The 1,153,433-nt window shown below is 43.4% G+C and overlaps 5 protein-coding genes and 5 long non-coding RNA genes across 42 annotated transcripts in view; 4 read left to right on the top strand and 6 right to left on the bottom strand.

The window, feature by feature from the left end:
* The window catches only part of FHIT (fragile histidine triad diadenosine triphosphatase), a 1,063,956-nt gene extending 680,328 nt beyond the window's left edge, over positions 1 to 383,628 (bottom strand). The window contains exons 1-5 of one of the 11 annotated variants that reach the window (XR_014216128.1): positions 363,829 to 365,571; positions 362,519 to 362,597; positions 331,983 to 332,030; positions 199,899 to 199,932; positions 152,361 to 152,431 (exon numbers count right to left, since the gene is read on the bottom strand). Coding sequence is in view for 3 of the 11 variants with exons in the window: in XM_082210823.1 (XP_082066949.1) it covers positions 332,025 to 332,030; positions 362,519 to 362,597; positions 363,829 to 364,262 (519 nt within the window). In the remaining 8 variants the exon portion in view is untranslated. Of the gene's footprint in view, positions 1 to 32,456; positions 32,530 to 152,358; positions 152,432 to 196,702; positions 197,567 to 199,898; positions 199,933 to 254,278; positions 254,313 to 272,991; positions 273,062 to 306,392; positions 306,625 to 331,982; positions 332,031 to 362,518; positions 362,598 to 363,828; positions 365,572 to 383,508 lie in introns of those variants that run through there. The other 10 variants (XM_082210827.1, XR_014216129.1, XR_014216130.1 and 7 more) reach the window with 10 other exon arrangements.
* Positions 94,964 to 97,265, top strand: LOC309525559. The gene is made up of 2 exons (XR_014216418.1): positions 94,964 to 95,204; positions 96,969 to 97,265. It is a non-coding gene; the product is annotated as an uncharacterized lncRNA (long non-coding RNA).
* Positions 284,587 to 286,293, bottom strand: LOC309525141 (uncharacterized protein). The gene is made up of 2 exons (XM_082210586.1): positions 285,866 to 286,293; positions 284,587 to 285,739 (listed from the first exon to the last, which is right to left on the bottom strand). Exons 1-2 carry the CDS (start codon positions 286,182 to 286,184, stop codon positions 285,138 to 285,140), a joined length of 921 nt encoding a protein of 306 aa, XP_082066712.1. The 5' UTR covers positions 286,185 to 286,293; the 3' UTR covers positions 284,587 to 285,137.
* Positions 357,129 to 358,841, bottom strand: LOC309525578. The gene is made up of 2 exons (XR_014216437.1): positions 358,739 to 358,841; positions 357,129 to 358,338 (listed from the first exon to the last, which is right to left on the bottom strand). It is a non-coding gene; the product is annotated as an uncharacterized lncRNA (long non-coding RNA).
* Positions 383,629 to 489,597: 105,969 nt separating the features above from the next.
* PTPRG (protein tyrosine phosphatase receptor type G) lies at positions 489,598 to 1,049,755 on the top strand. 5 transcript variants are annotated; one of them, XM_082209226.1, is made up of 29 exons: positions 489,598 to 490,637; positions 607,270 to 607,374; positions 773,227 to 773,406; positions 788,449 to 788,597; positions 850,650 to 850,745; positions 898,530 to 898,596; positions 929,614 to 929,771; positions 933,587 to 933,779; positions 955,403 to 955,587; positions 959,771 to 959,879; positions 961,321 to 961,370; positions 962,886 to 963,651; positions 973,240 to 973,372; positions 996,020 to 996,111; positions 1,008,680 to 1,008,771; positions 1,021,072 to 1,021,168; positions 1,021,935 to 1,022,017; positions 1,022,250 to 1,022,384; positions 1,024,958 to 1,025,092; positions 1,026,471 to 1,026,634; positions 1,027,955 to 1,028,090; positions 1,029,087 to 1,029,233; positions 1,031,605 to 1,031,698; positions 1,033,804 to 1,033,880; positions 1,034,872 to 1,035,000; positions 1,036,801 to 1,036,947; positions 1,039,198 to 1,039,340; positions 1,041,787 to 1,041,922; positions 1,043,127 to 1,049,755. In XM_082209226.1, the coding sequence occupies exons 1-29, from the start codon at positions 490,553 to 490,555 to the stop codon at positions 1,043,271 to 1,043,273; spliced, it is 4,230 nt and encodes a 1,409-aa protein (XP_082065352.1). In that variant the 5' UTR covers positions 489,598 to 490,552; the 3' UTR covers positions 1,043,274 to 1,049,755. The 5 variants fall into 5 exon arrangements, with proteins under 5 accessions (XP_082065352.1, XP_082065349.1, XP_082065348.1 ...); XM_082209223.1 differs by having other exon boundaries at positions 962,748 to 963,651; positions 973,243 to 973,372; XM_082209222.1 differs by having other exon boundaries at positions 962,748 to 963,651.
* Positions 989,535 to 1,006,308, bottom strand: LOC309525518. The gene is made up of 3 exons (XR_014216373.1): positions 1,005,660 to 1,006,308; positions 996,141 to 996,274; positions 989,535 to 993,908 (listed from the first exon to the last, which is right to left on the bottom strand). It is a non-coding gene; the product is annotated as an uncharacterized lncRNA (long non-coding RNA).
* Positions 1,027,887 to 1,066,311, bottom strand: LOC309525367. Of its 2 annotated transcripts, none has more exons than XR_014216186.1 (4): positions 1,066,168 to 1,066,311; positions 1,061,323 to 1,061,441; positions 1,029,042 to 1,029,192; positions 1,027,887 to 1,028,000 (listed from the first exon to the last, which is right to left on the bottom strand). It is a non-coding gene; the product is annotated as an uncharacterized lncRNA (long non-coding RNA). The 2 variants fall into 2 exon arrangements; XR_014216187.1 differs by having other exon boundaries at positions 1,061,346 to 1,061,441; positions 1,066,168 to 1,066,297.
* A 138-nt stretch (positions 1,066,312 to 1,066,449) lies between these two features.
* Positions 1,066,450 to 1,088,574, top strand: CEP15 (centrosomal protein 15). 17 transcript variants are annotated; one of them, XM_082210882.1, is made up of 7 exons: positions 1,066,468 to 1,066,609; positions 1,067,920 to 1,068,028; positions 1,069,536 to 1,069,574; positions 1,071,190 to 1,071,278; positions 1,075,278 to 1,075,401; positions 1,086,918 to 1,086,992; positions 1,088,145 to 1,088,574. In XM_082210882.1, exons 4-7 carry the CDS (start codon positions 1,071,226 to 1,071,228, stop codon positions 1,088,274 to 1,088,276), a joined length of 384 nt encoding a protein of 127 aa, XP_082067008.1. In that variant the 5' UTR covers positions 1,066,468 to 1,066,609; positions 1,067,920 to 1,068,028; positions 1,069,536 to 1,069,574; positions 1,071,190 to 1,071,225; the 3' UTR covers positions 1,088,277 to 1,088,574. The 17 variants fall into 17 exon arrangements, with proteins under 17 accessions (XP_082066996.1, XP_082067008.1, XP_082067010.1 ...); XM_082210884.1 differs by lacking the exon at positions 1,069,536 to 1,069,574 and adding an exon at positions 1,069,380 to 1,069,483; XM_082210877.1 differs by lacking the exon at positions 1,069,536 to 1,069,574 and having other exon boundaries at positions 1,066,521 to 1,066,668; positions 1,088,145 to 1,088,321; positions 1,088,421 to 1,088,574.
* A 15,981-nt stretch (positions 1,088,575 to 1,104,555) lies between these two features.
* On the top strand, positions 1,104,556 to 1,107,954 carry LOC309527197. Its single transcript, XR_014217131.1, has 2 exons — positions 1,104,556 to 1,105,132; positions 1,107,581 to 1,107,954. It is a non-coding gene; the product is annotated as an uncharacterized lncRNA (long non-coding RNA).
* A 15,998-nt stretch (positions 1,107,955 to 1,123,952) lies between these two features.
* Positions 1,123,953 to 1,129,974, bottom strand: FEZF2 (FEZ family zinc finger 2). Of its 2 annotated transcripts, none has more exons than XM_082210145.1 (5): positions 1,129,884 to 1,129,974; positions 1,126,902 to 1,127,946; positions 1,125,927 to 1,126,061; positions 1,125,650 to 1,125,782; positions 1,123,953 to 1,124,392 (listed from the first exon to the last, which is right to left on the bottom strand). In XM_082210145.1, exons 2-5 carry the CDS (start codon positions 1,127,877 to 1,127,879, stop codon positions 1,124,112 to 1,124,114), a joined length of 1,527 nt encoding a protein of 508 aa, XP_082066271.1. In that variant the 5' UTR covers positions 1,127,880 to 1,127,946; positions 1,129,884 to 1,129,974; the 3' UTR covers positions 1,123,953 to 1,124,111. The 2 variants fall into 2 exon arrangements, with proteins under 2 accessions (XP_082066271.1, XP_082066270.1); XM_082210144.1 differs by lacking the exon at positions 1,129,884 to 1,129,974 and adding an exon at positions 1,128,498 to 1,128,793.
* Between the last annotated feature and the right edge of the window lie 23,459 nt (positions 1,129,975 to 1,153,433).

Here is a 1,153,433-nt window from a genome sequence, read left to right as displayed (position 1 = left end):
AGGTAACTTGTTAATTTAACGTTTATTTCTATGAGGAGGAGTAATTCTGAGGGCTCAAACAAAGAAATAATAAAAAGTGACAAAAAGTTATTTTTATAATGACGAGTTTTGCGGCTCCCAGTTTTTTTCCCCTTTGGAAACGGGTCCAAGTGGCTCTTTTTGTCTTAAAGGTTGCAGACCGCTGGCGTAGCTCTTCCTGGGCTGTACCACTCCAGAATACAGGTGGTAGTGGTGAAATCTATGATGCATGCAGCAATTTGAATGCTTTACCATACAAAAAAGACTCCCTTCCTACAACACTATTTTAGCTCTGTGCTTCCTTCAAGGAGCTCTGGAGATAGTCGGTGATAGAAACGTATAAAGAGCCTGCTAGATCTGGCCAGTGGCCCATCGGGTCAAGTATTCTGTTTTCATAGTGCCTGCCCAGATGCCTATGTGCCACCAGCCTAAGGTCACCCATTGAGATTGGTGGCTGTGAGGTGATCTGACTAGCATGCTTGGAACAAAGGGCAGCCAAATAATATTGGTTGGCCAACTCTACATTCAGATTTGTGACCCCGTGAGGCACGTTTTGGCAAAAAATAGCATCGCCACAGAAAATTGGGTTAAGGAGATGAAGGAAGGAACTTGAGGCAGATAACAGGTCGACTAAAGTCCCCACAGAAGATGGACTAGCATAAAAAACAGCAAATTCTGGGATTACAAAACTCTCGGTCAAAGAACTCCAGGATGATCTTCTCAGGATCTGGCCCCAAGTGATGGCATTCTCTTTCCTAAGAGGCCTGCCTCTTTTCCTCTCCTTTGGCCTTCCAGCAGATGGCTAAAAACCTCACTAATTTCAAAAGGCATTGGAGAGTACAGTTATGGGCCCAATTGTGGCTACCATCAGCAATAAGGGACGCGGGTGGCGCTGTGATCTGAACCACTGAGCCTCTTGGGCTTGCTGATCGGAAGATCAGCGGTTCGAATCCCCACAATGGAGTTAGCTCCCGTTGCTCTGTCCCAGCTCCTGCCAACCTAGCAGTTCAAAAGTATGCCACTGCAAGTAGATAAATAGGTACCACTATGGTGGGAAGCTAAACGGCGTTTCCATGCACTCTGGTTTCCATCACGGTGTTCCGTTGTGCCAGAAGCAGTTTAGTCATGCTGGCCACATGACCCGGAAAGCTGTCTGTGGACAAATGCTGGCTCCCTTGGCCTGAAAGCGAGATGAGCACCACAACCCCATAGTTGCCTTTGACTGGACCTAAAAGTCCAGGGGTCCTTTACCGTTATCTTTACCATCAGCAAACCTAAATTGGGAAGGGTTGCAGCTCAGACAGCCCCCAAGCCTGTGAATGCCTTCCCACCTGAAACCCTGGGAAGTCACTGCTAATCCATGTGGGCAATATAGACCTGTTTATTGGCTGTCTTATGTGCTTTTAGTATTATCTTGCATTATTGTCAATTCCCACCCCAATTTGATTACAGTGGAACCTCGGGTTAAGTACTTATTCGTTCCGGAGGTCCGTACTTAACCTGAAACTGTTCTTAACCTGAAGCACCACGTTAGCTAATGGGGCCTCCTGCTGCCGCTGCACCGCCGGAGCACGATTTCTGTTCTCATCCTGAAGCAAAGTTCTTAACCTGAAGCACTATTTCTGGGTTAGCGGAGTCTGTAACCTGAAGTGTATGTAACCTGAAGCGTATGTAACCCGAGGTACCACTGTATTCCTTATTGTTACATTCCATAGTTTCAATCCATAAACCACCTTGAATCTCATGATAAGAAGTGGGAGGGGGGCAGATTTAAACAGATAACTGGCAGCACCATCTGATTTTGCAAGTGTTTCCCGCATTCTGATCCACTTTTCCCCCCTTTCGCTCACAGATGTTACGCGCCATGCTGCTCTTCCTTTTCGAAGGGGACGAGCAAAGTGGGTTGTTTTATGTCAGAGCGTAACTGAACAAAACAAGAGCAGATGTTTCATCGGCACCTTTGAATGCTGTTGCAAGCTTGCTTATACTCAGGCTTAAACACTCTCAGAGTGCTACCTCCTGAGGAGAAACAAAACAAAAAGACAAAACATGTTCAAGCTTTACTTCACAGTTCTAAACATTCAAAATCCTCCAAGGAGGCCAACATTTATAGCCAAGATATTGGATGAGACACTATAAAGTAGGCCAGCGACTACCTATGTGCAAGAATATCGAAGGCTGCTATTAGTTTCCTCTGTGTTTCACATATGTATGCCAGGGGGAAGGGAGGAGAGGAGGCAGTGATTTCACAAGACAATGTTATAAAATATCTGGGATTTGTCATTTCAAACTGGTAAATGTCAGCCTCTTGGCTAATTACTTAGTTCCATACACTCCCACTGGTTTTATTTTTTTAAAAAAAAGAACCCAAAGTTTTAATTGGGGGTGGAATTAAACACATAATATAAGTGCATTCATTTGTTTAATAGGCTTTATTATGTTGTTTTTCAAAAGATCACCTTTAAAATGGCAAATCGAATGTTCCGGATTTTGGCAGGTAAACATATACAGAAATGCAGATGATCTGACACAGGCTGCACCTACAGGAGTAAAATGTGTCTTCAGCAAAACGCTGTTTATTGCTAAATTCGTTTTGCTCTTGACATTTTCTAAGATGCACTATTTTGCCCTTTGGTCTAACAAAATTGTTGCTTAAAAACGTACCGCTAGCCATTTTTACCTCTCCTAAAAGGGTTTGATTATGTCAAAAAGTGACATTTCCAATCAGTACCTCTATGCTCACAGGCACTTTTGGTGTAATAATGTGTAATGAAGGAGAAGCACTCAGGAGCAAGCTCTTATTCTTTCCTCTGTGATGTTTTTAATGCCTTTTTCTTTGCTGCTGCTGTTGCGGCTGAGGTACATAATAAAGGCAAAATCCATGCAATTCAATAGACAGCTGTTTAACTTTCATCACATCATAATGGTCCAATCAGCAGGAGCCTCAGCCCAATCAGTAGATAATATTGTGTGACATTCCCTTTTATCACTAAAGGGTGGTGCGGCAGGCCAAGGATGGCATGAAACTTTTAATTATTACTAAACCCCAATTCTTTGTATCAGTTTTGTTCAACCATGTCCTCAAATGAGACATGTCCTCAAAATGGCATTATCTGGGCTTGACCTATGCAAGGGAGCACCCGTGCAGTCAATAAATCCTGGAGTTTTGGAAACCCAGTGTGTGTGTGTGTGTGTGTGTGTGTGTGTGTAAGATAAAGGAGGGCGAGGCAAACACTCATCAGATCCGCTCTCGGTTCCACAATCACAACACGCTCCAAGCCGCTCAGGGCTTATCCCCAATGCTCAAAACAAAGAGCAAAATTATTATACATTTATGTGTTTGGGCATCCATAAAACAACAACGGTCACTTTGTTTCTCTGTTTATTTGCACAATGCTCAATTAATAATGTCCTCTGGGTGGCTCGCAATAAAAGTTAAGAACCATAAAAACCCTGAAAACCAGACTATTGGCAACTGCAGTACAAATCTAAATACATAACAGCACTGACAGCAAGACATACATCAAACAGCAGAACTAAAAAAAATGCCAGAGTTATTTACAGAAGAGAATATATTTATGTATCTCGTCAACCATTTGGCTAAAGACAGGTTTACTCACACACAAACACACCAGTGAATGGAAACTGCAGGTTAGGACGACCACTTTAATGTACCCACCATGTAAATAATGAACATGTTCTGCAGTTGTGCATACTGCGCTCAGTTACAACATAGGCTCCAATCCTAAACCCACTTACCCCATTCAATTCACTGGGTCTTACCTCTGAGTAGACATGGGTAGGATTGCACAGTGATTAAGAAAGAAGTTCATTGTTGTTAAGCTTAGAGGGAGAGGCAACCCTAACATGTGTCCCACCCCTGATATCATAGAAGAAGTTATAGAACAGAGAGGTGTGAACTTTACCAAAGACTCCGGGTCAAATGAAGTCTTGGCTGTTCCTTGCCCAATCTCTCTCACACAAAACCACGAAGAAGTGCACAAACATACACAGATACAACCCCTCCAGTTCCCTCCAACAAATACACACTGCCTGCAGCTGCTCCCTCTAAGGACAATCTTTCTGTTGTGTATCTCCTAAACGGACGTGAGTTGCACTCCATGCTATTAGTTAGGGGTAGTCCAGATATTGTTGGACTCCAACAGTTATCAGCCCCGGCCAGCATGGTGAATAGACAGGGATAAAGGGAACTGAAGTCCATCCGCAATCCATGAACTTTTGGCAAGCCCTGTCCAGGAGTAGTTAAAGGGGAGTGCTTTTATGTAACTTAGCTAGTGTGATGTAGGTGTTTAACTTTCCATTGTAAATGACTGGTTTCAAATGGGAAGTTCAAAGCTCCGTAAGTCTATGGATACAGAACACCAGCTAAACCACCTAAAGGCGCTCCCTGGAAATATTCATCAATTTGATATAATCTCAGGATTTAGCTCCCAGGAAACTTTACCTTAAAAAATGTAGCTTTCTGACTCTCCCACAATGCCCCAAGTGCCCTAATGCTAAGGGTATGTATAGAGTGCAACACAAAAAAGCATGTTAGAGATGCCTTCTTGATCTATTACCCTCACGCCAGATAAGGGCAATTTTACCAAAGGTCAAGTGTGGAATGTATGGAAAGCATGATCATTTGAATTGGTTTTAATTTATTTGGTCTTTTTAATTTTACTTATTCGTTTTTTAAAAATGTATATTCTGCTGCAACACAGAAATATGTTGCAACACTCTACAACAATATGCTGTGAGCCACCTTGGGTCCTGCACTAAGAGAAGTCAAATAAATAAATCAAGTAGCTTTCTGTCTCCCTATGAATGGCTGCACAACTTGCCTTCCACACCCTCCAACATCATGCTGATGAAAATCGGGATGCAGGTCTTTTGGTGCCACACTCTCTGCAAGTGCCAACTGTGGGATGTGATCCATGAGAGGCAATCAAGTACAACATTCCTTGTAATGCTAGAGAAGACATGCGAGGGAATGTTTGGTCCAGCCAGTCGAAACTTCCTGTTCCTCCTGGCTGGAGCATCCTTCCTTTTGCATGTGATAGAAGGTGGGTGTGATTTAACCTGTCCAGGTAACAAAAGGACAAGTCACACAGCACCCTTCTCTCTTTTTGACTTCCTTCTTCGTTTGACCAGCTTTTAGCTAGGACTGCTCTTCTAGCTCTCAGCCAGCAGAAGCACTGGGGTTATTCCCCCATATGGGGTAGATCCACATGTACATATTTGTAACTAAGTCTGTCTTCAGGAATCCAACTGTGAACTGATGTAAGTAAACTTTTTTATTGACTTTAAATAAGATTGTGGCGTCATTATTCTTTTAAGAGGGATTCAAGGGAACTTACCAGGAACATACAATTCAATCTGAGACAGACTGAATTGTATGATAATGAAAGACTCACACGAGCCTGCAACCAGCTATCTGCTGTGCAAGTAAAAGGGGGAATGTAACTCTGCTAAGTAAAGAAACTTGCTAGCGCAAGTTAGGAATGATAATAAACAATATATCCTCTCCTGGCACCCTGAACATTCCCACACCGACGCCAGATAATCCCTGGGATATCCTGGGATCTGTAATTCCAGAAATGTCCTGGGCAAATAGGGACGGTTGGAGGGTATGGCCTTCATGAGGTTGTTATAAATTTGCTAATTGCCCTGGATGGCTTGGATAGTCTTGAAAATGATGGAATAGCTAACCAGGCTTCCATTTATGCATATTTCAATAGGCTTGTCTTTAGACAAGGCACCTGACATGCTATTGTTTGCTTTACGCTGTCACAGAGTGGCATGCTTGCTTCAAGCACCTTACATTCGTGCCAAAATGGCAGCTGCTTCCCACATAACCCAGAACGACAGCCCTGATGCATGGGGGGAATCAGACAAGCATTACACTCTGCCTGTGGAAGTCAAATGCTGATGAATTGGGCCTTTAGCGTTGTAATAACTGTAGTGACTAATGGAACAACCCAAAGCTGTTATTAAAGAAAGGCTGAATAATATATTACCAGTATGGAATTCAGGGGGAAATAATTTTTTATAAAAGATTAATATCAATCATGCTTTTCACCCCCCAAAAAAGAGGGAGGCAGGGAGAGAGGCAGAACCTGAGAAATAGCTGGAGTCTGCAGCGGTTGGCTGAAATGAAATGGCATCCCACCCCACCTACAGGGAAAAAAGTCATCTCTGCTTATTCTGGGATTACCAGTGAGGTCTATCTTATAGGGATAAATAAAATGTTGTGGCATTTCTCTGGCATCACGGGGAGGCTAAAGGAAGAAAATAATTTTGCAAGAAGAAATGTCTATGGAAAACAACACTCTATGGGCTGAAATAACCAAGTCTGAATGTATTTCCTCCAAAATACAGTGGTACCTCAGGTTACATACGTTTCAGGTTACAGACGTTTCAGACTCCGCTAACTCCGCTAGTGCTTCAGGTTACGAACTTTACCTCAGGATGAGAACAGAAATCGCGCGGTGGCAGCAGGAGGCCCCATTAGCTAAAGTGGTGCTTCAGGTTAAGAACAGTTTTAGGTTAAGAACGGACCTCTGGAACGAATTGAATTCTTAATCCGAGGCACCACTGTATACAAAAACAATAACAACAACAACAACAAATCCTCCACTCTGCTTTTCAGTTAAAAAACAAACCAAAAAAAGGAAACTAAAAATGATATGAGAATCGTTTCTTCCTCTTTGCATGCCACACAATCTGGGTTGGGAAATTCAGAGGCAGGCCTAACAGTCAAGCATATGCTACCAGCATCCTTGGCCAAGTGCTATTGTGTCCAAAGTCAGTGCACCATTAAACAACGCCTGTCTTCAATGGCCAGCATCGCTTTTATTCATTCTGTTTAATAATAATATTAATCCAGTGGCCCTACCTGTGCCTAGTCCTCAGTAGGCACATGAACTACAAGACATAAAAAATGTGGAAACAAGAGGGTGCAGCAGGTAGATTTAGCGGAATAAACATCCAATGGTCTGGCTCATTATAAGGCAGCCTCCTATGGTAAGCCACACACCAAAAGTGCATACAGTTCACACTGTGTGTGTGTGGGACAGATTCAGGCCAGATCTAGGATGGCAATGAGTTAAGGACCTTCTCAGAAATAGTGCTCTCCCTAGACAGGTTCGTCTTTTGCCTATTCGGATGTATTTCTGGCACCAGCAGATGACTTTCTGGGCATTTTTACTGTGCTCATTTTCTCTGCTGCCCTGTTCTCCTGAAGCACAATTCCACTGTTTCGCTTGGAAGCCACCCTGGAGATTCTTATATTGAAAGGCAGTACTGTGGACTCTCGAGTTACGTACTACTCTGGATATGTAACTTTCAGGTTGCGAATGGGGCAACCCCAGAAGTTCATACTTCCAGGTTTCGCCGTACGCATGCACAGAAGCGCTCTGCGCACCGTACACGTGTGCAGAAGTGCTCTGTGGTGCCGCGCACATGTGCAGAAGTGGCACCTCCAGTTACGGACTTTTCAGGTTAAGTACGGACCTCTGGAATGAATTTAATTCATATCCGGAAGGTCCACTGTATATTAATTATTTATGCAAATAAATAAATAAATAAATAAATCAAGCACCAGTGTACCAATGCCCTTTAAAGTTCAAGGTCACTTAGAAAAAGGAAAAAGGAAACCTTCACGAATACAAATTGTATAACAGGGAGAAATCTTTGGGTGGGGATGAAATAGAAAACCTTGCAATGTATACTAGTCATGCAACAAAAAAAGTACCAGTCAGATGCATTGGAAACAAAAATGTTATCTGCTAAAGAGGATCTATCAGGACAAAGACTTTAAAATTATTGGTAAAAGGCAACAGTGACCAAGGTTGTGGGAAGTGATATAAGGACAGCAATCTAAAGATGGTAGAAAAACAACAGATGTGTGCCGCAACAAAATGCTACAGCATGGAGTGTCGCTGTTCAGAATTTCAGATCCTCCATTCCATTCCTCCTCCTTGCTTCCCGTTTTCAGTCTAAGCAGTCAGCATTTCATGGATACATGCTTGCTCCTCATTCTTTGGGGGAGGGGGTGTTCCTGCAAAGTCTTTTTCCTAACCTTCATTTGCACTTCTGCAAACCTTGGAGCTCCTTGAGTCTGCTAACATACAGTTGTACCTTGGTTCTCAAACAGAAACCGTTCCGGAAGTCCATTCAATTTCCGAAAACGTTCGAAAACCAAGGTGTGGCTTCCGATTGGCTGCAGGAATCACTTTGGTTTTTGGACATCTTCGGAAGTTGAATGGACTTCCGGAATGGATTCCTGCAGCCAATCGGAAGTCATGGAAGCCGCGTCAGACGTTTGGGTTACAAAGAACGTTCACAAACTGGAACACTCACTTCCGGGTTTGCGGCGTTCGGGAGCCAAAACGTTAGACTCGCAAGGCATTAGGGATCAAGGTATGACTGTACCGCTTCCTGTGTGCGTGGCCGGTGGCATTCTGACTACTTGTGGATTGGGACTCACATAACTAAGACCGCCTTTAGTGCAGAGGGAATACTGTCATACAAAGACTGCTGGAAGGGAAGAAACTCCGGCACAAATAGAAAGAGGAGCAACAGCACCGCTGGAATACAGCATAAGAACGGGAATTGAGATGAAAAGTCTAAAGGTAAAGATTTATCATACCTAATTTCATTTGCAATACAATATATTTAAACTTTCTGACATTAGTGTGGCCCTTGTGTGCTCAGCGCAGAGAACCTGTCACATTCTTAGCATTTCCGACAATGCCCAACTGTCCTCAAGAGCATTTTTATCTCGCTCCATTAATAAAAATGCAAAACGTGAATATTTGGGAAATGCGTCAGCTACTAGTCTCCAAAGGACAATACAGAAGCTTGCATAGATTAAAGTGGTCGGCAAGTGGTATTTTTATTTCATTTTTAAAACGCCACTTACATGCCTAACAGCACAATCCTATGTGAGCTCAATGGGGCTTGCTCCAAGATAAGTGTGTAGACTGTAGGGTAACATTTGTAGCAGCCTCCTCCACACTGGTGCCCTCTGGGTGGTTTGGGCCACTGATCCCATCAGCCTCATAGCCTGCTGGGAACTGTTTCCTAACACACCCGGGAAGGTTGCTATGTAGGGCCCAATTCTGGCAGAAACATAGAATCACAGAATTGTAGAGTTGGCCCTGGGGTTCATCTAGTCCAACTGACTGCAATGCATCGATGACAGATGGCCACCCAACCTCTGCTGAAAGACCTCCAATGAAGAAGAGTCCACAGCCTCCCAGGGAAGTCCACTCCACCATCAAACAGCTCTGACCAGGAGAAAGCTCTTCCTGGTGCTTAGGCAGAATCTCCTTTCTTGTACCTTGAATCCATTGGTTTGAGTTCTACCCTCCAGAGCAGGAGAGAATAAGCCTGCTCCATTTTCCCATGTGACAGCCCATTTGAAGATAGCTAGAATATCTCCTCTCAGCCTCCTCCTCTTTTTCCAGGCTAAACACACCCAGCTCTTTCACCCGTTCCTCACAAGGCTTGGTTTCCAGACCCTTGATCATCTTGGTAACTAAAAAACACGTTGAAAAGTCCTCTTTTCCTTGACCATTTCCACATCTCTCTTTTTAACAAAGTTGCCCATTAACATGTTGTTCACCAAATAAGCAACTCTTGATTCTGATGAGATTCATTAAGTATTAATTGCATTAAATCTGTTTTCCAATTACGTATTACATTACCAACTATCAACATACATATAAACAAATGCATTATTTATGGCATGATTAACATGGGATGTAGTGTTATTTTAATCTAATTTTACCAAGTGGGTGTATATATAAAGAGCTGCAATGAGCATTTCTGTGTACGAAGCTCAACTGTGAGGCCTTGCTCGCTTTGAGCTGCAGATGTAGGAACATGAAGTTTGCAGAAGGAAAGCTGAGGGAAGAAAGGGGGAACCTGCAGAAGTCACTTCAGTGCTGCTAATTTGACTTAACTCCCAGAGCCACACTCCCATTGCCTCTCAAGACAGACAGATGCCAAGAACAATTTCTGCCATATATCTTGCATCTTATGACCAGAGAAGGAGAGATGAGAATATCTATTGCTTTGAAATGAAAAACACCTGCTTCCTGTGCAAAATGATTGCCTTTCTTTCCTTTTATTGTCTAGTGCACAGGTTGGGAAGATTAGTAACAGCAAGTGTATCCAGCTCTGTCTTAAGACTCAGCTATACAGTTGCAAAAAAAACGTTTAAAATGTGTTGTAAAGCGCAATACACAAATGTGACACTAGATGGCAAAAGTGAGCTAAGCCAAATTCAATGTATTTTTCAAATAATAATAATAATAATAATAATAATAATTATTATTATTATTATTATTATTATTTTAAAAAGTGTTTTCACAGCATTTTTTACATGTGTGTAGATTCCACCCCTGTCTATTTTCACTGATAAGGCTTTAAAGCCCCACATTTCGCCAGTTTCAATGGTCAGGAATGATGGAAGTCCTGGTCCAAGAAAATCATGTCACCAGGTTCAAGAAGGCTAGCACACCTCTGCCTTGGGATATGGAACTCTCTCCACCAAGATACATGATCAGTCCCCTCCTTGGTAGTGTTCAGGGGAAACTCTAAAAGCCTCTTTTGTTCAGTTTCGCTTTTAGCAACAGGATTCAGTAGGAACTAGCCTCAGATTTGGGTGTTATACTGACATGAGTGGAAGTGTCAGATTGACAAGAATCAAATATACAAAAGGATTTGCTTGTTGCTGCTGCTTTATTGCCATCATTATGTGATTAAGTAGCCTGTATATTATATGGATTTAAACGTTGTTAGCTGTCATGGGAAGCTGCTGTGTTTTCAATGGGAGCCCATGGATTTATTAAATATTAACTTAAATTAGCACATTTCTCAACCACATCTCCACCAGGAGATTCCAGGGTAACGTGCAAAAGTGAGATAATTCACACAACATAGAAGCACAACGTATTTAAACAAACGCAGCAAACAAAACGTACAGCAAGGTAAAAACCAAAGCGCAAAATCCATTAGGGCTGAAATTCTTTCTGAAATGCCTGAGAAAACGAGAGTGTCTTCTTAACCTGATGCTGAAGAGAAGATTGCAATGCCAGGGTCTGCTTGCGGTAGGCATTCCAAAGTTGTGGTGCCAAAACAGAAAAGTTTTATCTGCTTTCTAACCACCTAAATGCACCTATGTTAAAATAGATTAGGAAAGGGAATGAACTGGGACTGGAAAAAAATACTCTGGAAAGGGTTCGGTGACACTTTCAACCTTTGTCGCTTCAATCAATTTATGCTGTGAATATAAAATCAATAATCATCCACATAAGCACGAGGGGACCTCCAAGGCAATTTGAGCTACTCATATGAAAATGCAATAAGCCTTATAAAAAGCCACTGCTGCACAGTCCGAAGTAATATATTTCGTGGTGTGTTTAAAAGCTAAGAACTTTAAATCAAATCACTTACTTAGTTATTTAAATATTTATAAACTGAGGCACTGTACACAGCACCAGAACACAGTATTGCAATTATAACTTCAATAAAAATATCAACAGCATGTTAATAAACTGGTGTGTGTATTTATGTTCCAAAGTCCTGTCTGAGCACTACAGTTTTTTTAAAGGCATATAAAAGAAAGCAGGGATCAAGTAACCAGAGCAGGGGAGTCATAGTCAGAATAGACTCACTGAAATCAATGGCAAATCAACCCTGACAAATTAAATCCACTGACTTCAATTGGTCTGTTCTGAGCATGACATAGCTGGATTCCCCCAAATAAAGCACAGATGTGTAGAATAATTAAACTTCAGTTTGGAAGTCATATTGCCTGTGGTATAAATGGCAAGAGTGTTAGGGTAAGAGAGCATTCCTGTTTTATTCCAGATTTCTGATATAAGATCTCTTTGCAATCAGAAGCGCGTCTTTCGGCAGGGGCAATAATATTTAGTTCATTCTCAGCTGCATTTCTTTCCTGACTTTTCTGTACAGCTCAAGGGTATTTTTTAAAGGCACAAGGTATTGAAAGGTATCCTTTTAAAGGCATCAGGTATAGCCAACAGGCAGACTGGAATCTGGATGCCCAGTCCATATTTCATAGACGGTCCAAACAAGTTAAAATGTTAATGACAGTGCTTCCAGTGCATGGCTGGGAAGCCAGGCTGGAGTCACAATTTGCTGGATCTTCTGAAAATGGCTCACCCATCACACACAAAACCATATCTCAGGCGATGTGCAAAGTTCCAGCTGCACTGAGCTTCTCACTAACTCTACACACCCAACTGTTGTGCTCCTTCTAGCCCCATTTTCTTTCTCTCTCTCTTTTTTACATTTTAGATCACATTTGATCAATAGGGATTTCATTTTGAGGGAGATGTAAACAATAAGCACCACTCTATTGCAACTGAACTACTAACTAAGTTTACATTTTAAGTTGCAAGACCAATCCATAAATTCATTACCTCGTTGGCTAAATTGCTCTATTTCCGACCACTTTCTCCACTTTCAGGCACACCATGTCAGATAAATTTGGGCATTTGCGTCTGGAAATCACTAAACACTAATCACCTGACTGAAGTATTGATCAGCTGCTTTCACACACCCAACATTTATAATTACAGACAAGACCACTGTAGCTGCAAAGACCGCACAAGGCAAGCTTCTCAGCTAGAAACCATATTGCCAAACACTCGTAATAACCTCCATTCACCGTCTTCCAGACTTGGAAAGGCTAAAGGTACAGGACACATGCAGCATATCCGTTCTAAAGCAGTCATATTAAAAAGAGTGCAATCTTTTCTGCAAGGCAATAGATTGTGCCCAGAGTCTCAACTTCTTCCCACAAATTATCAACTGCACTCCATATGTCCCGTCCCACTTTGGAAATCCACTAGAATCGATTTCACCAATAATTTCTGCTCTCCCAAGGCATTCTGAATACCTGCTCTCTCTTTTCCCACTCAGGACCTGTGCACTTTTTGGTGCAATCCTATCCTGATCACCTGGATGGACTTATCACCTGCCTATCATGCTGGATGTGAACCCGTTCACTCCAATGGTGATTCTGCATATGGTCATGAGGTTCCACTGTCTTTGTAACCAGGCATGATATTGTAGACAACTCAGTAGAGAGGATTGACTGAAACTGTGAGGGGCAAGTATTAGAATAACAGAACAATGCTTTTCTGAAAAACAACAACTAAAAATATCAAAACAAAAACCATACACTGAAAAATTAGTTGGTTTTCTTCCTGAGATGCTGCATATCTGATTTTTTTTATAGGGTATTTCCTGTTAGATTAAAGAGTATCATGTAGTGACTACATGGGACGCCATAGCTGAGTGGCAAAACACATGACTTGTCTGCAAAAGCTTCCATGTTCAATTCCCAGTTAAAACAAGCAGCTGATGCAGAGGAGATCAGCATTTGCCAAGCCAGTGCCCTCCATATTTCTTTAGACTACAACTCCCATCAAACCCAGGCAGGACACTGCTGGCTGAAACTGATGGGTGTTATGGTCCAAAACATCCCGAGGGCACCAGGCTAGCAAAGACAGGAGTTGGCAGTTGTGATCTAGAAGGACAGACTGTCAACATAGATATAAAGGAGGTTCCTATGGCTAGAATCCTAATCCCACTAACCTGGGAGTAAGCACCATTGAACTGAACAGGACTTACTTCTCTGAGTTGACATGATATGGGGCTGGAGCTGTATGTTTGTATATCCATGTAAAGCAGGGGTCAGCAAACTTTTTCAGCAGGGGGCCGGTCCACTGTCCCTCAGACCTTGTGGGGGGCCAGACTATATTTTGGGTAAAAATAATGAACGAATTCCTATGCCCCACAAATAACCCAGAGATGCATTTTAAATAAAAGCACACATTCTACTCATGCGAAAACATGCTGATTCCCAGACAATCCACTGGCCAGATTTAGAAGGTGATTGGGCCGGATCCGGCCCCCAGGCCTTAGTTTGCTTACCCATGATTTAAAGGAATGCAGCACGTCTGCGGAAGCACTGCACTCGCAATTTCCATCATGCATTAGCAGTGTACTAAATGCAGCCTGCAGCCTCCGTTAACGCTTCTCTCATTTCCCATGCACCGGACTGACTTCGGTACAATTAACCCCACGTTAAGAAAGATGTGCCATATAATCTAAGCTCTTTAAGATTCCACTGTTGGAGAAAGCTCAAAATGACTGGTGGAAATATAAACGGAAAGGAGAGCTCCAGTCAGTTTCGCTTCGAAACGACAGCGTCAAAAATCTGTTGGACTGTCTTATCTAGGGCAGCGATCGGGAAACACACTCAAAAGCTTCTGTTCCGACAAACTGTGCCAGCTACACAGAACTTCGTCAGAAATTATGTGACCTGTGCCCCTGTGGGGATATACAAAGGCATGCAGATTAGCTACGATGCTTCCTTCCTCCTCCTCCTCCTCCTCCTCCTCCTCCTCCCAGCCCATGCAAAGAATTCCCTAAGACACGACTAGGCTATTTCTAAATGCCCTGAAGGCATGAGAAAAAAATTGGGGCGGAGGAGGGGGTGGAACTGTTCTCACCAGAGGCAAGAATTCTGCACATCAAAACACCAAAGGATTTTTCTTTACAGAAAATCAGTTCACTGCTTATGAAAACATATGCATCCTCAACAACTCTTCATTAGGTAAGCAACGCTGTCTCTAACACGCTGAGCATCAGTTCAGTTAACAAATTCCCAGGCTGATAGCATAGGTGTGGAGGAAGTACACAGTTTCCCAACCTTTGTGGTTAACTCTCCCCAGCTCAGGGAATAAGTTCCCTTGATTTTAGTGTGAGTCAGTTGCAAGATCTCGCCTGCCTCAATCTCCCCTATCCCCTGCCCAAGACACAGTAACTTGGGGAGGAGGCAGGTGCTTCCAGGTTGAGGCAGGTGCTCCCATGACCCCTGGAGAGCAGCTTTTTCCCATGGTTTGTAGCACTTTGTCACTGAGGATTCTTGAACTGGTAGTCGCACCCCTAGAGGGAAACAAAGATCTACTTGGACACTGCTGCTGCTGCCTTCCCATCTCTATCCACCACCACCACCCCACCCTGCAAAGGAAAGCTTTTAGGCCAGGCAGAGGCAAACTTGGCCCTTCAGATGTTTTGGGACTACAGCTCCCATCATCCCTGACCACCGGTCCTGTTAGCTAGGGATGGTGGCTTTAGGGTCAGGGAAGAGAGGGGGGCAGAGGAAAGGCACTTTCTGAGTACCTCCAAGCCTTTGGTAACCACTTGAATCAGAGAGTGCATATTCCTGGAACACTTAGCAACAGGACTTGATGCGGTGCTCAAGCCAAGACTGCTGACACTGCCATGACAAACTATGCTACAGCGGACCTACGCTGTTTCCTCATTCACATCAGTGGCAGCTAATGATATTGTCGATGTGAGGCCACAGATAGGAGTCTGAGTTGAGACAGGTGCCACGGGAGCAGCCAGAAGTCAGGATGAAAGAGCTGGATTAGAGATGGAGGAATGAGTCAGCAGGGTCAAGAAAGAAAAGCAGGACCAAAGAGTAATTAAGGATGCAAAGCTCAAGAAGATCTTGTTGCTTGGGAGACCCTCAGCCAAAAGAGGGAAGCTGTTTCATCTCAAGACAGACCATTTGTCCATCTAGCTCAGTACTCACAGCACTGATTGGCAGTGGCACTCCAGGGTTTCAGAGAAGGATCTCTGCTAGCGCTATCTGGAGATGTTAGACACTGAAGCCGGAACCTTCTGCATGCCTTGCAGATCATTCTTCCACTGAGCTCTGGCTCCTCTCTGCCCAGAAGGATCCAATCGCCAGCCTGGATGAGGGGAGTCAGATCAAGGCTGGAAGGTTATTCACTGAGGAGGCTGCCATCTGGAGTTCAGTGGCTCACCACACAAATGCAGATCAAGCAGGTTCTAACAGTTGTGCAGCAAGAGCAAGGTAACACATAACATGTTAGGGGGTGAACATAAAAGGGAAGTTATTAATATGTAACGCTGTACTGTTTTTAACACTTGACTGGGAGCCGCCCAGAGTGGCTGGGGAAACTCAGCCAGATGGGCGAGGTATAAATAATAAATTATTATTATTATTATTATTATTATTATTATTATTATTATTATTAACTCAGTGTTGAAGCAGTGATTCTTCAACATCAACTTCGTTGCACTGGTCATGTTGTATGGATGCCTGATGATCGTCTTCCAAAGCAACTACTCTATTCCAAACTTAAAAATGGAAAGCGTAATGCTGGTGGTCAACAAAAGAGGTTCAAACACTCTCTCAAGGCAAATCTAAAAAATGTAGAATAAGCACCGATAACTGGGAAACATTGGCCTGTGAGTGCTCCAATTGGAGAACAGCCTTTACCAAAGGTGTCATGGGCTTTGAAGACACTTGAACTCAGGACGCAAGGGAGAAACATGCTAAGAGGAAGGCATGCTTGGCAAATCCATATTGTGATCAACTCCTGCCCGGAAACCAATGTCCCCACTGTGGAAGGACATGTGGATCCAGAATTGGCCTCCACAGTCATTTACGGACTCATTGTTAAAAACGTGTTTATGGAAGACAAACTTACTTGGCTACAAGTGATCACCAAGGAAGAAGAAGAAGAAGAAGAAGAAGAAGAAGAAGAAGAAGAAGAAGAAGAAGAAGAAGAAGAAGAAGAGGAGGAGTAGTTCTATCCTTTAGGTATATATCCAAAACAATATTCAAAGAGCTCCTTAGAAAGAGAACTATACCCAACCCTAAAAAAATGTTTTCGGGTGAAAGGAATTACCCTCAAACGCACAGATTTTCAAACCAGATCAAACAAGGGCAATTCAGTATAAACAAAGTAAACTGCAAGTGAAATGCGTAATGTGACTTTAAGGTGAAACAAGGGAATAAAATCCCAAGGGCCCTGAACTTTGCATTTCACACCTTGCAGCTGCCAAATATTAAGACAATGGTTTTGAACACAATAATATCTGTAACTAACCCAGTGTCTCCAGCCTGCAGGCTCAAGTCTTACCGATTACCCTTGCTCCTTCTCCTCGCTGCACAGAATTGCTCCGTTGAACTTGATGTTGCTAACTTCGGCCTAACTCGCAAAGAACATTAGCTTTAACAAAATATATTCAGCCAGCAGAAATTCCAAGCTTAAGCCTTTATCCGGAAATGCAAACGATCTTGTGAAAAAGTGTTACTATTTAAACTACTAGCATGAAGTAGGAACTCCATCAAAGAAAAGGAAAGAAGCATCCAGCCACTACTTGTTTTTCCTCTTTCTCCAACGTCCTCTATGCTAATCTATCGCAAACAAACTTGGAAGTCTCATCACCACCTCATCAGCTTGTCAGAACAAGGAAGGTCCATCAGTTACCCAAACACTGTGGCAGTGACATTATTGCTCCTACTCTGAAAAAAAAAATGTATCGTAGCTGCATTCCCCTGTGTACCTCCTCCTCCAAACTATGGGTTTCAGGAGCTTAAAACAATGAGATTTTCAGATCATAGAACAGATGAGTGGGTTCCCAAATGAATGCACCTACAGAAGCTCTGTCTGTCTGTCTGTCTGTCTGTCTGTCTGTCTGTCTGTCTGTCTGTCTCTTTGACACACCCTTGTTGGAGGACTGTAAAACAGATATGGCAGGAATTGAATTATTGAAGGTTCTGTAAAAGCACAGTTATAAAGCCTTGAATAGTGAGGACCTAAAGATAAGAACAGAAATTGTACACCTGTGTCTTTATTTTCTGCCAGTTTAGTCTTTTATATTTGCATCTCCAATTTTAAAGCAGCATTGTCTATGGTTTTGAAGTGACTTCCTGAAGTAGCGATCATAAACCCAAAGTTAATTTTACAGTATCTGTCTCAAAAGGTACTTGGCATTGTGTTTTCTCTTCTTGTGATGATTTCAGAGTTTGAGAGCGCTAAGAGATTGAACTAGAATAGGATGGAATATCCAGGAAAAGCTGTTTTTAGAAGAATAATCTGCTCGTGAGACTCGCTTTTCACATCTGATAATGGCCCTGCCAATACAATTGATTCATTTCAGCAGGCTATGGAAAATGGTAAGCCCCTTATGGCAGCCATTAATTGCCCTGAAAAAGAGCAAGATCCTAGACCCGGAATGCAAAAATTCTTGAAGATTTGGACTAAAAAGGCAGGATGAGGAACCTGCGAAAACCAAGGACTGTTGACTGCTTAAGAGTATATGGAACAACATGGAATACGTAGCCGCTCTTCTGGAAGTTACGTATTGAAGTCTATCTGTTGGCTCTAAATGTTTCCAAAAGCTGTTTTGACAAGGCCTTTAGTGCTGTTTTTGAAAGCCAGGTTATTGGTGATGGTCTCAGTTTTGTTGTTCCTTAACCACCTAAGAAGCTAGGGAAGTCTGTCCCTTTCCAGTGAAAGGTTTCAAAAGCTTGTGTAATAATCAGCATGGGCGCCACCACACAAGAGGCAGGAAGGTGAAACAATGCCTGCTAAAAAGTTCTATGACAAGCAAGTGCCACAATCTGTTTGTTGTTGTTATTGTGATTATTATCATCATCATCCTACTTTTTCTCCAAAGCGCTCAAGATGGTGTGCATGGTTATTCTCCACCTCCTCATTCAAACGACAACAGCCCTGGAGGTAGGCTAGGCTGAGAGGCAGTGACTGGCTCAAGGTCACCCAGTGAGTTTAATGGACAAGTTGGGATTTGAACCTTGGGCTCCCAGCTCCTAGCCCGACGCTCGAACTCCTCCACCACTCCGGTGAGATTTCTTAGGAAGAACAAAAAGGCAATTTATTGTTGTTTAGTCATTTAGTCCGACTCTTCGTGACACCATGGACCAGAGCACGCCAGGCACTCCTGTCTTCCACTGCCTCCTGCAGTTTGGTCAAACTCATGCTGGTAGCTTCGAGAACACTGTCCAACCATCTCGTCCTCTGTTGTCCCCTTCTCCTTGTGCCCTCCATCTTTCCCAACATCAGGGTCTTTTCCAGGAAGTCTTCTCTTCTCATGAGGTGGCCAAAGTATTGGAGCCTCAGCTTCACAATCTGTCCTTCCAGTGAGCACTCAGGGCTGATTTCCTTCAGAATGGATAGGTTTGATCTTCTTGCAGTCCATGGGACTCTCAAGAGTCTTCTCCAGCACCATAATTCAGAAGCATCAATTCTTCAGCGATCAGCCTTCTTTATGGTCCAGCTCTCACTTCCATACATCACTACTGGGAAAACCATAGCTTTAACTATACGGACCTTAAAGGCAATACAGGAGTTTTAATGCTGATAGCCCACTTTATGGGCAAATTGACAAACTCTCCCCCCCCTTTCACACACACATCCTCAAATAATTGCAAAAACTACTAACACATTTCAGTCATACTACATTTCAAAAAAGGGGTGCCCCATAATGCAGCAGGGCCATGTGTGTGTGTTTAAACATAGCTTTTCCCTTCTCCCTGCCATTTATCACAAAAGAAGTTGATGCAGAAGCTATGAACAATTTGGAGCAACTCTCCCCAACCCCAGGAGGCTTTCTGGGGGCGCAGGTGGCTGGGGGAAAAAAACTTTCCTTTTGTCAACTTGAGTTTAATTTAACTAGGATCCAAGCCAACGTGTTTAGAATCAGGGTACTGAAACTAAATATGAATGATAACATAAAAATAAATGGCTCGCCCGGAGTCATCAGTTAAAAAAGAGACAATAATAGAGATCAGAAGTTCTGGGCCTCTGTGTCCTGTAAGGCCAAATCAGAAAGCAATAACTTCAACAGGCTTTGGCTCTGGCCCAAACTGCCAATATTAAAGGGAAATGAAGATGAACTAGGATATATTTCTTAATATACTACCGCTGCTATTATTCTGACAGCCAACAAGCCTAAAAACAAGACCTGGCATACGAGTAAAACTCCCAGCAGAGCATCTAGAAGCAAAACCAAGCACTGAACCATGTAAATCTACTTGCAACAAAATGTCTTCACATATAACATGCCCATCAAAATAAACTCTTAGAGGGGAAATATTCCACCTTTGGGAAACCAGGGTTTGGTGTAAATATGGTTATTGCAAAGCTGGCTCCATGTATCACAAAGGGCTGCTCTCATTAAAGTGCGAGAACATCCCAGGCCGGCATAGAATCTCTCAGATCCAAAGAGCTGGAAGAAAGTTTGTCTGAAATCACAGGGGTTAGGGCTACCCTTCTGGCAGGAGTCTGTTCCCTTTAAGTGACATGCAAATGCAGGTAGTGAATCACTTTCCCACCTGGTGAAAATTATCATCAGAAACCTATAACAATATGCATTTCTGTACTCATAAAAGGTAAAGGTAAAGGACCCCTGGCAGTTAAGTCCAGTCGCAGACAACCCTGGGGTTGCCGAACTCATTTTGCTTTACAGGCCGAGGGAGCCGGCATTTGTCCACAGACAGCTTTCCGGGTGGCCAGTATGACTAATTTGCTTCTGGCACAATGGAACACCGTGATGTAAACCAGAGCACATGGAAATGCCATTTAGCTTCCCACCATAGTGGTACCTATTTATCTACTAGCACTTTTTGGCGTGCTTTTGAACTGCTAGGTTGGCAGGAGCCGGGACCGAGCAATGGGAGCTCACCCATAGCAGAGATTCGAACCGCTGACCTTCTGATTGGCAAGCCCAAGAGGCTCAGTGGTTTAGACCACAGCGCCACCCTTTTGTACCCATTACTACACTGGAAAACTAGTGCAATGGGGCCTTTACCTCTTCCTTGCACTTACTCAAAACCCACTGTGGGGTTCAGCAGAACCCCAGAACAGCACTGGGGAAGAAGGAGGGATAGTTTGGCCTGAGAAGCAGAAATATTTGCATTGATGGAACAGTTGTAACAGGAGGATGCAGAATTCCTTCCCTAGTAGCATTGTTATTGCAGCCTCCTGGTTATTTTGCTTGCTCTTTTCTGTATTTCCACCCCCACCACCAGTTCTACACTATCTTTTTTTGTGACGAGGAGTCTAGAAACATTCCGAGTTTGGACCACTCTGCAAAGGAATTATACCCCCAGTGTGAATACCATCTGATTATTTCTGAAACTGATAATGAGCACAACTAAGTGAAAGAATTCATTAGGAAGGAATATATCAAACTTGTCTGAACTTGACGGATTCAGCAAGACTATTACTTCTGCTTCAATTTCTGTGGCACCCGGAAGGGCTTGAATGCTGGCTTCATTAACACATTGACTTGAGGAAAGCGGCGATGTTTCACTGCTGGGGGACCCGAGTTCAGGTGCCGCACGGAAATAAAGATCAAATACAAAATACAGATATTCTAATGATAGAGAGCAGACAGAAGGTTGCTCTCACGCTCAAGTTTCTTAAGAACGTAAGAAGAACCTGCTTCATCAGGCCAGTGGCTCATCGAATCCAGCATACTCTTCTGCAGCCAACAGGGAAGGGAGAACATAGCCATTGCGCCTAGTAGCCATCAATAGCCTTGCCCTCCATGGATTTGCCTAACGCCCTTTTAAAACCATCCAAGTTGGCACCATCACTACTTCTTGAAGGAATATTTTAACTACGGGCTGCTTGAAGAAGCACAGTGGTATCTCGGGTTACATATGCTTCAGGTTACATACGCTTCAGGTTACAGACTCCACTAACCCAGAAATATTACCTCGGGTTAAGAACTTTGCTTCAGGATGGGAACAGAAATCGCGTGGCGGCAGCGGAAAGCCCCATTAGCTAAAGTGGTGCTTCAGGTTAAGAACAGTTTCAGGTTAAGAATGGACCTCCGGAATGAATTAAGTACGTAACCAGAGGTACCACTGTACTTTCTTTTGTCTGTCCTGAATAGTCCAACTGCTCTATGTGACAGTTCCTTGTCATTTTAATCAGTCCTTTACAAACCATGTGTTGTTTGTGAAGTTGTTTATTCTATCATAGGCACCATCTATGTGGAGCCGTGGGGGCCTGGGCACCCACAAATTTCCAGTGAAGGGGCCGTCCCCCTCCAAAAAAAATTCTACTCTGCAGCACACACATGTTGTGGGGTGTGCACACATCAGCATGCTTCCGAGACATGCGCAAGTGATGTCAGCACGCCAGGGATGTGCCAACATCACATGCATGCACGCCACGGTGACGTCGGCACACCCCGGGCACCCACTGTCACAGGGGCAAGGTGGTGTGCATGATCTATATCATACCTTTTCTCCAAAGATTCTCTCCCCTCCCTGTTTGGTCCTCACATCAAACCTTTGTTGGTGTGTGTGTGACGGGTGCAAGGGTACCCCGTGAGCATCTTGGCTACATGGGGGTCTGAACCTGCCTTTCCTAGAGTCCCAGTCCAACACTTTGTTGCGCCACACTGACTGCCATGTGTTAGCATGCAGAATGAGGACAAATGCTATGTTTAAGGATAGACGTTTTCCTCTGACAAACACACAAGTCTTTGTACGATCATCTAGAGTTGTGCCAAGGCCATATGGCACTTTATCAATAGATGTTTCCTTTCGATAATTATTTTTGCACATGCATCACTCTGTGAGACACTGCGTACACACAAATGTTTCATCTTCCGAAAGGACAAGCCTAACTACTTTTTGAAAGTTTAATTAGGAGTAAAAGCAAATTTATGTAGTAATAATAAGACATTGTCAGCAAGTAATAAAGACATAAACCTACCATGCATTATCAGCACTTAGGAAAGATAATCTTTCCAATATCACTTACAAAATGCCTAAAGAAACTCTCACACTGTAATGTACGTCATCTCGGAAGATTCTATTTGCTACACCAAGATTGTATTTAACTACTCATTTGGTGGGTAATTCAGAAAATGTCACTTTCATGTTCTTTTTCTTCCTTTCTGGCACATAAGCAAAGTTTGCAGTATATCCTAAAATAATTGTATTTGCCCTTAGCAAACATGCTATTTGAGCTTTCAAAGAAAACATAGATATAGGCTGATAAAAAATTACTCCCGCTCAAAATGCATTGACAGATTTCTACAGAAGCTTCTTCAAGTTAAGAAAAGGTTTATTTAAATCTATTTAAATGTTCTAATGTGCAGTGCAGTGCTGTATTATGAAACTTCTACAATAGTAAGATGATATAAAATTATGAAAATGGCAGTCAACTCACAGGAGAACTGCATCTCCCATAGTTTTTTGGGAGCCTTTTGCCCTAACACAGAACAACCAGGAGACAAAGAGGGAGGAATATGACAGGCCTCTCTCATTCTTCTCCCTCTGTGCATGCAGTTTCTGTTCTGCCTCCACCATGTGCAAGGCAAGGGAAAGGGGCAGTGAGGGCTTGGCTTGGTGAGAACAGGCAAGTTCTTCTCTGGCTCAGATTTTAACCTGAGGGGGAGAATAATTTGGGGGGCTTGTAAACCCTACCTCTTTATGAGTCCCTGAAACTTGTATCTAAGCCTAAACTCTGAGTACTTTGCCAGCCATCTCAGTTCCCTGCCTCAGTGTAACTGCTTTGTCTAAACTGATCCCTACGCCTTCCAGTAATCTGTTTAGCAGCTTTAGATTTTTAATGCTAATTACACTCTGATGTGTTATGATGGGATCTCTTGACTGCCTATAAGGACAGCATGAAGTCTGTTTAAAATATTGTTATTAGGGCTTATTAGTCACTTTTGTTTATGAAATATAAAGTCTCAAAGTGACTTGCAATATAAAATTATTCAGGTGACTCACCTTCGCGTTGCCTTCCTACAAAATTTCTCTCTCCCTCCTTCTCCCAAGTTTCACTTTACTTTGCAAGGAAAACCTCTTCATTGCTGTGTCTCTCAGCCTGGCTTGCCTGCTGGCTTTCAAAAACATCAACAGCTTCCAGTCCTGTAAGACTCTGGACTGCAGCCACTTTCTGTTCATCTCTGAATCAAAGACTATTGTGAAGAAGTTAGCAAGCCGCAGAGATGAAGCACTTAAAGATTCCACAGAAATCTAAAGCTCTCGTGTACTGTGATGCTTCAGAATCTTGAGAGGACAAATAAAGCTGAGAAATATAAGAAGTTAGCAGATTGATGACGAGAAGGGAGATAAGCAGACGGTTTGATTTGAAGCCGTACTTGGTACTTTAATCCTGGCACCATGTCATGTTCTGCTTAATTCATATTCCTTAAACCGAGGGGCAATCTTCAAATAAAACTAGGTTTATTCTAAGAAGACGCATCTGTTGTGAACCACCTTAACCTCTCCCTGTCTCTACCTGCTAGGACCAACTAGAACGAGCTCTGAGTGTCAGCAGAAAGTGTGCTTCATAAATGGGATGCTTACATTCTCAACAACAACAAAGCGTATCCCTTTTTGTGAAGAATGCAAGAAAGCGAAGGCATGCCCCGTTTCACCTCTTGAAGCAAAATGGGAAGTGTAGCCCTGCCCTGCTGCCATCATATCTGTCGCCACACACTCTGCCGCTGCTGCATGCCCTGCCACATCTGCAGCTGGCAAAGAAGCGTCACTGCCATCAGAACCAATTTCGAGTCAGAACACGCCATTTGGGGGCAAAATCCAGGGCTTTGTTTTTCAGCTGGAACTCACAGGAACTCAGTTCCGGCACCCCTCCAGTGGGATAAGAGAACAAGGGAAGCATTCATGGTGAGTTCCGGCACCCCTTTTTCTAGAAAAATAGCACTGGAGAAATCCCACCCCAAATGGACATGATCTCACCCCAAAATGGTGGGAAAGGAAGTGTTGCTTCTTCACTGCTGGCGGCAGAGGCGGGACACCCACGGGAGTGCTAACCTGGGGGCTTCTGCCACCTGAGGCAGTGCTCTCACCTTGCGTAATGGCTGGGCCGGCCCTGCTACAAGGAATTCTAAAAACAGCCACAGAAAAGGTCACGTCAGCCCCTGGTGTTAAAGGCAGAAGCTCTCTGTCATTCAGTTGACATGTTGAATGACATGTGAGGAGAGCCAAGCTAGCTAGCCTCAGTGTCATGTGTACATCACTAACGCCCTTCCCTACACTAATCAAGTCAAGGGGAAGCCTTCAGACATGGAACTATGAACATGCAGTTGGTGGGGATGAGGGTGGACAGGTGTTGTGAGATGGAGGGGGTAGTTAGTGTGGCCTCACTTTCCTCTTACGTGTTACGAACATAGGAAGCCGCCTTATACTGAGTGACACCATTGGTGCATCTTGCTCAGTATCATCTGCACTGATTGGCTATGGCTCTCCAGGACTTCAGAAAAGGCTTCTCTCCCAACACTACCTGGAGATGCCTGGATTCAAAACTGCAACCTTCTGCATGCAAATTAGCTGCTCTGCCACAAAGCTATGACCCTCCAATCAACACAACCCAAAACAGATGACGTCCTTTCCCAAAAGTACACTTGAGGGTGCAGGAGAAGAGTTTAGAAGGCTTTGCAATGACTTCAAACAATGGCCTTAGAATTTATCTTTTTCCCCACCACCCTATAATATTATCACAAATCTAAATATCACCTTCAGCCTAAGGGTTCAAGGAGCCAATGAAAACCAACGATATTTTTACATCGGGGTGACACATGAAACTTATCCACAGAGGCCAAATAATTTTTTATGTTCTCCATGGGGTGCCTTAGCAACAAAACTACGGAAGGAGTCAATAACTTCCACTTCACTTGAATAAAACATAGTTCAGGATGGAAAGCAAGAGAAAGAAGATCAAGGCACATCAAAGGCAATCACGAAGCTCCACACCAGAGTTAACATGACACTCACAAGGTAGACAGAAAGACTCTTTAATGTTACAAGCCGTTACTTCAGAGGCATACGTAAACGAAACGTATGTTCGCTCTCCATGCAGCGAGCCCAGAAATCTTGGGGGGAATGGAGAAAAGTGGCCAGACACCACTGAATCTTTCCCCCTCCCCTGCACCCCCCCCCATTCATTAAAAGGAATGGAAACGAAAGACGAGGTTATCGTCTTGGAGTGCATTCACATGACCGCCATAGAGCTCAGTGAAGTTGTTCCCAAAACCCAACATGTTTCCCAGTTCTACCCCTCCCCAGCTGTTCACATCAGTGCAGCTTTATTCATGTCAGATTCATTTCTGATTGTGTATACACTAGTGGGGCATTGATAGGGGTGGCAATGCCTTTACCCTACGCAAAGGTGTTTGCAGCTTGGCTAGAGATTAGGAATGGCCCAAGGACTCCAATTGCCACGAAGCTAGTTTGAATGACCCTTTAATTCCAAAAACCAAGTTACTTTCTCTGTACAACTTTATTGTACATTGCCGTTTTCTATCTATATTTGGGGCGCAGGGGGGCAGGTCCCTTATTATTCCTTCTGTTTTGTCTGCTTTTCTGGAAAAAAAAACCCTATCTATTTTAGCTTATTAAGCCAGGAACAATAAACCCAAAAAGGCCCATAATGTCATTCACAAGGCCTTACATTTATTCATAAAGAGAAGATGAGCTGTGGTGCTTTAATTCCTTGCATTTTCACCATTCTTTTCCTCCGGAGTTCTTCCGGTGCCTTGTATACAGCCACAAATGCAATAATGCTTGCATGCGAAACTCCACGTAATGCATGCTTGCATGTACACATTTTGTCAACATCGCTGTAAATGATGCCGTTCCCCCATCTTACATAATAGGTAACCATTTTGCTCTTAATTTCACTGATGAGCGCTCCTTCTCGTGCTCTCTGTTTCAGTTGCATTAACAAACGAGTTTAAATTAGTCCACGTTGCCTAGTATCAATCTTGATTAATTGGTTCTTATCTTAACAGATGTTAAGGCTAACTCCAGACTGCCTTGCACGAAGTGCATCCGTAGTCCTCTGGCTATCCGGCAAGTTCCCTGCATAAAGGCTTGTCTAAAATGATCAGACATCAGAAAAGGCCAATGGCCCTTCAATGGAGGAAATGACAGGGGAGTTTGCTTCTAGGGTTCTTCTGCTGCGTGTTCAAAGCACAGAACTCTCATTCATGAGACTGAGCGCTTCCCGAATTAAACAAAGGAAAGGGAAATGCCTCTCTCTCAAGATGCCTTGAGATTTTGTGTTTCTGTGGTTCTAAAAGTGCATCTATCCAGCATTGCTCTGGTAACCACTTTGCTAAGGAGCAGAAGAATCAAGAGCTCGCCTCTTAACACAGGTATTTCAGAAATGGCTCTTTGTGGACATTATTATGTCTAAAAAAAGAAAAAGGGGGGGAATGACAGGTATTCTTTATGGGAGATGAGAGGCCTGATGGCTTTGGCAAGGTTTTATTAACATGCTAAATTAAACTCCCCTGTTAACATGGGCTGTTTGAAACTGAACAGACGCGAGATTATTGAGGCTTTACAATGAGGGAGCAGCACTTTTAATTCTGTGCATTATCCACAGACAACACCAACATCACCATGGCAACTGCACAGCCATACCATGCGAAGCGTGAATGCGCCGATCGCCAAACGTGAACTTTGCGGAAAGCACTGAGCCTGTCAAAAAGGCACCGCACGCTCCTGTGGCTGCAGACTTTCCCCCAAACTTGGTGCAAAAGGAGGCCAGTGCTTTTGCAGGCTGCTTGAGATCTGGTAGGAAGGCATCTGCCAGTGAGAAACAGCGGGTGAAGCTGACCAAGCCCCCTAAGTGGGTAGAAGGCTGTGGCAGCGCAGGAGAGAGGACTGAGGCTGTAGCTGGGGGTTCCTGTGGTTCTGGAGCCACAAACTGGCAAGAGGCTGGGACACCTCAAGAGATAAACATATCTGAGAGCCAAATTAGACATTATATCAAAGGTCTCGTCCATTTACTTACACATTTAAAAAAAAAAATGCAGCTGGTATCAGATGGGATGTGTGTGTGTGTGCTGATTATCTGGATCAAAACAGATTTGGAAGGAATTTTATTTATTTATTTATTTATTTTTGCCCCGCCCATCTGGCTGCGTTTCCCCAGCCACTCTGGGCGGCTTACAACATATCTGAAAACGTAATAAAAAAAAAATCAATCCTTAAAGACTTCCCTAAACAGGGCTGCCTTCAGATGTCAGATAGTTGTCTATTTCCTTGACATCTGACAGGAGGGCGTTCCACAGGGAGGGCGCCACTACCAAGAAAGCCCTCTGCCTGGTTCCCTGTAACTTTGCTTCTCACAGGGAGGGAACCAGCAGAAGACCCTCGGAGCTGGATCTCAGTGTCCGGGCTGAGCAATGGCGGTGGAGACGCTCCTTCAGGTATACTGGGCCAAGGCCATATTGGGCTTTAAAGGTCATATTTTCTTCCCCTGCTTTGATCAAGAGGAAAATTCCTCTTATGGAGCTAGTATTTGCCTTATGGCCATTGACTGTGCTGGCTCGGGCTGAGGTGACTTGTTGGAGTGCAACACCACCACAATTTAGCTGCCCCTGCTTTAGAGGGAATATATTTGGACTGAACAGGCAGATGATCTATTTGTTTTCTCAGCAAATCCCTTTCCCTCTCACACAGCTCCTTGGCTCTCATAATAATTTGTCTTGGAGGTACTAATTATGCACATGCACATAACCACGGCACATAATTTATTCTGACCACAGATTGTGAATTTCTCTTAGCACAATATCAAAGACGCTGCTTTCAGCAAGAAGTGTGCTTCCTTGATAATCTCTGCCAAACCACCAGGCTGTCAATGGCAACAGGTCCGCCTATCACCTGAAAACAGCACCATTCATTGTAGGCAAGTCACATCAAAGCCACCTTTGGGAAGTATACCCTTAGCTGATTTTGTGCCCCGGTTCTCAGTGAAGTCTGAATGTTTACAAGGGCAATTTGAGTCTTCTCGGAATACAGCAAACTGCCTCATGCCAGGTCAAGCATTTTGTTAATCCAGTCCAGTATTGCTTACTCCGACTGGCAGAAATTATCACGGTCTTAGGCAGAGGCTTTTCTTGGCACCTGCTACCCCATCCTTCCTCCAGAAACCTCAAGGCAGTTAACTGCAAAGATAAAGCTCTAAATGAACCATTTAAAATACCCCTTGCAGCCTTACTCTAAAACAGCAGCAGGAAATGTCAGGGTGTAACAAAAACTGCTATGATGATGACGCACTATTGAAAGCACCGCACCTATTTTCACTAAGAAATACTTTTCTTAATAAGGTAAACTCAAAGCAACTCCCCGCCCCAAAAGTTCAAAAGACACAGTAAAACAGCCTAAATCACCTATTTATGGCCCACCAAGCTGAACACTGGGGGATGCGGGTGGCGCTGTGGGTTAAACCACAGAGCCTAGGACTTGCTGATCAGAAGGTCGGAGGTTCGAATCCCCGCGACGGGGTGAGTTCCCGTTGCTCGGTCCCTGCTCCTGCCCACCTAGCAGTTCGAAAGCACGTCAAAGTGCAAGTAGATAAATAGGTACTGCTTTGGCGGGAAGGTAAACGGTGTTTCCATGTGCTGCTCTGGTTCGTCAGAAGCGGCTTAGTCATGCTGGCCACATGACCTGGAAGCTGTCTGCAGACAAACGCCGGCTCCCTCGGCCAATAAAGCGAGATGAGCACCGCAACCCCAGAGTCGGTCACGACTGGACCTTATGGTCAGGGGTCCCTTTACCTTTTAAGCTGAACACAGGATATATATATATAGTGCCCTCTGTGAGCCTGAAACATCCTGTTTTTACTGCAGTGCCCGCAAAAAAAGAGGAACCCCAATAAACCATGGCTGATGGGACTGTGTTTGGCTTGGGGGCAAGAAGTTGTGCTTAGGTTTGGCTTAGGCCCTGCTCCGACTCCTCTTCAGCCTATGCTCCTGAAGAGGAGAGCTGATCTGTACCATGCTTGTGGAACAAGACTCAGCCCACAAGCAAATTTGCTGCTGGGAATCTGTGCCTGGCAAGCAGCTTAAGACACTGTTGGTGCCAGTCTCTCGAGCTGCCAAAGCCATTGACAAGAAGCCCTCAGGATAGCACACCTATTTTAGCACAATAAGCATTGCATCCTCCTGGGCTGCGTTCCAGCTCTTTAGCTAAGATAAATTTCTGCTGCTTCCTCTGTGAGCCATTCTAAAGCCAGCTTCTCCCCCTCCCTTGCAGATAAGCGGCAAATTTGCTTCTAAGCCCCCCGCCAAAGGAAAACCCCATCCTAACTCCTTCCCCTTGCAAGATTTATATGAAATATGCTGAGCCACAATTCCACGGGCCGTTTAATGCTTCTACCTTCAAACAAAAATTACACTCTGTCACAGGAATGTTCGTTACTTCTGAAGTGGGAGAACAGCTTCGGTAAAAGCTACTTCAGCTTAGAGTCCCCAGCAGTCCTGAGCGTTTCCTGCACTTTGTCATTTGGTGTTATTCCAAGTGAACATACAAGGTCACTTCCTGGCTATGTAAAAAAAGGGGGGGCTGAGAAACCAAGAGTTTTGACTGTCCTCAGGGATGCCCCTGTTTATCCAGTCCAGTTATCGGATACCTAGAGAACAGGTAGAAAAGACCTGGAGGAGGAGACTATCCATTTTTCCACAGATGGGATGACTGGATTTGCCCCAAAGACAAGACTGCTGTCCATTAGCAGATGAAGGTGAGAACGAGAGGAATTCTTCACCAATCACAAAAAAGAAAATTGCTGCACTCTTAATATATATATAGTGTTCATATAAGGGACGCGGGTGGCGCTGTGGGTAAAAGCCTCAGCGCCTAGGGCTTGCCGATCGAAAGGTCGGCGGTTCGAATCCCCGCGGCGGGGTGCGCTCCCGCTGCTCGGTCCCAGCGCCTGCCAACCTAGCAGTTCGAAAGCACCCGCGGGTGCAAGTAGATAAATAGGTACCGCTTACTAGCGGGAAGGTAAACGGCGTTTCCGTGTGCGGCTCTGGCTCGCCAGAGCAGCGATGTCACGCTGGCCACGTGACCCGGAAGTGTCTCCGGACAGCGCTGGCCCCCGGCCTCTTGAGTGAGATGGGCGCACAACCCTAGAGTCTGTCAAGACTGGCCCGTTTGGGCAGGGGTACCTTTAGTGTTCATATATTCAGGCTTTTAGCTTCCTGGTGTATAACATTCTTCCCCACTTATTCCTGATGCAGCTCTTCATTCACTCCTTTTCCCATAGTGAAGAGGGAGGCACCTTTTGTGGGTTCACCTCAGGTGCAAAAATGACTTGGGTTGGTCCTGGGGTAACAGGAAGCAGTGGCTTCAGATAGGAGAGTCCCAAAGAGGGCATCATTTTATCACCAACAACCTCTGTGTGTGATGGAGGAGGAGGAGGAGCAGCTCTGGTGCTGAACAGAGTCACAATGGTAAGTTTTTCCTTAATATCTAAAGCCAGCATGGTTAGCTGCTATCCACACCAGGATTTGCAGAATTCACTTGGAATTTGTGGGTGTCAAGGAAACCTCCCATCTGAAAAGACCCTAACTTGTCGCATGTCTAGAACTTATCCATTTGATTGTTAAATCTTGCTTCCCTGGTAGGAAATTTGAGGAACTAGATTCTTTTGAGGGAGCAGCAAAAACCTGCAGAGGAACCAAGCTGTTTGCTTGGCTTTGATCTAGCAACTGAGCTCTTGGATGCTTAATTACTAGTAGCAATGTGCAAAACAAAAAAACAAAACTGCTGAGGTTAAACTAACCAGAAACAAATGACAAACTAGATTTATCAGCTAGATGAGGTGCAATTTAAAACCTGTACACAAGGCAGGTCTGAATCATGCATAAGTTCTCTGTGTGCTCGCATGTATTTGTTTTTTTAATAACAGGATTAGTGTGTTGTGTTCCAGTCTTCCATTTTATTTAAGTTCTCCCTGACTTCAGTACTTTCTTCTCCTTTTCAGTCATCAGCAAGTACCAATCACTTCTCTGGGCATCTATACAAAGAAGCTGTCCTGAAATGACTAAGGTTTGAGAATTTGCCCTAACCGACAACAAAGTGGTCTGCCCTTGAGTAGATCACTCTTCAATCATAGAGCCTATCTAAAAATCCAGAGTAGTTTCTATTTTCTTTTACTTTTTTGCTCTCAGAAGCACAAGAAGTACAATAAAAGCTATATAAACACACCGAAGCAGGCCTGTTTCACTCCCGTTCCTGGGTAAGCATCTCTATCATGTTCCACTTGTGACATAAAACTACATCCACTACTAATCCCCTTGTAATTTGCTCAAATTAATTCATTGTCTATTTCCTGCCTAATCAACTCCTACTTAGTGCCAAGTGTTAAGTACTGCAGTAAAACATCACCGTCATTCCGTCGCTGTACATTTACGACAGATATCATGTGACTTCCCAACACACTGTCACAACTCTTCCAGTTGCAGAGACTGAAAAGCCCCACTGCAAGCAGCCACAACGACGTCTTGGCCCTGTCAGCGGCAAAGGTCAAGCTTTCGAGATTTGGAGCTCCTTATGCAGAGTGCGTACCTTGGCAGCAATCGCCTTCTGTAGCTGTTCACGTAATAATAGAGAGAACCAAGCAAAAATACTAAGGAATGAGAAAGTACTGTTCTGTGGATGGTAGAATATCACACACCCCTTGCCCTATGCAGTGAAAGCTAATATGTCACAGTAATATTATTATTATTAATAGAATTCTCCTGAGTTTTCCAAAGCTTACATTTCAGAGGGCTGGGGTGGCGTGGAATGCTTCCCCAAATCCCACAGTGTGTGTTTCTTCCCTCTTTTTGCTGCTATTGCTGCATGTGCAGTCACTCTCCCCACTGCTTAGTATTATTAGTAGTGCTTCCTGTTTCTGTTTTCACTCTGAGTTGGCTTCCGGAGAGGCACCAGAGTGAGTTTCCTGCCTGGAAAGAGCAGCAGGGGGATGGGGCTGCCAAGCAGCAGTGGGGAAAGGATGCTAGCACTGTAGGTAGGCTGTAATCCATCCTTGTTTGCAGTAGGGTTGGGGGGGGGAGAAATTTGGTTCAGTTCATTTTAATGAGAACCAAGCTAATAGGCACTTCCCAGAACAGTGCAGAATTCCAAAATGCAGCCATTCTTTGAAATTCACCCTTCTCTGAATTTTGCAAGTGTGTGTGTGTGTGTGTGTGTGTGTGTGTAGTGAATTTTGCAACTGTGTGTGTGTGTGTGTGTGTGTGTGTGTGTGTGTAGTGCATGTGTTGGCAAAAATAACATTAAAAATGTTTTCTTGCAAAAGGTGTATACTAACAAAGATGTCTATATTAGGAGCAATGTGCACTAAAAAGCTGTCAAAAATGTATGTTTAATTTTAACGAGGGCTCTTTTTAAAAAAATAAAAATAAAATAATCACCAGCTGATGCAGAAATGTGGATTGGAAAAAGGGGAAATTGAGGGAAACCGAAACTGATGCATTTGCTGATTCCTAGTTTGCACCACCCCAATTACTGAACCTGTCCCCAATTTGTCTGTGAATTGGATGGGGAAAAATTGGGGGTGGGGGTGGATGAGCCAACCCTAACATTCATTAATTCCTTGGTCATCAAGGTGAGCCGTGTTTTTCAAACAGAATGTAATGAGGCTTAAATCCCCAAACAACTATTTGCTTCTCAGCAGGATCTAACATGAATAGGGATTTCCTTTGCTGGCAAAATCTGGCTTTGGTACAAGGGTGGAGAGAGCAGACCATTCATCTTAAAGCGTGTGCAGGGCACCCACCTGCAGGTTCGTCTCTAGGACTCCTCGTGTAACCTCTTGTTGCTAAACTAGGATAGAGGAGAGAAGCCTTCAGCAATCACAGCGGGTCCATTGAGCAGACATTGTTTTAGTGATGACGGAGCGGCTCCTTTTCCTATCCATCAATAGAAACTTCCTTCAGCTACCGAATCTCGCTCAAACAGGTAGTTCTCTCTTGGAAGCTTCTCTGTACGCTTTCATTCTCAGAGGGTGCAAGGGGAGATAACAAAAGCAGTACCCTGAAGCAAAACTGCCTGGCTATAGTCAGAAAAATGGCCTCAGGTTACTCTGCAGCTCTTCTTCCTTCTCCCAGGAACAGCACATCTTGCTTTCATTGTTGCGGGGGGGGGGGGGGAGCTGAACTTCTGTTGAATAAACGGGGCTGTTTGTTCACCACGGTAATTAGACATCTCTTACAACTAGGACAACTGCAACTTCCCCCCATAATCCATACACAGCATGCCGGAAAGAATATTTTCTCTCCAGTTAGGTGGCTATTTTGAGTGCGATATTTATCAGCACCGGGAAGCGAAAGGAACATGTAACAAAACACTCTTAAAACATGCATCGAACAAAACTGTGGGTGTTCCTAATCGCCCTGGTGTGAAATATTCTAAACTTTAAGGTCAGCCATAGATGAATGTTGCACAATGGAGGCCTCTTTATGCAGGGCTGCCATGAGCTTATGCATCGCTTGGGAATGAATCCTCAGGACCACAGAATGCACATCGCATGCAGTTTTAAATGTATCAGTGTCAGAACAGCACTTTCAGGTAAACACCCTCACTTACATGAACTCATACATGGACTTTCTAACAGCAACCCCTTCATAATATCTGAATATTGATGAAAAGTGAGATAATGGCTTGCATAATGCCACCTAAGTAATTCTGTGGCTGAAGTGATATCTTTCCACTATGCTACAGGTGTTGCCAACTTATTTAAGGCCCATGGATGTATTTTAAGTGAGGGTCACAGGCTCTGTCATCAACCAGGCCAGCCCCACCCCTACAGAGAGGCAGAACAAGAAAAAGTATGTTGTTTTTGTTGTTTTCCACATTTGGTAGTCGCTTTATTTTTAAGAGGCCTCTAACAGACATAACCAGGTAGAATATAAACAGGTTAGGTGAATTTTCCATTCCAAAGAAACAATAACCCACGTACAATTTGTTGTTGTTTAGTCGTTTAGTCGTGTCCAACTCTTCATGACCCCATGGACCAGAGCACGCCACGTACAATACAAAATGCCTAAATTGCTTGCCCAATGTTACAATAAAAGGACAAGTCTTACCCCACCCCGCTAAGAGATGAGCACCACAGTATTTGCCAATTTAACCATCACAAATGGAATAAAAATATGTTATCCTTGTACCTAAAAACTGACAATGATGGTGTTTGATGTGGTTCCCAGGGGAGCAAATTCCACAAATGGGGGAACATGTCACTGAAAAAGCCCGTTTTAATGAAACCATACAAACACACACACACAATCACAGAGAGAGGGAGAGAGACCCCACTTTTACAAGGGATCTGAGTAAACACTGCATCCAGTAGAATTAATGATAAGCCTTGAAAAACACAGAGTTGAAAGAAAAGGAGCATATTCCAACTTCCTCCCTTCAGGTCTAGGTAATTATTAGGGTAGGAAAAAAGGACGCCATGCTCAGTTCAGTGCCTTGTGACCAAATGGGTGGGTGGGAATCAGAGGCTTAATGTGTGCCAGAAGAAAACCACGTGGTTGCCACACTGGAGACGGAAGCTGCATGTAGTATCACAGCCCCCAAACAAGTGTCAGGCTCCACTACTGGAGATCTACAGGGATCTCAAGGGATCTTTCCCTATCTGTCTATAGAGTGGTACCTCGGTTTTCAAATGTAATCCGTTCTGGAAGACCATTTCGAGTTCCGAAATGTTCAAAAACTGAGGCGCAAAGGGCAGCCAGCAAATTTAATAGAGAAAACTGGGGGAAATAACATATACACTCAGCGGAAGCCGTTCAACTTCCGAGGCATGTTCAAAAACAGAAGCATTTACTCCCAGGTTTACGGCGTTCAAGTTCCGAAACATTTGTCAACAGAGACATTCGAAAACCGAGGTACCACTGTAACACTATACTAAGAAATTCACCAGCTCACATGGAAGATAACCCATCTGAGTGTTACCATATCAAGAGAGCAGGCAATGCTGTTTTGTTAATCTAGCAGCTCGTATTTTTCACCTGTCACTGTTTGCTATCCGTGTTTCTCACCCACTTACTTACTATTTTTATGCTCCATGCCATGAGGATACAATATTTTTTTTTAATAATTTTTTTAGAAGAGAGAGAAATACCTGTTTCAAAAGTAACGGCCGCTGACAAATATAATGGGCCTGAGAAATCACTCTCACACCAATTCAAGACAAACCGGTTGCTCCATGCAGGATGGGGGGGACACAAACAACAGTGTAGCGGATGTTTGCAGAAAGGCATTCATGTGAGAAGGCATGATGTAACGTAACATAGCGGGCAGGGATGCACAAATCTACCAATTTCAGTTTCTCTCAGCTTCTCATTCTTGCAATCTTCAGTTCAGCTGTCAACACTTTCACCTCAGTTTGCAATATTTTTTTTAAAGAAAAAGTCTGCATGAAAATTCATATTCCCCTTTAATGCAAATTTATCCTAATATACAGACCCTTGCATGCAAATTTACCTCATATGCACATTTGTGCAAAGTGAATTTGCCTCATAAAATGCACTTTTGTTTGCTATTTTCATGAATATGTGACTTTATATGCACACTTTACTCTAGCATATGCATTTTTGTATGCATTTCTTGGCTGGGGAACTGCATTGAAAAATTCAGACACATGCAGATTTTGAAGAATGGCTGTGTTCCAGTTTGTGCATTGCTTCAGAAAGTGTGAATTAGGTAGGTTCGCCTTCTGAAGAGGAACAGTAAGACTAAAGGGGAACCTGCAGTTCCATGGAGAAAAACCCTGTGCAGCAGACCTATGAAAGCTTAACTGGACCCATTTAAATTTCATATAACAGCATTTTTTCTCACTTGTTCCTCGCACCCTACCTTCAGAATTATTGTCTTTCTTAACTAAATACATCCAGCATTTCTGCTGATACTGCTCTAGGAGATGCTGTGAAAAAAGGACTTTGGTCTCTGCACCTGGTTGGTTCTTACAGTCACCCAGACCCTGAAATATATGCAAATTGTTTGGTTTAATTCTGGGGGAGTCAGATCAACGTGGACTTGGCTGGCTGGCTGGGCTGGCTACAACACGCCTGAAAAGCCAATATCATTCTGTCAGATCCCAGACTCCTCTTCTCCCTGGATTTAGTCTGAACATAGTGACACAAAAACATCTGTCTCTCACACAACTTTGTGTGGGAATCTTCAAAGGCTCACAAAAGTTGTGCGAGAGACAGGGATATCTCTGTGTCACTCTCTATGTTCAGACTGAATCCAGGGAGGAGGGGAGTGGGATTTGACAGAAAGATATAGTGGAACCTAAGTTTTCAAGTGTCTCAGAAGCCAAACATTTCAGAAGCCGAACGCTGAAAACCCGGAAGTAAACGCTCTCGTTTTCAAACGCACCTCGGAAGTTGAATGGCTTCCGCTGTGTGTTTTTCTTTTTTCTCAGTGGATTTTGCTGACTGCCCATTGTTCCTTGGTTTTTGAATGTTTTGGAAGTCGAAGGGTCTTCCGGAATGGATAACATTCGAAAACCGAGGTTCCACTGTTCCGACTTTTCCAGCTTGTAGTTAGCCAGCCATGGTAGTTGTAGTCGGCCAACTTGTTGTAAACTGACAGCTAAGAAAGTACTGTACACAAAGGGTGCTTGGAATTGAAACCCAGGAGGATGCAAATAGGCGGTGGACTGCAACCGATCCCACTGGCCTTAAAATGTGCAGGCCTTAAAATGTCAGGAGTCCTTTAGAAAGACATTGTGGAGATTGTTGGACGCTGAGGAGAAATGTGGGGGTGATTGGGGAGCTGGATGACCCAGGAAAGAGTGCTAGTGGGCTGGAGGATGAGAAGCAGGGTCCCCAAGAGGAGTTTGACCCACAGGAGGGGCCCTGTGGGCTGGGAGGCATATATCTAGATCCTTGGGGAGGAGCTTAATGGGCTATCAAAAAGCACTCAGATCCACTGGATGTCTGAAGTCCAATATACTGCCATATCAGGTACCTTCCGATTTGACGCACCACACCTATACAGGCTAATACCATGGATGGAATTCAAAGTAGTGCTAAGGAGACTGCAAGCATTTTTCTCCCACAAGCTGCTCTGGGGTTATCTCGAACCCCTAGAACTAATTTCGGGGTGCATGGGAGGAGCAAAGGCAGGAAAAGCATTGTTGCTGTAGCAGGACTCATTGTGCTGGCTCCCACTAGTGCAACTTTTCAGTTGAATCAGGTCCTGTTTTGGATACTATATGCTGGCTGAGTTACTACATGGGCCACCTGTGTCCTGAAAGTGTCACTGCCTTCAACATTAATGAGCAGTGACCAAACAGGCAAGGTGGAGGACTGGGTTTCTGTAGGGTAATTTGCATTTCAATATTAGTTTAAATTTCCACACTATACATGAATCTGTGATTAATGCTAATCCATTACTTACATAGCAATCTGCATTCATCATCATTATCACTGGTTATAATACCGCCTTCTTTTAAAGCAACTGTGCTCGCTCTCTCTCTCTCCCACCCCTTTTTTCCAAATATAAGAACAGGCATAGGCAAACTTGGCCCTCCAGATGTTTTGGGACTACAACTCCCATCATCCCTAGCTAACAGGACCAGTGGCCAGGGATGGTGGGAGTTGTAGTCCCAAAACATCTAGAGGGCCGAGTTTGCCCATGCCTGGATAAGAATAAGCACCACTGAACTCAAGCCAGAAGTTAGTTAGTTGGACAAAATTTCCCACTAAAAATCAATAAAAAGACTAACTTGCCCAGTTGATCATAATGGGGCCTAATTCTGATGAGTCCGAAAACAACTCGCTGGATCTGTGTGTTGTATCCAGAGGTTGCACAAGTGGAAACAGCTTGTGCAACTGACCCCATCTTCCTTTAACCCCCTTCACCCTGACCATGCTTTTCAGAAGTCACCATTCAAATGGTGTGGGAAAGGGTGCTGTGTCACACAGAGCTGCAGTAAGAGGTGAGAAGTTACCTGAAACTGGGCAGAGGCAGGACCACTTCACACAGCCCAGTGTGCAACATAGCACATAATGTCCATGGGAATGGTGATCTGGGGAGGGTTTTGGTACAGAAGAAAGCAGTGAGGAGGATGAGAAGAAAAAGATCTTCAAGTTGCTAGAACTCATTGTGTAGGGCTCTCCTGTCACGCCCTGTCCTATCTCCCTCCCCAAATATAAAAGCCTGACGTGATCAGATACAGGATAGTGGAGGAACTGCCGGATAATCTCCTTGTATCACATATTCTGTCTGCTATGCACTGTGTTACTCTTCTGAGACAGCTTCCCAACTGGAAAGTGTGGTAGCTCAGTGGTAGAGCATCTACTTTGGATGTAGAAGGTTCAATCACCAGTATCTCCAGGTAGGGATGAAATCCTGTCTGAAATCCCAGAGACTGGCTGCCAATCAGATCGAGATAAACCAATGGTCTGGCTCAGTATAAGGAAGCTTCCTCCATTCCTATGACAAGGGGAGGCCCTCATGGCTATCACAGCTAACAAAACTGAAGAGTTTTCTCCCACTTCCCTTTATTTTCTCAGTAAAACCTCGGTTGACGAACGAAATCCATTCCGGAAGACCGTTCGACTTCTGAAACATTCAACAACCGAGGCACAGCTTCCAATTGGTTGCAAGAGCTTCTTGCACCCAAGCGGAAGCCGTGTTGGATGTCCGGGTTCTGAAAAAAATTCAAAAACCGGAGATTTACTTCTGGTTTTTTGGCGTTTGGGAGCTGAAAGGTTCAAAAATGGAGCCGTTCGAGAACAGAGGTTTGACTGTAATATGGCAATTCAAGCAAAACTGGGCAGATAAAAACCACGAATAAAGCAACACAGGTTTGGTTGTTCTGTAATAAGAATAAAAGTTTACGGAGCACGTGTGCCTTTAAAACAATTAAGCAAAGGAATAGCATTTTACAAGCTCATGAGCAAAGGCGGAAAAGAAAATCGGGAGGGAACAACCCACTGTTTGATGAAGCGGTCTGAAACACTCAAACATGTGAGCTCACTGACATAAATTGATTCGCTTTAACCTTCAGTATGTCTCTAGAAACCAAACGGTATTTCATAATTTATTATATAATCTATTAAAACAGTGAAAGGGGAAAAATCTCTGTCTCTCACTCGCTCCCTGGCCCAGAGGCTATTTCTAACTTTCAGTTCATTCTCAAGTGGACAAAATTGAGAATTGAAAATAAACAAGACTGAAGGCAATGTGTCTACATTTCCTGGCCATCTATCAGTTTCCTATCATCCACCCAAATTACTTTTAGGCATGACGGCTCTTCCACAGAAATAGAAAAAACCTAATTAATCCCCAGAGAGAAGTACTAATAAGCACTTGGCCTTTCATCTCCAGTGGCCTTGATCGCAGCGTGTCCCTTGGTGAAATCCATCCAATCAGTGGGCATCATGCCACCCATCACCACATCTCCAAGTCTTAGTTCTCAGTGGAGTGAAGGTGCAAGTTAATTGGCATTCACTCAAACGTCAGACCCCTTTGCTGGAATTGTGGACCATAAGTTAATGAAATTATGCACCAATTCAAAACCTGGCAGGTTTTCAAAATTAAATCTTGGAGATGCAAACTTTCACACGCTGTCAGACACAACTCGGCACGCTCTCTATTTTCTCCATTTCGGAAAAAAGCAGAGAATGGTTGGGCTCTATGCAAAACTAACTGACCCAACTCTTGATGGTAAAAAAAAAAAATTAAGAAGGTTGAGCCATCCTGCTCTAAAGTCCGCCGAACCTTTTGACATACAAGAGTAGTCACGGATGATCAATCTATTTTTCATCATTCATGTAATGCCAAAGATGTAAAATACTGTGTCATCGAGCATCTCTTTCATTTAAGAGAGAGAGAAGTCTTTACAAAGCTAAAATAAGGTAAACAACCCTCCATGAAAGAAGGAATTCACCATGACAGAAACTGACTAAAGGGCAAAGTGGCAAACTGAGCTAGAGGGGCTATTTGCTTCCCACAATTTATTCTTTAATAACTTCTACTGTAATATTTCTGGGGCACATCAAAGGACAATAACAGGCTGATGCTGGTAATCCCTCTCACTTATAAAAATTTTCATTACCGAGTGTTAAAGGCATCATTCTGTCTGAGAAATGGGAATTGATAGGGGGCTGCTTTTCTCCCCCCTATCCCGGGGAAACATCTAAGCCTTTTTCTCATGGTGACACTGAGTGCTCTCGCCAGAATTTGTTCTGAAAGCTGCAGATGTGCAATATGATGAAAAATCTCTTTGATAAATGGGGGGGAGATAGGGGGAAGGGGGGAGGTTCAGTAGATCACTTTTCTGTATCAGGCACAGGAACTGCTTTCCATTCTAATTAACTTTAAATGCTTTTTTTGGTAAACACTTTTCTTTTCTTTTTACGAAGTTGTCAGGAACAATTTTGGCAAATAAGCCTTTTAAGACTTGATGCACTTTCCCTGTGTGTAACTAGAACATTGGGGGGGGGAGAAGAGGAAAGGATGATTTCAAGAAACATAACTAATAGTAAGAGTGACAACAACAACAACAACAACAACAACAACAAGTAGGTAAAAGACATTTAGAAACTGGCTAAGCAAGTACAGTGGTACCTCTGATTACGAACTTAATTCGTTCCGGAGTTCCGTTCTTAACCTGAAACCATTCTTAACCTGAGATACCACTTTAGCTAACGATTTCTGTTCTCATCCTCAGGTAAAGTTCTTAACCTACTTCCGCGTTAGAGGAGTCTGTAACCCAAAGTGTTTGTAACCCGAGGTCCCACTGTATAAGTTTTAATTTGAAATACTTCCCTGTTCTACTTCCACCCTTAGTCTAACAAATACCTAAAACTTATGCTAGAAAATTGTGTATTTCAGATTCTATGCTGGGTTGACTGTATACGGTAAGCTTAAGAATGGCATTGGTTTTGTCACACAAAAGGCAGATATACTATTAACAACATTCTATATTGAACATTCATTTGCCATACAGAATACATCTTATTGCTAGCCTATGCCCTTATAGACTAGGTGTGAGGAACCTCTGGCCCTCCAGATGTTTCTGAACCACAGCTCCCACCAAGCCATAAAACATGGCCAATGGCCTGGCAAGATGGGAGTTGTAGTTCTGCAAAATCTATCCTGAAATTACACTCCAGTTCCATGTCAAGCAAGAAACCAGCTCCTGAAAGCTGATAATGTCTGCCCCAACCCCACTTACAAAAAACCTATTAGATTGTACCCAGTCTTTAACACTTGCGAAGACAGGGAATAAATCCAAGGGCTTTATTTATTTTGGAGTAGTACGCAAACTCTGGCTCCAGAGACAAGCAGATCATATCATCACGCATACCACGAGTGACTGGCATCTCCTGTGCAGAAATACAGATAACCCATTTGAATCTTCCCAATGATACAGAGCGCCATTTAAATTCCAAATCCTTCTTAGTCGCAATTTGTGAAGCAACCACCATCACTGGGGGCTCGTCCTGTCAACATATAGCATAGGCCGAGCCCCACTGTGCAAAACAACTAGCGTCCATGAGAGCAGAATACAACATCTCCCTATGTTTTATGAAGCAGATTAAAAACTGAGGCAAGACGTAATGTGACCTGGCAGTTTGAGAAACATACACAAATTTCCTCTTTCACTTTATGTCTAATTTCCATTTTAAAATGTCATTTGTAACATCACCAGCCAGGTTCCCTCCTCACTCCCTGAACCTTTTCAAAGCACAGGCATCATGTCCATTTACAAAAAATAATAATATTTTCAATGGTTCTTCTCTTCCTCCCTCTTTCCTGATAATAATGTCACAGTCATCATTCACTTATAATTGCTGCAACGGAAGTATAATGACAGGGGACACATTTGTCTCTCTTCAGCCCCAGTTTAGACAACTGACATTCCCAATGATCTCAGCTGAATCTGTCCTGAGTGATGAAACACTTTGGGCACGATGCAGGCAAGCAAATGCAAGCACTTTTGAACCCCTTTGGCTTAACGGAAAGAGTAATGCACATGTTTTAGGCTGCAAACCCCACTGAACTCCATGGGACTTACTTCCAAGTAGACAGATATATGATTACAAGGCAGCACTGCGTCATCAGTACTGGTGTACTTTGACTGGGTTGTGCCCTAGGTATTCCAGAAATTCGTTCCTAATAAAACTGTGTATGGGAAGAAACAGAGGGGTTGGGGGTTGGTATGCATCTTTAACATGTCAGAATATGATTTTCTGCACGCAAGATCTTAGATGTGACATTTGGCTCTGCCTCACTCCAAAAAGGCAGGGCAGGGTGAAAGGGGTAGCTGCTGCTCTATATCATTCACAAGTAAGCTGCTCTCTCAGCCCCTCCAAAATAAAAAAGGAACATAATAAACTCTTTAAGAATAAAACACACATCTTCCCTCCCAAGCTGCTAGATAAATAAACAAATGCCTTTCCTTCCAGCCCGTCTTTGTAAGGTCACGGCCTCAAGATCTGTTCTTCTGTCTACCTCTGATGTAATCATCAATAATATCTCACTATTTCCTGTCTGTCAACCACCGTGCTGTCTGTCAAAACTATTGTTAGCTTCCTGTGCGGTTCGGTGTCAAAGGCCTCGAAGCTACTCAGACATATTATGTGCACGATATTATGTCTGCCTTCTCCGCCCACTCAGTGACTATATTGGAAAAGGCTTTCAGGTTTCTTTGACGTGATCTGTATTTTGTAAATCCGTGTTGACTGTAACTCAATAAAGCCCCTCTACTACATATATCTACGGATCAATTCTCTCATTATAGTTCCTAGCATTTCAGCTCCTGTTTCAAGCAGGATCTGAGACTGGCAAGGAATATCCCTAAAACAGTTGCGCAGAACCTCTGGACCTCCAGATGTTGCCGAACTACAACTCCCATCATCCCTAACCATTGCCGGTGGTTTCCTGAGCTGATGTAGTTCAGCGGCACCTAGAACACCAAAATGTTCCCCCACCCCTGCCTTCACACCATCCTTCCTGCCCTACGGAAAAGGCAGGATGATCACCACTGCTGTCTTGATGCCAAGCCAAAATTAAATCTCAGGCAAGGAGATCAGATGGCAATGGAAGGCTCCTGTATTTTTGACAGTGGTGTAGAACAGGGAATTTTGGTGGCCTCAGGTTGTCATGCATTGGTGAGGAAAGCTGCATCCATTGAAATTCTCTCTTCAACGCAGCTATTAAAGGTATAGGAAAGAATCCCATCTGCCTTTGCATCTCCAGCTCCAAGAAGGACTCTGGCCTTGCTGTAGCATATTTATCTTACAGTTCCCAGAGCAGAACATGTCCCACCAAGTATCCTTTAATGTAGGAAACAGAAGCATGGGGAGAAGCATAGCACAGCCTTGACCATTGTGCCCTCGGCCTCATTCAATTCTCTGCCAAGGAACACCTGTCCGAGACAGAGACCTGCTGGTTTCTGAGGGAACCTCAATCGATTTCATGATTAATATCACCATTATTAATGATATTAACATATCAAAGTGATTTCGCAATACAATAACTATATATACAAAACAATTGCATCTGAAAAAACAAGTGAAAGCAAATGCATATGTACAAATAAATTCAGATACTGAGAGAGACAGAAATCCCCATTTGGATGGTTTGTTGAAAGAGGGGCATCTTAAAAGACAATGGAGATGCCACCTGTCTGGGATGTAATGAGAGGTGCCACCGCACAAAAGGCAATGTGGCATTTGCAGAGCACAGTGAATGTTTAGGTATGTATAGATATCCTGGTCCAAACCTATACAGGTCTTTGTATAAGCTACTACAACCTCGAACTTGGCTCAGACACTAAGTGGCAACCAGTGCAATTCTTTCAGCAGTGGTGTAATATGAGGGTGATATTCTGCCCCAGTGAGCACTTGAACTGCCACATTCTGCCCTAGCTGCAGCTTGTGGGTCAGCCTCAAGGGCAGCCCCACACAGAGCGCATTGCAGTAAGCCAGCCAGGAGCTTACCAGCACATGCACAGCAATGTGCTTTCACCAGTGGCGTAGCGTGGGTTGTCAGCACCCGGGGCAAGGCAAGTAATTTTTGCCCCCTAACCCGTGGATTTGCGCCCCCTAACCCCCAGATGTTGCACCCAGTGCGGCCGGGCCCCCCCTGCACCCCCCACGCTACGCCACTGGCTTTCACTGTGCTTTTAGCGATATTTTAGCAGCATAAAGAATGACTTTAACTGCTTTACTCCATTAATTAATTGTGGTGATTTTATTGTCTCTATTTTTGCTTTAGCAACTGCTATAAAATTTATATTGTGATATATTTCTATTTCGTGAGCTGCCTGGAGCTTTTATAAATAGACACAGTGGATTGTTTTTCCCCTACAACAATGTAACCTTAACTGCAAGGGGCCAGCTGGCAGGTGAAACACTCTTTTATTTTTATTTTAGGGGGAGGGGACTATATATAATCACCAGATATAAGATCATAGCCTCGTCTGTTATCATTTCCAAGAGCTAGCAATATAAATAAGCCTCTTATATATCTGTCTTCTTAAAGGGGTAATGAAGATGCTGCAAAACAAGGCACACCTATTCCTGGATCCTACCTATTAAAAACCTAACAAAGTTAAAAGACTGGTAGGAGATCACAGAAGTTCTTCTAGTGACTTCCTGGATTTGTTTCCTTATTCTCATTCAAAGCCCATAAGGAGTACATTAAATTCATCTCCTCCCTTTTCCCAACAATACGGGGGAGTTCAGCTGAACTTGACTTCTGGCTTTGCTGCCCGGGGAATTAATGGAAGCAAATGTTATTAAGCCCTCTGTCCTGCGACAAGTTGGAGCCAGCTTCCTATTTTCATTTTTCAATGGGTAGAGATTATTGGACAAAACCCAACGCTAATCATGAATGGCAGAATGTCTACGTTCTCTTTCTAAAAAGCAGTGCCTCAGATGTCACTGATGACGGTGGTTGCTTTCTTAAGGTTTTTTTAAAAGCCCTTCCCAGCACAAGATACAGTTGGGCAATGAGAAGGTAACAGATCTGATCTATCGTGACCAGTCTGTGGGAGGTAGATCCTTTCTGGAGGCTGACCCAATGTCCACTGCACTGCACAGGTTTTTCCCTTGCTCTGCCTTGACTCCTACTGCTCTTTCATGTTGTTATACCAGCTTTTCTTTCCATCTCTGTACAATGTACATTTACGATATATGACCAACAGACCTGCTTTTGTCCTTACTGTTCCTGCTTGTCCCCATTCCCCTTCTTAATCCCACGAACCATCTCCGCAGACTTCATTTTTATTGACGTAAATCAAACAAATCAACCCAACGAAACAATAGAAGTACAAGCACACACACAAAAGCAGTGTATCTGCAAGAGATTTAAATCAGATATACAGAGTACTTAAAACCATTAGGAAAGCCGAATTTCACATTGTACCACGGAGAGAGAGCCCTGTGTGTCTATATTGATTGTATACAAGATAAAATCCCAACCAACAGCATAGGCTTTTTCAGGATCCTCTGTGCCTTTATGAGTTGTTTTCTTTTTCAGCTAAGGGTAAGCTCCACATATTTTTATACCAAAGCCAAAGTCGCAAGTCCTGTGAGCCTTTCCATGCAGATTTATTAGTCTTATCAGCCCTGCTGCTGAATTCCCTTCACACCCAGGCACTCCATCCTGCCGGCCTTCCCTGCCTCTCACCCTGCAGTCCTCTTGTGAATAACGTGTTGGCCTACTTCCCTTAGCTGACAGACATATTGTGAGATCGTCCTGGGGGAGCAGCACATTGAATGCCCTGTATTCCATGGGAGAATGTGCTCAAACATGAGCCCCAGTTGAAGAAAAGACAGGAAAAATACAGTGACTTCAGATTTACTGTGGCCCTTAGCACAGGCAACACAGTTCCATGAGTTATCAGAGTGGCCGCACCTTGTTTTTCTCCATGCCTCAGTACTTTCCAGTGGCATCTGTCATAAGCACCAGACATTTGGTTGAGTCCCAAGAGCAGAGCAACACCCACCAACCCCATAACAGCCATAAGGAAGTTTTAGCAGCATACCAATAACAAACAATAACATCTTAGCCTATCAAAAGTCTGGAGGAAAGCTAAGTCCTTACCTGGCACCGAGAAAGCTGTCAACAAAGGCACCAGGCAAACTTTGTTGAGGAGACCATTCCACAGACAGAAAACCACAACAGAAAAGGCCGTCTTGCTTCTGACCACCCTCTAGGCCTCAAGTGGGAACCCAGAGAAGGGCCTCAGACAAAGATCTAAGAGGCTAGGTAGATTCGTATTGGGAGAGGCATTCTGGAAGATATGGAAGCTCCAAGCCACTAAGAGCTTTAAGGGCCAAAACCAGCATGTTGATTTGGGCTTGGAAGCATTCAGGCAGCCAGTGTAGTTGGGACAGAGTTAACATTATATGGTCTGTTTGCCTCAGACCTGTCAACAGTCAAGGCAGCCACATTCTGCACTAATTGAAGCTTCCAAACCAGTCGCTCATGTAAAGCGTATTGCAATAATCCAACCCTGAGGCTACCAGAGCATAGATTACTGTAGCCAATTTACCCCTGTGGTCTTAGTTGGTCCACTAACTAAGGGAGGGAGATGGCTACCCCAAGCCTAGGCTCCCCTCTTTCCTTCTCAAGCAGGCCAGTCTCCCTTCTCCCTCTGGGCTATTTCAGCTCCAGGTGTCTTTCATTATGCATTAGGGGTAGCAGCTGCTCCCTTCCCCATCAGCATTTGCACTGGTGGATTGGGGCCCCTCTTTAAAGAGCCAGTCCTGGTAGAAGCTATTTGGCCTGAGGTGATTCCCTGCTGATCCAACACAGAGACAATGTGACGGTATGTTTGAAATCCATTCAGCCCTATGATAAGTAGATAGACAATGTTATCCTCTGGATCCTAAACTTGACACTGCATACTTACATATTTCAGTCAGGTAAAACAGTTTTCCTATATTCAACGTTGGAACAGGCATTATCGATCTGAACAAAGGGACCATACATCTTCCTCTTTCTGCAGCAGACAATGGAAACTCGTGCAGTTCAGGATCGTGACCACAACAAGTTCCGTTTTAATTTCATTTGAAGAGAGGGGTGCCACACTCCCAATTTTAGTCTCTTTGGGTTTGCATTCCTCTGTTTTCTTTTCCTCTTGATTACTACTAAAGGGCGTGTTCGGTATACTCATTAAAAATATGCTGTCTTCTTTTCAAGACAGGATAACCTCATTTGGGGGTCACTTGCACATCCCATGATGAATTTACTTACTGGCAATGGCTAAAACAGGATGCTGGCTGAAGCGAGAGGCTGAACCCCACAGGAATTATCTATCATGACCGCACCAAGAGTTGCTGGCATTTCAGCTCTTCCAGTGTGCAGAATGTTCTCATGCCATTCATTCACTTTTCACTATTTCAGCTGAGAGCAATTCCACCACCAACCAGACGTTCCCTTCAGCACTTAACTCAAAGCTACTGCACTTGTTCCTTTTCCCAGAAACAGTGATTGATTTCTGAGTAATTTAAAAACCAACATTTTAAATGGGCCTGTCTTTTCTTCCCCATATTTTGAGCCATTCTGCCTTGTCAGACGGTGTACCAGCAGCCAAATTTTGAAACCAAGTGCACAGTACAAAATGCTTTCCACCCCACCCCAGTAAATACTAATATAGGTTTCCCTAACTGGTGCACTCTACACACGGTTATGTTCCAGAGCCCACCAGCAAGGCCAGATTAAGGTGGTTGTGAGTCCTGGTGCAGTTTCCAAAACAGCATCCCCTTTTCCTAGAAAAGGCCACAGGAAGCAAGGTACCCCCAAAATAAGTTTTGTGCTGTCTTAAATGCTAACAAATGTATTATGGATAGAGAGAAGTTCTTTTCCGTCTATTGTAATACTGGAATTTAGGCACAGCCAATGAAGGTGGATGTTGGAAGATTCAGGAAAGACAAAAGGAAGTACTTCTTCATAGCTAAACTGTGAGATTTGCCTCAAGTAGGTAGCCGTGTTGGTCTGACGCAGTCAAAATATATTTAAAAAATAAAAAAGTCCAGTAGCACCTTAGAGACCAACTAAGTTTGTTCTTGGTATACTTGTGAGTATGCACAAGGTTTGCCCTGGTCTAGCATAACTCTTTTAACGTCCTTATGATGCTGAAATGGATCTCTGACGTACAGAACCATCTTCAGTCCCTCTGAAACTTAACTGTGGCAGTCAATACCAGCTACCAGCTTGGCGCAAGTGAGTACAGAAAAGTGTGTTTTGCAGGGGAGAGGAAATGCTGCGCAAATGCATCATTTAACTGCATGAATGAGAAAATGTTCAGCTGAACAAACAAGGGGTTAAAGTATGAAGAGGCAGGATGTGGTTGCAAACCATGCCCCCAAATGGGCTCTTCTCAGGTATTTGTGGACCAAGGGCTTATTAACACTTCTGCTTTGTCCCATGGCTAGAAAACATGGGTCCAAGCAGTTCTAAATCGGAACAAATGGCAACACCAGGAAAACCCAACTGACGTTTGCTCCGATTGAGCGCTGAAGAACAGTTTCCCCCAGAAGAAGCCAGTGCATGAGGCCTGGGTAGCTCAGTTTGCTACAGTGTGGTGCTGATGACACCAAGGTTGCAGGTTCAATCCCCATATGGGACAGCTGCATATTCCTCCACTGAAAGGCGTTGGACTAAGATGATCCTCAGGGTCTCTTCCAACTCTATGATTCTATGAAGATCTGACAAGACGTTCCAGCAGGATTGGGAGGAGGCATTGGAATGGGTCTTATGCCACCAACCCCTGTCCCTCTACACACTTTCACCTCTCATGTGTTCTGGCAAACATAAAAGGGGCTAAAGTTCAGCATTCATTGTGTGTGTGTTTTTCTGAATGAACATCTAGCTAAGGACAGCTTCCAGCATTTCTCCCATAAACATACATGCGTACACATACACCCACTCCTCCAGGAACTCTCTCAAGTTATTGGATAAATCAGCAAAGGATCAGAGTGTCTCTTTGACTCAACTGCGTGTGCTCCGTCTTAACTATCTCTGCATGAATTTGCATCAGAACAGGGTCAGGCTACACATTATTTCTTTCCTTTTTTTATCCCCTCTCCACTAAATTGCAGCATTTAATTTCACCTGTCAACATGCCGAGACCTCACAGACAAGGAAAATTGGAAGCATAATTTAAATTAGGCAGAGTGGCAAAGCATCCAGCTCCTCCTTGAGCAAGCCAACTGTGCTAGCTGAAAAGACTTACTGGCAGCACCGGAAAGGGCAGCCAGCAGCACAACCCCTCCTGCCAAAGGGAGAAAAGGGGGGGGGAGAGAGAGAGAGAGAGCGAAATGAAGGCAGGAGTGAGCGATCAGCTTGAAGGGAGAACGAAGAGCAAGTGACCCGTCTCATCTTAAAACAAATCCATTTCTTCACCTTGGTGATTTTAAATATACATACACACACTCCAATATATTGATCTTCTGAGTGTATGCCAAGCATGGAGATAAAAGCACCAGTTCTTTGAATATTCTGCTGGTAGAAGTCCAGCTCCTTACAATGAGGCTTGCAGAGATAGAAAGTCTTTGAAGGAAGCAGGTTGCAGGTGACTGGGGGGTGGGGAGCAGTGGGGGGGGGAGAGAGAGAAGGGACTGGGAGTCACAGTCGGGTCAGGCTTAAGCTACGAAGCACCAGGATTCTCTATGCCGAAGCAGTGATCAAGGTATTCTGGTGTCCTGGGCGAAATATTACTTTAGATTTATATAGGTCATGCTATGCAAAAAGGGCTCCGGGGTGGCGCAACAGCTACACGTTAAGAGATGAGGCACACAGTCTAGAAGAGAGCACCGTAATGCATTGGAACAGGCAGGCATCCTAGAGCTCAGGGATATAATCTTAAGGCAGATGAAGCAGCCAGTTTGCTGAACCTAAGCAGGTCTAGGTCTGGTCAGTACCTGGGTGGGTGACAACCCAGAACACTGCCTTGGGTTTTGTTTTATCTGTTGACTTATCTAATTTATATACTACCCTCATCCGAGTAAGGGATGAGGGTGGTGCTGTGGGCTAAACCACTGAGCCACTTGGGCTTGCCGATCGGAAGGTTGGCGGTTCGAATCCCCGAGCTCCCGTTGCTCGGTCCCAGCTCCTGCCCACCTAGCAGTTCAAAAGCACATCAAGTGCAAGTTGATGGTATTTCCTGCTTGGCAGGGGGTTGGACTCGATGGCCCTTGTGGTCTATTCCAACTCTATGATTCTATGATAAATAGGTACCGCTTCAGCGGGAAGGTAAACGGCATTTCTGTGCGCTGCTCTGGTTCTCCAGAGCTTACCCAGAAGCTGTACGCCGGCTCCCTCGGCCAGTAAAGCAAGATGAGCGCCGCAACCCCAGAGTCGTCCGCGACTGGACTTAACAGTCAGGGGTATCTTTACCTTTTTACCCTTATCCAAAGTGCACAATAATGTAAGACAATGAATAAAATCATAGAATCACAGAGTTGGAAGGGACCCTGAGGGTCATCTAGTCCAACCCCCTGCAACGCAGGAATCTCAGCTAAAGCATCCATGACAGATGGCCATCTAACCTCTGTTTAAAAACTTCCAAGGAAGGAGAGTCTCCTTCCTCCATGTGCTCCCTAAATCTGTTCTGGGGCTCACCTCTGGGGAAGATCACAGGATGCATATGGGGGAAGACAGGGCAGGAGACCGCACTGCACAAACATAAATCCTCGTACTACTGGAACCAGAGCATAGGATACCACCCAGTGTTTACATGAAGGGATGTGTTTTTACAGGTACAGCATTCATATACAGCATCTCCAGCCTGCATCCTGGTAGAAGGGCAGTCTCAGGTGGGTTGCCGTACCTCTGGGTTGCAGTTGTTGCTTTTTCCTGAATGTAAAAATACACTGTTCGTCATGCCTTTCCCTTGGGGTATTCAGAGTGATGTAAGCTGGAGAGGTTCAATTAGGATTTGGGATGGACTTTTCCTAGTTGCATGGCCCTGAGTGGCACAGATAAGAAATAACTTTTTTGCTGGGGGCAGATAGAAAATCCTGCAGTAGAATTTGTCAAGAGCCGGAAGGATTGAGGGAAGCAGAAACGGGCATATTAGGAGAGGGGAGGGGAAGAAATCAAACGCTCAGAGAATATTGTTTTCTTCAATGTAAACACCAGGTATAAAAAGAGTGCATAAACCCCAACGAAGAGGCTAATTCTCTTTGAGGTAAAGAGGCAAGTTCAAAGGCAAGGCTGTCGGTGCTGTTTGAATTTCAGATGAGATAAAAAGCAGCAGCCTCTTTGGCATCACAGTGCAAAAGCTTACATGGCTTCTTGTGAAAAGCAATTTATTTTAGATTATGGCACAGCAACTATCATTTAAACTGCTAGGGATTGTAATTGAACTCTGAAGATCCACCCTTTCTCCAAACACCAGCTGAAGTAATAGGTTTCCTCGGGCTTGTTCAAAGCAACAACCACAGAGAGCCCACTTTACGGAGGTGAAGGGAGCTGAGGAATGGCTGGCTGGTGGCATATAGTATTTCCAGGTCCAGCTTGCAGGTTACGCTTAGCATGTTCTCAATTTGGAACCTGGTGAATGTGCGATAAGTTGCCACGCATGCCATCAGTGGTGTTGCAAGGTTAAGAAACAGGGAGAGCATAGGTGCTGGCTCCTAGGGGCCAAAGCACTTTCGGGGGGGCATTGGTTTTTTTGAGAGGGCTGGGGCCCCTCAATGTTCAGAGGACATTCAGCTCCACCCCTTGGATCCTCACAACATCACACCCGTGATTTCAGGACGTCACGTCGGACCCCCGCAATCTTCTTTAGAAGTTGGCGTCTAATACACCACATACAATATACCAAATAATTTTTGAACTGCTCTCTCTTCGACACTCTTTAGAGAGACCTAGTGGTGACTCCTTTGAAGCTTAAAGCATCTATTTGTAAAAAAATATATATCTGTAATCCAATATCTGCTGAGGGGTGATATTCTCGAAACTACCGAGATTGTTTCAGGATATTTAGTTGAGATTTTAAAAGTCAAATTTAAAACCACTTAATTTTACTTAATGGTGGCTACTGAGTCTTTTCTATGTTTTAAGTGTTTAATATGTCTGGATTATCAACGTTTTATGGATGGGTCTTTTTCTCTCTTTTATGATTTTTATTCTCTAAATTATGCCAATAAAGCCCAAATGAAGGATACAACAGGTGACCAGTATCAGCACTTTCTGGAAACGATTGAGAATATTATTGTTCTGAGAGGCTTGCCCAGCCTGATAAATGGGTCTATACCAAGAGTGTCTTGCTTGTCAACGTTTCGGTCTGCTTTTAAATGTATTTGCTGTTTTTTTGCGCTTTTAACTACTTGAAACTATTTTATATTTAAATTGCCTTGAGGTGGTGGTTTAGAAGGTGATTAATATATCAAAGTTAGTGGTAGTACCGTAATAATAATAAATGGGGTTCATAGAATTTGAGGGCTGTAGCCCAGTGGTACAACACTCATTTCAATGGATCCAGGGATCCATCCCTAGAAATCACAGGATATCACAGACCCAGATGAAATCGCTGGACAAAGGGAAGTGTGGCTGATCCCTAAATTAGATGGATAGTCTAATCTTTGTTTTTTAAAAATATATATTTATATCTTGCTTGCTTGCTGGATTTATTTATTTCATGAAATTTATACACCGCTTTGATTATAAATAACAACAACCCTCCAAGTGGTTAGCAAAAGATAAAAACAGTAGCATCAAGAAAAATATTACAAATCTATAACATTCGAATGTTTGCATGCTAAAACAGATTAAGATTACCTCAACATTGTAAGCATCTGGGAAGGCGTGTATGAAGGAAATCTCCTAGGTAAACTGGTCCCAAGTTGTTAAGGGCTTTATATACCGTATTTTTCCGTGTATAAGACAAGTTTTTTTCACCCTAGAATAATGCTCAAAAACGTGCCTTGTCTTATACATGGATAGTGAATGGGGTGGACCGTTCACTGTGGCAAGTGGGTGTTCGATTGTCAGCTGCTGACGACTGCCATCGTCAGTGCTGCAGGTGAGAAATTTTTGGCAATTCTCGCCCCCCCCCCCAAAAAAAGCTGTAAAACTCAAGTCAATCCCCCGCAAAACTCTGGGCAATCCTCCGCAAAAAAGCTCAACAACTCTGAGCCATTTCCTGAAATGTGAGTCCCCAGAAATAGGGGTCAACTTATACATGGGGGCATCTTATAGACAGAAAAGCACGGTACTCATAGTAACACCTTGGACAGTTGGAAATCAGCAACGGGTGCAGAACTCTGCGCACAGGTATTATATGTTGACAAGGCTTCACTCCTGTTGGCGCTAACCGCAGCTTTCGGATCAATCGTGAAGGAAGCCCTTGATCGTGACAGAACTTCAAAGCGTTTTACCATTCAGATGGGTGGCATATAGTTAATAAAATATTATAATTATGATTATTACCAAAATAATAAAATTATCAGCTACAAACAAATATTTAAAACGTTCAAAAAAATGAACTAAAATCAATGATAAACTAAAAACCCAGATAAAACAGATTAGCCCTGGCATAAAGCAGCTTCCTGTTTTCCTAAGGGAAATATGGCAGTTTTGTAGACTCAGCTGATGCTGCCCATCCCAAACTCCTGCAGAAGTGTCTGTTTCGTAAACTTTTATGGGTGGGTGTGTTTTAATATCAATACCAGGGAAGATTCTGGAGCAGATCATTAAGCAAACAGTCTGTGAGCACCTAGAAAGGAATGCTGTGATCACCAATAGTCAGCATGGATTTCTGAAAAATAAGTCATGTCAGACTAACCTGATCTCGTTTTTTGACAGAATTACAAGCCTGGTAGATGAAGGGAACGCAGTGGATATAGCCTACCTTGATTTCAGCAAGGCATTTGACAAGGTGCCCCATGATATTCTTGTAAAGAAGCTGGTAAAATGCGGTCTTGACTATGCTACCACTCAGTGGATTTGTAACTGGCTGACTGACCGAACCCAAAGGGTGCTCATCAATGGTTCCTCTTCATCCTGGAGAAGAGTGACTAGTGGGGTGCCACAGGGTTCTGTCTTGGGCCCGGTCTTATTCAACATATTTATCAACAACTTGGATGATGGACTCAAGGGCATCCTGATCAAATTTGCAGATGACACCAAACTGGGAGGGGTGGCTAACACCCCAGAGGACAGGATCACACTTCAAAACGACCTTGACAGATTAGAGAACTGGGCAAAAACAAACAAGATGAACTTTAACAGGGAGAAATGTAAAGTATTGCACTTGGGCAAAAAAAATGAGAGGCACAAATACAAGATGGGGGACACCTGGCTTGAGAGCAGTACATGTGAAAAGGATCTAGGAGTCTTGGTTGACCACAAACTTGACATGAGCCAACAGTGTGACGCGGCAGCTAAAAAAGCCAATGCAATTCTGGGCTGCATCAATAGGAGTATAGCATCTAGATCAAGGGAAGTAATAGTGCCACTGTATTCTGCTCTGGTCAGACCTCACCTGGAGTACTGTGTCCAGTTCTGGGCACCACAGTTCAAGAAGGACACTGACAAACTGGAACGTGTCCAGAGGAGGGCAACCAAAATGGTCAAAGGCCTGGAAACGATGCCTTATGAGGAACGGCTAAGGGAGCTGGGCATGTTTAGCCTGGAGAAGAGGAGGTTAAGGGGTGATATGATAGCCATGTTCTAATATATAAAAGGATGTCACATAGAGGAGGGAGAAAGGTTGTTTTCTGCTGCTCCAGAGAAGCGGACACGGAGCAATGGATCAAAACTACAAGAAAGAAGATTCCACCTAAACATTAGGAAGAACTTCCTGACAGTAAGAGCTGTTCGACAGTGGAATTTGCTGCCAAGGAGTGTGGTGGAGTCTCCTACTTTGGAGGTCTTTAAGCAAAGGCTTGACAACCATATGTCAGGAGTGCTCTGATGGTGTTTCCTGCTTGGCAGGGGGTTGGACTCGATAGCCCTTGTGGTCTATTCCAACTCTATGATTCTATGATTCTAATATGAGAATTTGTATAAACCCAGTCATTTAAGTGTGAATTCGTATGGTCCTTTCTCTTCATTCTCTGTGAGATGACCTTCACAAACAAGTCTCTGCACTGACTAATTCTGACTTGCACAAACTGATGTATCACTTAAAAAAATAAAGAAAGAAAAAAGTACAGGGAGGGCGAAACAACATCCCCTTAATTCCTTCCTTTTCATGCCAAATCCCATTTGTCGCTTTTAATTTGCATTCTGCTGAATTTGATTTCTGTCTTTTCTTATTATTCAAAAGACACACACACAAAAAGGCCACCCAACAAACAACAAAAACTTCACCAGATGCTTTCAGAATGAATATGCAAACAAAGTAAGAATATAAATTAGCAGAGAGAAATAGCAGGTTACAAGAATGGGGCATTCACATCTCTTCCCATTACGTTCAAGAGTTAATTGCTGGAATCAGACTCTGCATCTATATGCCATGACGGAGCCAGGAAAAGGGGGGGGGCACTCTTTGAAACCTGAACTGGCATCCATTAGATATGAAGGGGCACATCTTTTTCCATGTCACCTTACAAGATAATTTTAGAAGAAAGGCTCTGGAAAAGAACGATGTGTCAAAGCGGGGAAAGCTCGTGACAAAAGATGTTCCTTTGGCATTTCAAAGAGTACGCGTGAGAGTGAATTATATAAAGTGCACTAGAATCTCTTGTCCTAAACACCTCTGGGATAAACGCACACCCCTGTGTGCCAGAGGGATTGGCCTTTGTTCTCCCCAGGTAACCATTCTGTCCTTTCTGGAGTGGGTGATTGGCTCCAAGTCGCGGCGCGGAGGGAGAATAGCCTTTCTGCCATTAGACAAAGAGCCCTAGCTGGGCTGAGTACTGTCATCTGATAAGTAACTGGCTCAAATCTCTCTCACTCCCTTTATAAGGAAATACCTCCACAGGGAACACTTTGTTACGAGTGAGAACTAAACTAATGTCACTATAGCTAGAAGTCTGGATCTGAGAGTAGGGGTGGAAGGAGCTGTCCGTTTTGATTACCTGCTTCTCGTTTTCTCAATCTTAAATTTGGTTCTGCATTTCTGCAGCAATTGGAGTAAATATATATATACAGTGGTACCTCGGGTTAAGAACTTAATTCGTTCTGGAGGTCCGTTCTTAACTTGAAACTGTTCTTAACCTGAAGCACCACTTTAGCTAATGGGGCCTCCCGCTGCCGCTGTGCCGCTGGTGCACAATTTCTGTTCTTATCCTGGAGCAAAGTACTTAACCAAAGGTACTATTTCTGGGTTAGCAGAGTCAGTAACCTGAAGCTTCTGTAACCCAAGGTAACACTGTATATATTTATGAAAATGTTAGCATTTAAGTGCAAATTTCTCCTCAGAAACACATTCTTGTATGCTGTCTTGATTGAGGTGTGAATTTTGGCAAGCAATATTCTCATATCTAAAGCATGTCTGTATGGTATTTCACCAATATATTCATTTCAGGGAAGTTTTTAATGTGTGACATTATAATGTATTTTTAATCTTTGTTGGAAGCTGCCCAGAGTGGCTGGGGAAAGTACAAATAATAAATTGTTGTTATTGTTGTTATTATTAATGTTGTTGTTGTTGTTGCTGTTGTTGTTGTTGTTGTTGTTGTTGTTATTATTATTATTTTATTTTCATGTTAGTCCAATGCCTGCCAGATTCCTTCTCCCTCGTTTCAGTGCCACCTGATTCTCAGTGTTGCTGAGCAGGGATGAGGATGGAGAGGAAACCAGAATTACTTAACTGCCTGTCCTTGGGTTTGGCTCCACCTGCCATTAACACGGGCTGTGGCTACTGCAGGGCTCCCTGCCTTCTGCCATGTCAGACCATGTGTTCAACTAGCCCGATACTGTGTCCTCTGAGTGGGTAGTTGCTCTGCAGTTCCTTGAGATCCCCTTAACTGGAGATGGCAATCGCAGAACCAGGGGCCTTCTGTGTGCACAGATGGCTTCTCCCTCGAGCATGATGAAGCTGTATAGACTCTACATCCATAGATAGCCATTTTCTCTGGTGAACAAACGCAACACCCACAGCCTGGCTGCAGGTAATGCATTTGCAGTTCCCTTGTTTCGTTTCCAAAATGATCATTGAAATATATTGTGATGAAAACAAAATCTGCTCCTTTTCCCTTATGGGGTATCCAAGAGCCCTATCGGTAGGAGAAAATAACAGAGGCCAACTAGAGAATATTGAGAAGCAAACCAGCTAGTAAGCCTGATCTTTATTAAACTGTTGCATCAGGGTCCTCACTCACCATAGAATCATAGAATCATAGAATCATAGAGTTGGAAGAGACCACAAGGGCCATCGAGTCCAACCCCCTGCCAAGCAGGAAACACCATCAGAGCACTCCTGACATATGGTTGTCAAGCCTTGACCACATGCAGGAGGGAGGAGGAACCCAGAACAATGGTGTGCAAGCCCTTATATAGACTTTTGAAATTGCCACCCTGTAGCTCAAGACCACTTCCCAATACATCATACATACATCACAGAAGAAGAAGAAGAAGAAGAGTTTGGATTTGATATCCCGCCTTTCACTCCCCTTCAGGAGTCTCAAAGCGGCTAACATTCTCCTTTCCCTTCCTCCCCCACAACAAACACTCTGTGAGGTGAGTGGGGCTGAGAGACTTCACAGAAGTGTGACTGGCCCAAGATCACCCAGCAGCTGCATGTGGAGGAGCGGAGACACGAACCCGGTTTCCCAGATTACGTGACTACCGCTCTTAACCACTACACCACACTGGCTCTCAAGTCACTGGCTCTCAGAAGGAGGCAGGCTACAGCAGAAATCCTGTCTGCCAGGATACCTGACAATGGCCAGTGACTGCTTACTTGGGCAGCCTGGCCATTCTTTTGTGATGGTAAATATAGTGGTACCTCGGGTTACAGATGCTTCAGGTTACAGACACTTCAGGTTACAGACTCCGCTAACCTGGTAGTACCTCAGGTTAAGAACTTTATCTCAGGATGAGAACAGAAATCATGAGGTGGCAGGGCGGCAGCAGCAGGAGGCCCCATTAGCTAAAGTGGTACCTCAGGTTGAGAACAGTTTCAGGACCTCCAGAACGAATTACGTTCTTAACCCGAGGTTCCACTGTACTTTAACTCCTGAATCCAGGCACAGGTTCACCCTATTCATACACAAAGATGCCCTAAAGACAGGTAAGCAAAAGACAATGGAGAGGCTTTCCCATTTCCTTCCTCCTTGCAGAGAAACATTTGAGGTCAATTTGGGAGAGTCAAAATGGTTTCAGGATTGCTCTCCTGTACTATTTCAGACATGTGGTTTATATACTTATGTATGTGTTTGCCTTGTAAATTTATGAACATTTAATTTATATACTTGAGACCTTAAATTATTATAACAATTACATGGCAAGGATTGGCCTACACTGGCTGGGGCGGATGTAGTCCTGAACACCAGGTTGGAGAAGATGGGTTTAGACTGCAACAGGCTGGGACAGACAGGGCACCTGGAAGATAACGTGGGAGAAGATAATGTGATTTGGAAGGCACACAAGCCCAGTGCCCTGTGTACTGAACATTTGGATACTTTATCCATTTGATTTGCCTCAGTCTGGCCCCCAAGATACAAGACTTCCATTGCAAACAGGACAGCATCTCCTGTCACAACAAATCAGGTTGCTGCATGGCTTGCTATTTCAATTAACACCAAGGAAGAAAATGCCCTTATGAAATGATCATATTCATTTGAAAGTAAGTCCCATCAAAACCCTACTTGCCCCCCAGTAAATGTGCTTAGGGTTGGATCACTAGCATGCCTTTTCTGGCTCCACTTTTAAAACAGAAGACCCATATGCACACCCCCTCACATATTTATATTTATATCTATATTTATCATGAAGAGTCAGACACGACTAAGCATCTAAACCACAACATTTATATTTATATTTATATTTAATGTATAATGACAAGGCACAGAAACGATGCACCAATTCTTACATCAACCAAGAGCAGCTTTTACTGTGAATGAAGCAAATGAAAAAAGGAAGCACATGTTTAGACTTTAAAAAAAATACAAAAAACCCTGCAAGCAAAACAATTAATTCATCTATTCGTGAATCTATACTCTGTTGTCCTACTTCATCTTCCTATCGCTATTTATTAAAGTGCTCACATAGTCAGGGATCCGCAAAACTGATCATTAACAAAAGAGACAGATGCTTCAGTTCTGTTCACTGTTTTAAGAAGGCTTTGAAGCCTAAGGTGAAGACAAGTTATCAAGTTTCTTTAATTTAAAAGACAGGAGGAGACAGAACAAAATGGGTGAAAAATACCTCACCATCAGGAAGGCTATCCTTAAATGTCTGTCACCCTTCACCTTCCTCCCTCATTGCATAAACTTAACACAGGAAGTTGTCTTAAAATGAATCAGAGCCAGTGACAGATTTACGTATAGGGCCCCACTCTCTTGAGAGCCCCCCAAAAAATTAAAGGGGAAAAAACTGGATGTACATTTCCAAAATATAAGATAAAAAACAAATAAAATAAAACCTACATACAGCAACAGTGTTTGTGTTGTGTAGGCTCCTATGTTATAAGTAATGGGCCCTGCCTGCTAGCCTGCTCCCTAAAATATAATAATAATAATAATAATAATAATAATAATAATAATAATAATAATAATAATAATAATAATATATTATTATTATTTATACCCCGCCCATCTGGCTGGGTTTCCCCAGCCACTCTGGGCGGCTTCCAAAAAAAATATTAAAATACTGCAATACATCAAATATCATGGTTTGCTCATTTCTATATCAATTACTTTGATAAAATACATATTTTGTTATGTGCAAATGGCTCTAGATACCTATTAGGTCCATAAATTACCATACAGCATATATTCAACACACAAAAACAGCGACAATTTGTTGTTGACAAAGGACAGCTGGACATGTAAAGGGCCAATTACCTTCAGTAGCTTAGGGCCTCATCAAACCTAAATCCGGCCCTGATCAGAGGAAAAGTAGCTTTTCAGAGTTTCAGTCAAGTGACATTCCTATCTTTACCTGGAGATGCCAGGGATTGAACCTGGAGCGTTCTGCATGCAAGGCAGATGTTCTACCAGGGAACCTCAACCCTGCTTTACACAATATGGAAAGAGAGGAGGGACCATGAGCACAAATAAGGTACTCACCTCTTCACAAACGTATGTGATGGCACGAGAACCGCTTCAACAAGATTGCAGTCCCATACCGCTGAGGTGTATGTGCAAATACAGTCGTACCTTGGAAGTCAAACAGAATCCATCCCGGAAGTCCGTTTGACTTCCAAAGCATTCAAAAACCAATTTGTGGCTTCTGATTGGCTGCAGGAAGCTCCTGCAGTGAACCGGAAGCCGCAGAAGCCCTGTCGGACGTCCAGCTTCTAAAAGAACGCTCAGAAACTGGAACAGTCACTTCCGGGTTTTGATTTGTCGGGAGCCAAAATGTCTGAGAACTAGGCTGTTCGGAAACCAAGGCACGACTGTACCACAAACCTCATGGGCAGAATAATCATGTGAGACTACATGTGTCAATGTCACACTTTCCACAGTTGTAAGATGGCACCAAACAGTGGTGCAACTTTAGACTCTCTGGACTCTTTAGAAGCTGACGTGCATTGCTTTGCTGTCTTCAAAATACGACAAGCTATCTCTGCTGCATTGGGAAACCCTGCTGCTCATTCCACTGAGTGAGACCCTGGACATCTGTCCCCCAAACCCAGCATTGGTGGCGCAACTTGACAAACATCTCCAATGCCATCCTTCCCTCACACACTGCTCTTTATATTGCAGCCAGGCAAGCAAGTATGGTGTGTGTGTGTGTGTGTGTGTGTGTGTGTGTAAACGGGGGCCACAACAGAGGGCTGGAGTGAAACAATTTCAAGCCACTTACTTATGTTGTTACTGGGCTAAGGACTGGAACAAAGGCGTCCCAGCGAGAGCCTATTACTAGCACAGTAGCGAGCAGAATTATAAACAGGAAAGGACTGCCATTTAAAAGCTGGCACAAGGAGAAATAAATCACACTGTTGCGAAATATGATGCCTTGTTCTTAAGCCTTTCGCCCCCGCCTGACAATGGAGCTCATTTAACTTCCTTTGAAATCAAGGAAATATTGCAGCCGTACAAAAGCCATACAAGAATGTGCCAGCATTTGGGGTGCTTTGCAGGGAGCAGCCAGGCTTCTGACGTGTAGAACCTCAAGAAACTTTCGTCAAGGCACAGTGAATCTGTAATCACAAGCGCACAATGGCTATGACATTGTGTTTTCCCCACCGAAGAAAAACAATATGGAATAACGAGCTGTAATCTGATCTGTATTTTCTGTGCCTGTCGCAGGGCAGATGGGAAAGTCAGGCCACACGATCCTTTCCTTCCCGCCCCCCAGCCAACCATCCCATTGTGACTGAAGGATGGAAATTGGTCCGGAAGTGCTGAGTCTATAGAACTACCAAAAGCCTTCAGCACAATCCTTTAACTTCTGCAGAGAACAAACAAAGCCTTCATCAAACTTTCCCCCCAAAATGCTTTCAATGAAAGCATGAAAACCTAAAATTTTGTTAACTCACTACAGTGGTGCCCCGCAAGACGAATGCCTCGCAAGACGGAAAACCCGCTAGACGAAAGGGTTTTCTGTTTTGGAGGTGCTTCGCAAAACGAATTTCCTATGGGCTTGCTTCACAAGATGAAAATGTCTTGCGAGTTCCTGCTGGTTTTTTTCCTCCCCCCCCCCTTTTTCCCAAGCCGCTAAGACGCTTATCAGCTGATCCTAAGCCGCTAAGCCGCTTAACAGCTGATCCGCTAAGCTGCTTATCAGCTGATCCCCTAAGCCGCTTAACAGCTGATCCGCTAAGCCGCTAAACCGCTTAACAGCTGATCCGCTAAGCCGCTAAGCCGCTTATCAGCTGATCCGCTAAGCCGCTAAACCGCTTATCAGCTGATCCGCTAAGCCTGCTAAGCCGCTAATAGTGCTAATCCGCTAATGGGCTTGCTTCGCAAGATGAAAAAACCGCAAGACGAAGAGACTCGCGGAACAGATTATTTTCGTCTTGTGAGGCACCACTGTACTACATTTTCACGTATCATTATTATACTGTTGTGAGTTGGGGGGGCAGTAGGCTGAGCACCCCCTTCTGACTGTTAGATACAGCAGGGATTCGATTGTTGGGATAGCCAGACCAGCCTGTTAATGGCCCTCTACAAGCATGGATCCTTAAGGGAACAAAAGGAGTGGCGAGTGGGTAGACCTCTCTCCCTCAGCAGTCTGTTAGTCAGAAAGACAAAAGGCCAGGGCAGAGAGTTGAGTTATGTGAACTAGAAGCTGGAGGCAAAAAAAGCTGCGGACTTGAAAGTCAGACCAGATGTCTGTTTAAATAACAAAGAGGAATGCAGAGAGAAGCAACAGTGCAGCAGCAGCAGCAGCAGCAGAACCAGACGCCTTCACCTGCCCCAGGTGCAGCAAAACACGTCTCTCCCACATCGGTTCTTTATAGCCACAACAAGCGCATGCAACCTTCCAACAATTGGGACTTCACCCTCAAAAGGACACTCCTCCATTGTCTCTCGAGACAGACGGATGCCAACTGGTTAACGACTATATTTATATACTGCCACATCGTAACGAGAGATCGAAGCCATTTGCAATGTAGAAAAATTAAAACCAGCTCAATTGAGCTTGGCTGACAGGCCAGCCCTGTCAGATTTCATCTCCCTCAACTGTCACCCCAGAGCAGGCATTCCACCAGACTGCCGCAGTGGGAGAGTTGGGAAGCAGGGCTCCATCCATCAGTCCGGCCCAGAGTATCTGCTTTGTTAATCTCCCATTATGTTCTGTTTGTTCTCTGTGATAGCTCTTCTCCTGTTAATGGAAAAATCCGAGGGCTCCCTTGGACAAAAACAAAGACACCAACCAGGATAACTTGGAGCAATACAGCAGCCTGTAGGCTTGGCCTTTATTGATCTGTTGCAACAGGGTGCTCCCCTCACTTGCAGGAGAGAGGAAGGACCCAAAAAAATGGTGTGCCAGGTCTTATAAAGACTTTTGAAATTGCCACCCTGTAGATCAAGACCACCCCCTGAAACATCATACATACATCACAGAAGGGGTGTAACCTAAGACCACCCCTCAGATACATCACACCTTCATCACAGAAAGGAGGGGTTGAGGGAGGAGTTGTAGTGGTACCCTGAGTGTCCTGTCACCTGGCTGGTTCCCCCTTTCCCCCTCCCCATGAGTACTTTTCAGGTGACAGAGGGGAGTTTGCAGTTTCCTGCCCCCAGAGGGAAGAGCTGATTATTGTCCTTTGTTCCAGTCCATGCTGAATCCACTCCCATATGCAAGTTCTTTGTGACCTTGATGGTCTTCTGTCTAGGACCATCAGGGTTGGCATAGCAACTGGGCAGGGCTCCTGTGTATGTGCTGGTATGCTCAAGGGATTATGGCTGCCCTGTATCAAACCTTCCCCATTTTGTAGTCCTTTCTTCATGGAGTACAATAAAAGTGGAACAGTGCAAATCCGATGTATGGTTGATTTTCTATGAATTTATAACAGAAGTGTAGCGTATGTAGTGTGTGAGTGCGAGTGTGTGTGAAGTTTGTACAAACTGAATGATGGGGGGGGGGTTTCCTGCGACACTCCCAAGTGATTATCTGAGCATGCAAAAACTGGTTTGGCCTGTTTTTTTACATGCAGGCTAACTTCAGCGTGTGGTAGGCCATCCTAATATTCCAAGCGTTGATTCTAACACTTACTAAATCCAGGAATTAGGGGTGTTTTGCCTTCACAAACTCTGGCACCCACAAACTCATAATGTAATAACAGGCTGGCACTATGCCACAATGGGTCTCAATATGATTTGTTCTAGACTCGAGGGTCACTTCAGCCTAGAGCAAGACACTTGACATTGCCAGTTTTGTGGCATGTGTTTGGGGCGGGCGGGCAAGGTCTCTTCAACATGAGGCTGCTTGATGAGTCGACTCTCATACACAAGTTTCTTAGCATCCCTGCCATAACTCTCTCTTCACAAGCAAGTCTTCAGCATAGATAATACCATTCATTAGGAGAGTAAGGCAGACACAGTGGAGCCCCATCCTTAATCAATTTTCGTTGTTGATGCTTGAGGTTCTTGTTGCAAGGCTTCAAAAAAAAAAAAGGCATCTGGATGAGCTCATCAGTGGCTCATTATTAGCATTACTTTGTAGGTTGCTATTTGAGAAGCTATTAAAGTGGGTGGTTGAGGCAATGATTACTTGTGCTGCTATGTCTCCATCCTTCTGTTTGTTCAAGCGTCAAATCAAAGACACACAACCCAATGCACATTTGCTCTCCCTTATGTTCAACAGGCCTTACTCTCAGGAAAGCATGCACAGGACTACAGCCTGTTGCTGCTTGGCCTAGCTGCGCATTCCCAAATGTTGTTCATTCATCCAATCAATGTTTGTCCTGGCACATATTTTTAAAAGCCTCAGAGTGGCCTAATGCCTCAGGGCAGCTTGTCCTTATGACAATGAATAAAAACAACATATAGGAAGGTTCTGTTACAACATCAGCCCCAGGGAGTCTTTGACCTGTAAAAGGCACTGTAAACACCTTCAAGGATGGAGTTCAATGGGCCTTGCCCCCAGGCAAGTGGGTACAGGATCACAACCTCACAACCTTTTGGAAAGCAATTCCATCCTACTAGACACAGGGCATTGCTCCAAGAAAATAAGTATACTTGTTCATATGAGAGCAGTGAAGCCACCCCTTTTTACTTATTAACCCTGATAGCAAAGACTGATCAAAGCTTAGAGTCCCTGGGCTTAAAGCATATTTACCAAATTCAATAAATCATTACCATAATAACAATGACAACCAGGAACACCCATTCTAATGGGGCTCAGGCCTCTACAGCCCCCCATGTCTTCTGGGATGAGGTTCAGCCCCCCCCCCCAATCTTGAGGGGCAGAAGAGGCCTGGAAGGAAGTCGTCCCAGACTGCACAGCATTGGGAAGATGCCACAAAAAACCAAAGCAAATGTGGTGTCCCGGTGCAACAGTCATGCACGCAGCACATGACAACAGCAACAACAATGCCTTTAACAATGTGAAAGTATTGAACCTAGTGAATTGTAAAAGGATGTTATCCTGTTCTGTGTTTTACTGCTATGCCTGTAGATTGAGCTCATGTCTCTTTTGTCTGGATTTGCTCTTCCAGGCTCAAAAGAGAACACCATAGCCTGTTCTTTTCTTGAAATAGTTGAATAGAAAGGACTTATCTATTCTTAGTTATATGGGGAAATATATCCATCATTCTCCTTTCCTTCCAGCAGAAGTATTGTCCAAGTTACTTTTATTATCTGGAATCTGAAATTGTTGATTCTTGCACCGATAGATGAATAAAGGCGGTTCCAGAGTGACAGAAAATAGAGAAGAATGATTCTGTCTGCAGGGCAATTTCAAGTTTTATGCTGACTAGTGATTATGTGAAAAGGCTGTCATCAAAAGCAGCAAAAGACCTACTACCCAAAGCAATAATCTAAAATGGAATATATTGTTTCCTTTCATTACTCCGGGGTTTGGGCTCTCTCTCTCTTTTAATTTAAAAGGCCTAAGCGGTATAAATGTACAATCCCTTTGTTCACTCTGGACTCTGGCTTGTTACATGTTGAAGAGATCAATCAGAAGCTGGAGATAAGAAATTCAACAATCTGCCTCAAAATCAATGGTGCCCATCGTACACACGAAGAGAGCTGTGAAATGTCACAAATGGAGCTTTTAATTTTAATTAAGAATACCTCTCAATCATCATTTTCTCCTCCCCAACGCCACATAATAGCCACTTGCCCATTACAAACTTGTCTTGTAAACATCAGGCTGCCTTGAGACTTACGACAAACATAAATAAGCAAAGACACGTTGCTTACTTTTTTTGCCAGCCTTCCAGAACCTTCCAGCTCTCTTAATTATGAACTTCTACACCACAAGTGTGGGAACCTGGTCACTCAGTAGGCATTTTAATGACGTGCATATGAAATATAAACTGTTAGCTCCAATTCTAAACACATTTACCTGGAAATGCAAAAAACAACAACAACAAAACAAAACAAAGAACAAAGCCACATAAAACCTGAGGCAAGAATTAGGAGTGGGGAATCCTTGCTAGTCACAGATTGCTTCAGACTCACAAACAGGGCATCCTTTGTTAGGGCAAAGTTGAATAAAGAGGCAGGATGGGGTTGTTTCCATGCAGTCTGCCACATTGCTGGATCATTTCTTAGAATTGTAGATTTGGAAGGGACCACAAGGGCCATCTAGTCCAACTCCTGAAATGCAGGATTTTTTTTGCCCCAATGTGGGGCTCAAACCCATGACCCAAGAGTCTCATGCTCTACTGTCTAAGTTATCCCTTGTCACATTGCCACATAACAGACGACAACACACATCAAGGCTGGAGTTTGGTACAGTGCTGTGCTATGTCAAAAAACATGTAGCATCGTCTCCTGGTTGATATTCTACTGGCTCGCCTTATTTTTCAGTGGGTCAACAGCTGATGCTGACCCTAGATTTGGACCACGTGCAGAAGTTCTCAAGTTAAATTCCTGGCAGCTGCAACAGAAGCATCTCAGGCATCGATCACTGTATGAGGCCTTGGGGAATCATTGCTCCTCAGAATAAACAATGCTAGAGGGACCAAAGGTCGACCTCATTGTGGTGCCGTGTTATATTACAGCAGTAACAGGTGCCATAGCATCAAGGTTACAAGAAGGAAGGCACCTGAACCAAGTCCCTCCCAGTGCTATCATCCTCCCTGACAGATTGACAAAAGCTCATATATTGCAGCTCCTATGGACAGCACTGTTCTGTTAAGGTTGTGAGGAAAGATGCCTCGACTAAGTCCATCTCTTTGTTCTCCACAACACCAACTCAGCATTGCAGTGCTGGTCTCTTCAAAGGTCAAGGGGGTGAACCTATACGGAGTGAGCCTATGTCAGGGGTAGGCAACCTAAGGCCCGGGGGCCAGATGCGGCCTAAATGCCTTCTAAATCTGGCCCCCGGATGGTCCAGGAATCAGCATGTTTTTACATGAGTAGAATGTGTCCTTTTATTTAAAATGCATCTCTGGGTTATTTGTGGGGCCTGCCTGGTGTTTTTACATGAGTAGAATGTGTGCTTTTATTTAAAATGCACCTCTGGGTTATTTGTGGGGAATAGGAATTGGTTCATTCCACCCCCCCAAAAAAAAAAAAATATATAGTCCAGCCCACCACATGGCCTGAGGGACGGTGGACCTGCCCACAGCTGAAAAAGGTTGCTGACCCCTGGCCAATGTGGTCCATCCAGTGGATCCACATCTTCCTAAGAATTCCAGCACCACAACAGTGATCCGTTTTAGGGGAAGAGAAAGAGATGGGAATAGAGAATTAAAAAGGAAAATGATGGTAACTACAAACCATACTATATAACGCATTAAGCTTGCAGGGATAAAAAAAACTCCCAACTAATGCACACAAGTACACACACTTCATCTCAATGGTCATATATGCCACTCATAAAAGAAAGGGACTTCAATCTTTTGAAGGCTGGCTTAAGGTATCTTTATTCTCTTTTCAAAACAAAGTTGGCATTAGGGAGTAGAAAAACGCTTTGAGGTCCTAGCCATGTGGCTATATTAAAATAATCCACCTAGCTTCTCTTTAATAAATGTGCCAACTGGATAATCAAGTCTCTCACTTTGTTTGCCAGATGCTCAGAATTAATACTTTTTCTTCCCCATTTTTTCACAAGAAGGATGCAGGAGGGTGGGGGAAGAAAGCCATGCGACCAAACTGCTGAGCTGTGAGATATGCTGAGCTTTCAGAACAAGGACATCTGTCTGAAGAAAATGCAGAAAGAACCATCGTTTATGAACCACAAGAGTTTGGGTCCAAGCATTTATGGTAGCAGGCCAAATATAGGAAATTAGTTCTGACATGTGGCATCCTCAAACAAAGCAAATGTAAAGGCCAAAGCATTAAGCAGCCTCACCCATGGATGTCTAATAGTTTCTGACGGAAGGAAGAATAAGGATATTATTTCTACCTCCAGATACTCAGCAGTGGAAAAACAATGGGAAGCCCTTTTTTAAAAACAGGAAAGAGTTTTGTGGCACCTTAGAGACTAACAAATTCACAATGGCATAAGCTTTTGGGGACTACAGTCCACTTCTCCAGATGCATGAAGCATTACATATATGACATACATGTATATGAACATGGTTTGGAGGGGGGATTATAAAGGAGAGATGGAAATGAAATGCAGAATAATACAGTCAAGTACAGTGGAAGCTGAACAGCTTAGTTCCCAAACGTTATGGCTCCCAAACATCGCAAACCCGGAAGTGACTATTCCAGTTTTCGAACGTTCCTTTGGAAGCCGAACGTCCAACAGGGCTTCCGCAGCTTCCAATTGGCTCCAGGAGTTTCCTGCAGCCAATCAGAAACCACGCTTTGAATTTCAAACATTTTGGAAGTGGAATGGACTTCTAGAACGGATTCCATTCGACTTCCAAGGTACGACTGCACAGATAGTAAGTACCTTACTAACATTTGAGGGGATGCAAAGAAATGATCCTGTGGAAAACATCAAGCAAGCACTGACTGTGGGGTGTTTCTGACCGCAACTGAAGATATATTTGTTCACTCAGAAGTTCGCTGATCATTAATGCCAATTTTTGGGTATTCTTGTGGGACAAAGTTTCCCCGTGTGAAGATGTTTCGCTCCATAAGACGCACTTTTTTCCTCCTAAAAAGTAAGAGGAAATGTGAGTGCGTCTTATGGAGCAAATGACGCTGCGCAGAGAGGGAGAGCTGCGCAGCGCCCCTTCAGCGAAGCACCTCTCCTGTGAAGCGGCGCTGCGCAGCTCTCCCTCTCTGCGCAGTGCCTCTCCTGTGAAGGAGGCATCCAGAGGCATGCTGCCTCTAATCCTGAACATACCATATAGTGATAATGACTGGTAGCCATTGATAGCCTTATCCTCCAGGAATCCTCCCCTTTTGAAGTCACCCAAGCTAGTAGCTGTCGCTCAGTCTTGTAGCAAGTTCTGTCTTTTAACCATACATTGTGCAAAGTTCTTCCTCTTGTCTGGCCTGATCTCCTACCTAGCAGCTACCTTGGATGTGTGTGGGGTGGGGTGGGGGTGTGATATAAGTATCTTCAAGGTTCAGGGTATCCTGATGAAACCCTTCAGTTGTTTATTAAATAGTTTAGTGCAACATTTGATTCAGAATTTTTTTTTCTTGTTTTCCTCTAAAAACTAGGTGCGTCTTGTGGTCGGGTGCGCCTTATAGAGCGAAAAATACGGTGATTTCTTTCGTCTGTCCAGAGACTTTCAACATCCAGTTTCCTTGGGTGCCCATGAGCTCTCGTGTTAAAAGAGAGGGACAAAACCTTTTCTCTATCCACTTTCATAATTTTATGTCGCCTGTTATATCACCTCTTAACACTTCTTATATCGCCACACAAGGCTTGTGAGTGGGAAGAGTCATTCTGTCATCGATGAAACATTTAATTTTAGCTGGGAACTATAAGCAGCAACAAATTGTGTTCCATCATGGTTTTCTCTTCTAGATTGCTCCTGTATTTGGCTGATCCTGGGTGCCAGTTCGGATTTGTACATCTTTTTCACTTCCTTGCATGAGTCTTGTAGTTTGACAAATAATGTAAATTCTTAAGCTGTGGATCTTTGTCCAATGAATCTCAACATTCATAGGGCTTGGCTGTAGAGGATGGATTTTGTGGTGGAAGCTGGAAGCATGTAAGTGTATAAAGCGGTCAGTTGTATTCCATCACACAATTGCTCAGTAGTTGTCCAGAAAGTGAATCTCTTGCACGGACAAGTCTAAGCTTTTGGTGGTGGTATGGAAATTATTCAAGTCCTTGTGTAGCTGCTCAAGTATTTCTCCTCCATGAATCCAGACAATAAAAGATTTGTGTGGAATTTATCCACAGGTACTCAGAATAGACAGGAAACTGACATAGCTTAATTGAAGAGACATTTCCTTCCTGTTTAATTAAATACATCAGATTAAGATTTCAGAATACTTTCATGGCAAGTATTGTTACCACTATCTTGTTTCATGAATTCATTAATATCACATTAAAAACAAAGAGATTATCCTTGTTAACAAGATGTACTTCAGCCTGCAAGCAGCTCAAAAGCACCAACACACACACACACACACACACACACACACACACATAAGCGTTAGGGTGTCCCAGAAAAGTAGTGAATGGAATTAGTATTCCACTTTGCATGGATGATTGCTGACATTCTCCAATAAAAGCCTTAATTGATAAACAAGAGCTGGGAACGTGACCATTTGCCCCCCTCTCAGTTATTATGGTCGGTAATGAAAAGGCATTGCTCGATTCAGTTTCCAAAATCTAAACAGAGGATAATGAATGTGATGACAATCTGAAAAGAAGACCACGGGATGCCATGCTGGTAATGGCTTTTATTTGAATGCCAAGAAGAACAAGCCATTAATGTCTGGGACACAAAAGATGCTCACGGCATGATTATGAGAATATTGTGATTTAGCTGAATTATGCCAAGCCGCTGTTCAGGTACTGTTTGCATTTAATGGACGGAGAACCAGCAGGGCTCAATTCTTTTGTATAAAACAGGTATTTGGGAAAAATATCCCTAAGCTGCACTAAGACAATAAACTCCAGCCGTCTTAAGTCGCTGAAGAAAAAGCTTCCGTTGCACTGAAAATGAGAAAGCCCCTTCTGTGCTGAATTAAAAAACAGCAACCCAACAAATTTGGATTTTATTTTTATTAGGGCAGGTATGACCAACCCCTTAATTCCCCCCCCCCTCTCTCTCTCTCTGTGTGTGTGTGTAGCGTACATTTTAGCACTGAATAAAGTTGAGAAGAAGGAATTTATTAAAAGTGGCAATGGACCGCTCCATTGAATGCCACCACCCCTTTGTCTTGAACTCCACAAGGGATGATTGCTTGACATCCTCTACACACCCTTGTTCTCCCTTCCTTACTGGTCTGGGAAGCCTAGGATATCATGCTCAGGCATCATCAACCAATGATCCATGTGGCTCAGTATATGCTACCCTGGCTGGCAATCGCTCCCCAGGGTTTCAGACAGGGATTGCAGATGGTCCTGAGGTTCCATCCCCACCAGGTAGGGCTGGGAAAGATTCCCTGCCTGATACCCTGCAGAGCTGCTGCCAATAGACAGTACGGAACTAGATGGGCCATGGTTTTGACTCAGCTTCTTATGCATACGTTCTCTCAGCCCAACCTGAGATATGGGAATAAAACAATGGACAGTGCTATGAGGTTGTTGTGGCTGCTGCTGCTGCTGCTGCTGCTGCTGCTGCTGTATTTCAGCCCCAAAGAGGAAGCTGCCTTGCACTGGGTCAGACCACAGGTCCATATTGCACAGTATTGTCTGCACTGACAGGCAGAAGCTCTCCAGGGTTTGAAGCAGGAGTCTCTCCCAGCCCTATCTTGGAGATACCAAATGGTGGGCAGTCCCACAACACCTATTTGGAAGCCCTTGATTCCCTCCTGGACAACATTACCGAAAAATATTTATATATATCTTCCTTTTTCTCATTCAGGATGTGCCCTCTGAATACCCATTGATTAGAATTACAGTGGCAAATATATTTTATCTCATTTGTTGTTACTATATAGGGGGGAAGAAAGACGAAAGAATCCTCGATGCGACTCGCTGATAATGACAACTGATTTAGATTTCTTTTTTATCAAAACAAGCCTTTCGGCAGCACTGCATTGCTACTAAGTACAAGGTGGTGTCTGATTAAAACGGGCTACCTACGCTTGGAGAAGTTCTTTCAACACGTTCCATTCTGACAGCAAAAGGAAAACAAGAGAGGAGCACAAGGTAGAAAGGACAGCTGTGGAGGTGGCTTTGGTCCCACACACCTGGTCCAATTAGATCATCTGGCTCAAATACAGTTTATAATTACAACGCTGGTGCCAGCAGCAACATGCAATCTTAAAAAAAAAAAGGGATGGAAAAATGAATTTTGAAATCTAACAAAAATGCCCAAGCCGGAATATAAATATTTTTCGGTGATGTTGTCCAGGAGGGAATCAAGGGCTTCCAAATAGGTGTTGTGGGACTGCCCACCATTTGGTAAACATTTGGTTCTACATCAACACCACGCTGTTGCCTTCCTCCTGAATCACACAACCCAACATAGGTAGTCTACCTAGAACATGTCTCAATGCCTCGTGTATCTCCAAAGCTGCCAAACAAAGCTGGCCTAATACGAATTATCCCCAAAGCCATCCTGCAATATAATCTTCTGTACAATAATTCTATTTTATTTTTATTGCAGTGATTGGTGTGTCAACATATCATCGTTGAGTGCCAACTCTGCAGAAACATTATAGGATTGAAGCACGTTGGATAATGTGTCAATAATGGCATTAGTCTCGTCGCATCTTTGGGTTACTCCACTGTTTCCTTAGCTGTGGGATGAGTTTGCCTTGTGTGGTGTCCAACCCCTGAAGAGGACGGTGCAAAAGAAGAAGGGTTAAGATTCAGACAGATAGAGGTTCCCTTACATACAAGAATGCCCCCTAGTAGAGAGTTGTCATTCATTCATACTGGATTTAGGGAATATTACTAGAATATGGATAATCATAACCAAGCTATCTCTGTTAGGACATCATGAGCCTAAAGCTGTACCTGAAAAGACAAGGACTGATGTGGCATCATCTACAAACTATGAAGTTAATCCTTTAGGGAGAGTGTAAACCTATTCAGAAGGGCTGAACACCACTTGCCTAACCAGATGAGCTACTTGCCAACAGTGTCTCCATCTTAGAGTGCCATGCCAAAGCACACCTGCTCCATATCTTGGAAGTATTCATTGCTAAACTGCGCCAACTATACTAGGGAGACAATTATTCATAAGAGGGTCAGTTTGTGTGGCCAAAGACATTTCTGGTATCTTGACTGCTGCCTGGAGAATAGGGATAGTGGGCGATTTTACGATAATCAAATGTGAATATGAGTTCTGCAGCTGTTCACTCATTCACCACCCTGCAAGCCATTGCTTTTCCTTGCCAACACTAGCTGTCTTTAAAGATACCAACATTACTCTGTTTGTTGTCATTGTTTTGGACTTACCCAACTTAAATGTATATCCCATTGAACTCTCTTTTATTGAGGTGATGGTGGTAGCCATTAACATTCATTGCTACATTTCTTATCTTGTCTCCCTAGTAGTTTTATAAATGCTTTTAACTGCTTGATTTAAGTTAACTCTACTAATGCACTTAGTTGCATACCACGATTTTTAAATATTCCACAAATGTTCCCTACTCCTTAATAAAAGAAATTTTCTCTTGGTTTCTTACCACACCCATTAATTTTGCTATTTTTCATAATCCATCAACTTAATCAGCCATTCTTCCTTAGTTGGAACAAAATCCTCTTTCCACCTCTGGGCAAATACCATTCATTCTGTGGTTGTAGCATGCATAAACAAATTTCTTAGGTCCCTCAGAATTCTTCTCTATTCACTATCCCTAAAAGAAAAGCTTCTGGTTTTTTACTAAAAGTTATTTAAAACATTTTCTTCAATTCATTATAAATCATTTCCCAGAAAGCTTTTGTTCCCTTACAGAACCACCACATATGGTAGAAGGTACCTGACTATTCTTTACATTTCCAACACAGATTTGATTTTGATTGATAAGTTTTTGCAAGTCTGCTGGGAGATAAATACTATGCATATATCATTTTCATATCATTTTTTTTCCAATGTATAACATGCTGTCAAATTTAAATCTACATTCCATAGCTTCTCCCACGCAGCCATTTCAATATTGTGAGCAATATCTCTTGCGCAACAATACAAGCACTCTTTTCTGTGGAGTAGAACAGAGACCATTACAATCCAACCCCATCCACCCACCCACCCACCCAATCAATCAATCAATCAATCAGTGATGTTCTGTAATGCAGAGATGCTTTGCATTAGCTTGAATGTTTAAAATGTGTATCTTACTAAAATAATAATTATAAAGTTGCATATTTATATTAATAAGTAAGCTTACGCTAAATACAATTTTTTAAAAAAATATTAAATGATTTTTACAGTTTGCAAAAAGTGGAAGGGAGGTGAGGAGGTGAGGGAGTGATTGGATCTATTGTTTTGTTAAAGGATTTTATGCCACAGGGGGTGTCTTGCTGATGATATGTGTCATTAACACAAAACAATGATTTAAATTTTTCATTTTTTTTGTTTCCTACCCCCTAGAGGGCAGCTGGCTACTTAATGATGGTCAATCAATAGCAAAATAAGAATAAGAATGTAAGAATATAATGGTATCTTCTATGTAAGAAGCAATCACACCATTGTCAGGAGAATAAAAAACAATAACCTGCTTTTTGCAAATCACCATACTAGGCTCAGAAAAAGCAAACCTCCAAGGACAAAGTTTGAGGCAGCACAATGCAATAAAAAGATGAAGAGGTATAGAAGAGAGAACCCCCATCCCTACTGGAGAATAAAGTTGGCCATTCCTGTACTAGTTACTAAGACCAGCATCTTCTAGAGATTGATTAAATGCCTTCGTTGACATAGTAGGGTTACCAAAGTATCCTGCTACTGCTCTGTCCCAAACCAGCCCAGCTTCCCTGATTGCCTCCTCTGAAGATGTCACTGAGGTACCAATCAATGACAAATGCAATGCAAAGTCAGTTCTGTGTTTTTCCCATTCGCTGTCCTCGCTGCTTCCAATTCAGCTCACTTCAGACTGAAGGCCTGCTGTAGTGTGCCAAAGCGAGTGACTAAGCAGATGTCTATCATCACTTTTCCCTCTCTGCTTTTATTACATTCGGTTCCTGCTTAAACCAAGACAAAACTCTCCTTATCGTTCTGTATATACAAATTTTGAACAGTAGAAAGGGAGGCATTCCAGGGAGCAAAGCAATAGATTCCACCCCCTCCCCTTCCCTCCAGTTTCACATTAACATTTATCTCCTTCCATTTCCTCTCCCTGATTAGACAGACTTCCCTGCTGCTGAAACCATTACAAAGCTACTTATGAGTCCATCAGATGAAGGAGGAGGGGTGCAGTGTGACAAAGCACTTTAAAAGAACTGTGCTTTGTTCTTTCAAAGAACAACAGAGGTATTATACACCGCAAGCAAAATGCTTTCAGGATCAATAAACACTGGACTATGCATGAACTATGTTAGACAATCAAATCATTATGCATGTGGGATTGAGTTGTTTCACCCAGTTTAAGAGAGACTTCAAACAATTCTGTTATCTCACTGACATTCTACAGACCAGGATGAGTTTCGCATGTCACAAGTGGCGTGTCCAGTAAAACAGCCATCAAACCACACCATCTGTTCCATTGACAATTTGGGGAGCCCAGTGACCAATGGTGGTTGTTTTCAAATCAACCGTCATTGACTGCTTAAATGTCTCTATTATTTGGAAGCTGAAGAGCTTGGGATGGATTGGCTATTCCAAAAGGTATCACTTCCTAGTAAACATGATCAAACCCTAGGCTGAGTCGCAGCCACCTTGCCTGGGACATAAAGAGAGACAGTCTCAGAACTTGAACAATCTGCTGCTGCTGACCCAAAGAAAGGGGCAGTTATCCTCTCTGTGGTCAACAATGACACAACACCACAGTGCCATCTTCTCACCTGTGTTACTCATGTAGTTGTGAAATGTGGTGACTGGGCAAAAGCTCCTCAAGGAGCATATGGTGTAACTATTTGCTATTGTTACTGGTCATTCACAGCTCTTCATTATCCCACTATTATACTCGCACTTACCGTATTTTGGTGGTCAGGGATGATGGGAATTGTAGTCCCAAAACATCTGGAGGGCCAAGTTTGCCTATGCCTGGAATAATCCTATGGTGAGAGTAACTGAACTGTGGGGAGTGTGTGTGTCAGCAGGCCCTGGTTCCCTGATAGAATTTCCTGTCCGTCCTCTACTTGGGGTTAAGGCAAGCACAGCTTTGGACTGGCCTCTGCAAAACCCAACTGGTTCAGCATGAGGGTACAAGTCAAGCCAAAACTAGGATCCTTCCGCCTCTGACTCATTGATCCATATTGCATGCCTCCCCCCCCCCGGGGGGTGGGACATGAGATCCTTTGTGCATTTACTAGGAAGTTAGTTCTGTTGAAACTAATGGGATTTGTTTCCCAATAAATATGTACAGAATTGAGCTGTGAGGCGGCAAGAAGAGCCAGGTGGATTCCATGGCCCTTTTGTGGCTGAACAACTGCATCTGCCTTATATGGTGCCAGTTAAATTGGTACGATTTGCAAGTGCAGTTTGTTCTAGTCATTTAAATTACTTGACAAATGGAAGGCTCAGAATGACCTATTTTACATTCAGTCTTGAACAAATCTTGTATAGCAGGTGAGTCTTGAATATGCATCAGTCCCCATTGTGGAAGCTCACAGTATCTTCCCTTTAAGCAGAGAAAGGAGAATGCCTCACCAGATAATTTCCCGGTGAAAGGGAATATAGGATTTCGGGGGAAGGGGGGAAGAGTGAGGGCTTTGCTTTTAAAGGCAATATAGGATGACTAATCCTTGGTTATAACGTTCTGGTCTATTTAGAAGAGATTTGGCCCACCAGGTATGTCAAGAGTGACAACCATTATAACGTTTTGTTAATTAAAAATTCAGACCTATCCACCTATTTGAAGCAAACTACTTAGAAATGGAAGTCCCCGTGGCTGTTAATTTTTACATGCCTACAGCCAGCTCCCTCTCAGTACACAAGAGAGTAAACTATAAAAGATAAATGCTTTTCTTTATGCAAGGGGAGCTAACAATGAGTAATAAAGGGATATCAATTATTCACAGGGCTTCCCAACAGCTTAGAATTTCAAGTGAAAAGCCCTTGATAAATAGGTTGTTAGATGAGCTTCAAGTAAAGAATGAGAATTTTCTGGCGTAGGCCGTGCAATGCAAAGAGGTTGCATTGCATATAACAGCATGAAGGAGGAACCAGAGGCAGGTTTGCACACCCCGCTCACACCTTGCCCCTTCCTACTTGACATCTGCCAGTGCTGCATAAAACCTGAAAATAGGAAACTGCTTTGAAATGAGCCAGACTGATGGTGAGAATTTTCAACTGTAAGTGGCAGAAGGGTCTTATGCAGAGGTCTTTCCTGATCTTTTCTGAACCAGAGGTACCTTAGAGCACATATGGTTTCCCATGGATGCCCAGCCCCAGCGGCGTGAAATTGCACGGTTTCTTTCCAACAGCAAACATGGTGCAGCAGGAAACTGGAGAAAACCATGCAACTCCACTCCACTTGCCTTCCTGCCAAAGGGCAGCACCAACCAATAAGCCCAGGGGCCATTCTGACAGGGGTTGAGAAGTGAAACATCTGCTTATGGTTGCCACTGTCACCGCCCTCTCTCTTGGACTCCACCAATGCCACGCAAGCGTGTGGTAGGTATTAGAGGTGTGAAGGACCGGCCGCCCTGGCAAGTTACTGTTATGCTGGCAATAGTTCCTGGGTTCAACAAAATAGTCGCATTCAGTTTTAGCTAGAGTTGGAACCCAATCCTGGGAGCTGCTGCGCTCACACTGTGGTTCATAGGACCAGGTTGTAAGACTTCAGCTTATTTTATTTGGTTCTTGAAATTGTGTGAAAATTTAAATAAGGAAAAGGTGTGCTGCTTTGAAACGCATCAAAAGTGTACATAGTACATTGTTGTCACTACAGAATTATGCTTCTGGGGACTTTTCACTGAAACCCCCATCTTCTGATCCTTGCTTAGGCCCCGTCTCCTGGCTTTTGATGCTGCCGCTGTCCAAATCCCATCACTAGCTCTGACCTTCCTGGATTAGAGAATTGTTTCCCACTCTGACACCCTAACTTTTTGCAAATTTTGGTTTTCTATTTACTGGCTGGACAGTCCTTGGCTGTTGAACATTGCTCCGTTTTGTGTTGTTGGAATTTGCTAAGCAGGCTGGGTATTGCTCATTTATTATTTTGAATCTATACTGCATTTTGTTTGTAGGGGCTATATCTGATCCCCCACCCCCAGTCTTGTTAGCAGTCTTGAGTCTCCTTGGAGAAACAGGCAGGGTAGACATTTTATTATTATTATTTTTTACAAAAAGGTATAAATAAACCTTGCATGTAATGCGAAGGCAAGTCTCACCAGACCTCTCTCATTGTGATGAGACTACTAGAAATTCCTCACGTATGCGAGGAAGCGTGCCTACATAAGTCCTTGCCATCTGCCAGAATGGTACCTCAATGCCATCAACTGAAAAGTTCCATTACATTCAATGGGAAAACTTCCTAGTTGAGTCCCAGGGCCAATGCAAGCTTTCGGAGAGTCCCACAGTCCTGAGTGGGATCCCTTTCTGAGTAGGCTTAGCTCCACACCACTGCTATCATGGCTGCTCATTCACTTGCTGTCTTCCTCCAAATCTGGGACCAATGGACAGCCTCCCAGAGGCAGAGCAGAAGGTATTCAGCTCCATACTCCATACTCAGAAGGTATACTGCTCCATCTCCTCACTTTTCTCACTCTTTGAGCCAGTGTGGTTAAGAGCGGCAGACTCGTAATCTGGTGAACCAGGTTCGCGTCCCTGCTCCTCCACATATAGCTGCTGGGTGACCTTAGGCTAGTCATGCTTCTCTGCGGCCTCTCAGCCTCACTCACCTCAGAGTGTTTGTTGTGGGGGAGGAAGGGAAAAGGAGATTGTTAGCCGCTTTGAGACTCCTTCGGGTAGTGATAAAGCGGGATATCAAATCCAAACTCCTCCTCCTCCTCCTCTTCTTCTTCTTATGTTCAGATAAGACAGGTAGCAGCACTGGCAGCCCCTCCTCCCTGCTACCACCCCTTCCTCCTTCCTCTTAATATTGAAATGTTTTGCTGCAGCAATAGTGCTACCAACCTGTCCCCACTGCTCTGGCCGAGGCAGCCCAGGAGCTGGTCTGCAAAGCTCCCACTTAATCTCAGAGACACATCGCAAGAAAAGTATCTTCAGGACTGCAGCTTTAACTTCTTTCTCCCTGATGAATGAGGTGGAAAACATAGCACGCTTAGTTACTTTTGATCACATTAAACTGAAAACATATTTCCCTTCCTTACTTGCCTTCCTAGCTTAGGAAGTGAAAATATAAAGAAATATGACAAAGAGAAACCAAGGCAAACATATTTCAAAATATTTAATACATCTCCTGAGACAGTAAATATATTCTGACAAATGAAGTAAACCTTTTACAGGAATGCAAGTTAACACATTTTATCCAAAAAGATAAATTTCATCCTTGACACACACAGAAAGCGATCGCACACACACACCTTTTTCTTTCACAAAATTAACCCATTCTGGTTGCAGATGGTGGTTAGGCAAACACTTTACTAACACGATCTGCTCACATAAGTATCTTATGGTACCCTCCCTCCCAGAACTAACAGTCCCCAGATATTATGCCTCTGACAGACAGAGATCAAGCAGTAAACAATTCCCCGTTTAATGAAACTGGACAGAGAAGGAAACTTTCAATGCCTTAGTCCATGTTTTAATCCACAGAAAAACTGAGGGGAAAACTGGAAATCTGGAGGAAGAAAAACACATTTGAATACTGTTCTATGAAAAACTGTTCTACACAATGAAGACCACACTTGCTTCTATTCCAATGTGATGACTGTCCCTTTTAACTGTCTGATAAATATGAGAAAAATCTGTTTTCAGGGGTGTATGAAGTGGGGGCGGAGGGGGTGGGGCAACCCAGGTGCCACTCGGGGGTGTGTGACAAGACAGCCCCTGCCTCCCCTCAGCTGTAGAGTGGCTGAGGTCACGCGCAGTCAGTATGGGCGCCGCTCGTGAGATGTCCATATGGGCTGCAGCTCTCACGCGTCATCCGTATGGGTGTCCGTACAGGCTGCCTGTCACACGGCAACCATACGGGCTGCCACGTATGCACACTCTGTACAGGATGCCACACATGCACAGTCCATACAGGATGCCGCTCACATGGCAGCCTGTACGGTAGCCGTGCAAGCAGCGGCCCATACAGGTACCCCTATGGACGTCACATGCGAGTGGCAGCCCATACAGTGTGCACGTGCGACATCCCGTATAGAGTGTGAATGCACAGCAGCCCATGTGGTTGCCAGGCGAGTGGCAGGGTGCTGTGCATGCGCACTCCGTATGGGATGCCGCACATGCACAGTCCGTGTGGGATGCCACTCGTGTGCAGTCCATACAGACGTCACACGTGAACCACCGAGCGGTTCGCCTCGCCCCTCGGTGTCCTGCCCCGGGTGCCGGAGAGTGTTCCCCTGCCACTGTCTGTTCTACATTATTCTGAGCTCAAAGTTTGTCAACACCCCCTTCCTGCATCCCCACCAGCAGCCCCCATCTCCCTGCTTTGCTACTGCTACCCCAGAAAGGCGAGGGGAAGATGCCACACTATCCCCGAATGACCCTGGACCCACCCACTGCTGATTTGCAGAAGCTAGCCTGATGCCAGACTTCTGGGTGGGGAGGTTAAGGGTGAGGAATTCTTGGGTCGATGTGAATGATTTTTGGACAGGCAGTTGAGTTTTTATTTACCTGCTGATTCGTGGGTGGGAGCATTGCTTTGCTTATTGTTTGAGTATTGCCAACAATTTTTTATCACTGTTTAGGGGCCTGGTGTCTTTTTGTTTATCCATATGTTGTTTGGAAGATTATCATAGCTTATGACCCTCCTTTGTGTATTTGTGTATACTTTTCTTTAATAGAAGCTACTTGGAGACCTTTGTGTGGCAAGTGACCATGAAGAAATAAAACAAAAAACAATGACATATACTGAGAGCCAACATGGCGGCAGTCAATTCTTCATTCAAACATCTCTGGATGATATTGGGTAAGTAATTGCCTTTCAGCCTAATGTACCTCACAGGGTTGTTTTGAGGATAAAACTGGGAGAGGGACACTACCACCCAGAACTATTTTGAATAAGGGTAGGATATAACTGTAATGAGAGGGACGCAGGTGGCGCTGTGGGTTAAACCACAGAGCCTAGGACTTGCTGCTCAGAAGGTTGACGGTTCAAATCCCCGCGAAGGGGTGAGCTCCCATTGCTCGGTCCCTGCTCCCGCCAACCTAGCAGTTCGAAAGCATGTCAAAGTGCAAGTAGATAAATAGGTACTGCTCCGGCGGGAAGGTAAACGGCATTTCCGTGCGCTGCTCTGGTTCGCCAGAAGCGGCTTAGTCATGCTGGCCACATGACCCGGAAGCTGTACGCCGGCTCCCTCGGCCAGTAAAGCGAGATGAGCGCCGCAACCCCAGAGTCGGTCACGACTAGACCTAATGGTCAGGGGTCCCTTTACCTTTTATAACTGTAATGGATAAATACACTTGTAATAGGTATAGCTAGGCAAATGACTATGAATATATTTATATTCAAGAATATTTTGAAAATATTATGCAGCCTGTTTCACATGTAACGCTAAGCCAAACCATGGCTTAACGTGAATGAGCAAACCAGAACTGTAGCCACAGTGCCCCTCCTCCTGTTCTACTGATGTCATGCTAAGCGACGGCTTGATTCTAAATCTGAATAGAACTAGCTTGTCAGGGAACTGACATCGGAGCGAGAGGCGAAGGGGAGGCTCCCAGATGATGCTGGCGAAGGACCCAGCAGCAGGGGGAAAAACAGCTCAGTAGAGGGGGAAGCCAATCAGCGCAACACCGGGGATAAAGGGAGGCAGACGGGGGAAGTGGAGAGAGGGCTCCAGGACTCTTCAGTGGACATCAGTGAGGAGAGCCCAGGTCCTCCGCTACCCACGCCTTCCCTGCGCAGAAGACTCCCGTGCAGTGAGAGGAGGAGGAGACTGGGTGTCAAACAACTTTTATGTTGGAAGAGGTTCAAGAAACGCCCACTGACGGATTCTGCCAGTGACTGAGGCAGCCACCATGAGAAGGGGCTGTGCAGTCAGAAAGTTTTAACAAGGCAAATTAGCCGAGAAAGGCACCAGTTTACGCACGAGTAACTCATACCCATTACATAGCTGATTTATTAGTACCTTAAGGGTATTGGTATGAGACATAACAGGCTAGACATCCAAGAGACAAAAACAGCAGTGTAGCAATAAAAAGAGGTTTATGGTTTGGTGGTTTGAGAATAAAAGTAAAAAGGTTATGGATACATGGGCATAATGGTTATCCTTGCCCTAGTTTAAGTCAGCAACGACCACTTTTTTTCCTGCGTGTTGCTCACTGTCAAAAGTGTATGAAACTTGAGTTACCAAAGCCCATTTCTGAAGAGTCCCTTATGTCAGGAATATTTGAATTCCAAAGACTAAAGAACACAATGACCTTCCATTTGGGTTCCAGTGGTCCTTATCTCATTTCAAACATTTTGATTTGGCATCCTGATGTAACACGCAATAGCCACCACGGAAGAATTAATGCTTCATAAAGGCATATGAAGATAGAGAGATGTAGATAATACTTCAAGCTACAGAGGTCTTCTCAAAGAGGTTTGCTGTGTGCTTTGACTTCAGGATGATAACTTGCATGTGTCAGAGCTAATTTACATCAGAATCTGCAATTTAATCATCTCACCTATCACATATGAAGAATATTAGAAATAAAGGCCTATGCTTTATAACTAAATTAACTCTGAAATTCTGCTATACAAAGTAATATTATTATCTCTAGTCTAATACTTATGTGGCTTGGAAGGAAATTAATTGCTTATTCCCCCCTTCATTGACATTACTGTTATACTTTCACATATCTCTGCATATGCTGAATTAAGCAATATGCAATAAATCCTGTTAGTGATGGGAAAGCCTCATACACCTTAGCTGCTCAGTTCAGAGAGTGACCACCCCAAAAAGAAATTACTTCGGACCCAATTCAAGTCAGGTTCAAACAATGTGTTTAAAGCTCAATCTCATTCCGAGCCAAAGCCCTGTCCCAGTCCCAGTGATATCACCAAGGTACAGGGTGGAGCCTACATCTCTCCACCCCAGACACAATCCTTCTATCCCCTTCTCTTACCTGCTGGCCACAGTGGAGAAGACTTGCCATTAGGTAGCCCCTAACAGAGGGCTCTGCTTTGAGCCTGTTCTACCCCTTCCAGATGAAGGAAAAGAAGGCAAATAGGGGGGTCAAGTCCATTGCAAATTGAGCCCAAATCTCAAAAGGGTCTAGGATCAAATCATAATGGGCTTTTTTTTAAAAAAAATAAAAATTATTAACCAACCAATCAAATCAAATCACATCACATAAATTCCGAATTACAAAGCCGAATTTTAAATTTTTGTTGAGGGGACCCATATTTCAAGTTCTGAAGGGGGATTCCAATCATCTTCTTTCTGCTGCGTTAATAACCAAATCAGTCCAAATAAAGTTCATAATTCTGTCCAGTCTTATCTTACTGTTTCCATATCACATCTTGTTCGTATATATTTTTATTTTTTTCTTTATGATCTCTTCTGATAATCTCCTTAAGCCGATAAACCCCAATTGTAATCCTGTGTGAATTGTAATCCTGTGGTTTCCATATATCATTGCTTTCATAAATAACATCGCTCTTTCCATCATTTCTCTCACAAACTGTCATTCTTAAGTCCCTCTGAGGAGTCTCACACACAATACAAAAGCAGCTCTATTTCTCCTCCCAGACTCAAGTCCTCCGACAAAGCTTGCCAAGATGGCGACGGTGTTTTTAACTGCATCATTCCAAAGCTCTTATACATTCCACAGTCTTCTTAAAACATGCTTTGATTAGAAAATTTATCTCCACACAGTCATAAATCCACAGCTTAAGTCATTAAAACGACATTTCTGACTTGTGGGGGGGGGGATTCTTGTTTAATCACATAGAGAAAAGAAAGGAAAGTTTTTTCCCCCTCCCCCATCAGTCCCTTTGCCATACCGAGTCTTGGCGTATCTTCTCATGATTTATTCTTGTTCCTCCGACTCGTCTTGTTTTATCAGAGATCTCTTCTGTTAGCAGACTTTACTCCGCCTCCTTCCTTGAAATATGTGCATTCGCTTCATCCGAATTGTTTCTTTTGAAGTTCTTGCAGCTAGCGGCGCGGATCAGAGACGACGTCCAGGAGTGCCGAAATCCCACAGAAGGGCATTGTGCCTAGTGCCCCCATTCCCACAAATTCGGGGGTGGTATAGGGCACAGCAGGCAAGGGCAGCCCCCCCACAACCCTGGGGGTAGGGAGGCTATTTTACTTGCATCACAGCCTCCTAATTACCTCGTGTGGGTCGGAGAGATGTTATTGTCAGCCATCTTCCGATGCGCCCCTAGTGGCCCCCCAAATCATAATGGGCTTGGAGGCACAAACCCCTATGTTCACCTTCCTGACCAATGCCAAGATTTCAGAGCCACCATTAACTCCCATTGTTAGACTAATCCACAAAATTCACTACTAGCACATTCAGGAACTGTAGAAAGAACTCTGATGTCCCTTAAAATAAACTTACTCCACTCTCCCCATTTACCTGTGCATATAGGATTTCCACATGGTGATAATGTATACATACCATTGTTGAAGGAACATGAATGGTAGAGGGGGGGGGGCGACAAACCACAGTTTCCACTTGCTTCTCTGTGGACATTTCCATTTGTAACCAAAGCAACTGATACATTTCACTAAATTATGTGTTCTGAAGAACAATCAAAGCAAGAATGTGCAAGCATAGCTAAGTTCAATGAATGCCTTACACATTGTTATTCTGCTTGCGCCATTTGCATAAGAGCTATTCAAATCATTTCCATCTATAAAGATGGGAATAATGTGCAATTTCCCCCTCTCTTTCAAAGAACTTTAAAAACAAATTCAAAAACCTTCATTTTAGTTTGTGGGGGGAGGTGTTGCATTGCTCAGAAGATGGCAATTAAGCCCATACAATGTGATCCCGTGATGTTGTGACGCTCATCAGATGAACCAGATCATCACAAGTGATCCAGAAAATAAACGAAAAGCATGGCCTATGTTGTTGTGATGTTAACAAGAAGAAGGTGGCTTTCATGATCAACATGGATATTAAAGATTAAAAGCTAAACAGGCTAGTAGACAAAGGCAGTCTAGGAGGGGCCTTCCTATGGGTTGAATGCAAATGCTGAATGACAAAATTTGAGGTCATGCCCTCAGACCCTCCAAGTGTCCCTATTTTCCAGGGACAGTCCAGGATTTACAGAAGCCTTCCCAGTTTCTGATTTGATCCCAGAATGTCCCACTTTTCCTTAGGACGTCCCTATTTTCAATGGTGACATGTAGAGGGGTATGGTAGGATGTCCATATTTTTATCCAAGAAATGTTGGAGGGTATTAAGTTATGCGACCCTCAAGGCAAGGAAATATCTAACTATACAATCTTTAGAAGACATCCAAAGACAGCCCTGTATAGGGAAGTGGCCCATAAAAATGCCTTCTGGGTTCAGCATTCTGAAACAGCCACATGAGACAGTCTCACAGCCCCTTGGTAATGTAGCATTCAATGTGGGCAAACTTACACTTTATCGAGGAGAATCAGCCGCAGATCATGTGCTGGAGAAAAACGTTCAGGTCAGTCTGAGAATTTTGAAGAACATGGCAGGTATAGATGAGGACTGAGTTGAATTATGTGTTAATGTCTTGGACCCTAATAGTGACATGGATTCTTCATGGTGATTCTAGGCCGTTTCCTCCTTGGACTGACCTTGGCAGTTTACATTTGGATAAACTGTCAAATGCCAAATTAGATACTTATAATACTTCATAGGCTCCAGCTCCTAGGTGCCACCCCAATGTTAAATTTATTAAATGTGTTTCACCGTTACAAAGCTGCTGTGAGGGACTCTATAACATAAAGCCTCAGGTCACACAGTGCGCGCAAACAGTGAGCGTGCGCAACGCCACAAAATAGCATTATCTCCGGAAACCTCCTGAGAAAGAAATCTTGTCACCCAGATGTTCATGCGTAGAAATGCTTGAAAACGCCAACACAACTCACATCACACATTGTGCTATCAACAGGGGTGCCAACAAGTTAGTTTTTTTTATGTTCCCAGTTTAATGAATATAGATTGGGTCCTCTGCTGCACTCACTAAAGAAGTTGAAAATTTGCATAAAATCAGCATATACGTTGTCACATGCAAATATGTGCCTTTTTTGCAAGTGGGTGGTATGCTGAAAATGAAGCTGAGGCCACACACAAATAATAAGATATGGAACAGATGTAAGTCCAACAGGTAAAACTTCCCTCATAACTATACAGTCGTACCTTGGATCCCGAACGCCTTGGTACTAGGTTTTGGCTCCCGAACGCCGCAAACCTAGAAGTGGTTTGCGAACGTTATTTGGAACCCGAACATCCAACATGGCTTCCGTGGCTTCCGATTGGCTGCAGGAGCTTTCTGCAGCCAATCAGAAGCCGCACTTTGGATTCCAAACATTTTGGAAGTCGAACAGATAGTACACTATAGTTAAAGGCATGAGAGCCACACTCAGCCCTAGTGCCATGCAAAAAACTCAAGTTTTGTGAGTTGTTAAATGAGTTGCATTACTGTAGGCCTTTCGCCAGCTGGTCTTAGGCTGACAGTTGCCTTGCAGGATATCTGAAGAAAAGATTAAGGAGTAAAGTCTACACAAAAGCAGAGTAGCGTCCCTAAGATGGTTGGATGGTGCTTTGTACGCCTCCTTCCAGAAACTCCTGCAGCCAAGCTGATGCCAAATGTTTTGCTCTGCTTTCCTTTGGACCACATCAGTGAGGACGAGAGGAGGGTCTTGCTTTCTGGTCAGCCCAGGATGCCCACACACACTGCCCAGGCTTGTGCCCCAAACAGGTCACTTTGGTGCAGCTAACACAGTTATTTGACTTCACCCTTGGAGGCACACACACTCCATTTCTCTCTGTTCCTTTTCTTCTTCTCTTTCCCTTTTATCTGTTCTTGCTCTCCCCCCCCCCCGCCTTTTATTGTCTTTTTGATTCTATTTGTTCTAGATACTATTGTATTGTGGAAACTTCAATAAAAATCTTTGGAAGGGGAGAGTGAGAGGAAGATGCCAACAACAAAAAATACTGCATTCAGTCCGAGATAAAATTCAGATGGAGAGGTTCAAAGGTGATTTAAGATTTACAGTAGTGCCTCAGGTTACATACGTTTCAGGTTACAGACACTTCAAGTTACAGACTCCGCTAACCCAGAAATAGTACCTCGGGTTAAGAACTTTGCTTCAGGATGAGAACAGAAATCGTGCTCCAGCAGCACGGCAGCAGCAGGAGGCCCCATTAGCTAAAGTGGTGCTTCAGGTTAAGAACAGTTTCAGGTTAAGAACGGACGTCTGGAACGAATTAAGTACTTAACCCGAGATACCACTGTACAGCAATTACGTTCAGATGCTCGTACTCTGTTTAGTATTTAAGGAGTTAAAAAACAGAATCTGCAGAAAATAACTTATAAGGAGTACCTGATCACACAAAAAAGCACAGGGGAGTGAGAAACAGCGGCTTTTTAAAACCCCAGGAATGCCCAGTGTCTGAACAATTGACTCATCCATCACAGCTCTGACTTCACTCATTGGCTAAAAACGTCAAAAGGTCACAGCAGCCAGGCTGGTTCATCTCACAGATATTGCAGCAGAGGTGAGGGATGGGGCGCTCCTATTTTACTCCGTAACTTCCTTTCTAGGAGGCCTGGAGACTTGCCTTTTTAGAAAAATGAAAGCTGACAATTTTGTAGCCCTTGTGGGCTATGAGGCCCAACACATCTGTACCCCATAGCTGTCTCTCAGCGGCCCTGACTGTATGCGCCAGCCGCTGAAAGCCAAGCCAAATGTTAGACTGCAGCTGTGTATACTGTCAGCCCAACTGCTGCTTCCACTAGAGGATTTCATTGGTTAAGAGAGGTTGCTAAAGTCAGCTCCTACTCCTTAGTAAGAGAGGAGCTGCAGCTCAGGGACAGAGCATCTGCTTTGCATGCAGAAGAATCCCAGGTTAAATCCCCAGCATCTCTAGGTAGAGCTGTGAATATCTCTTGCCTGAAAACCCTGCCAGTTAGTGTGGCTATAAAGGGGCTTTCAAACCAACATGACTTGAACTGGATTGCAATAGTCCACAAATCAGTGTCCGCCAGCCTCAAAAGCTGCTGTTTTGAAGCCAACCAGAAGTTGGCCATGACACATCCAAGGAGATAATTCCTAAAATGTGTCCTGCACCAATTGTTGAGAAATCCATTCGAAAATGAGGGGGAGGAAAGATATTATCGCTAATAAAAATACAATGAATAATACTTTGAATTAACGTTGCTCTTTCATCCGTTAATTAATTAACATATAATTTAGCTGGAAAACAAACACATATCTATCTGGAAAAGGATGGGGAAATAGCTATCTAATGCAAAACAAGCTTGTGCAAATTTGTTTTAGATATTCAGACGCTTTAAAGCAATTCCCCTGGAGACTTATGTGTTAATAAAAACACAGAGTTTTTTATTTTAAAAAAAACACCCTTGTTTGTAGAAACCTCAAGTTTAAAAACGAAAGGGAAGCAAATTTAAAAAGTGTTAATTTCAACATCAACACTTGGAGACAGATACTATGGATAACAGCTGCCAAAATTATAATATATGTAAATTATTTTGACTTGGGATTCTTTTTAATTTTCTGGGTTTATTTTTTTTGCAACTTGAAGAAAGTGAAAAATGAATCTCAAACAGCATTTTCAAAATGTATTCCTCTCCCATATTCTCCCCTCTGTGTAGGAATTGTACTTCTTAGGTATAACAACAAAAAAATGATTAATGACCCCTGACATTAGAATTTAAAATGTCCTTCGTGCAAATATCCTAGTCCTTCAATTCTTTTGTAATACAATAGGCAGGCAGGAATTAGAATTGCAAAAAAAGAGCTACATGGAAATTACACAGTGAAGTAGTTCCATTGTGATACTGGGGAGCAAAATGAAATGGATATAATGCAGATAACACAGATACAAGAGTGTTGCAGGCCTTTTCCCGAAAACTACCCACTCATTTACAATTGGGCTCTTTGCAAAAGGGAGAGAGAGAGAGAGAGATCAGTTAAAAAGAAAGAGATCAGACGACAGATTTGATCTTCCCACAAGGGCTTCAAAATAGTCAGAAAATGTGATTAATTTTTAATCAAGGGGAAAAAGTGCATCCTTAAAGAGGCAATACCAATTCGATGTGTGGGACCTAATTTACAAGGTATAGAAATACAGCGTTTCCCAGCCAAGAAAGGGGTCTTCTAGGCATTTACTAGGAACATAGGAAACTGCCTTCTACTGAGTGAAACCATTGGTCCACCTAGCTGAGTACTCAGGTTTCAGGCAGGAGTATTTTCCTAGCCAGAGGTGCCAACTTGTGAGGGAGATGGGGGGGTAAACCTTGTGTCAGGATCATAGCTGTCAGCATCCTCACCTGTACCGGAGACAGTCTACGGGATATCTAACAATCCGGGATAACAGCGGGAAGCAGTGGGAAACGGTGCTGAAATAAGGGAATTCCCCGCAAAAAAAGGGAAGGTTGACAGCTCTGGTCAGGATGCTGGAGTTGCTAGAAATGGCTTCATTGCACTGCTTCAGTGGCTGGCGGCGTTTCCTTCACCTCCTCCTGCCACCACCACCAGCAGGGGGCAGCTTTCCCCCTCCTCCCCCTCTGTGGCAGGAAGAGGATGAGCCAGCCACTGAAGCCATGCTGCACTCAGCTCTGTGCTTGGCCCTGAATTATTTTGGGGGGGGAAGACTGGGGAGCCCCCAAAAGGGTTGGGCCCCCAGGAAATAGCACCCCTGCACCCAGCTACACTTGTGGATTGAACTTGAGAGCTTCTGTATGCAAGGCAGATTCTCTGCCACCGAGCTGAAATTAACTACCGTATTTTTCCATCGATAAGACTCCCCCCATATATAAGCTGCCTCCTATTTTTGTGGCAACAACCAATCGCCGGTCTTCCCTCGGCACTATCCATGTATAAGACGCCCCCTAATTTTTGACATTATTTTTTTGGGGGGGAAACCTCGTCTTATACACGGAAAAACACGGTAAATCCACTGTTTATCCAAATCAGTGCCTTATCCCAACATTTGACATTCATTTGCACTCATTTGCTAGAGTTACAGCCAACCCTACTTAGAAGGGGTCGCAGCAACGCCCTTCACGGAATCAGAGATTTTCTCCATACCAGCACAGAAAAAGAAGATCTACATTGTTATGGGGAATCCATCAGATCCACGTAAGAAAGACCCATTGCATGGAGAAACCAGCCTCTACAAGACAACTGTAATTTTTGTCTTGGCCCCTGGTAGGCAGGTTTTCACAATAAGACCATAGCCAATTTTTCTCTTTCTAAAGCCTCAAGAGAACTGCCATTACAATTTATCTCCAGATGAAAGTCTTTTTCCTTCGCCAAAGCAGTAAAATAAAAAAGGGGGGGAGAGACTCTGTATAAAAGTAAACCCAGTCTGTCTAATTAATTGCTAGGCTTCAGAGAGTGACAAAATATTTATTTTCTTGTATCTGAAGAATAATGAAAAGGATGAATCGTTTTGAAGAAAGTAAGAGCTGGAAAAGGCACCTCCAGGCTGAGATCACATGCATGCCATGTTTTAGCCCAAAGCTAAGTTAACTGCTGAGATATAAAATCCTCATAAAAGAGACGTGCGCTTTCACCTCTAATCATTTCGGTGTTGCACAAAAAGAAACCGTGTCTCGCAACTTGACACCCAAAACCCTTGGTAGGCAACCCCCAGGGGTGGCCAATGTGGTAGTCCAACAACGTTTGGAAGTGTGTCTTTCATCATCCCTGAAGACAAGCCATGCTAGCTGTGGATGGTGGGAGTTTTATTTTACTGAACCAACTTCATATACTGTTTGTAAACAGAACCTCTAAGTGGTTTACACACAAAAAAAAACAACAACAACAAAGCATTAAAATTGTCAATATCAAAATAAGTTCAAGAAAAACACTAGGTATATAAAAAATTCAAAATCAACAGGTAAGTTAAAAACTAGACGCGTCAACTTGTGTGTGTCTGAATAGGCTTACCTAAACAAAACTGTTCTTAGCAGGCGCTGAAAAGTCACCTGCCTGATGCCAGGGAACTTTAAAGCATAGGTGCTGCTCATTGTTCTATGCTAAAAATGTCTATGCTACAGACAGATGTCAAAGAGAACAACAACTACCAGACTTTTAGAAGACATCTGAAGGCAGCCCTGTTTAGGGAAGCTTTTAATGCTTGATGGACTACTGTATTTTAATATTTTGTTGGAAGCCGCCCAGAGTGGTTGGGGAAACCCAGCCAGATGGGTGCGGTATAAATAATATTTTTTTATTATTATTATTACTACTACAACAACATGCCCATTCTCCCTTGGGTAATCTCCTTCCTACCCACCTTGAACACCAAGGTGTTAGCAGAAGAACCACGACATCTCCCACCCCCATGGTAGCAATGGGTGAAGACTTAATCAAGGAATGGACACCCAGGCAGGGTGACGGAGGCACGTCTCCCAGTGCTGCCCCAGTGAAAAACTGTAGGGGAGGCAGGGCAGGAAGTGAGAGGATGCAAAGCTTGTTTGCTGATATTTAAACATAGGCAGGCCAAGGCCAAGGTGGACTCTTCTGTGGCTCCTGACACATTAAGAATGTTAGAACACAGAAAAGGAGGAGGTAGTGAAAACGGGTGAATCCATCACCTTCCCGGTAAGATTCGAAGATCCGAGTGAAAGGCCAGATTCTGTACCAAGGCCGCAATACCCACGTTTTAAAGCTTCTGAAATAGAAGCCTGTCCTAGAATCCAAGAAAGAGATTCTACCGGGGGGGCAGGGCACCAAAAATAATGCATTTGGAATTATGATGTGCAAATGCTTTTTAAAAAAAATGTTTTGAAAAATACATCGAAATCGTCTTAGCTCACTCTCGCCATCTAGTGCCACATTTGTATATTGGAGTTCACAACACAAAATGTTTTATTTGCAGCTGTATAGCTGAGTCCCAGGAGAGTTTCCACGGTATTTAAAATTATTTGGCTATCTTCTTCTTTATACCCATTGCTTATACCATTTACCCTCCAAGGGACAAGGTAAATCACCTGAAGTTGTGTCTTGTGCAGCTGGTCCCTTTTGCTCCATGCATGGCCTCAATGTATGCGAAGTAAAACAACTGGTCTTTCTGTTCCATATCATTAGTACCCAGTTAGAAATGTCACACCCACACCGCCACCCATTCTCCTTCTCTTGATGCATGTTTTCTATCAAGACACTTTTTTCTGATGTAATGTAATACTAAAGGCAGTCTGTATGTTCATTAGGCTTCCCATCAATTACTTTTAAACACACAGAATTTCCAGAACTGACAGTTTTCCACTGGACGATATGCACTGATGTTCTTGGCTTTGGTACAAACAACATTATCTTGTCAGTTAAATTATTTGGCTGACTTTTCCCACATCTATTCCTTTAATTAGCTTATTATCTCTAATTTACTGGGCAAATTACTATCATCATAGCAAAATTATAACATACGGCAATGGACAGTCTTGTCTGGATCTCCTACACACACACACACACACACACACACACAGAGAGAGAGAGAGAGAGAGAGAGAGAGAGAGAGAGAGTGTCTACAAAAAGTCCATCACAAACCCTTCTAGCACTTGCTAACCACTCTACAAGGTCTTATATTACAAACCCTACTACCACTTGCTAACCACTCTACAAGGTCTCACATACTTCCCAGTCTTTCTAACACAACTCCACATTTTGGACCTCTTAAACGACAGCACACCCATTCAACTCAGTCAAACTCCTTTGTGTTGTTTGAAGGTATGGAGGACAAATCCACAGCTTACATTTAAAGCCCATCCAATTGACATTAAAGCATGTGACATCCTTCCAAAGTACCCTGGGAACTGTAGTTTGTTAAAGATGCTGGGAATTGTAGCACTGTGAGGGGGAAACCGCAGTCCCCAGGATTTTATGAAGCAAGTCATGTGCTTTAAGTGTCCATTGGGTGCACTGTAAATGTATGGTGTGGCTCTGTCTGCAATTCCCCCTAAGAAAGCCTATCCTTCGTCTGGCACTAGGCTCCCTGCCATAGCAGAACCAAGCACAGACAGAGGGATGCCTCCCTTCCTTCCTCCTGTCCACCAATAGAACATCAGAAGTAAGGTAAATGCCCCAAATAAATTCATACAACCACATAAAGTGATACAACCACCTTATCCTTTAATAATTCTTTTCTGATAATGGGACAAGCCCTCTTTGCTTGTGATTATCAATAGCAAGGTTAAATACTTTTTCTGAATAACTGGTTGCAATTCCTATCTTTTAATGTTTTTGTTCTGGAGAATTTTTTTAGCTGGTACAATCTTGCCATTTTGCAATGCGTTCTCCCCTCCACGTTTCCACAGAGAAATAAATAAAAATCCATTACTTTCTGGAGAATGAATGATATCACATTTTAAATCCTGTCAATACATTTCACCGTTCATGACAAAATGAAGTCTTGTTATAGGCCCTATCTCTGCTAGCCAGCATCTTGACACGTTTCTCCTCCTTATTGTGGCAAGCTTTTAACATGCTGTTTTGTTTTCTGCGTGTGACTGCACATAACTCTGCAAACTGTCATTTCTCTCGGTGCAAACTGTTTTATGACATTTCATAGGAATGAAGCTACACACAAATAAATTGTATTTATTGTATAATCACCGGGAAATACATGGCCAACATACTTCATTGCCTAAATAGAAGTTTATGTTTGCATTTTAAAGGCAGAGCTTACTCCTGTTTTCTTCTGGATTAATATTCCTTTATTCCTGCAGTGAATTTGCATAGGTACTAAAGTGCTTGTTTTAGAAATATAGTTTGGTCTCTTGCCAAATAGTTTTGCAAGTTTTGCAAAACTCTTGCATGGAGTTTCTTGCATAGAGTATTAAAAATATGTTAACAGATTCCTCTGAGGAAGGAGAAAACAAATAATTATTATTTTGAGGTTTTAAATTTTAACTAACAGTCACAACAGTTCAATCGAATTATCATCCCAAATGCTGTTAAAAGCTGCCAGAGAGATCCAATAATACATAAGGCTGCTTGCCAATTGGTCAGGTGATTCTTCATTCCTGGCAGTGACAAATACATGCTAGGAGTTGTTGCTGTAGAAATCTGTGCATTATAGTAGACACGACTTTGCAAAAGGAAAGCAGTTCTCGTTAATTCTTCAGAACCATAATCTGATTATATTTAAATCTTTCTGGGCGATCCATGTTCTGATAGCAACATGATTTTCTAAGGCAGCTGTTAAGCTAGTGACAGTCACCTAGACTGAGGAGACAGGGGGCTAGAGCATGAAAACTAGGCTCTGTGTGAATCTCCCCCGTGTGATGAGCCAAAGTGTGGGATATAAAGCTGTCAGTCAAGTCCAACATTCCAAGAGGACTAACTGCCTCTATGTGGCAGGCAGTTTTGTCATTTGGTCGGTTGCTGCAAGGAGTGTTAATTGGTAACTGCTCGGATGCAGTCTTCTCATGACTCACTACTATCTAGTGCATGGGTAGGGCAGCCTAAGGCCCGGGGGCCGGATCCAGCCCAATCGCCTTCTCAATCCGGCCCGTGGATGATCCAGGAATCAGAATGTTTTTACATGAGTAGAATGTGTCCTTTTTTAAAAAAAAATGCATCTCTGGGTTATTTGTGGGGCCTGCCTTGTGTTTTTACATGAATAGAATGTGTATTTTTATTTAAAATGCATCTCTGGGTTATTTGTGGGGCATAGGAATTCATTCATTATTATTCTTTTTCAAAATATAGTCCAGCTCCCCACAAGGTCTGAGGGACAGTGGATTGGCCCCCTGCTGAAAAAGTTTGCTGACCCCTGATCTAGAATATAGTTTATCTGTTATGTAACCTAAGCCTGCTTTCAGGAACAACTCTGTAAACCTGAATGAATCTAATAGTAAAGTAGTTTATGTTAATATGATTCAGATTCATGTGTGTTTTCTTAAAGAGGACAGAAAGGGATTATCAACCAGGAAGGTATAATTATTGAAAGGACTCAAACGAGTTAGCAACCCACTTGTCACTGCATAAACTCAAACAGGGGATCATTGAAACTCTGCTAAATTATATAAACGTTCCCACACAAAGAACTCAAGTTTGGAGCATCTCTCCAGACCGTGAACTATGACCAGGCTTTAGATTGTTGAGTTGCGTACATTTAATATTTGCATTACACTTTTCCAACAATGGATGTTGAGCTCAAAGTGGCTCTCAATAGCGCTAAAAGACAGCAAACATTGAAATCGCCGAAATATCAAGCACAACAGCATAAAAAGGAAATAACACAATTCTGTGATTCTGTAAACAGAGAACATCTTCATCAAAATGGTTAATACAATTCAGTAAAGTCATAGTAACTCATAGTATAGCTAGGATACTTCCTAATCACACGGAAGCTTACAAAAAAAAATATGGATTAGCAGTTGGTTGGCGTTCCCCACCCGAGGCAGCTATTGTGTTTGTGTTTGGGGTGCACCTTTGCCAGAGCAACAACAATAATGCACCCGGCTCTGGCATAGTTTAGAGTGTTCTTCAGGGGCAGGAACAGGGGTGCATGGCTCCCACTCAATGAAGAACTCAGATTGAGGTGAGCATCTCTACTGAAAGTTTTAATGCTCAGATCAGTGTGATATATAAGCAAAATTGTGATAATGACTATATCCTAAGATTCAAATAATTAATCCCTTGAATCGCATATTTACCTACAAATCCCCGTTTGTTTCAACGTCAACTGAAAAGCCTGCTCAGGGTTTCACGATGCGCATCATGTAAAAAATGAAAGCTGTTCTAAACTCCAGCAGCAACTCAAGGCTGCAGTGCAATAATTCAGTGTTATGGGAAGAATCCTGCTATTATGACCGATTTATGCAGACTCGAGGAGGCATGTTATGCTACACATGGACGTGAGGTCACATGCAACCACTTTACATTTTCCTCAGTAGTACAGAGTCAAAGAGGTCACCAGTGGTAAAGGATCTTTTGGATTAGTCTGTTAAATCAATGCATGAATTAAAGGCAATTTACATATAAATGGCCTAATACACCAGCTTTTAAATTAAATGAATTTTTAAAAGATTAAAGTAACAGCAGAAAAGGTCAGGTAGGCATTAAGTACACATAATATGATTTTTTAAGAATTGCTGGATGGCTGTCTTGAAAGCTGTAGTCATATTGCTGGCTTGTTAATATTTTTGTATTTTTAATTCAGAAACAGCCAGACGTAAGGAGGAGGAGAAAGGGGAAATGATCCGATAACAAGAGGATATCAAAGCAACATGATGTGTCAAAGCAAGGATGGGAGCGCCTACTCTTAATAGGAACTTTATCTGCATGAACCCCTGCATCTTAATTAATTTTGCCAACATCTGGCCATAATCAAAAGTTGAAACATATATGCCTGTGCATCCTGCTACAGGAAATGTAAGAGCAAAACAAGTAAACAACAGACAGTGTCCCACAAAGATACAATCCATAACATACACGAAAACAAACTGTTCTCAAAAACAATATTGTTGTTGTTTAGTCGTGTCCGGCTCTTCGTGTCCCATGGACCAGAGCACGCCAGGCACTCCTGTCTTCCACTGCCTCCCACAGTTTGGTCAAACTTATGTTGGTAGCTTCGAGAACACTGTCCAACCATCTCGTCCTCTGTCATCCCCTTCTCCTTGTGCCCTCAGTCTTTCTCAACATCAGGGTCTTTTCCAGGGAGTCTTCTCTTCTTATGAGGTGGCCAAAGTATTAGAGCCTCAGCTTCAGGATCTGTCCTTCCACTGAGCATTCAGGGCTGATTTCCTTCAGAATTGATAAGTTTGATCTTCTTGCAGTCCATGGGACTCTCAAGAGTCTCCTCCAGCACCAGAATTCAAAAGCATCAATTCTTCAGCAATCAGCTTTCTTTATGGTCCAGCTCTCACTTCCATACATCACTACTGGGAAAACCATAGCTTTAACTATACGGACCTTTGTTGGCAAGGTGATGTCTCTGATTTTAAGATGCTGTCTAAGTTTGTCATCGCTCTTCTCCCAAGAAGCAGGCGTCTTTTAATTTTGTGACTGCTGTCACCATCTGCAGTGATCATGGAGCCCAAGAAAGTAAAATCTTTTACTGCCTCCATTTCTTCTTCTGTTTGCCAGGAGGTGATGGGCCCAGTGGCCATGATCTTAGGTATTTTTATATACATCACCCTAAAAGTGCTACACCTGGAAGCTCCCCTAGTAATGGTGGAACGTGTGTTACAGATGGTGTGGATACACATATTTCTGATTAGTCAGTCAAATTATGCATGAGCCCCATGCCCACCCTCTCGGTCCCTTTACAAAGGCTCTTCATTCCTCAGCGCCCGACAACTCAATACATCCTGCATTGCAGTGGGTTGGAACTAAAGCATAGTTAGAAGCGGGGTTCAGATCCTGGTCTGTTCCAATCATGGCAATTCCAAAACCACAAACAAATAACCTGGCTTGTTATACAGTATGGTGTACAATTTCAAGTCCTTCTGCGTTGCTCTAGTCCTCCTTTCACTGCCCCCTCTTCATCATAACTTATGCAGGAGGAAAGATTGTAAAATACTTGGCACACTAAATGTGAGGAGAGGAAAGAGAAAGCATACTCTGTGATTCTTGACCAGATAATGGGCAACAGCAATGGCCCAGACCTATAGGTACCAGGGCAGATAACAAGAGCTTTGAATAAGGCATGTGATAAAATGGGAACACAGAAATGTGGAAAATGAGGAACTGTTATTTTTAAAAAAGAGCCCATATGTATTAAACAAGTCCCAAACATAACCCAGAACATTTAAGGCTAAATTTAAGTGCATAAAACAGCCTTTGCAGAAATACTTGGAAGTGTTTCTTTATTTTTATAATGGTGACAGCAGAAAAGTCATTTTAGCAAGCTCTTTCTACCAGGCAGAAATACTTAAATCCTTTTTGTCTTATTACCTTGCTGAATTAGTATTAATACATCCTTTAAAAATTAATCAGTTAAAAAGCTCCCAAGGCACTATAACCCACTTTCCTGAAATCTGATGGTAGAAGTTACGTTTTTCCATTTGACTTCTTCACAACTCAGCCACCCTCATCTATAAGAAATATCAAGAAAATAATTATTTTATTAAAAGATACTCAAGGTTATCACAATGGAAAATTCTCAAGTAATAATCTGATAGTAATCTAGCGTCGAGCATATTAGAGGGGCAGAGAGAGCTGCACTCAAACACTTGGACCTTTATAATAAAGATCTGCTGACTATTGCTATTAAGACTTATCTAAACTTTTACCACTTGTAAGCCTGATCTCCTTGCTGCATTTATCCTGGCTCCTTTCTACTAAACTCTTTTAAAATGTTTCACTGAGGTTTCCCATTCAGTGTTCTGAGCACCTTACTAAAACACTATACGAAGGTTATCCTTGATGTTTACATACTTGAACTTGCAAGGTCAAGGAAAATCAACTTTGGGCACCTCTGCAACATCATTCTAATAATGAACCTGAGTTGCAAGTGCAAAGTTGTGCCCACACAACCACATTGCCCTTGCAGCTGAATTCAAGAAAGCTACATTGCTAAATTCAAAATAAATAAATAAATATCACGGCCTCAAAACCTAAAGCAAAGATCCAGAGCACAGCATGGCCACTTACACATTGCCATGAGAGTAGAAATTCATTGCCAAGTGGACAAAATATGGCACTGGTCTGAACAAAAGTTGCATATGCTAATTTATATGAATAGATGCAAATCTAGAAATAATTGGCATAGTTTTAAAAAGCAACACTCTCACAGTGGGGAGTACTGTGACCAAGTGATCCTGCTCAGTCTGCTAATCTAGGCATTAACTGTTCATGGGCAACTTCAAAACCACCGCTCTCCGTCACCCTAACAGTGGTCTATCTATAGACGGGACTTGGATCAGACTGTGCTTCAAACTAAGGATTATCCTCTGTAATGCAGCCCTGGATGGCTTCAATATCCAAAATTTGGTCTCACTATGGAATGGCAAGATGAAACAGGTGGTTGATGCAAAAAGCCTCATTTTGCAGCTTGCTGACAGATTGTGGATGGTGCAGAGGTTACTGACTCCCACTGCTCATTCCAATGGACCCTAAACTGGGATTACGCCCTGTGACAATTCCAAGCCTTGAATATGCCATGGGCTTATTGCAGCTAGGTCTCCCTTCTAAAAGACTAGAAATTAACTGGTTGCTATTCCAAAGCACTGGTTACTATTCCAAGCGAAACAAAACAAACAAACGAAAAAAGCAATATAAAGTTATAGGCAATCGCGTCAGAGAAAAGAAAAAAGAGGGCATGAACTTAAACGAAGAAAAGGTCATCCATTAAAAGGATTTAGGAGGAAATGCTTTACACAGAGAAGAGTTGTAACAGAAAATAAACCGCCTCAGGCAGCCTTTCCAACTACTGATATAAACTTTAAAAAGGAAACAAGTACTTGAAGGACAGAACTATTGTGCAGAGAGAGGTGACTGGCCTTTGGAAAATAGGATTTTCTAGTCGCACTCCATCTTGAGAAGAGAGAGAGAGAAATCTTGCACATTTTACTCCTGTGTACAGCCCAGAGTGCCAGACAATATGCAGCTAGTGTAATGCCAATAAAAAGGACCTCTGACACGAAACTGAAATGAAGAGAAGTAATGGGGGGAAACCAGTCAGAGAGCTTGCATATATGCCAGTGGTTGCCGACACTTGCTGCTCTCCAAAGGGTTGACAACACCACGCCTACCAGTGCTGTTCGTGTTACTTCGGGATATGTACTGTTTTGCTGGATTTATACAGCCTTGAGGCTTCAGAACACTCCCTTGACAGACAGAATGAGCAGAGGAATCTGTTTTGGGAATGGGATCTGGAGGTGCACACTGGATACACTTCCACTTGAGCCAGACCCACATGAGAACAAGCCTTTGAAATAGTTTCAAAGCAACTACAGCACAAACCTAGACAGCATCTTAAAAAGCAGAGACATCACCTTGCCAACAAAGGTCCGTATAGTTAAAGCTATGGTTTTCCCAGTAGTGATGTATGGAAGTGAGAGCTGGACCATAAAGAAGGCTGATTGCCTAAGAATTGATGCTTTTGAATTATGGTGCCGGAGGAGACTCTTGAGAGTCCCATGGACTGCAAGAAGATCAAACCTATCCATTTTTAAGGAAATCAGCCCCGAGTGCTCACTGGAAGGACAGATCCTGAAGCTGAGGCTCCAATACTTTGGCCACCTCATGAGAAGAGAAGACTCCCTGGAAAAGACCCTGATGTTGGGAAAGATGGAGGGCACAAGGAGAAGGGGACGACAGAGGACGAGATGGTTGGATAGTGTTTTCGAAGCTACCAGCATGAGTTTGACCAAACTGCGGGAGGCAGTGTAAGACAGGAGTGCCTGGCGTGCTCTGGTCCATGGGGTCACGAAGAGTCAGACACGACTAAACGACTAAACAACAACACAGCACCTTTTTTTTTTTTTTTTTTTTGCTAGCCTAGATACCACCCAGTTGCCAGAGACCTGCCACATTCTAACTCACTCATCCCAGAAGATCTATGGTTGGGACTGCACCCATCATCAATTCAAATGCAAACAATTGGGTAAAACAGGAGGAGGGGCCTGTGGTCTTTTAGATGTTGCTGAACTACAGCTCCCATCAGGCTCAGCAAGCATAGCCAATGGCTAGGGGTGATGGGAGTTGTGGTTCAGCAACATCTGGAGAGCCAAAGGTTCCCCACTTCTGGGCTAAAATTAATCTAATCCGGTGTGAGCCCTGTTTAAAATGCCAAACATTTTATCAGGGAAAGGGATAAAAAGGAATATCCCACTTACTGATCCCTGAGTTAAATGCTCTACCATTTTAAATAATGTGTCCACCATTAGCTGGCAAAAAGAATAAGGCTGTTACTCTTTCCAAGACACACAGCCTTTTATTTTATCATTCTAAAGTGAATAGACAATGCTGTAGCATGATGCCACTCATTACTAAGCTCACTCACTGCCTGGTGCAGCTCAGTCGTTGATTTATAGCCTTCTGGCTGACTTCCCTGCTTTCAGGAATGTAAAGACCCAGGATCTGTGAATAATCAGCTCCCAGGTCTCCCTCTCACAGACTCCTCCATTTGGTAAAAGGAACTGTGGAGTAGATTATGCTTGTGTTTACAGTCTCAGCTGCAGACCTAGAGCTTGAGATAGCTTTTCGCTCTGGACTGCAAAAGCATTTTATGGATCTGGTGCCAGCCTGAGTTATATGAGGGTCCATTACCAGGCATCAATTGCAATCAAAATCTACCTCACAGTCCTATTTTAAAATGAGTGGTTCTGCGTAGCTACTTCACATTGCAAACCAGTGAGAGGTATTCCTTATTCCGTTCCAGTGCCACCCTCCACGACACCTTTTTGCAATCTCATCAATTAACAGCTGCAAAGTAAACACTTCCCACGTTATGGTCATTTAGCTGCAACTTCCAGAAGGGGTCGCAGGGCATAGCTTGTTGCTGAAGGTCCACAGTTCAATCCCTGGCATACACCAATTGAGAATCGATCAGGAAAGACCTCCATTTGGGCCCTAGACAGCTGTTCATCCAAGTGAATTATAAGACAGTTCCATATATTCATGGCTCCCAGTTAGCAAGGCTGCTGAAAGTTCATTACTACATGGTGGAAAACACAGATTTATCCAGCTCGTAATTGTCAACTGTATAGCAAGGCTGCTGAAAGTTCATTACTACATGGTGGAAAACACAGATTTATCCAGCTCGTAATTGTCAACTGTATGGTGGAAACCAAACACCATTTTCCTGAGCCAGTTGAGAATGTCAAACAAACCACTGAACATACACAACTCAGTAAGCAGTGGGGTAGAATGCTGGAGGGGGGGGACTCACATCTGGCAACCAATGCACCACTTGGGTTTCAGAAAAGGCTGGGACACAAATTTACATGACTCTCTAGCATTTACCAGAAGTAATGTATTTAGCATTAACTCTGGAAGTGTGTACTCAATTTTGACCAAAGAAGCCTCCTAAACTATACACCCCTGTCGGAGCCAGCCGTTGCAAAATGGTGCTGTTTAGCATAAAATAAAGACACAGAGAGCCAGCAATATTTTCAGGATGGTATGAGCAGCTCCTTTCGAACTTCTCTCCCCCTCCGGTAACTTTTTTATTATCCTTTGTTCTCCCTCCAGCCACATGGCCGTTTGCCAGTGTCTCACATTACCTACACCCGGTCATGGCTTTAACCCACCCACAAACCATATAAGGTTACACTGCCCAGAGGGGGAACATAACTCCATATAAGGTCAATGCATTCCAATACATTGTAAAGCTCAGAGTGCTGGTCAGCCGAGGTCAGGGGGCACCCTGCAATATTACAAGCCTTTACCGTGGCTTTATGACTCCCACACAGCCCTATACCCACAGGTCTCAGGGTGGTTCACAACATAAAAATCACAATATAAAAATACATAATAAAAGCAACCCAATAACCCACCCTCCCCAACACATTTTAAAAGGACATTGGATGTCAATCAACAAAAGGCCTGGTTAAAGAGGAATGCTTTTGCCTGGCCCCTAAAGGTGTATAATGAAGGTGCCTGCCAAACCGCCCACTGGGGAGAGCATTCCACAAGCAGGGAATCACTGCAGAAAAGGCCCGTTCTTGTGTTGCCACCCTCCTGACCTCCTCCACAAGAGGAGGAAGCACACAAAGAAGAGCCTCAGAAGATGATCTCAGGGTCTGGGAAGGTTCATATGGAAAGGGATGGTCTTTGAGGTATTTTGGTCCTGAGCCATTTAAGGCTTTATAGGTGAAAACCATCACTTTGAAGTGGTCCAAAAACTAATTGGTAGCCAGGGCAGTCAGACCAGGATTGGTGTAATATGCTCCACCCATCTTGCCCAGGTGAGCAACCTGGCTGCTGAATGCTGCACTTCAGCTGAAGTTTCCAAACTGTCTTCAGAGGCAGCCCTACATATAACACATTGCAGTAATCTAACCTCGCGGTTACCAGACTAAGCATCTGAAATAACTTTCTGATGGTAAGAGCTATTTGACAGTGGAACAGACTCCCTCAGGAGATTGTGAACTGGAGGTTTTTAAGGAGAGGTTGGATGGATATCTGTCTTGGATGCTTTAGTTGAGATTCCTGCATTGTGGGGAGTTAGACTAGATGATCCTCGGGGTCTCTTCCAACTCCACGATTCTATTATTCTGTTTTATGATCACCAGCCCATCCTGTTGCCTTCCTGTCTCTTGCAAAAGCCAGCCATGGATACCATCAGTGGAAGCATCCAAGAAATAGTTTTGTGCTTGTTACCTTGGGTGCTGATGCAAAGTACCAATATAAATAATCAACTCTAACCATCCTTCCTGATTAAAAGGGAATAACAAGTGCTGGAGTGAGCAGTTCATTACTGTCTCTACAACAAGAGTTTGTGCTAACAAGTTACTCTCCGGTTGCTATCATTCAATCATGCTGCTAATAGGAACACTTTTACAGTAATTGGTGTGTTTCAGACAACATAAGAAGTTGAATGGTTGCTGCATTCATTAATGATTTGTGGCGACTTTCATGGTAAAGATGACAACGTATTAGTTTACCAGATGCCAGATCATGCTATGGGCCATTAACGAGAGGGTGTTCTCTGTATGCTCACAGAACAAATAGCAGCTGGTTTATTCTTCAGCATGCCGACATAATCACATGCATCTCATACCCAATTCACTACAATGCTGTCAGATGCATCATAAATTAACGGCTCCAAATGCTCATTAGCATTGCTTCATGTTAAAGCTGCATACTGGCCTGCAGAGATCAAGAGCACAAAGGCTCTGCTTTTAAAAAAGCAAACAAGGGATAATACACTATTTCTTTTCAAATCTATGATATATATATTTTTTCCTCCACAGCCATCTCTATTTACGTAACTTTTCTAACAAGTATACTCAGTCCAGAATTGAGTGCATTCCACGGTTTAGAACAGAATCTCCCCCCACCCACCTGAGAGTCAAGTGCGGTTTGAAAGCAAAGTTTTCTGCAGTGGGCTTAACAGTTTGCATCAAAACTCAACACATTCTTTATTTAAAAAAAAGTTTTCAACATTACTAGTAAATGACGGAACATCAGAAGTAGTTGCAAAATGCACTACTTCAATGTATCAATCAGTTTCGTTTCCTAGTTTCTGAATTTCTGCTTCAGATTCTGTCTTTGGTTGATTCGTTTTTCAAAACTGTATCCTAATTAAATGAAAAGTTGCATTATGTACTCTGAACTCCATGTATAATTCTTCACCTCTCCTTGCGTGTGACTCCCAGAAAGTGGTATTCAAGAGCTCACTGCCTCTGAAAGTAAAACACAGCCATATTTGCAAAATTCACTTTTGTGAATTTTAGGGTGACATTTGCAGACTAAACCCCTTTCAAGCTAGTTGTTTGCATTTTGAAGTGCAACTCCAACGATTCCTGAAAATATCTCCTTCAAGGCGATAGGAGAGGGGGAGAGCTTTTTTCAAGTCCTAAATGCAGGCATCCCAATTTCCAAGTAGCTGTTATTAGCTTCTCTCCTCACTAAGTTTAGTGACTTTTTTGCTCCCAGCAGCAAAGGGTGGGGGGACCCAGCAACACCTCTCCAGGACAGAAGGATTTCCTTGCTGATTTTGTCAAGGTATTTGACAAAGAGCCACTTAAAATGGTTCCCGAAGAGCAAGCACCCCAAATGTATCATCTTATTGGCAGTTTTGCTCAAGGGTATTTATAACTGATCTCATACCTTAGCTGCTCATACTAAATCTTTATTATATGCATGCTCTGCCTTCTTCCATCATACAACTTGAGGCAGTGTGCCTAGGGTTCTCAGACTGGTCTCCCTCCCGGCCAATCAGATCCTTCTTTGGTTACCCCAATAAATGGCTTGCGTAATACCAAATGCTCTCAATCTCAAAGGCTGTTAACAAAGACACATTCATCCCACATTCCCCTTCTTGGGTTTCATGTATGCAATATACACCAATTTGATAGTTTATACCAATTTGATGAGGGACGCGGGTGGCGCTGTGGGTTAAACCACAGAGCCTAGGATTTGCCGATCAGAAGGTTGGCGGTTCGACTCCCCGCTACGGGGTGAGCTTCCATTGCTCGGTCCGAGCTCCTGCCAACCTAGCAGTTCGAAAGCACATCAAAGTGCAAGTAAATAAATAGGTACCACTCCGGTGGGAAGCTAAACAGCGTTTCTGTACGCTGCTCTGGTTCACCAGAAGCGGCTTAGTCATGCTGGCCACATGACCCAGAAACTCTCTGCGGACAAACACCGGCTCCCTCGGCCTATAGAGCGAGATGAGTGCGCGAACCCAGAGTCGGTCACGACTGGACCTAATGGTCAGGGGTCCCTTTACCTTTACCAATTTGATAGTGGAAGAAAGAGGGGATGGGGAATATCCAGGTCTGAAATTCTGAAGAGCTGTTCAAATGAGAAGTGTCGGTGACTACCATGACCTTAGGGGAGCAGCCCTCTTCAAAACAGTTTTTTTTTAAAAAAAGTGCTCCCAGGATACAGGCATCCCTATGCTGAGACGATTTTTTGCCTTAGCAGTGCAAAAGCTCTTTGTCTCCACTTCGGAAGTGGAACACACACTGAAGCTGCCAGGAGTATTGGCTTTATTATGTCATCTATTTTAGGTGATACCATGAAGCAGCTAGTTTGCTGGCCCGGCCACTTCAGGATCCATTATCGCTGAATGCATGTGAATGGGAAAGGACTGTTAGGGTGCAGGTGCCTGAGGATAATCTGACTTTGTCTCCATATCAACTTTAGAATCCATATAGTCATCTCAGCTGCATAATTCAGCTCGCCAGAGGATAATATTAAGCTGACGGAGGGTGAGACTTTGCAGGGAGTGGGCCAGAGGCAGAAAAGCATAAGAAGAGACACAACTCTTTGAGGTATGAGGATTCCTATCACCTACCCAAGCATGTGAAATACAATCACAAACAACACATTAATACAGAGGCCATAAACCTAAACATTCCACTTAGCAACTGAATGAATTGAACAAGAGAAAACTCACAGTTTAGTTTAGTTGTACAAAGTTTACACATGTCATTTCTGGCTCAGATCAATTTCATTCTTATTTGTTTGCACAGGGAGATAATATGTTCAGGGAATGGTGTAAAAGGTAAAGGACCCCTGACAGTTAAGTCCAGTCACGAACGACTCTGGGGTTGTGGCGGTCATCTCGCTTTACTGGCTGAGAGGAGCGACGTTTGTCCACAGACAGTTTTTCCGGGTCATGTGGCCAGCATGACTAAGCTGCTTCTGGAGAAACCAGAGCAGCACACAGAAACGCCGTTTACCTTCCTGCCAGAGTGGTACCTATTTATCTACTTACACTTTGACGTGCTTTCAAACTGCTAGGTTGGCAGGAGCTGGGACCAAGCAACGGGAGCTCACCCCATTGCAGGGATTTGAACCGCCAACCTTCTGATTGGCAAGCCCAAGAGGCTCAGTGGTTTAGACCACAGCGCCACCCACGTTCCCTCAGGGAAAGGTGTAAGGGGAGTTATATGATGGGACTTATTACATGCTTATATTGGGCCCATCCTACCCCTGTACAGACCTGTAAGATGACTCAGATCATCTGGGGAAAATTTCCTCAAGGAACCAGGGTGGTGACCCAAAAATGGGCATTTCCTGTCATTGCCCCTGCACTCCGAAATGCCCTTCCTTCTGCCAAACATGAGGCGCCATCCATCAGTTCCTTCGGACAACTTGTAAAGGCTCTCTACTCACCCCCACTTTTCCAAGGCTTTCCCTGATTGGACACTGTTATGACTAAATTCCTGCTTTTATCCATTTTTATAATATGGTTTTGCTAAGTTTTTTTCTGATTTTTTATCTCTGTTTTTATGATGCTGCTTTAATGTGTTCATGTTGTATTTTCATACGCAACTGAGAGGGATGTATGTATGTATGTACATTTAGAACCGTTTTAAAACAAATAATAATATACGTCCTGAAGAAAATGAGGCAACTGTCATCTCCCTCCTATTGCAATTAAACAGATGGTGATGGTGGTGATGATGATGATGATTTATTATTTATACCCCGCCCATCTGGCTGGGTTACCCCAGCTACTCTGGGTGGCTTCCAACAATAGTCCATCAAACATTAAAAGCTTCCCTAAACAGGGCTACCTTCAGATGTCTTCTAAAATTCTAGTAGTTTTTCTCTTTGACATCTGGTGGGAGGGGATTCCACAGGGCGGGTGCCACTACCGAGAAGGCCCTCTGCCTGGTTCCCTTTAACTTGACTTCTCGCAGCAAAGGAACTGCCAGGAGGCCCTTGGCGCTGGACCTCAGTGTCCGGGCAGAACGATGGGGGTGGAGACGCTCCTTCAGGTACACTGGGCCAAGGCTGTTTAGGGCTTTAAAGGTCAGCACCAACACTTTGAATTGTGCTCTGTCTCTGTTTCCCCTTTTGGGAAGAGAGGAAACTACGAAAGGAGACACCTGTGCACATTGCCTGTCTTGTAGGTGTTTAAGGAGCGATGTGGATCTCAGGTCTTGATTAAGGCAGGAATTTTGGCAAAAGTTCCAGCTAAAAGGCCTCCCACCCCCCCCCACCCCACTTTGGCAGGAGCCTGATGTGGAAAATGTGGCCTGTGCAAAACAGCACTCCCATACATCTATATTTCTGATTACACGGTTGTCATGCCTGCTATTCAGGGCACATGGATGCGCGCTGGACGGATTAGTTTTTCATTGCATCAAATCGTTTCGGCTCTAGAGAGGTTAGGGAGCTGAGCAGATAGGTAGACGAGGCCTCTAAAAGACACCTCACATGTTGTGCCAAGAATTAAGCAGCAGGGGAGCAAGCCCACGTCTTACATGTGGCATTTAGGATTCACCAGTACAAAGAAAGAAAGGGGAGGATGCCGTCTGCTGAGCCTCTCATGCTTGATAGAGAGAGGGCATCTAATAAGTCACTCAAACAAAAGGGAACCGATAGGAAGGGATGGCAGTTCTCAGAAGGGATTACTTGCTGCACAGCTTTGCTCTCTGAAGTGACGGTAAGCCTACACTTATTATAAAAGGTAAAAGCTGTTGCAGGGGTAATGCAGGAGATGGAACAGAATGCCACAAACATTCAAGCCAACCTGTCTGGCCTACACAAAATATCTGACGGCGCCACATTTAAGCAATGTCTGAGCAGGGAATACAATCGGGACACTTTGCTCTCCTGGTGGAAATTCAGGGGAGCAGAAAGGGAACATGCTTTTAAACAATGTCCTCCTCAACCGTCTAAAAGGAATTGGACCAAAAAACGACAACAACCAGAAAATCCTACCATTTGCCCTACAATAAACATCGCCACCTTGAACTTTTCTTTAAGCTTTATAATTTAAAAACGTGGGTTAAGAAACAGACTGAAGGTCTACTACATATGATTGTCTTTGCTTTCCTCCGTTTTAAAAAAAGCCTGTTGTTTTACTCTTTTGCTGTTGCTTTTTAAAAGGGGATTTATTCTCAACTTTAAAAAAAATATCTCCTTGCAAATTCTTCATTAAAAAGTACTGAAGTCTCCCTGCCCAAGTTGTGGAGGGCATTGGGTAAAAAGCATTTTATCCCTTCTGCCACCCACACCCAGGAAGTAAAGGTAAAGGTAAAGGTACCCCTGCCCGAACGGGCCAGTCTTGACAGACTCTGGGGTTTGTGCGCCCATCTCACATCTATAGGCCGGGGGCCAGCGCTGTCCGGAGACACTTCCGGGTCACGTGGCCAGTGTGACGAAGCTGCTCTGGCGAGCCAGCGCAGCACACGGAAACGCCGTTTACCTTCCCGCTGGTAAGCGGTACCTATTTATCTACTTGCACCCGGGGGTGCTTTCAAACTGCTAGGTTGGCAGGCGCTGGGACCGAGCAGCGGGAGCGCACCCCGCCGCGGGGATTCGAACCGCCGACCTTTCGATCGGCAAGCCCTAGGCGCTGAGGCTTTAGCCCACAGCGCCACCCGCGTCCCTACGGTTTTCTCAGATTCAGTTCCTACTGTAAATGGGGCTCCATGTTTCTGGTTGTTGTTTTTTTTTAAACTACTATATATTCCAGCTAAGCAGGAGTCAAGAGCTACCAGACTGTATATACAAGTCATTATATATCATGGGATAAATTTGTGGTGACCATATCCCCACCCTACAGGTGAAGTTGCACAAGACTGGCCTGAAGCCTTTCCCTGGCAGAGTACACCTGCATTGGCTGCTGCGTCCTACAGTTGGTTCCTCTGAGGAAGCAAACTATTAAGTCACTTAAATAATGCAAATGGGAGTCCTAACCTAGTGACACTTAACTGAGCAAAACTGAAGAAAACACAGCGTATAATTTGAGGGGAAAGGAACAGAGATGTTTTATCTTTTTTTTTTACCTCAAGAAACTTCAGGTGTTTCTTCAGGAGTTTCTTGAAGTATCTTGAAGTAAATAACATCAGACGGTAGGGAGACATTCAGCCAAACATACAGAGGAGAAAACTCCCTCAGAATTGCACAGCCAACCAGGGCATCTGTTACCTCAGCAAACATCATGCTTCTCTGCCTGGATGCTAAGCAACATCTCCACCCACCCCCCTCTTGGCTAGTTGATTTTAACACTATCACTAGCTGAGTTGCAAACTGAATGATGCCTGCTGTGTACAAGGCCTGAAGGAAGAAAGACAAACTCTCACCATTTCTTTGTCTCAGATTATATACTGTGGCTTGTTCAGTTTCCTCAGTTAAGTGTTATACATGGTGTAACAGTGTATATACATATATACATACATATATACATATATATATACATACATACATATTTGCTTTCGTAGATTTTCACGGGTACAGGAATGCAGGTTTTGGTGTCTTCGGGTGTCTTCCCATGTAAGAGTCGGGGTGTCTGGGCGACGTTTCGACGAGGTCTCACTCGTCATCTTCAGGCTGGTGCTTTCGGCTTCTTGTTACTCCCGGTCCGGGCGGAGTTGAAGAAGCTCCACAATCGGGCGGCCCCCCCCGAGAAGATGGCGGCGCCCGCAATGCTCGGGGGGGCCGCCCGATTGTGGAGCTTCTTCAACTCCGCCCGGACCGGGAGTAACAAGAAGCCGAAAGCACCAGCCTGAAGATGACGAGTGAGACCTCGTCGAAACGTCGCCCAGACACCCCGACTCTTACACGGGAAGACACCCGAAGACACCAAAACATACATACATATATATACATATATATATACATACAGTATATATATATACTGTATAACAAGTGTTATACAGGTAATGGCCCTTCTTCTACATATAGGACTTGGGGAAAAGATTTGTCTCCACACACAAAAAGGGGAACTGCAACAAATTTCAAAGCTTTAAGGCATATAATCTGAGAAGAGATACTTAAACAATAGTAACCTACCAATGCCTGACATCCACACCCACCCCACCGCCATAACTTAATGAGATACACACACACACAAACACACACACACACATATATATACAAAATAAAAATAAAAATCCTTCCAGTAGCACCTTAAAGACCAACTAAGTTAGTTCTTGGTATGAGCTTTCGTGTGCATGCAAAACTACTAACTTAGTTGGTCTTTAAGGTGCTACTGGAAGGATTTTTTTAAAAATTTTGACTATGGCAGACCAACACGGCTACCTATCTGTATATATATATATATATATATACATATACACATATACACTGCAACTCATTTCAGATGGGTGGCTGGATTTATTCCAAATTATATTTTGTTTAAGGCTCATTTTGGCTACAAATTACTGTTAATTATTCCGTCTATGTGGGAAGCAGCTTCTTATCTTATTTCAAATACAATATGCTTTGTTCCAGATTCAAACACAAAGGCTCAGAATCAGAAAATGTTGGTCTGTGTGTTCTCTCTTTCTTCCCTTCTCCCCCCCCCTTTTTTTTTTTTTACTAAGTGACTTAATCATTACACATTTGTATTGTAAACCAATGCCTGCAGCTGCCAATCACATATTTGGTCTCCACTGTGTTAATAGCACATTCAAATCCATAACCAAAATGGGGGAGAGAAAAAGACCTTTGTCTGCCTGAGAGGACTTTTAGGATTTGGACAAAGAACAGCAACAAAGGAACTGGAAAGATGAAATAGGGGGTGAGCTTCATGCATGCCTGTAGCCAGATTATTTTGTGATAAAGGGGCCTAAGAGGATGGGCAATAATTGCAGCATAGCTGGAACGTTAAGTACAGCAGCCTAATATGTTGTTTTATTGAATTAAATATTAATAAAAATAAAATTTAATGGGAAATCATTCTCAAACGCGGTGGTGATTTTGTTCCCTGGACTATTTTGTTGGACTCTGGGTCTTCTGGCATTTTAACGGTGGGCCTCTTGGCATTTTAATGATAAACAGAACAATAAATATCATTATTACTTTGTTAGCGGACTAGAAAACCCACTCTGTAGAATGCTGCAAAAAGCCGCATGCAAATCTCTGCGAAAGAAATAACATCTCATAAAGATTTGCAGACATCTGTCAGGGATGCCAGCTGTTACACATGCGCAAGATACATATAGCAAGGCAACACCTGACACTGCACATGGCCAGAAGGACCAGCCTTGCTCAGAAGAACGACTCACGCAATCTATCCACATGTGTCAGACTCTGGGGAATCAGCTTCCTCCCCGCCCCCCACGCAGTAGATAAGAAGATCGAAGAAAGGAACGTCTTACCAGTTAGAAACTTTAATAATCACAGCAAGAGAACAAAGAATATATTTCCTAGAAATGGCGGTGCTCCCAATTAAGGATCACACCCCCTTCTGTCCCTATTAATCTACGTCACTCCTGCACCTTGTTAATCTGAGCTTGTACCCTCTGTGGTTTCTGTTTCAACACTTTATGAGCTCTTCTTGACCTTGGGTTGAGCAGAGGGATGCTGTCCAGAGACTGTGAATCTGTTAACCCTCTCTCTTCCGGTGTTTCTTCTCCTAGCTGTTCCCCATCCAGTATTTCCCAGCTTCTGCCTTCTGAACTATGTCCCTCTGCAAACCACTGTTCCAAATCTATACTGTCCTCCTGCTCCTGGGAAGATTCAGGAGTAGGAGCAGGGGGAGGGGGAGGCTCCCACCATTCCTCATCTGTGCAGCCCTCCTCAGCACGGTCTCTGACAACATGTGACTAGTGAGCAGGGCTGCATGGACTAGTCCTGCTCCCAACATCACATGGTCCAACTGGCTCCACCCACTGCCCTCTGTGCATGTTGCATCATCAACTGCAGGGAAGAAGCAGCTCCCTCTCTGCAGACCTTCATGCTGTACATGTGGGTGCCAGGAGATGGAATAGTCCGCCCGGCTTTTCTTACACGTTGATACAATAGGTGAGTCAGTCTTCATAATCAGTGATGGATTACCAAACGAGCAGAGGAGGCACCAGCCTATGGGCTGCACCGGCCTTTTAGGGGCCCCCGCAACAATGAATCAAAATAGTACTGTGTGATAAAATTGGTCTATTAAAATTTGGTTGGTAAAATCAAAAACTTATTAGGAGATTATTTCCCATCTCCCTGAGATGTCAACTGCCTATGGGCCTCCATACGGTTTAATCTGGCACTGTTCCTAATGAGCTCCTGCAATGCTTTCTACCATGAGGCAAGGTAAGGCGGTTGCCTCAGGGCGGCAGGCTCTGGAAAGCTGGGAAGGGTGGCAGATCTAGCCTCCATGAGGCATTCCCTGTGCTTGTCGGCTGCCTCCGCCACCTCCTCCTCCATGTGTCTGCCTGCCCACCACCACACATGCACCTCACAGAAAGGGGAGGCACAGCGGAGCAGGAGGAGGGATCATAGAGGATGCACAGAGGTGGGGCTTTTCTTTGTTGCCTCTAGCAGCAAGACGTCCAAGTTGCATTCCCTCACAGGCAAACCTCTGAGTTGGGGCAAATAGTGGGTGAGGCCAGAAGCAACACCAGGTGCCGCAACAGATGTGACACTTACCTTTTCATACAAAACACTGCTGAACCTTTTGTTACGAAAATACAGTACTGGTAATGGCACACACGACGTAACAGGCAGTATGTAACAGTATAACTTCTATTTCAAAAAACAATTCAACATATCATATCACAATATGTAATTCCATTGACCAATTTAGAATATGAGCGGAACATATTCTGAGAGATTAAAGTCCAACAGATTGATTGGAATATATTCTGAGAGACTTACCTTTCATAGCAGACTGCATTTAGGCCTTGCAGCAGTCAGGTTTCCACACAGACACAAACCACACAGGCAACAAAGAGGCATTATCGCCATTCAAGGATACATGCCAGTGAGGCAAAAGCATTTGAGGTAGGTGTGGAGTGAGGTGAGGCTCATGGCCCAGGGGCCAAGGGCCAGACAGAGAGCCCCCCCCCCCAGACCTGAGGTTCCCCACTCCTGGCTTAACATGGTGTATTATATATTACAGTGCCCACTTAACCTTCCCTACGGCTCCCAAGCACGTTTACGCAATAGTGCTGAAATCGAATGGGACTCTAACCCTCCACCATTTTACAGATGAAAACAAGGACTTGCAACACTGCTGTTCTCACACCAAGAATCGCTGCCCACCCCACACCTCTCTCGCACGCACATTGGTGAATGCCTTCCATACACTAAATTTTAATGTATGAATATGCAGTCATTGAGGGGAGGGGTGTAAGGATCCGGGTGCACCCTCCCTGAAGGAACAGGTGTGTAGTCTGGGAGCACTCTTTGATTCCAACTTGCCACCGGAGTCTCAAGTTGCTTCCATGGCCAAATAGTGCTTATGCCTGGCTTTAGGCTGCTTCATCTAAAAGAGCCAGTGTGGTGTAGTGCTTAAGAGCGATAGACTCGTAATCTGGGGAACCGGGTTCATGTCTCCGCTCCTCCACATGCAGCTGCTGGGTGACCTTGGGCCAGTAACACTTCTCTGAAGTCTCTCAGCCCCACTCACCTCACAGAGTGTTTGTTGTGGAGGAGGAAGGGAAAGGAGAATGTTAGCCGCTTTGAGACTCCTTCGGGTAGTGATAAAGCGGGATATCAAAACCAAACTCTTCTTCTTCACCTGCTACAACTTCTTTCTGGACCACGTCTCCATTTAACAGCTGCAATCCAGAGGTGGCAGGCAGGCAGATGTTTTCATTTTCACTGCCACTTCACCACACTCTTCTCTCAAACCGCAAGCTGCACTTTCATACACAGGAGACTGAAATATTCCTGGAGTGGAATGGTTGGGAGTCCCTGCAGAAGCACCAGCATAAGTAAAGGCACCCAGCTGCACAGGGCTCAGTTTAATTGCAGTTTTAATATTACAAACAGGAAAGTCAAGGGAAGCCAGTGTATGATAAAAGGACTAACTGATGGCAGATTAAAGGCTAATGACTAATACCGGAGCATAAATGTCATTATAAGGACAGGCGCTAACTTCATAAAAGTACCACAGCCATCCAGTTAACGGCAGGATTCACAGTGCTTATCCTTATCTTTGCCAAGCATTGTCAACCTAGTCAGTTTTAGAATATTAAAGATCAGGGTTAGGTGTACAGATCAAATAATGTGGGCTTGTTAAAAGGAATTAGCTAAGATGCACCAGGCAATTTTTAACCTTCCTTAGTTCCTCTCCCCCAAACTGAAGTTCTGTTTTAACAGCAGAGAAATCATTTTTAGTTCCTTTGAGGCAGCCCCCCTCAATCTCTCTCCCTTTGGTTTTGCATTTTTTAATGTCAAGAAATGAAAGCAAAACTGGGTTTGTCTTTTAGATCACTAAAAAAAAATAATGCCAACCAAAACCTACCAGTTAATATATTTGCAGTTCATCCACCTGTGATAGGACAGCATCACAATAAGCAATGTTTGTCATATGGGTCTCTTTTTACTTCTCTTCTTCTTTGGTATCTGGAAGATGAGGGCTGTAGGGAAATCAACTCAGCTGTGTTGAGAGGGCCATTGCATGTTCTTCAGATGCAGCCTGGGGGACAGGCAGCTTATAGCACTGCACTAAAAACGAGTACGGAAACTACACTCCATGAACTCTAGCACATGTCAATATACTGTTGACATAGCCATCATCTTGTCATGATTATCAGTCTTGCCATAATCCTGTTTTCGTTTGGAAGGAGCTGGTCCATAGCTTCGTGGTGTTTCTGGATCCAACGCAGTCACTGGAAGCTAAAGGCTAGAAAATGCCCATTTCCGGCTACTGCTAGTTCACTAGGTAAGACCGCTTTTGGACAGAAGTGACTTGGTGGTGGTACTCCATGCTCTGGTAATTTCCAGATTGGGTTATTGCAATCCACTCTGCACTGGGCTGTCCTTGAAATCTGATCGGAAACTGCAAATGGTCCAAAATGCAACAGCCAGGTTACTGACCAGGGTTCCTTTCAGAAATCATATCACTCTTGTTTTAAAACAGCAGCACTGGTTGCCAGTTCATTTCTAGGCCCCATTCAAGTTGCTGGTGTTAGTTGTGTTCCTAAAGGACTTCTTAGGCTTATTATCAGACCTTCCAAGTGTCCCTATTTTCCAGGGACGTCCCTGATTTAGAGAAGCTGTCCTGGTTTCTGATTTGATCCCAGAATGTCCCGCTTTTCCTTAGGACGTCCCTATTTTCATTGGAGAAATGTTGGAGGGTATGGTAGGCTGTCCCTATTTTTATTGGAGAAATGTTGGAGGGCATGGTAGGCTGTCCCTATTTTTATTGGAGAAATGTTGGAGGGTATGGTAGGCTGTCCCTATTTTTATTGGAGAAATGTTGGAGGGTATGGTAGGCTGTCCCTATTTTCATTGGAGAAATGTTGGAGGGTATGGTAGGCTGTCCCTATTTTTATTGGAGAAATGTTGGAGGGTATGGAGTTATCTGACCCCCAAGCTTTCTGAAGGCAATCCTGTATTGGGAAGGTTTTTTTTAATGTTTAATGTTTTCTTATGCTTTTCTATATGTTGGAAGCTGCCCAGAGTGGTTCGGGCAACCCAGTAAGACGTGTGGGGTACAAATAGTAAAAATATCATTATGGAATGGGACGTCCCTATTTTCATTGGAGAAACATTGGAGGGCAGGAAATATCTGAAAGGCTGCCTCCTTCCCTACACACTCTCTCTGGTGTGAAGTTCGACATAGGGGTACTCTTGGTAGTTCCACCACCCTCAGATGTTCAGTGGGTGGCAGTCCAGGGAAGGGCATTCTCTGTGGCTGCCCCAAAGTTGTAGCACTGCCTGATCACAGAGGTTCATCTGGCACCTTCACTATACCATTTTTGACAGATGCTAAATACATACCTCTTTAACCTTGGTAAAGAGTTGCTTGTTTTGCAGTCCCAGGCAATTCGCAAACACATGGAACTTATGAAGTGTTCAGCGTTGCTCTAGGATGTACTTTAACAAACACAAACCCTTGAACTGCCATTGGCAGAAAGGTGGGAGGTTTATTTGTTTCCTCAAATGACTGCTGAGTCTTCATCGGTGGTAGCAACAATATGGGATTCTTGCCCCTAAGCCACCCACTTTTCTTACAAATTGTAATGCCTTGCTTACTGAAAGACTGAATCCATATCCTTAGGCTTGCTCTGAACCTGAGATGGAGGTGAGCAAGAAAGTAGCTGAGAATAATAGCAAGCTGACATTAGTAGAAATTGGCCCAAATGAATTTTACAGTGAAGCTTCCCCGACACCAATGTAGTGATTTTCTTCTTCCCCCCAAAGCAAATGGGAGACGTAAAACTTGCTCTGAAGATTTGGATGGCTGATGGTAATTCACAAATAACTATCTGAGTAATGTAGCATCTGCCTGGAATTTGTAAATGAAGAAGGTGGTCGAAATAGCCATAGATTTCCTCTCCAAGTGCATTTGTAAGACTTTACGCCCTTGCTGATTTCAAAAGTATGGTAGGTCTACTCACTTGGAGAAAACATAATATAATTAATGCAGTCTTTCTTAGATCAATCTGCCAATTATATGAATGCATTCAAACAAGCCCCTAAACAAACCATGATTTTGGACAATCAGGAACAAGTGCTGTGCGCCGAAATGTTTCCTCTCCCTATGACTTTTCTTTGTGTGTAAGGCTTTCGTTCTTAGTTGATGTTTGCATTAAACCACAGTTTGCCATGATACCTGAAACCAGCAAACTGTGGTTTGGAGCAATCCCTCCAGCCCATGGAGAAATTGCTCAAACGAGATTACTGATCTAGACACAGCAGCTAACGTGGCTTAATTCAAACAAGACACAAACAGTAACAAAACTCAGAACCTAAGAAAGGTAACTGCATTGTACTCATTGCATATAGAATAAACTACATCAGCGAAGATACAATGAAACGAAATGAAACAGTGTTTTGAACTAAGCCCCAGGCATTAAAGGAAGGAAGGGGAGTGAGGAGAAGGAATGGTTGTGAGCATAGCAGCCCCCCGTGGTTCTCCAGTGCCACGTCTTGAGCATTCAATCGATCGGATGCTCAAACACAAGTCTTTTGTGCTGTCTGCTACGGTACCAAGGCCATCTCTGCCTCTTCTTTCTCCTGCCAGAAGGCGAGGAAACTTACCTCCAGGCAAGCAAACAGAAAGGCAGGCAAAGTGGCAGCTGTGGATTTACCAGCGATGGAAGCCCCTTTGAGGTCTTTATTCATATTCACTTGGAATGAGAACAAAGCCTTGCCCCAATTCAGGCATCCCTAGATCTTCCACCATGAGTCTTCCAACCCTTGCCGCACACCGCTGGCTTCCATTAGCTGAGCAGGAAAATAAACAGTGCAAATGACAGAACATGGAGAAAATTGTACTAGATGGGGAATTCTGCATATTTTTTGGGAATATGAGAAGTCCCAGGTTACTTAACATTTTGTTGATGCCCTAAGTGTCAGGGGTGTGGGAGCCATATAGATGGTGCATCATCAGTCTCCTGCGCCTATCAGTTTGCCTCCAGATCTTTTCATCAACTGCTTGCAGGCATTTTTACATGCAATTGCACTACAGACACATAGATAACTTTAACACTGTCAGCAGCATTGCTAATATAAAATTAGTTATTCACGAGATCATGTGCTTGCAGAATTCGACACTCCATAGCAATCGCAAATAGCTGTGCTCACAATTTAGCATGGCCATGATCATGTTCATAATGCATTTTTTAAAGAAGCTTAATGTTTTATTTAATACCAAGGAAAATAATTGTCCCCCACCCCATCCCCAAACAGTTATAAGGCTCAAAAAACATAGCAGGGTTTAAAGGAAAAACTCAATTACATTCACTGAATACCCAAAGGAGCCTTTCCAGATTACTAGGTCCATCATATGTATTTTTTAGAATGTCCTAATTGCATATTTGCATGAAAAGACTATAATGATTCCAACAGAGCTGTTATAAGAGGAATGCACTAAAATATCTTGGAAATCTAAAAATTCAGATTGTGTCGGCTCCAAAGAACTCTGCAGCAATCCACATTAAAAGAAGTTAAAGACAGATAATGTAGTTTAATACTGTGGTATTGAAACCTTAATGTTATTTAAACATTTGTGTATGCGAGGCATTATTAGCTTACAGATGGGCTCCGGATAGGCTGCTGACATTTAAACCAACAGGGTGGAACATAAATGTTATGAATAACAATGTAAATTTACTTTTTTTCGGCTCTCTGCGCATAATTATGAAAATTATTCAATGCATAGGAATTAGACTTTTCAAAGCTACTGCATGGAATCATTTAATTTGTCTAAGTAACTACTTCTAATGCTCTTGCACATTGCAATAAACATTTCTGATTTAGACTGAACAAATGAAGTGTGAGATATTTTCCCATAAATACCACTGGAGGATCACACACACTGCAAAATTGTTCACTGTACAAAGGCTGAAAGTGCTCTGGGGCAGTTCAATTGATCTATAAGAGACAGCAGTATATCTATTATCATTGCCATTATAATTTAAATTGTTATTTCCCATCTTTAGTTTACAGCAGGGGGCTCAACCCCCACCCTCAACTTAAGATAAAAGCTAGATAAGTGCCTCCGATCTTCCTTCAGTATTGCTAACACTGGCCAATGTTGGAGGCACTTTTATACTTTCATACACAAGCTATGCATGGAAGGAAGGGTAGCGCAAACAAGACTCTGGAGTCAGAACGGAAAGGTTTACATACCATAAATGTTCTTATGGCCAGCAAGGAATGGAGCAGACAACAAAAGGTTAACTCCTCTTCAGGAAAAAGGCAGAGAAAAACTTTATGTCCTTCCTGAAGAGGAGGAATTTTCAGGACTTGACCTCAGTTTCAGGACTTGACCTCAGCAAATAAATTGCTTATAAACAAAAAGCCATTAGCAGATTACATTGATCACCAACAGAACAGTAGTAAAGAAGAGAGAGAAAGAGAGAGGAAGGAGGAGTCCAACAGTATCCCTATCAGAAATGCTGCTAAATAATACAAAAGAGATGCATAAACCACCCTACGTAATCTGGTTGTTAATATTGCACATGCAGGCCTGTCTGCTCCACTTCCTGCTGACCAGAAGAACGCTTCATGGCATGCCCAAATTTCTGTTCTTGGACAGCAGGGGGAGTGGAGCAGGCAGCAAAGGGATGTCCAAGAACACTAGGGTCAGAACAAGGTGGGAGGGCATCTCTTTGTCATACTTGCAGCTGGAAAAATAACTTTGCAAAGCAAACCTGGTAATCTTTGGGTACCACATGAAGAGGCTGACCCACTAACCACCTTATGGAAAGCTTTCAGTGGTCCGCTGAGCCTATGGATGAAAGAGGGCTGTCATACCCTTTATGGGGAGATGGTGAGCCTGGGCATAATATGCTTGGCAACATGTTCCCTAGCTCCTCTAATGATTACTGACTACAACTTTCCCCCCCCTATCAATGTGCCTCCACCCCTGCTTCACTCAAACTTTTGCCATTGTTTTAAATCTCCACTGTCCCCCCTCTCTGCCTTCTGTTCCCATTCTTGCTCCCACACCATGGATATTGCTGCAGCGCAACCTGCCTTCTCTTCCTCCCCCCACCCCACCCTGACTTCATACAAACACAGGATAGTGATGCAGCACTACTAATCCTCCAATGGGGGTGTGATGGCCTGGGAATCAGATTCAGAGGCTGAACCTGAGGAATCCCAGCCTGCACAGGAGTCCCTGCCTCCAGGACTGGCTGAGCCGGGGCTGGGGCTTGAACTTGAAGGGCCCTCACCTGTGTTGGATCCTCAGGTGCAGGCACCAGCTGAGTCTGCTCTGGCTCCTGAGGGGATGGAGGACCCATTGCCTGCAGGTGCTCCTCTCCCAGCCCCGTCAGGGGAAGCTGAGGTTGCCTCTGGGTCCAGTAACCCTCCAGCCTCTCCTGAGCTGCAGAGGCTCAGGGCAGAGAGGCAGAGGGAACTAAGTTTTCGCAGGAGGAGTGCTCGCCTCCAGGCCAGGAGAGGCAAGTCACCTGTGGACCGGGACCGCCCTATGCCTCAGAGGAGATAAAAGCCAGCCAGCCCAGTCCCAAGTTGCAGGAGCAACATTGTTAGTAACCTGTTCCTGCCGGCACCCTGTACTGCTCTTCTGCCAGAGTTTCTGACCACACCCAACTCCTTGCCTTGGACCCTGCTTCAGCCTTGACGGACAGCCTCCGTACCACACCCTTGACCTCGGACTGGATTCGGACCACACCACACGGTAATCCCCCAGGACCAGCACAGGGGGCTGCGTGATGACATTCCTACAATTTTGTTATACGGAAGACACATATATATTCAGGCACTAAGGATATTACCAGAATGTCTTTGCCGCAGGTCATAATCAGTCCTGTTCCTATCCAGCTTCACTCAAAGACAGGGAAGTGAAAGACCAGGTATGCAAAGTGAGCTTTGCATGCCTTCCTAATGTAACTGCAGATGGTACTGTTCTCAACTCATAATCCATAATGTGCTTAATGGTGTTAATCTGCTGCCATGCTAATTTAATTGCTTTTGCCAGCAGTGGTTTTGTAACTTACTGTTTTCCTCATCGGTATTTCAGGAAAAGTGGTCATCCTTTGTAAAAAGAAGTATTAGCACAGCTCTATAGTTTCCTGAAAACTGGCTCTTTTTTTTTTTTTTTTAAATGCCAGCTCCAAATAATCAATGGATTATATCCAACTTCTTTGCAAGAGGAAGGAGAGTTGTACTCACAGAAGGGGCCTTTGAATAAGTGGAAGGAGTCCTTCTGTGAGCAAAACTCTCCTTCTGTCAAAGGAAGCGCCTTCTGTTCAAAGATGCTCAGTATCACCCCTTGTGTCTTCACATGCTATGGGTAAGAAATAAAGCGTGCTATTGGGGGGAAGCTCACCAAGGAAATCATTAAAGAGGGAGACACAAAAAAACACCCTGGGCTGGTAGAATTCAAAACGAGCACAATTCCTGAAATCACATATACTTATTACAGCAGCATTAAATCACTTGGTATCACGGAGACAGTGTTAGGAACCAAGAAAGAGATTAGCGTAAACTTACGATCATAGAATAAAATGTTTCCCACTTTGAAAATAAATGTTTCCGCAATGCCTTGGCATTTGCTTAGTGGCAAGAGACCTGTGACAAGATTCCATTCCGGTGGCGACATGAAAAATGGATTAAGATAGATGTCCCAGTGGGGATGTTGAAACCCATTACATCCATCAAGTTACAAAGACACTTAATACTATTCCTACATTTACATGATCAAATCCTAATGATTGTGAGGGATTTCCCCCCTCTTGAGAACCATTAAGTTTAAACTTATGAAAGCTTGCAGCGCTATATGAATAATATGTGCCTCCTTCTGACAACAATGTCATTATCTGCTAATCGGGCAAATGGATCCTACTGTTTCTCTCTGAAAACATACACGCAAAAATATTCAGTAACGGTTCTGGATATCATTAATGGGGTGCTGTATTTTTTATTTTTTAAAAAGATTCTGCCCCAGAATCTTTAACCCCCTGCAAGAAACGGTATTTGTGTCACATTATCCGCAAAGCTTTGATGGAAGCATCCCATAGGAAGTGTGCGTGCTAGCAAAGCAAGGCAAACTATGAAGATGAAAGAATAACCATAATATTCATTTCCACACTTCCTCTTCCTAATGCTCTTGGTTGTTACTGTTGAAGACACCCACACCCACACACAGACACCCACAATCACACACATCCAATACTCAGCTCATTGGGCTTGTAGTCCAACAACATTTAGAGAATATCATGTTGGCTACCCCAACATAACAGCTGCCTGGAGGCTGAACCCACTCTAGGTATGTACGTTTGGCCTCTCTCTCTCTCTGACACACACACACACACACACACACACGAACAAACATAAAGATTCCTGGGTTCTTGCACACATTTTTTCTTATTAAAACCCACCTAAGTACCTTTTCCTAAATGGAAACCTCGACGTTCCAGATTCACATCACCATTTTGTGGTGCCATGAGCAACTGCATGATGTCAGAATCTAGGTATAAAATGCTACACCAAGTGTAAAGGTAAAAGGTAAAGGACCCCTGGATGGTTAAGTCCAGTCAAAGGCTACTATGGGGTTGCGGTGCTCATCTCGCTTTCAGGCCGAGGGAGCCGGCGTTTGTCCACAGACAGCTTTCCAGGTCATGTGGCCAGCATTTTTGTGGTTAAGTCGTTTAGTCATGTCCGACTCTCTGTGACCCCATGGACCAGAGCACGCCAGGCACTCCCGTCTTCCACTGCCTCCTGCAGTTTGGTCAGACTCATGTTTGTAGCTTCGAGAACACTGTCCAACCATCTCGTCCTCTGTCTTCCCCTTCTCCTTGTGCCCTCCATCTTTCCCAACATCAGGGTCTTTTCCAGTGGCCAGCATTACTGAACTGCTTCTGACACAACGGGACACCATGACGGAAACCAGAGCGCACAGAAATGCTGTTTACCTTCCCGCCGGAGCGGTACCTATTTCTCTACTTGCACTTTGACATGCCGATTGGCAAGCCCAAGAGGCTCAGTGGTTTAGACCACAGCGCCACCCACGTCTCCTTACACCAAATATATATAAACCTGCTATACATGTATTGCAAGTGAACACATTCACATGTCCAGGAGAACAGTAGCTGCAATGTTTCTTTTTCTCTGAGTTCAGCTTTCCTCCTAGGAGCTCAAGATGGCTTTTCCTAAATAAAATGCATTTTTGGAGATTATTTTCACTAATATATGCAAACTTTGCCCCAGTATATGCAATTTTGCACACATTACTTCTCTGGAGAGCTGCATTGCAAAATTCAGAGAAGTGCAAATTGCAAAGGGTGTTTTGGCTCATGCATTGTTACAGAAAGTGTGAATTAGGTAAGTTTGCTTTAAAAATGCATTGCAGGGGGGTGGACGAGATGACCCTCGGGTCCCTTCCAACTCTATGATTTTATGATTCTATGAAATGTGAACTGAATCAAATCTCTCCCCCATCCATACTTAGGATAAATCAAAAGGGCAGCGAACAATGAATAAGACTACATTATATAAATTGTTATCAGTTTGGGGGGTTTAGGGGCCAACAATTTAAAGTAAAAAAAAGAGAAGCCTTTTTCATTTCCAATTTTGCCATACTTGAACCTGCCCGCTCTGGGAGGAATAATGAAAGCATGTACAAAAAGTGGGCTGCCTCAAGTACTAGAATCCATTTCCAGTGACTCTGTGAAACACATTATTTCTCTGGGTTTTCTAAGCAGTCCAGTTTTATCAGAAGAAGCAGTGTGTCTCAGTATAAAGTGACTAGATTCTTCCATTATGGAGATAGGAAGGGAAAGAATAATAATTTCATGCCACTGTGTGAACTTGTCTCCCACTTGCCTTAAGTTTGGTCTGCAGGAGGTAGCAGAAAAAACACCAAACCACTTCCGTCTGCAAGTGGTGTTCCCCTATGCAATATGCGCATTTTGAGTGTTCCTCTACACAAAACCTACTCCCTGCAAGTAGAAAACCATGCTGGGCTGGAATTTATCTACCTGTAATACCAGGGTTTTTAATGGCTTTTTAAAAAAACTCTCTCTCTCTCTCTCTATATATATATATATAATTTTTAATTAGGTTTTTTTACATCATTTTCAACAGTAATTAAACATACTTTTACATCTTATTCAAATTTTTGACTTCCATCAATCCTGTCTGGAAATTTTCCAATCTAATCTCTCAATATGCATTTCTTATCTTCCCTATTACATTTCAAACTCATAACCAATATCTCTATCTTTTTCTGCTTTGTAACACTTTGTATATTTCTCCTTACAAAACTTCTTGTAGCCCTACTAGCGTAATTTGTTGATTACAGTTGCTCTTCAAATAATTCATATACTTCTTCCAATCTTCTGTAAATCTCTGGTCCCGCAGGTTTCGAATCCTTCCTGTCATTTTGTCCAATTCTGCATAGTCCATTAATTTCGTCTGCAATTCTTCTTTCATCGGAATTTCTTCTTGTTTCCATTTCTGGGCTAACAATATTCTTGCCGTAGTTGTTGCATATAAAAACAATTTAACATTTGCCTATTAATGTCCTGACCTATAATACCAAGTAAAAATGCTTCTGGTTGGTTTTTTTGAATCTCTTGACAGGAACGGGACGTCCCCCTCCCCTGAGTCAAAAGGGCCAGGTTAAAACATATTTACAAGGAAGTGCTCTAAAGGTGTGGTCACACCAAAAATAATTGCATGCAATTCTAGGCACCCCTTTCTCAACATGAAGTTATAAAAAGAGGTTAAAAAAAAGTAACCAAGGCATTTATATTTATTTAACAAAATGATATACTTCTTGTCTACAATAAAACCTCTACAGCTCTTTAGGAGGGGAGGTGAAACAGCATGCATGAACACAATGGCTAGAAACATGGTTCAGAAGGGCCAGGAATAATTCAACCACAGCCTGGTCCTCGTCCTTTTTTATTCAGAAGCCAGCCATTTCCATTAGGATTGCCTCCAAAGGAAGGGCGCTTGGGTATTGCAGCTTTTAACCATTTAAGAAGTTTTGATAATTCACAAGGTGTGAATGGTGCGGAGAGAAAGATGGAGAGACATTCACTTGTTCCGTCTTGATTATTACCAGTATGTTCAAATGCAGAGGAGAGGATTTCAGTAACAGAAACAATCGTTGATATCAGCTGGGTAAGTTCAACCTTTACGGCAACAAACAGAGGGGTGAAGAGGGAGCCTGCAAGCGGAAGGTCATGGTCCAAAATCACGAGTGCTTCGTTAGAAGACTGGCATTCCCAGTAATTAGGGAAATGTAAAATACTGTTCCAAACTGATTGTATTTATACCCTGGCAGATGGCGTTTACTCAATTAGCATTACAGCTTTGTTCTTTGAAAGAGATATAGGCCAGAAAGAGACATGGCCTTAAGCAGTGCTTTTTTTCCTGGGGGGACGCAGGGGGACGCATACCCCTAAACATTTTGTGAATCTAACAGGAGAAGAAACTAAAAAATGTAAAATAATATAAATAGTTTCTTCTCAAGCTCAGTGAATCGTCAGTTCCATTGCTACCTCTGATGGTGGCTTCATTTCCTGTCATGCTGTTTCCTGAGTCTCAGACGGAAGCGAGCATTTAATGTGTGAAGTAGGAGTTGGGCTCTAGCAGGGTGATTGGTCAGTTTCATTGTTACCACCTCCGATGGCAGCTTCATTTCCTTTCCCATTGTTTCCTGAATCTCAGATGAAAGCATGTTCTTTGTACTTTTGGCCATTCACTGTATTTATTTCTCCCAATTTGAACTATAAAATGGTGATTTTCTTGAGTCAAAATGAGAGTACCCATAAACATATTTTTTTTTGGGGGGGGACGACACTGGTCTTAAGGATTCCTTTCTTTCATCCAAGATGATCTAGCTTTTCTCCAAAAGTCCTGTGCCACAGTGAAGCATGTGCTCACACCATTGCTCAGTGGCTGCATTCAGACTATGGTTTACCATTATGAGACTAAACCTCGGTGAGCCTCATATAAAGAGCCCCGAGGGAGCAGAACCCTTCCCTGTTCTAAAACTCCTTGCCAAACATCAGATCTGAAGCAGCAGCTTACCATTGGGGGTAGATGAACTATTCACAAAAAGTGTAAAAAGCCTTAATAAGGTGCATCAAGTTAATGACCGACTTTTGCCTTTGTTATATTTTGAGAACATGAGTGCCCCAAAATCTTCTACAAAGAAAACAAAACCCTGCATTACTTTAGCTTTGCTGCTATTTTCAAATGCAGAAGACACAACCTTTCCCTCTGTCCAGCACCAGTCCCAATTGCCATATACTGATTTCTGCAGAGCAAAAATACTGCATTTTTTCGTGTATAATACACACCCATGTATAAGACACCCCCTATTTTGGGGGACTCCAAATTAAGAAAATGTGGGGAGATTGCCAAGAGTTGTTGGGCTTTTTTTGCAGGGGATTGCCCAGTTTTTGAGTTTTTTTTTTGGGGGGGGGTTGCCTAAAATCGCTCACCCACCAGACCAATGCTGACAATAGCGCATGCACCCATGTTCAGCCCACGTCTTCAATGCCTTCATGGGCTGGGCGATAGGAGCACCTTCACCAACCTTCCAAACGCAGGAATGCAGGAACGGCAAAACAGCATTCCCGATGAATAGGTCCTGGTGCTGTGGACTCACATCTGCTCATGTGAGCACCCAAACACAGCAGAGTAAATGGAAACAAAGCTGTGGAGGTTTTGTAGCATACCTAATTTATTTCTCCTAATTAAACAAATAAAAGAACATAACAAACATGTATGAGAGAAACAGCTCCCATACAGCCATCCTGTCTCTAGACAGATCAAAGGAAAAGTCCTGCAGTACTAGAGACGGAAGTCTCGAAGTGTAGCTTCCACCCCCTCCTTTCTCACAGACTGAAAGTAAAACAACATGATCAGGTGATCCTTGCAATGGGAGGGATGAAAATACTGACAAAAGTCACCAATCGACTGCCCACTCACTGCCAGCAGCCACCAATCGCCCGCCCAATTGCCGCACCGCCAGCCTACCAACAGCAGCCCTTGATGCGACCACCAATCACCCGCCCTATCACCGCTGACAATCTCCTTCACGCAGCAGCAACCAATCGCCAGTCCGCTCTCTGCACTCTCCGTATATAAGATGACTCCCAATTTTTTACATAATTTTTAAATTAAAAAACCTTGTCTGATACACAGAAAAATTCAGTAGATCCAACAGGGGTGGGGGGAGCCTCATAGGCTGCTTTAAAAAATTAATCTTTCTGCATTAATGCAATCACAGCAGCATCACAAACTGGCACCCAAGAGCAACAATAAAATTTTAAGAGAGTCATAGAATCAAAGACAAAATAAACACAGAGCATTCTTCCAACTAGATTTATTCCATAAGATACTTACATTTCCGGTGTGTTTCCTTGGTCTGAGGGAATTGACAGTGTTTTGCTAGCAATAGAGAGACAAGATATCACGCTGCTAACTGATCTCTTACTAAAACCTAACAGCATAAAGCTTTAGCATAATTTATTAGAACAATTAGAATGCATCCTTGTCTTCTAATTAGATTATACTTTGTAGTGGTAATTACACTAGACAAGAGAGAAGAATAGTTTCAGATTTCCAAAATCATCTGTAGACTACTTGAGGAGTAAATGATCAATAACACTAATCTAGTGGAACACACATTCCCAGAAAGAGATATTTTATCATGATGGATCCACTAAATAATCACCATTGTTTCTCTAAGTCCGTGTAAGTCTCATCCTCTGTAAGAGATGCACAAACACAGAGGATTACCTCTGAAGCAACTGTCATACATCAAGAACGGCAACATCTGCACTCAGTTTCAACTTAACTGCATTAGTATTATTGTTTCAGCTCAGCTGAAAAGTGTGAGGTCAGTCTGTGTCTATTTCACCACTGAGAATCAACAGCAGAGCTGTAATTCCACTAAAAGTCCTGCATGCTATCACTACCTAAACAAGACTGGGGTCCCTAAACACAGATTCCTAAGACAGTTCCTGTATCTGTTCCAAGAGTTGCAGAAGTGGGGCTTATGCTTGATAAACTATTGTTAGCAGCTCTGGACCAAGCAAATATCTTCAGCCCCAGTTTGAAGTTGCCCTTCAAACTACAGTGGTACCTTGGTTTAAGAACAGCTTGGTTTATGAACAACTTGGATTAAGAACGCTGCAAACCTGGAAGCAGGTGTTTTGCTTTGTGAACTTTGCCTTGGAATAAGAACATGCTTCGCTTCCTGTTGAGTGTGTTCCATTTGTAAATTGAGTCCCCCGCTGCTATGGGGAAGCAGGCCTTGGTTTAAGAATGCTTTGGTTTAAGAACGGACTTCAGATTAAGTTGGTAAACCAAGGTATACCACTGTACCCAGTTTAAGATCACTGTTTGTTCTGAAGCCAATAACCATAGTTTCCCAGTTCAGAAAGAATGGGAAACTATGATTAACAGGAGACTTCTGAATTTCATTCAGGCAACTATTATCATCTTAATGCAGACCTTGAGTGGCAAACAAATGTTGGCCAACTCAGGATGCGGTGCAATCCTCTACAGCACTTTACTCAATCCACTAAGCTTTTATGGACCCCAGTGGAAAGTCAGTTGGAGAGAATCAAATGGAAAGTGGACTCAGGGTATCCAAACCAGAATAGCTACAATGTCCATGTCAGATATTGGAGCTGCTGGTTTTCTGTAGCATCCTTACCATGGAGACATTGTGTCATTTAAGTTAGTATTTAAGATAGTAGGAAAATAACAAAGGATGTTATAGTGAATCATCACCAGCCAAGCCCGTCCATTTAGGAAAATAATGGATTCATCAGAACAAAATGGGATGAGCACATGTAGGGGAATTAGGAATACACCAAGAGCTCTCTTAAACATTTATGACCTCATCTATTACAGCGGCACGCAGATTTGTGAGAGTCATACTTGGTGCTGGTTCAGTCACTTAGCATTCTGATAATCCTGCGCACATCATACAACACTGAATATTAACAGTTAGCATGCAAAGCAGCATTAAGCCACCCAGTACAGATATCTAAAAGCCAAGTTTTTAACCCAGGTTTTCCAAATCCTTGTCCAATGAGTTGAGCAATTAATTCTCTTTCATTTTGCAATTATTACCATGACCCGTTGAATGATCAGGGCACAAATGAATGTACACTAATATTAATGCCTCTGAAATGAATGAGTGCTAGGTGCACACAGCCAAAGATGAGGCTAGTGAATTCAAATCAGTATGTGAAACTGATCCTCCCAACTGCATTTTATTTTATTTTATTTTTCTTGGTGGCCTCACTCTACCCCTTGGCATTCTTCCCACATCCTCCAATGTTCTCTTCTCGCCCATTGCCTAAGAGCTCAATGGTCCACTACCTCATTCTTGGTCTCTGAACCTTCAGCCCCCTTAACTCTGCCTCTGATCTATAGCTCCCTTTTGTCGACAGGATATGTTCACTTTTTATATGGGGAGCCAGGTTAACAACCCACCCGAGGGCCTACCTTTCTTATGGCTTTTGGTTGCTGGAACAGAAAAGGCATTAAAACCTGGAAATTCAATGTGACGTGATGACCAGGTATCTTGTAAACAGACTATATCATGCGCCCTTATTAACTTTGTGAAATCAGGGAGACATAGCTTAGAAAACCACCCTGCCACATTCCATGATAACAACTGCAGAGAGGAATTCTGCACCAGTTTCCCAGCGGTGGCATAAAGTCAAGCTAGGTGCATATCAGAAGGTAGGCTATCACTTGAAGCCCCGGACAGATCCTGCTGTATTTCCTCCGCTACCTCCAGGGCGTCAATTATTAATCCATGGACCCTGGTGACATTTGCTAAGGCACTTGGGGGGTCTTCGTCTCTGTTTGTCTGTGTGTTGCATTTCCCTTGGGAGGAGCGTCACTTGGCGATGGCTGATCGGGTTTCAGCCGGGGTAATGGATGGTGAATTTCAAGATCAACCAAGGGGCTACTGGAGTGTCCTGTCTTTGACTTATCTAGGTTGGGCTGGCGTTCTTTATGTAACTTGGCCTTTTTGCTCTAAAGTTTTCCTCTTGAGAGCCAGTGTGGTGCAGTGGTTAAGAGCGGTAGTCTCGTAATCTGGGGAACTGGGTTCGCGCCTCTGCTCCTCCACATGCAGCTGCTGGGTGACCTTGAGCTAGTCACACTTCTCTGAAGTCTCTCAGCCCCACTCACCTCACAGAGTGTTTGTTGTGGGGGAGGAAGGGAAAGGAGAATGTTAGCCGCTTTGAGACTCCTTAAAGGGAGTGAAAGGCGGGATATCAAATCCAAACTCCTCCTCCTCCTCCTCCTCCTCTTCTTCTTCTTCTTCTTCTTCTTCTTCTTCTCCGAGGGAGTGTTACAGCTGGGTGCATCACACGTATCTCCCTTTTGTCCTTGCTTCTCCTCCCACTCAGCTTCCCAGCCTTCACTGGCCTGGTCAGCCCGTGATGCTAAGCCCAAACATGTGTGTGTGTGTGTGTGTGCGCGCGCGCGCTTGGAGGAAAAATCACTGCCACTTTGCTGCTTTCCACTCCTGCTGCCTCAGTGCTACCCAGAACTAACCCATGGTTTGGATTAGTGTTTATGACAAATCTTGAGCTCTTGGTTTGTCTCATTCCAAACAATGAGCTGCAACCAAGATTTGTTCTTCACTTAGCACTGCATTGCAGAGACTCCTGCACTGCAGAGAGTTGGACTAGATGACTCTTGGGGTCCCTTCCAACTTTACAATTCTATTATTCTATTATCCCTTTCTTCAGTGTGCTTTTTGGCAACATCCCACTACTGACAGCTCCCCCCTGTGCGACTAGAACGCTCACAAGATCAAAGATGCTCAGCCAAGGGGATGGGGGACTCAGCAGATTTTAAGATTCCTTTTTTAAAAAATTACATCAAATGCCAGTCTAAAAGGAATGCCTCTACAACAGTCTAATCTCTGCATCTATTCAATTTTTAAACGTATGAACATTTGCCTCTACAGGATAAAACATGACACCCAATTTGTGTTTTGTTTTGCATACAAGGTTGAATGAAAAGGGTGGAAATTTTAATCCTTTCTAATAAAATCAATTGAAGTCTTTCTGCCATACCCAAAGGGATATGGCTTGCAGAAGTATAGAGGATTGTAAGCAGGGGGAGTGGGGGAGGTTCAGAAAGAATACTAGGATAGACATATTAGGGGGGGAAATCCTGAAATGGTCTCTGACATTGCCAGTTGAAACAAAAAGAAAACACTCTCTCGCATCATGGTTTTTATAATTCATTGCCAGGAGGATGAACTCTTATTCTGGAAGAATTTTTCCTCCGACTTCAAATCTTTCAGTCCTGATTTGCAATTGATGTGCTGGGAAATGCAAGCAAGTGGCTTTCAAGTCTCTCCATTGAACTGCACTATACCCACACCTTGATGCTGTGGGATGTGAGCGTTCATAAATGCCAAAACTTCACCTAGGCATTTAGTCTCCTTAGATCTGAAACGTAAAAGACCCACCGATTCTTTTAGTGCAGAGGAAACATCGCAAACAGATGCCTCAAGCATCTCTAACTACTGTCTGTTCTGGTTCTTTCATTAGAACGATCATTCTTGTTAGAAAACTCTTGAAGATACACACACACAATGCTTTGAATGCAAATGGCATCTTTTGGTGCGGCAGAGGACTCCGTGGAATGTAGGGCCATGGAATAAAGCTCCTCTGTTGGAATTTTAGCATATCAGGGCATATTGGAGAAAGGGGAGAATAAAGCCAAGCTGTTGTTCAACTAAACTGGTCTATGGGCTGCTCAACAGTATTCAAGACCTGAAATCTAACATCACACTATAGTTTTGTCCTCCAAATCAACACAACCCTAAAATTACTTTTTTAAAAAATCCAGATACCTGAATGGCAGTACGATTAAGAAGCACATTGCAAGTCTTCATTCTGCAACTATGGCAGCTGTTTAATTCAAGTTGAAAAGAGATGCTCGCAGCCCCCAAGGATTAAAATCAAGGACACCTAGAGTGAGGGGAAGAGTGAAAACCTGCCTGAGCTATTGATAGCACAACCCGTTTCCCCAGATGGGCTGCATACAGTTCTTTGAAAGCTTAGTGAAATTCTACATTTGTTTTCAATGGAGCGAAAAGAAAGGCATTCCTGAATTTCCCACGAGGCTAATGCAAAATCTAAAGTCTTCTGCGATAAGCAAATAGAACATGTCACAGACAGTGCAGAGTCAGAGGCAATCATTTAGCCAAAGAAGGTACAGAGAAGAACGGTGTCAATTTATTTATTTATTAAATGAGGTTGTAGAAGCCATGGCGTATTGTACATCGGTGTGATATGCCCGTAGACCTGTAAAACAAACACCCACATAAATTGTACTAATTGCACAGATATTAATAATAAATTCCTATATCTTTTCTCCGCTCTTTAAGGTCTGCTGTTCAACCTATGCAGCAAGAAATAGTGTACGTAGCAAAAAAATAGATCGGCTGGTGAAATTGGAAGCATTATGGTCCATGAGCGAGTGAAGTCATATTGTACGAAATGCAGAGGACAGAGGAGTGATAATGCCAGAGGCAGGCTGCAGGGCAGAGATTCAATCTCACTTCAAGGCTTGATTTGGAGCTTAGCAAAAATGGACTGACACTATGAGGCATCAGTTGGCTAAGCAAAGGACAACTTGCATTGTAACCTGTTGTGTATAGTCTTGAACAAGTTAGCAATTATGGTATATTGAGCAATTGGCATCGTGACCTTACTAGTGACTGACAATTATTAGATGCTAAATTTGCACTGGGTGCACTTCGAGCTACTGTATTGCTTTGCAGCAGTAGACCAATATAGAACCAGCGAGTTTTATGTCCCACTGTGCTCGATGAATGCGGCTTGAGAGCATAGGAAATGGAACATGTACAGCAACATTTTAAGTCACAGACGTATAAGACAACAATGATGAATTGCTATTCTTGTAGAACTATAAACTGGAAGAGTCTGACAAGACACCAGGATGTAAAAATAGGATGTGGCATCATTAGAACATAACAGCCCTGCTGGATCAGACCAGTGACTCACCTGATCCAACAACCTGTTCTTACAGTGGCTAACCCACAAGCAGCCCACAGCGTGGTATAGTGGTTAAGAGCGGTGGACTCGTAATCTGGTGAACCGGGTTCGCTTCCCTGCTGCTCCACATGCAGCTGCTGGGTGACCTTGGGCCAGTCACACTTCTCTGAAGTCTCTCAGCCCCGCTCACCTCACAGAGTGTTTGTTGTGGGGGAGGAAGGGAAAGGAGATTGTTAGCCGCTTTGAGACCCATGAAGGGGAGAGATAAAGCGGGATATCAAATCCAAACTCAAATCCAAGCAGGACCTGCATTCAACAGCCACTCTCGCTAAGTAGAACGAGCAATTCTGAAAATTTAAAGGCAATCCTTATGGTTTGTTGGTGCAGTACACCTGAGAGCAGAGAAGTTTCATTTCATTTCATGTGTTTATTTTTGGTAATGCCCGATAAAAACAAAATGAAAACGAAAACCCCTAATGGCTAGGTGTTGTCACACGGACTAGGTTTATGACACTGGGAGTGGGACACAGGATCACACATTTCCTCCCCCTCTTGTCCTTTTCTTCTTGGGAGCAATTCTAGGCTTCACTGTGAACCGCAATTAAGCATTGTGCTGAAGTCAGTGGGCTGGATCCAGAGAAATGCTAGTGGAGTTCCACTCACGTAGAAGGCTTTCACCCCCACCTATTTCCACAATCTGTGCTTCAGTCTGCATCACCCACCCCACCCCCCCAAAAAAGACCACTCATGAGTGTCTGGGGATCCTCAAGATCAAAACAAGATGTGGACTGGAGGCAGAACTGGTGAGATCCTGGCTCCTATCAGGAGTTAGCTTTAAACATGGTACTCACCCAGTGAGTACCTCTTTTTTGGGGGGGGGGGAGAAAAAGAGGTGTCAGAACTCACCATGAACGCTTCCCTCATTCTCTTAGAATGGCAATGGCGCCCACCCTTGAGGGGCCGGAACTGATTTCTGGCAAGTTCCCACTGGGGCAAAAAAATCCCTGTACTCACCTAACATTTGATGGTTGTTAAAACTGGAAATCAGCCCTGAGTGCTCACTGGAAGGACAGATTGTGAAGCTGAGGCTCCAATACTTTGGCCACCACAGGAGAAGAGAAGACTCCCTGGAAAAGACCCTGATGTTGGGAAAGATTGAGGGCACAAGGAGAAGGGGACGACAGAGGACGAGGTGGTTGGACAGTGTTCTTGAAGCTACCAGCATGAGTTTGACCAAACTGCGGGAGGCAGTGGAAGACAGGAGTGCCTGGTGTGCTCTGGTCCAGGGGGTCAAGACAAGTCGGGCATGACTAAACGACCAAACAACAACAACCCTTCATCCTGCAACCGACCTTGCTGAGGAGTGTGTCCACACCAGGCCAAAGAGGTAGAGTTGCTTGCTTTGCCCCTGCTTTCTTCTTTATTCCTTGCTTTGCTCTTTTCTTTTTCAAGTATTAAAAAAACCAAAACACCCCTCATTGGAACCGTGGCATATTGATTCTCAATAATAACCATCTTAAAAGTGCAAGCAAAAGCCTCTGTCTCCATTGAAATTACACTTATACATTCCCGATGATCTACACAACAAAGCAATAAAGCCATAAAACGCCTGTCAGTTTCTTTATGACCTTATGTATAATCCACATAATGTAAACAGCAGGCTTATGTGCTCTCTTCTTCTGTACATCTTTATTTCAGATTACTTCACTGAAGCATTAAAAATGGGTTAGCTCTTATGTATTTTAATGTATCAATTGCCTCCTTTATGGCTGCTAAATTATTTAAGTGTTTGTATGTACGGCGAAGTTTTTTCTGCTCATTCATCTTTGGGGGAATATAATGGCTAACAATACATGATACATGATCTTATCTAAATGTAACAATCCAAATTCTCATTCTATTTCTTCATGGTTTTCATAATATTTTTTTCCAAGTACACAGAACAAGGCGTAACGGGCACTATGAGAACATGGAACAACATTGTTTCATTCGCCTCGACAAAAACACATCAAAATACATTCTCCTGTCATATAAGGTCAACTATTCAAGTCTGGTTGCTTCTCATCTTCAAGGAAGGGGCCAAGCAGCTCTCATTTCCCTTCCATCCATGGCTATAGCTAGGAAGGGGGAGCCATCAAAATATTGCTTCCAGTCACAGCAACTGAAGCGGACCCACAGAACTAGGCCTCATCCTTCTGAAACACATTAAGTTCCAAGTAACCATGACTGGGGTATGATTGTTTCATGCTGGGAACGAAACTGCTTCAGTCCTCATGACGCAAACACAATTTTATTTTATTTTTTAATGCACCCTGCCTACAGTGGCTTCTGCATCACACAATAAATAGAAGCCCAACTCTTTCGAGCATCCGACACCAGACCTTTTCCATCCCTGAAAACATTTTTCTCAGAGCCTTTTTAGCAAATGCACCCAGTGAAAACTTTTATATATCAACTGTGAGATGCAGTCAGACCTCAGGGGCTTCTACAAAAGCCTTTCAATCTTTTTTACAGATGTTTTCCTTCACTGCTTTAACATTTATTTAGATTTACAGTCCATGCTATCTCAAAGGACTACGGATGGGTAGCAGAATTTTTACTTGGGGGGGAAAAAAGAGACAGGCTTCTTGTTCAGTCTCCTGTCATAGACATGTTTTAGCTCGATTTTTAAAAGGCTGCAGAACCTGATCTAGTTAGAAGAACAAGCCATCTCAAGACTGTTGTCCTTGTGAGAGACTTTTAGAAGTCTGATTGATCAGGAAGTGAAACTGATCATCTTGAAAGACTTTGGGTACAATCCAGCCAAAGCATCTTCAAGTCCCATTGATTTCTGCAGGAGAGTTAAGCACACAATTAAATTCTCCTATTTCAATCAATGGGACTTCAAAGTGCTAAACCATGGCTGGATTGCTGCTATTATGTTCCTGAGCACAGTATGACATGCAACAAGCTTGGAACACTCGTACAGTTCTTCCCATTTAGGCAACCAATCATTCCTATTGCCCAAGCAATATTATTATCTATTATTCTGTTTATTTTGCTCTCTTCCTCTCTGAATACTAGACCCACATATGGCATACCAAAATCAACCTGTTTGTGTCTGTTGTACAAATGCATTTCTGGAAGCTGTAACTGACTTGGTAGCCCTAATCTCAGTGGTGATCTTCCTGGGACATTGCACATTTTGTGCATTAAATATTATGTTCCCTTGCCCCATATGCTATTGATTTTCTTTTATTGTTGTTCTGCCGTTTACCCGGCTTTCAGTAACACATCGAATCCCTGATGCAACTGTGTACAATGCTGCCATATCCCTCACATTGAAGATATAAATGACTGCATACAATTGATGCCATTCATTCCAATTACAAGCCTTTAAGGTTACTAAAGTCTGAAGTATTCACAGGAGAAAATTTACTAAGGTATCCAAATGAAGGGTGTCTGTTGCTGTTTTCTTATAATGAAAGTAGTTTCTTACCGAACAGAAATAAATCATCTGTTTCTCATTACATGCCACGACTTAGTTTGTTGCAGCTGTTCTTGTTGCTCCAATTTTCCTTCCTGCGGATTCCACTTCATAATTGGAATGCTATTTAAGTTTAAAGAAGGGGATTGCAGGCCCACGAGTAATAGATATAAACAATCCATGCATTTGCCAGACCGGAAAGACTTAACCAGCTACACTGTACAGGGGTCAGTGCAACATCTAGAATGTTCCACATTTTCCATTAATGACGCGGGTGAAGGAGCAGACGATACACTTTTCAATGCTGACGATATCATAAAACCAAAAGGGTCTGCAGACTCTAAGGGATGAGGCTTTTTGTTTCGTTGTTCAGGTACTAACATGGATAGCAGCGTGGACAGCAGCAAAATGAAATTCATCGAGAAAACGTAAAGCTTTTCACTGGTGTAAAACCGACACAAAAAGAACTGATATAAAACTTAGAATAACTAAGTGGTACAATGAGTCCGTAAGTGACTGTGGAGGCCAGTTCTGGATCCACACGTCCTTCCACAGTGGGGACATTGGTTTCCAGGTGGGAGTTGAACACGGTGTGGATTTGCAAAGCGTGCCTTCCTCTTAGCATGTTTCTCCCTTGCATCCTGAGTTTGAGTGTTTTCAAAGCCCATGACACCTTTGGTAAAGGCTGTTCTCCAATTGGAGCGCTCGCAGGCCAGTGTTTCCCAGTTGTCAGTGTTTATACTACATTTTTTTAGATGGGCGGAATTGAACTTACACAACAACTTCACAAGCTCATCGAAAAAATCTGGGAAAGAGAAGAGATCTCAGCAGACTTTAGGAATGCCAAAATTATCAATCTCTTTAAAAAAAACGTGACAGAACTGATTGCGGAAATTATCGAGGCATCTCTCTATTAGCTGCGGCTGGCCAAATTCATGCAAGAATCACAACAACAGTAAGTGTTGGTCTCCACTGTCTATCCTCCTGTTTATGCCACAGGAGTCCGTGATGGCATTGTTAAAAACAGCCAATCCATATCTACTTGTAGAGATGCAACTCTGAGTTTTGCCACATCCCTCAGAAAATACACAATCACATTGACACCATGCTTGAAACTACAAAGAACAAGGCTTAGGCATAAGGGCCATCTTGTTTCACCTGTGTTCCCCCACTACTGGATGCAGTCTCTGTCCCCATCATCTAGTGGCAGACCTACATTTGGGGGAGGGGCTGAAGCTTGAATGGTCAAGGGAGCCCCATTGCAACCAGCAATGATGTATGCGTGACCACAGTTATCTTCTTCAACGAGATTGCTCCACAGCAGATCACCATACCTTTACAACATCTGTGCTACTGCCTGTCAAACTTTGGAATTGTTGAAATCTATACGAAAAATTACCGGTAATCGGTTTGAGTCTTGCCACTCAGATTGGGTCTACTAGATACAAACATTTTAAGCAATGTGAAATCAATTTGCCTCTGGGGCCCCTCCGGGATTAGGGGCCCTGTGTTGAATGGTTTCTTTAAATGTAAAGGTTCATCATTGTTCCACTCCATGTGTATGTCTTTAAGGGGCCGGAGCAAGGGCCAGAGCAAGATAACGAGACCCAGCTTTACAGCTGTGAAACATAGCAGGTGCTGCTGAGTTGTATTTGATTAAGGTGTGTCAGCATTTGGGTAGAGTATATAAGGAGCAGCACCTAGCTCTCCCATTACCCTGGGGGATGGGTTGGTGGTTGGGTCATGTTGGTTTGTTGATGTATTTAGTGTAAATGGAGTTTTTGTTTTTCTTATTAAAACCTTTAAGTACTTTTTGAGTCCTTTCTTTTTAATGCATGATCTCCCCAGCAAGCTCTCTGCAGCGTCACTATACTGCAAAAAGCCAACATCTTTGGTTATGGGCCCAGCTGCTGAGTGGATGACTGCATATTTTTGGACTCTGAGAAAGGTTTGGAAACTCCTTCTCCTGTTAGCGTAGTTTTTGTGGGTCTGGAAGAGTTCCAGAATGGTTGACCGGGTTCCTGAAGCTGAGAAGGCTCTGGTCTTCCCACAGCTGACAGATGAGAACTATAGTTTATGGTCTTTTCGGGTGGAGGCACTTTTGACCTCTAGAGAAGTATGGACCTATGTAACTGATGACCCTCCTGACCCTGTAACTAATGCTTGGTCGAAAGGAGATGCAAAAGCCAGGGCGATAATTAATTTGGCAGTCAGCGACCAGCAAGTAGTCTATATAAGAAATAAGAAAACTGCCAAAGAGATGTGGGACAGTCTTGCAGCAGTGCATGTTAGAAAAGAGTCAGGGTCTGCATTGACGTTTTTCAAGCAGTTGTACCAGACGAAGTTGCAGCCTGGTGGTGATTTGGCAGCACACTTGAGACGTCTGGAGGCAATACGCGGCGAGTTAATTCGAAGGGACATGGAGGTACCTGATATTCAGTATGTTTTTATCATCCTTTGTTCCCTTAATGAGGACTTTGATGGTATAGCTAGCCAGATATCTGCCGTTCCACCAGCACAATTAACTGTGGAAGGGGTAACGGCAAGATTAATGGGCGAGTTGGATAGAAGGGAGGCTTGTGCCATAAGCACTCCTGTTTCCAGAAAGAATGAGGAACGCCATATGCCAACCTGTGGTGATACAACTGCATTTAAAGCTGCAAAGCGTTGTTGGTTCTGCAATAAGCAAGGACATTTTGCAAGGGACTGCAGATCCAAAAGAAAGCAAAGTACTCCCAAGCCTGTTTCTGTTCATCAGTCACGGTCGTCAGCCCAGCAGCCGACATCGTATAGTAAAGACAGAAACGAGCCGCGAGCTTTTCACGCTCGGACTAAAGATCGTAAAAGAATTAAAGATGCCAAGTGGAAGTCTTTTGTTATTGACTCAGGAGCATCGCAGCACGTTTGCAACGATCGAAGCTTGTTTATTTCTTTCGAAGAGGAAATTGGTAATGTACATTTAGCCAATTCACAAGTCCTGCAGTCGCTTGGCAGGGGTACTGTTAAACTTGACTCTTTAAACATTACAATAGCAAACTGCATTTACTGCCCGTCAGTGGACAATTTATTATCAGTAAGGTGTTTTGCTCGTCAAGGCATAACTGTGCGTTTCTTAAATTCAATGTGTGAGTTTTTCGAGGGGAACAAACGTCTATTGTATGCCCGGGAATCTGATGGTTTATATAGACTGTATTTTCGCACCTACTCCCAATCGCCTATAAATTGCAGAGCAGCACAGTCAAGCCAGGGGTTGAGGAATGTAAGGCCACATTCTGGGTGTGTCCACGAGGCACACAGAATTCTGGGACACCTGAATTTTGCTGATGTAATTAAGACAAAGAATATTGTCAATGGCCTCAACTTAAAACCATGCAAATTCTTTATGCAATGTCTATCCTGTTGCAAGAATAAGATTAAGGTTGCACGCAAGGGTAGGTGCTCAGATAGGAAAGTAACTGAGCCATTTGAGCGTGTACATTGTGATTTAGTTGGGCCACTCCCACCATTAGGAGGTTCGAAGTACTGGCTTACCCTGATAGACCAGTATAGTAGATATTGTTGGACTTATGCAATAGCTGAGAAGTCCCAAGCATTTGAGAAGTACAAGGTTTTTTGCAACTGGGTAAAAACACACTTTAACAAACCAATTAAGAATCTGTTTTCTGATCAGGGCGGGGAATTTGTTTCTGAGGATTTTGAGAAATTCCTGGAAGCGCAGGGGACTACTCATGAGTTATCTTGCCCCCGAAGTCCCTGGCAAAATGGGCTTGTTGAAGTTGTGCAGCGTGACCTGCAGGCAGGGGTTAAAACTTATCTGCACGATGCTAATCTGCCCAAAGCATTTTGGGCTGAAGCACTCAATGCCTTTTGTTATGTTAGAAATCGCAGTTATCATTCTGGTTTAGATGTCACCCCCTATGAGAAGTTGTTTAAAAAACGCCCTAATCTGAAATACCTACGTATTTGGGGTTCAGATGTAATTATGCATTATCCCGCTAAGCAGAAATTGGGTGAACGTAGTGTACAGGGGAAATTTATGGGCTACCAGCAGGGGGCGTACAGAATTTACATACCAGCAACTGGCAAATTTCATATTACCAGAAGCTTGATACAAACTGTAAATTGGAATGGAGTTGCTGTTTTCCAAGATACTGATGGTATAAATGATACTGAGGAAGAAGAGGTAGAAGAAGCAGCAGCAGGAGGAAATGGTGATTCTGAATTAATAGAAAAAGACAAAAAGCCTGTTGAATCTGATAATTTGTTTGATTTAAAGTCACAGGCACCTGAGGGGAGGTTAGATTCTCTTGAGTTTTCTGACCGTGAGCTTAGCCTACAGGCACCTCTTCAGTCTGACAATGATGATTTACAACCTGAAACTAGTAGTTCACTTAGTCCCATTAAGTCTGAGGAGTCTGACTCTCCTTCCGGACTGAGACGTTCAGATAGAAAGAGGCAGAAGCCACAACGTTTCACAGATGAACATTTTAATACTGTGTATGCCAATAAGGCGGTTTTTGAGCCAAAAAGCTACACTGATGTTCAGAATTTACCTAAGCACCAAGCTGTAAATTGGTATAAAGCTATGAACTCTGAGATAGCTTCTTTAAAAGAGCATAACACTTGGTCTCTTGTACCACAAACCCCAGATATGAGACTTATTGATTCAAAATGGGTTTATAGAGTTAAAATGAATGACAAAAATGAAGTTGTAAGGTACAAGGCAAGACTAGTTGCTAGGGGCTTTCAACAAATTCCAGGCGAAGATTATGTTTTGTGTTATTCACTAAGTGTAAAATATGAAACAGTTAAGCTTTTGTTAAAAGATGCAACACAATGTGGAAAAGCCCACTATGCAATGTTTCTCTGCTCTTAAGAGAGAGTGGTAATGTACCTTAAACATACCAAACATTATAGGTTGCAGTTTACATTACACATGAAAAACATGTACAAAGTATGCTTTATGTTTTTGTTCCACAATGATGAACCGCAGGGGATATGTTGAATGGTTTCTTTAAATGTAAAGGTTCATCATTGTTCCACTCCATGTGTATGTCTTTAAGGGGCCGGAGCAAGGGCCAGAGCAAGATAACGAGACCCAGCTTTACAGCTGTGAAACATAGCAGGTGCTGCTGAGTTGTATTTGATTAAGGCGTGTCAGCATTTGGGTAGAGTATATAAGGAGCAGCACCTAGCTCTCCCATTACCCTGGGGGATGGGTTGGTGGTTGGGTCATGTTGGTTTGTTGATGTATTTAGTGTAAATGGAGTTTTTGTTTTTCTTATTAAAACCTTTAAGTACTTTTTGAGTCCTTTCTTTTTAATGCATGATCTCCCCAGCAAGCTCTCTGCAGCGTCACTATACTGCAAAAAGCCAACACCCTGAAGCTTAAACTTCATTAGTTTCACAGTAGATCAGCCCCTGTCCCCACCCATGAATATCGGCTTATAATGCATGCCCCTGCCACAGGTGAGCCGTGCATGGATTCTTGTGACTCAGTGAGGCTAACCAAACAGAAGAGAAGGGATAGTACATAAGATGGCGGTGGCGTTTTTTCTGTAGAATACCACGTATGATTAATCTATGGCCATTGTTTAACATGGCAAGCTCACCTGTCGAGAAAGTCTGAAATGGGGTAAGTGGGAACAAACAGCAAAGTAATTAAGCACTGAAAACAAAAATATATTCTGGCACCTGCTAAGATTTGAAAATGGCTCTGCTAATTCAGAGGGAAATTCCCAGGTTTAAAAAATACTATTTATGTACGCCACTACCGCGGCCCATGTCTTGTTAGCTCAAAAACGGAAAACGAGCGAGGTCCCAACCAAAGAAGAATGGGAACTTAAACTAATATGGAATATGCACAGCTTGCAGACTTAACATATAGAATAAGAGAAGAGGAAGAATGCACGTTTAAAGAAGACTGGAAAATGTTTACTGAATATATGGGTAAAAATTATGTTCCTTTAAAAATGCTGGTAGCATTAGGATAAATTAGGTTTTGATGGATGTAACAATGGATTATTGAATGGTTTAGTTCATGTAAAATATGCAGGGATAGATGGTATGCAAAATCAACCACCAAAAGAGAAGAAGGGAAGTCATTGATTTAAGGTTGTTTAAATGAAATGTAATTTAGAAAATTTAATAAAAATTATATATGTCCACTGCATCTACCTCTTCCAGTCCAAATAACTTTATTGCACTAGCCATTGGCCACAACAAATCTGAATCAAAAATAAACATCTACCACTTAGTTTTCATTTTGGCTCCAAAAGTTAGAAAGCAATTGGTTTTATTCTCAAATCCAATAAAATAAGGATTATTCAATGCATTTCCACACAAACTCATTTTCCTATGGGGATAATGATTCTCAGTGCTTTACTTTTATGGTGAATCTGTTATCAAAAGCTGTATTGTCACATAATAGAAAGGGTCGGGGTAATATTGTTTGCTACTAGAAAAGGCTATTTGAGAGACATTGGGTTAAAAAAAATATCCATGTTTTAGTATCGGGGGGAACGGGAATCATACCTTTAAAAGGAGGGCATTGAAAATGATGCATGTAGATGGGACATTCAGTTTGCAATGTGATTCACAGTGATGTCACAGGCACTGTCCAAAAGGTACCTGCAATTGTAGTGCACATGCCATTTCCATAGCAATACACTACAGGTGGACATTTGGCAAGCATCACAGTTTTTCCAACACCTGCCCGTAGCTGTTAAAAGGCTGTCCAACAGCAATCTTCTGACAACAGAAGTGCTTCCTAGGAAGTCATCTGGGTCAATTACTTTTCCCTCTGGGAAAGTTCCGGTGCCTACAAAGGTGATAACTGTGTACCCTCTCTGACATAAGGCACATTTCTTATTTCCCCAGTCCCTTCTGTTCGGAGTACCCTGAGGTACATTTCATTCGCATTTAGTCTGGAAGGCCTCAGTATGCACTGCCAGAGCTCTAAACACTGTTATTAATTTTAATTCCCACAATTATGCAAAAAAGTCAGCATAGAAGTCAGCATTCTGAATTAACAAAATATTATAAAATTCTGAAAACACCCATTCTCAATGTATTCTTTAGAACACCTGCCCAGAATATCAAACATATGTGGCATCTTGAGATTGCATTATTAGAATTATTAACACCAGACACTCAATTCTACATATTACCTTCCTTAATTTGTTTTCATAGTTGTGTCTTGCTGTAAACTGGAGACTACCAAAACAAAATAGCTTCTCACCTTATTGCTTAGAACTGCTGAAAGTCTAACGTTAGAGTAATTTACATTTAACACCTACATTGATCAGCTAAATAAGACATATTGGTTGGGCGGCGGAAGGTGGGGGAGGGGGAATTCAATACACCTCTGCAGTACTTTTAGAGAAGGCTGCATACAGAAGTTTAATATGTACATTGCTACCTCTGGTTACGAACTTAATTCGTTCCGGAGGTCCATTATTAACCTGAAGCACCACTTTAGCTAATGGGGCCTCCCGCTGCCACCGCGCCGCCATCACACAATTTCTGTTCTCCCCCTGAGGTAAAGTTCTTAACCCGAGGTACTACTTCTGGGTTAGCAGAGTCTGTAACCCAAAGTGTCTGTACCCGAGGTGTTTGCAAGCTGAGGTACCACTGTATAACATAATTTAGGGTGGCTAGTTATGTCACTATACTGTGCAAAGCCAGTGAAGTTATTCTATATTTATACTATGTCTGATACCATTGATTGAGAAATAGTCAGATAGATACAGAAATTCAGCTGTATCAAAACCATACTCTGAGTAATGGCATTTTGTACTGATACCAGTATAAAATCGTGTTTTGTAAACATTAGTATATTGTGATTCATTTACAAATGTCTGTAATCCTCACAAACGACCAATGTCATACTGCAAAAGGGATATAAAGTAGATTTTAACAAGGTGATATGTGGCTTGAAATGTGAATCTGTAGCTGATTGTTAGAATGCAAAATTCACCCTTTTCATATCTATTCTGTCATTGGATACCTGTGCACATGAACAAAATACAAATACCAGATTTATGCACAGATTATCCAACTCAGGGACAGTAGCCATAGGTCTTTCCAATGTCCATAGGCATTTTTTGGGGGGAGGGGGGGTCGGAAAATGAATGCTCAATGTTTGGTTTTATACCAAACAATAATTAGGAAATGGTAGAAAACTAATAAACTCGAGGGCCAGTTTCAGTAGTAATTCCTGTAATTCAAATAATACCAAGTTCAAGCAATGTATATGCTCCCTGACATATTAATTTTTTAAAAAAAAATTCTTAAAGACCTTGAAAAAAGTTGTCATGTGTGTCAGTTTGTCCTGGGCCCATTGTGGTTCAACGTCTTTATAAATGACTTGGATTAAGGAATCGAGGGGATGCTCACCAAATTTGCAGATGGCATCAAACTGGGAGGGATAGCTCTCCAGGATGCAAGCCTGGGCAGTGTGTGTGGAGGTCCTGGGCTGCCCAGACAACAAGACCCTCCCCCCCTCCCCGTTCAGCCTCACTGATGTGGTTCAAAGGAAAGCAGAACAATATGTTTGGTGCTAGAAGGAGGTAAACAAGGCGCCATCCAACCATTTTAGGGACTAAAATGTGGGGTTTACTCCTTAGCCCTTTCTTCTCCCGAAGGTAACCCCCAAGGCAATGGAGGTCTAGGATCAGTTTTTCCTTCTCCTAGGTGGGCTACCTTTCCAGGTTTAGGAGTCCCATCTACCCCTCACTTCCCTCTACAGCAGTGGTTCTCAACCTGTGGGTCCCCAGATGTTGTTGGACTCCAACTCCCATCATCCCTGACCACTGGTCATGCTGGCTAGGAACGATGGGAGCTGTAGTCCAACATCATCTGGGGACCCACAGGTTGAGAACCACTGCTCTGCAGCAAAACCACCTTCCTGACCACTGGACCCACTGTTGGTCTCGTCCGCTCCATCTGCCAGAACCTGCAGGGGAAATCCCTAACTCACCGAAGGTTTGAGACCCAGTGGCTACCCTCACCTGGTTTAGCCAGCCAGTTGAAGCTGTTCCCAGAGTGTGGCCACTGTTGCATGCTGACAGCTTCTAGAAGCCAACAGGTGAGGGCTAAGTGAAAGGTGGAGGCCCAAAGTGGACAAACGACTGCAGAAGAAGAACAATGTGTCCCCCGCCAGAGATACTACCCCTCCCCTAAGACCCTACACACCCTGAACTATTACTACCCATACATTTAATATGGTGATCAGATAGGTTCTGATTCGGAATATTATTTTCCCTAACACATTGTGACGTTTGACTTCATATCTGATAGCATCCTTGCAGAATGGATATATCAGGGTGGTCATTAGCCCCAGCCAGAATGGCTAATGGTCAAGCAGGAGTAGTCCAGCAACATCTGAAGGGCACCCCTGGATGAAGGTGGTCAATCATGCAGTTGACTCCAGCATCACCACACTCCTGGCTTGATGAAACATATGGCAGCCCTGGAACAAATTAAAAGTATTGGCCCCAATCACGTTCTGCTGCAAACCCAGTTGGCTGTGATTACAGTAGCTGGCAAGAAAAGCAGATGAATCAAACCTCAGCTTTCATATTTTCAGCTGTATGACTTTATTGGCTAACACAATAGAGATTCAAGATAATTTTGTCCTCAGGTGAAAAGCTTTTTACACCATCACAAAATAGCACCTTAAAAAACAAAAACAAAAAAACTGAACACTTCAGAGGAGCTTCCTTGCAACACTGACTATTTCCCCCCACAGGGAAATCTCAATCTTGACAACAGAGTATTTTATTGCAGAACAGAACTGGCTCTTAATCTTTCATTCTTATAGGCAACAGGCTTTGTGGCTTGTTTGCGAGTGGGAGTGTTTCCCTTAAACATTCACAAGGTGAACAGCATCACACAGCAATTAATGTTTACTTTGCAGAAGACAAATGAAGAAGTTTGGGAATAAATCATAGATATGTGCGATTTAATATTTAGTTGTTTTCATAAGAGAAGGTAGTAGGTTCAGAAAAGAATAATAGTTTCCCCCCCCCAATCCTGTCTAGCAGTGTACTTCAGCCAGATCCTTCATATGAAATCTAACACACACACACACACACACACTTCTTCACCCAAAGCAAATTGCTCAGGAATCAATTTGGCAAATAGGATTCTAAAGCATCTGTGCCCAAAGGCACAATCAAAAAAAGTTATTTCTGCCTCTTATAAAGGAAAGGAAAGCTCCCAGGCAATAATTTCATGATATGCATAAACCCATTGCATCAAAAGTGCTCCTTTCTATCAGAAAAAAAACCTTTCAATATTTCTGCTTTCTTGACTTAGGAATATTGCGCCACTGTGTACTTCAAACAATTTCAATATAGACTATCACGTACAGGTGTTATATAAATAACGACAGCTACTTTCAATATATTATCCTAATTCTGAAACTTCAGTGCTGACCCCACCTTATTTGTTGAAGCCCCTTACCTTAGTTTCACCTTTCAGGAAAGGTCAGTGATTAGCACCCTGAGACTTCAATCCCATGCACACTTATTTCAAAGCTCTGCTGAGATCAGTGAAACTTAATACATGCACTGCACATTTGTTCTCTTTACATTGGTCAAACCCTCCATTAATAAGTACTGGAAACCTTATAGCAAGAATGGGGAACATGTGGTCCTCCAAAAGTCAGTTCCCATCATCCCTAGCCAATATGCTCAGTGGTCAAGGATGAATGGAACTTCAGCCTGACAACAAATGCTCCATTTATGTTGTGGCCAATGGAGGTTGGAGACAATGCTGCACACTAGCTAAAGGCTTGAGGTTCTTTACACAGCGGGAAAAAATGCTCAGAGGATAACCATGGTGAAATATCACCACAAAGGGATGGCCATTGGATTAGATCCAGTCCCAGTTAGGTCCTATTGAAATCAACTTTGTTGAGAAGTTTGTTATGACTAACCAAGCCCTATTAATTTCAGGGAGAATTAAGAGTGACCAGGTTGGTCTCGATCTAGCCCAATTTCTTTAGTGCTGTGCCAAAAATGCAAAAAAAAAAAAAAAAAGGAATTCCATCATAAATCAGCTTCATGTTTCATATATATCAACATGGCATCTCCTCAGCTTAGGTTGCTGGACATATTGCCTGAAATTGCTCCCTTAATTGCAAAATACTAGTCAGCTTCTGGGTGACTGGAATGTTTAAACAAAAACTTCTGCTTTCTCCTCCTAGTTTTATCTCATTTTTATGACATGTTGAGTATGAATGTGTCATCCTCCTCCTAAGATATTTTTGTGGCAGCTAATTTCTTCTTGTAGGATGATTGGTATTCTATAGCATACTGATTAGGGTGTATATATATGTGTGTGTGTGTGTGTGTGTGTGTGTGTGTATATATATATGGAGTGTCTTCGGGTGTCTGCATTCCTGCATTCCTGTACCCGTGAAAATCTACGAAAGCAAATATATATATATATATATAAGAGTCATGTATATGTCATTCTCCTTTATTACTAACTTTCATTTAATTTCCATTTTATGTAAGATTGTTAAGCAAAATCAATAAAAACCTAAGATCACTCAGCTTTGGGGGGAAATATTGATGTACAAACCTAAACATCGTGAGAGTGAAAAGTTATAATGAGTTCGGATTGGGGTTTTTGCTTATTACCCTATTTCCCTGCAACAGTTCCTCCATGATGTTTTAAAACACATCTTTGCAGCTACGAGGATGAGACACTTAATGGGGGTGGGGCGGGGATGCAAGGTTGAATCTTAGTATGGAGCTTTATCAGGCAGTTAGTTCAGTGTAGTAACAAGCAAAGCCAATCACCAGAGCAGAAATCTACTGCACAAACCCTCAAATCCAGACCTAAGAATGGTTCTGTCCAAAGATCTGCTGAGTCACAGTCAGGTGACTCACAACCAACTGTCCAACTTGACTCTTCCTGCATAAAAACTTGAGTCCTTTTCGAATCTGAGCCTGGCAAGCCAAGAGCTATGTACAGCAAGATACTGTTGCCCAATATTTGACAGATCCAGAATCATTCTGCTCTGCTCTTAGAGATTGTCACATTCCTCTGCCAGCTGCTGGAGTGCCCAGCATGACATGAGACAACAGAGCTGTCAGATGCAATAGCTAACACTACAGAGTCAAATTAGACAATGCTTTCTGTTACTGCTCCCTGTTGAGGAGCAAACATATGTCTTACTCTCTCTCACCACCAGCCTGCCCAACTTCCAACGCCATTGGCAGTTCAGGCATAAGAGGGACTTAAGATGGGGCGTGCATGACCCAACTTTAGTAGGCTTAATATAAAATGTATTATTGGAGAAATCAACCATGTTAAATGGGCCTACAGTGCATTGGACTGCCTGTGTGTGGGCACCATTAAAATGTTACATTCCTGCATGGTGGGATCAGAAATGGGGCAGGTGTGCTGGCTTGTGAGGAAGCGTAAGGTGTGCTCTTGCTTTCATTCCTGACTACATTATTTGTCCAAGCTGGCCCATAGTACAGACCCAACGCACAGACAAATCTGTATTCAGGCTGTGTTCAAAAACATAGCATCACACTCTCAGAAGACAGTCCTCTTGTAAGGACTACAGCAACATGGCTTCCTGGCACCAAGTTGCTCTCAGTATTATTATATAATTATTATATAATTGTTCTATATGATTTGTGCTGTATTTGTGATGTTCTGTTATGTCATTGTTATTTACTGTTTATAAGCGGCTTTGAGATTCTTCAGAATGAAAAGTGGCACAGAAATATAATAAATCAAATCAAATTACTACTGCTCAGTCACCGGTTAGGTCAAGTACCTAAATGTGCCCATTAGAAAGCCTATTAAATCCTGTGTTTGCAAGGGTTAAATGAAGAGGGCACAGTCCATTTGAGACCTAAAATGTGTCCTTGCCTTTGTCCTTCAGGTGCATGTGAAAACTGTGCCACAAAGCATTTGCCTGCTTAGGAATGTGCAGCCTTGGTGCAGTTTGTTGGTACAAAACATTAAGTCTATTACAAGGGTTTTTATAATGTCTTCAGTCCTCTTGAAGTATCACCCAGCCGTTCTTCCGTCAGGCCTCAAATGATGCAATTCATCAGCCAGTTACTGATGGGGCTTCGAGGAAAGTCCAATTCTGAAATATATATGGGACTGTGAATCTTTCGTTAGGTAATATAAATAAATCTAGTCTCAGAAGTGCTGCCTTCTTAATCATCTTTAAAACACAATAGGGCTGTCACTGCAGCCCATGACTCTGATTTTCTCTGCTGGAAATATGGCAAGGAGAAGCAGCCATTTCCTTGAAAAGAATGTGAGATGTGGAGGAGAAGGAAGAGCAGACTTATTTTGGGAGCAGAAGCAATGTTTACATGCACACTGGCAGATACCTCTTCCATTTACTAGTCTGGAGCAAATCGCCCACCCAAACAAAACACAAAAAAGTCTAATCAGTGGGGAACAAAATGAGGTAGTTATTTAACCTATATTCATTTAAAAAAAATATTTTCAGGTTGATTTACAAAAACTAAATACACACAGACACAATCTATAAATTAATCAATGCCCAAGCGAATAAAAAGTCAGAAACTCTGTGCATCCATTCAGTTGGATGCACATACAGCTGGGGACAAGCCGCCATGATCCTGCTCTTACACATTCACTTCACATGGTTTTACTATGTGAGTACAGTTCAAGTTTACAGAATCAAGTATCAAACACAGAAGCCCTGATGTAGAAGTATCTCAGAATGCAACCAGCTCTCTTTTCACCTTAGCACCTCTCACATATTAACACAACATGGATTTGATGCAACGTCAAAGGCTTCATCTGGCACACCATAGTACATGGTTCCAGTTACAGATAGGTAGCCGTGTTGGTCTGCCATAGTCAAAAAAAATAAAAAAAAATCCTTCCAGTAGCACCTTAAAGACCAACTAAGTTAGTTCTTGGTATGAGCTTTCGTGTGCATGCACACTTCTTCAGATACACCTTTCGTGCATGCACATGAAAGCTCATACCAAGAACTAACTTAGTTGGTCTTTAAGGTGCTACTGGAAGGAATTTTTTAAAATTTTTTTTACTATGGCAGACCAACACGGCTACCTATCTGTAACTGGAACCATGGAAGGCACCACATTGAGCCGCATGAAATGGAAGTCCATCAACCTCACCAAGAGGTGTATCTGAAAAAGTGTGCATGCACACGAAAGCTCATACCAAGAACTAACTTAGTTGGTCTTTAAGGTGCTACTGGAAGGAATTTTTTTATTTTTTTTTTACCATGGTACATGGACAGACATAGGCAAGATCAGGGGTCAGCAACCTTTTCAGCTGTGGGCCAGTCCACTGTCCTTCAGATCATGTGATAGGCTGAACTATATTGGGGTGGGGGGGTGGGGAATGAACAAATTCCTATACCCCACAAATAACCCAGAGATGCATTTTAAATAAAAGCACACATTCTACTCATGTAAAAACACCAGGCAGGCCCCACAAATAACCCAGAGATGCATTTTAAAATGATAATTTATTATAAATGATAATAAAAGGACACATTCTACTCATGTAAAAACATGCTGATTCCCGGACTGTCTGTGGACCAGATTGAGAAGGCGATTGGGCCGCATCTGGCCCACGGGTCTTAGGTTGCCTACTCCTGGGCTAGATTATCTGGCTGGACAAATCTTTAATGAGGAATAGGAATGCAAGTTCACCCAACATACATATACAGACTCCTAATAAAAAAATAGGGCATGAGTCCTCCAGCCATTCACCTCATTCCCTCGAAAGAGAGGGTCAAAGAATGCAATGTCTTGGCCAGCTGCCGCATGCATGAACTTTTACATCGATAATCCACTGCACTGTGTGTTTGAGGCAAGGGAAGCAAACACGTTCCTCCACCATTTAAATTGTAATAGTGACCCAATAAATGTGTGAATGGTGCCCAAGAGATGACACATGAATTAGAAGAAAAGATGTGATTCCAAGTTATTTGCGTTTTACTTTTTGCCTTTGTTGGCAAAGCCAAAGATCTTTTGAAGCTTCACTTTGGCCTGGTAAATATCTGTTGTGAACTATTTGCGTCTCCCATGAGGTATCACACATTTTTTACGCAAAGGTCTGTATTCCCTACCGTTTTTTGCTTGTCCTGCCTCAGGGCCTCTTCTAGCACTAGAAAGTCTTGAGAGAGAAAATTTTCTGCTCCTGTTGAGAGAGAAAAAAGAGAGGTAGTGTTGACCCTCAGCTTGTAGTTTTACAAAGAAAACTTTAAAAGAGAGTTGGGGGAGGAGGAAAAGCAGAAGAGAAAAGCCAGTGAAATGGGGGGGGGGGTTGGAACATCATTTTTTGCAGAAGAGAGAGTTTGTAGTTTTAAAGGGGGGAAACGTCAATACACTTGGAAGACTTTCATATGATAATACACTGTGAGCCAGAGATAACTTTTTAATTTGTGAATAGTGTTGCCTAGTGCTGTTTTTCTAGAAAAAGAGGTTCTGGAACTCAACAGGAATGCTTCCCTGTTCTCTTAGAATGGCAATGGCCCCCACCTGAGAGGTGCCGGAACTGAGTTCCGCCCAGTTCCGGCTGACCTGGTATTGCCATGGGACACAAGTGGCTCAAAATGACATCTCCCCCCCCCCACCCCCTACTCAAAGAAACATGCCACCTTTTCATTCCCCTTCACACCTTAAGTAACTTGAGAAGGGGAGCTGTCAATTATCTCTGCTGCTACCAAACCCTTCCTTGACTGTTCCACCTGCCAACATCACCAGCAAAAGCACTATTAATTTTGTGAATGAGACGGCAGTCTGGCATATGTTGCTGAACTACAACTCCCACCATCCATGACCACTGATCATGCTGCCTGGGATCTGGAGTACAGCAACATCTGGAGATCTGCAGCCTCCCCACTACCCCAAATAAATGAATGCATATTCTCCCCCTGTTGCTCTTATCTCCATTTTCCTCTGCGCTCCTCTGTTGTCTCCCATATTTTGCACCTCAGACAGTTACTCTGTAAAGGTCCACATACATCTATGGAACTACATTAACAACATGAGCAATTCATGAAGTCTGAAGGGACCCAGATGCAAACTACCTTTAACCTACAACAAAGTCCGTGTTTCTTCCTACTGTTCCTTCCTATTAAATTGACCAGGGAGGGGGTGGTAAGAATGGCAAAGGTTAGAAAGAGAGGAGGACAAAACTACAGTCAGCCTTCCTGTATCCTTCTTAGTGATCTTGGGGAGCCTGTCAAAAAATTTCCCTCTCTCATAGACTGACCTAGATACTGAAGTCAGGAAATGTAATGAAAATGAAAATAAAAAAATAATATCCCCAATGCAGAATGCAAGACATAAGCTTTTTCTTTGTAAACATCCAGTGAGCACCATCACAAAGCGCGAGAGCCCTCATTATATTTAATAACTCCACGAACTCCAACTTAGCTGCTAGCAATTTCAGGGTGGTGGGATGTTAATGTTCACACACTGGATCAAATGAAATATTCTGCTTTTTACCTGCCTAATTAGCATTAACACAAAGACCTTGGGCGCAGCCAATTTTGTATGCAAAAATCCCCCCTAAACCCAATGCCAGTTCTCAGCAATATACCTTCTGGCTCTAACCGAGGAGAAAACTCATAACCTAGATCCAAACAAATAAGGGTGAAAATCCTCTTGGCCACACAACAAGGCATCCGTATTTGCCTGCAGTGCTGCCTAAAAGGGTTGGTGGCAGTAATGTTCAGTGGTTATGCAACTTTCATAGGTTGACAGTCAACCAAACTTTTACTTAAAGAGTAGGCCCACTGTAATTAATGGACATAACTTAGTCGTGTTCATGAATTTCCACGGGTCTCCTGAGTTGAATGCCACCCACAGCAGAATAAGCATTTTATTTTCCATACACTTTTTTGAATCTTAAAATACTATGGATGAAGACTACATTTGGTAAGAAAACCAGCGTATATAATTCCACAATTTAGCTAGGGCTGTCATCAGAGCTCTGTTCAAATCAAGGCTGGGTCAGCTCAAAAGCATATGTCATAATATACATTTTGATTTCAAAATCATTACCCATACTTGCACCCAAAGACAACTTGGAACTATTCTAGAAAATTCCAAACCCCAAAATGTACCATTCCAGTTCATAAAACTGCACGTCTCTTTATTCCTACTGAGGCTGAAGCAAAACAACCACCGTGTGTTTGAAATCATTTTCATGTTCAACAACGAATATCATAAAATCAGCATAATAATTACACTGGAAGCTGCAAAATAAACAGAAGTCTGATGGAAACACTTCAGTTAATCACCAAATATATTATCTGGACAAATATTAGAAACAGCAGCAATTGTTATTTTAGGGAAGCTACACTAGATCCAACTATGGTTTTCCAAGTGGTAGTCTACACAAAGTGGGCTCAGATAACGGCTAGCGAAATCAAAAGCTCCCCTCTTGACTTCCTTGCAAGCCCATCTGGGGATAACCTCTGTTTACATGAAACAAACAATATTTTGAGGACTGTGTAGGGAGAGAATCAGAAGAGAAAGCAGAATGAAAGCCAACAAACGGCTATGGCAAGATTCAGTAGCAGAAATTGGGCTCTGTGTTGAGGGAAGTTCCATTTTTTAAAAAATGCTGTTAACTGAAATAAAGACTTTCTTTGGGGTCCTATGTCTGGGGCCTTTATTAGGGTCCAGAAATTACATACTTGTGGGGGAGGGGATATAGGGTTGATGGAGGACCCTGGGTAGGAGACAGAGAAATGTTGGTCTCCCAGGGTGAGAGGCTGTGAGTGGCAAGGTCCAAGAATTACTTTTAAGAGAGGACTCCGTATTTTAAGTACACTTCAGGTTACATACGCTTCAGGTTAGAGACTCCGCTAACCCATAAATATTACCTCAGGTTAAGAACTTTGCTTCAGGATAAGAACAGAAATCACGCAGCAGCGGCGCGGTGGCAGCAGGAGTCCCCATTAGCTAAAGTGGTGCTTCAGGTTAAGAACAGTTTCAGGTTAAGAACAGACCTCCAGAACGAATTAAGTTCTTAACCCGAGGTACCACTGTATTCGATTTGTATCTTCTGTAGCTGCAATTTTACTGTATTATGGGGAAATCTTAATAATAAAGCTTAAAAACAAAAGGTGCTATTAACCAAAACAACCAGCAAAGACTAGTGGCTGAGATGCCCTCAGCTTCCCTTGCCCAGATAAAGAAGACTTGTTGTCTCAGCCCTGTTTCATCTCTCAAGATAGCAACAGTCCCAAGGGCCTCCACCCCAAACCACAGACCTAGCAATATGGCCTGATGTCTGTCAACACAGGGACCCGTGGGCAGCTGCAGCCCACAAACACTAGCATGTGCCCTGCCTACCCCTCCATGAAAGGTAGCTGAGTGTGGGAAGCCACCATTTTAAAAAATCCCCACGTTACCCTGGAGTTCCAGACATGTAGCCTCTTTCATAGGGGAAGAAAAGCTTTGAAAAACGTGGAGGACAAATTTCAGCGCAGCACTACTTTGTCAACATGAAGGAACATTCAAAAGCAGCATTCACCCACTTGTAATTTGAAGTGGTACAACCCACTCCACCAACCTCTGCATTCTACAACCTCGTTCTGTGTAGACCCACTCTCTGACCAGTGGAGGGTGGTCCATTTGGGCTGCCTTCTTACTTACAACCAATCATGGGGTGTCTCTGATTCCACCTACTGTTGGTCTCCCTTCCTTCTGTCCAGAGACAGCGCATCCCGTTTTGCCACCTGAGGCAAAACAGGAACATGCCGCCATGCCACCCCACACCACTGAAGCCTTCTTTACTTCCCTTATGTGCAGAAGTGGCAGCAGTTTCCGGCGAGATCTCACCAACAACTGACAGTGCGGCTTCTCCAAGGTGGTTGCTTCACCTCATGAGCAGGCCGGTCCTGCGTCTTTCCTACGAGTCCCATGGGCAACAGGCACCAGTGCCTAGGGACCTACCTTCTCACTACTCTATGGTGAAGGAATTAAACCATTAGTTTTTCCATTGACTTCAGACAGCTTGATGCTTGTCTTGATGCAGTGGTACCTCTGGTTGCGAACGGGATCCATTCCGGAGGCCCGTTTGCAACCTGAGCAGAACGCAACCCGCGTCTGCGCGGGTCACGATTCACCGCTTCTGCGCATGCGTGTGATGTCATTTTGAGCGTCTGCGCATGCGCGAGCGGCGAAACCCAGAAGTAACCCTTTCCGGCACTTCTGGGTTGCCGTGGGATGCAACCTGAAAACGCGCAACCTGAAGCAAACGTAACATGAGGTATGACTGTATTCCTACACATCTGAAATCTTTTTGTTACACTGCCTCATGGAGCCTTTGATTTTAATTCAGCCCTTATTTTCCTTGGAGCTTTCATCAAGGTTTCCTTAACACACAATTTTATCCCTTTCAAGACCTTTACTGTATAGCGCAGAATGTACATGGAGGATTATTTCTGTTTGTAAAGAAAGTTTAATTATTCTATCAAGAAGCTTAGCGGGGCCACCCCACAGAATGAATCTCACAGATTATCAGCTTCCACGATTAAAGCTAAATGTGCTGCTCTCTCTGAGTTCTTTTCCCTCTCTTGTTTGGTGTGATAAGCATCCCCTTAGAGAATTTTACTGGAATTTGGAGCAACACAATGTGACTAAAGGTACAAGTCAGAATGAGCCACACAACAAGCTGTCTATATATGGTGTGCAAAGTCATTCTGAATATTATTAAAGAATCTTAAAACTTAAGCGTCCTTCAGTTCCACTGCAAATCTGTAACTTGATTTGAATGCCTTCCATAGGGTTTGAATCAAATCACATGGCCACAACCACACAGCACAAAGCACTGCTTGCCTTCCAGTGTGGTATCTGGTGTATCAGTGTCATATTGTGAAGCTACAGAAAACCAGGAACAGGGCTTTCTTGGCAGTGGCACCCTCCCTGTGGAACACCCTTCCTTCAGATGTCAAGGAGATAAAGAACTATACTTTTAGAAGACATCTGAAGGCAAACCTGCATTGGGAAGTTTATAATGTTTAATGTTTTATTATGTTTCTATATATGCTGTAAGCTGCCCAGAGTGGCTGGGGAAACCCAGCCAGATGGGTGGGTTATAAGAAATAAAAATTATTATTACTATTATTATTATTATTACATTGTCATTACATTATTTCACACCAGTCAGCTCAGTGCAAAGAAAACACAATGCAAATGGTTGTGGAGGAATATAATCCATTACTTACTGCTTGCACACTGAAAGCAGCAGCAGCAGCAGCAGTAGTAAATTCTGTTCCAGAATTGGGATGAATAAGCAAACATCAGCAATTTCCTCACCTGCTTCTGTTTTCATTGGGATTCTCTGACATCCCTACCCCCAATGCTACTTTGCAAGTCTATTCCACACTTTCCCATCCACTGTCTACGAAGACCCCCTAATCCCTGCTTCCTTCTCTTCCCAACCTTTGCTACATGTCACAACAGAAGCAATGTACAGTGGTGCCTCGCAAGACGAAAAGAATCGTTCTGTGATTCTCTTCGTCTAGCGGTTTTTTGTCTTGCGAAGCAAGCCCATTGAAGGATTAGCGGATTAGCGCTATTAGCAGCTTTTAGCGGCTTTTAGCAGCTTATCTGCTGATCGGATCAGCTGATAAGCGGCTTAGCGGCTTAGAAAAAGGGGGGAGGGGAAAAACCAGCAGGAACTCGCAAGACATTGTCGTCTTGCGAAGCAAGCCCATAGGAAATTCGTTTTGCGAAGCACCTCCAAAACGGAAAACTCTTTCGTCTAGTACCCAAAACTACCAGAAGTGGCCAAAATCACAACCACCTCTGCCAATGCCCAGTGGGGACTGTACCTCATAAATCAACTTTGATTGAGTTACTAGATTCAGCAGTCAATTGCTATTTGTCTAAATCAGCGTAATTCCCATGATTTCTTTTGGTCCTGTGACAATGTTGCAGAATTGGGATTTTTGATTTCCATGAAACCAAGAAGCTTGCTTATAAATGCCTTTATGTAGTCCTCTATTTATATACTAGCCAGAAACATTATTGGTTTCTCTTACAGGAGACCTTGAGTCTAAAGATTTAAGTGCCACCGCGTAAGTTTCCCAAGTGTGCAGTCCCTCCCAAAAGTAAATTACCTTCTCCTTCCTTGGCTGTGGCTAAGAGAAGCACCGGCACCAATATTAATCAACCAGGGTTCTTAACTATATTTTGAAGACATGCTGCCAGCATGCCTCATAGTTAAATCAAAAGCTGGAAATTCATTTCATGCAGGAAAAGTAGAGAGCTATCCCCCACTCCCAACCTATTCTCCCTATGGCTTGTCCATTGGTCCTTAAGATGTTTCTACTTGAAGTAAAGACAACAGTCCTATTCACACAATATAGGTGTAGACATGAATGCAAGGAGCAAGGAGGCCGTTCCCATTCATGCATGTGCTACATCAATGGATTTCGATAGGAGTGAAGGAAACTGAATCTGGTCATTGGTCCATCTGGCTTAGAGTTGTTGACAACGGCAGAAGCTCTCTAAGGACTCACCCATACTTCTGCTTGTTCCGTGTCCAGGTCCAAATGGTTTCCCCCTTGTCCTGGGCTTTCTCCGCATGGGTCTGAGCAGTTTTACCTTTGCCCTGCTGTTTCCCCCAGGAAAATCTGCTCCTTAGCGCTAAATCAAAACAAACAGCAATTCACAGAAAACCCGACTGCCTTCTGTTCTGATTCAGGACTATTCCCAGGGGGGAAGCAGTGGGTCAAACCAAGGTGTGGAATGGATAAGCCCTAAGTTTTCAGTCAGGAGTTCTTTCCCAGCCCTACCTGGAGATTCCAGGGAGAGAATCTAGGATTCAAAGGACTGCATGCAAAGAATGTTCTCTGCCACAGACCCCAAAGCCCCTTCCTCTAAAATGTCAAGGTTGGCAATCCGTCCCTCACCCCCATCTGCCACGCACATTGAGAGTCACATCAAACATGATGAGAACAAGGTAGTAATGACCGCTCCCCGCTTAAAACGGGGGGCGGCCTTTGCGTGGACGCGTGCAGCCCCTAGATCTGGAGCGGCCCCATCAGCATAGGCTTGGCTTTGCCTTCCCTCAGGTGGGATACCTGGAGGTCTCCGCCTACCTCAGTCAATTGTCCAATCCCACCTGGGGGAAGCGTTGCCAAGGAGACCAGGCCAGGTAGGGGAGGGATTACCTGCCCACACAATAGAGGGAGGATCTTACCTAGGAATCCTCACTTGGCTCCAGAGCTTCTCCCACCCTACCCACCCTCAGTTAATGTCTTATTTTGCAGGTTAACTTTTCTTCACAGGTTTTGCAGGTTAACTTTTCTTCACAGGTATGCGGGCGCTGCTACGTTAAGGTCGCTGTTAAAGGGCCAGAAAGGAATTTCCCTGCATTGGCAGGTTTCGCCTTTCCCGTAGCAAAACGTCACAACTTTGGCGGTATCAGGCCTTGGGCGGAATCCTATTGTCCATCTTCCTCTTGCGGCGGTGATACCAGGGTTCCCCGTTAAAGGGGTTTTCTGAAGGGAGGCTTTGGCCGTACACCAAAAGGTCGTCATTGCTCTCTCCTGCGGCGGCGGCATTACGGGGGCGGGCTCTCTCTGCTTCAACATATGTTCTCCAGAGCCGGCCCATCCCCCCCACACACACACACTGGATAACCCTGATGCTCCCTAGGTCCCCGGCTGGGGACCGGGGAGGGAGAACGCCCAATGCCTGAGCCAAGGTCTACCCACATTTGAAATTTAATAAAGTTGTGGCCAATTTAATCCCATAGCACGTTGTCTTGAGTCGTTATTCCACATGACGGAGGGACCGTGCAGAATCTGGGGACTCTGCCTGTCCACGCAATAAGATTCAGGAACATGGATATTTACATATATCTGTGCTCTTGTGTATTTTCCCCCACTGGTTTAATCCCACCTTTCTATAAAACTTGGCTTTCTAGAACACCTAGGGCAAAAGCAAGAAAGCTGCAGTTAGAGTGCAACATACACAAATCTGCTCAAGCCTACGTTCCACTGAATTCAATTAAGTGGGTATAGGATTGCAGCCGCAGATTTTATTCATTATGAAAGCAAGGTGTGTATTTCATCTAAAAATCATACCCCTCTGCCTTTCTGCCTAAACTGAGTAACAAGCAGGTAGTGAAGGGTTGGAACTCAGTTCTAGGTTCAAATCCCAACTTAGCCTAGCCTACCTCACAGCGTTGATGTGAGAATAAAGCGAGGACGAAGATGTAGACTACCTTGAGCTCTTGGGTGGAAGGGTAAAATTCAAGCTGAGCAAGACAGCCCTCCCCCCCAAAGCACTGTGCATGATAAAGAAGAAAAAACTGCCTTTCAGTCACCCATTATCTGAATTTAGGCAGGAAATGCTTTTTTAAAAAGATTTTAAAATCCAGAACCACTCAAAATATGACTTGATATCATAACGACTTCTTTGCCATTGAAATGTGTGACTTGTTTTAAGACTGCGTTAATTGTCAAAAGCAAATGACAGATGTCAGTCCCTAGAGAACTGGTACTTCATGCATTTTAAAATTTAGCATGAGTTAGGCAAAGCAATAGTATTTTCCATGTATTATTTTTTTATTTAAAAAATTTATCAGAATAATCATCAGTTTGTTTTCCACCGACGTGCTATATCACCCGCAGTTCTTTCCTGAGATTGTTACTGGTTTTAGCTCTGAAAATCCACAGATTCCACATTTTGATGGTGATTTGTGATGGGCAGCTGAGGATGTCATAGCACATACACTCTCCAAGAAGTCGTACTGAAAAGTACAGGGGAAAGATTGACAGAGAGTAATAGGGAGCCAGTGTGGTGTAGTCGTTAAGAGTCTCGTAATCTGGTGAACCGGGTTCGATTCCCCACTCCTCCACATGCAGCTGCTGGGAGACCTTGGGCTAGTCACACTTCTCTGAAGTTTCTCAGCCTCACTCACCTCACAGAGTGTTTGTTGTGGGGTGGAAGGGAAATGAGAATGTTAGCCGTTTTGAGACTCCTTAAGGGGAGTGAAAGGCGGGATATCAAATCCAAATTTTTCTAGATATTGTACTGTGAATTAGGAAGAGCAGGAAACTGCCTATAGGAGCAGTGGGGGAATCTCAAGCCCATGGATCTAATTAGGCCCACCCAGCCATTTCAGCCATGTAATGTCCACCATCATATATCCATCAATAAACTGAAGTGGTCGCCCCATGCCCTTTCAAAATAGCCCTCAGTGTTGGCCAGGTGCGACATATAGGTTTGCCTGCATCTGACTTAGATATTTGTATTCCCTTGAAGGATACATGGTAAAGAATAGGGTAATCAGGCTTGCCTCCAGAAAGGTCCACTCTGCCCAATGTTCAATGGACATGCCCCTCTTCCTTGACCGGGGTTCCTTCCTGCCAGCCTATGTTGTTGATGGTGGCAGCTCCCAGCAGAGCTCCAAAACAGATGCCGGGGGTGGGGTTTGCATCTTTAACATGGCAGTGCTGGTAAATTTGAGGATACGACCTGAAGCTCTTCTCAGTGCCACTGCCGGGCCACCCCACCAGTCCCTGTGTGACCAAGGGCCTGGCAGCAACACTGCACACTCCAGGCACACACAAAACTCGTCAGCAACTCTGTCTTAATAGTCATTCCAGCCTTGATGTGCCCATGTGGCTGGCTGGCTGTTGTAGCAGCAGCCGCGGCAGTTGCGGCAGGAATGGTGGTGGACCTAACCATAGTGACGCTTACTGAGCCCCAGCACCTGCCCCCAATATCTCATGTGATGGCGTCAGATTATATTTAGATCATGACTGGAAGTGCATGCAGAAAATCACAGCATGGCTGTTACTTGGTCTCAGCAAATGAATACTAATTCTAAAATAGTAGTACTATGGTACCAACAAACTTAGTTGGTCTCTAAGATGGTACTGGACAATTTTTTAAATTTTTTTTGTATATGGTAGTTGTGTTACACAGACAGAACCTTCAACTCCTTTACTACCTATCACATAAATTGAAGGTTGCTAGGGGGGGTAGGCTACTTCCATACTGATTGCTGGGATAACCTCTTCTATTATATCAGAGATCTGGCAAAGGCAATAAAATCCAGCAATTGTCATTCTCAGTAATTCCAGTAAGTGAGGGACCATTGTTGTTGTCGCCCTTAACATTGAAAGCTAAACATTAATATACAGCTCAGTCTGAGAAGATGTACTAAGAGTCCTTTTGCATTGCAAAAAGTCACAGACGGTTGCATATCTTGGTTCTACAGTAAACCCACCTGGAGAGAAAGAGGTCAGCTTGCTGCAATGTGTGATGTGATGAGACAGGGGAAAACTCATGAATTAATATTGTTGCTTACAAATAACTGCTCTGCAAGGTCACAGCTCCCTCTTCTAGGCTCACTCCAGCAAGAGGAGGAAACCTGCAGTTACAGGATGAGAGCAAAGTTCCCAGAAGCCGGGGGGGGGGGATTGGAATATGATTATATGGGCAAGCATAAACAGTCCAGCATTAGAAACAAAGGTGAAAACTGTGACACCGAGCAAGACAACCTGGTGTTTTCAAAGTAACCTTGAACAGAACAATAGATTAAAGTCAAAAGGGACAAAAAGGCCAAAACCTTCGATACTGAAGGGGACAAGTATTGCTTCTCTCATGCAGCGAGTGTGGAAGCCTCATACAAACAGAAAGGATGAATTGAGAGAAGTGAAGGATAAAGATCACATTTTAATTAATAACTTCTTCATTAACACCCCCAGAAAGGTCATTAGATCATTCCAGCAAGCAGCAGAAGAGATAGGGAATTAAAGGCACATGTTTTGAATATATCTGTTATTGATCACTGTAGTCACTCTATTAATTCCAAACTAAACACTAGCAACTACAATTTAGATGTCTGGAATTAAATCTTCTCGCTTATCGGTACAGAAGATACTATTAACCTTGATATTTCAAGGGCCATTCTACTATGAACGGCTGGATTGGAAGAAACCTAACCTCTTGCTCAAGATCCCAGATCTATATATATATTTGCAGTCTTATCAGTTTGCTTCCAAGAGATAGCCTCTGCTTCCTTTTTCATGACTGCTAAAATTGCAAGAGCAAACACACAGAAGCAAACAGCATATTCAGTGTTGCAGCCCAAACCTAATTATCCATTAAAATCCTCTCTAGCAGCCATCAGTAAACCCGCCTACAAGGATTACCTAGTGAGTAAGGACGGAGGGAAAATTTGATTCACCCATAAACCTAATTTGGATCAAATCTTGTGGCTCTTATCAATTGGTTATACTCTTCAATAGTATAGTATCAGCCTTAAAGAAATCTGCAATGCTTTTGTTGTTGTTGTTGTTGCTGCTGCTGCTGCTGCTATTCCAGGGAGCTTTTAAGGGCAACAACAGCCATAAAAATTATTTCATTTACATTGTACCTTGGTGTTTTATTTAATTGCTGTAAACTATTCTGGGATCCAATCTGAGCTCAAACATGGAGTATAATTATAGTAATAAGCAATAAATATAGTTACACACACACACACACACACACACACACACAAAATCAATACTTTCAAATACCAAACTATTTAATATTATAAATTACATTTCCGTCCTACGCTTCCACCTAACATCTCAGGGTAACATACATGGTCCCATCATTTTATCCTCATAACATCCCTATGAGGTACAGCAGATTAAGTTGAGAGGTAGTGAGCAACATGTCTCAGTGAAGCTATGAGCCAGTATCTCTCCAGGAGCAATCCACCATTTTAATCACTATCAGGCATTGGTTCCCTAACACCCATTGTGTTAATTATTGATAACTTTGGACATATACACCCCAATTCATTTCTGTTCTATTTCAAGGTGTGTGTTTTTAGGTGTTACTGTTTATGCAAGAGGACTACACAACCATGATCATCTCCACCCCATCTAACCAACCCAGGATATTTTGGCACCTGAGAGGGACTCCAAAATGGCACCTTCCTCCCTGCCAGGGAAGAAGGGATAAGAGATGAGGGCAGAAGGAATGAGAAGATCTACGTCAGGAACAATGGGGGAAGAAAGGTTGACATCGAGATCTGCTGCCCCTATGGATCCTGCCGCCCGAGGCAGTCACCTCACCTTGTCTCATGGGTGTGCTGGAGCATCGTGGGGAGGGGAGGTTGTGTTCTGTCAGAAAGCGCCCTCCCCTTTCTTGGGCAAACCCAGTGCCTGGACATCTAAACACTCTTCGCGCAAGATGTTAGAAGTAGTTAACAGTCTTGACCAAAAAACGAGTAAGAAACTTAGCAGAATGCATGTGCTGCTTTTCATGACAAGTGCTTATTAAATTGTATTATTCCAATGGATACAATATTGTGTTGCTGTTTTCCCTGAAGTTATTCCCATTTGCATAACTTATGCATGCCGCGAAATGAATACAGCCTTTTGTGCCTTGAACTCAGCTAATACGGCTTGCCATTTTTACCTTTCTAAGATATGAGTAATGCGGTCTGAATGCCCAGAGGCTTCCCATAATGCATACATATGATTTATTATTTCTGTGTTTGTTTCCCACCCACCCCCTCTCTCATACACATGGACGCATTAAATAAAGATTAATAAGACCTTCCCGGGCACCATCATCAGTACTGCAAATGACAGACGTCATGCTGATGGGGCTCGCATCCCATCAAATGACCCGGCTTGTGCAACAAAACCCCCCGCGTGCACGCACACACACACACAAAATGGACTGAGTGCATTTCAAATCAAACAATGCCTTGGAGCACATCACATTTAAGAAGGAAAGTTTTAAGAATCTTTTAAGAATGATGGCTGGAAAATAGATCTTCCGCCCCAGCTCCTTATTATAGTGCCAGCACAAGTCATTTTACACGATATGCAACATGGAGGACTTCCAAAGGTTTTGCACCATCCAGGGACTCTTTAAATTCAGAACGACTGGAGAGTATAGAATACAATGCCTTATGAACCGTTCAGCTCTCCCCTTGGCTCACGGCTCCATTCTAATGCTCCATTCAGGCCCTCTGCTACCAGGTGGAGTCCTCTGCATCAGGAGATGGGGAACCTGCGATCCTCCAGATGTTACCAGATGTCAACATCCATCTGTCCCAAGCAGTGTAGCCAATGGTGAGGGATGGTGTCTATTGGGGTCCACCAACATCTGGAGTACCAAAATATCCCCATCCCTGTTCTACCTAACGGGGAAAGGCCCCAGTCCACAGAAATGTGTTCCTTGGGGAGAGAAGGCATTCAAAGGAGAAGAAGAAGAAGAGTTTGGATTTGATATCCCGCTTTATCACTACCCTAAGGAGTCTCAAAGCGGCAATCTCCTTTCCCTTCCTCCCCCACAACAAACACTCTGTGAGGTGAGTGGGGCTGAGAGACTTCAAAGAAGTATGACTAGCCCAAGGTCACCCAGCAGCTGCATGTGGAAGAGCGGGGAAGCAAACCCGGTTCACCAGATTATGAGTCCACCGCTCTTAACCACTCCGCCACTGCTAGAGGATACATTTGTTTATATAGGTCTCTTTTGATATCAACACCTATCCCTAGAACCTACCATCCAATTCCCCACAATATTTCGCAAGACCATTAATCGCCATTACATTTACAAAGGGGGCAACTGAGGTTGAAATACACAAACTTGGTGAGTTCATGGATGATCTTTTTATTATTATTATGTATTACATTTATACCTCTCCTTTTTTAGCAGCTCAGAAGAGTGCACATCACTGTCTCCACCAGCTATGTTATCTTAACAACAGTTCTGAAAGGTAGACTAGGCTGAGAGCAGGTGTCTGGTACAAAATCACCCGGTAAGCTTCATGGCATAAGTGGGAATTTGAACCTGGGTTATATCTCCCCCTGCCCACCGCAAGCCTGTTCAAAATTTTTAAGTGAGTAATGGCCATACATATAATGCTCTTTTTAGAAACGACAAGCAGCCTCCACCCATCTTGGATGGTGGCAAAGGCCTTTTAGGTGAGCTCCTCTCATATCAAAGCGTAAGTCATTTTAGGATTATCTTTAGGTACAAGAGATGCCAGCATGAAAAAGAAGCACGGGAAATATGAATATATAACAATAAGGGAATGTTTGCTTGCATCAATTTTATGGCTGTGAAAGCCATTAAAATTTGAAAGGGAGAAGTCAATGTATGATGATAGCAGGCAGCTTACAAACAAATGGGTTTTCTGAATGCACCGCTGAATAATTATGTTTATTAAGTTAATCTGGTTTTTTGCTATTGTTTAAATTATTCTAATTAACAATAACAATGAAAATGAGGACGCTCTTTTAATATAATTCAGGGCATGCTTTAGAATTGTGATTTCCACCCACCCACCCTGTTAGATTTTCAAGGAAAAAGTATGAAGTGGCAACATGCTTGAAAGCAGACTCAGTAGGGCAACATATTTCTGAAACCATGTACGGGGGTGGGGTTAGGCCTGTCTTTTGCACTGTGGCTGAAAAAAGTGCACACATATGAACACATATGGCGCATATGAACTCCCAGATACCATGATTACTAGAAAGTTCTGAATACTTTTGGTCTTCTTCTTCTTCTTTGGCGATCACTCGTAGCCGAGTAAGATTGTCTTCCATGACACGGTCTTAACAGTAAGTCGGTAAGTGACTGTGGAGGCCAATTCTGGATCCACACGTCCTTCTTCAGTGGGGACATAGGTTTCCGGGCAGGAATTGATCACGGTGAGGGTTTGCCAAGCGTGCCTCCTCTTAACATGTTTCTCCCTTTCGTCCTGAGTTTGAGGGTCTTCAAAGACCATGACACCTTTGGTAAAGGCTATTCTCCAACTGAAGCGCTCGCAGGCCAGTGTTTCCTAGTTGTCGGTGCTACAAAAAAATGCTACATTTTTTAAGATTTGCCTTGAGAGAGTCTTTGAAACTCTTTTTTTTTAAATAAATGATATTTATTAGAAGTTTAAGAATTACAGAAAAAAGAAAAAAGAAAACAACAAAATTTTTGACAAAACATACATTACAATACATAAAAGGAAAAGCATAAAAAACAATAACATTAAAACACACATCTAATGTTCCATATCTTTATCTTTCATTTACTTGTTTCATCGACCTCCTCACACCTCCCTTTTTGTATTCTAATTTAATTAATTGTTTCAGCAAATTCTTTCCATCTTTCTCAATTTTTGTTATATAATTTATCTTAACGTTCTAACCTATTAATTACCGTATTTTTCGCACCATAGGACGCACTTTTTCCCTCCTAAAAAGCAAGGGAAAATGTGTGTGCGTCCTATGGAACGAATGCAGGGGGGAGGCAGGCGGGAAAAGCCCCCAAGAGCCGCACACAAGCTCCGTGCGCTCTTGCGGGCTTTTCAACAGGAGGGAGAAGGGACTGACTGGCGGCATAAGTCCCTTCTCCCACCTCCCAGGAAAGCCAGGAGAAGCCGTGCAGCCCTTTTAAAAGGCGCGCGGCTTCTGCCGGTTTTGCGGGAGGTGGGGGAATCCCCCCGCCTCCCAGGAGAAGCCGTGCAGCCCTTTTAAAAGGCGCGCGGCTTCTGCCAGTTTTGCGGGAGGTGGGGGAATCCCCCCGCCTCCCAGGAGAAGCCGTGCAGCCCTTTTAAAAGGCGCGCGGCTGCTGCCAGTTTTGCGGGAGGTGGGGGAATCCCCCCGCCTCCCAGGAGAAGCCGTGCAGCCCTTTTAAAAGGCGCGCGGCTGCTGCCAGTTTTGCGGGAGGTGGGGGAATCCCCCCGCCTCCCAGGAGAAGCCGTGCAGCCCTTTTAAAAGGCGCGCGGCTTCTGCCAGTTTTGCGGGAGGTGGGGGAATCCCCCCGCCTCCCAGGAGAAGCCGTGCAGCCCTTTTAAAAGGCGCGCGGCTGCTGCCAGTTTTGCGGGAGGTGGGGGAATCCCCCCGCCTCCCAGGAGAAGCCGTGCAGCCCTTTTAAAAGGCGCGCGGCTGCTGCCAGTTTTGCGGGAGGTGGGGGAATCCCCCCGCCTCCCAGGAGAAGCCATGCAGCCCTTTTAAAAGGCGCGCGGCTGCTGCCAGTTTTGCGGGAGGTGGGGGAATCCCCCCGCCTCCCAGGAGAAGCCGTGCAGCCCTTTTAAAAGGCGCGCGGCTGCTGCCAGTTTTGCGGGAGGTGGGGGAATCCCCCCGCCTCCCAGGAGAAGCCGTGCAGCCCTTTTAAAAGGGGCGCGGCTTCTGCCGGTTTTGCGGGGGGTGGGGGAATCCCCCCGCCTCCCAGGAGAAGCCGTGCAGCCCTTTTAAAAGGCGCGCGGCTTCTGCCGGTTTTGCAGGAGGTGGGGGAATCCCCCCGCCTCCCAGGAGAAGCCGTGCAGCCCTTTTAAAAGGCGCGCGGCTTCTGCCGGTTTTGCGGGAGGTGGGGGAATTTCCTCACCTCTCACAAAAGCCAGGAGAAGCCGCGATACCTTTAAAGGGTTTGCACGGCTTCTGCGGGCTTTTGGGAGAGGTGAGGGAATCCCCCCACCTCCCAGTAAAGCCAGGAAAGCCCTGTGCAGCCCCTCCGCCAAGGAGAGGCTGCACGGGGCTAAAGGGGAAGCCAAAACAGCGAGCGGGATCCATCCCGTTCGCTGCCTTGGCTTCCTCCATAGCTGCGCGCAGCCCCTCTGCCAAGGAGAGGCTGCACGGGGCTATGGATTCTTTAGCCCCACGCAGCCTCTCCCGGGAGGGAGAGACTGCACGGGGCTAGGGGAAGCCAAAACAGCGAGCGGGATCCATCCTGCTCACTGCCTTAGCTTCCTCCATAGCTGCGCGCAACCCTTCCGGCAGGGAGAGGTTGTGTGCAGCCTGTACGCTGCTCTTTGGGGCTGCGGGGGGGGGGATATTTTTTTTCTTGAATTCCCCCCCTAAAAACTGGGTGCGCCCTATGGTCCGGTGCGCCCTATGGTGCGAAAAATACGGTAACTCAACAAATCCTTTCCATCTTTCACTATATTCTGTCATTCAATTTACCTTAATTTATTTAACCTTATCTTACCATAAAAAACCTTAAAACTTAATACTTATTTGTACATAACTCCTTATATCATTTCTACTAAAGCCAAATAGTTTCATTCCAACATTTTTCCTAATACTCGTTAATTTTACACTAATTCTCAAAATAATTTTTTTAAAACTTTCTTCCAATCTTCATCCAACGTCTCTTCTTCCTGGTCTCGGGTTTTGTCAGTCCTTCTTGTCCATTCCATCTAGTCCATCAACCTGGTGATCTTATGTCCGAGGCTCTTAAGTCTTTTCCATGTCCCTTCTGCAGATCTTCTTCTTGTTTATACCTGCACTTTACTTTGTCTTTTGTTGATCTTTTTCTTAATTTCTTTCCTTTCTCCTGAGGGGTAGGTCTCGGGAGGTCTCCAATCCAAAAATATCTCCATCTCCCCTCAGCAGATCAGCCCATTCCCCACAGTCCCATTCCCCACAGTCAACATTGTAATCCAGAAAGTATTTAAAAGCATGTTTCAAAGTCCTTCCAAAATTAAGAGCCCTCACAACTCCAGACCCCCCCTGGTCCACTCCAGATTCAAACTTCAAGAACAGCGGTTTATGCTCCTGCAAGGCCTCGGGTCTCTCCATTTGTGTTACTTGAGGTTCAACAGCGACCTCCTCCATTATCTTCTGCACTTGCCCTGTCAAAACAGGTTCCTGGGTTGGTTCCTGAATGGTTTCTATATGGGTATTCGCTGTTTGTCCAAAGTTTTTAACTGCAACAGTCATCAAATCCATCTTCTCATGCATCTGCTCCAGCAAAGCGCTTGTCTTGCAAAAAGCAAGCACCAAAACTTCTTCTAAACACATTTTTATTCAAGGTCAGAGTCTGGTCTCACGATCCTAATCTTCACAGCTGTGAAATCCCCAGATCGACTCCAGCAACAATTTAACAAGCTCCCTCTAGAGGAGACAATTTCTATTTGTATCCATCTTTTGAAAGCAGGACCAACAAAAGAAAATTACTTTCATTTTTCAAATATTTTGTTTCTTTTGAATGCAAGAGGCAACATTGGAATCAATTTGTTTCTCTTTTTTAACTATCTGTCAAAAGATGTTCCATTCAAACTTATATATGCTTAATTCCTTATAATATTTCCACTAAAGCCATATAATTTCATTCCAACAATTTTTCTAACACTCATTAATTTAACAATATTTCTCTAAATAAATTTTGAAACTTTTTTCCAATCTTCTTCCACCGTCTCTTATCCCTGGATTTGGATTCTGTCAGTCCTTTCTATCAATTCCATATTGTCCATCAACCTGGTGATCTTCTATCCGAGGCTCTTAACTCTTTTCCATGTCCCTTCTGCACGTCTTCTTCATATCTATACATGTGCTTCACTTTGTCTTCTGCTGATCTTGTTCTTAGTTTCCTTCCTTTGGCTCTGAGGAGTAGGTCTCGGGGAAACTCCAACCTAACAATGTCATTATTCCTTCTCGACAGGTCAGCCCATTTTCCATATTCAGAACTACAGTCCAAACGATATTTTGGAGCGGTTTCAAAGTCCCTCCAAAGCTAAAAGCCCCCACAACTCCAATCTCCCCCTGACCCAAATCCAGATCCCAAACCTGTATAAGGGGATCTATCCAACTTTCCTTCTCCAGTCCAAGCGGGAGTCCATCCCTCCAGATCTGGCTTTCTCTGGATTCGATCGTAAAAGGCAACAGCTTATGTTCATCAAATTGCCTCTGTAAGGCCGGGGCTCTATCCACTTGAATTACTTGAGGTTCAACCACAACTTTCTCCTTTTTCTTCTCCACAGCTTGTAATGTCAAAACAGATTCCTGAATCAAATCCTAAGTTATTTCTGTATAAGTATTCACCTCTAGGCCCAACTCAGTCATTTTTTGTCCCATATTGTCAATTTTAATAATCATCACATCCGTCTTCTTATGAAGCTGTTCCAATAAAGCACTTGTCTTGCAAAATGCAATCACTAGGGCTTCCTCTGTCAACATTCTTGTCCAAAGTCAATCTCTGTTTCTCACGGTCTTTAATCTCTACAGCTGGAAAATTCCCCAGCTCCACTCCTGCAACAGTTTCAAAAACTCCCTCTAGAGGAAACAATTTCTATTTGTATCCGTCCTTTTAAACAAATATTCAGCAACAAAGTTAGTTCAATTTCAGTTACATTTGTTCCTTTTCAAGTGCAAAAGGAAACAATGGAAACAATATATTTCTCTTATTTAGCTATCTGTCAGCATACGTTATTCACAGTCAATGAACTTTCCCAAAAAGTCGATCTTACTGACAGCCCTTTCCCAGGTTCAAGACGGTGGTAATTTATCTTCCTTCACTCTCTCTCCTGCAGGCTTAGGCAGTCTAAAATTTCCCCCCTCTTCTCCTGCTTCCAAGGGGAGTTTAGTAGTTTTAATCGATGGAGATTTAATCCTTTACAAAAGGCTTACCAGACTTTAGTTTGCAACGTCTTTGCTTCAATCTATTTACAAAAGGGGAAGGCGGACTTCCTGTTTGGAACCTTCCCGTTTCGATGCCAAATTACGATGTTTAAAGATCCAATTTTTTGTTCTACTCACGGGTAGTTGTTTAAAATCCAATTGTCCACAGGAAAAAGTCAGCGCTCTCTGGCAACAGTAATGCAGCTTCACTCCGTGAAAAAAGCAGTCGATTCAAAGAACCGTGCCACTCACCCCACGTCGCTCCGGAACCCCGAAACCGGGTTTCCCCGCGAGTAGGGGAGGCGCAAAAGGTGCCAGCCGAATCCCACGTCCACAGGCTTCTCCCGCCTGTGGTTTTTAATGGGTCTCCGCCTCGCCGTGGCGGTCCAGACCCTGATTCCCATGGAGCGGATTCCTCCCGATCAGAGGAAATCTGCCATTGCCGGAGGCGCTAACCCGAAAGTCCTGTTATCTGCAATTGTTGCTGTCATATTATCATGGAGGAGCCGAAGGATGTTCACAAATTTATCTGGGCAGCCAATTTTCAGAAGGACAGTCCATAGGGCATTATGATTTACAGTGTCGAAGGCCTTAGTAGGTCAATAACGCCATATACAGTGGTACCTCGGGTTAAGAACTTAATTCGTTCTGGAGGTCCGTTCTTAACCTGAAACTGTTCTTAACCTGAAGCACCACTTTAGCTAATGGGGCCTCCCGCTGCTGCCGCACCGCCAGAGCATGATTTCTGTTCTCATCCTGAAGCAAAGTTCTTAACCCGAGGTAAAATTTCTGAGTTAGCAGAGTCTGTAACCTGAAGCGTATGTGTCAGAGCTGCTCTCAGGTCCCAGCTCACAGAGGACCATGCTAGCCGGCAATGCTGTATAAAAGTCTTTATTGAGTTACAGTTTCCATTTTCAAGCCGCAGCGTGCATCTCTACGTCTTAGAAGCTAGACCGGCGAAGCTCCGTCTGATTCTCCGCCCCCTGTACACCAACTTAATACCCTAGCCTTACTCCACCTCTTCCGCCTTTCCCTTCTTCGCTGGGTCCCTCTGCCCCCCGGGTCTCTTCCTTTCTGGACTCTTCTGACGCAGACCCCCCGGACCCTTCTCCCTCCTTGCGGCGGGCTTTGGGACCCGGCTCCCTTTCCGGGCTGCTTACTGTGCCGCCTTCCTGTGTATTTGAACTTGGCGCGCGCGCCCAACCTTCCACCTTCCTCTTGACCGTTTCCTCGCTTCCCGACGGAGGTGTGGCCAATCCTGACTCATGCTCTCCCTCCTGCGGTGGGCTGCCGGATCCCGATACCTGGCACCCTTCCTCCCTACTGCTCTCTATTGGGGAAGCTGGTCCCGATTTCCAACTGCTACTCTCTGAGTCTCCTCGGGTCCCTCCTCCCTGGGGTGTCCCCCTGGGTCCCCCCCTTGCTCTGGCCACTGGCGCCCCTTTCTGCGAGTCTTCCGATTCACTGGAAAGACTCGGAGATCTCGGGCTGCCGTCCTCGCTCATATTTCCTTTTGATTCCTCCCCTTCGCTCTCTATTTATTCTCTTTCCTGTGCCTCTGCTCCTGAACCCCTGACAGTATGTAACCCAAGGTACCACTGTACAGGGATTGGTTTTGCTCTGAATACTTTAGCATCTGTCAGCATTAGTGTATGAAATTTCATTCATAAAAGAGGCAGCATGGGTCAAGCATAGATCTAGCTAAGCTAGAATTATCCTGCAGGGCTTCCCTCAACTCCTTCTATTTGACTTTCAGGGAGCACACACTTATAGTGGTAGAAACATCTGTCCATGCTTGCTGCTGAATGCAAGCTCCGTTTCCTATTATATATTATGTATTCCTGCCACTGATTCAATGCTTTAATTTTTAAAAGTTCTCCTCTCCATACCTTCTCTACGGAGATAAATTTACCTTCATAATGTAAGGTGTAACCCCCAGTGTCGCAATGGCTCAGTGTGTCTGGGTGTGGTGGTTCAAGACCTCTCTAGAACTTCTGGACATCTAATGCAGCTGAATGTTGGAGAATCCAGGAAAACAGAAAGTACCTCTTCACGCACTATACTACCCAAATCACTCCCACAGGGGGCAGTGATGGCCAGCAGTTTGGATGGCTTCAAAAGAGGGTTGGACAAACGCATGGAGGACAAGGCGATCAGTGGCTACTAGCTATGTTCTGTCTGCAGATCAGAGGCTTCTGGATGCAAGTTCCTTGAAATATACTCGGACTCGAGTGTGGATTTCATGCTCTTTATTCAGCTCATAGTGGTGAGGAGGAATGGAAGTTCCCCCCAGAATGTTTGCTTTATATACATTATTTACACAATGGGCCCCACGTGATTGGCTAATTCTGGGATTCTCCTGTAGGCCAATCAGGTTGCGGATTCACTTCCACCTGGAGCTGGATTGGGTGGGTCCTGTGGACCAATCAGACTGCTGCATTCTGGATCCTATTGTTCTAGGACCAATCAGGCTGCTGCATTCTGAATTCTATTGTTCTAGGACCAATCAGCCTGCTGCATTCTGAATTCTATTGTTCTAGGACCAATCAGCCTGCTGCATTCTGGATCCTATTCAACTCAGTACATAACATTCTTGGAAGCCACAGGAGGGGAGTGTGCTTGAACCCTGCTTGCAAGTTTCCATAGGCATGTGGCTGGGCCACTATGACAACAGGATGCTGGACATAGATGCCAACTCCCTGGGGCCCTGGGTGCCCAAGAGCACACAAAATTCCCCATGAAGGGACCAGGCACCCACAAATTTCGGTGCCAGGGCCATGCACGCCAAATGGCACCCACAGCCCTGGGCACCCACAGTCGCGGGGCCAAGTTGGCACTCCTGATGATGGAATGGATACAGAACTAGCCCAAGATATTTTGCTGCCATCCTCCTATGGTTCAGAAGGTGACTGCACTGAGAGCTGACTCTAACGTCGACGCTGGCAACAGGTTCACCACACCCTCCATCACACCTGAGGGTTGCTGGTTAGTTTAGGGGGTGTCGTGCAGGTCCCCCAGCATACCCACTTCTGCTCCCCAATGAAGGAGAGCAGCCTCTGACACCTGAGGGGGCTTCCTCCCTCTGCTGAATGTAACCAGATGAGCCATGGGCCTGATCCTGCAGGCTCGTCTTATCTTCTTCTGGTGTTATATTATTAAATGGCTTCCAGATGTGAGCGACTATGACAAAGCCAAGCTCCTCCAGCTGCTTCTGTCACTTCCACTGGCAAAGCATGAGATTCCAGCCTTCTGTGTGGAGCAGCATTTTGAATTAATGTAGCAAAAAGGAGGATTCAAATAAGTGGGGAAGGAAATCATATGAATTGGTATTGCGGATGTCATCGAAAAACACCCTTCTGTACAGCTCCTACCCAGCAACCTTCCGGATATTAACAGGGAGAAATGTAAAGTAATTTTAACAGGGAGAAATGTAAAGTATTGCACTTGGGCAAAAAAAATGAGAGGCACAAATACAAGATGGGTGACACCTGGCTTGAGAGCAGTACATGTGAAAAGGATCTAGGAGTCTTGGTTGACCACAAACTTGACATGAGCCAACAGTGTGACGCGGCAGCTAAAAAAGCCAATGCAATTCTGGGCTGCATCAATAGGAGTATAGCATCTAGATCAAGGGAAGCAATAGTGCCACTGTATTCTGCTCTGGTCAGACCTCACCTGGAGTACTGTGTCCAGTTCTGGGCACCACAGTTCAAGAAGGACACTGACAAACTGGAACGTGTCCAGAGGAGGGCAACCAAAATGGTCAAAGGCCTGGAAACGATGCCTTATGAGGAACGGCTAAGGGAGCTGGGCATGTTTAGCCTGAAGAAGAGGAGGTTAAGGGGTGATATGATAGCCATGTTCAAATATATAAAAGGATGTCACATAGAGGAGGGAGAAAGGTTGTTTTCTGCTGCTCCAGAGAAGCGGACACGGAGCAATGGATCCAAACTACAAGAAAGAAGATTCCACCTAAACATCAGGAAGAACTTCCTGACAGTAAGAGCTGTTCGACAGTGGAATTTGATGCCAAGGAGTGTGGTGGAGTCTCCTACTTTGGAGGTCTTTAAGCAGAGGCTTGACAACCATATGTCAGGAGTGCTCTGATGGTGTTTCCTGCTTGGCAGGGGGTTGGACTCGATGGCCCTTGTGGTCTCTTCCAACTCTATGATTCTATGATATAAAATAGGAAAATAGCAGAAGCAAAAGACCTTTGGAATTAGACCCAAACCCTTAAGATTTTTTAAAGCAGAGTAAAAGAAATTCTCCACTTCACATTACATCTATCCTTGTTTAACCACTTTTTTATGCTGCACTATGTTAACCATAATAGGGAGCACTTAGAATATAAAGCTAAAAACCAAAGCGTTGCAGGACTGCTAAACATTACAACAGTGGCCTAATGGCTAAACTAGGCAGAGATTTCCAACAGAGGACAGGAATAAAGATTGGGATTCATTGTACATTTTGACAATGGCTGGCCCACACTTTTTTCCTTTCTTTTTTTTACTTCTTCTTATCATCTCCAGATAAAGCAATGGTCAGATCTATTTTAAAATGACATCAGGAAGCAGGGGAAGGAAACATATAGCTTGTATGGGCTCTTTCCAACAACAAAAGCCCAGCACTGTGATGTTCCCATACAGGAAGCAAGGACTGGCAAAGACCAGCTTTCTCCATCATCAGAGACCCAAGTCATGTGTCCTTTCACCTCCACCACAATGGCCTTTGTGGCGCTTCACTGGGGCCTCCTGCTCGGCACAGATGCAACCTTGAACTCAAGCCAAAAACCTGAATATCTGAAATGAGCCTCAGCGTTAAAAGACCTGATGCCTTCTGCTCTCTGGTTTTGGGAGAGCAGGATGGGAGCCAACAACCCACATTTCATAGCGAGGTTCACTTCATGCATGCAAAAGAGAGTTTTCTCAGATTAAGACTTGGCAGGAAACTCTGAGATTTTATCCTTAGGCAGGAAATTCATCCTTACTCAAGAAACATTCAAAGGCCTGTAACACACATTACATCTGGGTGGTGTTCGTACTCATGTGAATGTGTGGTAAACCTGCAGTAGTTGCAATATATCCCACATCTCCTAGCTTTATATTACTTACACTGAGTGGCAGTGGACCTCCGGGGTTTCAGACAAAGAATACTCACAGTCTAAGGTTACCAGACTTACCAGACGTCCCCGTTTCCTGGGGACAGTCCCTGGATTTACAAATCAGTCCCCTGACAAAATCCATCTATTTAGTAGGAAATTGAAACGTGTCCTCGGATTTATTGAAAAAAAATCTGGTAACCTTATCCTAGTCCTATCCAGAGACACCACAGACTGAACCTTTCGTTACATTTCTCCTAATAATAATTATTAATTTTCCTTACAGACCACCGGTTGCTTTTTACAGGCAACTCCCCATTTATGCTTGTTCAAGGCATGTGAGACCATGCACATGTGTATCACCACAAATCCAGAAGTGGCACAAAAGGGGTAAAAATGGCCCTTAAAAGCATGTGAAAATGGCAAAAAAATGGCACAAAAGCAGTGTCTATCAGTCACGTGAGCCTTTGCAAGTGCAATCCTAAGAGCCCTTGCATCGACCTTTGAGGCCTGTGGAGAGTTGGTGTTTGAGAAAGGATGTTTGGAGGGAGCAATGGTGGTGTCTGCAGGCTTCTTCAATTGTGATCCCAATATAGGCGATCTCATTTAAACATCTGATGCCTCTAAATGTAACCCCTGTGTAAATGGGGAATTGCCTGTACATATCGTTCCAAGGCAATTGTTCCTCATCAATTTCACACATACACAAAAATTATATAGTCCTGTGAGTTTTCATGTATGTGGTAAATATCAGCTGCCATCATATGGGAGCCCAAGCACAACGCATACCTCCACATGAAACTACAGTGGTACCTTGGGTTAAGTACTTAATTCGTTCCGGAGGTCTGTTCTTAACCTGAAACTGTTCTTAACCCGAAGCACCACTTCAGCTAATTTGGCCTCCTGCTGCGACTGCGCCGCCGGAGCACAATTTCTGTTCTCATCCTGAAGCAAAGTTCTTAACCCGAGGTACTATTTCTGGGTTAGCGGAGTCTGTAACCTGAAGCGTATGTAACCTGAAGCGTATGTAACGCAAGGTACCCCTGTAATATGGTCGCATCTTACCTTGACGTGGCAAATCAAATTCAAATATCCTCCCCACATAAGGCAATGAGATTTAGCCTAGGAACTACCCCCTGCTATCTAGCTGAAATAAATAGAGCAGAAGCACCATGGATTATAAACTACAAGTTCAAGCAACTGAGCAGGCTACAGACAAGGGAGGTTTAAGGCTGAGGTAGTCAGGAGCTTGGACAAAGAAGGCAGGTCACAAGAGGCAAAAAGCTAAACACTGCACCAGAAGCACCAACTGGTTTTCTAAATAACAGTGAATCGGGAAGAACCTGTTTTGATCTCCAGTCTTCTCTGATCTCTTCTAAAGGTCTGAGCAGCTCTTTTGGAATCTGTGCAAGACTGTGCTCTAGACTTCCTTGGTAAATGTACGTTTGGTGGTTCTGCTGAAGGGGAAGTGCACTTTTTCTCTGGGTGGCATGCACCTGGGATGTTGAATGGGTTTGATAAGGCGCCCTTTCTCCATAGACTCATTGAGTTGGAAAGGGCTGCAAAGGTCATCTACCCCCAACCCCCTGCAATGCAGGAATCTTTCACCCAATGTGGGGCTCGAACCCACAAACCTGGGATGAAGAGCCTCATGGTCTACATGAAACATTTTCCTCCTCTATCGATGGGAACTGTGGGTTTCTTTGAATCACTACATACCTAGGTTGAAGATGTTGTTGCAAACTTCTAGGGCACCACTGCAATTTCCTTCTAGACAGTCCCCCTGGATCTGCCATGCCTGACAAGGAACCTCTGGTATATGCAATCTGGGGAGAAATGGCTTGTAACAGTTGTCGCCCAAGCAGACTTTTGCTTACCAAGTCAAGCACACTAATAAAAAAGCAATATTACCATTTTACTTAGATGGAAAGGTTTGCCAAAGTGGTTTCCTACTTGAAGTTAGTCAACTGGCCATTAACCAAAACAGCGAAGGACCTGGAAGCCCCAAAGTAAATATTATTTGGGTGTCTTGAAAACTGTGACTCCAATCCACAGTGCTTTCCCTGACACTAAGTACATACAGATATGGGTGTCTAAACAACCCCTGAAACTAGGAGTTCTTCCTAGAAGGCACAGGTCCAAGAGGTCTTGTCTTTGCCCTGCTGCTTTCTCCCGGAAAACCCACTCTTTAGTGATAAATCAGAACAAATGCCAATCCATGGAAAACCCAATCGCTCCTAATAAATATATTGTTGAAATTCAGCACTAAACTGCAGATTTTCCCTGGGGAGAGTAATGGGGCAAACAGAGATGTAGATGAGCCCTAGCAGTGAAGGAAGTATTCCATCCTGACTGGATTTTCAAAGGAGGGGGTGTTATTCTTGGTAGGTAGTCAACACAAGATCAGTATTCCGAACCTTAGCATTGTATCTCAGTTCAGCATCCCATAAGTAAGATGTGGGCCTAGCTACCTGTATCAGAGGAAAGGATTATGAGAATTTTGTTGCGCCTATTCTCTTTTGTGATAATAAACTTGCCTAAACTGTCAAGGGAGTTGGGGAACAAATGAGTTAAATCAATAAAGAAAAGTGTGTGCTTGCAATTATTTCATTTCACTGGTCAATGTACAGTGGAAACAAGAAAACGGAGACCTTTTTAAGGAAAACATAATCTGTGTTTGATCTAATTGAGAAGTCGTGGTGTCAGCAGTTTAAATATCACAACAAAATGCTGATAGTCATTATGTTAATGTGGAGGTGAGGGATGGGAGAACAAGAAGTCACACTAAAGAGGCCTAATTTGTTTTGTGTTTTCATGGTGGCAAAGACTTGGCAACAGAACCTTCAAACAGGGAAAATAATATCATGTTACTGGGTCATACAATCACTGCAATAAGAACCAGATAAGGAACTGATCTTCAGAAGTATTTGCAAAACAAAAAATACCTGTAATACATCGGTGGGGAGCATATAAAGGAACTAAATCCTGGGACTGTGTCTTATGGAGAGATTTTAGGACCAGGAATATAATGAGCAAAATATAATCAAATTAAAATAAATTGCTTAAGGTATCAGTCTGTCTTTCCTGGTTTACCTGGCCAGGAAAAGTCTTTAGGGCTGTCTGCACTTAACATGAGACAAATGCTGAGAAAGTGAATAATTAGAGGTGACTTGTACCACCAATGATAGAAACTTTTGCAAATGATTTCTAGGGCTGAGCCTAAAAAGATTCCTCCCCCCACTTTTGCAGCCTTGTTCACAGCTGACAGACAGAGGCCTCCGGTTTTGTAGGTTTTAGATCTTAACCGTAATAACTCACAAGTCATGCTCATTTCAGTGAGGTTAGTGGGCAGTGTTATGGGTCTGGGAAAGCAGGACCCACCCCCAATTTTCTCTACATTCAGTGAAGGGTTAGAATTTGAGCAAACTCATAAATTCATGAATGAAGCAAGGGCTGGAAATAATTCTTGGCTAGCTTCCTCATGAGGTCAGGCTGGCAACGGCTTGTGTGGGGGCAGGTCATTGAAGAAATAAAAGGATGACAATGGCCTGGCTTGTTTGAAAATGGCAAGCCATTGGCAAAACTAAGACCCTGTGCTCAGTAGCTTTTGGGGTAGGGTAGCAGTGGCTTGATGTAAGCAACCGGGGGAGGGGGCAGGGGCAGGGGCGGAGCAAGGTGGGGGTGGACCCCCGGGTGTCATTACCGAGGGGGATGACATTTGGCATGCCACCCACCCGCAACTCCCGCCTACCCCAAGCCGTCGGGGGAAAGGGGGACAGTTGCGCCACTTTTCGCCGCTTCGTTTTGACAGCTCCGCACTCCCGGGCTGCTGGAGGAGGCAGGCAAGGAGAGGACAGGAAGTAGGCAGGTGAGCAAACAAGCGGAGGGTGGAGGGAAGGAGAGAAGCAGAAGCTCTCTCAACTCAGGACCCAAACCCAAACCCTGCAACCCTAAAAAAAGCTCAACAACTGGTAATGACAATGGGTAAATCACAGCCAGTCTTTTTATACTGTGAGTAGATCTCTTGGGTCCCTGCAACGGGGTGAGCTCCCATTCCTCGGTCCCTGCCCCTGCCAACCTAGCAGTTCGAAAGCACATCAAAGTACAAGTAGATAAATAGACACCACTCCGGCGGGAATGTAAACGGCGTTTTCGTGCGCTGCTCTGGTTCGCCAGAAGTGGCTTTGTCATGCTGGCCACATGACCCAGAAGCTGTATGCCGGCTCCCTCAGCCAGTAAAGCGAGATGAGCACCGCAACCCCAAAGTCGGCCACGACTGGACCTAACGGTCAGGGGTCCCTTTACCTTTACTAGATCTCTTGGGAGTCCAACAAGATTTCAATGGGGGGGATGACAATAACTTTTCTGCACCGGGTACCACCTGACCTTGCTACGCCACTGGGACGGGGATGTGTTTTGCAATGAGCTTGAGAAACAGAGGTTACTGGCGGAGGGAGTGTAGGATGCAGAAGGGAAGGAGTTGCTTCCTGCAAGTTCTGCTAGGAATGAGAATGAGGAAATGGGCAGAACACCATGGAGGGACTGAAGAGAAGAAGCCTGGCTGGCTGGCTGGAGCAGGCTGTTAAAGAGAGACGAGATGGTGCTTAGGGTGTCTTAGAATCCAATGCTGTGCTGCTGGGAAGGACAAGCCCCTCTTGAAATGTGAACACTGCAAACTCTCTCTCCATAAAACTCAGGTGCCAACATGCGTGAATAAATCGTATTTCTTAAAGACTCTGCCGTGCCTCATTCCAAAGGAACAAAAGCCCTGGTTAAGTGCCAAGACCTCTGGAATCTCACACCGCTCGGCAGAGATTGGGGTGGCCGGTAAAAGGCAAGTCAGCATGCTTAGGATTTCAGACTGCATCTCTCATGTTCTCCATTCCTCTGCAGCTACACAGACCACACTGACCGAGAGAGGGGCGAAAAGCCACTGCTTTATAAATGGGATATATCTGGGCAGCTGTTAGAAAGGAGGAATTCAGACACAAAGTCTGCAGTGAGCGTTGCAGGGTGGGCTCTCGGCTGCCCTGGCACTTGACAGCATCAGGAAATCAGTGATGGGGATGAGGGGGAAGAGTCCTAACCTCAGTTGCGTGTCAGCACATTTATGCACAAAAAAAGATTATATCTGATACACTTCTGTCATCAGGCACATAAAAATATATTATCTGGCTTACAGTTGGCAGGACTATATATTCACAACAAAAAGGTTTGCGCTAACAAACTTTACTCTGCGTGTGTGCGTGCGTGTGTGTGTGTGTGTGAGAGAGAGAGAGAGAGAGAGAGAGAACTCTGTAAGCCACTACGAAAAGGTAAGTGAATCTATTTCCCCCCTTCTATTCATTATGAGGAAACTTGCAAGTATTCTTAAGCTAAAGCCTGTAAATTCCACCTCCCTTAGAAAGCTTCTTTTAAAAAAAAAAGTCACAGAGAGGCACTGCTAGCAGGCAACTTGTAAATTTTACTCAGCTCTGCAGGAAATTGGCTCCTATTATGTTGGCGTCCCTGAATGTGTCAAACACTTGTTTATTACAGCAGTGCTGTATTCATTGAGTTTTCCTCCAAAAGGCTGAAATCGGTAAGCTGTGGCTTACCGGTGCTTCTTAGTGCTGACTTCCCCACTTTTTCCTATTAAAAAGTATGCAATGAATATTTCTCAATAACCCCTACTGCTTTCATCTATAATAAGAGACAGAAATAATTCAAAAATGCTGCCTGGAGGCCTTAAAGTATCGTCGGAGCTACCCCTCGGTTTATTTTTCCCACTGTAAAGAATTATACAAGAAGTCCAGAATATGTCAGACTCTGTTCCCATGCAAATCAATGGTAGTGTGAGTCTTCAGAGACCAACAGCAGAACACTCCATTGCTCATACTGATAAAAGCTCAACCTTGAAGATCTTACAGCAGGTGATGGGGAAGCTGTGGTGTACCAGATGTTGTTGGACACCAGTTCCCTTTAGCCCTCAGCCAGCACTGCCCATTATCAGGAATGATGGGAGTTAAGGTGCTATAAAAGTGCAAGTAGATAAATAGGTACCGCTCTGGTGGGAAGGTAAACAGCGTTTCCGTGTGCTGCTCTGGTTCGCCAGAAGTGGCTTAGTCATGCTGGCCACATGACCCGGAAGCTGTACGCCGGCTCCCTTGGCCAATAAAGCAAGATGAGCGCCACAACCCCAGAGTCGTCCACGACTGGACCTAAAGGTCAGGGGTCCCTTTACCTTTACCTAACATATGGAGGTCCTTAGGATCACCTTCTCTGCAGCAGCAGCATTATTATTATTATTATTATTATTATTATTATTATTATTATTATGTCAGCAAATCTCAAGGCAGATTCAAAACAGATCACAGTATCTGGAATAGGGTGGGTCCTAAAACACACATCTCAAGTTTCAGATGCCAGGGTAAATGGTTTGTTTATCTTCAGCATTCACCGAAAGTTATATAGTGAAGAAGCCAGACACACTTCTGCGGGGAGGGAATTACACAATTTGTCCCACAGTATGCCCTCTCCCAGGCCACCTACCCCCAAGCTTCTGAGGATAGTGGAACTACACTCTTAACACCTGGGAGATTTTGTAGGGCAGAAGGCAGTCTTTCAGATATTTGGGGCTTTAAACACCAGTGTGAGTACCTTAAATTACTCCCAGAAACCAACCGGCAGCTGTTTCTGAACAAGGGTTATATGAGTTAGTAATCTGTGAGTAATCTTCCAGGGCAACCCCACAGGACTAGTTACAACCATCTAAAAGACAGCAGCAGCAGCAGTAGCAACAACAACAAACCAGTTTTAAAACTTACGTTTAAAAATTATGGGAAGTTTAATGCTTGTGAATGCATTAGAAGGGTGGAGCAGAAATTCTCAAATAAATAAAATAATAAACATGGTACTTGTATGTTTTGCCTCATGGGGCAAAGCTCAAAACCTGCAGGACTGCTTCAAGAAATCTTTCATTTCTCTGTGTCCAGCTTGGATGCTGCCAGCCCAGAATACTAGTTCCTACTCTCTTTCTTCAATTATTCCTGCAAAGGTTCCCTGATCCAGGTCCTAGCACTCTTTGTGCAAATTATCAAGCATTTTCTTTCTTTCTTTCTTTCTTTCTTTCTTTCTTTCTTTCTTTCTTTCTACCTGGCTGATAACTTATGGCTTGGGCATTCTAGTGAGTAATTTGAAGCCTTGGTATTTTCCACCAGCTCCCCTTTATCAAATCTTCAGGCTGAAGGGGATGTTGAATATCCAGCAATATTTAGGTAGGTAATGCAAGTTATACACTTTCGAAATATGAAGGCCGGCTAACTGCAGTGAGGCAAAATTTCAAACCGTGGAATAGATAAGGAGGTGCAAACATAACCTTAAAAAATGCAATAATGTTTCTGAACTGCAAAAAAAGGTGCTATTTGAAGGATAAAAATCAACAGTAAGAAAAGTTCTGCAGCGTAGCAGATTAAGGTTTCACACACAGCAGAAAAGACAAATGGTGTGAGAAGGCACAATGCAGCTGCGAAGCATCTTTCATCTTAATATATAGAGCAAAGAGCCAAAACAAGGGAGAAGGCTCCACGTTGGTTTCCTTTGTTAAAGCTCATGAGAAGCAGTGGCGTAGCGTGGGTTGTCAGCACCCGGGGCAAGGCAAGTAATTTGCGCCCCCTAACCCGTGGATTTGTGCCCCCTAACCTGTGGATTTGCGCCCCCTAACCCTAACCCCCAGATGTTGCGCCCGGTGCGGCCGGCTCCCCCTGCACCCCCCACGCTACGCCACTGATGAGAAGCACTTCACGAGAACATAAGACTCACCTTTCTCGTTTCCATCAGATGGAGGAGGAAGAGAGGGACAGGGCCTGGGGTGCGTGCTGTTCTCCACTATTCTGTGAGCCCCAACTAAATCCGTTATTTCTGTAAGCAACCCCAGTGAGTCGTCCTCTTCTATGCAGAGAACACAGACAGGCCAATGCCCTCTGCAGAAGCTTGCAACTTATGGACAAAACTAAGCATGAAATGCGGGGGCGGGGGGCGGGGAACAGATGAGAGGAAGCAATCCCAGCCACCTGGCAAAATCACAGTATATTTCTAAGAGTAAGCAAGATTGGGGGTGGGGAGCAAGTAAGGGAAACAATTACCTTTGAAAGAAACAATGAATGGATGCACTGCAGAACTTTACTCATCTTCATCTCAGGCGCCAGTGTTTATTAAATTATAAGCTACTAAAAAGCCCCCTTTGAAAATGTCATTTCCCCCCCCCTCCTTGACAGAGAAATAAGAAAAGTAATAAAGACGCATTGGCGATGCACAGCTGTGTAAAAACACAGAATAAATTAAAAGATCCTGTTTACAAGAACTGATGGATGGCCCAGAAGTAAAGGCAATGCCTGAAAATGTCAGAAACCTGATTAAAACACAGCAGCATATTCTTCAGGCTGAACACAGAACTCATATCTTTCATACTCTCCTTTACTGCACAGGAGTGAAATCCTGCTAATCCAATTGTTTTGCAGATGAAACAGCATTGGTGCAGTTACCCGGTGTTGCCTTTGGTTCCTAACAAAGCGTGATTATGCAACGATGGCTATATGTCTATAATTCTGTTCCATTCAGCATTGTGGTAACAGAGCTGCCCCTAATCCAAGCTACTTTCCCATGGCCAAATCCAGCCATTCAGAAGACAGGGCCTCCAAGCTCATTTGGGGCAGATGGCCCTTAAAGTATTCTGGATCCAGGTTGTTTCAGGGTTTGAAGACCACACACCATAACAAAAGGGTGTGCGGCCATGTTCCTATAGGCTGTAGGAAAAATTAACGTAGCAGCAAAATCCTAGTACAGTTATGTGCCCAGAACACTGTTTACCTTTGTTTTGGGGTTATAAAAAGGAACAAGCATCATTTATAGATTTAAAAAAATACGGAGAGCTCTCAGCATATGGCTCAGCGTGTATGCCCCTTTTTTCTGGTCCTTAACTCTGATTCCAATAGATGCTACACAACAAAATATATACCAAGTTGAGGCAGGTTGCTGAATGAAAAAGGTCTTTAATTCCTTGGTACATGTTGCCTAAAAGTATGAGGAGAGAGGGCTCAATAACAGCGCACCCATTGTTTGGTCACTAAAAAAGAGCTACCAGTCCATGGCAGCCTCAGCATAGAAAATACATTTCATATTCAGTATCTCTACTCGCCGAGCACTTTAATCATGCCAAAACACAGTGCAATAATTGTAATTTAATAATACAAACTGCAGAACCCAGTAACAGTTGAAAACTAGAGAAAACAAATGAGCTTTCCACTCCAAGCCAGATGTCAAGTTCCTCTGAATCAGGCTGTCTCTAGGCACGCACTGATAATAAATAGAAATGAATGGATATTTTTATTAAGGTATAGTGGGTCAGCCTCAAATGCTGAGGCCCTGAAAATGAGAAACTAGAGAGCATTCAAAAAGTGGACATGGCACATTAATTCACAACAGAGACTGCAGACAACAGAGAAACATCTGCATTTTCAACATATGCAGAATAAGGCAAGCTCCACAGTTTTCAGTGAATCAGCTTGCAAGCTTTCACAGGCGCTGGAAAGGGGTGACCTGACTGCAAAAAGGACTGACTACCTTGTCAACAATGGCTGAGGTCTACAAAATTACTAACTGCGTAGCATTAGCAGCAGGGGACTGTAAACTTAAGATGGAGTGCATTATGCCTGCTCAGATGCTTGGATAGCCTTACTTATTGATGTATTGAAAAGAATTATATCCTGTCTTTCAGCTTTAGAGATTTCAAATTCAGTTTGCATTCAACTATACAGCGCCTTCACATTTAAGGAAGCTGTTTATTTTTACAAGTTTTCTACTTGTATGATTTTTAAACCACCCATCATCAAGGACAGGGGTCAGCAAACTTTTTCTGCAGGGGGGCGGTTCACTGTCCCTCAGAACTTGTGGCGGGCTGGACACACACACCTTCCCTCCCTCCTTCCCTCAGAGATACCTCCACTCACCACGTTCAGATGGAGCAGACTGGGCTGGGCTGGGCTGGGGAGGGGCACCCTGCCGGCATTGGGTCTCGGCTTGCACTGAGGGGCCGCAGCCACCCCGCCGGGAAGGGCCCCTACCCCGGGGTGTCCATGATCATGCTGCTAATGTGCCACCGCTGAGCAGCACAGAGGACTCCTCTGCCTCTTTCTCCTCCTCCTTCTTCCTCACAGGCTCTCTGCTCCTGCTTCTTCCCACCCCTTTGTTTCTCCTCCCTTCTTGGAGCTAGACGTCAACAAGGCGCCCTGCCCTGTGCCTCGCCCCAGTTGGAGCAGCGAGTCTCAGGAAGGGTCCCCATTGACTGCCAGCTCGCATCAAGCCGGCCAATGGAAGGGAGGCCTGGGGTTGCTAAGGCTTCGGATTGGCCAGCGTCGTGGAAGTCTGAGCAACCTCGGAGCATGTCCAGGGGGGAAATCGCAAAAAAATGGCCCCTGAAGAAAAAAAAGGTGATCGAGCCGATCCAAGCGGTGATTGCAGAACCATTCATGGGCCAGATCCAGAGGGCAATTGGGCTGGATCCGGCCTGAGGGCCGTAGTTTGCCGACCCCTGATCAAGGAGATCCCACAGAAGTTTGTACTTGTATACAATTAAAACATCAAAATGCAGAATTAAAACATTGGAATATAAAATGTAAAACCAAACAGAAGTTCAGACTACCAATTTTGGGATGAAGACTCTAACTAGGGAACTCTGCTAGTCCCCAACTCTGCATAGTCTCCAACCTTGATTGCTGCCCACCTAAGAACCTGCTCCCAAGGCCCATGGATACATTCAGATCTGGAAACAACTTGCCCTGTCCTACAGAACAGGGGTGGGAAACTGTGGTCCTTCTGATGTTCTTGGATGATAATTCCCATTGGCCATGCTAGCTGGCTCTGATGGGAGCAGGAGGACCCATTCACACAGATATTTTTGGCAGAGTGAGATTTCTCTAATAATGGTGCATGAGAATGATGCTTTCATGGGAACCTTAGGCAAACATTCTCAGGAATGGGGTGAAAAAAACAGTAATCTGAAATTAAGTTTGCTTTCCAATGAATATTAGCACCTGTTTGTTATGCCTGATCAATTTTCCCAGGACAGTTCTGAGGTCATCCCATAACAGGGATAACGTCTGAATGGTCAGTAGGTGGGATCCTGTAGCATTTCCCAAGGCTAGGCAGAGATGCATAGGAGTTCTGGATGAGAAGGCTGAACACCTCCCAATCCATGCTTTTCAAATGTTAAAGTATTATTTGTCTCCAAGAAAGGGGGGGGGGGGAGAATCCCACCTAGAATTAAAAGTAACCCTGTGAATTCAATCACTCTTCCCTTTCGAGAAAAACGCCAAGGAGGCCATTTTCCCTGACCTTTGTATGTTTATGCATCGTCATCCATTATGTAAAAATAGAACCTCATAAATTAAAAATGCAGCGTGTCAGAGAAATATTAGTTTTTGAATATTATGCTGTAGACTTGCTATGTGTCTAATTACACTGTAGACACGCTCTGTTTTTCTGAGAAATCATTTCTTCTTTTGTCAAGTTAAGCTATTATCCATTCCAAATCTGATGCCTGACTGCCAAAGAGTTGGTAGCTTGTATTAAACAATTTCCATTTACTTCACATTAAGTCAGTCACATAAAAAGCTTTGGCTTCCCTCTTTCTGAATACCTTCGTGAAAAGCTAAACGTGTCTTCCCCTCTTCCCTCTCTCCCTCCCCCTGTTGAAAACCGATTTAAGGAGAATCTTGACAGATAACACAATGCCAAGTTTTATCACTTTTGAAACTAGTAATGAAATGTCATTGGAAACGCCTCATTAAAAATGTGAAATATACTTTGCATCTTCCCAGTTGGGAGTCAATAACCACGCTGTGAAAGGCACTTTTGAAGATGTATAATATATCCAGTTTAAGTCACATTTCTGAATAAAACACAGGTGCTGAACAAGCTTGTGGATGGCAACCGTATTTTATCTTTACACCATAGTCAAGAACTGATTTAACTACTCAAGAATTCAGCTAATGGCATTAATTTGCTAACTGGATACATTATTTGTGTGAGTAGGGAAAATATTTTTCCTGCACACCCCACTCTTCCAAACACACTTTAAGGTGCATTATTAAAACAGTTCCAAGTCTAGCTTAGAGGCCATTATCGTTCCAGCTACATATTTAAACAAATAAATAGAAGAGTACACAGAAATACAACAGACAACCACAAACTGCTCCCATCTGTTTTTCTAAGAGTTGCTATGTTAGTCCCTTCTGACCTGGGTTACCCTGAAAATATCTTGATGAGTTTTAATACAATGTAATCCCAATAACATGGGCATAGTCAGGGTTTATGTTAGTGGGAGGCAGAACCGAGCCATCTACGATGGGACTGGTCAGTTAGTTGTTGTTTTTTAATTATTTAGGGGGCAGCTGCCCCCCTGTCCACACCTAATCATATTGCTACAAGGCCGACCATGGTATTGTATGGATCCTGCACAGAATTAAGAGGTTTGCTCTCAGCTCCTGAGCAGCAAAGTATGGTAGACATCGGAAGCAGCAGAATGGACTGATCCACTTCAGTTTGCAGGGGGAGTGTTATATATGGGTTAAATAAATAAATAAATAAATAAATAAATAAAGGCCTACATGAAAGCTCCCTGCAAACAGTAAGGTAGCACAACAAGAAATGAGCTGTACTAAAAACAGTTCTCCTTAGCGTGCAATTTTCACTTGCTGATAGTTTGGGGGGGGGGAGTTAACATGGGAAAGCATTCTAAAAGCTGGTGTCCCTACCGGCAGTTTGAAATGGTACTGTCCACTTTAACCCCTTCAGGATTCTTGCCAACTCATTTTGCTGCACCTTTAGACCACATTACCATTGTGGGATGGAAACTGGTTCTTCCAGGGTGAGATAGCAGGATGTGGTGGAAAGTATCTGTTTACTGGGACTACGTGGGTAAATGCAAACGCCTGGGGCTTTTGTACTCCACCGCTGCCCAGGCAAGGAAAAGAATGACAGACTTTTTCCAATCTGCAATTCAACTTATTTGAAGCTTGACAACCATATGTCAGGAGTGCTCTGATGGTGTTTCCTGCTTGGCAGGGGGTTGGACTCGATGGCCCTTGTGGTCTATTCCAACTCTATGATTCTATGATTTATTTCTGTATCAGTTTGCATTCAGAGAGAGAGAGCTAGAGAGAACACACAAAAATCTGTATTCATTCTCATGCGCATTTCAGCTAATATACACATTTTTGAAAACAGTTGTGCCTAAGGTACTTTTTCTTTTTTTACAGCCCCCCCCCATATAATGCATTTTGTGTGTTATTTTCATTGGCATCCACTGTTTGTATGCACGCTTCCTCCTAATGTCTGAACACATTTTTTGGTTGGCATTGAAAAATTCAGAGGTGCGTGAATTTTGAAAAGCAGTTGTGTTTCAGCCTCATCCCTGTTGGCTGACTGCTGTTATGGGTTGCTTCGCCAAGAACTGCAGGATAACATTTTAAGAAAAACAACATCACATTATTCACAATACCTCCAAGGGCACAGAGATTTTGGTACATTTCCTCCATGCTAGGGATTTGACCTCTCACCTCCCTAGCATTTGCAAGGATGAGTTCAACGGTCACCCACATCAGCTGGAGAGAAAGCTTTTCATCAGCAGTTGCATTAACTAATTAATTTGACATTAACTAATTAATCTGCAGACCAGAGAGGGGGAAATGGTACCAGGAAATTATTCGTTTGGAGGTTGAATTAATTAAAACTACTACAATAGTGACAGGGTTTAAGCTCACATTTCTCACAAGAGCATGGAACAGCTCACAGCTGTAGCAAGGCAAGAGAGACTGTTTCTTCACAGGGAGCAGAATTAATCTGTGTCACTCCTATAAGGACATGAACTTATTCAACGGCGCTGACATTAAAACATGGTCGCAGCTGCAGCAAATCTATACAAGCAAGCAAAATCTGCCATTTGATTTAGTGCGTTTGTACGTGTCCTCCATTTACAGGACACTGACTTAACTTACAAATTTGTATTGGAAATACAGAATAGGTTGGTAAATATTCCTGAGGTGGGTAAGTATCATTTCCAACCATATATAGCCATACCTTGGGTTACAGACGCTACAGGTTGCGTTTTTTCGGGTTACGGACCCGCCGAAACCTGGAAGTACTGGAATGGGTTACTTCTGGGTTTTGGCAGTCACGCATGCGCAGAAACGCTAAATTGCACTTTGCACATGTGCAGAAACGCAGAAACGCAACCCGCGTATGCACAGACGCGCTGCTGCGGGTTGCGAACGTGCATCCCGCACAGATCACATTCACAACCTGAACGTCCACTGTAGTCATAAAAACCTTTACATGTTGGAATATAGTCCAGCGGCGCCATGTTTATGGGGTGAAGGGGGTTTCAGCTCCCCCAATGTTTTTGGCAGGGGGCACTTCCCTCCCCCCAATATTGATACAGCTGCCACCCCCTTCCGCCACCGGGCACCCTCCACGTGTCCCATACTTTGCCCAGCAGCCCAGGAGCCAGGCAGCGGCTGAGACAAACACAGGCAATCATTGCTTCACTTGTCCCAGTTGCAGCCTGGCTCCTGGGCTAAGGCTGGGATGAACAAATGCAGATGTCAGGGACTGGGCAGAAGAGGAATGGTGGAGATCGCCTCCCCATCCTGACACTTCCAGGGAGGAGGAAGAGGAAGACAATAAAAATTTGCAACAGGGGTTTGAGGGAGGTCACAGCTCAGAGGCAGGTGAGGTCAAAAGTTGGGAAATCGTGGGAGAGCCAGAACAGCTGGCTGACATGTTGTCATCAGAAAGTATTCCAGACCCACCATCTGCCAGAACCCGGCAAGCCTTAAAAGTAGGAGAGCAAAGAGCTCCAAGACAGAGGGCATGTGGCAGCACCCGTAGAGGACATGATAATGACGAACGAGGAAGTAGGAAAGACGGGGGGGTGGAGATTCACTCGGGACAACGCCATTATCCAAGAGGCTGGTTTCTATAGCCTCTCTCTGTAAAGATTGAAATAAAAAAGGACAGTAAGAAACTTTTCCTTGTCTTTATGCGTCTTTGTTTAGGGAAATTTTTAATGATTGATGTTTTATTGTGTTTTTAATATTCTGTTGGGAGCCGCCCAGAGTAGCTGGGGAAACCCAGCCAGATGGGCGGGGTATAAATAATAAATTTCTTCTTCTTCTTCTTCTTCTTCTTCCTCCTCCTCCTCCTCCTCCTCCTGCTGGGCAACCAGCCAGGAGCTGCTGACAGCAGAGATCGTCCTCCATGTGGCATCACATGACGCGTCACATGACTGTGCCCCCTCAACATAGGGGGCAAGTCTGTGTCCCTAATATAGTCAGAGTGCTGTTTAAAGACATAAAAGCACCACCTAGGCATGCACACACCAAGATGGCAATGAGGGGGGGATGTTGTGGGTATCTGGAAACAATAAGCATGATGGTCCTCTCACTGTGTTCCCTTCAGGATTTTTAAAACCTTTCCCCCCTTCAAATCTCTGGATCCCCCTGAGAATGTTGATACTGCTGTCATATTGCTCAGTGGCTATATGGTCATGGGCACTGACCTCCTGTCTTCGCTATTACACAAGGAATGATGATGTTGTCACGAATTCAGCCTACACTTGAGTAGGACCCTGGCAGAGGCACATGCCCGACTGGCATGTTCCCTCCTCCTAGTCGATCGCTCGGGAGCTTCATAAGATTTCTTCAGCCCGAACATCACAGCGACTGATGCTAACCGGCACCGGCACACTTAGGGATCCACAGAGTTTGCGCACCTTGTGTGACAGACCTCAGCAACTCAGCCTTTTGGCTAATCTACTTTATTTACACACACACGGAGCACTACAACATGGTTCCCTCTCTCAGACAGCAAAGAGAAAGAACAAAGGACAATAGTCCCACTTCACGGAACACAGTAACACAAACATCCTGTCTTTGTCACTTCCCACTCTGTGGAGTCAAAACATATACCGTCATGAGATAGACAACAATCCCATGACTGCAATCATGGAGCAGGAATTCTAACAGATGTATCCACATGTACTGTTGTACAGTAGCTGGTCTCCTGGAACCACAAAAACCAAACCAGCTACACATCACAGAGGCCTATAGCTGAATTAGAATGGGAAATGCCATGGGGATTCAGGTCAAAGCTATGCCTTACCATCATACTATGAGCACTCAGGTCAAAGCTATGTCTTACCGTCATACTATGAGCAAAAGGGAAGGAGACCCCCAAGGTGAGGAATGGATGTTTTAGTTCCATCTGTGTGCACTGAGAACAAATTAGAATGGATCCCAAACGTAACCTAGCTATAAAGTAACAACTCAATACAGGGAAACCTCTGGGGAGAAGGGAATAAACTACTAGAATGCTGAGGAACAGAACTCTAATCATTAGAAAATTATGAACTGGCATATAACTATATTCAGGGTCACAGCTAAATTAAAGTATTGATTTAGATCAAGATTTCCCCTCCCCCTCTCCTTGCTAATGCTTCTAGATTTTTTTTAAAAAAAACATCTGTATGTTATAATTTACGGTGAAGATCAATTCTGTTATCAATTGACCCTGCTTAGAAATCTGCACAATCTTAAATTAACTAACTTGAGATGTTTGAAATGGAGAGAAAGTATTCATCCCTCCCCCCTAATATAATCTCATTTTAAATCACACACACACACACACACACACACACATATATATATATATATATATATATATATATATATATATATATATATATATGCAGGTTTTGGTGTCTTCGAGTGTCTTCCCGTGTAAGAGTAGGGGTGTCTGGGCGACGTTTCGACGAGGTCTCACTCGTCATCTTCAGGCTGGTGCTTTCGGCTTCTTGTTACTGGAACAGAGCAGAATCTGGTGTTTGAGTTCCTATAAATACTGTTGAGGGGTGTGGTGTATAGCCTCCAACGTTCTGGGCAGAGAGGAAGTTCCTAGATTAGTGTGCCTTTTCTTCTTTTGTTCCTTAATTACTTGAGGGATATCTTGAGTGATTTCATGAGTGATATTCTGAATACCCCTGGGTGGGTCATTAAGTGTAGATTAGTTGCTAAAGCCAAGCCAGAGCACAACTAAATGCAGCACAGCCATCTTCTCAGAAAAACTCTTCACAAGCTCAAGAGGTCAAGACACGAAAGCTTTAGCAACTAATCTACACTTAATGACCCACCCAGGGGTATTCAGAATATCACTCATGAAATCACTCAAGATATCCCTCAAGTAATTAAGGAACAAAAGAAGAAAAGGCACACTAATCTAGGAACTTCCTCTCTGCCCAGAACGTTGGAGGCTATACACCACACCCCTCAACAGTATTTATAGGAACTCAAACACCAGATTCTGCTCTGTTCCAGTAACAAGAAGCCGAAAGCACCAGCCTGAAGATGACGAGTGAGACCTCGTCGAAACGTCGCCCAGACACCCCTACTCTTACACGGGAAGACACCCGAAGACACCAAAACCTGCATTCCTGTACCCGTGAAAATCTACGAAAGCATATATATATATATATATATATATATATATATATATATATATATATATACATATATATATATATATATATATATATATATATATATATATATATATAATGGGTACTACGTATGCCCCCCTTAAAAATAACACAGCAAGGAAAGTCCCATGTTATGCCAAATGAGTAATGTCAGAGCCGGGTCTGCTTACCTACTAAAATTTATTGAGATCTCTAAAGAAATCAATGACTTAACCAAAAACCAGTAAATAAAGTGTAGTATAATCAAAGCCTGGGGGATTAAGGTAATGAATCTTCAATTATTAAATCTATACCCTTTAATTACAGGTAGCATCTCTCCCTTTTCTCAAGCCATCTCTAAATCTGTCTTAGCACCCTATTTTTAACATTCCTGGAAGCCTTAGGAACGTAAGATCAAAGGAACATCTCAGATTCTAAGATTTTCTGTTTGCAGTTGCAGCGAGATTGATGCCTTTGTAATTTTACAAGCAGGGCACAAAAGAATCAGCACCAGACCTATATAGATACTGGGGAAGCCTATTAGTAACCTTTATTGCACAGGGTATCTATTCATTTCTACCCTCTTCCCCTCCCCTGCTTGGTTAAACCACTGACTTTTTTTCTGCAAATCATCTTTACAGTATTGGTTTCTTTTAATTTACATTCATAGAATCACATTATAACATCTCAATGGCTAAACATGCCTTTCAAAATAATAATAAAGAAAACAAAAACAATTTTTTTGCTTAATTGCTTGATTCATTCGTACTCCTTTTATACTTGACTTCCCTCCCCTTCTTACTTGGGTCCTCAGTTTTACTTATTTGAATGCCTCTCTTAACACGTTAAAACTTTTCCTGTTTTTCCACTATATTTCAGTATTTTTTTCTTACAGAAGCTATTCCAAACCAGTCAAAATTTCAATTTCCCCATAACAGTCTTTCAAATATTGTTTGAATATGTTCCAATCTTTTTAAAATTTTTGTTTTGTTTGATCGCCCAGTCAACTTGTCCATCTCCGCGTACTCCATTAATTTGGTCAACCAATCTTTTTTGGTTGGTAAACATTCCCTTTTCTAGTTCTGTGCAATCACAACTCTTGCTGCGGTGGTGGCGTACATGAATACTTTCTTTAAATCTTTTGGAATCTCATTTCCCACAATCCCCAATAGGAATGCTTCTGGTTTGGGGGGGGGAATTAAACCACTGACTAATCCTAAAGGGGACGCGGGTGGCGCTGTGGGCTAAAGCCTCAGCGCCTAGGGCTTGCCGATCGAAAGGTCGGCGGTTCGAATCCCCGCGGCGGGGTGCGCTCCCGCTGCTCGGTCCCAGCGCCTGCCAACCTAGCAGTTTGAAAGCACCCCCGGGGGCAAGTAGATAAATAGGTACCGCTTACCAGCGGGAAGGTAAACGGCGTTCCGTGTGCGGCTCTGGCTCGCCAGAGCAGCGTTGTCACGCTGGCCACGTGACCCGGAAGTGTCTCCGGACAGCGCTGGCCCCCGGCCAATAGATGTGAGATGGGCGCACAAACCCCAGAGTCTGTCAAGACTGGCCCGTTCGGGCAGGGGTACCTTTACCTTTACCTTTAATCCTAAAGAGGACCTGTTCTCTTATCATATGGCTGCTAAATTTATTCCAGAGACTTAGGTGATTTAATTTGCATGCAGCATTCTGAAAATCCAAAATCTTAACCATTGTTTGCTTTTTAATTTTGATGCACACCGCTGAGAAACTTCAGTCATTAAGCAGCATATAAATAGATTAAATAAATAAATATGCAATAGCTGTGTTCCTATTAAACAAGTAGCCTTGATTTATTCAGCTCAAATGCTCCCTCCTATCTCCTCTCACATTGCTAGGTCAATGTTGGAAGTTATCTCTTTCAGTTTCCTGCTTTGTCTGAACCTCGCATTGTGGTTTAACACTAACTAAGGCCAATTTCAAAGCCAGCCAACTTCAAACAATAGCCATAGTTAGCATAGTTAAACCACATTACCTAATTCAGACAAAATAAGAAGCCACAGTTTGCTAAAAACTGAAAGCAAACCTTCTGAATTCTTTTTGAGATGAAGAGAAGGAAAGGGGAGCCCACAATCTTGTGGCTCACTGTGGTTCTTGTAGACCATAGTTTGTTGTTGCATGCACATATAACCATTGTCTACTGAATCATCTTTGTTTGTTTGTTCAAACTCTCAAAGAATTCTTAAAAGTTAGTGAAGCAGGACTTCCATTACTTTTATTATTTAATTTGTTATTTATATAATTCCCATTAAAAAAAATGAAACATGTAAAACAGTTCTGGAGGCAGCACAGACCCTGCAAACAAATTCTCCTAACAGACTAAGTCTGCTAAAATTGTACGCACATTTGAATAAATGCAATTAACCTTTTATTTTGTTGCCATAAACAGGATGGATGGCTTTCCACCAAGCAGCCAGCCCTCAAGGAACACAATGATTTTGAATAATTGTTTTTTAAAATCCGTACAGCTTCATTCTGCTATATAGAGAATCCCTGGGAGATCATCTCATCACCTCCATGTTCTAAGATGACCTTTAAGATAGACACAGGATAAATACGCCACCTTCACACCAAATCAAGTGCGAGGGTGCGCAGACACTAGGACTGTGCAAACGTGCCTCAATCCATTTTGAGATAAATTCACACTTTCATCCAGTATTTTCTGTTCAGCTGCAGTTGGTTTATTTTGCTGCTGCAGATATAAACTTCTTTTTTTACGTATATCATAGCAAACTGACTTCCAATGTTGACGGATACGGTAGATTAATTAGTTTACCATTACCCATCTTCAGGAGGTAGAGGTTGTAAGTCCAATATAGAAATAAATAAAACCCAGGGCATAGTCATGTCGTCAGGCACTATGACAACAGGATGCCGGACTAAATTAAGTTTTGGCTTTATCCAGCAAAGCTCTCCTTATGTTCCTATGGTGATCATTTGCACTTGGTACATAGTTCCCACAACTATTTTCCAGTTATTGTTTCAAAGGTTGTTGTTTTTTGCTTTGATTTTTTAAGTCCGACTAGCGTGGTTAACATATAATTTCACTCTGTCCTATTGAGCCCAAATACTGTATTTTCCCATTAGACCACAATCAATCCAGGCTGCAATTATCTCCATACACAACAGTTGAAGCGTATGGGGTTTCTTTTCCAAGAATTCATTGTTTTGTTATGTTGACACATAGTTGCAATTTCCAGTAAGGCCTGCACTATATCAAAATGGCTTCACTAGCCTGTCCAGCTGTGGTTGATGAAAATTACTGCAGGGCAACAGTGGTATCTGAGAAAAAGCAACAGGAACATCATTATAGTGGCCCATTTAGCAGGGTCAGGGATGCAATATCAGTATAAGTCTCTGAATGTGAAGACTGTCAGTGAATTGGATATCCTAAGGGGAAGTCTGGAAGACCTATGATATGAGCCATTTTGGCAAAGCTCTGCAGATCAGAAAATATCAGAGATCAATATTTGATGCTAAATCATCTCTTAGGTGAAGTGATCTACATGCTCACTGACATTTTCTACATACTAATATACCCTCATATCAACTAGATTATTAGTTGAGCATCTAAGCCCTTTCCAACAAGGAGTACAGTGGTACCTTGGGTTACATACGCTTCAACTTACATACGCTTCAGGTTACAGACTCCGCTAACCCAGAAATAGTGATTCAGGTTAAGAACTTTGCTTCAGGATGAGAACAGAAATCGTGCTCCAGCGGCGCGGCAGCAGCAGGAGGCCCCATTAGCTAAAGTGGTGCTTCAGGTTAAGAACAGTTTCAGGTTAAGTATGGACCTCAGGAATGAATTAAGTACTTAACCCGAGGTACCACTGTATAGCATACTAGGCATTTTGCCCCCCTCATATCTCTGCCTGCAGCCATTACATTCACTCTTTTAACATATTTATTTCTTATTTATAAAATGTGTTTGTAAGCCTTCTGCAGAGCCATGCCCTCACAAAACAACATGCATAGAAAGGAAGCTATAAGTTACATTAGGTAGATTGGAAAGTGTACAATTGTCAAGAGAAAACTGCTGTGAATCACATAAGGCATTAACACTCTTTAGGAAAGGCAAGAGTAAAGGCTTTCAAGGTGCTCTTAAAAGCCAATATATAAGGCATTTGGAAAGGAGTTCCATAGCCATGGGGCCACTAGCAAGAAGGCCCTGTATCTCATGCACACCAACCTTATCAATGAACATGCAAATTAGCTGTCCAGAGCAGGCACCTCACCTTGGACTTCTAATCTGTTGTGAGGCAGTAGGTCTGCAATCTGGTAAGAGTGTACCTATTTATCAATAAGCCAAATATTTAAAAATGCCCTAAGTCTCCAGCGATTTCTCTTTCAAAGGAAAGCAAAACCCAGTCGGTGCAGTCCCTGAAATTTTCCCAACATGGAACAATATTAATACACAGACCCACCCCACCACCCCACGCTCACCAATGACATCCCCTCTAGGCAGGAGGTGGTGGGGGGAGACCTGCCTACTTAAGCCCATCTTCTGGAAACATCTCCAGTTAGTATCTTCTGTGATAACCAGTCACCTGTACTTGTTACTCAATCAAAGAAATACAGTGGTACCTCAGGTTAAGTACTTAATTCGTTCCGGAGGTCCGTTCTTAACCTGAAACTGTTCTTAACCTGAAGCACCACTTTAGCTTATGGGGCCTCCTGCTGCCGCTGCGCCACTGCTGCACGATTTCTGTTCTCATCCTGAAGCTAAGTTCTTAACCTGAGGTAATATTTCTGGGTAAGCAGAGTCTGTAACCTGAAGTGTATGTAACCCGAGGTACCATTGTACTTTGATTGAATCATTGGTTGGCATGGCTTGACATAAGAAGTCTCTACAGAATCCCATCTTACAAACGCAAACTAATAATAATTATTATTATTATTTGTTATTTATACCCTGCCCCAGCCACTCTGGGTGATTCCCAATAGAATATAAAAACACAATAAAACATCAAACATTAAAAACTTCCCTAAACAGGGCTGCATTCAAATGTCTTCTAAAAGTCAGATAGTTGTTTATTTCCTTGACATCTGATGGGAGGGCATTCCACAGGGCAGGCGCCACTACCGAGAAGGCCCTCTGCCTGGTTCCCTGCAACCTCACTTCTTGCAGTGAGGGAACCTGCCAGAAGGTCCTCGGCGCTTGGACCTCAGTGTCCAGGCTGAACAATTGGGGTGGAGACACTCCTTCAGGTATACTGGGCCAAGGCAGTTTAGGGCTTTGACTTGTGCTCAGAAACGTACTGGGAGCCAATGATAAGCTTAGAGAGGCCCCAAAGATATCCTCTAGGCTACCCACTCCAACCTACCTAATCCTGTAACAATATTTTTATGTTGGCATCCAAATGTGACCACACTATAGCTGGGATCCAAAGGACCACTTTTCAGCCACCTTCTTCCTCTTTCCCCATAAAGCTGCTCCTGCGGCTTGCAGACCTTTGGGTACAGCATCCCAGTAAGGGCTTAGAAAAGGGGATCGGAAAACTCCCATGCCCAAAAGCACTCGGTGTGCACAAACAAAAGGGTCTTGGCTAGCGTGTCCTAAGAATCAGTTCCGAATGTCTGCTGCTACAATCCAAGTAAAATGATTGCTCACCTTATTCATTCCAAGGAGTTAACAGTCCAGGACACTGAAAAGAGAAGAGGGAATCACTAACTCACTCATTCTGCTCAAGAATTAATGCAAGTTAAAATGCTTTTGTAAGCTTAAAACGAAACCAATTTTATTTTCTTTAAGATCATGCATTTGCCAAACGAAAACATAAATCTGATGTAATAACCTACCACAGAAACTTGACACATTTCCCTGTTACCAGATGCAAAACTGAGGAGATCTAAGAATAAAATGCATGTCTTCAAAGTCTTATAATTTTAAACACTGTTATTTGTCTAGTTCCCATTGAACATACGCCTGCTTAACAGAAGAGGTTTAACTGAAAGCTAAGTTAAACTGTATTGGATACAATAGTGGCAATCATATGTAAAACTCATTCCTTGTTAATCAAACAATTAAGTAATTCGGAATCCAAACATCAAGAACACACACCTTAGGTTTCTACAGGATTGTGTATTGTAAGTAGCCTACACATTTTTTACACTCACCACTTCTACCAATTATAATGTTCAAACACAGCATCACATTTTGAGATGGTATCTATTTTAAAATAAGTGCAATGAAGCCAGGGGAGTTTAAGAAGCTTACTGAACACCCTGGACAAGACAACTCCATTCCATATTAGTTATATTCTCACAAGGAAGGGACATGAGTGGCGCTGTGGTCTAAACCACTGAGCTTCTTGGCCTTGCCAATCGGAAGGTTGGTGGCTCGAATCCGCACAACGGAGTGAGCTCCCGTTGCTCAGTCCCAGCTTCTGCCAACTTAGCAGTTCGAAAGCACATAAAAGTGCAAGTAGATAAATAGGGACCGCTGTGGTGGGAAGGTAAACGGCATTTCCGTGCACTATGGCACGATGTCCCATTGCGCCAGAAGTGGTTTAGTCCTGCTGGCCACATGACCTGGAAAGCTGTCTGTGGACAAATGCCAGCTCCCTCGGCCTGAAAAGTGAGATGAGCGCCTCACCCCATAGTCGCCTTTGACTGGACTTAACTGTCCAGGGATCCTTTACCTTTACCTTACTTTCACAAGTGTCAAAGAATTGAAAAGTCAACTGCTCTTTGTCTCCACTACGTTACCCATACTAAGGCAGGGTATTCACCTAATAAGTCCTACTGTGAAATAACAGTCAACTGGGAGAGGAAAGAGGAGACCATTCTGTATAGCAAGCTGGAATGTTTTTGCAGGCACAAGAGCATGACATTGAGTCCTTCCCCATCCATTTAAAGCACATTCCCCAAGCACTAATGAATCTTGGGATCTGGGAGCTAGGAATTGTAGCTCTGTGAGGGATGAACTACAGTTCCCAGGATTCTTGCAGAGGGAATGGGTTTTAAAGCTATGTTGCGTACACAACGTAAGAAGAATTAAAACAAAAGAACTAGACTTTAAGGCTCTACAGCAGACAGGATTTACAAGCAGTACAAAATAACAGTTTTAACTTAGGTTAGTTTAATGGCAAAGAATCTAATCAACTGTTAAGAAACTTAGCTGACCCTCCTATGGAGAAAAAAATATTAATTCAGGAGCAGGTAGCTAAAATGGTGGAATCAGTATATTGTTGCTCTATGCAAGGTTTCCCAGACTTGGCTCACCAGCTGTTTTTGAACTACCACAACTCCCATCATTCCAGTTGTCAGGGATGATAGGAACTGTAGTCCAAAAACAGCAGTCAACCTAAATTTGGGAAACTTTCCTCTATTGTATTGCCCTATTAGTCTAGCTCTGAATAAGCCAACCCTAAAAGAGAGGCAAAAGACAGAAAAACATGACTTGAAACTGGATGCAGAATTCTGCTCAAGTTATTACTGGCTGCAAACTAGAAAAGCAGTCAATTTGAATTATTAGCAATGGGAAAGATGGTACAGTAAGTTCTATTCATGTCAAACTTTTTTTTTATAAAAATGACAATTTAATATGGTGACATTTACCCGAGACACAGCTGTTCACTTAGCTTTGGCTACTTAATACATAGGTGTCAATGCTAGAGGCAAGCTCAAAGCTTCCACGGAAATGGGGGAGGACCCTTTTGATATAGATTCATTTCTTTCCTGCAATGCAGTGCTTAATTTTGCCAATTAGAAAGCCTGGGGTTAAAGCATGGTTTAAATCACACATGCTCCCAATTGTTGGCTACATGAAGACAGGTTGTACTACTCGGCAGTGGGGGGGAAATGCAACCTGCAAAAGAAGACTCAAAAAAGTTGGCACAGGTGAGTTAGGAGCAAGCGAATCCCCACTTAAAATCTAACTTCAGTCTGGAACTCACCAGATCAGGGGTCATCAAACCAGCACCCATAAAAGCTTTGTGACTTTGACCCAGTATACCTGAAGGAGCGTCTCCACCCCCATCTTTCAGACACTGAGGTCCAGCTCCGAGGGCCTTCTGGCAGTTCCCTCAATGCAAGAAGAGGGCCTTCTCAGTAGTGGCGCCCGCCCTGTGGAACGCCCTCCCATCAGATGTCAAGGAAATAAACAACTATCTGACTTTTAGAAAGACATCTGAAAGCAGCAATGTTAGGGAAGTTTTTAATGTTTGATGTTTTATCGTATTTTTAATACTGTGGTACCTCGGGTTACAGGTGCTTCAGGTTACAGACGCTTCAGGTTACAGACTCCACTAACCCGGAAGTAGTACTTCGGGTTAAGAACTTTGCTTCAGGAGGAGAACAGAAATTGTGTGGCGGCGGCGCAGCGGCAGCAGGAGGTCCCATTAGCTAAAGTGGTACCTCAGGTTAAGAACAGTTTCAGGTTAAGAACAAATTAAGTTCTTAATCCAAGGTACCACTGTATTCTGTTGGGAACAGCCCAGAGTGGCTGGGGAAACCCAGCCAGATGGTGGGGTATAAATATTATTATTATTATTATTATTATTATTATTATTATTATTAGCTTATCAGCTACAGGTGGAGCCACTTGGCCTTCTCCCCCTTCAGGCTGCTGTTCAGCAGGTGAAGCTGACCCTAGGCCCATGACAATTATACCTTGGATGCCATATATCACAATATGACTATCCTCGATTAATAAAGTTGGGTACACATCATATATCTGAAGCACCCCCCGCAAAAGAATCCTCGGAATGCTAGCTTCTTAAGGGTGCCAAGATCTACATCTGTGGGGGGTAAACTAAAACCTCCAGATTATTTGGGTGCAATAGTGCACTTTCAGTGTATAGTGGCAACACAGAGACTGAATTAATCTCCATGCCAGCCAACACTCCCAGGGTAGGGAGGGGGCCGGGGAGAGCTCCCTTCTTTCTAGCCGATTCCAAATATAGTTAGATGACATTCATATGGCAGTATACCAATAACCTATGTTTGTACTATAGAAGGTAATTATTTCCTTCTAACGATACAATTACCGTAGAATAAAAATACTAGTGACCTTGATTTAAGCAACACAGCCCTTGAATATTTCAAGATAAGCTTCCCACATCGGTAAAAGCTGAAAGGAGGGTCACAAGGGAGAAGCATTTAGCCTAAGTCCCAGCATGATTTTACAGCCCCCTTCTAAGATCCACAAGCCTTTTTAAAGAGCTTTTGTTATTTGGAATATTTCCAGTAAGCACCAAGCATTAAAACAGCACCTGTGCAGCTGCTAAGTTGAATCACCTGTTCATTGCCCTAGAGAATTAAAGAAACATTTAATACAATATTATAGAAAGTTGACACAGAGAGAGAGAGACCAGAAGGAAAAAGAGAGGAAGCGAGGTGGGGAAGAACCTGTTTCGCACTTCTAAAAAGAATGTGTTTAATTTGCCACTGGAGGTAAAGCCCACTAACGTGGCAACTGAAAGCTGTATTCTGAACGTGAGGGAAGAGACTTTCCACACGCACCCGGGTTCAGCACCTTTCTGGCTTGTATCACCTTTCTGGCTTCCATCAGTTATGTCCTGCCTTTCTAAATGTGACTAAGGCTACGATCCAAGCTTACTGACTAGGAATAAGACCACTACATATATTAAACTCCTCTGATTAAATATTAACTCTGTTTCTCCCTTCCCTCCCTGCCTCCCACCACTTCTCTCTCTCTCTCTCTCTCTCTCTCTCTCTCTCTCACACACACACACACACACACACCCTTGACATGGCTTGTTAAGTGCCAAAAGTGGAAGGAACACAATTTGTTGCCTCCAGTTCCCCGTGTTATTTATTGCAATCCAGAGGATGCAGAGTAATTGGAAAGCTGATAAGCTCCTCCACACATACGTTAAAATGAGATTTAAGTTAGCGCTTCGAAAGAGTCCTGGGGGATTCTAAATGAAAGTTTTATAAGCCCTGATATATGCACATATTATTAACTCCAGTCGTAATACCTTATTTAAACAATTAGCCTCCACTTCAAAGAATCGGCCCCACTGAAATTTTGCAGGACGGCTCCTCGGCGCCATGTCTCATTCTCACAGCCAACCACAGCAAAACCGGAGCCGGTTATTATTATTATTATTAGAATTTATATGCCGCTCTATACCCGGAGGTCTCAGTTACGAGAAGAAAGCCACTTACATTCTGCTTGGTAATCCACTTCCCCAGTATTCAAGGCTGCCCCTTCCTCACTTTTTTTTTTGGGGGGGGGAGGGGGCAGGGAAAGGAAACAGCACTCCGCAGCCATAATCAAGGAGTCTTGTCTGGTGGGAATATAATTAGAATTCCCTGCCAGAGCTTCCCCTTCTGATAAAGGTGTACTCAGCATGTGTGTATACTAAAAAATTCCACATTGCTGTTCTTGGCATTTAATTAGGGGGTAAAGTAAAACGTGCAGGACTGGAATTTTAAGTGTTGGTTTAATAACCTTTATCCAGCTCATTTCTCAATGATTTTCTTCCTCTCTGGAGAGGCTTCTAATGTCAAACTGTGGTATTAAGGTGAGTCATGGTTACTGAAGAGGCACAAGGAAAGTACATGACAGAATTTCTTAATTTTAAGATTGCTGGCGGGGTGGGGAGGGGCGTTGTGTGGAAGAAGCTGAAGTCTTCCCTTCGTTTCAGAAATAACACAGAGAAAGCTTATACCTCATGAGCAGTAGGGGAAATGGGAGGTGGCACTCAAGACTTGAAAACATAAGAATAGCCTACCTAGTCCAGCAGTGGCCTAACAAATGCCCTTGGAAAGCTTGCAAACAGCACAACTCTCCCCTTTTGCGGCTTCAACAACTTGTCTTCAGAAGCGTATTGTCTCCCATTGTGGAGGCAGAGTATAGCCATCATGGCCAGTTAGTTATTGTTAACAGAATTATAATCTTGCCCGCCTCAAGGACAAAATGTCGTCCACACCTGCTTTATCCTTTTATTTGTTGAAATTTATAGCTCATCCGAACGCAGAATGTTTGCTGCAGTATCAGAAGATTTGTACAACAGAATGATTATTGATATTGCTTTTTAAAGCTTTCGTTTGAAGATAATGTAAAGCAGTCGGCCGAGAAGGCAGCTAAAGTATCCTGTGCTTCTTATTCTCAGCCTCTGAGGGCTGTATCCACGGTTGGTGAAACTAAGAGAAAACTCGATTGGTAGCTCCATTAATTGAGTGGAACTTAGTTGAAATTAACAGAAAATGTTTGCTTAAACAAAAAGCCACTTTCACAATGTACTCTGGTCCAGAATTTGATGGCACGCTGGAGGAACAGAAGGAGTCCCCAAACTGAGGGACAGTCAAATGTAGTACTTCTTTATACATTTTTCAGTGCTCTTGATAAGCAGAGAGTATGCCCAGGATCAGAGTTAGTTACATAGAGCAGATTTCCATGCCAACCAACAGAAAGACCACATTATCCACACATCAACTGACATCCCACACTGGAATGCCAAATAATCCCAAGTGCAGGGATATAGCGATATCCACTCTTTCCTGGGATTTTGTGGAGGGGGGTGGGCTTTCCCCGCATGAGTGTTTGCAGCAGTTCGATGGTGCAGGAGCATGGGATAGACAGAGAGGGAGGGAAGAAGAGCAGCAACACTTTCCCGGTCTTTCTCTTCCCTGGAAGCTGCAGCCATTAGGACAGCAAGCAAGTCAGCCCCGCAAGCGTCCCCTGCAACGTCTGGCGGTTCCATGCGGTGGTAGTTGTTAGGAACCTTAATTACGAATAATTTGTCATGTGTAGGCTCCAAACACAAGAGCAGAGGAGGCAGTTCTCCTGATGCCATGGAGAAGGTGGAGGGTAGAATTAAATCCCAGAACTTCTTTGTGAAACATGTCCACAGTCCAACACTCTCTCACTTTCTGTTTCCCAATCACCTTCTCCATGAAGGCCTTTGTTCTCACTTCTGAGGAAACAAAGCATAAGCAACCACATTCATTCATTCCCCTCCCCCATTACTGTTACCTTTGTTTTCTTTCTACCCATTGTCTCCCTTTCTTATGTAATCTAATTTTGTGTTCATCTGGGTCGGGAGCTTTAAAAAAAAAGCTTATGCAACTCTGCAAAGTGCCAAGTACACCAATGGCCCTGTTTAAGCAAACAAGTGAGAGCTGGACCATAAAGAAGGCTGGTCACCGAAGAATTGATGCTTTTGAATTATGGTGCTGGAGGAGACTCTTGAGAGTCCCATGGACTGCAAGAAGATCAAACCTATCCATTCTGAAGTAAATCAGCCCTGAGTGCTCACTGGAAGGACAGATCGTGAAGCTGAGGCTCCAATACTTTGGCCACTTGATGAGAAGAGAAGACTCCCTGGAAAAGACCCTGATGTTGGGAAAGATGGAGGGCACAAGGAGAAGGGGATGACAGAGGACGAGATGGTTGGACAGTGTTCTCGAAGCTACCAGCATGAGTCTGACCAAACTGCCGGAGGCAGTGGAAGACAGGAGTGCCTGGCGTGCTCTGGTCCATGGGGTCACGAAGAGTCGGACACGACTAAATGACTAAACAACAACAAACAAACAAATCTGAGCATAATAGTTTTGCACAAAATCCAACAATGAGATAGGGGAACCAGCTTTCTACCTTCCATACTTGATCTCATATGTGAAAAAAGACCAGGAAGAGAAACTTCAATGGCAGGCCATGACTTTCATTTCTTTCCTGGCTGCTGCCCCACAGTCGTTGCTTTTCAAATCAAGGTCATCGCGGATACCTGCTTGCCAGCCGCATTTCCATCTGCAAACGTCCCATCGGTTAGTCCCATCTTGTTATTCGGAATCCAAGCTCTGCACATCAGGGTAACAAACTGGTAATCACAATGGAGCGATTGTTTTGAGCAACAAACAACAAAAGCTGCTGTTCTTTCTTTGTCACAGTGACAGCTTGAAGAAGGCTCACTCAGCCTTACTCTTCCCTGAGATTTTAACTAAGTCGGGGGATGTCACGGAAGTTCGTCTTACAAAGTTTTCTTTGTATTCTATCTGCTGCCGACATCATCTACAAGCAGCGCACAAAAGAATCGCAGCCCTACAAATCCATTATTGAAGTTGATGAAAGCACAAAGCCAACAGCCTAATCTTTGTAGTCACAAACTGACCCTGCAAAAGGTAAGGGCAGCGAAGAGCATAGCATGCGATACGGCGACAATGCCGTTATGCTTACGATGCCACTCTCCGCCGCAACCCTTGACTTGTTCTTTAAAGCTTCCCTTTTATACCTTTTATTTGTGCGTTGCAACACACCATGCTTATTTTAAGCTTCAAGATGAAACGTACACAAAGCTTGGTTTTAAAAGCCACCGGCTCAGTTGTTGATTATTATTGGACAGAAATACAATTCACAATCTTCTTTTCTGGGAGGTGGAACAAACAAGGTGCATCAAATGCAGACTGGATGGCTCAGCCAGTAGAGCATGAGTCTCTTAATCTCAGGACCGTAGAGTGGAGTCCCCACATTTGGGCAAAAATATTCCTGCATTGCAGGGGCTTGGACTAAATCAGTGTTTCCCAACCTTTCTCTGACCATTGCCCCCTTTCGACCTTGCTTCCTTCCAGTGACCCCCCCCACGGGCATAGCCAAGAGGGGCAGAGAAGCAGCTGCCCTCCCAAAAAGTAAAAATCAATACAAATCTGAGGTTCTTTCCCCACTAACAAAAGCCTGCCCCCCTAACAAAAAGCCTGGTTACACCAATCCCTCCTCCCCTCTGGTCCTCCTGGTAGAAAGGTAGCTATTTAAATGTTTTGTTCGTAAATATAACATGTTTATAATTTATAGAAAATACAATTACATAAAATGATAGGAACATCATCATCATCAATTTTATTTATACCCCACCCTCCCCAGCCAAGACCGGGCTCAGGGCGGCTAACACCAGGTATAAAAACAACTGATTAAAATACAACTTAAAAACAACTGATTAAAATACAACATTAAAATGCAGCCTCATTTCAGTAGAAACTCAAATAAAATACTTTCGGGGGATGAAAATGTCAAATCTTCACCAAGGCCAACTATCCAGACTGGTCCTACATGGGCCAGAAAAAAGCCAGGGAAGTCCCCAAATAGGAGTTTCATCACAGAAGGAAAAGGAAAGAGAGGGAGGGGATCAGGCTGATTCCAAGCCAAAGGCCAGGCGGAACAACTCTGTCTTATAGGCCCTGTGGAAAGAAATCAGATCCCGCAGGGCCCTGGTCTCATGAGACAGAGTGTTCCACCAGGCCGGAGCCAGTGTTGAAAAGGCCCTGGCTCTGGTTGAGGCTAATCTGACTTCCTTAGGGCCCAAGGCCTCTAGAGTGTTGCTATTGATGGAGCTTAAGATCCTCCGCGGGGCACACCTATGAAATATTGTTGAAGCAGAAAAACACATAGAATCATGGAGCTGGAACAGACCCCATGGGTCATCTTTCTAGTGCAACCCCCTGCACTGTAGGAAACTCAGCTAAAGCATCCATGACAGATGGCCAGCTAACCTCTGCTTAGAAACCTCCAAGGAAGGAGAGTCCAGAACCTCCCAAGGAAGATCCATCTTCCATGTGTTATAAAAATTAAACAACACTTATTTGACCCCACTTATTTGACACAGAGGGGGAAACCTACAGATACAGTCCAAAAGGCGCACAGGGAGTTCTGCATATATGGGAGGGTTTTAAAAAGCAAGTGGTCCTCACTGACCTGCTGCAAAAAGATCTTGTCATCTGGAGGAGCCCTGGCTGCCTAGGTAAAACATTATAGCCCCCCCACACACCCTTCCCTGGGAATAAGGCCCATTGAACTTAGTGTGGCTTTCTTCTAAGTAGACATTTAGTTATTCACTAGATGCAAGTCAGCAGCACCAGACGACTCTGCTTGGCTAGGCGCTGGGGTGGATTGCACCCTGCGCCTTGCAGTCAGACCCAGGCAGCCACCAGGCCCAGCACTGGCAGCAGCAATAAGCAGCTCCGGCTCACCCAGCCCTACCCACTGCCACCCCACCACCCTACTTACCTGACCTGGGGGTTCTGGATCATGGGCTCTACTGGTCAAAATGGGAGCCTCAGCGATCGCCCTATCCCGCCGTAAACAAACCAGGACTGCTCCAAGAAAACGCACATGGCAAAAAGGAGCACTAGGTCCTGGCGGGCCGCCCCCTTACCCGCTTGTGACTGGCCAAGTGGATAGTCAGCCAATCAGGATTTTGTTTTTCTTCACTTCTCAATTCCCTCTGTGGCCCCTAGTCTCTTGCTGTGGCCCCCCATTTATGCATTTTTCACCTGGTCCCCCCTTAGAATCTCCTGGGGGGCCCAGCTGCGAAACACTGGACTAGATTACCTTTGTGGTACCTTTCAGCTCTATGATGCTATAAAACATTTTAAATCAGCGTAAGAGACAAGTCCAATCCTAGCTAAGCAGAAGCAGTTCCTAGGGTAACTAAGATGGCAATCTATGCCATGGATTTTGATGCAGAGCACAGCTTGTTCACATCCTTAAACATTTCTAGATCAATTAATATATTAAAATATAAGGACTTGAGCACAGAAAAGGGTGCCATCCGTATACATTCAATTAGGATTTCAGTCCAAGACATCTATAGTAGCGAGCAATGAAGACGTTTCCAACAAAGCACATACAAATTTACAGGAATAGGCCATTTTCTATTTAACACAAAAAAAATTCAAGTTAAGAAACATAGAAAGCTATGTTTTAAAATGCTACAATTGGGTTGTTTGTTTTTAATTCACCTACCTTAGCCAGTCTCGTTTACAGTAGAAAGAGAAACTGAAATACCACCAGTCCCAAAACACCTTCATAAAGAGTTAAGTAAGCTCCACTGATTTCAGTGACACCTACTTCCAAGTAATTGTGTTTTCTACTGAGCTGAAGACAGTGCTGAGGAAATAAGAGTTCACAGTGACATCCACTGAAGAACTATCTCATTATCTAAAGAGGGGTTTCGGGAGATGACCCTTAGCCCCAAACAAGTTTAAACACTTACAATTAGGGTTAATTTGGTGGCGGTGAAAACCTATTTCTCCCTCTAATGAAAAAGATGACAAAACACACCGTGTGCTAGGTTATTCACACAGAATAGAGGTCACAAGTTTTGTCAAAACACGCCATATGCTTTTTTTTTTTAAGGAGGAAGAGTCGGTTAACAAATATTGTGTGGTTTATGGCAGCATGTAATCCACCTTAGGTACCAACAAGACAATTATAATATTATTTCCAAATGTGGAAGAGACACTGCATACATATGGAACATCTATTCTGCATGTGCTGCAGCATGTGGAATCCCACTGTTTGGGTACAAAAAGTGGGGAGAACAAGAGTGGGATCCCTGCTCTACACAGGCAATGAATGAAGGATGTACCCTGGACAGAAATCTTTTTCAGAATATTGCACCTACAGAAAGTGGTCAGGCAGTGTGATTAACCAGTAGGGATATAAGAAGATCTGGTTTTCCGTCCCACCCTGTATTCATCACACACGGTTCTGTTTCTGTTCTGCTGCAGTTTGTTTTCTGCTAAAAACTATGTTGCCCAGAGGTAAAACTACACAGCTTGTGTAATTAGGTTCTCGTTATGTTATTCCATCCCAACCATTTCAATGCAAGTGAACTGTAATCAGTGAGGCCGAAAGCAACAGCAATAGTGAATATCAAACGGACACGGGCCATTTCCACTCCTGTTTCCGTCAGAATTCTGTGACATCCCTAATAACAAAATCTGTCCTCTGCTCCCGAGACAGGACACTTTTGGTGTTTGGGTGTTTTTGAATTGTGAATAGATTTATCTTATCAATGGATTTTTTCATTTAAAAAAATACTATTGTTACAGTTACCACCAGTGAAAATGCATCACAGTACTGTTACTCTTACCTTTGAATTAAGGTGGGGTGAATGAATCTATTTCACAAATGACACATTTGCATGTGTTCACCCATGAATCTGTCCCACCCCATTTCTTTGTGAATCTGTAGGTTTTTTAATCTACGTGAAAATTCACATTTAAATGTATATCACAATATAATGCATTTTAAACATCTGTTTTTTTTTATTTAAAAAATCAAGAACTGTGCTGGAGCAATGGAGAAGTTCCAACTAATTTCTGATCCACACATTAATCCAGGTGGTGTAGATCAGCTCAGGTTGCACCTGACTTTGCAAAGATCAAATCCCCTAAATAGCCCTGCTCATAGCTGTCAACTTTCAGATTTGAAAATAAGGGATCAGCAGCCTCAACTGTCCCAGAGACAGTCTACGGGATATCTAACAATCCGGGATAGCAGTGGGAAGCAGCGGGAAACGGTGCTGGAATAAGGGAATTTCCCACAAAAAAGGGAAAGGTTGACAGCTATGGCCCTGCTTTGCATCAAGCGCAAAGCAAGGTAAAAATTAAAGCATCTGTCAATTTATCTTCCTTACAAAAAATGATGCAACCTTTATCTAATCTTGTATTTTCTCTCGGTAGACATTTGCATTCCACCCTAGACCGCTCAAGTGCTAACAACAACAACAACAACAACAACAAAATAATAATAATAATAATAATAATAATAATAATAATAATAATAATAATTTATTATTTGTACCCCGCCCATGTGGCTGGGTTTCCCCAGCCACTCTGGGCAGCTTCCACAGAGACCAAAAATACACTAAAATGTCACACATTAAAAACTTCCCTGAACAGGGCTGCCTTATGATGTCTTCTGAATGTCAGGTAGTTGTTTATCTTTTTGACATCTGACATTGTTTAGTCATCAGCCAAAAAGCAAACATCATTAGATTGCAACTTTGCACACAATCTAGTACTGTTTGTGTTCCTAGCAAAAGGGGCTCGGGTGCATTTGGGCAATACTTGAAAACCACTTATGGGATTTTAGAACCTCATGGTAAAAAGTTCCTAGTTTATATTACAAAGCAAAGAGCCCCCTGAATTTTGTCCATGTACCATTTCACAACATGGGACATTTTTCCGTTGCCACAGTGTCCCTACTTAGACCAACAGAGGAGGACCAACTGATATCAACAAAGTTGCCACGCTTTTCTTTACACCATTTTGAGTATTCCTTGGTCAGAATTTTTTTTTTAAAAAAAAAATGGCAACACAACTTTGACCTCAGAATTTATGGCAAATACCTAGGACATTCACTGAATACTGTCTGGAATAAAGAAAGATGGAAGCCATGCATTTCTGAATTTTGTAAAATTACACAACTTTGTTTTTAATGAACTATCCAACCAGCAAAAAAATGGAATTGTTTTTGTGTGTTTTTGAAATTTGGCATTATATTGTTCCCTGTACTTCCTCTAAGCATTCATTTCTATTGAGAATTTATTTGGATTTAACTCAGCCGCATCTGGTTTCTGCCAAGCTTAAAACATTAATCCACACATTAACAATCCTCGGCTGGCTTAAAACTAAGCCAGATATTGCCTTTGTTAAAGCTACATAGGCTACCATAAATCTCCCTCCCCAAGGGCGAGTGGCCTCCCGTTCCCCTTACATTTATTTATACCATGCTGAAGTCACTCAATAAGTTGAACAGAAGGAATATTAATCCATTGCGATGAAGGCTAGGCATGCACGTGATCACATAGACACAAATATAAGGTACGTTCTACAATTGAAGCCAATGGCAAAATTCCTATTGACTAAAGAGATGAGCCCCTTTCAGATGGTTCTCTTCAATATGTTGGCATATGTGTGGAGAAGGGAATAGGAACATGCCAGCAGATTCTTCTCCCAATATCACGTTCAGTGCAGCATCTTCAAAGGGCAGTCTATGTACGTTGAATGCCAATAGGCGTCTCGACAAGTGGGGAGCTCCATCATGCTGAGCTCCCAGCTACATGGAAGCAGACATACATTGGCTCCCATTTTCAGACATCACACGGACTTCAATTCCCTTTCTCGTAACACTAGTGGTCACCCAATACAGCTGGAGGCGGGAAGGTTCAGGACAGATAAAAGAAAGTACTTCTTCACACATTGCATAGCTAAACTATGGCATTTGCTCCCACAGGAGGCAGCAATGGCCACCAACTTGAATGGTTTTATAAGAGGACCAGGCAAATTCACAGAAACGAGGGCTATTGTAGAGACATCACCTTGCCAACAAAGGTCCGTATAGTAAAAGCTATGGTTTTCCCAATAGTGATGTATGGAAGTGAGAGCTGGACCATAAAGAAGGCTGATCGCCAAAGAATTGATGCTTTTGAATTCTGGTGCTGGAGGAGACTCTTGAGAGTCCCATGGACTGCAAGAAGATCAAACCTATCCATTCTGAAGGAAATCAGCCCTGAGTGCTCACTGGAAGGACAGATCGTGAAGCTGAGGCTCCAATACTTTGGCTACCTCATGAGAAGAGAAGACTCCCTGGAAAAGACGCTGATGTTGGGAAAGATTGAGGGCACAAGGAGAAGGGGACGACAGAGGACGAGATGGTTGGATAGTGTTCTCGAAGCTACTAACATGAGTTTGACCAAACTTCCGGAGGCAGTGGAAGACAGGAGTGCCTGGCGTGCTCTGGTCCATGGGGTCACGAAGAGTCGGACACGACTAAACGACTAAACAACAACAACAGCCAATTTGGCTATGCTTTGCCTCCACAGTTGGAGACAGTAATGCTTCTGAATACCAGTTACTGGAAACCACAACACGGGAAACTGTTCTTGTGCTCTGATCTCGCTTGCTGGTTTCCCACAGGCATCTAGTTGGCCACTGTGGGAACAGGATGCTGGACCAGATGGGCTACTGGCCTGATCCCTTCTTATGATCTTAATGGGTAGATACTGGGAGAGGGGCTACCAGAGTGCACAGTGTCCAGAGTGGCTCCAGTTCAACAGCTTTGGCCCCACTTGCTCATACACTAAAGTGTAGAAGACACCACCGGAAGAGTTCTTTCAACACTCTGAAAGCAGAATCTCCATATCAGGGACGGGCAGAAGACAATTTACCATTTCTGCAAGATAACTTTGCTACCCTTGAAAACCACTTCAGCCTCTCTGGGCCAATAAAAGTTAACCGTCCAACTATCTCCACACATTTATGGATTCATAAAAAGAACAAATAAAAGATGAAGACAGAGATAAGATCAGGATGCAATTGCTATTCATCGGCATGTAGTTTCTGCCTGGTTCCCCTGAACCATAGTTCTGTTTTTTCCATGAGGAATATCCATTTTCCCAGGGTTATGAAATGTAATCCACACCTACTCATCTAAGTCATTTTGGCACGCGACTAGCATTTAATTCACTACTGCTAAAATCAGCACCACCAGGATTACATGGAACTGCTGAATCAGGAGTCAAGTCACAGGTATGCAACCAATCACTCAAAGATAGTTGACATCTTGCTTTCAGGCTCACTGTTGAACTACAGATCTAGGACAAGGACACAGAACATCCCGGTGTTGTCGGAGTGCAACTCCCATCGTCCCTATCCACTGGCCGTCCAACCATATCTGGAAAGTCATTTGTTCATCAACCCTGACTTAGGGCTTTTGTCTTTAGCTGGTTGGCTGGGACCTAAGGTAGAGCTCAACAACAGTGCTACCACCAAACATATACATAATAAAGAAGTCGGCGGAATTAGGATGCAACCGTGAGTACTAGCTCTGAAAAGTGTGAAGACTGCTGGTCTAGGAGACCTATCATGCATGGGCCTGTGGCATCAAGGACACCACTGGTTAGTTCACTGACTGACTTGTCAGCCAGGCCAATCAATTGAATTTCAGAGCAAAATATGGAAGAGCCTTTCTCTTACTTCAGTTTGTGGACACAAACAGTTCTCATGTTGCAAATGGCAAGGATTTTTTAAAATGAAATTTCACAGCAAACAGTTTTGTTTGTTTTGTAAAGTGAGGATTGTGTGGTTGGCAACTGAGGTGTGGGGCGGGTTAAAAAACCCACAATCATCATCACCTCGCTTCACTGTCTACATACACATTTGTTCTGAAGCCCTGCTAACCAACAAAGGTCCGTATAGTTAAAGCTATGGTTTTCCCAGTAGTGATGTATGGAAGTGAGAGCTGGACCATAAAGAAGGCTGATTGCTGAAGAATTTATGCTTTTGAATTCTGGTGCTAGAGGAGACTCTTGAGAGTCTCATGGACTGCAAGAAGATCAAACCTTTCCATTCTGAAGGAAATCAGCCCTGAGTGCTCACTGGAAGGACAGATCGTGAAGCTGAGGCTCCAATACTTTGGCCACCTCATGAGAAGAGAAGACTCCCTGGAAAAGACCCTGATGTTGGGAAAGATGGAGGGCACAAGGAGAAGGGGACGACAGAGGACGAGATGGTTGGATAGTGTTCTCGAAGCTACCAGCATGAGTTTGACCAAACTGAGGGAGGCAGTGGAAGACAGGAGTGCCTGGCGTGCTCTGGTCCATGGGGTCACGAAGAGTCGGACACGACTAAATGACTAAACAACAACAACAGAGTCAGATTTTTGACCAAAGTTCAGCCACTGTGAGAACAGGAGACTGGACTAGATGAGTCACTGGCATTGTCCAGCAGGCTCAAACTTTAAATTACCACAGTGCTATAAGCTGTAACTTTTAATACTTTTATTTTTATTAACAATACTTTGATGAAGCAATCATGTTGCCATGGTTAACTACTCAAGTTCTGAGAAGAAAACATGACTGTGTCCCCAGCATATGGGAAAGGCCAATGGTCTTGACTGGGGGGCGAATGGCCACGGGTACCACACTCTTACCAGCCACAGCACTCTCCAGGGGTAAACTTCAAATTCCATCTTGGAGCCTCTCGGTTTGCTCACATTGCTCAGAATGTAATTATAGACAGCTTGATTAACAAATATCAGAGATGCCATATGGCCTGATAGCTAGCTGAATCCATAGTTATAGATCACAATCTGTTGCTGAAAGGCATATTCATAACACCCGTGATGTCACAACTATATACTACAGTAAATTCGCTGGTGCTAATTACCATGGAAGCATCCAGATCAATAGGGAGTGCTTTTTAGCTGCAATGGGAAATAAACACTGGGATATTAATAAATGCTGGAGCTTTGTTAGAAGCCTACTCCTGAATCAATATAATATTAAATAGTCATTTTGTTGTAAATGCCTATAAAGCTTAGGTGTTTTGTTTTGTTTTAAGCACTTGATATTAACTGCATGAAGAAGTTTCACTTTGCCGCAGTTGCTGAAACACGTATGGCACATTTTTGTTCCCAATCATTCTATTGCAAACAGAGACGCACTCTTAAAACCAAATCCATCCTTGGTCAAGGGCCACAAGGTGGGAAATCAGCAGGCAATAGCATTAACAATGGCCCATTCAGACACACTGTTGTGCAAATCTGTTCTAAATCTAAATTTGCTGTTTCAAAGTACCCACCATCTATTGTATTGTCCAGCTGTCCCCACAATATCTTGACTTGGTCTACAGAGGTTGCCCTTTCTGTTCCAGACACACTTTTCCCATCCCAGCAAAGCCAAATTCAAAAGGCCTTTCTTCTGCCATCCTCTGCCCTTGGCCATGTTGAAATGGGAACAATTTCATTCTGAAGTCCTAACCATGCCCTTCCCCTAATAAAATGGGAGCATGAGCGTCTGTATTTGCATCGGGATTGTATTCCAAGCTAGGGAACATTAGCTGCAATCCCCTGTCCTGCCCAACTTGTATGTCCAACTACGAGACTGACGGCCTCAGAGCTACAGCTCAAGTGAAAGGCCATCGGTCAGTGGTGGGAAACAGGTCTTGTGTACAGAATGTCCCAGGCCTTTTGGGTTGCCAATCAGAAGGTCGGCGATTTGAATATGCACAACAGGGTGAGCTCCCAGCTCCTGCCAACCAAGCAGTTCGAAAGCACACCAGTGCAAGTAGATAAATAAGTACCATTGTGGCAGGAAGGTAAACAGTGTTTCTGTCACCGTGTCATGCTGGTCACATGACCCAGAAAACTGTCTGTGGACAAACGCCGGCTCCCTCGACCTGAAAGTGAGATGAACGCCGCAACCCCATAGTCGCCTTTGACTCGACTTTAACGTCCAGGGGTCCTTTACCTTTACCTTTTACCTTACTCCCAGTAAGTGGAGAAAATACTGAACTAGATGAACCAATGGTATAAACTTGATTAATAAATAATAAATGAAAATAAAGAAAGAAATAAAATTGCAATATACTTTTTAGTCAATCTTTTTTTTTTTACAAAGGACCTTCCAATTTACAAACTTCCCCAGTATTTTAAGCTTACCCACAAATTTATATTGTTTAACTAATTTAATTGGAAACCATTTTATTTCCCATCATGTATATGCCACTACAAAATTAGCATTTAATTGGAAGGCTTATTTTGCTTGTCATTTGTTTTAAAATAAATTACAACAGCAGGAGGAAATAGAGCCCGTTGAAAAATAAACAAATCAATAAAATGGCAGATACTCAGCTGTGCTGGCTGAAATAAGCTTCTGGAGATGATAGATAGAGAGATAGATAGATAGATGATAGATAGATAGATAGATAGATAGATAGATAGATAGATAGATAGGCAGATAGATGGATATGCAATAAGCAGGTTGCCTGGAAGCACCCTGTGATGCCAGACATTTAGTATTAATAGACATTACAGTGGACTCATGGAGTTGCTGGTCTTGGTAGCAGCCACACATTCTGCATAATTTCTAGTCATGGCCTCAGATTCCATGTTCAGTGGTACCTCAAGTTAAGAACTTAATTCATTCTGGAGGTCCATTCTTAACCTGAAACTGTTCTTAACCTGAGGTACCACTTTAGCTAATGGGATCTCCCGCGGCCGCCGCTGTGCGATTTCTGTTCTCATCTTGAAGCAAAGTTCTTAACCCAAGATACTATTTCTGGGTTAGCGGAGTCTGTAACCTGAAGCGTCTGTAACCCGAGGTACCACTGTACATTGTGTGCCGGGGGATCAGGGGCAGAGAAGAAGCTTCTAAGAGGGGAGTCCCAAATTTCAGAACTTTGATTCATGTTAGCAACTGCAGCCACTTGCTTCACACATCTGTTAAGCATCATTAGCTGCCTAGTGAGGCTGCACAAAATAGAACAAGTGCAAGTAGTGCACTCCAATAGAATAAATACAGTTGAAATTGGGGAATGTGTGAAACAGAACACACACAAAGATTGCGTGCGCACTATACCTTTAAAGCACATTCAAAGAACATTTCCACCTCAAAGAATTCTGGGCACTGTAGTTAGTTAAAGGTGGCTGGGAATTGGAGCTCTGTGAAGGGTGAACTACAATGCCCAGAATTCTTTGAAGGGGAAAATGTGCTTTAAAGGTATAGCGTGTTGGTTTCCTTTTTGTTTCAAAAGAATGGAAAAGGGCTCCCTAGCACGCCAGATGTTTCTGCGTTTGTCTTTAATGTGGATCGACCTTCCAGTGTCAACACAAACATACCAGACATCATGAACACGAAGATGCCAACCTTTATCCAAGTCTTTCTTCTTCTTACCCACTGATGGGAAATGCTCTCATCACTCCTGGCTCAAAGACTTTCTCCCTTGGAGTTGCCTTGGATTCCTCCTTCACCTTCTCCCCACATTCAGATGATCACCAGTTCTGCCATTGCCCCTGCTTTTCAACATGCCAACCCACCTCCCCACTGCAAGGACTGATTTGTGGCCTGGGAAAGAGAAGGAGGGAAACGCCACGGCGGACACAGGAGTCCAAACCTAGCTGGTGCAGCAGCACAGCACTGATCTCCAGGATCAGGGTGGCTGGCAGCAGGTACAAAAACTTCCTGACGATGACGAAAGGGCAAAGGAAACTCCTGCAAAAACATTTCCCTGAGCAAAGTGGAATACACAATGAACGCATCCCCGAACAATTCAGTAGCTGTGTTGGGTTGTGTTTTGGTTTTTTTGGTTTTTTTTAGGAAGTGGTAATAGCCCATCCATAATTAATTTGCTTTATTCTATAAGTACATTTCTCTCTCTCTCTTTCTCTCTCTCTGTAATAGAGCATTACAAATAGCTGTCGCTGCAGCTTAAACCAAACAAACTCTCTTTGTTATTCTGCTTGTGCACCAAGGAGAGCCATTTTGCCTCTGCTACTATTAAAATCCACAAGCTTCATTGCAAAAAAAACCCAAAAAACCACATTGTGCAGCTGTGAGACGGTACCCATGGATCAGTGTTAAGTAAGAAGCATACAGAATTATACAGCCAAAAAAAAAAAAAAAAGGTAATGAAACAAAGCCAGATTTTGGAAGTTAGGCATCCCTGTTCAAGGAAACCTAATAAGCGATGCTCTTCATTTGCATTATGGAAATCATCTGGCATGCTGTTCACCTTTCATTGCCCCAGTAGGTCTATCTTTATGTCATCCTGCTGCTTATTACAGAGCCACTGTGACACATTAGCTAACAGCACAGGTTGCTCATTGCTGTGAACGGAAGACCAGAAGAAAAACAATAGAGGCTTTAGAAAGCACCATCCATTCCACAGAGGGCAGCATTAACTTTGGCGGCTGGTAGTTAATTTTATTGTAGTCACTCCAGTTGAAGCCATGCTGGGAAAATTCAACCTACAGTTTGGGTCAAGAGGACCATGTGAATCTTCATTAAGAGATTTAGATCCTCAAAGCCAAAGTGAGAGCATTTGGGTCAAAATTAAGGGAGAGAAGAATAACAGAGACCTCATTGTGGGAGTTTACTATAGATCCCCAAGCCAAACGGAGGACATAGATGATGCCTTCCTGGAACAGATGGCCAAGCATGCAAAAGGAAGGGAGATAGTAGTAATGGGGGACTTCAATTACCCGGATATTTGTTGGACGTCAAACTCAGCCAAGAGCTTAAGGTCAAACAGATTCCTCACTGGCCTTGCAGACAACTTCATTGTCCAGAAAGTGGGAGAAGCAACAAGAGGAACAGCCATTTTAGATCTGGTCCTAACCAATGTTGATGACCTGGTTAGTGGAGTAGAAGTGGAAGGATCATTAGGCGCGAGTGATCATGCTCTTCTGAAGTTTACTATACAGCGGAAAGGAGCAGCCAAGCATACTAGGACTCAATTTCTTGACTTTAAGAAAGCCGACTTCATAAAACTTAGGGAAGTGCTGGGTGAGATCCCATGGACAACAATACTAAAAGGAAAGGGAGTTCATGATGGCTGGGAGTTTGTTAAGAGGGAGATACTAAAAGCACAACGTCAGGCAATACCAATGAGACGGAAACATGGAAGGTGCCTAAAGAAGCCAGGGTGGCTATCTAAAGAACTTTTAACTGAATTAAGATTAAAAAAGGATGTGTACAAAAAATGGAAAAGGGGGGAAACCACCAAAGAGGAATTCAAACAAATAGCCAGCACGTGTAGACACAAAGTCAGAAAAGCTAAAGCACAGAATGAACTCAGGCTTGCTAGAGAGGTTAAAAGCAACAAAAAAGGCTTTTATGGGTATGTTCGTAGCAAAAGGAAGAACAAAGAAACAATGGGGTCACTCAGAGGAGAAGATGGTGAAATGCAAACAGGGGACACAGAAAGGGCTGAACTCCTCAATGCCTTCTTTGCCTCAGTCTTCTCCGATAAAGAAAACAATGCCCGACCTGAAGAATTTGGAGCAAATGATTCAGCAAAGGAAACACAGCCCAGAATAACTAAGGAGATAGTACAAGAATATTTGGCTAGTTTAGATGTATTCAAGTCTCCAGGGCCAGATGAACTGCATCCAAGAGTATTAAAAGAACTGGCAGATGTGATCTCAGAACCACTGGCAGTCATCTTTGAGAATTCCTGGAGAACAGGCGAAGTCCCGGCAGACTGGAGGAGGGCAAATGTGGTCCCTATTTTCAAAAAGGGGAAAAGAGAGGACCCAAATAATTACCGCCCAGTCAGTCTGACATCAATAGCAGGGAAGATTCTGGAGCAGATCATTAAGCAAACAGTCTGTGAGCACCTAGAAAGGAATGCTGTGATCAGCAATAGTCAGCATGGATTTCTGAAAAATAAGTCATGTCAGACTAACCTGATCTCGTTTTTTGACAGAATTACAAGCCTGGTAGATGAAGGGAACGCAGTGGATGTAGCCTACCTTGATTTCAGCAAGGCATTCGACAAGGTGCCCCATGATATTCTTGTAAAGAAGCTGGTAAAATGCGGTCTTGACTATGCTACCACTCAGTGGATTTGTAACTGGCTGACTGACCGAACCCAAAGGGTGCTCATCAATGGTTCCTCTTCATCCTGGAGAAGAGTGACTAGTGGGGTGCCACAGGGTTCTGTCTTGGGCCCGGTCTTATTCAACATCTTTATCAACGACTTGGATGATGGACTCAAGGGCATCCTGATCAAATTTGCAGATGACACCAAACTGGGAGGGGTGGCTAACACCCCAGAGGACAGGATCACACTTCAAAACGACCTTGACAGATTAGAGAACTGGGCAAAAATAAACAAGATGAATTTTAACAGGGAGAAATGTAAAGTATTGCACTTGGGCAAAAAAAATGAGAGGCACAAATACAAGATGGGTGACACCTGGCTTGAGAGCAGTACATGTGAAAAGGATCTAGGAGTCTTGGTTGACCACAAACTTGACATGAGCCAACAGTGTGACGCGGCAGCTAAAAAAGCCAATGCAATTCTGGGCTGCATCAATAGGAGTATAGCATCTAGATCAAGGGAAGTAATAGTGCCACTGTATTCTGCTCTGGTCAGACCACACCTGGAGTACTGTGTCCAGTTCTGGGCACCACAATTCAAGAAGGACACTGACAAACTGGAACGTGTCCAGAGGAGGGCAACCAAAATGGTCAAAGGCCTGGAAACGATGCCTTATGAGGAACGGCTAAGGGAGCTGGGCATGTTTAGCCTGGAGAAGAGGAGGTTGAGGGGTGATATGATAGCCATGTTCAAATATATAAAAGGATGTCACATGGAGGAGGGAGAAAGGTTGTTTTCTGCTGCTCCGGAGAAGCGGACACGGAGCAATGGATCCAAACTACAAGAAAGAAGATTCCACCTAAACATTAGGAAGAACTTCCTGACAGTGAGAGCTGTTCGACAGTGGAATTTGCTGCCAAGGAGTGTGGTGGAGTCTCCTACTTTGGAGGTCTTTAAGCAGAGGCTTGACAACCATATGTCAGGAGTGCTCTGATGGTGTTTCCTGCTTGGCAGGGGGTTGGACTCGATGGCCCTTGTGGTCTCTTCCAACTCTATGATTCTATGATTCTATGATTCTAAGTATGGAAATAAAATCTTGTGAAGGCAGCAGTCAAAGCTTTGTGCACCAGCGCTGCTCGGAAGCGAACAACGCTAAATATTTCGCAAATGGAAGACAAAATTGCATCCTTTCATGTCGTTTCCCTTGTTTTCAGATGTTTATAGCCACTGTTTTATCATTTAAGGGCTGATTTACACATACAAGCACATCAGGATTATTAAGTGCCAAAAGTGGAACACAGGAAAACTGACGGCACATAAGAGGATGGCGTTTGAGGAGATGTCCGCTGTTAGGCAAAGCCTATATGACGTGTTAGTTCTGGGGTAGCTCATAAAAATAAGCCATAAATGGTGCCTGGACATGCATGAGCTAGCCTTTTCTCTGATAATATAACTTCCTCGAAAAAGATTTGCTTCACTAAATATTCCCCCCCCCCAAGTTTATTTGCATGGGTCTCCAGAAAACCCTCATTAAAAAAAAAATTGGAAAACCTTATTCAAGACAAATAAGGGTTCTACATCAGAAGGTGAGAAACTAGATGTGTCTGAGATCCTTATCTCCTTCACTCTCCATGGGACAACTTTGGCAGGTGACATCATTGGGTGTCATAATGATGTCAGGTGACTGACACCTCTCAAAGTTGAAAGAAGGCTGGTGAAACAGCCAATCTGCTGATCATTGGTCACAGGGAAACCCCTTTGACATTTCTGCAGAGGGGGGGAAATGCTCTCAAAAGGAAGCGGATTCCCTGACGCCATATGTGCCATGCAGAACTGTAATGAAAGAAACCTTTCATTATTCAAAGGGTTGGGGTTTGTTGAAAACACATTTCAACCCTCTCTGTCTTTCAATTATCCTCTTTAAAAAGATAAACAAATCAGAAAATGAAGCTGGCTAATGAGCTTCTATTTAATATAATCAGATACAAGCTCATAACATATGGTTCTATGTTCAAGGAAACATGAACATTCAGTTGGCATTGCTTGTTGGCCTTAGCGCACAGCCACACATAACGAAGCACCATGGATGCTCTGTGGTGTTGTTTGTGGTACTGCGTTTCATGAGAAGATGCAAGTCTCTTATCCCACAAGAGAAACACTCCAGGAAACTAGAATCATAGAATCACAGAGTTGGAAGAGACCACAAGGGCCATCGAGTCCAACCCCCTGCCAATCCAAAGAAGAGTTTGGATTTGATATCCCGCCTTTCACTCCCTTTAAGGAGTCTCAAAGCGGCTAATATTCTCCTTTTCCCTTCCTCCCCCACAACAAACACTCTGTGAGGTGAGTGGGGCTGAGAGACTTCAGAGAAGTGTGACTGGCTCAAGGTCACCCAGCAGCTGTATGTGGAGGAGCGGAGACGCGAACCCGGTTCCCCAGATTACGAGACTACTGCTCTTAACCACTACACCACACTGGCTCTCACCACACTACAGCCAATAAGCAGCATGAAATTCACCGCGCATCCTCTTTACCCTTCACATTCAGCACAGCCGTCACTGGGACACCAGTGAGCGTCATAAGTTTAAAGAATATCCGGATCAAATATCAAAACTTTGGGAGCTCTATTTATCCTGTGCTTAAACTGAAAACATTCACTGGGGTGAATAGGAAAGAAGGAATTGGAGGCCACCCTAACCCAAAGAGCATCATGGCATGGGTTATCTCTGAAATATTCAAGAGGATTCAGAGTAGCTGAAAGTACCAATCTGGAACTTGAATGCAATACTTAGCACACCAATTGGAAAACCCAAGCGCAATAGTGAGCTGAAGTCTCAACAAGGCCAGCCCACCCTTGAGGCAAGGTGAGGTAACCACCTTAGTTGGCAGGGTCTACCCAGGGCAGCAGATTCCAGTGTTGACCTTTCTCCCCGCCTCTTTCTCCCTGGTGTAGATGTTCCCTGACCCCTTCTTCCCTGGCGGGGGAAAGGAGGGCGCCATTTTGGGGTCTGCCTCAGGTGCCAAAATGTATTGGGCCGGCCCTGAGTCCCAACAATAGAAGCACTGTACACATTAAGAGGCGAAGAGAAGTTGGAGGGAGAAGGGAGTCTAAACTCTTTTGTTCTTTATGTGAGAGGAACAACAGCTTCAAAGAGCCTGACCAGTAGTGCATTTCTGGCCTGACATTTTGTCTGCCCATTAGGCAGACAAATAGATCTGAAAGGATGTGACACAAATCAGGGTTCCGTATTTAGACTCTTACTTTACTTAATTGACTGTAAATTCTGAGAACAACCACCATCCAATAAAATCTATCATCTTGCTGTGTAGGAGCATTTTTGCCTATCCTTTAAAAAAAAAGAAGTCTGTGTTATTAGTACCTATTATTGAAGGAGTGTAAAGGAGGGGTAGGACTTTAAACCCTCAAGCAGCAAGCAACCAGTGTGGTTGTTTAACCAAAGTGAGCTATGAGGTATGAACCACCCAGACTGCTTATTTCCCTATTTTTCCTTTAAACAACTTTATCAGGATACAAGAAGTGCATCATTCTCAACTAACGCTCTTGATGTTCCTGCTGTCAACATAGGACCAGCGCTACTTTTCTACAGAAAGAGGCACCAGAGCTCACCACAAACACCTCCCTTGTTCTCTTATAATGGAAATGGCACCCACCTCAGAGGTGCCGGTACTGAAAAAAGCCCTATGTAGAACCCTGCCCACCCAGAAACTAGCTGTTTAAGAAATAATAATAATAATAATAATAATAATAATAATAATAATAATAATAATAATAATTTATACCCCGCCTATCTGGCTGGGTTTCCCCAGCCACTCTGGGTGGCTCCCAACACAATATAAAAAATACAATAAAATATTCAACATTAAAAACTTCCCTCAACAAGGCTGCCTTCAGATGTCTTCTCAAGTCAGGTAGTTGTTTATTTCCTTGACATCTGATGGGAGAGCATTCCACAGGGTGGGCACCACTACCAAGAAGGCCCTCTGCCTGGTTCCTCGTAACCTCACTTCTCTCAGGGAAGGAACCGCCAGAAGGCCCTTGGAGCTGGACCTCCGTGTTCGGGCTGAACAATGGGGGTGGAGACGCACCTTCAGGTATAAAGTCTGCATAATGAGACACACCTCTGCACACATTAATCATTTTCTCTGCACATGTGGAGCTTGTGGAGATGAACAAGGAAACCATAATTTTTGGGAGATGTCATCTTTGGATGCAGTTCCAACCAAACTCAAAGGAAAGGCCGTAAGAGGAAAGTGGAGTTATCATATGGTTCTGGACCTTGGTTTGATGGCGCCATGATGCAGCAACCTTGCTGAAGCTAATCAGGTCTGGATCTGGTTGGTGCCTTCATGGAAGCTGACCTGTGGACCTCACGTGTGCTACCTTGAGTTCCAGAATGGAAGAAAGGCAGGGCAAAAATGTTGTAAAACTGTAATATAGTGCCTTAAAAGGGAAGGACAGAAAGAACGACCTTGGTGCACAAAGCACAAAGGAAAAGGGAGAAAAAGAACCATTGAAGTGATTTGAGAGAAGCGATACACTCAGACGCTACCGGAGAATTTTCCCTAGGAGCATTCGGATGGATTGCATGCCTAGCATTCCATCATACAGATACTCAGCTAACCATACACTCGGCACATAGGAATTGGCTGCATACTGTCAACATCATACTCAAGGGTCACTGTATGAGATTACATCCACTCAAACAACAGTAAAACTTAAGAATGAAAAATGGCACTGTCATCCAATTTAAATACGCTAGCAGTGTTTCCCTTGCATTGCACTCATGTCTGGTACCACTTGAAAGCGCTCACTGAACTGAGAAGAGGAACACAAATTCAAAGTGACAGAACAAAATACCGTGCATGGCTTACTTAGGAATGTTAACCTTTGAAAGTCTGAATGGCAGAAAACCCAGAAAACAGAAAATCTAAGCCTTTAGATGAAGACGCGCCTAGAATCTGCATTTCAAGAATCTGTTGTCGCCTTGGTTCTTTTCTAAACTCTTCTGATCTCTTTCCAGATCCTATCCATGTGGCGTCTATCCCTAAATTGTTAGATAAATCCTTGATTCAAAACTAGCGAGTCTGAATATTGGACTGCTGCATAAAACTAGGAGTCAGACCTAGTCACTGCTCCAAAATCCATAACGATTTTCTTCCCTCTGCTGCAAAATCGAGTGAACAGATGTTGTATGTGCCCAGAGGGCTGACTAGACAAACAAGACTTGCAAATGACTCATCCTTTGTTAGAAGACCATGGCGCGTGGATCCTTGTGGGGCTGAGTACAAAGCATCAAGGTTTTCCTTGGAATTCTTCTTCTTGAATGACAAGAAACTCTTCCCCACTTGCAGACTTCCTTCTGTCCACACAAATGAGAAGTGCCAAATGAAGGTCACATCCACACCATACATTATGGCTTCCACCAAAGAATTCTGGGAACTGTAGCTTTGTTAAGGGGCAAGCTAGGATTCTTTGGGGGGAAGCATGACTGTGCTATAAATGTACAGGTTGGATGTGACCCTAGATAGAAAAACTAGAAGAGCATCCATCCAAAGAGAGAGAGAGGGAGAGGGGGGAGAGAGAGAGAGAGACAGTGAGAGAGAGAGACAGAGACAGAGAGAGAGAGAGATGGCCAGGAGCCCAAGGATAAAAATATTGTTTAGGAGGTCTCCCAAATCCTCTGTAGAGGCTTTTAGGGGGTTTAGGTGGCTGAAGGTTGGAGGATGTAATGAGAAACCTTATCTTCATTGGCATCCTTCTGTTCCTTTACCTTAGGATCTAAGCATCTGGGGTTTGCACCTGAGCATTCTTGGTGATGAAGCAGATTTACAAAGAATGCATTTAAATCAAGTTAGTAGTAAGGTGAGTTCTGTACGTAAACATATCCCCATACAACATCTTTTCCCTCTAGTAATGGAGCATCCCTACAGAGCAGAGGTGGAAATATACTATTGTCTGATTAGGTGGCCTGAGTCATTACAGATGGGAGCTGCAGTTATTCAGAGTGTCTGTGTGAAACATTACAAGCCGTCTGATCTGATTTCCTCGAGAATAATCAGCTCACGTAGAAATTGCCCTTGGGGAATCTCTCCTCAATGACCTCCTGTTTAAGGATTTAGTCTCCAAAATGTATGGATTTCTAAAGATGACTGTGCCTATAAAATTCCACTCCCGAAGAGTTTATTCTACACTTAAAAATCATCATAACTGAATAGAGCAGGGGTGGGGAACCTGTGGTTCTCCAGATGTTGTTAGATCCAACTTGTAGCAGCCAGCATGGCTAATGGTCAAAGATTTTTCCTGGTCTCTTCTGACCAGCATCTCCATGGTCCCAGGGACAGGAGCCTTCTCCAGATATGCTACAGCCCCCTTCTTCCTACTCATATGGGTTTGTTCCTAGACCACATCAGTCAACAAGAGCAGGATGCTGTCCTGAAAGTGGGCATCCCTTAAGCAAAACCACTGAATAATGTTATTGCGATAGGAGCATTGGTTGTACTTCCCCACCCCAAAAACTAGAAGCCCAGGTGTGGCAGGAAAGACATTAACAGCATCACGATAGGAAGCAAAATTGGTTGGAGAACAGCAGAGAGCTCTGGTTGCAATCATTGTTTATGCTTTTGGGTACCAAGATTAATTCTGAAGCACGGAACGTTCACAAAATGTAGCTGTTTGGCAAAAACAAATAGATAAAATGCGGTATCAGCTCACATTTTCATATTCGCTTTCTGCCTTGTACCTCAAAAACAGCAAAATCATCCTGTTCTCATTATATATATTTAGAAAAGCTAACAGCTTTTCTCCAAAATTCAATTACTGACCTCCCCATCTAAATAAACAGTTTCTCAATGGTCGTGCATGCCAACTGCACCTCACATGAAAATGTAGCAATATATTTTATTTATCTTTTTCATTTTATGAACAGACTATTCTACTCGCATATTTGCAATCAGGGCTACAGGAAGCAATGCATCAACACATCCATAATTGAGAATATCATCGAGTACACCCTGTGTGAGCACAGGATGCAGAAATGATGCAAAATCCTCTGCATTGTGCCAAAAGACAGAGGGGACATTGTGGAATAAAGAGAAGCTACAGGTCCCCATGCCTTCAAAGCATTTGCCCAATTTTGCTGCTGTAACAGGTGCTGAATAAAAAAGAGAGAGAGAGATACTTTCAATAAATCCAGCCTTTGTCATCTGTCGATAGGCTTTGCGTATTAGGAATGTGCTGCTTAACACTCGGAGTTGTATGAACAATCACACAGAGAGACACACACACAGATGAATCTCATTCAAATCTCAATGCGCAAAGTTTTCTCTACCCTTTGTTCCCTTTTTGTGTGTCACTAGGCAGAGAGGCAAGCCACACAGCTCACTTTCTCCAAAGACAAAAAAAGAACTGATGAGATATGGGGTCCTTCAGAACCCTCACTTGAAATGTCATTCTCCCTGCAGGGGTGGAATAACAGAACATTCTGCTCTCTTCAACGTTCAGCACTGCCACACAAGAGCAAAATAACGTTGCTCTTTTATAGCTTTAAAGGGGGGGGGGGGAATGTTCTGTAAGAAATGGCCTTCCGAGAACAGGTTTGCTTGTTTTTTTGTATATATAACAAATTTCTTAGTTTAATACACCCTTACAAATCAAGAATGCTGAAGAAATCCAAACCTACTGATTTAGAAGCGCCACTGTGCTATGAAATTGAAGGAATTCAAAAATGTGTGCTTAGGGTTGAGCTGTATTAAAAACACAAAGTAAAAAAAAACGAGAGTTTCAGAAGACATATGTGTCTTTAATCAAATTGTCCAAGAGAGTGATTTGCTGCCAAATTCACAATTATGCCACACACACACACATTTCTTTCTCCATTTCGTAAGAACACGAGAGCAACCCTGATGGACCAGACAAATGGTTAATCTAGTTCATCTTCTTGCAACCCCACAGTCGTCAACTTGCAAAACATGAAGGCAACAGCCCACTCCTGATGTCGGACCTCAGCAACTGCTGTCAGAAACATACTGCCTCTGAGTGTGAGAGGAACTTATAAGCACCATGCATGGCTAGCAGTCACTGATAGACCACTCCTCTGTGTGTTTTCCATTTACCTTTCAAAGTAATTAAACCCCTGGGTCAAACACATGTTGGAAATGCAAAGAAAAAGAAGGAACTTTTTATCATATGTGGTGGGAAAGTAGAGAAGTTTAAAAAATTGGGAAATGATATATAATGAATTGAAAAAAATGTTTAAAATGACATTTGTATTAAAAAAACAACCCAGAAGCATTTTTGTTAGGGATTGTAGGACAAGACCTGCTGAGAAAAACAAAGAACTTATTTATGTATGCTAGAACAGTGGCAAGAGTCTTGATAGTACAAGGATGGAAGAATGAGGAAATCCCAATGAAAGAACAGTGGCAAGAAAAATTGATGAGCTACGCAGAGTTGGCTAAAGTGACATACAAATTGCAGGACACGGACAACTGTGACTTTAAGAAAGAATGGGAGCTTTTTACAAGGTTATCTAAAAAGACAACAAAATGAATTGGGCTCCTTGGCAGGTTTTGAATAAACATACACAAATTTATTAGTAGATAACATGATAGATAGGTAATGTAAGGACATGTATAATTTTATAACATGCAGAGAATAATATGGGCTGAGAAATCAGAGAGAGGAGCTGAGGGAATTCTCAGGGGGGTGTTGGGGTGGGGGAAAGGGGGGAATAATGAATATGATATGTTTTGATGATTTGTTATGTGGAATTTGTTAATAAAAACTTTTTTAAAACAACAACAACAACAAAGTAATTAAACCCACCAGCATCAAAACATACAATGAATTCCTCAAGCACTTTGTGTAAATAAGATTACTCTTTCGTCTATCCTGACTGTACTGACAATCAATTTCACTGGAGGACCCGAAATTATAGAGTTATGGGGGGGGGTGTCTCCACACACTTTCCCCACACCATGAATAATTTTATAAACCTCTCATCCCTCCCATCTCCCAGTCATCTTTTTATCTGCATATGGAAAAGCTGCAGATCTTTGAACCTTTTCTCACAGGGGAAGTGCCGCAAAGCGTGTTCTCTTTCATAGAGAGCACGTGTTGCGGTGGGGTCTGACAGGCCACCCCTCTGTTGCTGGGAGGGTTAGTATGGATGACCATCCACAGTGATTGGGCAGTTGGGTTACTGGGCAAATTTTGGTGTTGCCATTTAGGGGGACGGACCAAAGGTTATAAAATCAAGTCACACAACACTGACTGGGATCACCCGCCCACCCTCCCTAACCTAGGGCTAATGCATTGACCTTGCTATGCCTGTCATGGGGTCGTCTGCTTTTGGGGCAGGGGCCTGGCAGGAATTTTGTCCATTTGGCTGATTGGCTGGTGCCATTTGGTTTTTTCCTACTGCGTAGCAAATTGTCACAACTTGTAAGGTTGAGGTTAGGCATTGGTTAAAAAATTGGTTGGTGGAGGGGTAAGGATTGGCAGTGCCTGCCCCTCCAATGCTGCTGCAGAAAGGGAATTCCGTTAAAGGAATCCAGGGGCTTGCCATTCTTTCGTTCGTACCCCTGAATGGGGCTTAGGGCCGCACAAGCCCCCAGGAGCATTTGGGGGGGGGGTGAGGGTCTGGTGCCCAGCTCCATGCTCTCCTCAATATTGTTTTCCCTTACTGGCTTTTGCTGGAATCCGGAAGTCAGTTCTGTCCCTGGGCGTGGGGACAGAAAGTCATAACCAATGCCTAAGCAACCACTCACATTTATGTATTTTAATAAAGTTGTGGCCAAAATTATGCCAAAAACCTTAAGCAAAAATTATGTGTGAATTGTGAATTATTTAGGGGTGGCTTGGGGGACCTCGACACGCAAACCCATTTTGACTGCCCCCCTTTCCTTTTCCATTTTTGTGTCTTTTGCAGCTCTAGAATACAGTGGAACCTCAGTCGTCAAACATAATCCGTTCCGGAAGACCATTCGACTTCTGAAATGGTTGACAACCGAGGCGCAAGGGGTGGTCAGCAATTTCAATGGAGAAACATGCCTTGGAAGCCGTTCGACTTCCGAGGCGCGTTTGAAAATGGAAGCAATTACTTCCAGGTTTCCGGCATTCGAAAACGAAAACATTAGGCTTCCATGACACTGGAAAACCAAGGTTCCAATGTACCCTTTTTGAGAAAGAATGGCCAGGTATCTACATAGTATTACAAATGTGGATGTAATTTATTTTCTTCCTCTCTTCAGTTTATGCATGGAGTAACTGTAGTCATCATACTGGCATTATATATTTATTATTTATTATTTATATTATATATTATTATATTTATTAACGTGGAACTCAGTGGGCATAAGGGTGCCCCAAAGTTCTCCCCCACTGAGGCACTCACTCCCAGATGCAGATCGACTTAACTTCAGCAAGGTTGCTGTGTTGTGTGCCCTCATCAGCCCACACAACGTGGCAAGAACAGTATTGATTTCATCAACAGGGGAACCTCCGTGCGTTAAAAGGAACAGATTGGCGTTTCAACAGTTGTTGCCATAGTTGCATTACAAATTAGGCAGGGACCACTTCAGAAGTTCATGTTCCTCTTAATCTTGAATTTTAATTGCTTTGGTTTGCTAATCCCCCGTGCGACTGGTAAGCAAGATGCACTTGTTTTGACCAGCTTCTGTAAATTTAGCTACATGTTGTAGTAGCCAAGCTACTTGACCTCTGGTAAATAGGGGCAGGATGTATAAATATCCAAAGCTCCCTTCTCCCCCCTGGAATACTTGCTGAAGAATCACCTGTCGCATTAAATGTGAGTCCTATGTGAAGCGGATATAGCAACAACCATAACATCGTCAAATTATAACAAAACAATGCAAGATTATTGCTCTGCATTTTATTGCTTTTGATATTTCTTTAGCAATCATCTTTGCAGCCTGTCTAAACAATTCCCAGTGCACTGACATTCACAATAATGTGTTTTCATCACAAAGTTAGGCACTGTCACTAGATTTAGCAAAAGGCTATATTTTTCCGTTCCCAAATATTTCTCACACTTCACTGGGATGGGAAATGCAAGTTTTTACATCTGTCATCTTTAGTTACACTGCCTTGAATGCAAGGATTAATAACAGATTATTAGAATAAAGAGCTGATGAGGTACAATGCAAAACAATATATGCAAACCAAAGCTCAGAATTTTATCCCTGATGAATTCAATGGGTCTTACTCCCAGGTGAGTATACGACTGCAACCTCAATTTATGCAATCCCAGATTGGGAATGGGGGTGGGGGAGAGTTAGCCACACTTTCCTGTTATAGGAAAAGGTTTTATTGTTAGTCACAAATTTAGCTTCCACAGAATGTAAACTCAATATTCATACAGTTTTGGTTAATTCATTTCCACTGATTAAATATATATAAAAATAAATAAAAATTGTCCAGTAGCACCTTAGAGACCAACTAAGTTTGTTCTGGGTATAAGCTTTCGTGTACATGCACACTTCTTCAGATACACACACGAAAGTTTATACCCAGAACAAACTTAGTTGGTCTCTAAGGTGCTACTGGATAATTTTTTATATATTTTGACTGCGTCAGACCAACACGGCTACCTACCTGAATCTAGATCCACTGATTAAATCATTCTGCCCCACCCCATTTTTTGCACCCAATTATTGGGCCAGGAAAAAAACTAGTTTATAACAATGTTCCTTGTTTCATCATAGCCAGAACACATCAAACAGAATTTCTGGTTTCTGATATTTGAAACTGGATTTATAATTATTACCCAAACCCTATTTTGACATTGTTATTTATAAAATAAATTTATATATTGCTTTTAAACCAGAAATTACTATAGAAGTTAGAATGCAATATTTTGCAACAACCACTACAGCCCCTCTGGACTGCAAGAATGAAGTAGCATTGCAGAAGCACCACAGCTGAGTTTTCTGCATTGCACAATTCTGCATTGCATACGAACTCTGAGGACTGTGTGTTGCCCTAATGAAGTCTGTTAGCAAACAACAGCAATTAAAGTGGCCCTGCTCCCCCAGCTGGTTTTCTCTAGAAGAGCTCGAATCAGTATCCACAAGGGCATCTTCCAAAACCACGGGCAACAAGAGATGTTCACAGGGTGACATCAAAATAATAGGCCTTTCCTATGGTGTCCCCAATCGGCAACTGGGGAATGCTCTCCCCAAGGAGGCTTTCCTGATTCCAGCTTTGTCCCCTTTCTGACAAACACATTTTTATTCTCCTGGGCATTTGGAAGACACCAACTGTCTGTTTTTAAATTATTTTTATTCATGGGGGAGGTTAGTTTATCTTGCTGGGCAACATTTGTGGAGGAACGCTTTCAGTAAATTCGTTTTCTTTCATTGGATTTTTATCGTACACTGTGTTAGGTATGTTATTGCACATTATATTTTTTGTGTTATCATCCCCGTAAATCACTTCGGGGCTCCAGTGTGAAGCGATTCATAAATCAAGCCAAACATTGACTGGAATGGGTCCAGATCAGTGGCCCCAGCAGCCTTGAATTCTGACAATCTCCTCACGCCAGCAACCCTAGAGGTTTGGTGAGTATTTCCCCAGCCCCAACGACCCTGAAATCCCAATTCCTGACTTTAAAACGCAACGGACCAATGAATAGAGCAGCTTAGTTGTCGCATGGCCTTTACTGACAATGATTCACAAGCGTTATTTAAATGATCACTTGAAGCTGCCTGTCTGACTTTATTCTTTTGTGTGCTGGTACTGTGCATGTCCCCCTATGCTCATACACTGTCAGGAAGAAATTAAAATAAAATAATAATGAACTCTTGAAAGAGGGAGTGAGAAAGAAACTCACCACTATTTAAAATGTGTCTTAAGGCTTTTTTATTTTAATAATAATATTTTAAAAATCCCCACCGATTAGGTCCCATTGTCTGGCATAAAAGGGCATTGTGCAGTTCCACAAGATATGAAAAGCCCGATGGTTTCTCAGAGTCATTGCTGAGTTCTGCTTCAGGTAAGAGCCGCAGTTGGGAGCTGGTGCCCTCATCAGTGGGTGTCATTGGCATCTCCTGTAATTCCCAAAGTGTTCAAAAGAACAAAAGAAGATTTTGACCCGCTGAGAAAAAGGGCCTTGGCAAGCTGAACATCAAACTAAGAAACAGGCCTTTGATGTCTACCTGATAGCTGTAGTGGTGTTTGCTCTTGCCGCCACACTGCAAAATTCTAATCATGAAAGGAAAGAGTCTCACTTAGTCTACATAGTTGGTAATAAGGCCGTCAAGTCAAGCCTGAACTGACTTGGTTGAAAAAACAGGCTCAGCAATATGAATCTCAAGCATTCAAGGGATCAGGTGTACTATTAACCTGTGCACACACCTGAAAATGAGCAGTGGCAGTTTCAGCCACTTACCCACCCAAAGCACACCTACCGATATGTACAAAGAGAAGATAGCCCATGGCCAGCCGCCATGTTGCCTCCAACACCCATCAGCTGCAGGCAGCATGTCAGGAATGATGGGGTTTGTACTCCAAAACACCAAAGGTGGCTATAGCCCACCTTGCACAGAGCACTCTCCAGAGGGTTGGACAGATCTACAATCGAAGATTCAGTACTTCCTTAACATATGAGAAACTGTGGGGGCCTCATTCATAATGCTGTGTGCTCCTGCTGCCCTTGTAGGCAACTTAGGCAACTTTGTTGAGTTTGTAACTTTGAGCCAAAAAGAAAGCAATACAGAAAACTTGCTGTTCAGTAAAGGTAAAGGTACCCCTGCCCATACGGGCCAGTCGTGTCCGACTCTGGGGTTGCGCGCTCATCTCGCTTAAGAGGCCGGGGGCCAGCGCTGTCCGGAGACACCTCCGGGTCAAGTGGCCAGCGTGACGAAGCTGCTCTGGTGAGGCTGCACCAGCGCAGCACACGGAAACGCCGTTTACCTTCCCGCTATAAAGCGGTACCTATTTATCTACTTGCACTTAGGGGTGCTTTCGAACTGCTAGGTGGGCAGGAGCTGGGACTGAATGACGGGAGCTCACCCCGCCGCGGGGATTTGAACCGCCGACCATACGATCAGCAAGTCCTAGGCACTGAGGTTTTACCCACAGCGCCACCCACGTCCCACTTGCTGTTCAGTAGTTTGACCTAGATAGCACAATGCTTTCTGGCATAATGCAACTGCAGGAGGGGGAAGAGTCCTTTCATGGACTCTGGGACTTGAACTAGGAACCCATTGGTCTGAAGCTCATGGCCTGAAGGGCCTAGCTTGGTGAGCTACCCAAACATGTGCACTCAAACCTCAGAGAGCTCGTCAAATACAGAATAAATAGAACAAATCCTTAGGATTGACCAGGCCTGGTAAAAACACTAGGGGAATCATATAAATATGAGGAACCTATTTACCTGCACCTGCCTGGTTACTGGAATAGTTACAACAGGCTTGCTAAACGTCCAATTGCAGCCCTTTAGCCTCTTTACAGGTTCAGCCCCCAAACGCTGCTTCAAGAACAGCCAGCCTGGGCCCCCATTCAAGTCTACTCCTGACAGTCTCTTTGGGTGATAGGACTGTACTCACAGTCAAGCAACACTGGACTGAGTTTATTTGACAGCACTGAAGAGTGGGCAATCTTCTTGCAAAGTATCACTTATATCAATCATTATGGATAAAGGTTACAGACGTCCCACAAATTCAGCTGCCTTTCCTAAGAATAAAACTTGTCAGTCCTTGGCCCTCAGGTTCCTAGGCGCAGTAATGCAAAATGCAGAGAATGTAGATGCTGTTGATTCTCTTGGACAACTCGGTGGCTTTCAACACCATGAGCCATGGTATCCTTCTGAGATGCTGTCCAAGGTGGGTGTTGCTTTTCAGCAATTCCACTCATACCTGGATGGCCAATTCCAGAAGGTGGTACTGGAGGACTTCTGCTTCACTCCTTGGCATTTATGCTTTGAGGTCTTGCAGGGTTCTATTTTATCCCCCATGCTTAAACATTGATGGGCAACTGCTGAGTGAAGTCATCTGTGGATTTGGAGTGAGGTATGGTTCACCAGAAGCTGCTTAGTCATGCTGGCCACATGACCCAGAAGCTGTCTGCAGACAAACGCCGGCTCCCTCGGCCTACAGAGCGAGATGAGCACCGCAACCCCAGAGCCGTCTGCGACTGGACATAACAGTCAGGAGTACCTTTACCTTTTACCTTTTTCCTCCATATGTGGAGTGATGGGAGTACTGAGACAGTCCCAGGAAGTGGCAGTGGATGAGAAAATGAATGGAGACTCAGCCCAGACAACATGCAGGCACTGCCAGTGGCTCATTCACCTGCTCAACTGTGATGTTCAACCTGTTCTAGAGGGGAATGAATTTCCCCTAAAGCTCTAGCCTGTCACCTTGAGGTGCTCATTGAAAGGAAGGAAAAGATAGCTAAACATTCCAGAAACACTAGTCTTCCCTATATTTTTATTATATAAGTAAGGTTTTTTAAAAAACAAAACAAAAAACAAACCCTGCATTTTGAATTTATGGACTGCATTGGAATGGGGTTCCCTTCGAGAAAAGTGACATGTTTTAAAGTCGAAATAAATTAAAAAATTAAAGAAATATCCAGTAGCACCTTAGAGACCGACTAAGCTTTCGTGTGCATGCACACTTCTTCAAGAAGAAGTGTGCTTGTACACGAAAAAAAAACTTAGTTGGTCTCTAAGGTCTCTTACTTCGACTGTGTCAGACCAACATGGCTACCTACCTGAATGTTTTAAAGTGTGTGTATGTGTGTCTGTCTGTCTGTCCTGAACTATCAATATTATCTCCATTGGAAAAACAAAAGTGCAGGAAAATCCTTTCTGCTTTCTCATATACAAACATTCACAGTCCATAAAGTGCATATATATACTCTTCACAAATGATGAAATCATGCCATGAGAAGCATGTCAAAAGAAGTTATATACAAAGCTACCTCAAAAACTTTATCTAGATCTCTTTAACAACTTGAAAAAGACTTAATTATTTGGTATACAGAAGCTGTTCTCTGACCTCCCTAACGCAGCAATAAAATATTGAAGCTACTCAGAGGGAACTATGCCAAACCAACGTAGCAACCACTCTTACCACAAGAAAGAGAAAACCCCAATAAAAGAATGATGGCCCTTTAAACACAGGGCAATTTCTAAGTCACTGAGGTAAGAGGGAGAAACCTGTTAAAATCAGAGGCCTACACTTACTGGACTGCAGTACTGTCAATCAGCTCACAAGCAAGAATTTCACATGTCTTCACATTGCACTAATTATGGATGGGCTCGATTCACCCCCTCACCTCCGTCTCTCTCCAGTCATGTCTGTGCCTCCTTTACCCTGCCTCCTATTGCAAGAACCACAGGCGTGTATGGTTCCCAAAATTAGGGGAGATACTACAAGAATATCTGGTATTTTGTTACTTAAGGTATTGGGAATTGCTCAGGATGGTGCTGATGGGTGCCTACCCATTTTTCCCCCTGACAACCACTCAGTAAGCCAGTGGCTGACCCAATGCCATCCATTAATCTCTGTGGGTTAGGGAGGATTTTAGTTCAGGTTTCCCTGCCCCAACACTCTATATGCCACATCATCACTATTGGCATACTCTCCTCTTATAGTGCAAGAAACACAGTTTGAAGCACACTGACTTTGCATTCCGCATACTCCATCCCAACTATTGAGAGCTACTGGCTGTGTTCAGTTATCCACTGGCAGAGGCATTATACCATCAAATGCCAGCTGTTGGGAATCGCAGCTTGCTTGCAGGTTTCCCAAAGCCATCTGGTCAGCCACTGGCTGGACCATTGACCTGGGACTCAGCTAAGGTATAAGGTAAAGGGTAAAGGGACCCCCTGACCATTAGGTCCAGTTGTGACTGACTCTGGGGTTGCGGCGCTCATCTTGCTTTATTGGCCGAGGGAGCCAGTGTACAGCTTCTTTGACACGCTTTCAAACTGCTAGGTTGGCAGGAGCAGGGACTGAGCAACAGGAGCTCACCCCGTCACGGGGATTCGAACAGCCAACCTTCTAATTGGCAAGTCCTAGGCTCTGCGGCTTAACCCGGGACTCAGCTATACAACTGCAAATAAAACATTTTAAACGTGTTACAAAGTGCAATATACAAATGTGACATTAGATGGCGACAGTGAGCTATGCCAAATTCAGCATATTTTTCAAAACTTTTTCCCCCCAAAAAAGCATTTTCACATCATTTTTTAATATGTGCGTAGATTCCACCCTAATCTAGGAAGCTCGTTTTATTATGTAAACTGTTTATTTGGAGGTGGGGCAGACAACCCCGTACAAGCATTTGCATTGTGAAATAAGTAGCGGACAAGAAATATGTTGATTAAAAGGCTTATTCTCAGCTGGGCACAAAGCATGTATTCCAAAACCTTGCGTAAGCCAGTTCAGTAAGTGGTATCAACATGCCTAGTTTGAATTGGGAGCTGATTGCAATTGGAAGATGGCTCTGATGTCAAACACTTGAGGCTGACCCATCCCACCAACACCCCTCCCCTGATGAGCATGATACCCCTTCAAAAATAAGAAATGTAATCGTTTTCACCATTGATGACACTTGACATTACAAGCTATTGTGGTTAAGTGGAGAGAAAGGCTTCCTTTCCCACAACAATGATAAAAAATATAGACCTTAGCAACCACCTGCTGAATGCATCAGGAAGCAAGGCAGTTTAGTTTGGTATAAAAAAAATAATACGCTAACCTGTTCAAAGGGAATATTTGAGCGCTTTATCGTACACAGACAAAAAGGTGAGAGGAAGCTCCGAACATAGATCAGGTACATAAATGGCACCTCTATAATTTAGGGTGGAAAACACAAGGTGCTGGAATTTATTAGCTAATTAAATTCAGCACACTGTGCCATTAAATTCTTACTCACGTTTACTAGTCGTCACAGTGGCAGTACAACAGAAAAAACATCTGCTCCAGTACCCATACAGGCATGATATACGATCCTTCATGCTCTGAATTAATTCCTCAGCTATATGTAAGAAACATTTCCATTAATAATTCACTAAAGGGATTCGACAAAAATATTTCCAAAGAGTTCCATAAAGTAACAGCCACATGTATGCACACTATATCACCAACAGCTTGAGACAAGGATGACATCCTGAAAAATAAATACGTTATTAAAGAGATAGATACATCGTGTCCTTATTAACCATGTGGATGCAAAGCAGATTATCACTGGCATGGGCGAAGAAGAAGAAGGTGACAAGACTGGCTATGAGATTTGTTTATTTGTATGTATGCTTTTTTATCTTAAAACTTAAACCACAATGTAGTTAATAAAAACAGTCGAAAAAAGAAACAGTTTGACACATATGTACCTCTCTTTTCTTTAAGATCCAAGTTAGATAACCTTTTGATGGTGCCATATTTATTATTTATTTATTTATTTATTTATTTATTTATTTATACCCCGCCCATCTGGCTGGGCTTCCCCAGCCACTCTGGGCGGCTTCCAAAATAAATATTAAAATACTGTAATACATCAAAAATTAAAAGCTTCCCTAAAGAGGGCTGCCTTCAGATGTTTTTATTATTATTGAATTTCTACACCACCCTTCATCCGAGGGACACAGAGTGGTTTATGATATAAAAGTAGCAAAATGCGTAGTTAATAGACAAAAACAGTAACTCCTCCACACAGTTTTAAAGGCCACAGATTGCTTAAATAGGCAAAGGCCTGGGAGAAGAGGAATGTTTTTGTTCATTGCCCAAAAGTATGTAACAAAGGCGCCAGGTGGGCCTCCCAGGAGAGAGCATTCCACAAACGGGGAGCCACCACAGAAAAGGTCCCGTGTTGCCACCCTCTGGATCTCTCGCAAATGAGGCACACAAAGAAGGGCCGCAGATGATGACTGCAGGAACCAGGTTGGTTCATATGGAGTGAGGCAGTTCTTGAGGTACTGCGGTCCTGAGCCATTTTAAGCTTTATAGGTCAAAACCAGCAGTTTGAATTGGGTACGAAAACTAATTGGCAGCCAGTGCAGTCGGGCCCAGATTGGTGTAATGTCCTCAAACCGGATTGCCCCAGTGAGCAACTTGGCCACTGAATTCTGAACCAGATGAAGTTTCCAAACCATCTTCAGAGGCAGCCCCATGTGCAATGCATAGCAGTAATCTAACCTCTTCTTCGATCAGGCTGGTGGTTACTGCCTTGGAAACATTCTCAGTGATGTGTGCCCCCTGCCATTATGGGACCCTGTGCCTCCTGACATCGTAGGTATGCATCTAAGTACTATTTATCAAGCTTCAATAGCTGGCCTATTTGGACAGGACTTTAATAAGCCCAGTTGATTTTCATTTGGTTGTTTTAGCTGCGGATTAGTATTCCTTGTGCTTTTATTGTACTAGATTCTGTTTTCTTCTACTTATATCTTATATCAAAAGATGAGCAGTACATTGTCTACATATCCGGTAAAGGAAATAAAGAAACCTAAAATTGTGACCAGTATTACATGACTGGTTTTTTTTAATAATAAGAAAAAGTTGTTGGTTCTGTTTTTAAAAAAATGAAAACCAATCATGTAATACTGGTCACAATTTTTGGTTTCTTTCTTTTGAACAACATTTGAGCAACTTCAAATGTAACAAGGGCAGCCCTCACACACTCTCCCGGCTTTTCCTTCAATCACAAGTGTCAAGAAGAGCATGATCTTCAGAGGTTCAGCTTGACCTTTCTGACTGATCATTTCGCTACCTCAGTCTCACCTGTGGCTTCATCAGGTGCAACCTGGCTGCCTGTTAGATATTATTTTAGCAAATCTCACACAGCTCAATGCAAGTTTTGCATGAGGAGCTCATGCTCAGCCTCGACAGCTCAGTTGGTTACAGCGTGGTGCTGATAACACAGAGGTTGATGGTTCAATTCCCTGATGGGACAGCTGCATAGTCCTGCATTGAAGGGGGTTGGCCTAGATCAGTGTTTCTCAACATTGGGTCTTCAGCTGTTTTTGGACTACAGCTCCCATATTCCCTAGCTAGCAAGACCAGTGGTCAGGGATGAGGGGAATTGTAGTCCGAAAACAGCTGGAGACCCAAGGTTGGAAAACACTGGCCTAGATGGTCCTCAGGGTCCCTTCCAACTCTACAATTCTATGATTCTGTGTTGCTGGTTTTAGGCCTCTTCCAGACTGGCGCTATATTCTGGGTGGAATTCAACTACGTTGTGGAAAATTCAGGTTGCACAATGAAAGGGGACTGAATGCTCTTATGCAACAAACCTGCTTCCTCTCTCCAAAATGAGACATTTTATAGTTATGGGGTAACAATTGTTTGATATGATGCCATATGACCTCCCCCAAAGCAAACAGATGCTGTGCAACCTGCATGCAAATTCTGCATGAACAAATAAGGATAAATTGGTAATCTGGAATAAGGATAAACCGGTATAAACCGAATAAGGATAAACCGGTAATCTGGAAGCAACCACAGGTCATGCCAGCACCACATATTTAAAGTGACATGATGCCATTTTAAATGTTATGGCTCCCCTCCATTGAATCCTGGGAACTGTAGCTTACTGAGGGTGCTGGGAGCTGTAGCTTTGTGAGAGGCCTCCTATCAACTCTTTCCTAAAAATTTTGCAGGAGCTGCTTACATATTCTGTTCATATTACAGTTTGCTACTGCACATGCATATGTTGCTGTTTTGTGGTTGTTTTTTTAAACCTAATTATGTGTCTAGGGCTTGCTGATCAGAAGGTCGGCGGTTCAAATCCCCACGATGGGGTGAGCTCCCGTTGCTCAGTCCTTGCTTCTGCCAACCTAGCAGTTCGAAAGCACGTCAAAGTGCTAGTAAATAAATAGGCAGAAAGGTAAACAGTGTTTCCACACACTGCTCTGGTTCACCAATAGCAGCTTAGTCCTGCTGGCCACATGACCCGGAAGCTGTCTGCAGACAAACGCCGGCTCCTTCGGCCAGTAAAGCGAGTTGAGTGCCGCAACCCCAGAGTCATCCATGACTGGACTTAATGGTCAGGGGTCCTTTTACCTTTATGTGTCCTCTGAGCAAGACCATTGGGAGACTTAAAGAGAGGGCGGAGGAGGGAAGGCTATGCTATGCTGTTAAAGCATACGAACAAATTGTGCTCAGATTCCTTTTTTTTCCCTGCCTGTTTTGTTGAAAGTACATACCTGCTTACTCCTCCATACCTTCAAAGGGGGGAGGGAACCTATCTTAAGGGACATGTTGCCAAGAATCTCTCAAAGTCTCCATTAATCAAGAAAGAAAGGAGCTTTCAGCACTTCACGACTTTCACAGCGGCAAAAAAAAAAGTCAAGAGATTTTTTTTTAAAAAAAATCCACTCCTCTCCAGAATCTTGAAGCCTATTCAAAGATCTACAAAAGATGATGTTCACAGATAAAAATCACTTTTCCCAAGTCACAGTAGCTCAAAGAACAAAATGGTCCTCAGAAGGCTGACTTGGTGCTCAGATGTCAAAGAGAAATTTAATTTAGTGGTCACAATAGACAAGGCTTGTCAGTGTAAGAACTGGATTCTTTTTTAAAAAAAAAATCTCAAGAACTCCTGAAATGAAATGGTCTTTTAAAAAAAATCAATCAGACTAATAAAATAAATCAAGTTTTGATATCCCCACTGTAAAAAAAATACTGCCCTTCAAAGCAATTATGAAAGCCACCCTAGAATTGTGCCCCTTTCTCTTTCCCTTCGTACATCATTGCTGAAGTATTCTGTCTTTGCAAAAACACCCGAACAGTCTAGCTTATTGGATGTGTTTGTCAGCTTCCCTTCAAACAACAGCTGCCTTGTCACACGCTCTGTGATGCTCCTCTTGTCTGAACCAAACAGGAGCCTGCTGGATGGGCATCCTGTCAGAGATGTTTTCCCTATCACTTGCTGAATTCCAGTTGCTTTAAAAAAAAAAAATGCAGTCAAATACACTTCAGTAACTACAATATAAATACAGTATTGGAAGTAGCCCAGATGTTGCTCCAGGCAAGAGAAGCGTTTCAATTAACAATTTCAGAACAGGACGATTGGGGAGACTGACCACGAATGTACACATTCAAATCCCACCCCTGGGCTCATGAAGCGCACTGGGGGTGACCTTGGGGGCCAGTAGCTGCCAGTAGCTGCCTTCTTTCTGCCTAGCCTAGGCACAACAACAGGGTTGTTGTGGAGTGGGGGGGACCACCTTAAGTCCCTTGGAGGGAAACATGGGATAAAAACATGGCAAACAGAAAATATGTAAAATAAATAAAAGAGATTCCGGGACGGGGGATATGTGGGGACTGTCAGAATGCGGGCCTGGCTTCCCGCCTCCTGCTGCTGCCTCTTCACCTCAGCCATGTGGAGCCCTTCCGGCATTTTCCGACTCTCCAGAGTGGGGGGGGGGCAGGGAGAGAAGGCCAGCTGCCTCTGCTGCCTTAGATTACACCTTTTTTTCAATAGTGTGTGTGTTCAATTCTGACCAATTCTAAACTTGTTCTGAGCCTCCGTGTTGAACTCCCGAAGGGCATTTCTCCCCACACCACCAACAACTGGAGAGCCACAGGTTTTCCAAACCTGTCGTACAAAATGTCCACAAAGAAACTGCTTTCCCAACCTCTCTTTTTGAAAAGCTTTTAGGAATGTCCTCCCGTGGCAACTTACATACCAACTTGCAGCTTTGACTGGAGATTAAAAGCAGAACACTAATTAATGGAATAAGCCATCTGGGCCATTACAAAGGCCCAATGCAGCATCCCTGTTTCCCTTTCCCTTCTCTTGGAACGTGCATTCATTCTTCCCCGACTGCCGCAGAGATCCACTGGAGCAAAAATAGCTGCCTGCCTGGACCCGTTTCTCCAAGGCAGCCCGACACAAGGTGACGTGCGAGCTAGCAGAAACAGCTGATGTTGAGAAAATGAAAAAAGTTCCAGCAAAATGATTTCCCTCAAATTTTAAGTGGTAGTTTTTAAAGCTTCAAGTGTCTAATTTCAGACAGCGATGCAGGATAGGGGAAAGAAATTGCTTGACAATTTGTACCTCCAAGTGTTGGTTTGCATTTTCACAATTTTCGTTAGCTGTGTTATTGTCAAGGGAATGGAAAGCAGCAGCAATATTCCCACTGATATATCATTTCAGAATTACCTACACATCCTGCCACATCTCCCCTTTATCTTTGTGGTTTCTTCTCTTCAAAAGGTAGAAGTTGTTACCAGCTCTAAGGCTGCAGGATGGAGTGGAATAAAAATAGAAGGACAGAACTAGATGTGAGTTAGATGTGAGCATCTAACATGAGCGAGTTTGAGGCTGCTCCCACTGGGGTTACTGGGGCACAGCCTGCCCAGTCAAAATGCATAAAATGCATTTTAAAATCCTTCAAAATATCAAAGGCCACACACATTTTATACTTCTGTTTGAACTCAGGTAAGCTCTGCAAACATTTCTGTCAGTCTCCTGTTCTCTAGCCAATCAGGTTCTTGCACCACTCACTTAGCCATGCCAAAGAGGTCCCTCCCATGTGTTCGGGGGGGGGGGAATCATGTGACTGATCAGACTGCTTGAAATCCAGCACCACGTGGAAGGCTCCTGCAGCATCTCTTGCTATGATGTCCGTTTATGAGCACTGCATAAATTTTCATGCATTGCCCGTAATGATGCAACTTATGAAGTGGGATGCATCCAGGGCCAGATTTAGGTTTGGGGAGGCCCTAAGCTACTGAAGGTAATGGGGCCCTTTATGTCCAGCTGTCCTTTGTGAACAACAAATTGTCGCTGTTTTTTGTGTTGAATATATAAAGGTAAAAGGTAAAGGTAAAGGTACCCCTGCCCGTACGGACCAGTCGTGTCCGACTCTAGGGTTGTGCGCCCATCTCACTTAAGAGGCCGGGGGCCAGCGCAGTCCGGAGACATGCTATATGCTATATACCATATATGCTATTTGGTAATTTATGAACCTAATAGGTATCTAAAGCCATTTGCACATATTGCCCTGCAACCAGTCCATGCAGAATATAGGCACCCTGTATATAGAAATGAGCGAACTAGTGATATTTCAGGGAGCAGGCTAGCAGGCGGGGCCCATTACTTACATCATAGGAGCCTACACAACACAAAACACTGTTGCTGAATGCAGGTTTTATTTTATTTGGGGGTTTTTATCTTCTATTTTGGAAATGTACATCCAGGTTTTTTTCCTTTAATTTTTTTTTGGGGGGGCAAGAGAGTGGGGCCCTAAGCTATAGCTTGTTTAGCTTATATGTAAATCTGGCACTCACTGGCTGTATCCGAAAAATGCGTATGCCATGATAGACCAATGGAGAGACAGAGAGATAGATAGCATTTAGGGTGCTAGTACTGTTCTTCCTTCTGGTTGTTGTTGTTTTTTGCTAACATTGTACCACAGTCTACATTACAGGGTTGCTGTAAGGCTGTAAGGATGTGTTTGCAAATTTAAAATGCTTTTACGAAAAGTAAGGTAGCACAAATGAGAGCACAGTGGGCACAGCCTCTGTGTAGTATGGGAGCGTGGGTTGCACCCAGCCTGCACACCCCACCGAGATAAGTCTGTCCCTAGTTGTTCAGTCTTTGTTTGTCAGAGGTAGTATGCCTGTCTCTCAGGAAATCACAAGTGCAGCTGCACTCTTGGGGAAAGGACCCAAAAATTCATTTATTTGCAGTAAATAATTTCATTTATCTGCAGTAAATGAAATCTGATCAACAAAGAGTACAAACAAACAAAAGTTCAGGGAGCATGTCCAAAAGGGGGTAAGCTAAGCAAGCCCCCTGCAACTAAATCAAATGTAATTATTTCTTTGACTCCTTGTCCTTTATGCTGGATTGACCTCTCCCATGGCAGTTGCTGCTCCCATGTAAAGGAAGATAAAGCCATACGTTGTACTGATACAACTTTTCAAATCCAGGCAGGAAAAGAAAATTATGAAAGTGTGAAAAAGCTAATTCGTCTGAGGTGAAAGCATCGTGCTGGCAGAAGCTTTCAGAATTATGTACATATGTTAACAGATTTCTGTGGCTTGGAGGCTGGAAGGTACTAAAAAAAATGTTTCTTTAAAAAAAGCACAGATCAGAGCTTTCAGTCAACCAAGGGGGCAGAAGGAAGTATGTTTAGCGATGCCAGCTAAAATGAAAATGTACACTTCTACCAAGGCAACGGGTAACTATATTTGTTGGCACTAAACATTCCTTGAATTACCAAGTCTTAAAAAGCCTTGCATTACATTATGTCTTATGACATTAAAGAATTAGCTTTTCATGATCTTCTTAAACCATATATTGTTGACAGTGCGGGAATGATGAAGGATGGTTGTTGTGAAGTCCAATATGGATTGCTGAATTTTTACATGAAATGTAAGTGATAGTTTAAGTGATGTGTTCACCCCTCAGCTGGCTACCTGGTTCACAGTGAGGGCTGCAAAAGACGGAAGCTGTAGTCCAAAGCATTTGCAGGGCAGCAGATTAGTAAAGACTGACTTAGGAAACAAGCCAGCATCATAAACTGTGGACTGAGGGCATGATTCATGGTTAAAACTAACCACAGTTTGCCAGGTTCTGGACGTAATAAACTGCAGTTACTGAAAAGCAAAGGCTTCCAACTTATTCCATGCAGCTGTGCCAGAGGAGCTGAGAGGTGGGGAAAGCAGACAAAGTCAAAATGTGTTCACGTAGGCCATATAGTGCTTCCAATTGTTTTGGAGTACAACACCCATCAGACAAGCCAGTGTTTCCACTGCTCAAAGTAGTCCATGTTGGCTACTCCTGTACTAAACCATAATTTTGCATAACATCCAGATGAGAGCGTTATATTATTCTAAAACAATAAACAGAATTTATTTGAACTACCAGTGCTTCATTTCAGTTTCATATTTCAGGTACTTTATATACCTGAGTCTGTCTTTCTTTCTTTCTTTCTTTCTTTCTTTCTTTCTTTCTTTCTTTCTTTCTTTAGTATACCACCGTTTATCCGTAAATCTCAGGGCAGTTCACAACATAAAAATACAAGATAGAAAACACAAAATGCATAATAAAAACAAGAACAAAAACAAACCAATAACCCACTTTACTTATTGGGACCATTTGCTCTAATTCTATAAATATAATTTGCTTTATTGTTATGCCCATAATATTTTTGAATTCCCTTTTATTTCTCAACACTGATTCACTTTTTGACTTTTGTTCTTTTGGGACGCCTTTCTTTCTGCTTTTCTTTGGCAGCTAAAAATAGCCAGAGAAAACCAAAGCTGACCCCTTCAAAATAGCACATATGTAACAAAGAAAACCTCCGGATTTGGACTGGCATTTAGAATAGCCTTTCACGCGAAGTTTACTGGTTAAGCACTGAGGCTGCAGCCCAACAAAACTAAATGTTTGGGGAGAAGACATCTACCTGCAGAACTGGAGGATTCCTTGGAATGCGGAAGAGGCAAGCCACTTTTCTCTTCAAATTTATGCTTTTCTTTTCAGCAGTGAGAATAAAGTGCAAATTTCCAAAGAACTCTTCCCCAACAAGGGTAACATATCTTTGTTAGATCGCAAACTAAATCAAAGTGAACAGTAGCAGCGATTATCCAGTGAGAGGGTGGGCATGTTCTGAACATGTGAACCCTGTATCCTTGGGCGGGGTGTGGGCAGGGGTCCTGATGCAATCAGTCTCCATCCTTGTCCATGTTGAATAGGGAAAGTATGCTGGGGACCACTCATTGACACTCACTTGAATGAGAGTAGAACTCTCTATGTCAGGCATGTGCAACCTGTTGATCGCGATCGCGGGGTGTCTGTGGTCAATTGTGGGATCCTGATTAATCGTGTGTCCCCCCCCCAAAAAAAAAGCTCAACTCTAACTGAATGGGGCTTGCCTGCAGGCCCTTGTCCACAACTTTGGCTTCACATGGTCAGATGAATGTGTGTACCTGCCTAGCATGTTTAGTTAGGATGTCAATAAAATGTATGTTATCAGCCTGGTAAAATAATTATTGAAGTGTCACAACATAGGAAATGTATAAAAGTACACGACCTATGAAATTTAATATAAAAAATAACAGAAGTACTTTATGGTTTTCTCATCTTACTACACTGCCTGAATCAAGTGATTTAGAAACCATTTGTAGTGGCTACTTCACATTAGAGCCCAATAAAAATGAACATTTAAAAAGTTGTTTATTCACTTATTCACACCATCTAAGTAATGTATTCAGCCCTGTCTAAAACTCTTTCACTAATGATGTTGGATACAACAATAATTTAGGTTCAATGGAACACAATTTGCTTTTCCCGTTTAAAAGAATACTTATTTGCATGGTCTTTGTTTCCAATTAATATATATTCGGTGGGAGGGTGTGAATTTCTTCTTCTTTTTAACTAGCAGAGATTGCAGAGTTTTCTGAAGCATAATTTTTTTTTGTTTAGCCTTCAGTCATTCATAAGATTTTCATCCCCACCCGGACAGTAAAAAATAATGAATGTGAAAATGAGAGAACATTTCAATCAATAGTTCTGAATGATGCACATTCGAGGGAAAAGGATTTCTGAGTAGAGGTGGCTGAAATGCAGCGATGGGCACACACTTGATTAATAGCAAAACAATCTTGAAGGTGGCAGCATCAAGAAAAGTATCGCCCTTTGAATATTACAAGCAGAGTGGGGAGGGTATGAGGTCAATCACTGATACACTTCTAATCCAACACCCAGAAGGGAACCACTGGGCTAGAGAAGCTTCAATGAAAGGTCATAAACATTTTTATGAGAGCATCATAAGGTCACTCAGGAGATAGTAAATGGTCCAAAGGATGATCCCATTTCCAAATCAGGAGCAGAGATTTAGGGGGAGTCCCTGCATGTTTGGAGGAGTAGAAATTATTGTGCTATGATTCACCTCCATGCCTTCATGAGCTGTAATCAGGCTCAAGGTTATTCCTTAAGGGGTGAATGACAAATCTTTTTGATTGTGGGTTAAGTCCCACTGCAATAAAAGACAAGGAAGTAGCAAGAAGCACTGCTCAGTGTGACGCTTCATGCATATTGTCCTTTGCCCACTCTTATCAATGGTGAGCCCATTCTTTGTAGAAATAAATCAGAGAGGAGAAAAGCCGCAGAGAAAACACAACAATTTAAGGCACCCAAATGCCATAATGAAATGAGGGTTTATGGAATACATTAAACTAAGCACATCAATCCAATAATGTTTTTCAATTTAGTGTTCCTGGTTTTGCCATTTCAAGGATTTAAAACAAAAAACAAAAAAACACTGGTGCAAGAGGAATCTAATTAAATCTATGAAAGTTTCCAAACTACGAAATTATGCTTGACTAAGGTTGCTACAACACTAAGGGTCTTTATGGCTGCTGAGGTGTTACGTTTCTGCAAGCGGCTGTAAGCTGATCTTTTTTTAAAAAATAATAATGCTGGCTCCACAATGCTTTCTTGAGAACCATTTTATCAGTTAATAATGTCTTCTTCTCTAATGCTTACTCAGAAGAAAATCCCATTTTTGTAACATTAATTAAAAGCTTCCTGCTTGCAGCTTCTTACCTTTTTATCACTTCCTGGTTTAAAACAGTAGTGAGGTTACATATGAACAGGCTGTTAATCTCCTCTCTTTATTATGTGAAACAGGAATGGGGAACATTTTTTGGGCCACTGAGAATCTCATGCAACAGTTGGTAGGCATTTGGTAGATGGATTCAGCGCACTGGGCTTAGAGGCATCAGCAAGCATGATCAGAGCTTGAAGGATGGAGCTGTACACACACGTGAGGAGGGTGTGTACCCTTGCAAATTGTGCTCCTCCAGCTCACCAAACATCACCCTTGCTATCCCAATTGCACTCCCCCCACAATTTATATGTGAGCTTTGGAAAATGGCATTCTCTGGATTATCTGTAAAAAGTATGTGAAAAATGGCAATTCTGGACCAGTGTTAAAAGTGTGGTAGCAAGCAAAAATGAATGCAAGGCCATTAGTTTTTGTTTTTTTGTTTGTTTTTTTTGTGTGTGTGTATGTGTGTGTGTGTGTGTATCTATCTATCTATATCTATCGATCGATCGATCGATCGATCGATAGATCTATATATATACTGTATAGATATATATAGATATAACAATTTAGTTATAATTGAGTAACATAGCAACTGGCTTTGGGCAAACACTTGGTACTTAATTTTATTTCTTGAGTTTCACTGCTCAGAATTACTGAGTTTTTAAATAACCTCTCAGATACCTGAAACAGGAAGAAATCGGACTGATTTATTACCTATGTGACACAACTGTCATACATACCAGTCTCAAGGAAAAAAAGAGCCTATCAAATCATTTAACCATAAATAAAAAGGTGGCACACTTCGCCGATTATGATCAAGAGTCATTTTTGATGCAGTACATTAATGACACCTCCTCTGGCACTGGCACTTATACCAGTTATAACATCTAAAGCAGCTGCGTACTTTTATCAGGAATCCAGTGATGAATGGCCCTGTCCCAATTTAACATGAAAACAACAGTCACCTTCACCTTTTAAAAGAGACCCGGTGAGAGAAGGCAAAGTTTCATTCTTCTGTCCCATGAGAAGGAAGGCACCAAGTAACAGGAAACAGAAAGAGGACTTAGCAAACATCCATCCATGCCAGAGGCAAGTGCTTTCATTACAATTTGTGAGCATGATGGTATTGGGGCAATGATATGCAATCCTGCTTTTAATACTGTATGTGTCTGCAAAAGTTGTGGGGTGGACACACTGCTTCATTTCCAACTGATGCATGTCCCATAACTTTCTGGCAAAATCCTGTAACTTTTTGTATCACAAACTCCTGGGGCACCGGGGCATCGGCGCAGTCGTGCTTTCGATGCATTATATTGCAATAGCGCCCCTTTGGATGGCAATGATGCAGAAACATCAGAAGCCTTGTAGAATGGCGCATGGACAGCCCTGTATAAACCCACCACTAAAGCACTATTATTGTGTCAATGACATGTTGCAAAATACATCCAGCACAAACACAAACTCCACCAACCTTGACAGTCATCCTCCTCCTCTGTCATGAGTGCTTTAAAACTTAACAAAGTTCCCTGTTCCCTGCTTTAAAACTTAACAAAGTTCCCTGTTATTTCCGAACTTGGTGAAACTCTGACTAGTTTAAACTGTGGTTGGTTCAAACAAGCCAAGCTCCAACCATGGTTTACGATCCTGACTGGTTGACTAACCTTGGTTAGGGATCTCTTGCTTGTGGACACACTAGAGAAGGAGAGGGGAGGGAGGAGGTCATAAGCCTGAGCCTTGTCACAGATGTGAAAGGCACACTATCGGGCTGTGTGTTGTCCTCATGCAGAGCATATTCACTGCACACTGTACATCCCAACCCAAAGACTCTCCACTCCCACTCTCTTTTCTTGGAACGAGGAGAAAAAGATGCATGCCTCTTTAGAGTCCCATGAGAGAGCTGTATAAAATGTGATTTAGTATACAGTGGTACCTCGGGTTACATATACTTCAGGTTACATACGCTTCAGGTTACAGACTCCGCTAACCCAGAAATAGTGCTTCAGGTTAAGAACTTTGCTTCAGGATGAGAAAAGAAATCGTGCTCCGGCGGCGCGGCAGCAGCAGGAGGCCCCATTAGCTAAAGTAGTGCTTCAGGTTAAGAACAGTTTCAGGTTAAGAACGGACCTCCAGAACGAATTAAGTTAATTTAACCCGAGGTACCACTGTACCCGTTACACTCCCCAAACTAGTGAGGAGCCTGAATTACTAGGCAAGACAATATAGGCTGTGTACGTGGAAAAACTCCACGAAAAAACAGAGCTACTGTGTCATTCTGCAAGTGCAACCCTTCTTAATGCCAAAGTGGACATACAGAGCAGTTGCTGCCAGTGTCCTGACATCACCCTCTTCCTACAGGAATCAAGGTATTGAAGAAAGGGACTCGCTACATCCACTCTTACACCTGAGCAACCTTGTTTTTGCTCATTTACACAACAAACAACGTGACACTCCACATTGGCTGTGTACTGCGCAGTGCAGGCATTGTGAGCAAGCAGTGAGGAAGCAGTAATCACACTGTATTGCTCAGGTATTCACCGCTATCTTAATTGTTAAATATTAAGAACGCTTTTAGCCAATCTGCACTGAGATTAACAGCAGTGACAAAAGCTCACACAAAAAGGGCAGGGAATAATTAAAAACTACAGTGGCAACACTAGGGATGTGAGGAAGATTTAAACTCCACCCTCGGGGAATAATTGGCTGCTGTTTATTCTACAGATGGATGGTGTGCGTACAACAAAAAGCAGAGCAGATTTACGAGCTTTCCTCCCCTTTCCCCCAATTTTGTTTTTCGGTCCTTGACACAGTTGCTGAAGCCTACAGCAGGAGCAAAGAGTTGAGAGGCAACTCAGAAACAAACTGTTGGTACTGCCAGGACTTAATTTGTGCCAGGCCTCCATCTCACAATTCCCAAGCCTGGCACATGAGGAAGAGATTTTTGTCCGATTCAGATGCACAGTGAATTTCTCTTAACAACTACAGAAATTGAGGGAGGGGCACCCCAACATACATCAAGGTTTTCAGCTTAATTTATTTGTGGAGCTTTGTACTCTCCAATAGTTCTGTGGAGCATAAAATCTGGCAGCTATTTTGTCCTCACAATAACCGTGTGAGGTAAATTAGGCTGAAAGATACGGGACTGGCTCAAGGCTTCCCAGTGAGCTTCAATGGAGTTCAGGGAATTCAACATAGGACTCCCATGTCTCAGCAAAAACACTCCCCCCATCACCTGTGGGAACCCCCAAGCAATACATGTTGAACCAGCGCAGTCTGTTTGGGGCAGGAGGGGTTTGCAGGCACTAGTGCGAGGCGGTGGGCTGGGGAGTTATGAGATCCACTTGCTCTCTCACCTTCCACTGGTGGATTTAACTAGAAGGCTTTCCCCTTCTGCAACAGAGACCAGAAAAGTGTCCAGAGCCCAGTGGCAGCAGACTGTATTTAGCTCTAAACTGTGTTTTGTAGTAACTCTGTAACCAGGCCTTTGGGTGATTAAACAATCTAGGGGATTATTTTTGTTTGTTTGTTATATGTATTTTGAGTTTTCATTTTGTGTTTTTATGCTGTAACGCATCCTGCGGTCTTTGGGTGAAAGGCAGTATATAAATTTAACAACAACCGTACTCTAACCACTGCAAAATAGTGATGGCTCTCAGATCAGACTTGGAGATCTAGTCCCTGTCTCTCAATCTGTGTAAATAAACAGATGCTGCATAATGCACGTAGCTAAGGAACACATGCTCTCGATTACAAGGGGCCATATTCAAGCAAATTGTGCTACTAGCAGAAACCAGTGCAACGATTCACGCGTCCCCTAACCCTTCCCCTACTTTCCTCCCACCACCTTCCCAGTTCTGCTCTATGGAGTTGGGACACACACACACACACCCCAAAACAACACACAGGGGGAATAGAGATTGTTCCATCGAGCAAGCCCAAATGCTTGCACTGACTACGGTTTCCTTAATGTTATGTTGAACACAGCCCAATATTTTTCTCCCACCTTTCGGTGGAATGGGTCTCCAAGGTGGCATACCAACTTAGAAAAAGATAAGACATTAATTAGGGATGCTCTGATCTTAGGCCAGTCAATCACATTTTGTGTGGGTTTGTGGAGGGTGGGTTTTTAGGGTTTTTTTTGCGTTTTTGTAAAAAAAAATATGTCAAAAACTTTGGTGTTTGTCTATAAAAAAGCTCATCCACTTTCGGGATGTCCTGGCTTTCACTTTTTGAAATATAGCAACCAAACAATAATAAAATTCCATACGGTCCACCAGTAAAACCCTAGCAAACTGGTTTCTAACACACAATAGTTAATTCGGTATAGCACAAGATTCTTCATCTCCATGACAGGGAAAACCCCGTCTCTCTGAAAAAGCAGTGCCTTAGCCAACCACCTAAAAAAGGAAGGGAAAGACACAAGGAGGTTAAAAGGGCTTTCCTAAGAGTTTGCAGAAGTGCCACATTAATCTGATATTTCTACAATGAGAAAATAGGTTTTAGGTACAAGCCAGAGTAACCTCCTATCCAAAGCAACTGCTAAGGGGGCTTCCAAAGAACAGTTTAGAGTTATAATGAACAAAAACCTCAATTCAATAATGCAAGGTATATTATGCTGTGAGGAAAGTGAGATCAAGCTCCGATTTATGAAATCTGCCAACAAATACTGTTTGCGTAATGTCACTGTAAACAAAAAAGGCCCCTTCTCCTCCCAAGCAAGCTGACTTTGCCAGTGTCTAGCTTCAGTCATGCCAGATGTTTGCTAATGATGTACAAACAGTAGTCACTTAAAAAATTATTGTTCCAAAAGCTGTACACCTTTTCAGAAGTCTTCATTAATGTGCAGAAGCAGAAGATGTGACCTGTATCCATTCAGCAGCTGGAGACAAATGTCAAGTAAATAATTCCAATTAAAGACAGCTATGCTAATTATAAATGAGACCTGGACTCCAGCCAAAACCACTGCTGCATCCCAATGTCGTTTGATTAAGCGGCGGAAATCAATCTTCAATGACACATCTCTCGATTAACAATAAAGAGCGAGGAATGGGGATCTCTTCCAAAGTTTCTCTCAGATGGGAAATAACGTAGAGAATCAGACCTGCGGTGGCTGGCTGCTCCAGGGTCCATCGCAGCTAACAATGCCAAGAGAAAGGCAAAATAAGAAACTAGGGCCAAAGGCTGTCACAGCATGGCTAATGAACTTTCCATCACCTGTTAACCCTTTTTTACAAGCCTGTGGACAGGGGTGTACGAAGGGGGACCGGGCGGTCCGCCCTGGGCATCACTCAGGGGGGTGACAAGATGACCTGCTGCCCCCCCAGCTGTAGAGCGGCCGAGGGCGCACACACAGTTAGTACGGGCGCCGCTCGCATGGCATCTGTACGGGCTGCTGCTCTTGCGCGCCATCCATGCAAGCATCCGTATGGGCTGCCTCTCGCACAGCAACCATACAGGCTGCCACATGTGTGCAGTCTGTATGGGATGCCGCGCATGCGTCCCGCCCCAGATGCCATAGAGGGTTCCTCTGCCACTGCCTGTGGAGAACAAGAAAGGGTAATTGTGGCTAAACTGATGTGCTATGAGTGTTCTACTGAAACCCAAATTCAAGTTCTCAGAGTGTTCAAGTGGACAGCTTGCAATAGCTGGCTTTTAATTTTCAGACCAGACAGGAGAAGTCATCACCTCCTGACTGCTTTCTGAACTATGCCTTGATTGCATCTTCAGCCTGACAGCATTTTGTAACACCTGATATCAGAGGATTTGAAGAGATTACGGGACATGGTTACCGCTTGGTGCCACAACGAAGGTTACACCTCAGTTAGTGAAATAAGAAGGAGACATAAACTGATGTTTCATTGCACAACAGAAAGAAACACAGACTACAAGGGATTTGCTTACAAGGCTAGCACAGGAGAGGAATGGTTTGAGGCAACGGAAGCAGGAGATTCCTTTGAATTCTGGCCTGATGCTTCAGGCTAAAAAGCATTGCAGAGTTATTGTTCTTTTATAAAAAGGTTTTAGAAGAGTGTCGCACTGATGCACAACAGAGACCAAACGTGTGAACAAGCAAATCGAGGCAAGCAGCACAGGTATTGGTAATTTATTCAAAATATGCATTATAACATCATCTTGTAGAGACATCATCTTGCCAACAAAGGTCCGTATAGTAAAAGCTATGGTTTTCCCAGTAGTAATGTATGGAAGTGAAAGCTGGACTATAAAGAAGGCTGATCACCGAAGAATTGATGCTTTTGAATTATGGTGCTGGAGGAGACTCTTGAGAGTCTCATGGACTACAAGAAGATCAAACCTCTCCATTCTTAAGGAAATCAGCGCTGAGTGCTCACTAGAAGGACAGATCGTGAAACTGAGGCTCCACTACTATGGCCACCTCATGAGAAGAGAAGACTCCCTGGAAAAGACCCTGATGTTGGGAAAGATGGAGGGCACAAGGAGAAGGGGACGACAGAGGACGAGATGGTTGGATAGTGTTCTCGAAGCTACCAGCATGAGTTTGACCAAACTGCAGGAGGCAGTGGAAGACAGGAGTGCCTGGCGTGCTCTGGTCCATGGGGTCACGAAGAGTCGGACACGACTAAATGACTAAACAACAACAACATGCATTATAACCTCGGGAGGACAATGTCATTAGAAAACCAAAGTATCCTTCGCTCAGAATCAACGCATGGGGTTTATTCAATGAAGTCATTGCATGAGTGAAATGACTTCCACTTGTGCGATGAAATGGCCATTTCCTCTCTCTCCCCCACCAAAGCAAATCTGTTCCTGGGTTTCTCCCAACACTTGGCAGAAGATGTGGGGAATGCACAGTTGAGAAAAGAGGGAGAACAAGCTCCATTTGCAATGAGAGGAAGTCATTCCACCCACGGAATGACTTTGCTGGCTCCAACCCTGACTACCTAAAGCCTTCCCACACCCTCCTACCATGGGTATGTTAGTTATTATTCTAAGTTGTCAAAAAAAATTATGCCCTATCAGTAAAAGCAGTGTCAGATGCTTATGGGTAGAAAATGGAGTTAAAGCATTGTGCAAAGGATTAACTGTGGGGGGTTTTGGGTGGGGGACAAAAACGTATGATGAAGGGCAAGTGATAAACTGAAATAATAGCAATCCAAACATGGGGTTACATTATCAAAGTAACAAGAGCTTTAAAGGGGGCATCACAAAGGGGAAAAAACCAAACAATGTCAAGTTGAAGCTCTGCCCCCAGCTCAGTTCATACTCCCCCATTTGCCAGCCACATACAGTGGTGCCCGGCAAGACGAATGCCTCGCAAGACGGAAAACTCGCTAGACGAAAGAGTTTTCCGTTTTGGAGGTGCTTCGCAAAACAAGTCTCCTATGGGCTTGCTTTGCAAGACCAAAAGGATAAGGGGCCCTTGAGAGCAAAGCGTATCAACATGTGAATGTAGATTTGCTCCACATGAGGAGGAATCTAGAAAATCTGGGGAGAAAAGAGATAGAAAGAAGGAGAAAGTAAATCTACATCTACAAATGTTAGCTACTACACCAGCGATACCGTTTCTGGAAGATGACAGACCTACTGTCATTTTTACCCAGGTATGGTGTCATTTGTACTATTCTCAATACTGGGAGAAATCCAATGGAGTGCTACAGCAATCGTTCTGTCAGTGTGCAAGCTTTTTAGCTTGCCCTGTCCTCTCTCCCGTGTGGTGTTGTAGCAGGAACCCCCCCACCCCAATCATTCTGTTTCCACAAACTTCACACACACTCACACTCACACACTACATACGCCACATTTCTGTTATAAATTCATAGAAAATCAACCATACATCGGATTTGCACTGTTCCATTTTTTACTCCATGTGACAAGGACTATCAAAGGGGGGTGCTTGGTTTCTGGTCAGCCATAATCCCTTCACCATCCCAGCACATCCACAGGAGCCCTGCCCAGTTGCTATGTCAACCCTGATAATCCCAGACAGAAGACAATCAAAATCACAAAGAACAGTGGATTCACCACAGGCTGAAACAAAGGACAATGATCAGATCTTCCCTCTGGGGGCAGGAAACTGCAAACTCCCCATTGTCACCTGGAAAGTACTCATGGGGAGGGGGAAAGGAGGAACCAGCTGGGTGACTGGACACTCAGGTTACCACCACAACTCCTCCCTCAACCCCTCCTTTCTGTAATGTATGCATGATGTCAACCCCTTCTGTAATGTATGCATGATGTCAACCCCTCCTTTCTGTAATGTATGCATGATGTTTCTGGGGGTGGGCTTGACCTAGAGGAGGGGAATTTCAAAAGTTTTTATAAGGTCTTGCAGCCCATTGTTCTGGGTCTTTCCTCTCTCTTGCAAGGGAAGGGAACCCTGTTGCAACAGTTCAATAAAGGCCAAGCCTACAGGCTGCTGTTTTGCTCCAAGTTATCCTGGTTGGTGTCTTTGTTTTTGTCCAAGAGAGCCCTCAGATTTTTCCGTTAACAGTTGGCGACCACGAAGGGACACTTGGTTCTCCTGCAGAGGTGAGGAGGGAGATAGAGGGGATCAGGCGCCACTGGGCAACCTTAGCCCAGAGATCCTTCTTCCTCTCCCTGCCTCCTCTTTGTGGGCGGTAATCAATCGTCACCAAAAGCTCAACCAGGGGAGCAAAGGCGAGGTCAAGCCGGCTAAAAAGAAAAGGATCCTGAGATCTGCGGGGGGACATCTTCGAACGTGAGTATGGTTTGAAGTAAATACATTGGGAGGGGGGTGGAAAAGTAACGTCCCCACGACAGCCAGACTTTCCTTCTTTCATTTCTGACGTTACCCTTCGGAGTCGGCCGGGTACGTTCTCTCTCTCTCCTTTTCTCCCCCGATTCTCCCCCTCGGAGGGTGGCCAGGGAAATCGCGGAACTTTTCTGTCTGACGTTATCTCTCGGGGTCGTCTAGGAACGTCAAAACCTTTCCCTTTCTCTCCCCACAAATTCTTACGCGGTGCTGGGCCGGGGAAATTGTGGTACCTTTTGCTGTTTTCCGACGTTCCCCCCGGGGTCGTCCAGGAACGTCTTAATCTCTCTATCTCTTTTCTCCCCCGTTTTCCATCTTGGAATTGAGTCCGGGAAAGCGTGGCTCTTTTACTGTTTCTCTGACATCCCTCTCTCGGAGTCGTCCAGAGGAGTCTTTCAAGTATTCTCTTACTCTCCACCTACCCTAACTCTGCAAATGAAGCTGCCCCTCCTGCCTGGTGACCTTTGTTAGGGATGACCCGGGTATGTGAGAACGCAAGGTCGTTTGCTCCCCTTTCAAAACTTTGTTTTCTCGGACCCCCAATCTGGCACTGCACAGCGCAGGCGTCCAGTAGGGAGCCCAAACTTAGTCTCAAAGGCTAGGCAGGAGGCTGTTGTGGAGGGTAGAAGGGGCGGTTCACGAAGTGGGGCCCCACACTAGGATTAGTCTTGTGAAGCAGCGCTGAGGAAAAGGAATTCCGGGCAGAGGGACCCGTGGTTTGAGTTTCCGGGCTGAGAGACCCGTGGTTTGAGTTTCCGGGCTGAGAGACCCGTGGTTTTGTTTCAGGTTCAGGTTTGAGATTTTCAGAAATTAATTCGTGGTTTATAGATAAGTAGGAATTGTGTTAGTCAAGGGTACTTTGAGTACTGAAAGGATTTTTTTTCTGTTCACCCTTTCTTTCCCATTGCCTTTCCTCCCTTGTGTGTGTGTTTCCACTCTTTCTGTCTTTAGCGTACTTTGTTAACAAAAAAAAAAAAAAAGCCCAATAATAACATATGAGAGAATGGGAGCTCACTAAACACCCTAGCTGGACTCCTCCTGGCAACAAAGCTTCCATGAAGCCTTTTTGCCCCAGAGAGGATTCTAATATGCCCCTCCACCTTGCCATCTCCAATTAGAGAAAAAATAGAAATAAAATAAAGGGGGAAAAATGGTCAAGTTTGTGTTGTTAAACTATAACCTAAAGCTAGAACATGAAACTGTAAACTTAATGGTGCTCAGAGGCAAAAAAAAAAAAAAAAAAATGAATAAGAGATGTACTCAAAGATTTAGAAATATTTCAAGGGTTTGTATTTACATTGGCCTCGGCATCCACAGACTGTTCTTAAAATGCACATAGTTTTAAATTGCAAGCTTGCTTCAAAAATCTCAAATCTAAGGAAGCCATGTTGCGCCTTATCAATCTTAAAACAAAACAAAATGGAGAATGGAGTGTGCAAATGTTTGTTATTTGAGAGAGGCTCTAAAAGAGAGTTTCCCTCCCAAGTGGTGAAATCCTGTATACGTGCTACTTGTGTTCTGAAAGGGGGATTACCCCACTCCTTCCTCTAGTTTAAGTGAGGAGGGCGATTTTAAGTGTAATGGTAAATGATGTTGTGTTGTAACTTTTGAGTTTGCTCCAGTCTATTTTGGAAGGAGAAGTTAACCTAATGTTTCTGCTGCAAAAGCCTAGTTGAGCACAACTGCTCTCTCAAGCTAAAATGCAGTGTATGTATTTCATTAAGCGTATGCCTATAAAAGTATGGTGTTCATTCTAAGAAAAAACATTTGAGTCCAGTTTTAACTTTGATTTGGTTGGACAGAAGAGTTATTGTAAGGCTCCTGATATCAGTCTCTATAAGACTTCATGGCCTCTTTTGTTAGAAAATGCCCCCCCTCCCCCTTGTTTCACTCTGCCTCTTTCAGTTGTTTTCTCCCTTCTTACTTCTGTGCCAGGTAAATTTACTCCCGAGTAAGCTTCCTTTAAAGGAAACTGCAAAGAGGGGAGGGGGCAACACTTGTGTATTCCCTAAAAAAAAAAATCAAATCTAGGGCTGCTTTAACTGTGCTTTATAAGAGATCCTCTCCCTATCTTAGGAAAAATGTTCACTTCAGTCTTTAAAGATAATTTATCTAGGAACTTTCACTCTTTAGTCTAAGGAAGTAAAAAACTCTCACTCAAACTAGCTTCAAGATCTGCTAAAAGGGTTGGGTACTTTTATTTTCCTCTTCCTTAGTACATGATAGGCGCTTGGTTTGTGATAGGCGCATGGCTTGTGATCTCTTCCCCAGTTGTGTCTGTGTACATAAGTATGTGTGTGTTTCTGGTAGTACAAATCTTGCTATGAACCCTGTATTTTAGGGTTGGACTAGATGACCCCAGGTCCCTTTCAACTTTCCCAATTTGTGGCTGATGAGTTGAAATCCAGCCCAGATTTGCTCTTTGTTTTTAAAGGTGAGAGGTGAATGTGTGTGTTTCTGGTAGTACAAATCTTGCTATGAACCCTGTATTTTAGGGTTGGACTAGATGACCCCAGGTCCCTTTCAACTTTCCCAATTTGTAGCTGATGTGTTGAAATTTAGCCCAGATTTGCTCGTGATGTTTGAAGCAGAACTGGTGATATCAGGCATTTAAGTGATTACAGTGTTTATCATTTTGTCTATTTAAAAAATAAAACTTAAAAGTCTACTAAAAGTTTAAGCACATAAAAATTCATATAGTCAAGTAGAATGCGCCTTGACCAATCCTGTAAATAAAGGGCAGGATAATTTGTCTGCAAATGGTAAGGCTGAAATGACTGAGAATGTTAAAAAAATCCTATGAATTCTGACTGGCCATTTTTACTCATAAATAAGAGAGCGGTTGATTGTTCCGCGAATGACCAGATAAAATGACCAATAATGATAGCCCTTTCCTGTACATAAAGGAAGCAGTCTCAGTTTGCTTGGGCTGAAATTGCTAGCTTTGGTGAATACTTAAATTGCTGAGTTTCTCTTTTTTGTTTAAAATCAAACCCTGTTTTCAAAATCTACTCCTTACCCTTCCTTTCCCTTATTCAAATGGTAATTTAGCCAAAGGATGCAACATTTTCAATAGTATAAAAGGTTTGCTGAGACATGAACTCTGCACATGCACAGAGGCTAGATCAGCTAAAGAAGAGAGAGAGAGGAAGGGGGGAACTGTAAGGGGGGAGAGGAGGTTTCTTCCAAATGTAAAAGAAAACTTGGAACCATTGAGGAACCATTGAGGGAAATCACCCTTAATCTGTCTTTGCTCCAGGGGCTACTTAAGACAAAAGGCTAAAACAAAACAAAACAAAACAAAACAAAGCAACAACTAGCCCATCAAAAGTCAAGAGCTTTCCAAGTTCCAAATCTTAACATGCCTTTTCACAGGTAAATATCAAAGCATTCCCCCCTCAATGGGAATTTTAGGAACAGCATTTCCTGACAGGCTTCTCACATGAAATAATTTTCCCTTTTAACAGGATATGTGAACCCCGATAACAAAGTGTTTGTCCCTTTTTCCTCCCACAGCAACTTTCTTTCTGTTCTGTGAAACAAGTCTGAATCCCTGCTATATTAGTAACTTCCATCTCTTTATGGCTTTGACACTTTTTTTAAAGTTACAAATAATCTGTTTTCATTTATTTAATCTGTTTCCCCATGATGTCTATGAAGTTAATCGAAGCACAACCAAACATTGTTTGGTGAATGGTATTTGTTTACCTTTTTGCCTGAGCATTTCTTATTAATTCTGTCATTTTGGCTAGTGCAAGGTACCTGCACAACTTTAAATTGCCATTCATTTTTCTTGGTATTAACTCATTTCCCGTATTAACATTACAGTTGATGTTGTCACATCAAGAAACACTATTTTATTTTCATTTGGGATGTTAGAATGCCAAAACAGATTACTTCAGGTTACTTATTAATTGTGTGTTTTAGCATTTATTTATTTGGTTCCTCATAGGTCATTTTGTGTGTGTGTGTTTTACTTTGGGGACATGTTCATCACATGTTGAAAGTCAGTTTCATGAAGTTCTTTTATCAAATAGCACATGGTGAATTTAAAGTTTTTTCCCCATGGTTTTCCCATTTTTTTCAGTCTAGTAGTAATCTGCGTGGTTTTGATAATATATATAATAATAATTCTTTTCTAAATCTGATGTCTTTGTGTCAAGTTTGTTTTCATCTGACTGGTAATCTAATTTTTTTGCTTTCTTTTGTATTTCTTAACCTTTGTATTTTTTACAGTTCTCTTTCTCTCCAAAGTGAAGGAAAGCAAACGAACTTGGCAGATAATAACAGTAGTTATAGGAAAATGTGATAATAATATTGGAATGAATGAAACGCTTAATTCGCTAAGATTTTTATTATTTGCAGCTTCCAACAGAAACCGAAGGACATCCTTTTTGCCTTTTGCCCCCTCCCTTTTCTAACTGTCTTTAAGCCCCAAAACCCTGCCCCTTACAGGATATCACCTATACAGATGTGCAATGATGAAAAGCAGCAACAACCCCTCAACTCAGTTCTTCCGTCATCACAAGACACCAGAGTTTTCAAGTGCCCACAGCTATCTCTTTCAAAGGATATAGACTGCCAGGGGAGTGGGCCTGACAAAGGGGGGTGGAGTTGACTTGCAAGGACATCTTTTCACTTGAACCTCAAGCCTCTGTGCTCCAGGATTCAAAAGATACATGCGTAAAAGATCACAATTGTGTCAAGATATGCAACTGATATTTAATTAGTTTGTTTTGTATTAAGTGTTATTATGTAGGAATGTTGAAATGTGTCTGACAGTGTGTTATTTCCACAAGGGGGGTATTTTTGTGTGTAATTTTTATGTTTAATGTCTTATTGCTTGCACACCAATTCTCATGCATTTTATACTTTCTGATAGCTCACACTATTGTGTAGTCCAATGTTTAGATAACCACATTTCATTGTCCCACCTGGCACTCTGCCAACTTTCCCTATCCATTTTAAAATGTGCTAAAACTTGCTTTACCAAGGAGAAGCTTATAAGATACATAAAGGTGCACATGCTTTGGTTTAGCAGGAATGATCCCTTATAGAGTTAAATTGACTTATTTGGACAAAATGCCCTTTTAAGAACGGTTTTCCTTTAACAGACTGGTTTGAAAGGTTGAGAACCATGGGCACATAAATTCAAATTGGACTCAGTTTGAATTGGGCAAGTGTATCCAGGCTGCAATTAGCTTTTTGGTCCTTAAAGTGCAAGTGATCAACTTCCCAGGACTACAAGACCAGAGCCTGTAATAATAATAATAAATCCCATGGATTTTGGCCAAGGCGAAGACATATCTCTCAGGACGTGTCCGAAACCTGTGCCAGCTGTGGTGGGTGCCAGGCTACATGAAAGCCCTAAGTGGATTCACCAGGGATTGCCACTACTGCGACACCGTGCCGATGTGAGACCACAGAAGAGCTACCTTGACACCTGAGAACACACAAATGGCGGGGGGGGGGAAGCAAACTGCACTTTTCAGTCATTAGTGGACCTTCCTGCCTAAATGCAAAGCATAGATCACTATTGAGAAAATATTTCTTGCAAGGTGCTAGAATACCACAAGTAACTGAGCAGTGCACTGTTACACCATTATATTTCCATGCAAATATCCTTAAAGTAGCATGATATCCAAGTCCCTTTCAGGTTCACATGGACACACATCTGGGACGGAGAATACCAGGTTATTATTTACCACCTTAAATTGTGCGGAGAAAAGGATTGCAAAGTAGCCACCTTTGCAATCTTATCTCCGAAGGGGGGAACTGTAGCAGGAACCCCCCCACCCCAATCATTCTGTTTCCACAAACTTCACACACACTCACACTCACACACTACATACGCCACATTTCTGTTATAAATTCATAGAAAATCAACCATACATCAGATTTGCACTGTTCCATTTTTTACTCCATGTGACAAGGACTATCAAAGGGGGGTGCTTGGTTTCTGGTCAGCCATAATCCCTTCACCATCCCAGCACATCCACAGGAGCCCTGCCCAGTTGCTATGTCAACCCTGATAATCCCAGACAGAAGACAATCAAAATCACAAAGAACAGTGGATTCACCACAGGCTGAAACAAAGGACAATGATCAGATCTTCCCTCTGGGGGCAGGAAACTGCAAACTCCCCATTGTCACCTGGAAAGTACTCATGGGGAGGGGGAAAGGAGGAACCAGCTGGGTGACTGGACACTCAGGTTACCACCACAACTCCTCCCTCAACCCCTCCTTTCTGTAATGTATGCATGATGTCAACCCCTTCTGTAATGTATGCATGATGTCAACCCCTCCTTTCTGTAATGTATGCATGATGTTTCTGGGGGTGGGCTTGACCTAGAGGAGGGGAATTTCAAAAGTTTTTATAAGGTCTTGCAGCCCATTGTTCTGGGTCTTTCCTCTCTCTTGCAAGGGAAGGGAACCCTGTTGCAACAGTTCAATAAAGGCCAAGCCTACAGGCTGCTGTTTTGCTCCAAGTTATCCTGGTTGGTGTCTTTGTTTTTGTCCAAGAGAGCCCTCAGATTTTTCCGTTAACAGTGTTTATCAACCATTATAAGATAGCACTTTGCTTTGCCTCTATAAGATAGTGTTCTGGAGGTTAACCTGACACACAAACCCCCTAGCCATTTTTAGGGGAGGAAAGCCCCATTGAGCTGGTGGGCCTTGTTAGTTGAAACTCTTGAAGATGGTTTGGAAATCTCTTCTGGTGGCCTTTGACACTAGGAAAAGAATTCACTCTCTTTCTCTATAGGACCCGTCTTGTACTTCTCATTGTAAACTGTGTTCACTTTTGAGCTCTTCCAGCTGAAAGAGACCCAAGTGCAACAGCAACATCCGATGCCCTGACAAATGCAGCAGTAATATGAATGCCAAGGCCATAAATTAAAAGGCATTCAGTGTTGTTCCGCCGAAGAAAATACATATTAAATCAGAAGATCCTCCCAAGCTAGAGGCAGGCAAGAATTTAATTACGTGTAACAATAGAGTGAGTCTAATCAAGCTTTATATCTAGCCCAAGATGCAGAGTTATTAAAACCTGGAGAGATTTTTTAAATATTTTTCCAAGCTTCTTTATTCAAAGCAAGACAATCTCGGGCACGGAAATTGTACGGAATCTACTTTAGAAGAAAAGGAAGAGCAGTGATTTTCAAAGGACAAGCTAAAAGTTAATTCAAGGTAATCAAAAGAAAGTAGCAGCAACTTCCTGATACAAGAGTTTGTTTACCAAGGTGGTGGTGGTGGTTTTTTAGCCTACCTCCACCCCAGGGGCACAAGATGGGAAACAATGGCAAATATTTTAGGATTACAGTGGTACCTCTGGTTACATACTGATTTGTTCCAGAGGTCCATTCTTAACCTGAAACTATTCTTAACCTGAAGCACCAGAGCAAAGTTCTTAACCCGAGGTACTATTTCTGGGTTAGCTGAGTCAATAACCTGAAGCGTCTGTAACCTGAACCGTATGCAACCCGAGGTACCACTGTAATGGCAAAATGTTTCCCTAAGCAGCAATAGTGATGGTCGCATGTGAGACCTTGCCAAGGCGGGCCACAGCAGCAGAAACAGTAGATTGGGTCCTCCCTTAAAGAGGGCATGTATTGTAGTGAGACCTGGAAACCGACACCCTGTGTTCTGGGTGGGTTTGATTGGTCAGCCACAACACCTGATTGGTAAGTCCCTCGATGCTGGGTTCAATCGGGCCAATGGGGCAGAGTCCAAAGGAATCGAGGGACCTATTTATGCCCATGCACGTGACCCAGAGCTTCCTCTTTCGGCGCGTGCATTCGGAACACCCGCCCACCTCTCCCTACTTTTAGAGCTTCTGCGCTTGACCTTGCTATGCTGTCATGTGTCATCTGTCATTGGGACAGGGGCACGGCAGGAATTCTCGCACTTGGCCGATTGGCTGTTGCCATTTGGTTTTCGCCTGCCGCGTAGCAAATCGTCACAACTTGTAAGGTTGCAGATAGGCTCTGGTTCAGGTGATAGGGATGGGAGAACGCTCTCACCATCCCTATGTGAAGGGTATTCCGTTAAAAGAATCCAGGGACTCGGTGGTTTGGTCAACCCCTGAAAGTGGGTTGTGCCTGTGCCTGAGTCCAGGGGGACATTTGGGTGGTGGAGATAGCCTGTTTGAGCCTTTTTGTTTTTTACTTGTGATGACAGGAGCTGAAATGGGTCCTTATATTTTATCAGTCCAACATTTTAAATGCATGTATGACATGTTATTTGACGCAGTGCCTGCTGACGCCTCCTAGGGCACTCATAAAGGTCTCAGTAAATATCACCTTGAATACTGCTAGAATAGTCTGCCACAAGTTAAATATCCTATTGTGCATGAAGAAAGTACAAGGCACACAACACGTCACACACCTTAGGCTTCTCAATTTCCTTTGCACAACCACACATGCGTATTTTGACACTGCTCTTGCAGAGCACTGGAAGGTACCGTAGTTTTAGCGAGCTTAGCATTGGGACATACCTTTTCCTGGGGAGACACAAATCTGAATTCAACGGCTTGAGTTCAGCCACCCTAAAGCCCTTGCAGGAGGAAAAGCCAATGTTCCTTTAAAAGTCAACCTTGAACTTTTGACAAAAAAAGTTTATGGCCGACTGAAGCACCGAACAGTCTGTGTGATGTGACACAAATTGGACAGAGAATTCCCATTACCATTAATGGAAGCTAGAAGGGTTCGTTGAATGCCCCGGCACAGCGCTGGACGACTGCAATTTGCTAATGTACTTATAATTGAGTAACGTCAACTCAATGCAAAAGCACAAATCTTTGAGAATTCATTTTTCTCTGTGTCGATATAATCTGTAATCCAATGTGATAGGTTGCTCAGAAGATTGCTATAGAGTGCTAATTGAGACTAAATTCAAAAGCATCAGCAACAGCTGTGAATAAAAGGGTTCCATGCACGACATGCATTTTTAGAAATACCATCCTATATCATTCTACTTAAATGCCGCCAAACCCAACATTTATATCTAACATAATCAACCATCCATGTACCACTTCCCAGGCCACTTTCTCCCCTGCCCCCAAGCATTTAAGGTGGTGCTTATGTGCACTGGCTTATAGGATCCTATGAATCCACCAGATGCAGCACAACAGTCGGAAAATGATTATCCTTAATAAACGCTGCATATGATGTGCTAAACTCTGCACAAAACAAGCCCCTTACAATGTACGGATCTGTAACTTTTTTATTTATTTTCAAAGCTCCTCACCCCTCTCCTCAAGAAGCAAGTTCCCAGATCGGCTAACAGAATTAAAAGTATGGGGGAGGAGGGGAGGGGAAACGTCAAGAATACAGAATAATAAAAGAACACGATAAAACAGCAGGAAAGATAATCCCAGCACTAAAACTCATTAGAGCTGACAGCTCTAAAAGGGCTGCGCAAATAAAAAGCTCTTCACTTTGGGGTGTGTTTTAAAAAATTGAAAAATGAAATGAATGTACCCACATTTGTTCAGAAGTAAAATGAATGTAGAAAAATAAAAAAATGAAGATGGAAAACCAACAAGAGTACATTCAGTTTTGTTTTCTACATTTTGCTTGTTTGTTTATCACATTTGTTTTGTTCCATCTGCCCCAAAACAGATAAGATGCCTGCAAATTGCATGCCATTTAGGCAAAAAATGCCAAAGATGAAGGGAACAAAAGACCTATGTGTGGGTGGGTGTGAGAGAGAGACTCCACAAAGCATCAATCAAAAAACAAGAATGGAAGGTAGACAGTGAAGGTAATCAAAATGAAGGTAAAACAAAAAGAGTGTGGCTTTAACATGAAAACAAAAATGAAATGAAGTTGAATCATCATGTGACAGAGAAGCCTATAGATCAGGTATAGGCAAACTCGGCCCTCCAGATGTTTTTGGGACTACAATTCCCATCACCCCTGACCACTGGTCCTGTTGGCTAGGGATGATGGGAGTTGTAGCCCCAAAACATCTGGAGGGCCCAGATTGCCTGTGCCTGCTATTCATACTCATACGTTGTCTTCCCTGGTTCCCTAGGCCCAAGTCAAACCAACATAAACTTCCAAAGGGGCCCTTTTGCCTTGCCTATGGGGAGAGAAAAGGGATTTGGGGGAAAGCAGGGCTTCAACTTCTATGTTTTTTGTCAGGTCAAAGCTTTCTCTTCGCAAGGTCTAGTCAATATTGTTCAATGTGTGGGTGGGGAAGGAGAAAGTCCCTTCATGGTCCTAGAGCAGGGGAGACAATATGGCCAAGTCCATGGCAGGAGCATCAGCTCCCTGGAATCTCATTCGAATAACTACAGCAGCAAAAGAAGACCTCTGGGTTTGGTTCACTTTCCTGCCTACCTATCATATTGGCCCGAATATAAGCAGCACTCCCCCCCCCCAATTCTGACTGTGAAAAGTTAAAGTACTGCTTATATTCAGAGCCGAGCGCCGGCACCGGCCACCCCTTGTCCCCTGTTCAGGGCGGTAGTGGCGGGAGGTGCGCCGCACCCGCAAATGAGCCTTGAATTTTGAAGGTGCAGCTTATTTGCGGGTGCGGCTTATAGTCGGGCCAATACGGTATAATGGGATTTCGTTTTGGCTGAGCCAGTTCCACGCTGGTTCTGACCTGTAAAGAGGACCTCGTATAAAGACATCCAAAGCCAGGATGGACAGTAAGCAGCAAAGAGGAAAAAAGAAAAGGTTGAAAAACAACATTTTCCCCTTCTCCAGAGCTGAATGCAATAACTCAAGGAAAAAGATAGTGGTTTTGTACCTGCGAGAGGAATCTAGGTACAGCCGGACACAAACTTCCATTACCTAGCCAAACAATAGCGTGAAAAGTGGCAGTGTTGTTTTTCTCCCTTAAGATATATCTTCCTGGTCAAAGAAACAGCCTGTTGTCTGTTGAAGATAAAGGAACAGAGTTGGCAAAGTGACTCAGGGGAGGGTCTGATTGATTGAAGGTTTATGAAACTTTTAAGACAACAGCCCACTGAGCTGCCGCCTTGATTCCCCCACCATTTGCTTTGAATTACTGGCGCAGCCAGTATCTGATGGTTTGGCTTAAAACTGACTCAGCAATACATTCGTTACCGCCAAGATACAGGCTGCATCAGTGATCCTTCACTCTCTTTCAAGCACTGTTTACCAGGTGGTAGGTTTAGACATTGGGTTATGAGCTACTCTTGCATTCTGATTCCCAAAGTATACATTATTTAGCAAGCACATTTATTTCCATTTCCTTCTCCAGCAAACAAATGAGAATTTCTCCTGCAGTAACTGAAGTTGCAGCTGGACAAGCATAACAGCATTTTAATATGACCCTTTTTTAATTGGTGCATCACCCATGAATCACCTACATCAATTTCAAAAAAGTTTAAATGTGTGTAATACAAGTTTTGCAAAAGACGCAAGAGAGACGGAGGTCCACTCTGTTATATACCTTACACGAAATTATTATTTTCTGGTAGAATTAATAGTTCAGATAAAAATTCAGTAACCAGCAATGAATTTTGTTACAAGCTGGGAAGGAGAAAATGAATAGACAAGTGGATACCTGCAGGAATTCACGAGGGCTAGAAGAGACTGAGTGAAGGAAAGAGATTATCCATTCTTCTCAGTGTTCTTGGCCCTGCTATGAACACATCTGACTTAGCAAGCCAACTACGTCCAGACCATATGTCTATGCAGCTTGGGAGCTACCCATGAGTAATGTCACATCATCTCAGCTCATGACGCAGTGGCTCAAGTTTCAGGGGAAATCAGAGATCAAATCCCCTCTCAGCCATGAATCTCACTGGGTGATGTTTGGGCAGTCACTATCTCTCAGCGTTGTTGTGAAGATAAAATGGACAGGGCCAAACGACACACACTGCCACAGTCTCCTGGGAGAAAGAGCAGAATAAAACGTTAACAAGCCTTTGTGCAAAGATGCTTTTCTTATCAGCGTCAGCTTTAAAGCTACCATCACTGAAGTCCCTGAGATTTTGCCAAGATTCCCCCGGACTGGCGAAATTAGAACAAAAGGGATTTACTGGTAGGAACTGGAAGTAGTCCTGCTGAGCCAAATGTTAAAGTATCTGTTTCAATTTCTCTCCACATTTGCATTTTGATTAAAAATTCTCTGTAGGGACCAAAGTTCACAATAATCTATCCTTTTTAAGTTTTGGCTTCTTCTGGTGAGACTGCCCATAAAGCAGACCTAACTCTGCCCTTGATATTTCTGCTGTGTCCAATGGCAGCACATGCCCCAGATGCTGGGTTATGCAATCAGCGACTTCGGAAACATATATAAGCTTTCCTACTCTATCCTAGGAGGGACACGAGTGGTGCTGTGGGTTAAACCACAGAGCCTGGGACTTGCCAATAAGAAGGTTGGCGGTTTGAATCCCCGCGACGGGGTGAGCTCCTGTTGCTCAGTCCCAGCTCCTGCCAACCTAGCAGTTTGAAAGCATGGAGTGCAAGTAGATAAATAGGTACCGCTCCGGCGGGAAGGTAAACGGCGTTTCCGTGCTCTGCTCTGGTTCGCCAGAAGCGGCTTAGTCATGCTGGCCACATGAGCTGTATGCCGGCTCCCTCGGCCAATAAAGCGAGATGAGCGCCACAATCCCAGAGTCGTCTGTGACTGGACCTAATGGTCAGGGGTCCCTTTACCTTTACCTTCACCCTATGCTAAGGTGAATATTTGCTTATATTTCCCATGGGATGCGGGAAGAGAGAGTTGCTTACTGAGGAAGCCTCCTCCTCTTCCTGCTACTGCTGTTGCTTCCAGCCCTTTCTGCTCACCTAGCTCCCTCCCTCGGACCAGGCACAAGATTCTTCCTTCTCTCTGGACTCCCAGGAGCAACAGCAAAGGAGGACAAGGAGGCCTCAGTAAGCAACTCTCTCTCCTCGGATCCCACTCCCCCCCCCAAATGAAGCCATTTCCAGTTAGCGTGCCTCAGCAAAGATGGGGAATTCAGGACTCTGCACGAATAAGTGAGAAGCCGTGATGGCCTACAAGTTTTCACAAAGGTCCTGGCATCTTCAGGGCAGTTGCAGACCATGAGCTTCTGTACATCTGCCCAATAGTGAAAGACCACATGGCCTTCTAAGAATTCACTCTTCTGCCGGGGGAGTTTTGGAAGGGCATATTAAATTATTTTAAAATATGTATATGTTTGTTACATTTGTTTTTTATAAAAATAGTCTCAATCTGGATTAAGGGAGGGTGAAAGGTATGGGCTGGTGTTTTGATGAGGGCAGCATTGTGAGGACACTGAGAAAACCTTCTGAGCATCAGCCCCACAAACTCCACAATAAACTGCTAGGTGGAAAGTAGTGCGTGCCATGGCAAGTCCTCGCCAATGTATCAGCTGGGTCCTTCAATCAGAGCTCGGATTTACTAGTACTGGTGATTAACACTGGTAGACATGAGGCAAATAGTAGAAGCTCTTGGTACCACCAGGCGGTCCTTTACTTTCAGATGCAGGGGCATAAGGGGAGCAATGGTCTCTCAAGTAGCATTGTTCCATGTTTTTAGGGCTTTTGAAACGATTAGCAACACTTTGAACCTGGCCCAGTAACCTAAAATTAGTCAACACAACTGCTTCAACCAAGGTACAACATTTTGACAACATTTAGCTCCAGCAGCAGCCTCATAGCACTAACTGCAGCTTTAAGGGCAGCAATCAAGTCTTGAGATTACCAGTGCATGGACCACAATGGTGAGGTTATCCTGGCCCATGAATGAATGCTGCTAATGTACCAGCCAAAGTGAGCTACTTGAGTCACCACTGACAAAGATGAATCAGTGAGTACCACCATAACCTTTTCTGCATATGGTATTGAACCATAAGATGGTATATCCAGCCACAGCAGGAGATTGTTTAATGCAGGCTTCCTCAACCTTGGCCCTTCAGATGTTTTGAGACTACAATTCCCATCATCCCTGACCACTGGTCCTGCTAGCTTGGGATCATGGGAGTTGCAGGCCAAAAACATCTGGAGGGCCAAGGTTGAGGAAACCTGGTTTAATGCCTCCATTTTCAGTTCCTCCTATTCCCCAGACTCGCATTTAAAGGATTTGCATCACACATTCTAAAAAGGATAATACTCACTCAATGAAATTAAGAAACAAATCAATATATACTACTCTGCAGAAGAAGTAAATGGACATAAACCTAATATAAATAGATGGAAGTATTCAGAAATCAGTGGGAGAACATTTCCATTCCCCTCCCCTACACACACTACAGCTGTTAAGCACACACCCACACCCCGAATTTTGAAAGAAACCTGTTGCCACCTATTACTACCATTGTAAATGGATGCTGTTGTTACCTTGCATATGTTTGAGCTTTGCTTACCACATTCTTGCATTTCATGGACTTCAAGTCCCAGTGTTTGCACTTTCTTTCCTCCATACCTATGTTTGTATTTAGAAATTATATACCTGGGGATAATGTCATGCATCTGATATATGCACCAATCCACAAATGTTTGTGCAAGAAGACACCATACGCTCTGCTGTTTTTATTTCAGTAAAATAACATGGTCAACCATCTGGAATCAAGTATACCTCATATTTGTTGTCTGGTCACAAAACACACACACACACATATGAATGATGTATGTAGCCTGTAATAAGATACTGCTTTATTCCAGTCAGCTAATTAATTGGTTAAAAGAAAAAGACACAATAATCTATGACGTTTTGGCAGTCCTCTATAATAAGTAAATACTATTGTTCTTTCCTCCCTCCCTAAAACAATGCACTTCTGCAATAAAATCCACTAATCTTTTTAAAGCGTTTCCAGTGATATATTCCCTAGTCGCGAGCTAGTTTATTATGCTAACATTAAAATCTGCAGTTTACTTAGGACGCTTCCTTTTTAGCTCCAAATTTATCCATGCATCACACACACACACACACACACACACACACAATCAAATCAAATATGCTGAGGCAGCCAAATAAACCAAGAAAATTATGTATCTGTAATCTGCATCTGATTTAGCTACAAATGAGGCCATTCAGTGTGAATATCCGGCACACAGGCAACTGAATTTTCAAGGTCATTTGAGTCTGAAATTAAAGGCAGAGTTCCACTTGGAGAACAATGAATTCACAAGCTATGTGCCTAGAAGCCTCCCCACAGCCAAGTCCCCAAGCCTTCAGTTTCAAAGAGTGCTTTACAGATTCCCTTTTGAACATTCGAAAAAATGTAATTTGAGCCTATTCCAACGCAGCTCCATTTACATGCTATGAACTACCTTCTTTTAACAAGTTAGATTTGCTTTCATGATATATGTACTCATGAGTGTATTCTTTCTATGTCAAGTACTGTAACACACTCATTTGTTTTCTCACTTTAAATGCCTCCAGTCAAGTTTCAAACCACGAGCTCAATGTAAAATCTGCATCTTCCCTTTACAGCCTGGTTTTGCATGCCTGCAATAGTGTACCTTTCGTTTCTGCACAATATATTAGTTCTAGTGCACCCCACTAAGTGACCTTATCTGGGCAGCCCCACCAAGAGCTACTAGAGTCTAGACCAGGGGTAGGCCACCTAAGGCCCGGGGGCCGGATGTGGCCCAATCGCCTTCTGAATCCGGCCCGCGGATGGTCCAGGAATCAGCGTGTTTTTACATGAGTAGAATGTGTCCTTTTATTTAAAATACATCTCTAGGTTATTTGTGGGGCATAGGAATTCATTCTTTCCCCCCCAAATATATATATATATATATATATGCAGGTTTTGGTGTCTTCGGGTGTCTTCCCGTGTAAGAGTCGGGGTGTCTGTGCGACGTTTCGACGAGGTCTCACTCGTCATCTTCAGGCTGGTGCTTTCGGCTTCTTGTTACTGGAACAGAGCAGAGTCTGGTGTTTGAGTTCCTATAAATACTGTTGAGGGGTGTGGTGTATAGCCTCCAACGTTCTGGGCAGAGAGGAAGTTCCTAGATTCCTCTCTGCCCAGAACGTTGGAGGCTATACACCACACCCCTCAACAGTATTTATAGGAACTCAAACACCAGACTCTGCTCTGTTCCAGTAACAAGAAGCCGAAAGCACCAGCCTGAAGATGACGAGTGAGACCTCGTCGAAACGTCGCACAGACACCCCGACTCTTACACGGGAAGACACCCGAAGACACCAAAACCTGCATTCCTGTACCCGTGAAAATCTACGAAAGCATATATATATATATATATATATATATATATATATATATATATATATATAGTCGGGCCCACCACATGGTCTGAGGGACGGTGGACCAGCCTATGGCTGAAAAAGGTTGCTGACTCCTGGTCTAGACCAAAGACCCAAAATATGGGTAAGCCTGGCCAGTGTATGGAACCACCGGTATACCACTTTGAGAGAGGTCTCCCGTATATTGACTGAAACTGAAAATGGCTTGGCATACCAGATTTCCACCACCACCACCCCAATAAAACTGGGTCTGGAGTTTCCACCAGCTTTCCCTTCCACATTGCCTTCAGACTTTCAAAAGAGGGTAGTCAGTGTCTCAAAAGTGATTGGTATAAAGCGGAATGGATTCTGAATCCATCACAAACGCACTCATTCCTTGCAATGAGGCTCTACAGGACTCACCTTTTGATTAAAAAACATTAGCAGCAATAAAAATGGCATCTACAGAAACATGTATAACGTCTAAGTGAAAGTGAAGATTAGAACTGGGTTTTCATTTATGTTAATGAACAATGATTATTCCAAAGTCCATAGAAACACTTTAACCAAAGTCAATTTATGTCATACTGGGCTCAAAGACTAAATTCCATAACACTGTGTAGAGTTTGTAATTTAATTAAGAAATCCCCTTTAACATTTTAATAGGATGTGAGTGTTTAGTTCTCACATATTAGAAAACATTTCCTTTCTCTCCATGCTTCTTGCTATTCTGTGCAGTTCTCTTTGCCCACAGCTGAGATCAGCAATAATGCCCTAATAATGTTGTATAGTTTATAATTTTTATATAAAAGGATTTATAAATTGCTTAATATTTTAAAAAATTTCTAAGCGGTGCACAATATAAAAGCAAACAATATCATTACAACAAAAGTACAAGCCTAAAAGCTAATAAAACAGCAATATAAAAGCATATGTATTTTTTTTTTAAAAAAAAAAAGGTACTGGGGGTTTCAAAACACATAAAAACCAGGGTTACATCTTATGGGTCAGGGAAAGCCTAGCCCAAACCTATAAATGCCTTGGGGGGGGGGACACACAAAAATGCAGAAATAACACAGTGGACCAAAATACTTTCAGGGACTTGGAACCAGAAGGAATCTGTAAATGCAGGTGGGATGATAGAAGTCTTAAGAGAGGGTGAATAACACAAGCAATTCAAATTGCAATCCTATGTACACTTTGTCGAAACACCTTCCTCATCTCTTCTTCTTCCACAGAGACTACTACATTCCTTTGTACTGATGATGATGGTGATGGTGGTGATGGTGGTGATGGTGGTGATGGTGGCAAGGCCTTCACAGGGAGTGGTGGTGGTGGTGGTAAAGCCTCAGCAGGTGTTGCTGCAGATGTTACTTCAAAACGGGCAAAAAAGGCATTCAAATCCTCTGCGAGGGATGCCCCTCCCTCGTCTGCCAGGGAATCCTTGGATTTATACCCTGTTAATTCTTGTACACCTTGCCACACCTGCCTGGTGTTGTTACTTTGTAGATGATTCTCCAGCCGCTGTCTATACGCCTCCTTTGCTACACGGATACCTCTCTTTAAATCCGCTCTAGCTAAGCTGTACAACGACTTATTTCCACTTCTGAAAGCAGTATTTCTTGCCTTTAGCAACCCCTGAACCTCCCTTGTCATCCAGGGCTTCCTGTTTGGGTAGATCTTTATCCGGCGCCTCCGTGTTACATTGTCAGTGCAGAACCTAATATAGTCCAACACTTGCTCAGTATGAGTCTCTACATCCTATTGGGCGAATACCTCCCAATCGGTGTCATGAAAACAGTCTTGTAGTTGTTGGGATGCTTCAGCTGGCCATATTGTAATATCCCTCTTTATAGCTGGAGTCCGTTTCCTCAATGGAATATATTCAGGAGTCAGGAGCAGGGACACATGATCAGATTGGCCTAGATGTGCCAGTGGTTCGGCCTTATAGGCCTGTTTGACATTTGTATACAGCCTGTCCAGAGTCCTTTCTCCCCTGGTTGCACACTTTATGTGTTGATAGAATTTAGGAATTTAGAATTTATTTAAGTATGCAACGACAGCCACACGAATACTATTAGCACAACATTGGAAAGAAGAAGGTGTCCCAGCTAAATAAGATTGGCAAGTGAAATTAATGGAATATGCTGAAATGGCAAAGTTGACTTTGAAATTAAGAGGAAGAGATGACAATGAATTTAAAGAAGAATGGACTTTACTGCATATATACAGAAGCAGTGTACACAAGTTAATACATAAGCAGGATTTTAAAAATACAGTGGTACCTCGGATTACAAACACCTCGGGTTACAGACTCCGCTAACCCAGAAGTAGTACCTCAGGTTAAGAACTTTACCTCAGGATGAGAACAGAAATCATGTGGTGGCAGTGGGAGGCCCCATTAGCTAAAGTGATACCTCAGGTAAAGAACAGTTTCAGGTTAAGAACAGACCTCCAGAACGAATTAAGTTCATAACCAGAGGTACCACTGTACTTGTAAAGACATTATGGCTGGACAATAAGTAATTTTAATGATTTTATAATTTAAAATTGACATGCAGTATGATGATAAACAATGGAACCAGGGAAGGGAATAGAGGGAACTCAACTCTATTTCATCTATGTTTGAATAGGTCTTGCTGTTTTTGTTTTTTGTTTTTGGAAAATTAATAAAACAATATGTTATTAATTTATTAAAAGATAAATAAATAAATATTATATTATTTATTATATAAATATTATTTATTAAAGGAAAGGAATTGCTTAACATATTATTTCAAGTCATTCTGAGGCAAAACATGGATTTGATACCTTCTCTAATCCCTATCCCCTGCCTCAGATATAAACCCATTTCCTTGACCAGTCCATCCATGTGCTCCCCTTGAGCCGCTGTTTCACCAGTGGTGGTGTTGGGATTTGAGTGTTTGAGGGAGAGGGATCTTCTTCTCCTCCATTGTCTGGCACTGCCAGAGGAACATACCAGGGGTGGTTGGAAATATCATTGTAGACTCCTGGCAGGGAAGTGAGCTGTTGAGACAGATGTCAGAGATGCAGAATTCTGCAGGTGGAATAGGAGATACAGACACCTTATTTGAACCAGAAGGCTATGGTTACCATCTTTGGAACAAGCCAGGATCCTAAACCAATCTCAAACTGTGGTTTTTTAATCTCCCTTGTTCCAAAGCTGAGCTATGATTGTTCAAACCTAATATCACATGCAATCTAGCCGGTGCATAAACAGAAAATATGCATAGTTACAGTGGCGTAGCGTGGGGGGTGCAGGGGGGGCCGGCCGCACCGAGCGCAACATCTGGGGGTTAGGGGGCGCAAATTCGCGGGTTAGGGGGCGCAAATTACTTGCCTTGCCCCGGGTGCTGACAACCCACGCTACGCCACTGCATAGTTATAACTCAGAAACTAAGGTGTGGGTTAAATGAATGCATAGATGGCAATTTGCCTTATTTTACCTGGTGCCTTGATTGCGTATCTTTAGGCAAGGTGAAAACATCTCTCTATAACTAGACCTTTGTATGATCAACATTCTGTGGTCTTTTAAATGTGTGTGTGTGTGAGGGGAATTATTGGTTTGTTTCTGTTTTATTGTGTGTTTTATGTTCTAATTTTTTTATTTTCATGTTGTGAACTGTGCTGGTATCTTTGAATGAAGGGCATCATCATCATCATCATCATACATGTATTTTGTGCAATACCAAATTTCAGCTTTCTGAAGTTTCAGTAAGCCAACTTTTTAATATTCCATATTTTTGTTTAAAAAATGGTTCTAGAGAAGAGTGGGTTTATAAGTCTGCTCCAAAACATGGGGGGGGGGGAGTAAAATATTTCAGTTTTTTGGAATAGACTCAACTCTCAGGGCAACTACATGGCATGGTGGTCAACCTTGAGGCCATATTAAACAAACTTGCTTGCAGGTAATTTCCACTGACACCAATGGGGCTTGGAATCAATACGCATATAAGCTCAGTCCTCTATTTAACAGAGTCCTCTGTTGGAAGGGATGTGCAAGCCAAGTACAGTTTAAAAACAAATAACTGTAAGAAGGGAGAGCAGGGACTCTGAAGTTACCCACTGACAGTACCTGGGCAGCAGATGGAGCAGGCACACAGGCCACCTGGCCAGTGTCTTCCCTGCTATGATGACATATTATATTTTTATTTGAAGTATAGGAATTATTTCTGAATTTGCATTTAGACATCTAATTGGTACATGGACATTTTGTGCAAATAAAAAACAAACAAACAGTGATGCATTTTCTCTTTTTTGGCAAAAGCACTCTAGCTGGAATGAACTTTTCAACTTTTTGAATGGTGCAAAGTTTTGTCTATGGGTTTTTGCAATTCTCCATTCATACTTAAAGCCAGCTGGCACATGTTTAAAATGCTGCTGTATGACATGGAAATATCATCAAAAAAAAAGTTCAGAGTTTGTGTGGGAGGTGTCATAACCGACATTTACAAATTCTAATAAAAATAACTGGATTCTCTCTGTTATTCTCCCTGTAAAAAAAAGTCAGTGGACATAAAACATGACAAGACATTTAAAGAAGCAGAAGGAATGTGTATTAAGTGTGAATGTGAACAATGTGAATTGATAATAATGACCCTTTATTTCATATTTTTGTGTTCAAGAGCTGTTTTCTAGAGACAACAGTTCATTTTATAAACCTGGAACTGAGATTAACAGACCCAACCAGTCAAGAAACCCAAAGCTGAGATTTGAACTCAAGCTTCCCAGATCTACACTCAGTTCTCTCACCAATGAACTGCACTGGTATTTATATCAGCTATGGAAAAACAGAATTATTGCAAGGAGGTTACTTTCTTTTCAGCTTCCTGGAGTACAAGATAAAATGATAGGATGGAAATTAATAATGCTAGCTTAAAAACGGAAAAAAACCAATTACTTTTTTTAATAATTAGTAATGGTCTTGTATGCTTTGAAAAGATTAATTATCCCAGGGCCAAATGAATGTTCCACAGTACTGTTCTCTAATGAGCAAATTTACATACAATTTTGTAAAATGTGTACAATATCATCTGCAACATAGTTTTATTACCGAAAGGGTTCAACAAAATCCCATTAATTCTCCTTTTGATCAAAGTGAATATTTAGTGTGCTTCATCATGTGCTTACTACTTGCTTACTTGGAAAATAAAAGCACTGAGAACCACTTTCAAAAGACACGGTTTCGGCGATGGATTATTAGGGGCAGCATCCTGAAGATGAGAAGATACAGCTGGTTGGGTATCAGAAAGTTAGGGAGTGTTGTATCTTTGCTTCAGAATGACAACTTCACTGATCAGGGAGTGTGTCTGATACACACGCGCACGCGCGCGCGCACACACACACACACATATATATATATCACTTGGAGAAGAAACAAACATAGCAACAGTAACATTTCACTGTCTACAGGCTCCACAGAGTCAGTTTCTCATTTAAAATCAGCCGTAGACAGCATCCTCGAAAGAAGAGCTGTCCTTCCACCCCTGCTGTCAGGTAAAATGCTATCTATTTTATTTCCATACTTTATTCCTTAGCATAACAACACATACAAATTAAAAGACAATCCTCCTGGTTTTTTTGCACCTGGGGTCTAAGGAGAGTTCCATTACTTCCATTTCCTTCATTGATCTCAAGCTCAGAGTTAAGGGCAGTCTAACTGACGCTCCGTTTTAGTGTTAGTGCTGTTCAGTGTATTTACTCTATTTTTTTTGAACGATCAATCAGGATCACACTATAGACCAGGATCCACCAGGGATGCCCCGAGATCAACCAGTAGATTGTGATCGACCGGTTGGACATGCCTGCTCTATTCCATTCTGGGCAGGCACACAATTAAGTGGTGGATGCGGTCAATGAACCTACAAGCTTTTCTAAGGGTCCCTTCCATTCCCTTGCTTCCTTCTATTCTCCTAGCTGAGCCTCATCACCTAGGGAAGGCTGACTGAGTAAAAACTTTATTTATTCATTCATTCATTCATTCATTCATTCATTACATTTGCTAGCTGTCCAGTCAACAAAGTCCGTTGGGTTGTTATTCAAACAGGTAGGAGTTTTTGTTTTTTTAAAATCAAACATTCAATTTCCTGCCTAAAAAACAATAATAAAACAGGAATAAAAATCATAATTAATGAGTGATTCCTTCAGATCCTGATTGGTTATGAGCAAACACATGATATAGGCTAAATATACACCATACAGTGGTACCTTGGGTTAAGAACTTAATTTGTTCCGGAGATCCGTTCTTAACCCGAAACTGTTCTTAACCTGTGGTATCACTTTAGCTAATGGGACCTCCCGCTGCCGCCACATGATTTCTGTTCTCATCCTGAGATAAAGTTCTTAACCCGAGGTACTACTTCCGGGTTAGCGGAGTCTGTAACCTGAAGCATATTTAAACCAAATCCTCCCTCCCAAATAATCCAGGGAGCATTAGATTACAATTCACAGAGCTACAATTCCCAATACCCCTAACAAACTACAGTTCTCAGGATTCTTGGTGGTGTGCGAAATAAGCATTAAACATATGATGTGTATGCATTCTGCACCATGTGTCTACTCATTCAAGACCTGCAGAAAGCCATATTCTCTGCATAATAAAGCCCCCTCAAGAAGCATTCATTTCTAACGAAAGTAACTCTGGATAGTCAGCCGGGTTTATCAATTCCCTAAGATGTGACACACAGTATCCTGACAGACATTAAAGTCTTTGCCCTGCTCTGACACAGCACACCATTTTCCAGCTAAGCTGAGAGACCAAGACTGATGATTCTGACCAGCCTCTTCAAGGAACTGGAGCAGGTGTTGTGGTCTGCAAGATGGCGGACTTCACCTATCTGTCTTCCAGTGGAAACTGGTTATCAAACTTTGTTATGCAGTGAAATCTCATCAGTCTGTTTATAGCTAGTTCCATTTGAACTTTATTTTATTTTCCAGGATAGGCAATATGCATCACAGAAAGCTGTAATGTTTTGTGTATCATTTGCATTGCAACAGGTAAAGGTAAAGGACCCCTGGACGGTTAAGTCCAGTCAAAGGTGACTATGGGGTTCGTCGCTCATCTAGCTTTCAGGCCGAGGAGCCAGCATTTGTCCACAGACAATGTTCCGGGTCATGTGGCCAGCATGACTAAACTGCTTCTTGCACAATGGAACACGATGACGGAAGCCAGAGCTCACAGAAATGCCATTTACCTTCCCACTGCAGTGGTACCTATTTATCTACTTGCAGTGGTGTCCTTTTGAACTGCCAGGTTGGCAGGAGCTGGGACAGAGCAACGGGAGCTCACGCCTTCGCAGGGATGCCAACCTTCTGAATAGCAAGCCCAAGAGGCTCAATGGTTAAGACCACAGTGCCACCCGCTCCTTACATTTGTATTGTAGATATATATAAACCTGCAAAATATTTGCCTATGGATATTATTTTTCAGACAAAGGTCACAAGATCATTAATGGTCAAATAAGCCCTGTTCAATTTTAATTTCTGCCTTCTTTGCTAACATTTCTCTTTGAATCCTGTTGAAAATACTTCTGTCCCTCATGTTGTCATTCCACTTATATATTTCTCGATTTTAACAGAATGGAGATGTTCATCTTTGTTGCCAACAATTAAAACTAACCCACTTCATAAGAAAACACTAAGCAAAATTCTTGTTTTAATTTACTGCAAAACAAGGCAGAACACCTGGCACATCATGTTATTTCATTTTACTGTGTGTGGAATACATGCAAGTGCCATAAATAGGTTTTATTTCCAAACTGTTCTACTGTCATGAAAACTCAAAACCCACACTGCTTAATATTTTTAATTACTTTATTTTCTTTTGAAACAAACACAAAACAAACAGGCACTGGGGCTTAAATTACTCCTGCCAGCCACCCCTTATGCTACTGAAAGTCCTGGCACAAATTAAGTCCTAATGTGGCTCTAAGTTGACCTCGTCATTAGGCAAGAGAGATTAGAGTGTGCTTTTCCTAAAGCATATGGTCTTTGAACAGTTGTCATCAACAGGAGACGTGACTAGATTTTACCAGTCAAGCACGCATGGGCCATTTCTGGACTGTGTACTAGATGATGTGATTACACATTACTACCACTAAGCATCTTCACCTTTGGCATATGTTGCAATGTCGGAGCCTGCCGTTACAAATGGTGCTTTTTAAGCATAAAATAACGACCCAGAGGCTAGCAATCTTTCCCATGGACGGAGGGCAGCTGAATCAGACTTCTTCCCCTTCCTCCAGTCCGTTTATTACTCTTTGTTCCTCTCCAGCCGCATGGCTGCATTCCAATGTCTCACGTTACCTCATCCGGTCAAGCTTTTACCCACCCACAAACCATATAGGGTTACATAGCCCAGAGGGGGGGGGGACATAACTCCATATGAGGTCATGCATTCCAATACATTGTAAAGCTCAGAGTGCTGGTCAGCCGAGGTCAGGGGGCACCCTGCAATATTACAAGCCTTTACCATGGCTATGACTCCCACATGCCCTCTTTCTTTATTTAATTAATCAGTACCAATACGGTTATATCGAGTGCGATAGACGACTCATGTGAGACCGGAAGCGGGCCGCGGACTGGAGAACCATGCAGTACATACAGAAATTATAGAAGGAATACATTGTATACAGCAACACAAAATAATGCAAATAACTACTATAATGATCACTAAAATCAATAAATGTCGAAGCCAACTTCCATCCGGAAGCCAAGAATATAAGAATTCTGATTCCAAGCTGCATGGTAGCTTCTTTTCTAGTTTATTAGCCATGCACTGGTGTCACTTAGATAGCACTGAGATTGGTCATTGTATGTTCCTGTAAGAGAACAAGAGCTATTAAAAGTGAATTTCAATGTATATTGACAGTTTGGATATATGCCCCATGATTCTTTCCCCTCCTTATTTTGAAAACAAATGGGGGCAGGCTCATGGAGGGTCAATTGTACTGGAGGCCAAAAAGTTTGCTTAGGGGATATAATATTAGTAAATTGAAAAGATCCATTGACAGGCACGCCATGAAGCATTATGCCTGAATGACTGGCAAAGGGCGGCATGTGCATACATAACCAACATTTAGAAGCATGCAATAAACTGGTAAACTTAATCATATCTTGTACAAAAATATTATTCCTCCATATCTTATGATAATTTTCTCCCCTAAAAGTCTTATTCAACAATGCTGTTCTTATAGTTCGAGAGTGGCTGAGCCGTGGATACTGCCAGCCAGAGTAGGATTCAGGTGACAGCTGCTTGCCAGCCGATAAGGTGAAATATGGTGGTTTCAACTGGACTGGGTCGTCTGCTTCTCTTCCTTGTATAATGGTGCAGCAAAGGATGGCAAGGCAAATGGTTAGGAAGGCGCATTCGCGGTTAAAGTGGCTCGGCATGGCCGCACGCATTGAGCTGGAACCCACAAAGGCTTGTCCTCGACGCCCACTGCCACGTACCCTCGTCCCCACGTGATCAGCGGGACAGGTCCATGCCACGGGGGATCAGGCAAACGTCGGTACACCACCAAGGGGCGGGGGAGTGCCTCCTCCTTCCTAAAATGCAATTAAGCGGGGGGTATGGGTCCTATTATGTGGATATAAAGGGATGGTTAGGTACAAAAAGAACTTGGTGAACAGCCGAAGGGATATCTGCTGTTGGTATGCTTCGGCCGCCAAGCTGTTTAAGCAATAGTGTTTTGAACGTCAGGTGTGCTCTTTCCACTATAGCTTGACCTGTGCCAGAAATGTCAAACGGTCATCCTTTGGAGGGTTAAAAATGATGACACCTATAAAATCAGCTAAAGCAATTTGCACGGCAGCATTTGTGATCAAAAAATGCTGCTGTTCAGTCTGTGAAAAAGGTAAATAAATTGAGGTAACATCATAACTGCTTAAAGTTATCCTTTGACAACAATGTCTGATGTGGATTCAATTTTGGAATAATGTTTTTTGATGGGGTATGAGGTAAATGTAGCCATTCTATAATGCAGATAGTCTTCTTCTTGTTCCGCCTGAGCATATAAAATTCTTGTTGGCAACGATGGTGTAGCAACACTGCAGATGCAGTTTGTGTGCAGCACCTCTAGGTGGCGCATGCGGAAAGGTTTCAATGCTTCACTCACAAAATGTTGACAAAGTGTAGGGGAGTTCCGCATGCCTTGAGGACAATCCACTGATATCGTTGTGAATTGTGATATACTGGCAATGTAAAAGCAAACTGTTCCCTGTCTGCTGGAGCCAGTGGGATGAACATGGTTCAATGTGGCCGAAAGTCAATTGTTCAGAAATAAGCTGTTCAGAAACAGGATGGTGCCATTGCTGCGGATTTTTCTCTTGGTGGAGGCCACCGTTCTACCCACACTGAGGTATCGGTGATCCTGGTTTGCCATGCTGGAAACATTGTATCGGTGGCTACAGGCTGGTTTTCATTGAGCGCTGTTGCCAGCAGATGAGCCTTGTGGGTGGCTGTATCTACAGACTGAAAAATGCGAAGCATGGCTGCTGTGTCTGTGGCAGGATTGTGTATTTTCGGTCTCAATGCAACTTTATAATCCTCACTGGCATATTCAAAGGCAAATTGTTTGATAATTATTTGTTTGGCTTCAGGATTTTCAATTTGTCTACTCACTGCTGTAAGCGGCCTGTCCATGAAGGAAGAATATGATTCTCTTGCCTCTTGCCTGATTGAACTCCACCTTGATTGAATACTAGTGGGTTCTGGGATTTTTCTCATTGCTTGTTTAGCAGCAAGAGCAGTATCCCTCAATAAGATCTGCAGCAGTGTGGCTTGTACTGAAGCCTGAGCGAAAGGATCACGCCCTATCATGGCATCTGTGACATCTGCGAGGGTAATATTTGGATTATTTCCCCTGATTTGTTGTAACAAGGCTGGAGCATCTGCATAGCAAGCAGTTTCCCATTCGTGGTCAAACAAAACGCCAACTGATGTGGGTAAAACTGTACGTGCCAAAAGCTTGATGTCATCTGGAACCAAAGGCTGGGCTTGAGTTCCTGCTGGAGCACCAGCAGGGGGCACAATAGCAGGGAATGCCATAGTATCCTGAATTAAGGAACAGGCAAGGACTGCACGTTGAAAAGAGGTAGCTGGGTCTGCCTCTGAAAGATTAGGACTATTGCCAGCCAGACCACGGTATTTTTGCAGGATTGGGTCCTCTGGTGAGGAACTGTAATCCGGAGGCTTGGGATCTGGACCTGCTGGCAGGGCAAGGATTGGAACAAACTCTAACACAGCAGACTCTAACACAGCAGGCTGGATTAAAGAAGCTGGAGGTTGGGTTGGCAGTGCAGCCAGGGAGATATTTTTTGGTGATAAAGAGCCCATAGCGTAATGAACCTTGCACCATGCATTTAAAATCCGAGTACTGATGCTGGGGAGCTCATGAAAATGTTCACCAATCTTGTCCCAAAGTTTTAATTCACATGTTCCATTCAAAGGGAGCCAGGGATAATGTTCATCAATGCACAGAATGAGCTGTATCAAATCACCCTCTGGAACTTCCAATTTGTTGGAGGAGAGGAGAAATTTTAAGTCTGTTAAAAATTTCTGTTGGGGAGTAGTCAAAGAGCTGCCCATTTTTCAAAAATCAATATAATAGAAGAGAAGAGAAGGGATCGGACTCACCGGGATCTTTTTAAGATGATTAGCGCTTGCAATCCTTGCCGGACGTAGTGAGTCGATGATAACCACTGCTTGGATCGAAAATCCTCTCACAGTTTCTTTTAAAATCCTCTTAGTCTGCCTCAGACTGTTTGCTTCAATTTTTGCCTCTTTTCTTTAAGTTGCCTCACACTTTTAAGTTTGCCTCACACTTTTAAGTTGGCCTCACACGGGGCACCACTTGTCGGAGCCTGCCGTTACAAATGGTGCTTTTTAAGCATAAAATAACGACCCAGAGGCTAGCAATCTTTCCCATGGACGGAGGGCAGCTGAATCAGACTTCTTCCCCTTCCTCCAGTCCGTTTATTACTCTTTGTTCCTCTCCAGCCGCATGGCTGCATTCCAATGTCTCACGTTACCTCATCCGGTCAAGCTTTTACCCACCCACAAACCATATAGGGTTACATAGCCCAGAGGGGGGGGACATAACTCCATATGAGGTCATGCATTCCAATACATTGTAAAGCTCAGAGTGCTGGTCAGCCGAGGTCAGGGGGCACCCTGCAATATTACAAGCCTTTACCATGGCTATGACTCCCACATTGCAAGAAACTGCCTAGTAGTTGGTTCTGCCTAGCTGGCTAGTACAAATATCCATCTATCATGTCTGGTAAAATTATGCCATAGTTCAGAAGAATCAGATAGAGAGCTCTCTGCAAAATATGCTAAACATGAAGGTTTCTTTTAAGTCAAATTATGGTGATGGTCCGTATAGTAAAAGGTCTGTATAGTAAAAACTATGGTTTTCCCAGTAGTGATGTATGGAAGTGAGAGCTGGACTATAAAGAAGGCTGATCGCTGAAGAATTGATGCTTTTGAATTATGGTGCTGGAGGAGACTCTTGAGAGTCTCATGGACTGCAAGAAGATCAAACCTCTCCATTCTGAAGGAAATCAGCCCTGAGTGCTCACTGGAAGGACAGATCGTGAAACTGAGGCTCCACTACTATGGCCACCTCATGAGAAGAGAAGACTCGCTGGAAAAGACCCTGATGTTGGGAAAGATGGAGGGCCCAAGGAGAAGGGGACGACAGAGGACGAGATGGTTGGATAGTGTCTTCGAAGCTACCAGCATGAGTTTGACAAAACTGCGGGAGGCAGTGGAGGACAGAGGTACCTGGCGTGCTCTGGTCCATGGAGTCACGAAGAGTGGGACACAACTAAACGACTAAACAACAACAACATGGTGATGGTGATGATGATGATCCTATCATACTTTACCTTACTTTACCAGCTCCAAAGACGCACAATGCAGCTGGTTCCCTGGGATGGACACGGTTGACCTAGTATACTTTCTTCACTTTTCTCTGAAGGCCAATACATATACTTTATCCAATAATAAATAACAAAAGTAGCATATTGGGAGAATACACTGAGTGGACACACGCAGAATCTGGTGTGCATGGGAGAAGCAATGAGCTTGTTACCCAACTCTGCACATCAATCTGCACCAGCCACACCGTCCCTAAACTGCTGGAAGTTAGGTAAAAGGGACTAAAGTAAAGAGATGGTCAGATTTTGAAGCATTACCGTTGTGCAGCAAATGACTGGAGACTGCAACATATTGCCAACTCAAATTACTGAAGGTTGGACTGGTTTATGTTTTGCCTTTTTTGGCAGTTTACTATTTTTGTGTTAATATTGTATCTCCATGGAAGCGGTTGCAATACCGTAGCTCAGTTAAGTGCATTAATACATAATATTATGTAAAAGCAGAATTGGCGTGCAACTGGAACTTTGCTGATTTATGGGTTAGGAAAGGAGGAATGCTAACTGGAGAATAGATACACATGGGGAAACAAAACATACCTCGAGTCTCTTTCATCACCCATTTGCTTGGCACTGGGAGCTGGGATTTCCAAAATCTAAATGCTCAACTAAAATACTTTAGTGCCTCCCAGGATTTGTTTTTTGTTGCCAAGGGGTTAATATAGGGAAGATGCACTGACTAGCTTGAGTGCAGTTGAACACCCTGAGGGTTATTTTGGCAGCTGTAATGGAAGGCCTCAAACTATACCTGCAAGGAGGCTCTCCTGTTGCAGGAAGGATGAAGCAACATGTCAAAACCTGCTCATAATAATCATGTTTTCCAGCCTCACAATTATTTCTAGGATGACTCTGCCACAGACAGAATAGTCGCACAGTGACAGTACAGCCAAAGGCTATTCATATTCACCACAGAGGCAGAACTGTATAGGGAATATCAGCATTTTTTAAAATAGATTACCAGATTACAAATGTTAACACATTATCTGTCATGGGCTTCGATTGCTTGAAACCAGCAGCCCTTCAGCAATTGAATTGCAGACCTTTTTCTAACCAGTGCATGTACAGAAGCAAGGATTGACACCCAAAACATACATGTCTATGCAGCAATGACACAATGACAGCTTGTAAACTATATATGGAGCACCAACTCTACTCTGAAACAGCACGATTCACCTCAGTAGCATTGACTGGGCAGTGACTGAAAAGAGACAATCGAGATGCAGGAAAGCTTTAATAGAACTGAAAACGCAGTAAGTATTTTAGCAGAGGGCTTCCTATTAAAAATGCTTGGAAATTTCTAATTAGTACAAAATACAACTGCTAATCAGAATTTAAGCAGCTATACTTTGTTGTCAGTCCATTTCCAGGGCCAACTGAAAGAATGGGCGATTAAATATAAAAGGGCTTTGATTGCTTGAGCCAGGCAGCCACTCAGCAATTGAATTTCAGACCTTTCCCCCTCAAATCATATATACAGAAGGACTGTCTCCCAAAACATACAAGTTGATGCAGCAGCAACACTATTATCATTATTATAACCAGCTCCTCTTCCCAGGGGAGCAGTTTGTCAACTATATAAACCCTCCATTGCACACAGAAACTGCACATTGTAGCAAAAAAACAACCCACAGGGCTGCCCCAATAGGTAAATGGGGCAGTCGTCCCCCCCCCCCCCCGTACAATTCTCATTACTGTATACAGTCCCTTCCAGGAAGTATTTTGAAAGGCTTTTTATTGTTGTTGCACAGCCAATAAATACAAAGCCGCTTAAAACATTTAAAGGAAGAAGGAGGCAACTGTTGGACCAACTCATACGTACGATACAGGCCCACACCTATGCCAATATCTCCAATGAACTAATTGTGATGGGGCAGGAGAACTGGTTGGGGCACTAGACACTGGTCAAATTCTGAGGTGCTTAACTGAAGGATCACAGATGATTCAAACAGGGAATGCCTCAAACCAGGACATGGCCAGCTGGCAGCTTTCCCATTGGTGTGAGTGTAATTTCCATCACCCCCAATTGCTGACCATGCGTTGGCCATGTTAACAAGAATGGGGAGTTCAGTAACATCTGAAGGGCCGCGGATTACCTCAAATTATAATGTAACTTGAGTAGAAGGGGGGGTTCCTTTTTGCTTTGACCACCCTAGTTTTAATATCCAGCTGATCATCTTGTGCTTAGCACATTGAGCCCCAAAATACCAACAGGCCATAGAAACTCATTCAGTACCACGTGCATTGAATGTGTTTGGCCCATGCTGTGTCCTTTCAGGAAGGAGTCAAAAGTCTCCATTTTAAAAGGCTTCAAGCAGTACAGGAAACCTACCACACTGCCAAGATAGGCTGCTCAAGTGATGAATTGCCCTCACACTTGCCATCTGATTATGTTAGGTTGTTTACTGAAACCTCCATCTCACCAAGATTACTTTGGGTTGGCAATGAGATTTTCTTCTTCTTCCCAGTTTCCAGCCACACTCTTATTGTAAAGCAAGTTATGAAACTGGAGCTCTAACAGGCCTCAGTCACAACACTAAACAATTACAAGACGTATTACCTCAAGCCTTTTTACTGAACTGTGCAATTCCTAAAAGTCAAGAAAATTGACTTCGGTACGACAATAGTACCCTTGTACGTGTGGTTTAATTTTTTCCACCTACCAGCTAGTTCTTAGGCACTAGAACCAATTATTGACGAAGTCACCTTGCCTAAAAATTAAGTTTCAGTACTCTCCTGTAGCACTCAAAGCACTTGGAAAACATATTAGCATGATAAAGGACTCGAAATCTGCTAAGCAGCAACTCTGCACAAGGTTTTCTCACTCTTGGTTATTTCATTCTGTTCTCCACTGTCTAAAATTAGGAAAGCGTTGTCAAGAAGCCCGTTCTTTCAATAGTCGTTGCAAGTTTGCCAGCAAACCAACCAAATATAATATTTCTTTTTTCCTAAGGAAATGTAAACAGTCTGAACTGATTGCATTGCACGACACTGTGCTCAGAAACAGCTTATTTATATTAGATGTAACAGCGTATCTAGACTTCTTGTCAGAGGAGAAAATACACCTGAGGACGCTGAGCTTTCCCCAATCTCTTTCTCCCAAATCAGCAGGATAGGCCATTTGCAACTCTCGGTCATAGCTGAAGGTCTTTGTTCATGCCAGCACCGACACTTCACCTTCCATATCCACCCACCCTCTCCTTAGTACATAAACTGACTTTCTCCCTTATTTTTGTGGTACGGTATCCCCTCACTCTCACTGCAGAAATGCAAGATATTCCTCTCATAAGAATCACTGTGTATCAGAAACGTAACTAGGGTTTGTTTATTCATGACGGCAGCAGCCCCAGGCTCTCTTGAAACTGCTAATTTAACCAAACTGCAAATTACTCCACTTTTCTTTCTGTTTTTTTCTACGTTGGCTTCCTTATACCGTTCTTTTAAAAACGCAAGACTTATACCATGACTGCAGATAGCGGAGGAGCTATTACTTTATCACATTTGTATGGTGCCAGTAGCAACAAATGCGGCGAGGCAGACCTGCTGAGCCACCGACATGACAAAGGCGCCTCTGGAAGGTATGCAAAAGTGCAAGAAAAAGCGGGTGTCCGAGGTTGGGGGGGGACGGACCCAAAACACCCAAATGAGAACAAAACATGCTCAGTGGTGCTGACTGCTGGGGAAGGGTCAAGGGAAAGGAAAACCAGTGGGGAGGTGGAATAGACTGGTCCTCTTAACATCATGGTTCCAGAGACAACAAAAGACACAGAGCACATGAGGAAACTGAGGAACTGACAAGAAGCAGAATGGTGGAATAGGAACATATGACTGCCACAATGCAGAACTAAATTTAGTTAGAATAACAGTACCAAGAATTGCCCCTGTTAAAGTGAATACTTACAAAAGAGGGCCACAGGTTTCTCCATTTATGTTGCATGGGAAACACAGGTTTGAGGCACCCTGCATGTCCCTCACAGCATCCATTTCCACCCTCAGATGCCCTTAAATGTGAAGATGGAGGATCCTTTTTCTGCCTGGAACGTTAGGAGTTTATTATGTGCTTGTAAAGAGCTCTCGCCACAATAACAGCGCTCTTGGAAGAACAGCAGGCTGTGTCACAGTCGTGTGCCTTACACACTGTTGCTGCATTACTGTTAATGGCCAGCCAGAAAGGGAAAGCCAAATGGAATTTTCCTTTAATGCAATAACTTCGGGCCTTGAAACATCATTTAATATAACTGCCAAAAAAAGCAGGGCGGCGGGGTGGAGGAGAGGATCTGTTTTCAAATCAGCCATTTTGGCGTAAAAGTCAAGTGCCGCTAATTAGGAAAATGAGTGATGAATCATAATCCCAGCATCACTCATTAAACAAAACTGCATTTATCTTGGATTTACCAGACTGAGTTTTAATAGTAAAGAATATAAATTAATTCTGTCGCTAAAAATCTCCCAAAGTTTTCCACCATGAAATAACAAGGCTCCACATTACATACTCCTCTTCATCCAGGAACCCACAAACGTTTTATGAATATTAGCCCCATCCTGCAAATGAGGGAAGCATCGCAATTAAGAGGATAATGTCACTCATTCAAATGCGTGCAATAAACCCAAGGCAACACACTCTGGTGCTTCTTGTTCCCAAAACCACTGTTCTGAATACAAAGAAGGAAGGAAGTGCCATGGCAAATCCAAAAGGCAGGACAGCAAGCTAAAAATTGTACAAGCCCCCTTCAAGCATTCAAGCCTTCTGCCATGTTGGAGGAGAGTGAGGGCAAGCCCTGTTTCCTCCATCACAACCCCACTGCTAGCTCCAATGTTTTCTACCTGTTCAGAAGGAGACTTCTATAGCAGGAAACCTTTCCTCCTCATGTATGTTTCCATGAAATTCAAGGTTCTAGATCGCCCAGGCTGCTCACCTGAAGAATGCTATGGAAGTTTCCTTCCCAACAGGTGGAAAGCAATGAGCTGGTGGACTTGTCTCTCCTCACGTTGCAAGAAGAATGACTTGGAAGGCTTTAGTCTCATCCTAGCCTGCCATGCAACATCCATTTAGTGCAATAAGACGAGAACAACATGGTGGTGGGTGGAAGAATAACAACAGAAGGTTTCTCGAGCTTTGAAATAGGTTTCCTCTTCACAAAAAACGCCCTCCCCAGACTCCAACAACACCTAATACCTCATTTAACTCATGAGCACACAGGTGGTTTTTAAGAGTAACTAGAGACTAAGTCACAAGATTGAACTGCACAAATTTAAGGTACTTTCTTGGCTTTACTGGCTCTGGGGATGCTTGCATTGTGCGCCCCAGACGACAACATCCTATATCACAGATTTCTGAGTCGGCAACACAGCAGTTACCCTTATTAAAGCCATTACACGTACCCTGGTCTGCATTCCGGCACTTATGTGATTAAAATGGATGTCACTGGCTACAAGTAAGGATGTCACCCTGGGTTTCTGTTTCTAGTTCTGTCACAGCCTTCCTATGGGACCTTGGGAAGACAATTAACCTACATGTACTCTGCAAAAACAGAGGCAATGGCCCCTTCACAGCAGACTTTAATTCATTCATATCTGTGAAGTGCTTTGTGAAAAACAGATGGAACACAGGAGCCAAGGTATTTTTACAATGTTAAGTAAGTACTGTGGATGCTCCCTTTCCTTTTTTATTTTAGTAAACCTAACATTTTCCTCAGCTACCAGGTGCATATCAAAACCACATAAACACAGAACTATAGAGTTGAAAGGGACCACGAGGGTCGTCTAGTCAAACCCCCGGAAAAGCAGGAATCTTTTGCTCAACATGGCGCTCAAACCCACCACCCTGTGATTCAGTTTCATGCTCTACCAACTGAGCTATCCAAATTCTGTGGCTTGTATTTAGCCTCTTTACCTTTGTTTGTTTTAGCTGTTCTTATTTTTATCTGTAAACCACCATGAGCCCAACAGGAGAAATGGTGGGAAATAGATAGATAGATGATAGATAGATAGATAGATAGATAGATAGATAGATAGATAGATGATAGATAGATAGATAGATAGATAGATAGATAGATAGATAGATAGATGATAGATAGATAGATAGATGATAGATAGATCCATTCCTGGCACCACCGGGTAGGGTGATCGTCCCTTGCTTAAAACGCTAGAGGGCCACCCCCAGTCATTATAAACAATACCAAGCAACATGGGCCAATGCTTTGACTCAGTAGGAGCAGTCAGTGGGGTGGTGCAGACAGGGAGGGGTTGCCCACCTGCCTTCATAATCCCAAGCACAGCTGCCAGTTCCTCAGAGGAAGAAGTGTGAGGCTCGCAGTGTGAGCACAATGGCAACAGTGTCAGATTCAGGGCCGTCTTACCCATAGGCACTAGTGGTGTGGCGTGCCAAGTTCTGGAGGGCACCAGGCGAGAGTCCGGGGAACACCGAATGAGCACACTGAGTGAGCAAGGGTGCGTGTGCCACTCCCGCCGAGCGTCAGCTTGATTTTTTTCCCTTTTAGCCTGCAGGTGCCGAATTCTGTGGGTCGCCAGAAGGCTAAAAGGGAGAAAAACAAGCCGATGCTAAGCTGAAGCAGCACTGCGCCCGGAACCTCCGCCTGCCGTGGCCACCGCGGCACAAAGCAGTCAGCTGAGCCGGGAGGCGCCACGTCTAGCCTCCGCCTCTTCCCCATCGGAGGAGCCACCCTCCAGCTGCTGCCCGCCTCCTCCAGCCCCGCAAAGCTGGACAAGTCACTGGCAGCGCTGTCCCGTCCCAAGATGCTTCCTCCACTGCTGCTGATGTTCCCTCCCTTAAAAAAGGGGTCGACAACTCTGGGAAATTGGGGGGGGGCAGATGCCAGAGGGATCTTTGCACCACGGCACCGGATATGCTTAAGATGGCCCTGGTCAGATTGGCTCTGCCACCTTACCTGCACTGCGCTACTCTTACTGCCCATTACACCTCACACCCTCAGGAACCAGCCATCAGCACTTGGTGTTGGCAAGGCAACTCCACCCTGCCTACGCCATGCCACCACCTGAACTGAAAGTAGTAATAAAATCACCGAATGCGATAGACATTTGACTCCCAAGTTCATTAAACAATGAATTCAGCTGCGCTGTTCTACTATGCCAACCCTCCATTCCATCCTTTCCCCCCGCCTTTCCTGCTTCTCATAATCTGATACCTCTACCTTGCTATTTGCAGAATTACACATAAAAAGACCACTGTGCTGCATGCAGTCTTCCCGGCCCGTGATACAATTGCAAGGCCACCCTCATGCCCAAAATACATTAAGCCGTTTCATATAAAATACTTCTGGCATTCCTGCAGCACATTTTAAAAGGCGACGCTTGACAACAGAATGGAAAGTAATTTAATGGGGAATGATTCACAATAAAAGGAAAGAACCTTTGGGTAAGAGCGGTTATTTCAATAGAAACAGATTTGGTTTTAAAGCTGGGGGGGGAACAAGGAAGAATTTGGGGGCAAAAGCTGTGGGAGCAGGTAACGGCCCCCTCCCACCCCGTTTTATCCTAATAATAAAGATTAAAATACAAGCAGCAATTTCTGTGACAATATTTCAACCACTCTATTGAAAAGTATACATTATTCCAGTTTTAAAACATATATATATCTATCTATAATGGAAGATGAAAAACATTACTAAGCTAACTTTCATTTTGTCTTAATGGCAACAACTCCAACGAAGACCAACTGGGTTAAACCTTAACTGCAAGCAGTTGGGCTCAAACTACATTATTATTATTTCTCCGCATTTGTCAACCCAAAGCTGGCTGGGTATGCTTGTCTTGCATTCCAAGCTCCTTAGGGGGTTTCAGAGCCAAAGGGAAGAATGGAGAAAAAACAAGGAGTTCCATAGGCTCAGGTTTGAAATGAAAACAAAGCGGGTGTGTGTGTCAATTTTTCATGTGTGCTTCTTATTGTGTATGTGCTTTTAGCAGGCGGAGGGGTGACTTACGACATGCTTCGAAACCATGTTATACTTTTCTTCCTAAAAGGTTAGTGATAGTGAATGCTACCTTCCTGAAGGAAGCTGGATTAGATACTCTCCAGTGAACTTTGTGCCCTCTGGTGCTTTAACAATCTCAATACTCACTGCTTAAATCATAAGCAATCCTATTTCTAGTACAGTTCACCTAGGCAGGGCTCCCTTTTGTATCCCATCAAGCTCACATAATACTGCAGTTATATACAGTATTTCCGGGGAGTAGCAGTTCAACTGGAAAGGCAGCTGTGGAAGACATTGATCAGCTGACCACGTGCAAGGACTGAGGAAAAACACAAAGGGAGAGGCTAAGGGCCTCCAAGGAACCCCCAGCTTAATGGTACAAGGACAGCTGGATGAAAGGTAGACCAGGGCCTGTTCATACAATCCATTTACGGGGTAGTACAGCAGGACACATATGATGGCTGGATTGCTCCCAGATACTTGAACAGATTCAGCATCATTTATTTGTTTCTATTCATCAGACCATTGCAAAACAAAGTTTAACACAGGCACACAGAAAGTAATTCAGACAGATAGATAAAACACGAAAAAATGTAGGATGCTGAATTTCCTTGGCAAATCACACCCTCACATTTAAAAATGGAAAGATCATTACTCTTAACAAATGAATGACATGAAATAAAACGTAAGTTATGCATATCTGAATACAATTATGTAAAGTAAGAATAACCTTAGTATTCAGAATCTCCACAAAACACAGTATACTCTCTTTAAAAAATTCTTCTCTCGTCAATTACCACCGATAGAAAATGAGCAGTTTTCAACAGTTGTATATATATTCATCTTGTCTACTCAGTATGAAAATTACAGACTCTTGGTCACCCCCATCTCTCCCTAAAATCTGCCCCAAATATTGGTCTCACAAAGCATTGTGTAAAGGGAAGCAAATAACAACAACCTTCAATCTCAACTAAAATGAAAAACAAAACTTGTGACTAGCAAGTAAGATGCCAGAGAAAACATGTTCCACACTGGTCTTTCATTTAACACAATAGGTTTTTAGATTCAGTGACTCTTTACTTATGAACAGGGCTTTTTTATTCAAGGGAAGAAAGGTGCTGGAACTTGATGAGCTTTTTTTAGGAGAGGAGCACCCAGCCCAAGTTGTTGAGCCCCTAAAAAAGCTTCTCTTCTTATGTCGCCACCCTCCACAGTGCCACACTGATCACCATGCTGTTCTTCAATCCCTTTCCCGTGTAGCACCATTGGCCTTTCAGTTTTCCAGCCAGGCCTCTATCATTTCACACATCGTTTCAGCTGCCCTAACCAACCACCTGAATCTAAGAGAACAAGGGAGACAGGGGCACATTTATTTGACCTGCACGAGAGCCAGGGGCAGCTCCTAAACCAGCGCAAGTGGTGGCCAAACTTGGCCCTCCAGCTGTTTGGGGACTACAACTCCCATAATCCCTAGCTGACAGGACCAGTGGTCAGGGATGGTGGGAAAACAGCTGGAGGACTGAGTTTGGCCACCACTGAGAAGACAGCTTGCCGTAGTTTTTAGCACCTCCGCAGCTGGTGTTGTCAAACCAGCATCTGAATCACCCGGCGACTTTACTGTAAGAACTTCACAGTGAGTTCCGGCACCTATTTTTCTTGGCAAAAAGCACTGGTGACATCCAATTACTTCTTTGCCAATTCCACCTCCTCACGTCTGCCCCCAAAGCATCTCAAAAATCTGGACAGATTTCCAGGGGTGTGTACTGGGGGCTGCTGGACAGATGAGGAGCATGCAAATATCATCTCTCCTCTCCTGTGAGTGGAGCCCTTCAAGTGGATTGGGCATCACCCTATGGCCAGGATTCAACTAACCCGACGTGCTAGCAGAAAGCTGTGCAAGGGCTCACACGAGCCCTACAGGGCTCTCTCCCCTCTCCTTCTGCCACACACACACCCTGTGCTTCTCCCACATCGCTCTGTCTGGCAATGCTGATGAAACGATCCAAATGTTGAATTCCTCCCTCTGTGTTTTAACATTAGATGTAAGTTGAATTTTTGTTTTTGCTGTAATTATGTAGCTTTTGATTCACGATTTTATATATTATGCTGAATTACAACTGTTTATTTACTGTAAACCACCCAGGAGACTTTACACAGTGGAGCAGCTTACCTATGACATAGAATAAACATACTTTTTCTAAGACTAACAGGACAATTATAGGGCAACAGTTCTCCACGTTCATGTATAATGCTGAAATTGGCACCATTACAACTGCTTTTAAGTTTGCTGCTTTCTGGTATTATTTGAGTGTTGCCCAATGTAATATTAGAAGCAAAGTTCCTAAGGCTGGAACAGTGTGAATTGTCAAAGCAGAATGTGGGGAGGGGAGTACTAATTTATGTCTTAGGCAGAGGGGAATATTTCGCTCCAAACAAATGTGCTGCTTTATATATTGCTACATACAAATAATTTACTCTAGACTCTTTGCTCTTTACTCCTTGCTAATAAATAAAAAGACATTGGCAAGGTTTATTCCGGCCGAACTGCATCATTTCGCAAAGTGTTTGTTTATGAAGTCGTCCTTTGTCTAAATAGAAACAATGCTTTAAAACTGCAGCAGAAAGCGAACATTTTGTGGACCTAAAACAGAGGGGTCAGCCGAGATGCTACTATACTATATCAAAAGCATCATTCTGAAGTTCACTAATCTATGGTTCCTTCCAAACATCACATCCCTTCATGACTTTGAATAAACAACATCCTTGATGTCTCAAAGACATATTTAGATAAAAGTATTGATTTTAAAAGCAAAAGAGGGAAAATGCACACCTACCTATGCTTTAATTTCTGGAAGTCTTGGGTTTGGATGGCTGCTACATGGTCACACGGCATCACAACACTAAAGAAAATTAGATTTTGTAGCTAAGATGCCCTAATGCCTCCCTTAAAGGAATTAGCTGCTCAGTTTGATCACACATTTTTAGGGTGTTTTCCCCCTCAAGACAGTTTGGAAGCCAGCAAATGATGATCTGTGAAGCACATGCTTAGCATTAGAAGGATTAAGAAGGAATCTGATTTGGTCCCTAGATACCTAGCAGCAATCCCTAGGGGAGATCAAATGTACCACTGAACCCTAGAGCATGACAGTGTCTTGGGACTAAACAGAACGTTACACAGAAGACACCAACACCTACCTACCTATCTTCCTTCCTTCCTTCCTTCCTTCCTTCCTTCCTTCCTTCCTTCCTCCCCCTCCTTCTTTTTTTCTTCTCCCCTCCCCCTCCTCCTCCTTTTAATTGAATGCAACTGTGTGAATGGCGCAAAGAGGGACTGGTTAGCTATTGCCAATCTAGTCATGCAACTGCTTAAATTCCTGTTCACACCTCGAAAAAGACGTAGTTTTCTACTTGCAGGGGCAATATCTGCTACTGTGCTACTGTGTACAGTATCTATTGTGTTAACATTTAGTTTGGGTCTTTATGTTTTATACTGCGGCTAGAAATACAATCTGATTTAATGCAAAATACAAATATAAACCATGATTTTCTGGACTTCATTTGCAGCTGCAATAGTGCAGACATGATCAATGACTGTTTACTTAAGGACTAGGTGAAATAATCCAAAAGTTGTATCCAACTAAATTAGATTCTGAGTGCACCCACAGAAATTAATGAAGCTACTTTTAGTAGGACTAACATTGAATTCAACTCCAAGGGCTGGATTCAACTGGTCTCACTGGTGCCATGGGGCTCCCTCGCTCCTCCTATCCCTACCCACCCAAATGGCCAAGGGTTGGGAGAACTTATTCCAGGATGCTGGACTAAGATTTGCCACTGGTCTGATCCAGCAGCCTCTTCTTATGTTCTTAACTAACAAAAAGAAAATAAAAGAATGAACAACCAAATACAGTGGTACCTCGGGTTAAATACGCTTCATGTTACATACACTTTAGGTTATAGACTCCAGTAACCCAGAAATATTACCTCGGGTTAAGAACTTTGCTTCAGGATGAGAACAGAAATCGTGCTGTGGCAGAAGGAGGCCCCATAAGCTAAAGTGGTACCTCAGGTTAAGAACAGTTTCAGGTTAAGAACGGACCTCCAGAACGAATTAAGTTCTTAACCTGAGGTACCACTGTAAGTATTCCTGGTTCTGTCTTCATTCACATTAACAAGGTCTGTGTTCTATCTCTTTTTTAATATTATTTTAAAAGCCATGTATGATGGGATGATTAGCTGCTTGTGCTTAAAATCGTGCTCCCTCAGAGTTTGTGCGGCTCCACAAACCTCTGTGTGTGACAGAGCTCCGCTAACATGTCTGCTCTAGTCACTCGTAGAGTCTGACAGTGGCTGTCTGCGGAAGCGCTTCCAGCAAAGAAGCTCCTTAACGGAAACGCGTCTCCTGGACTCACGACGTGGCAGCTTCCGGCGAAGCATGGGTCTCCCTATGGTAGCTTCTGACACCTCCCCGCTGTTCTCGCTGGACGTGTCTCTCACCCCTCCCTCTTCCCTGCTAGTTCCTGCCTTGGCTGCTGCGTCTCTCTCAGCATTCATGAGATCCTCCTCCAGAGTACACTCTCTCCCCCTGCTGGTCCCTGCTTTAGCTGCTGACTCCCTCCCAGCCTCTGGGAGCCCTACCACCTCCCTTTCCTCTGATGTCAGTTCCCTGACATCCACCTCCCCTCCAGGGCCCCCTTCCCCCCCCCCCCCGCCCATACTCTCTCCTCTGGGCGGTGAGGAGATAAAACCCCGAAAAGAATCCTCTTCATCTTCAGACGTCTCGAACATTTCCCTCCATCGGTCTTCATTCCGGCTCACTGAATCCTCCTCCTCCTCGGAATCAGAGAACCCCTCCAACTCTTCTTCTTCGTCGGTGGTGGCAAAGTATTCCCTCCGGAACCTCGCCACTGGCTGAGGTTTACGAGGGAATCTCTGATGAAAAGTTTCTATTAAAACCTCGTCATCTACATCCTCTGCCATGACCCAGGTGTTTTCCGATTCCGGCTCCCCTTCCCACATTACCAAATACTCTACTTGATCTCCCGTCCACCTGGAATCGAGAATCTCCGCTACATGGTAGCTGTGTTCCTTTTCCTCCATTGCTGGTCCCCTATTGACCCTCCCTTCTCTGTCCCCTTTATACGGTGACAGCAACGACCTGTGGAAAACTGGGTGCAGCTTCATGTGGTTCGGTAACCGGAGTCTGAAAGCCACTGGGTTGACCTGCTGCGTGACTTCAAATGGGCCCAGCCTTTTGGGTCTTAACTTCTTACAACCCCCTTTGAATGGTAACCCTTGGGTAGACAGCCACACCTGGTCCCCCACCCTAATGCTTTCACCTTCCCTTCTGTTTTTGTCTGCCTGCCTCTTATATTCCTCCTTAGCCCTGTTTAAGTTAAGTTGGAGCTGGCGATGGATCGCTTCCATTTCTTCAACGAACTGTTCTGCAGCTGGAACGCTCCAATTCTCCCCTTCCCCCCCTGGGAAGGCTCGGGGATGGCACCCGTGATTAGCCAAAAAGGGGCTCATCCCCGTGGACACGTTCTCTGCATTGTTGTAGGCAAATTCTGCCAACGCCAGCTTCTCCACCCAATCATTCTCTCTGTCATTCACATAACACCTCAAATATTGCTGGAGGACACCATTAGCTCTTTCCGCCTGCCCGTTGGTTTCTGGATGACGGGCAGTTGAGAAATTAACCTCTACATGCAGTAAGCTCATGAGCTTCCTCCAGAACCTGGAAGTAAATTGTTTCCCTCGGTCTGAAACCACCCTCAAGGGGGCGCCATGCAACCTAAACACATTTTCTACAAACAATTTAGCGGTTTCTTCTGCTGTGACCGCATGTGAGCAGGCTATAAAGTGGGCCATCTTGGTTAACAGGTCTACCACAACCATGATGGCTGTTTTCCCTCTAGACCTTGGCAGATCAGTCATGAAATCTATTGCCACTGTTTCCCATGGTCTTTCAGGTGTGGGTAGTGGTTCTAATAAACCTGCCGGTGCCCGCCTCTCCCCCTTGGCTCGTTGGCATTGGTCACACCCTCTCACATACTCCCGCACATCTTCCCTGACCTTGGGCCACCAGAATTCCCTGGTAACCAACCACATGGTTTTGTGTTGCCCAAAATGCCCTGCTGTGGGGCTATCGTGCAGTTGCTTGAGTACCTTTTCCCTCAATTCCCCTTCAGGTATATATAACGCTCCCTTGTAGTACAACGCCCCGTTTCTCTCCTCAAAACCCCCGGGTTTGTCTCCCTCCCTCCTGAGACCCCTGAGTTTGTCCTGGGCGTATTCATCATGCACCGTTCCCTCTACCAGTTCCCTTTGCCCCACCAATGCCGCCCCACACACCCAGCGGTCCTCTGGAATGACATGGGTCTCTTCGGGTGCTCCCTCCCCCTCCAAATATTCAGGTTTGCGTGAGAGAGCGTCCGCCCTAACGTTCTCTGGGCCTGGCACGTAACAAATTTCAAAGTTAAATTTGGAGAACTCCTGGGCCCATCTCAACTGCCGTTGGTTGAGCACTCGCGCAGTTCTCCAATACTCTAGATTCTTATGGTCCGTGCACACTTGCACCTTATGTTGTGCACCAATTAGCAGGTGCCTCCATCTCCGGAAAGCCTCATGAATAGCAAGAAGTTCCCGGTCGTACACCGTGTAGTTCCTCTCGGATTTGTTCAGCTTTCGCGAAAAGAAGGCACACGGTCGCCACTCTGACTCCTCCTTCCCCGGCTGCAGAAGAAGAAGCACCGCCCCTATGGCTCTGTCAGATGCGTCTGTTTCAACCCTCAGCTTTTTTTGTAAATCCACATGCAGAAGTTGTTCTTCAGAGGCGAAGGCCCTTTTCAGTTCCTCAAACGCTCGCTCCGCCTCCGCCGTCCAAACAAACTTCTTTTTACTGCTGAGACAGTCCGTAATGGGCGCCGTCAGGTGGGCGAAGTTTCGGATGAACTTACGATAAAAGTTTCCAAACCCTAGGAACCTCTGCACATCCTTCTTGGTTTTGGGTGTTTTCCATTCCAGCACTGCTTGAACCTTGTCGGGATCCATGGCCAATCCCTTGTCTGACAGGCGGTACCCCAGGAATTCCACCTCCTTGGTATGAAACTGACACTTCTCCAGTTTCACCCACAGCCTGTTGGCTTGCAGCCTGCTCAACACTTCTCTGACGTCTCTCACATGTTGCTCCTCATTCTCCGAATACACCAACACATCATCTAGGAAGGCCACGCAATTCTTGTAGAGCAAAGGCCCCAGTACGTGGTTCATAAACGATTGAAAGCACGCGGAGCCTGCTTGTAATCCAAAAGGCATCACGAGATATTCAAATGCCCCCAAAGGGGTGAACATGGTGGTTTTCCATTCATCCCCTTTCCTTATACGTATTAGGTTGTACGCCCCCCCTTAGGTCCAGCTTTGTAAAAATCTTTCCCTTCCGCACCCTGGTCAAAATATCATCAATCCTGGGCATAGGGAAAGCCACCGGTTCTGTCACTGCATTTAACCGCCTGAAATCACATACAAGTCTCGGCTTGTTCGTGTGCTTTTTATCCACAAAAAACACTGGGCTACCCCCCGCTGCTTTGGACTCTCTGATGAAGCCTCTCTTCAGGTTCTTGTCAATGAACTCTCGCAACTCCTGCATTTCCCTGTCTGACATGGCATACAACTTGCCTACAGGAAGCTGTGCTCCAGGGAGTAAATTGATCTGGCAATCAAAGGGCCTATGCGGGGGTAGTTGGTCAGCTTCCTTCTCGCTGAACACGTCGCTGAGATCTGCATACTGTGGTGGTACCTTCACCCTCTCCATTACTTCAGTCCCTGCTAGGGTGGCTTGGGCCCCTGCTGAACCCTTTTCCCCCTTGCAGTGTTCTAAGCAATGTGCTGAACCGAAGGAAACCACTCTTTGATGCCAGCCTACCAGCGGATCATGTAGCGCTAGCCAGCTCATTCCCAAAATAATGGGAGCGCCTCCCAAGGTGGCCACATTAAACGCTATCAGTTTTGTGTGCCTTGCCACCCTCATTATCATTGGGACGGTCTGCAAGCTGACTCCTCCTCCCAACAGCTCCCTGCCATCGATCGTGGTCACCTGCAGGGGGTTGCTTAAAGGGATCGTCTGTATCTGGTGTTCAGCAGCAAACTCCTTGCTCATAAAATTGCAGGAGCTGCCTGAGTCCAACAGCGCCTTTACTTTTAGGGGGTGTCCATTTTGCAGCTCTAGCGACACTTCAATCACTAGAGCAGGTTGAGGAGCTTCTGGCACGGGCACTTTCACTGCTCTTTGGCCTGGCTGCAGTGCCCCGACTGTGGCAACCAGGCGTTGGCTTTTACCTGCTCCGTTTCTCCCTGCTCTCCTCCCTCAACAGCTCCCACCATCCCTTGCCATTCCTTCCTCTGGGGGCAGACTCTGGCAAAGTGGCCTGGCTGTTGGCAGAGATAGCATTTCCGGGCGCCCTTTCCCTCCTTCTTAGCCCCCTCACTGGGCTTTGAAACCGCGCGCGCGCGCGCGCTGTTCCGATTTCCATCGGCTCTGCCGGCGGGAAAGCTGGCTCAGGAATGTCTGGAATGCGGAACTCCTTCCAACGTTCCCCTCTCCCTTCCCGCCTCTCCAAGGCTCTTGCCTCCTGGCGCGCTCCTATGGTCAGCGCAGATTTGGTCAGCTGATCCATAGACACCGCCCTGGGGCTCCGGGACAGTTCGTCTTTCACAGCCGAAGAAAGACCTTCTTCAAATAGCATCTGAATGGGGGCCACCGATAAATCCCACCCCAATCTGTGAACCAGCATGGTAAATTCAGTCCAGTACTCACGGACAGATCGGCTTCCCTGCTTGCAAGCCATTAGCTGTCTGCGCACCACCCCTTCCTCAATATCGCTGGAAAACATGATATCCATTGCACGAAAGAACTTCATAGTGTCCTTTAGGATGTCATTGTGCGTTGCCATCAGGGGTCGAACCCAGTCCCGCGCCCCCTTCTCAAGATGCCCAATTACGAAAGCAACTCGCGATTCCTCATCAGGGAACTCATCAAACTGCACATTAAGGGCATATTGCATCTCTGTCCTAAAGGCATGGTAATCCTTGGGGTCCCCCCCCAAAACTTCTGCACCAATCCTGGTACCTTTCTGGGGAACTGAGTGGTTCTCCCCTTCTTGTCTGCATCCTGAGCCCTTCTCTCCTCAAGCCTCGCCGTCTGCAGCGCAAGTTGGACTTCCAACGCTCGGTACCTTTCTTCCAAGCTTGGACCAGCTCCAACCCCTGCTCCTCCGGTTCCGGCTGGGTCGCTCATGATGCTTTCTCCTGCACAGGCAGCGTACAGAGACTGTCAGACTGCTATGATGGGATGATTAGCTGCTTGTGCGTAAAATCGTGCTCCCTCAGAGTTTGTGCGGCTCCACAAACCTCTGTGTGTGACAGAGCTCCGCTAACATGTCTGCTCTAGTCACTCGTAGAGTCTGACAGTGGCTGTCTGCGGAAGCGCTTCCAGCAAAGAAGCTCCTTAACGGAAACGCGTCTCCTGGACTCACGACGTGGCAGCTTCCGGCGAAGCATGGGTCTCCCTATGGTAGCTTCTGACACCTCCCCGCTGTTCTCGCTGGACGTGTCTCTCACCCCTCCCTCTTCCCTGCTAGTTCCTGCCTTGGCTGCTGCGTCTCTCTCAGCATTCATGAGATCCTCCTCCAGAGTACACTCTCTCCCCCTGCTGGTCCCTGCTTTAGCTGCTGACTCCCTCCCAGCCTCTGGGAGCCCTACCACCTCCCTTTCCTCTGATGTCAGTTCCCTGACACCATGGAACTAAGTTAATACTAGCATAACCTTAATATAGGACAATTGTTCAGTCATAAAGCAAGAACGTGGCCCTGGCAGGGAGAGAAGACAGAGAGGCTTTTTTTGTAAATGTTAGCTGAAAAGAACAAAGCAAAAAAAGAACCCCACCTCCTAAGTGTAAGCAATGCATGGGCAAGACACCACATTTTGGTTCATTAAAACAAAAATAAACCAGGTAGCATTTCATTAAAACACCAGGGAACAATGTTACTTTGAAATGTCACTTTCGCCTTTAATTAGCACACTCTAATGATACGTGTGTGTCACTCTTGCCTAATGAAAGTTAGGAGTGCATGTGGAATCTGGGTCACATTTCACAACTGGGAGCCACGTAGGTAAACACAGAATAAATTATGTTCACTATCAAAAGAGGGAACAATTAAGGCAACACCTTGGTTGCCAGCATTCTGTACAGTATGAGGAACCACCTCACCTGCCCATCGTCACATTGTTCGAGCAACATTTAGAACTACAGAGACATTGAAGTGGTCAAGATCACACCGTCGCTGCAGCTATTTTAGCCCCTCTGCGCAAGAGTGGCTTCTGAGGTCTGGCTAAGAAGTTCCGCGTGAACACAAAGCCCCAAACGAATTTTTCCAGCTATATCTCTGAGGTGTGGCTTTGAGCAGGGCCACCTTCTCAGAGACATATATTTAATAAAAAGTCACAACATGGCCACCTGCTTCCAAAGGGGGGGGGAGGTCCTATATATCACCAGGTTGCAATCGGAGGAAAGAAGCCCTTGCAGAATAAATCAAACTCTTACAAAATGGACATAGATTCTTTTTTAAAAAGAAAGAAAGCATACACACAAACACGGAGTTGTCATCCTTCAAATAAAAAGTTGTAAATAAATTCTCTTTATTTGAAATACAAGGAAGCTGACAGGAGAAGGGCACAGACACAAAAGATTTAAAAGCTCTTTGTAGCAATGGCAGGAGATAGAAATCCCAGCGCCAAATGGGATGTTCAGGGTGTTTATTTGAATGTCAGAACCCAGGATGCTCTTGCTAACATTTCATGGCAGTTCCGGTGCTTAGGCTTTGAGAAAGACTGGAAGAAAGAAAGAGAGCAGAAACTGAAAATGGTTTTAGAGTGAGCTTTTAATGTACAAGCCATTCCTTTATGAGCACTTTGCATGAAGGATTTTGGGAAGCCTCTCACGGCATTTAGCCTCCTCACCTTTCATGAATGGGGATTACTTACAGACTTCCACATCTGGACAACCCCCCCTCCCCCGTAATAAGTCTTGAAGAAATGCCAGTAGGGAATTAAACTAAGCCAAAATAAGGCTTTCTCTCTCACATACATACACAGAGAAAGCTGTTGGTTTCTTTTTACCTCATGATTACAACAGAAGCAAAATATCTAGAGTGGGAACTGAGCTAGGTATACAGCTTTTCATTTTTTAAAAAAATAGTGTCTAGTCCATCAACAAATATACCCTTTTCTGTGCATACATTTCTATCAAAGCCTACTTCCAATATTACACAGATCTGATCCTATTTCCTAGTCAAGTACAAATTATGTTGTTTTAAAAACTCCCCCCAAGTCCTTGTCCTTTCACAATCCAACTTTGATGAGTCTTCCTCATAATGTCAGCTCGTCTTGGATTATTTTGATGGAAATAAATAAATGACACTTATATATCAGTAAGGTTTGAAGGGCATTTAGTAGTATGGTCCATATTATTCTTCCCTAATTCCTGCATAATTCTATGGCTTTGATTATGGCTTTTGATTATGGCCAGTTACTCATATAACAGATAACCCTGCAAGCATGACCAATATTTCATGAACGCTCATGGACTTCCGAATTCAGATCTTTAAGAGCATGTCTCTATAATCATAGTTCACTGTTTTAAGTTACTTTTATTCACTGTGTTTTATCTTTTCGTGTCACTTTGTGACTTTTTTCTTTTGTTTAAAGCAGCTGACAAAAGCAATAGGTAAATTTTCTCTTTCTCTCTATAAGCACCCACCCACAAAGGCCAATGCAAGGCCAGCCTTTGTCTTACATGATGTCAGGGCAGGTAAACCAATGATAGCCAGTGGGACATGAACTCTTTTGCCAAAACAGGCCCATTATGAGCTCTCAGGTGATCAGATTAAGAATTACAGGACAAGCATAGTGAATTTAGAAGCAGTATACAGTGGTACCTCGGGTTAAGTACTTAATTTGTTCCGGAGGTCCGTACTTAACCTGAAACTGTTCTTAACCTGAAGCACCACTTTAGCTAAGTAGGCATCCTGCTGCTGTTGCGCCGCCGGAGCACGATTTCTGTTCTCATCCTGAAGCAAAGTTCTTAACCTGAAGCACTATTTCTGGGTTAGCGGAGTCTGTAACCTGAAGCGTATGTAACCCGAGGTACCACTGTATAAAGGAGACAAAACACACAAACAGAACAGAAAACCAAAACTGGGCAGGAGTGGAAAAGATCAGTGGCATGGCTTACTTTATGAAATGGCCCCTTGCTAATTATCACATGTATACAGGTAAATTACGAAATGAATAGAAACACTAACAACAAACAATGCTACTGTTGTTGATGTCCTTTAGCACAGGCTGTCAGTTCAAGAGCTTGCCATCATAGCCCTAGGGATATACCAGTACCAATAAGCCTTTGCCCTTTCAACTTCAATTGCATTTTCCCTTAAAAGTTGTCCTAGAGGCCAACAAACGTCATTGTTATAATGCATCTCCAGTCTCTCACTAGTTGCATCAATATGCAGCTAATGTTTGTTCACAACAATTTGCTTGCCTTTTTAATGGCACTCCAAGATCAACAAAGGATCATTAGATAGGCAGAAATGTAAAACTCTTCCCCATCCATAAATTCCCTCAGGTCTTGATAGGTTAAAAAAAGAGAGATCAGTCTAGTAGTATAAAACATATGCTTACCAACTGGGCAGCGGGGGACATACTTCTCCCACAATTACCTTGCTAAAATAAACCACACAAGAATGTTGCAAAAAAAGTGGATTTTGACATTTCATATTTTGTTGAATGCGATTACTGCACTGGCAATCACTGTCTCTTACATACAAATTAACAGCCTACCATCTGTCAAGTGTTTAGATAATCACAGGGTTTAATGCACAATATGGTTATTAGAATGTGACCTGAGAAAAAGAAAAAGAACACAAACCTAATTTGGACTACAAAATCTATGATCTCACTTGCAAAAGACACTTTGACAAGCCATTATTCTACATTTTGGCTCCAACAGTAAGAAAGATCTTATGCATACGTAATTCTATTAGTCATGCAGCCAAATGCCTGTGACGATTACTTTAAACTATAACATTTGCTTGGTCATACAGTATTTTGAACGTATTTTTACGCAAACATTTGTGCCTTGACTAAGTAATTGAACGTCCCTGTGCTCACAAGATTGAGAAACAGAAACCAAACCACTGGGTCATATATAAAAAACCAGAAAGCTTATTTTGCAATTTGGTATGCACTATTCTCCAGTACAGATTTTAAGGACCAGCTGTATTAAAGTTGTTAAAAATAATCCACAACGTGGAACCAAAATAAAAAGCTAGCAGATTTTCTGAAAAGTTGACATATGAAAGAGCATTTCTGTTTCAGGTCTATTCCATACCAAGCTGTGTTGTATGCTAATGAGCATCATTAATATTGGTCATTTTTTAAGCGTAATGACACTTGTTTGGCACATCCCATATGGAGCACTAGCAATACTCGTTTTTACCAGCTTTTGAGAGGGTGTGTGTGGAGTACTGATAGCCATTTTTAAAGATTATTAAAACACATATACACAACTCTCTTTTGGTAGTATGCAGAAAATCTATTCAGTTTCACACCTCTTTAATGCTTCCTTTTTCTATGCCTCTCAGAAACATTTGTTGATATTCAAGGTTAATAACACTCAGAGCAGACCCACGTGAGATCCACGGACATAACATGACTCCGGTGGGCCTCAGGTGCCAATTTCTGAGGGCTAGCTCTGCTACAACCATCAGAAAAGCTGGGATATGAATGTTTTAAGAACAATGAGATGGGTTTTCAAAGCTTTACTTACACTACCGAAGAACTCTTTCTATAATAGAGATTGTGAATGTTCCCAAGGGACCGCAGAGAAAAGGTAAACAAGAGGGTTTACGCAAGGCCCGCAGGCGCTGTAAATGGGAAACGCTATTTACAACTGTATTGAACAGCACATATTGGAGTACTACAATATATCCAAAACAATGGGAGAAATTGGAAGGATCTCAAAAAGAGAAGGCAGACAGGGACTGGAAGGTGTTTAAAAGATACTTGCAAAACTATATCGAAAAATCAGAACTCCTATTAGAATAAACAAGTTTCGTTTCAAATATTGGAATACTAAATAAGATGGATAACAATGTGTAATAGAAAAAGAAGTATGAAATTAGGTTAAAGGTGTGTGAAAGAAAGTAATAGAAGTGGAAAGAAATTGCAATTGAGTAGACTGGAAGTCTAACACAAAGGGTGAGGGGTGGTGGATGGTGATGGGAATTATCTGTGGGATTGAGTGTAGGTATGTTGTATATATGTTTGTATGTGTATTAATGTTGAATTATTTTAACAATAAAAAAAGAAAAGAAGGAAAAGAAGGGAAAAAAGAACAGCACATATCCAATAGAGCGAAGCCTCCAACTCTGTATGGCAGCTGCAAGGAGGACAACAGAGTAGGATTAAATGTACAGACCATGCATTTTGCCGCCATTGTGGCAAGGAAAGGTTTTTCCCTCTCAAAGGAAGCACGCGTCACTTTAATTATACAGCAGCAACTTTATTGCAGCACCAGAATGTCTATGACCGCTGAATGTTTCATTGACCACACGGAAAATACATCCAGATTCCACCTAGAAAGGAACAGTGATCTCAGAGAGAGAAGGAAAAGGAGAGAATGTCTATGTACAAAAGAGTAAATTTGTCATTGGGCCTCTTTGAAGAGAATTTGTTACAAATCAACTGATAAGTCTGCAACACGAGAAGGCGATGACTACCGTAGAAATACTCTAGGCCAGCCACAATGACCCCGCTTGATTATTAGTAGAAAACAAAAAGTATTGAGATATTTTTAAAAGGAAGAAAGAAATGGAAAACGGCCATGTTCTGCAAAAAAACAGAATGTTCAAAATTTAGAGAATCATAAATTGCAATTAAAATAAACTTATTCAAAGCAGAGAGACGATAAAAACAGGGTTGGCCTTTTGCTACATCTCTCATAATGCTACAACCTATAGGCTTCCCACATGTTGGGAAAGGGAAAGCAGGACTAGATGGGCCTTTGTTCTGATCCCAAAGGACTCTTCTTATGTTCATATGTTATATTCTTGCATTTCTGAAAGAATGTTGCCATAGATCAGAAGCCTGGTTCCCACCCCCCACCTCAAGTTCCCTTCCTCATTTCCTTGAGGGTATGTAACTCATAAGCTGAAAGCAGCCTTTAAAGTCTCAAGCTCCTATAAAAGCGTGGGCGAAATTATTATTTCACTTATCATTTGGCTAAAGAAAAAGAATTCAAACTTTGGTGGGGGAAGGATTAGTGGGAAACTTGCATCCCATACTTCAGAGGGAGGGGTCCATTTACATAAAGCAAAGATTAACACAGAAAGACAAAGCCCACTATATGAGGATATTATACACACACACACACACACACACACACACACACACACACGAGTGATTCCTGCTTCCCTCTTCTATCCGCCCAAACTATGCCAGTATTATTGCCATCTGTACATTTGCTTCCCTGTGATATTCTCATCCCTAACGAGATCAGAGATGATGATTTATTCCACCCCCATCCTTCCTACATTTGAACACCATCCTATGGGACACTAGATTTCTGAATTGCTTTTGGCCATCTGATATTACATTACTGCAGCCTTCCTTAGAATAAACCGAAGGAGGGGGGAGATAGAGAATCCAAAATAATTGCATTCATGCAGGGAATCAAAGTTTATTGACTTTCCCTTGAGCAGTGATACCAAAAAAGCTGGTTACAAAGGTTGCCAACTTATTTAATGATACTGCCTCCTTCTCCCTGTACTTGTCAAAATACCTTTAGAAAACATTTTCAAAAAGAGACGCTTTTTTTAATGCACAGCAATATCGTATCAGTTCGTTTTTTATTTTTTATTTTTATAATCATATTTATTAAAATTTCCAATAATAACAGAATAGAAAAATAAGAAAGATAAAGAAAAGAAAGAAAAAAAGAAACTAATTTAGACCCTTCTTTTCATAACCTTCTTTCTGGGACTTCCTCCTTCCCCTCCCGATTGTATTCCCCTTTCTCTAAGTTGGTTCCACAAGTTCTCATTAAACCTAATATATTTTACTCATAAACCAATTTAAATTTACACAATCTTAACGTCACTCCTCGTCTTATAATAGAACAAAATTTTCCCCCTAAGATCAGCTCTCATTCCTTCCACAAGTTCCCCCTTTCTAAAAAAAAAAGAAAAAACAAAAACATATAATATCAAAGTTATAGAAAATATAAGATAGAAAGTATAGAGAATTTCAAAAAGTTGGTTACAAAGCCTTTGGATTCCAAGGTTCCCCCTCCCTTCCCCGGTTTTGATTCCCCATGTCCATTTGTCTATATGTTGTCGGCCTGGAGATCTTAAGTCCACAGCCAAATTTGTCTCAGTCCATCTTGCTGGTTTCTTCGGATTTGGTTGTTTTAATGATGTTTAACTTCAAAAATCCAATCTAATAGAGGCCTTTAATTTTCTTTAATCTTTTGTTGCTCCTCCCATTGTTCGTTCCGTGTCGTATTCAGTCATTTACTCTTTTATTTCTTGGTTTCTCAGGTTTCTGTCTTGTTCAGCTGTCAAAACATTTCTTGTTCCAAAATTTAAAGTCTCTACAGAGGTTTGTTATTCAGGGACACAGACTTACGTCCAGTTCCTTTCTTGCTTCAATAGAAGATTCTATTGTATTATGGTCACCTCTGTAGACAAAATAATATTTCAGTTCTGCAGCTTTCCCAGGAGATAAGACCTTTGCACATCCCAGAGTAGTTTTCCACATACGACACTTGTAATGTCCCAAATCCCCTCTAGAGGGATTACAGTAACTTTGTATCCTCCAATCCAAAAGTCAATTTGTTGTTTCTTTTCCCCGACAGTTTATATCCATATTTATATCAAATTGTAACAAAATTAACCAGCAAAGAACTTGTAGCAAAGTCCTCTTTATATTTTCCAGTTTTGACAGCTCCTTTGACAGCTGTCAAAATCTCCATCTCTCTTCGCCAGGCTATCCGAATCGCCCCGGTTCCCAGGGGGGGGTTGCTTTTTTCTCCTCACCCTCGACTCCTCTCCTCCAGCACAGTTCTTATAATTCACATCGTGGAGTTGGTAATTTTTGTCATCAATAAGCTTCTGAATCGATCTTGGTTTCTCAGTCCTTGTTTTAGCATGTTTACAATCAGGGAGGGGACTGACTTCCTTTTTTGGATCCCCTCCCGCTCGTGCCAAATCCGGAAAAAAATTTCTTTTTTCCTCCTTTTATACCCGGTTGCCCAATTACTCACGGGTTGTTGATCAATTGTCCGAATTTCCTTTGGAAGAAGCCAGCGCTCTCCGCCGGATGGCATGCGGCTGCGCCCGGCAGGGGAAGCGGAGGACTCAAAGCACCACGCTGCTCCCCGGCGCCCGATCCGTAGCCTTTAAAAAGGCTCCTTCACGAGCCGGGAGGGCGATAACGGTGCCAGCCGAGTCACCATGTCCACGGGATCCGTTCCCGTGGTTTCTAAGGGTCCCCGCGTCGCCGGCGCGGTAGGACCCAGCCCCTGCCGAGCAGGAGCTCGGAGGGAGTCCGCCATTCGGCGATGGCGCTAACCCGGAAGTCCTTGTATCAGTTCGTTTTTTAAAGGCAGCTAGTTTTCTTCATCTCTCTTTCTCCCCCCCCCCCTCGCGCTCTCCTACATCTGAATATTGAGCCCTTTTTTATCTCCCTTCTCCCATTCCCAGTTGTCAGAGTTTAAGGAAGCAGATTCTGGTACTGGAAGATACTGTCATCATTTCAAAATCCTCTCTTTAACTAGAGCTTTGGACTGTCACACACTGTGTCACGCAAGCTGATATGCCATTTCCGTGGCTCCAGTGCACTCGTCTATTTTATTTATTTTATTTTATTTTTTGCAACACCTACACACAAGGGCTAGATTTCAGCACCACTATTAGCACCACCTGAAATTATAAGCATCCTTCACTCCCAGAACCGTATTCTGGTGGTAATATGGTGTGAAACTTCGTCTTTGCAGGCATGATGAAGTTTTCAGTAGATTAGCAGAAAAGGAACGTCACAAAATTTCCTCTGGCCATACAGTGGCCATACCTCGGGTTAAGTACTTAATTTGTTCCGGAGGTCCGTTCTTAACCTGAAACTGTTCTTAACCTGAAGAACCACTTTAGCTAATGGGGCCTCCTGCTGCCGCCGCACCGCCGGAGCCCGATTTCTGTTCTCATCCTGAAGCAAAGTTCTTAACCTGAAGCACTATTTTTGGGTTAGCGGAGTGTATAACCAGAAGCGTATGTAACCCGAGGTACCACTGTATCTACTTATTTTGTATTGGAATAGGACCTTTTCACACCAAGGAAAAAGAACCAGTAATCTGTTTTACCTGATTTCCCAAAGTTCTGTTGAAACATAGCAAACCATTTCCGCATTGTCACTAAAGAAGCAAGAAGGCAGTGGTTTCCGTTTTGAGCTGTTCCCCCCCCCCCCGCAATCAGGGCTGTTGCCATTCTTCAGCAGTTCAGCAGTTCGGTTTCTGCCTTACGCTATGTTATTCATCTCACTGTCCACTTATTTAAGTTATGTAAGCTAATATTTACATACCTTGCATTCATTTCAGCGTACAGGAAGTGTTAAAACAATGTGGAAAAGTCATTAACTACAGATGGCTTGAGGACTTCAAAACAACAGCATGAACGAATACTGAATATCAAATTCCTCCAGGCTCCATTTGATTGATTTCCATTCCTGACCACAGACGACTAAGTGAACGGCAGCCACATCCATTTAGTTTCATCTGAACTCTCTGACAAAGGCGAACTTGTCAGCTAACCTAGAGAAGCATCATGTTATAAGGAGAAGGAGAGATGGGACCCTCCATCAGCTCAGCCGAGAAATGAGCAGATTTAGCTGTTTCCTTTTAATTGCTTCCACTCCAGCTGGTCATTACTTAGAACCCTCTAAGCAAGAACCAGTGTCTAAGTTTGCCTCCTCCCTCCCAATTCACTTTCCCTTTTGTGTCATGCCTTTTACAGTGTAAACCTGGAAACAAGGACTGTCACAGTACTGGTATTCACAAGGCAATCTGGAAGCCTTTTTGTGGTCCAGCTGAAGGTCCGGGTAAAAATCTGTCAAATAAAACAGACAAGTTTTATTCTCCCTCCTTGGAGAAAATGTAAAGGGCAGTTTGGGAATTCCATGCAAGCAACTTCCTGCATGGCACACTCATGTTTCCAGATGGTAGAACAGCAGATGCACACTTCTTCAATCTATCGTACATCTAATGGGCTCTCGCATAAAGGACCCTCTTTTGCAAGCAGATGGTCCCAGGTTCAATCCCAGGCAACTCTAGGTAGGACTTGGAATATTTTCATCCTGAAACCCTAGGGGGAACTCCGAGAGACAATGCTGAACTAGACGAAACGGTGTTCTGAATTGGCATAATGTTGCTTGCTATGTGAGGAGGAGATGACATCCCTTACATGTTTGCCCCTATTTAATCCACAGGAGCTGTTTTTCAAAAGCTCTTACTATAGCAACAAAACATCTAACATAGGTTCATTCTGGGGTGAATATCACTATGAATTGAATTTCAAGTTCATTTAATAGCATTTGAAATAGGCTGGAGTCTTGAGCAGCCCATTCAGGTAAAGAGCACACCACTGCTTTAGGTTAATGTTGTAGGTATTGATTTGCAGCTTAACTTTGAAGGGTATAAACAAATCCAAACTGGACATAAGCAAAGCTAGATGCATATGATGCAATATTTCTAAGTATTTCTGAGGACATTTCTAAAGACACACACACTGTCGAGTAATGCGAACGTATTGAAATTTATTGGGGGTTTTCTAACCGATTACTCACTTGACAGAAAAACAAATGTAAAATTATTTCTTGCTCAGTGAACGTAAGCAAAGGATTGCGAAAGATTTTTGATGTTATCACTGTAACTGCAGCCACACTAAGTGTTATAAAATCTAATTAGACAACTGACCACCTGCCTCCTCCAAGAACTGGCAATAGGATATATTCAGGCAAAATACATCATCTACTGCAGCTAATGGATTTGCAGACTTTCTCTGCAATTCTGAGAACTATTCCAACACAAGTTCCATTCGGATGAATGGAAATTGCACAGTAGAACACAATAATTTAAGAATGGCTATTCTAAGTCTTTCCAGACATTGTCCTAACACAGAACTCTTTATCACCAACAGCAGGCAACAGATGATCCATCAAAGGTCACAAACAGAATATGATGTTGAGCAATCCTTGTTTGTTCTGCTATTAGAAGACCTCTCTTCAATGAATTTAACCCAGTGAAATGTGATCTGTAGTAATGGGAACCACAACTCACTTGTGACAGTGACCTTCTGGTAAATTCTGTATTGCCTGTATTTCTTTTTGTTTGTTCTCCACCTGTTGTCATCCATTTCACTGGATGTCCTCAAGATGTAGAATTTAAGGGGAGGCGTAGAATAGTGGTATAGCCAACAGTTCCTTCCAATCTCATGTTAGAACCACATCAGAATGCAGCAGCTAAACTGGTGACAGGGAACCGCCACCAGGGCCATATAACACCAGTCCTAAAGGATCTTCACTGGCTCCCAATACGCTTCCAAGCACAATGCAAAGTAAAGTCCTTTAAAGCCCTAACTTCATAACAGGAGCAAGAAAAACACATATGATAAATATTATTTGTGTGAACAGCTTAGAGAATGAGTGAATCAATTAATAAAAAACCAAAATTCTTAAAATAGATACTGAATATTCAGAATGGGCTAGGACTTTCAGTATCCTGTTAAAACCTGGTGCAAATTGAAGTAGCTTTAAACACTTCATTTCAAATTTAGGGCTATTCTAGGATGCATTATATAAACCAGATTAATTTTTTTAAAAACACCTTTCCATGACTACACAATGAGATTCTCAATTAAAGGGAACCAGCTTTTTATAACACTAGCACTCTTATGTCAATAGTATAATGTATGAAGAGAACAGACTTGAAAAAGAACTCTTTATTTGATCTGAACAGAAAGGTTAAAACTGCAATTTCTGAAAAGTTTGTTGAAGGCTTTTTTTAACTGATTGGCATATTAGCCTGTTGAGAAACTGTCCATTTGAATTAATTGCATGGTGTCTAGACACAGCAGAAATGAATAGTGTTCCTGGTCCTACTTCTGCCCAAAAGCCCATCAACACGATCCATGTTGATAGTTACTATTTCTATACAATTTTTTAAAAATACATGTACGTCAGGATAAAGGAATATGAAACTGGCAACTTGGCTCTTTTCTAACACAGCTCTTAGAGGGAATAAGAAGTTTAACTACAAATGTTAGAATTGTAATAGATATCGCGACAGAAGGAGCATCTCCACCTCCATCGTTCTGCCCGGACACTGAGGTCCAGCGCTGAGGGCCTTCTGGCGGTTCCCTCGCTGCGAGAAGCCAAGTTACAGGGAACCAGGCAGAGGGCCTTCTCAGTAGTGGCACCCGCCCTGTGGAATGTCCTCCCATCAGATGTCAAAGAGAAAAATAACTACCAAACTTTTAGAAGACATCTAAAGGCAGCCCTGTTTAGGGAAGCTTTTAATAGGTTATTGTATTTTAGTGTTTTGTTGGAAGCCGCCCAGAGTGGCTGGGGAAACCCAGCCAGATGGGCGGGGTATAAACAATAAAGTATTATTATTATTATTATTACTACTACTACTACTACTACTACTACTCATGGAGCTTGGATAAATAAAACTGGTTGTCCCAGCTACAGCAGTATTTTGCATAAGAGCAACCACTTTCTAACAATGTTCCTGGGTGAACCTAGGTTCCTCAGAGGCTTAGCAGGAGTTCCTCAGTGAGAAGACAATAATGGTCAAGGAACTACCACAAAAGAGAATTTGCCCAGAACTAAAATATGCAGCTGTGCTAGAGTCTGCTGTGTTCTCTTACACGTTCTCCTAAACTGCACAAGGAAACAGTGAGGTGCCAAATACTCCTCCCTCCATGAAGGGTTTCTTAGAATCCTCCACAACAACTGGTGTATGGAAGGAAAACTACTAGGAAGCGAAGAGGCTGTAGTTTCCCTTAGAGGTGGTGATGGGAAACTTTTATGTTCCCCCTACCTTGTGGGCTAGCTTTGGCAGATAGGCAGGGCCATCTACCTGTCAATCATAAGACATCAGGTGACTGCAATGTGGGCTGTCCCAAAGCAGCACCAAGCAGCTTGAGAAAAGGATGGCCGAGCCATCCAAAACTCACACACCCCTGCAGATCCATGCTTTGAATAGTTTTTGACTGAAGCAGATTAAAGCAATCTGCATGCCCAACAATACACAAATACAATGCATACATTGCCTTGATGGCTGTGGTACAGTGGTACCTCAGGTTAAGTACTTAATTCATTCCGGAGGTCCGTTCTTAACCTGAAACTGTTCTTAACCTGAAGCACCACTTTAGCTAATGGGGCCTCCTGCTGCTGCTGCGCCGCCGGAGCCCGATTTCTGTTCTCATCCTGAAGCAAAGTTCTTAACCTGAAGCACTATTTCTGGGTTAGCGGACTCTTTAACCTGAAGCGTATGTAACCTGAAGCGTATGTAACCTGAGGTACCACTGTATATGTTTGCAAGAAGATCTGAGGCACAAATCTACTAGGACTTACCTAAGGTAACAGTCCCAAATTAAAGCCACTGGAGGGTTGTGCAAGAGGCAAAATATGTTTTCCTGGGCGATGGTGCCCTGAAAAGAAAACCGCCTGTGGAATACTCACCTAGTAGCTGCATCTTTCAGATATACGAATGCCCTGGCTTTGAGCACATTTTGTTGTATATATATTATGCTTTCACCAAGATCGCAAGGCCCTTAAGAGAATATAAAAAGCTTGTTATTTCTGGATATGACTGATATGTTTGTGCCCTTAACGAAAACATCCCAGGCCAAAAATTATTAGAAAAATATCAGCATCCCCAATGGGCTTTGGCGCAATCTAATTAGGCACCCCAACATTCAATTTTGTCAGAAAAGGCTCTGACAACCTAATAACCAGATTGTCACTGCATGACATTGAAAAATGATATTGTGTTTTCTGGCGCTGTGTTTTCTAGCATTGTTCTCTGCCAGCCTCCCATAAATCCCATCAAGTTTGCAGCAATATTTAAATCTCCTTTTTTCCCGGCTAACAAAGTTACCCTGGCACTATTCCTGCTTAATTTTCGTCAACATTCCAACTGAAACTTGGAAACACCATGCATCTAATTTCAAGCATAAAATCCTGACACCTCAATGGGCTTTAAAGGCAAAGTGTGAATTTCGTTTTTTAAAAAAGCTAACAAGCAACATCTCCAATGGAGATGAAAAGAATGGACATTCATTGTAGAACTTCACTGGTTTACAGCCAGGTGATCCCTGTTAAATAGGCGATAATGAAAGAACTGCATGAATATGGTGTGATTATAGCAGTGCCAAAGTTCTGAAATAATAATGTGTTGATACCATAGGATTTTTTTAAAAAAGTCACTGGTAGATTAAGAACTGAAACATGCGCAGCACAAACCTATGTATGTCTACTAAAAAGTAAACAACACTTATCCCAACATTTGATTTAAATCTTGATCATTTATAAGTGCGCAGTTCACTCACTAGCTCAGAAGCCACTTATTTCAGAGTCACTGGGAGATTGCTAGTGAGTCTTGGAAGTCCATGATAATTTTATGAGTTATTTTATACTACATGGTTCATTAAAATAATTTTATATATTGTATATTTGACACACCTTTGAGATTACCAATGTTCCAGTTGCCTCCTTCAACCCGCCAGTGAAAATGTGGTGGAAACTGGTCTTCTGACTGCCCACCTGCCATGAATGTATCACCAAGCCAAGGTGGGAGGATATATGAGCAGAGAAGGATGACCCAGATGATCAGGAGTCTTGAAACTAGGGAGTTGGGTATGTTTAGCCTGGAGAAGAGGAGACCGAGAGGAGATTTGATAGCGGTCTTCAAATGTCTTAAGGGCTGTCACACGGAAGATGGACAAAGCTTGTTTTCTCCCGCTCCAAAGGCTTGGACAGAAACCAATGGGTTCAAGTTACAAGCAAGGAGATTCTGACTAAACATCAGCAAGAACTTTCTGACAGTAAGAGCTGTTTGACAGTGAAACGGACTCCCTCGTAAGGTGGTGGACTCTCCTTCATTGGAAGTTTTAAGTAGAGGTTAGGTGGCCATCTGTCAAGGATACATTAGTTGGGATTCCTGCATTGCAAGGGGTTGAGCTAGGTGACCCTCAGGCTGCTTTCCAAGTCTAGAATTCTATGATTCTACGAGAGGAAACCCAGAGTAACTGCAGAGATAAGCCACACACCCTTCTCTGAACTTGGGAGGTGAGCAAGAAAGCTGGGAATAAGCCCCTGGCTTTTCACGGAGATGCAATGTAAGATAAGATGAGGAGCAGGACCCTGGCAACCACAATTTTGACTTGGCTACTAACACCAGCCACAGTTTGCAGAATCCCAATCACTCTTACATGAGTTTAACTGTTATAAAAAGGTAAAGGGACCCCTGAACATTAGGTCCAGTTGTGGCCAATTCTGGGGTTGCGGCGCTCAACTCACTTTATTGGCTGAGGGAGCTGGCGTACAGCTTCCGGGTCATTTGGCCAGCATGACTAAGCCGCTTCCGGCGAACCAGAGCAGCACACGGAAACGCCGTTTACCTTCCCGCCGGGGCGGTACCTATTTATCTACTTGCACTTTGACGTGCTTTCGAACTGCTAGGTTGCCAGGAGCAGGGACTGAGCAACAGGAGCTGACCCCGTCACGGGGATTCAAACCACCAACCTTCTGATCGGCAAGTCCTAGGCTCTGTGGTTTAAACCACAGCGCCACCCATGTCCCACTTAACTGTTATGGCTTCCTCCAAATAATCCTAGGATTTAGCAAAGTTTGGATGCTGATAGTTCTCTGGTGGAGAACCCTAGGTATCCCTACCACACAGAGAACTACAATCCCATAGATTCCGTGGGGAATTTAACCAGTTACAGTCTGTATTGTTGATATGCCCAAAATGTGAGCAGGGTTTCCTCTTCTGATTTCCTCTTTCCCTCTTCCCTCCCCTTGCAATGCGTGTTTGGATCCCGTCAGGTCAAGTGCCAATCCTCATGCAATTTAAAAGATGAGAGTCTATGTGCCAGTTGTTGGTGCTGTCAAATCGATAAAACAATTCTTTGTTTTTTCACAAGTCTTTTCTTGCCCAGGAGGCCTTACAGTAAACAAAGTGGACTTATTTGTACTCAGTTCTCGCTTCTTTCTGGAAATCTGCTTGAATTAAGGGCAACAAACAGAAGTACGAAGATTGACAGACACACTATCCGTCTCGTTTTGAACTGAAGAAGCTTTGAGTGCAGTGGTACCTCAGGTTACATATGCTTCAAGTTACAGACACTTCAGGTTACAGACTCTGCGAACCCAGAAATAGTACGTCGAGTTAAGAACTTTGCTTTAGGATGAGAACAGAAATCGTGCTCCGGCGGTGCAGTGGCAGCAGGAGGCCCCATTAACTAAAGTGGTCTTCAGGTTAAGAACAGTTTCAGGTTAAGAACGGACCTCCGGAACGAATTAAGTACTTAACCCGAGGTACCACTGTACTGTTTAAAATAACCTAAGGAGCCTTACTAGGGAATAGTTTGGGAACTCTGGTTTTAGGGCAATCGTCATTTGGGAATCATTATTGTGGTTTTCAGGAATTAACAAACGCTTTTCTTCCCTCATCTGCTATCTTGGTACAGTTCAAAAAGTAACAATAAGAAAAAGAGTGTACTAAGTGCGCTGCTATACTTTCTCTCCCATCCCCACACTATCACAAACTCTAAGACTAGCCTAATAGCTGCAGCCTCAAGACCTCCCTGCTAATGGGAGCTAGAAACCAATATGGCATACAGCTTGAAAATTGCAAACTTCGCTTTCACATAGTATAAAGCATTAATCCCTAACCTTACCAATATGAAACGGGCTCCTGAAATCATGTGATAATTACGCTTTCGATGAAGTGGTTACTCTAAAAACCAATACAGGCTTCTAATCATTGAATGTGTAGCAGGGTCAAATGGGGGTGGTGGAGAGAAAGCCTGATTTTCCTACCTGGTGGTGACAAATGTCCTGAATTTCACCTGGCCACATGCCCGCTGTTCTACAACGAGCAATGCCAATTGAGCAAAAAGGCTAGAACCCATTTGCCGCACTGTTGTTATTCTGTCTCTCACAGCTACAATAAACCTACCATTAAAATTATGGGCTGGTCATTTCTTCGTCAGAGGGGAAACGGACAAATTTAGCAAGGGATCAAATACTCCCCCCCCCCTCACTGTACATGTAGGATATGGAATCACACACCTCTCCCATATCTTGAAAAGGCTGGATATTACAAGGCACTGAGCAGCCCATGAACTGATGATTTAATGGAATTGAAAAGCCAACAGCAGCCCATATCAGAATACAAAATCCAAGCATAATTCTTGATGCAGAGGAATGCCCATGTTGCCCCATTATCAGTCTGTTTGCCAGAAAGCCTAAATGTGAGTATCCCCCCCCCAGACCTGGCCCTGCTTCACCTGTCCCCACCAATCCATCAGCATATGCTGTCACCCACTTGTTGACGTACTAGAAGATTTTATGAGCCTGCACACTTCTCACAATGACTGTCATTCATAACCAGTGGCATAGCATAGGTTGCCAGTGCCCAGGGCCAAGCAGAGGGAGGAAAAGAAACAGAGTATACCTATGCATTCAACTTCCTAATGGCGTCCACGACACCCAAGAGATTGCAGCCACAGAGATAAGAAAAGAAGAGTCATCCCATTGTCTGGAGAGGTCACTTCCTGGTTCACATGGAGAAGCTGTTTTCAATGGATCCCAGCAACGGAAGCGCACAACTGTATTGAAGCAGCCCTGGGTGTTGAAATTTTGCAACCAGCCTTGTAGCCCCCACCACGCTACGCCACTGTTCATAACCAACACATGATAGTGCCACCATGCTTTTTTACATCAACAGCAGCCATTTTGAAACCTACATGCTTTCACTCAGAAGTCGTAAGGCATTTGTATACTGCCCCTCACTGACATTTATCCCATGGCAGCTTACAATACAACTTCAAAAACCATAAAATATTTTTAACCGTAAAGCAATTAAGTAGCAAGGTGGGAACGCAACAATGGCAGGAGATAACTACCACTGCAGTAGATAGCAGGGGATGGCGGTGAAGAAAGCCGGTTAGCTGGCTCAGATCAGAGACCAACAGCAGGCTACACAACCTTCCCCAACCTGGTGCCCTCTAGATGTTGTTGAACCACAACTCCCACCATCCCCGACTTGATGGGAAGTTGGGAGTCCAAAATCATCTGGAGGGGTGTGGGAGGCTGATCTAAACTGACCCAAGAAGCCAGGTACAAAACAACACCCATTTCGTCCATGTGCAATTGTGGTGAGCAGTGATGAAAGGAAATTGCATGCTTTTCTGAACTCCTAGAACATCTTGTTGGTACTCTAAGCACAGCAATAAATGTGAAATGGATGAAAATTGTTCTGTATCCAGGTGAACCTGCCCACTTTAATCGCCGGCTACAAGCCATCCCAAGCACAGAATATAAAAACAAGTTCCAGAAAATGTTGCCGGTGCTATTACTACATGTGCAGGCAACAAAATGTGGAAGCCAGGAACACGGGAGGTAGGGGAATATTTGCCTATTTATACTACTTAAAATGCACTGCAGATGAAGTACAGGATGTCTTTTCCATCACATCAACAAACTGAATTTCAATGTGTTCCGCACTTCCTTCCATTTTTTAATCACAGGAAGGTGCTTCCTGGGTTGGAGCATCTGAAGAAAAAACCAAGTGGCTGTGGCTGGTTTTCTTAAGGTGATGTAATGGATATAAGCCATTGTATCAGGGAGTCTGGCTAAGCCAACCACTTCTAATATTGTTTAATTTCCTTTCTTCGCCCCCCCCCCAGTCCCCAATGTAATGAGGAAAAACCTCTGGGCTGGAAGGAAAAGCATGAAATATTGCTTTCAAGATTTCCGAAGGAACATTTATGGTGGTGAAAATGTGTTTTCCTCCAAGTAATCTGATGTTTGAACTATTTCAGATTCCACATACACACAAGCACATAGGATTTCTGTTCAAGTAATTTAGACATATATATTGCCTTTGCTCTTACAGACGGCAGACAAGGCATCATTGACAGCTATTGGTAACTACGTTGAAGAATTGTTGCATATAACTCTTCAATAGCATTCTTCACTACTTGTCAACACTGTCGACAGATCTCAGAGTTGTGGACTCAAGTCCCACATTGGGCAAAAAGATTCCAGCATTGCAGAGGGTTGGACTAGATGATACTCATGGTCCCTTCGGCCCGGTATACCTGAAGGAGCATCTCCACCCCCATCATTCAGCCCAGACACTGAGGTCCAGCTCCGAGGGCCTTCTGGCGGTTCCTTTACTGTGAGAAGAGAGGTTATAGGGTACCAGGCAGAGAGCCTTCTTGGTAGTGGCACCCATCCTGTGGAACACCCTCCCATCAGATGTCAAGGAAATAAACAACTATCTGACTTTAGAAGACACCTGAAGGCAGCCCTGTTTAGGGAGGTTTTAATGTTTGATGTTTTATCACTTTATTATTAATATTAATATTAACATTCTCTTGGGAGCCGCCCAGAGTGGTTGGGGAGACCCAGCCAGATGGGCGGGGTATAAATAATAAATTAATTATTACTACGACTACTATACAATTCTGTGATCTCTATGAATCTATCAATGCTCTCTCTCACACACACAAACACAGCAGTCCACCTCACACATGTAAAGCCTGATTTTTTAAAAAACAGCTATGTGTCTGCAAATATAAACAGCCTATATTCTGTTCAATATGATTTTAAAATGCACCCTGATAAAGTTAGATTCCCACATTTAAACCTGGCTTTACACCAGATAGCCAGCGTGCTGTTGGACCATGTATTTCTACATCATAGATCAAGGGGCAGGTTAGAGAAACATAGGAAACTTACAAAAACGTGCACCAGGGAAAAGAGGAGATCATTGGGTAAAAGGAGAGGTTATATAAAGGGGCTTCCTTCTCCATCACAATTATTTACAGGGCATTCATGTGACAGTAAATCTACCAGGGCAGCAAAAAGAAAAATATAAAATATTAAAAATGTTTAAAAGGAATTAAAAATGAGCACAAAAGAAGGACAAGCATAAAATTCAAAAGAGGAGATCAACTCTATTTCAAAATTAGACAATTAATTTTCAGGGATTAAATGCCTAAACAAACAAACATACATACATACATTAGCTTGATGCCAAAAAAAACCCCCACAATGCACTTGGCACTAGGTAACCCAGACTCCCTATTTAGCATGATCATTATTAGGTACAGACTAGTCATCGGTCTTTCAAAAACTTATTTCTGTTCCCAGAAGAAGCTGTATAAAAAGAAGCCTACTGCACGCTACAGGGGTTTCAAACTGGGAATTGTGGTGTCCAGACCTTTGGGACCACTGGACTTCTTTCTAGCACCGCTAAAGCAGCAGGCTTTAGCTTGTAGGGGTGGATTAATACTTCCATTTTGGTTTCTCTAAGATTCACATTTTTTCCCATTCTCAAGCTGAGTTTCCCACAATTCCTTGCGACTTTACAGAAAACTCACCAGCATTGTAACACAGAGAGGTGTTCTTGATGGGATGGGAGCCCTAAGCAGAACAATTTCTCTTGCAAGGCTGAAGGATGTAAGCGAACCTTATTGCCTGCCCATCACCTCCCATGTTTCGCCTTCCCCAACCTGCCAGCACCTACCCAACGCCACCTGGCCTTCCAAGCCCCCAATTACAAAGAGTAAACAGGATGTACAACTCACTTTCCTAGATTTTTGTGGTTGGTACAGCTCATGTTTGTGAATACAAAAAGAGAGCGAAAGAGAAAAAACAAAATCCCTGAAAGTTTTTAATGCACTGCAGCAGTCTGGATGTTTAACCCTACAAGCATAGTATATTAGTAAGAAAGCAAGCTTTGTATAAACCAAAAGGATATGCTTAGAGCAGTATTCTTCTTTTTTAAATAACTTTTTATTGGGTTGTATAAGCAAGGATCAAAGGAATAACATATGGTACAAAGACAGCGGTACCTCGGTTCTCGAATGCCTCTGTTGATGAAAGTAGTAGATAGGTAGCCGTGTTGGTCTGCCATAGTCAAAATAAATAAAAAAAAAGGAATTTTTTTTATTCTGTTGATGAAAGTTTCGGAACCCGAACGCTGAAAACCTGGAAGTAAATGCTTCTGTTTTCAAACGCGCCTCGGAAGTCAAATGGCTTCCGCTGCGTATTTCTCAATTTTCTCAATTGAATTTGCAGAAAGGCCTTTACGCCTCGGTTTTCGAACGTTTCGGAACTCAAACAGTCTTCCAGAACAGATTATGTTTGAGAACCGAGGTACCACTGCAAATAGACCAAAGTCTTCTAATGTCATTGGTATACCACAAAAATAGCATAATAAATTTGCAGTAGTATCTACAACATATGGTTCATTATTAGTGGTCAGTGTGTAAGTTCTTTGTTCGTGAATTGGTTTCAACAAAAACAAAGGGGAAACAGGATAGAACAGAGTTAACAGATAACATTCAACAACAGGAGCCCTTGTAGTTGGACTTAGATTAAGTATAAGCAATAGTCATCTTTCCTCCTACGTTAACCAATGAAGCAATATAAAATGATGGACATGAAGATAACAATGTATGTTTAAATGCAAATTCAGATCAACCAGACTGAGTCAAATGCCGATGGGGTGTGCGTGTTCATTTTCTGAAATACTGGCATATGTTATGACAATGCTTTTTTTCTTGAAGAATGTTTAGGGGTACTCTCATTTTGACTCAAGAAAATCACCATTTTATACTGCAAATCGGGGGAAATAAATACAGTAAATGGACAACAGTAAAAAGATTCACAAAATGTTTAGGGGTATGCGTACTCCTGCGTCCCGTCCCGTCCCCCCCATCTTTCCTGATCTGACCACATGTCTTTGGAGCAGTATTCCGAATGAATTCGGTAGACACTTGCAATCAGCACACATACTGAGAAAATAAGTGCTGCTTCCTTAAATAGATCTTGGTGCATACATATTTTATTGCTCAAGTCTCTAAACATAGAAAACTGGTTGTTATATAGTTTGATTTCTGAATACAAATAAAAGATTAAGTATGGTTCCGCAGCCGCCGCGCCCCCCCGCCCACATTTGTGTGTGTGTGTGTGTGTAGATGTGTACATAAGCTTGCCTTTTGTAGCATTTTAAAAGATTCTTATGGAGTGAGGGTTAAGCTGGGGCAAAGCAATTTGGCACGCTTGCCTTGGATTTTAACAGGGAAAGCAAAGCAGACCTGAGCTGACCTTAACAAAACTGAGGCGGAGATGCAACTTGTGGCTTGCTGAAAGCAAGCAAAAATTATTCAACAAACAGTTATCTTGTGTGAAATCATTAAGTCCTGTGATTACTGCATTTACAGACCGCCAGCCACATGCCTTTTATGAATACGGCGTGATCAAAAATCAAGCAAAAAATAGGATCCCTAGAGCTACGGACGCTGTACCAGCCCACTGGAATCCTGATTATTGCCTTTGCCTCCTTAAAGCACCTGACCTCAATGTATTCTCATAAATTGCTTTTGCTCTCAGGTTTCCAAAGCAGTTTGCCATGCAGCATGGATCTCTCAGCTCAAAAAAGAAGCATAGATGAGGGACGACTTTCTTCCCTATACCTAATTGGGAGTGTACTCTTAGTAACACTACATAGGATTGCTCCTGGTAGGTGCCCTGCAACTATGAAATTTTCCTTCCTCTGAAAGGATTGCCCAAGTCTGGATATTATCCAGAAGCAGCACGAGATATGTATATTCTTGTTTCTCAATTTGGGAACTAACAGAAGACTTGTTCTGAATGTCTTCACCAACTCAGTGTCCTCCAGATTCTTGAATTGTAGTCCCAAACGCCAGGAGTGCAAAGGCTGGGTTTATTAATCAGGCTTAATCCAGAGAAAAAACTCTGCTACCACAATGGGGATCGTCTGTTTCTTCCCTCCCCACTGAGTCTCTTGTGCCCCCCATCACCACCCACCCAAGTTGACTCTCCCAATGTTGGGAATATGGTGCAGATGGCAGCAACAAGGGGGCACAAACAGATGTGCTACCCACATAAGGGACCCTCTGGGTCACAGCCTCTCTTTCCGCCGCAGTTCCAGGTTTAGCAACTGCAATACCAATAGCACTTGCTTTCTGGATATACAGTGGTGTCCCGCAAGACGAATGCCTCGCAAGACGAAAAACTCGCTAGACGAAAGGGTTTTGCGGTTTTTGAGCTGCTTCGCAAGACGAATTTCCCTATGGGCTTGCTTTGCAAGACGAAAACGTCTTGCGTTTTTTGCAAGTTTGTTTCCTTTTTCTTAACACCGTTAATACAGTTGCGACTTGACTTCGAGGAGCAACTCATAGAACGCGGTGTGGTAGCCTTTTTTGAGGTTTTTGGCTATTTTTGAAGCTTTTCCAAAACTTTTCCGACACCGTGCTTCGCAAGACGAAAAATTCGCTAACCCAGAAAAAGCTCACGGAACGAATTAATTTCGTCTTGCGAGGCACCACTGTAAGGAGCAGAAAAGAGTAAGGGGAGGGGGGAAGGCACTCAGAAAATGGTTACAAGACAATCTAATTTGGAGATAATGAACGAAAGTGCATGTACTCACTCAGGCACAAGCCAGGAGATGCGAGTGACAAGCTATTATTTGTCTAAATGCAATTCCAATGCAAAAGATCATCAGCTTCTAAAGATTTTTTCCCCACCCCCCTCTCTCTCTCTTAACTAATCAACACATAACTATATATTGGTGATAGATCACTATGAAAGGATTCTGGAAAAACAATACATTACAACAATAACAAAAGTCGGGGGGGGGAGGATGCTACGAATCAGTCAAAGAAAATGTACTCAGGATGAAGTACAACTTTAAGAAGAGATAGTTTTCCCAAGCAGTGGGCGGGGGACAACAACAGCAACAACAACAACAAACCAGATACAATATTTGTAATGCTCTATTTATATACAAGTTACAGGTTAAACAGGTATCACGGGGTTGCTAATTCAAGCCCACGTAGGATGTACCAGATTAAGGCAGCAGTCCCATGGCAAGATCTGCTGGGATGAACAGTTTAGGATGCCAGCGGGCCTCTGGTTCAGCCAGCTGGTTCCTGGCTCTGCTAAATTCTCAATTCCAGCTCAGTTGAAGAAATGCCAGAGTAACTTGCTCATCCTGGGGCTCCACCAGCTGAGCTGAAGCTGGTTGAAGCGAGTCCGGTGTAAATCCTCCCCAAAGGGTTATTTCAGCAGCATGGTGGGGGCTGAATCCGAAGCCCATTCTGCTCAGTCATGTGACCTGGCCTCTTGTTTTTTTCCTGCCAGGCTTAGGTAAAGCAGCAGCAGCAGCAGCCGCCTCACCACTGAAAGAGGTTTGGATCTGGTGTGAATTTACTCCCTATTAACTTACACCAGCTTGCTTCACGCCAGCTTCTTGTGAAAAGGGTTGCTCCCTTACTGTGGTATATTTTTATATCTTTGGCTATTTTGATCTGCTGCATACCACCTTAAGTGTCTCACACTGAGCCGGGAAGGAACATATAGAAATGTTTTAATAAAATAAACAGAAAGGAAGAAATTCAAAATCCAATTTCAAAGCTGACGAACTCATGTGTTCCGACTACACTCCACAGACTGTGTCCAAATACCGTTTCACTTCCTCGCATATTTTGCCCCATCAATAAGTGCTCGAGGATCTGAGATTAACTCTGGTGTCCTTCATCTCTATCTGCAGCCTTGTTATTCGATCAATCAGTCTCACTTTGCTGCATTACTATTATTGTATTATTAAACATGTCTGGGAAATGTAATTGGCGATCAATTCATAGATTGGTAAGAGTTTTCCAGCCAAGTCAAGAGTACAATCATACATCTTTGGGCAGACGTGCTAAGATGACACTTCTTTAATTGTCACGTGTTGAGACACACAGAGAAGTCCTAAGACATGTTGGCTGTTCAGAGCTAGTTGCACATCTCTCTGGATTGGGCCCAAGCACATAAGCAGCTGTTGCTATACAGATGTGCTAGTTTCTTCCTCCAAAGGTTTCCTTTCTAGATACATTTCCAACATACTACAACCTGTTCTTTTTTTGCTTCCGCCCATAGAACAGTCTGACTCTACATATAAACTGTTTAAAAAATCAATTTAGTGAACCATAAAATGCAAATATGCTTGGGGGGGGGATAAATACTGTTCACAGAACAAACCATAGCATGGATTTGCTTCCTGTCTATTACATAAATCTGTTGTTTAACCAATGTTTTCAGTCGTTGATCACACTAGTTTACAATTGATGGCATTCCAAGACTAATAACTCACATATCACTGCATAATGTAACAATCTTCAGTTTCTAAATCTGCAATTTATGTTTTAGGCTGCTTTAATTATTTCGGTTCCCAATTCTAACATTTACCTCTTTGGAGACCGAAAAGAAATAAGCTCACCACAGAAACAAAGAACTGTTGCTCGAGCTGAATACGAAATTACAGGATATTTTAGACCACTCTTAGGACTTTTCCCATGAAGAGGAGGTGTCTTGCACATTACATAACAGTTTTAAGGACTCTGATAGCTTTGCATTTCCCCCATTTCCCAAAATATACAACTTAGTGCTGCATTTCTGACAGGGCCGGCCCTATTGTTAGACGAAGTGAGGAGGCTGCCTCAAATAACTAATTTTTGATGTCATGGATGGGAAGCAAACTGTTAGTTGCTTTAAAATACTTGAATACATTCTATCAGAGAAGAGAAGTCTATGTGGGGTGGTTGGGATATTTTTTCGGGTGGGGGGTTTGCCTCCGATGCCAAAGTAATTTGTCTAGCCTTTGGAACTACGCCCATTGATTGGGAAGGGGCTGCCATTTGCTGCACTGCCTCAGGCAACAAAGTATCTTCAGCTGGCCCTGTTCTCCAGTATTTGTTTATTTGTCCTTTGGTGGCTTACTCCTTCCCATTTTAGAAAATTTATCCAGCAGAGACGTATAGCAGCAGGACAGCCACCCATAGCTCACCTCCAGCGAAAGTTACTCCTCATGCTTGTAATGAGTGGGCTGTTGTGCAGTAACTCTAAGAATCTCCCCGATTCGGAGCGCACAGGTTAGCTTGAACGAGTGGTCCGGTTTATTCCGATGCAAAGATAATAAAATTGCAGTCAAAAAACTAAAATGCAAATGCTTGCTCCAGGCAACGTAACAGGCAGCTGCACAATCAGAAAGCCAAGACCAAGCCTTGGCTTTCAGATCGTGGATTGTCTAGGGTGAAACAAAGCCACAGTTCAAACATGAGCCAAGTATTATGGTTTGCTGCTCCCACTCCCTGGTAGGGAGGCATGAAGTGGGTGAAATCGGCCCACTCCGATTAAGCCATTAACCATGGGTTACCATGGCGTGAGAACGAGACCACGGGGTGTGGTATAAGATAAGGGGAAGGAGCTTTTGCTCCATCATCTATCCACAAATCAGTTTTATGTACTTAATGACCAGCTACAAAGCCAGGAGGACTTTGCAAGCAATAATCTCCCCCCCCCTTCCTTTCTGCAGAGCTGTTCGCTATCCGATATTGCCTATCACAATAAATTAAACACAATCAGATTAAAACGCCACTCAGCAGCCCACTTTAAATGCATTATTTTGCCAGCTAGCTTTATTCCACTATTGACCAAGAGCAATACCAGTTCATGCAGGCCCTTTTGTTCTCTATTCTGTAGCATTAATCTTAGCGCGCGCACGGCTACACGGTAATATCTCAGCCACAGAGAACAAAGCGCATGTCAGCTAACAACCCGAAATTTGGCCATCCTCAGCACATCAGCACGTTTTGTTACGCTTTTCCCTCTAACTGCGGCATGGCGTTTTGTGCAAAGAGGGGACAGCCGTGTGGGTAAAAGAAGTTGTCCTGTCTACTCTGTCATTAATCCGAGTACTTAAATCCCCGAATAAAAGAAAAATCAATGCGGCACGGCAATGTTTGCTAATGCAATGTAATAAACACACTTACCTTAGAGAGTATTCTCAATGGATTTCACTTCTTTGCTATGTTTCAAGGCTGCAAAAGGATGAGAGAGGAAAAGAGGAAGCATTGAGCCGCCTGCCAATTAAACGGGAACATTTGCTCTATAAATTAGTAGCCACGTTTTAACCTAAGTCCAAGCTGAAGGAGTTTTCGGGGAAACAGAGCTCAGTCTTTCTACTGGTGCTTTTGGGGAAAAATAAAACCCAAAGCCTATAAGTGCTAAACAAGGGAACTTGAAACATTCACTGCCACTTTCCAACTCTTTCATCCCATCATCAGAGTAACAGACAATACTGAAGATGAGAGATAGGCAGGTGGAAGTTTGGAGAAAAGGCCCATGCCTATATAAATTTGTGCCAATATTCCACATACAGTGGTACCTCGGGTTAAGTACTTAATTCGTTCCGGAGGTCTGTTCTTAACCTGAAACTGTTCTTAACCTGAAACACCACTTTAGCTAATGGGGCCTCCTCCTGCTGCCACCACACGATTTCTGTTCTCATCCTGAAGCAAAGTTCTTAACCCGAGGTACTATTTCTGGGTTAGCAGAGTCTGTAACCTGAAGCGTATGTAACCTGAAGCGTATGTAACCCAAGGTACCACTGTATGTATAAGACATGCACAGCCGCTGCCCATGCAACAGCTTCACTGCCAGATGTTAACCACAGCATGTGTCACCATGGCCAGATCCAACTTTTCAAGGAACAGCCAAAGCTGGAGTGTTACCCCTGCCTCTCCTTCTTCCTATCTCAAGGCAGAGACAGGTTTCTTTTATTTCTATATAGTACAGTGTGTATTGTAATCAAATCCTCTCTCACTCTTACCATTGCATCAAAATCAGCCTTTTAGCTTTGTTTGCAAAATGAAGCCACTGTTCTAAGGTAACAAAAGTAGGAGCTGTAAAGTGTTTGAGTGATAGTACTCTGAGTAGACCCACTGAAATCAAAGGACTTTACTGATTTCACCGCTCCAAGTACTAGCGACAGGCACAAGGGAGAAACATTCTTAGCACTCTGCATAGTAGCCATGAATTACTTATGCATCTGAACATCTGAAGGCCAGAGGAGCAAGCAAACAATTACAGTGGTGCCTCGCAAGACGAAATTAATTCGTTCCGCAAGTCTCTTCGTCTTGCGGTTTTTTCGTCTTGCGATGCACGGTTTCCCATAGGAATGCATTGAAAATCAATTAATGCGTTCCTAGGGAAACCGCCTTCAGACCAGGTCCGGGGACAGTCTGTCCCCGGACCTCTTCTGAAGGCTGGGGGGGGGGACAAGGGCTTTTCTTCCCACCCCCAGCATTTTAAAAAACCCTGGGACAGCGGAGGACTTCTCCGCTGTCCGGGCGATCTTAAAATGCTGGCGGGCGGCATTTTAAAATCGCCCCCGGACAGCGGAGGACTTCTCCACTGTCCAGGGCGATTTAAAAGCCCCTGGGAAGGCAGGCAGGGGGGACAAAGACTTTCGCCCCCCCGCCCGCCTTCAGAAGGTGTTCCTGCCCCCCCCCCCCGCCCAGCAGCGCTACGAAGCCCGGCGGCTGGGGCAGGTGTTCCCGCCCCCCCACCCCGCTTTGGAGCAGCGTTCCGAAGCGGGGTGGCTGGGGCAGGTGTTCCCGCCCCCCCCCACTTCGGAGCAGCGTTCCGAAGCGGGGTGGCTGGGGCAGGTGTTCCCGCCCCCCCCCCCCGCCCGGCTTCGCAGCAGCGCTACGAAGCCCGGCGGCTGGGGCAGGTCTCACATTCTATTCCCACAACAATGTTGTGGCAGTGCAGCAGCCAGTGAGGATGAACCAGCTGTGCTACCTTAAAACACTCTTTGCATCTATTCCAGCATCCTGCCAACCAGACAGCCCCATCGGAAACCCACAACCAGGACTTGAAGCTCAATGATGAACAGATAGAAAATAGAGACCACAAGCAATGAAGCATTGTTTGGTTGCTCTACATTTGAAAGCTCAAGTCAACAATGTGGGCCATGGGTAGGCAAACTAAGGCCCGGGGGCCGGATCCGGCACAATCACCTTCTAAATCTGGCCCATGGACGGTCCGGGAATCAGCGTGTTTTTACATGAGTAGAATGTGTGTTTTTATTTAAAATGCATCTCTGGGTTATTTGTGGGGCATAGGAATTTGTTCATTCCATATATATATATATATATATATATATATATATATAATCCGGCCCCCCACAAGGTCTGAGGGACAGTGGACCGGACCCCTGCTGAAAAAGTTTGCTGACCCCTGATGTGGGCCCTTAACTATGGTTTGGGCAAATCCTGGTTTGGTCTCCTATCTATACTGAGTCAGTGACAGGAAGAAGGGAAGAACAAAAGGTGTGGGATAATATTTGTAGCATATTACATCTAGAGAAAAACAAGAGGAGTAAGTGACTTGGTGACTTTTTATGCCTGTTTCCAGTTAAAGATTTTCTAAAGTGGAAAGAGGTAGCATCACCGACATGTGAAGTAAGGGAAATAATGTAGATTTCACTATTTTTCTAAAGCCAAGAGATGGTACGAAGAACACTGAAAATCCTCAAGCACAGCCTTAGTTCATGACCTGCAGGAGCCTAAAGCACTCAAAATATGCCCCCTAAACTCTGTGTTAAACCCTGGAACTTCAATATACACGCAAAAGATTTAAACTCTGGAGTACTGTAGAGTTGCACACCAGCAAGTTCTCATAACAAATAACTCTGCTACAGCCGTATTTGCGGGCTCCAGAGCAATACGGAATTAATGTGTGTTTTGAAGACAGCTGGTGGCAGTGCTGTATACAAGTTTAGTAGGGGTGGCATATTCAATTTGAGCCGTGTCTCATCTGGTTCCCGTTAAGATAAAAATTTGAATGCCTTTCACTGGAGCATCCTCTGATGTGCTGGCCGAGTCTCAAATCAAAATATCTATGAGCATTTACCTGCATTCTGTAGCGTATTCACTCTCCTTCACACAGACTTATTGTTCTATTTGATTATGGAAGCATGCACAAAGCCCTTCAGATTCGAAGATGAATGCAGCTAGATAAAAACAAATTTACTCTGAATATTAAGCAGCTAGAGCATCTCAGCCAAGTCTGGGTTAAAGTAATTTAACTTCATTTTCTTCCCTTTTTTATAATATAATTTTTATTCAGAATAACGTGAAACAATGCAAACAACAAATAATGGGTTTTGGCCACCGGATACAGTCATGCAAAACACAGCCGTGACGTGTGTAAGGCAGAAAATAATAGAAGCATGTTAAGTTAAATTACTAAGCCAAAAAGACATATGAGTTACAGGGGGTCTAGGTTCCTCCAGGCGACAGTTAATGAAAGAAAAGGAATCACAGAATTGTAGAATTGGAAGGGTCCCTGAGGTGTCATCTAGTCTACACACCTGTGATGTGGGAATCTCAACTAAATCATCTGTGAGAGATGGCCGCCCAACCTCATCCAAATAAACATAAACCAATCAGTATCTTCTTTTGTTTCTCCACGAATCCCTCTACACTACAGCATTGTGCAATTTTGGCAGTCAAAGCCAAAGCACCAGACCCGTTCATACTCGTGAGAGCACTTGCGGTTGTCTGAAACCAGCTTGGTCTCAGTTCCTCTCACCAAGTATCAAGCTGTAACTTCATTTTCAAAGACAACGAGTTGTTTCTGTTTTAATTTAGGGTATAACAACATTGCACTGAAAAATAAGCATGGTGGCTGCATACAAACAATAGGTTTAAAGCACACAGAGAGAGACCAGAACCCTGGGCACTGTGGTTTGTTAAAGGTGCTGGGAATTGTAGCTCTGTTACAGGTAAACTACAGTTTCCAGGATTCTTTCAGGGAGTGCCTAAAATGTATGGTCTGTATGCAGGCATTGTTGGTGCCGCAACCACAGCCCTATGTCGGATTTTTTTATTTCCACGCCATTCCGCAGCATTTAAAGGGCTCGGCTTGGACTAGCTGCCATTCAGTACCTTCCCTCCCAGAACTCTCTAACAAAGCTTATTTTTCTCTTTCCTTATCACCCCCTTTTCCATTTGTATTGTCTGTTGCACTATCTGTATCACTATATTAAATGATGAACTGCCTGGAGTGCCTTGTGTGAGATCAGGGATGGAGAGCTTCCAGCAGCTCTTGTCACCTTTGACTTTTGGCCACGGTCGCTGGGGCTAATGGGGACTTGGGAGTCCAACTGCATCTGGGAGCGCCAGGTTCCCCACCTCTGAACTAGATAGAAGAAAAGATGCAAATCAACAGCAGGCTGAAAATTTGGGTGGCACCTATTGTGCAGTTCTCATGGGCAAGAAGCCTCCTTAGTGGTAAACAACGCAGGCATAAATCTCTGCAGAATCAGACCCCCCTAATTGAACTGATTGCACAAACTTAAGGGCCAATGAGGTAGGCAAATATTGATGTTGCCATATTTAATTTAGGAGGGAAATCAGAGTTAACCAGTTTATTGTTGTAAACAAAGGCATTTGGTTAAATGAAAGTTCCATCAAAGCTTAATAGCCAAATTCAAGTGAACATAAAGTAAAGGCTTATGTACTTTCTGTGGTTTCTATAACGGCTAATCTAATAACTCTAAATGGAGTGTTATTGTTTATTCCTTTGCCTCCATTCCATAAATTAGATAAAGCAATCTGACAGTTACAGTACTTGGGAGTTTTATTCTACTAAGTGATTTTAAAGGCTTCTCATACTCTAACAAAGTCATGACTTGAATGACTACTAGAGCTCCCCCCCCCTTTTTTTTTTTCTTAAAACACACACACCACACGACAAGAAACGAACCTGCGCACACTCCGCCCAGAACTGTCAGAGGATTCTAAAGCGCCTCCTCCTCTGTGTAGGCACAACTATTAATTGTGTTTATAGAAATTTAATTTTCAAAGTACCTCTAAGCATTTCCTGTGCTTTCTTACAAAGTTTTTGTTGTGTACATTTCTTCCTGCTTTAAAAATGATTGCACATTTTTTATTATGATCTTTAAAGCACTTGTGAGCTTTCCGCGTACAACCTTCCCAAGCCAAAGGAGCTTACAAAAGACAATTGGCTTCGTAGGGATATCAGGAGCATAGTGTTTCCATGTATCTTACAGTACAATCCACCTGCAATGCTTCGAGTCTAAGCCACAATGATTGCTTTTTACCCATCCACCTGCAATCTCGTTCACAATCGTGCTTGTTCAGCAGAATGTGACCTTGGTACCATTTCATAATCTACAGTGGTACTCGGGTTACATACGCTTCAAGTTACAGGCTCCGCTAACCCAGAAATATTACCTCGGGTTAAGAACTTTGCTTCAGGATGAGAACAGAAATCGTGCTCCAGCAGCGCGGCAGCAGCGGGAGGCCCCATTAGCTAAAGTGGTGCTTCAGGTTAAGAACAGTTTCAGGTTAAGTATGGACCTCCGGAACGAATTAAGTACTTAACCCGAGGTACCAGTGTATGTCCCTTTAAAAAATGCACGAGAACAAAACCAAAGAAAAAAGAAACCTAAAGCGTGGGGAGGGGCAGCTTCATAATTCAGTAGCATGAAATTCGGAAAGCAGAGGGAGGAAACTGAGTGAAAAGGGAAAGAACAGAGCAGCCGGATGAGGAGGAGGGCAGAGGAACAAAGACCCCACCCACACTATACATTTACAGCAGCTCCAACACAGCTTCCTATGCAAGAGGACCGTGTTCAGGCCTAGCCCTAGCTATTCCACCCCCTGAAGGGATCCCTCTATACTGCTTCACAATTTCTTCGGAGGCTAAGCGTAGGGCCTTTACCTGTGCCCGTCTCAACTGTTTTCCTACAGCAGTTCTGTCGGGTCGTTATTCCAGAGTTCCCATTGCAAATAGAACATGCTCCTGTAATGACACGGCCCTGGAGACTATGGAACATGTAATGCTCTTCTGTCCCAACTGGACAGATGAAAGATCTCGGTTTTTAACTCCCCTCGTGAATAAGCTTCATCTCCCAATCCAGCCTTGTATAGTGTCCCTCTTTCTGCAGGATTCTGATTGTTGGATTACCGAGATGACAGCAAACTTCCTGCTTAGTGTGATGAAGAGGAAAGCGGCACCAACTTCTTCCTTAACACCACAGCTGCAGTCGATACGCCGCACAACCGAACGAAGTTCCAAGTAGCCTTATTGTATAAGGACAATCGAGTTAGGGCATGTCTGAGGAGCTGAAGGACCCTTTAATGGTCCTCCTCCAGCCCCAGCAATATTTTTTTTTCTTTCTTTAAGTAATCGCCCAGGACGATATCTACCTTTACCTCCCCACCCCCATCTTATGTTGTTATTTCAATGTATATCATGCTATGGCCACACGGCTAATGCAATAAAATAAACAAAACCTAAACCATTTACAGCAGTATCATACCACTTTTTTAAAAAATCCTGGGAACTGCAGTTTGCTAAGGATGCTGAGGGTTCTTAGGAGATCCCTAACAACTGTGTTTGCCATTATCAGGACCTAGCCTACAATGGATAAACATAGACTGGTCTTTGCAATCCAAGTCAGTGCATTTCAGGGCTCTCCAAAATGTGGCTTGCAATCTTAAGTGGTTTTCCCATTCAAGGATGGAATCCTTCAAGGGCTCTAGTTACAAGTCTCAAGAATCTCAGCCTTCACACCTGTAAATTCTACCGGAATTTGCAGTTCAAGATAAATAACAGGAAACAAAATGTTTCTACAGTCTGTAGGTGGCACTCATCCAAGTTTTTACTCAGAGTAGGCCCGTTGAAAATAATGGCACTAATTTAGACCTGAATACTTAAGTTGTACACCACCTTCTGTTCCCCATCCCTTTTCTCTGTCTGCACTTATTCTGCCTTAGCCTCTTGGGTTCCCTCTTACTGTGTAGGTTGGCTAAGAGCTTGCAGACAGAACCGCACAGGGCATGTATGCCAGCTTGGCCTCTAGCAGAAGAACACAACCTGCACTCCAACAAAGACAAGCCAGCACTGTGCCCCTAACCTCTCTGGATTTTATCCACCACTTTGTGGTTTGATTTTGCTTGGGTTGTTTTGTTTGTTTTTTAAATATTACTAAGTTGTTTTTTATTTCTTCACTGAGCTTTCATCGCTGTTCCTTAAAAAAAAATATTCTTTTTAAAAATCAATAATGCTTCCAAATAATGCAATCTGGATGAATTCAAATTTTGGAACAATGGGTGCTAATTTTGCTTCATTCCATAATTGGCATTTGATCCTGCCACTTTTAAAAAAAATGCCTACTTTAAATACACTTCTAATGTAACAGAACGTTTAGATAACTTAGGAAGATGAAAAATTGGAGAAGTACTGATATGCAGTTGAAAATAGAATCTAAAGGACCCATGGGAGGGACGGGGGAAAGTCAGGAGATTCAGAGTAATCTCGATATTTGGATTTTGTACTGTTTTATGTTGTATGTTTATATTTTTGAAAATCAATAAAAAAGATTATAGATCTAGATAACTGCCTAGTTATTTTGTTCCTATCTATTTATGAATTAGTGTCATGGTGTGTGGGAATCTCTGCTGTCCTCGTTTCAAGTATGTGGCAATCATTCAATAAATATGAGAAGTCAGCATCCTTGGCCTCTGTTCAACTGTGTGAGACGCTAACAAGAGCAAGACAAAAGGTGACAGCGTCTCATCTGTCTGCTCAGACAGTGTAAAAATAATCAAGGTCCTTCTCCCCAAATGAGCTTCCTGGGTAGCTCCAAGCCTTCTTTATTAAACCTCACAAAATGTTGAGCTTACTGGAGAAAGGCACACACTTGCATCCCTGAAGCCAAAACAAAATTTCTCAAATGAACTTCTTCTTCCTCTTCCTCTTCCTCCTGCCTATTTTGTCTTCTACGCACATACAGTTTCACTGGTAGCTTAGAAAGTGAGCACCAGGGAGACAGAGAGAGAGAAAGAGAGAGAGAGAAAGGGAGGAAGGAACTCCCTGCACATTTCATTCACGTAAGGATCTGCAAGCTGTTCTGTATGACAGCTGAGCACTGCGAGCTAAAGCAACTTGTTCCGCCTGTCAGCATCCGAGAACCTACAGCAATGATATACAATTGTGATGACACCACTGCAGTAGAACTGGGTCAAACCTACGGTCACTTTAAAGCAGAATGTCAACCGTTCCTTTCTACTTCAGTAATTTGATTCAGTGGCACTTGAAAAACCGTTAGAAACTATTAGCTTCATATCTAGGTTCAAAATCAAACTGTGACAAGTGTTAGAAGAATCCTCCCGTGAGCCCAAGGATTGCAGGAATGGTTATGCCAACATGAGTGGCAGATTCCATAGGTTTTCTCCAGCGATATCAAGTGCTTTTCACTCCAAACAGTTCCCTAGTGGGTCATGACGTCGGGCATCTTCCTTGCATCTGCTATCGGAGTTCTTTTCCACCCCCCCACCCCCAGCTGCACAGGGCAATTAAACCTTCCACATTCTCCTAGCAAGTAAAGATAAACATTATCATCAATAAAATCCAAACCTTATTCCCCCCAATTAGAAATTTGTGTCTTTCACCACAAACAAACTCTTGCAACAATAGGAGAGATTTCCAAGAAAAGCCATTTCAAACAAGCAAATCTCCCATCTCGGAATTATTATTCTTTCCTAACAACGTACAAATGCAATGTAAGGATATCTGAAACATACTCTGTAAAATAAACAGGCAAGTAATGCCGATAAGATTTACTTGGAAAAACACATTTGCTCCAACTGTGCCAGTTAATCTCACAGGTTTTGTTTCCATTATGTTTTGATAGAAGCAAACTCTTGTACCGAATACAACATTCGTACCATGCATCTGTTCACAGCAAGGGTAATTTGATGTAAACAGCTGATCAGTACAATTTATTAAATACTACACCATAGGTCTACATTATAACCTTCAGCCACGAACACTTAAGAGGATAACTCTTTCCTAACCGCCCTTAGAGGTGCAGAATACAGAACAGATTCAGTCACCTATTGCTTTGTTTTCAACAATTCTCCCTATCCAAAAATACACACTGGAATTTTCACTCAGAAGAATGCGTGATATACATTTGGAAGGTGCTATATGCCTTCTTCCATTGCTCGGCATGCTTGTATATTAAATAAACAATATATCCGCGACGTGTGTAGCAAATTGCAGCCTGTTGGCATGCCCTGGCAAACATGTTTTGAGCTATTTCTCTACAAGTCCAAAAGCACATTGTCAAATTGATGCAGCATACATTTGCTGTTGGGCATCCTCAATGCGGTCACAGATCTGGAATTTCACTTTTCAAAAACAGAAGATCCAGAGAAAAGGAGAGAAGAAGAAAAACGTGGCTTCAATGGGAAATTTATTTAAAATACTTATACAGTCATACCTCGGGTTATGAAGGTATGCGGGTTGCAGATTTTCGGGTTGTGGACGGTGTTGAACCCAGAAGTACTGGAATGGGTTACTTCCGAGTTTCGGAGCTCGCGCATGCACAGAAGCACAAAATTACATCACGCGCATGCGCAGAAGTGCCAAATTGTGTCGCGCACATGCGCAGACACAGCACTTAAGGCTACGAACGCTGCGGGTTGCGAACATGCCTCCCACACAGATCACGTTCGCAACCCGAGGTATGACTGTAATCTCCAAGTCTCCAAGATGGCCTGTGGCCAAACTAGCTTAAACGGGTCTTCTCACATGTGGGGTGTGGGTACGTGCTCTTCAATCCAGAAGAGCAGCATGGCATTGGGGAGGGGGGGAGCAACACTAACCCACCATGCCAAGAAAGATCAGTACCCCGATCTGGCAGCTATTTGCTTGATGAGAGAAGCTGCTATCATCAGTAGCACTTTCAGCTGGGAGGGATTTTCATCAGGGCTATGACACAGGTGTAAAAGGTTAACACCACCACCTCTACCTGTGTCATAGTTCCAGGCTACATAAAGGCCATTTAGAAAGAAATCATGCATACATGTAAATCATAGAATTGTAGCGTTGGAAGGGACCACGAGTCTCACTGAAAGTAACCTCTACAAGACTTTTATTTAAAAACAAACAAAAAGAACTAACATACAGATGAAACTGAAAGCACAATGGAGATTTACAGGGGGCATATAAGAGCATGGGGCGTATAAGAGCAATTCCCTCCAGGCAAGCGTGAGTGCTGCCAAAAGGAGACACAGAACAATGGGTCTCTCCTTTATCAACCCACTCAGTTTCCATCCTAGCCACAGAGGAAGGGTCTTCCCTCCCTATACAGCCAGGAGGGAAGCCAATGTTGGGAAACTGTGTACGTGCAGCTACTCACACAGAGTCAATTAAGGTTTGGCAGACAGTCAGAAGGCAATCGGAAGGAGTAAGTCTGCCTGGTGATAACAGAGGCATGGAGACAGCTCCCTGATTGGTCAAGCTCTCTCAAGGGAGTGATAATTAATGGCCTACTAACTGGAATGTGTTAGTTCGTGAGTTGGTAGTTCAGGAGTTCAGGGTTCAGAGTTCTGTGTGTCAGTGTAGGAGCTGTGAGTCGTGTATGAGAGAGCAAGCTAAAGATCTGTATTCTGTTCCTGTAAATAGTCCACTGTATATAATAAACACCTAACTACAAGTTCCTGGTTCCTGCTTCATCTAACCTGTCTGCAGCCAAGTCGCCAATTGCTTCCATGGATTCTGTGTTTACTCTGCTAGGTCTGGCTAAAGTCCTGCAACTAGTCAGAAAGTTGCGAAACACCAATAGGTTTTGCCAATAGCCAAGCAGGCGCGTGAACATGAAGCAAAGTACAGTGGTACCTCAGAAGTCGAACGACATCCATTCCAGAAGTCCGTTCAACTTCCCAAATGTTTGGAAACCAAGGTCCGGCTTCCAATTGGCTGCAGGAAGCTCCTGCAGCCAATCGGTAGCCACAGAAGCCATGTCAGACGTTCAGGTTCCAAAGAACATTCACAAACCACAACACTCACTTCAAGGTTTGCAGCACTCGGGAACCAAAATGTTCAAGTCGCAAGGCGTTCGACTACCGAGGTACGACTGTACTTTGTTCCTCTTTTGCCAACCTGTTTGGCTTCCATCCTGGCTAGAAAAGAAGGGAAGTCCCTACCCCCCAGCTTGACTGCAGAGGAATGGAGCAATCTGTGACTCTGGAGCCAGACCACTGCGTTTCTGGGTGTGACGTCCTGTCCTGCACATTTGGCATAGAAATTAAGCAAACAATCAGAGGTTTCAGACAGTGTTTCATGCCTCAGGCCGCCAACCTATCATGTTTCTAGCCTATCTGCAACATCTTTTTAGTAGTCTGCTTTAGTAAGGCCCCTTCTTATGGGTAAAAAGTGGGCGAATTAAAAAAATAATAATTGCGAGTTAGGTAACTTTGAGGAACCTGTAACAGGGCTATTTTGTCGATCTGTATTCTTAGACAGCGAAGATGGAGCTGATGAAGCTCGGCTAACAGAGGCTTGCTCATCCACACATGGGTGGTTTTGTAGGTAGGAGGATGCAAACAATGACTGAGTGCCATAAGAGTTTCCCTCTTCACATATGCCAGATTCCTCCTCCACAGGAACTGCTTTTCCATGGCAAAACTGGTAGATGATCAAGATCAAGCAGAGTCAAACAAAGACAGAAGACAGCTTGGAGCGTGCAAGGATGTAAGCAAACTCAACACTAGGAAAGCAAAATTTGTTTTGCAGTGTTAGTCATGTGAAAGACCTGCAAGTGACTGTCTGGTTGGACACTAGCAAACAGCAAATACCTAGACATGTGTTTCCCCTGGAGATGAATGACTGGACAATTGAGATGACGCAGGCAGGTGCCTCTCTTTCCACTTCCCCCAGTAGTATTGTTTTGTTTATCAGTGAGGCTTACACGGTGCAAAGTGCTGCACAAAATTGTAAGAAAACTAACAAAGCTATTTTATGGTGATGTTTCTACAATGCTGATTCTGTGGCTGGCTTTTTAGTTTTTTGTTGTTGTTGTTCGGAACGCTCTTTTAATTTCAGTTGCGGTTCATATTTTGATTTGTAAGCCATCTTGTCTTTGATTTTTTTTATCATAGAAATATGATAAATAAATATGCCAACACACAAGGAAAGAGGGGGTCAAGCTGTTTTAACATTTTACTTGAATGTAAAAACAGAGGTAGGTCAGGCTGAAGGGCATTCTAGTCATATGGTGGGAGCAGGAGGAAGGCAATCTTAAATTTAGTGCCTGTAGAATGAAGGGTATAGGGAGGAGCACACAGCAAAAACAACATAAATATACATAGAGGTGCAAGACCATGCAGATAAATAAAGGAAGAGAGGGGAAGTCCACCGACAGCGTGGTACAAAAGACCGATGTTTGCCATCTATTTTTTCTCTGCTATGTTGCTCATATATTGCATTGTATTTTTAATGTATGTAAGCCACCCTGGTAATTTTTATTTGAAAGGCAGAGTGGAAACCTATTAAACTGCAAGCTTGAACAATGAGCAGAAACCTTTAAACAAGCAGAAGCACCTAAGATGGAGGGAATTAAGAGTAGAAAGAGGAAGAGTAACAAGAAGAAAATGGCAATAATCAAGTGTAGGAAGTGAGAGAACACACCAGATGGCTTCCTGCAGATAGCATCTCCTTGGGAGGACCATTCTGTACGATGCAAGATTTGGGCCTTGGCATGGTGACACATCCTTTTCCCAATTCCATCCCTTTTCGTATCACACAGAAACTGCCTCTACTGCCTTTTCAGTGCCTAATTTCTGAACAAGCCTTTTACACAGAGGTTTTATTCAAGCCTGCATCTGTATTGTTAGATTTGAAATTGTTTTTATATATGAAATTGTGCCCCCCTAAAAAAAAAATCATAGAATTGTACACTTGGAAGGGCCTCTGAGGGTCATCCAGTCCAACCCCCTGCAATGTAGGAATCTCAACTGGCTCATGCATTGCAGATGGCCAGCCAACCGCTGCTTTAAAACCTCAAAGGAAGGAGGTGCCAAGTGTTGGGATACTGCCAGGGAGATAAAGTCCATTATGGCCCCCAAGCCATCTGCCGGACGATCCATCGATCTCCCGTAGACATGCAGTATCAGCAATTAGCGACATGAGTTTCTAGAAAAAAGCTTGCCACATTCTAGAGCTCATGCACACTCTATCAGCAGATAATTCACAGCCAAAAGTTGCACACAGGAGAGCATTATTTACAAGTTTTATTCAGCGTTGATCAGAACAAAGAAAGACATGACTGCCTGCGTCAGTGTCTCCAGACAGAGAGAAAACGAAAGCAAAGACACAACAGAAACATCCTGTGAAAACAGGAAATACGCAGACTCTGTGACTCACAGCCTGCTCCCTTTTAAGGTGGAACGGAAATATCCTAACTCTTGTGGGTCTGTTCCACTGTTGAACAGCTCTTACTGTTCTTCCTGATGCTCAGTTGAAATCTCCTTTTTCATAACTTGAATCTATTGGAGCAAGAGAAAACAAGCTTACTCCATCTGTAAGCTCCTTATGCAGCCACACTGGTTTCTTTAGGTGCCTCCCACTTTTCTTTCTTATTATAATTGTCTGCCTTTGTGCCTTCAATATTTCACCTTTAAGAAACTCCCATCCATCTTGGGCTCCCTTCCCTTTGAGTATTTCTGACCATGGAACTTCACTCATTCTTAAATAACCTTCTAATGTCTTATAGAAAGCAATTCATAAACTGAATGAGATAAATGAATAAATTAAATAACCACAACACTGGTAGCATCTGTACGAAGGCAAGAGTGAATTCCAGATGTGTCAATCAACTGAATATGTCAAGACTTGAGAAGTCCCCGGACCTAGGGAAAAGAGGAACTGAAGTTATCAAAATGTTCCTCAAGCCTTTGAAGTTGAGGAAACAAATGACAAACAAATATGAATCAAGAACAAGAGAAAGTGATGCTGGAAAACAGCTGAGAAGCAGGAGGCAAACCCAGAAAGTCAGTTGACAAGAGTTACACCAATCTTTCTATACCTGGAATGGCAAATAGGCACCTTTCCATAAACATTGTATAGAAAGGTATATGCAATAGCTCTGACCTCAGCATGTCAAAAGTTATTAATGGCCAAGTCCTATTGAAACTTCTGGAAGAAAGTGTGTCAGATACTTATGAATATATGCAACACAAACAACAGATGACTCATTTCAACGCAATTACATCCCCCATAAATGATATTGCCAGTGATCTAAGAAAGTCTGTGTTAGAAATTTCCTGGACTCGAATGATTTCTGTGCTGGAAATGAATATATTGCTTTGGTTGATGTTTATGTTTGTGAATTTAACTACCCCAATCATGTTAGAGTCGTTGGAGAAATTGTGATTTGATCCTTGCATTTTTCTGGGACAATAAACCACGCAGAATTGTGGCTTCTCTTTTACAGAAATGATACAGTAAAGGTTTTAAAACTTTCTAAAACTCATGCTTCATTATACTGCCACATGTTTGGAAGTAATAACACAGAAGCTTAATGTGAAGGAAAATGCCCGTGGTATGTTCTTGAGCCTGACTTCCAAAATACTTTTGGCTTTTTTATTTATTTTTACTTTGTTATATTGTCTCGAAGTTAAAACAAAACCCATCTCTTCTAATCCTACAAACTTTAGGGAAATGCTTCCCAAAATTTTCCCTCACTGCCCTCATTTATTTTGGAATCACACTTTTCACTTGCCCGGCGGCTTTAATGTTTATTATTTTAAAAAACCTAAACATCAGACTTAGTTCATCACTAAAAAGAAAAGAAAAGAAAGGCACCGCTTTGTTTCACTGCCAACACTTATAACATGGAGTTCTAGACCAGGAAAGCTGGACTTCTTTTGAATAATATCTAAAAGGTGGGAGAATGACTATTAAGAAATTCTGTGTTGCAGGACCTTCGTCTTTTAGTTGATATTGTTCTTCTTTGCTTTTAAAACAGCATCTGTTTTATTTGTGGGGGGGTTTATAACCGGATATTGTGTTGTAATCCACCCTGGGACCTTGTGGTGAAAGGTAGGTAAGAAATCACGGGAAAGGCTGCCTACTGAAGTTCCACAATCTCTTTGGCACAATGCACATTTAGTGGAAGTTTGATGGTAATATAATTGACGCACTTCAACTGAACCTGCTTTGTGTCTTGTTGGGGTTCTTGCAGAGTTCAGTTCCTACATTCTGAGTTGGTGTGAAATCTAACAACAGCTGCAAAAAAGAAAGCAAAAAAACCCCTTAATGACTATACAATGATGAGAGTCTGAACAGCTAACGATTCATGAAAGGCTTCAAAAGACTTGGCATTTGGCTCCAGTGGCTAAACTCCGAATTCGTTCATTTGTGAGATGGCAAATGAAAACATGAATTATTTGAAAGGATTTGCGCTTCCTTTGTTTTTACCAGCAACCACCGCAAGATTTTAAAGGCATTTTCACTCTTGTCTTCAGTTTATTTCTATGTATCATATATAAATAATGGCGATCTTTTGTGACTATTTCAACTATTATTTTTTTTAAAAAAATAAATCAATGGAACAAATTAAGCCACAACTCTGGTAAACTCCAGTTACCCTTGGATCATACAGATCTATTTCAATCAGATTTCAGGTTATATGTTGGAAACTGCCTTGCTCACTCTGTGGGATAACCTTTGTCAGGAGAGAGGAGAAGTGTGACCCTGGTGATTCTGCTAGACTTTTATGGTGGTTTTCAATACCATTGGCAGCAGTGTGCTGGACAGGCTCTCTGAAATGGGGTGTTGAAGGTATGCAGTCGCAATGGCTCCCCTCCTAATTGAGGGCTGATTTTAGAAAGTAGAACTGGGAGATTACTGCTTGATCCCTAGACAGCTGTGCTTCAGGGCCCCACAGGGATCTACTCTTTCTCCGATCAGATTTAGCATCTACATGAAATTGCTGGTAGGGAGAGGTCATTCAGAGATTTAGGATGAGGGGTCACTAGTAGCCAAAGGACAAACAGATGTGAGGCTGTGCACAACCTGCTTGAGCACAACTATGGAACTGATAAGCATGAACAAACTTGAGACTTGATACAACCTCTGTACTGTTGGTGGGTAATTTCCAGCCTGATAAGGTAAAGATAAAGGGACCCCTGACCATTAGGTCCAGTCGTGACCGACTCTGGGGTTGCAGCGCTCATCTCACATTATTGGCCGAGGGAGCCGGCGTACAGCTTCTGGGTCATGTGGCCAGCATGACTAAGCCACTTCTGGCGAACCAGAGCAGCGCACAGAAACGCCCTTTACCTTCCCACCAGAGCGGTACCTATTTATCTACTTGCACTTGACGTGCTTTTGAACTGCTAGGTTGGCAGGAGCAGGGACCGAGCAACGGGAGCTCACCCCATCACGGGGATTCGAACCGCTGACCTTCTGATTGGCAAGTCCTAGGCTCTGTGGTTTAACCCACAGCGCCACCTGTGTCCTAGCCTGATACACTCCCCCTAAAACAGGAGTCTTAAGATCTTCTGCACAGATCTTCTCCAAGTACCATCTTTAACAGAGGTATGCTATGTGGATTTAAAGACGGAAGGGGAGAACTATGTACACCACCTTGAGCTCCTTGTCAAAAAGGTGGGAGATAAATGAAATAAATGGAATTATGCTATTGCGGAGGCACTTCTCTGTGGTGTTGTCCCAACTTTAGAACTCTTCCCTAAAGAGCTACATCCAGTCCCAACATGACTATCTTTCCAGCACCAGGCTGAGATTTCCCTGCTTGCATTTTTTATTTAGTTTTGGTGGTAACTGCTTTTCTTACTTAGCTGTGTTGTGTTTTAGCTTCTTCTATAATTTATTTCACCATTTGACTTTTTTTAAAATAAAAAACCATGTATTTGTGTTTTTTGAATTATTTTCAATTTTGTATGCAGAACAGAAAACCTGATGACGTGCAGCCAATAAATACTTTAAATAAAAATCAATAAAATGAATATTGTTTTATTTTAAACGGTTGGGTCACCTTGCTCCACAGCACCCTCAGGAGATTCCTGCCCAGCAAGCAGGCAGAAGGAAACTAGAATTCTGCTGTTTCCCTACTTCAAGCAATCTACATGGTGCAGCCCCAGATGGCTCCATATACTACAGTTGCTCAGCAATGAAACTTTACTGGTACAACAGCATCTGGTGAAGCCTCGGCAGTAAGGCGAAGGCATTCAGGATTATTTCTTGCCATGGTGAGTTCGGAATGAATCAGTGAAATTATGTGCTAGCAAAATCTTCATTGTAGTGGTAATAACTAGTCAGTGCGCACAGCCTGATGGAGAGGGAATGCAACTGTTGACGCAATAAGGCCATATGTGAGAAGTCATAAATGGATTCTCGGTGCTCTTAAGAAACGAACAACCTGATCTTAATTACATTTCTTTTTTTTAACTTGGAAGTCAGTCCCATTTTTTTTCTGCCAAAGTGTGCTTTGGGATTGTAGCCCAAGAGAGTCACTGGCTTGCCAAAGTGTTAATGATTTTGGTGAATGGATGCGGGGGGGGGGGGGGTTGACTCTATACTCCTAACAACTCTCTCGTACCATCCTCTGCAATGCAACTTTATTCTCTGTCTTCTCCTCTTTATGTTGCCTATTTCCCCCCAGATTATCCCCTGCGCAGGTCCAGCGCTCTGTGTTTCTCCACACAGAGACACTGAGCATTCAGACTCGAGAAAACCAAGCACTCCAACGGCCGAATGGAGAACAGCTACAGCACAAAGCCAGATTCAAACCATGTTTTAAAGTGTCATTTTCTCTAGGCAATCCTCATATGAAATTCTAATCATTTTTCCATTGTACACATGGCAGGAAAAAAGAAAGGCTTTGCCCTATTGGACCTGTGGTTTCCCTTTTTCTAACTTCCGAAAATATTTAATTCAATTTCTAATTTTTTTTGGGGGGGGGGGATAAAGACTAATAGGAAGTAGTTTATGGGGCAGTTTCACTGGCATCACAAAGATCAGCTGAACAATATGGATTATATGAATGCATACCAGCAAAGGAGGAAGAATGTGGACAATTGATTTTTTAATCCCTCCCCCCCCCCCCCCACAGCTAGAAAAAATACCTCAGGAGAGAGGAACATCTAAGGGGTTCTGAACAAAAGTTTGGAAGAGCCAGACAGAAGGAAAGACAGCTTCAAAATGCCAGTCACAGAATATATTTCCGAATGTAACCCATCTGACGGTATTCATTCTAATGAGAGAAAGTGTCATTCCAGCCCAGCTTCCCTTAGCAACATTCTGTTGAAATCTCTGTTTGACGAGAGAAATACCATATCACCAATCGCCACAGTACAACTGCTCTGTCTCATGGTGTTTACAACAGTGACAGCTCCTGATGCTACCTTAAGGAGCACTAACCAGCCACACACATTTCCATAGGACGTTAAATTATTTTTAAGAAATAAAAAATGCACTGCATCTGGCTGGATTCCACTTTGGGTGGGGGGGGGGCTTTAAAAAAGGTATTGGTCAGGATTCAACAGAATAGTCATAGGTTTCCAGAAGGAGCCTCCTAAAAATAAATAAATCCCTGAACATCAGGGAGTTTCTGTTGCCACAATCTGTGAGAGCCTATTTCCAGAAAGAAAAAAACGGCGAAGCACTGGGTATACACACATCTCTTTGGATACAAGCCATTATATATTGTTGCGCATCATCCCAATCTCTGAATGGAGCAAGAATCCAGGCGCTCCAGACGCACTTACCCAGGGTTCGTGTTTCCTTTTCGAAATGAGGCACAGCACAGATTGTGGTGTCTTTATGATATACGCTTTATTTACACATATATACAACCTGAGCCTACGATGGAGGGGATCACACCACTGACATCCCAAGAGGGACTTCTTTCTCCCATAGCTGCAGCCGTGGATTCAAATAGATATCAGCCATGGCTCTGATCCTCTCTCTAGCTTTCTGTCTTCAACAGCCTGCTATCTTTTCCCCCTAGGTCACATCATGGACAACTCAACTCTAAGACTCTACTTTAAACTCTCCTTTTTTGTCTTGAGTTGAGGGAGGGGCCCCTCCATTTGCCATCTGGCACAGAGCTCCGTCTCTTTCCTAATGGTTCATCACCTTCCTTTTGTCCTCCTAATGGCCCATCACCTCAGTTGACTTCCTGGTCAGGAAACTGGCTTATATTTTAACATTTGAATTGACTAAATTCTAACCCCTACTGGACCCAGGAATTTTGGAGAGTCTGGTACAAACTCTTAACAATATATAACTTTTAATAGTGTAAGAACATACTGCAAAACTATGGTTTAGCCATGAAACCCAAGGCCTGTTGCTTCCATTTTTTACATTAAACCACAGTTCATTGTGTCCAGACAACCTATAGCAAATCTTTTTTTTTAATGATATTTATTGAGAATTTAAAATTACAGAGAGAAAAAGGGAAAGGAAAAAAGAGAGACAAAAAAAAAGAAATTAAACAATACAAGTTAATAGAAAGAAAAAAGAAAACAAAACAAAACACACAATACATCAAAACCAAAAACAAAAGCAAACAAAAAATTTAAAAACAAATCCAATATTCCCAAATCTTTATCTTTCGTTAACTTGTTTCATCGACCTCCTCACACCTCCGTTTTGTATTCTAGTTATTGATTATCTCAGCAAATCCTTTCCATCTTTCACTATATTCTGTCATTAAATTGCCTTAATTTATTTTAACCTTATCTTACCATAAAAAGCCCTAAAACTTAAAACTTATTTATACATAACTCCTTATAGCATTTCTACTAAAGCCAAATAGTTTTGTTCCAACATTTTTTCTAACACTCCTTAATTTTACAATAATTCTCTAAATGAATTTTTAAACTTTCTTCCAATCTTCATCCATCGTCTCTTCTTCCTGGTCTCGGGTTCTGTCAGTCTTTTCTATCCATTCCATCTAGTCCATCAACCTGGTGATCTTCTATCCGAGGCTCTTAAGTCTTTTCCATGTTCCTTCTGCAGATCTTCTTCATATTTATACCTGCACTTTACTTTGTCTTCTGCTGATCTTATTCTTAATTTCCTTCCTTTATCACTGAGGAGTAGATCTCGGGGAGACTCCAAACTAACAATGTCTTTATCCCTTCTCGACAGGTCAGCCCATTCTCCATAGTCAGCACTGAAATCCAAAAGGTATTTGAAGGCATGTTTCAAAGTCCCTCCAAAGTTAAGGGTCCCCACAACTCCAGACTCCCCCTGGCCCAAAACCAGATCCCAGAAGCCAAAACATCCCTGCATAGGGGGATCAATCCAACTTCCCATCTCCAAACCAAACGGTACTCCATCTCTCCAAATCTGTCTTTCTCCAGGTTCAGTCATCAAAAACAACAGCTTATGCTCCTGCAAGGCCGCGGCTCTCTCCATTTGTATTACTTGAGGTTCAACAACAACCTCCTCCTTTGTCTTCTGCACAACTTGCCCTGTCAAAGCAGATTCCTGGGTCGGTTCCTGAGTGGTTTCTATATAGGTATTCACTGTTTGTCCAAAATTATTAACTGCAACAGTCATCAAATCCATCTTCTCATGTAGCTGTTCCAGTAAAGCGCTTGTCTTGCAAAGAGCAAGCACTAAGGCTTCTTCAGGGCACATTCTTGTTCAAGGTCAATGTCTGGTTCTCACGATCTTTAATCTCTACAGCTGTAGAATTCCCCAGATCGACTCCAGCAACAGTTTCACAAGCTCCCTCTAGAGGAAACAATTTCTGTTTGTATCCGTCTTTTTGAAAGCAGATCCAGCAACAAAATTACTTTCGTTTTTCAAATATTTTGTTCCTTTTAAATGCAAAAGGAAACATTGGAATCAATATGTTTCTCTTTTTTAATTATCTGTCAAGAAACGTTTTATTTACAGTCAATGAACTTCCTCAAAACGTCTGTCTCTGGCACCCCGTTCCCAGGTTCAAGACGGTGGAAATTTATCTTTCTTTACTCTCTCTCCTGCAGGCTTAAACAATCTAAGATTTCCCCCCTGTTCTCCTGCTTCCAAGGGGGGTTTAGTAGTTTTAGCCGATGGAGATTTAGTCCTTTACAAACGACTTTCCAGACTTTAGCTTGCAATGTCTTTGCTTCAATCTATTTACAAAAGCGGAAGGCGGACTTCCTGTTTAGAACCTTCCCGCTTCGGTGCCAAATTAAGATGTTTCATAGTCCGATTTTCCGTTCTACTCATGGGTAGTTGTTTAAAGTCCAACTTTCCACAGGAAAAAGTCAGCGCTCTCCGGCAACAGCAATGCGGCTTCACTCCGTGAAAAGAAACTATAGCAAATCTTAATGAAAATGAGCTAGTTCTAAAAGTATTATTTGAAGTTGTTTCATTTCCACTAACCATAATTAAGATTAATCATAGTTTGTCTGGGTTCAAATACCAAAGTCAGTCAGAGCAGGTGGAAGCCTGGATAGGAGAAAGCTCATTTTTACCATGCAACGCCAATGATTATTCTTGCATCCAAGCCAGCCCAAACTAACCATGATCAACTGCTTCCCCTTAACATTTATAAATATTGAATGTGTATCAACATAAAGAGACCTACCTAAAGGCTGCGACAATCAGATACATCTGCTTTGGAGGCTGTATTGATATAATCTGCTTATCTGAATGCTGTTTTATCAGAATAGCACATGAGCGGGCCATTTTAAGCAGTAGATTGAGGGATTACCGAATCCCTCAAAGTATTTAAAATATTAAAAGTAATCTACCTTGGGGTCAGTGTGCGTGTGTGTGTGTGTATTTGAGTTACATGTTGCCAGGCTATATACCCAACACATCCCTGCTGCCCACTCCTTTCAGTTTTCATTTGTGTCATTATTTCAGAGTTTAGAGTAACAAGAAGTCTAACACTGAGTAGCCTTCACAGATTAAAGATGCCAACCCAATTACAGCCTTGCCCCTTATGTTTTGCAGCATTATATAATTGGTGTTTATTTGCTTTGATTTTTAGATGTTTTCTTTGATGTCAAACATTAATATTCATTGGTCCTCTAATGTTGAACTAATGAGAACCTTAAGTGTTTATAAGGATCCATTTAAATATTATGCTTTGAATGCTCGAGGTTTTTGTGTGTGGAATTGGAGGCGATTTTGATCTGAACCTAGAAGCTGACACGCTACCAGGTTCAACTAGATCGTAGGAGCCAATAACTGTTTGAGTTTGAGGGGGTGTCTTCTGGGCTAACAGAGAATCACTATCCATTGTATTGCGATTAAATCTAAAACTTCACACTGACACATTTGCACGGATGCCACAACAATAGCTCTGAAAGACTCAGTATTATGAGCCAAGGATCTGGCAGCAACTTTCTATGGCAGCACAGCAAAGGACCAGCAGCCAACACAATATGATCCAGTTACCACCCATAGAAGGTCAACGCTGCTAATATTAGCAGGTACACTATGTGTATCACACAGCTAGCCTCACTGTTATTATCCCTGGGACTGGGGTTACGAGTCTCTAACGTTGGTGTAAAATTTTATGACCTACATGCAGTGGCAGAGCTTCATGCTCCAGCACTGGGGGGGCAGAGAGCAGGCGTGCAGCCCGCAGGGGTGTGACGTGTGTCCTGGGGGCGTGGCGCACCGCCTGTGGGGGTGTGGCGCGCAGCGCAGGTGGGAGGCAGCCGCAATACCACTCCACCAGGATCGCTCCCCCACCCCCCTCTTCCTCCGCCAGTGCCTACATGGAAATTGCTAATTAATGCATGTCTCTTTGGGGTTTGGGGTTTTATCTTATTTTCTTTACAGTTATATTACTTACGTTGTTGTAACCCAGCCTGGGAACGTATTATGGCGAAGGGCAGGTAAGAGATCCAAATTAAACAATTTCTAGACTTAATATTAATTATATTTTCATCTGGCACATCCCCAAGGAGCACATCTGTTGTTTTTCAAAATCAGCTTATATAATTTATCTATTTTTTAAAAACCCACACACAGTAAAAAGCAGAAGACAGCAGCACATAATTAAAACTGCTGTATTTTTTCCGTGTATAAGACTATGGTTTTTTCCAAATTTCTAAAGTTTGAAATTGGGGGTCGTCTTATACATAGAAAGTTGCGATTATTTATTTCTTAATTTGGGGCTCAAAAAATAGGGGACGTCTTATACATGGGGGCATCTTATACATGGGAAAATATGGCATTTAGAACACAGAGTCTTCTACTGAAGGGTTGGCCGTATTTCAGAAAGTGAAAATCTGGACACAAAAGTCGTTCAGCTTTTTTCTTTTCTTTTCTTTTCTTTTTGTAAGAGGTTCTTTAGGTATTTTTTTCGGAATTCACCACTTCTGACATGGGCTCCTGACAGCCAAATCCCGGGAAATCTTAATGGAAAACACAGGCATTTGTTGTTGTTGCCATTATGTAAAGAACTTACTAAGTAGTCTGAAGGCTGCAGTGCTGCCTCTGTTTCTCTAAAAGATATTCAGGTTCTTTTTAAAAATGGGCAATCCAGCTGTAGTTGCTGTAGTGGATTAGTGCATGAGGTTGCCTTGACCCCACATGCTTTGAAAACAGATACAGGAATTCCCACTGGAAGCAATGGGGCTGGTTGGTGCTCCATTGCTCTAAGGGGGAATAGTACAGAAAACACAGTGGTACCTCGGGTTAAGTACTTAATTCGTTCCGGACGTCCGTTCTTAACCTGAAACTATTCTTAACCTGAAGCACCACTTTAGCTACTGGGGCCTCCCACTGCTGCCGCGCCACCGGAGCACAATTTCTGTTCTCATCCTGAAGCAAAGTACTTAACCCGAGGTACTATTTCTGGGTTAGCAGAGTCTGTAACCTGAAGCATCTGTATATAACCCGAGGTACCACTGTTTTTTGCCCATTCTGTTAATGCTGCAGTACCAAACAGATTTACCTGTGAGTTCAGTACGCTTGAACCCAGTGGCACTTGTTCCTGAGCTTACATAGGGCTTACAGCAAGCGGAGGTAGAAAGCACAGTGCTCTCTGTAAATTGTGGACTGCAACTTCCATCATCCCTGACCATTGGCCATGCTGGTTGAGACTGATGAGAGCTGAGACTCCATCAACGTTTGGAGCGAGTTACCCCAGGATTACACTAAGTACATGATTTTGTTCCTGGAAGTTCTCTTTCCCGCAGACAAATCTCGGAGGGAGGTGGAGATTTATGTCAATTCTGATCTTGGGCAGAAAAAAACAAACGTAATCCACTCATTAGGCTTAACAACAGAAACATCTTTGGAGACCTAACAGAAACATTGCAGAATACATCTGAAGAGCCATTACAGTTTGTCTTTAAGACTCTTCACTCACTTCTGTACCTTGCTTTTAAAACCAAAATCGATGCAAACAGCATCACGGGGGCAAAGGAATGATAACAAAATGCCAATGCAGAATGCAACGCTTATGTAACAGACTCACTGTTTTTATGGCCAAAAAAATAAAATAAAAAATGCTAAGAGCCTTTCCGATCACAGCCTCTCCCTCCACACAAAATATCGCCAGAAGTATGTATTTAAAAGAAACCTAGTTTTGTGCCAATTGTTGGTTGCATGATTGAAAACTGCTGTAATTAGCCATGCTTCACTGACTCATACTTGTATCCTTTTGTGGCTTTATTATTAGACCTCCTGAATTTTAATGAGCATGAATATTACAGTTCTAAGGGAATCTTTGTAATACACACACACACACACACACACACACACACACACAACCAAGTTAATCCCAATATCTTCCAAATGAATTATTTTAACTGACTAATATTTTATATGCAATACAGGGCAAGTTACCATAGCTAAGTAATTACCGCAACTTTTGCAAATCCTTTGAAATAACCACTTCGGGCCATCTTTGGAAATAAACCCATCTGGTTCCTTTCACAATCGAACACGTTCTCCAAGAATGGAGTCCTCAACGTGGTGCCAATGGGCACCATAGCACCCTCAGATGGAACCTGCTGGTGCCCATAAAGCCCTTCCATTTTTTGGTAGTGTTGTATTATTATTAAGGGTGGCTTTGGGGTGACAGAAAATCAAAATGCAAGCTTCTAAGCACCCCACCCTCATACTTCACTTTCACCAGAATACCTTTGAGTATATGGGGTGCTGTGACACTCCCTGTCAGAAACAACTATGAATTCAGAGGTGCTATGTGCATGTTGACGTCTAGAAACAAGGACTCTTGTTGTTGTATTGCGGGGATGATGTAGGTTATCACTGTGACCACTTGTTTCTTGAACTGGAAATAAATTAAGAATGAGGCACAATGGAAACAAAACTGGAATTTTATTAACAAGCACTCTCTGAAGGATAAGGCTTAGAGGTTTCGCTACTAAAGGCACAGAACTTGGTTTCAGTCACAGTTCCTTTTACAGATGTAATTAAGAACTTTGCTCATAACTTTCCTCTCTGTTTCTAATAAATCCAATTGCTCCTAGAATGGCTATCTGTTTTATTCTGGCTGTAAAATGCTTCTGGCTGATTCCTGCAATCTATTGCTTTCCCTAAGGAAATTCAAGACATGGTTTGTCCTGCCTAGCAAACCCATAACCGCCCAGCTGCTTCCTTAGCCAGGCCCTATCTGCTAGTTAAACGGTCACATTCCACCTTTTTTTTTTTTTTGCTTGCCGCTCACTCCTGATTGGTTGCTTCATCTGTCCGTCACACAAGCTACATCAGAAGGGAGACTGAAGCACACACAAACAACATGTATCATTGTGCTTTGAGCAGCACTTAAAAACAGGCAGGACTCTTGCACCCCACCCAGTTCAAAACTGGTAACCAATGCTGATTGTTAGACCTTTAAAAAACCTGGTAAACTTTCCAATGCCGCAAGCAACTACAATTCTATCACCGCCACACTTTAAGTAACAACGTGGCACACATAAATAAAGAGAACTGGTTCAACTTAAGCGTTCTACCATCAAAGTCCACCATTGAATCAGATAGCTAGTTTTGACTATTGTTTCAGCTCAATAAAGGTTATTAAGGTATTAAACTGCCTTTCTTTGAATTCTACAAACCAGCTCTCCCCATGACCTTTGCAGAGTTTTAAGATGTATACATATGCAGAATAAACAATATAATCTCTAAGAATATCCACAGAGCGCACCTGACCTTTGAAAACAGCGCAGCTAATTTTAATCAGATTTGTATAGCGTTAACCTCTGTGTCGACCTTTGTCGAGCTTTGTATAAATTCATAAACATCGTAGGAAATAACGAGGAACTAAAAGGAGGGGAGAGATCCATAATCCTTAAGCAAAATCATTTCAAGCAAGCTACCCAAGGAGTCACTTGGCACTTATGGAACAAGTTGCACAAAGGGTGTGATGTGGCCACATTGCTGCCAGGTTGACTGTCCTTGTTTGTTTGCCTACTAGAAAACCCAATATTACATGGCAAACACATTTGTTAAAAAGTGATGTTGCACCACAGCTGCCTAATCCATTTACAGAATTCTGCCATGATAGCAGGCCTCTTAAATTCAGCGGCGTAGCGTGGGTTGTCAGCACCCGGGGCAAGGCAAGTAATTTGCGCCCCCTAACCCCTAACCTGCCGCCGCTGCCAGCTTCTTCTTGCTGCTGCCTGGTCTGGTCTGGTGTGGTTCTCTCCCGCGCTCAGCGCTGCGCTGGGCAGCCGCTGCACTGTCCCTCCCCCAGATAGTCCCTCACTCTCTCTCCGCACCGCACGCCTGGCACCCACCCCCTCCACAGTGGGCGGCGACCCAGCGGCTTGGATCGGATTCGCACAGCCAGCACTGCAGTGAGAGAGAGTGAGTGAGCCAGGTAGGGGCAGAGAGCTGCGAGTGCGAGCGCCCCCCCCAGATGTTGCGCCCGGTGCGGCCGGGCCCCCCTGCACCCCCCACGCTACGCCACTGCTTAAATTGCAGTGTTACAAATCTAAATATGAGTATTCAATCAGCACAACTGAATTGGCCTGCTAAGTGCCTTTTGGCTCCTAGGAATGCATCTCACTAGCTGAGGCATAGGCAAACTCAGCCCTCCAGATGTTTTGGGACTACAACTCCCATCATCCCTAGCTAACAGGACCAGTGGTCGGGGATGATGGGAATTGTAGTCTCAAAACATCTGGAGGGCCGAGTTTGCCTCTGCCTGCACTAGTTGGTCTCATAGCCCTGCCCCTAGGTAGTGGTTTGTACAAGTGTACAACAACAATTGGGGTTATTGGTTTGTTTTGTTCTGGTTCCTGTTCTGTATTTTATTTTGTATTTTGTGTTTTTATTTTGTGTATTTTTATGCTGTGAACCTCCCTGAGATCTACGGATGAAGGGCAGCATACAAATTTAACAACAACAACAATTTATATTCTTCTTGCGCAAATCTCAGCTAACTGTATGTACAAATTCATTTTAAGGCGGTTAGTTACCCCTTAGCATTTCATATTCATGAGAGGGAAAAGATGGAACTGAAAAGTTGTCACCCTGGGGTGAATGTGTCTCAAATTAATTTGCGGCGGGGAAAACTGCTACACTCAAGCAACTTCCACATCACAAAGGGTAACACAGGTCAAACAAAGCAGGCTTTAGGCTTAAGCCAGTGGTTCTCAAAGTGTGCCGTGTGCCACACTGGTGCGGCAGGAAAGAATGGCAAGTGTGGTGGGAAGATTCAAGATAAATCAAAGAAACATTTAAATATTTCAGTGTAGTATAATATAGCATGGTATGGCAGCAAAACATATATATATATTTAGTTGTGTTCTGTTATAAATATTTTGGGAGAAAATATGTTTCTAGAAAATAAGCATCTAACTGCCTATTTCCATGTGGACTTTGTTTTAAACAAACAACAACAGATTGATTCAGAAATGGTACAGAATAGACTTATGGATGAACACATGTGAAAGTGATACAGGCCAGAAATAGTTAAGTCTTCCATATGGTATTAGCAATGATCACAAAATACATGCATGTAGCATTACCCCTTGCATAATTCACAGGAAGATGTAGGTACAATCTACCCAGCCACAAGACCAAGAGTACAGTAAGCAACCCTTCTCCAAGATCTACCACAGTTTATTATAATTTTGTTTGTTTGTTTGTTTGTGCCCCGCTCATCTAGCTGGGTTTCCCCAGCCACTCTGGGTGGCTCCCAACAGAATATTAAAAACTTGATAAAACATCAAACATTAAAAACTTCCCTAAACAGGGTTGCCTTCAGATGTCTTCTAAAAGTCAAGAAAGTTGTTTGTTTCCTTGACATCTGACAGGAGGGCGTTCCACAGGACAGGTGCCACTACCGAGAAGGCCCTCTGTCTGGTTCCCTGTAACCTTGCAGTGAGGGAACCGCCAGAAGGCCCTCAGAGCTGGACCTTAGTGCCTAGGATGAATTATGGGAGTGGAGACGCTCCTTCAGCTATACTGCCTTCCTTCAGACCAAGGCAGCAGACCCTTTCCTCCTTCCACTGAAACACGACTCTGAAATCTCACACAAGTGTTTCGTCGAAAGCAGAACAATGTCAATTTCAAAAAAAATATTAGCTGTGGATTTTGAGGACTGAATTCCTAGAGCCAAGCCAATTCATGTTTCCATTATTCAGCATTTCAGAGCGCTGCACCAATGCACAAACACAAAAGCCCACAGAAAAAGCCTTCATTATCAGTTATTAGTATTAGTAAGGAGATCCACCAGCAAGATGAAAAGCGCAAATGATGAGAAGCAACAAGCTCCCCTCTGTCTCTCTCTCTCTCTCTGGCGCGCACACTTTTCCTTTTGTTACTATGGCAATTCGGAGTTCAGAACATCTGCCTTCATTATCCAAGGCTTTCCAAAAAAAGGTGAGAGTGTGTACTTGAAAATTGGCCTCCTGGCCTATCTTGTTCGAATTCAATTACTGAACAAGGTCGTTCTTAAAGCATTAAGTGAGTATCCTGAACCTGATGCAGGAGCAAGAAATGCAACTGGAACAGAGATCAAGTATGAATTATTAGTGCGCAGGTGAAGCTATGTTTTGGGGAAGCTATTATTGCCCCAAATTGCTTGTGCTTTCTCATCAGAGGACATGAGCTCAAATTAGCTCCAGATTATGTGATGGTAAGACTGTAACTTATTTGCCTCCACGACACAAAGGATGTTGGCAACAGAGAACTGCCAACACCTCCAGAGGAGCCCTGAGAGAAGTGTAAAAGTAATCATTTAAACCACATTTTAAAAAAAGTTGTAGCTGTCTCCTTCTCACAAAATTCAATTTTTATATATTGTACGTTTCTTCATTCCAGCAATTTTCACCAGCTTGTAATTTTTATTTTTTATTTTTTTAAGAGAATGGCAGTAGTTTTTGGCCCACTTTAAATTGTGGAGCAAGCGAAATAAGCCATTTTATGAAATGTTCAACCTATTACCAAGTAACACGAAGTTGGATGAAAGCCTTTATTTTCAGAGCTATACCTGCACCTGTCCTATATTTGAACTTTAAATACCGACCCTTCTTCTTTCATTCGTACTCGCCTCCACGGCAGTGCCAACGAAAACAGAAATGGGGTTATCCATAAGAGTCTTGGGCACAAAGGGAACAGCTACACCTGGCATCCCATCAGTAGCTCTTAAAGATGTTAACAGGAGTTAAAATCACGTATTTTTAGGACACAATTGGGAGTCATTTCGCGAAAGCCTGGACCCAGGACTCTTAACATTTTTATTATTATTATCGTAATACAGCACAGTATTATGAAGCCTCTGAAAAACAAGCTTCGGAGCTGAGGGAACATCCATTATCAAGGTGCATTGCTCATTACAGCTGTTACTGAACATTTTCCTATATTACAAACAATAACCAGTACAGTCATACCTCGGGTTACAGATGCGTCAGGTTGCATTTTTTCGGGTTGTGGACCACTGAAACCCGGATGTACCGGAACGGGTTATTTCCAGGTTTTGGTGGTCGTGCATGCTCAGAAGCACTAAATTGCGCTTGGCGCATGCACAGAAGCGCCGAATCGCAACCCGCATGTGCACAGAAGTGATGCTGTGGGTTGCGTACGTGCATCCCACACAGATCACGTTCGCAACCCGAGCGTCCACTGTATTAGAACAAAATGCACCCACCCTTTCCAAAGATGTAAAGTCAGATAACATCAGAATTTGCATCCCTTAAATTGTCATATTCTGGTTGTGTGGCAGTTGCCACAGGCTAACACAGCAACCAAGATTTTTATAATGTAGTGTAGGTGCCCCAATCTTCTATTTTGCACTGCACCACAGGATCCAACTCCTAGGGGACAAGGTTCCTTCAGCTCCCCCCCTAAAATATTTGAGTGGGGTGCCCCCCTCCAAGTTGGTGGGCATTGCCATTCAAATGGTGTGTGTGCACCAGGTCATGTGATCAATGTTGAGGGCTGGAGCTTACCTACTTTTATTCAAGTTGGCACCTCTGCACTATACAGAATAAGGCAGGCATCCCCAAACTCGGCCCTCCAGGTGTTTTGGGACTACAATTCCCATCATCCCTGACCACTGGTCCTGTTAGCTAGGGATAATGGGAGTTGTAGTCCCAAAACATCTGGAGGGATGAGTTTGGGGGTGCCTGGAATAAGGTATGCCAATCCATCAGAAATGTGTCTTTTCGCTTCATCCCCCCATGCTATTTTTAGTTTAGAAGTTACTTTTTCTATCAGCACTAAATGCCAGATTTTTTTATACCGTGTGGTCAATCTCACAGTCTCCAAGAAGGTCCCGTATGTATCGACTGGTCAGCTTGACGTCGATATCAGGAAAGGTTCTAGAATAGATAATTAAATGGTCAGTCTGTGAGCACATAGGATACAATGCTGTGATTACTAAGACCCAGTATGGGTTTCTCAAAAACAAGCCATGCCAGAAGAATCTCATTCTGTAGAAGTGTATCTCAATTTCAGTAAGGCTTTGGACAAAGTCCCCCATGATATTCTTGCAGGGAAGCTGGTAAAATGTAGGCTAGATAAGGCGTCTTAGTAGACCACAAGCTTAAATGAATCCACAGTGTGATGCAGAAGTAGAAAATAAGCTAACGCTGTTCTAGGCTGCATCAACAGTAGTGTTCAGATCAAGGGAGGTAACAGTCCCACTCTATTCTGCCATGATCAGACCCCACCTGGAGTACTGTGTCCAGTTACGGGTGGCACAATTTAAGAAGTATATTGACAAGCTGGAACGTGTGGAGAGGTGGGCAAACAAGATGATCAAGAATATGGAAAACAACTTTATGAGAAAGAGTTGAGGGAACTGGATATGTTTAGCCTGGAAAAGAGAAGAGATATGATAGGAAGAACCTTTTGATGGTAAGAGCTGTTCAACAGTGGAAGGTGTCAACACCTTGGAAGGTGGTGGACTCTCCTTCCTTGGAGGCTTATAAGCAGAGATTGGATGGCCATCTGTCATGTTTGTTTTAGTTTAGATTTCTGCATAGTTAGGGGTTAGACTAGATTACCCTCATGGTCCTTACCAAGTCTATAATTATGGCTTTAGGCACGATCCCTTTGAATGTAACCACTCATAAATTGTGGGCTTACTGTATATCAAAATATTGGAAACTAGAACAAACTTGATCAAATCATAGTTTCCCGTTACAAATAAAGCAAGCCTAAAAATCTTAGGATGTACTCTTAAATTCTCAGCAACTGTCTACCACTACCTGAGTAATATTCTTGCTTTACCAAGTACCTAACTTTAAATTATCAGTGGTTTTAGGGGTAGAGGGGAAGAATGATTTGATTAATAAAAGAAAACAGCCTAAGAATATACATCCTAACATGTTAGTAATAATTATTCATTATTAAGTAGCTAGGAATCATTAAAAAATATTTTAGAGGTAACGAACAATAAAGCAAGCCAGTTCTTCTGTGGCTTACAACTCTTTAGCTAGACAAGTGACAAAGCTATTGATTTTGATGAGTTAGGTAACGAAGCAAAGATAAGAATCAAGTAAGTGAATCCAGGATACTAGGAAGGAATACACACCTTTGGATATTTACCTTAAGATTTCATCTGGCCAGATGGAACGATTCCCTCCCCGCATCCTCCTCCCACCATGTGCTGCTTCAGGAGCTCTCCCAATTTCCAAGAGCCAATTCAGGACAAGGGGAGAAAAGCCCATTTGCGCAAGCGTAAGTCCTTGTGCAGGCCTTTCATGGACGGGGCTCATTAGGTGAATCCCACCCAAAAATATTTCCATCCCATATATAAACAAGTGGTCAGGGGATAACTTTTTGTTTTGCTTTTTATCCACCAGTTGAACACAAAGCCGGATTTCTGTCTTTGATCCGGAAGGCACATAACCGTTCCGAGCTGTTTCATAAACACAGAGACGACCTTTCTGCTCCTTAGTCCTGCAGTTGTCAAAGCATAAATTGTTCCTGATTAGGCACAGGAAGTTGCTCAGGACCACTTCCTCCAGTGTCCCTCCCATCCAACTTATCCTTGTGTTCTGAAAGGGCCAGAAGATGATGCCCAACTCCTCGAATCAGTTCAACATCTCTCTGTATGTCCTCACCTGCTCTCCCTGGTACTTTGTTTACTGAGGTTGTTGTTTCAAAAGCCTGAAGAAACATCACAGCCCTCAGCCCTCTATAGCCCCCTTTTCCTCTTCTTTCAAGCTATAAACAAAACGAAAGCATCACTAGCGAGGAAGCTTCTTTTTAGATACAGTCATACCTTGGAAGTTGAATGGAATCCGTTCCAGAAGTCAGTTTGACTTCCAAAATGTTCAAAAACCAAAGTGCAGCTTCTGATTGGCCGCAGGAAGCTCCTGCAGCCAATCAGAAGCTGCAGAAGCCCCGTCGGGACGTTCAGCTTCCAAAAGAACGTTTGCAAACCAGAACAATCACTTCCGGGTTTGCAGCATTCGGGAGCCAAAATGTACAAGTTTCCGGGTATTCGACAACCAAGGTAAGACTGTACTGCTACAAAAGTGGCATTCCCTTTAAATAAACCAAAACTCAGTGGCCCATGTTTTCATTTGACTTCTTTATCTTGGCCCCATACAAATATATTTCAAAACAGAATGCTTTCCAATGGTACTGGCCATTCGGCCTGTTAATTGGTAATTGCTTTAAAACAGCACAAGCAATGTGCAGCTATTAAAACCTCTTCATAAAATCACCTGACAACCTGCAAACAAGAATCAATACTGACTGTTTGGTCTAGCCATGCATGACAATGCATCATTAATTTTTACAGGGAGGCTGCTAACGGTGCTGCAATGCCAACATTACTTTGCAAAATATATGTGTGCAGAGCCAGATACGAACATTAAGGTGATCATGATCTACTTAGTCACAGCGCTGGGAGCAAAGTTTGCACATAACCCTGATAACAGAGAAACGATAGAGCACGTTCACCTGGGGGGGGGGGGGTAAAGTTAGGGGGTGGGAGAAGAAAGTCAAGTATTTCAATGAGAAATGTCTTCGGGAGTGTAAGCTAGGTTAGAAGAAAGCCAAAGAAATGTCCTCTAGTCTGTTACTTCTCAAAGTGCTCTGCTCTCAGATGATGCTTGTGACCCACATATCTGCTTTGATGCTGCAGTTTTTCATTTGCTTTCCAAAAGCGATGCAAATTCTTGAGACCGAGCGAGGAAATGGTGAGGGCGTAAGAAAAAGAGCAGCCAGTGCTGTAGGCCTGTATTACCTCTGTCACCACATGTTCCAAAGGCATGTAGCTCCATAAACTATGAACCCACAAATCTGGCTCCCCACACACCAACACCTCTGCCAGAGTTTGGTGCTAGTTTGGTGCTGATGTTATGAAACAGGATGGTCAAACAATTATGCCTGGAGTTCCTTTGGAGTTGTGATGGCCTGGGAATCTGATTCAGAGGCTGAACCTGAGGATTTGCAGCCTGCACAGGAGTCCCTGCCTCCAGAACCAGCTGAGCCGGGGCTGGGGCCTGAGCCTGAAAGGCCCTCACCAATGCCGGATCCTCAGGAGCAGACACCAGCTGAATCCGCTCTGGCTCCGGAGGTGATCGAGGACCCATTGCCTGCAGGTGCTCCTCTCCTCAGCCCTGTCAGGGGAAGGTGAGGTTGCCTCTGAGTCCGGTAACCCTCCAGCCTCTCCGGAGCTGCAGAGGCTCAGGGCAGAGAGGCGGAGGGAACTAAGTTCTCGCAGGAGGAGTGCTCACCTCCAGGCCAGGAGAGGTGAGTCACCTGTGGACCGGGACTGCCCTATGCCTCAGAGGAGATAAAGGCCAGCCCGCCCAGTCCCAGGTTGCGGGAGCAACATCATTGGTTACCTGTTCCTGCCGGCACCCTGTCCTGCTTTCTGCCAGAGTTCCTGACCACGCCCGACTCCCTGCCTTGGACCCCGCTTCAGCCTCGGACCGGACACGGACCACGCCGCACAGTAACCGCCCCCCCCCCCCAGGACCAGCACAGGAGTCCCTAGTGCAGCCCACTACACCTCTCTACACAAATTTAATAAATATAAATTCAATTAATTATTATTATTACTAAATCATCAACCAAGCCAGAACCTGACGCCCTTACTTGGGACAGTGAGGCTGCAGCATCACATACACTAACAGTTTCCTTGCCCCTCGTTCCCGTCCTATGACATTTAAATTAGCAATGAGGGTGTTCAAGGAGTGTAGTGAGAATGAAATTTGCAACCTGCCAGCATTTGTAGCCAAAGGGGAAGGGCGTAGAGTGGGTGGTGGCGGCCTTTGATCAGGCAGAAGGCAGGCTTGGATTTCAGGGGTGGTTAGGGTGACAGCATGGGCTGCTGCTTTCTTTCAAAGCTATTTTGGAAGGGCAAGAAGTGGAATGTGGGGAAAAGGCCTAGGTCAGAGCTTTCCAAACTTTTCGTGTTGGTGGCATACTTTTTAGACACGCATCCTTTCGCAACACAGTAATTCCGTTTTACTAGCAAACCAGAGGTTAAACTAACCCCTTTACAGCCCCTGGAAGAGCACGGGGAGCGGTCATCATGACACACAGTTTGGAAAGCTCTGGTGGAGAATTGAAAGCTACAGTGGCGCACGAAGAACCAGAGGGAACAGGCGATTGAGGGTCAGAAGTAGCATTGGTGAAGGGAATTGGGGCAAGTAATGCACACTTTGATGATAGTTTACTGCGTATCCCAAGTATAACTCACCCATGAATTTCCTGTACCAACTCAAGAGCCTGATCTTCATGGGCCTGCTTTGAAGGTCTGCTACAAGGTTTTGACCCTGAAACCACTTCTGCTTCAGTCTAACACGGTTTGTAAACAAGCTTTTCTGAGACTAATCCCTAACTCTGCAAAAATCAGCTCTTTACCCCAGGAATTGGAGCATCTCAGTAGCCAAAGATCATTAGTCATATTTCAGGAGCTTGTTACTTTTGGTACCTTTTTTCAACACTTCATGGTTACAAATGAAGACAGCAGAAATGATTACGGGAAATAAGAGAAGACTCACATGTCTGCATGATCACTGAAGTCCCATATAACAGAACCACCACTGCACAAACTCAAGTTTCACATATATCCCATTGTTCTTCCAAAGAACACAAAGCACTCGTGCAGCATTGAATACAATTCCTAGAGTCTAAAGTGTGATTTCAATTTTTATAAACCTGATCTAACTGAAGGGGCTCCTCCAGATGACCTGTTTACTGCACATTCAACATTATATCCATGCACGAAGCTTATGTGAGGTTACACAATGTCTCATCTATACTGAACACTTACAGGTAGTCCTATTTGTGGGGTGGCTATACAACAATGAGCTTCCATTCCGATTTGTTTGCATGGCTATATGTTTTCATGATAATCAATGGTTTATTCCTCATTTTTGGTGTATTTCCCTGTCACTTCCCTAACTACAAAAAGTTTTGGGTTTGTTTGTTTTTTAGGTGGAAGTGTTGTGCCAGAGCAACAGACTACTTTAATCCATTTTAATTGCGCAAACCTAAATTTCTGATATGCAACTGAATCTTTCCCACAAAATACTGAGTTGACCAAAGGATAACCCACCCATCTCTTGCACAATTGGCCACTTCCTACATGGTGGCTCTACATACATACATGCATAAATAAATATATACATAATTTTATATGTATGTCCCCTTTCCACAGTTCAAACCATGCTCAAGGCAGCTTACAACATAAAAAATACATCACTACAACATAACGAAAGTAATTATAAATAAATAAAACATTAAAAAATACACAACCAAACAGTTTCCACATAAATCACAACAAGATCTAAAATAGATACAAAAAAACAAGAGCAACAACCCCTGTCCCAACAAAACCCCCTAAACAATGCACCATCCCAAGAGCCTGTTCAGTAGCCTTGGCTTTTGTAGCTGGAGTCAGTCAGGGCCCTGCCCACCCAGGCCAGGTGGAAAAGGCAAGCAAGGCAGGGAGCAAGTCTTCCAGGACTCATAGCCAAGATGGTATTTCAGCTGCGAAAAAGAAATATGAGGCTACCGCGAGAAGGCTGATTGGGAAACTTAAGCTTTCCTTAAAAATGACTAAATACTGGAAGCAACCCATTTTATTTATCTTACTGTATGGTATATCTACAGCATTTAGCAGAAAAATTCCCAAGTGCCTGGCAGAATACAAAAAAAAAAAACCCAAACAAACCCAGACTATGTAATGAATATGCAGAAGAGGATTTGGAAGACAGCAGATGACAAATGGAACACGAGTTTACAGCAACATAAAACAGCAAATCCTTTCATGTATATACAAGGTTATCACTTGCAAAGCGGCAGGGTAATCCTGCTTGAAGAGAAAGGTTGCAATAGATGACCCAGGTCATCCTCTACCCCGCCAACACCCCAATCCTATCTGCTGTGGGCCTTCTAGCAAGATATGTCAGTAATTCCAGGTAAGAGCTTTCTTAGTAAACTCTGAAAGCTAAACAGCACATGAAGCAATTAACAGCACAATCCTATCCATTCAGAAGCTTGTGTTCAGTAGCGCTTACAACCAGGTAACTGTATATCGGATTTTAGTCAGCATTAACAAAAGCTGCAGTCCTCGGCTCTATTCACACTTCACCATGCACTCACTCAGTTTCCAGGGCTGGGTTCTTAATCTGTGCTTAAACAACATTATCTAAAATGTATATGCATCCTGTATTTTGTTGTGATGCATTGTTTCATATCGATTGGGAGTCCTTAAGCCATTCCCAGTTTGTCTCTGGCCGAGGCCTGAACCCCTTTACAGAGGGTGAGGACATCCCTGCCCATGAACACCCACTGGTGTGTACACAAACAGAAACGAACCCGACACTAATGAAGTTGTGTTGATGTGGACAGCTAGAGGGGAAGGAGCTGTGAAATGCACCCAAAACCAACAACCCTTCACTGTGCTCTAAGGCGGTAATGTGAACACATTCCGACACACACTTTTATGCTTAAGGCCCACTGAACTTTAGCTGGACTCAGCGTTTGAAGTGAACGTGCCTAGGTTCAGGCTGACAAAGAAGTTTGCTTTCACACTACAGCAAAGCAGGTTCCATTTGCAGAGGTATATAGTTCCTTGGATTTGCCCGCAGCTCTTTGGAATGGAAATCATTCTAGAACTAATGTGAAGCTTTGCTGTAAGTGGAAAATGACACACTTTAAACAATGGAACAGTTCACAAAGGACGCCTGGGTGTACGTTCTGTAATAGTACAGCCTCATGCAACTGTCTGGTACCTCATCCCACATTGCAGCTGATGTTACTAAGCACAGACTCCAGGGCTTCAACATCCAACTTTTCTTCCCATCTCCACCCCCTTGCTGTTTACAATCTTCCTGACAAGAAGTTACAGAGAATACCAAACGCTGCATACTACTTTGTAACATTTGGCTTGGCCTAATAAAGGTACAGTGGTACCTCGGGTTACATACGCTTCAGGTTACATGCACTTCAGGTTACAGACTCTGCTAACCCAGAAATAGTGCTTCAAGTTAAGAACTTTGCCTCAGGATGAGAACAGAAATCGTGCTCCGACGGCACAGTAGCAGCAGGAGGCCCCATTAGCTAAGTGGTGCTTCAGGTTAAGAACAGTTTCAGGTTAAGTACGGACCTCTGGAACGAATTAAGTACTTAACCCGAGGTCCCACTGTACTGCCCTAGTATGCATTGTATATTTTTCCCCATGGGCCAACGTACCTACCTTTGTGTTTTAAAACACATAGCGGCGGAGGAAGCCGCTCAGGCGCCTGGGGCAGCGCGCCCTGGGGCGAGGGCAGGGTGAGCCACCCATAGGGGTGGGGCGAGGGCAGGGCGCACCATGGAGCCTCCGGAGTCTGCCTGCCTCCTCCCACTCACCTGCCCTACAGCTGGGGGGGAGGCAGTGGGTGGCCCGTTTGGGCAGCATGGAGCCTGTGCATGCCCAAGCCACTGTGTCTCTTCCAGGAGAGACATGTGGCTTGGGTGTGCTGCAGGCCTTCCGTTGAGTGCCGCCCGGCATTTTGTCACCCCCCCCCTCAGTGGTGACACCCAGGGCAGCCCACCCCCACCACACCTTCCTCCACCCCTACACACACACACACACACACACACACACACACACCGTCTTACTTCCCACAGGCAACCAGACAAGTGGATAGCCACAAGCCTCTTCTACAACACAGAGTATATTTGTATTTAAAGCAGACATATTAAACCACATTCGCTGAAACTAAGCTGGTTTTCTGCAAATGCTGTAATCTGTTTTCAGGGCTTTGTAGCTTGCATAGCGTATTTATGATTTCCAGAAGGTGAATGGAGGTTGCTCAGGTTTGCAAGGTAAGGCAGATTTCCTCAGCGTTTCCCAAGATAAACATTGTGAGAAGTGATCACTGCATCTCATCACCACTTCTTAATTTGCCTAGGGCTGCAACCATGCATACATACACTTACTAGGTAGTAAGTCTCAATGAACTCTGTGGGTCTTACTTCTGAGTAAATATCCTCCAGATATCGTCATGCATATTTTACAACAGTAAAAACAAGGTAATAAATGATACAAAGTGCAGATCAACTTTCGCTGAGAGAACAAGATATTTGTATCCTTTTGTGATGACACACCAGAATCGGCACCACTTTTATATAAATTGATACAAATGGGCGATGGAAAAAAAGTGATGCTTTTGTATGAAAAGTGCCTCATAATGTGCTTTAAAAGAAACTGTGAAAATATTTATCCAGATTTATTACTGACAGTCTCTGTAGCTTTTTCTATAATAGACTGCACTTCTAGGGGATATTTGTAGATTGATAGCAGAAAGTGGCAATAGATTGACAACTTCTCTCCCTATGTTAAGCCTAAGATTGCATATGAGAACAAATGCAGATCACAACTAATTCAAGCAAGTTACAAACTCATAACTGGCTGATTCTTAAAGCAGAAACAACCCAGATTCAACAAGCCATTTTCCAGCTGTTTCCCCCATTTTTCATGCTTCATCCATCTTAGGTCCTTCATAAACCACAAGGGGATGTGCAGAAGGGAGAGGAAGGAGAACAGACCTGGAGGCATCTATATCGATTCCCCTACCAACTTGCTGTTCCATGGGTTAACAGAGCAGTCAAAGTCAGTGTGAACAACCTCCAGAGAATACTCCACCTAGCTTCAGTAATCTCCAAAACCACATGTGAGTGTGTGTGTATACTCAGTGCAAATAGCTCCTGCCTTTGAAGATTGCTCTCTGGAGGCCACAGTGGAATACCTGAGTGAAACAGAAAAGTCTGCAGTTGAGAGTCAACTGCTAACAGATTCTTATTATCTCATGAAGTTTTGTAAGGCAGAGATATCCAGGAAAGACGTCCCAGTGTTTCTAATTCTGTATAATGAAATGTTAGCAACATTGATTCACAATGAAGCTAGGAATATAAAGTACAAGAGCAGGGTAAAAAATGGTAAAAATAGCATCGTATGCAAATGACACATCACTGCCATACATATGCAATGCTATAAATAAACTGGACCTCTGAATGATAAAAGCATAGCCAGGATTTCAGATAACACAATAAATAGATCTAGAAGAGAACTTTATACAGATTAGTGTAGTGAGAATTCAACAAGCATAAGAAAGAGTTCTTGCTTTCATTAACAAGTTATCTGTAAGACATTCGGAATTATACTTGAGGCTTCCTTCTGGTATATCCTGTTCCACTTTCTCAACATTATACAAAACTCTGCTGTCATAATCATTCACCTCTTGCACACAGCAAGGAACACAATCCTTCAATTCCTTACATTGCCATTGTCCCAGTCTTTCCCAATCAAGCACCAGCTTGCCTCCGTAGCCTTGTCCTATCCTATTTCTTTGCCCTTTGCCCAAGGCCTTCCCTCCTCCATGGTGAATTGACGCCTCCATCTTCACCACCTTCAGCCACCAAAATGTCTCCTGTTCCCGTTAAAGGCTCCACCCATATATTCTGTTACAAATTCCAAACTCCTTCTTAGAACATCTGTGGGACAGTATTGCCCCTCTCCTACTGCAAAGCACTCCCCAAACAATTTTTCCACGAAGCAGTTGGCTCCATCCCATTAATCCTCATTTGTAAGGATGATGAAATTTGTCTTACTGCATTCATAGTACTTGCATTTGTGCCTTTACTCACCTCTTCTATTCCACTCCTTGCTGCTTTTGCCGCTTGTTCCTGGTGTCCATCTTTTTGAGCAACTTAAGAAAGCTCTTGGACTTCAGACATGACATGTCACTTTCTTCAATATCAAAAACAATATTGTAGAAAAAACCAACACACCCAAAAGCCTCATTTATCATTACTGAAAGAATAATTCAGAGTAGACCTATTGACGTTACTAGGCATGCCTAACTTAGATTCACCAATTTCAATGCATCTGCTCTAAGTAGAACTTAGTTGGATACAACCCACAGTACAGTGGTACCTCGGGTTAAGTACTTAATTCGTTCCAGAGGTCCGTACTTAACCTGAAACTGTTCTTAACCTGAAGCACCACTTTAGCTAATGGGGCCTCCCACTGCTGCCACGTCACCAGAGCACGATTTCTGTTCTCATCCTGAAGTAAAGTTCTTAACCTGAAGCAATATTTCTGGGTTAGCGGAGTATGTAACCTGAATCGTATGTGGCCTGAAGTGTATGTAACCTGAGGTACTACTGTATGAACAAGGCCGGCCCAGGACATTTTGCCACATGAAGTGAAACAGAAAATGCCGGGGGGGGGTCCTCTGCTCCCACCGTCACTGCCTAAGGTGACTAGAGGTGGCCTAGGGAAGCCCCAGAGAACTGAACGTGGTAGGGGGGGGGGAGAAAGAGGCAGGAGAAGAACAGGGGGCAGCAGCATGGTTGAGGCGGCAGCGGGCAACAAACACAGAAGGCGAGGAGTGGTGAACTCCTGGGCCCCCCATATCTACAGTCCCTCACTGAGCCACATGGTTGGGACAGCCCTGGGCATGAGGTGTGAACTACATCACAGAAAAAACCTAAAGGATTCCCATTTGTTATTAAATTTACATGTTTTTAGATACCTTTAAATGTTTTGAATTATGGCAGGTTATAAATTTAATAAATACGTATCAATAACTGATCAGTTGTGTATACCATATAGAAAAAAAATGTGGGGGAAGGATAAAAGTAGACCAGCAGAGGATTGGACACACTGAGGAATTACGTAACAACTGAATGGTAAATCATTATCTCCAGATATACATTTCTTCAACAGTCAATATAAACTAATAATGCACTGGTATCTAACTCCCTAGGAGTTAAAAAAAATGATGTATGGATCACAACAGCGGAAGTGTTGAAGATATAATGGAATACAAAGGGGTTTTCATCCATATCTGATGAACTTGTCTTGCAGTAAAATATATTTTGCTTGGAAGAATGAAGTAAAACTATAGCAGTGATGCTGTACAAATTTCATATGAGAATAACCCCGCCCCCCAGCCCATCAAGTACTGGTGGCCCACTGGAGAAAGTCTTCAGGAGGGATTGCTCTAACTGCCACAGCAGTTCAAAAATTCAAAATTCACTTCCTAGATAGATCCTCAGGAGCTGCACCTGTAAATTTCAACTTAAGGTGTAAATTCCACCTTAGTCCAAACATCTGTTTCCTCAAGTTATTTTCCTAATGGCGACCCCCAATTTTAAGTGTTCAGTTTCACTGCATTGTCATGAACATACCGGTACTTGCCTGAAGTGTGCTGTGGCAGTGAAAGGGGATAATAGTAATTATTAAGCAACAGAAGGTTGCTTGATCAGTCTCTGAGGCATCCACAGTTCAGATCACTTCACCTCCAGAAAAATGTGGCGGACAAAAGATCAATGAAAATGGTGAGGTAGATACATTATCTTCCTTATAAAGAAAAGCTGAACCAGCTTAAATAAAAACCAGCTTTCTTGGGAGATAGGGAAGAAGTGTCAGGATAGCAAAAAGTAATATTACCAAACCCCCCCCCCCAAAAAAAAAGTGTAATTGGGGTGGGAGGAGACAATTTAAGAAAGAATTTTTTCATTTCCTTTCAAAATATAAAAACCCTGTTGGTTGATTGACTGATTGACTACTAAGGTCCCAAGATGGGTGACAACATTAAAAACAATTTAGAACAACTTGTCGTCCCTTGACAATTGTGCGTAAATGGATTTGAGCCCAAGGAATTTCTCAGAACACACAATTAATCTATGGAACGAATAGCCACATGAACTTTGTGGTGGGTACTAGTTTAAAATGCTTGCTTAAAATAATCAGATGAAACACAGAGAACACATCTGTTAGGGGCTGCTAGCTGGGGCAGCCAGAGTCGCATTAACTATGTTTTAGAGACAGCAAGCCTCTGATTACCAGATGTTAAGTACTAACAACAGGGATGGCCATCAATATCAAGCCCAGCTTGTGACTCTCCTTGTGACATATGGCGGCCAACTCTTAGGAAACGGGAATGCTCAGCTAGATAAACTCTTGGGCAATCCCTGTGCTCTTAAGCTGCAGCTCCACGCAGAAACATGAAATCAAGAGAGGCAGGGTTGAAAGCTATCATAAACGTGCAAATACATATAATCAGTAACTATCTAAAATGCTTTCAAAGCATACTTTTCATTTCCACAGTAATATAAATGAAACACTAGCTATGTGACAACATAATTAGCTGTGTCAATAAAGTCAGTGAAACTGGCAAGATTACTTTCCAAATTCTGGAAAATAAGAGCTCTTGAGATTTATGCATGTTAATTCTTACACACTGCCACAAGAATACAACCCATTTGTCTCTGAATGTCTACATTCAATTAGATGCACTTGACAGATGTTTGCTCCTTAACCAGTGATTCATTTAGAAATTTGTAACCATTTCTAGGGTCTACAGTTCTCCAGAACTGCTGTCTATTCATTTAGGACTTGCATAAGATTTAAACAGATTAAAATTACCATTACCATTTTTTAAGAGAGTTGATTAAGTAATTTAATTAAATCTAATTACTTTTGAATCTCCATTCAACACAATATCAAAGTTTAATGTGGAGTAAAAATCATAATATTCCACAGGGTATTCCCCTGGGCAACTGTAATTTCTTATCTGCTGGAGAAAAATATACTGGTCAAACTGGGCCAAGTCAAACCAACTACAACTCAGTACTTCATATTGAAGGGCCACTTAAAACTTATGTACAGTATTTCCCATACAGAAGGGTTTTTTTGTATAGGAAAAACATCAAAACCCTGAACAAATTTTGATGTGCAGTGATCACTCTTATGTCTATTTTGCTGCATGTACATGCATTGAAGGGGCGAACTGACAAGTTAATTACATTTAGCTTTCATGAGCACTCCGTATCTCCCATTCAGTGTTTGTTTGTTTTTTTAAAGGAAAAAAGGTAATTTAGATGTTCTGTCTCTTTACAGTGCACAGAATGTAACTTTAAAATTAGGAGTACCATTCAGCTGTCATTCAAAGAAGATTTAAAGGTGCTCTGAATATATTAAAATGCATTGGAGAGGAATATGAAAAGCAGGTTATGCAATCAAGGAAACTAGTATCTGCTGGACATTGCAGACATCTTGCCCTGGGGGAGGAAAAAGGTGAAATGCGTAATGCAATTTTTCCATTAAACATTTCAGTGATTCAATTGAAACTTAAGTGGCCAACATCCTACCACATATTTCAGAATGTCTTATTTAAATCACCAACATCAAATATTTGAAAATGACTTACTAGGAGATCTGCCTGGAGGTAGGACATATTGTTAGCAATTATTCTTCCACCTGAACTTTATAAATGTGTGCTTCGGAATGTTATGTTTCAAATTAATTGTACTGCTCTCTTTGTAACTAATTGCAATACATCCTAACTGTATCCCCAGAATGAGTGTTGCATACATCTAGTAATTTAATGTGTTATTTAAAACAAGTCACACCAAGGTCAGAATCATATATATATATATATAACATTTGCCTAATGATACTGTTAATTTACCGAGGAAGGAGAATCGACACTGTACACAGAACGAGGGAAAACTATTGCAAAATATGACCTAGCACTGCCAAAATGTGTCAGCATTGTCATTCAGTTTTTGGCACTTACTCCCTCCAGATTTCTGGCTATTTGTCCCTGTGCAATTCTCATTTAAGAAGTGTATGTAAGAAGTGTATTTAAGAAGTGTATGTAAGCATGGGAAATAAACAAGATGAGCTTGAGCTCTTGGTACAGCAAACTAAATATGACATAATAGGCATCACTGAAACCTGGTGGGATAAGTCCCACGATTGGAATGTAATAATGGGGGGATACAATCTATTTCAGAGAAACAGACCAGACAAGAAAGGAGGAGGAGTGGCGTTATATGTCAGGGATGTGTATACCTGTGAAGAGATCCAAGATTTAGAACCTCAAAGCCAAAGTGAGAGCATTTGGGTCAAAATTAAGGGAGAGAAGAATAACAGAGACCTCATTGTGGGAGTTTACTATAGATCCCCAAGCCAAACGGAGGACATAGATGATGCCTTCCTGGAACAGATGGCCAAGCATGCAAAAGGAAGGGAGATAGTAGTAATGGGGGACTTCAATTACCCGGATATTTGTTGGACGTCAAACTCAGCCAAGAGCATAAGGTCAAACAGATTCCTCACTGGCCTTGCAGACAACTTCATTGTCCAGAAAGTGGGAGAAGCAACAAGAGGAACAGCCATTTTAGATCTGGTCCTAACCAATGTTGATGACCTGGTTAGTGGGGTAGATGTGGAAGGATCATTAGGCGCGAGTGATCATGCTCTTCTGAAGTTTACTATACAGCGGAAAGGAGCAGCCAAGCATACTAGGACTCAATTTCTTGACTTTAAGAAAGCCGACTTCATAAAACTTAGGGAAGTGCTGGGTGAGATCCCATGGACAGCAATACTAAAAGGAAAGGGAGTTCATGATGGCTGGGAGTTTGTTAAGAGGGAGATAGTAAAAGCACAACGACAGGCAATACCAATGAGACGGAAACGTGGAAGGTGCCTAAAGAAGCCAGGGTGGCTATCTAAAGAACTTTTAACTGAATTAAGATTAAAAAAGGATGTGTACAAAAAATGGAAAAGGGGGGAAACCACCAAAGAGGAATTCAAACAAATAGCCAGCACGTGTAGACACAAAGTCAGAAAAGCTAAAGCACAGAATGAACTCAGGCTTGCTAGAGAGGTTAAAAGCAACAAAAAAGGCTTTTATGGGTATGTTCGTAGCAAAAGGAAGAACAAAGAAACAGTGGGGTCACTCAGAGGAGAAGATGGTGAAATGCAAACAGGGGACACAGAAAGGGCTGAACTCCTCAATGCCTTCTTTGCCTCAGTCTTCTCCGATAAAGAAGACAATGCCCGACCTGAAGAATTTGGAGCAAATGATTCAGCAAAGGAAACACAGCCCAGAATAACTAAGGAGATAGTACAAGAATATTTGGCTAGTTTAGATGTATTCAAGTCTCCAGGGCCAGATGAACTGCATCCAAGAGTATTAAAAGAACTGGCAGATGTGATCTCAGAACCACTGGCAGTCATCTTTGAGAATTCCTGGAGAACAGGCGAAGTCCCGGCAGACTGGAGGAGGGCAAATGTTGTCCCTATTTTCAAAAAGGGGAAAAGAGAGGACCCAAATAATTACCGCCCAGTCAGTCTGACATCAATACCAGGGAAGATTCTGGAACAGATCATTAAGCAAACAGTCTGTGAGCACCTAGAAAGGAATGCTGTGATCACCAATAGTCAGCATGGATTTCTGAAAAATAAGTCATGTCAGACTAACCTGATCTCGTTTTTTGACAGAATTACAAGCCTGGTAGATGAAGGGAACACAGTGGATGTAGCCTACCTTGATTTCAGCAAGGCATTTGACAAGGTGCCCCATGATATTCTTGTAAAGAAGCTGGTAAAATGCGGTCTTGACTATGCTACCACTCAGTGGATTTGTAACTGGCTGACTGCCCGAACCCAAAGGGTGCTCATCAATGGTTCCTCTTCATCCTGGAGAAGAGTGACTAGTGGGGTGCCACAGGGTTCTGTCTTGGGCCCGGTCTTATTCAACATCTTTATCAACGACTTGGATGATGGACTCAAGGGCATCCTGATCAAATTTGCAGATGACACCAAACTGGGAGGGGTGGCTAACACCCCAGAGGACAGGATCACACTTCAAAACGACCTTGACAGATTAGAGAACTGGGCCAAAACAAACAAGATGAATTTTAACAGGGAGAAATGTAAAGTATTGCACTTGGGCAAAAAAAATGAGAGGCACAAATACAAGATGGGTGACACCTGGCTTGAGAGCAGTACATGTGAAAAGGATCTAGGAGTCTTGGTTGACCACAAACTTGACATGAGCCAACAGTGTGACGCGGCAGCTAAAAAAGCCAATTCAATTCTGGGCTGCATCAATAGGAGTATAGCATCTAGATCAAGGGAAGTAATAGTGCCACTGTATTCTGCTCTGGTCAGACCACACCTGGAGTACTGTGTCCAGTTCTGGGCACCACAATTCAAGAAGGACACTGACAAACTGGAACGTGTCCAGAGGAGGGCAACCAAAATGGTCAAAGGCCTGGAAACGATGCCTTATGAGGAACGGCTAAGGGAGCTGGGCATGTTTAGCCTGGAGAAGAGGAGGTTAAGGGGTGATATGATAGCCATGTTCAAATATATAAAAGGATGTCACATAGAGGAGGGAGAAAGGTTGTTTTCTGCTGCTCCAGAGAAGCGGACACGGAGCAATGGATCCAAACTACAAGAAAGAAGATTCCACCTAAACATTCGGAAGAACTTCCTGACAGTAAGAGCTGTTCGACAGTGGAATTTGCTGCCAAGGAGTGTGGTGGAGTCTCCTACTTTGGAGGTCTTTAAGCAGAGGCTTGACAACCATATGTCAGGAGTGCTCTGATGGTGTTTCCTGCTTGGCAGGGGGTTGGACTCGATGGCCCTTGTGGTCTCTTCCAACTCTATGATTCTATGATTCTATGAAATAAAACAGTAGGTAGCAAAGCTACTCTATAGATTTTTTAATGTTATAATCTGAACATCTTATTCTAGAATATACATCTGGGCCACTTTTGCACATTACACTACAATAAACCATAGCTTAGAACAAACACAGTGGCTCTGGAGTATGTTCTCAGCTACAGATCTTGGTTAAGAAGGAGAGATCTTAAACATGATCCAGGCTTCAGACAACACACTAAGCCAAACCTTGGCTTAACTACCATCCCACACTGAGATGAAATGCCCAGGAAAAAGCAAAGAAGGCACATGCTCTTCTATGGGAGCCGGCACACTTTTGCAGTTGCAAAATTTTGGCTTACCATGATGTGTGAACCAGGCCATAACGTCAGTGAATCTGAGTGGAAGGTTTAAAATGATCTAACTCAGTGATTCTTAACTACTGTAAGGCCATAAGCTCCCCTATAAATTTGAGGGGAGCATTCAAGGGAGAACAAATGGAAGACATCAAGACTTTGAGGCAGTCCCTTGAAATGGCTTCTGGCAGCTAGCAGAAGAGAATTAAACCTCCTTTAGGATGAAATCTCATATCCTAGTTGCACATGGTGAAGAGGAATTAAACAAGATTGCTCCCTTCCTGCTAGGGGCTAAAGACCAAAACAAACAAAAAGAATCCATCAATGTACAATGAAACTAAGTATGGAAAAAGGAGAAACAAGTTATCAGAAAAATGCCAATCAAGCTCAAATAAGGACTGGCTCCTTTTTAAGAATGGAAGAGCCTGCTGGATCAGACCAAAAGCTTATCGAGACACGCATCCTGTTCTCACAGTGGTCAACTAAATGCCTGTGGAAAACCCACAAACAGGACCTGACACTCTCCCATCCTGTGATTTCCAGCAACTGGTTTTTCCCTTCTCTGCGTACAGGGTGCAAGAAAATGGATCCAAACTACAAGAAAGAAGATTCCACCTAAACATTAGGAAGAACTTCCTGACAGTGAGAGCTGTTCGACAGTGGAATTTGCTGCCAAGGAGTGTGGTGGAGTCTCCTTCTTTGGAGGTCTTTAAGCAGAGGCTTGACAACCATATGTCAGGAGTGCTCTGATGGTGTTTCCTGCTTGGCAGGGGGTTGGACTCGATGGCCCTTGTGGTCTCTTCCAACTCTATGATTCTATGAAAATACCACCTCATTATTTCCTATTTCCTTACCTCTACCATCTCTGCATTCCATTGGCCAAGATGAATTACAGGACCATCTATTTAGGCTTACTTGGGGCAGCGGGGGCAGAGAGGGGATTCAGTGATGATGTCATGTATTTTTGGTGGGTGGCAGTAGATTAAAGGCTAAGAACCACTGCTCCAACTTAACCCCTCATGTTGCCACCAATTACAAATTAACCCTATCAAGAAGACTATACAGTTCAACAACCGTTGCGCAGCAACAACAAAGTGACTCAACTTTGGAGGTGTACGCACAGTCCAAAGCATATAATAGTGGTTTGACTGCTTAAGACAGAGATGGGGAACTTGGTAAAAATCAATATAGAACCATTTTGTGCGCACACACACAAAAGTATGCACACACACAAACATAATTAGCTACTATGTTATATGATTCCATTTATATTATTTCTATACTGTATCCCATTATACATTTATACCCCACCTGCTAACACAGGCACAGGCAAACTCCAGCTCTCCAGATGTTTGGGACTACAATTCCCATTATCCCTGACCACTGGTCCTGTTATCTAGGGATGATGGGAACTGTAGTCCCAAACATCTGGAGGGCCGGAGTTTGCCTATGCCTGTGCTAACTCAAGGCAATTACAATGGCTTGGATCCTAATTTCTAACGAGCAGAAGTCAGCTCATGGAATATATCTGCAAGTGGCAATGGGGATGGGAATTTTTGCCACTTCCTTATTTCCCATACAGTCCTTGTGCCCTCTGGAAATCTGATCCAGAGGATTGGGGGACCCTCACCAGCAACATGGCTGCTAGAAGCTGTCGGAGCAGGGGACAGGAATATGTGGAAACTGTCTCCTTTTAAGCATGCAAGGAAAGAATGACCCATAGTCTTGAGTATTTCTCAAAAAACCGGTATCTGCACTGTGTGGATCAATACATATCTACAAAAGCTGCCTCTGCCCCCTCCATGAAAATTACCTCCTCCTCCCATTCCAAGCCAATTTTGGTTTGGAGAAGCCAACGCATCTTTGATGCACTCCTGGGCATCTGTCTCTTTGTCTAATTTGCAGCATGACAGCTAAGAAAGTGACAAAGATAGAACAATCAGATCTGAGCACAACAGCGCAGGATGTGACAAATAAGAAAAATAGGAAGGTAGAAAATGCAACTGTCTCTATACTAATAATGCGAGACCCAAATGGAAGGAAGAATGGGGAATGAAAATAACTTCCGAGCAATGGGTCACAATGAACCTCCACCTCCCCTCCTCATGTCAAGCACCGGAGGGGACAAACACACCCTCATGCCAATATAAGGAATATTCCTTGCAACTGAGAACAGCACGCAGGCACTGGCCCTCAGCCAGTCACAGCAGGGACCTTATAGCTGAAGGGAGGCAGGAAAACTGCTGTGAAAGCTGAGGAACATGTGCTCTGAACTCAATTGCAAACCCCCCCCCCCAAAAAAAAAAATAATTTTGAAGGCAAGGGAGTAATAGTTGGCACCAGAGGAGCAGAGAGAGGCAAGTGCCCTCCAAGACAAGTAGCTCAATCTGCCTCACCCCCCATTGTTGGACCCTTCTCATTACTTAGAAGGAAAGGCACATTTCATATACAAAGTATAAGCATTAGCATACACTAGAAATTCAAAATATCTGAAGCATGATTACTTGAAAGTCAATAGGGATTACTGACAAGAAAATATATTCAGGATGGGAGAGTTAAAGTAATGTATGCCATTATTTCTGTTTCAGAAATCCACCATGTGGGACACAACTCACCTCACTCCCTGAAATGCATTTTGCCCGTTCTATGCACACCTCAAAAAAAAATTAAAAAAAATTTCAGGTGTGGATCACAGTTGCCCTTCATCACCAAAAGGTGGGAAGCAAATTAATTTATCTAAGAGGATGGTTTCCTTTTGGTAGCAAGCACTAAATTCAGGGACTTAGTTTTTGTATATATTTTACGTTCAGTATTGTTGCACAGTTGTAGCATCAAAATCCATTTCCAAAGCAAGTGCAATCTAAAGACGTGAGGATTCGGAATCAAATCATGTTTTTATGAGCAGCTGAGTGCACCTGCAGTCATCTGATTAGAGACCTAGCAGCTACCAGCAAGCAGGTGAGGCATGGACTTCCTTCATATAGATTAACTGTACTTAACATATACATATAGATTAACTATATACTGTATTTGCAAATCACACTACTGTACTAAACACCTGCATGACCAGAACTTGGTGATCTCTAATTGAGCAAAAACCCGGAAGGTGCAACCATGTGTGTTTTAAACCAGGACAACTGAAAAACAGGAGGCGCTGCTGTTGTTTCAGGGAAGAATTGGGGCAGTCTGTAGAATAAGTAAAATGAGCAGGCTTTTAAAGAGCCACACTCCCAAGGGAAGGGAAGGGGGCCCAAAACTTTAAAAGTGGCAGGTGTCATTTACCATGTCGGGAAGAGGGGGGGCAAGTATAGCCTCGAGACCACATTCTTCATCATTATTGTTTTTGTTGTTATTTTAGACAACCAGTCTTTAGACACAGAATGATCAAACCGCGGTAGGCAACCTTTGCAAAGGAAAAAGGGAGAGCTCGGTACTGGAGAGGGGGCGTTATTTATTGCTGGTAAATTAATCCAGAGTGGAAAAATATAAAGCTATTTGTGCAGATTTTCACAGATCCCAGTTCAAGATCATTATGCACCACTCCCCTCCCAGGGAATAACAAATTGCTAAACTAAGGATGCCATCGCACTTGGGGGGCAAGTGCCGCCGAACCCAGCAAGGCTTACTTCCGAGTAACCCTGCAAGGGCGGTGAGGAAAGCATCCGTTCTGTTAACCCTGCTGGTGCATATACTATACAGTATTGGAAGCGAGTATTGGAAGCTCGCTCGCTCGCTCGCTCGCTTGCAATGGCCAGCTGCCCCTCCACCAGCCCTCCCATCTCTCCCGAATATCCCCGCCGACCCAGAGGGCGAGCTCCTGCGGCGCGACATATAGGACCCACCCCCTTCTCTCTCCGCCCCGGTTCTCCACAAGGCGCGATTGATGGGAGGGGGGCGGCTAGAGAGGAGAGAGAGAGAGAGAGGACGGCAAACAAAATGGAGACTTACGCTCACGCTCTGGCAGCTTATTGCGCGTGCGCCATGGAAACGTCAGGCGGGGGCTGGCAAAGAGACAGCGGCGGTTCGCGTTTTGGGCAGCGCAGGCGCACTCACGCTAGAAGAGGACCAGGAAAAAAACCAAAAAAACCGACCGTCGACCCTTTCTTGCGGCTTCGGCAATGCGCGTGCGCGAAAGCTTGCGCGCGTTTTTACCTGCTGCCTCCTTGGTCCGTCCCCAAGTGAGAACCGTGATTGATTGATTGTATCTGAAGAAGTGTGCATGCTCACGAAAGCTTATACCAAGAACAAACTTAGTTGGTCTCTAAGGTGTTACTGGACACTCCCTCTCTCTCTCTCTCTCTATATATATATATATATATATATAGATTGAAGAGTGATTTCCCCTCCTTTCTGTTGGTGGTGGACATGATATCATTATAAATAACATTTTTTTTATTATTACATTTATATCCCACCTTTCCCCAAGGATGGTATACATAGTTCTCCTTCCTCCGTTTTATTCTCACAACAACACTGTGAGGTTGGTTAGGTGAAGAGACTGACTAGCCCAAGGTCAGCCAGGGAGCTTCATGGTCAAGTTAGGAAAAGGAGCCCGATTCCCCAAGTCTTAGTATAGCACTCAATAACTGCTATGCAACACTGCCTCTCCAGTGGATGTATTACAAATGGAGATTGATGACTCCATTGTTTGCAGAAGATACTTCCTGGTTATTGTTCACATGCACAGACACACACATATCACACATATATAAATGCGTGAACCATACACACACAAACACTTCACGGGGTGGAAGTGACAGCAGTCTATGAAGATAATACAACTGAAATGTCCATCACTGTAGCTGTGATTGGACAGCAGCCTGTACCTTCCCCTTACCTAGAAAATGCAAATCCAAAGACAGAAGTTTGTATAAATGATATATGTTATTACATAGTACATTTTTAAACATTGTTCTGTCATTCAAAGGCACATACAGTCCCTTGGCATTATCCACAAGGGAGGGCATGGTTGGGAGACTTTTACAATGGTCCCTGCAATGTAGTCCAGTGCTATTTTCCATGGGGAAGAAGGTGGTGTGGAGAAGCGAATAGAGAGCAAAGCTGTTGGAGAGCAGTGTTAACAACACTAGTGTATTCCAATAGGGAAGGTAGAATAGGAGTGATTATTTGTGTGAGAGAGAGGCCTGTGAGGTCTCTTCAGTTATGGTACTCAAAAAAACAAAAACAAAACATTGGCTCAAAATACTTTAATTCTAAGCATTTATTTTTATTTTTGCACCTTGCTTCTGTTGGTAAATCTCAGGCTTTGGGTAAAAACAAAGTGGATTCCACAAGCCTGAAGCCTTTCTTCCCTGGTCTGTAGCTTACTTCGGAGTAGACCTGTTAGTCTTTCATCATGGCATGCACACACAAGAGAACAAGAACTAAAATCATTCAGACTAACCGGGATCCACACAGTTCTCTCAATTTTCTTAATCATTTAGCCACCCTTGTTATAGAGCAATCATAATCCTATTTAGCTAGATGTAGGAAGATGTGTATTTAGGATTCTAACCAGTCCTTTTTTCTATTAAAAAAATGTTTAGGGGTACTCTCATTTTGACTCAAGAAAATCACCATTTTATAGTTCAAATCAGGAAAAATAAATGCAGTAAAGGGACAAAAGTACAAAGATTCACAAAATGTTTAGGGGTATGCGTACCCCTGCATCCCCCCCCCCGAAAAAAGCACTGATTCTAACCTTAGAGGCCAGGTGGAACCACTGCAGTGACAGGAATTTTGGGGTGCAGATCCATGCAGGTCCCTGCTCACTGCAGTTTGCTGGATGGAACAATAATGTCTCTGTCCCTCTGCTTAACCTACCAAGCAACACTGGGTTTTATTTTTGTTATCATATTATATTTTTGCAATAATGTTCTTCAGAATGTTCACTTTGTAAAACTTTTTTTTTCCATCCCACTCCCCAGAGGTTACATATTGCATAATTTATAACAGCTAGATTTGCAAGAAAGGCAGATTAAGGGATGGGATGCTGCTAGAATGGAAGAGTGTGTTTACCGGAGACAAATTTAGTACTCCGCTGTTAAGCAAGGAAAACAAATGCAAACACACGTAGCAAAATATGATGCATATTTACAGAGAATCTGTTCCCAACATTCAACAGACCACGACAGGATTCTCTGGAACAGAAGCAGAGCTGGGATTTTGGAAGGAACGTACTGTTGCACTCCACTCCTATCTCCGAACGGTGTGAGATTCCAGGGGTTCCAGGCAGCTTGCCCACGGTCCGGGCTTCCTTTTGGAAATGAGGCAAAGTGGAGACTGTGGCGTCTTTAGGATATATGGTTTATTTACACAAATATACAAACTGAGCCTATTGGTGGAGGGGTTTGCAGCATTAACACCCCAAGAGGGTCTTGCTTCTCCCAGAGGCACAGCTCTGGATTCAACGAGATGTCAGCGAATTCAATTCTTGACTACTTTAAACTCTCCCTTTATCTAACTCATTCTGAGTTAAGGGAGGGGCCCCTCCCATTTGCCATCTGGCACTGAGCCCTCCTCTCTTCGACTTTCCTCATGGCTCATTACCTTCCCTTTGTTCTCTAAATGGCTCATCTCCCAGGCCATTACCCCATCGGGAAAATGACCAGGCTTATATTTCAACATTTGCCTCGATTAAATTCTGATCCCCCTGCTGGACCCAGAAATGTACCCACAAACTGGTACCCACAAACTCCTAACAACACTTTCTTGGCTATTAACTGCTGCCATTTTTAGTGGGGTCTATATACTCCATCCCCTTCAAAAATATAAAGGCTTACAGTGTAATCCTAGGGGTGCCTACTCTGAAATAGGTCCCACTGTGTTTGGAGGGGATGGCAGCCTGGGCTTCCCTTGCTTCTGCCTTCCCTCAAGTCACACAGATCTTTCTTAAACAGGGAAGGTGGGAAAGGGGCCTGCCCCCAACAATTTCTGCAGACTGTTGGTGGTTCTTGTAAGGGAGTTGATGGTTTGGCTTTCTCCTTGTCTGGGCAACCCGGCTTCTACCGTCCCTTAGGTCACACAGATATTTCTTAGGTAGTCCCAGGGTAGTCCCTGTGTGGTTCTTTCAGGTGCCACCAATGACTTGCTATTATTTCATTATTGCTACTGTTCACTCATATGTACCCTTTTGACCAACGAAAGGAAAAGTGGCTCAGAAAGGAATAACAAACACTTTCAAGTACAAAAAAGGCAACTTAACAAAAATTTAAAGACAAGGTTGGCAGTTTGAATCCGCACAACGGGGTGAGCTCCCGTTGCTCTGTCCCAGCTTCTGCCAACCTAGCAGTTTAAAAACACACCAGCACAAGTAGATAAATAGGTACCGCTGCAGCAGGAAGGTAAATGGTGTTTCCGTGCGCTCTGCCTTCAGTCACGGGGTTTTGTTGCACCAGAAGCTGTTTTGTCATGCTGGCCACATGACCTGGAAAGCCGGCTCTCTCGACCTGAAAAGCATGATGACCGCCGCACCCCATGGTCATCTTTGACTGGACTTAACTGTCCAGGGGTCCTTTACCTTTACCAATATTTCAATAAATCTATGTCCAATGCATTCATGTTCCTGAAAAAAGGCAAAGGGCCAGTCCCCACAAAGATGTCAGAGAGAACAAAACGTAAATCTTTAGGCAGCAGCTCCCAGGTGCAGTGAAGGGTGGGGCAAGGCAGGTGGAAAACTTTACCCCTTGATAGTTGCAGCAATATGTGTGCTCTCTGGTCTGGGCATCCCGTCTTTTAACACATTGCCATTCCCCCTGTCCTTGACCTTTCCTTTCCACTGCTTTCTGAAAGTGGGTGGTTTGGGCCCCTTGCCCAGTCCAAACCACTTCATCAGTAGTAGCCCCAGTTCCCCATCACCACTCCTTTATGCAGTCATCATTACCAGAGACGCTATACCCCACTCATTTCCCACGAATGTACCCTGAGCGCATCCACAAATGGCTCTGTGTGTGTTCATTAAGAGCACCACTTCCTTTCCTCTCCCCACAAGCTTTCCTCTTCATTTGTTCCGCGGCTGCTGACCACAAAACTGTGGTCTCTCGCTGTAGTCATTCTTCTGTACGCATGGAAATGAATGGTCTCTAAACAACATAGAAAGCAAAAGCAGCAGTGTTGGTCTAAAAGAAGAAGAATTTCACAACCCACAGTTCTGCAATATCTTTATAAGATAAAGATAGAATCTTAATTGAATGTTCGTGCTAGAAGGTACCGTATTTTTTTATTAGAACCAACGAAAATATCACAAAATTGGAAGTGAGTCGACAAGCTGACTTCATGGCTACAGCATCCAATGGTGTTTTTTTTTAGGTATTTCTTCTATCTATCTGTCTGTCTGTCTATCTCTCTATTCATTTTTCTATCTATCTGTCTATATCTCCCAACCCCTCCCCTGTATTGAGTAGCATCTTACCTGATGGAAAAGTTCCGGAGAACTTGAAAGCTGGCAACAATTTTGTGGTCTTTGATCATAATGTAACAGGGTCCCACATAATAAAACATTCCCAAGCTGATTTAGATCATTGTAGGTATTATATACACATATACAGGACACCAAACTGGCAATAAAATTTCAATTCTCTCATTGCAGATGCATATCTGAATAAGGGTTTTTGATGAGCTCTAAGTGGAAGAAGCCGTATACATGCATGCATTTTTATTTTTAAAATGTGCTTAAATACAACTCCCAGAAGGGGAATCCAGTTCGCTATATCTGGTTTACATTCTTGAATTTTCATAACATGCTTAATAAAATGAATATATGCAAAGAGACTTTGAGAACGCAGTGATATTGGCAAAGCTCCTCGGTTGTACAGAATCTCATAATGTACACACACAGTGTATAATAATAGCACAGTACAAGGGATATATAAAATAAGGTTTGTTACAGCAATACTCGGGTTGCAAGAAAGAAAAAGGAATTTAAAAAACTAGTCCTGTTCAATGACATTTTCCACAGCATTTAACAACATCCTTTATATATATCATTAGACATTTTGGTTTGGACTATGAAATTCCATTATGTGTGTAGATTGATCTTCAACAGCTCTCCAGAGATGTGATATGACAAGGGGCTGTGATGTTGCTCCCATCGCTCACCAACCCTACCTACCCCCACCAATCTCCAAATTCAGTCAATTCACCTACTCCAACCCACTAGGCCTCCCCAACTTCCTAGTATTCACCACCCCTACCCCTTAAAGTTTGCCAAACCCCTCACCACCTTAAATCTCACAGAATCCACTTAGACATCACCAACCACCCCCCCCTTAGACCTTTGTGTTGCCACCCCATGCCACTACAGCCATGCAGGATGAACAGTTGGCCTGGCAGGAGGAGAACCACAGGAAGGCGGTCAGAAGCAGCAGCCAGCCAACCTGATTATCTGCTGCTGCTATTTTACCTGTGTTGACTCTTCATCTTAATTGACTGTGGCAGCCACAGATTAGAAGTTGGCTGGTCACTGCTTCCTACTTCCTCAGTTCCCCCTCCTCCTTCTTGTTTGGCTATGGCCGTGGCAGTAGGAATAGCGGATCCCCAAGCTCACCAGGGAGGAGGAATTTGGCCAGCAGTGCCACCTACCATCTAAGTCAGGGGTCTGCAACCCGCGGCTCCGGAGCCGCATGTGGCTCTTTTACACCTTTGCCGAGGCTCCAGGGCGGATACTAGTGAGGGGAGGAGGCGCATTGTGCGCCCCGACGCTCCCCACTGTGGCGGGCGCTGTACTGGCTGTGACGTCGCATGGGGGTGGTGCGTGTGTTGGTCACACACCGTCCCGACGTCACGTTCCCGCCCGCCCGCCTGTTACATTGTAAGGGCCATGTACGCTGGTCACTGCATTGAAAGGGGGCATGTACGCTGGTCACTGTTTTGAAGGGGAGTGAAGAACACACACACACAAAAAGGTAACTTGTTAATTTAACATTTATTTCTATGAGGAGGAGTAATTCTGAGGGGTCAAAGAAATAATAAAAAGTGACAAAAAAGTTATTTTTATAATGACGAGTTTTGTGGCTCCCAGTTTTTTTTTCTTCGGAAATGGGTCCAAGTGGCTCTTTTTATCTTAAAGGTTGCAGGCCCCTGATCTAAGTAATCTGGAGCAAGGGGACAGGGGCTGCAGACTGTTCTGTCTGTCCACCCACAGCTCACCTGGGCCACCTCTTGTCATGTTGTAGCTCACAGCACCACCGGTCTGTGGCCAAGTGAACTACAGTGCGACAACACACTTACATTTTTATTATATGTACTAGAGGAAGTATTTTCAACCTTTTCAGACCCATGACCCACTTATAACCCAAACATGCATTTAGGGATACATTTCTTAATATTTTACCATATATTTGTGTGGTGGTAGTGCTCCTTGGATCAGGCCATGAACCACCCGCGTCCCCTTACTTGTTGCCAAAGGCACCCTTTATGCCTCGCCAAAGCTACCCTCTCTGTCACAACCACACTTCCCCCTTAGAACTTGCCAAATCTCTGTTCGCTGGCCGGGGCTGCCCTCCTCACAGGTCTGGAATGCTCACTTGCTCCATTGCCAGCTTTGGCTGCCCATTCACTCTCTCACTGATCTCAGTTGGCTACTTGCCTGCCAGCCTTTATCTCTAGTTCCCTTCTCGGCTTCCAATGATGCTGAGATGACCAAGGAGCTCTCAGAGCCCAGTTTATCATTAGGCTACAGTTTGCAGCAGCATCTGCAGCAGCCACACATACTGCAGTGTGACGCCATCTTTAGGAATGTATTTATTAGGAAAGATAGAAATGTATACCAGAAAATCTACTGGGTACATTATATGATAACAAAGGGGAAAACACCTACAGTCTATCTTTAAATAGAGAAACAATGGGCCATCTACAAGAAAACAGATTCTATCCTCTGAAGATTTTAGAACAGCACTTGAAATAGACTTAACATGAAAATATATCTCAGCACAGTCATTTTACTGAATCTGCAGCTAATGGGTGGTATTCAACTCAGAGTAGGCTCACTGAAATTAATAGACCTAAACTCAGTCATGTTCATTAATTTCAATTGTCTACTCAGAGTAAAACTTGGTTGAATACCACCCTTTGTAATATTTAATCATAATTAGTTAATTTATTATTGTATTAATTTAATTTATTTTATCCTATTCCTCATTAGGAGCAAGATATTCTTTGGACTCAACAACTGTGAGAGAATCTGACATGCCAAGAAAGTTTCCATGTAAATTATATTTACATTGTCATAAAGTACAGTGTAGACATGGAATTCTATTGAGAAATATGTCCCCCACCCACCCATCCCCTTTCAGCCCATAACAGGTGAAAAGGTAAAGGACCCCTGGACAGTTAAGTCCAGTCTAAGGCGCCTGTGGGGTGCAGTGCTCATATCGCTTCAGGCCAAGGGAGCCAGCGTTTGTCCACAGACAGCTTTCCAGGTCATGTGGCCAGCATGACTAAATCTCTTCTGGCACAATGGACACTGTGACGAGTGGCCATAATAGGGGCGGGGGGGGGCAAGATAAGACCTTGTTGTGCTATTTAATTGGTCCTTGAGAAATGCATATTTGTTATCTAGATGGGTATGGATGAGGGTGGTCAGTGAAAAGGAGGTGAAGGTTCCTATATCCTTCATCATCATTCAGAAGAGGGAATTCAGCAGGTATAGATTGTCCTTGAAAAATGCATATTTGTTATCTAGATGGGTATGGATGAGGGTGGTCAGGTGAAAAGGAGGAGAGGGTTCCTATATCCTTCATCATCATTCAGAAGAGGGAATTCAGCAGGTATAGATTGTCATGCAAGCTACGCCTTCTATGTATCTGCCTCTTGCTATCTCCTTCAAATAGCTTGTTATCAAACAAAAATAGTGTGTTTGTCCCAGCTCCATAATAGTCAAAGTGGTTGTAAGATGTTGTCAAATATCCCAAGCCAATGGCCCCAACCCATGCTGTGCAGCAATGTTCCAGGTTTGTTTACAATACTAGTGCAATATAATGAATATAATGAAATACGCTTTTCTCAGAGCAGTCTGTCCAGATCAGAGTTCAGGATGAATACTGTTAAGTATGTAATCCTATGCACACTTACCTGGCAGTGACTATTTCTGAGTGAGCAGGCCTAGGATCAAGCTATAGGAGTGCTATATATGTGATAAATGTACACATGCACATGACAAATGCACAGCCTACTTCTCCTTTAGATGTGCTGTGGTATTTGCTGTAGCTAAAAATATTCTAAAAAGTCGTTTGCTGCATCCTTACTGGTCTGCAGTTTTCATTCCAGGTGATAAAATGTTCAAACACTGCCGGGAAGCCAATCAGAGGCAAACTTCATGGAGTTCGACAGTGCCTGATAAACAGTTCTAAGGTTTAACAGCCTACTGGGAGAAAGTTCTAATATTGGTACCCAACCCTACCTTTTGAAAAATAGACAAGCTCACAAGGCATCAGTTAAGAATAAATCAAACCAGAAACTTTCAGTCCAAGCTGTTTCTCTCTATATTGGTTTTAAAAATAACTCATAGGAGATTTATTTCTCCTTTAAAAGAGAGAGCAAGAGAAAGCAATGCTGCTCTTTTGCAAATTTGGATCTCTCCCCCCCAAAAAACCTAATTACCTTTACATTTGGGGAAATAGTCCCATTTTGCTTGCTACTATACCAAAATGTTGCATCAAACATCATGGGTTTATACAGTATAAGTCACACCTACAAAGCAATTTTCACAACTCCATAATCAAGATTGGAAAACAAAACGAATTGAGACAATAGAGAATTGTTATCGTGGTGGAATAGCCTGCTCCCTTAATTCACCAGGAAAAAAACACGATATTGAAAACAATTATTTTTGCACCTGGAGTGATTGTTTCTCCCCAACATGAATTGTTTCTACATTTAGTGTTTTCATCATTTAGTTTCAGAGAAAATACAAATCTCTTTGAGATTATAACAATTATCCTACATCAAGGGCTCACCCTATTTACATAGTAATGCACGATTCCTCTTCTAATTCAAATGATAAAAAATAAAATGTGCAGGCCAGAGATTTTCAGACGGTCCACTTGCCTTACCCTTCAAACTTTCCCGTTTTTATTATCAAATGCTATCAGAATCCCAGTCAAATTTCCAGTTTCATATCTGCAATTGATTTAACATAAACATGTGTTTTACTTTCAAGCCAATGAATTTTGCAGTGTAAATCAAGACAGCTCTTCCTCCTCCCAACCCCACCCTGCAGAAAACCAAATATATAAAGCAAACTCTAATTACAAAAAATACAGAGACAGTTTCCATTACATATAATTAGCTGAACAGCAGTGGGATACATTCCGAGGGTTACAACTAACCCACAAAAACAGTCATTAAAAGCTGGGAAGCAGAAAACTGATGTCATCTTGGTCCAGTCTTCTTAAATGAAAAGCCTGCAGATTATATGACATATTCTCACACCTCAACTTTCCAAACATACTTGTAAATATCACCATCAATTGCATGACCTTCTCTGGAACCGGCAATGCATTCTGGGACTACATTTAGACATCTATCTTACAGAACAGGGGAGGGTGATTTTACCTCCCCAAACCATGATGTGTGGATTTGTGTCTCTCTCTTTTTGGACTGAATGGGTTTTGTTTTTTGTTTTTTTATCAACTGTATACATTACCCAAAATCTGTAAACCTCAAAACGCAATTGAGATAAATAAAATGTGCGACTGCCTTCATAAATGCCTTGAAAATGCCTCCTAGGAATATGATAATTCAATTTTTAACAACCCCTTTTTTATATTACTCCTCCTGCCTGCATGAAAAAAATAACAATAATGAAGATGCATTTTAATAGAAAGATTTTATTAGGAGAAAAATGAGTCATCTGGTGTAAGGAGTTCTGAACCTTTGGATCCAGACACAGATTGTTTAGGGCTACTTCTCATATTGCATAGCTAGAACTTTGGTTTGTCATTCTTTATACTCAATACACAGCCAGATGTACTCAAGCAATTTTTCCATTGTCCAGATGCGAATCATACCATCATAGAATGACTGAGCTGTGGGGAGGACCTTTGAGAGATCATTGAGACTAAAGCTGCATACACACCATGTGTTTAAAGCACACAGACACACAACACCCCACACAAAGAATTATGCAAATCGTTTGCTAACGGTACTGGGAATTTTGTGAGAAGTAAACTGCAGGGCCCAGGATTTTTTTGCAGGGAGAAGCTTGTGCTTTGAATGTATGCTTTGTACTCCTGACAGTACAGTCATACCTCGGGTTACAGATGCTTCAGGTTGCGCACTGTGCTGAACCTAGAAGTACCGGAATGGGTGACTTCCGGGTTTCAGCGTTCGCGCATGCGCAGAAGCACTAAATCGCGCTTTGCGCATGCGCAGAAGCGCCGAATCACAACCCCGCATGCTCAAACGTGGCACTGCAGGTTGTGAACGCTACGGGTTGCGAACGTGCCTCCCTCACGGATCATGTTCGCAACCCAAGCGTCCACTGTATTTTTATACTAACAGAAAATGCAGGTGCTATCACTAGGGTCAAGGGTGACACTCAATTATGCTCCATGACTTCGAGCATGGAAAGCAGATTGAGAGTATATGGGTAACATCTGTAGGAGAGGGGAACAAGAGTGACCTTACTGTAGGTGTCTGCTTTAGACCTCCAAGACAGACTGAGGACTTGGTTGATGCCTTCCTAGAGCAGATTACCAAACATTCAAAAAGGAGAGATGTAGTCATGGGAGACTTCAACCACCCCAATATCTGTTGGAACTCAAACTCTGCCAAGAATGGAAGGTCCAACAAATTCTTCAGTTGCCTCACTATGTATCCAAAATGGTGCCACCGATGAAAAAGAGGGAGGTATCAACATGCCCTGGGCGGGGTTTCTGCAGAAGTAGACAAATTCTTTAAGAGGTGGCATAGTAGGGCCACCAAAACAGACCAACAAGGATTAAGCATGCTGACTGTCTGTTGGAGAGGCGGAAGGACAAAAAAAAACTTGTGGATGGGGATGGAATAATAATTATTTATTATTTATACCCCGCCCATCTGGCTGGGTTTCCCCAGCCACTCTGGGCGGCTTCCAATAAAAGATTAAAAATACATTAAAACATCAATCGTTAAAAAATTCCCTAAACAGGATTGCCTTCAGATGTCTTTTAAAAGTCAGTTAGTTGTTTATTTCCTTGACATCTGATGGGAGAGCATTCCACAGGGCAGGCGCCACTACCAATAAGGCCCTCTGCCTGGTTCTCTATAACCTCACTTCTCTCAATGAGGTAACCACCAGAAGGCCCTCAGAGCTGGACCTCAGTTTCCGGGCTGAACGATGGGGGTACCCTGGAAGAGATAATGGCCAACTGGCTTGAATACCTGATCTCACTCCTCACTTGTCATTCACAAACAGCAGGCCTGTCCTGCAGGCTACCCTCTCTCTATGCACAAGCATAGTCTGGTTGTGGGAAGGGCTGTGATGGTGCTACTCATGCTGCAAAATATGAGTAGTCTGTACGGGAAGGGCAGGAGATGTTCTGGTGTTGATGGATGACTGATTGACACACAGACGTCTCCCACCATGTCGTAGAAACTGAAGTCCCATTCATTATTCACCCAGCAACAAACACCTCAGAGGCATTACTGCTGAACAAGTAAGCTCTGCTCACTTAATACCCAGAGTTCTGGCATGCCTTTGTTTTTAACTGTTTTAAAACATTTTAAGTATGTTTTCATGTTAATTGTATTTTTATTTACTTGAGTGTTTGTTGACCTGGGCTGCGTTGGGAGGAATTTAATAAGTAAAGCAAAATAAATGCATGGCATTCATTCTGAATATCCCATTGAGTTATATCATCCCATGAATGAAATAATTCATTATCTTTAAGATCCCAATTTAAGCATCATTTCTGACACAACATTTTGTATCTCTGGCTATCTGCACAGGATGAGATCAGTCCTGGATTCCTGTTAGCTCAGTGGGGCTCAACCTTGATGTACCATGAATTACATACTGTGAGGGAACATGTTCATACTGTTATAAGAATGTAACCTCTTATAAGAGCAGACATTCTAAGATTTTCCAGATTACCTGTTTCTTCAGCATTCATTCTCATTTGCTTGCACAAAATTAATGTGGTGGTTAGACTAGGTCCAGTCTTTATTAGGCATTCATTTTTATTTGCTTTCTGGGCAGTTTTCGACTATGACCTACATTCGACTATGATCCTACATTCATTCTGATCTACTTGTAAGTGTTTATTTATTTTCCTGTTAATCATTTGTTCATATCACACTTTTTGGTACATTTCCCTGTCACTTTCCTAGCAGCAGCAAGTCCAAGTATTTATTTATTTATTTATTTACTTATTATTACACTAGGGTGTCAGAGTGCTTTAATCTACTTTAATTGCTCAAACCCCAAGTTGTGGGTGTGCTTCACTGTTTCCTATCTTTAATATTTTGATTTTATATAAAACAATACAACTTTATCAGGGCGGGGGTTGTTCTGGTAAGCACTTGAATCACTCCTGCAAAATAGTCTGGCGGCACCCTTTGTGTATAAATTGATACTTTTTGTAATCAGCATGTTAAAATATCAGCATGTTCCCAAATATGTTTTTGTTGGGGGGGTGGATCTTTCCATTTTGCTCATGGCATAAAAGAAAACAACATAGTCAATCTTAATTTTAATTTCAACTTTGTCTGACCATAATTTCCCATTGAGAGAAAAACAATTAAATCACAATGTTACGCGAAACAGTAACCGTGCTGACGTCAAAGCAAGCTCACTTAACGTGTTTGAAATAAACTCTGCGTGCTATAGGCTTTGTGTATGAGCCACTCGCAACCCCCCAGCCTTCATAAACAGATTGATGACAAAAGCGCCATGCTTTTTGGAAAAGCATCAGACACATTAAACTACTCAAGTTTTGCATCAAATCTTGCCTTAACAATAAACACTGCAGAAGAAAAGCCCATTTTAAGGAGCTAAGGTGGTAAAGAAAAATATTATGTAGAATGGAAGACAGGGAAGCTATAACACAATAGAGCTGTATGAAGGAATAAAAGAGACATGCCAGCAAATGAAACACATACTAAGAGAACCGAAAAAGGATGAAGAGAGAGTGTATAAATACATTTTTGGAAGGGAGGGGTGGGAGGAGCCAAAAGGAGTCCAATGCTCCTTCTAAAATCATGGGGAAGATTGAAATGTTGGCTCTAGAGAAGGTGGTAATACCGAACACCTACTCTTCTTGATATGGAGTACGAAGGCAGCACAAAGCTGAGATAAATATTAATGAGGCTCTGGGAATATCAAGCAGCAGCATTAATAAGGGACAGGTGAAAGAATATTTAGATGATTTAAATATTTATGATTCTGAAGAGCCAGCTCACATCCTCTGAAAGACTTCTTTTTTTTTTTTAAGAACTAGTTGAGGAATGTCTGCAACTTGGCTACTCGGCTTTCAAAGCCCTGGTGGGATCAGGCAAAACGTCGGAAGAATTAAGATAGTTTAGCAATACAAAAAAAAAAAAACACGGTTGGAAAAAGAAATTAAAGATGGGTAGTAATATTTGAACTAAGTCTTTTAGACCATTACACCTACGCACAAAGGCTGCACCATGGATCAGCATTACCCCACACAATTCATGTCTGTTTTCCTTAGAAGTACAGTGGTACCTCGAGTTACATACACTTCAGGTTACATATGCTTCAGGTTACAGACCCAGAAATAGTGCTTCAGGTTAAGAACTTTGCTTCATGATGAGAACAGAAATCGTGCTCCGGCGGTGCGGCAGCAGCAGGAGGCCCCATTAGCTAAAGTGGTGCTTCAGGTTAAGAACAGTTTCAGGTTAAGAACAGACCTCCGGAACAAATTAAGTACTTAACCCGAGGTACCATCGTAAGTCCCATGGTGTTTAATTCAGATTACTCCCACGCAACTGTACAGTCATTTTTGTGTCTTAAAGTGATGTATCTCCTGCTTCCAAGCCAGTTTGCAGTGGTGTGATGGGCCATCCCTTTCCTTTCCACTTGGACATCCATCTCTCACTGCGTTCAGTGCAGTTTACTCCCGAGCAAGAGTCCATAGGGTTCTTTCATCCTTTATCTGAAACTGTGTGGCAATGCAAGACTGTGGTCCAAGCTTCACTTTATACATAATACACTTCCCCCTCACTGACAATTGCAATTGAAGAATGAGTGACAGCAGGAGAGTGTGGTGAAATGATGGGCAGAGGCAGAGTGAGTGACAGTGGAGAAAGTTAGTTGAGAAAGAGGGTGGGAGAGGGAGGACTGAATGAAACTGAACAAGACCAGAAGGAGTTAGGGCACAGAGGAAACTCTGGGAGTCAGGGTAACTCAGTGTTCCCTAAGCTGGGGCCATCCAGATGTATTGGATTCAGAACCAGCTTACGCATGGGGCAAGATAAGGCAACCGCCTCAGGAGGCAGTAAGTTTGGCCCACGGACGGTCTAGAAATCAGTATGTTCTTACATGAGTAGAATGTGTCCCTTTTCTTTAAAATGCATCTCTGAGTTATTTGTGGGGCCTGCCTGGTGTTGTTTTTACATGAGTAGAATGTGTGCTTTTATTTAAAATACATCTCTGGGTTATTTGTGCTGCATAGGAATTTCTTCTTCTTCTTTTCAAAATATAGTCCAGCCCACCACATGGTCTAAGGGACAGTGGACCAGCCCATGGCTGAAAAAGGTTGCTGACCCCGGCCTTAGGGCCATGGGTTCACAGAGAACACAGGATCTGAACCTGAAGGTAACAGAAAACAAAGAATGTAGTGTGTGGATTTTGGGGGTTTGTAGAGATGAATAAAGACAGACAACGAGATGTTTTCTTTCTGAGAGCTTGCGTGTGTGCCAGATGAAAGTGAGAGAGAGAGAGATTCTTTCTCCTCTAGCCTCACAGCATCTCCTTTTATTCAAAGTTACAAAAAGCATGGCCACGAATGTGCCAGTGGCTGATTGGCTCAATACAAGACAAAGAAACTGAAATCCTATTGGCTCATTTGTATGTAAGGCGGGCTTACATAGCTCCATAGATCTTTGGCACATGAAAGACAGAATGTTAGAGCTGTATTTAGACAGGCATATAAGCTCTTAATCCACCTATGACTAAGATTGATAATGTTATGACTAAGGTGTTTACTAATGTTTAGATTGTTATATAAACTCACACAATTAATTATACATTGAGGATTAACACATCATTGTGATTTACACATCATTGTGAACTAAAGGTGAACTAAAGAAGACAAGTGTGGTATGTAAGGAATGCTATACAGAAAGATCTGTGCCAGGCACAGACCTTTAGCCTTGTGCGTGAAAGAGAGGGAGAGAAGCGTGATTGATTATAAACAGGCCTTATAGTCTGTTTTAGAAGCAAAGAGAAGATAGAAATAATTCCCAGAATGCAGGAGGAAAAGAACCAATGTTTTACTATACTAGGCACATAGAAATAACATGTCTACATCTCCTCCTTTTTTTTTTCTTTGCGAGGTAAGGCAACTAGGTGAATAAAGCAACAATACTTCCGGATTAGTGGTTTGCCATCAAATGCCGGAAATAATACTGCTAGGGTGGATGGGGCAAAAGTACTTCAAGATTAGTGGTGTGCCAACGAATCTCAAAATAATCCTACCCACATCTCCCCTTTTATTTTTGTTTTTTCTTACTGGTGGCGTTGCCATTTCACATAATAGGCTGCAAGGAGCGCGCTAGGTGGTGGTGGAGGAGAGAGAAGGCGAGAAAAAAGATTTGTAAGGCTAGGAATGCATTGGAGAAAGCAACAAAACAAAATTAATATACATACAATAATAATTACATAAAAAAAGGCATTGCGTAGCCAATCGAGATTAGGGAGCCACGCCGTAGACCACAAGGAAAAGGAATCCCAGAGTCCGGAAAATCCGATATCCTTTTTAATGTGATGAGTGAGATTTTGCAAATGAGAAATTTGCCTTTGAACGGCCTTAGAATTGTCAGTGATGTTAAAACAGCACATTTCCTTGAATTGTTCGCAACCATAATGATGTACCATGAGTAGGTAGTCCAAAGTAGATTTCGACCTTAATAAACCGTTGCGAAGTTCGGCTTGCTCTGTGTTGAGAAGATGAAGCGCCTTAGACGTAATATTCAGGGATTTTGCTGCAGAGCAAGCTAAAGAATTAATATTTGCGCTATTACGTACAGCCAAACCTGGAACACCTAAGAGAGAGACAGCTAAAGAGATGTATTCAGACCTGCTAGGGAGAGAGACAAGATCATCGCAGTCATCAGACAATTCAACACTACGCTGATGTCTAGAGTAAGAGAAATGATGTTTTTCAGGCAATATGATAGACAGACGGCTTAAACAACAAGGTGTGCCGTGACTAATGTTTGCCGGAATGTAATTGAAAGTGTAACCTGGGCAGGACCAAAACCAGCCTGCTGGCAGTTCTGTGTACTTATATATATAAGAAATGTTTACATAATCAGAGCAATTGAAGTTATTTTTGCCCATTTTCACGCAGTTCTGTTTCGTACAGTTGACCATACGTGCACAAATAGCATTATAAGAGGCCACATATGGTGTTGTCAAATCAATAGCTAAAGGTGGGCGTTCACGCATTTGAGTGCCCCAATTGTGATAGCCTTTATATCCAAGGGTACGAAGTGAATCATTTTGAGGTAGGAAAGAGAAAAACCAAGTATCATTCTGTATGTCATGAGGATCATGGCAAACTGGAATGAGACAAGAGCCAAGGATATCACCAATGGCTACTTGCTGAGTAAGGCAAAATGCTGAGACATTGAGCGTCCTTGCAAACGATTCCCATACATTTAACGATGTGGAATCACCAGTAGGAAGAGCTGAAGTAGAGAGAGGCAAAATTAAAATACTGAAAATGAGAATTATCATGGAATTCATATTAAGACAAGCAATGAGGGATAGAAGCTGGTTAGTAGGGCTTGCTTCCAGTTGCTGTTCTCTCCTATACTGTTCAGCTTGTAGAGAGAGCGATTTTATTTGGCCCCACGTCACTGGGGGATTGCGATGTCCCCGCTTACGAGTCCTGGGGGGGCTGGACGTCACATCGCGGGTGATCTGGAGTTGGTGGTTGAATTGAGGCAATGGATCCGGAAGAACCTGTCGCCACGCCATGGTGCAGCCGAATACAACGTGCAGGAACCCACCGAGCACCCTGTGGAGTAGAAACTGCAGCGTAACCCTTACCCCATGTAATCAATTTCACTGGTTCACTCCACTCATTGGAGGGTAGAATTTTATAGCGCACCAGTGGAGCTGGAAGAATTTCCTTTTGCTGGAAATGCTTTTGAAGACGTGTGTAAGATTGGTGATCCTGTATGGAGATATTCAAATGATTAAGAGTAAAGAGTACACTTGACAACCAACTTTCCTTTTCTGAAAGTGAGTTTGGAATGCCTGCTTTCTTTTCCTGCCTGTTCAGTGCAGTTTTCAGGGTACGATGAGAGCGCTCAACTATAGCTTGACCTTGAGAATTATAAGGGATGCCAAACAGATGACGAATATCCCAAGTTTCACAAAATTTAGCAAAGCCTTTTGCACAATACGCTGGGGCATTGTCAGTTTTTATAGAATGAGGCTTGCCCATAACTGACATTGCACGAACAAGATGATTGCAAACATGTTTTACTTGCTCTCCTCTTTGAGGCGTAACCCAAAGGAAGCCTGAGAATGTGTCAATACAGACATGCAAAAACTTCCAGGGTGAGAAAGGGGCAAAATGGGTTACATCCATTTGCCACAATTGATTTGCTTCCAGTCCACGGGGATTAACCCCAGGGCTGGGATGGCCAATCTGATTGCTGCACTGAGGACACTGCTGAATAATTGCACGCGCCTCTTCCAATGAAATTTGAAATTGGCGGCTAAGGGCTTTTGCATTTTGATGATGAAAAGCATGACTTTCTATAGGAGAGACAGGCAAAATCTTTAGCAAAGAATCTGCTTTTGCATTTCCATCTGAAATGAAACCTGGAAAAGGTTGGTGAGAGCGAATGTGCACTACAAAGAGTGGGTGAGAACGATTAGAAAGAAGCAGTTGCAAAGACAGGAAGAGACTCAACAAGTTATCATCTAATAAAGGACTTACATAACTGCCTTGCATTCTACATATGACGTTTGAAACATATAAGCTGTCAACAATCAAGTTAATTGGTTGTGAGGAAAAATAATGCAGAGCTTTTACAGCAGCTGCAAGTTCAGAACGCTGAGCAGACTTTTGTGGGAGAGTGTACAGGCTATGCCACTCCTCATTCTGTTGCCAAGCAACAACTCCTCTAGAAGGAGCCCCATCAGTGAAAACAGTCAGGGCATTCAAAGGAACAGGGGAAATGATAGAAGAGAAAGACATAGGGAATTGCTTGCTCATTTGCAGGCGCGTATCGGGTGGAATATGACAATCCACCTGACCCACAAAATCAGCGAACGCACACTGTAAATCCATGCTCGTGGAGAGAGCTGTTTCCCATTGTTCTAAAGGCATAGGGACAATAATTTGATTACAATCAACACCAAAAAGATGCTTACAACGTCGTCGTCCCTTGCTAATGAGCTGAGCAAGGAGATCCACTAAAGGGTTTACTGTGTTTCTTGGTGCATGATGTAAATAAAGCCATTCTAGTATATGAACTTTTGATGGACCTTTCTGAATAATTGCAGCAAAAGGTTGTACAGAATCCGTCATTATGACCAAATCAGGCATAACATTAGGAATCGCTCGATCCACCCAATGAATACGCATGAGTGCTTTCAACTGTGCAACAGTTTTGAGTTGATCAGAGTTCAAGGTGATTTGCTCACCTGGAGATTGATGGCCTTTTAAGGCTGAAAACAGTGGCCTTAGCACTTCAAGAGGGATTTTAAAATAAGGCCTTATCCAATTAATGTTTCCCAGCAATTGTTGCAGTTGTACATATTTCATTGTTTTTGAAACATGAAGTTCTGGGATTATTGGAATAGAGTAACTAGCTATCATTTTATGTCCTAGATACTGAAAGGGGGGAGATTCCTGAACCTTCTCTGGAGCTATTTTTAAACCATACAAAGACAAACTGGTTATTAAATCATGTTTCCAATTAGGGGGAAGGACTGGAGAATAGAAAAGTATATCGTCCGTATAATGCTGAATCTTAAGATGTGGGTACTTAAGACGAAAGGATTGAAGTGCCTTATCCACAAAATATTGGCACATAGTGGGGGAATTTATCATTCCTTGTGGCAGAACCTTCCAGTGATATCTCTCAGATGGTCTACAATTATTTAATTCTGGAATTGTAAATGCAAAAAATTTGCGATCCTTTTCATGCAGGGGAATAGAGAAGAAGCAATCCTGCAGATCTATTATAGCCAATTGATATGAATGTGGAATCATATTTGGATTAGGCATACCACATTGCAAAGGCCCCATGGGTTCAATGATGCTATTTATGGACCTTAGATCGTGCAAAAATCTATATTTCCCATTTTTCTTCTTAATTACGAAGACTGGGCTATTGAAAGGGCTGACAGAAGGTTCTATATGGTCAGCTAATAATTGCTGATCGACCAATTGTCTCAAAGCAATCAATTTCTCTGTAGTAAGAGGCCATTGCGGAATCCATATAGGATCAGTGGACTTCCAAATAAGTGGAAGCACAAACTTACTCATTTATTTGAATCGTTGCTTGTAATTGTTGCAACAAATCTCTTCCCCACAAATTAAGATGAATTTTGAGCACACAGGGCTGAATATATGCAATAACTTCAGAGCTATCAGGCAAAGAGACAGGCAGCCACTGTGCGCTTTTGCAAGAAGCCTGATTACCTCCCACGCCCCACACTTCAGGAGAAGTTTCAAGCGGCCAAGTTTGTTCCCAAAAATTACTCGAAATAACCGAAACATCCGCACCAGTGTCTATCAGACCCTCTAATATTTTTCCATTGATTTTATACTTACGAAGGAGTTTCTCTCTTCCAATACGTTGGGTCACAGCTAGAAGCTGAGGGGAAAAAGATAAAGAGAGCTTGTGCAGATTAGTGTCAATTGCATAAACAACATCAGGTGGTGAAGGCAGCATCACCAAATGAGCAAAGGATTCACCCTTTGTTAACTGCATGGGCATATGGCTCCAAAATTGAACCATGATTGTGCCCACATAGTCAGGAGGCAAGGCACCTGGGATGACATGAATGCCTTGTTTTGCAGCAGAAAATTTAGGTAAAATTAAACCTGTGATATTAGGAGGAAGTGGACCTGCCATTTGGCTGGCCATGATTATGATTTCACCAGGCAATGCAGTGTTTTTGGTCTCTTGATTAATCAAATCAATGGCAAATTCAGAAGGCATATTTTTAGTAACTTTTGCAGCAGCAGAAACCAAAGGCTGACATCTCTCTATTCTTTGGGGCCCGAGAGACTGGGCCCAGTGAAGTTTCCCTGAGACCTACATTGATTTGCCCAATGATAGCCTTTCCCACACTTTGGACATTTTTTGGAAGGTCTGGTCGTGGTATTTGCATTATTATTCTTCTGTGCAGTCCCACCTTGGGCCTTGCACTGCTTTGCAAAATGACCAGGACGGTGACAATTATAACAGTTTCCTGTTTGTCTCACGGAAGCCTGAAGTGCATTGGCAAACAAAGACATTGTATGAGATTGACTCCCTACTTCCGAACACGCTTTTATCAAATCTGCAAGGGAATATGTTGAACGGCTTATGATTGATTGCAGCATTTTTTTACAGTCCGTGTTAGAGTTCTCATAAGCCAATTTTTTTAGCAACTCATTCTGAGCCGTTTCATTATCTATCTGTCTACAGATAGATTCCTTCAGTCTATCCACAAATTGATGGTATGGCTCTGTATTCTGCTGTTTAACATTTACAAAAGAACTCAGTGGCTGTCCTGAGACAGGAATTTTACGAAATGCACGCTGCACGCAAGTTGCAGTGCGCTGAAAGTGTGAAGGTGACAACACGGCTTGGGCAGCCAGGGTCTCAAATGGAGGAGCGCCGAAAAGCTGGCTTGCTGTATGCGTTTGATCAGCCAGAGCTATGGCGGCATGTTTAAATTCATTTTCAAAAACTAAAAATTGCGCTGGAGATAACATCATCCTCATCAAATCTTTCCAGTCACTCGGAATCATTGTATAAGAGGTAGAAATTCCCTCTATAATTCCCATTACATAAGAAGATTTAAGACCTGAATCACTAATGGCTTTCCTGAGATCTTTCATGACAGCATAAGGCAATTTTTCATGATAAACTTGTAATTGCTGACCTCCAGGAGCATTTTGATAAGTGAGAGGAAAAATTAATGGCATTTCACCAGCCCATGCAGCTGTTTCTTCCAATGAAAAAAGCCCATCTTGCTTAGCCTGTAAAAGCCCAGCACGGACGGCTCCATATTGTTTTGGCAAAGCAGCATGGTCTAGAGACAAAGAGGAAGGGACAAAGGCATGCTGATTTGCTTGTTTAGGCAGAGAAGGGGGGCCGAGGGGGATGGGGGGGGAATTTGTAAACTGAGACGACGCAGGAGCAAGGGAAGGAGAAAAGGGAGGGGGATTTTGGCTAGGTGATGAAGGAGACAAAGGGGGCAAAATCAGAGGGTATGGCGGGGGGGAGGTTTCTGCAGTTGCCAGCAATGGAGAAATTGAAAGAGAAGATTGTTCTAATTTTGCTATGGCGTTAGCACACTTTTGCCATGTGAGTAGGCAGCTGATTTGAGCACGTGGCTCAGAAAATAAAATTTTGCCGATTTTCTCCCATGTGCTAATTTGCAATGAGCCTTCTGCTTGATAAAAAGGACATTGATGATTTATTTCCTGCAGCAGCTGTTCAATCTCTTTTAGAGAAATTTGAACTTTGTCTATTGTCTGTCTTACTAACGAAAGAAGCTCTTTCGCGTGAGCCTTTTGCACCTTACTTAAATCCCCTCCCATACTAACGAATTAAGCGCTTTAGACTTTTTCCCAGTCGGATTAGTATGAGGAATGCTTTTGGCTCTAAAGGGATCTCTATTGGGATCTGATTACTTACCCTTCTTCAGGATCACGTCGGGGTCACCAGATGTGGATTTTGGGGGTTTGTAGAGATGAATAAAGACAGACAACGAGATGTTTTCTTTCTGAGAGCTTGCGTGTGTGCCAGATGAAAGTGAGAGAGAGAGAGATTCTTTCTCCTCTAGCCTCACAGCATCTCCTTTTATTCAAAGTTACAAAAAGCATGGCCACGAATGTGCCAGTGGCTGATTGGCTCAATACAAGACAAAGAAACTGAAATCCTATTGGCTCATTTGTATGTAAGGCGGGCTTACATAGCTCCATAGATCTTTGGCACATGAAAGACAGAATGTTAGAGCTGTATTTAGACAGGCATATAAGCTCTTAATCCACCTATGACTAAGATTGATAATGTTATGACTAAGGTGTTTACTAATGTTTAGATTGTTATATAAACTCACACAATTAATTATACATTGAGGATTAACACATCATTGTGATTTACACATCATTGTGAACTAAAGGTGAACTAAAGAAGACAAGTGTGGTATGTAAGGAATGCTATACAGAAAGATCTGTGCCAGGCACAGACCTTTAGCCTTGTGCGTGAAAGAGAGGGAGAGAAGCGTGATTGATTATAAACAGGCCTTATAGTCTGTTTTAGAAGCAAAGAGAAGATAGAAATAATTCCCAGAATGCAGGAGGAAAAGAACCAATGTTTTACTATACTAGGCACATAGAAATAACATGTCTACAGTAGTGTTAGCGCTGCTGGAGTAGACCAAAGGTGTAGCTTACCTGGCATTCCTGTTACACACAAAGACCAACCAAATGCCTATGAAAATACCACAGGCAGGACATAAGGGCAATAGTCCTCTCTCACTGTTTTTCTGCACCACTTGGTACAGAGAAGTTGTTTTTTAAGCTATAGGAACATGGAGAATGACGACAGTCCTGCTGAGGCCTAGTGAGCCACATAGCCATGCATGAATTGTTGTTGTTTAGTCATTTAGTCGTGTCCGACTCTTCGTGACCCCATGGACCAGAGCACGCCAGGCACTCCTGTCTTCCACTGCCTCCTGCAGTTTGGTCAAACTCATGCTGGTAGCTTTGAGAACACTGTCCAACCATCTCGTCTTCTGTCGTCCCCTTCTCCTTGTGCCCTCCATCTTGCCCAACATCAGGATCTTTTCCAGGGAGTCTTCTCTTCTCATGAGGTGGCCAAAGTATTGGAGCCTCAGCTTCACGATCTGTCCTTCCAGTGAGCACTCAGGACTGATTTCCTTCAGAATGGGTAGGTTTGATCATCTTGCAGTCCATGGGACTCTTGAGTCTCCTCCAGCACCATAATTCAAAAGCATCAATTCTTAGGCGATCAGCCTTCTTTATGGTCCAGCTCTCACTTCCATATATCACTACTGGGGAAACCATAGCTTTAACTATACAGACCTTGCATGAATAGTGAGAACCATTCCCATGTTCATCTAGGGCCTCAAAATCTAAAAGTATAACTTCTAAGATTCATGGATGGGAGGTTTTCGGATCTCCTGCATGCAGACGTGGTGTACTCACTGAAAACACAGCCTTACACCTCCAGCCTTACAATATAAAACAAATAGGGGTGGAAGGGACAGGGGGGGTGCAAATGAAGCGCTAGTTTTTATAGTGAAATATTAATTATTCTAATGACCAGCCAAAATGGAAATAGTTTGGGCAGGGGGTGACTGATGGATCTGGGCTTTCTGCAGAACTGGTTGAACGAACCCTGTTTCTCATCCAGACTCAGCTAGATATCACAGGCTGCTGATGGGATGATTGTCATCTCTGCCTATTAAATCTCATAGTTTATCTCAGTTATGTACATGTAACACTTACTTGAATAATTATGGCATAGTTCTTCCATGGTCACCTTGAAAACTACTGTTATGACTTTTTGGAGCGTCCCAATGAAAGCACGCTTAACAACTTTTTTTTTTTAATTGCTTTGTCTCAAAGGCTGTTATAAATTGGAGCCATCCTGCTTAGCTGCTGTTCCTGGGGTGATGATAGCAACATTCTTTCTATGAAAAATGTAATCAGAGCTGACTGCAGTACTACAGATGGGTCCAGATTTTAAACATTAACAATGGAACATCTTTTGATTAGTATTCTCTGCTTCTGCATTTTCATCCTTTCATTGATGCATTTCAACAGTCTTTTCCCCCCTCCTGATATGCTAGGCTGACAATTTCAAGGTCTTTTTGACAATAGCCCTTAAATTTTTTTCTCCTGGTCAGTGTTCTGCAAGGCTGATCTTCCGTTTAATAACTACTTTCTAGCATGAGGGGCCTAGTGCAAACAAAAAGAATTTAATTTTAAATTCAGAGTTCCTTTCCTGGTCAGCAGATTAGGACTATTCCCAAAAGGAAGCAGCTGCGTACAAGATCTGGCTATTTCTCCAACCAGATCAGGGATAGCCAATGTGGTGCCCTTCCGAAGTTGTCCAGTGATACAGAGAACACTATGATGACTACCTTAGGCCAGTGTTGTTTACTCTGACTGGAAGCACTCTTCAGGGTCACAGGAAGAGGTCTTCCCAACACCTGCTGCCTGATTCCCTTTTAACTGGAGGTACTAAGGATAGAACCCGGGACGTTGTGTATTTATTATTAGGTAAAGGTAAAGGACCCCTGGACAGTTAAGTCGAGTCAAAGGCAACTATGGGGTGAGGCCGAGGGAGCCAGCATTTTTCGGCAGACAGCTTTCCAGGTCATGTGGCCAGCATGACTAAACCACTTCTGGCGCAACAGAACATCATGACGGAAGCCAGAGATCACAGAAATGCCATTTACCTTCCCATCACAGAGGTACCTATTCATCTACTTGCACTGGCATGCTTTTGAACTGCTAGGTTGGCAGGAACTGGAACAGAGCAACAGGAGCTCATTCCATCATGGGGATTCGAACCACCGACCTTCTGATTGGCAAGCCCAAGAGGCTCAGCGCCACCCGCGTCCCTACTAATTTATTATTTTATTATTAAGAACATTTTAAACCCAACCTTCATCAAATGAGCCCAGGGTAGGTTGCAATATTATTTTAAAACAACAAAACTCCAGCAAAACTCTTATGTGCCTCCTCTGCGAGTGGTTCAGAGGGTGGCAACATGAGAATGGGCCTTTTCTGCAGTGCCTCCCCATTTGTGGAATACTCTCCCCAGCAAGGCTCACCTGGCACCTTCTTTAGGCGCCAGGCAAAAACATTCCTCTTCAACTGGGCCTTGAGCTGATTAAAAAAAAATCTATGACCTTTTAACTGTGGTTTTGTGTGTGTGTGTGTAGCTATTAGGTTAAGTATTTATATATTGTTTTTATTTTGTGTTTTTATGTGATCTTCAAATGAAGGGCAGTATATAAATAATATAATAATAATAAACGTGATCAGATACAAGTAAAATAACCAATTGCAGTAGCAGGCTAGCATCCCACAAATGTCTGAGCAAGTAGATTTTAGCCACAAAACAAAGTACCAGCAATGTCAGTGCCAGTTGTACTTCCGGTGGGAGGGTATTCTATAATCAGGGCACTACCACTAAGAAGCCTCTATCCTATGTCTACACCAAATGTACTTCACTGGTGGTGGGACAATGAGAAGGGACCCCTCCACAGCCAAGAACCTGGGCAGGAGGCACGTATAGTAAGAGATGTCCCTTCGGATTCCTGGTCCCCAAGTCATTCAGGGCTTTATAAGCCACTTCTAGCTTCTGCCTACGAAACATGAGCTCTACCATTGAGCTACAATTTCTGAAGGCTGTGTGTTGCAGCATGTATCCTAACATCAGAAACCACATGGTGCCTCCCTCGTGCTCTTGTGGTTGTCCAACAGGTGGGAAAGTCTGGGCACCTGCAATCAGGAAAGGGTAAGAGTTTGTTCCCATGGTTAATTAATAAAGTGAATATTAAAAATAGCATCTCTCTCTTTAAAAAAATTAATACAAAACCTTTTAATTGGCCAGTTTCTTGAATCCTGAACATGTTAACCTTAAGCAGTCAATTTCCCCCAAAAGTTTCCAGGTCTCTAGTTACTGTGCGACTACATTAACACTAGCCTTCATGGCCAGTGGTATGATGGGAATTGTAGTCCAAAACACCTGTATGGTATCTTGTCAGTGAAATAGGATGCTAGACTGAATAAAATGATGGTGCCATTCAGAATGACAATTTCTTTTTGAGACTCTGGGGGTGGGACTGACTGCTTAAGGTTGCAGTCTTACAGCCACTTGTCTAGGAGTAAGAGCTCCATTGAATTCAGTGGGACTTACTTTTGAGTGCAACTGCAGGGGATTCTGCTTCAGGGTTACTGAAGAGGACTGTGGTACCCACTGAGCCAGGGGCGTGGAAGCTTTTTCACCTGAGAGCTGCATTTCCTTATGAGGAGCCTTTCGCAGAGGGGCACAGGCCAGTGGCAGACAGGAGGACCCAAGTCAAAAGTGTGATGTGCAATGGATATGACTATTCCCTTTTTATAGTAGGCTACACTGATGCACTTAAAGGACGTGGGTGGCTCAGTAAACCACTGAGCCTCTTGGGCTTGCCGATCAGAAGGTCGGCGGTTCGAATCCCCGTGAGAGGGCAAGCTACCGTTGCTCGTTCCCTGCTCCTGCCAACCTAGCAGTTCGAAAGCACGCCAAAAAGTGCAAGTAGATAAATAGGTACCACTCCAGCGGGAAGGTAAACGGCATTTCCATGCGCTGCTCTGGTTTCAGTGTTCCAATGCACCAGAAGTGGCTTAGTCATGCTGGCCACATGACCTGGAAAAACTGTCTGCGGTCAAACGCTGACTCCCTCGGCCTGTAAAGCAAGATGAGCGCTGCAACCCTTGAGTTGTCTGCGACTGGAGTTAACTGTCAGGGGTCCTTTACATTTTTACATTGACACACTATGACTACAATTAGGTTGGTGAGTTAGGGTAGCCTTCCGTTTGTTAGTTTCTTGGCTGCTTTTCATTAGCTGAAAGAGGGCTCGGAGTCTCTGGAGAAGGAAGGAATGCAAAGAAGAAGAAGCCCTTCCTTTGTTTGCAAGTGCATCAGACCCTATAAAAGTACATAATCCATGGATCATTGGCACGATCAACCATAATGGCTCCAAAAGAGCCATTGTGCTAATGTGGCTGATGAGCATGTATACGGCTCCTGCATACTAAAAAACCTCATGAAACTTTTAATACGATGTGCCGCTAATGCAACAAATGGCTATTTTCCCCTCTCTCCCTGTGTTTTTGCAACAGGGAATGCTTAAGGTTTGACTAGGCTGACAAAAAGATTACTTAATACTACGCGAGGTGTAATTGTAAGCAGAGGCTGCTAACTCTGGAAAAACAAGCACAGGGCCAAACCTCCTGTTAAGTAATGCCTATTGTTTTCCTGTTGTCCGCGCAGATCTCTGCAGCCATCTGACTGTCATTCTTCCCTCTACGCCTTGCAGATCACAAGCTGCTGTCCCTGCAATTATCTGGGGACAGCGCCCAGGCATGCATGACAGTTTTTGTGTACATCACAAATTAATTTCCTGCGGGAAATGAACTGAATTACATGTACAGATGGCTCACTTCCGGTGCATCCATAATGCGTCCAGATCAATACTGCATTCAAATTAATTTCATCCTCCAGAAATATGCCCGGTCCTGCTTCTTGTAGGCGGAAGCCCATTTGTAGTTTGTTATTTTTATTCTTTCTCTCTCTCTCTGTTACAAGGAAAGGTTTCTGTTGGTTTGTGTTTTTTTAATGGATTTTTGTGGTTTTAATTGCTGCACTTTTAAACGTTGTGCAATGCTTGTTTCTGCTTTGTAAACCGCCTAGAGAATGTTCTTGCTGGGCAGCCATGGACGCTTAATTAATTAATTAATTAATTAATTTATAATGAGGCAGACATTGGTTATAGTGGGATCACTCTTCACTATCTATTTCTCTACGCTGTCAAGGATGTGTCTTGAATGTGAAGGGGTGAACAAGCTTTATTTGCTTACCTTATGGTGTTCTATTTTTAGCTAGGCCTCCAGGCTATTTAAATACTAGCCAAGCATGCCAATCTCATATTACTGAAATCTGCATAATTTAAAGTAATCATAGTGTTTAAATGGGGAGGGGAAGCAGATTCCAGCTCCTACCTAGCCAGACAGCTAGTCTAATCCTCTGACACACAAAACAGCTTACAAGTATGGGACAAAGGGATGTGTGTTGTGTACAGTGGTACCTCTGGTTATGAATGCTTCTGGTTACACATGCTTCGAGTTATGAGCTCCGCTAACCCAGAAGTAGTTGCTCCTGGTTTGAACTTTGCCCCAGGATGCAAGCCGAAGTCGCACACCAGAGGCGCGCGCGCATGGGAGGCGCCATTAGCGAAAGCGCGCCTCAGGATAAGAACGGTTTCAGCTTAAGAATGGACCTCTGGAATGAATTAAGTTTGTAACCAGAGGTATCACTGTAATGTACTCATAATAATAATGATGATGATGATTATATATATATATATATATATATATATATATATATATATATATATACATATACATACACATGTGAGAATAGGGCCTGCCTCGAACATCACAAAGAGAATGGATGTGCCACGTAAAAGCTGGCAGTGGAAAATTTCAGAACCTGAAATTGGTTGTGAAACAGGCACATGTTCCTCCGGTAGAAAAGAGGAAGGAAACAAGTTTAAGACCTTGCGATTCCTAAAAAGGCAATGAGTTAAAATGGACAGTACATTGTATTAGAAATATGTTATTTTGTAACAGGAAGATTGTAAGCCAAGCCTCCGAAGGAGGGGCGGCAGTTAGGGCTTAAAACCTTCAGGCGCTGCTTGAACGGGGCTCTTCGGTCACACGGGGATGTGATGGGAGCCCACCTTTGCAAATGCGATCCAATAAATATACTTGGTTAACCAAGCTAAAGGTCTCAGTCCGTTTTTCCACGTTTAAGATATTCTCACAATTGTGGCGCCCAACGTGGGGCCCCTTACCGTCCAGCAGGGGAGTCGGTGGAGACGAAGGGCTTGAGGCGCCTTTCCTTGATTTCAGGGAAGTCCGTCCTCTCCACCTGACCCGCCGTGGGCGAAAGGGGCTAGACGAGACCCACAGGAAAGTAGTGATCGGTAGGATCTCCGCCGTTTGAAAAAAACGGGCAGGAGAACTTGCAGGGACGCCTGCCTGTCCACTACCTGACGGAGGACTGGACTGACCGACGGGGTGAGTAGAAGGGAAGAAGCAAAAGGGGGATTGGAAAACTGGGAGGGGGACAGAACTCCCTGGTGAAAGAGAAGTCCAAACGGACGCGTGAGAGTGGACCGGATTCCTGGTAGTCCGGCGGGAGGATTAGCTTGCGGTTCCGTCCTCCCGCGAGGGAAACGGCCAGGCGATTCCGCGTGTTTGTGTGTGTGATTGGGGAGTATTTTTGTGACGATGGGGAAGGGACAGAGTAAGTCCGCCTGCAAAGGACGGGAATCTGAAAGAGAGGCGGCAAATGACGCCGGAAAAAGAAAACGTATAGACCCCAATTCACCCCTGGGACAACTTCTACAACAGTGGTCCGAGGAAAAATTACAAAAATATATTCGGAACCTGGTTAAAATCACCATGATAAGGTTCTGCCGGGATCTGTGGCCTGGTTATCCGATTGGCCCAGATGGGGGCTATCGTTGGAACCCGGAGGGGGAAGTGGATAAATATTGGATGAACCAGTTAAGAGTCTATTTACAGAACAAAAGCAAGAAGGTGGAGAATGACTATTTGGAGGTTTTTTATCATGTACAGTTCATAGGATCTGACCCCCCCCCCTCTGGGTTCCGGCAGTATCCCCTCTCGGTCGACTCGGACTTGGAGGACTTGGTCCCTCCGGGGCGACGCCCGGGTCCGACCCCAACACCGGAACCAGGACCACAGTTGGGGTCGGGCACGGAAGCCTCCGGAACCCAACCCAGTGCTCCGGAGATTGAGAAGGGGTCGGAATCCGAAAAGGAGTCCCCTCCCCCTTATTCTCTGGACCACGGACGTCTGAAAAAGGAACTAGAAAACCTGAATAAGGATCTACAAAACTTGCCCATGGATCGTACCCATGGGTCAGGTGGACGGAAGCGTCCGCCGGCAACGCAGGGAGGGACACCCATAGCTGCAGTTTGGCCATCTCCCGCCAGTTCTCCCGGAGTGAATAATTACCCTTTGAGGGAGGTCCCGGGAGGGGTAAATGATGGAGGAGCAGCCGTAATGGTTCACGTAATAAGCCCCTTGAAGCCTAGTGAACTGCGGGAGCTGAAGAAAACCCTACCCAAATTACATGAGAACAGCCAGGAGGTGGCGGAACAATTAGAGTTATGGATGGGACCACACACCCACACGTATACGGAATTAATGTATATATTGGGGTACCTGTTCACTCCGGAAGAAAGACAAATGATCCGCACAGCGGCCATTAGGGCATGGGATGCAAGACACCAAGGGGCGGCGGGGGCCGTAGCGGGAGACGCAAAATTTCCTCTGGCAGAACCTGCATGGGACATAAACGTTCAGGCTGATCGAACTAGGATGAATGATTTAAAAGACATGATATTGGAGGGCATACGTAAGGCGGTCCCTCAGACAAGAAACCTTACAAAAGCCTTTGAGGTCTGTCAGACGAAAGATGAATCGCCCGGGGATTTCGCGGGTCGTATACGGGAACACCTGATCAAATATTCAGGAATCCAACCGGATACTGAAGCTTTTACCAATCTCCTGCGCATGCAATTTGTAACAAAGTCCTGGCCGGACATCCAGAAGAAACTACAAAAATTGGAATGGCAGGACGCCACCATGACCGAACTGGTCAGGGCGGCACAGCAAGTGTTTGTTAATAGAGAAACGGCGAAAAACAAACAGAAATGTCAGATGATGGTGTCAGCCTTTCAGGCAGCGGCAAATAAACAAACGCCGCAAGGGAACCAGGGAAGGGGGGTTCTCCCCTTTTCAGGAAGAAGGGGACAAAGGGGAGGGAGGCTGGGTCAGAGGACAGGAGACCGTCTGACTTGTTTTCGGTGTGGAAAGATGGGACATTTTGCCAGGGAATGCAGAGCCCCTCAGCCGATGGGACTGAACACAGGGAAGGAAGAACGGGACCGGATGGTCTCGGGCGACCCAGATCCCACCGAAGGACTCTACACATTGTTTGACTAGGGGTCCTCCGACTCTCCTTTAGGGGCCCGAGGAGAGCCACTGGTGAACATATTGGTGGGCCCCCACAAGCAACCCTTGACGTTCTTGGTAGACTCAGGAGCCACTCGGTCGTCAGTCTATCAGGAAATCAAGGGAATAAGAAAAACGGGGAGAACTCTACGAGTGGTGGGGGTGAGCGGGTCTCCAAACGAGGTAGACATACTAGAAACCACCACCCTGAGTAGGGGAAATCAGACGATACAGGGAAATCTCCTGTACGCCCCCATGTCAGGAGTCAACTTGTTAGGAAGAGACCTGATGGTACGTTTGGGGTTCCAATTATTTGATCTCCAAGGAGAGATCCCAATGTACACCCTACGTAGGGAGGATGAGGAACAAATATTACCTGAGGTATGGGCGGATGGGGAAACAGTGGGAAAAATGGACATCAGCCCGATAAAAATCCAGGTTCAACCCGGAATAGTCAAATTATGGACCCCTCAATACCCCATGAATAAAAAGGGGCGGGAGGGACTGAACCCTGTGGTGCAGAAATTAAGAGACCAGGGACTGTTGGAACCCACGATGTCACCATTTAACTCACCCATCCTTGCGGTACCCAAGAAGGATGGGACTTATAGGATGGTACAGGATTTACGAAACATAAATAACATCGTGGTTCCCCGCTTTCCCGTGGTCCCGGACCCCTACACGATTTTGAGCCAGGTCTCGCCAAGTTCAAAATGGTATACAGTAATAGACCTGAAAGATGCATTTTGGGCTTGCCCTTTGGCGGAGGAGAGTAGGGCCTTGTTTGCCTTTGAATGGGAGGACCCTAGAACCGGACGAAAACAGCAATTTCGGTGGACGGTCCTCCCCCAGGGATATACCGAGTCCCCCTTGTTGTTCGGGCAAGCCCTAGGTGAAAAGTTGGTAGGATTCCTCCCGGCCCAAGGGAATTCCCTGACCCAGTATGTGGATGACCTCTTGCTGTCGGGAGAAAAGAGGGATAAGGTCAGGATGGACTCAATTAAGCTGTTGAACGCCCTCGGGAGCTGGGGACTGAAAGTGTCAAAGGAAAAATTGCAATTTGTAGAAGAAAAAGTGAAATATTTGGGACACTGGTTGGAAAAAGGAACTCGGAGGCTGGACCCTGATCGTGTGAAAGGGATCCTAGAATTAAAAGCCCCGACCACAAAAACGGATGTAAGGCGAATGATTGGACTATTAGGATATTGTAGGCTGTGGATAGATCAATACGCCAAGGTGGTGCGGTTTCTGCATGAAAAGACACTTGGGGAAGGGGAAAAGGTGACCTGGGAAGAAAATGATGAGAGAAAATGGGAAAAAATAAAAGAACTGCTGACACAAGCCCCGGTGTTAGCACTGCCAAACCTAAAACTGGTGTTCCACCTTTATGTGACAATAGCTCCACAAGTAGCAATTGGGGTCTTGGCCCAGAAAAGAGGGGGGCGGTTTCAGCCGGTGGCATTCCTAAGTAAAACACTGGAACCTGTGATTAGGTCCTGGCCGACCTGCATTCAGGCTGTGGCGGCCGCTGCTTTATTAGTGGTGGAAAGCAGGAAACTAACATTTGGGGCCCCAATAATAGTGCACAGTCCCCACCAAATTTCCTCCATTCTCACAAACGTGGCAGCCACCTGGATGACGGAGGGACGTTTGGTGACCTACGAAACAATTCTTAGGACTAGCCAAGACATTGTGATAGGGACGGATAGAAATTTAAACCCTGCCGAATTCCTTGCGGGCGCCCGGAAAGAGTGGGAGGGGGACGAACACGATTGCAGAGAATCTATAGAAATAGTCTCAAAAGTAAGGGAGGACTTGGAGGAGACGCCGCTGGAAAGAGGAGAAAGATGGTATACAGATGGGTCAAGTTATGTGAGAGAAGGTAAAAGGAGATCTGGGTATGCGGTTGTGACTGAGGAGGGCGAACTCATAGTTGCGGCAGCATTGCCAGGGACGTGGTCAGCTCAAAAGTGTGAAATCATGGCTCTCATGCGGGCTCTTGAAGAAGCACAGGGATTAGAGGTAACAATTTGGACGGACTCCCAGTATGCTTGGGGGGTGGTTCACACGTTTGGAAGAATGTGGAGAGATCGGGGATATATAAAAGCAAACGGAAAGGAAATAGATCATTGGAAACTAGTGGACCGCCTTCTTAAAGCCTTAATGGTCCCCTTGCGGATCGCTGTAGTACACATCCCGGGACACGGTAAGGGAAGGAGTCCCGAGGAGGAGGGAAACCGGTGGGCGGACAAACGGGCGAAAGAGGCCGCAGAGGAAGGGGAATTGGAAGCAGGAGTTAAGGAACTGGCTCTAAGGATCCCCGTGGTCGAAGAACCAGTAAAAGGAGGTGTTTTTACGAAAGAAGAAGAGGAACGCCTGCAAAAATTGGGATGTACGCGCGGGGGGACTGGAGAATGGAGAACAGTCGAAGGGCAACTGGTGGTGAATAAAAACACAATGAGAGGAATATTGGAGAAAATCCATGAAAGTAGCCATGGAGGAACTGAGGCCATGATTAACACCGCCAAGGCCCTATATTGGAGTCCAGACATATGGGCGATGGCGCATGGGGTGGCTTGGAAATGTCTGATATGTCAAAAGGTGAATAAAACAAGGGCAAAGCAACGGGAAAAAGGGGGTCGCCCCCTAGCTGTTTGGCCCTTTCAGCGGGTCCAAATAGATTTCACAGAGTTGCCAGAGAAGGGAGGGATGAAATATCTGCTGGTACTGAAAGATCACCTTACGGGCTGGGTGGAGGCGTTCCCCAGTCGAAGGGCAACTGCCCAAGTAGTCACTAAGATCATCTTGGAACACATCATTCCCAGATATGGAATGATGGAGGCAATAGATTCTGACAGGGGAACCCATTTCACCCAACAGGTGCTTCAGGAAGTAATGCGGGCTTTGGGGGTAAGATGGGACCTACACACCCCTTGGCACCCCGAGAGTAGTGGAAAAGTGGAGAGGGCAAACGGGGAAATTAAGAAACATTTGACAAAGCTGTATTTGGAAAATGGGCTACCTTGGACTAAAAACCTCCCTCTGGCCCTTATGAGAATTCGAACAACCCCGAGAAAAGACACAGGGGTCTCCCCATTCGAGATGTTAATGGGAAAGCCCTATTTAGCCTGCTTGGGAAATCCCATTCCAGAGTTCCGAGACATGTTTTTGAGGAAATACTTGAAGACACTGTCCCAGTCTTTATTGTCTCTTCACAGACGAGGTCTTCTGGCGCAGAGACCACCTCTCCTTGGAAGCCAACATCCCCACCAGCCTGGAGACTGGGTGCTCATAAAAACCTGGCGGACTGAGAAGCTAACCCCGGCTTGGGAGGGACCGTATCAAGTTCTGCTGACAACTGAATCGGCAGTGCGGACCCGAGAGCACGGGTGGACACATTATCACCGGGTTAAGAAGGCGCCACAGGATTGGACCGCTCGGGTCGACCCTAGCAACCCGCTAAAAATCATGATCCGACGAACCTAGGTAAGGGGGGATGAGCTCGAGGAGGAGAAGGATGGACTGGCCAAAAATGACCTGGACACTTTTGCTGTGGGCCACGGCTGCAATCGCGGACGAACAGGCCTGCACGGACTGCATCCAAACTACCAAAACTGGGACTGTTGTCACACGGACATTGATGTATTATAATGTTGCTCCGGAATGTGAAAAAAAACTAGGACCCTGTGTCCATAACCAAACCCAATATTTCAGGTGCAGAACTAAGAAAAACAAGACCGAGTGTTATGAGCCCCTAGCGGTAGGGCCCATTACATCCAGTATATATGTGTATGAGTATAAGGGAGGGACGGCAAACAAGGCTGGAGAAAGAGCACACATGTTTACCCTGGCACAACAAAGGCGAGGGTATATAGCCCACAACGTCACTAGGGGTGCAGATAAGGTACATGTTTGTTTTGATGCATGCACTGCCATCACAAAGGGACAGGGGCCTGACGATCAAGCCGGAGTTACCTGCGGGTCACTGAGCTGGGAGAGAGCTTACCTCCAGGAAAATAAGTATTTATTCCAGCAATTTGCCGGCTCTAACGTAGGGGCCACCGGGATGATCAATTATTGGTATACTAAAGGGGTTGATGAGACACCTTCGTATCAGGGTCCGGAAGGTGTCAATATTACCCGGGCAGGAATTTCTACGACCTGTAGCTCGGGGAAATGCAACCCTGTGTGCCTATGGGCCAAGGAATTGCCCTCCACCAACCCCAAATATATCCATGTGGGGTTGGGGATAGATGGAACTGGGAAGGATCCCTATGGGTATTTAATCATAATGATTCATACTACCAAGGTAAGCAAAAAACCTATATCAGTATATGAAAGTTTTGAAGAAGAAATACAGCAACTAAACAATTTACCTTTACCCCCAAAAGCATATAACATGTTTCTAAGCCTGGCTGAAACCATAGCCAAAGAACTAACAGTAAGGAATTGTTTTGTGTGTGGGGGAACAAACATGGGGAACCAATGGCCCTGGGTGGCGCATGAGGTAAATTATACTGAAATCTTGAGGAATGAGAAAAATTACACGTACCATCATCCAGGTAATGAAGTTTGGCAAATATCAAATAGCCTGGTGGGAATAGAATGCTTTGTCCGGAACAGTTCAGAAAAGAAGGGTATAAGGGTAGGAGATACCCCTTGTTTGGGACAGTGGAATGGAAAGGAATGGTGGAGCTCCAATAATGCTTCCAAGGCTTGGCCATCAGCCTTAGCCAACATGACTTTTCTCCAGGACCCCCAGAACACCTTAAGGGAATGGACGACCCCGGATGGGTTTTATTGGGCCTGTGGGGGATATGCTTATAATCGCCTGCCTTTAAACTGGGTAGGGTCGTGTGTACTGGCCACTCTTCGACCAAGCTTTTTCTTGCTCCCCTTGACAGTAAAAGCTAGGTTGGGTATGCCCGTGTATGATGAAATTGGACCCCGGAAAAAGAGGACAATCAGCATAGGAAAATGGGAGGACAGTGATTGGCCCCCCGAAAGGATAATCCAATATTATGGCCCCGCTACCTGGGCTAATGATGGAACCGCTGGATCCTTTGGACGGGACCCCAGTTATTTGCTGAATCGTATAATCCGCTTGCAAGCTATTGTAGAGATAATAACCAATGAAACTGCTTCAGCATTAACAAAACTCGCTAAAGAGAGTGCAAAGAGTCGCACTTATATTATGCAAAACAGGTTAGCACTCGATTATTTATTGGCAAAAGAGGGCGGGGTTTCTGGAAAATTCAATTTAACTAATTGCTGCATTGAAATAGATGACAGTGGAAAGGTAGTGAAGGACATAGCCGATCGAATGATAAAGTTAGCTCATGTTCCTGTTCAAACATGGGAGGGGCTGAATTTTAAGGAATTGTTCAGCTCATGGTTCCCAAAATTACCAGGGTTGCAAGCCATCGTAGCCCTAATTGGATTAATAGCCGCAGGATGTGTATTGATCCCTTGTGTGTTACCTATCTTTGTTAGAACAATCAACAACTCCCTCTCCCTGTTAGCGCAGCGGAATGTAGCAACCCCGATGATGGAAATGAGGTATGAACCTGTGCCTACAGACGAGGAGGAAGGGAACCATCTGGAATTATTGTGTGAGTTCGAGGCAAGCATAGAAAAGAGGGGGGATTGTGAGAATAGGGCCTGCCTCGAACATCACAAAGAGAATGGATGTGCCACGTAAAAGCTGGCAGTGGAAAATTTCAGAACCTGAAATTGGTTGTGAAACAGGCACATGTTCCTCCGGTAGAAAAGAGGAAGGAAACAAGTTTAAGACCTTGCGATTCCTAAAAAGGCAATGAGTTAAAATGGACAGTACATTGTATTAGAAATATGTTATTTTGTAACAGGAAGATTGTAAGCCAAGCCTCCGAAGGAGGGGCGGCAGTTAGGGCTTAAAACCTTCAGGCGCTGCTTGAACGGGGCTCTTCGGTCACACGGGGATGTGATGGGAGCCCGCCTTTGCAAACGCGATCCAATAAATATACTTGGTTAACCAAGCTAAAGGTCTCAGTCCGTTTTTCCACGTTTAAGATATTCTCTCTCTCTCACACACACACACACACACATACCCCACCCTTCCCGGCCAGAGCCAGGCTCAGGGCAGCTAACACCAATAAAATCGCAGTAAAAACATAATAGGGGGGAAAGGAAAAGGAGAAAAAAAACAATTTAAAATACAGGTTAAAATGCAGCCTCATTTTAAAAGTGGTCGATAAATCAAGACCATAAGGGGAGGGAAACATAAGGGTCAGACTGAGTCCAAACCAAAGGCCAGACGGAACAGCTCTGTCTTGCAGGCCCTGCGAAACGATGTCAAGTCCCGCAGTCCCGGGACTTAAGTGAGAAGGTTTTTAATATGAGTAAGACTGCAAAGCAATGCCCACTCACTTAGCATTGGGCCCCTTGATTTCAGTAGGACATCACAGAATCCTAACCATGCCTACTCAGAAGTAAGTCATTGGAAAGCTAAAGGGTACTATTACCTAGAGAGCCAGTATGGTGTAGTGGTTAAGAGCGGTAGTCTCGTTATCTGGGTAACCGGGTTGGCTTCCCGCTCCTTCACATGCAGCTGCTGGGTGACCTTGGGCCAGTCACACTTCTCTGAAGTCTCTCAGCCCCACTCACCTCACAGAGTGTTTGTTGTGGGGGATGAAGGGAAAGGAGAATGTTAGCCACTTTGAGACTCTTTAAAGGGAGTGAAAGGCGGGATATCAAATCCAAACTCTTCTTCTTCTTCTTCTAGTGCCAGAAACCTGCAAAAACTCAAAATCCATGCACAGTCCATATTCCTGGCTTGGTATACTATGTACATAAGAACATAAGAAGAGGCTGCTGGGTTACGCCCATCTAGTCCACCATCTTGTTTTCCCATGCTTGTGGGAGACCACAAGAACCCTCTACCTTCTTGTGTTTTCCAGCAACTGGTATTCAGGTGCATTGCTACCTCAAACTGTGGAGGCAGAGCACAGCCTGGCTAGTAGCCATTGGTCATATCCTCCATGAATTTGTCTAATCCTCTTTCAAAGCCATCCAAGTTGGTGGCCATCACTGGCTCCTGTGGCAGTGACTTCCATAGTTTAACTATGTGTTTCATGAAAGACAATGGGGAGGCTTTCCCATTTCCTTTCCCCTTGCAGAGAAATATTTGAGGTCAATTTGGGAGAGTCAAAATGACTTCAGGATTGCTCTCCTGTGCTATTTTAGACACGTGGTTTATATACCTATGTATGTGTTTGCCGTGTACATTTATGAACATTTAATTTACCGTATTTTTCGCTCTATAAGATGCACCAGACCATAAGACGCACCTAGTTTTTGGAGGAGGAAAACAAGAAAAAAATATATTCTGAATCTCAGAAGCCAGAACAGCAAGAGGGATCGCTGCGCAGTGAAAGCAGCAACCCCTCTTGCTGTTCTGGCTTCTGGGATAGCTGTGCAGCCTGCATTCGCTCCATAAGACGCACACACATTTCCCCTTACTTTTTAGGAGGAAAAAGTGAGTCTTATAGAGCAAAAAATACGGTATATTTGAGACCTAAGAATTCTTATAAGAGGGGGAAGTTGGTTCCCTGCAGGTTCTCCATGGGGAGTGGCTTTTTAGCTCTCATTGTAAATGTGTGTGGTTCTGTCTATAAATATAATAATAATAATAATAATAATAATAATAATAATAATAATTTATTTATACCCCGCCCATCTGGCTGGGTTTCCCCAGCCACTCTGGGCGGCTTCCAAAAGAATATTAAAATACTGTGATACATCAAACATTAAAAGCTTCCCTAAACAGGGCTGCCTTCAGATGTCTTCTAAAAGTCTGGTAGTTGTTGTTCTCTTTGACATCTGTTGGGAGGGCGTTCCACAGGGAGGGCGCCACTACCGAGAAGGCCCTCTGCCTGGTTTTGACTATGATAAAAACAACAACTCTTTTTGACGTGAGCTCGGAATAAAATTAATGGAACTAAAAAAAAACCCACTATGTGTTGCATGACAATGTACTTTCTTTTATCTGCCCTGAATCTTCCAACACTTAGCTGAGAGCGGGAGAAAAACTTTTCCCCATGCTGCACAAAATTTCATAAGCTTCTATCGTGTCGCCTCCTGCTCTTCTTTTTCTCTAAACTGAAATGCAAGCGATAGGGTGCCTTACTCAAGTCTTCTCTGCCTTTATAATCTCCCTCCCCACCCATTTTCTTTTAATAAAATAAAATAAAAATAGACTTCATATTAGTCTACTGTGCTGCCCCCATTGTTTTCAAGTGAACCATATCAAAGTCAAAACATTTTTGTCATTACTTTTCCCAAAAAGCCCTCTTGACTTAATTATAAAACTGATGAGTCTGAAGATTTGCCAATAGGTTTTGCAAAGTTAAGACAAGTAGAAGCAACAGTGACATCTTATGAGAAGTGGCACTGCCAGAACTGGTTAGTACAGAGGAGTAGCGTAAGTGCTCTGGAGTTCATTGGCTATGGAATAGTGGCCCGCAGGCCAAACAAGCCCAGCCAGAGCTCCACGTGGCAAATGCCACATGCACACAGTTGCTGCAGTGCACCAGTCCCCGACAAAGCGTCACAGATGGACTCTCTGGGTTCAAAAATGCACTCCTCTAGTACAAACGTCTGCCCAAATCAGCAGATGTATATCATGCCTAAAACAGCATATTATGTTCAGGTAGCTGGGAAACTTCTCTGGCTAAGACCCTGGAGAGTGATTGTCAATCAAAGTAGACAGTACAGGGCTAAAAGACTCAATACAGTGGTACCTCCGGTTACGAACGGGATCCGTTCTGGAGACCCGGCCGCATCCTGAAAACTTTGTAACTGGAGGCGCCCTTCTGCTCACGTGCATGGTGATTGAGCACTTCTGTGCACATGCGTGACACGCAGAGCGCTTCTGCGCATGCACGCATGGCGAAACCCAGAAGTATACACTTCTGGGTTTGCTGCGTTCGCAACCCAAAGTTTACATATCCAGAGGGATACGTAAGCAGAGGTACGGCTGTATTAGGTAGGGCTGCCATACGTCTGGAATTTTCCAGACATAGCCAGGATTTGTCCGTTGAAAATGACGTCCGGGCAGAATGATTGAAAATCAGTTAAAATATCTGAGGGAACCTGGGCATATGGCAGCCTTCAAAACTTCAACAACTTTGCCAAATAGTTTGCCTAAATAAATAAATAAATAAACAAATAAACAAACTAACCTAACCGATGGCACTCTGGTGCCTAAAGCTGATGGCAGCTAGAAGGTGTTTTCCTCTTTCTTTCTTTTTGCCAAATGAACTGGAGCTCTGCTGATAACGTTTCACAAGATGCTACAAAAACTGCTGGGAAATCTATAAGGGAAAGGCAAGAAGCCAACTGGAAAAGAAGGAGCTTAAGGCAGTTCTAGTCTACAGTAACTTTTTTTAAAACCTCCTGAACATGGGTAGGCAAACTAAGGCCCGGGGGCCGGATCTGGCCCAATCACCTTCTAAATCTGGCCGCAGATGGTCTGGGAATCAGCGTGTTTTTACATGAGTAAAATGTGTGCTTTTATTTAAAATGCATCTCTGGGTGATTTGTGGGGCATAGGAATTCGTTCTTTTTTCAAAATATAGTCCAGCCCTCCACAAGGTCTAAGGGACAGTGGACCGGCCCCCTGCTGAAAAAGTTTGCTGACCCTTGCTCCTGAATTAATGGCAGGATACCAAAGACTGATTCCACTGCACCATTCATATGATTGAAAGCCCGAGGCTGGTGTGGTGTTTGGTGACACACCCATGTAACAAGCATGCTTCCAGGTCATGCCATCTGAGCATGCTTCCAGCATGCAGAGTTAATAATGCTTTTGTCTCTTTTCATCACATTTCAATTTCAGCTAGATTTCCGCTCCCATCCCACCCCCAGCTGGGCTCCTGGTTGCTTACCCTCTGCTGTGCCCACCAGCCTTCATTGTGCTGCTTAATGCCAGATCAGAACATAGCAAGACCTCGCTCATCCACAATTTGATCATGAAGTGAAGTGCTGATCCGGCATGTATCACTGAATAGCTGTACTGAATAATGTCACAGGGGGAGCCCTGGCAATTCTTTTTCAACACTCCTCTCCCCCATCACTGAGCCCTGGAGACGGAGGTTAATTAGGAGAAGGGAGAAGGGAGCACAGAAGGGCAGACGACGCATGAGAATCTATGCCGTAATTTACAGTTGGCTGCTGCCAGCCTGAAGCTTGCAAGCTGCACAAGTTGTTGTTGTTGTTGTTGTTGGCACTCTAGCCCACCTGGAGATTCCATCTCTTCCACCTGCTACCTGAAGGAGAGTAGACAAACCTGAAGACTTCAGGTCACCCCCCGAGGTCTGGCAACCCTATTACAGAGACTCGGTGGGTGAGCTGAGAGTCATTGATATGACCCAGCTAGGCTTGCCTCAATATTCACTTGTAGGATCAGCACAGGCTGCAACAACAAGGGAGGGGAGATCCTACTACGGTCCACAGGGCTCCCATCTCCATCACCAGGAAACCCCTGAATCTGGGATCTGGCTAGGAGGGCCTGCCGCTGATGTCAGGCCAAGGAAGCAATAAGCTAGGGTTGATGCTACCATGTTTCCTCTTGCCCAGCAGATTTTCTGACTGAACCAGGTGAAGCAGTCTTGGGTCTGTTTGTTTTTACAGGCCTCTAGATTCTACCTCATAACATTGGGGTTGGTTTTTTTACATGTTGTATGCCGCCTTGTACATTTAGAAAGCAGCCTACATTGCAGTGTAAGGCCTAGTTGTTCTTACAGGCCTCTGTAAATTACCATATTTTTTGCACCATAACACTCACTTTTTTCCTCCTAAAAAGTAAGGGGAAATGTCTGTGCGTGTTATGGAGGGAATGCCTACGGGTGGCATGCCTACGGATTTTCCTCCTCTAAAAACTACGTGCGTGTTATGGTCGGGTGCATGTTATAGAGCGAAAAATACGGTAAATCAAGGGGGGGTTGTCTCTGAGCCATCTGTTGATATTGACTGAGTTTGAGATGTTATTGTTTCCTGCTTTATATTGATGTTGGGAGCATTATCGTTTTTAGTGTTTTACTGTGTCTATAAACCACCTTGAGGGAGAGGAGAGGAACGCTTTAAATCCTTGCATGCTGTCTGTTTCATGTCAGCACTGTGCTACTCACACTGCAAAACACAGGAGGTTCTGTCCAAAGGACTGACAACTTAGCCACAACAGCTGTGTGACCCTTTAAGACCGGATACACTATCACAGAGCATCTGAATCATAGAATTGTAGAGTTGGAAGAGACCTCGAGTGTCATCTAGTCCAACCCCCTATAATGCAAGAATCTCAACAAAAGCATACATCGTAACCTCCAACATTTCTCTGATGAAAATAGGGACTTCCTATTCCATACCCTCCAACATTTCTCCGGTGAAAATAGGGACGTCCTAAGGAAAAATGGGACATTCCAGGATCAAATCAGAAACCGGAGTGGCTTCTGTAAATCCGGGACTGACCCTGGAAAAAAGGTACACTTGGAGGGTCTTGTCTCTGCCTAGCACTGAAAAGCTGAAAGCTTAAAGGCTTAACTAACCTTGGGCTGAGTAACACCAGGGTTTGGATTTAGTCTGTATTACCTTGAGCGTAAATTAAATAACAGGGTGCCTGCAGAATAACTTTGCCTACTTCTTTCAGGTTTTACATTTGCACATTCCTCATCCCCCCTATGATGTATTGCTTTCTTTCTGTTCCTTCTCTACTGCTACTTTATCTTTCCCCCTCTGTAAAACGTTCCATCTTTCCCTTTTTTTGAAGCAAGCAGTGACTGTCCAGATGGCAGCTTCCCCCACAGCTGCTTTAGTGGTGATTTCTTCTATTCTTTTGTCTTTGTGCATGGTTATTTGGGACTTTTAGAGTGCATAATCCAATAAAACGCTGACTGAGGGGGTTTAGGATTTAGTCGAGCCCTGTTCTACTGGAGGAACACCAGATACGCTGCGGCTGCGGCAGGTATGCCAACAGAACTTCCCCCAATATCCCTCACTCTGCCAGCAGAGCTATTCCGCTGGCAAATATGCCCTTGTGGAGTGGCCAAAACAGGATGGAGACTCAGTACAATTGCCCGGTGCCCTATATTTCAGGGATGAGGATCCTGTAGTCCTTCAGATGTTGCTGGACTCCAACAGCCCTGACCATTGGGCGTGCCAGCTGGGGCTGATGGGCACTGCAGTCTAACAATATATGGAGGGCCACAGCTTCTCCATCTGTGCTGTGTTCCTACAATCAATGGACACAACCCTGTCAACGGTAAAGGTAAAGGGACCCCTGACCGTTAGGTCCAGTCGCGGACGACTCTGGGGTTGCGGTGCTCATCTCGCTTTACTGGCCGAGGGAGCCGGCGTACAGGTTCCGGTTCATGTGGCCAGCATGACTAAGCCGCTTCTGACAAACCAGAGCAGCGCACAGAAACACCGTTTACATTCCCGCCGGAGCGGTACCTATTTATCTACTTGTACTTTGACCTGCTTTCGAACTGCTAGGTGGGCAGGAGCAGGGACCGAGCAACAGGAGCTCACCTCATCGCGGGGATTCGAACCGCCGACCTTCTGATCAGCAAGCCCTAGGCTCTGTGGTTTAGACCACAGCGCCGCCTGCGTCCCCTGTCAACAGTAGGACTGATTTAAAAAGAAGAAGCTACCTTCACATCAACGACTGCCGGTCTATGTTGTCACCCCACCGAGGGATAGGATATGGCGGAATTCAGCATACAATCACAACAACACTGTTGAAAGGTTGAAAGACTGTGGCAGGCACTAAACTGGAAAGTGAGGGTGGGGTAGTGGGGGGCAAAGCAAAAGAAAAGTACCAATCAGCATGGAGGTTTGGGGCTACAGTCACAGCCTGTGGTGGTTCTGTGGATTCCTGCTTTGCCATTTGGACTAGGGGCGATCAGTACAAGGCCTGTTCAAGCTCCCAGCTGCCCATGTGACATACAGATGTCAGGCGTGCTGCATCAGCGAAGCTGACACTTGAATACAGTCTCTGGTCAGAAGAAACTTCCAATTTGCAGAGAGGGCCAAAGAGTAATAGTGTAAAAACCAGGAGATAAAAACAACGCTTTTTGTCAAAATGCCTGGTTTTTCCTCTCCCCCCTCCCCTCTTTCCTGTGATTATTTAGTGCCTTTCTAACACAATCCAGAGCTGAGTGATAGGATGTTAATTACGTACAAATTCATTATCACTATGAAATGAATTTTTGAACATATCATATATAAATATAATGTGTAAATGTAGGATTCAGTGATACACATTTTAATAGCCAATTTTTCCCCCAGCCCTATCAACTAGTAGCATCTCATTATTCATGGTTTCCTGTTTCTTATTTTATTTGTATAAGAGATTTGAACGTATTATTATTCATTATGTGAAAATTGCTTTTTAATTTCACACTATTGTTGTTTGACTACTTTGGTTGCTTACAGTGCAGCAGATTTTTTTTTTAACAATAAAAAGAAATCAGTCCTCATTTAGTGAGGTTTGGTGCCTGTTATCTTGCTTCTTACTATGGAGGAGCTACAGAGGTGGGGGTGGGGAGAGACAGAGAGTGATGCTGCTTTATACCAGATCAGATCATTGGTTAATCTTAGCCCAGTATTCCTGGTACTGATTTGCAATGGCTTCCCAGGGTTTCAAACCTACCCACAAGCAGTGGAGGCTGGCCAATCTGAGCAAGCGGGGTGTTGCCCCTCCAATTTCAGTCTGTCCTAAGCCAGCCCCCAACAACAACAACAATAATAATATTTATATCCCGCCCATCTGGCTGAGTTCCCCCAGCCACTCTGGGTGGCTTCCAATCGAGTGTTAAGAACAATACAGCATTAAATATTAAAAACTACCCTAAACATTCCCTAAACAGGGCTGCCTTCAGATGAGGTGTCTTTTAAAGAGAAGATAGCTGCTTATTTCCTTCACATCTGAAAGGAGGGCATTCCACAGGGCGGGCGCCACTACCAAGAAGGCCCTCTGTCTGCTTTCTTCTTTATAACCAGTCCAAGGGTACCACAGCCTGCCAGCTTCCTCCCCCGTAGTCCCGGTGTTGTCCTTGTAGACCACATTGAAGAAGAGGATGGGGACAAAACTAGAACTAGTTGGCTCTGGCTGTCACTGGATCCGGCACCATCTACTGTTGCATACCCCACACACAACATTTCTCTGATGAAAATAGGGACGTCCCGTTCCATAATGATAACTTTACTATTTATACCCCACACATCTTACTGGGTTGCTCCAGTCACTCTGGGCAACTTCCAACACCTATAAAAACATAATAAAACATTAAACTTTTTTTTAAAAAAAAAACTTCACTATACAGTACAAGATTGCCTTCAGGTGGCTCGGGGGTTGGATAACTCTATACCCTCCTTCATTTCTACAATGAAAATAGGGACGTCCTAAGGAAAAGTGGGACTTTCCAGGATCAAATCAGAAACTGGGACAGCTTCTCTAAATCAGGGACGCCCCTGGAAAACAGGGACACTTGGAGGTTCTGCTGTCGGGCTCCATGCCTTCCACCCTACCGGTTCCAGTTGGGCACCAGTTGCCACTGCCCACATTATGCTTCTGTAGGCCAACTAACTGGGTCACATGGGGCCTCCTGTAGACCAAGGTGATCAAGGACCTAGAAACCAAGCCTTATGAGGAACAGTTGAGGGAGCTGAGCATGTTTAGGCTGGTAAAGAGGAGGCTGAGAGGAGATAAAATAGCCATCTCCATATATCTAAAGAGCTGTCACGTGGAAGATGGAGCAAGCTTGTTTTCTCCTGCTCTGGAAGGTAGGCCCCGAGCCAATGGATTCATCTTACAGGAAAGAGATTCCAACTAAACATCAGGAAGAACTTTCAGACCGTAAGAGCTGTTTGACAGTGGGACAGGCTCCCAGAAGAGGTGGTGGACCCTCCTTCCTTGGAGTTTTATAAGCAGGGGTTGTATAGGCATCAGTCATGTATGAACTAGTTGAGATTCCTGCATTGCAGGAGACTGGACTGGATGACTCTTGGGGTCCCTTCCAACTCTTACAATTCCATGATTCTTTTATTCTAATTACTCATCTGACCACATCTTATCAATTGGAATGGGAGAAAAATCTAACTCTAAAAGGGAACAAACAAACAGACAATTAGGCTATCTGGAACTACCAATAATTCAGTCATTAAATACACATGGCCCAGGAATAGGCAGGGCTGGATTTGGGCCTCACTGCTTTCTGCTAGCCAGCAGTGCGTAGATGTGTCTGTTCTTATGATGGGGGAGACGAAGCATGCTTAGAACATTCTGCCAGCAACAGTGATGCTAAGGTTTGCTTAGATGCGTAACCCTTGAATTGAAACAGCCTGAGAGTTTGGCAGGCTGGTTCAGAATCTGAAACACATCCAGCTACACTGTGCATTTGGTTCCAATACTGATACTGGCCAAACCAAAAATCTAGATCCAAGGCACACACAAACACCTTTTTCAATGCCTAGAGGACCAAAAACTTGCCAAGTTCCATGGCTTTGGAACCTATAAGCCATTAATAGTAGCAATAGTGTTGCTACCATTTGCATTGTTTCATCAGACAATGGGGCAAGTAACATGAGCTATGCTGTTCTATGGTCTGGTTTCCTGAGTTGCCCCTTCAAGGACATCAGGGGCTTTGAACCACCAGAGGCTGCTGCTGGCAAAACCTGATGGTTTTCACTTTGGGGGGGGGTTGGCTCTAGAAGGTCCTGAACTTCTAGAACAAATTTTCAGAGGGAACTGGTAGTTGCAGTGGGATTGGGTGAAAATCACCTCCACTCACCTTCTGCTAGAGGCAAGTGACTGGTCCATAATATTTTGCTAGTAGCCAATCTGGTGGGATTGAATTATCTGCTGTGGAAAGGACCACTCAAAAGTGGAAAGTGGTTTGAGGGAAAACAGACCCACTATGTCCTTCTGTGGCACTCACATCCCTTCCCTTTTAATTCTATTACTGTTTGAGATTTGGACTCATAGACATGGAACCAGTAGCTCTCCGGATGTTGCTGTGATGCAGCTTCCTGGCCATTAGCCATGCTGGCTTGGGCTGATGGGAGTTGTAGTCCAGCAACACCTGGAGCACCACGTTTCCAATCCCTGAGATAGGAGAAAGCCAGACCATTCCGCTCTCACAACCCCTGCAACTTACCTATTATGAAAGTGGACCTCCTTAGCAAATTTGATGCTGACTATTTGATGCACACATGGAAAATTAGACACCCCCACACACACACACATGGATACAGACATTTATTAACAAATAATTCTGTGAAATTACTTCTTCCTCAGTAACTTGTTTTGTAAGCTGGAAAAAGCTAACCATCCACCCCTGAGTATGTAGTCAACAAATATCCACAAGCATTGGGGCAGCAGATCAGGTTTCCAAATAAGCTGGTCTTGTGGATTACGTCTCCTCATTAGGTTTTACCTCATCTAGTTCCTCTACTGTATTTACACACTGAAGCACTTTGCAGTACATAACTGCCCCAGGCTGCGTGTAACAATGTAATGATTATCGTGATTAATATGAAGTTGACAAGTATCCAAGAAACTTTCTGTAAAATAAATCCAGCTGCCAATTTGTGTGTGTGTGTGTGTGTGTGTGTGTGTGTGTGTGTGTGCTATGAAGAATAGATGCTGCTACTCAAACTAATGTGGCTGGCAATAAATAAATATAAATGAAAACAGGGTTAAAGCCCTTTCAACCTTTCGTACAGCTATCCGTGCTCAATATTCTACTGAGTAGCTTAAATGTTGATGCTGCCAGCAGACCTGCATGCATTTCTAATGTGTTTCGAGCCTTTTTGCCAGAAGATTACATTTTAATGTTCCATTTTAGAGTGACTATTAAGAGGGGGACTTGACACAGATTTGACAATGCAAGTATTTTACAGTTATTCTTGCTCGCAATTGATTGCACCAAGGGAACCCTTGGTTTTACTCAATGTACTTGCTCACAGACTGATATTTGCTTCAGATTGGTTCAATGCGTGGGGGTTGGGGATGAAGGGACTAAATGTCGATACATGTAAAAGCCGTAAATAGTCATGCCAGCCAATATATTGACTAGGTAATGGGTAGAGAAGTAACAGCGTGTCCCCATTTGTTTCCAGAAAATTGGAGCGGACCTGGAAAATTGGAGCAGGGGAACCCCCCCTCCCAATTTACCATGGCTTTCCAGGCTTTCACATCTCCAACAACGAATGGGATTTCTCCTCAGTGTGGTGTGGAGGTTAGAGTGTTAAACTAGGACCTGGGAGTCCAAGGTTCAAACTCCCACTCAGTCATAAGGCTCATTGGGAGACCTTGGGCTAGTCATGCATATTGTGTAGGTCTGTTTGCAGTGGTATAGAGCTCATCAAGACAGTAAAAGCAAAAAAAGCATGATTTGGCAATGGTTACTGTCATGTTGACCTACAGTAGCATGTCGGACTTGTGGGAGATTGTAATAAAACAAAACTAACAGGTATAGGGCTAAGTAGTGCATGAAGGGGTTAAGACAATAGAGCTGTGTTTTCTAGACTCAGATAGGTCCTGCCCTCTCTTCTCCCTCTGTGAAGGAGGAAGTGAAGCATTTTCTTCCTGTTCCCTCTCCCTCCCCCCCCCCCGCACCATGTAATTGACCAAGGAAGACATGTCTAAGCAAGCCGCAGGCTTAGACCATGTGTTTGAAGTTCTCTTTCTGTATTTTCTACCCAAGACTATTATGCCTGTGTTCTCCTTGCTGCTGCTTGGATAAATGCATGAATCTGACCTTTGGAACATTTTGTGCATAAAGTATTTAGAACTTATTTAACAGTGTGCGGTCTGTTCATTGCAAGAGGGGTAGAAAGAGAGGAGCACGGTTCACATGTGGACTAAACGGGATAAAAGGGTCTAAGAACTATATAATTAACACTATACTGCTGCTTGGCTTTTGTGTGTTTAAATTCTGGGGGCTCGTGTATGCTGGAGAGTTGAGTTTAGCCCCATGTTTTGAATCCAGGCACCCAGCCAATTCTCTTATTATTTACCCCACACATGTAGGTCACGAGGATTAATATTTTCCTCCCACAGAACTTTGGCTGGGGAGACTTAGGTTTGAATCCCTGATCAGCCAAGAAGTTCACTGAGTGGCTTTGGGCCAGATGTGGTCTGAGCCTGGCCTACCTAAAAATGGAATCATGTTCCAGTGAGGACCCTTCTCCAACCCACCCAGGCTTACAACACTGGTGAACTGGGGTGGGGGTTTCAACAATAGCCTCCTAGCAGGAGTGGTACTGGGAGGGTGAGGCAGCGAGGTCAGGGCTGTACAGACCAATGTGACACTCCTGCTGGTGTGTCTATGTAGGTAGGCCCAACCGCAGTTCACTATCCAGTCCCCACCCTTGACGTAGACAATAACTGCAAACTTTCTGCCTGTCCTTCAGCAGGTCACACCAGTTATGTTTAATTCAGAGCGCCAGCCACAAAATGGGACATGATAGTCTCCTTTTTATCACTTGATTTCCCTTTTGTTCTATCCCTCGTATGCCCTGTTTATATTGTAAGCAAGGAAAAGCCTTTTCCTTGCCTATGTCTTAGTACAAAGGAGCACTTTAATCTCATTCTGGGCTTCTAGACATGACTGCAGTTCAAAGGATGATAAGAATAAAGTTATGCCACCTAGTCGAATGTGCTGCTAAGCCTGAATCTGAATCTAGCAGCTTGTGCCCCCTGGAAATTAGCAATTGTCATACCTTGATAACATTCTTAGAGTGTTTTCCCCCTGTAATCTTATTAACATGATAAGCCTCTCCTTTCAATGACTGAGGCCTGTGTTGCCTCCAAATGAAGATATGATAGCATAGCTACTTCCCTGCATTTCAGCCTTATGGCAGTAGAAAAGAAACAATGAAGCTTCTAGAAGTTCTTGACTGACAGCCTCTGCTGCAAGGTCAGCAGGAATCCTGCACCGATCAGACTCCTGCAACAGAACCCCACATGGAGGGTGTTCACACTGCCCGTTTCCCACAGATTCTCCTGCTGTTTCTGTCAGAATTAGCTCAATTCGCATGCCATCATATGTTCTGTCTCATCTAAGCCTTTTCTTCTGGGTTTTGTTTTTTCCCCTTAAACAGGAATTCCTCACAAAACAATTATAGCGACGGCATTCTACTTCCTTGCCACAGGTATGGGGTCAAGTGCAAACCCTCCAACTGTCCCTATTTTCCAGAGACAGTCCTGGATTTACAGAAGCTGTCCTGGTTTCTGATTTGATCCTGAAATGTCCCGCTTTTCCTTATGACATCTCTATTTTCATCGGAGAAATTTTGGAGGGTGTATGGAGCTATCCGTTTTATTATGTTTTTATATCTGTTGGAAGCCCCCCAGAGTGGCTGGGGCAACCCAGTCAGATAGGCAGGGTATAAATAGTAAAGTTGTTGTTGTGGAATAGGACATGACTAATTCATCGGAGAAATGTTGGAGGGTATGCAAGGTATGTGAGCCAGTGTGGTGTAGTGGTTAAGAGTGGTAGTCTCGTAATCTGGTGAACCGGGTTCGCATCCCCGCTCCTCCACATGCAGCTGCTGAGTGACCTTGGGCTAGTCACACTTCTCTGAAGTCTCTTAGCCTCACTCACCTCACAGAGTGTTTGTTGTGGGGGAGGAAGGGAAAGGAGATTGTTAGCTGTTTTGAGACTCCTTAGGAGTGGGGTATCAAGTAGATAAAGTGGGGTATCAAATCGAAACTCCTCCTCCTCCTCCTCCTCCTCCTCCTCCTCCTCCTCTTCTTCTTCTTCTTCTTCTTCATCTTCTTCTTCTTCAAGTCTTGCACTCTTGGGTAGTCAAAGGGGTTATTTTTCCACTTGCTTCCTCCTTTCCCCTCAGCTTTCTCCTGGAACCCAGACCAATTTTCTACACATCCACATCCCCCCCAGCTCCATGTGCCTCATAAGGACATCATCTGTTTCTTCCTCCATTTTTCTACTGGCACACATGAAGTATTACCATGAACCTGCACTGATCGTAATAGTTAAACGACAAAGCTGAATAAGACTTGAGAAGCAGTAGCCGACTGTCTTCTCAAGTTCAGAATATATGTTTAAAAAGATAGGCATGTTTCTTCATTTCTTCGCATATTGCTTAGTGATAATAATATATATGTATTTTTCAAAAAACAAACCTCTCCATCTGCCTGCTCCACAGTCCAAAGGGGAGAGAGTAATAAAAGCAGAGCAATGCATAGTAGCTAAAGGGGCAATAGTAATTTGCCACCTACACAACAACTTGCTTTCTCCGGCCTTCTTTGCCATGGTGCAATTTCCTGGGAAAGACCATTTTATGGGGAAGGAATCATTAAATGCATTTAGAGAAAGGTTGGTCACTAACGAACAATGGGTTGCAGCTCAGCCGCGTGTAACTGAAAATGAATTTCATCAGGGACGGATGCATGTGGGGGTTTGGGGAGCTGGAAAAGGACATAATCAGCCATAAGTGCCACCTCCATCACTAGGCCTTTGTTGGTTTGGTTAATTTAGAAATCAGGAGCTTGGGGGGAAAGGAAACAAGGAGAAATCAGCCAGCATGAAGCCATGGTAGGACGCAGGATTTCAATACAGAGCATTCCAGGTCCAATTTTCAGCATCTCCAGGTTTTGTTTTGTTTTAATGGATCTTAGATAGCAGGGCTGGGAAGACCTCTGTCCATCCAGAACCTTGGTTACTTATTAATTGGTGGTTTGGGCTTTAGGGATATATTTTCTTTGCAGCTTCATGGATTCCTAGAAGACCTCCTGGAAAGGGCTCAGTGGTAGAGCATTTGCCTTGCATTCAGAAGCATCTCCAGGTAGGTCTGGGATTTGTCCAAAAACCTGGAGAGCTGCTTCCAGTTAATGTAGACAGTGTGCACCAATGATCCGACTCAGTAGAAGGCAGTTTTCTATGTTCCTGCGAGATCTCAGAGAACTTGTGCCAGGCAAACTACACAACCCTAGGCTAGATGGTCTGATTCCGTATGCGGCAGCTTCCTGGGCTTTTAGTCTCAGGCTTTGCATGAAGGCTCTTGGTTAATTTCTTGGAAAGAACAGCACAGTCGTCCAAGCTGGAAGCCATCCCCTCTGGCATAGGAGCTCTGCCTCTTAATCCAAGCAAAGTGATCTGGAATGGAAGGTTGCCGTTTCAGAATATTAAAGAGTAAGTTCAGTGTGTTCAGTGGCTGAACTCTGGCATAGTCATAAAAAAATATTCAAATTATATGCATTCGTGGGAGTATTAAATATGGTCTTCTAGGTCGAACCTGTGGTGTGCAATTTGAGTACCTGCTATGGACAGGGATGGGAAAATATGTCAATTTAGGTGACTCGCAATTTTTCTCTCTTTTTTCAATCTTAAGATCAGCTCTCCACATTTCTATATCAGCTTGCAATTTTTTCAAAAGTCCTCATCCAGGGCTGCCATATTCAAACAGTGAAAATCTGGACAGAAAAGTTGCTAAGCTGTTTTTGGGGGGCCAACGCTGTTGAGCAAATTTGCAAAAAAATAAATAAATAACGTTTTTGAGCTATTTTAAAGGGAAATCACCAAAAATGACACTGCTGACATGAGTTGCCATATGTCCAGATTTCCCCATACATTTTTAGCGATTTCCACCCAGACACTGCTTTGGGCTCTGGTATTCCAGTCGTATGACAACCCTACCTCCTCAGCATTTTAGAGTGAATTTCTCCCAGCATATACAGTACATTGTTTGTATGTACACTTCTGCAAAATATTCATATGTTTGGAAACTAAAATTCACTGATATAATGAATTTTTGTTCGTTATGTTCACTAATATATGCACTTTTATGTGCACAAGTACAGTGGTGCCTCGCAAGATGAAAAGAATCCGTTCTGTAATTCTCTTCGTCTAGTGGTTTTTTCGTCTTGCGAAGCAAGCCCATTGAAGGATTAGCGGATTAGCGCTATTAGCGGCTTTTAGCGGCTTATCTGCTGATCGGATCAGCTGATAAGCGGCTTAGCGGCTTAGAAAAAGGGGGGGGAACCAGCAGGAACTCGCAAGACATTGTCGTCTTGCGAAGCAAGCCCATAGGAAATTCGTTTTGCAAAGCACCTCCAAAACAGAAAACTCTTTCGTCTAGCGAGTTTTCCGTCTTGCGAGGCATTCGTCTTGCGGGGCACCACTGTATATGCAATTTAGTACATCCCCCCCCCCCATACAATGATGCTTGCTCTGAGGCTACAGCATGTCATCCTCTCTAAATTAATTAATTAATAAATAAAGATCTGCATCTTTTATTCAGTCATACAGCATATTCCAAAAGTCTTGGACTGTCAGACTAGCCTCATAACTAATTTACACTTAGTGGGAACACTAATTGGTATTGGTCTCCCAGGAATCCATGAAGCTGCAGAGAAAATATATCCCCAAAGCCCAGACCACCAATTAATAAGTAACCAAGGTACTGGATGGACATTTTCTCAAAAGAAATTTCATCTGATTTCTGTTTCCTAAAAAATAGATGCCTCAAATGCCTTCTCCCCCACCTTTATCTGAATGATACTCTGAAATTATCAAATCATAAATTTGTGAATTTTTTATAGACCCCATGAGGACATGCTGCATGAACTTACAAAACGTCAGCACATCAGCAGAATTTGACACAATGCAGTATTCCTGCAATTAAAAGTGGGTGAAAAAACCTTACAAACTTTTTTCTTTTATATTACATGGCGAATCTAGCTTGTTCCCATTTAAGGTTAATGGAGATTACGTTGGTAGGAATTGTTTATTTTCTTCTATACACTCTTGTTATTTATCACTCTCCTCGTCACCTCTTTGTGTACTGAGAAGCGGGGATGGTGTTGTGTTGTGCGTGCTGTTCCACATCAATATATTGTTGGCCTTGATTGATCAATGTACTCAGGGGAAGGATAGTACCTCTGGTGGGGGACACACCTTGCTCCCTTCTGGGGTAGTTTGGTCCCCACCCTGCACTCAGCTCTCACCTGTGGCTCCTAGAAGCTGTCAGCGTGCGGCGGCAGCCACACTGCAAGAACGGCTTTGACAGGCAGCTAAACCAGATGAGGGTAGTTGATGGGTCTCAACCCCTCAGTAAGTTAGGAACTTTCACTGCATGTGAAGACAGGCTCCGGCAGATTGAGCAGACGAGGCCAACAGTTGCTCCAACAGTCAAGAAGGCAGTTTCTGCCTGTGCTGTGAAAGGGCAGATGGGGCTCATCAACCTACTAGTCCACCTAGGAGAGGGAAAACTCTGATCCTAAACCTCTGCTGCTTTGTGGGATATCTTCAGTAGAAGAAAAGGTTAACACAAATCTGGAGGAGTGGAGTCCCTAAGACAGTTGGATGGCACATTGTATGCCTCCTTCCGGCAACTCCTGCAGCCAAGTGGGCACCAAATGTATTACTCTACTTTTCTTTGGTCCACTTTAACAATGCTGAGAAGGCAGTCCTGTCATCTTGGCTGCCCAGGACCTCCATACACACTGCCCAGGTTCATGCCCTGGTGAAGCTACTTCAGTGCTGCTAATGCAGCAGTTTGACTTGAGCCCCAGAGGCTCACTCCGTTGTCTCTTGAGACAGATGGGTGCCAACATTGGCTGAAATGAAAATGGTCAACAGACTGTAAGCAATCTCTGACAAACAGAAATGCCTACTAGCTCTGGCTATTATACCAACCTCTTAAGGGCTTCTTTAACACAAAGAGCAATCAGAGTTTGCCATCATAGGATCATAGTTATTCTGGGTTTCTAGTGAGATTTCAAACCCCAATTACATATGTCTCAGTGATTTTCAGACTGTGTGCAATAAGAGAGAATGAAGTTTAGTTGGGTGCTTTAGTTGAGATTCCTGCACTGCGGGAGATTAAACTGGATGATCTGCAGGGTCGCTTCCAGCTCTACAATTTACAATGATTCTATGATTCTAAAAAAGCAGAGACATCACCTTGCCAACAAAGGTGCATATAGTTAAAGCTATGGTTTTCCCAGTAGTGATGTATGGAAGTGAGAGCTGGACCATAAAGAAGGCTGATTGCCTAAGAATTGATGCTTTTGAATTATGGTGCTGGAGGAGACTCTTGAGAGTCCCATGGACTGCAGGAAGATCAAATGTATCCATTCTGAAGGAAATCAGCCCTGAGTGCTCACTGGAAGGACAGATCCTGAAGCTGAGGCTCCAATACTTTGGCCACCTCATGAGAAGAGAAGACTCCCTGGAAAAGACCCTGATGTTGGGAAAGATGGAGGGCACAAGGAGAAGGGGACGACAGAGGATGAGATGGTTGGATGGTGTTCTCAAAGCTACCAGCATGAGTTTGACCAAACTGCGGGAGGCAGTGGAAGACAGAAGTGCCTGGCGTGCTCTGGTCCATGGGGTCACGAAGAGTCGGACACGACTAAACGACTAAACAACAACAACAATGATTCTAAGTACGTCTCAAAAAAGCTAAAGACACTAGACCCCTACATCATCGGTCCTCCCCACGCTTTCTGCCAATAGTGTAGGTGCACCTTGTTGTTTCTTCTCTCTGTGCTCCTCCCAGCAGTCATTCCTCCTCTGGTTATTGTTGTGGACACATGACGTGAGTGTCTGCGGGCACCACAGTCATCTGCAAAGGATTCCCACATGGTGGGGCTGGTATTGCCAGTCTTCATGTCTCCTTTCCAGACATCTTTACAAGGCAGAGTTGGTCTGCCAAGAGGTCTGATGCCTGAAGCCAGCTCCTTGTAGAGCACGCTGTGGCGATCACACAGGGTCCCCGGATGTTTGACTGTCTATTGATCCCTGTACCACCACTGTGATCGCTTCCCCGCTGCCACCAACCCGGTACTCTCGGGTACACACTGAGTCCAGACAGTTGTTAAAATTAAACCGAATAAACAAGTTTATTTTATAAGCATTAACAAGTTTGTGATTTCTCAGATAATTTTCTTGTCAGTTTCTTAACCTTAATTTCTTTGCCGGCCTATACCTTCCTAATACCTTCTGACTGATTATATCAACGGTTTGACTGACTCCTCTTAACGGATTCTCTCACTCTCTCACATCAGACTAGCCCAACCCACAGACTTATCCTCCCTCTCTCTTCTCTAACTCCAGACTGACTACTTAACAACTCTAACTCTAACTCCTCCCCTTGGGTTCCTATAGGTTAGTCATTTTACAATTAGTTAACCCTTTCCTTATGGACCCAGTATGATGTCACACACCTAGGAGGGCAAACGCCACACACGCCCTTGGGGATCCTGCCATTTTCCATTCTGTGGATATTACCAAGCCAGTGTTGTTTTTTGCTGAGACAGGAGTGCAGACATGCTGGGAATGTGGGCTTAGGACAGCACTTCTTTGTTTGAGACTCTGTCCTGCCATGTGATGCCCAAAATCTTCCTGTTGGAAGGCGCTGAGACCTTGCTCCTGGTGGTTGTAAGTTGCCCATGACTCACTTCCATAAAATAGCATGCTCAACACACAAGCCTGGTAGACCTTCATCTTGGTATTCGCCATTAGCATCACATTCTCCCATACCCTTTCGGAGAGGCGACCCATTGCCATAGCTGCCTTGCCAATACGCTTGTCCAGCTCAGTATTGCTGGAGAGGTTGCTGGTTATGGTGGAACCCAGGTAGTTCTGCCACCTCAAGCATGTGGTCACCAGTGCTGGTGCATGGAGTGCTGGTGATGTCCTGACCCAGATGTTGGTCTTCATCAGGCTAATGGTGAGGCTGAACTCCTTGCAGGCTTGAGCAAGTCATTTGATGCGTCTCTGTAGCGCTTCCTCAGAGTATGCCAAATACAGACGCACTAAAGATGCCACCAAAGTCTTATTGTCTTTTGTGGGATTATGTTTGGAAATATTGCTAAGCAAGTATTTTATTTTGGTACCTAACGGCAGCTGCGACCCATATATTATGAGAATTTTTCAAAAAGGCACTATTGCGATTCTAGGATTATCAGCATTAATACAAAAAAAACCGAAACAAAAAAACCAGCAGCCTCCATATGGACAGAGTTTTGTGGACCTCCTTTCATGAGAGGATAAAAGGGATTGAAATCATATTGCTAGGAGGCAGTTTAAAAGGCTTACAATGGGGAGTGAGGGGAATCTTATGCAGAAAGGGAAAATTCTCCATCCTTAAGAAGATGTGGTGGGATTGCTGCTTATTTTATTTTTTATTTTTAAAAAAGGATGCCAGGACTGGAGCCTTCCTCCCTGCCAGTTTTGTGGCTCCTCCAGGGGACCTGTTTATTGAGCATTCAACCCAACTTGCTTGCATGAAGATTTTGCAGAGGTTAGATTGTGCCCAGCATTTATTGAGCAGTCCTGATTGATTTGCAGAGAGGTTATAAGACAATGAGCATTCATCCTCCGCTAATCCTGATTTGCTTACAGGGTTTTCCTGCGAGTCATTTGTTCATCCCACACTTTTCAGCGCATTTCTCTGCCATGCTCCAAACTGTAAAAAGAATAAGTCTTTTTTTTTTACAAAAAAATGGATTTGTCGTGCTACAGAATGACAGAGCACTTTTATCCACTTCAGTTGCAGAAACTTAAATTTCCCAATATGCACTTGAATCCCTCCTGCAAAATGCTGACCGTCTCAAGGTGCCCTAATAACCATACCTTTAAGAACAGGGAAATGTGTAGGACAGAGACAGTTTTAGGGTAGCACAAGCAGTGCAGCCACACTGGGTGCCATGCTACAATGCTGTAGAACGGAGCGAGAGAGGCAAGGGGCACCAGATTTTAGGGTTGCACAGAGTCAGAGTGAGCAGCTTCCAGTGTGATGCAGTTGCGTCATCCACCTTCATCCCTCCCGAGATTCTGCAAGGCTTCAAGCATTTGTCATCCTTACATCTCATAGGCAGGCTGGATCACAAAGCCATGAAACAGTGCAGCATTGTTCATTAGCAGGTAGACCAGGGGGCGGCAACCTAAGGCCCATGGGCCACAAGTGGCCCATGGGGGTCGTTTAACCAGCCTATGAGCCGACCCCAAACTGAGCCGCCCACTCAGCGAGTCCCCACGTGCTGTACTAAACTGGCACAGGGACTCGCTTTCGCGGCGCTGGAAATCACATCTGTGCAGACGCAGACACTGGAAATCATGGGCACGCACGCGATCTGGCCCACAAAGGGATCTCCCCTAGAGTGAACTGGCTCAAGCAAGGTAAACCTTGCCGATCCCTGAGGTAGACACTACTGGTAACCATACAGTGTAAACGCTACAATCTTTTCTGCAGCAGGTTAAAACTGATTACACACACATACACACCTCTGAAGCTCCTACACACACCCCAAATATGATCCAGAGGGCTGGGAGACCCTCTGCAGCAGATTTTGGAGTGGGGGGACAGGGCTGCAGGGAGGTATGAGTGGAGGGGAAAGTCCTGTCACATGAGTGGAAGTCTGGACACATCATCACCCACAGTTTTCATTGTTTTAGTATTTTGCTTTTATTGTACATTGTTGTTGATGTCTGTTATGATGGTACACTACACCAGGATCTATTTGGATTAGGGGCAGTTTAGAAATAAATAAATAAATAAACTGATATATAATTTCTAAGATGAAATCTCCCACACTAAATATTCTAGGCCCACACTGTAAACCTCTGTAGCATCTGCACTCTTGTTCTGAAACCAGGCATTTAGACAAAAGGAGAAGGAGTGAAGCCTTCAGCCAATTTGGGATTAGATCCGTTGAAATTTTTATTGTTCTGTCCTCTCAATCATAGTAGTGAATTCTCTTGCTGGCTTAAGCTGAATGGTCCTGTTTCGACCGCATTAGCAGACAACCACTTTGCAGACATATGCCACCAATAATGACATGCTAATGCAAGCTCCCTCTATGAAATTAAGGGGAATGTAATTGCCCTAGAATGCCTTGTAAAATACCAACTCTCAGCCACTTATTATGGGCATTTACTTTTGATTACCAGATCAATGTCTCTTTCATTATCTTACAAACATCTTCGTAGCAGAATTTCTTTGGAAGTGAGCAAGTACGCTGCCTTCCAGATTTTAAGGAAAAGTCTTCAGAAAGTTAGTTAAGTTGCCTTCATAGGTGAATAAAATTTTGCTAATAGTTTAACATGTTAGCAGTGCAAAGGAAGACACGTATATTATTTATTAAAAAATAAGGGATACAGGTACATTCTGAGAACCACTCTAAACTCTTTTTTTCCCCCAGTGTAAGGGCAAAACCTAAATATTGGGGTTTTTTAAGCAGAGGTTGGATGGTCATCTGTCATGGATGCTTTAGTTGATATCCCTGCATTTTAGGGGGTTGGACTAGATGACCCTTGGGGTCCCTCCAGCTCTACGGTTCTATGATTCTATAACTGATGTGATCATTTGGACTATCTCAGCGATCTTCATTCAGTTTGCTAAGAAAAATACATTCACTTGAATCCTCACTTTCCTTTTGCGAATGGAACAAAGTTCCTGTAAAAACCCACCCACCCCCGTCCCCTCTGGCAATCCACTCCTGGGGATTGGGGGACCCTTGGGAATATGTGGGAAATGGTGGAGTGGGGCTCAGGGTGGCAGAAATGTCCCCAGGGGACAACTAAGCAGCCCAAGGGTTGTATCTCAATGACTTCCTAAAAATGTTGTCCAAGTGCCTTTGCATCAAGTCGCTTGCTTCTTGGAGCACGTCACTGTCTCCCTTTATAATATAGCTGTCCTTCAATTTCATGTGGAAGGATGGATATCGAGGGAGGAAGAGAAACTGCCAAAAGGCAGGCATTTGAATTGTAGCCTGCACAAATCCCGAATTAGCGCATTTCAAATTCACACTGCAAGTATGAACTGCAAAGTGGATAAATTACAGCTTTGAGGCATAAAATAGGAATTCTGGGTAGCCTTGGGAAACCTCCAATAGATATTAGGAGGCTACTACATTTCAATATTTACATGCAACAGATTTATCACTCCAGGTGTCACTAATAGCCAGCCCTCAAGTATGTCTTAAGGTAAAGGTAAAGGGGCCCCTGACTGTTAGGTCCAGTCGTGACCGACTCTGGGGTTGCAGCGCTCATCTCACTTTATTGGCTGAGGGAGCCTGTTTTGATGTAAACTAGGACAAGTATGTCCTAGTTTACATCAAAACAGGGTGCATAATGGTTAGAGTGTTGGTATATAAATGCAATTTTTTAATAATACTGATGGTGACGATGGTAATGTTTTGAAATTCGTTATGTTAGTATTTGTCTGTTTACTCCCACCTCCACGCATTGACACCAGGCTCCACGGCAGATTTACTTCATTCAGATTATTCTGAGGGTCACTTTGTTGTTTTTATTAACTCAAGAGCCTAGGGACTGGTGGTGGGACAATGATGAGAGGTCAGAGGGGAAAACACTGGGAAGATGAGGTGTCAGAAGCTGAAGAGGTAAGAAGTCGTAGTGTGCTGGGGGAGCCTGTGGCAGAGAGAAGTCCAGAATCAGAGGAAGATGCTGAAGCAGAAGGGTGGGAGGAGGGAGGCCAAGAGCCAGAGATGAGTCCAGCTGGTGAAGAATCACATGTGTCTCTCCCTCCTGTTGCAACAAGCTCCCCTCTTCCTTGGTCGCTGAGAACCAGGAGAGGCATGAAAAGAGCAGAGTTGAGGTTGGCTGCACACAGGCGCAGTCTCCGATTGCTTGGGGAAAACCCTGGAGAGAAGCGACTGAGGCAGCTGTGGTGAGGTGGGACCTTCAGTCTCAGCATGGGGGAGGACCTACCAGGGACGAGTTGCTGTGCTAAGTCTGCGCAGTTCGTGCTTTTGCTAATAAAGAGTTAACTGCAGTTTGCACAGTTTGATTTACTTCCAGATCACTCCTAACTCACTGCCTCTAACTGCTCATACTCTTCCCCTTCCTCCAGCCCTGGGTCCTGCCTCACAAGTGGCACGAAACTCCATAAAAATCACTGGCCCTCTCTCCTGGGTCCCCTGCCTCCACCACCCACTTGACAGAGCTCTGCTAGTCCCTGACATCTGCCCAGACAGCCCTTCAAGTGGAGGATAGTCCTCTGTAAAATGGAATACCCTAGAATATACTCCTGTTCACCTATGCCACATGGGTAAAGGTAAAGGGACCCCTGACCATTAGGTCCAGTCGTGGCCAACTCTGGGGTTGCGGCGCTCATCTCGCTTTATTGGCCAAGGGAGCCAGCGTACAGCTTCCGGGTCATGTGGCCAGCATGACTAAGCTGCTTCTGGTGAACCAGAGCAGCACACAGAAACGCCATTTACCTTCCCGCTGGAGCGGTACCTATTTATCTACTTGCACTTTGACATGCTTTCAAACTGCTAGGTGGGCAGGAGCTGGGGGTGAGCAATGGGAGCTCACCCCGTCGCGGGGATTCAAACCGCTGACCTTTTAATCGGCAAGTCCTAGGCTCTGTGGTTTAACCCACAGCGCCACCCCTCGTCCCTATTCATACATACATACTATAACTTTAAAGCACAAAGGATTCTGGGCACTGTAGTTTACCACTCACAGAGACATGATTCTCAACAACCCTTCACAGACTACAGTGCCCAGAATTCTTTGAGGGAAAGAATGTGCTTTGAATGGGTTTTAAAGGTATAGTGTGTCTGCAACCTTAATTTCTAGATGGGGCCAAGACATCCCAGAAAGCACCTATTCAGGACTTGTGGTCCTGGCACCCATAAAACATGGGTGTGGGGGGAGAGGGAGAGGTTACATGTACATATCATAATTCTGTAGTTTTTTACTGAGGATGCTGGTTCTGCACAAAGGGCACGGGCTGTTTTTATTGCAGGAACCCCCGCCCCCGTGAGAACAAATTGGCTATGTTGAGTGATAAAATAGAAAGCTATTCCGGTTGCTCTCAGTGCATTTTAAGAAAGTATTTAATTCAGTAGATGTTCTATTAGTGGCTGGTGGGTGTAGGGAGGGGAGAATACACTCTCACACCCTGAAAAACATGGAGGCCTTAACTAAAAGGAATCCCATTTTTCCATTCACTGAGCCAGATCTTTTCTGTGTGTGGGAGGGGGCAGAAGCTTTCTGTTGTTGTAATATTCATCAAGTGCCTTTGTACATTACAGTGGGTGGGTGAGTGGGTGCTAGGGATAGAAAACTGTCTGGATTGATCTTTACCAGGTTTTCAGTCATTGCCTTTAGGCATGCAACTGAAATTCTCTCTGTTGCTCATTCCACAAAGGCTAGGTGGTTCCTTAGAGATTTGACTCGCCCGAACTGAACTGCATGACAATGACAGAATTACCGCAGCAAGTTCCAGCAGCATTTCATACTGGCAGGCTTTCAATCCGGCAGACCCATTGCTTCAGCCGGCCCTGGTGACAGATTCTGGTGGGCAGGGAACAGTGGCAGGTACTGTTCCGCCAGGAAGGTAAAAGCTGTTTCTGTGCACTGCTCTGGTTTGTCAGAAGCAGCTTAGTCATGCTGGCCACATGACCCGGAAGCTGTACACCGGCTCCCTCGGCCAGTAAAGCGAGATGAGCACCGCAACCCCAGAGTTGTCCGTGACTGGACCTAACGGACAGGGGTCCCTTTACCTTTACCTTAGGTAGCTTTGTATGTAGTTCTCTGTGTTTTAATTTAAGAATCTGTTTGTAAAATATTAGTCTAACAATGAATGATTTACTGTTATCACATACACACATTCTTTTTTTCTTTTTTTATCCTTTTCTTCTCTTTCATACTTCTTTCTTTTTTCTTCTTCTATATTATAATTTTACTTTTCCTTATTAATTTTTGATTCTTCTTTTATTTACTTAATCTGTTTGACGGCTGTAAGTTTTGTTCTTATTGTTTGTGTATGCGACATAATTCAATAATAATAAAAGAAAAAGAAATAGTTCCTCTCCCTCTTCTGGGATCTCCACCAGTTCCTCCTCTGTTGTTGTGCTTCATCAGGGCTTGCCCTAATTATTAATGCAGAACGCACTTGCAGCATCTCTCAACCAAGGACCTAGAACTGCTTATAAGCATTAATGAAGTGAAGCTAACAACACCCCAGAGAGGAAGGAAGGCCCTCTACTATTAAATTCAACAGTGACATGAAGTTAGCAAAGAGTGGAGTTTCATTAAGGATGAACTTAGGGCAGAAAGGACAGAAGGGCAAATGCAAGGACACCCACCTGCCCACCACGAAAGCCCTAGCACTAGGGCCCAAGAGGCTAGATTCCCTTCTTGCCTTGAGTATTTATGTTTATTATAAACGTATAAACGAATCACAGGAGAACGTAAGAGTACCAGCTGAATTAGGTCCTGTGCTATGTTTTCATTCCACACAACTAGCTATACATATAGCCTCTACTCCAAACACAGAAGTCAAGCTGTATGTGGGATACACAAGGAAAAAAATAAAAGAAAGCAATCTGTGCCATCTACAGCAGCCAGTAAATGCCTCTCCCATTCCCTTCCCTGTTGTTCAGTCCCCCTGCTTATTAAATGCTCCTCAAATCTACTTTCCTCTTTCTGCTCTCTAGTTGTACTTGGTGGAATGAAAGAGAGATTATCCTTCATGGAGATCCTCTTCTTCCATCTCTGCCTCTGAGCTTCCTTAGCAGAGGACTCAATACCTAACCACATACAAGGCACTGGGAGGATTGCGAGCCAAGGCCTAGCTAGCTCCTGCACCAGCTGTGCCCTGCTCCCTCAGCAAACCATGCAGGCAAACCATCTTTGGATCAAGGGTGTCCTCCAGCGGATGGTCCCTTCAGGAGATGATGGACATGAGCTCCCTGGCTTCATTGGCCTGGGCATTGTCCCTTCAGCCTCTCCCTCAGGGCACAGAGGCCATAAGTACCTCAGGGAAGGTGGGTGAGGGGCTGTCACAACTATTCTCTCAGTTCACTGGGTCATGTTTCAACAGCTGGTGGCATCTGACAGACGCTCCAAGTGTCCCTATTTTTCAGGGACAGTCCCGGATTTACAGAAGCCATCCCGGTTTCTGATATGACCCCAGAATGTCCCGCTTTTCCTTAGGACGTCCCTATTTTCATCGGAGAAATGTTGGAAGGTATGGAGTTATCCAACCCCCAAGCCATCCGAAGGCAGCCCTGTATAGCTTCCACATTAATGTCTAATGTTTTATTATGTTTTTATATGTGTTGGAAGCTTCCCAGAATGGCTGCGACAACCCAATCAGACAGGTGGGGAAGAAGAAGGAAGGAGGAGGAGAAAGAAGAAGGAGGAGGAGGAAGAGGAGGAAGGAAGAGGAAGAAGGGAGAGGAGGAAGGAGGAATGGAAAGGAAGAGGAATGGAATAGGATGTCCCTATTTTTATCGGAGAAATGTTGGAGGGTATGAATTATGCTTGTGGATCTTAAGATACTTAGAACAGACCCACCACCTGCTCTTGTTGGTCCTGGAACTCGCTCATCTAATCATTCATTTATTACATTTCTATCTCAGCTTTCTTCCAAGGAAATCGGGGTGAAATACATGGCTTCCCCACCCATAATAACCCTGTGGGATAAGTCAGTCAGTCAGAGAGAGAGAGAGACCCAAGATCACCCAACAGAGGCTAAGCAGATGGTTGAACCTTATTTTACTTCCTTTTTTATTGGATGATAGATTCTGTCAGATACACGGTCCTGTTCCATTATTACAGTGCTTTTTTTCTGGGGGGACGCAGGGGTACACATTCCCCTAAACATTTTGTGAATCTAAGTTTGGCCTCATTGAGGGGCAGTATTTCAATATGAGCAGGAAAATGAGAGTACCCCTAACATATTTTTTTTACAGCCGTGTTGGTCTGCCATAGTCAAAATAAAAAAATTCCTTCCAGTAGCACCTTAAAGACCAACTAAGTTAGTTCTTGGTATGAGCTTTCGTGTGCATGCACATTTCTTCAGATATCTTCTTATCTGAAGAAGTGTGCATGCAAACGAAAGCTCATACCAAGAACTAACTTAGTTGGTCTTTAAGGTGCTACTGGAAGGAATTTTTATATTTTTTTTTTAGAAAAGAAGCACTGCATTATTCGATGGAGTGCATGGTCCGGTCACCCAGAGCAGAAAAGTACATTTCTTTCAAGATCACAGGGCTGGGCTGACCTTTAGACAGTGAGCATCTGTGCCACTCTTTATAACTGCTAAGTTTTTATTACTCATTTCCAGGTTGTAAATGTTGTTACGTGCAGAAATTCTCCCCTGCTTTATTCCTGCTGAATCATTCCACCGGTTAAATAATATCAAACTGCAGCAGCTTTGATTAGTTAAGTATGCAGATTTCTGCATGGGATGGTGGTTGAGTTCTCCGCAGCCCACGTCTTGTTGCCTCGGACGCCAGGATCAGAACCAATTGCCATATTCAGAGTAGACCTATTGAAATCAATAGACATGTTCTAGTCAAGGCCATTCATTTTGATGGGTCTGCCCTGAAAATATTGGATACGATATCACAGGCATAGCAACTCCACCCCTCCAGATGTTTTGGAGCTACAATTCCCATCATCCCTAGCTAACAGGACCAGTGGTCAGGGATGGTGTGAATTGTAGTCTCAAAACATCTGGAGGGCCGGAGTTTGCCTATGCCTGCAGTATTGGATCCAACCCAATATTCTTCAGTTAGGTGAAGGAAGCAAAACTTTAGTGGACATGCTCCCCAAAAATATTGAAATGATTGTCTTTTATTCATTGAAAGAGCATTTCAGTTATAGATGCACATTTCTTTAGTACCGGTAGGGTCAGGGAATAAATTTGATTCCATTTGCACTTGTTAGGGGAACCTACCCAACTCTCCAAAACACTACAAGAATTGAAACAGCCATATTTAAAAACTCCCACTTCTCCAAGTTTTTCATTACAGTTTTCCAACTAAGCAATGTGTGGAAGACGAATATACTAGGGTAAAGCGTGCATATTAATTCATGCCATAGTGAAGATATACTGTACTAAAATGCGTTACCATTTGGGGAAATGCTTTGCAAAAAAATGTGTAAATTTGCACTAGAATGCTAATGAATTTATATGGGGATTTTTGTATATTGCAAAATTGCAAACTGATGGGGAGAACTGAAGATTGGTAAAATGAGCAGCTGAAGGAAACTGAAATTGACAGATTCAACCATCCCTTGGTAAAATGAATGTTTTCATCATATACCATGTGCATTAAGGAAAGTTCCGTGTAGTGGTCAGTTTTGGGGGGTTGTAACCTGGGAAAGGGTTTTAATTTAGTGGTAGAACACATGTTTGCATGCACTGAACCTTAGGTTCTATCTCCAGTTAAAGGATCCTGTGGTACAGGCATGGTGAACCCGTAGCCCTCTAGAAGTTGCTGAACTACAACTCCCATCGTCCCTAGCAAACAAGGCCCAGGATTACAACAGTTGCAGATCAGCAACATCTGGAGGGCCACAGCTGCTGTAGCAGGTGCTGGGAAAGACTCTGCCTTAGGTTGTAGAGAGTTTCTGATAGTCATTCTGATGGACCAGTAGTCTGACTCAGAATAAGGCAACTTCACATGCAAGGTTAGGGTTAATCTCTCAGTTCAGGTGTAAACTCACTTAGGAAGTTACCGTACATTCCTCCCTCAGACTCAGTCCTCTTTCTGTAGTAATTGGGAACATTAGCAGACTGCTTTATGAGTCATTGTGAGAATGATTAGGAACTATTACAAAGAGAACAGCCATTACACTGGCCTTTAGAGTCTCTTTCACTGCAACATTTTGTACTCAGGGGGACCCCTCTTTAAACATGGCACATGTGCACACAAATGGAGATGTTACGTGATAATCGGTTGCCCACATAAATTTTCCAGAGCCAAAGCTGTGAGCAGGAGTTGTAAGAATCTCGGATCCTGCCAGAAGTTCCCCACCTGGGGAAAATCGCATAGATAATCAACTCCCCTCCAGACTCCTTACTCTTCCAGAGAATATGCTAAAGAGGTTTAGGGTTGTTATTGTTAGGTCTGGGATTTCATTTTTTTCAGCCAACCATCTTCATATTTTTTTTCTCCCAACTTCTTACATCTGATATATTCCCCTGCCAAATAGTCGTGAGTCTTCCCTATTTGAAACTGTCCACTGTGTTTCCCTTCTGCCCTTTTCCTAATTTTCTCCTCATTTCCGTTTTCAGCTCTCATTTTGCCTTTTTTTAGAACTTCGGTTGTTTCCAAATTTTATCTTAGACTCTGCGTATTTGCATACTTATTGTCCTATAATCGCCACCATTCCCTGTTCTTCTATTTCTCATTTATTGTTAGGATCACAAGGCTGTAATCATATGCATGCTTACTTGGAAGTAAATCCCACTGATATCAGTGGGAGACTTTCTTCAGAGCAAAAATGGACAGAATTGGGGAGAACATAACCTGGGCTGCATACGTACCATACATTTAAAGCACACCCTCACCAGGAGCTGTAGTTTACCTCTGGATAGAGCTACAGTTCCCAACACCCTTAAACTAGAGTTCCCAGCAGGGATGATCTGTCCCATTTCACTGCCTGAGGTGCTACTGCCCTCCCCCCACTCCGCCCCGTTGAGGCCTTACTTACTGGGGTTTTGTGGTGGCAGCTTCAGGCTACATCTTATGAGATGTTGCAGAGCTCTCTCAAGATCTTATCGGAAGCTGCTGCCACAGCTGTGCAACCCCATTAGTGGGGGGCAGGGTGCCCCCAAGTCAGTTGCTTCAGGCTACCTCATGGGCAGGTTGACCTGGTTCCCAGATTCTTTTTGGGGGTGTCCATTAAATGTTATTTAAATGTATTACATGTATATAACCTTTGAGCAAAACACCTGGGGATGTATCCAACTGAACAATTTCACTAGTGCAAGGGCTTTTAGTTACCCAATGAAACTTCCCCACCTTCTGCTCTCCCTCTGTGACCCCCAGTGCTTTCATACCCCCAAACATTTTGTGAATCTAACGGGAGAAGAAACTATTTTTTTAAAAAAATAAATAGTTCCTTCTCTTGCACGGTGAATCGTCAGTTCCGTTGGATAGCATGATGAATCGTCAGTTCCGTTGCTACCCCCAATGGCGGCCTCATTTCCTGTCACGTTGTTTCCTGCGTCTCAGACAGAAGTGAGTGTTTAATGTGTGAAGCAGTGTGGAATGTGGGTGTGTGGTGTTTATAAATTCATGGTTTTTGAAAGGACGACATCTGAGGTAATGCATGTTCTTTGTACTTTTGTCCATTTACTGTATTTATTTTTCCTGATAAAATGGTGATTCTCTTGAGTCAAAATGAGAGTACCCCAAACATTTTTAGAGGGGAAAAAGCACTGGTGACCCCTAAATCTGTTCCAAGGGTTCCCCCAACCCTCGGGAGTGCATCTGGTTTAGCGGGATCAGGTACCAAAAAACAGGGAAACAGATTGGATTGTATGGAAGGGTTGTTTCAGAATCTGCATTTATGGATAGTGATGTTCACATAGAATAGGTTATTCAAATAGAAAACAGCACTCTGCAAAGGAATGAGTATTGCAAAGCGTTTGGGATGGTCAGCACTGTGGGTTCTGGAAGAACGGGGTTTTTTCTTTTTCTCTGCAATGCTCAATTTCTAAAAATAAGAACACCACAGCTGTTAAGCTGTATCCATGTCATGGGAGTTCTGCCAAGGATAGTTGTCAACCCTCACCTGTCCAGATCACTCAGGCTTGCACAGTTTGAATGAGTTCATTAGACTTGTGATGAGAAGTGAACCTAAACCAAACTGCTAACAGGACTGTGCCTCTTGGCTAAAACCGACAGTTTCAGGCACTCAGCACCTCAGAGGAGAGATGTAAAGAGAAAGCCATGTCATTTGGATTCCAGTGATTAATTTTTCATCTTCATTCTGAAATACAGGAAGCCCAGGAATTTTGCACAAGAGATTGGGCATATGTTCAAGTCTTGAGGAGAATGGTCTTTACAAAATACAAATAAAAATTTAGCAAAGTCCTTGTTTTCTCTCTTGTGGCAGAAAATGCCTGTGTTGACACCTAACTGTATGTACTTTGTCTTTACATACATTGCAGTCTTGATGTCACAGATTTAATTTCAGAGCCCTTAAGCTAGTGGATGGTACAATGTAAAGTTTTTGAAACGAAGGAATCCACTGCAACAGTTGTGCTAGTGGAAGCTGATTGCACGGCTGATTCTTGTGCAATCTTGTTGCGCAACAGTCTTTGGTAATGCACTTGAGTTTTCTGTTGCATGAAAACTAGTGCAACAAGGATACCACTAAGTGACTTTAACTTACATTGGAAACAACCCTACTTTCCCCCCTCTTACAAACAAAAGTCACTAAGAATCTGCTCTGCTTTATCAATATCTCATCCAGCTTTCATTTCCCAGCAACAGCTAGCCAGATGTTTTCACGAAGCTTACAAGCATGGCATGGAAATCAACACTCTCCTGTTTTTCATCCTCTGAATATGGAGTTTTGATTTAGCAGTCATGTAAATTCTAACATCTCAAATGAATTCCAATCCCATCTCCAAATATTACCATTTTTTCTGAGCCCCCAGCTTCCCACCTCACCAGTGAGTCATAGCATCTTCCCTTCCATTGTTGATACTATATTATCTACCCAGGTAGATCTATGCAGAATTGGCCTCCACAGTCACTGGTAAAACCACATCCGTGGAAGACAATTTTATTCAACTACGAGTGATCACCAAATAAGACGAAGATCTACCTAGGTGGTGTAGTGGGGTAGGAGAGCTGAAAAAAATCTCACATGTGGCAACCAATGCACCCCTTTGGTTTCAGAGAGTACATGGGTAGACAAGTCTAAAAATCCTGGGACACAAATTTTCACAGCCCTCTAGTGTCTATGGTGGCTCATTTACCAGAAGTAATGTATTTAGTATTAACTCTGGAAGTGTATACTCAATTCTTACTAAACAAGCCTCCTGGTGAACGGCCTTTAGAATGACAGCATCTGCCCTTTATACGCTTATGTGGCAGTGGACAGTGTAAATTCAACAATAATATTACACTGATAAAATGAGAACAGAACACATCACAAACTGATTGATCAGATTAATATATCAACATAGCTGGCCTACCCCACACAAAAATCCTGTGTGAAAAGATGAGTGTGTGGTCTTAGTGGGCATATGGCAAATCTTGAGAGCACTACAATGAGTGTATTTTTGGAGGATTAAAGTGTATCTGGTTGTACAATAGGAGGTGCAACCCGGTCCCAAGTTGCTCACGGCTTTATATGTCAACAGCAAGACTTTCAACCTGGTCTAGTAGTACAGTGGCTCATTGCTTTATAGGCTACTTGCTTCTTAAGCTACTGGGTCTCATATTAGGAGCCTCACTTTGGTATGTTTCTGACCTCATCTCCTCATCTCTTCTGGCACCTGGCGTTGGTTGCTTGTTTTAACTTACTCACAGTAGAGCCTATCACGAACTCCGGTGGGCAGAGGGGGACATAGGTTTCCAAATTCATCATGTCACTATGACTATACATACCTGACAACCTTTGACCATTCAGAATTGTTCAGTGTAAACACTTTCTAGCAGCTTTGATCCCTACATCCCAATTACAACACCTTGGCCTACGCTGAAAACTAGTTTATTTTTAACATGTACAGTGGTACCTCGGGTTAAGTACTTAATTCGTTCTGGAGGTCTGTTCTTAACCTGAAACTGTTCTTAACCTGAAGTACCACTTTAGCTAATGGGGCGTCCCGCTGCCGCCGCGCCACCGGAGCACAATTTCTGTTCTCATCCTGAAGCAAAGTTCTTAACCCGAGGTACTACTTCTGGGTTAGCAGAGTCTGTAACCTGAAGCGTATGTAACCTGAAGCGTATGTAACCCAAGGCACCACTGTATTCAGAACAGATGTATAACCAGATTATACTATAACTACATCCTCCCCTTTCTTGGAATGTTTACTATATTTTTCAAAAGGTGGAATTATTTCCAAAACTGCCTTTTCTCCCCCTTTTAACCCTTTCTCTGCATTTAATGCATTTAAAACATTGACGCCTCTTATTCAGAGAGCGCACCCACTGACCGACATTCATAAATATCACTCATATACTGTAGTAATAAATACTTACTACTTCCTAGGTTCTCACCTTTCCTTTGCCCTTTGCTGAGACCATCAATTTTTTAATCCATTTTATTTTCACCATTTTCATTGATTTCCATCACTGGCCTGTTTTATGAACGAGCCAAGCACGGGGTGTGTGGGTGAGGAGAGTAAGGATCATTCCATGTCGTGAAATATTACCTAGTAACTTAAAAGCCAGGTGTTTTGTTTGCTGAGCAACCCAAAGATTATCCTTAAACCACAGAATAAGCGTCATTGATCGAGGCATGGAGAGATATCCATTCAGTAAGAAGTGTTTAGCAAAGTTTCCCATTTGCAGAGACTTCCTGTAAATTAAGGCTCAGCGAGTGCGTGCTGTAAACATGTCATGTCAAATTGGGTGGCACTTGTGGAAGAAGCTGCTTAATTCCCAAGAGGGAAGAGCCACGGTACTCAAAGGAAGTGTGTTAAGCAAAGATACAACAAGGTTTATGGAGTTGCTGAACTCCATAAACATAAGAAGCATAGGAGAGAAAGGGGAGGCTGCCGCAGAGCTGACAGAAGGCTCCAAATCAGTTGATCCACATCCTTTGCAGAGCTACAACATAGGTCAGATGGAGCAGAAACATTCCAAATAGAAGAAACGCAGGTGGCACGCAGAGACCCCGCTGCCCATGGTGCCAGGCTCTCAGCCCCTGCCTGGGCTTATGGACAGATGTACCTAACCAAGGAATCCTTTAATGGGATGCCCTGACTTCTTGGAGGTGGAAGGCAGAGGCTTACAACTCTCCTCCTCCTTCCATGACTACGGATCCTACCCAATGCCTTATCCGCCACCTGAGCCACACCTCTTCTGCTGGCTCACCGCCAAACCACTCACATATGCAACCAACTCAGGCCATAGCTGTCAACTTTTCCCTTTTCTTGCGAGGAATCCTATTCGGAATAAGGGAATATCCCTTACAAAAAGGGAAACGGTGACAGCTATGACTCAGGCCCTTGCAAATGTCCATTAACCATACAGTGGTACCTCGGGTTAAGTACTTAATTCGTTCCGGAGGTATGTACTTAACCTGAAACTGTTCTTTACCTGAAGCACCACTTTAGCTAATGGGGCATCCTCCTGCTGCCGCTGCGCCGCCGGAGCATGATTTCTGTTCTCATCCTGAAGCAAAGTTCTTAACCTGAAGCACTATTTCTGGGTTAGCGAAGTCTGTAACCTGAAGCGTATGCAACCTGAAGCGTATGTAACCCAAGGTACCACTGTACTTCATTTTCCAAAGGTGGCAAGTGAACACCAACTGGCCTGTATTGGAAGGAGATGCCAGAATGCTGTATCACCCAACCGCCTAGCCTTGCAACCTTGCGTCGCAATTCCATCATTCATATTCTAAGGGTGAATCGATGGTGCAGATGATGTCAGTAAAGCACTCTTTCCATTTTATGAGCACATAGCTACCTGCAAGATGTATCTGCTTGGCCTGTTATTTCAAGACACATTTTAAATGGTCATAATCATATGAATTGGATCTTACACATCCCATACTTTGAAATTTGCTTCCCACCCACTACTTTGCAATGTGTGTGTCAGACGAGCACAAGACCGAATTGCAGAAAGAGGATGAGCACGATGGCATGCACATTCACAATCTGGAGCTGTGGAGGAGGCAACATACTGTTATGAATTTGGGGGCAGGGAGCAAGACCCCCTAAACCCAAGAAATTAACGAATGTCAGAATCTAGCTAATATTTGGAGTATTGGAGGGGAAATTACAGGGCAGTGGAAAAATACTGGCCAAACTTCCTTCCCAAGCCAGGGCCTCACCTGGGATAGAGATATAAGAAGAAGAAGAAGAAGAAGAAGAGTTTGGATTTGATATCCCGCTTTATTACTCCCCTTCAGAAGTCTCAAAGCGTCTAACATTCTCCTTTCCCTTCCTCCCCCACAACAAACACTCTGTGAGGTGAGTGGGGCTGAGAGACTTCACAGAAGTGTGACTGGTCCAAGGTCACCCAGCAGCTGCATGTGGAGGAGCAGGGAAGCGAACTCGGTTCCCCAGATTAGGAGACTACCACTCTTAACCACTACACCACATGACAAAAGGTGTTGATGGTCCATCAAAGAGGAATCCTTGGGCCTGGGCAGGCAGAGGTTGCCAAGGAAGGTCTGCTGGGAACAAGAAGGCAGGACAATCTTGGCTAGCTAGCTGAAGGCAGGCAGGGAGAGATGCTTCAGACTCCAGTGGTGCACTGCTGTGGGGAACAACCCCCCTCCTGAGATAACCATTCTGTAAGATATGGACTCCCTCCATCCAAACTCAGGTGTAAATATATGACTAAATCATATTTCTTAAAGTTATGACAGCCTCTGCCACATCTTGATTCTCAGAGGAACACAGATCCTAGTTGCCTGGATTGCCCTTGGGATATTGCTACTGCTTGGCAGAGATTGGCGGTGACACCCAACTTTTGTAAGAATACTATATGCAAAAAGCAATCAAGCCTGGAAAACAAAAGAGGTGAGCATTGTGCTCAGGGGTTATTAAATTAGCCCTCAGGCATACATAGTAACCACGGAACATCCCACTTGAAAGTGACCCAGGTAGTTCTAGGGTGATATTGAAAACCAGAGGCATTGTCTAGGCAACATTTCATCCTACTGCAGGGGTCAGCAAACTTTTTCACCAGGGTCCAGTCCACTGTCCCTCAGACCTTGTGGGGGGCCGGACTATATTTTGAGGGGGGAAATGAATGAATTTCTATGCTCCACAAATAACCCAGAGATGCATTTTAAATAAAAGCACACATTCTACTCATGTAAAAACACGCTGATTCCCAGACCGTCCACGGACAGGATTTAGAAGGCGATTGGGCTGGATCCGGCCCCTGGGCCTTAGTTTGCCTACCCATGTCCTAGTGCTCCAGATTATTTCTCTCTGTGGCTGTGTCTTACAGGGTGGTAAAACATCAGTGATGAAATTGCATTTATGTACTTAACTTCATTCATGTAAACTAGGGAAGCAGGAAGAACAACACAAGTTCTGCTGGCTGCCTGTACCTCCTGAGGGGCTTATTCGAAGACTGGGGATACAATTCTATGTACACGAATTTGGAAGAAAGTACCATTCAAGTGGGATTTACTGCTAAGTCCACATGTATAGGATTAAACTGGAAGGATGTGGATCTGAATGCATTTACTTAGAACTTGAACTCGGTGGAACTTACTTCTGAGTAGATGTGCTTAGGCTTGCACTGTAAGGCTCCCAACTTTCATAGGGCATAGAAGTCATTTTTAGTTCTGGCGATTGTTGGAAAAAGCCTTGAGAAAAGGATGCCAGTGTATGCTGAAGGTTTTAAGAACTGCATGAATTCTTAAAGAAAATGCACCTTTGGGCAGGATTCAGCTAATGAGTCAGGCCAGTAGAAGCCTGTGCAAAGACTTCCACTAGTACCACCTGGTGGGAGGAGAGGACAAATTGTTCCATCAAGCAAGCAAAACTAGCCTGGTGGCGCAGTCTGCTTAGTGCTACATTGAATTCCTTCCTATTTGTGCTTTTCCCATTTCCTAGCAAAGCCCATTTTGTAATATTGGCGGGCCCCCTTTAGCTTGTCTTCAAAATGGTGTCCCTGGGAAGAATTCAGGTTTGGAACATTTATTTGTTTCTTGTGAGCCTAATAGTTATGTCTTTAATTGTATGATAAAATATTGGCTGTTTTCGCTTGACCTTCTTGTTCAGCATAAATCATTCTGGAATTTTTGAAATTATATATCGTGTTCATATTTCAGTTGACTAGAACTGGTAAATATTCCTAACCCATGATTGCATCAATGTCATCCATATTGTGCCAAGCAGTCGGATAGGCAGATATGCTTCTGCCATCTGGGTTCTGATACATTCATAATCTCACCTTTCACGTGGAATAAGTTCTCTGCTGTACTTACTTATTTAAACACTGAGTTTCATTAGAAATACAGGTCAGCAAGAACAATTAACACAAAGGAAGAAGCCATGAACCAGAGGACAAAAAATGACCTTAAGCAAAACAGCTCAGGTGCCCTGACAACCCAGGGTGTAGATATGGCGTTACATGGAACAGAGGTAGATGCCATTGGAGAAACTTCTCTAATCTGCAAAATACATTGTATAACTGATATACAGCGCTCTCCCAGGAATCACATTTAATGTTCCAAGATGCTGGCAAATGAGAAAGAAATCGGGTTGGTGAAGTGTCCTGATCACATGGGAGAAGCTAATACAAAACTACCTCGATGCAGGTGTCTTTCAGGAGGGACACAATCTACAGAGCCTCAGAGAAGATTTGTAGCGGCAAAATAGTCCCTATCTTCCATTTTCTAGAAGCCCTTTTCAGGGTTCCCTTGTGGGCAAACTACTTGGGGCTTTGTGCCAAGAGTGGGTGAGGCAAGAGGCAAAAGTAGCCTGGGGAATTGAGGTAGGCTACATTCCAGCCACAAATAAACCAAAGGTTCACACACACACACACACACACACACACACACACACACACCTTTATCCTCCAAGGAAGCAACGTTCAAGGAAACCTTTCAGCCAGGCCAAAATAGAGAGGGCATGGAGGCAGGGGTGATAAGGGGCCTGGGATGTCTGAGGAAGAGTTCCGAGGGCCAGAGAAAGAGGCTTGGAGGGCCACATTTGGTCCCTGCGCCTAAGGATCTGCACTTTTTTCCCAAAACCAAAAAGAAAGAAAAACAAATGCTTGCAAATGCTTCAGTCACACTGCTGTTCTATTCTGCATGTGATGCTAAGCACCTCACCAAAAGTGCATATCGCAAAAGATTACAATTTGGAGCCAGTTCTAATAATTAATATAGCATCTCCCAATACATAATGGACTGGAGGACTTCAGACCATCATAATAAGTTGAGCTCAAGGGGAACATATTTTGAGTCCCATGTCGGTTCTCTTTGCTTTGCTACAGCCTGGAGGGGTTTTCTTGCTTAGCAGTAGAAATTCCATGAGGCAGCACCTGTGACTTGAAGTACTCTAGGCCTGCAAATCTAAGACTGGAGATAGAGAAACAGAATGCAGTTCATCTGCCTCATCCAATGCCCTGCTTGCCAGCAGGGTGAAAACAAAGGTGGAGGAACGCTCTCCAAGCTTCCCCTGACTTTTCCACCCCTGAAGGTGCCCTCTTCCATTGTCTCCTGAGACAGACAGATGCTTGTCTCACTTGTACTCTGCCACTGAGTATGGCCGCTACCAGCACAATGGACAGGGAAGGTGTAGTACTGCAGGATGAGAGCCAAATACACTTCAGCACATTGTTTAACTATAACTTGAACAGAACATGCTTATAAATCAAATGATAGAGAAGCTTCAATTCAATTAAACCTGCTTGCTGCTTCTTTAGCAATGATGTCTGGGAGAGGCTTAACAGGTCTATCTGTCAACTGTCAAGACAAGCTTTCCTCCTTGTTAACAAAGAAGGTGGGTGGGGGAGGGGGGTAAAGCTGCCTTCCCATACATAGTTATTATGGGTTGTTATTTGTTCCACCATTGTCAAACCTGCATCTTTCACCACCTCAGAATACAAATAGAATGTTTTGTGGGATCAGGATAACGTAATGCAAGAAGAAATAATCTGTGGTGTGAAAATACTCTGGGTAGACATCTGGTCCGTCAAGTAAAGTATGAGTCCTTGGGAAAGTTGATAAAATATTTTTTCTAAGTTTGGCTCGCTGGATTGCTCGTGAGAGACTCGACAAGAAAAATATTAACACTCTTAATCGCAAAGTTGTATCCGAAAAAGTCATCGGTGCAAGGACTTCCACCTGCGCATGAAACTTCCTCTCCCTCTCCAAATCCACATGCCCCTGCGTTTCCACCAAATCTGTTCCAGAGGACTGGGAAAACCCCATAACAGATTTGGGGAGGGGGGAGAGAGAAGAAGGAAAGGAAATATTTTTGTGTAGGTAAAGTCCTTGCACTAACTTTGTTTCCCACTGTGTTGGAAGACACCTTGGAGGTAATCTAATCCAGTGTTTCCCAAACTTGGGTCTCCAGCTGTTTTGGGGCTACAACTCCCATCATCCCTAGTTAGCAACCCCAGTGGCCAGGGATTATGGGAACAGTAGTCCGAAAACAGCTGGAGACCCAAGTGCTGGATTTGCAATGTAGGCTGCAACTTTAGCATCCCTGAGAGATGGCCATCAAGCCTCTGTTTAAATAGATCCAGAGAAGAAGAGCTCACCAGTTCCCATGACCATCTGTTTCACGGTCAAACAAGCAGGTACCATCAAGAAGTGTTGCCTACTGTTTAGCTGAAAACTGCTTCCATGCGATTTCCATCTATTGGCTGTAGCCCTGCACCCTGGAGCATCAAAAAAAACAGGTCTGTTCCATCTTCCGGATAACAGCCCTTCAGCTGTTTGAAGACCACTATGATGTCTACCTTTAATCTTCTCTTCTCCAGGCTAAACATACCTGGGATAATGACTGAGGATGTTTTCCCTTAATAGCCTGCAATCTTCTCTCTAGCATTCACAGGGTGACACCCTGGAGCACTCTCCTTGTATATTTATAAATATCTCTCTTTTCAGGAGAGCCTCAAAACACACACACACACACACACACACACACACACACACACGTAAGGGTGGATGGATCCAGTCTTTTCCCAGGCCATGTCACTCTCAAATGTGTTTCATTTTGAAGTCCACTCCATCCTGTTTACACATTAATCTGCATTTTTAAAAAAATCTGCACAAAGCAACATATTTAAATACATGCTTCTAAACCTATTTTAATGCTTTCTTGAACTGAGAACAGCATTGCAAATTGCACCAAGGAAGCACTTCCTAAAAGTTACTTTCTTTTAAAACTTGTTTCCCAGAGATTCATATTATAAATAGATCGGGAATATCTGCTGCTTCCTGGATGTGTAAAATTAGATCTCCATTTAGATGGTGTGCAATCAAATGCATAAAGAGTAACAGGCATTACTCTCCACCTGCTTGCCTGCAACATAAACCTGGTGCCTCTGTTTAGTTTTCTTTTTTGTTGTGTGTCCCCCCCCCCCGCCCCATTCATGGTAGCTATTGTGAAAGGATCCTTCTCCCTCTTCTTCCTAATGTTCCTTCCTGCCATGTACCACAAAGATGGTGCTCTTTCTGCCTCTGTGCCTCAGATGGCAGGAGATTAAATTGGGTGAAATTTAAGGTTCCTTTTCCTGAAATAAACCGTATGTGGGCAGATGGCTGGACTCACTGATTGTTTATTACAGGATGAGGGACCTAAATGGGCTTGTGCTGTTCAATATGTCAGACAAAGTCTGCCTTCCTAACATAAAATCAATTTGTCTATGAATCATTTCCCATAGCACTGGTCCACCCAAATGCTGGATACATTTGGGTCAATAGGGTTACTGAGCCAAGATCATGGTCTGCAAAAACATATTTAGCTTAGGGGATCAAATTAAGCACAAGGGACATTTTAGGGGCACCATAGTTTGAGGGTTTTACCCCTGTGTTTCATCCCATGTGTGATTATTCCTCATGAGTGCCTAGCTCATACTAGGTTACTATTGTTACAAACATGTAAGTGGGTCAGTGTCTTACGTAACGTAAAGGTAATGGGACCCCTGACCATTAGGTCCAGTCGTGACTGACTCTGACTCTGGGGTTGCGGTGCTCATCTTGCTCTATTGGCCGAGGGAGCCGGCGTACAGCTTCCGGGTCATGTGGCCAGCATGACTAAGCCGCTTCTGGCGAACCAGAGCAGCGCACGGAAACGCCGTTTACCTTCCCACCGGAGCGGTACCTATTTATCTACTTGCACTTTGACGTGCTTTCAAACTGCTAGGTTGGCAGGAGCAGGAACCGAGCAACGGGAGCTCACCCCGTTGCGGGGATTCGAATCACCGACCTTCTGATCTGCAAGTCCTAGGCTCTGTGGTTTAATCCACAGCGCCACCCACATCCCTAGTGTCCTAGGTAAAGTGTCCCAATTTTCGAGGGACAGTCCCAGATTTACAGAACCCATCCCAGTTTCTGATTTGAACCCAGAATGCCCAGATTTTCCTTAAGACAGCCCTATTTTCTTCGGAGAAATGTTAGAGGGCGTGGAGTCATCCAACCCCCGAGCCAAGGAGATAAGTAACCTTTAGAAGACATCTGAAGGCAGCCCTGTATAATGTGTAATGTTTTATTGTGTTTTTATATATGTTGGAAGTTACCCAGAGGAGCTGGGGCAACCCAGTCAGATGGGTGGGGCATTATTATTATTATTATTATTATTATTATTATTATGGAATAGGACATCCCGGTTTGCATTGGAGAAATGTGCTATGAGAGCAGGAAGCTAGACCAGTGTTTCCCAAACGTTTTTGGGCAACGGCACACCTGTTTACCGGAAAAAAATCTCGCGGCACACCACCATTAAAGCCCCGCCCCGTGACGTCAGCGCGCAGCGTCACGCCGGGAGGGACGCACAAAAGTGAACGTTTTTCCCCTTCCCCTTGCCGGGGTGGGAGGAGGCAGCAGAGCGAGGGACTGAGGGACGGCGGCAGCTGAGGCGGCAGCGGCTGTTGTGGTGGTGGCGGCGATAGCGGGCGGAGGAGGAGCCGTCGTCGGGAGTTGCTGCTGCTGCTGTTGCTGCTGCTGCCCGGACATGCCGGCCTCCTCCTCCTCCGCTGTCTCGCGCTCCTCCCTTTTGCGCGCGCTGCCCCGCCGCTCGGCACCACCACCGCGGAGCCGCCCCCGGCTCGACGCGGATCCTCGCCGCCGCCGCCTCTCGCCGCCCGACTCGCCCGCCTCCCTCCCACGGCACACCAGCCGGTGTCTCACGGCACACTAGTGTGCCGCGGAACACCGGTTGGGAAACACTGAGCTAGACTAACAAGCCTTTGACTAGCTCCAGCAGGGCTCTTCTTATCTTCTTCCAAAATCTTTGTCGAAAAACAGGAAGAGGAGGTGAAATGAAAAGATAGTCTTTGTTTAAGTGGTGTCTCTTTTCTAATGCTTTAGGTGAAAGCATCCACCTCCAGATGTTTTGCTTGACAGATCCTATCATCCCAGCCAGCACAGCTGGATCACTTCTTTTATTCCTGATGGCCAAAACTGGCTTATATCTTTTTCCTCCTGATAGGTTTAAAATGAACTAGGTTGGCGAGAGTCGGGGTCTCTCTGTTGCTATGTGTGTTATGCGTGGGTTTTAATGAAGCAGAACCATGCAGTGTAGCCTGTTTTCTCACAGCCCATTACTCAGTAAATACAGAAAAGAGGAGGCCATCATTAGAAGCAAGCAGTAGCTTCAGGTCTTAAGCAGGAGGAGGAACAAAACAGGACTTGTGCAAAAAAAGGGGGGGTGAGAAGAAGCCACAAAAGGAACTTGAAAAAGAGCTGTGCCACTGTTTCATAGAGAAACTCGCTGGCGGCAGGGTGTACATACAGCTGCCAGAGCAACTGGCTCCTTGCAAAGTGGTGGTGCTTACAGCTCAAGGCATCTATCACGAACTCAGATGTGAGAGCATTTGTTAGGAGAGTGAAAATCCACAGGTAGGTGCACTGATACAGTGGCAAACAAACAGAAAAGGCTGAGAGGATCCCCATGGAGAAATAAACATGTAGAAGTTGATACAGTTTGCACAAAGGGTCGGGAAAACCAGGGAGTGCCTCAGTCTCTTCTGCCTCCATGGTTGAGGACAGCAGTGCTTCTGCCTACCAGTTGCTGGAAGCCTCAGGAGATGAGAGCATACCCTCCAACATTTCTCCAGTGAAAATAGGGACGCCCCATTCCATAACGACAATTTTACTATTTATACCCCCGATTGTGACAAGAACTCAACTCCCACCTAAATTTTGTACTCTGCCATTGCCATTTCACCAAAGCCCCCATGTGGTAGAGTGCATGTACCCTGTTTTATCTATTAGGGAATTACAGGCAAGTTGGGATCTCATGTTGCTAAATCTCAACAAGCAGGATTTTCCTCTCATTCACTGCCGCCAGTGCTTTTCTTCTAGAAAAAAATGGTGCTGCTACTGCATACCCATGAGCACCCCCAGAAAAAGAAACTAAAGTGGTACCTCAGGTTACATACACTTCAGGTTACATACGCTTCAGGTTACAGACACCGCTAACCCAGAAATAGTACCCAGAAACTTTGCTTCAGGATGAGAACAGAAATCGTGCAGCAGCAGCAGGAGGCCCCATTAGCTAAAGTGGTGCTTCGGGTTAAGAACAGTTTCAGGTTAAGAATGGACCTCCAGAACGAATTCAGTACTTAACCCGAGGTACCACTGTACATTTAAAGAAGATTGGAAAATGTTTATTGAAACTGTGTACACTTGAAAACGTTGGCAACTTAATAGAAATTCAGCAGCGTAAATATGTTTTGAGGGATGTAATAATGGAATAATGAATGCTTTAGTTTATGGAAGTATGTAACCAGAGATATCACTGTATAGCTTAGTGGTGAGTTCTGTTTTGTTGTATTTCTATAGTTTTTCCTCCCTTTTTAATGGTTTTCTGTTTTATTTTGCATTTCAATTAGTTTCTTATTTTTAGTTTAAGGGGCACGGTATAGACATAATGAAGAGGCAAATAAATAAACATAAATGCTGGCGATGCGTTTCGGCTGAGCTTTTGCCAAACAGAGGGTCACATTTGAGTTACACCTGAAGCCCAAATACAGAAGTTCCCTAGAAAAACAACGGCAAAAGTTTATAGTAGACTAAATTGAAGGCACATCAAGAGTAATTGGCAAAAGAGCATAGGGCTATGGATTATTATAAGCTTAAGTGTTGAGAAGCCAGCATCATGCAAATAACCTCGGGGTAATTTATTTCCTGGAAACGGCTAACTTCCAGGCAGGAGGCACAGCAGTTGCATAGATAAATGCAGCCCTGAACATTCAAAAACCAACAGTAGCACCCTCCGACATGCAAGCTGCTCCTTCATTTATTTATTTGGATATTTATGTGCCATCTTTCTGCGATAAAAAATCAAAGTCAAATAAAAATATAGACTGAGTAAAAACATACAGATTGAGAGCACATTTGTGCTTTCGCTCTTTGTTACGGTATTGGACATTATTATTAGAGCTCCAGTAGTTTACTGATTTGAATGCTATTAATAAAAACGCACTTTGTAATCTTTCCTTATTCATTCTCACAACAACTTGACAGCCTAGCTATAATTATTATAGCTCCCGTTTTGCAAAAGGGAAACGTAGATGAGAAATACAGTGGAAGGCTCCAAGGCCTGCCTTTGGGCTCAAAGTGCTTGAGTAGAGATTATTATTCTGATTATTTATTAAAGATGTGGACTGCGAGGCCCCGTTTCCGATGTCCTGGGCCGTACTATCTAAAAACAAATATATATCAAAATGAATATTTACTAAAGGCTGGGTAATGCCACAACTCTGTGGAAGAAAACATGGATGAAGTACTGCCATGACCATAGGATTAGAAGAAGAGTCGTTTGGATCTGATATCCCGCTTTATCACTACCCTAAGGAGTCTCAAAGTGGCTAACATTCTCCTTTCCCTTCCTCCCCCACAACAAACACTCTGTGAGGTGAGTGAGGCTGAGAGACCTCAAAGAAGTGTGACTGGCCCAAGGTCACCCAGCAGCTGCATGTGGAGGAGCGGGGAATCGAACCTGGTTCACCAGATTACGAATCCACCACTCTTAACCACTACACCATGCTGGCCAAAATTAAACTTATCGACTTTGGGGAATCAGACCACAAATGAATGAAGAATGTGAGACCTTGCAGCCAGACACAATGTTCCTACTGCCCTGGAAGCTCAGGTACAGAATGAGCCTGTTCTTCCAGCACCTTCATGGAGTCAACAGCTGCTGAAACAGACAAGGCCCATTTAACCAGAGGAGCTTCTCCCAGAGGAGACAGGGGCTGAGGTGATCATTGTTGAAGCAACATTCTTCGCTTTCGCTGTCTTGGGTTTCAGATGGAACTATCCAGCCATGACTTGACCAGGTTCTTCCATCTTCCAGGGTCATCTCCTGGAACACAGCAATCTACCGTGGCTCCTACTTGCTTTCCACATTTATCTCCGCTGCCATCTTCATCACTTTCACCATGTCCACTTCCTGTTGGATTTTGATGACGTATCCACTTTCTGAGAGTCTTGTTGATCGACAACAGCTTTCCCTGACCACCTAGAGCCTTTCAGATGTTACTGGACTCCCAACTCTTGTCAGCCCTTAGCCAGAATGGTCAATAGCCCAGGACGATGGGAGTTGCAGTCCACCGGCATGTGAAGGCCCTGAGCTTTGTGAAGGCTGATCTGCAATGTTTTCTTCTTAGAGCAAGTATGAATGAAGGGGAAGCTATCAAAGTTAGATCAAAGCAGATGGAAATAAATGGCGGGTCTTAGGGCCGCTTTTGCATTTATTTATTTTATTTCTTCAGATTGCGTAGGAGAGCTCATTTCTTTGTTCTAATTAATTAGCAAACGACTGCCAGCTTCATTCATTCCTCAAAAGTTATTTATTTTGTTTCACAACATTTATTTGCACAGTACTACTGTTGTGTACACAGATTACAATTTAATGAAGTTCTGAATACCCTCACTCAGCAGGCATTTCTGTTCAGGCCAGAAAACACAACGTGCCATATATAAGCTTCTGACTAAAATTAATCTCTCCCAGTTTTCCCTCTTTCTTTCTTTCTCTCCCCCCGCCCTCGCCCCGCTTGATTACTTCTGATGTGTTCTTTCCTTCACTCCCCCATCTTCTTTGGCACATTATTTTTAGGCATTATTCTGACAATTCGTAATGATTAATAGTCATAATCTATTTACAATCCTTTTCACAGCTGTGTTCAAAGCAGTTTGGCCTACCTAATTAAAAATGAGTTTATTCTTCCAAAAAAAATATATAATAATCGAAGTTCTCCAAAATATTTATGTCCTGAGAGCCTCCATTAAGGAAAAACAAGACCTAAAAGCTGGATAATCATGTGAATTCTCAAGGTTCCAAGTAACATAAATCGGTTTACATTATCTTGCACTTTATTATTCCAGGGATATTAATTTCTTACGTTTGATTCTGGTATGGGCATTTGTTCCTATATGATTAGTTCTAGATATGCCCTTCAACTTTTGCTTTATTTTATTTCACATATGTGATTATACTTTTGCTATGTTTTATTATAAATAAATATGTGGGGAAAGCGGGTGGGAGAAATGAAGAATAAACTTTCAGCAATTACACTGCAGGGGGGGAGATCATGAGAATTATCCTTTATTTGCATTAGTCACTAAGATTTCAGTTTTGAAAGCAAATGTACTGGAGAGGATCCTAACATTTTAAAATAGGACATCTATTTATTTATTCTTAAGTAAAAGAGCTGCAATGAGACAAGTACAGTGGTAATAATTAAAAACCACAGCAAAAAAAAGTACTGTTATAGATTTAGGGGGACTCCCCCCTCTAAACTTTAGAAATTAATAAATGGTGGATTTTGCTTATTTGGTGTGTGAAGGGAGAAATACAAGCTGTAGAGGAATTCCTGAGCTAGCCTATTCAAAATGACCTGGCCAAGCTAGGGCCATTAACAGACCCTCCAAGTGTCCCTTTTGGATAAATGTTGGAGGGTATGCATTAAGAAACAATATAGGGTCATTGAGGGCAATTGGCATTGCAAGAGAACTTTGCCCTAAGGTGTGAACAGATACTGGGAGTTTGGAAGATTGCCAGGGCAACTGGGTGTCACTGGTGCCAACTATAGAGGGCTCTGGGTGCTTGGCACCTACACCACAAGGCCTCCAATGTGACTTCCGGTGCTTCACGAGACCCTAAAAGTCGCAGGGACTCTGAGGTCTCCTCTTGCGAGGTCTCCTCTTGCGAGGCCTCCAACGCAACTTGCAGGAGAAACCAGAAGTCACGTCTAAGTCAAGCAAGAGTCATTGTCAGAGTTCAAGGTCACATTCCAGCCCGGTGAAAACATTCAAGGAGGACATGGAGCGGTCCAATGGGGAGTGTGGCCTATAGGAAAAGGTTGTGGCTGGGGAGGGGGTGTGGCCTGAGAAAAATCCCAAGGGCTAAGGAACGAGAGGCATGAAGGACTGCATTTGGGCCCTGGGTCAAACATTATTGATTAACTGATTGACTGATTGATTGATTGATTGATTGAATTTATATACTGCCTTATACCTGGAGGTCTCAGGGCAGTTCACAGGAGAAATTCAGAATATCAAACCACAAAGTACATAATCAAAATAAAACAACAACAATTGGATAACCGCCCCCCCCAAACACATTTCTAAAAGGCTTAGGACGTTCCCAATCCTTGCAATAAGGGAAGTAGGAGATTCTTTTGCCCATTTATTTCATTCATATACAGTGGTACCTCAGGTTAAGTACTTAATTTGTTCCGGAGGTCCATTCTTAACCTGAAACTGTTCTCAACCTGAAGCACCACTTTAGCTAATGGGGCCTCCTGCTGCCGACATGCCGCTGGAGCACGATTTCTGTTCTCATCCTGAAGCAAAGTTCTTAATCCGAGGTACTATTTTTGGGTTAGCAGAGTCTGTAACCTGAAGCGTATGTAACCTGAAGCGTATGTAACCTGAAGCGTATGTAGCCCGACGTACCACTGTATTCCTGAGTTCACCCACCTCTCAAGTCTCTCTCTCCTATTAACACAACCGATGCCTGCCCCTTTCTGTGGTAGCCAGCATCCCAAACATACAGATGTGGGCAGCTGCCCTGCTGACAAATGTCAATAATGCCAGCCGTTCCTTGGTTTAAGTGTCTAGGGAGTGGCGGCAGCAGCTGCTGTTGCTGGACGCATTAAAAGCAGCAGCCGCCACCAAAGAAACAAAAAAAAAAATGTGGTATTTATCTTATTTTATTTACAGTAATAAGGTGCCTCTTGAACAGCCTCTAAGTGCAGTACAGTAAAATCAATAGAGAACATTAAAATCAGAAATAAAAACCAGCCAACCCGAATAGGTTCTCAACCAGAACCCAAATGCACTTAGCACAGGGGCATTTTTTCCAGCTCGGATCTTGACCAGTTAGCTCCCTCCTGCCTCTCCGAGATCATAACGGGGCAGCTCCCACTTCACATGGGGCAGATTCTTGAACTCAATACTCAGAATATTCTCAGCACAGACTGCTGCACTAAGAGAAGCTGGCACACAAAACCGGGACAAGACAATCTCTGTCACCTCACCCAAGGGATGGGGTCATAGCTTAGTAGTAGAGCATCTACTTTGCTTGAAGAAGGTCCCAACTTCAGTCGTAAGGCTGGGAAAACACTCGTGTGGTCTGGCTCAGTAGAAGGCTGTTGCCTATGTACATGTTAGGATCATCCTACTCTCATGTAGGACCCTGGTAGAGACACATGCCCGACTGGCATGTTCTCTCCCTCCTGGTCAGTCATTTGGGAGCTTCAAAAGCTTTCTCCAGCCTGAACATCACAGCGACTGATACCAAGAGGCATCAGCACACTTATGCTCCTGCAGAATATTAGCAGTTTGCATAATATAACTCAGTAGCATAGCATTTTGGCTAATCTACTTTTATTTACATATAACATACTCGGGGCATTCTGCCTTAGCTCCTTCCTCTTTCTCATCAGCCAGCAAAGACAGAAAGAACAAAGGACAATAGTCCCGCTTCACAGAACACAGTAATACCAAAACATCCTTTCTCCGTCACTTCCCACACTGTGGAATGGAAACATACACCATCATGTGATAGACAACAATCTCATGACTGCAAACACGGAGCAAGAATCCTAACAATATTTACATGTTCGTCCGGAATCAAATCAATAACTAACTGATTTCTTCTTTCTCAAATGCGAATATCTGTTAGGGATATTATAGGTATGGTAGATCTTGAATCAAGGGGGGTGAACTTGGTAAGCTTTGGAAGCTCTGGGGCTTCCAAGAACTAAGCCCAAACTTTGGTGTGAGCCCATAGAACTGAATGGGACTTGCCTCTGATCAGAGATGAGGGCAGATGCACTAGGAGTCTGGGATACCGAGCAGGTAGTAGTTCTTTGCGGAGCAGCCCTGCCAAGCGTAAACATGCTGAGATGCAGAACTAACTCTATGGCTCCCTAATGCTGCGTTTGCTTTTTTGCCATTTGTTTAAAGATTTCATTCCGTCGTATAAAATGGTCTGAAACATTGTTAAAGCTGGCCGTCGCGATTCCTGTTTTTGTTCCAAATGACCCGCTGTCACTCCTCCCCCTTTCTCTCTCTCCCCCTACACCTCCTCTTTCTCTTTTTCTGTAAAACGGAGTGGTTGATTGCTTTGGCTGCGGTTCAGCTGGCTCCGGCCCTCTAATTCTCAGGACCTTCAGACACAACGCTTGTAAACTCTTTTCGTTCCGTTTCAGCTTGTCTAGTCACAGTTCATTCAGAGGAAGGGGGTGGCAGTCCTTTGACGACTTTTCAGCAGCGACGCCGGCCAACATTCGCCAACAGAACATGCTGTTTCATTGGATCACGTCCCAGCAAAATAGCTGTGGACCACGCTAATATCATACAACAGTGAGCTGGGAGAAGTGAGTCACGCACAAGACGGGAGCAAAGACATCAAAATGGTTGCTGGGGTGCAGAAGCAAAGGCACAGCGGGATATTCAGAGGGGTTTTGTTTCCTTTCCCCCCACTAAAACAGATATTTTATGTCTGTCTGTCTGTCATTCTGTCTGTCTGTCTCAGTATATCTATACCCTGTTTCATTGCCCTAAAAAGCTCAAAGATACAAGCCCATATTTCTCTAAAGTGTGAGGAAATTCAGTGCACAAAACTTTTTCTCATCATAATTGCACCCCATCCGTCCATAGGCGTGTCTCCTTTTCCTCTCCCTTTTGCCTCCCTCCTTCCCATTCTTTCTCTTATTTCTGTCATACCATTTCCTCTTTCCTTCTTTTCCTGTCTTTTCCTTCCCTCCCCTCCAAATTTGCATACTACAGGGTGCCAGCTGTAATAAAATATTGGGGCAATGGCCCAGGTAAGCCCTGCCCCACATCACCAATCACATGAACATGGCACATGCACACCATTTGCCCGGCCCGCTCAAATATTTTATGGGGGGGACGACAAAGGGACCTTGGCCTCGAGGAGTTGACTCCTATCGCATGCTACAACCTCCTTTTCTGAGCAACTCCAGACCCTCCAAATGTCCCTATTTTCCAGGGACAGTCCTGGATTTACAGAAGCTATCCCAGTTTCTGATTTGATCCTGCAATGTCCCGCTTTTCCTTAGGATGTCCCTATTTGCATCAGAGAAATATTGGTGGGTATGGAGTTATCTGACCCACGAGCCATCCAAAGGCAGTTTTTTAATGTTTAATTATGTTTTTATATCTATTGGAAGTCACCCAGAGTGCCTTGGGCAACCCAGTCAGATGGGTGAGGTATAATAATAATAATAATAATAATAATGGAATAGGATGTCCCTATTTTCATCTGAGAAATGTTGGAGGGCATGCAACTCCTGATCCCACACATGCACTGTGGCCTTCCAGGTATTGCTGGACCCCAACTTCCATAATCCCCAGCTAGCACGGTCCATGGTCAGGGATGATGGGAGTTGTAGTCCAGCAACTTCTGGGAGGCCACAGGCGCCTCAGGTGATTTCTCAGCAGTTCTTGATGTGAAGGGTTCATGGCACTAAAAGCGCATGTCTTTCACACTAAAAAGTTGGCAATAAACAAATTATAAAACTCTGATTGATATCCCTTCCTCCTGAGACTACTTGCTAGTGTGGTGTAGTGGTTGAGCCAGTGTGGTGTAGTGGTTGAGAGTGGTAGACTCGTAATCTGGGGAACCGGGTTTGCGTCTCCGCTCCTCCACATGCAGCTGCTGGGTGACCTTGGGCCAGTCACACTTCTTTGAAGTCTCTCAGCCTCACTCACCTCACAGAGTGTTTGTTGTGCGGGAGGAAGGGAAAGGAGATTGTTAGCCACTTTGAGACTCCTTAAAAGGGAGTGAAAGGCGGGATATCAAATCCAAACTCTACAGGGCAAGTAAAGTTAACAAACAGCTTAGTATACAGACTTCCTAATTTTTACTTTTTTTAAGCTCTAGCATCTCTCTCTCTCTCTCTCTCTCTCTTTCTCTCTAATTCAAGCAATAGTATGAATATATATTGTGTCGTTTAATTTTTCTTTGTTTCGCTTGACAGCTGCTGGCAGAGACGTGCTAAAACAGCCGAGAAGAACCAAAGTTGCAAAAAAGAGTGGGGAGGGGTGTTGTTGTTTTAATGTGAAAAGGAGAAAATTCTTCACTCAAGCAGGAACTCCCCCTTGTGGTAGAATCAACGAGGGCTGATGAAGGCTGGTCCTAGCTATAGAGGCATAATAGTCACCCACAGTCCCTTAGCCAATTAGAAAACAACAACAGCAAGAGCCACTGGGTTCAGAAGCATCTACACTCCCGGCTTAAAGTTCTGCCACCTTAAGGATACACACCACGTTTTGTTTGCACAAGAAGTAACCTTTCACTGTTCATGCGCCTCCAGGAACGGTTATGGCATCTCAATATTTCATTGGTGTGAATTAATCTTTTACAACACCATGTTCAATCTCCCTCTTCCCAAATTCTCTTTAATTTGAGAGTTGACACCTTTGACGGATGGAGACACAATTATATTTTCACATTTATCAGCACTTTTTAAAAAAAAACACAAAGAAACTATGTCTACATATAATTTCACTTTATGTTGTTTTGGTTTTTTATAAGTGGTGCCTACATTTAAGGCCCCTCTTCAGCAGAAATTAATTGGGTTTCTCTTTGAGTTGCTTAGTAGCTATGTAAAAAAAGATCTTGACAGTTATGATCAGGTAGGCTGATTGTAAGCCTCAAAGGGACATTTTTCTGTATATCTTTAGGAGAGGACTGGGAACTTGGAACATTCTATAAATAATGGTCTATCGGTGATCAGCCCGGCCAGATGGGCGGAGTATAAATAAAATCATCATCATCAGGGCCAGATTTAGGTTTCATGAAGCCCTATGCTACTGAAGGTAATAGGGCGCTTTATATGTCCAACTATCCTTTGTCAACAACAAATTGTTGCTGTTTTTTGTGTTGAATATATGCTATATGGTAATTTATGGACCTAATAGGTATCTAAAATCATTTGCACATAACAAATAGGAGCCTACACAACACAAAACACTGTTGCTGTGTGTGGGTTTTATTTGTTTTTTATCTTATATTTTGGAAATGTACATCCAGTTTTGTTTTTCTTTAATTTTTTTTGGGGGGGCCTCAAGAGAGTGGTGCCCTAAAGTATAGCTCGCTTAGCTTATACAGTGGTGCCCCGCAAGACGAATGCCTCGCAAGACGAAAAACTCGCTAGACGAAAGAGTTTTCCGTTTTTTGAGTCGTTCCGCAAGACAAATTTCCCTATGGGCTTGCTTCGCAAGACGAAACGTCTTGCAAGTTCTTGCGAGTTTGTTTCCTTTTTCTTAAAGACACTAAGCCGTTAATAGCCGCTAAGCCGTTAATAGCCGCTAATAGCCGCTAATACCCGCTAAGCCACTAATAGCCGTGCTTCGCAAGATGAAAAAACCGCAAGACAAAGAGACTCGCGGAACGGATTAATTTCGTCTTGCGAGGCACCACTGTATGTAAATCCGGCACTGATCATCACCATCATCATCATCCAAGTGACCTGCAGCAAAATGTTGCTGTATATTCTCCCACCTGAAGGGTTCCAGGAAAGCAGCAATTGAAGCAGAGTGGTTGTTGTTTTTCTGGCGTGGAAGCGGGAAGAGCCTTAGCTCAGGGTTTGAGTTTTTTGCTTTGCGCCCAGAATGTCCAGTCCACATTTACCAGCTTCCCTGCAAGAATATCATGGGGGACTTTGTCCAAAGCCTTACTGAAATCAAGATATACTATGTCCACAGCATTGGCAAGCTTGTAACTCTGTAAAAAAGAGAGAAGAAGACAAAGAAATGAGATTTGTCAGGCATGACTTGTTTTTGAGAAACCCATGCCGGGTCCCAGTAATCACAGCATCCTTTTCCAAGCACTCACAGACTGTTGAATTATCCGTTCTAGGATAGGACCTTTCCTGGTATTGCTGTCAAGCTGACCAGTCAGTAGTTACCTGGGTCTTCTTTTCACCCCATTTTGAAGATGGGGGCATTTGCCCATCCTCGGTCTATAGGGACTTCATTTGTTCTCCAAGAATTCTCAAAGATTGTAGACAGAGGCTCTGAGATTACATCCACATACCCTCCAACATTTCTCCGATGGAAATAGGGACGTCCTATTCCACAACAACTTTACTATTTATACCCTGCCCATCTGACAGGGTTGCCCCAGCTCCTCTGGGCAGCTTCCAACATATATAAAAACATAATAAAACATTAAACCTTTTAAAATTTCCCTATACGGGGCTGCCTTCAGATGGCTCCGGGGTTGGATAACCCTCCAACATGTTCCGCCAGGCCTTTGGTTGGGGTTCAGTCTGATTCTTTTCTTTCTGTGTAAGAACAAGCATTGAAGAGGCCTCCTAACCCGCTCACATATCCTTTATAAGACCAGTGGTAACAGTTGGCCCTGGAGAATATTAACCACTATCAATTTTACCCGTGGACTGCCATCTGTCCAGATTTTAATTTGCTCTGAACTACGTAATTTTAAGTTGTATTTTAATTAACTGATTGCCTGTTTTTATGTTTTTATGTTCATTGTATACTGTGTTAGTTTTGTGATGTTAGCCGCCCTGAGCCCGACTCTGGCCGGGGAGGGCTGGGTACAAATAAAAAATTATTATTATTATTCTCCAGTGAAAATAAGGACATCCTAAGGAAAAGTGAGACACTTTGGGATCAGTTCAGAAGCTGGGATGGCTTCTGTAAATCCAGGACTGTTCCTGGAAAATAGGGACACTTGCAAGGTCTGCATCCACAAGCTCTTTGGATGCAGCTCATCAGGTCCTGGAGATTTGATTTCATTTGAAGTATCTAGGTATTCCCTTGCCAGCTTTTTCCCTGTCTTGAGCTGGGCAAGGGAAGGGTGTGGCTTGAGGAGAAAGTTCTGGGAGAGTTCTGAAGGCCAGATTACAGGGCCTAGACCTGGACTTGGGCTTCCTCACCTCCGACTTAGATGCAGCTTCTATGAGGTGACATTCCAAGTGTGGCGAGGACATTCAGTATAAGCACGTTTAGGCTAAACGTTCATTTCTACCCTGCCCTTTTTAAAAGGGTCATTTTGGTATAGCAACTGCATATACCAGATCCTGCTGGGGTTCACTGCCCTCTTTAGAAGATTTGTTGTAATGTGAGCTCTAGGGATGGAATTATATCATTTCTAAAAACCCTTGTCATTTTTAAGAGGATTTCGCAAGCTAAAGCAGTGCATGTCAACAACGAAAAGGGGATAATGCACTAACTGGGAGAAATTCGCAGGAGCCACAATTCTTCTTACAGCAGAGGTGTAAAATCCTAACCACGCACACGGCACGCTCCACAATAAATGGAGAAATATATATGGCAGGCTCTGACTGTGAGGTAGGGAGTGAAACAGCGAAAAGCCTTGGCTCAAAGGTAAGAGAATGTGGTGTGCATGCAAAAGTTCCCAGGTGCAGCCCGCAGAACCCCTTCCCCACAAACACTCCCGGGTGTTAGGATCAGCAGAGGGGCCTCTCTTAATATTTCCACTGCCCTCAGAAGTTCAGGGTGGCAGTGGCCCGGGAGAGGGCATTCCCTGTATAGGGTTGCCATATTTCAAACAGTGAAAATCCGGACAGAGCTTTTGGGAAAATATAATAAAATAGTGATGCTTTTGAACTATTTTAAAGGAATAGCTTTCCAACATGGGTTGACATGCATCCAGATTTTCCTGGACATTTTGCCCATTTCTGCCTGGACACTGCTTCTGACTGAGGTATTCCGGATATGTCCAGGAAATTTCAGACATATGGCAACCCTACTGTAGCAGCCCTTAAGTTGTGAAATTTCTTCCCCGCAGATGTGCGTTGGGCTTTTTTGCTATACAGCTTTCAGAGAATGCAGAAGACACACCAGTTTGCACTGGCCTTTGACACTGAGATGTGTGTTTTCAGGGCTCACCCTATTCCTGTGACTGTTGTATGCTATAAATTACTTTAATTGTGCATTTAAAATTGTTGTTACTATTATTATTAATACCTGCAACCAGCACATGGCAGTCTTGGGAAAACGTTGGAGCTTCAGAAGGACTAATACTGGACCTCTACATCACTTATTAACTGAGAGTTGCAAGAAGACAAAGCAAGACTGACAAATCATTTGTGATTTGGCATGATTTTATTAAACATTTTAATGAATATTTTCACAATTTGAACCCATACCCACTATTTAAATTGGTTAAAAAACCAATTAAATAATGTCTCCCCCCGCCTCCTTTATCTCCCTTTCTCTCTCTTCTGTATACCACTGTCTTTACCTCACTGTTTATAACACTCTATTTGTTACTGCATAAATACACGCAGTATTATCAAACACAACGCGTCCCTTGGAAACCTTTTGTTAGACAAGTGTTTGCATAACGAGTCCACTGTTTCCATTATTTCCTATGGAAATTGTTCTAATACAGCATTTGTCCACACCCTTCCCCTCCCCCATGGTTTCTTCCTGAAATGGCTGTAGCCAATAAACAAAAGAGAGACTAAGGAAAAAGACTGTTTTGTCCAATCTCTTCTGCCCCCTGATTCGTCCACTCTTACTTCTGTGGTTTCTGCCTGAAAATGGCTGCCACCAACCAACAAAGTGTAAAACCCTCCCCAAGAAAATAAGGGAGTTGGCTGTTCAGATAAGTGAACCTGTGTATAGCAAGGTTTGGGTATACTTCTTTATCAGATTGCGATTGTGCAGATAGCAGGACCTGTGAGTATGCTCTCCATACCCACTAGTTTTTCTCATTTTTTTACATTGTATAAATTTCTAAGAACGTTGTTTCCTGTACATGCAAATCAACATGTTTTGTAACAGTATTTTATCTTTAAAAAATTAATTTTAAAAGTTATTTTCTCTCCCTCCCTTTCTCTCTCTCTTTGGCCTCTGTGTCCTTTGTTTGTTTTGCCCAGTGCTGACAAGAAAAGCATTAGACACAAGTACTGGATTTGTTGGTGCAGCTGCCTTATAAATTTCCCCATAATGCAATGCTGATGATGCACATACATTGCAGACAACACATATTGTGGATAATTTAAATGGCATCCAGAACAGTGAATACTGGTGCACTACACCAAAAAGAGGGGTGGATACAAGTGAGAGAGATTATTTCAAATCACCCACCAAGGTCTCAGTGACGCAAGCCCATTCACTCAAAGAGTTACAATTCTCAGTACTCTTTAACAGACAACATTTCCCAGTAGCCTTGGTGTGGGTGGGAGACATAGCTGTCAACTTTTCCCTTTTCTTGCGAGGAATCATATTCAGAATAAGGGAATTTCCCTTAAAAAAAGGGAAACGTTGACAGCTATGGTGGGAGAGCCTTAAATGTACTTTAAATGCATACAGTATTGTATACACAGCCTAGAACTCTAGGACTGTGAATTTTCGAAGTTGAAGGACACACAAAAGAAAGAAATATAGCTGGACATATAAAGGGCCCTATTACCTTCAGTAGCTAAGGACCTCATCAAACCTAAATCGGGCCCTGTCTGTTAAAGTTTAGTTTGTTATAGTTTGTTAAAGGTACTGGGAATCGTGACTCTGCAAGAGGTAATCTACAGTTCCCAGAATTCTTTGGGGGGGAACCATATGCTTTAAATGTTTGGTGTGGATGTGACCATAGCTTCCTCTCGGGTGTGTCCCAGATTGCAGCCTATTTACAGTATCTTAGCAGCACAAAAGGCCCACTGAACCAGAGCCAGGGCCTACACAGGGACTTTCCCCTGGGCCTGAGAAACTCATGGTGGGCGAGGAGGAAAGTTTAGTCTCAGTTGTGATGATCCTTTTTAGATGTGGATTTATTTATTTATTTCCTTTTTCGGGTAGCATTTCATATGTGTGCACAAGACTGGTGTAAAAGGCTGTCAAATTAAAGCAGCATCCCTTTAGGTACAATTTATATAGGCTTAAATATGCATGCAATGGGAACATTCAGCAATGTTAACTTCCAACAAGGATCTACTAACTAGACAAATAAAAGGAGCTGTTTAATGACTCCTCAGACCTTAACAAAAAAATACTCCATTAATTTCAGTGGGGATTATTTGGGTGGATACAGTGGCGTAGCGTTGGGGGGTGCAGGGGGGGCCGGCCGCACCGGGCGCAACACCTGGGGGTTAGGGTTAGGGGGCGCAAATCCACGGGTTAGGGGGCGCAAATTACTTGCCTTGCCCCGGGTGCTGACAACCCACGCTACGCCACTGGGTGGATATCTGCATTGCCACCACAGAAATAGTGGAAATGTGAAAATAACATATATAGCTAAAATCTATTGAGTTAACTTTGAGGTGGGGAAACTGAAATGGAATGGCATACTTTTAAAGCATGGGCTTGTTTAATTACTTCTGAAGCTTAAACTTCATTTCCTTTAACGATGTCATTTTGCAAAGCAAAATTTCTCCTGCCCACTGACAGGAGGGAATTGCTCGGTTTCACAATTTGGAGTTTAAATTGTCCTAACTTTATGCCTCAACTCTGCACTTAATAACGTTTTTTGGTCATTGAATTCTTGTCTAAAGTGCACTCTCCTTCTCATTTTTCAATCCTTTCATCAACTACCTCTTCCACAAAGCCTTGCTCCAAATCTTCCATTTGCCTGTCATGCGGCTAAACTAGTTAATTTGCCCCAAACCCTGATGTGCCTCCATTTTCTCTTCATTCCATCCATTCCCTCACTGCGCTTTGTCGATTCTTGCACTTCAGAACAGGGGCCTCTTGGCTTAAACGTTAAAGTGCAGGTGGCTTCTGGATCAAGTAATGGGAGTTACAGATTTGTCCCCAAGAAAGGCAGGGTTTAAAAAATGAAAACAAAAGGTTTGTTTCACACATCGCACCATCCTTCCTTTGCAAAGTAGTAAATGCAGGTTTGCCACTGGATATGTGCTCAAATAGGGAGCTGCAGCCAAACCAGACTCCCCGATGAATGATTTATACGTGATATGTGTGTTAGAAAAACTCTGTGCATTCACTAAATATAGACCTAAGCATGTAACAGGGGTCCTTCCTGGACTACTGTAATGCACTCTACATGGGGATGTCCTTGAAGACAGTCCAGAGGCAGCAGCTAGTGCAGAATTCGGCTGTTAGCAGAGGGGCAGCCAATATTCTGCCAGGCTTGAAAGCACTGGCTGCCAGTGAGCTACTGGGTCCAATTCAAGGTGTTGGTATAGGAGCAAAAAACCGCACCCAACTACTAAAGCTTAGATATCGGTAATGCCCACTTTCTGGACGTAACACTGTACTGGGAAACTGATCACAATTTATTTGCATGGTTGTGCTGAACTTTGGAAATCTAAACCACTTAGCATTTTGGATTGAAGATTATGTTTGGGAAATAATCTGCCCCAGTGGATAACGTGCCCAATATGCCTTCTGAACTGCAGGAAGAGGCAGGGCTTCTTTTCAGCCAGGACTCACCAGAACTCAGTTCTGGCACGGTTCAGGTGGGCGCCATTGCCATCATGAGAGAACAAGGGAGGCGCTCATAGTGAGTTCCAGCACATCTCTTTCTAGAAAAATAGCACTGGGAAGATGTCTCTCTCCAAAAATCTTTGGCAAGTACAGTGGATGCTCGGGTTGTGAATGTGATCCGTGCAGGAGGCACGTTCGCAACCCGCAGCGTTCGCAACCCGCAGTGCCACATCTGCGCACTCGCGGGTCGCAATTCAGCACGTCTGTGCATGTGCAAAGCATGCTTTAGTGTTTCTGTGCATGCGCGAGCGCCGAAACCCGGAAGTAAACCATTCCAGTACTTCCGGGTTTGGCGCGGTGCGCAACCCGAAAACGGACAACCTGAAGTGTCTGTAACCCAAGGTATGACTGTAGTAGTATCAGAACCCATGGAAGATGCTTGCTCATCCATTATTTCCTCATTCACTTGTATCAAAGATAACAAATTTGGTAAAGCTTTGCATGCAGACCATCCCAGGTTCAATCCTGGACATGTCCAGGTAAAACTGGGAGACACTCCCTATCTGAAACTCTGGGGATCACTGCTTGTCAGTGTAGACTGGCCTTCCTCAATCTTGGTTCCCCAGATGTTGTTGGACCACAGTTCCTATCATGTCTGACCATTGGTCCTGCTAGCTAGGAACATCTGGGGACCCAAGGTGGGGAAATGCTGGTGTAGCCAACACTGAGCTAAGTGGACCCATGGTCTGCCTCTGTACAAGGCAACTTCATGTGTTCCTGAATCATACCCAGCAAAACAGAGCTGCATTAATATAAACCAGCCAAAGACATGATGCAGCGTAGCAAAGTATAATTGTAACAAGTTGTCCCTTTCCTCTTTATTCTCCCTCCATCCCCATCCAATTCTTCATATACATTAACAGGCCTGCTTTAGAAATGATTAATGCCATTAATATCTGTCTACTTCAATAAACCTTCTCATCTTTGAACTCCCTGCAATATTTGCTGCTCTCTTTCCCAGTTTTTAGACTAATTCATACATATGACAAATGTGAATCTGAGTTTCAGTTTCCTATTATTTCCCTTGTCGGATCAGATAAATTAACAGACTTCCATTCCATTCCCAAGAGTGATGTCCATATGCTGATGGAGGCAGCAGTAAAAGAAACAAAACACTCCCTCAGAGTCGCTTCTACAACTGGGAGGTGGGCCCTGCTGCCTCAGATGCCCGAGGAAGACACACCAGTGGTATTTACCCAAAGCCTGCTCAAACAGGGAAAATAAAATATAAGTTACCACATGTTCTCTTCACCCTTGCTTGGAAGCCATACAGAAAGAGATCCTGGGTTTATTCTGTCCACCTTGATGTTGCCACTGTGCTTCACGGTCAATAATATATCGCAACCTTTGCAACTTTCTCAATCAAGCTTGACTTTATTTTGTAATATTTTAGTTTCCTCTATCCCACCTTGATCAGGAGTTGGAAACTCTTTATTTTAATCTTTGGGAAGACAATTGGCTCACCCCAGCAAGAGACACTCTTCCCAGCTGCACAGCATCAAAGCTGTAAATGGAACATGGCCTTTATACGGCTTTCTCTATTTGAACAGTTAAAGGAACAATTTGTACCTACCTCTTGTTGATAGACAATGTGCCATAGGCAAGGAGATACTGGAAAGGAAATAGCTAACTGCTTAATCTTGTTTGCTTCCATTTGCCAGACCTCTGTCATATATCTTTATGGCTCCTCAACCCAACAAAATTGCTAATGCAAAAAGAAAAATGACTCCCATCATTCCTGATCTCAATCTGATATATGCCAATGATGTAATAATGATTGACCTATGGCTGCAGGGGAAATTGGGTTGTGCATGCTCTGCTCTGAGCCTCTGCACCAAAAGTACGTCTTTCTTAACTATTATGCCTTTCGAAATATTTCATAGATGTTAAAGCCAGAAGGAAAGATTTGATGCAGGTATAACACTTAATCACAGTTAATGCAAGCCTTGGTCTGCAAACATTTTTTCAAACCCTGGTTTTATATCCTGCTTTGTAGTCAATGCTTAAGCATAATTTAGGTTTTGTGGAGGTTTTATTTTTGAATTGTCTGCAATAGGGCTGCTAGGAGAGGCTGGTGCATTCCAAAGAACTCTGATGGCTGCAGCGCCACAAAAGTGGAGCATGAAGTTTCAAAATGTGAACCCAGACCCACAAAGCATTGTCGTGTCTCTCGCAGCGGGTGTGAAATCAAGTGGAAGGATGTGTCGTATGAAAGCCCCCTACATGGATCTGTGGGATCAAAAGGACTCTTCACACTGCTCAACAAGATAGGATGACCACCTAAGCTTCACAAGATGATTGTGTCCTTCCACAAGAACATGCATGGCACTGTCCAATATGATAGTTCATCCTCAGATGCCTTCCTTCCCTATGAAGAGTGGTGTGAAACAGGGTTATGTTCTCACTCCTACTCTCTCTGGCATATTCTTCCCCCGGTTTCTCTCCTATGTCTTCAGCTCGACTGAAGACAGTGTGTACAGTACTTCCATTCAAGAAGCGACGGGGGTCTGTTCAACCTGACATGTCTCCACACCAAAACAAAAGTGTGGCAGGTTCTTATCCAAGAAATGTTGTTTGCAGATGATGCAACCTTGGCTGTGCACTTCAAGGAAGCTCTACAGAGACTCGGCAACCATTTTGCCCAAGCCTGCAGGGAGTTCAGCCTTATGAAGACCAACATCTGGGTCAAGATGTCACTAGCACTTGGTCTACCTGGGCTCTACCCTAACCAACAACCTTTCCATTGATGCTGAACTGGACAGACATATTGGCAAAGCAGCCACGGCAATGGCTCACCTCTCCAAAAGGGTTTGGGAGAATGCAATGCTAATATCAAGATGAAGGTCTACCAGGCTTGTGTGTTCAGCAGCCTGCTTTATGGAAGTGAGTTGTGGGCAACTTACAACCATCAGGAGCAATGCCTCTACATCTTCCAGATGTACTGTGCCAGGAAGATTTGGGGCATTACATGGCAGGACAGAGCCTCGAAAAAAGATGTGCTCTTCCAAGCCCACATTCCCACCACATTCGTACATCTTTCTCAGAGACGGCTTGGTCATGTCCACAGACTGGAAGATGGCAGATCCCCAAGAACATGCTCTAAAGGGAGCTGGCTTTAGGCACTAAGCCTGTTGGCAGACTGACTCTGCATTACAAAGATGTCTGCAAAGGTGACATAAAGGCTTGCATCATTAACCCTACTATATGGGAATCCCTTGCAGATGACCGCAGCGCTTGGAGACAATAAGTCAGATCATATATTAACAGCAGTGACCAGAGAAGAAATGACCACTGGGAGCTCAGAAAGAAGAAACGCCATGTTGCATCTGCAGCAGCACAAGAGGATGCCCTCATCTGCCCCAGCTGCAACAAAACATGTCTCTCCCGCATCGGTCTCTACAGCCACAGCAGGCGCTGTAACTCCAGTGGTTTGACTACACCTCTAAAGGTGCCCTCCTCCATTGTCTCATGAGACAGACAGATGCCAACAACATATTGGCTTACTTCATGAATAAAAACCCAGGTAGCTTTTTGTCAATGGGACAGCAGTGGAAGAAGTAAGACTTTACCAAACTCCTACCTCAGGAACATAGGAACCATGAGGACGTAAGAGCTTGCTGGATCAGACCAATGGCCCATCTAATCTAGCATCCTTTTCTCATAGTGGCCAACCACATACCAAAGGGGACCCTCTGACAAAACATTTCATTGTTCTTTATTTGGGGGCTTAACATATCAAAATATTGGGGGCTAACATCAAAATATTGTGGACTACAGCTCACAGTTGGTTGGGACCCTCCCAAATAAAGGACATGGATACACCATCATTTCCTATCCTCTGGGCTTCCAGAAAATAGCACAAATAGGGAGGGGGATGACCTCTAGCCTTCAAAATAAACTTTAAGGTAGTTTAGCCGCTTTGCTTATTTTCCCCCTCTCTAATTGGAGCCATAACAGGAATATCCTCATTTGGAGCATCAGGTCACCAACATGCCATTTCATTTCCCCCTGCCTGCAGCCAATTTGTTTGGGGTTTTTTTACACATCAAGGCAGAATTTTTGGACAAGAGAAAAGCACACAGGAAGCTGCTTTGATGGTAGCTTTGTCTGCTTGTCTGGCCTTGAAAATACGATTTTGTGGGAGAAAACACATACAAAGTACAGGTTACAGATGCTTCAGGTTACAGACTCTGCTAACCCAGAAATATTACCTCGGGTTAAGAATTTTGCTTCAGGATGAGAACAGAAATTGTACGGTGGCGGTGCAGCAGCAGTGGGAGGCCCCATTAGCTAAAGTGGTGCTTCAGGTTAAGAACAGTTTCAGGTTAAGAACGGACCTCCAGAACGAATTAAGTTCTCCTGAGGTACCACTGTATAGATTGGGTATGTGAAGGAAGCACATTTTGAGGACGTGGATCACTGCTAATCCAGAACAATTACTTTTATTACCTTTTGGAGAAGTTTCTACATTGAATCAGGCCACAATCACACCATACATTTAACGCATTAGGGTTTCACTTTAAACAGTCATGGCTTTCCCCCCAAAGTATTCTGGGAGCTGTAGTTTGTTAAGGGTGCTGTTAGGAGACATTCTATTCCCTACCCAGAGCTAGAGTTCCCAGAGCGCCTTAACAGTCAATCCAGAACAACAAACTGTTTCTCTTCACAGGGAACTTTGTGAGGAAAGTGACGAAAATAGGGGCCTCCTAACAGCTCTCAGCTCCCTCAGAAAACTACAGCCCTCAGAATTATTTGTGGAGAAGACACAACTGTTTAAGGTGGCATCATAAGGCATGGTGTGAACATGACCTTAGAAGTATTATTTGTGCTAGTCAGCCGCCTGAAATGGTGTGTGTGGTAGACAGAGGTCCATGTCTCTTCTCCTTCCATCACCAGTGTGATTTTATAGCTACCGCATTTTGCACTCTATAGGATGCACTTTTCCCCCTCCAAAAATTAAGGGGAAATGTGTGGGCATCCTATAGAGTGAATGCAGGCTCCTTGGCTTCAGCGATAGCAACGCGAAGCCTCCGAAGCACAGAGGGAGCGCTCCCTCCGTACTCCAGAGGATTCGCGTTGCTTTCGCTGAAGCCTGGAGAGCGAGAGGGGTCAGTGCGCACCGACCCCTCTCGCTCTTCAGGCTTCAGGGATAGCCGCCTGACGCCTGCAGAGCGTAGCACGAGTTCCCACTGCACTCCCACAGCAAGACTCTCCTGGCTTCAGCAGAGAGGGAGAGCTGCGCAGCGCCCCTTCAGCCAAGAGGGAGGAGAAATGGAAGGGGCTCCGTTTCTCCTGCCACTTCGCTGAAGGGGCGCTGAGCAGAGAGGGGGAGAATTTTTTTTCCTTGTTCTCCCCCTCTAAAACAAGGTGCGTCCTATGGTCTGGTGCATCCTATAGAGTGAAAAATACAATATTCAGTGAAGCTGGAATGGTTTGCATCAAGGGAGCAACAGTTGCAGCCCATGTAGTAGGGCAGACCTGCTCTCTTGGCAGTATCACTGCAGCTTACCTGGGTGGGGGGCAGGCCAGTGGTGAGGTCTGGGCTGCACAAGTGCACTGTCAGACCCAACCTAGTGTGCCCACACAGCTCTGACCTTGCTACCATGCTGTTCCTCCTCTTCCAGGTAATGTCAGCTTATTGGTCAAATAGTCGTACCTCGGTTTTGGAACAGCTTAGTTCCCGAACATTTTGGCTCCTGAACACCACAAACCCAGAAGTGACTGTTCTGGTTTGCAAACTATTTTTGCAAGCCGAATGTCCAATGGGGCTTCCTGCAGCCAATCAGAAGCCATGCTTTGGTTTCCGAACGCTTTGGACTTCCAAACGCTTTGGACTTCCAGAACGGACTTCCAAGGTGTGACTGTACTAGGTAAAATGAACACATATTTGGCTGACAAAAGCTGGTTGCAGTGTTGCCTTGTCTCTGAGCTCCTCAAGTTATCTTTGTGCATACACAAAATTACCCCTCCTTTCTCTGCCTCTCACAAGCAGTACCATACCACTTCACATAGCCACAGCTCCCTGCCAAAAGATCCTTGGAGCTGTTAAGTGTGTTGAGAGTTGTTAGGAGACCCCTATTCACCTCATAGAGGAACATTTCTCAGAGTGGTTTCGCAGTCAATCCCTCTTTCCAGGGATCTCTGAGAATTTCATAGAATCTTAGGATTGTAGAGTTGTAAGGGGCACAAGGGTCATGTAGCAGGAATCTTTTGCCCAACATGGGGCTTGAACCCATAAGCCCGAGATTAAGAGTCTGACGTTCTACCAAATGACCTATCTGTAACTCTCTGTTGGAGTTATGGGTGAACCCAGAATTAAAAGGCACCAGAATATTAATAGAAAAGTCCTTTCCCATTTTTTTTTGCCGGGGGGGGGGAGGGGGGAGAAATAATTTCTTTTCAGAATGGCATGCCTTTTTATTTTCAAAGCAACATTTCAATCGTAGACCTGTTTACTCACAAGGCAAGCGCCATTCAGTTCAGATGGCTTTTAAGTGGATATAAGTTGGGTGTAAGTGAATGGGAGCAGTACATTCCACAGAGTATGAGAGGCTGTTTCTGAGTGAAGAAGCATATTGTTTTCAATTGTTCTGATTGTAATGCCGCCTTTTGCATTGTTGTAACTTGCTCTGGGGCATCATGGTGAAGGGCAGGCAAGAATAATAATAAACCTGAACAATAATAGTGATGATATTCATATGATTGCAAGGCAGCCCTGCATCAAAACACCTTATCCGTATTCTACAATTGACAAATTACCCAGATTGCGGGTTAGGAGCCTTAGACTGAGTGAGACCCGGCAGGAGACATTCTCAGCCCTACCTGGAGTTGCCAGGGATTGAACCTGTGACCTTCTGCATGCAAAGCACGTGTCCTATCACCGAGCTATGGTTCCTACCCACCCTTGAATAATTTGCTTTACCAAAAATGCATGGGGGGTTGGGGTGAGAGACACATTGGCCAGCCATATGCATAATGTTCTGTATGAAGTTATAGAAATGCTCAGAATACATTTGGAACTCTCAAAACTCCAGGTTTTCAGATTTTTATTTTATTTTTTGCACACTTGCTGCAGCTGCATTGCATATAATAATTTTGCATTTAAAATAAATAAATAATAATAATAATAAAAACAACAATACACCAGCGTGTATCGAAGGTGGTATAATAGTACAAGTAACTTCAAAGAGATACAATTTAGATAAGTGTGGGATGTGGGTTTTTTTTTTCTTTTAAAGAAAAATTACAAATGCCAAATTATCTTGACTCAATTATACATTTTATCCGGCAGGGGTGGGAGGGAGTCTCAGCTCCCAGGCACTAGTTAGGAGCAGCATAAAGGCAAAATACTGCGCTGCTTATAACTAAAACTCGATAAAATCTCCCAGTCTAAAGGAAGGGACAAAACTCATTACAGATAAGGCATTTCCTCCAGAACGCCTCTCCCGGATTGCTTTTTATTTAAACGCATGGGCTAAAAAGGAAATCGCTCCCTCCTATCTTTCCAGAGATCAGCCTAGCCTCTGGGCTCTGCTTCGTTCTGATCACAGCTATAAGGTTCCTTTTAACCTCTCCGCCACTGCTCGTATCGCAATGCTGGGATCTTCCAAAAATGTTGTGGGTCTGGCTTTTTTAAAAAACCACACAACCCAACCACCCCCACACAGACGCATATGTCTGCATTATTTTATGATGCTCAATCGGATTAGAACTGTTTAGTAAAAACACATCCAGGTGCTAACTATTGTATTGCACTTGTTAGAAAAGACCCCGGTGCTAAATGGATCGATATTGCTTTAAGTCCCCCTGCTGTCAGGAAATTGAAAAAATATGCAGCCGGCCTGATTTTGCAAAAGGGGCTGGGGGATGAATCCGCAGGCTTTTGCCATGCAGAAATACTCTCTCTCTCTCTGTGTGTGTGTGTCATGTGTAAGAGGGAACGCGTTCAATATTTGCTTGATATTTGCTACCCCGTCCATTACAGCAAATGTGTATGAGAGAGCGCGTGCGATGGAATATGGTTCTATGCATCCAGCAGGGATGTGTACATGAAAATAGTTTGTGTGTCTGCATGAGTGCAGGGAGTGTGTGTGTGTGTGTGGAAGAGAATAGGGGGGAACATTTCTGTGTGTGAAAGAGTGTGTGCCTGGAAGTGCGTGGGAGGGTGTATGTGTGTAAGTAAGTAATGCGTGGAGCGTTCAGCACAAAGAGGCGGCCGCGTGTGCACGCGTGAGAGTGGGAATACAGTACTCGTATGTGTCCGTGAGGCAGAAAGATTGTGTGTATTTGGACGGGGGCGGGGAGAGAGAGATTTCCCTTTTTCTGTCTGGTGGGTGGTTGCACGAGAAACAAAATGAATGTACATAAGGAAGTAATAGTGAAAGAGTATCACAGAATTGTAGAGTTGGGAGGGATCCCCGAGGGTCATCTAGTCCATCCCCTTGAAATTTAGGAATCTCCCGCTAGATCATACGTGACGGGTGGTACATCCAACCTCTGGTTAAAAACCTCCAAGGAAGTAGAGTCCATCGCCTCTCGTGGGAGTCCGTTCCACTGTCGAACAGTGACGTCTTCGTGGTGCACGGAATATTGTGCAATATATTCGCTCGTCTTGGCTTGATCTCTCGAAATACCGCGAATGAGAATATACCCTTTGTGTCTCCAGCGCGGGATGCGAGTGTGCAAAGCCGTCCAGCGTGTGGCAACTGAGCGAACGCGAAAGCGTTGTGTGCGCACGTGCGTGCAAGGACACGTGTAGGAATCCACCGAAGAGGAGTACGAGAGAAGTTCTTGCAGGCGTGTGCCGCTGCCTGCCTCGTCCCCGGACACTGCCTGCACGTCTGGCAAGGACGAGAGAGGCGTCAACGACGGCGGCTGCAAGAAACGTCCCTCGCTCGCAGAGAGGCGTGCTGGAGAGCTTTGAGAAACGCGTGCGCGAACGTGGAAACAAAATCCCTCAAGGATTTCCCTTCCCACAAGAGGATCGCTTGCTGGGTGTGTGTGTGTGTGTGTGAATGTGCACAGTGGAGACGTGCGCGTGCAAGGAAACGGCGGGTCTCCATACAAGCATATAAAGGTCTCTCCCCAAAATGCACCCGTTCATTCACACACGCGCGCGCTCTGCCTTTAGTTTCCCTCCTCCGGCTCGCCGACAGAACTGGAGACGAGAGCGAGGCGAGCGGGCGCTGCCGCTTTAAGAGCCTCGAGTGCGCGCCAAGCCGAGACCCCCCCTTTCCCCCCTCCTCCCCTGCGCGCCCCCGCCTCTCCTCTCCTCTCTCTCTCCCTTCCGCTCCCTCTCCCTCTCCGCTTTAAAGTCTCAGCCAGGATCTAGGCTCACATGTTACTTCCTGTATGGAAGAATGGAAAGCTTCCAGCAGCTCCTGCCTGACTGTTCCTCGCCAGCTTGCTCCGGAGCCCCAACTTCTAGCAGCGGGATGGACTGAGAGCTGCTCCGGGCAGCCCGACTCTTCGCCGCCGCCGCCGCTGCTGCAAGCCCTCGATCGCTGGGGCTGGGGAGTGGATTTTGCTACTATCGCCGCCGCCGCTGCTCCGACTGCTGTTTGCAAGAATGCCTCCTTCCCTTTGGCCTTGCACGGTGCTGCCCGCATGAAGGCGAGAGGAGAGAGTCCGAGCCCAGCCGAGGCGCTCGCTAGCCACCGATCCCCGGCGCCGGCGCTGCTGCTGCTGTTTTTGCGGGCTGGAGGGAAGTTGTGAGCTCTCGGCTCCCGAGTCCCGTCCCTCCGCCTCCTCACCCTGCTGCCAGCATTTGCTCCCGAGGCCTGGAGCGGCGGGTCTGCTGAACTCCGGGACTCTTTTATCTTTGCACACATCCAGAGGCACAAATTCAGGGCAGAGAAGACGGAAAGGAAGAGGCTGCGCGCGCGCGCCAATTTGCTATTATTATTTTTAATAGTGAGGGGCGGGGGGGTTGGTCCATCACTCCGGCTTCGCTCTTTTTCTTTTTCGGGTTAACCCCCACCCTCCCCCGCTCTTTTTTTTGTTCCAGAGACGGGGCAGGAAAGTGTGCAACTTTTTCAAAAAATACTATTTTCAACAAGTTTCCCACCCCCGCACCTTCTCTCTATCTCTCTCTCTCACACACATTATTATTATTTTTTGGTGTATGTGGAATCCTCATCCTTCTGAATTTTTAAAAATATACTTAAAGAGAGAACCCCCTTCTGTTTGTTTCGATGTGCGGCTTTGGAGATGCGGAGGCTACTGCAACCGTGTTGCTGGATCTTTTTCTTGAAAATCACCGTCTCCGTGCTCCATTACGTGGTGTGTTTCCCCGGTGAGTGGAAATCTTAATATGGGATGGATTTTTTTTTAAGCGGTTTTTTTTGTGGGGGGGAGAGGGGGGGCAATATATTTTCTCTCTTTCTACCTAACGATCCGTGTGTCTCGTCTTTCCGTTGCGCTTACACGTCCCCTCCAGTCGCCCCCATTTGTGGTGTGTGTGTGCTGTCACTATGGACCAAAAGGGGGGGGAGGGCGTGCTTCCCCCCCCCTCAAACCGACCCAGTACATCTATAGATCTACCCGATCCCCCCTCCTTTCTCCTAGGAAGGCGTGTTTGGCTGCTGCTGGTTGGAAAATACGTGTGCGCGTGTGAAACTCGGGATCCGAGGAGAACGAAAAGGAATCTCGCTTCTTGGGGAAGCAATAGGGTACCCCTATTTGGATGGGGAGATTCTGGGCAATGGATGACAAAACCTCAAGCCCATTAGCACCACTCTTCGCAACTTCTCCTGCCACCACCACCTCTCTCTCTCTTTCTCTCCTTCCTCCCTTCTTCCTCCCCCAACTAACAACCAACCTCCGGTTTCTTCCCTCCTTACTCCAGCCCATCACCCGCTCTATACTTGTGGCAAATCAATGAAGGAGAGAGCGAGCGAGCGAGCCCGGCGCTCCTCCCGCAGTGCTCAGCGTGTAGCGGCGTAGTGTGATCCCATCCAGCCTTGCCTCGGTGATGAGTGGCTGTGTGTGATTGTGCCCGCCAGCGCTGTTCTCCCTTCCTCGACCGGGTGTGTGTGTGTGTTTGTGTGTCTAATAGGACTGCCACTATAATAGTACTGCCGCCAATCCGCTCGCCTTATCTCTACCCTTTTAGCAGCCACATAGAATCTCTCCAACCCCACCACCCGAAAAAACAAAAACCCACTCCTGCTTGGTGAATTTCCAGGAGGAGCAGGCAGCCAAACCCCAAAATTCGGGGGTTGCACCCCCTCCCGTTAAACTCCATCGTGATCTTTTTTTTGGGAGGGGGATTAAGAGAGTGGACATCCCCTCCCCTCCTTTTTACACACACACCTTTCCCCTTTTGTAGTCTTTCCTTCGCCCTGCTGAGATCTCAGATTTGGTGCAGTGCTTCCCTAGGCATCGCAGGGTAGGAATGCTAGCTGTGTGTGTGTGTGTGTGTCTTTTTTTGGGGGGTGCGTTTTCCCTCCTCTGTGCTAAAGGCTGTGTGTGTGCACAGGCAGTGGGTTCCAGCCATGCCACCTGGGTGAGGAGAGATAACAGCTGGGCGTCAGCCTCTGCCACCGATGCTGGTCCTGATGATAAACCCTTTTCCTTTCCACTTTCCTGACCTCTTCCACCTTTACCTGCAGCGGTTCAGCACACCTTTCAGCCTGATAAGCTGGGCTGGTGTCACATCATTTGACCTTGATGGGGGGTGAGTGAGGAGGGCGGTGTTAATGAGTTAGAACTGGAGGAAGGTCAGATCCTGGATAAGGAGGTGCAGGAGAATTGGGGGTTCTGAAAAGCACAGGAGATGGCTGGCCTAGAAATCTCTCTCCCCAGCCTTCCTCCTTTCTGGAGAACTGGGCATGGCCAAAAATCATTCCCAGGCTGCTGGGCGTTTACTTGAGTCTTTTGCCTCCGTGGTGTGTTGTGTTAAATGTGGGCGGGTGGAGGTGGGAAAAAAAGATGATTGCATTTGCTGTTTCCCCCACTTCTTAGGCACAGTGGTTTAAGGCAAGATTCTCCAACAGTTGCAGAGCGCAGCAAACTTGCTCCCCCTTTCCCTTTTGCAGGCTTGAGCCTGGAGCTGAGAAAAGTTAAAAATGTCAGGGAAGCTTGGAGGAGAGAGAGAGAGAGTTGTTCTCTGCCCCCTCCCCTTTCCCACCATATACAGTAACATAGACGGACCAATAGAGGCACTGCGGAGCTTCAGTCTTTTCTTGGATTTCGTTCAACACATATCCCCAAAGTCCCCCAACATATGCACACAGATCTCCGGAGAAAGAGCTGTTCTTAAATTTAGCATTAACCCTTCCAAGTGCTGTAAAGGTATGATTTTTTTTATCACACACCATATCCTTCTGCATTTCATTTCAGCACAGTGTTGATTGCCACAGCTGGAAATAGGAATACCTGAAACCTGCCTATGTATTACTAACAAAGTGTAAAAAAAAACAACTGCCAATGAATTCATTTCCATGATCAACTTCTTTCATTCATTCTTTTTTTTCTTTCTGGTAGGGGCGAGTAGCTAGCAAATTTGCCTGAAGGATGATGCCCCTGTTATACAAGGCATCTCATCACCATACACACACACACACACACACACACACACACACACACACAAATGCATATATACAATGCTTAAAAGGTTACCTGGTTGACTTGTTCACTTAAAAGAACAATCCTATACATGTCCAAGAGAAACCCAATTCAGATCAATGGAGCAGGCTGCAAACCTGCTTAAGTGGGAGAAAGCCCCATTGAACTCCATTGCACTTACTTTATGTGCAGGATTGCTTTGCAGACATGCTTCAGGTAGGTGGGGACCTTCAAACTGGGTAGTAAGGGAACCATGTGAAGCGTGAAAAAAGCATCTCTGTTAGGAATTGAAACCCCATTGAATACAATGGGACATACTCTTAAGTGGGTATGGAATGGGATTGCAGCCTAACTTTAGGAAACCCTACAGTCACTTGATGTGATTCACATCTACACCCCCTCTCCCACAGCAACTTCCACTATGCTGTGGCTTCTTTTTATTAGGCTTTTAATACTTTTTTTTTATTAGACCTCTTTATAGCTAAGATTAAAAGCAGAAAGTTTTGTGACATTGACCTTTTTGATGCCATCTTTTTATCTTGGATCATTTTATGGGTTGAAATAAAAGTGTAACGGGGTGGGGAAAAGAAAGATGTTTCAAAAAAACTGCAATTTTATACACGTGCATGCACACACACAAGCTGAGAGTAATCGCTATTCAGTACAGTGTGGTTAACTTCAAGTAAACATGCGTAGGATTGTGCTGTAAATGACTAAAACCGGACATCTATAGAAATAGTTCAACTGCATCTGAAATTATCTCTTGAAGTGGGAGTGGGGACTCTTAATCAGCCTTGGCAAGCGTGGAGAGCTGGTCATGGATGAAGGGCGTCATGCATGGCCATTCAGATCTTGTTGGGCTACAGGTTCCTCATCCTGTTATAGTAGCTCCTTCAATTTGATTCGAAAAAGGTTGTAGAAAGTAGAGAAAGGGGGCTTAAAACTTCTCACTGTTTGAAATTCTGCAGCTCCCGAGAAGAAGCATTTATCTTCTTTATATTGATTTCTTCTCAATCTCGCCTGTACAAGTGAAGCCTTTCTTTCTGATTCTGATATATATTGTGCAGTAATTACATCTGGAAGGCAGGCTTACGGGATTGCTTTAAGAAAACACACATTGATGTAAGTTTCATACAACACCGTTGTAAGGGCTGCAGAATTATAAATGGAATTCGGACTATGTGACACTTCTTTCATCGCAGACTCATGCAGATCTGTTCTGCTTGCACTCGTGTGTGGGAGATGTGGCTTCTGAGATGTACGGCATATTAACAACATTAATGGATAAAAGAAGGTTCAGTTTTAGGTTTGAGGAATCTTTGTTCAAAGGCAAGCTGTATCTTACGAAGAATGCTTGTGGTTATGAATTAGAGAGGTTATTGCACATGTTTAGCACACAGATTTGATCCTTGGTTTCTCCAGTTAAGAGGACTTCCACGTGCAGGTCTGAGAAAGATATTTGCTTGAGACCTTGTCCTGGAGAATTGTCTCCAGAACAGGTATACAGCACTAGCTTAGATAGGACTGTTGGCCTGATTCCTTGTGTGAATCAATTTAATAGGCCTGGTCCTCATATCTCATCAAACCATAGTTAATGTTTAACTACGGTTTAATGTGAATGAAGAGTTTGCTGGTGCACACTGCTCAAAAGTCACCTGCTTCGCTGCTCCCCTGTTCCTAGCTGTGCTGGGAGTAGCAGCCCTGGCTTGTCATGCCATTTGAACCTCGGCATGTAGAGGAAACAAACCACGACTGCAGGTTCTGACAGCACAACAAACCAAGGTTTGTTGCGCCTGGAGGATCAGAACAGGAACATTTGAGCAGCTTGCACCACCAACAGGCAACTTGTTTGCATTAAATCGTACTTAAACAACCAGAGTGGTTTAACGTGATGTGCAGGCTGCCATGAAAGTTAGTGTTTTGCTATTTCTTCAAATACAGTTGTCACACACGGCGGGTCAGGTGTGTTAGAATGGTAGGACAGTTTTCTGCATACCAGGGGCTTACAGATTTACTTGCCACACTTGCCATGGTGAATGTCCTTCCAGCCTCCTGGCAGGTCCTTCTCCGGAGCTCTCTGTGGCCACGTTACGCTTTGGAAGTACTGGAAGTTCAATGTGGTGTTGAGGAAGAGACTTCTCCACATTGGTGGAACAACAGTGTCATGAGAGCTACACATTTGGGTGGGTTACCAAGACCAGCCAAAAACTCTGGATTCTGGATGCCACCTTTGTTGAGATGTGGTGCAAGAGGGTTGCTAGAGGCGGTAGCACCTGTGGAATCAAGATGTAGGAGAATGGATGCTGCTGACAGCCCTCAGCCTTAACATGCAAAGAGAGAGGAAGTTGAGGGGTGCATTTGCAAGCATCACTCCAAGGTACCTACATGCTTCATTACCAAGTCCACCAAACACGTACCTTCATTGAATGGGAAGATCTGAAGGTCTAAGCGTGCTGGCTTAATGTGCTTAGAAGCTCTTCCCTTTCAATGCAGGAAGGTTGAGGTTGGACTGAGATGAGCCCCTCCCTAGGGGAAAGGTTTAATTAATGACAATACAAACTTAAGGAATGCGTAATTTAAAATTGACTATGGATGATTTACGGAGAAGCTGAAGGAAGTCCAGAAAAGAGACAATTTGTGAAAAGTTGGATGTGGAATTTTTGCATGTTTTTGTTGTAAATTAATGAAAAAAAAAATTTTTAAAAAAGAGATGAGCCCCTCCCTAGTTTTAGCCATTGGTGTGTTTGGGCTGAACACCAGAGGAGGGCTGATGTCAGGCTTTGAAGTAGCTATTAGTAGGGAATCTCTGGCCAACACATAGCCCTTCAAGTCTCTTTCAGTGTCAGCATATCACAAAAGCAGGTATGTTATAATGTGCTTAGCAGCCCAAATTACAGAGAGAAGGGGTGATTGTTTCTCCTCTTAGCCAAGTTCTTGCGAGATCTAAAATAGCATAACAATGCCTTGTCCTGAAATGAGCACAGCTTTGGTTACTGGGAGGAAGGGAACTACGTGCTCACTTTACCTGATGGATGCTGTACATCGCCTGCAAAACATTTGCATTGGCTCACCTGGTGAAATGTGCTAATGTACCGCAGGAATTGGCAGGTTTTACAAGTGCATGGTAAGGTACGGGGCAGGAAAGGCAATGCAATGTAGAGACACACACACACTGGTGGGAGATCCCAGAAGTATTTATAGGGCAGGAAATAGGGCAAGCCTGTAAATAAGCAATAGCTTGGTTGCTTGTGATGAGTATGAACTGTATCCGATGATCGCATAGGGAAACAATGTTCAAAACATCCCTCCCCCTATGTCCCTTAGCCTAAAAGCTAAAGGGGGCATACATGAGCCTGTAGGTTGTTTTATTTTATTTTGTTTTATTAGTAGGCTGGTAACTTATTTGCAAGGCTGCATCATGGCAAAAGACTTGTCACCATTTCTACATTCAAGGCTTCAGTTCAGCACACACCTACCAGGGCTTAAGTCTAGTTGAACTTGGAACGGGGTGGGGGCCTTGTTTCTGAGGATTTATTGTTTAGGACTGTGCCGTAAATCTGTTGTTTAGAAGTTGAACAAATAAATAAACAAACGCAAATACTGACAGGCTATTTGTTCTGGCACGCATAACATCCTGGAAGTATATTCCTACCTAAACTATGAATAATAGTTAGGCATTTTAGGCTGTTTTGCAAATAATTTTGCTTTTGAAATTAGACACATACACCCCCCCCCCGCTAGTTTAAAAAAGAAGAAGAAGAAGCCATATTTAATGAAAGCCGGTGACGCCTTGATGATGTGCATTTCAGCAGACCCCTATGCATGCTTGCACAGAAGTAAGCCTAACTTCGTGTTGGGCTGAAGCACAAGTGTTGTCTATCATGGATCAAATGTGTCAGTCAGTGGCGTTCCTTTTCTCTCCCAGAAAGAAGCTACTTGGAGCAATAGTGTTTACTAGCAAGAGGCAAACACTGTTGGAAGTTCATTTTCCCTCTCCCACATTGCATTCTTTATATAGGGCACTTTGTAGTAGGTACACGAATACCTGCAAAAAATAACTAGCATCGTACAGTGCATGGTGGAGAATGACTAAATTCTCCTGGCATTGGTGGAACATATGTAGTGTCCCGAAGAGAATGGCATATGCTAAGAGTTAAGAATTTTTAAAAAGATGCCTGATTTGGACCTCAACCTTGTATATGAAGAAAGGACCTGTTTTTTCAGCAGGCATTCTGTAGCCGTCTGACAATGTTGTATATTCCATAATCCACTGTCATAATCCCATTGAAATCAATAGGCTTAAGGGCTCCTAAGATTGTGATAGATTATAGCCTGTGTGTGCATTTGTAAAATAATATTGATTGGCATGTGTGTGACAAGCAAACCACTTATCATAGTTGTTGTTTTTCTGCCCTGGGCTTTCTGATTTGGGTGCACACAAAATATACTTTGCGGAGCAGATTTATAATCATTTGATAAATCCTGCTTGGTCGGGACATTGTATGGTTTTCATGTCCTCACTGTATCCGTAAGCTTTTGAAAGGCATGATTTTATATCTTGGTTTTCATGTTTCTGAATGAAAACTTATTTTGAGTTTTATATTCTCCTGCTGAGTATTATTTGGAGCCATAGAAGTGTCTCTCTGTAAATATGTTTGGAAAACTGGGCTTATTTGCGTTTGTCTACAGCAAGTGTGTGTGTGTGTTGTCTTAGAAAGTATGGAATGTACAGGAGAGGGCCCTCCAAGACTTGTGTTAACTCCTATCGCCTTATGGAGATGAAACATCTTACATTTTAATGGTGGCTTTCCTTTCGATTGTCTCCCCCGCACCCCTGGCTCCTCGTCATACTTTATATTTCCGGTAGTGCCTAATGAAGTCCTTGCAGATTAAGAATGTCAAATGTCTCTCTTCTTTTTCCCAGGCAGTGGCAGATGAGCTGGCTAGCAGGCTTCAGAGGAAAAGCTGAGAGGAGAGTTTGATATCCACCAGCAGGCTTACAGAAGCTGGTTTTTCAGTTAATGATGCCAGGGTGTAGCTTTTGAAACCTTCAAGCAGTCTTGGAAACTGTGCACCCTTAGGAAATGCAGCGAGGGGGTTTGGAGGGAGGGGAAAATAGAAATTCGGCACATCCAGTGGTGGAATGGAAATAGTACGCTGTCAGTTTCTGGGGGAAATGGAGCATAAGATGTGTAACTGAATACCAGTGTCAGGGCTTTCATTTACATGTCCACGTTTTGTGCACATTTATTGGGCCAATTAATGTGTGGAACAAAAGTTACGTTTGCATGTATGTATACGGCTGAAGTGGACTCTGGCCCACAAAATCTTACACCTCAATAACTTAAGTCTTCAGCTTGCCTCTTAGGTGTTTTTGCTGTGCAACCAATTGATTACAGCTGGTCCTCTAGAAACAGAGGTTGCATCCAGCAGTGATGCTCAGCAGATGGAGCAACAGGGAGGGAAGCAGTTTCCAGCTGTTCCACCTCCCCTTTGCAGCCCTCCATGCTCCCCAGTCTGTTCTGGAGTGTCCCTAAACCCTGCAGAGCAGATTGAGAGAGGTGTGTGTAGGGAGGGGGCTGCTGGGGAGAGGGTAGCCAAAAGCTGCTTCCTTCCTGTGATTCTGATTTTTTAAAAAAGCATTGCTTTCAGCTGAGCAACACTATCAAATGCAACCCTTAAATGTAGGGACCCCGCATGTGGAAATAATAATAAAATGTAAATCAGCTGGGCTGATATAGGATGAGAGTATTAGCAGAATCAGTTCTTTGGGGATGTTTTGGTTAAGTGGTTTTCCTTCTGTGTTTTTGGTAGTTTGTTTTACTGCAGTGAGGTGGGCTAAATCGCTTTCTGCTGCAGATTGGGGTACACGAGCGCTTTAAATGTGACATGTGTACATTAAGTAATCTTGCATAAAGTCTTTATGTCGAATGACCATTCTCCTTTGACTCCTGATGTGATGTTTTGACTGGCGCAGATGAAATACCGAGGAAGCTGTGAAGCTCCTCAGAAAGGAAGACATTAGCATCAGGGAGCTTGTTGTGGCATTGTCAACTTCAGAAATGCTTACAAGTCCTTAGATGTTTGGAGTGCCCAAGTTCTATTGCCAGGATTTTATTTTTTAAAAAAATATTTCCTTGTACGTTTTTAATCAGAGCTTTTGGCTTTTCTTTGTAACTTGCACAACTTCTAGTCTTGGACTTTGCCTTCAATTATGAAAAAGAATTTTAAGGCTCCGCACATTGTGATTAGATGGCAGTTTGGAAACTGTTCAGTTTTGATTTTAAGTGGCCTGCTACATTGAAAAGGGTTGCAAATGGCTATTCGGAAGCATTTTGTTCAGAGACACACATATACACACATATTTCAAAACATCTGGCTACCCATATGCCCATATCAATGGCCATGTGAATTTTGCGGACTGAGTTCAGTTGGCTAAATCAGCCTCTCAACCTTGGGTTCCCCAGATGTTGTTGGACTACAACTCCCATCATCCCTGAGCTCTGGCCTTGCTAGCTAGGGATGATGGGAGTTGTAGTTCAACAACATCTGGGGACCCAAGGTTGAGAAAGGCTTCTAGTGGGAGACTAGATTGGGCCTTTAGCACCAGCTTGCCAGAGCTTTTCGCGAAAGGGCTATGGAAGGTCTTATTGCTCCTCCTTTCTGGGGTTTGCGCCTAACTTAGAAGAATTAAATTGGTGACTTAATTGAAACAAATGTGCTACTTACCTTCTTTCTTTGGTTCTTGAAACTTGTAGCTTTGCTTGAGGTAAACTAAATAATAAGAGCTTGAGGATTTTTCATGGGTTGGATTGTATTTTTGGGTTGGATTGTATTAATTCTGTAAACGAGATAAACTAAACTAACTAATGCCTGGTATTCTGGCATTCATGCTATTATTGGGGTGTGTTGCTTTGTAGCAGCTCCAAAAGCACAAGCTATGAAATCGCCAGAACCACCTGCTTTTGGAGTTCCCATAGGCTTCTGGTTGTCCATTGTGATAACAAGATGTTGGAACACACCAGCCATTTTCCTGACCCAGCAGGGCTCAGCTTATGTTGTTGTGTTAAGCTTTAATATCAATATTCAACATTTATATAGCTCTTTCAAACGATTCACATGCATTTTCTCAGTGTAATCTTACAACAGTCCTGGGAAGTACCGGTAATTCTGATTTATTATCCCACATATTGCAGACCTCTGGACTAAGACAGAATGGCTCGATTATTAAATATTGCATTTTTAAAAGTTTGTTTTATTTGTAAGTTACCAATGGATACCTACTGATAGCCAGCTATATAATCGCAATAAACAAAGAAGGTGAGATTTTCATCTTCCCAATTGGAAGCTCAGTCTCTTAGTCACTATGGCACACAAGCTCCCTGAGGGTAGATTTCTTGAGTTCTGCACTCGGATATGGAATTCTGCAATTAAAATTAACCATGCGAGTCAAGAAGATCAGTATAGATGTGTTAAATGTCTTTGCTATATAGCTTGGTGTGTCCTCCCCCTTAATTTTAGTTTTGTAGCTGGGACTTGGCATATATGGGAAGCAGTAAGCCTTTAAGAAAGGGACGCGGGTGGCGCTGTGGTCTAAACCACAGAGCCTAGGGCTTGCCGATCAGAAGGTTGGTGGTTTGAATCCCCGTGAAGGGGTGAGCTCCGGTTACTCGGTCCCAGCTCCTGCCCACCTAGCAGTTCGAAAGCACATCAAAGTGCAAGTAGTTAAATAGGTACTGCTCTGGCGGGAAGGTAAACAGCGTTTCCATGCGCTGCTCTGGTTCACCAGAAGCAGTTTAGTTATGCTGGCCCATGACCCGGAAGCTGTCTGCAGACAAACGCCGGCTCCCTCGGCCTATGGAGTGAGATGAGTGCCGCAACCCCAGAGTTGTCCGCAACTGGACCTAACAGTCAGGGGTACCTTTACCTTTTAAGCCTTTAAGAAGAGAGATAGAAATATGCTTTGTAGATGCTTTCGCTTATTAATTGGATGCGCCCCACCGTGACATTCCCAATCCTGTAAGGCACCAATGAGCTGAAAATGTAATTTGGACAAATTGGAGAAAGAACTACTCGTGTGTGTGTGTGTGTGTGTGTGTGAGAGAGAGAGAGAGAGAGAGAGAGAGGGAGAGAGAGATATGCAGGTTCTCTGTCTTAGAGCTACTTCACAAGATTCCTTTTCCCTATAGGTGTGTGCATGTACAGCCCGTGTGTGTGAATTTGACAAACAGGTGTATGCGAATATATGTATTGTACAGACATAGGCATGCCAGGGGTGTCACGATTGACTGTAACGACCTGTTGGTTGTGTATACTCAGTTGCAAGGATCAGCCTAGGATCACCTCTGAGTAATGTGTAAAATGGCCCTTATTTCCTCCACTGGACTGTGCACATCTGTTTAGAATAAACCACGAACAAACCATGGTTTAACAGGAGAAGCAAACCACGATCTTGGGTTCATGGCGTATTGTTCCCTTTGCTCGAGGGCAAGAGCAAAGTGGGAGTACTGGAGCAGTGCATGCTGGTGCTCTGCTCAATCCCAGTAAAATGTAAATGTAAAGGTACCCCTGCCCGTCTTGCCAGACTCTAGGGTTGTGCGCTCATCTCACTCTATAGGCCGGGAGCCAGCGCTGTCTGCAGACACTGCCGGGTCAGGTGGCCAGCGTGACGAAGCTACTCTGGCAAGCCAGAGCTGCACACGGAGACGCCGTTTACCTTCCTGCTAGTAAGCGGTCCCTATTTATCCACTTGCACCTGGGGGTGCTTTCGGACTGCTAGGTTGGCAGGCGCTGGGACCCAGCAACGGGAGCGCACCCCGCCGCGGGGATTCGAACCGCCGACCATGCGATCGGCAAGTCCTAGGTGCTGAGGTTTTACCCACAGTGCCACCCGCGTCAATCCCAGTACTAATCTGTTAACCATCATTTATTGTTGCATACAAAGGTGGCCTTTTGGGTGTATGTTTTCTTAATAAGTGCAAAGCCACAATCTGCTTGAGTTGGTCAGGATTATGATCCAGATTTTGGATTCCGTCTTAGATGCACACATCCTGAGATCTGGCATGCAGTTGTTGTTGTTTGGCTGTGCAGACTTCTGAGCCTGGGGTGTAAGTAATAAAGACTTGTCTCTAATATGCTGAAGCCTATAATGGGCGGAATTACGAGGGAGTCTAATTTCTGTTTGCTTTTAAGTTACTACAGTTTTCACTTTATTACTGAGAAATATATTATTAATTGCTGCTATGTTCACACCAAGCTGTGATTCTTTTATGATTATGTATTTCTGCTTGCAAGCTTTTTGTGTGCATGGTTGGGTTTTTTTTTCTTTTCTTTTTTCCAAGACTTAATTATATAGAGCTTTTAAACTGCAAGCCATGATTTTTTTTTTTAAAAAAACTTGCCGCCGCTGTTATAAATCTCAGAATAATACAACATACAACACGGTATATAATAAAAAGCTTTGCATCTCTTATGTTTTCACTTCAAAGCTTTTCTAAGCAGCAGGAATATGCAAGATACCAATAACACACATTTCTCAAAACATTGTGCTCTCAGATGTTATCTTGATGAAATCTTGCCTTCTGATAGCTCATGAATATAGGGCACTCATTTTGAAAAGGCAGACCAGGGTTTAGCTTCTCCATCCTCACATAAATCAGTGCTGTAAAATCTAGTTCGGCTGATACCAGCTCTGACTTTTCGGCACTATTCCGCTATAAACTGAGTTTTTTGTTAGTTGTTATTATTTATTAAATTTGCATACCCGTTGATCTCAGGGTTGGTTCACAACATAAAATCAAAATATATATAAAAAATACATAATAAAAATAAAAGCAACGTTAAAAATACAAAATGAGAGCATAAGATACATAATAAAAACAAAAAACAAAGCAATAACCCCCCCTCCTACAAGCATATTTAAAAGGCTGTAGAATGTTAATCAGCCAAAGGCCTAGTTGAAGATGAAGGTTTTCACCTGGCAACTAAAGATATGTAATGAAGGCGCTAGGCAGACGTCTCTGGGGAGAGCATTCCACAAATGGGGACCCACTGCAGAAAAGGCCCATTCTCCATCCCTGGTTTTTCATTCCTGTTCCTTCAACCGACACTCAGCTGACCATCATTCTGACCACTGAGCATGCTCAGTCATCACTTGAGTTTTTCCCTACTTTTTTTTTTTTGGTACTTCTGTAAATCTTCGGTTTCCCCTCAAGCCTACTGATAACGTACCATTTTTTGTGTCGATTGTGCTGTTTTGGCTTGTATTAATTCCAAAGCTGAAAGTAACCTGCTGGGATTTTGTTTTTCTTGTTGCTTTCCTGTCCCTTTCTGACATCTTTCTAATGCAGGTTACTTGTTATTGATTGTAGCATTTAGCTGGCTGGTTATTTTTGATGACGGAAGTATATACTGAGGACTCATAGAATATTGGTGTGGGGCAAAACAACATGTACAGAAAAGCATGAACCACCACTAAGGAGTCAACTTAGTTATAATCTAGTTCAGGGGTCAGCAACCTTTTTCAGCCGTGGGCCGGTCCACCGCCCCTCAGACCATGTGGTAGGTTGGACTATATTTTGGAAAAAAAGAACGAATTCCTATGCCCCACAAATCACCCAGAGATGCATTTTAAATAAAAGCACACATTCTACTCGTGTAAAAACACCAGGCAGGCCCCACAAATAACCCCGAGATGCATTTTAAAGAAAAGGACACATTCTACTCGTGTAAAAACACGCTGATTCCTGGACCGTCTGTGAGCCGGATTGAGAAGGCGATTGGGCCGCATCCAGCCCCCGGGCCTTAGGTTACCTACCCCTGATCCAGTTGTCAGCTTAGAAGATAAATTGATTTGTGTAGGGAGGGAAAAACCACCTTTGATTTTCAGGAAGGTGCTCCCAAGTAATTGGACATCATGGTTTTTTTAAAAGCTATTTTTAATTCAAGTAATTACAGAAACAGCAGGTGGTAATCATCTTGAGAAACATTAGCATGCACACAGAAGATGGAATGTCTCTCTTAAGATGGTGCCTGCTTCAGCAAATGCATACATCTAAAAACAAGGTCTGTGTTATGTGTGTGTTTTCCCCTTAGTCAGAACTGTTGTTTCACTTGTATGCAAATTTAAAGAAAGCTCATACAATTTATTTAACCCAGTTGCTGATCCTCTTAAAACCAAGGTGGCTCAATGATAAAATGGCAGACATTCAGTTCCATTTCTCTGTATGCTTCTGGGATCGTGGAGCTGAGGATATCAAATCCGATAGATCTGAGCCAACCTCTGTGTGTAGTGTTTTGTATAAACCCTGGAGGACTGATCTGTCCTTTCTCTGATGGGCTTACCACTTTATAAAATGATGTGCCACAGAGAGATGTAATATTTCTGCTTAAAGGTGGAAAGGAGCCTAAGATATAGAAGAACAAATGAGGGGAAAGAGACAAATGGTTGGTTGGCACCCAAGTAACTGTAAAACCCATAGAATAATTCTCTGCTTGTATTGAATGGAATAGCCTTGCAGCTATGTAAGTTAGCTGGCTTTCCAATAAAGCAGTAGTCTCCAGGCAAAACCTGGAATATTGTATGATGTTTTGCATGCGTTGCCCGCAACCGGAGAATACATAACCGCTTGGCGCACTTAGCAACCGGATTGTCTGAGTTCTTGAGCATCACGTAATTGGAATGATGGGCCATTTGATAGAATTAGGAAGTTGGCTGCACCTGCCGTCAACCGTGACGTCTCAGTTGTGGCACATTGTCCTTTTTTGCATGCGTGTGGCAGTAAATGATGAAGAGGTAGCAGTGTGTGTGTGTGTTTGTATACAATCTGCAAATTGCTTCTGAAATTAAGGTTGCTTTTCATCCGTAGTGTAGGGAACTTGTACAAAGGAACTGCACAATGTTCAGAGGCTTTTGTGTTTAACCTACCTTTTTTATTTTAAAAAAATCATTCTCTGTGCTTGCAGATACTAAATGAAAGAGAGCACAAGCCAAGATGATCTACACTAGTATTTAACAGCAAAATGCTGCGCATTATGTAGTCATGTGGTAGCTGTGTGTATGTGTGTTTTTAGGCCTTTTTTGTTTCCGCCTTTCTCATGAAGAGCATGCCTGTCTTCTTGATATAATGCTTTTCAAAGCCCGTCTTCTGACAGCTTTCCTCTTGGAAACCAGAATCAACTGGCTATCTCATCTTGTTCTTGCAGGCAAAATGAGACATTTGTACAAACCCTCCCTCTCCCCTCTGCACATGCTTTTGGGAAGGAAGAGATGCTGATACAATGCCTTTCACCTCTGATCGGGAGTCCATCGTGTGGCCGCACCTGATCGCACTTCGGCCACATCTGCACCACACATTTAAAGCACTGTGATACCACTTTAAACCATCATGGCTTCCCCCAAAGAATTAGGGGAAGTGTGGTTTGTTAAAGGTGCTAAGAGTTGCTAAGAGACCCCTAGCGCCTCCCCTTACAGTTGCCAGAGTGATTTAACAATCATTCCCTCTTCCCAGGGAATTCATCAACATAAATATTAACTGTTGGGTTCTTGGCTGCTCTGAAGTCCTAATCTTACAGGAAAAGGACTGGCTTTATCTGATGAGGAAGCTTAACCTCCTTAAGCAACATGGATTTTTGAGAAAATTTTGTTTGGGGCGTGGATGGTTTGGAAAGAGTTTGAGCAAAGCATTCTGTCTTGCCTCCAAAGATCTGTTTGCCTAACCCCCACTGCCTATAGCTCCTTGTACCGCTGAAAAACCCATTTCTTAGGTTTAGGAGACCCTCCGAAGTGGCACATTATTGTAATCCCACAGGCAGTGCTTCAACATGGCTTCTTCCCATGCTGTCAGGACAATGTTGTGGAAGCCTAGAGCAGCGTAGACAGGGCCGGTGGGATGGGCCTGTCTGTCTGATTGGCCTCCTTCCTCTTGACGAGTCAGTGCTTGGATGGGCAGTTGCAGTGCGATGGACCCCACATCTGGTTCCAGATGTTAACATTTCCATGTGGGGAGAAGCTACAGCATAGTGACTGCCACACTAGCCCAAATTAACTTGTTCCTATACCCAGGCACATATGTTCCTATACCTGTTGGCCCTCCCCTTCTCACATATCCCTATATTTGCAGCCCTCCTCACTTTGTTGGAAGATGAAGATTTACAGTAGGGAGTCTGTTACACTGGAGTCCTTACACAGTTAGAGTTGCCAGGTTGGTAGCATCCCAAACCCTGAGATTTCAGGGCCCAAACCTGAGAACCATGGGTGACCCTGGGGCAGTTCCTGGATTCTGAGGTTAATTGGGAGGGGGGGGAAAGAGGTTTTTCAAGCCCTCTACATGCCACCTGGAAGGAGCCAGGTAAACCCAGAGACTGCAAGTTGTACCTGGAGGTCTGTCAACCCTATACACAGCGCAGAACCCTGATCTTCTTTGTTATGTGAGGAGACTTCTCAGATAGGTCTCCTCACTGTTCCTCTTAAAGACTGAGGGTTGTGTCCAACACTAGCTGAAATGAATGGACCTAAGTTAGTCATGCCTGTTAATTTCAGTAGTCTACGTGTGACTGATATTGGATGCAGTGCAGCCCCGAAAGTTGGGATAGAAATACTATTTGTTAACATCTACAATGGGGCTATCAAGCTGTACTTTTTCAGATCCTCTGAAAGTTTGCAGAGCAAAGCAAAGCAAACAAGACCTGTAGCGGGAGTCTTGTGAAGATTCACAAACTCCTGAAGACTGCCTCTGTTCGTATGGTGAAAGGGCATATTCTGTGTGTTCTCGATTAAAAATGAAAATGATAGAAAGAGCCCCTAGCTTGGTTCTTAAAAATTCCAACTGCAGCTTTTGAAACTATAACCTGAACATACCTGTTGATAGGCATTGCATCATATTCTATGGAGTCCTTGGGATTCTAAAATTAGTTGTTTATTTTTCTTCAGTGCCCAAGGGTCTTACATCAGATTATATGGGTTATGTATGTCTGTTTGTATTCCACTGCAACACCTTTTGTGATTCTTTAACTATTTAACTAAGTGTTAAGTGCGCGAGCTCAGTGACAGCGCTTTCAGAAACTGTGATTTGTCTTGGAATTGTTTCTTACTACATTGTTTATGCAGGGAAGAAGTGTTCCTCTTTTGTTTACTGTGAATAAATGCGCTGTTACCTTTGTGAAAACCTGGTTGCAAGATGTGTAATCCTGTTTGTTCTTTGGTGCTTTTGTCATCTGGGGCATGTGGTTGGGGGGAAATTGTTTTGTGTTGAAATGCAGGACCAAAAAAAATCCATAACTTTCCACGTGTTAAAAATGACTAAGTATTTTGAGCCTTTTAAATTTTAAATTTTAGAAGCCCCAAATAAGTCTGCCATCCTTACAGAAGTGAATTTTCATAGCTTTGCCTTTGACATGTTCTCTATTTAATAACATGATCCTATGCACACTTACCTGGGAGTAAAGCCCTATTTTTCTCAGTGAAGCTTATTTGCACAGGATTGCACCGCAGGTTGGATTCGTTGGAAACAGAAATCCAAGATAGTATTGACAAAAGCACCTGGCCTCTACAAACAGCGATGTGGGTTTTTCTGGATAATTTTTGGGAAAATTTGCATAGAGTAGTTTGCATCAGGAAATTTCCTGGTGCACTAGGCAGCAAGTGATTTAATTGAGCAGGTTTACTTTACTTGTATTTAGTAAACAAAAGCAGAAAACAATGAAGCCTGTCTTAATTTTATTTGCAGTTGGCAACCACCCATTCTTACTATTCATCCTACGAAATGCAAAAAAACCTCACAGAAAGTAAAGCCCCATATCATTGCCTACAATTCCACATACAGTAATACCTCGGTTTGAATGTGCTTCAGGTTGAGCGCTTTCGGGTTGTGCTCCGCGGCAACCCGCAAGTAACGGAGTGCATTACTTCTGGGTTTCGCCGCTCATGCATGTGCAGATGCTCAAAATGACATCACACGCATGCGCGGAAGCGGCAACGTGCACGCGCAGACGCACTGTCACGTCTTACGTTCCATTCAGGATGAGAATGGGGCTCCGGAACAGATCCCATTCGCATCCCGAGGTACCACTGTAGTTACGTGAAGGAGGGGAGGGTTTCATATGATTCCCACACATGCTGAAAGATGTTGCACTGCTGTGATCCCATCCCAAAACACAATGATAGCAGCGGCTCTTACTTTTAAGCAAGGAAGATAACTTTTCCCAGGCTAATAGCAATACAGACTCAGCAGCAAGCACAATGCTTAACCATGCTTCAGTGTTACAGCAATGAGCTGCAATAAGCTTTGGGCTCTCAGGCTCCCACTTCTTCTGGAGTTGCGAGGGCAGTCAGAAGCTTTTGCTTCTGTTTTAAAATAGCAGCAGTTTAGTGTGTTGCCCAAACTCTACATTGTGACTTAATCTTAAGTACGGTTAGTGAAAACAAACCAGCATCATAACCTGTAGTTTCAAGTTTGCTTGTTTCCATTCAGCATAGTTAATACCAACCATAATTTGCCTGGATGTCACAACAAGCTACAGCTACAGCTTCTCCAGATGACATATTTATTCAGCACCAATCTTGATTTGCTTGCGCAAAGCTTATACACTGGTTAAACTATGCCTGGCCTTTATTGAGAATCTGCACTGATTAATTTACAGGGTTGTTATATTACGATGAGAATTGCAGGGCTTTCCTGTTACTTGTTTCACGGGTTCCCCACAATTTCCAGGACCTTTCACCATTACTTCCGAAACCTCAAACCCCAAATGGATCCGCTGCCCAGAATTTTGCCTTAACCCACTTAAATCATGCAAACTTTATATTCTGGTGTGTGCTGCTTGAATCCTTCCTGTGAAACAGTGACAGCTCGGAGCACCCTCAGTCTGCTGTTCTGAAGTCTCCTAATGGTTGTGGGCAGCAGAAGAGTAAGTTGTATGTAAGCCTGAGGCTCACTGCAACAAACCCTCATAACACTAAACCGCGGGTTGTCGTTGTGTGTTTGTGTGCAGCCCCTCTGGGTCTTTTTGCTCTGCGTAGTGCCACACATATCCCGCATTTTGGGTGGCTGCTTGTCAATTTGAAAGGTTGCCTCTGATGTGGTAGCATACTGTGTCTGTCTGACACCTCATGTTTTCCTTGTTGACAGTTGTTTATACAGCTGGGCTTTGTGTTAGGGGTTCCCCCTCCCTTTTAGTAGCGGTTTTTTTGAAAGGATGTCTATTTTACCCAGTGGAAAGCAAGGTTCTAGCTGTTTTTCTTTCTTTAGAAGAAAGAGGCCTCTCTGAGGCAAAAAGTAGATTGTGAAATCGAATATATTGTTGTTCTTTGGTTTAACTGTGAAGGGGGCGGCATGTCTGCAGGTATGTTGAGGAGTGTGGTCTTCAATTAAGAAGCCTTCATCTTTTGATTTCAGGAACAAAATACTTGAAAGTACAAAGGCAATTTAATATGATTAATAATCCGGCACAACTCTACCTTCGTCTCAAGGGTGTTTCTATAGGTCTGCAACTGATTCAGTCCCTGCCCGCCCCACGTCCCCACGTAGTGTTGCCTACAAGGCACCTATAACGCCGTCTGTTACGACTTTCTGCAACACAAAGCCTAAGAGTAATGGTAATGAAATGGCAATTCAATTTGTAAGCCAGTCGCCTGTGTCAAGATTGGACTCCTTCAGTTCCTGTCGTGTGCATGCATGCGTAGCGGTGTTGGTGCCACTCGAGGAGAACATGCTGATAGCACTTTAACATTTAATTGCTTCTCTTGATTCTGTTTGTAAATTAGAGCCTAAAATAATCCCGAAGAACTACTACCGCAGCTTCTCAGTTGTGTGGATTGAAATATATGAACAGAGACCCAAAAGCTTGCGCCGGCGGGAGCATGCAAAGCTTCATGTTAGCCCAGGCATGTGAAATGGCTTATCGCTTAAAAGCCCACCTGTTTTTGAGAGCCATCTCCATTTCTAGCGCTGCTGACCCCCACACCCCTGCAACCAAAGTTAAAACCAGTGAGAAGATCAATGTGAAGAAAATTCACTGTCATTTTATTGCAAATTTATCCTAATGTACAATTCTTCTTTTTACAACTTTGGCTACTATATATGTATTTTTCCAAACTGGTTCTGCCCAAAATAATACAATTCCCCCCCTATGTTATTTTCACTAATATAGTCATTTTTTGCACATTATATGGCCGCAGAAATGCACTGCAAAATTTGGAGAAGTGTGAATTTCAAAGGATGGCTGGCTGTGTTTTGGTTTACATATTGTGTAATTTGAATTTAAAGGCAACCTTACCCAAACTGAATTAAATTTCTCCCCCATCCCTACAATCCACCCCCCCTCCCAGTGCAAACAGTCTCATACCAGAGGTTTGAGAAAACAATCTATAAATAACATAACTGCTCTCGTCTCCCAGATTTCCTGCCTTGGAGGGGGTTGGACTAGATAACTCTTGGGGTCCCTTCCAACTCTATGATTCTATGATTCTGCCCAAAGTGTTCTGAAAGGGGCAAGGGAACACTGGTGTGAGGAGATCCCATGTTATAGAAGCTGATCAGAGGAGGAAAAGAGTAAACAGAGCTTAAATGAGCCTACTAGCTGCAGTCCCAATGGGGAAGGATCCTGGGGGAGTGAAGAAGCTTGTGGAAAAATAAATTGTAGCTTGAGTAGTCTGGTAAACTCAAGGCTTGTAGCACCTATTTGAAAGAGGACGATGGAGGGTTTGTATGCTGACCCCTGTCAGAAAGCATTGTGAAGCTCCTCACAGTTTCTTGAGAAGGCTCTCTTCACATCTTAAAGGCCGTCTGGACAAATTATAATTATTCAAGAGTGTTGTTATGTGTAACTTAATAATTGTTACAGTACTCTTCTAAATTCTGGTTCCCATTTTTTAGATAAACAACTAAGGATGAAGGAAACAGACTTGCCGACAGACACCGTATAATGAGCGCAAGGCTAGGCTAGAATTTGAACATGTGTGCAAGTCTGCAGTTTTGTTCTGTGCATCATAACAGCTGATTCAAGAGCATTAGCCCCTTGCCATCAGCTGCAAACGTATTATAATTTTAGGTGCGGCTGTTTCACTGCCAAGGCCAGCTATTGGCCAGCAAAGATTCTGAGCCTTTTTAAAAATGGCATCCTAGACCCACTGAGCAACAAAGGTCCATTCCGCATTGTGTGGTGAAGTAAACTTCCTATATCTAACCTCCCCACTAATATCACACAGGTCTCCATTTGTGAAGCATATCCTCTTGGAACTAAAGTTTGATAGAACCCTGGGATTAACAAGGAGAAGGGTTTTTGTGTGTGTGTTTTAAAATAAGTCCTTGTGAAAATATTCCCAGGCCTACCGGCAGAGCTGTAAGCATATCTGTGAAAGCTTAATGTTGTATCACCTCTGCGGATCAGCAGAGCCGTGTCTCTTGGGTTGCAGAGCCAACACTTTTAATGAGCTTCTTGTCTCACACTTAAAACACAAACTTGTTTTTGTTGTCCTTTTAGGGCTGCCACAGTTTAGGACTGTCTATGATCCACACTTCCTTTTTTTTTAAAAAAGGAAGGAAAGACCGTGTGTGTGTGTGTTGTTTTGAACTAAAAAATAGTAATAGAAAAAGACAAAGCTTTGAATCCCAGAGTAAAGGTAAAGGGACCCCTGACCGTTAGGTCCAGGTGCGGACGACTCTGGGGTTGCGGCGCTCATCTTGCTTTATTGGCCGCGGGAGCCAGCGTACAGCTTCTGGGTCATTTGGCCAGCAGGACTAAGCCGCTTCTGGCGAACCAGAGCAGCGCATGGAAACGCCGTTGACCTTCCCGCCGGAGCCGTGCCTATTTATCTACTTGCACTTTGACATGCTTTTGAACTGCTAGGTTGGCAGGAGCAGGGACCGAGCAACGGGAGCTCACCCCATCGCGGGGACTTGGAACTGCTGACCTTCCAGTCAGCAAGTCCTAGGCTCAGTGGTTTAACCCACAGCGCCACCTGCATCCCAGGTGTAGATCTATTTAAATTAATAGGCATGACCAACACTGGCCCATTAATTTCACTGGGTCTACTTTGAATTTTACTTAATTGGATACAACTCCCAAGTTCAGCTGCTTTGGTTTAATAGCTGTTAGGGTTTCATTTCCTTGTTGCACTTGATTGGCTCCCAGTAATATTTCAGGAATGCTAATTGGAAGAGGGAGAGCAAGGAAGGGTCAAAGTGCAATATAAGATATTTTTCCACCCAAGTAATCAAAGTGGGTGTGCCTGTTTTCACCTACACATAAACTGAAAGCTGATTTCACCTTTCTTGCTAAAAGCAAGTGGTTTATAATGGGTTTGTAGTAGTACTAGTAATAATAATAATAATAATAATAATTTATTTATTCATTCATACATACATACATACATACATACCCTGCCCATCTGGCTGGGTTTCCCCAGCCACTCTGGGCAGCTCCCTACAGAATATTAAAAACATAATAAAACATTAAAAACTTCCCTAAACAGGGCTGTCTTTAGATGTCTTCTATAAGTCAGATACAGTGGTACCCCTGGTTATGAACGCTTCTGGTTATGAACGCGTCAGGTTATGAGCTCTGCTAACCCGGAAGTAGCTGCTCCTGGTTGTGAACTTTGCCCCAGGTTTCGAACGGAAGTTGTGTGCCGGAGGCCCTGTTAGCAAAAGTGTGCCTCAGGATAAGAACAGTTTCAGCTTAGGAATAGACTTTTGGAATGAATTAAGTTCGTAACCAGAGGTACCACTGTAGTTGTTTATTTCCTTGACATCTGATGGGAGGGCGTTCCACAGGGCGGGGGCCACTACCGAGAAGGCATTCTGCCTGGTTCCCTTTAACCTCACTTCTCGCAGTGAAGGAATCACCAGAAGGCCTTCGGACCTGGACTTCAGTGTCCAGGCTGAACGATGGGGGTGGAGACACTCCTTCAGGTATCCTTTAGAAATTCTTTAAGAATGTAAGAAATACCTGCTAGGTCAGGCCAATGGCCCATGTATTCCAGCATCCTCATCTCACAACATCCTCTCCCACCAGATGCCTGTGAGGAAAACCTTCATCTGAGCAAGTGAGCGCTTGGGTTTCCCACAACTGGTAGTCTGCCTTAAGCTGCTTTCCTTTCCTCTTGTTAAATCAGAAATGGCAAGCCAGTGGACCACCAGATTTTTCTGCTCTCCCAACTCCCCCCGGCCGGTATAGCAACAACATTAGGACATTATCCCATATGCCTCAAAAAGCCCCTGTTAATCTGGTTCTTAAAATGGAATGCCAGCCTCCTTCAGGAGCTGTGAGTAGTTTGCTGAGGGGCGGAGACGTTTAAGAATTCCACCTGGTTCTTGGTCCCTTATGTTGCTACTTTTAAATATGCACATTTTAACTTCACACCAGGGAGATATCAATGCAGTTTGCAACATGGGAACAATGCCCTGGGTAACTCCCTCTTATCCTGTGTAGAGCTGAGGTTGTTTTCTTGTTGTTTTGCCTCCTTTCTTAAGGGTGCTTCTCTTAGGGATACTAAAGGGCTGCATGCATTTTAAGCAAAGATGTGCAGCTTCTTGGAGCTGAAGTGACCAAAAGATTCCTGCATGATCTCTCCCTTCCCGCAAAAGAAGGCTCTGGGTTTTTTTTTTTTTGGGGGGGGGACTTTTCACTAAAGGAAAGTGTGTTCTCCTGTTGTGCGCATACATAATAACTCACTGCTCCAGCTTATCTCGTTTGGGCTCTATTAGTGTCAAGTTCACTTGCTAAAACAACCCTACAGTGCTAATCTTTAATTTTTTTAATTTGTCTGTCAATTGGGCCTCCTACAGAATTGATAACCACTTGGAAGTGCTCAGCCATGTTAAAAAGGTGTTTGCTCTCTTTCCTTCCCAAAGACAAGTGTGTGCAACAGCCTCCGCTGAGCCGGAGAGCAATTTTCTCTGTTTATGTGTGTGGCAGATGCCGAACGTAAGGCCGCGTTTGAATTTTGCCACTTGCCACTCTGCACCCAGAAGACGTGTTCTTGGGATCTTTCCGTAGAGAGTTGTCTCATCTTTCCGATAAGCTAGAAATGAATTATGCTGCTTTTGCCAGCAGCCTCGATCCTCTTCTTCGCAGTATGGACCTCTTGATCCAGTGTACCATATAATGTATAGCAAAGCAGAGAATCAATAAAGCCATTAGCCAGCTCTCTGTCTTGCTAGAAACATTGACGAATCAGTCCATATTTCCCCCTGGGTCTATTTAGTGACTTATGTCAGTGGAGAAATAAGTAGTATAAACAAAGCCTGACCCATTTCAATTGGCTGTCTTCCAGACTGTGATACACAAAACAGATCAACGAGCAACGTTAGTTTTCACACCCTTGGTTCTCTCTGCAAAGTGCAGAACTGCACGACTCTGTTCCTCTCTTCTTTGTGGTCCCTGGGTTACCTTTACCATAGTACTCCCCACCCCCCAAAAAACCCCAACAGTTACTGACTAAAGAAGTACAGTGGTACCTAAGGTTACAGACTCCGCTAACCCAGAAATAGTACCTCAGGTTAAGAACTTTGCTTCAGGATGAGAACAGAAATCATGCAGTGGTGGCGCAGCAGCAGCAGGAGGCCCCATTAGCTAAAGTGGTGCTTCAGGTTAAGAATAGTTTCAGTTTAAGAACGGACCTCCAGAACAAATTAAGTACTTAACCCGAGGTACCACTGTAGGTGGTGTGTGAGTGTGTTTATATATGTATAAAACAAGTCAATATCTGAAACCGCAGACTAATCTTGGCTAGTTCTAACTAATGAATCAGTGACATCATGGGGAACTGTGCCTAGTTGAAAACCGAAGCTTTTAATCTTCTCTACTGGCATTGAGTTTGGGTGGGGGAGAATGTGAAACTGAAGCTCATTCACATAATGGGAAACCATGGTTTCCTGTTATGTCTGAACCAGACCAGTGCCTCTCAGCTCTCTTTCAAGTGTGCAGGTGGGGCGGGGGGCAAGAACGAAGCTTAACTTCATATTATGAAGATGCAATGTAGACTCCCGGAGGAGTCCTGGGACATTAGTTTTTAGTTAGTTTTTAGGGTCATTGTGCCAACGCTTGTCATTCTGCTTCTATAGCACTAAAGCATAGTGAGCTACTTAATTAAACCCTTCAGAAGCCTTTGCTTTAGGGTAGCTATTTGTTGTCGTCGTCATGTTAGGCTGTATGTTTTGTTTTTATGAAAAAGAATCTGAATCAATGTCATCTGAGCTCAGATCTGGGAATTACTTTTCTGTGTATACTGGCATCCCATTGATTTCAGTGTTCCTTCTTTCTCTGAATAATTTTTAAGTGTCTATTCAGCAGGTCTGGTTGGATGTATTACCACTTCACCACTGCTTCAGTAGTTACTGTATTTTTTGCTCTATAAGACTCACTTTTTCCCTCCTAAAAATTAAGGGGAAATGTGTGTGCGTCTTATGGAGCGAATGCAGGCTGTGCAGCTATCCCAGAAGCCAGAACAGCAAGAGGGATTGCTGCTTTTACTGCGCAGCGATCCCTTTTGCTGTTCTGGCTTCTGAGATTCAGAATATTTTTTTTCTTGTTTTCCTCCTCCAAAAACTAGGTGCATCTTGTGGTCTGGTGCGTCTTATAGAGTGAAAAATACAGTAACTTGTTGTGAAGCCTTTTTAGGTTGGGGCAGTAATCTTTAAATACACCAGGGAGTAAGTAAGCCCTATTGTACACAGTGATCCTTGCTTCTGTGTAAATATGCATAGGGTTGCATTGTGAATAATCCTTTTTTTAGGCTGTAAAAATTAAAGTTGTTAAATAAAATGCATTTTTAGCGCCATCAGCAGTACGCTTGCTGAGTAGATTTATATCTTTTCAAAGCAAATATTGGATTAAATTTCCATTCTCCATGTTAAAACTATGCTAATGGGTGAAGTTGCTTAGAATAGGCTAGAATTTTATTCTCTTGAAAACAAAAACACACACACACACACACACACACACACAAGCTCTTAGGCCACGTGAACTCCCTATTGTATGGAGTCTGTAAGTAATGCTGACGCAAGAATATGTGGGTTTGTTTGTTTTTTAAAATAAACCTCTATGTATGAAAGAGCCAGTGGTTACAAGCGAAAGACAGCAAAATATCGAGCAAAATAATACTGTGAAATCAATGGTGCTCAGCAGAAGTGAGTGACACCTGGAAAGTTGGAAGGAGAGGCAGGAGTGGGGTGTGTTGAACTCATCACAAAGGGAGAGAAAGTACTGGATACAGTTGGAGAAACTTTGGGGTGCTTTTTATAGCATGGGCTAAAGCTATTTCGTCTCAGCTGTGTGACCGTTACTTTACCCCTGTTTCTTGCTTATAGCACAAGCACAGCTGATAAATCTTTCTGAACAGAGCAAGGGACAGGCATGCAAAAACAGGCTTTAATTTCTCAGAGTTGGTGAACAGCCATTGTTTATTTAACCCAGGTGTGTAACTTGATACCTGTAGCACCTGAGAGACAGGGATTTATGCAGCCTGCAGTCTCCCTTTGTGACCTGAGACTGCAAGCTGACCTCCATGGCTACACCATCAGCCCAAGTTTCGTTTTTTCTTTGCTCGCTTCTCTCTTGCTCTGCCTTGTGTAACATCTTCCCAGATGAAGAATGCTGGAGTAACCCTAAAGCTTGCCATACTTTTGTGACGTTTTGATTGATGCTAGTAAAGGTATTGTCCAACTCTGGATTTTAAAGGAGAGAGAGAGAGAGTGTGTGTATTTGCACACCATTCGAATCTCTGAGCAGTGTGACATTCCAAGGGTTCCAGGTGGCTTATCCCCAGTGTGTGTTCCTTTCGGTTTACGTACCCATATATACAACCTGAGCCTATAATGGAGGGGTTCACAGCATTTACACCCCAAGAGGATTTTGCTTCTCCCATAGCCGCAGCCTTGGATGGAAGCAGAAATCAGCCATGGCTTTTTCTCGTGCCTTTCCAGTCTGCAACTTTTTCTTCTAGACCAGAGATGTCCAACTGGTCTATTGGGATCCACTGGTTGATCCCTGGGAGATTTTGGTAGACCACGGTAGACAGCTGGCTAGAACAGAAGATGGAGTTTTCGCAGCGAGGATAAATTCCTTAGCAATTTATCACTTAGCGCCTTTTTTCATTTATTAGAGCCCCCAAAACGGGATGTTCCTCCCTAAAAAACAGCTCAACAACTTTGACCTGAACCCCCCCCCAAGGGGTAGATCACTGCCAGATTTTAATCGTGTGAGTAGATCGCAGTCTCTTGGAAGTTGGACGTCGCTGCTCTAGACTTTGAACTCTGGCTTTTGTTCTTCTCACTATCTCAGAGCTAAAAAAGCCAATGCAATTCTGGGCTGCATCAATAGGAGTATAGCATCTAGATCAAGGGAAGTAATAGTGCCACTGTATTCTGCTCTGGTCAGACCACACCTGGAGTACTGTGTCCAGTTCTGGGCACCACAACTCAAGAAGGACACTGACAAACTGGAACGTGTCCAGAGGAGGGCAACCAAAATGGTCAAAGGCCTGGAAACGATGCCTTATGAGGAACGGCTAAGGGAGCTGGGCATGTTTAGCCTGGAGAAGAGGAGGTTAAGGGGTGATATGATAGCCATGTTCAAATATATAAAAGGATGTCACATAGAGGAGGGAGAAAGGTTGTTTTCTGCTGCTCCGGAGAAGCGGACACGGAGCAATGGATCCAAACTACAAGAAAGAAGATTCCACCTAAACATTAGGAAGAACTTCCTGACAGTAAGAGCTGTTCGACAGTGGAATTTGCTGCCAAGGAGTGTGGTGGAGTCTCCTACTTTGGAGGTCTTTAAGCAGAGGCTTGACAACCATATGTCAGGAGTGCTCTGATGGTGTTTCCTGCTTGGCAGGGGGTTGGACTCAATGGCCCTTGTGGTCTCTCCCAACTCTATGATTCTATGATTCAGAGCTGGAGAAGGGGCCTCATCCAATTGGCATCTGGTACAGAGCCCCTTCTCCTTGGCTTCCTTAATGGCCCATTACCTTTCCTTTGTTTTCTTAATGGCTCATCTCCCAGGTGATTTACCTCATGAGGAAGCTGGCCCAGCTAGATCCAGGGCTTGATTAAATTCTAGCACTTACTGGGTCCAGGAATTTAGGAATGTCTAGCACCCACAAACTCATGTTATAGACATACACTCGTATAGAACACAGAGCAGAATAGATTCAAACAATAAATGATTGAAGTTAGTGAAAATGTTAAAAGTGCATTGGATTTTAAAGTTTTCACAAGCTGTCTACCCACCACTGCCAGTGTTAGGGAGCCTGTTCCTTAGTGGCCAGAACGACCCCGAGAAGGGCAGACTATGCTCTCACTGCAGCTTGGAATTGACAGAAGTGGAAATGGAGATCATTAAGCCTACGCTTTTCCTTGGCACCTAGTTTTCTAGGCTCAAGGAATTTGTTTTTACTGGGAAAGGCTTAAGTTATATGAGCCCCCCACTGCAGTCTTACATGAAACAGGTCAGCAGAGACATACCACCTCAGGCCTAAATCTTAGTTGTGAGGCCCTTGATCCAGTCATGCTCTGCTAGCAACATTATTACCGTGACAACCACTTGCTCATTATAAAGGCATCTTTCTGGATTTCAGGTGATATAATTAGTGCTGGGGGATTCTGGAACCCCACCATATAGCGCTGGAATTATTTGTCCTCAGAAGGCTGCATTGAGTCCTTTTGGCAATGTGGCATGCAAAATATTTCTCTCCCTTAGTTCAAATCTCGATTGGCTCGCTAAATAAGGAAGGAGGAGAAGCTGTGACGGCTCTAGGCCAACTCTAGGCCCAGCCCTGGGAGCGAGGCCATTTTGTTGCTCAGGCTCCTAGCAATTGCATGGTGGTGCCTAGGAATGTGGGAAATTTATGGAGCCCCGTATAGAGCTGGAGTCTAAAAAGAAAACTAATCTTGATTTCCTCCCAGAAGCTAAGTGGAAATCAGCATAGAGGGATTTGAAAGACTTCCCAAACAGGCCTGGAGAATTGTTGAGTAAAAAAATAAATAAAATGGTTTAACTTTCTGATGTAACCAGAGATGCAAGAGAGGAAAGGGCACAATTGCCCACAATTGGGTGGGAATGTCTTTGAGTAAAAAGAAATGAGATATGCTTATGTTGGGGATAACTCAGTCAATAGGGTCGTGGGTTCGAGCCCCATGTTGGGCAAAAGATTCCTGCACTGCAGGGGGTTGGACTGGATGACCCTCGTGGTCCCTTCCAACTCTACAATTCTATTGATTCTCAATGGCATTAAGGACAAATGTTTTAGATAGTTATTTCTGCAAGCCTATCCAGTCATACAATTCAGTTATGTGTAGCTGTTTTTAAATTTTGTCGATCTTTATCTGTACATTATGGATAATTATTTCATTGTTTTTATGTACACTGCTTAGATATTTTCTTTGGATTAAGCAGTTCACCAAATAAATAAATAAATAAATAAATAAATAAATAAATAAATAAGAGATTTATATGAATCCCCAAATTCTATTATTGTACTGGGAGAAGCCAGGAGTACTTGCTATTAATCATAAATATGTGGATTATAGCATGCATTTTGCATGCTCTTTCCCCATCTGTTGGTCAGTGCACAATACCGTATTTATAAGCCATGATCTTCTAAACATGTTCAGGAAGGAAGAAATAACTGGGAAAAGATCTTTCTGGAAAACTAGCCTCCATATTTGCACTTTCAAATAGATATGGACAACTTTCTTTAGGGCCATTTTAACAATCTGATGTAGGGTAAGTTTTTTCCCCTTTCTTCTTTTGTAAAATGTGATACGAAGCCAAGAAATGTGAACTTGAGTGTAAATTCTTTTCGTTTCTCATGAAAATGATTTGAATTTGGTTGTGCTTTGAAAATAACAGTCTTTTAAAAAGCTTTTTGGTGTAACCTACATTTAAAGCATGTTCGTCTAAACTGATGGCTCTGAGGCAACTTAGAAGAAGCAGAAGCGTATTACGGCTTTGCTGAGGATGTGGGGGTGATGGATTTTCTTTCTAGTCATGGTGTTCCTTTCACGTTAATTGGATATCGCATAGAGAAAATAAAAGATAATCTGTGAGTGTTTCAGGCATAATGGCAAGGAGTGAAATGCAAATATTGGTATGCCCACGCAGTAACAAATCCCTCTAATTCATTATTTAGTGATATAAAAAGAACCCCACAGTCCCTCCGGGGGCCCTTTGCTTTGTGCAAAGCAAAATATTCGCAGGCAAAAGGAAAGTATTAATACCCTGCCAAGCAGGAAGAGCCAGTCCCCTGTATACTAAGTTTTCATTTTTAAATAGGCACCATGAGGTGTTAAATATTTAGGTATTAATATTCCCCCAAGTCCTGATCAGCAATTTGAAATGAATTATCTGGCTCCTCCTTTGCCACAATTAAGAGCAAGGCATGCTGAGGCTGAAAAGGGATTGCCCAAGTTTCATGGCTAGCAAGAAGAGGTGCTTTGTGCATTAAAATTCTTATTGAAAACCATTCCAGCTACCACACCAGGTAGATTTTGGGAGAGGAGGGTAACAAAATTTAGCAGAGAAAAACAGGAGTAGATATGGGAGAGGGGGAAAGTAGGTCTTGAAGCGTACCGTATTTTTCCGCGTATAAGACTAGGTATTTTTTAAACCAAAAGATTAGGTTTAAAATTGGGGCTTTTTCTTATACACGGGTGTTTTCTTAATTTGGAGTCCCCCAAAATAGGGGGCAGGTTATACATGGAAAAATTTGTTGTTTAGTCATTTAGTTGTGTCCGACTCTTCGTGACCCCATGAACCAGAGCACACCAGGCACTTCTGTCTTCCACTGCCTCCCGCAGTTTGGTCAAACTCATGCTGGTAGCTTCGAGAACACTATCCAACCATCTTGTCCTCTGTCGTCCCCTTCTCCTTGTGCCCTCCATCTTTCCCAACATCAGGGTCTTTTCCAGGGAGTCTTCTCTTCTCATGAGGTGGCCAAAGTATTGGAGCCTCAGCTTCACGATCTGTCCTTCCAATGAGCACTCAGGGCTGATTTCCTTCAGAATGGATAGGTTTGATCTTCTTGCAGTCCATGGGACTCTCAAGAGTCTCCTCCAGCACCATAATTCAAAAGCATCAATTCTTCGGTGATCAGCCTTCTTTATGGTCCAGCTCTCACTTCCATACATCACTACACGGAAAAATACGGTAAGTCAAATGAGGATTTAGGTAGCATAGGTTCTTTTTCCAGCATACATGTCTACTCTTCATTTATGATCTCTGGTTATATCCTCTTACCTTCATCACCCTGCAAATGCTTATATCTCCCCACCTTGGTGCCTTGCTGGAGAATTTCAGCTTTCTTGGTTCTCTGACTTTGAGGGAGAGACCATTCTCAGCTGGTACAGCATCATGGTTAAGAGACTGTGCTATGGATCAGAAACACACACCCCCATTCACATGTCACCTGTGCTATGCACTCTCCAGGTGGCCTTAGGCAAGCCACTCCCTCTCAGCCTTATTCGTCCCCAGCCCTCCGCAATGTAGGCGATAATGCTATTAAGTTGCCTTGCATCTTTCCTTTCCAACATGGCACCCTCATTGTGTTGCTGGCCTACAACTCCCATCACCACCAGCCAGCAAGGATGATGGAGCTGTAGTCCAAGGACATCTGGAGGGCAAAAAATTTGGCTATCTCTTCCCTACAGGGTTGTTGTGAGGATTATAACTAGATAGTGACTGTGAAGTTCTTTGAATACCTGATAGAACTATAGCATGCTATATTAAATTATTTACATCCCTAGTTTAAAGGATCAGGTAGCAGATAACATTAAATACCTCTGCCAGAGATTGTGGAGAGCTGCTATCAGTCAGAGTGAACTAGATTGAGGGTTCACATGTGTATATTCTTCTTTCTTCTGTACATCCAGTAAATTTATTTTTTCCCCTTTTATGTGAAAGAGGAAGAGAGCTCTGTTTTGCAAAGCACACTGGTTGTGGATCCAGTATCTTCTGCTAAAAGGCTAGCGTATTCCAGAGCTTAGTTGTCGGCAGGCTAGACAATTCAAATGTTTATCTCTAGAATCTAACGGACTATGTTCACACATGTAGAGGAACTAGTGTTTTTAATCAAAGTTGCTGGTGTATATCAAGAGCAGACACTTTGCTAAAATTAGATAAGCAGAATATGACAGTATAAAAAGAGACTCACTGAATAAAAGGCCATTAAACTACCCAGTAAAGTCAATACACATCTCTAAAAATTGAGTGCTGTTAGGGTATTTAATCTAAGCCATTTCCCCACTTTATTACTATTACGAAGAAGCCTTTCTTTGGCTTTGAAGATAAATAGTCTTTGTGTAATTTGACTTCAAGGTATGCACATGGTAATGCTGGAGATCTCATCCTGATACATTATCTGCTTTTCCAGTGCCCAATATTGACACAGTTTAATGTGCTTTTATGAGTATTATGGGTTCAGATTGCAGCCTTGTGCTGTCCTCCTAATCTTGAGGAATTCACCTTCTGGTCCATAATGATGATCGCTCTATAGATCTTGTCAGTGAGACAGGATGGCCTCTTTTCACTCGCTGCTTGTCAAGATGTACACAGTTAATTGCTCAGCAAAGGCTTCTCTCTTTCTCCTTTTTCGCAAGCTTACTTGTCTGCTGCAAAGACTGCTTGTCCGCTGTCATTTTTAAAAAAGATATAAGCTTGCCATAGACCTTGATATAACGGAGAATCCAGAATATGGCTAGTTTAGCCTCATCTGAGAGAGGTTTTCTGGATTCTCTGAAGAACCATATTTTTGCATAAACAGCATTTTACTGCTTTGGTAGCGTGAAACCATGATTCTAGAATTCTGTAAATGCTAAATGTTGGGAATAATGCTACAGTATTTCATAACTGCTGTTGTATTAAGGGTGAAGAATTTGAGGCTCTGCTTCTGCAGAGTTGATGTTCAATTCACTGGGTAGCTTTCCTACTTTATTTATTTGCCAGAGTTGAACAGTTGCCCCCACCCCCCTTTTACCACCATGATAAAACCAGGGTGAATTTATATTGTACAGGAAGAGTGTGGTAGTTTGCAGTACATGAAGAGAGCAGCAGCAGAAGAAACAACTGCTGGAGGCTTAAATTGCTCCTGCAAAGCTGACATCAATTAAAATGATATTGCTTGAAAATTGACATAGAACTTAAAATGGGAGCCATATTTCGAAACCTGAATCTGAAGGATGCACTGAGAAAAGTCCATGTGAATGTTATGATCATGGCTGTGTGTACTTGTCACAGAATCCAGTGTTTTGTGTTTTGTTTTTTTAAAAAGTATACGCAAAGTAACACAGATTACAGTGGTGCCCCGCAAGACAAATGCCTCGCAAGACGGAAAACTCGCTAGACGAAAGAGTTTTCCGTTTTGGAGGTGCTTTGCAAAACGAATTTCCTATGGGCTTGCTTCGCAAGACGACAATGTCTTGCGAGTTCCTGCTGGTTTTTTTTTCCTTCCCCCCCTTTTTCTAAGCCGCTAAGCCGCTTATCAGCTGATCCGATCAGCAGATAAGCCGCTAAAAGCCGCTAGTAGCGCTAATCCTCTAATCCGTCAATGGGCTTGCTTCGCAAGACGAAAAAACCGCTAGACGAAGAGAATCACAGAACGGATTCTTTTTGTCTTGCGAGGCACCACTGTACCTACAAAGAAAAACAGGATTCTGTTACTTGTGTTAAGACAAATTAAGCAAAACCTTGTCCTCCATACAAAGATTATACCATGAAGTGCAGAACGAGACCTGTACCACTCAGTGCAGGAAAATGTGAGTTTACTATTACATCCTCTTCCTTAAGAGTGCATAAAAAGTGCCAACTTTAATCTGCTAATGTTCTTTCAGCTTATTTTATGGTTCCCATACTGCCCTTCAGTAAACATTTCCACAGTGGTTCAGAACAAGGTATGGTTCAGGGGGTGAGTTATTGTTTGGGGTTGCTGTTTTGTATCTTTATTTTAGAATTTGTTGTGATTTATGTGGAAATGGTTCAGTTTGGTTTTGTGTTTTTAATGTTTAATTTATTGTTTATGACTCCTGTACTTTTGTTATGTTGTTATACATTTTTTTTGTGTTGCAAGCAGCCTTGAACATGGTTTGAACTGTGGAAAGGCAGCATACAAATGAAATGATGTGTGTATGTATGTATGTAAGAAAGAAAACTGAAAAATAAAATCTTGACACACACACCCCATACACAAAGTTCACTAAAACAGCTGGTAAAAATAACAGCCTTAAAAAATTCTGTGGATAATTAAAAGATTGAAAGATGTTTAAAAGTATCCATCTGTAGGTCTGTTTCAGGTCTCCTGTGTAATGTGTAGCTGTGCCCTTTGTGAAGTCTCAACTATTCAGCTACTGTGTTAGATCAATGTATTCATTTGGGTTTGTCAAATAAATGAAATTGCAAATATCCGTAAGTGTTCAATTATATAACTATTGCATTGTAAAAATGTTACTGTTAGCTTTATTTTCAGCGTAACTTTAGCTAACAGCCAGGGCTTTTTCGGCTGTGGCTCCAATCTGGTGGAACGCTCTGTCACAAGAGACTAGGGCCCTGTGGGACTTGACACCTTTCTGCAGGGCCTGCAAGACGGAGCTGTTCTGCCAGGCCTTTGGTCGGGGTTCAGCCTGACTCCCTCTCCCCTTTCATAAGAACTTGCATGGAAGTGGCCTCCCAATTTTTCTCACAGGCAAGTTCAGCACAAACAGTTGGGCCTGGTGAGCATTTAAGGTCCCCAACCCTAATCTGTGGGTTGCCATCTGATTGGATTTTATTCTGATCCTGATCTGATTTGAGGATGTATTTTAATTGATTGTCTGATTTTATGTTAATGTATTATACATTTGAAGTTAGCCACTCTGAGCCCGGCTGTGGCTGGGGAGGGCGGGATATAAATTATTATTATTATTATTATTATTATTATTATTATTATTATTATTATTATTTTATCGTCGTCATCATCATCAAAATATGTATTACCTTTTTCTGAGAAGAGAGTGCAGTATTTTTTGCCCCTTATGGATTTTGGTCTTCCGGGCTTTTTGGCGGTGAAAGAGATGCATGCCACACTCTTAAAAACACATCCTCCATGCAAATGGGCTTTTCACTTGAGGGAAGCTGTTTAATTATTATTCATAGGATTATAAGGTAGGGAAAACAGAGTTTTAAAAGCTTTGTTACAAACAGTCTCTCACTTAGCCATTTGGGGAGGCAGCAAACTTGGGGAAGCCTGAGCTTCTGCTAAATGTTTTTGAAAAGAGTGAATTGCAAGGGAGGCTTTGCTGTGTGGAAAATAGTTTTTTCACAGACACTCAGTGGCATTAATGAAAGGTTTCTAATTAGCCCTGCTAAGAATTATCTGTGTACGCCTCTGAGAACGGACCCTCTGAATGATTGGCAGGCTCTGCCCCTGGAGGCCTCTCTCTGCCTTGGAGAACCATAATCCAGAAATCATCTCTTTTGATCTTTTTATTATTTATCCTACCTGTTTTGCTGCAGATTGTTCTGTTACATTTTGTCACTGGACATAACGTTTGACAGGCCGACTTAATCGGCATAAGGCAGCTTATGCCTGGAAAATTGCATAAGGGTCTGAGTGCATAATGCTTTTAAAAATATACTCTGGTTTTGCAGGGTAATCTTTCGCTAAGCCTTGCTGACAAACATTATCCCACTACGGAAGTCTCTCTTATTTTCCCAACCCAACTCCAGCCGCTGATAATATGAAATGGCTCACCACTGATACTTTCCACACCAGAGGTTGCATTATGTGGAGAAAGCGAGAAGCGACTTGTGGAAGATTCAGGGCTGTGAAGAACTATGGCCGCTTCACACATGGGTGATTAAACTGTGGCATTTGCTACCACAAGAGCGGTGTCATGATCATATGTTTAAAATGGGACTGGACAAATTCATGGAGGACCAAATTATAGATTGTGTTACAACTGTCTCAGGCTCACTTTCTATGCGTAGGTATTGGGCCTTTTCTGTAGTGGCTCCCTGTCGATGGAATGAATGCTCTCCGCAGGGAGGTTTGGCCGGCGCCTTCATTATACACTTTTAGGTGCCAGGTGAAAAACGTTCCTCTTTGACCAGGCCTTGGGCTGATTGTCACACAAATGCCCTTTTAAGATGTGTTGTGGGAGAGGGGACTATCGGGTTGCCTTTGTTTTTGTTTTTTATTATTATGTACTGTATTTTTTGCACCATAACACTCACTTTTTTCCTCCTAGAAAGTAAGGGGAAATGTCTGTGCGTGTTATGGAGGGAATGCCTACGGGTGGCATGCCTACGGATTTTCCTCCTCTAAAAACTACGTGCGTGTTATGGTTGGGAGCGTGTTATAGAGCGAAAAATACGGTATTCTTTTTATTATTATTATTGTGATTTTATGTTGTGAACCGCCCTAAGATCTACGGGTAAAAGGTGGTATACAAATTTAAAACAACGTATTCCAGAAATACGTTTGTCACAATCTCCCTCTCCCCTGTTTCCATTGCTTTGTTGACCCCTTTAAGAAGTATCTTGCAATTTCACATGCTCAACTGCAGCTTACCTTGGTGAATTTCTTGCTAATGAAGACTAATGGAATATCACAGCTTAGTTTTTAACTTGTGGTCGGAAAATGGCTCAGAAAGCTTCAGGAACAGTGAAATGATGTTTAGCAGGGCTGCGAAAGGATTTGCTTGAGTGATGGCTTGCTTGCTTGATTTTTCTACACATCCTTTTCCCAGGTCCGTGAGTTCTGATAGACAGCACTGCAATGTCACTGGGGTAATATATAGTTGATAGCGGTACCTTCATTTGCATTTCCTCCTCGCCCGTCCGCCTGAACCCTGTGTTGGGAATTGAAAATGCAGTTTGACTATTATACGTTGGCAGTAATCTTTCACATTTCTTTCTTTCCTTTTTTTTTTAACCCTCATAAAAAATGAGGCAGCAAACGTGAGCAGCCAGTGATGTATTGGGCTATAGATGGGAATTGAATTTGCAAAGGGAAAATGGGATTTGGTTGCAGTCTGAACTGATAATGATGGGAACCAAATGGATTTGTGATGGTCATTCATTCAGTCGTTGTTTTCTCCTACTGGGTGGCTTGGCAAAAGGCAAAGAAAAAAAATAAGAATATATGGATGCAGGTGACTGTGGAAGCAGAATAGCCTAGCTTGGTGAGTGCAAGTTAATGGCTAATAGCAAGTAATAGGTATGCAAACAACAGGCTTCAGCCTAGTCTCACTGACTTATATTAGACTCAGCGCAGGATTAAATGACTCACTCACACAGGGGGCATTTCAGAGGAGGCGGCTGCAGTTGAGGTGAGAGCAGACTGCTGTTTGCTAAGCCACACACCATCTTCCCGACAGAATGCAAATACATCTTTGCAGGCATTTCAAGAAACCACAGATCTGTTGTGTATGTCTTTATTTCTATTTTAATTTTATTTATTACGTTTTATGCCGCTCCTTTCCACCAACTTCAGGTGGTGTACACGGTCCTTCTCCCCATTTTACCCTCACAACAATCCTGGGAGATGGGTTAGACTAAGAGACTGTAACTGGCCCAAGGCTACCCGTGGGGCTGGGTAATAATCTGGTTTTCAATATCAAGATACATCACTGACCATCCATATCCTCGGTGGCGGAGAAGAGGCTCCCCATGCCTCCCCACAGAAGCAGAGCTTTGCTGGGCATCCCTGCAATGGAGGGCCTCCCTTTCAACTAATTTAATAATAGTTCAAGTGATTTCCTAGTCAAGTTGCAGCTGCTTCCCCACTCAGAGCTCTGAGTGGAATCTGTGCATGCATAAGCCCCACTGAGTTCAACTAAACTTACTTCTGCTTTCCTGGGAGTAAGGCCCATTGAATTAAGTAGGGGCAGCCTCTACGTTCTGCCACAACGATTCAGCCGAACAAGTCTCAATCAAGGCAAGTGAGTGTTGACCCAGTTGCCATGCGAACAGGAATGTGTTGTTCTGACACCTGGCTCCTTTCTGAACAGTTTTGTACCGATTCACAAAGAGATGTGAGAGATCTCTGAAAGGAAAGGAAGCATGTTGGAGGCAGGCAAAAGTGTTGAGAAGGCTCTCTGCTTGGGTTCAGCGCTTGAATAAATGTATACTTAACTATTTGCAGTTAAGGTAACATCCATTTCTGCTTTTATCCTGGGTAGCTAGAGAACTTTCCTCCAGCCTTTCAAAGACTCTAAAAGTTGCATTACCCAGGGAATGTATAAAGTTCGTTATTGAGAAGGATATTGGCCCAAGCTTGCACATAGGTATTGGTGGTGAGGGAAGCATTGCAGTTTTCCTGCTGCTCACTTTGGTATGTTTTTCATCGGATAACATTGCTGGAGATAACATAATTTTAAAAATATTTATCACCAACGTTGTATTTCATCTACAGTGGTACCTCGGGTTACATACGCTTCAGGTTACATACGCTTCAGGTTACAGACTCCGCTAACCCAGAAATAGTGCTTCAGGTTAAGAACTTTGCTTCAGGATGAGAACAGAAATTGCAGGGTGGCGGCAGTGGGAGGCCTCATTACCTAAAGTGGTACCTCAGGTTAAGAACAGTTTCAGGTTAAGAATGGACCTCCAGAACGAATTAAGTTCTTAACCCGAGGTACCACTGTAGTGACCTAAAGAAAAGATATAATGAGGTTGCAAATTAATTTTTACTGGCAACATTTGTATATCTCAGAACTCTGCCCAACAGTGGTGTAGTGGGTCTATGTTTCTGCCTGTTAAGCAGAAAGTTGGTGGTTTGAGCCCATCCAGGGATGGCTATGGGCAGGATTCTTGCATTGTAGCGGGTTGGACTAAATGACCCTTGTGAGTCCCTTCCAACTCTACAATTCTCTGTTTCTGTGATTCTACTGGTCATCTGAGAAGATGGATGGGACTGCATTTATCTTCTGTGGGGGCAGGCTTGTACTTCTGTGTGCATTCAGAAATGCTGCAGAAATACTTCATTTTTTGTCTGACCCAGGAAACTAACCTCCAGTTTCAGAACAAAGCAGGATATTAAGTCTGTTCCAAAATTGCTAATCATAGTCTCCCAGTTCAGATGAAATTGAAAACTATAGTTAGAGGTTCCCTGACGTAATTGCAGGTCGATTAAATGAGATAATGATTGGCCAGACCAGCTCTGTATGTCGGAAAACATCAGGTTTTTCAAACTGGCTGACCCTCATCATTCACTGACATGCATCAAAGGGTGTTTTGTAAGAAGAAACAAAATCTTGCATACAGGAGACTCCAGACCATGGTGAGAAGGCTTAGCCTTTCCTGGAAGCCCATTTTGATGTGCAGAAACCTGCTTTGCCACCACTTGATTGAAACTCTGCTTCTCCCAAAATGCTTAAGCCATGTGTTTGAAGTGCGTGTGCATCGAAGTGCAAGTTCCGTTTCCCCTTTCTCCGTCCCTTCACTGAACTCAACCCCTGCCCCCCAGGTAAGTGATCTGCACTTTCAAAGCTGAAAGTACTGACCATCTGTTCAGCGACCGAGGTCCGTATGCCAGCAGTGAGTCCAAGAAGTCCAGGGTCCAAGAAGTCATAAAATTCTCTCTCCATGTCATATAAAAGATCAGAATTGTTAGTATAAATAAAACAAAAATTGATTCTCACTCCACCCTGTCCCAATCATTTATTTGTCTCGGTCCACTTCTATCTCTTCCTTCCCCAGAACATTGCTTACAAACTGGTATCGGGTCATTCCAGTACATTCATTAAGACCAGCGAACTGCTCCAGTACTAACTTGAGTAGGATTGTACTACTTGGCTAGAGCCATTTTAGCAAAATGTGCATCTGCTACTTCACTAATTTCCTGCACAAGGCACCCCATATGTTCATGAGCATACTGTGAGGGGAAGATGTTAGCTCTCATCTAAACAAATTTTGCTTGCAAAGATCACTCTCTCTGTTGCACCCCCCTCTCTCACCACTCCCTGAAGCTATTCGGTTGCTCCATTGAGGAAAAAGTTAACAAGGCAGTATGTATATACACAAAATCATAACCATTTTATTTTGTGCTGATATTTTTACACTTTTTAAGGGGGTGAAGCCTATCTTTTTGTGCCTGTTCCTTTAGCACCTGCATTAAACATGGGAGTTAATTAAACATTTATGGGGGCAATCCATTATGGGGAATACAAAAGCTTTGGGACAAAAGGGAGCCACCACAGTGTTTTGTTCAAATTAACCCCATTCTCCAGCTGTTCTGTATGCTCTGCTGCCATTTGTGATTGGAAAGTCGAAAAGGTCCCCGCGATGCCGCGCCTGATACCTTTTGTGTGCGGAGCAGCTTGGAAGCAATCTTGAGTCAACAGGAAAGCAATATTTTCTTAAAGCTTGTGACTTATATTACTTTTGTGATCTCAGGTAGGAAGGAGATAAAAAGGGTAAGGGGTTTAGTGTAGATTCTCTGGAAGGCATGTAGAGTTCTTGAAGTAGTAATAACCGGCAGATTAAAATTGATCTTGGTGAGACTTCTGATGTTAACTGATGATAGGAAAGTAAATAATTTTAGCTTTTTGGCTGCTTGGTCAAACAGGTCAGGTTGCATTTTGCTGTCAAGAAAACCTGAAGTCTAGCAATGTTTTGAAAAACCCATTCTGGGGGATTCCCAGGCTGATTTGCCCCTTGTTAGGGCATCTCCCTTTAATTTTGTTGGTTTGTTTAGGCTCTCATTGGGCATGGATGCAGATTGCGGCAGAGGGGGCTTTTCTCTTGGAAATTATGCAATCTTGGTATGTGAATAAACCTCGCCCACCTCCTTTGCACATGCACAAGTTCTCCTTTAGATGTTGGAACAGAAGCAGAAGCCATTTGAACACTTCCTTGGCGTCTTTAGATTCAGACACACTGTCACTCGTCCAGTACTGCTTCCCCCACACATGCAGAATGCCAGATAGCAAATATGAGTGTTGTGCGTGCTGAATCATGCATGTTCATTGCTTTTTAAATAGAACATGAAGCGAGAGTCCTTTGATGTCTGAGGTAGCCACCACATATCAAACAGATCTTTCATATCACCTAATACAGGGATGGAGGAACCATTTTCAGCCAGAGGGTGGAACCAACCAGAGCAAAACTGAATGGGGGTAACCATTGTAAATTTTACTGTTGTACAGTAGACCGGTATCTCCACACACCCATGGCGTCCCTCTCCCTCTCTCCTATCCAGGCAAGCAAGAGGCAATATTGGCGTTTAAGGACACAGGGTGTGAAGGACGGCCAATGAGGGGGGTGTATCCTGTGATTAGTTTTCACTATGGTTTGCCTGATCATGTCAACTTCCAGTTGTGGTTTACTGTGCTGGCTTGTTCAGATAAACCATAGTGGAAACTAACAACAATTCTCACCTTGGACATAATGACAAAATGTGGTTAGTTAAAAATGAATACATCTACAGTGGTACCTCGGGTTAAGTACTTAATTCGTTCTGGAGGTCCGTTCTTAACCTGAAACTGTTCTTAACCTGAAGCACCACTTTAGCTAATGGGGCCTCCTGCTGCCGCCCCGCTGCTGGAGCACGATTTCTGTTCTCATCCTGAAGCAAAGTTCTTAACCTGAGGTACTATTTCTGGGTTAGCGGAGTCTGTAACCTGAAGTGTATGTAACCCGAAGTACCACTGTACCTCTGATCTTCTCCTCTTGGCCGTGCCAGCGAAGAAGGGGCAAGGATAAGGCTTATGAATGTAACACTGAATTATGGTATTGTTTTATAGGAGCTAAACCAGGCCAGTGAGTAAGAAAACAATGACTTTTAAAAGATGCAGCCAATGCTCACAGTACAGGTTGTGACCTTTCACATTTTTATGTGTTCTGTAGCATGAAAACTGATTGTGTCTAAAACTAAACTCAGTGGCTTTTTTTTTACTGACCGTGTTGAGTTTGGTTGTGACCATATGGCTATCTGCTTTCAATGTACCAACTGGTGTGAATTTGTCCTAGGGCTATGATTTACAGGGAGAAATTCAAAACAAAGTTTCTCAAACACTTGTGACAAGAAAAAAGATTAAGTTTTTGTTGTCATTAAAACTGGAAGCTTTTACCACTATTCACATCACCGTGGCAAACAATGAAATTCATCTGGAAGTGTGGCAAAAGCAAAATAAAATATATTTGGACACTGGAAAGATTATAGTACATGAATTTAAAATGGAAACAAGAAATATGTGTGTAAAGCCAAAGCTTTCTAGTGCTCTATGAATGTACAGATTGCTCTTACAAATCCTATTTGCCAGTGTTAGAAGCAGCAGCAGACGTTACCGCATCACCAGAAAGAGTTAGCAAGAAGTCACATCTCCCTCCTCCTCTCTCTTATTTATTTCAGAAGCATCAGACTATTTCATCCCGAGGGCCCCATCATCTATTTGAGTACTGTCAGTCCTTCAGAGTTGGGTCAGAGAAGTTCGTTATTTTGGCCTCAGAAACCCATCTTTTGTTTTATTTATTTGTCTGCTGCCATTTCTAAGATTTCAGGTTTTGATGTTATAGACATTCCTTCATACTTAAAGCACGACTCAGCTTATTTTATTTATTTGTTTGCTTTTGCGGCAAAGCCCGCACAAGGTGGTTCACAATATAATAAAAATACAAAGAGTACAAAACCGAGTTCTTAACAAAGGCTTGTTAAAACAATAAGCAGAGTCTAATAGAACAACTTGACAAAAATATATGTTCTGTGATATAACGTGACCATCCAAGGCTCTGCAGGACTTATGGGTTCTTGATAAACCTGAAAAAAGGTTTCTGACATTTTTGCCTTCTTCTGAGAGGAAGTGCAAGCAGGGCAGGACTCTGGATTCCCCGAGTGAAGGGGTTTGTGTGTAGGAATTTTTGAGTAACTTCAGTGGTACTTTTTCATATATCTTCAGGTTGTGAGTTGAGAATGTGCACCTCTGAAAGGAGCACTTCCTAGCCTCCTATTCTTCTAGAATTTCACTTAGCTAAGTATAGATCTAGCACAAGAACATAGGTGCCCTGCTGAATCAAGCCAAAAGCCCAGATATCTAGCCCAGTGTTCTGCCCTCACATTGCCCAATCAGATGTCCGTAAGCAGGGCCTGGGTGCAAGAGCAGCGCTTCCCACCTGTGATTACCAGCAGATTACAGTGGTGCCTCGCAAGACGAAATTAATTCGTTCTGCGAATTTTTTCGTCTAGCGAATTTTTCGTCTTGCGAAGCACGGTTTCCCATAGGAATGCATTGAAAATCAATTAATGCGTTCCTATGGTCAAAAAAAGTCGAAACAAAGCCAAATTTGGTACAACAAGAGTTTATTAAGTGCTCTTTAAAGTCACACATACTGTAAAGAGCATTTCAAAATTCAAACCCAGAATTTTTTTAAAAAAACAGCAGAGTTGCCCAATGGTCACAGAAAATTATAAAAATGCAGGAAAAAAACCACAAGCTTCCAGATTCTTGCAAACCCCTCTCCAACTGTTCCCCCAGCCACCCAGCACACAGAAATTCAAATCCAGATTTTTTTTAAAAAAAAAGCAGAGTGGCCCAATGGTCACAGAAAATCATAAAAATGCAGAAAAAAACACACAAGCTTCCAGATTCTTGCAAACCCCTTCCCAACACCAAGTCCTTGAATTCCAAACACCCCAACCCAAAATCCAACCCCCCCCCAAAAAAAAAGTTTTAAAAGCTTAGCTTACCAAATGGCTGCAAAAGAAGTTTTGGAAAAGCTTGAAAAATCACCAAAGTCTTTAAAAACCTCAAAAAAGGCTACTATGTACACTGCGTTCTATGAGTTGCTCCTCGAAGTCAAGTCGCAACTGTATTAACTGTGTTAAGAAAAAGGAAACAAACTTGCAAGACGTTTTCGTCTTGCGAAGCAAGCCCATAGGGAGATTCGTCTTGCGAAGCAGCTCAAAAACCGCAAAACCCTTTCGTCTAGCGAGTTTTCCATCTTGCGAGGCATTCGTCTTGCGGGGCACCACTGTATTCAGAGGCATTCTTCTGCCTTTGACAGTGAAGATGGAACACAACCATTGTGGCTAGAAGTTACAATGGGCCAGTCTGGTACGGTTCCTATTTTCCTTAACAAACTAGGACATAGTCTCCATGCTTCCAAGTGGTCTGCCAGGTCTGAAAGGAAGGATGAGCACACCACCGCTTGCCTTGGCGTATTACAAGATCAAAGGCTGCAGCATAGTTTCTTTGTAAGAATGTTGATCTTGGATGCTTGAACCTGTGACTGCCCCTCAACCTCATAACTGAGAGCCTCCTGATATTCTCTGCAAGTGTGTGAGAGCCATCTCCAATTTGATGTAAAAGCTTCTTAATCTTAGAATCGTAGAATTAGAAGGGACCACGGGGGTCATCTAGTCCAACCCCCTGCCATGTAGGAATCTTTTGCTCAATGTAGGGCTCATACCCACAACCTTGAGTCTACCGACTGAGCTACAGTGGTACCTCTGGTTACATACTTAATTTGTTCCGGAGGTCCGTTCTTAACCTGAAACTGTTCTTAACCTGAAGCACCACTTTAGCTAATGGGGCCTCCTGCTGCTGCCGTGCCACCGGAGCACGATTTCTGTTCTCATCCTGAAGCAAAGTTCTTAACCTGAGGTACTATTTCTGGGTGAGCGGAGTCTGTAACCTGAAGTGTATGTAACCCGAAGTACCACTGTATCTCCGTTAACCAAGTATTGTACCCTCACAAAATACTTCTCAACTGAGGCATTTCACAAATTTGCCACGAGTCAGCAAGGGATGCTAGACCACGTGATCAAAATGCACGTGTCAGCCAGCTTTCAGATGTACATACAACTTTCTGAATGCCAGTCCTTGCCTGCTGAGCTCAAAGCTTCCCATTTTGTTCTGTGGTCACTGAATGTTTTGGCAGCTTTTGTGGAAACCAGCAAACAAATGTGGCAGTGCAAAGTGGCAGTATTCAAAGCTAAATGAAACATAGTAAAGGTAAAGGGACCCCTGACCATTAGGTCCAGTCGTGGCCGACTGGGGTTGCAGCGCTCATCTTGCTTTATTGGCCGATGGAGCTGGCGTACAGCTTCCGGGTCATGTGGCCAGCATGACTAAGCCGCTTCTGGCGAACCAGAGCAGCACACGGAAACACCGTTTACCTTCCCGCCGGAGCGGTACCTATTTATCTACTTGCACTTTGATGGTCTTTTGAACTGCTTGGTTGGCAGGAGCAGGGACCGAGCAGCGGGAGCTCACCCCCTCACGGGGATTCAAACCACTGACCTTCTGATCGGCAAGTCCTAGGCTCTGTGGTTTAACACACAGCGCCACCCGCGTCCCATAAACGAAACTTCACCCTCCCCAAACTCAGCTACTTTAATATCACATACACATGCTTTTATATTTAGCCTTTTGACTGTCAGGTCTCCATAGCTGCACGGTGCATGGCCTGTACCTTTTTGCCACTGAGTTGATAACATTTCATCAGTTTCCCACAACATTAGATTATCTCTGTGTGTGCTGACAGCTAAGCTGTAATAGCATGCATCTGTGTATGCTTATCTTAACATGATATCCACCTGGCTGTTTAGTAACCATAGAGAATAATAGGACTTCGACGGTTCATGTTGATACTAGCACAAATAGGGTAGCAAATAGATCAGTTCATCCTTTTCTTGAAGTAACAAAGAATTCATCTGTTTCCTGCATGCAAAGTTGATGCTTTCTTGAGCAGTACAAAGGGCTTTGTTTTTGTTTGTTATTTCCCTAGGATTTTGTTTTTTTAAAATGTACTGGCCTCCATGGACTTTAATCAGAATGTCAACGATACACGATCCGTAAAGGAAACTTTTTCTAGCCCTCCTGTTTGCTGTAGAAAACATGATGGGTTGGTAAATTGATTTGAGGGGTGTGTTGATTTTTTTTTTTACAATCAAGTGGTATATAAACTATATGAAATAAATAATAAATAAATAGAGAGGTGGCCTCGCCAGGAAGTTGGCTTATTTCTAGTAATGTGCTCATTGGACCCTGCCAAAAAGTCCAACCGTGCAGCTCCCAAACCCTTTGATTTCAAAGTGAGCCAGTGAACTTTTCACTCCTGAGTCTAGCTTACTTAGAGGCAGCATCCATTGAGAACAAATAAATATAAAGAGAGAAGCCAAACAGCTAATTCCGCTTGCAGTAGATTGCTGTTTATTCTGCCGCCTTTGTCAACTCAGTAAATCCACCAAGACCATATACATACAAATGTTATCTAGTATGCACAAGCAAAAGAGATTATTAGGAGGAAATGGAATTGGAATTCCTAATATCAGGCATTCAGCCTTGGGAAACGAAAGGAATAAATTCATATTTTCAGGACTTGAAGATGCGGGAGCCATAGTATTTTGTGTCAGTACTTTTTAATATTTTGTTCTTATACCTCTTTATATGTTCTGAAGGTCTTTGCAGTTATGTGTGAGTGGCAGTTCGGCAGGGACACACCTGTCACTGTGAATCTATGGGGCACCCTGGAACTGTTTTTCATTATCTCAATTCAGATACCTCACCAAAATATGGAGTCAGAATCGTGGAGTTATTTAGTTCAATCCTCTGCCATGCAGGAATTGCAGCAAAGCAGTTTGGCCGTGATTTGCCATGGTGCTGAATTGACAAACCATGGTTGCAAACAACCCACAAACCAGAACGTGTGCCACAGTTTTCAGACATTGCTAACTAACTTCCTACCGGAAATCAAACTCTGCACTTGACAGAAAACAATTGCCACTTTCAAAGAAGTCAGTTGTGTGAAAGTAAGTAAATTACCCACATTCCCTAATAGAATCCAGACTTCCCATTCTACCATAATAAAGCACTCAAATTTAAACCCAAATTATCTGAGGCAGATTAGAAGGAACACTTCCACTCTCAGCTAGCAGTTAAATGCCTTTAGATAGGTGGCACATGGAAACCTAATTAAAAAATTTTTAAAATTGTCCAGTAGCACCTTAGAGACCAACTAACTTTGTTTTGTGTGCATGCACACTTCTTCAGATACACTGAAACATAAAAACCGGTTTCTGTGGTTCCAGTATTTACCAGCAGCTTTCGTTCATAACTTGTAATGACAGAATCTAACCCTGGTCGAGTCAAATTTGCATTTAATCACCAAAGAAAGTGAGGTTGGGGTGATAAAAATCATCCAGTCAACCTTTCCAAGCGTGCTCCTTACAGAACAGTCTGCTTTTGGGTGGCATTCAAGAGCACTGTGTAAATTAATCATCCCTTAAGAGGCATTCATTATCTTGTCATTCACCCCTTTTTATCATTCTTCAACAACCTTGACCTTTCCCCCCAACCCTATGTTATATAGCACTGAGCAACCTGTGGACTGAGTGTAGCTCTTTGCAACCCCTTAAATTTTGCCACAACCAGCTTTTAAACCTTGCTGTTTGGTCCCCAGTGTGGAGCCCACTCCCCAACCAGTTATACTCCTCCAGAAGGTAGATGGCTGCTTTTTATTGGTTAAACCTCCCCACCCTACCCGACCGCTACCGGGATCCTGTACATAACAATTATGACTGGTAGATATGCTTTCTTCTGCTCCGGAAAGTAGGACTCGAACCAACATCTTCAGGTTACAAGAAAGGAGAATCCAGCTAAACATCAGGAAGAACTTTCTGATGGTAAGAGCTGTTTTGAGAGTGGAACGGACTCTCATGAAAGGAAGTAGATTCTCCTTCCTCGGAGGTTTTGAAGCAGAGGTTGGATGGCCATCTGTCATGGATGCCTTTGCTGATGCATTGTGGGGAGTTGGACTGGATGACAGTTGACGTCCCTTCCAGCTCTAGAATTCTGTGGTTCTGTGATTTTATGAAAATTGTATGGAAAAGTAGGGCACTGAATATACAAGGAGGAGGTAGGGATGCATGTCTGAGTGCCTGTTCAACAAAAACGCATATGGGAATGGAATCTATAAAGTGGCAAGCATGGAGGTCATGACTTCTAGACTTGGACTATCCATGATGAAGGAGGAATCTCTTGTGGATAAATATTTTGGAGACAATCTAAACTATGATTGCAGAATTCCCTTTTGCTCCCCCCCCCCCTTTCTGATCTGTTCTTTACTCAGTGATCATTGTTAGCTGAAATAGGGCTTCTTTACTATTAAGCGTCGGGCTTTCTGACCTTTCTGGCCTGGCCCTTGAGCATCCTGTTCACGTGGAAGAAGAAAAGTTGCCCAAATTGCTCGTAATTGCCGAAGTGCATGTTTGTTTTCTCCCTCCTTTCTGCCACATGGGAGAATGAACTGTTTGTCTTGTGACCTCTATGAAATTCCTGCCACTGGAGAGGGCAAATAAGCTAAATTAGAACTCTAGGGAAGCTCCTAACCACTTGAAAATAATTATTTGAATTAAAGCTGCCTGCGCCACGTCGCTCTGTAAGAGTTCACTCTGTGTTTTACCTTGCAGTAGGATTTGTTCTTGTTAAAAGGGGCAATTGGCAATGCACTGCCTATATTCTCCACAAAAAAGCAGTTCATTTATCTTGCCCCATCTATAGAATTTCCAAGAGCTTGGTAAATCACAATGAAATACGCTTAAACATTGTTGTCAAACCCGTATGCTTAAACATTATCAAACCCTTCCTCTGACACTTAGGAAGGTGTGCCTGCGTTTCAGTGATGCCTGATTTTGTAAGAATGGTTCCTGTGCCTTTAATAAATGCATGGATGTAGCGGGAAGAATTTTTTCTGTACAGCACATCAATGGGTGAAACCTTTTCCAAACCAAACAGCTCTTCAAAGGTGTTGCTGGTCAGGAGGTAGGAGCCTTAATGCGAGTGCCGCGGGTCTCGGTGATATAGGATAGCCTGTAGTCTTGCACAGTGATGAAACACCAGATCAGTGCCTAGGGATTCCTTAAAGCTTTTCAGAGTTGTGGAGGCTTAAATAGGAGAGTTCTGGTGTGTGTGTTTGTGTGCTTTTAGTGCATGCTTCAAGGAAAGAAAAATAGGGTCTGTGTTTTACAAGGGTTCTGCGTGGCTGTGAACCTCATCTATTATAAACACTGGCTTTTAGATATATTCTCACTTTGAGATAGCGTGTGCAGTTGACTATTTGCAGGGCAAACAAATGCAATCAAATGCTGAAGCTTCAAGGAGATTAGAGAGCTGCCAAGGTCTGAACTATATCAACAGCTTGGAATTGGCTCACTCAACAAAGCTTTGACAGTATTACACTGGCAAAACAAACACACCACTGCTACGCTCACCACATATGGCACCATGTATTCCAGTAAACTCTTTTTGCAAGTTTCTGGGGCTTCGCGTGCATGTGCATTATGAAGGCATTTCAGAAGGCGCAGCTTATGTAAAAAGCAAATGCTTTCAAATGCTGCATAACTTGGGCTGGGACTGCTGAACGTTTTTTCAGGAATTGTAAACCACAGGAACCTCTTATATACAGGACTAAATTTTAGAAAATCCAGTAAGGGCAAATAATAATAATAATAATAATAATAATAATAATAATAATAATAATAATAATGTTACCCTCTCCTCCATTATGGTATCTCAACAACCCATTTGCAAACGAAGCTCCCCACTCCCACTGTACAATCCTGTGCATATCTACTTGGAATCAAGACATACTGTGTTCAGTAGGGCTTACTCCCAGGTAAGTGTGGTTTGAGTTACAGTCTAAGAAGACATGCCTTGAACTCATCTCCATCCACACTTTCCTTTTGCCCTGTACAGTGGTACCTAGGGTTAAGAACTTAATTCGTTCCAGAGGTCCATTCTTAACCTGAAACTGTTCTTAACCTGAAGCACCACTTTAGCTAATGGGGCCTCCTGCTGCTGCCGCGCCACCGGAGCCCGTTTTCTGTTCTCATCCTGAAGCAAAGTTCTTAACCTGAAGCACTATTTCTGGGTTAGCGGAGTCTGCAACCTGAAGCGTATGTAACCTGAAACGTATGTAACCCGAGGTACCACTGTACTTTCTTGGTACGTGTCCAAACACTTTCCCACCCCAACTTCCATTTCCCCCAGAAAATTGTGCCTAGAAAATGCAGAAAACAGGTAAGTGTAGATGAGCCCTGCTTAGTACATTAGCTTTTCAGGCATTTTCCCTGTCATCAGAAGGCAATCAGTGATGTGAAGCATTAATCCAGAAAACACATTTAAATAAAACCTACTTATTTCTTCCAAGGTGCAAGATCATTTCTTGACAGTTCAGCATTGACTATGAACCACTTTTCTTTCAAACCTAATAACTGAAAAGTGTCGAATTATTCCAAAATCCATATTAGGGCAACACCATTCTGTTAGGCTAAGCAAAATGTCACAAAACAGTGTGCAAGTTTTTTGAGTTCTCTAGAGCAGTGTTTCCCAGCCTTGTTTTTGGACTACAATTCCCACCACCCCTGACCACTGGTCTTACTAGCTAGGGATGATGGGAGTTGTAGTCCAAAAAAACTACTGGAGACCTAAGGTTGGGAAACACTGCTCTAGAATGCTTCATCAGTCTAGGGCAGTGTTTCCCAACCTTTTTTGGGCAAAGGCACACTTGTTTCATGGAAAAAATCTCGAGGCACACCACCATGCCAGATGGGGAAAGGTCACTTTTTACTTATGTAAAAAAAAAATAAAAAAATAGTAACAGCATAGAAGGTAGAGAAGGTAGGACTCGAACCAGTGGATTCACGTTACAATAAAGATTTTGACTAAACATGGGAAAGAACTTTCTGCTGGTAAGGGCTGTTCAACAGGGGAATGGTCTCCCTCGGGAGGTTTTTCCCTTCTTGGAGGTTTTTAAGCAGAGGTGGGATGTCTGTCTGCCATGGATGCTATGGCTGAGATTCCTGCACTGCAGGGGTTGTACAGTACTGGATAGCCCTGGGGATCCCTTCCAACTCTACGATTCTATTAGGATCCCTTTTATAAAAGAGAGAACTTTAATGGCACGGCCATTATTTATTTCGGCTTCTCCCAACGGGGCCACGAAGGATCAGAAAAGCTGAAGAAGAGACCCTTCCTCAGAGGAGGCGGGAGACCACCGGACCCGCCGAGGAGGGGAATCCGGCCGCCTTTCCCTCCAGAGCTTCGCCTTTTGCCCCGGCCAAGTTGCGCCGAGGGCGCCTTGCGGGCTCTGCGTGGCTTCAGGCGGAGCCTAGGAGCCACTTCCCAGCCTGGAGGGCAGGCTGTGCGCGGACCCCGCCACTCTCGGGGCGCGATCCAGACCTGGCTGCCTTCCACGGCCAGCAGAGGTAGGCCGCCGGCTTCTAACCCGGCGGAACTGGGGCGTCCCGGGCGCAGCGCCGCGCTCCCCGCTCCTCCCGCCCCGCCCCCTTCTCCCGGGTGCCCCCTCCCTCCTTTGTTCTCCGGAGCCCCGCCTCCCCCTCTGCCCCAGCTCGCCTATTGGCTCACGCAGCCGCCACTCAGGTGGGGGCCCGCTTTGGCCCCGCTCCCCGGCCGCCGAGAGAGAGTGGGAGCGTGCGGGGCTGGGCTGGGCGGCCGGGCGTCTCCTTCCCTGCGCTGCTTCGGCCGCGTCTGCAGCCGCCGCGGGACCAGGCGGGAGGCCAGTCATGCCCAGACACTGCCAGCCGCTCGGAAGGAGCCGTCGCTCCGCCGGGCAGCGCCTGCCTGCGCGCCCCTCGCTCCCTGCGCCGAGGATGGCGGGGGCGCAGGGCGCAAGGCAGCGCCGGGGCTGCTGGGCAAGCGGCAGATGCTGATGCAGTTTGGGGAATTCCTGTCACAGGGAGCAAGGCAGAAGCGGATGACGGGGCACGTTCCCCGGGGGAGCGGGGCCGGAGGATTAGCCCGACTCGCCCGCCTCCCTCCCACGGCACACTAGGCAACGTCCGGCGGCACACTAGTGTGCCGCGGAACACCGGTTGGGAAACACTGGTCTAGGGGGTGGCAAATAAAGCAGTGAGAAGGGCCAGAGGGGCGTAGAGAGGGAAGACTGGCTGGTGGCAAAACCCTGAGCCTGCATCTTGTACATGGGAAGAGGAAGCAGACATGCAAATGAAGCTCTGTAGGTGCTATGCAGATATTAGGTTGCACCAATATGCTTTAAAATGAGGGAAGGTACCAAATCCCCATCACTGGAAATAGAAAATTTGGCTGTAACCCCTGGTTTGTGTCCATTCCAAATGGATGGAAAATAGGTGGTAGGTGGAAAACTGGAATCAAGAGAAATTAGGTGTATAGTTAAAGCTATGGTTTTCCCAGTAGTGATGTATGGAAGTGAGAGCTGGACCATAAAGAAGGCTGATCGCCGAAGAATTGATGCTTTTGAATTCTGGTGCTAGAGGAGACTCTTGAGAGTCCCATGGCCTGCAAGAAGATCAAACCTATCCATTCTTAAGGAAATCAGCCCTGAGTGCTCACTGGAAGGACAGATTGTGAAGCTGAGGCTCCAATACTTTGGCCACCTCATGGGAGGAGAAGACTCCCTGGAAAAGACCCTGATGTTGGGAAAGATGGAGGGCACAAGGAGAAGGGGACGACAGAGGACGAGATGGTTGGACGGTGTTCTTGAAGCGACCAACATGAGTTTGACCAAACTGCGGGAGGCAGTGGAAGTCAGGAGTGCCTGGCATGCTCTGGTCCACGGGGTCACGAAGAGTCGGACATGACTAAACGACTAAACAACAACAAAGACAGCTCTATGGCTTTCTCTTTACCTTCTTGTATGTAAAGTGAACCTCAGCACTTCCTGACAATTGGTTGGGGGTGGGTCGCTTTCTGTATCGGCTTGTTCACATGTTATATTGAGCAGTTAAATTACCTGCACGTATACTATTATTTGTGTGAAAGAGGCTATCTGTGTTGATGTGTACTATCGTGTACACAGGCTGTGCATCCATTGAAAGTAGCATGTGAATAACTGTGCATCTCAGCTATTTTGTACAGTGTACAGGAACACAGATTTTACTCTTGTTGAAGGTAATTTGTGAATAGCCCTGCTGCTTTGGGTTTGCTTCCTTCCAATCAGGAAGTAAATCTTTGGATGAGCTCGGCTGAGTGTGCATAATTCTTACTCTAAAAGCGAACTGTTTTGTGGGGGTCCAAGGCTGATGCTTCGTGGTTTAATTTGCATCAATAGGAGTATAGCATCTAGATCAAGGGAAGTAATAGTGCCACTGTATTCTGCTCTGGTCAGACCTCACCTGGAGTACTGTGTCCAGTTCTGGGCACCAAAGTTCAAGAAGGACACTGACAAACTGGAACGTGTCCAGAGGAGGGCAACCAAAATGGTCAAAGGCCTGGAAACGATGCCTTATGAGGAACGGCTAAGGGAGCTGGGCTTGTTTAGCCTGGAGAAGAGGAGGTTAAGGGGTGATATGATAGCCATGTTCAAATATATAAAAGGATGTCACATAGAGGAGGGAGAAAGGTTGTTTTCTGCTGCTCCAGAGAAGCGGACACGGAGCAATGGATCCAAACTACAAGAAAGAAGATTCCACCTAAACATTAGGAAGAACTTCCTGACAGTAAGAGCTGTTCGACAGTGGAATTTGCTGCCAAGGAGTGTGGTGGAGTCTCCTACTTTGGAGGTCTTTAAGCAGAGGCTTGACAACCATATGTCAGGAGTGCTCTGATGGTGTTTCCTGCTTGGCAGGGGGTTGGACTCGATGGCCCTTGTGGTCTATTCCAACACTATGATTCTATGATTCTATGATTCTAATTTGGGAGAGGGTGAAAATGTGGTTCTGCTGTTAGATTTTTAGGGAAAAACCTCTCTTGGAGCAATCATTTGGATAAACTTTTCAAGCCTATTGCTGCATGATCGCACTGGTACATTTACATGTGTGTGTAGTCTAATGAACTGTTGCTGGTAAACAAGGGCAATTGCCAATCAGCAAGATCGAGTTTGAGTCCTGAGGTTGTATGCTTGCTGGAGTGCCTGGGCAGTGCATTTCTGAAGGCCTTGGTAACCTGTCAGGAAAGTTTAAGATTAAAGAACCAGTTTCCCAGTGACACACTTTCAGGAGCAGGAGTCTATCTCACTTGAATGCTTAGGTTTAGTTGCACCCTGCTGTGACGAGGTCAGAAAGAGAGGGTGACATAGATGTAAAGCGTTCAGGCCCTAGGGGATTTCGATCCGCAAACACAACACACGTCTGTGCCTAGGTTTACATGGCTGATTTCAAGCAAATCACTTCTCTCTCTGGGAGTGAATGTAGTAAAACACTTTCAACCCCAGTCAGGTAAACATCAACTTAGGCAGCAATCTATATACTGTTACTTGCGAGTAATCCGAATTGAACTCAGTGGGACTTAACTCTGAGTTGATATGCATAGGACCACAGATGGAGTATCACTGGGTTGCTAAGTCCCTTACAAAGCACTCATATTCCCAAATGATCACACAAGGAAATGGCAGGACTTTAATCTTTAGAATACAAAAAGTATCTACCATTTTGTAGTTTACAAAAAAAGAAAGGTCTCAGTTTCTTGAAGTCCTTTAACAATCTAGTTCCTGAATAATCTTCTTCATTGGAATCTTTGCCAAGTAAGATTGTCTTCCATGTCTTCTCATGGCCAAGTAAGATTGTCTTCCATGGACACGGTCTGAACAAATAAAAAAAATTGTCCAGTACCACCTTGGAGACCAACTAAGTTTGTTCTGGGTATAAGCTTCCGTGTGTATGCAGACTTCTTCAGATATCTTGGAGCGGTCTGAACAGTGTAAGTGACTGCATTTTTTGGAGACAACAGTTGATGGAATCTTTCAAAGAGTTGGAGATGGCGTTTGTGAGTTGTCCATGTTTCACAAGCGTATAGTAAAGTTGGTAGTACAAAAGCTTTCTAAACAAGCATTTTGGTTTCCCTGCTAATGTCCCAGCCCGCAAACACCCTGCACTTCATTTGGGAGAAAGCTGCACTTACAGAGCTCAGGCGATGCCGGATTTTGGCATCAATGTCGGGCCTTGTGGAAAGATTGCTGCCCAGGTAGGAAAAGTGATTGACACTTTCCAACTGGTTCTGCCCCCTGGATAATAGGTTTCACATTAGTCCTAGTTTTATTTCCTAGTAGCCAACAATGGATGTGACACTAACGGTTCAATCCTATACTTATATACCCAGTGGACTACTGCGTCCAATGGATCTTACTTCTAGGTAAGCAGGCATGCACAGGCTTGCAGCCCCTCCAAATCTACATACCCTAATAAAATAAAACTTTCCATTCCACAGTATGAAGGCACTAAAAATAAACCCAGTCACTGTCTGAGGCGGAGAAGGAAGCTATCACATACTAACTCAGCTATCAAACACTTCCAAGTAGTTAAAACACAAAAACAACCTATTATCACATTATGTAAGATGCTTATAAGAGGGAGCATACTTTGTACATAGAAGGTCATTCCTCAGCATCTCCACTTAAAATACGGGTTACCAACCTCTTTAGGTGTGATGGATTTTTGAGCAAATTCCGTGGGCACCACCCTGTTTGCACGCTTTCTCTCTTCCTGATGTGTGAGAGAGAAAGTGTACAGACATTTTACTTTTCCAAGGGATCTGGGTAAAAGTCTGATTCAGTAGAATGAACCTGGGCCTTGAAAAACAGAGCTAAAAGAGGAAGTGGGAAGAGCGTCACTCTTCCAACTTCCTCCTTCAGCTCTGTGCTTTTCAAGGGGTGGGGAAGGTATCTTATGACTAAGGGGGCAATGACTGGTAGGGTAGGGTAGCAACCATCCCACTCCTCCCCCCCATATTTTTTTTTGCAAGCAGCCATGAGAGAAGACAGCTGCATGACATTATATGTTTATGTTGGGAAGCTGGAATCTTATCAGGAAGCCTGGATTGTAGTGCAGATTTCAGTCTTCACATTTATCCTTCTAGTCATCAATACTGGTACAGTGGTGCCCCGCAAGACGAATGCCTCGCAAGACGGAAAACTCGCTAGACGAAAGAGTTTTCCGTTTTGGAGGTGCTTCGCAAAATGAATTTCCTATGGGCTTGCTTCGCAAGACAAAAATGTCTTGCGAGTTCCTGCGGATTTTTCCCCCTTTCCCCCCTTTTTCTAAGCCGCTTATCAGCTGATCCGATAAGCCGCTAAAAGCCGCTAATAGCGCTAATCCGCTAATCCATCAATGGGCTTGCTTCGCAAGACGAAAAAACCGCTAGACGAAGAGAATCACAGAACGGATTCTTTTCGTCTTGCGAGGCACCACTGTATGTTGAATTCCACAGGCAATCGCCCACCTGGTTACACATGCAGTTGAAAGGTATGTGGAGACCAGCGGCTGCAGACGAGAGAAAGCTCTTTGTAATTGCCAAGCACTGATCTACAAATGCTACAAAATATTTTATGTCTCTTCTGTTTTAGACTATGCACATTTTCATAACAGGATTAGGGATGTTTGCAGATGGGATAGAGGTCGCATCAGAGCAGTGGAGTGGTTCCATCGCTTGCCTGAAGGCGTTGCTGGCTATAGCTGCCTCTGAGATTTGGCAGTCTGAGAGTGGTGTGTGCGCATGCTTTTCCATGAGCCGTAATCCAGCGATAATTCGCCAGAGCAAGAGAGAAGCCCACCAACTGTTAATAAATTTAATTATCTCCTCCGCACATAAACCTGTCTAGACTCTGTAAGAGATTAAGGAAGATCTCCCTCCCCTTCTCTTCTTGATATATTTGCACGAGAAGTGAATTTGCTGTCAGTGTGGGATCAGGAAGATGGAATCAGCAGCTGGTTGCTCATGTCATCACCAGAATCCTAGTTGTGGAAAACACTGTGGATCCCACTGTTGCTGCACTTGGCTGAATAATACCCTTCTTTCGTATAGTGCCCTTTCAGGGGTGAGGAATCTTTTTAACCCTAAGGGCCACATTCATGTGGGAGAGACCTCCTAGGGGCCACATGAAAGTACAGTTGGGGCAGTGGTGAAAAGTGGGAAAAGAAATGTGATTCTTTCCATTGTACAGTAGTCATGTAAATATAGGAAGGTTATTATTTGTATTTTTGTTGTTGTCATGTTTTACTGATTTTGTTAGCTGCTGGGGGGGAGGGGGGCTTTTAAAGGACAAAACGGTGTGATATACACACACACACACACACACACACACACACACACACACTAATAGTCATAATAATAATGCTTCTGAACATGAGAGTTCCATTTAGTAATCTTTCATGAATTTGTCTCAGGCCTGGCCCTTCGCTCCCCCAGCACATGCTGCCATTAATGAAATTCTGCATCCCCATTTTACTTCAATTATCTAATATTTCATGGCCAAACCAGCTCCAGCAGCTACTAGCCTGGGAGCTATAGACTAGGAATTTCACACAGGCATGGAATTGTTTGTCAAGTGAGTTGGTTGGCAGAGGGAGGATGGAGTACTCTGTCTTTTTTCTGCACCTAACACAGAACTCAAACTCCCCTTCCTCCTGGCCCTGTTTGGAAATGCAGCTCTTCATCCCTGTGCCTTCCCTTTACAAAGTTAGATTCAATATTGGTTCATCTACTTCAATCTAGTCTACTTCAGAGATAGAGCTAACAGGCTAACCTCCAGGTGTTGATGCACCCCAGCTCCCATCATCCCTGACAGTGTGGACTGGGATTGGGACTTGATGCAAAGTCCCTGTTACTGATGACTGAACAGGTGACTTCATGTAAGTAAAAAAAATATGTTCTCCCACTAGGTTGTGGGCCCTCTCCTTTATGCAAGGTGGGTGGAGCTAGATCCCCAAGTGATCCTTTCCATTTTGCATTCCAAATTTCTTGTTTCCTCTTAAGTGGCTCGTGCTTCTTGGCAGGGAGAATGGAGAATACATTTTTCATGGACTGGGCACAATTCTTTAACTTGCTAACTTGGCCCACATTGTTTTTGAGATTCTGTCACTTCATTATACAGTGGTGCCCCGCAAGACGAATGCCTCGCAAGACGGAAAACTCGCTAGACGAAAGGGTTTTCCGTTTTGGAGGTGCTTCGCAAAACGAATCTCCTATGGGCTTGCTTCGCAAGACGAAAATGTCTTGCGAGTTCCTGCGGGGGTTTTTTCCTTCCCCCCCTTTTTCTAAGCCGCTAGGCCGCTTATCAGCTGATCCGATAAGCCGCTAAAAGCCGCTAATAGCGCTAATCCTCTAATCCGTCAATGGGCTTGCTTCGCAAGACGAAAAAACCGCTAGACGAAGAGAATCACAGAACGGCACCACTGTAGTTCTTTCTTAGTCGGCATTGAAATGTAGAAGTATTAAGCTGTGTGCTATTTCCCCTTTTCGCTTCAGAATGTTGTTTTGAATAGCTGGTTAGTATATTCTTGCTTTACAGTGCCAGGCCGCCACAATGAAATGCATGGTCAACTTCCCATCTGTGATGGGAAAGAGTCTCGTTTATATTCCTGCACATATGGCCTGAAATAATACCAATTGTCGCTTTCAGCATGACAAAGATGTTCTATTCTTTCCAGAGTGTGTAGCTTGAAATGCATATTAATGTTGATGGAGTTGTGCTAGTATGTGAGATCACATATATTTAAGATGCTGCTGAAATCTTAATCAAGTGAGGCCTGGTTGCTCATGTTTGGTGAGGTAGAGTTGAGGTTCAGGATACAAAGAGAAGACATGGAATTTCCCTGACCGTCACTTTGTAGCTGGACCCACTGCTGAAATGGTAAGCTATCTCTGGAAAGGGAAGATGCTGTTTGCGTCTTTAGCAAAAGGAACTGTTTGGGCCGGGGGTGGGGAGCCAAAAAAGTAAACATTAACTCTGTGCCCAAGCAAGAAATGTGTCCCTTTTAGGGGGATCCTGAGCTCTCTATATAAGGGTTGAGGGTCAGCGACTGGGAGTTTGGGGTTCAAAACTGCCCTGCCTCCTATTGACAACCTCAACACAAATAGGTGGTGTTTGCGGCAACAGAACTTGCCGGCGGGCAGTTTTGCAGAATGGGAAGCCTGTTGCTGACCTGTGGGCTGATAGGTGAAAACGGCAGCATTAAAGAAGCATTCACTTGTTCTTTCTGCAATACTAATGAAAAATAATGTAGCTTCCAACACTTCCTCGGTTTTATTGGCTTGCAGAATTAAAAAGAGTTGAGAGGAGAAAGCTAAATATCAAACAGATGTTGCAGTGTGTTTGGCCACCAAACGATGGGCAAACAAAGAGATGGATGCAGCAACCTTATCATCATTAAGAAGGATTTTCTGTACTGGGTGCCAAAAATTAAGTAATTTTTTTATTATATTTTAAAATCCTATTTGTTTGGGATTATGCTGAATAATTATGCATATGTTCAAATATTATAAGTAATACATCCTTCTGGAAGTCTGTAGACATATGTTCAAATATTGCACCATTTACTCTGTTTCCTTCATTCGTTTTTCGAAAACGTTTTGGAAAAGGAATGGAAGAATAAAAGGACGGAAAGGTTGTTAACATTTGAGTAGGTAGGTGAGCTTCCTAGGTAGGGGCACAGGCTTGCCCATACAGTGGTACCTCGGGTTAAGTACTTAATTCGTTCCGGAGGTCTGTTCTTAACCTGAAACTGTTCTTAACCTGAAGCACCACGTTAGCTAATGGGGCCTCCTGCTGCTGCCGTGCCGCCGGAGCACGATTTCTGTTCTCATCCTGAAGCAAAGTTCTTAACCTGAAGCACTATTTCTGGGTTAGCGGAATCTGTAACCTGAAGTGTATGTAACCTGAAGCGTATGTAACCTGAAGCGTATGTAAGCCGAGGTACCACTGTATTAGTAGTGATGGAAGGGACAGAAAGTTGCTGTAGATAACTCCATTGAAATCCCAATGAAATCTTTCCTTCTCTGGAATGCAGGACAGTGTCAGTCTGTTTACCTCCAGCAAGGTAGCTGCATTACATGCATTGGACAATGGAACCTGACCATGGTTAGTTCTGCCCAGCTCCTTCACCAGCCTCCCCATTTCCCCCTACTGTAAGTTTCTAATGTTAAGTTAAAGTTCTAGTGGTATTAAATACAATGCACTGGTTCATCAGTCCCACATAGCCATGTATTTTGAATTCTGGTCTGGAGATCTTAAATAAGGTTCGCTGCAGTCTGGTGTTTCCAAGGTGTTAATATTGGTGCATAATACCCGTCTAAGGTTTAGAAAACATTAAAGTGTGTTCTACCACCTAATTTTAAAAAGGAAAATGTGCATGTTTAGAAGGCAGAGATAGCATACCGGTAAGTTGTTCGATGACATTTAATAGATGAATTCGTTTCCAACAGAGAAGCATTGCATGAAGATGCCTTGCACAGAAATTTTATATATTTGTAACTAGATATACAAAAATTACCATGTTTAGAGCATTAAATGGATATTTATGTTATATTTATATAATTTTTAACTTCTGTCAGATGTCAATGCTGCTATGTTGCAGAAGGCATTGAAAGCTGTGGATAAAAGGCTGGATACCAGGGTGAACAGTGTTTTAGAGCAGCACAGTGCCGCGGACCCTCACATGGAATTAAGTCCCGCTGAATTTAATGCAGCTTATTTCATGGTGTTCAAAGGACTGCAACCTAGGCTAAATTAGTGCTGGAGGGAGGACATAGCTAAAGTTTAGCATGGCTTCAGTGTTTTATGATTAGTGCAATGTTTAAGCAGTGTAAGATTGTGATTACACAGAACACTTGCTTAAGAGCAAGTTCTGCTGAGTTCCTTGAGACTTACTTCCGAGTAAGTGTATTGGGATTGAGCTAGACTATGCCCTTCCGCTTTCCTGCATTTTGCAAAATGCATGTTTTAGGTCCCGACCACAAGCAAGGCGCAAAAATTGCACTTGGCCAAGAACAGTGAATCAGCAAACTTCATTTGTAAGTTGTAAGGATTTCTGGAAAATGCTGATTTCTTCCCGGATGTGCATAATTTGTGATTGTGTGTGTGTGTGTAGAGGATGTTCTAAAATTAACCTGGAGCCTCACTAGATACATTAACTAGATTTTCAAGCAGTATAATGCCCCTTCTAAGTGTGTTTAAAAACCACAATGATTGCTAATATTATTATGGGATGTAGTACGCAGTACTATACAAATACAGTCGTACCTCGGGTAAAGTACTTAATTCGTTCCGGAGGTCCGTTCTTAACCTGAAACTGTTCTTAACCTGAAGCACCACTTTAGCTAATGGGGCTTCCTGCTGCTGCTGTGCCACCGGAGCATGATTTCTGTTCTCATCCTGAAGCAAAGTTCTTAACCTGAAGCACTATTTCTGGGTTAGCGGAGTCTGTAACCTGAAGTGTATGTAACCTGAGGTACCACTGTATTATGGCTTCCAGATTTGCTGGCTGCGGTGCAGCAAGATCATACCTTTTAAGTGGAGAGTTTGCCTTCAGAGTCAAGTTCTGTCTTCCCTCCTTGTTGACACCTGAGGTAAAAGATTTCAGGACCTACCCTATTCCTGTGACTATGATTTCTTTCCATTGTTGTTAATACTGAATTTTAAATCATTGTAACCTGCCCTGGAACCTGCTAGTGAAGGAAGGGTAATAAACTGAAGAAGAGTAATCATCATAATAATTGAAAGTAAACAAAGATGCCTGCATATTGGAGGAAAATGATCTGGCCTTAGGACAGGCAAACATATTTGAAGTTTTATGATGAAGGAAGCAAACACATTAGAGAGTAGAATGCTGTTCTTCTGTCTTTGGGACAGCTGGGCTTTGTATGGCTTTGCCTATTGAGTCTTCTGATTCCCTCTATTACCTTAACAGACCAGTCAGGGTAGGATTTGGAGAAGTAATTCCATACACAGAAATGGGGGAAGCCCATAGCCCCACCCTTATTTAAGGTGAACAAAGGCAGGCACTTAAGATTTACCTCCCTTTCCGTTCTAACATTGGAACTGGGACTATAGAAGTCATCACTGATTATCCAAAACAATCACACACTCCATGGCAGCCTTCCTTGTGTTGCATACTACTTCTGCTAGAGGTGTTGATCATCAGCTGTCTCTCACTAGAAGTTAAAATAAATACTGTTTCGTGCTGTGTTAGTCTATGCAACTGCAGCTCGTATGTGTGGGTTGCCACTTCACTATTTTTTTTTTTTGGCGCATGTTGCCGTTTCTTGACTAAGTGTGACAGCAATTTGGCTCTCAAATCCTGCATTAGCGTCTCTCTCTCTCTCTCTCTCCCCTCCCCCTCCCCCTATGCTAGATTTGCAGAGCTCTCTGTTGTCTTTGTGTAACGGGGAGTGACCATTTCTATGCCTATCATGTGGCTCTCATGCCCGCAGGAAACAGCAGAATCTGGGGTGCTGCTAGAAATTCTACACCATCCATAATGCATGAAGCGGATAAAGCACTGTTTGCTCGGAAACGTTATCTACCTTCCTGTGGTTGCCTCTCCCCCCCCCCTTCATTTTGATCAATTCAAGCCTTCTGCAAAAAACGTTTCCCTGGAAATGCGTGTTGTAGACTTTCAGTGGTACGTAAACGTGGGCATCAACCTACAATCAATGGTAAATGTAACTGTGTGCCCTAAGTGCGCAGAGCAGCAAACACTTAACAGGCTAAAAGCCCTCTCAAATCCTATGCTATTGTGTGTGAGGGATATTTATGGCTTTTCTGGGTGTGAGAACAATATGCGGCACATTAGTGCCAGGCGGCATGGAATCCCTTAGGGTCACCTAATGTGGTATATGAAGGTTGAAGCAGCTGCATTGTATGGGACTCTCAGCAGTGTGCAGAGCTTCTGTACTTAAACCCTGTGGAAAGTCAGATGAGGCCATAATTATAATTATATTTTGATCTCGTACCTGCAGAATGAAGGGCACTTTAGTTTCACCCAGTAATGTCTTCCATTGTTCATTCAGGCTGATTCAGATACTTGCCATTTATCATTACGGATTCACAGGGGCTCTTCAGATAATGTTTTCTCTCTTAGGCATCCCTGTCTTTCCCCTCTATCTCTAGTTGTTCTCTTAGTGCAGGGAAGGGGAATCTGTGGTCCTCCATGTCTTGTTAAATTCCATCTCCCATGAACCCCAGCCAGAATGATCAGGAGTGATGGGAGATGGTGTCTGGATTCCCCAACTGTTGAGAGAGGCCCCACCCATTTTAATGGATTGATTAATTTCAGATCAATTAATTGATTACTCTTAGATTCCCCACCCATTTCAGTGGCTCCCTCTGCTGCCTAAGATTCCATGAGACCAGCTTATATTTGTACTCACCAAAAAAATATTAGCTGATTCTAGAAACTACCTATGATTGGTCCACTGCCGCCATTCCTTCCCTGCCACTGCTCACATTGTCCTAATACTACTCGTGTGTTATAGTGGTGATGATGAGTGAAGGCAAATACAGTTTATGACATGGCAGACTCTCTTTCCACTGGGTGGGGGAAGAAAGAGAGGATGGTTTTCAACTTAAGTTTTACTCTGAGTAGGCACACTGAAATTATTAAACGTAACTAAGTTAGTTGCAGGTAGGTAGCCATGTTGGGTTGCTGTAGTCAAAACAACAACAACAAAATTATAACTAATTTTTTTATAACTAAGTTAGGTCCATTAATTTCAACGGAGTAAAACTTCATTGAATACTATGCAGTGTGTTTGTGTGTTATACACAGTACTGTTGTGTGATCTCACCCTCAGTTGCCAGTTGGTTTCTGGGTTTCATTTGAGGAGCTCACATTGGTGTTTAAAGTCCTAAATGATGTAGGACATTCCAAATATTGGAGAGAACACCTCCTTTGCTAAGGACCTTCCTGGGTAATACGGTTGGCAGAGGGGCGTCCTCTGGTTGTTCTCCTCTCTCAAAAGTTTGAGGGGCGGCAGGACTAATCACATTTTTCTCTACATCATAAGGTTTTTAAAAACAGGTGTCCACCCATTTCAAAGTACATTTGAAGCACTGAGCAGTGAACTTAATCTATCCAAGTATTTGTAGTTAATTAGTTTAACTGCTCTAGGTTAATTGATCTGGAGGAGTAAAGCTTTGGATTAACACAGGATTGGGAGAAAGTTTACAAAGACACATGGGGGGGGAGAGAGTGGGGTATTTTATTGTGCTTTTACCTTCACTTTCATTAAAACAAAGAGGTGCATTAAGTGCCTGCAAACTAGTTAACCTTTCTCCTTCGAATGCAGTTGGATGATGATAATGTTGTGCTTTGAAGATGGAGTTCTGAACTGAACGAGTACAGAACTGAACTGCAACTGACATACAAGCTGTGAGTTGCATCCAAGAAACTTTGTGCAAGAGGAACAACTTCTGCTTGCACAATGGAACCTCCTCCTCCCTTATCCCTGAATCTAGTCTGAAGGTTTCCCTACCCAGCCAGTGCATGGGGGGGGGGGGCGCAATTGGAGGGCATTCAGAGGGAGGGAGGAATTCCGTTTCATGAGGGGATGTTCTGCTCATGCAATGATTTTGTTGAGTCCATACCTTGTCTTCTGCTCATGGTGGATTTGATTTAAATCAAATCGATTTAAATCACAATTTAAATCATTAGTAAGTCTTGATTTAAATCACTAGTCAGTAAGACTTGATATAAATCACATTTTTTTTACAGAAAGACTCATTCTTGCTAGTAGAATCTTAATATTTACAACCAGAAGAAGGTTTAATTTTTGAAATATTGAATTTTCAGAGTAGTTTTTACAGTTATATCAGAAATTACTGATTTGGTTATATCCTTTAGAAATATATTGACAGATAATTATAAATTTATTGTGAAGTTTAATAAGTTAACTGTTTATATTTGGACAACTTTTCTGCTGTACTTTATTGGAAGGAGAAAAATAATCATTTTCTTAATAACAATTTAAACAATTTATTTAGCTAAAACAATAACATTATAGCATATGTATCCATGTTTGTTAACTGATGTGGTTAAAACGCTTTAAAAAAACAACAACCTTAAACTGAGTTTTAGCACGCATGAAAAACTTAAAACAAATCCTTATTTCCTGATGAATAGCCTTTGGACTATAATGTAACTTAAACAGAAAACAATCTTTAAAAAGATTTTTCCTCCAAAAGCATTTTATTTTAAAAATCCAATTTTAAAAAAATAAATCTGATTTAAATTCTTTTAAAAATCTGATTTTTTTATTTGTTTTTTATCATTGATTTTTTATCCACCCTACTTCTGCTGCATGACATATACTAATCGTAACTTGTTCTGGGGTGACGCATGAAATGTACATAGTGAAGTAAGGCTGATCTCTTGTGTTGATACCTTATTCTACAGCATTTTGATAGTATTTCCCCTGGGTCACAGCCAATAGAAGGAAAACCCAATATGAGAGGGTTTGCTAAATGCATAAATATTGGTCCATTTAAAAAAAAAAGACGACAAAACCATGACAGAATACATGGACAGAACAGAGTGTGGGGGTTTAATCTAGGTGAACCGGTAAAAAAAAAGTGATCTGTATCTGAGGGCAAAGAGGAGTAATGCTAAAGCCAGGTTTGGACAAAAGGTGGAGTAGCATTTGAAAGGGAAGCATTAACAGGTAGACAGAAAGAGAAGCATTAACAAGACACAGTTCCTGCTTTTCACAGAGCTCAGAAACATTTGAAATTTATGTGTACAATCTGGAAGACCTTTTACCTATAGCCCACCTGTGTGATTTCCTGCCATTTAGTGTCATGGAAAAGATCCTCTGTATGTGCTCAGAAGCACTACTTATTCGTACTCTCACATTACTTCGTTGAATTTCAGCATTTAAAATAGATTCTGGGGCTAAGCTGGTGTGGTGGTCTACACGAAGGAAAGTGGTTTTCATCTTGGGGGGGAAAAGGGGTTATCTAGGAAGCCGAAGTAGCAGCAATCACACTTGTTAGTCTTTTGGCACGACAGCTGATCAGTCCTGAATTGTTATATTGACCTATTTGTAATTAGGCAGCTAAGCCATTAGACAAAGACTGGGTAAAAATGAAAATGTAAAAATGATTAGTTCAGGCTGCATTGGTCGTGGTGGTACCATTTTTGCCTGCCACACAAAAATCCAGGGTTTGGTTCCTGACCAGTGCAGCTCAGATTTTGGAGAAGGGGTGTAGCCCAGTGGTTAGAGCAACTGCTTTGCATGCAGAAGCAATCACCAGCATCTCCAGGTAGGGCTGTGCAAGTCTGCCTCTGCAGCCCTGGAGAGCTGCTGTCAGTCAGAACTGAGCTCGATGGACCAAGGTTTTGAGTTGGTACAAGGCATCTTCCTGCGTTCTTGTCATGTGCGGTCCATCTCATTCAGCATCATTCTTCCTGTTATAGCCAACCGGTTGCTCCCAGGAAGTCCTCAGGCAAGATGAAAGGTAATCGCTTGCTCCTGCTATCCTTCCCTGCAACAGATAGATACTCAATAGCACACCGCTACTAATCTTGGGAGGTGGCACTGAACCATCATAATTTATAGCCATTGATGGACAGAGTCTCCATAAATTTGTCTTAATCCCCCCTTAAAGATATCTAGAGCCTTATTTGGGTGTTGTTATAAGGCAGCTTCCTATGTACAGTGCAAATGTCTGAAATGGAAGAGTATTTGTGTTCCTTTTCCAACAAGCCTTTTGAGTGGATATTTTTACCCTGGTCCAGATCGGACTCGGAATTGTTTTTTTCATTGTTGTTGTTCTATTGTTAAGTCTCTTCAGGATGTTTTGTGGGAAGCCCTTCATGAGTGAAATAAACGCGCAATAAAATATAATGTGCACATAGATCTTGGCTTCCATTCAGAAAAGGCATAAGAGAGCTTTTTCTGTCCAGGGACCACATTCACATCTGGGCAATCTTCTGAGATTCTCATACCCGGTGATTGGTGGGTGGGGCAGAGGCAGAATTGGGCAACGCAATGGAAGTAAATGTTACTTTGTACAGAAATCTAGTTGTTGTACTTGCACACTCCTTTCCAGACAAGCAGGAGGCATTCTCAAAGTACATGGACACATTTCAGCCAGGCAGGAACACTCAGGATATGAAGATGGTGTGTGGCTTGATGGACAGTTCTCAGGACCAGAAAGCATTCAAGGGCCACATTCAGGCCCTAGGTTCCCCACCCCTGGTTTGAAGTATCATCAAATCTAGTAGCAGGGGATCTCACAAATTAACGATGAGCTGTACAAAGAGAGAGAAGAGGGAATGCATCTCGAATATCCCGCCAATGCGTTTTTATCAGATGACCCCCAGTACTAGTATTACAGGATGGGGGGGGGTACTTTCTCTACAATGTGCATTTTATAAACCGCTGTCCCGTCCCGTCCCCTCCCCACTCATCAGATCTTGATTTAGATAATTATTTTTTTTGCAGAAAAACTTGTTCTTGCTGGTAGAATCTTAATATTTACAACCAGATGAAGGTTTCATTTTTGGAATAATAGATTTCCAGAGTAGTTTTTACAGTTATAGCAAAAATTACTGATTTGGTTATACTATGAGAAATACAAAAACAGGTAATTATGAAATTATTGTTTATATTTGGACTTTTCTGCTTTACTTTATTGGAAGGAGAAAAATAATCATTTCCTTAATAACAATTTAAACAATTTATTTAACTATAACAATAATAGTATAGCATATGTATACTTGATGTGGGTAAACGATTTTTTTACTACAAAAAAAAAAACACCTTAGACTGAGTTTTAGCACAAATGAAAAACTTAAAACAAATCCTTTTTTCCTGATGAATAGCCTTTGGACTATAAATGTAACTTAAATAGAAAACTATCTTTAGAAAGATTTTTCCTCCAAAAGCATTTTATTTTAAAAATCTGATTTAAATTTTAAAAAGACTCGATTTTTTTTTTTAAAAAAAATCATTGGTTTTTATCCACCCTGATTTCAAACATCTGGGCTCGGTGACTGAATCACTGTCTTCTAAACAACAGCACTGTGAATGGACAGGTAAGAACATGCACCAAACTGAAAAGATTGAGCAGGCCTATGGTTAAAAATTGTGCGTCAGATGGTTGAATCGCAGCAGCAGAATTACTCCGTGATGAAGAGGAATTCAAAATCTTAAAAACAAAACAAACAAAAAACAATATTGCAATCGCCTCTACGTAGTTCCACCCTTCTTTCAGACATCGCGATATAGCGCGACGTTTGGCTGGTGATGTCATGATGTTGAAAGCCAGGTATCTCCCAGCCCTAGCGTTCAGAACCAGGCAGAGGGCCTTCTTGGTAGTGGTGCCTGCCCTGTGGAACGCCCTCCCAGCAGATGTCAAGGCAATAAGCAACTATCTGACTGTTTACGGAAGTTTTTAACGTTTGATGCTGTATTGTGTTTTTAATATTTGGTTGGAAGCCACCCAGAGTGGCTGGGGAAACCCAGCCAGATGGGCAGGGTATAAATAATAAATTGTTGTTGTTGTTGTTGTTGTTATGGAGGGGCTAAAGAGGCTAATATCAGAATTTACTGTGTAAGGATCTTAAACGTATTATGGTGAATCCTTTTTTCTTTTTTTTTAAAGCAATTTAGTAAAGGTTTAGTACACTCTGACCAAGGGATAATCCGTTCTGGGGATGTAACCTTGGGTGGACTATAGAAAGCGGTGAGTTTCGAATAATGGCTGCACAATCTCATAACATTTGTGTACCCCGTATTCAGTAGTGGGCTGTGCTGTTGACTTGACCTGCCCTCCCTGCCAACGTTGTGGTCCACAGTACTGGGAGTGGCCTAGCCAGGCCTCCATGTGCTCCTGCCATTGTCACTGCCTCCGCCACCAATGTTGGGCTTTAGATGAAGGGAAGCAGGAGGGTGGAGGGTTGGCAATGTTTGTTTGTTTGTTTGTTTGTTTGTTTGTTTGTTTGCGGATAGACGGGTTGGGAGAAAAACAGGAGCAGAGGCAGCAACCCCCAGTATCCTTATATGTGATGGGGGAACACTCTCATGAAAATAAAACTTTCGTCATTCTCCAGTTTGCTTCGTTTATTTTTGAGGAGAACATTATTTATTTTTATTTTATCTGTTTCCGAAAAAAACACCCCAAACCCAAACATAAGCCTCTTCACTGCTTTTTTAATTAGTTAAGCCACATAGTTCCAGACTTTCTAGGTTTATACACAAACGAGAAAATAACTTGAATAGAATGATGGCGCCCATTTTCTGCAACGCTACCGCCAGATTAGATTATTTGCCGTATCAGAGTTCTTATTCCCTTCGGAACAGTAGCTAGAAGAGAGTTTGGAGGAAGTGGCAGAATGGTCTCTTCATCTGAAGTTTTATCACTATGCAACAGGTTGCTTTCATTTTTATCATTTCCTGGGTTGACAGCACCCCATGATAGCAAAGAATATTGCTTTGCTTTCTTTAATTATTTTTGTTTAATGTAGAAAGGGGAACGACTTCATTTTTCCTTTTCCTTTTTCATAAAAATCAAATGATGAAATTTAAAAAATAAATAAATAAGAGGAACCTTAATTGGTTTTATCACCGTTCCCCAAAGGTTACTCTGTGAATATTGCTCAGTACTGCTTGTCATACTTTCTTGCTTGACACTTAATGAGATCTCAGAAGAAAATCACAGAAAAAATGTGCCTCTGAAGTATTTTCAAGATGTTTGCTATCTTGAAGTAAAAATATGTTGCACTACTCCAATCATTTATTAGCTGGATTCACTCCACCACACAAGCTTTTTATCTGAAATTGCTATAAGCTGTAATGTAAAGCATGTTACTTGCACATCTCTAATTGGCAGAATATTTATTTGGTGCATATTAAACTCAAGACGGGCCTGGTTTTGAAGGAATATTTATTGCTTTGAATCTTGGTACTTTCAAAATGTAAGGGTTGCTGTTTTATATATATATATACACAGACACACACACCCCACCCCTACCTTTCATTCCCTTGCTGAGGCTAATCAAAAATGCACCTGTTTGTTGCTTTATTATTAAAACTCCTTCCAAGTGTTGCTAATCAAAGTGCATACGGCAGTGAGGTATTATAAATCAGGAATGTTAGCAAAGCTGAGCCTTCAGTATAAATTATAGTTTGGTACAGAAAATGAAAATGGAATTTTCATTAGTCAGGCTTAACATTTTACTGTTTCAATGTCGCTGGAAGTCTTGTTGTACTATGTAGATGCAGGAACTTTTCCACAATGAGAACGAGCTAGACTGAGTCTTTTTCTTTCTTTTCTTTAAGAGATGTCATTGTTTTGCCATGTCCGGGGATGCAGCTACTCACAAGCTTTTGTTTTAGAGTGTAAGACCTACCACAGTTTAGTTTAATGTTCTCCTTGTGCCACGTCTGAACAGTGGGAATACGTATAGAGGTGTTCGTGGTAGGTGCTCTCAGCTTTACTCCTCAATTCCTCTTCCACAGGGCCCAAACCACAGTATATTTGGCAGAGACTTGGATGTAATGCTATGTATACTTATTTGTGAGTTGCCAGAAACCACAGGAGGGGAGAATTCTGTTGTGCTTCAGCCATACTTGTGGACTTGGCCACTGTGAGAACAAGATGCTCTCATGATTGCTTGCTTATTGGTGTAAGCCCCATTGATCTGAATGAGATTTAGTTCCAAGTTAGCAATGCACAGACAGTGAGGTTTCACAGAAAACAATTCTGGCTAAACACGCAGATACACACACTGATGCCACACACTTCTCTTAAATATCTGTAAAGATGAAAATATATTGATTGCTGCAGCTGTTCTTTAAATTGCCGCTGTATTAAGGAAGTTAGTCTTAATTCCCAAGCTGAATGTGCTGTTTGCTTTCTTCATTTACATTAAATGTAAATTGGAAATGAATCCTGTGAATGCCTTGGACTTGCGTTGCATAATAAGCATGAGTAATACCACTCTAGAACCCCCAAGGATGCCTGCAGGGTCCTGTTGCTCAGCCAATGTACATACGCATGCTCAGTCCACAAGTGTTGCCTGTGTCTTGTTTGTTTCTGCACAAAATTTCACCACATGACGCATTGTGTGTCGCAGTGACAGCAGAAAGTGTGTATTTGAGTTGTCCTGGATGCCTGTCCTTGTTTGCTCTTAGTGCCATTGATGGTTATGCTTCGATGTCACCATGACCTTGGGCTGCCCATCAGCAATGTCACAATCGCTCTGTTTTCTGTTGGCTTAGTTCTTTCGATCTTACAGGGAAGCTTGGGACATATGCAATTCCGTATCTTTCAAGTCCAGGCCTCTGTGTATCAAATGGGGATGATAGCGATATCACTAAGACATTGAAGTTTGACCTGGTTTAGTTTCAGTGCTAATGGGCATGCAAGAATTTGTTCAATATGCAGTTACACACAAACATTTGTGCAGGTGTCAGTTTTGGTCTGGAATTCAGAATTCAGCTTGCTGGGCCTCACCCCATAATCATGTACAGTACAACTTTATAACTCGCACTGCTGTGGAGATAGGCTTGGAAAGTGTGTGGGCTCTTTCTAATTACAGTGGTACCTCGGGTTAAGTACTTAATTCGTTCCGGAGGTCAGTTCTTAACATGAAACTGTTCTTAACCTGAAGCACCATTTTAGCTAATGGGGCCTTCTGCTGCTGCCATGCTGCCGTAGCACGATTTCTGTTCTTATCCTGAAGCAAAGTTCTTAACCCGAGGTACTATTTCTGGGTTAGCGGAGTCTGTAACCTGAAGCATCTGTAACCCAAGGAACCACTGTAATGCCTATCATAGGCTCTTACTATTCCTGAGGAAATGTGCCTTTTGACAGAAAGGCAGAGGCGGGTTACTAACCACTAGCTGAAGACCACTGGAAATCTCAAACAATTGCTTTTGGTATAAATTATGTAGTAGGCAATGCCTTGCATTTTTCAAAGCATTACCTTAAAGTGTGTTCAACTATCTAACCTTTCCTTTACTTCAAAAGTGTAACGTTTTTCTAAAAAAAAGTCTGGTGCCAATTGTTCTTCTGAAAAACCTTCTTCTCCCCCGTGAATATTCTCTAGCATTCGTTTAAAGTGAATCACAGCAGCATTAGTGTTGCCACAAGAGCTGGGGTGCACATTGTCAACTTAATGCAAGTGAAACATTCTTTTTTTTCTTCCTTCTGACAAATAAATGAAGTAATAATCATCGCTTCCTTTCCCTCGAAGTTTCTGTGCTCTCTGTTAAAACTTCGTTTTTAGCCCAGGCTGCCAAAACAGGAGGCGAGTCTTGCCTATTTTTAGTCGACTTTGGGCGGACGCTAGACAGGAAGGAAAGACAGGAACAGTAGAGCCACTTTAAAAAGCCTTGAAATAACATCTGGTCATCCAAGCCGGAAACTTAGAATGACTGGCCCTGAGCAATCAGAAAATCCTGACTGTGTGCTCAGGATGGCTGGTCTTGGGCTATGGATCTCTTCTGTGCAGTTTCATGCAGTTTCCCGTGGCTGGCTATCCTTACGGTTTGTTTTTTAAAAGTTACAGACAGTGGTTATTTACAGTGGTACCTCAGGTTACATACGCTTCAGGTTACAGACTCTGCTAACCCAGAAATAGTACCTCAGGTTAAGAACTTTGCTTCAGGATTAGAACAGAAATCACGCAGCAGCGGCGCGGCAGCAGTGGGAGGCCCCATTAGCTAAAGTGGTGCTTCAGGTTAAGAACAGTTTCCGGTTAAGAACAGACCTCCAGAACGAATTAAGTTCTTAACCCGAGGTACCACTGTATATGAATGTGCTGTATTAAGATGTCGGACCTCTGGTATTGCCCATATTGTTACTGCTGATTGGAAGGAGCCTCTTAAACTTGAGTGGCCATGGATTGAACATGGGACATAAGAACATAACATGAGCTCTGCTTACTCAGGCCAGTTACTACCTAGTCCAGCATCCTGTTCTCACAGTGGCCAACCAAATGCACATAATAATAATAATAATAATAATAATAATAATAATAATAATAATTTATTTATACCCAGCCCATCTGGCTGGGTTTCCCCAGCCACTCTGGGGGGCTTCCAACAGAACACTAAAATACAATAACGTATTAAACTCCAAAAGCTTCCCTAAACATAGGAAACCAGCAAGCCAGGCATCACAGAATCCGAGTCCTAGAGCTGGAAGGGACCACAAGTGCCATCTAGTCAACCCCCCCTGCAATGCTGGAATCTTTTTGCCCAACATGGGGCTTGAACCCATTGCCCCGAGATTAAGAGTCACATGCTCTACCAACTGACCTGCGGTGGTCAATGCCGGTGCAGAAAACATTTTGTTCCTTGTGGTGATATCAGGGTTAAACTACAGGAGGGGAATGGGGAGCAGGGAAATCTGAGATGTTGTGTGGTATGCCCTCACCCACACATACTGGCTTGTAGTGCCTGTACTCCATGCAGTGCAGAGAAGACTTGCTGCAGATGATTGCTGTTGATCCGAGGTAGACAAATGTTGCACCCTCCAGATGTTGCTGGACACTTAACTCCCATCTGCCCCAGCCAATATGGCAAAACGTCAGGGATGATGGGAGTTGTGGCCCAAGAACAGCTGGAGGGCGCCATATTGACTGCAGGTGCCTGTTACCACCACGAAATCATAGAGTTGGAAGGGACCGTGAAACCCCCTGCAATATGAGAAGAGGCTCCTTCATCCCAGAATTATCTCCTGTTAAGCTTTTCCACTTGGGTGCTTGACAGGGAGAGATGAGACAGAGAGGCCCCCTTCATTGGCCTGGCTGCTTCCTGCCCTCCCAGAACTTTGTCATACTGAGGCTCTATCATCTCAGATTACTTATATGAAGAAGAAGAAGAAGAGTTTGGATTTGATATCCCGCCTTTCACTCCCCTTCAGGAGTCTCAAAGCGGCTAACATTCTCCTTTCCCTTCCTCCCCCACAACAAACACTCTGTGAGGTGAGTGGGGCTGAGAGACTTCACAGAAGTGTGACTGGCCCAAGGTCAGCCAGCAGCTGCATGTGGAGGAGCGGAGACACGAACCCGGTTTCCCAGATTACGTGACTACCGCTCTTAACCACTACACCACACTGGCTCTCATCCACCACCTCCTTTCCCCCCCTTTCCATTTCCCCCTTTTTGTTACATGCCCATTGAACCGCAAGCCAGTTATTTGAAACTGTGAACCACCTTGGAGTGTGTTGGCAGAAAGGATGTACGTAAATGTAGCAAGTGAAAAGATAAATAAGATAAAATAAGACCTATCACAACCTGAAGATATATCCAGTGAATATATAGCCTGTGGACTGTTTTCCATTTGGCTGGGTTAGCAGCTGACTTAGGCACATGTACAAATCCTGTTGTACAGCATGTGATGGGCAGGGGAGTGACCCAGACTATTGTCTTCCATTGGGTCCTTGTCTGATGGAGGCCATGTCATGCTACCCAACAGAAGGGCAGATACGTAAAAGAGATTTGCAGACACAGGGACAACTGTGCAGGTGGCTTTACTGGTGAAAAAGAGGAAAGGGTGTGCATTGAGTGGCACCATCAAGGCAGGAATTTGGGGCAGAAGGCAAACTCCTCACTTGCAGAAAATGAGCAGAAGGGCCATCCCAACACAGCAGGGCTGGCTGAGGACATTTTGAACTGCATCACAATGTGAATTGGTGCTTTCAATTCAACTGCCTCCACGTTGCAGTTCTGCTGAGGTTGGTACTTAGGTGAGTTATGGAGCTTTTATAGACCCACAGATGTCCTAGGCAAGCAAAGCCGTTGGACATGGATTTCTTTTTATAACCACCTTTCCTTTCCTGTAGGCAGTTATGCTCTGCATTAGGGATCTGTTGCCGCTTAGCAATTCATCTGCTCCTCCTATTACATATTCCTCGCACACTTGCAATCATTTCATTTGCAGTGACATAATCTTATTTATTTATATTTATTTACTTTATGAGCTTTTATAGCATCTGCTTCGCTTGCCATCCAAGCGCGACTGTAAACAGGATGTTGCAAATGCAAGCCAGACAGACGCTGCCGACCAAATTCATTGAGATCTGCTAGCGGTTGTTTTTGTTTTTGAAAACCTTTCCAGGGCCAAAATCTCACAGCCTGGTACTGCAGAGGAATAGGATTTCCCAGGGAAAAAAAGCAACCGGAGCATCTGAACTGTGGAGCAGCAAGCTTCCAGTTTATATGCAAATATTTGAGAAAAACAGATATGTATTAATAGCCTTGCCTCTGCAGCAAAACCATCTCATAATCCCACCCCCAGTGTTCCCTGGGGCTTCAGCGGCATTTTTATGCAACTTGAGTTGAACTTCTAAATACCATGGTCCTGGGGTTGTTTTTTCTAAAGGGGCTGATTGGCAACCATGATGCTGAGTGGGCTTTTGTGAATTTTCTGGATATATATTTTCTGTTGCCCAGATCTGATAAACATGTTCAAAACTGAGCCCAGAGACAAAAGTACATCAGAGCTGCATAGAAACTAATTGGCCCTTTCCCCATAGTTACCATTTCAGCAGAGAGTTACTGTTTGTCACAGTGTTTTGAGTCCTTTGCATGAATTGTCTGTAATAAATCCAGGGTTGCCTTTTTGTGCAATTTTCAAGGTGCAATTAGAAATCAGAGGCTGTTAGAAATCAACATGCATTGCTGTTTTAAATGTGTGTTTCGTTGAATCGATGTATTATACATTTATTACTGTTTAATTGAAAGGATGTATTGTACTTTTATGTTTTGCTTTATGTATCTGCCCTGGGGTACCTATTTGGATGACGTGTATGTTTAAAATACTTTAAACAAACAAACAAACAAACAAACAAACAAACAAACAATAATGTATCCCAACATGGGAGGGAGACTAGAAATATTTCAAATAAGTTTTTTTTAGAAAAGAAATTATTTCATTACTGTTTTCAAGATGGTTTACTTAGCTAATTGGAAACCACTGGTGTAGAAAGAGGCTACAGCATTCCTACAGAATCTATTCCACTAGGGGTGGGAACCCCATGGCCTCCCAAGAAGTTGTTGGACCCCAACTCCCATCAGTAGTCAGGGATGCTGGGAGTTGGAACTGGGAACTGAGTACTTTGGGAGTTTCCACAGTAGTGGAAAATAGCTACTAGCTTAATTCTAAAGACATAGGGGGATAGGCTATGGAACATATTTCTCCTATGGAAGGAGAAAGTAACAAAGCATCTTAGAGCACCAAGGAACACAAAGACCAAGTGTGATGTTGAAACTAACACAAAGACCAAGTGTGATGTTGAAACTCTGTGGTATGTGTTTATTCAGTACACTGGAAAGGACAGTGCGGTCCCCTTTCCACCACAGCTGTCCATGGCAATCTGTTAAGATGGAAAGTAGAAGATACTTAACTGATATAATCTAAACTATAGTACAAACCTGCTTAATGTTTCACTATATTATTTGTTTAGTAATGTAATGTTTCTTGGAAGAGTATATGGGAATTGCTTGCAATAAAAATTTTGAGAAGCTAAAAAATAAAGTTTAAAAAATCCACCACTCTCCAGCAAAAAAGAAAACAAACCCAAATTATTATTATTATTATTATTATTATTATTATCCATAAGATAAAATATATGCTACAGACAAATATTAAGATTGTATTTTCATATTTTCTGCTCATAGGCCAAATGCCAATGAAAAGTGTGTGCTCCTCAATATTTGTCTATTTTATCTTCTAGTATATATATATATATATATATATATATATATATATATATATATATGAGTGTGTGTGTGTGTGTGTGTGTGTGTAAATCACAGTTGAATATTTCACCTTAATACTGCCCACCCCTACAGTACAGCAACCATGGGTGTGCATGAGCCAGTAGCATGAAATCGCAAGAGTGATGCAAGAAAGTCCGGATGAAATTCATACTGGACCAAGTTCATTGGCTGGGCTTGGCCGTGTCTCCCCCTCCCAGCCTAGCCTATGTAGCTGTGTTTTTGTAAGGGTCAAGCGTCATTCTGATCTGAGCTCCCTTGAGGAAGGGTGTGATACAAGTATAATAAATCTCCTTCTCCGATTATTGTTCAGATAGAAATTACCTGCTTCCTTTCCGTGTGTTCGCTGATCGCCCCACTCTGCCAGCGTGGAAGCAGGGAGTTTCCGTTAGTCAGGAACCAGATGGGACGAAAGGCTGCATTTGTAGAGTTGTGGTTGCCGTGTCTGTGAATAGCTCCATTGTGGCGAGATGGTTAAGGCTATTTCCCCAGGAATGCACTCCTGGCCAGGTTTATAGTTCGCAACCTGCTATTTTTAGTGTGAAGAATCTTAGTGGAGCAACTGCAGTGCTAGTGACCATCTGTGGAAAAGAGCAATGAGTTTTGTGTTGTTTTTGGTGGTGGTGGTGAAGTCGGATGGAGGATTTGCTTTTGTTGTGAGAAGAATAAGAACCTACAGTTTAGTATTGGGAGAGATGATTCTTGCTCCCAAATGTTTGCGAGCAATGCCGGACTAGGAGGACAAAAAGCAGGTTTCTTTTAGTTTCTGACTCCCTGAAACTCAGGAAAAAATTATTTCCTCTCTATTGTCCTCGGTTTTGCCATTCTGAAAATACCGATCTTGTTCCTTCCTTGCATACTGTGTCCTGAAATTTATTTACTGACTTAATTATTTCATTTGCATCCTGCCTCTACACCGAAAGGTTCAAAGCAGAGTGCCCCCATTTATCCTCCCAGAACCCCCTGCTGTAGGCTGGGATCACATACAGTGATTGGTCCAAGGCCACCCAGTTAACTTTACAGCTGAATGGATAAATTAAAGATGGATTTCCCTGGTCCTAATCTGAGGTCCTCTAACCTCTACACCACACTAACTCTCAAATGTCTCGATAAAGTGCAATATATGCACCTTGGCAAAAAATATTTTTGATTTATATGTGTTCACTGGTTGGCGTTTTTTTAAATCTATAAATCTGTTTAGGAACTTTTGACAGAAGGCATTAGCTTGCTGGAATTCAAATGAACAGCTTCTCTCTCTAATATGTTTATAAGAACCTTTCTGTGAGACTAAAGCTGGATGCGCTTAGCTCTCTATTACACGACAAATGAGAGCATTAGGAAAACATTTTCAAGGTATTTTATATTAATATGCAGCCATATGTACTGCTATCTGGCAAATCAATTTGTAAAGTGTCTTTGCAAAATGAGACAGCTTAACTTTCCCATCTCTGATTAAATAAAATAAAAAAAAATACTGCTCTCACCAAAACCTTGAAGCTGTCAGCTTCGGTGCATATTGGGAAGGGATTTGACAGAAGTAGATAATGGAGACCAATAATATCTACAAGACTCTGTGTTCTTTGTACTTGAAATGGCCCCAGCAAAGGACACGGTGGTGCCATGAGAGCTATAACCCTGCCCCTTTGCATCAGTCTTAGATATTTGTTTTTCTACACGCCTGGTGCAAGTTTGTCTTGTGTGCTTAAGATAGGGAAGAGAAATAAAAGATGATGGAAAGAAGACATGGCCTTGTAAGAGACATAGGCCTGTTTGAGACATACTTGATACAGTAGTACCTCAGGTTACATACACTTCAGGTTACAGACTCTGCTAACCCAGAAATAGTGCTTCAGGTTAAGAACTTTGCTTCAGGATGAGAACAGAAATTGTGCTCCGGCGGCGCAGCGGCAGCAGGAGGCCCCATTAGCTAAAGTGGTGCTTCAGGTTAAGAACAGTTTCAGGTTAAGAACGGACTTCCGGAACAAATTAAGTACTTAACTCGAGGTACCACTGTATCTGACTAACGCTAAGAATGAGCATTGTGCCTGTGTGTTCCTTCCTCCCCTGTCTCATATTGCATGTCACAGTTTAAGAGATTGGGGACTTGTTAAACCACAGTTTCCTGGATTGGATGTAACTGGAAACTGTAATTCCATAGTTTTCAGTTGTGGAACAAAAGAAGGAGTGGGAGAAGAGAAGTGCACAGGAACAACACATATTCTTATCTAATAAACCATGGTTTAGACCAGGGGACAGCAAACTTTTTCAGCAGGGGGGCCAGTCCACTGTCCCTCAGACCTTGTGGGGGGCCAGACTATATTTTGAAAAAAGAAGAAGAACGAATTCCTATGCCCCACAAAAACCCAGAGATGCATTTTAAATAAAAGCACACCAGCTACTCATGTGAAAACACCAGGCAGGCCCCACAAATAACCCAGAAATGCATTTTAAATAAAAGGACACATTCTACTCATGTAAAAACACGCTGATTCCCGGACTGTCCGTGGGTCTGATCCAGCCCCTGGGCCTTAGTTTGCCTACCCATGGCTTAGACTGATAATTGTTTTTATTATTTATATCCCACCTTTCTTCTAATGCAGTGTTTCCCAACCGGTGTTCCGCGGCACACTAGTGTGCCGTGAGACACCGGCTGGTGTGCCGTGGGAGGGAGGCGGGCGAGTCGGGCGGCGAGAGGCGGCGGCGGCGAGGATCCGCGTCGAGTCGGGGGCGGCTCCGCGGTGGTGGTGCCGAGCGGCGGGGCAGCGCGCGCAAAAGGGAGGAGCGCAAGACAGCGGAGGAGGAGGAGGCCGGCATGTCCGGGCAGCAGCAGCAACAGCAGCAGCAGCAACTCCCGGCGACGGCTCCTCCTCCGCCCGCTATCGCCGCCACCACCACAACAGCCGCCGCCGCCTCAGCTGCCGCCGTCCCTCAGTCCCTCGCTCTGCTGCCTCCTCCCACCCCGGCAAGGGGAAGGGAAAAAACGTTCACTTTTGTGCGTCCCTCCCGGCGTGACGCTGCGCGCTGACGTCACGGGGCGGGGCTTTAATGGTGGTGTGCCGCGAGATTTTTTTCCGGTAAACAGGTGTGCCGTTGCCCAAAAACGTTTGGGAAACACTGTTCTAATGAGCTGAAGGTGGCATATATGTTTCTCCTTTATCCTCCTCCCTCCTGCCCCCAACAAGAACCCTATGAGCAAAGCTAGGTTTAGAGATAGTCACTGGCCCAAAAAGTACTAAGTGAGCTAAATGGGGATTTTTAGTCCCAACACAAGAATCACAACACCATATTGTTTAAATCCGCAGCAGACATGAGAGAAGGGAGTCAGTTTGGGCTGGCTAGACTTTTATTTTTACTAGCTGAAAGTCAACATGGTCATAGCAGGAGCCAGTTCCAGTCTGTTGGGTGCACCACCCACCACAAGTCCCCCTCGTTGTGTGTGGAAAGCAGTGTTTGAGTCAGGCTGCATCACATTTATATGTGTGGGGTTGTTTTCCAGCTAACAAAATCCTTATTTTCTGATGGGGAAGGAGAAAGGGCCCTGGGGTCCTGTTTACAGATCAAAATGGCACAGCTTGGAGGGGAGCACTTAGAACATCGGCTTTGCTTGCAGGATGCCCCAGGTGTCTTCAGGGAATGCCCCCAAACTGAAACCCTGGAGAGCCACTGCCAGTCCGTGTTCCCAGCACTGATCTAGATTAGACAGACCAACAGGTTGACTCAGTAGAAGGCAACCTTTAATGTCCATTATTGAACTGGAAATCTTTTGACTATTGTGGAAGAAATTGCTTTCTCAGTCAATGGGGGTGGGGGAGAGATTCAAAGTTTTAAGACACTAATATAGTATACAGGGGGGACTGGCAGTGATCTACCCCCTTTTTAGGGGCTTCAGGCAAAAGTTGTTAAGCTTTTTCTTTTTAGGGATGAAAATGTCAGGCTAAAGGGGAGAGGGGATTAGTCACCGAAAGATCACTATGAAAACAGTCTGCCTCACAGCTAAAACTTCATCTTCTGTTCCAGCGATCATACGGAAATGGAGGGTGGGGAGAGGGGCCAGGGCGGAGCCTGTGTTCGACAACGATCGACCAGAACCTCCCGGGGATTGACCAGTCGATCCCGATCGGCCTGTTGGACATCCCTGTTCTATACCACATATAAACAGAATATTCTGTATTTTTGTGTTCTTTGTTATGTTTCTGCTTTTGTATAAGCAAACTAGCAGGAGGAGGTTGAGAGTCGTATACTGTCAACTGTTTCTCTGCCTGGCCTGCTGCTGTCTCATGGCTTGGGGGTGAGTCTTCTCCCTCCTCCCAAGTAGACCATTGCTGCTGAGTAGGCCTCTGACAAGAGAGACGTCTAGCAGCCAAACAAGTGCTCCCCCTGCAGCTGGGCTTCCCAGTTTCCCTTGAGGCACTTGGTTGGGGGGGGGGAATCAGGGATCAAGTCAGGGCTCAGGATGAGCTCAGCCGCTACACGGAGAACTCGGAAGCCTGTACAGTGGTACCTTGGGTTACATATGCTTCAGGTTACAGACTCCGCTAACCCAGAAATAGTACCTTGGGTTAAGAACTTTGCTTCAGGATGAGAATGGAAATCGTGCGGCGGCAGCAGGAGGCCCCATTAGCTAAAGTGATACCTCAGGTTAAGAACAGTTTCAGGTTAAGAACAGACCAAATTAAGTACGTAACCAGAGGTACCACTGTATGCTGTTTTGTGACATTGGCCTGCTAATCATATTGTTCTAATACAGATTTTGGAATTTTCCTTATGGGAAGACACAGCTACCTTTTGTTTTTTGTGGCCCCCCTATTTAATGTCATTAATTAACGCGCTTCTTATGCATGTTGCACTCGACCCATTTTTTTATTGGAAGCAGAAGAAGGACAGGGGTGGGGATTATTTGTTTATTTATTTCACTCTTCTTTAATTTAGATCCTGTGGATTGTGGGTGCTTGTCCTTGTGTTTAGAACCAGCATATTTAGTCAAGTAGAAAGGTGCTTTTGTGTGTGTGTGGAAACAGACTTTCATTTCCAAGATGATAGTTGCAGTGCTTTAAATTGTCTGCCAAGCATCATAATAGAGTTTTACTACTGTAGGGAAATAAAAAGCACAAAGATAAGCCCAAGTCATTGGAATCTGAACAACAACTGAAAGAGAGGGAGAGAGAGTACAAAGGCAGAAATCATCAGCGCAGCCAAGAAACCTAGCAGAAGGCAGCCCAGGGATGGGGAGCAAATTCTATAGGAGTTAACTGCTTGAAAAGGGTTATAAAAATAAGGCTAAAGCAAAACAGCAACAACAAAAATGCTTAAGTTGTAGGTGGTAGTTGTTCTTGTTTTTTCTTTGTTTCTCTCTTTTAATTTCTTTCTTTTTTTAAAAAAAAAACCTTTCTCTTTCATCATACATTTCTCATTCCGATAGATATTATTTTCTATAACAACAACCAGAGGCAACATGTGTGAACTCTGCAGAGCTGTGCCTGAATCACATTGGAAGAGAATAGTTCAAAGCTTCAGAATGGTCTAAGGATTGCTTTATTCATGTCCCTCTATAATATTGATTATTAATTATTAATTTATATATTGCTTAACGCCAAAATAGGCTTCTACGTGGTTTCGAAAGTACGAAACACAGTAGCACAAACACTAGAATATAAACACCCATAATTAAAACACAGTAAACCAGTCTTCAGAAAAGCCCCCAGAATTCTAGTATAGGTGGGCTAATAACATTTGTTACTGTTTTACAACTTTCCTGATTATTTCGTGAGGCAGCCAAGCTAAGAAGAGCTATGTAGCCACTGTCTTTTGCAGACATCTTTAACTTCGCTATAAGTTACCTGGGATTCGTTTTTCTGTTCGGCATTTAGGCATGTCTTTCCATTTCTCGCTCTTCTTTTCTTATTCTTATTTCTCTTCATTCCCCTCTCTCCAATCTTCCTTCTTAATTCATTAATGAGCGTACATTTATATCCTGTCTTTCTTATGTCACCGGACCCAAGTGCTTCCCAGGAGATCTCTCAGGCATTGACCAGACCTGCTAAGCTTCAGCAAGGTGATGACGTCATATGCCTTCTCTTTCCATTTCCACCTCCCCCTTGGAATCAATCAGTTCTATGAGGTCATCAGATGAAGCCCTTCTGGGTGTCCAGAAGTGGACACCAGTAGAGATGCACAAGAGAGTGTTTCCTGTTGTGGCCTCCAGTATATGAAACTTCCTGTCCTGGGAGGTCAAGATATCTCCCACTTTGCAAAAATTTTGCTGCTACTTCCAGGTGTTTATTTTCCAGCAGGCCTTTAATTTATTAACTTCCTAGCTTTTTGTTTTTGCTGGTGTTCTGGCTTTTTCTTAACTTTTAAGGCTTGAGATTTACTGCTGCTTCTGTTTTCATTCATTTGTTTATTATTATTATTTATTGGATTTATATACTGTCCTATACCCAGAGGTATAGAAAAGACCCTGATGCTGGGAAAGATTGAGGGCACAAGGAAAAGGACAGAGGACGAGATGGTTGGACAGTGTTCTCAAAGCTACTAACATGAGTTTGACCAAACTGCGGGAGGCAGTGGAAGACAGGAGTGCCTGGCGTGCTCTGGTCCATGGGGTCACGAAGAGTTGGACACAACTAAATGACTAAACAACAACATATCTGGATGTCTCAGGGCGGTTCACAGAAAAAAAATTATTCTGTTTATTTATTTGATAGTAGGGTTTTTATGTTTTGGCTGTGGTCTTTTCAATGTATGCTGCTTTGGGGGCCTCCATGTTGGAAGAGAAAGTGGGTTGCCCATTTCCGTATGAATGAGTGGCATATAGTGATTTGTGAATTTGGGGGTTAGTAACATAGAGCTCTTCCTTAGGGCCAAACTCGTTAGCCCCAGGGTTCAAGATTTTGTTTTATCTCGTTTTTAAATAGTTAGTGTGTGGCAGGGGCTGAACTAGACAAGGATTATGGTATGGAGCCCTATCGTGGTCCTGATCAGATTCTGCTCTCCCACATGTGCCTACACTTTGCAATGAGGGGAAAGCTCCATTAGATGGGTGACTAAGACTCCATTCTCAACTGCATCCACTCAAAAGTTAAGTCCTATTTCATTGTCAGGCAATCCTATGGCAAAATCCAGTAGGCTAAGCAGCTTAGGATACAGCCGCTCAGCTGAAATTACGTATGTCCCTCAACATTGGTGTAAACTTCCTCAGCCAAAGCCGGCTGAGCCAAAAGGGGCATTCTAGGGCTGTGGTGTGGATGGCACCACAGAGAGGGGGAGGGTCTTAGGTTGGCTCCCAAGCCTGTCAAGCTTGGTTCTGTGACCCCACATAGAGGAGGGAGAAAGGTTGTTTTCTGCTGCTCCAGAGAGCGGACACGGAGCAATGGATCCAAACTACAAGAAAGAAGATCCCACCTAAACATTAGGAAGAACTTCCTGACAGTAAGAGCTGTTCGACAGTGGAATTTGCTGCCAAGGAGTGTGGTGGAGTCTCCTACTTTGGAGGTCTTTAAGCAGAGGCTTGACAACCATATGTCAGGAGTGCTCTGATGGTGTTTCCTGCTTGGCAGGGGGTTGGACTCGATGGCCCTTGTGGTCTCTTCCAACTCTATGATTCTATGATTCTATGACCCAGCAACCTGGGGGAAATACTATTTGAAAGGCTTGCTTACTGTCCACTGGGTCTAGGCAGAGCAGCAGTAGCAGCAGCCCTGCTGCTGAATGGCATTTGGATCTGGTGTAACTTTATGCCAGATTAATTTACACCAGTTTGCATTACACCAGTTTCTTGTGCAGAGGATTGTTCCCTAAATGGGGCTTGGATTTCAACCTAATATTGTATTTGTATGTGGAGTTTCCCATGTGTACAAAATGAGTATCAACGCCCGCCCGCCCCCCTCCTCCCGACTTCACATTGTTTGGGAAGCTTTCCTGTGAAATAAAAAAAAAGTGGAAGATAATCAACTCGGTAAGAAAAACTAAAACCCACAAACAGAAGTCTGCTAATGAAACAGCTTTTTTCGTGCATGTAATCCCCACTGAAGGCAATGCGATTTTTCTTTCTTTCTCCCCTGTGCAAGCAGATTAGCTGATTGGAGCTCTTGTTTGGAATATGTTGTACATTAATATAATCCTGGTTATATGGATGTTTTTGTAAATTCATGGGATGGGATCTTAACAGTGCAGTTCATTAAAGTGGCAAGTCAGAATCTGCAGGCCTATTAAGTCTGCTAACACAGTGTGTTGCAGTGAATTTATGGAGGGAATGCAAACACTTCCTGTTTCACAGAATAAACTGTTTTCATTTGTCTGGAAGGCAGCTCAAAGAGCAATCCTAACTCTGCCCCCTAACTATGCTCTGCTTTGCCGCACCAATTGTAATCCCACCCCGCCCAAAGGTACCTGTGTTCTTCTACCTGCCCCCAGAGGCAGGTAGTTTCTGGTAGTACCAGTTTCTGGAAACAGCAGGAGGGGAAAGTGCTCTTGTGTTTGGGTCCTGCTCCCGGGTTTCCCATCAGCATGTGGTTGGCCACTGGCCTGATCCAGCAGGCAACTCTTGTGTTCTTACCTTGCTTTATTTCTTCCAGCATCATTTGTGTCCATGTATTTGAAGTCAGTTCTCCCCCCCCACCCCCACCCCCAGTTTATTTTAAGACTACTCTGTGTTTTTTATTACTACAGTTGTACCTTGGAAGCTGAACGCCTTTGCTCCTGAACGATTGAAACACGGAAGTGAGTGTTCTAGTTTTCGAATGATTTTTGGAAGCTGAACGTTCGGCGCAGCTTCCGCAGCTTCTGATTGGCTTCAGGACGCTCCTGCAGCCAATCAGAAGCCACGCTTTTGTTTACAAATGGTTCTGGGAGTCGAACGGACTTCCGGAATGCATTCTGTTCGAAAACCAAGGTACCACTGTATTATTGGATGACCTATGAAATGTTATGTATGTGGTTTGCAGGCATGAAAATTGCATGCTGTTTATATCCCAGAAGAAGGATATTTAAAGGCAACTTAGACTTTAACGGAGACAAGATTTCAGTCATTCTTGTGATGATAAGGATGAAAGCTTTCCAGTTTAGTGACAAAGAGTCCTAGCGTCTAATGACCTTCGGTAATTAGAAATGTGCCAGTTTAAGCTCAGGCACCTAATGAATAATCTATAGGCATACACGCTGTACCGTTTAGGAGCTGCTGTTCTCTCCATCGCACCCTTTGCTCTGTTCACAGCCAGCTACATATTTTCCTACTGTGTGCCCCTAGCAAGCTCTATCCTCACACCATATGGTTGCCTTCCTCTAGCGATTAATAAGATTTCAGACAAAGCCCTTAGATCTGTTGGGGGGATGATACTTATTTATTTGGAGGGCTCATGAGAGCATGCAGAACTCCAACATGAGATTTTGCACTTAAGTCATCCAAACAGTTGCAAATAATGATGGATTTGTCCTAGAATCTCTTTTTTTAAAAAAAAAAAATCACACGTGGCTAACTTGGACCAAAAATAAAAATGCTGTTTTCCTAAGCTGTTGATTTTTTTTTTTTTAAATGCACATTGTTTGATTTCATGGCTGGGTGCAAGTTTCATGGATGCATAAAATCAGCTTCTTGGCAAACATATCTGCAAGCCAATTGTTATTAGTGCGTTTTATCTTTGCAGGGAAGCAAAGATATACGGTCCAAGGGACTGGGGGGCATGAGTGTCCACTGATCACATTTCAAGAATTTTATTTATTTATACGTTTTATAGGCTGGTCTATTAACAGAGTTCCCTGGGTAGCTTGCAGATATTAAGCTAAGTAAAATTACAGTTTTACAACAAACAGACCCCTGTACACCACCACTATAAAAATCGCAAATCACTTTTAATCAGAGAATAGTGGACAACTTTGCAACAACAAATTAATTTTGAAAATTGAGGGCAGATGAGCAGAACCCACAGAGCTAGGACAGTATAAAACCATAATTTTAAATGTCTGGGGAAATAAAAAGTTATCTACTTAGTGTCAAAAACTTTCTGGTTGTTTGTTATATTTCTAAACCAACCCCCCTCCCAGAGTGGTGAAGGATATGTAATGGATACAACAATGTGCGATATGTATTAGAATCACAGACAATAAAACCATAAATAGTACAGTTAAAAGTCATGACTGACAAACAATTGCTCAGTTAAGAAGTATGCCCAGACTCCCACTGCTCTGACTAATGGATGTGAAAGAGCTGATATGATCTTGTCTGAATGTGCTGAGAATTTTTTAAAAATACAAAAAACACCCCAAAATCCATTATAATTTTATAGCCCAAAGTAGTTCAAAGTTAAGATAGAATTACATGCTTACATTTTGGTGATGTTGCATTGACTTAGAAGGCTCCCTTTGAAATTATCCGTAATGCCTCCACCCATTAATGGTTTGATGGGACTCATTTGATTTCATGCAACTCTTTTCCACAGTAAAACCAGCCGTGCAGCTGTATCTCACATAAATGTTCCTTCCTTGCTTAGGTGGCAGCAGCAGGAGATTATACTAAATGCTGTAGTTTGTAGGTAGGGGTTGAGGGCGGAATAGGAAAAGCAAAGTCCTAATATAATGCATGATAATGAAAGGGTGGGACACGGGTGGCGCTGTGGTGTAAACAGCCTAGGGCTTGCCGAACAGAAGGTCGGCGGTTCGAATCCCCGCGACGGGGTGAGCTCCAGTTGTTCAGTCCCAGCTCCTGCCAACCTAGGAGTTCAAAAGCAAGTCAAAGTGCCAGTAGATAAATAGGTACCGCTCCAGGAAGAAAGTAAACGGCATTTCCGTTAGCTGCTCTGGTTTCGCCAGAAGTGACTTAGTCATGCTGGCCACATGACCCGGAAAAAACTGTCTGCAGAGAAACGTTGGCTCCCTCGGCCAGTAAAGCAAGATGAGTGCCACAACTCCAGAGTCGTTCACGACTGGACTTAATTGTAAGGTCTCCTTTACCTTTTTAATGAAAGGGTATCTGTGGCTTTTTGCAAAACCATTAGAAGCAAGCGTGTGATGGTGCATTATTTTTAACGGTGTACTGAGCTATGCAGAGCACTGAATCTCCCCTCCCTCCCCACATACTTTGAATCATAAGAGCTAGAAATGTTGTTATTTATTTATTTATTTAATGAAAGCTATAATTCTTAGTAGGCCAAATTCTGCACTAGTGCCAGAATTACTAAAAAAATTTTTTGTGCATATGCATGGGCAGAGCTATGGAAGCTGCGCTGCTCCCAGTTCGAAATGTTGAGCTCTACTGGTGGTGTAAATGGGCAGGTGGAATCTGATATTTCTTTCAGCTGAGCTTAGTCACATGTGGCAGCCTCTATCCATGATACATCTAGATTTTCATCTCAGTGATGCCTGTGGCAGTTACCCCTGGAGCAGTACCTATCAGGTTGCTTTCCAAAGATGCAAAAAAAGTGCCACAGGTGTCTTTCATGGCAAACACCTGTCTTATTCTCTCCCTCCCGCCCCATTTTACCTTATGCCTTTTCTGCAAGGCTCAGAGATTTGTGTGTACTCACAGCCGTCTTTGAATATTGTTTTAAAAGGGTGACATTTGCGCCGCTCACCTTTCTAGGTGACTCCTCAATTTGTTGTAGCGCATCTGTTCCAGTCTCCATGTGGCTCATACTCTTCACTTTGTTAACAGAGGCTGGAATCTAGGCACTTAAAGTATACCACAGCTTGGCTAATAAAAGCCCTTTCCTTGCTGTCATTAGCTAGGGTGCTTGAAGAACAGCTGGATTCAATAGCCTTTGCACAAAATTCTCCTAGTAGCATCTTGCAAAGTTGTTCGGTACAAAATGGAAATGATTGGAAACCCAAGCTGAACTGAAACATCTCTCTTTACATTTTCTTCAAGGCATTTGCAGCCTTCCTTGGAAGGCAACTTCTTAAGTCCTGAGTATCTTAGAAGTAGATTTGCTTGTAAGTGTCTTTAAGCCCCATAAGGCTTTGGCCACTGCCATCTGGTCATTTCTGAATTTGTGATATGTGACAACATTAAACTAGCTAGAAATTCTGTGTACTTAACACCAGTGTCACAGCATTAACATCTGTTTGCCACCTGGTTTAAATAAATTTGCAGCTGTGAACCAACACCACCACTTTAATTGAAAGTAGGCAGTAATATGTGCCTCTGTATTCTGATGAAGTGTAGTGAATGTTCCTTCTGGGAAACAAATCCAGTATATTAGCAAGTTGGTATGTCTGTGTGTGTACATCCAGTATGCCTAATAGGGCTGGGTGAGGAGGAAGTGGATAGGATGCAAAGAGTGTTTCTTCCATGATGGAGATACTCTACCCTTGAATTTCTAAAACAAATGTGTGCCAGCAGCTACATGCAGAATGCTGCCGAGGAGATCTGCAATAGGAAATTGTGAACCTCTGATCACATGGGACTGGGATTTAAACAGGCTGAAGACAACCAAATGGCTTGCCACTTACTTCCCCTCATCACAACTCATGGATAGGGGAAAATTCAGGCCTGGGGGCCTTATACTTGGCCTCACTTGTGGCCCTTGGAACTTTCCCTAGGCCACACCTCCTCTTCCCAGGCCACACCCCTAACTAGCCTTCTTTTCACTCCAAGCATTTTTGCTTGGGCAGGATGTGCCTTTGGAACTCTGATAATACCTTCTGCTTCCCTGAATGCAAGTTCGAGGGGCCGTGTGCCATTGTGTGTAGAAACTAGTCCGCTGCACAAAGGTATGCTTTATATTCATTGCTCCCACTTTTGCCCCTAGCCCTGTCCATCCCTGGCATCTAGCCCTTGCAAGGTTGCCTGGAAGGGAATGTGGCCCCTGTTTTAGTTCAATCATTCCCTCTTATCAGTTTATGGGAATGGGTGGTTGGCCTCTGAGGATGCCTGTTGTTGTTTAGTTGTTTAGTTGTGTCTGACTCTTCGTGACCTCATGGACCAGAGCACGCCAGGCACTTCTGTCTTCCACTGCCTCCCGCAGTTTGGTCAAACTCATGCTGGTAGCTTCGAGAACACTGTCCAACCATCTCGTCCTCTGTCGTCCCCTTCTCCTTGTGCCCTCCATCTTTCCCAACATCAGGGTCTTTTCCAGGGAGTCTTCTCTTCTCATGAGGTGGCCAAAGTATTGGAGCCTCAGCTTCAGGATCTGTCCTTCTAGGGAGCACTCAGGGCTGAGGATGCCTAATACCCCTTTATTCACCTGTGAAATTTTCACAGGTCCACCCCCCCGACTGTTAAACACGAGTGTATAGCAAAGTATGTATTACTCACCTTGATTAAGAATAATTAAACATAATTAAATATAGAAAACCACTAGCTCGTGTCGGTGATAAACAGAGGAAATGTTGCTGGGGGCAATTTGAAAGGAGCCCATCTGTTTAGGTACCATTTTCTCGCAACGCAGCAAATGCTGTCCAATCTTAACATTGGGACATGGAATGCTTGTCAGGGGAGCTGTTTGCATTGTCACAGATGGATTATTAGTATTTATTCCCTGCTGTCCCAATAGAAGACCTCACGTGGATTATGGAAAGCTGGCCAGAGACAACTCTGTGTTTGCCATCTCTGTTGTGGCTCCAGTTTTGCTCTTCGGTGTCCAATAAATGTCCAAACAATCTGGGAGCTGTAATGCAGTAGCCCGAGGCAAAGGATGCCATTTCAGGATACGCAGATGGCTAAAAAATGTTCAGTTCCATGCTGTTGAATTAGTGGGTGGCTATTCCACTGCTCCCCCATAGGCTCCAAAATTGTTCACATATTAGCTGTTACTTAATGTAAGAGTTTTGCTGCTTTTTTTTTTTAATCTGCTCTACCGAAACAGGTCTAGATTCTTAGCTTTGAGGGCCAATAAGGAAGCTTCTTGTAAATATGTAGGCTTAATGTTTCTTTCACAATTTCCAGAGAGGAAATTTAGTCTTCTGCAGCTAAAAGAACTAAGCATTTTTTGGCGTTTTGAAGAGAAACAAAGTTATTAACAGCATAAGCTTTTGTGGACTACAGTCTACTATATCAGATGCATGAACTGTTATCGTGAGTTACAAATATATGAACACACAATTGGGGTGTATGTGTTTGTAAATAGTGATGTCGGAAGGAAAGGAACTGCAAAAAGCATGGTGGTTTGCATTTGCTTAGAAATTTTATTTTATTTTCTGTATCTGGGCGACTTTCTTCATGAGATTGATAGATGTCCACTCCATATAGCTATATTTTGTGGCTTACATAACATCAGTTTCCAGTGCCGTAGCTACATTTTGCCACAAAAATGATTGTGTCTTAGGCCACCCATTAACAGTAAAAAATTTATAGCACATTGGCTTTATCATAAATTTGTTAGCCTCTTAGGTGCAATAAGACTCTTGTTGTTTCTTTCACAGTTAACCTGTTGCTAGACTGTCTGATACAAAAGCACTGGAAAAAAACGATTTTGTAAATGTGTCGCTCAGCCCAGTACAGTATAGGAAAAAACAGTAAAATGAGGGTCTCTGAAAATGGATCTTTTTGTTTCCTTTTGGATGGTTTCTTAAGAGGTTCAAAGACATCTCTTGCCCTCCTTTTTTTTTTAATCTTAAGGAGATTGTATTGATTTTATGCTTTTGTTGTGCTTCTGTGAACTTAAGCCATGGTTTGGTTTAGCATTGTGTCCAAACTTGGGCTTGTACTGCAGCCAAGGTTTGTTCTATGGCTTATTGCTTGTGGTTTGTCTGAGAAAGTTTAAACATTAAAAACTCACTTTATTGATCCAGAACAAACCCTTAGCATCCCAGCAAATCTGTTTGTGATACAAGTGCCCCCCCCCACCTTGCATTCCCTGAGTCGCTGTGCTAGTGCAGGTTTCACTGCAACTGCACCCAGATTTAATTCCAGAGAAAAGCATGACTTCAGATCAGTCTGCAAATGTAAAAGCTGATGAAACAAAGAAAATAACTCAATTATGTGTATCTGAAGAAGTGTGCAGCTTATACCCAGAACAAACTTAGTTGGTCTCTAAGGAGCTACTGGACAATTTTTTTATTTATTCCTTTTAAATGGAGTTATTTTCTTTGTTTCAGTTTGTTCTGGGTACAGTATAAGCTATGGTTATTCAGCACCTGGCTTACAGTTTGGGCCTCTGGTTCAATCTGAAAACGTTGCCCCATCTGCATTCTGCATTTAAAGCACTATGATATCACTTTAAACAGCAATACAGCATCCTCAGAAAAATGCTGGGTACTGTGGTTTATGGGAGCTGAAAGTTGGAAGGAGTTGCTGTATTCCTCTCACAGAACTACAGTTCCCAGAGTTCCTTGTTGTAGTGGAATGATAGTTAAACCATTCTAGGAATTGGCTAGTGACCTGGGGAGGGGCTGGAATGTGGACAGAGTCCCAAGGGCCATGTTGAGAGACCTGGAGGGGCCAATTTCAGGCCTTGGGAGCTCGGGTTTCCTATTCCTACTCTATAGCGCTAGGCCTTGTGCATGTTCTTGCTGCTTACAGTTTGCTTTGGAAAATTCTGTGCATTGGGCATGTAGAAATGGGAAGGCCATAGTTTGAAGTCCTTGTTCTGTTTTGAGCAAGACAAAGTCTTAGTTATGTGCCTGAAGTTCACCTGGGAGGATTAATCTTTGGAGGGAGTTCCACAGACTTGGGTGCCGTGCACTGAATTTATGGCCTTCTTGTCATTACGAGACATGCATCTGAACCTTGGATCTGAACCCCCAACAGAGATGCCTCCCCAATATCTCAGTGATTGGGCCGAGATATAAGGGACCAGGCAGTCCTTAATATGTGGGCACCTTGCAAACTGCTGTTCCAGAAGAATGGCTCAAGTCATCTGCTGCTAAAGTTGGTTCTGCCTGTTGTAATTCATACGCATTTCTGGTATGATTATTTTTATAAGACCGCTCAGTGCTTCACATTGGACTGAGTTAAATTATGGCCCATATAAATCTTGCTCAATGTGTTAAACTTTAAAAAGATTTCTTACGTGGACATTTATGCCTTCACTCGGGAGGAGGGACGATGGGTGGCGGGGGGAAGGCGACACGCAGGAGAGGGAATATGAGAGTTGTTTTCAGGCAATGGTTATTTGGTACAATAGATATAATTAAATGTATATTGATTTAGAAGCCTTTGTCTGGAGCAGAATAGTTTGCTGATGACATGGTTTATCTTCACTTGTTTAAAGCCAGGCTTGCAGGAAATAACGCTAACCAAAAGTTATGAGCAGGTCAAAAACGGGCAGCTAAAAGGTTTTAATTAAAAAGTCTACGGACATTTCTTTTGATAAAATGCAGCTCCACAACATAGATACCAACAGTGATCTCAATCCAGGAACTAGAACAGTGTTTCTCAAACTTAGGGACCCAACTGCTGTTGGACTACAAATCCCATCATCCCTGACCACTGGTCCTGCTAGCTAGGGTTGATGGGAGTTGTAGTCCAACAACAGCTGTGGTCCTAAGTTTGAGAAACGCTACACTAGAGGATAGGGCACAAAAAGCATTTTGGTTGCAGATCCCACTTGTGTTTATCTGATGTTCATTTTGAAAAAAAAGGAGGAAAGGGGAGAGGCCACAGCACAGTCGTAGCAAACATACTTTTCACAGAGAAGTCCCCAGGTTCAGTCACTGGAACCAACAATTTAAAAGGGTCTTGGGAAGCAAGGCTCATAAAGACCTCGAAAACCATTGGCACTCAAAGTAGACAGTATTAGAATAGATGGACCAGTGGCCTGATGCAGCTGCCCATGTGTATGTTATATATTCCAGGCCTATTCTATGCACACTTCTTGTGGGTGCACTAAAGATTATGCAAACCATTTACTTCATGTGCCAGGAAAAGCATGTTTCTGAATAAACCAGGGTTGTATGTTATTGATGTCTGTAAGGTGTTTATGGGGGAAGCAGTTGTTCTAAGGTGACTAGGGATGTGGAATAAATGTGTATGTGTCTCATTATTGATGGATTGTCTCCTGTGAAGCTACAGTTGTTAGCATTCTAAGCAGAATTATTTGTAACCAGGAATTGTCATCTAGGACGTATGCAGGAGGATCCTGCACCGTCTTAATGGCACAAACAAGCTTGAAATGGAACTCTACAGGAAAATTACAGGGACAGTAGACTGCATTCTTCAGTTTATCTAAAGTAGTATGTGTGGAGGGTTTTTTGTGTTTGTGTTCTTAAATTGCTAAGAGAAGTTAATTTTATTTGCTAGGCAAAACATTTTTTTTTTTTTAAAATGTAATAAAATTTGGAAGCATTATTGTACAGACTAGTAAAATGCGCATGGTTTGATGCTGCAGGCTAAACAGTCGCAGATGTTTCTAAGGCAGGCCAAATTCCATTATCAGTCCTTGCGCTTCCCAGAAACCCATGAAGGACTGTGCTCAATTAGGGCATCCACCACTCTAGCTTTCGCAGAGTTCAATTTCCCAACAGTCGGTCGTTAGCCATTGGCTGATCGCTGACCTGTGCGAACATCTTTGGTGACATTGGAAGGTCAACGCGACGTGAGTTTGCCAGCACTGGTGAAAGAACGGAGTGTTTAACCCTATGCTGACTCTCTTCCCACCCAAATCAGGAGGAGCTGCGTTATTTGTGTTAGCAGACGTAAATTAAAAAACAAAATCAAGCAACTGGTGCAATAGACCTTTATTTTCCGACTTTCAGCAACAAGTTCATAGTATGTTGGGTGTTCTTCTACTCAGGGCTGACTGTGTGCCTTTAAGGTGGAGCTCTTAAAGCTGCCCCAGGACGATAGATCCTTTCCTTCTCCTCTAATTAAGCTAGCGAAAATAACTGCAGACAAAAATATATATGTGCTGAACTGTGAACAGATAGTGAGTAGAAAAAGTGCAAGTGAGATTCTCATAAGGCAGCTGCAATTGGGGCCAAGCCTTTCCCACAATCTCTGGTGATTCCAGTTTTGTGGGGAAGGAGGGAAAGGGCTGGTCTTTCTCTCTCCCAACATGTCCTGCTGCTGACTGTTCACTTGGAGCCATAAAACTCAATAGAAAAAATATTGACAATAGAGACTACAGTGGTACCTTGGTTCTTGAACTTAATCTGTTCCAGGAGTCCATTTGACTCCCAAAACCGTTTGAAAACCAAGGCATGGCTAATAATAATAATAATAATAATAATAATAATAATAATAATAAATTTTATTTGTACCCCGCCCTCCCCGGCCGGAGCCGGGCTCAAGGCAGCTAACATCATGAAACTAGGACAGTATTCAAAGAATACATAAAAACAGGCAATCAATTAATTAAAATACATCTTAAAATTAGTTCAGAGCAAATTAAAATCTGGACAGATGGCAGTCCACGGGTAAAATTGAGAGTGGTTAATATTTTCCAGGGCCAACTGTTAACACTTGTCTTATAAAGGATCTGTGAGCGGGTTAGGATGCCTCTTTAATGCTTGTTCTTATACAGAAAGAAAAGAATCAGACTGAACCCCGACCAAAGGCCTGGTGGAACAGCTCCGTCTTGCAGGCCCTACAGAAAGATGTCAAATCCCACAGGATCCTAGTCTCTTGTGACAGAGCGTTCCACCAGGCTGGTGCCACAGCCAAAAAGGCCCTGGCTCTGGTTGAGGCCAGTCTAATCTCCCTGGGGCTGTGTTCGGCTTCCGAGAAATGTTCGCAAAGTGGAACGCTTACTTCCGGGTTTGCGGGAGCCAATTTGTTCAGGATCCAAGCCGTTCCAGAACCAAGGTACCACTCTATCTATCTATCTATCTATCTATCATCTATCTATCTGGCATTGTCTTGTCACTTTACTCCATAGTTCCATCTTGGGCTTCTTTCTTTGTTATGCCAGACTGTTGCAAAGAAAAAGAAAATATTTGGAACTTGCTATTTTATACAGAAATGTTGTGTGATTATGTTAACGGATTGGTGCCTTCCTGTGCATGGCCAAATATACAAATGCTAAATAAAAGTCATTGTGCGAGTTTTGTGCAACAACCCCATGGTTCTCACTCAGATAGCATTTCAAAAGTTTGATGTCTTTAATTTTGGGCCAGGCACTGCTATGTTCATGGGAGGGGGCAGAATGTGGTGGGGCGTTTTTTAACCAACAAACTAACTAGGACCTATCTGGGCAGCTGTATTGGGGTGGGAAGTATGCGTAATATTTGTGGGGGAATGAGCGCTTGGGGGGGGAGAGCTTTTACCATTTGAATGCAATGGAGCTATTGGATAAGTTTAATCTGCCACTTTATTTTTGGGGTTTTTTGTGGACAGATGGTTCATCACTGTATTAATCCTACTTTCTTTTCAGCATAATAGGATATTGTTGTTACTAAATAATGGGCTAATTGTTTTGGCCTAGTAGTAAAATGAATATCCTGCAATTGCAGTATGCTAATTAAATTGAGATTATTATTGAAATAATGGCATATTATTATTTTACTATAGGCATTTTATTGCCTTTTGAATATTAAACTGTATTCCATTTGCTGCTGTGGCTTTGCAGCAGCAATGGAGTAACCTCTACTGTTAAATTATCGACATTCTAAGGCTTAATTGGGTGGACGTGGGAGATAATTTCCCCGTACAAGATCTTTGCTTTGTGATTTATTAGAAATAGCCTTTAGGTGTAGAATTTGTATTTAGTAAGTTCCCCTCACTCCTCCCCTATCTTCTCAAGAGAGTTCCAAGAAGATCACCAGAAGCTTACTTTGGCTTAATTAGGAGGGAATTTCTTTTAGTTACGAAATTTATATTGGTGCCCTCCAGCATCCTGTCTTTCTCACTCTTGCTTGCTTCATCTAGGTTCTGAAAGGCCAGTATTCATTCCCTTCTCTTCAAATGAGCTGAAAACACTCTGTAGGGTATGATTGCTCAATATCATTAGCAAACTATTTTGGTATTGATTTCTTTTGCTTTAGTATTTTATCCGTTTGCAATCATTAGAAATTCCCTTAGAAACAGAACAGCAAAACAGAACCTGAAATAACCTCGCAACAGTGGCAGCATAGGAAACTGCCTTGCGCTGGGTCAAAGCATGGGTCTACCTATTGCTTACAGTGAATGGTAGAAGCTCTCCAGAGTTTGAGACAGGAGCTCTCTCCAGCTCTTAACAGGAGACTTGAGGGATTGGACCAAGACTCAGGATTCTACCACTGAGCCTTCCCCAAACAATGCTCTGGTTCACAAAAGGGAAGTGTTCAAGATGGCTTCCTGTTCCCACTCAAAATGGGCTATCTGTGTGACATCACATAGCCAATCAGATTATGCAGCATTACAGAGCCAGGTCAGAATGAGGGAAATGCTTTGCCCTCACTCTGCATGGGCGACAGGATGCCTGCCCATACTTCCACCCTGTTTAAAGCTGTCCTGAAAAAATCACTGCTTTTTTCCTCTCTGGTGTATGTGTGAAAGTGTTGCAAAAAGCACCTATCTCTGCTTTGGCTCAGCCCTAATACTGTAGTGTCAGTTGTTTTTGTACTAATTCATTGATCATGTTTTCCTGAAAAATCCATTTATATTGTCAGGCATGCTAGATATTAGAATCTTGAAATCTGGTCACATTCCTACAGCCATTTAGGAATGGGGAGTGCTAGACATGGTAATGTTGGGCTTTCTGTATGGCAATGATCTACTACAGGCAACTATTTCTTTAGAAGGCTTGATCTGTCATGCTAGATATTTAAGCACTCAGTGCAATTAGTTCAGATCTCGTTTTCCTTATAGCAGGAGTGCCATCTGTGGACCAGTGTCCAGGACCAGTCCTCTCTTTGTGATGGACACCCACCCCGAATTGATGGTGTTTCTTGAAATTTGTTGCAGTAGATCTAGAATAGTATCTTGACAATTTATGGGTGGCACATGTGTGCCAATATTCAGCACCATTTGCAGCAAGGACTGAACCCATCCCTTTGCTATCCCTTGTCCTGTGAGACCCAAGGGATTCGACCCCAGCCAGCATGGCCAATGGTCCAGATGATGGGAGATGTTGTCTGACAACATCTAGTTAGGAACGGCTGATGAGCTAGATGAACCAGTCGTCTGAAGGTTGCTTCCCATGTTTCTGCACCTCACCATCTGAAAGGGTCTTTCTTAGCTTTAATGCTAATTTCGGAGGAGGTGCACTGTCTACAGGTAGGCTCACAACATGACCAGGAGCAAACTGTGAAGAGCATGAGGGCTGGCATAACGTGAAACAGAAAATATTTTTCATCACCTTCCCCATTTGTGGGGCAGAATGCAGATTAAAATAGAAAAGATGGAGGAAGGAATCCACAAAAGGTTTTTTATGTTGCTTTTGGGTATAAGGCTCAGTCAAAGCCCCTGCAAAATATTGTGCTGGGAATTGCCAGTGTTCTAATGTTTTCACCATATGATCTCCTTTTTACCCTGACACTTCCCCTCCCCAACTCCCCTCTCCTCGAGCAGCAAGCTGTTATCTGTCCCTGGAGAGTGATGAACCCTCTGGTTCCAGCAAACATAGAGTAATTTCACACCTGGTCACTTAAGCCTTATCTCCTCTGGTTGTGCTGTGTATGATAGATACTCTCTCAAGGGAACAAACTGTTCTTTTGCATACCTTGTATATACAGTACTGGTTGCATAACACTTCACTTGGCACAATGTTATTTAAGGGAAGTACAGAGCAGTGGCTGTTATTGACTTGACCACAGGGTTGAGAATTAACCTTGCTTAGGTCAAGTGCCATTTTGCTTCCCTGGTGCATTTCAACTATTTTAAAAATCAGTTTCTAATCAAACCGCTCTTGTCCAATGCAAACCAGGCTGGTGCTAGGTAAACAGTCGGAGTGAGCCACAGGTGTTACCTTGGTCGCCTTTGGAGAAGATTGAACTGTCAGGAGCTTTCACTGCATCTCGTCGCAGGAAAGCAGGGTTTCTTTTACTGAGGACGGAAAGAGAAGCTGAATTCAAGGTTGCAGCGTCGAAGTGGAATTGGCTTCATTCAGCTTATTTGCAAAATATAGACGGCAAGGTTAAAAATAACATGCACAGATAATTGAGCTACTACTTCCCATTCCAGTCTGAGGCTGAGACATAGCTCTGTGTGCAGAATGCTAGGGCAACAGAAAGTATAAAAATCTGCTCAATAGCTAGAAAGCTAAAAACAAGTAGAGGGAGAAGGAAGGAAGCAGTGCTTGGCATTGCATGCTTCTGCTGAGAAGTCTCCTCCTGCAATTATGCCTGAAAAATGAAATAAAAGAAATGGTGAACATGTCTGTTTTTACTTGTGTTTATATAATTCAGTCGCTGCGTGATCCTATGCCTGTCTTGTCAGAAGTAAGAATCTCTCAGTTCAGCGGGGCTTACTCCCTCGAAAATGGATATAGGATTGCAGCCTTCTACTCCTCCCTTTATCGTTGAAACCCCTCCAAAGGCAGCGAGTGAGTTAGGAGACAACAACACTGATTTATTTCAAGAAATCCTGCTTTTTGAAACAGAATGGTGTTTTACAAGAACCATGCTGATGGCTTTGACGTTTAAAGCTGCTTTCTTTTTGCCATATTGGGGGGGGGGGGGACGTGAGTAGGTTTCCTGTAGGATCTTTTTATTATTATTAGAAAAATATAGTGCTGTAGGGAGTGAATAGAACCTATTTATAGTAGGCATGCTAGATGCAGAGTGGTAAAGGAATAGTGTTACATCGCACAATGAAACGGGAAGAACAACTGCAGAAGCAGAAATCGTAATGCCTGAAAAGAAAGGGGGTGGGGAAGGAAAATTTGGGGGTTCTGCTAAGCTTTGCCCAGCTTTTAAAAAGCCTGGTATACATGATGCACATTGCAATGGCCACCCATTCCTGAAGTTCCAGAAACTGCCTGTTTGGAACAGCCAGGTCCCTTTTGCCAGCTGAGTAGGCCATGCCAGTCTTCAGGGCAAGTTACCATATTTTTTGCTCTATAAGACTCACTGTTTTCCTCCTAAAAAGTAAGGGGAAATGTGTGTGCATCTTATGGAGCGAATGCAGGCTGCACAGCTATCCCAGAAGCCAGAACAGCAAGAGGGATTGCTGCTTTCATTGCGTAGTGATCCCTCTTGCTGTTCTGGCGTCTGAGATTCAGAATATTTTTTTTCTTGTTTTCCTCCTCCAAAAACTAGGTGCGTCTTGTGGTCTGGTGCATCTTATAGAGTGAAAAATACAGTATATCATGGAGACTTTCCGAGGGTAACAGAGTACATTTGGGATGCTTTTTTCACTCAGGTGTGGGTGTGGGCGGGTATTGTGCAAAGTCCTGCTATAATTAAAACTCCAGCCCCAATTGCTTTTCGAAAGGAGAAGCCCACTATTGTTGACAGACTTGCTTGGCAGTGTTCCTGGCCGAGGGCTTTGGTGTGTGCAAAACCCCCGTTTATGTACAGCTATTTAACTGAACAGCAGCTCTGTGTTGGGCAAGAGTGAATGAGGCCTGAGGAGAGCCTGGCTCCTTCATTTAGGAAAGATGTGACTTGCACATCAAGCACGGAGGTTGTTGTGCAGGGGGCACGCAGTTCGTTAGCGCTATTTTTCAAAGTGAATTAAATGTTTGTAGCAACAACCAGATTATTAGCATTGGGGGGGCGGAACCCTTCTCTTTCGCTTTCCTGCAGAATAAAAGCTGCAAAAGGCTGGAGGAATGTTGCATCCTGCCAAGGAAATGAGCCAGCCTTCCCCAAACTACTGCCCTCAGGGTGATATTGAGCTCTGAGATGTTGTTGGACTTCTTCCACTCCCAGTTAGCACTGCCATTGGCTAGGGATGACCGGAGTTGTGGCCAGAAACATCTGGAGGTTGCCTGACCTAAACTTTGTGTCTCCCTCTTTCTTTCCCTCCTGCCCTGCCTCCTGACACTTTAGGAAAGGAGGAGGGGAGTGTTGTGTGTGTTTGTGGAAATTATGCAGGAAGCCACTGGAGGGCCACAGGTTCCCCAGCCCAGCACTAGATCCCCTTATACCTTTACCTGTCTGGCTGAAAATGTACATGAATGAAGCAAGATGTGGTTTACTTGGTAGAATTAAAGAGAATGCAGGATTTGAATTTTCTCCCCCTGATTTAAAGTGGTAGATTTACAAGATCAGAGCATATAAATGAGAAAGTGCCTAGAACATACCCTCCAACATTTCTCCAATGAAAATAGGGATGTCCCATTCCATAATGATATTTTTATTATTTACACCCCACACATCTTACTGGGTTGCCCCAGCCACATTTGTCCTGTGCTTCTAACTTCTAACAACTCTTACAGTTCCCAGGATTCTTGTGCGGGCAGGAGGACCATGTGCTTGAAATATGTGATGTGTATTCAGCCTGGTTTCATTGATTTCTTTGCATTTCTCAGAATTCATAAAAAGCATCATAATAGAATTCATGACGATCTTTACCTCTCTCTCTTCCCTGACCCCAGAGGTTCCAAAGTTGTTGTTCCGTTCAAACTCTTTCTGCACACCATTCTGACACTCGCTGTAATTTCTTTTTTCCTAGCGTTAAAAGCTTCCTAAGTAGCAATTTTCCATTTTATATCTACGCTGATGATTATTCCTCCCCAGACACGTAGCCTTGCATTTCTCTGTATTATACAAACTCACTCACATTTGCCCGATTCTCTGAGTGTGCCAAATGGTTATACATTTCTGATGCCTTCTATGCCTCCCCAGAGCCCACTATACCTCTTGATTTTGGCATCTTCCGCAGTTTTTAACGAACACGAAACAAATACTGGCCCCCATACCATGGTTGAACGTATAGAAAGAAACAGCCCACGTCTTCCCGACAGATGGCAGCGAGCATCCAATAATGGTCACCTTTCCACAAATTCTGTTGCTGACTGTCACACAGTGTATATATCTAACGTCAAAGCAGTTACTGTTGTTGCCTTTGCTCAGTGAGTTCTTCCAAGGCCGTTTTTTGTTTTGTCCTTTATGTCCCTACTGCCAGAGGCAACATATCAAGCAGAATTAGCTTCAAGCCAGTTTCCATTGTCTGCCACAAAGACTGTTGTTGAGTAAGGACACTCCCAACTGTGTGTGACTTTCTGGTGGAGAGTTCCTTGAGTTACCTTGGTTCTTGCCAAGGATTTTACATAATGGAGCATCAGCTAGATAGTGATGCTACGGGCTTGTTTCATTAGGAGTGTAGGAACCTGCCTTATACCAAGTTAGACTAAAAAAAAAAGTTGAGACATCACCTTGCCAACAAAGGTCCGTATAGTAAAAGCTATGGTTTTCCCAGTAGTGATGTATGGAAGCGAAAGTTGGACCATAAAGAAGGCTGATCACCGAAGAATTGATGCTTTTGAATTATGGTGCTGGAGGAGACTCTTGAGAGTCCCATGGACTGCAAGAAGATCAAACCTCTCCATTCTGAAGGAAATCAGCCCTGAGTGCTCACTGGAAGGACAGATTGTGAAGCTGAGGCTCCAATACTTTGGCCACCTCATGAGAAGATAAGACTCCCTGGAAAAGACCCTGATGTTGGGAAAGATGGAGGGCACAAGGAGAAGGGGACGACAGAGGACGAGATGGTTGGGCAGTGTTCTCGAAGCTACCAGCATGAGTTTGACCAAACTGCGGGAGGCAGTGGAAGACAGGAGGGCCTGGCGTGCTCTGGTCCATGGGGTCACGAAGAGTCAGACACGACTAAGCAACAAGAAGTGTTAGACTGTGTTGGTCTACCTGGCTCAGTATTGTCTCTACATTGCACGGCAGTTCTGAGGGTAAGTTGCAGTCATTTTGCTACCAAAGAGTAGACCGCGACACATACCTGGCTGCATACTGATTGAAATGCCTTTAGGATAGATTTGAGGTGAGTCGTGACTGGTCCTGCTCTTATCTTGCACTCTTGCTTGACAACACAGTTAACATCTGTCAAAGATGGCTTTTCTGCAGTACCAAATTCGTCCTGCTGCTGCTACTACTCATATTAACACGGGGTGTTTTGTTGACGCATACACTGGTTGTTTCTGTGTTGGATTTAAAATCGTCTTTTCTGTATGTAGCTAGGTTTAATAGTTGCTCTTGTTGGTGTTTTTACTGTCATATAGATTCAAGATAATATGATGGAATCAAATAAATGCATAAATCAAATACAATGCGTCAAGTCCAGTACTATGCCTGTGATTGTCGCTTGTCATGGCACTAGCACAGGGATTGGCAAGGTTTACCGGACATGGGCCAGATCACTCCTGTGGGCCAGACCGGCGCAGCGAGATGCAATAAATCACGTCTGCACATGCCCAGATGTGATTTCCGGCATCTGGGCATGCGCAGAAGCGATTTCAGGAGCTGTGGAAGAGAGTCCCCGCCTCGTGCTGCGCTGGTTTAGCTCAGCATGCAGGGACTCGCTGAGCAGGAAGCTCGGTTCAGGGACGGCTCATGGGTCGGTTAAACGGCTGTTGTGGGCCGCAGGTTGGGGACCCCTGCACTGGCGCATAGCCTCTGGGCTTTCATTCACCGGCTGGTATCTGCTGTCTGGGGCCTCAGACTGGATTCTCTCCCAGTCTCAGGAATGCCTTGTCCGGAGGAGTGGAGCTGTAGCAGTAGCCTCTGGGCAGTGGTATCGCTGCCACTTACTTGGAGGGGGAGGAACAGTGGCAAATCAATGGCAAATTTGGGGTTGTGTGGTGGGTGGGCTGTGCTGGTGCACCTGTAAATCCCCACCTGCCACTCTGTCTCCTGCTAAGTGGCAGTGAGCTGCTGCTGCCCAGTCTTTTCCAGATAAGCCAGGATTTGAACCTGGGACCTTTTGCATGCATAGTATGCAACTGTTACTGAGCTTCAGCCAATCAAACAAACCTCATGAAATTGAATTTGTATGTATCTAAATGCACTCATGCAGCGAATCGGTGGCAGCTTTATTTTTTACACGGGTGGTGGTAACCCCAAAATACTCCAATAAGATAGTGTTGGGAAAACTAAAGTGAATTCCCTAGGTCTTATTTACTCTTAATGGTGCAAAGGAAAGGGCAAAGAAAGTATGTTAAGGGTTAATTAGCAGGCAGTAAGCGATTTTGCAAATTGCAAGTCTGCAGAGTGTCTAAAAAAACCGAAGCAAGCATAAAATAGTTGTTTGTTTAAGGAATCTGGAGTAAACAAGGGGCATTTTGTGAATCTCCTAATAGTGAAAGAATGGGCCCATTCTGGAGCCTGTAGTATTTATCACTCCATTGGTATCTCTGGAGCTAGTCCCAATTTATATTGTATAAGCAACTTCCCTCTTGACATTTACGATTGCAAAATATATAAGCTCTATTTTGCTTGCTTGTCGAATAGTTCGGCTACAGTCTTAGCACCACAGATAAGAGGAAGGCTTTTGGCTAAGCACGATAATGTGATGTCAGGTTAATTTCTCATATCTCTTGTACTGGATGAAACTAATGATGTGTCCTTCCAAGAAGACATACGCGCAGAGTCTCTGGAGCCATTTCTTTTTATAATGTCCTTTTTATAATGGTTCAGGTCATAACTTTTAAGTATTAATGTAAGTTTTAGTGATGTCTTCTATTCTATGAGAGGGAAGAGGGGTATCTCTATCCAGGGAGCTCTGAACATCTGGAGACGAGTGGGAGGGAGAAAGAACCGCTGGATCTCTCCCCAAAGACCCATGATCTCCTTGCAGTCTGGCTCTAGGAGGGGAGAGAGACCCTGTGCTTGTCTTGGGGTGGGGGGGCCTCACTACCCTCAACCTTTGTAAGAAAGCGGCTCTTGGAGGAACCGGAAGAGGGATTGTTGAGTGCAGCTTTGAAATTTGAGGATGCTGAATGTGACCTTTAGAGCCTTTCCCATCCTAGTGCCCCCCCAGAAGTTTCGAATTACATATCCTCTTATTCCTGTGGGCTGTGCTTGCTGAGGCTCATGGGAGTTGGAGTCCCATAACACCTGGAGTGCATCAGTTTGGGGAAGACTTGCCTATGATATGTGTTATGCTCACTTCTTTTTTTACGTGGGAGGGGTGTTAATGTTTTCTTTTTGTTTTAACTATTTACCGTATTTTTTGCTCTATAAGACTCACTTTTTCCCTCCTAAAAAGTAAGAGGAAATGTGTGTGCGTCTTATGGAGCGAATGCAGGCTGCACAGCTATCCCAGAAGCTAGAACAGCAAGAGGGATTGCTGCTTTCTCTGCGCAGCGATCCCTCTTGCTGTTCTGGCTTCTGGGATTCAGATTTTTCCCCCCTCTTGTTTTCCTCCTCCAAAAACTAGGTGTGTCTTGTGGTCTGGTGCGTCTTATAGAGTGAAAAATATGGTATTTTGTGCTTTTATCCTGTATTTTTAACTTGTGAGCTGTCCTGAGATTTTCGGATGAACGGTGGTGTATACATTTTAATAATAATAATAATAATAATAATAATAATAATAATAATAATAATAATTTATTATTAGAAGAACTTCCTGACAGTAAGAGCTGTTCGACAGTGGAATTTGCTGCCAAGGAGTGTGGTGGAGTCTCCTTCTTTGGAGGTCTTTAAGCAGAGGCTTGACAACCATATGTCAGAAGTGCTCTGATGGTGTTTCCTGCTTGGCAGGGGGTTGGACTCGATGGCCCTTGTGGTCTATTCCAACTCTATGATTCTATGATTCTAATTTAAATGAATTGTTAATTTGTCAAACTGTTCATGTTTTGCTGCAGTGATGTGATAGATTTTGTTACATAATGTGATTACGTACTATTTTTGTAGACTTACTCTCTGTGGACTTCTTTGAGCGCAATTGCATTTGTAGAAAGTGCAACGCATAAATATACTGACAGTGACTGAAGTTCCTGCCAGCATCACCACCATTACTGCTGCTGACGTAGCTCAGTTGGTAGAGCATGAGATTCCTAATCCCAGGGTTGTGGGTTCAAGCCCCACGTTGGGTGAATGATTCCTGCATTATAGGGACTTGGACTGGATTAGCCTTGGGGTCTCTTCCAATTCTGTGGTTCTATGTTTCTATGATTGCTTACTATTTGGCACATGAAGGGCCCAGCCCTTTCTAATCCTACAAAAGTTTAGTTAAATAATTTAAGGCTGGTTTCAGTAGTGCTCATGGCTCCCAACCAAGCCTGTGATGCAGTATCTGTGAAATGGAAGTTTGTAGTAGAAGGTCGGTGGTTCGAATCCCTGCAACGGAGTGAGCTCCCGTTGCTCTGTCCGAGCTCCTGCCAACTTAGCAGTTTGAAAGCACACTAGTGCAAGTAGATAAATAGGTACTGCTGTGGCAGGAAGGTAAACTGTGTTTCCATGCACTCTGGTTTCCGTCATGGTGTTTCGTTCTGCCAGAAGCGGTTTAGTCATGCTGGCCACATGACCCGGAAAGCTGTCTGTGGACAAATGCCGTCTCCCTTGGCCTAAAGGGAGATGAGCGCTGCAACCCCAGAGTACCCTTGGACTGGACTTAACTGTCCAGTGGTCCTTTACCTTTACCTTTTGTAGTAGAGGGAGCCTGCTGAATTGGACAAACTATTCTCTACATAAGACAATGGCTTTAGCTCCCCAGCTAAGTACCCCCAATGGATGTTCCTCTTACATTTGTACAGCAGGCTGCATTCCAGCCCTGCAAACAGAAGGCATCATCAGTTTGATTCCAGACAGACAGAGGAACTCTGGGAAGGGCGCAGAGCAGAGCTGGTAAGGGGGTGGGGTCCGGGGCGTGTCTCAAGGGCCAGACAGGAAGGTTCCTTACACCTGCTTTCCTGTGGCAGCATCCACACTTCCACCTTCCCTGGGTATGGAGCCTTAATATCCGTAGAGCATAATGCGATGTTCCTTCATTTCAGAACATTGCCTTGATCGTAAGCGTCCCTGGGACCTCCTTTGTGAAATATTTATCTGGTATTCTAATTTGGGCACTTGCGTGGCTGAGAGGTACGCTGTGATCGCTGAAAACATCCCCAGCCACCTCTCTTTCTCTGTCCACCCCCTTAGACGCAGAATCTCTTCATTACATGTGGAGAACTGTACAAGAAGAAGTGATGCTGTATTCCGGGGTTTTCTGTGTTTGTGTGTGTTTGTGTGCGTTATTAGCTTTGTAGATTAAGTGAAGTGAGAAGAAGCTCCATTTTTGCAGTGCACAGAAAAGCGTAAATTGAAGCCACAGCAAACCCCATTAAGGTCACATTATTTTCTCTTCAGAGGTTGACTAGCAGTACCATATGCCGCACCACCTAATTACAGCAGGGTGAACTGAGGACAGAGGCCATGCTACCAGTTGGAGCTTGAGAATTCCTTTGCTTGGGCGCATTTGTGAAACTTCTAAGGTTGTGTGTGTGGGAAGGTAGAGGGGGCAGGGGGCTGACCCTTTCAATACAGCCACTAATTTACTTACTTTGTCTGTTAGCTTCCACCCCCCAACTGCTGCCCCCCCAACTCTGCTTGGAATTGGAGGAGACAGAAAGCTCCCTGCGCTTTACCTGCTGTGAAATAATTCTATAGTGGCATTAGGCGTTTGCCAGGAAAAATAAATAATGGGTAAGAGAAGATTCTCTTGCAGATGGCAATGTGAGATAACATATCACAGCAAGGTCATTAAGAAGTGATTTGATGCTTTTCTCCTTCGAAAAGCCATATAAAGGAAGGCTTTTCCTTAACGCTTAGGATTTTATGTTGCAGTTTTGACTTTATTTCCAAAGGGGTGGAGGTGGTCAAAAGGCGATGGAGCTTCTTTAAAAATGTTCATGCAGAATGTTCAACTAAGCATGCAGAATGACTAATTTGGGGTATTTTAAATTGTGTTGAATTACGAGGAATACATATTTGGGCCTGTTTGATAAATATAATAGTAGTAGTAATAATAGTAATAATATGAAAAGATGTCAGATGGGTATAAATACTTTCTGTACAGGATTCATATCAGTTTTCTTCAAGGTGAGTTATATTTAGAGGGCTGACTTTTTGGTCCAAGAGTTTAGATACCAACCTCTTCTCATTGTTGTTAGGCAAAAGGGATGATGAAACATGGTGGTGGAAGGTCAGAAACACGAAAGCCATAGTCACATTTGTAAATGCAATATTTTAGCACTGTAATAAAGCAGGTGTGATCTCCCTTGTGGGGACTGTAGCTTCCCTGGAACATGTTAATATTGTTGTTTTACTAAATGGTTGTTATTAGTTACTGAATTTGCATCCTGTCCTCCTTCCTCAAGGAGCGCAAATCTACCTTCTGTCTTACCCAGGGGTGCCATCTTGAATAAAATATTGGGTGGGAGGAGGTAAGCCCCGCCCCACATAATTGATCATAAGACACGGCACATGTGCACCATTTGAATGACAACGCCCATCAACTTTAGGGGGATCCAGACACCTCAAATATTTTATTGGGGGGGGGCAGAGGACCTTGGCCCCTAAGGTCTTGCTCTATCCAGTGTCCTTTCCGCTGCAATGGGTGATTATGGGTGACAAGATACGTAAATTATTGCACAGCCCAGGAGACCATTCACAAATGAACATGGGCAGGTTTTATTTTATTTTTGAATCAGAACAGTCAGGCTGGGGCATTCTTACATAGTTCAAATTTATGTGGTTACTTAATTGTTCTAAGTTTCCTACCATCACATTTCCTACCATCACTTTTTTAGTCCTCTGTAAACAGTAATTCCTTTATTATTATTAAAAAAAAAACAAAGGTTGGGGCCTCTGTTATGTAAAGATCCAGACAGAGTGGTTTATACAGAGCTCATCTGCAAGTGTCTGTTTTTATGGCTGCTCAGCATCTAATTTCAAAAATAGTAAACATTGTATGAATTTCAGAATTCAGTTCAAACTCACAGGTAAAATAGGGAATATTGACCTAGGCAAATAGGTGTTAGCTAGTAAGCGCCTTCCCTCTGAACAAATCAACTGTATACTTAATAAGATAGTAACTTATTACAGCTGTTGAGGTGGTACTGGGGATACTTTGTTCCTTTGGACAAACACTTGTATTATTGGGCTGCCATGGCTGAGAATCTGTTTTATAAACAGCAGCAAGTTTCAGATAACCACAAGGTGGAGGTGTAAAAGACCTTGTTAATGGTTTGATAAATCTGGGAAATCTTGATAATGATTAGAATTTATTCACAAAATGACTCTCGGTCCCCCACATTCTGGGGGGAAAGGGGGTGTTTTCCAACTAAACAGTTTCTACTAGCGCAAGCACTTTTGGAGCGTTCTTCCCTTCACACTCCCTAAATATGTTCTGTGGGTTCCTTCAACGCTCTGGAGCAGATTTAGCAGGGATGAGAGGAGAGGGAGAGAAAGTTCCTTTGCACAGCCGAAAGTGGAACTGTTTCGTTGGAATTTTTCGCCTGCAACGAAAAATTATAAAATGCAGTTAAGGGGAGCAATGTGCAATGAATTACAACAGAAAGCATGTAAATTCCATCTCTCTCTCCCTCTCTCTAGAATAATTGAGGTTTTGAATGTGTGTTTTAAACTGGGCTGACTTATGTGTTTGACCTTGGAAAACGGTACTCACTCAAACACCTCACAGCCCCTTCAATTTCTCTGTCAGAAACCTGCCAAAGGCTGTATTTTCCTTACATTGAAGGACATTTGAGAGAAATGCTTTCTAGGGAAGGCACTATTATGTAACTTACCAAGGTCCACTTCCAGCCTTCTTGTTCTGCCCCTTGTTAACATGACAGCACAGTGCAGAGGGGAAAGCGAAGACCTGCTAATGGGCTCCTGTCTATTCAGCAGGCAGTGGTTTGCCACACAACTTTGTACCTGTTTAGGTTTGTATAAGAATAGGGAGAGAAGCCTGCACATACCGTACTTTTCTGTCTATAAGACTCCCCCATGTATAAGACGCCCCCTATTTTTGGGGACTCAAATTTAAGAAAATGGGGGGAGATGGCACAGAGTTGTTTAGCTTTTTTGCGGAGGATTACCCAGGGTTGTTGAGATTTTGGGGGGGGGGATTGCTGAAAATCGCTCACCCACACACGTTGCTAAATCCACCTCCCATCTGTCCCATCGCCAGCAGAAGATGCCAATTCCCCGCACAACTGCCGGAGCATCAGCCAATCAACTCCACCCATTGACACAGCAACCAATAACATGCACAATAGCCGCTGACAGCCTCAGCAGCAACCAATCAAACGTCCACCCTAGGCACTACTCATGTATAAGACAACCCCCACTTTTTAGGAAAAGTACAGCTTGAACATGTGCTGGAAAAGGATGGTTCCCTTGTAATGGTGTGCGAAGATTTTATAGGTTTTTTAAAAAAACAGAAGACAGGAAACCCCAACAAACCCTAGGTTTTCTCAGTTTTATGCTTAGGGAGTAGCAGATTTAGGCTCTTTGTTAATTGCAATATGTAGACTGTCAGGCCTCTGCCTGCCTGCCTTGGGAAGTAGGAGCACTGAGAGGTGCCTCTTTTACACATGCTCTTGACCTTAATGTGTACTAACTGATTTGAATGTCGCGTTCTTAAATTCTTCTAACAAGCTCTAGATGATGGTCATTTAATATGATTGTTGGAGATTCAAGAGCAAAGTTGCATTGAAAGAAAACAAACAGTGTTTTCTAACAAGCCCTTATGCTGGATTGAGATCCAGAAATCAGTTCCAGCGACTTACAAGGACCTGTATTTCTTAGCATGCCAACAGCGTGGGCTCAGTTTGGGCAGGAATTGACAGAGCTTTTGTTCAAAACTAGTTGTTTTTATGTTCTGGGATGTCCTGGGGTGGGGGGTGAGGGGGCTAGCATGGGGGAAAGCCAGTCCGTATCCATTCAAACAAGAGCCTGAATTTCTCAGGTTTAGCATATTCACAGAATAGTGATACTTGCAAAGTGCTTATCTTAGGGAAGAAACTTGAGAGATTTATTTGATTATTATCTTGTCATTTCGATACAGAATATGGAATTATTCTGTATCGAAATGGCAAGAAAGTAATCAAATGAATTACTCTTGAATTGTTAGGATTCTTTTAAAACCCTTCCAATATTATTAGTTTTACAGTTAAAACTTTATTGTGAAATTCAGTTGAATGTAGTAGAGCAGCCTTGGAAAAAATCCTTAGCGCTGATGTAGCTTACACTGACTATTTCTTAAACATTCAGTTTTGGCTTCAAAATTCAGGAGGGAGAATCGCTCATACAGAGAAATGCGTGTCTTACCAAAGCATCTCCAGACTTTGTTGAGTGCTGGCTTTCAATGCTTTCTCAAGCTCCTGGCTTTGACCCCAATTCTTGGTTTCTTACTTCTTCCAAAGTTAGAAAGTGGGCAAAATAGGCAGCTACGTTGAGGAAGTATATTGGTTATATTGAGCAGGGCCTTTCTGACATCTGGTTTTGAAGCTTCTCTTTTGAAATTGTTGGCTTTCGATTTTTGCCTTGAACTTGGACTTCTGGTTTCCATGGATGTGAAATACTGGATGAGTTTTCTCTGCTTTTTTACAGCAGCTTGTAACATATGATTCACAAATGCATCCTCTACATAGTACCCCACATGTAGAGAACTAGGTTGTGGCTGGATAAGCCCTCCATAATCTCGCCAGCCATGCCCCTTTCCAAGCTCATTGGCTTGTCGTGAAGAAGGCTGTATCTGCTGGCAGTGCCAGTGTTTTGGCCAACTGCAGACGTCTGCATTATTGGACTGCTTAGCTGGATAAGACTGGCCTTGATGTTCTTGAAATGGAGTCTTGACATCAGTCCAAGACTCCAAAGACAGTTCTGCCAGCTTTGAAGCCTCCTTTGGCACTTTTTGGTTCTCTAGACCATCATCTGTCACATCCTTTTGCTCAGTCTCTACTTCAAACACTATTTGGAACAAACTGAACCAATTCCCAGGAGGGCCAGAAGAAACCTCAGTTGATCTGCCAAAATTAGATTTTCTTATGGCGGACCAGTTACATCATTGTTCAGTTATAGTTCTAAGGATGACATCACAAAAGGCACAGTGTGCAGGCAGGTTGGTTGGCCAGTGAAATTGTCTTGATCTAGGGCAGCGAAGTCACAGGGAGCATTTCCTCAGCCTGAACAAAATTTAGACAAGTGCACCCTTCATATAAGGAGCTCAAAGGGTAGACGATGAGAACAAATTCAGTTTTTAGACACTACTTCTTCCTTTCCATTTATGTGAACAGGGTCTCTTGCCTCAAATGCTGGACTACTATCCTAAGTACAAATCAAAACAGGATTCCAACCTCCCCATCATTTTGAAGCATTCTAATCACCCTCAATCTAGCCCTTGTGATTTTTCTGTTCATGTCAGTGAGAGTCAAAACATTTCAATATAAAAATTGGGTGATGCCACCACGACGGATAAAACACATTTTTTTTAAAGCAAAAATGATTTTTATTAAAATGAGGTTTTAACATTTTCCTATTTCATGCATGCTCTTTAAAAATAGCCTAATTTAAAGTGATACCTAAGTTTAAGTCTCTGCTCTCTTAAGCTGAATCCTTCACCCCCAAACTCTGTGTCTAAAATAAAAAAAATGAGCCATGGAACAAAATGCCTTGTTTTTTGTGGTCCAGTATTTATGAATACAGTGGTGCCTCGCAAGACGAAATTAATCCGTTCCGCGAGTCTCTTCGTCTAGCGGTTTTTTCGTCTTGCGAAGCAACCCTATTAGCGGCTTAGTGGATTAGCGGTTTAGCAGCTATTAAAGGCTTAGCGGCTATTAAAGGATTAGTGGATTAGCGGCTAAAAGGCTATTAGCGGCTTAGCGGCTTAGAAAAAGGGGGGGAAAGCGGAAAAAAATCGGAACACTTGCAAGACGTTTTCGTCTTGCGAAGCAAGCCCATAGGGAAATTCGTCTTCCGAAGCAGCTGAAAAACGGAAAACCCTTTCGTCTAGTGGGTTTTCCGTCTTGCGAGGCATTCGTCTTGCGGGGCACCACTGTATATATTATGTACGTGTATGTTACAAAAAGCATTTATTATGATGAACGTCAAAATGGAACTAGGCACTGGAACTTCCTCTCCTCTTCCTGGACCCTGCTGTGCTCCTTCAATGAGCTGGGTGAGGGGCCCTTATCCTGAACCATATTCTGGGACTTCATACCTTTCACTGACCCTTTTGCCATTACTCATGCACACCCTTTGATAAAGACAAACGCATGGGGTCTGTTTAGACCCCATGCCTGCAAGATTCTGGCCATGGTGAGATCAGAAGCAGCCTTCTGCTTTTCACACTCTGTCTCCTATCATATCCCCTTTTCCCTTTCCTCTAACGGTGAGTAGATGGTAGCAAACAAAGCGCGGCAATCCTACTTTAATGTGGATCAGGGAGAGGCCCAGCTCCTGATAGCCTCCTGAGTAAAATATTGGGGGTAATGAACAAGCCTGCACAATGTTTAAACTGCATTCTCTTGCTTCTCCTTGAACGTTGTTCTGTTATTTTTTAAAAAATGTTATATAAACACCATGCTGTATTTTCTATTTTCCTGCCTCTTCAGAGGTGGCACTGTCTTTTTAACGTAAGGATGGCTCTCTTACGTTAATGTTAACTGTAGGGTTTAAAAAATAGTTCAGAGCAGAGAACAAGACTGGCACACATTTCACAGTGGGACATGCCAGATATTTCAACTGCATAAGGGGGTCCCAATTTGGCCAAATCCTGATTTTGCAGCTAATCTCACCCTTTGCCTGGACTCAGGATTTAAAAGAAGATGGGTTGTTGTTTCCCTGTTCCAGGAGATACGATTTGATCTCTCTTTGAAGCAGTTTTCAGAATCACATACACAAATAAGTGATTTCTGTGAGCCAAGCTAAAGTAAGGGTGTTAAAACCACTTACATGCCCAGATACTATTGGTGATAAAATATGCCTCTAGCAAAAGCACACATCTTGTGTTTGTTTATTTAAAGAGTAGCTGCAAGGGTGGTAAGTCTGAAATTATATGCTGTGCCATAAATATGGGTGTGGGGCAGAAATTAAATACTTTATGCAATTATGCTGATGCTACTCTGATCTAAGTGCCAACCACAATTGGTGTTTATGCTGGTAAATTCAGTTACGTTATGCAGGTTTAATTCATAATGACATGTAAGGTTACTGGTGCTAGAGGTGTGTGCAGAGACCAGTGATTTAACTGGTGCAAAATGCCTGTGTTACGTTTCTAAATTGGCTTAAGAATCTATTTAATTCTATCAGTGCAATTATTCTAAGTAAGGTATCATTTCAAGTACAGTTTGGCAGGAATTGTAGGTGGGAGTGAATCTAACATCAGGAATGAATTGTGAAATCATTTAACAGTAAAGGTTGAGTGATCAGCTTGAGGTTTTATTTTGCCTTTACACTAATGAGTAATTGATAGTGTTTGAATAACAACATGTAAAATATCAGACATGCAGATTTTTTGTTGTTTATATGCAGAATAGATGTGCGTGGAGAAACCAATTTCTGAATATGGTTTTTTTCAGCAGGAACTCCAAATGTCAGCAAAGATATTCAGGGAGGAATTGCCTTATTGTACCTTTGAGGGCCACTTATCAAATGCATTTGATTGAAAATGTTAATATGAGATGAAGCAAATGGGAAGCCAATTAGAATGTTAAATAAACAGTGCAAAATTCCACCGCTTCTGCTGACTATAGACGTGTGACATGAGACAGAGTCATTTTAGACGGTGTGTTGGATCTGACATTTAATGTTGATTAGAATAAGGGGAGATTGGGCATGAGAAAAATACTTCAGCCTTTGAAATGTGAGGGGATCTATTGTTCCACATAAGCTTCAGTACAATATTTCCAGTATTCCAGTGCAGCTGCGTGTCCCCTTCTGTAAGCGCTTGGAAAAGAGAAGTGATTGGCCCGTGCAGTTCCTCAGCGGTGCTCTTGGACGTGGGAGGTGTGTCGCTATAATTGCGAGGGTTGTGCATACCAACACAGTCACAGCACTCGTCCCACACTGTGCCCAGACACAACATGCGCTCCTTGCAACAGGAACAGTTCCCTTCAACAGGCCGGCATTGACACAGCTTCTGTATTAAGCACTTGCTGACATCACTTGCACAGAGAGCGTTGTTGCAGCACATTGAGGATGGGATCCAGAAGAACAGCAGACTAATAAGTGCAGTACCACAACCTCATCTCCCTGCCATTCACATACACGCAAGGCGCCTGAGGAGAATTCTCCTCAGGATCGGGCCCAGAGGGAAAGGCCTCGCCCTTTCTCACGGGCGGCACCAGCAGGGCGAAGGAACTGCCCTCGGCGTCGCTGTGGATGTTTGTGTGTGATGCCAAGAAAAGGTTTGATGATGACGATGAATATTTCCAGTAGAGAGTTTTCGGAAAGGATGGTAATTGATAAATGTGGGTGTATTTGATGGAAGTGGAAGTATCTGACAGAAGAGACAGTGGCCTGGTTCGCACAAAACTCAGCAGTGAGCTGCTTGGCTACATAATATATACATTTTGTTGAACACTTATAGAAAATGCATTAGAAGAAAATTCCAGCCTGCCCCACCAGTCCGGTAGTGGTGTGTGTGTGTGTGTGTGTGTGTGTGTGTGTGAGAGAGAGAGAGAGAGAGAGAGAGCGCACCCTTTGGCAGTATAGCATCCTTGTGTATTACAGCTGCTTACCTGTTATAAACTTAGATTTATTGTTACAGGAGTCTATGGAGAGGAGAGTGAAACTGCACATTTTCAGAAGAGCGTCAAATTTTTAATTGCATAAATAAGATGCTGACTTAAGCAAGTGCTCAATTTCACACCACTAAAGTAAAGGATTCATAAAGGCCTGGATTTGCATAATTTAATTTTCTGCACAGAAGATACTGGAAATCAATAGCATGATTCATAGCCATACCATAGAATTGCCATGCTGCCATTCTTTGACTACTCAGGCTCCTGAGTACAAAGGATTTTACAATTGATTAAATTTTGAGTGCTGACTGGAGTGTTTTCTCCTCAGAATCTATAAACTGTTTAAACCTGTTCTCTTTACCCTTGTGCCACTGAAATGTCTTTTGGAGGGCCTGTGACTAAGGAATTATTAGCAGCTGCATTTCCCCTTTCTCCAAAAAGTGGCAGCCATTTTACATGCCAGGTTGCGTCGTTTTCCTTTTGTTGGTGTGACAGGAGCATGTTCACGTCACATTCCTTGGTAGTTTGCTTGAATTTGATGTGGAGATGACGAGGAAGAGGGAAGATAAAGCTTGCCTACCTGTAAACCATTGCCCTGGCTTTGCCTCATATCTCCAGTTTATAGGAATATGAGAAGCAGACCATATGGAGGTAAAATGTCCTACCCAGGCAGGCAGCTGCACCAGGAGGCAAGCAGGGAGTCAAGCTGCTGGCCCATCAAGGAACTTAGAGGGTGTATTTAAAAAACTTATACTGGGGGTGAGGAGAGCTCCTAGCCATAGGAATCTACTTCTGCTTCCCCTTTCTTCAGTCCCCCCCCTCCCAGCACCTCTACACAACACATACCTACTTAGCTAACAGAGGTAGTGATTGATTCTGAGTAGGACTTTGTCCACCCTGGTCCTTCTTTAATGCATTGATAATTCTCTGTTCCTGTTCATTAAAACAACAACACACATTTCGGTTCATTTTGTTTGCACAATTCAGCCTTGGATGTGTGTTTCTGTGTGTGTGTGTGTGTGCGCGCGTGCTTATTGTGAGAGGGAGCTGCGTTCTGTTTTCAAGTCGGGATTCTGCCTTTTCAGAAGCCCTACACCTCTAGCTTTGTTCAGCCAAGTGTATAGAAGCAATAAACAAAGATTTGCATGCCTAAAGCAGCTCCACAAATGTGGGGTTCTAATTTAAAAGAAAAGGAAACATGCTAAGTTTTAAACAAAAAGCCCAAGGAAACTGCAGTGAAGCACAGAAGGAACAATGCACCAAGTTTTCCCCACCCCTTAGTTTATTTTTTGTTACCGATGAATCCAGTTTATTTAATTATTGAAGGCAAACTTGCCCTTTGTTTTTTTAAGGAGGTCTCAAAAATCTTGTCAACGAACAGAAGCAAATCAGCAACAGAATGCCTCATTTTTTAAAAAAACACCCCACTAAAAGTGGGAAAATATCCACTTTTCTATAATGGCTAGCACTTGGGGCTTGCTGTTCCATCCTCCTTGATAGATTATATTTTATAAACTATTTCTCACTTTTAAACCGCAAGCAGTTCTAAATGTGTGTTCATGTAAATGAATGAGTATATAAAAATTCACCATAGCTTCCCTTTAATAGGGGAGGCTTATAGGATTTTAGCTGTGGAGGACACACTGCAAGACTATTTATTGGGTTTGCCCTTCTGATCAGTCGCTGTAGGGAATGCTACCATCCTTATGCTCTTGTCTGTTTCTTTCCCTAAACCTAACACAGTGCAGGCCTCTTCTCCCTTTAATCCTATGGGGTTGGCAGTAGCAGACAATCCCTCAGTGCCCCATTAACCCTGCTGGTGATGTCCTTCGAAAAACTGGACCCTGCAGACTGATTTGGAGAGGAGGAGTGGGAAGAAAACCGATTATGCTTTTGCAGTGGTGGTGGTGTGACTTTGCAGCAGACTGTCCTGTAGATAGTTCAGGGTCTGTGCAAGGTTCCACATGTCTCCAAAGTGCAGATCAAGTTGGCATTGGGTCAGAGGACACAGAAATGCTCTTCCTAAAGTTATAGGAGTTTGCTATCCAGAGAGGTCAGCTTCCTAAAGTTCTAGGAGGTTGCTGTCCAGCTGCCACAACCACGTCGTGTCCCCACATATACTTGGGGTCTACTGCCTGTGTGAGATGGAGTGGCATTCATGTTGACTCACACAAAGTCACTTTGCTTAAGAGTAGCTTTTCCTTCTCTTCTTTTTCCTTTTTGGTATTCGTCAGGAGAGTGGCTTTATTGCTAGTGGGTTATTCATCCTGCTGTGTCAAGGCGATTTGCGGAAGGTATCATGTCTGCCAGTAAGTTTTGTCTGGCGAGGGGCAGGCAGGGAAAGGAGCTCTGTCACATGATGATTAATTCATCATCGTAATAACTGTGCCTTGAGTTCTGTTATTTTCAGCTGTACGGAGGCTGTTGATCTGATCATCTAATGATTCAAATAATGCCTAAATGATTTAATTTTCAGTCAGTGGCTGTCACTTGGCTAATAGCTTGTGCTTCTTCCTTTTCCCCCTCAGCTTTGACTGAAGGTTATGACGGTTCCCTGCATGAAAGCAGACATGGCAGCTCAGTGCAAATTCGGCGGCGGAAGGCATCCGGGGATCTTTATTGGGCATATTCAGGTGAGTAGGGCCGGATAAGACAAAAAGAACATTGCCTACCCCATGCAAGGTAACGTGCCGAACCGTAAAATTTGCCAGCGTCTAAGCAGGAACAGGCTCTTTCGGGAGGAGACCCATGCATGCAGACTCGTTTTCTGTTGCATCCATTTTCCAATGCCACAGAGACATGCTGGTTGCTTAAAAAGCAGCAAACGGCTCTGGCAGCGTGTGAAGATTGGTGGCATGTGAGCCTTTGGAGGAAATCAGCTGATGCTATTTAATGCTTCAGGGTTTTGTTTGTCTGCCCTGCTGTATTTTATTAATGGTTGGTTTTAAGTATTCTGTTTTATTATGGCTTTATGTTCAATGGAATGTATTATGTCGGGAACCAACCCTGTGATAAACGATAGCTTGGCAAATTTGGCATGACACAGGCATAACCTTTCATGTTTCTTCTTTTGATTCTGGCCATTGTGCCTCAATGAGTAATATTTCTGCAAACTAGGCCTTGCCTTGGATGCAACCCATTGGAAGGAATTCAGTGCAGTGATAAGGAGATTGCTCCATCAGCACATGAATTTCTGCTTGCCTGATGAAGCGATCTCGCCTCCCCCCTGCAACTTGTTCTGGGGGTTCTTCCAGCCCCTCCCCCAGACATTTTGGAGATGGTGGGGGAGGTATTGTGAGAGGGAGAGCCCTCTGTGGAAGCTTCTGCTAGCAGGACTGCTTAGTTGAATCCCACCCTTTGTCTCACCAGTGATCATACGCTTCCATCAGGCCCAGTCATCCTTCCTCTTGCCAGTTCCACCCATTAAAGGGATTCCTGGTACCCCAAGTTTTTCTCTGTCTGTCTTATAAGCCTAATCATCAAAACAAAGTAGGCTTCAGTACAATTTGTCAACCAATTAGCTTCCACTTGAATCTGAAGCTAGTTTTAGTAAATGATTGCAGACAATTCAACTCACACTTGTTATACTTTGATTCTATGAAAACCAACGTGATTTAAATTAACTCCACTGTTTTCTGGAATTGTGCCCATTGTCATGATAAATCTACTTCACATCTTAAATGTATTTTGCTTTTCTAATATAATACTGTGCAGCAATGGTTGAGATTTAAGTTCATAAACAGATGAAATGGATAGTATTTTTCTACCTTTTTTTGTCTTACTAGAATTAAAATGGAATCTTAAGTGATGAATGGGATAGTTATTTAGTTTTTATTACTGAAAATGTGTTGGAAGATTCACTTCATCCTTTTATAGGAAAAAAAGGGCTTAAAGAAAGCATTTAGCCACATATTTCAAAAGTCTTTTAAGTAGTATTTCACTTCTGGATGTTTTATTGCTAACTGGCAATGCATATTATGCAGCTTTGTGTGTGGCAGTTCTCTAGCAGACGCTCAACTCTTTTTTGTTTTGATGAAGCTACTCCTGCCCGCCACCAAACACATTCATACAGAGAAAGGAGATCAGTTTTGGTTGATCATCATGTGAGACAGGGCCTTTCAGTTGTGGCCTCACAGTTTTGGAACGTCATCTCTTGGCAAATACGATTGACAGATTGAACCCCTCCTTACTGTCATTTAGGTGGGCCTTGAAACATTTTTCTTCCATATTTCTTTTGTTGGCATCTGTCTCGAGAGACAGTGGGAGTGCGCACCCAGAGGTGAAGTCAAACCACTGCATCAGCAGCACTGAAGTAACCTCCTGGGGCGCAAGCCTGGGCAGTGTGTATGGAGGTTCTGGGCTCCCCAGATGACAAGACCTGCCGCTGATGGGATCCAAAAGAAAACAGAGTAATATGTTTGGCACCAGCTTGGCTGCAGGATTTGCCAGAAGGAGGCACCATCCAACTGTCTTAGAGACTCCACTCTGGATTTATGTACGGTTTACTCCTCAGCCTTTTCTTCTCCCAAAGATATCTCACAATGCTAGATGGGCGATCTTTCCAGGTTGATGAGCCCCATCTGCTCCTACGTTTCTTTTAGATTATGTATTATTTTCTACTGAGTGGCCTGCTTTAGCCTCTAGGTTGAGTGACTTGCTGAAATTGATGGTGTGCATTCACTCCTGCTTATTATCGCATGCTGCATTATTGAGATATTGTATATGTTTCTAGCTGATTTCATCAGATCTTGCAAGCTGCCTTTGCGTAGGACGGCATTTTGAAAGGCATCTAACAGATTTATTGAGTAAATAATAAATACACAAGTCCAACAAAATAATAATAGCCTCTTGTCGGTTATGCCTTTCCTGTACATTCCTAATCAGTAATTACAGTTTATTTGTTGGGCTTGGTAGATACACCCCCATTCTCTGATGATTTTTTTTGTCCATTGACTTAATCTCTAGATTCTACTGAGCAGAAAAACAAAGAGGGGGAAGGCCAATCTTTCTTTGTTTCGTATAGAACTGGTAGCAATTTCTCCGTTTTCAATCAAATGCAATTCCACCTGATTAGTGCAATCTATCTGAAATTCCTTTATGTCACAATTGTTGGTTAAAATAAGGAGTGAACAGGGGGTTGGAAGCAGGCGAGAGACACCGACTGGCTCTTGCCAAGGAACTGAGAGGATTTATTGCCAAGTTGTCCTCGTTGTGTCAGGTAAGAGCGGCAGCTTGGAATGGCCTTCTGTTATTTGGTTGATGGCTTTGCAATAATAATAGCATTAGAACAGCACGGCCTGTAACTTAATTCCAATGGAAACGCTTTCAACAATTGTCGGAAGACATGCTGGATGCTGTCCAGGTAGCACAGTGGACAGCTACTTCAGAGCCACTTAAAAGGTAAAGGTAAAGGTACCCCTGCCCGAACGGGCCAGTCTTGACAGACTGTGGGGTTTGTGCGCCCATCTCACATTTATTGGCCGGGGGCCAGCGCTGTCCGGGGACACTTCCGGGTCACGTGGCCAGCGTGACATCGCTGCTCTGGCGAGCCAGAGCCGCACACGGAACGCCGTTTACCTTCCCGCTGGTAAGCGGTACCTATTTATCTACTTGCACCCGGAGGTGCTTTCGAACTGCTAGGTGGGCAGGCGCTGGGACCGAACAGCGGGAGCGCGCCCCGCCGCGGGGATTCGAACCGCCGACCTTTCGATCGGCAAGCCCTAGGCGTTGAGGCTTTAGCCCACAGCGCCACCCGCGTCCCAGCGCCACCCGCGTCCCACCCGCGTCAGAGCCACTTAGTGGTGGCATATGAGGTAGGGCTGGATGAAGGCAAAGTGTGAACTGTGATTCCCAGCAGGAGTTGTTGTTTCCAGTTCAGCTGTTGAGCAGCTGCTGGCATCTGCATCTGCGAGCGAGACTGCATATTTATTTGTTAATGTACGTTGATATTTGTATCCTAGCCTTCACTACCCCCACCCCCACAGGACCTTAGTGTGGAGTGCTCAGGGTTCCCTAGCAATTTTCCATCTTAATGTTGGCTATGCAGTGAACATAGGAAAATAAAAAAGTTGTCTTATGCTGAGTTAGGCCATTGCTTGCACTGACTGGCAGCATTTCTCCAGGGCTCCAGACACACGTCTAGTAATTTCAGTGGGTCTACTCTGAGTAGGACCAGCAATGGTTACAGCCCAATGTGTCATTGGTGGCAAATTAGAAAGAAGGCATATTGTTCCTAAACATTCTTTAGAAAAACACTGTTTAGAAAATTTAATGCTATAATATCTGCTGCCTGGGCCCTTTACATGCAGAAGGTCCAAGATTCAGCCACACCCATAGACACACTAGGTAAAGTAAAGGGTAAAGGGACCCCTGACCATTAGGTCCAGTCATGACCGACTCTGGGGTTGCGGCGCTCATTTCACATTATTGGCCAAGGGAGCCAGCATACAGCTTCCGGGTCATGTGGCCAGCAACCAGAGCAGCACACAGAAACACCGTTTACCTTCCCGCTGGAGCGGTACCTATTTATCTACTTGCATTTTGACATGCTTTCGAACTGCTAGGTTGGCAGGAGCAGGGACCGAGCAACGGGAGATCAACCCTTCGCAGAGATTTGAACCACCGACCTTCTGATCAGCAAGTCCTAGGCTCTGTGGTTTAACCCACAGCGCCACCCGCATCCCTCCATAGACACACTACCCTTCCCCAAACACCCTCATACAGATTCACAATTTCCTTTTGTCCACAGGCAAAATCGTTATCTGTGAGAACAAAGAGGTATCTGAAGGGGTCATTAATTCATGCCAGTCTTTTTTTTTTTACCATGCCCTCTAAGCTAATATATGGCTTGATTCCATGAAGGAAGGAAAAAACATTATAAAGACAAAGGTTAGGCGAAAGATACTCTTTTGGCATTAAAACAGATTCTTTCCCCCTGTCTATCCCTCTCCTTGCTCCCAGTTTACATGAGAAATCTTTGATAAGAAATGTCTGTCATCTTTTGCCCACGCAGCAACTAGGACTAGATTTCCCATTAAGTTTCTCCCCCCCCCATGTTGTGATGAAGAGCGCAGATGCTGGATGTATCTTTATTTGGAGCACAGGACAATGAGATGAAGTTGGCAGTTCTCTCTCTTCTGTCTTCTCAGTGATATTTTTGGGTACGTCCTCAGGCGGGACCTTCCTCGTCTTTTCTTAGCTTGTGTACTTATGAAGACTATCTTTAGAAAGTTTCATGGAACATAGTGGTGACATTATTAGTATTTTTTTTTTTTTGTGTGTGTGTGTGTGTGGACTGGATTTAGGTTTGATGAGGCCCTAAGCTACTGAAGGTAATATGTCCAGCTGTCCTTTGTTAACAACAAATGGTTGCTGTTTTTTGTGTTGAATATATGCTATATGGTAATTTATGGACCTAATAGGTATCTAAAGCCATTTGCACATGTTGCCCTGCAACCAGCCCATGCAGAATGTAGGCACCCTATATATAGAAATGAGCAAACCAGTGATATTTTCGGGAACAGGCTAGTGTTCGGGGCCCATTACCTACATCATAGGAGCCTACACAACACAAAACACTGTTGCTGCATTATCTTATATTTTGGAAATGTACATCCAGTTTTTTTTCTGTTTTTTTTGAGGGGGGGCAAGAGAGTGGGGCCCTAAGCTACAGCTTGTTCAGTTTATATGTAAATCCGGCACTGGCAATGGGGGCTGTTTTCAGATATCACATATGTGAGGGATTCACCAACGTTTTCTATGAGAGTGAGTGTCACAAGATGCTCTCCCTTCAACTTGTGGCCACAGAATACACCCGAGGCCATGACCGCAGATTGCTGACATGGAGGAATGATGGTGTAATGCAGATATCTCCTCTTAATACAGTATAGCAGCTGGAGGCAAGAGAGAGCAATCAAATATCTCTAATCACTTGTACACCAGTCACTAAGCATCTGTGCATTATTGGGAGCAGCCAAGAAGACATACATCCTGGGCAAATGGGGAACTGCTAGTCAAGAAAGTTTTCTGCTTCCACTGAGGACAGTAATCTGTAGCACTCTGCCCTTGCTGGAGTACTAAGCCAAACAAGGCATGGGTGGAGACTGAACACTTCAAACGACTCTCCTGGATTGATTGATTGATTGATTATTTTATTTTTATTTTTTATATCCCACCTTTTTCTCCAAGGAGTTCAAGGTGGCATGCATGACTTTCCCCGCTCTCCATATCATCTCCGGGACAACTCACTGAAAGATGGTGGCTGGCTCAAGGTCACCCGGAGAGCTTGATGGCTGATATGAACCCTGGTCTCCCAAGTCCTAGTTCAACTCCCTAATCATTACACCACATTGGCTCTCTTGGTTGCTAGAGAAAGGGACTGTGGAGGCATAGACAGATTTGATTATTATTAATTTCATTTCTATATCAATTATATGTGATTTCTTGTCAAGTGTAGTGTGTGAAAGGAGAACCCATGGGCCAAAATGTTGTTTGAATCAGTAGCTGTATGAATACTAGATTGTAAAATATGATTTCAATATTAATTCAACATAATGTCAGTAATAAAGATCTCTCACTCCCCAAAATAGGTCTTTCAGCAAATTATCAAAGCCTGCTTTTAAGACCGCATCAACCCAGAGCCATTTGGGGAAAAAGAATCCTCCATTTTATTTTAATGAGCTGTAATACTTTTATGGTGTTAGTGTTAGTTGATTTGGTGTGTTGCTTGGACAGGAAATGGCAGCTAAATTATATAAACATATAAGAGGAATAAGAGGTGGTGCTTTTGCTTAAGGAACATGTGGCATACCACATGACTAAAGAATAAAGAATCAGTGAACAAACCAACCAAGAATAATTGGCCTGAGACTTGGGATGCCGTGAAACATAGCTGGATATTGTAGAGACCAGCGGCAGTTGGGGCATGGAGGTTTGAACTGTGTTATTGTAAAAATGTGAAAACTGTAGTCGTAGTAGTGGGGGTTGCATTTAGAATTCAAAAACTCCCTTTGGGATGATGTGCAATTGCAGAAAATCAGGTTATATTTGTTGGTCTGGAAGAAAAACAGATGAAATCAGGGGAACTTGTGTACCTGCCTGGCATATTTTAAAAAAACAATAATTTAACAAAGCTCATATTTTAAAAAACAAATAATATTCCAAAACAACATATACAACACAAACACATCCAAACAATGTAACCACACATCACAGTGCATGAGAACATCAAATCGCAGGTGCAAGTGAGGAGAAAGGTTGTTGTTGTTATATTTTTGCATTTCTCTTAACATTCAGTCATCCTGGGAACTATGAGCAGGATTCAGCTAATGATCTCCACTACCAGAAGCCTGCACAATAATTTCTGCTAGCGCAGTTGGGTTCCCCTGCTCACCCCTGCTGTTCCCCCAACTGGCGCAGGGAGGGGGTGTCAGGAGAGTAGCACACAGTGGAAGGAGAGGAGAGATTGTTCCATCGGGCAAGCAGAGTTCTTCCCTATCCTTACAAGTTTCACCTCCCGACTCTGACATACTGTTTACAAATCCAAATGAACGTTTCATGAGTTCCATATCTGTGTATACACCTGGCTGGAATGTAAGTTTCACCATCTTCCCAATTAACAAAAGAAATAAAACCACTCCAAGTTGAAAGGAATGAATCTGTTGCCTTTGGGGTTTGTGCTGCCTTGTGGTAGCGTGCTAGCTTCTCTCCCAAGGCATCTTTAATGATCTGAAGGGACAACCAGAGGACCCACATTATTCACATATCTGTAGGAAAATGTATGCTTGCACCTATAGTGCATGGTGGGTAAAGGGCAGCAATATACATATAGGTGGTAAATCAGTGGCTTTCTTTTGAAGGCTCCAGTCACAGAGGAAGTGTGTCAGGCTATCCTTCAAAACAATTGATTTCTTCCAAGATGCTCTTCTCAAAACAAACATTGGATGGGAATTGAAGGCTTAGTAATTTTTTAAGAATGCATACATAATGGCAACAGCAGTCGTAGTTTTGTTAATATAACTCACATTTAAGCCCTGTGTGGAAAGACAAGGCTTATCTCAGGGCTTGACTACTGTATTTGACTGCTTTGATTGTTTTATAACAAGAGATAAGAGACTTCTTGGTCTTAATTCAATAGCAAGGAGGAGGAATTGTTAGCAGCACTACTAACATGACCTTGTGCACATTTCAAACCTTTGAAACATCTTTCTATTATAAATGGGCCTATTGGAATGGATGGGAGTTAACCATAGAAATAGATGTTAACTTCAACCCTGAAGGTCAGCTATTTGTCTGCTTGTATAAAACTGCTGAACTGGGGCTTAAGATAGATAGATAGATAGATAGATAGATAGATAGATAGATAGATAGATTCTTTATTGTCATTACACAAGTGCAACATTGCACAAAGTGCAACGAAATTGGATGCCATCCCTTAAAACAACAAAAGCAAGACAACAACAACAACCAAACAAACCACATTCCAGCCACACCCACACCACACCCATCAAACTCCCAGGTCACACTAACGAGTTACAGCATTCAAAAGGGCCACAGCTCTTGGATAGAAACTGTTTTTCAGTCTATTTGTCTTTGACTTGATGTTTCTATATCTTCTGCCAGAAGGCAGTAGTGCAAACAGACAGTGTCCCGGGTGAGATGAATCCTGCAGGATGTTATTTGCTTTCCTAAGACAACGGGAACCGTACAGTTCTTCCAAAGATGGGAGAGGATGACCAATAATCCTTTGGGCTGTGGTTATGACCTTCTGGAGCACCTTCCTCTCCCTAGCTGTACAACTGGAGAACCAAGCACAAATACAGTATGTAAGAATGCTCTCTATGGAGCCTCGGTAGAAGGACACCAGCAGTCTCTCACTCAGATTGTTCTTCTTTAAAAGTCTGAGGAAATAAATTCTCTGCTGGGCCTTCTTCACCAGAGCAGTGGTATGTGCGCTCCAAGTCATGCCCTGATCGATAGCTACTCCCAAAAACCTGAATTCCGCCACCCTCTCCACCCGTTCCCCGTTGATATACAAGGGCTGAATGTCCGCCTTTATTTTTCCTGTAATCCACCACCAATTCCTTGGTCTTAGCCGTATTAAGAGCCAGATTGTTCTCTCCACACCAAACACAGAGCCGCTCCACCTCGTCCCGATAGGCGGACTCATCCCCTCCTGAAATGAGCCCCACCACCGTAGTGTCATCAGCAAACTTGATGATTTTGTTGCTGGAGTAGATGGCTGTACAGTCATACGTATAGATAGTGTAGAATATGTATGTATGTGTATGAATAGGAGAATACATGTTCAGGTTTTTGCCACAAGTGACTGCACTTGCTGGGGAGAGTGATGCTGTTAGATAAGGAATAGCCAACATGCTGCACTTCGGGTGTTGTTGCGCGACAGCGCGACACTAGCATGGCTAGTGGTTAGGGATGATTGGAATTGTAGTCCAGCAATATCTGGAGAGCATCCTGTTGGCTGTGCCTGTGTTGAACATTTAGCTCCAGAGCTTTCCTGACATGGATCCATCTGCCATGCAGAATCAGTTTTGATCAGCTATGGTGTCTGACTTCTTTCTTTGGCGATCACTCGTAGCCGAGTAAGATTGTCTTCCATAAACATGGTTTTAACAGTGAGTCCATAAGTGACTGTGGAGGCCAATTCTGGATCCACACGTCCTTCCAAAGTGGGGACATTGGTGTATGAGCAGGAGTTGATCACGGTGTGGATTTGCCAAGCGTGCCTTCCTCTTAGCACGTTTCTCCCTTGCATCCTGAGTTTGAGTGTCTTCAAAGCCCATGACACCTTTGGGTAAAGGCTGTTCTCCAAGTGGAGCGCTCACAGGCAAGTGTTTCCCAATTGTTGGTGTTTATACTACATTTTAAAAGATTTACCTTGAGACAGTCTTTGAACCTCTTTTTGTTGCCCACCAGCGTTACGCTTTCCATTTTAAAATTCGGAATAGAGTAGTTGCTTTGGAAGACGATCATCAGGCATCCGCACAACATGACCAGTCCAACAAAGTTAATCATTGCTTCAACACTGGTGATCTTTGCATCTTCCAGTACACTGGTGTCTGTATGGGGCGAGTGAATGGTGTTCTTGGGAGGACTGAGGCGAATAGATTTTCCTCAATGTTTCTAGGACCTGTTTCATGCCCCTTCCCCTCTCTTCCCTTTATTCTTATTAGCTCTCTGCAGTAAAATATACCCACTTGCCCAGTAAGATGTAAAGTGGTAATAAAGGTGGAGGTACCTTTGAGAAGGGATACTTGAGAGGGTGTTCATTGCTCAGAGAGAGGCCTGGCTGGGTGGAGCTTAAAGGTTGTTTGTTGGAGAAAGGTCAGCAAGGAACTTGTAAATGTTCAGTGATTCGTTCAAATAGACCTGTTAGCTTTCTCTGTCTGTGAGGAGGATGAGGCCACATGCACTGATGGAGCACATCTCTAAAGCCAGCCGCATCTCCAGAGCACAGGCTCAACCTCAGCTACAAATACATAGATGCTGACACAAATACAAAGGTAAGGCTGCAAGTTCAAGTAAACATTTTCAGAATCATAGATTTGGAAAGGGACCCCAACGGTCATCTAGTCCAACCCCCCTGCAAATACAAGTTATAGTTAAGGGTGTCATACTTTAATTTTTTTATTTATTGAATCCTGCCAAATAGCCCAGGGTGGCAGATAAAGAATCTGAAACAATTAGGTAAAGAAATCTTGGATTCCTGAGCCAGTGTGGTGTAGTGGTTAAGAGCGGTAGTGGTTAAGAGCGGTAGTCACGTAATCAGGGTAACCGGGTTCGTGTCTCCGCTCCTCCACATGCAGCTGCTGGGTGACCCTTGGGATCCCTTCCAACTATGCGATTCTATGATTCCGTCTTCAGGTTATGGGGCTGTTATCCATGCAACCACATAGATGTCAAATTGGGAGCTGAAAAGTGGAGGCTAGGGATTCAAAGATGTAATCCTGACTTCAGTGCATGAGATGCTAGCAGAACATGTCAAATAATCTATTGCACCTGGAGGAAAAAGGAGGAGTTACTGGTATTCATTGAGGAATGATTAAGGGCCACACTTGAATGAATCAAGCACTTCGCCCAGTCTGTAATATAAAAATAGCAATGAAGTTAATACTTAGCTCTGTCAGCTGAATAACGTTTTTAAAGTCTATGAACATACTTGCATTTAATGGATTAATTAACCAATTAAATATTATATGATCTCAACAAAGATTAATTCTGGGATATGAATTGTGCTTTTACCTTGGCTGTACAACTAGGGGAAAGCGCTTATTATTTGGTAATCTTAGAAGTCACTTTTACCAATGTTGAGAAGCACTAGGGAACAACCATTTGTACAACTTGAAAGGTGTTATTTGGAGAAAGGAGACACACACTTCATTCCGTAAGACAAATGTAACAGCATGTGCTGTGCCCAGTGTCTGAATCCAAAGGGCTCATATCATTTAGACTGACCTTCTGTATTTTTATATTTCCAATAAATATATTAATTGCAACAATTAAGCAGTGCGTTCAGCCTTCACAGCGATAACCTTCATTCCTTTTTTTGTCAAGGTAACTACTTTATTCTGTCGGCCTATCTGCTTGATCTACCTAATTAGTCAACGACACGTATGTGGCTGTTATTAACTAAAGTGTCTAAATGCCTTAAATCTTTAATGCTGTTCTCATCAAAGATTCTTTTGAGGTAGGAGGGTATTGCCTTCTGCATTCTAACTAACTGAACTCAGAAGAATTTATTTAGTCGCCTAAGGTCACATATGAAGGGTGTGACCAATTTTCCTCGGGAGCATTTTGGTCTTAGAGCGTATACCAAATCTTTGGACTTCCAGGTGCCGCAGGCCTACAAATACCACCATCCCTTATCCTTGGCTAGGCTGGTGAGGGCTGATGGAAACCAGCAACACCCAAAGGGTTACAGGTTCCTTAGCCCTGGCCTATAGAGACTACAAAGCTTCCACCCTCAGCATCTTGGTAGCCTCTGCCAAGCTAAGAACATAAGAAAAGCCAATGGCCCTTCGAGTTCAGCATCAAGTTCTCAAGGTGGTTGAGCAGATGGCTGTGGGCAGTGCTAAAAAAATATATGTTTAGAGGTACTGTCTTTTTGACTCAAGAAAGTCACCATTTTATAGTTCAAATCGGGGGGAAATAAATACAGTAAATGGACAGAAGTACAAAGAACATGCATTACGTCATGTTATACAGCTACTTCACACATTAAACGCTCACTTCTGTCTGAGACTCCAGAAACACTGTGAAAGGAAATGAGGCCGCCATTGGGGGTAGCAACGGAACTGGAGATTCACAGTGATAGAGAAGAAACTTGTTTTTTAATTTTTTAAAATAGTTTCTTCTTCTGTTAGATTCACAAAATGTTTAAGGGTTTGTGTACCCCTGTGGCCCCCCAGAAAAAAAAGCACTGGCTATGGGAAGCCTGAAGAAAGACAGGATCTGAGCACAACAGCCTCTTTCCACTTGTGATTCCCAGAAATTGGGAATCCTACCAATTGGATGGAGGAGTTTTACTACATATTAGAAGTAGATGGATGGACCATGCTTGGTAAAATGACCACTTGCGCTCAGCCTTTTTGTTGCTGTTTCCTTTTTGTTTGTTGGTTTAATCTTTAGCAGACTGTAATCCTTTAGGATTACCAACCCCCTCTGGACTGGCCCTGCTCTCAAGCTTTTAAATGCAGCCTGGTGCACATAATTTTTTTAAGGCAAAGGGGAAAGTCCAGTAAGAAGTTAGTATCCATCATTTCCTCTAAGTATGTGTAAACTGTGAGATGTTCAGGATTTGGTTTGACACCGTCATACTTCTTGTCAGTTCTAAATGATGGATTATAGAAACTTTTAGCAACCAGGATTTCTCAGTATGGCCAAAATAATTTGGGTTTTGCTTAGTGGTGGGGAAATGGAGTTGAGTGTTCTGTTCTAAAATACAGTATACTTATTTAGAAGTGCATTCTGTCTAGAGTTGCTGTTCCACTCCTTCAGTGGCTTTTGAGCCAGTCAAAGTCTTCATGAATGCAAGAGTAAGAAAGACATTTTTTGTTGATTCCCCTTTCCTGCTGCAAGCATCCTCCAGAGCAGTGTGGAAACAGAATAAGAATAAATGGCTCTGTCCCTGTTGGCTGTCCCTGTTAATAGAGGTGTCTGCTGTGGGCAGGTGGGGAACCATTCACAAACAGAATGGCAGCATTGAGCCCCCCTCACTGATTTAAATGGAAGTTGTTAAATCATGTAGGTTTCTAGCTGCACATTCCAATCTTAAATATATGGACTCATATCTGTTCTGCTGTTGCTGCAACTGTCCATGTCATAGCAGTAGAAAGGTTGAAGGTGCTTCCGGACTGCAGCTGGTTTCAGTGCTTGGCTTATTCGTCTTTCAAAAAATGGACAACCCAATCTCTAAATCCTGCAAATGGTTTCATTCTAGTTTAGTTCCAATACGTTTAGTGGGAACATGCCGGCTTAATGATTCTGGCTTTCCTGTCCCGATGATAAAAATCCAAATGTTAGAAAGATTTAACATCTTTTGTAAGTCTGGGGAAATGAAACCAAACCATAGGCAGCTGGATCTTCTCTTCCGTGACTATTTCACATATTTTTGATACTATAGAATCCCTTGTGTCCTTTCAGTTTAAGCCTCGGTAAAAGTGTTCCTTTTTAACCAAACTTCTCCCTTAAACCTTTTAGTGTTTTCTCATCCTATGGGCAAAAATGTCATACTGGTTTTTAAATCTGTGGCCTTATTAGAAAAATAAGTATGCATGCCTTGCAGTGTAGTCCTGTAATGTTTACTCTGATGTAAGTCCCATGTAGCAGGCATACTCCCAGGTAAGCATGTTTTGGATTGGAGCCTTAACAAATTATAGTGAGAGGAGCAACTATTTAAGCTCATTGCCCCCTTGATAAGTTTGGTAAGTAAGCATAGATTTACAATTTCTGCTGTAACTTAATACAGATGAAACATAGCATAAGCCTTTACATGTCTATTCAGACATAAGTCCCACTAAATTCAGAGGTGCTTACACCCAGGCATAGGATTGCTGCCTCAATATGTGGGCACAGGATTGCAGCCCTAATAATTGAGCCGTGAGTGTCAAGTGCCACAAAAGAAAAGAAAAAACCAACAGAGATTTCACTTGCCTATGTAGTGACCGTAAAGGTAGCAAGCGAGCTTGGTAGCAGCACTATTACAATAGCCAAAATGTTAAATAATAAAAAAAACTTAATAGAATCTTATTTGCACCAGAACTCTTGGGCCATATAAATACACTGAAAGAAGACAGCTCTGAAGTAATTGAAGGTGTAAAATAATTGTCCTCATTTTGGGGACTAAAGCCTATCACTGTGTTACATCTCTGATGCACATTGAAACCTGCTAGATACTAATCTTATAAAGATGTGACTGGAATTGATTTTTCAATGCAGTGCTTTTCCTTCAACAGCAGAATCCCTATGGAAAAATACCCGCCAGAGTGGAAAATGCCCAGTAGGACTGGGCGATGTATCACTTCATCGTCCAAAATCAGTTTGAAGTCTACATTTTGATAACAGTTTCATAATGTTTGACATTATCGATACATCTTGAATCACATTGTGTGTGTGTGTGTGTGTGATGTAAAAAACAGTGATATGGGAAAAACTGTGAAGCCGGTCATGACTTCTCTCATGATACCTGCTGCCTTTGTTGATCTAGACCCCTAAGTAGTAGCAGTTGCTAGGTAGGACATTACCCCATTCGCCTCTACGTAGTTACATCCTTATTTCAGACATCATGATATATCAGTATATCGTGATATTTAGCTGATTATATATCATGATGTTGAAAACCAGATATTGCCCGGCCCTAATGCCCAGTTAGCATTTAAAACCATATCAATATCTTTTGCATTCTGCTTTTCCACAACAATGCTCAAAGCGGCTCTTGAAAATTTCCTTCTCTTGTGTAGGAATTTAACATATAAGTGAGCATTACATGTGAAAGAAAGCCGTGTGGATTTAGAAGGCAAGAGCTATAACTAGATAGATTTAGAAGGAAAGAGAGTCTTCTCCTCTCGGGTTTTGCCTGCAAATGTACCTGAATTTTGGATTCACGTTTTAATGGGTATTCCTACATAGGTGATTATGACCCAGTTGGTCATTCCTGTTCTGTAAAATTAGACAGATTCACTATTACTATTGCTATGAGCTTTGACTCTTCTTGGCCAGGTTAGTGGCTTGGAAAAGGGAACTGTTTCAAGAGCAGTTCTTAAGATAAGCAGGGTGGGGGGAATCAGTCATGCTGTTCTACTTTCAAGACTAATAAAGCCATCTTCTTGTCAGGTGACAATATTTTTAGATGTTTGATGTAGTTCTCAAAAGGTGGGTGGAATTGTCAGGCTGCTTTTAAAAGTGAACGGTGCATGCCTTTCAGATACAGAGAGACAGAATTTACAAATGTTGCATGATAATGTCGTGCGCATTAGTCCTGGTTACCTTGGTGATTGCCACTTAAATGATGAGAGACTCGACTTAACAGTCTCTGTGACTAGGATGGGGAGCAGGGAGAATCCTTCAAATAATTTGAAGAAAAATGCATTTGTTGTGTTAGGGTGGATAAGTGAGATTGCTACTTCAATGCATTTCAGGGGGGCAGACTAGATGTCCCTTTGGTGTCCCTTTCAAGTCTACAATTCTGTGATTCCCCTAGGTTGTGGCCTTTCTCCTAAAGATTGAAGTTGCAAACCAGCCCTTATAATCTCAGTGTCAGAATGCTCAGCTTTGGAGTGTTCCTTTTTTAAACTGGTAAGTGCAGGTCACGTCCACACCGTACATTTAAAGCACGACGATACCACTTTAAGCAGTTATGGCTTCCACCTAAGGATTTGGGGGGGGAGAGAGAACTGTAGCTCAGTGGTAGAGTTTCTGCCTTGCATGCAGAAGACCCCAGGTTCTGCACCCAGGGCAGCTATCTACCAGCTCCATCTGGTACGCAGGCTGAGACCCTACCTGCCTGTGGACTGTCTCACCAGAGTGATGCATGCTCTAGTTATCTCCCGCTTGGACTACTGCAACGTACTCTTGTGTGGGGCTACCTTTGAAGGTGACCTGGAAACTGCAACTAATCCAGAATGCGGCAGCTAGACTGGTGACTGGGAGCGGGCGCCAAGACCATACAACACCGTCCTGAAAGACCTACATTGGCTCCCAGTATGCCTCCAGGCACAAAGTGTTAGTGCTGATCTTTAAAGACCTGAAGGCAGCCCTGTTTAGGGAAGCTTTTAATATTTGATGAATTATTGTATTTTAATATTTTGCTGGAAGCCACCCAGAGTGGCTGGGGAAATAAAATAAATTGTTGTTGTTGTTGTTGTTGTTGTTGTTGTTGTTGTTAAATCCCCATCATCTCCAGGTAAGTCTAAGACAGCTCCTGCTGTATAAGTATAAGGCAGTTTCTTAGGTTCCTGTGTCCTCAAAGCTGTAGTCCATTAATGGTGCTGAAAGTTGTTAGGAAGCTCCTATTCCCCTCCCAGAGTTACAATTCCCAGAATTCCCTTTGAGGAGGGATTGATTGTTAAGCCACCATGAAAAGTGCAGTTCTGTGACACATGCACACCTAAGATACATTTATCAGTTAGAGCAGACTGAACCATTGCCATAATTTTGACATCTAAACTGTTTTTCTTCATTGGAGGGCTACCCCTGCCATGACCATTTCCTGTATTTTCCCTCCTTCCACCGACAGGTGAAGACTTTCTTGTTCCAACCGGCATTTGGGAAGTGGCTGCTTTTACTGAAAGGGCTGGTTCTATGCTGTTATTTATTATTGTAATTATTTGTGTGGTTTTAACGGAGGATAGATAGATAGTTTTATTAGTTTTTATTGTATCAACATTTAATTGGTTTTTTAAATAATTGTTTCCCACCTGTTTTTAGTTGTTCTTACTCTTATCTGTAAGATGCCTTGAGTCCTTGTCCGGGAAAAATGTGAGGTATAAATAAATACATAATAATAATGATGATAATATGGTTTGAAGGCACATGAGGTTACCACCTTGCTGAAGTGAAGCAGGTCTGGATCTGGTCTCTGGCTTGATGTATGACTGTCTAGTACAGTGTTTCCCAAACGTTTTTGGGCAACGGCACACCTGTTTACCGGAAAAAAATCTCGCGGCACACCACCATTAAAGCCCCGCCCCGTGACGTCAGCGCGCAGCGTCACGCCGGGAGGGACGCACAAAAGTGAACGTTTTTTCCCTTCCCCTTGCCGGGGTGGGAGGAGGCAGCAGAGCGAGGGACTGAGGGACGGCGGCAGCTGAGGCGGCGGCGGCTGTTGTGGTGGCGGCGGCGATAGCGGGCGGAGGAGGAGCCGTCGCCGGGAGTTGCTGCTGCTGCTGTTGCTGCTGCTGCCCGGACATGCCAGCCTCCTCCTCCTCCGCTGTCTCGCGCTCCTCCCTTTTGCGCGCGCTGCCCCGCCGCTCGGCACCACCACCGCGGAGCCGCCCCCGACTCGACGCGGATCCTCGCCGCCGCCGCCTCTCGCCACCCGACTCGCCCGCCTCCCTCCCACGGCACACCAGCCGGTGTCTCACGGCACACTAGTGTGCCGCGGAACACCGGTTGGGAAACACTGGTCTAGTAAATATATGAACACCATATTTGGGTTCCATGATGGAAGAATGGGAGGATATATATATGTTAGAAAATAAGTAACCCCCCCAGGCCTGTTTAAAACTTTAAAATCTTTTAAACTTTAAAATATGTTTCATCATTGTTTTTTAAATATGTGCCTTGAGATTCTTGTTATACCTCTTTCATACTCCGCTGCTTATATCGTATCATATCCTTCATTTTATGGGTTACAGCTGTATTGTAATGTCCTTTTCGTTGCTGTAAGCTGCCCGTGGAACTCTGTCATCGGGAGGCATCTAAATATTGCAAATAAATAAAAAAAATGCCCCTTCTGACCATGTACACAGAGTTGATATCCACACCGTATATTTGTCTGTTGCCAGAGGAACAAATGGCACATGGGAAAGGTCGGCCCTTTGGAGAGGGCAGAGTGTGGCTCGTGCTGATGGTGAGCATATTAGCCTCAAATACAAAAAAGTAGGTTACAGCCGCTCAGAAGTTCTCATATCACATCACATTTTGTGTGAGCATCTTTGCGTTTTTGGCGTCTTGCTTTTCTTTTCTGCTGCTGAGCTCGGGTTGCAGCTGGGTTCTTTCACGCCCTTGGGATGTGAAAAGTGACTCTGCTGTCCAGAAAATAATCTGTTGTTAAACAGAGGTGACATTATTTCCCCAAATGCTACCTTGTTGCAGGTTTTCACAACTCATAAGACTTTTCACGCTCTCTTTCTCTCTCTATTGATATTGATTTTTTCTCTCTCTTCCCGTAGGAAGACTTGAAATCAAGACACTTATCAGGGAGAATGTTACATTATGCTTTTCTTCCATAATAACGGTTTCCAAGGAGAATAGGTTTGTTCTCCTGTAAGATGAACCTCCTACTTGCGGTGTCAGTCTCTGAAATTTGAGGCACTATTGAAGACTTGAGAGTGTGAGGCCGGTATTTCGGTTGTATCTTGTGATGCCTCACGGTAGGCCCAGGCAACTGATGGTTGTAACAATGGCATTAGGAGGAGACCCTAATCCAGGCATAGGCAAACTCGGCCCTCCAGATGTTTTGGGACTACAACACCCATCATCCCTAGCTAACAGGACCAGTGGTCAGGGATGATGGGAATTGTAGCCTCAAAACATCTGGAGGGCAGAGTTTGCCTATGCCTGCCCTAATCCTTCAAAATAAATATATTCCATAAACTCCATATATGCTCCCTCTTTTCATGTTTTTGGATTTCTTGTTTCTCTTATTCCAGTTTACAGAACTGTAGTTTGTTGTGATGGCCAAATCAGACAAACCATTATCACCACTAACTAGGATTATCACCGCTGACCGTGGCTTGCAGACTCTCTTCAAACATATGAATTATCTGAAATCAAGGATATCTTTCCCTAGAGAAAGGGTACTTGCCTCTCATTAGAGCTTTCCCTGTAAGAGAGGTACATATTTGAACATTTCTTGCTTTTAAATAACTTGATTTTTTTAAAAAATCAGTAAGTACTTGAAACTTTTCATGTAATAGCAGGAGGGAGGGGGTTTTTTTACATTCAAATGCACTTTGCTAGATTATTCAGTGGGGTTTTTTAAAATAAAAAAAATGTAAGTATGCATTAAAGTTTAAAATCAAATACTGTATTTTGAAACTTTCTCAAGGAAGAGGTTTTTAATAGGGTATGGATCTATGAATTGGGGCATGAAATGCTATGATTAGAAATGTAGCAAGTGATGGATGATAGCTTGTGTCTGCCATTGTGTGAAATATGGGTGTGTAAATACTTCATGCTTATCATCCCAGAAAGGTAATCAAGGGGTGGACAGTTTCTTAATGCATTGTCAGTCTGGGTAGAGAATCCAACATTGCAAAGTTTAATTTTGCTAAATCATAACTCACGCATGTGGGTATGCCACAGTGCATAGTCTGTAAGAAATGCTCTAGGTTTTTGAGCCACAATTTCCAAATGTATTTCCTATGTGCCCACCTCATTTCAGTATCTCATTGTGCTTTGCACATATACCTACAAACACCTGAGGATATACAGCTGGGATATATTTAGTACTAAAAATCACTGGGCTGGTTTTGACAATCCTATCTCTAGCCCTAAAGTAGTAAACTAATATGAATTCTCCCCTTAGTAATCTTTAATGTTACAGTAGTCCCAAAGCCTTTTATATAACCCTCATAAGCACCCATGCTCATGTAAGATGCTGGTAAGTAGAATCTGGGCGTGCCATGGGATTCTTTCATTTGTCCAATTTTTTTAAAAAAACAACATAGAGATGTGTATGCACATGATCCAGATTTATACCTGCTACTGGTTGTACTTTGAAGATGTATGTACAATATATTGTTTCCTCTATCTAAAACAACTTGAGTCAACTATTACTATTTAATAGTACAGGCAAGGGGAAGTGAGTCTACAGATAGCGTACTGTGAAACGTTTATTGCCATTCTCACTCAAATTATTCCCACACTGGAAATTGTTGAGTTTATGCACAATTTTGAATCTGTAGTAGTTTCGTCCTTGGCCCTGGCCTGGTGGAACACTCTGCCACATGAGATCAGGACCCTGTGGGATTTGACATCTTTCTGCAGGGCCTGCACGATGGAGTTGTTCCGCCAGGCCTTTGGTCAGGGCTCAGCCTGACTCCCCTTTTCTTTTTGTATAAGAACTAACATGAAAGAGGCCTCCCAGCATTCTCACAGGCCCATATAAGATCAGCATAAACAGTTGGGCTGATGAGCACTTACTGTTCCCAACCCTAACCCTGCGGAAAGCCATCTAATTAGACTTTAATTTGATTTTGACCTGCTTTTAGGAGGTAATTTAATTATTGTTTGATTTTATACTAATGTTATATATTTGATGTTAGCCACCCTAAGCCCGACTTCGGCTGGGGAGTGCGGGATATAAATAAAAGTTTAATAATAATAATAATAATAATAATAATAATAATAATAATAATGGGATTTTTCTGTGGTGTGTGGCAGAAGCTACCAAAGTGTGACCTTCCTTATATTTATTGGAGGCAACATGAATGACAAGCATGCTATAGCAGGATGTAATATTTTGGGTTAAAACAATGGAGTATGCGTTGCCTCAAATGGTGTCTGAACTCTTATTAATGAAAATTTAACAATCTCTGTGTTTAGCTTAAGAGAGGTTTTGTAATAAAGTTGTGACTGTGTGCAGTTTAGCAAACATTAGGTTCTCCATCAAAAGGAAAATTATTCAGTCAATAAGAGTTAATGCTTTGTTTTAACACCAATCTTTATCTGTTTTAGCATCAAATACACCTTCTGGGAACAGGAAAGATGAGCAAATAAAGCTAATTGTAATGGAGATTTGATACATTACCCAAATACAATTCTTAGTTAACTATCAATGAAAACACTCCATAACACCTGCACATAACCCCATTGTGATTATAAGGGAGTAAAGATCACTTGAATGGATGACTTTATTTATGCTTTGCCTGGGTATTTCAAACATGGCAAAGCCCTTGTCTAGATAAAGTATTGCATCTTGACACATTGCTTCCATTTGGACAATTTCATTCATTGGCTGTGGCTTGGAGACCACAAAATCTTGTCAGTATGCTTTATCATGCCTTTTAAAAGAGAGATAACCTTCAAGTTGGATGAAACAGGAGGGCAAAGGGATATGGGTCCGGGAGCAAATATGAACCAGGTGGAGAGTTCCTTGATAGTACTTCTGCATAGGTATTGGGACTGAAGTAATTTGTACAGGTGACCTATTCCTAAGTTTCTTGAGGTATAAACCTCCACAGTTTTAAATTACTATCAAAAAGTTGGGACACTCTGCAAAATTTGCAAAAAGTGAGAGGAGCCACACAATCCATTAATAATAATAATAACATTATAATTTATTATTCATACCCCACCTATCTGGCCGGGCCTCCTCAGCCACTCTGGGCAGCTCCCAACAGAATATTAAAAACACGATGAAACATCAAACACTAAAAACTTCCCTAAAGATGTCTTCTAAAAGTCATATAGTTGTTTATTTCCTTGACATCTGATGGGAGGGCTTTCCACAGGGCAGGCACCACTACCGAGAAGGCCCCCTGCCTGGTTCCTTGTAACCTCACTTCTCGCAGGGAGGGGACCACTAGAAGGCCTTTGAAGGTGGAGACGCTCCTTCAGGTATACTGGGCTGAGGCCATTTAGGGCTTTAAAGATCAGTGCCAACACTTTGAATTGTGCTCAGAAACATACTGGGAGCCAATGTAGGTCTTTCAGGGCCAGTGGTATATGTTCTTGGTGGCCACTCTCTGTCACTAATCTAGCTGCCACATTCTGGATTAGTTGTAGTTTTTGGGTCACCTTCAAAGGTAGCCCCATTGTGTTCCTCAGAAAGAAAAGAGTTGGGAGGATTGAAAGGGGAGATATATTGTTATACATCTTCCGGTACTGTACATGGGTTGTCTTGCTTGTGTTGTTGAAACTCACAACTGTGGTTTTGATCAGCTGTAATTGGTGCAAGATTAAGTATTGCACCGGGCAATTACTCTAGAGCAGCCTTTCCCAACTCTGGGTCTCCAGATGTTGTTGGACTATATATCCCATTGTCTTTGACCACTGGCCCTGCTGGCCAGGGATAATGGGAGTTGTAGTCTCAACAACCTCTGAGAACCCAAGGATGGGAAATGCTGCAGACGGTTGTGAAAAGGATGAACCATCTTGAAGTCCAGGTATGTCTAAAGTCTTGGTAGGCACATTAGTTCAGCCCCAGTTGGTCTGATTTGACACAATTTCTTTTGTTGTGGAAGTTCGTTATGGTGTCTATAGATACCTTACAAAAAAAACCAGGTCATTGGAACATGGAGTCTTGAGAAACAATGTAATTTTTCACATTGAGTTGTATTTCTTTAAGAGAAGATGTTGACTGAAGTTGATGTTTACTTAAACTGAAGTTTGGATGTTCTTCCAAAACTCTCTTGTCCCTTACCCTTCTCTCCCCTATTTCAAGAGGTAATGGAAATCCTTACTAGATAAAAAACAGTGGCATGGTGTTATTGATTCAGCGCTAAGACAACAGATAACTTGATTAGAATCCTGCCAATAAAGCTTGCCTCTAGTTAGATTAAGAAAAAAAAAAGAGTAAAACATCCTGCAAAATCCACAGTTAAGGGAGTATGTTTATTTGGGCCAGCCAAAATATCACGAAATAGTGCCAACCTTCAAGTTCTGTAGAACTTTACATTGGGCAAAGTGTTAAACAAAACAGGGGGGGGGGAGGGAAAAATTAAAAGCATAAAAGTACAAAACAAATCTGGGAAACAGCTGCCCAACTTGTTTTTTCAAAATAGGGAGTAGTCATTGCTTCTTAGTTGCAGACTTCTAGGTTTGTAACCTGATACATGTAGTAGGGTTGCCATATGTCCGTAATCTGGCCTCCCACGTCTGAAGTGTAGATTTTGGTGAATTTTCTGAACAACTTCAAAACTTTTGTGTCTGAATTTTCACTTTTTGAAATATGGCAACCCTAACATGTAGCATCTATCAGAGACCTATCAAGTCTGAAAACTCTTATCTTGGAACTGAAGCTAAAAGCTGACCTCATGGCTATAACACCCACCCTAATTTTTAACTTTTTTTGCTTTTTATTTTTCCGTGTTTCTTCTCACCATCTGCTTTTTCTCATCTCTTTGCCTGATGAAGAACTCTGAAGAACTAGAACTACTTTCTACTATTATTGTGACACTTTGGTAATAAAATTATTGTCCAGGTGTGGATTTTGCAGTTGCTTTGTTTCTTATGAACCAGCTCACACTTTTAAAGAAAGTAAAAGTAGAATATTTTCAAGCAAAAGCCACTTCCGCATTACACTGAATGGCTTTAAAAGAGGGTTGGAAGATAAGGATATTAGCTCTGTCTCCATAGAGGCAGGTAGGTAGCCATGTTGGTCTGACGCAGTCGGAAAAAAATAAAAAAATTGTCCAGTAGCACCTTAGAGACCAACTAAGTTTGTTCTGGGTATAAGCTTGTATCTGAAGAAGTGTGCATGCACACAAAAGTTTATACCCAGAACAAAACTGGTTGGTCTCTAAGGGACGCGAGTGGCGCTGTGGTCTAAACCACTGAGCCTCTTGGGCTTGCCAGTCAGAAGGTCGGTGGTTCGAATCCCCACGATGGGGTGAGCTCCCATTGCTCAGTCCCAGCTCCTGCCAACCTAGCAGTTTGAAAGCACGCCAAAAAGTGCAAGTAGATAAATAGGTACCACTCCAGTGGGAAGGTAAATGGCGTTTCCGTGCAATGCTCTGGTTTTGGTGTTCCGTTGTCCCAGACACGCCATAGTCATGCTGGCCACATGGCCCGGAAAAACTATCTGTGGACAAACGCTGGCTCCCTCGGCCTGTAAAGCGAGATGAGTGCCGCAACCTCAGAGTCATCTGTGACTGGACTTAACTGTCAGGGGTCCTTTACCTTTTTAAGGTGCCACTGGACAGTTTTTTAATTTATTTATTTATTTCCACAGGAGGGGACAGGGCTCTTGTGCTTGGGCCCTGCTTGCAGGTTTCCCATAAGCATCTGATGAGAAAAAGAGGCTGGAATGGATGGGCCATTGTCCTGTTCCAGAAGACTCTTCTTACAGTCTTACAAATCTACCACTTGTATGAAATGTCATTTCCTGTACGCATGCAAGCCAAGTATGTGTGGACATGATCAAGCCCAATTTTGTTATGTCTATGGGGCAGCGACAAAAGTGTTGACAGAGGACTGAGTGGAAGAAGGAATGGAGGAATGCAGAGATGGTGTGAAAGCCATTCTTCACAGTGCCGTGACAAAATAATCAGCTCGTTTTAGTTTTGTAACAGTTGAAAGATAGCATTTTATATACTGCAAAAGTGACACTGGATCCTCCCAGGACAAGGGTCCTGGGACTTGTTTAGTCAAAGAACATAGTTCCCCACTGAAGAGGAAACTGACAAAAGAATATTGAGTTTAGAATTTAATTTTCATTTCATTGTTAGCTGCTCATGGTGAGCAAACGTTCTTGAATATAAAACTGTCTGGCTTATGCCCTACATGTTAATGTTTCAAGAAAAAAATCCAATATTTGTTTTAAGGTGCTTATTCCACAATATCAATAAGGAAAGTTAATTGAGAATTCTAATGTGATTCTCACTTTCTCTCCTCCTTGGTTTCTTCTGAATATGAATATTGTAGCAAAGCCAATTGCATGCACCCTTTTCCCTTTAAAGAAAAGATTAAGTGGGTTTCATGCCGTGGATAACTTAAGAAGGGTCTTTCAAGATCTTACACTTTAAACGAATTGGCCAGACTTGAAGATTCTTTTTATTGCTCGCTTAATCCAAAGCGGTGCCAATATCTCTTGTGGAAAACGATAATGTGGAAAGGATGTATGGGACTTCACTAGCAGGAACATGAATTTGAATGAATAAATGCAAGTGAAAGGGGAAGTTAGAGAAATCTTAATAGAAATCTTCAATTAGATAAATGGAGTGGGTGCATGTGACAAGACACAATGTCACTTGCTAGCTGTTGAATGTTGCATGAGTTGTTAAAAATACCGAATGCAAAATGTAGCATATAGCAAAACAGGCAGTAGTAAAAACAGACCAAAATTTGGGACTTCAGAAAGGTTCTGGGGGTAATTGAATGCGGTTGCTCAGATGATGGCTGATTCGGAATATATAAAGTGTACTAGTCTGATTTAAATTATCTTCTTAGATAAAAGGTTCAAGGAAGACCCCAGTTTGTGGTGCATGGGTACACTTTTGGAGATATGTGCCAACATGATTCAAACCATATCAGAATATGTTCGTGAAAATATTCGTTTGCAATGCTCTGCTCAAATGTTGTCTCTTATTCTGTCTAATTTTGTGGGGTTGGCCCTCAAATAGTGTACAGTCTCTTGGTACTTCAGCTGTGTTTAACTGCTTTTACTCAGTTTTATTCCTTTCTGGGCTTGCAATTTATTTTGTTTAAATTAACTTTGCTTCAGTTCAGTCAGGTGATACGTTGACCCCTTTTGTAACCTAAAGATGGAAGCTAAGTACCAGAATAGCTCAAGTTAAGCTCAAATATGCATCCCAGCAAGGCCATTGTTAAAAAACGAAAACAAAAATCTAAGCAAGGCTTTTGTCCAGCATGCAGACCATGGACCAATTACCATAGGACTAAGTGTGCAGGGTTTTGTTTTGTTTTGTTTTTTTGAAATGTAATGCTCTCTCCTTCCGTTCAGACTAAAGATTCTAACCCAGGCATCCCCAACTTGCGGCCCTCCAGACGTTTTGGCCTACAATTCCCATGATCCCTAGCTAACAGGGCCAGTGGTCAGGGATGATGGGGATTGTAGTCCAAAACATCTGGAGGGCCAAAGATTGGGGATGCCTGTTGTAACCTGCCACTTGGTGGTCCCATTCCTAACTGAATCAAACGGCTCTGCTCTCTAGGAATCTATTAATTGTATGTTGGTATAAGGGTGTACAAGGAAGGATGAGAGAGATTTAGGGAGCTGCCAATTTCGAGAGGCGACAATTTCCCTCAATAGTTTTTGAGAGGGAGGCTCACTCCCCCCTTTTTTTGGTTAGACACTTCCCATTTAGAACATCATCTTAAAGGACAGCACTCTGTCAATGGGGAGACTGACACTCAGCTGTTCCAAAATTGCTTTTAAGTCACATTTGGGAGATTTAAAGTTGTTGTGTGTTGCTTACTCAGAAGGGGAGTATATCAGTGTACCTCTATTTTTCAAGTGTGTGAGGGTTTTTTTGCACCCACTTTGATGAAATATCCTTGTAGGAATGCTCCACAGAGGAAGCTTCACTAGTTTACAGACTAGTTTACAGAACACAAAGAATACAGAGGGTCCATAGGATATCTAGCAAGTAAATCTTACAGGCCCTCAGCCAAGTTTTCTCACAATTCAACTGCTTTTTAGAGTGAGGTGGGGAGAATGCGATGAGATCATTAATTTTGTTTTGCATTGAAATATTAAAACTGCAAACAAACAAAGCCAACCACCCTTTTCTGATTTCTTTTAAAGGAGTACATGGAAATTATACCTTTCCTCGCTATAGTTAAAAAACCCCATTGCCTTTATTTAATAATTAGAAGATCTAGTATATGAGATGTACCTTTATAGCAAGGAGATTTGCTACGGCATTTCATATTTAAGGCGGGATGAAAAATATGTGTGGAAGTAATTTGAAGAAAATTGAAAATTCTCCAATTTGCCAGCAGCTTAAATATTGGATGATTAGTCATAGGAATAGGGATGGCACTAAAGTGAAACTAGTTCATTCATTGCTACACAGAGAATTTTATAACTCCTGTACCTAATTTTAATGCATTAAAATGCCTCCCCCCCTTATTACTGTTTCCCCCTCCCCTTGTAAGATGTCAGCTACAGGATGCACTAATTCTCCAGCTGTGCTCTGTGAACCGTGTTCTAAGTTGGTTGAAGAACCACTTCTATAACAATTGAGCCATGACTATTAGTGGTGACCCATACTGCTCTTTGTGTTCCCCATGGATGGCCAGTGCTGGATTTCAGTGGTCTGTTTCAAAGTCCAGCTGAGCACAAAGCAGAGCACTGCGAACATTTCCTAAACCTTTATTTAACTGAAGCAAATGTAGTGATACAAACTTCATGGCTGATATGGGGCAAGTCGGAAAATCTGAATCCAAAGAAAGGATGCATGGTTTCTAATTTCTTTCCAGGGCTGGATCTAGACACATCAAATAAGCGATTCGGTTAAACACGTAAAAGTTAAACCTCATACGGGGAATTCCCGTTGAGGAAAAACAGGACTCCCCTGTGCCATCTGGTGTCATGGTGTTATAAGGCATATAAAGCATTTTTCATCTTTACGAATGTAGCTGAGTCCCAGGCCCAATGCCAAGTGCTAGTTTTGACATGTGGAGCTAAACTTTATTTATATAAATGCCAAAATAGGCATTGATGCCATTTTTAACTATAGAAACCAATTGCACATGGGTTAAGGTATAAGCATTCATAGTTAAAATGCACAGGTGCCAAAGAGGCCACTCCCTGCAAGGCTCTTTCCACCTGGCCTAGGGGCCGAGGCCCACACTCAACCAGCCCTACTGAAGAGGCTCCTCATGAGGCCGGAGAAACATTGCCCAGCTGTGAGGCATGAAGGCCGTTCCCTGCAAGGCCCTTTCCACCTGGTGAAACTCACCAGCCCTAAAAAGAGGGTCCTCATGAGGTCGGAGGAACATAGCCCGGCTACTGTTTGATTGATTTATTGATTTAATATGCTGTAAACTGCTTTGAGATTTTTTATTAAAAATATAAAGCGGTATATAAATTTAATAAATAAATAAATATCCCATTTTAAATTTGAGAAATAGTCTCTATAGCACAATAGCATCTAATGGCTGTCTCATTTTAGAACACCTTAGATCCACAGTACTCTGTACAAGAGGCTGGATGTATCACATCCACCCTCACTGAAAAATTTGATCAGGTTACCTATGTGGTATTTCTCATGTTTTCCCTGCAATGCATTTACCTGTTGCTGTTTAATCACTGTGGTCAACTTTTTAAAGTAGAGGCATCTGTTTTTAAAAAATGCAGCTGAAAATGATGCAACCATTTCTTGGACGTTACAGAGTCAGCTCCTTTTTTATCGTTGGTGCTTGGCTTAGAAGCCAAAGCATTTTAAAAAATTGATTAAAAAAAAGGAGCATCGTATAGTATGGTTTCTTTCTTACATGAATGCTGCTACAGATTTACTGTCACTCTTGGATTCTTCCTCACTTGAAACATAGTCTGATAATTTATATGGAAGCAAGTACTTCCACTTGATAACTCAGAACCATTTCGGTGAACAGAAAAAGTGTTCAAACCTTTGGGGCCAATTAGCACTCCTCTTAACAGTGCTGCGAAGTCTCTGAAGCACTTAGAACTGTAGCTTGTGGAGGGTGGGCAGATCTTGATAGAGAGCAACACGTTCCTTTGGATGTATGATCTTGAAGCATTGCACCAGCTCAAGAAACTGTTTGGCAGTTGCATTTTTTCCATGTGATATATGCTTGGCAGAAGAACCCCAATTGCATGTTATTTGTATGCTGATCCTTGTTTCGGACCCCCCACACACACACACACACATTGGCGGAGAGCACTTAAGCCTGTTCCACCACTTTTCATGATGTCTTTATGAGGTTTTGGAGCTACTTCCAGGTTTGGCGCCATGTGTGCATGCGCGATCATGCGTCATTTGGACACGCCTAAACTGGGAGTTGCTTGTATTAGCGTAGCATAGCCTTCTGGTGTTTTGGAGAGTGCTGTTGTGCTTCGGTTTTTGCCCGCGGACTTACCATAGACCTCTGTTGGCCATTGTGAGAATAGAATGCTAGACTAGATGGGTCTTTGGCCTAACCCAGCAAGGCTCTTCCTATGGAGTATTGCTTCCATCAGAGTGCTGCTTCCATTAGCCATGCTGGCTGGGGCTGCTGCAAGTTGTAGTCCAAAATACCTTGAGGTGGGGAAAGGCCAGTATACTCTATATACAAAGAACCTTTGTTGGAGGGGAGTGATTGTCAAGACCTACTTCAGACTGGCCTGGGCCCCTGGTCTTGTACTCAATGGCCTTGGTCCCCATGACAAATGACCTCCTCTAGGAGAGAGGCAGGTAGGGTGAGGTTGTGTTGGTTATCCTATTGTCTTAGCAGCATTTAATACCATTGACTTTGGTACCTTACTAGACAGCTCTGCAGGTTGGGAGTCAGAGGTATGGTGGTTCTGCTCCTGCTTGCAGAGATGATTCCAGAGAATGGCATCGAGGAGTTGGCTAAATCTAGTTCCCAAATGATGTGTTCGGGGTTACAGCAAGGTACAGAACCCATCTGCTAAATTCATTTATTTCCTTTTCTAATGCGCACAGCCACCCCTTTTAGAATTTTCAGCTGTGCTGGAATATAGAATTTATAGGTCGAACCTTTAAAAAGAAGAGCAATATTCTAAAATAACGTAGAGAAACTCATCTATAAAAGTTGTGTTTTAATATCAAAAAAACTTTAATGGAAAAATATTTTAAAAAATCTAATAGAACTGGGTTTCCTTCAAATAATATTTAAACAGAAAACATTATTGTTTTTTCTCTTGTTTGGAGTGCTTTTAAGTTAGCACTGTTGTCTGTTTTCCCCATCCTGCTCTTTGACAGGTGTTTGGAGAAGTCATCAAATGCCTGTCATTTCTAATTGTTCAACAGCAGCAGAGGGGAAATTGTTGTTATGCCTCTGTGTCAAAGCTAACTCTAGTATGAAGTTTACTGTGCTTATATTAATCTAATGTGTAAAAATGCTGCATATATTTTGTATTCAATTATGAGATCATTGAAAGAAAGGTCTTTAAAGCTTAGGCTTGGTTTGCACATGACATGAAGCCATACTTTGGCTTTGTGTGAATGTCCAAGCATGTCTGCGAGCATGCGGGCTCTCAGAAAGGAGGTTTGGCTTAGCATGCCGTCCAAACCTGGGACAAGCAATGAGTGGGAATTTATTAGTTCAGATTCATAAGTTTCCTGTTCTAACCAAAGGCCATGTCAAACTTGCATTAGTCAATAGCATTAATAAAATAATACAGAACAAACATCCTTAATATAAAAACCTGTATTATAAAAAAGACTTTACCAGGATCCTGAGCATTAAAAAACACAGTTTCCCTTGTGCATCTCTGACAACTCCAATTCTAATATTATTTTACCTTTTTAAAATCCAATTTGCCAACATCCATGGTGTAAGAGAGAGAGGTTACCAGAGACACCAACAGAGACTCAGGTGCAGGAAGTTGTAGAACAAACCTTGGTTATAGCTCTTAACCAGCCAGATGGGTGGGATATAAATAATAAATTATTATTATTATTATTAGTCTGGAGCAAGATTTTGGCAAGACCCATTTAGGCTTTGGGCTATGATCATGCAAAAGCGTCTGCTGTGTTGATTGATCTTTCTTGTTTAGTGCATATTTTTTATTTATTTAATCTTTTTATGTGCTGCTTTGGAACCCTGTGGTCAAAAAAGTGACATGAAGAAACAAGTTTGAGGCTGCAATCCTAGGCATTCTTACCTGGGAGTGAGTCCCATTGAATTCAAGGAAGCTTACTTCTCAGTAGACACATGTAGAGTGGTCTGCCACTTAGTAGGCAGTAGGCAGAACTCTGTAGCCATCCCTTTGCGAAACGGGCAGTGTGCTGAAATAGTAGCCTCTGGACTTAAAAACAATTTGGCAATATATGCCGAAATACAACACTCCAGATAAGAGGATGCCACAACAGACCACTTTCTTTCATGTAATTTCTCCCACCCACTTTCCCCCCGGAGTAAATAACACCTTATTGAGCCGTGTTGAAGTATGTCGACTTATCCTTGCTAAGGTGGTTGTGAAGTTGTTAATTACTGTGAAGAAGCTAGATATTAATGGAATTTTACGTGCTTATCATTAGCTGGTGATGAGGATTTTAAGAGAGGGGAGAAGAGTTAATTTAATACGTTATTATTCATTCTCTCCTCTCTCTCTTTTTCTGGAGTTTGTGAAGAACTTCCATTCTTCCTTTCACTCTTTATTAGAAAGTGGGGGGGGGGGGATATGAAGGAAGGGTAGGGCATCTGCAGTGCAGTCCCAGATTCAGCCCTCAGATGCTACCAGGCAGAGCTGGGAACACGCTCTGCGTGAAACCCTGGAAAACCCTGCCAGCCAGTGAGAGCCATACTGAGCTATGTGAGCCGGTGTTCTGATTTGGTGTAATATATTCCATTATATTTTTAGAAAGAGCCCTTGAGAGAGACCATAGCTCAGTAGCAGAGCATATGCTTTGCGCACAAATATTTACACGCTCTATATCCCTGGCCTGCCCCGTTTAAGCACCCCCTTTGCTATTGCTGAGAAAACAACCTCTGCCTCAAGAGAGGGATCTCCAGATCCACATGGCCTTCAGATGCCTGCCCAGGAACCGTAGGATCACACCCTCCACTGAGCCATTATTGTACCTTCCTTTCATTTTATCTGTTAAATGCCTTGAGCAATGTAGTGGAAAATCAGTTATATAAATCTTTTTTCAAAAAAATAATAATCAAAAATAAATAAGCGTCTACTGGGAGGCCTAGAGCAGTGTATAATTGCATTCAAGGGTATTCCTAAATAAAAACCATTAACAGTGCATTCCCATTACGTTTAACTCACAATGTACCCACCATGCTTTAAAGTGTTCCATATGGTGCATCTGTTTACAAAGGGAGCCATTCACTTGCAGCAACTCACCATGCAGATTGGGCAGGGGTTTTTTTTGCAGAGCTCTGCATATGGGTGAAAAAGTAAAAGAAGGCATCTGTAGCATATACACTAGCTCTTAGACATAAGAGTTTTAGGAAACACTGTGGAATTAAAGTATTTTTCAGTGGATTTTGGATGCTGACTTCTATTTTTAGAATATATCTGCTATCTTGACTGTGTGCCTTGATAATGCTCACGGCAACTATTTTTTTATTTTTTTATCACGGCGGCTGTGCCAGGTGAACAATAAAACCGTAGCTTCTATCACTCAGGATCATCTTTCGAAATGGCTTTTATTGACTTATAAGCCATGTAAATAGACACCACTGCCCACTATAGAATCTTCTTGACAGTCAGAATAAAGAGCACCTGAGAACATCTCATAAGATTATCTTGTTCTTCACTGTCACCTTTATTTTTGTATTGATTGAATTATCTGGTCAGCAGATAAGTCTGAATAAGCTATTATTTATTGACTCAGGCAGAAAGGTGAGAGATTTGCTGAAACATCTCTCTCTCCTCTCCCCACTTCCCTCTGCCAGTTCAGATAATTTAAGTTAAAATCCCTTTTTCATCCCAGCACAATGATGTACAGCTTTATTAAGAATGTGAATACCATTTTTTTGTTGTTGCACAAATTAGTTTTAGATTTCCCTGTCCTATCACAGTGGCTGCGATGAAAGGCACTGCAGGTAATATTTTAAGTCTTCTATTTTATGTCTGTGGGTACAGCTTCGTGAGTTCAATTATAGATATGAGCAATTTAGGATGTATTTGAATGGAATCCATCTGCTCTTGCTTTCTCATAAGACTTCAGGATTCTGCACTAAAATTACATTTCCGATATAGCAAAAGGAAACCAAGAGAAACATTCAATGTGCTATTTATGTCTCATGAGTAGCATATGTTTGGAATGTTCTTTCGAGTGATGTTTCATTGAATTTACATGTATTTTTAATTTTATTTTTTTAAACACTTTCTGCTCTAAAAGTGGTTCAAAGCCAGCACAAAAACTGATAGTTCATTTCTTTTCCCATTTTTCTCTTGGGACAGTTTCTTGAGGGTGTTTCTGTTTGTTTGTGATATTCACGCCGAGCAGCATTGTCTAGCCGTATACCTAACCTTCCCAGCTATTTCTTTATATTGTCATGTTAATCTCTTCTGCTGTGGGTTTTCAAAAAGCTGCGTCCCCATCTTTTGATAGCTTTAAGTCCACAGTGTTCCGTTTACTGAAAGCTTTTTTACAAGGACACACGTTTGTGTTGCTCCAGAAGGTTTGTGCAGAAAGTGCTCTAAAATGGATTCAGAGCTATAAAGGCTAGTTTACTTCTGAAATTTGTGCTGGAACGAAAGCTGTAAAAAATTCTGTTGAATCCAGAGTTTGCTACCCCATGAGCAGAGCCGGGAGTCAGGGGAGAGATTTTTGCTGACTTCCCTTTTCCCTTGCAGCTGTCAGTATACCCTGCTGTGCTTTTCTGGGGCAGATGTTTTTTGGAGCATAGCGGACTGCAGAGGTAGGGTGGAGAAATGCCGGTAGAATTCCTCCACCGCATCAGGAGCCTTCCATGGATGCATAATCTGGATCTAACCCAGTGTTTTTATAGTAAGGTAAAGATAGCTCCCTTGGCCAATAAAGCGAGATGAGCGCAGCAACCCCAGAGTTGGTCACGACTGGACCTAAAGGTCAGGGGTCCCTTTACCTTGACCCCTGGACGGTTAAGTTCAGTCAAAGGTGACTATGGGGTTGCGGCGCTCATCTCGCTTTCAGGCCAAGGGAGCTGGCGTTTGTCTACATACAGCTTTCCGGGTCATGTGGCCAGCATGACTAACCGCTTCTGGCACAACTGTGACGGAAACCAGAGCGCACAGAAACTCAGATTACCTTCCCGCCAGAGCGGTACCTATTTATCTACTTGCACTTTTGGTGTGCTTTTGAACTGCTAGGTTGACAGGAGCTGGGACAGAGCAACGGGAACTCACCCCATTGCGAGGATTCAAACTGCTGACCTTCTGATTGGCAAGCCCAAGAGGCTCAGTGGTTTAGACCACAGCGCCACCCGCGTCCCTGTTTTTATAGTACTGATACATATAGGTAAGGTTACTGCAGTGGTCAATCCAGTAACTCATATGAAGTGTGGGCTGCCTATTTTCTATTTTTTTCAAATAACAAATTCTTCTTATGTTCTCTGCATTTGGACTGCAGTTTAAAAGTTAGAAATGAGAAATATATTGTATGAAAAGTTTGTATACACACAGATGTTGCATATCATGGTGGCATATGCCACAATGGGACCATTTAGTGGAAAACTAAAACTTTCAGAACTTCTCAGAAACTTTCAGAACTTTCCAGAAGTACTTTGAGTAGGGCTGCCATATGAGGATTTCAAAGGCGAGATTTCAGAAGCTCAACAATTTGGGGCTCTAAAGAAAAGCTCAACAGGAAGTGTGCAGGAAGTGCACATAGGTGACTCAGAGCATGTGGCTCACAATCCCAACACCAATAATGCCACAAGCAGAAACGAGCTGTATGCAGGGTAGGCAGTTCCAGATGAAAAATTCCAGATACATTACATATTTCACTGAAGTTGTAGTTGTTCCCGTAGGAAGATCCTGATGCCATCTTGTCAAGTTGGATAAACACACTTAGCACTTGCTCAGATAAAACGGAATTAAACCAGCATTTTGTCAAGGTTACATTTGAATCTTCACTTAAGCCCTAACAGACCGTACAGCTATTGCAAGAGCCACTTCAACTTGCATTACGAATATTGCATTTAGCCACTTTATCAAGGTGCTATTGGCAGTTATGCTTGGGCACTTTAACAGAACATTGCAGGTATTGCATTTAGCCACTTTGTGCATTTAATGATATCCCCAGAAAGTGTTGTACTTAGCCACTTCGTCACGATCTCTCTCTCTCTCTCTTTTAAATAATTGCAGTTTGTCATTTTAGCTGACTGCTGGTGTTTCAGAGCCACTTTATGTGGCTGCTGTGAAGGCGACCATTTCATTCCACGTTGCAAGTGTTGTGCTTAACCAGTTTATCAGCAGAATATGGAGATATTGCACATACCGGTTGTATCTAGCTACTGTTTTGGAGCCAGAGTGGTGTAGTGGTTAAGAGCGTTGGACTAGGACTTGGGAGATCCGGGTTCAAATCCCTATATAGCTAGGAACCTCACTTGGATGGCTTATTGTAACCCACATCACAGGGTTGTCATGAGGATGAAATGGATGAAAGGATGAAAGACGGAGAGCTATTTATGCCTCCTTGAACTCCTTGGAGGGAAGGTGGGATATAAATGTAATAGTATATATAAAAATAAATAAATAATAAATGGTGAGTGCAGCTCATTTGGCTACTTGATCCTGCAACCTTACACACTTTGCGCTAAACGCTTAACCCATAAACAAGGCACCAGCTTCTGTTAAAAAAAAAAAAGCACCCTGATTTTTCTTTTTAGTCATTTTAAGAAACCCAAGTACAAATTGCGCTGAGGTGCTTTGACAGGGTGCTGTAAGTGATTTCAGCTGATTACTTTATCGGAGAGTGAAGACTTTGGGTTGCGACATGAGGTTAAGTTAACACAGCTTATAAACCTCTTCATATCCATATTAGTTGTGTCCAGCGCTATTTTTCTAGAAAAAGAGGTGCTGGAACTCGCCATGAATGTCACTCTCTTAGAATGGCAATGGCGCCCACCTGAGAGGGGCCGGAAGTTTCAATGAGTTCCAGCTGGGGGGGGGGGAGCCCTGGTAGTGTCCATAGAGTATTCTACATGGATGATACTGCTTTATACCAAGTCACTTGTACGTCCAGCTTGGTATTGCCTACACTGAGTGGCAATGACTGTCCAGGATTTCCGACAGGCTTCCTTCCCACCTCTACTTGGTCTCTGGGACCTTCTGCATTCAAAGCTGTTGCTCTGCTGCTCAAAACCTCTTTGCTGCGTGTCTTTTTCTCATAAACAAAAACACATTTAAACAGGCTAAACCAAATCTGAGCATGTCTGACTGACAGGTGGTTAAGCCACACCAAAAATACTCTGTATCCCTTCTTGAAGAGGGTCCAGCTGTGAATAAGAGAGTTGAAAATAAGACTGGACTGGCTCCCTCGTGTGGGCTTCAGAAGGAAAACAAGTGGAACTTTGCCTAGCTAGTGATGCCCAAACGTTGGAGTTAGGGTAATACAGCAAGCATATCACAGTACTTAATTTGCACACACACAGTGGTGACACAGCAGTTATATCCTGCGAAAAACACACGTTCTAAAATTAAAAAATTCTGTTTTGCAGCGTTAGGTGCTTTCAAAATTGAGGCACGCAAGGGCTCTGCTGTTCAGTAAAGCGCAGTAGTGTTGCTGTTTGTAAACTGAGCCTTTTCTCTCAGACTGGAATTGTCCATAAGCCCCACCGAGACTTCACTTGATGTGGCACTTAATGAGGGAAGTCTGTTTCTCCAGGGTAAAGCAGAAGAAGAGTGGCCCTTTCCTGTGCTGCTTAAGGGGATGGCTTTGTAAGATGATACACTCTGCTAACCCAATTAAAGGTTTCTGCGCTATTCCTGAGTAGGCTGCAACATGTTGATGCCATATTCTTCCTTTTAGAGTGCATTTGTGTTGACTTGGCTAGTGAGGGATATATATGCTTTGTTTAATATTTGTGTTTTCATCCCACCCCTTCACCCCCATTCACCATCACATTCACGTTCCCCCATGTATTGTTTGTTGTAAATATTCCAAACACATTAATTGTTGTTACAGTCATTAGGTGTTGTCTATACATAGGTTGAAAATATACCATTATTTAGAGCTTGTTCACATACATAGGAAGCTGCCTTACACTGGTTCAGACCATGTGGTCCATCTAGCTCAATGCTGTCCACACTGACTGGCTACAGCTTCTGTGTTTCAAACAGAGGCCTTTTCCAGCCTTACCTGTCAATGCTAAGGGTTGAACCTGAGACCTTTCTCATGCAAAGCAGATGTTGTACTGCTTAGCTATGGCCTCACAGTGTGCTTCACCTTAAACAGCCAGCAGGAATATTTTGGAAACAAGTTGGGGTAGGTGCCACACCGCGGGACAGACGTCAGCACCCTTGCTGTGTGGACTCAGATTTCAAGCAACCTTTATGTGGTAGCTGTTTATGCATAGTAGACCTAGATTAGTTGAATGGTACAAAGGTGAAAGGAGAAGATACATCTTGAGAAGGAACAAAGGGTTGGTGGTCACTTGACCATCATGTAGTGCTGTGGTATGGAAAAGTTTTTCAGAAGTCTTTTAGGTGAGACTTGAAGGGATGCAGAGATGGGAAAGTATGTGACTTGATGGATAAAAATGAGAACGTGTTCTATGCACTGATGTTGTGGTGGTGGAAGGTATATAGCTAGGAGTGAATGGCGGGAACATGGGGTTAGTGAATGGCAGACTTCATCAGCCAGGTGGCACAACTTTCTTAACGGGCTGATGGGCATTGTAGTCCAAAAAATATATTTATGTAATTTAGCAATATTTATATACCATATATCTCACCTCTAAGCGGTTTTCATAAATGGTATGCATTTTTCATTTGAAAATAGACTTTAAAACAGACTTTAAAAACTGTAAACATAAGAGAAGCATCAAAATGTAGATAACTCAATAGATGTTGAAAAGCAAATGCACAAGATGAAACTACATTTCCGGGTAACCAAAAATGTTCAGAGTGTGTGTTGAAAACAGTACAATGAAGGCACCTGTGTAACAGAGGGCATGTGGTTGTCAAAGGCTGGTTCAGTAAATGGATTTAAAAAAAATATGTTTGAAAGTTGTTGTCCCAGAAAAAGAAAATTAGCAATTTGGAGGCAACACAGTATAATCATTCTGACTCCCTGGATTTGTATCTGAGAGAGAAAGCAGCATTACAAGCCCCTTCTACTGAGAATGAGAAATCTTCCCTACTTTTCAGCTTGGTGTCTCTAGAGAGTAATGAGACAATGCAATTATATTGTGCATACTTGATTGAATGATATTAGAATGGAAGGTAGGGTGGTGGCTCATGGAAAAGTCAGCTTACACAAGCTAAACACTCTCTTATATTTGGGGCAACATTTCACATCAGACTCCTGTCAGCACAATCACCCACTGAGTCAAATTGATACTGAATGCTAAAAAAAGGAGACTTGTTCTTGCAGTTTAGAATTCAGCTACCTCTGTGAGCGGGTGAGATCGTCTAATTCCGCATAACAAACATGTGGTTGATGGACAGCTCTTAATCACTGCGCCTGTAATTGTTTTCCTTCCAAGGTGCAATTAGGGAATCACATGATGCGACCTTGTGAAAATGAAAATAAGCCATGTTGAATAACAGCAGGGGAAGTACTGCGCTTTTTTTGGGGGGTGGTTGTTGTTAAGGGGCTGCAGAAGAAGCTAAGATCTCAGCAGGACTGATAGAGGGATGCCTCAGAAGTCATGAAAAGGTCTCTGTGTTGCCTGAAGACGCAGGCAACCAGAACCAGTGTTGTGATGTTTAGACCGAATACCTATGGAAAAGATGATGAATTAAATATATCCACCATTCCATCACTCAACTGCTACCTTGTTCGCTGAAGTAATGTGTTGGAAAAATAGCCCAAGGAGGCTCCATTGTGTAATGCATGGTGCATGTAAACAGAGTGTGTGTCAAGGGTTTGGGCAGGAAAGCCTGGCTCAATAAAATGTAGTGATCTCATTTAATTCTACATAGCAGCATACACGTTCTCTTTCTTCAGGCATCACAATAAGGGGAGCATGAAGACAAGGTGAGGGTCAATGTGGGATGAGTGCCCCTGCTTCTGAGTCTCTGCCCTTGTTGCCTGGAAGAGATATCAGTGGCAGATCCCTGGGCATTTTAGAGCCCTGGAAAATCAAGATTCTCAAATGAAGAGTGAGCCTCCATCGGTAGAAAAAGATCCCCATGGCAGAGTTGGAAGGCAGTGGGAACAGTGAGTAAGGAGAGCATTAGGGATGCATGTTCACTGTCAGTGCCCTCCGTACATGTTTAGGTTTAGCTCAGTGATAGAGCATCAGCTTTCCATACAGAAAGTCCCAGGTCCAGTCTCCATCATCTTCAGATAGGACTGAGAGAGACTCCAGTCTCAAAGCCTGTAGACAATATAGTGGTGCCCCGCAAGACGAATGCCTCGCAAGACGAAAAACTCGCTAGACGAAAGGGTTTTTCGGTTTTGCGTTGCTTCGCCAAACGAATTTCCCTATGGGCTTGCTTCGCAAGACGAAAACATCTTGCACTTTTTTCTTAAAGCTGCTTGAAGAGGCGCAGTTGCGACGGACCGTGCTTCGCAAGACGAAAAACATTGCAAGACGAAAAGACTCGCGGAACGAATTATTTTCGTCTTGCGAGGCACCACTGTACTGAGCTAGATGGACCAGTGGTATGACTCAGCATGAGACTGCTTCCTATGCTTCTCTTGTATTGTAATACACTAAAGCAGCCCATAGGCTCTTTCATAGAATCATAGAATTGTAGAGTTTGAAGAGACCCTGACCTAGCCCAACCCTCTACAAAGCAGCTGCCCCATACAGGGGTCAAACCTGCAACCTTGCACCACCATCAGCACCACCTTCTAACCAACTGAGCTAAAGTCTTGGTTGCCAGTAGCAGCCTGTGAAGTGGTGGGGTGGGGGTAGTAATCGGCTTCCACCTCTGAACGAGGGCTGGGGGTTATTTTTCAGCCCAAGGGCCACATCACCTTGCTGAAAACCTTCCAGGGGCCACATACCCACATTTGGCAGGGCAGAGGCAAAAATGCATGCAGCAATACATGAGAGTCTTTCCTTTTTACGATAAGCTGCATTGCATCCATGCAAAAGTTAGAGGTGTATACACACGGACTCCTCCACTCCACACACACCTTTCCACCCTCTTTCCAGGCAAGCAGGAGGTGTTAACCAGCACAATTCATGGATGCATTCTAGCCAAGCCAAAGCACTTGAGGAGGGCACAGAGCAGGGACAGTTAGGGGGTATGACCTGGAGAGGGGAAGGTCCAAGCTAAAGGGCTAGACAGAGTCTCCTGGAGGGTTATATTTGGCCCCTAGATCTGAGGTTCCACATCTTTAGTCTAAGACCTATTCCAGTGGAAGGGGCCTCTCAGTCCTCCGCAGTAGAAGCTGGGTACAGCTCTGTCAGCCTGTATGGCGTTTAACTTAGCTGCTACCCCACAATCCACACCATTAAGGAACACTTATCCAGCTTGATCTGTGACGGCGCTCCCACCACCACCACATACTTCCTTCTGCCGCCACCTGCTCTGCAAGATCTCACCCTAAATGGATGCAATCTTGCCCAAAATTGGTGGTGATGGCCATGACCCTTCTCCCCTACTGGCAGAGGCGACAGGGCATGAGAGGCACTCACAGGCATGCTGCCTGGGGGGCTTCTGTCACATGAGGCCATAGCCTCACCCTGCCTAATGCCTGGCCGGATCTGAACTTGGAAGTTGCAGAACGCCCCAAAACGTCCCTTTTCTACAAAAGAGGCACAACTTTTAAATTACTTCTTCATTTAAAAAAGAGTGTTTTGATGTTTTTAAGTGTGTTCCTTTGGGATGTGGAACCTGAAAACATGAAGCTTTCTAGATTTAAAAAAGGTCTTCAAGGAAAAGCAAAGAGCAAGAGCCCCAACATATTAAGCTTTTAGAATATTACTTCTGAGCCTATATCCCATTTTTTAAAGGCACAGTTTTGAATATTAAAGGGGCCAGCGTTATTCTTGGAAGGCTTAGCTAGTGAGTCAAAATGTGTCTGAAACTAGGGGTTTGATGTCTGTGTTGTGCATCTTGGAGTGAGCTGGAGAGAGGGAGGGGGAGTTGTGAAGTGCAAAGACATCTTCATTTCATGCATGGAAATGATGTTGTTTTATGTGCAGGCTAAATCGTTGAAGCTCACAGGTCAGTCAGCATTTCCAGTATGACCCCAAGTGCTGAGCATTAGTGTACCCTTTTCTGAACAGTTCCATATTTAATTGAGCAGACTCGGACCAATTAATTTCAATGCTTGATTAAATGTTTGTATAGGTTGTTTGCCTCATGCGTAAAATGCATGGGGAAAGTGTTCTGTATTCCGTAAAAAAAACCCCCACCAAACTGCAAAGTGCTGTGTAATTGTCAGCAACCCCAGAGCTTATTTGTAGAGCATGGAAAACATACCACAGTCGGCCAACACAAATACACAGGAAATTTAATGGTTTGCTGGAGAATAATAATAAAAAAAATGATCACACCGTTGAGAACATAGTGAGGGCTCTACAAATGTAATCAAGATCATAAATTGAGAATGCCTATTTAAAATAGGTTTGTCTTACTGAATTGCTCTCAGTATATTTTAGAATGGCATACACTGTTAATAGAATATTGTGTTCAGGGTAGAAGACCTGGATTTCCCAGGTGCACTTTAGTAATCTGATTCCCAGTGACCTATGTTTGCATTGGCTCTGTTTGTGTGCATGATAGTGGCTCTTTCAAGCAGCTTTTCATTCTTTGATATAGAAGAAATTATTAAAATGATTAAATTAATTGCTTTACTCATGGAAATGACTCAGTGCAACTTATAAACACAATAGAAAACCTAAAACCAATTACAATAAACACAATCAATAAAAAACCTAAAACAAAATACCCAGCTCTACAAATAAAAGAAAGGTCTAGCAGATCTGCCCTACCAAAACAGGCCACAAATACTTTAAAACACATCAAAAAGTAAGGGGAAAGTTTGCCTGGCCCCTAAACTAGACAAAGATAGAGCTGGGTGAGTCCTTGGGAAGAGCATCCCACAAGTGGGGAGCCACTACTGAAAAGTCCTATTCTTAGCCCTCCCAAAATCACCCTCTTCTTTAGCCCCCAACTGTCCAAGCAACCCCATCTTCAAAAAGGAGAAGAAAGAAGACCGGTGACATTGATACAAGGAAAGGCCCTAGAACAGATAATTCCACAGTCGGTCTGTAAGCATTTAGAAAAGGATGCTGTGGTTACTAAAAACCCAGCCTAGGTTGGTTCCTCAAAAATAAGTCATGCCAGACCAATCTGATTTCTTTTTTTGATGGAATTACAAATTTGTTGAATCAGGGAGATGCTGTGGACATAGTGTATCTTGATTTCAGTAAGGCTTTTGACAAAGTCCCCCATGATATTATCACAAGGAAGCTGGTAAAATGTGAGTTGAACAAGGTAACTGTTAAAATAAAAAATTCCTTCCAGTAGCACCTTAAAGACCAACTAAGTTAGTTCTTGGTATGAGCTTTCGTGTGCATGCACACTTCTTCAGATACACTGAAACAGAAGTTGCCAGATCCTTCTATATAGTGAGAAGGTGGGGAGGGGTATTACTCAGAAGGGTGGTGCGAATAGGAGATTGGCAGATAGCTGAGATGAGCCTGTTGACGACTCTTAACGACTGTAATAGGTCTTACAGGAAAAGGCAAGGGGTGAGAAGGTGAGAAATGGCTTAGTCATGTATAATGAGATAAGAATCCAATGTCTTTGTTCAGACCAGGTCTCTCCATGGTTTTAAGTTTGGTAATGAGTTGCAATTCAGCAGCTTCTCTTTCCAGTCTATTTCTGAAATTCCTTTGTAGTAAAACAGCTACTTTGAGATCTTGTATAGAATGTCCTGGGAGATTGAAGTGTTCTCCTACTGGTTTCTCTGTTTTGTGATTCTTGATGTCAGATTTATGTCCGTTTATTCTTTGGTGTAAGGTTTGGCCTGTAAGACCTATTACAGTCGTTAAGAGTCGTCAACAGGCTCATCTCAGCTATCTGCCAATCTCCCATTCCCACCACCCTTCTGAGTAATACCCCTCCCCACCTTCTCAGGGTCTGGCAACTTCTGTTTCAGTGTATCTGAAGAAGTGTGCATGCACACGAAAGCTCATACCAAGAACTAACTTAGTTGGTCTTTAAGGTGCTACTTGAAGGAATTTTTTATTTTGACTATGGCAGACCAACACGGCTACCTATCTGTAAAAGGTAACTGTTAGGTAGATTTGTAGCTGGGTTGAGTGACCGAACCTAAAGAGTACTCATTTATGGTTCCTTGTCATTCTGGAAAAGGCTGCATCAACAAAAGTATGGTGTCCGGATCAAGGGAAGTAATAGTACCACTCTATTCTGACTTAGTCAGACCACACTTGGAAGACTGTGTCCAATTCTGGGCACCACAATTTAAGAAGGATGTTGACAAACTGGAACGTGTGCAGAGGTGTGCAACCAAGATGATCAAGGGTCTGGAAACAGACTTACGAGGAGTGCTTGAAGGAGTTGGGTATGTTTAGCCTGGAAAAGAGGAGACAGAGGAGATATGATAGCCATCTTAAAATATCTTAAGGGTTGTCACATGGAGGAGGGAGCATGCTTATTTTCTCCTGCTCTGGAGCATGAACCAATGGCTTCAAATCGCAAGAAAGGAGATTCTGACTAAACATTCGGAAAAACTTTCTGACAGTAAGAGCTGTTCAGCAGTAGACCAGACTCCCATGAGACGTGGTAGACTCTCCTTCCTTGGAGGTTTTTAAACAGATGTTGGATGGCTATCTGTCATGGATGCTTTAGTTGAGATTCCTGCATTGCAGGGGGTGGACTGGATAACCCTTGGCGTCCCTCCCAACTCTAAGATTCTATGATTCTATTATTTATTAAGTAGAACTTTGCACATAAGATCTTCTGTTTGATGTACTACATGGGAATGTTTGTCAAATAGTTCTCAGATTTATTTATTTTTAAGAACCACATTGCTGCGAAAATTCATTACGCCCCCAGGGAACCTACTTTTCAAGGTGATAACTTCTGTTTTTCTGTCATGCCATTTCAAACACTAGCTTCTCTCTAAAAAAAGATATTTGCTTCTGACAGATCTCCCCCCCCCCCCGTAATTGTACTCTGGGCAAAGTCGTCCTCCCCCCCTACCCCCCCCCCCGTATCAGAAATCTGTGCTACAGTAGCTCCTGCTATCTGTGCCCCACCGGAGCAAACTCCGGCTGTGCAGCTTTCGCTGTGGCGCTGCCGTTAATTTCCCCTTGTGGCCATTTGGCTAATCCTCTGATAGAGAACAGGGAGAGGTTCATGTGAACAACAAGAACAGTGCAGAAGAAATGCTTTGACTCAGACATTTTGACTTGCAGCTCCCCACAAACTTGAAAAATATGCCTTTTGGAAAAGGTTGGCTTTTTTTTTTTTTTGTCTCCCCACCCACAGTCTGTACAGCCCAGAATGTGAAATACAGGCCGTTTTAGATGGCTGGGAGACAAGCCTTGCGGGAAATGCATTAAGGAGCTCTAATATTACAGCAACATGGTGACTGCATGCTTTATTTTGAAAATACCATGAATGTAATGCCAGCTTCCTTCTTATGTCTATTGAAATGGAGACAAGTGATGGCAGACATAGTTGTGTGCCTTTTCGAGGGGAGAAGCATATTGTATGAGATACACTCACATATTTCAGTATATTCATGTATCCTGTTTACTCTCACCAGACGTCAACAACTCACACAGCACATACATAGAGCAAGGAGTGGGGCGGTATCCAAAGTTGTGTTGCCAGGTTAGCCCTGCCGCTAATGTTTAGACATGGTCCTTTTTCAGCATGGACCTTTTTCCGTGATGAATCCCATTAGCACACAGTCACAACTCGTGAGCACCGTATGTGGCCTCACATAGATGGGCTGTGTAAACCCCAAGGGAGAATGATTCTAGGTTAGTTTTCTCCTCAATTTGCTATTTTTTAAGGCTAGAAATTCCCTTTTTTATTGGAGAGCATTCCATCATGTGAACCCCTTAGCTTTTAGCCTGAAGGTTCAGTCACATATTCAATGATCTCAGACAATTGTTTGTGAGAATGAGACTCTCTCTTGGAGGAGGAGATATTGCTTTGGTGATGCGAGGGAAAACAGCAGCTACAAGAATACTATCACAAGCATTATAAGTTTGCGAATGTACGTCATGCTGTGATTTACTTTTTTTTTAAGTGCATAGGAGATGTGCTTTATTTTTAAGACCTGTAATGAGGTTTCAGCATGTTTTAAATGAATAGCACAGGAAACACAGAATAATTGTTGCTGCCTCCTAGCAGTTCGAAAGCACGTCAAAGTGCAAGTAGATAAATAGGTACCATTCCAGCGGGAAGGTAAACGGCATTTCCGTGTGCTGCTCTGGTTTCGCCAGAAGCGGCTTAGTCATGCTGGCCACATGACCCGGAAAAACTGTCTGTGGACAAACGTCGGCTCCCTCAGCCAGTAAAGCGAGATGAGCGCCACAACCCCAGAGTTGTTCGCGACTGGACTTAACTGTCAGGGATCCTTTACCTTTACCTATGCTACAAGGACTTGCAGAAGGTGCTTTAGCATTTCCTTGTTTTTTCAACCACAATTTCTGCTTAATAAAATGACCTTTTAGAACAACATAATGACAAAGGAATTGAAGATAATCTGTACTGTTTATTGTGGTCCAAATTCTATTGTTCTGCAATCAAGAGGGACATAGATACCTGAATTTTGTGAAACTAGGGTGGCCAACTGTCCTACTTTAGAGAGGACAACCTTCTGTTGTGATGGGTTATCAGAGAACAGCCTTCTATTAGAAAGCATCCTTTGTTTGAAGTCCAAGTTTCCCTACCCACTCTGGGTGACTTAACAACATATATTAAAACATTAAAAAACTCAAACATTATAAACTTCCCGAAACAGGGCTGCCTTCAGGTATCTTCTAAAAGTTGTATCGTTATTTATCTCCTTGACATCTGAAGGGAGGGTGTTCCACAGGGAGGGTGCCACTACCGAGAAGGCCCTCTGCCTGGTTCCCTGTAACCTCGCTTCTCGCAGTGAGGGAACCGCCAGAAGGCCCTCGGAGCTGGACCTCATTGTCTGGGCTGAACGATGGGGGCGGAGTATATCCTTCAGGTAGACTGGGCCGAGGCCATTTACGGCTTTAAAGGTCAGCACCTACACTTTGAATTGTGCTCGGAAACGCACTGGGAACCAGTAAAGATCCTTTAGGACCGGTGTTATATGGTCTTGGCAGCCACTCCTGGTCACCAGTCTAGCTTTGAGTGTCATAAATTCATAAATTATATTTTAATAACTCCTTACACTTCCATTTTAATAGGAAAGCTTGTGTTTATGGGACCTAAAAGAGTTTCTAAAAAATCACGTTTGTATCGGATGTAATTTGCATCCCATTTCTTTTAAACAGGCAGTGGTGGAATAAGTATAAAGGAAGGAAGAATTAAACTTTACCTATGGCTATACATTTTAGTTTTTTGTGTTTCTTTTTAAAGGGGGAAAATCTGTGCCTTGTAATGAAAAATAGCAGCTTTGAAAAAAGAGGAAAGATTCTGTGTATCCTCCAAGGAAAGCTTCGCATCTTTTCAAAGACAAACCAGACAAGAAATATAAATCATATATTTAAGGGAAAGGAGATAGTTCAGGAGCAGTGTCCTTCAAGGTATTCTGTATTTCACTTATGCTGTTAGGTCTAATGGAGCAGAGACTTTGATCTTAATTTTAGACAAAGAGTACGTTTCCAACTACTATAACTTCCCCTTTCTTTATAACCCCTCATGTGGCAAAATATTTGATGGCCTTTCCATACTGACCCTTTTCTGGTAAGAAAAACACTTCACTGGTGTTCAACATGCAACACTATTTTCTCTCGATTTCTGTCTCAGATTTTTATAAGATGGTTAAAAAAAGAATTCTTGGCAAATATAAATTTCATGTTTCACAGTGACAACTTGCCCAGGTTAGTAGCATATTTTTGGCACAAGATGTATTCACATTTGAAAGAGCGAATTGCTTTCTAAAGAAAATACTCTGGTAGATGGATAACTCCCTAGGTGGTATTCAGTAGCATGATACTGATGCAAATTCTGGGCTGTTTTCTCTCAGTGTAGCAGAGACTAACAGCACAATTCTGAACAAGTTATGCAGGAGTAAAACCCACTGACTTCTGTGACTGTTACTCCATAGTAAATGTGTATAGGATTACAGCCTCAATCAAATTTTGCAACCACACCTATTTCCCAATATGCAGTGAATTTTAAAATGTGGAACCATATTGCTTTATGCACTTCTTTCTGTGAATAGTGGGTATTTATGGGAAAAAAATCACAAGGTCCATTTCTTTTTAATCAGTGTGGGAGTTATTCTAGAGAACATCAGCATCCCAAAATACTCAAATCTGTCCCTACAAAGTACAGTACTTATTTCTTTTTTTTATGTCTGTAGCTCAAAATTAAAAACTAGATTCAACACACCCCAAAGCAAACACATCCACACAAACTAACATGTGAGAAACATTCCAAGGCTTAGAATACCAAAAAAGTCTCTAAAGGACTATTAATTAGGCACCTTTTAAGTACCAAGTTACACAAAAACCTAGAAGGAATGCTTTCTGTTTATATAACACAATGAAATAGTATCTCTGTAAGAAATGGAATGTGAAACCTGCTTTCTAGGTAGAGGCAAAATGCACATACCAATGTCTCCAGAATTCTTTAGTGGCTAAGATTGCAATCCTGTCCCCATTTACCTGGGAATAAGCCTGATTGAACTCATAGGATTTACTTCTGAGTGCACATGGAAGTGGCTTGTTCACATCATTTGTTCTCTATCCCCCACTACTTTTCCAGATAATGGAAGTAAGTGCCCCTATTTTTAATCTGACAATTCTTGAAGGATATGATACACAGTATGTGAGAGTCTTAAAATAGCACTGAAGATACTTGCAGGCGAGGAAATCCATCTTTTGATGGAATCTTCTGCATGAATTGTTTGGTATCTGTGGAGACTTTTTTTAAGGTGGCAAAATATGTCTTATAACTTTGAGGATGTTAATTCAGTTGGGTAGAACCGGTTCTAAATTATGAATTATTAGGAGATATCTGTGTGGCTCCTTTGTCTCGGGATGGATTTGTGTTATAATCCAGATAAGACCAGTGTTTAGGTTGCTGGCAAATATAAAATGAAGCAACAATCTTATAGAGCATAATGGGCCTTCTTCCTGTCATATGCCTCTGCTTTATGACCCTGCTCCCCTTCCAGTTGGTCTAAGCTGAATTTGAGACGGGGAGCCAAATCGCATTGCTGCCTCTCCTGCACAAGTCCCCCCACCCCCAATTTCACCTTGGAATGATGACAATGTGATTCTTTGAATACATCAACCTTCAAGTTGTTGTTGTATTGTATTGGGATACAACAACAACAGCAACAATTATTTATACCCCACCCATCTGGCTGCGTTTCCCAAGCCACTCTGGGTGGCTTCCAACAAAATATTAAAATACAATAGTCCATCAAACATTAAAAGCTTCCCTAAACAGGGCTGCTTTCAGATGTCTTCTAAAAGTCTGGTAGTTGTTGTTCTCTTTGACATCTGGTGGGAGGACGTTCCACAAGGCAGGTGCCACTACCGAGAAGGCCCTCTGCCTGGTTCCCTGTAACTCGCAGTGAGGGAATACATATTAGTAGTATTGCATTCAACCTTAAAACCTAAGGGAAAGAAATAAAACCCTATGCCCCATCCCAGCCCAAAAAAGTCGACATAGAATTGTAGAGTTGGAAGGGACCCTGAGGATCACCTGGTCCAACCCCCGGCAACTCAGGAATATGCAACATATGGGGAAGTAATTCAAGACACAAAGGAGTAAATGTACAGTGGAGACAAAATGTGAATGACAAGAACAGTGACGATGTAATACCACAGATAAGATTGCCTCAGTAAAAAAGTCAGAAGGATAATATGGGAATTTGGCAATGCATATATGTAAAAAGTATACAGAGAGTAAAATAAAAGTCATATATTCCAACTTCTAGTGAAATGAGAGGCGGGTTGTTGATTGTGTTCCTCTTTGTTGACATATGTCATAAATGAATAAAGGTAAAGGTAAAGGGACCCCTGACCATTAGGTCCAGTCGTGACCGACTCTGGGGTTGCGGCGCTCATCTCGCTTTATTGGCCGAGGGAGCCGGCGTACAGCTTCCGGGTCATATGGCCAGCATGACTAAGCCGCTTCTGGCGAACCAGAGCAGCGCACGGAAACGCCGTTTACCTTCCCACCAGAGCGGTACCTATTTATCTACTTGCACTTTGATGTGCTTTCAAACTGCTAGGTGGGCAGGAGCTGGGATCGAGCAATGGGAGCTCACCCCGTTGCGGGGATTCGAACCGCCAACCTTCCGATCTGCAAGTCCTAGGCTCTGTGGTTTAACGCACAGCGCCACCCACGTCCCACCATAAATGCATACCACGTGATAAATAAACACATTTGTTTCTAAAATCCCCCGGAGGACGTTCAATTTGTGTATCATTTCATTTCATCAAAGCTAGATACCATACTTTATGAACGCAAGCAAGTGCCATTCTGTGGTTGATTCTCCTGGTTTTTTAAGCAGCTAGAATGTTAATCCCTCACAGGCCAGGGCATCCTTACTGGGTGGCTGCTGCTGTCTTTCACAGCCCCATGCATTCTGTGAGGTAGTTGGGCAACCTTGAAATTCTTGATATTAGAATGTCTAAACGTCATTTGCTAGTCAAGGAAAACGTCCTTCTCCCAAGCGACAAGCTGCTGACGCTCTACTTATAAACAGTGGAGCCAGCAACAATCTTTGGCCCATTAGATGGAACATGACCAAATGATCAATCTTCATACTGAGGCTCAATTACAGTGTTGTCATCTTTTGCAAATGGTGGCCCTACACAGTTCATCAAGTGTTGAGTTGCAGATAGTCACATTATTGTGAGATAATCCCATCCCATGTAGTTTAGCTTCATAAAGTTTTTAAAGTGCTTGTGCGTGTTCTCGTTTCCATTAGGCCATAATGCCTTAAACCGTTTTGAAAGAAATCCAAATAACATCTAGTTAAAGAAGACCCTAAAACAGATTTATAGGGCCTGTTCAGAACTTCCTTCTATACAACAGTGGCTCTATTGTTATTAAAATGAGCTAGCTGATAGTGACACTAGGTTTCTAAAGGTTGTTGGTTGACAGTATCTTTCTGTTAAAGAAATCTGCTCAGCAAACTTTGCCCTTAAAAATGGAATTTGCAAAAGGACAGGGTGCTGTTTTTCATCAGTGTTTGAACCTTCACAGACCCCTTCAAAGTTAATGTGGCTGCTATATCTGTCACTTTATGGTTTGTGTTCAGAGGGGTGGTTGTGTTAAATTTGTTGCAGCAAAAACAATAGCCCTTCGGCATTTTAAAGACCAACAAATTTATTATGGCACACGTTTTCATGGATTACGTTACAATCTCTGTTATTGGATGCATACAGTCCCCCCGCCCCCTGAATACATACACTTGAATGAAACACAACTTTTATTTAAAAATCATACTATGTGTGTCAGTTCAGTGTCAGGACAGCTACAACTGCTTATAAATAGCTACTATTACGGTAATTACATAATTATCTCTATCTGTATACTTTGTGCACTTCATTTCCCTCTGACCTCACTGTTTACAATCCCCCCTGCCCCACAACTATGCCTTGATACCTTGAAGTCTGCATAATCTGATCAAGTGTATTGTAGTCCAGTAAAGCAATCATATTATTTTCCATAATAAATTTGTTAGTCATCAAGGTGTCGCAACAAACTTCATTGTTTTTTATTGCTCATCTAACTACTTTGCATTATCACAGCACTTGTCCTTACTTAGGCATGATGTAGGATATGCAGAGCTGAATATCTCTGACCTCCAGCAAGTCTAGTTGACAGTTGCTGTTGTGTATTTCACAAAGCCAGATAGCAGTATAATATAAGCAGTTTGCTTCCAGTTGTCCTGACTTGCCACCTTAAAGCAGAAGAATCCATTAGAAAGGGTGTTGGAATGGTACTGAAAATAGCCCAGTGTCCAGCTCCCCCCTTCCTCCTCGTAACATGTATTTCAACCTATCTGGTATCCTGGTGGCCTTTTAAGGTGTGCTGCTCAGCTCCCGACACTCAGTTTTGTGGCATTCCTCCCAAGTATTTTTCTTGCTTACCCTGTGGGTGGGTAGGTTGGGTAACACATATACATGCAGTGGTGCCTTGGTTTAAGAACATCTTAGATTATGAACAACTTGGATTAAGAACGCTGCAAACCCGGAAGCAGGTGTTTTGCTTTGTGAACTTTGCCTTGGAATCAGAACATGTTTCACTTCCTGTTGAGTGTGTTCCATTTGTAAATTGAGTCCCCCACTGCTATGGGGAAGCATGCCTTGGTTTAAGAACACTTTGGTTTAAGAACGGACTTCTGGAACGGATTAAGTTCGTAAACCAAGGTACCACTGTATTGGGGGAAGAAGGGCAATCTTGATAAAGCACACTCCTTGCTTTTCCCAGTAAGAATTGAATATGAATGTACGTGTGTGTGTGTGTGTGTGTGTGTGTGTGTGTGTGTGTGTGCTCATACACCCATACCCAAGTCTTGATAGCATATAAACTGAAACAGATCCCACAAGGTGTCTGGTTGGCCATTGTCGTAACTAGATTGTGAGAACTAGATGTGCCTGTGATGAAACAGGGCTCTTCCGTTTTGTTCTTAAAAGGCAGGCTGCATAAATGAGATGTTTTTCCAAGCTCTGCTAAAGGTGGAATACAGCTAATATCACGCTCACATTCATGGAGCAGGAATGCCCCGTGTGCATTGTAATTCTGTAATGACTGTTATTTATCACAAATCTGCCACATGTTTGTTCACCCTGACTAATGAATGACCTTTGCATTCCTACAAGCAAACCTGCACAGGCCCTTGGTTGCTGAAGTTGTAGAGTGATGGCTATTTGTCATGCTTCACTTATATTAATCACTGACTCAAGCCACCCCGGCAGGGAAAATATCTTGACCTTGCGTTATGATGCTCATGTGCTCGCAGCGCACACAAAGTCAAGCTTTTTCATGGGTTACCGTATCAGAAAAGCTGCTTTTTCTGTCCTTAGTTCCAGTGATTCGGAGCTGACTTTGTTACTGTTTGAATCAAATTGCTGCCAATATTGTCATAGCAAATTTATCAGCCGAGGAATTGTTTACAATGTCTTAGCAATGCCTGGACTGATTTGTTGACTGTTTCGGTGATTCCTTTGTAAAGCTTCAATTTCTTAAATTGATAAATGAGATGGAATGCACAAATGAATAACAGCAGCAAAAAGATAAGTTTTCTTATAAAAAAAGAAGCTCACCTAGCATTCAAACAAAGAAAAGGCAGAAAAGCACAAGGTTCTTTGATGCACTTTAACTTTTTTTAAGAAAAGAAAGAGGCTGACATTGAATGGCACCAAGTTCAGCTTAATTCAGTGACATGGGCAGGATTGGGCTACAAATGCCATGATGCAGTTTCTAGGCTCTTGAAAGGCACTCAATTCTCCTTATTCAGTGGTAGTTCTAGACTTGGTCAGTGCTGTAGTGGTAAGTTTTAAAGTGCAGGATCTTTTCATGTAAGCTACACCTTCTAAAGCAGCCTTTCTCAAACTTGGGTCCCCAGATGATGTCAGACTGCAATTTCCATCATCCCTAACTAGCAGCACCAGTGGCCAGGGATGGTGAGAGTTGTTGACCATCATCCCTAACTAGCAGCACCAGTGGCCAGGGATGGTGAGAGTTGTTGACCAACAATATATTGGGAGCTGAAGTTGAGAAAGGCTGCCCTAGAGAATCCTTAGCAAAAATGTAAAAAAGACAAGCAGCTGACTATATACACATTTCCTAGCAGGGTAGAGGGAAGGGTGGTAGCTCAGTGGTAGACCACATGCTTTGGATGCCAAATGGTTCAGTCTCCAGCATCTCCTGATAGAGCTGGGAAAGACTCCCTTTTCTGGAACCCTGAAGATCCACTGCCAGTCATTGTTGATGATACTTAGCTATGGACCGTTGGTCTGACTCAGTATAAGGCACCTCCCTGTATTCCTATGTTCTCATTTTATTAGAATCAGCTGACAGGCACAACCACTAGTGATTAGGATGACTGACTAGTTCACCTTGAGCCAGTCAATGTCTAATCATAGACTATCTAACAAAGGTCAAACCGTCCTCCAACAACCTTACTCCACCCCCCACAAGCTTAATAGGTCCAATCGTTGATGCCATTGCTCCTGCTGTAGAAAAAGTACCAGAGCTGGGCTCCCCTGTTTTCCTTCTCTACTACAATAATAGATGAAGTCCTCCAAATCATCTTACCATAATATGTCCATCCTTTTGATGCTCAGTCTGAAATCGACAACATCTCACACACCATCTTTCTAGAATTCCAGAACTGTGTCCATCAGTACCAAATAAATTGCTCACCTCTAGCCTTCTGCCCCCTTTCTTCTTCACCCCTGCAGTGAGGTAAGTGAGAATGCAAAATGCATCCTTAACGCTCGTGGGGGGACATGCGACTGTTGTGAATAATGCTGAATGCCATTAATTTATTATAACAATGCTGTCATCCTGCTGTTTTACAAGCCAATAACTTAGTCCTTTGCTCATCCTAGCTGTTTATTTCCATGAGGGAAGTGGATTATTACCTTGTAAACGGCACAATGGGATTAGGCTATGCTACTGGTGTGGCAAACATTATCACATTATCATCATCATCATCATCTCTACTAGTGTGTTTCCTAGTGCTTCATTTGAAAAGTATAAGTTGCTGGGCTGGGAGGCTCAACTCTCTCTACAAGCCATGTCCTCTAACCCAGGATTCCTTACCCCAGAGACAGAACATTGACCATGGTGGTTAAGTGGTCCAGGAAAGTTGCACTGCTTATATTTGGAGACAATCTCATTTATCCTATAAAGCGGCCTTATCTTGAATCAGGTCACTGGTCCATCCATGCCAAGATTGCTATTCAAATACAAGTTGCTCTCTGAGACCTCAAACACATAAACACCGTTCCTGACCCTGCTGCCTGAGATGGTGGGAATAGAATCTGGGATCTTTGATAGGTAAAAACCATGGACTTTGCTACCGAGTTATGGATGTCCCCCTAATATTGCTTTATGTTTATCCAGCACTGAAAATGAATTCTGGGACTGAAATCTGGTCCTTCCACTATGTTAGGGCAGTAGCTCCAAGGAGAGACATCATCCCAAGTGCTTTACATTTCTCTGGAGGCCACACTTGATTCAACAATATGGCTCATCCAAAAGGTCAGACTGTAGGCATAAGGAGAGCTGTGTTTATTTTCCCATTTTCATTTCTATTGGAAGAGAAAGGCATCTGTTCTAGCATAGACCCCAGTATCCATGTATTATTTTGTTTCTTTCTGTTCTTCCTAGGATGATGCAATATATATCCTGGTGTCATTCCAGTCAATTAATTAACCATTTTAACAAAATTTGTATATCACTTGATTGTAATAAAACCTCTAAGTGGTTTATAAGTTATGGAGCATTTATTCTCTAATTATTCTATTTATTACCAATGCTTGGGCTACCATAGCTAACTTAGGCCAGTCCAGGAATGACCATAGTTGGTTGTACCAACCAAAGCTGGAAGAAGATGCTCCTAGCCACTAAAGGCATTTGGACCACCCAATGTTTGTACCTATTGATGTGAACAGAGATGCATGCAATCATTCTGACAATGCAGTTTCACTGGTGACTCATAAAAAGTACAGCGAAAAAATATACCCATACTTCCTGTTAGGTGCATCAGTTTCTTGAGTGATCATGGTGAATACAGTCGTACCTCCATTTATGTATCCCTCTGGATACGTAAGCTTCGGGATGTGAACGTGGCAAACCCGGAAGTACCCGGAAGTATTTTTCCAGGTTTTGCCACATGCGCAGAAGCGCTAAACTGTGCTGCGTGCATACGCAGAAGAGCTAGACCGCATCACGCACATGCGCAGAAGCGGTCCTCTGGTTGCGAATTCCTCGGGATATGGCTGGTCGTCCGGAACAGATCCTGTTCACAACTGGAGGTACAATGCACACCACACAATTGAGTGAATTCTGATTTTTCTATAGTGATGATTTGTAAAATGACACTGACTGATTGCAGAAAATAGTGACTTTGAAATGTTACTGACTGCTTGAAAAGTTATTTGCTTCAATAAATCTGGGGTACATGGCAAATTCGGGAATGGGGTGTTGACAGGACTGGCACACACTGCATCTACACACATTCTTCGAATACATCAATAGGATTTTAGGCCCACTAGTTTTGCTATTATAGGATTTCATAACCTCTGAACTACAGCATTCATTCATGTGAGGAAATTCATAAAATAAACAAGAAAGGAACAGAACTTTTTGGGATGGACCTTTGGCTCCATCAGTTTCCTTTCCACTGTTTTCTCTTTTTTCAACAGTAAGTAATCATGTGGAGTTCAAGAAAACGGCCAGCAACCTGCCATGTTGCGTCTCCCGGGAAAACTTCCTTGTCCAACCCAATTGGCAAAGCTCTTTCTGTATACCAGGTGCTCATTGATTAGGGTAGGCCAATTACGGAAGTCTAATTGAGCTGAAGCTGCTGTAGTCAGTCAATACTGGATCAAACCTATCAAATTCCTCTTGCTTCAGATACAAGTGCCATTTAATCTAAATCTGAGCTCCCAGTTGAGACAATTTAGCACGATCTACCTAGATTCTTTCTTAAGAACCTCACATTGTCTGCTTGTTTGTTTGTTTGTTTGTTTCTTCCACCACAACAAGAAGCATTTGAGGTTTGAGCAAATCTAAGTAGTGTTTTTGCAGCTTTGTTTAGAATCCTTTTAATTGTTCGTTTCACAATTTGAAATAGATGACATCTACCTTCTTTTGATCTTGTGAATGTCTCTGTGGTAAGAGCTTTTCATAAGCACCCTTTACTGTATTCTGGAAGGTGAAGTGGTGAGGCAGTGCCATTCGATTTCTCCAACCTCAATTATTCAAACACCCCTGTTATCTGAAACAGGGTCATATTCTTTGACATCAGCTAATTGCATTGAAAATTGTGTTGATTGTCCACAATTCCTATTATCTTAACTAATTTGATGCTATGTGACATTTGGATAATCAAGGTCATTTTCTGAAATTCTGAGAGGCTGAGATCAATCTTTAGAAATTGAAGGGGCAAAACCCAGTGCTCATTTTCACCCATTTCATGTGTTCCATGACTCTCATCTCCTATCTTTCCCCTCTTTTTTTATTTGGACTGTAAAAAACAACAACACAACATCATGATAATAAAACATAGTGTCACTTATGCACGTGTGGTAATGTATGGCATAAAACATCAAGTTAAGCTGAATCAGCTTCTGTCCTGAAGTAGTGGAAAACATGAAGCGTTGCCATAATTTTGCAAATGTGTAACAGCAATGCGGAGTTCGTACCTGCCAACAGAACCCTTCGCTAGCAATATGTGAACCCAGTTCTACCATGTATAAATATAAACCCGACAGCTTCCATTATTACTAACTATTTCAGTGAGATCGTGTCCCATTAATTGCCTCGGAGCAGTTGAATACTAATTGTGTGTGAACGAACTCGAACCATTACAGTACTACTGTTCTTAGGTCATTCTGATTAATAGGCCTCCTGGCTACAGCTGCATTATTCATTCGTGTTTAGAAGCATATTTCTGTGATCTGGTATTTGGTAATGAGAAGGGGACAGTTTCAACAGAGTGTATAGGTGCCAGATTACAGGGCACCAGGGGAGGAACTGAGAGACCTGAGGCACTGAGAATAAACAGCATGTCCTAAGAGTTCGGAAACGAAAATAAAAAAGGGAGGTTGACCAGTTTCAGACAGATGGCGTTCCATGATAAAAGTGGGTGGCCTGATCTGACTATCTGAACTGCGTATCTTACCATTGCCAAATTTAAAAGCATTGTAGGTATCTGTGGCATGGATTCAGCTTACGCACACACATACCCCTACACTCTAGCTCTCTTTTGTACTCAATATTTCAGCCCGCCTGGTTCGAGTGAGCTTCAGGGAAAGTCTTTGTCATGGCCTGACCAATTGGGTTGTGGGCTATTCTGTGGTGCTGCAGAATATGGAACAGGTGATGCCTTGCAATCAAGTCCAATCAAAAGGCGTATTTGCTTGGTGCATGGCAAAGAGCTCTTTATCTGCAGCTGGCCCATGTACACCTAGGTCTGCTTATAAATAATTAGCACTGTACAGCGGTACCTTGGGTTACATACGCTTCAGGTTACCTATGCTTCAGGTTACAGACTCTGCTAACCCAGAAATAGTACCTCAGGTTAAGAACTTTGTTTCAGGATGAGAACAGAAATCGTGCTCCTGCGGAGCGGCAGCAGCAGGAGGAGGCCCCATTAGCTAAAGTGGTGCTTCAGGTTAAGAACAGTTTCAGGTTAAGAACGGACCTCCAGAACGAATTAAGTACTTAACCTGAGGTACCACTGTAGTTTTTTTAGTCTTTATATTGCTAGTTTAACGAAATGTCCTCAACAAGTGCCCTGCATGTGTATCTTAGATTACTATTTTAAAGCTACAAACAAGTAAATACTGTAGAAGTAATTTCAGAAACCTCTTGTGCTGTATTCAAACATGGTTATTTCTGTCCCTAAAATCATATGCAAAGTGTTCACTAATCAAAAGTGTTTTATCTGTTCTCATTTTGCCATTAAACGGGCAAGGAACATTGTGTTTCTTTTTATCCAAAATAGTATATATACGGTGGTACCTCTGGTTACATACTTAATTCGTTCCAGAGGTCTGTTCTTAACCTGAAACTGTTCTTAACCTGAAGAACTTTAGCTAATGGGGTCTCCTGCTGCTACACTGCCGCCGTGCAATTTCTGTTCTCATCTTGAAGCAAAGTTCTTAACCCGAGGTACTATTTCTGGGTTAGGGGAGTCTGTAATCTGAAGCGTCTGTAACCCGAGGTACCACTGTATTTCAATTATTGCTTTTGGAGTATGGGCAGAAAGAAATATTGGTGGGTAATAAATCTGTAGGTGTAATGACAATCTAATCAGTCCTTAATTTGGGCCAGCTTTTGAAGTGCACACATCCCTAAATATTTTAATTTGGAATGCTTGTTCCTGAGGAAACAGCCTCTTTTGCAAGGAAATTGATTTTTTGAGAGCAAGTTCTAAAGCGTGATCTGTAAACAAGTTTGCTTATACAGTATAGCAGGTGGTACTGCAGTTCTCAGTGGGCATAAATTAGGAGCATCAATTCACTGATCCACTAAAAAAAATCTAGTTGTATATATCGTTGGGAAATGGCAATATCATATTGGTAGCACATCTGCTTTGCATATGGAACATTATAGGTTCAAATTACTGGCATCTTCGCTTTCTGTCTCAGTAGAAGGCTGGTTCCTCTATTCCTATCTTCTGCTGATCCAGGAACATTCAGAAGTTACTATGATGGCAAACGTTCCTGTTCTCCCCCTTCCCCATTTCCCATTATTACTTTTTAGCAGGGGCTTAAAAAAACAAGACAGCCAAGGAAGGAAAAGGTTGGAACCCACAGATGGGCTGTTTGAGTAAAGTGGAGATTATTAATTAATCTGCTTGTGAATTCATACTGGGGGCATCTGTTGACCTAGGATAAGATCCAAAAGACCCAAGGGTGACACGATAACCAAATGTAGGAGCTACTGGTACTGTGCCTTCATGTGGTGTGGAGGGAGGGAGGGAAGAATATTTTGCAGGCATTAACACAGGTTTTCTTAGGTTTGAAATCATCTCTTCCCATCCCCGCTTTGATGTTCAGAAACAATTTTCCAAGCAAGTCAATTAAGGACAGAAGCATGAGAAGCTCTCTGCTAGTGAAACCTTGAGTGAAGTGCACACAAGAGTTTAGAGTGCAATTAAAACCAACAAGATTTTTTTTTTTTTTACTGTGAATATCAAGGAAAAGAAAAAATTAATTGCTGCTTGCATGCATAATAAGGGAAGCCTGGAACTGGGTTAAGACAGTGTGAAATCTTAAAGCTTTAAACAAAGTTAATTCATATCCTTCTAATAAAAATGTCTTGCAAACTGCTGTATATATCTAGCTCTTGCTTCAATATTTATTGGGGCTGTTTTGAGCAACTAATAAAATATTGGTTTTTGTTACGGTGATCGTAATTAGCATAAATCGTGTTTTACACAGACTTGGCATTTTGGAAGGTATACAGATTAATGGGTTAAATCCAGAGGGGTGCTAATAACATTTTGGCTTCCATCCATTATTCCCCCTGATTTCTGCACACACAGAAAAACTTGCAGACAAGAAGCTATTAAATGGCCTAATGGGGCATCGAACTAACCTAAGGCATTTTTTGTAGGGAACAGCTTCCTCCTTAACTTCTTATTAGAACTCCCTCAAGTATAACGCAAGGATGGAGGAAACCAAACTGAAAATGCAAACAAAATGTGCTGCACTTGGTTCTTGTATTGAATGGAAGGAGCAAAATAAACATCCATATTGTTAAATAGTGTTGCTATGATTTCAGAATTTAAAACAGCAGGAAAATAATTGGTGATTGTACAGATTTGAGTCTTTCGATTGTTATACCGGCATGAAAAAGTGAAATTTGCCAGCATTATAATGATCTCAGAGTGTTATTCCAATATACAATCATACTTGTTTTTATACTTGTAAACCACTTAGATACCTATTTTGGCACTAAGCGGTATGTAAATTAATAAATAATGATGACAGTTATAGCTGTAGAAGCCATTATGACAGTAATTTTGATCAGGGCTCTAGCATGAGGGCAATGGGAAAAGGTTTAGCTTTCCATTCACATCTGTTGCAGTTCTGTTGTGGTTTTGATGAGAGGATATCTATCTATCATCTATCATCTATCTATCTATCTATCTATCTATCTATCTATCTATCTATCTATCTGATATAGATCTAGATAGATACAGATACAGATACAGATACAGATATAAATATACAGTGGTGCCCCGCAAGACGAATGCCTCACAAGACGGAAAACCCGCTAGACGAAAGGGTTTTCCGTTTTTGAGCTGCTTCGCAAGACGATTTCCCCTATGGGCTTGCATTGCAAGACGAAAACATCTTGCAAGTGTTCCGATTTTTTTTCGCTTTCCCTCCCTTTTTCTAAGCCGCTAAGCCGCTAATAGCCTTTTAGCCGCTAATCCGCTAAGCCTTTAATAGCCGCTAATAGCCTTTTAGCCGCTAATCCGCTAAGCCTTTAATAGCTGCTAATAGCCTTTTAGCCGCTAATCCGCTAAGCCTTTAATAGCCGCTAAACCGCTAATAGCCGCTAAACCGCTAATAGCGCTAAGCCGCTAATAGGGTTGTTTCGCAAGACGAAAAAACCGCTAGACGAAGAGGCTCGCGGAACGGATTAATTTCGTCTTGCGAGGCACCACTGTAGATACAGATGCAGTGGTACCTCAGGCTAAGTACTTAATTCGTTCCGGAGGTCCGTACTTGACCTGAAACTGTTCTTAACCTGAAGCACCACTTTAGTTAATGGGGCCTCCCGCTGCTGCTGCACTGCTGGAGCATGATCTCTGTTCTCATCCTGAAGCAAAGTTGTTAACCTGAAGCACTATTTCTGGGTTAGCGTAGTTTGTAACCTGAAGCGTATGTAACCTGAGGTACCACTGTATAGATATAGATATAGCTTTTATTCTTTTAAAAAATGTTTAGGGGTACTCTCATTTTCCTACTCATATTGAAATACTGTCCCTCAATGAGACCAAACTTAGATTCACAAAATGTTTAGTGGTATGCGTACGCCTGCGTTCACCCGGAAAAAAGCACTGGGGGGGGGAGAGCGAGAGAGAGAATAGGTAGGTAGGTAGGTGGATGATGATAGATAGATAGATAGATGATAGATAGATAGATAGATAGATAGATAGATTTATTGATATAATACAGTGCATTTTCTACCTCTGAGCATTAATTTTACACCTAGCGTCTTCCAATATAATCAAAACAATCCAATATGTTCCTGTGTTCAACTCAGGTTTTTTTTTAAAAAAGTGAACACCTAAAAATGTAAAATGCAATGCAACAGATAATTTGCAAATGCATGTTTTACAGAGGTACACTAGTCAGAGAGCCGTGAGCCATTTCTGCAGCTTTCTGCCAGCACAGTTCTGCTGGTGTGCTATAGGTAAAATGGCTCTTTAGAATGATGCTAGTCTGCTCAGTGACAATGTTTGCAGGAAGGATTACAGCGAAAGCACTTAAGCTTGCTTAGGACTGGGAGGTTCACTGCCCAAATACACACAATGGCATATGAATGTCAAATCAGAAACCTGGAACACAGGGACAGAAAAATAATTACCATGACAAATGCATTTGATAAAAGGCCTAACAGAAGTACTGGTTGTGTGCTGCTACCCTGGAATTCCTGTTGTTTCCTCTCATTAGCTTAGAGAGCATTTGCTTCTTGTAGTTAGAGCCTTGCTTCCCACTTCTTTAACCTCTTTTTGAGCTTTCAGGTCAACAGCCATTCAAAACATTTGGCAGTAATGCCCACCAAAGTTCTTCCCATCATTTAGTCACTTGGCAGATACTGTCGAAAGCTCCAGAACTAACCCTGTTGTTGGTGTTAAATCAACCAAGAAACAGATACTTCCTCAGATGTCAAAAGGGCTGCATTCGGTTGTTGCCTGGTATACGAAGTGAGAGACATCACACTTCATTAATTGAAGGTGGGCGGAGGGAGTTGTTGTTGTTGTTTAGTCGTTTAGTCATGTCCGACTCATCGTGACCCCATGGACCAGAGCACTCCAGGCACTCCTGTCTTCCACTGCCTCTTACAGTTTGGTCAAACTCATGCTGGTAGCTTTGAGAACACTGACCAACCATCTCGTCCTCTGTTGTCCCCTTCTCCTTGTGCCCTCCATCTTTCTCAACATCTTTTCCAAGGAGTCTCATGAGGTGGCCAAAGTATTGGAGCCTCAGCTTCAGGATCTGTCCTTCCAGTGAGCACTCAGCGCTGATTTCCTTCAGAATGGATAGGTTTGATCTTCTTGCAGTCCATGGGACTCTCAAGAGGGAGAGGCATGGCTAATTTGGAAAAAGAGACACAAAACTGAATGCGCCTCCAAAGTATTTCCAGGGAACAAGGGGGAGTTGGTGTTCTTATGATACCAGTGTAATTCAGAGCATCTGCCTGAAGGTCTGGAGTTCAAATTAATTCCTTTAAATATTTTAATATTAATTTAAACCTTTTGGGAATAGTGTTTTGCCATCTTCTTTGGATTGCCTTATGGAATTTGATTTAATATTGAAAGCATGATTACTACATGGTTAAAGCAAATAAATGGGGAGGGGAGAGAAATAAAATCCAAAAATTCCCAACACTATCTCTTCCCTCCAGGGCCTTCTGCAAGCCTTTTTAGCTTGTCTTGTCCCTTAGCAGTGGATTTTGAGTTGACTACAATCAAATTTGTGGGTGTTTTGTGTGTTCATAGTGTTTAGGAAAGGGAAAAAACAACAACCTTATCACGGCTTTTCAGTAGATTTAGCATATAATTGTAGAGTTAACTAATTTTCTTAAGATCTTAACGTACTTAAAATTATGCCCTTGGGAACAATCTTGCCATAGCAGGGAATGCAGAAGATGAATGAACAGGTTCCTGCTGTCTCTTTGATTTCCACAGTCCCTTTTATAATGGCCTCTCTCCCCATGAGATTGCCCAAAATTCTGAAATATTAGTCACTTGGTTTTGTTTACTTATATTCTTCTCATACAGTTGGAAAAAATAAGAGTTGAAAATTGCTTAGGTTATTGTGTGTGTGTGTGTGTGTGTGTGTGTGTGAGAGAGAGAGAGAGAGAGAGAGAGAGAGAGAGAGAGAGAGAGAGAGAATGAATATCCAGGAAGGGGGTTGTAGGGCGGCCAGGATGTAAACATAGTCAACATTCTTGTGTGCCTCTTAGAGCATGGGTTGATGTAAAAATCCAGGTTGATTGTGGTTGGAGTGTTGAATTGGACCAGGAAATCTAGATTCAAAACCTTATTGGCCATTAAGCTCACTTCACTGAGTGACCTTGGCCCAGTCACATCCCATGGCTTAACAAGTCCCTATCATGATTGGGTTCTACACCTGTAGCATCTTCCCCACTTGTGAAGTCCTTCTGCCTATCAAGCCATGGGGAGGTGTGCAGATTATGGGTCCTGCTTTTCTTTCCTGCTGTTGCTTGCATAAACTCAGATAGTCTGAAAGGATACTTTGGGAACTAGTGGCACTCCTGTTAGTGATGGACTCCAACTCCCACCAGTCCCAGTCAGCACTATGAATTCTCAGGGATGATTGGAGCTGTAGTCCAACAACTTTTGAAAGGACTCAGGGTTTCCCATCCATGATGGAGTCCAATTCCCTGCTCAGTGCAGCATGAGACTTAAGGTTCCCTGTCTTGCTTAAATATCTCCCGTGAAGGAGAGCCCACCAACTCCTCAGACAGCTTCTTACTGCCAATACTTACTTACTTACAGTCTCTTACTGCCAAGCAGCTCTTACTATTAGGACGTTTCTGTTCCTTACTTGGTCCTGCAGGCCTTTCCTTGGTTTATACTTCTACCCAGTGCTATTTTTCTAGAAAAAGGTTCTAGAACTCAGCATGAACGCCTCCCTTGTTCTCTTATAATGGCAGTGGCAGCTACCTGAGAGGTGCCGTAACTGAGTTCCAGTGAGTTCTGGCTGAAAAAAGCCCTGAAACTCAAGGCCGTGTCTGTAGAATCATAGAATCATAGAATCATAGAATCATAGAATCATAGAATCATAGAGTTGGAAGAGACCACAAGGGCCATCGAGTCCAACCCCCTGCCAAGCAGGAAACACCATCAGAGCACTCCTGACATATGGTTGTCAAGCCTCTGCTTTAAGACCTCCAAAGTAGGAGACTCCACCACACTCCTTGGCAGCAAATTCCACTGTCGAACAGCTCTTACTGTCAGGAAGTTCTTCCTAATGTTTAGGTGGAATCTTCTTTCTTGTAGTTTGGATCCATTGCTCCGTGTCCGCTTCTCCGGAGCAGCAGAAAACAACCTTTCTCCCTCCTCTATGTGACATCCTTTTATATATTTGAACATGGCTATCATATCACCCCTTAACCTCCTCTTCTCCAGGCTAAACATGCCCAGCTCCCTTAGCCGTTCCTGTAGAGGCCCCAGGTAATTTCCCAGGTGCTTACCAGCCCTATACTTGCTGATGTTTAAAAGGCAAAGGTACCCCTGACCTTTATAGGTCCAGTCGCGGACGACTCTGGGGTTGCGGTGCTCATCTCGCTTTATAGGCCGAGGGAGCTGGCATACAGCTTCTGGGTCATGTGGCCAGCATGACTAAGCCGCTTCTGGAGAACCAGAGCAGCGCACGGAAACGCCATTTACCTTCCCGCCGGAGCAGTGCCTAATTTATCTACTTGCACTTTGACGTGCTTTCGAACTGCTAGGTGGGCAAGAGCTGGGACTGAACAACGGGAGCTGACCCCATCGCGGGGATTCGAACTGCCGACCTTCTGATCAGCAAGCCCTAGGCTCAGTGGTTTAGACCACAGCGCCAGCACACCCTTATCGATATTTGCCTGCCCTCCATGGATTCTGCCCTTGGTCCCACCAATGCTCCTCATTTTGCCCTGTTCGTTCAGGTAGCCTCACTAGAAGGGACTTTGTTGGTATGGCTGGCTGCTTAACCTCTCAAGCTACTCTTGGTGCGAAAAGGGACTGCTCAGCCTGTACACTCATTTACAACAGGCTTCCCCAACCTTGTGCCCTCTCATCAGCCACAGCGGCATGGTCTAGGTTGGAGAAGGCCGCACTGCAAAATTAGCTGTCAGCCATACGTGATGAAACAGACAACCCTAATATCCAGAGCTTTAGATGCCTCCTGTCATTCATTTGCTACGTACCCAGTTCTTCTGCAGTTCACTTTGGTAACATATGTTTGTCAAACCAGGCAGAGGAAACGGTTTGAAAACACTCCAATAATATATCACAGTTAGCGGTGGGGGAGACTGAGCTGCGGCAAACATGAAACAATTCTCCCGTCTAGCAGACTTCTTTCGTGTGTTGTGCTTGCCTTCAAACCATGGGAAAAGCATTTGTATTCTGTGCATATAAAACAAAAGTGTGATTTTATCGCTAAAGATTTAGTTGTTATTCTGGAAATATTCATTGTTTTATTTAAAACAGGACTTTCCTTTCTTTACAACTATATAATAAACTAATTGCTTCATTTCAGCTCTGATTTAAACAAGTTTTATTCAATGCAGGCAGTACACTTAAAGCTAATTTATTGCATCTAGATTAAAAAAACCCCTGTCATTTAGTTTTATGGCACTTCCTAAAAGAAAACAAATTTTAAGTTGTTTTGGTTGTTTAGATCCTTTGAGGAATAAAGAGGGCTACAGTTCAGACAAGTCCATTTCCTTCTGTAATGGGAAATATTCCAAGCATTTCTCTTCAAACAAAACCCAAAAGATTATCTTTACAGACTTCTGTTTAGGAGATTTTTGGACAACACCCTAGAACAGGAAGCCACAGTTTTTCCCAAATTTATACAGGATGGAAATAGATAATATTTCCATTATGAAAACACCCAGCTGCGACTAATGATTTCAGATTTTATAATGGAAGTTTTTGGCACACACTCTTTGGCTGTACCTGAAAGTTTAAATTTAGTCAACAATTCAACATAATGGGTGGAATCCAATTTGTAATTCTAAGCACTGTACCTCCAAAGATTAGTCAATAATTTAACAGTGGGTGAAATCCAGTTGGTTAGAGGAGGCAGGGAGATGACTTTGGCTGATTACCATTTCCACCATGCAACTCCCAATGCATTTGGAGAAGTGCGAATTTCAAGGTTTCCGGACACATCTTGTTTCAGAAAGTGTGAATTAGGTTTGCCTTGTAATGTGGACAGAATCAAATTCTCCCCCCCCCCCGTTCCTATGCAAAGCAGAAGGGTGTGTGTGTGTGTGTGTGTGTGTGTGTGTGAGAGAGAGAGAGAGAGAGAGAGAGTTTTGAGTCGAAAACCAGCAGAGTAGTGGTTGCTTAATCCTTACCCAATACAGTGGTACCTCACGTTAAGTATTTACCTAATTCGTTCTGGAGGTCCGTTCTTAACCTGAAACTGTTCTTAACCTGAAGCACCACTTTAGCTAATGGGACCTCCTGCTGCTGCCGTGCCACCAGAGCACAATTTCTGTTCTCATCCTGAAGCAAAGTTCTTAACCCGAGGTACTATTTCTGGGTTAGCGGAGTCTGTAACCTGAAGCGTATGTAACCTGAAGCTTATGTAACCCGAGGTACCACTGTATGTCACTAAATTTGCATAGCTTTGCCTAATACGTTGCCACATAGATTAGTCTGATTAGTTTATTGCATTAGCCGTGTGGCCATAGCATGATATACATTGAGATAACAACATAAAATAGGGGTGGGGAGGTAAAGGTAGATATCGTCCTGGGCGATTACTTAAACAAAGAAAGAAAAAAAACTGCTGAGGCTGGAGGAGGACCGTTAAAGGGTCCTTCAGCTCCTCAGATATGTCCTAGCTCGATTGTCCTTGTACAATAAGGCTACTTGGAACTTCGTTCGGTTGTGCGGCGTATCGACTGCAGCTGTGGTGTTAAAGAAGAAGTTGGTGCGATTAGTCAATTATGTCAGCCAGTTTGGGGAAAGTTGAACCCCACGTGGGGCAGGCATTCACCAAAGTCCAAGCGAGGAGGCAGAGGAGAATTTTGACAAAGAAATGTTGCCTCTGTGTTAGTTCCTTCTTCTGCCTATGGAATTAGTTTGGCCAACGTACATATAAAGGTTTTTTGAGCAGAAATGGTTGGCGGGGGGAGGGGGGAGAGCAAGCAAGTAAAATCCACTGACATTAATGGAACTTAACCTTTTAACACCTAACATTTTCTCCATGTGCGTCTTCAAATGGCATTCTAGGAAAGTAAACGATCTTGTTTAATATCTGAGGCCTTCTGTGAATGTGAAACAGTTAGACTAAAAATGTCCTTATTGTTATAATAAATATCTGGTTTACGCTGATAAGAATTGAGAGGGTTCATGTAGTGCCAGGCGAAAAAGCCAAAAGAATCAGTTTAATTGAATCTTCTTACTTAGAATGTCACAGTTCTACAGAATAGAGGTCTGGGGAATTGTGGCAAAACGCTGCCTTGGCACCTTCTTATTGGCTGCGTGGTTCAGTTGTATTATTGCTTCTGGTCCCACTGAAACCAATTGTAGGCAAGTTGTTTTTTTATAGCAGACAAAATGTGTCTTTTGAGCTAACCTTGACTGTATAAATATATGGTTCAGGTTATATATCACTGAATTTATTGGGTCAAATAAGGGGAAATGCATATAAAAAAGTTTGAAGCAATGGGAGATTTATTTCTTAATGCCTCTGTTTTCTTTTTTTATTACGTTCTCAGAACTTGCATGCTTTGCATGGATGCGCCACTTATTTTATCTCTGACCTTGCGCGGTGCTTGGGAACACCATTTAAAAACAAAACAAAACGTTCTAAAAATAGTGCCATTCCATTTTTCACCAGACGCTCTTTAAAATGGTGTTTGTCTGAGAGTCATGTCTACAATCATGGGAACCACAAGCACTGGGGTCATCACAACTGTTATAGTACAGGGGCCTTGGCCCTAAAACAATTCTCCCATTTACCCACAATATCTGCCTCTGAACCCATAAGTTGAGCATCTGTTTTTAGTTTGTCTGGTTTGCTTCCTTGCCACGTCTGGAACTATTGGATCTGTTCTCTGATTACAGGGCATTTGCGTTATCTGGATTATGCGGGCTAATTTGTGAGACATTGGTGGATGTATGGGCATCCCATTTCATTATGTATTCTTTACTTTTATATCCCGACTTTCTCCCAAGGAGCCCAAGATGGTGTACATAGTTCTCTCTTCCCTGTTTTATTTTCCCAGCTGATGAGCTTAGATTGAGACACAGTGAGTGGCTCAAGGTCACCCAGTGAACTGCAAGGCTAACTGGGGATTTGAACTCTAAGTCTCCCAGGTAGCAGCCCAGCACTCTAACCATTGTGCCACACTGCTTCTCAGTGGCATGGGCTAGGATATGCTTACACCTTCCTTTTCTGTGGTTCCATGACTTTTCTGCTATCCCATTTTAGACTTTATTTTTGCCATTTACATGATAGCTTTGTTCACTGTAGCCACTGAGAAAATTAGAAATATGCTGATTTGACTGATGTCCTATGACTCGGTGATAATTTGATATAAATTTACATTGAGCTTCCTCTTCTAGATCAATGCTCCTTATTTCTCTCCCCCCATAATAATAATAGCAATATTAATAGTTACTTTATTTTGATTAAATTTTTATACATCGCTGTGCTGTGGATATCTCAGACTGACTGATTTCAAGAAAGGTTAGGATAGTGTCTAATTTTGTGATCACTGACTCACTGGAGAATATCCACTACCTGCTCCATCCTGACCTTTCCTTGGCCTTAATTCCTCAGTATCGGCAAATTAGGATTCTAAGGTCTCTGTTGCTTTAAGGCACACATGGGCAACCCGTGTTGCCTCTTCAGTGGCACAACAACCCCTGGGGATCCCCGCCTGATCAGCTGGCAGCTGGGGAGAAGTGACACTGCCTGCACTGATACTCCTAGAACAGGAACCCTGATCTTGACTGTATTGGGTGTCTTGCGCTGCAACAGGTCAAAGCTTTGCCTTGTATTATCTCAATAGTGCCAAACTCCATAGTTCCTGCGCTGCTCATTACTGTGCAGAGACAGCAATCACAGCAACTTCAGGTCACTAGGAGGCGTGGGAATAAAGGCCCCCTCCCCTCCCCAGCAATTTTAAAAGGTTTTAAACAGTTCTAATTTTGGTTCCTCTGTTTTGTTTTTGTGGGGTTGGTGTTGGTTAAATGTTTAGTTGGGGTCGGGGGTTATTTTAGTTTGGATATAACTACAAGCTTGTTGTTGTTGTTGTTGTTGTTGTTCTTATTGGTTTCTATTGATTTATTGGTTTATTTGTTGCTTGTATAGGATATTTTGTTTTTTAAATGTTTTGCTGTGTTTTTATATATGTTGTAAGCCACCCAGAGTGCCTGGGGAAACCCAGAATGTTGGAAGGGGTATAAATTGAAAATAATAATAATAATAATAATAATAATAATAATAATAATTACAGATGCAACCTCATGCGAGTATGTGTGTCCATGGGGGTATGAATAAGAACATAAGTGCCTAAGCTCAGTGGTAGAACACATCCTTTGCATGGAAAAGATCCCAGATTCAAATGCTGGTATCTTCAATAAGGCTGGGAAAGACTCCTGCCTGAAACCGTAGAGAGCTGCTGGCAGTCTGCATATATTCTGCAGATAAACCTTGCTGAATTCAACCAAACTCTGTAGTAGTGTTTTTTGTTCTCACACTGGCCAGATCGAAGCCCCTGGGAAGCCCACAACCAATAGCATGTTCTCCAGCCGCTAGCATTAAAAGGCATACAGATACTGGAGGCAACTTAGCCATCTTGATTAAAATCCATTTGTTGCCTTATCTTACATAAATGGTCTAATCTTCTTTTAAAGCCATCCAAAGTGCTGGCCATTGCCACATCTTGTAATAGATTCCATATTTTGACTAGGAGTGTGTGTAATGAATGTATGTTAATGGACTCATCAAGTGCTGGGATAGACCACCAGATATATTCACTGCATGCAAACACCCAGCGCCAAATTTAACCCTGGAAGTAATTATTATTTTTATTTGTTTTGCCAATGGCCCCGCTTTAAGGAATATCCCTCGGAGTGCATCCATTGCTATGAACTTAAGATAAGAGCGTAAGAACATAACATAAGAAGAGCTTGCTGGATCAGGCCAATGGCCCATCTAGTCCAGTGTGGGAAACTAGCAAGCAGGATTTGAGCACTAGAGCAACCTTTTGAGGACTCGTATTCTGAACTGGTATTGAGAAGAGTTGCCCTCAATAGCCCTCTCTTTCATGAATTTGTCTAATGTATTAAAGCCATCCAAGTTAGTGAATGGCTCTTCTTTCTTTTCTTTCTTTTCTTTTTTCTTTTATTTTAACAATATTCTTTATTACATAAAATTTTTTTACATCAAACATATACAAGCACAGTGAACAACATAAACAAACAATAGACACTAACTAACAACATGTGTTTTTTTTGACATTACACACACTCTAACTTCCGACTCACCTCATTGTACTTTTTACACTCTGTTATTCTATAGGCACTTCATTATGATTATTCTTTTCCGTTACTTATCAAAATAATTTTTTGCTATTAAGGTTTCCTTACCCTTCAAGATTCAATCTGAGTCTGTCAGGAGCATTGCATTATCTCAGTATTTTTAAAAGATATTTTTTGAATATCCAGTCTTTAATAACTTTCTGATTTGATTTTCCTCTTATTCTCCCAGTCATTTTCATAAGCTCAAGGTATTCTATCATTTTCACTTGCCAATCAGTTTTTGTGGGGATCAGATCACTTTTCCAATTTTTAGCTATTAAAATCCTAGCCACTGTGGTTGCATACATAAACAGGGTTCTGAGGTTTTTCTGTATTTCCATGGACATAATTCCTAACAGAAAGGCTTCAGTTGTTTTTTTAAGGACAGTTTGAAGATCTTTTTGAGTTCATTAAATATTGTATCCCAAAATTCTCTTATCTTCAGGCTTTCCAACACATGTGCATGAAGGTACCTACCCCATTTTTACATCTCCAACATACATCTGAGCTATTCTTATACACCTTGGCCAATTTGGTTGGTTTCAGGTACCATTGGTACAACATTTTCATTGCATTTTCTCTCAAATTGTAGCATGCGGTGAACTTTATGTCTTCTCTCCAAAGCCTTTCCCATTCATTCATATATATTTTGTGTTCAGTGTCCTGAGCCCTGGACATTGAATGGCTCTTCTTTCACATACAGTGGTACCCCGCAAGACGAATGCCTCGCAAGACGGAAAACCCGCAAGACGAAAGGGTTTTCTGTTTTGGAGGCGCTTCGCAAGACGAATTTCCCTATGGGCTTGCATCGCAAGACGAAAGCCCATAGGGAAATGCTGGCGGTCGGGAGCAAAGACTTTCGCCCACAGCCGGCCTTCAGAAGAGGACCTCTTCTGAAGGCCGGCGGGGGGCAAAAGTCTTTGCTTCCCCCGCCTGCCTTCCCCCCGCCTGCCCCGGGCGATATTAAAATGCTGGCGGGCGGGAGCGAAGCGCTGCCGACCCCCAGCATTTTAAAATCTCCCCGTGTCCCGGGAAGGTTTTAAAATGCTGGGGGTCGGCAGCGCCTCGCTCCCGACCCCCAGCATTTTAAAACGCTGTTCCGAAGGGGGGGGCGGGGACACCTGCCCCAGCCGCCCCACTTCGGAAAGCTGTTCCGAAGTGGGGAGGGGGGCGGGGACGCCTGCCCCAGCCGCCCCACTTCGTAAAGCTGTTCCGAAGTGGGGCGGGGGGGCGGGGACACCTTCTGAAGGCGGGCGGGGGGCGAAAGTCTTTGTCCCCCCTGCCTGCCTTCCCAGGGGCTTTTAAATCGCCCTGGACAGCGGAGAAGTCCTCCGCTGTCCGGGGCGATCTTAAAATGCTGGGGGTGGGAAGAAAAGCCCTTGTTCCCCCCCCCCCCCAGCCTTCAGAAGAGGTCCGGGGACAGACTGTCCCCGGACCTGGTCTGAAGGCGGTTTCCCTAGGAACGCATTAATTGATTTTCAATGCATTCCTATGGGAAACCGTGCATCGCAAGACGAAAAAACCGCAAGACGAAGAGACTTGCGGAACGAATTAATTTCGTCTTGCGAGGCACCACTGTATTTCCTTACTGTAGCCCAGTCTGGGTATTCAAAACACACACAATGCTAATCTACAACAGCCCTACTTGTTTGGGGTGGGGCTAGTGCAAGGTTCAACTGTGTGCCTCCCCCCATGTGATTCTATTTGCTTGTATTTGAATGTCTGAACAACCCTCTGCATTTTTCTCATGTATATATGTGTTGTGTTCCCCCTTGGAAATGCAGACTTGTATTTGTGATTCTTTTTCTCATATGCATAAAATCCTCTTTCTCATAAAAAAAACTTTGTAAAAGAAATATTATCATCTTCTATCTCTATCTAATTTTCAAGTTTGGCTGATAATATTGAAAAATATGGAAGGTATTAAATACAAACTGGATCTTTGACATGCAAACTTGTTTTCCTTGTTTGTTTGAAAACATTCAGTTAAGGAGCTTAGTAAAAGTTTTGTGTAAAACTTGTAAATGAATTCCAAGAAAAGCAATATGGTCTGTGAAAACTGGAATGATTACTTGGTAGGAAATTGAAATGTGTAAAATAATAGGAACGGAAGCATGCTGTGTACAAAGTAGAGAGGCATAATACTGCCTCAGGGTATGCTGGGAGTTAAAATATACATGTTGAAAGCAGGCTAGAGCAGTAAGGAAGGCTTGCCTTTAAAAATAATAATAATAACCATTCAGACATGCCATATTTCACCTTTATTTTCCCTACATTTTTGGCTCTGTCGGATTTGACTTTTCTGTATTTTAAAAAATAAAAAGTATGAGAAACAAGTCCATAGCTTATGAAATGTGTTGTTTTATAAGCCCTCAACATGGCCACTGAGTCTTAGGGATTGTGTGATAGTGGAGTGTATCTTTATCTGATACCTTAAGAATGAAAAAAAGCTTTAAAAACTCTTCTAAAAAGCAAAGAGCTGAGCATGTTGTAGTAGTGAGATGTGCTGTGTCAAACGGTTGGAGCGGATGTTAAGTTTTACCCTGTGACAGCTTTGCCCTCAAGTGTCGTTTCTAGACTGGGCTTTGAGTCTCGGGACTGCCAATAAAAACGGAGAGAAGCGATTTCTCAGTATGATGCTTGCCACAAGAGTGGGTTGATGCTGGATGGAAGAGGGACAAAAGAAGCAAAAACTTGCCTTGAGGCGCATACAGGCCTGCTTGTCTTAGCTTTGCAGTTTTTGCATTTGGCTGTTGTTTGTGAAGTCCGGTCCTTTTGCATCCCTCAAATATTGGTCAGCTGTGCGCCATAAAAAAGAAAAGTGGAGGTTTGGCTTCCCCCTTCCTCCCCTGTTTTTCTCTTGTAATAAAGTGGTGTGCCATTGGCTGAGTAATTTTCAGCTCCAAATGAGACGAGATCAGTCACAGTGGTTTTCACAGGATGGATGTGAAGGATGGATGGTGGTGCCACTTAATCAGAGATAGAGAGAATATGTGTCTGCAAACTCATTGAGTGTAACATTTCCTAAATCAGAGAACAGTGCTGCTGCCCAGACTTGCTATTGTGTGTGTGTGTTTAAATAAAAAACAAAAACAAAAAACCAGATATTTAGTTTAAATCATGGGTAGGCAAACTAAGGCCCCGGAGTCAGATGCAGCCCAATTGCCTTCTAAATCAGAGTGTTTTTACATGAGTATAATGTGTCCTTTTATTTAAAATGCATCTCTGGGTTATTTGTGGGGCCTGCCTGGTGTTTGTACATGAGTAGAATGTGTGCTTTTATTTAAAATGCATCTCTGGGTTATTGTGGGGCATGGGTATTTGTTCATCCCCCCCCCCATATAGTCCAGCCCATCACATGGTCTGAGGGACAGTGGACTGGCCCACGGCTGAAAAAAGTTGCTGACGCCTGCTCTATCCGGTATAGCTCCTTGGGATTCCCCTCTACTAGCCCATCTCCACAAATTCCATATTTGTCTAGTTCTTTTGCTCCCAGCCTTCTTTTTCTGCAGTGACACCGCTCAAAGCACTTTCGCAATTTGAAATGTATTTCCCTGATTCACGCTGCTTGTTTCACTCTGGACTTTATATCTTTTGAGATTGATCCACATGAATTTTAACCCTTAGATGGGATTATCCACAATTTAAACATATGTGAACTTTTTGGTAAAACTGTTGCCCTACAGCAGTAATGAATGGTATGCAATGGTGTCTTGTCTTTTGAAGGAAGTAATCTGCCAGATGATATTTGGGTGGTGGTGGTGGGGAAATAGAGGCAATTTTTAGTTGGAATCATAGAGTGGGAATAGACCCTAAGGATCATCTAGTCTACCCCTTGCAATCCAGGAAAATACAGTTGGCCCTTATGGGGCTCAAACCCATGACCTTGGTATTACCAGCACCACGCTCTTCCCAACTGAGCTAAGTGATATTTCCTCCCCCTCCAGCTCCCTTTCAGTCTGTACTGTGGGGCTCCCTAACTCTCCAGAGCATTTAGGGAAGGCAGGAAGATTTATTTGAGGGAGGGCAAATCATACTCCAAAATCTCCCCCTGTTCTTCTGTCAGATTCCATCCTTCAACACACAGACACACCACTGGGTACTACCCAGTGGATGTTATTCTAAAATGTGAGGCTTATGCGGGTTTATTCCCATTTTTTTGGGTAAGAAATCTCTTCTCATGTTTCAATTACTTACTTCAAATAAAATTATTACCCTTAAGCCATCAGTGCTGAAAAACAAAAGTTGCTCTGCATATTGAAGTCTTTGAAAATAAACTGATTTTAGTGGCTTTCATTTTATCCATAATTGCAGTTTGCTTTGGCACAGCTGTTTGAGTAAACCTGCAAAATGAATTAGAAATGGATTGATGAAGCTGTAAGACAAAATACAGAGGGATATGGTTAAGCGGTTTTCAAGAAAAAGCACACTTCATTCGATTGTCAGTATGTAATGGCTTTATTTTGAAAGCAAAACGAAATGAAACAATAGGTCCAATTTCTGTATTAACAACAAAGGCATAATTTTCTTACAAGCTTCTGAAGTATTTTAAATCCATATAATTATCTTTCAGTCTGCAGATTTTGCTCTTGTCATTTATAGGATAAGTACATCCATTGGCCTTTTTACGACGCTGCAATCTAAAAGCATAAAGAACATGAGGGTAAGCTCAACATACTCACATAACTCCAAACATTGATACGGCATGGCAGATCCTATTATTTACAGTGCTCTGGCAATCGCTGCTGAAAGCTAATTGGGTTTCATTTATTTATTTACTGTTAATACTTTTATTGATTTTTTTTTAAAATCAAATTTAACAAATAAGGAAATAGAAGCAAAAAAATAGAGAGGGAAAGAAAAGGGGGGGGTGACAGAAAAAAACCCTTGTCAGCTCACAATAAGAGTACTACAGTCATAAATACATCCAGCTCAATTGGGTTCTATTTATAATGGCATATTGAGCTGGTGCTCCTCTTACCAAGGCAGCACTACATGTGGAAAAGTTTCCCACAGCCACTATTGGGAGTTCTAGCTGGTGAACCATTTTCCTGCTTGCACTCATCAGATAATTACGGGCTGCAGCTCTCATCATCTCTGGCCATTGACCCTGCTGGTTTTGTTGTCCCAAACATCAGGAGGGCACCATATTGTCTACCCCTGCCTTATGCGATGGTCTTGGCAATTATAGAAAGCCACTCCTGTGAAGTTGCTTTTTGGGATGAGGGGATAAAGGAGATAAGGAAATCACTGCCATAGTTAGGACCGCTTTCATGCAAGCAACCTGAGACCAGTTTGCCTATGAAATCGCCTTATCCCACATGTTCCCAATCCATTGCTTCAATCGGCGGAATTGGCACTGCTACATAATACTCATTCCACATTTGTAAGAACTCAGTTATTTAGTGTGGCAGCACCTGCACTTTGGAATTCCTTCCTACTGAGATCAAGCAGGCACCTTCATTGTACTTTTTTCAGTGCCTGCTCAAAATATTATTGTTTAGACAAGGTTACCCAGATGCTTATGGCGTTTCCAAGATGCTTACGGTGTTTCTATGCGCTGCTCTGGCTCGCCAGAAGCGGCTTAGTCATGCTGGCCACATGACCCGGAAGCCCTACGCCGGCTCCCTCGGCTAGTAAAGCAAGATGAGTGCCGCAACCCCAGAGTCGGTCATGACTGGACCTAATGGTCAGGGGTCCCTTTACCTTTACCCAGATGCTTAGAAAGTTGAAGAAATTTTAATCTGTTTTAGTATGTTAACTTTGTATGTTTTGAAATATAGTGGTACCTTGGTTGTCGAACTTAACCCGTTCCGGGAATCCATTCGACTCCCATAATGGTTTGAAATCCAAGGTGCAGCTTCCGGTTGGCTGCAGGAGCTTCCTGCATTCAATCGGAAGCCACAGAAGCTGCGTCAGATGTTTGGCTTCCAAAAAACGTTCGCAAACCGGAACACTCACTTCCGGGTTTGTAACATTCGGGAGCCGATTTGTTCGGGAGCATGCCATTCGACAACCAAGGTACCACTGTATGTGATTTCTTTCTCTGTTATATTGTTTTATCTTTTTGTAAAATGCTTTGTGGTTGTTGTTGTTTTGACAAACAAGTGGTTTATAAATTTTATAAAATAGTATAAATAAAATAGGATCTGTCACTGAGATAGGGTCCCTTCCCTTGTTGCCTGAGGCCATACAGGTTAACAATATTAAGTTTAGATGTAGCCTCCAACACCTTTGCCTGTTGTGTTGGTCTGAGTGTTATTTATCCACTTGAGCAAAAAATAGAAGTATTGCTCTCTCTTGCATTAAAATCATGACTCAGAAATCATTTTGTTACCTTCTTTATGCGTTTTGTGATTTATGAATCATATAAAACTGGTCAGAGACACACATATCTTAGATTTGGTGCACATATTCCGTGTGTGTGTGTGTGTGTGTGTGTGTGTGTGTGTGTGTATATATATATATATATATATATATATATATATATATATATATATATCACATAGTCTTCCTTTCCTTCATGGAACTCAAGACAGAAAGGATAGCCTTCCCAATTAGTTTCCCATAGAGACACTGACCGGACACCAGACCTTCTCAGTTTCAGCACAGTTTGGGGGACAGGCCCTGATGGCAACACAAAATCAAATTGTATGTTCATCTTAACTGGAATCTGAAGGATTTTTGTAAGCTTAAATGTGAACAGGATTCTGGACAAAAGATTTGTAATTGTGTGACTCAAGTCATTGCTAAGCAATGGCATACTTTCCTTTTTCTGATATGCCTGTTCTCTTTCACACCTCATCTTGCCTCCTGTTTGTTTTTGCTCCTTTTCTGTTTGAGAAATGTAATCTATACCAATTAACTGTGTATCTGATTTCAAGGGATGGCATCACTCCTTTCCTAAAACCACTGGGGTTACCAATTAAGCAACATCCTGGCTACTTGGTTAGCATTTAATCAACCTTCACTTGGATTTTTCCTATTTCTTTACTTGGAATCACCCTCCCCTTCTATTTGGCTAAGGCTATCTGAATCATTAGCTCACTGAGCAGGGAGACAAATCAAATTGTTAAAGGTAGATGACTGAAAATTCATTTAACTCTTTTAATTACCTAGCCCGAAACAAGTGTAATGGTTTGGGGGGAGGCAGAGTTTCTTGTCCCTGCCCTCTGATTAAGAGCAATTTGTTACAGAGGAAGCCCTTCATTTGCATGAAATAGGTTGACCTCTATCTGAGTTGTTGAATAATTATGTTTAACTATAAAAACTCCATATTGGCATATACGTTTGGGACTTGGACTGCACTGGGATTGCAGTGGTTAAGCTGGTGATTGATGCTGGGTGTGTGCAATTGGACCCTGTTTTATCACTGATTCATACCCACTATTTATTATCTATCCAAATTGTACCAACTGCTAATATGACTGGAATTTTCTCTACTCGTCCCCCTTCCAACTTCTCCATCCCAGTACTTGGGGTGCAGCTTTGCTATCTGTTTCTCTTGCAGCTAATCATAATATTTACAGATTAAAACCTCGGGAATCCCTATCACTGATATATAGGTCAAACCTAGAAGGCAATAAGGGACTAAATTGTAGAAAGCTTATGTCCATTAAATATTTCTGTCAAATGTGTCTGCCCCGTTGTTAGAGCAACTGATAAACTTACAGCTCAGTCTGTCAACATCACCCTTGCAAAATTAAGAAAACACATTTTATTCCTGTAAAGAAGTCCCACTTAATCACATGTCCTCCAGAATGCTAGATAGATGGAATAGTGTGGTTCCAACAGTCTCAGCAGATGAGATACCACTCTGGAGAGGTAGCACAGCTAACACTTTATCTAGGGTCACACACTTCTTTGACCAATCAGGGCTCTGGAGAACTCACTGTCCTTAAAAATGTGTGTGTGTATGTATGTATGTATGTATGCATGCATGTATGTATGTATGTATGTATGTATGTTGTGTTAGAAAGACAAGGTTTTAGTGAAAAGGCAAGATGTATCTTAGTATGTGATCTGTTTCTGTTCTAATTTCCATTTCATAGAAATGTGTGGTTGTGTTTGCAAAGGTAAGCTAGGCTTGTTGGTTTATCATAGTTCTTTGTGCATGAGCACTGTGCTGGTGGAATGGAAGAAACAAAACAGAAACCTGCAATTCATTTTGGCTTCCCCCGACATCCAAACCCAGGATTCTGCTCCTGGACTATCTTGAATTGCTAGCCAGCTGTAAACCATGGTTTGCCATTGGCTTACGAAGCCTGGCTTGTTAGGGAGCACCAAACCACAATTCCAGATTCAGATGGAAGAGAAAATCAAGCTAAATTGTGGCTTCCTGGTTTGTTCCTCCCACTTGCGCCCAGGGAGGAGTGAAGGAAGAGCAACTGGGAACAATAAACTGCAGTGAGAGGGCAACTTTAGCTTATTGTGACGTGCAGATGTGCCCAATTATTCCAATAGGGATGCCCCTTGGACTTTTCTGATTTGTTGTCAGCAAACATCTGTGGGACGTTTCAGAGCTACTGCTCATATTTATTATTATCATTAACTTCGCTCCACGATGTAATTTAGAATTATAATACGGGGCATTTATTTTAAAGTTCTAGTTTGGATGTCGGCAAAGTGATTTGGGATCAACATATCTTAAAATTAACCTTCCTGCTTGAAAAGAACAGCTAAATACATGACTACAGAGAGGATATGCACTCTTTTGTATAATGACAAAAGACTCAGAAAAAATTAAAGAAGACATATGTTAATATAGCAGGCTAGGGAGCTACTAAATTAGCCTTCAGGGGTCACAGATTGAAATAATCATATGTAAAATACAAGAGGAGGAAGCCAAACCATTAGAGTATATATTACACAGCCAGTGAACAAAAAATGAAATACCAATCATATAAGAGATCTCATTGTTATAATACTCAACAAGGAGGTCGGAATCTATTCTGCGAAATGTCAGGGAATAAAGGGCTAGCTTTTACTGAAGTGTGAGCATAATGAATAGAGGTGCAGATAAAACATGAAAGATTCTTTTGTCAGATTAAGGAATAAAAGGCTCAAGATGCACTTAGTGAGCTTTTGAAGGGATTGGAAAAGGCTACTAACACTCATCAAAAGTTAATAGAAATTAATATGCTTTAACTTATGTGTATCGTCAGCCTTTTTTCCAAGCTGAGAGTAGAAAATCATTTACCAATAGTATTATCTATACTGAAAGAAGAAATCAGAAAGTTAGAAGTTAGCTGATTCCTTTCAAAGAATTCCTGTTGCTGAAGGCAAAGTGTGATATTTGATGGCGTTGCACTTGGTTTTTTTGGGGCTTTTCCTCAAAAGAAAAATAGCATGGTTTATATTGGCATTCAGCTGCATATGTGACTGAAAAAGTTCATCCTTGGTCATTCCAATTTCTTCATGATTTCTTTGGCTGTGTACGTGTATATATACATACCCACCCCCCAAAAATACCACTGGAACATCCGTTGCATCCTCTTTCTTTATTGACTGAACTTTGAGGATCTTCTGAGTGACTTTATTCATAGGAATCAAGCAGCTTTGGTTGCCAGTAAGGTTGATTAATGAAATAGAGTGCCTTTGGTAGCCATTAAATAATGTTCTCTGCTGTGCTCACTCTATAGCTAGAGCTGTCAGTGTGACTTTATTCTGGAAGTGTAAGGTGAGCTTCTTACAGGATGTGTTGATAGCAGAGTATAGGCTGGCTCCATACTATGCAGCTAGCTACTATCCACGATGGGATGCGGGTGGTGCTGTGGGTTAAACCACAGAGCCTAGGGCTTGCCGATCAGAAGGTCGGCGGTTCGAATCCCCGTGACAGGGTAAGCTCCCATTGCTCGGTCCCTGCTCCTGCCAACCTAGGAGTTCAAAAGCACGTCAAAGTGCAAGTAGATAAATAGGTACCGCTCCGGCAGGAAGGTAAACAGCGTTTCTGTGCGCTGCTCTCGTTCGCCAGAAGTGGCTTAGTCATGCTGGCCACCTGACCCAGAAGCTGTACGCCGTCTCCCTTGGCCAATAAAGCGAGATGAGCGCCTCAACCCCAGAGTTGGCCATGACTGGACCTAATGGTCAGGGGTACCTTTACCTTTACCTCACCTTCCACGATAAGAACTGCATAAATAGTGTGGTGTGCCCCCCCCAACCTTCCTTCAGAAGTAATTCACATGGTTCCTGATAAACCAGGGTAGCCTGTAACTTCACGTGACACACATTTGATGATGGTGACTCCACCAGTGATAGTTATATGCCATGGTTCAGAAACATGGACTGCTATATAAGGCAACCCTTCATTCCAGCTCTGTTTATGTTGATATACACTAGATCTGCAACTTACACCTGATTCACCTATGTGATTGCAGCTTTGTGCAGGTGGTGGGGAAATGAATGAATGAATGAATGAATGGGGAGCAGGGGAAAACAGCTGGAAGGGGCCGTCTGAGATTTTGTGAGATCTCACAAAGGCCCTGTGAGATCTCACGCAACCTTCCCAGAATCTGGTAAGCAAGATGGATGACTTAAAAAGCTCTTTCTGCACTGGGTTTTTATGCTGTGGGAATTCTTGAATTATTTCATCAGTTTTAAGGTTTTAATCACTACTGTTGAAGTACAGAAATCAATCATTGGCCACAGATAATATCACGCGCCAGATTGATTGTTGTGGTAGCAGTGTTGCGTTATGAATTCATGTTGGAGGTAGCATTAAACAATATTATTCCTTTTTGAATTGTGGTAAACATACAGGACATGTAATATCCCTTCCGATAGTTTACATCAGCATCCATAACTAAGAGGTCTTGTTCAGTGAAATGGTGGTTTGGCCTGTGTGAATGGTCTTCAGGGTTGCACACTTACTTTCTTCGCCCTAATATGCTTTGAGGCTTGTTCTGACTTCGTAGTTTGAATAAACCATAGTTTTATGCATTACATTGGAATTGGTAAACTGTAGTCTGCATTTCCCTCCAAACCAGAACTACTCTTTCCCCAAATTATAGGGCTTTCTCAGGAAATCAGGGAGAGAATCCAATTGTGTGATGGGAGTGGGGAGTGTGTGAGCCCATGACTTGCTGGCCAAATCTTGATTTGTTGATTACCGTATTTTTCGCTCTATAACACGCACCTGACCATAACACGCACATCGTTTTTAGAGGAGGAAAACAAGGGAAAAAATATTCTGAACGAAACAGTGGATGTATCATTTTTGTGCTTCATGCTGTGGCCACAGACATGTGATCTGATGGTGAATTTGGGCTGACCCAATGCAAAGATCCTGAGGATCCATGTGGATCCATGCTTTGTAACCACGTTTTTGCACCATTGCAGCCCCAGACAACAGTGGGTGCGTGATTTGGGGGGGGGGCAGGCTGTAGCCATGGACATGCTATGTTCTCTGGTGGTGAATTTGGGGGTGACCCAATGCAAAGATCCTGAGGATCCATGCTTTTTAACCACATTTTTGCACCGTTGCAGCCCCAGGCAACAGTGGGTGCATGATTTGGGGGGGCAGGCTGCAGCCATGGACATGCTATGTTCTCTGGTGGTGAATTTGGGGGTGACCCAATGCAAAGATCCATGTGGATCCATGCTTTTTAACCACATTTTTGCACCATTGCAGCCCCAGGCAACAGTGGGTGCATGATTTTTGGGGGGCAGGCTGTAGCCATGGACATGCTATGTGCTCTGATGGTGAATTTGGGGTGACCCAGTGCAAAAATCCTTAGGATCCATGTGGATCCATGCTTTTTAACCACATTTTAAGTGGGGAGGGAAGGAAAAACACAGAAGGGCTAAGAATGCAGGAGTGGGGTATAACGGGAGGGAGGAAAGGAAGGCAAAAGTTTCCCCCACGCACCCACCCAAGCCAGCCAGCTCTCTCTCTCTCTCTCTCTCTCTCTCTCTCTCTCTCTCCCACCTGCATGTTTTCAGCAGCACCGGAGCACAGAGAGGAAGGAGCGGAGCACAGAGAGGAAGGAGCGACAGTCTGCTTTTCCCCTCTGCTTGCCTGGAGGGGAGGGGCTTTCCCTGCTCTTTGTTCCGTTTGAGCAAACACAGTAACGAAACAGAGGAGGGTGGGCAGTAAGACCCTGAGGCAGAATGCAGGAAAGCAGCAACTTCCTGTCTCACGGAGCTCCCTTCTCCCTGAAGCGCGGTTTGATTTTTGCCTTATTTTTCGGCTCCAGGGACCACACATTCGCTGCATAACACGCACAGACATTTCCCCTTCCTTTTTAGGAGAAAAAATCTGCGTGTTATAGAGCGAAAAATACGGTATATCTGAAACTGTCTACAGTATGTAAGGAAAATAAGATCACTAGGATCAAGTTGCATTGGTTATATAGTGTGCATTAGCAGTCCACACATGAAAGGGAAGGGTATTCAGGAATGGAAAAGGATACTGGTGAAAAAAAATACCAGAGTTGTTAATTACTACATCAAGTGAACAAGGTCATTCCTTCCATAGTGAAAAGAAACGAGGATTTACTATTTAATTGCCTCTCAGGAAGGGGGAAAATGCTAGGAAGTCCATGTTGAGTTCCAGCCTTGAACATTTTTATTTAGTGGGAACTGTGACAAAAAAGACCACATGTAACAGTAATAATTAGATATTGTGAATGCAAAGCTAACTGATGAATTTGCACAGTATTCCAGAAAGGAAGTCCATGTTGTACACACACACACACACACACACACACACACACACACACACACTTTTAAAAATTGGATTAGCTGTGGCATCTTTCAATATTATGAAATACAAGTTGTATTTTTCAGGACTGAGAGCTGTTCTAATTGCTAGAAATACAGTAAATGTCCCCATCACTCTCTGGGTTTAATCTTAGCATAATTAGCTCCTTGCACAATAGAGTGCTTAATTTGAATGGCTGACAGGGCTCATTAACTTACAGAAGTGATTCCTGAGATTTTTTTTGGTGGATAAAATTGGGATTTCTGCCTGGGAGAATTTCAGGAAGTATCACATAGTTCGTTCCAATATTTCAGAATTAAGTTTTGAACATAAAGCTAGACATTTAAAAGTTAAAGATACAGTGATGAAGCCTTCTCCTCAGTGGTAGGAGACGAGCACTACAACTTAATCAGAAATTTACACATGGCTTCTACAAAGCCATAAGGAATTCAGACAATAAGTGATTATTTGCTTTTGCAGCCAAATAAGTCTATCTCCCAGGGATGGTGGATGCACATATTTGTGTATTGTTTATCTCTTTTCTGCAGTACATACAGGGATAGCAGAAAATTGCTTGCATCCACATGATTAATTGCATGGAACACATCTATCTGTAAGGATGACATTTTTCTGCACTTCATTCTTCACTCCTAGTGCTACTAATTTCCTTGAATCTGATTAGCTATGTTGCAAAGTTTATAGGTGTGTTCTTTTGGTGGTGTTCTTTTGTGTGTGTGTGCTTTCTTTTTTGGAAAACATTATTGAAGCATTGCCATTTTGCTTCATAGTGCTATTCATCCAAGGAGTGCCCCAGCTTGAAAATAGGTCTTGACACATTGTTTTTAGAAGTCTCTTTCACAGTTATGAATACCAGTTTAGCTTACGGCATTTTAACCTCTTTTTCAGTTAATATATAAATTCAGATGACACAATTATTTATAAATGCAGCTTGGTCCACGTAGTGGCTATGTAAGTACCTAACAGATAAAGAGTTTGCTTCCAACTTCATATAAGATGCAAGGGTTTAAATGATTATTGACTGGCCAGTAGTTTTAATGATTGTTTTGTATTTTTCTAATGGTGTTTTATTGTATGCACATTGTAGTGCACTGACCTGGTATTTTATGATAAATATATACTTTAATAGACAAACAAATGCCCCTGAACTCAGTATGTTCAGTAAAGGCCTATTGTCCCCTCTCTCCCATCCTTCGTATGCCTATTTTTCTGCTAAGTGCTGAATGTTAAAATGAGCTTTGTGTTGTTGTTGTTTTAAAAAATCAACCCCACTTTCTGCGTGTTGAATTTTTTCATTTAGGAATCCATTGGCCATGGACTTTCTATTTGTGCTGTAAGGTCTGTGCATAAAAGGTTTAGAGAAATAGTGTGCCCATTTGTTCATTGCTAGACTGACATTTCAAAGTACGACACGAAATGACTGCACATATATACCTTGTCATTTATTTGTACTGAATTTCCCATCTTCTGAGATTTCACACTGCCAGCCTGAGACGAATGGTAACAGTTTCCATTTAAATAGCCTGACACATCTTGGAGCAACTTGCCTGTTTATTTCAATTTTACATTATATATAGGCAGGTAAGGCGATGGATATTTTAGATAGTTTAAATAGTATTAGACTCCTTCAAAGAGAGAGTGCCTTTCGCATCACGGGTGTCGCAGATTGAAGCGTTTGCTTTTAGATCAGTTCACTTCCCCCCACCCCCATAAATAAGCTGATGGAGGGAAATGCAGAGATAGGGATTCAGAATTCTGGTCTTCATTGGGTGGGTCAGGACCCATTGGCGGGGCATAGACTGCCTTAAGGTGTGCGTTGCAACAACTGCACTCTCACCAAATGCTTATCCAAATGCATGCTTGGGCAAAATATGGGTCCAGTGTTTGAAAACATTGGAAACAACTGTCCATCTAGGACCTGTATTTACTTGCATCAGCAGCCCAGTTGGTGGTAGAGCTTGCAAGTTCAATTTCTGGTTTCTGAGTGTAGGGCTGGGAATGTCTCATTGGGAAATCCTGGAGAACCTCTGGCAGTCAGTGTGTAGAGAATGCTGAAAAGGCAGCTTCCTTGCCACCTGCAGTCTGAATGGGTACACACTCCACTCTACTGCCTCATTAGGGTTCATTATGTAGTACAGTGTGGGAAGCGGGTGGCACTTTGGTCTAAACCACTGAGCCTTGGGCTTGCCGATCAGAAGGTTGGCAGTTCGAATCCCTGCGACAGGTGAGCTCCTGTTGTTTGGTCCCTGCTCCTGCCAACCTAGCAGTTCGAAAGCACATCAAAGTGCAAGTAGATAAATTGGTACTGCTCCGGTGGAAAGGTAAATGGTGTTTCGCCAGAAGTGGCTTAGTCATGCTGGTCACATGACCCAGAAAAACTGTCTGCAAACAAACGTCGGCTCCCTCGGCCAGTAAAGCAAGATGAGCCTCACAACCCCAGAGTCATTCACGACTGGACGTAACTGTCAGGGGTCCTTTAACTTTACCTTTGTTTAGTTCAGTTCCAAACTGAAGTTCGTAAGGCACCATTCTTAAAATGTGCATAACCACAGGCAATTTTATCAGTAAGGTGAAGCTTGTACATAGGGAACCTGCCTTCTATAGAGTCATTCAACATAAAAAATAAAATAAAATAGGTCATTCAACTCAGCAGCTCAGTTTGAATGTCCAAGCAAACTAAGCGTTGCTAGAACCCAAAATTCAGTTTCACGTTCCACACATATTTTAGCGCGTTCTTGGAGGACTGTGGATCTAAAAAAGGGTATGCTTAAGAGTAGCTTGTGTGCTTTTCAGTCCTTGCATTTTGATAGGGCAGTGGCTCAAGTGAAGGCTGTAAGTACGATTTGCCAAGCTGGAGGTTGCTAAACTGTACTTAAGCTTTACAATCATGGTCTGGTTGTCATCCGAATTGAGCCGATGTTTCGCTTAACCATAGACGTGGAACTAATTACAAATCTTCTAATCTATCCACATCATTATAAGATGTTGGAGTAATTGAGGTTGACATACTGTAATGTCTTTTCACATCATTTCACACATTACTTGTGCAGCAACTGATATTAACTGGTGGGCTGAAGTTATGTTTGTATTTTGTGTCTAGGGGTGGAGACTTCTCAACTTTTGCTCTTTTTGTTTATTTGTAGTTGTGGAACCTTTGCCAAATTTTGACTAGCTAACACTGTCTCTTTAAAGGTCCCCTTGGTGGATTCATACATATCATCTTGGATTAGCTCCATACTTTGGGGGGATGTGCATTAGTTGCTGAATACTGATTCAACTGGCTCAGTACTGTCTACACAGACTAGCAGCACCTTTCTCGGGTTTCATATTTTGGTAGCTCAGTCAGTAGAACATGAGACTATCTCAGGGTGGTGGGTTCAAGCCCCATAGAATCATAGAGTTGTAAGGGACCACAAGGATCTTCTAGTCCAATCCCCTCCAATGCAGGAATCTTTTCCCCAAACCCACGACCACGGCTCAAATCCATGATCCAGGAGATTAAGAGTCTCATGTTCTACCAACTGAGCTAGTTTGGGGGAAAGATTCCTGCATTGCAGGGGGTTGAACTAGATGATCCACCAGGTCCCTTCCAACTCAACAAGTATATGATTCTTTATAGGAGTCTTTCCAAGTACAGTGGTACCTTGGTTCTCAAACTTAATCCGTTCTGGAAGTCCGTTCCAAAACCAAAGTGTTCCAAAACCAAGGCACGCTTTCCCATAGAAAGTAATGCAAAATGGATTAATCCGTTCCAGACTTTTAAAAACAACCCCTAAAACAGCAATTTAACTATCTTAACGAGACCATTGATCCACCAAATGAAAGCAATAATTGATGTACTGTACTATAAAATAAATAAGACAGTATTGTAGATGATAAAAATAAAAATTATTATTTTTTCTTACCTACACTGATGATAGTCATTACTAGGATGGGGGGCTTTTATCCATTTCTGCAGTCACACAATCAACCCATCAATCAATCAATCAATCAATCAATCCATCAGAAGCTGAACTGGGTTCCACACAGTCACAAAAACAAATTAACCAAAAGAGCCTCAAAAACAAAAACGCAAAATAAATAACAAAAACAAAAGCGCCAAACTTAATCCGTTCCGGAAGTCTGTTCTATGTCCGAAATGTTTGAAAACTAAGGTGCCGCTTCTGATTGGTGCAGGTGCACCGGAAACCATAGCCAACAGCTGCATCAGATTTTGGCTTCCAAAAAATGTTTGAAAACGGGAACACTCACTTTCCGGCGTTTGATTACCAAGGTGTTTGAGAACCAAGGTACCACTATAATATGCTGACATGAGACCGTCTGCATTCAGAGCATGCAGTAATGCTTCCTTGATTGACATTTATTTGTGTTTTCATAACCGTCCAGGCCTTTGTTTTGTTTTTTCAGTATTTGTGAACACATCTCTCTTATGCAGAGACCTTGTCCCTGATTTGTTCCGTTTGATGTTGGGAAACCAGCTAGACCACCTAGTAGTACCTGCCCTTTCAAAAATTGCTTTGCATGAGCATGCTGCTGAGCAGTTCCTTGCTATGCCCCAGTGTATTTCTTCCAGTTTCATCTGCATCCTTTCATTTCAGCAATTCGCGCTAATCTGCAATATGAAAAAGCAAAGCCTCAGAAGCAACACAGGGATGCCTTGCTTTCAGCAGAGGCACATTAAAGTGATAGGGAAGCATATGTACTTTTAGAAAATGATTAGAGATGAGGAAATAAGGAGTCTGTATTTAGCAGCATACTCACTACAGTGAAGTGCCATAGAAACGCCTCAGAGCATCAGTGCTGCCCAGTTTTAGCACGGATTTCAACCACCACAGTTCCCAATAAAGGCGGTTGGGGGAGGGGGAGATAGTGGAGTAAAATTATTCACCGTGGAATAGGTTTCAGTGTGAGGAGGTGGGATAGTGTAAACTAGCTCTTGCTTCACTTCCTCCGCCTCCTCCATGCTAAAAGACTGAATGTTCCCGTACTGTTGTGATTCACACCTACTTCCGCTTTGCAATTGCCGTTCTCTGCTGGAGGCAGCCTGCATTCGCACTATCGTTCTCTGTGGTGTGAAGACGGAGGATAACTTAACATGCTTGCCTCCTCCTTGAGTCATGGCGAACGAAACTGCAGGTTTAACATCCTGCTGGCTTTGGTAGGAAGCTGAGGAGGCACGGCTGGTTTTTCTCTGAAGATTACTTTCCCTCCTTTTGGCTGGCAGAACCAAAGGGGACAAGAGCAAAATATAGGTTAGCTTACATGCTATGTTAGCATATATGTCAGGTTAGTTTGAGGCCAGTTCCATAATCACGTTCCTCCACTGTGGAGTAATACTCATGGATAGCACTGTGTCTCGTGAGTTGATTTCTGCTTGCTTCTTCTAATTGTGAATCAAGGCCCATAGTGGGAAGTGCAGATGCACAACTCTCCTAATTTCCTGCAGGGATGCACTTTATCTAGCAGCCAGAAAGAGCTGCACATTAACTTTGCTCTCCACTTGGTTTCCCTGAAGTGATGGCAGGAATCTAGCTATGCAGTTTAATTATGGTGTCAACCTTGCCATGTAAAAGCGAAGATATGATCCCATCCTTCTGCTAGAACACGGCAGTCCTGAGTGAATAAGGTCCTGCTGTTTCAGGCGCTAAGGACTAGATTCAGACCTCATCACATTTGAATCTAATGAAGTTGGCACATTTCAACCTTACTGTGTTGCTAGCACTATATGCCCTTTAGATCAGGGGTGGAGAACCTGTGGCCCTCCAGAAATTGCTGGACTACAACTCCCATCCTTCCTGACCATTGGCTTTTCTGGCTGGAGCTCATAGGAGTTAGAGAAATCAAACAACGTTGGGAGGGCCACAGGTTCTCCATCCCTTCTTGGGATAGATGTAAGTAACAAACTAAGCTAAGGGACCATCAGTACAAGGGGTCATGTATGCCAACACAGTTGAACACAGCTCCATTGACTTGTGTGGGAAGGGAGAAGGATATGAATTCATGGAAATGAATGAGTAGAGGAAGGGTCTCCTTGCTTCTGCCTTGCCATCCATGATTCATCTGCTGCTTCTCTCTCCTACAGCATCCAACCTCCATTGTTCCTGCTGGTTCACCAGTTTCCACCACTTTGTTCTAACTTTGTTCTTCCCTTCTTCCTCCTGGCTCTGCGTCTCCTGCATCAAATGACCCAGGAGCCCTTCAGATGACATTGGGCTACAATCCCCACCACCCCGATCCTTGGCTATTCACCCTTGGACTGAGGAGAACTGTAGTACAACATTATCTGGATGTTGGCTACCTCTGCTCTGAATATTTCAAATATTATGAGTTCAATTTTTTCTCTGCAGGGATGTGATTTTTTGATTTTTTAAAAATGAAATGTTATCACAGCTGTATTGATACTACTAACAGTGCAGTTCATGTGATGTCAATTCAGGAGTTCCCAGAAAATTTCAAGTGCTCTCTGAATCATAAGAGCTAATTAATAGTTCCAATTTTCTGTTTAATCACCTAGAAACATGCTGTTTACATTTTTATTTTTTATTATTCATTGTTTTTTGTTTTTAAATTGAGTTGTCAATTCCAAGTTGATGTGAAGTTATTTGAGAAACTGGGTAAATCCAAGATTTACTGTGGCCTAATTACCAGGGGTCTGTGTAGAAAAGATTACGCATGCATTATGAGGCGTACATCTCTGGATACTGTGGTATTGCCTTGGCTATGTGCCACAATTGTCCAAAAGGGATTACATTTACTTGCCATTCATTCAGGCCTTGCAACAAGATTTATGTAAGGGTTGGAGCTTATTTGCGGTGTGAGGGAAAGAAGCTAATTGAGAAAAATACTGATCTTGTTGATGATACAAAATCTTAAATTATTTAGATTTCAACAGCTGAAGGAAGGAAGGAAGAGTGTTGTGTACCATCCAGTGAGTAGCAGAGGAAGTTTGCTTCTTCACCATAATCATTTAGAGGAGCATTGAGCATTTACTTAGCACACATTTAGATATTTTGAGAGGTCCTGTGCACCTCAGCCCAGGATAGAGGCCCAATGTATGCCTTTACACATGCCCCTCCTTCCAATAAGCATTCCTTTGAAGTTGGCATTACCTACCACAATGGTGGACCAGGTTGAAGAAAGAGGAAGCACCCAGCTTCCTATTTGCTGTCTCTTCAGATTGCTTCCAGAAGCAACTAGATGGTGTAGCATTGGTTTATTTATTGCATTTCTATCCCACCTGTTTTCCTGCTCCTCATTTTATTCCCACAGCCACCCTTGAAGTAGGTTAGGCGAGAGGCAGGTCACTTTCCAGTGAACTTCATAGCTGAGCGGGGATTTGAACCAGGATCTCCCCAGCCCTAGACGGATGACTAGTTAAAAGTTACAGAAGAGCATTAGTTCAGGTTTTGTAAATTGCAAGGGTGCTTTTCTTTATAACAAAGTATTGAATTAAGTGAAGCCATGCTCAGAAGACCTGCTTCCCCTTCCTGCTCTTGGGGAAAGACCGAAGAGTTGAAATACAAGATACTTAAATTCCAAAGCCGCTGGAAATCGCGTTTACGTTCACCGAGAATCTTATCTTTACCACCTTTAGGGCCAGAAATGTTTGAAAATGAAAGCCACATTCCCCAGGAGGAGAAGGGGAGAAGGGTTCACTTAAGAGAGAGGCAACATTTTCCTGTTGAAAATAGGTTCCTTTAACATAATATTCGCTATCTCACTTCTTATTAATGCTGGTCCTGCTTGTTCTTTTTGTTAGCAGCAGGTTTCTTTCCTGATTGATTAAAAAAAGCACACATACACACATTTTTCGGCAACCTGTTTATCAAGCATTGAACCTGACATGGTTGCATCGTGTTCATATACCTTCCCATTAATCAATCATCCACCCCAAATTTTCCAGTGCATTTCCCCAGCACTTCCTAATCACAAGAACTCCATCCCGTCTCCCTCAAGTGGATTTGTTGTATCCGGGTCAGAGCATTGGCAGCTGTCAGGGACTGGACAGAGGAGGAATGGTGGAGACCACCTCCCCAGCCTGAATCGTCCAGAGAAGTGGAAGACAGCATAGATTTACAACAGTGGTTTGCGGGAGGTCATAGCTCAGAGGTAGGTGAGGGGCAAAGTTGGGAAGTAATGGGAGAGGAAGAGCAGGCAGAACTGGAGCAGCTGGCTGACACGTTGTCACTAGAAAGCATTCCAAACACCCCTCTACTGGAAAGTAGGAGAGCAAAGGGCTCGGAGACAAATGTCCCTAAGTGGCCACCGTAAGGTGGGTGGTGCTGGTGATGATTGAGGAGAGAAGGGGGTGGAGGTTACTTGAAGCAATGCCATTACTCCAAGCGGCTGCATTTCTATGCCTCTCTCTGTGAAGATTGAATAAAAGACATTGGTAAGAACTTCCCTTGTTGATCTATTCCTGGCAGCCTACCATGGGGAGGGGGGTCGGATTCCCTGACACCTGACAACAGCTGCCTTATACTATATTTTCCTGGTCATTTCAGTGATTTCTGTCTGGACACTATTTCCAATGGCCGGACATATGGCAACCCATGTCGTCAGTGTTTTTGGTGATTTTCCAAATCTGTCCGGATTTTCACTTTTTGAAATATGGCATCCCTACCTTATACTAAGACACAGACATTAGTCTATCTTGCTCAGCGGCTGGCAGAAGCTCTCCAGGATTTCAGACAGGAGTCTCTGCCAACTCTACCTGAAGATGCCAGTGGGGACTGAACCTCTGCTTGCAAGGCAGAGATGCTCTGCACTGAGCTATGGCCCTTCCCATTGAATTCACTTTAACTGAACAACCGATATCTGTTTGAATCCCTCCAGCTGAATACCCAGAAATTCCAGTGGCAATCTTGGCGTTTTACAGCCTATTTCTCTTTACATTGAAGAAGTGGTAGGGCTCAGCAATACAGCCCTGTGTTTCGTTGCGTTGCTGCACTACTCATCTTGGAGACTGCTGTTTGCGCTTTCTGAAACTTCATAATAGTGAAGGGGTAGGCGCAGGGTCAATAAATCCGGGGCTGCTGAAGTTGCATCACTTGGGGACAGTTTAAAACAAGGTTGAACTTCAAATATACCAAAGGGAATGGTCCCCTGACGGAAATGCACAAAAGCAAGTGACCTGTCAGAGCTATTCTGCCTCTGGCTAATGCAAAAAACCGTGGGATGGCTGAGGCTATCCATCTCTAGCTTCCATCTCTAGGCTCATCTCCATTTAAATAAGACATTATGTTTCTCTGTGATGATAGCAAAGTGGTGGGGAAGTGAGAAAAATGTTTTGCTAGGTAGGCAGTAGATTGTTTTAAATTGGAACAGGCTCATAAGAGCCGCAAATAGAAAGCACAGACCAGGCACAGAACATCCGGCAAATGGATTTATATAATCGTGGTACCTGATACTAATACCCAAAATTCAATTAGGAGCTTTGAAAATTAAAATGATCACATTGCCGCATTGAAGAATGTTCTCCAGAAATGTAATCCACCACGTATAAAATATTGGGCTGTGCCGCTATATTTACATTATAAAGGTGAGCCTGAAACACACTCTTAGTCCAATTATTTGCAGCTCTTTGACCTGAGACTGTGCATTTGGTTTCGCAAACCTTCAGTGGGAGAATTCATTAGAGCTGCACTTTAGAATTACACGAGAGAGAATGTTATTAATTCTCTGTGAAATACGACTTTACATGGAGAAAAAAATTCTTTTCTCTGCTTTGTGCCCACATGGAAACACTTAACTTCATAGGAGCAATTTTTATATCATCCCAAGTGCTTGGAAATGACCTTATGGGTTAATGTTGGCTAATAGCGGAACAGAAGGTGTAACAGGGTAATTAAAAGTAAAATTTGATGTGTTCAAAAACTATGCTCCCAGTTTCCTAACACAGGAATGTAACAGATGTTATTACAGCATCCAGACTGTTATCTTGATAGGTGACACGTCATTATCAACAACTGTTGATGAAGTTGCTTACTCAGTGCCCTGGGGACATGCTGTGGTAGAGGTGAAGAAGCTCTAATTGGAACACACTTGCATCTCTCTGTGTTAAAATCTGTTTTTAAAAAAGAGCCCTTATCTGGGTTATTGGAACTAGTATATTTTGGGAAAGTGAATAGTTTTCCACTCACCGAAATCTTCAGTGTTAGAAAATATTATGTAGTGATAGCTGCTCGAGGCAAACTTGGCAAAGAATCAAATCCCGCAACCCCCCCCCCCCGTGAGACATTGTGTTTGTTCACAAGTTGAACTAAACGTGAGAAATATTCACATGGTTTCCTTCCTCATGTGTTTATTCCTCTTTCAGCCACTAAATTTATGACCCGATCCTAAACATCTGTACTATGTTTGTGCTATCAAAATATTATCCCTGCTAGGTTGATGATTAACATCATGGTTTGTGAGGCTCCACTGATGGAGAGGAACAGCCAATATTTTAAGGAAATATTTTCCAGTAAAAATAATCAAATTGGGCATTTATTCACTTAGTAAAACTGTTTATTGCCCTTCAACATAAGCTACAATGCTGGCATATATTCAAGGGCATACCTAGGGGTTGGCCAATGCCAAGAGCATAGGCTCAAGAGGGTGCAAAAATAATGCCTCTTCACTCTGCCTTGGAGCAGCCAGGAGCTCACCGATAAATTCTCTGGGCCATTCCTCCACTGCTCTGGGCACCTTGGCAAAGGAATCCAATCCCTGGCGTCGACTGTTGCTACAGTCTTGCTGTGGGCCAGCAGCGCTATTACAAGTGTGAGCTGAGGGATGATAGATGGAGAGAGCTGGGAGAGCTGCAGGGCCAGGGGAGGGAGAGAGGCAGAAAGGCAGACAGATGATGGAGATGGTGATGGAGGAGGAGGAGGAGAGGCGGAGCAGAAGAGACCCGACCCCAATGGCCGTGAAGGAAGTCACTGGCAGAGTGTGAAAGGCAATGAAGAGCTTGTGTGTGTGTGTGTGTGTGTGTGTGTGTGTTTTTCTGGTCCATGGTTTCTCCTGGCTTTGCAGGTGTCAATACATCTCCTTGCCAAGGCACAATGGACTGGGTTGGGGGCGGGGGCGGCGCTGATACAGCTTGCGAATGGCACAAGAGTGCCTAGGTATGCATCTGCATAGATCTGAAAGGCAAGGAGGAATACAAAAACCGCAGAGAAACAGCAATGTCAATGAGAAAACTGGGCCAAACTCTAAGAACTATTAAAACTAGTTATAAGAGAAGCTGGGATGTCTGGGCAAATAAACAGTTTTTAAGAAAGATGTTTTCCTTGAGCCTGAGAAGCATCAAAGTGGCCTCAGATGAAGATTGAAAGGTATGGGAAGATTCATCTGGTAGAAGGCTGCCCTACCATATGTGGTGGGTGGTAGAATGGGGCAGGGGAGGACACCTGTCTACACACACACACTTTTGCCAGTCCAGATTAATTCCCTTTGAATAATAATAATAATAATAATAATAATAATAATAATTTATTATTTATACCCCACCCATCTGGCTGGGTTTCCCCAGCCACTCTGGGCGGCTTCCAACAAACACTTAAATACAATAACCTATTAAACATTAAAATCTTCCCTAAACAGGGCTGCCTTCAGATGTCTTCTAAAAGTTTGGTAGTTATTTTTCTCTTTGACATCTGATGGGAGGGTGTTCCACAGAGCCACTACCGAGAAGGCCCTCTGCCTGGTTCCCTGTAACTTGGCTTCTCGCAGCGAGGGAACCGCCAGAAGGCCCTCAGTGCTGGACCTCCGTGTCCAGGCAGAACGATGGAGGTGGAGACGCTCCTTCAGGTATACTGGACTGAGGCCGTTTAGGGCTTTAAAGGTCAGCACCAACACTTTGAATTGTGCTCGGAAACGTACTGGGAGCCAATGTAGGTCTTTCATGACCGGTGTTATATGGTCTCGGTGGCTGCTCCCAGTCACCAGTCTAGCTGCTGCATTCTGGATTAGTTGTAGTTTCCGGGTCACCTTCAAAGGTGGCCCCACGTGGACAGTAGGACTTGGGTAACTCACAGCTAAGCCTCATTCCATTACTTTCATCTCATTACTTGCGACTAACAATTGCTGGACTCTGGCTATAATATATATATTATTTCCTCTCACAGGTATAGCCTGTGATATAGCATGACCATTTGTGTGCCTGCAAAACAAGTATCCCCTCCCCCATTTTGACAACAGTGCACTGCTCTTGCACACATGACTGATCTACCTACGCAGAACTGACCTATGTGCTTCACTGGACAGTGGTGGACCTTGGCGTCTCAAATTTCAGTGGCACCCTGTGTGACACCAAACTCCGGTGCCCCCTGCCCCTCGCCTTCCATTGGATGTCACAGTTGAGGTGCCCCAGAAGCCACACCGGTCGTGTTCCCTTAGATCCGTCTTTGAACTGGATTATGGCTCATAGCAGATCATGCTGCGGTGCATCACTGCAGCCTCCCCGAGGTTTTCTATATTCTATATAGTATTTCACCTCAATTATAACTTAATCCAAGGCAAAACTACTTCAGTCTACTGAGCGTGTTGAATATACTTTATTTAAGCAGCTGAATTCGCTTTGATGGAAATTCTACATAGCCTGCTTCTGGCAGAAAAAATAATGGTTAGTAATTTTTCTTTTCGTTTTAAATGTTACATTTCTTGTCAAGTTCAATTTGTGCCTCGTGGCAAGTCCTTGGCGGAGCAGCTGAGATAGTTGGATGCAGAGGCCATCCAGGGAAGTCCTTAGGAGAAAAATGATATACTCTTGTGATTAATGAAACGGGTCTTGTTCCTCCTGCTTTTAATCACATAAAATGCAGTGTGTGTCGTCAGCGGTTCACATTTTGTAGAGTGTATCATGATGTTGAACTTTCCTTATGTCGATTGTGGATTTTTGCTTGGTTAGGACATTTAGGAAAGTAATATACTGCATGGCTCTTCACTATAAATTCAAATAAACCTTCATTCGAGCAATTTGGGGATAGAGATAAAGACATATTGAAGAGTAGAGCTATGTTACACACTTAAGAATTGTGCCCAGATGCCTTCAAAGTAAGGTTTCATTTAAAGTAAGAAAATCACAGGAAACCCTAATGTTTAAAGTTGCAATTAGGGTGAAGGGGCAATAAATCTAAATCCTCATGGATGCGCCATAATCCTGTTCTAGGGTCCTATGCTTAGAGATAAAATTCAGCCACACCTTTTATGAATCTAGTGTGGAAGACAGAAGGTTAGCCTTTTTTAAAAAACAAATAAACACGTGTTCTTATTTTTATTCAGACAAACAAAGTCCAAGCAGTAACAATATCAATTGTGTAGGAGAGTATGCCCTTGATAGTCCTGCCTCATGCTCTTTTGGAATAAATCCTCCTCTGGGGGCACTGCAAAATATTCATATGCACAAAGGAAATGGGATAGTGACGTATATTCCTCAATAAATTTGAAAACTTAGTTTCAAATTACTTACGATAAAAAACTGCTTATGAAAACAAATGTACAAAAGTTTTTATTTATTTATTAAATTTGTCTCGCGTCGATCCATAGATCTCAGGGTGGTTCACAACACAAACAAAAGTTGTTTGCAACAAATGAAACTAAAAGCAGAGCAAACGTCTGAAAACCCGGCAACACCTAACACTTGACTAATAAGGCCCAAAGGAGTTCAAAACTCCTTTCAAATATATAATGTGGTGTCTAAATGGTAGTCATTTAACCAGATATCTGTATATGCAGTTGTGCATGAACATGAGCAAATAATACAGATTGTTTTGTATTGCAATTTCTATCAAGTGCATAAACCACATGCCACCCCAAATGCTGGCAGGCTTTAATGACCCCTACCCGGTCTATGATTCTGTAGCGCTTCTTGCCCCTGAATTTCAAGGGCCTTGTTAAAAGCAGCTCCTCTTCTGATCATCAGTGGAGTAATGATCCCATAATTCAGAACTCTATTACCTGTATTTCACAACAAGAGACCCTCCCTTGACCTCCCTATATCCTGTGTGCATCTTCAAAGGCAGGGATGCTGTTGAAACATAGCTAGCAGGATGGAACACAAGTGCCCTGATTATGCTATTGAAAATGGGACAAATGTTGTGGGTGAGGAGAGATGGGGATGCATCTGTCTTCATAGGATAGTAATTTTGTTCAGGCTACGCAGCCCTTCAGAGAGAATAGGAATCCCATTTTTGTACAAAGGGAGTTCTTTCCCTCACCATCCGCTCCAGTAATCTTGAAAGATCTCAAGATGGAACTTAGCGCTTCGTATTTCCACCTAACCAAAAGTGTGACCAGCAAACAGTTTTCTCTTGTCCTAGTTCTCTGATGCTCAGAACAGGCTGTTAAAACTCACTAACAGGAAATCATTGAATTCCAGTTTTTCCTTTATAGTTTTCCATATCCGTCACTCTGAACGATGCCAATTCCTGGCAGAATACCTTTAAACTTGTCAGGTTAGAGTGATGAATCTTGCTCGTGTCTTTTGGCAGTGAGGCCGGCTTCTGTAAATAGCTGTTCTGACATCTGCTTGAGGTTCTCTTTGCCTGCAGTTCAGGAGTATCCAGCAAACATAGGAGCAGTTGCAGCTGGAGAGCTTTCCATCTGCTTTGTCACCGCTTCTGTGATCGCTCTTGCCCTTCAGCTAGCTGAAACCTCTGGGCCACTGGTGCTTTCCTGACTTGAATACAGGTTGCCAAAACCCTCTCCTTCAACTAAGCTCATGGTAGTATAACTTGTAAGATTTATCTATACAAGGGGTAGCCAATGTGGTGACTTCCAGATGTTGCTGGTGTTCAGCTCCCATCCTCCTTGACTATCAGCTATGCTGGCTGGGGCTGATGGGAGTTAGAGTCAAACATCCAGTGGCATCACAACGGGGGTGCTGGGGGTGCGGTGCACCCCGGGTGCTGTGTCTGGGGGGATGACAAGAAGGAACCCCATGGGGGCTCACCCCGCCATGGCAGCGCGAGACGCCATCATGCCACTGCAGCCGCATGTGGAAGATCCTCCATTTGCGGCTGCAGCCACAAGCAGAGGATCCCGGCGCCGGCGGCAAACCACTATGTACAGCGTATGTGCGGCATCACACACATGCACTGTATGTAACAAGACCGCACATGCGCTGTATATAGCGGTTTGCCACCGGTGCTGCTCAAGCGCCGTTGAGACGGCGGTGGGATCCCTCCCATCGCCACTACTGCCACATGTAGAGGATCCTCCATTCGCGGCTTCAGCAGAGGATCCCGGCGCCACCGGCAAACTGCTATGTACAGCACATGTGCGGTGTCATTATGTACGTCGCATGCGTCGTATGTAGCGACGTCACACATGCGCCCTACATAGCAATGCCCTGCCCCGGGTGTCACAACGCCTTCATTCAGCCCTGCCAACATCATCTGGGTTGCATTACATTGACTACCTCCGATTTAATGGATGTAAGCGATCGCTGAGATCTAACTGTTTTAAGATGTTTGTGTTTTGCTTTTGCTAAGAAGCCATTGGCTGGGACTGGGAAAAGGAGGATGGTCTCTTTTTGCTTCCTTGGGGACAGAATGTAAACCTATTGGCCAACTCACATCCCCCCCCCCCTTTTGTTGTTCATATTTACCATCTATTCTTTTATGGGCCTGTGGGTGAAAGCAAATTAGTTTCAGAGTTGTTTTAATAGGGGGTGGTGTTCTGTTTTTGAAAACATGGCCACACTAATGAGCTTTCATCATGTATTACAAACAGCTGCCTGGTATTAGACCCTGATGCTAGGTTTAAGATGAAGGGGAAATGATAAAAGTGAAGGAAAGTACCGTATTTTTTGCACCATAACACTCACTTTTTTCCTCCTAGAAAGTAAGGGGAAATGTCTGTGCGTGTTATGGAGGGAATGCCTACGGGTGGCATGCCTACGGATTTTCCTCCTCTAAAAACTACGTGCGTGTTATTGTCGGGTGCGTGTTATAGAGCGAAAAATACGGTAGTTTACCTCACTGGAAGAGTAAATTGGGACTGTCCCAGAGAAGATGGCTCAATAGGAACTGGTGTGTAGCACTATCTGAAATATTCCCTTACTGTAGCTCCATGGCACTTCAAAGCCGGATCACTTTGAATATGTTTGAGTCCCATTCATATCTTATTTCAACAGTAAGTCAAGTCCTCCGTCCCATGAGACATATAGTGCTTCTTTAGTTAGTCTTCCTTTTCATGACACAGTTCAGAAATTAGCCCTAAGCACAAATCAGATATAGAGCAAATAGGAATCAATTATGTTTTATGAGGTTAAATGGACCATAATGGAAAGTCTGTTGATAATGGCACGTATTTATTCTCATTAATCTACATAAAAATGAACGATGCTGATGTAAAAATAATGTTAGCTATATCGATGTGACTTGAATCCTCAAATCCCAGTTGTAGACCAGGGCATGAAATTCTGTCTGCTTATCCTTTTTTTGGTGGGATGAAGAACTGAACTGGTGTAAGCAAGGAAATGTAAAAGCATGTTTCAGAAATTCCCTTTTGTCATGAGTTCTAGCAAGCACGTTGATATTTACAAAGCAGGAAGACTAAAAGAAACCACAGATTAACAAGCTACAGTTGATAGAAATATCTACTTCAAAGCAGATTGCTTTGTACACCAGCATGCCTTAGATATTGTTTGTAATTTGCTATGAAAGTCCTTGGAACAGCAATAAATTGTAATAAAGAAAATTTAATAAATGTTAGAATGCCCACTCCACAGCAGTAAGGATTAGGGCTTTTCGTGTGGCTCCCTCTGTTCTGCGGAATAGCATTCTTGTTGAGATATGACAAGAACCTCACTATCTGCACTCTCCAAAAGCAATCAAATGCATTTTTATTTGGACAGGCTTTCCCCACTGGAGAAGTAGGTCTTTGCTGTGTATGTTTTGTATGATTTTTGCATGGTTTTTAATGTACTTTCTGTTTCTGTGTTTAACTGGGTTTTTTAAATTGTTGATCACCTTGAGATAATTGTATGTTGGTTGTTGATATCTGTCTACCCCTCCCTTAACACCATATACACCTTGATAATTATATAGAAGGTGATTAATAAGAATAAGAATACCTGATCCTTTTAACTGGTGATTCCAGTGAATGAAGCTACCACCTTCCTGTACTCTGACACTGAGCTATGCATATTCCTTCTTTGCTAGATGAAGACATTTTCAAGGATGGTTATTTTTATAATATAACAAGGGGCAGAAAAAGGCAGAATTTTCAAACCAGCAGTGCGCTAACTGCTTTCTTGGTAATGATTTTATTTAAGCATAATTGTGGCTACAGTAGAAGCAATTATAAATATTTAATTTTCTTTGTTTAAAACAATATTCATCTGAGAGGCAATTGACGTGCTGTACACAGTTTTTGCTAGCTTTTGGTTTTTAAATTAAAATTTAATTATGAATTAATGTACCGCAGTGGATGGCATATTTTAGAATTAGGTTTTGCTTACTGGTCTGAAGTTACATAGCTTGCTTACAGTACAGTCCTGCACATGTCTGTTCAGAAGTAAAGTCCCATTGAGTTCAGGTCGGCTTCTTGCCAGGTAAGTGAGCATAGGAGAGCATCTTTAAGCTCACAGATCGTGTATCCACTTAATGTTAAACTAGTTAAGGTCTTGTAAGTATAAGGGGTCATGATGAGAGTAATCTTACATCTCTCCATGGTGCTGCACTCCTGTATACATAGGTTGAAATAAATGTAATTCTTCAATCCTAATACTAGAAAGGAATCACGCTGTGCTGTTTCAGCTGTCTTTTCTGATGCAGTTTTCTTATACCACCTGGACAGACTTAAAGTGGAACAGTGGCAAACTCTTGTTCTGTAGGGCCTCTCCTATCCCTCTCCACAACCTCGCAACCAAGGTTTGTCTTCAAGTTTACAGCTTGTTTGTTTTTTATGACATGCTAAGACAAACTGGCAACAGCAAAATGACCGGGGAGGAGTGAAGGTTGCTGCAATCTCCTCTTCCGAAGCCTGAACGCAGTTATAAAAAGAGTTTAAACACACACACACACACACACACACACAGCCATTTAATACATTTGGGTCTTTTGGTGCAAATGAAAAAGCAGACTTCAACCCCACTGAAAAGAATGAGGAGTGATGCTGCAGTGTTGTCCCACTCTGGATGTCTGTCACTCAGCCAGTAGGCTACCCCTGCTCCCGATGTTCTCACATTGAACATTGATATCTGAAGAGGAACCCTGGCACATGATCGAGGGCTTAGAGGAACTCTGTTATATGGGAAAGTTACAGCATTTGGGGCTTTTTAGTTTGGCGAAAAGTCAAGTAAGAAGGAGACATGACTTCATAGGCATCCATCTGTCTCGAGAGACAATAAAATGTGCCTCTGGGGGAGAAGGCAGACTGCGGTGTTAGCATCACCAAAGTGACCTCCCTGGGGCACAAGCCTGGGCAGTGTGTATGGAGGTCCTGGGCTTGCCAAATGACAAGACACCCCTCTTGACCTCGCTGATATGGTCCAAAGGAAAGCAGAGCAATACATTTGGCACCAACTTGGCTGCAGGAGTTGCTGGAATGAGGCGTACAAGGTGCCATCCATCCGTCATAGGGACTCCACCCTGGATTTCTATATAAAATTACACATGGTGTGGAGAAAGTGGATAGAGAGCAATCCCCACCCCACCCACCCCGTCTCGTAATACTTGAACCCAGATTCCCACAGTGAAGTTGAATGGCACAAGGAAGTTGTTCTTCACCCAGAACCTAGTTAAACTATGGGCTTTGCCGTCACAAAAGGTAGTGATGTCCCCCAATATGGAAAGCTTGACAGATTTCTGGGAGATAAGGCTAACCACAATGGCCTCCAGTAGTCGCTGGAAATAACAAGTGAGGAGGGGGCTTTCCATAGGCATTAAGTTGACTGCTGTAGGAACAGAATGCTGAATGAGATGGGACTTTGTTCTGATCTAGCAGGGCTCTTATTCCATTATTGGGCTTAACTAGGTGTGGCATTTGCCTCCTAGGTGGGTCATAAGGAAAGGGTTAAATGAGTGAGAATGTGATTGGCCAGTGGGAATGCAAGGGGGGAGTAAAAGTTAGAGTGGGAGGTTTTGAAAGCCAGTTGAGGTTTGGGAGTTGAAGAAGGAAGAGGGGGGATTAGGTGTGGGTTGGTAGAGTTGTATTGTGAGAGAGTGAGAGGAATTGTCAGGTGGAGTCAGATAGATAGTTGGGAATAATCAGTTTGGAGTTGTTAGGAACCAAGATTAAGAAACTGCCAAGAAAAAATTAACTGTAACCATAAGCTTGTTCCTGCGTTTAAAGAATAAACTTGATTATTTGTTAATGTTAACAACTGACTGGACTCCGTGTGTCCCCGTGAGATACGGGGTGGTGGCAGCGGAAAAAGCCATCACAGTGGTGGCACAGGGTCAATAGACCGTCAAACGGCCAGGGACCCTGTGTGATCGCCACACTAGGCATTAACAATTGCAGGCTCTGTGTCTTAGAACGTGAGTCTGCAGTGTACATCCTACGCCTAAGGCATGTGCATCTTTACCTGAGAATAGGGCTTGCCCTTTGAACAACTGTAGCCAGTGGGCCTCAGAGTCTAGCTAAAAAGAAAGCAGGTTGCGAGGATAAAGCAAAGGGCAGGGAAAGAGTCCAGCACACCCACTTGCCCCTGGTTTGATAACTGCTCACACAGAGGCACAAGTCTTCTGATGAACCCGTACTTTGAAGCTATAAAGCTCAGCTGGCTGCAAAGTTTGCAAGTCAGGAGGAATTTTTGTGGCCGTACTTCTCAGCAAAGCAGTTGTTCCCTTTCAGTCCCTGTTGTTTCAAGTAGGTTTGCATCTGCATGGCCTGTTGCTGAGGGACCACGGTGCTGAATGCTTTTGGGTTCCTTGCTGTGATGGAAGGAGCGATGCACTCGCGCTTCTCTCTCAGTAGCATAGGGGTAGCTTCTGGGCAATTCAGGGCTTGGGGATTTTGCCATTCCGGAAAGCTATTATTTATTTCCAGCCTTCTTGTTTGTTTTGGTGCCAGAGCGCTCTTCCTGCTGTTGGATAACTGATGCAGCAGGAACCAGAGAGTTGCAGAAGAGGGATTTATTGTGCCTGTTTTGGAGCTCCAATCTGGCTCGGCTACGAGAATTCCTTCAGGGCGCATCATACCCTCCAAATGCCTGCCCTTTTCTCCCCCTGCAGCTTTACAGTATATTGCTCAGTTTGGATTTAAGACTGGGTTGAGTCAAAGAGACCAAAGCATCTGTACAGAAAGATATTGTTTATATTCCAGATATAAGATGCCGCCGCTTCTTAGAACGCCCAGCCTGCCTGCTGCATGGCTCTGCCTCCTCAACATGCTCATTTCATTTCATCTCCGTCTTCCCTGGTCCTTTGCATCTCGCTGGAGAAATGGGCTGCACAATATTGCTTTGGGAGCTCAGGCATGGAGGGGAAAGGCTGTTATTTGGGGCATCACTTCACAGGTTCCAGCTTTCCTCGTTCTAATCAGCAGCAGCCCTTTTCCTGTTTGATTTTTAAACAAAGCAACAGTGAGTTAAAAGCAAGTTGTAGAAGCAGTGAAAGCTTTATGGGAAGCGTTAGATTCCATTGGCATAATGATAAGAGCAGAAAATCACCGTACGGAAGGGAATAAGAAGCGGCCATCCAGGCATGGAACACTGACTTGCATTTTATCTGCTATTAAAAAACCTAGACTGGCCCATTAAACAGTAAGCTTTCATTTGTGTAAAACCACCCAGTTATAATTTTTACTCCAGGAGTGAAGATTCAGCTTGTGGTGGCTGACACCTCAAACCATTTTTACATCCTTGATAAGTGTAGACCATTAAACTAGAACTATTTAGAATGAAGATTGTAAGTAGTATTTGTCTCTTGGGCATCCTGGATTTGTCCCTGCGCAGGACACGGCGCACAATAAGCTGTGATACCTTGGTGATATTACTGATCAACTGTGTGCTATGTTAGCTATGTCGCTGTGTCTTTAGGTCTTAGTTCGCTTACACAAATTGCCAGTGTTGACAGGCCAGATTTGGACTTGGGACCCTTGCAGGTGGAGGGGGGGGCTATAACCACTTTCTCATTTCCATATTCCCCATCCAGGTTGACCTCACACTTCTGCAGTTTGAATGGGGGGGGGGGAATCTTGTTGGGAGTGCAAATTGCAGCTGTGTGACTCTTGATCCAGATTGGTACCACAGTGTGTGCATGTGCTAAAGGATGAAAGACCCTTATCCTCCCTGCTAGGATAGCCCAGGACCTCCATGCTTACTGTCCAGGCTTGCACTCCGGGGAGGTCACTTTTGTGCTGCTAATGCAGTGGTTTGATTTCACCCCCAACTCTGACTAGAACTTACTTGGTTCCAGCCTATAGGGTGTGATTCACCTAACCTCTCTGGTCAAGAGGGCTTTCACCCCTCTTCTCTTACCATGCGCCCCATGAGATTGTGGATATCAGGAGAATCTTCAGAACAGCAATGCAGGGGGAGAGCTATCTTTCCCTCTGGCAAGTCGATATGCTAGTGCAGACGGAATGCTTGTAATAACAGGATATTTAATTCCGCACACAGTAAGTGTGGAGCCGCTGTTTTATAGATGGGTGTCTTGTACGTTGTTTGAATTTCACCCAAAAAGGGGGGCAAAGGGGAAGCCCCTGTGTAGTTGGTATGATGGTTTGAGTGAATTTTCCCCACTTCTGAATATTTCACCTCAGCCTTAGATTTACAATGGTCCCTTGTTTGGAGTCCAGGATCCGTTCCGGAGCCCCGGACGCTCGACGAAAGGGGCGCTTCACAAAGTGCCGCTCTACGCACACAGAGCAGATTGGTTTGCACTTCTGCGCATGCGCGAAGAGCAAAACCGGAAGTAACCCATTCCAGTACTTCTGGGTTTGCCGTGGACGTTCGCTGAAATGGACATTGCTGCCTTTTCACCCATAGCTCCTGGCATCCTTGATTACCCTTTTATGACAATTGAAAACCTGGATTTGCCAGTTATGGGGAAATAGCCTTTATTCTCCATTGCTGCTTATTCATAAAAAGAAAAACGTACACAGTGTTTCATTAAAAAAAATAATTTGATGAAGCATGCTGCACTTCTATTCAGGCAAGCTGACAAATAATTAATTATTCTAATCCCATTGTTTAGTGCCCCAATTCTTCTTTGCATTGAAAAAGAGATGGATACCTGATTATGTGGGCATTATAGCTTCATAGCTCTTTTGCAGAGTTCCTTGTAGATTGTGATTGTGTAAGACAAAAATGGATGATTTACCTTGTGGTTACATTTGTCCTGAGCAGAACTCACAAGCAATAACTATTGTGTTCTAACTTTGGCTCTGACTCATCTTTCTCCTGGGAAGATCAGCCTTTGTCTGACAAACAGCTTTAATATTGATCCTGCAAATAATCCATTTAAAGGAAGACACGCATCTGCATTACTTATATAAGAATAAACAGAAACCCATTACTTTTATACTCAGGAGGGCAGAGTTCACCTTAATTTAGGCTTTCCTGCCTTCTGAGTTCTCAAGTAATTCTAAGCAATAAAGAGGGCTCATGCTTACAAATGTTTTCAAGCCTGAAAGCTGCGGGATTTGGGGAGAGCAGAGCAGGAGATGTTTACTAAATAGAACAAAGGTTTTGGGGTTTTTTTTAATTATATAGATTTTGCAGCTCTTGTGCTAGAGGTGAACATATTAAAACCTTGCTAATCTTGCTTTAGAAATTGTGTACTGAGCTTCAGAGGAAAGATGTGCAATAGTGGCATCCTTTGTTTATAGTTATAATGAATGGAGTAAATATATTTATTATTTGTTGTCTGACTATTTTAAGCTCTGTCATGTCAAAATAATCTAATTTTCAGACTTAATGCTGAAATAATACACATAATGCTAAGACAGACAGTTTGTTGTTGTTTAGTCATGTCTGACTCTTTGTGACCCCATGGACCAGAGCACGCCAAGCACTCCTGTCTTCCACTGCCTCCCGCAGTTTGGTGACCAAGACAGACCATGGTTTAGTGCAGATATATGGGTTCCTGGGGAGATCACAGTTGCTGTGGTCCTCAGTTATCCTGCTCCCAGGGGTTTGGCTTAGCTGAGTATATCATCTGTACCTTGGTTCATTGTTTGTCATGTTCCAAACAAACCATGAGTTGTAACTAAGGTTTGTTCTTGTTTTACAATTCGTGGTTTGGTTGGAGTGAGACAAACCGTGAACCCTGGTTCAAATGGTATGCTAAGCTAAGCCAAGCTGTGGTTCCATCCCAGGTAGCGCAGCAGCAGGACAACCAGGGAAGAAGAATGTCACCTTTCCAGCAGTCTGCACACTTTCACATTCACTCTAAGCCATGTTTGACTTCACATTATGTGCAAATTGAGCGACTGGCTGCAGTCTTCCTCGCTCCGCAGAAGATTGCAGGGTGGCTCCCCCAGACTTCTAGTATCACTCAGTCCTCCCAGACCAGGTGCTTGCACACACGACACACATCATTATTCCCTCCAATGTGATGCAACCTTGGGAGGCTTCTCAAGGGCAGCTCAGGCTCTCCTCCACTTTACCTAAAAGAATCCCATTGTTTCCTTTTCCCAAGACCCCTTCTCTTGGGAGTAAAAAGGTAAAGGACCCCTGACAGTTAAGTCCAGTCGCGAACGACTCTGGGGTTGCGGCGCTCATCTCACTTTACTGGCCGAGGGACCCGATGTTTATCCGCAGTCAGTTTTTTCTAGGTCATTGGCCAGCATGACTAAGCCGCTTCTGGCGAAACCAGAGCAGCGCAAGGAAACACCGTTTACCTTCCCGCCAGAGCGGTACCTATTTATCTACTTGCACTTTGATGTGCTTTTGAACTGCTAGGTTGGCTGGAGCTGGGACCGAGCAACGGGAGGTCACCCCATCACGGGGATTCAAACCGCCGACCTTCCGATTGGCAAGCCCTAGGTTCAGTGGTTTAGACCACAGCGCCACCCGCATCTCACACTCTCTTGGGAGTAGCAGGGTTCCACTGTGTGCTCTTCATTTAACGTACACCAGGTACATTGGTAACTACAAAGGACCTTTAACAAAATCCCTCGGTAAGCTCTGCATAACCAGTGCTTCTATTTATTGCTATGTTTTGAATGTCCTGGGTGCCATTTTAAAAAGTGTTGCACAATGTATGAAATTAACTTGTTTTCAAATATGCAGATATCAAACAAAATAATTGTTTCACAGGAACATGGAAGTAAGAAAAAAGCTTGTGTGTTCTTTCAGCTCATAAACGGGCTTAAGAACAACAACACAACCCCTTGTTTATTAAACCAGTGAACTATACTGATGTTCATAGCGCCTACTGTACAGATTGGCCAACAAGCTACATGACCTTGGTGTATAACTAATAATAGTAATATTTTACCAGGTTTGTCCCCCACACCCATTTCATGTCAGCAGAGTTGTGGCAAACACAGTGCAGTTGGTCCTCTTGCAAGAAGTTGTTTCCATACGTGGATTGTATTCCCTGGATAGATTTGGTGGACTTTCAGAAATGCTATATTTGCACATTTTAAAGCAGAGATTTCCCAACTTTTAGTGTTGGTTGCACACTCTTTAGACATGCATCATTTTGCGACACAGTAATTCAGTTTTAGGGACGCGGGTGGCGCTGTGGGCTAAAGCCTCAGCGCCTAGGGCTTGCCGATCGAAAGGTCGGCGGTTCGAATCCCCGCGGCGGGGTGCGCTCCCGCTGCTCGGTCCCAGCGCCTGCCAACCTAGCAGTTCGAAAGCACCTAGCAGGGGGCAAGTAGATAAATAGGTACCGCTTACCAGCGGGAAGGTAAACGGCGTTCCGTGTGCGGCTCTGGCTCGCCAGAGCAGCGTTGTCACGCTGGCCACGTGACCCGGAAGTGTCTCCGGACAGCGCTGGCCCCCGGCCAATAAATGTGAGATGGGCGCACAAACCCCAGAGTCTGTCAAGACTGGCCCGTTCGGGCAGGGGTACCTTTACCTTTTTAATTCAGTTTTACTAGCAAACCGGAGGTTAAACTAATCCCTTTCCATCCCTGGGAGGAATGCTGGGACCATTCGCTTGACATACCTACACACTGCAGCTGACAACCAGTCGTGACAACCACTTTGGAAAGCTCTGTTTTAAAGCAACTGTGAACCATGTAGAGATGGAGGACTCCCTGACAAGCCTTGCCTTGTAACTTAGTTGAGTGCTTTTGCCTGGCCGGAGTGTATCCTTTAACTGTGCTAATGACTCTTGTTTGTATAGTTCAAGGAAGGGTGTGTGTGTGTGTGTAGAAACTAGCTTATTGTACAAAGCAAAAGTTTGCATGTATTGCTTTGCCCTGGCACCAGCAATATGGCTTCAGCCCAGAAGACTGTGCGACCCTTGTGCTGAAAAAGATTTTGGTGGTTCATGCTTGCAGATGACAAAAGCATAAAAAAACCACTTCCCTATAAACTTAAGAGTATCCTTATCAGATGTGCCCTGAATCCGTAAAGTAATTACATTCTAGCCCCTTTAAGCCAATAAAGGCAGCAACATGGAGCTGAAAGGTGGTGTGTTTATCCTTTAATCAGGTGTGTTGGCCGCTAGTACTTGCATTCCAGAATATTACCTAATGCTTTGTGGGCATATTGCAGCTGTTACTTCAAAAATGAATTTGGGTTAGTGGACTCGTGCCAAAGGAAGATGTGCATTGCCTTATTATGTTTCAAGCTTTCAACAAGCCTTCTGCCCTGCAGTGGTTCAGATCATTGCATTGCTATGTCATGCTGAATAATTCGCAGCATTTAGCACTTAAATTGGCTCATTGCAGACAATCCAATTAGAATAAAGTCTATTATCATTTTGGTACCTAGGAATAAAACCGAGTGTTTAAGTGATGAGCATACCGTGTGGACGCTGATATTGGGCAAGTTGTGGGGTGTGTGGGTAGCAGAACGTCTTGGGGTCTTGTTGGTTTCGTATCTTGAGTAGCAGCTGGACTTCGTATTAACAGAGTCTTTTCAGCGTGCAGAAGGAAGGAATGCAGTATCGGCACAGCAAGATGCTGTTGGTTTCCAATACAAGCTGTCTTTTCATCTTCACATATGTGGAAAGGCTATGAGAGATAAGAACTTTATTTTCTTCTTTCCCCCCCTTCTCCCCCCCCCACCCGACATTGATATTGACACGTACACTTTTGCTAAAGCATTAATCAAGGTCAGGAGTGTGCCAGTGCCTTAGAGTCTGAATCAAGGTGATTTATGTGGCTTAAACAGACTACTGGCAGCCTTTAAACATGGCTTCTGCTCTTACTTGAGTGTATGACTCGGACAATTCGACTCTGAAAGGAAAGGTGTTGAGTTATCTGTTGGTCAGGGTTGATCCTTGGAGAAAGGCTCTGCAAGGCATTAGATACTGAAACACCCTGTAAGACGAAAGCAACATTTTCACTTGCGTTTACCTACTTGTGCAGCAAATTCTAGCATTTTACAGCCTCACACTCTTCCTTATAATTTTTGATCAAATTCCATGTGCTCTGTAAATTGCTTGCATGTTGTTATACCTGTATGAGTGCTTTGAGCCCGGAACACTTCAAATGGCCAGCTGTTCTTATTTTCTTTAGCTCACTTAAGTTTAGATCTTTTGAACAGGTTTTTGCGTGTTAGTAACATGACAACATGACAACATGAGCTCCAGCTGATATGGTTACTCCCATTTTTATTTCCGCCCACCTAAATTCAATGGGTAGGCACCTTTTTCTTCTTCTTTTTTGGTTGGAGGGCATATTCCTGTGGTAGTATTCTGTTGGGAGACATATGCTGGACAGAGCCAGAGATCAGTTCTGTGGATTAAGTAGTCCTAAATACAGTCTTCCTTGCTTCATTTTTTACCACGGCTGCCTCAGATTAACATTCCCAATTCTATGGAAGTCTCCTCAGAAGTCAGCCCCACTGAGTGTGATGGGGTACTCTCAAGCACACAGAGGATTTTTAATTTATATTTAGTACCACAAACCAATGCAGCTATTGTTCTGGAAAGTAAGTGAAAGTAATTCCTTTCAAGCTTTAGTGTACTACGCACACATATATGCATGGACATGAAAGATGCCAATCAAGTTTTCTTAGATGGCTAACTGAAAAGGCTTATTTTCCTCAAGCTATACAACCAGCAAAACACACACACACACAATTTTTTAAAAATAAATAAATTACTGACATTTCCTGTTGTTCCGAAACTACATAGAAAGAGGAGTAAAGTACTTTTGAAAGCACCAAGAATAAAGAGGTTGTGATAATTTATTTTATACGGAGTTAAAATTATCTGAGGGACGCAGGTGGCGCTGTGGGTTAAAGCCTCAGCGCCTAGGGCTTGCCGATCGAAAGGTCGGCAGTTCGAATCCCCGCGGCGGGGTGCGCTCCCACTGCTCGGTCCCAGCGCCTGCCAACCTAGCAGTTCGAAAGCACCCCCGGGGGCAAGTAGATAAATAGGTACCGCTTACCAGCGGGAAGGTAAACGGCGTTCCGTGTGCTGCGCTGGCTCGCCAGATGCAGCTTTGTCACGCTGGCCACGTGACCCGGAAGTGTCTCCGGACAGCGCTGGCCCCCGGCCTATAGATGTGAGATGGGCGCACAAACCCCAGAGTCTGTTAAGACTGGCCCGTTCGGGCAGGGGTACCTTTACCTTTTACTAAAATTATCTGAATGAGAGGGTAGAATTATGATTGGGCTGAGTTGCATTGCTCTTAGCAGGGGACATTCAAAGCCCTTCAGCAGAGACACTTAAAAACTTTAATTTATCAACAGAAACAGATCCTTGATATATTATGAATGATTTTTAAAAAAAAAATGAAAGCATTTTTGCAATGCCTGTCTGCAATGCCCCCGATAGCTTTCCTTTAATTATAATATTTTTATGACTATGCATTGGGTGCGAGGCAATAGAAACTGAAGCAAATAATGGTTAATATAATCCTGGATACCCAGCGGAAAAATATGCTGAGTAAATAAGCTCTATTAAAATGCTGCTGCTGTGTAGTTACTTTGTACTATGACAGGTTGTGGCTGGTCCTGTTCACATACAGATACATTACTCGTGTCTTTGGGCTGATTTATATGTTGGCTGAGCAACCTTTAAGAATTGGGATGGCTGTTCTTTTTTCGTTCTGTTCATTTTTCATTGATAACCTGATCATCTCCTATGAGGGAAATGCTGTTTATTATCATCTGGTTGCCCATGTGTTAGAGCAAAATAGACAAGAGAATGTTTCCAACACTGTGAGAGAGGGAGGAAAAGTTGTGCAAAGGGCCTTTCAGGGTCTCCTCCACCCCCTGCACAGTACCCCCCCCCCAGAAAGACTATTTTGGAGGCCCAGGGAATCCACTATACATTGTGGGCTGTGCCATTTGGCACAGGAGGGCGGTGGAATTATCCAACATTGGTTAGCGATACCATGTAATCCATTGGTGCAAGACTGATCTGCCTCGTTCTGAATAAACCCTTCCCTGCCACTGTAGATCTGGGCCCTCTGAATAAACTTTTTTTTTGCAGGGGAAGAGAGGGGGTACAGTGGGCTTCCATTCATGCGGCCTTGGATGCAACTCATTATTTTCTTCTTCCACTCTCCCATTTCCTCCTCTCGTACGGAATAAGACCATTAAAGGCATATGCGTTAAGAACTCTTTGGATCAAACCAAAAAAGAGAGCGAGAAAAGGCTTAGCATTCAAGTGTGAGCTCAACTCTTAACTTCACACAGCTACCGCAAAGCCATAATGATGTCTCGGTAGCCGGCGCCGATGCAGTAGGTAATGAATCTTCAGTTGGGTATGAACTTTATTATCGAGCATGGGGTTTTCACTTTGAGCTTGCTTCTGCTTGTCACAAGAGCAGCATTTGCATAATTAAATAAATGATCTTAAAACTGTCTTTTCCAGTGGGGCTGTGAAATACAACACTTCTTCCTGTCAGAACTCAAGCTCACAGCCATGGATTATTGGAAAATACATCACAGAAAATTAGCATCAAACCTCTGCTTTCAGCAGTGCACGCAGGAAGCAGATGACTGTTCTGAACAACTGGGTTCTGAGTTCTATTTCTCTTGTCTCGTGTAAATTGATCTTTTGCCCCATCATTCCACTGGAGAGACAGAAGCACAAAGGGTATCTTGTTTGCTCCCTCACTGGCTGAATAAATGTTTAAGTTGTAAATAAGACTATTGATAATAGTTTGCAGCATGTGATGATAAGATGAGACAGTCCTGAATTTTTGTCACGTCCAGGTCTTCCATCCAGCAGATCGTTTTGATGTTTATTGAAAATGTAAACATGAAAAGCCTTCTTGGGGAATACATTGCCTCTGTTCCATTCCTGAATATATATATATATATATATATATATACACACACACACTTTTGGTCATACTTTTGCATTGCCAAATGAAATAACTTTTTTGATGAAAGCGCTTAGCAACAGAGGACTAACAGGAGATGTCACAGTTCAGGCATATTGCAAAGGGATTAGCAAAAATAACATACTTGTGCTCTCTTCTTCCCATGCATAAAGAGCTGTGCATATTGGCTACAGAGATCATTTTAAGGTGGGAGCAAATATTATACAGTGTTATGTGAAAACAACCTTAAATTTTCATCACCTGCTTTGTTGGTAGTGATTAATTTTAATTATTTATTTTATTACACATACTTACTTGACACCTATTGAAAATAATTCTCTAGGCATCTCTCAATGAATTTAAAAACATAACAATGTAAAGTAAAAATGCACAATAGGACGTAAAATCCCAAGGCAGCACAAATCCCTCCACCCCTTTGCAAAGCCACAACTAAAATGCAATATAAATCAGAGGAGCTGAAACTGAGAATGAGAAACAACTAGCAAAGATATACTTGTTTATTATTCCATTCCATTTATGAATTGCTTCCTGTGAAACGTCTCAACGTGAATTAGCCATACAAATACCAACAACAAAATCTTTGTTAAACATTTTCACACAAACACACACACAAAATAAAATAATAATTCTATGTATCAATACACTCATTTGCTCCTCCGATACTGGGGGGAAGAAAAAGCAGAGGGAGAATCACAAAATGTTAAAAGGATCAGGGCAGACCAGGCTTTGCAACCTTTCCTGTGCTCCCCTCTGATGTTAGGATGTGGACAAGTGGGCGTCGCAACCCACTTGACAATCAAGTGAGATCACAGTTATGCCATGTGAGTAACATGGGTTGCCTTGCCCCCACCTGTCAATGTTGGCCCACATGGTGGGAGCCCAAAATGTTTCCCATCTCAGTCCAATAGGTGGGGGTTGCAGTAGGGGCAGAGTTGTGGGTATGGTTGCCAAGTAGGGTTGTGGCCCCTTCTGCCTATATATGTTGACCATCTCATTCATATGAGTTTGTCAGCATTCCCTGGGTTGGGGGGACATTCAGAAGAAAATGTAGTCCTTTGGTTGCCACAGGAATATTGATTCTCTTGACTTTCTTGCAAACAGACCCATTTTTAGGAATGGGTGGATGTATAGGCAGGTCTTCATGGAATTCTCTGACATGATAGTGTAATGAAGTACAAAGTAATAACAATCATTTAATGAAGCAGTATGCCCCCAAATAGCAGCCTAATGAATCATTTGTGTGTACAGTGGTACCTTGGATTACAGGCGCTTCAGGTTACGGACTCCACTAACCCAGAAATAGTACCTCAGGTTAAAAACTTTGCTTCAGGATGAGAACAGAAATTGTTCAGCGGCGGCAGCGGGAAGCCCCATTAGCTAAAGTGGTACCTCAGGTTAAGAACAGTTTAAGAACGGACCTCCAGAACAAATTAAGTTCTAAACCCGAGGTACCACTGTAAAAAGAAAAGGGAGCCCATAGCAATATACTTTAACAGTATGCTTACAATTTGAGAATGTCCTGAAAGTGGCTTCACTGTATTTTCAGTCGTCTTGATATGCTGGGAGTTTTTTGTCCCCTTGCTTTAGATTAAAATGCACTTTAACCTATCCGTTCACTATTTCACTTCTTGTTGTAGAAGGGATTAGTCAGTTAAGTAGATGATTTTCATGGGCTTGCCAGCTGGCTGGCCCAGAACCAGCCTAACCCTGGGATATTGGCAGGGCTAACCTTCCATTTTTTTAAAAAAAATCTCTATGGTAAAGTTGCATGAATGTGAGTTTGTAAATAGTCCTCCTCTTCCATCACTTCTACACCTCTGGAGAAGGGCTGCAGCTCAGTGGTAGATCACCTGCATTGCATGCAGAAATTTCATGTTCAATCCTTGGCATTTCAGGTAGGGCTGGAATAGACCCCTGCCTGAAAACCTGGAGAGCAGTCTGAAACAGTACAGTGGTACCTTGGTTTATAAACTTAATCCATTCTGGAAGTCTGTTTTTAAACCACAGTGTTCTTAAACCAAGGTGTGCTTTCCCATAGCAGCGGGGGACTCAATTTACAAATAGACACTCAACAGGAAGCGGAACATGTTCTTATTCCAAGGCAAAGTTCACAAATCAAAACACCTACTTCCAGGTTTGCAGCATTCATAAACTGAGCTGTTCTTAAACCAAGGTCCAACTGTAATGTATAAGATATCTTCCCAAAGAGATGTTGAATTGTTGCTGGCTACATTCACATGCAACGTTAAGCTGGAAAAATTTACTGCGAATTACCAGCTTGCTGGTTCATACTTCCTGAGTGCTCCCACTTTGCTGTTTCCCTACAGAGCAGAATAAACAAAGCAGGAGGCCTTAGCCTCCTGTTACATTTGAACAAGGCATCATGGTTGCTCCATAAGAAGCCTGGATAGCTCAGCTGGTTAGAGCATGGTGCTGATGATGCCAAGGTTGCAGGTTCAATCCCCGTATGAGACAGCTGCATATTCCTGCATTGCAGGCGGTTGGACTAGATAAGGGGTCAGAAAACTTTTTCACCAGGGGGACGGTCCACTGTCCCTCAGACCTTGTGGGGGGCCAGAATATATATATTTTTTTGGGGGGGAATGAATAAATTCCTATGCCCCACAAATAACCCAGAGATGCATTTTAAATAAAAGCACACATTATACTCCTGTAAAAACATGCTGATTCCCAGATCATCCGCGGGCCGGATTTAGAAGGCGATTGGGCTGGATCCGGCCCCCAGGCCTTAGTTTGCCTACCCATGGACTAGATGATTCTCAGGATCCCTTCCTATCTCTACAGTTCTATGAACCTGCAGTTCATAAGCCAGCCTTAAGACATGATTTGCTGTTCATTTGCTGACGGTGCCTTCCTAGAGACCAACAAACTGTTAACCCTTATTTGTACAGAATGGACTTCCCGTTTTGTTTTTCCAGCTCACATGAAAGGAAGAGCAAGGCTTGTATCGGCATTCTGCTTTCTTGAAAACCTTGAAGCCAGAAAGTCTCGCCCGCTATTACATGTAAACACAGCCACAGGCTTCTCTTCAGTTTTCAACAGTCATGCAAGACCTTGATTTCTAGGGAAACTCTACTTCTAAGGCATGTTATGCAACCAAATACATTATTAGAATGAAAGAGTGGCACGGCTAGGGCAGCGCACAGTTGTGAAATCTGATTGCAGCGCTGGTTTCCAGTCTTCCCGTAGATGAAGTGAGACAACAAAGTTCAACAAAACTGTGGTTAACCTTCTTGATTACTGGAGCATTCATCCTGTTTTTGTGCAGGAAGCTGCTGCTGACCAGCTAATTAAGTTTGCTGTTGTAAAGCAGTTCTATAAAAAGCAAAGTTTAAATACTCGTTTTGTTTGTTTAAAGTCTCTCAGGAGGTGATGGTGCCTTGGAACAGGTGCACATTGGATTTAAAATACACTGGTCTCCCCACCATGACCTGTTTATCACTTCTTGCATTTTGTGGGGAGAGTGTGGCTATACCAGCATTGCAGGGACATGAGTGATTGCCCTGGCACAAATGTTTAGGATTAATGTGCAGGCTATTCAAGTGTACGATGAGTCTAATTTTAATAGTGGTGCTTTAGACTTTGGACTTAATTTTCTTATGCCCCCAACCCTTTAGATAGTAATGTGTATTTGTTCATTTATTTCATAATATAGCTGCATTTGGGGGCCATTGCACTCAGGAGTCGTACCATTGAGTCTGAAGTATGCAGAAACATGTGACTTTCCTTGAGAAGCAACATCTCTCACAGGGGAGTTGGCAGTAAAAAGGCCTTCTCACTGGTGTGTGGGGAGGTGAGCTTGAGATTTCAGAGAAGCTAACACACACCATAAACGGCATTCTCCTCCCTTGAAATACTGTGTAAGAATTTGAAGGCATCTGTCTCAGGAGACAATGGAGGAGTGTGCCTTTGGGGTGAAGTCAAACTGTTGGAAGGTTACAGCAGCTGCTGTGGCTGTAGAGACTGATATGAGAGAGACATGTTTTGTTGCAGCTGGGGCAGATGAAGGCATCTGGTTGTGCTGCTTCAGATGCACCATGGCACTTCTTCTTTCTTCTCTCCTTCCCAGCAGTCATTCCTCCTCTGGTTGTTCTCACTGGTGACGGGGGGGGGTGTGTGGAGGGACAAGCTTGAGCTTTCAGAGAAGATCAGGTGAATTCACATTATAAACAGCATGAAACTCCCTTGAGTAAGGATTTGGAGACAGTATCCTATTTTTATTTGTATTTTATTAGCTGTGCCCTACTGAAATTTGAGGGGCTGATAAATGCTTCACATTGGCTGCATTATGTCCTGTTTTAAAATATCTGGTAAGAAATACACATTTGAAAGTTAAGTTTTCAAAAAAATTCTTTTAGTAGGACAGGCAAGTTGCCAAGAACCATTACATCTGTTGTTTTTGTTTGAAACTCTGGTTTGGTGCACGTGCCTGTGGAACTACCTTCTCACTCGAGGCATAATGTAAAGCAGTATGTCACGTTAAAGTATATTGTAAAAGAACGTGAAATGGAGATGGAATGTAGGTTTGAGTCCTGTGCAAGCGTTTGATTTTGATGGAATGCGTGTGGACCTATTACATCCAGTTAGGCAGAATTGTTCTTTAGCTCGGTCGAAAGAGAGACACATATCTTTTGTTCGACAGGCCTCTAGCGTGACTGCCAAGATGAAGAGTGGTGTTTAATAAACCAAGATTCATTTAGAAATGGCAACGCTACCATGTGTTTCAGTTGCTCACGGAGATTCCCCCCCTCACCCTGCCTCGTCTTTGCAGGGAAATAAGTCACCAGCCTATGGGGAACCTGGCTGAAATGGTCTCACGCCTGCTTTTGTGAGAGGGAATATAGATGAGGTCACAAAAGCCACACCGCCTAGGGCTTTGTTTTGTTTTGTTTTGTTTTTGTTTTTGTTGTTAGCTTTGAGAGTCTCTGCACTTGGTAGAAGCCTTTTTCCTCCCCAGCTAGTGTGCATAGCTAACCCTATTTCCTTCACTTTATAGCCCCCACCCCCCTGAATCATGTAACAATCCCAGTGTGGGTTACGACATAAAACACACAATAAAGGACCCCTGGACGGTTAAGTCCAGTCAAAGGCGACTATGGGGTTGCGGTGCTCATCTTGCCTTCAGGCCAAGGGAGCCGCATTTGCCCACAGACAGCTTTCCAGGTCATGCAGCCATCATGGCTAAATAATAATAATAATAATTTATTATTTATACCCCGCCCATCTGGCTGGGTCCCCCCAGCCACTCTGGGCGGCTTCCAACAAAACACTAAAATACAATAACCTATTAAACATTAAAAGCTTCCCTAAACAGGGCTGTCTTTAGATGTCTTCTAAAAGTTTGGTAGTTATTTTTCTCTTTGACATCTGGTGGGAGGGCGTTCCACAGGGAGGGCGCCACTACCGAGAAGGCCCTTTGCCTGGTTCCCTGTAACTTGGCTTCTCGCAGCGAGCGAACCGCCAGAAGGCCCTCGGCGCTAGACCTCAGTGTCCAGGCAGAACGATGGAAGTGGAGATGCTCCTTCAGGTATACTGGACTGAGGCCGTTTATACTGAACCGCACAACGGGACACTGTGACAGAAGCCAGAGCACACGGAAACAGTGTTTACCTTCCTGCTGCAACAGTACCTATTTACCTACATGCACTGGTGTGCTTTCGAACTGCTAGGTTGGTAGAAGCTGGGACAGAGCAATGGGAGCTCACCCTGTTGTGTGGATTTGAACCGCCAACCTTCCAGCAGGCATGACTTCATTAGGCCTCACTAAATCAACAGATTCCAAAAGCCTGGATGGAGAGGTACATCTCCAGCTTGTGCCTCAAGGTACACAGTGTCAATGCCAGCCGTATTTCAAGGATCTCAACACATACTGGGCATTGCTTAGGTGCTCTGTTGTCACAACATGCCTTGCATAAGTCCTAAAGAGTTCATTTTAGGCCTTATAATGCTCAGGTCCTTAGATGTACCATCGGAAATTAAGCCCCTTTGTCTATGGCAGCATGCTATGGGTTTTTGAACACCACTTTGTGTGGGGGACGCGGGTGGCGCTGTGGTCTAAACCACAGCTTGCCGATTGGAAGGTCAACGGTTTGAATCCCCGCAACGGGGTGAGCTCCCATTGCTCAGTCACAGCTCCTGCCAACCTAGCAGTTCGAAAGAACGTCAAAGTGCAAGTAGATAAATAGGTACTGCTCCAGTGGGAAAGTAAACGGTGCTTCCGTGCGCTGCTCTGGTTTCACCAGAAGCAGCTTAGTCATGCTGGCCACATGACCTGGAAAAACTGTCTGTGGACAAACGTCGGCTCCCTCGGTCAGTAAAGCGAGATGAGCACCGTAACCCCAGAATCGTTCGCAACTGGACGTAACTGTCAGGGGTCCTTTACCTTTACCTGTGTAGGCAAATTGCTTGAGCAGTTTAATGCTTTTAATCAGAAAGAGGCAGACATCATTTTCCGAGCTGAGACAAGGGAAATAGAGGGGTATGGTTCTATGACAAGACCTCGAACTAACGTGGGCATGTAAGAAGGACTTCTGGTTAGCATCAGGTGAGGTGCTGAGTCATAAGTCTTTTCTCTCAGGAGTACTGTCACTTCCCATAATAAAGAAGAAGAAGAAATGTTGAAATGCCATATATGTTTTCAAGCTTTATAAGTTTCTGTAAAGATATCAGCTGTACCATGACATTTTCCAGATATAATAAAATGTCACAGTTCTGCCCAAAACCCTATGATTGATTGCCAGCATAATCAAAGTCAATGTATACTCCTGTACACCTTCGCTCTTAAACTATTTTTGCCTTCACGCTCTCGCTTGTTTAACCTGACATTTCCTATTACCATATCTAGACACCTAAATATGTCAAATGTTTATAGTGTGTAAAGAGCGCTATTCTCTGGAAATAACACAAATCAAATGTGAATCTTGCATAAAAGGAATATCTGCCAGGTGATTCACCACTGTTGGGCATAATCCCCTATTTGGGGGGGACGACAATTTTATGGGAAATATATTGCCTCTGAAAGAGAAAGAGACCTGATTTATAATAGCAATCCAATCCCCTTTTAATCCTCTCTTTTTTATATTCAGCACCAATTTGATTCTAAAGTTATTTCCCTGGATAGAGGAACACACACTTATTTGCAAAGTGAGCAGATTACCCTATTTCTGTATGTTTTTTAATTGTTTGTAGTCCTTTGAGGGAAGATCTTTAATTGAGAGAAATCGCCCTTTGCACAGTTTATTTATTTAGTCCTTTGTGTGAATTAGCTGCCTGAAAGGTGATGATTTCAATGTTGAAAGCTCCTGTTTTGATGGCTGGCAAAGAAGCTTGTTTTCAAAACAGAGGATGAGTCAGCCAGAGTCTCAGGCGCAAACCTTCACTCCATACCTGTCTCATTTGAAATTGTTAGCAACAAGCATCTCTCTGGAATGCTTTCCCTTTTCCTTAGCCTTAAATGGGTGCAGCAATAATCAGTGCATCAAAAGTCATTTAGTGCACCTGTTACGTTTTGCTGATCATTCCCCCCCACCCCATTTTTAATTATTATTATTATTTTTAATTCCTATTAACGCGGCAGGGAGTGTGCCAGCAACAAACGGGAGCATCCACTAGGCATTCTGACTGCCAGCAAGGCTCTGGCTTTGAGTTGCAATAAAGCAATAATGAAATACAAGGGAATAATTAAATTTAAAGCCCTTAGTGAGTCTTGCTTCTTTGTTCTCATTTTATGCATCAACAGAACTTTATTGAAGAGACCAGGCGCAGTGTTTGCGTTCACTCGGTTTTAAGACTGTCAGTGGATGAAATGAGAAGAATTGGAGCATGCTGTGTGGGAGTATTTAATGGGTTATGCTTACAAATGTTCAGGCTGGGCTGACCAGACCAGAAGTGTTGCAGACATGCCTGAAATAATAAGCATTTTGATGCTCTGATGCAAATGTTTCATTCAGTTTCAGGTCCATTTGTAAAATATGTGGTGGTGTCCTTTTATTTACGTGTTCCAGTAATCTCACATTATGGGCCATCTTGGCAATAGGCTCCCTTAAAGAACTGAGCATTTTACTGCAAACATCAATGGCTTTGCTGCTCATTTTACAGCTCTATAGTGACCTAAGAAGCGGCAGAAGCAGCAGATCTGGGGGCTGCAGTTACTGTTAAAATGAAAATCAAGATCTCCTTATCTCATTTGAAAGAATGGCAGGTGGAATGGGAGACACTTTCTGGAGGAAGTTTAGTTTGTTCTGTTTTATGGACACTTTTCCAGTTGTTACCTCTTTCTTGGTCCTCTGCCATTGTAAGATAGTGTAGAAATATGGTGTTAGTTAAATTATTTTCAGGATTTTGTATCCCACTTCCCTGCATGAAATAACAAAGATCCATACAAATTAAAGCTTGAAAGCCTGACCTCACTTACTTGAGAGTAAGTCCCAATGAATTCAGTAGACACGGCTCAGATTGCCTTGTAAATTAAAAAGCGAGAAAAATCAAGGTCAGAATAAAAACAGCAGCAAGGAAGCCGCTGGGGGAAAACCACATTGGGGTCAAGGGCAAGGGGAACCCATTGAAAAAGGTACGTCTTCACTGCTCATTGAAAGGATGGTTAACAACGGGACCAGACATGCTTCCCTTAGTGACTGATTCCGCTCTCTGGGTGCCACCGCCACAGAAAAGCCCTGTCTCTTGTCCCCACCTGCCATTCTTCAGATGAAGAAGAAGAAGAAGAAGAGTTTGGATTTGATATCCCGCCTTTCACTCCCCTTCAGGAGTCTCAAAGCGGCTAACATTCTCCTTTCCCTTCCTCCCCCACAACAAACACTCTGTGAGGTGAGTGGGGCTGAGAGACTTCACAGAAGTGTGACTGGCCCAAGGTCACCCAGCAGCTGCATGTGGAGGAGCGGAGACACGAACCCGGTTTCCCAGATTACGTGACTACCGCTCTTAACCACTACACCACACTGGCTCAGATGACTGCACAGATGACTGCAATATGGGCAAATATGTTGAATGGCGTATGAGAGGCTCTCTTAGCTTTTGCTGTTGTTTTTATCCCAACCAGGAGTGCTTTGCTGCGGAATGCCCAATTCTAGTTTTGCATCCCACTGCCTCAGCAGCTCTGGGAGTAGGGTAGGTTGCCTACATACAAGCTGCCAAAAGTGGGAAATGCACATAGAGGACACAGGTTTGCATAAAAACTGGTGTGGGTGTGTGTTGCAGCTCACCACAATGGGGAATGGGAAGACTATGACCTGGAGAACTGTGTGCCTGCTCACCCTGCTGTCCAAGTGCTTACGGTTGTTGGACAACTTTGGGGCTCCTGCTTAGTTTTCCTATGGTTCTTTCCAGGGTGGATAAAAATCAATGATTTAAAAAGGTATGTCTTCACAGGCTCATCTCAGCTATCTGCCAATCTCCCATTCCCACCACCCTTCTGAGTAATACCCCTCCCCACCTTCTCACTATATAGAAGGATCTGGCAACTTCTGTTTCAGTGTATCTGAAGAAGTGTGCATGCACACGAAAGCTCATACCAAGAACTAACTTAGTTGGTCTTTAAGGTGCTACTGGAAGGAATTTTTTTATTTTAAAAAATCAGATTTTTTGATTTACCAGTAAATCAGATTTTTTTTTATTTAAATTGGATTTTAAAAATAAAATGCTTTTGGAGGAAAAATCTTTCTAAAGATAGTTTTCTATTTAAGTTACATTATAGTCCAGAGGCGATTCATCAGGAAATAAGGATTTGTTTTAGGTTTTTCATGTGTACAAAAACCCAGTTTAAGGTTTTTTGTTTTGTTTTATAAATCGTTAAACCACATCTGTTAACAAACATGGATACATATGCTATAATGTTATTGTTTTAGTTAAATAAATTGTTTAAATTGTTATTAAGGAAATGATTATTTTTCTCCTTCCAATAAAGTACATCAGAAAAGTTGTCCAAATATAAACAGTTACCTTATTAAACCTCACAATAATTTCATAATTATCTGTCAATGTATTTCTAATAGTATAACCAAATCAGTAATTTTTTATATAACTGTAAAAACTACTCAGAAAATTTATTATTCCAAAAATGAAACCTTTATCTGGTTGTAAATATTAAGATTATACCAGCAAGAATGAGTCTTTATGTAAAAAGGAAGAAGAAGAAAATTTAATTCAAGTCTTACTGACTAGTGCATGGGTAGGCAAAGTAAGGCCTGGGGGCCGGATCCAGCCCAACCGCTTTCTAAATCCAGCCCGTGGACAGTCTGGGAATCAGCATGTTTTTACATGAGTAGAATGTGTGCTTTTATTTAAAATGCATCTGTGGGTTATTTGTGGGGCATAGGAATTCGTTCATTTCCCCCTCCCCCAAAAATATATAGTCCGGCCCTCCACAAGGTCTGAGGGACAGTGGACCGGCCCCCTGCTGAAAAAGTTTGCTGACCCCTGGACTAGTGATTTAAATCAAATCTTACTGACTAGTAATTTAAATCGATTTGATTTAAATCAAATCAACCCTGCTTCTTTCTCTTTAAACGAGACTTGAAGTTGATAGCCCTTCCAACAGAAGACTGTTCCCTGACAGGAGAAGAAGTCTGCGTGCACACGAAAACTCGTACCAATAACAAACTTAGTTGGTCTCTAAGGTGCTTCTGGAAGGATTTTTTTTTTTTTTTTTTTTTGCCCTGACAGTCTGTCAAAATACAGGACTGTCCCTGTCCACTGTCAAAGCAGGACACATGGCTACCCTACTACCCATTTGAAAAATCCTCTTCTCAGCATATCTAGATGGATCGTGGGCTACTTCCCTCTCCCGATGCTTCTGAGTAAATTCAGTGGAGTAAAAGATAGGAGATATATATATATATATATATATATATATATATATATATATATCCTAAGAGCAGATGGTAGGGTCAGCTGAGGAATGACCCAAGAATCAGAGAGCCCTACTCCTCTAAACTAGGCAATGTGTGAGGAGCCAGCTGATATGCCAGGCATCATTACTGCTGAAGTGAGAAGGAGAAAGAGACTGGCAGCTATGCTGCTCCCAGCCACTTTCTTGAATTGGGTTGTGGGAGGGAAAGTGTTTTTTTTTTGGGGGGGGGGTTGCCAATGTCTAAGGTCTAAGAGGGGAATTTCTCTTTCTCCCTTCCCCATAAGACCTCTCCCCAAGACACCTTAGGAATTTGAGGCTGTGTGATAAGGAGTTCATTCTCCTGGGTGATCTTGCTGCTTTGAGTGAATCTGAGGGAAGGCTGGCCATGGCTGAGCTAAAAAGCTGAACATTGCAGGGGCAGGGAGAGGAAGCAAAAGCCTGGAAACCCAAGGCGAGAAATAATCAGGGTCTGTGAGAGAGAGTTTCTAACGGTGAGAAGGAAGATGAACAGATGGATGCTGGCGATAACCCAGCAGGATTTGGTGACCCTGTCGGTGCTCCGGATTGGGGAGAGGATGCAGTTTTCTGACATGCCGTGATGGCTTTTATGTAGGGCAACCTCCGGACCCAGTGATAATGCTAGTGCCATTTGATATTGAGCTTGTGTAAATAGATTAGAAGGTCTTTGCTAGGTCGCAGGAACCGAAACAAATCTGAAAGAGAGAGGCCCTTCGTCTCTCGCCATGGTAATCTGCTTTTTCGAATGGGGTGGCGTTGAGGGGGAAGGAACCTCTTGCCTGCAGGTGAAATTTAACTGCCACCTATCTTTTTATGCTCCATCTGGGCCATTGTGGCTCTCCCTGGCTTCCTTTCGGTAGGACCTAGCCCATATTTTAACCACCAAATGTATCTTTACACGTTTATTGAAATGCAAATAGCAGCTGCTCTGCATGTGGATCGGTGAGATAGATACATAGATGATAGATCAATCAATCGATCAATCAATCATTCATTAGATAGATAGATAGATGATAAATAGATGTACACACACTGCTTTTCAGGTAAAAATTATAAATTTAAAAACAATAAACATCAGTTAATATACTAAAACAGCAAAGGCAGGTTTCAAGACATATTTTTATTTTACAGTATTTTTTAAAAAGAGCTTGTCTCTCTCCTGGGCAAGATCATCCTTAGACATCACTATGGTGGCAGTTGTGGAAGGGAGAGGCTACTTCTTCTGAAACGCCAGGAGCTGGATCAGCCAAATTGCTGCCCTCCGGATGTCATTTACGGATTACAACACCTATCATCCTTGACCATTTGCCATTCAACATCTGGAGGGCACTGTGTTGTAGCCAAGCCCTGGGTTAGGTGGTGGGCCACTCTCCAGGGTGTTCCCTCATCTTTCTCTTCCCCAGAAGGCAACATGGTCCTTGAATAGCCCTGTGATGGCAGTTGGAGTGGGGAGAGGCCGCCAAAGCTAGATGGCAGACAGCTCTCATTGTGATCCTCACTGAAGCTGCTATTTGCAGTGGGAATAAATAAATCAGTGGCAATGGGTGCTATTTAGTCTTTTTTAAAATTAAGGTGTGCACTTAAATTGCCAAACACATTTAACAACATATCCCTTTACTTTTATCCTTTACAAGCCATTCAACCAGGTTTGGGATTTCAACAAGACATAGGAGCTAGCTGAAGGTAATTTTTGAGGAGGTGGTCCCAAAGTTCATTTTTCTTCTCTTTAGTCAGTATCTTCTGAAAGAGTATGTGTGTCCACACATGCTTTTCTGATATTTGCTCTCACATTTTGAAATATAAGATGGTGTCTGGCTAACATGTCCTGCCAGCACAAGGATTTCGACTTGTGCAATGGAAATCCCCGCCCCCTACTCTCCGAGTGCGCCCTCCAAATTTGTTCTAGGAGTTCCCCCAACCCTCTGAAACAGATCTGATGCATGTGGAGGAGGGAAGGAGAAGGGAAATGTTCTGTTGTACATGTGGAAATCCTTGGGCTGATGGGACATGTAACTTGAATACCACCCATACTTTTTGCAACTATTTTTCTCCTGCAGTGGGAAAATCAAAGCTAGGATTTTGGCAAATGAGAAATGTATTTAAAGTGTGTAGAAGGTTTCGAGTAGCTTGTAGGCCATGTATTGCCTATTACACTGAATTTTATTCACTACAGTACTGTGCCACTTCTTTTACTTAACTTAGCTACCTTGGTGAAGGTTTTTTTTTTTTTTTTAAATGAAGGGTAGATTCCTTGTGTTGCAGATAGTAAAAAATAATAATCTCATTCCAGGACACAGGAGCTGTGTCTACATCATTTTTTACTATCTCATCTTCATAACTCTAAAAAATAAAAATAAATGATGTTTGCACAGTATATATGAAATCAAACAGGTGCCTTGACTGCACTATTTTCAGTGCCTGCTAAAAGCATTCCTGTTTAGACAAGCCTACACAGATGCTTAGAAAGTTGGGGTAATTTTAAATGAGGGTTCTAGGGTTGCCATATGTCCTCTTTTTCCAGGATATGTCCTCATTTTCATGGGTGTGTAAAACGAGAGTCATTATCCATTGTGAAAAGGAGAATTCTGCAAATGTGTTCTCTTTTTGGCTCTTCAAAACATAGAATCATAGAATCGTAGAGTTGGAATAGACCACAAGGGCCATCGAGTCCAACCCCCTGCCAAGCAGGAAACACCATCAGAGCACTCCTGACGTGTGGTTGTTAAGCCTCTGCTTAAAGACCTCCAAAGAAGGAGACTCCACCACACTCCTTGGCAGCAAATTCCACTGTCGAACAGCTCTTACTGTCAGGAAGTTCTTCCTAATGTTTAGGTGGAATCTTCTTTCTTGTAGTTTGGATCCATTGCTCCGTGTCCACTTCTCTGGAGCAGCAGAAAACAACCTTTCTCCCTCCTCTATATGACATCCTTTTATACATTTGAACATGGCTATCATATCATCCCCTTAACCTCCTCTTCTCCAGGCTAAACATGCCCAGCTCCCTTAGCCGTTCCTCATAAGGCATCGTTTCCAGGCCTTTGCCCTCCTCTGGACACGTTCCAGTTTGTCAGTGTCTTTCTTGAACTGTGGTGCCCAGAACTGGACACAGTACTCCAGGTAAGGTCTGACCAGAGCAGAATACAGTGGCACTATTACTTCCCTTGATCTAGATGCTATACTCCTATTGATGCAGCCCAGAATTGCATTGGTTTTTTTAGCTGCCGCGTCACACTGTTGGCTCATGTCAAGTTTGTGGTCAACCAAGACTCCTAGATCCTTTTCACATGTACTGCTCTCAAGCCAGGTGTCACCCATCTTGTATTTGTGCCTCTCATTTTTTTTGCCCAAGTGCAATACTTTACATTTCTCCCTCTTAAAGTTCATCTTGTTTGTTTTGGCCCAGTTCTCTAATCTGCCAAGGTTGTTTTGAAGTGTGATCCTGTCCTCTGGGGTGTTAGCCACCCCTCCCAGTTTGGTGTCATCTGCAAATTTGATCAGGATGCCCTTGAGTCCATCATCCAAGTTGTTGATAAAGATGTTGAATAAGACCGGGCCCAAGACAGAACCCTGTGGCACCCCACTAGTCACTCTTCTCCAGGATGAAGAGGAACCATTGATGAGCACCCTTTGGGTTCGGTCAGTCAGCCAGTTACAAATCCACTGAGTGGTAGCATACTCAAGTCATTCTGTGCTTTAGCTTTTCTGACTTTGTGTCTACACGTGCTGGCTATTTGTTTGAATTCCTCTCTGGTGGTTTCCCCCCTTTTCCATTTTTTTTGTACACATCCTTTTTAAATCTTAACTCAGTTAAAAGTTCTTTAGATAGCCACCCTGGCTTCTTTAGGCACCTTCCATGTTTCCGTCTCATTGGTATTGCCTGACGTTGTGCTTTTACTATCTCCCTCTTAACAAACTCCCAGCCATCATGAACTCCCTTTCCTTTTAGTATTACTGTCCATGGGATCTCACCCAGCACTTCCCTAAGTTTTATGAAGTCGGCTTTCTTAAAGTCAAGAAATTGAGTCCTAGTATGCTTGGCTGCTCCTTTCCGCTGTATAGTAAACTTCAGAAGAGCATGATCACTCGCGCCTAATGATCCTTCCACTTCTACCCCACTAACCAGGTCATCAACATTGGTTAGGACCAGATCTAAAATGGCTGTTCCTCTTGTTGCTTCTCCCACTTTCTGGACAATGAAGTTGTCTGCAAGGCCAGTGAGGAATCTGATTGACCTTATGCTCTTGGCTGAGTTTGACATCCAACAAATATCCGGGTAATTGAAGTCCCCCATTACTACTATCTCCCTTCCTTTTGCATGCTTGGCCATCTGTTCCAGGAAGGCATCATCTATGTCCTCCGTTTGGCTTGGGGATCTATAGTAAACTCCCACAATGAGGTCACTGTTATTCTTCTCTCTCTTAATTTTGACCCAAATGCTCTCACTTTGGCTTTGAGGTTCTAAATCTTGGATCTCTTCACAGGTATACACATCCCTGACATATAACGCCACTCCTCCTCCTTTCTTGTCTGGTCTGTTTCTCTGAAATAGATTGTATCCCTCCATTATTACATTCCAATCGTGGGACTTATCCCACCAGGTTTCGGTGATGCCTATTAGGTCATATTTAGTTTGCTGTATCAAGAGCTCAAGCTCATCTTGTTTATTTCCCATGCTTTGCGCATTAGTGTACAGACATTGAAGTCCATTAATCATTCCCCCGTGTCTCTTATTTAAGGATTTTTTCCTCCCACCACTAGGTCTGTGTGCTGTTTGCTCCATTTGGTCTATGACATTTGGATGATCATCTTCATCAATTGATAGATTCCTACCTTCAGGAGCACTGTCTCCCTCCCCCACATGTCAAACCTAGTTGTACCTTTTTCTTGATTTTAGTGTTTTATCTCTCGTAAACTGCTTTGAGGGCTTTTTCTTTTACAACCAAACCGTGTTTAAATTTTATTAAATAAGTAAGTAAGTTTCAGTTTAGGCTTTTCTGAATGTAGCTAGCACCAATGGTTTGATGTGGTTAACTGTAGCCCACTTCATCGTCTTTCCCTTGTTTGTAGGGAAACCATTTGTGCGTCATATTTTAAATGTGTAAGATTAATTCAAAAAAGATATTGTCTTTGCCTCCCATAGCTGACTGTTGCGCAGATATATAATATTCTCATGCACCCAGCATGTTAGTAATTGATTAAAATAAGGTGTATTAGCTTCAGCATAAGAGCCCCTTAAATCGATACCAAGAAGCCAGATTATTTCTGGCACTACTATGAGGTGGCTGAATATCAAGATGGATTGCTCAGGGAACTTTTCTAAAGCTATGATAGCTCTACTTTAATGCTACTGAAATTCTCAGAAGCAAAATAACTTTGGGGATCTGAAGCAATGTGTTTACTGCTTCTTGCATTCCTTACCATCTTCACTTTTTGCTTGGTCTGATAGCTGGTAGAGCTTCTGAGAGTTCATTCTATTTTATCAGAATTTAGTTGTTGTTTTTCAAAGAATCATAGAGTTGGAAGGGACCCAGAGGATCATCTAGTCCAACCCCTTGCAATGAAGAAATATGTAGCTGGATCAAACCTGCAACCTTGGCATTATCAGCACTACACTCTAACAAACTGAGCTATCCTGGTGAATGGTTGCTTCTTATGACAGAGTTGTATCTAACTAAGAGCCGCTGTGGTGTGGTGGATAGAATGAGGGTGACTAACCTATGGCCCTCCATATACTGTTAACCTATGATTCTCAAAATCCCTGACTGCTGAAGTTTGGAAGGCTGAAAGTTAGCCTTTCCTGAGGAAGAGTGTTGGAGTTTGGCCAGGGAGATATGGATTCAATTCCCTATGGAGCCATAAAACCAATCACCACATCTTAGTCTCATTTAAGGTGAAATGGACGGACCATATATGTAATGAGTGGAGAAATTTTGGCCCTCCGGTAGTTGCTGAACTACAGCTCTGGTCAGCTGTAGCAAGCATAGCCAGTGATCAGGAATGATGGGAGTTGTAGTTCAGGAATACGGTACTTGGAGGGCCAAAGCTTATGTCCACATGGGGTCCCTGGGGAAAGGGTGGGTTAAGAATGTCACACATACATTAAATGTTGTGTCTAAAATGTTTGGGGTAGCCCCACACCCCATGCTTCATCCCCTCCCTCCTCTTAAAGCTTCGGATAACTGGGATTCAGTTCTATTAATTCATGTTCCTGACAATGCCTGAACATCTGCATTTCCTTTTCACTAACCAAAGACGTACAGCCATTCAACTCCCCGTGCCCCCACCAGGCATAGCCCATTGGAGCATTAAAACCACTTTGCTTTTGGAAGCAGCGTGCTGTGAGTCTAGAGTGCAGCATTTGAACTTCAGTGTGTAATGGACTTCATCTTTGTTTAATGTCTCCCACTGGCTCGTCTTCCACTGCTACTGTTAGGTGAGCATTCAGATCATGCACAGCTGCATGTGCACCCAAGACCATCTGCTGAGATCTGCTCCATTTAATGTAGCAGCTTACAAATCCTTTTTGTTTATGTTTGTTTGGGCCCAGAATTTCTTTCTTGCAGAGTTAACAGTCCTATCCATCAGTCATGCCTGCATGCAGGTGTATATACCTCAAGGCCCCCTGTTGCTGCCTGTTATGCTGATTTGGCAGCAGAATTAAATGGGGTGGGGGTCTTTAACTCTACAAGCTACAGTCTTTTAATTATAAATTCAAAGATCCTTTTTCTAGGAGTCAGCTCACTGCAGGTGGATCTGGAGCATTTATTCAAAAAGCTTCTGAAATCCCCTCCTTCTCTGCCACTGTTGATCTGTTTATACCACGCACATTGATATACCGGTATGTTTTTTGTACTTTTCACAGTTCTAAGTGCACCTATCCTGTGTTGCTTTGTGCCATTTATGACCTATGCAAAGCTTTCTGCTTAAGTGTTTGCATACATTTCCACGTTCTACTTTTGCGAGAAGCTCATCTGATAACTGATACAATTCCTGAAGGCTGTGAATTAAACCTTTTCTCAGGACCATGGCAGGGTTCAGTGCCAAACCTATTTGTCAGCTTTATTCTCGCAGTAGAATTTGTTAAATTATGCATTCAGCTCCCTAACGTGGAAGAGATAAAATTGCTGTTTATATCTGATTCAGAACTTCAGGTCCCATTCAATCACTAGACAATCGTGCCTTGTAAGTTTCAATTGTAAAGCCAGTGTGAAAAATTTCCACACACAAGAATCTTCTGTATAGCAATTGCAGCAGGAAGAGTCAATTCGATACAAATAACAGTAGACAGCTGATCACATTCTTGCTTGTTTGTGGCCGTGCTGCCTTGGAAAGAATTTTCCTCTTCTTAGCTTGCCAGTATCCATGTTAGAAGTCTCTAATGCCATTCCAATTACCCATTAAGGACATGTTTTCATCTTTACAAATGTTAAGAAGCTTTTAGGCAATGCAATAAAATCACAAAAGAAAACACTCTTGATCTTAATTTTGGTCAAGGACTGAGGATTCTTTGCAACAAGTGATTTAGGATATGATTAATATGTAAGATTGCTGCTTGCCTTCCCTTATTACTTTCCTACTTAAATAAGGATATTGTATACTGCAATTATTTATCAGATGGTGTTTTACATAATGAATTCTAATGCTTCAGTTCTTTGTTTCACTGTGTACTTGATTCACGGTACACTTTGCCCGCAGTGAATCTTGGACTGTTTTCCAGGGCAGATTTGAGAGTTAGAGCCAAATTGTGTAATAATCTTCTGTGTAGACAGAAAAGCTGTACGCAACACATGCAGAGGGTGGCATTTGCAAATCCCTAACAATGGGCAACCAGCAACTGAAAGTTGGCACCCCATTTCCTGAAGTGTTGCAAAGAATGGGAAGCGTCCAAAGTTTTCGGTGCTGTCATACCAATGAAATTTGGTGTTGAAAATCTTATGAGAAGGTTCAATTCCATCAGTAGAAGCCAGTGGGGATGCACTGCTCCCTTGCCTTCCAAACACACTGGCTTCCTGTCACTTACCTGAGACAGAGAGGGGCAAGGCAGTGGAAGCTTAGTGCAGTGCAGGGACAGTATCAGATTGCAGATTTTTTTTTTATCTTCTTGGTATTATGCAGGGGTCAGCAAGCTTTTTCAGCTGTGGGCTGGTCCACCGTCCCTCAGACCATGTGGTGGGCTGGACTATATTTTTTGCGGGGGGAAATGAACGAATCCGGCCCACGGGCCTTAGGTTGCCTACCACTGGTATTATGTATTTTGTGTTTTTATCTTGTATACCTATGTCATGAACTGCCCTGAGATCTACAGATGAAGGGTGGCATATAAAAGTAAGTACTGTATTTTTTTGCTCTATAAGATTCACTTTTTCCCTCCTAAAAAGTATGGGGAAATGTGTGTGCATCTTATGGAGTGAATGCAGGCTGCACAGCTATCCCAGAAGCCAAAACAGCAAGAGGGATCGCTGCTTTCGCTGTGTAGCGATCCCTCTTGTTGTTCTGGCTTCTGAGATTCTGAATATTTTTTTTCTTCTTTTCCTCCTCCAAAAACTAGGTGCGTCTTGTGGTCTGGTGCGTCTTATAGAGCGAAAAATACATAAGTAAGTAAGGCCATAGAATCTAGGCTGATTCTTATGGGGAGAGGCAGTCCTTGAGGTATTGCAGTCCTCAACCATTTAAGACTATTATAGGTTAAAAACAGCACTTAGGGCCAGAAATTAACTGGTAGCCAGTGTGGTCGGGCTAGGATAGGCATAATATGTTCAAACCTAGTGAGCAACCTGGTCACTGAATTCTGCATTAAAGTGTGGAATGTGTCTTCTTTTATCATTTTCTCTTATGACTGAAACATTGGGCAACTGTTTTACAACACTTTGATTGAAAATTTATAATGCTGCCAAGAGCTAGATAAAAATTTCCTTGGTGGTCACATTCAATGCCAGTTGGCCATTCTTGGAGCAGACCAATTTGTATTGCTTCTGAGTCATTTTGATAATAATGGTTTTGGAAGTAATTCCTCCCACAGCAGAACTGATCTCATCAGTGGCTGGTTGACCAATAAGAGTGGTGAACTCTCTTAGGAGTGGTGGACTCTGTTGTTTTGACTCTTTGGTATTCTTAAATGTTTTGCGATATGATCACCATCCAGAAAGTCAGCCAGTTCATCCATGAATATACAGCGGCCTCACCTACCTTTGCTCACTATCTTCTAGTGTACTGTATTATATAACAGATAGCTCTTTACATAATCTAATATGTCTTTCAGAAACATCATTTTGTAGAAAAGAGAAGAGCTGGTATAGAAGAGGGTTGGCAGTTTGCTTAGGGACTAGTCCCATAGTGATAAATACACATTCAGTAGCAGGCAATAGTTTCAAGGTTCTTGTATTCATCTACCTTGTCCTTTGTGGCTTGACTCATGGATAAGTGAGGCTCATCTCACTGTCATTGCTGAATTGATGAGTGAGGATGGGTCTGCAGTGTGGCAGTTTTTGTGTGTGTGTCAGTGGTGCTCTATGTCAGAGGGAGTGGACTATTTACTGAAGAGCCTTTGGCTCATAATTACTTTCCCTTGTTGGTTTGGCGGTGGCTGAATCCTTTGACATCAGGACAGAGTGCCAGGATCATATATCACTCCGGCTGGTACTCTCCAAGGTGATTGAAGAGATTGTGATCAACTGTAATCTGAGTTAGAAGTCTGTTTGATTTTAATGGGGTAGGAAAGCTGAAAATAATGCCAATCTATTTCACATCTGGCAAGCCCTTTGGCTTCAGATAGTACATCGGTAGACAAGTCTAAAAAGCCCAGGACACAAAATTTCATGGCCCTCTAGCAGCTATTGTGTCTCATTTACCAGAAATCGTGTATTTAACGTTAACTCTGGAAGTGTATACTCTATTCTGACCAAACCAAGCCTCGTGATGTATATTTTGCGCTGTTCAGGGAAGTTTTTAATATTTAATGCTGTATTGTTTTTAACACTCGATTGGGAGCTGCCCAGAGTGGCTGGGGAAACTCAGCCAGATGGTTGGGGTATGTATAAATGAATGAATGAATGAATGAATGAATATTATTATGAGACTTATGGCCAATGGTCATGGGTGATGGGAACTGAAGTCCAACAACATCTGGAGGGTCACAGGTTTTCCCTACACCAAACTATGGTTTAGTGTTAAATAATTGGATGCACCAGGGAGATGACATAACACAGACTGCATGGAAAGATTGCTGTGTTGTTTGCAGCTTGGATGCACCTACTTTTTCACTACCCTATCTTTAGTTGCATTTTAATTTCTCTAGGCAGCAAAGACAAATGAAACTTAGACATTTCCTTTAAATGAAAGTCATTAAACTGCCTTGGACCGATGTGGGATGGGTTTTTGTTGTTGTTGTCCTTTTTGTATTTGGCATTCTTTAAAAAATGGATATATTCTATAAAATTATTATGTTTGTGGTTTCTTTTTATTTTGAAAATAAGGACTAAGTGGCTTACGTTTCTTGTCAAAGGGTAGTCTGCTCTTTATGGATAAAGAAACAGATACATTACATCAGGAAAGGAAGCAGCCTGCTGTAACCTACAACACATGTTGTTATGAAGTCACAGTAGGCTTTTAGGTAACTGGAGTTATTCACACAAATTAGGCAGTGGGACATTCTTTGGGGAGCAATTCACCAGGCATTACTACTGTTCTGCCACAGTTATTTCATTGCGGTTTGCATAGGGGGCCTTGTGGAAAGCTTGCAGAAGTGAAAGGTAGCTGGACAGCAGCTGCAGAATCCCCTCAGTTAAGAAAATTCTCCTCCTTACATATATATTAACATAAAAAATAAACCAGTGTATAAAACAGAGAGAAATAACATCCACCATTGTAAACAATGATAACTTACAAAAGCATAATTATGTACTTGAAACCCCTTTGTTTTTGTTGTTTTACTATGTCTTGGAGCAAAACGTTTACAGGAGGAAATAATTTTTTAATTGCCAGTTATTTCTGCCTGCATATTGTTACAGGTGCCTGCTGGCCAGCAGGCAGGCAAGTAACTGGACTTCTTCACAGTGGACTCCACCCCCAAGGCACCCCCTTTTATGTTATTCCAGGAACATAGGAAGCTGCAACATTCCAAGTCAAGCCATTGGCCACTGAGTTCAAATATTGCCTACAATGACTGGCAATGGCTTCCCAGGATTCTTGGCAATGGCTTTCCCAGGCCTACCTAGAGAGGTTAGATATTGAACCTGAGACCCTCTGCATGCAAAACAGGTGCTCTCCCCTTGAACTAGGGCTATACCTGGAGGGCAAGCAGTAATGAGCAGACATGCTCAGCTGACTTCCACCCCCAGCTGCCAGCATCCAGATCATCTATTTAGAGCAAGGATATATAGCAGTGCAATGTTTGAGAAACGATAATGTATAGGGAGGAAGCTGCTATTAAGATGCTAATGACAAAGTGCATCAAGATCAGTTAAAACAGACTGTACCCTAGAGAGAAATATTCAAGAACTAAAAAAGAGAGGATATAATTAAATTTATGGAAGGCTTTAACATGTTTTTGGTTCTGCAGCAGACGCTATAAACACTTTTATGGGGTTAATAAACACAATCAGTATTCAGTTTCTTCATACCTTGAAGGAACACATTGAATTATGGACATGGTAATAATCTACTGCAGTTTTCCCCAACCCGATGCCCTCCAGATATTTGTTCCCCTCAGACTCAGCCAGCGTGGCCAATGGTCAGGTATTATACTAGGGCTGGAGATACATTGATGCTTCACCAGTGAAACAGCCACCACGTCCCATATGTGCTCAGGAGAGGACAGGAGAAGGAAACACAGCAGGAAGGGAATATTTTTTAATGTCAGCCATGCTTACAATATCCTTGATAAGATGTTCACTGCCCAGCAATTTTAGGATGTGGTGGAGTATAATATATATTATATACAAAATATAATACATATTTAATATAACACATAATAAAATTCAGAGCAGAGATTAAAACACTGAAAGCTAAGTAAGGTCCATGACTCTACCCAGTTCTAGCTGTTTTGCTAACGGAGGGTTCTATTTGTGCAGTGATGTATTGTCATCACAGCATCGTATCTGTCATATGCCCTCAAAGCGAGGCTTCTATAAAATCCTAAAACCCCTCAGTCAGTGTAACATTTATAGTGTTACGCCTTAAAAAACCACACACACATACTATGACACCGCCTTGATTAACAGGACAGAAATAGGACAAGCAAAGATTCAACAGATGCGTTGGGCTATAAAGAGGTGCCTGTCATGCATCAGACCAACAGCCCACCTAGCACAGTAACGTCAGTCCTGTCTACATCAGAAATCCATTTCTCCAAGGTCTCTGGCCCCAAATCTGACATGCTGTAATGAACGATTTCTTGATCATCAAGCCAGGGGCCTTGTACATGGGAAGCATGCCGTTTATCACTAGGCTATGGTCCCAAGACAGGTAGAGCAATGTGTTTTTCATGTCCAGGATGTGAAGCAGGTGGCCTGGTGAGCAAAATGTGTTATATACTACCTTCAATGGGGCATTGGGTGTTAGGACTACTATGCACCAGATCATCAGCTTTTAGGAGAAGTTATTCTAGAAATTGTTACTCACTAGTATAATACAATTATAGAGTTGGAAGGGATCCCAAGGGTCTCCTAGTCCAATTCCCTGCAATGCAGGAAACTCAACTAAAGCATCCATGACAGATGGCCATCCAACCTCTGCTTTAAAATCTCCCAAGAAAGGAGAATCCACAACCTCCCAAGGGAGACCATTCCACTGTCGAACAGCTCTTAGTGTCAGAAAGTTTTCCCTGATGTCCAGTCAGAGTCTCCTTTCTTAGAGCGTGAAGCCATTGCTTTGAGTCCTACCTTGCAGAGCAGGAGAAAACAAGCTTTGGGTTACATTTTAGAAAAGAACCTTCAGGCTATGTTTTGGAAATCCACTTTTTAAGGACTAACGGATGTGGAGTGATGTCAGTATTGTAGTCCTGTGAGATTGCTCTTGTTGTGATCAGTTGGCATGACTATACTTCTATTATGCTGGGACCCGTTTGCTAAATTTCTATTTCTATTAGATGGCATTTCATGACTTGGTCTATATATAAGAGAAGGGACTCTTGATAGGACAGGACATGTGCCCTGCATTATAGAGGACAGTCCTCAGTGAACAGACCTCCCTTGGAAAGTGTTCTCTACTGGAAGAGCTGTCTACTTCAAGTCTTGTTTAAAGAGAGAGAACCATAAGAAGGGTGGACAGTCAGGTCTAATTGGTGTCAGACAAGGAGCAAGTGAATTCCAACTCTGAACCCCAAGTTGGCAAGAAGTCTTCCACCACCACCCCTCAATTCAGAGCTTTTCAGGCTTCCTCCAAAGCAAACCGTGTTCAAGGACAAAGATTTAAAAAGTCCTTCCTACTGCATAGAGGAAGAAATGAAGACATCTCTCGGCTCTTGTGGTCTCTAGCTCGAATAAAAAAACATGTCAGGAGGGAGACTGTGAAGTGAATCCTGATGCCTGTTGACAAGGTGGAGAATCTGGCATCAAGCAACATTACAGTAGCACATCTCTGTGTTCTGAAATGACAGTATCCTCCCCTAGGGGATATCTAAAGTTCTTTCACAACTATAAACCATACTGGCTCAAGGTCTTCTCAGTTCAGTTCTGCTCTCAGGGTGACTCCCCCTTCTTCCCCATCCCTTTGGCAGGAGGGCAATCAAGTTCAGGGTAGGCCGATGTTAGGGTTATGGGATCTACTTTGTCTTTAATACAGCCTCCATCAGATGCAACAACTCAGGAGTAGATGAGTGGGTGGGTGAAGAGACCTACTCTTTACCATTAAAAAACGAGAGTGCCTCTGAGCATATGCTTAACCCAGGAATTTGTTCTCAGTACCAGAACTGAATTCACTAATTTTATAACACACAAGAAAACTAGATAATGACATGTTTCAATTATCTATCCTGAATGTTTCTGTCGGAATGAAAGAAAGGTATCTGAACGGGCCGGATGAGAGAAAATCCTTTTTCCTGGCATGCTGGCTAAGCGGGAAGTGTTTTTGCATATATGCAGCTTAATGAGAGCCTGTAGGTTGTATTTGTTTTATTCAACTGTAATTTTAAATTTCTGACAGTCGCAGCTGTCAGAGAGCAACTGGGGTATGGATTTTTCAGTGCTTTCCAGAGCATTATGTCTCTGCATGTGCAGAACTAAATAGCCACTGTAAAAGCAGACTCCAGCGGAATAATTAAAAGCGATTCATTCAATACTCTCTTAAGCACTAAAATAAGCTCTAACAATTGCCCAATGAATAACCTGCAGTGAAATCTGATAGCCCTGAGGGGGAAAGCGAAGAAGGATTGAAAGCACAGGAGAGCAGCAGTCAGCAAGATGTGGGCTCCGCAGGTACTTAACAAATCAGGTGGGAAAGGGAAGCTTTGAAAAGAAATCAATTGGAGTGAAAAGAATGCATTTATCAATGGTTTGATTAAACAATGCAAACATGTCATGGGGAGGATTGGAAACTTTCCTAATAGCTCAGTGAATCAGCCTGCTATAACCTGTGGTCACCACAACATGCTTCCTACTAAAAGGATGAAGGGAACAAAGATGGAGAGCCCTGCCCCCTCCTGAACCTTGCTTGAGGAAGATAAGGCATAGCGTTTGAAGTTGAGGGTTGATTCCTTTCATTTTTGTGCTCAGGTGTGTAAACTTTCACTTGTAGCAGCCCATGTGGTGGGGCTGCGGAGCCCATGCTGCTGGCACACCTGGCCAGACCAGACCTTGCCGCCAACCTGTCCCAGACCCAGGCAGGCAAGCCTCAGCCCTGGATACCTGAAGGAACCCCTCCACCTCCGTCATTCAGCCCAGACACTGAGATCTAGTTCTGAGGGCCTTCTGGCGGTTCCCTCACTGCGAGGCTACAGGGAACCTGGCAGAGAGCCTTCTCGGTAGTGGTGCCCACCCTGTGGAACACCCTCCCATGTCAAGGAGATAAGTAACTATGCAACCTTTAGAAGACATCTGAAAGCAGCCCTGCATAGGGATGTTCTTAATGTTTGAAGTTTTACAGTGGTACCTCAGGTTACATACGCTTCAAGTTACAGACTCCGTTAACCCAGAAATAGTGCTTCAGGTTAAGAACTTTGCTTCAGGATAAGAACAGAAATCGTGCTCCGGCGGCGCGGCAGCAGCAGGAAGGCCCCATTAGCTAAAGTGGTGCTTCAAGTTAAGAACAGTTTCAGGTTAAGAACGAATTAAGAACTTAACCTGAGGTACCACTGTACTATGTTTCTGTATATGCTGGAACCTGTCCAGAGTGGCTGGGGAAACCTAGCCAGATGGGTGGGGTATAAATAATAAACTTATTTACACACTCTTTTAGATTTGAGTATTTGGAATCAGACAGGTGACTTTGTTCATAATTTGGAAGGTGTAGTCCAGAAAGGATCAGGACAGGTGTGCATTTTCTATCTATTTGTCAGAGGTGGGACCTTGCTTCTAGGTTCAGTTGAAGATAGACAAGGAAGGTGATGATGGGAAAGATCTCTCCCTGAGACCCCAGAGAGCCGTTTTTCTATCAGAGTAGACAACACTGGATTTGATTACAAGAGATACGGATGGCTTCATATGAGGACCTGGTATGTGTTGTTCTGTGTTAAAAGTATGGTGAGAATTGGCTCTGAGAATATAAAGTACTATCCCTCTGTCATTGTTTCCTGAAACATTCTATTCATTTCTGTCTTCTTCTTCCTCTTCTTCTGATTTTTTTTTTTAAATATAGCATTAGTATCTGAGAGAATATTCTAGATTGGATTTTCATTTGTTTTGTGACCTTGGGTGTGCATTACTCTTGCCTTTTCTCACTTTTATGTGCAGCAAATGTTAAATAAATTGAATTTTAATGTTTATCATTGCCTATTAGGAAGATCAGGCCATTAGCTAATGACTACCGTGATGAACGTATTTGGAATAGTAAGCACCTTTTAAAATAAATAGAAAAATAGAAGCATGACTTAGGAATGCCTGATGAGTATGCTGCAAATCCTAAGACAGCTGATTTTGCCTAGATGAGAGTTTAGATTCTGATAGTAACACAGACCTAGCTAGAGAAGAAGAGAATCTGGTTAATTTAATTGGGAATGTCAGTTGTTGTAGGGCTGTGTTTTGCTGCCACACCCCCTTTTAAGAATTTCAGCAACAGAATGATTGATTATTCAGATCTATACTCTGGGAACCAACTTTCTTACAGCTTACCCCATTCAATCTTTTCCCACATAAAAGGAGAAGGCTATGGGTGTCGTGTTCTACAGTGAACAGTAGTTATGCATTTTTAATATGTTGTTATAACAATGAGGCTTCGTGTTTCTGTTTTTAAAAATTAATTCTACATATGCTGCCTTAGACGTACACCACTATGGATTTGTGCGTGTTTTTTAAAGGAAATGAAACAGCCCAGTGATACTGCAGCATCTGCTATTAAGCCAGCTTTTAGGGAAATGCACCCTCGCCAGACTGCTGAAATCTGTAGTCAACCTTTCTTCCTGCATACAGGAATACAGAGTTAGAACTTGGAATTTCAGAAAAGTACTGGAGACCCCTGTCCGGAGCCCTTGCAATGATAACGTCCGGCCTCTTGCACCTTCAAGTGTGAAATGAGAAGCAGTTAGTAGTTAGCCACTAAACTCATCTGCTCGCATGATGTGAGATCCGACCCCTCGCAGAGCAGTCACCACAGGCCCTCTTTGGCTCTACTCAAATTGCATTTAAATCCTTAATAGGCAACATAATTGGAACATAAGGCCTAGATCAGGCCAATGCCCTACTGTCGGCTTCACCCAGCACACAGAGAGGAGACACTGCCAGGACAGACTTATATAGGTCATAGTAATAATAATAGTAATAATTTATTATTCCGGTCAAAGACCACTTCAGAAGCACAACTGAGACTGCTTTCACAAGAGTGAAATAAACGTTTAAAACAATATACAATAACAGCTTATAGATTAAAATTAAAATAGTCGCATGAACACGAAAAGACCTAAGGTTAAACTAACATATAGGTCATAGTCACCATCTTATCAAGCCCCCTGTATGGGGGCTTTTGTTTGTTTTTTAAAGGTGTCCTTTCTCACATGGACAAATTTTAAGCTTTTGTAATTTGCAAGCTTCTGTCGTATAGAAAGTGCTTGTAGTTCATCACAAGTGAAGAAATGTGGCTCATTTCTACCTGCAAAGGTCACAGGTTGAATTAGTTACTGCTGACAGAGGTTGTCTTGTCCCATACATTTGAGTTTACTGTTTAGCAGAGACAGATTCATAGTCAGACACTGGGGACTCTTGAGTTAATTTGTTCCAGGAAGATCAACAATATCTGCACCTTAAACTTCTCAATAAAGTCACAACGATGGCAAATCACTCATTAGCTGCGGTTGCATCCTAACGTCTTCATTCAGGCAAGCATACACGTATGCACATTGCAAATGTCACAACTTACTACAGACCTTCGAGCAGAATGATGATGGTTAGGAGCAGATAAACCCAGTTAGAAAACTTGGCAAGGTTTACATAGGGAGACATTCAGCCACAGGTTGAATGGGGTTGTGGATCTGTAAGCAATGGCTGCAGGGCCCAGCAGCATGGAAGTCCAGAATTGCTTCTGTCACATGGACTGCCTTCCCTGCTGTAAGCAACGCAGGCATTTCAGGGGTGCCTACAAAATAACGTTTTGTTGAAGAACCACGTCTCATCATGCTCTGTGGTCATGCAAAGGATCCTTCAGTACAACTGCTTAAGGTAACATGACTGATTTTCTTTATAGTTTTGCAGCTCCTGTTGCTATATCAGCAACCCCATCCCTCTTTATTCTCATAACTGTTAGGCAATAGGAGGTACTGTAGTCCTCCGGCAAGGCAAACCCTTGGGGTGGTTTGTTCCCTAAGTTTTCATTAGATTTCTATTTCTTTATTATTGCCAGGTTCCTAGGCCAAACCCTTTGACCCTTCTGTGCAGTGCTTCCTGCAGTGAACTTTGGCCCTCCTGTGCAGAACTGCCCCATGTGTACTTTTTGTCACCATATGAACTTTTGCCTTTCCTGTGCGGAAGAGCCACTAAAAATCAAAAGCAACCATTTTACAATCCCAAGTTTTACAATCCAGAACTGAGCACAAAATGGCTGAAAGTCATATTTCTTCACAGTTGGCATGCCTACCACATTAAAGAATATTTATTACTCCCTCTTATATCGCCTTTGCCGTCTTTGCAAAGGAGAAACTGGTCAGTGTCAGACTGCACTCCTCATGGCTTTGATGAATAACGCAAAAAGCTTCAGTCAAAAACACAAAAGCAGGCAATGGAAAGAAATCAAGGCCAGGGATTGCAGGGTAGTCCACATCCTGAAGTGTTTTCTCAAAGCAGCAAGTGCCTAAAGAAAATGGTGACAGTCTATTTGCTCAAGCGTTTAAAGAGTTACTCTGGTGCCTAAGCTACAAAGAAAAGCTCTTCCCTCTTAGCACTTCTGTGCGGGATTTATTCATAAGGTGAATCACACTGGTCCCTTCTGGTTCAAAAATCTGTGAATTATTGATTCCTACATTGTAGGGGTTTGTGTTCAAACGTGTCTGCAACCATTAACATGTGCTTCAATATCACTAAAATATGCAGAAATGTTAGCTGTCATCCAGGAATTGATGAACTGCCGTTTAAGTTAGATCACATCATCTCTTAAGCTGCGAGAAAGCAGCCTGCATGGGGATATTGCTGTTCTGTAAACGTTTGAAAAATCTGGCAAGTCAAGCTCTGGCTGTTCAACTGTAAGGAGTTTAAAGTTAATTCTAAATTAAAATATTGCCATACAGATTAGAACGGGAAAATGCACCGCTGCCAGCTTCTAATACCTTTCCTATGAATGTTGAATAATAATTATTTTATGACGATTGTGTGTTGCAAGTACTTACAAGCAAGGGAAATTAAAACCCATGCATCCACTTTGATGGATTTGGCTATTCATTCCAAGACTAGTTTCCAGAATCTCTGCACTGAGTATTTTCCTTTACTGTAATCAATATTTCACTTCCCTTTCTTATTCTCGTATCTTAAGTTAAATATTACATTCTGGGAGCTTTGTTTGCAAAAGGGCTGATATTTATTGTGCTTGTGAAAGTCACATTTCCATGATGCACACAAAACAAACTATACAATATTTCAGTATAGATTTTTCTTGTCAAAACAGTTACTGCCTCATTGCCAATTGCAAGAGCAATTAGGCATCAACTAATAGTTTTGTGTGTTAGATTTTATTCTGACCTGTTTTAAAAGTGCTTATCACATTAAATAGCTTCCTTCAATCAGAAATGTCTAAATTCATTCCACAATTTATAAGTCCGGGCAAGAAATTTCTAATCCTTTCATCTTGGAGTGGGTTTCTTCATTTTTAGGTATATGTGTTTGTGAAAAGTCAAACCTGTAGTCAACCACAGTGTACAGCATTGGTATACCTGAAGACCAGAGATTCATCTGAAACTGGTACTTTTATTGCTTGGCCAGGGTGTCTTAAGAACATGAGGATAGGCTGCTGAATCAGGCCAGTGGCCCAACTAGTCCATCATCCTGTTCTCACAGTGGCCAACCAGATGCCTGTTGGAAACCAGTGAGCAGAACATGAGCATTCCCATCAACTGGTATTTGGAAGCATAACCTTGTGGGGAACTTGTGCACTCCAGATGTTATTGAACTACAACTCCCACCATCCATTGGCCACCCTTGGTGGGGCTGATGGGAGTTGGGGTTCCTCAACATCTGGAGGTTCCCTGCCCCAAGTTTTTTGTTTTTTTAAAAAATAAGGTTAAGTGTGCATTCAATTCCCGGTTTCTTAATCATCTAAACAGAAAACCAGCTGAGCTTCCCTGAGAGCAATCCCTGTTTTGGAAGGCATTCTTTGGTATTTTCTTCTTACCTCTTTGTTCCTTGATCAGATGACAAGTTTGCTAACAATGCAGAAGTGCAGACATGGTTGGAAACCAATATAACATGGGTGCTTGCAAATATATACTTTTAAAGCCTCCCAAAGCTGTTTTTTATTCTATCAAACCTTGGGTTGTTTCCAACTAAATCTTTTTCTGCTCACTGAATGCCTCCTGCAGAACTTCCCTTTATTCCTCTCCCTGCAACCCCATGCAGCACACCAAAATCTGTTCCTGGAGGTTGGGGAAACAGCAATCGTTTTCAGTTTAAATGTATCCTACATAAAGAAGGCTGATCGTCGAAGAATTGATGCTTTTGAATTATGGTGTTGGAGGAGACTCTTGAGAGTCCCATGGACTGCAAGAAGATCAAACCTATCCATCCTGAAGGAAATCAGCCCTGAGTGCTCACTGGAAGGACAGATTGTGAAGCTGAGGCTCCAGTACTTTGGCCACCTCATGAGAAGAGAAGACTCCCTGGAAAAGACCCTGATGTTGGGAAAGATTGAGGGTACAAGGAGAAGGGGATGACAGAGGAGGACGAGATGGTTGGACAGTGTTCTCGAAGCTACAAAAATGAGTCTGACCAAACTGCGGGAGGCAGTGGAAGACAGGAGTGCCTGGCGTGCTCTGGTCCATAGGGTCACGAAGAGTCGGACACGACTAAACAACTGAATAACAACACAGGAAGGGGAAATTTCTTTTTAGCTTGCTGACGCACATGCGTGCACACACACAAACACACTATATCTACAGTATAGCTATATCTATATGTAGAATTAAAAGATTTTGATTCTTGACATTAGCCTGGAAGTGCTCCTGGCAATGAAGCTGTCTTGCAGGCTCTGCTCCTTCCTGGCCTTGCGCTTAACAAAGCACTTGCTTCTTGCCAGCATTGTGCCAACAGGCACTGCTATTGCTGCCAGGGTCTAGCAGCCTTTTTTTGAAGCAGGTGAGAGCTAAAGGAATATCGGCACCTGTACATTTAGGGGCGTCCTGGGCATGGTCAGATACTAATTCATTTCTACCCTGTTCCCTTCCTTCAGGGTGCATGATAAACAGGGACAGTTGCGGCATGCACCATTTCCTAAATTCTGTCTCTCCAACATAGTCTGAGCATGACATGCTTTGAGCGTGACAAAGAGAATGAATGAATATCAAATTTGTTTTTGTTTACGTGCACCTCCAAGTGCCCTGTATGTTATCAGCACAGACTGGAAAAAATAACAACAGCAAACTCCTGGAAGCAGGATAATCATAGGCACACTATTCCACTCTCTGCACGAAGTTGCACACAGATAATCCAACTACAAAAGGCCTTTCATTTGACCAGGATCTACTCTTAAGCACTTTCACCTAGTAGTTCATTGTATGGCTCCATAGACTCCTGTTGTTATAGGCTGCATGCATGCATGCAGTAGTGTACAACATGTACAACACTTCCATTATGTGCACATATTTTCAATTTCAAGATTGCAACAAGATCAAGGAGCGGGAGCGGGGCAGTGAGATGCATGTTTAAGGTGTTCACTTTGATAACTCTGGGGGCAAGGAGATGTCGATATATTTCTTAGCAGCAAGCAATCTAATAAGCTTTGATTACTGATTTTCAAACTTGCCTGATATACCATTATATTAAAAGAATACAAGTCTGAAGCTGTAGACCCATTCCCTTTATAATGAAACTTCTTTTTTTTAAAAAAAACCATCATTTCTTATTTAACTGCTGTGGAAAAACAAATAAGCAATGAGCACTTACATTATCTTGCCTTATCTATCATGTTTCCTTTTGTACAGTGAGCTTTATTTCAAAATAATCTGTGTTGAATCAGGGTGGTGTTAAGAAAACTATACAGTAAGTATTATTCTGGGAAGCTGGGGCAGATTATACCAAAGCTACAGCCATGGGGTATGGGATGGGTCAGTGTTTCATCTATCCATGGGAATGTCTGAGAGTAACCAGTGGAGATTGCTGTGGCTGAAGAACTCACCTTGAAAATAATAGCAACTTGCCAACTATCTGGCAAGGGGACGAGAACCTCAGTTTATGCAATGCACTTCTCTGTGTTACACCAGAAACATTCCACAACTTCTCTGTTTGAAATCCTTCTGTTAAGAAGAATATTTGCTCAGGCTCTGTAAAAACCACATTTTACAAAAATGCCCCTCTGCTATTTTACACGGTATAGTATATTTGAGGTGTCACTTGGGATAATGGCACAGAGCAGGTTGAAATTTAATGAACTGGAGTGCCTCAGTTACTGAGACCCTTGGAACAGAGGGTCTGATCCAGCAGAAAATACCTAAAGTGGTTTGAACAGCAGATAGTAGTTGACATTCAGGGCATGGTATAAATTTCTTCTATTTGTTCAGGCTTTAGTCTGTGGTCTGCGTACCAAGCCTTTTATTTTATTTTTTAAGGGTACAGGCTTATACTCGGCCTTTGTAAATAAAGTTATGTTTGATTTCTCTTCCCCCGGCTGCCCTCAGTACATGTGCTTTGTGGCTGATGTGCTTTGTAAAACTTTGAGTGAATTAATCTTGGCACATATGTCTGGAGAAGAAAACCAACCACCAAACCTGGAAAGCACCACTGGCAGAAGAAAAAAAGGAAGAAACTCCACATGTGTGTAGGAAGGTGTGGTTTTTTTCGTGCCTAACACGTTTCAGGAAAATAATAATAATAATAATAATAATAAGTTTTATTTATATCCCGCCCTCCCCAGCCGAAGCCGGGCTCAGGGCGGCTAACAACAGTAAAACAGTACAAAAGTACAACATAAACAACATTCTAAAATCATTCATTATAAAAATTAATTAATTCAAGCCACTAGCAACCATTGGGCCAGAGCTCTGCGAAGATTGCCGAGGGAGGGAGTCAGGCTGTGCCCTGGCCAAAGGCCTGGTGGAACAGCTCTGTCTTGCAGGCCCTGCGGAAGGATGTCAAGTCCCGCAGGGCCCTGGTCTCTTGTGACAGAGTGTTCCACCAGATCGGAGCCACAGCCGAAAAAGCCCTGGCTCTAGTTGAGGCCAGCCTAACTTCTCTGTGGCCTGGGACCTTCAAGATGTTTTTATTTGAAGACCGTAGGTTTCTCTGTGGGGCATACCAGGAGAGGCGGTCCCGTAGGTACGAGGGTCCTAGGCCATATAGGGCTTTAAAGGTTAAAACCAGCACCTTAAACCTGATCCTGTACTCCACCGGGAGCCAGTGCAGCTGGTATAGCACCGGGTGAATGTGATCTCGCAGCGAAGACCTCGTAAGGAGTCTCGCTGCAGCATTCTGCACCCGCTGGAGTTTCTGGGTCAGTCTCAAGGGCAGCCCCACGTAGAGCGAGTTACAATAATCCAGTCTGGAGGTGACCGTCGCGTGGATCACAGTGGCTAGGTCAGGGCGAGAGAGGTAAGGAGCCAACTGCTTAGCTTGGCGGAGATGGAAAAATGCCGCCTTTGTTATAGCTGCAATCTGCGCCTCCATGGAAAGGGAGGTGTCGAAGATTACACCCAAACTCTTAACGGACGGTGCTGGCACTAATTGCGCCCCCGCAAGAGATGGGAGTTGCCCCCCCAATCCCATATCGCCCCGTCCCAGCCACAGGACCTCTGTCTTCGAAGGATTTAGCTTCAACCGGCTCCCACGTAACCATCCAGCCACAGCTTCCAAACATCTGGTCAGTGTGTCTGGGGCCGAGTCAGGATGGCCGTCCATCAACAGATAGAGTTGGGTGTCATCGGCATACTGATGGCAGCCCAGCCCAAAACTCCGGACAAGCTGGGCGAGGGGGCGCATAAAGATGTTGAAAAGCATCGGGGAGAGTATCGCGCCCTGAGGTACTCCACACACCAAGGAGTGGCGCGATGACAATTCCCCCCCAAGCGCCACCCTCTGTCCCCGACCAGAGAGAAACGAGCGCAGCCATTGAAGGACTGTGCCCTGGATCCCCACGTCGGCAAGGCGGTGGTCCAAAAGTTCGTGATCGACCATGTCGAAAGCTGCTGACAGATCTAAAAGAATCAGCAGCCCTGACCCGCCTCGATCCAGCTGTCTACGAAGATCATCTGTTAGGGCGACCAGAGCCGTCTCGGTCCCATGACCAGCGCGGAAGCCGGACTGGAATGGGTCCAGAGCCGATGTTTCATCCAGAAACCCACCAAGCTGTTCAGCAACCGCTCTCTCAATCACCTTACCCAGGAACGGAAGATTCGAAACCGGGCGGTAATTGGATAGATCTAAAGGATCTAATGATGTTTTCTTTAAGAGCGGGCGCACCACTGCCTCCTTCAGTTCCCCTGGGAATGTCCCCGTGCCAAGGGACAAATTGATGATATTCCCCAGGAGGGCCCGCACCTCGTCTGGACACGCTCTAATCAGCCAAGACGGGCACGGGTCGAGAGGACAAGTGGTGGGCTTTCCAGCTCGGAGGGGTCTGTCCACATCGGCTGGGGATATCTGGTCGAAGTGGTCCAATACTGGACCCGAGGACAGTCGAGGGGCCTCCAGTTCCTTTATTGTATCCAAATTGGCAGGGAGGTCATGGCGGAGCGACAAGACCTTCTCCGTAAAAAAGCTCGCAAATGCCTCACAGCCGTGTGTCAATTTGTTATTTAAATTTGGCTGTCCCTCAAGGGACGTTAAAGACCTGATTATGCTAAATAATTGCGCTGGGCGAGAGCTAGCAGATGCAATGGAGGCCGAGAAGTATGACTTCTTAGCAGCCTTCACCGCCATCTCGTAGGTTTTCATAAAAGCCCTATAAGATGTTCTTGAGGCTCCGTCACGGGCACCCCGCCATACTCGCTCTAGCCGTCTGAGGTCCCGCTTCATTTTCCGAAGCTCCTCGGTAAACCAGGGAGCCCGGTTTCTGCGGGGTCGCAGAGGGCGCTTAGGTGCGATCTCATCGATGGCTGCCAGGAGCTGGGCATTCCAGCCCTCAACAAGCTCAGTCAATGAGTCGCCAGGGGGAGCAAGGTCCCGCAAGGCTTGGCGGAATCTCTCGGGGTCCATCAGCCTCTGCGGGCGAGCCCAAATTGGCTCGCCACCTAAGCAGGGTGGGGGTGGAAAGTCAATCCTGGCTTTCAGAGCGTAGTGATCAGACCATGGCACCTTCGTCGAAGGAGACATGATCACATCTATACCGACGCCAAAGATCAAATCCAGCGTGTGGCCTGCTTGATGTGTGGGGCCCGAAACAAACTGGGAGAGCCCTAGTGTCGCCATGGAAGACACCAGGTCCAGAGCCTGTGAGGAGGGAGTGGCATCGGCATGGATGTTGAAGTCCCCCAATACCAATAGGTTAGGGAACTCCAAGGCCCAGCCGGCCACCGCCTCCAGCAGGCCTGACAGGGTGGCTGCTGGTGCGCTAGGTGGCCGGTACACCAGCCAGACAGCCAAGCTCTCCTCGGAGCCCCACACTAGGCCAACACATTCAATGCCGGGGATCGATGGCGATGGTAGAGCCCTGAAAGGACAATCTTTCCGGATTAATAATGCCACCCCTCCCCCCCGGCCCACAGTCCGCGACTGGTGGAGGACAGAGAAACCCGGGGGCGCCATCTCTCGTAAGGTAACTGTTGCCCCTTCACGCACCCAGGTCTCCGTCACACAAGCCAGGTCGACCCCCTGCGAGATAAAGAAATCTCGCAGGGTGGCGGTTTTATTGCCTATAGACCTGGCATTGCACAGCACCAGTGACGGAGGTGAGTAATCCTTGCTCACCCTACCCTCGTCCCTCGGGATGGGGCGCAGATTGGAAAGGGTACGAGCGTATCCATATCTCGATCCCCTTCGCCTGTAACATCTGCCTCCACCGCCATACCTCCCTCGCCCCTCCACGGTAGCAATCTCAGGCCTCATAGTGGCCTCCATTGATAGCAATTAATATTATTCTTTCGCAGCCTAGAACAATAAAACCTTAAAGCAGTAAAAACAAAAACAAAAACAACCCAGAAAACAATAAAACAATACAAACAAAAACTACAAAAATTACAAATTCATCAAAATCTAACAAATTCCCCAGCCCACCCAAACATCCATCCCACCCCATATATAGAATCGAAAAGGAAAGGAAATATTAAAAAACAAAAACAAAACAAAACATGTTAAAAAGGGCTCTGCACTCCTCCGGGTCCTCCTGGGCAGTAGCAGCATCAATGGCAACAACCATCCTTGTGAGGCCCCACCCTGGGCCAGATAGTAAGTGGCAAGAGCAGTCCTTGTGAGGCCCCAGGCCCCGCCCCAAGCCAGATGGTAAGTGGCAAGAGCAGGGCCCTCAGGCACTCACCACAGGGGAGTCTTCCTGGGCAGCAGAGCAGTCCTTGTGAGGCCCCAGGCCCCGCCCCAAGCCAGTTGGTAAGTGGCAAGAGCAGGGCCCTCAGGCACTCACCACAGGGGAGTCTTCCTGGGCAGCAGAGCAGTCCTTGTGAGGCCCCAGGCCCCGCCCCAAGCCAGATGGTAAGTGGCAAGAGCAGGGCCCTCAGGCACTCACCACAGGGGAGTCTTCCTGGGCAGCAGAGCAGTCCTTGTGAGGCCCCAGGCCCCGCCCCAAGCCAGATGGTAAGTGGCAAGAGCAGGGCCCTCAGGCACTCACCACAGGGGAGTCTTCCTGGGCAGCAGAGCAGTCCTTGTGAGGCCCCAGGCCCCGCCCCAAGCCAGATGGTAAGTGGCAAGAGCAGGGCCCTCAGGCACTCACCACAGGGGAGTCTTCCTGGGCAGCAGAGCAGTCCTTGTGAGGCCCCAGGCCCCGCCCCAAGCCAGTTGGTAAGTGGCAAGAGCAGGGCCCTCAGGCACTCACCACAGGGGAGTCTTCCTGGGCAGCAGAGCAGTCCTTGTGAGGCCCCAGGCCCCGCCCCAAGCCAGATGGTAAGTGGCAAGAGCAGGGCCCTCAGGCACTCACCACAGGGGAGTCTTCCTGGGCAGCAGAGCAGTCCTTGTGAGGCCCCAGGCCCCGCCCCAAGCCAGTTGGTAAGTGGCAAGAGCAGGGCCCTCAGGCACTCACCACAGGGGAGTCTTCCTGGGCAGCAGAGCAGTCCTTGTGAGGCCCCAGGCCCCGCCCCAAGCCAGTTGGTAAGTGGCAAGAGCAGGGCCCTCAGGCACTCACCACAGGGGAGTCTTCCTGGGCAGCAGAGCAGTCCTTGTGAGGCCCCAGGCCCCGCCCCAAGCCAATTGGTAAGTGGCAAGAGCAGGGCCCTCAGGCACTCACCACAGGGGAGTCTTCCTGGGCAGCAGAGCAGTCCTTGTGAGGCCCCAGGCCCCGCCCCAAGCCAGATGGTAAGTGGCAAGAGCAGGGCCCTCAGGCACTCACCACAGGGGAGTCTTCCTGGGCAGCAGAGCAGTCCTTGTGAGGCCCCAGGCCCCGCCCCAAGCCAATTGGTAAGTGGCAAGAGCAGGGCCCTCAGGCACTCAACAAAGGGCCCTCAGGCACTTTGTTGGGGGCACATTTTGAATAGCAATTCTCATCTACTGCAGAAGATGCTATACTCCTGGGGTTTCTTCCTATTTTCCCTTAAAATCTAGAGAGAGAAAAAGTGGAAGGAAAACCCATGGACCCATGAGGGCCCTGTGTTGCTTTGGAGTCACAAACCAGGTGATGCGTCAACTGATAAGATACTGGGCAATTTGCAGTGGAACTGTTCATGCTTTGGCTCAGGGACAAGGAATCTGTGGCCCTCCAGAGGTTGTTGGAGCAGAATTTCTATCGTCCCTGACCATTGGCAATGATGGGTGGGAGCTGATGGGAGCTGGAGTCTAGCAACCTCCAGAGGAGCAGAGGTTCCCCACCTGTACTTTAATCACTCAATTGCCCTGCTCCAAAGTAGATATACAAATGATACAATATACAATTTTTTTTGGGGGGGGGGATAGTTGAAGAAAGTGGAAACATTGATTCAAGGTCTGTTGTGAGGTCTGCGAAAACAAGCCAAAGCAGCTTGCATAAATCCTAGCAAATCAATTCCTTAGCAGCTCTAAAACTATCCTCACAAAAAATTGTGCTTTAACGAAAGTCAGGATAGTTGCAGACCTTTCAAAGCTGGATGTCTTCAAATGGAAACAGGGAAGAAACACAAGGCTTCCTTAACATAGTCAAGGAACCTCTACCCTAGAGATGCCCTAGTTCATACTGAGATAAAAACAAGTCTGAGCTCATTAATTTAGGTTGCCAGTGACATGTCTTTTGAAATCTTGTTTTCAACAAGGTTCTTACCTCTAAGAAAAATAAAAGAAATATGCCAAATAATGACAGCACTCTGCCTTTGTATTAACTAATTTATTTGCCTACACTCTTATAATATGTCAAGTTTTTCTGACTTTCAAACTAAAGAAAGTGGGACTACAAGGCACTGAAGCTCAAAGTCACAAGTGATCAATGCCTGCCAGGGAAAACTTTCACCCATGGGCTAGGGAAAAGTGAAGCAGATAGTCTTTGGGGCAGAAGGAGATAGAGACTCAGAATATAAACCAATCTGGTAAGTGGGGCTCAATCTAATACCGGCAAGTACCAGTTGCACAATTACAGTTGATTGTGACTTCCCGGGTAACAAACCCGTTTGTGCAAAATATTGAAATTGACAGGGAAAATGCACTGGAAAGGGTGGGATGTCATGTAACCTCCCTGCAAACAGACAGAATGAATGCTCATTAAATAGCCAACATTGTCTAATCTTCCTACAAACAAATCTGGATGAATGCTCAACAAGCAAGTCATCTGGAAGCAGCTTTGGTAATAGATAACCTGTATTCCTTAAAAACTGCTGGTGCAAATGTGCCTAATTAAGGAGTTTTCTGTAGAAGCACTGAAAAGGATGAACTTCAGAAGTAGTACAGTGGTACCTCAGGTTACAGACGCTTCAGGTTACAGACTCCGCTAACCCAGAAATAGTACCTTGGGTTAAGAACTTTGCTTCAGGATGAGAACAGAAATTGCGTAGCGGCAGCAGGAGGCCCCATTAGCTAAAATGGTACCTCAGGTTAAGAACAGTTTCAGGTTAAGAACGGACCTTCAGAACGAATTAAGTTCTTAACCCGAGGTACCACTGTATATTAGTTATTGGAATTAGTGAGTGAAATATTAACAGTTGTGCACAAGTGTGTGTGTCTGTGTGTGTTGTCTATTTCAGCTTTTGAGGACAGGGAATAGGGAGAAAGTTTTAGTGGCAATCAAAAGTCATGTTATTTTGCATTAATAGGTCTGATATCTCAAACTGCACTTTTCCTTTCAATAAGCATGGAGACTCCACATTCTTCAGAAGCCAAGGAAGTCCATAATCCTGGCTCAGGTGTGCGCCCCTTGTCTGTTTTGCTTTTATACATCTGTCCCCCTTCACACATTGACCTCAAGGGTATATCTCTTATGCCTTGTCCTTATTATGTACCTATTAGTTTGTGTACCTTATTTTGCCTTATAGTCTATATTTATTCTTTCACTGACAGCTCTCGGTATATTCACACATTACACTTAAAAAACCCCCCACCAACCCCCAAACAGGCTTCTTGTGTTTTGAGTAAATTTGTGAGGTGTTGATTAAAATAAAATGCTTGATCGTCTGCCTGGAGCTATGTGGTGCTAACTTGTGCTGTTGTGTTGTTTCTCTTGTGATTATAAGTGTTTCTTAAAGTTGCAGCTGCTAAGATGATTTTAATAGGAGTGTTTTTCCCATTGTTTCTAGCCCTCGTGTGGTCACAAAGCAAAATTTTGGAGCAATGACTGCAGTGTAGGCACAAGGGCTTAAATCTGCCCTGAACCAAATTAGGGCTTATATGTACCTTAAAATGCGGCACCCGTGTGGTTAGTAAAACTGGGTTCCTTCCGCCAGCATTCAGGGCTGCACATTATATTCTGGCAACTGATTTAGGACCATGCATGTGAGGCAGTTTTGATAACATAAATCCTCTGTTTTGGGAAGGAGGAACAAATCCACACACACAAACGAAAACACCCTTCAGCAGGCAAAATATGCTGTTAAAGTTGACAGTGCCAAACATCTGGCGGGTTGGTTTTTATAAAGATCTTTGGGTTAAGTCCCGTGTCTGTGCAAATGTAGAAGGCCCCTTTTCCGTGTAGCAAGTTGTCTAGTACTAAATGTCCTACCCCAGGGGTGATGATTTTTTTCTCTTCATTAAAGCTCTAGATGGTCTTCCTCAAATTACATTATTATTTTCTGGGCTGTTTGCCCAGAAGTTGTCATTCATAGCAACTTGCTCCACAGCTTAAATGACAGCTTGCCACAAAGCAATATTGCCACATTGGGAAGGAAAAGAAAACAGGGTTTTGTTTTTTAACTCAGAAAGGATACACCGTTGCTTTATGGACATCCAAGGAACCAGAATTTGCCTTACCACAAACACTATACAGTACTCATATAAAAATGTGCTATACTCTCGTAGAAATGTGCTGTTCTCACGCAAAAATGAGCAACATAACAGAACAATGATCTAAAACAAGGAATTTCAAGTAACAGAAGTTTTCCAGTAAAGAGAAAAAGCTAGAATACCCAACTGCTTATAAACACATTTTCTTCCAGCAAGTTCTCCACTCACCCATCCCCCATGCATTGGGAATGTAGATGTTCATACAACCATCAGACCAAGACTACGTCTCACAATGCTTTTGGGATATTATTAATATTATTAATATATTTATGTAGCATTGAGTTCCAAAATAGTCTTCTAAGTGGTTTTTTAAAAAGGTAAAGGACCCCTGACAGTTAAGTCCAGTTGCGGACGACTCTGGGGTTGCGGCACTTATTTCGCTTTACTGGCCGAGGGAGCCAACGTTTGTCCACAGACAGTTTTTTGGGGGTCATATGGCCAGCATGACTAAGCCGCTTCTGGCAAACCAGAGCAGCGCACGGAAACGCCGTTTACCTTCCCGCCGGAGCAGCACCTATTTATCTGCTTGCACTTTGACGTGCTTTTGAACTGCTAGGTTGGCAGGAGCTGGGACCGAGCAACGGGAGCTCACCGCATCGCGGGAATTCAAACCGCCAACCTTCTGATCGGCAAGCCCAAGTTTCAGTGGTTTACATCACAGCGCCACCCGTGTCCCTTCTTAGTGGTTTACAAACATTGAATATAAACCCCCACGCTTGAAATCCAGTAGACCTGCGTTTATGTGCATTTAACTTGTGCGCATTCAGGTTTACGTGCTTGACAATTAAAAAGAAAAGCTAAAGGGCTGTCACATGGAGGATGGAGCAAGCTTGTTTTCTCCTGCTCTGGAAGGTAGGTCCCGAACCAATGGTTTCAAGTTACAAGAAAGGAAATTCTGAGATCAGGAAGAACTTTCTGACATTGAGAGCTGTTCAACAGTGGAACAGACTCCCACAAGAGGTTGTGGACTCTCCTTCCTTGTAGGTTTTAAAGCAGAGGTTGAGTGGCCGTCTGTCATAGGTGCTTTAGTTGAGATTCCTGCACTGCAGAGGGTTGAACTAGGATACCCTTTGTGGGGTCCATTCCAACTCTACAATTCTATGAGGGTTCTGTACTTGGTGGGATCTTTGAACAGGGCTGTTCTTATTGTTTAGTTTAGTGTCGCCTACATTGTCTGCCATCAGCTGTCCAGAGCTCCAGGCAGGCAACTTTCCTAGCCCAACCTCAAGATGGAGGGATTGAACCTGGGTCTTTCCAATGCCACTTAAGGCATTTCTAAAGCACCATATAAGAATGTTAAGTTTTGCTATTCCTGCAAGTCCTGACTGGCTGCATCAATATGGAGCTACCACCACCCCCGTCCCTAAAAGCAAATGCCTTCCTGGTGAAGTAAGTTTGTTTGATTGGAAACAGGGCTGCATACTTAACTACATGGCTGTGGATTTTTCTGGGCCAAGTAATGTGTCAGAAGCTAGTGGAGCATGGTAAGTTAATTACTTGTGTGCACAGTGAGAGGCAACAACAAACAGCAAGGCACCAGTGATAGGAAGAATGAGACTTCATTTCAGTCACCAGAGATTGGGTTGTTAATGAATCCACTCAGTCAGCTGGGAATTGGTAATGCAGATAAGGCCAGGTATGGCTGTGTACTGATATGAAGATTAGCCTCTCAACCAAAACACTGCTGTAGCTTTCTGTTCTTTCTTCTTCTTCTTCTTCTTCTTCTTCTTCTTCTTCTTCTTCTTCTTCTTTAAGTAAAGGCTTCCTAACAACAAATGAAAGCTGTGTTTCTCTTGCTTCTCAAAGAGCCCTGATGTGTAGGGGCGGTTTTTTGTTTTTAGAAAGAGGTTGAATCATTATGTCTGTCTGAAGGAAACATGATGGCAAAGGCAATCTTCTAATGTGTCCCGCAAACACCCTGTAAATCTAATAGGTTTAACTAAGTAGCCAGCAGAGCGTGGACTTGTACGGCTTGCTGGGAACACACTGAGCATAAGTCATAGGAGCAGCTTGCGTGAGGCTGGCAGCCAATTTTGTAGGCGCCGGAGCTGCCCAGGTCATTGATATTGTGCCAGAGGATGTATCCTTGGCGGCGAGACAGGAATTAGCCGAGGGATGCTGCCAGGCCTCTCCTGCTGTAGACCTGCGCTTCTCTGCAGCTGCACACCAAATGAGGAGGTGGAAGAAGTCAGGCAGCGCTCCTGGTGACTAAGGAAAGCCTTGGTCATGAGTTTCCCCGTTCCTGCTCTGTGCCACTGCTAGACTGGCCCTCCAGGACCCATCCATGTATGCCACCACTTCTGTGGCTGGTACCCTTTGTGGTGAACGTGCTGCAGATAAGCCACTAGAAGATAACCTGAGCTTATTAGCTTTATGCTGTGGGGCTGGATGTTCCTTGGTTCCTCAGTGGTTCCTTGGTTATAGCTGGTATGAAGAGAAGGTAGTAGAGTTTCAGTTGTTTGCAGATTTGGGGAGAACCATGTAAGAATCTCCAGCGTGGGGGAACCTACATTGTAGTCTTAAAGGAACTAGAATAGGTTGGTATTTGAATTAGCCAAATCCAAGCATTGTGTGCGTGTCCCTTCAAAAGGTCACAGCCAGGCATACATATGGAAAGATACTGACCTACATTTATTATGGCAGCCATTTCTTCATGCACCCCCCTCCTCACCAGTTCCCTCCCTACTCACTGTGCTATTTTTAGAATCCACTTTACCCACCATGGAAGAGGAGAATCTCAAACAAGCTAATTAGAAAAGGGAAGCAAGAGCTCCAGTACAGTTTTAATGTCAGCAGCAGGGCTCTGGATTGGAGAGAGAGAGAAAGAGAGAGAGAGAAGTCAGCTTGTTGCAGAGAACACTTCGATTTACTACTCTGACCTTAAAGACTCCCTCTGTGTTTGACTTTGATTTGCCCTTCTGTTAAAGTGATTTTGGAACACTTGCGTCTGAGATGGAGGAGCCTTTCAGAATCCAGAGAGGAGTCTGCAAATAAGTAATATTATCTGGTTTGTTTGTATGTTTGTTTGTTTAAACTCACCCTATTTTGGGAGGTGCCAGTTTAAGAAAATGGGGGGGGGGACTATCCGTGTATAAGACGAGCCCAGATTTTGAACATCATTTTAGAGTAGGGGTGCCCAAACATTTTTCAAAGAGGGCCAGATTTGATGGAAGTGAACATGCATGAGGGCCGACCAAAGTTGAGCTTTTTTTTAGGATTGAAGAGCTTTTGGGGGGATGTCCCCCCCCCCAGGTTTATTGACCCTTTTAAAGGATTTGACAGCAATAAATGAATGAACTGCCACAGGAGCCTGATAAAACTGGCCGGAGGGCCGAATTGGGCCCCAAAGCAGACTTTGAATATGCCTGCCTTAAGAACTAGCACAAAATAACCCATATATAAAACACAGTACTTGTTGCTTCTTGTTACACACACACATACACACACACACACACACACACACACACAACACGGTACTTGTTGGTTCTAGCTCCTGAAAGCTCTATCTTAAAAGACCTCCAACCCCTTTGCCACCATCTATTTCCCGAATTCTTCCGTTGTCCCCCTGTTGTTGTCTTTTTATAATATAGCATTCATCAAGAATACAAACAACAAGTAATGGATACCGGTCACCAGCTACAAAGCGAAATGAGGTGGAAAATAATAGCAGCATGCTAAAATTGTACTTTGGCTTCAGGATCAGTGCTACAAACTTTTCTGTTTGTTTGTTTTTTGGAGGGGGGAGGAAAGCTGCACCCTACTTTGCTAAATTCCGACTTATCCTCGTGAGGGAGGTTATAATCCCACCGACACCAGCCCCATATTTTTTCCACCTCTCTGACTTCCTCCTCTCTCATATCTATATCATCGGGGGAGGCAGCCTCGCCTGCACAATAAGCGATAAAAAGAAGGGTGCTGCTGCTGCTGGGCTTTTCTTCGGGGGCTTTCTGCTGAGGGGCGGGGCGGGCGAGGCGGAGAGCGCTCTGCACATGCTCAGGAGACCCCTTAGCCCACAATAAACACCCTCCCCCCGGACCCTGAGGAGGCAGCCCAGCCTCTCTTGGCGGCTCCCCACCTGCGCCGCTCCCGGACGAGGCTCCGCCGTTCTCCTCCACGGGCATCGCACCGGCGCTTCCGACTCGCGCCGGGTTTCGAACGCCTTGCGGCGCTTCCGGCGGAGTGGGCGGGGGAGGGGGAAAACCGCGCGCTTTCCAAATATCGCAAGATAAAAGCGGCGGCTTCGCGTGAAACTGCGGAGACAACAAATCCCTAGACTGGTGGCCGGCGGCAGCTACACGGGCCACACGACGAGGTCTGGCGGGCCGGATTTGGCCCGCGGGCCTTGTGTTTGACCCCCATAGTCTTATACAAGAAGGTTTCTCTAAGTTGCAAGCTACTCTGGAAAACTCTGGTTCTTTTTCCAGTAAAATAGATCAAGGGGGAAAACTTAAAATCCATCAGATTTGGTAATGTGAAAAAAAGAGGGAGTTCATATTATTTTATTGCCATCAATTTATTAATCGCCTTCTAAACAACCGCCTCAAGGCGATGTTCACTGAAGAGGATTAAAAACAGATAAAAAAGCACATACATTTAAAATGAAACTAAAACCATTAAAAGTGGACACTCATAAATAAAAACAATTTCTAAACCCATTATAGATGCAGATTCTATGCTGAAAAGGCTTGTTGAAAAGGAAGGTCTTTAATATGCACCAAAGAGACAGCAGAGGGGATGCCTGTCTTGATCATAGAATCATAGAATCATAGAGTTGGAAGAGACCACTAGGGCCATCGAGTCCAACCCCCTGCCAAGCAGGAAACACCATCAGAGCACTCCTGACATATGGTTGTCAAGCCTCTGCTTAAAGACCTCCAAAGGAGGAGACTCCACCACACTCCTTGGCAGCAAATTCCACTGTCGAACAGCTCTTACTGTCAGGAAGTTCTTCCTAATGTTTAGGTGGAATCTTCTTTCTTGTAGTTTGGATCCATTGCTCCGTGTCCGCTTCTCTGGAGCAGCAGAAAACAACCTTTCTTCCTCCTCTATGTGACATCCTTTTATATATTTGAACATGGCTATCATATCACCCCTTAACCTCCTCTTCTCCAGGCTAAACATGCCCAGCTCCCTTAGCCGTTCCTCATAAGGCATCGTTTCCAGGCCTTTGACCATTTTGGTTGCCCTCCTCTGGACACGTTCCAGTTTGTCAGTGTCCTTCTTGAATTGTGGTGCCCAGAACTGGACACAGTACTCCAGGTGTGGTCTGACCAGAGCAGAATACAGTGTCACTATTACTTCCCTTGATCTAGATGCTATACTCCTATTGATGCAGCCCAGAATTGCATTGGCTTTTTTAGCTGCCGCGTCACACTGTTGGCTCATGTCAAGTTTGTGGTCAACCAAGACTCCTAGATCCTTTTCACATGTACTGCTCTCAAGCCAGGTGTCACCCATCTTGTATTTGTGCCTCTCATTTTTTTTGCCCAAGTGCAATACTTTACATTTCTCCCTGTTAAAGTTCATCTTGTTTGTTTTGGCCCAGTTCTCTAATCTGTCAAGGTCGTTTTGAAGTGTGATCCTGTCCTCTGGGGTGTTAGCCACCCCTCTCAGTTTGGTGTCATCTGCAAATTTGATCAGGATGCCCTTGAGTCTAACAGGAAGGAGTTCCAGAGAGTATGTGCTTGTCTCCCTGAAGGCCTGAGTCCACTACACTGTACGGAATGGACCACTGTACGGAACGGACGTCCTCTTCATAAAATGAAAAAAGGATAAAACTTTTCAGAGAGAGAAACCTTTTTTGTCTCCATCCATCCGCATGGTGGCGCCCAACATATTGCTCCCAATATCTTGAGAGTTAAAGCGGGCGGGGAAATAGGTTTAAAATTATGCTAAGAGTGACCACATTAGGTATTGCCACTGTTGCATCTACTGCGGACCTTAAAGGAGTCGAAAATAAAGAACTGGAGTTATCCATGTTCTGTTTAGCATATTATTTGCTCTGGTTCCTGCTGCTATCGCGTTAATGGCAGGGCTGTGGAAGGAATGCTAATGAAAGGCTGGCTTAGGGAGTATTAAGTGTCATTAAATAAGAGCTGGCAATTGCTTGTAAAACATCTTGGGAACTATTACATTTCTGAATATTAGAGTGAGGGACAGTTGGACTGAATAATCTGTTGTCACATCGACACTGTTTAGAGCCCACAAGCTGGAAGGAAAGCTCCCTCCCCACCCGCTTAAAACTATCTGCTCGCAGTCAGGTCAATATTTGGCAAATGCTAATTGCTCAGGTGTTGCTTGTGATCTGTCTCAGCAATAACAGCCTCCAGTTGTCTGTTTTGTGCTACTTTGTTGATCTGAATAAAGACCAGCTGGAGAACTGCCTGAGACAAGGCAAGCAGTTAACAACTAAGTGATCATTAGTTTGTTCCTTTTAAGAGAGAAACACCCGGCTTTCTGAAATGTTAAAATGGTTTTTTATAATATAGCTTGGGAAACATCCATCAAATTGCTTGTTGCTTTTAAAGTGTGTATTAACAGATGGACCTACTGATTTAGGAAATGTAAGATAGCCAGGTATTAATAGAAACTGAATGACAACATATTCTGCATATGTTCAGAATTGGTTGCATATCTATTTAAAGAGGTAAAGGACCCCTGACAGTTAACTCCAGTCGCGAACGACTCTGGAGTTACGGCGCTCATCTCACTTTACTGGCCGAGGGAGCCAACGTTTGTCCTCAGACAGTCATGTGGCCAGCATGACTAAGCCGCTTGTGGTGAAACCAGAGCAGCACATGGAAATGCCGTTTACCTTCCCACCGGAGTGGTACCTATTTATCTACTTGCACTTTTGACGTGCTTTTGAAGTTCTAGGTTGGCAGGAGCTGGATTCGAACCGCCGACCTTCCGATTGGCAAGCCCCAGGCTCAATGGTTTAGACCACAGCGCCACCCGTGTCCCCTCTGCATATCCATTTAGGTTTTACTAAATTAACAGAGAGGGGAAATAACATAATGGTAGGATGTTTTATTACAGAGTAGCTCTACTACCACTTTGCAATATTATTTGTCGTCTCCTGGAGATGAGAAGATGGTGGATGGAAGATGAGTATTAGGAAATTTGGAAGTGAAGGATGCCACAAGTTTAGATTACTTACAGGAGCATTACAAAGATGTCTCTAAATGTAGCGTGAAGGCTGGCAAATTCAACCTCACCATGTGGGAATCCCTTACAGATGACTGTGGCACATGGGTACAGGCAGTCAGGTCATATATCTACAGCAGTGACTAGAGAACAAATAACTGCAGAGAGGAGTGCAGAAAGAAGGAACACCATGGTACATCTGCATCAGCACAGGCAGATGCCTTCATCTGCCCCAGCTGCAACAAAACATGTCTCTCCCATATCAGGCTGTACAGCCACAGCAGGCGCTGCAACTCTCCAGTGGTTTGACTTCACCCTCAAAGCTGCCCTCCTCCATTGTCTCCCAAGGCAGACGGATGCCTGCCTCCCAACCAACCAAGCAATCAACAAATCTGCATTCAGAACACTTTTACATGACATGAACTCCCATTGCTTTCTCAGAAAAAACTCTGGTTTCGTTTTGCTTTTTGGTATTTTATTTTTAAGGTCCTGGTACCTTTATTAAGAGATGCAGAGGGGTGGGAAATTGCACAGACACACCTCAAGAGACAGCTAGGAAATAACTCTGGTGAAATATCGGGTTTGTATGTTTTTGCAAAAATGCAGGAAATTATGAAAAATAGATGCCGTAAATTGCTTTAGTCACAGTAAGTTGCTACTGATGTTCCTATTTGATGCAATAACTTATTCTCCTATTCGGAAAGTTCTGCTTATTAATTTTATTGCTACTTCTATGCAAGCATCGTTCAAATATGTGCACAGAGCTCTGTGAAGCACAGACACCAGCTTCCATCTTTTTCATTGTTTAACGTTTGTGTTACCCTCTGTCTTAAACCCAAATCCACCACATTTCACTCAACTGATAATTATACATCTTACCAGTGACCAGTGCTGGAGGATTTTACACTGAGGCAGGAACAGAACCAGTACATTTTTACTCCGCTTATATTTATGCTCCTCATAACTTTCCATCTTCCTTTGTTTGTCTCCATGGCTGACTGATATAAGCACCAGAGAAGTAGCATAGTATTTCCAAGACTTAAGCACACGGTCAGCTGCTTTGCATGACACAGTAAGCCCAGCTATGGTTTACAAGTACCGTTTGAATGTCCAGGCTCCTAGAGAAGAGTTTGCAGCTGCTTTGCTTTCTCACTAGTCTTCTTAATATATATATATTTTAAATGTGACACTAGACTGACTTAAACCAAGCCAAGCCAAGCCAACCTGAGCTCATGGTTAAGCTTTCTCCCCGCTAACCACGAGCTGTGGCCAAGTATAAACTCTGCCAAGAACCTTGCTGCAATGGGATAAAAAACAAACAAACTGGGAGAAGCAAAGCAACTCCCTCTCTGGGAGCCAACACATTTAGGCAGCTTTGGAAAGCTATAGTAAAAAGAAGGCAGCGCATCCCACTTTCTGGGGAACTGTATGATGCAAAGGTGCTATTGGCTTATGGAACTCACGTGACCTTTTAATTTTAATTCCGTTGGAGAAGTATGCAAGCATAATAAAAGTGGAAAGTAATTATGATACAGTAAAACCTGCAATGGCATTTGTTTTTTAAAAAATACAGTGGTACCTCGGGTTACAGACGCTTCAGGTTACAGACTCCGCTAACCCAGAAATAGTACCTCAGCTTAAGAACTTTGCTTCAGGATGAGAACAGAAATCGTGCTTCGGCGGTGCGGCAGCAGCAGGAGGCCCCATTAGCTAAAGTGGTGCTTCAGGTTAAGAACAGACCTTAAAAAAACCAAGAGGAAAGAGAAATAAATTAAAAACATCCCACCCACTTCTAAAAGGCCACAGATAGCTAAAGGTCAAAGGCCTGGCTATGGAGGAAAGTTTTTGGCTGGCTATATGTATATGTATGTGTGTGTGTGTGTGTGTGTGTGTGTGTGTGTGTGAGAGAGAGAGAGAGAGAGAGAGAGAGAGAGAAAGAGAACCTTTCATCACCAGAACAGTTTTGAAATGCAGTAGCAATACTTGGCTCTGGACAGAGGTCTGTTTGAATCCTTCTGCCACTTAATGATGAAAAGGCTGCCACATTTTGAGGCCTAGAAATAAAAATTTTGCAAATTTGATAATTCTAATGATTTTTTTAAAATAAAAAATTGCCAGTGGTCACTTTAACAGCATGCTTAAGTTGTACTTCCATGGTGGCACTTTAATGTTGCCGCTGTTGCTGTATCGATGCCACTCCATAGAACTTCCCAAAATGCAAAATGTTGGTATCAAAAGCGAAGACATTTGATTCTCTCATACTATTTGAAACCGCATGTTCATGGATATATTGCCAGAGTCACTGTCAGTCAAAAAATTTTGTAAACTGATATGAACATCTGAATTCTAAAACAGACCCAAAAAAATGGCATTGCTGTTTCAGTGGGGGTTCTCTCCACCCCCCAGTAAATGGTACTGAGTATCTTTATGGTGTGACAGATCTGGCAGATACGTGGTAGATTATCTCAGCGGCCCAGATGGAGCGTCTGCCGCTTTATCAAGCAAAATGGTTGGACAGTTGCAAAGTTATGTGAAAGAAGGTTGCCATTTTACCATCCTGTTCTGCCAAACTAGCAACTGTACATCCCCAGCTCTTGGCTTCCTCTAGACAGAGCCTTAAGGCCTGGTTGTCTGTAGATGCGCATTCGTGCAGCAGCGCTGCCAAATCGAAACTTCAAAAATGAGAGGAATTACCGGACTGTGGTGTCCTCTATTGCTGAGCCTGCAGGGTGATGTGGAATTAGGCATGACCCTACAGCTGCAACCAAGCCACCTCCTGACAGCCTCCAGCTAGTTTTGATAGAGTTGTCCTTGCTGGTGCTGCCATCTGGGTTCTAAGCAGCAGCACAATAAACCCATCTCCAAATGACACAGAGCGAGAACCAAAGGAGAAATAACTTGCAGTTCTTTTGTAGGGATGTTCAGGAGGCTTAGTGAGTATGAAATATGTTGCCGTTTTAGTCCAATTTTGTGATCCCGATTTATATTACTCCGATCTGTACTGCTAAGGACAGGCTCCCACTCACATTCACACTGGTTTGGCTTCCCCTAATGTAATAATTGTAGTGGTTGGCATAAAACGATAGGGCCATTTTGCCAATGCTACCGTTGTAAGCTGTTGATGAATGTACAAGTGATTGAGTTATCCTGCTTCTACTGAGATCAGCATAAAAGGAGGAGAGAGAGTGGTCATCAGAACACCATGGTATTTAGAGCAACGTTGTTTGTGCAATCGTGCAAGTTAAATGGGAAAGAAATGCAGTTTCTGGCACTGCTTCCATTGGCAAATCTACGATCCACATTAGAAAGCTCGTGAGAAGTAAAAGATACCCAGTCACTTGGGAAATGAAGAGCTGCTGTTGTGTATAAAGAAATGTTCAATAGAAGAACCATTCTATATAAATACAAACAGATAATTAGAAAGATAATGGAAATGAAGAAAATTCAAGTGTCTGGGTGGTAATGCTACTTTTAAAATTTATATATTTAATCTACAAGTTTTGGGGGAAAATATTTGACTAGGATGTCTAAAAAAAGCTCCTCAAAGGTTTATATTAGCTTTAATTAGATCTAGACAGAATTCATTATTTTTAATGGCTTTTCATCAGTGAGCTGAAGTCATTATTTGAAATGTACAGTAGCAAGTAGCAAAACAAGCTAATTTGGGGGGGGGGGCTTCTATTTAAAGTCAGCCTATGTATTAAAGAAGCTATTATTAAAACTACAGCTAGAAAGATGATTTTATCTGAACTATATGAACACTGGAGTTGAAGGTCTAAGCAAGGATTTTTCCCTCTCCTCCATATGGAGGGAAGCAGTATTTTTTTAAAAAGGAAAGAAAAACAGAAAAACAAAAGTTTGAAAAGAGTTTACAGAGGACTTGGAAAAGAACAGCCTTGGTATACAGTATTAGGCCAATGGTTCATTGAGTGATCCCGCTGCCTCCAGCCGCTAGCTGTGTGCTAGACCAGCCTATATTGAGGACGTGATCTGGAAACACATTTTTTGAAGCATAGCATGGGGACTAACAGAAGGACAACAAAAATGGATTTCACTGGCCGTTACGGTCGCTAAGAGACTTAATGCTTCCAGCCTGGAAGGATAAATACTCACCAACTATTACTCAATGGTCTGAAGTCCTTAGTGCCCTTGTTATATTTGAACATATTCTCTATAAACACCAACTTCATTTGGATACCTATCCGGACTATATCAATCTGTATGTGTAAATTAAGGTGGATGCATTGATGCTTATAGTATTCGTAATGTGAGCTGACAATGTGAGCAGTGGGATGTTTGAAATTCATTTCTCCTGCTGCTTTTTAAATGCTTTATTAATTTCCCATTCCCAGCTCCATGTCAGCAGAATGAGTTGATGGCTCCACCCCTTGATTTAAGGCAGGAGCAGAACCACTTTATTATTAAGGTTTTATTACTTTATCTATTACTTAACTTATAAACTGCCTTTAAGAGTGCAGTTGCCCACCCAAGGCAGTGTACAAAATTCCACAAACATATAATAATATACAGAACCTTCAATTTAAAGCCACTTTACACATACCCTTAACATTGAGCAATAGCAATGACCATTCATTAAATGAATAAAGGTGGGTTGAAATAAAAATGTTTAAAAGATTTCTCATGATATTGACAAAGATGGAAACACACAGGTTTCTTGGGGGTGTTTTAATGCTTTTCTTTTTTTAGAAAAAAATAATTATCAGAGTGATATTTACATACCTTCCAAGTGTCCCAATTTTCCAGGGACACTCCTGGAATTACAGAAGCCATCCTGGTTTCTGATTTGATCCTGGAATGTCATGATTTCCTTTTTCCCTCCCTTCCATGTCTCAGAGAACAATTAAAAGTGGTGTGTGTGCGTGTGTGCTATTTTTAACATTTTGAATACCCACTATTAATTTTCAAGAGCAAATGATTGGCAGTGTCATCCTGTGTACTTTCTCAAGTGTCCAATGCTGAAGAAATTATATATATATAGAGAGAGAGAGTGTGTGTGTGTAGAATGGCAATCGTACTTTGATGTAGGGGATAGGCAATCAATACCTGCAAGCTAGAAAAAGCATTCTATTTCCTCCCCTAATGATATAGGGCTGTTGTTGTTTGGCAAGACAATGGGGTTTGGAGCATGAGACACTTAAAAAAAGAATTAATTTGAAATCTGTAGCAGAAGATCAGTTTCAATTAAAACTTCACTTGAGTGTTCATGGACAGAAAAGCTAGCCGTTAGCTCTAAACCTTCTAGCACTTAGCAGTGAATACATGGATTCCATTGCAACCAAATGTCTTGATTACAAACTTAATAAAATATCTACCTTTATGGCTGTTATATAGTTTTGAAACAACAACAAACATTTAAAATTAAAATGAAGTCCCAAGTATTTCCCCCCCCTTATTTTTGACTCTTGATGGTGGGGGTGGATTCAACATAGTGCTGAGGAGATTGCTCTGTCAGTGCAAACATTTATGCATTTATGATTGAAAGGTTTTCCCTCTCCCGTGTGTTGTTCTTGGGGTTATCCAGACAAACCCCCAAGTCAGTTGAGGGGGCATGCAGAGGGAGGAGAGAGGGAAAGCCCCATTGCACCAGCAGATATCCCTATGTGGGCTTCTGCTTGCTGGACTAGTTAGTTGATTCCCCCCCTTAATATTTGTTAGCTGTAACAAAATGTCTGCTCATCAGTTGGATTTGTAAATGGCATTTGGTTCTGATCTCCATCAGTAGGCGTATTTTTGGCTTTCTGTGGGATAAAAGTTTTAAACTAATTAAGAAGTGGTGGTGGAATGTTCTTAGAAGTGAAATTCCAACAGTGATGCAAAGTATATTAACAGCTGGACAATACCTTTGTAAATACGGTGATAATTTATGTCGTGGGTGGGGCACAGGGGAACTAACTGAAGTGTTCATTTCATAACTCAACTTTACCATCTTGGCTGAGCCGTCACTACAAAGTGTTCTTCCTCTTTTGAAACAGGTGCATATGGTCCTGAGCACTGGGTCACTTCAAACGTGGATTGCGGAAGAACTCAGCAGTCTCCCATAGATATCGTAGATCATCAGGCACATGTTGGAGAAGAATATCAAGAAATACACCTGGTTGGTTTTGATAATGAATCCTCTAACAAGACATGGATGAAAAATACCGGGAAAACTGGTGAGAACTGCATGATTACTTTCTTATGGTTGATTATTTGCATTTTCGTTCATAGTTAATTATAAAGGCCATAATTATATGGCCGGCCATTCATCCACATGGCTAAGAACTGCATGCAGAATGAACGTGTGGCTATGCCTGCTGGCCCCACTCCATCAGCTTTGCCTTACTGGGCTTGACCCCCATCACCATTCACACATTGGGAAAAGGACATGTACCGGGCGAATCCCGTGCTGTGTGTTTGTGTGTGTGTTACGCATGATGTGGAAGAAGAAGAAGAGGAGTTTGGACTTTATACCCCACCTTTCACTCCCCTTAAGGAGTCTCAAAGCAGCTAACAATCTCCTTTTCCCTTCCTCCCCCACAACAAACACTCTGTGAGGTGAGTGAGGCTGAGAGACTTCAGAGAAGTGTGACTAGCCCAAGGTCACTCAGCAGCTGCATGTGGAGGAGCGGGGAATCGAACCTGGTTCACCTCTCTTAATCTCTACACCATACTGGCTCCCTATGGGAGCATTAGGAACCCTATGGAAGGCTCTCTTTTTACAGATGTTTCCCTCCAACAAAGGGATGGGGTCAGCAAGTGTGGCTCTACTGTCTTGCTCTATGCAGTTCTAAATTGCAGGAGTGAACATCAGAATAGGAGTTATGAAGATCTCCTTTTATTGTTTTTCTCTAGTTGATTCTCAATGTGATGCCCAATCTCTACTGTAAATATATCCCTAGTTAGGTTGCTAATCTTTATATCATATAAGGACCTGGGGGAAAGACTATGCAACCCAATATCAAAGAGTGTAAGACAATGAAAAGACCAAAGATGTTCTGAAAGTTGGGGGTGGCTGTCAAAATAACTGTCTATAGTTGTGAAATCTTAAGGGATTTAAAAAAACAAAAACAGGCAGAGATAATATTCCTGTGTTTTTTAAAGATAGCATTGTTATTGCTTGCTTCTTTCATTGTTATATTCATAGGTTTTCGTCATAATGCTTCAGTCGCACTCAGTTTCCTGTGCTGTCAGGTGTAAAACCTTTAATACAAGATGCTTCTGGCCTTGTTAGTGACCCACAAGGGGCTTAAGCCATGTGGCAAAATACTCTTGTGTCGCCCATACTATTGCCTGGAGAAAGTAGTGGCTTTTAGGAATACAGAGATAGGTTGGTCAAACAATTAAAAAAATCACTATCCTGAGTTAGTATTTTTTTTAAACAGAGGTTTTATGTTTATTTATTATTAAAGCTACTCTTAAATGTCTAAATCTGAAAAAAAGATTTTCACTTTAGATGCAACAGCTGCTTAGTTGTTTATACTAAAAACTGCAGTGAAATCCCATACCTGTCTCTGCAGAAATAAGTCCCATTGAGATAAATGAGGTTTACTCCCAGGTGGGTGGATGCTGGATAACATACCCCATTGAACTCAGCAGTAGGCTCAGTAGACAGGTATAGAATTGCACCATTAAGCACACGGAACCAAAGTATACTTTGTAGGAATTGTATACACTGAATTGCAGTGAAAGGGATAAAACTTTAATGTGGGTCGTTAAATCTTTTTTTTAAATTTCGTTCTACTTTATTGATTACTGCTAAATATACTTGTGAAAAGAGAAAAGCTTTAGTTGTTAAAATAAATATCTCATTTTTTCATGATAAAATTCAAGGTCACTTACCGTTCTGCCTATTTAACAGAAGACCAACGAAGTAAGTTTCATGAGAGAAGAATTATGTATAGGGAAAAAGTTGTGAGTATGAGGGTGTGGCTGATACAGAAATAAATAACTGGAAGACAGTATGGACTCCTTATCAATGGAAGCTTTTTCTCCAGTCCCAAAACATTCAGCATTCTGTGGCCACTTATATGCTCAGTTCTCACTGGGCAGTTTTTGAAGTCTTAGCCCCCCCAACCCCCCCCCCAAACCTCCTGGTACTAATGTGTGTGCATTAGTTCTGTATTAGAATATAGGATATGCATGTGTCGTCGTCCCTCCATTGCCCCCACTTTCATTCCTCATAACTATGTTGCGTGAATAGAACTATGTGGAACAATTCTCTTTGGGTCTGTTCGTAAGCAAGTTCTGCTGAGTTCAGTGAAACTTTCCCCTATGTATTTGCGCATAAGATTATAGCTGTAGATTTCCACTCCTAAGGTCTGTAATGCTTTAGATCTTTTTCCTTGCACTTCCGGTCTCCAAGCAAAGCCCTGAGCTTCCTTTCCATAGAGAGCTTGTAGGCTCAAAATGTTTGCATGCTCCCCACCCCCGCTTTTGTAATTACAGAAACTGCTATTTGGATGTAGTGTGTGCTTCTAAATATTTATAGAAACTTCTGCATTAATAAAAATCCAACTAAATAGTTTACTGCTATGTGCCAGAAGAGTTTGCATCTGTATTGGCTAGAGTCCTTTTTTGCAGCAAAATTTTCTGCAGTGGAATTTTAATAGGCAGTCCAACATCCATTTATAAAAGGGTGAGAGGGCATAGAGAATATTTACTGAAGCCACATGGGGCTTTCTGGAATCCCAAGGCATCAAGAAATGTGAGAACTGAGCTAAGGAAGGTGCTTACCCTTATTGAGTGTTTCAGGTAGTGCAGGACTGTGGTCAATGGAAAGATGCAGCAGGTTTTTCTTAGCTCCTAAGCAATGTGAAATGAAGTCCATGTCCCTGCTGTGTGCATTGAGCAATACTAGCTTGGACATAACTGGCATGTTTTACTTATTTCACTCCCCTCCTCACATTGATCTGGTGATTCAGTGATTTCACTGCAGCAGTACCAAGTTGGCACTTTGATTTTATTTTTAACTTGTCCGCACTGCCTTTTGAATCATAAAAGAGTTGGAACAGACCACAAGGGTCATCTAGTCCAACCCACCATGGGGCTTGAACCCGTGACCTTGAGATTAAAAACAGGGGTAGGCAACCTAAGGCCTAGGGGGCGGATGCTGCCCAGTTTCCTTCTAAATCCGCCCCGCGGATGGTCCAGGAATCATCATGTTTTTACATGAGTAGAATGTGTCCTTTTATTTTAAATATATCTCTGGGTTATTTGTGGGGCATAGGAATTCATTCATTCCCCCCCCCCAAAAAAAATATAACCTGGCCCACCGCATGGTCTGAGGGACGGTGGACCGCCCCATGGCTGAAAAAGGTTGCTGATCCCTGGCTTAGGGCCTCGTCAAACCTAAATCCGGCCATGATCAGGAGGTGAGGTGAGGAGGTTGGTGCAGTGTTAATGCTCCAGCAGGAGCACCAGATTGGCTCCACTGGTGCGTTTGCACCTCACCAGCCTAACTTCTCCTGGCAAGCAACAGCAACATTACCACAGGTCCAGTGAGCTGTAGCACAGCAACATGCCATTTGCTGCTGCATTTCAACAATGTAATTATGTGCTTCTCCTTGCCAGAGGATAAGGGCTTGGATCTGATGTTAGGGAATACAGCCATAATAGAACTCTAAATTAAAACCACTAATAATGAAGGTACACTGGAGTAAGATTGCTTATTATGTTGTTACCCTAAACGTATTTACTTTGAAATAAGTTCAAATTAAATCAGTGGGACACAGTTCCATATGCAGGCATCCAGACTTGGGGGTTATGGTATGACAAAAGAGGCAGAACTTTAAGATAGTAATGTTAGCATGGATAGAAAAAGAAGGTCTTAAAAAATATTGGCAGGCTTTGCCCAGACACATAAAAAACTGGAGCAAATCTCCTTTCTAAGGTGGTAGGTTGATGAAGTTTGAAAATTCTAGGTTTGAAAGGTTGTCATGTAAACATGTTTAAATAGGGAATTCCAAAGCCTGGTAAAATTTCCATACAATAACAACAACAAGAAGAAAAATAACTTCAACGGGGGAAAGGAGACATGGATTCTCATTTCTAAGCTCAGTATAAGGGGGGGCTCATGGCTAAGTGCCTTCAAGTGTGGGGGCCCGATATCAGTGTCCCCTCCATAGTAGTTAAGAGCAGCAACAGGACCATCTGCAGCAAATGCCTATGAACCACCCACCTTTTTTATCCTCCACAACCACAGAGCATTGTGGGACCATCAAAACAGCTGTTTTCCAACTGTCCACTGATGCTGTCCTGTAAATCAAAGCATGAGGACACGTAAGGGAGGGAAGGCCTGGTACAGGGTGGGTGTCCCCAGGTGGCCTTGTAGTCACTCAAGAAGGTTGGGTGCTGACACCAGCTCTGCTTTTTTCCAGACCCTCTAAGGCAGGGGTCAGCAAACTTTTTTCAGCAGGAGGCCGGTCCACTGTCCCTCAGACCTTGTGGGGGGCTGGACTATATTTTGAGGGGGGGAGAGAGAACAAATTCCTATGCCCCACAAATAACCCAGAGATGCATTTTAAATAAAAGGACACATTCTACTCATGTAAAAACACCCTGATTCCCGTATCGTCCGCGGGCCAGGTTTAGAAGGCAATTGGATCAGATCTGGCCCCTGGGCCTAAGTTTGCCTACCCATGCCCTAAGCTACTGAAGGTAATGGGGCCCTTTATATGTCCAGCTGTCCTTTGTCAACAACAAATTGTCATTGTTTTCTGTGTTGAATATATGCTGCAGTGGTACCTCAGTTACAAACGCCTCAGGTTACAAACGCTTCAGGTTACAAACTCTGCTAACCTGGAAGAGTTAACTCAGGTTGAGAACTTTGCTCCAGGATGAGAACGGAAATCGTGTGCCAGCGGCAACAAGAGGCCCTATTAGCAAAAGCACGCCTCTAGTTAAAACAGTTTCAGGTTAAGAACGGACCTCCGAAACAAATTTAGTTCGTAACTAGAGGTACCACTGTATATGGTAATTTTTGGATGTAATAGGTATCTAAAGCCATTTGCCCCTGTTGCTGTATGTAGGTTTTATTTTATTTGTTTTTTATCTTATATTTTGGAAATGTACATCCAGGGTTTTTTTTCTTTACATTTTTTGGGGGGCCCCAAGAGAGTGGGGCCCTAAGCTATAGCTTGTTTAGCTTATATGTAAATCCGGCACTGCTCCTGATATGTTCCAGCAATGCAGCTGACCAGCAGTCACATGAGCGACCATGCCATCTGCGACTGTTTAAATGACCATAGTACAAATAAGGTTTAATAGTAATAATTAAAGCTATCTTTCTAGCTTAGATATCAGAAACATTTCCTGATTATATACTTACAAAGCTTTGTGGTTTTCTTCACTAACTAAAGAATGAAATGTGAGGAGGTAAAATACTTGCCAAATGCTTCTATGGACTGGTTGTAGGCTCACTCTACATATCACAGGCATGGAAGCTTAGTGCTTTGGCAAGAATCCACTCGCTTTACAGCTAAGCGGAAACAATGTTTAAATACTTTTATTTTTCCCTTTCATTAGGAAATACCTACGGTCTTTGCCGTGTTTGCAACAGCCAGCATGTTTTATAGGTCATCATTTTTAAAGTATAAAAGTTTTGAGGTAATTTTAAAAGATATCAGTGGTGAAATCTTGACAAAATCAACTAGGATTCAGAATTCAAGCCTTTCTTGCTGGGGGTGAGATTTCGATTGAATTATGGGTATGCAAATTTGCAGCTTAAATTTTAGATATTAACTATCAAGTCAGATTTTTTTTATATTCAGTGTTTTGTTAAATAGAGAGAGTGTGTGTAAACTTTACAAATTTTCTTATGTCCATTTTATTTTACTAATTATTGTAAACTATATATCCCACAGGGATGCGGGTGGCGCTGTGGGTAAAACCTCAGTGCCTAGCGCTTGCCGATCGCATGGTCGGCGGTTCGAATCCCCGCGGCGGGGTGAGCTCCCGTCTTTCAGTTCCAGCTGCTGCCCACCTAGCAGTTCGAAAGCACCCTTAAGTGCAAGTAGATAAATAGGTACCGCTTTATAGCAGGAAGGTAAACAGCGTTTCCGTGTGCTGCGCTGGTGCTGGCTCGCCAGAGCAGCTTCGTCACGCTGGCCACGTGACCCGGAAGTGTCTCCGGACAGCACTGGCCCCTGGCCTCTTAAGTGAGATGGGCGCACAACCCTAGAGTCGGACACAACTGTCCCGTACAGGCAGGGGTACCTTTACCTTTACTATATATCCCACACTCTTCAACTAAAGGAAACACACATTGCAGCTTATGTAAGAACAGTACCAGGGCAGTAGTTGCCTTTGGATGTCACACCAAACCATAGTTTAGTGTGATGCAAACGAGCCCAGGTAAGACCTGACACACACACACATCAAAATGATACATAGTGCGTGGATATTCGGTAGTAAATCATAACCATAGCTGCTCCAGAAGAGTTCCATGACCTTAAAACTGTTGGGAAGGAATTACTGCAAAAGGGAGAGGTAGGTTTGTGTGTGCATGCCTGTGTTTTTTTGAGATCTTGCAGAGCCTAGTAAGAGACACTGTAAAATGAACAATTAGATGAACATTTCAGATTGTACATCCTCCTAATTATCCTTTTAATTATTAATCCAAAGCAAGTAAAATGACCCCTGACAGAGCCATAAATGATTTAGATACCATCAAATATTTATACAATGCAGCTGAATCCCGCCGTGCATTGTAACAGATTCACGGGAGCCTGCTTTCTTGTGGGACAGCCCATAAAACATGTCACCTTTTAAAAAACCTCTTTAGCTGCCTTCCCTGTTGCACAGACCATCGTGCTTGTACAAATTCCCCCTCCTGATTTTTCACCTAATGTTGGTGCCACACATTTCTTTTTTTAAAAAAAAGTATGTCGCATCAATCCTGACCCATTCCCAGAGGATGTATTTCATATAATGATGGCATTGGAGTGGACCTTGTAGATCATCTCATCCAAGGCAGAGGAACCTTTGGCCCTCTGGATGTTGCTTCTGAGCTACAGCTCTCACCAGGCCCAGCAAGCATGGCCAATGACCAGTAATGGTGGGAGTTTGTAGTTTGGCAACATCTAGAGGACCACTGGTTCTCCACACCTGATCTAGTTCAACCCCCTGCTCCGTGCAGAAAATCCAGAGTTTGAGCTTCCCCAGCAGGTAGTCTCTCTAGGCTTGAAGACATCCAGAAAGGAAAGCTCTTGGAAATTGGTTCAGCTACATAATCCATTTGGCAGACCGTTCTGTTATTTATTGTTATTATTTATTTTAATATGAAAATTTATACATTGCTTTTTCATTTAAAAAATGTTTAAGCGGTGAACAAGAAATCTGAAGACCATTATGAAAAAGACAATGCTGAACAACATGCAGCATTCCTTCGTCTACCAGGCAAAACTAACAATGGTTAGCAAAAGCCTTGTTGAATAGAGAGGTATTGGGCAGTCTCTGAGACAGAACATACAGTTGAAGGCGCCGCTGCAAGCGCAATGAAATCAGTTTTGCTCGTAGTTATATGCCTGCCACGTGGCACCACCAAGATTTTTTTTTTAAAAAAAATACATTTCATTCCTTTGCTATACACCGTGAGATATCTTTCTGTTGTTACACATAGAAACGTCCCTGAAAGTGACATTGAGGAGAATTGTTTACCCATTGCTAATCTAAAAACCCATGGCTGTTAAGGCACAATGGGGTGGTTAAAGCTGGAAGCTTTGCTGGTTACTAATAGTAATAATAGTTTGTTAGTGCATCAAAGGGAATGCCAGCACTAAACAAAATGTCAGCACTAGCCTGAGATATAACCACTGCAAATGAACAGCCCATGGTCTTCCTGGAGGTGTATCAACGAGCTGCTGCTGCCACCCATTGGAAGTTCAATATCCCTGGGGGCCAAAAAGCCTTTTTGGACATTGTTTGTCACTGGAGGTTCTTACATCTGAGAAAGTTCTACATAGGTAAACCTTCCTGTGTCTCTCCCTCTCCACTCACCTTTACTCAGATAACAACAAATGAACCCACCAGTTAGGATAGTCCCAAAACTTGGTATGGGTGCATTCATTTTATTGGGGCTGACGCAAGTGCTGGGTTGCGTCCTTTCGGCACATCGCCACTGCACCTTGCAAATGGACTGGTGGATTAAGTTTGTAAAGAGAAACCGTGTATGTGTGGGTGAGAGAGATAGAAAATGTGTGTTTGTGTGGTTTTGTGCAATCATTTTATTTCTAAAGCCCTTGGCCAATGCATACTCTCAGGCACGTATATTTGTTGATCATGCAGCTGGAAAGCTCAAATATAGGAAAAGATCCCTTTGAATTAAGAGTGGTGGAGTTTCATGCAAAGTGCCCTTTGATATAGCCAAGCAGGCTCCAGCTTTTTATCTCTGCTTGTTAATGCAGCTAGCTGCTATTAATGAAAATTGACTCGTTCGCTGGAGAGATAAAACCATGTGAAAATCATGTTTGCAAACGGATGAAATAGACTCATTTTGCACTGTAGCCCCGATGCAGGAATGCACTTTGAGCTCCTTAGTAGTCCTGCTCTTAGCCAACACACCTGCTTGCTAAGTTCTACTTTTTGCAACACTGGCGGGACCAGGCATAGGAGTCATAACAACAAATGATTGACCTGGGATTTCTGTGTTGCATGAATCTATGCATCTGCTTGCAACTGTAATTTCTAATCTGCCCCTGCTCACAACCCTTGTAAAGAATTACCTAAATATGGCATTTCCGTGTGCTGCTCTGGTTCGCCAGAAGTGGCTTAGTCCTGCTGGCCACATGACCCGGAAGCTGTATGCTGGCTCCCTCAGCCAGTAAAGTGAGATGAGCGCCACAACCCCAGAGTCATCTACGACTGGACCTAATGGTCAGGGGTCCCTTTACCTTTACCTTTTAAGACACTCTTGGATCCTTTTCTGGCTGAATAGCAGGGTGAAAAAGACACTTGATTAATTAATTGCTAGTATAGATTCTATACACACGGCGTTCCGTGTGCGGCTCTGGCTCGCCAGAGCAGCGTTGTCACGCTGGCCACGTGACCCGGAAGTGTCTCTGGACAGCGCTGGCCCCCGGCCAATAGATGTGAGATGGGCGCACAAACCCCAGAGTCTGTCAAGACTGGCCCGTTCGGGCAGGGGTACCTTTACCTTTACCTTTACCTTTATAGATTCTATAGATTCTACCCTCTGGAAACCAAGTATTGAAGCAAACACAGAGATTGACTCTGAAACCCAAGGCTTTTTTTCAACTGGAACTTACTGGAACTCAGTTCTGGCACCTCTCAGGTGGGCACTATTGCCATTATAAGAGAACAAAGGAGGTGCTCATGGTGAGTTCCGGCACCTCTTTTTCTAGAAAAATAGCACTGCTGAAATCCCAGGGAGAAGGTCTGGCTAAGCACTGTGGGACTTCTGAGGAAATAAGCATAGGATTCTGCGACACAACTCTTAACATAAGGAACTTCAGCAACAGCTGGATCCTATGGGTGTGTGTTCAGAAATAACACCTGGGTCCTGCAACAAAACATTGCAGTGTGAATTGCTTCCTGTTCGGGTTTCCAGCCAGCCGCCCATGCCATCTTCCAGGACACTCCATTCCATCCCCTTCCAGCAGTCAGTAAGCATTTTGTGGTCACTGAGCACACCTAGTCCTCATTGGGCTGTTTTGCTTTGTTTGATGCTTCCCTCTTTAATGTTTTCTGGTTAACCAGAACCAAGAGTAGTTAAGCTTGAGGATTTCTAATGCCGAAATGTTCCTAGTGATGTTGGGTACTTTTTAAATGATAAGAATGTAATATACAGTCAAAATAATTTTAATAAATAACAATGTAATATACAGTCAAATTTTAACGCGGCATAGACTGGCTACTAGTCATGACGGTTGTATATTACCTCCAGCATTGGAGGGAGGTATACCTCTGAGTATCAGGTGTTGGGTAACACAAGTGGGAGAGAGTACTATTGTGCTTATGTCCTGCTTGCAGGCTTTCCATGGGCTTCTGGTTAGCCAGTGTGAGAGCAGGATAGTGGACTTGACAGCCCTGACCTAGTAGGGCTTTTGAACATCAGCTTCATCAAATAAGGTGATGCCAGATCATCAGATATTATTTCTAGACCATTTGGATTTCATTACTGTTCCACTTGGTACAGTACTAGTGACCATGCAGTCTAGAAAATACAGGCACAAAAAGCAAATTTTTTGGTTGCAGGAGTTTAGCTTCACTCCCATATTTATGCAGCTCCCTCCCAACCCGCCAAGTTGAGGGATAACCAGGGCTGGCGCAAGACATTTTGGCACCTGAGGCAAACCACAAAATGGCATCCTCCTACCCACCAGGGAAGAAGTGGGAAATAAAAGTCCACATCAGGAACAAGGTGGAGTGGGAAGCTTATTCTAGAAATGGAGGCGCCTTGTGGATTTAGAACTCTGGGCAACCAGGATTCTAAATCACATGGGAAACCTACCTGTATAGGACATGCTCCCTGCTTCACATGTCATACCCCAGCTCCGAAGGGGAAGGAGCAGCCCAGATGACTATAGGAGGGGGACTAAACTGTAGTCCCTTTTACCAGCCTTGCCCGCTTCACGTGAGTAACACCAGAAGGCTTGTAAGATGAGTAATTATTGTCTGATCACATTCGAAAATAAAGCAATGAGGGACAGGATCCTCCAAAAGAACAGAGAAAAGAGACTGAACATAGATGGGAATTATATAATTATTTTTAAAGATGTCCCAATAAGATTGCTTAAAAGGAGAGATGCTTATAAATCTCTGGTGCAAACATTGAGGAAAAATAGGGTTGAGTTCAGGTGGGAATTCCCAGAAGGGATATCATTTACGTATAGAGGAAAAAAACACAAGCTGACAAATTCTGAAGAAACCGGGAAATTCCTTAGGAAATATAAAGAACTTAAAGCGGAAGCCCAAGAGATAGGAAGAGAGGAGAGAGTCTCACCAGGAGAACCAAGAGTGCTGGAGGGGGGGGAAGGGGGGGAGGGAGAGTCGGAGGAAGAAGAGGAAGAAGAAGAGGAAACAGAGGATTTAGAAAATATACAATAGATAAGAATTTTTAAAAAAAAAAGAACGAAGGGTATTATACGGACTATGGGGTTAAAAATCTGGAATTGGAATGTTAACGGGATGAATGATAAAAGAAAGAGAAATAAAATTGAACAATGTTTGAAAAGGAGAAACCTGGATGTTATCTGTCTCCAGGAGACACATGTGGCCAGAAAGCATAGAAAAGTGGTAATTAATAAACGGTTGGGAAACGAGTACGAAGCCCTGGACAAGGTAAAAAAAAGAGGGGTGGTATTTTATATCAGCAATAAGATAGAAGCTGAAACAATGTTCAAAGATGAGGAGGGGAGGATGATAGCGGTTAATATCAAGTGGCAGGGGGAAAAAATACTGTTAGTGGGGATATATGCGCCAAATGGCAGTAAAACTGATTTCTTTAAGAAACTAGAAGAGAATTTAATGGAATACGCCGATCAAAAAATAATATTAATGGGAGATATGAACGCAGTGGTCTCACTTGAGATGGATAGACTCAGAGATAGAGCAAATAAAGAAGGGAAGCTGCCAAAATCCTTTTTTTCTATGGTGGAAAATTGCGGTCTAGTAGATATCTGGCGCTTGAGACACCCGTTAGAAAAACAATTTACCTTTTATTCGGAACCCAACCAATCCTTTTCTCGACTGGATCAGATCTGGATATCTAAAGAACTATGTCCAAGAATTAAATACATTGAGATAAAGCCAAAAGTAATCTCAGATCATAATCCATTAGAGATGGAAGTAGATAGTTGTGAGAAAAGATCTTTTAGATGGCGATTAAAAGATTACTTGTTGGACGACCAAAAAGTGGTGGAAATGGCAAAGAAAAAACTGACGGAATACTTTAAGGACAATTGTGGTAAAGGAACCAAAGAAAATATAGTTTGGGATGCCAGCAAGGCAGTCATAAGAGGATTTTTTATTCAACAAAATGTAATTAAAAATAGGAGCAGAGAAATAAATAAAGAGGAAATTTTAAGACAAATAATGATAAACGAACGAAAATTAGTACAGAAACCCAATTGCCCAGAAACAAAGGAAAGAATAAAAATCCTTCAAACTCAGTTTGCCACAATAATAAACAGGGAGGTGGAATGGAACATAAAAAGACTTAAACAAAGAAACTTTGAACATGCTAATAAACCAGGCAAATGGCTTGCCTGGCAAATTAAAAAAAGAAAAGAACAAGGGATAGTTAATAAATTAACAGTAGAGGGAGAAGAAAGAACTGACCCCAAAGGAATAAGGAGAGAGTTTATAAGCTTTTATAGTAACCTATATAATGATCAAGAAAAGGTAGGACAAAGGAAGATAGAGAGGTTTTTGAAAGACAAAGGAGGAGAAAAAATCTCATTGGAAGGAAAACAAAGACTGAACAGACCTATCGAAAATAAGGAAATAGAGGAGATAATTAAGAATTTAAAGAGGGGAAAAGCCCCAGGTCCTGACGGGCTTACGGCTGGTTACTATAAGGAAATGAAATCAGCCTTAGTGGAACCCCTGAAAGAGACAATGAATATAATCCTAAAGAGAGGAGAAATCCCGGAAACCTGGAAAGAGGCGTATATTACATTCCTACCCAAACAAGACTCGGACCTAACTCAAGTTAGAAATTATAGACCAATCTCCCTGTTAAATGTAGATTATAAGATATATGCAGGAATCCTGGCAAAAAGGTTAAGAAATGTATTGACAGATGTCGTTCACAAGGATCAGGCGGGATTCCTGCCAGGTCGGCAGATGAGAGACAATATAAGACATATTGTGGATATGTTAGAATTCCTATCTATTAGGTTTAATAAAGAAGTAACAATGATGTTTATCGACGCCGAAAAGGCGTTCGATAACGTAATATGGAACTTTATGTTAAGAAACTTAGAGTATATGGGAGTAGGCAATGATTTTTACAACGGGGTGAAAGCAATATACACAGACCAGAAGGCCAAGCTGATTGTAAATGGTACAGTAACGGAAGAGATTAAGATAAGGAAGGGCACAAGGCAAGGATGCCCACTCTCTCCGCTACTATTTATAACAGTGCTAGAAACCCTTCTAAATTCTATAAGAAAAAATGGAAAAATAAAAGGTGTGACTTTAGGCAAGAACGTATATAAAACCAAGGCCTTTGCCGATGACCTAGTGGTGATGACGGAAGACCCTTTAATATCAATAGGAGAGATAATGAAAGAGATAGAGTCATTTGGAAAGGTGGCGGGATTTAAATTGAACAAGATAAAAACAAAAATGATACATAAGAATGTGGATCCAAAGACAATAGAATTAATCGAACAGCAATGGCAGATAAGGATGGCAAAGAAAGTTAAATATCTTGGTATTTGGATAACATCTAAAAATATGGACCTTTACAAAAATAATTATGAACCAGCATGGAAGGAGATAAGGAAAGACTTAGAGAAATGGGGACGACTAAAATTATCATTATGGGGAAGAATAAACATGATAAAGATGAATGTTTTACCAAGACTGATGTTCTTGTTTCAGTCTATACCTATAATAAAGGGGAGAAAGACCTTTAAAGAATGGCAGAGGGCAGTCGCGAGGTTCATATGGCAGGGCAAAAAACCCAGAATCAAATTCAAATTACTCACAGATGTAAAGGAAAAGGGGGGGTTTGCGCTGCCAGATCTTACGTTATACTATGAGGCGACATGCTTAAGCTGGCTAAAAGATTGGGTCAAATTAGAAAACACGGAGCTACTTGACCTAGAGGGTTTCGATAACCACTTCGGTTGGCATGCCTACCTGTGGAAAAATAAAACGAAAGCACACAGGGGATTCAGCAATCACATTTTTAGAGGCCCGATATTAGAAGTGTGGGAAAGATACCAAAATATATTGGAACCAAAAACACCCCACTGGTTGGCACCACTCGAAGTAATTAACAGGAAAACTATCAACATGGAAGGTAACTGGGCAACATACAACCAACTAGTAACTAAAGTAGATGGGAGATGGAGAATTAAACCTTACGAGACGATCAGAGAATATGTGAATGACTGGTTTAGTCACCAACAGATCAACCAGATGCTTAGCAGAGACATCAAAGAAAGAGGGTATGTAGACAAAGATTCAAAATTCCAGATGGAGATAATAAACAGTAAGGAGAAAAATATATCTAAAGCATACAGGATGCTATTAGACTGGAATCTAGGAGAAGAGGGGGAGAAATCAGTGATGACTCGTTGGGCAAAAGACGTATATCATTGAGCATAAGGTCATGGATCTGCGGTTTAATAAAAACTTTGATATCTGTTGAGGTCTTGAGAAGGAAAGTCTCATTGAAAGCTCTGCCCATGTAGCTGCTTGAAAGCCAAGTACAGTTTTGGAAGGCATCAGATGAGGTTATGAGGTGTTCAGTAGAAATGCAGAAATACTTGCAATCTTTTATTTCATTGATTTTCTTTTTAAAAATATTTAAACAGTTTAATAAAAGGAAGAAAAGAAATTGTGTTAAGTGGTATCCATAAAACAATATAAAATTATCATAGATAATGCACAGATAAAATCAGCAGATATTAAAAACAAGTATGCATAACTAAATTATGTGCCTGGATAGGCTTACTGAAATAAGTAGGTTTTTAGCAAGTGTCTGAAAGCCTACCTAATGCAAATAATCAGGGAGTTCCAAATCTGTGATTACATAAGTAAAATAAGCATAATATGCTAATTACCTATACTTTATAAGAAACGGCACACCTGAGCCTTTAAGCCTGAATTCTTGATAGTGTGTTTATTTGGCTGCATATTCAAGTCTGAAGGAAGTGGTCAGTGGCATGCCACTGACCACAACCTCAATGTGTTCAAAGCTCCCATTTTCATGGAGCCTGCATGTGAAAACACTTGTTTTGAAAACATGTTTTCTAGGGGCCTGGTTGAACATAGGAGACCCTTCAGCTCTTTGGACCCATGTGTTTAGGCTGCTTACTAACATTACCCTATGAATGAATTTGGGCCAGAACCTGCAGCTGTGACCTCTATGAGTTCCCTCCATGCATTCATCTGTACCCCAAAGAATTCCTGAACCAGGGACATAGTTGCCATGTAAACAACTGCAGACGTATGGTTGACATCAATGGCAGAAGTGTTTTCAATTTTGTTCTCTCCCTTCCCCCCTTTTCTTCTACTTTCAGTTGCTATCCTCTTAAAGGATGATTATTTCATCAGTGGTGCTGGGCTACCAGGCAGATTTAAAGCTGAGAAAGTTGAGTTTCACTGGGGTCAAAGCAATGGATCAGCCGGCTCGGAGCACAGCATCAACGGAAGGAGATTCCCAGTCGAGGTTGGTTGAAAGCAAGTGCACTTGCATTTTAATGAAAAGTGTATTGTTTTAATATGAGACTTGTCAGAAGTGGAATTTGCAGATTGTATTAACTTGCTCTTTTTCCCATGAGTTTCCTTCTGGTGTTTTGCTGTTGCATTTTCACTGAAGGTTTCATTTGCTGTTCTGAAGTTACAATTTAAAATAAACAGGAGATATATGGGATTATTTGGTCGGCAGTTGACTCAAAGTCTTATGCCCAGCATAGTGGCTGCTCCACAGCTGATGCCTACATATACTAATAGTAGGGAACCTCTGGCCCATGAGCTTCAGCCCTCAAGGCTTTCTTTTCTTCTTCTTCTTTTTTTGCTAAGCCACTTCTATCTGTCCTAAAGGTTGATATGCAACAAGTGGCATTTGCAGCAGCGCATGCTCAGATTTCATCAAGCCGTTTGGGTTTCTTGTATATTTGTTCTTGCAATTTATAAGTGTGTGTGCACGTACATGTATGTTTGAGTGCGTGTGTTTGTATCTGAGCAGAACCTGGAATATGCAGAAACTTCTATGTTGCTTGTGGGTAGCCCCATTTTGCCAAACTTATAGGTACAGTGCCACTAAATTCTCTATTGATGATGCTGATGATGGTTTCAGCAAGTTTTAGCGCCTGTTTTTTGTGTCAGTGAGCACCAGGCAGCACTCATTTTCTACCTAGACTAGAATTACAACCCTGTGATTTTCCCTCTTTTGTCATATTTGTGTAACAAGCCTGATTCTGTATTCAAGTTGAGCTTTTAGGCCCTCAACTTTCTAAGGTACTGAGAGATGATTACTGAGCCACGTTTTTCCTTTGCTTGACAGTATATTCTTTGAGGGAATGGTTTTGCATAAGCAGAGAGCATCATTGATGGTTTGTCATGAAACACTGACGTTTGGGTTTGCTTAGATAATTAGCAGAATCACTGGTGTGGGTTGACTTGCTCACAATTATGTATTCCTCTTGAAAACTTGATTCGTTAATGATGTTTTATCTTCTTTTTGAACTAGGATTATATGTTCCTTTTGAAAACGGGAGGGATTCTGTTCAGTTCAGTAATTTTAAGAAAGGTATACTCTGGCAGTCCTCCGGGGGGGGGGGGGGAGGGTGAGGAGAACCCATTCACAGGCTTCTCTCCTTGCTGCTCTCCTTCCGCACAGCTAGGAAGCAAACATGTCACTTATGCGAGGATTAATTGTCAAAGTGCATTACATAAGCAAGTATGTGAGATTAAAGAAAAAACAGTACCTAGCATACATAAAGGTAAAGGGACCCCTGACCATTAGGTCCAGTTGTGACCGACTCTGGGGTTGCGGCGCTCATCTCGCTTTACTGGCTCAGGGAGCTGGCATACAGCTTCCGGATCATGTGGCCAGCATGACTAAACCGCTTCTGGCGAACCAGAGCAGCGCACGGAAACGCCATTTACCTTCCCGCTGGAGCGGTACCTATTTATATACTTGCATTTTGTGCTTTCGAACTGCTAGGTTGGCAAGAGACCTCGCATATATAGTTAAGGTAAAACAGTTACATGGATAGAGAAAAATAGTTTCATTTCACCATCCAAGAAATGAAACCTTTTGAGAACAACTCTTTAAGAAGTGTGTGCTTTGCTCTTTAGGCTGCTCCCCCAACACCTCCCGGAGCCAGGCCCCCAACGCATTATGTAGAAGAGCTGCCTTTGTGTACTTCCAGCATTTTTGCCTAATTGTATTTCAGCTTGCAGGGACTTGTTGCAGCGCTAATTACCTGACAGTGAAAACTCCCTGCCAAATAGGGTTTTGCCTCATGCTAGGGGCTGCATTTCTAGGAAACCCATAAAAGAAAACAAGAGCAGCAGTGATGACTTGCTGATCTGTGGTGGCCCATAGACACAGGTCAAACATTTGTGAAGTGCCCACAAGTACTTTGTCCTCCAGGTTTGGCACCGTTCTGCTGCCGGAGCACTTGGAAGCAAAATGTGATCTGAACCTAATTGAGAAACCAGATGTGGACGGTATGCAGTGTGCATTAGTTCCAACGATTGCCCCACTGGGGGATGCAGACAAATCTGCTTCATCCACAGAGTTTGTTCTGTAAACACGGAGTTTGTATGTGCATTTGCTGGAAAACAAAATGCTTGTTGTTAAGGCTGTTCGTGGATGGGTTGGGGGAGAGCTCACAGAATAACAAAACTAATTGGAAATGTCAGATGTAAGACAGAACCTTATTGTTTGACCATGTTGTTTGTATTTTTATTATCACAGCTAATGTGTCAGATGGTAAGGCAGTGTGAGTTAATTGGTTTCCTTCATTGGAGCCCATCTGGATCATATTTTTGTGAGTGATTTATATGTTAAATTAGGGGATAGGATATACAAGAACATCCTTTTCATTACGTTCTCTAAAGAGAAATTGGATCAAAGGCAGTGCATTTATCTGACTGTTGTTACCCTTCTTTTAAAAAAATTAAAGCGTCAGTCTCATACACATGTTTGATTATGCTTTGTTTTCAGAAGGAAAGGGATTTCAGCAAAAAAGTTAACACCCTTCCTTCCAGTCCTATTCCTCTGTAGAATCAAGAGCAACATCCTTTTTCGAACAGATGAGCAGCCAAATTGTGGGGTGGGGGTGTTTCCGAAATGCTACAGACAACTTCCCTTTTGCAATACCCTCCCTAATCTTTTCCTGAAGTCTGCCTTGGTGTCTAGCTCCAGATCCTTGCATCTTCTCACTCCACCTTCCCCACCCCACCCCAAGTTCAGTAAAAGATGAAGAACTGTTGCCAGGGCTGGCCTAAGACACTTTGGCACCTGAGGTGAACCACAGAATGGTGCTTTCCTGCTGCCAGGGTAGAAGGGTTGAGTCAAGCTCTACATAAAGAACCAGGGCAGGGGAGTGAAGATCTAAATCAGGAACAGAGGGGTGGGGATTCAACCTTGATGGTTGAAGTGGGAATCAGAAGCCATTGTGAGCGTACCGCAGCTGTTGCTATCATGGTGGCGGTGGCAGCAGCAGGCAATGTATTCCTTGGAGGCTAGATCTGCTGCCACAGTGGCCCTATCACCTGAGGTGGCTGCATCACCTTGCCTGATGGGTGGGCTGACCCTAGCTGTGGCTCGCTAGTAAAACACTTGCTTTGTCTGCAAGGGTTCCAAGATTAAATCTCTTGGAGAGAGATCCCTTCCAGAAACCTTGGAACACTGCTACCATTAAGTGGAGATAATACCGAACCAGATGGACCCAACGGTCTGATTCGGGATAATGCTGTTTCCAATAATATGATGAATTGCAAGGCTATAAGATTCTATTTAAAACTTTCATATTTGCATGTTTTCCCTTTGGGTTTTACCAAGGAGTTCTTTGCAAAGTCATAAAAAAGGCATGGGGATTTGGGGAGCATGGGATGTCAGCAAAGGGTTGGTAAAAAATTGATGCTACACTTTGCCTAAGCAAGAGAGGCACAAAGCTACCATGGTATACTACCCAAGGACTTTAGCCACGTATGAAGGCTGCCGAAGAGTACTTCCATCTTGTGGCACACAAATGTGCAATGTTTAACAACTCATTCTAATGTCTGTCTGGCAGCACACGGTGTCTTCAAGTGAAGTGGTCCAAGTTAAGAGGAGTTTGGAAAGTACTAGTTTGACATTCGATGTGAGACATCAATGTTGTATTCAGTATAAGGTTGGGGGAGAAGAGAGGTACTAGTTTAGAATCTGCAACCATAATTTGGTTGACAACACATGAAATTTGACATGTGCCTTTTCCCTCTCCTTAGAGCCACCACCAGATGCATATAGTTGAAAGAGGTCTGCTGTTAATAGTGTAGTAAACCAACTTCTGGTAAGCTAATGCAGAATGCAGAGTTCCCTCATTAGAAAACCTGTTGATACTTATGAGACTCTTGAGAGTAGCAACTTGTGCGATAACTAATACGTTGCCCGCTATTGCTGCAGAAGAACATTTGCACAGAAAGGACACAGTGTGTTCAACAGTCATAATGTAGGCTGGATCATCTACCTCTCTATTAGCAGAGCCCCCACCACCTCTGCCATTTTGCTCACTGGCTGCGATTTTGCTCATTGCCTATTCATTTCTATGCAAGATGCTGATTATGTCTGTGAAGAGCAGAAATCAGAAGAGTGATTTCAATCATGACTGTGTTAATTTGATGTGAGCTTTCAGCTGTTTATGAGCTTTCGTCTTAATGGTTCTAATTGTCAGTTATAATGTGAACACCATTATACAATAATGTACAGTAATTTACTTAGTAAATGAGAATCTTGTTCCAAGGACCATACTGCAGCATGCCATGGAGACCTAATCCCTGCAAATTAGCGTGCTTACAGTGGCTAGGGCTTGATTCTCTGACAAGGGCCTCTCTTGAAATGGCTTCTGAATTTCACCCAGGCAAGTTAGTGCACTTTCCCAGTCCTTTTTCTGCATGATGTTATTAACAACTTAGTTAATAATAACAAAGACAAGGCAATAGAGAATTGCATGGTAACTCTTTGCTGCTTTAGCAGAATCCATATGCACAGAAAGGGCATGCTGGGCTGGTTCATGTGTAGCACCAAGACATAGAATCGTAGATTTGGAAGGGACCATAATGGTCAGGAACATTTTGCCCAATGTGGGGCTCGAAGCCACAACCCTGAAATTATGAGCCTCATGCTCTACCAACTGAGTTGGATATGGCAGTACCTGAGCAAACCTTGGACTTGCATATGTCCTCCCTCACTCTCGATTCAAGTACAGTGGTACTTTGGTTTACAACCATAATCTGTTCTGAAGGTCCGGTTGTAAACCAAAACAAGTTGTAACCCAAGGCGCGCTTTCGTCAATGGGGCCTCCCCCCCCAAATAGGTTGTAATCCAAAAAAAGGGACACGCACTTCGGAGTTTGACGTGGTTGTAATCCAAAACGGTTGCAATCCAAAGCGGTTGCAAACCAAGGTACCACTGTAGTTGCTTCCTCTTTAGTGCAAACCGTAGACAACTATTGGAGCTGGAGTGCCAAACTGTGGCTAATTACCGGTTAAATTTATATCCCGCAGTTCTTCCATCATGGAACTCAAGGCAGCGTTCATGGGGTTCCTTAGGTGGTCTCCCATCCAGATGCTAACTAGATCTAAACCTGCTTAGGTTCAGCAGTGTGGCTTTCTCGTGTACTGTTAGACCAATCTTGGGGAGTTTGTATGTGCCTTCCAAACAAGAATTGCAAGCCACTGCTTCAAATCGTGATACGAGGGCAAACCAAAAGGGACAGGTGCACAAAGCTCTCCTCTGTAACAAGGAACCAAAAGAGCATTGTGCCCAAAAGGGCTTTAGTGCTGTTTTCTTTCATGGAAGCCAGAGATGCTGCAGGAAGAGCAGCTGTTGAAATGGAGGGCAATTTCAATAGCAGTTTGTGACACTGCTTTTGAAAGACAAAAACAGCCAGATATCGCAGTAGGGGAGTGCAAGCCTTTGGGCAACAGTAAAAAAGCTCTTTGGATCTCGGCATGTTTTTTGAGTCTCACAAGTCTCACAGAGTTTCCAAGGGACAAAGATATGAACAGTGGCGGGTGGTCGTGCTCACCTGATCTCCTGACGGCTGAGTTGCTGCTGCTGCTTACTGGGAAATGGGGGCAGTGGAAACATGCCTGGCAGAACCAATCTTGCACTCCTGACGGTGCATTTACACTCAGCCAACCTCCACACTGCATCACCTCTCCCCCTTTCCTTCCCGGTAAGCAGCAGTGACTCAGCTGCCAGGAGGTCATGCAAACACCACCATGCTGACCACTACTAGATATGGGTTCTGCATTGGCTTATGGCAAAGTAATTCAATGCAATGATGCAGATTTTCATTGCATTTTACAAGGAAAATGGAGTTTGTCAGTGGGACCTTAATCCTGCATTATGCAGAAGGTTACGCGTGCAATAACTAAGGGGATTTTATAGACCTACTCTTGAAATATTTGTATTCTCTTCTGGTTTCCAAATAAGATGCACTCTGGAACAAGGGACATGACTTTACACTAAAAAAAAAAAAAAAAATCTGGATCCGATCCAATATATCTTTAATATAAAATAAACATTCTCATAATTCAGGTCAGTAAATAATAAATCAGCTAATTTCTGCTTAGTAGGCTTCAAGGATATTATTAGTTTCCAGCCATCAAGAGGTTGTTCAGGCAAAAGCACAGGTGAAATTATGCAAGTCTTAGTTTAAAGGGTGTTTGGTGAATGGAATATCTAAGTTTATTTTTATTTTATTTATTTATTAAACTTAAATACTGCTCTTCATCTGAGGACCTGTTTTATGGAGGGTTTCGTGTTTTGTGGAGTTTATATTTCAGGTACAACTTGACTGGTGATATACGCCAAGCCATGTTAGATGTATCACTCACTAGTTTGGCTTTCATTGTACTGTAAAGAGAAAATGTTTGTTGACTGGAGAGAAAACAGTTCAGTGATCCTTCAGACTTAATTTTCTGATGATTAGCAGTTTTATGCATTCATCCAGTTATACATGTCATATAATGTGTTAATCTAACGATGTGTTTTATTACGTGGCTCGGCCTACTGGTAAATCCTACATTCGCTAATAAGCCTTGGAGCAAGAGAAGATAATCTTGTCTCCTTAGAGTTCCTCTACTGACTCATTCATTCCCCTGTACTCTGCCTCTGCTTGGAAGAACATCTTGGGATTGTCTTCATGAAGTATTCAGCGTGGTCTAATTTTAAGGAAGAAGGATGGCTATAATTCTTATGAAAGCTTGCCTTGTCTGGGCTTCTCTTCTGTCCAAGACGGTTGTCAGTTACAGCTTGTGTTCATGTAATTGTCTGAGCTGATGCACTTACCCTGTTGTGATTGTCTCTTGTGTTTCCCATCTTGTGACTAGGGAATTGGATATGTCTTTAATTAATGATTTTATTGCAATAAAGTCTCCATTTTACAGCAGAATGCTTCATCTTCCAGTAGTGAAATATTTAATCTCCATCTGGCTGATCTTTTCTGCGAATGCCCTGTGATAATTAAGAGGAAATTGGGAGAGGAAGGTCTGAAATTAAAATGTGTTCTGCAGATGTATGGATGGTCTGCAGGAATGGTTTTGCATAGTCTAAGAAAAGAAGCTGTGGAGTAGAACAGCATAGTCTTATTTTATGGTATTGTCATCTTGCTGTCTGCCAGAGGCAACTAGCTTTCAATCATTCAAATGTCAGAGTGCATGCGGAATTTCAGTTTGAAGGATCCATCCATTGGGCACAGCACCATTAGACATTGATGAGAGCCTGATGGCAGCATTTTCTTTCCCCCTGAGGTTCACCTCTAGGATGTGTCAGTGCTGCTTCACTGTAATTATGATATAATGATAGACTAAAAGTTAGGCATCTTATCTCAACATAATTCCAATTTTCTACAAGTTTAATCAGAGTCTTGTGGGGCAGGATAGGTGTGTGCTGTTGAGATCAGGAGAGATTTGTTGGAGGTGATGATGTTAGATAAGACTGACAGCAAGTTCCTAGTAGAAAGTAGTTATTTTGAATTGCAGAAAAAAAATCAATAAAGAGGTTGGAGAATTTGACAGAGTTAATGAGACCCATTTAATGGAAGGCAACAGATACAGTGATGCTAATGCTTTAAAAATTACTGTAGATTCTCCAGCTCTAGAAAGCTAGAAGTGGACAAAGACACCCCCCCTCTTTTTTTTTTTAAAAAGACACATATCAGAGACACTAGGGAAATGTTTTTACCGTCTGAGGTTCTTTTTAAAAAGGTTATAAATAGTAACTAGGCTTGGCTAATAAAAGAGGCCAGATTGGGTTTTGAAATCATACCAAATGGATAGTTTCAAGATTCACATGAAATTGTATGTACTTTCATAAAATAAAATTGTGGCATGAATTGGCCGCTACTTTCTTTACTCATATGCTGCATACTGCTGTTAAATCTATAGGTTTTACAGCTAAAACTCCACATGGTTCTTCTTGCAGCATACAAACTCTTGCAAATTAGTCAACCCTTCAGAATTACCTACCCTAGACTAATCTTCAGGTGTATGGATGTGACCTAACTTTGACATTAAACGATTACAGCAGCCCTAGGCTTATTATTTGTTTAACTGGGAGAGCTGTCAGCTGATTAAATACTTTTTAGTTTATTAATCACCTGGTGTATTTAAAACTGATTGATCAATCACATTTAAATAAACCTAGATATTACCAAATCTTAATTTTTTTGGGGGGCGGTGAAGATTTGATTTTTCAGCTCTACCATTCATTGGAGAGAAGGAAAGGCTACCCGAAATAAAACTTCCTTTTAAACTTAATTTAATTTCTATTTTGATATTCCATTGTTGTCTAGCTTTTTCACTGGTTTCCTGTCTAGATTGCTGATCTTTACAAGATATATTCAGAAAGGTCGCATCTTCAGGTACTGACAGACCTGAAATAGTCCCTGGAAAGCCTATTTTAAATATATATATTTCATTTGCTAGTATATTAAAGCGCTGGAACAAAGAGCCTCAAAAATCAAAAGCTGTGTCTTGCACCTGCAGCTCCACTTCACCAGTTAAAATCAAGTAAAGTTTCATAAATTCAATCTACTGATTAAATCAGGGTTGATGAACTTTTTTATTATGTGAATAGTAACTAGGTGTCATCCTCATCTCAAAAGATTTTATGGGGTGCAGCCTTTTAATCATTGATTCCAAATATGATTGTGTATGTGTGTGTGACCAGCTCCTCAAAGCCATACAGATTTATTCACACCCACAATTACTGCAGCCTTTTATGGCTCCCTACTAGTTCCAAATCCTTGTCCCCATAGCCACTTCCTTTTCTTCCCATGGGCTTGAGTGAGCAGTCACAAGCACAGCCCCTCGACTGTTTGGAAAAGCGAGATTTTCTTCCCGTGACAGATAAGAACGTACATTCATAGGGAGTTTATTGATCATCCATTTGTCACCCATCTGACTACGTTGCCCCAGCCACTCTGGGAGGCTTCTAGCAAATTATGACACCACAGTAAAACATCACACATTAAAAGCTTCCCTAAGGGCTGCCTTCAGATTTCTTCTAAAAGTCAGATAGTTGTCTCCTGAGAACGACCTCTGTCTGGTTCCCTGTAACCTCACTTCTTGCAATGAGGGAACCACCAGAAGGCCATCGGTGCTGGATAGCTGGACAATGGAGATGCTCCTTCAGGTATACAGGGCCAAGGAGGTCTAGGTAGTGTTCATGGTTCTCTGTCTCACCATTTTATCCTCAAATCAACCCCGTGAGGCAGCTTACACTGAGATAGTGGCTGGTCCAAGGTCACCCCTTGAGCTTCAGGACTGGGTTGGTACTTGGACCTTGGATTCCTAGGTCCTAGTCCAACATTCTAAACACTATGCCACAGTTATCACTGCCGTTACAAGATTTCCTTATATCTCAAGACAAGGACTTGAAAACCACCACAGCTACTAGTATCCTTGCTGTAGAAATCCATTCACTGTATACCACTATCCTAGGAAACACCTTTCTTTCCTGCAGTTTAAGAATGAGCTTTATGCTAGCTTAACACAGCATGAGTACATTTTAGCCTGTCTAATGTTTGGGAAGGAGAAAGTTATAATTCCTCCTTTTTTCCTTTCTTTTTTTCTTTTTGCAAGTGGTTACACGCAATAATCAAGTTGTCTCTTAACCTCATTGCCTGAAACTGATTTCATATAATTAAGCATATTAGGAATATTTGTTTCTTGGATGATTCTGCACAGGGCACTTCAAAATACCTTTAAAATAAGTAACCCCGATTATCGTTATAGAGAGTCATATGCACGTGTAGCAATTAGTAATTAAAGGCTTTCTCTGTTTACTATCCTAGCGCTTTTAGAGACTGGAATAATAACGCACATTCAGAATGATCTTGGGATGGGGAATCAAAACAGAAGGGCCTGTCACCTCACATCTCTTGCTTGTAATCTCAGAGGAACATCTCCAACAGTTCCTTCACATGTGATTGAGACAGCTGGTAGAGAAAAGTTATGGTGGAGTGAATTTGCAAATGTGGCTATGATTCAAAATCAGATAAACTGACTGTATTTGCTTATAATTAGTAAGGATAATTGTCAGAACTTATTGCCCTGTCATATCTTTATCGCAGCAAAGAGAGCTTTACCTGACAATCAGAGATAGCCATCGGATAATAGTGCTTAAAAATCAATTTGCTGATGCCTTATCCCTGAAATCGTGTTCTGTTCTCTGGCTAATTTTTATGTGTTTTGGTGGAGTGATATTAACAGTCCAAGATCCCAGAGATTGGCTTCGCTGTTCCATTATCCAAGCAAGCAGAACACCTTTTCTGTATTCCACCTCCTTATTTAATGTATCCAACTTCCAATTTGATGTTTCGCTGAGTGAGATTTATCTATGTGTTCTCTGTTTATAAAAGGATGATGATTAAAAGATTGAAATGAGTACCAGGTGTAATATAAAATATACTTGAATCAGTGATGCTTGCAGCAGCATGAAGTTAAAATGAAGAGAAGGTACCAACCTCATAAGATATCTAATTTGTTTACTTGGCAAGGCCTAGAGCAGGTTGTACAGGCTGGGTTTGTACAGTGGCTATGTACATTACGTTTTTGCCCAAAATAGAACCTCCTCTCCTTTCTGCTTCTTATTTTTTATTTAATCATCAAAGAGATTATAAAATATTCATTAAAAATGCCAATATAATTGTATGTTAAAAACAAGCTGACCTAAAAAATATTCAGTCTATAAGTAAAACCAGCAGTTCAGTAAATAAAAATTGCATGTTAAAATTACATGTATTGACATTTATTTATGTAATAGGATTTGTAGGCTACAGTGCTTAATACTGCTTAGCTGAAACACTGGTCAGTGCTATGGCAATCTCCTGGCTGCTACACAATGTTTGTGGAATATCATTCATCATTTTTCACACGTGGCACACCCTTTGCCCTTTTGAAGCTGTTCACCCACATGCTGCCATGCCCTTCTCACATCACAACATAAACTTGCCCACGATTGCTGCTTCTCCAGCTGCACAAGTGGCTTGCCAGGCCAGGCAGAGCCACTGTGTCACCTTTCCAGCAGGTGGGTCACCGTTGCTTTCTTTGGGGAGGAGGTTGGCATGGTGCAAGCACACCAGCAGGAGCACGGAATTGCTTCCACCGATGCATTCATACCACATTGACTTCCTCACTCCCTTGCACCTTCTGTTCTCTCAAGAAGCAGCCTTGACTCATCTGCCAGGAAGTTAGCATGGCGGCTCCATCTCACCTGGCAAGCTGCTTCTCTCCGGATTTAGGAGTCACACAGGGCACCATTGAAAGTTTAGACACCAAGGAGGTCCTCCCTGGTGCTGAATTCTGAATAGCAGTTGTGGATTCCCAAAGCATTGTCGGCAATTCTTTAATTCTACTAAGTCTGGGACAGTCTTTGGGGTTTCCTCCAGATGTTGTTGGACTACAGCTTTCATCCCTTAAAATTGGGCTGCCTAACAACTTTTCGGGAGGGGGTGTTACCACATTGGTCGCAGAGGCAGATTTAGAGTAGCGCAACCAGTTTGCTCACACTGGGTGCCAAACTGAGTGGGTTGCACAGGGGGCACTGTAACAATGACGAGCGGTGGAAGGTGGGAAGTGTTGGGACGCCACATTTTGGTGTTGCACAGGTGCCGCTGAAATGTTAAAACCCAAAGTCTGCCACTGATGGTTACCCCTTTGTTTTGTATTACAGTTTTGTAATCCCAGCACAGAAGTAGCTTGCCTCTTTGAAATACGTGTTCATGTAGATATACCCATTTATGATGCATGTTGTACGTGACAGCCCCCTTCCCCAAAAGTGCTGCCCAAAAAGGGATATTTCTAATGAATCCAAATGTTCAAACAGTTCCGTTTTATAATTAAAGATGCTATGGACCTCGGGAAATTGTGACCAGCTAGGTGTGACCTGTTTAACTCAATATCTGATTACAAAAACAAGCCTGCTTTACAGTTGTGGGAGGGCAGGTGGGAATTCAGCCCCAGGTAGAGGAATGAAAATCTGGCCTGGCAGGTTGTCTCCAGAATACCTTAGAAAGACAGCCCATCCCCCACCTGTCTCCCCTCTCCATTATTGATGGGCACTTTGCTGAGACATGCAAACTGACAGATATGATCCTCCTGCAGGCTTTACTGGAAGGTGGAAGGTTCAGCATTTCTTCCCTAGCAGGGTTTTCTTCAATTTAAGCAGATTATGGTGTGAAAGATGGAATGAGAGATCAGAGTTGGCAGGAAGCTGTGATTTGAATAGGACCTTCAATTTCTTTGACAAGAGTAATGTTCTTATGAATGGAGATGGACCCCTGGTCTGTGATGATAGGTAGGAGGATTGCCTTTAGGAATGATAGGCATTTTGGACAATGAGCAAATTGATTCGCTAAAAGCAGGTGTGGCACACCTTCCTTGGAATTAGAGTCACCTAGCTGCAACTTCTGTTTAACATGCTGGTAAGGCAGTGTAGTTTCTTGTTGTTCATTCTCGTTGAAGAAAAAGGTCGACGTGGATATAAAGTGGGTAAAAATATTACAGGCTCTGGTTTTCTACTAGTCTTATATTTGATGCAAGCAGGACCAATTTACAGGCTTTCTCTGCAGCAGGAAGCAATTTGGGGGTTTCCCAGCAAGGACCACAATAAGTAAATAAAACTGTAGATTAAAATGTACGTGTTTTTCAGGTCTTTGCCTGCAAAGTATTAATTGCATCACTTTTACCAGAATTACATGTACGTTTTTGTATTTCACATGGCTGTTCAGAAGGATTTAGTTTTAGTTATGTCGAGACAGTAGCTGTAGGATATAGCAGTATAGCGTTATTTTTATGAATGAATAAAAATAAATATGTAGTGCCTATGAGCAGTGAGAGACAGGGTCCCCCACCACCTCTGGGTCCCCCAGCTACTACTACTTAATCCAACCCAGTGTGTTCAGACTGGATATTACTATTCTGTAGCGCCCTCGTGTATACAATTCATACTTGAATGTGACATTAGATGACAGAGTTAGAAGGAACTTCAAAGGTAATCTAGCAAAAAGGTCATCTAGTAGCTGGTGCAGGAACCTCACTACTAAAAAAAAGCCTCTGTCAACCAGTTCTTGGGCACCATGTGACTAGGGGTGGGGTGGGCATGCCAGGAAAGTGAGCTGGCTGGAGCTATGCTAGATGTTGTACCATCTACGTAGGGCTATAGTGGTGATCTGCGTTTTATTCATAGCACCCTTGCAGGTGCCAGTGGTGTGCAGAGCTGGAAGCACATATCATATGGAAGGAGCAACAAATGGACATTTTAGCTTTGTACACACACACACACACACACACACACACACACCCTTTCTCTAGCTTTGGGTCTTCCAAACTTGGGTCTCCAGCTGTTTTTGGACTAAAACTCCCATTCTCCCTAGCTAGCAGGACCAGTAGTCTTTTTGCCTGGGCAGCCCAACTCCTCCATGTACACTGCACCAGACTCCAGTTGGTTGTTATCAGGTTCATGTAAACAAGCAAAGTAGATCCTGAAGCCTGTACACCTGGCCTTGATTTAAAAGCAAGAGCACAGGAACAAAACATGTGATGGTGTCTTCGCCTGGCTGCCTCGCTGTCCTAATGTTCTCTCATCATAGAATCATTGAGTTGGAAGGGACTATGAGGGTCATCTGGTCCAACCATCTGCAATGCATGACTCTTTCACCCAACATGAGGCTTGAACCCACAACCCTGAGATTAAGAGTCTCATGCTCCACCAACTGAGCTATCCATCAGACGGTTGCCCTTGCGTAAGAGATTTTCAGCCTTTTTGAGTCCACGGCTCCCTTGACGAACTACATTCAATCTGCAGCACCCCTGGGGGGGGGGTTCAGGAGCCCAATTATGTCACCCGATGCCCGCTTGCTTGCTTACTCCGAGGAATCCCATGACCAGCCCCAGAGGCTCCATTTGCCTGGAGAGCTTGTAGCCAGGGCTGCTACAACAAACAGCTATGCAAGCCTTTGGGAGGCAGAGATGCAAGAGGGCATCAGAGGGAAGGAGGGAAGGAAAGAAAGAAAGAGGGACAGAGGCCAGTGTTGCCCGTGGCAACCCTAACCAAATTCCTATCCTACAGGTGTGGTAAGGAACATCATCTGAACAAGAAGCAGAAATGTCACAGTTTCTTTGCCTGCCTCCTTCTCTTTCCTGTTTCTGCACACTGACCTATAAAGGAAACTGTGTTCGCAGCCTATTTCTGATTCACGGAGCATCTTGCAATGTCTTAAGTCTGAGACTTGCGGGCTTTTCATTCCAATCCTGTGGTGTGTGTGGTTTTTTTTCTTTTTAATATCAGTCCTAAGAACTGAGGGTTGTAGGCTGCGCAATGTATTTTTTGGGGATCAGAAGAAAAGGGTGTCCCCTCTGCAAGCCCTGGAATTCTGGAAGCTGTTGCAGAAGCCTGGAAGTAAAGCTGTTCTTTTGTTTCAAAAATAAATAAATGTGAAAACTAACCTCTTTGTATAACAGAATACAGTGGGGCCCCGCAAGACGAAATTAATTCGTTCCGCAATTTTTGCCGTCTAACGAATTTTTCTTCTTGCGAAGCACGGTTTAAACGGCTTAACAAAGTCACAAGACGTTTTCGTCTTGCGAAGCAAGCGCATAGGGGAATTCGTCTTGTGAGGCAAATCACGAATGAAAAAACCTTTCGTCTAGCGAGTTTTTTGTCTTGCGAGGCATTCGTCTTGCAGGGCACCACTGTACAGGCAAGTGCTTCCCATCATAAGGGTGAGAAGCTAGGGAAGGAAGTGATTTATGGCCGAGAAACAGGACATACGATCAGTACAAATTCAAACCAGGTCATGACTTCACCTCTGATTGAGCTTGAGATTATATAACCATAGTGATAAGATAGTGACAAGTATTCCAACAAGACTCCATTTTTCTGGGTTTCTTTGAAGGGAGTGATGAGTTTAGCTAATAAAGCTTCAGTTTCTAGCGTAGGTGAATCCTGAAAAGTAGTAGAAAGGTGTAGCTATATAGTCAGTCATTGTTGACAAAACTCTCTCTGCTTCAAGCAACTGGATAATTTTTAGCTGCCATGTTATTCAGATACGGTTTTTTTCTTTGCTGTCCTATGCAGGTTGAGGGCTGAGGGAAGGAAGAATTAAGTGCCTGTCAGGTTGTTGTTTTTTGCTGTATCCAATGGAGTTGGGCATACGTAGCATACTTTCCTCACCAATGTGGTTTTCAAAACAAAGTTCTGAAGTTTTCAAAACAGGCAGGACCTCCTTTGCTATCACAAACACAAAATGATGTAGCAGAATTTGGACTGTGCAGTTCAAGCAATTGGGTGTCTGGGACGATCAGGATGATGACAGTTTTTCTCCACTGCACTGGAAAATGAAATAAATATTGTACAAAATTCTGTCCACTGTTTCCAGATGCCCATGAAGTGTGGTCCCCCCCTTTCATGGTATTTAACATAACTGAAAGAACTATACTTTTCTCTAAATAAGCATTTCCATATTTTTCTCTTATACATATTGGTGCTGCTTTGGAAACGATATTGTAAATAAATACAACTCCTCCATTGTTGCTATGACGCTCAAACAATTTCCTAACCAATAAGGTTACCTATTGTTTGGGATAATCAATGCATTTAAGTAAACACTTACCTGTTTTAGAGATGCCTGTTCAATACAATAATATGTCCTTGTGTATTATAAATCAGTAACTCTGTAAAGATTGTCATGGTGGCATTGCTATTTGAGATGAAAGTAATATTTGGAAAGGAATGGTACTTGACAATGTATGGGATCTTGCCTTTCAGACTTACATTTAAAAGTCTCGTGTATTGACTATTTTTCAGCTCTGATGCAGCAAGGTTTTTATAACTCAGGGTTTTTTTGGGGGGAAGAGGTCAGAGATGAATATGAAGGATGGATTTCAATGGGCTTAAGCGTGTTTAACTGTCGAATTGTGGCCCAGTGTTCGCTTCAGGAGACAGCCGAAAATCTGATTACATTTGATTTATGCCTGAACAGGATAAAAACAGAGTGCAAACTCTTGGCGGATGGGTATGGGTGTGTTTGAGCATGCAAGAACGAGCACGTGCATGTATCTATGTGGGGGTGGGGGCACTGCTTCTTTTATTTATACGACCCCTATGCTGCAGAGAGCAATCCTCCCAGTCTATAAAGTGTGCCATGTTGGGCACCAATATCAGCAAACCTCCTTTTACAGTGCACAGATGCAATAACTTTCCATCAAAAAAATTATCTCGCTTGCTTGGCTGCAGTGTCAGTTATTTAAGCCCCCCAGGCTCTCCTGTGAATATTGCAGGTGGGTTGCCAGTGTGCAGGAGTGTAATAGAAGCTCAGGTGGGAGAAGTTTATCTGCTTGTGTACGTGTCATATTCCTGCATTTCAGTGCTATGCCTTACTTTTGAAGGGGAGAAAGATTTTTTCTGGACAGCGAGCCAAGCTACGTGCCCCAGTCCCTCGAAGTATATTAGTAAAATAAGGTAAATCTAAACTGAATGAGCATGCTAAGTATAAAGGGCTGGTGGGCTGAAACTTAACTTTGCAGGCATTAGAGAAGTCCTTCTAAAGCAGGGGGCCAAGGGAACCTCCAGGCCCTTCATTCTGCCCCCTTTCTTGTTTCCCAAGTGCCTTTCCCTAGGCTCCACCACCCGCTTCAAGTGCCTTGAAGTATGACAGTGCTTCTTGCATGCCTGCCCATATGCAGGATGGAGAGAGGTGTGTGTAGGAAGTTCTGGTTTTTATGTGGCTGGAATATTGTACAAAGCTGAGTCACTGCTGCTTACTAGGAGGAGAGCAGGGAGGCAACATGGAGGTCAGCACAGTGTAGACGCATCAGCGAGAGTGCCAGATTGGCTCCGCCAGTGTGTTTGCAGCGCACCAAACTCCTTGCCACCTCCCTGCTCCTTCCTAGTAAGCAGCAATAGCTCAACTGTTTGGGATATCTGATGAGTGTTGTCCAGCCACACTGTCCACTACTGGCTATTCCTCATGCCAACTCTCAGTCTCTGCCCCCCGGAATGTACAAGTGCCAGGAACAGGCAGTGCCTGGAGAAAGCAGCTTGCCTAGGGCAGTAGAGCGAGTTCAAATTTGAGCTGGGACATTTTCATTCACAGCTTAATATTTTAACCAGAACTCCATTCTAGCTCTCTAGGCTTTGAGTTCATGTCTCTTGTGGGGAGTATTTGCTAGTGCATAAGACTCATACAGACACAGAGTGTGTGAGTTAGAGAACCTAGCAATGGAAGCATTGGTATTTAAGTAAAGGAAAAGTGTGAGTCCCAAGTATTATTCAGCTGATAACAATTACCTGCGTGCCAGGTGGGATTCACATTCTTTTGTGCATGTGGCACTTAGGTCAGGGGAGAAAATGGTGCTTAAATATTTTCACAGTTGCCTACTGTTTTATCTCGAGCAAGTTAATTACTGCCTGACACCATACAAAAGGTGCTGTATAATAGCAGCTCTGCCTAATTGTAATAGAATATTTTGCATTGCTAGGAAAGATCTGAAGACCACAGTGTGTATGTCACAAACATTATTAATGAGCTCCTTCTGATACAGGAAGGTGTGTTCTCATTCATTTTGGGTTCACTTACCCCAAATCCCATAAATTTGGAAGCACACTTTCTTTATTAGTTCATCTTTTCCAGGTTTGAACTCTAGCAGTGAAAACAGATTCCACAATATGCATTGCCCCTGGAGGTGGTGGTTATTTGCATTAGGTGGTTATTTTGTTTGTGGTGGTACTGTTACCACCTGACAATTTGCTACTGAGAAGTTAGAATATTTATGAACATTCACAACATGACAAGCAGACCATCTAAGTAGGAAGTTGTCATTATTATTATTATTATTATTATTATTATTATTATTATTAAAATGGAAAAGCAGCCTACAAATTTAACAGTAATTACATTTACATAATAATAATGGCAACTTCCCCTGTTAGATGGTTTGCTTGTAAACCAAACAATACATAACATAACATAACATTATTTTAAAGACTCAAATAGTTGCTTAATTAGAAATAAAATCCATATCTCAAGTGCTCTCTCAAAACCTGGAGGATTGAGGACCAAAAAAATTAACCAACTGCCTAAAAATGTCATTGAAGCAGATCAGTAATGCTGTTCCGGACTATCAGAGATCAAAATACTAATTTCCGACAGTGCTGCCACCCAGGTTTCTGTGATACCAGAGTGTTCACACAGCAGCCCTGAATTTGGCACTATAATGTTGATACAGTATTAGTTTGTGTTCTGATGAGAAGAATTCTGGAACAGTCTTTGTTAAGGTAGAAGAGGAAACTGTTCTAAAAAGGAGTTGAATAAATATTTGATTGGTCAACTAGGATAAACTTTAGTGCTTCCTAGATAAACTTGTTCTTTTCAAGGTATCAGAAGTGGCTATGGGCAGATTTGGCATAAAAGGGCTCAAGTTACAATATACTATGTGGATCGTGATAGGAGATTGCAGGACTTGTTGAAGGCTATGTGTTGGAATTGTGAATTCAAGTGAAGGCTTTTTGAAGAGGTCATCTGAGGAAGAAGTTGGAAAATTGCCAGATTTAAGAACTCTGAGAACTATCACTTGTAGGATTTCTGCAAGCAGTTGAACTAAGGACTTGACTGTGGACTTTAAACACAGCAATGACTTTGAAGCAAATAATCCTCTCTGGGTTCAGAGAGGGAAGGCCACTTGCAACATATATAAAGTGTGTATATATGTACGTGTGTATGTTGGCGTTGTCCTAGTAAAGACAGCTCTGCTAAACAGCTGTTTTCTGTGGTGAGCTTAACTGCTTGACTGAGTTTCCACAGTGCATACTAAAAGATTCAATCCGCCTCTCTTTTTTCATTTTCTATCTGTCTTTGATTTCTTGAGAAAATATTGCAGCTGCCTTTTCAGGGGCTGAAGGTAAAGCTTGCTTTCTTTAATTATATGATTGAAAATCATATGAAACCACCAGTGTGTTGCTTATTATTTGTATTTTGATGTGCTGTAATCATTTGCTTGGTACCTCATTGCCCATCACTTAGAACTTTATATCACATAAGGCAACTGATAAATATAAACAACAATAGCAACAACGTTTTTAAAATTGATTCGAATCTTTTTTCTAGAATGACATTCTACTGTGACTGTTTTCATAGTAATGTATGTGAAATACATTTCTGGAATAAGGACTATATATAATGCCTTACCTAGACCTGCTTTAATGATTTGTAAGAGAAATAGTATTTCACTGTGGCCTGATTTGCACATCATGGGAAGGTAGAATATGAAAGAAGCCTTGGCTACAGGTCGTGGTTAAGGACCACTTAATCACTGTCTTGGGTTCAAATGACACACTAAGTCAAACCTTGGCTTAGCTGCTGTGCTGTATGGAGCTAAAATACTGGACGGCACAATGCAGGTGATATTTCCTCCCTGGGAGCTAGCACATTTGCTTCAAGCGATAGTTGGCTTAGTGTTACGTGTGAATGTGGCTTGCGTGTTATGAAAATGCCTCCAGTGGTTGGAAGAGGAATTGCTGTTCATTTTCTGCTTCTGGTGATTTGTTCAACTTTGCCTGGAAACAGCCACTGGGAATAAATGCTGAGGGTATCAAAGACGCTGTTGCAGAATATCTTGATGTCCTTGCATATTTTAAGCAATATTAACTACTCGGGGGGCACCTAGCTCCCATTTTTTATGAAAGTGAAAGGGGGTTTAACAGATACATCAGTGTCCTGCACAGAAGCAGCCCATCGGAGAGGACTCCTGGGTGCTGAGAAGTTTCATATCAAAGCCGAACCGTTGCATTGAAGGCGGATTCCTAATTTCTCCCTCCTAGTTGTTAGAACCAGCGTTGATCTTTCCAAGTGATCCCTTGCTAGTGTCTCGTGTATTTTGTTAGGAGTGTTCCCTCCCCGCTCCCCAAATTCTGTCAGTGATAAACTAATTACACGCCATACATTTTTAATGCTTTAATCTCCCATCATTTTCCTAGAGAGGAGTAATCCCCTTTCCAAACAAATGCCATGCATGGCCAAGCACTCATTGCGAAATGTATGGTTTTCATTAAGCCCCCATTGTTAATAAGAAACTTAATGGATGTTTCAGATAGAAATGGAAGGGCAGGCAAGGCAGTGCAAGCAGCATGCTGAACGATTGCAGCAATAATACTGCACTACCAGTACAGTGCCAGTAGCAACATTTCACCAGTATTATGTGTGTGTTTCTTCATCTTAGAGTTGGAAGGGACCCATAGGTCATCTAGTCCAACCCCCTGCAATGCAGGAATCCCAGCTAAAGCATCCATGACAGATGGCCATCCACCCTCTGCTTAAACACCTCCAAGGAGGGAGAGCCCACCACCTCTTGTGGGAGTCTGTTCCACTGCCAAACAGCTCTTACCGTCAGAATGATTTTCCTGATGTTTAGTTGGAATCACCTTTCTTGTAACGTGAAGCCATTAGTTCGAGTCCTACCCTCCATAGCAGAAGAAAGCAAGCATGCTGCCTCCTCCATGTGACAGCCGTTAAGATATTTGAAGATGGTGACTGCAGTTGTTGGGGCCAGAGAAGTGACACAAACTCGTGCACTCACTCACTTTTTCCCCTCTTACAGACAAATCCCTAACCTTCCATCCCCCCTACACAAAACCCACCACATAGCCTCTTTCTGTCTTCCCAACCCCAAGTCACAGGTTTTGTTTTATACTTTAAAATTGTTATGGGTTGTATCTAGCCTTAGTCATTTTTCACAGTAGACCCATTGCAATGAATAGACCTGACTCACTTAGGTCCCTCGACTGAGCAATGGTTAGTTGGCTACAACCCTAGGCAGTTTGTTTTAAATGAATATTTTGGTTTTATCTTTCGCGAACTGCTTAGAGGCCTTTCGCTTTAGTCGTTAAATAAACACACAAAAATAAAATAAGGCAGAGTAAAAGGGTGACTTGCACCCTGCTTCTTAGCTCCAGCCATTCATGCTGTCTGTCGCCTTTCCTCCACTCCTGACCAAGCCCTCATTCCCAAGCAAACTGTTCCAGCTGAGGAGGCCTCCCTCAAGGGAACCAGACACCTAGGGCAGTGGACTGCTAGGTGGAGTTCCTATTTCCCATGCCATTCCCTTCCTTCCTTAGCCTTCCATCCCTGCCCTTTCATGGACAATGTCCCCACATGAAAAGTCTTTGGTGAGGTGAACATACCAAAATACCATATTTTTCAGTGTATAACACACACCCACGTTTAAGGAAATGGGGGGGGGGGATTGCTCAGAGTTGTTGTCGACAATCACTCACCTGCCTGACCGCACACCTCAAGAAAGCCACCAATCATCTGACTGCTCACCGCCAGCAGCCACCAATCACATGCCCAATCTCCTGCTCGCGGCTGCCAACAATCACCTGTCCCCCCTCTGCACTACCCGTGTATAAGACGACTACCCCATCGTCTTATACACTGAGAAATACGGTATATGGAAATATGTCCTTAGTATGGAAGTGAACCACTCAGTGAAAGGATAAAGCATAATTGGCCTGGAGGGAAGCACAGTATAAAGACACTGTGTTTCAGTATACCTGATATTTACAGTAACGTCTTCTGCTCTACCTTAGGAGGAGAGGGATAAAAGGGTACAGTACCTTGGGAGATGAAAGCCAATCAGAAAGGCCACTTGTTAAACTCAGTGAAAAATGAACTCTGAAAAAGGCAGGTGTGGTGATCCTTTGAGGACATTTTGGAATAATTGTACCAATAATGCATTAAAATGTCACCAGGGGAACTGATTAATTGGTGTTGCCTTCATTTTTCTCTTCCATTTGCTTGCATTCTTGTCCTGACGGCTTCCTAATAAAAAATAAAAATAGCAATGTTTGGCCCCACCACTATATATGAAGTCTTTTATTACTGCAGAATGACATATGTGAAACCTTGCAACTGACATTCATAGACTTAAATGCCTACTCCTTCAATTGCTTTATTAATGCATTGGCTTTCAGTGTAAAAACAAACGCACCGAAACCCTTGAAAAATTCCGATTATGACTGTGACATTTATCATTTTATAATAGAAGCATTAGTAGCTTCTGGACTGAATGTTGGCTCACACATTTTCTGCAATAGAAATCTCAGCTTTCATTTATTAGCTTAATGTTAACTGCAGGTCTGTTTTCACAAGCAAAGCATGCCTCACTTTTCCATCATATAAAACTGATGCCACCTTAACGAAGGTGGCTGAACATGGGGCGCACTGCCTTGCTGCCCAACGACATCATATGTTACAGCTTGTAATTATTTTCCATCAATGACAGTGACTGAGGTCTGCCTTTCCATTGGCCAGAGGGCCCTCAAGTAGTTAATTTTTGGTGACATGAAAGGGAAGCAAATGGTTCGTTGTTTAATTTGTTGTGGTGTTATTTTGACCAATGGGAGAAGATGCTTGTGAGATTTTCTGTCCCATGTGCCAAAGGGCCTTGGGTACTATATACATTGACTTGGAGGTGGGGTGGGGAACCCAGTTTGCTGCTCTGCCTTGGGCAACAAAATGATTTGGAGCAGTTCTTCCAGTGATGGTGGGCTGCTTCTCACAGCTGGCTTGCTTCTTCTGTGTATTCTTAGGATGCTTGTCAGGGACGCGGGTGGCACTGTGGGTTAAACCACTGAGCCTAGGACTTGCCGATCAGAAGGTCGGTGGTTCGAATCCCGGTGATGGGGTGAGCCCCGTTGCTTGGTCCCTGCTCCTGCCAACCTAGCAGATCGAAAGCACATCAAAGTGCAAGTAGATAAATAGGTACCGCTCTGGCGGGAAGGTAAACGGCATTTCCGTGCACTGCTCTGGTTCGCCAGAAGCAGCTTTAGTCATGCTGGCCACATGACCCGGAAGCTGTATGCCGGCTCCCTCGGCCAATAAAGCGAGATGAGCGCCGCAACCCCAGAGTCGTCCGCGACTGGACCTAATGGTCAGGGGTCCCTTTACTCTTTACCTTTAGGATGCTTGTAAAGAAGCAGGAGAAATGTTTGCATCTATGTAATTGTGTGAATAGTCAGTTGCATATCTGGTGGGAACAAAGGCCCACCCAGAAAGTAGTTGAGTATGAAAGCAGGCAGGTCACCAAGCCATTCAGCAAGTGAACAAACGGGTTGGGCAGTTTTGAGCACAGCTTGGCCTAAGGAATCAGGTCACAGTTTGAAGCTTCATAGGAGGACCAAGTGGAGCCCTATTATCTTATTGACTCCCCTGCAGAGATGGTAGCCATGGCAACACTCTCTGGCCTTCTGCAGCAGATGATGATCATATACCCTCCAACATTTCTCCAATGAAAATAGGGATGTCAATAATAATAATACCCCGTCCATCTGACTTGGTTCCCCCCAATCACTCTGGGTGGTTTCCAACATATATAAAAACATAATAAAACATTGAACATTAAAAAAAACTTCCCCATACATGGCTGTCTTCAGATGTCTTCTAAAGGTTGTATAGTTTCTTATCCCCTTGGCTCTGGGGGTCACATAACTCCATACCCTCCAAAATTTCTCCAATGAAAATAGGGACATCTTAAGGAAAAGCGGGACGTTCTGGGATCAAATCAGAAACCACGACGGTTTCTGTAAATCTGAGACTGTATAGGGGCACTTGGACGGCCTGAAATCATACAGAAATGGAAGGCCAACTTTGTATATTCATATTTTTACTTCGTTGGTAAAATTAGCCTTCAGGAAGTGGAAGGCCTGTGGCGAGTTAACTCAGGTTTGATTTTCCTATGAGAATTTTGCTAGCACTGAAACTAATGGGGCAAGTTAGTCATAGCGAATTTTAGTCCCATTGATTTCTGTTAACATAGTCTGGGTCTGAAACTATGGCCTGGTTCTCATGGTGCAGTAGGCTGGACTGTGGTTCACTGAGACAGTACAAATGGGCCTGGCTCCCAGAGAGGAGCTCACAGCAGTTTGCTCCTCCCTGGTCCTTTTTTCCCCGCTGTGCTTTGCCAAGCTAAGCCAAGGTTTGGCTTAGAGTGTCGTCGGAACCCAGGCTCGTGGTTGAGCTCTCCTCATTAATCACGAGCAGTAGCCAAGAACCTTCTGGGTCGGACCTGCAGTGCATAATAAGTTTTAAAACCCACCTTTTAAGTTTTCAGAAGGGAAATGCTTGTGACATCTCTGAATCATGGCCTCTGGGTATGGCACTTCTCTACTCCATCAGAAAACCTAGGAATGATAGAAATACCACCAAGAAGGCATGGTAGAAATAAGTAATCTGCTTGTTGCTTTGGGATGCATTTTTACTCATTTTACTTTGTCATTCACTTGATTCACTGAACTGATTCCATTATAATGGTTCACTTATGTATGCAACTACCTGGGAAAAATAAAGATAAAAATCCCCCTAAAGCATTTTATTGAGTTCTCGTCCAGAAACAGGATAATAAATAAGCAGAAGCCCAAATGCAACTGTGTGATTGAAGAAGAAGGAAAGAAAAACTGTGGACTGAAGGGAAGGCAAGGAACATCACCAGCAAAATGGAAGGTCAAAAATAGCACCTGCGATCAAAGATCCAATTCAGTGTGTTTTGTCTTGTGTGTTATACAGGAGACAGTGTTTCTACCTGTCTTTATTATTATTCTTTAGTCTGTTGGGTTTTTCCCCCAAGAAGCAATTTTGTGAATGAATAGTTTTGGAAGTGCAAGTAATTTCATCTACCTTTTGCCAAACAAACAGGCAATGTTAGCCGCAGGGAAAATTACATAGCCTAAGAATATTGCACAATAAATATGTTGTGTCACATAGACACCATCTGTAAATTATTCTGATAGACAGAACAGCTTGCCTGCCAAATTCTGAAACATGCTTTTGCATAGTACAGAAGTGTGGTAAAATAGCTCAGGGGGATTCTGGATCAGGTTGCATGAATTAAATGTTGACCTTGAACTTGCGTACATCACCTGCAAGACTGAACAGAGTGTGCTTTGCCTTTCAGGTGGCAATTGGTAGACTGTTAACTCTTTGTTTTATTTTGTGGATACATTTTTAAATGTTAAAAAAGCATAGAAATATATAGCTCAGATATTTCAGTTGTGAGGCTGTGCCAGTACACTTCAGTATATTAAATATTCTACGGGGTAAGGATAGCTAAAAGTGATAAGAGAGAGCATTGGCAATGGAGCTGAAGACATTTAGCACTCTAAAGAAATGTCTGACATCTCTTTGTGTCACTCCCCTGTGAAACAGATGATCAATCAAGGCATGCTATTTTTTCTCATGCTGTGCTTTTTGCACCTTTAAGTGTATCCTGATTTATTTAGAGTCACTACTTTGTCTCTGAAATCACTGAGTATTTGCATTTAGGAATTTCTTCCAGTCTTGACTCCGGTACTGCTATGTACTTTATAGATGAATCTTTGGTACCCCATTTTAGTAACATGGAAAGGCCACTAGTTTAAAAGCATCTGATTTGTTTGGTCTAGTCTTTGGTAAAAGCATGGAGTTTGCTCTCTCATGATCCAAAGGTGGTCATAGCTTTCTCTCCAGATGATTTGGTGAACAACATGATTGGCCATTGCTGCAACCTCGACGTTCTGTTGCGCCAGCAGAGTTGGTTCTGTCATTTCCAGATGACAGGACTGGATAATTAAGGAAAATTCATTTCCATACATGACAGTATAGCCCCAGAGATCAAGCTGTAAGTGATTGACAGCTACCATGGGGCAAAATCACTAATTAAGAAGCTTGACCAGTTGAAGACAGTGTTGATGGGTGTCATTTGGCATGTCACGCTCCAATGTTGTAAATAAAGATCTAGAGGAGGCTGGAACTATGTTGTGTGCTCTGTCATTAATTTGTATAATGGTGTTTTATCACACTTTAATAGCACCCGGAATAAATTTCATGTGTTGGAGGCCTTGGCAAAGTACATACACCATCCAATTGCACCAGATATCTTCAGCCTTTTCAAATCCAGGACCCACATTTAACCCAAACATGGTGGGAGTGCTGCTGTTTTGGCTCATCATGGATCAGGCCCTGATCCACTAATGGGTCCTGATCTGCCAGTGGAAGACCAGTGAGCTGCACAACATAAAGTGTTGGTGTTGACCTTCAAAGCCTTAAACGGCCTCGGCCCAGTATACCTGAAGGAGTGTCTCCACCCCCATCGTTCTGCCCGGACGCTGAGGTCCAGCGCTGAGGGCCTTCTGGCGGTTCCCTCATTGCAAGAAGCAAAGCTACAGGGAACCAGGCAGACGGCCTTCTCGGTAGTGGCGCCCACCCTGTGGAACGCCCTCCCATCAAATGTCAAAGAGATAAACAGCTACCTGACATTCAGAAGATATCTTAAGGCAGCCCTGTTCAGGGAAGTTTTTAATGTGTGACATCTTAGTGTATTTTTGGTCTTTGTGGAAGCCGCCCAGAGTGGCTGCAGAAACCCAGCCAGATGGGCGGGGTACAAATAAATTATTATTATTATTATTATTATTATTATTATTATTATTATTATTATTATTAACAACTGAGAAACCCCACTCCCTTTTAAAATGAAATTGGCATGGATAACCCTCTCTTGGATTTGAGTGCCAGTGGATTAATCTGTCATAGAGATGGGCAGACAGGAAGCAGCTTGCACTGAAGGAAAGGCTCTGTCTTCCTGTGGATAGGTCCATGCCCAGTGATTAAGTGACCACCTAGAGTAAGGGCAGTAATATATACCTATCCAAAGGGTTGTTTTTCAGCCAGAACTCACCAGAACTCAGTCCCGGCACCTCTCAGGTGGGTGCCATTGTAGTTATAAGAGAACAAGGGAGGCATTCATGGTGGGTTCCAGCACCTCTTTTTCCAGAAAAATAGCACTGCCTCTCCATCAGCTTTCAAACATGCTTTCATGTTATTCTAACATGTATATATGCAGACAGGAAATCTATGGCCAAAATGATCATTACCCAAATAATGATCAAGTTGGTAACATGCTTTCCAAATGTCAGCATTGCTTTTTGAAAGTTATCTTGCCATTTTTGAAACAAATGGTAAAGAGGAGCACTTTCTTTCATGCTTGAAACACAGAAAGAACTATCTTAGGTCAACCATGGGACAGAAAATTCATTTGCACTACTCTCGATTGAGAATGAGTGCTTTTGAAATATTTTAAGATATATTCCCAGTAGCATAAAAATACCATCATGCATTATGTAAAGACATTACGTGTTGTGTATATAAATAACTTCACCCTTTATCCTTTGCTGCCTCTTATCCCTGGAATTGCCTCCCAGAACATCTGTTTGAGGCCACCTCTCTTACTTATTTTCAAATCCATCCCCAAAGCCCATTTTTCAAGCATTTTTTTTTAAGTGCCATCTTTGAAACAACCACAAAGTCCCCATCCCTGTGCTGTTTTCATGGGACTGTTTTAGTGCATATTTTAAATATTGATGTTTATATTTTCATGTTTTAATCAGGTTGTTTTAATCATGGATGTTTATAGTTTAAAGTATGTGTCATTAGTTTTTGTACTTGTAAACTGCTTAGAAGCCTATTTTGGAATTGTTGTTGTTGTTGTTTAGTCGTTTAGTCATGTCCAACTCTTTGTGACCCCATGGACCACAGCATGCCAGGCACTCCTATCTTCCACTGCCTCCCACAGTTTGGTCAAACTCATGCTGGTAGCTTCAAGAACACTGTCCAACCATCTCGTCCTCTGTCATCCCCTTCTCCTTGTGCCCTCCATCTTTCCCAACATCAGGGTCTTTTCCAGGGAGTCTTCTCTTCTCATGTGGTGGCCAAAGTACTGGAGCCTCAGCTTCAGGATCTGTCCTTCCAGTGAGCAATATGGGCTGATTTCCTTAAGAATGGATAGATTTGTTCTTTTTGCATTCCATGGGACTCTCAAGTCTCCTCCAGCATCATAATTCAAAAGTATCAGTTCTTCGACAATCAGCCTTATTTATGGTCCAACTCTCACTTCCATACATCATTATTGGGAAAACCATAGCTTTAACTATATGGACCTTTGTCGGCAAGCTGATGTCTCTCCTTTTTAAGATGCTGTCTAGGTTTGTTTTTGGAATTAAGCAATGTATTAATTATATCTACTGTAGCTAATGGTTGAATTTGTGTAATTGAAATTAACGTGCGTTCTCCCCCTGTTTCAGTCCTACTTACAACTGTTGCTTTTGTCTCCTCTGTCCTGATTTCTAGACTGCAAAATCTGTCCTCTTTTACTATGTAAAATTCATGGTGATGTGTACATTGAAATATACAAAGAGAAAGCTGGTTTCTAAAATCTTAACACCTAGTCAGTGGCAGCTGAACGAACAACAGCAACAACAACAACCAAAAACAACATACGGTATTGGTTTTTCAACATAGGGGATAGCTTACAAATTCACACAGTAATCATATACTGTACATGCCTACGCAGGAATAGTGAGACTTACTCCTACAGGGTTTTATACATAGGATTATTAGACTTTAGTCTCCTGTTTCCTCAAAGTGATTTATCAGTTGCTGTCCCTTTAGTCAACATAAAGCCCTCCTTTGTCCTTGACACCCAGATGAACCACTGATAATGCTTGCATGAGTCCTGATGCATCTTTGTAGAATCACTGTGGATAACATTTGATTGATTCAGAGTGAGGTTAGATAGCACATTCTTATCTCCATTACTTCTACTATTGACGAGCATCCAGAAATCATGCTAGTGAAAGGAAACTGTTAAGAATTGCCACTGGGCTCTTCAAAATATGGAAGGTTTTCTGTGTCTGAAGAGAACTGTGGAAACAGATTAATGGAATACAGCTGTGGTTTTTCTATCACTGGAATGGGTGATAGCAAACTAAGTCATACAGTGGTGCCTCGCAAGATGAAAAGAATCCGTTCTGTGATTCTCTTCGTCTAGCGGTTTTTTCGTTTTGCGAAGCAAGCCCATTGACGGATTAGCGCTATTAGCGGCTTTTAGCGGCTTATCTGCTGATCGGATCAGCTGATAAGCGGCTTAGCGGCTTAGAAAAAGGGGGGAAAGGAAAAAACACCAGCAGGAACTCGCAAGACATTGTCGTCTTGCGAAGCAAGCCCATAGGAAATTCGTTTTGCGAAGCACCTCCAAAACGGAAAACTCTTTCGTCTAGCGAGTTTTCCGTCTTGCGAGGCATTCGTCTTGCGGGGCACCACTGTACTTACAAGTAGACCCTTTGATATTATAACCATCAGAAAACCAATACAGTACTGTGTTTAGTGTAGTGAAAGATGCCTAATTTAGGTATCCAGATCATCCTTCCTAGATTAAGGTACATCTCTGAGGGTTTCTTGCTTGGCATGATTGATTTTAGTGGATCTGCTTTGATAAAAACTTAGGTACCACCCTTTGTGTTTAAAGAAGCCTTTTAGTCCTGTGCACATTTACTAAGGAGTAAGCATCCCTGAAAGGGATGCGGGTGGCGCTGTGGTCTAAACCACAGAGCCTAGGGCTTGCCGATCAGAAGGTCGGCGGTTTGAATCCCCGTGACAGGGTGAGCTCCCGTTGCTCGGTCCCTGCTCCTACCAGCCTAGCTGTTCAAAAGCACCTCAAGTGCAAGTAGATAAACAGGTACCGCTCCGGCGGGAAGGTAAATGGGAAGGTAAACGCCAGAAGCGACTTTGTCATGCTGGCCACATGACTCGGAAGCTGTACGCTGGCTGCCTCGGCCAGTAAAGCAAGATGAGCTATGCAACCCCAGAGTTGTCCACAACTGGACCTAACGGCCAGGAGTCCCTTTACTCTTTACCTTTAAGCATCACTGAACTTCATGAGACTTACTTCTGAATAAACATATTTAGGATTGTGCTACCCTTACAAATGTTTCCTTTATGTGTAAGGATACTTCAGGATCATAGGATTGTAGGGTTGGAAGGTATTCCAAGGGTCATTTAGTCAAACCCTTTGCAATGCAGGAGTCTCAACTAAAGTTCTTCCTGATGTTTATTCAGAATCTCCTTTTAATTTGGTGTATCTGCCAGCAGACATGCCAGGTAAGATGCAGCATTCAGAGAAAAAATAGCTAAATGTTGGGACACACGAGGATTGTCTCCAGCGTATCATATTGTGTGGAGGGAAGCAGGTGGTAGAACTGAGAGGCACTGCCACCCACCCAGCAAAAACAATAAGTAAGAAAGCTAGAAGAAAATGGCACATAACAAGTCTTTATTAAGTCAGCAAGATTGTTCACAATTTTGCTTAAACTTACATTTGTGTAGGACATTAATTTGTGTGGGACGAGGGTGGCACTGTGGGTTAAACCACAGAGCCTAGGACTTGCCGATCAGAAGGTCAGCGGTTCGAATCCCCGCGACGGGGTGAGCTCCCGTTGCTCGGTCCCTCCTCCTGTCAACCTAGCAGTTCAAAAGCACATCAAAGTGCAAGTTGATAAATAGGTACCCCTCCGGCGGGAAGGTAAACAGCGTTTCTGTGCGCTGCTCTGGTTTGCCAGAAGCGGCTTAGTCATGCTGGCCACATGACCCAGAAGCTGTACATCGGCTCCCTCGGCCAATACAGCGAGATGAGCGCCGCAACCCCAGAGTCGGTCACGACTGGACCTAATGGTCAGGAGTCCTTTACCTTTACTTAGGACATTAAAACCTTGCCAGATTATTACTACAGATACTTCTGTTCCCATTTCTATGCTATAAACCTAGTGTGCATGTGTGTAGTTGTAATCATCACCATCATCATCTGTATCCAACACTGCCATTCCACTTCTGCCTGCACAATAGAACTTCTCCCTTATCCCCTGCAACTGCCCATCCCACTATGCCCCTTTGCATTAGAGGGTGGGGGAGCCTCCAAAACAGATTTTGGGGGTGTATGGGGAGAGGAGGAATGTCCTGCAGTGTGAGTGGAACCCCATTTGTGCAGTGTTGGATAAAGCCTAGTATTATTATCAATGGGGGTACTCAAGGGTACGCAGTACCTTTCCATTCCCCGATGTCAAAAGTGTGGCCCTTGCTGTAACAACTTCACGGTGAGTACCAGCACCTTTCTCCCTAAAAATTATTATTAATTCTATGGAGTTTTCAAAACAAAGTATGGTGCGGTACTTAAGATTAGGGACAGTCCTATATGCAGGCTTGCAGTTGAATAGACAAAGACAAATAGAGAAGGGATGCAGATGGAGAAGAACTGCTTCCAGTCACACGTTTCTCCATGCGCATGTTGTCTAAGCAAACGAATCTCCTTAGGTCCTGATTAATGCACATGTCCAAGAAGGAGTCATTTAGTAGGAAGAACTGTCTCTTTTGCAGCAGATGCTCCCATTTGAAAACATTGCATTTTACCTATCCTGCAGGAACACACTATAACAAGAACTCTCATTAAGTGTGCAACTATATGTTGACAGTTGCCTAGTAATAATACAGTGGTACCTCAGGTTACATATGCTTCAGGTTACATACGCTTCAGGTTACAGACTCCGCTAACCCAGAAATAGAGCTTCAGGTTAAGAACTTTGCTTCAGGATGAGAACAGAAATTGTGCTCTGGCGGCGCGGCGGCAGCAGGAGGCCCCATTAGCTAAAGTGGTGCTTCAGGTTAAGAACAGTTTCAGGTTAAGTACGGACCTCCGGAACAAATTAAGTACTTAACCTGAGGTACCACTGTAATTATTATTATTATTATTATTATTATTATTATTATTATTATTAATACCCCAGCCACTCTGGATGGTTTCCAACAAAATATTAAAATACAGTAGTCTGTTAAACACAAGTTCCCCTTACTCCAGTGGGGCTTCCTCCTAGATTAGTGTGCATAGATTTATAACCTAAAGACGTGTTTGACTGGGTTTTTGGGAGCAGGGAGAACTATAGACTAATTCATACAGTATGTAGTTAGTTATGGGATTTCAGTGCCACCCTTCATTTTAAAAAAACTCCCAGGACAGTTTACATAAAAACTCCAGTAAAAAATGTAAAATGCGTTCATCATACAACACAAAACACAAATTCAAAAAGCAGGGGTGGGTGAGTTGCAAGATTTTAGGATAGGATTTGTATAATCTGGGCCATACTAGATGTGACAGAGGCAGGTCGGATCTGCCCCAATCAAGCAGAAAATAGGAGGGGTATGTGGTCTATTTTAAGAAATAAAAGAAACACACGGGTAAGGATTGCAGTTTACCATCTTATAGCCCTCTTACAAAGCACCGGTATTCTGTTCCTGGGAACACACTTCTGTTTTACAGCTTTTTTAATATCAGCATTTGTGGGAAAGTAATCTTTGGAGAAGTCTCTGCAGTTTTCAACCATGCCTCCTTTTTGCTATTGAGGGTTGACCCTTCAAACCACTTTTTATCTACATGATTAGGGCAGCTGTGTGTTTACACATAGGGAATCTGCTTTCATCATCTCCAGTGTTGCCCTAACTAGATATAAGTTTTTTATTTGTTTTGGAATTTTGCAAGGCACCATGTGAATTTATATTGAGGACAAGATCTAATTCCCTAAAATAAATAAGTAAATGAAGGCATCCTAGGTGTTCAGGCACAAGACAAACCAGGTTTGCAACTTCAAGAGACTTCAGAAATTAGATGGAACTGAATCAGAGGAACATATTCTGCAACTCCAGTTGAATTGTTGCAGTTGAATGATTTCCTCCTCGGGTCTGTTGTTCTAGCACTGCACCCAGTCTCTGCACAACGGCTATTGGCACTGGCAGCTCATTTTGCAGAGAGATCAATAGGGTGGGTTTTCTTCCTTTCTTTTTAAAGCCTGGAATTGTTTATTTTAGAGTCTGCATTTAAAAAGTGTAGTCCTCAGTTCCGAACTTACCACTTGATATCCAGGAGGCATAGTGAGACAGCGGAACTCATTTCCATTGTCTGTTTGATTTGATCCAGCAAAAAATGGAAAGAAAAAAAGACAGAGAACACAAGCAAGCATAATATATTCTTCAATTATACTTTTATATATATATTGTATTGCAGATGGAGTGACACTGCATCCGATTTATTATTTGCATTGCTCCCTCCCCCTTTTTAATAAAACGTTTGCGTGAAACTAGACATTGTGGAGGAGGAGGAGTGGCTGCCACCCAAAACAGCATCCCTGTGTCTTCTTGTTCATTCTCTCTCGCATAGCCTAGAAATATAAAATGGGTGGCATGTCATCGACTCACTCCAAGCCTCCCTCCCACTCCACTTTATTGGAGAAAACTCTGTAGGTGTGATGATCGGAGTCCATGTTATTGCCAGGAAAAACAGGGAGAATGAGATAGTAGGAAGGAGCCACATTATCTCAGTAGCAAGTTTTCAGCAGCAGCTACAGCATGGTGGCCTCCAACTCTCATTAGACTCAGCCGCCATGGCCGTAGGTAAGGAGTGAGAGGAGATGTAACACGCCAACGGTGGGTCCCATGTTGGCTCCTCCTGAGCTACACGAACTTGTGACCTTTGTGTGGGTTTTGAATATAAGTTTCCCCCCTAATGGAGTATGCTTTTATATACATACTGCAAACCAATTGGGGTTCTTTTGAGGAGCTTCAACCCTTTCTCTTACTGTGCCATGACAGGACTGGAATGCAGTTTGGCCACTTCAGTTTCACTGCTGGTAACTAAGTTCGTAGAAAAACACACTATAAATTTGTTTCTGCCAAAATTTGTTGGGCTGCATTTCTTGGATTGCAATACAGTGGTACCTCAGGTTAGATATGCTTCAGCTTACAGACTCCGCTAACCCAGAAATAGTACCTCGGGTTAAGAACTTTGCTTCAGTATGAGAACAGAAATTGTGCTGCGGCGGCAGCAGGAGGTCCCATTAGCTAAAGTAGTGCTTCAGGTTAAGAACAGTTTCAGGTTAAGAACGGACCTCCGGAATGAATTAAGTACTTAACCCGAGGTACCACTGTATAGGGATTTTAGCATGCCCTATTTGCAGGGCCTGTCCCTGGTGTTTGATTCTGGTCCTTTGTAAAGCAGTGTCCTGGTTGTGCTTTTTGGAGAGATGCAGGCAACGCCTTCTATAATAAATGTTGTGACTAAGCACTGGAGCTCTTGCGGTTTCAGGTCCTTCTTCAGATATAAAGAAGACCTGATGGGAGGTCTTCTTAATCCTCTGACTTGGCCTGTGCCCTAAAGGAAGAGCATAACTGAATGGCAGTGTGCTGTAATTTTTAGATTAAGAGCCGGAAGACCCAGGTTCAAATCACCACTCAGCCACAGAGGTTACCGGGTCAGTCGCTCTCAGCCTAACATTCACCACAGGGTTGTTGTGAGCATAATTAGATAAATGGGTTAATTGCTGCTGCTATTAATAATTTGCTGTTAAGTGAAAATTTAGAAAACTGTGGTATCTCCTGTGGAGAGAATGTCCAGGGGCAGAATTGTGTCCCCTTTCTCTTGGGGACACAAGCAGTGGCCCTTTGTGTGAGCACAGAGGTATTAGAAACATAGAAAAAGTACCCTTGGTTTTTTATGGGGAACATGAAATTGTTTATTGGCCTCAGAGCCAAAGGATTCTGAGACAGATCGATTGAGTGTAGTTACTCTGGGAGAAGTTAAGTTGGATTAGAGTTCAGCCAGAAGTATTTCCAATGAATTTGGTTGGCTGTTCCAATTTATAGTCCCTTCCACCACTTCAGAGACTACTGTATCTCTTCCCAGTAAGCATAATAAACATTCTTACTTTCAGTTAGCCTTGACGTTTCAACTTTCCAGTACAGGGAAGGCTTTTGTTTTGTTTTATCGCAGAGAAGGTCTAAATACATTGCCCCTAATTTCACACTTAAATGGTAGATCCCAGAAAGGAAGTTCCATATGTCTTTTTAAAATACTTGAATGCAGTTGTTTGTCCTGATCATATAATCCCATTTATATGATTTATATAGGAACAAGGAACTGTATTCATAGGAGCCAACTCCTAGGGGCTGAGGTCCCTTAGGCCCCTGAATAAAATATTTGAGTGGGCCAGGCTCCCCCAAGTTGATGGGCATAGCCATTTAAATTGTGTGTATGTATTGCATCTTGTGATCGGTTATGCGGGGCAGGGCTTACCTTCCCTCCCCCAATATTTTATTCAAGTTGGCATCCCTGACTGTATTCATTGATCTTTAGCAATGAAAGGTTTTTGTGACTAGGGATAAATTCTCCTGATTTCAGTTTAGAAATGGGAAAGGTCAGAGCAATGTTCTGTACGTTTTTTGATGGCCACTCCTTGGGTTGCACTTTCAATAGTGCTATGCACACACACACACACACTCAAATCCAGCATAAAAGGCAAGAGAAATTTGGGGTAGACCATAAAAGTTATGTGTCAGGGAACTGCCATCGGAGCTAGAGGCGGAGGGAAGGCTCCAGAGGGATGCCGGAGAGGTCCCAGTAGGGAGAGGGACAGCCCATTTGCTGGGGAAGGAAATCAGCGTAACACCAGTGGAGAAGGGGGGGCAGATGAGGGAATCGGAGAGGAGGCTCCAAGACTCCTCGCCGGAGACCAGCGGAGAGAGTACGGGTCCTCCGCTGCCCACACCCTCCCTGTGCAGAAGGCTTCCGCGCACGGAGACTAGGCGGAGACTAGGCGTCAAAGAATTTTTGTGCTGGAAGAAGTTCAAGAAACGCCCACTGACGGATTCTGCCAGCGACTGAGACAGTCACGATGCTAGAGGCTGTTCAGTCAGAAAGGGTTCAACCAGGTAACCTTGCCAGGAGTGGCGGCAGCTTACGCACGAGCAACCCCTAAACCCATTACATTATGGGTGTAGCTTTTAAGTATGTGCTTTAAAAATGCCAATGATCAACACAGCTTCCAGTAAATGAATATTCATTTTAAAGCCATTCAGATTCTAGAGCTAATAATTAAATTTGAACTTTTCCCAAATGTTATGCCTGAATAGGGAAAGCCAATGTGTGTAAGGGCTATATCGGCCCTGACCCCAGACAGGATAAATTTCTGATGGTAAGAGTTGTTTGACAGTGGAACGGACTCCCTTGGGAGGTGGTGGGCTCTCCTTCGTTAGAGATTTTTAAGCAGAGGTTGGGTGACCATCTGCCATGGATGCTTTGGTTGAGATTCCTTGTAGGCAGTTGGACTAGATATCCTCTGGGTCCCTTCCAGCACTACAATTCTATGATTTTATGACCTCAACCTTAGATGACCCTGCAATTTCTTTGGCAAACTGCTTAGAGATTGTTTATATTAAGCAGTATATAAACCAGTATGCCTGTTGTCTTTCTCCATGGAGTTTTCTTGGCAGGGATACTGGAGTGGCTTGCCGGTTCCTGCTCTAGGTGGATCATGTTTGGTCAAAACTCTCCACTATGATCTGTCCATCTTGGGTGGCCCTGCACGGCATAACTCATAGCTTCTCTGAGTTATTCAAGCCCCTTCGCCATGGCAAGGCAGTGATCCATGAAAGGGAGAAAAGTGATAATAAACCTAGACAGCATCTTAAAAAGCAGAGACATCACCTTGCCAACCAAGGCCCATATAGTTAAAGCTATGGTTTTCCCAGTAGTGATGTATGGAAGTGAGTGCTGGACCATAAAGAAGGCTGATCGCCAAAGAATTGATGCTTTTGAATTATGGTGCTGGAGGAGACTCTTGAGAGTCCCATGATCCCTGCATCCCTTCCCCACTGGAGGCAGGGCTTCCTTCCTCGCCAGAGGAAGAGCTGCTTCCAATGATCTTCAGAGGCTCCCTGTAACACAACTGCCCTTCCACCTCTCACCTCTGAGCTGATGGCAGTTCCCTGACATAAACAAACAAACAAACTGAGCAGGAAAATCTGAAGGGGGAAACTAAAGACATTCAGCTGAAAGTATGTAGAGGCCTCCACGATTTTGTTACTGGGCATCCACAGGGAATGTCAGGATTGGGCCAGTCAATGTTCACCCTACTGACATTGGCATTCCTTAACTGTGCTATGCTTAACCGCTGAGCAGGGCTAGTATCCGTTACATTTTGGTTTAGAGGTTTGTTTTGTTTTCTCCTCAGTTCTGGAGGAGGCTTACCAGATGGAAAGATGTGAATTACTATGCAGTGCTTAATTGAGAACTTACTCCCCATCTCAACCAATTAATGTTATTCCATTCCATTAAAAAAAATGTATAGCGTTTTCTCAATTGGGAAATCACTCATGTAAGGAAAATTTAAATGAGTCCACAACTTGTGGGTTCCGACACTACTGTCAATTCTGATAGCTACACATTGAGCTGTAGAAGGCAGAAGGGCCTGGCGGGAAGCTTTCTTCCTTGGTCAGGGAAGAAAGGTTATTAACTGCTGTTGATTTGTTCAGTTTTCCTTTGTCTTCCCCACCCCCATCCCTCACCCAGGATTTGTGCTCTGGAAACGCACTCAGCTGCTTAAATTTTGCAGTCCTTGTTTAATAATTCTTATCATTCCCTCCAGTGGTGAGCTTGGGTGGTTGAGTCTGCAATTTAGCCACCCAAAATAAAGTAGTGGTTGTGTGTGTGTGTGTGTGTGTGTGTGTGTGTGTATTGCCAAAGGTATGCAGAAGTACTTAATTCTGTGATGAAAAGAGAGAATACGAGACTGATTTCCCCATTGTCAAAAGTCTGAGCTTGCAAGTTCACAGTGAACGCTAAAGGCACGAACTCCTTCCTTTGTGTCTAGCTTTTTAGCATGCTGGTGGTGGGACACCTCCACCCAGCCAAAGGTACACTACCAGGGGCGCCATTTTGTGATGCTCTGGAGCATGTGCCGCTGGTCTTTTGAACCATGTCCTAGTTCCAGGCTTTGCGGGGAAGTCAAACACAGGTGCCAGCCATCATCTCTGTGCCAGGATGTAGGAGGAGAAGTGTCTTACACCATACGCATGGGTACTGTTGCCACCATTCTGCCTGAGAGCCAGTGTGGTGTAGTGGTTAAGAGCGGTAGTCACGTAATCTGGGTAACCGGGTTCGCGTCTCCGCTCCTCCACATGCAGCTGCTGGGTGACCTTGGGCCAGTCACACTTCTGTGAAGTCTCTCAGCCCCACTCACCTCACAGAGTGTTTGTTGTGGGGGAGGAAGGGAAAGGAGAATGTTAGCCGCTTTGAGACTCCTGAAGGGGAGTGAAAGGCGGGATATCAAATCCAAACTCTTCTTCTTCTTCTTCTTCAAATGCCCCCTGGGAAACTAATTTCAATGTCCAAGGGCCTTGTTTCCAGAGGGGCAGATGTTTTCCCACACAACACCCCTGTTTCTCCACACAATGGAAATAGAAGTGATTGTTTTCCAGCAGGATGAGGTTTTGAATCTTGTTGCGCAGGAGTAGGTGCCGGGCCACTGTTTTAAAAGCAACAAGAAGAGTTTACCCAGGAGTGGAGAGCTGAAAGCAGGAAGAGCGCTTGCTGCTTTGCCACCCTCTGGGTACCTGCTCCTCGTGGTTAATAAAATCTAGGATTCTAGGGCTTGACCAGGTGGGTCCAGGGTGTGGTTAATGTATCTTTGCACAAGCAGTGGTGCCCAGTACCCTGAAAGAGGCAGTTGTGTGGCCACTGCTAAAGGACCCCCTCCCCCAGGACCAATAAACCTGTGATAGCTGCTATCTGCTTGCAAATACATTGTATTGGTTGATTCAGAGGTTGATGGTGGAGCAGCTGCAGCTATTATTGAGTGAAAATGATTACCTAGTCCCAGACCTATTCCAGTATGGGCTCAGACCTGGTTTTGAGACTGAAGTGGCCTCTAGTGTGGGTAATGATAAACTGTGGCCATTTCCCCACACCCATCATTACCTGTCTGAGTAATTAATTGAAGGCAAGTGGGAGTTCTATACTGGTGCGAAACTGAAAGGAAAAAAAAAGAGGGTAGATTGGGCCTAGGGCTGGGGCTGCAGTCTTCCCTGATATTGTAGAAACTTGTTTATGGAGTTGGTTATATACTGTATTTCCACGTGTAAGATGTCCCATGTATAAGATGCCCCCTATGTTTTTGAACCCAAAATTAAGAAATTAATACTTTAAACATCAAACAGAACAACTTTCTTAATTTCTTAATTTTGCGGCTCCAACCTGGTGGAACGCTCTGTCACAAGAGACAAGGGCCCTGCAGGACTTGACATCTTTCCGCAGGGCCTGCAAGACAGAGCTGTTCCACCAGGCCTTTGGTTAGGGCACAGCCTGACTCCCTCCTTCAGCAATCTTTACAATACTTTAGTTTATGGTTGCCATTAATTTTGATTTTAATTAATTCTTATGATGTTTTTATATTGTTGCACTTTTTTTAGTGTTGTTAGCCGCCCTGAGCCCGGCTTCGGCTGGGGAGGGCGGGATATAAATAAAATTTATTATTATTATTATTATAACTTTGAGCTTTTCATGGGGGGGAGGTTGCCCATATTAGGGTTGCCCTATTTCAACCGAAGGGCCTCATATGTATACATATGAGGCACTATCATCCCTAGCTAACAGGACCAGTGGTCAGGGATGATGGGAATTGTAGTCCCAAACATCTGGAGGGCTGGAGTTTGCCTATGCCTGGTTTAGCCCATGTGTGTAGAATGCTGACAGGTGACTTAATCTGGTTTTTAGCTTATTGTCGATTTTATTTTTATTTTTTGAATGTTTAAAATAGTTTCTAACTGAGAATGTCACTGTTCTTTTTGTAAACAGCTTTGAGGCTTTATTGCAGTCAAGCAGTATATAAATCCAGTGGAATATATAGCCAAATAAATATACGCGTTGGGGAATATTCATGCGTGCGTCTTTGAAACAATTTGTTCCCAAAGTATTAAAGCAGAAACTAGCATAAAATGCACACAGGCATGATTCAAATGCACAAGTCTGTTTTGTGCTTGGCTTTTGTACCTCACGGAGCAGCACTTAATTTACACGCTCTCTGTGGAAAATCATAAAGAAGCCTATCACTTTGGCCTTGGCTATAGGTAGAAAAATGGCTACAAAAGTAGCCAAGCTCTACATGACAGAGGGGAAGTTTTATTTTGGAGTTTGCTTTTACCTACCAAGTAACTCTTTAGGTTTTCTACGCACAACTAACTTTGTGCATCTAATAACTGACAGCTTAGCCTAGCTGAAATGTTTGCTTTGGCTCAGCGCTAATAACTGCAGAAACATACACCTAGCTTGAACTTTCTTCCAACATGCCTCACGCAACCAGAACCTACTTTATCGGAGTAATCAGGAAAGCAGCTTGCATACCTAATCGCCAGTCCTTTCAGCACCTGAAGCTGCTTACACTCAGCCTATAATGTCTACCAAGAGGAAGCTGCTGTATTTCATGTTTACTTTAGACAAGTACAAAAAGAAAGGATCAAGGGCCCGAGGAGCCAAACTCCTGAGGTGTCAACAGAGTGCCCTGAATAATACATAAAGCAGCTATGCTCTTATCCCTAAAACCACAGGTGTGAACCAGATGTCATGCTTATCTCCTCTTGAGATTACAGCAAGCAAAATTCATGTCTGCAAATTGAACTGTGGTTCAGGAAAGCCTGAAATACATTAAAAGCCTGGCACCAAAGTTCACAACGCAGGTAATGACTAACATATTGCCAGGTACTTTGGAAAGTGTGAGAATGTGTATTTGATATCAAAGTTGGTGGTTTGGGGATTTCTTTTTTTAACTCCTTTTTAACTGCATTTCCACAGATTTGAGACTTCTAGATAGACGTCTCAGAATAGTTCTCCAGCTTTTGAAAAAAAAGCAGTGTAAAATAGTAAAAATGTGGGCGGGGGGACAATTAAAACACCATTTAAAAACTCGAGATTTTTATTTTGAAAACATGAGGTAGGGAATAGGAGAGGAAATAAGTTTCCTGTGTAAATTCCAACTAGATCATGACTTACCTTTATGCCGTAAAGTGGGGGGTGGACCCTACGGGTGTTGCAGGAGCAACAAACAACTACCCACATCCCTAACCACTGGCTGTGCTGGCTGAGGCTGATGGAAGTTGGAATGCAGCAACAGAAGGGCCATAGTTCAGTGGGAGAGTGCTAGGTTCCCCATCCCAGTCATAAAGGTAAGACCAATAGGGGATCTTATATTTAGGATATGCACAGCAAACTATTTCCTCTTCCTGTATCTTTTGGTGTTTCCCCATTAAAAAAGAAAATAAAGGGTGCTTAATGAACCAGCCTGGCATTTGGAATTCTAGACAGCTCTTGCATCCTGAAGGGGCATCCATGAGGTCGTTTAGCAGACATCATGAGCAACAACACCTGCTATATATGGCATGGGGCTGGAGTTTGTATGTCTGTGCCTTTGCCACTTGGCTCCTGCTCTTCCCTACTCTGGATCATGTCTCCTTCTTTCCTTCTGCCATTTGCTCATTCAGAGGGCTATTATCATGAATTGTTGAGCTCCTCAAAGGGTGGACTGTGCACTCTATGCAGTGACTGTATGTGTCAGTTTCGGCGTCAACAGGCTCACCAGGTCCTCTCCAAATTAGATAGTCAGCAATGATTCCTGCCAAAAGGACTCGAACCAGAAAAGAGAGATGCAGCCAAGAATTCTATACAGCTGGCAGTAGTCCGTAATTGCAGCTACACAGTTTTTCAGCTCCTTTTTGTTGTTGTTCTAATAGCAATATCAGTCCCATACATCTGCAAGCTTCTGCGTATTTAGTAATAAGGTGATGACAATGTTTTACCATCTCGTCCCTGTGATTAATGTGCATCCAAGTTAAAGGTGATTTCAAGTGACCAGGCGACCAAACGAACAAATAAAAAACACAGAGTCCTGTGAATCCATGCTAATTTCCCTGCTGTCCCTGGACTTCCTCCAGGTCTCTAATCCACTTAGCACAATGCTCTGAAAGCATTTCCAGCTAGGAGTCTGCTTTCCCAAATGGGGGATGTCCTTGTCAGAGAGAGGTTATTTTATGGGGTCCCCCCCTCATGTTATACCCAACGCTGTTCTGCTGGCATAAAACTCTATTCTCAGGTTATAAAGATCTCCCCATAGTTGCTTCTTGTTGGGAAAGCTACCAGAAAAATCATGTGCTTCATTTGTTCCCAGAAACTTTGTAGCTGTAGTCAAATGACCCACACTCACAGGCTGACATCAAAAGCAATATAAATGAGGTTCCCATATGCCTTTGGCAGACGTATTTAGCCTTTGGTAAAGATGCATCTGTGCAGTGACTTTTGGGGCTATGGGCTCAGTGACAATGCATGGAACTAGAAGTGCAGGAAGCTGGCTGAGAGTGCTTCCAGGTGTGTGTGTATTGTGGGATGGGTGCTTTTCATACATGCAAGGTTGCATTTTACACACAGCATTGTTGGCATCAAAATGCCAGCGCATTCTCTCCCCCCCCCCCCATTTCAAAGTAAAATCTGTTACATCAACAACAACAACAAAAACAAAACTGTTGCCACCCACCCATTTGTGATATCTCAGGGACCTTTGCCAATGAAGCTGCTGCCTGGAAGAACCCTGGAACACCTTTTGCTTTTTTATCATTCTACGTCTGTGAGCTGCCCAGTGAAGTGTACTATTGCTCATCCAGTATGAATAATAACGACATAAGCAAATAAAATTAGCACTGCTGTCTGAAGCCAGTGGAATAGTGTGCTTGGTGGAGTAGAATGTAAGCAACTTCCTTTTTGGTTTTTTCAAGTTGTGTTTCCCTGCTGATCTAGAGGAAGGCTCACAGGGCAGGCTCTTTGATCTAGAGGAAGTTTCCCTGAGTGCAAAGGATGGGAGGGGCCCCTAGTTGGTTCCCCCTTTCCTCTGCAAGCCTCTGCCTCCCATCTCCCAGAGTGTTGAAGACCCTCCAAAACGTTGTAGAAGTTTGTTGGGGAGAAGAGGTGCCGGGAACAAAAGGCATTTGCAAAAGTTACCTCCTCTTCCTCCCATCTACTCATGTTGGATCAAAAAGCTTTCCACCTTGCAATCCTTTGTGATTGGGTGCAAGATTGCATAAATTAGGGTACCTTGCATTTCTAACTAGGAAGCTTGTCTCAAACCACTTTGAGACCCAGAGGAGGCGAAAGACAGCATGTAAATTTTGTAAATAAAATACCAAGTCAGATCTTTGATCTCTCTTGCCCAGCATTGTTGACACTGTCTAGCAATGGCTTTCTAGGCAACCTTCCCTGCCCATACCTGAAGATTGAACCTGGTATCTTCTGCATATATTTATGTTGTGAACTGCCCTGTGATCTTCAAATGAAGGGCGGTATACAATGATAGATAGATATAGATAAATGATAGATAGATAGATAGATAGATGATAGACGATAGATGCAAAGCAGATGCTGTACCACTGAGCTATAGCCCCACCCCAACAATTTTTAGAGGAGAATTAATCATGTTACAAGAAGTCTGAAGCCACTTCCAACTTACTATGAAATGTTAAGAAGCTTGAGGCATGCCTCATATCAGTTCAGTGTTGACATGCATTAGATCATGTCCATTCCCAACAAAAGCAAGAAGAGGTCAGAAGACTACTTGCTGTTGTCTCTAATCATTTGTTTCCTGTCATGTCCACCCATCTGTAGCACAAAGGCATACCCAGAACAGGGTTTCAGCAACGTCACACTTCAGCATATAAAGGCAGGCTTAGGCTTTCTTAAAATTTGAAACTTTTGGTGAACTGTTCAAGATGTTTTTCCTGCTTGTTGGCTTACCGGGCACATGACACATTCATTTCCCCACAGTCAGTAGAGCTGACACTAATAGGTGCTGAGCAGCACAGTCCCTCGAGTCACTTAGACGGTGCGGAGGCAGGGACTTAAACATGAACAGTTATTAAGGGAAATGCACAATAATGTTAAATATCGTAATATGGGAGCTTTCATCACTAGGCCTCTTAGTGCTTAAATACTTCATGTGCTGAAGACATTTATACAACAAGAAGGAGATGAATTTTCAAATACATGCTTTTGAGTAATAACCCTCTCGAGACAGCACCAAATGCTAAATATTGCCTCGGTTTAATAGCACATAGCCTATTAAATCACTCACAAATGTAACAAAGATTATGAGAAATATCACAGCCTAGACTTTAGTACTTCAGTGCAAAAAAGGAATAGAGCCATCTTTTCTCACTTGTTATCAGACATTTCATAAAGCCATGCTCCAGAGAGAATTTCATAGGCGTAACTCTGGGAAGCTTATTCTACTTAACTGACAGGATGGGAACAACAACAGTTTTTTTCTTGAACGAATGGTGCCACACTATCGTCTTAGGACTGGGGTGGGGAATGCCCTCTAAATTTTGGGCTCTGCAAACCTCTCTCTCTCCATTTCTGGACCAGCAACATCTGGGCGGCTGTGGTTGCATACATAAATATTTTTTTCTGGTCCATAAGGACCTGCAAACTGATATTGATGGCCCTCAGCATTCTAGAGGCCTCCAGACAGGAAGCTGGGCATAATATGTCTGTGAACATTCCTGGCTGTGCTATACCCACCTTCTTCCAGAAAGCCATGGGTTCTAAGTTCGAGACTTCATCTCCAACAGAAGGCATAATTCCAGCCCATATTTTGGTTGTGCCTCATCCCTACATTTAGGCAGTCCTAGAAGCAGCAATATAGAATGGGCCACCATGGCACTGATATTATATAGGAACTAGTTCTTCATACCCAAAGTTTACAGCGAGATAAATTATGTGTGCCATTTTCGGACTTCTGCAATAATCAGGAGGTCTTGGGTCCATGTGACCCACTTTAAGCTTTCTCTGTGATGTGAAAGTACCTGGCTGTGAGTGAGTGGAGTTACCGAGGTTCATGTGTCTTAAATACGTACGGCACTTAGCAGCTTGAATTGCTTAAAGGACAAATGATGTGTTTCTTATTGCCATAAACCAGTGTTGGGCTCACCATTACAAACCTTCCTGAAATCGGTTGAACTGAATTATGGTTTCTGCTCCTGGCAACTCACATGACCCACTTGCCTCAGCTTCCATGTAGCTTGGATGCTGGAAAAATGAAAGTCAGCCAAGTGCATATTGGCCGTACAGATTGCTCCAGAGGGAAGGGAGAAGAAAAGTTGGGAAGCATGTGCTCTTTAGAAATTTGCTCTCAAACAATATTAACAAAAAATGATTCTCTTCAGTCTTCTGAAGATGCCTCTGCCCACTATAGAGAGAGAGTCTCTTCTTTGACTCTAGAAAGCAGAGAACATAAAAAGAACTAGAAATAGGCAAGGTTTGGCTTCACAGCCTTCCTTGGGGTTTATGAACTTGGAAGCTTGCCTATTTCTGTGTGAACTTGAAAGCTTGAAATTATGCTACTTCCACTTCCAGCATGCTGCTCCTTATATGGAACTAACACAGCAAAAACACACACACCCTGAATTACTATGAAGTTGTGAAATCATTTACATTGTTGGCTAACTCACAGGCAATTCACAGAAAACATCCCTCCATGCAGTTGAATCCTTGCCTGGGCAAGGGCAAATTTTATGTGTCAACAGGGCAGTGATGGATTCAGTCAGCAGTAGCTTCCATTTCCATAGTGACTTGGGTGCCAGTTTACCTACAGCTTAATTTGAAGCTGCACACAGTTACTGAGGTCCAAGAATATGATGAAGGTGGTTGGAGGAGTACAGGCTGCTATTCATATTCTCACCCTTGCCCTTAAATTCTAGCAGGAGAGGAACAACTGTCAAAGTACAGGAAATAAATAATTCCTCCTTGTGAGAAGGAGATGTCCTGCACAGTTCAAGAGAATAGTCACGTTTTGCCCTTTGGGGGCAAGTTGCTGGAGTGGGTGGTTTTTGCATAGCTCCAGACATTCTTGGATAACACACTAATTCTCTGGATCCCTTTCACTTTGTTCCAGAATCAGAGTAGCCTGGTACACTTACGATGTTTCGTTTATGTCAGGCAAAGAAGAGAGAGAAAGGCAATCCTATTAATTCTCCCACACTTCTCAGCAGCTTTTGATACAGTAGATTGTGCTATCCTTCTGAAGGAGCTGTCAAGATTGAGAATCAACCATACTATGTGTTAGCTTCTAACTTGACATCTGAAGTAGCACTGGGAAATTGTTGCTGGGCCCCATAGCAGTTATGCTATAATATGCCCCAAGGCTATGTTTGGACTCCCCCATGCTGTTCAACTTCTACACGAAACTACTGAGTGGGAGCATATCAGGCTCAGTGATGTGGGGTGAAAAATATTTCCCCAAAATCTGTTTTCTTAAGTTCATCAGAAACAATGAATGAATGCCAACTGCAAATACAATATTAGGAAAGCTTTGCGATTTCAACATTTTTAGCTTTGTTTACTGGATATGTGTGAAACAAATATGCCAAATTAGATCACTCTGTGGGACATCAGAAAATTTGCCTGCACAAATTAACTTTCCATAGAATTTTCCAATTCCCCCACACCCCCAGAAATCCCACATCACTGCTAGGGATTTGAAATGACCCAACTCTGTGTATACTTTTCATCAAATTAAAGTTAGGCTGATTGCCCTGTTTATGGAGTCAGTAATACATGGAGATTCTGATGGAGAGTGTTTCTTTTTATTTTTGGAGGTGGTATTCAAACTTTTCTGGTTAGGGTTGCCTATAAAGACTTAGCTTGCACCTCATGGATATTCTTAGATGTGGCCCTATTGTTTGAGACCGTGGTGGCTCTATGTGGAATTTTATCTATTTACTTGTACTTATATCCCACCCTCCCTTTCTCCTAGTGGAAACACAATGTAATTAATAATACAAAATATAGCATTAAAATATTGCATCAGATCCAGGTATAAAAACAAAATCAAACTACTATACAACAATAGAATAAAGTGAAATTGTTAGTTACACCCAAAAGGCCTTAACAAATAGAAGAGTTTGCTTTTTACCCCACATGGGCTATACTGCTGGGTAAGAGCTCAAAATTCCATGTGTGTTCCATTTCCCCAAATTGGTCAATGTCAGCTGTACATAACTGGCATATAGGGTCTGGGGTTTGGGTGGGTGGTTAGCATATATATTCATGGAGCCTGTCCCAAACTTCCTTGTGGGTGTGTCCCACATATTCTAGTGGAAGAAGTAGCATTGAATTAGACCAGGGGTTGTCAACCTGGTCCCTACCGCCCACTAGTGGGCATTTCAGGATTCTAGGTGGGCGGTAGGGGGTTCTATGGCACAAACTGAATCCTTCTTCCATCGAGCACTGGTGGGCAGTAAGGAAATTTTACCATCAAGAAAGATGCATTAGTGGGCGGTAGGTATAAAAAGGTTGACTACCCCTGGATTAGACAAAGGGTAGGGAGAGTGCTGCTCCTCTCACTCCCTGTTTGTGGACTTACTATAGCTATCTGTTTGGTCACTGTAGGAAACAAGATTGCTAGATTAGATAGGCCTTTGGAAGATCCAACAGAGATCTTATACTCTGAGGCAGAGAGAACATTTCTTATCAGACTTTTCTTATCTATTCTTTTAAAAAAAACACAACTTCACATAGATCAGAGATGGGAAACCTTTGACCCTCCAGATGTTGTTGGACTCCATCTCCCACCGGCCCCAGCCAGCATCACCAATGCACAGGGATGATGGGAGTTTTAACCCATCAACATATTGAAGGTCGCAGGTTTGTCATATCTGTCATTGGCTGTATGCCATTGAATACACTTGCTGTGTGCAGGGAGCAATAGCTTGGGTGATCCGCTGTCTTCATATCCTGTTTGTGGGCTCCCCAAAGATGTATTTTTGGCCAATGCGGATCCTGGAAGTGATGGATCTTTAATCTAATCTGTCACAGTTCTTATATTATTCTTCAACATGGACTGCTCAGTGTTCTGCGATTCAGCATTGCATACTCAGTAAGTGTGAGGCAAATGATTCAATATTTTGGCAAATGACATTTTTCATTGTGCTTGATTTCTCCTTTTTTTTTAAGACGTAGACAAAATCTGCAACCGAAAATAAATAAATGAATGAATGAATAAACACATCTGAAAGTGACAGATATTAAACATTTAAGGCAGGATTTAAGAACTATAGATGGTAAGGCATCACAAGTACTTTTAGGTGCGATAAAACACAGCGCTTTAACATATATACATGTTGCCTCAGCTTCAGATTGCAATGCATTTCCATTAATATCTCCTACGGACAGGAAGCCCAGCAGAATATTAAGCAGCGCTGCTTCTTTTCCTTCCAAGGAGTCCTGCCATATTAAGTAATACTTAGGCTGCTTGAACCCCTTTTGAACAACTAATGAATGAGAGGGAGGGTCACAGATGCTCAGTCACCATGTGCAGGAAAACTCTGCCATCATTATGCACGTTAAAAGTGTCAGGAGGCACAAACATGGAGCAGCATTAAAATGTGTTTCCCAACACATTTGCAACTATCTTTGCAGCAACAACATTATTTTCATTCCATGGTTATTTTAGTGTATTCTGTGCTATTGTTTTACTCATTTTCATGTTAACACCAACAAGATACAAACAACAACAAATTATTCTTGTGTGTGTGTGTGTGCATGCTGGATGGAGCCTTCCCGTACGAATCTGTTTCATAGGTTCAGAAAGCTGTCATAATCCAACAAGAAAACAGCAGCAACATGAAATACGTAGAAGTCACATAAAGTGGTAATTTTCTTTGATACAGTTAATGTTTTGTGATCTGTACAATAACAAACTGTCAAACCTGGAAAAGCAGCACTCTATTTAATTTTGTGAATGGTTGCTTCACACGTGGTATTTTTCCTCTCTGTCTTGGCCTCTCAGTCTCAGGGTGGGGGGAGGAATCTACAGCAGCATCAGTGATGTACATTAATCTACTTTGCCAATGAACAGCAAGGGAAGAGTTGCCACCATCATGGGATAAGTGAGCCGTACATACTTGACCTCACTCCCTTGCCTCAAGGGTCCTTAGTGGGTTCTGCTGCCTAGTAGGCAGGGGCCAAAGGATAACATATTAGATGAGAGCAGGAAATGCTTCCTGGATCATTCTGGCACTGCGTGGATACCATGGCTATTTCTGTTTCTGAATGTGACAATACCGTTGAATTTTTGCCAACTTTTTAAAATGTAAGGCCAGACACAATGCATTTGTCAACCATTTAGGAGTAAACTGAATTTTAGTGCATTGCAATGCTTGATTTCAGAGAATGAGCCAGCCAACCTTCTTGCTAACTTTTTCCAGGTGTACATCCAGTTAGCTTTTCTCAAGTTAACTATACAGTGGGGGGCAGTGAGGGAAAAGCTTTTCTGCACCATTCTAGTTCATCAGTTCATGAAATGACATGGCTCTGCGTGGAGATTTCATCACAGGTGCGCCGTGCACTATGGATTATGGCAGGGACTCAACACTCCACAGATGTTGAGTCACAGCCATAATTTATACTGCATATGTCTGTAATGAATTCTCTGTGCAGAGTCATGTCATTTCATGAACTGATGAACTAGAACGGTGCGGGAAAATATTTTTGTCAACTTTCTCTGCTTCGAAAGTGTTTGGTCTGCATGGCCCTCAACAAAACCTAGTTTCTGGAAGTGCTCATTATAAACTGAAGTGCTTATGACAGAATTCAGAGCCAAGCCAAAAGAGCAGTCCCCCTAAAACCAGTAGGATTTACTCTCAGCCGCTAACAAATTGTGATTTTTAAGAAAAAAGAAAAGTGAGGGACTCTACAAGAGCTGGAGAACCATCAGGAAGTCCTTGCACCATAGACTTAAAAACCATTTTTGTGTGCCATGAGTGTTCATAGACAAGAGTTGTAATCTGCATCATGCCTCAGATGAACTAAGGTTCTTGTCTACACAGGCGTATTCCTCATTAAAATGTGTTAAACATGCTGCGAGATTTGTGTTGAAGGTTGAAAATTCTCCAGTGAGAACTACACGTTCAAATGACATGCAGTTGACATACAGACATTTGCAAGTCTGTCCCCTACATATTTCAATCTGGCACATTTGATAATGGCTAGTGGCTGCCACAGAAAAAGTTAGCAGAGCATAACAGTTGAATCTTCAGTCTTGCCCATCACCTGGTATCTGTTCTTTTCAACTGGAGATGGCAGGAATTGAAGATGGCATTCCTTGCATGGAAAACACTTGTTTTGTCATTGATAGGATGACCATATGACCTACTCTGTAGAACACTGTTTGAAGGACTGCCCTGAATCTAGTATAAAGCTGAAGCATAAGAAGAGAGAGCAAAGGGTTGAAGTTGGCCATCCAGAGTTAGCACCTGGACAGCAGATTGAGCTGGCACCGAGGTCACAGCCTTGCCCACTTTGGAGCAGTTGTGCTCTTTTTCTATTTCATTAGAGGAATCATTTCTAAATGTGTATCTGTACATATATTGTGCACATTGGCGTATATTGTGCACATTCTTGGGAAGTCAGGGGGGAAGGGAGCTTGTCGCAGCCAGAGAGAGAGACCTTCCTGGGATTCTTCAGCAGTCTCTTGACACTGCCCCACTCTGCTTCAGCCTTCCAAGTCTGAACTGCTCTTTGTCTCAGTTTCCTTCTGTTCATTAAACCCTCTTGTCCCATCAGTATCCAGCATCTCTTCCCAAGCTCCCCCCTCTGACCTCTCTTCAGTGCCCCACCACCAATCCCCGGGCTCTGAGCCTTCCTCCCCTGGGATCTCCCTTGTGGGGTTCCCTAGCTGGTACCTCCTTGCCTAGCCAGTCCCTGACACCATATCTCCATATGCGTAGAGAATAAACCATTTTCCAAAATATATGCTAGATAAAATACAGTGTATTTTAATAATAATAATAATAATAATAATAATAATAATAATAATATCCTGCCCTCCCCAGCCAAAGCTGGGCTCAGTGCAGCTAACAACAGTAAAATAATACAGCATTCTAAAATCAATTCATTATAAAATCATTTCAAATCAAATTGATGGCAACCATTGGGCTAGATTTCTGTGAAGAAATTGCAGGCCCTGCGGAAAGATTTCAAGTCCCACAGGGCCCTAGTCTCTTGTTACAGAGCGTTCCACCAGATCGGGGCCACAGCTGAAAAAGCCCTGGCTCTGGTTGAGGCCTAACCTCTCTGTGACCTGGGACCTCCAAGGTGTTCTTGTTTGCAGACCGTAAGGTCCTCCGTGGGACATACCAGGAGAGGCGGTCCCGTAGGTACGAGGGTCCTAGGCCGTATAGGGCTTTAAAGATTAAAAGCAGTACCTTAAACCTGATCCTGTACTCCACCGGGAGCCAGTGCAGCTGGTATAGCACTGGGTGAACATGATCCCGCAGCGAGGACCCCGTAAGTGCGCACAAACACATACACCTATATTTAACATATATACACTCTCTCACTCTCTCTCTCTCTCTCTCTCTCTCTCTCTCTGTGTCCTGTTTATGCTAAAAACAAAAGTGTGGTTTTAACAAGCCTTTTGTTTTATGTTATATCAATATCATTTTTAAGGAAGGTGGAAATTCTTTATTTTCAGGAGCATTTTACGGTTTTGACTGTGGCGGGTCTCAGGAAACTTTCAGTGCTTTGTCCCCTTTTAACATTTAGGGAATAGGTGTGTCCTTCAAAGACGAGCCACTTAATGCTGAGCAAAGTTAGGCATGTAAGTTTGAAAGGAGTGTGAACAGTTCCAGGTCACTTTCTGCTGACATTTCTGACACCGAAGCAGAGTTCTATCAAGCGCTGTGACTCCCAGGTCCTCTCGGAATCCTTCAGTTCACCAGCCTCCTTCCTCATTGGCAATGTGCTTTTTTTTTTCTTAAATCAAAATACTTGCGGTGCTTTGCCATGTGGCATGAACTGGCTTTTCCTCAGGAAGGCAATTATCCTTTGAGGGTTTGGCTGGCCTGAAAAATATTTTGTTTCCAGGCAGGAAGGCTTTCATGCAGTTCCAAAGCCCGAGAACTGTGCTTTGGGAAGTTTGTGGAGGATAGCTTTAACAATTGCTTTCCAAAAAGACGAGGTTGTGGGAAGTCAGTCTTAATGATTTGTTTATTTTGACTGCCGCACCACACCCTAGGTTGGGGCAGGTTGAAGTATGAGAACACATAAAATGCGCCTGTTCAAACACTGAGGTGCACAACAATTCAAGATCAGATTCCCTGGGGAACATGAATTTCCATAATTGTGGAACAACCACCGAGAACACCATGCTCTGTGCCCCTGTTGCCTCAATTTAGTGCATGGGTGATATGACTAAGAAGGCTGCAGGCAGGGTCCAAAGTGCCCTTTAATTCTGTGCAGATGTTTACATACACACATGGGGCTTTACATGGATGTTTTGATAGCAGTTTCTCGCACAGGTCTGGCTGAAGCTTTGCTGAGATTCAGGTGTCTAACAAGGGTTAGACACCAGAAAGGGAGTGTGCCTTAGTTTAAATTCCCCATTAAATTATGTGTAGTTTAAATTCCAATAATACTTTACTCACCTGGTGACCTGTTTTTCTGACCCATGAAAACCTACCCCAAAACATATTTGGGTTTTTTTAAAACAAACAAACAACTAGACTAAGTAAATTCTTTTTATTCTGCAGAGCTTAGTCCGGTAAATGAATTATACCTAATTTATTTCTACTACACTTCATTTCAACTGAGACAGTTATTATATACAATCAAAGGGGAACCAAATAATCACTGGGTAGAAATTAAAATCAAGCTTCCTAACATCACTTGCCACAAGGTCTTCTGTTTAAGAATGTTAAACACAATCCATTCAACTCTATAATAAATCCATTTACTAATTGTGATATTTGGATATGGAAAACCTGGCAACCTAAACTTGCAGTTTAATTTCTCTGTTAATCCCACCATCATATCATTTAGCTTTTTTCCGGCAATGGAGCGATTTGAACACTGGGAATACAAAAGTTTATACACTATGAGATTTCTGTACCAATAATCAACCTATATCTATTAACAAAATGGAAAAACTCCTTAAAATTATTGCACATGCCTGTCAAATTCTGATGATTGGATAAAGTTTATATTCTTTACTTGGTCATTGTTATATTAACTTATGTGCCACTGCTCATTCTATGTACCTATTTTGCAGTTTTCTTTTTCCTCTTTAAATTTTTGTCTGTTGTTCTAATTGTTATCTCTGTTTTATATACATTATAAAACATATGCACCAGCTCCTAGGGGCTGAGGTAGTCCCCCCCATGTGTTGTTGTTGTTGTTTTTAAGGGGGCCAAGCCCTCTCAATGTTCAGAGGGCATTTGACTTCACCCCTGGCTCCTCGTGACGTTGCATCTGGCCCCCTCAATCAATTCGAAAAGATGGCGTCTCAGTTATAAAGTGAATTAACAAAAATAAATTTTTAAAAGAACAACAACACGTATTTGTTAGTCCTGGAAGGTTGCGCAATACAGTTTCTTCTATCAGTGTTGTCTCAGTTTAGAAGAACTATTGTAGGACAAACACAAAACCTGTAAAGGTGGTGGAAGGGGTAAAAATGCAAATTTCAAGTGAGTTAATAGCCACAACACTATAATTCACAGCTCTTGCATGTTTTGAAATAGAAGACTTATTGCAGATTTCTTGTTGGTTTTGAATGATTTATAAGGCTTTACTTGTGGCACAGTGTTGCAATCTATGTTGTCATGGAAATTCTATTGAATTTATAGTTCCATTTATCCAAAACGATTTTCCAGACTTCATTTCATGGTGAATCATATGGTTGTTACTCTGAGTACAAAGCAATTTCGGGGGGTGTTGGGGGGGGGAAAGAAGTTTCACATTATAGAAAACATAGACACGATAGCAGTTAGTTGCCTTATCAAAATACAAATGAATGTAGCATGCATCTTTTCCCCCCTACTGAATCCACAGCAGCACCTCGTGTGTGCTGAAAATTATAGCTTAACTTTTTTGTATACACATGCATGACGTTGTCCTTACATGGAGGCTACTAGGGCAGCTGTCTTAACTAAAGTTTACTATTTCTCCATCTGGCAAATTTGGACATGATATTGACCCAATTTTGTTACAGATAAACGGCCTTGAGCTGAGAAATGCCTTGGTTCACATAGCTTCCTCCTCAGTCTTTCCTCGCCTAGTGTTTTGCCAAAATTTTCTCCTGCATTTTTTCTTTTCTTTTAAACCATTCTCCACCAATTTTTGAGGGAGGAAAATTAGGCACTTGAAAATTATGAAAGGGGCGGGAGAGAAAAATCAGAGAAATTATCATGTGTGTGCAGGGCTGGATTTAGGTTTGATGAGACCCTAAGCTATTGAAGGTAATGGGGCCCTTTATATGTCCAGCTGTCCTTTATCAACAACAAATGGTCGCTGTTTTTTGTGTTGAATATATGCTATATGGTGATTTGTAGACCTGATAGGTATCTAAAGCCATTTGCACATAACAAAATAGGAGCCTACACAACACAAAACACTTGCTGTATGTAGGTTTTATTTTATTAGTTTTTTATCTTCTATTTTGGAAATGTACATCCAGGGTTTTTTTCCTTTAAATTTTTGGGAGGCCCCCCAAGAGAGTGGGGCCCTAAGCTATAGCTTGTTTAGCTTATACGTAAATCTGTGTAGGGTGTGTGCATGGCTTTTGTGGTGCTTATCGTCTGGTCCAGGGTGTTCAGTGGGCGACTCTGAGTGTTCTTTCTTTCATCTACAGATCATTCCCTTTGGTCTGGATTTCCCTTAAAATCAGTGACTACACCAATCTCAGGTGCTTGGTAGCTAGCCTCCCTGGCATTCACAAGCACGAGCAGACAGTGGGGTGGAGCAGTGGTGCTTCCCTGGGTCACTGCTGCTTACTAGAAGGTGGCAGGGAGGCCAGCACTGTTCAAACACACCGCCAGGAGTGTCATATTGACTCCTCCTATGGGTAACAGAATGTTTTGGAGCACAATCCTACAACGGGCCATGAATTCTTAACTGTAGCTGCAATATTAAAGACTAGCAGCATGCATCAGAGTCGAAAGGGGACTAAAAGATTATAAAACCCAGCCCCGTATAACAATGCACGGTTATCTAGGCAACACCTTCCCCATCCTTGATCACAGTGTGTACCCTGCTATCACCTGCCTGTAGAACAGATAGCTTTGAATTAATCAATGTAATTAATCTGTCAGTTCTGCATGATTGGAAAGGGCAAAATATAAAGTCACTTATGAACACATTTTGTTCTCCCATTAACATGTCATTACGGAAGCTGTTCTCATATCTGCCCCACCTGTGACGCTCTCATCACATAGGAAGAACTGGGCCATGAGAGAGGAGCCCACGACTTGGTTCATTCCTGTATCAGCATTCCCAGGATGGTCATTCTCAAGATGAGTGGCGCTGGTATGGAATGAATGACCAATTTTGTATGAGTGGCATGTAAGGTCTAAGATACTGCCCCGACTCTTCTGAGATGAAAGAAAGTTCCTTCAGATGCTCAGGATAGGTTTTGTCTGAACCCACATGTGAACAAATCGCATCCAATGACAACAGGTAGTGTGTTCCACCATCCCACCTGGCTACATCAGAGGTGATACATTAAAAAGTAAGTCTAGTCTACTAACCCAGGTGGCGTCAACTGCCCTTTAGCGTCCTCAGCTTCAAAAATGCCATCTTTAGTAGCTATTCCACCTGATCATTATTACAATTATGTAACATTATGTAAGAATTTGCTTGCTTGCTTCTTTCCTCCCTATCCATTTTTCATTTTCTACCTATGCCATTATTTTTAAATTGCAGATTGCCCAGAGTGCATTAGCAGAAAGGTAAAACATAGTAATAAATAAAAACACGTTAAAAGGTGTAGAAAATAACTACTAAAACAATGAAACAACAAAAGTGACGAAAACATTTTCTTATTTTGGAATGATAAATGATGGGGTAATCCTAACCATTAATCCGATCGTTGTTGGAAGTTATGATCTGATGGCAGTCTTCTTCCACTGGACTCTGCTGCCATAGGGACCCTCACTGTCCCTGGTGAAAGTATGGTGCTGTACATGCTAGAGAAGGGCAGAAGAAATACCTTTAACATTGCTCCTTCCTGTGCACATCTGGTAGGATATAAAAATTAGCAACTCTCCCTGCCAATCTCTGAAACCACTGAAGTTTCTGTTCCTCCAAATTTTAGAATGTTATCACTAAGCCCACTAATTTAAAAACCAATGAAGTGTCTGGTCCTCCAGATTTTAGCATTTTATTACTAATAATAGAAGTCACAATACTACAGTGCTAAAGATACTTCAATCCACTAAAATCCAACAAAGTAACTGTGGAAGCGGAATGACCCACACAAGAGAACTTCCCCATCTTCTCCTTCCTCCCATGTGCCTTCCACATACTCCAAATCTACTCTGGAGGGTTGGATGAAGACCCAGAGCAGAGCTGAGGCTGTGGTCCCATTCCACTTGTGCAGTGACTTCATTGGGGGGAAAACTGGTGGATTTGAGCATTCTGAACTCTGTGGCATTATGCCTGCAAATCCCACAAGCTCTAATGCAGTTAGCAGATGAGGGTATTCCAACAACCTTTTTTAATTTATTTCAGAAATGGGAGTCAGGTTGCAAAGTCATGCTGGTGTTTGTTTGTTTTTCTCACAAGAACAAGTAATCAAATGCACCGTGATAAAACTCTGAATTCCCCAAATATTTTTGCCATGCTTAAAACCTCACAAAGAAATTAGTTACGTGGATATAGAAGCTTTGCATACAATTTGGTTCCAAGCAAGAGATTTCACATCCAGCAGAAAATGGTTGTTGAGAATAATTCCTTCCTACATTGCAGCTGGGAGAGGTAATAATAATTAAAGATTAGTCTGTTCAATAGTTAGCTCCACTGAATCAAAGCAAATCGTTCAGACTACTTTCTTCAGTATTCTGAACTTGGAGTCCTTTTTTTAGCCCTGTATTCTTCCCAAAATATTTTGGCTTTCCAACAGCCTCTTTAATTATTGCCTCTGATTCATTATAACGTTGGCTGTCTTAGAAGTCTTGCAGCTTTTTAAAACTTAAATTATATGATACCTCTGGATATGTAATAGTGATAATGACAGACTCCCTATAGCTGAAGTACATTGGAATTCCTGATTCCATGTAGATGTTTTCATATTTGGTCAGATAAGGAGTAGGCATATAAAACACAGTATAGCACTTTGCTTTCCTCACTTCCCTGAGTTCTGGGAGGTTCCAGGGTGATCCTTTAGAGTTTCCTTATGAGAAGCAAAAACTGAACAGTTATGTTGCTTGTTTATTAAATTACTTATTTGCCGGTATGTTGAGCAAGGATAGAAGGCTGGTGCTAGAAATGGCAAGTCCAGAAAGAGTGAAAGCCAACATTTTTGTCTAGGCCTTCAACTCTCTAGCCTAGTTGCCACCAGGTACCTCTAACCTTATCACAGTATCAGTCTCCCTCAGTGTGATGCAACAGCATTTGAATGAGGAGCGGGCGGTCCAGAATGTCTGCCCATGAGGCAAGGATGATTTACCATGCTACTGCGACTCCAAATTTCTGGCCAATGCTAAAGTAAGCCTCATGTTGGCTGGTGCAGTCTACAAGTCAGGATATGAAACCTCTTAATGTTCCTATGCTTGGAGGGGTGAGTGAATGATAACCTTAAATCTACAGTTATGAGGGCCAGTGCTAAAAAACCTAAAATATAACCCTTTGGGTTGTATTCAGTTCCAGTCCTACTCAGAGTAGAACTCTTGAAATTCATGCCCATGACTAACCAAGGTAGATTAATTTCAACAGGCCTACTCTGTGTATTCTGGTTGGATACAACCCATAGCATATTACACTGGTAAAAAAAAAATGGCTCTCAATCAATGCCCCTTTCCTCACTTACCCAAAAGAATATTGCAAAAATTAATTTCCTTCTAACGTTATGAGCAAAGATGGTCTAGAATGCTTTTGGCATCCTACAGACTATGCCAAGCTTACTGAATATTGTTTTCTTCCACATATTGTTTTCTTCTGCATAATATTACAAATATTTTAGACACTTTATTTGAGAATTGTTGTGTTTTAGTTTTCTCTGAATGGGAAGTAAAATTGTAGTTTATGGTCATTACTTGGGATTTTTATTTGTTTCATATAAATGGAGCTCAAGTAATCCAACCTGAAACCAAATTGTTTTGAATTTGAATATCAGTGCATGAATGTATCATGTTGAAAATTGAGTGTTGTCCAAACCTAGAGGCTGTTAATTTGTAAGAGATTGCCAGGGATCTATGAGGTTGGGGATATGAAGGCAAAACAATTAAAATTTATCCTCCAGCTCTTCCAGGCAAATGTATTTTCTGCTGAATTCCCATTGGTGCTTGTCAGGAGATATAAATATAAGGATGGCCCAAGAACGTAGCACAAATTTTTGGTTAGCTAGCAATTCCCTGCCAGTACCATTTTCAGAATCGTGAGTATCTTTGCTGAAACAATGCACACCTCTGGTTTTTGTAGTTACAGCCCAGCATGCGACCTTACCCTGAGGAAGATGGTTGAAATAAAATCTAATTAAAACCCATTAAGTGGGTTATTTTGAAATATTAGGAAGTGAACAATGTGCTGGTAAGGTTATTGGAAATGATGCTATGATTGTTAAAGTTAACTGAACATGCCTCTTTTTTCATGGGGAGGCTCCAGAGGAGGATTGAGATAGAATATGGCAGCTGTGAAATATTGCAGTGCTCCTGTTTTGCATGTCTTTCAAGAAGTTGAGTTTGAACTCCTGCTCCTGTTCTGGCCTAGATTTGCTGCAGACCAACAGGGGCATTTAGGTATTTAGTACTGGAACTTGCCAAAATGTGTGGCATCTCTTATCAAAGTACCAGAAGAAAAGGAATATGAATGAAGCTCTCTCATGTGGATAGAGGAATGGTATGGAACTGCAGGTGTTGCTCACACTCAAAGCAAGTCAATGCACAGGTGTTGGTTATATAGCACAGAAGGCCAGCCACATGTTGCCGCCTATATGTACGGCCCTAATTTGCAGTGCATTTCTCTTAATAAATTAGGATGGCTCCTGCAGGAGAGCAGATGGAGTAAAGCTGTTTCTTGATTGCTTTCATATTTGCGTAAGCAATACATCACCATAGCTCAGCAGTGTGGCTCCATGACAACTAATCTGGCTGGTTTCAGTTTTTCTTGAACATACCGCTTTGTTTTATGCGTGTGTCTTCTGTGTACATAAAAGATATGGAAGAAAAATACGTTATGCCCAGCTGTCTGCAGAGAGCCGATGATCAGGTTCTTGTAAGAGTGGCAGGTATCTTCAAATAGAAGCTTTATTTTTTGAAACCTTGAGGTGTTGTTTTCATAGCCATACTATGCTGATGCATACTTGGATCAGAGGAGGCTGCACATGTCTCTCCCCTGGGGAGCATTCCTCATGTTGCTCAACCAGCGATCATGAACATGACAGAATATAGAGACTGCAAAAAAGAGGCTGCGGTGTTCTAAGCAGTCGCATGATTCCACCATCTTTAACCTGGTTTCATTTGACAGCATGATTAGATGCTACAGTTTACCAGCAAAGAGAGACTTTATGAGTAACTTGGTTGCATACAAGTTGAAACCATGCAACACTGGGTCAGGTGTTCATGAATTAATCAGTTTATAGCAATAAGCAGCAATAAAAGCATATTCAGAGCAAATTATACCTCATGCGCGGCCCATCTGCGTTAAACCAGGCGGTCAGTCCTACCCCAGTAGCAGAGAACCAAGGTGGATCAACATCTCAGATCTCTGTTGTTGAAGAAGAAGGATTCTTTCCAAAGGTGTTAATGTTTAAATCAGTGTGATACATATGAAAATGTAATTGGAGGCACAGCGAGCAATGCACATTGTTAACCCAAGGCATGGATACACAAGCAGGGCATGGGATCCATCTAAGATGTTGATCCAACACCAACACCTTGCTATCCTATATAAAGGAATAGGGCGGAAAGTCCAGCACTCTGCCTAGAAGGTGGGATCTGCTCCATCTGTTTACACCTCCTTTGGTATCTACAGGACCTTGGTGATAGGGGAGGTGTCTCTGCCCCCTGAGGGACAAAACACCCCCCTCTGGAAAGGCAGGCCTAGACTCTGGGGTAGGTGGTACAATAGGTGCTGTGGGTGTGTCAGAGATAGTATCTGATGGCTGTGGAGAGGGAGGCAGGGTGAGGCGACAGGTTAGGCAAGAGAGCAGATTGAGGAAATCCTCCCCTCACACACACACACTTGGACACTTCCCAGGATACTCAGTAATAGGCTTCCCCGGGGCGAGCAGAGACAAGCAGGATCCCTCCCCCAGGTCCCTGGCAAACCATCTATCTGCATCGTCCTGACTTGGCCCCCAATGACTATCAGGTCTCCTCAGACACATATGGCCATGCCTGCTCTTTGGTTCTATAGCAATGAAGAGAATAGAGCCAACCTTATTTGGATTATTATTGTTAAAAAAATGCTTATCTCTATGCTTATCTGGCTTCCTGAATCTCTGACCTGACTCCAGTTCAGACTGGTTTTAAGAGGCAAAACATCCCACGCGGTCCAAATTAAGTGTGTGTAATGGTCAACAGTAATTTGCCCTATTAACAGGAGAGGTTGCTTTCACAGATTTCAGAAGTCATTTTGAGCAAATAATCTTGGTAGGTTTAATAATAGTAATAATAATAATAATAATAATAATAATAATAATAATAATAATAATAAGAAGAAGAAGAAGAAGAAGAAGAAGAAGAAGTTTTATTTATATCCCGCCCTCCCCAGCCGAAGCTGGGCTCAGGGCGGCTAACAACAATAAAACAGTGCAAAAGTACAGCACAAACAACACTCTAAAACCATTCATTATAAATTAATTCAAATCAAGCCACTGGCAACCATTGGGCCAGAGCTCCACAAAGATTGCCGAGGGAGGGAGTCAGGCTGTGCCCTGGCCAAAGGGCTGGTGGAACAGCTCTGTCTTGCAGGCCCTGCGGAAAGATGTCAAGTCCCGCAGGGCCCTAGTCTCTTGTGACAGAGTGTTCCACCAGATCGGAGCCACAGCCGAAAAAGCTCTAGTTGAGGCCAGCCTAACTTCTCTGTGGCCTGGGACCTTCAAGATGTTTTTATTTGACGACCATAAGTTTCTCTGTGGGGCATACCAGGAGAGGCGGTCCCGTAGGTACGAGGGTCCTAGGTCGTATAGGGCTTTGAAGGTTAAAACCAGCACCTTAAACCTGATCCTGTACTCCACCGAGAGCCAGTGCAGCTGGTATAGCACCGGGTGAATGTGATCTCGTAGCGAAGACCCGGTAAGGAGTCCTGCTGCAGCATTCTGCACCCGCTGGAGTTTCTGGGTCAGTCTCAAGGGCAGCCCCACGTAGAGCGAGTTACAATAATCCAGTCTGGAGGTGACCGTCGCGTGGATCACAGTGGCTAGGTCAGGACGAGAGAGGTAGGGAGCCAACTGCTTAGCTTGGCGGAGATGGAAAAATGCCGCCTTTGTTATAGCTGCAATCTGCACCTCCATGGAAAGGGAGGTGTCGAAGATTACACCCAAACTCTTAACGGACAGTGCTGGCACTAATTGCGCCCCGCGTAACCATCCAGCCACAGCTTCCAAACATCTGGTCAGTGTGTCTGGGGCCAAGTCAGGATGGCCATCCATCAACAGATAGAGTTGGGTGTCATCGGCATACTGATGGCAACCCAGCCCAAAACTCCGAACAAGCTGGGCGAGGGGGCGCATAAAGATGTTGAAAAGTATCGGGGAGTTACGCACCCTGAGGTACTCCACACACCAAGGAGTGGCGCGATGACAATTCCCCCCCAAGCGCCACCCTCTTTTAGCCATCTTAGTCACCCCAGATATGAGCTTGGCACACTTATTTGCATTTTCTGTATGTTGCAACAAATATAACTATCTTTTATGCATTTGCAAAATCATCCGAGTTGTGGCTAGTTACTTAATTCCTGCTGAGGCACCGCAAGAAAATGGCCATTGTGCCCTTGACCACAAATTAGTCAATTTATTCTTACTTTACTGTCTTACCTGAAATCCAGCATGTAGACCATCTTCCAACACATGGAGGTTTTCCATTCCCAACCTTCCTCTGACTTTGCCTTTCCCACTTACATCCATGCTTTCTCACCCTAGGAACTTGTTCCAGCCATCGGGGTTGGGGATTCAGACATCACGGAGCCAAAGATTTCGTCTTGGTCCTCCCTGGTCTACACACAACGCATTATTCATTGTCCCACCCTGGAGTCAATTTTGCAGCAAAATAAAATTCTTTCCATTTTTCCACAGATGCAGATTTATTTCTACAATCCTGATGATTTTGACAGCTTTGGGACAGCGGTCCAAGAGAAAAGAATAATAGGAGCCATGGCTGTGTTTTTTCAGGTAAGTTGCTCATTGACCCAAACTCTGTGAAGCCAAGAGGTGGCAAAGTTTTCCCTCCCCACACCTCCCTCCCCACACCTTTCTTTATCATTACTGTTGTTGTTGTTATTCATTGAATTGGTTCTGCTTTAATGGATGCATCTGTTTTCTCATTCACACCTGTCTAAATGAAGGATATTTTCTATTGTCTGCTGTGTGATTTAAAATGTAAATAAGTGTGTTTAGAAACATAATGGAAATCTTTGCATGAATTATTCTGATTTTTATAGCTGCTTGACTGGTGCACAGATTGGAGAACACATTTATCATAGAACTTACCTTGCTATTGAAGCATGTTGCTCAGGTTCTTGAAATATTAACGGGCCTCTTAGGCTGGAAGAAAACTTTAAATTCAGATGCAACTTGCCAGCATATTAATCAATATCCTCAGTTTTCCTGCCCTCCCTCCCTCCGCAATATCTCTCTCTCTCTCTCTCTCTCTCTCTCTCTCTCTCTCTCTTTACTGTAGTAGCATCTTATTATAAATTGTCATGGCAACTAAATATCTCAAGGAAATCAGGTTTTCCAAGTCAGTGGATTTATGGAGCCCCTTTTTATAAAATGCTTTTTGAAAGAATGTGAATGTTCGGTTAGCTCATTTACAGGTTCAGCACACCTGAGGACTTGCGGTACTTTACAGGGGCCGCTGCTTATGATGGCTGACAGGTCAAGTCAAATTGAAGGGCTGTTCAGCTTCTTTGTCTCATTATATAGGAGAAATGGTTTTCCTTTTCTGAGTAAAGGATAAATTAAGGTGAAAGTGACAGTACAACCTTCTTCCGATAGGCTATCGCAAATTCAGGTGCACATAAGCTATGCCTTTCAGTGGAACACGTCTCAAACAATACTCAAACTTTTGGGGAAAACACCGGTCTTTTCTTAGTCATTGTGTGGTGTGGAGGAGTGTGGTGGAGTCTCCTTCTTTGGAGGTCTTTAAGCAGAGGCTTGACAACCATATGTCAGGAGTGCTCTGATGGTGTTTCCTGCTTGGCAGGGGGTTGGACTCGATGGCCCTTGTGGTCTCTTCCAACTCTATGATTCTATGATTCTATTATTGTATTTGTTTTTACATTCTGCACTGCCTTAAGGGCTCGATTTCTTTTTACCACAATTGATAAAATACCAACATCTAGCCCAAATCAGTAAATATGCTTGATAGAAATCATTTTCTAAAAGTTCTTCTGTTTTATATGGCAAGATGGTTTTCTGCTGAAAGATCATTGGAAGATCAGCCATTAAGGGCATCTTTCTCTGCTTGTCAGTGTTTTCACTGCTTGGCTTGACCTACCTTGGAGATTGTAGTGGCATAGTAGGCAAGAGGCTTTCTTTCTTAGGAGCATAGGGTTAAGTCTAACCCTTAGAGTGAGCTCTTCTCATGCAATGGAACCCCACCCCACATGCCCTCCGCACCACCACCAAATCTGCTCCAGATGATTGCAGGGAACCCAGAGCAGATTTGAATAAGGTATGTGGGGGAAGGAGATGTAGGGGATGTTCTGATACATGACCAAAAGTTGGATACAACCTATAGGTAACACTATAAGTTATACTAGGAATGGGATTGTATTTTTTGTCAGTTGTGCTATGAAGCTAAACAAAAATCACTTTTATTACTGCTTTTTGAACCGGGCATTATTTTACTTTTGTAGGTGCGCTTTCTGTCTCTGACTTGATACTCACTTTGGTTATAATGTTGTTTTCTATTCATTTCCATTCATTTGGAAAAAGATAGTTTTAAAAATAAACCACTTGACATTAAACCAAGTGTTTCAACAGCTAGGAAGGTAATTGGCCAAATTAATTCAGTCAGAGATACCAGAGACAGAAAGGTGAAAATATTGTACTTTGTGAAACTTGCCTCCACAGTTATATATGTCTATAGACATTTATAAGGTGTAAAAAAAAAAGCACGTAGCAGCAGAGATTTCATGGAGTCAGTTTGCGATGGCAGGTGGTTAAGAGATTTTCATATTTGTTATCTTCTGCCACCTGATATACATGTAGCGTCTATTTTATTTCCAGAAGAAGTTGTCTTTTATTTAAAGTCATGAATGTGTCTTTTAAAGACACCATTGAACTGTGTTTTTATCTTAATAGAGCTTAGGAGCAATAATAAAAAGGAGCAGTGCTCTAAAATGTGTTGTAGGAAAAGATTTGTTGTGAGTCTTGGTCGATATAAATTGATTAGACACATGAACTCAGGTAGGGTGTGTTTTTGCTACTGCTGGTTTTATTCGTGTTTGATCATTTTTCCTTGTGTTCTGTTGTATTTTAATATATTTTTTGACGTACAATGCCTCAGGAGAGTTTGCTTTTAAAGGTGTCCTGTATCACTGTTAAATAGATAGCAGAAGTTGTGGGTGGGGGCTGGAGAATGCTGTGCTCCCTTGCATAGTGATGGGGCAGGGTGAGGCACATAGTCAATGGAGTTCCAGATTGGTGGCATTGGTTTTCCGGATGCTGCCACCATCAACGTGGAGTACCACCATCTTCTTTCACCACAGCACCATCCTGGTGAACCGCAGAACCTTAATCAATGGAAAAATTCTGTTTCACCTGGAAAGCGTAGGTTTCTAAGTTCAGTAAAACAATAAAGGTTATTTGTAGCATGCCTTTCAGCAATGTCAGGCCTTGTTATACAATCTAAAACCTTCTGGTGTGATTTAGTTGCAGATCCAAAGATCTTACCCATCCATATGTGTGAGCCCTATAAATAAGTAAGCATGAACTATATTTTGTTTCTATAGTCCCCTCCACATTCTGTGTGTGTGTGTGTGTGTGTGTGTGTGTGTGTGTGTGTGTGAGAGAGAGAGAGAGAGAGAGAGAGAGAGAGAGAGAGAGAGAGGTAGACAGGTGGGGTTCTGGTTTGAGCTAGCTTTCTGCAGATAGGAAGAATAAACAAGAATTTTTTTAAAAAATGAGAGGATACTCATGTATTTTGTTTACTGTTTATTTTATGTATAGCCCATATGTACAAATAAACAGCTTAATAAAACCAATAGTCAACAAAACTGGAGTAGTGAGATGCAGTGGGTTTTTCTGGGGGGGACGCAGGGGGACGCATACCCCTAAACATTTTGTGAATCTAAGTTTGGCCTCATTGAGGGGCAGTATTTCAATATGAGTAGGAAAATGAGAGTACCCCTAAACATTTTTTAGGGAAGAGGGGGGAAAGCACTGGTGAGATGCACTATTATACCTTCTTTCCCAGTCTCTATACATACACACTCGTCTTCTGGTGGATTTATCTGTAAGCCACTGTAAGACCCAATCTTGGCTGAAAAGCACATCCACCAACTGTGGATCATGGAGTGGATAGGAGACTTTGAATATTGCTATTGTATCTAGGCTACCAACAGAGGATATCAAGATCCATGTACTATGCACCAATTGGCTAAGGTGCATGCCTGAGACTTACAACATAGGAAATGATGACGGAGAATAGAATAGTTATGTAAATCTGGGAAACAAATTATAGTCGCCTCAGCTATGGGGCAATTCTGGTCTCAGTGTTCTATTGTTGGAGACGCTATATAGTGTGTCATATTAGCCAGACATAGCCAACTTCTCGTTCCTCCCACTTGCCAGAATTGGAGTTTTGGGAGGTCAGGATTTGGCCTAGTGGCTGGATCCACTTCTACACTCCTACCTCTCACTACTATGAAAAGGCTGCTTTATGGACTTGGATTTGCACTGTTATACTTTCACAATACCCACACAGCATGTGAATATCCTCCTCATCACCTGTCTACTGAGTCTATGGATATATGATTCCATATCATGGCTCTGTTTTACTACTTGGCTTAAAAGTTTAGTTTAGTTGTGTTTTTTTAAAGTAAAAACTAGTGGAAACTAAATCTGCAAAGTGCGGGTGGGGGAATTAAGTGACCAGTGTTTAGAGTTTCAAATATCACAAAGCTTTGAAAGTCATGCTGAATATCAGAATATATTTCCCTGAGTTCCTGTAGGCTATTTCTATGCTCCATTTGGTTTCCATTGTGGTTGTAATCTCTGCTGCATATTGCATGCTGAAGCATCTCACTGTGAGTGGGAGTTAGTGAACCATGTCTTAGGAAGACCTCATGAAATAAAAAGGTTTCTCCCTAAGCTATTACAGGTTGAATGCTCCTTTTAACCTTGTTTTATGCAGCATTACGGAAATATTCTTACTATTACGGAGATTTCACTGTAATCTCTGCCTGGACACTTCTAAATTAAAAAAGAAGTCCCCCTCACCCTACCCCGTGGACTTGCTGCTTTTATACCCCTTTGCATACAAAAATACAAGGCATCGGAGCGCCAGTAATTCAGAGCTATTAATAACAATTAGTGCCAGACATAGTTTACCCTGTACATTTTTTTAAACGTGTCATTGTGAGACCTTGTTAATACAGTGGCCTCTTACACATCACCGAAAAGGACATTGATTAGCATAGTATCTGCATATGCTAATTCATACATATCGATACAGGTGCCGAAATAATCATTAGAATTTAAAGAGGAATGCAGTTTATTTCTTTCCATACTGAGGAAGATTACCAGGTGCTGTTGATGGGCAATTGCAAGGCTTCTGCTCTCCTTTGAGTTTTTTTACCTTTAATCTTGGACAACACAGCTCTTCAAAAAGAAGGTTCCTTCAGATAAGAATTGTTCTCTGTAAAATAGGACACTACACTGGTACCTAAGGTTAAGTACTTCATTCTTTCCAGAGGTCCGTTCTTAACCTGAAACTGTTCTTAACCTGAAGCACCACTTTAGCTAATGGGGCCTCCCGCTGCTGCTGCACCGCCGGAGCACGATTTCTGTTCTCATCCTGAAGCAAAGTTCTTAACCTGAAGCACTATTTCTGGGTTAGCGGAGTCTGTAACCTGAAGCGTATGTAGCCTGAAACATATGTAACCCGAGGTACAACTGTATAGCCTCCCCACAGATTGCCATTCAGCCTTAGGCAGAAGAGCTGCAGAAAGGGGATCCCTTCTAAGGAATAGGTTCTACTGTACAACTGCTCTTACTGTCGAAATATTTCTCCTAATGCTCAAGCAGAATTTTACCCACTTGTAACTTGAGCCAACTTTAGACCTGCTCCCTTGAGCAGCAGAGAACGTTATCTTAGCAATTGTTAACAGTGTCATTTAAGTGGCACCGCATGGCAAGGCAGAGAAAAAAGTGCCTTGCCTAAACCCACGTTCTTTGCCACTACTGCTCTCTCTCAACTCTTTAGCAATAGCTGCAAATCTTTTCTTTATATTTATATTCTATATTTAGTGTTACATTGTACCATGTAATTATTGGTGGCACTTTTAAAAATTAAGAACCCTCAGGGTTGGTTTTTTTGTTGGTTTTTGTTGGGTCTTGTTTAATAATTTAGCGTTAGCTATATTAAAGTCTTCTTACTCAGTTCATTAGGTTTCAAGGACAATTGGCAACAGCCAGTACATTGGGATTGAAATGAGTGAAATAAAAAGATATTATTGCACCCTTATTTTGTTAGCAATGAGTGCATATCCCACCGTTCAGCCCTTAGAAGGGCCTGTGAGGTGGCTTGCAGTTTTATAAAGAAAGGCAGACGTTGATATTTACAATTACAATTTAAAAAAACAGAGCTGTGAAACGTATGGGCAATCAGAGAGCTTTGCGGCACATTAAAAGAGCCAACCATTTTGTTATGGCAGAATTTTGTTCAGTTGGTCCCTTCATGGTTTGTCTGCCTGCTTGTGTGAAGGGAAGAGGAAAGCAGGGGTGTTCAGGCTGCATACACTAGCACACAACTAATTCACATTGTGGCTCACTAAACCATACTTTAAGGCTTAGTGCTACATCCAAATGGTGGCGATACTGGGCAAGATATCTTATAGGACCCCTTGTACTAGTTTCCAAGCTGCTTTTAGAATTTGAGAGGCATGTAAACAGTCGCTTCGGGGGTTCTGAGTGGCAACTTCTTGGGTAAAATTCAATTGTGGATTGTGACTGTGGACTATATTTTTAAATGTTCTCCGAATATCCCACTCAGAAATGTCACTTCCAGCAGCTGTCAGTACCGCTGACCTGATGAATGAATAAAATTACAAGGTTAAATATAAAGAAAAATCTGTACAGCTGCAAGCTGCATGTGTCCGTAGGTGCTTAGCTTACTTTGTTTCAGAATGTGGTTACACACTCCAAGCGGCAATTTTATCAAAATAGCTCTGCAGGGGCTTCGCTGCCTCTCCTCAAGGATTTCAGCCAACCTTCTTTTTCAGCTTGGAAGTAAAAGAATGTTTTGATCTCAAATCCTGTGAACTATGAACAAGGTGTAAATATTAAAATTTACATCACATATGAATTTTGTTATTTAACGGCCATTTCTAGAACACATTTAGGCTTATGTTTAATATTCATGCCAAGCTCAGGTAGGTGGCTGTTCAATTGGAGTTCGATTCATTGTCTTCTTCTTCTTTGGCAATCACTCGTAGCCAAGATTGTCTTCCATAAACACAGTTTTAATAGTGAGTCTGTAAGTGACTGTGGAGGCCAATATTGGATCCACACGCCCTTCCACAGTGGGGACATTGTAGTTCAGGCTAGACAAGGCAGATTGGAATTTGGCTCGTAAGTGAGGTCACACAAACCCCTCCATGCAGTTGGGCAGAGTCTCTTTCACTGAGGAACTCCACCCATGTACATCTATATTGGCTTAGAACTTCTTCCAAAGCCCTTTGAATCTATGGATGTTGGGAAAGTGTGGTGGCAGTGGGTTGGGCTAGATTACACAGTGCACTCCACACATTCTTTCAACATGTGGATGCGATCTTGTGAACCCTTCTTCTACAAGTGATTTGTTCATTAATACGATTGCACATGTTTCATCACCTCAAGTGTTTTCAAGTTCTTCTCATTTATCTTCACAGCACATTTGATGTCACGTAGGAGTCTGCAGCCTGAATCAGTCTTGACAACATTGAGCTTGGTGGACTAATGGTCTGGTGTGCTATAAGACAAGTCTCTTGTTCTTTTATTCCTTCCTCACTCAGGTGGAAAGGTAGAGACTTAACCATGGCCAAGCTAAGGCTAAACAAGCAACAGAGGTGTTGCTTTAAATAAGGGAGCCATGCTTTTAAAGACAGTTAAGCAGGAAGCAGCTTTGTAGCAAAATTTCATTTCAAACATGAAGCCTTAGAGAAGAACATTCACCTCAGAGGAATGTACAGATAGAAGAGCCTTCTTGACGCTGTTTACTAAACTTTTTTATAATTTTACTGACTTTCTCTTGTCACAATTCTCCTTTACGCTTACAGGATTCTAGACTGTAAGTTTCCATATTTTGCCCTCAGTTTAGGCCAGGGTTTCCCAAACTTGGGTCTTCAGCTGTTTTTGGACTACAGCTACCATCATCCCTAGCTAACAGGACCAGTGGTCAGGGATGATGGGAACTGTAGTTCGAAAACAGCTGGACACCCAAGTTTGAGAAACGCTGGTTTAAGCCATTATAAACCCCACGTAGGCATGTCTAAGTCTGATAATATCTTTATCTGCTGTCACCATAAAGTCTTGAACCTGTGTCCTTTAGCTGAGAGTGTGGTTCGGTGGTATTTGGGGATGGGAATTTCTTTACCATGCAGCATTTAAAAGTGGCAGGATTCAACAGGTTCTTTTTCAACCATTCTCCAAAAATTTGTACCACTCTACCTACTTTTTTGGGGATGTGGGTGGCGCTGTGGGTTAAACCACAGAGCCTAGGACTTGCCAATCAGAAGGTCGGCTGTTCGAATCCCCGTGATGGGGTGAGCTACAGTTGCTCGGTCCCTGCTCCTACTCACCTAGCAGTTCGAAAGCACGTCAAAGTGCAAGTAGATAAATAGGTACCGCTCCTGCGGGAAGGTAAACAGCGTTTCCGTGCACTGCTCTGGTTCACCAGAAGCGGCTTAGTTATGCTGGCCACATGACCCGGAAGCTGTACGCTGGCTCTCTCGGCCTATAGAGCGAGATGAGCGCCACAGCCCCAGAGTCGGCCATGACTGGATGTAATGGTCAGGGGTCCCTTTACCTTTACCTACTTTTTGGAAGATAGGAGTGCCTGGCGTGCTCTGGTCCATGGGGTCACGAAGAGTCGAAAACGACTAAACAACAGCAACCTACTTTTATCCTGCTGAGGAATTTATGCAGTTGCCATGATCAGATAGTCCAGTAAGCATCTGGAAATACATGATCCAGGACAGAGTAGGAACAGAGAGGAATGAATAAATATTAGGAAAGGGGTGTTGGGTTAGGCAGAGTTCAAAATCAAAGCATAGAAGGCATAATGGAGGAAAGCAAGCGGACTGCAGCCACAATACCAGTAACTGATTGCTGATATCAGGAAACCATGAAGTTTATTTAGGGCAGCGTTCTCCAACCTGGAGCCCTCCAAATATTTTGAAATCTAGGGCATCCATTCCAACTGGCTGTAGAAGATTGACCAAAGGACTACTGTAGAAAATGCTACTTGTAACAAAATGCTACCTTGGAAGAAAAGAGGGCTGTGTTGTTCCCTTTCCTTTCTAACCTGATGGACAGGTGCTTCAGCCTGAGGATGGACCTGCATGTGACATGTAGTTTCATGATTTTGAGGTGGGGGCTTGTTTATGCAATGCTGCCCCTGCGGCTGTAGTTTGACCTTGAAAACCAGAACAGAGTGAGAAGGGCTTTTGAACTCTCCCTCCCTTCCTCAAAATTACAGCAAAGGGAGAGTGTGAGTGAGTGAGTGAGTGAGTGAGTGAGTGAGTGAGTGAGAAAGAGATGCTTTAACACCTTCTAGGTAAAATATACCAGTACTGTACATATATCTCTTTCTAATGCACTTTAGCAGTCTCCTGACCTCAAACCATGACTTAGTTCAGTGGCATCCAGTATTGAGACTCCAGAGAAATGGTTGATGATGGAACATTGTTGACATATATAAGAATTATGTTTGTGTAAATAAAAAAATTCCTTCCAGTAGCACCTTAAAGACTAACTAAGTTAGTTCTTGGTATGAGCTTTCATGTGCATGCACACTTCTTCAGATACACTGAAACAGAAGTTGCCAGATCCTTCTATATAGTGAGAAGTTGGGGAGGGGTATTACTCAGAAGGGTGGTGGGAATGGGAGATTGGCAGATAGCTGAGATGAGCCTGTTGACGACTCTTAACGACTGTAATAGGTCTTACAGGAAAAGGCAAGGGGTGAGAGGGTGAGAAATGGCTTAGTCATGTATAATGGGATAAGAATCCAATGTCTTTGTTCAAACCAGGTCTCTCCATATGTTTGTGTAGTTATGCAAGCAAGAGTGCTGAGTGGTGTCCGAGATAACTTGAGTTGCTAGTTTGATCGTGTGTGTGTGTGTGTGTGTGTGTGTGTGTACACACACACACACACACACACACACACACACACACCTTGTTTTGTTTATTCTTTTCTGCCTGTGCTCTGCCAGCAGGCATTCGGAGTCCTTGGATCATGATGGCAGCAACCTGCTGTGTTCTGAACTTTTCTATCCACAGGTTGACTGTGTGGTGTAAGAAGATAACATTCTATAAGTGCACATTTAGAGCTCCCTTTTGTGGTATGAACAGTTGCATGGTAAATTTCAGTACAGCACGGGAACATGAAAACTCATACCTTGGCTGCGTTGTCTCCAAAATGTAATATCATGATTTGAAATCCCGTTGTGGAGTGAGACTCTTAATGCCTGTTGAATTACAGCATGCACAATATCAGAACACACACCTGTGCAGTGTCGATGGAGATTTATCATAATGTCAGTTCTTTTCTTTCATTGGGTTATTTAATAAATTTATATATCCTCCCCTTTCATCTAAAAGCCACGGGACAGTTTACAACATACAATATAATGAAACAATATAATGTTTTATAACAGAATGCTCATTAAATGCAAAAAAATTAAAACTGTTATGTAGATACAATTCATAATAATAAGCATAAGCAATACATAATGAACAGCAATGTCGCCCTATTTACAGTGTCAACCCAGCAATGAAGTTCGCAACTCAGCCCCTGAAAAATACAAGATAAATAGTGTAAGTTATTGTCTCTTCATCTCAGGTACAACTATAAAACATTAATAACAGCAGCGTGATGAAAAATATCGGGGGGGGGGCAGCACCATACCTAAAATGTAGAAATAGTGCACAAAGTGCAAATACTTCTCTCCCTCTACAACATTAGTTCTTAATCCTACCTCACCACAGAAAATGACAGACCCTCTCATCTCTCATCTGGGTGCTTTCTTTTCTTCTCAGTCTCTCTCTTTCACCCTGGGAGATGTCCACTTCTGCACTTTTCTCTCGTGGTCCTGTCGCCATCTATCTGCCACTTTCAGGGGTTTGCGTGTTAGAGAATCACCAATTCATTCATATATATATATATATATATATTTGCTTTCGTAGATTTTCACGGGTACAGGAATGCAGGTTTTGGTGTCTTCGGGTGTCTTCCCGTGTAAGAGTCGGGGTGTCTGTGCGACGTTTCGACGAGGTCTCACTCGTCATCTTCAGGCTGGTGCTTTCGGCTTCTTGTTACTGGAACAGAGCAGAATCTGGTGTTTGAGTTCCTATAAATACTGTTGAGGGGTGTGGTGTATAGCCTCCAACGTTCTGGGCAGAGAGGAAGTTCCTAGATTAGTGTGCCTTTTCTTCTTTTGTTCCTTAATTACTTGAGGGATATCTTGAGTGATTTCATGAGTGATATTCTGAATACCACTGGGTGGGTCATTAAGTGTAGATTAGTTGCTAAAGCTTTCGTGTCTTGACCTCTTGAGCTTGTGAAGAGTTTTTCTGAGAAGATGGCTGTGCTGCATTTAGTTGTGCTCTGGCTTGGCTTCGTGTATAGGGGCGAGCTGTGGTTTTGTGCCTTGTGCCAGCCAGATCTGTGTAGGGATTGCAGGGGGGTGCAGCATCCGGAGGTGCCACTATAGTTTGGCTACTGGATGGAGTCTGTAATATGTCTGTGGAGAGGGTCTGGGTTTGGGTCTGGTGTGGTTGATTGGTGACGGCGTTCTGTGTGCCTCTGGTTCTGGTGTCGGTTTTTGTGGGGAGGGCTAATTTCCAGATGTCTGGCAGGCGGGACGTGTCGTCACGCTTGTTCATGTTGTGAGGGTGTTTCTCTATCTCGATGGCTTCCATGATTATTCTCTTGTGGTGATGTTCCATGTTAAAGAGCAATTTGGAATCTGCAAAATTAATTTCGTGTCCTGTTTCTTTCATGTGTTGGAAAAGAGAGGAAGTTTTTTCTTCTTTTTTGACGGCATTCTTGTGTTCTGCGATACGTGCATTTATTCGTCTGTTTGTTTGTCCAATGTACGTGGCTGGGCAGACTTTGCAGGGTATTTCATAGACCCCTTGGTTTTCCAGCTGGATTTTGTCTTTTGGGTTTCTGAGGATATTAGCTATTTTTTGGTTGGTGCAGAAGGCTGTTTTGATATTGTGTTTATGGAGGATTTTGCTAATTTTGTCTGTAGTGCCCTTGATATAAGGAAGAAGGGCCATGCCATTGTTTTCTTCTGTGTCTTGGTTTTTGGGGGGTGTTTCTTTTTGGATTAGCTTCGTAACCCTGTTTTTCTGGTATCCATTGGCGATTAACACATTTGAGAGATTCTGTAACTCAGTTGTCAAGTGGTCTTTGTCAGCCAGGCGTTTGGTTCTGGAGATGAGAGTCTTGGCTACGGAGTTTATTTGTGCAGGGTGGTGGTGTGATTGTGCATGTAAGTAGCGGTTGGTGTGTGTTTTTTTCCGGTAGATAGTGTGTCCTAGGGAGCCATCAGGTTTTTTGTAGATTAGGACGTCAAGAAAGGGGAGTTGGTTGTTGTCTTCTATTTCCATAGTGAATTGTATTTTGGGGTGTAGGCTGTTGAGATGTGTGAGGAAGCTATCTAGTTTTTCTTTCCCGTGTGGCCAAATTACAAAGGTGTCGTCAACATATCTGAGCCAAAGTTTGGGTTTGTGTTCTGACTTGTCTAAAGCATTGGTTTCAAAGTGTTCCATGTACAAATTTGCGATGACCGGTGAGAGGGGTGATCCCATAGGTGCTCCTTCTATCTGTTTGTATCTTTGTCCATTGTGGATGAAGTACGTGTTGGTTAGGCAGTGGTTGGTCAGGTCCAGGATGTATTTGGGGGGGTTGTATTTGTTTTGAATGGCTGTCAAGGCTTCATTAATGGGCACTTGAGTGAAGAGAGATACAACATCGAAGCTCACAAGTAGGTCATCGGGATGTAGGTATTGCTTCTTTATTGTTTCTATGAACTGGAAGGAGTTAGTAACGTGTGAAGCGCCGTCACCAATCAACCACACCAGACCCAAACCCAGACCCTCTCCACAGACATATTACAGACTCCATCCAGTAGCCAAACTATAGTGGCACCTCCGGATGCTGCACCCCCCTGCAATCCCTACACAGATCTGGCTGGCACAAGGCACAAAACCACAGCTCGCCCCTATACACGAAGCCAAGCCAGAGCACAACTAAATGCAGCACAGCCATCTTCTCAGAAAAACTCTTCACAAGCTCAAGAGGTCAAGACACGAAAGCTTTAGCAACTAATCTACACTTAATGACCCACCCAGTGGTATTCAGAATATCACTCATGAAATCACTCAAGATATCCCTCAAGTAATTAAGGAACAAAAGAAGAAAAGGCACACTAATCTAGGAACTTCCTCTCTGCCCAGAACGTTGGAGGCTATACACCACACCCCTCAACAGTATTTATAGGAACTCAAACACCAGATTCTGCTCTGTTCCAGTAACAAGAAGCCGAAAGCACCAGCCTGAAGATGACGAGTGAGACCTCGTCGAAACGTCGCACAGACACCCCGACTCTTACACGGGAAGACACCCGAAGACACCAAAACCTGCATATATATATATATATATATATATATACACACACACACACACACACACACACATATATATATAATATAAGTTTTGAAGAGAACATTTATTTTTTTATAAAAACCTTAGCCAAATCTGCCCATTATTTTTTCGGTGTTGCTTTGGGGGGATGTCTGTGTGTGTGTGTAGGGGGTATATCTAAAAAAGTGGCCCTAACATTATTTTTCTACAAATCTGTCTTTCAAACGTAGGAACCAGGTGCATCAGAGCTCAGTAAGTGCTTCAAAATGGTGTTTGAAAAGTGGGGTCAGAACAAAAATACGCTATAGATTATCCCATTGAAGGTAAAATCATGTGTACAATGCTATGCTGGAACTGGTTCTTATAGCTTTTTTGTTTTTGTATTCAATTACCAATCAAATCAATTCAGATCAGCTTATTTTCTGCCACGTTTCATGAAGATGTTGTGTAAGATACTGAAATTCAAAACAAATTCCCTTGTGTTGCATTTGCAAGCCTATATGCAAAATTGTTCTATTTTAGGGAGTAATTTTTATTCGTGCCATCTTTTCTAGAATTCAAGCCCTTTTTGTAACATTAAAGCTTGCATTTCAACTTATTCAGTTCATGAATAGCTAGCCAAGCAATATAAAAGAACATGAAGCTCTCAAACCCCTAAAAGTCACAAGGGAGAGAGAAAGAAGGTTTCCATAATGGAGAAATTTGTGATACGCTGGTTTCAGCTGTGAAGTCCCCAGAAAGTTTATTGTGTAGCTGGTTCCTGGGCACTGTCATTGTTTTGTATGGAGATATGTGTGAGGTATCCAGTCCTTTTTGAGAGGTGATGGGATATTCCATTAGAAAATAAGTGACAGTCATTGATTAAAATAATTCTTCCTGTTAATGCCTTTGTTTGCACATAACACTAAGCCAAACCATGACTTGGCAAACGTGTAGCTCCTAGACAGGGGTTTGCAGCTGCTTTGCTCTTCCCTGGTCATTTTGGTCCCGAGCTCCACTGAGCTAAGCCATGGTTCGGCTGAGTGTGTTATTTGAACCTGGGCCTGTAGTTTAGTTCTTGCAGACAAATTATGAGCTGTAAACCATAGGGCAAACCTTGGTAGCAGCTCTCAAGGAGCCTGCTGTAACGTTTGCTCATTCACACTCAGCCATGGTTTGGTTTGTGTGAACCAGTCCAATGTTTCACATGGCCCACCCAAGAGATGGGGTGAAGCACCTCAGGTGGTGGAAACACAAGAGGTGATGCCCCGACCACCCTACCGCTTCCACCATCAGTGAAATTTTGGTGAGAGGAAGACATTCCAGCGAACAGCATTGCTACTTCTCTTCCCTGCCCCGTGTCAGAGAAGATGAACCCCAAGGCCTTGCAGAATGCCCCCACTCTCTCCAACTTTTGGTGAGAGGGGTGCATTTCACTGGTGGTGCAAATGGGGCAGGTGGGCGGTAGGTGGCACATTCCCATTTTGCTTCAGGCGGTGAAACGAGATGGGCTATATTGTTGGGGGCAGTATGCTTCTGAATTCCAGCTGCTGGAAGTTGCTGGAATCAGGCCCTGCTTGAGGGCTTCCCATAGGGAGAGTGCAGTTCTCATCGACATCTGGTTGGCCACTTTGGGAACCGGATGCTGGAGGAGATAGGTCACTGTCCTGATCTGGCAGGCTGTTCTTATGTGCATGCAGTTTAAAACTTTGCCACACGTTTAGCTATGGGGCCTTTGTGGTGAGGGTGCAAGGTGTCTTCAAAGTGTTGGTGCTGACCTTTAAAGCCCTAAACGGCCTCGGCCCAGTATACCTGAAGGAGCATCTCCACCCCCATTGTTCAGCCCGGACACTGAGGCCCAGCGCTGAGGGCCTTCTGGCGGTTCCCTCCCTGTGAGAAGCAAAGTTACAGGGAATCAGGCAGAGGGCTTTCTCGGTGGTGGAATGCCTTCCTATCAGATGTCAAAGAAATAAACAACTATCTGACTTTTAGAAGAAATCTGAAGGCAGCTCTGTTATGGAAGTTTTTAATGTTTGATGAATTATTGTATTAATATTTTGTTGGAAGCCACTCAGAGTGGCTGGGGAAACCCAGTCAGATGGGCGGGGTATAAATAATAATTTTGTTGTTGTTGTTGTTGTTGTTGTTGTTGTTACTTGGCACAACAACAAAAATGCTTTTGAACAGTAAGTCTCTAACATAAGAAGAGACTGCTGGAGCAGTGGCCCATCTGGTTGAACACGCTGTTCTCACAGTGGCCAACCATTAGCCCATGGCAAACCCAAAATAAGTACCTGAACACAACAGCCATCCTGCCCATTTGTGATTCCCAGAAGCTGATATTCAGCAGCACAAGTTGGTATTTGTTTATACTGGCATGTGTTCTTGTAGCTCAGGCACATTTGCTCTTGGTTTGCCATGGATTGAAATGGCCCTTGTGCTGCTCCATAGCTGGTTTTTCTGTGCTTCTACTTGTTATACATTTCAAACAGAAAGTGACATAATAAGTATTTCGCTGAGCAACTGAACAGCAGCATATTTTGCCTCCCGCTCACTTTGAGACCATTGCCTCATTTTCCTTGCGTACAAAAGAGAGAAAGCCCATAGTCATTAGGAGGCTTCTTTCCTTGGTTGGCTCTGTGTGTTTTGTGCATATGAAAGTGTGGAATTAACTGTAGGGTTTTTCTTGTTCGTTAAATTGGACTTACTAGGATAATGCAATTGTTTTTGTAGCATTTGGGGACCATCTCACAAAAGTCGTCCTTTTGGTGAAAGTGTGTGACATATGTGAATATTTGTATTTGTGTTGTTTAGGTTGCCAAAAGCAGGACTACCCAACTGCTCTGCCTTCCAGGCATTGTTGGACTTCCATCCCCCATCATAATCTTTGACGGTTGGCCATGCTGGCTGGGGCTAATGGAAATTGGTGTCCAGCATAAACCCTTAGTCTAAGATGAAATATTTCCAGATAATCTGTTTTTCTAAATGTTTTTCATGCATGATTGCATTTGCTATTTAGAGAGCATACATACTAGCATGCCAAAAATACATTTAGTAGACATTAATTACCGTATTTTTCGCTCTATAACACGCAGATTTTTTCTCCTAAAAAGGAAGGGGAAATGTCTGTGCGTGTTATGCAGCGAATGTGTGGTCCCTGGAGCCGAAAAATAAGGCAAAAATCAAACCGCGCTTCAGGGAGAAGGGAGCTCCGTGAGACAGGAAGTTGCTGCTTTCCTGCATTCTGCCTCAGGGTCTTACTGCCCACCCTCCTCTGTTTCGTTACTGTGTTTGCTCAAATGGAACAAAGAGCAGGGAAAGCCCCTCCCCTCCAGGCAAGCAGAGGGGAAAAGCAGACTGTCGCTCCTTCCTCTCTGTGCTCCGCTCCTTCCTCTCTGTGCTCCGGTGCTGCTGAAAACATGCAGGTGGGAGAGAGAGAGAGAGAGAGAGAGAGAGAGAGAGAGAGAGAGAGCTGGCTGGCTTGGGTGGGTGCGTGGGGGAAACTTTTGCCTTCCTTTCCTCCCTCCCGTTATACCCCACTCCTGCATTCTTAGCCCTTCTGTGTTTTTCCTTCCCTCCCCACTTAAAATGTGGTTAAAAAGCATGGATCCACATGGATCCTAAGGATTTTTGCACTGGGTCACCCCAAATTCACCATCAGAGCACATAGCATGTCCATGGCTACAGCCTGCCCCCCAAAAATCATGCACCCACTGTTGCCTGGGGCTGCAATGGTGCAAAAATGTGGTTAAAAAGCATGGATCCACATGGATCTTTGCATTGTGTCACCCCCAAATTCACCACCAGAGAACATAGCATGTCCATGGCTGCAGCCTGCCCCCCCAAATCATGCACCCACTGTTGCCTGGGGCTGCAACGGTGCAAAAATGTGGTTAAAAAGCATGGATCCTCAGGATCTTTGCATTGGGTCACCCCCAAATTCACCACCAGAGAACATAGCATGTCCATGGCTACAGCCTGCCCCCCCCCCAAATCACGCACCCACTGTTGTCTGGGGCTGCAATGGTGCAAAAACGTGGTTACAAAGCATGGATCCACATGGATCCTCAGGATCTTTGCATTGGGTCAGCCCAAATTCACCATCAGATCACATGTCTGTGGCCACAGCATGAAGCACAAAAATGATACATCCACTGTTTCGTTCAGAATATTTTTTCCCTTGTTTTCCTCCTCTAAAAACGATGTGCGTGTTATGGTCAGGTGCGTGTTATAGAGCGAAAAATACGGTAGTTAGAAAATTGCATTGGTGTCCTTTTACATCCTTAACCCCCTTCCTTTCCTCTTTCTTTTTTTAAAAGTGTTTTTCATTGTTCATTGTAAATTTACAATTTCTCTTATTGAATGACCCTTTTTTATTTTCTAATGCTGGGAAGTGAAGCTAGCATAGGAATATTTATAGACCCTATTAATGTCTGCGTTTGAAATACAGTCGTTTGTTACCTTGTGAATTAAATCTCATGCGTCTTTAATAGAAATTACTTTTGTGGCCGTACAGCAAAAGATATTCAATTTGATAGCCTATACTTTAGGAGTACGTTTCATTAGCAGAGTTTCACAAACAATACTTGGCTGTCTAATATGTACAAATTACAGTAGTCAGTCACAGCAGTCATATTATCTTCACCCCAGTGTGATTTGGGAGATGATTGATAACTAGGATGCCTGCTGATTATAATGATTAGAATAAAAGAAATTAGTTAGACATTCCCTAACTGTAGTAATTCTTGGCGCTTTTTGCATTTTATGCTTTACCACATATCATGGGCCCTGACAGTTTAAGCATTTTTAGCTTGGTAAAAGAGACCCGCTTTTTATTTCACTATTTAAAAAATGCTTTTAAGATACATGCATAAAGCAAAATCCAAGAAGGGTAGATGGACCCTGCATAGAGAGAGTCAGATTACGTGCATAATAGAGCCTGGTATCTTGGCATGTCAGCTTCCTGCAAGCTTGCAGAGGTGGGTGAGACTCCAACAGTGGCGTAGCGTGGGTAGTCAGCACCCGGGGCAAGGCAAGTAATTTGCGCCCCCTAACCCGTGGATTTGCGCCCCCTAACCCTAACCCCCAGATGTTGCGCCCGGTGCGGCTGGCCCCCCTGCACCCCCCACGCTATGCCACTGGACTCCAACAAGGTGCATTGGTTTCCCCCGGTGCCATTGACCCCCCCCAAACCACCCACCACTTTGGTTAGCCACAATACCTTCCAGTGCCCTGGGGCACTGTGGGGAAATTATTATTTTCATTTATATACTGCCCATGTGTCAAAATTAAAAAGGTGTGCAGCTCACAGCTGCCCACTGCTGCTGCTGCAGGAAACAGGAAGGGAAACAATACCTAGAAGAAATAACCAAAGGGAGATGAGCTTGTCTGCTTTTGGATTTCCACTGCTGCAACTTCAAGGCCCAACTAGCTGTGTATGGGAACTGCTCTATACCAATTGTGTTCCCCAGAAACTGACATGCCGAGACATACCCCCTCCAATTCTGGGGGTGGTATAGAGCCATCATAGGTAGTTGCCTTTGAGGGACTTCTTCTCCCTGAATATGGTCCAATCCCCTTTAAAAGCCATCCAAGTTAGCAGCGGTCACTGCAGGAATGCATAGATGTTATAAGATGCCAAATGTTAATAGAGCTTTGGAAGAACACAACTGCCACTTCCATACCCTCCGAATGTCTGTATTTTCCAGGGACAGTCCGGGAATTATGAAAACCATCCCCAGAATGTCCCGTCGACCTGCTTGTCCTGAGCAGCAGCGACGGCAAGGGAGCACCCCATTTTTCTTTCTATAAATCTACCAAATAATAAAATGAAATTGGGATTGAGGGGTGAGGGGGGGTGCTGTGTCCTGTTGGTGCAGCCGTGCTGGCACTCCCCCTTCTTCTGACAGGAAATGCTGTGCAGGGTGGATGACAAAAAACAGGGGGTCGAGGAGGGTTGGTGGGCGGGGGGAGTGAGATACGTATCTGTTTTCATCTGAGAAACGTTGGAGGGTATGCACTTTCATCACCAGAATTAACGTTCCGATGATCCAAAAGCTAACTTTGTTTAAAACTGATGCTGTTTCATTAGAAAAAGAAAGATGAAATCCTGGAGCAAAGCCATGGCTTAAAAGGAGAGATGTGCTGAGGCACAAAGATTAGAAGACAGCGGCTAGGACTTTGTAGGGGAAATGTTTTAATTTTTATTTTTTTTTACTTTATTCTCTCTCTCCCTGCTAGTTCATTGTCGTTTGCCCTTTAGAAGACAGCTTTGTTCTCCTGTACAGTCTATCTCATTCTTGGGGTGGGGAGGGAATCGTTATTTTCTCTAATCAAGGCCATCGTTTTTTTGCCTTTTGTTGGAAGTACAAGATCATGCTGTGTGCTCACTGGAAGCTCTTGCCCTGCTTTGCCCACACCAAGCCAGAGCAAGCCAAAGGGCAGGAGCATTAGGAGATGAAACCCAGTTCCTTCAAATGCAAACCACCAGCACCACCTCGGTGGCTTGGCTGGCATATGACATTCACCTTCGGCATAGCTATACAAGAACGAGACTGAGTAAGCCATAGACTTGTGTGCCCTCACTGTCCTCCTTCTCCAGGACAAAACAATGCATGCAAACTAAGGAGATGTGTAATTCAAATCATTTATTTCATTATAGTGGTGCCCCGCAAGACGAATGCCTTGCAAGACGAAAAACTCGCTAGACGAAAGGGTTTTTTGGTTTTGCGTTGCTTCGCTAGACAAATTTCCCTATGGGCTAGCTTTGCAAGACGAAAACGTCTTGCGCTTTTTTTAAAAAGCCGCTTGAAGAGGCGCAGTTGCGACGGACCGTGCTTCGCAAGACGAAAAACATCGCAAGACGAAAAGACTCGCGGAATGAATTATTTTCGTCTTGCGAGGCACCACTGTACTTGGGATGCTCTAGCTGAGATTCCTGCATTGCAGGGTTTTGGACTAGATTAGCCTTGGGGTCCCTTCTATGATTCTATTCAGAGTGCCAAATTTGGGGTACTAGATATTTGGGTTTTACTTTTTGCTTCTGGTGTAAGAGGCCAAAAAACCCTACTGAAAATGAAGTTATTTTTGAAAGCCTTATATTATACTGAAGTGGCTATGCAAGAGTCCCCTAAGATGGCAAAGTGGGTAGAAATCAAGAGTGTCATATGTAACGTTAAATGGCAAACTGTTGCTAGCCATGTTAGTGGACAAGCCATGATCTTGTCCACTATCAGTTTATATCAGTTGTTTAAACCAACCAGAGTTTAAACCACCAGTCTCACCTAAGTCCTCTACTGTCTAAATACAGTGATACCTCGGGTCAAGTACTTAATTCATTCCAGAGGTCCGTTCTTAACCTGAAACTGTTCTTAACCTGAAGCACCACTTTAGCTAATGGGGCCTCCCGCTGCTGCCGTGCTGCTGGAGCACGATTTCTGTTCTCATCCTGAAGCAAAGTTCTTAACCCAAGGTACTATTTCGGGGTTAGCGGAGTTTGTAACCTGAAGCGTATGTAACCTGAAGCGTATGTAACCCGAGGTGCCACTGTAAAGGCTAAACCACAGTGTTTATGGCATGGGTAGGCAAACTAAGGCCCGGGGGCCCAATCGCCTTCTAAATCCGGTCCGTGGACGGTCTGGGAATCAGCGTATTTTTACATGAGTAGAATGTGTCCTTTTATTTAAAATGCATCTCTGGGTTATTTGTGGGGCCTGCCTGGTGTTTTTACAGTCGCAGAATGTCTACACTTATTTAAAATGCATCTCTGGGTTATTTGTGGGGCATAGGAATTTGTTCATCCCCCCCCCGCCCCGCAAAAAAAAATAGTCCGGCCCCCCACAAGGTGTGAGGGACAGTGGACCGTCCCCCTGCTGAAAAAGTTTGCTGACCCCTGGTTTATGTGCTACAGGCACCGTAGCTGTAGACATATCAACAATTCTGGGGCAGAACTGTGGAGCTTCCATACATCAATATAACAAGTTGAGAGACCATTGGCCCATCTAGCTTAGTACTGTCTCCACTGACTGGCAGTGTCTCTCTGGGGTTTCAGACAAGGGTTTGATCCACCCCAGCCTTATGATGCTGGGGAGTGGACCTGGGATCTCCTACATGGACGGCTGAGCTGTGGCCTGGTCCCTTATGGTGATGAGTCATAGTGGTGAGAAAAGATGACTAGATCCTCACGGGCCACTGCAGTTCTTCCCACTAGCAACAGCTCATGAAATCAGGGTGTTTACTAAATTTAAGCTGAAGAAATAACGTTACAACTCTCACAGACCCAAAGTTGCCCAGTTTCTGCTGGTATTGCTTCTAATAAACAATGCAAGCAACAGACAGAACTGCTTGGATAGCATACCAAAACATCTAAAATCATATCCTGGACAACAGGGTATGCATTTTTAATGCCTATAAAGCACCATTCTAAGATTGTGTTTTAGAGTTTTTCACGTCTGATTCTTAAGGAATAAAAGATGTATAGAAAATACATTATTTATGAATTAACCAAAGTTATCCCTTAGGCAGAGAGTACTTTCACCAACTGCATTTTAGCAAGGCATGAAAATCAGCTGCAGCTGAAACATTTTCCCCACAAGCTATAATTTATTGACATCCCGCAGGAGCGTGACCTCATATGTGATATCAATCAAGCAAGCAAGCAAGCATCTATCTATATCTATCTATCTATCTATCTATCTATCTATCTATCTATCTATCTATCATCTATTTATTTATTTCGCAATTAAATATTTCAATCTAAAATTGCTACTTTTATGGAGACCTGATGCCCCCTTTTGGCATAATCTAGAGGACTGCACTGATAAGACTGCTGATAGTGGCCAAGACTTTTTCAAAAACAGAGAACTGGACTTAATTTTAAACACCAACACCATTGATTGATTGATTGATTGATTGATTGATTGCATACAGCGAGATTCCCCACCTTTTTCTCCAAGGAGCTCAAGGTGGTGTAGATGGTTCTTTCCCATCTCATTTAATCCCCACAACGAATTCGTCAGATAGGTTAGGCTGAAAGGCAGTGACTGGCCCAAGGTCACCCAGTGAGTTTCATGGCTGAGTGGGGATTCAAACCCTGGTTTCCCAGGTCCTAGTCCAGTACTCTAACCACTATACCACACTGGCTCTAAGAACTGGACTTAATTGATGGTTGGGAAGCACCCAGAGTTAAAGAACTGCCTAGATGTATCTTAACCGTTGTTTCCGTTCCTCTTCCCCCTTTCTTTCTTGCAGCTTTGTGCACCACAAAAATGTGAAATTTGTGTTGTAGTGACATGCCCTTAGTCCATAAGTTTGAAAAAGTTAATTAATAACTATTGTGGGTTTTTTAAACAATATCCACAATTGCTTTATTAAACTTAGAAACAAACCTGTTAAAAACTTCAAGTGCTAAATGTTCCTGTTTATTTACAATCTGTTTTATATTCAGCTGTCCTTTTCCGGCTGTTAAAACATGTTGCCAGATTATTTGGGCCAGGGTGAGAGGTATTTTGCATTAATTTTGTGATGTGTGAGAGCAATTGTTCCTCAGTAAATAAGCCATCACTTGTACAAACAAGTGTACATGTATCTTGATAAGATTGGGCGTCACTGCTGGTTTATTTACATATCCGAAGTGTATGCTTCCCCCCCCCCATCATAGATAATCAAGGGTTAGTGGAAAACAAAGTAGGGGAAGGGATGTGACAGGGATGGGGGGCAGATATTATTGGACTTAAGCCCTCATCATCCCCCGTCACCCTGGCCCCAATGGTAAGGGATGGTGGATATGGAAGTTCAACTGTATTAGGACCACAGCTTTCTCATCTCCAGGATATAAGCTGAAAGCCTGACAGGAAAACCAGACATTGAGTACTGCCTGTATAACCAAGTTCTCATATTTGAAATCCTCAGTATGAAAAAGGCCTCAAAACACATCACCTGTAAGGCAGATAGTAAATTCGTAACAAAACCTGGCAGTCACCAGCAGGGTTCTCCTGTGACATGCTACCTTCCACCCTTTCCATCCTTTGGACTCATGGGGAGAGGTCCTGTGCTTCAAATTACAGTGGAGGAGGGAAGATTTCAGGGGTAGGTTGTAGCTGGAGAGGGAAGAACTGCCCCTTCCCAACTACCCCCTTCCAAAAACACCCACTCCGCTGCAATTGTGGTTATGTGCTGCAGGGTACCCACAACAGTGTCCCTAGTTTTCAGGTGTGCCTACTAGCCGCGGTTGCTAGATAGTGGGTAGAATCATGTTGTTTCATGAAAAGGAAGGAAATCAGCCAAAGTTTAGAAGATACCTAAAAGATTGTTGCAAGAAAACTATATTTAACACCACAAATAGTTTAGCAAAGTGTTGATTAGAATGCAACAGTGCATTCAGTGAATGTTTTGTCAGATGCGCGCGAGTGCGCGTGCACACACACACACATATGTATGTACACCAGCATGGTGTAAACCTGTTCTTAAGTGTTTTTAACCACAAATGAAGTTCCGCCTTGCCATTTAAGAAAGCTATCCAAGCATCTACCATACACTTGTAATGAAACATGTAGTCTTAATAATGTAATACAGTGGTACCTCAGGTTACATACACTTCAGGTTACATACGCTTCAGGTTACAGACTCTGCTAACCCAGAAATAGTGCTTCAGGTTAATAACTTTGCTTCAGGAACGGAGCCTGTGAACAAGGAGATTCGGTGGGCACCTGAAGCGCCCCCCTTTACCGCAGAAAGAGCCTTTTTAAAGGCTCCGGAACGACAACGGGGAGCGCGGTGCTGAGAATCGCTACCCAGCCCGCAGGGTGAAGCCGCGTCGCCATTAGTGGAGAGCGCCGATTCCTTCCTGAATAATTTGGACAAAAAGGACCCGTGAGTAAGATTGAACCTCTATTCGTGTCAAAACTACTTGAAATTAGGCTGAAAACGGGAAAGGCGAAAATTAAGGAAGTCTGCCTTCCCCCGACTGCATGACAATTAAAGCAACGAAAGTTACTAAGCTGCATCCGTATGGGATATTGTTTTTAACTGCTTGAATCCGACATCTGGACTTTGACTATCCCCTCTAGCTTGCAGGGCAGAGGGGAGGAAAAAGCGACTTTATAAGCTGCATGATCAATTTAAAGGAAAAGGAAATTCTCTGCAGCCTCCAACCTGGCACAAACTGCTTATAAGATAAAAGAACACTGAACTGACTCTAGATTCCTGTGAAAGTAACAAAGTGGAAGTCTTACTGCTTACTTGTTACAAAGTTTTGGGACTCTGTGGCTACAATATATCAGGGAAGGCTGGGACTGTATCTATTGGGAAAGTGGTGTCGCAATATACATATAGAAGCCTCCTGATATATTTGCTTTTTAAATACTCTTTGTCTTTGTTTGTGGACATTTTGATTTGCTCCCTCTAGAGGGTAAATTAAAAGTTGCTACACCTTGGGACAGTGGAATTTTCCTTTAGGAGAAGGCTCCCGTGGGAAACGACCTTGGGATATGAGTGGCCCAGCAGACGAGATAAGCACGAGAGCCAAGACAAGGCAACATCAACAACAGCTACAGCAACAAAAGAAAAGAGGCTCGATCTCAGGCATAACCCCTACAGTGACAACAGGACAAGAAAAAGGCACAGCAGTCTCCATGGATGCAGTGTCGCAAGCCCTTCTTAAGATAAACCAATCCCTGGAGAATCTAACAAAGCAGACGGCAGAAAACACCAAGAAATTGACAGAGAATTCACAGAAATTGACAGATTTAACAACAAGACTTGACCTGAATACAGAATCTATAAACAGGCTTACGCAAGAAAATTCTGCCACACGTCAAATTGCGGAGGAAGCCAGAACTATTGCTGGAGAGACCCAAGAAAAATTAGAACCGATTGCCAGGAAGGTCTATGACCACGACGCAACTCTGGCATTGTGGGAACTACAAAGAAAAGAAAGGAATTTGAAATTACGATCAATTCCAGAGGACGAAGGAGATAATCTTACGGACTTCTTAACGCAAGAGTTTGCTGACGCCTGGGAAGATCTAGAGGAAGACGAATTTAAAATCACAACAGCATTTAGACTGGGCAAAAGACAGAACAGAAAGGCACCGAGAGACTGTTTGATTACCTTGAGATCGAAGGAGGAAAGAGACAAAATTTTAAGACTGCATTTTGAAAAAGCCTTACAAATTGGGAACTCACCGATACAGATCTTTAAAGATATTCCTAAACACATTCTGGACTTGAGAGCTTCTTATAAGGATTTGGTTTACCTGCTGAAGAAGAACACCATTCTCTTCAGGTGGGAATTTCCACAGGGATTGTCTTTTGATTACAGGGGGAAGAAGGTGAAAATAAAGACGATACAGGACAAAGACAGGTTCCTGCAAAGAAATCAAGAAGACTTACAGAAAGGAACTGTAGACCCAACTGCTGAGCAAAAGAGTGTAATAGACATCTTGAACCTCTCGTTTGGACAGAACCTTCCACCACCAACAGAAGAGGAACAACAATTGGGAGCTGTTGGAGGAATACCAGAAAAATAACAAGATGGCCCTGCAATTCCTTAGTTGGAATTGTAATGGGATGAACATGCCTTTGAAGAGACGACAAGTATTCCATATTTTGTACAGAGAACAACTGGACTTGATTTGCTTACAGGAAACTCATATAACTAGAGCTCACAGGAGACTGCTTATAAATAAAAGATTGGGACAAGAATTTATTTCGTCGGACAAAGTGAAAAAAAGAGGAGTTGTGATTTATGTAAAAGAGAAGTGGGCCCCAAAAATGATGTTCAAGGATGAACAAGGAAGATATTTAGCGGTGGAGATACAGGTACAAGGAGAAAAATTTTTGATAATTGGGATCTATGCACCAAATGAAGGTAAAGCAGAATTCTTCAAAAAACTTCATGAAACCTTGATGGATTATTTGGAATATAATATGATAATCATGGGAGATATGAATGGTGTAGTTTCTACAAACATGGACAAGACACAAAGACTGACACTTACTAAAGAAGGGAGACTCCCGAAGACCTTCTTTGAAATGACTGAAAATATGGACTTAATAGACATCTGGAGAACAAGGAACCCTCTTGAAAGAGAGGGAACCTTTTTCTCCCAAGCAAAGATGACCTGGACCAGAATCGACCAAATATGGGTTACTAGTGGAATGGCTCCGAAGATTAAGAAGGTAGAAATCTGCCCAAAAACCTGCTCCGACCATAACACCGTGAAGATGGAAATGAAATTTACAACAACTGGTCAGTTTAGATGGAGAATGAATGACACCCTGTTTCGAGATGGAGAGATCCACAAGAAGGCCCAAAAAACTCTAAAGGACTATTTTGAAATTAATCTAAAGGGCGATGTGGAAAAAAGAGTGATCTGGGACGCAAGTAAAGCTGTGATGCGAGGATTTTTGATTCAACAAAATTCAATAAAGAAGAGAAAGCAGAATGAGAAAAAGGAAAAAAATTTGGAAAAGATAAAAGAAGGAGAGAAAAAATTAAGATTAAAACCAAAGTCCCAGGAGATTTTGAGGGAGATTAAGTTATATCAAACACAATATATGGAATTGATGAACCAAGAGATAGAGTGGAAAATAAAGCAAATGAAACAAAAGACATTTGAGTCGGCAGACAAATGTGGTAAACTTTTGGCATGGCAACTAAAGAAAAGACAGAAATTAAATACAGTTACAAGTTTAGAAGTGGATGGAAAGACTATATCTAAACCCAACGAGATAAGAAATTGTTTTGTGAGCTATTTTAAAAAACTTTATTCTCAAGGACTACAAAATGAAGAGGACATAGATAAATTCCTCAATAAATTTGGATTACAGAAAATCTCTCATCAAAGCAAGATGGATCTAAACCAGAGAATTACAGAACAAGAGATAGAGGGTGCCATTCAGGACATGCAATTGGGCAAATCTCCAGGGCCAGACGGACTGACTTCCAGATATTACAAATCTTTAAAGGAATGGCTGATACAACCGTTAAAGGACGTCTGTAACGAGATCTTAGAGGGAAAAAGGGCACCCGAATCGTGGAAAGAAGCATATATTTCACTCATACCAAAGACAGAGACTGAAAAGACTCAACTGAAGAACTACCGCCCAATTTCGTTACTCAATGTGGATTACAAAATTTTTGCAGACATTTTAGCAAAAAGATTTAAAAGAGTACTGATGGAGAAGATTCACAGAGACCAAGCAGGCTTTCTCCCAAAGAGACACCTCTCAGACAATGTTAGGAATATAATAGACATTTTGGAAAAGTTAGAGGTGAACATAAATACTAAAGTAGTTTTGATATTTGTGGATGCGGAGAAAGCCTTTGACAATATTTCTTGGAGTTTTATGAAAAAGAATCTTCATGGGATGGGGGTAGGACAAGGATTTGAGAATGGTATGGGTGCAATATATACCGAACAAAAAGCTAAGTTGATTGTAAATAATGTAATAACTGAGGAACTTAAGATAGAAAAAGGAACACGACAGGGGTGCCCAATTTCTCCATTGCTTTTTATTTCGGTCCTGGAGGTGTTGCTGAACATGATTAGAGAGGACCAGCAAGTTAAAGGTGTAAAGGTCGGAGCCAAACATTATAAGTTAAGAGCGTTTGCAGATGACCTGGTATTGACCTTGCAAGAGCCAAACATTAGTACAAAAAGAGTGTTGGAAATAATCCAACAATTTGGACAGGTAGCTGGATTTAAATTGAATAAACAAAAAACTAAAGTCTTAGGGAAAAACCTAACAGACATGGAGAAGAATAAGTTTCAAGAAGAGACAGGTTTGATGGTGGTTAAGAAGGTGAAATATCTAGGGGTCAATTTAACATCTAAAAACTTGAATTTGTATAAGGACAACTATGAAAAATGTTGGTCAGAAATTAAAAAAGATCTAGAAATATGGTCAAATTTGAGATTGTCAATGTTAGGCCGAATTGCAGTGATTAAGATGAATGTATTGCCTAGAATGTTATTCTTATTTCAAACTTTGCAGATTATTGACAAGATGGACTGTTTCAAGAGGTGGCAGAAAGACATTGCGAAATTTGTCTGGCAGGGCAAAAAGCCCAGAATAAAATATAAAATACTAACAGATGCAAAAGAAAGAGGGGGATTTGCCCTGCCGGACTTAAAATTGTACTATGAAGCAGCAGCATTCTGCTGGCTGAAAGAATGGATGCTCCTCGAGAATACAGACATCTTGGACTTAGAAGGTTTCAATAATGCATTTGGTTGGCATGCATATCTATGGTATGACAAAATTAAAGTGCATAGTGCCTTTAAAAATCATATTGTTAGGAAAGCGCTGTTTAATGTTTGGATGAGATATAAAGATCTGTTGGAAAACAAAACCCCTAGATGGTTGTCACCTTTAGAGGCTAAGGCACACAAGAAAGTCAATATGGAGGTCGGATGGCCAAAGTATTGTGAGATTTTAGAACAGGATGGAGAGAAATTGAAATTAAAGAGCCATGAAAAACTAAAACCCAAAGTACAAGATTGGCTCCACTATTATCAAATAATGGAGGTTTTTAAACAAGACAGGAAAATTGGCTTCCAGGTGGAAAAATCAAAACTTGAGACAGAATTGTTAGAACCCAATACTAAAAATTTGTCAAGAATGTATAACCTGCTGTTGAAATGGAATACACAAGATGAAACAGTTAAATCAGCTATGATTAAGTGGGCACAGGACATTGGTCATAATATTATGCTTGCTGACTGGGAAAGGTTGTGGAACACCGGTATTAAATTTACGGCATGTAATGCCTTAAAGGAAAACGTGATGAAAATGATCTATAGGTGGTACATGACCCCAGTTAAGCTAGCAAAAATTTACCATTTGCCTGATAACAAATGTTGGAAATGTAAGGAAACTGAAGGTACTTTTTATCATCTTTGGTGGACATGCCCGAAGATTAAGACTTTCTGGGAAATGATATATAATGAAATGAAAAAGGTATTTAAATATACCTTCCTTAAGAAACCAGAGGCCTTTCTCTTGGGCATTGTCGGCCAATTGGTGCCAAAGAAGGATAGAACTTTTTTCATGTATGCAACAACAGCAGCAAGAATACTGATCGCAAAGTATTGGAAGACACAAGACCTACCCACCTTGGAAGAATGGCAGATGAAAGTGATTGACTATATGACATTGGCGGAAATGACGAGCAGAATTCGTGACCAGGGAAAGGAGACTGCGGAAGAAGACTGGAAGAAATTTAAGATCTACCTTAAGGACTATTATAAACTTGATGAATCTTAGAATGTCGAGATTTTACAGAGAGAAAGGGTTGCAGTAATATAAGATTAGATTAAGAAAGGACTACGATGAATTAGGACGGGAAAAATATTTACAAGTTGCTATAAAAATTTGGACATGAGGATGCAGAAAGGGGAGGTATGGGGAAGTCCGAGGAAAGAAGTTTATGAAAGGACATTATGAAATTATACTTGTTTGTTTGTCTTTTTTATGTTTGTTTGTTATAAAAACTTTTGTAAAACCAATAAAAATTTTATATAAAAAAAAAAGAGAACAGAAATCGTGCTCTGGTCGTACGGCGCAGCGGCAGCAGGAGGCCCCATTAGCTAAAGTGGTGCTTCAGGTTAAGAACAGTTTCAGGCTAAGAACGGACCTCCAGAATGAGTACTTAACCTGAGGTACCACTGTATGCTGTTACCGTAAAGTTAACATATTTTATTGGTGGTTGCTAAATCGCTGACATTTCTGCATCTCTCCTCTTTCTCTCTCATACGCTTGATCACAGTTCCGTGTCTAGGCTAATCTTGTTAGCTATGCACTTCCTGTACATCTAGAACAAATTAAACATTAGGTTAGCAGTTATTTATTTAATTTTACCTTCTTTTTAGTACTGAGCTTCTGCCAATTTATTGCCCGTGATCTGGCTAAGCAAACAATTGCCTTCTGCTACTCCACATTTCTACAAAAATTTAGCACAGCTCAAATAATGCTTTCATTTTAAATAATACTCCATCACCACACTAAAAGGTTAGGTTTAGGCAGGCCTAACCCCAAACTGGCTTAGACTGAATGTGATCAACATTGTGGCTCATTTTGTAATCCTCCCAAAAGAGTCTGTTGCCTGGCCAGGATTCGTTTTATGGGTAAAAAGACTTGTCAGGCTCAGCTGTAAAACTGCTTACCCTCCAGTCACGTTCTTATGTAGTGCCCAATCCAAATTCATTTTATGTCTGATCAGGCAATAGAAAAAAGAGTTACGTTCACTATCTTCCAATAATCTTGGAGATGATACATCGCAGTCGTATAGGTAGCTGGAAATTTGGACACAACCTGGAGCTCACACTCTATTTATTTCCTTGAATCTATGCATATTTCTTACTATATGTGACCAGTTCTTGTTTGCTTCATGCAGGGGATGTGGTAGGGGAGCCCAGAGGGTGAGAAGGAGGGTGGAAGTGGGTTAAGGGTTGTGGGGGAGCAAAGCTGTAAGGCTCAAAAGAAAACACTTCTTCATGCAATGTATAGGTAAGCTATGAAATTCATTCTCACAAGAGGCTGTAGAGTCCATAAACCTAAGTGCCTTTAAATTGAGGATAAGGCTGTCAATAGCCACAAACCGTGCTGGCTATGCTCTGAATACCAGTGGCTGGCAACTGTAGGAGGGAAGAGTGCTCTTGTGCTGAGGTCCTGCTTGCATGCTTCTTAAAGGCACCTGGCTGGCCAATTTGAGACCAGGTTGCCGCCCTTGTTCCAGCACACTCTCTTTGTCTGCGCACTGCCTTGCCAGAGTGGTACATGTCCTGGTTATCTGCTGCTTGGACTACTGCAACGTGCGCTACACAGGGCTGCCTTTGAGGGTGACTCAGAATCTACCAACTAATCCAGAATGTGGCAGCTAGACTGGTGACTAAGAGTAGCTGCTGGGACCATATAACACCGGTCCCGAAAGACCTACATTGGCTCTCAGTACGTTTCCGAGCACAATTCAAAGTGTTGGTGCTGACCTTTAAAGCCCTAAATGGCCTCGGCCCAGTATACCTGAAGGAGCGTTTCCACCCCCATTGTTCAGCCCGGACACTGAGGTCCAGCACTGAGGGCCTTCTGGTGGTTCCCTCACTGTGAGAAGTTGCAAATAGGTAGCCGTGTTGGTCTGCCATAGTCAAAATAAAAAAATTCCTTCCAGTAGCACCTTAAAGACCAACTAAGTTAGTTCTTGGTATGAGCTTTCGTGTTTCAGTGTATCTGAAGAAGTGTGCATGCACACGAAAGCTCATACCAAGAACTAACTTAGTTGGTCTTTAAGGTGCTACTGGAAGGAATTTTTTTATTCTCACTGTGAGAAGTGAGGTTATGGGAAACCAGGCAGAGGGCCTTCTCAGTAGTGGCAGCCACCCTGTGGAATGCCCTCCCAAGGAGATAAATAACTATACAACGTTTAGAAGACATCTAAGGGTAGTCCTGTACAGTATAGGGAAGTTTTTAATGTGGTGGGGAACGGGTGCTTCACTTGCTTGGCTCTGGCCCCAGCCACTGTTTGCATGTGGCCCCCAAGAGGTTACTGTCAACGAAATATGGTCCTCATCAGAAGAAAGCCCCATCCCTGTTCATGGCCGATAGCCTTGCACCTTTTTACCAAGGGCATCAAGTTGTCTACCTAGCAGCATGTAAGGCAATTGTCCTGTGGCCCCCTTGAAAATAGCAGCATCACTCTATCCCCCTTGCCAACTCAAACTTCACTGCTTTTAGTAATCTAATGATTTATTTGGCTTCCCTTGTGTTTATCTTTTTTAATGCACACAGTTAGCATTACTGCAAAGCTTAAGTATCTGTAAGGATCAAGGAATTAATCTCTTAATCCCTTCGTGATGCAAAGATCCCAAAAAGCAATATAAAGTGGGGAGGGGGTTAGGCTGTGGTTGTTAATGTGCTATAAATTCAAGATGAACTCCCTCCAGAATAGCTCCACTCTTGCCTAAACATTATGCAGATATGTTTGGTTCTGTTCTAAACCAGTTCCCCTACCCCTGCTCACCTGCATTTTTCCTCTTGGTTTTGAATCCAAGATCATTATTGAAACATTGTTCTGGAAGGGGATGTTGCTTTCAGGGCCTCAGAGAACAGCAGTTGGGGAATATATAATAGCTAACTTTGCAAACTTTGAGCAGGCAACTTCCTGAGAAATTTTCTGAATCCTGACAACTCGGTTGCTGCTAACAGGTGTGTAGAGAGAGACTGTAGTGGGAATGGCACGGAGTACCATAAATACCGGCGTTTTACAATTGTTTGTTAAATACCATGGCCCTCTTAAGAGTGACTTGGATTGAATTAAGTGGTTCTCAAACAGATCAACTCATTCTGAAATGGAGATGTGCTTTAGATAAATGAGTGTCATGACTGCTTGCATGCTTCTTTGTGCTGTTTTAGAAAACAAGTGGGTTTCCGGCACTTTTCATTCACTCATCTTTAAATGCCCTTTGCTGGGACAATTATTTCCCTATTTGTTTTTAAATACAAAATGCAGAACTCACTAGAAATGCCTGTGAGAAAGATGGAACAAATTGTTAGGTAACTTAAAGCAAGAACACTTGAACAGCTTGACCTGTAGGCCTTTCCTTTGTATGTAACATTGCACCAGCAGAGGACAAGTATTTTCAATACACAGGAGAGACAACAACCGTACATTTGCACTGCAGTAGGATGTGAAGATCTTGTAAAGCAGCTGTGGTGAATTTGTAGAGGATGCCATCTGAATTGATATATAAAAATGGAACCCTCTGGATTATTTTTTTCTGAATTCTTTCTGAGTGTTTTGTGAGGGGCATTCCAATGCACACTGGTTTTTGCATCTCAAGTAGATTAAACTATTAAAGTGCTTTGTTGCCCTAGCTCATCCATTTCTGAAAAAAACTATTTAGCAATTTGGAAAGTAATGGGGAAGTGCATTGAAAAGTATGGGAAGAATGAATGACTGATGGAAAGCTGTGTTAACACTCCACAAGCAAATCAGAAAGAATGCTCATTAATGTATAATAGCCCCATAAATGTGTGTGTGTGTGTGTGTGTGTGTGTGTGTGTTTGAATCTATATTTTAAGAACCAACAGAGAGCATCTTGCTTGAAGTCCTCCAAATACTGGGAACCAGCACTGAAAATACATTGGACGGCTCTTTGAGACCTTTGTTTCCATTTCAGCCACATTGAACAGGTCATTTTGCCTAAAAGTTGAACAGATTCTTTAGCCTAAAAGTTAACTGGGGGGATGCCTCACGTTTTGTTTTGCCTGGCCAGGAGGTGTGTCACTATTTAGGACTTTTTAATAATCCAGATTCCCTCATGAAAGCAGCAGGCTGTCTTTTTCACCCCTCTCTGAAGATAACTTCTACTTCACCCTCCAAAGAATCTCAATGAAGCAGTGGTGGGCTCCTAATTGGACCCACCAGGCTATTTCCCCCAAGCCATGCCCACCTGCCCTAAACATGACATCATATCTGGCATCCAGTTTGGGGCAGGTAAAGCTGTGGCACCTGGTTCCTTTGCTTGTGTGCTTTGACTTTAGACCCCCACAAGGAAAGGAAATGGAATTTGCAGGCACCCCCAGTCAGCTGACGTTTCCCTTTGCCTTGTGAGCTTGCCCTGCCTTCTCCACCCTCAACCTTCCCATGTTGAGTGGGAAGTTCTTAAAGTGCATGTGACTGAACACACTTACAAGCCTTCCTACAACTGGAAACCCTGTTCAATTGGGCTCCCTGATTGTGGATACATTGTAAGTGCATTTAACTGAACATGCTTACACACAATCACAAACATCCTCAGACGTTCCTGCTTGATATGGGAAAGTGTGTGGCGGAGTTTAGAACTAGCATATGTCTCCTACATGGGGCGTCCACATGTAATCTTTGGACAAGCGGGTTTTTGGGGTATTTTAATGCAGCTGTAACAGGCTATCAGAATACCAATTTTATCAGCAGCATTCAACAAGCATATTTCATTTTATGATATGGAGGCCACAATCTGCTCCCCCCGCCCGCCCCCCCGCTGCACACACTTTATATATCACAGAAATGTACCTGCTGTGCTCTGCAAATTGTTGTTCTTATTACGCGGTTTTTCGAATTGCAAAAATATGCTTCCTTTCCGAGGTGTAGATGCAAGAGCCCATTTTCAGCCTTAACATCAAACTTTGCCTTTTCAAATGTTCAGACAAAGAACTGCAATTTGTCCCCACCCCCACCCCCCGCTCCCCTGAAACGTTTTCCTTTTCCTTCCTCATTTTGAGAGAAATAGTTCTTCTCATACTTGGTCTTTCTCTTCGTTAAATTAGACAGGTTGCGGTGACACTAAAGCACGGATCCATGTGACTCCACCCCCACCCCACCCCTCCAAGTATTGAGAGCTCCATGTATCGCTGATGGCAGTTTTTATAAAATAGGCTTCATCCTGATAAAATGTTACCCCCTGGTGTGCAATTTTTCCAGCTGAACTGCTGGTGGTATTGAGAGATGTGGCACACTGCTGCTTAAATAAGTAGACTGCATGCTGTAAGCAGGGGGAGGGAGCCATATTCTTTTCTCGAAGGAAAGCAAGCAAGCACAGAAAACCAGAATTGCTCTGAATAAACTTTCAGCTTCCCCTCCTCTCCCCCTCCCCCCTGTGCTTAGCTGCAAGGAACACGTTCTATCAGTCAAATCTGGGATTGATCATTCCACCACTGTGGTGTTTCATTGCCCCAGTTCAAACTATCGTAAGATATGAAGTCATGGAGCAGCACCAAGTGCTCCTAACTTCACCCACTCACCCCATCACATGCTGGCATCAAGAATTGGCTTGACTGGGAATCTGTTGAGGGCCCACACCCTAGCAGGGCACCCACTGGCAAGCTCAGCCCCAAGCAGTGGTGGTGGTGAGAAGGAAGAGCAGGAGATGCTACTGCCTGAGTGCCGTTTGGCTCTCCACCTAGCATACAAGCCAGCAGTAGCAATGATGAGACAGACAAGGAAAAGTAGGTGCAGCTGGTGATTATGGCAGTGAGGAGCTAGGTTCCTTGAGGCGGTAGCGGCATAGAGCGTGAGTCTTGGAGCTGGCAATACACGCCGGTAGAAAAAGGCTTGCAAAGCAGGTGTTCCAGAATGGCCTCTGGACTTTTCAGCAGTCTCAGCGTTTGTAGCTGGAGTCAATCCTCCCAGACCAGGTGCGAAAAGGCCTGCAGGATATTTAAGATCACCTACAGGTTTGGGTTTGAACACAACTCTGAACGATAGTTCATCAAAAGCAGAAGGGAGTGTTGGTGCCCTGAGGCTCGCCCATGTAAATTTTTGGGGGTAGAAAGAGGTTAGGTTTAAAAGAATAAAAGGAAAAAGGAATAACTCAAACATATGAACCCCCACCTAAACTCAGGACAGCAGAAGCTGTACCATCTGATGCTCCAATTGTGCATTTTGGCTCTGAGTCTGGGAAGAGGGAGTGACCACCTGCCACAGTGGAATGTTCTTCTGATGATATTCCATGAGAAGCTGTGAAATGCCGTGATTCATTCCACACATGCTTGAGGGCTGTCAGAGAACTTGATGTGCGTAAGGCCTCTCTAAATTATATTAAATGAGCTCAGTGGCTTTTAAAACCATTTTAGCATAACCTGCAAAATAATTGCAACCTTCTCTTTGGCATTGCTAGTTAATATCTCACGTTAAATACTTTTCCTAATGCTGTGATGGTGAATTAAGTTAATACATCACAGCAAAAGCTCTCACTCAGGATGATGTATTATTTGAAGTGGAATTAGCTGGAAGGATCGATGCATACCCATTATTCTATTTAACATAATCATTGGAAGACCCATTAGGTTTTTCTCCTACCTTTGCAAACACAGAAGAACAGTCCATAAAACAGGGAGGACATTTGAATGAAAATTCCTGTGAAACTATGGGAGCCTGGGACTTCTCAACCTTTCTCTCTCTCATCCTTGATTGTATTCTTTGCTGAGAGCAGGATTATTAATACCTAAATGTTGAAGAAGCACATTTGATGCCTTGCGGCATTCGCTTTTGAGGCACTGAACCTGAAACATGTTACTATGGGACTGGGTTAACTCACCTCAATATGTTGATGTTTTGTATTGTTTGAAAGCCAAGGTCATGGCAGTATTTGCTGAAAACAGATTGTGGTTCAAAGTCCAGTGGTGCCTCTCCCTTCCTTCCCCTCCCTTTCTTCTCCATCTTTCTTCAAAACAAGTCATAGCCATCTAGTTGTTGCAGCCATTGCTTTGCCCTCAGGAAACACCAGGGAGAAAACTTGCTGGTTCTCTATCTGTCATGGTTACATGTCATTGGAACTGAGTTTCCATATTCAGGTTTAGAAGTAGTCAAGGGTAGGTGATAGAATTGTTAACTAGAAAGTGCCCTTTTAAAAAAATATTCTTGATGCTGTATAAGAGAAATAATATTCTCTGTAATTTTGTAAATGAATATTGACCTGTGACAAGAGTTTTTTTTGTTTTGTTTTTTAAAGAGGGTCTCTGGCATTAAAATCTCAGCTAGCGCACTTTTAACTGGCCATTTCCCTCCAGGGTAAGGGTGGTTAAAAGGGGTTATATAATTTATTTCTGTATGTTTCATTGGTATGTTACATTTATAGCCTTCCTTTGCCTCCTAAAGGCACCTTTCATGATCCCCTCCCCTTTTTATGTTCACAATGACCCTGTGAGGTAAATAGGTAAAAGGGTAAATGATCCCTGGACGGTTAAGTCCAGTCAAAGGCGACTATGGGGCGCAGCGCTCATCTCGCTTTCAGGCTGACAGCTTTCCGGGTCATGTGGCCAGCATGACTAAACCGCTTCTGATTTACTTCACACCGTGAAGGAAGCCAGAGCTGATGGAAATGACATTTACCTTCCCGCTGCAGCTGTACCTATTTATCTCCTTGCACTGGTGTGCTTTCGAACTGCTAGGTTGGCAGGAGCTGGGACAGAGCAACGGGAGCTCACCCTGTCGCACGGATTCGGACTGCTGACTTTCTGATCAACAAGCCCAAGAGGCTCAGTGGTTTAGACCACAATGCCACCCGCATCCCACCCTGAGACAGAGACAGGGAGAGAGTGACTGCAATGCAGTATTCTCCAGCATGCTTTGCTCAGTATGAGAGAATATGGAACAGGAATGTATTTTCTCAGCAGCACGAAAGCAATGCAAAGTAGAAGAGCATACGCTCCATGCACTCCAGTCAGCTCCATAACACAACCTTCCCCAACCAGGTGCCTGCCACAAGTTCTGAACTATGTGGCCACCTGTCATGGTTGCTTTAGTTGAGATTCTTGCATTGCAGGGGGTTGGACTCTACAGTTCTAAAATGCTATGATAACTCCCTGCAGCCCCTAGCAGCACATCCATGCTGGCTGAGGTGGATGGGAACTGTAGTCTATAAGACATGTGGCAGGCACTATGGCTGGGGAACTTTGCTACAGCAGAAGCTCTTAAATTGTAGTTCACGAGTTCTGTTCAGGTGACTCATGAGAAGGTTGCAAAACAATCAAGAATATGTGTACGTGGACCTGCCCTTGAGACCATTTTGATCAGGGCTGGGTTATCAGGCTAACAATTTTCATAAGTTTGTGCTGGCTTCGGTGATCATGTCATTGTGGAAGGGCAGTGGTGGGAGTTGTTTTTTATTTTAAAAATATTCTTATTTAATCCCAAAGCACATCCGTTGCATTGGTAAGGCAAAAAGGTTATTAAAATATGAGTCATGTATGTGCTTTGAATTGTAGAGCAACAATAAAAAAGTTTATTAAGTGGTCTGCCAAGACCTCCAGTAATTTTCAAGTGTTCCATGGGAAAAATAGTTTGAGAACTGCTGCTGTGTAATGGTACTGGAGAAAAAGTCCCGCTTTGCCATTACCTACCCCCTGGTAATATACAGCTCCTATTTTGTCCTGTTTTTCCTTAAAGCAGAAGTGTTTTCATATTTTTTTTCATTTACAAAAAGATAGCTTAATCAAAGAAATACATTATCAAATATTTATAATACTGATAAATTCAAGAGTTTAAGAACAAGGATACAAGGATACGTATTAAATGACGTAATCTGGGTAGGCTTACTGAAACAAAACACTTTTTTAACAGGCATCAAAAACAGTACAATGAAGGTTCCTCCTGATACTAATCATTATGAGTGTGAGTTGCCATTCTGCAAACCTCACTTTTTTGCAGGGTTAACATCGTACCAACGCAAAATGGCGATAATTAAAAGCCAAAGGCCTGATTTAAAAGGAATGATTCTCTCCCCCCCCCCACCTTTGATCACCTTTTTTTCCTTCTTACTCCCATTCAAATACTGACAATGCCAGGGCTTAGAAGGAAAGAGGTTACATAGGATTTGGAATTTGTAAACCTTTGGTATCCAAGACTCATCCACACTTCTGCTTGTCCTGAGCTTAGAAAGCACGAGTCCGAGGGGTTTTCTGTTCGTCCCATGCTTTCTAAGCACAAGTCTCAGCAGTTTTGCCGTTGTCCTGTTGCTTTCCCCTGGAAAACTCGCTCTTTAGTGCCAAATTAGAGCAAATTGCAATGTGCAGACGGGTGTATTATCGACAAGTGGTGTAATAGGGTGTGGTGCTGGCTTTGACTGGTGAACGTGCGCAATGCTGTGGAGTGATGCATGGAGAAACAAACAAACAAACAAAGATATTTTCAGAGCAGATTGGTTTCTTTTCTTTTCTTTTCTTTTGTCGTCTGGACGAATCTAGACCCCCTGTAGCTCATGTATCTTTTTGGCTTGGTTATTTAACTTAACATGCTGCTATTACTTTCCACCTCTCGCACATCATGACTATATATATATATGAGAGAGACTGTTTTTGCCTGGTTCCTAAAGATAATGTAATGATGGTACCAGGCAAGCCTCCCTGGGGAGAGCATTCCATAAGCAGGGAGCCACCACATTCTCATGTTGCAGGTATAGTGCACATGTATAGTGTAAAATGCACACGAACTCTCAGGCTGCAGTCCTAACCTCCCTTTATCTGGGAGTGAGCCCCATTGAATTCAGTAGAACTAACTTCTGAGTGGCTAGGATTGCAATGTGGCACATATCCTGCCATTTCTGTGAAACCTCCAATGAGGTTAATTCTGATCTGCTGATAACATGTTTAGACAGGGCAGCTAGTTTTCTAGGATATTTATATCCCCGAACAACAAACTTTGCTTTTTAAATGGATGCAGGCTTGTCTGTTGGAGAATGAATGAATACAGCAAGGGGAGAAGGACCTTCAGTACAATGTGGTTGGGGAAGAGGTCCTTAGGCAGCGATAAGAGTCTTTATGCAAGAAGGGTATTGAAAGTATATATGTACCTTGTTTTCACTGGGGAAACACTGAAGCGTATGGAATACCAGTGGTTTTGACCTGAATTAGCAGTGTGAAAAGCACTTGTAAAGTACTTTAATACTGAAGTTAATGTTGGAGTAAATTACTTCTGTTAGACTGTGTGTGTAAATGTGCTCCCTTTTACAACCATCCTGTTTGCTGTAGATAAGTTGACCTTTATTAAGCCTTAACCACTCTTACTCATATAAACTGTAGAGAGGTAATTCAATTATGTGTTGGTAGATATGGAAGGAGAACTGACAAGTTATATTTTGAGCTGTTAATATATTACAAGTGGAGTTTGATATGGCAGTCCTCTGGATGGGGTCGATAATGTTTAAGAATGAGGGCCACACAGTCTTACAGAACTTCTCCCCAAAGAGATTCATCTGACACCTGCCCTTACGACCTTTTTGGGGGCACATAGTATAGTCCTCTTCTTTCCCCTCTCAAGTTTTTAGGTACAACTTTATTTTTTCTCTGCTTCTTTTTTGATAGTGCATTGGTTTATTTTGCTTGTATTTGCATTTTATTTTTTGTATTCATATAAACAGTCTTGGGAATATGATTGAAGGTAAAAAAATACTTATAAATCAGAGGTGGGGAACTTTCCTTTCAGCCCAAGGGCTGTGTTCCCTCATGGGCAACATTCCAGGACACACATGAGAGTGGCTTTTGCCAGGTCAGAGGAAGAAAGATGGTGGGGAAATGGACATCAGTTTCTTTTACATTTGTACAGTAAGCGACCTTCCAGCAGAGAATTCACACATACACGGATCTCTCCATCCACACAAGCAAAAGGCAATTCAAGGATGCATTCTAGTCTGGGAAAAGCTTTTGAGAAGGGCACAGAGCAGGGTTGGTGGGGGTGTGGCCTAAGGTGGATTGTGGCCTTAGGGAGAGTCCTGATCATTGGAAAAAGAGAAAGGCCTGGAAGGTCCGCCAAGCACACTGCGAATCAATCAACCAATACCTATAAATCAATTGTAGTTCAGCTCCTGCCGTGCTGGATAATCTAAGAGTCTAGTACAGGTATTGCTGTACTACAAGTACCACAATCCCTGGCCATGGGTCGTGTTGCTGGGACTGATGGGAGATGTAGTTCAGCAACATCTGGAGGCCCCAATGTTCCTCACATCTGGTCTTCTATATGAGGAGCGTATCCTGTAGGGTACTGAAAAATTGAGGCTAGCATCAAAGGAGTGACTATTTTGGCTCCAAGACTTTGCATCCAATTTGTTCATGCATTAATTGAATCTCCATTTTCCATAGCTCACTGTTTCATGTCGCAATCCTCGCTGTGAATCTGGAACAGAAACCTTCTGTGGCCAAAGGTCTAGAGTCTTCATTGTGAATGTAGCTCTTAAGATGTGGCTTCACATCCCTGTTGTGCTATAATATTCCTGCTATAATATTCCTAGATGGCCAGCTAGGCAAGTTGTGACTTCTTCTCAGTCCCATCTATTGTGACTCTAAATCACAGAGCTGAACTCCTTGGAGGAAAGGTGAAGTGCAGCCTTAAATGAACAAGCAAATAAATATATTGGGTATGTTTTAAATTGCTTCCACAGGAAAATATTAAGTAAGCCCAGGGTTCTCGAAGGATAGTCACTGAGTATTAGTGCTATGATACTGCAGAAGCAGCTGGCTTCATCCAATTCCTGGCATGCCAGTTGTCTTGGCTGTTATACTTAGCAGATGGGTAAGACTTGAAAGATTGAAGATTATTGGTTTCCACGTCAAGGGCCAAATGTTGCATAGGGAGTAAATTATAATTCACTTCTGAGAAGAAAGGCTTAAGTAAAAGCATTACAGAATTGTAGCCATTCATTTTCTGGTGCAGAATGCACGCCATTTCAGATTTCGATAGACTAGGTGACAGCGAATTACTTGCCTCTTTTGAAATGCTTTGTAATGCAGTACCGGAGGCCATTTAATGAGATTGAAAGCAATTGCTTCAGATTAATGGCTCTGAAAGCAGCCAGAATCTTTTGGGTGGGAATGGGAGAGAAGTATGTATCTCATGTCCAACCAGCGAAGAACCTAGTTTGTCATAGGCTCTCGCCATCCTTTTTTTCAGCTGGAACTCAGTTCCGGCACCTCACCTCAGAGAGCCAGTGTGTTGTAGTGGTTAAGAGCGGTGTACCCCTGATCTGGGGAACTGGGTTCGCTTCCCCGCTCCTCCACACGCAGCTGCTGGCTGATTCTGTATAAGGCAGCTTCCTATGTTGGTGTGAGGTGGAGAGTGGGACCATGCTCCCTGGCTTTGCCCACCTCCGTTGCATCCCCCTCCATTGTGTCCCTCTTGCCACATTGTAATGTACTGAGTGAATTTCTATTGTTTCCCAATAAACGCAACACAAAACACTAATACAGTGGTACCTCAGGTTAAGTACTTAATTCGTTCCAGAGGTCCGTACTTAACCTGAAACTGTTCTTAACCACTTTAGCTAATGGGGCCTCCCGCTGCTGCCGCCGCGCCGCCGGAGCACGATTTCTGTTCTCATCCTGAGGCAAAGTTCTTAACCCGAGGTACTACTTCTGGGTTAGTAGAGTCTGTAACCTGAAGCGTATGTAACCTGAGGTACCACTGTAACTTCTGAAGCGGAGACCCTGCTCTATGCCTGGAGGCTCCCTGTGTGACGTGGGACCTTGAGCCCTAATGAGCAATGTGGCAACAGGGCCCCTCACTCTTGAGAACTGCAATGGGCCTTTTGCCAGAAGAAGAAGAGGAGGAGGAGGAGGAGGAGGAGGAAGAAGAAGAAGAAGAAGAAGAAGAAGAAGAAGAAGAGGAGGAGTTTGGATTTGATATCCCGCCTTTCACTCCCCTTCAGGAGTCTCAAAGCGGCTAACATTCTCCTTTCCCTTCCTCCCCCACAACAAACACTCTGTGAGGTGAGTGGGGCTGAGAGACTTCAAAGAAGTGTGACTGGCCCAAGGTCACCCAGCAGCTGCATGTGGAGGAGCAGAGATGCGAACCCGGTTCCCCAGATTACAAGACTACCGCTCTTAACCACTACACCACACTGGCTCCCAGAATGCCACTGTGCTAGCACTACCTTTGAAGGCTCTTGTTGCAGTTTTGGAGTTCCTTTTCCTACATCATCTGGAAGGCTGTAACATTTCTCCCTTTCCTTGCAGAGCATTTCACCAACAGAAAGGCTGGGTGAGGAGTCATCTCTTACTTCCTGAGTCCTACTCCTTGCCTCTCTTAAATCGCCCAGTTTCCAAGACTGCTACTGGCTTTACTCCAAAGCAAGAGATCTGGGTGTGTGTTTTTTAGGCCCATGCATCCTCAGTCACTCGCAGCTGACTCCTTCTCTTCCAGCTGGCATGGGAAGAAACTCAAGATCTGTTTTGCAGCTCTTAAGATTGCTTCCCTTTCCAAAACCGAGTTATTGAAAGAAGCAGCTCACATGTAACTCTTCTTTCTCCCCCTCCATTCTCAAAAAGACAGAACATGCTCTTTTGAATGTTATGTTACTTGGTAGAACACCGCGTTTTGGTAGACCAGAGTCACTGGTGCTTCCTGCCAGAACCAGGACATTCATTTGCACCTCCTTTACAGTGGTAAGGAGCATACAGGGACAGGCGTTCTCCATTCTGGCACTCAGTGTTGGCATATGAGCACCAGGCCCACTAACTAATGGCTTTTCATCATCAGGAAAAACCCTGACCTTTCCATGAAGCTTTCCTGCGCTTGCTTTGAATGGCTGTGTTGTTTTTAAACTATGGCATGTTTAGCACTCGAGCGAAAAAGGCCTGTGATTCTAATCCCAGTGGGGCAGCCATTGAATTGGAGCTATCCTTCCTGCCCCGTGATTGCGGCGCCTCAAATGAAACCCAAGTGTGCTGTGTCCTGCGATCCATGTCAAATGCACGTTGCGATAATCTTACCCTACCTTTTGAGTTCCCCAAAGCATCTCTCCCAAATTATGCGTCGTGACCTCCGTTGCAATGTATTATAATGTGGCCAGTTAAGCTCATAATAAGGTACGGCAGTTGTGAGTTGTAAATTGTGTGCTGTTTGTAGTCAGCACATTAAACGCTAGCCGCTCACTCTGCCTACGACAGTGTGTTCATTGGGGAACAGAAATAGCACAGGAGAAGTGATAAACAAAGAGATTTTACTGGTTTGATTTACCTTTGTACCATTTACCCTAAGGTGAGAAAGTCCTATTAGCATTGGAAATAGCACAATAGTACACTGAAACTGCAAGGCTGTGCTTATTTTTTCCCACTGTACTGAGCGTGGTAGTTCCTTCCTTGTCTCCATCAAGGAGGATTACAGGCACTGTTCAATTATAAATGATACATGCAATGTTCTGCCCAGTCTTTCCTGAGAATCTTTTTCTTTTCTTTTCGAATGCTAAAAGCTGTGCTCTTGTGGATAGCTGGATGGTTGCAGTTCCACCTTTGAGCAGATTTGCTGAGCAAGGAGTAACGCTCAGAGTATGAATGATCTTTTTATGTGCGATGGCTACTGCATATGTCAAATGTGCAGTTGGCTCCTTGTAGTGATCAGTGAATATGAAACAAGTAATGGATCAAGAAGAAGAAAAGCTTTGTGTTATAATAGTTTTTTAATGTATTCTTTATTGAACCGGGGGGGGGGGGGGAATCCCAGCTGCCTTCTCCACACAAGTTCTCTCAGAACTGGAGATGGATGGATCAGTCTGTTTCCAGTCTGTGTCAGTTTTCCACATGTGTTTATTCATAAGTCTGTTCTGCATTAATTTTCAAAACTTTTCAAAAAGTGAGTACAGTACAAAAATTAGTATTTAAAGATGCATCCTTAAATGTGTATTTTATCACGAAATGCATAATTAAATACCTATCGTATTGTTATTATATTTATTTATAGCCCACCTTTTCTTCAAACTGGGACTCAAGGCGGCTAACAGATAAAAATACAAACCACAGATAAAATACAGAAAAACTAAAAACTTATAGCAGATCATCATTAAAAAGTAATTAAACCCAAATAGAATTAAAACAATATAAAAATAAATCGAAAACGAAAGCAACAAATTCATCACAGCACCATATAAAGCCCTTTCCAGTCAGTTCCCAAAGGCCTGTTGAAAATAAAACGGTCTTCTGTCTGCAGAAGAACAACAAGGAGGACAACTTAAAAATGTGGACCAAACAAAATTATTTTCTACCCATACCTAGAGCTATGATGGTTTACTGGCTGTTATGGCATTGCAGTTAAAAGCAAAAGCACTAAATGTGACAACTGATGCAGGCAAAACTGGCTTCTGCAGTATTTCCTGGGTACGAGGAATCATAATGTGTGTGCACCAGCATTCTGCAAAAAGCCTCCTGCTATCTAGTGCAGCTGTAATCATGGAACTCACTCACAGTGTGATTCTATATCAACTGTTAAGATGTTGGTCCTGCACCCAAAAGGCAAGCCTACCTCTTACTTTCAGTAGATTTATTTGCAACTCACTCAGCTGTGGTTATTCATTTTTCTCTGACTTCATTCCCATGCCTTTTCTTTTGTATAGGTCTGGCACACATCAGAAGTGCGAAAAACACTTTTTGGAGGCAGGAAAGTGAGTGTGAGAGCCACAGAAAGTCACTAGGCTAGTTGCGAGCTGTGCCCGAGACTAGCTCTAATTCCCTTTTCTGCCACCTGCCATGGACATAATGAGGAAGAATCAGTAAAATCAGTGGAATCCTTGAACATCCAGTATGTTACAGGCCACCCGCAATCTCTACTGAGCAATGTCAAGATTCCAGGGTGTTCCAGGCATTCACCCAGGGCTTGTGTTTCCTTTGGAATGAAGCACAACAGAGACTATGGTGTCTTTATTATAAATTGTTTTATTTACACTTTTATACAGCCTGAGTCTACATGGAGGGATTTCCAGCATGCACATCTCAATGAGATTCTTTGCTTCTCTCTTAGGAACAGTAGGCTTAGGTCTGCAAACAGAGAAACCAGCCATGCTCCTGTCCCTTTGTTGCAGCCTGCTGCAGCCAGCCTACATGACTTCTGCCCGCCTTCTCCTCCTTCCCAGAAACCTTTGCCAAATGCAACTTCCCCTTCCGCTTACATCATCGTCCACTGTAATGCTGGCAACCTCCTGCTCTGTGCCCAGCAGGGACTTCTGCCTTATGGGTGGCCTCTATTGATGGGTTACCGACTGGCCATTTCAGCTTTGTTTCTTAATAGCTTAGTCCCAGCCAGATACATCAAGCTGGGCTGGTATGTTACTCTAAACTCAATCAAACCTTGATTAATCCGAACTTTTACTTATTCCATGAATTATGGGTGCCCCATAAACTGGCGCCTGGAAACATAACAAGTAGTTAGAGTACAAGTCCTTGTGGCTGAGCTACATATTACACATACAGTGGTACCTCGGGTTAAGTACTTAATTCGTTCCGGAGGTCTGTTCTTAACCTGAAACTGTTCTTAAACTGAAGCACCACTTTAGCTAATGGGGCCTCCTGCTGCCGCTGCACCGCCGGAGCCCGATTTCTGTTCTCATCTGAAGCAAAGTTCTTAACCCGAGGTACTATTTCTGGGTTAGCGGAGTCTGTAACCTGAAGCGTATGTAACCTGAGGTACCACTGTATTATGCACATCAAAATTTTTGGAACCAGGATATAACCATTGCCTCACCCACAATTGTCCATTATTTGGCTCTCCTTCAAGGCACATAACTTTTGTATGTTTCCAGGACCACTGAGTCAGACCTTTGGCTCATCTAGCTCATTGTTGAGCATACCAATTGGCAGCAGCTCTCCATGGTTTCAGGCAGGGAGTCTCTCCCGGAGATGCCAGGGATTGAACCAGGGACCTTCTGCATGTATGCAAAGCAGATGTTCTACGGCTGATCTACAGCCCCCCTCTTAACCTAGGTCTGGATTCCCTTAGGGAGAGGAACAACTTCAAGAGGGTACAAGTTATTGTGAGAAAGCAAAAGGGTGGATCATGGGTTCAAAACTCCTGCTCCTGGAGGCGCTTAGTTGCAGACACGTTTTTGCCCTATTTATTTGACCCACTGTGGCTAATACATTCTGTGGAAGGTCAGCTCAGGCTCCTCTGAACCCTTTCTGAAAGTAAAGTGAGTACAATTATTTCAATTTATCCAGTTTGCATTATCATAATTGTGTTAATTTTTATCCGGCTTGCATCAGTTTGTCATAATTGTGTTAATTTTTAATTAACCCACCAGTAGCCCTGAGTGCCTTCCCATAGTGTGTACATACAAGAAGTATCCCCCCCCCCAAGGAATCTCCTGTAGAATGCTAATGAGTCCGCGGAAGGAGGAGAGGAAAACAGGGTTTCTAAGTAAAAACCAGCTTTTCCCCATTGTGAGCACAATGTATCCACAAATCCCTTTGTCTACACGAGCAATCCCCTCAACTGAAATGAATGAGAATTCCTGTTTGTATGGGAACTTGCTTGGGGGTCATCCTATAGATTGGAGTTTGGCCTAGGGCACCTTTTCAATTTTGACCATTAACGCAGATACCCAAATCATTGGATTTCTTGACAGATGCATGTGCTAACGGTCATTTTTCACATGTACCTTCTGGGGGCATTTGGCAAACGTTGTAGTTGAAATGTGAAATAAGATGGTCTTATAGTTTGGATGCAAAGGTGTAGGAACCTTTTCTGTGAGGTTTACAGCACCATCGGCACAGGCCACAGACTGGTCGTTTACATTTGCAAGTGCAGAGCGATATATGTAAACCCTCTGCTACAAAAAACATAAGTAGAAATTGATTGTCTCTGAAATTGCCATGTTGCAGATGATTCTTAGACCTTTTTCTAGGCATTCATCTGCCCCAGTCAGATTATCCCCTCCACCCCACAGGGCCAGCAGACACCACCTGCCCTCTGAGAAGGAAGATGAGAATGAGGGAGGGAGGCAAAGACAACGTCAGGGCCTGCCCCAGTTGAACTGTCCCTTCTCTAACTCTACAAGGCTAGCTTGACTATTTATTTATTTGTTTTAGTAATTTAACCTTGTAAACGGTCTTGGGCACCTGGGCACAAAGGTGGCATATAAATGACATAATAAATGCCTTTTCAAAATCTGCAGAAGATGAAGTAAATAAAAGCTTTCCGTTCTATCAAGGACTAGTCCACCTCACTTGCAATTCAGAAGAACTTCGTCGTCTTCAGTTGACCTCCATGTTTTATGCCTTTGAGTCTCTTGCCTGGAAAAAAGTGGCTGCACTTTGATCACTTGATATTTCTATATTTATCTAAGACATTTTTATATGTGGCAGTGAAAGAAGCAAGTGTAGAGCTATCAACTATTCATTCCTCCCACCCCCTTCCCAGGTTATGATGATATTTCTAATGTGTTAATGCCTTCTGAAGACTTTCTTGTGATTTAGTCTCTGTCACCTATTTTATTATATTATAAATCTTAAGTGCTCATTGTTTGGTGAAGACCTGTTTTAAATATAAAGACTAAGCAGCTTCCTAGATAGCATCTTTCCTCTCCTTTAGAAGATTAAATTGAGACTCTTCTTCTGCCTGATGCCAGAATAGATTTAACCAATCATGTATTATTTACATGTAGGTCAATCAGAGGGACAATCCCGCACTGGAGCCTATTATCCACGGGTTGAAGGGTGTCGTACATCATGGTAAGTAGCTGCTTAAATTTACCTTTTGCTGGGAAGAGTGGAAGGCCTGGAATATTGCCCTTAATGGAATGGGTCACCCTTTCAAAGGACATGTTGAGGTGTATATTTTTCATCCCCTGATGTTTAAGGGCACTGAAGCTATTATTTGGTTTGTATGAAGCCCAAAGTCATTTGTTACCTGGAAATAGGTTTGGACTGACATCCTTTTCTAAAAAAGTGTCTTTTTTTAGTTGGAACTTTGGAATATGTTTATCATAAATTGTTCTTTAAAACCAAGCCAATCAATAGATAGGTGTATTACTACTTTGGTTGTCGTTTTATTCTTGCAGCTAATTTTCTGTTTGCTTGGAAATTCATTCCCCCTCTAAAAGTTTTCTGTTTGTTTATAAATTGTTTGTCTTTCAAATTTAGGGAGATGATAATGAAACAGAAAATTAACTATCTGTGAAAATTAATTAAAGTTTGCAGCAAGAGAACGTCTTCTATCACTGACATAAATGTGATCGTTCAGCTATTCTGATGCACATAAACCTATTATCCTTGAATTTATAACGGGGTAGTGAAATAAATAAATCTTAAATTTTTGAAGAAGTTTTTATTGAGAAATTTTTCCGAAGCCTTATCACCAGTAATGCACCATTAGCAATTACAGAGAAGCGGTCTAATTTCAAAAGCAGCCATGTCAGATTTTTAATGTAATGATTTGTAAAAGTTTTAATAATCTCATTATAATTCACAAGGCATCTGCAGAAACAGAGTTAGGTACCCTAATAAATCTCTGTTCAGTCTATAAAACATCTTCACACCTTTTTCTAGGGGATTGTCTTTAGACATTAGCTAGAGCTGTGGAGCTTAACAAACATTTTTTTTCTCTTGACTGGAAACCTAAAACCAGTTGACAGTGTTAGATTAAAACAAATAGGATTCTGGATTAATTGCTCTGCTTTCAGAGTCATTTAATGTTGCAGCTGTGAATGCCAATAAATCTAGAGAAAGTGAAAAATAGGGGTTAAACAATAACACACCACGAAGTCCTTCATTTAAGGAATTTTCCATACGCTTGTTGCCATTTATAAATTGTAGTCTTCAGCTGTGAAGTAAAAACTACACACTGAGATGAAAACCATGTTGTTTTCTGCAGAAATAGATGTTATTATCTAGTTCCCACTGGGCAACAGAAGACTCTGGCGCACCAAAAAAAAAGAAAGAACGAAAGAGTGAATTGGGCTATTGTGGTGATTACGTAATTTGACACTGCAGTCAAACCTAGCATTTAAGTGACCCGGAATATTTTGTAGTCTTTCATCCTACCCGCTCTGTATTTCAAGGTCTCAACCCCCTCAAAGATGATTGAAACTATCCCATTCCATTTCCATCTGCTGCTGGAATACCTGCTGGCGCCTAATCATACTTGTATCTTGCAGGTATACTTCATCCCCTCAAAAATAGAATATTGTCTGGTACATAGCGATATCATTCCCTGGCATGCCTTTCCCTCCCCACATAATAATGATTTTTCAGTCCTGCACACCGCACAATCTAGGTGGGCAAGAGATGTATATGTTGCTTTCTTCTCAACAGGGGTTCACATTTCAAGTGGGGGAAATGAGCAGGTGTGTTGGGGGAAACCTGCCTCCTCATAAGAATCTGAAAATGAGAAAGAATTAAATTCTCAATTTCATCCACCATAACAGGGGTGTTGAAGGCTTTTGGGAGGGTGGAGGTATAAACAGGGCAGGATGCATCCTTGTTTGCTAACGCAAAAAATATTTGTTCCTTCACTTGGGTGATGGTGGAGCTCTGTGATACGGTGATCAGCTGTTGCTCAAACAAGTTCTATAATAAATGGATAAGCTTGCAGCTAAGGTGTTGGTTCGTTAGCTCAAAGCAGCATGGAAAATTCAGCTCCCCTTGCTGTGCCAGTCTCTTGCTTCTTGACCTTACTTCTCACCTTAGTTGGCAGGTTACCATTTTGTGGTGACAGTAGAAACCACAGCTGTCAAAAACTCCCTTCCCCAAACATCTTCAACTTTAAAGAACCTGTGACCCTCCAGTTGCTACATCTACCATCTTCCCTACCATTGAGCATTTTGACTGGTGCTGATGGGAGTTGGACTCTGAACTACATTTGGTGGGCCACAGGTTTCCCAAGTCTGGAATAAACAGCCTCATCCATGTGCTGTTTATATAGCATGCCTTTAATCAGAACATGCATGAAACCCTTGTCGGTACCAGCAGATGGTGAAAATCTTGCAGCCATCTCCTCATGTGAAGGTTTTCTCACTTTCCCATGTCCTTCCAGTGATTAGCAAAGATGTGTAATGTCAGAAACAACATTCTGCAGGAGTATAAACTATCTAGGCTGGAGATATCGTCAGGGATTTGAATTACAGGCTAATTTGATGGAACATAAATAATTGTGCCCTTCACACTGTCACCAGCTTAGTAATGATGATAGAGAAATGTCAACATAAAAAATCAATGCAGAATTTGCTGCTGTTGGTTATTTTCTTTTTTTCTTTTTTCTTCGTCTCCAAGAATTAGTTTCCTAGAATCCTAATGTTGCAGAAAGTTTTCTTTTACCAGAAGTACTATAGAAAATACTATTGAAGAAAAATACACTGTATGCCAAACATCCTAGCAGCGTTGGGATAAAGAGGAACTCTTGCAAGGTTTCTTCCATGTTTTCCTGCCCTCAGGCAGGTACTGCAGCTATTTCCAGTTCTAAGCAATTTATCCCCATAAAACAAAAGGGGTGGAGGGGGGGAGAGAAGCAGCTTCTGATTTCAGACTTCTTTCTTCAACACTGTCTTACCAGCTTCTCTGTGTTCTGCTTCTGCACTGTACACCTACTGTTTGTACACTGATAATCGCTGTGGTGAATGCCATAAAACAAAAGTAATCAGACTCCAGATGTTGTTGGACTACAACTCCTAGCATCCCTGACCATTGGCCATGTTGGCTACAGCTGACGGGAGTTGCAGTTCAACAACATCTGGAAGGCACCATGAAGTATTGAAGTTGACCGCATGTGGTATATGCATAGCAGTGAGATGTGGTCAATTGCAGATCTCCAGTTATGTGTCATCATCTGTCAATGTCAACACATCTTTATGTCTTCCCAATCACACTTTGCAGTGTTCACCAGGAGGTTCAGTGTGCCAGAATCGGCATGAGCAACTATGATAAAAAGGCAGCAGGATTCATCTGAGTCACTTTTATGCTTTTTACAATATCTGCGTCTGAATAAATCATGTTGCCACTGCTTGATCAGCCCTGGGCAGCTCTTCTAGAAAAGTGTAGAACAGTTAATATATCAAGTTGCTGTTCAGATGCAAAACTCTGACCTAGTTAAGCCCAACATTTATTATGGACAGGGCTGACCAAGGTCAGTATCACATCACTGGAAGGCAACCGGATTTGCATAGCAGAAGGTGTCAACTTTTGCTGCATCTCCTGACCATCTCATTTGTGTGAATTTTGCCATACTTCCATGTCACTACTGGAAGGGCAGGCCCAGAGGGTGGTAAAATCCCTGGCCATTTTTGTAGCCCATGGTTCAGTGCCACAATAAACCACATTGAGGTTGATATGGTTGACTGCATTGCAGAAAGATCCCATAAGGTGGGCACAAGGAACCATTCTTCTCCCCCACAGGGGTCAGGTTGTCTCAAGAGAGGTGTGGAGAGGGGACACATACTGGCACTGGGCAGCCAAAATCCAAAGTGGGTAGGATCAGAATACATACACACACATCGCACACAAATAATTCACATGCACACACCCATTCAGCTTGGCTTCCTCTGTGTGGCGCTAGGGAATGGTAACCCCTTTATCAACACACAAAGAGGAAACACAGCAAGCTGGTTATGCACATATTGATCTCAGGCCCACCACTGTAGCTCTTTTCTTTGGAAAAGAAAACCTTTGTACAACTCCCAAAGAACTCTCGTGGTAGACAGAGAAACACTTGGCAGAGCAAGCAAGTGTGATCTCTGATCCAAGTAGCAGATGTGAAAGGAGCTTGACCCACCTGAGTCTTTTTAACCTGCATATCTCAGGAGTCCCTTTATTGTTGTTTTCCCCCCCCAAACCCCCATGACTGGCTTAAGATTAAATGCTCTCCTTATCGAAGAGTTTCCCCCTTTCCCCCGATATTTATTTCTGCCAACATGCCTTTGAAAAGGTATTTGGATGTAACACATGAGAAATAAGCTTTGAAATGTAATCAAGCTCTTGTGGTTCGTGCCAAAGCTGGTGTTTAGGACTGCCTTGAAGGCCTCATTTGGAACAGAAAGATGGGGTACAAATATTAAAGTAAAGAAATAGCTTGTTGGTAGGGCTGACTGGCTAATATGCTGTTCTCCCACCCAGCCCCAAGTTAGAAACCATGTAGTTTCACAAGTGCATAGAGTTCATGCTATTAGTATAATGCTGAGAGACAAATATGTATGGTAAAATGGGCCTGCTTCCTGTAACATTCCAGCTGATTATTGTGTAGGCTAGAATCATAGAATCGTGTAGGTGGAAGCGTCATCTAGTCCAACCCCTGCAATGACAAATGGCCATCCAACCTCTGCTTAAAAACCTTTGCACCACCAGTTATGGGAGTCTATTCCACTGTTGGAATTCCACAGCTCTTACTGTCAGAAAGGGCTACATGAAGTACTCGGGAGAACATCCTGTAAATGGGGAGTGAGATACAACTGAGAAAGCCCACTGTCTTCCTGCCACTCTTCGAACTTCTGTCAGAGTGGGTATCTGGAGGAGGGCCTCAAATGATGACCTCAGGATCTTGGAAGACACATCCTCAGTCTATAGAACGGTATGGATTTCCTTTGCTTGAGAGTATTGAAGATCTGCCCAGAAACTAAACTTAGCTCCAAATCTTCTGTCTGCGAGACCGTTGCTTTGAAAATTTTATCCTGTCAGTTCAGGAAACATTCTTTATTACAAATGCATAAAGTAATAATTTATTCAGTGAAAATTAGAAATTTACAGCACAATCCTAACAATGGACTTAATGGGGTTTGCTCCTGGGCAAGTGGGGTTAAGATTGCTCCACAGGTTTTCTAAATGTAGTAATTTCCCTTAAGCAGACAAAGGAGATCCAAAGGTAATAATAATAAAATAAAATAAAATATTTGTACCCCACCCATCTGGCTGGGTTTCTCCAGCCACTCTGGGCGGCTTCCAACAAAGATTAAAAATACATGTATCATGTTGGTTGGGTGCAACCTGCCATGGGCATTATTGGGGAGCTTAACTGCAGTCTTGCTGCTGGTGCAGATACATTTTATTTATAGCTCACCCCATCCAAGTTATAGCTTGCCTAGATCCACCTTGCACAATCCCTTGCCAACCAAATGCCAATTTGAGTAAAAAGGCTTTCTATGTCATAGACTAGGTGGACCCAGAAGAATGGTGGGAGGAACCAGCTGGGGGAACCACCAAGGAAAGACAGCTCAGAGCCTGGGGTGTGGTGGTGGAATGACAATGGGTGGTCAGAGGGAGAAGATGGGCAAGAGGAGGTGTTGGAAGCTGAAAGGGGTAACAGGGCTTCATGAGCTGGGATAGCCTGTGGCAGAGAAATGTCAAGAATCAGAAGCTAAGCTGGTGAGTGGGAGGAGGGAGGCCACGAGGCAGAGATGGGTCAGGCTGGTGAAGAGTCACAGCTGTCTCCTCCTGCTGCAACAAGTTCTCCTCCCCACTGTCTCCCAGAACCAGGAGAGGCATGAAAAAGGCAGAGGAGAGATTGGTTGCATGCTGGTGCGTTCTCCAATTGCTTGGAAAAAGCCCTGGAGAGGAGACATAGACTGCTGTGGGAATGCCTAGTTCAGCCTTCCACAACCTGCTCTTTGCCAACATCTCCCATCAGCCTCAGCCCGTATAGCTAGATGGTTAAAGACAATGAGAGTTGTAGTACAGAGATGATGGAAGTGGTTGTGCAGCAAATTCTGAAGGGTACCAGGTTAGAGAAGGTTGACTTAGCTAGTGTAATGTGTATGGGTTGCTCGTGCGTAAGTTGCCGCCTCTCCAGGCTTTGTTGCCTTGCTAAACCTTTCAGTCTGGGCAGCCCTTCACTTCGTGGCTGCCTCAGTCGCTAGCAGAATCCGTCAGTGGGCATTTCTTAAATCTTTTCCAACATAAATGTTGTTTGACACCCAGTCTCCTCCTACTCTCTCTGCGCGGAAGTCTTCTGCGCAGGGTGGGCGTGGGTAGCGGAGGACCCGTGCTCTCCCCGCTGGTGTCCAGTGAAGAGTCCTGGAGCCCTCTCGCCGATTCTCCCATCAGCCCCTCTATATCCCTGGTGTTGCGCTGATTAGCTTCCCCATCTCCGGAGCTGCCTCTCTCCCTGCTGGGCCCTTCTCCAGCATCATTTGAGAGCCTTCCCTCCGCCTCTAGCTCCGATGTCAGTTCCCTGACAGCTAGCTTTGCACCAGGTCTTTCAGAGCCTTGTGGGTCACTGCTGCCATCTTGAACAAATCAGTTCAGACACTGGAGCACCAATGTGACATGCCTCTGACAACACACCCTGTCACAAGGTGGACCACAGCATTAAGTGGTTTCCATAGGTAGTAGCAGTAACTATGAGAAGTGGGAGTGTGAGAGAGAATTAATTTGCTTCTAGGCTCCAGTTTCTTTTTCTTTTTCTGGCTAATTCTCTTACTCATCCGGCAAAAACAATGATGCATATGACCCCCTTGTCTTTGTATATTTCTCTTCCCCTGTTAATTAAACTCCTTGAGCACTGTGCTTGAAAAAGATACCAAAAGGTGGATATTAATGTTGTATGCTTTGTTTTGTTTTTTTAATTCTTACTTACTAATGCCCCACCTTGAAGTTAAGTACAGTTGCTGTAGGTCATGCTAGTTGCTTGTGCTTCTGAGGACAAGAGCTAAAATAACAGCTTAGTCCACTTACACTGGAAGTGTCTCTGTAATTTTATTGTCACATTTTCCTATTTGCTAATGATGCCTCTGCGATACTTATTAATTTTCCTTTAGAAACATTAAAGAAGGCACTTGAAAATAATGCAAGCTTCAGTGCTTTTTGCAAATAACCACAGTTGTGCTAATTAGTAAAAATAAACAGAGGAGAACAAATTCACACTTGCATTTCAGTGTCCTGATTTTGTGTGGTGCCTTAGTCATGTGCACATATACCAAAAGCTGACTTCCCAAAACCAGTTCTTGCTCTGGGGTTATTTGCACCCATTAGCAGCACTCATACTCTTAATTTTTCACTACTATGTGTTTTCTATGCATGTCTACTCAGAAGTTTCATTGAGTTCAATGGACCCATGTAAACGTGTACAGTGGTACCTCGGGTTACATACGCTTCAGGTTACAGACTCCGCTAACACAGAAATAGTGCTTCAGGTTAAGAAGAAGAAGAAGAAGAGTTTGGATTTGATATCCCGCCTTCCACTCCCCTTCAGGAGTCTCAAAGCGGCTAACATTCTCCTTTCCCTTCCTCCCCCACAACAAACACTCTGTGAGGTGAGTGGGGCTGAGAGACTTCAAAGAAGTGTGACTGGCCCAAGGTCACCCAGCAGCTGCATGTGGAGGAGCAGGGAATCGAACCCGGTTCCCCAGATTATGAGACTACTGCTCCTAACCACTACACCACACTGGCTCTCTGTTAAGAACTTTGCTTCAGGATGAGAACAGAAATTGTACTCCGGCAGCGCGGCAGCAGCAGGACGCCCTATTAGCTAAAGTGGTGCTTCAGGTTAAGAACAGTTTCAGGTTAAGTACGGACCTCTGGAACAAATTAAGTACTTAACCCGGGGTACCACTGTATAGGATTGCAGACCAGGGTCGCAACCCTCAGGACACTTACTAAATGGGATTCAGTCCCATTTCACTCTGGGGAGCCTGCATTCTAATAGAAGAAAGCAATTTGAGATGATGTGTGATGAAGGAAGAAGCCGAGTGTGGGAAACTGCCAAGATGATCCATGTTTCTCCAATATGTGGAAACTTAAGGAGTAGTTCAATGGAAAACTGGGAGATGGATATAGAATTTATTCCGCATAGTTTGTCAATTTCAGCCTCCATTCTTCTATCGTCGGTATTTCTTCTTGCTTCCATTTCTGGGCCAACAAGATTCTGGCTGTCGTTACTGCATATTGGGAGAGTTTACAGTCTTTTCTTCTTATATCCTTTCCTACAATCCCTAAAAGAAAAGCCTCCAGTTTTTTTACAAAAGTATATCTTAACATTTTTTTCATTTCATTATATATCATTTCCCAAAAGGTTTTCATTTTATTGCATTCCCACCACACATGAAAGAACGTCCCTTCTTTTTCTTTACATTTCCAACATTTGTTACACATCTTACACATCTTTGCTAACTTTACAGGTGTGATGTACCATCTGTAAAACATTTTCATAACATTTTCTTTCAGTGTCGTACATGCAGTAAATTTTATATTCTCTTTCCACAATTTTTCCCATTCATCAAATTGAATATTATACCTGTCAGGGGTTCAGAAGCAGAGACGCAGAGAAGGGTGGAAACAGAGAGCGAGGGGGAGGAAACCGAAGGGAGAATGAGTGATGATGACGACCCGAGATCTCCAAGCCTAAGCAGTGAGTCAGAGGACTCCCAAAAGGGAGCCCCAGTGAGCAGAGCAAGGGGGGGATCCGGGGGGACACCCCAGGAGGAAGGGAACAGAGGAGATTCAGAGAGCAGCAGCTGGAAGTCGGGACCCACGCTCAAGACTGAGAGCAGCAGGGAGGAAGGCAGCCAGGCATCGGGTTCCGGAGGCCGTCAGCAGGAGGGAGGGCACGAGTCAGGGGTGGTCACGCCCTCCTCAGAGAGCGAGGCAACGGTCAAGAGGAAAGTAGAGAGTTGGGCGCGCGCGCCAAGTTCAAATGCAGCGGAAGCTGGAGCAGTAAGCAGCCCGGAGAGTGAGCCAGGTCCCAAAGCCCGCCGAAAGGAAGCGGAAGGATCAGGGGGGTCAGCGTCAGAGGAGAGTAGAAGGGAGGAGTCCCAGGGGGGCAGAAGGACCCAGAGACGTAGGGAGAGGCGAAAGAGGTGGAGCAAGGCTAGGGTATTAAGCTGGTGTGCAAGAGGCGGGGACTCAGATGGGTCTTCGCCGACCTAGGGCAGAAGGTGTAGAGCTGCACGCTGCAGTTCGGAAATGAAACCTGTAACTCAATAAAGACTCTTTTAAAGTGGACGCTGTGTGGCGTGGTCCTATGTGAGCTGGGACCTGGTAGCAGCTCTGACAGTAAGACCCATCTCTTCTAAGCTTCAGAAACCTGAAACCTCGCAGCGGGAGCAGAAGCCGCTAGGGGAGGAAGAGGGGTGTCTGTAAGCAAGCTCACAAAGGTTAGCAAGATGACGGAAGAACAGAGGATCTCCGCGCTGCAAGAGGCAGTGACCCAGTTGTCCTCAGAGGTATTGGCTTCCAAGAAACGGGAGGAGGAGACTACAGCCGCCTACAGAGACCTACACGCCAGGTTTGAAATGCTTGTTAAGCAAGGGCAACCGGGACCCAGACCGGAGGGCGTGGGATTGGCACGGAGAGCAGGAGGGCTTGTGGCTCACTTCGATGGGACTTTGCAACAGTACCCTAATTTTAGAGCAGACGTAATGTGCGCACTGCAACTGCTGGCAAAAGACTTTAGAGATGAGGAAGAGAAGGTGGGGTTCATATTGTCCCATTTGCATGGGGATGCCAAAGCCTGGCTGCGCAATTTGTGGAGGGATAAAGATCCGGCGCTTCAGAATGCAGATGCCTTTATCAAAGCGATGGATGCGTGTTTTTTGTCTACCATTGATGTGGATCTTGCCAGACGGGAGATTCATGGACTAAAACAAGGGAGGGCGAGCGTCCGGCAGTATCACGCCCGATTTTTTGCGCTGGTCAGTGCTTTAGAATGGGATCGGGATTCGCCCCCTGTCAGAGACCTCTTCTGGGAGGGTCTAAGTTCTGCGGTTAAGGATGAAATTGCAAGGGGGGAGAGGCCCCGAAGCACGCAGGAGGTGGTCCAAAGGGCGCTGACTGTGGGGGTGAGGCTGGAAGAACGTCCATGGTGCAGAGATGAAGGACGTGGAGGGCGCGAAGCAGCGAGAAGTTTCTCTTTCGTTCCGAGGGAAGCAGCGCGTGCGCAATCCACACCTCCGCCAGGAGGGGGAGGGGAACCGATGGAGGTTGGAGGTGCAAGGGCTCAGTCAGCAGCCAGAGCCCTAGCACCGGCAGCAGTGAAAGCGAAGCCTCCTAGAGGGAACAGGAAGTGTTACATCTGCGAGGATCCAGGCCATTTGGCGAAGGAGTGTCCCCGGAGGCTCCACAAGCACACTGCAGCCTCAGCAATGGTGACTGCAGCAACGCAGCAAGGAGAACCACAGCAGGGAAACGACGATGTCTGGCTGGAGACGGAGGCACTGGGGCCCAGCCAGACGCATCTGTGAAGCAGTCCCCAGCGATATTGCAACCCACGGATCCCCTCCCACCCAAACCAGTAGTGCAGCTCACAGCGTCTCTCCAGCTACCCAACGGCGTCACTATCGAAGTGCCGCTTTCTGTGGATTCTGGAAGCAACGCAGACTTTATAGCGCAGAGCTTTGTGGAGCAGCACGCTATACAGCTATTGCCTGCCACTCTGCCCCTGCAAGTCGTCACAGTGGATGGCAGAGAGTTGCTAGGGGGGCAGGTGGTGAAGCAGACGCCACCAATGGTGATGCGCCTTGGCAACCACAGGGAAGTCATCAGTTTTAATGTCACCCAACTGTCGGACACGCCCATTGTGTTGGGCATGAGTTGGCTGGACAGGCACAGTCCGACACTGGCTTGGTACCAGAGACAACTGATCTTCGGCTCCTCTTATTGCGCAGAACACTGCATCCTGCCCCGACGGGAGGGAGAGGAGGAGGAATCACAACTGCAGTTGGGAACGTTGCAAGCGGTCCCCCACAAATACGCGAACTTTTTGGAGGTCTTCTGCGAGAAGGAGGCGGACAAGCTACCCCCTCACCGGCCATATGACTGCAAGATTGACCTCCTACCGGGGGCGACGCTGCCGAAGGGGCGGCTATACTCCATGTCTGAAGATGAAATGCAGGAACTCAAACAGTTCATCGAGCATAATCTGGAGCGTGGCTTCATCAGAGAGTCCAAGGCAGTGGGGGGCAGTCCCGTTTTCTTCGTGAAAAAGAAAGACACGCCCCAAAAAAGACTCGTTGTGGACTACCGCCTTTTGAACCAGATGACCAAACCGTCTGATTACCCCATGCCCAGGATTGACGACCTCCTCGCGACGGTGCGCAAGGGACGCGTGTTCACCAAGTTGGACCTACGAGGGGCGTACAATCTCATCCGCATGCGGGAGGGCGATGAGTGGAAGACGGCCATGTTCACACCGCTGGGCACCTACGAGTACAGGGTTATGCCCTTTGGATTACAAAATGGCTCTCACTGTTTTCAAGCTTTTATGCATCACGTGTTGGAGGGACTCCTCTACAAGACATGCGTCTGCTTCCTGGATGACATCCTGATTTTCTCGGACTCGCAGCAAGCTCACGACCGAGACGTGAGGGAGGTGCTCAGCAGGTTGCAACAACATAGACTGTACGCCAAGCTGGAGAAGTGCCAGTTCGACACGACGGAGGTGGATTTCCTGGGATACAAGTTGTCGGACAAGGGGATAGCCATGGACAGCACCAAGGTTCGTGCGGTATTGGATTGGAAGAGCCCGCGCAACCGGAAGGAGGTCCAGCGGTTTGTCGGCTTCGCCAACTTCTATCGCAAGTTTATCAAGGGGTTCGCGATGCAGACGGCAGCAATTACGGACACGCTCAGCTCCAAAAAAAAGAAATTCATCTGGACGGAGCAGGCGGAGCAGTCCTTTCAAGCGCTCAAGCATCTCTTCGCATCGGAGAAGCAACTGCTGCATATCGACCCCAGTAAACCGTTGAGGGTAGAGACAGACGCGTCAGACAGAGCCGTGGGAGCTGTTCTGCTGCAGCGAGACCCGCAGGGGGTGTGGCGGCCGGGAGCGTTCTACTCCAGAAAGCTCAGCAAGTCGGAGCAGAACTACACCATCTGGGACAGGGAGTTGCTGGCCATTCATGCAGCTTTCAAGGCGTGGAGGCACTTCCTAATCGGCGCCAAGCACACGGTGCAGGTCTGCACGGACCACAAGAATCTGGAGCACTGGCGCACGGCTCAGTTCCTGAACCAGAGGCAGATACGTTGGGCGGAGTTCTTTGCTGACTTCAATTTCCGAATAGAGTACGTCCCAGGCGACACCAACATCATGGCGGATGCACTGTCCCGAAAACCGCAATACCTAGAAGAGGTGACGCCAGCGGCGGCCATGCACATCTTCGCACCGACGGCGTGGGCGTGTGCCTCAGCTACAGTAGACCTGGATGCGGTGCGACGTGCATTGCGGGACGACTCATTCGCGCAAGACAAGATGGCGGAACTGCTCAGAGGCACGGCTACCACGGACGAGTTCCAGGTGCGGGACGGCTTGCTCCTACGCAAAGGGGCTGTCTATGTACCAGGAGACGACCTTCGCGCCAAGGTACTGCAACAGTTGCACGACGCACCCACGGCCGGTCACTTTGGCACAGAGAAAACGATGGAATTAGTCGCGAGAGACTTCTGGTGGCCCAGGCTGAGAGGGGAGGTCGCGGACTACGTCGCGAGGTGCGACACCTGCCAGAGGGCCAAGCCGGTACACAGACCACCGGCGGGACTGTTAGAACCGCTGCAAACGCCGTTTGAACCGTGGGAGAGGGTGGCCCTGGACTTTGTGACGGATTTACCCAGCTCGAGAGGCAAGACAGCTGTGCTAGTGGTGGTGGACTTGTTCACCAAGATGGCACATTTCATTCCGTGTGCGAAGGTGGCCACGGCGGAACAAACCGCCAAACTGTTCATAGATCACGTGTTCAAAGTGCATGGCCTGCCACGGTCTATCCTGTCCGACCGCGGACGCCAGTTCATCTCGTCTTTCTGGCAGAAGCTGATGGGTTTTCTAAATGTCAAGGTCAATCTGGCATCAGCAAGACACCCGCAGACCAACGGGCAAGCAGAGAGGGTCAATGCCATCATGCAGCAGTACCTGAGATGCTATGCCAATCAACAGCCTGCGACGTGGGTGGATTACCTGCCGCTAGCCGAGTTCGCTTACAACAACACGAAGCACGTGTCCACAGGAGTGACGCCGTTCTTTGCCAACAATGGGAGGCATCCCAGAACCTTCCCGGGACTGGAGAGAGTGGGGGAAGGAGAACCACAGACGGCGGACGCGTTCGCGTCAGAGCTGCAGGCGGTCCACGATCAACTCAGACGGCAGCTGGAGCTAGCTAAGCACGCCTACAAGGTGCAAGCTGACAAGCACAGGCGGGTTGGCGAAGTGATCCAAGTGGGAGACTGGGTCTGGTTGGCAGCCCACGCAGTGCCGACCAGGTCACTTGCCAAGAAGAAGTTGGGGCACAAGCAGATCGGTCCGTACCAAGTCGAAGCGCAGATCAACCCGGTAGCCTTCCGACTGGCGCTGCCGGAGGGTTCCAGAATGCATCCGGTGTTCCACAGGTCGGTGCTCACTCCCTACAAGGCACCTCACAGGTTCCAGGAGCCTGGGACGGCGCCAAGTCCGCTCCGGGAACGGACGGAGACGCGGGGGGTGAAGCACCAGGACCACATCAACGAGGTCACGGAGATTTTGGACTCCAGATGGGGGGAAGAGGGAGTCGAATACCTCTTAGCCAGAGAGGGCACCCGGGCCAGCGCCAATAGCTGGGTACCAGACTACGCTTTGGAGGAACCCCTGCTCAAGGACGAGTTTCATGCCCTCTTCCCACACAAACCCATGCCAGCGAGCTTCTTCGACGACTGGTTGTTCACACCCACACTTTCTTCCAGCACGTTCCATGGATTCGACTCAGAAGGGGAACCCGCACGGAGCACCCATTCCCCAGAAGGTTCACCGGCAGGTTCGGCATCAGGCATCTCGTATTGGTGGGACGATCGACCAGAGGAGCAATGGCGCAGGAAGTGGCGGGAGATGCCAGGTCGAGCGACCGACGCAGAGACTGACATGGACGTGTTCGGGGAGGACCTCGGGTTCGAGCACGGCGGTACAGAGATGGAAGAGCAACAAGTCAACGTCGACGACCGCGAGGGGGAAGACTCGGAGGTCTTCAGTTGGCGGCCACCCACGGGGAGCGACCTGTATCCAGCATTCCCTCCCATGATGATGGAGCACCCAGCACCCACACCTGACAGCGGGGAGGGGGGAAGGGGGGGCTTCGAGGGGGGGATGGATGTCAGGGGTTCAGAAGCAGAGACGCAGAGAAGGGTGGAAACAGAGAGCGAGGGGGAGGAAACCGAAGGGAGAATGAGTGATGATGACGACCCGAGATCTCCAAGCCTAAGCAGTGAGTCAGAGGACTCCCAAAAGGGAGCCCCAGTGAGCAGAGCAAGGGGGGGATCCGGGGGGACACCCCAGGAGGAAGGGAACAGAGGAGATTCAGAGAGCAGCAGCTGGAAGTCGGGACCCACGCTCAAGACTGAGAGCAGCAGGGAGGAAGGCAGCCAGGCATCGGGTTCCGGAGGCCGTCAGCAGGAGGGAGGGCACGAGTCAGGGGTGGTCACGCCCTCCTCAGAGAGCGAGGCAACGGTCAAGAGGAAAGTAGAGAGTTGGGCGCGCGCGCCAAGTTCAAATGCAGCGGAAGCTGGAGCAGTAAGCAGCCCGGAGAGTGAGCCAGGTCCCAAAGCCCGCCGAAAGGAAGCGGAAGGATCAGGGGGGTCAGCGTCAGAGGAGAGTAGAAGGGAGGAGTCCCAGGGGGGCAGAAGGACCCAGAGACGTAGGGAGAGGCGAAAGAGGTGGAGCAAGGCTAGGGTATTAAGCTGGTGTGCAAGAGGCGGGGACTCAGATGGGTCTTCGCCGACCTAGGGCAGAAGGTGTAGAGCTGCACGCTGCAGTTCGGAAATGAAACCTGTAACTCAATAAAGACTCTTTTAAAGTGGACGCTGTGTGGCGTGGTCCTATGTGAGCTGGGACCTGGTAGCAGCTCTGACAATACCCAAAATCTTTTGCCCACTGTATCATTACCGATTTAACCTCTTCATCTTTCGTGTGCCATTCCAACAATATCTTATACATTTTTGACAGAGTTTTATATTCATTGTTTATTATATCTTTTTGAAAATTAGGTTCTTTTTCTACATAACCCTTTTCTTTCAAATCTTTTTTAAACATTTCATTTACTTGAAAATAATGCAACCAATCATAAACATAATCTTTAACTTGTTCAAATGGTTTCAGTTTCCATTTTCCTCCTTCTTTAATTACCAATTCACCATATGTACTCCATTTACCTCTCATATTAATTTTCTTAACACTCATTACCTCCAGCGGAGACAACCAATGTGGGACTTTTGGCTCCAATATATTTTTGTATCTATCCCATACTTCTATTAAAGAACTCTTGAAGATGTGGTTTCCAAAGCCTTTATGAACTTTCTTCTTATCACACCATAAATACGCGTGCCAACCAAATCTGTTATCAAAACCTTCGAGATCCAATAATTCCTTATTTTCTAATTTTATCCATTCTTTTAACCAACATAGGCATGCTGCTTCATAATATAGTTTCATATCTGGCAGTCTCGTAATCTGGGGAACCGGGTTCGCGTCTCCGCTCCTCCACATGCAGCTGCTGGGTGACCTTGGGCCAGTCATGCTTCTCTGAAGTCTCTCAGCCCCACTCACCTCACAGAGTGTTTGTTGTGGGGGAGGAAGGGAAAGGAGAATGTTAGCCGCTTTGAGACTCCTGAAGGGGAGTGAAAGGCGGGATATCAAATCCAAACTCTTCTTCTTCTTCTTATATCTGTCAATAACTTAAATTTTATTCTTGGCTTCTTCCCCTGCCAGATATACCTTGAAATCACTTTTTGCCATTCTTTGAAAATTCCTATACCCTTTATAATGGGTATAGTCTGAAATAAAAATAACATCTTTGGCAGTACGCTCATCTTTATCGTGGATATTCTTCCCCAAAAGGATAATTTCATTCTGCCCCACCCCTCCAGATCCTTCTTTATTCCCTTCCAAATCGGAATATAATTATTTTGATACAAATCAATGTTCTTAGATGATAACCAAATTCCCAAGTATTTTACCTTTTTCACCACCTCTATCTCCGTTTGTTGCTGCATTACTTCAATCTTAGTTTGTTCCATATTTTTTACAATCATTTTGGTCTTTCTCTTATTCAGTCTAAATCCAGCTACCTTTCCAAATTGTTCCATCCCATCCAATACCTCTTTTAGACTTTCTATTGGTTCTTCCATAGTCATTACCAAATCATCGGCAAAGGCTTTAACTTTATACTCATTTTGACCTACTGTCACCCCTTTTATTTGCTTGTTTTGTCTAATTGCATTTAAGAAGACTTCCAGAACCGTTATAAATAACAATGGCGAAAGTGGGCAACCTTGTCTTGTTCCTTTAGATATTTTTATATCTTCGGTGATAACATTGTTAACTATCAGTTTTGCTCTCTGTTCTGTATAGATTGCCTTTATACCATTGAAAAACTCTTTCCCCACCTCCATATATTCTAAATTTTTCAACATAAACTCCCATATAACATTATCAAAGGCCTTCTCCCTGAGGTAAAGTTCTTAACCCGAGGTACTATTTCTGGGTTTGCAGAGTCTGTAACCTGAAGCGTCTGTAACCCGAGGTACCACTGTATCTCCTGCAACTGTACCTTCAAAATGTTTGCATGGTGTGAGGTTGTGATTATGCCATCTGGCTGTGCTCCTGGTGTAACCAACCTCAACCCTTTGGAGGGAATGCCAGTACAGTGGCCTTCACCCATAGATCCCAAGCACATGATTTGTACATCTATTTCCACCACCCCCCTCGGTGTATGAATTGTGGGGTTTCAGGTTATGCATTTAGGGTTCTACAGCTATGCAGGCATGCCCACCAAAGCATGGAAATTGAGTGTGCCAGAGGTGCAGATCCTGCCCCTCCCAATCAGTATTCCCCCCATATATACGCAGGTCCCAATTACCAAACAAATGCGTTCCATGGAAACAATTCATTAGGCGAACGTTCGCACAAGTCCATGATTTCCATTATTTCCTATGGGAATATTTATAATCAATAGATTTGCCTGATCTCTTTCCCCATGGTTTCTTCCTGAAATGGCTGCAGCCAACCAGCAAAAGAGAGTCAAGGGGGGGGGGAATATTTGTCCAATCTCTTCTGCTCTCTGATTCATCCAATCTCCCTCCTTCCCTGGGTGGTTTCTGTTCACAAATGGCTGCTGCCGATCAGCAAAGCACAAACAGGCAAGGAAATAAGGAAATGGGCAAACGACTAGTCTTCGGATATCTGAATCGGCTGTGTTAATAGTGAGGTTTGGGTATAATTATTTACGTGTAGATAAGTGAATTTTCGCTTAGCGAGTGAACGGATAGCAGGACCTGTGTGTGTGCACTTTGAATGTCTGCGTAGGATCTGTACTTCCACTTTCAGGCATTCACTTCTAGTTTACAACAAGTGCTCCAGAAAGCCGATTGTTTAAGCAGTGTCACCAAAACGTCCTCCTGACAGACTGAACATTGCTTTTCAGCTGTCAGAATGTGACCTAGTCACAAAATGGTACCGGGAAGGGATTAATAACCTCCCGAGCAGGAAAAAGAAATGAATTTAACATGTCATTCACTTTCGGGGTTTTTCTTTTTGCCAGAAAGTTATGAACCGAAGCTAGCTGAATCAGAAACCATTTATTATCCAGAATAAGCAGGAATGAGGAAAGTGGCAAACTGCTGGATTGTAGGTAGTTGAGCATTAAGGCACAGAGCTTCTTTGTTCCTCTGTCATTTAGCAGTCTCTGCTGCATCTGCTAAGGGGAGTCATCCTACGGTTACTTGTCTTCCTGATCTGCGCCTTTTGTGCAGAGGAAACTGGCTAGAGTCCATCCTCATCTGTAACCAACCAGCAGCCTTGTGGTTTCTCTACAGTTGGCACAGCTTTCAGAGAGCAGTTGCCTTGGAAGGAAAAGGCTCCATGTTCCATTAGCAGTCCCAGGACCAATCTTGTCATGAAACATTATTGTAATGGATGCACATGAGAGCTAAGGGATGGGACGCCCACAGACAGGCATTGCTTCTCAAAGTGTAACTTCGTGGCCTTGACCTTATATGAGGTTGATTCGTCAGCAGTCATGGCTTTCTCTTGCAAAGGGCAATTCACCAATGTGAGAGATTTGTGTTAAGTTTGGCAGGCACGCACATTGTGCGCACCATCATGCGAAAGCCATTAGCAGCACATTAGCCGATTGTCTTGGAGTGCATTAATGAATGCCGTGTCACCAGCATTTGTAATAGGTGGAGAACAAGGATGCTAATGCCCTGCGCTGCGTTGGTCAAGCTACTCTCAAGTTTATGAGTTCTAACTAAGGGATGACCTTTTTGCATTTATGAAGTTGCCTCATACAGAGGCCAGATCAGTGATCCAGATAGCTGAACACTGCAGCTCTCAAAGATCTCGTGTGCAGGCGTTTCTCGGGCCTGATACCCAACAAAGCCATTAAACTGGCCATAGCTCAGTTGTAGAACATCAGTTTAGTATTCAGAAAGTCTCAGGTTCCACCCCATTCGCTCTGCCAAAGGCAAGGGGGGTAACAAAACAGAGCAACAGCTAGAACACCTGAATACATCAATAGCAGTGTTCGTTGACACAAGAAAGCTGGAAGGTACCAGCTGACTGCCAGCAATCTAGGGCATATATTATGAAACAGCCAAAATCTCTGCGTGAACTAAGTGGACTGAACAAACAACTATGCCTGTGATGTTGTGTTATTTGCTTTTGCAATACATGGTAGAGGCAGCCGTCCAAAACGGCCTACTTGTCAAGCATTTGAGCACACGGGCAGAAACTCTATTTAACTGCAATCATAAGCCTGCCTTCTTCCCTCCCCCAAGAGGTGCTGCCTTCTGCAACTGACTTTGTCTTCCCAGACACTTAAAATAAATTCCACCTAATTGATAACCAAAATTTAATCATAGCAGGATACTTCAAGTTTGCATTCAAATAAGGCTGTCTTTTGTCTAAATAAGTTTCCCTGGGTTGATAATTCATATTTCAGTTCAAAATGTTTAAAAATGGAAGACAGGCAGGGCTGGATGAAATGTAGACTACGTATTACAGTGTGTATTTAATATAAAAGTCATGCATTATTCATTTTTGCAATCTGAATAACTTTGAATTTAGCATTCCTGCTCATCTTTCCTTTGATGAACGATTAATTATTAAAATATAATATTGTCAGCATATGGTACAAAAAATCATTGGAAGTGGAATATGAGCTTCATTCTACTGCTAGTCTTAGATTAAAAGGAAATATATATTCTCCGTGGTCCAGTTCTGCGGTCCAGTATTTAAAATCACAATGTATAATTTTAAGTACTGAGCACAAATATAGCAGTTATACTGATTTTTAGACAGGAACACAAAGAGTTTAACTTACATGCAAACAAAGAGTTACTAGGTGTTAATGAGAATAAAGCATTAGAATGTAAAAAGCGACTGCCAAAGACCTCAGGGAATTCCAGCACAATTGAGTGTGTTTGTTGTTCTTCAATAAATGTATCTTTGTGTCTCATTTTCAGTACAGTCTACACAACTTCACTCAAGATAGTGTTTCTGTTAGCGATCAAATAACAATCCGACTCAAATATTTTTTATTTTGCTTGAGAAAAGGCTATTCTTCTGTAAACGGAACGTTCAAAGCTCTGTTGTATTTTGTTAGCAAGTGTGTCACTGCAGAGTGTGCCATGGCTACTGCAGAGGATAGAAATTGTGGGTAGCTAATCTGCGTTCCTCTGATGTTATTGGAATCCAATTCCCATCAGCCCCAGCCAGTATAGCCAGTGATCAAGGATGATGGGAGTTGTAGTTTATCTGGTTAGTTGCTGGTTAGCCCCTTCTGATGTAAAGGGTTATACACAAAGAGAGGACCTATGCAAGGATGTGTTGTTGCCACTGTTGGGCCAAAGTGTATGCAAGGAACATCCTGTGGGATTATAGGAAGCTGAAGAGCATGGGGAACATCTTGTTAGGCTCTAGGCAGTTAAGGCATCTAATGCAGATGTGGGCAACCTGCAGCTCAAGGATGAAATTCCATGTGGTTGGGTGGACGGGAGCCTGGAAGTAAAAAAAAAATGGGGAGATGTAGGCTTGGCATATTTCCGGACACCCCCAAAATCGTTGAGCTTTTTTAAGGAAAACACCAAAAAATATGGCCCCACGTAAGAAGGCCGCCCGAGAGCCCATTACCTGCCCTGGATCCCCTGCCTTGTCACTTCTCTTGGCCCCACGGTCTCTCCGGCTCCCCTTCAAACCTGCTTTCCCTTCCCACTGCTGCTCGCAAGGAGCCCAACCAACCTCCTGGACCATAGAGTCGCCTCAGGCCAAGAGTGGAGGATGGGGGGAGCTCATTCCGCTAGGGCTACAGGCCGCCCAACATCCCTGGATCACAGAGATCACACTTGCACACTTGCCCACGTTGCCTCCCTTTTACCTGCAGGAGACAGTGGGAGCCATTGGACAGGAGCGCTCACATCTTGTGGCTGGGCGGGCAGGCTCAGAGACGTAAATGGCAGTTCCAGGCCCCTGGGAAAGGCACGCCAGGTCTGGTACTGTGACCATGGCACTGTGCCGCCGCCAGATGCTGAAGCACCGCTGCAGCCTAGCATGCCACCTGCACCTTGAAGAAGCGGTTTCCTGACGGGGCGGCTGCACACGGCCAAGCGAGGGAAGCAGTCGCCAGCACCAATAGCAGCAGCGCCATGGGCAGCTGGATCCCTCACTGTGTGCCCCACGAACCCCCCCCCCGGAGGGGGGGGGAATCCCCATTTTAGGAGTCCCATTTCTGTACATATCTGGAATTTTCTGGATGTATGGCAAGCCTAGAGAGATCGAGCCAAAAAGCATAGAGCACTGGAAGAGGGAAGGGAGAAAAACCCTCTTCCTCCCTCTGGCAAAGTGACCTCTTCCTCACCCAGCAGGGAATAATGAGAGAGAAGAGGGGGGTATCAGACATAGAGAGAGATAGAAAAGGAGGTGGGAGGGAGAAAAGGGGTGCCCACCGCTGTCTCTGGCCTTACCCAACATTAGCATGTGAGTCCTTTCAGATTACCCCAAGGCAATGCCCTTGGCATTAAAAAAAGTTTCCCACAGCCCTGATCTCGTCTCAAGGCAAACTTTCCCCTCTCCCCATCCTCAAATTCCATATATATATATTATATTGCGTTAGTTTTTCATCAAGGTGGCAGTGGTTCTTCTTCATCAGTGGTTCTTCACTGCACAGTCCCCGTCACTTGCCTAATGTCCAAGCCAGCAGCAACCTTGACCACAGCTCTGAGTGACCACAGCTCTTGTTCTCTGCAAGGAGTATAGCTGGGTGGTTTACCACCTGTAAAAATTAAAGAAATTAAAGAAGATTCAATATGCAGGCCCGGTAAGAGAAAGGGTGTACAGAACCTACAAAGATTCCAGGACACTTTCCTTAACTTCTGTTTTCCTCACTTAAATTATCCATTTTATGTCCCTCCCTACAGTTAGCCTATATGATATATCATAAGGGTGTTTGCATGCTACACACAGTCTTTGTAACTGTGTACACAAATAGTTTGAGCTTTACAGTTGTGCATTCATTCACATGTAACTTCCACTGAGTGTACGGTCTTAATGCAGCTGTGTGCATGGGAGCTGGACAGATATTTCATACAAGCTCCTATAGATGCACAGAGACAGCTTCTACCTATACTCAGCATAATGTGTGAACGAGCCTTGTACAATGAGGGAGAGGGGCAGGAAGAGGAACCCTGACCTCGTGGGAAAAGCTGTGGGAGAGTGAAGGTGTATGATTAACTTTAGAACATTAAAATTACTAAAATAATAAAAACCATACATGTCTTGGTACTGCATAAGAAACTAGTCTAGGGCCTCCTTGTAGTGGGGTAAAGATAGAGGTGAAAGCTGCAGTCATAGGGAGAGGCAGCAGGAGAAATCCTTCAATAATTTGACCTTGTTTTAGGGAAGGAGGCTGCAGAGGGGAAGCGAAACACCAATAACTGAATAGCAGCTGATTGACTCAGTCATTGGGGCTGTCCTCAGTTTTGTGCAAATAAGAAGGCAATTCTGTGTCTCGTTTTGGGCATCTTGTTTTGAAGCTAGGAGGAGAGTTTATTCTGCCCTCATATCCCCAGAGCAATTCCTTAGCCTGGATTTAATTCAGACATATGCTAACTGCACACTTCTGATTTTATTCCCCCTTTTTAATGATCTCAGTTTGGCAAGATTTGTATGTATACCAATTAGCAGCCTATTTTGAAAATGAAATGAAGGATGAAAAGCACTCGTGCTGCATTTTGCACATTGGGTAAGCACGTCTCCTACATGGAGATTATCTCTCTATAGGAAAACTTTTAATGTGTGAAGTGCCCCTGGGCCACAGGAAGAGAAACGGTACTTTCAGAAGAACCACCTGCATTAGTTACACCTGGGGAGGCTTGAATTTCCTCCCCTTTCCCTTGGCCTAAGCCAAGGAAGCGATGAGAACCATGATGAAAAGATGTATCGCACTAACTCAAAGTGTCCATTCAAATCGAGAAGGCTAGACACTCAGCAATCAGACACAAAGTGCCTCTGAATAAGGTGATTTCATTTTTAGTTGTCATCTTACTTACTGCCACTGATATAGCCGTTCTACAGGAATTTGCCTAATGGAGGGGTGGAATTCCCAAGAAGAAAGAAAGTCCCCACAGTTGATATGAGACAGCAGACACAGTACAGGTGGGGGCCATTTTAGGCATGTCCAATTGATGTGCGACCACTGATAGGCGGGTCCATTTGGACCTGGAAGAGGGAGAAAGGGGGTGGAACAGGGAGGAGCCGGAATAGGCTTATGGATGCTCCACCAACACACAAGGGGGCCAGGAATGGAACCCCTGCACATCATCTAGTGCAGTGTTTCCCAACCTTGGGCCTCCAGCTGTTTTCGAACTACAATTCCCATCATCCCTGACCACTGGTCTTGCTAGCTGAGGATTATGGGAGTTGTAGTCCAAAAACAGCTGGAGGCCCAAGGTTGGGAAATGCTGATCTAGTGCACACCCAGGCCAAGAGGTAAGTGAAACAATCATACAGCAACAACACACCTGAGGGTTCTGGAGCCAGCTTTTGGGATAGTGTGTGGATAGTTAATGTTAAGCAGGCACCTTTGCTGTATTATTTTTGATGTCTGCCAAAAAAAATGTTTTTGTGTAGGCAAGCCTACCCAGAATTATAATTTTATTATGTATCTTTGTTTGATGCTTTTGAATTCTGATGCTGGGGGAGCCTCTTGAGAGTCCCATGGACTGCAAGAAGATCCAACCTATCCATTCTTAAGTAAATCAGCCCTGAGTGCTCACTGGAAGGACAGATCGTGAAGCTGAGGCTCCAAGACTTTGGCCACCTCATGAGAAGAGAAGACTCCCTGGAAAAGACCCTGATGTTGGGAAAGATTGAGGGCGCAAGGAGACGGGGACGACAGAGGACGCGATGGTTGGACAGTGTTCTCAAGTCTGACCAAACTGCGGGAGGCAGTGGAAGACAGGAGTGCCTGGCGTGCTCTGTTCCATGAGGTCATGAAGAGTCGGACACGACTAAATGACTAAACAACAATCTTTGTTTTTAATCTGTTGGTTTTACCTATATTTGATAAATTTCATTATGGTTTTAAAGTTTGGTTTTTAAAAATCATTTTCTTGCAAACATTTGTTCAAGAAATATATAATGCACAGAGCCTGAAATTGTTGGAATTTGTATAATTTATATATTCTTCACCGGAGTGTTGTGGACATACCTAAGGATCAATATACTTATCTGAACAAATTGAGCAGTGCTATTCAAGAGACACTATATAGTAATCATCTGAGGAGCTTGCATCAGCTTTTTATGAGCAAGTCTCCACATCCTGTTGATGTCTTCCCCAAATTGTCACAGAACTCATGTCCTGTTTGATAACTTCTACAATTACCAAGTACACACAATCAACACATATTGGCTGGTTTGACAAAGTGGCTAAAATGTTCTGGTTTAGGCAATTAGGAATTTGCATAAGAATCCACCAGGGGAATCAATGAAAAATTTGATCAAACATAGATAGGAATACAAAAAAGTCTTTTAAAAATAAATGTCTGCTCAAAAACAATAAAGCTTGAATATATGAAAAACCAGTGGCAGGAATTGGAACTAACAGTAATGAAACAGAAGGAAGGCAAATTCTGGGAACTGATGGCTTGGGGTTTAAATGTAGTGAGATCATCACAGGAAGCCTCAATTCATGCCTCTGATTCAATTAAATATTTCTCCAATACATTTGATGGTCATTCTGGACAATCAAATGTACCAAGATTGTATAACTTACCTGGATGGCAACCAGTCTCCTGCAATGAGATAAAAGCCCTTATTTCCTACCCAAAATTTTAAAAAAGCTCCTGGAGAAGATATGCTTCCATCAAAGCTCTATAAGGAATACAGTCTCAAACGCCAAACAAATCAGCTCCCAAACGATCAAAAACCCAGAAGTGAGTGTTCTGGGTTTCAAGCGTTCTTTTGGAAACCGAACGTCCGACGGGGCTTCCACGGCTTCCTGCAGCCAATCAGAAACTTTGGTTTCCGAATGTTTCGGAAGTTGAACAGACTTCCGGAACGGATTCCGTTCAACTTTCAAGGTACAACTGTACATAAAATGGTGGGTGCCTATCCTGGCTGGTTTATTTACCACCTAAACAACATGGGCCAAATGCCCTCTAGATGGAAAATGGGTATCATTTTTCCAATTTATAAAAAAAGGAATAGTTTTTGGCTCCTTCCTATCAACCAGTTAGGTTGTTAGACATTTGCTCAAAGCTATATTCTTGACATATATTCTTGATATATCCTTTAAAAATTATCAGGCTGGTTGCAAAATAACAGCCTTATTCATGACAAACAAGCAGAATTCAGCGGACACAGTACCATTGATTAATGTTTTACTCCGAACCATATTATAAGGAAATATACTAAGAACATTAAGAATAATCTTTCTGTCGCCTTTATTGATCCTTCTGCTGCATTCCTCTCTGTTAATCAAAACAGACTGTGGGAAAATTTCAAGTTGCTAACATTGACTGCAGACTTCTGGTATTGATCCAATAATTATGCAGCAATACAGAAATGAGGGTCAGAATAGGTTTAGATGGTGGTGTGACTGATGCTTTTAAAATGTCACGAGGAGTGAAGCAAGGTTGTATTCTGGCTCCCACTCTTTTTAACATTTATATTAATGATTTGGTGCCATATTGTGCCAGTGCAAATTCCCCCTGTCCAGTAATTAGGAACAGAAAGATCTCAGTATTGATGTATGCAGATAATTTAGTGCTCTTCTCTTTTTTTCCAAATTGGGCTTCAAAAATCTTATGGGAGGTCTTTCAGTACATACAGTAAACAGGAAAGCCTATCTATAAATTATTCTTAAAATCAAGATTATGATTTTTGGCGAACACAGTGCTAGGTATGAATGGTGCTTATATCAGCTAGTTATGGTACAAACTCACTCTTACAGATACCTGGATGTACTCAGGTTAGACTATTGGAAGCTTCTTACGGAGGCAGTTAAAGTCAAGGCACAAAAAACCATAGGGGCATTGATGAAGTTCTATTACAATAATTGAATCTGCCCTAAAGGTATTTGGTGGCAAAGTGCTTACTCAAATGCTCTATGGTACTCTGTGCTGTTGATATTCCTGATGGTAGAGATCATAGCTTCCCAAAAATGGTGTTGAAATCTGGGGCTCTGATCTAAGCTCCATTAAAGTTTTAGAAACTGTGCAGAGTATATATATTTTCAGAAGCTATACTCTCTACCATCCGGAATATCAGCAAGAACAGACGGCACGCGGTTATTAAAAAAAATGCTACTATGTCTATTGAGCGTATTCCTGTACTGTGCTATATGGAATTGGGTGATAACCAACTCAGGAAAGCAAGTCAAGATGTATTAGACTATTACAGTTTTCCAAAACCGAGCTCTGCTTTGATCTTGAGTAAGTGTCAACTAAGGATAGAATCCAGAAGGGACCTACAACTAATTAGAAATACCGGATTTTCACCTTGGTATCTTGAGAACAGAGCATTTTAGAGCTTGTTATCTGACCAAACTTTCACTGGTTTTCTTAAGAAATGCCTTTACTGAGCTGCGTTTCCAAGATACCTTCTGCCACACCTGAATATAAAACGCACCTTTAAAATTGGAGGGGGGAGAGGGAAAAAAGAGAAAATGCCTGAATATAAGCCACTCCATTCCTTGCTGCTCCTGTCTGCATACTTTGGGGGGGGGCACGCTGCGTTGCCGGCAGCCTTTCCCCTTCCTCACTCTCTCCCATCCTGGCCATGGGTGAGGACGGGAGACCACACACGGGGTGGGCGCTGTTTTGCCGCGCTTCTGGCACTGTTTGCCCCACACTCCTGGCTGCATACCATAAGGTTGTGAATATAAGCCACACTTCAACATTTCACAGTCGGAATTTGGGGAAAACCTGAGGCTTATATTCAGGCCAATACAGTATAGAGGTCCAAGAGATCGCCTTCTGAAATCTTTTTTCACACAAGCAGGCAGGCAAACCCTGACAGAAATGGTGACAGTAGTAGCTCTGAAACACATGTGGCCCACTGTGTACCGGCTGCAAAACATATCAGAAAAAGGAGTCAGATTATAACACTATACAGTGGTACCTCAGGTTACATACGCTTCAGGTTACATACGCTTCAAGTTACAGACTCTGCTAACCCAGAAATAGTGCTTCAGGTTAAGAACTTTGCTTCAGGATGAGAACAGAGATCGTGCTCCGGCGCGGCAGCAGCAGGAGGCCCCATTAGCTAAAGTGGTGCTTCAGGTTAAGAACAGTTTCAGGTTAAGAACGGACCTGCGGAACGAATTAAGTACTTAACCTGAGGTACCACTGTAAATTGTTGCAGTGGTGCAGAGGTTTAATCTGAAATCAAGCTGGATTTGTGTTTGTTGATGTCTTCCTCTTATATCATGGATGTTGGCAAATAGAATTTTTAAAAGGCAAAATAGTATTAGAATTGGATCTGTCAGAGATGCACAAGGGAAACTGTTTTAATGCTCAGAAACTTGGCAAAGTCTTTTTTTATATTATAGAATTTTATATTAAGGGTTTATGTTCTGTATTAATTTATGAACTATTTGTTACAGTTTTTTGCAAACCCTTTGGAGGTTTTCCTGATTATGCAGCATATAAATCTTGTTAAATAAATAATCTTTCAGTAAACTGAAAGTTAATTTTCAATAGATAATTACATCTATTGTTTTCCGTTAACACAGGGACCCCAAGGTAATAGCTTGGTAGGTTGAGGCTACCCTTTAAAATGACTAGGTAGCCCTGAATTCCTTTCCACCATGGCTTAATCCTTTTTGAAGCCATTGCGCTAGTGATCATCATGCATTGCACGAAGGAAGACTTAGATTCATCCATTTTTTAACTTGGAAATCTTCCTACAGTATATGCTTCCTAAAGCCTGCTGAACATATTTGATGTTACACTACCTGGAAGAAGAAGAGAAGTAGAAAAAAGAGGGGGGGGGTCTGAAGATTTCATTACACAGGAGGTCAAACAAGATTATCTTGTTGCTCCTTATCTGACTAAATATATAAAAACATCTCCAGAAAGAATCCAGTGAAAGCAGCAAGGCAAAGGAAATAAGCTTGCACAGCATGGGAGAAGTTCCATTGTTGCGAGTCGGAACCAACTCTAGGCATAAAGCACTTAATAAGAACCTTGCTGTTACCTTTTTCATAGCAATAGTAGGGGATTTGGCCAGTTAATCGCAAGAACCGCAGGGGATGCCATGAAAGAACAGTGGAGATCTGTTATTGCCAGTGGCTGTTCCTTCCCCTTTTGTTTTGTTTTGTTTTTGTCTTCTGGATTTTCCAAAACGTAGATTTTAGCAAAGTTGATGAACGTCAGCAGATTTCACTTTGCTGACTAAAGTGCTTATCTGAAAATGAAATTATGTCCCTTTTCCTCTAAGGTGTGGTCTGTAAAAAGAGGAGTGTAACGCATTAATCCCCAAACTGATGACAGTATGTTTCATGTGGAGTTTGTGAGCTATTTTAATTTAAAGGGGCCTTGCCCAATTTTGTAAGTGTCAGCTCCAAGATAAGATTTGATGGTAGTATTTGCAGTGGAGTCCTTGTAGTCCAAGGATTGTGGTGGCATGACCTCAGGCCAAGGATGTGGCTGTATGATGAGCCTAGAGGTTCGACCTGCTCCAGAGGAAGCTCTTTGTGGAAGTAATGTAAGCAGGGAGGGTTATCTGGAGCCTGCGTTGCAGATGACATCTTTCAACAATTCACCCTTATTGTGGGGTGTCATGTGTGTGTGGAAATAATATAACAAAGCACCTTGCTCACAAATTCTGTAGATTAGAGAAGCCACAGAAGAGAGATACTTTTCCATCCTTTCTCACTTTGGCTATAACATGGCTGTAACTAGCATCTCTCTCTACCTTGCTTGGCAGACCTGAATAAGTCTCTCCTCCTCTGAAGGCTGTACAAATTCTGCAGTTTGCTGAAGAACAAAATGGCTGCTCAAGCCATGATGTTTTCCTCCTCCTTCCTGTAACATGACTTGCCAGGCCCAGGCAGCCCTTTAAACATCCGTGTTTGTGAGCTGCTGCTTCTTCTTCATGCTCTGTGTGGTCTTTTCTCAACGCTGAGAGAAGAATATCCTGTAGCCAGGTTGCATGCAGTTTAGCTGTATGTCTCGCATAGATCTCAGTGCACCTTTGCCCTCACCTTCACCCTCACCATGGCTGAGGACAGTGCTGTTTTTCTAGAACAGAAGGTGCCAGAACTCACCAAGAGCATCTTCCTCATTTTCTTAGAATGGCCAATGGCGCCCACCTGAGAGGTGCCGGAACTGAGTTCTGGTGGGTTCCAGCCGAAAACAAGCCCTGGCTGAGGCGACCTCTTTATTTGCCAGCTCTGAGAAGAGGAGGGTGTGAAACTTAAGAGATTTCTTTTCTAAGAGTTCTAACACTAACTGTTGTCATGTCAGTTGTGCGTGGCCCACTCCAGCACCAAAACCTGTGAATTATCATTTGCTATCGTGGGTAAGGTCTTTGTGTTGCCTTATGTTCCTTAAAGCTGCTCATATTATTTCCTAAGGTTAAAGAAAAAGGCAGGTAGGAAGGAAAGGTGAATCTGATACCCCTGTTTTCATGATGAGGGATGGACACCTTAATATTTCATGGACTTCATACCACACTTGACAGCATGTTTACTATGAAGTAAGTCCCTCGGGCATTTAATGAGGCTTGCTTGAGTGTAGGTGGGTATAGGCCCTCACATTGTTTTCTTTTCCCTTTAATACTGGAATGTTTTCAAAGCATCCTCCAAATTCTTACAGTCATAGAGGAATGTTTGACAAAGGTATGGCAGGACTGCTGAAAGGTAGCCCAAAAAGATTGGTTGTGTTTATTCGTTTGTTGTTCCCTCAATTGCTATATATTTTTTTATATCTGCGCATTTCAAATCGGTTCACCCCTGTTTGTCACATTTGAGTTGTTTCACTTGTAACAGGAAGGTTGTTTCAGAGGAATAATTTTTCAGCATATGTGCAACTGATCTACCAGTTCTAGCTGGGCACGCACCAAGTTTGTGAAAACAGTATGTATATTATGTTAATTACTTGCACTTGAAATATGCAATTTGGTGCGACTTCTGGCTTGTGATACATATCTGATGTAGAAATATCGTTCCAGTGCTGAACAAGTTGCTCACCTCTGCTCCACATGAAATAAATCATATTTGGCACTTGCTTTAGCTATCAGTCTAGTCCAGCTGATGAAGATTTGATCTGGACTTGGCAGACCTGATCTGAATACCAAACACACTGTGAATTTATAGTCACACTCTCTGAGCCGTACTTGTCAGGGTGGATGAACTGACCATTATAAAAAATGGTTTGCATGCTAAAGGGGTTAGAAAGATGTTAGAATTTCGGCAAATATGACAGCTGGTGGAATCAAGTGGCTAGAGTCCCAAGAGGTCTGAATTCAAATCCATGCTCAATTCATGAATCCATTGGGCCATCTTGAACAGAGAACAGCCTTGCCGTCTATTTCTTATATAAATATCGGGCAGTCCCACTGGGGGAGGAGAGCTGTATGAAGAGTCTGTCCATGTAACATACTTTAAAATGTTAAGAATACTAAAGAGTGTGGAACATTTGAGATCATCTAACATTTTTGTGTACAATCATAAAATCATAGAATTGTAGGTGTGGAAGGAACCCCAAAGGTCAACTAGGCCAAGCCCCCTTAATGCAGAAGTCTCACCTAAATCATACATTACAAGTGGCCATCCAACCTCTGCTTGAAAGCCTCCAGAGAAGGAGAGTCCACCACCTCTGGCAGAAGTCTGTTCCACTGCTGAACAGCGTTTATTGCCCAGCATTGGCTAGATCCTGATTCGGCTTGGAGAGCTACACTGGGAAAGAGTAAGGCATCAATACACACATCAGCAACGGGTTCTGCAAGGTTCTGCAGCTGCCCAAGGATGCCGGTTCCTGATGCTGGTCCTAAGTGTGCCAATGCACTAAGAATGAAAGAAGAATCCGCTGGATCAAGCCAAAGGCCCATTTGGGCCAGCATCCTGTTATCACAGTGGCCAATCAGGAGAAGCCTGCAAGCACTTTCTCCATTTGTGATATTCAGAGACTTGTCGCCTCCCACAGAGGAAGTAGAACCAAGCCATCGTGGCTAGTAGCCCATGTGTTTAAGGAGCCTTCTTTAAGTAGCAGGAAACCAAAATCACAGGATATGGCTGGAGGCGTGTAAAATAGATTCTGACTAATTCGTGTTGCCCATCACTTTAAAGTCACACCGTTTTGCTTCTGCTTTTATTTTTACAGAGAAAGAGACCTTCTTGGACCCTTTCGTCTTAAGGGAAGTCCTGCCAGCATCTCTGGGAAGTTATTATCGGTATACAGGGTCACTGACTACCCCTCCGTGCAGTGAGATTGTGGAATGGATTGTTTTTCGCATGCCTGTTCCTATCTCTTATCGCCAGGTAGGTTTGAATCCACAAAGAGTTTGCCTGGTTCATTGTTTTTTTACTCCTTGCTCTTTTCCACCCAGTCCCTGATACTTAAGCTGCATCTAGATTTCCGATCCTTTTCATTTTGGGCATGGCCCATAAAATTGAATTTTTAGGCGGAGGAATGCACCAAAAAATATTGTTGATGGAAAAGGAAGTTGGCTAATTTTGTTTTATTGTTCTCTGAGCATGAGCCGCTCGACACGAGAAGATAATAGAACATGACATTCTATTTCCTTCCAAATGATCTTAGCTATTATCATTCTGTTCAGATACATTTGAACTGTGGTCTAAATATTTACACAGAATCCTTTCTTCTTTCACTCTCTTCATGTTTCTTCCGTGACACTCAGCTAAGTACACAGACACAGATTTAGTAGTTTGGGCTAATTACGGAAGGAAAGTAATGCTTTAGTTAATGTACCAACTTTGTCTGTTGTTGTTTTTACAACATCACAAAGCTGCCATTAGTGTGCCTCTGGAACGAGAACCTTAAAATGAATGCATAGGAGGCCTTGCTGTAGATCAAGGCAGTGAGTGGCATTTTCATTGAGAGACATCCCTGAGTAATAACGTGGAAATATGCAGCTAAATGTTTAACAATTAAAAAGGCTTTGACATTTAAAACCTTTGTTTTCAAAATGTCTCCTTGCTAAATTCTACCCTGCCTTTTATTTGCTTGTGTTAATACACCTCATTGCAACAGAGGCATCTGAGAGGGAACTGCTCATGTAAAAAGTCACTTGATCTTACCGAATGAATGAGTGTAAATATTCAATAGCTCCCCCTTGACAGAGGTAGATGAACGCAACAAGCCAACAGTGAAGTCCACTGTTTCTCAGTTGTTTTACTCAGAGGAAACTCCAAATCATTTACCTTTTCCCAGTTTCTTGCCCTGTTCTGTCTCCAGAATCCAAGAAATGGATTAGATCTAATCAACAAGTGTTTTTTCTGTTTACTGCTGGAGTTCAGAGTTTTGGATACTGGGCATTTTTGATCACTTCTAAAACTGAATAATCTTGTGCTGCCTGTATAGATGAACACTAGTTTCATTCTATTCATGCTGAATATTAAATGCCAGCAAACTTTGGCTTCTGTATCACCAGTGAGTCAAAGCTATAACAATTCAGTAGCTCAGTTCATAAATGTCATATAATCTGCTAGACCCCGCCAACCCTTGTCAAATAATCTCTGTTTAATTTGGGAGGTCTACAGATGGTAAAACATGAGTAGCAGAAGATCTAAGCTGCCACATAGTGGGCATTTTGGAGACTCATAGATATAATATTTGCTCTACCACCATCCCGCCTTGCTGAGTCAATAGGTGAGATGAATAGGGGAAGAAATAATAATAATAATAATAATAATAATAATAATAATAATAATAATAATTTTATTCATACCCCACCCATCTGGCTGGGTTTCCCCAGCCACTCTGGGTGGCTTACAGAAAGCATCAGACATTAACAACTTCCTGATACAGGGCTGCCTTCAGATGTGTTCTAAAAGTTGTATCGTTCTTTATCTGCTTGACATCTGAAGGGAGGGTGTTCCACAGGGAGGGTGCCACTACCGAGAAGGCCCTTAGTAGATTAACATATCTTAAAAAATAAATAAATCCTGAGTTTGTCCCTTGTAGCATATATCTCAAAGCGTGTTTCTCTTGTTATGCTGAACTCATCATTTTTAATTTACTTGTACTTTTCAAAGCTGCATTCATAAGATTTTTAGTAGCTTTCAACTGCCTAGCTTAAGTTGAGATCACTAAAGGCTTGGCGTTCTTCTTTGGAGAGAGCACTCCACAACTGGGGTACCACCTGCATATACCCTCACCCCACTCCAGAGCAGGAGGTACATAAAGAAGGACACCAGCTAAGTATCTTAACTTGCTGGCAGGCTGGTATGGCGGAAGATGTTCCTTCAAGTTCTCCACCTCCAAGCCTTTTAGCTAATATGCAGCTGTCCCATTTTCACACCTTACTTTCCTGGCTACTACAATGAGTCCCTCTTCTCATAATCTAAAACCGATTGAAGCATTATTCAGGGAACTCACAGAGCCCAGCCTTACTAGCTGCAGCCAAGAACACATCTTTGCTTGAAAAATGTAAGCTGCTGCCACTGTTATTATTCATTCCATTAGTTTTCCTCTGAAATTTTTTTCTTCCATATTCACCACAGCCCACTTCAGGAAAGTGTTTACACACTTTTATACCTCTGTGGGTTACAGGTTGTCGGCGTTTTAATGAAATGTTTGACTTGACAGAGTTTGCCAACGCAAATACATAAAAATGCAGTCTACATATGCAATCGCATTATACATCCTGGAAAATATATTGCCATTTTTATAGGTTGGTTCTGGAAATGTATTAGAAACAAATATGGTTTGATCTTGAACAACCTGCTGCTTTCAAGGGCCTGGACATTTTGGGTGAAAATCAAAATTGCTTCATCAGTTTCACTCATGAAGGTAGTTCTTCAAGCAATAGAAAATAAATGAATTTTTAAAGTGTTTGTCAAAAACAATTTGCAAGCTTGGTGTGTGTGTGTGTGCGCGCACACACACACGTGCGCGCACGCACACACACACACACACACACACACACACACATGCTTTTCACTGCACATGGCCTTCTTTTGCCCAGTTTTCTATGACTTGTAATTGGACCTAAGTGCAGACGATCTTTTCTCTTAGAGTACTTTAGAGATGAAAACTGGCGCAGCAAAGAGCTGTGCTGTGTCAGACATGTGGTTCAGTGTCTTTGCCAGCTTGAGGCTCTTGTTGCTTTGGATTATTATTACCCTAAGGTCCCAGGGTGGGTTAAGACAGCTGAAAGACAATATTAAAAAACAGTTGAAAACCACTTATAATCTAAGAAATAAGTTGGGTCCTAAAAATATACATCTCACATGTGAAAAGCCAAGGTAAAGAAGTGCATCTTCTCCGTCTTCCGAAAACTGTGTTATGAAGTTACGCTATGCACCTCTGTGGTGAGGGAGTTCCACAATTTACAACTCCAGCACAACCTCCTGGCTGGCTGATGCTGCTGAGAGTTGTCATCCAAAACAGCTGGAGGGCACCAGGTCGGCAAACACTGAAGTGGAGCATCAGGGAGGTTGAAAGGAGCAAGATCCATTTCCAGCTTTGCTCCTATCTTCAGAGCAGTAATCGTCCCCCTCAATCCCTCTTTTTAGCCCCTTCCTCATTCTGTCCATCTAGCGCTAAGTTTGTTATCTCTGTGTGGCAGGGCCAAGCTTTTATAGTATCTACAGCTTGCAGCACAATAGGTCCCTCTACTCTAGCAACCGCTGGCCCTTCTAGATACTGCTGTAAACACAAATAATGGAAAGATGGAATGGCTGTGTGCTGAGCTGTGATTTGTGTATTGAATGTGTGCCCCTCTTCTGCAGAATAATAGTAAAACACACATACACAATGCCTTATAAAACAAAAGAGGGGGCTGTATATATCTGTAAGTACATACAGTACAGAGAGGCTAGGAAAGAATATTTTTCTTGCCTCCTCCAGACACTAACTTTGTAGAGGGTTTCTAAAGTGTTTGCTCGCTTGGCAGGCTAAAAATGGGGCTAGATAAAGCTGTTGGCAGTGATTTCAGCGGGCAGCCTGGTTTCCTGTTTGATTTATCAGTCTTGGCATCAGTACTTCCTGCCATTTTGCATTCTTATCAGCTGCCCAGATTTTGCCACATTGGTTTCCCCCCCTAATTAATGCCCCCCTCCTTTCCCCCCCTTCCTTTTTCTTTCCCCTCATGCTGGTTTGCTACATTCAGCTGGAAGCATTCTATTCCATATTTACCACGGAACAGCAAGACCACGTCAAGTCTGTGGAATACCTGAGGAATAACTTCCGGCCTCAGCAGAGCCTCAACAACAGGGTAGTTTCCAAGTCTGCTGTGAAGGACGCTTGGAGCCAAATTACAACCAGCAGCTTCGAAAACCCACTTGGCACCGAAGCCTCCAAAGGTAGAATGGGGTACACCATTTAAAACAAGGGGAAATGTTGTGCCTTTAGCTCTTTTGGGGTTTTTCTTCACACGAGCTATTCAGGGCTGCATCAATATACTGTTGCACTTTTCTGCGAATATGCTTTGTTTAAAAAGCACATCTCCGACCCACCTGGCCTCCAGATGAACCACTGTTGTGAGCCCATCAGACGTGTCCAGGAAAGCAGACTTGTACTGCCACAATCTAAAGCAGCAGGTTAGGTTGAGGGTAGGGTATTAAGGAACCTCAACAAGATGAGAGGCTCTTCCAGACTGTTGCATTAATAATCTGAATGGAAAACACTTGGACACCACTCTAAGCAGTGCTGTGACATTTCATGCTGCTTTGGCATATACAGAAGGATCGGCTTGTGAACTTTGATTTCACAAAAAGACAAAAATGTGATGTTCCTAACATGGGAGGCTTGCGTCCCCCCACCCCCAATTTTATTTTATTTTGTTTTATTTTAATACTTGTGATCTGATGGGATACCACCTTTATCTGTCATAGACAAAGGCCATCACAGCTTAAAACAAACACAAGACAATCGTTCTATTCCTGGGGTAGTAGTAGCTCCTGCCACTTCCAATGCGTACACTGATATTTCAGGCTTTGCAGAGGGCCCACATTTTGCTAAGCATTTATTTCCGTAAAAGTGCTGAAAAGCAGAAACTTTAAATGAAGCACACTTTCTGCTTAAGTTGCTTTTTAGATTTTCCATGTCTCTGGGATGCTGTCACACTGATCGTCCCGCTGGCTTCAGGAGGCAGTTTTGTTTCGTAATGAAAATTATTGAGGTTTCCTGAGGAATCCCTAATTTAATTAGCAAATCAATCAATCAATCAATCAATCAATCAATGAATTATATTGTTTCCCAAAGCTGCTGAAATTTAAAATCCCATAAAAGGTAGTATATTGTTGTTGTTATTATTCATTTCTCTACTGCTTTAAAGTTTTAAGGGAAAAAATCTCAAAGCAACTTACTGCATTAAAAGATCAAATAGAACAATCCAGAATAAAACATTGCTGAAGTAAGTCAAGCTAAAAGTGTACATTCAATGCAACACATTTAACAGGAAGCTAAAATATTATCTTAAAAGATTTCAAAATAAAACGTTACAAAGGAGGCCGACTACAGAAAGCACATTTAATGCAGCAAAGTCAACAAAAGAAAAATCCTAAACATTTCGAAAGAAAATACTACTAAAGGAAGTCAGATGTAAAATGCACATTTAAAGCAACATAGTTGGGAAGAAAATAAAATGTTACCATAAGCATTAAACCTATCTGTTTAACCTATCAGCATTGAACCTAGCTGTTACTGCCAGTGCTGCCAATCATGGTGAGTGGCAGCTGTGGAAGCTCAGGCTCATTGACTTGGGTCTGCACTAAGAATCAGCCAAGATGGCCTCTGGCCTCTTCAGCAGCCTCAGCTTTTGTAGCTGGAGTCACTGAGGGTCCTGCCTTTCCAGGCCAGGTGGAAAAAGGCCTACAAGGCAGGGAACAAGTCTTTCAGGACTCACAACCATGACAGTCCCTATTGATATATATCTATAGCTCAATCTGCTATGCCGATAGATATACCTATACTGTACTAACTCACACACTTGCTGAGGCACATTGACCCAATGTATCATGGGACACACCACATGTGAGGTCAGTATGCAAACTGGCCTCACATGTTTTGTGGCATGTCCTGAAAAGGCATGCAGCCTGCCTCATGGCGATCAGACATAAACAAAGCAAGCAGGCTCTGTGAGCCTTCCTTTCCCCCAGGGAACCCAGATAGCGAGGGGCTGTGGAGAGTTGTTATTCACTCCACATGCACCGACACGTACATATGTGCACATAAACAAAGCTTTGGGGGAAACGATCGAGATCACAAGTGAGCTGAAAAATATGGTTAATCAAAAAATGTAGCATGCTCAGGCCTAATAATGACACTCTGGTTATGAGTGTTTGGAGCCGGTGTTGTATCATTGTCAGGAAGCATTAATATTTATTGGCTGTGGGTTGCTCACCTCAGGGGCACTAATGAAAGGTAATAGCTTGCATTATAAGAAAGTGACAAAATGGGCTTCTTTTTGTTTTGAGAGCAGCCCCGGTGCCTTGGTAACATGTTGTACAGTATTCGAGAAGCTTTACCACTTGGGGTGAATGCCTGGATAGAGTTCATCTCGATCGATGGTGTGGAAATGATGAAACAGCCGTATCATCAAGTGCTCAGTGCTTCTGGCCACGCTGCCTTTTTCTGGCTCCACACTTGTTTCCAGGCTGAAAACAGCTCTATAGTGCTAGGGGTGGTTACATCCATAAAGGGTTCAGAACAGGGCTGGGGACCCATGGTACACTAGATGCAGCAGGATTCCAGTTCCCATCAGCCCCAGCCAGCAGGGCCAGTGGTCCAGGAGAATAGGAACTGCAGTTGAGGAAGGCCTATGTCAGGAGGACCATAGGTTCCCCAATCCCTGGCGTGGACATATAGCTACTGCAGTACTGAAATGATGCTCTTTCTCCAGATGAGAAGTGTGTGACAAACTGGGAACTTTTAAATCAGTGCTATGCTGCCTCATATTGAGGCACCGAGAGCTCTAGGTCAGATGGTTCCTCAGGCTATGATACCTCCTCAGGCTCCAGAGTGACTCCACCCAGACTCTTCTGTGTCAGGCTAAGTCTTTGCCTGGGTAACAGTCAACCTGGTTAGCATTGAAACTCGTATCTATAAGTGTTCCTCAATTACAGGTCTTCCTGTTTGCTTAGATTTTCCCTCAGATCCTTGTCCCAGGGGCTCAGGCCTGTTGTTTTCCATCTGTCCAGCTCTCTAAATCTGTATAATGCCCACCATCTGAGAAGAGGGTGGTGTTGCTACTGAAGTGACCCATTTTCTCTTCTAACTTTAACGCACCAAAGAAGGGGTTAAAATATATTTGTGGTTAACATACGCTTGCCCAATACAGGAAGCCAATTTGCCAAGGGGTTGAAGTGAAGAAGTCTTACCCCAGTTTTTACCACATGCTAAAATGCATGGTAGGGGAGAAAAATTCCACCATGTGTCCATTAAGCCATTTGACAAAGCAGAGGCATGTTAGACATCTTTGCCACTTGGTAAACTCATCATCTGTACTTCATTGCTGAGCATGGATGTGAACTTGGGTCTCCACAGTGCTGATCCTTTAAACCAAAACTACTGATTTGCATCATAAAGTGCCTGGTCAAAGGCTCTTGAAATCTTGGACGAGGTGCATCGCATTGATTCATATTCTCCCTGCATAGAACATTAAGTAGCTGACTGATTCCATTCTGGGCAAAGGCGTCTCTGAGGTCTGATTCACACAAAATGTTTTTGCATGGTTTATGTCATTGACCCAACTGAATTACTACAGTGATACTGTGACATTTATAGTCGCAAGCACAGCACATGCAGCTTCCCATGTGATTTGTGTGGCTCAGCCTGAATTAGGAAACTTTCTGCAGCGTATATTCTGTTTATTTTATATTTATCTTATTTTATAGCTTTTTGTCCCAGCCTTCCTCCAAAATGGAGCACAGGGTATTTTTTTCCAGTCTTCAGAAGAAAAAGGCCCCCAGAGCAGCTTGCCAAATGTCACCAATAAGACAGCCCCTGCCCCCAAGCTTATCATCTTAAAGACACAACACAAAAGGAAAAGAGGTTGTGGAGGAAGGAGAGAAGATATAGCAAACTTGGGTACTGTTTCTTAGCTACATAACTCTTGTCATGAGCAACTGGAATTAATAGATTTCAAAGAGAGAATCCTAAAGTTGCTGTTCTCCCTGCACAGTTGAAGGAGAGGCCCTGCAGTTCCATCATTCTCCCTGTCTTATATTAGAGCCGCATGGAATGGCTTCTGTAGATGATGGTGCTAGAAGGATCTTCGGTAGGTAGCAGTGCTAGGCAAAAGTGCTTTGATGAACCCTTGGCAATCAGAATAAACAATACTGGGCTGGGTAGATCAATAGTCAGTATAAGGCAGATTCTTTGGTAATCTCAGACATATGCTGGAGATGTTTCACTAGTTATGTCTAATACAGGCTTCCTCACACTTGGCCCTCCAGATGTTTTTGGCCTACAACTCCCATGATCCCTAGCTAGCAGGTCAGGGATTATGAGAACTGTAATCTCAGAGCACCTGGAGAGCTGAGTTTGAGGAAGCCTGGTCTAGTACAACATGACAAAGATCACCATGTCAAAATGATCTGTGAATTCAGGTCGCCAAGACCAAATGGGAGCTAGGATTTGAGCCCAGGTCTCCAGGTGTCTTGGCGACGGCTGTTGGCGTTTTGCTCCATCTTAGACTGAGCAGCTATTTGAGCTCTTCACCCCTATGCCTTGTGAATTATGCCAGCGCAGATTTCTGTCCTCCCCCTGCCCACCAGTAGTGGACTGGCAGAGCTGTTATATGAAACCACACACTCTGGAATAGTTCTGTTTCCTGGGTGGCTGGGCGATTTCTCCCAGGGACACCCCTATTCTGTCCTTTAGTGGGGCACACGGGGTGATGATTGCTCATTTCAGGCCAGCTTGTCCTTGAGTGGCTGCTTGTGGTTAAGACACTGTCTGCAGTGACAAATGGGATGCAGTTCTCTCAGGCTTGGTTGGCGTGCTAAGTGGACAACAAGCTCTAGGTGCATTTTTGCAAACTTGGAGAAAAGAAATACGCTCTCCCAGGGTTTCCAGTCTGAAATGAATTGTCATGCCTCCCTCTGAAGGTGACAGGGCTGGCTTGTATTTGTTGCTGAGAGACAGCAATGTGACTCTCCTGCAGCCTTTGCCTCAGCAAAGGTGAGGGAGGAAACGAAATGGCTGATCTGCTGCACATCCCGAACTGCTGACATATAAATGAAATGACTTGAAGTCAAGATCCATGAGCAGAAGAAGCTCAGCTTGTTTATTCAACTCCTAACATCACTACATCCCTCTGTGGTGTCATCCATTCACAAAAGCACTGCGGACATAGATTATTATTTTTTACTGGCAAACAAAAATAGAAGAGCTTTGGTCACACACTGACTAACATCCTTGTTGTTGGTGTCTGAGAATAACAGCAGAAGTATCAGGGTGCATTTGCACTGGCCCGTGTGTGTGTGTGTGTGTGTGTGTGTGTGTGTGTAGAAATTTCAGTTGTTGTTCCTGGGATTGAGCACCCTGTTCTCACAGTGGCCATCCAGATGCCTGTGGGAAACTGGCAAGCAGGATCTGAGCACAACAGCCCTGTCCCCTCCTGTGGCTTCCAGCAACTGGTATTCAGAAGCATCACTGCCTCTGGCAGTGGAAGCAGTGCAAAGCCGTAACTTTTTTTTAGCACTCCCTGTTCAGATTTCACCTACGTCATGAACTCACTGCATGTCCTTAGGCCCTGGAGAGCTGCAACCGGTCAGAGCAGACCAGCTTTCCCCAAACTAGTCCGCTCCAGATATCATTGGACTACTGCAACTCCCGTGTCTGACTGGGGATGATGGGAGTTGTAGTCAAACAACATCTGGAAAGCACTAGGTTGAGGAAGGTTGGAGCAGACAGTGCTGATCTCAATGGATCAATAGTCTACGAGGCAGCTTCCTATGTTTTGGATGTCTGCTTTTCTGAAGTATTTATTCACGTCTCTTGTGGAAGTACCCTTATCATTTGTGACCTGTACCAGATCCGGATTCTTATCTTCCTGCCCTTTTTCTGAACTCTTTCAAGTACTCCATCCTCCAGCCAAGATCCTTGCCTCCTTCCCAGCCTCCTAGTTCCCTTAGTCTTGGTCCAATTCCACCCTTATCTTTCCCCGCAACTGAGTCGCCGCTTTCTGTTCTCGCATGTCTGGAGATAGGAATTCTGGTTTGGCGAGACAGTATTTTCATTCAGACTTGGAATATTCAGGAATATCTTTCACAGCAGATGAAATGCAGACCCACCTGCTTACATTTTTGCCAGTAGAAGTGATTTTGTCACCACTGTGCTACCATTAACAAAGGAAGCTTAGCCCCTTCCCAGAGATAGTATGTCAACAGGTACAGGGATGGTGCTTAGCAGCCATTTCTGCTGTTTTGAATTGCTATGCGTTTGTATTGAATTTTATTACTTGTTGGATGAAATGATTTGTTTATTGCCTTATTTATATGCTGTTGTGGTTTTTATATGATTATAGTGATTATAATGTTGCTTTTTAATGTTATTGTGAGACAGTCTGAGCTTAGCATTGTTGTTGGAAAAGCAGCATACAAATATTCCAATCTGACCAACAACAAAAAATATATCAAGAAGGCTATGAAAGGGTCCTTAGCAGTTTGATCAGTATGTTTCCCAGACTTTTATGGTTCTTACTGTGAATCTACAGTAAGCCTTTTTTTTATTTTCCAGAGCATGTTGTTTTATTTTGTGTCTCCTGTCACTGTAAATCAAGACTGACTCTTAAAATTGTCAACAAGGTGAAAACGTGACTTCTTTGCAGCATTTTAGATCTGAAAGTGATGTGCAAATCTGATCTGGCAGTCAGAATAACCTGAACTTGTATATGATTTATTGATCCTGGACTGACAAGTAGTAAATAAAGCCACACATCCCATATTAAGTAATGGAGAATGGCCACTACCCACTTTAGTGCCATAGACTTTTATTTTCTTTTTATGGCACTACTCCAGAGTAAGTGGGCTGTGGATTACAGACAGGGACTCTTGCTTTTCAACATTTATTAGTGTCTGTCAATGAAACCAGCATAATGTTGCTCATAATAATGCCAGCAAATCATCACTGCACTGTCAGAGGTGTGATTCAACTCCAGGGCCAAGGTCTGGAGGTATTCCTGCTGTTGATCTAGATATCCCCAACAATGCATGCCCATCAGTGGGGAATCTAAATGCAAAACATAGTAGGTGCCCATAAACTGGCAGAAGCTAGGTGTCTCTAGGAATAAATGTCTGCAAAAGCAGCCCTTTTCTTCTGAAAATCAGAGTAATTTGCTCTGCACATGAGGATTTGCTCTTTTGGAGGTGCTTTCAGGGAGCAGTGCCAGCTCCAGGTTTCCAGGACTTTAAAAAGGTATTTTTTTTCTTTTTTAAGGTCTTGCCTTTAGAAATACAAGCAGGCCAAACTTGTTCTATCTTCCCAGTCTCAAACGTTTTACAGCAAAAGAGACAATTTGGGGAGGATATAGACATGCAGTGAGGCATTCTTCTTGTACTGTCCTGACAATTTATGATTATTTAAATCCATTTTGTAGCAAAGGGGATTAGGGTCACACTGTAAACTTTGGTTGAGGCCGAGCTGTATCTAATTTGTGTACTTCCTTTAAGGCCTTTGCTCAGCTGGAAGTGAGGTGTTGGAGGGTTTGACAGATAGACACTCAGATCCAAGCAAACTGTTCCACCACAGCTACATCTGGTCTGTGGAATCGAGTGGATACTTCAGTTTGAATTATTAGACTCTGAAGAATCTCAAACCCTTTGCACACATCAGTTAAGGTGCATCATGAATGTGTAATGGGGGGGGGGCAGCAAGATCGTGGCCCACCTGACCCCAGGGAGGGGGCAGCTCACTTAATTGGATTCAATGTATGGTGTGGTGGTGATGCCCAAGGTAAAGGTAAAGGGACCCCTGACAGTTAGGTCCAGTTGTGACTGACTCTGGGGTTGCGGTGCTCATCTCGCTTTACTGGCCGAGGGAGCCGGCGTACAGCTACCGGGTCATGTGGCCAGCATGACTAATCTGCTTCTGGCAAAACCAGAGCAGCGCACGGAAACGCCATTTACCTTCCTACCGGAGCGGTACCTATTTATCTACTTGCACTTTGACGTGCTTTCGAACTGCTAGGTGGGCAGGATCTGGGACTGAGCAACGGGAGCTCACCCGGTCTTGGGGATTCGAACCGCTGACCTTCTGATTGGCAAGCCCTTGGCTCTGTGGTTTAGACCACAGCGCCACCTGCGTCCCTGATGCCCTAGGTACACATACCTAATTGTGGCAAAATGAGGCATAAGAAGTGCAGGTTATTGAGCCTTCACATGTTGACATCTAAAGTGGAGAGGCAAACTAGACCCAGGGTGTCTTTAAAATAAATAATATTAAAAAATCACACACATATGATTGAGAATTAGGAGTTTTTCATCCCCCGGTAGATCTTTTCCTTCAGTATCTCTGATTTAGGGTGATAAATTGTTGTTTATAGAAGTATATTTGTTATATCATTTCCAAAGCTTTGGGGCTCATTAACTGTGCTGTTGCAAGCTTCACAACACTTACCTGAGCGTCCCCCGAGGGGTCCTCTTGACATCAGAGTTCTCCAGCGCAGATGCCTGATTGCCTCCCCAAAGGTGCCAGATTGCCCTTCGCCAGAGCCTCGCATGGCGCTGCTTGTCACCTGTGGGGATTCGCCTTCAAGTGCCACCTTTAATTGTGATCCTAGACTTAGTTAATGAACAGTTATAGTTTTACTACATTAGCACCTACCAAGTGGCGTTGACTCTAAATCGGCATCTGTGATATTTCTCAAGTATTCCACACAAATTCTCTCTTCTCCCCCTTCAGTATTTACATCCTCGTTGCATGCTTCCTTTTCATAATGTACCTTGCATCGTGTTGGCACATCAGTAAGATTCTAATCACATCTTTCAGTGTGGTCCCTTTGGATTTTTCCATTATTATTATTATTATTATTATTATTATTATTATTATTATTATTTTAAGGTACATCATGTGCGGATTTCACATTTCTGCCTCCTTGTCATCTATTTTTCCTTCTCACCATTTCCTTCATTGATACAGTTTCATTGACGTGTCAACCTGAGAACAGGGCCTGGTGTCGTCATTTTCTATATATAGTTTTTTGTTAATTGCATGACGGCTAAGTATCTTGTGTGATAATGCCCCCACATCTCTGCAAGTCTGTCTGTTCTTGTTCTCCTTCTAAATCACTTACCTCTGAAACTTGAGAGGTAAAAGGAAGCTACAATGTATGTGTACGAAATCTGTCAGCATTTCCTATAAGTACTACAGGTACTGCAAAGGGGGAATTGGTAGCCATTGGTGACTTTGTGATACCAGCAGCCACTCTTATTTTTAAAACATAGCAAGTTCATGGTTAGCCCATTCTACAAAAAAAAGTATGATACGTGTGTTAGTTGTGGTTTGCGTGCTATGGCTTATTGAACCTACCAAGGTACAAAAATGACAATAATTCACTTTGAATGGTTGGTGACCCTTTTCTATGGCACTTAATGCCATTTTTGGAGCTTCTTTTGAAAGAGACAAAAATTAGCTTATTTTGATACCAAAATAAGCCCAATTGGTTGAAAAATAAGCAAAACAGAGGTTTTTTTCTAAACTGATGCAGAAATTGCATTCACTTAAATTGCGCAGAAATCAGAATTTTGATCAGAAATTTTTTTTTAATCAGAAATCAGAATTTCCCTGCACCCAATTTTGGACCAAAAAAATCTTTAACAATTAATCTGAGGTTATCTCATAGGTATCTACACATTAAAAAAAAGAAGAAAATCTGAGTCATGAGAGCACATGGCACCGGGTGATTCGGCGTTGAATGACCCCCCAGTAACTTAACAAGGAGGAAAGATGTTTTTCTGTGGCGGAGTGTGTGCCTGGAAGATTTGTGTGAGAATGTCAGGTGGGCTGGCCACACCTACTTTTGGCCAAAGCCACCTCTGGCAGGCAGCACACATCCCCAAAGGTAAATATGGTCCTTAGGCCAAAAGAGGTTAGCCATCTCTGCCTTACAATAATGAAGAAATGCCTTCCATTAAGGGGAGTTTACTCTGGTGGCCAGTCATAATATATAATAATAATAATAATTTATTATTTGTACCCCGCCCATCTGGCTGGGTTTCCCCAGCCACTCTGGGCGGCTTCCACAGAAACCAAAAAACACTAAAATATCATACATTAAAAGCTTCCCTGAATAGGGCCGCCTTAAGATGTTTTCTGAATGTCAGGTAGTTGTCCATCACCTTGACATCCGATGGGAGGGCATTCCACAGGGCGGGCGCCACCACCGAAAAGGCCCTCTGCCTGGTTCCCTGTAGCTTCGCTTCTCGCAATGAGGGAACCGCCAGAAGGCCCTCGGCGCTGGACCTCAGTGTCCGGGCAGAACGATGGGGGTGGAGACGCTCCTTCAGGTATACTGGGCCGAAGCCGTTTAGGGCTTTAAAGGTCAACACCAACACTTTGAATTGTGCTCGGAAACGTACTGGGAGCCAATGTAGGTCTTTCAAGACCGGTGTTATGTGGCCTCGGCGGCCGCCCCCAGTCACCAGTCTAGCTGCCGCATTCTGGATTAGTTGTAGTTTCCGAGTCACCTTCAAAGGTAGCCCCACGTAGAGCGCATTGCAGTAGTCCAAGCGGGAGATAACTAGAGCATGCACCACTCTGGCCAGACAGTCAGCGGGCAGGTAGGGTCTCAGCCTGCGTACCAGGTGGAGTTGGTAGACAGCTGCCCTGGATACAGAATTGGCCTGTGCCTCCATGGACAGCTGTGAGTCTAAAATGACTCCCAGGCTACGCACCTGGTCCTTCAGGGGCACAGTTACCCCATTCAGGACCAGGGAGTCCTCCACACCAGCCCGCCCCCTGTCCCCCAAAAACAGTACTTCTGTCTTGTCAGGATTCAACTTCAATCCATTAGCCGCCATCCATCCTCCAACCGCCTCCAGGCACTCACACAGGACCTTCACCGCCTTCACTGGTTCTGATTTGAAAGAAAGGTAGAGCTGGGTATCATCTGCATATTGCTGGACACCCAGTCCAAACCCCCTGATGATCTCTCCCAGCGGCTTCATATAGATGTTAAAAAGCATGGGGGAGAGGACGGAACCCTGAGGCACCCCACAAGTGAGGGCCCAAGGGTCTGAACACTCATCCCCCACCACCACTTTCTGAACACGGCCCAGGAGAAAGGAGCGAAACCACTGTATAACAGTGCCCCCAGCTCCCAACCCCTCTAGACGGTCCAGAAGGATGTTATGGTCGATTGTATCAAAGGCCGCTGAGAGATCCAGCAGAACTAGGAAACAACTCTCACCTTTGTCCCTAGCTCGCCGGAGATCATCAACCAGTGCGACCAAGGCAGTTTCAGTCCCATGATGAGGCCTGAACCCTGATTGGAAGGGATCCAAATGGTCCGCATCCTCCAGGCGTGCCTGGAGTTGTTCAGCAACCACACGCTCAATCACCTTGCCCAAGAATGGAAGATTTGAGACTGGGCGATAGTTGGCCATACTGGCCGGGTCTAAAGATGGTTTTTTAAGAAGCGGTTTAATGACCGCCTCTTTCAGCGGATCTGGGAATGTTCCCTCACAGAGGGAAGCATTCACCACCCCGCAGAGCCCATCGCCCAGCCCTTCCCGGCTAGCTTTTATAAGCCAGGATGGGCAAGGATCAAGGAGACAGGTGGTTGGTTTCACTCGTCCAAGCAGCCTGTCCACATCCTCGGGGGTAACGGATTGAAATTGATTCCATGCAACTTGACCAGACAGGGCTCTAGCACTCTCCCGCCCCAGCCCTGCTCCCACGGTGGTGTCTAGCTCCTTCCGAATATGAGTGATTTTGTCTGCAAAAAACTTTGCAAAATCGTTGCAGGAGATCTTGGGGTCTTTACAAGGCCCCGATGGTAAAGGTGGTTCCGTTAAATTGCGGACCACCTGAAAGAGTCTCCTGCTACTATTTTCTGCAGATGCAATAGAGGCGGTGAAGAAAGTCTTCTTCGCCGTCGCTATCGCCACTTGGTAGGCTCGACGTTGAGCTCTAACCTGTGTCCGGTCAGATTCGGAGTGAGTTTTCTGCCACCGACGCTCTAGCCGTCTCAGCGATTGTTTCATCGCCCTCAGCTCCGAAGAAAACCACGGGGCTGTCCGGGCTCCATGCAATCGGAGAGGGCGCTTCGGAGCCAGACAGTCGATAGCCCTGGTTAACTCCGCATTCCAGCGGGCCACCAGGGAATCAGCTGAAAGGCCATCAACATGGGATAAAGCATCCCCTACCACTCTCTGGAAACCATTTGGATCCATTAAGTGGCGGGGGCGGACCATCCGAATTGGTCCCACCTCCCTGCAGAGGGGAAGGGTCGCGGAGAAGTCCAGTTGCACCAGGAAGTGATCTGACCATGGCACTTCTTTGGTTTCATTTTTACTTAGTGTCAGATCACCCACGTCGCTAGGGGTGAATACCAGGTCTAAGGCATGTCCATGACTATGAGTTGGGCCCAACTTATTCAGGGACAGCCCCATGGAGGCCATGCTTTCCACGAAGTCCCGAGCGGCCCCTTGTAAGGTCGTGTCGGCGTGGATGTTAAAATCCCCTAGGACAACCAAACTAGGTGTCTCCAGGAGAACATCCGCCACGACCTGAAGCAGCTCGGACAGGGAATCCTTGGTGCAGCGGGGAGGTCGGTACACCAAAAGGAATCCTGTACTGCCCCTATTGCCCAACTTCCAGAACATGCACTCAGAAAACTGGGTCTTCCCAGTAGGACGCCTGGTGCAGACTAATGACTTCCTAAAAATCACTGCAACCCCCCCTCCCCGCCCACATGACCTGGGTTGCTGTGCGTAAGAGAAACCTGGTGGGCAAGCGGCAGCAAGGACGGGCCCATCTGTCTCATTCAACCAGGTCTCTGTCACACAAGCCAGGTCAAATCCTCCATCCACAATCAGGTCGTGGATGGCAGTGGTTTTATTCACCATTGACCTGGCATTACACAGCAACACCTTCAGGTTATGTGGGTTTCCCCTGTTGATTCCAGTATCCATCTGGTCAAGGCCAGACCCGGAGGCAGGGATAGTCTTCAAACAACGACTAAACCTGCCTCCTCGGTAATGACATGGTCTGGTCTTAGCGTAACTCCGCCTCCTGCCCATGATCACCGAGATCGGATGTCTCAGTGCTTCCCCCCCTGTGGAACTTGTCCCAGCCATCGTGTTGGCTGGGGCCTCACTCCCAGGCAGCCCTGATCCCACCCCTTAAAAACAAAACACAAACTATACAGAACCAATAAAACAACAGAAAACAAAAACAGAACAATTACACTAAAATTAACCCCCAACCAAATATCCATTACACCCACCCACCCGCAGCAAGAGAAAAAAGGAAAAAAAGAAATACAAATTTAAATTGCCACCGACTGCTTGAGGACATTTTAAAACACATTGGAACAGGGAAGCAATTGCAGAACACTTCCCAGCTTCCCCAAAAGTTTGTTCCAAATAAGGGCCTGGGCCACGCCCCCTGGGCCAGTTGGAAAAGGCCCTGGAAGGGAGCAGGCCCTGCAGTCCTCACCCAGCCGATGGTCCGAGGCTTCCCTGCAGCAGGAGTCCCTTTATAGCCGGGAGAAAGGGCCTGGGCCACGCCCCCTGGGCCAGTTGGAGAAGGCCCTGGAAGGGAGCAGGCCCTGCAGTCCTCACCCAGCCGATGGTCCGAGGCTTCCCTGCAGCAGGAGTCCCTTTATAGCCGGGAGAAAGGGCCTGGGCCACGCCCCCTGGGCCAGTTGGAAAAGGCCCTGGAAGGGAGCAGGCCCTGCAGTCCTCACCCAGCCGATGGTCCGAGGCTTCCCTGCAGCAGGAGTCCCTTTATAGCCGGGAGAAAGGGCCTGGGCCACGCCCCCTGGGCCAGTTGGAGAAGGCCCTGGAAGGGAGCAGGCCCTGCAGTCCTCACCCAGCCGATGGTCCGAGGCTTCCCTGCAGCAGGAGTCCCTTTATAGCCGGGAGAAAGGGCCTGGGCCACGCCCCCTGGGCCAGTTGGAAAAGGCCCTGGAAGGGAGCAGGCCCTGCAGTCCTCACCCAGCCGATGGTCCGAGGCTTCCCTGCAGCAGGAGTCCCTTTATAGCCGGGAGAAAGGGCCTGGGCCACGCCCCCTGGGCCAGTTGGAAAAGGCCCTGGAAGGGAGCAGGCCCTGCAGTCCTCACCCAGCCGATGGTCCCTCTCAGTCACTCTCTTCCCTAAGCTTGGGAGTCCAGTCTTGTGGCCACATGTCTATGCACATGTGTGGTTGGTGGGCATATTGCTTGTAATTTAATAACAGGGATTCCCTCCCCTTTTATATATACCTACCCATCCTCTAAAGGGACACAGGTGGTGCTGTGGTTTAAACTATTGAGCCTAGGGCTTGCCGATCGGAAGGCCCGGCGGTTCAAATCCCTGCAATGGGGTGAGCTCCCGTTGTTGGCAGTGAGATATTTTACTTTCTTGGGTTCCATGATCACTGCAGATGGCGACAGCAGTCACAAAATTAAAAGATGCCTGCTTCTTGGGAGAAAAGCAATGACAAACCCAGACAGAGTCTTAAAAAGCAGAGACATCACCTTGCCAACAAAGAAGGCTGATCGCCAAAGAATTGATGCTTTTGAATTATGGTGGTGGAGGAGTCCCATGGACTGCAAGATCAAACCTATCCATTCTAAAGGAAATCAGCCCTGAGTGCTCACTGGAAGGACAGATCCTGAAGCTGAGGCTCCAATACTTTGGCCACCTCATGAGAAGAGAAGACTCCCTGGGAAAGACCCTGGGAAAGATTGAGGGCACAAGGAGAAGGGGACGACAGAGGACAACGAGAGGGTTGGACAGTGTTCTCAAAGCTACCAACATGAGTTTGACAAACTGTGGGAGGCAGTGGAAGACAGGAGTGCCTGGCATGCTCTGGTCCATGGGGTCACGAAGAGTCGGACATGACTAAACGGCTAAATAACAACATAGCAGGGATGGGGAACTTGTGGCCTTGCAGATGTTGTGGCCTCCAACTCCCGTTAGAGCCAGCCAGCATGAGAAATGCTCAGAGCTGTTGGGAATTGTATTCCAGCAACATCGCAGGTTAGTCACTGCTACTCTGTAAGGCTCAGTTAGCAAGCTGTAATACCAAGAGTATATAGACATAGACATGAATAACAGGAATCTGAAAGTCTCTGGAAGAATGTCTTCATTCAGTTTCCAAATTCTTGTTTTGTAGTGTGTCATATACAATGTGTTATAGCAGGTTGAGAAGGTCTGGATGTGACCCTTGCATGAAATATGAGCAAGATATTTCCCGTAGTTATGGGAGCTACAAGAGGGAGAAGACCACCTGAGGTTCTTTTAAGCAGAACGTTTGTTTCAACAGTAGACACAATCTGTCATAGAGAACAAAACAGTGACAGATCCCAGTTTTTTAAAAAGGAAGAATTTGGATGGATTTCAAGAGAACCAAGAGAAAATCTTGAAAGGGGGGAAAAGCAAACAGAAATGAAACTTGTGGACTGGCTTGGTGCATGTGCTATAAAAGCACGTGCATTTTTAAATGGCCTCTTTTAGCAACACCCTTTTGTTCCTCTTGCTTGTATTTCCTAATCCCCAAATGCAATCCAAATGTGTAAGTGCATTCAGTCACAATGTCGTTTTTTGTTTCCTATAGTTTGCCCGTTCCTAACCCCTCAGAGTAACTTACTGCTGTAGTAACTGTACTATAGCCGTAGTAAAAATAATTTACTGTTGCTGTTTTTGTTGTTGCTATTCCTGCTGTGGTGGTTGTTGTTGTTCATGATAATGATGATGATGAGGTATCACCAAAGGGTGCAATCCCAGAACCTGTTAGGTCAGGGGTCAGCAAACTTTTTCAGCAGGGGGCCGGTCCACTGTTCCTCAGACCTTGTGGGGGGCTGGACTATATTTGGGGGGGGTGAACGAATTCCTATGCCCCACAAATAACCCAGAGATTCATTTTCAATAAAAGGACACGTTCTACTCATGTAAAAACATGCTGATTCCTGGACTGTTTGTGGGCCGGATTTAGAAGGTGATTGGGCCATATCCGGCCCTTGGGCCTTAGTTTGCCTGTCCATGTGTTAGGTCAATGTTAACATTAGTGGAATTGATATCCTTTACCTGTTGTTCTTGGGTTTGTTTGTTTTTTCATTTTGTTGATGACACATGGAGGTGTAAATGGAGACAAGAACCTAATGGCGTATCAGCCCCCCGCCCCGCCACTCTGGGATCTCCTGCTCAAATTGTCTTTGTAAGCTGGCCTTGTGCTATGTAACAGCAGAGAGGAAATGCCCATAAACTAGGTTTCCAACATTCTCCAATCCCTAACTTCCATAAGCAGCCTCAACTCACATTGTCATTCTTTTCCATATCTGCAACGGAGAGATAGACTTCAGAGCAAGATCTTAACTCAGTGGTCAGGCTTCTGCCTTGCTCTTAGAAGGTCCCAGGTTCAGTATTCTGCATCTCCAAGTAGGACTGAGAGAGATTCCTGCCCCAAACCCTGGAGAGCCCTTGTCAATCAGTTTAGACAGTACTGAGCTAGATGGGTGGACCAGTGTTCTGACTCAATGTAAAGTGACTTCCTATTTTCCTAAACTCAGTTGCATGTTGTGTTACAGAAGTTAAGCATTGGCTGTAGTCTTCCTGTTCAGAGGGAAAAGGCAACATGGGCACAACAGGGTTTCAGGGCTTTGTGTTTAGCCTCGCCCCTGAGATCACATTAATTACCTCTGCCCCACCTACAGTTAGTGGGAAGAGCCTTTGGTATTCATGGAGGCTCCCTGCTAAAGAAGTCCCCCTCCCCTCATAACAAGAGCTGGGAGAATCTTTTGACCTTGGGATGTGCATGAAATGCTTAGCTCTACAGCAGCGGATCTCAACCTGTGGGTCCCCAGATGTTGGACTACAACTCCCATCATCCCTGAGCTCTGGTCTTGCTAGCTAGGAGTGATGGGAGTTGTAGTTCAACAACATCTGGGGACCCACAGGTTGAGAAAAGCTGCTCTATGGTATATCTCTTGCCTCTTCCGTCTGGAATGATACGAACATTGGGCTTCGCTCAGGAAGGAGAAGTAGGCAGAAACAATAAATGGAGTGAATAAAATCTGGGCAATGCTGTTCCTCCCATTAGCTCCTTCACCCTTGCTTGCTTTCTGCGGGAGAAATTTGGTGGAATTGGCATCATAAAACCCACATAAAAATGGGTGGGTAGCAAAGCTTTCTCCCCTTTTGATCATAGAATAATGAACGAAGCGGGAACAGTGACACAGAAAGATGCAGATTCTATAGACTGCCAAATTGCTGTGAACTTTGTGTTTCTTTCTTTCTTTCTTTCAGGGGTTAGCTGCATTATTAGCTACTTTATTATGTAGCACCTTAATTAAATCATGGGCTGGAATGATCAGATCAAGTGTTTTTGGTTCTATTGTGTCTTCAGCAGCTTTTACCTATATTCATTAAGCAAATGCCTCGTTTTATAAACAGGGAGGAAAATTATTTTTGCTCACTTGTCAGTTGAAGTATTCTAGTTAGCGGTTCCCCTGGTATGCGGTTCCCCTGTGCCTTAGAATAATTGGGGACTGGGGTGCAGGTGGTGGGGAGGGGAGGGGGCTGAATAAATCAGCTAGTTAGTGAAGGTTTCTCACTGTGAAATAGCTTCACTCTGAAGTTCATAGTCCTTTTAGCAAGACAAGAGGCTGAATCAGGGTGGCCATCTTTGGAGGCATCTCCTGCTAACAGCCCCAGAATGCCATGCTGCAGTATTCCACACTAACCTAGCACTATGCTGCAGTATTCCACACTAACCTAGCACTGGGCATGCTCCCATGGCAGGATGCATTACTCCATGTCACCAGGATCATACCACCCAGGTTTGAACAGAGTGGCCTGTGCAAGAACTGCCTGCAGATTCCTTCAAGGGCTGCCTTTTGCCATGAAGCCTTTGATACACAAATCTTCTTTCCCCCATGTTTGTCCCTGCCCCACTTTCCCTCCCCTTGTCTGTTGTCTCTCCCCTGTGTCTGTTTCTAGATAGCAAGCCACTTGGGGCAGAAACCTGTCCTCTCATTCTTTGTGAGGTGTGTGGGAGGGATCAAGGTGGTCCGATATTAAATTAGAAATTGAATTCAAATGGGACCCTGACTTTTCTGCAAACATCTGGTTCATGAATACGAGAGGATTGTAAACAAACTTGAACCTCACTATTCAGGATACAGCTTGTCTATTCTCAACCATAAACCTGCATCTCTCTGCCACTCCACAGATTAGCTTTCAGCTCAGCTTGGCTCCTCCTTCCACAGCAAAACTTTAGGCTGACTACAAAAGCAGGCTTTTGCAGTGGATGGGTGGGGCTCCTGATCATAGCCAGGGTGGGGCAGAGGAGCATTGTGATTGGCCCAGCCTCTTCCATGGTTCTTGTCACCATGTACATGGGTGGTGCTGTAGAAATGAATCAAATGTACAGAGCAGGGGGCGAAATCCCTTCAGTGCTGGTAGTCTGTCCTAAGGCAAAATGTCTGACCGTGATGCAAGATGCATCCGTGAGACCTTCTTCAGATTTAGTGCAATAATAGTTACACTTCTGAAAGTTAAATTAATTAAAAAGAATGATGCAGTTGTAGGAGAGGTGTTATTTTTGTTGCACAGGTGTTGATGAAATTTTCATTGTGAATAATTGATGTGGCTATTTAATATGAAAGAATATATTTGGGGAAAATAGCAGTTGCCATTTATAGGTGTCTGTGTGGGCTTGTTGCAGACCTATCGTTAAAAGTCTTTGACATTCCAGATTAGCTTAACTGTGGACATAGAAGCAGGTGGAGACATAGCTGACAGTTACCTATGGAATAAGGGATCAAAAGCAAGCATGTGGGAGAAATTGGTTTGGTCCCCATTTTTCAGCAAACAGGTCTAATTTGCAGTGTTTTGACTAAAACATTTTCAAAAATGCAGGCATCAAGTAGGACTGCAAACCTCTGCAAATTTGCAATGCAGTTTCAGTTCAAAACGGTGTGTACAAAAGGTGTAGGGTTTTTTTGGGGGGGGGGTCCAACTATGTATTTAGAATAAAATGGATGCAATAATGCTTGTTTTAGGGGAAATTCATACAGTATAAATGTGATTTATGTGGGTGTGTTTAATCAGCAGAATTGGGATAGAATGGACACCTTGATTGAAAATATGTGAAACTGACACAGAATGGAAATACAGTGGTACCTCAGGTTAACAACTTAATTCATTCTGGAGGTCCGTTCTTACCCTGAAACTGTTCTTAACCTGAGGTACCACTTTAGCTAATGGGTCTGCCGCCGCACCGCCAGCGCACGATTTCTGTTCTCATCCTGAAGCAAAGTTCTTAACCTAAGGTACTACTTCCAGGTTAGCGGAGTCTGTAACCTGAAGCGTCTGTAACCCAAGGTACCACTGCAGTCGAACTCTATTGGCATGCAGAGATAATGTGCACCCATGATTTAAGAGTGGGTCACAAAATCATGAACATCTACCCTCTCTCATTCACAAATTCCCTCAAGCTTCCTGTATCATAGATCAACATGGCAGGTAACACTGCCTGGTTGAAAGACTTCAGTTCAGGACTCTACTGGGCATTTCCATGCCCTTCTCACAACCCATAAACTGCGATTGTGCATTACATCTGCCCTAGCCCATGAGGTAGCACCATTACAGTGTTTCACCATGACCTCTGAATGCAATATAGGCGATAGGAATAGGCAGCTTAATTGAAAAGACTTTGGCAAGGATCACTGGGAAGTGTACAGAATGCGTGAAAGGCACTCTGCGTATGCGGCAGGATGGTGAGTGAAACCTTGAACTCCCACTGTCAGCAAATACACCCCATTATCTGGCATTCTCTGGGACTCTGAGGTTAAAATTTGGCAAGAACGTTTGCGGACCTGTCCTGATGTTATGTTCATGAATCACGGTTTCCCAAGCTTAAAAATAACTCTCTTTATTGCAGGAAAAGCGCAGCATTTTATCAATAGCCTATTAGTGCCACCTAGTGTTCTCCATTTCCTTTACACTGTTGCTGCTGCTTAAGAAAAAAAAATTGATTCAGCCATTATAAATCGGCAGATTTCTTATTTCACACAAAAGGCATGCACTAATTTGCTGTCCAGCTGGAGCACGGATAGGTTTGCCCTCAGGTTTCCTTATTTCATCATGATCACTGTCTCTGGTTCCTTCCTCACTTGCAGAAATCATTTGCTATTGCTGTGCAGGCTTTCAGCACTTGTAAGCAGCATAGCTCTGCATAAAGTCCTGTATTATCGTTTATCAATGCTTTCATTTGTTAACATATTTATTTGTGCACAGGGGATCCAGACACATCGCCTCGCTAGTGCCATGCTGTTTCAAGAACGCTGAACTGTTTACTCTCTACTAACCTTAAGCATAGCTGGTCATCCAAAGCAGGGATGACTCACCCACCCTACCCCACCCAGTCTGGGGACATGATCCAGCCTCCCCACAAGCAAATTTTTGCTCACCTCCTAAGACCTCACCGATTTTGCCAGTGGCAGCAAAAAGAAAAGCTCAAGTAAACATTACCTGATGGGAATGCAAATTGCACCCTCCCCAGTCATCAGAGCAATCTTTTGACGAGCAGAAGAGGGTTGATAACTCCTTTCCTTGGCTGAGCTGCACAGATAAGTGGAGAAGAGAGGGCAGCTGTGTGTCTCATGCATGTGTGCGGTATCTGCAGACGAGAGAGTATGGGCTGCCTGTCCAAACCCATTTTTAGTTGCACTCACCAATGCCATAGAGTCCATGGGAGATTAGCTAAGGGTGAATATAGACCCTGGGCCAAAAAAAAAGACTAGTCCCTTCTGCTCCGGACAGACACTCTTAAAAGTGAGCTGCCGGGGATGAGCAAGAGGAGTTAAAAATAATAATGAGTCTCTTGGTTCTTATCAGGAACCACAACACCGAAGACACGTATGCAGTTCCGGTTCAATTATTTGGCATATGCACTGAAAACATGTAGAAAGGGTTTGCTCTTGCAGGCTTTCAGTAATGGGTGTGTATAAACTACCTGTCAGGGAACTGACATCGGAGCGAGAGGCGAAGGGGAGGCTCCCAGATGATGCTGGCGAAGGACCCAGCAGCAGGGGGAGAAACTGCTCAGTAGAGGGGGAAGCCAATCAGCGCAACACCAGGGATAAAGGGAGGCAGTCGGGGGGGAAGTGGAGAGAGGGCTCCAGGACTCTTCACTGGACATCAGTGAGGAGAGCCCAGGTCCTCCGCTACCCACGCCTTCCCTGCGCAGAAGACTCCCGCGCAGTGAGAGGAGGAGGAGACTGGGTGTCAAACAACTTTTATGTTGGAAGAGGTTCAAGAAACGCCCACTGACGGATTCTGCCGGTGACTGAGGCAGCCACGATGAGAAGGGGCTGTGCAGTCAGAAAGGTTTAACAAGGCAAATTAACCGAGAAAGGCACCAGTTTACGCACGAGTAACTCATACCTATTACACTACCCAAAGCAACAAACCATACAGGCTCTCTTCTCTGTCTTGTAGTTTCTTCTGGTGAGCTAATTTTAGAAGCCTTGGCCCTGACAGGTGCAGTTCGTACGTTACAAGCCTCACTGAATCCCCAACGTCAGTGATGCTTTCCTGTCCCTTGTTGTGGGACCAAGATGTGGACTCACTGTCATGGTTTGAAAAGTCCCTAGAGAAGGAGGGAGGTAGAAAAGAAAACAAGAGAGGTTGCAGCAATAACTGCTTATAGTGGTAGTGAAGTGTTTTCCACTCAAGATTAGACCGGGCTTCTAAATTAATGCTTAAGAGACTTTTATTTCTCCCGACGCTTTAGAGGCATGGCATATTTATTTGTTCCCCTTTTTGCTTAGTTTGCAGTACTCCGCCTGTCAACATGAAAGTGCAGCCGGTGAACAGAACCGCCTTGCTGGTGACGTGGAATCAACCGGAGATGATCTACCACCCTCCCATTATGAACTATATGATTTCCTACAGCTGGGCTAAAAACGAAGATGAGAAGGAAAAAACCTTCACCAAGGACAGCGACAAGGACCTGGTAAAAACCACAGCATCGGAAGTTGCCATTAGTGTTAAGATAGCCTTACCGTGTGTTTCCTCAGTAGACGGCTGGGGGATGAATCTCTTGGGTCTTAAGCTGAATGGATGCTTTCTGCCTAACTCCTTTTAACACACATACGGTGTTTGTTGGTATCTGTGTGCTGTTCCACAACTTCAAAACATCTGAATCTGATTCTTGGTTTGTATAGGTATAGGAGGAATGGTCAAACACCTTCGTCTTCTTGTATTGCACATATCTCTATGGGGAACGACCGTAGGGTCAGGAATAGAGCATCCGCTTTGCATTCAGAAGGTCCCAAGTTCAACCCTACCATCTCCAGGACCAGAAGAGAACCCTGCCAGAAACCCTGGAGAGCCCTGACTGTCAGTGTAGACAATACTAAATGGATCAGTGATCTTATGCATTATGAAGCAGCTTCCTAACCCTTCAGCTTGGAAACAAGTTAAGCTTGATGATGGAAGGAACTTGCTTCCCTGCATGTTGCTTCATACTAAGGGATCTGTGACCCTCTGGAAGTTGCTGGACTCCAACTCCAACCATCCCTGACCATTGGCTGTGTTGGCTGAGGGTGATGGGAGCTGGAGTCCAACAACATCTGAATGCCCATAGGTTCTCCATCCCGCTTTATGGGAGAAGTTGCAAATCCCTCTTATTGTCCTTATTGTGAATAGGAGATGAGCTATATTCTGAGGTTGTTCCTGTTAGCACATCCATTGCTCGTTCGCAGGATTTGGCCTTTGGAGCCGGCTATACATGTAGTATATGTACCTTTGTAATGGGGGGGCTTAAATTTGAGAAGAGACATAAGCCCAAATCGGGGCAGTCTATATGGATTGGAATATTGGCCTAGCACTTAAGGTGGGATCTACTTGGCATTCAACTTGCTGCCCAAGCAGAGGCAAGCGATAACTGTACAAGCCTTTAAAATTCCATGTGTCTAGAATGAAAGTGACATATTCCATTTTGAAAGGGCTCAGTTTATTGTTAATCAAAGCAAGCTTCTGGAATAATGAAATAAGTAATTGTATATGCACATAAAAATGCAGCCGCAATGAGTGAAATTTCTAATGACAGTTATCTTTTCTCCTCCTTTGCAACTACACACTCCTTGGGTACCATTCAATCAGTTTATAGAATAATACATGTCTTATTCTCCCTTAGATTGAGGTTCTTTTACTTAATTTCCATTTATATTTTCAATTTCCCCCCACTAGAAGTTGTTATCTGGGTCACGTTAGGGAGTGATGTGCTTCATGAAATCTGAAAGCAATCTTCTGAAAGGTGCCCAAGGTTAGGGCTGTATTATAATCTCAAACTTGTCATCATTTCGCACTCTTAAGGGAGATTATTCCCCCACCCTCCTACCCCCATTTCTAATTAGTAAAAAGAACAGAGTGCATTAATCAGGAAAAAATATCTAGTTACAAACATAGGGTGTAGTCCCTCAGGAATGGCTGTTGCACAATTTCCATTCATTTTCATTGCTTTAGAATTGATTGCTTAGCTATTACAGATGCTATAATAATTGGCACTTTAGAATCATGATTTCCAGCCAGCATCAATCTGTGGCCAAGAGGATGGTTGCCTAACTGGACAGGGGAGGGGGTGGTTTTGTTTTTTACCCCCTGCGCTTCTCAGCTGCTACTCCATGTGTATTTTCCTCCCTGTGCCTTCTCAGTCTTGTTCTTCTAGAACTATTTGGTGGGCTGGAGATGGGGGCGGAGAGAATGATTTACATGGGGGAAAAGGCACACAAACACACACACACTCTCCACCAGCTTACCCTATGAAAATGTCTGCCCAAACAATCCACATCACAATTGCATGGGAGATGGATAAGTGGTTTGTTTTTGAAACTTTTTGGGCGGCAAGAAGTAATGGAGCCTTGAAAAGGAAAGGATTTATTTTATGCCTGCCCATCCACAGGAGCAAATAGGTTTTTCCCCTATCCTTGGGTCTTTGGGGCACATTAGAAAATGGTATAATATTCAACCATGAATAAAGTAGCAGTGATAAAAGAAGAAGAGAAGAAGAGTTTGGATTTGATATCCCGCCTTTCACTCCCCTTCAGGAGTCTCAAAGCGGCTAACATTCTCCTTTCCCTTCCTCCCCCACAACAAACACTCTGTGAGGTGAGTGGGGCTGAGAGACTTCACAGAAGTGTGACTGGCCCAAGGTCACCCAGCAGCTGCATGTGGAGGAGCGGAGACACGAACCCGGTTTCCCAGATTACATGACTATCGCTCTTAACCACTACACCACACTGGCTCTCCTAACCAGGGTACCTAACCAGGAGTCTTCCTGGGGACGCAGATGGCGCTGTGGGTTAAACCACAGAACCTAGGACTTGCCGATCAGAAGGTTGGCAGTTTGAATCCCCGCAACGGGGTGAGCTCCCCTTGCTCTGTCCCTGCTCCTGCCAACCTAGCAGTTTGAAAGCATGTCAAAGTGCAAGTAGATAAATAGGTACCGCTCTGGCGGGAAGGTAAACGGTGTTTCCGTGCGCTGCTCTGGTTCGTCAGAAGCGGCTTAGTCATGCTGGCCACATGACCCGGAAGCTGTACGCCGGCTCCCTCAGCCAATAAAGCGAGATGAGCGCCGCAACCCCAGAGTCGGTCATGACTGGACCTAATGGTCAGGGGTCCCTTTACTTTTAACCAGGAGTCTTCCTGTAGATGAGGAAAACGAGGAACTTGGCAGGCAGGCAATTTAATGGGGAAGGGGGGGGGGCTTCAGCTCTTGTGTTCTGAGGGTCTTCTGACCTTCCAAAGCGACCTGACATGACATGTGAACCAAGGATCCAGTGAAAAAGTCCTCAATTTTTTTAAACTAGCTTAAAGACTAGTTTTAGGGAATATTCTAGTTTTCACATGGTCCGTCTCCAGGTAAACCTCTGATGAGTGCATGACCTAAAGAAAGCCTTCTGATTTCTTGACAAAAAGAAATTCTGCAAGAGCAACTAGATTAATCTTTCCATTGTGCCTAGCGAAAGCAAACTTTTGATTACGCAGACATGGATTTCATGTGGTTAACAGACACCCAGCACACGTCAGCTTTTTCTGATGAGGCCTGTCCTGGCTTTTGAGTCACGTTGAGGCTAGCCAAGTCAGAAGGTCACAGAGACCTTTAGTAGCTGATACATTATGACAATATGGCAAAGGGACAGAAATCTTGAGCCTCCCTCCATACTTTGAAAATTCTGTTTACCAGCTTGCTTTTATCGTTTTATTTTTGGAAAATTTGTAATTCATTTGCTGTATTTGACTAAAAGCCATTACAAATCCAGTTACAAAACTCTGGTATCTCTTCAGATCGTATAAATATTTGTAAATGCGTTTTGGTCCCCTTAGGGCAGGGATGGGCTAGGGAACCTGTGGTCTTCAACATGTTTGTTAGACTCTAGCTCCCATTATCTGTGACAAGTAGTTGTGGTGGCCTGGGGCTGATGGGAAGTGGAATCCAACAACATTCAGCTCTCCAAGCCACTTTTTCTGACCCTCAGGAATCTCTGCAAGGCCAGACCTCGTCCCTACCCACATCCCCTATTGGAGCTGCTTTGAATGTTTGTGCCTGGCTGGAATATGTCCTTGAATTTGACAGTGTGGGAAGGTTGTCCAGAAGGAAATAATGACCCCTGGGCTTAACAGGGTTCCCAACCCTGGAACAGAATGATTGAACTTGGTGCATTGTGCATTCCTTCCAGCGACCTAGAAATTTGTATTCTGGGCTTGAGTCACACTCCCCTGTGGCATCTCTGCTTCACAACGGCAACTGCTAAATGGTAGCTGATCTTTGCCACTGCCTCTTCCTGTGCAGACAGATGCTCCTCTAACACTCTGAAGTCAGGCATGACTGGGTTATATGATTCCACAGATCCCCTCTTCGCTAGTTTCATCTGGTGCCCACTGCTTATTGTAAACAAAGGCTGATGTTTGCTTCTGCCCCCAAAATTGCATAAATCCTGCAGAATTTGTATGTTCCTCTGTGCCTTTTGGCATTTCTCCTCAACGCAGATCCTGCTCCAGGGGGTGGGTTTCTCTCTGATAAGCTTGCCCCTCGTGTAAACTCTCTTCTAAGTTTTCTTTTTGTTTTACAGACTGATCGTTCAGAATCCAGTTGGGAGGGATAAAACTGAATAATATCTATTTTTTTTAAACAGAAAGCCATCATTAGCCATGTCTCACCTGACATCCTTTATCTGTTCAGAGTTCAAGCAGTGTGCCGAAATGACATGCGCAGTGATTTTAGCCAGACAATGCTCTTTAAAGGTAAAAACCATGCAATTATCCTGTTCTCTTGTAATGTTCCCTTGGCCAGGGAAAAGTGTGCAGAGTTTAAAGTCGGGGGGAGGGGCGGTCAAGCTGGCATGGTATTTAGGAACAGTGCTTTTATAAAATCGCATAAAGTGGAAACGCAATTGAAAGAGAAAACTTTGCTGACATGATTCACAGTATGACAAACCACTGAGTTCATTTCCATCGTCCCAAATTGGGAGAGAGAACTGACCCTTGGCCAGCGCTATTGTTGCAGATCCAGCATGCTTCAGATGCTATATGAATCCCGAGAAAAATAATGGAGAGGGCTAAAAAGTACTTTTAAAAGTTCTTTAAATGTTCTAAAAAAACCTCCGGAAGAGCACATATACCAACCCCAACTATACCAGCTATGTATTGTTCTGGGTTTGACATTGCAAATGGGGCTGTGAAGTTGAAAAACGTGGAAGTGTTTTTCTTGCAGAGCAAAAGAGGGGAAAAAAGACCACTGGCATTCACAACAGTGGTCTTGTTCTTATGACCCCATGCTCAGGTTTAGTGACGTGTTCTCACATCTCCTGTGTTTGAAATGTGTTACAATCCCCTTTAAAAGAAAAAAGAAAAAGCTGGTAGCTATCAGAGAGTATATGCCTCTTTGTATTCAAGCAGATCAAGTCATGGGGAGAGCTTAAATATTTTAAAATCATATACACCTCTCAGGAAGGAGAGTTTGATGCTCAAAAATGTCTGCCTGTCTGAAGCTGCAGACACAGAAACACAGCTGGGTATTCAGCCACTCCTATGATATAATCCTGACAATGTTTCTACTGACACAGATGCGGATCCAAACTGAGGCAATTGTGTCAGCAGTAATAATTGAACTTTTAATTCCAGAAACAGAAGCTTGCCGCCCTCACACAAGGCCGGACTGGGCCCTCAACTGCCATTTTATATTTACACAAGGCATACTATCATTTGTGGTGGCATCTCCACACATGCCCAGTTATAAGTGTTGACCCCTGACTGCCTAAAGACTGAGGTAGCAGAACTGGGGGTGGGGAGGGGATAAGAGATGGTTTGACAGGAAAAGCAGGAAAAGTATAACGATAGGAAATTCATTTCATAATCTTGTAGTATGCATTGCTGGCTTCTGGGAATGCAGAGCAAGGGTAAGGGACAGTATTTAGAAGTCTCAATTCTCATTCCAAGGAATAAGCTTGTTTATAGTTCCCCTCTGCCTCAATACAAGCTACTGAAAAAAACAATTGTTTGGAAAACAGCCATTTCTTTATCATTGAATCCAGACTATTGGAGCCTTTTTAAATTTATTTTTACTGTAACTCACCCTGGGATTGTTAGGCTAGAAACTGAAATGATAAAAACATAAAATTATAGTGTTTAATGTTGTTTGAAGCTTAATCCACTTAAAGATTATTATTACTTTTTCCTTCCCCAGCTAATACTACTCGAATTTTTGAAGGGACCAGGATAGTGAAAACAGGAGTGGTAAGTGACATGAGTCATTGTTTTTTTTAAAAAAATACTTCAATGTTCTCTCCAGCAGGTGGCAGCGTTATATAGTAAATGTCCTGATTTAAGTCCTGATTTAAACGTCCTTATTAAAATTCAAAGAATCAAATGATTTTGATGCAGAGTTGTTGTTTTTTTGTCTTTCATCATTGGTTATAACTCAATATTACTTATGATCCTAGGACTATGCTGATATATTTGATAGTGTTAAATTAAGGCAAGTTAGTGAAACTGGATTTTGAAAATAAATAAATCGGGAAGGTGTTTTTACACTGAATAATACACCAAAGAGCATTGTAATTAATTGAGGGGAACCTGCTGATGTGAATCAAAAGAGTGAGAACATAGTATCACCATTTTATTTTTGGTTTTGTTTAGTCCTGTTTGGAATGGGCTTTTGATAGCAGCCGCACAATCAGCAGTAAAAAGTAAAAAATTCTAAACATCAATGATATGTGCTAGAATGATGTTCAAAATTCCTTCTTCTATTGCAAACATAATATTGATGAAAATTGGGTGAAGCTTTGTAATATGATTAAACTATCAGGGAAGTAAAACTTGTAGGTCGAATCAAACTAATTGATATTTAAATTAATTTAAAAAATAAATAAATCCACAAACCCTTCTCATACCTTTTTCCTTTTCTGCTTGATCTGTTAGAATGTATTTCATTATTTAAAACTGGGGAGTGGGTTGGCAGAAAGGTCATATCCTTTTTTTTCTTTAAAAAAGTAGGTAAGGATATGCCACCAAGCTAAACATAATAACATTTTACTGTATGCTAAACATAATGAAAATTACATCCAAACAAAAGTATAATGGCGCAGTAAAATATAGCAAATGCACTACACGGCTCTATGTTTTACTTATTATTTCATATTGGTTAGAGCTGAGTAAAAATGTCTTGACAAAATGGGATTCAAGTGGAAATTCCCCAGAGAGGCAGAAAAACAATATAGCATGATTTTAAAGTTTTTAAACGTGTCTATGCAAGCCACCTAGAATTATTTTTCAAAATCCCATTTATTTCAGATTCACACAGTGAATCTCTGTGTTGTTTAAGCCTCTGTTGCTTTAATTCACCTACTGAAAGCAATTGGATTTAGAATACTTTAACTCTTGAGTAGATCATACCTGGGAGGGAATAAACCCAAATGCCACTGTGAAATTCATTGCTATTCCTTCCTTGATCTTAAAGGAAGAAACTATAACTCTGGCTCTGATTTGAGCTGGTCCTCAGTCGTAACATAGTTGTCTTCAGCCTTCTGTTGTCTTTGTCTTGTGAATCTCTGTGTTGTTTTGCCAGCTAGCTTTAACCACAATTGTTTAAATATACTTGTCTTATTTAAACAGAATAATGGGCAGAATGGAGTGTTTGGAAAGAAAAGGAAATCAAAAGGAAAAAAGAGCCGAGGTAGCATGTCAGGTACCTCTACTGATGCTCTCTCTGCTGTGTTTTCTTCTCTTGTTCCCCCTGGTGATTTCTTCAAGCCTACAGCTTCTCCTGCACCATCAGCCGACATGGCTCCCATCAGTTCTGGATCTTCTACTTGGACTTCCTCAGGCCTCCCCTTTTCCTTTGTATCCATGGCAACTGGAATGGGGCCCTCCTCCAGTGGGAGCCAGGCAACGGTGGCCTCTGTGGTCACCAGCACTTTGCTTGCAGGCCTTGGGTTTAGCAGTAGTGGTATTTCCTCTTTTCCTAGCACCGTTTGGCCAACTCGCCTCCCGACCTCTGCCTCGACCAATAAACAGTCGGCGAGGCCCGTCCTCGCTACCACCGAGGCTTTATCTTCCTCTGCAGCCCCGGAAAGCGATTCCGCCCTCACAAAAGACAATGAAGGCGCAGAGGATGGGGAAAAGGATGAGAAAAGTGAGAGCGAGGATGGGGAGAGAGAGCATGAAGAAGAGAGAGAAAAGGATTCGGAAAAAAGAGAGAAAAACGCTACGACTGAGGCTGCTGAGGTACAGGATAACACTGAAGCTACAGACACCACTCTTGCTCCCAACAGGACTACGGAGGGAGGGAATAAAACCATACCTGATCAAGGGCAAAGCCAAAACATTTTCCCAACAGGTAGGAGTCCCGGACAAGAAGGAGATACGGAAACAGACTCTCAATACGAAACAGTCCCTTCCACCCAAGTGCCACCAGCATACACAAATGAACAATACACTCGAGAAATTCCAATAAGACCAGAGACAGCATCAACGACACCCTTACCAAAAGACAACAGATTTATTACCATCAATCCAGGTGAGTTAACTGTGTAGGTACCAGGGAGGGGAAAGTGTGGGGTCAGGGGACTGGGAGTGTGTCAGAAATTGTTCATTGCAACAAAATGTCACTGATGCTTTTCGGCTGCTTTTGAAGTGTTATAGCACCAACATTTGGGTTCATGCTTTCAGGAAACTTCATTACACGTTCTAGCAAACCATTTTGTAATTGCTGTGCTCATGATTGTTTCATACATTAATTTTTTCAGCATGGAACCCAGCATCCAGATCTGGGGCGGCAAAAGGAAGGGTAGATGTCATAAACCCTGAATGGAAATAAATAGTTTTTGTGTAGGAGTGTCTGTGTCTTGTGACAGTTCTCCACACCTTCCTAAGAAGATTCATCTTGCTTGTATTAGAAGCATCACCCCAAATGTTGCTGGAGAATGGCATAACTGCAATAGGTGTAGGCATGCTTTGAACCACATTCAACTCGTATTAAGTAGCTTTGGTTGATTCCACCCACACACCTCCCAAGCTTCTTTTCATTTGTGGGTCTTTTATAGCGGCCTGAGTTCATGACTTCACACAACACCCCCTTGCCCTGTACACTTTAATCAGTGTTTGGGTTACTCTAGACAGTTTCCATTTGGCGAACAAGACAAGCTGTCCTCTAGTGCTATTGTACCTGGTTTCAGAACTCAAAATTCACTCAGTATATGGGCAAATCTACTATGTGAGAAGCTGGGGGGTGACATCTTCCTCCTGTTGGCTAATTTTAAACTAGGTATCCTGTTTCTCAATTTACTTGCATGCCTGAATTTCTCTTTGTGTAGGTGTGAGTTTGGGTTTGCACCAGTGTTCTGTTTATTGAGCTCAGAGGCTGGTAGATTTCTTCAATTTCTCCCACCAATCTGCTTATGAAGTCTTAATGTAAATTACTACACTTTTTCTCTCCTGTTTTCTTCCACCCTCTTTTGTCCTTTGCCTCTTTTGCTGTTGTTTTTAGTCACAGGCAATACCGTTAAATAAAATCACATTAAACAATAGTGGGGTGGGAAGGCACAGAAGCTAATCAAAGAGTAGAAGCCATCCTTAAAAAAGCGGAAGTGCAATCCAAGTCAGTTTGGGGAAAACTCAAGAACATAATTTCTGCCAGGTGTATTGTATGTAAAACTAAGGGATATTGGGTGCAACGGGGTAAAAATATATTTTTAAAACCTACAGTTTTGTTTCTCAAATACATTGTATAGAGGACACCTGCCGAAGGAGCCGTAGGGCCACCGGACCACCACTGTGTAAAAGGAGCACTCAAGGATGACAGGATAAATGAGTTTTTTGCATCTGTCTCCACAAAAGGGGTATAGGAAAGAGGCCACACTCCAACAATTCTTCTTGGATGGTGAATTGGAAGAAAAAGTTGCACAGAAGAGATTTTGGAGCAAATTCATTGGTTTTGGGAGGGGTGGTTCAACCAGATAGAATGGCATTCGCCCAGGAGTTCTAAAAGAGCTCACATTCAAAAATGAAATACTGACTTGAGCACCCAGCCTCTTTTTTCTGACATTATCCTCCATAGAGCATTTGAAAAGGACTAATGAAGGGCCAGTCTTGCATCCATGTACACAAACACACCTCCACATATGATCCTGGAAGCTACATAGTCAGCTAAATGTGACTTGAATTATTGGTCTATTAGTAATATTTTTTAAAATGTTAAAAATGGATTGTTTAAATACTTGGTTGTTAGAGGAGAAGTACCGTATTTTTCGCCCTATAGGACACACTTTTTCCCCTCCAAAATTGAAGGGAAAATGTGTGTGCGTCCTATGGGGCGAATGCAGGCTTTCACTGAAGCCTGGAGAGCGAGAGGGGTCGGTGCGCACCGGCCCCTCTCGCTCTCCAGGCTTCAGGAGAGCCCCAGCGCCAGCCCCACAAGGTTGGGGGACAGAGGTAGGCGGAACGCCGCCATCCCGCTGTCTCCCGAAGTGGTTTGGAGGCTGACGGCGGGGAGACCCCGCTGCCAGCCCCGCAAGCTCCGGGGACAGTGGGGAGGCGCAGCGCGTCTCCCCGCTGTCCCCGGACCTGATCTGAAGGCGGGCAGCGGGGAGAAGAGCACTTCTCCCCGCTGCCTGCCCCACAAGCTCCAGGGACAGCAGGGAGACGCAGCGCATCTTCCTGCTGTCCCCGGACCTGATCTCAAGGCGGGCGGCGGGGAGAAGAGCGCTTCTCCCCGCTGCCTGCCCCACAAGCTCCAGGGACAGCAGGGAGACGCAGCGCGTCTTCCTGCTGTCCCCGGACCTGATCTCAAGGCGGGCGGTGGGGAGAAGAGCGCTTCTCCCCACTGCCTGCCCCACAAGCGCCTGGGGGGGAATAATTTTTTCCCCTTTATTTCCCCCCAAAAAAACTTGATGCGTCCTATGGGCCGGTGCGTCCTATGGGGCGAAAAATACGGTAATAATCACTGGCACTGGGAAGAACTCAGTCCCATTTGATTGAATACCTGAGAATCTGTGGGGAAACCCCAGAGGCCCCCAAAATGGGAAAGGAGCAAATATACTGCCAGATTTTACCACCCACCATGGCCTTATAACTTAGTCCTGTTTGGAAGTTGGCAGTAGGAGTATATCAAAGAAAATTTGCATCCATTGAAAAAATGAATGGAAGGAATTGTTCAGAAGTGGCTGATCCATTCCCCATCTGGGGAGACCTAATCCATCCCCTAAGCAATCCCCACCACCAAATGATTCCATTCTTTTTATTGGTTGTAAAAAGAAAATAAAACAGACAAGCAGCCCTCTACCCTGATGAAGATATAAATGTCCCCTTCCCCAGTCATAAAGTCAGTCATTGGATGAATGGTGATGGAATGATGACCCTCAGCTGATCTGCACATCTTAACTGAGATTGGGGAGTTTTGTGGTTATGTCCTCTGTGTGTGGGAGCGTGTTTGTGCATCCAAAAAAATGCATGTGACAGTGTGGGGTGGTCAAACTCAGCACTGACACATGCCCACCAGAAGGTTGGCTGGGAGTGAAAATAGCCCATCAACCAAAAAAAGTTAGCTGCCTCCAGAACAGTTGTAGTTTCCTATAGACTCACAAAGGGGAGAGCAGCTTTTCCTGGATAAAGTGACAGTGATGTTATCCGTTTTTTCCTTCCTCTTCTCTACTCATTCAGTAGAAAAGTCAGGAGCTACTTTTTGACAGCTTAGGTTTGCTGATTTGCTTGAAGTTTGTTTTAAAATATTTTCCAACATTCAAGGCATTGTGCAATATTTAAAAACAGCTCAGTGAGATGAAATCACAAAGCAAGTGGCAAGCGATAATGATGCAAACATCCCCAAAGTCAACAAAACACCTTCCACAAAGACAAAACCGTACACATTAGAGCAGAGTTGGAGATTCTTACCTGTGGCCCCTCAGATGTTGCTGGATTTTGACTCCCATCAGCTTTAGTCAGCATGGCCAGACGTCAGGGATGATGGGAGCTGTAGTCCTGCAAAATCTGGAGGGCCACATAGGAGCCCCAAATCTCAACCCTATATAGTGCCTTTCTCCTTCTTCCTTATCTCTAAACAACAAGAATAATAATTTTATTATTTATATGCCACCCATCTGCCAGGAGTTTTGAACAGGGGCTTGGGGTACAAGGCAACACTTTGTGCTCCTTTCTCAGCTCACTTCTTTGCCTTCACATACCATCTTGTCTAACTTGAATTATGTCTATCCTGTACCTACATCTGTTCTGCGTACTGTGTTGCTTTCCTTCCTGCTAAATAAATGTTTAGCAATTGTCATACTAATTGTGTGTCTTGTGTTTATTACTTACAAATCTATCTTCCAAGCATTCAGTTTCTCAGGCTGGTGAAAACACTAGTGGTTCACTAGCTGCTGGGGGCCTTCTCACAAAATAAGACCACCGTAAACCTCTGTGCGGTTGAACCTCTCCACACTGCCGATAGGAACAGTTGGTGGTGGTGTGGAAAGAAACCCCATGGTGAGGGCTGACTACATGGAGTGATGAGCTGGTGGCTAGGAAATGGCTCACTGTATGAAGCAGCAACCATCTGGAGGCCATTTTAAGAGGGTTTTTTTGCTTGGTGAAGCCCATTGCCAGTAACCCCATTTGCATGTATAAGCTAAACTATGGATTAGTATAAGCAAATGTGCAGGTTCCCAGAGGGAAGAGCACATCCACTTTGTTCCTTCTCTGGTTCTGCTGCTGTGAACTGAGCCATAGTTTTGGCCTTGTGTTAAATCATGGTTTCTTTCGCTCCAGATAAACCATAAACTGTAGCCAAGATTTGTTCTATGGCTCATGGGTTTGTTTGGAGAAATAAACCAGGAGTCCAGGGGAAAAGGAGCAAAGCAGCTGCAATTGTCAAAACCAAGAGGATTCCCATGTTTGATTTCCAGGTGTGCATCAGGAACAGATCGCCATAATCTAACCAGATTCTCCCCTCCATATACTCTGCAGGGATTAAACCATGGGGCGGCAAACTAAGGCCCGTGGGCCGGTTCAGGCCCAATTGCCCTCTGGATCTGACCCATAGACAGACTGGGAATCACTGTGTGGGATTCCAGTGTGCACATTCTTTCCCTCTTCCTCTCCCTCACACGGTGGCGGCGGCCCCTCCTCCCTCCCTCCTCCTGGCTTCTCCCTGCCCTGCCTAGAGGAGGAAGGTTGGCTGGGCTTCATTGGTGCCAGCAGCAGCAGCACTCAAGCAGCTGCCATTTAAAACAGCCCTTCTCCAGGGCCCTTTTGTGCGCCGCTCATCGTCCCTCCGCTGCCGCTGCTGCCAGCCCTTGCCGCTCGCAAGACACAGGTAAGCAGCCACCAGGGCTCGTAGTGCTCTTGCGTCATTCCCCCCCCCCTCTTCAAAATATAGTCCAGCCCCCAACAAGGTCTGAGGGACAGTGGACCAGCCCCTTGCTGAAAAAGTTTGCTGACCCCTGGATTAAACCAATAGGTGGCAGGACGTTGCCTCATTGGAATACTGCCACCTCCCTCCCTTTCTCCCCTGTTTACCCTGATATGCTCTGATCATCTCCCTTCAATAGGCATGGTCACCAAGACGATCCTTTGTGTGTTGAGGCTCATTTAGCCTCTGTACGCCTAGGCCTTCAGTGTTGCTGTCTGAATTTCAGTTGTACAGAAATTTAAAAAAAAACAAGCTTGAGGTTGTGCAAAAGCCTTTGGGAATAACCTCATTAGGATAATTAAGCATCTGTGTGGGTTCCCTCTCCCCCCCATTCTCCATATGCGGCAAGAATTATTAAGTTATAATTTCTTGTGATTCGTGAATGTTTTGCACTGCCGCGTGTAGGAGCCTGCAATCACTAAGACAGTTAGCATGCAGATAAACAAAAGAAAATCAGACCAGATTTTGCTGGCAGACTGTGTATACACAATATGACACTGTAGAAAAGTGTTGCCAGTCTCAACAGAAAAAAAGGACATACTAAGGTGTAGAGGGAGGCGAGAGAAATACCTGCAACTAAATGGAAAGTAGCATATGCTGCTGTTGCCTCTCGCGTTACAGTGAGTAAAATGCTTTAGCTAGTCAGTTATGGGTTTTTAAAGCTGTCCAGTGTCCGCTATTTATACTTGAATGGCTTGTACTGTGTTGGAAACAGTGTGCATTGATTCATTTGCACACAGGGTTTCATGCTCCCATAGGCTCATCAGTGTCCTCCAGTTGAATGGATGGGTGTTCAGTGCATGGTGGAATTCTGGTAATACTGTGTTCTGTGGCGTCTGCCTGTATGTTACTAGAAGAGTGAGAAATAAAATGTCTAAAAAGGATGGGAGAGAATTTTCATTCTGGTACAAAGAAAGGTGACTTCATAACATGTATAATCTGTTATGTTATGTTAACTAAGTGTCCATTCTCAGGATCCCATTAGGGTGGGCAGACAAACAGAAGTTAATATGCTCATCCGGTGCCACCCCCACCCCCCGACCCCTGTAATACCTTGCCAAAGCACCCTTAACAGTTTCATATATTTCTCCTGGCCCAGATTCTGAAATGGATGAAAACTGCTGAATGAGGCTTTCCTCGGGAAAGCAATTCTTATGGAATAAGCTACACATTTCAGTTTGTGGAGAAATGGCTTTTAAAGTGCCGGTGATCATGTTAGGTAGGACTCCCTGAAGCAGATACGCTATAATAATTTTTATTCCTTCCTACTGGGATGCATTCCAAGCCAGTAAAAGGCAAACTGAATTAATTCAGCGGTGACATATGCCACAGGAAAGTGTTTGCATTTCTTAGCAAAACTGGAGTTTCCTCACCCCTACCAAAAAAAAAAAAAAAATGGGCAAAGTTACAAAAAGGATACATTATATTTGTCTATTGCTGCTGAGCTGCCTTTGTTTAAAACGGAAAGCTGAAAATGCTGGGTGGCGGTTGTTGTTTTTGTTGTCGGGATGCAGGGAACCAGAACCGTCTGTGTCATTCTGTTTAACGTACATTTTCCTTCAGTATTACTCAGCAGGCCACATTTTTATAGGCTTCTCAGTGCTGGACCCCTGCTGGCAGCCCAGATGTACTGCGGACCGTCTGCTAGCACTGAGCACCACCAGTTACTTTTGCTGGTACTTTTGAATACTCCCTTTATATTTGCTGTAAAATACTTTCAAGATTAGCTTTTAAAAAGCAAATGTTCAAATGTGGATTTCTATTCAAATGTACTATTATGCTTCCACCTCTCCTGGTGCTCTGGGACAGCGCTCTCTCCCCCCTTCCTCTTTTTGTAGATCCAAATTGGTTAAAATGGAATATTTCTTCCAAACTAATTATATATAATAATATGTCAGTAGTACCAGCTACTAAAGTCTCAAGCTAGTCTCTTGCCACTGGCTGCTGCCGTCACATAAGAAGAGATCAGACCAAAAGGCAGGCTCGTCCAGCGCATTATCCATGCATACAATGCAAGACACCTAATTAGGACTTGGTGTTGGACTTGGAACTGAAATTTGCTGGTTTGAATGCCTGCTCATCCATGAACTCTCTAGGTAATCATGATCAAGCCACTGTATCCCAGTGTCTGTTGCCCATATTGTAAGAATCATTCCTGCTTTCATGTTGCAGTAATTACGCCCAGTCGCATAAGACAAATGTGCTAAAAATCTGTAAAGCGTTCTAGAAGTGCTGTGTAAATGTATAAAGAGACATGGGTTTACCAGTATCACTGTTCCCAGTTTAATCTTGTGAAGTCTGCTGTGTAGCGTTCTAGAAATCTAACACACACAAAATAAGAATGTCCTGTATGCAGGTTTCCATCTCATTGGCCAGGAGCCCAAGATGCCAAGTGGTGCCACAAACTTGACAGTGATCACTTCTGCTGCTTATGGTGGCTTGTTTATAGTCCTTTTGATGCATTTGCTTATTCTGATTGTGTCCACTCAATAGATCTTGACAGACATCTTGACACTGGCTGTTTGGACATAATACTGGCCATAACCAAATTAGCTTCTGCACATCCCCGCTTCACTTCTCCCTTCCTGCAGTAAGGAGACAATTCATTGAGTGTTGGCTTAGTGTTGTGTCCAAACTAAGGCTCACATTATTGACCCTTGGGTCCCTTCCAATTCTATGATTCTATGAGGTTTTCTCTCCTCCCAAACAAACTATAGTCAGGAATCCAAGAACAAATTTTGCCTTCCCAATCAGGATTTCTTTAGGAAACTGGTCTAGCTAACTGACTTAACTATGTTTTATGGCCAGTGTTAAGTGCCATTGTGCCATGCTGGTTGGGGCTGATGGAGTTTGTAGTCCAACAGTGTATGGAGAGCCACAGGGTCCCCATCGCAGTATTAGAGCATCACACTTAAAGACTTTCTGTATGTATTAACAGAGGACCAGCTCGGTAAACCAGATTCTGCATCATTGCAAGAGACCCTAACTCTGTGATCATAAAATAGAATAAAAAACTTTATGCTTTGCTGAAGACTAATGAAAGTTCAGTCACACCATAGATTTGCGTAATGGTGTTATGATATCAGCAGTTTAATTTTCAATTCCTTTCTTAATGATCCCTAGCATAGAAATTGCCTTTTTTCGCAGCTGCCACATACTGATCAACATCTTCATCAAGCTATTCACTACAACCCCAAGGTCTTGTTCCTGGTCGGTCACTGCTGGTTCAGACCCCATGAGCATATATGTGAAATTAAAATGTTTTGCCCCATTAAGATGTTTTGTACACTTGTTTACATTGAATTGTGTTTGCTATTTTACCACCCATTCACTCAGTTCTAGAGAGATCCTTCTGGAGTTCTTTTTTTTTTTTAAATCACGCTGAACAATTTTGTATTTGCAAACGTGACTTCCTCACTGCTTACCCAAACTCTAGATAGTTTATGGAACAAGCACAGGTCCCAATACTGATCCTAGAGGGACCCTACTTTCTTCTTCCCTCCATTGAGAGAACTGTCCATTTTTTCATCCTGTCTGCTTTCTGTTACTTAACCAGTTCCTGATACATAAGAGGGCCTCTCTTCTTGTTCTGTGACTGCTAAGCTTACCCAGCAATCTTGGGTGAGATACTTCGTTGAAAACTTTTTGAAAGTCCAAGTACATAGAATCATAGAATCATAGGATGTCAACTATATCACCTCTATCTCCATGCTCTCAAAGATCTCTAATGGGTTAGTGAGACAGGACTTACTATAGCAGAAGCTATGCTGGTTTGGATAACATTATTCAAACTGTGAACAGAGATACAAAATATGAACATTGGTAAAATCTTTGCTTTAAGCCATGTAGAAACCTGAGTTGAACTGTGACATATAGGAGAAACTATATGAGGACCCTGTTAGTTCATTCATTTAAATATGTGCAACTGTTTCCCCATTGTTAGCCTTGTTTAAAGATTTTAGAAATTGTCGACATTGATCTGTGTACTCTCCACATTGTCTTCCATGAAGTTACCCAAAATGTATTGCTTTGAGGCATATATGAACTCAGGTTTGTATCTTTCTACAATAATCTATTGTGAGAATCCAGCAATTTACATCTTCAGAGACATTTCAAACTTCACAGTGAGATACGCTGCAGTCAATGATTGTTTATACAGTACAATGTTGAAATGTTGGGAGGGAGTAGAGGATGAAAACAGTCATGGGCAAAAACTGGGAAAACTGAAAAAAATATATTCATGCACCCAATTCCTATGACTATTTGAAGTTGGAACCTAAAGAATGTTTCATGATAGCAAAACATTCCTATGTCACGCAACTAAGGTTTTGTGTTTCCAGTGTAATTCCTTGCTTCATAAAACACTCATCTTTGTTTTGAAGTCTGGTCTTCACTCGTGGAAAGAAGTACCATTTTCACTTTGGGCCATTTTATACATTACATTTCCAGGTGAACACAAGAAATGTATTGCATCCACACCAAAAAAGGAAATTGAAAGCAACGAAGATATGTTCACTGTTAGAAGTACCATACAATCAATTGCCAGGGAGCCATAATTGGCTGTAGCTCCTTGCCAAGTGCACGCTTGATGGCAAACTCAGGTTTGCCTCTGTGTAATGTGCACAATGGCCTGCTGTTCAAATTATTTTGTAGCCGTTCAGTTTCTTCTTGCAGTTACTGATTTTGTTGTTATTTGCCATGCAGCAGACAAGAATATTTCCAGTATGGCAACCAGACCTGCTACTGGCAAAATGGAATGGATCATTCCCCTCATTGTAGTCTCAGCCTTGACGTTTGTGTGCCTCATACTCCTTATTGCTGTTCTTGTCTACTGGAGGTGAGCCTTTTTAAAGCATTTTTAAACTCAATGATTGTATGCACTTTTGTGACTGCATTGTGATTTCTCTGCATTCATTGCTTCTTGCAATGCAGGAGATTGGCTTTGATGACTCTTTGGATTCCTTTCAATTCTATGATTCTCTTGTTTTTATTATTTTCATCAAGCTAATCCAATGACAAATACACTAAATACACCTTTGACAATTGATATTTGTTTCCAGATTTGTGCCATGTAAATAAGCATGGGAATGGGAAGGGCACATGTATGCTGAAAGTTCTGGTTCACTTAAAGTATTTCAGGTAAAGGGGATGAGGAAGACCTCTCCTGAAACCTTGGGTCAGATTAGGCAAAGTGGTGACACCTGGGTCTTGCCAGACTTCAGCTCCCTTCAGACCCAGGCAGCATGGCCAGTAGTCATGCAGGATGGGATTTATATTCCTGCAACATCTGGAGGATCACACATTGGCTGCCCTTGGCTTATCCCAGTACAGATTTATTTGTTCTGTGCTTGGTGAACTCAGTATATTGTCTGACTAAGTACAAGACAGTTTCATATGTTTAGGCAAATTTGCTGTGAACTGCCGCAGGTACTTCTTGCACTGTGGACCGTGCGCATCTTAAAATAGCAAATATGGGTTCAAGCTGGCTTGTTGTAATAAACTAGTGAATATCATCCAGGTTTTGATATCAAAAGAAGCTCCTTGTGTTTACTTAGATGTAAGTCCCATATGAGGAGGTTTTTCAGTTATGTGTAGTCAGTGCCTAGCAACAGATACTACTGCTACAACAACAATTCAGGAAGAAATATACTGGTGATAAATGAGTGTGTTAGAAATACTATGGCAAATGAAGTGAAATATGGGAAAATACAATAATAAAAAATACAGTGGTATAAAAATCAAATCTACTTTGCTTTCAAAAATATACCAAGGGAACCAAGGGTTGTATCCACAGGGTAGATTCATTGTAATAGGCATGAGTAAATTAGGTTCATTCATTTCACTGGGTCTACTCTGAATAGAACTTAGTTGGCTGCGATCCTTGAATCCCTGTATTGTGATATTGATTTATATGTTTTCTCCCCTCTTGCAGCCAAGTATATTCTGTTAATTTCTGCCATATTCCATGTTGTAGCTAGCCATTGTTTTAGCCAGTTCATGTTCCAGCTTCAGCAGTTACCAGCAGTAAGAAGTTTGGTCTTTGTCAAAAGGTTCCAAACTAACTAATAATGCTTTGCATGAACCGTTCCTTCCAATTAACGCTTCAATTCAAACAAAGGGCTTATGGAGACTGTATATTCAATCATTAAACCAACAGCATAGCAATCATTTTCCGAAACAAGACCACCACCCAACGGAACCACCAGATGTGCCAAAATTCAGACATGGCCCCAAAACTTTAGTTTGCCTTTGGAGTGAATTCCTCAACTTTTCAAGTTTTTTGTGCACAAGAAAGCAATCTTCCACATACAAGCCTTGTGCAGTTCTTACTACAAGCCAGTGTTGATTTTTAATGTTGGTGGCAATGAGGCGAAATAACAAGAGTCCAAACTCACCCTTTGGCTTGGGAGCATTCAGCCTGGAAACAGGGAATAGATAGAGGCAAAGTTTGGTTTTTATTTTCCTTTGCTGACTGAGTCATTGCTCCCTCTGGCTGTTACTAGGGAGATGTCAACCTGGCCTTCTCACACCTCCTTGAGCCGCACGGTGGGTCAACATGACATGTAGCCCAGAGCTTGAAAATGTAACAGTGTGTCTTTGTGTTCTAAGCACTGTGCTTTTAATTTCTAAGAACTGTGCGCAATCAATAATGATTCTGTCTCACGGCACCTTTTGCTGCCCAGTCATTCCTTTCTTCTTCACACAAACACTCCCCTCAGCAACTTCAAGCTTTGAATACCTATTTACCTTTCTATAGAGCAAAGAAAAAATATGCCTTCCTTTCCCTTTTTAATAATCCTAGGCTACAAACCTATGCTTGTAAGTGGGGATTCGTTCCGCAGGGGGGAAAAACATGTATAGGATTCGGCTGCAATTACTCATATGCCATTGCAGTGGTTAGCACTGCAGGGAACATCTTTCTTTTTATAAGCTAAGGCTTTGATAGTCGGCACTCAGGCCCAGTTCACACTGTTCTGCCGATTGCTGTTTGTTTTCTGCCTGGATTGCATGAAGCTTGTGGGAATGGTAGGTCTGAATCACTTGCCCTGAGCACAAATCACAGTTCTTTATGCTACCTCTCCACCAACATTTAGAAATTTGCAGCTGAGGGCAACCTACAGAACTGTGGTCCCAATCCGTTACTTGATTGGTTGCCAGAAGCTCCAGCTTGTCTTCCAGCCGCCGCCATGCTTTCCGTGGAGTCAGGTGCTAATATTGAAAGGCTGTGAAGGTACGCATGGGCTTGCGGCCCCAAATAAACCACAGTGCATGCGCAGAAGGCCACATATGGCCCTTTGGATCTGCTGAGTGGATTTGAACATTCCCCACCCGCTATTGTTTAGTAATAAAAAGAATAAACAAATTAGTTTCCTCATTCTTTTAAGATAAGGGTTGCAGCTCGGAGCATCTGCTTTGCAATGTAGAAGGTCTGAGGTTTAATCTCGGGTAGGGATGGGGAATTTTTTTGCCTGAAACCCTGAACCAGATTTAGCTAAGTAGTTGTACTATCGGAAGCCAGTGCAATGAGTCCCATTTAGTGCATTAGGATTTCCACCCCCTTTCCTCCTCGTGTCCCCTCTATGAGTTCCAGAGGGCCCTGAAAAACCCCAGAACAGCAGATAGGTAGCCGTGTTGGTCTGCCATAGTCAAAATAAAAAAATTCCTTCCAGTAGCACCTTAAAGACCAACTAAGTTAGTTCTTGGTATGAGCTTTCGTGTGCATGCATCTAAAGAAGTGTATCTAAAGAAGTGTATCTAAAGAAGTGTGCATGCACACGAAAGCTCATACCAAGAACTAACTTAGTTGGTCTTTAAGGTGCTACTGGAAGGAATTTTTTTACCCAGAACAGCAGATAGGGATCATTCCATCAGGCAAGCTGAAAAGCCCCAAACTTGTCAACGTAGTGCTAAGTAAATGTTTAGTGTTACATCCAAAGGAAGCCACCCCGGGGACCCAAATTAGGGGATGTTACCAGCTCCTAATGGATGCGGGTGGCGCTGTGGGTTAAACCACAGAGCCTAGGACTTGCTGATCAGAAGGTCGCCAGTTTGAATCCCTGCAACGGGGTGAGCTCCCATTGCTCAGTCACAGCTCCTGCCAACCTAGCCATTCGAAAGCATGTCAAAGTGCAAGTAGATAAAGAGGTACCGCTCCAGCGGGAAGGTAAACAGCGTTTCCGTGTGCTGCTCTAGTTTGCCAGAAGCGGCTGAGTCATGCTGGCCACATGACCCGGAAGCTGTATGCTGGCTCCCTCAGCCAATAAAGCGAGATGAGCACCGCAACCCCAGAGTCAGTCACGACTGGAACTAATGGTCAGGGGTCCCTTTACCTTTTTTACCAGCTCCTAAATGCTATTCAACTAAACAATTGTACAAGTTTTGCTAAGATACATGTTTTGAAAGTAACTATAATTGAAAACAAGACCAGGGCCTTAAAAAAGAATAAATGTTCCATAGTACTCTATAATATATGAATCCTTTTCAAAATATGTCTATGTGAAAATCATTACTATCTACTATAATTTCTTTTTTTTAAAAACCCTCTCTAATATCCTTTTTTTAAAAAAAATAGTTATTTTTCTTTAGCATTGCTAATGTAAGCTAAATCTGTGAGCTAAATCTAATTTAACTTTGGTAATATTTAATTTAATATTAAAAAGCCTTTTGTCAGGAAAAACAATTGTATCTCCATTAGAATCAATCCTAATACAAAAGAAGCATTAAAAAGTTTTTTAAAAGGTGAATGAATAAAGATTAATGATTCATTTTTCTTAAAAGATTTGAGATACAATTTCCATTTTCCAAAGGAAAACATTGTAATTAGAGGAATCTGCAAATTGAAATTAGCTTGCCTCTTCATTTTTGCCATTAAATAGAGTATTTAATTAGCATTTATAGTATTCAGGTTCTGAATTTAAATATAAACTAGAAAAGGACTTGAGTCACACTATTGTTTACATGCAAAATACCTAAATTGAATCTGCTGACAATGTGAATTAATTTTTTTCCTAATGATGCAAAGCACATTTTCTGAAATGATGAGTGAAAAATCTTACTTTAAAAAACCCTTTTCCTAATTTGCATACATATTAATCCCTGTTTAAAAGATACATTAATTCTCTTCATTAAGCACTAGTAAATGTATTTTGAACTTCTGATAATCAAGTTTGGAAACTATGGCCCTATTTTCAGTGCAACATTTAGCATCACTGAACTATCTTCTGGATAATGCTTGTCTACTGTTTGTGTCACGAGGGTAAATCCCATTTGCCTTTTTAAAATTACAATGATTGCAAGCTCTTGTGATTAAGGAGCTAGCACTCATCCCCTAGAGTCTCCTCTGAAACAACTGGGTACTTCAGAGACCACTTAATCCAGTATGTTAAAAATACCAATTTTGGTTTTCTGGAAAAGGTAATCAAGATCAAATCCTAATGCAAAAGATGGAGTGCTTTGAGGTTTTTTTCATTTATTTAGATAAGTAGAGGTGATTAGAATGTGTTAAGTATGATCAGTATAATGAGTAGATGAGATTGTTGGAAATCCTATGCCTAATTTCAAAATTCTGTATTAGAAGAGATACATAAGGGTGAAAAGTTATGTGGATAGATTAATAGGTTTGGTTGGTTATTTTTTTAATGATTCTATTCTATTCAGGTGTTCCATTGAGATCAATAAGGCTTACTCCTATGTAAAGTAGGTATAAGTTTGACTTTCTCTTAGTCTCATAATTGCATCGACACCTCCCATCTACCCAGAGGTAAGCTGGTTGCTAATCCAGACTGGTGCAATCAGTTGAACTGGAATGATATTTTCTAAGTAGTAGGATGCCAGTTACTTGTTAACATGCCTACATCGATGCATATGGTGGCCATATGGCTAGAAAGCTCTACAGTTGTTCACCTTAGCTGTAACTACGTGCTAAACATGGTTGTAAGAATTTGCCTAAGAGAAAGGTGTAACCATGTGCACACTCATTCAATCACTGGATAGCTGGATTGGGCTACTTCACAGCTCTTTAATACTTCTTGGTTATAATACTGCACAATAATCTAGAAGTGGAGTTACAACTGTGATCAAGACCACGTTATTGGCACTACAGGTGCCACATAATACCCATTCTGCATTAAAGGTAAAGGTAAAGGGACCCCTGACCATGAGGTCAGGTCCAGTCGTGACCGACTCTGGGGTTGCGGTGCTCATCTCGCTTTACTTCCCGAGCAAGCCGGCGTACAGCTTCCGGGTCATGTGGCCAACATGACTAAGCCACTTCTGGTGAACCAGAGCAGCACACGGAAACGCCGTTTACCTTCCCGCCGGAGCGGTACCTATTTATCTACTTGCACTTTGACGTGCTTTCGAACTGCTAGGTTAGCAGGAGCAGGGACCGAGCAACGGGAGCTCACCCTGTCGCGGGGATTCGAACCGCCAACCTTCTGATCGGCAAGCCCTAGGCTCTGCGGTTTAACCCACAGAACCACCCGCGTCCCCTATTCTGCATTATAAGAACTCAATTATTTAGTGTGGCACTTAGGAACTCCCTGCTTCTTGAGATTAAGCATACACCTTCACTGTACTATTTTCTGCACCTGCTAAAATGTTCTTGTTTAGACAGGCCTACTCAGATGCTTAGAAAGTTGAGGTAATTTTAATCTTTGTTAAGTTTTATGGTGTGTGTCCCCTCTCAATTTTATTGTTTAATCTTTTTGTAAACCACTTTGAGTTCCTTTTTTACAGTCAAGTGGTATATACATTTTGTGAAATAAATAAATAAATACCTCAATTTGCAGCACTATATCCCCATAACGTGCTGAAAGTGGGCTTGCATTATTGAAGTGGGATTTAAGTTTCAGTGTAAACAAAGGAAGAGTCTTGTGCTACCTTAAAGACTTCACCAAAAATGCCAAAGGTCTGCTACTCAAAGCTAAGTCCCATTTTAAAGTAATTCCCATTCCGTTTTGTCTGAACTATTTTCAATGGTAGTCTTCAGTCAGGAAAGGTTTCTCCTTGTGAGGTTAAAAATGCCTCTGCTACCTCACTGCAACATTTTTGAATCTGCTCATTAATTGGTTTCCAAGACCCTCCCTCTCCCCCTCCTGTTGGTATGGGCAGAATACTTGGCCGCAATGATTTCTAGAGTAAGGGGCGTTGAAGAGCAAATGTACCTGAAAATGATTGCTGTGGGGATGCTATTTAAGCGCAAATGCACCTAGAACTTTCATTGGGACAGGAAGGAGAAAGCCAAGATATCTACTAGTGAACAGTTTGTTCTGGGCTAAGCAGTTTAAGAACATAAAGTAGCCCAGCATCCTGCTTCCCATAGTGGCCTTGAGGAAGCTTACAAGCACTACATGAGGGCAAGAGCCCTCTGCTGCTGGTGTCCTCCAGCAACTGGTATTGAAAGGCTTGCTGCGTAGTCTCGAGATGGTCTTTAACCACCATGACTAGTAGGCCATGATTGCTTTATCCTCCATGAGTTTCTCTAACCCCCTTTTAAAGCTAAGTTGGTGGGCTATCACCACATCTTCTGGAAGCACATTGGATAGTATGCCACAGCAGTGAGAAGGAGAGGCAGGGCAGAGCCTGTATGGAGGCGGGAATAGGATCTGGTACGGACATCCTGAGAACTTCCATCCCAGATCGCTTGCTGCCACCTTCAGACTCTACCCTGCTCTCCACCTCTCACTAGTTCACCCAACCTGAGCTCAGGTATCTTACAGGCCTTTGTCCATTTGTGATTACTTCAGGTTGACATGATTACTTCGAAATTACTTCAAAGGGCTATAAGAAACTACTGCTGCAGTTGCCAGGAAATGCCCTACTCCAAGAAGAGACCAAGCAAGGACGAAACAAGTTTTCTGGTCCATGTTTCACTTAGGTTAAATTAGCATGATGCATATGACACTTACTGCTTGGAAGGAAAGTGTCTTGCAGCTGAACTGGGATAGTTCTGAACCCACAAATCCAAATGGAATGTCGTGCAGTATTTTTATATGCTTTGTGCTCTTCTTTTCCACATACCCTCTTGTACTTTGGGGTGAAAGTAGGACAGGAAGCTCTGGGGAAAGGCAAAAGTAGAAATGTGGGGAGTTCACCTGCCACATAATCCTGCGGCAAGATCAAGCCCCGTGGAACAAACAAGAGAATCGTGCTAAGTTGATTCTCCTATAGAGAGATAGCACTACTGTTCAGTTCTTTTTCAGGTTGGATTTTTATTTTATTTTGGGGTCCAAAAAAACAGGAGGACGGAGCATGGGGAAAACACAAGAGGATTATAATTTGCTTGATACTTTATGTGGATGAGCTGTAAAAGGGGGGGGGGACCTGAGTAAACTAAGAACGAGAATTCCACAATTCCTAATGCAGACAGCCTTTCTCCTCCTCTTCTTCCTCTTCCTCTTCCTCCTCCTCCTCCTCCTCCTCTTCTTCTTCTTCATTGTATCCCGCCCATCTGACTGGGTTGCCCCAGCCACTCTAGATGGCTCCAACCACTCTCTGCCTTGTGAATATTATGTTTTAGAAATCACAATTTGCTAGGACCCTCAGCACCTAAAGTAAAGCCTCTGAAGGAAACAATAAATTGTTTCCACCTACTGTGATCTGAAATTCATGAAGCATGTTTCCTCAGCCTCTGTATGAATGGGCCAAAGCAACTATTATCAGCACCATGTTTACAGGGAAATATGGCCCAATGTATTAGATTGCATTTTGTTGCAGGCCTGAGCCTCCTACCATCACCCCCATTTCAGATTCTGTATATGGCTACTATGAAAAGTTAAATTGTTTGATTGTGTGCACATATTAGGATGCTCATATATCTATTAAAATTAGAATTTTGTTTTTCATCATATTTTGTGTAAGCTCTATTTAAATTAGTTTGTTGCAGAACAGAGTTGCTTGATGGGTAAATTGGTGGATCAGATTCAATGTTAACAAGTTACTTGTCTGGTATATTGTATATTGTATTATCAGGCATAGTTTTATTCAGACGTCACACTGAACACAGGTACAAGCTGTCTTCTCATGTACATATATTTGTGCAAAAGAGTGAAGACATGTTGATTTGTACAGATTAACTCTTGTGTACACAGGTACCCAAACAATACACTCACTGAATGGTACCTGTGAATAACTGCATGAGCATACAACTCAATGTGCACACTTGCACAGATTGTACGTTTATCGAATGTAACGTGAACATCCCCCATGTGGCTGTGTTTTGCAACCAGACTGATATAAATGGCCCCTCCTTTTGTTGCAAACACCATAGCGTAGTTCTCGCTGATTCAGTAGTGAAAATAAACGTTAATGCAATGGTCGTTGATCATATCTCATGCACAAAAAATGTGGGGGGGGGGTGTTTTGTTTTCTCCTCTTTTAAAAAACAATAATTTAATATCCATTTAAGTGGCTTCAGCAGAAAGCAGCATGTAAACTGACAAGCATCGCATCGGGCTCTCCATTCCAGAATTCCAATTAGGTGTTTGAGCGGCAGATTGTCAGCACACTGGTTATCAGCCTTGTGTGATTGTAGTATAGTGGGGCCTAATTTGGAGTCAGGAGCCTATTGCACCCCCACCCGCCAAACACTTTCTAAATTTCATACACCATCATTTAGATTCTGTATTACTCTAACGGAGTATGCATTGTCTCCCCTACAAATTTTGCCTCTCCTTGGTGTATTGACACAGGGAGGAGGTATTACAGAGGGGTTGGGGGGGAAGCAAACCCTGTTCCGAAGCTAGAAAGGGGATGTTAATTAAACACTGTATATTCCCCCACACGCCTCACTGAAATATAAATGACTCATTTGTTAGTCAACTGAAATTATCTTGCCCTGAACATCTTGTGCTCCTGTGACAAGGTTTGCCTGCGCATGGAAAATCACTTGTGCTGGCCATTTTCCGAGTTTTCTAAACTGCTGTGTTGCTTTGACATGTTGTTCAAACGAATTGTATTTTCTGCTAGTCTGAGGGAGGAGGGAGAGGAAGGAACTTAGCTATTTCAGGCCACAATCCTGTATTGCCAGATAATTTAGGTTTTAGGTGGTTTCGTATCTTAAAAGCTACGTTTTCTGAACTTGAAACTTCTTTCCGAGTCACATTTGAAGACTGCCCTGTCCACACACATTTGTCCATAGTTGCTGCAAGCAATTCGTATGCAGAGAGTCATGTTTGAAATCATTTTCCTGCATGCTTGTCCACTCATGTGTTAGTGTTACATGTAGCTTTGGGTGCTGGTGATGTCATATTCATGTGGCATACAGGTGGGATGCTGGTGATGTCATATTAAGGTGACATACAGTGGAGTGGCACACAGGAAGGAATGTCACCCTCTTCACATGGGTCACCACTACAAATGGTATATTTAAACTGGCCCAAAACATGTGCTCTTCTGAAATCAAGTTTTCCTTTGCCTTGATATTCTATCAGCGTTAGGCATCTTCTACATACGTATCAGGGCAGGTGGGCATAACCATATTTTCACATCTCATAAAAGATAGGAAAATCAGAAGCTGGGTTATAGCAAGTCAGGCCGTTGGTACATCTAGCTTACTTTTGTCTACTCCGACTGGCAGTAGTTCTCCAGGGTTTCAGACAGAAGGCTTTTCCCAGTCCTGAGATACTTGGACCTTTTGCATGCAAATCACAGGTACCTTCAGTGAGCTACAGCCTCTTCCTCATGCTAATTCCTCAGGCTAAGAAGCTTAGCTCTCTTTGTTCCTATAATTTCAGTCATTGCTCCTGTTTGAATTTAAAAGTCTCCTTTATTCTAATGCTCTAGTCTAGAACTTTGCTGCCTAATTAGGAGCTCCTGCAAATTCCTAATTCTAACGCTTCAGATGTTTCGATATGCCTTGATTTTGCAGACATTCTGCATAACAAATGTTTTCCCCTCAACAGTCTGACTTGCTGTATTTTGGGACTGGGTTTGAAACTTCAAAGGTGTCCTTGATTATTCCTGCCCACCCCTCTTCTCTCTCTCCCTCTCTCATTTTTCTCTTTTGCAAATACTTTGCACAAAGGTGATTTGACTTGGTCTCTCTTTTGATCCGATACATTTTATGACCTCTTACAAAGTTTGTATAATCATCAGTTGAGAAACTGCACCAAGCCGTTCTTTCTTACTCCATTTGGAATTTGTAGTATGTGTTTTTTCTCTGCTTAAAAATACTGAACAAGTGCCTCATCTAGCCTATGACTTCCAGGCTGATTTCATGGATCTCAGTGGATGGAATAACAGAAGGAGCCTAGACTATCTGCCTCCTGCCCTTAAATAGCACATCTGGTATCTACATGGCCCTTGTAATGATAGGGAGATAGGGTGTTTGTAATTCATTATGGGTTATGTGCAGAGTTGGAAGACAGGCCTGCGGCCAGAAATGTTGTGTACCTAAGCATACCTTGGGGGGAATGGGGATCATTTCTCAATGCAAATCAGCAGAAACCTAACCATAAATAGTGGAATTTAATTCTAAATTGAACTGGTGTATTACTTTTTTTTTTAATACCACCAGATGCCCTAGTGTTTCTCAGCTGCCCCAGTACTTTGCCACTTGCTGGTTAAAAAACAATGGAAGCCAGGAGCATGATTCTAGTGACACATTGGATACTGTGCTGACTGTGCATTTTCCCTCTGCAGGGAAGCTGCCAGGAACTCCCCCAAAGGCAGCAGACATCTCCACACACATCTCTGGGACAGTGTTGTGGATAGTATTAATGTTGCTACAAAAGCCGGCTCCTGTCCCTCTCTATGCCAAGCCGTGGCAAGAGCACATGGGATCTCAGACACACACACACAGGGTCTGTGTCCCTTTGGATAACAGAAGACACGGTGGAGGCTGTCGTGCTTTAAGAAATATGGTTTTATTCACATATTTACACCTTCAGTTTGCATGGAGGGGATCCAGGTCTTACAGCATGGCCCAGAGCATTGCAGGCAGTCCTTCCTTGCCCCTCACCAAGATGGATCTCACCCTTTCTTCTTCCCAGAAGCCCCTTGCCCTCCTCCCAGAGCAGTTACCCTGGCAACCTTCCAAATCTCCAGTCTCTGGTCACACCTGGTGCTAGAAGTTTGGCCAGGCTACCCAGGAATTCCTTTGCAGCTTATATTCTGCCTTCATATCACCAATAACCCAAAAGCCCAGTATTTATTTTTAGTATTTAGAGGGATGCCCCACCCCCACAGGTCTGCACCCCACCATGTAGAACAAGATTTAGGATATGCATTCAAAATAAAGCACCTTCATTCATTAAATAACTCTGTTCCATTTGGACAACATCCAACATTATGTGAGTGGACTTCCCTTTCCTCTTGTCAGCACCCCTCCAAAAGGTCCCACATGGGGGTCATGGGGAGGGGGAACAGAAGCCTCCTACAAACAGAAGTCCTTTCTGTTAGTGAATGGACTCCACTGGATTTCACCAGTTGTGTTTTAGGTCAGGCATGCTAACTCCTTTAAAATGGTTTTAAATTTGAGCATAAACATTTAAAAGTTTTTAAAAGAAATCCCACCTTCTTGGTTAATTTGTAGTCCATAGAGCACATCCTCTTCCTCCTTTTTCTTCGTTTTCATAAATCCCTTATGTCAAAAGCTTTTCACTCACCACTGATTGTAACCTGCACAGATGTTCCAAGTATTGATTAAATACATGGAGGGGGAAAGCCTCACTTGTTCCAGCCCTGCCAGAGGTCACAGAGAGAATAATTACTCTTAGAGGACCTTGTGTGTCATCCCAAATAAGGTTTCACAATTTCCTTTGCCGTTCTCAGGGGATGGTGTTGGCAAGATGGAGGAAAGAGCTGTGTGCTGGATTTATCCCACTATTAATTTGTAGTCAGAGAGCCATGTAAATGCATTATGGCACTGGCCACCTGAGCATTCATTTGGTTCTACAGTGGCAGACTTAAGTATCACCCTCCCTCCAAGAATCCTGATTTAGCCAGCTCAGCCAGGCTCTTTAATGGGAAAAACTACACTGCAAGAGCCTTTATTTTAAAGAAGTGGTTCTGCTTGTTTTGCAATGCCTGTGTATATATTAGCTAAAGCTGCGGCTCTGATGATAAATAGAACATGGAAGTGCATCACATGCTTGTACTCAATTCATCTTGAATAACCAACTCTCTCTGATTCCATACTCCTTCCCCCCCCCCCCAACTCTCTTAGCCACTCTAATGGTGAGTACAGCAAGGGCAGTTGATTTGCTTTTAATCTGCATTACTGTACTGCATACTATGGAAACAGGAAGCTGTTTTGATTAATTGATGTGAGGCATGTGATCCTGTGTCTATAGCATTACACTCTATGCCATTGAATCTACAGAGTGAGGTATACTGAAGATCACTTATCCCAGATTAATTACTCTTAAATACATGTTCCCTGCACGTTTGTACAACTAGTCAGGGTGAAAAAGAAGACTAAAAGTATAGCTTTGTGACATTTTAGTCTGATTGCTCAGAATCCACTTGAGTTTTAGACCTGCCCATAGAATAAACTTTCTACGCTCCCAGAATACTCTGTCAAGCCAATAAAATGTATGTGAAATATATACAAGAGTATGGTAGATTGTAGAATACATACTTCGGAAGCAGAAGGTTTCAGGTTCAATCCCTGACATTGTAGAGTTGGAAGGCACCATAAGCATCATTTAGTCCACCTCTCCCCCTGCAATGTAGGAATCTTTCACCCAACGTAGGGCTTTAACCCACAACCCTGAGATTAAGAGTCTCACCAAGTGATGTAGTCAGAGTAGGAGGGCTGTCAGCCGCGCCATAAGTGCAACTATACCAACATACATGATATATGAACTGCTTTGGCACTTCATTGCACAATAGTATTCCCATTCTGATGTCCTTCTGCTGCCTGCTGGATCTTCCTTCTGGAAGCTTTCAGCTAGACCCTTGCAGCAAAAGCCTGTCAAAAAAAGGTGATATTTTCATCCCCATTGTGTCCTCTGCGAAGGAGATGCTCACAGATGCTCTCTCACATGAGTGCAATATCACACAGGCAGGCTGGGAGTTCATGAATATTCAGTAGATTGGTTGTTCATGTGGGCTTTCTCTTTGTGGGCTTCATAATTGCCCGAGCCCACATGATTTGCTCATAAAAGTCAGTGACTGATGACCCTAACTAATGCTTTGCAGACTGCTGGCAGGTGTCGTCCTGAGATGAACTTCACCAATCATTGCTTCTCTATAGCCTCCATTTACTTCAGTGAGGCTCACACATGCTGGTCTTTTGGTCATTTTGGAGTTGGCCTTGATCTGCCCCAGTTGCACTTCCAGGATGCAAATACTTCCTGAGAAGTTGTGGCCTGTCTGTTGTTGTTGTTGTTGTTGTTGTTGCTGCTGCCTGTCAGTTGTTGTTGTTGTTGTTGTTGTCTCTTCTATGCCTGTGGATGGAGCAGATGTTTTAAAAATTCAAAGTTATCTGCTTTATGTGGCCACATCTGTACATCCATAGCAATAATAATAATAATAATAATAATAATAATAATAATAATAATAATTTATTATTTATACTCTGCCCATCTGGCTGGGTCCCCCCAGCCACTCTGGGTGGCTTCCAACAAAACACTAAAATACAATAACCTATTAAACATTAAAAGCTTCCCTAAATAGGGCTGCCTTCAGATGTCTTCTAAAAGTTTGGTAGTTATTTTTCTCTTTGACATCTGGTGGGAGGGCATTCCACAGGGTGGGTGCCACTACCGAGAAGGCCCTCTGCCTGGTTCCCTGTAACTTCCCTGTAACTTGCAGGCAGTTTATTTCAGAATCCCAAGAATGGCTTGCCCTGCATGCTGCAATTTCAGCAGGTAAAGTTTAGTACAGCTCTCTCGGGCCAATGCTGGGGCCTTACTGCTGATGCCCAACGTATAATTTGGCCGTTCACTGCGGCAAGGTGTGGCAATTATTGCTTTCTAGTTTTTATATACCATTTTTCATTAAAAGCAAAAGACAAATCACAAAAAGCAGCTTACAAGGCAATCCAAGAAAAAATGAAAAACACCATATAAAAACAATAAAACGTCAAAATCCACAAAATAAGATTCCACTCAGTACCCTTCCACTCACTCAGCACCCACACAGATGAATTCAACCTATACATGCACATATTCACCCACGCTTAAAGCACCCACCTACAAACACAGTCTCCCTCACTCTCAACAATGGCCATTAGATGCCGTTAAAAGGCATTTAGGCAAATTCAGGGACAGCAGTTATGAGTCATGATAACTAAACTTAACATGCATATTCAGAAGCAATGAGCCTCTGAATACTAGCTGCTCTGAAGCAACAGCGGGAGCATAGGAAGTCCATTGAGCCATCTAGCTGGTGGAGAAGTGCACCCCTGGTTTTTCTACATAACCCATATCCCTTTTATTTATTGGCAGCATTTTATTGTTTTTCTGCTTGCAAAGGAGTTGGTACCTGAGGAGCAGTTTCCATTTGTAAACATACACTGCTCTCTAAAGTCAGGAAATTCAGTGAAGTTGTCGTCGTCTTCTTCTTCTTCTTCTTCTTCTTCTTCTTCTTCTTCTTCTTCCTTGAATTTACATACCGCCCTATACCTGGAATCAGTGGCGTAGCATGGGGGGTGCAGGGGGGCCGGCCGCACCGGGTGCAACATCTGGGGGTTAGGGTTAGGGGGCGCAAATCCACGGGTTAGGGGGCGCAAATCCACGGGTTAGGGGGCGCAAATCCACGGGTTAGGGGGCGCAAATCCACGGGTTAGGGGGCGCAAATTACTTGCCTTGCCCCGGGTGCTGACAACCCATGCTACGCCACTGCCTGGAATATGGGTATATGCATCTGCCCTTTTAAACCTTGTTCACATCTGTAGTACTCCGATAGAACACTTGGCAATACTCAATGTTGTAAATTGGTTAATGTCATTGAGTTAAAACAACCACAACCACCATTTAGTGATGGAGGATCTTCCCTCAAAGACTTTTGGTGGTAGTCCCACCCACCCGCAGTTCCCTTTTGCCCATACCCGCAATTCCTTTTCACAATGGCCTGTCTGATGTCTGAGATCTCACACAGTGATTGTTCCCTGAGGAAAGCCAGCCAAGAAATAAAGCATATGGGGTTTAGGAAGGCTGTGCTGAGAGAATAGTGGGACTGCTTCACTGAGCACACTAGTCTCTTTCAAAGACAACAGAGTTCTCAGTAATTTGCAGAAAACATGTGTGGGCTGTCTGGATTGTCCTGGAATTGGAAAGGAGAATGGATACCATTTCAGCTATGAGATTGTGGAATTCTTTCTTGAAGTCTAAAAGTATTTCACTCGGTTTGGAATTGTATACTTCTGTTCCACGTGGATTTGGGTGCTTGTTCAAATGCAGTCATTGAAAATGTTCTGTCTTCTGAGGAGATACCTCAAGTACCTTGAGCTCACCATAATAAATAGATTATTAGGACTCATTGGCAGAGTAGACAATAGGTCCAATTTAAATTCTTCTAATTCCAAATGGACTTGATTTCAAACTATATTATATTAGTATTTCAGGGGGGTGTTACTTTTGTTTGTGCTTATTGTTTATTACTCTCGGTTAACCAACATCACCACCAAAGCAAAACAAAACTGGATGCTAGGGAAGGAATGAAGGAAGCAGGGATCAAAATGGGTCTTGGGTGTCAAGAGGCAAGGCTTCATGAGGGTAAGGAGGGAGGGCTTTGGAGGACACCTCCCAGTGAGTTCATGAACAAAGAACAGCTCAGCCCACACCCTCAGGAGCTGGCCTTGGGCCTGTTGAGGTAGCCATGTCTTTGTGTGTGGCTCCTTCCTATCTGAGCCCCTGCAAAGACTTTTTTGTTGAGTTGAAATGATACAACACTCTACTGAAATCCGCTATGTTGAGATATTCTGATAATGAAATTAAGGGTTACTGATTTTTATTACTGAAGTTTTTTTATTAACAAAGCCAGATGGGTGGGTATAAATAATAAATAAATTAATTATTATTATTATTATTATTATTATTATTATTATTATTATTATTATTATATAAATTATTATTATTATTATTATTTCACTTTAAAATGCATATGAAACAGAGAGCACAATTACAGCAACAGACAAAAATTAAAAGATGAAAAATGAAACTATAAAATAGGCACGTAGAATGAGTAGTTGCACATGAGTTAAAATAGCAAAATCCGAATAAAGACTATCGGTGCTATCAGCTCATCAAGTTTAGTTCCAAATTTGCCAGGCTTGTGACAAGGTTTGTCTTGAAAGCTTTGGTTCTGCTATATATGTCATAAAAGAAAGCCAAATCATATAAAAAGTGTCTGGAGGGTCTAGTCCTTGTCAAAATCTCAAATTATGTGTAATTTTATCCATTATAGAAATATTCCAGAGTGAGTTGTACAAAGCTTCCAGTGTCAGATTTTGGGCTGTTTTCGAGTTGAAATTACTTTTAAGGGTTACTGATTTGAGACTCATTTTGAGCTTGAATCTATCCTGTCTTTACTATCTGCCACTACATTTCGAGCATATCTGAATGGAGCACTTGGGAAGGAGGAGGCTGGGTAGAGATGTGCTGAGAAGCATTTCCAATCCCATGTATGGGGAATCTTTGTCCTTCCAGATGTTTCTGAAATCCCCTCAGCCGCAGCAAGCATGGCCAATGGCCAGGGATGATGGGAGTAGTAGTTCACCAACATCTGGAGGGCCAAAGGTTCCCCACACATGCCGTACAGTATATGGCGCTCATCATCATGGTATGATGTTAGCTTATTGCAGTACTAGCAAGAAAGACACCATTAATGTACCTGTTGAAACAAGTTCCTGTGCAGTTTCTCATGGACCTGCACCCACACCTACATGTTTGGGTGAAGGGACTAATTGGAAATGTTCTAGTGCAAATGTTCTTCATCACACTTTTCACATGTCACATGTTCGTCACATGTTCAGAAACCTGAGTTTCCATATAGGTAAAGGTAAAGGACCCCTGGATATTTAAGGCCAATCAAAGGCGACTATGGGATTGTGGCGCTTATCTCGCTTCAGGCCGAGGGAGCCAGTGTTTGTCCACAGACAGCTTTCTGGGTCATGTGGCCAGCATGACTAAACGGCTTCTGGCAGAACGAAACACCGTGATGGAAACCAGAGTGCATGGAAACACCGTTTACCTTCCTGCCACAGCAGTACCTATTTATCTACTTGCACTAGTGTGCTTTCAAACTGCTAGGTTGGCAGGAGCTGGGACAGAGCAACGGGAGCTCACTCCATTGCAGGGATTCAAACCGCTGACCTTCCAATCAGCAAGCCCAAGAAGCTCAGTGACTTTGACCACAGCACCACCTGCGTCATTGGACAGCACTAAAATATTTTTCATAGAGCCTTACATATGCTCTTAAACTCTGTAGCATTAAAAAAGGTAGGATCAGGCCCCTCCTGATAGATAGCTTTCAGCTGACAATTTCCAGATTTTGCAATAAACTAAAGCCTCAATTTCCTGTGGTCTTAGCAAGTTCTTTGCTATTATGCTGTGCTATAAGCAAGTGCATAAGTATGTGTTCAAATAGTGATCTGCCCACACGTAGGGGACTGCCTTTGTTTAAAGGAACAGAAGTGGTGGCTGGGGGAGGCATTGAGATCACGTACATCACGATCTCAAGCCTGTTTATTCTACTGTGAGCCCTGCTGATTTTAGTGTGAGGGAATCCCAGATACTGGTACACAAGCCCTCCAGTCTTGGCACTAATATTTTTAAGAAGTTATTCCTGGAAGATACACCAGTGGCTGGTGTAGATGTAACACTGTGAGATCAATTAAACGTCACTAGGCAATGAGGGGCGTTTTTCGGGGTCTTCGCCCACCCTTCTCCCCGCTTCTTTGTCCCCCACCTTCCCAGTTATTGATATCCAGTCTTTCCTACAGGGCAGATGGCCCTGTAGGAAGAAAGAAGGGAGAGTCTAGCTGGAAGATGCTTTGAGACAGTCTTCGCTTGCCTACGTTACTCTCCTGCAATCCTTCCCACAGGGTAGCTGGTGACAGATGGCTGCCACAGAGAAGATGTTGGCGTACATAGAAAACTAACCATTGTTGCCTTCAAAATTTAGAGAGCAGTGTCTGCACTGGGTAATAGGTATGTGTTGGTGGGGGACAGAAATCCAAAAGTTCAGGGGCTGCTGGTTGCTCAACCACAGCTAGGCAATTGGGTATCATTATGTCTGTACTGAATGAGCCAATGGAATGACTCTGTTACAGCCATTCAAGGCTTTGACAAAGCTACAGTGCTATGTATTTGTTTGAAAGAATTCCATAGCACATCCAGCTATGAAACTAGGTGAAAGGCTGATTCATGTGACAATTTTTGTCATCGCTTTGAATCGTCACCTGGTTCTAAAGATCATCAGGGAACCCTCTGTGCTGAACAAACACCTGAGTGTAGGTTAACATAATTGTGTAAATATCCTCAGATGTTATATGGCCATAAATCAGTTACTCCTCCGTGTACACATGGTCTCTGTCACACATCTTTTCTTTTTAAGATTTATTTTTGTGATGCTACTTCCCAACATGTGGCAGATGGTAGGTTTTTGTCTCACGTGCTGTTCTTCTGATCAATAATATCAGAAGCCTAGTTACAGCTAAACTTAGAATTGCTCAAAACTGGACGATGGACATGTCAGCATTTAAAAGACAATGGTTCAAATTATTTTGGTCCTGTTTAGATCAGGATAAGCCAAAATCAGGCTAATCTGGTGGAATGTTTGTTAACCTGGCCGTTTTTTCTTAGTTACACTGGACCTTCAAACAAGTTCAGTGTTAAACATAAGTTGATCAATTTGTATCAGACTAGCTTTGTTATTAATAAATATGGCTCTTACACAGAACAACTGGAGGGATGGAAGCGGTGTGGGATTATTACTTTTTTCCTTCTTGTTGTCGTTCGGGGGTGGGGGTGGGAGGAATATAAGAAACACTAAAATGAAGAGCATGATATCAAAAGCCATCCTCCATGGATTTTGCTGAATATTTTACTCAAAGGAGAAAATCCTAAATGCTTCAAACACATGCACGTTCTACCTGATCCATATTCATAGGCCTTCCCTTGCTGTGACTGATTTATTCCCCTTTGTGCCCCCAGGGTGTTCATAGTCTATAGTAAAGGCAGCCTGAGTAGAAACCAAGTCTATCTTTACTTACAATCAGGAGGAGAAAGAGCAGTCAGGATATTAAGGGAAGAAACAAACTGATTTGTGAAGGAATATTTCATTATACGTCACATATGTCACAATGTTTGGTCATACGCCACACATATTTGATCATATGTCACACACCTTGGATTCCCAGGTATCATTTCACTACAAAGTAATGTTCCCAGAAAAGTACAGCTGTTAGGAGATGGTCTGTGTGGAAGCAGCTGCCTGCTTGTGATGCTATAGAATGTGTTCTTTGGTGGCTGCATATTGTTTCAGTGGCCCTATGAATTTAGCTGTCATTGCTTTCGTTATTCATCAAGAACACAGTTGTTTGGGGGCTGCCAGATGTCCCTATTATGATATCCCCGAGAGCCAGTGAAAAAAGGGTCAGATTGGAACTTGGGTTCAGATCCTCACTCAGCCATGACACAAAGTGGGTGGCCTTCACCCAGCCACAATCTCTCAACCTATAATCTACATCACAGGATTGTTGTGGTGAGCAGGGGGGAAATAGGATAACGTTCAAGTACACTGTCTTGAGCTGCTTGGAGTTGGGGCAGGATAAAATGTGTGTTTGAGTGTTAGATTAGCCAGCTTTGTGGTTTTTGCTGATCCCATTGTTTCAGTGATTTTCTAAGTGTTAATTGTTGTGGATTCTGTGGTTTTGTGCATTCTGTATTTCATACCCAACCCTGGATTCCACTTAGATGAAAAATAGGCTATAAACAGTATATATTGTGTGCATGTTGTGTGTGTGTTCGGCTGTGTGCATGCCCCATAACCTTTTATCACAGCTCCACCGCAACATCATTGCTTGTTTTATCACAGCTCCACTGACCATGACCCTTAGTTTCAAACAGTTCAACTCACTAGTTTCATGCCTGGAGGGGGCTCAAATTTCTAGGAAGGGATAGTGTTCTGGAGCCTATGTACACCCATCATTCTAGATCCAGAGAGGCTGAATGCCCCCTGCAGAGGACCCTGCCCTATCCGTCTTGGATTTATTATGGAGTGACTGCACCTTCCTTACACCATCATCCCAAAGTAATTTTGAGATTATGTGAGCTTGGGAAAATGCCCCCCCCCAAAAAAAAAAATCCCTTGTGCATACTTTCAGGAGCAAGGAAGTCAGAAAGTGTGTTGTCTTTTCCTCTTCAGATTTCAGTCTGCGCATTGTTGGGCCAGTCCCACAGATCCTTCCATGGGGCACTAGGCTGTTTGCAAGCAACAGGTTGGGTTGAGTTGGGTTGGGTTAATTGAACATATGTATCACTTAAAAATCTTAAAGCAATTTGCAACAAGAATAAATACAATAAAAACATTTTTAAAATTGTCCAGTAGCACCTTAGAGAGCAACTAAGTTTGTTCTGGGTATAAGCTTTTGTATGCATGCACACTTCTTCAGATATATACACGAAAGCTTATACCCAGAACAAACTTAGTTGCTCTCTAAGGTGCTACTGGACAATTTTTTTTATTTATTTCAACTGCGTCAGACCAACACGGCTACCTACGTGAATCTACAATAAAAACGCATAAGTGTAATAAAAGCATAATCAAAATTATAAAAATCCAGCCATTGTTGCTGGCTGCCCAGCTCCCCGCCGCGCGCACACACACACAACCCTTTGCCACTGAATGAATGAAAAGGTAGGTGCCAGGTAGGACTTCCAGGGGAAAGTATTTTGTTTCATAGGCTAAAAAGAAAAGGCTTGTTCTTTCTGCACACAACTATATCTCCATATGCTCAGCTAGTTGGCTTTGGGTTCAAGGGACAGCAGAATGGGGTGGTCATGCTCAAAACATTTGGGAAATACTGCCACGGCTTCATCAATCTCCTTATTCTGAGCGTTTCGATCCGACAGCCCTAGCTTTGATTGTTAGCAGAATTCAGAAATTGAGGGCCTGCTGCATGCATTTGGCCAACTTCTTGCAAGAGATTTGCTTGGCCTTTGAAAGCTGTGTGAGTTGCACTGTCTTTTTTCTCTCCCCCCGCACCCCACCCCAAAGCCTTCTGCTATGTACCTCTGTTCTGGAAACAATGGCACTACAAATTGCTTTGACAGTGTCAGCAAAGCTGGGTGGGATAGAGTGGGCTTTTCTGCTTGGCCGTAATTCCAGAAGCCGTGCTGTGCGGCAGAGAGACCGCTGCAAACCTTTACAAGCAGAGGCAGTCACTTGTGTGCCGGGGAAGCTAATCGCGGCGGAGGCGGAGGCGTTCAGGACCCCGCACAGGTGTTGAGGAGCAGCAGTTCATTAAGGGAGGCAGGAAGAGGGCTCTCTCTCTCTCTCTCTCTCTCTCTCTCTCTCTCTCTCTCTCTCTCTCCTCTGTCCAGCCTATTGTTAAGAGCTCCTGACAGCTGAGAGCAGCCCCTTTGCTTGTCACAATAGCTGCTCACGCTGAGCAAGGCTCATTAAATATTCAGTCCCAGCCTCAAGCAGCTCATTAAGGCAGCAATGAGCAGTGACGTGGCTGCTGGAAAGCCCTGCCTTGCTTAGCATCACCATGCACAGGCTCATTGGACCTCTGGATGCTCTCCTCCTCAGTGCCTTCTCTGTGATGACCAGCTTGTGCTCCCTGCTTTGCATTAAGTACAGGTAAAAAGAGCAGCAATTGCAATGTGTTCAGGGAAGCAGATTCAAGTCTTTAAATCTGGCTGGTGGGAACATCGGTGGGCTGCATCGGAGTTGCCCTCTGGCCTTTTCAGCGTTCCTTTCAGCGGAGGGGTAGGGGAGGGTCGCAGAGGGAGGAAGCCGAGTTGACATCTACCACAGGCTTTTCCTTAGCAGCATGTGTGCTTTTCGCTGTTTTGCAGGAGAAGCCTGCAAAGGGGATTTGCACAGCCAGCACAGAGTTGAATGAGGCAAACTTTTTTTCCTGTTGAGATTGCAACTTCCCTAAGGAAGTCGTGTGGCCGTTATGTGTGTTCTGCTCTAGGTGCTGCCCATTAAGTGGCAAGGTTCTACGTGCTTCCAACACTAGTGTGCTTATGATTGTTTTAGTTTTCTTTTAAGAAGGGCTGTTGTTGAGCCACAATAATTGACACCCAAAAGTTTCCTTTTTAAGTGAATGCATGCACTCTCTGCTGCTAAACATCCTAGACTGTTTGTTTAATAAGAGATAAGAAACAGGAGGCTCCTAAACGAAATGATGGTTTATGGTGGCTGGTAGCAGTACCATTTTAGCGTTCACTTGAGGGTCACTGACAAAATCAGAAATAAAACTTTGTGTGTGTTTGTCCATGTGTGTGATGCAAATGCTTAGCATGGACAGAAATGTCAGAGAGCCCTGAGAGTGCTGATGATGTTTCTCTTCCATTCACAGAAAATGTTTTCAGACAGCTCATTTCTATGTGGAAGACAGCAGTTCGCCTCGAGTGGTGCCAAACGAAACCATTCCCGTTATTCCCATCCCAGGTAAGGAAGGTCTGACAGCATGACTTAACTCATTCATACTTTGGGCTCCTTATAAATCACAGTTTGCAGTGTATGTTCTGTATCAGTCAATCCACTTCCCACACTGGCTGACTTCTTTATACATTTGGCGCATCCCGCAGTTTGTAGTAATATTTCTGTAAATCTTCATTAAAATGAGGGGAGAAACACAAAGTTTGGATTAGTGCGTTCTTATCTGGATAAGGCACAAACAGCACTGATGGTATCATAGTGGGGAGTCCCCATGTGCCTTCTACTTTTCTGGCTCTGCCCTTTTGCCATTAATCACTTACTCCATCCTTCTTGTTCACTGAAGTTCATAGTCTGCACCTTCTCTGGCCTCCAGCTGTGCAGGACAATCTTATTAATGTCTACACAGAAATCCTGACATTCACTGAGACTTACTCCCAGGTAATGTTGGATTACAGTGCAAGTTGCCAAGTCTCTGTAATGAAGACTTTTGCTTGCCAGGCTGCCTATGACCTCTTGAGGGCAGGGGGAGATCCCACCTACGCAGTACTGTTTTATAGGAAAACTCTAATTTAAATGTAATTTAAATAAGATGCATAGGTTTTGCTTGAGGCAAAGTTGTACCAGTTTAGTCCTAAATACAGTCCTAAATACACTTACTGAAAAGTAAGCAGTGGGATTTACTTCTCAGTAAAGAGAAGATTGCTGTTAGAGTAGCTGCAGACTTGGTCCTAATGCTTATTTACAGGTTAATTAAAAATATCAACGCACATGCCTTCTATTTTACAATCTGTCAAGTGCCTTGAAGTAATTATATATGGAATGGTTCTCAGCAGAAATTTGTGAGCCAAAGCCAGACAGATGTGAAGATTTGCATATTGTCTGTTGTACACAGCTCTTTATGCCTTGAAACACTGGTAGCTATTTTGGTGCTGTCCAGATGTTGTGAACTACAACTCCCATCCTTCCCAGCCAGTAGGATCAATAGTCAGGGATGATGGGGTTTGTAGTCCAGCAACAACTGGAGGGCCAAAGTTTCCCTACTCTTGCCTTAGAGCAATGAAAACTCAAAGCTTTTTTCAAAGGCATGTAGGAATTGTCAGTTTTTCCTGAGGTAGTGGGTTGGCTGCTGGTTGGCCACTGGTTTGAGCGTTACAGTTATCTTTCAGTTATTGGGAACATAGGAAGTTGGAATCCCTAAAAAGGCGGTGGACTCTCCTTCTTTGGAGGTTTTTAAGCAGAGGGTAGATAGCCATCTGCCATGGATGCTTTAGTTGAGATTCCCCTATTGCAGGGGGTTGGACTAGATGACCCTTCCAACTCTACAATTCTGTGATTCTATGATTCAGATGCTCTCCCACTGAGAACTGTGCACTGCACTTATCCCCCCCCTTCCAGATATTTTGAAAGCCATGTAACAAATAACTGTTTTAGACTGAGATTCTTTGCAAGGCATACGTATAAGTTAAATATTGCTAGCCAACAATATTGTGTACAATATAGATAAGATAACATTGGAGTTCTTTGTATGGCCTTGAGGCTTTTGTCGGAAGTATGATTACCTTGTCTGACAAACCTCTGATGCTCATGTGGTGATTTTATTTTATTTTATGGGATCTCCTGAGCAAACATGCAAATACATAGGAAATTCACTTGGAATGCTTTCTATGTCACTTTTCCAAGGTTTGATCCCATTAGCTGAATTCCAAATTGGGTTTGGATCTGCTTTATGGGATTGTCTTCAGAAAGGGGCTGTGGATAACCCACTCTGACAGAGCTTTTGTTCACATACTCTTATCCAATTAGCAGCAAATCATGTCAGAAATGTGTACAACTCTGCATGCTGTGATGATTTTCCCCTATTACCAGTGCGCACAATGCTACAAACCAGAAGTCCTTCATATAACCAAAACTTTGCCATTAAAATCCTCCTTAAGGTTTGTCTAAAAGCTTTTAAAAATAAAAAAAATCTCCCCATCTTCTTGTCACGTGTAAGCAAAATTGTATTATTTGACCATATAGACTGCCTCACCCCCCCAAATGCTACTAATTCCATTAGTTCTGTGGTATTTCCCCACACCATCGCAGGAGGTGCAAAGTATTCAGGAGAATAGTTACGAAGCTTAAGTGGGAGTTGTAAGATAAAGAATTTCAGAGCTGAGCAGGAGAAAAGTTCTAGTCTATTATTTTACCTCATGTGGTTTTTCATTACTACAAATACATGTTGTTGGTTTTAATCAGATAAATAAGAGGGAACATTAAAAACAACAACAACCAAGCCCCCACCTTTTGTCTTAAACAATAGAAGACAACCTCTTTTGGTTGAACATGTATACAGTGGTACCTCGGGTTACATACACTTCAGGTTACATACACTTCAGGTTACAGACTCCGCTAACCCAGAAATAGTGCTTCAGGTTAAGAACTTTGCTTCAGGATAAGAACAGAAATGCTCCGGTGGCACGGCAGCAGCAGGAGGCCCCATTAGCTAAAGTGGTGCTTCAGGTTAAGAACAGTTTCAGGTTAAGTACGAACCTCCGGAATGAATTAAGTACTTAACCAGAGGTACCACTGTACCAGGGTCGCCCTCTAGATGTTGTTGGCCTCCAGCTCTCACAGCATGGCCAATGGTTAGGGATGGTGGGAGGTGCAGTCTAGCAACATTTGGAGATAGACATGTTCCTGATCTCTGGTGTAGATCATTTATTAGTCTGTCTAAAAGGTGGAGGCAAAAGCTCCTTCTATTGGAGCTTCACTCTAATATAATTTCTTAATACACTTTTAATACTAAGTTGTCTGAAGGACAAGAAACTTTGGGGGGATCTAGGAGAGGGGGACCCCAAACATATTCAGTGGTCACATAATGCCGCTTGACTGTTGTGAGCAAAATGGGAAACGGGTGGGAGGGGAAAGGGACTGGAGGTCCCACTTATACATCAATAGCTGTTTTATTCTTGCAGACAAAGAGGAAGCATCCATATCATTACAACCTTCCAACTAATGTATGTAGTTGAAACCAAGCCCAATTTTAGTTTGATTAATCAAAATAATGTGTAAAATAGCTAAAATGTTCAAATGGTCTCCCCAGATCTTCAAGCATTGGTCTGCAGAAGCGGGGGTTTGAGATCCAGGATAAAGTTTTCATCTTTTCTATTAAAAAAAATGCGGAGGGTTATAGTGGCTCTTGATTTGAATGAATATTCTCAGTGTGTTTTCACACTAGAGGGAAGTTTTTTGATTTTCTAAAAAGTGGGAGTGTGCCCATAAGTCCAAAAAGAAAATGAGAAAATGGTTGCTTTTCATCAATACCACTGAAATGTTCCAGGAGTACCAAACCGGAACTTGGAATAAAATAATAGACAGTGGAATAGTAGTTTAACTTAAATACTTTTAGATATTATTAAAATACTGTTTTTCCTCTGAAGGTAGAAAGCCATATTACAAATGTAACATAAAAACAAGGATGAAATTTTCTGCGTTATTCTGTGTAATAGGAAATATTATGCCTCTTTTTTAGTGGTGATAGGTCTAACTATGACCAAGGTCTAACTATGGAAGTAAGAGCACCTTTTTGCATGCATTCTGAAGCAGCAACCTTTGTGGAACTTTTGCAGTTTCTTGTACATAGCTGTTAAGTTTTATGTATATGATACCATGACAATACTGTGCCTTAATGCTGGGAACTCAAAAGCTCCATTCAAGCATTCAGGGCCTGTGGGCACAATGTGTGAAGGGCCCAGGTGGGCTAGCAAGGCATATACCAGCTGCATAACCCCAGCCAATGCCCAGTTGTCATCAGTCTGAAGAGGGCTCTTTTTGTGCTCATAAGACAGGTGTCGCCAGTGAGATGTCCCATAGATGTTGTTGAACTATAACTCCCTGACCATTGGCCATACTGGCTGGGGACTTGGTAGTCCAACAACATCTAGAAGGTACCACATTGACTACTCCTTGCATTGAGTATCCTCCATGGGGATGGGGAACCCTGAGTGAACAAGGTTTAACAAGCTTCACTTCCTTTTCCTGTATACCCTATACAAATAGAAGCAGATTGTGAGTCTGCTGGCAAGTCACCTGGGGTCATGGCCGACACATATGATGTCATCAAGGTGGGACAGCTCTAGCCCCTCATGTTCCTGCTGGTCCCATCATGCATTCAGTACCCATAAAAACCAGATGCCTGAGTAGAACTAAAGGTGTGCATAAATGTAGAAATAATTCTAAAAGTGGGGGAATCCGTTCTTAGTCTGTTTGAATGGGTCCAATTAACCTCATCCTGATGCCCTTTCCTCGCTTCCCCACCACACCAGAAAAGGCTTCAAATTCCATTCCCCAGAGCAATCTGCTAAGTGCTGTTTCACACCTTCCTGTCAGTTATAACTCCTTATACAGCCGTTTTTGCTGAAAAGCCTTTAAAGGTTAAATGGAAAATTCTTCCTTTTGATTCATTCATATGGTTGATAAAATGATACCTCTTCTAAACTTTTTCTTCCCCTTTAGAAATAGCCAGGGAGCATGAGAAAATCTCCCAAGCTGTATTGATTCTGGAAGTAAAGTATAAATGACATTTTAACAAACGCCAGTTCCTTAAAGTAATCTTTATTTGCTAGCGATACCCCAGGCAGTAGTTATAAATGGATAGTTAAATATGTCCCTGTGGATCTGCACATCTATTTAACCGGGCTGGGTGGACCAATTTTCATTCTCCGTTTCAGTCATATGGTCACAATGGAAGCAGTTTTGACTATGCATATCTAAAAATGTGAAACTCCTCTGCATTCCTTTTTTAAAACAACAAAAACACATTCTGTGACAGCTTTAAAGGTGCTTGACAGCTCCAAAACACATGGTGCTAATGATTGATGGTATAATAGAATTTTGCTGTTCTGCAACTGCAGCATTATTAGATACCTAGCTTTCCACAGAAGAAATTTACTTCATTTTCGACCATGAAACTGAATAGCATATAGGCATGTACTAATCTATGCCCATTCTGTCCTGAAGCCCAGAGTTCTCATTACAATTCATAATTAACTCTGCTGAGCAGTCTAGAGAACCACAGAACACCGACAGGATCATTAGCTCAGTTGCCCCTACAGCTATTACCCACTTAATATAAATCAAAAAGCATTGGTCTCATCTGGGATCATGCCCTTAGGGGGAGAGCAACTGCGCCTGGATGGCAGACTTATTAAACATTATTAAATATGCTAGCCCATTCTGTTCCACACAGACACACACACACTTGCCATTGCTTCATTTTCTGTTTCTTAGCACAGTTCATTTTGGGTGCCTCCTAGTGATCTTTTCATGGAACTCTTTATCACTAATCTGTAGTCATAGGTTAGGTGTGTGTGGATCTTGTCTGATGCCTATCAGCCCTCGCCACCAAATAAAAGCTGACCAGAGAATCATAAAACTTGCATTAAAAAGAGAAATATACCGTATTTTTTGCACCATAACACTCACTTTTTTCGTCCTAGAAAGTAAGGGGAAATGTCTGTGCGTGTTATGGAGGGAATGCCTACGGGTGGCATGCCTACGGATTTTCCTCCTCTAAAAACTACGTGCGTGTTATGGTCGGGTGCGTGTTATAGAGTGAAAAATACGGTATATATTTTGCCGGTGTTGTCATTAATGTACATCTCCCAGCTTAAGCCCCATATGGATCAAGGATAACCACGCATCTGTAAATTTTCTAATCTGTGGAGCAAATAGCAGAGTGACTGGCCTGGAACGAGGGCCATGTTCAAAATGTATGAGAAATATCAATCCAATTTCTTCCATTTGATATTGGCTTGCCTTCTTTTCCCCACTTCTTTTCAACAACAGTTTGAGTCATATTGGGTGGGGGGGGGGACTCAACAGCTGCTGAACCTCAAGAAATTTCCACAACTTTCTCTTAAGTTTGCAAACCAGTGCTCGGATGTTTCCATTATCACTGTATGTCACCATATTCATTGCTAAGGAGGAGGAGGCCAACACGTACCCAGTGCCTTTTCATATCGGGTACTTTTTGCAAGACACAACCATTCTCCTCAGTGAATGTAAATAGTTCTCATTTGGATTATTCAGGAATGACTCTCATTTCTTCCTTGCAGACTTAAAGAAGGTGGACTGAATGTCACTTTCATTTATTATTTAAAGGCGGATGTGTGCATGTGGTTTATAAATTCAGATTTCATTCAATGTGCATAATATTTGTAACTGACACATCCCTTAATAGTTGCTCTTGGCATGATGCTATATTAGATTACACCTTGATTGAAATGGTGTCATTAATACTCACTCAGTCACAAGCACGTGGTCTCTTTTCTTTCTTTCTTTTTTGTCTGCCGAAGAGTCAATTACAGCTCATGCAGAACTCTGGATCGGGACCAGTGAGGGTTCTTAATGACACTTAAAATATTAAATTATGTGCTGAAATCTCATTGTTTTTCAATGGGATTTAGGCATAACTCGCTTTCTTAGAATAGACTCAGTACAGTGACTGCAATCCAGTGCACAGCTACATGTGCTCATCCTACTTAAATTCGGTGCAATTTAAATTCATTTCACAGTTTGCTGGCTTCCAGCCAATAACAACATAGTCTTTCTCTCAACCAGTAGGTTCAATGTTGTTCAAAGGTTAGTTATGGGAATGCACTGTCTGCACACTCTGCAGTGTGTTGTTATTATCTTGTAAAATGAATAAAATAAAGAACATTCATAAGGGCAGTGGTGTGTCCCTTTACTGAGATTGGCTAAATTTGGGTGTTTGGAATGGAATAAAGGATTCATGAAAGCTCCCATAATGCATCAGTTAGGCATTATGGATACAGGCATGCATAAGTAATTGCAGGCTTATAGCCTATCTGAAAAGTAGTAGAATCATATAATAGTAGAGTTGGAAGAGATCCCAATGGTAATCTAGTCCAATTCCCTGCAATGCAGGAATCTCAGCTAAAGCATCCATGACAGTAGATCCACCATTGTTCAAACATCAGTTATGGGAATTCACTGTACACTGTACGATGCACTGTGATTATAACATAAGATGATTGTAGCCAATGGAACTTGAGTTCAGTGGAACTTACTCCCTATTGTGTACACTGGATTGCACAGCCTCAGACTAGTCCAAATCAACCACTTGGGGTTGTAAGCAACTATGGTTTACTCAGAGTTGACCAGTTGAAATTGTGGGCCTATGTTAGTCATGCTTCTTGATTTCAATGTGTCTACTCTGAATAGGACTTACACTTTCTGCAAAGTGTCTGCAGCAGTTTCACTTGACATTGCATGTATGATTTAGTAAGATCCAGTCTGTCATACACTGCTCAAATGACATTGTTGTTAATATCTTTTTTGCATCACCAGCAAATCCCTAAACTATCACTTTCCCTTGACACTAGAATAGCCTCTTAAATCATCCACTTAACATCTTTTAACACACTGTATCCCTGATCCTCCAAGCTTCTGTCTTTTCTTAGCCCTCTCCACCCCTTGCCATAGCTTTTTGGTAGAGCACATGCTTTAGCCCTGGGGCCTTTTGTTTGCAACCATTGGTATCTCCAGTGAAAAGGATCTGGTAGCAAGTTGTGCAGAAGGGACACTTTAAACATTGCCCAGATGCAGCAGAGAATGTGCATCACAAGACCTATACATATGGAAAGGGAATGTGAGAGTCACTCGTGGTTCCCATCTTTTAGCTTAGCCTTCTTTACAAAAGTCAGGGGCAAAATAAAATGACACTGAATGGATTGTGTGTGTGTGGTAAAAGTAATCACAGTTGTAAACCACCTTTTTTGCATTGCACATATTTACTAAACACAAGTGTCATTATCTATTTTTGTTTATTTTATTTTTTAAGTAAGATTTATATATGGCCGTTCATCAAAAGATCTCAGGGATGTTCACAAGATTAAAATACAATATAAAAGCACAACTAATTTGTTACAGCTGAAATAACAAAACAATAGCCGCCGCCCCCCGCCCCCACATTTAAAAGGCTGTAGAATATTATCAGACAAAGGCCTGGTGAAAGAGGAAAGCTTTTGCCTGGCACCTAAAAATATATAATGAAGGTGCCAGACGAATCTCCATGGGAAGAGCATTCCACAAACGAGAGCCACTGTGCAGAAAAGGCTCATTCTCGTGCTGTCACCCTCTAGACCTCATGTGAAGGAGGCACACAAAGAAGGGCCTCAGATGATGAATCCAGAGTCCAGGTCGGTTTATATGGGGAGATGCGGTCCTTGAGGTATTGTGGTCCTGGGTCAATTAAACTGCACACTTTAATGTAGCCTTAATGTGGGTAGGAAAGTAACCCAAGATGTCTGCTCATATAATCCACATGCTGATTGCATTATAATATACAGTGGTGCCTCGCAAGACGAAAAGAATCCGTTCCGCGATTCTCGTCGTCTAGCGGTTTTTTCGTCTTGCGAAGCAAGCCCATTGATTAGCGCTACAGCGGTCTAGCGGCTTTCCCTGATCAGCTGTTAAGCGGGTTTTTCAGCGGAACAGCTGATAGGCGGCTTAGGAAAAGGGGGGGAGCGGAAAAAACCCGCGGGGACGCGCAAGATTTTTTCGTCTTGCGAAGCAACCCCATAGGGAAATTCGTTTTGCGAAGCGCCTGCAAAACGGAAAACCCTTTCGTCTAGCGGGTTTTCCGTCTTGCGAGGCGTTCGTCTTGCGGGGCACCACTGTATTCCACCTGTGATTAAGGTTTTATTGGGGGTCTTCCATGGAGGGTTCTGTTTACACTCAAAAAGGAATATAAGCCCCCTGCAAATCTTACCCTCTCAAAATGGGGGAGGCTGGGAACTCATCAGGTGAGACAACATATACAAGGTTACGAGAGGCAGAGCTTGTCTGCATGGCCCAATCCAGAGATTCTGTTTTGCATGTTCAGGCAAATGCCTGAACGTACCTAGAGACTGGGACAAATGTACAATTATAATATAATCCTATATATGTGTACTCAGAAGAAAGTCCCTTTGGGTTCAATGGGACTTACTCCCCAGGTAAGTGAATATAGGATTGCTCAAGACTAGCAAGCAAGGCTGCTTGCTGGAAGGCTATGTAAAGCCTTGATTTTTAACACGGCAGAATGTTTTCCCATGTGTAGATGAGGAGAGGCAGGCTAGTCTTTAACATATTGGTAAGTAATTTAGATCTATTGAAACAAGAGAACCTACTTAATTTTTAAAATTCTTATTTATCCATACTGACATGACATAAGGACATATAAGCCTCTGAGACAGAATGAAGAAGAATCAAAATAAATAAAATAAAAAGTATGAACAATGGTTATTAACACAAAATATATCCTCCCATTTATTGAATGTTGGAACAAGAAGGTTTTTTCCACTGTGACACTAATGAATGCGGCCCGGTTTTAGGCAAGGAGAAAGCTAATTGCCCAAATGGGACTATGCACTGAGCAACTGTTAGGTTTCCTAATTAGCCTTTATAGGATTTCATTAATCTCTTCAGTAGACTAAAAGAGGTATGGTCTCTGAAGTAAATTTTCCTGAAATGGAAAAGAAGCTTATCAGTAGCCACTAGATAAGAGGTACCTGAAAGAAGCATGTTCCTCATATGCATTAGCCGATTTTATTTGAGGAGGCATTTAGAGTGCATGAGCAAAGAATGCAGTGGAATTTTCAAACAATGACTGCATTTTTGGAATGTAGAACTTTCAGACTCTACTTCTGGCTGACTATATATTTTCCTTCAAAAGAACGCTCCTGATATTTGCAGACTGTATGGACTAGTTGTGCAGAGAGTCCTAAACTGACGAATCACAGTGCTTCAAATTACTTTAATCTCTGGCTTTTTGAGGCAAGGGAAAAAAGATAAAATGAATATGAATTGGCAGTATGTTTGCCTCAGCTAGACCTTCTGTAAGTCAGAATAAGTCATTCTGCCCCGCTGCCCCCAGTCCATTTGAAATATCGGGATCTTTAATTCTGGGCATTGTGGAGTTGACCTGAAGATTATCTGAGTTACTCGTATCAGCACTGAATCACACAAACTCTTAAGAGATCAGCTTGTTTCAAAGTGAAAGCTTTCAAACACTGAAAAATTTAGCTCTTGCCATGCTGCACTCTTTGGTCTACTGACAGCTTGGTAAAGATGGAAGTGGAGGTGGGATCTTCCCATCATGATGCTAAGTAGCTTCCTCTGCAAGTGTTAACTTTTTCTCTGCTGGACAATTTAACCGGAAAGAATGGGAAACTTCAGAACAAAATACCTATATGGAGATGTCATTTGCTGTTCATTTAAAGAAGAGGGAAGTGAAGAAGAGATAGAGCAAGATAAGACAAACCAAGGTGGGGATGGGAAAGAGGGAGGAAGCGAGCAAGAAGAACAGGAAGAAGAAATGCTCGATCAGGGAAACTCAACAGTGATTGAATACCTTTCAGATACAGAAGATCCATATAATTTGTCACCAGGTGATGGCTTGATTGATTCATTGTTTCATTAAATAGAAGTTGTAGTCTACCTTTGACTTTAGTTCATCCTTTTCGCTGATACACCAAAACATCTGGGAAGGGTCTTAAATGTCCAAAAGTAGAGATAGTTGTTGGACTCTTCAAAGTTGGATTTATTCCCATTCCAATAGTTTTCAAGCCTTCAGTTAAGCAAGTTTTTCTTGGTATTCTTGCATGCTCTACACCAAGTGCAAAAGATTATTATGTGCTCATTCCCCCAAGGAAGGGTCACAACTCTGTAGTCTAAGCAGACAGAATAAAAATGGCATACTTCGAGAGCCAGTCATCCTCCTTGTTTTAACATATATAGTTTATCTCATTAATTAGATACATTGCAAAACTGTAATTTAGAGTTAGATATGCTAAAACAAGGGTACACAGAAAGGGATGTGTTACTGGTTTTGACTGTAGATTGGGACTCAATACTCTAACTGATCTCAGGAATTTTTTGGGGGGTGGGAATTATTAACTGTGTCAGAAATTTAACTTCTCATGAAAGTAGCATAGGAATTCATTCACTTTCAGAGACATTAGTTGCATTGGAAAATATATTATTACAACCTACCTGTGGATGAGAGTTAATTCTTCTGCTAAGCATACAGTCGTACCTCAGAAATTGAACAGAATCCGTTCTGGAAGTCTGTTTGGTTTCCGAAACGTTCGACTTCCGAAGCACAGCTTCTAATTGGCTGAATGAAGCTCCTGCAGCCAATTGGAAGCCCCCTCGGATGTTCAGCTTCCAAAAGAACGTTTGAAAACCAGAACACTCACTTCTGGTTTTCAGTCATTCAGGAGCCGGAACACTCAACTCCCAAGGCGTTAGGCAGCCGAGGTACGACTGTATTCACATTCATATATCGTAATAAACACTATACTAGAGGGAGAGACCTACTGTCAGGTTTAACCTCAAAAATTCCCTGGATTTTGCAACAGTATTAGCATATCTAGAGAAAATTCAAGAAGTTACCATGAAGTGCGGGCCAGGCAAAAGTAAGCATAAATGTACATTTTGCATGGATCATTGTTGTTGTTGTTGTTTAGTCGTTTAGTCGTGTCCGACTCTTCGTGACCCCATGGACCAGAGCACGCCAGGCACTCCTGTCTTCCACTGCCTCCTGCAGTTTGGTCAGACTCATGTTTGTAGCTTCGAGAACATTGGCATGGATCATACCAATCTATAAATTGTTGACTTAGCCTTAATACAACCACAGAACACAGTCAACCAAAATGTTTCCATGGGCAAACCTTTTTGGCTGTTCCATGTATCACAGTAGCAGAAGTCAGAGGTAGTAGAACTGATAACAATAATAGTTTAGAATTCAGAGCCCTCTTTATTGTTTGTCAGTATATTTTCATATTGCAAAGTGTTAAGCTATACCAAATACATACATAAATGTGTGTGTAAAAATACCTATGACATAGAGCCAAAGCAAGGTAATTTGCCCTACTCATAATTTGCATTATCTGTGATCAGGCACACAGCAAAGGTAATAGATATGCTGTGATTTCTCAGCTATTCTGCAGTTAAGCCCATCCACTACAAATATATTCCTGGAGCTCAATTCAGCTCAAACTCCCCATTTATGTGGGGGTTATGTTCCAAGGTACTGCACGTTTAAGTGAAATTGTGTATAGTGGGAATACCATGGAAAAAGCATGAAAAAGCCCTCTATCTAACCCTTTGGAAACCCTTTAAAAAACCAAAAATCCACCAGACACCATAAATGGGGAGTTGCCTGTAGTTTCTCCATCAGCAACCTGCCCTGGGTCACTTTGTTTCCCGTGCATCCATGGATGTTCTTTATTCATAAAATGGAAATAAAGCAACCATTTCTGGTCAGTAGGATCAATTAAATGAAAGCTTGACTAAACAGCAGCAACATGGTGGTCACTTAGTGCTGGATGAAAGTGATAATACAGAAATTGAGCATTAAGTTTGCACCAACATCAGTGGGGCCAGTATCAGGTGTGAAGGCAGTGAAACCATCATCACACACTGTTTATTAGCATCTAGGTAGAGATGTTATTGCCTAACTTTATAGGACAATTGTTATTGTTAGAAAATATTAATTGTAGAGCTGAGTATCTTTTTCATTTTTCAGATGACATGGAAGCTATTCCTGTCAAACAGTTCGTTAAGCATATCAGTGAACTGTATGCCAACAACCAGCATGGATTCTCAGAAGACTTTGAGGTACGTGTTTACAGCCTTAAGCGCTGGAAGTTTCTCTGTGGTGTTTAATTTAAATGTCTCAAGCAGCCTTGGAAGAGCGAAGGTCCAACTGCACTCAAGTGATCCTCTGAATAGAAGGGTTGAAGAAGTCCTAATGCCTGTGAGCATCTGCTGATTGGGAAAGAGGCAGAATGGAAGACAAAGCAGCCTGAAGTCTGTAATGAACGGTTATATGTGGGATGTTCGGTGGGATTTCTTGAACCTTGCAACTGCTAGCCTCCTAGTAGACAAGCAAGGAGGAAAGAGACTGTGACTGCAATGCCCACAGACTCGTTTGGGTGGGATTCACCTAATGGGCCCTGTCAGCCCTGTGCTAGGACTTTCATTTGCACAACAGGTCTTTGAAGATGGTTTAGAAACACTAAATGAATGACTCTTTGGAAATTCAGAACTAATATTGCATGGCACCTGTAGAAGTGCAAGTTCCACATATTGAAGTGAGTGTAAGGAGTAACTTGGTTTGTGATTGTAAACTAATTTCCCCATTTTTATTATTATATTGTTGTAACCTGTCCTGGGACCTTATGGTGAAGGCTGGGAAAGAAATCTTATAAATATAAAAACTGTGATAACAGTAAAATGGAGAGCTCAGTATTAGAGACTGAAACAGAAATAATGGCAGTGGAAGAAGATGTTTAAATACAGGAATGCTGATAGCTGTGCAGCTGTGTGCGCAACAAAGTCACAGTCGCGGGCACTCTGTGGGTTTACAGACCCATGTGGCTTACATAAACACAGTCTCATGCTTAATGATGGTGGCAGACTCAGGCTCTAATAAGCTAAAACAGTTATTCCAAAAGCCAGTATTAACCGTTCTGCTTCCCCGCATTCCTTTCAGCCTGATCACAGTGGAGCTTTGAAAGTACTGTCAGAAAGGAGGGCTCTCCCAGCCCTCTCAGCCAAAAATAGTGTGCAGCTGTTGTGCCATCTCGCCAGGGTGAGAGGAGAGAAATATGGTTTGGGGGCCATGACATGCTTTAGCAACCAAGTGTTAAAAATGTCATGACTGAGTCATAAAAAGCAGCTGTATTTACTAATAAGATATTGGCACAAAATTGCTGCTTTGATGCTGAACACCCTTTTCCTCAGTGTAACAAAGCTAAGGCTGCAGCCGTTTTCTTCAGCATGGCCCTTTCAAGCATCTTATTGCTGCCCTTTGGTAATAGCCTTTGCAATGAGGCGCACTGTCTGATAATTCAAAAACCGAACCAAAATAAAGGGGGGGAACCCTATTGTGCCAATCATAAGCATTTCGTATTCATGAGGACAGCGGCTGTGCGAGGTGTTAAAAGTGATTTAGTTAAATTGACTGTTGGCTGGATGACTGAACAGGGATATTGAGGCATTTAACAATGTTGATGGTATTCAGGACAAACATTTATCCTCGGGAGAGCAGAATTTGATGGGAATGATCAAATGCAATGCCGTCTCCTCAATTATTTATGAATTGAGACCCCAGTGCTATTCATCACAGCTGGTTTTGACACCATTTAATTATTCAAAATAATCAGCTACACATCTGTAAACTTGCACTGACTTAAAGTAGGCTTTGCTTCATCTGTCTCTGAAATCGTTGCCATTAACAAAAAGCGAGACAGCTTCTGTCTGCATTGTGCAGCAGAGGGATATATTCCTGAAATAGCCTTTCAGAATGCTTCAGGGTGCCCTTGTTGCCTCTTACTTACCCGTAAATATTGTTTTGCCTATTAGTTTTAGTTGGGTATCTCTTTTAAAGGAAGTATAATAATTTTTAAACTGCTATTTCAAAACCAAAATCTCTTCACTTCCACAAAGTATATGTGGAATTAACCCATAAGGGATTTGCATAAGCCAACGTGGTGCCCTCCATATGTTGTTGTGCTACAACTCCCGTTCATTACTGATCATTGGCCGTACTGGCTAGGGCTGCTGGGACATGCTGGCTATCCTTCACATAGGCCACTATTTTTAGGCTTCCCCATGACAGACATGCGACACCATCTGATTTCTATACCTTTGCCACATTCCTATTTGCTTCTCACCAAGGTAAAAATTGAAAATCAGCTGTGAATTTTCCCTTCGTTTGATATTCAAGTTGTCAAGGGGACGTGTATAAAAAGTCAGAGATCCGGTTGCCCAAGGTAGTAGGGAGTCTGTCCATCAAGGAGTAATGCAGAATACAGGTAGCTTAGATGTTGCTTCAGTGTTGGGTAGCCCCAAATGAGTAGCTTCATAGCTGGTGTTTCTCTCCCACCCTTTCCTGGCCTGATATCAGACCCTGATATTGTACATGTGAGGAATCTGGATCCTACTTCATGGATGGCTCTCAGGGATAGTTGACTTCATCCTGCCAGATGAGCATTGCACCTCAAGTTCTGGGTTTCTGCTCGGACATGCTGCCATCTTGTTGGAGCTATTCTCGGGGGAGGGGGGAGTATATCAGTCAGGTTGCATTGTTTCCTCCAAACCTGCCACCTTATTAGGTGAAGTACCTTCCATGAAGGTGGTCTTGGAATGGTTATTCATATCTGCTGATTTCTCTTTGACCCCATGAGAACTAGGGACCAGCAACAGATACCTGTACTTTTTCTGAAGTCCTGCCCAATTCTGGGCTGCCTCTGCCAGGACAATGTGAGACATGACAAGGGATACCTTACCTCAGTCCAGAACAGTAGTTCTGTCAGCAATAGACGAGGCTTGGTAATGCATTATAGCACGGAGCTATTCTCATTCAAGGGACGCGGGTGACGTTGTAGGATAAGCCATAGAGCCTAGGACTTGCTGATCAGAAGGTCGGAGGTTCGAATCCCCACGACGGGGTGAGCTCCCGTTGCTCGGTCCCTGCTCCTGCCAACCTAGCAGTTCAAAAGCACATCAAAGTGCAAGTAGATAAATAGGTACCGCTCCGGCGGGAAGGTAAACGGCGTTTCCGTGCGCTGCTCTGGTTCACCAGAAGCGGCTTAGTCATGCTGGCCACATGACCCGGAAGCTGTACGCCTGCTCCCTCAGCCAATAAAGCGAGATGAGTGCCGCAACCCCAGAGTCGGTCACGACTGGACCTAATGGTCAGGGGTCCCTTTACCTTTACCTTATTTTCATTCAAACTCTCTTTGCAAAATAACCTTAAGACACCTTGCCTGATTGTTAAAGTCCACCATGATGAGCTTAGGTGTTTTCCCCCTTAGATGGAATTCTTGTCTGTATATGTCCTCCCATAATAATTGCCTTGGAAATCAGATGACAAGAACCACTGATAACCTTTCTGTCTCCCCCTATTCACATATCTTCATCAAGTCTGATGACATCTCTGGGACATTGATTTAGGCACGGAGTGCTGGAACTGGGCTATAGTAGATCTGTGCTTTTTAAGTTGCCTACATGGAAACCCCCTTAAACAAAAATTAAGGGGTTGGTGTTCAGGACTGAAATAGGAAAAAAGGAGGAAATTGGAAGGAAAAAAACATGGCATGGATGGTTCTACAATCATGCAAACTTGTGTCTCCTCTTGCGATAATTTGGCAGATGTCTCCTTCTTCCTCATAAAGCGTGATAGAAGAAGAAAAAGCACAATAGAATGTTCCGTGTCCTAGATTTACTCTCAAAAGCTTAAAACTTAACAGAGTAGTGGTAATATAAAAAAATTCCTTCCAGTAGCACCTTAAAGACCAACTAAGTTAGTTCTTGGTATGAGCTTTCGTGTGGATGCACACTTCTTCAGATACACACTTCAGATACGCATGCACACGAAAGCTCATACCAAGAACTAACTTAGCTGGTCTTTAAGGTGCTACTGGAAGGAATTTTTTTATTTTGACTATGGCAGACCAACACGGCTACCTATCTGTAAGAGTAGTGGTAGAATGTTTGTCTTTATTTGGGGCTCCACTGCTTCTCCTGCTCTCTAACTTAGAAGTTATCTTTTCTGCCTGCATTTTGGCAACCTTGTAGAGGATTTGGGCAATCATGCCATTAGGGAGTTTAAATGTAAGAAGACTCTTCAACCCTCTGAATGTAGATCCCTCTCCCCATCTTCCCCTTTGGGAACTTTAAGCAGGCTTTTACTTGAACATTGGGAGGAGGAGGTTGTTCTTAGTTCTGTCCTTCACGTTTCATGAAAGAGGATTAAGCAAGGAAATCCCCAAAGTGCTGGCATGGAATGTTTATAATAGCATAATATGTATTGGATTTTGGAACCCATACAATTTTGTTTGCCTCAAATTCATTAGTGGGTTGGGCATCTTTGCTGCTAGAAAGATTAGCAGTGGTGAATATAATCTCCCTAGCCTTGTCTGTTGCCTGTGGAAGCACAAGGGTTGTGATCCAGCCCCCATCTTGGAATTTGACCCAAAAACAAGCAATGCAGCTATCCCCCCACATACATTCAAAAAACTTCAATTTCTCCCCCCCCAAAAAAAAAAATGCTAAGAAAACAGCCATAAGTCCACAAAATCTGGTGGACGAATTCTGCACTTGATAGCTTCCACAGGAGCAATAGTTTTATGGCTCACTAATTCTTTTTTAAAAAATAATACCAGGATCCTTACAGATTATCCCTAAAGAGTGGTGGCTAAAAGATAATGCTGCTCATAAGCATGCCCATAGTGCTTCAGAAAAGAGTTGGAAAACCTCTAGCACTCTTGATGTTGTTGAACTTCAACTCCCATCAGCCCCAGCCAGCCCAGCCAAAGGTCAAGGATAAGACAGTGGCAGTACAGCAACCTTTGGAGGGCACTAGGTGCCCTACCCCTTCTTCAGACCATTACAAATCCTTCACATACATTATCTCAGCACTCCTTGCAACATCACTGTAAGTTAGCATTAGTATCTCCTCCACATTGTAGTAAGGGAAGAATGTGATAAAGCTGAGAGATTAGACAACTTCATTTTAAAAATGAGTTTATGGAAGACTTTTAACTGCTATTGTTAAAATGGAATCTATAAACGATGTATACCTCTGATTATGAGGTGTTGAGTACAAAGGGATGGGGACTGTCTCCATCTATCCCTCTGTTTGTTTCACAAGGGCATCTGGATGGTATGCTACTGAAAACATAGGCTGGACAAAACAGATTTCAGTCGGATCCAACAAGGTGTGGATGTCATTAAATACCCTTACCCATCTTCATCATTCGCACTCTCCCAAACCCAGCTTGCTTAGCTGTAACATTATTCCAACTGCACTCACTTGCTGATTCCATTGTAGAGTCATTGTTGTCTTATTTTCTACAGACACGATGGAGGTGTTACAAATTCTGGAAAAGAGCAGTGTGTGTGTGTGTGTGTGTGTAGCAGAAAGGGCAAGTGTGCCAGTTTTGCCCTCCCTCCAGCATGGTTTCCATTGCCTACCAACTTAGGAGAGGCAACTGTCTACAGAGGGGAGCTTTTTGTATTCATGGGTGCTTCCTGGGCGTTTGGAAACCCCAATTTCCCAAAACATGCAAGAAGCCCCCATAGATATAAGAAACTCCCTGCTGCAGTCAGTCACCCTCCACACGTTGGAAGGCAAGAAAAACAGTGATGGGAAAGGGCACTCTCACACACCTCTCACATTCTTACTTCCCAGGATTTGTAAAACCTGTACAGAGCTACAATTGTCCCTAAGTATCAGACAGAAAATAAAGCCCTATGAGAAGCTAGCTCTCACCTGGGCTGGGAGTGATTACTTTTGCTAATCCACCCTAGTTTAGCCCCAAACCTTTCTTTGCTTTGCCATTAAACTTGCTGCACCTTTACAAGCTTGGCTTTAGTTTGAATTAGGTCTTGCTGGGCCACAGAGGCCTGCAGAAGAGACTCTTGCACTTTGCATCTATTTATTGAGTGGTTTCTAAAATTTCCAAATAGCCTTTCTACAGTTCAGTGCACAAGGAAGCAAACAGAACCTTGTTGCATAGCTACAAATTGGAGAGGGAAGTATTTGCATGTTCTTACAAGTACAGATTTTACTGCTTTTTTTTGTCTCAGAGTTCTTTTCAATTGACAGGGAAGTCATATTATGATGTTGCTCTCAGGGTCGTAACTTGTTCACTTGTCTGAAGTTATATCAGAATGTCTATGCAATCAGCCATTCCGGAGCAATTTCTAGCTCATTATGTTGGATTATCAGACGTGTAGCAATTGGATTTTACACATAAATTTAGCGAAAGAATATTTGAAGTTTATAAAACTAATCAGCAACTTGTTTCAGAGGGACACTGAAAATGAATGAGTCATTAAACCTGGATGTATTAAATCCCAATCAGTGGTAGCACGGACAATATAATTAAAAGCTAAATTAGCCATAATGACACAGAAGAGTTTTAACTGTGACTAAAGGTTGATTAAAACCAAGTGTGTTGGATTCCAGAGTTGCCGACAATACATTCCAGTGGACAAAATAATAAGAACCGTAACCGTTCATCTTTAAACAAAATTAACGTTTTGGGAAGTTAAACGCTGAGAATGTCATATGAACCAGTGAGACAAAAAAAATGAATAAGGAAAAATAATGATCTAGCGCTTATACAGCAGTCCTGCCAGAAAGCTTTCCCTTCAGAATCCTAAAATAGACAATCCATTGTTGCTTTATACTCCCGTGGTCCTGCATTTGAACTGTTAGAAATTTGGGACGATGGGAATATTTCTATATATTTTTAAGAATTAGTAAGGTAATCACAGCACATGGTAATGTAACCTGCTTAGGCATTTTTGCTGATCAAATGGTATATAAATATTACTAAATAGATAACTAAATGTAATCTCCTTAGATACTGGCTTTAAACCAGGGGTGGCTCAGCCTGTGGTCCTCCAAATGTTGCTGAACTGTGACTTCTATCAGCTCAGGCCAGTGTGGCCAGTGGCCAGGGATGATGGAAGTTCAGCATCATCTGGAGGTGACAGGTTAACAACTCCTGCTTTTACCTAAGCTAGAGCACAGCTAACATTTAAAACCACCTGGAGTGCAGCTTCAATTTTAAAAATATATAAAAAACCTTTGAGTCTCAAATCCAAAATGCAAAATCCACTGGATTGTGATTTCTGTCGTATTTATTCCAATTATTTAAATATGGGAAAGGTTAAATAAACATAGCATGTTTCTGCTTCATCTGACATCTTAAAATGTTTGTGTCAGGACAGATATAAAAGGGGTACCTGGTTCCTTAGGGTCTGAGCTGTAGTTGCTAACCGAGCACCATAAGGATTTCCTCCTTATGTAAGAACAAACACATAGGAAAGCAAGCCAAGACATAGATTCAGGTTGTATAAATTAAGCATGACAATGCAAGCTCTTTCATGTTTCTAGAATGCATACAGTTCTTACTCAAACATAAGCCAACCAGCCAAGAGTATTTGCTAGTTCCCTTCTCCTGGTTATTTCCTGAAAGCTCACGAATGTAATTTTAATATGTGACCTAGCAGCTGACTCATGTCTTCTGAACTAGGATATAAGCTCATTGTGTGTTGGCCCAAATCATCTATAAATAAAATGGCAGTTCAAAGTGAAGAAGTAACTTTCCTTACTTTCCTAATTTTGCCAGATCCAAATGGAAGGCATTCCTAGAGTGGTATGACATCTACTAGAGGGATCAGGCAGGGTCTTCTCAAGCCTGCTGACTCCTCTTAAGCTGGAGAAGTCAGCCGTCTCACCTGACCAACCCTACCTGTTGGCGGTGAGGGCTAATGTTTTCAGCCTGTTTCTCTTCTCAAAATCACTCTTTCCCCCAGCTTGTTTCCTCTTTGTACTACAAGTGTTTAGTTTTGAGCATCCTCCTCTCCTGTCTTGTTGCTTTTTCCTGTCAGTGTATGTATTTTTCTCCTTCCCTCCTTGATCTGTGCTGTTCCTTTCCTCTGTTCCTTCATTTGTATGGTGGGGGTAGGATCTCCAGGTTATTGGGGCCCACCCCTTGGCTACTGAATTACCTCTTTGACTTGAGGAAGATGTTTGTAGTAGTGGAGAATTGGCACATCCTCCCCAGAACCACAACAAGCAGGAGTGCTATTTTTATCCTTTTCCCTCAGCTACATTGAGCAGAGGTTTTCTCCACATGCTTCTCATCCTGAAGGGCCATGATAACCAACCAGTGGGACCATCAGTGTTGTACTCTCCCATTTCATATGGTCAGTCTTGGACTGGTCATCACTGGTGTTAGGCAGCCAGCAATTCCAGCTTCACATTCAGTGGGTATGCTAATGCTTGATGGGTCAAGTATTGCACTCCTTGATGTTCTGCCGCAGTTTCCCGCCTTTTTCCTCTGACCCTTCTGGATACGGCTTGCTTGATAGCAATGGCCTCTTTGCCTGTATTGGAGGCAGGCGGGTGGAACTTCCAAGCCATAGCAAAACTTTTGGACTCAGATTGACTGAGTGGTGCAGAAAACTGATTAGCCAAAGAACGGGAGATTGGCAGAAATGTCTCCCTTATCCTTCTACATACAAATGGATTGTGGAAGGATGTATGGGACAGGAAAATGTATAGCTTTGAGCTTCTGAGGAAAACTTTTTTAAAAAAAAATTGCTTGACATTTAACTTCATAGGACTAAGCCCTGGTCGTTCTAATGAACCAACCTCAACTGACCTTAATCAAGGAGTAGGGAAATGAAGAATGAGGGAAATGCAACAAACTAAGCTACTAGAATTCAACAATGACCGTTCACTTTTTGTAGTCGTTTCAGAGGTTTCTGCTCAGTTAACAATGTATACGGATAACTTGTAGGGTCCTCATCTGCATGGGGCCATTCTGTGCACACTGCACATATATATAAATCTGCCACTGAACTGAGGTTGCAGTACGGCAGTCAAAACCATAAACCCTAAGCATCAGTGAGGTTAATTAAAGTTACTGACCTTAGAAACCAGTCCCACCTGAAAGGTCCTTCAAGATGTAATGGCAACTGATGCAATTTATGTGCATTGTGTAAATTTATGGTAGGTCATTCAATAACAGGGACTGAATTCTATTTCTAATATGCTAGCGTGTGTTTTTTACAGCAAGTTTGAATCCTCACCGGCTTCATTCATGTTTCTTCTACAGTACACGCTAAGATAAAGTTGGAACACTATTTTTTTCATAGAATGTCATTAAATTGTACTGGAGACTTTCATTTTAAGCCTATAAAGCAGAGTAGCCAATGTGGTGCCCTCCAGATGTTGTTGAACAGCACTCCCATCAACCCCAGCTTCTGAGGATAATGGGAGTTGTAGTCCAACATCCGGATGGCACTGTGTTGGTTACTCCTGCTGTAAAGTGCCACACACATTTGATGGTGCTCTTTTGATGGTGCTCATCATCATCAGAATCTGCAGACCTTACAGAGCCATGTAAAAAGTGGGAGGGTAGTGAAACAGCACAGTGATTAATGGTTGATAATTAAAAATATCCTTTGGATTAAATCACTGAATCCTTTCTCTGCTGAACTACTGGTGTGAAAATACTGTTCTAGAATACATACCGTATTTTTCGCTCTATAACACGCAGATTTTTTCTCCTAAAAAGGAAGGGGAAATGTCTGTGCGTGTTATGGAGCGAATGTGTGGTCCCTGGAGCCGAAAAATAAGGCAAAAATCAAACCGCGCTTCAGGGAGAAGGGAAGCCTGAAGAGAGGAAGTGGCAGGTTTCCTGCATTCTGCCTCAGGGTCTTACTGCCCGCCCTCTCTGTTTCGTTACTGTGTTTGCTCAAACGGAACAAAGAGCAGGGGAAGCCCCTCCCCTCCAGGCAAGTAGAGGGGAAAGCAGAGCGTCCATCCTTCTATCCTCTCCCTGCTCCGGAGGAACAATGTTTGTGAAGGGAAGAGAGATTACAGGTTCGGCTTAAAATTCTGATTTGACTTCCTGCTTTTTGTTTTTGGAGACACACAGCATTCAAATATGCTTTCTTCCATTTAAAGAGGGAGAGAGAGAGCACACGCTGGCTGGCTTGTGTGGGTGGGTGGGGGGAAACTTTTGCCTTCCTTTCCTCACGTTATAGCCCTCTCCTGCATTCTTAGCCTTCTGTGTTTTTCCTTCCCTCCCCACTTAAAATGTGGTTACATGGATCCTCAGGATCTTTGCATTGGGTCAGCCAAAATTCACCATCAGAGCACATAGCATGTCCATGGCTACAGCCTGTCCCCCCCCAAAAAAAAACCCACGCACCCACTGTTGCCTGGGGCTGCAATGGTGCAAAAACATGGTTACAAAGCATGGATCCACATGGATCCTCAGGATTTTTGCATTGGGTCACCCCAAATTCACCATCAGATCACATGTCTGTGGCCACAGCATGAAGCACAAAAATGATACGTCCACTGTTTCATTCAGAATATTTTTTCCCTTGTTTTCCTCCTCTAAAAACGATGTGCGTGTTATGGTCAGGTGCGTGTTATAGAGCGAAAAATACGGTAATCAGTGTCAATTATTCCATGTAAGGACCTGATACCCCGTTCACTTCTTTGTTTGTTCTTTATTTCTTCTGGACAACTATGGGGATTTGCTTACCATATAAAAACAAATGCCACTGCTTTATGAGTCTAAATGCCTCTAATTATATTTGGACTTGTGATATTTTGGATTTCCAAAAAAAATGTAAATGTTTTGGGGCTAGATAGGAGGGAGGGCAACGAATTGGCTTGTCACTTCTTTATGACAGTTTTGTATTAATCCTGCACTGTAGCTACATCTGCAGTTTCACTAACATTTCTCGTGATAATTTTCTCTGTCACTTAGCTCCTACTCCATCATTGCAGCAGCTGTGCTGTACTAATGACTTCCCTTATTAGGATGCTCCTGTATTAACATGTGAAGCCTGGGGTATGAAACAGTGTGGCATCTTGTAACCCTTGGGAGGACAGGGGAAACGGATGGCACTGACGGCACCCTGCAGAAGTAGCTTTTGGATAAAATTCAGCTAAATACATTGAGAAAATGCCCTAGAAAGAAGCAACAATGTTACATTGTTATAAAAAGATCTTTAAAATGTAATTAGGACGCTTAAAATAAATGGCAGAATTGACATTTCTGACTAAGAGGAACGTAGGACAGTATAATCACTGTGTTGTCCAACTTAACACTTTTTGATATTATTTGATATTATTTAATACCAAAATGTTAACATATTTTAATTATTATTTAAAGTTACAACAAACCATTGAAGACAGACAGTGCCTACAAAGTAAACACTGACTTCAATGTGGAATGTGATAACAAGAAATCACTCAAATCTTAAGAGGGGAAATGAAACTAACACGTGTGTGTGTGTGTGTGTGTGTGTGTGTGTGTGTGTGTGTGTTGGCATCTGTCTGTCTAGAGACAATGGAGGAGTACGCCTTTGGAGATGAAGTCAAACTGTTAGAAGGTTACTGTGCCTGCTGTGGCTATATATATTTGAGTTGTCACAATTTAGGTGGTTTAATTATGTTGATGTGCTGATTTTGATTATTTTGCATTATTCACTTCACTTTACCCCCTTTGTTGTTTATTTTGGTGACTAACTCTAATGATACATTAGGACCCTTGTTCACATTGGGCCCCTGTGAAACACTGTAAATTCAGTCTGTTCTAAACTGCAAGTACTTCTTCAGTACAGTCACTCCACAGCTTATGTGCATTTAACCTTGTGCATTAAGCTTTACACGCTTGGCAAACCATTTTTTTACAAAAATTAAAAAGGGGTCAAAAAGTGGACAGGCATCTGGGGGGAAAGACATCTGCAATCCTACTTGCCATTGCACCCAATGTGTTTTGACCATTCACGTTTTTGGCTCTAGGGGCGATTCCCCAGAATGTAACCCCCCTATAAGTTGTGGGCTTACTGTATGGCTTTGTTTTTCCTAGGTAGGCACTCACTCCTCTCCCAGACCTAGGGAGTTATGACTGTGAGTTGCTATATGGCATAAAACTTTCTCAGACCCCTTTTTTATTTAAGAGCAGAGTTGCTATTTTGGCTATGTTTTTCCTGCTTCTGAAAGTGATCTAATTACAATTAAGCCTTGGGCAAATGGCTAGCAAAAGGCCTGTGACCACATTGGTATCACTTTCTGGCTGCTATTAAGGGAGCTCTAGATAGATGGGAAAGCGGTGGGTGGGTGGGAGGTTGCACCACAATGAATTGTAATCACCATGGACTTATATCAGATACTGGGAACCAGGCAATATCCTTAATAGAACTAGGATATGTTTAAGCAGTGTTATGCTGAAAGAATTCTCATGGGCGAAGAGAATCAATTACACCCACCATTTCAATGTGTTCTGAATGAGCTGCTTGCAAAATGAGACAGACAAAATGTTTTGCACTCATCTGCCTTTTTCAATGTAATTGTTTTCTTAACAGGAAGTGCAGCGTTGTACATCCGACATGAACATCACCGCTGAACATTCCAATCACCCCGACAACAAGCACAAAAACAGATACATCAACATTTTAGCATGTGAGTAGTAAAGGCCTTAAGAGACAACAGCAACAAAAAGTGTCCACTTTATACTACTGGTGTAAGAATGCCTGTCTGCTCAGCGTGAGGTTAGTTAGAGTGACAAAGGTTTGTTTTCATCCAAAGGACAAGATGCCCCTGTTAGGTATGCTTTTAAACAGACTGATGTTGACAGTCTGACATTAGATACTTTTGGATTTTGGTTAGAAAGTAGCAATCCTGCCTAAAGATTTCAGAGCTGAATGTTTCAGCCTAAATTACTGTCTGATCTAGGTATGCTAATCTCTGAAAAGCGACTTAAGGGAAGTACATATTTGACAATCTTTGCTAGTTCCATTCTCTCCCAAACTTGCTAATGGGTTTGTCACATTTCCAAGTGCTCTGGAAAGAAACAAACCCAGAACTTTTTGATCCCTTAGCTGACCATTTCTGCCACTTTTTTTTCTGGACAGCAAATTATTTTACTGGTGCAGTTGAGAATGGAAGACGTTTTGTGATCTTCAAATGAAGGGCAGCATATAAATTTAATAAGTAGTAATAAGAATCTTTAGGGAAAGAATGGTTTAGCCCCAAAAGAGCCAATGAAGGCTTCCTCCAGATGCTGGACTCCCAGCAGCCCTGGACATTTGCCATTCATGCTAGTTGGAGCTGATGGGAGTTGTGCTTATTAGTTTTCTGGTTAGGGAATTGTCCTTTTAAGAAATCCATAGTTTTAATCTCCTAATATGTTTTTCTGTTTTGTGCCTGTTTGTTATCTTTCCTGAAGATGATCACAGTAGAGTGAAGCTAAGACCTTTGCCGGGAAAAGACTCAAAGCACAGTGACTACATTAATGCCAATTATGTTGATGTAAGTTGTTTTTTGCTCTCATCTCTCTTTTGAGAAACACTGTCCTACAGAAGAAATAGAACCATTAGTACTTGTAGAAGGGTTTTTTTTGCTGTTGTTTTGTTGACTAACTTTAGCTCCAGACTCCTCAAACGTTCAGCAGGAAAGGCATCTCACACTGCAATATATACATTATTAATATGACTGCCATGCAGATACTTTATTTTGCTTTGCCTTATGGTTTTCTTTGAAGGGTTACAACAAAGCGAAAGCCTACATTGCCACCCAAGGACCTTTAAAGTCTACATTTGAAGATTTCTGGAGAATGATTTGGGAGCAAAACACTGGAATTATCATCATGATTACAAACCTTGTGGAAAAAGGAAGAGTAAGGGCAATGCAGTTTTTCACTAGCTACTTTTCTCGCTGTGATTATGTGATCTGTAAGACTAAGGGGATGGGTGTGGTGGTAGTGATGCTTGAAGCCTTGCTTCTAGCAGTGATAGGCTGAGCTCTCCTAAGGTCACAGAAGGTCTGGGGAAGCAGAAGGCTGACACTGACTGAGCTGATTGTGCCCTAGAGAAAGAGGAGTCAAAAAAGGTTCCTGAGAAGGCAGCATACTACTGAACAAAAGAGGGCCTAGGAAACCAAGTTTGGAAGAGAGAGAGCACCAGACGAATTCTCTGTCATCAGTATTACCATACTTATATGTATGCTGTGATTCCATAAAAATTATTCTCAGAGCAGTTTCAAATGAACAACATAGCGAAGTAAAACAATAATAATAACAACAATATATAAAAATGCAACACCAATACAAATTAAAACACACTATCAATAATTACCAAACAGTATACCAGACAGTCAATACAATAAACATAACAGTATTTGGTACAAAAATAACTGTATTTGGTACATAATAACCTAACCATCAATTGAATAGATATAGGAACCTGTACATAAGCACCATTTCCTTAATAGAACAGTATAAAAATTCACAACATCCAGCTGAACACAGCTTCAGCACCCCTAAGTGGTAGCCAAAAGTACACAAATGCCCAGTACCTTGGTGAACTTACTCTCACAGTCAACATACCAGAGCACAGGCAAATAGAAAAAAACAAAACAAAAAAAACACCTCAAAGCCGCTTAGAGCAATCTGAGGATTCTTTTTTAAAAATGCAGGAAATGAGCCAGATCCAGAACATTCTAAAAAGACCAATCCTCATGCTACAAGCCAGGCAAGAGACTGAAATGAGGTCAACACTAGCACTCATGCTATCAGCAATAAGAAAAGGGATCATAGTCCAAGCATTATTTTAGGGAGCCCAGTACAAACTTGCAGTGCAGACCCCCTGCCACATACATACTATAATCCCAACCCATACATAGAATAGCATGTTACCAAGGAAATTTTTCCATTGTAATTAAATTTCCGCCTCTCTGACATTATACAATGGCCAGAGCTGGCCAAAGGCATTTGGCTGCCCAGGGTAAAGAACAATTCCATGTACAGAAGCCAACCAGATTGACAGTTGACTCTTACCTCAACACTGGTAATTGGTCAGCATTCTTTGTTGCGTCAGAGGACAGCAGGCTAATTTAGGGGTGCAGGGCAGGCTATGTGGCACAACACCCCACCATCACTTCTTATAACCCCACATCTGGCACCTGAGGTAACTGCCTGACTGAGCACGGTCCACACTAGGACCTTTTTACTAAGGCCCAAATATATACACACTTTTTGCCATTGTTGGTAGCAGAAGAGTTCTTTGAAGCTTGCTGATTATTTTGTAACTTTTTGGTTGATCGTAATGAAGTTGTTATCCTGTTAATGTTTTGATTTTTTGTTTTTTAGAAGACTAACACAGCTGCAGATGTTTCATAAATAGATCAATTCACTTTTGAGATTTATTTTTCTGGCCTTTTTCATTGAGAAATCATGAATTATCTCACCCAAGCCAGTTTACCTTGCAAGTTCGCACACAATCGACAAAATAATTAGGTAGCTTAATGTTCTTGCCCAGGGCAACAAACACTGCACCGAAAGTTAGCTGCTTTTTTGGTAAATCTAATTTAGTTAGATAAGCAGAGGTTGCACACACTCTTCCCAAGTAGATTTTTTGAGATGCGGTGTTTCACAAGGAAAGTTCTAAGGAAGATCCGTAGGATACTTATGAAGTAGACATTTACTCACATATATTTGGGGCCTGCAAATCCTACATGTACATGACTTCCTCTAGCCCCAGGATCAATAACCCTATTGTGCTTTGTCCTCCCCATCAACTCTTCATCCTTCCTTCCTCTGCAGAAGGAACTCTTGAGATCGGTGGTTCTTCAGTGAGCAGGTCACATAAGAAAAGCACAAATCTCTCTCTCAAACTGCAAGTTCCCTTTTAACTGCAGGAGCACAGTCTCTCTGGGCTGCAACGTAGCCTCAGTTGTCCTTCTGGTAATGACGTTTCAGCCTGGGTTGCCGCCACCTTGTACTTCTCCAGGCCCCAGTAAAATGTACCATTCCCCCTCCACACATTCCCATGTCTGGGCATTGCAGGCAATGATCATTTCCAAAGAACCCTCAAACTAAATGTGCTCTTGCAACCTAAGTTCAACAAAAGGCCAAGAAAACGAGAAGCACTCACTTTTGCAATTCCACTAAGAGATGGCACAAAGGGGAGGCAACTTTTAGGTGCAGCTTTCCACTCCAGCTGCTGATGGAATATGGTTCTGCTGTTTTCTGTTTTTCACACTCGCTCCCTGTGTGACAGAAAAGGTAACTGGGGCCAGGGCATTCCAGATGACAACCGCTTCCCTGCGTTCTCAACTGGCCCATCAGCTGATACTGGTTTCAGGCCAGAATCGTCTAAGAAAGGAGGGAAGACTTTTCTAGCATGTTGCTGGTCTTGTGTTCTCTAGCAGGCTTCAAAATCTAATATCCTATGCTACTCTGTCTTTTCTCAGAGAAAATGTGACCAATACTGGCCATCAGAAAACAGTGAAGAATATGGCAATATCATTGTCACGTTGAAGAGCACAAAAATACATGCTTGCTATACAGTCCGCCGCTTCACAGTCAGGAATGCAAAAATGAAAAAGGTGAGAAGTGTTATTGCATTGTGGTTTGGAGAAAGGATGGACACTAGGAATATGCTATTGGGTGTAATATACACAGCTGCTATATATCTCTTTGATGGAATATCTGGACCCAGCCAGTCAAATGCACTCTCCTAGATTTAATAAGGCAGGAGGGATGGGGGACAAGAGGACACATGGACGGGTATGTAGCCACCAGCACTCTGTCCACATCAGCTGACTGGATAAGCTGAAATCAAACCCACAACACATCACCAACACTCTACATTGGATATTTCTTCTGAAACTGAAATAACTACAGAGTCGAGTTCACTCCAGAGTTGAGCAACTTTATATTGTGTAACCAGTTAGTTGCAGCAGGTCCTCAAATGTTCCAGAGGCCCCATCCGAGAGGCAGATTTAGGGGAGCACAACTGGTTCGGTCACACTGAATATAGAGCCTCAGGCATGTCACAACTATGCTTTAGAAAGGACCACAAGAGGCTGGGGGTGCCAGATTCTGGCATTGCACAGGGCCCCATTGAAATTTGAGACCCAAGGTCCAAAGCCCGCAGTGCCACAATGGCATCCTGTCATAAAATGGAAGGGCTTTCATTCTGGCATGGGATGATATCTCTACTAGTAAATTGGTTCTGGGGATGCTCAACTACCCTACGTGCACAAAGAAAGGTCACAGAGGCAGGTATTTGAATAATGGCTGTGCTTGTAGAATGAGAGTCATTGCTAGGCAGTTGTTTTGCCTATGTAATCCTGTTTTTCAGCTCAAGCATGTAGAGTTCAATCCTGCCTTTTGCAGGGATCAGCTGCACAAGCAGCCAATCCAGCTATGTCTCCACCTGCCCACACCTACACCAAACATGATGTCAGGTGTGGGGCACATGGGCATGGAAAACCAAGAAAGGCCAGTGATTTAGTTGTTGTAGAAAAGTATCATGATTTTATTTATATATTTTTGCAGCAAGTCAAAAGAAGAAATTGAGAAACTCACCGGAAGAATAAGAAATCAAGAAGAGAGACTTTTTAAAATAGAACGGTGGGGGGGAATTATTGACTATTTGAAGATACACTGTAAACAAATCAAAACATTACTGGGACTAATATAAAAATCAGTAAATATATTTGAATTAGATATGCAGGAATAAAAAGTTATAAAATAAATAACTGCAGAAAGGAGGGAAGTTGAGGGGAAGGTAAATTAGACTTGCAAAGATTTTGTTTCTCTTGTTAAAATATTTGCAAAAGGTGAAAATGATTTTTTTTTAAAAAAAATTAGAAGAATAGGCATTGGTTAAAGCTTATCTCACACCTGAACATGGTGCAGTTCAATCCCCAACTAATATGTCTTCCTCCTGTATGTGTTTCATATATTCTGGCTCACTAGGGGAACCCTAAAGGACGACAGAATGAACGGACGGTCATTCAGTATCACTACACACAGTGGCCCGACATGGGTGTGCCTGAATATGCACTGCCAGTGCTGACGTTTGTAAGAAGATCATCTGCAGCCAGGACTGCTGAGATGGGCCCAGTGGTTGTGCACTGCAGGTACAGCTGGGCAAGTTCAGTCTAATTTTGCGTGCAACATGTTGTAGATTAATATACAACTGAAGTAGAGCATAACAGTATTTCCCATATGTATCGTGGACTTTACAATCAATTATATCCATTTTGCAATAGGGAGAGATTGTGATTTACCAACACCATTCACTCAATCATTGGCTGAACCACAGTTTGAACTTCAATTTCTCTGGTCCAATACAAGTTTATTCACTGTCCCGCACAGCACAGCACATTGCTGGGTGAAATTCTCTTATATAGATGAATGACTTTCTGGGATCTGATAATTCTGTAATCCATAGCAGAACTGGGCAGTTTTCACTGAATTCTAGAGGATTATGCAGTTCGCTGCAGGATTTCATGCTGTGATCACTTGCTGTCATTATATGGGACAGAGCTTTCAAGTTCTACCAAATAGGTTTAATCCAGAACTGCCCTATGCCACACCACAGCTGCTCAAGAACATTTGCAACTTTTTCTTTAACCACAACAGTATTGTTGTTTTAACATGCTGTATTCTTACATTTTGGCTTTTTTTATCTTTGAATTACCACTAAAGGGTTGAATGTTTGGAGCTTTTTTAATTGTCAGAAAGGGCAAAAGTAAATGAATCCTACTTTCATCAGTGGGATTCCTTAATATGTTCTGATTGGAAAATGTAAGACTCCTTTTTGGGAAAGTGTAGCTGTGTGTGCTACATGTACTTCCTAAATTTGCAGATATTTGCATGTCCACATATTTATTTAATATATTATTTTATTTACTGCGTTCATAGCCCACCTTTTTCTTCAAGAAGCTCGAGGTGGCATACATGATTCTCCCCCTCCTCATTTAGTCCCCACAACAAGCCTGTGAGGTGGGTTAGGCAGAGAGGCTGTGACTGGCCCAAGTTGAGCTTCCTGGCTGAGCGGGGATTTGCACCCCACGTCCTTGTCCAACACTCTAACCGCTACACCACCAAGTCGCACATAGTCTTGTTTCTCTCAAACCTGGAGAGTATCACCAACTGAAAATGAATCTTACCAGCTGACCTGTCTTTAAATGCTGAGCAAGACTGGCCAACCTTTTTTTGGCCCAGAAGCTGTATTCACTGGGAGCTAAGGTTCCTTGTGCAAGGATTCAAAGAAACACCTAAGATCCCAGCAATTACAAGCAAATTGAAAGTTGGCCATTGCATATTATAGAAAATCTAAAGAGCAAGACTTTGTGAATGTAAAGAAGCGTATACTGTATATCAATATTAGCATGGTGTTGCAATTCTTTATTAGTGTTTAACTAGCCTCTCTCCTGAAACTTCTGCTTTGTCAGCGCTGGTGTTGGCAGGACTGGTACCTACATTGTTATAGACAGTATGCTGCAACAGATAAAAGACAAAAGCACAGTTAACGCCCTGGGTTTCCTGAAACACATCAGGACACAGCGCAACTACCTCGTCCAGACAGAGGTAAAACACAGAGACACATTTATTTTTACCGCAGCAAGCTATTGTCGCCAATTAAATATTGCAAAAGGGTCTGCCAAGTGTAATTTCCACTGAAATATCTCCATAGGTTACATACTGCATTTCTTATGTTTTTCTGTGAATTCAGTTTGCAAATGCATGTAGTTGTCGTATTATTATTTAGCAATTGTGTCGCTTTTAAAATAAACCAAGCACTTCACAGAGAATTTTCAAAATACTAGACCCAAAAGCTTACAGTCTTTAGTATCCACAAGGCATTTAGTATGCCAAGGTAATGTATATTTTATAACACAGAGAACTTTCGTAAAGGTGAGCAGCAATTGATTAAAGTTGATGCAAGTCTCACTACCACCACCACTTTCATTTTTTGTAAAAGTAAAGGAGAAAATAGTCTTAGAAAAAGAAGGGAACTGAGGCGTACAGGAGGAAAAGGGAAATTCAATACATAAAAAAAAAAATAAGCAGAACAGCAAGCTGCAAAAGAAAAAAAAAGCAAGCAGAGATAACTATGGGGGAAATCTGAAAATTTATCTAAGCAGTATTTTTATTTAGTTGGTTCATTTTTAACTTGCCCTTCGTTAAGCAAATGGTCCAGGTTGGGGTACACCGAACATAAAATCAAACTAGCGAGGCAACAGTTCTAATTTGAACAATTGGAAAAATTAAAAAATCCATCAGTATAAACTCTACACCTTACTCAAAAAAATCAGTGTTCTAATACATCTGGCTAAAGAGGCAAGCTTTCAGCTGGCACCAAAACCAACCAAAATTGGTGTCAAAAAGATTTCAAGAGGGGAAGGCATTCCAAAGTCAGGAAGCCAGCACTAAGAAGGCCCTTCTGAGAGCTGTAGCTGTACAAACCTCCCTCGGAGGTGAACTAGCGCTTTTCAAACAGTCGGATAGTTGCCTTTGAAGACGCTATGCTCCACTTACTATGGGCTTGCTTCTTCATTCTTTATTTGCTTCCTGCCATTCTAGGAGCAGTATGTTTTTATTCATGATGCCTTGTTGGAAGCCATTCTTGGGAAAGAGACTGAAGTTTCTGCTAACCAGCTACATAGCTATGTTAATAGCATTCTCATACCTGGAATTGGAGGAAAGACTCGGCTAGAGAAACAGTTCAAGGTAAGTTTCATTCGTAGCTTGTTCAGCCCTGCTGCCTTTCCTAGGGGGATAAAGTGATCAGACCAAAACTGTACTTTATCAATGCGGATGGGTGGGAGGAATGGTCTGATGAAAAGGCTTTTGGTTACACCTCTGAAGTTGTCTTAATGTGTAAGGCAAGTTCACCTAGGAGTAGATGGGCATTTAAATATCCCAGTCCTATGCCATTTAGGACATAATACTCATCCTTCAATTCAGAGCCTGGAAATGGATCAGAGGCTATCCCAACCTGATAGATGGTGCTGAAAGCTGCTGATAGGTCCAGCAGAACCAGCAGGGATTCACTCCCTTGTGAGCTTCTGGAAAAGGTCAGCCACAAAAGTGACTATGGCCATCTCCATCCTATATCTTGCCTAAAGTGGGACTGAAATAGATCATGATAATCTGTGTCATTGAAGAGATCCTGCAGGTTTATCACCATTGCACCCTCAAGCACCTTTCCTAAGAATGAAATATTACAGACTGGGTGGAATTTTAAACGCATTTAAAACATATATCTAAAACACATCAGCATCTACGTTCCATTATAGGCTTGGCTAAAGAAACATGTTTTAAACAAGTGACAAAAGGTGTACAGCAAAAGCACCTTCCTGATGTCAATAGGCAGAGAATTCCAAAGTATAGGCGCCACCACACTGAAAGACTGATTTGTGACAACTGTGGTATGAGTATTGTGTGTCATCTGTAACGGTGCCTATTCTGCAGATTGAAGCGATTGAGAGCGCACATGTAACGTAAGGCGATCTCACAAGTAAACTGGTCTCAAGCTGTTAAGGGCTCTCTGTACTAAAAGTAACACCTTGATCTTGTCCACATCTTCAGTGACACAAGTGAAAAGCTATCTATAAAAAGTAGAGCAAGTAGGACCCAGGTTTACACTTATTGAACCTGCATACCTGCATTAACTGTGGCTAGTGATGTGAGGTGAGAATATTCTCTGCTAGAAAATTCTCTGGAGAATATTCTCCACATTCAATGGTATAAGGTGCCATTTACCAGAGATTGACATTATATTATCATATAATGATAATATATTTAATGTTAATGGCTTCTTTTTTATATGTACACATATAGTTATGTTTATCAAGTTGTGTTTTAGTCACCAAAACAGTTATTAAGCGTTAGAGCTATTAGGAGCACAAGATAGACTATTACTGAATTTACTTGTATCAAACCTTAACATGCCAATTGTATTTTTTGACATGTCCTGTAATATGTACATGTTCTAATGGAAGAATAAAATATGATTTAACTACTGAGTTTTCTTATACCAAACCTTAGCATGACAATTACTAGTGCCATCACCTTAGAATGATTTAACTTTAACTATAAAACATGTTTTACTTTTTTATTTGATACCTGCAAGTGACAAGTATGTTCGTGCTTATATATTTTCACTGTGGTTCTTTTACTAAATATATGGTTAGTGGTGAGTCATTCACGTTGAATTTTCAATTTCAAGTTTGGTGCAAAAAAATCAAAGAATGTAAATTCATGTTATTGCCCCATTGAATAAAAGTATCTGTACAATTTTGGTTGCCATCTAAACAAGTTTACCCATTAATAAACATGTATATTAACAACTTATATCATTCTGAATACATTAAATTATATCATTTTCAATGCATTAAAATGAATATTCTATTTTAAATGAAAATTCTCTAATATTCGCATTAGTCAAGAATATTCTCAAGAATATTCTCCAAAAGATTATTCTTGAGAATTTAATATCACTAACTGTGGCGTCTCAAGTGGGAACAAAATATCTGATGATTTTGTCTGTGAAGTATCTTGAGAAGCAGTCACAGTAAGCTCACTTTTTACCATGAAAGTATCACAGTCAACTTGGCAGGCAAAATAGGCAAGCCCAGGAATAACTGATCTCAGCTGCAGCATTCAGGTTCACAACAGCAGCAAGGAGGGAAAATTCCTTAGGCGTAGACTTGTTTTGATGTTTTATAAAAGAACAGAGAGAGCTTTTTTGTTTCCTGAGACCTGTTCTGACCTACATATATCTTTGGGGCTTTGCAATATGTCTTCAGCAGAACTCAAATCGACATTGTCAAACCAGGTTGGAATGGAATTTCATTCACCCTGCGTGATATAAATGAGACCTATGCAAACTTGAGGGCCCAACATGTGTTTGTATAAGTACCTTTCTTTAAGCAGAAAGTTCAGTTCATCTTGGCATTTTGAATGCTTTTAGCATATTTTTCAGTTTAGTCTTCCAGAGATGCATTTTCCCCCAGAAATAAGAAATATTTGTGTGTGTGCATGTGTGAGAAGTAGAAAGAACTGCAAAGGACTTAATCACTCTTGCTTATTTTTTTAGCTGGTTATGCAATGCAATGCTAAGTATGTGGAGTGCTTCAGTGCTCAGAAGGACTGCAACAAAGAAAAGAACAGGAACTCATCAGTTGTGCCATGTAAGATCACATCTTAAAGTCTGATTGTTGTGCTGAATAATTTCCTTGTGCTAAATTCTGAATTGTGTTTGCATGAAGAGATGTGGGCCCTCAATTGGATTGTTTTGTGCTATTGGGTCAGAGTTCTTTTTAAATATAAATCTGATTTGTGGCTTCTGATGCTGGATGCATGTTAATGCATTCCAAGGCATAAATACAAATAAGTTTTGAACCAAGTGAAAGTATAAGAGTTTAATATAGTGATGAAGTATTTTCAGATATTTTCAGGGAACTTAATACAGCTTCCAGGAATTTTCACTTGTCTTTTCCTGCAGAAATTCAATTATCAGCACTTTCAGAAGTGCAAAATAATTTTAAGGAAGAAAAAATCCTAAGGGAAGACTCCCCCCCCCCCCGCGCGCGAACAGCTCAATGCATTCTGCCCATGCTCAATAGCCATATAATGCTGTTTGTTGGTGGGGAGATGGAAAACAAGGTAGGCGTGGGAATGGAACAGAGAGCAAGGCTGGCTGGGACACTGAACAGGAGGTCTGCATGCTGCAACTTTTTGTTGCAGGTCCCAAATATTTATGGCATTGGTTTTCAAAGTGTTGTCATTCACCCCAATTCTTCATGCCAATGGGTGAATAAATCTAAATAAGTAAATGGGGTATGCATCATTAAGGATGATTTGTCCGTGTTAAAAAGGTAAAGGTACCCCTGACCATTAGGTCCAGTCGTGACCGACTCTGGGGTTGCGGCGCTCAGCTCTCTTTATTGGCCAAGAGAGGCGGCGTACAGCTTCCGGGTCATGTGGCCAGCATGACTAAGCTGCTTCTGGCGAACCAGAGCAGTGCACGGAAACGCCATTTACCTTCCCGCCGGAGCGGTACCTATTTATCTACTTGCACTTTGACGTACTTTCGAACTGCTAGGATGGCAGGAGCTGGGACAGAGCAACGAGAGCTCACCCCGTGGCGGGGATTCGAACCGCTGACCTTCTGATCGGCAAGTCCTAGGCTCTGTGGTTTAACCCACAGCGCCACCTGCATCCCTTGTCCGTGTTAGTCTTACAATAAAAATACTACATCTGAAATATTAAGTTGATCCTTAGAAGCGTTTCAGTGGCTGGGAGGCAAAACGATCTGGGGTCATTGACACCAGTGGCCTAAAGCAGTTGAAATCCAAGTATTTTTGCCTATCTGCTTTGCTGAATTTTTTTATGCTCACGCCTTAAAAGAATTGCTAAGTGTGGCTACCTCTGCAGTCATTGGTATCCAAACCTTTTTCAAAAAGGGCCAGATTTGATGAAATGAAGGGCCGTGAGGGCCGACCAAAGTTGCTGACCTTTTTTTAGGATTTTTACCCCAAAGTTCTTGAGCATTTTTAGGGTTGAATTTAGAATTGATGAGTTTTTTTAGGATTTTACCCCAGGAAATAAACTGCCATGGGGCCTGGATTAAACCGACCAGTGGACTGGATTAGGCCCTCAAAACAGACTTTGGACATGCCTGGTCTAGATACGTCCACTGCTCTGTGTCTGCATTCTGTGGTAGTTAACTTCAATTAGGGTGGTTCTCAGAGGATAGCTGCTGACTTGCCCTGAAGTTAGGGAAGTGGCTGTTGCTGTTGCTACTTTTGGGAATGGATGAGAGCAGCAAAAATAAATCAAATGTTGTTGTGTGCACTTGCCCATAAATGATCTGATCATCATCAAATCTTTATTTCATTTATTACATTTCCATCCTCTGCCCTTTCTCCAAGGCGCTCAAGGCACATAGCCCTGACTCTATTTATCCTCACAACAAACTTGTGATGTAAATTAGGCTGGGAGTATCTGGCCCAAGGCCCTGGGTGAATTTCATAGTGGAGAGGGAATTCGCTATTAACTATTATTTGGCATCTGGGGATAGCAGAAAGTAGTAAAATTTTATTGCTGAAATTATATCCTTGTGCAAACATTTCATTTTATCATTTTTATAGCTTTATCTCCTGCATGAGCTCAGCAAATTTTATGATACTGAGTCTGGCCCTGGGAGAAATAGGAGTTATTTTCTGATAGCTGTGCTAAGATTGTGAGTTTTGTTTGACAGGGGCTTTTCGTCTGTTCATTTGTTTGTTTACAGCTGAACGAGCAAGGGTGGGACTGGCACCATTACCTGGAATGAAAGGAACTGATTACATTAATGCCTCTTATATTATGGTAAGAAAATCAACAGAAAGTAACCGAATATAAAATTGTTCAGTTGGTTTTATCTATTGTTGCAAATAGCTCTTGTATTTCTTTTTTCAATGAGGTGATTCTTTTTTTCAAAGAACAGCCACTGTGTGCAACAAACGTTATACAGTGCTGCTTAGAATTAAAAGAAATTCATTTTTTATAACTTGGGGATTTGGGACACAATTCATCCTCTCCTGCATGCACAGCTCATGGGATGAGATCACCACAGAGCTTCAATTGAGTCTTCTAACTCTGATTCCCTTGCCAGCCCTTGACTGGGCAGATGTTCGCTAAAGCACGCCAGCTATTATGTAGAATGAGAGGAGCCCAGCACATCTCCCATTCCAGGTAATAACCAGCATGCTGCAATGGATATATGTCCCAGCCAAGGACTATGGTGTTGTTAAAAGGCCCATTCAGTCCTGTGGAGATCCTGCCCTGCTTGCACTGCTCTGTCAGCTGCTGTGCAGGAGGGGTGGGCCATGCCCTACATTGGCCAGTCATCTTCTTCATAGTTGCATATTGTGTGTCATTTGCATATTTTGTCAGTGGCAATGTCATTCTACTGGAGGAATTTTTTAAAAAACATCTGAAGTGACATTTGCTGTACCAGAAACTAGAACAAGTGGCATCACAGAAGGAAGGCAATATATCTAATAACTGTGCTGAATCCATTCTTTTTAATTAGGGTAAACAAATATTAGTTGCAGCTCATCTTAGTTGTTTCCACTGTGGTCCTCTACACTCAGTGGGTTGCCGTTCCTGGTGGAAACTATTCAGTTAAGTGAAACATGTTTATAGAGTTTATTTTTCGTTTATATATTCTCCAGTATTGTTTTAGGATAAATTAACACAGCAGGGAGCTTTGAAAATTTAGCAATCTAATAAACTTGTATTGTCTGCTCTCATCCATGAAGTTTCCAAACTATTCTATGCTCTGAGTAACTGCTGCATTTGGTTCTTGCTTTAAAAGGGTTACTATCGGAGCAACGAGTTCATCATTACACAGCATCCCCTGCCACACACGACTAAAGATTTCTGGAGAATGATCTGGGATCACAACGCACAGATCATTGTCATGCTTCCGGATAACCAGAGCTTTGTAAGTTATTTAACTCCACATACTTTATATTAATGATGTATCACAGCAGGGAGCAAGAACTGGGCCACTTAACTACATATTATGGCTGTATTTCAATGCAAAGCATAGTTGATGTCTCCTTTAACAGCTCTATAATCCACAGTATCCAAAGACGCCTGGGAAAGAAGTTGGGGGAAGACAGTGGGAGGGAGGAAACCTGTTGTGTTCTGTCAGCATCACCGCAAAATGTCCCAGTTCTGTGCTGCCCTACTGTGAAGGCAAAGTCTATCCAGTGAGCTTTTTCGAAAGGAAAGAAAAACTTTAGCGCTTTTGCACCAGTCACCCCTCAGGGATATCAACCTCCATTTGTGACCTCTCTTTCTCAAATGCCAATGAGAAATAATATCTGCCTGCCCTTATCTTCTTGAACAACAGAACATGTAAAATTACTTTGTTTACTGTTGCAGCGGAGCTCTATAGACGGGCATTTTACAAAACAGCTGAGCAGTATGTTGTCATTTCCATTAAATTACTGCAGGTGCCTAATCAGTTGTTATCCTAGTTGATTGGTTGTGTAGAAAGACAGAAACACACAGTGAGTTGTTGGCATACTGGTTCTTAGTGAGCAGTGAAGTGGCAGTCATAATTTATCTGCACCTTCCCATTATATATAATGGATTTGTGGACTATGGCACAGGAATAGAATCTGTATTCTTTCCATGACTCTGGTGGTATTTCTCCTGGAACTGTAGGCTTCTGGTATATGAACTCCAAAACTGATTAGAAGAACAAGAGAGCGAGCCCACATTTCCATCTGCTCCAGGGCTCTTTCTCTGACAGCAATCGTCACTGGTTGGGACACAATGTCATCTTCTAAGGCAGGAGTAGGCAACATGGTGCCATCCAGATATTGTAGACTGCAACCTCCATCATTCCTGACCATTGGCCATTCTGTCTATGGCTGATGGAAATTCTCATTCGCAACATCTGGAGAGTATCAGGTTGTCTACCCCTGTTCTAAGGTATTCACACTGAATTCAGGGTAAGATGTAGACCCTAACAGTTATGTGCTCTTAACTAAGTTTGTGCTGTCCTAAGCAGGTTCTGTTTTGGTTGGATTTCCCAAACCAGAATCAGGTTATCTGGGTCAATGCTGTTAAGAATAAGGGGTGTGTGTATATGTGTGGTGTTATGTTTTTAATGTATTGATTTTAAAAATTAAATATAAGCAGAATATTTAAGGAAAATTCATTTTTATTCTTCAAAATTCATTGAGAGCTTACAATACTTTAAAAATATATAGCATGAAGTACAACTGTTGTGTGTGTGTGTGCAGGTGTGTGTGTGATACACATATAGTATCTCTGTATGTCCTGAAGTTACTATTATAAAAGGGAATTTTGAGGCTTTGAATCAAATCCTAAAGGGCTCTATGGATAGCAAATAAAGGAAATAACATGTCAATATCTAATGACTTTTGTGGCTTCGAGCAGGTGCTTACCTTAAGACATGAAAAACTACATTATAAAATGTTATTGTATTTCTGCGAAATCTGTACCTCTCTATAAATTTTTAATTTTATAAATGTTCTAAAATATGCATTTCCCTGTGAAACCAATTAGATATCAAACTTGCCCTGATTGGGAAGCTCAGAGTATCCCTGTGATATTCATACTGTTGTTTTAACAGGATACATTTTGTAAAAAGAAAGAAAGATCAATTTGTATTTCTTCCTATTAAACCAAGTTTTGATTCTTTGAATTTTGCTCATGTAGAAAGTAAAGAAATATACAAAAAAGGTCTGATTCATTTTGTCTTTAGGCAGAGGATGAATTTGTGTACTGGCCAAGTCGAGAAGAATCCATGAACTGTGAGGCATTTACTGTGACCCTTATCAGCAAAGACAGACTGTGCCTCTCTAATGAGGAGCAGATCATCATCCATGACTTTATCCTTGAGGCTACCCAGGTATATAAAACATCCTCCAGAGGTGAATCTGGAGTCTGCTTGGCATTCAGAGTACTGCTGCTGTCAGTTAACAATTGATATGCATGCTTTTCAGTGGGATTGGTTTAATGTCTTTGTTTGGTCATAATGGACATCAGTTTCCCTCATTTCTTCCCAGAGGTCTTCTCCTGTCACATACCAGTTTTGTTTTCAATATACCATTTCCACAGAAGGTCATAACATTTCAGCTTTTATCTGATCCAAAGGTGGAAGTTCCTCAGACAGGAATCACACCAAGGGCTTGGTTTTGTTTTCATTTTTAAGAAGAATGTACTAAGGGTGATGTTCACTAGCTATTTCTCTGGATGCATTGCTGCTATTGAAAGCAGCTTTTGCGGGCCTCACAAGTGGAGTTGGTTATTAGGTATCAATATCTAGATTTTGTTTGGGGCAAGTGACTCCCTCTTAAGGCAAGAGTGGGGGGTCGTTTTTGTGTTGTGGGCTGTATTTCCTTGGGTGTAATCTGTTGGTGGCCACACCTAGCAGTGTGTGGGACCAAAGCGGGTAGAGTTTTGAAACTGGGCTGCAGGTTTCCCACTCAGTTTTAAGCGGTGTTACCTTCTCTGCAATGTTCTGTGCAATTTCTGGACAAATGGCACCTGCAAGTGGGTTACTCCTGCGTAAGGAGATCAGTTATTCTTTATATAGCAAGTTGCAGCTTCTAAATGCAAGTGGGCATGCCAGAGAGCTAGTTGACCCCATCATGCCTTTTCTCTATTCTTATACTCTTTGGTGAGCATATGCTGTAGCGAGCACCATAGAGACGAATGAGAAATGATCAGTGCAGGAGCAGCCAAGGCCCCACAAGTGGGGCACTGTTGCTCTCCAAGCTTTCCAACACAGCAGGTTGCTGGCATTTACTGAGAGGAAGAGGGTAAGAGTGCAGGGAGTTTGGCCCAGTGCAGTGCATGGCAGCAGGAGCATCAGATTGCCTGCACACTGTGACTCACAATGGGCCAGCTTCCCCAGAAATCACTTCTCCCCTCTCCATGCCAACAACCCAGTCTGTTGGGAAGCCAGGAGAGCAAAAATGTCCCACCCATGCTGCCTCATGAACCGCTAACAAACATATGTAACTTTTCCTCCACCTCTGATCAGCCTCCATATCCTGAGAACTGGAAAGTAGCCACCATTTTTGAAAAGAGATCGCAGGAGTGGGGTGTCCTGGAAATTACAGGCCAGTTAGCTTAACATCTGTCCTGGCAAAATTGGTGCATAGCATTGTTAACAAATAAAAAAACCACACCAAGCATATAGAAGAACAAGCATTGCTGAACAGAGTCAGTATGGCTTCTAACAGGTTAAGTCCTGACTCATGAACCTATTAGAGTTATTTGATAGTCAACAAGTATATAGATGTGATCTGGTTGATGTAGCAGACTTGCACTTTTAAAAAGCTTTAGACAAGAGTTCCTCACCAAAGTTGGCCACATAAGCTTAGTTGTCATAAATTAAGAGAAGAGGTCCTCTTGTAGGTTAAGTAGCAGAAAGCAGAGAGGAGGAATAAATGGTCAGTTCTCCAAATTGAGAGACATAGAAAATGCAGTCCTGTAAGGATCGATATTGGGACCTGTGCTTTTTAACTTGTTCATAAATGATTGAGAGGTAATGGTGAGCAGTGAAGTGGTCAAGTTTGCTGATGGTGCTAAATTGTTCAGGGTTGTTAAAACAAACAAAAAACTATTTTGAAGAGTTCCAAAATGACCTCTCTAGACTGAGTGAATGGGTAGTAAAATGGAAAATGCAATTTAGTGTAATCAAGTAAAAAGTGATGCATGTTGGTGCAAAAAAACATCTTTCACATAGACACCCATGGGGTCTGACTAATGGCGAGTGACCAGGACTGAGACCTTGGATTGTATAGTTTGATGAAGATGTCAGCCCAGTGCGTGGCAGCTGTTGTAAGCTTCCCCCAGGCATCTGGTTAGCCACTCTGAGGACAGGACGCTGGGCTAGATGGGCCATTGATCTAATTCAGCAAGGACTTCTTTTGTTCTTAAATAAAAATGAAGGTTACCACATGCCACTTGCAGAAAGAGTTTCTGCTTGTATGGGCAGGAGACAAGACATGCTTCCTCATAGCAATCCGAGGTTGGATTAACTTCTTTTTAGCTAGAGGTGATCAGTGAATCTATTTGAATGTTAGAAGTGCATTTTTAAACATAAAAGTGGAATTAAAACGATTAACTGTTGAGTTGGTTTTCGTTTCAGGATGACTATGTTTTGGAAGTACGCCATTTTCAGTGTCCGAAATGGCCAAACCCAGATGCCCCAATCAGCAGTACCTTTGAGCTTATCAATGTAATCAAGGAAGAGGCCTTAACAAGAGATGGCCCCACCATTGTTCACGATGAGTATGTATATCCATCAAATTACATTCATTTTATAGATTGGATAAGAAAGATTACAGTAAAAATGGAAGCTTATTTGGCCTTTCATCTGAGTAATGGAAAGGGGGGCACAAGTATTTTATTTGTTTGTTTATAAAACAAGTCTGTACCACCTATTGGCTCTAAAAAAGAGCCTCCAACATGGTTTATAACAATAGTAACACAATTAAAAAGAGCATATAAAGCCAAAATAGCATAGGGAAACAAAACTATAACTAGGTAAAATTTAAGACACATTAAAAGCCTGACAGAACAAAAATACCTTAATCACTCACATAAAGAACAGCAGAGAAAGGGCCAGTCTAATCTAGTTCACAGTTAGGGTGCTGCCAGTGAAAAGGACTTACCCTTCCAAAAAAAAATTCACCTTGCAGAGCAGGGCTTTGGAAGTTGATGGAGATTGATTAGCAGGTTCATGCAGAAATAGACCTTCCTTTAAATATCCAGGTCCCAAGCCATTTCAGGATTTTAGATTGGGCCTTTAAAAGAATTGGAAGCCAGTAATTCATCCACCAAAGCAATCGAAGCCATTTCTGTCCTCAAGCTGGGCTTCAACCCAGATCAGAAAGGATCTAAATAAGAAGAGTCTTGTCCAAGAAAGCTTGGGTTTGAGTTGCCACCATTGCGGAGAAAGCTTTTCAATAAAGGTCTCACAACTAATTTCTCATTCAAGGAAGAATTCAGAGTTCCAACCACCCACTTGGCCAGCCTCCCATCTGGCATTCTTAATCGGCCGCAATGGACACGGACCAAAATGCAAGCGGTTGGCCTCAGGCTGAACAAGCTAAAATTTATTCTTCGAAACAGTACAAGCAGTAACCTCAAACAAAGCCATAGATTCCTGCTTCCAGTGCAGAGTTTAAGCTGGAATGCATGCAAGTGAATTCATCGGCAAAGTGTTTTGCAAAGTGGTCACAGCAGGCTGCCAAGGGTTCCTCCTTGCTAACTTGTGGACTAGCATGCAACCATCTCCTTATCACTTGGAACAGCTCCACTGACTGACCCGTGTCAATGCACTGGTGATTAAGAAGTATAATTTCTTCGGTGCCATCATCACCATGGAGTAGGTCTTGGAATGAATTCCAACACATTTTTATAGACCACACTTTCATAAAAAATAGAGCAAGGCAGTATGCAACACACAAAATTACAATAATTGGTTTGGTTAAATACATCTTGAGTATTTTCCACTGTTACTCTGGCTACCCAGCCAGTCATTGCATCACCCTAGGTTTTTCAGAAAACCAATGAGCCTGAGTTCTACCCATGAGACAGGGTGCTTGGCAGTGATTGTGTCAATGCTAATGGCATTTCCTATTCTGGAGGTCAGCCAGGTTCAACAGCCATATTGGTAGGAAAATCCCCTAGAACACTCAAGAGTCCATCAGGAACAATTATTCACCAACGGTGGTACATCATAATAGGCTCTCCAAGACCTTTTCAGCCAGTGACTTGTCCATGCCAGTGCTGTTATTTCAACCCTGCACCCTTACACAGAACACTTTTTTACTGCCAAGCAACCACCAAGATTGTGTCCTGCAGAATGTGTAGGACTAGGTAGTGAGATAGGTCAATGGTTCTTATGGAGACCATGACATCCTGGCCTACTAAGCAAATTACTGAAAAATCAAGTGCTTTCTCTGTGTACCTTGGCTTCATTCTCCAAATCAGAACAAAATGTGTGGAAGAGACATTAAGTCAGAAAGCTACCCAGCCCAACACAACAATCAACTGTCTTTTACATACTTTCTTACCGTAGTTATCTTTGTCCCTCTCCTTAGGAAATGGTAGCTGGATATGTGGTGTATTATCATAATGCACAGATGGGTCTGAAAAGAACAATTAAGGGCTCTATATATGACTTTTCTTTCACATCTTCTTGCTAAAGTGTATTATAAAATACAGATGCGTTAGCCAAAACAATATTAAGTCATTGCTAGTTTTAATGCTCACCTAGATTCTGAATACTTTTGCTGCTCTTGCAATATTCAAAATTAAGACAGTTATTGATCTGGGCATTTCATGAGACAAAAAATATCAAACCTGTTTCTAACAGTGCTGAGTCATTTCTTTTGTAAATTGCTTTTTGGGTTATTTGTTATATTCACTGATTTTTATTTTTATGCCTTCATACATAATATATGTTCCACTTTTAACTGCATTCTGAGGAAATGTAGCTGAAAATGAAAATTTTCCTTCTGTGCACTCGACCACATCATCACTTACTTTATTCATTAATACAACAGCAAACTAATCCCAAGTATAGGTACACCTATCTGGCAGAGATTACAGGTGCAATTCAAAGAAAACTAAAGCTGATACACAGACATCAGATTTTCATTGCTGCTTGACAGGGGGCTTTATGATTCACCTATGAGCATCTGAACGCAACTGTTCTGTGGGTTTGCAGGTATGGAGCAGTGGCGGCTGGAACATTATGTGCCCTTACCACTCTGTCCCAGCAGCTGGAGAATGAAAATGCTGTTGACGTTTTCCAGGTGGCAAAGATGATCAATCTGATGAGGCCTGGAGTATTTACAGACATTGTAAGTCTTTAAAAAGGAGATAAAGTTGTTTACAAGGTAGTTTCTAAACAGGAAAATGTCCAATTAAAATCTATGCACATGTTTGGCATACTGTCCATGCCCCTGTGCCCGTGAAGTCAGATGGCTAAAAGACTCCTCTTCCACATATACTCATAGAGTCTCCACCAGCTTTGCTGCCAGATATCCTGCACAACTAAGAACCACAGTGCAGCAATAAGCACCATCTTAGACCCTGACCTTTATTTATCTAGGGTCGGAATTCCCTTTCCTTCTTAGATCCAACAAACAGAGTTTGTTCCAGGATGGAGAATATCCATGGAGTCAGCGCTACCATTCAGCTACTTTTTAACTTGTTATATTCCTGCAGGATTTGGGGTTTTTAGACTATAGTTCATTAGTTTTAACAATATTGCAACAAAACAATGCAGTACCTTATTCCCTCTTTTCCCTCCCGGCTTCCCCACCAACCTCTGTCCCCATGCTCCTTTATTTACTTCAAAATATTTTCGTTTCTAATACGTAGTCGTTAAGTACGCTACACAGTGTTCAAACTTGCATGCTCAGATAAGGGTTAGGATGAATGAGTGGCAGTGCTCTGCTTTGGTCCCAGATGAACATCTGTTAAATTAGAGATGTTTCCATCCCTGCACTGTGCCTGTAGGCTTCACAGGAAGCACAGGACTTGTATGCCCTAATTCTTTAGACTAGATCAGAGCAGAAAGGAGGTGCATGTAATATTAAGAGAAGGCGAGTAAACAAACCTTTATTGAAGATGTAGCTTGTGAGAGGTGACTGAAAAAAAGATGAGAGTGAATCTATTGCAATAATTGGGCAGGGGTCCAGCTGTAACGCACAACCAACAAAATTGATTGAAGAGGCAAGTCTTTTGCTTGAATCTGTGTTACTGCCCTTTGTAAATAGTTATTTGTGTATGTTCTCTCAACTTTGTAATTATTCAACAAATTGGCCACATAACTTAATTTTGTTTCATTGGTACTGTACCTGGCTTTGGGATTATTTTCTAATGCAAGGTTGGTAACCATGTTTATATTGTGGGTTATCAGAGTATGGGAGAGCTACAAGATTAAAGGTGTCAGGCTAGGGCACAGCAAGCAATACTGATCCCCCCCTAGAAAACGCAAGCTGAACATTTTACTTCCTTGAATGTTAGGTTGTTTTAAATGTTTTGATCTTTCCATTCCAGGAGCAGTACCAATTTCTTTACAAAGCAATGCTAAGCCTGGTCAGCACTAAGGAAAACGGAAATGGCCCCATGGCACTGGACAAAAATGGTGCTGTTATGGCCAACGACGAATCAGATCCTGCAGAAAGCATGGAGTCTCTTGTCTAATTGGAATATTGAAAAGGCACTTAATTTGTGGAATTTCTGAAGACTGAGTAAACTTTTTTGAGGCCTTTTTTGCCAGACTCTAGGTTATACAATAACCCAATTACTTTTTTACACTGATAAAAGTTTTGATATTTATTTTTGCCATTTTATGTCTTAATGGTATCCTACTGAGCATTTGCACCTCTTGTTTATTTCACACAGTGAAACGCAATTTTATCTAGTTTGCACTATATGATCAGTGTTAACTGCCTATAAAGTTGTAATACAAAAACAAGCAAGCAAACAAACCCTGATGTGACATTCCATGACAACAAACATGCTACTTTTTAGTTGAAATGCCATGAAGTTTTGTTAATTACTATGAGCCTTGACTCTAAAGTCTTGAATGCTCGACCAGAAGGGTTCTTTTTGTTTTACAAGAACAGTGCTGTACTCTAAACATACTCCAATGTTTATTAATTTTCATATAACTTTGGTAATCATTATAGGTCTTCTGTATTCCAGTAACATGGATGAGTGTTGTTGTTTTTTTCTTCTTGTTTGACAAAGTGGTGTGGTGATGACTAGCTACACTGAAGTGCAGTAGCATCCAGAGGTTGAATAGCTGGTCTGCATTGTTTGAATTGCTCCTCTTGGCTGCATGAAAGCCTAGGAATTGTTTTCCATGTCACATACTAAATTACATTCCCGAAACACTGAGCGACTCAAATCTTGAGCTTTGACCTCAGTCTTTGGTTTTACAACTTCACTGATTCCCCAGATTTTCACAATGGCATTTCAGTATGGGAAAATATTTGATCATATTGCCACCACAGACAATTTAGTAATCAACAATATACTACCAGATCATTTTATTCCAAAAGCATTTAGGTCACAATTTCCCAATTAGTATTCACCATTTTAAACATATATTTCCTTCATTCTTCTGGAACAGGATTTCTATCTTGACAATATGTTGCAGAATGGCAAAAGGAATTTCTTAATTTCATAGCTGTTAGATGCCGTTTTTACAGGTGTGTAATTTTTCATACTTTACTGCTAAAACGTACTGATCCATATTACTGGTGAAACGATCTAATAAAAAAAAACTACCTATAAGATTACACTCTTCCTCCTTTTTTTTTTTTTGAACCAAATTAATTATTTAGCATACATCTCCTTAGTTCATTGATCCATTCCTATATATTATACATTATACTACCCTGTCCCTGTTACTTCAGGCAGCCACTTAATCTATTTCAAACTTAAGAAAACCCATTTCCACCCCTTAGCTTTACATTTAAGCCTCTGTTTTGAATAACTTAAAACTGCTCTGCTTTCCAAACCACTTTTCTGCGCAGCTCATTTAAGCATGGATGGTCCCCTTGCACTGCTTTTTATCTACACTGTAAGAATGGGGAAATGAATTAAATTCTGATGAGGTGCTTGGTTACATGGCCCATACCATCTGTGGTCATTGTAAATAAGCAGCAAATGCCCACAGGAGGAAGATTACAGAGTGGACCTTGCTAGTATAAAATTCAGTATAATTGGCAAACTGGTTTTAATGGCTAAAATGTATAACTTACGTTATAGCTACCCAAATTACTTTATTGTGCTCTTGTGCTCTTGGTTTGTCCTTGAGTTTGTTTAAAATGATCCCTTCTTGTCTGAATTTACTTTACTATGCCTCCAATTCAAAATAGTGAGAAGAATGTGCCTACATGTAAAAACAGGTTCCTGCCAGTTACATCTGCACTAGCTGTCAAGGGTATGTGTATGTATGAGGGAATCCAGTGTAAGCCAACAGAGACACTGGTCTACTTGTCATTAAGATGGTAAATTGAATAGTCCCCCCAGGCAAAAAAGCCATGCCAATAGAAAATTAGATGTCAAGTAGAAGTGTTCTATCTTAGTCTCCTCCTTGACATCTAGTTCTGCATCTGCAGGGGATTTTCCCACCACAATAGTGTGAACCACACATTTGATAGGTTTGCTACCTTGGTGAGAATTCACTGTGTGCTAGGGCTTCATAGCACCACCTTTACTAGCTCCACTATTTAAAAAGCCACTGAAAATTCTAAAATTTGGTAGGAACCAAAAGGCACCAATTCTATATATCTATATAGCCAAAACTGAGCCCCACTGAGTCTAATGGGACTTACTCCTTGGTATGCATAGAGGATTGTAGCTTTAGGTAATTATTTGCATGCAACAGTCACTACCACAAATGTAAGAGTTGCTATGCAAATATTTGGTATTTGCAATGTACAGCCAGGCTAATACTGGTGCCTCAATACTGCAGGGCAAAGCCACTTCTTTCTTTGGATGATGATTTCCAGCACTTTCTCTACAAATGTATGGGAAAGTAAATTAGGGCATTAAATATTTATTCAAAGTAAAACGTACAAACATTTAGGAAACAGCTGTTGACAGAATGTCCTATTGTTTCATAGATTTCTTCATCCATAGAAAAGAGAGAAATCTAGTTTGTGCCAGTCACACATTCAAAACACTTTACCACTAAACTTAAAATAATCTGGATGACCCTAACCCTTAAGTAGAAGAGTTTGAAGTGGTTTTTATTGACACAAGTTGATGCAGGTGTATTTGTCTCCTACTCTGACAGCAAACTAATTCAAGTATCATATTCTTAAACAAATGCCGATTTCTTTATAATATTGTCTCCTAAAATGTAAAGGCCTCCTAAAAGGGTGTGGAAATAAATGTCCAGCAAAGCAGGAGAAACTATCTAGCAATGCAACAACTGCTCTGAAATTCATCCATGAAGCTGTTGTTTGTAATTGCTCATGAACACACAATTAAGTGCCTCTCACACGTTGCTGCCCATTTCAAATTTGCAGTTGAAATTATTAATGTGGCATTAGAGAAAGTAGGGTCCAAAACCACAACAAGATCCTGGTGGTAATTGCATTGAGGAGCCTCCTCTGTTACGGAGATGGATGAGGCAGCACCCTCTTGCACTGAGCTCCATGCACGTATCAGAACCATCCATGCACTCTAGAGCTGCTGGAAAAGGACTCCGGGTTCCGCAGTAAATAAACTACATTAAGTGAAGCTCACCAGAGAGGGGCCTAAGTTGTCCACTGTATTGTGTAGATTTAAGACTATCCAGAAGATGCACTTCACTTTAAAAACCCATTTCAAGTTACACCATCTGTACTGCTTCTGCTTTGACCAAGAGGCACACTGCTTGCATTGGCATCAGGGACTGCAGTGCTTCCATTGCTGGCAATGGGCACTGCTTCAGGAAATTACAACTTTTGAGCATGAGACGAACTTTGATCACTTCACATCCAAAATTTTGTGGCAAGAAATGACTGGTTCAAAAAGTAAGAGGGGTGTGGTGTGTATGTATCCCGCCCCCCAGGTTTAGTTGGATTTGTTGGTAGCTTTTCATTTGAGTCTGAATTTGTGGAGGAGATACTACAGAGGGAAATGAATGTGTTTTGGCAAGACTGCCTGGCAGCACTTAAGCCAGTTCCTTAAAATGTGTACCAAGTTGTACAAGTGTGTTTTTCGGTGTGGATTTTAAGACAAAATTAGACCAGTATAGCTGAAGTTGGATTGTTTGCAAAGCCAATTCCATGTGAATTCCAGCTCTTCTTTAATATTTACAGGATTTTGTCCACAGGTGTATAACTCGATTTAATGATCAGTTGCTTTGTTTTAATTAGTTCACATGGGAATCAGGGTGTATTCTTAATGCTGCAGTCAGCAGGTAAAGAGGGGGATAACAAGATACGTTTGGGGAGAAGGGTTTGATGTTTCATGTGAAGTTCAAGTTACAAAGTGTAAATTTGCTGTGACATGAAAAGCTGCAATTTTGAGTTTGCAGCTCTCATTTTGTTCTGAAACAATCCTATTGACATGAGCCCCAACTCAGAGGACGCTTGGGCCACACTAGATGTGACATTAATTGCATGAATGCAATCGACATATTGTTTTTATTATGCAAATACCAACAACCAAGGAGAAACCTAAGCAGCCGTCAGACCTTATGGGGTGGGAAGGAGGAATTCAACTTTTTCTCTCCCTGCCAAAGTCATATGAGCAGCAGTTGGCGCAGCAGTTTATGAGAAGTTAATTTTTGTCAGAACCATGGGAGGGAGAGAGTTAAACTCTCCATTCCCATCAACCCCTCCCAGGTTTAGACGTTATTTACTCTTCTCGTTGGCTGCAACAAAAATGTGCACATTATTTGTATTACTGCAATTAATTCAGTAGTTTGGCCCTTAATCAGGACTTACATCCCAGTGAATTATTTGGAACAAGTTAGTCATTTGTGTCCTATTTATGTTCTGCCTTTCTACCCTGCTTAAGGCAATGGGTCTTGCATCTGTTTATCCAAGGAATATTTGTAGTATTGCTTATCAGTGTAAGCTCTGAATTTATACTAACAGATCAGTGGGCTCAGCAGTCTAATGAAATACTGCCATTGGTCTTTTCTGTTAGACTCACATTGACTATACTTCACTGTTGAGGGGAGGATATCCTTCTGATGATACCTGAATTTTGATTAATTTATCAACATTAGTCATTTTCAATATTAGCATTTTGAAAGAAATGCACTTGTAAAAGACTGGTGCTTGTATAACCTGTCTTTGCTAATGTGGTCTGGAAACAAAGAGAACATGAGATTGTAATATGGATCCTCTGAAACAAATTGCCTCGTATGTTTGGGCCATGAAAATCAATGCGTATTTATGTATCGAACCCTCATCTAAAGGAAGGGTAGCGCCGTTGGCATTCCCAGTCTACAGCCTTAGTACTGCAAATACATGCTTTGCTTTGTACTTCTTGAGTATGAGAGTTGATATGAAAAGTCACTTTGCATAGATTAAGTTCATCACACATGAATAGTGCAGGAGGTAAACCAAAACTTTTATTTTGAAACAAATTATCCTTTAGCATTTCAGTGTGTCTGATCTAACTCTGAATGCAAACTATCAGGAGGCAAAAGATGTGGGTGCATGTGCACACCTCTGTGTAAGAAACACAGGCTTTTAGGGTCCATTGTAGAGCTAGTGGAGTTGTAATCAGATGAGCAAGGTTTTAATTGAAAGATTCATTGGAACGCTACCAAAATGCTATCCCTTTTTAATGACATAGCACAATGACCTTGTTATAAGTATGATTTCTTGTAAACTGCTATTGTATTTTAAAGTAGAGATATCAATTTTACCAAAGAAACATAATACTAAATATTAGCAAAAATAATGGAAAAATTGAAGAAGAAATAAGGAAAGTATAGTTGCGTTGCAGGGCAATTGTATGCATGTTTGGTTGGAAGTCAATCCCATTGTGTTCAATGGGGCTTAGTTCCAGGTAATGTGTGTATAGGATTGCACTGTTAATGACTTAGCAGTCATTCTCTCAAATTCATTCTCTTCTGCCACCCACTCCTGTGATACATGGTTATGTTCAAATAGTGCCAGTGAATTTTATATGAAGGGGAAATGCCTCATTGCTTATCCACTGCATTTCTTTTCTTTTTGAGATGTAATTCTCCATCCTTACATGTCAATCCTTGAGCTTTCTCTCTTGATTGTCATTATAAGTAATGCATTCTACATTAGCTTTGCTTATCTGTATGGGGAAGGCATGCAAAACAAACAGGGAGAGTACACAGAGAAACTAATGAAAAGACTTGGCCTCGACATTGTCTTAGCTGTTCAACTGTTTTTAGTATTTTTGTTAGATATTTGCAAAGGGAAGCCTTTTCTACAGAGGATAATTAATTTCAAGAAAAATGTCTTGAGTTTTAAGAATAAACATGTCTCCAAAAGAGGAGATAGTCAATTTTATAAAATGTCACAACTCTCCAACATTTGGGGTAGTGACCTTTCTTTCTTTTGTTAGAACCTTTGAAACTAGCAAGCAGCCATTGTTTCTAAAGAACTAAGTATTCATCTCTATCCATTATTTTCATTTCCTTCATTTTTAAATAGCAGAAATCATTAAAACTGTAAATATTTTGTTGCTTGAATAAGCATCTTCTGGGAACTTTGTATCTATGGTATATAATCATAGAATTTTATATTTTCATATAAAGCTAATTTTTTTCTAGTTTCAACTTCTTCATGGTTTTTTTTCCTTTTGTGGTGGATATGTGAATACATACTTTATGTGTATTGAAGTAGTGAAATGCCATCACATTCCAAAAAGAATTCAACACATGTTATTTCTTTGGGACAGTGATTGTTGATGCTGGATTTTCTTTAAATTCCATTGTCAGTGTGTGCAATAGGAATTAGACTTAACCAGTCACTGGATAAGTTTGTCTCATTGACCCATTGGGGAAATGTGGTGTTTGGTTTGGGGGGAGTTATTAATTTTTTTGTTTTCTGTTCTTCCTTTTTGTAACTTGAAGAATTTCCTTTTTGTTATGTTTTAAAAGTATATCAAATCATTCTATTATAGTGTTATTTAATATGTAAATTGTATTGCTATACATAAAATAAAGTATGGTTTTTGATGTATTTACAATAGTTGGTTGATATTTTCACTATATTAATGTACACCATGGCTAACCTGTGCCCTTTCTATTTCAGTGCACCTACTCTAACGCTCAATCCAACCCTACATGTAAATTGAAACAGGCTTTTGTCCAAATGCAGCCTGAAAGAGAGAGAAACCTGCATGGAAATAGACCACAGTATGGTCACAGACTCTATACATCAGTCACAAGAGCCTGTTGTTGGATAGAATGGTGGGGTATACCTTTTAAAATAAACAAGATCACATTGAATACTGATAAAAGGCACCCCGATGTGACCTCCATCCATAATTCACAGGCTGGAAAGATGAGGATACAGCATCCTTCCTTCTTTGTGAAGCAGACTAGGATATGTATCTCATCTGCTATTTTAGGGTATGAGTTGAACAGAACAATTTATTTAATGAGGCTTATTTGAGCCTTTACATTTGAAGAGAAAGATACTAAAAAAGCTCAGCTCTGCAGTCCCTGTTGCAATTAAACTGCTGCACCATGGAATGAGGAATAGGGGTACATCCTTTGGACATTTGGGAGCTTAACTTTGTTCAAAACATCAACTGGCATACCTAGACAAAGCAGCTTTCTCACAAAGCCTTTTTTATGTCTACCGGGTGCAAGTATATTACCTGGGCATACAGAAGTGTTTGGAACACTGATGGACAATCCACAACCCTTCACTTCCTTTCAGGTCCCCCCCCCAAGTCTGAAGAGAGAGAATGAACAGAACAGAATGAATGAATGGGAGACTGTGTGTGGATGATTTAAGGCTTGCGTATACAGATGTGTGAGAGAAAAAATGAAAGGAAGATGGGTAGATAAAGAACAGAAAGGGCAAAAGAAGAGAAGGGGTCTCCGACCCATTTTTGCTTTGGTCGTCAGCATGAATATGTGGCCCTGAACTCTGAGAGTGTGGTCTACCTCTTGATTTAAAGGGTATTGAGTTATTGATAAAATATTGGGTCTGGAGGGAGAAAATCCAGATTCATCTTTCTGTTCACATATGAATATCCTGGGGTGGCCCATCAAGTCCAGATGTTCCAGGATACTCAACTTACCCAGGGTTTTGCAGGAAATATAAATAACATTCCATACCATCACCAGTCTGTTTGCTTTCAATACATTTATGACATCAGCAACTCCAATGCTAATCCCCACTCTAAGTCAAACCTAGCTTGTATCCAGCAACCAGCATAATTCACAGTAAGAAAATAGGCAACGGCTGTCATGCTTAACAAGTCAGGGAACCAACTGTCAGCAATGAATGTGGATGCACAGAAGTGAGCAACAACCAGCTCTTTGAAAAGCAGTAATATATATTCCCCAATGTATGGGGCAAATGAAAATAAGCTGCTTATTTTATGCAAGAATTCACACATCTCATAGTTTAATCTCAAAGTATGTTCCCACAATTCACTGGACATCATGCTGGCAATAATGAGTCCTGCTTGATCAAATGAAAAGCCCATCTGGTCCAGCATCCTGTTTTCACAGTGGCCAGCAAAATGCCTATGGGAAGCCCACAAGCAGGACCTGAATGCAACAGCACTCTCCCTACTTGTGATTTCTGGCAACTGGTCTTCAGAAGCATACTGCCTTTGGGATTGGGGGTACAACACTGCAATCATAGCTAGTAGCTACTGAGTGCCTTATCCTCCATGACTCTGTCTGATCCTCTTTTATTGCTATTATAATAATAATAATAATAATAATAATAATAATAATAATAATAATAATAATAATAATTTATTTATACCCCGCCCATCTGGCTGGGTTTCCCCAGCCACTCTGGGCGGCTTCCAAAAGAATATTAAAATACTGTGATACATCAAACATTAAAAGCTTCCCTAAACAGGGCTGCCTTCAGATGAATTACTATTAATTACTATTATTACTATTCAGTAATAAGAGTCCCATGGACTGCAAGAAGATCAAACGCATCCATTCTTAAGGAAATTAGCCCTGAGTGCTCACTTGAAGGACAGATCGTGAAGCTGAGGCTCCAATACTTTGGCCACCTCATGAGAAGAGAAGACTCCCTGGAAAAGACCCTGATGTTGGGAAAGATGGAGGGCACAAGGAGAAGGGGACGACAGAGGACGAGATGGTTGGACAGTGTTCTCGAAGCTACCAGCATGAATTTGACCAAACTGCGGGAGGCAGTGAAAGACAGGAGTGCCTGGCGTGCTCTGGTCCTTGGGGTCATGAAGAGTCGGACATGACTAAACAACAACAATAAGATAAAAGCTTAAAGTACCGGTACTTCATTTAACAGTAGCTTGCTATGAGAAACAATATGCTCATGCACTTCCCATGGGAGTTCTGCAGCAGGCATACATGCACCATCTGCATCAGCAATCATGGGACACTAAACTTGCAGGTCTCTTTCTGAACTGAGGTACAGTGGTGCCTCGCAAGACAAAAATAATTCGTTCCGCAAGTCTTTTCGTCTTGCGATGTTTTTCGTCTTGCGAAGAACGGTCCATCGCAACTGCGCCTCTTCAAGCGGCTTTAAGAAAAAAGCGCAAGACGTTTTCATCTTGCAAAGCAAGCCCATAGGGAAATTCGTCTAGCAAAGCAACGCAAAACCGAAAAACCCTTTCATCTAGCGAGTTTTTCGTCTTGCGAGGCATTCGTCTTGCGGGGCACCACTGTAGCTAGTTATAAATCCAGACAACTGTGAAATACATGGTATCCTTGAAAGGACTGTGTAGAAAATAAATACCTAAAACTTTTTAATATTAAAGTCAGTGGGGCTGCTGCCCTGTTATTGCTGCTTCACGTGTAATTAAAAAAGCTACAGTATAATTAACTGTTCCCAACACTTCCCACTAGTGGCGATAAGGCACAGTTAACTAACTGCATCAGGAAATCCCAACATTGTAGGTAACAACAGCTAATGACTTTAAGATTCCAGACTCTTCTAATAGTCATATTTAATTATAAATAACCATGCCAACAGGAAAAAGAGACTGAGATTTGTGTGTGCTACTGACGGAATGTAATTTAAGATAAAGTTTAATTGGGCCATAAATCTCTTGCTGGAAAGAAAAGAATTTGGGGACTGTGATAAGAACGCTGCAGAGATTCTGGGAGTTGGAAAGGAGTATTAAATCTTCAGCACATTCAAAAACTGCCCACCTTTTCCTAGGCTGAGGGGGAAATGGCGAAGATCTGTGACATGTTTTACTAGTAATAATAATAATAATAATTTTTTTAAAAAATTATTTATATCCCGCCCTCCCCAGTCGAAGCCGGGCTCAGGGCGGCTAACAACAATCAAATAATCCAACATTCTAAAAACATTTCATTATAAAAATTACCGTAATTACCGTATTTTTCGCTCTATTGGACGCACCGGACCACAGGACGCACCTAGTTTTTAGAGGGGGAAATCAAGGAAAAAAATATTATTCCCCCCCCATCTCCAAAGAGCAACGGACGGCTGCGCGCTTCCTCTTTAGCCTTGAGCAGCATCTTTAGCCTTGCACAACGGGATGGATCGTGCCCGCTGTCCACCGGGGCTGAACTAGATGACTCCTGGGGTTCCCTTCCAACCCTGCAATTCTGTTACCTTGGAAGTTGTTGGGGGGTCTCCACCACTGGAGGCTTTTAAGCAGCAGTTGGGGGACCATCTGCCTGGCGTTCTTTAGCTGTGATTCCTACATTGTGAGGGGGCTGGGCTAGATGACCCTCGGGTGGCCCTCCCAACTCTATACAGTCCTACACTTCTGCGGCAGGAGATCCACAGCCACTTCATACAATGCCCACTCCCAATTTTTATAGGAGAGACATGTGGCTTCACTGTCTAGGTAGGTACCCTCCTACCTGCCACTCTTCCCTCACCCCACTTAAGCCGAGGGAATTCCTGTCCAGAGAAGCTCCCAGGTGAGGCAACGGTTAAGATCTACCTCTGGTAAATGGCTTTGTGTCCTCCCTCTTTCCCTTTTCTCTTCTTCTTCTATGCTAGTTCCTTCTCTTGTGTTTTGTTTAATCTGTTTTTATTGTAAACTAAAATAAAAGCTGCAACGTTTCCTTTTTTATAATACCCCCCCTCCAAACTAAAACGTTAATCTAGATAAAAACACTGATCCAGAGGAAAATAAGGGGGTGGAGAAAGGAGGAAAAAAGAAAAAGAGGTAGAGATAGAGAGATTTTTAAAAAGTTGGCTTCTTTAGCCTTGTTCAGCCTCCCGCGGCTGGAGAGGCGCGCACGGCTAAAGAGGAAGCCCGGGCAGCGAGCGCGATCCATCTCGCTCGCTGCCCAGGCTTCCTCTTTAGCCTTGCGCAGCCTCCCGCGGCTGGAGAGATTGCACAAGGCTTTTCTAAAGGAGGGAAAAGGGACTGACTGGCCGCGTCAGTCCCTTCTCCCTCCTGGGGAAAAGCCCGCAAGAGCCGCGCGAAGCTTGTGTGTGGCTCTTGGGGGCTTTTCCTGCTTGCCTCCCCCCCCCCCGCATTCGCTCCATAGGATGCACAGACTTTTCCCCTTAGTTTTTAAGACGGAAAAACTGCGTCCTATGGTGTGAAAAATACGGTAAAATCAAATTGATGGCAACCGTTAAGCAAAATTCTGTTCAGATTGCCAGAGGAGGGAGTCAGGCTGCGCCCTGACCAAAGGCCTGGTGGAACAGCTCTGTCTTGCAGGCCCTGCGGAAAGATGTCAGGTCCCGCAGGGCCCTTGTCTCTTGTGACAGAGCGTTCCACCAGATTGGAGCCGCAGCCGAGAAAGCCCTGGCTCTAGTTGTGGCCAGCCTAACATCTTTGTGGCCTGGGACCTTCAGGATGTTTTTATTTGCAGACTGTAGGTTCCTCTGTGGGACATACCAGGAGAGGCGGTCCGGTAGGTACGAGGGTCCTAGGCCGTATAAGGCTTTAAAGGTTAAAACCAGCACTTTAAACCTGATTTTGTACTCCACCGGGAGCCAGTGCAGCTGGTATAGTACGGATGAATGTGATCTCGCAGCGAAGACCCCATAAGGAGTCTCGCCGAGGCATTCTGCACCCGCTGGAGTTTCTGGGTCAGTCTCAAGGGCAGCCCCACGTAGAGAGAGTTACAATAATCAGTCTGGAGGTGACCGTCGCATGGATCACAGTGGCTAAGTCAGGGCGAGAGAGATAAGGAGCCAATTGCTTAGCTTGGCGGAGATGAAAAAATGCCGCCTTTGTTATAGCTGTAATCTGTGCCTCCATAGAGAGGGAGGTATCGGAGATTACACCCAAACTCTTAACGGACGGTGCTGGCACTAATTGCACCCCCGCAAGAGATGGGAGTTGCCCCCTCAATCCCATATCGTCCCGTCCCAGCCACAGGACCTCTGTCTTCGAAGGATTTAGCTTCAACCGGCTCCCACGTAACCATCCAGCCACAGCTTCCAAACATCTGGTCAGTGTGTCTGGGGCCGAGTCAGGATGGCCAACCATCAACAGATAGAGTTGGGTGTCATCGGCATACTGATGGCAACCCAGCCCAAAACTCCGGACAAGCTGGGTGAGGGGGTGCATAAAGATGTTAAAAAGCAGACAGAATGGTTTCTAGCAGACTTTCACCTGTTCTGAGACATCAAAACAAGGGATGGAGATATAAAACCTCTGAGAAACTTTGAGATTCAGTTCCACCCCAAGTCACGATGGGAGGAAACAACAGCTGGGAAGTGAAAGAGACAACACCATATATGGACAGAAGGAATCTCCGGGGATATAACAGTTTTCACATACAGGACAGAATAAAGATAATAGTTTGAGTTCCTCATTTGAAGCTTTATAAATTTATATATTGTAACATCATGAATGGAAATCATTAATTATGTAGCTGTTGACTAAGGGATTATTATTATAACTGAAATGTAACTGAAATTAATTAAGCTTATGGAACGCAGTAATGTAAGATTAGAAATGCACTCAAACCATCATGTGGGGAGCCTTTTTAACTAAAATGTATTAATTGGAAGCTGGTTGGCACTTTGATAATGGTATACCGTATTTTTCGCTCTATAACACGCAGATTTTTTCTCCTAAAAAGGAAGGGGAAATGTCTGTGCGTGTTATGCAGCGAATGTGTGGTCCCTGGAGCCGAAAAATAAGGCAAAAATCAAACCGCGCTTCAGGGAGAAGGGAGCTCCGTGAGACAGGAAGTTGCTGCTTTCCTGCATTCTGCCTCAGGGTCTTACTGCCCACCCTCCTCTGTTTCGTTACTGTGTTTGCTCAAACGGAACAAAGAGCAGGGAAAGCCCCTCCCCTCCAGGCAAGCAGAGGGGAAAAGCAGACTGTCGCTCCTTCCTCTCTGTGCTCCGCTCCTTCCTCTCTGTGCTCCGGTGCTGCTGAAAACATGCAGGTGGGAGAGAGAGAGAGAGAGAGAGAGAGAGAGAGAGAGCTGGCTGGCTTGGGTGGGTGCGTGGGGGAAACTTTTGCCTTCCTTTCCTCCCTCCCGTTATACCCCACTCCTGCATTCTTAGCCCTTCTGTGTTTTTCCTTCCCTCCCCACTTAAAATGTGGTTAAAAAGCATGGATCCACATGGATCCTAAGGATTTTTGCACTGGGTCACCCCAAATTCACCATCAGAGCACATAGCATGTCCATGGCTACAGCCTGCCCCCCAAAAATCATGCACCCACTGTTGCCTGGGGCTGCAATGGTGCAAAAATGTGGTTAAAAAGCATGGATCCACATGGATCTTTGCATTGGGTCACCCCCAAATTCACCACCAGAGAACATAGCATGTCCATGGCTGCAGCCTGCCCCCCCAAATCATGCACCCACTGTTGCCTGGGGCTGCAACGGTGCAAAAATGTGGTTAAAAAGCATGGATCCTCAGGATCTTTGCATTGGGTCACCCCCAAATTCACCACCAGAGAACATAGCATGTCCATGGCTACAGCCTGCCCCCCCCCCAAATCACGCACCCACTGTTGTCTGGGGCTGCAATGGTGCAAAAACGTGGTTACAAAGCATGGATCCACATGGATCCTCAGGATCTTTGCATTGGGTCAGCCCAAATTCACCATCAGATCACATCTCTGTGGCCACAGCATGAAGCACAAAAATGATACATCCACTGTTTCGTTCAGAATATTTTTTCCCTTGTTTTCCTCCTCTAAAAACGATGTGCGTGTTATGGTCAGGTGCGTGTTATAGAGCGAAAAATACGGTAATTTGGGAATTAATTACTGTTATATTTTGGCTATTATTGGGGATATGTTGGAAAACTAATAATTTTTTAATAATAAAAATACAAATGGAAGCATCAAAATCCAGTTGTCATTTGTTCAATTACTCTCCCTAGCAGTGTGCTATTCTTTTGAAATCAAACTGTTTTTTTGTTTTTGTTTTTCATTAAAAGAACATGGATGGATGAAGATGGTATATTTTCTGGGATTAAAATCTAAAAAATTAAGAACTATTTTCAGGACTTTGAATTTTTCACCGTTTTATGAGACACACAGGTGTTGAGAGCAGATTTTTGTTTAACTTTATTAGATTCTTCTGTCTGATCCCCCAACAGTTGTGCCATCTGTTCACTCTGAAAATGAGAGATGACTCTGGTCTTGACTTGTTAATTGGAGATACAAAGCCCTTTAGGAACAGTAGAAGTTTTAGGTTTGCTATTTCTTGTTATCTACTTCTATCTGAGTTTCATTGAACTATTCTACAAGAACACAGAAAACCATTTTATATTAAATAAAAGAGAGATTAGACTCTCCGGGCAAGTTCTGCACTCCAAAGCTGATCTTGATTGTAAACTCAATTAATTATCTGGGAATGACAGCCAGTTCTACTTTATTTCCTGTAATATTAACTATAGGCTTTCACAGATACTATATGCTTCAGCCTCAAATCCAGCCTGAGCGAAATACGATTACTCAAAAGACCCACTATGTTCAGCAGAGCTTATTCCCGAATAAGCATGCATAGGATTGCAGCTCATGTTGGCTCTGGACAAAGCATTGTGGACTTTGGGCCTACTAATGTTATAGCTTGGTCTGCATCTTGAATGGACATAGGGTGCCCCATTCAAAGCCAAATTTAAAAATATATAATACGTAGGAGCACAAGAAATAAGATAGGCAGATACGGGTCCACAGCATTGTGGAGGACACTTCAATATTTAAGAGCACTCTCTTTCCATCCCTCATTACTGCCAACTGCTGGAGGGCGTAGAAAGTTACACAATGTAATATAAGCACTACCTGAGGGAAGTTATACTACCTCAACAGGAAGGAGCTGTTTTGAGCACATTCCTATATTATGCCTAAAAGGAAATTCCACTATAACTCTGTATACTCCATACACTGTAACTCCATATAAATAAAGAACTCTAAACACAGATCAAATGCACTCTGTCCTCTCATAAACAGATCCCTTGATTAAAAATGCAACAAAATAAGGGAACTGACAGAAAGCCATATTTAACAGTACTCTGCTAAATATGAAACACACTCTACCAATTGCTCACCTTCGCATTTCTCGAGTGCAAAGCATGGTTAAGACTATTTTCTGCTCTGTGAGTCCTATAAGCCTCTTATACAAAGGCATAATTAACCTTTTGAAATTAGATGTCTTCAGTACAGTGGTACCTTGGTTTAAGAACAGTCCGGTTTAAGAACGATTTGGTTTACAAACTCCACAAAACTGGAAATAGTGTCTTGGTTTGAGAACTTTACCTCGGTCTCTGAATGGAAGCCGAATAGTGGAAGGGTACCGGCAGCGGGAGGCCTCATTAGGAAAAGCACGCCTCGAATTAAGAACGGTTTTGGTTCAGGAACAGATTAAGTCTGTAAACCAAGGTACCACTGTACTATTATTCCAGATCCCGCCTGTCCTACAGAGGGAGAGATCTATACTGATTTTTTAACATTTACACTGTGGTATTCCTTGTCAGTGTGATGTATCAACTTTTCATGTAATAAAGAATCCTTGCTTGGCTTCTTGCTCCAAAATGCATGCATGTTAATGTTAATGAAACATTCAGGCACAAATTGTGTCTTAATGCAGTGTTAACATTTTGCATTGCCTGCTTCCAATAGTTTTTAAATAGTACTTTTATATGATCATTACAAAATAGTTATTCAGAGGTGAAGACCTTTCCTTACATGCCATTATTTAAGCAGTATGATGCATTTTACAGAAAGCTAAACTCTTTGAACTGACTCCCTCAATACAGGCATTAGAATTCTTTCTATACCTAGGTTCAGGATTCTAAAACTAATTTTAAACCCAGTACAAGAATTTCATTGGTTGAAATCCTAATCTTCGTTGCTGATTGGAATAATTGCTCTTCAAAAAGGTTCTCTGACATTTGTTTCTTGGAACTTTTGCCAATAAAGTAAAAATCTGATGCTACTCTAGGTATCCTAAAGCTTTATTTGGGATGTGGAGAAGGGACTCTCCATGACAAAATAAGGGGGCGGGGGTTACAGCTAAGTGGGTGTGACAGGCACAGCAACCATGAGAGAGAAGATAGATGACAACTCAGGACAGGAAGGAGCCAACCCTGATTTCCCTTCTGTTGCCAGCTGGCCCTGCCCCAGCTTCCCTCAACCTTCTCCTGGGGCTCTTCCTTCCTTCCCCATCCTACTTACAGCTGCCTCTTCCACTCAACCACCATGTCCATTTGGACATCAGAGGCAGTCTGTAGCTAATGGCAACTACTGGGGAGGCATCAGCACAAGCCCCCTAGGCCTGAAAATTGTGGGGGCACCTCAGCAGTGATTTTTCATTTTAAAATATACAGCCCACCCTTCATACAGGGGCGGGGGCGGGGTCACACCATAAACTTTGGTATTTGACCTTCCATTATCTGTGCAGGAAAAGACAGAACAGACAATACACATGGCTGTATTCGGTGAGCGGGATTTAGAAATATAAACTGGCTTGCACAAGTTCTCTTCATTGCTTTCACTAGAGTTGGGGTGGTATTCCAGCTCGGACATCCATGGAAGAAAAAAACAGACCATAAAGAGGATGGGTACCATCTGATCGCGTTACCCAGGACTTCCACCAGCTTCTGCCTGGCAACTTCATCCACTAACTTCAGCCCACCAACTTCCCAGGGTTTCATCTATTCATGAATATCCACCAGTTTCCTTTCACACATCATATTCACACATGTACACTCTTTGCTTTCACCACATTCAAACCCTTCCACTCACAACACAAGCATATGCCAGCCAACCTCCATGAAGAACATCCTTCATTTATCTTTCACTGTACCTTCATTCACATTCTTGTCCCGGCTGCAGCTCAGATTTCCACCGACTTCTGTTGACTGGCTTCCGAAGGTGCATTTCAACCAATATGCATCCACAAATATCAGCCTGCTTCAGCTTTACATCTACCAGCTTCCAAATGTGAACTCCACCCACCACCTTCCACCACCACCATCTGCCATGGATTTCAGCCGCCTTCTGTGATGGAAAAGTTTGTTTTGCTGGGCAGGTTGGGTCCCCAAGTGTTTTCTTTTTCTTTTTCCCTGCCAGAAAACAGTTATTGAATGGCAGCCGCTGATTGGCCAGGGTTCCAGGAGAGGGAGTTGAAAAGGAAATGATTTTGAGACTCAGTTCGTAGGTTGGGATAGAGCAGGAACAGGCAAACTCCAGCCCATCATCCCTAGCTAACAGGACCAGCGGTCAGGGATGATGGGAATTGTAGTCCCAAACATCTGGAGGGCCGGAGTTTGCCTATGCCTGGGATAGAGGTTGGGATAATAGGTTGGAAGATAGGGAGTGAGAGGAGAGTTGGTTCTGGGTAGAAACATCCACTCTGAGGAATATATCAAAAGCTAGAGAAAGGAGACTCTGAGTTTAGTATGAAGGACAGTGTGTGGTGTCCTGGAAGAGTAATTAGGCCAGGAATTAACTGGGAGGCTGAGGCTGAGCCAGAAGAAGTAAAACAAAACAAAACAAAACAAAACAAAATAAAAAAATTCCTTCTAGTAGCACCTTAGAGACCAACTAAGTTAGTTATTGGTACGAGTTTTCATGTTATTTTATTTATTTTGTTTTGTTTCAACTATGGCAGACCAACATGGCTACCTACCTGTAACCAGAAGAAGTAGAAGCTGTGACAATACAGTCTACTTAGGACTCATTCCAGTCAGGAGGGGAGAGATTCTTCTACAAAAAGAGAAGACTCCCAAACCTGTTAAGATGGATGTGGTGATCCCTTGGGTCTGTTACTTGGAGTACCTCAGGAGTAGGATTGTCTAAGGGGTGTGTAACTGACAGGAAGAACCAAGGTATTAAACGGCAACAGCTGTGCAACAACTGAGAAAGAACTGAAGTGAAATAACATACTCTGAAGTATCTTATGTTTTACCTACTTTGTGTCATAAACTTCCTTTGTTTAATAAAATCAGAGAGACTCCAAATTATTAAATTTGCCCTCACACAAGTCCCCCACAGGATAATCTGGGGTAGCTTGTAGGAATTTGTGGAATTGGTGTTCTGTGAGGTGGGTGCACTATATTTAAGTGAGGGCAGGGCCAATGGCACCAAGGGGGAAATTGTTGTTGTGCCGTCACACCTTCAAGCCACAATCCTGCTCAGCAAGTGAACTTGCCTTATTATCACTCCATAGCATACCATAGCCAGATGATCGCGTCTGTCCAATTGTCAATGTTTCCTCCCAAGTGCAGGAAGACTGGGCAATGTTGAATGTCAGTTGTTTCCTGTTGCATTCTGTTGAAGAAAGATACAAAGGACCACCTTTCTATCCACTCAGCTGCCATGTACTTTTCTGGTGTCACAGGTAGTCTGTAGCCAATGGCAGCAACTGGGGATGCATCATTATAATCTCCTCAGGCCTCACAATTATGGGTGCACCTCAGCATGGTTTACTTGTGTGCTTGTTTATTGTTAAATTGTTGGTAAAAATATTATACGCCAACCTTCATTTGTGGAGATGCACACCATAAAAATGCTGTAGACCTTTTTCACCATATTCAATTAAATGCATATCCTCCTTTTGCTTTCGCCGCAGTTTATATGGTGATTGGCAATGGTGGGCAAGATATGCTTTGTGGGAAATTGTTCACTGTTGCTAATATCACTGGGGATCAATCCTCAGAAGAGGAGCTGGAATCCTCCAAACCAGCAGCATCCCAAGCCAAGGGTCCAGGAAGAGCCCTTAGGAGTGGTTGCCTTCAGAGGTAGAAACAGAATGAACCCCCAAGCCCAAAAAAGTGATGTTGTCTCAAAAGGCGGGCCAGGACTCTCATGCTCAGGAGTGCCTATTTACAGAAAATAACTCTGTAAGGTCAACTACACCCCACAGTGTAAAGTACCACAACATACACAAAAAATAAGTGTGGTCTGACTGACTCCACTCACTTTAAAACATAAATATATATTGTGCCAGTAACATACATATAACAGTTACCCAAAAATAATGTGTTGTGAATTACTGGAATAACAAATCTCACAGACCTTGCAACTATAGTGCAAGCTACCTGAGCAGCCTATGCGCAATCATATTTCGTATCTGCATCACTATTTGGTCACAGGTGTCCATACTAGTTGTTGTTTTAATATAATAAAAATGAACTCTGGCTTGGAATTCAGATTTTGAATTGTGGTCTGAGATCCCTGCATTGTTATGTGTTGAACCAAGAAGAATCACGGTCCTGCTTCTGATGGGATTTCCAATGTGGCAACCAGAGTAAAAATTTCTTACTTACTCCCTTTGCTAGTGGCACATTGCTGAAGAAGTTTGCAATTGTCGTACTCCATCCAGAACCCTGTGGTTAGTACCTCAACCACTATCAAGCCTAGGTTTCAAGCTGCTGGGATATTTACTTCTTTCCCAATATATACAGTGAAGTGTGCCTGTCTGTCTGCCTGTCTCATTATTGACTATAAGGAGGAATTTAAAAACATTCTCGTTTACCCATGCATATGATTGCTAAAACATTGTGATGACACTAAATTTGATGCCTAAAAGAAACCTTGAAAAGGAAATTGTAGAGTTAGAAAAGCTTTAAAAAGGGTCAATCAAAATGATCAAGGGGATGGAGCAACTCCCCTATGAAGAAGGTTTCTCAACATTAGAACCTGTGGACATCCAATGAAGCTGAATGTTGGAAGATTCAGGACAGATAAAAAAAAGCTATGTAACTCACTCCCACAGAAGTCAGTGATGGCCACCAACTTGGATGCCTTTAAAAGAGGGCAGGGAAATTCATGGCGAATAGGGCAATCCATGGCTACTAGCCATGACGGTTGTGCTCTGCCTCCACAGTTGGCAGCAGTAATACACTTGTGTTTATTTTGACATCTGAACTAGGTTGATGTTGTAGTTGACGTCCATCTGTCTAGGGAGACAATGGAAGAGTATGCCTTCAGGGGTCAACCCGTTTCAATATTTATTGTACTTATTTATTGATTATACTTAGTGCTGCTTATCTAAGAAGGAGAAGCAGAAACAGTTAAATAGTTGCTGGGAAGGAAGAAATAATGGCTAGGAAGGCATGCCAAATAGACACACATACCTTCCTTAGGAAACTCAAAGCAACTTCCAATGATTTCCTGTGCTTAGGTTCAACAGTCATACATAAACCATGTACTCTCGGACCATTCATTAGATTATACATACAAGTGGCTGAAACATGAAGTTGCCAAGGGCATATATAATATTTTCAGTTCTATACATAAGTGGTTTAACTGATACTCCTTGAAAATGAGATGCCTTTTGTTTCAATTTCTTGGAGACCAACTCAGAACTCACTCTACAAAACAAACCTATTTGAAGCCCTTTTGTTTTTTTAAAGTGGCATATGGCACCAATTGGCATTGATAAATGAAAGCACATAACAATAAAATGCTCTGTGCTAAATGCTAGTAAAAATGACAAGCTAAAATATTATCAACATAAAAAGGAGTAGGTGCCATATTACTATCCAAAATAATATATCACACATTGTATTCTTAAGGATTTCATTTTACTTTCCTGTAATTATTTGTATATATCTGATAATATCAGTCCATGACATCTTTTGGGGAATATAATTAATAGCAAGCTGGATGAGAATGTTTTTAAAAAATTGTGCTGTGATTATTTTTAAGCAATTTCTGATTTGTTAGTTGTGTTTAACTGCCACCTAGTGTTAAAATTAACAAATGTCTTTTCATAAGACATTAAAGTTGTAGATACTGTAAACACTTATGTCAGGGAGGCAATTTCCAGTTTATAATATTTTGGAGGTCAATGCTCTTCAATTGTTCTCTATTTTTAAATAGAGGCCAATGCTCTATATTTTTAAAATCTAATGATTTGTTTTTTAAAAAATTGCCACCACATGCCCTGTAGGACAGGGACAAGGATCCTCCTGCCTGCAGGCCTAATTAAGCCCACCAGGTATCAGAGATAGGCCTATCAGGTAATTTGGGGCATACCATGCCCACCTTTCCTGCCTCTGAGGTCATATATATGTCCATCAGTTATTCACCCCTGCTTTACAGTAAAGGTCTAAAATATGTATCAGGCCACAAACATTATCAACCAAAATTCATCAGCTCTTGCCCCTGCCCTGTGTCCCTTTGGTAATGACCCAGCAACAGCCCACACCTGCACCAACTTTATGAGCCCAAACAAAGAAGGTCCTACTACCAGGTCTGATGCATAGGGCCATGCGCATTGCTTCAGCTGTTGGTCAGCTGCTGTTGTGGCCACTGCTTGGAGGCAAAGGGGGAATGATGTTTCTGGTTAGTTCATCCTTGACCTCCAAAAGAGCAGACATTCCTTTTTAGGCAAGCTTCCAGGATTTGCCAACTGTGGCTGAAGCCAGAGACAAAAGTGGGCACAGCAAAGAATATGAATTTCACCTTTGCACAGTATGCTAGTTTCTACACCCACACCCACCCACCTCAATCCTCCATTCAGGCAAGCAAGAATCAAAGTTCAAGGACACACTGCAGTGCAGCAAAAACACTCAAGGAATGAGAAAATCTAGTGTGGGATGTGGCCTGGAGAAGAGTTTGAGAAAATAGAAAGGTCTGGAGAGCCACATACCGCCTTGGTTCTCCATCCCTGCTAATGAAGTTCCTCCATTCATGAACGAACAGAATACATGTAAACTTTCATTGCAGAACATGTAACTAACTTGTTAAGCCACAAATAAAAAAGGTCATGGTCTCTCAAATAGAGTACCCACCTATAGTGACAGTTCCAACTGCAGAATTTGAGCCTATTTCCCACAATGATGCTTCCAAGAGGTTATCCACAATGTGTAAGTCATCTTCAGATCCCCCCCCCCATTAATCCTAACAATATTACTTTATAAGGTAGCCAGCCAAATATCAGCAGACAGTATGCCAAAGTGCTGAGTGGCATTCCTTTCATTTCTACTTGATCAATGTGTCTTTTGTTATGGCAGTATCTTAAACTGTGCTTTAATGAGTTATTTAAAGCTTATTCGCCATTACTGCATGAAAGCACAGTCAGGAATATTCCACCGTTTTTGGCCTGGAGGCAAGAATGTCATACTGCTAAAGGAGGGAAAGACATGAGAAGTCATTTCTTATTCCCTTTTAGGAGCAATCACATCTCTGATAATGATATTATTGAAGCACCAGATCTAACTGCAGCTAGGGATTGGTAGAGCAGCTTACAAGTCAAACCAGTAAAACAGTAGCCCAAACACCTGATCTGCAACGCTAGAGGTGTCCTTCTGCACAGCTTTGTCTGACTCTGTCATTGGAGGGAAAGCTCTGCAGGCAAGCTGTAGCCCAATCTGCCAGCCCAAACATTGGGCAGGTGGAAGACACCATCACCTCCCCTGTCAGAAGTAGTCATCCTCTTCACTGCACCAGCGCACAGCACCAGAGTTTTCCCTCCACCCTGGCTGGCACAAGTGGCAAAGTTGTAAAAGTGAGCGGTACAAACTTTGGTCCATCAATCCCTGCCACTTGCTGACCAGAGATTTCACTTGACCCCCCAAGACGTAACAATTCAGCAGGATATTTCCTATAGGGTAGTTTGAGTTGGCATGTTTATAAAGTATTTAACATGCTATAAATTGTGAACAGCAGGGGGAGAAATGCCTTCCCACATCACTTATGAGGGAGTAAATCACACTGAACACAGTGGGACCTGCTCCTGACTAGACCTGCATAAGGTTGCACTTGTTGCTTACTTATGAGGTTGGCAGTTTGTAAGCACAAACCGAAATATGTCTACTCAGACGTAAGTCCCAATAAGCTGCTGATTCTGTTGGGCAAGAAAAGAGAGACCCAAGACTAGAGATGGAGAAGTGTAAATGGCAACTCCTAGTTGGGGGACGAGTGGAATTTATATGTAACTTATAAAAGATAATACTGAGCTATAAAGTACCATTACATACGGTAAACACGCCTTTTCGACACCTTTTTTTTTTTTTTTTTTTGCCCACAAGCAAGAAACCTGAAGTACTGGGTTCTCTCACCGAAGGAGAAAGAAGAAAATAGAGCGGGGAAAAGCAACCTCCTCCTCCTCCATCACCTCAGAGTAACCTGCCCCTCCTCCCACTCAACGGTTTCCTTCCCCAGAGCCGCTAACGACTTGCTCCGCCCCCTTTCTTCGCCCGCTTACGACAGCGACCGCGCGCCGAGTGCGGAAAAGAGCCAGTTCTGTGCACTACTTGCGTAGCCGCGCCCTTTTCAGAGGAAGACGGCCAATCAAACGGTTTCAACCGTCGCCCTCTTTTACTGCTCCCCCTCCCGCGCTCGCTTTTTTTTATGGTATCGCGATAACAGCTAGTCGAGCGGAACGGTTGTTGGGCGTCTCCTAACGGCAGCAATGCACTCAGAAGAAAAGTTAAAAGGGAGAGGGAGAGGAAAAGATTGCGGCTAGCTGTATTCGGGTCGCGATGGAGGTAGCTTCCTTTCACCTCACAGCTCTCTTAAGGCTTTTTTTTTTACGCTTCACGCTGTGGTACGGTCTCATTGTTCACTTTCTTAGATATGACCCCTCTTTCCTTCATTTAGTGGTGCTGTCCACAAGCTCCCCCCTCCAATCTCCCATGCTTGGGTTCTTCCGCCCTGGTCCCCACTCCCTTCCTCCTCCTCCAGCCCCCCTCCCCATTCCCTCTCTGGTACTGTAGTTCATTCCTCCTGGAATGAACATTCTCTTCACCCCTCGCATAATGGTGCATTCTCCGCACAGAGCTTGAAAGGGCGGGAGTTGAAAGGACGGAGTTCAGATTTCTGAGGCAGGGGTGGTGAAGGAACCAAAGTTCGGTGGAGCAAGGATTTCAAGGAGCTCCAGGGACATGCATGCAACCAATAACTCTTGCTCTCATATCAAGGATCGTTGACTCAGCTCCCAAGGTGCATTGCCTGAGGACTGCTGTGTGCTGCATTGCATTGCAGAGATAGCCAACGTGTTTTGAGACTCCCAGCTCCCATCATCCTTGGCCACTAGCTGCACTGGCCAGGGTTGATGGGAACTGGAGCGCCAAACATCTGGAAGGTACACATATATCATGTGTATGGCTTTGGCATAAATTGTGGGTGGCTCTGTGGGTTAAACCACAGAGCCTAGGACTTGCCGATCAGAAGATCGGTGGTTCGAATCCCCGCGACGGGGTGAGCTCCCGTTGCTCGGTGCCAGCTCCTGCCCACCTAGCAGTTCGAAAGCATGTCAAAGTGCAAGTAGATAAATAGGTACCACTCTGGCGGGAAGGTAAACAGTGTTTCCATGCGCTGCTCTGGTTCACCAGAAGCAGCTTAGTCATGCTGGCCACATGACCTGGAAGCTGTACACCGGCTCCCTCAGCCAATAAAGCGAGATGAGCACCGCAACCCCAGAGTCGGTCACGACTGGACCTAATGGTCAGGGGTCCCTTTGCCTTTACCAGACACAGACATGCTTAGCGTCAGCAAGGTTGCAGCAGCAGCATCTGCTTTCATAACAGCACAAGGTTGTAAATAAGCCAAAAGACCATGCAGTGCAAGAGGTTCAGGCTTACCATCCCTGTACGAAGCTCAGGAGTGTTACAAGATTAGCACAGTGACCGTTCACAACAGGGTGGTGAATACATCTTGGTAGGTTTCTTTGTCTCTGTGCATATAAATGTTATATCCAGCTAGTTAAGTCAAACCTTAATATATATCCTAAGCCTAAGTTGGAGGGAGAACTTTGCTGGTGATGTACTTTACAGCTGCATTCCTCCTCTATCCTCAGTATGAAGCGAAGTCTGGTTCTTGCCCATTACAGTGAGAAAGAGAGAAGGGAGCACGAGGAGGGCTGTGCTGGAGAAATTGCTGTTGGAATGTCTCCTTAACCAATGAAAGTGAGTGAGCTCTAAAGCCCCATTTTGACAAGACTTGGAGTAGAAAAATGAACATCCACGTTTTGTGCGAGATAGGTCTCTAAACATCAGAGAAGAAAGTGGAACCTACAACAAAATGTTGCATTGTGGTGTGCTTTTATTTTCTCTCTCATACAATTCATTTTCCCTTCTCCCTCACCAAAGAAAAACAGGTCAGTCAGCATTACATACTCAGACCTCATTTTTGGCTGCTTTAGGGTTTCTCCCCTCCCCCGGGAGCCCCCCCCTATTTATTCATTCATTCATTCAGTAAACCTTTGGGTTCCCCCAAGCCTACTTATAACTTCACCTTGTGTGTAGATGGTGCTACTTTGACTATGTAAGGAAACTAAGATCACTATTAATATATTCTTTATTCATTTGTTGCAATTCTGTACTGTCTTTTTGCCAAGGCATCCAATTAAAATTTAAAATATTAACGAATGGTACAAATATTCTGAACAGATATTGTGAGGCTGACTTCAGGAGCTGATGCCTCCAGCTCCCTGGCCTGGATTGCCTCACTTCTGCTTTCCTTCAAGACATACAGGCCTTAAGTTGTTCCAGAGAATATGGGGCTGATGGTTGATGGAGCTGTTGATGGTATCTTCAGCTGGTGGTTATATGCTCCATGCCAACATTCTATGTTATGATCTAGTCTCATAAACTGAGGCAGAAAGGACAAAGGATCAGAAAAAGTCTTCTGCTATATTCAGGCATGCTCTAGAATTACCTAGACTGCTCCAGGATTGAATGACTTGCACTGAAATAGTTTTAAGTGCATTCAAGCATGTGCATGACATTAACATTGCCACACTCATGTACATACCCAAATGAACTCAACATGTTCAGGCATGCAGCAAAGTGATGTTGACATGCTTTCTTTGCTTCTCCAAAGTAAATACAGTTTTTTTATTAAAAAATCTGATAAATGACTGTGTGTTGAGTCTGCATTTCAGAATAGAGGCATCTCAGGTTAACTATGTTATGAAATAACACCATTAAATGAAGACACTTTTTTAAAAAAAAAATGCACAGCATATATATCTGAGGAACCATGCAATATTAACTAATATTCACCTGGTCCATGTGTCACATTCAAGCACAGTTTAAAACAAACTATGGGTTTTGTAAAAGAGTTCCTGGGGTGCCCCTCCTCTGCTTTTGCCATGCCACAGACAAAGCAATACAGATTCTTTGTCAGAATGTACATCAATATGAATGCTCTTATCTGTGCTGCATTGATTTGATAGGAAGTACATATGAATGTGCATGCCTATCTTTGTTCAGGTGCAACTAATCATATGTAAATTCCTTTTTTAAAAAAATGTAGTTACAGTTGGATTGGGGTGCATGTCCCAAGTGTGTTTCAGATTTTTTACAGAACTTCCATAATATTATGTTCATATATAACAAGGAGGATATCTTGCTGTGGAGGTAACATCTGTGCTTCTCTTTTTCTTTTTGCCCACCCCCAAACCTCAAAAAGGGAAGGAGAGAGAGAAAGCAGTTTCTCTAAAAATGAAAGGTGCATTTTAAAAAGTCTTGTCTATACATTGTGAGTGGGATTGAAGTAAGTTGCAAAAAAGCAAAGCTTGGGTTAATGCCCAGTTTCAGATGTGTTTGTTTTTAGGGATTCATAAGAGCTACCTAAACATCCTTCCCATAAAAGCTACCACTACCTGAACAAGGAACACTTATTGATGTTTGCCTTTCAAACAAACAAGCAAAGGCTGTATGAGTGTTCCTGCCCAGGAGTTACGTTGTGGAAGAGTGCACAGTTTTCAAAAAGGAAACATTGTGGGACAATGGCTAGAATGCTGGATTTGGATCAGAAAGGCCCAGGTTCAAATTCCTCATTTACTCAAGGACAAAGCTCTATTTTCCTGTTGTGCACCTGGGAGAGAACATAGGATGTGAAACATTAAATATAATGATGTGGTTGTGAGGAGACTTGAGCACCATATTATCATAGAAACAGAGAATAGTAAACTTGGAAGAGACCTAAGGGTCATCTAGTCCAACCCCCTGTAATGCAGGAATCTCAACCAGATCATACATGACAAATGACCATCCAACCTCTGCTTAAAAGCATCAAAGGAATGAGAGTCAACCTCTTCTCATGGGGGGGGGGTCTGTTCCACTAAATTGTTAATAGTAACTTGATGCCCGTTCCAACATCTGAAACATTTGTTCAACAAGTCCAGTTTTGCTGAAGTGGTTAGCAGTATGTGCCTTTAACATAAATACAGTCCACCAGTATTGTTGTTGACGTCTGTCTGTTTCATGACAATGGCGTTCTCCTGCGGGGGTGAAGTCAAACTACTGCATTAGCATCACTGAAATGACTTCCCTGGGGTACACGTCTGTGCAGTATGCATGGAGGGATTGGGCTGCCCAGACAACAAGACACACACACCCCTCAGCCTCACAGACATGATCCAAAGGAAAGCGACACTTTTGGCACCAGCTTGGCTGCAGCCGTTGCCAGATGGAGGCATACAAGGTGCCATCCAACCATCTTAGGGACTCCGCTCTGGATTTGTATAGTGTTTACTCCTTGGCCTTGTCTTCTACCAAAGATATCCCACAAGGCAGCAGGGGTTTAGGATCATAGTTTTCTTTCTCCTAGATGGGCTTCCTAGGTTGACAAGCCCCCTCTGCAGCACATGCAGAAACTGCCTTCTTGACCGCTGGAACTACTCTTGGTCTCTTCCACCCAATCCATCAGAGCCTCTATTTGCATGCAGGGGAAGTCCCTAATTCACCAAGGGTTTGAGACCCATTGACTACTTGGTTTAGCTGGCCAGTCAAAGCTGTTTCCAGGGTGTGGTTGTAGTCGCATGCTGACAGCTTCTAGGAGCCAACAGGTGAGAGCTGAATGTAGGGTGGGGACCAGAGGTGGACAAAATACCTGAGAAGGACCTTAACGTGTCCTCCACCGGAGGAGCTAACCCTCCCCCCCGGCAATATTATGATCCTGAGAATGTTCATGAATCAGACTTCACTTTTTAAAAGGCAGTTATGTAGCCACTAATTCTGTGTTATATTTAGCTTTATCACTGTATTTTAATAGATTTCCCTAGAAGTATCTCTCTGTATATTTAAAGAAACAATTTTAGCTTCTTTTTCTTCATTGACAGAGTGGTAAAACTGAGGCATTAGTCATATGACTAAAGATGGCATCCTATTTAGCACAAGAAGTTCAACTTGCTAAAAGACATGAAGAAATGTAAGTATTTATTTCAGACAAAATCCTGCCTCTTAGGAGTTTGGAGAAAGAGAAAAAACACCAAAAAGTTTGACACGTGTGGCTAAGAATCTGAAATAATTTCCTATGCTTTTTTACATTTATACCAGTTTGTGATCTTATTTACCAGGCTAAGTGTAACTGGGCTTTTTTCTGTATGAAAGACTTTTGCTACTATGTAAATACTCCAGAAAAAGTAACCTGTCTCTTAGACCAGTATCATTTTTCCCCAACTGAGCTTCTTGGAAGTTGTAACAATAGAAAACTAAAAAGATTGCCTCAAGGGGGTGCTATGATGCCAGTGCTGCTCCTCTGATGAAAAATGCTAAGTGAAAGCCTGACTATTAATATTGAATATTCTACTTAAATTCTAGCTAAACCTGAGCAATTGGATTCAGCCTTCTTAAATTCAGTCTGAGGCCTCATTTCTGTCCAGTATTTTTTCTTCATATTGAAACTAAAATTTCAGCACATATATATATCACTAAAACATAAAACATTTATGTTTGAATTAATAACAATGTTTTACTATGCTTTGAATAATTAAGTTCTTTCATTCAAAAAGTAAAATGTAAAATTGTGAATTGTAATGCTTTTTAAAATTGTGACAAAACAAAAATCTTCCAGCTCCACCTTCCAGCTGCTCTGATGTGAATCAAAAGGTGCTGTGGGCCAAGGTGCTAGGTACAGATTATTCAGGTGTAGCATTTGCTGAACCTAGGTTAAGACAATGTGGTGTTAATTAAGATAACATTCCTTACTGGGGAGTTTCCCTATTTCCAGTGTTTCTGGATCTGATGGCATCTTTATTTCAATGACTGATGCATCAGAGAGGCTGTGATCATCTGAATTGAAGTGCTTTTTAACCAATTGTGGATTTATGGTTCCAAACACGTGCTTAGACCCATTGTTATTTTACACAAGTACTGAACATGACAACCTGGTTGCAGCTAGTGGTGTAAATTACATTATAGGACCTTCAAATGATATTTTATTTGATATAAGTTTCTGCTAGTCATTCTAGTCTTGAAGGTAACCTAAGAAGGGAGAGCAACTGAAGAAGGCAGAAACAGTTTGCTTTAAAACTTTAGTTTCTCCGTTTTGTTAGTAACTAACTTCTTGTTTGACCCTCGTATGTTAATTTAATGCCTATTTGCTCAGTTTGGAAAGATCTTTTTGGAGCTCTTCACATTCCTGTTTTGTTTTCAGCACCCTCAGTAATTTGGTATGTCTGTAAACTTTACTGGCTCACTGCTTGCTTCTAAGTTCAGATCATTGATGAACAAGGTATAAAGCACAGTTCTCAATACTGCTCCTTGGGGGGGGGGGTTCCTCACTATTCACATCCCTCCATTGTGAGAAATGGCAATTTATTCCTGATCTCCGCTTCCTCTTATTTAACCAGCTGTTGATCCATCCTCTTATCCTGTGTCTATTAAGTTTACAGAGGAGCCTTTGGTTGAAGGACTTAATCAAAATATTATTGGAAGATTAAATATATAATGTATTCTAGATAACCCTTATATACGTGCTTTGCAACACTCTCAAAGAACTCCAAAAGTCTAGTCAAGCCATTTTTTTAGAAGCCATGCTGGTTCTCCTCAACAAGACTTATTCTTCTATATGATTAATCATTTTGTCTTTAAAAAAGCAACCCCATATAAAAGGCATCCCCAAACTCAACCCTCCAGCTGTTTTGGGACTACAACTCCCATCATCCCTGGCCACTGGTCCTGTTAGCTAGGGATGATGGGAGTTGTAGTCCCAAAACAGCTGGAGGGTCCAGTTTGGGAATGCCAGCCATATAATATAGCAGAACTTCTGTTTCTGTGGTATGAGAATCACTGACAAGCTTGACACTGCCTCATTGTGCTTCAGCAGCTGAAACGGCAGGGAGAATTTAGGAAAGGGTAAAAAGAGTATAAAAGTTGTCATAAGCTTAGTACCAAAATCTGTGAAAACTCTTATGTGCATTTCTGACTATCACTTCTCAGAGAGGAAAAAGCAAATCTTGCAAAGTACAACAAGGGCAATACAAATAGTGGTGGGTGTAATAAGAAGTGGAGACTTAATAGGACTAGACTGAATTAATTAAGAAAAGAAATAATCACCGAGGCAATGTTATTTGACATATGGAGTCTTAGAATGGTTTACAGGAAATTGAATGTAAGTGATATTTACTGATATTTTTCTTCTTCAAAAGAAATACTTTCTGAGCTTTAGGGCAGTGGTGTAGGGCCTGTGGATCTCCACATATTAGATTCCATCAGCTCCAGCCACCATAGCCAATGGTCAAGGATGATGGGAGGTGTTGTCCAGCAACATATAAAGCACTACCGGTTCCAGCTCCTGCTTTAGGACAGGGATCACAGCTCAGCTGTAGAGCTTATGCTTTGAATGAAGAAAATTCTAGGTTCAATCCTGGTATCAACAGTTGAAAAAATGGATAATGTAGCAGGTAAAGGGAGAGAGAGACTTCTGCCTAAGACCCTACCACCATTATGACGTTCTGAAAGATTTACACTTTCATCCTTATGATGTGTAATCCCAAAGCAGATGCATCACAGCTTTTGTTGGCTTTCCCCATCAAAGTATTTTTAAAGCTGCTCTGCAACCTTTTTGATAGGCTCCAGAAATTTGCTTCCATTCTGGTTCAAGAGGGGCCTGTCTCTTTTTGTACAAATGTGACTTACCCCAAAAGTTTTACAATGCACAAACAATCTAAAGCATTCCTCCCATTAGCCACCTTAACCATGCACTGAGATCCCACAACCCTGTCTGCAGGCCCAGCATATAAATCAGGTAGCATTGTACCATGCAGGCCCTGAACTTGAACATGTTACCTAGGAGTCTAAATTTGGCTTCCATGGCCTCATGTCAATATTTCCCAACACCCCTTGCTAGCATGTACCAAAACTAGTGATTGACCTTATCAGGACAATGCATGATGTTTGCAACCTTCACACCAGGCAGGCATACACCATACCATCATCAAGTTTGTCACCAATCCATTTCTCTGTTCCTGATCATCAAATCTTCCACTACTGGTTGCTCTGTGGGAGATTATAGCCAAGGATGCAGAATTATCCTTATCCGCAGGTAGGGAAAAAACAGCCAGAGAGCCTTTGATCTGAAGCCTATTGGTTAGTTTGGGGTTTAGAAAGAACCTTATTGTACAGTTGGAAATGAAGTGGAACTTTGGGGGGAGGGGACTGTAGAAGAGAATACAGTGGTGCCCCGCAAGACGAATGCCTCGCAAGACGGAAAACTCGCTAGACGAAAGAGTTTTCCGTTTTGGAGGTGCTTCGCAAAATGAATTTCCTATGGGCTTGCTTCGCAAGACGACAATGTCTTGCGAGTTCCTGCTGGTTTTTTCCCCTTTCCCCCCTGATCCGATCAGCAGATAAGCCGCTAAAAGCCGCTAATAGCGCTAATCCGCTAATCCGTCAATGGGCTTGCTTCGCAAGACGAAAAAACCGCTAGACGAAGAGAATCACAGAACGGATTCTTTTTGTCTTGCGAGGCACCACTGTATTGTAAAGATAATATATTTAAGGAAAAGCATACCTGATTATTTAGATTCTGAGGAAGATAAGTGGATATTCCTTTAAATGACAGCCTTCCTTTTGCATATGAACATGGGCTATGTACAATAGCAGAACCCAGTTAACCCATATTATTACTAATGGTACAGTTAGTTATTATTCCCAACTCTGCTTTACACACGTCTCTTCGGCGGTGTTCAGTGCTGGGTGTCTCATTTGTTCACAGAGCCTGCTTGTTGTACAACATGATGGTTGCTTTCTCCACAGGAGCACATCACGTAAGGGACTTCCTGTGCTTTTCCCCCTCCTTCAGTGCACCCACGCTGTATTCAACATAATTGGAGAAGAAATGGGTGAGGGTGAAAGGTGGCTGTTTTTCTTGCTGTTGTGCAGAAAGAATGGTCTGCCCACTTATCAGAATGTTTCCCTTTTGTAGACTGTCTCAGAGAATGGTGTTGCTTCAGCAGATGGAGAGTCATCTAGGAGACAAAGAAGCTGAGAAGACATGGCAAATACAAGAAGCTGATGCAGCTCGTAAAAGAAATGTAGCACTTTTAAATGTAAGTTTTCATCACTTTTAACCAGTAGCTGAATAGTGAAATTTCCATATGGCATTTAAAAGACACTGTTTTCCACTGTGTTAATTCCATTAAATTTTATTACATTTATATCCCACCTTTCCCTTCAAGGAGCTCAAGGTGGCACGCATGGTTCTCCACCCCAGTGACAGTGCCTGCTTCAGGGTCACCCAGCATGCTCCCTGGCTGAGCATTTGAACCCTGGTCTCCCAGGTCCTAGTCATTACTCTAGCTACTACACCACACTGGCATTCAGATAGTGATAAATTTGTTCAGGACCATATGCAGAAGGAAGCAGAGGTGCTTAACACTGAAGTGTGATCAGCTTATCTTTACACTGTTCATTTCAGACTGCTGGGGCTTACCTTTTAAAGTCCTGAACAGCTTGGGACTCAAATACCTGCAGCAACCTGCCCAAGTCTTAAGATGTTCATAGGAGGCTCTTCTCCGTGTCCAGGGGAAGTTAATTATGTAGCAACAAAGGAGGAAAAAAAGACTCTTGCTCTTTGGTGGCACTTCATCTTTGGAATTTCCTCCCTGTCCCTGCTAGCAATGTTACAATCATTTCGGTGTTGTGTCAAAACTTATTTATTTGTCCAGGCATTTTTAAGCTGATTTGCTGTTCGTCTTCTCTGCTTGTTTTAGCTCTGTCTGCATGCTTCTAATTGTGGTGTTTTATTTACTTTTGGCGTTATTTCTTGTTCTGTCTCTCCAATCCACCTGAAGCAGGAGTGGCTGTGCAGGTGCTGTGCCAGTGACTAGAAGCAGTGATTAGCTAGATGAGGATCAGTGGACAGGAATCAGTGAACCTGAATTCTGATAAGTCCACGCAGTGAGATTGAGAGAGGAGATCCTACTCATGATCCCACCAGGGCAGGGAGTGCCATTTATTTGTTTGTTTGTTTATTTCACAAAATTCATATACCACTAGATTGTAAGGGGGAAATATACATAACCTTTTGGTGACCAGACTGTGATCATGGTTCTAAAAAAACCCAAACACCTCTGCCTAAAGCTAAAACGCAGGTGGTGAATGACTAGGTTTGTCAATAACTAAAATGTGTGTTTAGGTTAATATTGCTCTTTCCAGGATGTTGGCTTTGAGTCTTCATTAAACTTAATTGAAATAATTGATAGAATCAGTAATGTTGCAAACTCTTTTAAAAATTAACTCTCATCCCAATTACTGCAACCTTCTCTCTAGTCTTCCATTGCCCTACCTCAGTCCCCTAACCAATATCCAGTATTCTGCAGCCAAAACTATTCACCTCTGTTGTCGCTCTGATTATATGGGCCTGTTCTTTCTCCCTTGCTTCTCCTTTGTCTCCTGGAATATGTGGTACCATGTTGAGTAATGGATTGTAAGCTTCTTAGAGCAAAAGGTCTGCCTTGACATACTCACATGGAACAAAATAATGCCCAAATATCTATTTAAAGATCGCATGAAGAAAGTGAATGGAGGCACATGTTCAGATTTTCATAATTCCGTTTGTCATCTCAACTGCCCTCTTTGTTGAATATAAATGGAGAGAGAGGGGGAGGGGAAATGGTGTGTGTGTGTGTGTGTGTGTGTGTGTGTGTAATGCAGTATCACTTTTTACTATTCTGGGTCTTGTAATTGTTTATGGTTTTGTTTCTTGGGTCTCTTACTGTTGTTTTTCTTTATCCTTCCAAGATAGCTAGGACTGATCCAGAATGTGGAAAAATAATTTCTGGTTTCTTGACTCTCACCCAAAGATAAAGGATAATTTAAAGCGATCTATTTGTGCTGTGTTGAGAGAATCTGGTCTCGGGTTCATTTGGTTCTCAGCATAGTCCTTAGCCCTCAATTGCTTACCAGCATGTTGGTTAATATCAGGTATTTTTGATTCTTCCTATCAGTATGACACCTAAGGTGTTTATGGAGGGAATGATTCTATATTGGGAGGATGGGAACCCTGTGAGATGCACTGGTAGAAGCCATGTGCACAGGAACACATCCCTCCCCACCAAAAAGCAGGTTCCCTGTGGACAGTGTGGTCCTTCATGTTTTTCTCCTTTTGAGAACAAAGATGGAGTCTAGAGTGAAACAGTCTCAGGAGTTGGATGTCACCATTTTATTTGTTGCAAAAGTCTTCCGCTTCTTCTAGCAGTAATTTTAGCTTGCGATGTCTGAAGCATTTAACAGTGAGGTGCAGAAATACTGTGTCTGCTCCAGGCTACGAAGACTTATCTACTCACTCTCTTACAGAACATTCTGCAAAGCTAAATCAGTCCTCTGGGCACTTCTGCAGTCCTTCCGAGGAAGGTGATATGAGCTCATGATATTTCTTTCGCACTTGCTTGCCCATTCCAGCAAAGGCCATCTCCACAAATTTTATGACAAAACATTGCTCTAGGAGTGAGCCAAGACATGAGAAATCTTACCGTCTCTTTCTTGGTCTGGCTCAAATTCAGCAGGTTCGACTGTCTCTAAGGAAACCATTTCCAACTGGCTGATTGCTGACTCTTCTCTTTAGGCAAGCATAAACACAAGATTGCTTTTGGATATAAAGGATTTTTCTTCTGTTGTGAAATAGCTTATACTTTCTTTTTCAAAGAGATAGCTAGCCCACTGACTGTAGCCCACCATGTCTTTGTTAACCACTATGGTTATATTGGGTCTAGCAACTTTCCTAACTCCTCGTTGTGTTGCCCCTGATTTTGTGGGGCATTTCTTTCCCATCCCCCACTTAAAATAAATATGTACTTGCTTTATCTCTCACGGACATACATATATATTTGCAACTATGCCTTAACATTCACCTGGTTGCTCTTCTAGTGCATGCTGTGGTGTCATGTTTTGTGACAGTGTGTCTTTGTTTTACTTTTCTAGAGACATCCCTGGGGCAGTACAGTCTCAAAAGAGTGGGGATGTGTCACCTCTTTCTTTGGGAAATGGGAAATTACTTCCCTTTAATTGCTTTGTTCTAAACATGTTATGACAGATCACCCACTCATCCACTCTGCTCTTTTTGGAGCTGAGGGTTCTGTAACCTTCTTGTGCATATTTTCAGTTCAGTGCCTATGAAATTATTTCTGTCAGGAGCAGAAAGGGAAATTTGCACATGATGGGACTCCTAGTTCTTCACAAGAACTGGCATTTGGCTACATTTTGATAGAATGAGCAGTTTAGAGCTTGGGGAAGTCCCAATAAGATATTTTAAAAGAAAAAACAGGGGAAGATGAAGGTTTGTTTGGGGTGGGGAAGGGTTGCCATGGCCTACCATCTGTGGCAGACCATATATCACATAAAGCTAAGTATATCAGATGCACAAAGACATCATAAAACAGTGACCACTCACCTCATGCATACCAATATATAGATGTCTGCCCTGTTTCCACATCTGATACATATAGAAGGCCACCCTATGGGTAGATCAAGATATGTATGCTACTTCAACAATGTGAAGCAGGGACCAATGATGAAATTGCTGCTCTGTGATGAATACCAGGTTGATCCTATAGCTCAGGGGTAGGCAACCTGAGGCCCGGGGGCCGAATGCGGCCCAATCGCCTTCTCAATCTGGCCCGCAGACGGTCCGGGAATCAGCGTGTTTTTACATGAGTAGAATGTATCCTTTTATTTAAAATGCATCTCTGGGTTATTTGTGGGGCATTGGAATTCGTTCATTTTTTTTTCCTTCAAAATATAGTCCAGCCCACCACATGGTCTGAGGAATGATGGACCGGCCCACGGCTGAAAAAGGTTGCTGACCCCTGCTATTGTTTATATATTTTGCATTCCACATTGGTGAAGAAAGAACACACATAATGCAACTTGCTGAAACCATGCACATATTTCAAAAAAAGTTTTACATATAACAATTCCTATATAACTGACATTTTGGGGGACGGTGATAGCCAGTGTTAGTCATACTCAGAGTAGACCCATTGAAATAAATGGACGTCTTAATTAATTTTGGTGGGTTTACTTTGAATACAACTTAGTTGAATATCACCCTATATATGTAATTTTAGCCCCCGGGTATTCAAATGAAAACAATTGCTTACGGTGAGATGATAATAGCAGTCTGTTGATACTTGTAGGTAAAATATTATAAGCTCTTTTAAGTTAGTGCAGAATATTCGCTGTTTACCATCACAGTGCGCTGAATAATTTCTCTCAAGTGTCAAAAATGTTAGAACATTTGAGGAAGGAATAAAAGCATATGTATGACCATCAAAACAAATTGTCTGGCAGGAAAATGCAACTTTAGTGAGTTTAGATGTATTAATTTTATTCTGGCTTTAACAGGCATGCAGCACTGCAGATGCTTTCTGATAACAAAATAAAACAGGAAAGAGATCCATGCAGAATATTATATTAGAACCTTGAAAATAAGGTTCAGATTTATGTGCCAACTTTTAAAAATTATTCCCGATAGCAGGCATTGTACATTTCACAGTTACCATGTGGAGAGTTGTTAATTTGGCTTTCTCAGAAATACACCGATGCCATGATGAGGTGTCATTGTATTTGCCTGCATTCAAATGAAATTGAGTAAAATTACTTCTGTTATGCTTTTAGCTATGAAAAGAGTTATTACTGCTCTCTTGGTTGCAACTAGAATTTTTTACTTCCAAAACAGAAATGGCTGAAACACAAGTATTAAAAATTGGCTTGTTCTGTTGGTTTTATTAAAGGGAGGAGAATTCAAAAACTGAAATTAATTGATTCTTTGACATTCAAAGGCATTTGGGTTGCAATCCTATGTACACATATTTGAGAGTGCGTCACTGGGACCTGTTTCTACTTAAGGATCGAGCAGTTAATCCAGTAAATTTGGATGCTAGGATAATACTTCCCTCTTGGCTAAGTTTTGCCAAGATCTTTAAAGCTGAATCTAAAGTTGTCTGGTTTATTTAATGGTGGCTATCTAGTCTTTTATGTATTGTATGTGTTTAGATTATCAATGTTTTTGGATGGCTTTGTATGATTTTATAATTTTACTGTTTTAACTTATGCCAATAAAGGCAAGTAGTAGTAGTAGTAGTACTTCCTTCTCTCACACACAATTCCTTAAGTTAGGTACTACTAGATTAAAATTATAATTATTGTGAAATAATTATAAATACCAAAACTGATTAATTAACTGCACCCACAGCCAGGAAATACATCTATGACTGACAAAAGAGCAGCAAGTAAGTGTCTGATATAATAGAAATTAGGCAATCGGTCAGATGTGCTCTCAAACCTTACCATACTCTCTTTAAAATATGGAATGAGAATTAGTATTATAGATTTTGAATGTGGAATTTGTATTTTATTTCTTCTTTTGCTTCCTCCCTGTTGGGGTATGTAAACCACTTAGAGATTTCTGCTGAAGTACAAAGTGGTATATAAATGAACTAAACAAATATAAATAAAAATATATAAATAAGACAGAGGAGGGTGGTATCACTAACAAAGCTGGTGATACCTCTTGAACACCATAAGCATCATTTGCAACTTTTAAGCTTCAAAATTAGATTCCATCTTCCCAAGACAGATTTTCTAATATTAGAAACCTTGTTTTGCCTTTCCATCTGCACTTTTAGTTAAATAGCATAGAAATCAATGAATGAAGTTATTTATGTTTTTCAGCTAGATGCTCCTTATTTCTTATAATGCCTGGTAGTATGCTACCCAGTTCACAAACTTCATTAAAACATACTCGGGGATGCTGTTCTTTAATTTCTCGGGGCCAAGATACAAGTGCTCAATAGCTTCACTGTTCTGCCCTATCACAAACTGAAATAATTCCCCCAGTGCAGATCAGGTGAGATCTTTTCCTCATCGTGTGCATACCACCTAATCAATAAATGTTCTTCAAAAGCTAACCGCCGCCCACTATGCAACAGTGTGTGCTCTCTTGATGGCACCTCTGTATCAGATAATGTGCAGGAACTGTTAACATATGAATTCAGTCTGTTCCCACCTTTGATTCTACTTCACTATTTTGCTAAAGATTCAATTTCATTAGAGCCAGTTTAAATCTGAATCATTTATGACAGGACTGAACTGACTGAGATCAGTTCCAGAGGCCCTGCTTATATGCCTGTTAGTAGTGGTGGTTAGGAAGGCCGATACGAAAGATGGGTCCTTTGTTCTTAGACGAATTCCTTCCCTTTCTCAGTGGAACTCCTTCCCCCTGTTGGTACGATTGGCTCCCTTGCTGTTCTCTTTTAGATAATCCCTGAAGATGTTTAATTTCAGTCTGCTTTTAATTAAGAGGGTAGGTTAATATATTTGTTACTGTATGTTTTTCAGTGGCTCCAAGTTAGGACTCTATAGATTTTTGACTGGCTTGGAATAAAATGATTTATACGACTGATTTAATATTCGAATGGTCAATTTTGATATTTGTTTTTCAGTGATTTATTCTGCATCACTTTGGGGAAATAGTTACCTTTTGAGAGGCTACCAAGGAGTTAAGTTTCTTAAACAAATTAAAAATGGCCTTACAAAGCTAAGAATGCACCACACTCAGGACCGCATAAGTCCATCATTGTTTAGCAGAAATCACATCAATGCCATCTGAGGAGAGGGATTGGCTAATTGGTAATGTACTGTCTCATTTTATTACATGGCACAGATTATAAAGCAGTGAATTGTTTAATACTAAATGGAGCCCGTGTGAAAGACAGAATGCTGGATGTGGACTGAGAATGTTTAGATTCAAATCCTTTCTGAACTTCACCTCATAACAATCACTCTCTCTCAGCCTAGCCTACCTCACAGGGGTGTCATAATTATAAAATGAGAATATGTGAGAGAAACAAATGTGATAAGTAAAGTATAGGCAGTGCTGAATCTTTTCTGAAGGTATTTTGAAGCACTGTTCCTGGAGCAGCATTGTAGATTTGTAGTATTTTCCATCCTCACCTGAAGCTAGTGGTATTTAGTAGACTTCCAAGGGGCTGTATGTGGCCTTTACTTGTCACCTTCTCTGTTCCCTTTACTCCCAGCCGCCTTTTGAAACTTTTAAAAACCCAAAATGTTTTATATCGCAGTGTCCAAAAAAGCTGCACTTGATATGCCAAAGGCATATTATATTACTGCTGACTTTTAAAATATTGAAACGGTTTGCCAAAAGCAAACCCTGTTGCCAAACCTTAAAGGGAAAAGACACATACAAAAGACATGGTTGCCTTTAGCTATCAGCAGCATGCAAAGGTGCCATCTAATCTTTCAGAGACATCAACCCACCCCCAAGGCACATTTCAGCTCCCAGCAACAAATTCTGTCAGTTCCTGTCATTAAATCAGTGTTCTGGATGACAATAGACTTCAAAATATGCTAAAACTGGATAGGAGCAACAAAAAGACACATCTGGTATGTAGGCTGTGCCAAAGTGCCCTTCTCAACTAAAATCAAGCGAGCCAGAGCTATTTTCTCTTGCCCCAAAGTACTGTACTTTACTTTCCTACCATCATATATATATTTTTGAAACAAAGTAGCCACTGAATTGATTTTGGACAGGATTGCGTAATGCTGTGGAAATCTTCCTAAGAGCAGTGCTGTGGATTGGAGCGTGTTGCAGTAAGAATACTTTGCCATACAACACCCTAGAAAACCAGGGTTAAAGGGAGTCTGAGGTGTCTTGCTTATCATGACAGTTGATCTCTTCAGGCCAAGGAGAAAACGTTTTGATAGGTGTCGTAAGAGTCTGCATTTCATGGTGCATCTGTTCTGTCATTTAATCTCTGGAGCTGTTAGTCCGACATTGTGAACCACCCCTTTTAGCAAAATCGGGAGGGTCTTACACTTCTATAAATGCACGAGTGTGGGAAGGAGGAAAGGTTATCTTGCATTTCCTCCCCTGTCTCATCATGTTCACAATCGCTCACTTTGTCATTCCTTTTCCATTGCTGCCTGCAATAAATTGGGTCTAGATCTCACAACCCCTGCTTAGGCTGGTTTTAATTTAACGGTGATATTCCAAGTGGCTCCTCCGCTCCTGGCGAGCGTCTCTTTGTTTTGATCCCGTTGCACCAGGATCCCTATTCTTCTAAGCTGCCATGTTTTGGGAATGATGGGAAGTCCCTTTGGGGAATTTCCTCCTTTTTTTAACTTAATTTTTAAAAAATGCCTTACTCTTCACACTCACTCTCTGCTCCCGACGATGCCATCTGCTATGCTCTCTCCTTCCATCTCTGTTCAGCACTGGCTCCTTCACACCCCACTCCCACGCCCCTTCCCATCTCTCTTAATTTGCCCAAAAGGCCTGCGCTTGATCTCTTTAATGTTTGTGTATGAAAGCCCACAAAAAAGAGGGGGGTGTCACAGCTTCGAGGAGGTGCTTCCCCCTCCCGCCCCCAGATTGAGTCTAGTTCTCTGTGAACCCAACACATGGAAAGTGGAAGCCCATGTGCAAATTTCCTCAGAAAAGCTAATAGAGGTGAGTTTTCATTGGAGTTTGAATGTCTGGTGAACAGCTTGCTGCCTTTCTACATCTTTGTGCACATGTTATGCATGCATATTAGCAAGTCATCTTTGTCTTGAGCAGGGAAGAGCTTCAACAAAATTGCTGTCTGTCTTTGCAGCTCCATTATTTGTGGCTTTCTTTCGGAAAGAATATTGGCTTCATCACATGTGCGCAGCAAATGCTTTCGCTCCAAATGGTGAATCATCTTAACTGTAAATTACCCCCAGCGCATAAAGTTCAAATCATGCAGTCAGCGCTCTCAGTAAAAAGTACCTCAGTAATAAAAACAACTCTCCAAGTCTGAAGGGTGTTTGTCAGGGTACAGCTGATTCATTTAAAATCTCTGTCATGTTGCATACCTTATTCCTCAAAGTTCCTTCCTTGAAGGATTTGTCTTCACTTTCTAAGACAACCGCGTTTGAGAGATTTAGATGTTTCCAGGAAGGTAGGGTGCAACATTGCCGGGTATAACGTGTTTTTGAACACCCATTGCCATGAGTGAGAGCTATCTCATATATAGAGTAAGAAAAGGAGGTAGGAAATGAAACAGCCCATGAGTACCAGGAAGAGCTGCAGAAGAACGTTCATCCTCAGGACACCCACAGCAGAGATCCTTTCCAGCCAACATACAGGTGCACATTTGTGTCTTGCGACTTGTAAAGAGCTTTTGAAGCTTTGACTCTTTTTGGTCATTAGTTGACTCTGTGACCAAGTACTGTGACCAAGAGACAAAGGAAACTATGTAAGAACAAGAGCGGATTCAAGGAACTAGAATGGAAGAAGCTGGTTTCAGTGGTGACACGTGTCAAGAAATCTAATACCCCAACCCTACTTTTTTTTTAAAAAAAAATGTTTGCTAGCCACAAAATGCTGGTTCAATAATGAACTTAATTCTGGGATTTCTTTTTACTTTCCCCAAATCCCTTGAAAATAATAAAAGTTATAAATATAAAAGGGGCCCGTGAGGAGCACTGGAATGTCTGTCTGCATTGGTGGCATATCCACAATGCTAGTATAACAACAGTTGTGATATTGTTCTGGCTACACACCCATTCTTAAGCACTTAACTTATTCAATGGATCAGCAGAGCCTTCAATTCCAATAAAATTGTAACTTATTTGATAAACTGTTTCGATAGTTGTTTTTTCTTCTTGCTCAGTCACGCACGAACCACTTTCCTGTGCAGTGTCTTCCTCTTGTTGATATAATAGCTTTGTTGAAGTATGTGAAACAGCTGATCCCTGTATGCAAAGCCCCTCCTGAATGGGAAAATCAGTTGCTGGAGAATAGCAAAAAAATGCTTCTCATAAGATTATTAGAACTAACACACCAGTAAAGATACTCATCCAAATTGTTGCTGGGTTTTTTTGGACATTTTTAGGGTTTGTACATTTTCTCAAAACTTTACAATTTCTGTGAAGTGTCTTGCTTACCAAGTATAATAAAATCAGACACTGGTCAGATGGAGTTTTGCCAAAATCAAAGAAGGTATTTAGTGGGAGACCTAGTGAGGCAAATTTATCTTTTTGGGCAGGGATACACTAACCGAGTGCATCCTCTCTTGTGAGTCCCTCTTATGCATCCTGGTCTTTCTGGAGATGTCAGTCCTTATGCACCATGGTCCTAAGCATTTTAGGATTTTAAAGGTGTTAGCTAGAATCTTGAACTAAGCTTGGAAACATACACGAAGCTAATGGTGCTGATATGAGCCAACAGTGTGACGCGGCAGCTAAAAAAGCCAATGCAATTCTGGGCTGCATCAATAGGAGTATAGCATCTAGATCAAGGGAAGTAATAGTGCCACTGTATTCTGCTCTGGTCAGACCTCACCTGGAGTACTGTGTCCAGTTCTGGGCACCACAATTCAAGAAGGACACTGACAAACTGGAACGTGTCCAGAGGAGGGCAACCAAAATGGTCAAAGGCCTGGAAACGATGCCTTATGAGGAACGGCTAAGGGAGCTGGGCATGTTTAGCCTGGAGAAGAGGAGGTTAAGGGGTGATATGATAGCCATGTTCAAATATATAAAAGGATGTCACATAGAGGAGGGAGAAAGGTTGTTTTCTGCGGCTCCAGAGAAGCGGACACGGAGCAATGGATCCAAACTACAAGAAAGAAGATTCCACCTAGGCATTAGGAAGAACTTCCTGGCAGTAAGAGCTGTTCGACAGTGGAATTTGCTGCCAAGGAGTGTGGTGGAGTCTCCTACTTTGGAGGTCTTTAAGCAGAGGCTTGACAACCATATGTCAGGAGTGCTCTGATGGTGTTTCCTGCTTGGCAGGGCGTTGGACTCGATGGCCCTTGTGGTCTCTTCCAACTATATGATTCTATGATTCTATGATATAAAAAGAGTATTATGATTTACAAAGCCCTTATTCTTCATCTTCTCTTTAGATTGTATATCACTTGGGACAGTGATCTGTGATCTTTTTATGCCTCTTCTGTTCAGGTACCATGTACATTGATATCCCTTATTGTCAGGATGCTGTGAGAGGCTCCCGGCTGGTTGCCCAGGAAAGTATAAAGACAAGTTTTTTCCATCCTATTTTATTTCAATCTTTGCAGAGAGGGCTATAGAACTCAGCCTCTTGGATAATGGCGTTGTCCTGAGTGAATCTCCATCCCACTCCCCATTTCTCCCACTTCCTCAATCGTCACTCTCATCGTCTTTTCTACTCATGCTGCCACATGCCCTCTGTCTTTGAGCTCTTTTCTCTCCTACTTTTAAGGCTCTCCAGGTTCTGGGAGATGGAAAAGTCCATGTATGGAAAAGTCCACACACATGTATCTCTCCATCTTTTATCCAACAAGCAAAAGTAATTATTGCAGTCCACGGACCCATTCTAGCCAGACCAAAGCCTTTGAGGAGGACGTGGAATAGGGCTGGTGCAGGGTGTGGCCTGAGGGAAAAGGATGTTGCCACAGGAGTGGCCCAGAGAGAGTTCTGAGGGCCAGATAAAAGAGACCTGGGGGGCCATTTGGCCTCCAGACCTGACATTCCTTGCCCCAGTATATAATATTGCTGCTTTGTTGCATGTGTGTGAATTCTGGTGCTTCATGTGTTGCAGGATATAAAAGCAGCAGGGAAAAACCTACAGTCGAGAGACCACTTACTTCTGCACCCTGACATTGTTAACCTTGAGGTAAGCCTAAGGCCAAACTCCCAGCTTTCCAGAGTTTTTAATGCAAACTTTTAAGCCAAAGATTGTCAACATAGTGACCTCCAGATGTCATTGTGCTCCAACTGCTTTCATTCTTGGTCATGCTGGCTGGGGCTGAAAGGTGAGCCCATCGACATCTGCAGGGCAACCGCATTGGCTACTGCTACCTTAAGCTCTTCATGATGCTGTTAATGACAACATGGTTTTTAAATGCAATCACTGCTGTGCCCCTGGTGCTTTGCAGCCTCTTCAGATGATTTCATTATATTTAAGATTCTTTGTTGGAATAGAAATACAGCCTCTAATGCCCCATTAGTTGGATGTTAAATTCTATTTATGTTATGTCACAGTTTTCATTTCCAATACATTGTATACTGCTGTTTTCAGAATCCAGAACATATTGGGATTCATGAGGTTCAAAGCTGTATTTCCATTATCAATTGATTCATATTTTGGCATTTTCTCAGTAGAGTTTCAACATTGTCCCCTCAGCCGCACTGTGCTGTATTTCAAAAGTTCTCCAAACTTAAAGGAGTACATCCAAGACACAGTATGGCTGAGGGAACAATCCTCTGCCTTCTTCCTAACATCCAGGTTTCTCAGAGGTGGTCAAATATTACTTTGTTTGGTGTTGTGGCTTTATAACACATAAAACATCCTCAAACTATTTGAACCCAATTACCTCAAAATCCTTTAAAATCCTTGTATTTATGCACATGCCAAACCTTTCTATCAACTACATAGTTAAAATGTTTTAGATAAGGACTTTATTGTTAAGAATTCTGGGAATAACCTTGTGATTCTGAAAAAATATAACTCCTGTGTATAAATGAAGGAAACAATTATAATGTTCAAGGATTACTATTCTAATACATTATTCACCACAAGAGGGCACATCCAATCATTGCAAATTTACTCCAGGCATTGAAATCCTTCCAGCCTCCATTATATTGTATAATTGAGGGATTTGAGAATTAGCACCAAAGTAGTTTGGCCTTTTCTAAATTACTTCACACGTAAAACAGGCTTTAATGACACATTTTATGTTTGGATTGTTTTGTGATGGGCTGGTAAACAAAGTAGATTATGTTGTGAAGCCAAGTTAAATTGCATATTGTGTTATGTCTTTTCTAGACTCTTTACTGGGCAAAAGTAGAAGAATCCATCCCTAAGTGGGAGCAATTTTTTTTAGGAAGAACGCAAGCCCCTATTGGGGTTAGAAAAATCAAGCCAACAAAGCAAAACACAGGTCCCCCCAAGAGATAAACAAAAATCAGGTCTGTGGGAAGGATTTGCTCATTCTTCCAAATGGTGGGTTATTAAATGGTTCTTTTAATTTTTGTTGGATAAGCTACATGAATTCTGAATCGACAATGAAGAGTTCTCCCTCATCAGCCTGTTTATCTACAGGAGAGTGACCTTTGTATCAAACATGGAAGACATCAGACATCAAGATGAAAACTCAGCCGTTCAACTGTTAAGTCAAGATGAGCAAATATGGAATCTTATCCTTCACTTTTATGGAGAGGCATCTTTTCCCAATAAAAGTGGAAGCACATGCCAATCCGACTGCCCCATGAGAAGATTTGTTTCATGAGTAAGGCATGCATTTCCCATAATTTCGGCAAGCTGGGTTTAGCTGGTGGCTGGGGACTTAAACAGAACCCTGAGTGACAGAGGCTGAAGAAGAAACCCAAGGAATTTTAACATTCCCACATAATTTAACCATGCCCAACTCCCCAGTCATGTTTGGTCTATAGACATATCTTATGTGGCTAAATATTGCTCCGCTCTCATACTGTATTTCAGTTTGGATCCAGCTGATGTAACAGGATTTAACCACGGGATTTTAGAATTTTCCAGCACTGAACTCAGCTTTGTGTTTGGGATAGATTCTCCATCAAAGGTATACAACAATAAAAGGTCATATTAAAGTATATTTTATGTTGACATATTTTGTCAACTTAAAATTGTTGAACAAACACATCTATAATTTGTCATACCTTGATCTTAATAGTAAAGTAACCCCTCATTTTGTATTATTTGGCAGCTCTGAGCAGTGGAGTATAACTAACAGGTTAAGATCTATATGTGCCTTTTGCACTTTACTGTTAAGGACCTTGGTTTCTTATAAATCACAAATGGTTCAAGGTGAGAGGCATGGAGATCTTCAGAGCTAAAATGCGAGGAGGAAAATTAGTTTCATTTTGAACTAGAGTGTCAGGGAACTGACATCAGAGGAAAGGGAGTTGGTAGGGCTCCCAGAGACTGGGAGAGAGTCAGCAGCCAAAGCAGGGACAAGGAGGGGGAGCGAGGGGTCTCTGGAGGAGGATCTCAGTAATGCTGAGAGAGACGTAGCAGCCCAGGCAGGAAACAGCAGGGGAGAGAAAGGGGTGAGAGACACATCCAGCGAAAATAGCGGGGAGGTGTCAGAAGCAACTGCAGGGAGACCCATGCTTCGCCGGAAGCTGCCACGTCGTGAGTCCAGGAGACGCGTTTCCGTTAAGGAACTTCTTTGCTGGAAGCGCTTCCGCAGGCAGCCACTGTCAGACTCTACTAGTGACTAGAGCAGACATGTCTGAGGAGCTCTGTCACACACAGAGGTTTGTGGGGCCGCACAAACTCTGAAGGGGCACAATTTTAAGCACAAGCAGCTAATCATCCCCTGACAGCAGTCTGACAGTCTTTGTACGCTGCCTGTGCAGGAGAAAGCATCATGAGCAACCCAGCCGGAACCGGAGAGGCAGGGGTTGGAGCTGGTCCAAGCTTGGAAGAAAGGTATCAAGCTCTGGAGGTCCAACTTGCGCTGCAGACGGCGAGGCTCGAGGAGAGAAGGGCTCAGGATGCTGACAAAAAGGGGAGAACCACTCAGTTCCCCAGAAAGGTACCAGGATTGGTGCAGAAGTTTGGGGGGGACCCCAAGGATTACCATGCCTTTAGGACCGAGATGCAATATGCCCTGAATGTGCAGTTTGATGAGTTCCCTGATGAGGAATCGCGAGTTGCTTTCGTAATTGGGCATCTTGAGAAGGGGGCGCGGGACTGGGTTCGACCCCTGATGGCAACGCACAACGATATCCTAAAGGACACTATGAAATTCTTTCGTGCAATGGATATCATGTTTTCCAGCGATATTGAGGAAGGGGTGGTGCGCAGACAGCTAATGGCTTGCAAGCAGGGAAGCAGATCTGTCCGTGAGTACTGGACTGAATTTACCATGCTGATTCACAGATTGGGGTGGGATTTATCGGCAGCACCCATTCAGATGCTATTTGAAGAAGGTCTTTCTTCGGCTGTGAAAGACGAGCTGTCCAGGAGCCCCAGGGCGGTGTCTATGGATCAGCTGACCAAATCTGCGCTGACCATTGGAGCGCGCCAGGAGGCAAGAGCTTTGGAGAGGCGGGAAGGGAGAGGGGAACGTTGGAAGGAGTTACGCATTCCAGACATTCCTGAGCCAGCTTTCCCGCCGGCAGAGCCGATGGAAATCGGAACAGCCCGCGCGCGCGCAGTTTCAAAGCCCAGTGAGGGGGCGAAGAAGGAGGGAAAGGGAGCCCGGAAATGCTATCTCTGCCAACAGCCAGGCCACTTTGCCAGAGTCTGCCCCCAGAGGAAGGAATGGCAAGGGATGGTGGGAGCAGTTGAGGGGGGAGAGCAGGGAGAAACGGAGCAGGTAAAAGCCAACGCCTGGTTGCCACCGTCAGGGCACTGCAGCCAGGCCAAAGAGCAGTGAAAGTGCCCGTGCCAGAAGCTCCTCGACCTGCTCTAGTGATTGAAGTGTCGCTAGAGCTGCAAAATGGACACCCCCTAAAAATAAAGGCGCTGTTGGACTCAGGCAGCTCCTGCAATTTTATGAGCAAGGAGTTTGCTGCTGAACATCAGATACAGACTATCCCTTTAAGCAACCCCCTGCAGGTGACCACGATCGATGGCAGGGAACTGTTGGGAGGAGGAGTTAGCTTGCAGACCGTCCCAATGATAATGAGGGTGGCAAGGCACACAGAACTGATAGCGTTTAATGTGGCCACCTTGGGAGGCGCTCCCATTATTTTGGGAATGAGCTGGCTAGCCTTACATGATCCGCTGGTGGGCTGGCATCAAAGAGTGGTTTCCTTCGGTTCAGCACATTGCTTAGAACACTGCAGGGGGGAAAAGGGGTCAGCAGGGGCCCAAGCCACCCTGGCAGGGACTGAAGTAATGGGGAAGGGGAAGGTGCCACCACAGTATGCTGATCGCAGCGACGTATTCAGCGAGAAGGAAGCTGACCAACTACCCCCGCATAGGCCCTTTGATTGCCAGATCAATTTACTCCCTGGAGCACAGCTTCCTGTAGGCAAGTTGTATGCCATGTCAGACAGGGAAATGCAGGAGTTGCGAGCGTTCATTGACAAGAACCTGAAGAGAGGCTTCATCAGAGAGTCCAAGGCAGCGGGGGGTAGCCCAGTGTTTTTTGTGGATAAAAAAAACACGGACAAGCCGAGACTGGTATGTGACTTTAGGCGGTTAAATGCAGTGACAGAGCCGGCGGCTTTTCCTATGCCCAGGATTGATGATATTTTGACCAGGGTGCGGAAAGGAAAGATTTTTACAAAGCTGGACCTAAGGGGGGCGTACAACCTGATACGTATAAGGAAAGGGGATGAATGGAAGACCACCATGTTCACCCCTTTGGGGGCATTTGAATACCTCGTTATGCCTTTTGGATTACAAACAGGCTCCGCGTGTTTTCAAGCCTTCATGAACCACGTACTGGGGCCTTTGCTCTACAAGAATTGCGTGGCCTTCTTAGATGACGTGTTGGTGTATTCGGAGAATGAGGAGCAACATGTGAGAGACGTCAGAGAAGTGTTGAGCAGGCTGCAAGCCAACAGGCTGTGGGTGAAACTGGAGAAGTGTCAGTTTCATACCAAGGAGGTGGAATTCCTGGGGTACCGCTTGTCAGACAAGGGGTTGGCCATGGACCCCGGCAAGGTTCAAGCGGTGCTGGAATGGAAAACACCCAAGACCAAGAAGGATGTGCAGAGGTTCCTAGGGTTTGGAAACTTTTATCGTAAGTTCATCTGAAACTTCGCCCACCTGACGGCGCCCATCACGGACTGTCTCAGCAGTAAAAAGAAGTTTGTTTGGACGGGGGAGGCGGAGCGAGCGTTTGAGGAACTGAAAAGGGCCTTCGCCTCTGATGAACAACTTCTACATGTGGATTTACAAAAAAAGCTGAGGGTCGAAACAGACGCTTCTGACAGAGCCATAGGGGCGGTGCTTCTTCTGCAGCCGGGGAAGGAGGGGTCAGAGTGGCGACCGTGTGCCTTCTTTTCGCGAAAGCTGAACAAATCTGAGAGGAACTACACGGTGTACGACCGGGAACTTCTTGCGATTCATGAGGCCTTCCGGAGATGGAGGCACCTGCTAATTGGTGCACAACAGAAGGTGCAAGTGTGCACGGACCATAAGAATCTAGAGTATTGGAGAACTGCGCGAGTGCTCAACCAACGGCAGTTGAGATGGGCCCAGGAGTTCTCCAAATTTAACTTTGAGATTTGTTACGTACCAGGCCCAGAGAACGTTAGGGCGGACGCTCTCTCACGCAAACCTGAATATTTGGAGGGAGAGGGTGCCCCCGAAGAGACCCATGTCATTCCCGAGGACCGCTGGGTGTGTGGGGCGGCATTGGTGGGGCAAAGGGAACTGGTAGAGGGAACGGTGCAGGATGAATACGCCCAGGACAAACTCAGGGGTCTCAGGAGGGAGGGAGACAAACCCGGGGGTTTTGAGGAGAGAAACGGGGCGTTGTACTACAAGGGAGCGTTATACATACCTGAAGGGGAATTGAGGGAAAAGGTACTCAAGCAACTGCACGATAGCCCCACAGCAGGGCATTTTGGGCAACACAAAACCATGTGGCTGGTTACCAGGGAATTCTGGTGGCCCAAGGTCAGGGAAGATGTGCGGGAGTATGTGAGAGGGTGTGACCAATGCCAACGAGCCAAGGGGGAGAGGCGGGCACCGGCAGGTTTATTAGAACCACTACCCACGCCGGAAAGGCCATGGGAGGCAGTGGCAATAGATTTCATGACTGATCTGCCCAGGTCCAAAGGGAAAACAGCCATCATGGTTGTGGTAGACCTGTTAACCAAGATGGCCCACTTTATAGCCTGCTCACATGCGGTCACAGCGGAAGAAACCGCTAAATTGTTTGTGGAAAATGTGTTTAGGCTGCATGGCGCCCCCTTGAGGGTGGTTTCTGACCGAGGGAAACAATTTACTTCCAGGTTCTGGAGGAAGCTCATGAGCTTATTGCATGTAGAGGTGAATTTCTCAACTGCCCGTCATCCAGAAACCAACGGGCAGGCGGAAAGAGCTAATGGTGTCCTCCAGCAATATTTGAGGTGTTATGTGAATGACAGAGAGAATGATTGGGTGGAGAAGCTGGCGTTGGCAGAATTTGCCTACAACAATGCAGAGAACGTGTCCACGGGGATGAGCCCCTTTTTGGCTAATCACGGGTGTCATCCCCGAGCCTTCCCAGGGGGGGAAGGGGAGAACTGGAGCGTTCCAGCTGCAGAACAGTTCGTTGAAGAAATGGAAGCGATCCATCGCCAGCTCCAACTTAATTTAAACAGGGCGAAGGAGGAATATAAGAGGCAGGCAGACAAAACCAGAAGGGAAGGGGAAAGCATTAGGGTGGGGGACCAGGTGTGGCTGTCCACCCAAGGGTTACCATTCAAAGGAGGTTGTAAGAAGTTAAGACCCAAAAGGTTGGGCCCATTTGAAGTCACGCAACAGGTCAACCCAGTGGCTTTCAGACTCCGGTTACCGAACCACATGAAGTTGCACCCAGTGTTCCACAGGTCGTTGCTGTCACCGTATAAAGGGGACAGAGAGGGGAGGGTCAATAGGGGACCAGCTATGGAGGAAAAAGAACACAGCTACCATGTAGCGGAGATTCTCGATTCCAGGTGGAAGGGAGAGCAAGTAGAGTATTTGGTAATGTGGGAAGGGGAGCCGGAGTCGGAAAACACCTGGGTCAGGGCAGAGGATGTAGATGACGAGGTTTTGATTGAAACTTTTCATCAGAGATTCCCTCGTAAACCCCAGCCAGTGGCGAGGTTCCGGAGGGAATACTTCGCCACCACCGACGAAGAAGAAGAGTTGGAGGGGTTCTCTGATTCCGAGGTGGAGGAGGATTCAGCGAGTCGGAACGAAGACCGATGGAGGGAAATGTTCGAGACGTCTGAAGATGAAGAGGATTCTTTTCGGGGTTTCAGCTCCTCACCGCCCAGAGGAGAGAGTAGGGGCGGGGGAGAAGGGGGCCCTGGAGGGGAGGTGGATGTCAGGGAACTGACATCAGAGGAAAGGGAGTTGGTAGGGCTCCCAGAGACTGGGAGAGAGTCAGCAGCCAAAGCAGGGACAAGGAGGGGGAGCGAGGGGTCTCTGGAGGAGGATCTCAGTAATGCTGAGAGAGACGTAGCAGCCCAGGCAGGAAACAGCAGGGGAGAGAAAGGGGTGAGAGACACATCCAGCGAAAATAGCGGGGAGGTGTCAGAAGCAACTGCAGGGAGACCCATGCTTCGCCGGAAGCTGCCACGTCGTGAGTCCAGGAGACGCGTTTCCGTTAAGGAACTTCTTTGCTGGAAGCGCTTCCGCAGGCAGCCACTGTCAGACTCTACTAGTGACTAGAGCAGACATGTCTGAGAAGCTCTGTCACACACAGAGGTTTGTGGGGCCGCACAAACTCTGAAGGGGCACAATTTTAAGCACAAGCAGCTAATCATCCCCTGACATAGAGGTTTAATAGACAGCTATGCCATCCATCTATGAGATCCATGCACAGACAAAGATATACCAGAAATGGTTGAGAATGTCTTTTAATATTTTGTTGGAAGCCGCCCAATTATTATTATTATTATTATTATTATTATTATTATTATTATTATTATTGCAGCAAAGCTATTTCTTCTTCCTAAGTGTGTGTGTGTATAGAACTACATTTCAGGCAGAATATATATATTGTGCCTGACATGTAGTTACTACCACCAGTAAACTAGCAACAATCAGATGCAAGAGTAGTGTGTCACTACTATTAATTAAGCACTGTAAATACTTTTGATATGGTGAGGACAACAGTAGTGCTTGGCTATGGAGGTGCTAAGAGGCTATCATGGGATTTTTCATTTTTTGGATTTTTTTTTCTAATAAGTTAGTTTTTCATCTGCATATATAATATATCCTTACCTGCAGCAAGACTTCAGGACTGAGTAGGCTACTGTAGGATTTCACCAGTGTAAAAAAACCAAAAAACAGTCATGTACATATGATAAGATGAATTCACAAGGTAAGCTTCTGATAGCCCATAGTTGAAAAAGCCATCCCTTCTTTTATCCTCACAACATCCATTTCAGGTAGTTAAATCTAATGAGATTGACAATCCAAAGGCCACCCAGTAAACGGTTTGCCTGAGATTTGGAACCTGCATTTCCCTGGTCTTTGTGCAATACACCACACACTGGCTGAGTCCTTGGCTTCTGACTGAGTCGACCTCACCACCTTGGGTGGAATTCAACATAGTGCTAAGGAGATCTTTCCATCAGTGCAAGCATTTCTGCTTGCTCCATGGAACATGCCCCCTTTCCTCCCCCCCATGTTGTGTTCTGGGGGTTCTCTCAATCCTCTGGAACAGATTTTGGGCAGCCACTGGAGAGGAGAGGAAGGGAAAGCCCTGTTGCACTAGTGGGAGTCTTTATGCTAGCTTCCTCTGGAACTTGATAGTTGAATCTAGCCCAGATGGGGCCTTCCAACGTCCATTGAAAATGATTCTTATTTTTAGAATTGTACACTCTTGCATTTGCCTGATAAATGCAATTTAACTTCTGCTACTCCATAGGTATCCAATAACAAACACGCGGACCAATTTTGGACAAGGGGCAGAATTGAGGTAAACGTATATAGCAGAAGTAACGAGTGCTTTCCACTGTCCCTTTCAGGGGTGCCAACTTGAATAAAATATTGTAGGGGCCCAGGTAAGCCCCACCCCACATGACGCAGTGCACACACAAACACCATTTGAATGGGAATCCCCATCACCTTTGTGGGGGCAGAAGCCCCCACGGCCCCTAGAAATTGGCTCCTATGGTCCCTTTAGTGAAGTATGTTTGTCCTTTGTTTCCTAGTGATATAGCTAGCTTGCCCCATGATGCTTCACTTGAGAGTTTCCTCTCACCAAGTGGACTGTTTCCTTTAGTTCTTGGGCTGTGAAGAGCAAGACGCACCACCAGCAGGAGATGATTATGGGATAGTGGGTAGCTAGACTTACAAAATTCCATGGAGGGATGATGAGAGCAGGAGGCAGGAATGAATGTTCCAAGGAGGCAATTAGCAGGGTGTGTGGCCAGCAGAGGGAGCAGACACACTGCTGCCACATGTTTTGCTAAAAGATTTGAAAGCTGGGGAGGTTGGGGGGAAAAGATGTATAAACATAACTTCAGGGAGTAACCTGGATAGCTAAATTTAAATTGCTTTAAAATGTACCAACCAATAATCACTTCTAAATTGCCATTCCATAAATGTTTCCATTTTAAAATAAGGTGGCTAGAAGTTTGCTGTCAACTTTTTACCCCCTTTGCTACTGAAGTGTCCATTAAACTAATCAGGTTTTCTTTTAAAAAAAAAATTAACAGAAACTGCCGTTTTAGAACTATCCTGTTGAGTGGGTGTTGGTGTTTGTAACAATAACGTTGTTTTCATAATATGTGATGGCAGATTAGCACGCTTCTCTGCAGTGTTGTTAACAGTTGTAATTAAGGAATAAACAGTAAAGGGTGTCAGTCCGATGACAATTTCATCTATAGTGTCACAATACAAAATGTCACAAAATATTACTGTTATATAACTACAAAAATATCAAATTAGGCTTTCATCTTAGAAGCGGAGAGGTTGTTTTTTAAAAAAAAGAAAGAAAAAAAGAAACAACAACACACAGAAAACAAAACCTGGCATAGAGACCATCGCAATTTTATACCTACTCAGTGTTCTGTCATGAAGACAAGTTGGTAATGTTTTCTTCTGTAAAATTTGGTTCTTTGCCATGCAGTTGAATTAAGAGAAAATATAAAGAGCTGATCCACAGCTTGGGTTTTACGAACACCACTGCATGTAGGAGGATAGAGACGATGCAACAATTACAGCTTGTTATGAAAGATTTCTCAAAAATACATAAACTAGACTTCCATGTGTGTCTTCAGGCAATTTCCGCAAGCCTTCCCTAAAATATGTTTTAAAAATTAATTCACTTTAATTCAGGAGAAAATGAAAAGAACTGAGAGTATAGTTGGAACTAATTCCATGGTTCTCAAAAGGGTGAGATGGGTTTCTCTTGGAAGGGACAGTCGGTCACTAGGGGAAGCGTGTGAAGGTTGGAAAAAGGAAAATGGCAAAAAGTAAGAAATATTCCTACTTTTGAAGGCACACTTAAAAAATAATAATCTGAAATTTATAGACTGCCCTTTGGCCCCAACAAATGCTGCTAATAACTTCTTCATATTGAACCTTCTACATATATTCAGGTATTTCCTGCTGTATAAATTGGTGTTGGAGACGCAGGCTTGCATGTGGTAAATTCATGAATCGATGTTTATTTCAGGTTTTAAAATAATCATCTCTTTATCCTTGTTTTCCTTAATTTTCAACAACTAGTACACACAGCGTTCAGACATTACAATAAGCCAAGACTTATGGTGACAAGAATGAGCCAAACCTCCTCTCTCCCACTGTTTGTGAAGGGAGGCAATGGCAGCTTTCATCGCTATTTTTTTTATTCATTGTGGCTTGTGTTCTTCAAACAAATTGTAGTATTCTAACTATGATTTGTTCAAAACAAGCCAACTTCAAACCATGAGTTATGAAGCTGTCTTTTTTCAGACAAATCATAGTTAAGATTAACCATAGTTTAGGGTACAAGAGCGTGCCAAATTGCAGTTAATCTAAAATGGAAGCAAAAGCTCCCAATCTGGAGGAGATGAGAGAGGTATGTGTGAGCCTGAGAAGAGACTAGGTTTGTTCTCATCATTATAAACTTTGTAATGATGCTTGAACTTTGCCAATTACTTTCGCTTTCTTTGATCTTAGTAAAGCCCCTGGCTTTTTACACTTTTGCTTTGCAGATTGAGATGTAGAATTTAGTTGATCCTACAGCTCACTGTATATCAAAGCAACTTTCCATAAAACAGAATGTGCACAGCATTTCTTGCATTTTTTAAAAATAGTTTTCTAACAAGATTGTTGTGGGCTACATTCAACATTGCACAACTGGGCTTCCTGCTTCTTTCCTCCCACTACAGCCCCCACCTCAATCTGTTGTGGAAGGTTCCCTGAACCCTCTGGAGAAAACTTCTGGGTGTTTCAGGAGGATAGGAAGACTGTGTGGCTGGCGTTGGTTTCCACCCATGTTTTGTAAAGAGCAGAGTTCATTTGTCAAAAATGCAGCACTGAAAGCAGCACTGGGAAGAGACTGGTTGCCTTCTTTTTCATGTCTTCTAAGGCAATCCCCTTGACAAAATTCATCAGGACTGATATGCTACCCATCAGTGCAGATATACAGAAATCCCATGGACACAATCCAACACTGCATTCAATATACGGTACCTGAAAGACTAAGCAGCTTTTAAATGCTAATAAGTAAATAGTGCCTGCTATGCACATACCTCTTTCTGAAGGACAAATAGTGCCCTAGCAATGTTGAATAAATCTTAGGAGTGCAAAGGGGGATGTGCACTGAAACACCCTTGGTTGAGAAAACAGAAATATCACTGCTTATTCTTAATATCATGTTTCCTTGTCTGCACATAAAGGTAAAGGGACCCCTGACCATTAGGTCCAGTCGTGGCCGACTCTGGGTTTGCAGGCGCTCATCTCGCTTTATTGCCTGAGGGAGCCGGCGTACAGCTTCCAGGTCATGTGGCCAGCATGACTAAGCCGCTTCTGGCGAACCAGAGCAGCGCACGGAAATGCCATTTTACCTTCCTGCCGGAGCGGTACCTATTTATCTACTTGCACTTTGACGTGCTTTTGAACTGCTAGGTTGGCAGGAGCAGGGACCGAGCAATGGGAGCTCACCCTGTTGTGGGGATTCGAACCGCCAACCTTCTGATCGGCAAGCCCAAGAGGCTCAGTGGTTTAACCCACAGCACCACCCGCATCCGTTTGTCTGCACATAGGGTACTGCAAAACACACTTTCTGACTCTAAATTGGCCCTGGAGTCAAGGGGCAGGGATGGAGGGGAAAGGTCATGGAAAATCAGGCTACCTCCCAGAATGTGGGGATACCTAATAACAAGGATGTGGGGCACAAAAATGTCCCATGTTTAATTGCTGGCATTTCTGGGTAGGGCTAGGAGAGATCTGTTCTGAAATCCTAGAGAACTGCTGCCAATCTATGTAGACAGTACTAAGCTAGGTGGACTAATGCGAGTTAGTATAAGGCAGATTCCTGTGTACAGGAAAAAATCATGACACCATTTACTAGACCAAAGTGTGTTTTTGTGCTCCTTTATTTGCTTTTTATTCAGGCAATAAATTTCAGGTGATTTGCAAGAGCATGGTTATTATTATTTAGACAAATGCAACAAATAATAATAAATAATATGTTTTTGCAAATCACCTAAATAAAAAGCAATTCATCAGTATCACTGAGAACCATTTCACAGTCCATGATTCTGCATAAAATCCAGTTTATATGTCAGTCGTATCCTGCTCTTCCTCCCGCTGGTGTTTAAATAGAATAATAATCTCAGTGCTAGCAGGTTTCAAACATATGTTTGAATGGTATCCCCCAAAAAAGACTTCTTTAGAGAATATTAATGTAGAATAATAATTTGTAACTAACCTTGTTTCGAACACAGACTATAAGCAGGTATGATACTATACAATGCCCTGTTCTGAATTTAAGCATAAAAATCAGCATGCTAAAGATTGATCCCCAATGGGCCAGGATTTTGTCCGTCACCTATCTATCTCACTAACTGGTTCTTGGATTCCCTCTCCCTTGTAGCCTCCCATATAAATGAAAGGCTGTCATTCACTTCTATGGAGAAGAGTTCATTGTTGCCCTTGGAGATAATGCTGTGATCAGGCCCAAACCTGCGTCTCTCTGACACTGAATGATTCAGCCTCCATCATAGGGACCACTGAATCACAGAGTCACATTCTATGTCAATGGGTTGCTGAAATATTGATAATCTATAGCAAGAGGGCATGTGTGGAGGCCTCCCTGAAGGACCAGGTGCACAGCCTGGGAGTCATTTTGGAGTCACAGCTGTCCATGGAGGCGCAGATCAATTCTGTGTCGAGGGCAGCTGTCTACCAGCTCCATCTTGTATGCAGGCTGAGACCCTACCTGCCCACTGTCTTGCAAGAGTAGTGCATGCTCTGGTTATCTCCTGCTTGGACTACTGCAATGCACTCTACCTAGGGCTACCTTTGAAGGTGACCCGGAAACTACAACTAAACCAGAATGCGGCAGCTAGACTGGTGACTGGTTGTGACCGCTGAGACCACATAACACTGGTCTTGAAAGACCTACATTGGCTCCCAGTACGTTTCTGAGCACAATTCAAAGTGTTGGTGCTGACCTTTAAAGCCCTAAATGGCCTCGGCCCAGTATACCTGAAGGAGCTTCTCCACCCCATTGTTCAGCCCGGACATTGAGGTCTAGTGCCCAGGGTATAAATAATAAAGTAGTAGTAGTATGAGGAAAATGTGTCCCTCCAGCACCCATCATGCCTTACCTCTGAGGCTGTTAGGACTTGAAATCCCATCCCTGCTCTATAAAGACCCCACCTCTCATTACAATAGGCATATATGTAGAATAGAAACAAAGTTCATGTGCAAACAACTGCATGCCATAAGTGCATTAACACACTTAGAAAAAATTAAGATGCTGTCTTCCCTGACAAGGCTGTGCTGATCTTCAGTGCCCCTTCCATTGATGATCTTCGATGTCCCTTCCATAAACTATGGGTAAATATGCATAAGATTGCACAGTTTGTGGCATTTTATTGGAGGGAAGGTAAAAAGAAGCTAAATCCTTGATAAAATGGCTATAAGAAAAGTGCATGTATCGCAGGCTGTCTTTAAAGGCCCAATAGCTGCTTCGCTTCTAAATTGCATAGCCGTGAAGGCTCATTTTCCATTTCATATTAATTCATCATAACTGATTGATAATGTACAGTTAGCATGTATCTGTCCAAGATAACAAGTCAATTTTTTTAGTTCCCAAGTTCCCTACTACTATTTCACCAATAACACCTTCCCTCCAAAAACGGACAGGTTTCTTTTAAACTCTGTCTTACCAGCCTGCCCAGTTAAATTATTTCTCTTGCGGTTTTGCAGACATAAACCTGAAACTGTATGCCAGATAATAAGAGAGAGAGAGAGACCCAAGAGGTATTGTATATTCTTAATCACTTAATAGCAATGACAACTCAAAGGAAACAAGAGATCAGCTAGCTTTTGTGCTTCCTTGGAAGGAGGAGAAAAATACCCATAGGGGAAAAAAACTGTGTGAGACCTAATCTCTCAAAACTGCTTTGGTGCTTGAATGAAGTGAAGTCTGTCACTGTTCCTCTGTGTCGTCTATGAACTGTATTTAGAATGTGCTTGAAGAGCCAGCGCTGACCCACACTGTTCTGATTTCCAGACGCTTTCTCTTCCCCCGTCCTCACCCCCAAGTATTTGATTGCCAAGTCACTCATTGGGTACAATTGTGCTTTTTTGCCTGCAGTCAGCCTCCTCTTTCTCCTTGTGCTGGATGCCTTCAGCGATGGCACAATCCAGGCTAGTGACATCCCCAGTTTGTTAACAAAATGAATCAGAAGGAAGAGGCTGCTTAGACATGAAAAGCTATTTCTGCAGAACGGCTTGACGACTGCCAAAAAGCAGGCAGGGAAGGAAGTGGAAAGAGTCATCTTGGCAGTTCACGAGATTTTATTTTTTAAAATAATATGACACCAAAGGGTCTCTGGTGCCCTCCTTCCTGTATCAGTTGGCTTTAAGAAGCCACATGGTGCCCTCACTCCCAATTATACTAGCAAAATTATTTCCAATATCATGGGTGGAGTTGGGCGGGGGGGGGGGAGGACTTGCATATTGCCAGGACCCCTGCAGGGTTCAATATGTGTCTCTGCTGCACAAAGGGATGCATTGCACCCTCTCCGTGAATCCCGGGGCCCAGTGTCCCATTGGGAGCGATAGGGCAGAAGGCATGGAACCCAACAGTAGGTGACAGCACAGCCAGTGACAGGCGGAGCCAGCAAATTCCAGCTTGGTCCCTATCTTCCTCCCTGCTGGACACTACAATGGCAACACTGAAAGGATGAAGATGGCAACCAGTACCACTCTCTAGGCCAGTGTGAGGGCGAGATTGGTGGGACAGTGCCTGCTTTGCCCTAATTGGCTGGCCTCCACTGGAGAGGAGGCAGGCTTTCTCATTACCGGAACGGTGCCTGCAAATCCAGTGCATAAGAAAAATTAGCAGCCAGTCACTTGTATGGACAGCAGCCAAAGGGTCACAGTTGAGGATGGCTTGCTTCCTACCCAAGATGTGCTTGGGCTGTTTTTGGTGCTCCGCACTTAGTTTTTCTTCTGAAGAATATCCTCCTACAAGCCTTAAGGCTCTCTTGCCCCTGCTGAAAGAGGGTGGCCTTTCACTTCAGGCAATGTGCAGAAGGAAATGTGATGTAGAACTAGAAGCACAATTTACACCACAAAGAACTCATAACCCACCTGCTCTCAGCAGCCAGAAACACCATAACCAGACACTGGAGAGACCTGTCAGGAGTAAGCATGGACCAATGGTACCAAATAGTATGGGAAACAGCCCTACTAGAAAAATTAACTAATAAACTGACACGGGGACAAACAGAAGAAGGCTTCTGGTGCTCTTCCTTTATCAATATGGCTAACCTGATCCGAAACACCCACCCACCTCACCCACACACGAAAACAAAGATCGCCACAGCCAATCACAAGCAAACAATCACACCCTAGGCCAACCCCAGCCTCTCTCACCACCAAAGGAACACAAGTGAACAACACAAGCAACGCTGACACCAAACTCTACATACATTAAACATAATAGAAACACCGCCACCCGACCCCACCCCATCCATCTTCCCTCTCTCCACCCCCCTTTCTTTTTTCTTTTTTCTTTTCTTCTCCCCCTAATGCCTCAACAAATGAAACAGATTTGTAAAAATGTTACATGAAAAGAAAAAAAAATACGAGGCACTACACTTCTGTAAAACAAGAAAATACTGAATAATATATATATATTTTTAAAAAAGAACTAGAAGCACAACTCCACTCCATAGTCATCATAGTAATGACCACATGAACAATATGTGAATAGGGCTAAAATGTGGCGGTGTAGCATCCTCATGATCTCTGTTCTACCCACTTAGCCACACCTTCTTTCAGGATACCCCCTTTCCTTTTACCACCTTTCCTCCCCCACCCAATAGACAGAATTCAGTGCCCACTGACTTTGCTCAGTCCTCACTGGAGGGTGGACCAACCTCAATCTGTCCCCAGCCAGTCCCCTCCTGCCTACCTGCTTACCTCAACTAGTCCATATGGCAGCACTTCTAGTCTTCTTCATCATCCTCCTTAGTCTCAGTGTTGCCCTTTGTAGAACTCAGCAGAGAGGAGGATGGGGACAAAACTAGAATTCTTTGGCTCTGCCTGTTGCTGGCACTGGCTCCATATAAGGTTGGTCTCCCTGCCTTCAGCCCCACCAATAACCAATGGGTACCAGATACCACCAGCAATCTCTCTATGTGTGAGCGCCCTCTTCAGCCATCAACCCAGAGAGCTCTTGTGTTCCTTGATGTGGTCACGCAGGATATGATCCTCCCTCTCATCTCAGTTGGAAGAAGAAGGTAGAACCCCAGGTCACCCTGTATTTGATTTCTCCTATCCAGCATTACTGACTAAAGGAGCATCAACCTTTGGAGCTGTGGATATGGAGAGGAGCCATAGCTCTGTAGGAAAGGCTGTCCTTTGCATCCATTAAGTTCCCAGTTAGATCCCTGACATCTTCCTCTAAGGATCTTTGGTACCATGGTGGTAAAGTTGTCAGTCTGAGACTTTGGGGTAGTCCGGGGATGGGAAACATGTGACACACAAACTTGGTGGTGTTGTCCTTTAACTCCCACCCACCCCAGTCGAAATAGTCAACAGTGAAGGGTAATGGGAGTCCAACAACCTTTGGGGGACCACAGGGTCCCATCCCTGCAATGGACTATACTGGGCCAGATAGACCAACTGGTCTGGCTCAGTATAACATAATTTCCCATGTGGATATATGTAGCTTGTGTGTTCTCATTCTGAGTGGCAGCATTTGTTTTGTTTCATTTCATTTCAATTATGCTATGGCTGCCTACTGTGAAATACTGTCCACATTTTTATTTTTATTCCATGCATACCTATTCACACACCCTAGGATAAAAGGGTGGTTTTGCGTTCATGTTATATTTTTAAACTCTTTGGAAAAAGATGCCACTTGCCTCTGTGTACATATCCCCAAGTCTGCATTTTTTTTAAAAAAAGTATTGTTGTTGTAGATTTTCTTATCATCAAAACTGGCAAGTGGGAGAATTTGGATTGACACCAGCATTGCTGCCATCTCCACCCCCACCCCAATCTACTAATCCACAGAACTATAGGTACGCCAAACAGGAATCCATACCACAGTGATGAGCAGTATGATAGTACTTTCAGGGATATGTATCAACAAGTCCAGCACTATCAGATTAAGGAGAATGCAGGAGGCCAACGAGGAAAAAAATGGAACAAATAAAATGAAGGTGGAATAAACTGGCAAAACCATTCCATTTCCAAGTATAAAATAAATACCAATGTCAGAACATTCTCTAGGGGAAACTGGACAGGTACAGAGTCTTCTGCTGTACAAAGCACTCCTGGACTCTTCATAGTACACATTCTACTATGGTCACAACAGGAGGTGGAACAAGGGGTGCTGTGATGTCATACAGTTGTTGTAGAGAAAAACTGCAATGAGATGAAGCAATCAATCTTCCTTTTTTATTAGGGATTAATCCATAATGATCTGAGAGGTAAGAAGAAATCTGTCCCTATATGATGTGACGGGAGATTTTATGCCTTTGTTTGGAGCCAGTGACAAGGCTCCTTGCTTCAACCCTTCACTGTCTATATAGGTTGCCTTCCCCTTCCTTCCTTCTTTTTAGACCCTTCTCTACATTTGTTCTGGTCACATACTGAATTGATTTGTGCTTGTAGCTGTGCTTTGGGAACATACAGAGACCTGCATCAGGGTCAGGTAGCATTCACAAGGAGCTGCTATTGGGAACGTGTGTGCACCTGCTCACTCATCCAGCAATGCAGATCCTAGATTACCAAAGGAGTGACTAGGGAGCTCACCCATGTTTCAGATGTGTACCAACAGCTACTCATAGCTATGCCTTTGCGGATGAAGATCTGAAGAGTTCAGGAGAAATCCCCATTGGCCCTTGGTAATTTTCACCATGAGATGATTTTACCTTGTCAGTTTCATGTGGCAGGTGCATCTCTCCCTGTGTGTATATATACACACACTCTCCCCCACATTCATACCTGGTGACAGATGGTGTTTACCACTGCAGTGGGAAAGCTTGAGAACAAACAGGCTCCCTGATGTGGTAAATACCAGCTTTTCGGTACGTGGGGGTGCGTTGATGAGAAAGTCATTGTGGTCCATGGGAAATTATGGCACTTGAAAGAGTCACCATTCGGAAGGCTAGCTCTGGCCTTGCCTGCTCCAGGGGGCAATAAAGAAAGAGCTGGAAGATCCATAGAAGGACCTTGTTTGGGCACCCACACCAGTCATAACCATCATCCAGGTGCCTGGGGGAGGAGGAGACCCTGGTCATTCTTCAGGGGCTACCAGGAATTACATAGGGTGCAGAACATGTGGCCTTCCAGATGTTGGCATTCATCAACCCCAGCCAGCATGGTCATGAGAGCTGCAGCCCCCAACATCTGGAGACCGACAGATTCTCCTCACCCCTGCTTAATCGCTATAGATAGCTATAGGTCTTCATAAAAACTGGGGGAGTTTTTATTGTTGTCAAGAGTATCCAACAGCAAAGCCAGAGTCAATGCAGGCACAATAGTCCACAAACGGAGCAAATGGCGCTTCAGACTCCAGACCATGGCTAGGCAAACTAAGGGCCGGATCCGGCCCAATCGCCTTCTCAATCCGGCCCGCGGACGGTCCAGGAATCAGCGTGTTTTTACATTAGAATGTGTCCTTTTATTTAAAATGCATCTCTGGGTTATTTGTGGGGCATAGGAATTCTTTCATTTCCCCCCAAAAAATATAGTCCAGCCCCCCACAAGGTCTGAGGGACAGTGGACCAGCCCCCTGCTGAAAATGTTTGCTGACCCCTGCTCCAGACCGACTAGGTGAAGAAGGATGGCAAAGTGGCCCTTCGCCTTTCCCTGTCCCTGAAATAAACAGTGCCTACCTGTTCACATTTTTTTTACCTGTTAATCCAACCCTACCAGACCCAAGATGCCCACCGCCTTCCTGGGGCTTAAGAGGAATCTAGCAGCGGTAAATGATGGGGAAACCTTGCCCCTCCTGAAGACCTCACCCTAATCTCCAACACTTAGGGACGGTTTTAAAAAACAGTGTATGAATTTTATTATCTCTCCCCAAAATGCAGTGGGTCCGCAAATCCCCATTCATACCCTAATTGGAAAGCTTTGGAGTGCATTGCTCAGGACAGGGGAGTGGAGCTTAAGGATGGGCCGTTCAGCAGTTGGGGTGAGGGGGCAGGGGCAGGACATGCCAATGCATTTCCCATCCTGATTTTTGGGGGGGGGCAGTTGAGGGCTGCACTCCATCCCCACAGCGGGGGCTTTTCTTTTCTTTCTCCCCACCAGCTTTGAGCAGGCCTGTTTCAGATTGGCCTTTTTATGTTTGATCTAAAGAATAGTTGTTGGCCAATTCCATCTTTTCATCACTGTTCTGCCAGGCCTAGATCCAAGCGGCTTGTCAGATGCTCATTAACTCCCCCTTTGGCTCTTTGCAGTGTGTCTCCTAAGCTCATTGTGCCAAGAACTCGCGCTTCTTTCTCCTCCTTTCTCTGCTCCATCAGGGAGACAAATTACTTTCCAAAAAGGGGGATCGCCAGGGATGGTTTAATGAGAATTTCTGCGGGGCTGGGACTGGTGGAAAAAGCGATGTAGTTAACATTCGGTGGACTTAATTGGACTTTTCTCTTCTACCTCCTTCAAAAAAAAACTCCGAAGCTATCCTGTTAATCTCTCATTTGTAATCAATTGTGTTGACTCAACAAAAGTCTAGGTCGTCCTTTCTTCCTGTCCCAGACAATCCTTTGTTGCCTCTAAATGCCTCATTCTTGAGTGCTCCTGGTCTTGTAGATGGGCTCGATTGTTGACAGTTCATTATTGCGCTTTTGTCCATTTAATCTCCCTCGCTGTGTTTTGCATGTGCATGCCTTAATGAGCTCCGTTGGCAATTAACATGTTTCTCGCAGCAAACTGGTTGCTCAGACGTTTGGAGGAGTGGAGTGCAGGAAAAGGGCAACGCAGCTGCCTTGCAAGGCTCCCCGCTTTCCCAGCCCCGGCACACATCTCCCTCCCTCCCTCCCTTCCTTCCTTCCTTCCTCCCTCTCTCTCTCTCTCTCTCTCTCCTCCAGGCAGAAAACTTGCCTCCCTTGTCGATCCACCTGGGACAACCTCCCTCCGCCACCAAGGAAAGAAAGGGGGGGGGGAGAGGCCGTTGATTGGGCTGCGAGGGGAGGCCTCCAACGCTCAGCCAGGCAAATGGAGTTTACACCCAAAGGGTGTTTGTGTGTTATTTGTTGTTTTTTTAATAAATAAAAAAATTCTGCACGCCTGCAAAATCCTGGCAAGTTTTTAAGTGTCATTCTTTACATAGAGAAACCTCTAACCCCCCCTTAGGCACTAGGCCTGTTCAAGCTGTTGTGTTCATGCCTGTGGCTTTGGAAAAGGGTTTTCTTTTTTTAAAAAAAAAATACATTATTTGAAGCTTGCTGGCAAGATTGCTGAAGTGTGAGCAGTCATGGACAGAAGAAACATCTTGTGGTGGAAAAGATAATTGGAGGCGTGTGTGTGTGTGTGTGACAGAATTACCCTCCCCCTCAATTTTAGCATTTTAATGCTATGAGTAGCATAGGCTAGAATAATGAATCGCCCACCTTGTTTTAGAGAGATGCTTGAGAGGGGCGATTGGGATCACAAACTGCACGTCATACATGCCCCAAAAGGAAAGGTTCCCCCCTCCACTGTGATACATATATATCACAATATATATCAATATATGATATATTGTTATTGTGCTTATTCATTATTCTTCTCCACTAGTGGTTTGGTGCTCACATCCGCAGAAGCCAATACATTTATTTACTTATATTTATATTGATTTCAAACACATTTGTAGCCTGCTATTTGGACCTTTAAAAGGGTGTGTGTGCAGAATGGCTTACAATAAAATGCACTGTTAGGTATTTGGTTTTGTTGTAAGAAAATGTTCCAGTATGGAGGATTTCTGTTCAGGATTTCTGCCAGCCCTTCCCTTCCCTACAATACTCCATTCCATTCCCAATTCCCTTATTTTCCCATTCCCCTCCCCAATAGACAGTGTTTTTCACCCATGGGAGATGCTTGATCTAGAATGAATGGGGTTTTTTAGGTTGCGGGTTTATGATCCCAGTCTACCTGTGCTTCTTCAAATCTTGTGATTTCCCCCCAAGCTCACTAGCATATCCCTCTTGGACTTGCTTCTAAAGTCAGGGTTTGGACTAGGGGCTTTGTGTATGCAACAGGGGCTCTTTTTCTAAGCAGTACCAGCGGGGCTATTAATGCCTATAAATGGCACATTTGTTTATTTTCTTATACCCCACCTTTTCTCCAAGCCCCAAGTGGCATGCATGGTCCTCCGCCTGTCAATTTTATTCTCATGGCATCCCTGTGAGGTAGGGTTAAGCTGAGAGAAAGTGACTTGCCCAATGAGCTTCATAGCTTAGTGCGGATTTGAACCTTTGTGTCCCAGGCCCTTGTTTGATACTCGACCTTTGCACCAAACTATGCCAACCCTTACTGGAGTGATTAAGGTACAGGCACAGATTTTCAGCATATCATAGTCCCCAACCAGTGTAGTGTTTTACGTAGCCTTGTGGAGACATGCATCTTATCCCTTCCTTTCCATGAAGCTAACGAAGTGATTTTGGCTCAGTCAATCTTTAGATAGGATAAATGGGATGACCTAATAACAGAGAGATGGGACGTGGGTGGCACTGTGGTCTAAACCACAGAGCCTAGGGCTTGCCGATCAGAAGGTCGGCGGTTTGAATCCCCGTGACGGGGTGAGTTCCCATTGCTCGGTCCCAGCTTCTGCCCACCTAGCAGTTCGAAAGCACGTCAAAGTGCAAGTAGATAAATAGGTACCACTCTGGCGGGAAGGTAAACGGTGTTTCCATGTGCTGCTCTGGTTCGTCAGTATCAGCTTAGTCATGCTGGCCACATGACCTGGTAGAACTGTCTGCGGACAAATGCCGGCTCCCTTGGCCTATAGAGCGAGATGAGCGCGCAGCCCCAGAGTCGGCCACGACTGGACCTAACGGCCAGGGGTACCTTTACCTTTACTTTAATAACAGAGTTGTGCTGGAGCAGGCCATAGGCCTAGCATCCTGTTCTCACAGTGGCCAACCAGCTGCCTATAACCTGCATGGCTGCTGCCTTTAATTCCTTGGAGGAAGGATGAGTGTGTAAATGTGAGAAATATGCAAATAAAATAGCGTAAGACAGTTCTAAAGGAAGAGCACCAGAAGCATGAATCAATATTGTGAGTGTTGCACTAAGGGTGGGAGAGTGTCATTAAAACTAGTGGTAACCTACTAACATATCTGCTTCTGTGCAGCAACTTGCTTCTAAAGCAGAAATGGGCAACTCTTAGACTCTGGCTTGCATATGGTCCTCAGGCTAATTTCAAAAGCCATCTGCAAACAGTTTGATGTGTTTACTCGAATGTAGCGTGCCCCTTTTGAGGGCCAAATCACATCACAAAAATGAAGGGGTGCATTAGACTTGATGGTGCCAGCAATTTTTATTTATTTATTTATTTATTTATTTGGTTTCAAGGTTTTGAAAATTGAGGTGCGCATTAGATTCAATGGTGCATTAAATTTGTGTAAGTACAGTAGTTTTAGGTCCAGCCCTATTTTTGTGATTGTAAATTGTTTCAACTTGTTTTTAAATGTTGTATTTTGCTGTAACCTGCCCTGGGACCTTAGTGTGAAGGGCGGGTAATAAATAAAATTGTTCATCATCATCTCTTGCCAGAGTGATTGGTCCCTCCCCTTTTGGCCCACTGGGTTGGGGAGGGGGGGGAGAGAAGAGGTGTGATCCCAACCACTTTGTTCCTCTCAGGCTGCAGCAAGGTCTCTTGGGGACAAATGGCATTAACCATGGCTGCTTCCTCATCACTGAAAGTACAAACACTGGCTTTACCCCAGGTCTGTCTCCATCGCTTAGGCTAGTGGTTCTCAATTGATGATCCATGGACCCAAGGGGTCCATGTAACTCACCTAGGGCGTCTGTGGAACCATTCACATAACAAACTACCATAGACATATCAATATTTTTCAGAAGTAGGGGATCCATGGCTTGGCTTTTGAAAAATGGGATTCACAGTACTTAGCTAATTAGGAAGCACTGCCATAGGCAAGTTCGCTGACAGGCTGAATCAGGAGAAACTAGGCAATGCTTCTATTAGCAAAGCAAGAAACTGATTTTAGATGGTGTGCTATCCTATTTTAGCACCTGATATGGAAAATCATAGAATTGTAGAGTTGGAAGGGAACCTGAGGGTCAACACCCTGCAATGCACATATCTCAACTACAGCACCCATGACAGATGGTCATTCAGCCTCTCTTTAAAAAGCTCCTAGGAATGAGAGTCCACCATCTCCTTAGGGAGTCCGTTCCACAAGTACCGCTGCCTTTTCATCACATCCTAAGTATGCTTCCTCACTCTGCCCTAATAGTAGAGTTGCTCCTGTCTAGGAGAAGCTGCTGCCTGAGGCTTTGAAGAGCTCTTGCCTATGTGGGCAGAGGGCCCACCGCAAACCTTTGGGGCACAGGGGTGTGTTTGAAAATCTGAGAAGCTCTCATGAGCATCACTAAATACCTACGTCACATAATAAAATGTGCAAAAAAACACACCAAAACACAAAGCAGGCAGCATCCCTCCCACAAAGCAGGCAAACCCTCCCACACCTTGCCGCACAACAACAAACCCCACATATTTTTTTGTAAAAGTTGGAAGGGGAGAGGGCCTTGGCAGGCACTATGGGGGATTTCTGAGGCTGCCCCATCACCATACTAGTGCAGGGACATTTCAATGGCTAACAAGTCCTCTCCTGTGTCCAAGGGTGCCATCTCTGCAAGGAGTGTGTGACATCACATGCACAGTGTGCAATGTTGCCTCGTGGTTTTGGAGGGGGGGACTCCTCTTCCTCCTCCTCCGCCTCCTCCTCTCTGCAGCCAGCAAGGTACCCTTTTCCATGGGGAGGACTCAGAGGCATAAAGACCCCCATCTCCTGAAAAGGGTCCCTCGCTGGCCAGCTGCTTCTCTCTCTCTCTCTCTCTCTCTCTCTCTCTCTCTCTCTCTCTCTCTCTCTCTCTCTCGGAGGCAGCGGCGCCACAGAGGCTGCCTGCCTCTTTCTGGCTTTGCTCGTTGCCTTTGTGGGTGCCTGGCCCCCACAATTATATAATGGTGGGAGCCCAAGCACCCACAGCCCCCTGGAGCTGTTTCCTATGCCTGTGTCATGGAACAGTCAAGCACTAGCGCTGGAACACACATAGTTAAAACGCCAGACTCTCTCCAGCTGCTGCTCAGCAGGGATGAGGCAGGCACTGCTGCCTGATCTCCCCTATTGTGATTGAAGTGTCTGCATTTAGTTTGAGTTTCTGCAATTACAGCCCCATGTGAAATATCACCTTCCCAGGTGTAACAGAGACGAGGACTCGGTGTTAAAAAATACAGAACTGAGTGATCCCTTTTCAGACCTGCACGGAGACAGAAAATACTGGAGTAGCACCTCTTGCAACCCTAAAAGGCTTCTGCCTGGGCTTCCAAACTGCCGGCCAAGTTTCCAGGTGCAAAATCCTGGCCACGTGGCAGTTAATGGGAATGTTGCCACTGACTTCAACAAGAGCTATGTTTAAAAAAACAAGAACCAAAAACTTCACAAACAGTTATGTAGAGGAACTTCAAGGAAACCCCTTCTTTATCCCTTAAGTAGTCTGGGGTGAAAGTGATAATTTGTTTTGCAAAGTCGGTGTTGCAAATGCATAGGTTTTTTTGGGAAAACCCTGCATCACCCTTCTTATTCCTCTGCCCTGAAACACCTGAAACTTTAACACCTATATTTCCACCACCGCAGTTCTTCTGATTGCTGTGTTCATTCTGATCCTGCCATGTTCAGGGAACCATCCTAAACACAAGAAGCTTCCATAAAGCAAGCCAGTGTAAATTGAGCCAGCCTAATGTTGCACCGGATCCAAACTCTGCAGCCTGAGCCGGCCTAAGCTCTGCAGAGGAAAAACAAGCCTTTAAAACTGTTTTAGTTATGCCACCCTTTTTGCCATCTTAACTTATGCTGGGTTGTGTGGTCACATAACAGAGCTGAAACGGCTTGGTATCCAGCCTAAGTCTACCCTCTCTAGTTCCATCCCTGGGATACTCCTTTTTCAGGGTTTAAAGGCAAAGGGTAAAGGGACCCCTGACCATTAGGTCCAGTTGCTGACGACTCTGGGGTTGCGGCGCTCATCTCACTTTATTGGCCGAGGGAGTCAGCATACAGCTTCCGGGTCATGTGGCCAGCATGACTAAGCCGCTTCTGGCGAACCAGAGCAGCACATGGAAACGCCGTTTACCTTCCTACCGGAGCGGTACCTATTTATCTACTTGCACTTTGACGTGCTTTTGAACTGCTAGGTGGGCAAGAGCTGGGACCGAGCAACAAGAGCTCACCCCATCGTGGGGATTCAAACCGCCGACCTTCTGATTGACAAGCCCTAGGCTCTGTGGTTTAAGCCACAGTGCCACCCGTGTTCAGGGTTTACTCCACCTGAAAACCTGCCAGGCTTGACTCAGCTGACTCCTTCAAGGCTCAGCCTGGAAGGGGGAGATGCTCCAGTGAATCTCCAGCTGAGCTGGGGATGAGGGAGTTAAGGCAATGTAGCTTGGCTGTGCTGGGAATCTCCCAGCTCAGCCGGAGATCCACTGGATCCTAACCCAGTCATCCAGGTAGATATCACTATTGGATTGCTCCCGAAGTCTTTTCTGAATTCTGTAGAGCATTTGCAGTCCTCTCAGTTTAAAATGTCACTGAGCATTTCACTTGTTTATATACAGAAGGGAATATGTGATGCAATATTAATATATTTTAAATTACTTTCTCTCTGCATCCAGCTCAGGCCTCCTCTTTCCCTTCGCTTCAGTTACCATAGCGTGTGCACCATCTTCTGTAGAGGCTTTTTTGAAAGCCCTTCAGAGATAGCTGTGTAAATCTAGAGTTCTCGATTCAGTGCTGTTGGAGCGAAATAAATGTTACTTAGCAGCAACAGCAAATATTTCCTAGAAAGCTATATAACCATACAATCTGGTGAGGGCCAGTGAAGTATGCCTCTAAAGTCAAATGTAGACTTCTCATCATGTAAAGAACTGAGCGTTGAGGAGAGGCATTATTTTGATGGGGCAAAGAGGAGAGTAACAGAAGATTGTCAGACTGAAAGCTGCCTGACATTATAATTTAGCCAGTAAGCACATTACACTATAGCAGTGGTTTTCAACCCGTGTGCCATGGCACCTGGGGTGCCTTAAATGATGACCAGGGGTGCCGTGAAGCAGCCCTGACTATAAGCTCCACAGATGAATGGTGCCTCTGGCAGGCACCTCTCTTTGGGGAGGGGGCGGGGGGCAGCTCAGAGACCAGGCATGGCAGCAGTAGCTGCCTGGAGGACTCCCAAGGAGAGGGGAAAGGAGAGGAGGCTGAGGGTGTTCAAAAAGGGGTGAGGGGCTGCTGGCTCTGCAGACAAGGGGTGACATAACTGGGCTCCTGAGCCCCTCAGGGGTGCCACAGAAAGAATGTAGTTGGTTAAGGGAACCGTGGACTGAAAAAGGTTGAAAACCTCTGCATTATAACATGACACCGTACACAACACCATCTGAATGGCAATGCCCATCAACTTTGGGGGGGATACCTCAAATATTTTATTGGGGGGCAAATGAACCTTGGCCCCTAGGAGTTGGCTCCTATGGTGTGTGTACACACAAACAGAGCTTTGACAAGAGATACAATGAGAAATGTATTATTGATTGTCCCTGGTACAAAGGTGTGCATTGATTCCGCCACTGGCATGGAATGAGGGAGGATTTGAAACCTGTTGGTGCTCAATAAATCAGCAGTGTTAAGCAATCTTACTATGGCATAAAGCTTCCTTTTGAGTAAACATGCCTAGAATCACACAGCACATCTGTCGCAGAAGTGATATAATACAAAGTATTACATACGGTCCCTATATCCTTAAGCATATTGTTCCAAAGACTTAATGCACAAATCTGCTTTTGTCAGGAAATTCTTCTTTCTTCCTACTCCATATTAGTATCCATTTAAAACACACGTGGCGAAGCTCTTGGTGGGCTTCAACTCCTATCAGTCCTGGTCATTGGCCAGGTTGGGAGGGAGGCGGTTGATGGGAGCTGGAGCAAAACAGCCTCTGGAGGACCCCAGCTCCCCCACCCCACATTTAAAGCTACCGGGGTGGCGGCAGATACTTTTAATGAAAAATTTTCCAGTAAGCTGATGTCACTGACAAACGTCTGTTGCATTGTATAAGATCCCCAACCTCTTTTCTGCAAACTGCTTTTCAAAAGCCACAAAACTTTGCCACTATGTAGAGATCCAAGCGTAGATACAGACGCATTCTGCATCAGTCGACTCTCAGTTGTCCTCTAGGAAAGTGTTAAGTGGAAAGCAGGGCACAATGCAGAGCAATTGCTACCAGTGGCGTAGCGTGGGTTGTCAGCACCCGGAGCAAGGCAAGTAATTTGCGCCCCCTAACCCGTGGATTTGCACCCCCTCATAGGCGCCAACTCCATGGGGCCTGAGGGGGCTCGAGCCCCCTCAAAAATTCGTTTGGGGGGGCTCGGCCCCCCCAATAATCTTGGGCGCCCCTCCAGCAGAGCGCCGCCGCCGGGCGACTCCGGCCCTCTGGTTCAGGTTGCCATGTGGCTGTGTGCGCGTGTTTCGTCTGCGTTTAGCGGTCTTCCCTTTGGGTTCATCCGCCGGCGCGCGAGGGCCACTGCGTCTGGCTCAAACTCTCCACCAGCAAATCGCCCTCTCTGGTAAACAGGATCCCATTGGCTGCCGCACGTCTTTCGGGGTGGGTGCAAGGCTTTTGCCGTGGGTGGATTGGCGGCGACCCTTTCCCTTTAAATCAAGTAATCGCAGCCCGGCAGCGGTTTGCATCTCGGCCCAGCCTTTTCGCGCGTTGCAAACCGGATAAGCCAAGTCGTGGGCGGTGGGGGACAATTTACAAGGCATTTGTGTGGTTTCTCTTTAAATCGCCCTATCTGCGCTTGAAACCAACCGAAGAGGTGTTTCTGTTTCTTTTTCTTTTTTTTGCAAGAAGAGAACAGCTGGGTATCTGGTTCCATAAGGTGATGGTGAATATCGGTTCCCCCTTTTACAGATGAGGGGAAACATGAGTTTTCTTAAAGTTGACAGAAAGTTAGGTGCATCCTGTTCCTATCTAAATCAGCAGATGATTTTTTTGGTGGCTTGCGTAGGTGTTTTTTTGTTTTGTTTTGTTTTAATAAAATATTTTATTAAGTTTTAAAACACACAATAAAGAATAAACACACAAAATCCCCTCACCAAACAGAATAACAAACAAAACGCTAAATACAAGAACACCAACGAACAATATAGATAGAAAAAAAAGAAAGAAAACAACAAAAACATAACTATTCAAAAACTTTTTTATATAACTAACTGGACTTCCTCACATCTCCCTTACCCTGCGTTCTTTATAATAGAAAGTACCAGCAAATTGTTACCTTATTTCATATCTTACTTTGTACTTTTCAATTGTTATATTTTTAGTTTTAAAGTAATTTTTGTCAGTTATTTATACCTTAAATTAAACATTGTATTACTTTAAATTTCGACCTTATCTTACTTATAACTTAGTTTCTATATCTCACAATCAAATTACTGGAGCCATATTTTTCTAGACCATACAATTTCTTAACATTCATATAACTTATATTGTTTTTGTAAGTAGTCTTTAAATTTTTTCCAGTCCTCTTCCGTTGTTTCTTCTCCCAAATCTCGGATTCTGCCAGTCATTTCAGCCAGTTCCATATAGTCCATCAGTTGCGTCTGCCACTCTTCCAGTGTGGGCAAATCTTGTGCCTTCCAATGTTTTGCAATAAGTATTCTTGCTGCTGTGGTCGCATACATAAAAAAGGTTCTGTCCTTTTTTAACACTTTCTGGCCGACTATGCCCAAAAGGAAGGCCTCTGGTTTCTTGGTAAAGGTATATTTAAATACCTTTTTTAGCTCATTGTAAATCATTTCCCAGAAGGCCTTCACTCCTGGACAAGTCCACCAGAGGTGAAAAAATGTCCCTTCAGCCTCCTTACATTTCCAGCATTTATTATCAGACAGGTGATATATCTTTGCAAGCTTGACTGGAGTCATGTACCACCTATATATCATTTTCATAATGTTTTCCTTCAAGGCATTACATGCCGTGAATTTCATTCTGGTGGTCCATAACCTTTCCCAGTCCTCAAACATAATGTTGTACCCAATATCCTGAGCCCATTTTATCATGGCTGATTTGACTGTCTCATCCAGAGTATTCCATTTAAGCAGCAAGTTATACATTCTTGAAAGTACCTTAGTCTTTGGTTCTAACAATTCTGTCTCTAACTTCGATTTTTCCACCTGGAATCCTCTCTTTTTATCCAATTTAAATAACTCTTGAATTTGAGCGTAATGTAACCAATCTCGCACCTTATTCTTTAATTTTTCCAAACTCTGCAAACTCCAATTATCTCCAATTTTTTCTATTATTTCCCAATATTTCGGCCAACCGGCCTCCATATTGAGTCTTTTTCGGGCCTTCGCCTCCATTGGTGATAACCATCTCGGGGTATTGTTTTCTAATAAGTCTTTATATTTTGTCCAGACAATAAATATTGCTTTTCTGACAATATGGTTTTTGAATCCTTTATGAACCTTAACCTTGTCGTACCACAAATATGCATGCCATCCAAAAGCATTATTAAACCCTTCCAGATCTAGGACATCAGTGTTCTCTAACAGTAACCAATCCTTCATCCAGCAGAAGGCTGCAGCTTTATAATATAACCTTAAGTCCGCTAGGGCAAACCCCCCTCTTTCTTTTGCATCAGTTAAAATCTTAAATTTTATTCTGGGCTTTTTGCCCTGCCAGACAAACTTAGAAATATCCTTCTGCCACTTTCCAAAACACTCCACTCTGTCCACAATCTGTAGGGTTTGAAACAAAAACAACATCTTTGGCAATACATTCATCTTTATAGCTGCAATTCGACCCAACAAGGAAAGTTTCAATCTTGACCAAGTTTCTAAATCCTTTTTAATTTCTAGCCAACATTTTTCATAATTATCTTTAAATAAGTTCAGGTTTTTAGCAGTCAAATTTACCCCTAGGTATTTCACCTTCTTTACAATTTTTAGGTCTGTCTCTTTCTGAAACCTCTCTGATTCCTCAGTTGTCAATTTCCCCCCCAAAACCTTGGTTTTTTGCTTGTTCAGGTTGCGTAGGTGTTTTGACCCCCGCCTCCTCCCCACCTGCTCCCTCGCCAGCCAGCCAGCCAGCCGCGCGCCCTAGCCGGAGAGCCCCAGCTGTCCCCATCGCGCAATCGGCTGGATCTCCCTTCAGCAGGCCGTGCTCACAACTCGGCCCAGGGACCCCTCAGCAGCGGATCTCCGGCCCAGCTGAAGAATCTGGCAACAAGCCCCCTCCTCCCCAATCGCTCCGCCGAAATACGCTCCAAAACCCCCCAGATAGGCCGCCGGCCGCCAAGTCTCGTGGCGCCCTGAGCGAGGGTCTCTCCCCAACACCGCCACCTCGAACTGCGTTCTCCCGGCTACCCGAGCGAACCAGCGGCAGCTTCCCGGGCGCTCTTCCCGACTCTGCCTCCGAAGAAGAAGAAGAAACAGCCCCCGCCGGGACTTCCGGGGTTGACGCGATCTGGGAATGGCGGATTCCCTCCGAGCTCCGGAGGGAATCGGCTCAGCAGGGGACGGGTCTTTGCCGTGCCGGCGACACGGGGACCCTTAAAACCGCAGGCGCGGTGCCTGCGGACTGAAGACTCGGCGGGTGCCTTAAGCGCCCCCCCTGATTCGCGAAGAGCCTTTTTAAAGGCTGCGGAGGGGATACGGGGGGTGGCGCGGCACTGAGAGTCCATCGCTACCTCTGCTGAGCGAAGCCGCGAGCCATGACCGGAGAGCGCTGACTTCCTTCCTTGAAATTCGGCTGAAAAAACAACCCGTGAGTAATTTGGACTTGGCTTTTAAGAAATTTATCCACTGAATTTGAGACGATCGGGGGATGTGCTAAAAGGAAGTCCGCACCCCCCACCTTGCAGACGATCTAGAGCAACGAAAAAAGAACTAAGCTGGAGTGCCTACCCTGTAAAGGGTGAGTTTTAAAAAAAGACAGTAACTTCCAAGATTTGGAAATTTTGAGCAGGAGAGAGGAGTGTTGGATGTTTTGTGTTCTGTTGTAAACAACCCCCCCTCCCGGGCCCGGGAGCGTCCTGCTTTGGAGCTGGTTTAAGAAGTGCAGAGTTTGACAGCTGTCAAAGCTGTCAAACGGACTGTTAATAGTGGAAAATTGCTACCTAAGTTACCTCTGGATTAAAAAGAGTTACAATTGATCTAAAATTGTTGGAAATAAAGAAACAATAACAAGACAAAGGACTGTTGGGGAAAAGAATACTAAGTAACCAGATTCCCTCTAGAGGGAATTCCGTGGAACTACAATGGCTGTGGATGGAAAGATACTGGGAGAAATCGAAAGGATGTTCTATTTGGTCGGAATCTTACAAGAGCAGACTACGGCTATGAGTGAACAATTGATGACCTTGACTTCTGAAACAAGTAGTCCTGCTGAATGTAACGAGGACCTCAATGAGAAAGAATCCACAGCTGAACCAGAAATGATAATAAAAGAAGAGGAGAAGACAAAACAAGAAAGAGAAGAAGTGATCTGGGAAAATACTGAGCAGAAGCTGACGCCTGTGGAATACAAACAAGGAGATTATTGGAGCAAATCTACTATAAATCCACGAAAGATGCAGAAGACGAAAGTGGAGGTCCTGGGAGTCTATGAAATTAAGGAATTTAAAATAAAGAAATATAATCGGGGCCTCCACATAGACTCTGACTTTGATTACCTTCAAGATTCATGCCTTGTGGAAACTCTTCAGCAGCTGTTTGCAAATATGGGAAGAGACTTTGGATTGATGGTGAAAGAACTCTTTCGAGATGTGACGACTGGCATAAAGGATTACCAACAAGACCGGCGGAGAGGGACTGAAAGAGACTGGAGGGCCTCGGACGTGAGGAACCCGGGCTAGGAACTGTTATTTTGGACATGCTTTGGGAAGGGACGCAAACCGGGGATGGGAGGGAGGGAAAAATTAAGTTCTAACAACACTCATGATTATGGGATTTGGTTAAAAAGATCATTATTCAAGACAAAATGGGAAATCGATGGAAGGGAATTGAGGTCCAACTTAGAAAAAATTAATTTTGTTTGTTTTTATAAAAGGACTAATATTAAGACAGGGAAATGCCAATTTGCTGACATAAATTTGGAAATGGGGATGCAAGGGAGGGGGTAGGGGGAAGTCAATGACCAGGGTTAGGAAATAACATTTTCGGGAAAGTATATATGTTTGTTGTTGTTTTCTTATTTTTTTCTTTGTTTATGTGCTTATTTGTTTTTTGTGTTTTTGTTTTTGTCTATATAAAATGTGAAAACCCAATAAAAATTTTATAAAAAAAAAAAAAGAAACAGCCCCCGCCGAGGTGCATCCCAAAAGTTGGACGACGCGTCCTGGTATGGGCCCCCCCAATATTTTTTATAAGTCGGCGCCCCTGCACCCCCTAACCCTAACCCCCAGATGTTGTGCCCGGTGCGGCCGGCCCCCCTGCACCCCCCACACTACGCCACTGATTGCTACTCACTTTCTCTACAGGATCAGTTGCCCACTCTCAGTTGCCATGTGACAGCCGGCCAGAGAACACCTGCAACAACAGAATCAGCCCCAGAGCAGGCCTAATAAGCCTTGGAGGCACCCATAGCTCAGTGGCAGAGCCACATGCCTTGCATCTAGAAAGTCCTTGTATCTGCCATTAAAAACTCTGTTAAGAAGAACTAGGGAAGACCTCTCCCAGGGAATACAGGACTGGGCAGACTGTCAGTACAAGGCAACTTGGATGCCACCTCTTAACACGAAAATTCCACTTGGCTGATAAAGGGGGCAGAGGGGGACCCCTAAAGCTGGTGCTTTGGAAAGTTCTGCTGGCCGGCCATTTTAATATTTCAATCAGAAAATGATATTATAAGCTTACCAAATCCAAGTACACAGAGCACATTGATTGTCAGCCATATAGTTTCACACCAGCATTAGGTCACATTAATGGCAGCATGTTCTGCTGCGGCAGAACTTTCCCCAAACCCAGCAGGAAAAACAAATGATTGGAAAAACTTGGCAGAAACAATTCCTCTCTCTCTCCACCCCCATCCGTCCTCCCCCTTGCTAGGGTGTTATTTTGGGCTGCATGAAGAGCTTGGGCTTAGTTGCCTGCAAAAGGCAAATTAAGGTGAAAGCTTGGTTCATGGAGAACAAGCTGATACTGGGACTGCGGGGAAGGAGGATAGGAAAGCTGACGGAAAGAAAACATGAACGACCATTTTGTCGTATTGCAGTGCTTCCTATGTTCAAAATGTAGGCATTAGCCCAAGATCTAGGTGTATGTGTGGGGGGAACCCTGTTTCCTGATCGAGGCTGTGGTACTATACCCAGTTACTTGGGAGTAAAGCCCTGTTGAACTCAAGGGGACTTGCTCCTGAGCAGGCAGGTATAGGATTGCCGTGTAAATATCGACATTGCTATTTTACTTTGATCTGTGTGGGCATCGTTTCCTGACAGCGCCTTCCTGCCGGTGTGTGCTCAGAAGTCAGCCGCCTCCGGTGCAGTTTCTAGGTAAGCGTGCACAGGCGTTTTGGAGCCTTAAAGAAATTTCACGACCACTCGTGGGGTTTTATTTCCAACAGCGAGGGTTCGCCCTTCAACGCTCATCTTCGATACCTGGGAAATTAAAGGGACGCTGGTATAGATTATCTGAAATAAGCTTGTCACCTTCCTGCCCTGAATGTAGGAAACAACTTAAGGGGAGTCATGCGAGCTCTGCATTAGGAATAACTGAGGTGGACTCGTCGGCTGGGAGCTCTGCGCGAAACTTGCTCGCTTTTCAGCATTTAACCACTCAATTAACCAGAGGAAAGGTGAACTCCCGACGAAGCTGTCCCCAGACGATGGCGAGGTCCTGCTTAATTCTCCCTTTCATTGGCAAGCGTGGATTGAGCAGCACGCACATGGGCGGGCTCGCAGGATTTCCTTGGCTCCGCCGTAATAATATTGTGGGCAGAATTGATATTGCCACATTAGAAGGCTGGGGAGGGGAGGCTGAGCTAGAGTGTTCCTTAATCCAGGCCCTTGATTATCCATATTCCGATTTATTTTTTAAAAGGGGTTCTGCGGCCTGCTGTGGATGATTACACGATTAATGTAATGCGGTTTGAAGGGTCTGTGTGCTTTCCCTCTTAATTTGGGTCATTACTCAGAAAGCAAGCGTGAGATCGTTTCTCCAGCATTGGGGAGGGGGGGTTATTTTCTTTTTACAAAACAGTAATAGTAATAACAACAACAGTATAAAAAGACACAGGGATGGTCATTCAAGAAATAACTTTAAAACATCTCAAGTGATGGAACACACGCACGCACGCACACCCCACTAGAAAAGTGGCAGGTTACAGCTGAAAGAGGTGCAGCCTAAACTTCCAATGTCGACACTTTTTAAAGGAATCATCGGCATCTAATTTTGTCTTTCTCCTCCTCCCTCTAGGGATGGAAAGGAGCCATCGAGATCGGAAGCTGATTCCCCCCCCCCCATCTCTTAGTTGTGGAGAGGGGGAGAGAAACCAAAAACAGAACACATACACACAAAAACCCTCGAAGGAACTGGCGGTGTGGGTGTTGTTAGTGGCAGACGCCTGGTTGCGCGCGAGGGGGGAGAGGGAGGGCCCCCGAGTTTGCGCTTGTTTGTTACCGTCGGTCGTCTGCCTCGATCTAGTGTTTTGTTTGTCTGTTCCCAGAATCCCTTCCTTTTCCCTCTAAAAAGAATAAAATTAAATTAAAAAGAACAGGGCGGTTTTTCTCTCCGCTTCCCCGCGCCCCCAGCATAACCTGCACAGGCTGCGCTTTGCAGTGGAGCGAGAAGGCGCAAACAGGTGCTGCGGACTCCGGAGTGTCTCCAGACGCGCACCTTGCACAAACGCTCCTGGACTAACAAATAAACGAAAAGATGTCCTTATCTGGAATAGCTTGCTCGGTGCAATGTGGATTCCCCCACCTTTCTTGTGTCTGAGAGTCCCTTACTTTTGGGGAGGGATGGAAAACCAGCAACAACAAAAAACAGCACACCAAAAACCGACGGAAGGCTCGTTTTAGCAAAGAAATCCCTTTCTCCTTTACCTCCTCTCTTAGCCAGAATGTAGATTTCTCGTTGTTGTCTTTTGCTTATTGAAACGGCAATCCTAAGCCCCGCTCCGTGTAGGATGTAGATCCCGTTTCAATAAGCAGACCTGGAGGAACTACAGACTAGACTCCCAATCCTTTTAAAAAATAAATAAACACGTTTTTTAAAAAACGGTCCTGGGGACTAGAGTCATTCCACATGTTTGTCACACGCGTGTCCACAAGGAACCAAGCAGACTTTCCAAATCGCATTCGCTTGTTCTGTTCCTCTCCGCTCCAGAGCAGGCGCGGAAGTCTGGCTTGCACGTGGGAATCGAATTCACGCCACTTTCCCGGAGTAGCAACAACTCCAGAGCCCAGCAAAAGTTGATGACACCTAGGCCGAAACTTCCCAGCTCCACATTGAAATGGAACGGGGAAATCGCCCCATTTCAAAGGGGGTTGTCAAAGTGGTGGATTGAAACCCTTTTAAGCAGTGGCCCGATTCTTCCCCAACTTCACACACAAATAATAACGATAATGATAATGATAATGATAGACCGGAATTGAGTTTATTCTTGTTTTTTGTTTTAAAAAATGTGTTTGGGGGAGCTGGAAATAAGACTCGTATTAAGCGACTTTTTATTGCCTCACAGATGATAGATTCCTTAGTTATTTTGGTGTACATTAAAATTTAAAATTTTCAGTCATATATATTTATATATTTATATATATATACATATATAGAATGATTGGCCAGGCCTATTTTATTTTATTTATTTATTTTATATATATATATATATATATTTACAGTCCGGCCAGGCCTCCGAAGAAATGTTGCTTTCAGTCCAATCAAAGATCCGCCACTATTCCCGTAATTCAATCCGCAGCAGCGACGGAATTTTAAATAAGTTTCTTCCTTTTCGCGTGTCTATATATATAGATATATATATATACACACACGCCAAAAGTGATTGTTTCTCTTCAGCTTCTGTTTGTGTGTGAGAGAGGGGCTTCTCCCCCTTCCCAGGCCTTTTTTCCCTTTTGTAAAGGGCCCCAGATCTTTGGAAGTCTCTGAACGCGTCGCTTTGACCATCGTGCAAAGACTTCTCTTGCTTCGCTGAACAGGCTCGCCTCGCTTCTGCCTTATTGTTGCTTTATGTGAGTGTATTTTAGCTTTGCACGGTCCGAGGAAGTTCTTTCCCGCAAGGCGCGGCTGTAGCGGCGGCGGCAGCGGCGGCGGCGGCGGTGTCGTGCAGTTTCCTCACGTGCTTCTTCAAGTCAAAGTTCCTGCAGAAGCCCTTGCCGCAGGTGACGCAGGTGAAAGGCTTCTTGTCGTTGTGCGTGTGCATGTGGAAGGTCAGGTTGTAGATCTGGTGGAAAGCTTTGTTGCAGATGGTGCACTTGTACTGCTTCTCGCCGCTATGGGTCAGTTTGTGGTTTTTATAATTCCCTGTTTGGGAGAGAAGGAGGAGAAGAAAAGTAGGGGATTGGGGAGGGGAGCACGTTAGTTTCAAGGGGGATCGTTCCCTGCCATCAACACGCACACACACACACACACACATTTTCTCTCTCTCCAGATACACCCGCCCCCCTCACTGGAGCAGCAAGAGTTTCTGCGGCGGGGCTTCATTAGGAAGCGTCCTGCAAGGGGCAGTCAAGAAGTTGTCAAACTCAGTCTCCGTCAAGGCAGAGCAGCATGCAACGGACGAATTAAAAAATTAGAGGCAGGGTCAGCGTCCTGACCCGGAGCAAATGGGAGAACCAGGATTAGGAAACCCCCACCACCACCAAAAAAAAAAAAAAAAAAAAAAAAGGGTAAGGGGGTAGAAGGCCGGTTCTAATTTAAAGTTGGAATTTTCTAGCCAGGCAAGGGAGAATCGGCCCAGGCTCTTCCGAAACTTTATTTCCCCGTTTTGAGAAAGTACCGTCCGCCCCCCACTTCAAGGGCAAAGGCCCACCTGCCCAGCCCAAGTTAAGCGCTTTAAAGCGCCGTGGATTTCCAAAGGTAGACCGTGAAGAGAGCTCTCCGGTTAGAAATCAGCGGGAGTTTTCGTTTAAAGTGCTTTCGTTTCGGCTGGATCGCGCCCTAAGTGGGCTGAATTCATTTTAATCGCCGTTAATAACAAGTGACGGGTTTGAGCTAGTCTTTCGTGGCAGCCCCAGGGCAAAGCCCCCTAAGGACGTTTAAGGGAGGGAGGGAAGGGGTCATCTCCTAGCAGCAGCCTCTAAAGACGATAAATACGGCGGCTACTTTTTCTTTGCTTTTCCTTTGGAACGCGAGAGAACCGCAAGATTCCACTTGGAACCTTCACAACTTTCTGTTTGGAACCTTCTCAACGTTCTGTCTGGAGCCTCGTGCTCCGCGGGGAGCAGAAATTGACCAGACGCCTTGAAACCGGCGGGTAATTCTTATATTTCGTCTATCCACCACCACACGTGTTGTTTCCAAATTGTGCTTCCAAATAAATAAATAAAAAATTCCTCCTTAATTCGAAATAACATTATACTTCGAATAATAACGAAACCAGGTTCCTCATCCGGAAACAAAAGTAGCCTTCTACCCCTGCTTTTTCATTATTTATTTTTAGCAATTATTAATAATTTTCATATGCACAGAACTTCTCCCCCCATCTCCCTCTCCCCCACCCCCTCCCGCCACCAGCAGAAAAGCCAGAAACAAAAGCCACCGTTTTTTTATCCCAGATACCTTTTTGATGAAATCCTTTGCCACAAAATTCGCACACAAAAGGTTTGTAGCCAGCGTGGATCCTAATGTGAGTGTTTAGCGTGGAACTTCTGTTGAACGCTTTACCGCACTGGTTGCACTTGTGGGGTTTTTCCTGTTGGGCCGGGGAGAGGACATTTTAAAAGAGAGAAAGAATCGCGGGTGGTTGTTTTTTAAAAAAAGAAATAAAATTTTATTTTGGTGCCGAGCGCATAAACAAACAGATCTGACGCTCAGGTCTTTCCCCCTGCCCCCGTACCTGCGTGTGGATGATTTTGTGTCTGCAGAGAGTGCTGGCTTGGCGGAAGCCCTTCCCGCAGACTTTGCACACGAAGGGCCGGGCTCCCGTGTGCACCGGCATGTGGCGGGTGAGGTTATAATGGGCGTTGAACACCTACGAGGGAACACAAAGCACAGGCAACTTTTGTCAGCCGCAGGAGAGCTTACCTCCTCGCCTTTGCGCCCTTCATCCGGAGTGGCCAAAACACGGATCCAAAGGGGACGAGGAGAAAGACTTTCGTTCTGAATATATCTCTCTACAAACACACACACACACACACACACACACACACACACACACACACACACACACAGTTTAAACGACCCTTGGTTAAACTATAGTTCTGCGGCTGCCTGGGTGAACCCATTGGATCCTGACTACCTACCGCTCAGCCTCGGCGCCAACGCGCAAACACACGTACCCAAAATCTGTAAAATAGGAACAAAACTCTCGAGTGATTCATTTAGTGCTATTGTTAAACCGCGCCAGGAGCACCAGTGATGGGCGATGCACGGGGCACCGTAGCGACACTATAGCTCTCTTCCGCAGGTGGTTTTTACACATCGTACATCCGCTATGAACCAGGAGACCCGTTTCCGTTCTCAGCTCTGCCACAGATTTACCGGATCCCGCCCCCCCCCTCTCTGTGTGGCTTTGGTAAACTTAATCACAGTAGCCTAGTTCTTGTAATGGTGATTATGAAGTGTCTGGGAGCAATTGGGAAGGAGCTAACCCCTCCCTTTCAAGATTATTAAAACGCGCTGAACTTTTTAAAAGAAAAATATTATTATTAGAGTGAGCTGAAAGAAGCGTTCTAGGAATGAGGGCTCCCTCCTGGCGCGCGCAAAGAGCCGGAGCGGGTTTTTACGGCGGGCGCAGCCCTGTCCCGGCTGCCCCCCACGGTTCTAGAGCTAAGAGCGCGCCCCCTAGCGCGAGCACCCTGCTCCTGCATACCTTGCCGCACACCTCGCAGGTAAAGTTCTTGGGCTTCCCGTCGGCCGCGCCGCCCCCTCCAGCGCTTGCGACGCCGCCACCGACGCCGACGCCGGGTTTGCCGTGGTGATGCCCTTTGGCGCCGTTCCTTTCCCCGGCCAGGCCCGTGTTCTCCTTCATCACTTGGTCCAGCTGCCCGGGGAGGCGCTCCTTGTGCGGGTATTGCGCGTTGGGGAACTTCTCCGACGGGGCCAAGGAAGCCAGCTTGGCGTTATCCAACAGGAAGAGTTTCTGGTGAGCCGAGAGGGCGGCTGCGGCCGCGGCTGCAGCGGCGGCGGCGGCGGGGCTTTGGGAATGGAGCAAGCTGGAAGTGAAGAGCTGCCCGTGGAGGATCTCCGACGGGTGGTACGGCGAGGAATCCAGGTAGTTGAAGTAGTAGAGGCTAGATCCGTTGGCCGGCATGGCCAGCGCCTGGTTGATCACCTGCGGCTTGATCACGCGCGTCGTGGCGGGCAAGGAGGCCTGGCCCAGGGTGCTGCTGCTGCTGTTGTGATGGTGGTGGTGGTGGTGGTGGTGGTGATGGAGGTCCCCCTTGCAGCACAAGCCGCAGCCGCCTTTGCAGAAGCCGCCGACCGTCGAAGCTGCGCCACCCGCCAGAGCAGAGCCGCAGTTCCTCAAGCTACTTTTCCACAGTTCGGAGTAGTTGAGCAGCGCCTTGGACGAGGGCGCCTCGTACCCGGGCAGAGGCTGCATGGGCGCGATCACGCACGGGATGGGCGAGCAGAGGCTCAGCAGCTTCTTGCCCGGAGACTCGCTGCGACGCGCCTCGAAGGCGGCGGCGGCGGCGGGTTTGTGGTGCTGCTGCTGCGGCTGGTGCGGTTCGGAGCTCTTGGCCATGATTCTCTCTATGGAGAAGGCGAGCGTCTTGGCCGGGTTGGCCGCGCCGTTGCGGACGCAGGCGGGAGGCATGACCGTCTCCAGCGGAGCCGAGGAGGCCATCTCGGGTGGGGGAGGGAAGGAGACCCGAACTGGAGATGAGCAGCCGGATCTCGCCCATAAAATAGATCTATAGATATAGATATATATAAATAAAATGATAACAACAATTAAATTTTTGTTGTTTAAAAAAAAAAAATAGGAGAAAAGGGAGGGAAGAAGGCGCGCGTCAAATCACAGTTTCTGCCGAGTTCCTCCTCCAGCTCAGCATTCCAGAAAAGCCAGCAGACAAATCAATTTAATAAGCACCTCTCTCCCCCTCTCTCTCATCTCCCCCCCACCCCATCTTAGCATCTCCTCCCCCATTTACATTCAAATGAACACAAGAACAACTGCGCGCGGGGAGACCAGATTGCTGCTCATTAAGCGAGGAGGCAAGGAAGAAAGAGAGCGAGAAAGTAACAGGCAAACTCCCCGTCCCTTGCGGAGTGGGCCTGCATTTGAGAAGAGCGGCGAGGGAGGGGAGTAGGGAGGCAGGGAGGGGGGCAGAGTAAACCCCAAGTGCAGCCCCAGCCCCTGCGGATCTTTCTTTCGGGTCCCACTAGGGTGGGGAGGGGGTGAGAGAGTGGGGGGGGGAGGGAAGGAGGAAGGAGGTGGGCAGCCTGGCCTGGGATGAGTTACCTTTTTTCCCCCTTTGCCCGACGCCGCCGAGGAGACGCATCCAAGCACCGCGGTGCGGCCGCGCTGTCAGATTTGGATAGCCAGCATCTTCGCGAGCGTCAGATCGCTGTCTCTTACATTTAAAGCTGACATCACATGAAGTCACTTGGAGCAGAATGACATGGGATTTGGGCCACCAAGGGGGGGGGGGAGGAGAGAGCGAGAGGGAGAGAGAATTTCTTTTCCCAGCCAAACGTTCAGCAAAGGTCTGGACTGAAAGGGGGGGGGGTGAGGAAGGAGGAGGATGAGAAATGTACCCCCCTCTCTTCTCCAATTTAAGGCACACCCTTGGCTTTCCTTGCGAGAGAGAGAGAGAGAGAGAGAGAGAGAACCCTTCCAAGCGGGAAGGAGGGATAGAAGATTTGGGGAGGGGGAGTAACTTGCCAAAGGAGAGAGAGAGAGGAGTCGTTTTGCATGTGGCAAATTAAGAAAGGGAAGTGAGATTCGCAAGTTGGTTGCAACGCAAGCGTGCAGTTAGAAAAGCCACCCCGAGAAAGCAGAGTTGTATTTAATTTAACAAAAGTGTGCGCGCGGGGTGGGGAGTTGCGCAGGGAGAGAAAGAGAGAAGAGGAATTTTTAAAATGATGATTCAGCTCCCCCCTCTCTCTCAACCCGCTACCCCCACCCCACCCCCACCCCGGCTCCAATTTAGGCAACCCGTCCACAATCAGATCCCTTGCAAAAGCGAGCCGGGAAGATCAAGTGACAATTTATGAAAGATCAGCCCGCCCCCCCACCCCAGCCGCAAGAGCGCGCATCCGATGAATAGCGGGTCTATTAATGAGGTCCTGGCGGCGTTAATGCGAATTAAAACTTAGTTGAATGCTGCTGGCGCTCAGATTCCCTAGACCGGCCGCCGGGCTCCTGCCAAAAGCCGAATACCGCCATTCAGACAAACAAACAAGGAAACAAACCAATTCACAAACAAACAGAAATCGTTCACTTGTGAGATGTGATTTATTTATTTAATATATATATATATGGACAAAATCCCCTTTCTGCGAAGGTGGTTGTTTTTGTAGAAATGAAGCGGAGCGAATTCTGTTTTTCTCCACCTCCCTTGACTGGTTGTTGTTGTTAATTGGTTTATTTCCCGCCCTTCACCCTGAGATTTTAAACAAATCGCGATGGCAATTTAAGTTTCTGTCGTGGAGTTTGCAATGATCAAAGGACGAAGATAATTTGGGGCAGTGGCGGTGGTGGAGAGTCTCAAGCAACTCCGGAATCCGACCTCCAGGTGTCCGGAGCTTGCCTGATACGGGGTGTGTGTGTGTGTGTGTGTGTGTGTTCAGTGGGTGCGTGTGTGTTTGGTAAGAGAAGAAGAGAGAGATTTTGTCCATTTCCCACCTGGTTCCTGCGGGCAGCTCCGGCTGCTGCTCTGGCCGAGCTCCCGAGCGATGGAGAGCCTGCCTCGAGGCTCCTTGAATAGGGAGAGACACTATAGCGCTGCGTGGCACCTGATTTTGTGTTTCTAAAATAAAGAGAAGGATTATTTGGAGGGGGGCGAGAGAGCGAGAGGGAGGGGGAAGGATGAGAAGAGGGGTTTGCAGAGTAGGTAAAGCAAAGCATGAAAAGCATCTCTCTCTCTCCCTCTCTGTGCAGTTCTTTAAACAAAACTCACTACCCCAACTTGGGAGGAATTCCGCTTTTTGTGTAGTGCTAACAAAGGGCCCCAGAGAGAGAGAGAGAGAGAGAGAGCCAGAGCGCAGCCGCCGCCCCCTCTTTGCGGCGTGGAATGGGCTTTTTTGCGGGGAGGTTCTGTTTTCAGACCCGCTGTTTTCACCTGCGAAGCACAACAAGCCCTTCTGAAGGAGTCCCGGAGCACAACACCCAACTGGCCGAGCTGATGATAGCGGGTGGGTGGGTGGAGGCCGCGGGGAGAAAAGGGGGGAGGGAGGGGGAAAATGAGGGTCAGACAAGGAGTAGCAAGTTGGAGGGAGCGGGGGAAAGGCAACGCTTTTTCACACAGCGTTTTTGTCCCGCAGACCTGGCCTCCTTCTTAAGAAGCGCTTTTGCGCTCTTGCCGGAGAGATAAAAGGCAGAGCGCAATCTATCCAGTACTCCTTTCTCCCGCTCCGCTTCGCCTGTCTGTTTACACGTCCCCTCTCTCTCTCTCCCCCCCTCCGCAATCCAGCAGCTATATCAAAGGAAATGATGTTAGAGAGAGGGGAAAGAACTGCTGTCGTTGGACTTGGGTCAGCCACAGGATCACTCCCCCTTTCCCCTTGCTCTCCCGAATTCGTGTTCCTCCTGGACACATAGGAACGCTCGGCCGCGTGGCCCCCCTCCTTGCGCTTCCACGTTTCTAGTCCTCATGAACTACGCGCTGGGTCAAGGGGGAGAAACATGCCTGAGGCCCTTCCAAAGCTAAGCGGCTGCAAACGGATCGCACCACGCGCGCGAGACAAAAGTGTAGGCCTCTTACGTGGGAGGAAGCCGGATAAATCCACGAGACTTGCCTCCAGAGAAGCGTATTGCGATCGGAGTGTAAAATCAAGAACCTCCCCAGAAACATATTATTTATTTTATTTTATTTACAGAAGATCAATGGACAATTGAAGCTCAGTTCCAATTGCATGTGTCCTGGATGAAGACGGAGGCCAAAGGGCGCCCTTTTATTTTATCTTATAATTTTATTTCATGTTATTTTATTTTCGAAACCGCCAGGCAGCAACGCGTCTGGTCTCTAGTGTAAGCTGTTCGCTGTCTAGATTCGTAGAAACTGGGGTGAAGGCGAGCTCGCTTTTCGCGAAAACCACCAGAACAAGCGAGCTCATCATATTAAAAAATAGTTAGCAAGATCCCTGATGCGGAATTTGGGATTGCCAGCGAAGAGACCAAGGCTGAAATCTTCTGAGCCGCCCTCGACATAGTAACCTGGCAGTAAGCTCGGTTTTGAATAGCAAAAATAGAGGAAACATTTGCGGACTTCTAACTGTGGATCGCTGTGACGACTCTCATCTTACGTGCTCATAAAAAAGAGGACGTGTCCTGGAAAAAAGAGGCCATCTGACAACCCTAGTAGACACCTGCAGCATTGCAACGGGAAGTCTAATGCTATTTAAGTAATAAATCTGCATAGAACTGTGCTGTACTATTCCTTTCCGAGGTCAACTTGGAGTGTGTGTGCTTGTGCGAGCGAGAAAGCGAATATGGCAGTCTCAGTACCTCTGTCTGTAGTATGGGCGTATTCACGGAAGAAGATCCCAGCTGGTTCAAGCCAGCGACTCATCTAGTCCAGCCTCTTCTTCTTCTCACAGTTGGCCAACCCATGGAAGACCTGAAAGCAGGGCCTGAGCACAGGAGCGCTCTCGCCACAGACAACTCGTAGAAACTGGTACTGTATTCCGAAGACGTCTCTCACAGTGGAACTAGAACAGAGTCACAGCGGCCAGTATCTTCGCCTGCTTTCATCTGCTCACCTAACCGCAGCCTCATCTCTGGATATTTATGTGTTCTTTGCATTTGCATGCCGCCTTTCTGCTAAGGCACCCAAGGCGGTTTGCAAGTTTATGTAAATATGTGACAAAGAGATTCGCGGAAACAGTGAGGACCATCATCAACTACACTAGCGTGGTTGGCTCCTTCTCTTTCTCTCCCACCCGCCTCTTTTACTAGCCCGTTTACAAAGGGCTCCACCTGTTCCGGCCTGGGCCCCTGGGCGCCCCACCTGGGACCTCCGCTTTAGCCGCCCGCTCCCCTGAGACGAAGCTTTGAATTCGAAATTCCCCAGCCCCAACTTTTGGCTGCCAAAGCAGCTCCTTGGCTTCCGCCAAAGGATTTAATTAGCCTCCCAAACTTCTCTGTCTCTCTCTTTCTCTCACTCACTCACTTTCTCTCTCTCTCTCTCCGCCCGATTCTACCGAGCGGAGGGGTTGGGAACTCTTTTACACCTTGCCACTCACATGTTAATTAATCTCTATCTAACCCTAATTGCAGTTTATTCAAGCACCGCTCAACAGCTCACCCACACAATAAACACGGCGCGTACTTTTATCCGTCTTACTCCACGCTAACACGTTGAGTAATTAACTCCAGTACCAACTAATAGTGCAAACAAATATTTTCTGTAAACGAGATGATTTGAGGCAGGAGCGAAGCGGGCGGCGGAGACGGCGAGGCGAGGTGCGACTGCTGTGCCGGGTCACCGGCGCTAAATCCCCCCCCCCCCAGCCTCCCCAAAGCCTCCCTTCTCCTCGGCGCTCACTTCCCTCCCAGGCTCGAGAGTCTCTTCTCCCCACCATTTCCAGGCACCGTTCTTTTTCTTCTCTGTTCCCTCTTTTCTTTCCACCACTTTTCTGGTCTGCATCCCTCCTTCTCCGCCTCTCTCCGTCTTTTGCTTAATTTTTCGTTTCTTTCTCTCCTATTCCTGGTCAGCTTCCTTCCTTCCTTCCTTCCTTCCTTCCTTCCTTCCTTCCTTCCTTCCTTCCTTCCTTCCTTCCTTCCTTCCTTCCTTCCTTCCTTCCTTCCTTCCTTCCTTCCTTCCTTCCTTCCTTCCTTCCTTCCTTCCTTCCTTCCTTCCTTCCTTCCTTCCTTCCTTCCTTTTTCTACCCTTTCTCCATTCCTTCTGGGTTTGTACTTGGCTAGAATCGATTCCTTCTGCATTAGCTCCAGACTTTTATTCAACAGGGTTCAGACAGAAACGCACACACTCTCTCTCTGTCTCCCATCCCGCTCAGTAACGCGCAGCCGTCTCTAATCCCGATATTCTCCAGCGAGAAAACTTCTCCGAGAAGAGGATCGCGCGCGGGGGATCCGCCTGCGCCCTGCTGCCGGAGCACACGCACCGCGCAGTCCCTGCCCACCCGCGTCCGTGGGGCGCTCTGCTCTCTCCGCGCCCGCGATCTCGGGTGGGGGAGCAGCTTCCTCCTCCTCTCGACTTGCGCTGGCGTCTGATGGCTCCGCCGGTAACTGCACCGGGCAAAGCGTTCCTCCGAAGAGCCGGCCAGGCCTCGGCCCGCAAAACGAGACGGGATGGTGTCACGCCGCGCTTTCTTCTGTTCTCTAAACGCGCACCACTTTATTTTTACGCGCTCTGCTTGCGGCTCCGGCAGCAGGTCAGCGTGGGAAGCAGCCAGCGGCAGGCTCCGTTTTTCCGGCCTGGCTTGCGGTGGCTGATCCGCTTTCCTGATCTCCGACGGGAGCGTGGAACCGCCGCTTTCCAACGGGACCAGGCGGCCCCAGAAGCGCCTCCGCGCGCGGCCGAGGAGGCTCCTGCGCGCGGCTGGCGGTGAGCGAGGTTTGCCCCTCGGGCCTTCTCGGGTGGAGGTTGGGGCTTGGATCCTGGCTTCAACCCACCCACTCCAGGCAGACACAGGGACCATCTCTCCCCGATCCTCATCCCTAGCCCTTGATTCGGAGCGAGGAGGTGCCTCTCGGCGTGGCCTCCTCTCTCTCTCCCCCCCCTCTCTCTCTCTTCCTCGCAGGCTACCTGGGATCCGGTTTGAGGGACTACCCGTTCACGTAATGTCAGAGGAGCCCTGCTAGGTCGGGCAGGTCCATCTAGTCCAGCGCCCTGTTCTCACAGTGGCCAACAAGATGCTCCTCTCCGCTTGTGATCCTCCCCAGCATACTGCCTCTGACAGGGGCGGCGGTGGAGGAACCGTGCCTTGCCTCCAAGTGAGAAGCGCTAGCCCGATCGCCAAGCTTGTTGTGTGTGTGTGGGGGGGGGGGGAGAACGGCATGACCTCCCCCATGAAGGAGAATGAGGCATATAATTTGCTCCAGTGTGGGCATGAATAATAAAATCAAAGAATTGTCAAATAATTGACCACGACGGTCGTGTACTCCAACTGCCTGCAATGCAAGGATCTTTTGCCCAACGCGAGGCTCGAATCCACGACCCTGAACTACTCACTGGGATAAGGGTAGTGACGGAACAGATATGACCAGATAATAAAGCAGTTTGGGAGACGCATTTTTAAATAGCTTAGCAGAACAGCCGAGCTATTTACTACCTGAAGGAGAGGGTGTCACTGACCATGGGCAGATTGCAGCCCCGTCCCCACCCGCCGCTGACTACTCACAGTCCGCACCTATCCACATAACCGGGAGGAGGTGGAGGAGGAGGAGTTAGGGGGCGCGGAAGAGAAGGATTTGGTGACAGAAAAAAGGTGAGATGGGTGGGAGCTTTTCTTCTTGACATCCCACAACATTTCGCTTTTCTCCCGCAGATAGGGACTAAGTTCCCTGAATGAATAGCTCCCGCCCCAGTTTTGGTCCTTGGTACAAAACCGGTACAGAGTGGACCACTGAGAATCTCAGAGAGGCCAGGTTTTTGCCTTGCATTTTTGCAGTTGTTCTGTACCTCAATATTTGTAGTTAAATAAAACGCCTGTGCAGGAATAGGACCGCAGACAGCTGCCTTATACAGTGGCACCTCGGGTTACATACGCTTCAGGTTACAGACTCCGCTAACCCAGAAATAGTACCTCGGGTTAAGAACTTTGCTTCAGGATGAGAACAGAAATTGTGCTCCGGCGGCGCGGCGGCAGCAGGAGGCCCCATTAGCTAAAGTGGTGCTTCAGGTTAAGAACAGTTTCAGGTTAAGAACGGACCTCCGGAACGAATTAAGTACTTAACCCGAGGTACGACTGGGTCAGGCCACTGGGTCCAGCTAGCAAAAGCGTCTGGATAGAAGATGTTGGATTTCAGCTCGCCTGGCTGCCTGGGGCTGATGGGAGTTAGAGTCCAAAAAAACTTAGGGGAAGAGCATCTTCCCCATCCCTGCAGCGAGGCAAACCACCGCCGCCACCAAACCAACTCTTATCCAGCGTTTTGCAGCAAGGCTATATATATTCTGGAAACAATAAAATAAACGGAAGGGCATTTATAAAGAGCCGAATTCTGTGCAACGTTGGAAGCCTTTCCACAAATCCTTGCGACAGTCCCGCGAGGTAGACTAGTGTCCCCACTCTTCACCCCACTTCTTCGAACTGCAGCTGGGAAACCTGAGAGATAGCGGCTTGTTTAAGGCCACCGAGAGAGTCTGAGCCAGAAACCTCATTTCTCCTACACACCTTCCTGAGTCCTGGCAGGAGCGCGCGCCTGTGTGTTTCCATCTCAGCAGGACGCGTTGCTATGGTCGCTTGGAGAGGGAAACCACCAAGCCATAAGAGCCAACTCCTAGCGGCGGAGGTCCCTTACCTCCCCCCCCAATAAATTATTGGAAGGGGCCGAGCCCTCCCCCCCCCCCAGTTGATGGCCATTGCCATTCAAACGGTGTGGGTAATCCCCCTCATGTGATCCATTATGTGGGGAGGGGCTTCCCTGGCACCCCAATATTTTATTCAAGTTTGCATCCCTGCACCAAACGAAGGCGCATCAGAGACAATGAACACCAGGAACTGCTTTACCCAGAGCCTGTATTGTCTACACGGACTGGTAGCGGCCCCCTAGCGTTTACAGGCCGCTGAGCCAGGGGACTTGCCCACAGGGTGTTGCGCGCCTCGCAGAATACAGAATAGGCAAACTCCGGCCCTCCAGATGTTTGGGACTACAATTCCCATCATCCCTAGCTAACAGGACCAGTGGTCAGGGATGATGGGAATTGTAGTCCCAAACATTTGGAGGGAAACAGTGACGACGGCTCACAGCTAAACAGCTTCTCCAAGGAATTGCACACACGTGTCTGAAGTCTGAAGCCACGATCAGGCCTTTGGGTAGCATCGGATTCCACCAGAACATTCCGGGCCCAGAGGGATGCGCAAGGCGCGGCGGGAGAATGGGCTCCTCCTGCCACAGAAGCGGCCCCATTGGCAGGAAGGCGCAGAGGCTTCGCCTCACGGGAAAAGAGAGATCCTACGTTTATCCTCTGAGGGAAGTGAGGGGCCTTCCGACTCAATGAGCCCGCACCCAAAAGAGGACCTTCTTCTCCCAGCCCTCCCTAAGATTCAGGCAGGAATCAAGATTCAATCCGGCTTGACATTTGGACAGGTCCGGCTCTCAGCTGCCTTAAACCGGCCTTCAAATCCCACTTGAAACAGAGATAAAAGTTTTTCTGTCTCCGCCCCACCAGCAAAAGTGTGCTATATGTTGCCTAAAAAGCTCCCTCTCTTTCTCTCTTAGTGATATCCAGACAGAGCCAGTGCCCACTCGGTTCAATGGGGACTTATTCCCGAGTGGGCGAAGCAAACCTACTTCGGAGCGAGTCCGGTTGAGCGGGACTCCTCCCTTCGGAATAAGTAGGCGCTTGGTAGAGCGGCTAGGACTTTGCGGGATGCTGCTCGTCTGGCCTTGAGTCTGGACCGCCGCTAGAATAGAAACCAAAACCCTTCAGCGCAACCAGCTTTGTGCGCATAAGTCTTCCTATTAGTAAATCCCATCGAGCTCAACACGGCTGACTCCAAGCTCCAGGCTGCAGCCTTCCCTATTTGCGCCTGACCAAGGATGCGCCTATGCGCGCGCCTGCGCTTTCCTGCGCCCTCCTCCTTCTTCATCCTTTTCCTTCACCTTTGCCAGGTATCCCGCAGTTTAAACTGCTCTCCCTTGCTTCAGCCGAAGGCCTCTTTGTCTGTCACAGGGGCTGTCTTCTCGACATAGAATAACAACGCATTATTCTTTTCTGACACTCTTTTGCGCACATATAATTATCACCCTCTGATTCCGACACCCCGCTTCCTAGTAGTTGTAGCAAACGCTATAACGACAGCAGGCACTACTACTACTGCTACTACGAAAGTCGACATTTAGTTCCTCCGTTCCCTGGCTTTCCGATTCCGAAGCAAGCACTTGGCCGGTGCAAGGCGCTAGTCCCTGCGGTTCTTTCCCAGTGGGCAATTATCGATTGGCTCCAGCCCGGGAGACCTGGGTTCCAGCGACCCACGCCTTTCCCCGTCGGGGCGCTTTTGAGTCCAGTGCCCACGTCCAGTCCAAGCCCGGGGAAAGTAAATAAAGCCCACCCCCAAATTTAGCCTCGCCGGTCGTTACCATCACGACCTTCACGCCTAGGGAGTGCGCTCAGCAGGTCTGCCTTTGAGATCGCTGACCCGCCAGGCTCCCGCGCCCTCCAGCTCAGAGAGGGAAGCCGGGCCGCCGCCTCCAGGGAGAGGCGATGGTGGGAGAAACTTTCTTTCCGGAGCAGCGATGGCTGTTTGCTTCTGAGCAAATGGCCTTTGAGGAGTGCCACCCCGACCTGCGCAACATACTAGGCAGTCCGATCCTATTCATGTTTACTCAGGAGTAAGTCCCAACGGGTGGCGCTGTGGGTTAAAGCCTCAGCGCCTAGGGCTTGCCGATCGAAAGGTCGGCAGTTCGAATCCCCGCGGCGGGGTGCGCTCCCACTGCTCGGTCCCAGCGCCTGCCAACCTAGCAGTTCGAAAGCACCCCCGGGTGCAAGTAGATAAATAGGTACCGCTTACCAGCGGGAAGGTAAACGGCGTTCCGTGTGCTGCGCTGGCTCGCCAGATGCAGCTTTGTCACGCTGGCCACGTGACCCGGAAGTGTCTCCGGACAGCGCTGGCCCCCGGCCAATAGATGTGAGATGGGCGCACAAACCCCAGAGTCTGTCAAGACTGGCCCGCTCTGGCAGGGGTACCTTTACCTTTACCTTTAAGTCCCAACGAGCGCACTCCTATAAGTGAAAACGCAGAGAATTCTCGCCAACGTTCGGCAGAGCAATAAAGCATTTTTTTAAATGCCCAGTGTTAATTGGAGAGGGCGCGGGAGGGCTAATTGCTTAGTATGCTCCAATTTAGGATTTATTTTTTTTAAAAGTCTGCAATCCTAAATACACTTAACAGTGAGAACTCATTCCGGGTAAAGACGAGTTGAATCGGAAAGCAAATTCTCCCGACACATTTAATATAAACCAGAAATAAATGAATGTAGATGAGGAAAAAGTGTTTATCCAAACGAGTGAAAAAGAAGCTTGCATTAATTTTGGCGAATTTTGCAAATCTAACCATTTCGCACACCATTGAAGAGAAGTATATAAACAACTTTACATTTTGATGGGGATTTTATTTTTATTGTGAACATGCTTTTATTTCTTCAGCCCACAGATGAAGTAAAGGCGAATCTCTGCTTCCCAAAGTTCAGTTTTCTAAGAAAAATGTTAGCTTCTCCTGATCGGTGGACTTTAAATAAACTTCTTTTGCGCGGAGATTACTTTTATCAACGGTTCTGGGTGGAAACGGTGGTTGCAAGTAAATATTATCTCAATACCCTGCAAGAGCTGGACCGGCGAAGGCTAGCAATGGGAGGGAGGACCAAAGGGTGTCGGAGCGTAGGAATATAGATAGGAAAAGAGAGGGGAATGGGAAGGTTGAGGCTGCAGCCTTCTGCTGATTTACGGGGCTTGTTTATAAATATACAAACAAAGGATCAAGCTATAAAGGACATTACAGGTTTTTTTAAAAAAAAAACAGCTAAAAAGAAAGATAAAAGAACATGAAATAATTGGAGGGGGAGAAAATGGAGGGGATCGAAGAGGTGGGGACGCAGAGAAGCTATAGTGATGACAATGGACGCTGGAAGAAACACACACACACACGCTGGTGGTATTCTTCTTCTTGGCTTGGAAAAAAAAGTTGGGAAATATCTGGAGGGGAAGAGGACAAAAGGCTTTTAATTGCATGTCGGCTGGCAACCGGGGTGTGTTTAATCCAGTGTGGTGGAGTATATTCAGCATTTATACCCGGGGCAGAGTAAGAAGTCAGAGGCGTGTGTCTTCTTGTAATTGCTTCCCCAACAGGATTTTTCTTGGAAACCTCCGTCGAGCTGGTTCCCCGCTTCCCGGTCATTTTATTTCTCTCCCCCCCCCCAGCCGGCCCTTCTCTCCTCTCTCGGGAGCCAGCCCCTCCATAGGATGCAGTTTACTGGCTGCGAACTTCAGGGCCCCCTTTTGGGATCTCCCCAGCGTACCTTCCAAACTGGACCCCTGGACTCGTCCTCCCTTCTCATCGCCGCCCCACACCCGATCATATATATATGTATGTATTTCTGCTAGACTGATAAAGATAAGTTATCGGATCTTCCTGGTTAATTAACTTGGCAGCTGTTTAAACTCCGCAGTGGAAGCTGCCCGAAGTTATTAGCATTAAGCTGGCCGAAAGGAAGGACAAAAATCTCCTGCAAAGGATTGCTCGTTGGAGAGGGGCTTGTTGCGTCTCCTCCCTCCTTCACGGCACAAGGCAAGGGTTACTCAAGGGGCAACGGAACAGCGCAGGACTAATGTCTCCCGAATGGGAAGTGACATCCTCTTGCAAACTAAAGATATAAATGTGCCAGGCAAACGATTACGGCACGCGTTGCAAACGGCAGCCTTTTCTCGCTTGGAAAGGCGGGGTCCGGGGTGAGTGGGGGGTGGGTTGTGGGAAGCATCTAAAGCAGGCACAGACCGCGCAGGGAAGTGAGGCAGGAACTTCGCCTGATCTCCAGCGAGGAAGGCGCCCCCTTGTTGTAGTTTAGTCGTGTCCGACTCTTCGTGACCCCATGGACCAGAGCACGCCAGGCACTCCTGTCTTCCACTGCCTCCCACAGCTTGATCAGACTCATGTTCGAGAACACTGTCCAACCATCTCGTCCTCTGTCATCCCCTTCTCCTTGTGCCCTCCATCTTTCCCAACATCAGGATCTTTTCCAGGGAGTCTTCTCTTCTCATGAGGTGGCCAAAGTATTGGAGCCTCAGCTTCAGGATCTGTCCTTCCAGTGAGCACTCAGGGCTGATTTCCTTAAGAATGGATAGGTTTGTTCTTCTTGCAGTCCATGGGACTCTCAAGAGTCTCCTCCTCCTCCAGCACCGTAATTCAAAAGCATCAATTCTTCAGCGATCAGCTTTCTTTATGGTCCAGCTCTCACTTCCATACATGGGAAAACCATAGCTTTAACTATACGGACCTTTGTTGGCAAGGTGATGTCTCTGCTCCCCCTAGCACAGTGAAAAGGACTTCCAACTGCCCCGAATAAAGTGCACAGAATTCGTAGGCTTGAATTCGTTGGGAGTGACTCCTGAGTAAATCCTCGCAGGATAGCAACTCTGTACCACCTTTGAAACACTCCCTCCACGCCCAGTGCTCGATTTCACACGTGTTGACATCGGAAGCCACTGACTGCCTACTCAGAAGCAAGCCCCACCGAAATGAATGGGGTTTACTCATCCCCCCCTGCGTCTGTATAGGTTGCAACCATTCAAGTCCCTTGATCGCAGGATGACTGAGACGCAGCCAAGCCCCGCCCCGGATATGCCCACTTTGACCCCTTAGTTTGATAGTTTAGAGAAAGGCTTGATTTAAGGTAAACAGCCTCTTAAATATTTCCATAGGTAAATCCGGATCTCTTAGATTTGGGAGATGGGAAATGTATACACGATTAATCCTCAACCTTCTTTAGTTTGCCTTCCTCCGATACGCTTACCCATTTCGTGAAAGGTTCATTCAACGGGAGACTGGAAGCCTCAACAATCCGTTCAGTAAAATAGAGGATGGGAGAAAGCGAAGGAAAAGGCCATTGACAAACCCAGTCACCATATTCTTCGTAAAAATGTAGCACCACATTATGTAATTTCTTCCTCTCTCTAACGCTAGGTTCACGGATGTCATCCTTTGGGGAATTTATTTATTTGGACTTTTTAAAACAGCCCGTATCTGCAAAAGGAGCTGGTACGGTCATTCCGAATAACTTGCGCATTACAATCCTCGTTTTTCTCAACATCCAGTCCACCCACCCGCCTGCCTGCCAAGAGATCGTTTTGGGCATGGGGATCCTTTGCGAGAATAATTGCAGTTAAAACAAATGCATCACGGCCCAATAACCGCACGTCCCACGTGGGTGGGACCACCTTCTCAAAGGGGCCTTTTTTGGATTAGCGCGCGCGCCCTGCTGGCCACTCAGGCGGCCGGGACGGAATACGAATTCTCTTTCTGAGCACGTGCCAGATTCTCGAGGGTCACGTGGGAGGGTCGCTGCGGGGGAGTGAGGTACAGCGGTCCCTAAATATTGCGACGTTCCATTTGCTCAGGGCGTTCCACGACTTCCTTCCTGTCACCTAGTAGTGCAAGGCCCGGAAACGAGGCGCCTGGTCTGTGCAAAACAGGCTAATACCGCACTAGTTCCTTTGCGATTACTTTCTCCCTTCCAGCTGCGAATGGTGCAAGGCGCGGACAAGTGATGACCTTGGGAAATCACTTGGGAATCCTCCTTCTTGGGTCTTGAGCCCTGCACTTCTTCACTGAGCAGCCAATTAGAAACAGCCCCTGTCCTCAATCTGGAGGCCGGATGACAGCTCCAGGGCAATAGCTTAAACCCCCTATAGCTTTCCATTTAGAAGTTATCCACAAGGAGTATATAACTCCCTTAAAGGTGGCAGCTTTATACTCACCCATGTTCTGAAAGCCTCCTCCTATCACCAGCACTGTCACAGACCCTCCAAGTGTCCCTATTTTCCCAGGGACAATCCTAGATTTACAGAAGCTGTCCCGGTTTCTGATTTGATCCTGGAATGTCCTACTTTTCCTTAGGATGTCCCTGTATTCAACGGAGAAATGTTGGAGGGTGTGGAGTTATCTGGCTCCCAAGCCCTTTGAAGGCAGCACTGCATAGGGAAGTTTTTTAAAAAAATGTTTAATGTTTTATTATGTTTTTATATACGTTGGAAGCTGCCCGGAGTAGGCAACCCAGTAAGATGTGTGGGGTATAAGTAGTAAAATTATCATTATGAAATGTAGTGTTCCATGTATTTATCAGAGAAATGTCAGATGGTATGCAGTCAGCTGATCTTCTTCCTTTGTTCACGCTCGATCCTCCGTTGCACAACTTGGTGCAGTGCGAACCTGCAATGTTCTTGTTTTTCCTTCCAAATATTTTTTTGCCTCTGGATGCTGCCGCTCCCTGCTCTTGTAAGGAAGATTCAACCACCATATAGTGGTACCTCGGGTTACATACGCTTCAGGTTACAGACTCCGCTAACCCAGAAATAGTACCTCGGGTTAAGAACTTTGCTTCAGGATGAGAACAGAAATCATGCTCCGGCGGCGCAGCGGCAGCAGGAGGCCCCATTAGCTAAAGTGGTACCTCAGGTTAAGAACAGTTTCAGGTTAAGAACAGACCTCCGGAATGAATTAAGTACTTAACCTGAGGTACCACTGTATTCTGAATGGAAGGCAACTGACAAAGAGTTCAGTGGAAAGATCAGAATGCTCCTCCCCTTGTAGAGCATAGTTTCCGGTTTGACTGGGTATTGCTCCAAAGTAGTGTAATGGTTAGAGCATTGGATTAGGGCTTAGGAGACCAGGGTTCAAATTCCCACTCAGCCATGAAGCTCATTGGATGCTTTAGCTGAGATTCCTGCATTGCAGGGCGTTGGACTAGATGGCCTTGGGGTCGTCTCCAACTCTCCAACTCTATGATTCTATGACCTTGGGACAGTCTCCATTTCTTAGCCTAACTTACCTCACAAGGTTGTTGTAAGGATGAACTGGGGAGGAAGAGAACCCCGTGTACCACCTTGAGCTCCTTCGAAGATAAAGGAGGTATATAAATGTCATAAACAAACAAACAATAAAATAAATAACTCCCACCATAGCTTGCCATTGGCCATGCTTGCGGGGGCTGATTGGAATTGTCCTTCAGCAATATCTGGAGGGCCAAATGTTCCCCACGCTAGAGTTTATTTGGCATATTGATCAATCCAGCCTGGTCCAGGAGGCACTGGCTTTTATTTGTTTTCATTGCTCTGTTGGCACCAGGAAAAGTGTGGTGTGGTTAGAGTGCTGAATGAGGACCAAGGAGACCCAGATTTAACGGCACTTGGCCATGAAGCTCACTGAGGTGACCTGTAGCCAGTCACTATCTCCCAGCATAATTTATTAAGGAAATCAGCCCTGAGTGCTCACTGGAAGGACAGATCCTGAAGCTGAGACTCCAGTACTTTGGCCACCTCATGAGAAGAGAAGACTCACTGGAAAAGACCCTGATGTTGGGAAAGATGGAGGGCACAAGGAGAAGAGGACGGCAGAGGACGAGATGGTTGGACAGCATTCTCGAAGGTACCAGCATGAGTGTGACCAAACTGCGGGAGGCAGTGGAAGACAGGAGTGCCTGGCGTGCTCTGGTCCATAGGGTCACGAAGAGTCGGACACGACTAAACGACTAAACAACTAAACAACATCTCCCAGCATAATTTATTTCACAGGGCTGTTTTTCAGGATAAAATGGAGTTGTGGGAGAACAAGGCCTTGAGCTCCTTAGGAAACAAATGTAGTAAAATAAGTAAGCAGCATTCTATTTCCCCAGACATTTAACATTATTTTAGTCCTGTTGGTTGTTTTTATCAGGCTCTTAAAATCCTGCTGCCTTTTTTAGTTTGTGTGTGTGATTGTATGGGTTTTTTTAATTTTAATTTTTACTTTAATTTTTACTTTTCTTACGTAAACTGCCCAGGACGTTTTGTTTATTGAAGGGTGCATGAAAATAACTGTAATACGGTTGCTGAATGTAGATATAGTTGGTTCATTATGAGAAAGATTATTGAGAGTTGGAAATGGAAGGGTTACAGCCTTTTAAGAAATCAAGAGAAATTGATCAAGAGATCCTTCTGCTAAGGTTTGAGTTAGTCATATTGTAAGTACTAGGTTGATTGCTTATGGTCTTTGTTCCCTAGTTTGTGAAGATTAACAATATTTCTGTATGTTATTATTTGGAGCTGTTCCTTTTAAGATTAGAGAATATGGATGTTTTTATGTTTCTTTTCTTTTAATAAAAAACGATATTTACTATGTGAATCATTTTCAAAGTCACATAGAGCGAGCTTCTGTCCTTGCACTCTTCTAGACCCGCTTAGGATCAGCGCGTCTGCCATATCACGCCTCTCTAGATCAGGTCCTGGTAGGTGGACCATGATTGTTCGAAGAGGCTGCATCTTCTCTTCCTGAAGCTGTGCTATTTGACATGGATTCTAGTCTTAAGGAAGAATGATCGTGAGCTTGGAAAGCTACTGCATGAAACAAGTAAGGGGGTGGATAAGCCTTGGCACCAGTTCCAGGCACTCTTGTTTTGGTGTTAGCCAGACATCTCCATCTGCTTGGTTATACACTTGTGGTATCGTATGTGTTCGCTATCCTGGATTCAGCACCAAAGTGAAACTTTGCTAGTCCCCCCCCCCACTTCTGCGTCGAGGGTGGGGAACATTTTGCAGCTTGAGGGCCACATTCCCTCATGGGCGACCTTCCAGGGGCCGTATTCCGGTGATGGGCACGGCCAGAGGGGAAAGGTGTAATAGGTGTGACTTTTACCATTGCAGAGTAAGCTATATTCCGGCTGCACAGAAGCCAGAAGTTTCTATTCTATGCGTACCCGCCCAGGCAAGCAAGAGGCCATTACCACAATCTAAGGCTACATTTCAGCAAAAGCATGTGAAGATGACAGGGAACATACCCAGTGAGAGGCATGGCCTGGAAAGTGTCCCAAGGGCCAGGTAGAGAAGGGAGGAGGGCCATATTTGGGCCCCGGGCCTGAGGTTTCCCAGCCCTCCTCTAAGTCTTAAAAGTCACTTGAACGTGAGGACTGCAGTGCATCTAAGTCTGCTGTGCCCTCCAAGGTTTAGTTGACCTTATCCATAGTGCTGTGGAACTGAAAGTCTCCTGCTATTTATGCCAAGTCCAGGACAATGTTGCAGAGATACGGTGCTTGTAAGGCCTGCAGACACTGCTGCTGCTAACACGGGCTCCAAATGTCAACAGGACGATGCTGTTCTGACGTTGACACCCACAGTTCATGCTGTGGTTGCTGTGTCAAACAAGGCGAACAAGAGAGCCAGCATGAGAGGCATAGGCCCTGCCACAAAGAGAGCAGTTCCCTGCAGATTGTTGTCTTCTGCCTCCATCATCACCTTTGAAACGTGTTTGAAGGTTTTCGTTCCTTTTTCTTCTTTTTAATCCACTGCAGGTGCATTTAGGAAACCCACGATTGGTTCCCTCTAGTCAATCACCTCTCTAGCCCTATGCACTGGCCCTTTTGTTTTCACCCTTTTACAAAAACGATTCATTGGGTTTTGGTTGTGTTCTGTATATGGGCATTAAAAACAAAGTGCTCTGACAACCTTCTAGGGAGTTTTATTGTGATTTGTTTAAAAGGCGAGAGCCAGTTATGGCAGCCGGCTAGTGCAAAACCCATCTGCTAGAGCTCCAGCCAGCATGAGCAATTTTGAGGAATTATGGGACTTGTAGGGACACCCTTTCCCCACCTGTGTCTTAAACTAAACAGGAACAGTCAGGAAACATTGGCACAACACCCCTAGACAGGGCCGGCTCAACCATGAGGCAAGGGGAGGTGACCTCCTCAGACGGTAGGTTCCACAGGGACAGCAGATCCCAGTGTAGACCTTTCTTCCCCTCTTGTTTCTGATGTAGATATTCACTCACCCCTCCTTCTTCCCTGGTGGGGAGTGGGAAGCCATTTTGTGGGTCGCCTCAGGTGCCAGAATGTCTTGGGTCGGCCCTGCGCCTAGAACAGGTGTAGCCAACATGGTGCCATTCAGTTTTGGGGACTCTGAGTCCCCAACCAGCTTGGCCAATGATCAGGGAATATGGGAGTTGTAGCCTTGTTGCTGTGTGGTCGGTCCTATCAGGATATATGCAGACTGCAGTGACGGTAGGTAGCACATGAATGGCCTCTGCAGGCTCAGGATTGCACCGTATATTCCAGCCTATTCTGAACACACAGCAAAGGATCAGCGATAAACTTTGCCTATTAAAAAAAGCAACCACCAACCTTCTTGTCAATCGGATCCAATCCGACCACCTGGCTTGTCTTCCAGGCAGACAAATAAGTCATAACATGTTTGTTTATTTCAATAACTGTCTTTGTTGCATAGCAAATGAGCCAATATGTCTGTGATGGGCCCAGCAAAAATGAACGTCGTGTTTTGCGATTGTCTTGCCCATCTCTCAGCTTCTGATGTTTTCCCAAGTAACCACAATCTTATTTTTGTACTTCTGGCACCTGTTATTGACTTAATCTTCTTAAGTATTCACGTTATTCCAGGGTTCTGCCCCCTCCCCTCCCCTGGCCCTCCGCTCTTTGCTGCATGTATTAATTTTAATCGGTTTGATCTCCATATTAGCTGCTGCCTGGGACTAATTTGTTGCTCAGTGTTTTTCTTTGTTTTGACCCGCAAGCCACTTTCATCATGCCAGCAGATTGCTTGTAATCTCTGCATTTCATTCCCTGCCTCCCCAGCCCATAATTTGCATTGTTACAGTAAATGCAGATTTAGAGTCTCATTAAAAAAAAATCCATATCATAAAAAGAAAAGTGGAGGATAGGAATGATTATTGCCTATCTGGATAATAAAGGATCTAAACTCCATAGAAGCACAAAAGATGGACGACTGTTTTCCTTAAGTGGTGTTCATCTACCCAGCGTACATAATCATAACCATCATCTTATATATGAGACAAGAAGTATAAGATGAAGAACTGAAACACCTCCAGATGAGAAATGCAAAAGATGTGGTAAGGGTTACAGATTTCTCTTAATCTTAATCTGCAGCCAGGAAGTTCATATTCTGCAAAGGGAACACACAGTTTGAGGTAAGTAGGTTGCCTTATCTTCAGCAAGTGAGGAACTTCTAGGGCTTCAGATGTTCCCTTCTAACTTCCATCACCCTAACCATTGGCTATGCTGGCTGAGGCTAATGGGACATGGAGTCCAATGATAGCTGGAGGGCCAGAGGTTTCCCAACCTTGTCTTAGGTGAAGCAGAGATTTGCATAGCTCCAGCTGCGGTGGCACCCTGCCTCTCATCCTCCCTTAGGCAAATGTATTGCCTATTCCCTGGTGTACTCTGGTCATTCATAGGATCTGTTTACTATGGGCTACCCCACCAAACTTGGCTTGGGGCAGAATTTAGAGACCAGCAGCCTCCGAAGAAGTTACCTGCTGCTGTTGCCAACCCCTGAGAACCTGCTTCTTCTGTGAACCTGTCACCCACGTATCCTTTTAAACATGCCTCCTCCTACATGGGAACCCACATTTCCTAAGCAAAACATTGTGGAGCACACATCTGCAATAGCAGTTATTTGACCCTTGCCCCACCTTTGCGAGGCGGGCTAGACTGAGAGACAGGGGTGGTTTCAGGGAGCTGCACGGCTGAGCATCATTTCCAGGTTGCCATTTTCAGTTCCCATTGGTCTATCAAGTAATGTACGTGGGCTGCCTTGTGAGCAGCAAACTCAATTTTTGGTATTGACAGGAGAGCAAGAACTGTTGCACATGGAGTGATTGCGCAAGGCTATGGTTCCACAGGTGGTGCAGAGTCTGCCCTGTTTTGTAAGGGGGTGGGGAGAACGTCTCGGAAAACGGGAGAGCCAGTGGTTCATGGAGGGATGCTAGAAATCAATAAGTGAAAACCTCCCTCTGGCAAGAGAGCCCTGCTCAGTCTGTGAATGTTCACAAGCCCTTGTAGGCTGGTGCATGGGCATCATATTGGACAACCTCACAGCCACTCATGGGGAGGCATTGAAGACATGAGGCCATCAGGCTACTCAAATGCTTCACATAGAGAGTCCTTGCTATAGGAAACTGCGGCACACACTGCCTCCTTGGTAAGTTCAAGAAGAGATGAGGAGAACCTCAGGCCCAGCTTCTCTGTCTGGTCCTCAGGACTCTCTTTAGCCCTGTCCCCAAGCTAAATCCCTCACTGGCCCTGCTTTACATACTGCTTGAGAGTTTTTGCCTGGCTCGAATGTGTCATTGAACTCGGATAAAACCTCTTGCATGTCTGGATAGAGGAGAGAGAAAGAGTGGTGTGTGTGTGTGTGTGTGTGTGTGTGTGTGTAGAATCTAGTTCACTGTACAGAGGTAAAATTTACATGTGTTGCCCAGCTCACCTCTGCCTCTGGAGCCTTTGCAAGGTTGCCTAGAAGGAAATGTGGCTCTTAAACTGTAAAAGGTCCCTCACTCCTGCCTTGGGAGGTCAATAGATGTCTACACCATGGTCTGCTAGCTGGAGGAAGAGGGTTCTGTGCTCTATACAGCTCCATGTTACCTCTTCGTGCCCATGCCTCCTGTTCTGTAGCCTTCTAAAGCCTACCCTTGTCTAGATTCTATGATCACCTGCTCTTCTATCCCCATTGCTATATCCTGCTTTAACAAGACCAGATATTCAGGAAAAAAGAATGCAGCATTTTGGCAGGCTCCCAAGAAGCTCAGGGTGACATATAGAGGCTTATTTCATTTGATCCTTTCAGTTCCCTTGTGAAGAAGGCTAGCCCGAGAGAGAAACTGTCCCAAGGACATCCAGGAAGCTTTGTGACTGGCCACAAATTCAAGTCTAAAGAGTCTACCGACCATACCAGGAGTGGGCATTTTGTGGCCCTCAGCCTAATTTTAAATCCATTGTCTCCAGAGTTCTGTGACCTTGCCCTTACATGCTCCTCCACACCTGGGAAAACCAGGGCTCTCCTTTCACAAAGGGGTGGGAAGCAAGAGACAGGGCACTCAAAGTTGTGGCACTGCACACTACTCTGCCTCCTTAAGAAAATAACAGTCACCTTCTAAATGGGAAGCTGTGAGGTTTGTGGAAGAAAGAACCAAGGTAGCAGGAGAGTGAGTGGCTTTCTGCAGCTCCCTCCAGGCCAGGAAATGGACTTTGCAGCAGGGTGGAAGCCAACTGCTGGAATTTGAAACAAATTGGATTAATAGGTGGTGACATGTGTCCATTTGCTTGCATTGCCCGTCTCCATGCCCCATGAATTAACGCTGCCAAAGAAGGAGAGCTTAGCTGGACTTCCAGAAGATGAGAGAGGATTTGACGTGGCCAGGCATGGTGCTATTAGGGTTGGTGTGAGGCTGGATTCCCTTCCAAATGAAACTGATGTCCAGCAAGGCTTTAAAGCAGAAGCCCTCCAGTCTCCCATTACCAAGGAGAGAACAAGTCTTTGCCATAATTCCACCCCCCCAACTCCACCTGTTGACAACAAAACTCAGAAGAAGGCAGATATCTGCTCCAAGGTGTTCAAAACTATTTTGTGAATACATCTTTCTTTTTTGCTTATCTTTTTTGCGGACGACTCTGGATGTTTCCATATACCTCTGGACTTGGGTGGAAGAGCACAGGGGAGAGCGAGTGCTGCTCCTTGGAAGTGCTCCAGGGAAGCACAGGAATGAGATGATGGTTCAGTTGTTGTTGTTTAGTTGTTTAGTCATGTCCGACTCTTTGTGACACCATGGACCAGAGCACGCCAGGCACTCCTGTCTTCCACTGCCTCAGTTTGGTCAAACTCATGCTGGTAGCTTTGAGAACACTGTCCAACCATCTCGTCCTTTGACGTCCCCTTCTCCTTGTGCCCCCCATCTTTCCCAACATCAGGGTCTTTTCCAAGGGAGTCTTCTCATCTCATGAGGTGGCCAAAGTATTGGAGCCTCAGCTTCAGGATCTGTCCTTCCAGTGAGCACTCAGGGCTGATTTCCTTCAGAATGGAGAGGTTTGATCTTCTTGCAGTCCATGGGACTCTCAAGAGTCTCCTCCAGCACCATAATTCAAAAGCATCAATTCTTCAGCGATCAGCCTTCTTTATGGTCCAGCTCTCACTTCCATACATCACTACTGGGAAAACCACTGTAGCCTAGTGCTCTTGTCTGCTGAAAGTGTATGATCAGACGGCTTGTTCCTCAATGGGAGGGCATGAAGAGGGATCCTGGTTTAATCAAGTAGCAGTTGATGAGGAAGAGTGCTTCCTGAAATTCTGCTGTCGCCAATCATCGTGGCGGAAAGCGCTGGGCTAAAGGGACAAATAGTCTCACCTGGTATAAACAGGTTCCTAGATCTTGGATGAATACTTTTTCTCTCCTGCTGAAGGTTGCATTCCCTTGGGGATAATCTGTTGGGTGATGCTGAAGCCAGCGGCATGCAACAATATGCACGGCAAGCCAGGAGTTTTCCAGGAATCGGAAGATGTATTCCTTGGTTACAGGAGTTCTCAGAGTACATTTTGTTTTCTGAGTCAGCAGATACTACTGACGCATCTAAAACATTTTGTTGCCACCACGAGGCCTAGCTACATGCTTTCATTCTCTAAAAAATAAAAGTTCCCCATGAAAGCTAAATTTGCTACCTATTTCAGATTTTGCAGAGTGCATGGAATCTGGCCATGACCTATGCTGTGGAAGAAAACCGCCCCAGCTCAATGCTACTGGTGGTTCATATTGTCTCCTGCTGTTGAGTTGATTCCTAGTCGGTTAGCATCAAATCAAACCCATTATTCCATTCCAATCAATGCAAATCAAGCTCTGCCTAATGAAATGGAGTGAGGGTATCAGGCGTGTGTGCAGCCACCTTTGCCCCTGTAGCCCTCAGGACCTTACTGTAAGTACAGATCCCGATGAGATGGCTGAGGTTGGAAATGACCACTGACATGCTACCCAGCTGTGAGTGCTCAACAGCAGCAGACATTGCAGTGCCTCAACTCAGCTGTTGCTTCTTCCTTTTTTAAGCTTTCACTCTTTTCATTCTAAATGTTTTAACACATTCTGTGGCTTCAAGCATACCTTCCTTTGCCCCCACCCCGTTTCAGAGAGAGACGCAATAATATCACCACTGATTAGACACTACTTTTATTCTGTTTGTGTCATTAATCCCTAGTCCGTCTCATTTGAGTTAGGGCTGCATTTAGTTTAATTGGTTATGTGCATCAGTTTTAAAACTTTTAGGCTGTAACTATACATACAGTGGTGCCTCGCAAGACAAAAAGAATCCGTTCTGTGATTCTCTTCGTCTAGCGGTTTTTTCGTCTTGTGAAGCAAGCCCATTGACGGATTAGCGGATTAGCGCTATTAGCGGCTTTTAGCGGCTTATCTGCTGATCGGATCAGCTGATAAGCGGTTTAGCGGCTTAGAAAAAGGGGGGGGGAGGAAAAAAAAACCAGCAGGAACTCGCAAGACATTGTCGTCTTGCGAAGCAAGCCCATAGGAAATTCATTTTGCGAAGCACCTCCAAAACGGAAAACTCTTTCGTCTAGCGAGTTTTCCGTCTTGCGAGGCATTCGTCTTGCGGGGCACCACTGTATACTTTCCTGGGAGTAGATACCATTGAACTCAGTGGGGCTTGTTTCTGAGTAGGTATGTATAGGATCGCAGCATTAATTGACTGAATGAAGTCCCTGCTTAATCAAGGACAAAATTGTGTCAGTTCATGTATGTCTATGTATGTACAGCATATGTATATATCACTGCAAATGGCATTTTTAATCTTTAAAAAGAGGTTTTATTTCCCCCCTCCCTCTCAGTGGTATGCCACATATGAGATGCTGCTTTCTGAAATATACAGTATGCGCATATGGGAATCTTTAAAAAAAGCCCAAAGAAAGCATGCTTCTTGTTTCAGTAACACTGTTTCAAGCATATACAAATTTGTACAAGTTGAAACAACAGCATAACCAATTAAGCAACTAAAACAGTTATGATTAGTGGTCTAAATTTATTTAACTGGGTTGCAACCCTCACTTTAATGGGATTTTAAAAAATCATTATCCACCTTCCTTTAGCCATGATGTCGTCCACCCCTGCCATCTTTTCACAGTTTTCTTTTTCTGTTATTTATTTGTTTCATAAAATTTATATGCCCCTCAACTGTAAAAACAAAAAACAAGACCCCAACAACCTCAAAGCAGTTTATATAAAAATAGGTAATGTGATTTTAAAGAAGGTTCAGGTGTAACTCTTTTTGACAGGAGACAAATTGGACAGTTTATTGACTTGGGGTTTGGTGAGAATGATCATGGGTCTTATGAGTTTAGAGGGTCTTCGCAGTAGGTGTCATGCTGTACAGTTTGGATTCTAGTTAAATGGCATTTTAACTTTGGTTAGCAGATCCCGTAGATAAAACAACCGGACAGGGCTGTCGTCTTCATGCCCCGTTTGTGGGCTTCCTGGAAGCATCTGTCTGGCCTCTATTTCATACAGGATCATGCTCTACGTGGACCCTTGTTCTGATCCAGCTGGGCATTTCTTGTCTTCTTTGTACTATATTCACTGCAGTTCAAAATCACTTCCCATATTAAACTCAACCTTCCATCTGTGGGTACCCAAATGCTCTTTGGTGTTCACTAGTACACCTCTTTCTTTCTGCTGCCTATCCCACCCATTTTGTGCTGGCATCCACCATAAACGTGCACCTCATTTTGCTTCTTTTTTTAATCAAAGAAAGTCTGTACGATGCCTAGCATCTCCAGCTAAAATCTGTCAAAGGCTCCAGACTAAAAGCTTGGAAAGTCCCTGCCAATCAGATGAAGACACAGCAGCTGCATACGTCCCTTCCCTGTTTCCTCTCCTCTAGTAATTTTTCGCCACTCTGCCCCCGCTGTCAATGAAATAAAATATCTACAACACTTGGTACAGAAATCAGGAATTTGTATGTGAATTAGCTTAGTGTGCATAATTTATTCCAATCAAAGTTTGTTTTATTTTTAACCCAGAATTCTAAGCCCTCTCTGTAACAATATTTCATGATAGAGGGGAAAAATCCCTCCCATCTGTCCCTTTATTACAAACCCGGGTTTAAGAGCGATAGACTTGTAATCTGGTGAACCGGGTTCGCGTCTCTGCTCCTCCACATGCCGCTGCTGGGTGACCTTGGGCTAGTCACACTTCTTTGAAGTCTCTCAGCCCCACTCACCTCACAGAGTGTTTGTTGTGGGGGAGGAAGGGAAAGGAGAATGTTAGCCGCTTTGAGACTCCTTCGGGTAGTGATAAAGCGGGATATCAAATCCAAACTCTTCTTCTTCTTCTTCTTCACATGCCTTTTTCAGACCAGCTAATGATACTTATACTTCTGTGCCAACAACAGTACAGTGGTACCTTGGTTTACGAACTTTATCCATTCTGGAAGTCCATTCTTAAACCGAAACCGTTCTTAAACTGAGGCGCGCTTTCCCTAATGAGACCTCCTGTCACTGGTGCCCTT

Source organism: Podarcis vaucheri (genome assembly GCF_965113315.1).
Source record: "Podarcis vaucheri genome assembly, chromosome: 2".
Classification (NCBI taxonomy): domain Eukaryota; kingdom Metazoa; phylum Chordata; class Lepidosauria; order Squamata; family Lacertidae; genus Podarcis; species Podarcis vaucheri.
This window is presented reverse-complemented; position numbering and strand designations above follow the sequence as displayed.

What these genes read in the sequence shown, in the direction of transcription:
- LOC309525141 (XM_082210586.1), bottom strand. Translation starts at nt 286,184, where the DNA reads ATGGGCTCTTTATCACCAAAAAATATCTCCCTGGCTGCACTGCCAACC. An exon ending in TGCTATTGTGCCCCCTGCTG is followed by an intron (nt 285,740 to 285,865) that starts GTGCTCCAGCAG and finishes CTTGCTATGCAG; the next exon opens with ATGCTCCAGCCTTGTTACAA.
- PTPRG (XM_082209222.1), top strand. Translation starts at nt 490,553, where the DNA reads ATGCGGAGGCTACTGCAACCGTGTTGCTGGATCTTTTTCTTGAAAATC. An exon ending in ATACATCAACATTTTAGCAT is followed by an intron (nt 1,021,169 to 1,021,934) that starts GTGAGTAGTAAA and finishes TCTTTCCTGAAG; the next exon opens with ATGATCACAGTAGAGTGAAG. An exon ending in GGAATGCAAAAATGAAAAAG is followed by an intron (nt 1,025,093 to 1,026,470) that starts GTGAGAAGTGTT and finishes CTGGCTCACTAG; the next exon opens with GGGAACCCTAAAGGACGACA.
- CEP15 (XM_082210870.1), top strand. Translation starts at nt 1,071,226, where the DNA reads ATGGCATCCTATTTAGCACAAGAAGTTCAACTTGCTAAAAGACATGAA. An exon ending in GCTAAAAGACATGAAGAAAT is followed by an intron (nt 1,071,279 to 1,075,277) that starts GTAAGTATTTAT and finishes TCCCTTTTGTAG; the next exon opens with ACTGTCTCAGAGAATGGTGT. An exon ending in CTGACATTGTTAACCTTGAG is followed by an intron (nt 1,086,993 to 1,088,144) that starts GTAAGCCTAAGG and finishes TGTCTTTTCTAG; the next exon opens with ACTCTTTACTGGGCAAAAGT.
- FEZF2 (XM_082210145.1), bottom strand. Translation starts at nt 1,127,879, where the DNA reads ATGGCCTCCTCGGCTCCGCTGGAGACGGTCATGCCTCCCGCCTGCGTC. An exon ending in ACAAAATCATCCACACGCAG is followed by an intron (nt 1,125,783 to 1,125,926) that starts GTACGGGGGCAG and finishes CCGGCCCAACAG; the next exon opens with GAAAAACCCCACAAGTGCAA. An exon ending in CAAAGGATTTCATCAAAAAG is followed by an intron (nt 1,124,393 to 1,125,649) that starts GTATCTGGGATA and finishes TCTCCCAAACAG; the next exon opens with GGAATTATAAAAACCACAAA.